The sequence below is a fragment of the Pelodiscus sinensis genome, chromosome 2 (assembly GCF_049634645.1).
Source record: "Pelodiscus sinensis isolate JC-2024 chromosome 2, ASM4963464v1, whole genome shotgun sequence".
Classification (NCBI taxonomy): Eukaryota; Metazoa; Chordata; order Testudines; family Trionychidae; genus Pelodiscus; species Pelodiscus sinensis.
Genome location: NC_134712.1, coordinates 201,600,471 through 202,753,903, shown reverse-complemented (window position 1 = coordinate 202,753,903; position 1,153,433 = coordinate 201,600,471). Strand labels below are relative to the sequence as shown.

General features: G+C 41.9%; 4 protein-coding genes and 2 long non-coding RNA genes across 26 annotated transcripts; 3 read left to right on the top strand and 3 right to left on the bottom strand.

Moving 5' to 3' along the window:
- Positions 1–69,490: 69,490 nt before the first annotated feature.
- SNX13 (sorting nexin 13) lies at positions 69,491–197,171 on the bottom strand. Of its 12 annotated transcripts, none has more exons than XM_075922258.1 (27): positions 196,718–196,942; positions 170,551–170,663; positions 159,813–159,915; positions 155,978–156,067; positions 149,362–149,483; positions 143,188–143,309; positions 142,919–143,014; positions 139,487–139,575; positions 138,697–138,780; positions 133,631–133,769; positions 132,308–132,396; positions 126,998–127,097; positions 126,234–126,427; positions 123,926–124,030; positions 120,567–120,699; positions 112,443–112,480; positions 107,696–107,765; positions 104,148–104,287; positions 97,598–97,705; positions 95,366–95,476; positions 93,434–93,595; positions 85,533–85,604; positions 82,371–82,516; positions 76,615–76,683; positions 74,247–74,359; positions 73,068–73,311; positions 69,491–71,266 (listed from the first exon to the last, which is right to left on the bottom strand). In XM_075922258.1, the coding sequence occupies exons 1-27, from the start codon at positions 196,727–196,729 to the stop codon at positions 71,152–71,154; spliced, it is 2,979 nt and encodes a 992-aa protein (XP_075778373.1). In that variant the 5' UTR covers positions 196,730–196,942; the 3' UTR covers positions 69,491–71,151. The 12 variants fall into 12 exon arrangements, 10 of the variants coding, with proteins under 10 accessions (XP_075778373.1, XP_075778370.1, XP_025034867.1 ...); XM_075922255.1 differs by lacking the exon at positions 69,491–71,266 and adding an exon at positions 189,689–189,837 and having other exon boundaries at positions 71,304–73,311; positions 196,718–196,941; XM_025179082.2 differs by lacking the exons at positions 69,491–71,266; positions 196,718–196,942 and adding an exon at positions 197,031–197,171 and having other exon boundaries at positions 71,304–73,311.
- LOC142827327 (uncharacterized) lies at positions 76,097–100,540 on the top strand. Its single transcript, XR_012902012.1, has 3 exons — positions 76,097–76,126; positions 87,496–87,692; positions 100,425–100,540. It is a non-coding gene; the product is annotated as an uncharacterized LOC142827327 (long non-coding RNA).
- A 6,773-nt stretch (positions 197,172–203,944) lies between the features above and the next one.
- Positions 203,945–232,810, top strand: LOC142826833 (uncharacterized). Its single transcript, XR_012901094.1, has 3 exons — positions 203,945–204,251; positions 224,076–224,108; positions 232,364–232,810. It is a non-coding gene; the product is annotated as an uncharacterized LOC142826833 (long non-coding RNA).
- A 56,542-nt stretch (positions 232,811–289,352) lies between these two features.
- HDAC9 (histone deacetylase 9) lies at positions 289,353–994,430 on the top strand. 10 transcript variants are annotated; one of them, XM_075922246.1, is made up of 29 exons: positions 289,353–289,661; positions 355,324–355,448; positions 423,502–423,609; positions 603,880–603,942; positions 669,492–669,733; positions 670,742–670,892; positions 672,751–672,877; positions 674,953–675,074; positions 698,196–698,324; positions 705,440–705,568; positions 705,772–705,887; positions 718,679–718,798; positions 721,925–722,135; positions 722,788–723,005; positions 735,530–735,799; positions 783,818–783,995; positions 790,981–791,114; positions 802,265–802,385; positions 809,370–809,419; positions 828,636–828,743; positions 846,575–846,630; positions 846,873–846,960; positions 850,860–850,979; positions 851,295–851,392; positions 915,259–915,377; positions 959,802–959,935; positions 973,025–973,109; positions 977,600–977,753; positions 994,147–994,430. In XM_075922246.1, exons 2-29 carry the CDS (start codon positions 355,427–355,429, stop codon positions 994,184–994,186), a joined length of 3,513 nt encoding a protein of 1,170 aa, XP_075778361.1. In that variant the 5' UTR covers positions 289,353–289,661; positions 355,324–355,426; the 3' UTR covers positions 994,187–994,430. The 10 variants fall into 10 exon arrangements, with proteins under 10 accessions (XP_075778361.1, XP_075778365.1, XP_075778362.1 ...); XM_075922250.1 differs by lacking the exon at positions 423,502–423,609; XM_075922247.1 differs by lacking the exon at positions 603,880–603,942.
- Positions 994,431–1,050,405: 55,975 nt separating this feature from the next.
- LOC102447152 (twist-related protein 2) lies at positions 1,050,406–1,052,717 on the bottom strand. The gene is made up of 2 exons (XM_075922243.1): positions 1,051,790–1,052,717; positions 1,050,406–1,051,076 (listed from the first exon to the last, which is right to left on the bottom strand). Exon 1 carries the CDS (start codon positions 1,052,385–1,052,387, stop codon positions 1,051,833–1,051,835), a length of 555 nt encoding a protein of 184 aa, XP_075778358.1. The 5' UTR covers positions 1,052,388–1,052,717; the 3' UTR covers positions 1,050,406–1,051,076; positions 1,051,790–1,051,832.
- A 30,737-nt stretch (positions 1,052,718–1,083,454) lies between these two features.
- Positions 1,083,455–1,084,700, bottom strand: FERD3L (Fer3 like bHLH transcription factor). The gene has a single exon (XM_075919813.1). It carries the CDS (start codon positions 1,084,259–1,084,261, stop codon positions 1,083,788–1,083,790), a length of 474 nt encoding a protein of 157 aa, XP_075775928.1. The 5' UTR covers positions 1,084,262–1,084,700; the 3' UTR covers positions 1,083,455–1,083,787.
- Between the last annotated feature and the right edge of the window lie 68,733 nt (positions 1,084,701–1,153,433).

Sequence of the window (1,153,433 nt, the reverse complement as noted above, 5' to 3'; positions counted from 1 at the left end):
AGATCCTGGAGGTTTGTCCCCTCTCCCCAGACCTCAGTGAGGTCCAGGATCTCCGCACCAGACCAGGAAGGTGCACACCTCTTCCATCCCTAGGAGCAGAGGAGGGCTCAGTGGGAGCAACAGGATCACTCATAGCATCCGAACACACTGGTATGGCATCTGCTGGGTGGCTTGGGGCTGTCAGGGTCTGCCGTGAACCACGAGCCCTTTCCCCTGTGGCTGCAGCTTTAAGGGCTACAGGGGAAGGGGGACTACAGAGTTTTGAGGAGTGTGGACAGAGACGCCAGCAGGGCACTGTGGGAAGGCCTGGAGTCCTCTTATTTTGAAATAACTCGATCTGCCCAGTCTACACACACCCTATTCTTTGGAATAGGCATTTTCCCTCATACAATTAGGGTTACAGAATCCGGAATAAGACACCCATTATTTCAAAATTATTTTTTAATTCAGGCTTGCTGTATAGAAGCTCTCAAACTTATTTTGGAATAACATCCGTTATTCTGGAACAATGCTGCTGTGTAGACATGCCCTATGGTATTAGGCTTGCTATTTGCTTCCTACTCGGCTATTCACTGCCTCAGTAGGGTATTAACCAGTAGCAGTAGCCAAATACACCAACATTTTACGCTTGGTCCTTTGGCTAGCACATTCAATCTGTGTCCTTTCTGCTTGTTTTTGGTGACTTTCAAGTTAAAGATTCCATGGTAATTTCCAGAGAGATCTACAAATCTTGATTATCCTGATCAATATTAATTCAAGAAAATATACCCCAAAGTCTATGTGAGAAGAGGGAATAACATCTGTTTCCTGATATAATCACAGGATTATCAGTATCCATTGTAATGAGATTTAAACCCTTGAATATGAAATGTACTTCAAATAAAATGTATTGTAAATACAAATTTTATCCTGTTCTCTAAATGTCCCTCAGTGTTCCAGTGAGAGTAGAAGGCCTTATGCAAAGTCTCTCAGAAATCAATAGGAATGGAATCAACAGCATTCAACAGAAAATTATTGAAGTTTTAATTTTATGCTTAATAGAAGAGGACAGTCTTATTCCTTCACCATCATTTCCTATTAAATCTTCTATAATAGTCCAAAAACAACGAACGGTTCAGTATTTTCTATTAAATTCTATTCGTAAGGGAGAGAGATACAGCAGGGAAAAATAGTTTTCCATTCATTTAGAAAAATGTTAAGATACCACTGTGCATTTCATCTGTTCCAATAAGGTAGCAGAATGAATTAACTGTCAACCATGCACAAAAATAGATGTGGAATCCCCAGCACAGTGGGGATTGCTTCAGCATATGGATGATTAACAATGGGAGGAAATAATGGAAACCCACACCAAGATTTCCTTTGACAATTCACTTATTCCTTCTCCCATAAAATCCTTAGATTCATCTTGTAAAATACTGTGGGCATCAATGGCAGCAGGACAGAATGCAAGCACAATTTTATCAGCGCATAGGTGAGGCAGCTGATTGCTGTGTTGTCACAAAGGAAAAGAATTTGTGGCCTTTGTTCCCAGTGTCAGTAAGAAGCTGACCAAGGAGAGAAATCACTGTGGCCACATAGATGGGAAGAAGTCAGGCTTTGGAGGAAAGATTTGGGATTAGAAAATAGATACTACTTAAAGTTTACATTTACCCATAAAGATCTGAGTAGAGCATATGCTGAGAAATCAGGACACAGAGGCAGTTTTTCCTCATCATTCTGCTGCTCTTCAGATAGTTCACATGCCCTGGGTCAACAAATTGAAAACCAGCATGAAGTCTCCAACTCAGACATTAGTACCACTATACAAGCAGGGCACAGAATATCTACATCTCTTCATATGTTTAAGCCTAACTAAATTCAACTTTTATATGGGCGACGTAGTGCTGGGACCTCCTCTGACTGAGTAAGATTATATGTACTGGCCAGTGTGTACATCTTACGTCTCCCCTCTGCTACTGCTAGAATGAATCAAAACAGCTTAGCTGGGTGTCATAACTCATCATTCTAGGACAGGTAATAGAGACTATCATTCTGCTGGTCCTTGAACCTCTGCTTTCGGAAAGAGAGGATCTGAATTCAATTCCCCACTGTCACCATGAAATCCTGAGTGGTGCTAGCCTGGCGTGGAGTGACACGTCTTGGGTAACTATGGTTCTGCTCAATTATTGCCATGAAATCACCCTGACAAAGTTTGAATTCCATTGGCGGGTCAGGAGCTTCTTTCTTGCATCTGTTCTGCAGCTACTTTTCAAAGCTGAGCTTCTCAGACATCTTCAGATAATCTGCAGTGTGCTGTGTGAGACCATTGCTTCTTCAGCTGTGTGTGGCTCTGATCTTAATGGAAAAACATTAGCTCTCACTCTTACGTGAAATGTCAAGTTAAGAATTCGAGAACATTAATGCCCATTTTCCTTTCTGGTTTATTGTTCAGTGTTTATAATGCAGCAAGATAGTACCAGCACATTACATGGAAAACACAGATATTTCCAACTCCACACCAGTTGGCTGTGCAACATGATTCAAGGTATACTGTAGCAGCTGTTGGTTGGCTGGCTGACTTCAAGTTAGCAATGAGCTCCAAAGAAAACATGTCTAAGAGAGCAGAGTGCTCTGAGGGAAAAGAGCAATCTTCATCTCACAATGTTCTGTACCTGCTGCCAACTGGTAATGGAATCCAAACACAAGGAACTTTCATCTGTTTCTTTGTAAGATGATGGGGATAGGTGTGATTCCTGGAGGAATATCGGGAAAATGCAACTTGGCCAAAATTGTGCTATGCATAACCTGTTGACACATGTAATACAAGAAATAAAATGGAAGAGTGGCATGTCTTGTCTTTTTAAGTCCAGACCTTTCTATGCTTGGCAATATACAGTACAATTCATAGTTGCAATGTCAAAAATGTTACAAAATAAGGTTACAATTTTGGCTTGTATGTTCAAAGGCAAAGGAAATTTAGAATTAGAGCTAAAATTCCATCCTCAGGCAACCCTTTATGTCTAAGGGACTGATTTTAACCACCTGGAACTGTCACTATCATCTGAAATGTATGGGCATGATTATGAAGTCAGCCTGACATTTGAATTTCCCACCTTTTATGGCAATCCCCTAAAATTATTTTAGTTTTTGTATATGACCTACTTTCATGGAGAAAACTTGTAAACTGATTTGTCATTATTAGTTTTGCCCCAAGTGGTTTGCTAGTGGTATTGATTTTTAAAAATTAATTTTTGTGCTTATATACTTATATAGAATAGCCATTTTACGGAAATAGTTACATGGGTGTTACAAATAAAATTGAAGAAGTTAGCTGAAAGCTGGGCCATGTAGGATTAACTGTCCTTTTCCAGAATAACAATAAGCAAGCTGATAGTACATAGAAAACGTAGGTAGGCTCTAAAAGGAGTTTCAAAGGGCTTGTTTCTGCTCTCAGTTACACTGTAGTAAATGAGTAGTATCAATGTTCAAGTCAGTGGTGTAAAATCAAGGTAAGTAAAATCAAAATCAGATCCTAAGAGTTCTGGCTTTATTCTTATACTATTCATGTCGCCTCTCCACACCAGATCCAGTTTAAAAATTACTTGCACTTTCCCTAGGTGTATAATAGTCACTGTCCCAGCTAATTAATATCACAGAAGAATTTGCATGCTCCCTAGGCTTAATATAGGAAAGACTAAGGTCTAATTATGTGCAAGGAGAAAAAGTCAACATTTAGTGTCAAACACTAAACTGGTGTACTTGGTGTACTTATTTGCATCTCAATAGCAACAGAACAGTTTTCTAGCTTACACCTCTTTCATAACGGTATTGGACTTAAGTAACAAAGCATTGTTATTTTTGTTGAAGTACACTATAATGATTTTTTAAAATAGCTCCTACAAGTCCCAATTATCATTGGGAACTCACTGGCTAGGTACTATTAATACACATAGCTAGACACCATCCCTGCCCTAAAGACTTCCCAAGCTAAACAGACAAGACAGGTAAAAGGTGGAAGAAGAAATAGGAAAGAGAAATGATAAAGGACTTATCTTCACAGGATATTCTGTTATATCAGACTATTTATTCCTGATTAACTCTCTGGAATCGATCCCCCAGTGGATTAAACCAACTCAGTATAAAGCACTCTTATTCTGGAAAAAATCATGTACACATGGAGTTATTCAGGAATAGCCGTTCCTCTTTAAATTTGTACCCTACCTTGTAATCCAAGTTTTTTTCCCTGTGGAAACAAGCCTTTACCAAGACAATATGATAGGGGAGAAATCATGGCCCCATTGATTTCCAGAACGACATGATTTTTTTCAGCGGAATCAGGATTTCACCATAGGCCACCAGCTAGGAGCTAGAAGTAGAATCCAGGTCTCTGACTGCCAGTGCAGGGCTCCATCTACTAGCCCATGATGCTTTAATGTTTCAACATAGGTAGCAATCTATGTCCTGTCTGTTGCTGTTGGGAGTTTTAGTACAGAGACAGTAAAACCTCAGAGTTATGAACACCTGGTGAATGGAGGTTTTTCATAACTCTGAAATGTTCATAACTCAGAACAAAATGTTATGGTTGGACTTTCAAAAGTTTACAACAGAACACTGACTTACTCACAACTTTAAAACTTTACTATGCAGAAGAAAAAGGCTGCTTTTAACCATCTTAATATAAATGAAACAAGCACAGAAAGCATTTCCTTACCTTCTCAAATCTTTTTTTATAATTTTCCCTTTATTTTTTCAGTAGTTTACATTTATAATTGGCTTTTTTTTAAATTGCTGTCTATCGCTGCCTGATTGGTTACTTCTGGTTCCAAATGACGTGTGTGGTTGAGGTCAGTTCATAATTCTAGTGTTTGTAGCTCAAACATAAGAACAGCCATACTGGGTCAGACCAAAGGTCCATCTAGCCCAATATCCTGTCTGCCGACAGTGGCCAGCTCCAGGTGCCCCAGAGAGGGTGGACCGAAGACCATGATCAAGCGATTTGTCTCCTGCCATCCCTCTTCAGCCTCTGACAAACAGAGGCCAAGGACACCATTTTATCCCCTGGCTAATAGCCTTTTATGGACCTAACCTCCATGAAATTATCCAGCTTCTCTTTAAACTCTATTATAGTTCTAGCCTTTACAGCCTCCTCTGGCAAGAAGTTCCACAGGTTGACTACAATCTGTATGAAGAAAAAGTTTCTTTTATTAGTTTTAAACCTGCTACCCATTGATTTCATTTGGTGTCCTCTAGTTCTTCTATTATGGGAAGTAATAAATAATTTTCGTTATCCACCCTCTTCACACCACTCATGATTTTATAGACCTCTATCATATCCCCCCTCAGTCTCCTCTTTTCTAAACTGAAAAATCCCAGTCGCTTTAACCTCTCTTCATATGGGACCCATTCCAAACCCCTAATCATTTTAGTTGCCCTTTTCTGAACCCTTTCCAAGGCCAAACTATCTTTTTTGAGGTGAGGAGACCACATCTGTACACAGTATTCAAGATGTGGGCGTACCATAGTTTTATACAGGGGCAGTAAGATATTCTGGGTCTTATTTTCTATCCCTTTCTTAATAATTCCTAGCATCCTATTTGCCTTTTTGACTGCTGCTGCACACTGTGTGGAAGTTTTCAGAGAACTATGATAACTCCAAGATCTCTTTCCTGATTCGTCATAGCCAAATTAGCCCCCATCATACTGTACGTAGAGTTGGGGTTATTTTTCCCAATGTGCATTACTTTACACTTATCCACATTAAATTTCATTTGCCATTTTGTTGCCCAATCACTCAGTTTGGTGAGATCTTTTTGGAGTCCCTCACAGTCTGCTTCTGTCTTGACTATCCTAAACAGTTTGATATCATCCGCAAACTTTACCACCTCACTGCTTACCCCTTTCTCCAGATCATTTATGAATAAGTTGAAAAGGATTGGTCCCAGGACTGACCCTTGGGAGACACCACTAATTACCCCTCTCCATTCTAAAAAATTACCATTTATTCCTACCCTTTGTTTCCTGTCTTTTAACCAGTTCGCAATCCAAGAAAGGACCTTCCCTCTTATCCCATGGCCATGTAATCTACACAAGAGCCTTTGGTGAGGGACCTTGTCAAAAGCTTTCTGAAAATCTAAGTATACTATATCTACTGGATCCCTCTTGTCTGCATGTTTGTTAACACCTTCAAAGAACTCTAATAGATTAGTAAGACAGGATTTCCCTTTACAGAAACCATGTTGACTTTTGTCTAACAAATTATGTTCTTCTACATGCCTCACAATTTTATTCTTTACTATTGTTTCAACTAATTTGTCCGGTACTGAAGTTAGACTTACCGGTCTGTAATTGCCAAGATCGCCTCTAGAGCACTTTTTAAATATTGGTGTCACATTGGCTACCTTCCAGTCCTTAGGTATGGTAGCCAATTTAAAGGATAGGTTAAAAACCATAGATAATAGTTCAACAATTTCCCGTTTGAGCTCTTTTAGAACCCTTGGATGAATGCCATCCGGTCCCAGAGATTTGTTAACATTAAGTTTTTCTATTTGTTCCAAAGCCTACACTAATGACACTTCAATCCAGGACAGTTCCTCAGATTCATCACCCACAAAGGACAGTGCAGAATTGGGAATCTCCCTAACGTCCTCAGCCGTGAAGACTGAAGCAAATAAATCATTTAGTTTATCCGCAATGGCTTTATCATCCTTGATTGCTCCTTTTATATCTCGATCATCTAGGGGACCAACAGGTTTTTTAGCAGGCTTCCTGCTTCTAATGTACTTAAAAATATTTTGTTATTTCTTTGAGAGTTTTGCTAACTGTTCCTCAAAATCTTTTTTTGATTTTCTTATTACACTTGATTTGACAGTGTTTATGTTCCTTTCTATTTCTCTCACTAGGATTGGACTTCCACATCTTAAAAGATGCCATTTTGTCCCTCACTGCTTCTTTTACATGGTGGTGAAGCCACAGTGACTCTTTTTTAGGTCTCTTGCTATGTTTTTTAATTTGGGGTATACATTTAAGTTGGGCCTCTATTATGGTGTCTTTAAAAAGTTTCCATGCAGCTTGCAGGGATTTGATTCTAGTCATTGTGCCTTTTATTTTCTGTTTAACTAACCTCCTCATTTTTGTGTAATTCCCCTTTTTGAAATTAAATGCCAGAGTGCTGGACTGCTAAGGTGTTCTTCCCACCACAGGAATGTTAAATGTTATTATATTATGGTCGCTATTCCCAAGCGGTCCTGTAACAGTTATCTCCTGGACCCGATCCTGCGCTCCACTCAGGACTAAATCGAGAATTGCCTCTCCCGTTGTGGGTTCATGTACCAGCTGCTCCAAGAAGCAGTCATTTAAGCCACTGAGAAATTTTATCTCTGCTTCTCTTCCTGAGGTGACATGTATCCAGTCATTATGGGGATAATTAAAATCCCCAATTATTACAGAGTTCTTTATTTTGGTAGCCTCTCTAATCTCCCTCAGCATTTCAATGTCAGTATTGCTGTCCTGGTCAGGTGGTTGGTAATATATCCCTACTGCTAATTTCTTATTATTGGAACATGGAATTACTATCCATAGCGATTCTATTGAACATGTTGATTCATTTAATATTTTATTTCATTTGATTCTACATTATCTTTCACATCCAGTGCCACTCCGCCACCCACCCGGCCTGCTCTATCCTTTCGATATATTTTATATCCCGGTATGATTGTGTCCCACAGATTTTCCTCATTCCACCAGGTTTCAGTGATGCCTATTATGTCAATCTCCTCCTTTAATATGAGGTACTCTAGTTCACCCATCTTATTAGTCAGATTCCTAGCATTTGTGTAGAAGCACTTTAAAAATTTGCCACTGCTTATTTGTCTGCCCTTCCCTGATGCATTGGATTCCTTTGAATGCGGTTGTTTGTCTGCTCTGGCCCATGGTTTGTCCTCTCCCCTCCTCTCTTTCTAACTACAGCTTAGAGAGTCTCTATCAATGGATTCTCCTCTAAGAGAAGACTCCATCCAATTTACGTGCATTTCCACACCCATCGGCTTTCCCCCATCTCTTAGTTTAAAAACTGCTCTACGGCCTTTTTAATACAACTCTATTGTATTTTAAATAGGAATTTAACACACACAAAAATTTAATTATCAAAAATTAAAAAGATTGTAGTATTTTTCAATGTCTATTGAATGAGGTCCTGACCTACTGTCACCTCAAACCACATTATTAAGAGAATCCTTACAGAATGAGGTATTGCTTCATCTTAAAGGCATAATCTCAATTTCTTTGTTTCCCCACAGTTATATATGCTTATAATTTACAGGAATGGTTGACATTTTATTACCATCATATTTCTTTGATAGTGATAGACTTACTAAAATCTTCCAAAACTGAAATATTTAATTGTCCCTAATACAGATTTATGCATTAACTCACCATTTCTATGGTTCTGAGGCCTTCATATCTGCCAAAGACAATTTCCTTAGCATTATTACTTTGAATTCTTTTTCTAAACTACACTAAACTGGGATTGAAAAAAACCAACAACATAGGGAATTAGAACTATCACCCCCCAGCATTTGTGTGCGCGCATACACATACATACCCTCTTTTTTATTGCCAGGTCAGTCTCTAAATCTGATAACTAAAAGCCTTTTTCTTCCATCAGTGATCAAAGCTTTCATCAAAACTTCCTGAGGTGACAAATGGCTTATGTCAAATCGGATGAAATGTCAATCCAAGGCCATAAGGTAAATAAACTTCAGAAACCAAGTGCACACACCGGTAGCAAAATTTGCTAGTTGACTGAACTCATACAAGTCTAATGTATATATTGAGCCTGACATCACTGTACTACAACTGTAAACTTGTGAATGGAACAACTAGCTCAGGTCACGTGGGCCCAACTCTCCTCTCACACTTATGCAAATCAAATGCAACTCTGCCAAGTTCTCTGCTTTCTCATTCCATCAGTCTGACACTGGTGTAACTCCAACGGTGAGTAAATATGTCAGTCAATTGCTCAAGTCAATCCAACTTGAACTTGATATAAGAAAAGCAATGCAGCCTCTTCTCTACGGTAATATCTCTGTTTAAACTATACACCCTTGGATCAAATAGTTTTCCTGGATGATTCCCCTTTAGACATTGGAAAACCTCTTCAGCAAATTTAATAAAAGTATTTAAAGATTTCTGGCACCTAACTTCCATACCGGATAAATTAGTTGATGATCTTAACCATATTTGGGATTGACATAACGTATAATGGTGTGCACATGGTCATTTTTTTGAAGCCTTATGTTAGAATCATTTACTGGAATTGCAGAATAAGAGGAACTGTATTGAATAGTGATTCTATTGGCAACAGTATCTGAAACAGAGAGGGGACTTTCTTTGCCAACATAATCACAGATTTCTTTTTTCACTAAGAAAGCCATAGCTAAAGCATCCAGTACATCAGCTTTTATATCAGAACAGAGATGCTGTCTTATGTATGCTGTTTTGCTCTTTAGGAAACATGACTGATCTGGGTCAACTAAGCATGGAAAACAGGTTTCCAGTGTGTCTTCTTAGGAACCTGATACAGAATCCATTAAAGTCAATGGAAAGTTTTCTTTGACTTCAAGGGCAGTGTATCAGGCCTCTAGTAAACAACCTGTAGTCTTAGGTGATGAGAGTGTTGGGTCAATATCCATAGCAATGGTTGAGATTTTTCTCAACGAACCCCCGCTTCCCCCCAAATCCTATAGTTAACAAAGGAGAAAAATATAAAATGTTTATTATGTACATCAGCAACTTGCCACTAAGTAAACAAGTCGCATTTGTCCCCTTCTGGGCTACATACATAAGTGTCATGGCATTTAAGGATCACTGATTCCTTCATGTGTGGGATCACACAATGTCCCATGGCAGAAATAGACCTAAAGTTAGAATTTAGATATATAGAAAGTTTTATCAGAACAAGGGAGTTGCTCAGGCTGGGTCTGGACCGCAAGTGCTACAGTGATGCTGTAGCTATGTTGCCTTTGAGTTGTAACACAGGAACTTACTGCAGCAGTGGAAGGAGTTTTTGCATTGCTGTAATAAATCTACCTCCCAGAGAACCTGTAGCGAGGTTGAGAGAAGAATTCTTCTGTAGATCTACCAGTGCCTACAGTGTAGGCAAGACTGACCTAACCACACTGCACAGCTAAATGACATTTTTCACAGCCATGAGCACTGTGACCAGTCCCACGTAAGTTTTAGGTGTAGACAAGGCCTCACTGGAAAGAGGATTGGATACAGAATCTTTCACCTCTATGTCACCAATCCAAATCAGGCTTGCCCTGGTAAAGTCTGAAATTCAAGTGAAATGAGTTGATCACTTAACAGTTCAGCTCCTGCTCAAGAAGTTGCATCACAAAAGTTGCCATTACAGTCAGATGAGTTTTCTGAAGTCTAGTATGATTAAAAGAATGTTAAAGTATTTTTTTTTCTTCATGTAAACACTTTTGAAAAGAATTTAAAACGCTTCCCTGCAGCATTGGGCACCCAAACAAAACTGGCCTGCTTCTCTATTACTCTAAGGCCCCCTTTATACCTCCATCGCAGTGTACAAGAGGCATTCATGCAAATGAGAATTTCAGGCCCAACTTCATTGTACTAATACATGAGAACAAGAAATCAAAAGTAACTTGCAAAGTGAAAGTGAAATTAAGGCCTGGCCTGCTCCTACAGAAGCCAAAAGCAAAACCACTGGGGAGTGTTGTGGTGACAACTGGGCTTACAGATTGACCCGAATTATGAATTCAACCATAAAAAGTATGTCAACGTTTTTGAAATGCGACAGCATCTTAGAACAACGAATGTTGACGAGAAAAGTGCAAAAGGGAAGGCAGAATAAGAGAATTAATCTAAACAAAAAGGCTAACAATATATATTTTTAAAACTGCTGAAATTGTGCTTTTTTAAACAAGACATGGAAAGCTGGACTTTAATAAGCCAAAACTGGCATGTTAGTTATTCAGCCCAATTAGTAGACAAAATGGCTGCAATTCCCACCATCTCCTAGGAGTTAGACCTTCATCAAGCAGATCCTGAGAGGTGTCCTGACCAGAAAGAGACAGAGAAGGACACAGATAACACTGCCACTCCTACTAGGTCCTGCTGAGTCACAAGCCCCACCTGGAATCACAGTTACTACCACCAACAGGCAAGAGCACTTTTCTAACACTAGACTGTAATAGCAGCAGTGGTAACATCTCCAGGCCAACCACTTATTTCAAAAAGGACATTTATTACCACCTTTAATAACATCTAAAAGACTGTCAAATAAGGGAGATTTCCTTCTAATATTTTCCATGCTGCTCAAAGAGAATAAAAAAATGTGGTTGGAATAAAAGCTTTATTTATATATTTTAATTGTTTTCTTTAGTAAATATTGTTTCTTTAGTAAACATTTAAAAGATTTTTTAATAATATGGTTGACATGGTTCTAAGCAGGCTGAAGTCTCACCATATCAAGCCCAAGGTGTTGTTTAACATTGTTAATGTTCGCCAGCAACTAAGTTATTGGAACAACTTTAGCCCATTGAAATTAATGCAACAATGCAGCAGGACAGGATTAAACCCTCAGTCAGATTATTTAAGAGCATATGTAGTGAAAACAATTTAAAAAGCCTAATCAGCATAAATGATGAAACAAAAATATTTTAAGAATTAATTATCTAATGCATTATTAGCAACTAAGGGAAGGATATATTTTCTTTAGTAATTTATTTTCTTCAGAGTGTTCCTTTACATGCAGCATAAATACATATGCATTTGTATGAAACTCTGCCATTTGTGCCTATTCTTAGATGTGAATGATCAGGAAACAGAAAGTGTTCTGTTTTCCAAGTTTCTTTCTGCCTCCAACTATAACAAAGCCAGATTTTATCAGGAGCACTTGTTTAATTTTTTTAAGTTGCAGCATTTAAATCCCAGATGATTGCTATAAAGATTGTATAAGGAACAGAAAGCGTAACCATATGTGCCATTTTTGCAGGGATGGGTAAAATTAGTGTAAAACACTCCATATGCTCTGAGATCTGTTACATGGGCAGCAGTGTTGTCAGTCCCCAATAGAAACTTTCCCATACCTTGTGAGTTTCCTGAATTTTGCTTCCATTGATTCATGGATTACATGACCAGAAGGAACCACTGTAAACATCATCTAGTCTGGCCTCCTGTCTGATACAGGCCAGAGACCTTCCCCACAATAATTTCTGTTAAAACTATGAGCAGGTCTTTTAGAGAAACATCCAATCTTGATTTAAACATTTCCAGAGATGGAAAATCCACCACAACTCTTGGTAAATTATGACAACAATTAATTACCTTCAGTATTAAAAATGTGTGTCTGAATTTATCTAGCTTCGGCTTTCACCCATTGGCTCTTGTTAAAGCTTTGTCTGCTAGACCAAAGAGCCTTGTTATCAAATTTCTGTTCCCTATGTAGGTACTTAGAAAATACAATCAAGTAAAACCTTAACCTTTTTCGGGATACTATGTGCCATACTGATTTTTGTACCATTCTAGCTTGCTTAATCAAAATGTTTTGCAGCACCAAGCCTAGTGCACGGTAGAAGTTTACATACATTGCACTAACATTATCATCTTTGTGAACCAAACTTTTCATCACCCCTCCTCCCCAAAATCTGTTTTCTATGAATTCATGCTCTTTGACCCTCTCTTTGTAGCCTTAGATAATAACATGCAACATGGGCAGCAGTGTTCTAAGACCCTGATAGATATTTTTCCCAAATCTTGTGCGTTTTCTGATTTTTACTTCCATAGATTCATACATTGCATGACCATTATGAACATCTAGTCTTTATTCAGGCAGCTACATAAGAAAAATGTACAGACTTCAGATTGGGGAAATACATACATGGATTTAATGATGTTTTATGTAGCACGGACAAATATAATTGAAATGATAGAATAATATAAGAATGCAAGGTAAATTTAAATATAAGCAGCAAAATGACCTGTATCATGCATATTTACAGCCCTGGGCTGGCATGTGATAAAGCAATCTCCCAAGGTTGACATTCTTACAAACAAATGCATAGTTACAAATTTACGGAAAAGATAGATGAAAAAGAAAGCTGAGCGTATCACAAAAGGGCTCACTCATACTCAGGTTCCCAGTATTTTTCATCCCTGACATCCCAACCAGGGATGTGTTTTACCACTTTGCACATATCTTTTTTTCTCCCATTCCACTCATAGGCATTTGGAACCATACTTGATCAAGTCTCAGTCCCCTATTCATATTTGATATTTCAGGAGACTAATTTTAGTGTTTCAAGTTGTCCATATATTTTATTCCAGTTTTCTAGAACTACATTTCTGATTGTTATTCTAGTCATTTATGTCAGTCCTTTCCTAATAGTTTGGTACATCAATTAACTCTTATTGCAAAAAAATCCTAAAATGCTATCATCTGTCGATTTGTGATTCACCTCATTTATGGCAATACATATTGCTAACTCCTGTGTCTCAATCTAAACTCTTATGCTTAAGGCCTATAGCCAAGCCTATTTTTATACATACATTTTGGTTCTTCTACTTGTTGTTACAGGTTCACAAATTTCCATTATTATTTTACCCAAACCTATAGACTCTTTGAGGGCAATCCCTAGGGTCAATAATTTTTTAAACCTTTGGAGTCATCACCACCAACTGATTTAAGAATGTCTAGCTTCAGCAGCTGCTGTTTAACATTTCCGCGAGTTAACATCAGACTGAAACATATCATTATCGTCATACAATATAGTCGTATAATCTGACATTTTCCCCAAATACAGAAATACTTATTGAACATGCCTATCTCTTTTGCATTATTATTGACATTTAATTATTTGCATCTAGTAATGGAACAATATAATTGTTAGGATTCCTTTCTTCTTAACAAACATACTAGTTCTCATTGTCCTTTGCTCTGCTTGCCATGGATTTCTTCTTTTATGCTTTTGCTTTCCTTATCAATTTTCTACAATTACTAGCTTCTGATTTATATTCATTACTATCAATTTCTCCTTCCTTCTACTCATTCTATAGTCTTACATACTCTGCTTTAACTTCCCCTCTATGCTACTTAACCAGTGAGGCATTCTTCCTCAGTTGTGTTTTCCCCTCTTGGGGGAAAGGAAGAGGACTAGTAAAATAGTCTTTAAAAGTTCCAAATTATGATTTACATTACAACGGATTTGGATCAAACATTTTCAGCTTTGTGAAACTGGTCCTTTTAAAACACGTACGTGTGTGTGTTTTATTGACTTAGACTTGGCATTTGTTATGTGAAAACAGAATAATCAAGTCAATCACTTGGGCTCAAGCTACCATTAATTTTTAGTTTTGTGACCAACTCCTTTTTATTTTTCAAGATGTCTATTATAGGTCTTCCTCTTGTTGGATGGAACCCTTTTTGAGTTAGGAAATAGTCATCTGTAATAATTGGACATTCGGAGAATGTTTTAATATCAGCAGTCCTCTATCTCTAGCATATGGTGTTTGGGTTAAGGAATCCACCTCATGATAAGGTAGCTCTTCCCCTCCTCCGCCCCCATCCCTCCGCCATGAATTATAGATGAGTGCTTGTGGATATGGTCATCCTGTTGCATAGTATAATTTAGTCATCTGTGGCAGACAACAAGTAGTACCACATCCTGTGCTTTATGTGTTAGATCCTAAGCATTCAAAATCACTGGCTTATGAGTTGTCAGTGAATCAGAAAGAGATGCCTTTTCAACATAGAGAACGTTCCTGACTTGTTTTGCTTCCTAAATAGGTTACAGCTGTTAATTTTAACATTCCACTCTTCCAACCAGGTTTCACTAACACCATTCAGGTCAACTTTGTGCTTATAAATGACCGATTCCAGTTTGTCTTGTTTATTAACCATGTTCCCAGCACTGATATATAGGCAATTTTTGAGGCATTACAAAAATGATTGGAAGAGTCACAGATCAGCTTCTTCTAGGGACAGTTGTTTGCACAATTTGAGGAAACTGCAATTAAGACACCAGATCTCTGTATTTTTATCCACTTGAAGGAGCAAATTAAAGCAATTAGTTAAGATGTCAAAACTGTAAAGTAAGAGACAAAGCTTCTTGTGGGAATCTAAATATGATTTTCTATACCATTAAAGTGAAAATGCCATGATGATCCCCTGCATACAGTGCTTAGCACAGTAGGCCCCACTCACAGAAAGGGCTCTAGGTGCTATTATAATACATGTAAGCAGGGCTTGACAAACAGCGGTGAAATCTACTCTCCAGCCCCACACTGCGCATGTGGGGTGACCAGCTGAAATCTACTCGCCATGAGCGAGTAGAAACAGCGATTTATTGAGCCCTGCATGTAAGCACTAGTTTATACAATACCCAACCCTAGTCAGGGTAAAAAATACTTACTACCTTATCTAACCTATCAGTAAAATGAACACCACCAACAGACAGTTTGGGATGTGAGTATTTGGATGTTGAACAACCCAAGAAGAGTTAACCTAGCTCCTAAATGAATTCCCAGTGGCCATCTCAGGGTATGTCTACACAGAAAGTTATTTTGGAATAATGACTGCTATTCTGAAATAACTTTGTGAGCTATTGTCTACACAGCCAAACCGCTATTTCGAAATAATTTCAAAATATCAGACAGCTTATTTCGAGTTCTGTAAACCTCATTCTATGAGGAATAGCACCTATTCCAAAATAGCTATTGTGTAGACAGGGAATAGGGACCATTTCAAAATAGGGGGCCTCCAGCCCTTCCCAGCGTGCCCTGGCAGCTGCTCTGGCCAAAACCAGGAAAACTCTATTCCCCCCTCCCCCTTGGAGCTCTTAAAGCTACAGCCTCTGCAGGCAGGATTTGTGACTCACAGCAGGCCTGACAGCCCTGAGCCATCCTGCAGCTACACCTGACTCCAAGGTCTCCACCCCCACTTTCTTCCACCCTCCTTCCTCCCCTCTCCCAGGTTCTTTCCCCTCTCTCTACCCAGTTGCATTGACCCCTCAGTTCTGTAAAATAAAGAAACATAGTTTGTTTTTTCTTGGCCAAACTTGTGTTTATTTGTTCATCAGGAATGGGGGGGAAACGAGGGGTAAGTGGAGGGACAGCTGTGAGGAGTGAGGCAGAAGCCCCCACTGGGGCAGACCAGGGAACAGTGTCACTGCTTCCCTGGGGAGAAGCTCTCCCTCAGGGCCTCTCAGATGCGCACAGCCCCCAGCCGGGCCTGCCGGATGGCTGCCGTGCACAGCTGCTCATACACTCTGCCTAAGCGGTCCACCTCTGCCCCCCATCCTGGCAGGAAGGCCTCCCCCTTCCTCTCGCACACATTGTGCAGGACACTGCACACAGCCACCACATGCAGAATGTTGTAGGCCCCAAAGCCCAGGTAGGTGAGGAGGCATCTAAAACGCTCCTTCAGGTGGCCAAAGGCATCCTCAACTACCATGCAGGCCCTGCTCAACCTGGCATTAAATGCCTGTTGTGAAGGGCTGAGGTGGCCGGCATAGGGCTTTGTGACCCATGGCTGCAGGGGATAGGCCGCATCCGCCACCAGGCATATGGGCATGTCCACATCCCCAACCCTGATGTGGCAGTCAGGGAAGAAAGCTCTGGCTTGCAGCTCCTGGCAGACACTAGAGTTCCTGATTACACCTGCGTCGTGTGCTTTCCCCAACCACCCAATGTCTGTAAACTGGCCTGAGAAATGGCCAACCACAAAGTAACTACTGACTTGATGTCCTGCCTGAAGTGGTTCTTGGCGGCCTTACATGCAATTCAGCATCCAATCAGTGTGGACATGCTATTTCGAAATAGCTAAGCGCTATTTCAAAATGCATTTAGTGTGTAAGCGTGCTATTTCGAAATAAAATATTCCAGATGATCTCTTCTGGAATAGCTTATTCCAAAATAACACTGCCGTATAAACATAGCCTCAGAGAGCTAAAATCCAGCACAATTTTTATACTCTTCTTCCCCCTCTGCTGAAGAGACAGTAATGGATGTCCTCTCCCACCCAAATCATGCTGTGGTTATTGCTCCGTATGGGTAGAATTAAATCCAGCAAGACCAACAGCCCAATTCAAACACTCGTCCATTTAAATGAAGTATTTATTAGCCCAGGGTCCCTCTGTTCTTACACCACCTCAAAGTTCTTGTTCACGTCACAGAGAAAAACAAAAGGCAGGATTCTGGCAGTCAGCTGGGGAATTCAACTACCAAGCTCTCTAATGAGGCAAACAGACATAAAGTGACTCTTTCAAGCCAGATGTTCATATAAAGCTGCAAAAGAGAGTTAAGGGCCAGCTGAATTACATAGGAAGGAAGGCAGGAGACAGTCATTGTCTGTGATTAAACTAGTGTAAGTTTTTGAATCTATATTATGGACTCTATTACAAAACACACAACTGATTTAAAATTAATAGTCTTAAGGTTTACTACTCTATTATTTATGATAAAATGATAAAGCACTTTACTAGGATCTCTCATAGTAACTACATGGATTCCATTAGTACTGCCCTGTTAAAGACTAAAATTAGAGAGAAAATGAAATGCTTTTTTTAATGGCAATGAATTTGCATTAAAAAGCTTTTAGCAGCTGAAATTTAGAAAATATAAAGACCATGGGAGGCTTTTTCATTTGTTCAGTAGTATAGCAGGGGGCAGGGAAATGACTTACTTCCAAATGCCAGCATGTAAAGTGCCTGCCCACATGTCTGGGACATGCCTGTGTGCTCAGAACAAGGTACAAATTCAATTTGGAGTGGATTTGTCAACACATTAATTAAATCTGATTCAGTCTTTGACTGCTAAGAATGCAAAGCCTAAAAGGACTCTGTGCCCTCCATACTTACCCCACCCACATCCTTCCTTCCCTCCATCCAGCTGTGTGCCAAGTCCAACTCCCTGCTTGTTCCCGTCAGCCGTTTCCTCCTTTCGCCCCATTCCTAGAGCCTTTCTTCTTCCCACTTGGTCTAGATCCCACCTTCCAGCCAACACAGTGTCCCTGCCTTTTGCCAACTTCTGTGGATCCAGGCAGAGGTCTTAATTCACCCCAGAAAACTGACAGTTTTATATCACTCTCAAATGCAAAAAACCCACCCCCACCACCATTTTAGCTGTTTTTACTGACATTGTGTATGTTTTGTACTCAAATTGCAAGGTAACACTTCCCGCATGCAATGCCATTTGACTAGTAATAAAGCAGCAATTTCTCAAAGCACACCTATGCTCTTCCAGACATGATGAACTCAGAATAACCATTGATAAGAGTACGAATTATACCCATGCATTCAGAAGAAAACTGGCTTCAAATGCAATTGAAAAGCAGGTTTTGTGTTAGTCTTATTCTTATCTTCCTAGTTGTTCCACCTATTCATTTTTGAACCAGCATCCTTAATCTTCCTTGCACTCATGAAGACTCCAGCCTCCACTTACAATATTCTAGAGTTTTTCTGTGTTCTCTATGGCTCTGTCTATACTAAGGGACAAGGTTGAATTAAAATACACAACTTCAGCTATGTTAATTGCATAGCTGAAGTCGAAGTAGCATAACTCAAGTTTTGGCACTGTCCACACTGCAAGAAGTCAAAGGGAGAACACTCTTCCTTCAATTTCCCTTACTGCTCATGGAAGCAGGGCTACCGGCATTGACCTGAGTGCCCCTCTCAGTTCATATTAGCGTGTCTTCACTAGACCCACTAATGCAAATCCTGGAAGATCAACAGTGGCAGGTTGGATCTTCTCTGTAGTACAGACATTATCAAGCATTTACATATGGCAAATTCAATTAATTAAAACATTAGGAAATAAAGGACAAGTAATGCTTCCTGTCAAGTGTCATTTTAACTGTCTACAGGCATACTTTGTTGACATCAAGGACATAAGCCTACAAAGAGATCAAATTGCACTGTTTTTTTTTTCCTTTTACCCTACTTCACAGGTGTAAAAAAACCAATTGACTCTTCCAGTTTGTAGAATTTGGCTCTCAATTTGCACATGTGTTTTACTGCGTACATTTGCTTGCAAAACACTCCATTATTTTGGTGATTTTACATTCTCACACCCATTAAAATGGAAAACAAGAAAATGGATTCTCATGGAATCTGAGTAGCCTGCAAATTCAAGTTATTAGAAAACTGATGTTCCCGTTTATGTTTCCCTTCCAAAGTTTTTAGTTTATTTTAAAGTATTTATAATATTGATGTTGATTTATTTAGAGTTTGCTTATCACCGATGCAGAAAAAATGTACTCGAGATCCATTTTTCGCTCTTATTTTTAATGTACTGAAGTCTCCCTCAAAGATTTTCTGAGAGAGATAGCCATGTTAGTCTAATTTTAAAAACAATGAGTAGTCTGTGGCACTTTAGAGACTAACAAATAAACATGTAGTATCACAAGTTTTCATGGGTAAAACTCACTTCATCGGATCATGAGCTCATCATCTGATGAAGCGGGTTTTACCCATGAAAGCTCGTGATATTATATGTCTTTTTGTTAGTCTCTAAGGGTACATCTACACTGAAGCATTATTTCGGAATAAGAGACGTTATTTTGAAATAAAGAGCGCGTCTACACAAAATTATTTTGAAATAATTTTGAGAAGAGGACTTCTTACTTTGACTCCTGTAATCCTCATTTCACAAGGAGTAAAGGAAATCAAAGGAAGAGTGTTTTTCCTTCAGCTTCCTGCTGTACAGACAGTACCAATAGTCGAATTAAGCTATTTGGATTTCAGCTATGCAATTGACGGAGCTGAAGTTGCATATCTTAATTCAACTTTTGCCCTGTAGGATAGACCTGCCCTAAAGTGCCACAAAGACTACATTGTTTTTAAAGACTTTCTGAACTCCACTGGCTTACAGTGACACCTGCTGGGAGACGCTGGGAATGGAAAAACTGCGAAGTCCACTCAAAATAGAAACAGAAAATCAATAAAATCAGTGTGCGCCTTTATGCTGATTAAAGTGCTTGTTTCTAACAGGAAGTTCTGTGTATTAAAATGGCTGTGCAGTTTATTGCTACTCCTGTAATGTGTATTGAACTATCATCTTTGAAAAAAAATCTCCCTGTACGTTCGGCCCAGCCATACTCACTTTTTACAAATAGAGAATGCTCTGTTGTGATACCCTTGACTCACACTAACAGGATTGCTCTGTCCTAGAATGCAGGGCCAGATGCTCAGCTGGTGTAAGTCAGTGCAGCTGTGTGGATTTTTACAGGCTGAGTTAGCCCTAAAATAACTCATAAGATTTTAAAAATATATTTGCCACTGGAGTTTGAACTTTTGGGTTAACATCTTCAAGCTGTTCTCTGCAGCCATGAGGGCTGGGAACTTACTTTTTGTCAACTGGAAGCTGAAGTTCTTATGGAATCAGTTGATTGTAGGAGATGGGGCTTTGAGAAAAAACACCCAGCATCACAAGATGCATGATAAAGTTGGAAAAACAGTTCGATGGGAGCAGAAGATCTGTTATTATTCCAGAGACTCTGCCTACTTGCCCTAACCCATTATTGAGGAGACTGTGAGGTTGTGTAACAATCCATGGATATATAAGGGAGGATGATGTACTGCAGGAAGGGAAAGGGATAGGACAAGAAAAGGCAGCAAGGGGGGATAGAGAGGAGAGGAGAGAGGGAGGATAAGAAAGAAGTGGAAAGAACAAAATGCAGAGGTGGAAGCAAAAAGCCAATCAGCAGAAAGGAAAACACCTCAAGAAAAATCAAAACATATTCGCTTTTTTTAATCCGATGTTCAAATGAGACAAACTTAAACAAACTTTTGTTTGTAAAGTTTAGTTTATCATTCCATGAAATAAATGAGATTTTGCTGAACATTAAAGGAACAGTTATTCCAAGTGCCATGCGGGATTTTAACCCTGTGATTTCCATTGACCAAAAGAGAAATTGTGGAGTTAAACGAGTAGCTGTTGATTTCAAACTAGATTTAATCTGTTGTTCTCTTAAAACATGAAATTAAAAAGGGAGGGAGGAAGTGAAAGATGATGTGTGTATATGTTTAAGTACACATGCTAGTGCTGTCCTGCACTGACTGGAAAGGGACAAAGATCCTTCTGTATTGTATAGTAACTATAAATTCTCTCTCTTTTAAACTAGTTTCCTTTGATTTCCAAAGTAGCTATCAAAAAGCTTTCTTTTGCTGTGACACTGAAGCCAGATTCATTTACTACAACAGAAGTCAATTTCCCAGTTGGTGTTTTGTTTTTACTATAAAGCTTGAAATGGAAACTGGCCTTGATGAAAACAGTAAAATTCCTGTAAATGAAATTAGTCACCCTTTTGTGTGCCCCAGAATTGGATATCAAACAGCGAGCAATGCTTCCCTGAGCTAACAAGTGGATGCAAACATTCCTAGGAAAAAAATAAAAAAGCCACAAAGAGGATGAGTAACATTTGACATTTTAATGTCTGGAATTTCAGTAAATGTCTCTCTCCCAGAGGAGAAATATCTTCCAAAATATTTGGTTCATTGTGGTATCGCTCTTTGATACAGGAACCAGAAAGTCCAGAAGAGGAATACACTTAATGAAACCATCTTTGTATTTAACTCTTTGTAGCCTGGGAACTTTTAAGGCATTTTAAATCAAGACCGGGATACCAGATGGTATTTTAAATCATAGACAGGAAATGGGAATGGATTTCATTCTAATAGATTCCTGATGGGCTTGGATCTCTTCACTACACACTCTCCCTGTCTATGAGTCTCATGAGGCTTTTTTATTTTGTTCCCATGAGAGTAGTTTCATTACTACTAAGATCCTCATTTTCATGTGAAAAATTCCTCTCACTCTTTTGATAATTATGGCTTATGCAATCCTTATTCTTTCAAAAGTATTAATATCCCACCATTAATGCTGAAGATCATGTTTAGTTTGGAATGAATGATATTTCCCTTGGATTAACTTGTATTACATTTATGTTCTTTGAAGTCTGGGTCATATATTGGGCCAAATCCTGTGTTGATCAACAGCCCGTGCAATCCTAGACATAGTAATGGAATTGTCCAAGTTGTACATCAAGGGTATGCCTACACTACGCCCTTATTATTTCAAAATAATAACTCTTGAAATAACTATTTCAAAATAGAGCATCCACACTACAAATCCCCATCGCAATAGCACATCCACACTGACTGGAGTCTGAATCACATTTAAAGCCCCTTAGAAGTACTCCCAGCAGCACATCAGGACAGCAGTTACTTCCTGTAGCTGCTGCCTGAGGCTAGCTGAGGCTCATGCTTCAAGGGACCCCTCCTGTACAGCCACGTCTCAGGCTCTTCCCCTTTGCCTACCTTCTCAAGGGAGAGCAAACTCATCTCATTGCCTTCTCTGGTTGCCCTTGTGGACACCACAGCATTTCAGCCATGGAGCCAGACCTGCTGCAAAGCACTCACCAGCTCTTAGAACTCATGCTGCACCTCCTGGTGCAGTTAATGCAGGCTGCCCACATGCACTACAGAACTAGGACCTGCAGCTCACTCTGAAGCATCTCCGCTTCCCACTCCATATGCTTCTCATGTAACATGACCCCTCCCACCTTCCCTGCACACCATGCACCGCCACTTCTGGCACCGGGACTCCAGTTCCGACTGGTGGGACCGCAGAGTCATGGAGCAGTGGGATGACCAGCAGTGACTCCAGAACTTCCACATGCAGAAGGACACCTTCCTGGAGCTGTGCAAGTGGCTCCTCCCCCCCCCCCCCGCCCTCATTCAATGGGACACCACATGAGATCCACCATCCCCCTCCAGAAGCGAGTCGCCATCGTCATCTGGAAGCTCACTACACCAGACGGCTACTGCTCCATCGGGAACCAGACCGGCGTGGGAAGATCAACCGTTGGGGCCGTGCTTATGCAGGTTTGGCTCTCATGCTATTGTCCCAGGAGGGTGGTCAAGCAATGGGGTACCCTAAGGAAGAAGAGGTAGAATTTCTCTTCCTGGAGGTTTTTCAGTCCCACCTTCACAAAGCCCTGCTGAGGATGGGATAGTTGGGGTTGGTCCTGGTGTGGGAAGAGGTTAGGGCTCAGGGACCTCCCAAGGGCTCTGGCAACCCTGTGATTCTCTGTTTGTTTCCTCTCTCAGGTGGCGAGGCCATCAACCTCATCCTGCTGCACAGGGTCATCATCCTGGGTGACGTGGATCCCATCCTCACCAGCTTTGCCGCCATAGGCTTCCCCAACTGAGTGTGGGCTCATTGACAGCATCCACCTCCGTATCCAGGACCCCAATCACCAGGACACCAATTATATCAATGGGAAGGGGTACTTTTCCATGGTGCTGCAGGCCCTCATGGACCACTGAGGCTGCTTCACTGACAAACATTGGGTGATCAGGGAAGGCGCGTGATGCCTGCATATTCTGCAAATCCAGCCTCTTCCAGAGGATGCACTCTGGTACATTTCCCCCACAACTGCACCATCAGTGTCCAGTCCATGGACATGCCCATGTGCATCATAGGTGATGCTGCCTACCCTTTGCTTCCCTGGTTAATAAAGTCCTACATGGGACACCTGGACCCTACCAAGAACCGGTTCAACGCCAGGCTCAGCAGGTGCTGCATTGTGGTGGAGGGCACCTTTGGCCATTTGAAAGGGAGATTCCGGTGTCTACTCACCCACTTGGACCTCGGCGAACGGAACATCCCCCAGGTGGTCGCAGCCTTCTATGTCCTGCACAACCTGTGCGAGAACAAGGGAAAGCCTCTACTGCTCTAGGGAGCAAAGGCTCTAGGGAGCAAAGGCTGAGCGATCTTTGAGCAGCCACACACCACTGCCATCCAGCAGGCCCATCAGGGGGCTGTGCACATCCAGGAAGTCCTAAGATAAAGTTTCAGACAAGACCGGCTGTGACACTCTCCCCTGACCTCCCCACAGGGGGCTCTGCATTACCCCTCTGTGCCTTTCCTTCCCCTGCCCTCCCTTCCCACTTTCCTTCCTCTCCCCTCCTCTGCAGATAAAATAAACCATCTGTCATTTTTATTTGGAGTAAATATAATTGGGGAGGGACTGGGGAAAGAACCTGGTAGTGGGGAGGAGGAAGGTAGAAGGGATCAGGGAAGGGGTTGGGCCTGGCGCCTGCTTTGAGTGGTCCCACCACCTCACATATGGCACAGTCAGCAGCCATGGGGGAGGGGGATTAGGAGGAGAAGTTAGAGGGGAAGGGGCAGGAAAAGGTGCTAGGGGGACTTGCGAAGAAGCAGGTGCGGGGGGGAGGAGGGTGTGGCTGCTGGACCAGTCAATGACAGCAACCAAGTGGTCAACAGCAGCAGTGTATGCCATGCACATGCTCTGGTTCTGCAGAGGATGGCTCCTGTCAGATGGGGCAGTGCAGCTCCCAATCATCATGGCACTCCTTCAAGTCCATACCCACCTCTGCTCCTACCGCTCGAGACACCACTGCAGGGCACACAGGCAAGCAATGTGTTCCCACTCCAGGAAGTTGTCTGTGGCTCTCGTTGGTTGCGGAGGATGGTGTAGGAGGTGGTGAATGTACCATGCTCACAGCTGGTCCATCTGTGAAGGAGAGAGAGAAGGGCAGTCATCCTAAGAGAGATGGTGTATGAAGCCTAGCCCTCATCTCTGAGCTGACACGAAAAATTCTCTGTTCAGATGATGGTGATGTGCTTTGAGCAAGGTTATCTTTGGCCTAGACAATGGGCACTGTCCTGCAAGGGCCCGGGTGTCCCAAAGGAGTCTTGCTACCCCCACACCCTAGGTACAAGCAGGCATGGGAAGGTGACAGGGCAGCTTGCCTTCCCTTCGTGTTGTGCACATGCCATGTCCGGCACTGGTGGCATCCCATAGGGAGAGGATTTCTATCCCTGCCCACTGGAGGAAGGGGGAAGAGTTTTGGGGGAGGTGTATCAGTGTGACAGACACCACTTGTCAGGGAGGGTGCTACTGAGGTCCCCTCCTCTTCTTTCCCCTCCCAGCAGGTTCTCCCATACAAGGGCTCATTGTCCTCCACCTCACCGCACTTGACTGAGGGCAAATGCTGCCCCAAGAGTGCAGGCTTGACTGTGTGCAGCACTTCTGTGTGTGTCCATGACCCCAGCCTCCTTAATAGTGGCTTGTGGTTGGAAGGTTTCCCACCATGGACTCAGGAGTAAGGCCAGACTCTCCAGAAACCCTGTGAGCAGAAGCAACTAGATCCTGTATGGTAGCCTCATGTGCCTATCTGCTCTGGACCAGTGCTCCATGTGTAACCCACACACCTAGTGTGGTTACTGAATACTGCAAGTGGCACCTAGACCACTGCAACAGTTAAGATCAAGAGACCTCTACAGCATGGGCTGAAAGCCCCCACTTGTAACCACCACCAAGGCAGATTTGAACCTGTTGCAGTGGTCTAGGTGCCACTTGCAGTACTCAGAAACATACTAGGTGTGGGTTACACACATATACACATGTGCACCTACGTACACAGGCTGCTGTGTGATCCCCAGACCAAGAAGGCTGAGCAAGGTGCAGGCAGCTTCCCTCCACGTACCACCTCTCCCTATGAGTGTCTAGGGAAAGTATTGGAACTCACCTGATAGGCCTTCCCCAGCCTTGTCCAAACTCTGGGAGGTCATCCTGGGAAGGGAGAGATGATGACCTCCTGGCTGGTCGTCATCTTGTCCTAGCTGGCCTCTTTTTCCTCCTCCACCTCCTCCTTGTCCACAGCCCTGCCCTCATGGAGGCTGATGACTGGCATCTCCAGACTGGAGTCAACCACAAGTGGGGGGAAAGGACAGACCCCCCCCCCCCACCAGCATGTGGTGTATCTGCTTGAAGTGAACTCCTTTCCCTGGCCTTTGTGTAGCCCTGCCTATGTTCTTTCATTTTCATGTGTACCTACTCCCAGGTGCTCATGTGGCCCTTCTGGCCCAGGCTGGTGGCCATCCAGCGGTAGACTTTGGCATTCCCATGCCTGGTATGGAGATCCTGGAGATTAGCTTCCTCTCCCCAGACCTGAATGAGATCCAGGATCTGCCTCTCCTTTCGCCCCTGGTTGGGAGCTGGCTCGCTAGCAGCCCAGGGGGGCTTAGTGGAAGCACAGGGGTCTGCCATTGCTGCACACAAGGGTGGTGCTGTGTGGCACTGTGCGAGCAGGGCCTGTGTTGTGCCATAAGCAGTTTCCCATGCGGTTGCTGCTTTAAAGCCTGCAGGGAAGGGAAACTAGAGTTTTGAGGGGTGTGGATAGAGTGACAATTAGGGCATTTGTAAGAAGCCCTTGGAGGCCAATTATTTTGAAATAAGCAGAGCTGTCCCATCTACACTCACCCTATTTTGAAATAGCAATTTCCAAATAGGCACTATTCCTGGTGAAATGAGGGTTTATTTCTTCAAAATAAGAAGCCCGTTATTTCAAAATAATTTTGAAAAAATGCACGTGGTGCTGTGTGGACGCTCGCCTTATTATGTTGAAATAACTCTGTAGTGTAAACATGCCCTAAAATGCCAATTCAAAAGTCTATTCTTATTGAGCAAAGCACTTAAGCACATGCCTAACTTCAGGAATATGCAAAGTCCTGTCAAAGGCAATGGGACTTGAACACATGCTGAACTGTCAGTATGTGCTTAAACAATTTGCTGAATGGATGTGGACTTACGCGCACACTTCAAAGCTTTGCTGAAATAGGAGCTAAGGTTTCGGTAGGTTTAGACCAATAACATTGTATCAGATGTTTAATGCTAATTTCACAACTCGTTTAAAGACACAGCTTAATTATAGAGGACCCAAATTCTTATGAATAGTCAAGTCTCACAACTATCCTACTATGCCCATTAGATGCTATGGATTACAGAACATATTTTTAGGTGATGCCTTATTAGCCTCAGTTAGATTATCTCAGTGACAGGTTTGGAAGAGTCACTCTATTGGAAATACTAGATGCAGAGCCTTTACTGTTCAAGAAGTGCTTTTTTAAGAAGCTTTGTGAAATGAGTTGGTGATTTCAGACATATTCTACTCAACAGGAGTCCACAGCACAAAATCCAGCAATTGATACCCTTGTTGGGAGTCTCAGTGGAGAGGCCAGTAAGTAAAGGCACAGAAGAGCCTTTGACAGATGACTGATGGATGTTGACAGTGCTGATTCCTTCTCAGGAAATGGTCGGTACTCTGCAGAAGGCAAAGGAAATGGATTCACGCCTGCAGATTTAATTAATGTATAGGGAAAGGAGGTAAGCTTCCACAACAAAGGTCTGAACTGTTCCTATTATGCAAAGGGAAAGGGGGTGTGAGGGAAGATGGAGAAAAAGCATTTCTGTTCCCCAGTCTTGTTTATCTGACACTTTTCATCAACCTTTTAACAAAAATTATTTCATAAATAGCACAGGTTGAAACTCTCTTACCCAGGACTCTCTGGTCCAGCAACATCTTTGGTCCAGCAGCACCATGGATGTTCCAGGACCAGAGTGGAGAGCAAGTGCCTGGGAGCCCAGCAGAGTGGCAGGGCAGCAGGAGCCTGAAACATGGCAGTGGAGCTTCCCAGCAGGGCAGTGGGAGCCCCACGTGTGGTAGTAGGACAGCAGGAGTGCCCCGTGCAGCAGCAGGAATAGGGGCAGGGATGCAGGATGCTGCAGCTGGAGCCTGGTGCACATGGAGGCAGTGGGGCTGCCCATAGGGCAGCACTGCCTGACAGGGAAACGGGGACCAATGAGAGGGGGGATCCAGCTGGGAGGCCAGCAGTGGGGTTGGAGCTGGTGGCAGGGGTCCAGAAATGACCTCCCCTGGTCCAGCAAAATCTCTCATGCAGGACCGGCTAGGGCCCCAGGGTGCTGGACCAGGGAGATCCAACCTGTAGTCCCAGAAGCGAGACTATTGGAAGCTAAACTACCCTGACACAAGTTACAACTTGATAATGTCTTAGTAGAACTGTAGTTCTATTAACTCAGCATCAAAGCATCAGCATTTCAGCCACATATCCATGAATACTTCCTGCTACACTCTTCTCTCTAGCTTTTTTAAGTAGAGCGTATGCCTGATTACTGCAGCCTGACTGTGGAATAGTAGGAATTTCGCACTGCTGCATTTGAAGGGCTGGGCTTAGGAACACAATTTCAGTAGGTCTTATGTCCGCTCATTAACACCTTTTTGTCTTATACTAATGCTCCCAAACATAGCTGTTGTAATATTTACTGCTAAATGGCGTTTGTTGGCATGCTGCCAGAAAGACTTTGCTATGAGGTATCTGGGAGGAAAATATCTACTCTAAAACAAAATGTTAAGTACTGAAAGGAATTTAAAGTTAAAGCTGCCATTTTATTGCTACCTCCACTGTACCTAGATAGTCCCAGTATTCAGAGTCTTAGGCCTTGTCTACAGTAAGACACTTGTTGATCTACCTGTGCAACTTCAGCTACACAAATAATGTAGCTGAAATCAACATACTTACATCAGTGTCTTCTATGTGGTAAGATCAGCAGGGGTTGCTCTCCCATCGACTCCAGCTACTCTCATCCTGGTGGAGTACCAAGTCAATGGAAGAGTGCTCGGGGATTGATTTATTGAGTCTAAGAAGATTCAATAAATCAACTGCAGGTAAATCCATCCACCATGTAGTGAAAACTGATGAGGTTCAACAAGGACAAGTGTAGAGTCCTGCACTTGGGACGGAAGAATCCCAAGCATAGTTACAAGCTGGGGACCAACCGGTTAAGTAGTAGTTCTGCAGAAAAGGACCTGGGGGTTACAGTGGATGAGAAGCTGGATATGAGTCAACAGTGTACCCTTGTAGCCAAGAAGGCTAATGGCATATTAGGTTGCATTAAGAGGAGCATTGCCAGCAGATCCAGAGATGTCATCATTCCCCTTTATTCGGCTTTGGTGAGGCCGCATCTGGAGTATTGTGTCCAGTTCTGGGCCCCCCACTACAAAAAGGATGTGGACGCACTGGAGAGGGTCCAGCGGAGGGCAACCAAAATGATTAGAGGGCTGGAGCATATGACTTATGAGGAGAGGCTGAGTGACTTGGGTCTGTTTAGTCTGCAGAAGCGAAGAGTGAGGGGGGATTTGATAGCAGCCTTCAACTTCCTGAAGGGAGGTTCCAAAGAAGATGGAGAGAGGCTGTTCTCAGTAGTGACAGATGGCAGAACAAGGAGTAATGGTCTCAAGTTGTGGTGGGAGAGGTCCAGGTTGGATATTAGGAAAAACTATTTCACTAGGAGGGTGGTGAAGCACTGGAATGGGTTACCTAGGGAAGTAGTGGAGTCTCCATCTCTAGAGGTGTTTAAGTCTCGGCTTGACAAAGCCCTGGCCGGGTTGATTTAGTTGGAATTAGTCCTGCCTAGAGCAAGGGGCTGGACTTGATGACCTTCTGAGGTCTCTTCCAGTTCTATGATTCTATGATTCTATGAAAACAAGCCTTTAGAGAGCTCTGTTAAAGAAGTAAATGGCTCTACTGGGGCAAAGAATTGGGCCCATTATGTACCCTGTGTTCTTCCAAACAGCTGCCTCAGTAGAAACTTTACCATGTTCACATATAAAAGGAAAGATGTTGCTATTCTTGTTCTTATTTTGATTTATTATTTGTAAATGCCTATGAGTCCTGGGAATGGGTAGACCCTGTACAAACATGGAACCAACAAAATAAAACAAAACAAAACATTTCCCCTGTCCCAAAGAGCTGACAATGTAAAACTCCTGATATAGTGACAGAAGGAAAGTTTTTCATCTCTAGCCATATCCTAGCTTGAAATGGCTAATTTCAACCTCTCCAAGTCACCTAGTCTATATTTGGTGTAGCTGTTCTGGGCACAATCTCCATTTTCTAGACCATTGGGCTGAATTCCTAGTGCAGTCAAGGCCTACAATTTAACAGAGAGATCATCCCATTGACCATTCCCAATCACGAGGAACACTTTCCCATCTGTTCATGCCCACACAGTCCTTTATCACAGTGACAGCTCTGCTCACAGGGAACATAAGGAAGGCATTTCATTTAAATATTTTTGGCATGAGGTGTGGAGAGCCACCAGGCCCTGCACCCCAATCTGCAGCCAGTCGTGACTCTCAGTCAGCAGGTAGAACAGAAGGTTTATTGATTCACAGGGACACAGGGTAGCACAGATTTGTTGTTATAGGAACCAGGAGCATTCCGTACCCTCCATCTTGGGGAGAAGAGGCCCTGGGCCGTGTTCCCCCTCCTTCTCCAAGCCCCCTTCTTGCATCCTAGACTCAATGAGAGAGTCATGTGCCCAGCAATCAGTCCCTACTACGTCACGATTGTACCTTGACTTTTAATGTTATTTCATAGTTGGATGCATGGAGGGGAGCCAGTTCAGAACGTAACCACCCAGCCCTCTGTAGGCCATCAGCAACTGTATTGAGAACTACAGACAACAGGGGGAGAAGCACAGTGCTACAGCATTTCTTTGTTCAGACCATAAAAATCTGTATCATGCATTTGATCTCTGCAGTAAGTGTCTGAAAAGGAACAGCAAGCCAGGTGCAAGAAAATTAAGGTATCCTTCCGGGTACATCTACGCTGCAGAGTTTTTCCAAGTACACTTACATCCACACTGCAATTGCGTTCTTTCAACAAAAAGTTGAAAGAACGCAGGGGTTTTCCCGACAGCAATTGTGACAGGCCGGGTGAGGCCTGGGCACCACTGAGGGCATTTGCTCAGGGCGAATTGCTCAAAACCAGGGCTGCTTACAGCCCTAGACTGGAGACCTTTCCCAAAACAGGTCGCAAACCAGTCACACAGAGTGCTTCAGCTGCCAATCAGCCAGCAGGAAGCCTCACAAGCAAAACCCCCTCAGACACCCCAGCTCGCCCTGTGCTACAATCAGCCCCGGGCCTACACACAGGTAAAAGGTTATAGAACCCAATCTCACCTACCCTGAATGGGTTCTCCTGGTCCCAAAGAACCAGCCACAGATCCCCAGTCAGTTTACACTTTGGATCTTACCCACAAGAGCACACTGGGCCAATCCTTTAGAATCTAAAATCTAAAGGTTTATTACAAAAGGAAGAAAAGGTTGAGAGTAAGGTTATGAAGGAGAATACATTACATACACCAAACACCAAGTTCTTGATGTAGGCTCTTAGCAGAGATGTTACAAACTACTAGCTTAGCAGTCTCTGGAGTACATCCTGTGTCAGGATGGGTCAGCAATCCTTCCCGGCTCTCTGTCCTTCACAAAACTGCATCTAGGATCAGCAGCAGAATTAAAGACAAGATGAAGTCTGCCTCATGGTACTTTTATAACCATTCCTGGTGTCTCCCAAGGTGGAGAGGGTCACATGGGCAAGTGACCTGTCTGTGTTTCACATACTGGCAGCATGCCCTGATTGGTTGCAGGTTTCCAGACGCATTCCTCATATGTGTATGGGCCACCTTGAGAGCCATTGTCCTTGGGACCATGTTAATTAGCATAGTCATTCATTGGACATTCCTTCTTTACAACAGGCAGTCCAGGCCCATCGCTCTGTCTCTGGCAAAGAACATTCACAGTACCAGCACAGAGTCCATATTCATAACTCTACATACAGACATCATACAAGTACATGAGTAGCATATATAGAATCAGTAGAAGAAACTTTCATTTGACAGCCCCCTTTGTATAGACCTCAGGGCAAACATCTCCCCATGGGCGCAGCAGTGATCTGGCTGCTCCCCTTAAAATCCAATAACGTGACAGCAGTAAACCTCTTTCTACAAGGAAGAAGCCTTTTTTCCGAAAGAGCTCTTTCAGAAAAAGGTACGTGTGGACAGAGGAGTATTTTTCAAAAGAAGAAGCCTCCAGGAAAAAGCACAGGTGCCCTGGTGGCCACTCCATCCATAGTAATCACAGCTTAAATGTGAGATAGCGTCCATTCAGCGTGGACGTTATCTTTTAAAAAAAAAAACAGATCGTTGTGCGGACGATCTCTTTCAAAAGAAGTTTTTCTGCAAGATCTCTTCTGGAAATTCGTAGGCATCCTTCGATCCCAAAGAATCCTGGGTTTGCGCCCCTGTTGGACTGATTCAAGCAGCGTCTTCTGTGGCTGAGCAATCCAATCCGGGAATGGCAGTCCTTTCCACACTGTGAGCAGCAGTAGGCAGATGTCACTCTGGTATCACGGGCACGGATCTTCCTGAGGGCTCTCTTGTCTTCCGCTTCCTTCACCAAGGTAGTTTCATACATAGCAAGAGCTTCCTTCACTCCCTGTTTCCAGGCATTCTTGTCTAAGGCAAGCGAATGCCAGGTGTTCGCACTGATAGAGAAAGCGCTGAGGTCACACTTGCATGTGTCCTTATACGCAATTTAGGTCGCCCTTTCGGCCTCTTTCCAGACGCCAGTTAGCAAAAGAGAAGGTCCTTTGGTATTCGGCCATCCAACATGCGTGAGACATGGCCAAGCCAGTGCATATGCCTCTGCTTGAGAAGGGTGAACATGGAGACGGTGCCTGCCCTGTCAAGCACTGCGCTATTGGGGATCTTGTCCTGCCATGAGATACCGAGTATATGCCTAAGGCAGTGCATATGGAATGTGTTGAGCCGCTGCTCTTGTTTTGAGCACAGAGTCCATGTTTCACTGGCGTACAACAGTGTGCTCAAAACACAGGCTGTGTAGACCTGCACCTTGGTGAGCTTATCATTGGCCCATACTCTCTTCATCAGCCTGGAGAATGTTGTGGCGGCTTTTCCAATGCACTTGTTAATCTCATTATCAAATGACAAGTTGTCCGAGATCGTAGAGCCTAGGTACACGAACTCATGGATGACTTCCAGTTCATAATATAACACACTGATAAATGGCTCGTTACCCACGCTTTGGCCCATCACCTGGGTCTTCTTTAAGCTGATTGTGAGGCCGAATTCCAAACATGCGTCCGCAAAGCGAGTTATGAGTGACTGCAGTTCCTGCTGAGTGTGAGCAGCAATAGCTGCATCGTCTTCTGGAAAAGCTTCTTCCAAAAGAAGCCCAAAGTCTAGACATAGCCTCATTCTGTTCATTCAGTTACTTCTGTAGATATTTACTTATGGATGAAAAGTCCCTCCTGAGTTGTTGCCAGCATTAGTTCATCTGGCTTAGCTCACGAGAGCTTTTACAGTAAAAGTATGAAAGTAAACATGAAAAAGGTGTGTCCCCAGAACTGACAGGAATTGCTGTGTGAGGGGGAGAGAGCATACGTGTGCCATAAAAGGTCAGCAGCCCTGAATAGGGCAGGAGTCCAGAAATGATGCCACAAAACCTCATATACCATCACAACCCGTCGAGTTCACCTCTCAAGCTATGGCTGGCTGCCAGTGCAGCTTAACAGCTACATGCAGCAGAATGGGAGTAAGGGAAACTTTACCTATTTCCCATCTAGCAATTGAGAACTGCACTGCAAATCATTTGAGAGAGCTCAAAGGAAGGAAGGAACTACACTAATGCACCTTTCAACTTGGGGTTGTTTTTGTGGGGGACGGGAGGAGGGAGGATTTCCTGAGAAAGATAATGAAGAGTTGGCACAAATGACACAGGCATTTCTAAACATGATCCATCTGCATCAAATAAAAATGCCCCGCAGTAACAGCCCAGCACAGCTTAGCTGTTTGACAGATTAAATAAGAGTTCAGAGTTTAAATACCTTGGAAATATCCAAAGGGAACTTTTCTCTGACTCTCCTCTCCTGCTTTTTTTGTAAATAAAATAAAGACATAAGAGCAGGGGATTCCTATTATGAATAAGTGCTGGCAGCAATAGAGCTGTAGTCATTCTTAGTGCTTATGTCAATATCAGCTAAGGGTGTAAAATCCCATTTAAAATGTCAACCAATTAAACTACATGTTTAACTGGATAACTGGTCAGGGGCTGCACCAGTGGGTTGGGCAGGGCCCACTGCACTATGCCGCGGGCTGCTCTGGCTGGATTGGAGCACCCTCCCCTGCCACGCGGTGGACCCAGCTGGACTGGAGCAGCCTCCCACCGGCTGGGCTGGGTGCTGGTTAACCCAATAAGCATACCAATAAGGCAATGCTTTCTGAGTAACCAGTTAACCGGTTACTCCTTTATATCCCTCACATCAGCCACCCAAGGGAAGATTTATCATCTACCTACGGTGTGGCTACACTTCAATCCAAAGTACAACTGCAGCTCAGATACATCAGAACATACTGGGTCAGATAAATCATCCATCTAGCCCAGGTTCCTGTCTTCCAACAGCAGCCAGTGCCAGATGCTTCAAAGGCAAAGAACAGAATGAGTCTGTTATCAGCTGATCCATCCCTCCATCACCAGTCCCAGCATCTGGTATTCAGTGCTAGGGATATTCAGAAGACTGAGGGTGCATGTACACTGCACCATTTCCCTAGAATAACGGCTGTTATTCCAGAAAAACAATACCAGCGTCCACAAAGTCAAAATAACAGATGGCTTTTTCCAGCAGCAGTAAACCTCATTCCATAAGGAATAAGCCCTTTTCCAAAAAAGCATTTTCGGGAAAGGCTGTGTGTGGATGTGGAATAGGGAGCTTTGTCGAAAAAAGAGAGGCCTCCAGGAAATCTCACAGGTGCCCTGCTGGCCACTCCGCCCACACTCAACGGAACACTGTAGTTCCTGTTCCCCGGTAGCTCTTAAAGCTGCAGACACAGGGGACAGGGTTTGAGGCAGGCCTTCAGAGCTTCCAGCCTCAGCGCGGCTGCCAGTGCCTGATGTCTGGGTACCATGTTGCATCCAGAAGTCCCCCAAGAGCCCCCTGCCTGTCCCAGGGAGCACACAAAGGGCTCCCAGGAGCCTGCAGGAGCTGTAAAAGGTGTGCACTGTGCTGGTCTGGGGCGAAGATCCTGGCCCTCCTCGATGCGTGGGACAATGAGGAGAACCTCCAGGATCTCTGCTCCAGACACAAGAATGCAGATATATACAGCCGGATGGCCGAGAGCCTGGCCACAAAGGGCCACGCCAGGACTCTGGAGCAAGTCTGGAGGAAGGTGAAAGAGCTCCAGCAGGTCTACACCAAGGCAAGGGAGCACAGCTCATGCTCCAGGGCAGAACCCCACTCCTGCCCCTATTCTGATGACCTGCGCTGCATCCTGGGGGGGGGAGGGGATCAGCCCCTTCCTCACCCTGGTGGTGGAGTTGAGGCTGGAGATGCCCAACGTCGCCCACCCCCTGGTCCCAGCCCAGGAGGAAGAGGAGGAGGAGGATACGGCCAGGACCGTGACCACTATCATGCTGGTATCCCACAGCCTGGATGTGTCCCAGGCATCCTCCAAGGATGGGAGGGATCATCAGGCGAGTGCTCTGTGTGTGCAAAACTCACAGGGCAGGCGCTGAGGAGCTGTGGTGCAATTGTCGCTCAGCCTTCTTAGCCTGGTCTGTGAATGTGCTGTCTGTGAATGTGGTTTCACGGGCAGCATCAGTCTGTGCCACACAGCCCCAGGAGGCAGCACCAGAGCACCCCTGGGCTCCTGCTCACAGGCTCTGGGGAGACCGCCCACACTTCTGACCCCCAGGAGGGGAATGTCCTCCCAGACGCCCTCCCACCATGAGCCACTGCTGGAAGGAAGCTGGGGACAAGGGCACACGCACGCACACAGACTGGAGTGTCACACATGGCACACGGGCATGCCTGCACACTCGAGGCAGCACCCGCTCCCAGGGACAATGCTGCCAGGTGCAGGTGTGTGTGCAGCCCCAATGGAAGCTCAGGCAGTTTGAGGCCTCTTTCCTGGCCATTGAATCCCAGTATGGCTGGCCATTTCCCTTGCCTGTTTGTCCGTGGGACATGGGGTGGGGAGCATGGGCCAAGCCAAACATGGCCTTTCCCCCGAGACATCACCATCCTCTGAGCTGAGAGCTGTTACTCTCAGCTCACTGATGAGGACAAGGCCTCAGGGGCAGCGTCTCCAGAAATGACTGACCACCTCTCTTTACTCTCCCCAGCCAGACCAGACGTGACTGTGGGCCAATCGACACCACCCGAGCCAGGCGCCCGACTCTGGGGGAGCCGCAGGTGTCAGAGGCTCCAGGAGGACCGAATGAAAGAGCATGTCTTCATTCTCCGGGATGATGCAGCAGATGCTGTCCCAGAAGGTCTGGGATGATGCACAGTGGCCAGCCCAGATGTGGACTGAGCTGCTGCAGCAGGGCTACAACATGTGTGGGACCATCCGGAAGCTCCTGATCGAGCCAGCATGAGTCCCGGTCCATGCTCCCCTTCCATGCCTGACCCCACTCCATGCTCCCCCCTCCTGCCTATCCCCCTAGCCTTCCAGGACCCCCACCCCACCCCTGAGGTCACTGAGGTCCCTGCACACGAGGTGGAAGAAGCACCTGAGCCACGCGCCAGTCTCAGCCCTGAGTCTCTCCTCCCTTCTCCAAGGTTCTCAGCCCCTCCCCCCAGTTACTTCTATCCCAAATAAATAAGCAAAAAATATTTTTTTCAAAAACAAACAGTTTTTATTGTGTCTCCAGGAAACAGGGGTAGAGGGGGGAAGGGAGGGGTTGCTGGAGGAAAGGCAGACAGGGCAAGGAACAGGCTCCTAGTGAGGAGAGCCTGGGGAGAGTTACTGGGGTCCTTGAGAGAAACTCTCTCTCTTAGGTCTCCTGGATGTGCTCCCTCACCTGATGGATGGCAACTCTGTGCATCTGCTCAAAGGCCCATCCCCCCAACCAGCCTTCTGCCCCTACCCCAGAAGGAAGGCCTCCCCCTTCCTCTCCACGATGTTGTGGAACACACAACATGCGGCTATCACCTGGGGGATGTTGTGCTCCCCCCATATCCAGGCAGGTCATGAGGTGCATTTGGCCTGCATGTGATCCCTGGAGAGGCAGCCATTGAACAGGTCCTTGCTTGGGTCCAGGCGTCCAGCATATGGCGTCGTTAGCCACAGCATGAGGGGGTAGAAGACGTCCCCCACATTGCACAGTGGCATTTCAATGTCCACAATCCTGATGTTGTACTCGGGGAAGAAAGTGTCACCCTTCAGTTTCTGGTAGAGGCTGGAGTTGCGGAAGACGTGGTCATCGTACACCTTCCCCAGCCAGCCTACGAAGACGTCTGTAAACTGGCCGCAGTGGTCGACCAGGGCCTGCAGGACTATAGAAAAGTATCCCTTTGTGTTTATATACTGCATTGCATGGTGGTAAGGGGCTTGGATGTGCCCTCATTCAGAAGTTTTGGAGCCCTGCTGGTCATCCCACTTCTCCATCACCAGCTGGTCCCACCAGTCGGAACTGGTGTCCAGCCACCAGAAGCATCGCTCCACAGTGGGGTGTGGTTGTAAGGGCATCACTTCCGCACACTGGCAGAGGCTCTCAAAGATGAGCTCAGGGTTGAACTCATGAAGGACCATGAAGGCAGCCTACAGAAACTGCTGCAGAAACTTCAGCCCAGAAGTGTGAAGCCATCGCATGCACAGAGGCAGCTCCAGTTCCATGGCAAGGGAGTGCTGTGGTGTCCTGAAGCAGGGCAATCAGAGCGCGCATTGGTAGAGTTGGCAAGCAAGCAGAAGAATCTGAGAAACAGCTGTCCACAGGGGTCTCTTTAAGCTTATGTCTCAGATAGACTTAGGCAGCAGCTCCCGGAAGCAACTGCTGACCTAATGCACTGCCTGAACTTGTTCCGAGTAGTCTTAAATGTGAGATAGTGTCCAATCAGTGTGGACACTATCTTTTGAAATAGCAAATCACTATTTCGTTTTGCTTTTTGTGTGTAGACGCTCTATTTCAAAACAAATTTTTCCAGAAGATCTCTTCCAGAATAGCTGAAAGAAGCTTGGACTGTAGACGTACTCTGAGTCGAATTCCTGACCATCTTGACTAATAGCTATTGTTGGACCTGTCCTCCAGGTTCTTCTCTAATTCTTTGTTGAACCCTATTATAGTTTTGGCTTCCACAGCAACCCCTGACAGGAGTTTCACAGGGTGACTGAGTTGTGTGAGCACTTCCTTTTGTTTATTTTAAACCCACTGCTTATTAATTTTATTGGATGGCCTCTGGATTTTATTGGATGTCACGTGAAGGTGTAGCGAATGCTTCCTTAGTCACTGTTTCCACACTGGTCATGGCTTTATCCTCCTTTATCATATTCCCTGCCCCTCCACACATGGAGGTCAGGGAAGGAGGTTGGGTGCAGAGGGGAGTTCGGGGTAGGGGATTGGGGTGCAGGGTCTGAGAGGGAGTTTGAGTGAAGGAGGAGGTTGTGAGCTGGAGAAGGAGGTGCTGTGGTGCAGTTTCCAGGAGGAGGTATGGATGCAGGAGAGAATTCTGCCCTGAAGGATGGGTATAGGAGGGGGTGCAGGGTCTGGGGGGGGGGGGATGCCAGAGGCAGGCTTTGGCTGGGAGGTGCTTACCTAAGCAGCTCCCAGCCAGCAGCACTCTCAAGCAGGCTTCACTGCCTCTCAGCAGCCCCAGCTGGCTGTTCTATATGACTCTCTGAGCTGAACTAGACATTTGTATGGTCCCTGAATTTGTTCATCCTGGGCAGCGCTGAAGAGCTTCACTCTCTGTGCACCAAACCTGAGAGAATTACTGAGGCTTTATCATGAAAAACTGACTGAAAATCAACACCTCTCACAGCTTCATCAGGTCAGGGAGGTCACACACTTCTGTAAAAGGGCAGGACAGAATTTCACCCTGGCAGAGAGACCCACACCATTTTTATAAACACCAAAGGGACATGACATTCCCCATTTCCCTTTGGGGATGTTATGAAGCATACACAAAAACCCAAGTTTAATTATTTTTTTTCTTCATTTTTTCTAAATTAAAATTCACTAATTGAACCATTTCACCATCGGACAAATGTGAAAAACATCTAATCTTTCTCTTCCTCCAGCCTAGCTACCTACACACATAATGAAGGGGGAAGGAACAATACACAGCTCTTGCTTACAAAATGAAGAAGTAAGTCACATTACTCACTGTTCTATAATCTCATTATGAAAGACCAGGATTTCATAATAGCTGCACCACATGCACAAAGGGTAGTGGTAATGTCACCACATTAACTCTGAACCAGAGTTTAACAACTGAAATTTGACCTTGCAGCACCACAAGTTAGAGCATTAAACAGAATATTTTCATGAACAGGGTACCCAACAGATCCTCCATTTTTGTTTTGTATATAATCATGTATGTGTATACACACACCACATTTATGTTATGTATTCTCTCTAGTCATAATGTGTCCATGGTATGTATGTACACACACTAAACAGAGGTAAAATATAAGCACCCATTTGAATGACTCATTTTTTATTTGCAAAAAAAGTTGTTGGTTAGTTATCAGGGCTATTATAAACTGTAAAGCTAGGGCTTTGTTGCAGCTGGAAAGAATCACTCACCCAGGTAGGGAAAAGGATGTTATTTAAAGAGTTCCATTAGTCACCAAAGTATATTGCTCTACATTGTGCAATTCGGTGACCTCAGAGATCAGTGACAAGAGTAGGCTTCTGTTGTGAGCTGGTTCTTCTAGGGCTTCATATCTAAATGCTCAGGATGATAGTTCCTACACTGCATTTCCTTTTACAACAGTTTGCCATGCCCTCATTCAGAAGAGATTAAAAACTGGTTTGTACGTGCTTTTAAGTGCCTTTCAAGGGCGTTCAGGGAGTGTGGTGGTACTTCTCTAGTACTCCTAGCTGAACCAGACATGCCAAACATAGTGATCCCAATTTGTCAACGGTCAATAGAACCAGATGGCGAGAGGGCTGGAGGGAGGTTCTTCCTGACATGGAAAAAAAGAGGTTTGAATAATAGGCCATCAAATCACAGCAGTTTCAGAATATGGCCCAGACAAAATATATTATGCAAGGAGGAAGCTTCTCTTTCCACTGTCTGTACTACCTACAAAGGCCAGTGATTATTTGTAGGGTAAAGAAGAGGCTAGGTATAACCGTCTGTGTTTGCTTTTTCCCTACCCTACCCTACCCTTTTCTTTTTCTGGTGTTCAGCCAACAGCCTTAGTGCTGTAATTACAGCAGGTGCATCTACTTGCTCTGAGTAAATACGGAAACATTCCCAGACAAAATGGCAGTATAAAGGCTTGAATGACTGCAAACAAACAGTTGCCATTGCAACATACTAGGGAGAGTCCAGAAAGCTCCTCCTGATCATGCTCAGAGGCTGTTTTGAAAGCAGTCTGGAAGTTTTCATTAAGGGCAGAGGTTCCGGGACACACATTACAGCCTTGGTTAGAAGCTAGAAGTTCCTGACCAATCAGTGGTGAGTTCTATCAGAAATGCAAGACTGATGGTCCTCGTGAGCCCCAGTCAGATCCAACCTCGCCCCACGTGGAGAAGATAGCGTGTCCATGCTGAATCTCTGCATACTGTTCTCCATCTCAGTCAGTGCTGTTTTCAGTAATTTTACAGAAATCAGTGGGGCTAAGATGGGAAGCCACCATGAAGAAGAAATCATAGACCAGAGGCTGAATGACTTTGTGAGTGGTGTCCCATTATTGAACCAAAGAAATTGCATAAGCCTAACTGTTCCAGCAATTGTCAGGGTTTTATCATTTGAAGTTGTGAGTGCACTTGTCATTATAGATGAGGAAACAAATGGTTCTATGAGACAACTGCATGGTTTATCTAGTTTCCAGTTTAATACCCAGGGTGAGTCTATGTGAAAACAAAAACCCTTCAGTTGTCAAAAGTCCAAATCTTGGTATTTATTTTGTGGGGTTTACACACACACACACACACACACACACACACTTAGGGTCTATGTTATACTTTTCCTTTTGAAGGAAAACAAAATCTCTAGCTAGACATGCTATTTTAGCTAAGGTGCATTGTGATTGACTTACTGTAATGATTTATCTTTTGAAGTGTTACTCGGTAAATAACACGTGGAAAACCTAATGCATGCATGTGTAACTTATGATAAAGACTGGTACAGGATCCCTAATCATGGTGGAAGGGGGAAGAGAATCCTATTTTCATTTCTATCTTTTAGCATTTAGAGGGTGCTTATAGAAAATGCAGCATGCCTTGCAAGGAAATGCATTCATGGTCTATGCCAATACCTTAAGTCAGAATTCTGTCACACAGATCTGGCAAGCAAATTGCAGTCAATATAATCTGAAATTTACTTTTCCTCTATGAGGGTTACACAGAGAAGAAATCAGGTGGGGGAAAAAAAAGAAGGGGGAAGTCAAGATGGTGGAAAATAAGCATTGCTATCAACAACAATCATCAGAAAGAAAAATAAATTACTTCTCACGCTGTCAAGTGAACAAAGTTGTAGAGTATTTACTTGCTCCCTGGGGCATCCATTTTGGATCAAAAGACAAATATGTCTGAGAAGGGAGCCAGTTACACAACAGATCAAGTTTCTAATGGCAAGTTTCTGTTTTCAATAACTTTTTTAACATTACATAGACGACTTCCTGTTTCAGATGGGTCACGTCATTTATTAAAGCAGACCAACTGTGAATAAATACATATTTAAAGAGATACACAGTGATGTGACTCCTTTATTCTCTCCAACTTCATCTTACTCAGTTAAGAGACCAAATCCTTTTGTCTCCAGAGTCCCTAGGCAGTTCATTGGCGCAGGTATTCTAAATCAACCCATCGCCAAAGAGCTATTTTCTTTGACTGTCCAGTGAATCAGAGGCTGTTACTGAAAGGTAGTGGGAAAGATTAAGCATCCTGTGCTTGTCCTCTGGCAGTGATCAATACCTGCTGCTTCAGAATATAAAACATCCACTGGGCAATGGGAGATTATAAATGGGAGATTGTAAGTACCTTTGTAACCTGCATGGATGAACATCTCATAATTATCCATGATAAACCTTAAGATACCAGATACCAGCCAATCAGGTGCTTTTGGAAGAATTCCTGGTTCTGATCTTTAGATTAGCTCAGGGGTGGGATAGCTCAGTAGTTTGAGCATTGGCCTGTTAAACCCAGGGTTGTGAGTTCAATTCTTGAGGGGGCCAATATGTCAGGGATAGTAGTTGGTCCTACTGTGAGGGCAGGGGATGGGATTCAATGACCTTTCAAGGTCCCTTCTAGCTCTATAAGATGGTATATCTCCATTTATATTACTATTAATGTCATTTTGGAAATGAGTGGTCAGGGAGAGGTCATAAATACAATGTAATTCAGGAGTGAATAAAAATATTAGGCACATAACAGGAAAAATCTTACAAAATAATTACTTTGACAAATGCCTATATCAGACAGAGAGAGCTGTTATTTTTTAAGTACACCTGTCCCTTGACTTGATACTGAAGAGAGTGTTCTTGAAGAACATATGCCAAACAGTAGAAGAAAACAGATTTCATAAACAGGGTAATTTTCCAGAGGATGTAATTCCCGTTGACTTCACTGACAGTGTTCTGATAGGGTACATCTACACAGCTGGGCTAACCTTGAAATAAGCTATGCAACTTGAGCTACACTAATTGCGTAGCTTAAGTTGAAATAGCTTATTTCAAATTTGGGCATGTCTACACAACACTCTTCCTCCGACTTCCCTTACTCCTTGTACAATGCATGTTACAGGAGTCAGAGTAAGAAGTCTTCCAGTTTGACATTATTTCAACATTATGTTGAAATAACTGCTTGTGTGTAGACGCGGACTATGGTATTTTGAAATAACAACTGTTATTCCAAGATAACACTGCTGTGTACATGTATCCATATTCATCATCATGTTGTTATAACTTTTGTCTCTAGAGTCCCTAGGCATCATCATGTTGTAGGGCTTGGGGAGAGGTACCTTCCCCTCCGAGTCAGTTGGCAGCCACTCCGACCCACTACACCCTGTTTAGCCTGTTTGAGGAACTAGCGGGGGATCTGGTTCAGAGCCTGGGCCCTTGCTCAGGGCAGGCATTCAGAGGCCCAAGCCCTTGCTTCAGGGTGGGGTGGCAAAGTAATACAGGAAGAGCCCGGCCTCACTTCAGAGCAGGGCGGCACAGTAAACAATCAAAGCCCCAGCCTTAGTTCAGGGTGGGGCAATGAACAGTCAAAGCCTGGCCTTGATTCATTTAAAAAGTGCCAGATGGGTCTCCTTGCTCAGGCGGGGGTCCAGCGGATGTCAGTTGCAATTTGGGTATAGCCGGAGGGAGACTATATCCAGGAGTGGGGTGGCAGGGGGGATACAGGCCCACCCCTCCACTGTATCCCAGCCCAGAACCATGGTAGCAGCAGAGCAGTCTGCTGCTGGGTCAGCGGGGATCTGCTCTGCAATTTGCTGAACTAGCACTGGCTCAGCCAACAGGCAGTTAGATTTCCCTGGGTTCCTTCCAGACTCCCCCTCGTGCTGTACCTTGGTCCAGGGCCAATCCTCGGTTACCGGTTGCTCCGGAAACTCTGGCGCAGTAAGCAGTCCCTCCAGGTTGCCATCCAGTAGGGGCCCCAGTGGCCCAAGCCAGTTCTCCGCCTCTTATGGGTCCAGCTCTGCCCCTGGGTGCGCAGGGGAGGCTTCTGCCTCCTTCCGGCATTGGCCTCCCTAGCAGGACTTTTGTAGCTCTAGCCCTGCCTCCTGACTTCTTGTCAGGTGGGTCATCAGGGTCAAGTGTTGCCCACCAAGGCTTGGAGAGGGGTGCCTCTCCCTTGGGGTCAGTGGGCGGCCACTCAGACCCACTACAGTTGTACATATCCAAATAGCCAAACAAGAACCCTTTTGTAGTAGTATTGTATACCAAGTCCTGAGTCAGTCATTAAAACTGTTTTAGTTTACTGCCCAGGAAAAAGCAGCTTTTGAAAAGATCACAGCAATGTGATATGGAATTATAAGGGGGAAGAAATTATCCTAATACATTTCAGTTTAAAACAAATGTGGTATTTCATCTTAGCTCTCACTAGGTGGCAGTATTACACTATAAATCCCTGTCTAGCGCTTGTTAAACACACCATTTTTAAAAAGTTTGTATTGCTACATTGCTGTGACTGAGATGTGAGGTGACATTTTATCCACTGCATTTTAATTCTCTCAATATTTTGTAATTTCTTCTCCTTTTATTAATGAAAAACTACACTTGAGGTTCTGACAAACAACTGCCTGCCAAGCCGACCAAAGCCTTCAAACAAAGAGTAGCATTTCAAAAAGACCACATAAGTTCAAACAACAAATGTCACAATCATCAAGCAGGATATAAACCACTGGAATTTATAAAAAACAAAGGTTGGTGACAATTCACACATGTCATAAGGCAACATAGTCTTATGGGGAAGAGGCCTGAAAAAGAGTATATTTGAACCTTGGCCTTAAGCAGCTCACTCAATTCATTTGAATGTTATTAAAACAATCCTAAAAAAATTGATATATATATATAAAATGGCTGCATAACTCATAGACTCATAGACTTTAAGGTCAGAAGGGACCATTATGATCATCTAGTCTGACCCCCTGCACAGTGCAGGCCACAGAATCTCGCCCACCCCTCTTAGAATAATCCTCTCACCTATGTCTCAGATATTGAAGCCTTCAAATACTTTGAAGGCCCCAACATGCAGAGAGTCCTTCAGCTGTGATCTGTGCCCAATGCTACAGAGGAAGGCGAAAAACCTCCAGGGCCTCTGCCAATCTACCCTGGAGGAAAATTCCTTCTTGACCCCAAATATGGCGATCAGCTAAACCCTGAGTATGTGGGTAAGACTCACCAGCCAGACACCCAGAAAGTTCCCTATAATGAATGGTCAATTAGTTACCAAGATCATGTTATTTCATCCAACCATCCCCTTATCATAGAATCATAGAACTGGAAGAGACCTCAGAAGGTCGTCAAGTCCAGCCCTCGCTCTAGGCAGGACCAATCCCATCTAAATCAACCCGGCCAGGGCTTTGTCAAGCCGAGACTTAAACACCTCTAGGGATGGAGACTCCACTACTTCCCTAGGTAACCCATTCCAATGCTTCACTACCCTCCTAGTAAAATAGTTTTTCCTAATATCCAATCTGGACCTCTCCCACCAACTGTATAACACATCAAATGACCCTCTTATCTTTCTCTTATGTACTTTCTTATGGAATTCTACATGGTCCCAAACAGATTCTTGTTGCCAGATTTCCATAAGGGGTTAGCACATTGGCAGCTGAACACTTCTGAAATTCTGGTTGTTATTTAGGTGATTACATGGGCCGGAGGTTGAGTAAATCTGGTTCTGAGCTCTTTTTAAAATCTGATCCCCTGCTAAGAAAGTGTCAGAATCTTAGAGTATTAGAGATGGAATATCCTCAATAAGTCATCCAGTTATTCACCCTGGAAATGAAGACTCCATTCTATGGTATATTTCCTAGAGTTTTCCCTGTTAGTGATTTTTTTAACAAATTAATATTTCCAGGAACAGGTGCCTTTAAGCACTTCCTAAGTCCTTTTAAAATAGTTATTGCAATGTGCTTTTTCCAGTTCATTCCTTGTTTAGTAAAAGACACTGAATACTATGGCATTTAGAACTGTTTCAATATTCTCAGTGGAGTTGTAACTCAGCAGGAATGCTAAGCTGCTTGCCCTGTGTTAATTAGCTGGCAGCTTTCTCTGAAGTTTCTAAATCCAAAAAAGCAGTAATATTGAGTGGGTTTGCATGTTACAGAAGTTCATGCTTTAGTCTAACTGAACAAATCCTGGAAAAGGAGAAAAGATCTAATTTAATAGGCATTATTTCACTAATGTAAAAGCTCTCCAAGGACAAAGAAGGAAAATTTACCTTTTTGTGATGTGTTTGAGACAGTTACAAGATGCCAGTAATGAAACTAGCAATGTTGCTTGGTTGGACTCAATCCAGTTCCCAGTAGAAAAGCGTTCTTTGTCTGTGTATATTCTTGCCGTAGTACTTTTCCTATGTGTTGCTACCCTTTGATCCTTATCTGCTTCTTTTTAACTATCCAATCTTCAGGTGCTTAAAGATTGCCAGTTCTGCCTACTTGATTTTCCCTTTGGTATTTTCATATCCTCGGCTCCTTATTTCCCACCCCCTCCTTTTTTTTCCTCCTCCCCCCCCCCCCTCCCTTCTCCCCTACTTATTTTGGGTCTGCACATCCTAAACTCAAAAGTCCGGTCATCTGAAGAAGTGGGCTGTGCCCACGGAAGCTCATGATTCCATCTACATGTTTTGTTAGTCTATAAAGTGCTACCAGGCCATTTGTTGTTTTTAAGTTTATCACATACTCATTGTTAGTGCCTGTAGTGAGGCCAAGGATTCAATAGATATGGAAAGTGAACTACTTTTCCTGCCCCTATGAGTGCTTTGCAATTGACCCAGGCACTGTTCACAGTCAGTTTAGTTTGTGTCTTTTATGCAGGGGAGTCGACAGCTTCTGTGGGTCCTTGGGCAAGGTGTGGGGGTCAGCTCTATGTTCCCAGAAGGGGAGTGGCCTCAAGTGGCAAGGCTGGGGGCAACGAAGGACACATTACATTAGTATTTACCCTGGCTAGCCCAGACCTCTGTGAAAGCTTGACCAACACCTATTAGGAAGGATTGAAGACAAGTTTTCTTGGCCTTACATCAAAACAGGAGGCTGGACTTTATGCTCTCTCAAAGTCCTTATGAAAACTTGTCTCACCATCAGGAGTTGGTTCAATAAAAGATAATACCTCTCCTACCTTATGTCTCATATCTTGGGATGGCTACATCAGTGCATTTTCCTGAAGATGGCACTCTTGCGTCACATTTAAGTGCATTCATAATCAAGGTATGTCATCACTTACTGTATTAGATAAAGACTTGGCTTGGTGTACAGCTCGCAACTGTAGCATAGTAAACCACTCAGTGGAAGAGCACAGATGATAACCTATCTTCCACTTGGGGACACGAGAGGGCGGAGTACACATTAGTGCTTGTTCTCTAATGGCCAAATTGCAACCTGCTAATTGCCCTGGTGAATTTGCACCTTCAGGGTAACATTCTCATTGAAGTTATACCACAGGCTTTTCTGATAAAAGGACCTCAGGACTGGACCCCAAAAGAACTGGAACAAAATAGGCAGAGATCACTCATCTATGACAGAACTAAATACTCTAATCAGGTGCAAGAACTGCTCTTTTCCACAATTGAATATACAATTTTAGAATTGTTTCATAAGTGTGTAGAGCCATGTGAATGGAGCACTCAATCAGCCAGAAACATCATTATCAAACTGCCTCTGCTGAGAGTATAATAGAAAAAAAAAGTCATTGAGTGACACGTACATCATTAGAACAGTTACATTGGTCAGAAGTGAATATTCCCTAGGAATAACTCACCAATTTACTCCATGTTTTTTTGCCTATTTGCTGCTCTGAATACAAATTAGCTACGAACCATAAGCCTCTGTATGAAAAAAAATCCTATTTGAATTCAATAGAAGTTTTGTATAGCAATCATTTGGCAAAGACCCCATATAAATCTGAGCAGAACTGCCTTAAATTGCAGGAGATTCAAATAGGACATGAAAGTTCTTGGGGAAACTATTCTGCCTTTTCCCCTATATAAGGTATTTTGCGCCTTTCTAATCCTCTTGAGCAATGAACAAGCATTGATTGCATTGGCAGCAATCGAAGATTTTCCCTGAATATTCATGTGTGTGTGGTTACGACATGGAATTCTAAGTGTACGGACTGGCAAGATTTCTGTATGCTAAAGCATGTATCCATCTGTAGTGGTGACAGCTGAAATAGGCTGTTTTCCTCTAGACCCTCAGCTGCAGCATCCCAGCAGACTACTCTGTTGTAGTGCAAATAGCCCCACTTTTCCACAAATCCCTAGGAGATGCTTTTTAACAAAAATAAAATTATACAAAAGGAGAATAAGAATCTTGGTCATTCCTGACCAAGGGACTCCACATTAGGCATCACACGTCTATGCCAAGAACAACAGGGCAAAGTAGCAAAGTTCTTCTCACTTGCCCCGTAAATATATCAGAACTGAGAGTGGGTGCTGTTTTCCACATCAGTACAAGGCAGTCAAATACATGGGGCTGAGTTGAGAATGTTGATAAATCACACATTCCAGAGCAACAAATAAAGCATATTGCACAGACCCATTTGCTGCTAGTTTAATGAATTGGATTTGAAGGGGTGTAAATATTCACCATCTGCCTCAGATGTCTATTAGTGACAACTTTTAATCAGCACAATGAAAGGCCAACGTAAATCACCGAGATAAAGGGAGATTTTTCTCCTGAAGGCTGAAAAGCACTGGGACATCTGGACTGGAAAAAGATGCAGTTGGCTGTGTATATTGGACTCTGCCTTGGAAAATATGTGCAAGAGAAGTGAATGTCTTGTCTTTTAAGCAATAATCATTGAGGCACAGGGCACTTCTTGGGGATTAACAACTAACTGGGAGAGTAAATGACCCAAGGCAAAGCTGAGGGTCATTAAATCAGGCAGTCATCAGTTCATCAGGAAATGCCCCTTGCTTGAGATTGTTATGATTGCTTTTTATGATTCCTCCCTCTTTATAAACTCAGATAACAATGAACTGATGTTTCTTTCTGCCTACCCAGTAGCTTTGACACGGCAAGAGACATTTTAGGGGTACTTCCAGGGTGCCAGGCATTTCAAAGATGCTTGTCACAGCAGCCAGGAAAACACATTTCTTTAAATTGCATGTTTTATCTGGGTTATGACAACAACCCACTTGCCTCAGAATCACAATCTGACATCTCATTGGTGCTGATGATGTCTGCCACAAGCAGATTTTACCAGCATTAAGTTCAGCATATTAAAAATATTGGCAGAAGAAATCATATCATCCCTGGCTATTTATGAAATCTATTTAAAAAAAAAAAAGCATTTGGGAAGAAAAAGAGCACCTCCGTCCCAGGCACAGCTTTGTCTATACCTTAAAATAATTAACAGACTGAGACACTCAGTTTTTGGCTAATTTTAATATCTTATTGCTATCCATTTTAATATTTATAACAAATCCTCAGCATTGTGTCTCGCTTGCAGAGCAGAATGGACTATAAACACCACAGAACTTAATTTAAAAAGAGATTCCCTCCATACTTACCAGGTGCTGCCAACTGTAAGGTGCAGTTGGTTTCTGGAATGCACATATGTAGCTGTTCTTGCCATTACTTTATGCATTGGATGATCAAAGGGAAGCCTGTGAATTCCAGGTCCCTTCAATCCGTTCTGTCTCACACTAGGATTATGACACTCCCATGGAATGGAGACCTGAATAACTGAAGAGGCCCAAAGCTCACGTGTGACAGAATTGACAAAGAGCTGACTGTGATGCGGATTGCAACAGATCTAACCCTAATTTGATCTCATAAAGAACATCAGGCAGGATAACAACAGAGCAGCCTAATGCAATGATTCTCAACCTTTCTAGACAACTGTATCGCTTTCTGGAGTCTGATTGGTCTTGTGTACCCCCAAGTGTCTGCCCACTTAGAAACTATTTGCTTACAAAATCAGATAAAAATACTGAAACATTAATGACTTTTGCATTTTTACCAAACCATTATGAAATAGATCAGTTGAAATATTAACATTGTACTTTCATTTCACTAGTATAGTAGTGCAGCATAAACAAGCCATTGTCTTTAGTCTGTACTCACTTTGCTAGTGCTTTTTATGTAGCATGTTGCAAAACTAGGCAAATATCTTGATGAGTTGATGTACCCCATGGAAGATCTGGGTGTACCCAAATGGTCTGCATGCCCCTGGTTGAGAACCAATGTCCTAGCACATATGTGGCACTTTATATTTTTCCAAGGTGCTGGACAAACATCACTTCATCTTAAACACCCTGTTAGTATACAGTGATTACTCATTTAACACGTGCCCGCTTAACACATTTTCACAATAGCACGATTTTTTTTAGGGACCATTTTTCAAATAACACGACTGTCCCCAAAATAACACAAAAATAATCAAGTGGCAGACTACTTCACGCGGCGGTATAAGTTGGTGAAAACAGTGGTAATACGCATGAGTGGATGAATACACGTGGTTACAGTGCTGCTCTGCTCACTCATGTGTTTATCTTTGTGTTTTAACAAACCACGGTGACTTGTGTTGCTAGATATCTAATGTTGACATTGATGACCCAGCACCAACAAAAAATTGACTTTGTCAGCACCACCTGAAATGCAACCCTCACCTTTACCATTATTTTTAAATGGGAAAATTGACGCTGCATAGCACGTTTTCGCTTAGCATGAACATTTTCAGAAACCCATCTATAGTGTTAAATGAGGAATTACTGTATTTGCATTGTTAGCCACATTTCAGAGGTGGAGAAAGCAAGACAATGAGATTAACTGCCTGATTTTCAGAAGTGAGCATCCCAATAAATTCAGAGACATACATTGAGCTATGCAAACAAGTCTTTTTTGCAATGGGGGCCCTTCATCTTTCTTTCCTTCAGTTTCCTCGTCTGTAAGATAGGCTTAATATTTACTCAGCTTACCAGAGTGTCTGTCATGACATTGCAGAGCACTTTGAGTTACTCAAAGGGGAGGGCACACTGAGGTACAAAACAGTGCTACCCCATAATCGTCATTTATTGATTGAAACCCTAGCGGGCTGATGGGATTCTGCCCTGAAAGTCTCTGTAATCCTCTTGGTCAGAAGCAGTGTCGTACATTGTATTTTCCTGTTTCCCTGTTATTCCTTTTCAGATGTTTCTTTTATAACTTTATTTTTAGTTTTCATGTAAACACTATTGTAAACTACAACAAAAAATCCCTTGTTGCTGGGTAACTAGTGACCGTTGCCCTGAAATATATTTGTGTGCAATGCTACATTCAAGGGGTACATTTAAAGTGAACAACTCATTTACATCTGGAAAATGGCGTATCTGTTATAGTTAAAAGTAACATCAGATGACTTTATGTGTAGTCAATTTTCACTATTTAGAGCTGGGGTGGGAAACTTAAGGCCTAGGGACCAGATGTAGCCCCTGAGGCTCAGGGCTCCGCACAGCATTGGGGAGCCCACCCACCCACCATGGGACTGGAGCACACAAAATCCACTAACCTGGGCCCCGTAAATCTGGTGTGTGAGGGAAATGTGGGGAGTGTCCTTCTTCTCAGTCAGGGCCACCTCAATGTGGGTTTGTTTTTTGTTTCTCACTTGTGTGTGGCCCCTGACTGATTTTTCTGTGAGTAATTGGCAACATACCCCCCAAAAAAGTTCCTCACTCCTGATTTAGAGGGATCAGAAAATCCCTTTAAAAAAAAGAATTGCTATTAAAACTACAAATCAGGACCTACTCTGGAAAAGGTGATCTGTCAGAAACTAGATTTTCCTTTAAAATGAGTCAGATTTTAAAGAATTCAGGTTGACAGTGAATTTTTTCAGTGAATGTAGGAGTGTATGAGTGTAGCTTGCTCTGAGCAGCCAAGCACGAGTACAATGTGTAAAGCCAGGGCTACATTACCAAGTTTTGCTGACAGTCATCTTGGCCAGGGATATGAAAAAAGCATACCCCCTAACTGACAACTGTGCCAACCAAACTCCCTGTGCAAACACAGTTGACTGTTCTGCCAGTCTAGCTGATGTTAGAGAGGGAGAGAAGGAGGTTAATTATCTTGGCAAAAGAACTTTTGGCACTATATGCTGTCTCTCTACTGGGTCCCTTGGCCAATGTAACTATATTGGAAAAGCCTTTGTAGTATATGCTAGTCCTAGGACTTTGTTGGCCAAGGCCCAACCAGTAAAGGAAATGTGACACTCTTTACTTTTCTTACAAATAGGGGTGATATTAAAAAAATAGCATCACATTTTCAGTGCGTTTTGAAGAAGCCAACAGGCAACAGCAGATACAAACTCCAACAATAAGCTACAGCTGCCAGCAGGCCTCAAGTAATTAACTATTTAGGTTTCAGTCCTAAATCACAGTTTAGGGAACTCCAAGTGGTTAGAGGAGTAGATTAAGGCAATTGGGTGCCCTAGACACATCATAACGCACATTTCCCTTCACTCCACTCATTTTTCCTGCACTGTGGCCAGGGCTGATTTGCATTACAGGTGGTAAAGAGCCTCCATGTCTCTTTAGCAGACAGGAGCAGCAGCATAAGGGTCTCCTTTCCTCCTCAGAAGCAGCCACTGAGGGAACCACCGTATCTGTCCCAGCAGCTAAGGTGAATCAGTCCCATTGCTTAGCTACAATGGCCAGTGTCCCCCAAAGCTATGGGGCTTAGTGTTAATGACTCATTGAGACATATAGACAGTTTCCATCTGTTGAGTAGAATTCAATGCATTGGTTATGCTCGTGTCACATTCTCATACTTTCCTTTACACCCAGGAGAATTTTTAAGTGAAAACCGATTCTGATGTAATCATATGGTTGCAGGAGCTGGAGTCCTGGGCAAGGGCCTATCCCGGGGTATGTACCAGCAAAGCCACATTGACTTCAGCATGGATGTAGGGGGCTGCCCATAAAAACTCTTTGTAGCTTCTGGACCTTGGCCTCAAATAAGAACCAACATTTGTGAACATGAAACAGAATTCCATGCTACCACTACCTGAACAATCAGCTGACCAATATGACCGTTCTATGACACACTGGAAGCAGGTCACTAACTCAAAGATCTCAGCAAACCTGTTGGGGGCCTACTTATGAAGCACCTACAACTCCCATTGAAGATTAGGAGACACGGGATACATGGCATCTCTCAGGATGAGACTAATAGTTTGTTCCAGGCTAATAACCTATGGCAGTTGATTGGGAAGACAAAACGTCAATGACCTGCAAAAATGTGCAACAAATTGCAAAGACAAGGTAAGAGTGTGAGACAGTTAAAAAAAAAGGGGGGGGGGGGAAATCTCTGTTCAGCCCATAAAGGTAGTGCTCCTTAATGACTGCTGCACACACAAATGTTGGCCAACATATGGGCGCAGTCTAAAGCACCCAAATCCCTCGCCAACCAGACTGTTTAAAAGCAAGCGATGGGAAATATGAAGGGGGCGGAGGGAAGTCGCAAGTATCCAAAAGTCAAAACATGCTCTTTGTGCCCAAGAACAATGAAAGGAAGGTTTGTTTAGCTTTTCAGATGTTGTCCTTTTTCTCCCTCCCACACATGCACAGAAACACAAACCTTATTTTTCCTGCCTCTATCAAAACAGTTTTGAAAGACTGATTTTTGTTTTTAAAGAACACGAGAAAGCCTGAGTCACCACTCAAAATACCTTTCAACTGGCTAGACATTGGCCTAGTCTGAGTGGGCTCTATCTTTACAATGTCTTGAAAAATAGTTACATGGGACCAATTTTTAAAGATGATCCACAACAGACTTTAAAAAAAATGGTACATGTCCATTTTTGATTCTTTATCAAATATAAAACAGGCTCAAGGCTTATTTATTTTTATAAGGTTTTGTATTCCTGCCCATATCCTATATAGCCTAAAAATATCAGGATTGTCATTTCTGGTCTTCCCCAGACCTGTAATAAAGAAATTCAAGGGGTCTTCAGAAGCATGGGCTGCAAACTCTCATCTGAAAGAAGTAAGACTGCTGAATTTCTATCATAGACATCATCTCTAAAGCATTCCTTAAGTGTTAAGAGTATAAAGAAAATAATTTTAAATTAAAATTGAGTGACAGAGAGGAAGAGATTGTTAGTCTCTTCGGGTGCTGGAATTTCACTAGTTTTCCAATTGCCTTCCAGGTATCTAAAAACTGAATTTTTAAAATTTCTAAATGTAAAAAGCTAGCCAATTCTCCCTTATTCCTTCTCCCTCACACCCACCTTTACATGCATTTGAAAGGCCTTAACCATGTTTCTCTTTTGCAATTCATCCTTAATGTCTCAGTAAGAAAATGATCAAACAAATCTCGATTAAGAGTCTTTCTATATGGATGGATCCCTTCACAGGACTGGATTTTAAAACTAAATTGTGGGCCACAAAGTAGGTACAATGGGAGGCCATAAAGTTTTCATTAACACTTTCTTGGGATGACCCACTTAAATGTAAGGATTGGTCATTCATGAGTAACTTCAGACACTCATGGCAAGAAAACCTGACTCTCTCCTGACCTATTTGCTATCATATGGGTGGGACTTTAGACAAGATGAATATTCTGGAAAAAAATGCATTTTGAACAAAAATGTAAATAATTGCTTCTGAAATATTTTAGGACAAAACCAAAATTATTTATCTGACAGACAGAAGGAAATTTACATGCACTCTGCGGGGCCAACCACATATGAAGAAAGAATTATACGTTCTATAGTTAAGAAACAATTCCATTTATCAAGGCCTCTTGTTTTATTTGCTTAGCAATTGAATGGTTTGACCCAGAGCTACCTGAATTATTAACACCTGGGATGGATGCGCATTTTGTCCCCTGCATAACCTTGCTGTACCTTCAGGTACTGAAACATCTCCTGTTTACTAAACTTGTGAACGTTTCCTCTCCCACATTGAAAGGTACCGCAGTGCTTGTGCCAGATTCTGCTTTGACAGTCACAGCAGCACTTGGAATCATGACCCTTCTGGAACGAGCATGTTCAAGTGAGCTCAAAGAGATAGCAACTGTTTCTCAAAAAAGTCTTGTAATGTCTGATAGTCCCAGTTCTGAGCCAGATTTGAAAGCTTACTCCTTAATCATATGGCTCTATTACAGCCATTGGCAGTTTAAAGAAATAATAAATTCCCAAGAGCTAGTGACCTGTGACACCAGAGCTCTTGTGTGTACTAACTAAACAAACACATTTTCCCAATGCTTTCCTTCCTCCAAGCCCCACTGCTACGGGCTCTCATCTTTTGTCTTGCTGTGACACACTCTTAATCAGAAGCTTCTCCTCCAAAGAGAAAAACGAAGGAACAATTCAGCTGCTTTCATAGATTAAGCACCATATGCACTGGAGTTTTCCCAGACATGTCTGTCATCAGCAGTTGACTACCACAGTATGAAAAATATATAATTAGACCAGCTCACGTGTCTTCTTTTTTGAAGGGATCAGATCACTGAAGGGATTCAAATAAACAGTATGGTTTTGGGGGAAGGGCGGGACATGACTCCCTCCCCCGCAAAAAAAAAAATGTTTCAGCACCCAATGCAAATTTTTTGGCTGTAGGAATCTGACTGAAAATCTGTCAAAATATGCGGTCTCATGAGAATCCTGGCTCATGATGGCTGCAGTCAAGTTCTTGTGCTATTTTGATACTTTTGTTTCTAGCCAAATCAGAAACCATAGGTACAGTATATGGGATGGGAGGGGAGGGGGGTGAGCCAAACTGTTTCAAATACCACCATGCCCATTAGCTCTATCTTGTAAATCGTCCCTGAAATGGGGGGGGACGGGGGTTCCTAGCCATTTAAAATTCCGCCGCTAATTTTGATTTTTCACTTGTAGCACACAAGCTAACAACTGGGGTCTAATGCAAGACAGGAGGCAGCAGAACAGTGAGCAGGCAATGAGCATGATGATTTGTCACTCCCCAAATGGATCTTAGATGCCTTCCCCGCAGTGGAGAAGGAACATAGACTAGATGTGAATGCACCTTTGGCCTCTATTAATTACACAGGGCTGGACACCCACTCTTTGGATATTTATTTATATTCAGTGATTACTGGAATCTCTACTTTTGGACTTGTTTCGATAAATGTCATAAAATATACTGAATTTATGCTCATTCAATGAAAAGAAAACGTACCTGGAAATTCTGTTATCTGAAAAATTCAGTTACGAGGGTGAGCTTTGGGGTTTTTGAGGCCGCATACGCCAATGTCATGGAAACTCAGACACTGAAGATCTACTCATGGGCTATCTCTGCAACCCTACTTTCTCCCTCTAAGGCTTCACTTTGTGGGATGACAAAACAAAAATGACTTTCCAAAATACAAAAATGGGACTTTTTCCTAGCGTATATTTCTGCATTGAGAAAGTCTCCTCCATTCATCATTTGGAAAGACAAGCTGAGGCTCACACTCCCTTTCTCATTTGAAAGAGGCCACTGAAAGGTTCTTGGTGCCTATCAATACGATGTCTAATAAACTCTAGCAGAACAGTGGCTACTTCCCAACACTACCCCCTTATGTTGGCAGAGGGAAGCTTCGTGGGAAAGTAGAATCATATCTGAACACTTGTGAACTGAAGTGGAGAGAGAAGGGTTTGAAATCCTACATTGTATTTAAGTTTCACATTTAGTTCCATCCTCCAATATAAATAGCATCCTTGTTTTTTAGGGAGGACAAGTTGTTCAGCATTAAAGCTTCCCCACATTATGTGTTTCATGACCTGTAGCTCAAGGTGTCATGGCTATTCAGTCTGTGGCTTCTTTTCTCAAAGAGTTAGAGGGGATGGGGTCTGCCTTATAGAAAACATCACCTCTCATTCTGTAAGGCTATGTCTACTACTCTGCAGAGCTTTTCCGGGATACCAGAGGTATCCCAGAAAAACTATGCTGCGTCCAAGGAATGCGTCCACTTTTTCAGAATAGTTTCCAAAAAAACAGATGTGTTCTTTCAGCATCCCTGTATTCCTCATTGTATGATGAAAAAGGGATGTGCCAAAAGAGGAGGTTTTTCCGCAATTTGGCCTTGTGTAGACAGGCCAAGTTTCAAAAAAATGGAAAAAGATAGGTTGCGTCTAGACTGCAAAGAAAGTCAGAAAAAGATACGCAAGTTGCACACCGCAATGTGCGTAGCTTTTTCCGACTTTTCTTTGCAGTCTAGACATAGCCAAATGGATTGAACGGAGCTGCTGCCAAACCAAATGCACCTCAGAGTTTCCCCATGAAACTCTCGTAGCTCTTTACATCTCTTGCCCCAGTTCATCAGTCAGAACCCCAATTTACAAAAACATGTGCTGTGTGGAACATAAGCGCCAAGTATATATTTTACAAAGTAAAAAAAAAATAGTTTTATTGCTCAGGGGTAATAAATGGAGAGAGAAAGAGAAAATGCATACATGCATACATGAAGGTGAAATCATGTAAAACACAATGCAGGGGGCTCTCATACTAATTTCTATAACAGAAGTCTCATAAGTCCCATCCCACTATAAAAGTGACAGCAACAGAATGTTGTTTTACAGATCCATCACAATGAAAATATCATGAGCAAGTTATTTGGCTGCTGAGACAGAATATCTGTTTTTTGAAACAGAATACTACTCTTTGTAATGCAGACAAATTAGCAACCTATGTAATGAATCACTGCTGCTTATAAACTTCATAATCTCTGCAAAGTCACAGGACTCAGAGCACATTAGAAATGTTGGCTCAGGAAAAGAACAGACTCAGGTTAGTTTGTCCATTATTGACCCGGAATGCTCTGAACCTCCATAGATAAAATTTAGGGGATATTGTTTGCTATTATAACAGGCAAATTCATGATCTTGCAATCTTTCAGTCTCTTAGCTTCTCCAGACAGCCACACATCTTACTTCAGAAGATAGTTGTGGTAGTGAGGAGGGATTAAGTTATCACAGCCTAAGGCCCAAGAAATTAAATTTGTTACTACTCTGTATCTCACTTTGGGACTGCCTTAACCTTTCCTGAGGAACTAGAGTGGAATGTTCCATTTCTTCAGACCTGCAGCTTTTTTGTTTTGTTTTAATGAGTCCAATGTAACTCTTACACGCCACACATTTCAACAGCACTCCTGCAAAATGGCCTGTTCTTCAGATGAACTGTTCTGCAAATACCATTAGGAACCCTTACGTTTTAAAAACAAACTTAAATCAGCATTAGCTTTGTAATTATTGCAAAGCCACTGAATGGACCATTTTGTTACCTAAAGTCTTTTTAAATCCCAAAACAACATAGTTAGGATGGGAAAGACTTGCTGGAGGTATTTGAAATATGCTTCCTCCATTTCAGATCCTGAGACTCAGGTTACCAGCATGTTGTGAGATAAGGCAGTGACTGCCTGGGACCCTATGCAACTTTGGTAATTTGCTTGGCTCAGTACATGGGCCACTTAAGCCCCCCTCCCCCGATAACACCAGCTGGAATGTGTGCACTATAGCTTAGGACAGCTGGGAGGAGAAAAGGCTAGTCACAAATTAAATTAAGAGGTGTAAAATGCAGTGAGAAGAAAAACAAATTGAGACGGTGAAAACAGGTGCCAACTGACATTTACTCAATACTCAGTCACACTTTCCTTTCTCTCTATGTAATTAGCAACTAAGCTGAATCAGGGCAGATTTCATGCTTCTGTGACCTCCAGGAGCCCCTCAACAGAAAAAGGGAAAACACCTGCAGCTAGGAGATTTTTCATAGGAGTAAAATGAGAAAAATCTCAACATCAGAGGAGCTAACTTGGAAACAATGATACACTGACCATGTTCTTTGCAAAAGGATAAAAATGGTTTTATCTGAGGAATTGCTGGTGAGGTCAAATCATTATGTTCCTTTTTACATTTACCAAAACATAGTGATGTAGTGGTGTGTCTTATGAAGGGAAAAGGAAAAATACTAAAAATGAAAAAATAATTAGGGAGAGGGGTAAACCCTCAGTTACAATCTAATGCGCAAGAGTACTGTGAGATAGGGACTCTCCACTATCTTGTTCATGTTTTTGGCCTTGAAGAAGCCACTGACTTTGGGGAGCTTTGGATCAGGCCCATTAGCCCTCTACTTCCTGGAAAAGGAGGATAACACTCAAACTATTTGAAGCTGCAAAGCACTGTGTAGTTCTAAATACTTTTGGGCTACGTCTACATTGGCAAGATTTTGCACAAATACTTTTAATGCAAGACTGTCTAGACTGGCCAGTTTTTCTGGAAAATCAGCCGCTTTTCCGGAAAAACTTGCCAACTGACTACACTGGCCGCTTGAATTTCCACAAAAGCACTGACTTCCTACTGTAAGAAATCTGTGCTTTTTGCAGAAATACTATGCTGCTCCCGTTTGGGCAAAAGTCCAGTATAGACAGCTGAGATTTGTTTTGCACAAAAAAGCCCCAATTCCGAAAATGGCGATCGGGGCTTTTTTGCAGAAAAGCGCGTCTAGATTGGCCACGGCCGCTTTTCCGCAAAAAGTGCTTTTGAGGAAAAGGGTCCGGGCCAATCTAGACGCTTTTCCGAAAACGCTTTTAACGGAAAACTTTTCCGTTAAAAGAATTTCCGGGAAACTCATGCCCAAGAGTTTTTGCGTTAAAGTATTTGCACAAGAGAACATCTACACTGGCATGTGCTTTTGCGCAAGAGATGTGCTTTTGTGCAAAAGCATCCGTGCCAGTGTAGACGCTCTCTTGCGCAAGAAGGCTCCAATGGCCATTTTAGCCATCGGGCTTTCTTGCGCAAGAAATTCATGTTGCCTGTCTACACTGGCCTCTTGTGCAAGAACACTTGAGCAAGAGGGCTTATTCCTGTACGGGAATGTCACAGTTCTTGCACAAGAAGCACTGATTTCTTACATTGGAACGTCAGTGTTCTTATGCAAGAACTCGCGGCCAGTGTAGACAGGCAACAAGCTTTTGTGCAAAAGCAACTGCTTTTGCGCAAAATCTTGCCAATGTAGACACAGCCTCTGTGTTTTAAAGTACTATTGGACTTGATGTGACAGACACCTTCCACTCGGAAGCCAGCCTAAAGTTGGGGAATAAAAATAAAGAATGACTGCTCAGAATAAGCATTATGTTAAGTGACAATACCAGTTTAAAATCCATGGGTCCAATCCTATAGTTCTTGCTCATTTGAGCAAACTAATTGAAGTCAGTAGGCCCAATCATTCCCATAGACAGACAGTTACCCATTGCTGTGTGGAAGTGGGGCTCTGCAGTTGGAACCCTGTCTTCTTCCGGATCCCATTGTTAGACTAGGGGTCTGGATGAAAGGAAGCAGAAAGAATAGGTTTGGAGGAGGCATGGGCATAGTTGTGGGTGGAACAGAGGAGGCAGTGGCCCACCCACCTCCCCAACAGCAAGCCTTGGGCAGGTGTGATATTTCCCTGCACATTCATGGCCCCATTGGTCTGACTGGAGCTGCCCTAACCCCCCATATAGAAGTTCAAATTACACCTATTGGGCAGGGGAGAACAAACATTCACTCAGTGGTCTAGCAGAGGTATAGGTTTTAATACAACACAACCTAGGGCCATATATAACTTTTCTTCTCCTTGGGAACCCTCCTTTAAGCTGAGATCTGGAGGCAGCTCTGCTACAGGCAACATGGAGGTGAATGCTAAAGAACAGGGCCAGAGCTGTTGCAGACACGCAGACACCTGCAAAGGCAAACCTGGTTTTGCCCTGGATAAGTAGTCCTTATGAGAGCCAGAAACAAAATTGAAAGATCAGGAGCAGTAGGAATGGTATGTATGTGAAGGCTGTAGGACAGGGTCCCATACACATACAGTAATTAATATCACTCTGTAAACAAATAATACGTGGATTATGAAAATAAATGCTACAATTCTACTCCACTTCATACCATTCCATTTGTTACTTCCAAGCGTTACACGCAGTTAGATAAAGGAAATAGAGTAATAAATCACTTCGACCCACTGGTTTTCTGTTATCTACACAACGCTGCAGTGCATGGGTCACAAATATTGCAAGAGAATGTTTAAACTCTTCAATGTCATTTCAGGGGTTTGAATTTTATTTGATCTTATCCAAAAGCCCAAGTTTGGTATTTTAACTGCCTATTCAAGGAAGCCTTTTTTCCCCTCCTAGGCAGGTTGATGTTGCCTGTCTTTTTAAACATTTCTCTTCTTTGGGCCATCTCCTCATCTGAACAGATGATGGCAAGCATGTACCACAAAACCATGCAAGAGAAATGCAGCAGTCCTCAAAAATAGTTCATACCCTCTGGTCTTCAATTTCATGATCATTAACATGGCAGAAGAATGTGTGTTTTTATTTACATTATTTCTTGTATGCATAAATATTGTTTTTCTTCTCAGTACTACATAATTATTTAAGTGCAGACCTGTAAATAGTCTATTAAGTATTTATTTACACTCTATACTGTGTATCATTGACCAATAACATTAATATGCTTTGCAGTTAGTGATAGGTTGAAAAAGCAGAACTCTGGTTCAGGGAAGGTTGAGTTTAGATTCAATAAGCATAAAGTCTTGGAAGCTGGTCTCATGAGATTTTGAATCAAAATGTCAGAAACTTCACAAAATTTTCAGGAGGTTGGGCTGAAAACTCACAGCGCTGATGGCTCTGGTGGGATGTCAATAGTAATCCATCCAGAACTATAGAACAGGTTTGTAATGATTTTGGATCTGATCAGGGACACAGTCTTTAAGGGTGAGTGAGCTTTGATCCTGGGATTCAAAATCTAGCCACTGTCTATGCCTTGTAATTCAGAGTTTTATATGAAAGTTCTAGTTTTGATCAGTTTGTTTTGCTTATAATATTCACATTTTAGCACCTACAAATTTCCAAAATGATTTTCCTTCATAAATACTCTCAATATGTTTTGTCATTTAGAGTATAGTGTATAATGTAAGAGCACATTTCTAAAGACCTGCAAGAACAGTGCATCCTCTCACACACACCAGCCAAACACAAGTGTGTAATATGGATGTAAATGCCCTCACAATATACTCGCTTTTTGAAATGTAGTACATTGGTCACCATTTTAAAATATTTATCACCACGATAAATGAATCTAAATTATGAGTTTTAAACATGTTTACTGAAACAAATGTTAACATATTGCCTTAGGTATACCTTAGAATTAAAGTGAAAATGTTGGGACATTTACTTAGGTTAACAAAAATGTTTATTACCTACTGCAATATTGATTACAGAACAATTTATCACCCCACATCAATCCAGATTATGCAAACTCAAAATAAATATTCAAAGCATTTTCTCATGTCTTGCACTGGGCTGCTATTGATGGGAAATGTGTTTGCAGGTAATTTCAGTGAGAAAATGGTTAATTCACAGAACTTAGTGATGGTAGAAACCAAGTGGTTATTTACACTACTCCACTGTAGGGCTGATCTCTCCAATACAGTCTTAAACTGTTCATTCCTATTTTAGTTGACAGGTCTCCCCCCTAAAAAAAATGTTTAGGAGTAGAAGGGATCAGAAAACTAGCATAAGTGAGCTAAGAGCATAGATTTATATATGAAAAACCTGCAGTGTTTTCAAAAAAGTCAGGTGTAAGTCAGGCAACTAGTTCCGGAGTGGAAGAATGAAGCTGATAATGGTTTTGTAATAAGGAGGAATGGAGAAAAGGGTTAAAATATTAGGAAAAATGCAGGAATACTCTCCTCCCTCCTCTCCTCTTTCAGTTCATACTGGGACATCACACAGGCTACTACAAAACTTTATTAGCATGGTGATGCTGGTTGGAAGGAAAGAGATGTACCCCGATCAAGAGAGTTATGTTGGTAAAAGCCCTAGTGTACATGTGGTTATATCAGCAAATAGACTTTTTCCAACACAAGAACTGTCAGTATAAGTCATGTTTCAATCAGGGGTGTTGCCAGTCTAGGCTGGTGTAACTCTACTAGTAAAGCAATTCAAGTGTAGACCAAGGCACAGAGGCCTGCCTTTGTTGGCTTGCTTTTAACAGAATACAAAATAGCAATAGAGTTAGGTCTCTTTAGCATGAAGAGCTGGACATGACAAGACATACTAAGCCAGCACAGATCTTGGGTAAGGAGTCCTCTTCAGTGCTTCACTACTTATACTACTCTCAGCCAATCAAAATGGTCTGAAACAAGTGGTAGACTATCATTGCCAGTGATGGGATTTACTTTCTATATTTGGAATCATAAAAAAGTACCTACCTGTGCTGCTGCAAACACTTAAATATATCCTAATCCTCTCAAAATCTATTTTTATAAAGCACCCAAGAAGTCAAACATCTAAATCAAAGAAGACACTTTTTTCTGAATTGATTAAAGATAAATGCATTTCAATGGCCTGCTGGAATCTATAGACTTCCTTGACTCATCAATTTGTGCTAACATTCATATCTGTTTTTAAGATACGGAGTGAAATCATGGATTTCTTAAGTCAACAGTTTTACCATTGGGTCAGGATTTCACTCTGTACTTACCACCATCATCATACCGAAATGATACCCTTACATTCTGCTAATATGCTGGACTTCTTACTTCCTTTCTTCCCACCACTTATATTGGGACAGCCTATCACTTTTCAGTGCTTAAAACATCTGACATACCAACCAGACCCAATTCTTTTATAAAGCTTTCCCACATCCTAATCATGAAAATGTCTGTTGCCCAGGCTTCAAGAGTGAGTTCTGCAGGCAAGAAGTTTCAAAAAATCACAAGAAAGGTCTTTGTGAAAGTATTCCAGAAAAAATGTCATTTTGCATCATTCCTGATCACTATCACTGTGTGTGTGAGTGTGAGTGTGAGTGTGAGAGAGTGAGAGAGAGAGAGAGAGAATTTCAAGTATGTTTAAACATGATACCTCCAAAAAAGTTTGTGGGTTGGGGTTTTTTTTGGTCGGGAGGGGAGGAGGGAAAAGTGAGGAAATCAATCAAGAAATACTTTCTCATTTTTAGTATTTTTCTGATGTAGAATGTGCTTTTACACAGAAACACAACAAAATTGCTGGGGAAAAAACACTAAGAACTCTATTGACTTAAAATTTCTGTCTCAGCAGGTGCTAGCACCAAACTCTCAAAAACTTAGTGCCTGCAGAGCATAATCCTGTTTCATATTAGTGATGGGCAAACTTCAAAAGATTTAGAAGTTAAGAATCCAGAAGTTCAGTTATTTGTCTGATCCATTTCATATTACCTGGAGCCTGTGAATTTAGGCTCAAATTCTGTCTCCTACAGGTTTTTCTGCATTACTTTAGTATTTCTTTCAGCTCTCTTTCAATATTTCATTCATTATAGGACAGTGCATGGCCAGTTATTAATGAGGTAGACAGCCATTTGAAACTAGAAATTGATTCAAAATTAAAACAATGTCAGTACTTGGTCAGACCAATGGTCCATCTAGCCCAGTATCCTGCCTTCCAACAGTGGCCAATGCCAAGTGCTTCAGAAGGAGTGAACAGAAAAGGGCAATTATCGAGTGAGGGAATCAACCCCATTATCCAGGCCCAGTGTCTGGCAGTCAGAGGCTTGGTTAAATAGCCAGTTTATGGTATTTCTTAAATTAGTCCTTGCACTAAACCCATTATGTTTTACATTTTCTTCAACTATCAGCATTATTTACATACATGCTTAGTGTATCTTTCATAGTAAGCAACTGTAAGCAGGGTCAGGGTAAACTCTATCCTGACATCTAGTGGCGAACTGTGGCAAGTGGTGCACAGAGACTTCAGGGGCTGAGCCCAATTTGCATAGACACACCCACCCTGTCTAGTATGTGCCACAGCAGCCCAAATCGTCACTTTGGCCACTGTGGGAGCCCCAGTCTCTCTGTTATTGAGGCAGAGGGGATAAAAGTGTTGTTACCCTGATTATGCGAATCAAGGACAATGGAATGGTGGAACTGTTTATGACAGAGGGATTCGCCATAAACTAAGTAGCACTCGCTAGACAAGGGGCATGGGTTCCAAACCCAGTCAAATTGAGGGAGGTTGGGGACAGGTCTTGGTACCTGGTGGTGGGGCCCTGTCTGAGGGCCTAAACAACACTGATTGCACTCCCTCCTCTCTCCACTGTGGAATATCAGAGTTAATTTAGATTCCATTAAGAGTCTAGTTGTGAGCTGTGGAGCTATCTTTGCTGTGGGCCAGCGCTACGAGAGCTGAAATCACTGTTGCTGAGGGGAGCCTGGCGCTGTGCTGTGGACAAGAGCTGAAATCACTGTTGCTGAGCTGTGGACAAGAGCTGAAATCACTGTTGCTGAGGGGAGCCTGGTGCTGTGCTGCTAGCAGAGCAGTTTGCAAGGGGCAACCAGCAAGCGCAGGCGGACAGTAGATGCAGCTGGCGGGGCAGCTGACGGCGGCCTGCGACTGGTAAGAGCGGCAGCTGGCGGAGCAACCAGCTGGCAGTCCGGAGCGTGGACCGAGACGGTTGGCGGATTTGCGGAGCCGGACAGTGGAGGCGGCTCACCTGACGACAAGTGGAGTGTGGCGGAGTGACTCGTGTTGACGGCGGCGGCACGGAGAGGCGGAGCCACCGCCGGGCCACATAAGGTGCATCGATCCCCCACCCCTCCAGGTTGGGATGGTGGAACCCTGCCGGGTGGACTTTTGAACCCTGGGACGGCACTGACCCAGGGCTGAGACTCTTGGGGTGTTGGACTTTTGGGACGTTGGGGAGATTTGTGGCTGAGGGGAGGGCCTTTGCTCATTGTTTGGTTGGTAAATCCGAGTTGTGGTGTTTCCCCAATTCAATGCAGATGTCGGTTACCTCATGTTATTAAAGGTTTGCTACTACACTGAGGCTCTGTGCTTGCAAGAGGGGAAGAATTGCCTCTTTTGAGGCACCCAGAGGTGTATGTAAGATTTCCCAGGTCACTGGGTGGGGGCTCGAGCCGGTGTTGTATTACCTCGTTGGGAGGAGACCCCTAGATACTGAACCCGGCCCTTGCTGCTGCTATTTACTTGGCCTGGCAGAAGGGTTACACAACCTATGGAACAACAGAAAGATCATGCCCTCAGGGAGAAGTTCAACCCAAAGAAGAGTGCCACAGATGTGCAGAGTACTACTAGAAGCAGGTTATCATAGTCACTTCAGCCAAGAAAGCTTACACATCTTCAGCTTCTGGTTTTATTTTGCTTCCCAACTCAGATTTTATTCCGGAACAATGTCCTGTGATTCTCTAATGAGAATCAAAAAAGTCAATTGAGTAGACACATGGCTGAATCAGCTGGCTGGACTCTTAGTTCTTCAAGCACTTAACTTTAAAATACCTTGCTTGCCTCTCACTCTAAGGAGTTGGGGACGTTGTCACTTAACTTCTCCCTCTGACCTTTTTGCAGTCTCCCCCAGGGTAAAAAACTGCTGCCTTTAATTTATCCCCAAACTGTAACATCTCTCACTAGTTTAACTGCTTAGGTGCTATTGGTAGTTCTCCATAATAAAACAGACTCATCTCACATATTTTGTTTTTGGACATTCACTAAGGACTCATTAACTTTTCCTGGACAGTCGGCGACTGCTGTTCCCATTCTCCAAATTCTTTTTTGCTGGTTGCATTTGCTATGTTAGTATAACGTTTGGAACATAATATCTACTAGATCCTCAGCAGGACTGGATAAGTGATCTTAAGCATTCCATTTTAACAGATACTGCAAGATAGCTTTTTTTAAGCTCGGGTATGTAGTGTGTGTATGTAGAATCCAATTCTCTGTTGCCCTGCACTCTGTATAGGGGAACAAAATGTGTGTAAAACACCAAGTCAGAATGGTAGTATCTTACTCCCGCTCTGCTATAGGTTTGTAAATGATTACACAAAGTGGAGGGCAATACAGAACAAAGCACCTAATTTTTTCCACATTAGAAATCTAAGGCTTTTTTAACATTGCAGGACAATAGGAATGTGTCTACAGCAAAGTTATTTCGGAATAACGGCTGTTATTCCAGAATAACTATGGAATTGTCTACACAGATGTTCCATTATCTCAAAATAATTTTGAAATAACGGACAGCTTATTTTGAGTTCTGTAAACCTAATTTTATGAAAAACAACACCTATTCTGAAATAGCTATTTCGAAATAAGGCGTGTGTAGATGCTCCACTTCTGCTATTTCAAAATAGCCTCTCACCAGGCCAGTCTAAGTTATTCCTCCTGGGGTTTTAAATTGAGATAGCACGTCTACATTAGAAAAGCCTGCCTCGGACTGATTTTGAGGCTTCCCTGAAGTGTAGATGTCTATTTCAAAATAAGCTATTTCGGAATAACTATTCCGGAATAGTTTATTCCAAAATACCTCTGTAGCATAGACGTAGCCTAGTAGATTACAGTACAAGACCTGACATCTGAGCAAGGGAAAGGAGAAAGCGGATATTTAGACAAACTGTATTGATATTTAGGTTTAGGAGAATATTCTCTTTCATAAGATTCTAAACACCTCCACCTGAGACTCAGAAAACTTCCATTCCAGTTCACCATTCCTCTAAGGAGTCCTCAAGCAAGAAGGCTTTCCGTAAGTTTGTGTTCTTATGTTTGCATTCTTTGGGCTTACATCAGTGAAGTGTGCCAAACCCCTGGCTCCCCTCCCCAAGAAGTTATTTTCTCCTGTGCTCTGTCCATTTGATGCAACAAAACAAGATGCCATTCACAAGTCAGGGCACATGTGAGATCAAACCTTTAATGAATATTAACAGCATTGCTAACTCACAAAATTATGAATCTCATGACACATAGGTTTTGTCTTGTAGCCCTGGTAATTTCATGAGAAACTTTGTTTTCCTTCAAGCATAGTAAATTTCTAACCCTCCTGATTGCCATGAAAAGCCTAAAATTATTTCACGGCACCCTGAAGGCTCAAAAGTCAGAAGGCCACTATCTCATTCTGTCACCACATACACACAAAACAAAATTATATTTTTATAGCCAGTTTCATTATTTATTTTGGGCCAGACTCATGTTTTTTTTCAGTGCCTTGAACTGACAATTCTGAATCTAATTGTATAATTATAACTATCCTTTGGAATTAAATTGTTCTCTACAATTATGTTAAATGAAATCTCCAGCTAGCTCTTCCTGAAGTACGATATCAAAATGTTTAACAAAAATTAAGTCTATGAGACTGTCTTGTGGGAGCAATCTCTAACCATAGTAATTTTTAAAAAAGCTTTGCATGATCGTTAGAGATACTTACATACTAAAATATTAAAGTACAGAGAATTGGGAAGGAAAAACTAAAATAGCACAGATGGAGTATTTCATGGAATTAAACCTTAAATCTTGAAATAGTTAGTAAAAGTAGATTTACATTGTTTTCTTATCCTAACTTAAATAAGTTAGTTTTCTTTTCTCTGAGGGATAGAGCAAGAAGTCTGAAGTTAGACAGATCCAGACAAGTGATGCTGAGTGCATAATATAAACCCCAGCTACTCTCCCCCTTTGCCAGAGATCAAAGAGCATAAAAATTAGATGTAACATAGTATCTTAGTGGGTAAAAACTGCATAAGAATATCTCCTTTGTGCAGCAATTAGCAGATGCATAATTTTGTAGATTCAATCGAAGGAATAGCAGTTTAAAGAAAACAATTCTTGGGCTTTTTTAAAAACTCATTTTGAGTGATCTAAAATGTTTGAAATTCTTGCTGTGAAGTCAGTTTTAGAATCAGTAGCTGTTGCTGAAATAAACATGAATATAAATTAGCTGAAAATAATCGCAGTAAATAGTTTACCACAGAGTTAAATAAATGATACCTTTGGGCTCTGAGATCTCACGACATCTTTATGATGAATGTAGAACAGCTGGAATATCTATCTATGTATCTAAGAAATGTGTATCTGTCTGTGAATCTGTTTGTTCAGGAACTCCTTTTAAACAGTAATAGAGATGTAGCTGTGTTAGTCTAGTCTAGCTGAAACAAAACAAACAGGACTATGTAGCACTTTAAAGACTAACAAGATGGTTTATTAGTGATGAGCTTTGGTGGGCCAGACCCACTTCCTCATCTGAGGAAGTGGGTCTGGCCCACCAAAGCTCATCACCTAATAAACCATCTTGTTAGTCTTTAAAGTGCTACATAGTCCTGTTTTTTGTTCCTTCTAAACCGTAAGAGCTAGAACCATCAAATTTGATATGCAGCTTCCTCTTATCCTAACTTCAAAGAAAACAGGAAGTGCTGTGAATGGGACTGGTTTCCTGAAGATGGAAAGGGAGGGGGCAGAGAGGAGGAACACAAAAGGGAAGGGCACAGAATAGCAACTGGAGGTAGGGAGCGCAGGGAACAGCTATATGCAGAGTGGCCACTGGGGGGAACTGCCAAGGACTGGCCAGCAGGGATGGGGCTCTGCCATCTTGCCTGATCCCAGACTGGGTAATTAATCTCCCTGCCCCAAGCCCTTCCCCTGCCCAGCCCTTGGCCACAGCACCAGAGGGAGACAGAAGGCCCCTGGCGCTGGAGGGGACTGGGGGGAGAAAAGGTCCCACCAGCTCCGGCAGGGGGAGAGAGAAAGGGGAGGGGCGGGTACGGGGGAGAAAAGGCTCCATCAATTGGGACCCACTGCCCTGAGCTCCTCCTCACCCCCAACCATCACTCTTGCACCCTCCCCCCCACACTCCTAGCTTGCTGCCCTGCCTCCCACAACCCCAAGGCCCTGCAGTGCCCTCCAGTGCCAGCCTCCTGCCCTGAAAGACATGGGCAATGCCAGGCAGAGGTGTGTGTGTGTGTGTGTCTCTCTCTCTCTCTCTCTCATATATGTATCAAAGATAACAGTTGTGCTTCAAGGCAGACCCAAAGAGAAAAGCATGGATCCAAACATGTACAACAGTTTGAGGAAGGACTGCAGTTAATTGTATTTGATATGGCTTTATTGCTCTTTATTGCGCCAATCTCTTTAGAATTCAGATATGAAAAGGAAAGTGAGATCATGAATTTTTTAATAAGTGAATCTGTACCCAATATTTACCAATGAAAATGACTTTGCAGATTTCTTCAGCACTAGATTTGGCAATTGTAGCAAGAGTATTTCTCTGGCAGACAGATATTTACAAATTATTCCAGCGCCAATTGCTACTAGGTAAAGTAGTGATTAATGAGTTTTCAGACCTGACATGAGATATGCTGTTCATCTACTGATGGGAAACGTATTTTGAAACAAACCAACCACAGACTCTGCAAAAAACATTGTTAATACTTTATTAGTGTAATATTTTTTCAGCTTTTCTATTGGACAGAGCATAATGCAAACTCCAAATAAAAAATTAGAGTCCTTTGCCATTCAGTAAAAATGACTGACATTCTGATTCATGTTTGTTCTTTGTTAGACAAAAAGGGGAGAGGATAAGATAATTAGAACAATTAGGCACACAGCTGACACTTACTGTACAATGATATGCACAAGTCATGTATAACAGCTATAGTTATAAGATGTGCTCTTTAGATTTTCCCTTGTACTATACGAGCCATGCTCAGTTGAGCAAAGATCACCAATAACAAGAGAGATAAGGAGTGTCAAACAAGACTTTTAAAACAAGTCCTTAAATAAACTGATGCAAAAACAACAGAACGTAAGTTGCTGGGTTAAGAAGACAACTTAACCTAGATCTCAAAACATTAAAAATGCATTTATATTACAATTATTCAAATACACATGCGTTAAATGAAAATATTGCACAAAATTAAAATTTAGACCGTGGAATTTATTTTTTACTTCTTAAAAAATTTGGTACACATTCTGGTAGCATTAAAGTTAACTGTTTTAGCAAACACCAGCAACACAAGCTTAGGACGAGTCAAGTGAAATGGTCAACTGTTCATTTTCTCTTAAAATGAATTAAGGCTAAAATAAGTGCATTTGTTGGACAATGGCACAATTATTTTCAGCGGCTAGTAGCAGCACCCAAATGCTTGGAGACAGACCTAGCCTATTAAGTGCTGTAATTTAACATTCAATTTTGGGGCATTTACAGGGTAATATATCACACATATTGGCAGGGTTGATTTTAAATGGTCAACACATAAACCATTTAAACAACACAAACATTGATAAAATTATTTATCTTTGATGGTTCCTGCCTACAATATAAAAATAACAACCCTCATTCGGAAATAAAATAGTAGAACAAAGCCTTTTATATGTATATGCAGTAACTGCACTAAGTATAATGACCTTTTTAAACCTGGTACGTAATTTACAAATCATGTCCCAGAAGATTTTTTTTAATATATGTACCAAGTAACTGCAAAATCATCTGCCATATGAGTATGACCATTGTTCTTCCAGAAGTTTAGCACAGGTGCCAATAGAAAAGAGGCACCACAGGTTTTTCAGAAACTACTATATTATTTTTGTGATTTCAAAGCACTGTATGTAATTAAGTGATTTACAAATTTAACTAAAAAATAGAGTTGGGTATAATTTTTACGCCTCTTTTCTATATACTGTTTATTATGTACATCACGTTCCAGCAGCTGATGTATTGTGTGGCCCATCAAACACAAATTTTGCATGATATTTTTCGTTTTAGATGTCAACTATGCTGAGGCATATTGACAGGGCTCAACAAATCCGTGTATCTACTCGTCTGTGGCGAGTAGATTTCAGCCGATCGCCCCGTTCAGCGGCGGCATGCACATGTGCAGTGCGGATCTGGCACATGCACGGTGCGGGGCTGGCAAGTGGATTTCGCTGCAGTTTGTCGAGCCCTGAATATTGACATAGGGATAAGATTTAGACCGGCATGCACGCAACAGGAATTTCAATCATGGAAATATCAATTACCTTATTCAAGAAGGTAAGGAAAAATGGCTAATTCCAATAGCTCTTAATTTTTTTGTGTCTTTAAAACTTAGTGAAATATACATAGATGGGACAGTGAGTAGGGAACCTTCTACATACACTATCTTTGCCTTCCTGGAAATTATAAAAGAAGGGACTTAATTTACAGTAAGTAGATCTGTAAAGAAGAAAAAGTAAACTCAAGCACATGTATACCATATATCAATGTCAGTCATCCTCAATACAATAGAAATATGATGAAAAAATGATCTGAATGAAATCTAAGAGAAAAAAAGAACATCAATATGAAATTTTATCTGTTTTGATTGCAGACCCGATTTTTGAGGGCATTTTTGATTCCTACCCTCAAGATGATATCATAAAAGTCCTCTTCCCCATCCCTCAAGCAAAGGAGCCATCTTTTGTTCCCATCTAGGCTTGAATTACTATCTGAGGATCTTGGTTCAGTGATAAGTTATATACCCTATTTAAATTATTAGAATTTAGATTTTTTTTTACATCTAATGTAAAAAAAAAATTTTTACATTAAAAAATGGAAAAAAGACAATGGAGTGTGCATGGTTCAAATCCTTTGCCATAGATGTTAAAGTTCAAGACAGAAGGGAACGTCTAAAAAATGGAAGTTGCAAACTTTGTGATCTATTAAGACCAAACAAGTGTAATTAATATTTATTTTTGACCAGACATTAATTTTTATGGAAGTAAATGGATAGACTTGGGGCTTTTGTGCAGAATAGGTTTATTTATTAAAATTTTACATTACGCAAAAAATAAAAAAAAATATTTAAAAATATTGTAGTTGTGTTTCCTTTTTTATTTTCATATATACATTACGACACATTCAGGAATTTCCAAATGTTTGCACATGACTTTTTAATAAAGTCTAGAAGATTCTTGTATAAGTGAGGCACCAAGAAATTCTAGCAACTTTTCATAATCATTCTGGGGCTATTCTGAAGCACGTACAATACAGTGGGCTATTAAAAATACTTTGTTTTACTGCAAAAAAAAGTCACGAGTAACTTGCTTTTTATGGCAAATTTTTACTCTTAATATAGTGTCTATCCTGTTTGGAGAATGGATCCCCATCCTTCTGTCACTGCTCACTGATTGGAGACATGCTTTTAAAAAGATACCAACTGCACTATTTCAATAAAAACTATATGCCCCATTTCTAATTAAATTGCATGCAAGCTGTATGTCATGTGTCATAAGAACAGAAGTAGGCCCTTAAAGCTACAAATTCATCAGAAGAAAGGGTCTATTTTCTACCACACCTCTTCCTTACACTGGTGAATAACAAAACCAACAAAGATATAATATTAGTTTATTTTTTCAAAATAAATGGAGGTGAAGTTAATTGATGTGTAAAAGCCAAGTTCTCAGCCTCTACTCAGTGAATGTACTTTTAATTTACTCTCCCCCCCAGAACCAGCTATTCCAAAGGCTTCTATTACTGTTAGTGCAGCCTTCAAACAAACGTCGATCAAGACTCACAATGCCTCCAATAATCAAAATGCAAAACAAACCCCCACCTGATTCTCACACACATTGCACGATCTCCCAGTGCTAAACTAGCCAAATCCCTCATTGGCACTGTAGTTGTGCTTTGCTTACCCCTCAGCAAATACAGTCTGGCACTTTTCACTGCTGGCAATCACTGATTCAGTCAGGAATGGAAGAAACCGACACTTCTTACATAACTGGCCAATATTCTTCTCAATGTTGCATGAAGATGCACCAAATCACTTGAGACACACAAATCCCCTTGTAATAGTGGTTGCAATATTAGTGAGGATGAGAAGATCCACAGGTCTTATGGATGTATTAATAGTCTAATATGTGAGACTAAAAGACTGGTGCAGAAACAAGAGCATGTGAGTTTTAAGCCCCAGAGAATATGCCCATGCCACTAATCCTGGACAAACAAACATCAGCTTAAAAGTTTGGAGTGTCACCTTTTCTGTAATGAAGGTGCTTGAGTAGGTTGTAGTCTCTGTTTGTATCTCTGCATCTGCTCTGACCGTGAATGCAGTTTGCTGAAGAGCTCAAGGAATTTATACTGTGGAAATAAGGTTTCCAGAAAGCCCTCCAAAAAGACATATACCATTCTCTTATTTAGTTGAGTGTGCTGAAACATTTCAAAGACTCGAAGAATGCCTTTCCGTGTTGTCTCAGCACCTATGATGTGCCTCAGTTCATCTACACAAATGACAAGAGTTATAAAGTAGTTTAATACACATTTTAAATATATTTAGGTTAACTAATAAGGTAGAACTCCTTGTAAATCAACTACTTCAATATTCAGTCTCTTAGGCTACGTCTACACTGAAGCTCTTTTCCAGGATACTGGAAAAGCTATGCCATGTCCAAGGAACATGTCCACTTTTCTGAAAAATATTTCAGAAAAGCAGACATGTTCTTTTGCCATCCCTATAAACCTCATTGTACTAGGAAGAAGGGATGTGCCGAAAGAGGAGTTTTTCCGAAATTTGGCCATGTAGACAATTTGCATATCTTTTTCCGACTTTTCTTTGTAGCGTAGACACGGCCTTATAGAAGGATTTCTTGCAGCATGGAGGCAAGAAATAATAGCATTAGAAAAACAGCACCATAAAGAAAAAGGTTTCATTCTAGTAGTAGATGTCTGAAAATGATATGCTATTGTATTTACTGGTCATACATATGCAAAAATAATGTCGTTATACATTTTGCTGTCTTTTGGTATCTAGATGCAGTATGCATAAATAAGACTGAAGCCCATGGCTGGAGGTCAGGAGCGCAGCCCCATCGGACAACGCAGCCATCCTGCCTTTTCCTCCAAGCATCCCCCCAGTCCCACTCCTCCCCCAAGCTTGAGCACCATAAACTAACTATTTGTGACACTGCAGAAACTCTGGGATGATTTGCCTTCTCCCCCCCACCATGAGTGTTCCAGCCAAGAGCATTCACAGGGTTGCTGGAACAACAGATGTTGCTGGACAATGGAAGTCCGGACTGAAGAGGTTCAACCGGTATTTTATCTCCTTTCACTTTTAAATAAATATTGCGCTCCCCCACTTCAACTTCAGTAACCACACACAATCGAAAAATGTACAATACTAGTAAGAACATTAAAATATTCAAAGCTCACTCACCTGGCATTATCTCTAGTAGTTTAGTCTTCCCTGCCACTCTTGTTCGCATTCTAATAGCTTTGTCTCTGCGTGGAACAGTTTCTGCTAAAATGCCATTGGGCCAAAAGGCATCTCTGTAGCAAATATAAAAACAAGTTCTTTATTTAAAAAAAAAAAATCAAAATTTTAAACCCTCAGAAATACCTCAGCATAATGTGAACAAAATGAAAGCTCTGAGAGACTATGCTGATGTATGAAAAGTTTTTTACAGGTTGAACCTCTCTAATCTGGAATCCTCGGGACCTGATCGGTGCTGAACCAGAGAATTTGCCACGCCATGAGAGGTCAATATTTTCTAGCAGCATTACCAACATTTCCACTGTTTACGGGATTCTTCGAAGACATTCAGGGGAAAATCAGAGTTAAACAACAGCACTGGACACAGAGCCAGGACTGGTGGCTGTGAACAAACTTTACGGAACTGCAGGAAACTTATCCACTTGCCATGGGAGTGGCCATCTGGCTAATCATACTGGATATCATGCTGTACCATGGATGTTGCCGAATCAGAGAGTGCCAGATTAGAGAGGTTCAACCTGTACTTAAATGCTTTTGTTAATTATTTGAGATATTTAAGAACTGGCAGAATAATAAATGTTTCTTGCTTGTTAATTTCTTTGAAAGTAACACTGCCAAACTATGTTCTAACAGTTGTATGTCACTCTCTAGGAACTCCAGTATGGGAATCTGTTGCTTGAGCTTTATGGGAAAATTTACACACTCATTTCCAACTCTTCCTTGTCAAAAACACCCAAATACTACTGAATTTATTAGGTATATGTAACTTGTGTACTAATCACTGAATATCAATAAGTCCCTCTTTTAATAAGAACTTAGGCTCAAATGTGTTGGTAGTAAGACACAAGATGATGTCTTGCTTTGGAATGTTTGCTCTGTATGACATCAGTGCCTCTTTCATTTTTTACTTTTAGAAAGGGTACTGCTGTTGAAGTACCCTCTGTCCGTTGCCAGCACCGGCATCACCTTGGACAGAGGGTGCTTTGCTGCAGCAGCCCCTGTCTGCAGGTAGTCCCAGATCCTTGTGGACAGGGGCAGCTGCTGGAGCAGTTTATGTCCGCAGTCAGCACAGGCACCCTGTATCAGAAGCAGCAGTGCAAAGCAGCAGGTCCACAAGGGGAGCTGTTTTTTAAACTGGCTCCCCTCACAGACCAGCTCCCGCCTGGCACCCTGCACTGCTGCCTCTGATACAAACGCAGAAGCGTGGGATGGAAGGGGACTCCCCAGGAGTGGGGCCAGAGAGCACTGGCTGCTGCCCCCGCCCCGAGGGCTATCGAATAGTCAATTGCTAAGAATTCATGCAGTTAGTCAATTATTCAATTAAGTGATAGCTAACATCCCTAGTATATAACACTACTCTTGCATATAAAACATGGATCATAGTCTGGGGATCTATTCTACCTTTGTAGAAACCATGAAATTCACTCAGTAATTCCAAAGAGAGATGAAACCTCTGCAACATCTTCACATATAATCTCCTCAATAAGGATATTTCTATACAGACTGGAAGAGTGTCCAGAAAACTAATGTCAGAGACCCTTTGTTATAGGCTCTGTTAGTACGATCCTTTGCATCTTCTCTCTTGAAATGAAAATACCTGTCACATATCCATCTTCCTTGCTAAAGAGGCCACCTTTATGAACCACCTTCCTGAAAAACTCCTTCTACATAAATTACAACTAGTTTAGCTTATTCTTGAGGCTTTTACAAGTACAGAATTCTCAAAGTGATGTCATAAATAGAGATTTCTTTTAACTCATATATTCTTTTAAAAACTGATGATTACCCGAGAGGCTAAAAGCTACAAAAGAAAGCTCAATTATGTATGTATGTGTAGATAAATATTAGTAATAATCTGTGTCAAGGTTTAACTACAATAGTTGTTGCTGCTCCCTCTCGAACATATTTATTATATACTGTCATGAACACAAATAAGCCACTGCATCCTAGTTACGTTTTGCTCTGTTTAAAAGTACACAATAATTATGTAACAGTTTAGAACAGGTAGTGAAGGTAGTGTCCCTTTCCAAAAAGGAAAATTTTATAAGGGAGAGACTAGCCACAGAACATTCTCTGTTCAAGTAATGGATAATTTACATATTTTAAAATCTTTACAGATCAGGTAGTAATTTGTATCTAGTACCGAGGCAGAATTTATGGTTTGATATGGAACAGGGAGTATTTACTGTCTCTGACAGCTTAAACTGATTTCATCGCTGAGATAAGAGGACAAATGTTAGATACCAGTAGGCCTATATGGGAATATGTGCACTACACTGTCTAGCGGTTTTATTAAACTTATAAAACATACCTAAACCGCTTCACTGCATCTGCTACTTGCTCAGGAGATGTCATCCAGTCAACATGATCAACTATTTTTCTAAAATCAAAGACACAAATCAGTGATCTCTCTCATCTTACTTTTTCAGTGGACATCAAGAAACAGATGGCTTTAAGTAAAGAGTGCTTTAAAGTAACTAAAACGCCAAATAATGTTCAAGAATTAAAAACAAAGTAGTACATCATTTCTCCTTTTCCCCATTCCATGCATAAATTACATCGTGTTACCACACCAGAAAGCCTAATGTTAATTCTTGGTCTCGTTTAAGATTTAAATTCAGCCATTTTCCTGCCCCATTTTGAGGACTTATGAAGTTCAACATATTCACCCAACAGAAGTAGGAAAGAAGGGTAGAGAACAGAAGAAGCCTGCAAACCATATTGTCATTAGTAATTTACATTTTCCCTATCCTACAAACAGAACTTTATAACATCACATCACATAGATTCAGGAAGGAAAGCAATTAAAGAATTTTCAATTTTCAGCCACTGGATATTATATCTTTGTTTAACAGACAGAAGTGACCATTATCAAATTTCTGTTTTCCCATGTAGGCATGTACAGACTGCAATCGAGTCATCTCTTAGCTTTCTCCTTTACAAGATAGATTGAGCTTCTTTTGTCCATATTAAGGCATGTTTTCTAATCCTTTAATAATTCTACTAGCTTTTCTCTGAACTCTCTCTCACATCACAATTCTTCTAGAATTATGGACATATAATGCAACACTCTATTCTAGCACAGACAAATACAAAAGGTAAAATTTCTCACCCTACTTCAATTCATCTGTTTATATATCCAAGGAAAACATTTGGCCACAGAATCATACTGGGAGCTCATGTTGAACTAATTATTCATCATAGCACCAAAATGTTTGAAGTGGCCCCAGGCCAGCCCAGAAGGGGCGGGGCCAGAATGCTTCTGGGCTTTCCCATAATTGGTCTGGGAGTGGGGAGAGCCCCTTTGCCCACCATTCCCATTAGGCACCCATGCCCCTGGCAGGGTGACAAGAGGCTTCACACACTCCCCAGCTCCCAGGCCCTGATTGGCCTGGGGGTGGGGGAAGCGCAGGAAGTCTCCACCCACCCTTCAAGCAGCACATGGCACTTTGAAGTGCCGTGCACTCCTCGCAGGGCCAAGACAGGGCCAAGGAAGCTTCACGCAGCTCCCCTGCCCCCAAGCCTTAACTGGCCTGGGGGTGGAGGGAGTGCACGAAGCCTCCTTCCACCCTACCCTCGCTCTGCAAGGAGCATGTGGTTTTTCAAAGTGCCATACACTGCTCGCAAGGCGGGAGGAGACATCAAGTGCTCCGCCGCCTCCAAATCCTGATTAGCCTAGGGGCGGAGGAGCTGTACAAAGATTCCCTCGTCCTGCTCCCACTCTGTGCCAGTGTACAGTACTTTTAAGTGCGTGTGCTCCTTGCAGGGTGAGAGGAGGGCTTGGGGGAGAGGGAGCATGTGACGTCTCCTCCCACTCTGCGAGCAGCAGATGGTGCTTCAAAGTGCTTTGTGCTGGTCAAAGAGCAGGAGGAAGCTTTGTACGCTCCCCTGTCCCCAGGCCTGGGGGCAGGGAAGCGGCAGGGCCTCTGGGGGCTGAATCAACCTGCTTTGAGGGCTGGATCCAGCCCGCAGAGGTCCTTTTGCCCATCCCTGACCAAAATCATCATCTTCAGAGTCATGTTTCCCAACAGAGAGTCCCCATTATGCAAGCATGGCCTACATTCTTTGTTCCTAGACCAGTGGTTGGCAAACTGCTGCCTGCGAGCCACGAGTGATCGGTGGCCACCTTCCAGGTGGTCTGCCACTTGAGCTCAGCACCCCTCCTTAACCCTTCCTCCCTCCCTCCCTCCATCTCCCCAGCACTGGCTTGCCTCGGGTGTAGGGTAGGGTTGCCAGATGTTTGAAACAAAAATACCAAATCCCCTTGAAAAAAAACACGGGGAAAAAAATTCTGTTGAAGGAAAAAAAGGGGGGGGGGGGGAGAAGACCAAAGTTGTGAGGGAAGGGAAAAAAAAAAGAACTCCAAGACTTATTAAACAAAAACAAACAAAAAAAAATAAAATAAAAATAGCATTAACACAGCAAGTCCCCTTTAAGAGTGAGTGCAGGGGTAGGAACAGGGGAGTAGTTGAGCACTAAGCCCCAGGGGAAGCATTGCTTCCCCTTGGTTGGCAGCCATTTTGTGCCGGCAGTTTTGCAAAACCAGGTAAGCATGGGGTCTGGGGCCAGGGGGTGTAAGGAGCCGGGGGAGCTCTGGGTGGGGGAGGAGGGAAGGCCGGGCGCTGAGTGTTTGCAGGGTTTCCAGGTGTCCGGCATTTTCGCCTCCTGGCTGGGGGGGGGGAGGGGGAGAGAGGGAGGGAGGGGAAATCAGAAAATACTGGACATTTTGGAGGCAAAAATACCAGACTGTCCGAGCAAATACTGGACACCTGGCAACCCTACTGGAGGGAGGGGCGAACCTCCCTACCAGATCTTCCTTGCAGCGAAGAAGCATGCTGCTGGCTCTGCTCCCCTGCCCATCCCCCAGCTGGGGAAATAGGAGTGTACAGATGCGTTGCCTAGAGGCTTTCCCCACTGTTCCCATTGGCTGGAGTTCTGGCCAATGAAAGGAGCAGGCGGCCATGCCTGGGACACAGTGCTAGGGAGTGTGGAGTGCAGAACTAAGTAAGTGCCACCTATCCTCCCACGCCCAGACCCTGCCCCATAAGCCCACTTCTGCACCCTCCCCCAGGCAAGACACCCTATCCCCACTCTGCTCCTGTAACCTCTCTTGCTCCTGCAACCTTCCCCCAGGTCAGACACCCTTCCCCCAATCCACTCCTACACACTTCCTCCTGACTAGATACCCTACCCCCACCCTGCTCCTGAACCCTCCCTTGCTGCTGCACCCTCTCTCCTGGCTACACAATGCACCTTTCCTTCCCTTGCTCTTGCCCCTTTCCCTCTGGCCAGACACCCTCCTCCCAGCCTGCTCCTGCCACCCTACCACTCACCCAAACCTCGCACCCTTATCCCCTCTTGCACCCCACCTTCTGCCCAAATCCTGCACCCCCATCCCTATCCCACTCACTGGCAGCCCTGTCCTACACACTGAACCTCTCATTTTTTCCCCACCCCGGAGCCTGTGGGGGTTCTACAAAATCAAATAATCCCAGAACCTCAGAAGAGTAAATCCATCTGATGGGAAACCCTGAACCTCAGTCCTCTCTATCCCTCCACCGTCCCTCATGAGGCTAGAGCAACCAAGGCAGGCAATGGGAGGGGGGGGTAGGGAAACCTGGGCCCTCCCTCTCCATCAGGTCCCAGCCCAGGGCCCTGTCAGTGGTGGGCATGTTCCACCATTGGTTTAGTGAGGAATCTGCCCAAAACATGTTGAGCTCATGGGGTGCTCCAGCTCCTCATCCTGGGCTACTTCCTACCCAATTACTGACATCTTCCCCACCTGCGTCCTCCGGGCTGGTCAATTCCCCAGATAGTCCCTGCTGTCTGCTCTCTGCTCCCCTGTCCATCTGCTGATCCTCCACCTCCTGAGCTCTGGCAGGAGCTCCTTCCCCTATGGTGGTCAGCCCTGACTGAGCTGCTTCACTGGCCTTTATACTGGTCCTCCTGTTGGAGAATGCTCAGTAGGGCTGTGGGAGAGGGGCTCTTTTAGCCAGGTAGGCCTGCTTAATCCCTGCAGAGCTAATGTGGGGTTGGTACACCCCATCACAAGTCTATCCAATTGTACAACAATATCTATTGCGTTGGCTGTGGGAATGCAGCACATCATCCTATTGTCCACCTCTACCTTGCAGAATGTGCTTCCAAATATTCTAAACAAGGATAATCATTTTTTCTTTACATGTTTGGAGAGCTCTGTGGGCAAGATGATTTTCTTACAGATTTTCATCCACACATTCCATCTCTCTCTCTCTCTCCATTTCCTTGAATTATCTGGATTTTGGAATAGTTTCTACAATGACCTGGCCACTATGGAACTGGAGAGGAGAAATCAGAGAGGAAGTCTAGCAGTTCATAACTACCAGAGACAAAGAGGTCAAGGTGGCATGCTACACAGCTGGGAACAGATGAGGATGGCAGGCTGTGGCTACCAGAGAAAAGAGTGTCAGGAAGAATTCTGAAGCAAAATGCAGGACAATGTAGTACTTTAAAGACTAACAGGAAGAATTCTGTACAGCTAAAAGGTTGCAATTGATTCTTGCTGTGTGAAGTTCCTCCTGATCCTCTTCTCTCTTGTGGCCACTGCCTGCCACACTCCCTTTTCTGCAGCTTTTATGCCACACTGACCCTTGCTTTTGGTGGTTATGAAATGCCAGACTTCCTCTCTGATTTCCCCTCTCTCCAATTCCATAGTGGCCAGCTCAATGTAGAATCTGTCTGAGTTGCTTATGCAGGGGCCCATGGCCCAGCGACATAACCCATATGCAGAGAAACCATCACTCGCCAAGTCCTGCTACCTTCAAACACACAAAAAATGTCTAGAGATTGCTATAGTTTCCTTGCTTCTAGGCTGATGAGGATAACTTAAGTTATTTCTAATACAGGATACATAATTTGCTTTGTCTGCTGCTTCCTGGTGGATGAACCCATGGAATTATGTAATAGTGTCCTGAGTGGCTTGGGGAAATAGAGGATTAGAACAGTGCTATTCCCGCCCCCCGCCCTCCCCACTCTGAAATTATTCGTGTGGTAGAACATGGATTAAACAGTACTGCATTTGTTTTAAAAACCACAGTCACTTTAGAAAGATCTATAACAGTTTGAGTATGCTTTAACATAATTATAAAACAAAAGTCTTGATGGTCTTGAAAATGCTGAAATACGAAAACCAACACAGTAAATTCCTGTATCATTATTGATTAGCTCTCACAGAGAAACAGTTTTGCCATCACACAAAAATTAGACATATCAAAACATTTCTCTCTCTCAAGTCAGATTAAGTCAAAATCTCCTACTCTCGTGAATGGAAAATCAAAAATATTTTCAGTTTAGTCAAAATATTTTGTTTCTATAATTTCTAATCTTTTATGACATCAACCATTTAATTATTAAATGAACAGCCGTTTCAAGCGAGAAAACTTTCAAATGAAAAATTCTAGTATCAAAATGAAATAGGCAGTTATTTATTTTTCCACATTGTGTGTCAAGTTTTATCAAAATCACCTCTTTCCCATGAAAAGTGTGATCTTTGACAAGTTGGCATTTTCCAACTGAAAAGGGTCTTGCTGAAATCAGTTCTGATGCACAAAGAATAACTATAATCCAGTCTGGTAGGTTGTAGGGCTTCAATTGTATGCCCTGCTGATTAACTCATTTGTTTAATAGTGCAAATAGTAATAAATCATGTGAACAGTCACTGTATAAAATAAAGTTTATACAATGTCAACACTGGTTGATATTTATAGAAGTATGTCTTCAATATCTTAACATATGCAAAAGCTTACTATTTTCTTGTAAATTAACCTTCTCTAAAAAGTGTAAATAGGACTCATTCCATGTCTTAACAGACATTAAAATGATCTTTTAAAAAATAAGTTTCCATCTCATTCCATCTTTAACAGTCTTTTTATAATCTCAGAGGGAAAAAAAATGCAGTCAAGCAGCAGTGAGCTTGCATTTGCAGATGTACAATCATTAGAACACTGCAATTAAATTACAAACGGTATTTTTCTAGAATGATTCACAAACACTCCTACAGCTCTTGAGCATGAATAAAAAAGTTGGTACCTATTGATTGTGTCTCCATATGTTGCTCTAATAAGCTGTTGCAGTAGATTTTTTATATTTCTTCTTAACCACTGATTTCGCTCTTTTAAATCAAAGATTTCATCCATAAGGAGCAGCATTATTCTAAGAGGAATATTGTCATCCACCTAGATACATGGATTAAAAGCCAAGTATAAACAGAAAACCTGTATTTCAACTCACGTAATTAAGACATCATCTACTACAATTGTCAAAAGTTAAGCATCTTACTGCTCCGGCTACTGCATCACATTGTCTTTCTGAAAGAAATCAATGGTTAAAAGACTTTGCTGTTGTCTGAAATCTCTCTTCAGGATGGAATCATTCATGATTTTTATTTTGAAATTAAACTAGTTTTAAGTATTTTTTAAATAAGTCCTAAAATGGAATCTGCTGCATTATTGAGGCCAGGATTGTAGAGTTCAGAACCAGATACAGAAGTTATCAGCACTATTACTTACAGGGGTTTATTTTTCTTTTCTTCTTCAGATAGCAACAGTGCTTTCAAGAATAGAGCTGATGGCAAACTCAAGGCATAGCTCTCTTCTGGACACCCTATCTTTTGAATGCCCAGTAGCAACAGTGGTTCTGAAAGGAAGGTGCCCAACTGCAGACCACTCTTCCATTGCTATAGAACCCAAACTTTTATTCTTTGAGTTCCAACTGAGCCAGATGCAGAAATAAGCTGTGTCAGAGAATTCCATAGAACCAGCATTTTTAAACATAGCAGTGGTAGGGAGATAGAAAGTTCTGTTTTCAAATGCTTCACTGTGATTCCGTAGTAAAAACTTGCTTTTGATTTTTAAAAGTAACATAGGCTGATATACGTGAACCTATATTTTCAGAGATATTGCAAAAAAATTGATAGCTCCAAATAGATAATTAACGTAAACTCTTGTGCAAATGCAATAACTGTCAATATTTATATTGATTTTTAAAACACATTATGCTTTCAATTTTTATCTTCACATTTTACATAACTATGCTATCGGACCATGTCAAAATCTGAAAAGTCTTAGATGTCTCTTTATAGGTGAACAGTTGGGTCTATTATTTATACATTGTATGTTTCATGTTTCAAAATACAAATTTACAGATTAACTGACATTGTTAGGCAAATAACCTCATTTTTATCATATACATTTAGATGCAAGATAGTAACTTATCTAGAGTAGCCACTTCAACATATCAAGTCAACATATACTAGACTATGAATCAGAGAATATTAAAAATAATAACTGAATAAACTATTAAATGAGTTTCTTGGTATTAAAAATATTTTAATAAACCTGTACTCTCATGGGACATAAGAAACCTCACTGAGCCCTCTGTAAATCTCAGTTGTAAAGAGCAAATTCACTTTGCTTCAGGCAAAAAAATATCTAACAGTATGGCATTCCTCTGAAAAGTGACTACAATGGCATCTGTTCTCTTAACTGTTATCCTAACATTACTATAGTTTAATAATGTAAAAGTCAGCTGTAGAGACAATAGAAAGTTATGAACTAACTGCAAAGACAAACTGTTTTCTTAGGTACACCAGTGTAACTCCATTATATTCCATAGGATAGTAAAGATGTTTCGGAATGCAGAATTTGCCAACAATGGAGTTGCACAACTACAGTTGAGAGCAGAATTCCCATATGCAATTGGAAATAAACCGAAATTTGAAAGATTGTTTCCTATACTTGGATGGAGCTCAAAGGATTTGCTGCCCAATTCCCATGGAAAGTCAATGGGATTTGAGCACCTAACTCCATAAGGATTCCTTGAAAATCCCAGCCTAAATCTAAATCCTATATACTTAAGTACATAGCTAGTTTTTCAAAGGTGCTCAAGGTTCAGCACAAATTATTAAAGCTATGTGCTCTTAATCTGGCCACATATTTGGTATCTTAAATATAGATTTTGAAGCGTACATTTTAAGGATCTCTTTTTGAAAATCTTGGCCTTAGTTCACAATTCTGTTAGTGAGATACAGGCCAACTAAATCCTCCTTATACTACTGATTCTACACAATGCTAAAAGAGAAATGTAGTAAAACTGTATTATCTAAAGGTTTAATTATTAACTTCCTGGCATTTTGTGAGGGTCAGGAAAAGTGCTAAATGTAATATATTCTGAAATATGGTGCAAAAGTCAAACGTCCAAACACTACTTTCAAAATGAACTTTTAAGACTAAGTAGATACAATTTTTTTTTCCTGAAAAGTTGAACTGTAAAATAGGGAAGTACTTTAGTTCAAACTCTTGTACCATTTAGTGTACTTTCTATATTTATTTGTTTTGGAAGAGGACAATGTCTTAGAATAAACATTTCAAAATTAAACAATCTACTGATAAACAATTACATTAGATGAAATCACAGCAAAACAAAAGAATTGAAGCCTATGTTACTTGAGCAAAAAGGCATTTACCAGATCCCTGGTAGCATTTATGAACAGGAAGATAAACTGGAATGCTTTGATGTGACAAATAAATACGTGAAGTGTGGAACAGGTGCAGATTTATGACCATGACAAATCAGCATATAATCACTAGTAATCTTATGGGCCTTCAGTCCTAGTTACAGATAGAATATTTTTTTCAACTGTGTTTCACACATATGACCAGTGTATCAATCAGAACACTGGGAAAATACCATAGCTTATGAGACCATCAAGAGCTTAACATTTTAAACTTCACTATCACATTTCTAATATTTCTTCCTTTATGTACTTCATGGTCCACATATGGCATAGGAATTTTTTTTTAATTCTTCCAAACAATTCTCTGATCACCAATATTGGTGATGACTGCTAGTTTTCAAGATCTCAGAAGCAGATCTAGCTGTGTACTATTAACTTTGCAACCCTATTCTATATTTGAGGATAGTCACAGAAGTATTAGTAGGTGGATAACATTTACTACACTACCATGCAAGCCATTTAGTATTAAAACAGCTTCAAAAAGTTTTAGAATGAAATTTTTATTTCAGAATTTTTTTACTTTAAGGTACTATTTCCAATTTTCCCCTTTGGTTTAATTTCTGATGCCAATATATAGTATAGCATAAAGTAAGCAAATAATACAAATATGAAACAAAACTCACATTGGTACTTAATTTAAAGCAGCTAAACCAATCTGAACTAAAAGTCAGACTTACATTGTCATCAAGCTGTGCTGCAACACGGCAGTGTTCAGGATCTGAATCAGTTTTCTGCACTAAAGGAGGCACCTATACTAAAAAAAAAAAGACATGACTATGGGGGGAAAGTTATAGGTCTCAAGGAAAACATCAAAGAGAACCTCTAATTATAGCAGAACCAATTTCAAAATTTTCCAATACAGTCCTCATAACTAGTTATAGGCATTCTGATTCCAAGTTAGTGACATACCAAAATTACTGAAATATCTTCCAGTATTGCTTGAAATGTGTTTCCCAATACAGCTATCAAAACTGTATGAATAGTCTCAAGAAAAAACCCCCAAACATTTATATTAAAAATAATTATAGGAACTATCAAATTAGAAGAAATTAGTAGTAGGTCTAGCTCTATATCCTCTCTCTGATAATGGCTAATACTTCAGAGAAAGGTGTAAACCCCATCAATCCATATTGGAGAACCAACAAAGTACTCTTCTTCCTGATCTCAGGACTGAAGCATAAGGTTCCATAATCCTAGTTCTCTATGGCTGTGTCTACACTAGCATGAATTTCCGGAACTGCTTAAAACGGAACACTATTCCGTTTTCAGTTTTTCTGGAAAAGGAGCGTCTACATTGGCAGGCTGCTTTTCCGGAAAAGCCCTTTTTCTGGAAAAGCGTCTTTGGCCAATGTAGACGCACTTTTCCGGAAAAGAGCCCCGATCACCATTTTCGCGATCGGGGCTTTTTTTCGGAAAAGACTACTGGGCTGTCTACACTGGCCCTTTTCCGGAACAGTGTTCCGGAATAAGGACTTATGCCCGAGTGGGAGCAGAATAGTTTTTCCGGAATAGCAGCTGATTTTGTACAGTAGAGCGTCGTTGCTTTTCCGGAAATTCAAGGGCCAGTGTAGACAGCTCGCAGCTTATTCTGGAAAAGCGGCTGATTTTCCGGAATAAGGGGCCCAGTGTAGACACAGCCTGTGAGTATAACTGTGTTATCCTTATTGATGTACTTGGGAAATGTTCCAAAAAGGGAGGCTTAATGTGAGTCAAGGCCCAATTTTGTTTGTACACAAATTATTAGTTTTATATTTCATGACATCAGATTTCCTCTTCTCTTTCTTGTTTTGAAGAAGAGCCCTGACACTCGGGGTATGTCTACACTTGCTCCCTAGTTCTAGTGATGCAAATGTAGGTGAACGAAATTCCCAATGAAGTGGGGATTTAAATATCCCGCGCTTCATTGGCATGATCTCGCCAGTGTGTTACTCCACTCAACAGCTGATTCAAACCAGGAAATGCGCGCTGGGACGCATTAGTTCGAACCAAACCCCTTAGTTTGAACTAATGTTACTCCTCATTTTTTTGAGGAGTAATGTTAGTTCGAACCAAGGGGTTGGTTTGAACCAACACGTCCCAGCGCACACTTCCTGGTTCGAATCAGCTGATGAGCGGAGTAATGCGCCAGTGAGATCATGCTAATGAAGTGTGGGATATTTAAATCCCCGCTTCATTAGCAATTTCAGTCACCTACATTTGCATCCCTAGCTTGAACTAGGGAGCAAGTGTAGACGTACCCTCAGTGATTTGAAAGTTGATTTGATGAGAGATACACTGGACAGTGCCTCTGGTAGCTCACAAATAATTCATCCAATCATCGCAAAGGCAGCTATTACTGCCATACATTTTGTAATAACCTGGGAAGCTGTCTATAGGTCAAAGGGTAATATTGTAAATGGGTAAGGAGATTAATTGATCAAGAATCTGAGATACTTTCTGTGACCTTGATAAATAACCACATGGAAATTGGTAGGCTGCCTTTGACTTAAAGGACTCCTGTCTCCAGGATGAGATTAATGGGAACCAGCATAACTTTATAAAATGTTTATCTATTTTAGATATCTGTTTGCTTTGACATGGGAAGGAAGAAGTTTGACAGAGAGCCCTAATGGGTTCTAAAATCGCTTCATTTATTTGCAGTGCCACCCGAAACGATGCAGCAGAGACCAGAATATCAGTAAGGCTGTGAGAAGATTTCCTAACCTCTTTCACCTGAATGTCCAAGGCTGATGCCTCCCTTTTTAAGAGCTCTTGGTGATCATCAGAGGGGGTGTAGATAACTTCAAATAAACTGTTTCATCTGGTCCAAGAGAAGGATGAAGCTAGCACAGGTTGAGGTACTTGAAAGTCTTGCTAGTTATCCCTACAAATGCTCCTGAACATCATCTTATGGCTCAGTACTAGCCTTGGGATCAAAGGTGTTCAACCAGCTGACTCCCCTCTTTTAGCCTAGGGAAATTGAATGCTAATGAAACAATGAAGCTCTGGAAACTGGAAAACCTTCACAGATTGCAGAAGGCCCACTGAAAAGATGTTGGAACCCAACGTCTTGCAGCACACATGTACAGGCCAGTACTAGACACAGGGTGTGACAATTATCTGAAGGGATAAGGTCTAGGGCGGGAATGGCAAGATGCACTCTGCAGCTGAGAAACATAGGAGCCAACCTCAAGTCAGTAGCAGAAATGCCTCATCCTGACTATGGAGGAACCAGTCCAGTCAGTGCCAGGGACTAGTGTTGAGATCCTAGGAAGAGCAAAAAAACCCTTTACTGCTGGCTTCTCTCTCAGCACTATTAGAACCTTCAGGACTCTAGAGACTGAGTCAGTATTAGGTCTTGCACTGGTGCTGACTGGTTTACCAGTCCTGAAGGAATGATCACCTGCACTGCAGGGGACATTGGCATTAATAAGCTGAGCAAAACCCTTTCAATTTGAAATGTCTCTGGAAAGGACAGTACCAGGAGTGTGTCTGACTAGTGTGAAGCAAAATGCAGGACAATGTAGCACTTTAAAGACTAACAAGATGGTTTATTAGATGATGAGCTTTCATGGGCCAGACCCACTTCCTCAGATCAAATAGTGGAAGAAAGTAGTCACAACCATATATACCAAAGGATACAATTAAAAAAAATGAACAAATATGAAAAGGACAAATCACATTGCAGAACAGGAGGGGGATGCGGGGGGGGGGGGGGAAGGAAGGAAGGTAAGTGTCTGTGAATTGATTATATTAGAGGTAGGGAGAGTGGGATGTTAGTGAGTTAATGGTATTAGACTAGTGTGTTAGAGATTTAGATGGTGCCACAACCACGAAAGCACCACTTTGCGCCTCAGGCTTGACAGTGTCTGCCTTAGTGCAAGAATCAATTACTTTACTTAGCCAATGAATATGTGAAGGATTGCTTGGATTCTGACTGTATTCTAAATTGTTCCCTTTCCCAGCAGACTTTGGGGCTAAAGAGCACTTCTTCCAGCAGTGTCCTTGAAAGACTTGAACAAAATATAGAACTATGTAGCACTTTGAAGACTAACAAGATGGTTTATTAGATGATGAGCTTTCCTGGGCCAGACCCACTTCCTCAGATCAAATAGTGGAAGAAAATACAGGCAGTCCCCGGGTTACGTACAAGATAGGGACTGTAGGTTTGTTCTTAAGTTGAATCTGTATGTAAGTCGGAACTGGCGTCAGCCGCTGCTGACACTGATCAGTTACATACAGATTCAACTTAAGAAACCCAGGCGTCCCCAAGTCAGCTGCTGCTGAAACTGATCAGTGGCTGATTCCAGGAAGCCTGGGGCAGAGCAACTCTGCCTCGGGCTTCCTGTAGTCAGCCGCTGGTCAGCTTCAGCAGGGGCTGACTTGGGGACGCCTGGGGCAGAGCAGCTGGGGTGGTGCTGGGTTGCTCCAGTAGCGCGGCTCCTCGGCTCTACTGGAGCAACCCAGCAGCACCCCAGCTGCTCTGCCCCAGGCGTCCTGATTCAGCCGCTGCTGAAACTGACCAGCAGCAGCTGAATCAGGATGCCTGGGGCAGAGCAGCTGGGGTGCTGCCAGGTTGGTCCGGAACGGCGCTGAGGGACCAACCCGGCAGCCTCCAGCTGCTCTACCCCATGGGTAGGCAAGAAAAGCCTGGTCTGCTGGGGGGAGGAGGGGCACTAGCTGCACCCCCCCCCCCCCCAGCAGACCAGGGAGACGGGGGTGGTGGGACAGCCCAAGTCCTCCACGGCTTTGCTCCGTCTCCCTGGTCTGCTGACCTGGGAGACGCGGAGCAAAGCCGCAGAGCATGCGGGCAGCGGGACAGTCCAGGCGCGCCGCGGCTGTCCCACTGCGGGCGTGCTCCGAGGCTTTGCTCCCCATCTCCCTGGTCTGCTGGTCGGGAGACGGGGAGCAAAGCTGTGGAGCACGCCCGCAGGAGGACAGCTCAAGCGCGCCCGGGCTGTCCCGCTGCGGGCGTGCTCCGAGGCTTTGCTCCCCGTCTCCCTGCAGACCAGGGAGACGGGAAGCAGCTTTTCTCGCCCCAGAGGACGGGGGCGGCGGACCGTGGCGCATCTGGGCGTCCCGTCGCTCCCGTCCTCCGGGGCGAGAAAAGCCCCGTTCGTAACTGCGGATCCGACATAAGTCGGATCCGTGTAACTCGGGGACTGCCTGTAGTCACAACCATATATACCAAAGGATACAATTAAAAAAAATGAACACATGAAAAGGACAAATCACATTTCAGAACAGAAGGTTAGGTGGTTGTCTATAGGAGACTATGGGTCTGTCTCCCAGAGCTTCTTGGAGTTTAGTGTCCAAACCTCAACTACCCACCCGGAGAAATAGAAAAGCAAATTGAAAGAGCCAAACGAATACCTAGAAACCATCTACTACAAGACAGACCCAAGAAAACCAACAGTAGAACACCACTTGTCATCACCTACAGCTCCCAACTTAAACCTGTCCAACACATTATCAATAAATTACAGCCTATACAGGACACTAAACTCCAAGAAGCTCTGGGAGACAGACCCATAGTCTGCTATAGACAACCACCTAACCTCAAGATGATTCTTACCAACAACCACAGGACATACCACACTAATACCAACTCTGGTACTTTCCCTTGCAACAAACCTCGTTGCCAGCTTTGTCCACATATTCACTCTGCTGACACCATTATTGGGCCTAACCAAGTGAGTTATAAGATCAAGAACACATATTCCTGTGCCTCCAGAAATATAATCTATGCTATCATGTGCCGAAAGTGTCCGTCTGCTATGTACATTGGACAAACGTCTCAGACACTTCGCCAAAGTATCAATGTCCACAAAACAGACATTAGACAGGATCACAAAGAAAAAACAGTTTCTTGCCATTTCAACCAGAAAGGACACTGTCTTAATGACCTAATCACATGCATCCTACTTCAGAAGACTTTCAAATCTGCACTTGAAAGGGAATCCTCTGAACTGGCATTCATGCTAAAATTCGACACTCTCCGCAGGGGGCTGAACAAAGACCCCAACTATCTTACCCATTACAAAGATAGCTTCCCCAATTATCACCTCTAATACCATTAACTCACAGACATCTACCCTTCCCCACCTCTAATATCATTAACTCAGAGGCATTCCCCTTCCTTCCCCCCCCCCCCCCCGCATCCCCCTTCTGTTCTGAAATGTGATTTGTCCTTTTCATATGTGTTCATTTTTTTTAATTGTATCATTTGGTATATATGGTTGTGACTATTTTCTTCCACTATTTGATCTGAGGAAGTGGGTCTGGCCCACGAAAGCTCATCATCTAATAAACCATCTTGTTAGTCTTTAAAGTGCTACATAGTCCTGTATTTTGTTTCAGCTACACCAGACTAACACGGCTACATTTCTGTCACTTGAAAGACTTCTGTTTCTTAGTGGGCACAGCAATTTAGTATGCATCAGAGGCACACTTCTCTCAGCTGCTGATGTACTTGATATCCCCTCTGACCACAAATGTTCTGAAGGTGGTTTCAGGACAACTTCCATCAAAAGAAATGTCAGCCTGGATTTTCAATCTCTCTTGGTCTAAAGCTTGAAGTCACTTCAAATTCAGCAACAATCCCTGATAAAAAGACTCATCCAAGCATTTCAAGTAACTTGGGGATGGGTCTCTCTCAGGCACAGACTTCAAGCATGTCAGGCAACATATTTCCAAAGGCATTATTTGATACTGATAATGGAATGTCAACCATAAGGAAAAACTAAGACATTAAAATTAAATCCAACATTAACCAACCCTAATAACCATACAAATGTGTATGCACTACATGAAAAAAATGTATGGAGAGCACTTACTAAAGCAAAACCAACAAATTCAAACATTAGTCACAGATAGTAAGACTGAAAGAATAGGCAAGTGATCTGTGCCCTCTATACCTACACACAGAAGTAATCTGCCACAGAAAGAGCTGAAGCTGCACTGACATGTACCAGGGAGAAAAAGGTCTTCCAACAACTGTGGTTCAGGATCCACACGTGGCAAGAGTAGAATGCACATGTGTAGTGCAATCACTTGAAGGAGGAAGTGGAGCTCCCACTTTCTCCTTACAACTTTAGATATGTGGTATAGTAGGTGGGGATAAAATTGGGAAAGTTCAAATTAGCCAAAGATATAAGCTAGCCAAGGAAAAGAAAGAATCCTGATAAGCAAACAGACAATTAAATCACAGTTGAGTTTTCCCACTTCCAGTGCAGGGTCAGACAAACAGAATACTTTCCTGTATTCTCACCTTTATTTTCAGTTGTCAGGGCAGCTACTCTGAGGGAGAAAAATAAGTTACCTGCCTAATGGGAGACTGATAAGAGTGGATGGTGTACAGAAGAACAACATAGCTTCGTCTCCCCTCCCTCCTAGCAAAAATAACCCAAACAAAAAAAATCTTGGTAGAGAAAAGAGAAGAGCCAACAGCTTAAGGGAACTGGCAGGGAGTAGAAATGTAAAAATCACATTTAATCAATTAACCAGTTAAATGTTATGTTTAACTGGTTAACCTCTTAAAAGATGGGGTATGCAGGGGGCTGCTCCAGCCCAGCCAGGCTGCCAGTTAACCATAAACCAGTAAGCATCACCCATTAATGGTGACAACCATTCACACCCATAGTAAGGAGCTATCATAAAGCCCGGCAGCAGAAGCAGGAACGCCAATACCAGACTTAGCTCCTTATCAATGCTCCCTTGTCTTCTTTCAATATCTGTGAAGCCTAGGGTTTCTTCACCTCTTGTTTGATCCTCAGTTGCTAGATGTAGGTGAGAAAAAGGCACTGGTTTGCCCTCATTGCCCTGTACATTTACTGTTTGAAACCATAGCTCCTTCCTGCCCCCTCTCTTAAATCAGCAAGTGCTACTTCCTTACTGAGGGTTTTCATTAGTGATTTCAGCAGGGAGAGGAAAGGGGAGGAGGTTCTTAGAAATAGGAAGCAAAAGAAGAGAATCAGAGTAATCTAAACATTAATTTAATTGATTTGGGTCTTTAAAAGCACTTTTATTTACCTTAACCCTCATTTTGAAGAGTGTCAGTAACAAATAGTTGTGTCTACTCCTTCAGATTTTGCTGTGTTTTTGGCTTAAATCATGGGGCAACAGGTGGTTGAATCTCTATCCTTTTTAAGGCCAACCTTGAGAAAGCCCTGGCTGGAATGGCTTAGATAGGATTACTCCTGCTTTAAGCAGGAGTTTGGACTAGATGACCTCCTAAGACCTCTTCCAGTCCTAATCTTCTATGATTCCATGTAATCTTTTGAACCGTATTTCCATCAATTTGAAATGTTTTGCCTTTTAATTTTGCTTAGTGCCCTCTTTCTTGTATTTTAAAAATAACCAGGTGTCTGTGTGATCTTCTTTATATCATTACCACGTACATTGCTTTCTTTTGCAACTTCCATTACTCTTCAACTTTCCAAAGTAAATAAAACCCGTAAAGAATAATTGTTTCCCTATCCTTAGCATTTTCTATTCAATAGGGTGTTTACCATTTGTTTTTAGATAAAGGGACCCAAACCTGAAAATCATCATCTCCTGTTAGAATCTATTATATATTGCCTCACCAATACATTCTTACCTTGAAAAATGATTGCTTTATGTCTTGTCCCAATCTTTCTGACATTTTGCCCATGTTGTCTGACATTTTAGTCATCCCCTCTGCCAGGCTGTCAGGGAGGGACTTGACTGCATTTGAAACATTTCTCATAGAGTTACGCAGTGGATTTACAAATGTGTCCATCTGAAGGGGAAAACATTTACCACGATTGCATAACCTATGGAGGACACTAGTACAATCATCCAGTACAAAAAAGTCGCACTTTTCTAGAGAATACACTAATTTGTAGTACAACTCCTACTGCGAATATAAAAATCCCATTCATGCAAGCACAAGATTAAGTATTTTTACTTAATTTTGAAAATTTTACACAGAGAATAGGAATTTCACCAGCTGAAATCAGATATCAGGCATGCTTACTTGAACGGTCTTCAAGGCTCTGCCTCAAGCCTTGTGAGTTAAAATGAATTCTGCATTTATTTTTTATGATCATGTACATTTTGAAACATTGCGGACATCTATGCACAGTTGTCTGATTTATTTGCATCAGATTATCTTACTATATAAAAAAGTTTCCCTGAGTGCATATCTAAACTATACTTTATGCCAACACAAACATTGCTTAAAGTGCTGAAGTTTGTTTTCCACTGAGTTCAGAGAAACATTTTGGCTTCATTCTCATCTACATTATAATTTCCATTTCCTCACAGTCCCACTCTGTCTGTATCTATATAATCCTCATTTTCTGCTCCCTCAATCTCATCTTCTTGCCTTTATTCAGATGTTCCCTTATGCTTGGGTCTTCCATTTTTTGCCCACTAATTGTCCTCTCAGTCTCTCTCTCTCTCTCCCCTCTGAACTCACTTCTTCCATAAGTGCAGGCGCCTCATTCTCATTTCATCTCCTACCTGAATCACTGTTCCATATCTTGTCTAAAAAGCTTCATGATGATATGTTAAGTCTAACATGTTCAGCATTAAACATATACGTTTTAATTATTTTTTAGTATAATATTTCATGAAGACTAGTTATAAATATTCTGGGTTTTTTGAGTGCACACTAAGTACAATGCAAGTAACAAAAGCATATAATCAAGTGTAAAGTCTACAAAAGGAAAACACGGCTATGAAAGATACCATATATTTGGAAAGCAAAACACTAAATATTCTTTTCCGGATATTACAAAGCTGGATAAATTCAGAATGTTTTGCAGTCAAGTCTCCAGTCATACATTTTTAAAGAACAATTTAAAAGTAACTCTGCAAACAATTTAAGATGTTGGGCATGCATGTCACTAAAAATTTGGGAATGAACATGAAGATCTAATTTGCAAAAGCTGCCCATGCAAAATGGCCAATTGTAAACACAAGTATCTATTTATGGAGACATCCATATCACAAACTAAACTGAGTTATGTGCAGCGTTATCCGTGGACACACAACTTCCATGCTAATTCTGTGTAGGTCCTGCTGGCTGAATGTGTGAAAGCACTAATAGCAGCCTTGGAACGTACATACATTACATACTTTGGACTAGAGAATGAAAGCGATAATAGCAGCAGTATATGCTGAGTTGAAGGCGGGTAGCAGATTCGGAAAGGAAAGTGAGAACAGGAAACTTCTGTGGGAAGTTAACTTGTCAACAATAGAATTAAAAAGTCTTTTATAGCACATTTAACAGCCACTGACTTCTTGGAAATTTGGTGTCTGACTTACAAATGAAGACATTTAAAAAATGGCTAAATTCTTAATTCTCCATTTGCCTATGTCAAGATATATTTGCCTCTGACAACATACATTCCTAATGCAGTGCAAATTAAAAATGTTTGTACATGAAATAAAACACTGGTTTATAACTATCTTCAGTCAATGAATTGATCATGATCAGTAACTAACTAAGTTAGGACACCAAATGCATCACTAAAATCTGCTATATACTAAATGCCATTCTTACCTTCCGAGCAAAATCACCTTTTCCTTTGCTGTACGCTTTATTCTCCAGGAAGTCATACACACAATGGGCTAAAGCTGGGGAGGCTTTCATCATTTCAGGATTTAACAACAACTAAAAGATTAATTGTAAACTTTCAGCTAATTCCAAAACATAGCACATATTTAGAAAAAAGTCATTACATTTTCTTTTGTATGATAGTCTTTTAATACTGTACACAGCGATTAAATGTGCATTTTTTAAATTTTCTATCTCTAAACATTACTTCAAGATTAGCATTGTACCTGACAGGTAAATAAGTACTTCATAATTAACTTCAAACATTTTTAAGAAGGATCCATCAGTCCCACACTGAATGTAAAAGGCACCTTTTTCAGCTAAGTGTCCAAAACCAATAGTAACGCTACAGGTTGGACTTCCCTAGTCCGGAACCTTCGGGAACTGACTGGTCCCAGATGAGGAATTTTGCTGGAGCAGAGGATGTCATTTCTGGCCTCCTGCTACCGTCTCCCCCAGCTTTAGCCCGACCTTTGGCCTCGGCTCTCAGCTCCCCCAGGCAGCCTCATGCCAGGACTCTTGTGCTCTCCCCTCCCCACACAGCCCTGTGCCAGGGAACACCGGGCCCCACTGAGCCACTGCTGGCCATCGCCACCATTGCTGCAGCTCACAGCCCCGCCAGGCAGACAGACAGACACTGGATCTCCCAGCCCCGCTGGGCACTCCTGCTGCCAAGCACTGGTCAGCCTGCCGGCAATTTGCTGCAGGCAGTCTGCTGCCCTGCCAGCCCAACAGGGCTCCCCTACTGCTGGCCCCTTATCAGGACCCTCTGGTCCTGCCGTGCCAGACCACAGATGTTGCCAGATCAGTCCCAGTTTAGGGAGATTCAACCTGTATAATCCACACTTAAGAAAAATAAAATACCATACATATTACAAATGCAGGCTGTTAGACAATCTAAACAGATGTTACATTTCATAGTATCCTGTTTGCTTTTACTCCCTTGTAGAATTTTACCATGGTCTACATTAATCCTGTAAGTTTATCTAAGAATTATTTAGTTTAGTTGTGTAACTAATGTAATTTAAGTCAATATATCTTAGATGAACTTAACATCAGTGACCACGCTACCCTGTGTTGATGAGAGACACTTTCCCAATGACACAGCTTCTGCATCTTGTTCAGGTGGAATACAGATATAGATGGGAGAGAGCTCTCCCATTAACATAATGCATCTTCACCAGACTCTCTAAATTGACTCTTCTGCTTTGATTTAGAGCAGTAGCAAAGATATACCCGAGGGGGACGATGATGACTTCTTAGATAACTGTTCCCTGTTGAGTTGAAAAGTTTAGAGACCAGTCTTACCAATGAGTCACTTAGAAATTAGATAACTGAATTTCGCCTCAGAATAATGGAAGAGAGTGATTAAACTAACACTTTTTTTAAAAAATGACTAAAAAAAGACAGGAATGTTGTTTCAATCAAGCTAAGCACAATTATCAGGACTACGTATTTGTTGTATCTAGAGGTGTGATTTGCTACCTGTGTATACATACCCATGCTATATTAAAGCTAGCTAGTTCACTAAAAATAGCAGCAAGGACCGGGTAGCATGGACTTCAGTTCAGGCAGCACAAATAAGCATACACGCAGGGGACTCAGGCAGGCTTGTGCAGATTGCATTATGTACTCATTGCTATTTTTAGCACAAAAGCTAAAATAAAAGAGGCAAGAATATATCTATGCAAGCTACAAATCACACACCCAACTACATTGCAGATACAGACCAATTCTGAAAGTTGTGCTGAGCGTGGGGAAATCAAAGAAGTATGCCAAACTAACAAATAGTATAAAATTTTACTGTTCTATTTATGGTACAATGGGAAAGACATACTTCCTTAAGCAGTGAACCCTTTTCAGAAATTAGAATAAACTAGTTCAGCTTCTTTGTTAATCCAACTGGAAACTAGATTAACACCTTATAAAACAGCATCTGCATCCTTCACTTACACTTGAATTATTATGTTCTGTTCACTGAAATACAGATGATCGCAGTTAAATCTGGCATTTACCTTTAGCTGTAACATTTCTTGTGTTCCAAATCAGTGTATTTCATTAAGACAATCTAATTGTGACTGAATTAATATTTATTTGCATTTACTGAATATCTATCCGTTCAAACAGAAAACCGTAAACACAAAAGAAAATTTGAAACTGGACTAGTCAAGATGTTACCTGCAAATATGCATTTAAATCTTTTTTCCTCTTCTCTAAAAATTCTCTGTCCATGTTGTTAAATGTCTTCTTGCCAGGAAGCTTCAATATACTTGCTAGGTTTTCAAACTAGAGAAAAAAAATGCTGTGTTATTTTTAATTGTGATTTTTTTTCATAGATTCACAGATTGGATTCCACAAGTACTCATTATGATATCTATTCTGAAGTCCTGCAAAACATATCAACTTGAATTACCCACTTATTTTTAAGTTAGAAATGTACAAAATATTCATATAGAATAGATCATCAAACCTGCTCAAACTCAGCTTGCATTTAAGATTCATTATTTTATTAATTGAGCAGGAAGAGCTAAAAGATTGTTTGCACAATGGGAGCGTCCTCAAATCTCTTCCAAATGTTATCCTGCCTCCTTTCAGGTCTGCCAGCTTGCTCTCATCTTCCACAAGTTCTTAGAGGCCTTCCTTACCACTGTTGTCTTCTGAGGGAAGTGGCCTTCTTCTTACTACTGCTGATTCCATTCTGTAACTGCTTAGGCTTATGCCAAGATCTTTTAGGATGTCACATAGCTGACTTCATATATGGGAGAGCAACACAAGTTCAAGAAGTGAAACACCCCCAGATGTGAAAGTGACCATAATACACAGCCTCTTCCAAGGAATCCAGAGTTTCTGTAGCATTCACATACTAAGCAATTAAAACTCAATTCTTAGCTGGTTTCAGGAGCAGGAGACTTTTGAACTCCCTCTTCATGTCTTACACAGCCACCCACTAAAAATCCTCTGCCCTTTCTTTCTAAGGGTATGTCTAGACTACATCCCTCTGGCGACAGAGGGATGTAAATTAGACAGACCAACATTGCAAATGAAGTGGGAATTTAAATCTCTCACGCTTCATTTGAATAAAAATGGCTGCCGTGTTTTGCCAAGTCAGCAGTTTGTCAGCAAAAAGTGGCTGTGAAGACGGGGATCGGGCGACAAAGAAAGCCCTTGTCGGCTGATCCCTATGCCTCGTTAAACGAGATTTACAGGATCGGCTGACAAAGGCTTTCTTTGTTGCCCAATCCCTGTCTTGACAGCCACTTTTTGCCGACAAACTGCTGACTCGGCGAAACGCGGCGGCAATTTTTAATAAAATGAAGTGAGGGAGATTTAAATCCCCGCTTCATTTGCAATGTCGGTATATCTAATTTACGTCCCTCTGGCGACAGAGGGATGTACTCTAGACATACTCTAGGGGTGGGAGTAGATCAATCTGAAACCAATGCCACAAGTCAGCTTTGTGAAATTTGAAAATGAGTTATCAAACATCATAGCTCTCATTTACAAAGGCACAAATATTTATGACCCAAGATTTCAGTGCTCTTATTTATAATAAAATGCTTGGCCTAAATCAAAGCCATCACAAAGAGTGTAGAATGCCCCTCACTGAATGAGCTAAGATCATTCTCAACAGAAAATTCATTGTTTCAGGATAATTAAAACTCTACTTCTTCCTTACTATTCACTCCCAGCTTTAGATATTATTTGATTTCTATAGTCTCTATTAATAATGTGATAGCTCTTTCTGCTAGTAAAAAATTAAATAAAAAGGCAAAAAAGTCACAGGACTAGGCTTTCCATGTATCCAAATTGTGCTTCTGAATCAGGGTGCAGGAAAGCTTCAAGCCACTGACTATGGTTCCCTGATGTAGCACTGGCAAGCCCCTGCACAAGTGAGAACACGTGAGGAGTTGGTTTAACTTATGCCACTGCTGCAAAGTCCTTTAGAAACCTTACACTAGTTTCAGAGGATAGATAATAGAACTCTTGTTGCAACACCAAAGTAACATATTCCCATATTGAAGAGGCCAGACAATACATCGACATCATTGGTACTAACAAGCTACTTACCACATAACAGCACCAAAGATCTTTAATTTTTCCTCAGTGGCTAGAACAGGAAATCTCGCTACGTGGTAACACATATTACTATGTAAGTATGTGGATTCACGAGTTTAAATATTGCAAACATCAATCAACAGGTTATACATAATTAATAAGATTGAAAAGTTGATTAAAAAGAAATGCCACAATATGCACATATTTATAGTACTGGAAGAGAAGCAGGGTAATGGAATATTTTGTGAAAGAGCGAGATTTGTTAACTAACAAAAAACAATAGCTTTGAGCATTGGTTTACAGAATTTTCTATACACAGTTCAATAATTATATTTTATGGGTATTATCTGTCACTTCCAGAAACTCAATTGAAAAAAAGACGACTTTATGATAAGTATAGATATTGTTGCTTTAACGTGTAGTCCAAACTATAGTGATCTAGAGTCTAATGCAAAACCCACTGAAATGAATGGAAAGGCTCCCACTGACTTAACAGGGCTTTTAATCTGTGTATCTATATGAACAAACTATACTTTATTAGCATGGGCTACACCTCTTTACATGCTGCCATCAGAGACCTACACAGCTCTTCCAGTTTCATGGTTTCAAGGATGTGGTATGTCTTTTTCAAAAATAGATATGAAGAACTAATCCTGCAGAGGAATGGGTGCAAAACTGATATACTGAAATATATTTTCTATATCCCCTGCTAGTCAGGAACTGTCCAATACTGATAATTTTTATAACCTTAAAAATACTTAATCTATGTGCATATATTATTAAATATAAATGGTATGTGTACACTTGTACATTAGGGATGTAAAAATTTGTTTAAAAATGTAACCGTATAATTGCTAAAAATCATAGTGGTTACATCCACAGCGGGCTCTGCAGTATAAGGATCTATACTGCAGCACCCACAGCGAAGTCTCCTCCTCCTTCACTTCAGGCTCTGAAGATGACCCCCCTGGAAGCCAGCATGTAACCTGGAGGTGGGGAGCAGGGGGAGACAGGCCTGGCCCACCCCCAAACAGAGGCTGCTCCAGCTAGATCTGTGGTGGTAGGTGAGGCTTAATGGTTAACTGGTTAGCCATGTGTTTACTCTTCAAGAAATCAGCCATTTCCATATTAAAATGTTATTTAGACTGTATAAGGCTGATCTGGCTAAAGAGAACTCTCATTAGAGTATTCAAACCTATTTATACTTCTGTTACCGAAAAAATAGTGTAAATGTATGCTACAGACCAACAGTTGTAAATAGTTAAAAGGCTTATACAGGCAGTCCCCCGGATCCGCAGTTACGAATGGGGCTTTTCTCGCCCCGGGGGACAGGAGCGGCGGGACGCCCAGATGCGCCACGGTCCCGCCTCCCGCATCCTCTGGGGCAAGAAAAGCTGCTCCGCATTTCCCTGGTCTGCTGGGGGGGTAACCCCCACCAGCAGACCAGGGAGACGCAGAGCAAAGCCGCTGAGGACGCCGGCAGCGGGACAGCCGTGGCGTGTCTGGGCTGTCCCGCTGCCCGCGTGCTCCGCAGCTTTGCTCCGCGTCTCCCTGGTCTGCTGGGGGGGACTCCCACCAGCAGACCAGGGAGACGGGGAGCAAAGCCGTGGACGACCCGGGCGGCAGGACCGCGGTGCGTCTCGGTCCCGCTGCCCTTGGTCCCGCTGCCCGTGTCTCCCTGGTCTGCTGGCGGGGGGGGGGGGAGGTGCAGCCTGTAGTAGAGCAGCTGGGGCGCTGCCGGTTCGTCCCGCAGCGTCGCTCTGGGTGCTACGGGCCCAACCCGGCAGCACCCCAGCTGCTCTGCCCCAGGCGTCCCCAAGTCAGTTGCTGCTGAAACTGACCAGCGGCTGACTACAGGAAGCCCGAGGCAGAGTTGCTCTGCCCCGGGCTTCCTGGAATCAGCCGCTGATCAGTTTCAGCAGCAGCTGACTTGGGGACGCCTGGGGTTCTTAAGTTGAATCTGTATGTAAGTTGGAACTGGCGTCCAGATTCAGCCTGTTGAAACTGATCAGCGGCTGATTCCAGGAAGCCCGGGACAGAGCAACTCTGCCTTGGGCTTCCTGTAGTCAGCCGCTGGTCAGTTTCAGCAGCGGCTGAATCTGGACGCCAGTTCCGACTTACATACAGATTCATCTTAAGAACAAACCTACAGTCCCTATCTTGTACGTAACCTGGGGACTGCCTGTATAGTCAATCTCAACTAAGACATGGTTCAAAAGCTCCTTTAAAAGTATTATGTTGTTAACACTTATTCATGTCAGCAGGTTCTACTTTGTACCAGCTGGAGAATTACAAATCTGTGCATTTTTCTCTTTTATTTTATGGGGATTAAGAGTATGAGAATACAGGCAAAGCAATAAAAGGCAGATTGTTTAATTGTACACAGAACTGCCAACAGCTGTCCCCTTCCTAGACCTCACAGATCTTCAGCATTTCACTTAAAAACCTAAATGGTCTATTTCCCAAGCTCAGTTTTTATTTCTTAAGCTCCATGACAAATACAACAAATGAACTAAATAACTGTTTCACACTGACTACACTTCCACTGTGAACATTACTTAACTTTCTAAGGAAAGATGACAAACATGTAACCAAATAATTCTGAAGATAATACATTTTTTATTATTCTTTTGGTAGTTAATTCTAAAGTCACCTATAAAAAGCATCTCTTCATTTGACAAAATATAAATAAAAGCGTCACTCACTCATATATAAAATAATTTTATTTTAAAAATATGCAAATCTTTCTTAACACTAATTGTGAAAAAATGCAGTTATATATTACACAAGAACACGAATGTAAGTACAGTAACTAGAATTACTTATCTAATACAATTTTCATCAGATTATGGAAAAAAATTTGTAACATGTCACTAAAATAAAAACTGACCCATGCTCTGAGTCTGTGTCACACACCCTGTAGATACACAGGGAAGCTAATTATCCAATCAGAGGACCAAATTTCATGATGAATCCTGGCCATGTGTCACCTGAGGCATATTGCTCGTACGTTTAAAAGAGGAAACAACGTATATTTAGGACTGACCAATTGCTTTCTATGTTCTCTGAAAGCAGGATAAGTAGTAATAGGCTTAATCTGCAGCAAAACAGATTTTGATTAGCTATTAGGAATTCTTTTCTAAATATCAGGGTAGTTAAAATCTAGAATAGGCTTCCAAGGGAGGTTGTGGAATACCCATTACTGAAAATTTTTAAACCACGTTAGGCAGACAACTAGATTATTTGGTTCTATTTTAGCATAGGGGGTTGGACCTGGAGGACTCCTCAGGGTCTCTACCAGCCCTAAACACTTCTATAATTTTATGATATGGTAAGAGCAAGGTTGAAAGCAAACTGTGCTTTGCAAAAATAAAATCCCTTATTTGTGTTCTTTGTTTATACAGCATCTAGCACAATGGGGTCCTGGCCTATGACTAGGGCTCCCAGGTCCTACAGTAATCCAAATAATAATCGTAAACTGATCTAACCATGTAAGTCCTGTACACAGCATATAACTTCACCAAAAACAAAGGAGACATCTCTGCCTATGCGAGACTGATTTTACTCACGCACCCCAGATATGAAAAATATTTCTTAGACAATTCATGGTGATGCACTTGATGTTGCTTATTTTGGCTATCTTTAAGTACGATCTTGACAGACATAAAAGAATGAATTTTTCAAATGTATCAGCTCAGTGGGGTAAATGTAATATTATTGAAGAGTTTCATTAAGATATAGGCTGTCTATGTTTTAGCTTAGGGGCAGACTGAGAGGTATAATAAAGGCTGTTTGCTTTAGCTGTCATTTCCACAACTTAGCATGAATGAATCTCTTAAATGAATCTTTAATTTTGAATCTCCTAGGTTTGTAACACTTACATTTCAGTTATTTGCAGCATTCCTGTAATTTTGTGTGTGTGTTTAAGACACTAATACTCTTAACTTTAACTCAATTTTAACAATTTTTGGCTTGAAACTTCCTTTCTAAAAATTATAATTTTCATATATTAAACGAAGAAACAGAGTGCAACTCATTAATATTTTTAACGATCTGAATAAAAGTACTAAATTATTTTTCTTTCTATTTTAACTTAAGGACAAATTGCTCTCTTCTGGTGCACAAACTACTGTACCAAAGTGTTCTGGTGAATCTTGCCCTTAAGGTGCAACTAACTGGTTTATAGAGCTGTTAGCGAAACTGTCGTTGTTTGAAAGAATGTCTGGGGGAACCTGATAGTTAAATAATACCAGTTATGCACCTTTCCGGATTCACCCCATGTTCTTGCCTGAATTCCCCCAAAGTAATGCCCCTATACACAGTAAAACTGAGGCAGCAGTACCATGAGAAGCGTGTCTAGGCAGGTAGCCACAGAAAAGTTAAAAAGCAGTTCCACTTGGGCCAACTAATATATCAACAAGAACTCAGCATATGGCCAGTCTTCATCATAACAAATGACTCACTCACTACATACAAACAAACTGAAGAGGAAAAATGGTGATAGGTACCTATGTCACAATAGGTATGTAGTTATGTGTTAACTTAAGCCTGTTTGCAGTTATCATCATCACAGCAATTAACTGTTGAGAATTAATCTTAATTACAATTTAAATTCTTAAAATACAGTCTAGATAAACTCATTAGATTAAACTGTCTATATAGGACCAGTTACCTGTTCAGTTATCCTCATGTGGAAGTCATGGAAGTCACTGTAGCGACGATATGTTTTCCATATCTCTTCACTAGTTGGATTGCGTCGATGTACAGTGATCGCATACAGTGCATATGTCTTGCCATGGTCATTGCATACTCCTGCCACAGCATATGGGTCATAGTCAGCATAGACTAGTTATTTAAAACGAAAATGAAGAGGGAAGAGAAACACAAACAAGAGGAAGACGAAAGGACACAAGAGACATGAAATGGAAACATCTGAAATGACAAGACTTGGAGACAAGAACTGATGGAAGCAGAAGAATAAACCCTCCTGTAACAGAAGTTGTCTATAGATGGCATCATCCAGAGACTCCCACATTCTATAAACATGAAACTTTATCTTAGAATAAAGTTACATCAGCGAAACTTGTGTATGAAATAAAAAACTACACATGCAAATATAAGGTGGTCAGATTATTAAAAACTGAATACCTTTTTAATTGAAAAAATCATTTTAGCCTAGCAGATGCTAGGCAATGGGTGTAGGACCCTACTGTAAATCTAGAAAGAGTACTAGTCAGAATTCACACTCAGGTAGTTTCTTCTCTCTAACCATACCTCTGAAGATATCGTTCTTTCCAGGGCACGCAGAGTTAAAATGTTACCAAGCAAAACATTTTATGATATTTAATACCAACTTGCAATTAGTTATAAAGTGAAAATAAAAACACAACTAGTAGTTTAGGATCCAGAAAATAAGTGCCTTCAATTAACAACTTGAGATTCTACTAAGCATAAGACCTGCACTTATTTAGGAAATCAATTTAAGAAATGTTTGCACACCCATGTGAGCAGATGAAACTTCCTGACTTTTCTTTAAATATCAATCAGTAATGAGTCTGGGTGGCAACCTCTCTTTTATTCTTCTTTTATTACAGATTATTATAATTGTTTATACAGAGAATACAGTTACCAATATATTTTTTTGAAACTTAAGTTCTGTCAAAGACTAGAAGTTTGGCAAACTGGTAATAACTCAAAAAATCTATTCTGTGCCTCCCCCCTCCCCAGTTTCCTTTCTAGCAAAAGATTTGGAGAGTCTAACAGGCTAGAAATATTAGCGCATGTAGTGTGACCTCCTCTATATCATATGTTATTAAATTTCACCAAGTTACTCCTGTATCGAATCCAATAACTTATAAGCCCACTAAAAGAGCCAATAAAGCTAGAGATAGCTATAGAATTCCCAAGTAAAAGCGCTAACGTGGATTTAAGAGTAAAGATCTATCAAGCAGTGGTAAAATCTTACAATAGTAAGAAAAACTAGGAATAAATGATGGCAAGTTTATACTTAAACATGAACGTAATGGAAAGAATGTCATTAGGAAGCCAAAAGAACTTTGGGTTGGCCAATCTATTGTCACCCTGGAGAACCCCAAAAACCTTTCAGGTGGCACTCATCCTCCAAAACTCTCAGCTTCATTTAATCAATGACTCAGAACATTGAGACATCTTATCAGACAACTTTACTTAGTTGTGCAGTCAAAAATATCTGTCATAACCAAATGGTATGTCTTTACATCATACCAGACCTGATTTTATACAGCCCACAGGGGTAAAAACGTGTTAAGTTTTTAGTTAAAGAGACTTTGTTGGGGATAATTGTACAGGAAACATTAAAGCATTCATTTTCTATAGATAATAAGGTTGTGACCCCATTTCCCATTTGGAAATAAATAGATAATTTTTACAAAAAAGTCAACAAATTTGGGCTTTCTACACTGGAAGGGGAGGGAGTGAATATGTTAAAAAAGAAAGCTCCTGATTCAAAGATCTTTAACTGAGAACATCCTTCCACCATGTCTTAGAATAACTAGGAACTATGATAAACTTAAAAAACAACAAAAGGTCTGGTAGCACTTTGTAGACTAATGAAATATGTAGATGGTATCATGAGCTTTCGCGGTCATAACCCACTTCTTCAGATGACCGGAGTTTTGAGTTTAGGATGTGCAGACCCAAAATAAATAGGGAAAAAGGAGGAGGGCGGGAAACAAGGAGCAAAGGGTATGGAAATATCAAGGGGAAAAACAGGAAGGCAGAACTGGGAATCAGCAAGCACCTGAAGATTGGGTAGTTAAAATGAATCAAGTAAGAATCAAAGGCAATAACAGGAATCTACACAAAAGCTGTTTACACTGCTATGTATATTGGACAAACTGGACAGTCCCTGCTGGAAAGAATCAATGGACACAAATCAGATATATGAAAAGGGAACATACAGAAACCTGTTGGGGAACACTTTAATCTACCTAATCATTGTTTAAAAGATCTTCAAGTGGCTATCTTGTCATAAACCAATTCTACTAGCCAAATACACAGAGGCGCATTAGAATTACAATTCATTCGCAAGTTCAATTCTCATGCCAATTGCCTCAATCGTTATGAGGAATGGTTGGGGCACTATCAACCTAACATACAATGAAGGGGATCAGTCAGAGCTATTTGCACCATTTCCCTATGAGGCAAACAAAATTTCAAAGCAATCTGAGTAACTGTGGGGATTTTACAATTCTTAGAGAAGTAAAGATGTAAATAGAAAAAGATGAAAACTTTTCTAACTAGAAGGGAGCTGGTGTTCCAGTATAAAAAAAGGGGAGTATCACTAAAATATACATAGGTACATAGAAAAACCTCCCAACCCAATAACCGCATCTAAAAATGCATACAAAGAAAACACACACACACACATATATATATATATATATATCTTTGGTTTTGATATCACATTGCCAAAGTTTTAGTATCCATACAGTGAAAGTTTAAAATGTACTGAGGGAACTGTTGTCTGCTATAACGGCTAAAAAGAATAAAATATTAATTGTTCTTAATAGCACCTTGATATCAGGCCAAAAATCAAATATTACTGTTATAAAATCAAATGAAGAAACAATGACAATCTGTAGCATAACACAAACAGAAGATAGGATACATTTGATACGACTAAAAAGCAATCCTACACCTAAGTTTTATAATAACAATTAAAGTTTTATTAATTTTTGAAGAGCTGACATAAGAACCATTCTTAACTTTCACTGCAGCTAAGATTTAACTCCTTCTATAGCTATGGAACTTAATCCTTACGGTAAGATTGCCAAAGAGGTTATAGTACAGCAGAGAATACTTGAGAACAGAGTTTGCTTGATAGAGACAGAGCTGCTAGAAAGGATAAAGTAATTTTTAAAATAAATTCACCTTGAGATAGTAAGGTATTGCACAATTAAGGGAGAGTTTTCTAATTAGTAGTAGAAAAGCTGAAACATCTCTCGTGCTGCACAACTCCATCTCCCATTTTAGTGCATTAGGTACATAGTTAATTACCAACATGGAAACAAATATTTAAGACATAGAAAGGAAAGAATAAGGATTAGGATTTAAGAGGGAACTATTAGTTCACTAATGTTAGAATACTAGTATTAAAATAAAAAAAATGTATAATAAATGGTAGAAAATCAAAAACGGTAAGGAAAGAAGAGAAGCCATCACTACAATAAAATCACTTACCAGTATCTGAAATGCATGCATGTAGTTGCGCTGAATCCTGAGAAGAGACGTTCGAAAGGTCATCTAAAGACTGAAGGGGAGAAAAAGGGTCATAATAGAAAAGAGATTTTTCTTTATTCACCCACTCATTTAATTTTCAAAGTCTTAATTCACAGTTTTGAATGAAAGACAAATACAGTAATACTATTACAATTACAAATATTTCCAGTATCTGATAACTAAAATTTATATTTTCACATTGTGTCCCTATTTTAAAGTTTCACTGTTCCTAATTTCTGTCAGATCTTTGCTATTTATTTTTAAACAATTGGATTACAACCACCACGTTTGTCAGACCTTCTGCTTAAAAAAAAAAACCAACCGCACAGATTTAGGTTTCCATTTTTTAAAAACAAAGATATTGGTATCAAGAATTAATAAACGTTATATACTACTGCTTAACATGATTGCACTCCCTTCTCTTCTATCAAAATAAGTAAAAAATATTACACAAAGTTGAAGAACTGGATGAAAGAACTACATCATTTTTATTAAACTAAGAGCAGATAGTTTCAAAAAATGTCCTCAGCAAAAGATTTTTGCCCTTATATGATATGTAGGAGTACACGGTCAGCAGGGTTGATGACATGATTACCAGCCCACAATGTGTACCTCCCAAAAGTGCCCATATCATGCACCCCACACTGGCCCAAGCAAGACCTGGGTGGGGCCAGATAGGTCCAAGCTATTAATTAAGGTACAAGCCAGGGAGATAATTGAGTAGGAATAGGCAGGACCAGTAGAAAGCCAGGAAGCTAGCAAAAGGGTCCGGTGCTGGCCCGGACAGTCCGGTGCTGGCGGCTTCTGTCCAGTAAAAAACCCTGAAAATACCGAACATGTAAAATGTTCAGTATTTTCTGTTTTTATCGGATGGAACGCCGCTTGGGACATTCTACTGCTGTCTCTGGTACGCCATGTCTGGTGAGAGCGGAAGGAGAGTGAGGATTTAAAGGCGCAGGGACTTTTTTTTGTGCAACCAAATTTTTCTCCTGCCATGTTTGGTATTTTGGTGAAACTATCTGGCAACCCTAAAAAGGGTAGAGTGGCAGCTAGGGAAGGGCAGTTACTCTCTGGAAAAACGGTATGAGTCTGCTCTAAGGCAGGCTACACAGACTCCAAGGGGTGGGAATAGAGAAACCAGCAAACCCAGAGAAGGGGAGAACCAGTTAGCTAGGGAAAAGAAGAGGGAAACAGCAGCAAGGTCCAAGACAGTACAGACTTAGGATGTATGTTATTGAGTCCCTGGGCTGGAACCCAAAGTAGAAGGTGAGTGTGCATTCCCTTCTCAGCTACTGGGTAGTGGCTCAGGAGACTAGAAACACCAGATAGACAGCTGGTCTAGAAAAACTGTGATTTTGCTACTGGGGAGGGAAATATTGAAAGAGTCCCACGTGGGAACAAAATACGTATCCCCATCCATATGTGCAAAAAATGAGCCACAGATATCCGCAACTTTATCTGCATATCAGTGGATATCCATGGATATAAAGCTGATATCTGCAAATTTTCAGGGTTCTAAATACAAAATGCTTTATATCGAAGGTTCATTTTTGCAGAGGGTATAGTTACAAAACGTATTTAGAACCCTGCAAATTTGTATCCATACCCTCGGCAAAAATGAACCATGGATATAAAGCAGATATGAACAGATTTGCAGGGCTCTAACTATTGACATGTCCAGCCACTGAATGGAAGTAGCAGCACTAAGCATGAGAGAGAGGATGGTGAGTGAAGAGACTACTGAGGAGGTACAGCACAAGATGGATCTAGCTGTCAGAGAAATCAGCAGGAAACACCATGAGCAGAGGAGGAAGCCCATCACACCACATTTTCAGGATTTTTTAAGAACACATTTTTCAGCTATCTGCTATTAACAATTAAACAGTTAACATGTATGTGCCTGTATAGGATTCCAATTAACTAATATTTGGGGATGCAATTATCTGCAAGTGCAAAAAGTATGGGTACAATTGTGTTTATAAGAAAGGAGAATGGAAATCTAAAAAGTTTGTTTTAATGTTGCTATATTTTTAAATAATACGGAAAAAACCTCAATAAATTGAAGATATTTACATGTATTGGTATCCTTGCCTCCATTGGTCAGTGTGTCCAGATTTTGCAGATTTGGAAAATCACTAACAAATGTTCACATTAGATTTACATGTGTAAGTGCATACTATTCATTTATAGAAACCAGTCACCAGTTAACTATCCAAAGCCCAATATTTGGTGGTGATGGGGGACTTCAACTATCTAGACATATGTTGGGAAACTAACACAGCGGGGCACAGCCTATCCAATAAGTTTCTGCATTGGAGACAACTTTCTGTTTCAGAAGGTTGAAAAAGCTACCAGAGGAGAAGCTGTTCTGGATTTGGTTTTAACAAATAGGGAGGAACTAGTTGAGAACTTGAAAGTGGAAGACAGTATAGGGGACAGTGATCATGAAATAATAGAGTTCATGATCTTAAGGAAAGGTAGAAGGGAGACCAGCACAATTGAGGTAATGGATTTCAGGAAGGCAGATTTTGATAAGCTCAGAGAACTTGTAGGTAAGGTCCCATGGGAAGCAAGACTGAAGGGAAAAACAACTGAGGAGAGTTGGAAGTATTTCAAAGGGACGTTGTTAAGGGCCCAAAAGCAAACAATTCCGCTGTGTAGGAAAGATAGAAAATATGGCAAAAGACCAGCTTGGCTTAACAAGGAGATCTTGCATGATTCTCAAAATAAAAAAGGAGTCATATAAAAAAATGGAAACTAGGACAAATAACAAAGGATGAATATAGGCAAGCAACACGGGAATGCAGGGGCAAGATTAGAAAGGCAAAGGCACAAAATGAGATCAAACTAGCTACAGGCATAAAGGGAAACAAGAAGACCTTTTATAAATACATTAAAAGCAAGAGGAAGACCAAGGACAGGGTAGGCCCACTGCTTAGTGAGGAGGGAGAAGCAGTAAGAGGAGATGCTCAATGACTTCTTTGTTTCGGTCTTCACCGAGAAGTCTGGAGGTGTGCCTAACGTAGTGAATACAAGCAGAGAGAGGGTAAGTTTAGAAGATAGGATACACAAAGAACAAGTTAAAAATCACTTAGGAAAGTTAGATGTCAGCAAGTCACTAGGTCCTGATGCAATGCATCCCAGGATACTCAAAGAGCTGATAGAGGAGGTATCTGAGCCTTTAGCTATGATCTTGAAAAATCATGGCAGACAGGGGAGATTCCAGAAGACTGGAAAAGGGCAAATATTGTGCCCATCTATAAAAAGGGGAATAAGAACAACCCAGGAAACTACAGACCGGTCACTTTAACGTCTGTCCCAGGGAAGATAATGGAGCAGGTAATTAAGGAAATCATATGCAAACACTTGGAAGGTAATAAAGTGATAGGGAATAGCCAGCATGGGTTTGTGAAGAACAAGTCATGCCAAACTAATCTGATAGCTTTCTTTGATAGGATAACGAGCCTTGTGGATAAGGGAGAAACGGTGGATGTCATATATCTAGACTTTAGTAAGGCATTTGATACGGTCTCGCATGATATTCTTATTGATAAACTAGGCAAATATAACTTAGATAGGGCCACGATAAGGTGGGTGCATAATTGGCTGGATAACCGTAGTCAGAGAGTTGATGTTAACGGTGCTAAAGCCTGATGGAAAGGGATAACAAGTGGAGTTCCTCAAGGGTCTGTTTTGGGACCCGTACTGTTCAATATCTTCATCAATGATGTAGATATTGGGATAGAGAGTACGCTTATTAAGTTTGCAGATGATACCAAACTGGTTGGGGTTGCAACTTCTTTGGAGGAGGGACATAATTCAAAATGACCTTAGCAAGTTAGAGAAATGGTCAGAGGTAAACAGGATGAGGTTTAATAAAAAGAAATGCAAAGTGCTCCACTTAGGAAGGAACAATCAGTTCCATACATACAAGATGGGAAGCGACTGTCTAGGAAGGAGCATGGCGGAAAGGGATCTAGGGGTCATAGTGGACCACAAGTTGAATATGAGTCAACAGTGTGATGCTGTTGCAAAAAAAGCAAATATGATTCTAGGTTGTATCAACAGGTGTGTTGTAAGCAAAACTCGTGAAGTCATTCTGCCACTCTACTCTGCACAGCGGCTGAATCTGGACGCCAGTTCTGACTTACATACAGATTCAACTTAAGAACAAACCTACAGTCCCTATCTTGTACGTAACCCAGGGACTGCCTGTAGAAATAATGATTTTGATTTTACTGCAGTTACTTTTGTGAAAACATAAGCTTACTTTCCTGTTGAACTAATTAAGCAAACTTAAAACTGTTCATTCACCTATGAAATTATAAGATTACTAGAGGATTATTAACCTTCAACATATGGCTTGAACAAATTTAGAAGATTCTAGATTCTGATTTACAACTAATTCTTCAAATATATGAATATCTATCATATCCCTGCAGACCAGGGAGACGGGGAGCAAAGCAGAGGAAAGCTGCGGAGCACGCGGGCAGCGGACAGCCCAGACACGTCTGGGCTGTCCGCTGCCCGCGTGCTCCGCTGCTTTGCTTCCTCTCCCTGGTCTGCTGGAGACCAGGGAGACGGGCCCCCTTCGTAACTGCGGATCCGACTTAAGTCGGATCCGCATAACTCGGGGACTGCCTGTATATACTTCAAACTATTTTATAAAACTTCTATAATGTTAAAAAAAAACCCAGAGGGTACTTACCAAATTGATGCTGCTTGTAGGGGACCCATTAAAAGATTCTGGAGGAAAAAATTCATTTTAGAATTCAGAAACTGCTTTCTAAACTTTTACTGTATCTCTAAAAGTCATAATAAAAATATAATCCGGTCAGCTGAAGCACAACAAACGATTAATGAAAAATAGACAGCTTGTGGCACACATCCCATTCTAAGTTTCTAAGCACCTTTAGCGTCCAACTACAACATCTAAATGAAAATGTGTGTACACTTGCAGCTATGGGGGAAAAAGGGAGTATTCTTACATTACAGAACAATTAATTTGTGATTTTAAGTTTGGGGTGTCACTGTAATTATGGAGTTGTCTAATAGATGTTCAAGAGCTGATGTGCAAATATGAAAGTAACCTTACGTTTTATCAAAATCCCTATATAATATAGGCTGACTACTAATTTTGCTTGGAAAAAAAGAGCTGCTTTTCTTAGGTTAGATGTTTACTACTTTGCATAAAAAAGTTTTTTGATTATGGACAATTGACAAATGAGTCATTAGAATCTTCATGTAACCCCAGAAAGAATCATTCCCAGAAAGATATAACCAATATGATTTCAAGGAAAAAGCCAATATTCTGGTGGCCAATCCCAGGTGTGCTCCATAGAGATGCTGAGGAGTATGAGATATGGAAAGATTTTGATGGATGTATTAGGGGGACAGAAACAATGCTCATTGCTGTTGCCTTTGCACTAGACAGCAGAAACATGAGTACCACTTGTAAGAAAGAAAATTTGGTGCAGAGGGAAATAAACAGATGGAACTATTTCTCTAGTGCTTCTATCTAGCTTTTCACTTGTTACTATAAAACTAACAAGGTGCTTTACTGTTAATGCACATTCTTCTCACAGCAGCATAGTGAGAGAGGAAGGTATTCCTCTCATTTTGACATGGGAAACAGAGAATTAGGGTAATACAGGGTGACTAATACGAAAGGCTTGTCTCTATAGTTGTTAGATAACTTTCATGGAAAACTACCTTGCGCTAGCATGCTGCATACTAACTGCCCATGTGTAGAGCCCTGTGCAAACACAAAATTTGTGTCCACATCCACATCTGTATCCACAAAAATGAGCCATGCATGTGGATACCATTGGATATAAAGCAAATATCCACAGATTTACAGGGTTCTATCCAGGGCCGTCCTTAGGCATACGCGGAGTACGCAGTTGCGTAGGGCACCACGCTTTCTGCGGCACCACTCTGCAGGCCTGGGACGTAGGGGAGGGGAAGCATATGAGTGTGCTCTGCACCAGAGTCAGTAGGGGAGCTGCCAGCACTGGCAGCCCCACCAGAAGACCCCATCGGGCCGAGGGACTCCAGCGAGGAGGCTGGCAAGCTGACCCTGGCTGGGGAACAGGCATTGTCATCCTGGGCGGCAGCATTGGGAGGAGCCGGGGCTGCGCTGGGGGCAGGGTCACGCGCGGCTTAGCATTGCCGCGCCGTTTTTAAAAACGGCCAAGCTGCGCCTCAGCAGGAGACGCACCGAGCGGGGGGAGCACAGCCTCGCTAGGGCGGGACCAGCCGTGTTGTGATGGGCCGGGGGCTGCGAGTGCTGAGCGGCCCGGCTCCGGCACGTGGTCTGGAGCCCGGGCTGCGGGGACTTCTGGGGCCCGATCACAGCAGACTCCAGCCCTGAAAACAGGAAGGCAGAAGGGAGGCGAGGTGAGGCGAGGGAAGGGGGCAGGTCAGGAGAAGAAAGGGAAAGGCACCAAGGGACAGAGGTGCAGGAGAGACTAATGCGGGAGGGGGGGTTAGTGGAGTCAATGAGGAAAAGGGCAGGAGGGGAGATGTCAATGGGAGGAGGGACAGGATGATGCTGGCAGAGAGGAGAGGAGAGGGGAAGGGCATTGGGAGATGAAAGGGGAGGTGCTGGGAGAAGGCTTGAAAGAAGGGGTGGGCATGAGAAAGGTGGGCATGTGTGAGGGCACAGAGGGGCAGGAGGGTAATGGGGGAGAGGGTGGTGAGGAGGTGGGCATCAGGGAAAAAGAGGATAAAGGAGGAAAGGGCAGTAAGGGAAGGGGGAGGCACCAGGGCGGTGCAGGGCTAAGGGAAGGTGCAGATGCCAGGGGATTCTGAGAGTAAAGCAGAAGGGCAGACACCTGCAGGGGAGAGGCCAGCACAGAGGAGAGAGGCAGGACAAGTGTGCAGAGGGAGGTGTTAGGAGAGGGGATGAGGAGGGGTAGCTCACATGATCAGAGTCGGGCTACTGGAGAAGTGGGCACGGGGGAGAGAAGGGCTGGTGGAGGGGGGCAGGTCTCAGGAAGGCTGAGGGCAGTGAGAAGGGAAGGAGTCAGGACAGCAGAGGAGGGTGGAGAGTTGGGGCAGCAGGCACCAGGGGAGCTGATGGAGCAAGGGGAGGAGACATGGCAGCAGAGGGGAAAGGTAGAGATTTATAAGATATTTATTAATAACTTGGGTGCCACAGTGGCACATCCAAACAAGCCACATGAACTCAGTACTGATGCACAACACAAAATTCATTTTGCTCATGGGAGGAAACTCTTAGGCTACATCTACACTGGTATGATTTTGCGCAAGAACTCTTTTGTGGAAGAGTTATTGTGCAAAAACTCTTCCAGAAGAGAGCATCTACACTGGCATGTGCCTTTGCGCAAGAGATGTGCTTTTGTGCGAGGGCATCTATGCCAGTGTAGACGCTCTCTTGTGCAAGAAAGCTCTGATAGCCATTTTAACCATAGGGCTTTCTTGCGCAAGAAATTCATGTTGCCTATCTACACTGGCTTCTTGTGCAAGAACAGTTAGTTGCACAAGAGGGCTTATTCCTGAGTGAGAGCATCAGAGTTCTTGCGCAAGAAGCACTGATTTCATACATTAGAACATAAGTGTACTTGCGCAAAAACTCACGGCCAGTGTAGACAGGAAGCAAGTTTTGGTGCAAAAGTGGCCGCTTTTGTGCAAGATTGCACCAATGTAGAGACAGCCTGAGATGGAACACTTCCCCCAGCCTCCCTGCCCCCCAAATTAATGTTACACACATTGGGTTAATGCAAATGCAGGATAGTGGCATGAGGGGGGTTTGGTGGGGGCCAAACTAGTCCCTATTGGTAGGAGGATGGTGGGAAAAGTCCTGGGGGAGGGGGGGGGTCACATGACACCTTTTACTTTTGGTCATGTGTCCATCTTGCCCCGAGACTGTTGCCTCCAGAGGCATGGCTAATGGGGGTCAGGGATGTGGCTAATGGGGGGGTGTCAAAGAGTACATTTAAAAAAATTCTTTGGGTGCACACCCTAATGAAATGTGCTGCGCATGCCTATGACGGGATGCAGTGCAGCATGTAACAGCAGGGCTGGGTCCTAGAGAGTTGAATGCACTACCTGCAGCACAGTCTGAGGGAAGGGATTGGCTTCTGGGGAGGGGAGGCAGTAGGGGTGGAAGAGCAAGTCAGTCATAGGAGCACCAGTTTAATAATCTCGTATAAATCCTAAGGATGGCCCTGGTTCTATCCATGTGGACTCTGCTACAACATACTAAAAAAGTTATCTTTTGAAAGGGAAGCAAATCCAACAACAGCAGGACATGGTAGATTCACCCCGCTTGTCTCACACGAACTGTTTTTGTACTCAAGCCCTCCGTGACTTTCCCAAGATCTCACAAAGAAGTCTGTGGTTGAACCAGCAAACAAGTCTTGGTCTCTCATATTCCAGTCCTCTATGCTTTAGGCCATCATTTCTTTAAGGACAGCACAGGGCAAGGAAACATGGCTGGGGGGGGGGGGGCTTTCAAGTAACAGTGGCTCAGTGCTACATTTTAAATCTCCAATTTTCCTGACCCATTCCTCCCAATTGATATACTACAAACCCATGTCAGCTTCCAAGGTACATTATGCATCAGAACTGGCAGGATTGGAGAGGGAAACTGGAGTTTACAGAGAGTGAAGCAGGACTTGAAGCAGGGATATGAGATGGAGCTGCAGAGAGAAACTAGGTTCAGATATCGCATAGTTCCTCAGGAAAGATCTACACCTATTGCTGTAGTGCTTCAGTGAAGATGCTACTGTGACAGGACAGCTTTTCCCACTGTTGTAGTAAATTATTCCACCTCCGCGAGAGGCAGAGTTATGTCGATGGAAGCCTCTCCTATTAATATAGCTAGGGTTAGGTCGGCATAATTGCATCACTTGTAGATGTGGATTTTTCACACTCCTGAGCAATACAGTTATACCAATAAAAGTTTGTAGTGTAGACCAAGTCTCAGAATGCAATTCTTCTTCTCCCTTTCATCCTTTACCAGTCAACCAACATGAAGTTCCATTTGCCCCAGTGGATACATAAAGCCCAAATTCTCCCATTCCTCACTTACCACTTACCCCCTGACCAAATGAGCCATCACACCCTTTCCAGAGCCAGCATTTGGCAAGCACATTTGTAGTTGTCTATGTGTTAGAAGTGCAAGCAATTTTATCATGAATGTGAATACCCAAATGTATGTAGACACGTGATGTTTTGTTATGGTAAACACTTGAAAGTTGCATTAACCTGCTATTTACTTATAAAAGTGTTTTCTTCAAGTTCCTCAGTACACATCCCCTCCAACAAAGGTTTATTCAGGGCTAACATACACAAGAAGTCCCACACTGATATCTACAAGGAAATGGTGGCTCTTCTTTACATTGTTATTCTTGCCTCATCATTTTAGTGCAAAAAAGCCATCTTATTTGTACCATAATAAAGCCAGGAATTAGCTTTCACTATGAAATATCTGAACAGTCCACTAGCAGCAAAAACCATACATGCAATGTGACTCAATGAAGGTCAAAACAATATCAGAACATCAGTTAAAGGAAATGTCTGTAACCTAGTCAGTATTATAAAGCTTACAAATCAACTTGCAGCCTTCAACTTCCTGAAGGGAGGTTCCAAAGAGGATGGAGAGAGGCTGTTCTCAGTAGTGACAGATGGCAGAACAAGGAGCAATGGTCTCAAGTTGTGGTGGGAGAGGTCCAGGTTGGATATTAGGAAAAACTATTTCACTAGGAGGGTGGTGAAGCACTGGAATGGGTTACTTAGGGAAGTTGTGGAGTCTCCATCGCTAGAGGTGTTTAAGTCTCGGCTTGTCAAAGCCCTGGCCAGGTTGATTTAGTTGGAATTGGTCCTGCCTAGAGCAGGGGGCTGGACTTGATGACCTTCTGAGGTCTCTTCCAGTTCTATGGTTCTATGACTCTAACAAATATTTTAAAATAAAAAAACCACAGAAAAAATATAAACATAGTACGGTCTAATTTCTCCCAGGAATGGAACTAAGGTATGGTAATCAATTTTTATCACTGATTTCATTAATACCAAATAATGAAAAATAACTAAATAGAATAAAATGCTAGCTAAATTGCATTCAGAGATAACATAGTTCCTTGTCTTATCAGTGTCATATGAACAACATCTAGAATACTACATTCATTCATGGAGCACTTTAATAAAATAGATATGTCCACAAACGGAAGGTCACTGAGGAAACAAAATTATTGAATGGAACAGAGTCACTAATATAAATTATAAGAACTAGATTGCACAAGTGGGTCAAATAACTAAAAAGGATATAAATAAACATTCAAACTCCAGATCACAAGAGGCTATATTAAATAATTTGGGGAGGAAGAAAAAAGTTGATTGAATATCCCTGGGGTTGAGTTTGACTGACACACTCTTCTCAAAGACTGTAGGAAAGCCCTATCAACTGTGCTATTTGAAACTGGATAAATATTGGACAATGCATTGTTGTGAAAAAACTATTTTGTCCCCAGTAGAGATAATGATATCAAACAGGTCTCCAATGTATTCTTCTACAGACATTACTATAAAACACCACTAGAGGGCAGAAAAGTATACCACAATTACATCTTTCATTTTCAGCTATTTCACTGTGTATACAAATTTTAGCATCTAGTGGGTTGTTTTTTTTCTACTATAGTAACAGCCTCCGCTGTATTGCTGGGGATAAAATGTGATGCTGTAACTTAGTTATCCCAAAATCCTGTGTCACTTTTTAGGGATGTGAAAGATTAACTAGTAAGCATCATGCTAAAAGGGTAATGATTACTGGTTACGGTTAACCAATAAAAGGGCAAGTTCCCTATTAGCTCCAGGAAGCTGCTCCAGCACCACAGGGAGCCCACCATGGACAGGGGCTGCTCTCATCTTGAGCAGCCCTTATCCGTGGGGAGCCCAGGCCCTCTGCAGTGAAGGACTGCTTCACAAGGGGCCGGGAGCCAAGGGCAAGCCCCAGCTCCAGCACAAAGATGGAGACAGGAGTCCGGCTGGGCTGGGAGCTAATCCAACTGGGTGGAACAGTCCCCTGCTAGGGTAGATCTAATATTTAATCGGTTAATTGATTAACCAGGATTCTACAACTCTACTTTGCATACATCAGAACAGAAACACATGGTTCAATTTCTATAATGTAGAAAAAGACAACTCAGAACACAGCATCATAGTTTGAGAAAAAATATAAAATGAAAATTAGAGCTTGTGACGGGGAGCGTCCACCCTGCACTGAGAGCTGCCCCGAACCCCAAGCCGGAGAGCCCCGAGGGGGGCTGGGCGGGGATAGAGACCCGCTGGAAAGCCCCAGCTAGTGAATGGCCTAGGGGAGAACAGGCGGCAAAGTGCAGCTCATCCTCCGCCACAGGCACCTGTGGATGATGTTGCCCGTGACGTCACACGGAGTGGCGGGAGGGTGGGGGCAAGGACATCAGGGGAGGGCCGTCCCCGGATGCCATGGTGAGGAATTTAAAAGGGCATGGAGAAGTCGGGGAGAGGAGGAAGGAAGGCAAAGAGGGTTAGAGGGAGCAACGGCGCAGAGACCAGCGCACAGAGCGCTTTGCAAAAGGACACAGGACGGGGGACGGCAGTGGTGAGTCCTAACCCCAACCCAGCGGGCCAGAATTAAGTATGGAGCCAGGGAAGAAGTGGCCCAGGGCAGGACCATGAACCCCGTGAGTAGAGGAGTTTAGGGGCTACCGCCTCCTCCACCGAGCAGGGACCGAGGTCCCCGCCTTAGGGCCCTGGGCTGGGCCTCGGAGAGAGGGGAGGGCCCAAGCTCTCTTCCCCGATGCTAGGGGCGTAGTCCCCAGGCAGTGCGACCGGCCAGCCATAGCGACAGGGATAGAGAATCAGTAAAATTCGAGCTGCAATTGGCAGTGCAGAGAAACAGTTATGACTTTGGAGAGTGGGGAGACTTGAACACCCCGGGGGAAACTTATAACAGAGCTATTCCCAGTCTGTATGATACAGAGATGAGGAACAATGGCCTGCAGCTATGAAAACAAAGTTTTAACCTAGTTATTGAATTAAATATTTTATTCCTCAAAGGAAGCTAGCATTTTCTGTTTAGAAATGGCTATAGCAGTGATAATTTTTAAATTAAGAGTCTTCAGAACACTCCACATCACATAAAATGTGTCATGAAAATTTACACACACAAATGATACAACACGTTGTGTGTGCACTCACACACATAATGTACAAACTTTCTTAAAATGCCAGGACACAATGGCATCACAGTAGAGGCTGATTAAATCTGAAAAGTGGGTTAGCAGACTTCCTCTCTCCCCTTGATGCTAGATTTTTGTTTTATCCAGTGTGTCTAATGGGTAAGCTTTCACCCAGCTTTAGATAAAACCAGTTACATCAGCAATCTAAATGTAGCAATCTCAAACTTCAGTTTATCACAAGGCTCAGCAATAAGAATTGTTATACCAATGACCGGATTACCATCTATCTATAAATTGTCATGTGTGAGGTAGTAAATGTGTTTAATAAAATTAATCTAAATACTTTTCAACATCAGCTAAAGTTAAATAAAATGTATAACACTTTTAGAATTCAACATACAGCAGGAATGCCTGCTTTCCTCTTCCATTCTATGAATGAAAACTAGGTACAAGAGGTTGAACTACTTCTAAAATCTTGAAGTATATGGTTGACCCTTTCAAACCCAGTAGGATGGAATTTGGGAAGGCAATACAGCAAATCAATATCCATTTATAAGTAGTCAGGCTGAAAATTCTGGTTGCCTGACTGCTTAATATTTAACTGGAAATTTAAAGCTAGAAGGAAACGTAATAGTTCATAAACTCACCTCCTTCACCATCATCTGATCCTCTGAAACTAGGATCCTTTAGCATATCTAGCTCAGCTAACATGCGCACATACAGTGCGTTCTGTTTGAATGAAGGATAAAATCTTTCATTCCGCAGCATCAATTCATACACCTTTAGAAATAAAATACCAAGATTACCATAGTTAATAGTTAACATGGGTTACTATATACACAAAATTTGTATTAAAATCTACATTACAGACACATCATCTGTCTCACAAACATTCTCGGTTGCGGGAGAATCTTTTAAATCTTGTTGCTGTATTATATAAATGCTTTGGTTTGCATGAAGCACAACTAATACACTTTAGGAAAAAAAAGGTTTGATATTACTAGTTCTAGTGAAATTTCCCTTTGAAAGTATAGAGAATATCTGCTCAAACAGACACCATGTTTGCCAATAAAAAGGTTAAAAGGTCACCCATTGTTGTATATATATTTTCCCTTGTTTACTGCAATGTAGTTAACCTTTTTACCTCTAATAGTGCCATAATATTTAACAGTATTTCTGTTTATTGCAATAGCAACAAGTGTAGATTTAAGACATCCTTACCAAAAAAAAAAAAATGCATAAAAAGTCCTAGCTCAGGCATAAAAATTTACTTACAAAAATGTATCCTTATCTTGATAGTATTAAAAATAATTGGACTTAAACACATGTTTACATGTTGCCCTCAAAACAGATGCTTTCCTAAACTGGAACTTTAAAACAGATATCAATATCACCCTAATTATAACCATGTCAAAAATTACTGTAATATGTACATCTTCACCCCTCGCCACTTGCTTTTAAAACAAGTTATGAAGGTTAGGCTATGCACTGGAACTGTAAAACAGCATAGGATGATTAATTTGAATCTCAGATACATTGGAGTGACTAATTTCTTAATGAAAACAAGAAAAGTATGGTTGTTGACAATAAATCCTGTAGAATGGGAACAGGAAAGGATACATTCAATGTTTTTTCATTTAAATTAAATGCAAATTTAAAGTTGGTATAAATGTAAGCCTTAATATAGGCTAACATATTACAATTTACATTAATTACAATAATTTAATAATTTAAACACAAAAATGTTAAGCATTACGTTGCTGCTCAGTTGTAAAGAAAGCCAAACTCCTGAACAGGTGGAAGCCACTAGCTGAGCATCTGAAATCAGTCTTTAATGAAGAACTAAACAAGCTTTTGATAGAAATGTAGCCGTGTTAGTCTGGTGTAGCTGAAACAAAATACAGGACTATGTAGCACTTTAAAGACTAACAAGATGGTTTATTAGATGATGAGCTTTCATGGGCCAGACCCACTTCCACTTCCTCAGATTTTGATCTGAGGAAGTGGGTCTGGCCCATGAAAGCTCATCATCTAATAAACCATCTTGTTAGTCTTTAAAGTGCTACATAGTCCTGTATTTTGTTTAAACAAGCTTTTGACAGCAGTAGCTTCTTTTGCAGAGGTAGAAAGAATATTTTCTTCGTGTCTTTTTATTCAACTACTTCAGTTCAATCCAAGAAACCAACTAGGATTTGAAAAAGCAGGAATGTTTGCTTTCTTCTTTATTTTATTAATAGAAAACTAGATCCAAAAGGATTAAATCTAACTAGTTTTAAAATCTTGAAGGACATGGAGATCAGAAAAAAAAGGTTATCTAACTATTAAATCCGTTCTTCTTTGAGATGTGTTCCTCATGTCCATACCATTCTAGGTGTGCATGAACCTATGTGCACACACTTAAGAGATTTTGCCTCAGTGTTACCCATAGGACCAGCTGTGAGACTCCCTTCAGCACTGTGTTCATGCATCCGTATAGGAGGCAACACTGATCATATGCTCTCTCTATTACTTTTTGCCAACAACTCTGACAGATTAAGTAGGAGGGCAGTAAAAAAAATGGACATGAGCAAGCACTTGAAGCAGAAAAAGTTACCTATCTTTCATAGCTGCTGTTCGAGATGTGTTGCTCTGCACATCTCAAAGAGCAGCTATGAAAGGTAGGTAACTGGTTTTCTGCTCCAAGTGCTTGCTTATGACGATTCCATTGTAGGTGACTCAAGCAGTATCCTCAGAAGTGGGCTCAGAATTCACTGTTTAATGGCTTGCACTATTACCCTACCAAAGCCAGCATCATCTCAGGCCTACTGGATAAGTGCATAGTGGGACATCAATGTGTGGACAAAAGTTACAGGAAAATTCCAGCCAGGATTCTTACCTAAAAATGTAACCTAAAAACCCTAAAAAGTAACCAAATACTTAACGGCTATCTTTCGTAGCTGTTGTTCGAGATGTGTTTCTCTGCACATCTTAATGGCTAACTAATACCTACAGCTGAGCAAGAGTTAGACAATGGAGAAGAGAGGAACAGAAAGGGAGATAGGGGCAGGAATAAGAAAGAACTGAGAGGGTGTAGAGTAAATATCACTTTATATACCAACACATGAGTGTGGCTCTCAAGAGGGTGTGCAGCTAACGATGTGGTACGTAAGGCAAAACCTGGGACAACTGTGCGCACACTGAAATAGAATCACATAAGCAAGCACTCTCAGAACAATCAGTTCAATTCAGCAACTACAGATAATACTTCCTTTAATGCATCCATTTTTGATAAGCTTTTCATGTATCCTGCATATTTTAAGGTAGGTTTATTAAACTCAACAAATTAAAATACTGCTTCGAAGAAAATCATTCACCATTTTTAACCAAAGAATAAAATAAAAATTAAGAATTTGAAAAAATGTAAGTCAACCAAAACAGTTTCTTAAAAAAGTATAGTTATAGTGTACCTTCCTGGTAAGTAACAAATAACACCAAATTTAGTGTAAAGTAGGTCTGGCAATTAACATGCATTAACGCCTGTGATTAAAGGAGTCCAGGATTAATGCATTAATTGCAGGCATTAATGCTGTGCTGCCCCTTTGAAGGGCCGCTGTGGCGCTTCAAAGGGGCAGCACTGCACGGAGCCCGGGGTTAGCTGGGGACTTTACCTGATCCCAGGTTGCATGCAGCACTGCCCCAATGAAACGCCGCTGTGGCATTTCAAAGGGGAAGCGCATACGATTAATCACGCAATTAATTGAGATTCAATTTTTTAATTGCTTGACAGCCCTGGTGTAAAGGCAGTATTCAGTTGCAAGCCCATTTTTAATAACAACCACCAATAAGAATCAAGATGTTTTTGTCTTAGTTAATAATGTTTTGAATTTGTATTTTTTAGTTATCTAAATTGAGGATTTTAAATAGTGATTTAAAGTCAGCAATTTAATTCACTTTGATTTAAATCAATACACCTTTCTGTAATAAATCTCAACAATTCCTATTAAGTAAGGAGTAAATATATTCATACTTTTCTCTGAATGTCATCAAAAATTTCAGGTGTTGGGTCCTCGTTGTTCAGTGTTTCTGCCAGTTTTGCTACCAAGGTGTCATCAATGTTAACTCTTGGAGATGCCTGTCACAGAGATCTAAATCAATATATGTAGTGTTTATCTTAAAAATAAAAAACAGTACATTTGGAAAAAAAACTTCCATCATTAATACAAAATAGGGATATAAATAAGAAATACAAAGTAATGACTGGAACTGTTACTGAAATAAAACTTCAAAATGCCCTGATATTTTACTCCATGAGCATGCTTACAGTTGTCATTCAAAGTTAATGAGAGGACAGTTTAAATTCCTCACAGAATTTTCATTTGAGTATCTTGAAATTTACTGAATATTGTGCAGTATTAGATGTGGCGAATCATCTCAAGAATACATGTGAATACTTTTAAACTATTTTTGTGAAAATTAAAGTAATATCTAGGACATTTTTTAAAGTTTAAAGCAAATCTATATTTGTTTTCATGTTTTAGAAGTTAATTTGCTGTTTGTGAAATATCCAATGTATTTGATACAAGAAATAGAAGTCTTCTTGATAATTACTGTACAACTTGGTCAACAAGAATATTTATATATTCCACAGGGAAAATGTGCCTAATCTCTGAAGGGACACAGGCGAAAAACTAACAGTCTCCAAGTCAATTCAATAATTGATTTCCACATAGACAGGTTATAATTATGTCGGAGGTATTTTTTGGGTGTATCCAATCTAGACAACAATTCATATCTGCACACTACTCAGCTTTAAAAGGCAACCATTTCCAGTCATTCACCACCAATGTGGCATGTATTTAAAATAAGTAACTTAAGTGAAAGACTCATTATGTAACTGAAGGAAAATAGGTTCATAAATATTACACAAAAGATTCTGATGGTAATTTGTTCAAAATAAAGTAGTAACTTTTTCAAATGAAGTAACTGGTTCTTCAGCATGTATCCCCCCCATTGCCTCAATGGGTGCTCCACTTTAGGTGTCCAAGTGCTCCTCAAGCCCTTGGTTGGATATTTTGTTAGCAATGTCCATTCATCCCATACATGCACCCTATACAACCTTGTCCGCATTCTGAGGGTATACAGGGCTACATGGGTGAACCACCCTCAGCTCCTTCTCTACCTGAATATCCAACAAGAGTAGTCCAAAGCACAAGGGATGGAGGGTGGGTAGTGGAGCACCCACAGTCGTCTTGAAGAACCAGAGTGTTACTTGAACACTTTCTTATTCAAGTAGCATGCCTATGAGTGCTCCACTTTAACTGACTACCAAGTTGTATCCTCGCATGGAAGAGAGAGGGAAGTTCAGAATCAAGTCCAAGATTAAAGTCAGTGCAACAGAACCAAGTGCTGTATTATATCTGATGGCCTGGATCACAAGAGAGTGTTTAGAAAAAGTATGCAATGAAGCCCAAGTAATAGGTCTGCATTCCACGAGGTGTAACAGTTAACTCAAACTAAGGGCTTAGTTCGAGTTAACGTTTGACTGCAGCATGTAGCCCCGGGCAGTTAGTTCGGACTAGTGGGATTTAAAAATGGCACCCGGATGGGAAGATGCAAATAAAGCCTGGGATATTTAAATCCTGGGCTTTGTTTGCAACTTCGAATGCCTACATTAGCCTCCCTAGTTCGAACTAAGGGGCTAATGTAAACATACCCCCGGTGATTTTTTGGTTGTATCCTGATAAAAGGCCAATCCCCAGTCTACATCTAATGTATGATGGGAAGTCTCCTGCTGAGATTTATGAGGTTTAGGAAAAAAATATTGGTAACCAAATACTCTTGTTAAGACATCAAATTCACTTCACTGGCAAACTAGGTCACTTTTAAATCCAGATTAGAACAGATCGAAAGTTTTATGCCTTATATGACCCCTTTATGGTCCATGGAAAGAGACTTCCACTTCCTTAGGTTTTCAATTTATTTTGCTTCATCTGAGTCAACCAGCTTTTGAGTAACTTATATGTATTGCATTTTATGGGACAGAATGATGAGCTAATGTCAGCATTCCTGTGCAGACCAGCTAGTAGGAATTATTCACCCTAACCTTGATTCAAATTACTTGATCATTCAAGTATCAAGTGCAAAACTTCTGGGTTTTTTTGTAACAAATCTAGATTTTAATCACATCTATTTCATAGGAAATTAGCTTGTGATTGTTCTAAATTCAAAATTCAATTAAGAGTTCTAAAACTGCAATGTATGTTTACTTTAAAACATTCCACAAACACTTACCAATTCAAAAATAAGCAAATTATTTTTAAAAATATTATTCCTACCTTCTCTGATAAGTACTGCTCGTAAATTCCAACTGCAGCTGCTCTTAATAGGCCTTTGGTTTGATTAGTCTGATGCTTTCCATCTCTCTGTCGGCTTAATAACACCTCTAGCTGCTGCTGTGCTGTAACCCTGTACCCTTCCACTGTCATCCAGAAGAAGAGATGTGCTTGGCCTCCAGTCTGCTGCATGTAATCTACAAAAATCAATCATTATTGTATTTATACCTGTTAGAGTAAAAACATCTTAAAAACTCACATCCTGATGTGAAACACAATTAAGTCAGAAACATTAACAAAATTAGGAATAAGCTTCTGGATTTGATTATGGTTTGGACAATACTATAATATTGACACTCACAGAGTCACTGTCATGAATGACCTCTTCAAACCTCTATTCCTAAAAGAGAATATTCCTAAGATTTCATCAAAAAGCAAAGTCAAGTGGAAAGTCTAGAACTAGGGCTGTGTTTTACATTAAAGAATGAACAAGATGCATCTCAACTGCAACCACAACTATATGAGATACAATAGAACTATGTGCCGCATGGTAGGAGCCAAGAGGAAACGAGTCTGAGGTAAAATCGTACGTCTTCACTGAAGTCTAAATGTTAACTTTTATTCAATCCTTCCAAAGACAGGGCACAAACAAACAAACTGACACTATGTGAAATAGTCACTATCAATTTTACTACAAAATCCAACCATCTATAAACAGACATTTTTATTCTTGCATATGATTACAGTTTAAGTTCCCGTTTGCTTACCCATAAAAAATTGTAGTGCAACATTGTCTACTAGAATATTGTCCAGAGGGACTGTGCAAAGTTTTCCAAAGTTTGCTGCCAGTTTCACAGTATCTATTTCCTATGAAATATAGGATACAACATTAACTTTACATATTGTTTTTATTAACTTTTTATATTTTTAAAAAATTACTACCAACAAGTGTTTACATTTATACTGTAAACAGATTTAACTACAGCAATCTTGTTTGGTGTTTGATTTGGTTTTTAAAATAGTAGTTTACAGGATTACTGCTACACAAACAAAAAATCATGGGGAAAAACTGCTCATAATAGTATTTGCAGCACAAATTATTCATGCCCACGAGGGAATTGGATTTCATCCCTGCTCCTGTAGCAGAATTCTTATGGACTAGTACTTAGCTAAACATTCACAAGTGTTCTCTATGTGTGTTGATAAGAAAATGTTCATCACAATCTTCTCAAATATTTTCTAAAGAAATTAGTACATAAGAATGGCTATACTACATCAGAACAAAGGTCCATCCAATATTTTTGAATATCTGAAAAAAATCTGAAATATACAATCCTTATACTAAGCATAACATCACTAAACATTTTCTTACAGAAGCTCTGGTAAGTGATTTCCCATATACAACTGAAGGTGCAAGTTTGTATATTATCCAGTATACAGTTCAATATGTATACTAAACAGTATAAACACAAAGCCATGTTTTTCCCTTAATCAACTAGAGATACTGTAACAATCTAGCAACAATCTGGCTGTCTGAAGTGTGTGTTTCTGTGTGGGGGAGATATTTGCTGTGTACTGAGCTTGTGATTATCTGTTTGGTGGTTTGATTGTTTGTTTGAAGGAGCTTCTAAAAGGTTTGAAACCTAGAAGCCTCTGTTAATTGGCTGAGCCTCAGTCAGGGGGAGGGGCTACCAGAGCTATATAAGCAGGTGACACAGCGACCAGGGAGCTTGCGAACAGGAACAGCTAACAGGAGAGTTTGGAGAGGGAGGTTAGAGGGCACTAGTGAATTTGGGCCTTCTTTAAAACATAACTCTTAGAATAATCTATATTCCAAAGGTTTAAAAAGAATCCCATTTACGCCTAAACTTATTCCTTAGAAAAATGCAGACAGAACCCCAGCAGCAGAGTGGGGGCTATCCTGTTTATTGCGTCGAGTGTAACATGTATGATTACCTGCCCTGTGGGCGGGTGGCGTATGTGTGCGCACTCATTGCAAGGAGCTCCTGACCCTCAGAGACCGAGTTCGGGCTTTGGAGTTCAGGGTGGCTGAACTGGAGGAGCTAAGGGAGGTAGAGAGCTATGTTGATGAGTCTTTCCGGGACAATGTAGTACTGTCCCACCTCCAGTCTGAGAGTCCCAGTGCTCTTAAGGAGGATGAAAGCCTCAAGGGAACAGGGCATTCAATGGGAGCAGAGGGAAACCATCCCGTAGTTGGGACCCTCCTCCCAGAGGATGTTGCGGTATCCTTTCACACTGAGGATACCTCTGAGGGGGGAGGGAATGCCAGTTAGGAAGAGGCAGGTGTTGGTAGTGGATGATTCGATTGTTAGAAACATAGATAGTTGGGTTTGTGATGACTGGGAGAACCGTATGGTCACCTGCTTGCCTGGTGCGAAGGTTGCAGATCTCTCGAGGCATCTAGATAGACTTATGTGTAGTGCTGGGGAGGAGCCGGTGGTCGTGGTACATGTCAGTACCAATGACATAGGGAAGGGTAGGAGAGATGTCCTGGAGGCCAAATTTAGGCTGCTAGGAAAGAGACTGAAATCCAGGACCTTTATGGTGGCATTCTCGGAAATGCTTCCAGTTCCACACGCAGGGCCAGGTAGGCAGGCAGAGCTTCAGAGTCTCAATGCATGGATGAGACAATGGTGTAGGGAAGAGGGGATTAGATTTATTAGGAACTGGGGACACTTTGGGGAGAGAGGGAGCCTATATAGGAAGGATGGGCTCCACCTAAACCAGGGTGGAACCAGACTGCTGGCATTAAACATTAAAAGACCGTTGATCAGTTTTTAAACTAAGAGATGGGGGAAAGCAGATTGGTGCAGAGATGCATGTAAATCAGAGGGAGACTTCTCTTAGAGGAGAATCCATTGATAGAGACTCTCTAAGCTGTAGTCAGAAAGAGAGGAGGGAGAGGACAAACCATGGGCCAGAGCAGACAAACAACCACATTCAAAGGAATCCAATGCATCAGGGAAGGGCAGACAAATAAGCACTGGAAAATTTTTAAAGTGCTTGTACACAAATGCTAGGAGTCTGACTAATAAGATGGGTGAACTGGCGTGCCTCATATTAAATGAGGAGATTGACATAATAGGCATCACTGAAACCTGGTGGAATGAGGAAAATCTGCGGGACACAATCATACCAGGATATAAAATATATCGAAAGGATAGAGCAGGCCGGGTGGGTGGCGGAGTGGCACTGTATGTGAAAGATAATGTAGAATCAAATGAAATAAAAATATTAAATGAATCAACATGTTCCATAGAATCGCTATGGATAGAAATTCCATGCTCTAATAATAAGAAATTAGCAGTAGGGATATATTATCGACCACCTGACCAGGACAGCGATACTGACATTGAAATGCTGAGGGAGATTAGAAAGGCTACCAAAATAGAGAACTCTATAATAATGGGGGATTTTAATTACCCCCATATTGACTGGATACATGTCACCTCAGGAAGAGAAGCAGAGATAAAATTTCTCAATGGCTTAAATGACTGCTTCTTGGAGCAGCTGGTGCAGGAACCCACAAGGGGAGAGGCAATTATCGATTTAGTCCTGAGTGGAGGGCAGGATCAGGTCCAGGAGATAACCGTTACAGGACCGCTTGGGAATAGTGACCATAATATGACAACATTCAACATTCCTGTGGTGGGAAGAACACCTCAGCAGTCCAGCACCCTGGCATTTAATTTCAAAAAGAGGAATTACACAAAAATGAGGAGGTTAGTTAAACAGAAATTAAAAGGCACAGTGACTAGAGCCAAATCCCTGAAAGCTGCATGGAAACTTTTTAAAGACACCATAATAGAGGCCCAACTTAAATGTATACCCCAAATTAAAAAACATAGCAAGAGACCTAAAACAGTGTCACCGTGGCTTAACCACCATGTAAAAGAAGCAGTGAGGGACAAAAAGGTATCTTTTAAGAAGTGGAGGTCCAATCCTAGTGAGATAAATAGAAAGGAGCATAAACACTGTCAAATCAAGTGTAAAAATGTAAAAAGAAAAGCAAAAAAAGATTTTGAGGAACAGCTAGCCAAAAACTGAAAAAGAAATAACAAAATGTTTTTTAAGTACATTAGAAGCAGGAAGCCTGCTAAAAAACCTGTGGGTCCCCTAGATGATCAAGCTATAAAAGGAGCAATCAAGGATGATAAAGCCATTGCGGAGAAACTAAATGATTTCTTTGCTTCAGTCTTCACGGCTGAGGACGTTGGGGAGATTCCCTAATCTGCACCGTCCTTTGTGGGTGGTGAATCTGAGGAAATGTCCCGGATTGAAGTGTCATTAGAGGAAGTTTTGGAACAAATAGAAAAACTTAATGTTAACAAATCTCTGGGACCGGATGGCATTCATCCAAGGGTTCTACAAGAACTCAAATGGGAAATTGCTGAGCTATTATCTGTAGTTTGTAACCTATCCTTTAAATCGGCTTCCGTACCTAATGACTGGAAGGTAGCCAACGTGACACCAATATTTAAAAAGAGCTCTAGAGGCGATCCTAGTAATTACAGACCGGTAAGTCTAACTTCAGTACCGGGCAAATTAGTCGAAACAATAGTAAAGAATAAAATTGTGAAGCATGTAGAAGAACATAATTTGTTGGACAAAAGTCAACATGGTTTCTGTAAAGGGAAATCATGTCTTACTAATCTATTAGAGTTCTTTGAAGGGGTTAACAAGCATGCGGATAAGGGGGATCCAGTAGATATAGTATACTTGGATTTTCAGAATGCTTTTGACAAGGTCCCTCACCAAAGGCTCTTGTGTACATTACATGGCCATGGGATAAGAGGAAAGGTCCTTTCTTAGATTGAGAACTGGTTAAAAGACAGGAAACAAAGGGTAGGAATAAATGGTAAATTTTCAGATTGGAGAGGGGTAAGTAGTGGTGTCCCCCAAGGGTCAGTCCTGGGACCAATCCTTTTCAACTTATTCATAAATGATCTGGAGAAAGGGGTAAGTAAAGTTTGCAGATGATACAAAACTGTTTAGGATAGTCAAGACAGAAGCAGACTGTGAGGGACTCCAAGAAGATCTCACCAAACTCAGTGATTGGGCAGCAAAATGGCAAATGAAATTTAATGTGGATAACTGTAAAGTAATGCACATTGGGAAAAATAACCCCAACTATACGTACAGTGTGATGGGAGCTAATTTGGCTACGACAAATCAGGAAAGGGATCTTGGGAGTTATCGTGGACAGTTCTCTGAAAACTTCCACGCAGTATGTAGCGGCGGTCAAAAAGGCAAATAGGATGCTAGGAATTATTAGGAAAGGGATAGAAAATAAGACCCAGAATATCTTACTGCCCCTGTATAAAACTATGGTACGCCCGCATCTTGAATACTCTTTACAGATGGGGTCTCCTCACCTCAAAAAAGATATTTTGGCCTTGGAAAGGGTTCAGAAAAGGGCAACTAAAATGATTAGGGGTTTGGAATGGGTCCCATATGAGGAGAGGTTAAAGCGACTGGGACTTTTCAGTTTAGAAAAAAGGAGACTGAGGGGGGATATGATAGAGGTCTATAAAATCATGAGTGGTGTGGAGAGGGCCGATAAAGAAAAGTTATTTATTAGTTCCCTAAATAAAAGAACTAGAGGTCACCAAATGAAATTAATGGGTAGCAGGTTTAAAACGAATAAAAGAAAGTTCTTCTTCACACAGCATGTAGTCAACCTGTGGAACTCCTTGCCAGAGGAGGCTGTGAAGGCTAGGACTGTAATAGAGTTTAAAGAGAAGCTAGATAATATCATGGAGGTTAGGTCCATAAAAGGCTATTAGCCAGGGGATAAAATGGTGTCCTTGGCCTCTGTTTGTCAGAGGCTGGAGAGGGATGGCAGGAGACAAATCGCTTGATCATTGTCTTCGGTCCACCCTCTCTGGGGCACCTGGTGCTGGCCGCTGTCGGTAGACAGGATACTGGGCTAGAAGGACCTTTGGTCTGACCCACTATGGCCGTTCTTATGTTCAAGTCTGATTATCTCTGACAATCTCACATCATTTACAATTAAAACAAATGTCAGAAAGAGTATTAAGAAAAATAGTACTTACTTTTCCTGACTGCAACCTCTGTATTCTTGAATCACATACTTTAATAACATATAATAAGCTGTTTATTTGATTTTTTATAGTATTAATATCTGAAAACAAAACATCACAAAAACTAAGAGTAAAGAAGCGTGAAGTAGAAACAAACTAGTGATTGAACAACTGACTTTATATTATCAATTTTAGCACAAAGATCACTTTGTTTTTTCCTGTTCTTTCTCTAAGGATACCTACCAAAATGCATATCACTGTCAATATCTACAGAGAAGCTGATGGTGTTCCTCCCCTCCCCCCAAGTTAAACTACAACAGGGGTCAAAAACTCCCAGCCTGCATGCCAATCCCAGCCAGAGCGACTGCACAATCTGGCCCAAGCAGTCCATTACTAGCCCCCATGCCCAGCCCCTTCTGGTCATTTCTGCTCCTACCCTGTAGCACCTTGTCCCCTAAGCATGCAGCTTTTGGGGAACACCATCAGGACCTAGCACCACATGGCAGCAGCAGTTATGTCTCCTGCACTTCCCCACGAAGGGGAAGCAGAGCACAGTGGAGCGAGACCAGCTGTCCAATGTGATTCGCTTTACGCATAGCTCCTGCCGCTGCAGGGAGTGCACAGAGATGCAACCACTGCTGCTGAATGGTGCCAGGACCTCCAGTATTCCTAAAGCGGTATGCTCAGGGGACAAAGTGTCATTGGGGAAGAGGGTGAGACAATGGTGGGAAGAGGCTGGGCTTGGGGTCCAGTAATGGACAGGATGCGCCCACCCATGGAGTGCACAGATTGATTTTTTTAATACTAATATCTGAAAATAAAACATCACAAGACCTAAGAGTAAAGAATACTGAAGACACACCCAGGAGATTGAGACCTCATGAACTAGAAGAACTAAATTGCAGATAAGTCTCTTTCTTCCCTCATCATTATAAGTTTCAATTAGTATTTAAAACGTTGAGAATAATCCATCATAAATAGATGAAGTACTACGGAAAAATCAGAACCAGTCAGACAGGTCTCAACCAAGACACATGATTTTTATTAAAAGATTAATTTTATTAGAACAAAGCCTACCAAGACACAAATACTATTAGAATACATGATAATGGCCACCACAGAAAGGATGATAAAGTAAATTAGTCTTTAATACTGGACATCAGAAAAAAAAAAAACCTCGGGTTTAAATCACATAACCTTTATAACTGCACTAGTAACAACACTATTTTGTAAGGTCAGACTTCACATTCTTACAATCTTCTTGTAATTAAAATAAACATTTTTTGCTGTTAACTTTTGCTTATTTTATTTCTTAATAAAAATAAAAATACTAACCATCTCCTGCTGTATCTAAGGATCGAAGATATTGAAGTTCTTCTCCAGCTTTATCTCTTACCGCTTCCAGCTCCCCTGCATTGTCACTTAATTTAAGAACATTCATGAAGGCCTCATAGTTACAATTGGAATCACGAATCTGAAAGTCAGAAAGTGTACAACCCAAATTATGCAGAAGAGAAAAATCTATGGCTGCTTCATGGTAAACCGGAATCAAACAATTAAAGGAAATTTTTAATTTTAGCATATACTGTATAATGCCATCACTTTAAAAGCATCACAGTTTATAGCACCCATAAAATTCAAACTGCTTTCTTGGGACTGTACCGTCTATGGATAAATAAATCCTTGAGTCAGTTTAAACTTTTAAACTTAGTTTTCAATTAGGAAATTCTATTTGAACCTGAACATTTTTGTAATTAAAAGCTAATATTTAAAGAAACTGTAGGAAGTCTTTATTCATAAAAAACAAAGACCAGATTGTGGGGGCCCACAATAACTGCATGTCTGCCATATTTAAAGCATTAAATTTTGCTTACATTTTGCTGTCACATACAGATCCATGCTTATGTGTTTGGAATTGTAGTTCCTGGCATCAAGAATGATATAAAGACCCCGTAGCATTCAATGAAAAAAGTTCAGAACTGTAACAGAGTGTGGATGTGTACAACTGCTTATTAAGACAGGAATGGTCTCAGATATCCAAGACATATTTAACCGCAGAAGACACGAATTCTGAAAGTTTAAGAGTATAAGTTTATAATCCTCTTCTTGGATATTAAGGAGAGATACTTGAGATCTTGCAGTTCAGGGAGAGAGTAAGCTACCACATTTAAAAAATCTGGTAGCCTTTTCTCTGAAAGTCTCTTGAGCCCCCTCAATTTGCTTTGGAACAGGGACTTCCACTGTGTCAGGAACGTGCCTTTGATAGCATCTGTGAAAATCTGCCTAAATTTAACCAAGTAATAAGTCTTGAAAAATGGAAGTTTAAGCACAATCACTGGAGACAACTTGGATTTCAGCAACTAAATTTCCCAAAGGTTCTATCTACTCTGAATATTCTGTAGATGGAAGCAAAATAGGGCTTTCCCGGAAACTGCAGCTCTAAGTTACAGTGCCAGGTCCAGGCATTTGAACTGAGTCTAGGAGTCATCTTCTCTCCTGTGCTATCAATGATCCCTCCCCGCTGGTTACATAATTAGAAAGTGGAGGGATCAAGAGCCAGACCAGCAGGACAATGTGGAGAATGGACTGAGACAAGGAGACAGAGGTGGAAAGGCAGAAATGGGAAGGGGAGTTCCGAGGGATATTACAGAGGTGAGATGCCTGAGGAGTGGCTAACCCTGAGATCTGGCCCATAGGCTATTTATTGCTACCTCTGGGTTGGGGAGAGCAAAAGAAGTTGAGCTTGGAGGGAATAGGCAGAAGAGCCCACATATTTCCCACCTAAGTCTAGAATGGAATCCAAGACTGTAGTTGGGGCTAAAGCTGAAAAAGTCATGGAGGTCATTAAACTCACCAAATCTAGTATCTCCATGATTAAATCATATGCTTACCTATGATATTACACAAAATACAATATTAAAAGATTAAGTTGCAAAACCAAACACTGATAAGTTAGAATAGTGTTTCCCAAATGGATTTCCATGGAACCCCGGGGTTCCGCAAAGTAAAAATAAGGGTTCCGCAAGAAAATTCCATTACGACATTTTATGATTTAAAAAGTAATTAACATTATGTGATTTCTGTTTTTAAATATGTGCAATTAAACTAAATGTTGATCTCATGACCTTGTTTAGCATTTGTTAATTATTATCCTTACTTATTTGTGGTCTATTTTTTCAGCTCCGCATACTAGACTGTTATTAGGGGTTCCGCAAAATACTTTCGAGTTTAAAAGGGTTCTGTGGCCAAATAAAATTGGGAAACATTGAGTCAGAAGATGCTAGAATCAGAAGGGTAGCCGTGTTAATCTGAATCTGCAGAAGTGATGAGGAGTCCTGTGGCACCTTATAGACTAACAGATTGATTGGAGCATAAGCTTTCGTGGTCAAAGACTCACTTTATGCATCTGACGAAGTGGGTCTTTGCCCATGAAAGCTTATGCTCCAATCAATCTGTTGGTCTATAAAGTGCCACAGGACTCCTCATCTCTTCTGAAGATGCAAGAAGGTTCACTATGCAACATTAATTTGGCCATCTTGCGTGTGTGCACATTATTAGTCTTCACTTGCATGACATTGTTTTTTTACAGTTCCTTTACATCATTCAGTGGCCAGAACAGAGCTTCTCTGGGAATGAATCATGAGTTCAAAGTGAAATCTGTTGGACCACTGACATAATTATTGCACAGGCTGGAAGGTATGCACTAACAGTGGATAGACCCCACCCAGAACTAAACACCTATCCATTTAATCAAGGTGTCAGGGCAGGACATAAGGGCAAGGAATTAGATGGAATGAAGCATGAGTGCATCTGCATGTTTTCTAAGTGCAATTCAGACAGACAGACCAGCTGGATGGCCTTCAGACTGCTCAGCTTGTATACGGGATAGGGGGGAACAAACAGCTCCAGTGGACCACAGGTGAGAGGGTAATGCCTTTCCACAGGAATTGCTCAAGAAAAGCAAGAGAAGAAGTGGAAAAGACTGCTTTCACATCTGAGCACAGAACAGGAAACATGAAGTGTAGTCAACCCTAGGCCCCGGTGAGTGCCATGGAACATATATAGTGGATGAAGCAGTGGTGCCCAGCCTCATTTCACAGGAGGACCATATAAGTCTACGAACCACCTTAGCAAACCTAAGTAAAACTATGTGGGTAAACAGATGCTATGTATTTTAGTAAATGTAAAGTCACTGGTAATTGATTTATATTTTAAGTTTAGCTTGTTTCATATATAGATTATTGTACACAAACTATTTACACACTTGTGTAAACTAGAATGATGTAAACATTGACAAAAACTAATGAACTGGTCATTCACAGGCTGCGTTGAAGCAAGCTGTGAGCCTTATGAAACACTCTGGTGGATCACAAACAGTCTGCACATCATAGGCTGAGCAACCTTAAAATAAGGATGAAAGCAGAAAATGGGCAGTCCAGTGCTTATGGAAGTTGAATGCTGAATCCTTTGAGGAAAGGATTTTATCTCTGCCTCTGCCACAGAGTTCCTACGTGATACTGGTCAAATCACTTAAGCCAAACTTTTCGCAGTTTACATAAATATGCTGAACAACACTGATCTTAGTATAGATCCTTGGAGAATCATGCTATTTACCTCTTTCCAATGTGAAAACCAATCATTTACTCCTATCTTTTAGTTTCTATCTTTTAACCAGCTACAGACCCAGAAGATGATCTTCCCTCTTATTCCAAGATTTCTTAACTTGCTTAAGTATGAAGTGGTATAGCCATATTTATCTCAGAGTATTAGAGACACGAGGTAGATGAGATATATCTTTTATCAATTTTTAATAAATTTTCTTAAGAGACTTTCATAAGAGACTTTGTTAAAGGCTTTATGAAAGTCAAGTATACTGTATCAACTAGACCACACTTGTCCACATTTGTTGATACACTAATGAGTTCTTTTACACTGGTGAGGCATGATTTCACTTTAAAAAGGAGCAATACCTTTCTTGACTCTTCCCCAACATGTTGTTTTCATCTGTGTGTCTGATAATTCTGTTTTTTACTGTAGTTTCAACCAATTTCCTAGTATTTAAGTTAGATTTACCAGACTATAATTGCATAAATCATCTCACTGGTACTTTAAAATCATTACATTAGCTATCTTCCAGTCAACTGGTATAGAGGCTGACTGAAACAAATTCAATACCATAATTAGTAGTTTGGCAATTTCATATTTGAGTAACTTCTAGTCCTGGTGACTTATTTCTGCTTATCAATTTGTAATGAAACTACCTTGAATGATAAATCAATCAGGAACAGTATCTCAGATATGTCACCAAAAAGAATGACTCATATGTGGAAATCTCCATCACATCCTTTGCAGTGAAGACTGATAGAAAGAATTATTAATTTAGCTGCTCTTCAATGACCTTGTCTTCCTTGAATGCTCCTTCAGCATCTCAATCATCCAGCGGCCCTACTGATGGTTTGGTAGACTTCCTGCTTTTAACATACTTAAACTGCTGTAAGTTTTTGTTTCATCTATCATTTGTAAAGCCCTTACTTTACTTCATTTGGACACATGCTATAAAAATCACTAATACTGTTGAATTCATCATTAGCATATTGTACTGTCTGTCTTCTATGTAAGGCTAAAACAATTCCCAAAATTCTTACAGATAGTTTGTTGTCAACTAAAATCTGTCACTCCATTAAAAATACATTGAGAACATTACAGCTGAAGTTAAACAAAAATCAGAAAACAAAAAGTATAAGGTTGCATATGCATTTTACCTCTGCACTTTTTTTGCACAGTTTAAGTGACATCTCTACTGTATGCTTTACGAACTGTGCAGCTTAAAACTTACAGTAGGATGCATATGTTCAAGTGCATGCTTCCTTAGCTGTGCATCATCATTAGGAAGGTGCAGGCGCAAAATATCATTTCAGAAATGTTATGTCTATTCCAACCTAAAACTACATTTTTGATGCAAGTCTCACAAGCTTTTTTCAATGAAGGCTGTTTCCATAAGAAATACTGACTACCTGTAGAACTAGACATCTAAAAGCACTTCAAGAATTTACTTTTAATTATTTTATAGTGAAGGCATTATACACAGACTTTCACTCAAACTTTTTTAAGAAGCTCACCTGCAGGTAGAAAGTAAGCTTAGAAACTATCATAAAAAAAGAACAAAGTTTGAAAAGGTTACAAAGCCACCAAAGGAGTGATTTAAATTGGCAATTCTTAATGCAACATTAATGACACCATAACTAACACTTCTACTCTAATGATGTACTATTACAAACTGTATTTCCTATCAACCAGTTATGCTTAGAGAGCATAGGAAAAAAGAATAGGAATTTGCTTACAGATTATTTTGGAAATACTATCGAAACACACACAAAAAATTAAAAAAAAATAAATCTTACCATCCATATGACATACTGATTAATATAATCAGGATCACTGAGTTGGTTTATTAATGGAAGAAGAATTCCTCGAGCGAGGATTTCCTGAAAAATAAAATGTAACAATTGAAATATATTCTCTATATCTAATAAGTGAAAAAATGGCTTAACTCAAAAACTCGAATTTTACTATGAATTCATCCTAAAACTAATATTTGAGTAACAGACTTCAAGCAATCAACAAAAACAAATTCTGAAACAAAATATGAAAGATTAGATTTCTCAGAGTTCACTAACACACTAAAAGGTAAATTCTTAGGATACATACAAAATGTTAGCTCCCACAGCCTGCTGTGCGCCCAGTACTCAAACTAGGCATCTGACCTGAAGAAAGACAGCCTAGGTAACACAGTAATAGAAAACTCTGAGAAATACTCATCAACATAAGATTTTAAGAATGTTTTTATTAGTTCAATTTTTCTATGGTCACCACTGTATTGTCGATTTGTAGTCTGTTTCCCATTGCTTAGTCCTGGCTCATACCGCCCCTGGAAGCTAGCCCCACTGCAGCTCTGAAGTTTAAATGCAGTAGCAGTCTTAAACTACAGAGCTGCAGTAGGGGTAGCGAGTGCCCCATGTCTTATCGACTAATCAAGTAATCAGTGGAAATTCCATTGACTACTCAATTAGCTAATTAATCGCAATTTACCATCCCTATCATGTACATAAAATAAGTGACCTAAATCTAGATTTCTTTTATAATATATATATGACGTGAAATTGTAGGATGAAATATAAATTCTAAACTTACCCTGACAAAGTATCGCATGATCTTGTTCTGGAAGTCTCCAGGAGGTAGCAATAAATACAGTAACACCTCACACAGATCCCTTAGGAATCCTAGGGAAAAACAACAACAAAATATCAATCTAATATAGCGTAGTGACAACACTACATGTTCCTTCCTGTTATTCTCAGGTAACAAAAAAGCTTCCGTTTATGGACTGAATTTGAAATCAAATATACTTTTCAATGATGATCATATTTTGTAAGTTTTATTTTTCTACTTTATATAAACATATGTAACTGTCTTTAAACCTTACAGTGCAGTAATTCCAAACTGATCTAACCTACACAATAAATTACATCACTGACATTCTATATGTTGACTAGAATGGGTGAATGTGTTGTCTTAACTCTTGTAAAAACAATTGACCTCTAATGCATTTTTTCATATTTATGCAGAAAGCGCTTCAGGGACTTTTTCAAAACAGTTTTTGGTTATAAAAGGCAAGCTAGTTGGAAACTGCAACTTTTTAACGGAAACTGATTCATTCATATGCTGGACCTGAGAAACTTTCTAATAAAAGTTTAGGAGAGAAAGACCCATCCCAAAACAGCTAATCATCTAGTGGTCAGGGCACTCATGTGGGATACCCCGATTTGAATCCCTGCTCTGCATCAAAACAAATATATGAATCTGGAAGTGAATTCCTGGCTGCAAAGATGGTGACACCAAAAGACTTCCTTGACCACAGGATGCATCCTGAGAAGGACTGCTAAGCAGAGATGGGATCCACCTATCAAGGAAGGGGAAGAACATATTTGGATATAGACTAGGTGACTTGGTGAGGTGGGTTTTAAACTAGGTTTGATGGGGACAGGTGACAAAAGCCCACAGGTAAGGGTTAAATCTGTATGAGGACTACTTATTTTTACTCATCATACCTAGATCAGAGGACTCCAAAGTGTGAGGTATGCCCTCAAGGGGGCCATGGAGGAAAGTCTAGGGGAGTGCAGCAGGGGGAAGGAAGGGAGCACCATCCAGCACTTCTCCAGCTCTGCTCTGATCTTCTGTGGTCCTAATCCTAACTGCTTTCCCAGCTCACAGCCCTGTGCCTGACCCCATCCAAAGCCTCAGCACAGTTCTGCTCCTGGCCCAGTGCCAGCACCCAGCCTCAGCCATCGGACACACTTCTATTACAAACTCAGGCTGAGGCTGGGGGTCAAGCCAGGCACAGAGCCATGCAAGACCATGGACCTGGCTGCCAGCTCCCACCTCAGGCCATGCCCATAGCTTTGGCCCTGCTCCCAGCACCAAACCCACCCCCAGTTGTGGTCCCTAACCCACCTCATAGATGTAGCTCCCTTGCTATCTCTCACACACACACACACACACACACACACACACACACACACACACACACACAGTTCTGACTTAGAAAGAACTTCTATAAGGTGGGTGAATAACGTGTTGGAAAACTATTCTCAAAGAGTAGTTATCACTGGTTCACAGCCAAACTGGAAGGATATATCAAGCTGGGTCTGGCAAGGATCAGTTCTGTTCAACAACTTCATCAGTGATTTATATAATGTCATAAAGAGTACAAAGTTTGTGGAAGATATGAAGTTGCTTTGGAGGGCAGGATTAAAATTCAAAGTTATCTGAAGAAACTGGAGAAATGGTCTGACGTAAAGAGGATGAAATTAAGTAAGGACAAATGCAAAGTACTCCAGTTCAGGAGCAAACAATGGCACACATACAAAATAGGAAATGAGTGCCTAGTAAGAGTAAAGGGGTTTATAGTGGATTATATATTAAATAGAAATTAGTATAATACTGTTGCAAAATAAGAAAACATTCTAGGAAGTATTAGCAGGAATGTTGTAAGCAAGACACAAAAAATAATTATTCTACTCTATTCCATGCTGATTAGGCCTCAGATGGAGTATCATGTCCAGTTCCAGGTGCCACATTTCAAGAAATATGTGGAGAAACTGAAGAAAGACCAGAGAAGAGCAACAAAAATGATTAAAGGTCTCAAAAAATACAACCTGAAGGAAGATTGAAAAAACTGGGCTTATTCAGCCTGGAGAAAACTGAGGGGAAAACAGTTTTCAAGTACCTAAAAGAATGTTACAAGGAGCAGAGAGAATATTATTTTCCTTAATCTTTGATGATAGGACAAGAAGCAATGAGCTTAAACTGCAGCAAGGGCAGTTTAGGAAAAGTTTCTCAATTGTCAGAGTAGGTAAGCATTGGAATACATTGTCTGTGGAGGTTGTGGGATCTCCATTATTGTCTAACCTGTTCTTAAAACTTTCCAGACACCTATCATGGATGGCCTAGATCACTGGTGGTCAATCTGGAGCCCGAGAGCCACATGCAGCCCATCGGACTCCAGTGTGTGGCCCATAAGACATTTTGTTTGCTGTTGCCCATATGATATGGGCAACAGCAAACAAAATCTGGGTTGCCAGATTACTCTGTTTTCCTTCCATGTAGTTTTTTCCTACCAGTATTACTAATGTAACACACATTTAAAGCAAGGGCACAGGAAGTGCAGTGCATGCTGACAGCACACAAAATTTAATGAGAGAGCCATGCATTTCCTGTACATCCCAAGTGCTACTATGGTTCAGTTGGCACATCCCACAGATTCTAGATAGGAAAGCGCAGTTAATAAATCTACGCTATCCCTCACAAACCTACATTCATGTAGCTACATTCATGTAGCTCCCTCACAAACCTAGACTATACCTCACTAGTCTAAATAACACTTAGTCCTGCCATGAGTACAGGGCACTGGACTAGATGATCACTTCAAAGTCCCTTCCTCTACTATGATTCTAGGATTCCTAGAACCGAAAAGTGCCCTAATCAATAGGCTACACAATTAGTCCCTCTTTCATTCTAACCCAATGAATAATTTATTCAGAAGATGGTTCCAACCAGAAAAAGCCTCACCCCACTCTCCAGAAAAAGCAAAAAGCATGGCATTTAGGGTATTCACGTGGGAGACCCAGATTCAGCTCCCTAATGTGAATCAGGCAGTAACTAATATTAATGGGATACATTTTCTTTTAACTATTATTGATTTTTATTTTTTTAAACAAAACAGATCCTTCTTTCTTCATCCAGATGGTCTGATGTTAGATGTAAAATTAACTAGTTTCTCCATCCTCATACCACCTATAAAGGGATACCATGAATTTGAAAAAAAAGTCACATTTCCACCCAAAGTTCTTTTAGTGCTCATCGCATATTGTCATTGCCCCTAAAAATATAATACTGATATTTACTGATCAAGACATATATGAAATACTATGTCATAACTTGTTGCAATAAAATTATTGGTTTGGCTCTGAATTTCTTCCATGTTATTGACTGATGCTGTAATTAACATTTCTAGTGTAACTTAAGGCAGCAACACAACTCTTAGAAAATAAAGATTAGAAAAACCTTCTTCATCTTTGGGAGAAGTGCAGACTAGATCACGACAGACCTCCTTCTCCATTTCAACTTCAACCTCAAAGAATGTATCTACAAGGTCTTCTGCTGTACCAACACAAAAGACATTATAAGATATTTGTGTATATGAAAGACTCTTTTGTATGTCACTAGTAAATTGAATACAAATAAAAAATTGTTTTGATTAAATGAAGAATAGAGAAATTTGCTATACAAGGTCAACCACAAAAAGTTAAATGTATTTTAAATTATAGTAGTACCTGTCATTTGATCATCTTTTTCGGTTATCCTTTGTTGAGCTTTTCTGAATACTCGAAGATGAGTGGCAAAATCATCAACAAGCCGAGTGGTGAAATAAGGCTGCCAGTCTATTTCTTTCGACCTTATAGAAAACAGATTGTACTTCAACAAAAATGTAAACAGTAGTTATCTAGTATCAGAGGGGTAGCCGTGTTAGTCTGAATCTGCAAAAGCGGCGAGGAGTCCTGTGGCACCTTATAGACTAACTGAAGTGTAGGAGCATAAGCTTTCGTGGGCAAAGACCCACTTCGTCAGATGCATCTGACGAACTGGGTCTTTGCCCACGAAAGCGCATCTGACGAAGTGGGTCTTTGCCCACGAAAGCTTATGCTCCTACACTTCAGTTAGTCTATAAGGTACCACAGGACTCCTCACCAGTAGTTATCTAAGGACTCAAAAATTATAATTTAGTTATCATATTTCCAAAAGCCTGTACAGCTTCTGTATGAATCAGCAACAATATGGTCCTTCTGTAGCTTATGATCTTTGGGGTGTCAACAGAAGGCTAGACAAAAAAAAGAGCTTTTGACAGACAAACACATTTCCATGTTTAGATTGATTGTTTCTACAGCACTAGAAACCTTGACACCAACAAAAACTACACACAAGGAGGACAAGGAAAAGTATAAATGATGCATCATTTCTTATATACTATACGTGAATTTACATAGCAATATACTGTTGTATATTTACAACAGTACTTTCAACATTTGCCTGAAAGCATTAAAACGAGCCTATTTGCGTTTTTCATGAATTGTACTAAGCATAAAAAAACCCAAAGGTCTAATATTTGGACTGACCCAATATAATACCAAGAGACCTCTCAGATAGATTTGACATTACTTGTGGGAAAATATGTAGCCAAATTATTTTATTCACACATCTTTCAGTATGTAATCATATTAGAAAAAAATCACATTAGCTATAAGCAAGTGCAATATTATACACAAGAAATCGTTTAAAAAAATGACATGAACTGAAAGGGAGTCAGTTATATTGATGACATTATACATTTGGTAAAATAGCAGCCACCATTTTGTGATATTTATGCATCAGCATTTCATTAGTGCTCTTTGGGAAAGAACATGTTCTAAATGCGTAAACTGGTGGGTGTTCTTCATTTTTTATTTTAGTAAAACAGAAGGCAGGTAATCACAGCTCCTTTCCCCTTGCTGCATATTCCATGTTTAGGTTCTTAACTGGAAGAACAGGAGTAAACTCTGATATCTATTCTGCCCAAAATGGTCCCACTACAATATGCTTAAGTAAAACCACCTTGATTTCTGAACAGCTTTCCTTCCAAAATAGGCTTTAGAAAAGGATGTGCCTACAGCAAAGTGTAGTCTAGAAGTATGATCGGGGAGGAGGGAGATAAACATAAAATATTACACCTTGAAGAGTAACAAAAAAAAAACCTATGATCTGGTAGCCTAGTGGTCACCAACCCTTCAATCACAATCAACTGGTAGATCCTGGAGCCTCTGCCAGCCAAATACGATTCTCAGGTAAGTTGTTTCTTCCTGGCCTCACGCTGCTCCTGGAAGCAGACAGCTGGCTGAGTGCAGACATTGAGTGCAGGCTTGTCCCTGCAGTCCTTAGGAAGGGCAATGAGGCTGCTCTGTGCTGTCCCCACCCCCAGTGCGGTCCAAGCAGCTCCCATTTGCAGGGAACCGACCAAAGGGTGTTGCACTTGCGGGAGAAGACTGTGGTGCAGCACATGGAGACTCTTACCCCATCCTACTCCTCCCACAACAGAAGTGAACACAGAGGGTGCCTGCACTCAGACAGACAGCGTTTCCAGGAGCAGTGAGGAGCCAGGCAGAAGCAGCTTCCTTGAGCCACACTTCACTGCCAATGAAGACCCATCAGTGGTAAGCGGCCCCAGCTGCAGCTTGTATCTTAACCCTTTGTGCCAACCCTGAGCTTACACCCAAACTCCCTCCCAGAAGCCATGTTCCTCACACTGGCCTGCACCCAACACTCTGATCCAGCCTGGAGCCCCATTCTGCACCCAAACTCACTTACAGAGTCCACATCCCTCACCACCTCCTGCACTCCACGCTTCCCCAGACTAGAGCCCCTTCCTGCTCTCCTGACAACAGGAAGCTTGGTCCTTCCATGGACAGGGGTTACTGCTGCAGAACAGCCTCTGTCCGTGGCGAGCCCAGGCTTGCAAAAGCCTCCTCTGTACCCCGCAACCCCCACTGCTGCCTCAGAGAGACAGCAGTGGGGAAGAGGAGAGGAGACAGGTTTTTAAGCTGGTTCTCCCCAGCACCGGCTCCTGCCTAACTCCATCCTGCTGCCTCTGTAGCAGACAGTCCACAGAGCAGGCACACACAGGGAGCCTTGCTTGAAAACAGGTTCCCGTGCATACTGGCTTCCGCCTGTAGTGATTTACACTATCCCAGAGCCTGTACTCCTCACTCTCTACTGTGCCTCAGCCTGGCACCTGTACCTTTTGTCCCTTTATACACCTCAAGCTCTGCCCCAGCCAGATGAAACTGAGTTGATGGTAGGGAAGAAAGGGGGGGGGGAGCTGGAGTGAGCATGGCTTTGAGAAACAGGCAAGGTAGATCCTGGAATGCCCTTAAATTCAAAATGTGATCTAAGCCGTATAAAGGTTGAAGACCACTGTGGTAGCCAAATTGTTCACTTGTAGCAAGAACATTAAAATCACACAGAAGAACACAAGTTGTCAGCCTCATAATTCCTCTGACAAGCATCTCCCAAGAAGAAAACTTAATTTTGCTATACATAAATATGATCATTTTAATGAATCTATGTGACTCTTAACTTTTAGGTAGGAAAAAATACAACCCACCTAACTATGACATCTGTATATCCGGTTCTAACCACTGCAACAAACTTGAGCAGCATTCACTTTATAGTTACAGCTTTATTAATGGCTTTGCACCAATTCTATGAAACAAGGTTCTTAAAAATAAGATGTTTATAAATGTAATCTTCTCAGTCTTAACAAGGACAGCAAGTTCTACTTTAATGTCAAACTAGGTCAATCTGGTTATAACTAATTAGCACTACCATAAGTTGTTAATCTTTTTCCTATAGCCAAATAGTACACAAAAAGCTGTGAATTTCTTCTATGTAAAAATAAACCAATGACGTAATTGCACACAATCACAGCTCCTAAAAAATGGAAGCAGATAGCAGTCCATCTCCTGCAAAGGATCATTTCCTACAATATGCTGTCTCTAGTTTGGTTTAGTTTTAAATGTCCCAAATAGCAGCATTTGCAAAAGTTTCCACTGTCCTATAGCCTACCAGGTATCTATTTCACCCATTCTTCTCGTTACATCCCACTTGTTAATCATCCCATATTATTTTTTGCCTACACTAGCTACTCCTGGAAGAATATTGTGCCAAAAAAATATCATGCCACTTTTGGTAATTTATTTCAAAATACCTGTCAGCAAGTATGTCAGTAACAATACAAACACACAAAAATTCCCCCAAGAGTAGAGTTTAATAAACCCCCAAAGCAATCCTATCCTGTTTCTGTGCCATCTCCCCAGAAGGGCCAGACACCCACAATCCCTCTTCCACCAGCTGTTGGTGGTGCCCCATTAAAATACTCCCTCACCAAAGCCAACTATTCCAGATTCATCCCATTTAAAAAGGGCCCACTATCCTTTCCTAACAAGATGCCTAAAACTGAATAGGGCATATCCTGAGAACAAGAGTGCAAACCTCTAACATAATCCCACTGCACCAGTACACAGAGTGTCATGTAAAAGTGTAAGAAATTGAGTGCTAGCCAGTTGTAATCCTAGTGCACTGCATCCACACTAGGGGTGTGTCTAGACTACAGAGTTTTGTCGACAAAAGTGGACTTTTGTCGACAAAACTATACCTGCGTCTACACTACCGCTGAGTTCTGTCGACATAACGTCGACAGAACTCAGCAGTTTTGTCGACGCTGGTAAACCTCATTTTACGAGGCATAACGCCTTCTGTTGACAGAGTTTGTCGACAGAAGGTGTTATTGCATGTAAAACGTCCTTTGCATCTACACTACCATGTCGACAAAGCAGCTTGCTTTGTCGACAGAACTGAATGTAGTGTAGACGCTCTTTGTCGACAGAAGTTTTGTCGACAGTATCTGTCGACAAAAGCCCTAGGGGTTTCTATTGTTCAATCTCACAGCTATACCAGAGCAAAACGATATACAATTAACTTAGACAAAACCTTAAATACCATTGGATTTTTTGGAACTTACTTTTGTCACAGGTAACATCTCCTTTTTCATTTTTTCATGTTGTGCATTCAAGATTACTTAAGTTAGTTTCCCACTTTTGTCTGTATAATATGTCCCTGCCTATGATGGGCGTCTCACAGCATTTGCAGAAAATTTAAAAATAAACTAGCAGAGACTTTGTAGCAGTATCAGTATCTAGAAGTGCATTTCTATTAGCTTGATTTAAAGTTAACAGTGTTTCTTTAAGAAGCAAGAGGTGTAGAGAAACCATATTATGTTCAAAAGGAATTTAAGCAAAAGCTTCACAAGGACATTTCTATTTTCACTAGAAAGTGACTGTCTACTCAGCAACCCACAGCAGACTTGCCTAGAGAGCTCACAAAAGATACATACTACTTACAAGTAACTGGCAGAAGAGCTGTTAACAGAATATGCTTTTCATCATACTTGAGCTACAGCAAGGGTGGACAACAGGCAGCTAGAGGGCTGGATCCGGCCCACCAAGATGCCGGATCTAATTTGAGGCCATCTCGCCAACCCCTTACTACAAAGCAGCTATGCAGTCTGGGCAGGGAGGAGAAAGCTTCACATGCTGTCCCCACCTCCCAGCAAAATCCCTCAGCTCCCAATGGCCAGTTTCGGGCTACCGGGAATGGAAAAATTTTGCTGAAGGCAGAGGCCTCCGTCCCAGCTCCCATGCTGGAGCAGAGGCATGTGGAGAAGCCCACACACAGGCATGGACTCTGTCTCAGGTTCTTGAAGAGCTGCTGGCTGGTAGCCACCTAGGTAAGCACCTCCCATCCACAGCCCGCCCCTGGCACCCCACTCCCTCTTTCCCCCAAACTACCTGTCCCAGGTCACCACCCAAATGCTCTGTATCCCCTCTCCCCACCTCCTCCAGGTCAAAACTCCCTCCCAGACCTTGAACCCCTCTTATACGCCTCCACCAGGCCAAAATCCTTTCTTGCACATATATCACTCCCTGACCCTGCACCCCATTCCCCTGCCTCACATCACCCAAACCCTCTGCACCCCTCTTTCCCCCTTCTCCCAGTCTCTCAAACCTCCCCCCTCCCCACCCTTCCCCCAGGCCAGAATCCTCTCCTGCACCTATAACCCCACTTGGACTCTGCACCCCAATCTCCTGCCCCAGATCATAACCCCCTCCTTCACCCAAACTCCCTATAAGACCCCACACACCCTGCTGCACCCCAGTCCTCTATCCCAAGCTCTCTTCTACACCCCATCCACCACCCCATACTCTGTGCCTCCTCTACAGAAGTATGGCCCTTGACCACTTGCCAAATTCTTGGAGGACCCCCCTCATTAACATTTATTGCCCACCCCTGAGCTAAGGGAATCACAACTCTTCCCCTGCATCAAGTTGCAGACAGGCACCCTAATGGTAATAGGCAGTGTATCTAAGAATTCATATACATAAAGATAATCATTCAGAACAAAGTTAATGAAACACTACCAAAATATGATGCTGTACAATTACTTGGGCTGAAATAGGCCGGGGGAGATCAGGGGAGGGGCAGCCAGCGGGAAGCAGAGCTGGTCGGGGGGGGCGGGGAGAGGAAGTGGGCAGCAGGGCTGGCTGGGGGACATCGGGGGAGGGGTGGCTGGCGGGAAGCAGAGGGGTGGCTGGCGGGCGGGTTGGGGGCAGCGGGGCTGGCCAGGGGAGGGGCTGCCAGCGGGAAGCAGAGCTGGTCATGGGGGGAGTGGAAGGGGGTAGCGGGGCTGGCCGGGGTAGATTGGGAGGAGGAGAACCGGCCAGCAGGAAGCAGGGCTGGTGGGGGTTTGGGGGGAAGCGAATCAGCCAGCGGGAAACAGGACCTAGCAACGTTGGGTAACTCCAGCTAGTATTTTATACTTGCTTAAACTCACGTTTCTAAAAAAAAACAGACAGACTTACCTAGTAGAAAATTGAATGAGTGCATTTTGAAGAGCCTGCCTGATTTCAAGAAGAAAGGATTCATCATCACTTAGTGTATAATACCAGTACTGGACATAGTCCCTCAGTGAAAACTGGATTACCTAGCATTTAGAGAGAAAAAAATACATCAAATAGCTTTTAGTGTTTGAAGATGCAACAGCTGAAGGTCACATGATAAAATGATGCTTTCATATCTTTAACATCACAGTGACTGAGTAACTGCTATACAGAACTAAAACTTCAACATTACCTATATTTAACTCACACAAAAAATCATAGAATGCTAGAACTGGAAAGGACCTTAAGAGATCATCAAGTCCAGTCTTCTAACCTCATGGCAGGACCAAGCATTGTCTAGATTATTCTTGATAGATGTCTATCCAAACTCCATTGATGGAGATTCTACAACCTTCCTATGCAATTTATTCCAGTATTTAACCACTCTGATAGTTAGGAAGCTTTTCCTAATGTCCAACCTAAACCTCTTTTGCTGCAATTTAAACCCATTGCTTCTTGTCCTATCGTCAGAGGCCAAGGAGAACAATTTTTCCTCCCTCCTCCTTGTAACATAACTGTAAACTGCCATCCTGTCCCCTCTCAGCTTCTCTTTTCTAAACTAAACAAGCCCAATTCTTTCAGTCTTCCCACAAAGGTCATGTTTTCTAGACCTTTAATCATTTGTGCTGCTCTTCTCTGGGTCTTCTCCAAATCTTTCTTGAAATGTAATGCCCAGAACTGGACACAATATGCCAACTGAGGCCTAATCAGTATAGAGTAGAAAGCAGAAGAATGACTTTTCGTGTCTTACACACAACACTCCTGTTAATGCAACCCAGACATGTTTGGTTGTTTTGCCACAGTGTCTCACTGTTGACTCATTTAGTTTGTGGTCCACTATGACCCCTAGATATCTTTTTGCAGTACTCCTTCCTAGACAGTCGCTTCCCATTCTGTATGTGTGAAATTGATTGTCCCTTCCTAAGTGGAGTACTTTGCATTTGTCCTTATTAAGCTTCATTCTATTCATCTTAGCCCATTTCTCTAGTTTGTCCAGATCATTTTGAATTATGACCCTACCCTCCAAAGCATATGCAACCCCTCCCAGCTTGGTATCATCTGCAAACTTAATAAGCATATTTTCTATACTATAATCTAAATTGTTGAAGATATTGAACAGAATTGATTCCAAAACAGACCTCCTGTGGAACTCCACTTATGCCCTTCCAGCATGATTGTGAACCATTAATAATTTCTATCTGAGAAGGGTGCATAACTGGCTGGAAAACCAACTTTACTGTAGCCCCATCTAGGTTGCATTTCCCTAGTTTACTGATAAGGAGGTCATGGGAGACCGTGTCAAATGCTTTACTAAAGTCTAGGTATACCACATCCACCACTTCTCCCTCATCCACAAGACTTGTTATCCTATCAGATTGGTTTGACATGATTTGTTCTTTACAAATCCATGCTGGCTGTTCCTATCACCTTATTATCTTCCAGATGTTTGCAGATGGATTCCTTAATTACATGATCCATTATTTTTCCTGGCATGGAAGTTAAATTGACTGGTCCGTAGTTTCCTGGGTTGTTCTTATTTCCCTTTTAATAGATGGGCACTATATTTGCCCCTTTTGCAGTCTTCTGGTATCTCTCCCAACTTCATGATCCGCAAGATGCTGCGGAGTTCTCCCAGGGTACTAGCGAGCACTGGGTGTTAAATGGGCTGGTGTGTGCTTTAATGGTTTAGTTTCCTCACTCCCCGGCATTTACTGCACCACAATAGCCCCTTTTAAGGTCTGGCTACACTTTGTGCATTAGTTCTATGTGCCATACATCTATGTCAAAGCACTGCCCTCTGGCTTATCCACCCCCAGCTCCAGGATGCTCCTGTAGCCCTTACATCACTCCACCGGGGAGGCATCTTAGGATCCCACCCCCAGTTCCTGCCCTCTGGCACTGGTCAGCTTCTGCACTGACCAGCTTCTTTCCCTGCAGCCTGCAAACTCTCTTTGGGACATGCTACTATCGCCACCAGCCAGCTCAAATCCAGAACGCACACACTTGTCTTTTATGCTGACTGGCCTCTTCCCCCACAGCCTGCAGACCTTCCTCATACCACGCTACTATCCCTGCCTCCCACCCCCTAGCCAAGACCCTCCACTTGCCACTCACACCTCTACCAGCTGCAGCCCCTTCTCATCCCCATTCCCCCCATCTCTCAATCATTCCAATAGCCCAAGGTCCTCCGCATGCATTGCTGCTGGAAGCCTTTCCTGCTGACCAGCCTGCTCCCTACCAGCTGCAGCCCCTCCGCATCCCGCCCCCCCAACAACTGCCCCCAGCCCAAGCCTCTCTGTGCACCACATCTGCATTGCTGCCGCACACCACACTTGCATCAGCTTTTCCAGCTGATCAGCCTCTTGCCCCAGCCCCTATCAGCTGCAGTCCCATCACACCCTCCTCCACCAAGAGCCCCCTTATGCTCACACATTCACCCTTCCCAAGAACCCTCTCACACAATACAGATCTGTCACCTTGTTCCAATAAAAACTGTTTCCAAACACCATTTTATGTGTTTCATGCTGCCCAGCCAACTCAGTCTGAGGAGGAGTATCCAGAGCTGCTGGGCTGCTCTGGATAAGCTACTGCTGGGCTTGTGGGGGAAAGATGGGGATAGGTAGCAGTGAGGCCAGTGGGGAGGGACGTCAGGACTAGAGTAGACCCTGGACCCTTGAGTCGCTGCACAGCAGCTGGCTGAAGCTCCAGCAGCTGCCATGCAGCATGCAGTTACCAGTGCTTTATAAACAGCTGTTCACTGCGCCAGGACCCACACAGTGGGGAATGGGGAGGGAGAGACAGTACTGTGCTGGCAGAGGGGGGAGGGACCCTGGATGGCACTGTTACAACCTGGCCCTCCCCAGTGGCTGGGAGAGAGCCAGGGTTGCCCACCCCTGCGACAGGGAGATTGGGAAGCGCAGAGACCATAGCCCCCTAGTTTATTTTAACTTCTAAACCTACCCCATTTCCACTAGCATTCACTATGTTAGACATCCCATCACCATCAAACTTCTTGGTGAAAACTGAAACAAAGAAGTCATTAAGCAGTCTCTACAGTTAACTAACGTTCACCCTTCTCTATTGTTAGAGTGGAGAAAACTCCCATACATTTGAAAACATTCAGGGAAAAAGCTGAGAATCAAATCAATCCTGAAATTGTTGTTTTTACCAATATATATTTTATTCTTACACAGACATGAAACGTACCTTAGACTATGCAAATTTACTCACTACTACATGAAATTCTCAGACTTCTTGCAGTTGTGGAAGGCCCCCCAATACAGAGAAACACCTATTGTACTCTGGCACTGGTCAGCTTCCTCTGCAGCTTTGCTCGCAGCGGGGCAGCATGAAACACATAAAATGGTGTTTGGACCCCCCCAGCAGACCAGGGACACCCGGAGCAGCTTTTCTTGCCCCGGAGGACACGGTGGCGGTACCATTGCGCGTCTGGGTGGTCCCGCCGCCCACGAGTTCCGGGGCGAGAAAAGCCCCATTCATAAGTGCGGATCTGACGTAAGTCGGATCCGCGTAACTCGGGGACTGCCTGTAATGCTTAGTTTGAGTACTTGGCAAGTGCACAAGACTTAATATGTACTAAAGAGTACAATTTTGCCTGCATCATTGTAGCAAAAATTGTGACAATGGAAATAATATCAATTTCAATTAAATTTAAAGAATGAAATAACTGGCAAATTTCCTCTTTTCACACTGTTAGCAAATAATGGATTTTGCATGAAAAAACTTAGTAACAAAGCTGGAAATTCACTGTGTTTCTTTCAATGCTCATACTATTTTTACTTATGCTAAGAAGCTTCAAACATTCTTTTTGAAGATATATTTCTATACTGCAGTTTATTGACTCTTTGCAATTTGACTTCTGGCCACTTATCTTATTTGTGAAACTGCATCAGGGATGAATCCATACATTATAAATATAAATATTATGGCATATACATGTAGGATTAAAAATACATGATCTTCAAGAACTATATTCATAAAATCAACTATCACACGGACACAACTCTTTTGCATACATAAAAATAGAGCAAGTTGGTAATAAATAGAGTTTCAAAATGAGTATTCCAGTCCCAATTAATCTTGTAAAACCTTTTATTTTCCTCTCACACACTTCTAGCAGGGTTTAATAGAGATATAAAAACATCTCAAAAAAACAATGGAAAGGGGAAGTGAAGACAGTCTTGAGCCTGGGCTCAACATTTGAGAACTGTTAGGTATATAAAAGGGAAAATTACCTCCCTTACAAACAGTTTTCTGAATTACTGAACTGTGCTTCAGCCGCAGTTTGATTTCAATTTTGCAAGATGATCAGAGTGAGGAGGCAGAAGGATATACAATTTATCTGTCCCACACAATCCTTGCAGTATATGCATAGTTAAGCATTGGGAACAGAATTCTGAGTGTACACAGTGATTTGGCATACAAAGAATCCAAGTTGTGGTTTTTTCTTGACTGTGCTTTGTTCTAAGGGAACTTCGCCACAGTCAATCAACAGTTGAGAAAGATAGGGATTAAATTTCATTTATCAAATATAGGGGGAATAAAGGTGAAGTAAAATTACACAGAACTTAAGCTTTTTTTTAAAAAATGAAAAAGGTTTATAAGTCTACATAGTTATAAATACAAATGGAATGTAAAAACAACTCTAGTAAAACAACTCTTGTGCCTGATCTGCTGTTCAAAGACTTCCCAAGCATTAAAACAGAAACAATAATAAAATGAAGATTCTGAGCAGGAGTGAAATACACAACCATACCAAATTCATTCTGTCTGAGATGACTAAGCAGAAGTAGCAGTAGGCACTGAAAATATTCACAGATAAGGGACATACAAAAAACATATTTGGGAAAGAATACAGCACCATAAGTTATCCTTCCAGAATCAAATGCACTCTGAAGGCAAAGATTCATAGGGAAAGGAGTTTGAGAAAACATTACATATATCCTGGCTAGAAGCCAGATAGAAAGAAATCATGGAATTTAAGAACTTCAAATTATTCCAAAGTTACCTCACACTCTCAATTTTCTGCAAAAAAGGCAAAATTAGAGACATGCTCATAACTGGCAGAGCTGATATGGCAGAGATCAGTATTACAATTTTAACAGCGTCCTGTAAAATACTAGTTTGGTACTACACGTAATACGTAATCTGTACTCATTTAGTCAGAGTGGTGAGCTATACAGTACTATTAAAAGATGATGTGGAGGAAAGGATATAAATAACAAGTATTCTCTGATAATTATTTGCTGTACAGAGCTTGAGAGCTAATACTAGGGTTTGAAAACCAGTTATATCTTTTAGAATAAAAACTAAACTATTTAACAGGCACCTTTTTGTTTGTGTGTGTTGATATTAAGCACAGAATCCACAACTTTTGAAGAACTTTATGTTATATGTAGGCTATGTCAGCTATCATTACACTCACTTTGGGAAAAGCAATGAGGAGTCCTGTGGCACCTTACAGACTAACAGATTTATTGAAGCATAAGCTTTCGTGGACAAAGACCCACTTTGTCAGATGCATGCGAAGTGAGTCTTTGCCCATGAAAGCTTATGCGTCAATAAATCTGTTAGTCTATAAGGTGCCACAGGACTCCTCGTCGCTTTTGCGGATTCAGACTAACATGGCTACCCCTCTGATACTTGTCACTTCGGGAAAAAATTTTTTTTAAATAAAGTCACTCTTGAAAAAACTCTCTTGAAAATCAGACTGTTAATAGTGCTTCTCAGATTTATTACAGGATTATTTTCAACATTCTTTGGGGGCAGAAAATATTGCTTCATTTCAGCTCTAAAAAGTGAAGTTTACATAATTATGTTACATTTTATAAATAGATCACCATCATAAGCTACATTTAAACTTATAATTAAACATCTTCACTTTCTTCAGAAACAGACCAAAATTAAAATTAGTGATTGAATTCATTCTTTTCAACCTTCCCCTTACAGTAAAAGCATATTTGCAAGGCACTATAGTGAAATTTACAACAACACTGCCCATGTCATATTTGCTCTATAAGTAAACAGAAAATGACAAAGGAGGCTCAAAACATTTTTAGACCTGTTTCTTGTTAAATATCGTGAATAATGCTCAATTCACAGGACATTACTGTGTTGACTGTAACCACTATTCAAAAGAATTAAATAACTGAAATTGCTGCATTTGTCCACATTCCTCATTTTGAATAAAATCTGCCAAACACAGTTACAAGTAAAATTAAGGATTTAACAGAAATTCTGCCACTATGTAAACAAGTTAAATTTTGTCTTCCACAAAAAAATGTGATTTTAAAAGTGAACTTTCCAACCTGTAAATGAGGCAGGAACTGTTAGAATTATTTACAATAGTCTTTAAATGGGTTTAGGACTGTGCTATTTATATTACAGCAATAATTAATTATTGCAATTAATATACAGTTAACTATTTTGTGGATCATGCAAACTTTTTAATCATGAAGACCACAAAAATACCACATCCAATACATAAAACATTCAAATACCTGATATTAAAACTCACTTGTTGCAAAGGTTCATCAATTATATTGGCACCTGTCAATCTTCTGTCAATCTTAATAGGCCTGGCTTCACATTTCATTTCTTCTGTACACTTAAAAAGAGATTAAACAATTTTACTAATAAGATCTTCACTATGAATAAAACCTACTTGCATTACTGTTTATGGTAGATTCATATTTTATTGAATAATCCTATAATACAGTATTTCCCTTATAATAATGAGTTATATAGTACATAAAATTATTTGAATACACACACATCTTCCCACCCCTTGTTCCACATAATAAATCAAGCTGAAAACACTGGAAAAACTCTGCCCATATGGTAAAAAAGTTGATTCCTCTGTAATGCCACAGAAAGTATGTGGTTGAGACAGGACTGAAAGTTAGAGCCCTGGGTCTTATACCTGATACTAGAAACTGTAACCTTGAGCAAATCAGTTCATCCTCTGTGTTGCATTAAGCACACAAAAATAAACAAGTAATTTTCCTAAAAGAACACTGAACTATTATTAACAAGCTCTGGAAAGCCTGTTAAATAGGGTACTACAAAAATGCATACACACTCTGTACAACAAAATTTCAGTACACATATGAGTTAACAGAAGAAAAGAGGACAAATATGCTCAAACAATGGTAGTAAAATAGTAAAAGCTTCAGGGAAGATTGTGAGAACTGACCAAACTTCTGACAGAGAAACGTCATTTATAGGTTAGTCTACACAGACAATGAACAAAATAGCAATTTTACTACAAAAATTGAGGATATTAAGAGAAGGGAAGGATTTCTCAAATATCTGCTCACAGTGCAAGATTAAGAGAAGCAGAAGTATTTCTTACACAAGATTATACTGTGTGTGCACTAAAGAATAGACAGCAACTCTGCAACTCTCTAACTATTTGAACTTCCCTTTTTCACGCTATGGTAAAATAAATATGAAATTTCTATTGACTACAATGTTTGTGTATTGGTCCAATAAAATATTTACCTTGCCCATCTTGTCTCTCTAAACAGACTGAGACAGAACTTAGATTGAGACAGAACTACACAGGCTGACATCTAAACATCTCTGCATCATTGGAGCAGGAGATACAATTCCTCTTGACTTAGATAAAATATATTTAGAAACAAACATCGGAACTAGGCACAGACCAACTTATCTTAGTGAAATACTTTGTTAGGAAGCTGAGAAGACTGAATCACTAACATGCTGATTTGTCCTTCCGCAACAATTAAAAAATACCTTATGGTTTAACATTCTTATGGAAACAAAACAGCTAAGAAAAGAGACACATAGAGCTCTGATCACTAGGCTCCAACTTTTACAGTTTTGTAGACCGACACACAAACATCTATTAAATGACTACATATGGAACTATAAAAGTTAGAGGAAAAACTACAGATTGCACACAGGAACAAACTACTTCATATATGTGTCTTTCAGCTTCTCTTGCTGTAGTCAGAAAAAAAAAATCAAAATATAATCATTTAATAGCACACACTTTTTGTGTTTTTGAAAGGCCAATGCAGGATTTGCTTATTTATTATACTTTGTTGCAGAAGAAGAAAACCTGACTCGAACTTTAAGTACAGAATTGCTCACTTTGGGAAACAGACACTTTAACTGATACATTTCAATTTATTTTTTGATAGTACAGCATATTAAGAAAGTCATATAAGAAAGTCTGAAGTTCATGAATTCTGATCTTGAAACTATAAAGCAGTGGTTTCCAACCTTTTTATACCCAAGATCACTTTTTAAATATGAGGGCCAGCTAAGATCTACCCCACCCCAATCCCAAGGCCCCATCCCTTCCTTGAAGCCCTGTCCTCTCTGTTCCCTTCCTCTCCATCACTTGCTGTCCCCAGCCCTTACTCACTCTCACTGGGTTAAGGCAGGAGGTGCAGGCTCTGGGGTGGGAATGAGTGATCTGGGGGAGGGAAGGGGTGAGAGGTGCAAGCTCAGGTGGGAATCTGGGTACAGGAGAATGTGGAGAAGGGGATGCTGGATTACAGTGGGGGCTCCAGGCTGGAGAGTGTTGGGGTCAGGTGGAGAATTTGGGTGCTGAGCAAGGTGCAGGCTTGTGGTTGTGAGGGTGCAGGAGTTCAGGTTGGGGTGTGTGAGGCACTCAGAGCAAGGGGGTTGGGAGTATGATGGGCTCAGGACACAAATTTGCAGTGTGGATGATATAGGAATGTTGTGGCAGAAGACTTGGGGATATAGGGGAGCTAAAGATAGGAGGTTCAGGTGTATGATGGGCTCAGGATTAGGGTCTGTGGGGGGGTGCAAGAGTGTTATGATGCTGCAGCCAGATGGGAGCTAGGCCCCAATTGGGGGCTAGTTGGCCAGGCTTCATTTTTAAATAAAATATTATGTCCCACACAAACATTTCAGAATTGTCTTTATTTATGGGAGGGGTGGAGAACCTGTTTTGGGTCAGAAGTCATTGACCCACAGAAAAAAAAATCAGTTGAGACCACACAAGTAAGATGCAAAAAAACAACCCCCAAGCCTCACTGATGTGACCCCAACTGAGACAGCTCCCTCTCCTGGCACTCCAGACTCATGCGGGGAGAGGATAGGTAGGACTGAGGTTCAAGGGCTCAGGCCAGATTAACTCTTCTGGGGTTCCAGGGTTACTGGAATTTGTGGGCCCCTCTACACTCTGAGGTGGGACCAAAAATGAGGGATCCAGTGTGCGGGACAGGGCTGCCAGTGAGTGGCATAGAAATGGGGGGGGGGAGGAGGAAGAGGAGAGAATCTGGTGGAAAATAGGTTACAGGAGCAAGCTGGGGGTAGGTGTCTGGCCAGGAGGGAGGGGGCAGGAGCAGGGTGTGTGGGTGTCTGGCCAGGGGGTAGAGGCTGGAGGATGGTGGGTGTCTGGCTAGGGGGCATCTGGCCAGGAGGCAGGGGCTGGGTGCTCAATGGGGGGGGGGGGGTCTGGCCAGGAGGCAGGGATTGGGGGGTGGATGGAGTTCTGGCCAAGGGGTAGGGTGCTGGTGGGGGCCGGGGCAGGGGAAGGGGTGATAGTGGGGGTTGGGGCAGGTGGGAGTCTGGCCAGGGGGCAAGGTACTCGTGGAAGTCTGAGCAAAGGAGGGGGCAGGGTGGGGGGGGGGGGGAGATTCTGGCCAGGGGGCAGGGACAGGAACAGCTCAGCCGGTACCAGGGGAATCCTGTGGCGTGCACTGCTGCTCCTCCCCTACCCCAAACAGTTGGCATGCTTCCTGAAAAGCAGCGTCTGGTGCGCAGACAGGGACTTCCTTCCCCCTACTGCCTTCTTGCAGCGGCGGGGGGGCGGAGGGTGTTACCGGGTTGTGTGCCAGAGTCAGCATCTCAGGAGGCACACAGGCTGCTCCTCCCTTCCCCCAAACAACCATCATGCTTCCTGAGAAGTTATATTTGGCGCACAGCTAAGGACTTCCTTCCCTATGCTGCCTGCCTTCCTCTGTGTGGGGGCGGGCGGTTCCGTAACCCAGGGCTTCCCCCCCCGCCGCCGGTACAGGAAGGCAGGCAGCAGGGGGAAGGAAGTCCCCAGCTGCACACCAGACCCTGTTTTTCAGGAAGCACGCTGGCTATTTGGGAGAAGGGAGGAGCAGCTCAGTTGATTCCTGAGATGCTGGGTCGGGCTTCTCTCCCCACATTGCAGAAAGCTGGTGCTACCTCCATTTTCACAGGAGGTAATTCCAGCACAGGCTACTTTTTGAGGGTCGGGGAGAATGCCGGGGGGGGGGGATGCCGGGGGGGGGGGGGGGAGAGGAGGTGCCTGAAATGCCTCCTGATAGACTGGTCGGTGACCAAGGCTATAAAGCATCATAAATTGTCCTTATACTGCTTACCTTAAAAATCCCAACAGAAGTAGGAGGAAGAAATGAGTGTTCACACTGTTCAAGGTACTTTTCTGAATTTGTTTTTCCAAATAAGAGAGTAACCACAAAACACCTAAAAAAAAAAATAGTAATAATGAGTTTCCTGTTCTAAATATTCATCCCAAATTTAAAACTTCAAAGACACTTGGTAAGCAATATTTCCTAGTAAAATTTTACACACATTATGTAATACTTGTCAAGCATGACTATTGTTCACTATATACAAAACTGGGTCTTTATATTCATCAAGAAATATTTTAAAAGAACCACGAATACATACTTCTGTATAACATGCCATTTAATGTCACTGGTGAAATCTTTAGCCGCTCTATCTAGCTCTGGACTCAGCATGGACTCCTTCCATATGTGGATTCTCAACAGGGCAAGCAAGTGTCTATGCTAGGGATTTTAGCGAGCAGTCGACTACCCAATAAGCATAAGTTTATCAGATAGTTGACTGGAGTATCAACTACTCGCTCCCCCCACATTTTGCTGCCTCTGTTCACAGTGGAAAGGGCTGGGCCAGCCCTGACATCCACAATCAGAGGCTGCTCCGGCAGCAGACAGAGCTGACCACCATGAACAGGGGCTGCTGGACTCAGCACAAGCCGGGACTGAGCAGTCCCAGCTCGCACTGGTCCAGGGATCTGTGCCTCTGTATTTTAAATGTAGTAAGAACCCAGCGGCTCTTTCTACATTTTACACGTAAAGCCACAGTGCGGGAGGATCCTGGAGCTGGCAGGAGCCAGGACTGCTTAGTCCTGGCTCATGCCGGCTCCTGGAGCTACCCCTGCTGTGGCTTTGTAGAGCAACCCTCATCAACTAATCATGCATTCAATACAAATTGTATCAACTACACGATTATCCAGATAACCACAATTTAACATACTTAGTCTATGCTAGTGGATCCTGATGCAGGATCAGAACTAAAGATGACAAACTTACACGTAATATTTATGTCCACAGATTTAAGAAAATGAAGTAAGTTTAGAGGCAATCAAACGATTTAGAAATACATACATCAGTGGTCACCAACCAGTAGATTGGGATCTACTGGTAGATCATGGAGCCTCTGACAGGTGATCCTGACTGGTTTGGCCAAGAGGCTATCAAGTGCTAGCCCTTCAGCTGCCCTTTCCCCCACTGCTGTGCACCTTCTGCCCTTTGCCTTGGAACTGCCCTGCCTCATGAGCCTCCTGCTTTCTGTGCAGGGCAGGGAAAGGAGAGGAGGGAGTGCTAATGCCCCATTCCACCCTATATTCTATCTCCACAATATGGATTGGTGAGACACAGGGCTTGGGATGGAGAGAGTTCGCTGGCTGCTTTTGAGAAAGGTGCAGGGCCAGGCCAGGGGTGAGCCTGCTTAGCCTCACTGCACCACAACCCAGGAACCACCTGAGGTAAGTAGTGTCCAGCTTGAGAGCCAGTATCCCAAACCCCTGCACTAGTCATGAAGCCCCTCCTGCACCCTAACTCCCTGCCCCAGGGTCAGCTCAGAGCTCCTCACACTCCAAATCTCTTAGCCCAAGACTAGAGCCTGTGCCCCAACCCTCTGCCACTACCTAGTGAAAGGGAGGAAGAATGGGGAGGCAGGGAAGATGGAGCATCCAGGGGCAGGGCCTCAGAGAAGTGGCATGAAGGGAGGAAAGCATATTTGGGTCTGAGGTAGAATCTGGACTGCTATTACATTCAAAAAGTGATCTCGTGCTTAAAAAGGTTGGAGATCACTGACATACATTATGTATATATTTTCTTTAAACTCCACTAAACTCTTTAGAAATTGACTAAAACTGCAACATGAAACATAAGACAGACACAAACATTTAATGTATGAAAATAACTCTTTTTATAACAACTTTTACAAAGACGAAACTATACTATGCTATAGTAACACTAACTGATTAAATTGGCATATTGACAGCTGAATCAATCATGAAGGAGCATTTAGAAAGATACAATGTCAAACAAGTAAACTTATCAGGTAGCATGAATACGAACAGAAAATTAAGTTAAAAGCCCGAGGTAATATAGAAGAAATTTAAAAATCTTTTTATTGAATTATATAATATAATCAATTAAAGGAACATTAATTAATTAGTGGGGTTGGCATAAAAGGAGGCTTTATTATCTTCTTGATTTTAGAATCATAGAATACTAGGACTGGAAGGGACCTCGAAAGATCAAGTCCAGTCCCCTGTCCTCATGGCAGGACCAAATACTGTCTAGACCATCCCTGATAGACATTTATCTAACCTACTCTTAAATATCTCCACAGATGGAGATTCCCCAACCTCCCTGGGCAATTTATTCCAGTGTTTGACTACCTTGACAGTTGGGAACTTTTTCCTAATGTCCAACCTCAACCTCCCTTGCTGCAGTTTAAGCCCATTGCTTCTTGTTCTATCTCCAGAGGCCAAGATGAACAAGTTTTCTTCATCCTCCTTATGACACCCTTTTAAGATATCTGAAAACTGCTATCATGTCCCCCCTCAATCTTCTCTTTTCTAAACTAAACAAACCCAATTCCTTCAGTCTTCCCTCATAGATCATGTTCTCTAGAGCTTTAATCATTCTCGTTGCTCTTCTCTGGACCCTCTCCAATTTCTCCACATCTTTCTTGAAATGCGGTACCCAGAACTGAACACAATACTCCAATTGAGGCCTAACTAGCGCAGAGTAGAGCGGAAGTTTTATTATCTTCTTGATTTTCTATAATAAGATGAATAGGAATGCAACTAACTTCATTACTGCACCATTTTCATCCTAGTAAAAATGAAGGTAGCAAGAAAAAAAATGGTTTCAGTTGTGATTGTGACAAATTTGGTTTTTTATGGCAAATCACCTATTTAAATCTGGTGGATGACAGCAGAAAGACACACTGCCTCTTACTAGGAAATGGATCAAACCCAAAAATCTGTATTTTATGTCCTCTTTCAGCTTCTGTAGTGAAATAAAAAACAGATAGCTGGAGGAGAATGAGAAGGTGAAAGTTATTTTCGCTCATGTTAGTCATACACGTGGAGTTTGAAAGGTAAATTGCAAATTTCAGATATTTTGAGGCCTTTAACCATTATAGACAACCTGAAGTGCTGCCCTACACTGAAATGCAACTATTAGACCTGGCACAGCAAATCCCCAACTTCCAAATGGGTTGTGTTCCAAAAGTTCCTTTGTAAGTTGGTTGTTTGGAACTCAGAATGCATTTTCCCACAGAAACAATATAATAAATGACAGTTAAGTTCTCAGGCTAGCTCCAAAAAGCCTATTTAACCCATAATGTAGCTGGAAATTATTATATTTGTAATGAAAAATAGTAGAAATAAGTTTTTTATTTAACCTTGAATGTTGGTACTTGAGGAAAGGCAGGTTTAATTAAAGGAGGATGAAGTGGTAGGTGGAGATTCTGAATGGGATTTATAAGCATCTCGTTTGCCTCATCTTCCCTGCAAATTCTGTGCTGGTTCCTGTAGCCAGCCCAATCCCATGGCTGCCATCCTCACAGGCTGCACTCAGCTCCTACTCAGCAGGAGGCAATGAACAGTACAACCATATGCCGGAAGACTCTTGAGGAGCAGAGGATGGCCATGCAGTCAGCAGCTGGACAGAAGTGGCAGTTTCCCCTTCAAAGCACTGCTTCTCTCCAGCTGTAGACTGGATGACTATCCCCTGCTCCTTTGGAGTCCTCCAGCCATCAGTTGTGCTGCTCACCATCACCTTGTGCCTTGCCTGCTCCTCTGAAGCCACGGCCATCCTTACCCATATGGACAATTAGCAGTGAAGGGGCACCACAGGGGCTTAATATCCACATCTCTTCCTATCCCTGCCCTGTGGCTCTGCTTTCTCCCAAGAGGATCTTGTTAACTTAAAATTTGCATATATGAAATGGCTGCCATATGAGAAGAGCCTGATAAAACTGGCATTGGCCACTGCTGGAAACAGGATACTGAACTAGATGGGTATTTGGTCTGACCCAGTATGACCAAACACATATCCTTAAAGGTGAAAAATTCTACCAGACTTCTTAGCAGAACATTGAATCTGTGAAAGAGCCATTCAAGTGGCAATAAAGTCATTTAAAAAGCATCTGCCAACCTCAGGTATATACTGTCAGTTTCTGCATTTACGGTGTTAGTCTACAGGAGCTTAGTTCAAAATCCCCTTGAAAAATATTTCATTAATGTGTGGCTAAAGATTGTTTAAAAAAAAAATCATCACAGGAACCAGTTTAACATTATCACATAGGACCTAAGGATATCCCTGTTTGAGGCAACAGGTGAGCTTTTGTTTGTATGTGCAGATGTTCATAACTCAGGGAGTGCCTGTATACACTAATTGAGCAGATCTGCTCTCTTCAGTCACACATGGTACTCTTACTTTTATGAATAAAATGGACTGATTTGTGCAAAGAGATTTGTCTGAGCACAAGGGTGTACTCATGTAGATCTATTTACAGGTTAAAATCCAAATTTTTTTTACAACTATGAGCTAGGGACGTTAAATGGAATTTTATCAGTTAACTGATTTAACATTATGTTTAACCAGTTAACCGCTTAAAGAGGGGTGGGCAGGCAAGCTGGACTGGAGCGCCACACACGGCCTGCTGTGGGTGGACGCTGCTCAGGCCAGACTAGAGCACCCCAAGCCTGCGGCCCCACAGAGCTATAGCAGCCTACTGTCCATGGTGGGCAGCAGGCTGCTTCAGCCCCCCTACAGTTATCCTTAACCAGTGAGCATCACTTGGAGTGATCCTTACTGGTTAATCATTCACATTCCCACTATGAGCACTCCAGAAACAATATAAGAAGCAAGGAGACTGAGACTGTCCCTTTTTGCAGATCATCAATATGATGATTTACTAAGCTCCAATCAGTTACACACGTGAAAAGCCATGGAGGACAACACACTGATACTGCATAACTAGATATTTGGCAATGAAGAATCTTTATTACTGCAAACAATGTAAGGTTTGCAGTCAGAACATAGCTTGATTTATAGATCCCAGGTGGAGTTTGCAACATGGGCAAATAAAGTGCATCTTTTCTCCCCAAATAAGTATATTTGATAAGGAAATAATTAAGGCCCGATAAACACCTGAGCTCTACAGTGTCTTGTTCCCTGTATGCTGACCTAGCTTCAGAGAATTGCACTTTGACTGTGGCTTTAATGTCAATTAGCATAATTAACACTTGAAATATTTTATCACTTTTCTAAACTTGTTAGACTATTTAAGAACAATTTTCCCAAAATAAGTTTCACAGCATAACTGAATGGTAACTATATAAATAGGCTTTTGCCAATCATGATTAATCATCAGTTACTCATCATCAATCCTCTGTCCAAAAGGCAAATTTGCAGATATGAGGTTTAAAGCAATACTAGGGGCTGTGACCTCTGCTCACTACACTTGCCAACACCGCTCTCAGCTGAGGAGGACCCAGAGCCAAGGCCAACCAGTCACCACAGCGGCTTGGAGCCAGGTGAGAAGTGCCTGCCCATGGACACTGGCTGGGGGACAGGCAGACAAACACAGAAACAGACAAACTCTCTGAAATATATAGTAGATAACTGTCCTTTTCTCCGCCACTGTCCCCTCCTGGTCCAATGAGGTTATAGCTGTCCAAGTCTCCATTTCTAGCCCTTTGTTGCCCCCGTGTGGTCACTCTGCAGTATAACTATCCCTCTTGCCAGACCTCTCCCTTTCCATTTTATGAGAAAATCGAATTCCAGGCACGTCCTACTGTCCTAGCACAACCAAATCCTTACCTTGCTTTAAGTCGGGGGTTTTCAAAGGTGAGTTGTGGGTCCACCGTTGTAAACCGCTAGCAGGCTGCGAGCTGCTTTGTTTATCTAAGCGTCCATAGGTATGGAACCTTGCAGCTCCCCTTGGCTGTGCTTCACCGTTTCCAAGCAAGGGGAGCTCTGGGAAGTAGCGTGGTCCAGGCCACCACTTATCAGGACTTCTCTTGGCTGGAACCAGCCAAGGGCAGCTGTGAGGCTCCATGCCTATGGACATTTAGTTAAACATAGCATCTCAGCCTGCCAAGCAGCTTAGCCATGAAGGCCCATGATCCAACTTTGAAAATCCTTGCTTTAAGATATGGAAAGAGGAAACTGCATACTAAATTTCTCTCTTACCATTTAGGAGGAGCTCTTGAACAAGAGGACTCTTAGAAATGTGTGTCTATATTTCTCTAATACATACAAGTTGAGCCTCTCTAGTCTGGCACAATTGGTACCTGACCAATGCTGATGAAGAGATTTGCTGAACCACAGGTCAACATTGTTTAGCAGCATTACCAACACTTCCACAGTTTCTTAGGCTCTTAGAAGACATTTAGGGGAGTATATTACAGTTGAACAAGCACACTTAACACTCAGAGCCAGGACTGATGCCTGTAAGCAAACTTTATGGAACGGCAGGAAACTTGGCCACAACCATTATAAATGAACATCCAGCTAACTGAAATCTGATGTAAGCATGAAGTGGACAGTCAGTACAGGTATGTCATAGGAAAGGAATACAATTAGCAGATGCCTTGGTAAATGATTAAAAAGGAGGTGTTACATCAAAGAAACATAGGGGTATATGTTCAGGGCACCTATGAATGGTACAGCAGAAAGCCACGTCCCCTCTTTCTTATAGCTTACCTTCTCTCTCAAATGTGGGAGGGGGTCGAGGATCAAGTCTTGGCAGCAGGTTGGCAGGGCACTAGGATGGAAGGGGGAGCAGCAGAAGACCCTCAGGCAGCTATTGAATTAACATGTGGATTACCTGAACTATACAGGCAGTCCCCGACTAACGCGGATCCGACTTATGTTGGATCCGCACTTACGAACGGGGCTTTTCACTTACAAACGGGACCCGCCTAGCAGACCAGGGACACCCGAGCAAAGCCACCGCCTGGGCAGCTTTGCTCGAGTGTCCCTGGTCTGCTGGGAGGGTCCAGCGGCTTTGCTGGACCCCCCCAGCAGACCAGGGGGACAGGAGCAAAGCTGCCCAGGCGGCAGGGGTCCCGCTGCCTGGGCGGCTTTGCTTCCGGGCAAACGAGCAAAGCCGCCCAAGAGGCGGCTTTGCTCGGGTGTCCCTGGTCTGCTGGGGGGGGTCCAGCGGCTTTTCTGGACCCCCTCCCGGAAGACCAGGGAGACAGGAGCAAAGCCACACGGGCGGCGGGGTCCCTCCGCATGTGTGGCTTTGCTCAGGTCTCCCTGGTCTGCTGGGGGGGACTCCCCCCAGCACCCCAGGGAGACAGGAGCAAAGCCGCACGGGCAGCGGGGTCCCTCCGCCTGTGCGGCTTTGCTCAGGTCTCCCTGGTCTGCTGGGGGGGAGGGGCGCAGCTAGTGCACCCCCCCACCCCCTCCAAGCAGACCAGGCTTTTGTTGCGGGACACCTCGGGTAGAGCAGCTGGGGTGCTGCCGGGTTGGTCCTGTGGGAACCTACCGGGCAGCGCCCCAGCTGTTCTGTCCCAGGCTCCAGATTCAGCAGCTGTTGAAACTGATCAGGCTGATTCCAGGAAGCTGGGGGCAGAGCAACTCTGCCTCCGGCTTCCTGTAGTCAGCCCCTGGTCAGTTTCAGTGGCAGCAGCTGAATCTGGAACCAGTTCCGACTTACATACAAATTCAACTTAAGAACAAACCTATAGTCCCTATCTTGTACGTAACCCAGGGACTGCCTGTACATTGTTATCTGCCAATCTGTCCCAGACAGAGGCCTCATTGTAACTATGGATGTTAACAAGGGGAGAGGAGTCCCAGTGGGAGGCGCGTGCTGGGCTTCCCTCCTTTGGGGTGGGGGGAGAGGAGTTATGAGTCCCCAAAGGAGGCACACGCCAGAGCTTCCCTCCTCTGCGGAGGAGGAGTCCCAGTGGGACGTGCGCACTGGGACTTCTCTCCACTGCAGGGGATGGGGGAGGAGTGGCGGGGGAGAGAAACATGCAGTAGGGCTTACTTCCTCCACGGGAGGGGGGAGGTGTATGACGGGGCTTCCTTCCTCCACGACGGGGGAGGGGGAGATCGGACCCAAGGGGGCATGTGCACAGGCTTCCCTGCTCCACAGGAGGGGGCAGTTGGGCCCAGAGGAGGCGTGCAACAGGGCTTCCCTCATTGGGGTGGGGGGAGGAATCCTGGGAGGAGGCTGGTGCAGGGGGCGGTCTGCCCCCACTGGCCCCCAGCCACAGAACCCTGTCCCCTGCCCTCCCGGCATCCTGTTCTCTCTCCCCTGCCCCCAGCCACAGAACCCTGCCCCCACTGGCACCCTGTCCCCCGCCCTCCTGGCACCCTGTTCTCTCTCGCCTGCCCCCACTGGCACCCTGTCCCCTGCCCCAGCACCCACTAGCACCCTTCCACAGTACCATGTCCCTTGCTCCGACCAGCACAGTTGGGGCCACATTAGTGAGGCTTGGGGGGGGGGGGGGAGTGGGGGTTGGAGGAGGTTTCTTTTTTTGCATCTCACTCGTATGGCCCCAACCGACTTTTCTGCGGGTCAGTGACTCCTGACTCAAAACAGGTTCCCTGACCTTCTCAGAAACAAAGACAATACAGAAACTTTGTGTGTTTGACATAGTATTTTTTTTAAAATGAAGCCTGGCCAACAAACCCCCAATTGGGGCCAAGCCCCCATCTGGCCACAGCATCAGAACACTCCTGCACTCCCCTAGACCCTAGATCTGAGCCTATCATACACTAGTACCCCCTGCCCTGAGCCCCTCACATATCCCAACCCAAATTCCTGAACCCTCACATCCATAAGCCCGTGGCTTGCTTAGTACCTCAATCCTACATCTGACCCCAACACTGCCCGGCCTGGAGCTCCCTCCCTGAGCCAGCGTCCCCTTATCCACCTCTTCCTGCATCCAGATTTCTTCCCAGAGCTTGCACCTCTCACCCCTTCCCTCACCCAAATCCCTCATTCCCACCCCAGAGCCTACACATCCTGTCTCAACCCAGCAAGGGTATGGCTAGACTGCATGAGTTTTTCAGGATTCCGGAGATATCCCAAAAAAAACTCTTCTGCATCCAGGGATGTGTTTGTTCTTCCGCTTTTTTTACTAGAAGAGCAAACATGCTCTTTCGGTAACCCCTGTATTCCTCTTTCGACGAGGAATAAGAGGGCTTCCAAAAGAAGGGGTTTTTCTGATATTTGGTCCAGTCTAAACAGGCCAAATGTTGGAAAAACCTCTTTCTACAGAAAAATCGGAAGAAAAAAAAAAAAGCAGCAGTATAAGGGTTGTGGATAGCAAGTGATGCAGAGGAGGAGAATAGAGAGGGTGGGGCTTCAAGGAAGGGGCAGGGCTTCAAGGAAGGGGTAGAGCGGTAGACCTTGGCTTGTTCTGTCATTTAAAAAGTGATCTTGGGTGTAAAAAAGGTTGGAGACCACTGATTTCTGTGGTTACATTTTCACATCCCTAATTATAACCGTATCAAACGTCTCCTGTCATTCTTTTGGTATAGCCAAAGAACTTTTTAGATCTTACATACTGTGAAGTTAATCCATATCAAAACAAAAACATTAGCTTGTTTACATCAGTGTTTAACTGGAAGTACTACCAATAAAAAACATGTCTAAAAGCCCACTCCTTCTAGGGAAGTGTTTGCTCAGAATAATTCAGTTTTAAGCAGGTTGACCTACTCCATAAGACTGGCCCTTGAAGAGTTTACACTCCAAAATATTTATGAGAAATACTGTATGCTACTTTTAACTATACTTGCTACTTAGCATCCTCTTGGAATTACTATATCTGTCAGTATAATCTACTGGCATAACATCCTGCAGAAAGATTACTACATTTGATTAAGTGCTCAGACAAAAATTCAGTATGTATTGAAATATAAAAATAGACAGTACTAATGCAATATAAGAAAATGGTAAAGGAAGGTGCCACAGGACTATATGTCTTAAAATTTGTAAAAACAACTGATAAGGTTACTCTCACTACACATATTATGTTATTTGGGATATACATTAAGCAATGCAATTTTATTTTATATACAGGTATGGAAATAAAAAACATGCAACCTTAATTATATCACATACTGCAGTGCCCACGATAATACTGGATCTAAACACAACTAATCCATCACCTGCTCACAACTTAGACAAAATTACATCCTCATGCCATCTCTTTGGATATTCACTTCAAAGTGTGGTTGCCAAAGAAGGTGGGCATTCAAATAGGAGTTACTCAGTTGCCTGGCAAAAAATGCTTATTTTCTGTTTATTGCTACAACATAAGAAATCAATAAGACAAGTATTTAAACAAGAAAAAAAATGATTACTGCTCAAATTTGGGAGAAAATATTGTAATAAGTACCATTCAGTGGAAAATAAAGTTCTGTTTATTTTATTTCCAGTTTTCATTTTTATTTCATAATAGTTGATATAAACATTTAAGGGAAATAATTATCTTAAGAAAAAAGTTATCAGATACATAAAATACCGTAATAAAGTAAATCATGCACAGATCATTTTATTTCTTCACATTATACAAGAAGTAGGATATTTTTTCCCCATTAACCAAAGAAAAAATGCAAGATGAAAGAAATCTACTCTGCAGTGAACACATGAAGCATATCCTACATTTTCTTAGATGCCTCATGTATGGACAGCTTCCTATTGGTATATTTCTACCCTTTTTCTTAAATTTCATGTGTTTTCTTACATTTTAAATTAAACATACAACACACACTATAATCCATAATAAAATATACTTACCCACCCACAAAGCAGAGGATATAAAATGCAAAGTAAAATATAGCAAAGGGTCCAAAAGTTACTAGAAAGAGCACAACAACAAGGCTTCCCCATCCCCATATGGAAAGACTGGTCTGAAATAAAAAACAAAACAGGAATAATTAATGTAGTATTTGTACATTTTCGAGATTGTTCAGAAGATTAGATTTAACATATCTGCAATATCTTAAAAGATTTCAAAATGGACTTCCTATTTCCTTTTCAGAGTTTTAGTTTTGTTTGGTGTAAAGAGAAGAGGTTTCAAGGTATCAGAAAAAAATATCATTGAATATTTTGAACTAACAATCCAACCACCAGACTGCATGATTCTTTCAGCTACTAACTCCCCCTTCATGCAAAAATTAAATATTGCACATCCTTCCCTTCTTTACACACAGTGTCACCCCTATTCTGATTATGCATCTATGCGCTTCTCTTCATTGGGTCCTCTATTTCCATGCAAGTTGCTACTGTCTTCTCTGCTACAGTCTTTATACCTCTTTTGATATGTTCCTGCTTCCCTTTGAAGCGTTCTTCTGTGATTGCCGGTCTAACAGTAGCTACATATAAATCCCCGATCATCTGCCCCAAAAGTAGTGTACACCAGTTTACTAGGTTTCCCTTAACTCACTGCTTCTGTATTTAAAAAAAAAAAAAACACACCACACACTGCACTTCTGAGCACTTAAAATAAAAATAGGTTTATTTAAGAAAGAATGGCAAGTTAGTCGGTCACTAGTGTGTATAGTGGAAACAAATGGTCATAATACAAAACCAAATCATAAAATGCAAAACTGGATCTACATCATTAATATTTAATTTTTCATCTAATAAAAGTCAAGGTTCTGATGCTTCTGCAGTACACGCAAGAACCAAAAGGATGTGTGTGTGCGCATGTGTGTGTTAGAGCTGCAGCTGCTGCAGAGGAGTGTCCAAGACCCCTCAAGGGAAGGTGGTGCTACACTCAATGGCCCAGGATATAGTTTCCCTGTGCAACGAGGAAACGAATTAATACAGACAAAAATGTAAAGGCCTTTCAAGAGTTCTGCTACACCAACAGGTTCTCAATCTTATTCTCGATGTGAATTATATCTAAGAGTGTACAATTTATCACTTCTTCTATAAGTAAATATATTACATCCCCATATGAATTCCAGCAATTGCTTTTGTAGAAGAAATTAATTTACTTTTTTAATGTAGTATGACAGTTGTAAAACAAAAGGAGACCCAGCAATAAGTTGTCAGCCAGCTCTCCTCAGAGAGGATGACAAGTTTACTTTTAATTCTTATTCTCTGAAAAAAAGTAATTAGAATATTCAGATTTTACACTCGGTGGCTTCCCCTTTCTGCATGAAATTAAATAGCTCACTTTCCTAACAGATCTAAATAACTTTTCTAGAGAATCAAAATCCATATGACCCAAAGGAACAGATATAATGAGGTGGCTTATGTGCCTTTCAGGGAGGAAAAACATAGGTAATATGTTTCCACTTCTCAGAATATATTCTTGGGTGAGAACCTATGTCTGTCAATCGATCATAACAAATCATATGTGATTTTGGAACTACTGGAATGTTAGAGTGAAGTTTGCTTTCCCATTGGTTAAAATTACACATTTCTTTCCAAGAGAAAAACTAGTCTCCTAAATAAGTGTCTCACTATCCATGGCAAGATGAAAGCATTTAGGGATGAGTGATCAAAAGTTGGAAGACGTTTTTCCTTCTAAAATCAGAGGTTTTCATAAATATTTAAAATATTAATACAAATCAAAATTTAGTACCTAAAAATTGAAATCTCTACAGATTTATTTTGCTATTAATGGTTTTGACCTTAGATGGAGTTTTCCTTGCCACAAAAAATGACAAGCTATTTTTTTCCTTCTTTCACTCTCCAACTGACTCTTCAGACAAAGGATGTTAGCGTGTAACTGTACAGTTGTGTAACCAAATCAAATTTTAGTGGTTATACAACTATTCGATAGTCCCCAGGAGCGGAGCCAGGAGCCAGAGCGCTCCTGCTGCACTCCTGGGGAATCCCCTGCCACCTGGTGTTGCTGCCTCTCTATCAGGGGCAGCAGCACGGGGTGGCAAGCAGGAGCGGATCCGCGAGGGGAGCCCAGTTTAAAGAACAGCTTGGGGTGGCAACAGTCCCAGACTGAAGCTATGACTCAGAGAAATGTTACCCCTGTGTCTGCACAAAACACTAAGGATTAGCAGCAAAGTGAGAAGTAAAATTCTTAATGAAACCTTTCTTCATGTTCTTTATTACACATTATGAGAAAACAAGCTTCCTCCAATTCTAGGTACTTCCCAAGTTTTTAAAAAACAAATTTTATTTACTGTGCCCTCAAGACAGTACTGGGTGCCCTAATTAGAAAACAGCCATAGTCCCCAGTCCAAACTGTTTAAGCAACAAGAAAAGAAAGCAAGGGAAGACAAGACAGATGGAAATTAGAGAATAGGAGGACCACAATTTATAAACACACAAACACAATTATGCTAACTGGCACTGTGCACATCTAGATTTTCTCTATAATCTTTGAAATCATACAGAATACTTATACTGTACTGAGGATTTATTAAATGTTGACAGCAAGATCTAATGCTAAGAATTCTGGAGGGAAACTTCACATTCAGAAGATAAGAGACTTGGTGTAAAGAATATATCTCCCTCAAAACTTTCTGGATAGCCAAAACAGTGAACTTCTCTACACTACACCATTTTGTGTAAGTTAGCATACAGCTGCAAAGAGAATCACATCTCATTAGGCATTTTAATAGGATTTCTTAAGACTAAAATTTAACTAACCTAATTGCATAGCTCTCTCGTTACTTGGTACCACTGTATTATTTTAAGATGAGATATTAACCCAATTATTTCTATAGTTTATGAAATGGTACATAATCGTATAGTTTTCTTTTAAAAAACAGTATTTAGAAAGATAATATTTGAGCTTTTTTGATAATGGAATTCCCAAGAACACTTTCAGACAAAGTTTGCGGCATTATGGTTCACAGCTACATTTGTTTCTTTACATTACACACATCAGCTATTAAAGTGATAAGAGTTAAATAATTCCACTGGGTTCAGCTGGGCTGCAAGGTGGAGGGTGCCAGAAGCCGGCGCACAGCTCAACCAGGTTGGGAAGGAGCCAGGAGCTGGTGTGCAGCTCAGCTGAACTGTAGAGGAACCAGCCAAGTCCTGAGGGTGCTGGACCAAGGAAATCCAACCTGTACCAGCTTAGTAGAAAATGCTACAGAACTATTTACTGTACCGTAGGCAACTAATACTCAAATGCCAATATTTTCCAACCACCACTCAAATGCTGAAGATGGATATAACTGCTAATGTTGCTGTAAATAATCATTGTAATTTACAATTCTGAGGATATTTCTATTTCTACTTGATTTAGTTTTCTAGAGAAAATTATTTGTTCTAGAGGGACCTGTGAGCTGATTCCCTAAGGAAAGGATTGTACACTTTGTTTGGGTGGAGGCATTCCTCTAGGAGTCTTAAGAGTATGCATACACCTACAAAACACCCTGTAGCAGAAAGACTCAGAGCCCAGGTAAACTTGGGCTCACAATACAAAGCTAAAAACTGCACCATAAACATTCCAATACAGGCTGGAACCGACACTTGTCTTCTCACCAGATCTCAAAGCCTGGACAGCAGCCCAAATGGAACATCGACATTGCTACTATTCGCTCCATAGCATGAGCCCAACTCATTAGACCCAAGTTCTCTGAGACGTGCTACTACAGAGTTTTGTTTGTTGTTTTGTCTATTTTGCAATATAGACATACCCTCAATCTCAATGCCAGAATTTTACTGTACCTTTCTGGTAGGCATGTAACTCCGAATAAAAGCTATTTAGATTCCAGTATATAATTTAGGCCCCAATCTTGCAAAGACTTAAACTTCACTTTAAGCAGAAGAACAGCCCTATATAGTTCAGTGGGATTAGTCACGGTCTTAAAATTAAGCATACAAGTGAGGTTGTGTGTTAAATTATTAAAATCACACCTAGGCTACAGAAAAGAGGGTTCCATAAACATCATTCTACTACACAGTTCAAAATTACACATAATTCTGTATTGTTCTATAGTTAGTTCTTTTTCTGGGTCCCAATTTAAGAACATAACATAGAATCATACAACACTAGAACTGGAAGAGATCTCGAGAGGTCATCAAGTCCCGTCCCCTGCCCTCATGGTAAGACCCAGTACTATCTAGATCATCCCTGATAGATGTCTATCTAACCTGCTCTTAAATATCTCCAGAGATGGAGATTCCAAAACCTCCCTAGGCAACTTAGTCCAGTGTTTCACCACCCTGACAGTTAGGAAGTATTTCCTAATGTCCAACCTAAACCTCCCTTGCTGCAGTTTAAGCCCATTGCTTCTTGTCCTATTGTCAGAGGATAAGGAGAAGAATTTTTCTCCCTCCTCCTTGTGACACCGTTTTAAATACCTGAAAACCGCTATCATGTTCCCCCTCAGTCTTCTCCTCTCCAAACTAAACAAGCCCAATTCTTTCAGTCTTCTTTCATAGATCATGTTCTCTAGACCTTTAATCATTCTTGTTGCTCTTCTCTGGACCTTCTCCAATTTCTCCACATCTTTCTTGAAATATGGTGCCCAGAACTGGACAATACTCCAACTGAGGCCTAATCAGCTCAGAGTAGAGCAGAAGAATGACTTCTCGTGTCTTGCTCACAACAAACCTGTTAATGCATCTCAGAATGTTTGGTTTTTTTGTAACAGCGTCACACTGTTGACTCATATTTAGCTTGTGGTTCACTATGACCCCCTAGATCCCTTTCTGCAGTACTCCTACCATGATTCAGCTCTCCAGGGAAGGAAGATGTGTTAGTGTGCAATGAAAGATAAGTAACTCTTTTCTAAAAGTACAGAAGACATACACATCCTACTCCTGGCTCCATCAGCAATTTGTAAGGGGGAAGGGAGGGGAGGGAGAAATTATGATTCCCCCCCTACTTTCCCCATTTCCACATAGTGGATAGACTAAATAAGGGCAAAGTTGCTATAACTACAAGAAGGGAAGCGCCAGGTTAATGGATGGCATGGTCAAAGTCAATAGGATATGCCTGTTTAAATGCACTCCTTTATAGTTCAACTATCTCCTGGTCTCATTACTCCATGTTTCTTTTGCAAGGGCAAGATTATTTAAAATGGTGACTCGTACTACCTTTCTCTTAGTATGAAACTAAGGTCCTCACTGAGAGTTTGGGGGGAGGGGGGAAGGGACAGTTGAACTTTTTTAACCAGTTTGGAAGAAGGAAAACAGGTAATACACAAGTGCAAGTATAATGAAACTGATTAAGTTGGTGTTGTGCCTACTTCCCTTTTTGATAATAGAAGAGTTTGTGTATGGTTCCCCTTTGACCATGAAAGGCTTGTATGGTTTGAGTCCTGGCTGGTGTGCCATTTAGGAAGAAAAGAGATTCCAATTTCTGATTAGGAGGCTGCGGTCTCCTCTCTTGCTGCCATGATTCATTCCTATGTCACCATCAAACTGGACTGCCATAATGTACTCTATGGTAGATACTACTTAAATTCATTTGGAAATTGAGCTAAGAAGAAAACTAGAAGACGATAACAAAGGTAACCTGAAACTAGAAACATATGGTTACAGGGTTCATTTGATGCAGCTCTTAGCTAAAGGGTTAAGTATAACTCCAGGAATAAAGGGAAAATGTTGAAATTGAAGACTTTAACAACCACCTTGCTTCAGTTTCACTGAAGAGAGGAGGAGGAAATTCTCCAATGACAGTATTAAGAGGTTGAATATTTTGAGCTTTTTATGTCAGAATAGATCTATTCTGATGACAATTTGTGAAAAAATTGTGACAAAAATAGATGAAACTATCAAAGCTGAAATAGTCAACATTGGATAAAGAAAAATGTAGATGATATGAGAACATGCAAAAATCTTATTTCCATAGACTTGGACAAAGTGCAGAAAGGTTGCTGCTGTGCTGCTGATTAGAACTTTCAGAGACATTCAAAGGAATACCCAGCAACCAAGTGGGCAAAGAAGCAAACAGATCAAGCACTGTACTGAATCTTACTTTCATGCATTATATTCTCAACCCAAAGTATTAGGGTAAATGCTCAACTGCTGAACATGCTGCTGTTGCACATGAACATCTAATAATCAATCTTTAAACATACTTACTATAATAAATGTCAAGGCTGAAAATGAACCATTCAAGTAGTACATGTCTGCTGATGTTTTAAAATAAAGTCATAACACCTAACAGATGGCAGTCACCAGCTAAGCACCTGGAATCAGAGCTTGTTGAAGTGCTAAACCATCTTTTGACAGCCATAATCTTTTCTGCAGACAGAATTTTTTTATTCATTTAGACCAATTCATTCAACACTGACAAATCAACTAGAAGTTAAAAAAGCAGGAATCTTGTCTCTCCCTTCCAGTCTACGAATAAAAATGTGGAAGGATGAATTCTAGTAGTTTTCCAAGACTCAAAGGCAGCCTTCAGAGGCAGCAGTGAAGAGGGTGAGGGGGGCAGGCAAGAACCGGTACACGTGGGGAGCCGACTTTCAAGCCACCCCTGCTGAGTTGCCTGCACCACTTGTACCCCACACCGCTGCATCCCACAAAGGCAGCAGCAAGGGGGAGAGAGCCAGTGCTTGGGGGGTGCCAGCTTGAAAGCCGGCACCCCACAAGCACCAGCTTTCCAGAGTCGCCTCCCACCTTGTTCACCCCCGGGTTGCTGCCTCTATCTCAGAAGCAGCAGCGCAGGGTGGCAGGGGATCCCCAAGAGTGGGGGTGGGAGCACACTGGCTGCCAGCCCCAGCCACAGAGATAATTGAATAATCATGTAACCACTAAGATTTGGTGCAGTTACACGATGATTAAGCAAAAGGATATCTAACATCCCTAATGTGTTGTGTATTAATTCAATTCCAGTTGTCATCCTAATGCAGCTTGACACAAATTATGAGTAAATTATTTAATAAGCAATACTGTATCAGTCACTATTTTCTAATATACTAAAACATACCATTAATGGAAGTCTGAAAAGATTAAACTATATATTGCTTAAATAAATTCTATATAGTTATAGTATACCCTTGCAGGGAACAAAAAAAATATAACATACAGCAAAAAAGGTTTCTAGTTTTCAACTTCTCAGCCATTGAGAAGGCACTTCTCTAACTGAAGTACAAATGGAAAAGTTGATAATTTAAATCAAAACTTTCCACTTGGTGATTTAAATCAGAAAGATGAAAATAGGCAGGAATTTACAAAAACCAAAAGGAGGTGTAAGTCAAATGAAGTATTATGAATCACATTAGCATGGGAAAAGTTTGCCCTCCCACTCAGGGTGGGAAAAGAAAGTAATCCTTCTACCTCAGGTCAATTGGATAAACTTGTACTATACCTGAACTATCCTATTTGGCCTTTGGATAAACAGATTACAACTATTTCAGGTTCCACACTGAAATAGAATTCTCAAAACATCTCTAAGTAAATATAATAGTCTGTCTATATTCTACACTTCCTACAACACACACAAAAAAGCCACATTTATTAACCTTAAGTTTCATTCTCCTTAAAAAGAATTGTAGGTTTGAAACGCTTTACTATTTTCATGTTTCAATAATACTGCAATTCTGTGTTAATTAGTTAATAGTTTATTTCACCTATATTTTCTTAGTCCTGACTATTTGGGATTATCAGCCACTTAAAACTTCCTCCAGCTTCCAATCCATTCAGCATCAATTCCTTAGGTCAGCCTTTATTTACAAGCATAATTTCAAGTACACTCTTTATTTATATTCTACCAAGTTTAAAACTTGAGTGCTAAGCTCAGTCAGACCTAAAGCAGTAACAGCAGTCAAACAACATCATTTACAACTGTAAAACTGTTGTTTATAATTTAGTTGCTGTACTACTTGAAGATGAAAAGTGGTTTTGTAAAACAAATGTAGGTTATATTTGTATTAATTTGACCTAAGAATAGAATGCCCACAGCAAAAGCTCATTCCCCTACAACACATCTACACTGCTTAATTCCTACTTGTCTAAATTTCTTGAAAATGAAATCACCACGTAAATTACCTAGATTGTCCTTCCATCTTTGAAAACTAGTAAAACAGACACCTCATCAAAAGAACATAAGATCGGCCGTACTGGGTCAGACCAAAGGTCCATCTAGCCCAGTAGCCTGTCTGCCGACAGGTGCCCCAGAGAGGGTGGACCGAAGACAATGATCAAGCGATTTGTCTCCTGCCATCCCTCTCCAGCCTCTGACAAACAGAGACCAGGGACACCATTTCTATCCCCTGGCTAATAGCCTTGTATTGACCTAACCTCCATGAAATTATCTAGCTTCTCTTTAAACTCTATTATAGTCCTAGCCATCACAGCTTCCTCTGGCAAGGAGTTCCAAAGGTTGACTACTGCTGTGTGAAGAAGAACTTTCTTTTATTAGTTTTAAACCTGATACCCACTAACTTCATTTGGTGTCCTCTAGTTCTTCTATTATGGGAACTAATAAGTAACATTTCTTTATCCGCCCTCTCCACACCACTCATGATTTTATAGACCTCTATCATATCCCCCCTCAGTCTCCTCTTTTCTAAACTGAAAAGTCCCAGTTGCTTTAACCTCTCCTCATATGGGATCCATTCCAAACCCCTAATCATTTTAGTTGCCCTTTTCTGAACCCTTTCCAAGGCCAAAATATCTTTTTTGAGGTGAGGAGACCCCATCTGTAAAGAGTATTCAAGATGCGGGTATACCATAGTTTTATACTAGGGCAGTAAGATATTCTGGGTCTTATTTTCTATCCCTTTCTTAATAATTCCTAGCATCCTATTTGCCTTTTTGACTGCCGCTGCACACTGTGTGGAAGTTTTCAGAGAACTATCCACGATAACTCCAAGATCTCTTTCCTGAGAGATTTGTCATAGCCAAATTAGCCCCCATCATATTGTATGTATAGTTGAGGTTATTTTTCCCCAATGTGCATTACTTTACAGTTATCCACATTAAATTTCATTTGCCATTTTGTTGCCCAATCATTCAGTTTGGTGAAATCTTTTTGGAGTCCCTCACAGGCTGCTTCTGTCTTGACTATCCTAAACAGTTTGGTATCATCCGCAAACTGTACCACCTCACTGCTTGCCCCTTTCTCCAGATCATTTATGAATAAGTTGAACAGGATTGGTCCCAGGACTGACCCTTGAGGGACACCACTAGTTACCTCTCTTCATTCTGTAAATTTACCATTTATTCCTACCCTTTGTTTCCTGTCTTTTAACCAGTTCTCAATCCATGAAAGGCCCTTCCCTCTTATCCCATGGCAATGTAATTTACACAAGAGCCTTTGGTGAGGGACCTTGTCAAAGGCTCTCTGAAAATCTAAGTATACTATATCTACTGGATCCCCCTTGTCTGCATGTTTGTAAACCCCTTCAAAGAACTCTAATAGATTAGTAAGACATGATTTCCCTTTACAGAAACCATGTTGACTTTTGTCCAACAAATTATGTTGTTCTACGGTGCCTCACAATTTTATTCTTTACTGTTGTTTCGACTAATTTGCCCGGTACTGATATCATTTCTCTCATCTTATTTATCCTTCTTCTTAATAGCAGTAACAACATGCTCCCTGAACCCATTTCTACAGCATACTGCCCTGTCAGTCTGCACTCTTCCAGACAAGTTATTAGATATATGGCTACCAGTTGGTACAGCATATGGCTAACTGCTGAGGGAAAGACTGCTGGTTGGCAGGTTTCCTTAAATTTTAATTTGTCTAAGATGGCACACTACCTCTCCTTAGGAAGAAAATCCTCCAATGCCATAAGAATATGAAGGGAAATCATTCTTATGTTGGCACAGCACGTAAGCTGCCTGACTTCAATACAACAACCTTGACAGTTTGCTTTCTCCCAATATGAACTGGGTTTAATCAGTTTTCAGCAGCTCTATCGAAATGGTGATAAAGAAGCATTTGACCATGGAGAAGGAGACTTGACAATTGCTATTCAAATAGTCCAATCCATGTGATTCAGTAAGAGTTCACAGGTTGCACTTCGAAAGTGGAAATCTTGTCTTTCTAGTGATATTAAAACGCTGTTTACCAAATCAACAATGATGTACTTATTTTGTCTAAAATATCTGGTACTATTATACAATGTCACAATTATATGATGATTTATAAGTTACCTCAACAGCTTACACTACAGTACTTGCTAGTAACAGTATAGCTAGTGCTAATGACTCCTAATGGTTTTAAGAAGGTAAATAGCTTTAGCTACTAAAAGCAAGTTGTTACATAAATTCCCAGCTATGAATTTTATCTTATTTCTACGTAATGGTAGGCACAGTCAATACTTTAATCTATGTCAACAATATACAATTTTCATGCCTCCAAGGACATGCGATAAATGCATTGAGAACTGTATTGTCCCAAGTATAAGCGCTATTTCCAATGCATAAACATAATTATTTTGCTACAGTTTTCTTCACTTTGGATCATAAAGTAGCAATCACTCCTTAAACTTAAAAAAAAAAAAAACACCTCCTCAAATAGTGCTTAACAATCCCCATTCACTGACAAGCGTAAAGCCTAAACCACCTGTTTCTGCAGAATTTTAAATACCATTTAAAATAAAATTAGATTTCTACCCAATATAGTTGCAAATTTAGAATTTTAGCCCAATATAATCCAGCTTTTTTACCCAAGTCTGTACATAAATCAGTTCTTTGCAATCAGCCATAGTTCTGTTATTTAGAATATCAGGTACTCATTTCCTCCAACAACCTCCTACATACACACCTAATCATCTCTTGTACATGATGCTAAAGCAGTTTGGTTTTGTAACTGTCTCTGTGAAACACCTCAATCCATGCTATGGATACATCCCTCACAACCATCTGTACTTTATACCAGTCAAGTAAATTAGGAAGAATAGTACTTAATCTTAAACCTTTAATACTTCCCATTTCTTAAAATAGTTAACCATTACACTGACATAACATTTCCTTTAGAAAATTTCAAAAATCTTAGAGAATGACAGTCCCACAAAGTCAGACAAAAAAAGGGGGGGGGGGACAAATTAGCTGAGTTTAAACAAAGAAAGAAGGAAGTCAATGATAGGGACACCGAAAAAGTATAAATCTTCTAATCTTAGTACAATTATGGAAAATTGAAAATTGCACACAGCACAAGTTTAGTGATTTTTTTTTATCATTCATCAACACGCAGTGCTCCAGGATACCTGTCATGTTTAACTCAGTGATTATTCAAATAAATTTTATATAAAATTTGAAAACATTAAAACACATTAAATTTAAGACATTTCATCCTCTATCAATTTGTTGACTTGTGAGTAATGATGTTAAGAGGCAGGTATTTGACTAACCATGTAGTTGATACAAATAGTATCAAATAGTTGATACAAATAGTATCAACTACCTGATTAGTTGATGAGAAGGGAAGTAGGAATATATTATCAACCACCTGACCAGGATAGTGACAGTAACTATGAAATGCTAAGGGAGATTAGAGAGGCTATCAAAACTAAAACCTCAATAATAGTGGGGAAATTCAACTATCCCCATATTGACTGGGTACATGTCACCTCAGGACAGGATACGGAGAAAAAATTTCTTGATACCTTAAATAACTACTTCTTGGAGCAGCTGGTTCTGAAACCCACAAGGGGAGAGGCTATTCTTGATTTAGCCCTGTGGAGTACAGGATCTGGTTCAAGAAGTAAATATGATTGGACTGCTTGGAAATAGTGATCATAATGTAATAACATTTAACATCCCTGTGGTGGGAAAAACACGTCAGCAGACCAACATTGTAGCATTTAATTTCAGAGAGGGGAACTACACAAAAATGAGGAGGATAGTTAAACAGAAATTAAAAGGTACAGTGACAACAGTAAAATCTCTGCAAGCTGAATGGAAACTTCAAAGGCACATAAGAAGCCCAACTTAAATGTTTACCCAAATTAAAAAACATAGTAAGAGAACCAAAAAAGTGCTACCGTGACTTAACCACCAAGTAAAAGAATCAGTGACAGATCAAAAGGTATTTTAAAATGTGGAACTCAAATCCTAGCAAGGAAAATAGAAAGGAGCATAAACTTTGTCAAATTAAGTGTAAAAATATAAAAAGAAAAGCCAAAAAGGAGTTTGAAGAAGAGCTAACCAAAAACTCAAAAAGCAATAGCAAAATGTTTTTATATACATCAGAAGCAGGAAGCCTGCTAAACAACCAGAATGGCCCTTGGATGACCAAGATGCTTAAGGAGCACTCAAAGATGATAAAGTCATCGCAGAGAAGCTAAATGAATTCTTTGCTTCAGTCTTCACAGTTGAGGATATTGGGGAGACTGCCATTCTTTTTAGGTGACAAATCTGAGGAATTGTCCCAAACTGAGATGTCATTAGAGGAGGTTTTGGAACAAACCGATAAACTGAACAGTAACAAGTCACCGGGACTGGATGGCATTCACCCAAGAGTTCTGAAAGAACTCAAATGGGAAAATGCAGAACTATTAACTGTTGTTTGTAACCTATCATTTAAGTCAGCTTCCATAACTAATGAATGGAAGATAGCTAACATAATGCCAATATTTAAAAGGGTCAGTAGAGGTGATCCTGGCAATTACAGACCGGTAAGTCTAATATCAGTATTGGGAAAATTAGATGAAACTATAGTAAAGAATAAAATTGTCAGACACACAGATGAACATAATTTGTTGGGGGAAAGTCAACATGATTTCTTTAAAGGGAAATCACACTTTACTAATCTGCTAGAAAGCTTCAGAGCGGTAGCCAAGTTAGTCTTCACAGGATAAACAACAACAAATAGTATGGTAGCACTTTAAAGACTAACAAAACATGTAGAGGGTACCATGAGCTTTCATGGGCACATCCCACTTCCTCAATCTTCTTGAGCAATATCCTCCAGCTTCCCTTCTCTCCTTCTGCTAGAGTTCTATGAGGGGATGAACAAATATGTGGACAAGGGGGATCCAGTGGATATAGTATACTTAGATTTCCAGAAAGCCTTTGACAAGGTCCCTCACCAAAGGCTCTTTAGTAAAGTAAGTTATCATGGGATAAGAGGGAAGGTTCTTCCATGGATTAATAACTGGCTAAATGACTGGAAACAAAGGGTAGGAATAAATTGTAAGTATTCCGTGTGAAGAGAGGTAACTAGCCAAGGGTCTGCCTGGGACCAATCCTATTAAACTTATTTATAAATGATCCAGAAAAAGGGGTAAATAATAAGGTGGCAAAATTTGCAGATGATACCAACATGCTCAAGAAAGTTAAGACTGAAGCAGACTGCGAAGAGCTTCAAAAAGATCTCACCAAACTAAGTGACTAGGCAACAAAATGGCAAATGAAATTCAATGTTGATCAATGTAAAGTAACTCGCATTGGAAAAAAAAAATCCCAACTATACATACAATATGATGGGGACTAATTTAGCTGCAACTACTCAAGAGAGATCTTGGAATCATTGCAGATAGTTCTCTGAAAACACCCACTCAGTGTGCAACGGCAGTCAAAAAAGCAAATAGGAAGTTAGAAATCATTAAAAAAGGGATAGAGAATGAGACAGAAAATATCTTATTGCCGCTACATAAAACCATGGTTTGCCCACATCTTGAATACTGCATACAAATGTGGTTACCTCATCTCAAAAAAGATATATTGACTTTGCAAAAAGGCTCAGAAAAGGGCAACAAAAATGATTAGGGGTCTGGAACAGGTCCCATATGAATAGAAACTAAAAAGACTTGGATTTTTCTGCTTGGAAAAGGGTAGACTAAGAGTGGATAAGATAGAGGTCTATAAAATCATTACTGGTGTGGAAAAAGTGAATAAGGAAAAGTTATTTACTTACTTCCACAATATGAGAACTAGGGGTCACTAAATAAAATTAATAAGCAGCAGGTTTAAAACAAACAAAAGGAAGTTTTCCTTCACTCAGCACACAGTCAATCTCTGGAAATCCAGAGGATATGGTGAAGGCTAGAACTTTAATAGGATTTTAAAAAAAAGAGCTAGATAGATTCATGGAGGGTAAGTCCATCAATGTCTATTAGCCAGGATGGGTAGGAATGGTGACCCTAGCCTCTGTTTCTCTGGAGATGGGTGATGGGGGAGGAGGGTAGGGGAAGAAATCACAGGAGGATTACCTGCTTCCAGCGGCTCCATTTGGCTGCAAACGGCAAACCAGAGCCAATGGGAGCCGCAAGGCTCTGTGGCTGTGGAGCCGGTAAGTAAACAAACTGGAGTGGCCTGTTAGCAGCTCTCTCAGAGTGGGTCCGCGAAACACTTTGAGAAACACTGACTTAGAGGAATGGGGGCAGGGCACCAGTAGAGAGGAATAGAGTATGGTGGATTGCCATATATTTTTCTCCTCACAGAAGTAGCTCAGGGGAGCTCTGATAACACGTATACAGGTGGCCCCCGATTTGTGACATGATTGATTCCTGGGAGAGAGGGGGTCTTAACTTGAACCGTCATTTATGATAGGTGCCATGCACCATCATAAATGCAGGCCAAGAACATAAGTCGGGGTTTTTTGGCCCCTTCTGCACTTATAAAAATGGTTGTAAGTGTAGGGGGTCAAAACTTGGGCAGTCACATGTCAGGGGTTTCCTGTACTTATACTATGACTGATTGTCACCTTCTACTTCCTCTCAAAAACACCAAAAATTGATATTAAGAATCCTACATTTCCCTCGTGGATCATAAAGAAAGACCACCCCCCCTCCACCCTCCAATGTTGACCTACCTTTAAGAACAATGAGTAGTCCTGTGGCACCTTTGAGACTAACAAAAATATATAGTATCATGAGTTTTGTGGGTAAAACCTACTTCACCAAATGAGCTAGAGAGGTAATAACAAAAAAGTAAGTTATATATAACAGGAACAGAAAAAAAAAGTACCTGCCAATTGTAAGACTGGTGCTAATGAGGCTAATTAAGTGGGCTGGAAGTGTCCCATTCTCAGCTTTTGATGTAAAAATGTGGTTGTTAAAAGGCAGGGAAGACTGGCTTTATAATGCAACATCCAGTGAATGTCTTTGTTCAAGCCCAGGATAACAGTAAAAAATTTGTAGATGAATACCAATTCTGCACTCTGTAATTGGCAGGTGAAATTCCTTCATAGAATGGCTACTTTTAATTTCATTCTATTTTTAAAAGTAGCCATTCTTCTAAAGGTACTTCTTGTGCTATTACACAGATCTTGATTTCTGGTATTTCCACTTCAGCTCATGAGCTGAAGTGGGTTTTACCTATGAAAGCCCACGATACAATATAAATTTTTGTTAGTCTCGAAGGCAGCATAGGACTACTCCTTGTTTTTTTAAGTAACACGGCTACCCCCTTCTACCTTTAACAGTGTATCTGATTCCTAGCAGTCATCAGCTTTGCTACTTAAACAATGAGGTGGAAATTCATGTTCCACTTATGTACATCGCAGTCCCTAAACACATGAAGCATCAATGGAGCACATTCATTTAATAGTGAAACAAGAGATGTTACTTCTTCCGGTGCTTCAAGCAAAAATTCTTCCATGAAGGGGGGGGAAAAAAAAAAAGAGCAAATAGTAAAAAATTTTACACTGGGCATATTGTTAAAGGAGGACAACAAAGTCACATTTGTGATTAGAACTAATCATTGCTCCTAGACTGCCAGGCACCAATATTATCTAACAAACAGAAATCCTGCCTCCCCTCTTCTTTATGACTGGACTAGACGAATGGCAAAAAGCTGAAACCATTCTTATGAGTAACATTACAAAGGTGAGCAGTCCCAGGTACCTCAATGTTTAAGTGTTCACCTTTAGCTCTCCCTAGGATTTAGATTCAACCAAAGATCCAGAATACTGCATTTTCCCATACAGCCTGTGGTCAAACATTATTCCCATAATACTACTTTTTTTAGGGACACAAACTGAGATTTTCAAAGCTATCTAAAATACATGAGCATTCAGCTGTCCTTAAAATTGAGGGCGATGTGTGTGAACCGCTGGTTCCCAAACTAACACTGCAAATATCAACCAGAGCTCTTGCCCAGCAATGTTGCTGTTTAGGCTGTATCTACACTAGAGATGTTAAAAGTTGTTTAAATAGGTAACCGTGTAACTGCGGAAAATCTCAGCAGTGACATGCTGCAGGCTCTACAGTATAAAGCTTATTTATGCTTAATAAAGGGCTAGATTTAAGTATTTCCAGCAAGACAATGCTTACCAGATAACCAGTTAACTGCTACATTCTGTCTAGGACATGTTCTTGCACAGGTGTGCAGTAGGGATGTTACATTTCAGTTAATCAACTAATTGAGTATGGAAATTCCATTGACTACTCGATTAGTCGATGTGGGGTGGAGAACTCGCTGTCCCCACTGCGCCTTTGACTTTTAAATATAGTAAGAGCCATAGAATCAGACTAATAGAGCTGGAAGAGACCTCAGAAGGTCATCAAATCCAGCCCCCTGCCCAAGGCAGGACCAATCCAAACTAAATTAACCCAGCCAGGGCTTTGTCAAGCCGAGACTTAAACACCTCTAGGGATGGAGATTCCACCACCTCCCTCGTTAACCCATTCCACTGCTTCACCACCCTCCTAGTGAAATAGTTTTTCCTAATATCCAACCTAGACCTCCCCCACTATTACTTGAGACCATTGCTCTTTGTTCTGCCATCCGTCTCTACAGTGAACAGCCTCTCTCCAGCCTCTTTGGAACTTCCCTTTAGGAAATTGAAAGTTGCTATCGAATCCCCCCTCACTCTTCTCTTCTGCAGATTAAACAAACCCAAAACCTTCAGTCTCTCCTCATATGTCATGTGTTCCAGCCCCCTAATTATTTTGGTCGCCCTCCGCTGGACCCTCTCCAATGCATCCACATCCTTTCTATAGTGGGGGGCCCAGAACTGGACAATACTCCAGATGTGGCCTCACCAGAGCCGAATAAAGGGGAATAATCACATCTCTGGATATGCTGGCAGTGCTCCTCCTAATGCAACCTAATATGCTATTAGCCTTCTTGGCTACAAGGGCACACTGTTGACTCTCATCCAGCTTCTCATCCACTGTAATCCCCAGGTCCCTTTCTGCTGAACTTCTACTTAGCCATTCGGTCCCCAGCCTGTAACAATGTTTGGGATTCTTCGGTCCCAAGTGCAGGACTCTACACCTGTCCTTGTTGAACCTCATCAGATTTCTTTTGGCCCAATCCTCTAATCGGTCCAGGTCACTCTGGACCCTATCACTGCCCTCCACCGTATCTACCTCTCCTTCTAGCTTAGTGTCATCTGCAAACTTGCTGAGGGTGCAATCCATACCCTCAGCCAGGTCATTAATAAAGATGTTGAACAAAACTGGTCCAAGAACTGATCCTTGGGGTACTCCACAAGAAACCGACTGCCAGCCTGACATCGAGCCATTGATCACTACCTGTTGGGCCTGACAGTCTAGCCAGATTTCTATCCATCTTACAGTCCATTTATCCAATCCATATTCCTTTAACTTGCTGGCAAGAATATTGTGGGAGGCTATATCAAAAGCTTTTCTAAAGTCAAGGTATATCACATCCACTGACTTTCCCATATCCACAGAGCCAGTTACCTCATCATAGAAGCTAATCAGATTGGTCAGGCACGACTTGCCCTTTGTGAATCCATGTTGACTATTCCTGATCACTTTCCCCTCTTCCAAGTGCATCAAAATGGATTCCTTGAGGATCCCCTCCATGATTTTTCCAGGCACTGAGGTAAGACTGACTGCTCTGTAGTTCCCTGGATTGTCCTCCTTCTCTTTTTTAATGATGGGCACTGCATTTGCCTTTTTCCAATCATCTGGGATCTTTCCTGATCTCCACGAGTTTTCAAAGATAATGGCCAAAGGGTCCGAAATGACATTTGCCAACTCTGTCAGTACCCTCTGATGCATTAAATCAGGGCCCATGGATTTGTGCATGTTTAGCTTTTCTAAATAGTTCCTAACTTATTCTTTCCCCACCAAGGGCTGTCCACCTCCTTCCCATACTGCACTGCCTAGTGCATTTGTCTGGAAGCTGACCTTGTCCGTGAAGACAGAGGCAAAGAAAGCATTGACTACTTCAGCTTTTCCCACATCATCTGTCACTAGGTTACCTCCCACATCCACGAAGGGCCCCACACCTTCTCTGATCACCCTCTTATTGCTAACATGCCTGTAGAAATGTCTCGTTATCCTTCACATCCCTTGCTAGCTGCAATTTCAATTGCGCTTTTGCCTTCCTGATAACTCCCCTGCATTCTTGAACAATATATTTATACTCCTTCCTAGTCATCAGTCCAATTTTCCACTTCTTCCTTTTTGTGTTTAAGCTCACCATAGTAAGCCAATGTCCCCGGTAAGCCAATCTGGTCGCCTACCATATTTGCTTTTCTTGCTGCATATCTGGATGGTTTCGTCCTGGGCCTTTAATAAGGCTTCTTTAAAGCTCGTGGCTCTTACCACATTTAAAAGGCAACAGAACAGTGGGGCCCAGTGGACAAGAGCTGCTTGCAGCAACTTTCCCTATTCCCCTCGCTGCCTCTGATACAGGCAGCAGGGGGAGGGGTGCGGGAGGAGGGGACAGGGCAGCGCCACGGAGATAGTGCTGGGGAGAACCAGCTTTTAAGCTGGCTCCCCCCCCAGCACCTGCCCCTGTTCCCACACCTTGCTGCTTCTCATAGAAGTAGCAAAGGGGGGAAAGTAAGTAGTTGATACTTCAGTCGACTACCCGATTAGCATAGGCTTATCAGGTAGTCGACTACTCACTAACATCTCTATGCAGAAGGAGGCGGTCCAGCAGCATGGCCAGGATCCCTGAAGAGGAAGATTTGGCCAGAGCCAGCACCACAACTGACTAGAGACAGGGAGGCCAGCCAGGAAGCAGTGCTGGTGGTGGACTGATGGGCTGATGGCGGGGACCTCCTCTGCTCTGGCAAATTCCCTGATCCTGGACCAGTCTGGTTACGAGGGTGCCAAGCCAGGGAGATCCAACCTGTAGTAACAAATTCAACCCAGAAGTCTATGTCACTATAACCTACCCAGTGTGTCATCTGTAGCAAGTCTGAGAATGAACTTCTGAGCACTTTTTGCAGTCAACGCATAGCCTTCAGAGTTAACAGGAAGTGTGGAAATGCAGAATATCCTACAGGATGTGTAGCAACTTCAACCTTGCTGCTGAAGCTCATTCCTTTAAAGCAAAAAACAATGGGCCTTACTAACCTAGAATGGCCTTAAGGTACCAGGAAAAAATCTTTAGTACAGCTCATACTTCAAAACTAGAGGGATTTATGCCTGAAATTCTATTCATAAGGAGGGAACTACAGCAGGGAAAAACAGACATTTTTCTAAACAAATGGAAAACGTGACTAACATACCATTGTGCATTTCATTTACTAGATAACTGGCATTATTGTAACCACAAACCTACTAGGAATGTTAGATTTTGGGTAACTGAATAATAGTGTAACTGCATGAAATCTTTGCCATTACACGACTATTCAATAGTCCCCGGGAGCGGGGCCGGCAGCCAGGGTGCTCCTGGTCCCATTCCCAGTGAGCATCCTGCTACTCCATGCTGCTGACTCTGAGGGTAAGCCAGTTCGCGAGTGGAGCAGGATGCAGAGCATCTTCTGTCAGCAGGGAGCTGAGATGGCCCCCCAATCAGAGAATGCTTCATGACAGCGTTCCCTGCCCCCTCACCCACTGCTGCCTCTGATTAAGCCGGCTCTCCCTCAGCACTAGCTCCTGTACCCCCTGCTTGCTGCCTCTGATACAGAGTAGGGATGTCAATCATATAGTCTACTACAGGTTAACTGACAAGCCTAGGCTTATCACTTCATCTTCACAACTACAGCCATTCCCTCATCACTTGCTGCTGCCTCTCTACCTTGAAAGCTGGTTCCCCCAGCATCGGTTCTGGTGTGCCACCTTCCCCCCGCTGCCTCTATCAGAGGCAGCAGAGTGGGAAGCTGCTGCAAAGCATCTGTCCGCAACAGATCTGTCCGGCTGAGCGCCCCGTGGACAAAGCCTGCTCCACATCCTGCCTTATCCAGGCCGCATCAAACCTGGGCTCACCGCAGGCAGAGGCTGCTCTGAAGGCTCTGTCTGTGGGGCACTTATAAACCATTCTTACGGGATGGGGGGAAATCTGTCACAAGATGCATTTGTGACAGATTGACATTTTCTGCAATATTTTTAATAAACTTGAGAATAAAATAGGCTTTCACTGGAAGTGCTATGTGGGTCAAAAAGTTGACCATAGTGACTACAATTTCTAACCATCTTTGAAGTGAAGGCAAGCAGGCATCCCTGGGCAACTTGTCCGTGCTGGGAAATGTGGTAAAGGCAGGCAGTTGGGGAGCCTAGAAATATAAGGGAGAGGGTTATGCGTAACCACTTGAACGGCAACAGCTAAGGAGCTGGAAGCCTAGAGCAGGTGCACTGGCTAGACCACTGAAGGGAAATACATGTCCAGTTGCTCTCAACTGTGCCAGGAGTGATTTGGAAAATATATCTGTAAATCATAGGGATGTTAAAATACATTGAATTATGTAACATTTAATTATGTAATATGTAACCAATGAAATTTTCAATGGTTAAATATGGGGTGCACATGTGCCCCACGCTGCTGCCTCCTTATCAGAAGGAGAAGTGAGGGGTGGGGGTAGGGGGAACAGGGCATGAGAGGAGCTGGTTTTTAAGAGGCAGTGGGGGACAGGAAGCTCCATGGGAGCTGGTATGTGCGAGGAGCCAGCTTAAAAGCCAGCTCCGTGTGCGCAGTGGCTTCTGCCCCCCCACTCCCTTCATGCTCCTGCATCTGATACATAGTCAGCAGTGTGGAGAAGGGGGGGTTGGTGGCTATGTGTAACCATGCACGTTAAAAGATGACCCCAGGCTCATTCCTTAAATGTGTACACAATTAGTTTCACACCCCTAGTGTCATGGTGGATAGTCAGTTGAATTTGAGCTCCCGTGTGATACTGTGGCCAAAAGGGCTAGTGTAGTTTTGACGCATAAATAAGGGAATATTGACTAGAAGCAGAGAGCTTATATTTGCTATTGATTCAATTGCTGTTGCAATACAGTGACCACTTCTGGTGTCCACAGTTCAAGAAGGATATTGATAAACTGGAAAGTGTTCAGAGAAGAGCCAAGTGAACAACTGATGGATTAGAAAACATGCCTCATAGTAAGAGAGTCACAGACCTCAGTCTAATTATCTTATTAAAGAGAAAGTAGAGGGGTGACTGATTTACACCTATTGTACAGTAAAACTCCACTGGTCCGGTGTCCAATGCTTCGGCACTCCTGATGGTCCAACACCATCAGGAACCCAGAAGTGCTCCGGCTGCCAGACAATTGGAGCTGCTCTGCACCAGGCTTCCCCAATTCAGCTGTTGCTGAAACTGACCAGCAGCTGAATCAGAGAATCCAGGGGCAGAGTAGCTGGGGTGCTGCCAGGTTGGTCCCATAGCACTGCCCTTCGGGGCTGCAGGACCAACCCGGCAGCACCCCAGCCGCTCTTGGGGACACCTGGGGCAGAGCAACTGGGGTGCTGCCTGGTTGGTCCTGTAGTGCCATCGCAGGACCAACCCAGCAGCACCCCAGCTTCTCTGTCCCAGGCGTCCCCAAGAGCAGCTGGGGTGCTGCCGGGTTGGTCTCCCAGCACGCCGAGGGACGGCACTACCGGACCAACCCAGCAGCACCTCAGCTGCTCTGCCCCAGGCATCCCCGATTCAGCCGCTGCTGAAACTGACCAGCAGCAGCTGAATGGGGGACGCCTGGGGCAGAGCCGGACTATCGGAAAGGGGGGCTATGAGGGGTCTGGGGTGGCATCCCCCCCCCACGCTACGCCAGATTCCCTGATAGCCCCCCCTTCCAATAGTCTGGCATATTTGATAATCCGGCACCCCCAGGGTCCTATAGGTGCCATATTATCGGAAGTTTACTGTACTGTGTTATATCTTTCTCTGCTAGATTGAAGAACCAATTATTAAATATTTGTCCCCCATGTAGGTGTAAGTATTTCATAATTGGCTCTTCAATCTAGCAGAGAAAGATATAAAAATACAATAGGTGCAAATCAAAGTGAGACAAGTTCAGACTGGAAATGAGGCATACATTTTTAACCGTGAGAGTAATTAATCACTGCAATAACTTACCATGGATTGCGGTACAATCATCACCACCAGCAATTTTTATATCAAGACTAGATGTTTTTCTAAAAAGAATGCTGTAGAATTATTTTGGAGAGTATCTATGGCCTGTATCACACAGGAGGTTAGATAAGACTGTCACAATGATCCTTTCTAGCCTTAGAATCTTGAAATTAGAGATGTGAATGGTTAGCTGGTAAGCATTACCCTTACCAGGTGATACTTACTGGTTATGGTTAACTGGTAGCCCAGCAGGACTCACTACAGATGGGGATCAATCCAGGCTCTCTTCCCCTCTCCGCCCCCTCTTTTAAGCAGATAACTGGTTAAATATCGTGTTTATCCGATTAACTGATTAAACAGGATTTTAAATCTCTACTTGAAATCTAAATAATGTACACTTAACTGTTGCAGAGCATTTTTTCTATTAAATCTGTGCTGCAGATATTTTAAAATGTATTTAATGTTTGCAAAGCACTATATAATTTATAAGTGCTGTGTTCCGTAGGGATATTAAATATCGGGTAATTGAATAGTCGTGTAACCACATGAAATCTCTGCGGTTACATGACTATTCGATAGTCCCCAGGGGTGGGACTGGCAGCCAGTGCATTCCCAGCTCCACTCCTGGGGAGCCCCTTGCCATCCCGTACTGCTGCTTCTGATACTGAGGCAGCAGCACAGGGTACTGGGAGAGCCGGTACATGGGGGGAGCCATTTTAAAAACCAGCTGCCCAGACTGGCTGCCTTCTGCCTTGCACTGCTGCCTCTTTTAGAGGCAGCAGCACAGGGTGGCAGCAGCCCCTTTCGGTGGGGCGTTCAAGCTCCCCACAGACCGGGGCTGCACCACATCCCACAGAGTATCCTCTGTACGCAGGGAGCTCGGATCCCCTACGGACAGGGGCTGCTGTCGCAAAGCAGGCTCACCGTGGACAGAGGCTGTTTCATGGCAGCCTCCACTGCTCCCACCCTCACCACTGCAGCAGTGTGGGGTGGGGCAGGTTGCACCGCAGAGCTCCCCACCCTTGCTGCCTCTGATACCGAGGCAGCCGGGGGGGAGAGAGGGGACACAAATGCATAAAGATAAGTCGAGAAGATTGACCAATAAGCTTAGGCTTATTGGTTAATCACATAATCAATTACACTTAGACATCCCTAGTACATGACTATCTAAATTGTATCCACATATAATTCATTTTATAAAGCAGAATCTAGTATCTGCTTAAGGAGAGAGAGATACTATACCAGGATCACCTATAGAATTATATTTTTAGAACAGCATCTATAAAAAGCATCATGAATGCTGGCAATGTTAAAGAAATGAAGGAGCAACACTAACAATAAAACGTGGGTCTGTTCTGGCAAAGCAGAGGGAGAAGAGGGTGCTCACTGACAGTATGATAATGATATTATCATAATTAATAGAAAACTGTTTAAGAACATGAATGCCAATTATGCCCTAGAAGTGTTTTTATTCCTTTGATTAAATGTAAATAACTATGGATAACTGAAGGAACAATGATGCTTCTTAAAAAAAAATAATCAAGATGAATCATCTACATAGCACTTACAAACATCTCCTTCAGACTCCATCACCATATTATGCTTGGTTCTAAAGTTATGTTTTGTTTTCTTAGCAAAATAATTTATAGTTTTAAATTTCCCATCCTAAATTTATTTAAGATAAGCTACTATTAAAGTTCCCCATTTTTAAAACAGCCTGAAAATTTTAGGGGATTTCTTATTGCAAATAAAGATACAAAATATTTCTGACACTTACAGCTTTTCTCTCCAGTTAGAAGTCTTTGGCAATGGCTTCTCTATGAAATGGATTATGAGCAGTATGAAGTGATCAGTGAGAAAACCTGGAGCTATATTAATTTTAGTATTCATTTTAGTAACTGTACATAGTATTTGTAGATAACTCTGCTTTGTTGATAAGATTTTAATCAGTAAATCAAATTGAAACCCAAAGCGCAAAAAAACCTGGTAATCTTCATTGGGGTAGCATTCTTCACTTTACAACTCAAATTGGAAAATATTATAACTATTAACATGAATTCTGATGATGTACCTTGAAATATCACCAAGAGATATAATAAAAATCAATAGAATAAGCTTCAACCTCAAAGCGATTCAGTGTTACTATAGGGCCTCCTTAGTAAATACTTTTAAACATAAAACCCCTTGGATATAAAAGCATGCTAAAAAATGAACTTGTTACTAGTCATTAATCCAAGATTTATATTAGCGTAGATTTTAACAAATACATGCAATCTGAAGTGATATTGTTTTACCGCTGAAATACTGCACATAAATCATTACATATGTTATATATACACATTACTCACTTACTCAAAGCAGTCCATTTGCTTCACAAAAAGTATCACAGTTCTCAAACTGAGTTTGTTTGTTTGTTTTTAATTTTACACTTATTATTTAGTCTTCAAGTTCTTGTCTTGTTATATTAACAGGAACCCTTCCCATAAACACTGCACTGCACCTTCTCTACAAAGGAACTTACATGTCAATGAGATAAAAGGATAAGTAGATCAGAAGCTTAAAAATGCCAGTTTGCCTTCATGACCAATACAAATCAAATGCTCCAGGTGTCAAAAGGAACTGTCACTTGCCTCCCCCACCACACACATAACATGTGGCAAAATTTAACTATATATATTTTTAGAAGAATTAGGTTTCCATCCCTTCCCTGAAGGAAGGGGGACTTAAATGACAGACCAGAATATGAACAGGAACTATGGAGGGGACTCATGCCTTACAAATGTTTGTATACCAAGCACATTGCTGGCATTCAGATAATCAATAATCCTTTAAAAAGGAAACTTTTTACAAATATATTAAACCCCTTTCACTTAAAGGCACAACACTGCACGCCCAGACTCTTTGTGCAGCAAACATACCTTCTCTCTATTTTATACAGCACCAAGAACACTAATGACATACAGGGCTTGCTTGCACTTTAAACTCTACAGCTGCACAGCTTCACTATAGACTTCAGCATAAACACTACCTACACGTCAACATAAGTAACCCAGCCCAGGTGATGGAAGAATTCTTCTGTGACTGTCTACATGGAGATTTCGAGTTGTTTAACTATACTACTCAGAGATATGGATTTCCACACTCCTGAATGACATACTTACGCTAACCTAATTTTCTAGTGTAGACTAGGCATCTGATACTTTGCATTTACATCATACTTTACGCGCTATAAAAATCCCTTAAACTGCACAACACACTTGTAAGGAAAGCAAGACTCCCCAAATTATCAGGGCGAAACTGAGGCTGACAAATTACAGGAAAGGTCTACAGCCCAACACCAAAGCAGCAAGACTAGAATCTAATCTCATGCTTCTCAGCCCTTGAACCCCAATCAGCCTCCCTGTCCAATTAACATATTGCAGGAGTAAATAAGGCAAAGCCTCTACTAAGCCAGTGCACCAGGGATCCAACCCCACGACGCTTGAAAGAGACGGGGTCTGAGTGGAGCCGAAGCACAATCATGATGGGCTGGGGGAGGGGGCACTGTGATCTGTGGGCAGGTTAGACTGAGGGACCCGAGCCAGGGAGGAACCGCGGCCTCTTGAATGACTAAATCCCAACGCGGGGGCGATGGCACTTCGTAACTACAACAATGCAACACCCCAGCCCGGAGCAAGGCCGGCCAGCGGCTCCTCCAAGAATCCCCCCGCCCCCAGCTGGCAGCGACTACTCGCCGTTACCGGTTACCGAGGGGATTAACGATGGCGACGGGACGAGAGGGCCCCGCCTCCGCGTCGGGAGCCGCTGGCTGCTGCCTGGGCTGGCAGCCGGGGGAGGCTCGGCCCCGGGGAGACCCGCACAGCAGGGGATGGGAGGGGGCTGCTCCTCCCGGCTCCGGGGGGCTCTTACCTCTGCTAACATTATTGCCCCGCTGCGGACTCCCCCGGCGCTAGCCCCGCTGCATGGTGCCGCAGCAGCCCGGAAAGACCCCGCTGCGCGGCGGGCGCTGCCGGCTCCCTGCCGCCCGCCTCAGCGGCTGCTTGTTGCCCTCAACCCCGCCGCCGCCGCCGCCGCAGCAGCAGCTCGCTCCGAGGCGGCCATCTTGGGCGGGCTACGTGAGCCGCCGGCGCCAGCGCGCCCGCCCATTGGGGCCGTAGGATACGAGGAGCCGCGCCCCCACCTGGCCTGTCTCCCGGGCTCTGCGCTTCGCCGCGCTCCCTACCTGAGGCCTGGGCGCCAGGTGCCTAGAGCCGTCACCAGAGGGTCGCTCCAGTCCGGGGGGTGGGGCAGGGCAACGGTGAGTGACTGGGGCAAGGGCAGGAGGACCCAGTTTGCAGACAAGGCCTGCGCTGGCAAATGCACCTCACTGAGCAGCGCCGTGGGAGCCCCAGCCAGGCCACCAGGGGTTGGCTACAAACAGCTCCGTGGATGATGATGGCGTGCGCGGGGCTAGCAATGTCACCCGTGTCCGGGGCTGAGTTAGCAGGGGCTGGCTGTCGCTACAGAAAGCTGGTCTTTGTTTTACTAGCTGGCTCCCCTGGGGTTTTGTGTTTGTTCCTGTTCCTGCTGAATTTCGCTTGCTGGCTTCGCCCACTGCTGCCTGCAGGTGCAGCTGAAGCTGAGAAACGCCTCAGATCTTCTCCCATGGGGTTAGCTGCTCTCTATCATCAGTTTTTAGGGCAGTCAGTCTTTTCAGATAATCAGCGTACTTGGGGCAGAGGGGAAGAAAACTGTAAAACTCCCACAGACTTTCCTGCACTATTAAGAGAACAAAAATATCAATGTATAAAAAATCCCAATCTTGCAAAAACAGGCACATGCTTAACTTGGTCCATGTTAATAGTCCCAGGGAAGTATATAGGAAGGATCCCAAGTTAAATTCATCAGTCTTTGCAGGTTCATAACTTTAAATTGCAAAGAAGTTAACATTTCCCTGCTTACAGGAAAATCTGTCTAGAGTGTTCAGTATGCATCTAGTTTTATATGTACAAAAAATTAAATTATTAAAGCATTCAGTTTGTACTGAAAACACAACTCCACGATCCCTGGTAGGTCATTAGGCCTTTGAAATTAGACCAGAATAAATAAAGTGTACGAGATCTGGATAAAGTCGTATTACATCAAAGGTCTTATATGATCTGCATGAAGGGAGAAGTAGTAGTAGAAGTTAGTTGTACTGTATAAGGTAAATCCTGGAACCAGAAATGAAAGAGCTCAGGGGGACTTCATTTTTGGTCTAGTATGGACATGGAAAAAGAAGGAAACTAGTTTATTATAGTGGAGGGATAAGTGGAAATGGATTACTTGCTCCCTCACATGGTAATAGAGAGCTTCTCCAAGATTCCATAGTATTAGAAGTTTGTTAACCTGTCTGCTGCTTACATTAATGTTTACTAATACCTGTAGAGTGTAGCCAACTCCTGCAAGTTTTATCATGAATCTTGTGTTGATTATTTTTAGCCTAAAGCCCCACCTTCAGGAGTCACGTGAATTTCAGGGGGGTTTTTTTTAAAGAAATTGTCTAGTTTTCACAGCTGCAGAGAAACATTTGGAAAGGTGAACCTTAAAAATTAAAAACCTGAATACCAATTAAAAGAACCCAAAAATGCTTTGCTGTTATCGTTATTTAAGCTAAATCATGATTTTTGTATGCTTGTACTTAGCAAATGCTGGTAATACTTTCTCTGAGTGGATACCTCGAGGGGGGGGGGAAAGAACATTAGGAAACAGAACCATGCTTTTAACAAGATGGTTATAAACAGTAACATACAATGTAACCCTCAACTTTATGGTTTTTAAAGCAAACTGGTAAAGTAATTGTTTAAAAAAAATTCTGTCAACTAACTAACTACCTGTAAACTAACTAGATATTTCATTGCATCAGGCATTTGAATTTTATTTCCATGTTATAAAAAGGACAAAACTATAGAATTACCCTGGCTTAATTTTCTTTCACACAAAGGACATTTGTTTGGCAGAATTAAAAACAATTATGCATTGCAAAAAGTTTTCATTCTCAACATTCAAGTCTTCATCACATATCTAATTGCACTCAGCCATTAGAGACAACTCTGAAGGGAACAATAATATACCAGCACACTTGGTAAACCATCGGTTGTGTAATTATGCAAGAGCAGTGCGTGATCAGATAGTATAAAAATAGCTATGAGACCAGTTGTACTCAAACTATATAACATCCAGAGGCTGCCATTAATGCACTCTTTATGAATGAGATATACAGGCAGTCCCCGGGTTACGTACAAGATAGGGACTGTAGGTTTGTTCTTAAGTTGAATTTGTATGTAAGTCGGAACTGGTACATATTGTAGGGGAAACTTTAGCCAAACATTTCTCCAGAGCTCAGTTTTATTCTCCCACACTTCACTTCCCTCAGTCCTTTATTCTCAAGCTGAGGTGTCTGCTGAGAAAAGCCACTCCGCGTCTCCCTGGTCTGCTGGGGGGGCGCTAGCTAGGCGTCTCCCTGGTTTGCTGGGGGGAAGCAGCTAGTGCAGGGTTGCCTCACCCCGTTTGTAAGTAGGGATCCAATGTAAGTCGGATCCATGTAACCCGGGGACTGCCTGTAGTACCATCCAAATGATAAGATAAATTAATATGTTTATAAAATTTAATGAGAAATCCTGAGCAAAACAGGAAGTGCAACTGTAAGGATTAAGTGAATATATATAGAGAAAAGGTCATTATATTTTCATGTAATTGAACTATAGATGGTGTCTAGTAAATGGATACTTCGTGATAGATATAAATGTCTCCTTTTTCTATATGTTGAATACTGTAAGAGCATAAAGTAGGATTTTCAAAAACTGCTAAATAAATTAGGAGGGTAAATCCCTTTAAAAAAAAACACTTGAGAATCACACCCTAATTTCTTAAGTGTGCCAGGTAATGGAGAGCTTAGGTGTAGAAAGAAAAGACACTTGGTGCTTAGGTGTAGAAAGAAAAGACACTTGGTGCTTTTCTTATAACAAAAGCCAACAGGACTTGTGTTTCTCATTTAAACACTTTTGAAAATTCTAACTAGCAATGATAGTTAAAGTATTAGACAGTAGCATGTACCAATATCCAACATTCTTGAACAGAGTCCTTAGCCTCAAACTTTTTTTGTTTTGTTTTTTAGAAAGACAGCTAAGATCTTTTTTTTTCTCCCCTCTTCAGTGTGTAGATTTTATTATATGTTAAACACACACAGGAAAATGTACTTCAGAGAATGTCAGTGTCACAAAGATAGAACCTGCGTAATCCAGACTTCCCTAATCCAGCATCATCGATGACTCTGTGGATGCTCCAGGGCTGGAGCACTCACAAGGAAAGACTGGCAAGTTGGGACCAAGAGCATTGTTGGACCAGGACTGAGAACTGAGCCCCAGCAATCCAAACAGGGGAGCTCTAAGGGCCAGGCCTCAGAGCTGGGGAGCTCATGGCACTCTGCTGGTCAGAGGCGAGGAGCTGGGAGCAGAATCAGGCTGACCACTGGGAGCAGAGAGGACAGCACTGACCTCCACTGGTCTGACAAATTCCTTGGCTGGGACCTGTCAGGTCCCAAGGGTGCCAACCAAGGAGTTTCAATCTGTAATTATCTTGGTTTAGTTGAACAAACAAACTCAATCTTTCCCTACTCTTCTTTCATAGAACAAGTGTCACTTTCTGACTGAGCTCAGTGCAGTTGGAAAGTCTGAATTAGCCTCAATGCCGCATGTATCATTTTCACATTATTGAGTCAGAGTTCAAGTTCTACAAATATATATATTTGTAATTGAAAACAAATCCTGATAAATATTTAACACTTAACTTCTTCAAACTTATCCTTACTCCTGCCTAACAACTGGCAATGCCAGATCATATGTCGTGCAGGGAACCACCTTGCATTCCAGTAGTGGTGCAATGAAGTTATTGAATAGTGTATTTCCTTCTGTTCTTTATCCCCATATCTCCAAAGGATCTCTTGGATGTGAAACATCAATATTGATGCAAACATGTTTAGCCATGTAAGTTATAATACAGTATTCTTCGCTTCTGAAGTCAAAGACTTCAGACTAAAGTTAAAATTATGTGGCTGCAAAAGCAGGAAGCAGGGTGCAAGGGAGGGCAGGACCACAAAAGCATTTGCACAGTGGAACAGGAGACAGCAGAGGAGTTATTAATATGGCACAGCATTGAGAGGAAATGGTATGGAAGAGGTGAGGGAGGAGAGTAGAAATTGAGAAATTAGTAGAGGAAGACCTCCTGAGATTAGAAGTGATAATCAGTGCAGCAGGAAGGAAGAGAACTGCATTTGTGGGGGTCATTGATGAATTATGAGGAGGTGTGCAGTGAGGTTCTCCTGGAATACAGAAATTTACATTTGCACATCTTATGCATATTTTTCAGGCTTTTTGATCTGCCAGTGTAAGCTGATCTGGAAACATGGCCATTCACATAGTTAGATAAAAGGATGACCATATGGATATTCCCTTCAACAAAACCACCAAAGATAGGATCACGCATCAAAGACCAAACATTTATTTGCTCTTCACAGAAACCAACATTAAGGGACAATCCTGATATTAGGCTTCAGGAATTATTCACAAAAGTGCCAAGATCACCTTTGTACCTGTCATGTGGACAGCTACATAGTGGCTTTGGTATGGAGTATGATGCATACTATTCCTGCTTAGTGTGCATGTAAAGCCATTAGAGCAGAGTGCATACACGAGGATATTATGGGATGCTGTACCATCAGTATACTTGTGGGACTGAGCTCTACTGCTTCTTATTGAATAGAGATACCTCCATCTCCTTGGATTCCTATTGTTTAGCTGAGGAAAGGTATAAGAGGAAAACTGTCTGGTTAAATACAAGAGGTCATGACACAAAAGATCAATCCAAACAAAGTGCAGTTGATGCTGGCAAAGGAAAGGATCTTTAGGAAATGACAGGTGTTATTGCTTCTTACACTGCGAGGGGGATGTGATGTCCACACTTCCTGTCAATATTTTAGCAGGTTTCTTGAAACTGTCATTGTTCCTCGTTGTCTGGAGTGTCTTTTTCATCATCTTTGGCCTTTCCTCCCTAATACAGAGCTCACTATGGGTATACATATGTTTATTACCTCTATTATGCTCCACTGGACTACTCCAATGATCTCAAGGGTTCTAGGTTTTGTTTACTGTTTTTATTGATTTGAAGCATACAGGAGCTAGTTTGTACTTTTGCATTTAGAAAAATGGATTTATTTTTAGGAAGACAGCATAATTTTGAAAATGAATCGTTTCATTAGTCTATAATGACAGTGACTAAGATTATTTCAGAATAATGACGCAAGCATCAGTTACTCGGCTTCTAGCCATTCATTATCTGAACAGCATGCAAATAGAATGCTTCCTGCGCCATTTACCATACTGTTGCTGCTATGGGCAACAAGGAAATGAAAGAGATTAGACAGCATATTTGGGAGAATAAAGGTTTTGACTGGCCTATTTTTATCAGTATTTCTTTCTTTACATGGAATTCAAAAGATCATTTTATTATTCCATGCTTTCATTTTAAAGTGAATCCTTGAAGGCCACTAAGACACTTCAGTTAGTGTGGACACATGTCACAGAAATGGGTCAGGAGATATTGAAATGCAAATCCTCCCTGTCCCCATCAGGGTATTGAGTACTATCTATACTGATCTAAATGAACTTTGACCTGCTGTCAGACTGATGTCTTTCCTATGCCCTCTTGTAAAATGTTTGAATGCTCTTATACCTTGTCCAGAGACCTAAGGTCTGAACTCCTGCCAGTGGCTGATGGGTTATTGTGGGCGAAGGGTCCCCAGCTCTGAAATGTGCTTCCAAAGGGGCCCCATTTGAGAATGATCATTTTTAGGATATACTGCAACCTATATTTACCAAGGCTATTTCTTTTGTTAGTGATCAGAGGGGCTAAAGACAGGGATCGACTTTATTTGTTCCACTGGTTAGCAAGCACGATGTATTTGAATATTTGCAATACCCCCCCTCTCCTTGTGAAGGTATGCACAATACCATTTATTAAAGTTTAGGGCCAGAGTAATCATATCACAAACTAAGCCTGCAATTGGTGGTGGGTTATCTATGGAAGAAGTATCTAGTGATCCGCTATATAACATAGAGAGCACAGGTGACAGGCTTCACACAAAGATGTTATACTGTGCTTTGTAATTACCCAGGATTTCTAAAGGAAGTAGGAAATTCTTAGGGGGAATGAAAGATTGCATAAGTGCCACGAATTTGACAAAAAAGGAGGACAGAATCATATTAATGGCTGAATGACCCAAGGATAGGGAGAACCAAAAGAAAAGATGTCTTAGGATACGCCTACACTAGAGATCCACTAGAGATTCTATAGCTACACAGCTGTACTGAAGCAGCTTCACTGCTATAAGTTTTCTAGTGTAGCTGTTCTATGCCAACAGGAGAGAGCTCTCGTGTGGAAATAATTAAACCACCCGAAGAAGCAGCAGTAGCTATGTTATCAGGAGGGCTTCTCCTACCGACATAGCGTCGTACACACTATCATTTATGTCACTCAGGGGGGCTCACACCTCTGTGCGATATAAATTCTGCTGTCATAAATAAGGGTACATCTACACTGCACACTTATTTAAAAATAATAGAATAGTTATTCCGAAATAGCTTATTTTGAAATACATTGCAGGGAAGCCTCAAAATTAGTCCGAGGCAGGATTCCCTAATGTAGATGTGCTATCTCGATTTAGAGCCCCAGGGGGCACTTGGGGAGGAATAACTTAGAATGGCCTTGGTGAGGGGCTAGTTCAGAATAGCAGCAGTGGAGTGTTTACACACACCTTATTTCAAAATAGCTATTTCGAAATCTGTTATTTCTCTCAGAGTGAGGTTTACAGATTTCAGAATAAGCTGTCCATTATGTCAAAATTATTTGAAAATAACAGCGTGGCTTTAGAGACGCTCGTATTCTTATAGTGAAATAATGCTGGTTATCTCAAAATAATGGTGCAGTGTAGGCGCACCCTAATAGTGTAGATATGGCCTCACTCTGAGAGATAAATCAGTAAAATAAATTGGATAAACATGTAAGGGGGGGAGGGAGAGGGGAGCCCCACCCCACCCCGCCCCGCACTCAAGCCCAGGAAAACCACCTGGTGCCGGGGGGCAGCGAGGGCCCCACCCACACAGCCCTACTGGGCATGTTCCCATAGGTATAAGAGGCTGCTGGCCTGCTCAGAAGGGGCAGACTGCGGCCAGAGGAGGAGGGAGCACCCAACTGCTGAGGAGGGAGTTGACGGGATGGGTGAATGTGCCGCTGCCAGGCCCAAGCCGGGCCCGACCCCAACGAAGGAGCTGCTGGCCGACACCACGGGACCCAGGCACCGAGCCGGACGCTGCCAACCCCGATGCTGACTGGGGAAACGCCACTACAGCCACCCGACCAACGCCGACAGGTGGGACTGCGACGGGCTGCGGGCCGGGGGCAGGGGGTAGGAAGCGACCCAGGGCAGGGAGCTGGAAAAGCCCCTGAGGGCGCGTTGCAGGGAGAACCCCCCGCTGAGCCAGTGGTGGGCGCCACCCGCCGCTGATAGGGCCCTGGGTCGGGGCCCGGTGGGGAGGGAGGGCCCGGGCCCCCCTACTCCTCCTGCCCAGAACCCCGGCAAGTGGGGAGCTCGGCTAGAGGACTAGGCTGCAGAGCCGCATCTGGAGGACTAGGTCAGGAGGCCGTATTTCCCCTAAGAGAGGGGCATTGTACTTTGGGGGCTAGGCCCAGGTGGGCCGAACTATGCCCTGGATGGGGGTGGCAACCCCAAACCAGGGGGGAGCCCCTCGACACACCCAAATATGCTATTTTACCATTTTCAAAGGAAGACACTTGATTCTTAGTACAGGTTGGACCTCCCTGGTCCGGCACCCTCAGCACCTAACCCATTCCAAAAGAGGGAATTTGCCAGATCATGGGAGGTCCACTGCCACTGGCCCAGCTGTAAACACTACCCTAAAAGTTGTTAGAACCATAAGGAAAAATTAATCTCAGAGATTTGACACTTCATCAGAGAACATGTTCTTAATTAGGAAACATGTTAAAAATATGCATTGAAGCAAGAGAGGCTGAGTATAGGATTAGCCTCTGTGGATATAAATTCATCATCTTGGAAAAGAAAAATATCAAGCCATACCAGCAACTCTCACTATTACCAGGACACTCCCCATCCCTGCGGCTGGCCCCACCACCACTAGGCTTCAGCCCTGCTACTACAGGACTTGGACTCTGACCTACTGCCTCCAGTTGGCTGGGGCTTCCTGGGGACAGAGTTCCCAGGCACCATGGCCCCGCTTCTCCCTCACCCCCCAGCCAGGGCTCTCCAGGGATGGAGCTCGCAGGCTACCCTGCTTCTGCCTCCCCCTGCTGGGAACCCCAAAGATGTGACTTTCCAGCTGTGCCCTGCTTTCCCGAGCACTAGGGACGGGGTTCACTGGCTGCCCCACTTATGCTCCACCCTGCCAGGGCTCCCCGGGGTTGGGGCTTGCCAGCTGCCCAGCTTTTGCCGCACGCTGAGGTCAGGGCTCACCGTCCCACTTCTGCCTCACCTAGCCAGGGCTCCCTCAGAACAGGGTTTGCCAGTCCTGCTGCTACTCTGCCCTGCTCAGGCTCCCCAAGGACAGTGCTCCCAGCCAGTTGACTCTCCTAGGTGCCAGGGTTCTCTGATCCAGCAACATCCATGGTCCTACTCGAGTAGAGTCCTGAATTAGGAGGGTCAACCTGTAGAAAGGGAAAGGAGGCAAGCCCAAGAAAAGAGGAACTTGCTTTATTCTGGAGGCAGCATAAATAATAAGCTTTATTGCTAAGTTTTGTGGATGATTCAAAATCCAAATCAGGCTATCTGTATACTTATGCCAAACTATTATTAAAATTGAAATATTGCTTAGGAACAGCTGTAGAAAAATACCACCACTAGCAACTAAAAATTTAATAATGGGAAACCAGTAAAAACAAAACAAGGAGAGCCAAGTCATTCAGTGTGCATTAAGAGAAGAAAATAAAAAAATGGACAGCATGATTCATCCTTGTAGCCCTGACTGTGCTGGAAATGGACAAGGTCCTTGTTATGCAAGATCAGCTGTAAACACTACCCTAAAAGTTGTTAGAACCATAAGGAAAAATTAATCTCAGAGATTTGACACTTCATCAGAGAACATGTTCTTAATTAGGAAACGTTAAAAATATGCATTGAAGCAAGAGAGGCTGAGTATAGGATTAGCCTCTGTGGATATAAATTCATCTTGGAAAAGAAAAATCAATCCATACCAACAACTCTCACTATTTCTTGTAGTTTGGGTCCCCTCTGGTAATAATCTCCTAATCTAGAATCCACAGCATTCCTGTGGCAACTAGCCTGTTTCCTGTGTACAAGAAAATGTAGTATTAGGGCAATACTAAGTAAGTAGGCAAAACGACAAAACTTTCTAACTAGCATTAACAAACCCAAGCATTCACAAATATTAGGTCATAACACTTAACATTTTCTAATCTCATTTTAAACTTCTTTTTAGTTGCCTTCTAAGTCCCTCACTCTCCACAACCATGAGAGCTAGAAACTTACTTTTTCCTTTAAATGAAAGTCAAGACTATCTCCTAGAAATGCTCTAGAAACATGACTCTAGAAACTGGCGTTTTAAGGAAATACACCAAATACTGTGAAAGTTGCAATAAATTTAGGACAACTGGCAATACTAATTATGATGACTGTAACTGCTTGCCTGTTTTTCCGTTAAAAGTATTTGCACAAGAAAGCGTCTATACTGGCATGTACCTTTGCGCAAAATTCAAAAAGTTAACCTTATAACTGTTGAAACACAAATTGTCAAATTCACATATCAAAATATATGAAGTAAATATCCTTGTCAAATTCTTAAGTTCTCAAAAATGTTTTACTTAGTTATCTGTAAATGTAATTACATATGGAACTATTTTTGTCACTTCATGTGTATGGTGAAATCAATTTTTATTGATATTTACTGATAAAAATTTCATCCTTCCAAGCTTATGGATTGTCCACTTCTCTAGTGGAGAATTTTCTCTATATTCCCAGAAGGACAGACAGATTCTCACACAATTCATTGGTGAAAAATCATAAAGAATCATGGACTATGTACCGGGGTAGCAATTCACACAGAGGAACACAGCACTACTGAGGACAGTAGCCAGGGATGTGAATGGATAACCTGTACCAGGGAGTAGCTCCCCAACCACATTGCTGAGGAGGGAGGGCATTGGGAGCTAGCCCTTCCGCACAGGGGTGCCAGGAGCAGAAGCTGGCCAACCCCAGCCCCAAGCATGGGTGAAGTGGGATTCCACTTAACTGGTTAACTAGTTAACTGATTAACTGGGATTTTACATCTCTAACAGTAACTCAGTTAGGGTATGTCTACACTACCACCCTAGTTCAAACTAGGGTGGTTAATGTAGGCAACCGGAGTTGCAAATGAAGCCCAGGATTTGAATTTCCCGGGCTTCATTTGCATCTCGCCAGGTGCCGCCATTTTTAAATGTTCGCTAGTGCGGACTCCGTGCTGCTTGTAGCCGCGAGGAGTAATGGTAGTTCGGAATAGGAAGCCTAGTCCGAACTACCTAGTCCTTGCCGCATGTAGCCGTGTGGCACGGAGTCCGCACTAGCGGACATTTAAAAATGGCGGCGCCTGGCGAGATGCAAATGAAGCCCGGGAAATTCAAATCCCGGGCTTCATTTGCAACTCCGGTTGCCTACATTAACCACCCTAGTTCGAACTAGGGTGGTAGTGTAGACATGCCCTTAGGGCTTTGAAAGGTGCCTGTTCACACCTAGCAGTGAAGACATACCCTAAGATAGCATTATCCGATTCACTGTTAGGATATGTCCACACTTTCATTGCTCTTTCAAGAGAGGAATGCAAATGCAGATGAACAAAATTGCCAATGAAGCGTGGATTTGAATTTCTCACGTTTCATTTGCATAATCACATCCGGGTGCTATTTTGAAATACCCTATTTTGAAAAAAGAAACGCTGTCTAGCCGCGGTTATTTCTAAAGAAAGCCCCTCTTTCAAAATTACTCTTACTCCTTATAAAATTAGGTTTAAGGGTAATTTCGAAAGAAGGGTTTTCTTTCAAAATAACCACGCCTAGACAGCGTTTCTTTTTTTGAAATAGGGTATTTTGAAATAGCGCCCGGATGCAATTATGCAAATGAAGTGCAGGAAATTCAAATCCATGTTTCATTTGCAATTTCGTTCGTCCACATTTGCACTCCTCTCTCGAAAGAGGAATGCAATGTAGATATACCCTTAGTGTCCTATATAAAATATAGTTATTTTAATAACAAACTGAGGTTCTTTTATAACCACCAACCCAACAAACTCACTCTGGGATTTTTACTTCTCACACATTATTACAAGAAATAGAGATGCTGTCAAATGATATCCTTACACCTTTGCAATCACACTGCTGACATCACTTGGCTACAATGGAATTACCGAGGGGTAAGCAATGATACCATTCATCCTATAGTAGAATTCTCCTGGATTCTGAACGCTCAACATGAGTTTGCAAAGATGCAAACTAAAGTTTCTTCTGATGTCACCTGGGTACAATAAATACAGGACTCTGTGATGCAATTTTTAGAGTAGAACTGCTCTTCCAGACCTGTTTAGCCAGCATAGTGAAGGTGTTAGGATTTTCCCAGAGCTTGAGAGATTAACAACTTGAATTTAAAAAAATCCCTTTTCATACACTACATGGTCTCCCCCATCCCACACACATCAGAGGTTAAGTATGTGTCACTCAGCATGCACATATCCCTTCCCCACAGGGGCCTTTTCCTTTCCTATGCTAGGAGCTCTCTTCATCTATCTCCTGCCCTCTCGGCCACTTTCATGGCAGGGACTGCATTCTCCATCCATTTTACATTCTGCTCCTGTTCTGGTGCCTTTCCTCCCTCATTTTTTTGCATGTTTCTGTTCCATCATAATCCCCCACATCAGGGCAAGCTATCCCCTTTTCCCCTCCCAGAAGCACCTCTCTTTTTTTCAGTAAGGCACAGGCTCAGGGAGAGGGGGAGACATGCTGTCATAAAGTCTCTGTTGCCTTCTTCCCCTGCTGGCTGAGGAGAGATCTCTTTTCCAAGGATAAGGGAGTGCTGAGAGCTGCTTTTACCCTTGTTAGAAGCCCTTTCCCCTCTGACATCTTTTCCATTCCCTTCTAATTCAAGGGGAAGTACTATTGTCTCTCTCAGCCCAAACCAAAACTAAGAGAGGAAATGCCCTCTCTATTCCTGCCAAAACTGTGGTTATGCCAGCCTTGCCAACTCATAGCAAGTCTTGTGATATTTTTTCTTAAAGCTCTAGCTCACTATGTCATGTGATTATATGAGAGGCTCAGCCTTAAATTGTTTAAACAAATAAGTAGTTATCCCTCATAGCTGTAGAAAAGAGCTTAAAAATGAGAGTCCTAAAGGCTTAAAATACAGAAGGCAAATAAAAGGATCTAAAACTTATTTTTGAATAATGTGATTTTTAAAGCAGTCTCCTGTTTTTAAGGCTGATTCATGATTTCTAAACACCAAAGCTATATCTACACTCGCGGCTTCTTGTGCGAGTAATATACAAATAAGGCTAAGCGTGGAATATTGCTGAGCCTCATTTGCATACCTAATGAGCCACCATTTTTTTTTCAGAAGAGGCTCTTGCGCAAGAAGGAGCGTCTACACTGCCCCTTGTTGCACAAGGAAACCCCTCTTACGCAATGACATTACACCTATTAGTTTTCAGGAAGAAAGGCATTGCGCAAGAGGGTTTTCCTTGCACAACAAGGGGCAGTGTAGACACTCCTTCTTCTTGTGCAAGAGCCTCTTCTGAAAAAAATGGTGGCTCATTAGGTATGCAAATGAGGCTCGGCAATATTCCACGCTTAGCCTCATTTGTATATTACTCGCACAAGAAGCCGCAAGTGTAGACATAGCTCAAGAGTTCCCTTATGTACTGACTTGATCAGGATCAGAAAGATCCCCTGAATTCAACAGCTACGTATCTCTGTTTGTCCCTAGTGTCCAGATCCTGAAGACACAAGAATGCTTAATTTTACTGCTACTGTGGGATTACTCACAATAGTAAAATTAAGCACATATATAAATGTTTGTAGCATTAGGACCTATGAAGTTTTATGTATGTGTCTAGAAACAACTCTGTACTGATTAGGGATGGATTGGTATGTCTTGGGTATTTCTGAAATGCTAATTTCCGTGTAAAGGGCTTTCCAGAATGCACAGAAATCATTTGTTAATCATTTTTATATGTACTCCAAATAGAGAAAAAGGCAAAATGACTTATAGTGCAACACACATACATTCCTTCAAATAGAGAGTCACACATTGTGAAGGTGTTGGTAAAGGACCTTCACTGAATCTCCACTGTTTGGAATTCATGGGCAGAAGTTATAAGCAAGGTGAAAGGCAGTGCAGAATTAGGCAAAAAAACAAAACCAGAGCAAAGTTTCTCCAATGAGATTTAATGCTATACTTTTCTTCCTACATTTACTCTTTTTTTTTTTTTAACCATGATTTTTCTCATATGCAGCTGCTTAGTAAAATTAAGGACTTAGCCTTGCAAAATTATCTGCATTGACTGTATAAATCATCTTGCAAGATCAGGGCCTTAGTCTGTAATACAATTGCTAGCAAACAACTACCGTAGTAATTTAATATTTAGACTATATAAAGAAAAGTAATCTCTTACCTGAGGTAGGTAAAAATGTAGTGAGTGAAATCCTGGTTTTATATTGTTCACTTTTTATCTACATATACGCTAGCTGTCGTTATCTTTGTAAAAGCATTCAGAATCTTTACTGTCATGTCCTGACAGAGTCCTGATGTTATAAATACTTATGCCTGTGAGTAGCCTGCATATATTGTGTTGTCTCAATGCTGTAAACAATGAAGAGTGTATGTAAATTCTGGTATTATCATAAAATATTTTCTGTGTTTTGTTGTCAACAATCTTATCACATTGAGTTCAGTTGTTGATTGAAAGATTCTCAGTCTCAGTGGTATGATCAGCACACTGGATGAAAGTCCCAACGGATCTCTGTGATTGAACCTGTCACAATTACATTTTCATTTTTACTTTCTTCATTCTAGACAATGAGGTAAAATGTGGGTTTTGCCTTGCTATTGATTTCTGCATGCTTTAGATTAGGCCCAAAAGTAAAATGAAGATCTAGAAAAAAATAACTGTACTTTGTCTCCAAAAGATCACTTTCAAGATACTTAGGTATAAATATTGACTTGACATTTTTACCATACTGTTAATCTTACTTTAGAATTATAAAAGTATATTTTTATTGTAATTGTCTCACCTGACATCTAGTGAGGAGCTGTGCAAGAAGACTTCAGGAGTTGATCTCATTTTCATGAGCACTCCCATCCTGGCTAGGTGCTCAATAGGATGGGATTGCTTGCCCAAATGATCACTTTTGGCTGGTGTTGGAGCTCCTGTTTCCTTGTTAGTACAGGAGTAATAAATGGTTGTTATTCTAGCTGTGTGAATTGAGGGCAGCAGAACTGTAGTTTGCATATCCCAATGGAGGGACTCACCTTCAACTAAATGCCACTCATTAGGCAGGGAACATGAATTCCCAAGCCCAGTGAATTGAGAGGGGGTTTGGACAGATACTTGTAATTGATGATGTATAGCCTACTTAAGGATGTTAGACACCATTTGATGTTGGTCCTCTCTCCACTGTATGCTAAAAGACCTAATTTAGACTCAGTTGAGAGTCTTAGGTTGTACTAGTCTCTAATAAGAGACTGCCTACTGTGCATCAGCAGTGAGGCTCCTCTGCTGAGAGCTGAAATCACTGAGAGTTATGTTCAATGCTGGAACCTGAAAACATGTTGGCGATCAACCAACAGCCGCTGGAGAGGAGATGTGGTAATAGGCTGGCAGGGTGGCTGGCAGAGGACCAGAGCAAAGTCCTGCAGAGAGGCACAGTGATCAGCCAGTAGGAAGAGAGGGTTGGAGCAGAGCTTGACAGAAAGGCGTAGTTAGTGGCCAGTAAGGTGGCTGGTAGAGAGGCAAACAGCAGAACCTGGAAGATAGGCATGGTGATTGGCAGGGTGGCTGGTAGAGAGGTGCGACAAGAGTCCCTGGGACACTAAAGTGAGTGAGGTGCCTTCTTACTCCCCACCCCTGAACCCAGCGGGGGAAGTATACTCTGGAGATGCACATCTGAACTCTGGGTCATTACTGACAAAGGACACCAACTGTGAATATGGTCCAGAGAAGGGATGGATATAGCAAAAGGATTTTTGGTTGCTGGACTTAAGAACCTGAGGGAGACCTCTGCCCAACTTACTTGGGGATGGGTCTTTTGCTCGTGGCTTATGTTTATGAACCTTATTTGTGATGTTCTCAAATGAATGCTGAGTTACTTTCCTCCTTTTGTTAAAAGTTTTGTCTATACTCAGTAGTTCTGTCATGTACACAGTAATCTCACACACAATAGATTCTGTAGACTGTGTCACCTTGAGATTATTTCTGCAGAACTCCTAAACTGTACGGTTTTGCACTTCCAATGAGTCTTTCAACTTGAAGCAACTACTGGACTTAAATGAATGGAATTACACTGCTGTAAAAAGGGGGGTAATGCAGGGCTACTCAACCTTCGAAACCCCCGGAGGCCACAATGATACTCACAGCACATGCCGAGGGCTACAACTTAAGTGTGGTTGCATATACATGCAAATATATATGCAGATATATGCAAATTGCTTATTTCACGCTGCTGGGCATGAATATAGAGATTAAGGCAAGACTACACAACATGCAGGCCCCATTTTAGTCAGATCTGTGATATTAATAAAATTCAATATTTACCCGATTTCCACCCATATGACAGCACTTTTAAGGAGCAATGACAGTCCAGGAATTTAACTATTAAAACACATATCAACAGAAGACCATTATATTGACTTGCCATTGTGGAGCATGTTCCCAGTGGAGGCCATGTTCAAAGGATCCCACCTGCGGGCCACATGTTGAGCCCTGCGTAAACCAAACTGCACCGAGGGTTGCAAACGAACAAGCCCCAGGCCGCCTGTTGAGTAGCCCTGGGGTAATGCAATGGTGAATCCATCTCCAGTCTTTATATCTAATCACACAGTTGTGCCCATGGGGAAACTTGCAGTTTGCACATGATAGTATTTGCTTTGCATTTACCATTTATGTGACTGGATGCCAAAACCAAGTAAGTGTTGTGACAAATATATGGACCATTCTTAATAGCGTGTTCTCGGTGTCACAGACCAAACAAGGATCCATATAACCATGGAATTAATAACATTTTAAAAATGCAACACTCTAAATACAACTAATCCCAATCACTTTTCAAAGATCATGATATCGAATCCATTTTGCATTACTATCTAATTTAGAAGCTTCAGAGGGGTAGCTGAGTTAGACTGTAAGGGTACGTCTAAACTACATGGCTCCGTCGACAGAGCCATGTAGATTTGTTTGTTTGGCAAAGGGAAATGAAGCCGCGATTTAAATAATCGCAGCTTCATTTAAATTTAAATGGCTGCCGCACTGAGCCGACAAACAGCTGATCAGCTGTTTGTCGGCTCAGTACGCTAGACTGGACGCTCCCCTGCCGATAAGAAAGCCCTTTATTGACCTCCCCGGTAACCCTCATCCTCCGAGGCATAATGGGGAGGTCGATAAAGGGCTTTCAGGTCGGCGCGGGAGCGTCCAGACTAGCGCGCTGAGCTGACAAACAGCTGATTAGCTGTTTGTCGGCTCATTGCGGCAGCCATTTAAATTTAAATGAAGCTGCGATTATTTAAATCGCGGCTTCATTTCCCTTTGCCAAACAAACAAATCTACATGGCTCTGTCGACGGAGCCATGTAGTTTAGACGTACCCTAACAGGCAAAACTTAAACAACAAATATTCTTGTAGCACTTTGCTAACAACATGTGGATGGTATCATGAGCTTTCGTGGGCACAACTCACTTCTTAAGATGACAGGAGTGTTTGAAGTCCAGATTGAAGAATAAATAAGGAAAGGAGGGATCGGGGGAGGTTGGGGGGGTGGGGGAAGAAAAAAAATGTAGGGGAGGAAGGAAAAAAAGAAACAGTGAATAGATAAGCTCAGGAGGGATAGACAAGTTAGTCTGTAACAGGAAAAACTTAAACAACAAATAGTCTAGTAGCACCTTAAAGATTAAATAGTTACAAGAGGCTGATAAGAACCATTAGTTTGCACTTGGAAAGATGACCAACACCAGATTGTACACAGATAATGTGCGAGCCATCCGGTATCTCAATTCATATCATTTGCATAATAATTAAACTTGTAAATGAAGTTAAGTTCCAAAACTTTTTTTCTAATTTAGGCACTTAGACTATGTCCTGCATTTAGGACAGAAGAATCTCATTCACTGCTACAAGCTAGGGACTAGCTAAATGGCAGTTCTGCAGAAGAGGACCTGAGGCTTACAGTGCGTGAAAAGCTGAATATGAGTCAAGTGTGCCCTCGTTGCAAAGAAAGTTAATGGCATACTGGGCTACATTATTAGGAGCACTGCAGATTGAGGGAAATAACCCTGCTGTTTGGCACTGGTGAGGCCACATCTGGAGTATTAAATCCAGTTTTGAGCCCTCCACTACTGACAAGTTATGGACAAATTGGAGACGAGGGCAGAAATCCACAATGGCAAGTCCAGAAGAGGGCAACACAAATGATAGGGTGCTGAGACGCATGATTTATGAGGGGAGGCTGAGGGAACTGGACTTATTTAGTCTGTATAAGAGAAGAGTCAGGGGGAATTTGATAGCACCCTTCAACTACTTGAAGGGGGATTCCAAAGAGGATGGAACAAGGTTGTTCTCAGTGGTGGCAGATGACAGAACAAGAGGCAATGTTCTCAAGTTTCAGTGGGGCAGGTCTAGGTTGGGTATTAGACAAAAAGTATTTCACTAGAAGGGTGGTGAAGTAATGGAATGGGTTACCTAGGGAGATGATGGAATCTCTGTTTTTAGATGTTTTTAAGGTTGGGCTTGACAAAGCCCTGGCTGGGATGATTTAGTTGGGGTTGGTCCTGCTTGAAGCAGGCAGTGGAACTAGATGACCTCCTGAGGTCTCATCCAAACCTAATCTTCTATGATTTTATCACTGCATTACTTATTTGGTGTTTAAGTGATCAGAGTGCTGGCTCAGCTGTTACTGAGCTTCCCAGCTCTGCGACACAAATCCACAAAAAGTTATACAGACCCTTTCAGGATAAAACTCTGAGCAAACATTTGTAATACAATGCACAACTTGCTGAAATACTCAATATTTATCCACATAGGCAGCCCTTAGTGTGTGGATCTTCTCCCTGTGTAAAGTATTAGATCAAGCCATATCCATAGCACAGCTGTCTTGTGAACAGGAAGGACTGGAACATGGAATGATATATGCATTGCAATGATGTATCTTATCCAATTTTGTCAATTGAATTAAAATGACTTTTATGCTTGAAAACCTGTATTTGTTTTTGCTACTTTCCCATGGTATCTCAGGCTTCTTTATTTTGCCAAGTTGTACAATACTCTATTCCTTTATTAGTCACATTTATCCTTTTTTCCCCTTTCCCATCTAAGCCTTAGGGAGCTAATTTGGGGGTATTAAATCTTACATAATTATGATTTAATTCACTGCTTAGTTTATTAAATGACTAAAAATTACAAAAAAATCTACACCGTCAAACAAAGCTAGTAATAGGTACATGAATCTGTAAAAATTATTTAAAAGCAATAAAGTCTATCCTTAATAGAGTTAACATTTCTTGAATAGGCAACAGTGACTAATACAGTTACTATACATTTTCTGGTTGAATTTGTTTAATAATTATTCTCTGTTATGCATTTCTAGAATTATTTGGCACAAGTAGGGCTTTGGGTTTCACCAGCATCTTCAGAAGGACAAAATCCACAGCCTACCCTAAAATGTAAAGAGCAGCTAATATCTGAGATGAAAAATTCTTTCTTCGTGCTCATTGTCCCAGGTTGCCCTGGTAATGGTTTCAAATGTTTCCAAGTTATCTTTTTAGGAAATTGTCAAGAGGCAATGTGGCTCTTTAATTGTAACAACTGAGGCTTTTATAGTGATATTCCTGAGCTTTGTTCCATCTGTCTCTCTACATTCCCACTGGTCTGGGGACGGTGCTGGATAAGAATAGGGGGCTCATGGCTCAGCCTCTGGAACATCTTTAAATTTTCTTTTAAAACTTCTTTTGGGTGGTCAGAGTGGAGATTATCACTCTTCTGATGTTGGGGAGATGGCAGGTCTCCATCCTGAATTGCCTTTGTGTATGCATGTGGGTGGAAGAAAGGAGTCTTTTCTGGTATGTTTTTTTTTATCATTTTATTTTGGAAAAGTAAAGGAATGTCCTTGGCTACAGAGCCTCTTCTCTAGGAAGGAACGGTCAGGCGGGAGATCCCAGTGAATTTGGTTTGTGACTCCTTTATACATCTTTCCTGGCTAAGTGATAGTCATAGTAGAGCTCATTTTTTGGGATGTTAGATAACCGATCATAATTCTTAAGAGTTTGATTACTCTCTCTCTCTCTCTCTCTCTCTCTCTCTCTCTCTCTATCTATCTATCTATATATATATATATATATATATATATATATGACTGTCATGCCCCCCATGCTTTATGAAAATTGGCTTATGAACATGCATAACATGAAGATGCTTTACGCCAAATGCTTCATATAATGTCTGTTTTTAAAGTTAAGATCTGTTGAATATCGTCTATTTTTGTGCATGTATCATCCTCGTATGTGAAGAACTATGAAGTGTGGATCTATTCTAAATGTGCTAATGTGGGACATTACTGATATTCGGGAAACTTAATGGCTCAGTACTCAAGGTAATATGTACAAGGTTTTGTTTTTCCTGCAAGTCTCAGCTATGGTTAGTCTGAGAAGGACATGTAACCATGCCACTTGGTTCAGGAATCCATCTTGAATCTGATATTTTTCAATGGGGATAAAGAAGCTAAACAAAGGTTTCCCACCCTGGAAGAAAGTCTGTTTAAGGAATGCAAAGCAATCAGGCTTTTGTCTTCAGTTGGCTTTTGAAATTACCTCCCCACTTTAAGAGGATACACATGAAGAAAACTGATGACAAAGAACTCTAAAGAACTCTAAAAAGCTGTAGACCAAGGCCAGAGACAAAGAACAATTCTGTCTGGAAAGAGTTTACCTGAACCAAGGACAAGGGATGAGGAGCATACCTTGAAACCATTTTAGTGTATTAGGTTTAATTGGCATATTTTGTTTGTTTTGGCTTAGTAACTTATGTTAATCTGTTTTCGCTTGCAATCACTTAAACCCTACTTAATAAAAACACCCATTATAAATAATTGTTACCTACGAGACGCTGCCACTGTGCATATCTCTTTCATTGATAAAGAGGGCAAACAAACTTTTTCTGTGTAAAATCTTTTTATACTGAATAAAACGGAATTATTTAGGATTTTGGTCCTCTTTGGAGGCTATGTTCCTAGGTGCTGTCAATGGCCTTATAGCTGAGCTCTCCCAAAGCTGAGCTGGTTCAGCATCTATGTTGTTCTCCTCCAGCCAAGGCACAGAGTTATCCCAACTCTGTGCCTTGGCTGGAGGAGATCAAGCTTCTGCCCAGCTACAAGGGGACACTTGTGATGCAAACCATCACATTGACCAAGCTGGGTAATGTCTCTTCCAAGTAATGGGGGATAGCATGCTCAGTAGTACCATTATTATGCCAGAAGCCACAAAGGCTCAGCTTGATTGATCAGTCACTTGAAGTCCCTTGCTGCTAATCAGATCTCAAAGTGACCTTGCCTCTATCTTATCTTAAATGAAAATCTTGTACTATTGACTTCAGTGGAAGCAGTTAGGCTGATGTTGAGTGCTTTTGAAAAACCCACACTGCATCTTTCACTGTCCTAAAGTACACATCCCTATACAGATAAAAGACATGATTTCTGTCCCTAGAAGCTTGCAAACTAAAGGCAGGTCTACATACAAATTTACATCAGCACAGCTGCACTGCTGTGGCACATCTGTGCTGCCGTAGCGCATGTAGTGAAGATACTTTAAGTAGATGGGAAAGTGCTCTTGCGCAGCTTACCTCCATCTCCATGACAGGTGATAGCTATTATGTATGTCAGAAGCTTTCCTGGCAATAAAACACAGGAGATTAAGTTCAATATAACTGCACCTCTCAAAAGCACGGATTTTTCACTTAAGTTATTCTGAAGTAACAAAGAGCGTGTCTACACAGCAAGCCATTATTTCAAAATAATGGTGAGCTGGAGGACTTTTTACTCCGACTCCTGTAACCCTCGTTTTACAAGGAGTAAGGGAAGTCGAAAGAAGAATGTTCTTCCTTCGACTTCCTGCTGTGTAGGCCGCACCAAAAGCTGAATTAAGCTATTTTCAATGTAAGCTTCGCCCTTGACGTAGCTGAAGTTGCGTAGCTTAATATGACTTTTGCCCGGCTGTGTAGATATTCTCTAAGATGGGGGGAGGAGGAAGGACAGAGGTATTACTAAGGCTATGTCTACACTGCAGGGGTTTTCTGGGATACCAGATACCTCTGGTATCCCAGAAAAACCCTGCCGCATCCAGGAAATGCGTTTGTTCTTCTGCGAAAAAGCAGAAGAGCAAATGTGCTTTCAGAGAGCCCTGTATTTCTCGTTTCACATCTAGATGGGCCCAAATGGTGGAAAAACCTCTTCCGGAAAAACAATCGGAAAAAGCTACACAAATTGCGGAGTGTAATTTGCATGTTTTTTTTTCCCGATAGTGGTTGATTATAGAATGACTATGAGCCGCCATTGTGACATGGCTGTGAAAGGCTAATACAATCTTGGGATGTATTAGGCGAGGTATTTCCAGTAGGGATAAGGAGGTGTTAGTGCCATTATACAAGGCATTGGTGAGACCCCATTTGGAATACTGTGTGCAGTGCTGGTCTCCAATGTTTAAGAAGGATGAATTCAAACTGGAACAGGTACAAAGAAGGGCCACTAGGATGATCCGAGGAATGGAAAACCTGTCTTATGAAAGGAGACTCAAGGAGCTTGGCTTGTTTACTTTAACCAAAAGAAGGCTGAGGGGGGACATGATTTCACTTTTTAAATATATTAGAGGGATAAATACCAGGGAGGGAGAGGAATTATTTAAGTTTAATACCAATGTGGACACAAGAACAAATGGATATAAGCTTGCTAGTAGGAAGTTTAGACTTGAGATTAGACAAAGGTTTCTAACCATTAGAGGAGTGAGGTTCTGGAACAGCCTTCCAAGGGAAGTAGTGGGGGCAAAAGATCTATCTGTTTTCAAGATTAAACTAGATGGGTTTATGAAGGGGATGGTTTGATGAGATAACATGATCTTGGTAACTAATTGACCATTCATTATCAGTGGGAATAGGTCAATGGAGGGAAGATAGGAGTTACTATAGAGAACTTTCTGGGTGTCTGGTTGATGAGTCTTGCCCACATGCTCAGGGTTTAGCTGATCGCCATATTTGGGGTCGAGAAGGAATTTTCCTCCAGGGTAGATTGGCAGAGGCCCTTGAGGTTTTTCGCCTTCCTCTGTAGCATGGGGTACAGATCACAGCTAGAGGATTCTCTGCATCTTGGGGTCTTCAAAGTATTTGAAGGCTTCAATATCTGAGAGGTGAGACGATTATTCTAGGAGGGGTGGGTGAGATTTTGTGGCCTGCACTGTGCAGGGGGTCAGACTAGATGATCATAATGGTCCCTTCTGACCTTAAAGTCTATGAGTCTGAGATAGACCCAGCCTAATAAAATAACAGTGATTCAGTGAAGAGCTCTGAGCAGAGTGCAGAGCAAAGTGAATCAAAGGTGTTATGTACATTTTTGTTTTTAACAGTGTCTTAGATTTTCCAGAAGTTGACCTTAATAGGGGCTATGAATTATAATGACATCTGATCTATTTACTATGCACAGTTCAGCAAAAAGTATCCAATTTAATGAGGTACTGAAGAAACATAGATCCTCGGTGTATAATATTCCAGAATGGAATGTGCCAAAACATACGACTTGTCTTCCTCCTTTAATACAACAATACAGATAATTAAATCTAATTACACATTTTTCAGACTAGTTTCCCCTGCCTCCCGCAGAAGTGCCAGATAAATTGTGGGCTAGCAAAATTAATGTTATCACAGAATTGTTTTATAAGATGTAATATACAAGTTAACCATCTATCTCCATTGTTTCCAAATTTGACTAATTAACACAAATATGTTCCTGCATTCTAAAGATTTCTCCCTTTATGACATTTTGGAATAAGTCACTTATCTTAATCTCTCCACTTTGGGGCTAAATCCTGCCCTACTCAGCATTGGTGCAAAAGCGAGCACAACGTAGGCCATTTTTCACCACTTTGCTCCTCATTCACCCATCCACAAACAGTGAGTCAGAATGATGTGGAAGTCACAGTTAACTAATATCCCATATCCCTAGGTTAACTAATATACCTGGGCCACCCCAGAAGGAGCAGGGCATCTGGCGGAAGGGGTGGGGCCAGGACACTTCTGTGCTCCCCCTCCCCCCTGCCTAGAGAGAACAGCCATCTGTTCTGAAGAGCTGGAAGTTCCTCTGGGCACCCGTCCCCTTGCATGGCAGGAGGAGACTTTGCAAGTTCTTCCCACCCCCAGGCCAATTAGGGTCTGGGGGCAGGACGCATGTGCAAAGTCTCTTGCTCCCTGTCCCCACCCTGCAAGGGGTGCGCAACAGAATGAAAGCACTGCCTGCCCCTTGCAGGGTGGGAGGAGACCTCATGTGCTCCCTGCCCCCAGCCTGTAAGGAGTGCACGGCGCTCTCACGCTAAGTGCCGCACACCGCTTGCAGCGCAGGAGGAGACTTTGCGCGCTCTCCTGCCCCCAGGCCAATCAGGGCCTGGGGAGGGGAAGGGCTCATGAAGTCTCTCACGCCCTGTCCCCGCCCTGCAAGGGGCACATGGCGCTTTCAGGGCTGGGACAGGGAGCAAAATATTTTGTTCACTCCTTCCACCCCCAGACATTGATTGGCCTGGGAGTGGGGAAGTGGCAAGGTATTCACAGGCCAAATCCACGCTGTCCACCCGAGTTAGACACACACATTTTTTCTTAGCCCCTTAAGAATGGGCTTACTTACTCAAATTAATTGTACTTTTTCAGTGTTCTAAAAAGACTTTTGAAATTCTAAAGCAAACATATGCATTGATACATTAGATATCCTGTTTTTCACAATAAGTCTGAGATCAGTTACATTAATTTACTCAAACTATATAACTTTACACAAAGAACAAGAGCCTGCTGAGGGCTTCAGCCTGCAACTTATCTGTTATGCTAAGTAATAACAATCTAGAGCAGGGGTGAGGAACTTTTTTCAATCAGGGGCCACAGACCTACTGAAAAATCAGTTGGGGGCCACAAACAAATGGGAAACAATGAAAAAACCTCCCTTACCTAGCCCTCTAGTGAAGAGGGGGGAAAAAAACCTCTCAGGGTATGTCTACACAGCAAAGTTACTTCGAAATAACAGCCGTTATTTTGAAATAACTTTACCAGCATCTACACAGCCAAACCGCTATTTTGAAATTAAATCGAAATAGCGGAGGGCTTATTTCAAAATTGGTAAACCTTGAGGAATAGCACCAATTTCGAAACTGCTATTTCAAAAGTGTTGTGTAGATGCTTATTTTGAAAAAGGGGGCCTCCAGCCCTTCCCAGGGTGCCCTGGTGGCCACTCTGGGCACAACCAAGAAAACTCCTCTCCCTCCCCAGCTCCCCAGAGCCCTTAAAGGGGTAGACTCTGACCACAGTGCCTGTGCCAGCTCCAAGCCTGCCAGCCCAGAGCCAGCAGTCACTGCACCTAACCCAGTGGCCCCAGCATGAGCCAGGCAGCCAGTGCCAGCCTGCCCTCCACAACTCCCCAGGACCAGTCTGCCAGCTTCCAGGAGCCTGCCTGGTCCAGTGCAGAGATCAGGGACCTAAATCAGGTTTGGGGGGGATGCCTCTAACATACATGATCTCCGCACCAAATGGAGGAATGCAACTGTCTACAGGTGGATGGCTGCCAGCCTGGCAACCAAAGGCCACATGCGAACCTAGGAGCAGGTTTGCATGAAAATAAAAGATCTGCGGCAGGTGTATGCCAGGGCTACAGGGGGCAGCTCCAGACCCCTACCCCTATTTTGATGCCCTGGACTGCATCCTGGAGGGCAGGATGGTCTGTGCCCCCCAGGTGGTCATCGACCCTGTGGCAGAGCTTGCTGCCTCCTGCTGCTGCTTTAGCCCCTGCTGCCACCCCAGCTACTGCGCCTCCTTCCACTTCTTCTCCCCCTCCTACTTCTTCCTCCCCAAACCTCCAGCAATGCCAAGGCCCCTGAACCCATGCTTCTGGGAGACAGTTGGGCCGGCGAGACCCCCAACCCTGAGCTTGTCCTCCCCCTGCCAGCTCCCTCCTCTCAGGTTTCCCCCTCCCCTCTCCCATCCTCCCTCCCCCACCTTCCTTCCCCAGTCTCACCTCAGTTTCATTCCCCCCCACACACCAGTTTTGTTCAGTAAAGAGGCTTTGTTGTAATGAACATGTGTCTTTTATTGTACAGCAGGAAGGGGGGGTTAGGGAGGGGTAAGTGGAAGGACGTGAAGGAAGAATGAGACACAAGTGCACAGTGGAGCACACTAGGGACACTGTTAGTGCCTGTAGAGCGTGCTGTCAGGCTTGCAGGAGAAGCACCAGAGTGCCCAGGGGCAGCTCTGGCTCCATGCTGTAGAGTTCTGTGGTGTCCTGAGTGAGGGCAACCAGAGCACATAGAGAAAAAAATGCTTTGTTGTCCCTCAGCGAGGTAGACAAGCAAGCAGGGAAACCTTAGAACAGGCTGTCCGGGGTGGGGTTCCCTTTAAGCACAGGTCTCAATAGCCTCAGGCAGCAGCCACACAAGGTAACTCCTGACCTAATGCCTTGCCAGAACTGAGAAACAGAGAAAAGAAGGGAGACACTCACACAGGGCACCAGGGTTCTCCTCACACTCCAGCCCCTTGGCAGGTGCAAAGGCTCGTGGCTTCACCACAGAACCAGATTAACTCCTCTCAGAGCCCAAAGTTAGTAGTATTTTGTGGGGCTCCTCTAGGATCTGAGGTTGGGCCAAAAATGAGGGGGCCAGTGTGCAGGAGAGGGCTGCCAGGGATTTGGGAAGGGGTACAGGGTCTCAGTGAGAGGTGGGGTGCAGAAGCAGACTGAAGGTGCAGTGTCTGGGTGGGTAGAATATGTGAGGAAAAGAGAGTGCAGGTGGGGCAGGGTATTGTGGCACTTACCTGGCACAGTTCTTGTGGGGCACAGGTGAGCCACCCTGCGCTTGCAGGCACCACCCACAACTACTCCTATTGGCCAAAATTCCCAGATAACGGGAATGACAGGGGTATAGCCAGCCAGCAAGTGCTTCTCTGTGCTGCCATTCCCCCAGTTGTGGGGAAAGGGGGAATGGCAGTGCATAGAGCCACTTCCTCACACACACCCACACCATGCCAGGCAGAGCAGTCCATGCAGGGGCTTTAGCACCAGCTTCCTGCTGTTTTCCCCTGCACCATGGAGCCAGCACTTGAACTTTAGCCATGCAGGGAGGTGGGCACTGAGTCTTGCAGGTTGGATCAAGGCAAGCCAGGGACCAGACCCAGCCACACGGGGTAGGGAGACACCAAAGCTCAGAGATTCATCTTGCCCAGCTATAGTGGAGGAGAGAGCCCTGAGTCTCGTGGGTCAGATCAAGGCAAGCCTGGGTCTGTATCCGGCCCATGGGACATAATGTTTCCCATCTCTAGTCTAGAGTCCTAAATTCCACTATGGAGAGTCATCTATTGACTTTTGCAGCCGCACCTTGTATCCATACTATATAATAACATCTGCTCCATATAAGGCTATCCCTGAAGTCACAGCATTGCTTTTTGGGAGATAAATGATAAAGTTGCCCCACTATGTGAAGTTTAGTAACACAATCATCATTTAGGGTACTTGACATACAACTAGGGGGTTTTATTTATTAATTGATAAGCTGATCAGGAAAAAATGTTCTTGTCTGTGATAAAAATTTTCTTTATAATGTTTCCCTTTCATTTGTTGAACTTTGCAGTAAATATTCAGGGACATAAATTGACTTTTATGACTTAATTGCACATTCATGTTTGTTTTTCTCCAGGTTCCTGCTTGCAAAAGAAAAGTTCATAGACCAGTGAGCATCAGCAGATAAAAGGAAACACTTTCAGTAATTATGGTGTGAGAGTCCATAAGGACTTCATATCTTCAACAGAGTTGCACTAAACTTACACCAGTAAAACTACTAGAGCTGTACAAAATTCGGAAGTTTCATCCCACAGGACATTCTGAAATTTCAGCATTTGTCTTCCTTCCAAAATGGAACAAAAAGTTGAAATGTCAAAATTCTGCAGAACAGAAATTGAAATAATTTCTGTAGAGAAATGCTGAACTGTTTGTTTTGAGATTTTTCAAACAAAATGAATTTTTAGATCTCTAAAACTTTGTTTCAGTTTGCTAAAGTGATCCAAAAACTTGTTTAGATTCACATCAACATTACAGACTTTATTTTTTTGTGATGGTGCATTGCTTTATCAGAACTGTAGACTGGGACCTTCATGCCCCTATTTAACCTTATGACTCCATTTCGGTAGTATGATTGCATCTCCCATAATGCATCAAGAGTCATGTGATTCCAATTGCATACCACACAACTTGGTCAGAATGAAATCAGTGCACTGTCTTATGGGAGATGTAGTCCTCTAGGACTGAGTCCATTGCAGATAATAGGGGGTCAGAACTACAACCAAAAGGTAATGTATCCTAGCTTCAGGGGGTAGCCAAGTTAGTCTGTACAGGATAAACTTAAAAAACAACAAATGGTCTGGTAGCACTTTATAAACTAAAAAAAAAATCTAGATCAGTGTTTCCCAATTGGTGCTCCACGGAACGCTGGGGTTCCGTGGAGCACAACGAGGGGTTCTGCGAGGAGCCAGCGCTCCCCCACCCTTTCTGAAAAAGAGAGGGAGAGAGAGAGCCCATCCCTGCCATGCGCGACCTTCCTTGAGCTGCCCCTGGCTGGCTGCTGCTGCCCTGCGTAACGCGCTCAAACCAGCAGGTGGAGAGACGCCCGGACGTGATATAACGTCACAGCCCGGGATTTTAAACGTGCTGGGTGCTGTGATGAGCGCATGGCTGAGTTGCAGGTTCTGAGTCCGGGGACAGAGCACAGACTCCAGCCCCACAAAGTGGAAGGCAGAAGGTACGGGAGAGGAAAAGGGAGGGGGAGGGAAGGGAAGGGGCTTGTGCAGAGGGGAAGGCACCCCAGGAGCGCCGCAGATTGGCCGCCCGCGCTCTGGGCGCGCGGCGCTTGGGGGGGGGGCGCCGGGCGTGTGGCGATGGGGGGGGGCCTGGCCCCGGGTGCGCAAGTGTCCCCGCCCTCTGGTGCCTGGCGGGCGAAAGGGACAGGGGTGGAGGAGAAACAAATGGCAGGGGGCCAAGCACAGACAATGAGGAAAAGGGCAGGAGGAGAGGTATTAGTGGGAGGGGGACAGGGTGATGCTGGGAGGGGAGAGGGTAAGGGCATTGGGGGCTAGAGGGGTGAGGGGAGGTGCTGGGAGAAGGCTTGAAAGAAGGGGTGGGCATGAGGAAGGCTGGGATGGAGCAAGTAATGTGTGAGGGCACAGGGGCATGAGGGGAATGGGGGCAGAGGTTGGTGAGGGGTGGGCGTCAGGGAGCAAAGGGGGCAGGGGAAGTGAGAGAAGGGGGAGGCACCAGGAGGGTGCAGGGGTAAGAGAAGTGCAGGTGCCAGGGGATTCTGGAGGGACCACCATCAGAGGAGAGACGCAGGGAAGGTTCGTACAGGGAGGTGTTAGAAGAGGGGATGAGGAGGGGTAGCTCACATGATCAGAGTGGGGCTACTGGAGAAGTGGGCACAGGGAGGAGAGAATGGCTGGTGGAGGGGGGCAGGTTGCAGGAGGGCTGAGGACAGTGAGAAGAGCAGGAGTCAGGACAGCAGAGGAGGGTGAGGAGTCGGGGGGCAGCAGGCACCAGGGGAGCTGACATGGCAGCAGAGGGAAAAGGTAGAGGTTTAAAAATATTTATTAATAACTTGGGTGGCACATCCAAACAAGCCACATGAACTCAGTACTGGTGCACAACACAAAATTCATTTTGCTCATGGGAGGAAACTCTTAGGCTACATCTACACTGGTTGTTTCTTGTGCAAGAACACATCCACTCTTCCATGTGCGAACTGTGCTTTTGCACAAGAGCATCTATGGCAGTGTGGACACTCTCTTGTCCAAGAAAGTGCCGACGGCCATTTTAGCCATAGGGCTTTCTTGCTCAAGAAATTCATGTTGCCTATCTACACTGGCCTCTTCCGTAAGAATAGTTGCTCAAAAGGGCTTATTCCTGAGTGGGAGCATCGTAGTTCTTGTGGAAGAAGCCCTGATTTCATACATGAGAACGTTAGTGTACTTGCGCAAGAACACACGGCCAGTGTAGACAGGCAGCAAATTTTTGCGCAAGAGCAGCCGCTTTGGCGAAAGATTGTGCCAGTGTAGACACAGCCAAGGGGAGGGAGGAAGGCAGGGGCAGGGAATCAGCACTGGCTCAGCATGTCTACATGGTTTGGGGGAAGGTGCAGGGAAATTGAGCTCAGCTGGGTTGCAGAGTGAGGAGGTCTGGGGAGCTGGGCTGTGGGGTGGTGTGTGTGTGGGGGGAGGGGGGGAGCTCAGAGCTCAGTTTGACTGCAGGAGGAGGGAGGTGCTGGGAACTGGGGCTAGACTCAAGGGGAGGAAGGGACAGGGAATTGGCTCTTGGCTCAGCAATTTTGTGGGGCTTGGAGGAGGTGCAGGGAAATGGGGATCAGCTGTGCTGTGGGGGAGGCATGCAGGGAACCAGTGCAGGGCTCAGCTGGGCTGAGGTGGATGGGAGAGGGCATACAGAACAGACGGGCAGCTCAGCTGGGCTGTGAGGGGCTGAGGAACCTGTTTTGCGTCAAAGGTCACTGACCCCTCTCACATATAAAGAGGATGCTAAAACCTTTTGAGTTTGACATAATATTGTATTTAAAAATGAAGCCTGGCCAACATGCCCCCAATTGGGACCAAACCCCCATTTCACTGCAACATCATAACACTCCTGCACCACCTGACCCCAAATCTGAGCCTATCATACACTGGAACCCCTGTCCTGAGCCTCTTACATCCCCAAATTCTGCATCCCCACATCCTCAGTCTTCTGCCACAACATTCCTCCACCATCCACACATCACAAATCTGTGTCCTGAGCCCATCATACTCACAAACTTCTTGCCCTGAGTCCCTCACATATCCAGCCCAAACTCCTGCACCCTCACATCCACAATCCTGGCTTGCTCAGCACCCCAACCTTCCACCTGAACCCAACACTCCCCAGCCTAGAGCCCCCTCCCTGAGTCAACAGCCCTTTCTCCTGCATCCAAATTCCCTCCCAGAGCTTGTACTTCTCACCTCTTCCCACACCCAAATCCCTCATTCCCACCCCACACCTCACTCTCACTAGGTTGAGACTAGTATAAGGGCTGGGGATAGCAAGTGATGGAGAGGAGGGTAACAGAGTGGATGAGGCCTCACAGAAAGGAGATGGGTGAGGTGTCTTGGGGAAGGAATGTGAATTTCATGAATTGGTGGGTCCCTCCCCCGCCCCCCCACCCCTCCCCTTTTTTTTTTTTTTGCTTGACAAACCTAGGGGTTCCTTGAAATTTTGAAAAGCTGAAAAGGGTTCCTCAGTCAAATAAAATTGGGAAACACTGATCTAGATGGTACCATGAGCTTTTGTGGGCACAGCCCACTTCTTCAGGTGCCAAGAATGCCCCACACTGGGAAAAATCCCAGACCAAGCTACGGAGAATAAGCAGTGTGGCTGGAGAGCACCAGTGGAGCAGCAAAGCTGCCAACTTGGGGCCGCCCGGTGGGGAGAGCAACGGCGGCACGCAGGACACAGGAGATGAGGGGCCGGAGGCACAAGGTGATGATGTCACCGGCCACATCTTGGCGGTGACACCAAAAGGAGCGCCCGGGGACGTCCCAGGCAGGGAGTTTAAAAGAGGGTATAGGGGCAGGCGGGGGGGGGGGGAGGGAGTCGAGAGTGGTGAGAGGGACGTGGCATAGGAGGCAGCCGGGACCCCAAGGGGAACTTTTTCCACCATGTACACAATGTGGGCACCATCCCAGGCCCCGCAGCAGGGGTCGACTACTGGGGCAGATTTAGTAGAAATTGACGGTGAATTTGTTTTGAGGGAACGGAATGGAGATCAATGAGGTCTTAGAGTGGCTAATGGACAGTCAAAAACAACACCACCACCAGCAGACGCAGGTGCTAAAACAGCTAATGACAGTGTCAGGAACAGCGGCGTCAGTTGATTCAAGAACTCTGAGAGACAGCACCAGCGTATTGAGTGGAGCGGCTAGCAGCCACTTGACGGGGGAGGAAGCCTGGGCACCCAACTCCCCATATACCTGGCCAAGTTGGGACCTCAAGACGACCCCGAAGCGTTCCTGGTCACATTTGAGCGGGTGGCCACGGCGACTAAATGGCCAAAGGAACATTGGGCCACGCTCTTGGCATCATACCTGTCTGGCTCAGCCCAGCTGGCCTACTGAGGAATGTCGGCAAAAGACGCCTTATGTTTTTATAAAGTTAAAGAGGAAATTCTGGATCAGCTAGGCATTATGCCTGAAACGTTTAGAAGGAGATGCAGGGAGGCCAGCTACGATCCAAAAGAACGTCCCCGAGCCGTGGCGCAGCGGATAAAAGAGGCAGGCATGAGATGGCTAGAACCTGAAAGCAAGTCGGGGTTGCAGGTAGCGGAGTCGGTCATTTTGGAACAATATGTGAAGATTCTACCCCTGGAAAGCCAGATGTGGGTGCGCCAACATTTACCAGACTCGTTGGAAGAAGCCATCGTGTTAATGGAGCACTTCATGGCGGCCAAAGGGATGGAAGGGAGGGGGTCCATTCCAAAGGGATGGAAGGGGATCTCCTGGCTGGGGGATGGGTGCCACCGCCCTCCCGGGGTACAACCGAAGGCACCCGCTAGGACCCATGCTGGAGAGGAAGTTGGCTCCAAGATGGAGTCGGCCGGAGGTTGGGGGTCGACCCATGGGGATCCGGGGAGAAAGACAGGAGCCTAGCCCGAAGAGGGATACCACCCCAAGAGGAGCCTGCTACCAGTGCAGCCAAGAGGGACATTTCAAGAAGGACTGCCTCCTTATGGATTGCATCTTCAGGCAAAGACAGAGGGAAGGAGCATCCGGGGGAGAGCATAGTTGAGCACAGGTAATGTGGAATGTCCGGATCAATGGGAAGCTGGTGGAGGAAGCCATCATGTTAATGGAGCACTTCATGGCGGCCGAAGGGATGGAAGGGAGGGGACCAACCCTTGGCCCAAGTGCCCCCCAAAAAGGAGGATCTCCTGGCTGGGGGATGGGTGCTGCCGTCTTCCCGGGGTAAAACCAAAGGCCCCTGCTAGGACCCATGCTGGAGAGGAAGTTGACTCAGAGTGTAGGCAAGCGATAGTGCAGGCTGATGTTATCCGACTCACCGTGCCCTGGGGCCCCCGAGTATGGATGTACTGCCTGCCCGGGATGTACACTCGTACCCCACATCCCTGGTACGCATCAATGATGGGTGGGATGAGGGGGCCTGCAAATGGTGGTAACCCCCAAACTCGCATACCCCACCCTGCTACGGAGAAATTGGCCAGGGCTCGCACGCCTGTTGAGACAGTGGGGTGAAACAGTGGAGCTTCGGGGCATAGGCATACAGGGAGACCCAACCCTCGTGGCTCAGGGGGAAGAGGTACCCAAGCCAGCATCCAGGGAGGGATGAGGGCGGGATGAACCCCCGGGCATTGACCCACCTAGAGCTAGATGATGGAGACTTCCTCACCCATCAGTGGGAAGATCTGACCTTACAACAAGCATGGCAGCAGGTACAAGAAGGGATACAGGAGCCAGAGGGCAACGTGCAAACTCGACTCCAAGGCCCACATTTCGAGGTACGAGGGGATCGCCTGTATAGGATAATGACAGGAGAAACAGAACAAGAGGGAAGATCCCAACTGTTGGTTCCCCTCCAGTACCAATGGAAGGTCCTGGAATTGGTCCATGACCACACCTGGGTGGGGCACCTGGGGGCCAACAAAACACAGCAGAGAGTCCTGCAACACTTTTACTGGCTGGGGGTGTACCAGGAGATTAAGGACTTCTGCGCCTCATGTCCCCAGTGTCAGAAGATGGCAGCGACAAAAGTGCCCCCGTCTCCTTTGGTTCCACTCCCGATAGTGAGGATTCCATTCGAGTGGATTGTTCTGGACCTCGTTGGATCCCTCAAGAAGTCAGGGAGGGGCCACCTATATATATTGGTCATTGTGGATTACGTGACTTGGTACCCTGAGGCCATCCCCTTCGGTGATAGCCGAAGAATTGATAAAACTGTTTTCTTGGGTGGGGTTACCCAAGGAATTACTAACCGATCAGGGGCCGAATCTGACCTCCAGAGTGATAAAGGAGCTGTGTAAAATGCTCCGCATCCGAAAGATTTGGACCTCCGTGTACAGACTGCCTCGTCGAGAGGTTCAACCAGACTTTGAAAGATATGTTGCGCAAATTTGTTCAGGAAGACCCCTGGGACTGGGATAAGTTGTTACCCGCCCTGATGTTTGCAATCCGGGAAGTACCCCAAGCTTTGGTGGGATACTCCCCCTTTGAGCTACTGTATGGGTGACGGCCCAGAGGGATCTTAGATCTGGTCAGGAAAGGGTGGGAGGAGCAGGTATCACCAGCACTGGGATCCGCGCAGCATGTAGCCAAGTTACGGAAGAACCTCCCGGAGTGGGCCCAAGAGAACTCGCGGAGGGCTCAGGAGCAACAGAGAACCCAGTATAATCAGAGAGTAAGGTGCAGGAGTTCTCACCGGGGGATCAAGTCCTCCTGCTACTACCAACAGGTGACTCAAAATTGCTAGCCCAGTGGCAAGGACCCTTCCGGGTCATAAGGAAAGTTGGGGGAAGTAGATTATGAGATTCGACTAAGCGGGAGCTGAAGAGGGACACAAATATATCATGTGAATTTACTGAAAAGGTGGAACCCCCATGAAGCCCTCCTGATTGAACCTCGTCCGGAGAACATGGAATTTGGGCCATAGGGCAACCCAAGGTAAAGGCGGGGAGACCCAACTGCGGGAGGAGCTTACCGACTCTCAACAGGGAGAACTTCGCAGGATCCTGGAGTACTGACAGGTTCCAACAAGTACTGACTAGTCGACCCAGGCGGACCAACCACATCTGTCATGCCATTCTGACCGAACCAGGAAAAAAGGTAAGGGACAACATCCGCCCTCTACCCCGCAAGTTATGGGATACAGTACGGGAAGAGTTATGGTCCTTGTTAGAATAGGGGGTAATAGAAGAATCTGACTGTGAATGGAGGAGTTCAATTGTACTAGTGCCAAAACCCGATGGGCCGATGCAGTTTTGCATAGACTTTCGTAAGGTTAACGCTGTTTCTCAGTTTGATGCCTACCCCATGCCTTGTATCGACGAGCTGCTAAGCCGCCTTGGCCGGGCACAATATCTGTCAACAATCGACCTCATGAAGGAATATTGGCAGATTCCGTTATCCCCCGAATCCCAGGAAAAGACGGCCTTCACCACACCCTTCGGGCTCTATCAATTTATTCATATGCCATTCAGCTTACATGGCGTGGCTGCCACCTTCCAGTGACTCATGAACCGAATCCTGAGGGATCACGAGAACTATACAGCTGCCTATATGGACGACATCATAATCTTCAGCGAGTCCTGGGAGCAACATCTTGAACACATTACGGCAGTGTTGAAAACTTTACAACAAGCAGGATTAACAGCCAACCCCAAAAAATGCCACTTTGGGAAAACAGAGGTGTCCTGTTTGGGGTACACGGTAGGACAGGGATGAATCAAACTGCTAATAGATAAAGTGCAAGCTGTATGGGATTACTCCACCCCCACCCCGACCACCAAAAGGCAGGTAAGACAATTCTTGAGCCTGGACGGGTATTATAGACTATTTGTAGTGGATTTTGCTTCTTTAGCAGCTCCCCTTACTGATCTTATGTGTAAGGGGCAGCCACAAAAAGTGAGATGGACGGAACAATGTGCTTGCACATTTAGGAGTCTGAAGGAAGGCCTAATACGGGCACTGATGCTGAGCCAGCCAGACTTCAATAAGCCCTTCATAGTGCAGACTGACGCCTCTGAGGTGGGGTTGGGGCGGTGTTGGCACAAGAGGGAGAGGGGGTTTGAGCACCCGATACTGTATTTAAGCCGCAAACTCTTTCCCTGTGAAAAAGGCTATGCTACTATCAAAAAAGAGGCTTTAGCAATAAAATGGGCAATAAACTTGTTACGTTATTTCCTTCTAGGAGACAACTTTACATTGGTAACAGACCATGCCCCCCTGTAATGGATCCATAATATGAAAGACATGAACCCGAGAATCCTCCAATGGTACCTGAGTCTGCAGCTGTACCGATTCACAGTGATACACTGCCCAGGTGCGGCTCATTTGAATGCGGATTGTCTCTCATGAATCCCCGAACTCCAAATAGGGGAAACGGCGAGTATAAGGGAGAACTTGAGGAGGAAAGTGTGTGACTGGGCGAGAACGCCCCGCACTGGGGAAAATCCTGGACCAAACTGCGGAGAACAAGCGGCGTGGCCAGAGAGCGCTAGCAAAGTGGCAAAGCCAGCCAACTTGGGGCCGCCTGGGGGGTAGAGCAATGGTGACGCAAGGTAATGACATCACCGGCCGTGTCTCGGTGATGATGCCAAAAGGACTGCCCGGGGACGCACAAGCGGGAGACGTCCCAGGCGGGGAGTTTCAAACAGGGTATGGGGACAGGCGGGAGGTGGGGGAGGGGGAGTCAAGAGTGGTGAGAGGGACATGGCGTAGGAGGCGGCTGGGACCCCATGGGGAACTTTGTACATACCCTGATAGAGAAATGCAGTTTAATATTTTATCGAGCTAATTTGAAATTAAGCACGATGATTAAAAAACCTAAATATTCTAGTTCAGGTTAAACTGACTCAAAATGAAATGCTTTGTTTGATTTAATTTTTTCAGCAGAATTAAACTTTGTACACAAGTTTGATTTTTGTGGCAACTTCATTTCCCACTGGAAACAAAAATCACTCCCCTGGAAAATTCCTGACCAGCTCCAAGCATAATTGATTACAAAATTTAACCTTGTGTGTTTATAAATTCCCTATCTTTCTGTACATTTTCAATTTTTTTGAGAGTTCACAAATTTTTCCTTCCATTGGCACTACTGTAGCTCCTTTAAAGTAAGTAGTGTTGCTGGAGTATGACTGGGACAGTGGCCATATATATGATTAGGTCATTTAAATCTGTTTACCCTTAGAACGCTTATTTACTTGCTTCTTTTCCTTTTTTAAAATGCACATCCATATTTATGCACACCCAGCAATTTCTCAGGATTCATATGGGACCCCCACCATCTGGATGATCAGTAGAGGCTAAACCCAGACTGTATATAGCTAAAAATAATTGAATCAGTTACATTCTGATGTAGGGCCAGATTTTTTAAAGTGTTCAGATGCCTAAATATGCAAATAGGCACGTAGTAGAATCTTCAAAACTGCCTAGGCATATAATGACAATGAAGATCCAGCTAGAACCCTATCTGCATTTTTAGGTGCCTAAATATCTTTAAAGATCTGGCCCTAATCCTTCAGCAGGAAGCCAAAGCAAAACTTAAAATTTTATGTAGACCAGTTCCTAGAGGATGACAAAAATCCATGCTTTCCTTGGGTAGTCTATATTTCCCTAGTATTGGAGGTCTTCCAGACTTCAGACCCCAGACTGAGCATGACTTTTATAACTGTGGGCTATGTCTGTTAGCAGGAAACACAGTACGCGGATCTAGGGTTGCTAGATAGTTTAACCAAAAATACCGAACACCACCCACCCCTCAAAAAAAAAAAAAAAAAAAAACCACACACACACACACACACGGAAACATTCTGTTCAGGGGGAGACTAAAGTTGTTGAGGAAAAAAAAAGACCTTGAGAGTTAAGCAAATAAATGAAAAAAATAAAACAGCATTAAAAAAAACAGCTTTAAGTGTGTGCAGAGTCAGAATAGGGATAAGCAAGAATATAGAAGTTGAGCACTAAGACCCAGGAAAGGCATTACTTCCCCTTGATTCAGTTCTTTAAGCTTTTTGCTGGAGGCCATTTTGTTTTCTTGATGGAGCCAGAATGCAGCTTCCCTGTGGAACCAGGAAAGCAGTGGGGAGGGGGGAGGCTGGGCCCAGTTGCCAAGTGTGTTGTAGGGTTGCCAGGTGTCTGCCTCCTGGCTGGGAAAACACACATTTTGGGTGTCCGGTATTTTCTGAATTTTTTTACTGGACAGGAGGCAAAAATACCGGACTGTCTGGGTCAATACCGGACACCTGACAACTCTATGTGGATCAGATACTAGAAGGGCACAAAGACCCACATGCTCCTAGTCCGGTTTAAAGGTACATTATTCTTGAAAGGAGAATACCATATAGAATACCTTTATAAAATTTAAGTTATGCTAACTTTCAAGGTGCACAGGTACAATGAATGGGCAGAATAGAGCCTTAAACTAATTATTAAAAAGACAAAAGAAACATTCCCTTATAATACTTCTTGTACTTTTTAAAAAATACACACCATTGATAAGCAATGAAACATGACAAACATTTCCAAATTTATGGAATGTTACCTGCCAACGGCCTTTCAGATCTTTTTTTGATATCACCAGATAATATAAAATTAAGGGGAGTGCAAGAATATGTATTGTCTGTGTGCACTAGAGAGAGAAGAAACACAGACTGAAAAGTATAGTAGAGGAGTGCAGTTCAATGGAAGGAAGCCATCATTTGTCATTGTTATCTATAGCTATCACATGCAAAATAATTATATTTGATGTAAAGTGAACTGAAATGTGTCTTCCAACACTGTGAGCTGTCAATACTTTCCTTTCAAAAAGAGCTACAACTCACTGAGGTGATTAGTTCTATCCAAAAAGCAATTTACCGCTTGGATGAGCATGACATCATAAGCCTACACAAACCATGATCACTGATCTATAGCAACATCCTGTCTTCCTCTACCATTTTTTTTAAATATAGTAACTTATAGAATGCTTCAAAATGGCTCTATTTGTTCTAACTAAAAATGTTTTAGAGTCAAGTAGATAGTGAGGTTATAAAATGTTAATTACAGGCTAAGCCAGCTAAAAGACTTTGTTAAAAGACTTGGAACTTCTTACCTGTAGATTACTGCATGACAGATGTGTATTACTTCTAAAATACCATAAATGAGACATTTGTTTGAAAAGGACTTTCAAACTTTGTGAGCCGAGCCCCCACTGTAAGTTACAATTTTTGGTTGTGCCCTCCCCAAATACCTGACCCTCCCCATCAAATTTTGGGTGTGTGCAGTGGTCTCTAGTGGCAGAACATGCACTGGGTGCAGAGGCTGTCAGGAGCAGAAATCGGCACAGCCGTGGAAGATTTTGACAGTGATCCATGGGCTGGGTGAATCACTGAGATGAGTCAGAGATGGAGGTGGCACTCCCTCAAGAAGTGCTGGCCCAAGCCTCCAGGCATTACCTTTACCCCTCCTCCCATGTTCCTCCACGCCCTCCTAGGGGGACCCACCCCATACTTTGCAAACCTCTGTGATTGAATAATTCTGACCCCAGGTAATTCTTTTGCTTTACACAAATACAAACCAGTAGAATTTACAAACACTCCAGATTTACACCCATGTAACAAACCCCACTGCAGGGATCACTATAAGTGGTATGGCGCACTAGTCCCCTACATGTTTGGTAGCCTGTGTCAGCTGGTATAACACAAGCACAGAGGCAAGAGCTGGAGATACTCCAGGCACATCATTTCATAGGCTGTAATTCCTACAGTGGGACCCCAAAAACATTCCTAGAGTGTGATGAGACAAAGAATTCCTCTGCTAGGGCAGTCAGAAATAGGAGGTGCACATACCTAGGCACAATTGTTTCAAGAATAACAAGATAAACTGATAGTTTCTAACCTAGGCCTTGAGCACAGCCCAATAAAAAGATGTGAAGGTAACAGTGTTGTTACAACCTCTTCATTTGATCCTTCAGTCATCAGGGCATAGCCTTATGTCTTCTGCTGTGTCTAGTGTTGGTCTCTTGCCCTCACCCTCCCTCCAACACCCAATCCAGCCTGCCTAGGGCTTTGATCTGGCCTGTGAGGCAGTTCCAGGCCCCGTCCTCTAGCACATTGCCTCAGAGCAGGAGAGGGGCGCAAAGCCCTTCTAACTGCTTCTATTTAAAGGGCTTGTGTCTTCCCTGTGTCTGGCCTAGTAACCATGAGGAAGGCACAAGCCCTTTAAATAGAAACAGTTGAAAGGGCTCATGTCTCTGGCTACCTGGCAACACACTAGAGGTGCTGGGAGCTGCAAGCCCTTTAAAGTGCTTCTGTTGGAAGGGCTGGTGCCTTCCCTGTGCCTGTCAGGCAATAGGTTGCCTAACAGCAGGGAGAACATGAGAGCCCTGCAAATAAAAACAGCTGAAAAGGCTCACAGCCCCCTGCACCTCAAGCGCGTTGCCAGAGATGCGTAACCCCTAGCAACTCTTTCTACTTGAAGGGCTCTTGTGTTCGCTCCAGCTGCTAGGCAATGCTGCCTGACAGGTTCAGGGGAGGCACAAGCCCTTTGAATAGAAGCACTTAAAAGGTCTCATGTCTTTTTCTCCCTGGCAACATGCTAGAGGTACAGGGAGCTGCAAGCCCTTTTAAGTGCTTCTATGTAAAGGGCTCATGCCTTCCCTGTACCCCAGGCAGCATCGCTTAGCAGCCACGGGGAACAAGAGAACACTTTAAGCTGAAAGGAATCGTGCGTCTCCAGCAATGCATGTTGCTAGGGAGCCAGAGTCAAGCCCTTTCAATGGTTTCTTATTTAAAAGGCTCACCTGCTGGGTGACTGCACTGTCTGGCAGCCACCTGGCAGGTGCAAGCCCTTTAAACAGAAGCAATTGAAAAGAGCTCATAGCTCTGCCACACTGAGCTGCCAAGAGGCACGAGCCCTTTCAACTGCTTCTGTTCAAAAGGCTTGTGCCTGCCGGGTGGCTGCCAGACAACAAATTAGCAGTGGGGACCAGAAGCTGCGAGCCCTGTGATATGAAATCTAAGCCTCCACAGACAACTCTGGGAGGAGGCTAGCCCCTAGCACAGCTCTCATCTGCTCCAGGTCCCTTCTATTGGCTAGAAGTCAGAGGGAAGAGGAACCCCAAGCCAAGCAAAGCTCTTGGTAGGGTAGGTTCTCAACCCTGACCCTTCCGTCCCAGACCATGCCCCTTCCAGGCCACTTCCAAAATTTAAGTAGTCCCCCTTCAAAAATTATTGCCCACCCCTGGGATAGAGGCAGAATAGTTGATTGGATGCTGTGGACCAGAATTAATTACTAGAGGAGGAGGACACAGAATTAATGAATTAAAATGTTAAGGGTTGGGGAGAAGCTGGCAGCCAGTGAAAAGCCAAACTCACCTTACTCAACACAATTAGGAGTGCTCATACACACACACTCGAGGACCAGGAGGAGTTCATAAATCAAAGGGCAACCAAAGACACATTATGATCTTTTTAAAACAAGCACTTATTGCGACAATCATGATTTTTTTGGTGGTCTGACCCATGGGTTTGAACTGTGGGGGTTGATCAGTCCTGTTACAATGACAATATTGCTACTCAATGCTTGCAACCAGAAATGCAAAGTAAATGAACCTTTTGTTACTTTTAATTGTAAGTGGTACTGTATAGTATGTATGTTGGGTGCTAATTGGATACTTTATTCTTTACACAAACCTCTGGATGTGCTTTAATGCTTGCAGTTATCTAGCAACTTTTCAAAAGCACCTAAATACTTAGGAATACAAGTTCTATTGAAAAGCAGTCAAACTGGCACTAGATTTTGGTGGAGAGTAGCTGCCATTGTTACATCAGGATGTGTGGGATGACTACAGAGACCAAAGCTCAATCTATCTCATGGAAGGTGTGAACTCACGGGGGCAGGACCCAACAGGGTTGTGGATTCACTTCAAGACAGAGTCAGTTAGGGATAGTTGCTGTTATTAATCTCACTACATCACTACTATTACAGGCTTAATACTGCCAGATGGTTACACAGCTACTGCAAAGTAATATGCCAATGAGCATAGGCAGAGCAATGCATAAAAGAGTAACAGGCACTTGGAAATGCGTACACCCCTTCAGTCTACGTTCTGGTCACCTTGCACCAGGCCGCAGTGGACGTGGCTCCAGCTGGGGGAATCTAGGGCACCCTTCGAGGTCTAGATCCCTGGTGAAACTAAATGGACACAGGACTCCCTACACTAGTTATAGTACAGTTGTTTACCGCGTGTGCACATATGTGGCTCAACGCCATTCTTATCACTCTTATGAGCTCAGACCGAGGTCAAACTTGTTTACCACTTAGTTTCCCAGCTCAAGGCCTGGGTTAAGCTGATATAGCCAAGCTGCTGTTTGGCTTTGCAGGATCCCAGGTTGTGTTAAGCTGAGTACAGCAGGGATGGAAACTTCCATCCCAGGCCTGCTGTGCTTCAGGACCCACATATGACTTTTATGTGACAGAAGGCAGAAAGCTGTAAGGTGCAGTCAACACAAGCTATAGTATTAGCATTCTGCAATGTATAAATAAAAATATTCTAGTGTTAAATACAAAATCTCCCTATGAAACACTCCTCCCCCCCCCCCCCCCCGTCTCCTGGTGAGTTGTCGGCAGTGGGGAGTGAACCTGAGACCTTTGGCTCAAAAAGCATGAGGATCTATATGCCTGACCTAAAAGACCCAACTTTATTAGTCAAGACTGTGGGAGGCCCATCAACCCCTTTAGATGCCCCATCCAACACTATTGTGCTACACTGCATGGTTGTAGGTTACAACCTTAGCAAAGTTCTGAGTTTCAGAGGTCCATCTGGCTCAATTCCCTGTACAGGCCAAGAATATTACAAGTGCCTCCTTTGACTTTAGGTAGAAAGATTATAAAACCCTTCAGACAGGACCATGTCATCCTGTGTGTGTGTGCAACAACTAGCACAATGGGACAACCATTTGGATGGGTGCTACTACAATAAAAATGTTAAAGGATACATAATAATGGGTCCTAAAGAGAGAGGCATTCAAAATATGCAGAATTTGTCAATGTCACTACATTTAATAACATTCTGGATCGGTGGTTTTCAACCGGTGGGGTCTGCAGAGTGCCTAAAGGTTTTTGAAAGGGGTCCATGAAAGGTTTTTGTTACCACAGAAAAGTTGTTTTCAATCTGCTTTGTCCAATTGGTTTCTAGGGAGTTTGAAGAACAGGCAGTGCACCGAAGTACCCCTTTCCCTCCTCAGGCTCACAGCTGTTCAAGAAGCACATGGGCCCACTGATGCAAAGGCATGGAACTCAAGGAGCTTGCCTGAGAAACCTGTTGGGCTGCTGAGTAGGAATCACCCAGGTAATTTCCTGGCCCGAACCTGCCTCTAGAATCCCAGCCCCTCCCTTTGGCCTCCTACCCCCCATAACCCAAACCCCTGCAAAACTTCTGCACCCTAGTCCCTGGCCCCAGTCACAGCCCCCTCCTTCACCCAAACTCCCTCCCAGATCCCACACCCCATCCTGAACCCAATCCCTTCTGCACCCAACCTCCATCTCTGATCACGCAGCTCCTCCAATAATATTGTGGAAGAGTATGGCCTTTCACCACTTACCAAATTCTTGGAATGGCCCCCACCATCAAAAATTTTTGCCCACCCCTGGTTAAAATGATACAGAGATGTACACAAAAATTTAAATATTGATCCTCACAAGACAGTCATTGACAATACCTGAAAGAGTAAGAATACTAATTTGGAAGAAAGAGAATAATTCCATAAACAGCTTACTATACAGTGCCTGAATCCAGCATGGATCTGATAGTGTAGTGTTTACACTGATGACAGTTAATCGGACCTTTAAGTTAAAATGTCAGGATCAGGCTCTAGACTTGTGTTAATTGATTATTGTAAGTACACTCAAGACTAAAGTTAAATAAGAGGCATTACAGTTGATCATAATATTAGTATACAGGGATATTAACAGGGTTGATAATCTGATTGATGCCCATACTTTTGTAAACTCATTTGGTATAGTTTTACTTTCTAATTTAGTTCTTTAACTAAAAAGTGCCACGACAACAATTTTCTGTACACATGTAAGCAAAGCACATTGCATACTTTTTCTGGGAAAGAATACTTGATTCAGAATATCCCTTTTTACCCATGCACAAGTAATCACTCTTCAAACTCACAGGCCAAAGTCTAAAGGCATACCCCTTTCTATTCATCTTAATTAACTGTCAGAGGGGACTCAGAGCAGCAGTATAATCTTTGGTATCTTCCTTGGCATTTGATTACAAGCCTCAATGAGGACCGCATATTTTCTTTTTTTCCAGTAATTAGTGCTGTGTTTGGTGCAAATGTCCCCACTTAATTTCCTTGCTAGAATGACTTCAGATATTTTTCACTACATTCCACACACTTGGTTATAATCGTATACCATGCTCTCTAACCTCTGATTTGTATGTACTCTTGATAGAACAATACTACATTAGGCTGTTTTGAATATTTTAATTGGTAAGTTGTACCAATATATATGGTGTTATAATAAGGTCAGCACCCACCTCTCATGAGTGTCCCCCTCTTCTTGGGCATGTCTATGGTCTTTAGTTCTGGTGACCCCTTTTGGGATGCTCAGGCAGGTTTTTTTCAGAGACATAGTGCTCCAGCCAAGTGATACCTGCATGTTAACTGAAACAGGCCCCTTCTGAAAAAGGCCCCGGTGGGCTTTCTATCTCAGTACCACTCCGATAGTGTCTCTTGCTAGCCCTCGCTGGGCTTTGGTCAAAGTAGTCCAGCCCTGGTACAGGGCTGTATCCCCTTGACTTCCTTGCTAAAGACACTATCTTCCTAAGCCGTCCCTGATGCTCAGTCCCTGCTAAATCCTAGCAGCCTAGCATCTCACTTCCCTGATCCCTGCCCACACTAAGCTTTCCATGGCTCTAGTGCTCTTCCAGACAGCGAGACCTACAGTCCTTTCTTGTCCAGCTCTGAGCAGCAACTAACTACTTCTTACTCTTCAACTTCTTATATGGCCCTCGTGGGCCTTGATTATCTGCTTCACCTGCAGCCACTCTAGCCTGCTTGGAGGACATTGCTCCATTGCTCTTTTTCTGGGATGACAGAACCCTGAAGCCTTGAGCGGTGGGTTTTTGGACCTATTCTAGCCCATCACAGATGCCCATAATAAACGTATTGTATCAGGCAGAAAAGGTAGCTTGGTCTGCATTAAAGGGGGATTTAGGAAACTTGAAGTGTTTCCCACTCTGACACAGATTGCTGCATGACCTTGTGCATGTCTCTTAAGCACTAGGGCTGTGTCCAGACTCAGGGGTTTTTTCGAAAAAAGTAGCCTTTTTTCGAAAAAACTTCCCCTGCGTCCAGACTCAAGCCGCGTTCTTTCGAAATTAATTCGAAAGAACGCGGCTTTTCTTTCGATGGCGGTAAACCTCATTTCATGAGGAAGAACGCCTTCTTTCGAAAGTTCCTCTTTCGAAAGAAGGCGTTCTTCAATGTAAATAGGGCTTCTTCAAAAGAGAGCATCCAGACTCACTGGATGCTTTCTTTTGAAAAAGCAAGCCGCTTTTTCGAAATTTCTCCGTGCAGTCTAGACGCTCTCTTTCGAAAGAGGCTCTTTCGAAAGCATCTTTCGAAAGAGCCTCTTTCGAAAGAAGCCTGCAGTCTAGACATAGCCTAGGGGTCTCACTTTTCCCAAAGGGAGATAATACATACCCATCTTTGTACAGGATTGCCAGGTTTCTGGGTGTTTTTACTGGAACATCCAACTGAAAAGGGATCTTGGGGACTCTACTCAGCACCACCGATCAGACCACTAAAAGTATGGCTGGCAAGGCTGGAAGACTCCCTACCTGGCTCCATGCAGCTCCTGGAAGTGGTGACATGTCCCTGCAGCTCCAAGGCACAGGGGCAACCAGGGGTGCTCTGCACACTGCTCCTGCTCCATGGCCCAGCTCTGTAACTCCAATTGGCCAGGAACTGCAGCCAATAGGCGTAAGTGGTGTCTGTGCACAGAGGAGGCACACACTGTTCAGAGCCACCTGGCCATGCCTACACCTACGAGACAAGGGACACATCGCTGCTTCCAGGGAGCTCCCCAGCATAAGCACTGTTTGCAGCCTGTAACCCCGCATCCTTCCCAAACCTGGAGCCCTCTCCCTTCCTCAAAATCCCTCACGGAGAATGCATCCCACATCATCTCCTGCACCTGTGCCCCAGCCCTGAGTCCCCCCCTTACACTCAAACTCCCTCCCAGAGCTGCACCCCACACCTCCTCTTGCACACTGACCCTCTCATTTCTAGCTGCACCCACAGCCGAGAGTCCATACCTGCTTCCACACACCAACCCCCTCCCTCAGCCTCTGCTCCATCCACCAGACCAGAGCTCCATCCTGTACTCCAAAGCCCACACCTTCAGCCAGAGCCTCATCCCCTCTTGGGCACCCAGCCCCTGCCACAGGTGAGTGCCCTCTCCTGCATCCTGAACCCCTCATTTCTAGCCCTAGCTCAAATCCCCCTGCTGGACCTCTCAGCCCTTCCTGTACCTCAACCCCCTGCTCCAGCTCAGTTAAAAGGATCGAGTGAGTGTGGGTGGGACGGGGGTCTCAAAGAAGGGGCAGGGGTGTTTGTTTTTGTGCGATTGGCAAGTTGGCAACTCTCTTTGTTTAAAATGGGCAAAGTACCTTGTGCATATACATTCGACAACATTTTAAAGAAATGTATCAATTTATTATCCATTTTTGCTACCGTAAAAGAAAGGTAGCTATGATTTATTCACACTTAGGCATGATCCAGATCAAGGAAAGATCCCACCTGCCCTCTCCCAGGAATTCTAGCATGACACCCTAAAAAGGAAGCACATGTAGTACCAGCAGATCCAGGATGGTCAGGGGCCAGGATTAAACATGGGTCCTTTGGAGTTGAATGCACAAGTTTCTCCTAGATGAGCTAGAAGCCGTTTGTGTGTTAGCTAAGACCATTGCTGACTCAGTCTTGTACCTGAGTTAAGTGTCACTAGAGGGGGCCAGAGCAACACACCAAGCAGCCATGAATTACAGGAGCAGCCCAGCTAAACATCAAAACTTTATTAAATTTGCAAGTGATAATTATCGGGGGGGGGGGGGGGGGAGGAGGGGAAGGGAAGCGGTAGCCTACTCCTCCAGTTATTTGTAGGTTGTATGTGTATTCTGTGGCTTTCAAGATTTATACAGCCATTTCCAATTGCAATCAATTGTCATAACTCTGTGGACTGCAGGGAACTTTTATTAATCCTATGCTTTAGCGTCACAATTAATAAATGTCTCATATATGAATGTGTATATATATAATGCGTATATATTCACATTTCTTATTTTCTAGCTTTGGAAGAAAATTGCCACTAAAACTCTGTTTCAAAATTCCTGTATGAAAAAAAAAGAAACAGCTGATGAAAGCGTCAGGCCTTGTATTTAAAATATGGGTTAATTTTGCTGATCAGCTGTTATTATGGAATCCAGATTGTCTGAGAAAGAAAGACTCTAAAAAGACAATTCCCAGTGCTGTAGTGCTTTTGAAACTAATTGTCAAACTCACATTTATGTGGGTTCAGTACCAAATTTCTAATCCTTTCCCACTATTCAAAGCCTAGTGCTGACTAATTGCACAGAGCTCCAGAAATATCCTAATTCTGGAGTTGTCATAACACAATACTAGTAGCATCCCTAGGCCTCAACTCTAGGTGGCAGCTTATTCCACTGCTTTTGTGAAACAAACATTGGCTGCAGAATATTGACTCAGAAGTTTTTGCATTACATTGATTTGGTCTCTTTTTAAACATTTACAATGTAAGATTCTGCTTATCTTCATTTTGTAGATGAATGGCTAGCTTCATCTCTGCTGTAATGTTTTTGAAGCAGATAGGAATGGACTGAGCTTAGATAAATGTGATTTTATTTAAGAATATTTTCTATAAGCTTCCTCCTTCCTACATTTCATTCACTGACTCCCAATCAAATAGATCCCATAAAGTGAGAAGTACTTGAAACTCTATTCCTTTTAGAAACTTGTCTTCTGATCCCTATGGGAGCATTTACACAGCAGGGCTTAATTCGAAATAAGCTATGCAAACTGAGCTACATCAATTGCATATCTTATTTCAAAATAGCTTATTTTGAAATTGGGAGCATCTACACAGCACTTATTTTGAAATAGAGCACTCTTCCTCTGACTCCCCTTAGTTCTCTTATAATGAGGGTTACAGGAGTCAGAGAAAGAAGTCCTCCAGCTTGACAGTATTTGATACTATTTCAAAATAACTGCCTGCTGTGTACACTAAGGATGTTAAGGATTAGTAGACTAGTTGATTCTTCCCCTGCTTCCCGACTGCCTCTATCAGATGGAGGCAGCAAAGGGCGGGGAAGAATGGGTTCTTCAAAGCAGCAGCGCTACACAGCTGAGCTGGGGATTAGCTGTACAGTGCTGCCCTCTTTGAAATGCTGAGTCCCCTGCTGATCCTTTAAATCCCCACACTCCCCCCGCCCCCACCAGACGCAGCAGGGGAACAGTGTCCCAAGTGGCCTTCTATCCGATAAAAACAGAAAATACTGGACATTTTAGATGTCCGGTATTTTCTGGGTTTTTTTTTTTACTGGATAGAAGCCACAAATACCGGACTGTCCGGGCCAATACCGGACACCTGGCAACCCTAGTGGCTTTAGGGTGAGGGGAAGAAGGTGGGGAGCTGCTCCGGTGGCAGCTTCTCCCAGGGGGCCATGGCAATGTTCCCCAGCCAACGGCTCCTCCCAAAGGGCCGGGACTGTGCTTCCCGGAGGGCAGCTCCTCCCGGGATGGGGGGATCCGGGTATGCTGGCTTGTCAGGTAGGGTTTGGGGTTTTGCGAGTTAGCCCTGGCCTCCAGCTGCCCCTCCCTGCCTCCAGCCTGTTTTTACACTAAAACACTAGTGCATTTACACTAAAGATGTTAAGTAGTGGTTAATTGACTAGTTGAGTACTTGATGGAATTTTGACTAGTCGATAGGTACTTCTGCATTCCTCCTTTGAAATGTACAAGAGCCCCGGCGGAACTCTTGTACATTTCAAAGGAGGAATGCGGAACTCCACATGCAGCCAGGGACTAGTGGGAAGTCCCGATGACTCCAGGCTGCAGGAGAGTGTGCCAGCTTTGAAATGTACAAGAGTCCTCAGTGGGGGCTCTTGTGCATTTCAAAGCAGCTATATTATTTTTATATTATATATTGCAATTCTCCACCAAAAATGTTACGCTTGTAAGAAGCACACAGGATTTTTAATGGGAAAAGGCAAAATGACACATTTAATAAGAATTCCATTGTAAAGCAGCTAGACACAAACACTGTTTCACCTGGGTCCATATTGCTCTGGTGACCAGCCAGATTGATTATGGGTTGGGAGAAGTGGGGCTTTATTGGTTATGACACAATGCTTCAGGGTAAGCTTTGGCAGGATGGAACCCCAAATTATCCCCTTTTTAGAGCAGTTTTTTACATTGGATTAGTAATTTTTTCACCATTATGCTGTAATTTATTGCCATTAGATGAGTGCTTGTTTTTTTAAGTTGCTTTTTTATAGTACTGTACAGCTATTTTGTTTTAATTGGTAGGTGTGTGCCTTATTTTTTAGAGTTTTAATTTACTCTTAATAGGGTATACAACAATTTTTTTGGTGCCTTTACATTTGTTTTATGCTTTTTTAAGAATATTTGGTTTAATAATGGCTTTTACACTTATTTTTAAACACACATTTTTTATGTTTTATTTACATAAATAAAAATTATATATGAAATTTGTTTTTACAAAAGCAACTACAAAAACATTTTTACACTTTTAAATTAAAGAAGAAAACAATGTTAATAGTAAAAGGGTGACAATAGTGATAAATAGACCCTTTGGCTGTGTCTACATTGGCAAGATTTTGCGCAAAAGCATTTGCTTTAGCACAAAATCTTGCCGCCTGTCTATGCTGGCCGCGAATATTTGCGCAAAAACACTGACTTTGTAATGTACAAAATCAGTGTTTTTTGCGCAAATACTCTGATGCTCCAGCTCAGGGATAAGCTCTCTTGTGCAAGTATTCTTGCGCAAGAGGGCCAGTGTAGACAGCAACATTAATTTCTTGCGCAAGAAAGTCCGATGGCTAAAATGGCAATTGGAGCTTTCTTGTGCAAGAGAGCGTTTACACTGGCATGGATGCTTTTGCACAAAAGCAAATCTTTTGCACAAAGGCACATGCCAGTGTAGACGCTCTCTTGCGCAAATACTTTTAATGGAAAAATTTTTCCGTTAAAAGTATTTGCGCAAAATCATGCAGGTGTAGATGCAGTTTTTGGGTTTATTCTGGCTTTAACATTAATAGCAAACAGAAACAGCCTGCTTAATGCATCTTAGCCAACAGTGCTGGTATGTTCCTTTCAGGCGGCTGAATCAGGATGCCTGGGGCAGAGTAGCTTGGGTGCTACTGGGGTGGTCCAGTAGCGCCGAGGAGCGGCGGCGCTACTGGACCAACCCAGCAGCACCTCAGCTGCTCTGCCCCAGGCGTCCCCAAGTCAGCTGCTGCTGAAACTGACCAGTGGCTGACTACAGGAAGCCCCTGCCCCGGGCTTCCTGGAATCAGCTGCTGATCAGTTTCAGCAGCAGCTGACTTGGGGATGCCTGGGGTTCTTAAGTTGACTCTGTATGTAAGTCAGAACTGGCGTCCAGATTCAGCTGCTGTTGAAACTGATCAGTCCCTATCTTGTACGTAACCCGGGGACTGCCTGTACTCAACTTTGAGCAGCAGGCAGAAAGCAAATGTACAATATGACACTCTTAGGGTATGTCTACACTACAGCGCTAGTTCGAACTAACTTAGTTCGAATTAGTTAATTCGAACTAAGCTAATTCGAACTAACGCGTCTAGAACTAAAAACTAGTTCAAATTAGCGTTTTGCTAATTCGAACTAGCAAGTCCACATTGAGTGGACCCTGAACAGGGCTTAAGGATGGCTGGAAGCAGTGCCGGCAGGGCATAAGAGGAGGACTTAGAGCGTGGAGATGCTGTCTCAGGCTAGCCGAGGGCTGCGTTTAAAGGGTCCCGACCCCCACCCCGGACACACAGTTCTAAGGGGTGCCCCGCTTGCAAAGAAGTTCTGGCTTGGAGTGCCCGGAGTACCCACACTGGGCACATCACACCACTCGGCCATCAGCCCGGCTGCACTTGCCGCAGGCTGCCATCTGGGGAGAGGGGGTAATTGGGGGGCTGCAGGAGAGCTTCCACCCCCAGAAGCCCGCAGAGCCAGCCCAGTCCTCCCCATCGGGGGCTCGTACCCCATTCCTCCCTCACCTCCTTCCACTTACCCTTCCCTAGCCCCCCTTCTTATTGATGTACAAAATAAAGATAATGTTTCTTCCAACATTGACTCTGTCTTTATTGAACAAAACTGGGGGAGACTGGGAAAAGGAGGTGGGAGAGGGGAAGAGAAAGGCTGGGAGAGGGGAGGGCAACTAACATGATCAGGGGTTGGGAACAGGTCCCAGACGAAGAAAGGCTACAGAGACTGGGACTGTTCAGCTTAGAAAAGAGGAGACGAAGGGGGGACAGGATAGAGGTCTCTAAAAGCAGGGGTTGGGTGGAGAGGGTGCATTCAGAAAAGTTCTTCCTGAGCTCCCATAAAGAAGGACTAGAGGACACCAAAGGAAAGGAATGGGTAGCAGGCTTCAAACTAGTAAGAGAAAGTTGTTGTTCTTCAGAAAGCAAATAGTTAACCTGCGGAACTCCTTGCTGCAGGAGGCTGTGAAGGCTGGAACTGGAACAGAGTTGAAAGGGACGTGAGATCAAGTCATGGAGGTTGGGTCCATGGAGTGGTCTTAGCCAGGGGGTAGGAGTGGTGTCCCTGCCCAAAGTTTGTGGAAGGCTGGAGAGGGATGGCACGAGACAAATGGCTTGGTCACTGTCTTCGGTCCATCCCCTCCAAGGTCCCTAGGGTTGGCCGCTGTCGGCAGACAGGCTACTGGGCTAGATGGACCTTTGGTCTGACCCAGGACGGCCATTGTAAGCTCAGGGCTCAGGGTCGGGGGTCTCAGTGGACCCCCTTGATTTTCATGCACACCTGCTCCTGGGTGGCCAGGCTGGCAGCTCTCCTGCCCTAGCCGGCCACTTTCCTGTGCCTAGTGCGGAGATCGTGGACAAGGTCCACGATGTCCGCACTAGCCCAGGAAGGTGCCCACCTCTTGTGGTCCAGGGCAAGCTCCCGGGAGCCGCCAGCCTGGTCCCGGGAAGAGGGGGTGGGCTGGGGGACATTGGGTGGGTGGCTCTCTGCCGTGCCAGGTGCAGGGTCTGCTGGCTGGGTGCTGGCAGGCTTGCACCTGGCACGGGCACCGTAGCCAGCCCGTGCCCCTTTAAGGGGTCCGGGGCCGGGAGGGGGGCATAGAGTTTTCCTGGTGTTGGCCAGAGTGGCCACCAGGGAAACCTGGGGAGGGCTAGCTTCCCACTAGTTCGAATTAAGGGGCTACACACCCCTTAATTTGAACTAGCTAGTTCGAACTAGGCTTAATCCTCGTAAAATGAGGTTTTCCTAGTTCGAACTAAGCTCTCCGCTAGTTTGAATTAAATTCGAACTAGCGGAGCCCTAGTGTAGCGCCTATGAAAGTTAGTTCGAACTAACGTCCGTTAGTTCGAACTAACTTTGTAATGTAGACATACCCTTACATACTTACACATTGTTAGAACTAGGGGTGTTAAAATGCGTTTGGTTTGTTGGTTTGTTTGTTTAGTAAACATGTAACTGCTGAAAGGTTACAAATTTACATGGGGAAGGGGAGGCAGCTCTGGTGGAGCCACCTGGCTCTTCTCTTGCCCCCCACACTGCTGTCTCGGATACACAGGCAAAAGCAAAATGGGGGAGGAGTTGCATGTAACTGTGAAGGTTAAATGAAACTCAGGTTCATCACTTAATTGTTTGATAATGTACACTATCACATCCGTATTAAGAACTGAGGTTGGTCACCTTGGACAGCTCTTCTTGGGTATTGCCTGCTGTACATCTATAGATATGGTTGCTGACTATGTCTAATTGGATTTTCAGTACAACTCAGACATACTGATCCAGATCCTAAGCCTAAGATTCACCTTAAATGGCTGGAAAAATATGAAATTAATAGTTGGAAGAGTAGTTTGGGATTCATAGAATTATAGAACTGGAAGGGACCTCGACAACTCATCGAGTCCAGTCCCCTGCCCTCACGGCAGGACCAAGCACTGTCTAGACCATCCCTGATAGATGTTCATCCAACCTGCTCTTAAATATCTTCAGTTATGAAGATTCCACAACCTTCCTAAGCAATTTATTCCAGTGTTTAGCCACCCTGACAGTTAGGAAGTTCTTCCTAATGTCCAACCTAAACCTCCTTTGCTGCAATTTAAGCCCTTTGCTTCTTGTCCTATTGTCAGAGGCCAAGGAGAACAATTTTTTTCCCTCCTCTTTGTAACACCCTTTTAGATACCTGAAAACTGCTATCATGTCCCCTCTCAGTCTTCTCTTTTCCAAACTAAACAAGCCCAATTCTTTCAGTGTTCCCTCATAGGTCATGTTCTGTAGACCTTTAATCATTCTTGTTGCTCTTCTCTGGACCTTCTCCAATTTCTCCACATCTTTCTTGAAATATGGTACCCAGAACTGGACACAATATTCCAACTGGGGCCTAATCAGAACAGAGTAGAGCGGAAGAATGACTTCTCGTGTCTTGCTCACAACACACCTGTTAATGCATCCCAGAATCATGTTCGCTTTTTTGAACAGTGTCACACTATGGACTCATGTTTAACTTGTGGTCCACTATGACCCCTAAATCCCTTTCAGCAGTACTCCGTCATAGACAGTCACTTCCTATTCTGTATGTGTGAAACGGATTGTTCCTTCCTAAGTGGAGCACTTTGCATTTGTCCTTATTAATCTTCATAAACTTAGTAAACTTTTGTTTACTTCAGACCATTTTTCTAGTTTGTCCAGTTCATCAACCTAAATAGTAGGTTGATGGAAAGAGGCGGTCAGAAATGTGGGAGGGAGTAACATTATCTGAGTGCCAGGAGAGAGAGGCTTTTAGCAGCAGGATTCTGTGTAGTCAGTTAAAAGCAAACCAAGCTAGACAAGTTATTAAATAGGCCAGTCTTGCTCCAAAGCAGCGGCAAAACCTACAACTGACTTCATTAAAAGCAGGATCAGGACTAAAAAAAACTATCGGATGGAAATGTGTGCTTCAGCTAATCCATTTGCAGGCTGTACTCTATGCTAATTTCTTGTTTTAGAGTTGATTAGACTGAATCTGCACCATAGATTTAAGGATTATTTTCTTGCTTACTGTTTTTGAATAATAGTCTCCTCTCCATAAGCTTGTGTTTTTATCCTTTGTGCTAAAACAGGAAATCTGAATCAATAGTTCATGCAACCCCAATCAGTCATTTTTGGGTAATGTGTTTTTGCACTGGCTTACCTATGAGTATTTTTGGTACCAGTGCTGTTTTCCTGAAGATAAGGCACTGCTCTGTTCCGTAGCTAGCAAAATATCCATATCTAACTGACAGGTAGGCTAATAAATGCAGTTTTTGCTCTTTCGGTATCTAATAAAAAGTGTTCACAAAAGGTGAGAAAGCAATGTCAAAAATGTTCATAAACAAAAGCTTAGTTTGACATCATGGCACATAACTATAAAGCTCAAAAGAAAGTTAGTCAGATGCTAGGTGTGTATTATTTTGTTGCAATGTCTGGAACATTCCTTGTATAACGGAACAGAAGAATTTATCCTGGGACAATAATGCAGAGATAATGTATTGTCAGTGGCCTGTAATTCTTGAGTTTGTTCATCTTTGCAGGGAAGATTCTAGAATTCATAATTTGTTATTACCTGTGAACATTCTGTTATGACAGCTTTTACTATAAGAGTAATTTACTTTTTGCAGCTGTCATGGCTAGAGCTCCAAAAATGCAAAGTTGTTTCTTTATTCATAAAGATCTAACCCACTACGCTTATCAAATTGAAATTAAGAAATAAAGTAGATATAAGGCCAGATTGAGGAATGCAGGTTATCAGTCTGTACTATTTACATGTCTATCTTTCATTATACTATGGAAGGATTAGATGTCTCTCGGGGTGAATTTTTCCACTCTCTTGAGTGGCACAGCTAGGTTGACTTAAGTTTTAGATGTCAACCATGCCTTATTCCCTGTGATGCTTAAGAAAAAGTAGTTTTTAAAAAAAGATGCTGATGTCTTTTGGAAACCTTTGAAAAAATGCTTTTCCCCCTCTTTTACTCTGTTGATAAGATCATTCTCCTTTCGTGCAAATATGGTCCTATAGTTTATTCTATACATGGAAGTCATTAATCTCCCCTGCCCCTAAAAATCAAGCCATTTCCACTGCAACTAATTAGAATGTTAGAAGCAGAGGACCACACAGGCCCGTCATCAGAGAAGAGGGAAGGAAGGGGACAAAGGAGGCTGAAAGCCCTGGGGTCTGACAATTCAAAGGAGCTCAAGGGTCCTGGCTGCCACTGCTGCTACTGCTGAAACAGCTGGAGTCCGGGGTCCTTTAAATCACTGCCAGAGCCCTACAGGGTGTCCTGCAGAGCTCCGGGCAGTGCCACTCTGGATGGTACGTGAGTGGGGGGAAGGTGTGTTCCAGGCAGCATTGAGGTCCACCTGCCTTGACCCCACCACTTCCACCCAAGGCCCTGTCCCTTCTTGGAGAATGGAGCTGCCCCCACCTCCCACCTTCTCCAGGAGCCCAGTGAGTCTGTTGGCTTACTTGTGACCAATTATGGAAAGCCTGAGTGCTTAATTTGTAATAAAAGAAGTGCCAAACTCAAGGAAAAACCATTTATTTTTACATTCAAAACCAATGCAGCAAGTGGCAAAGGTGCCAGGGCTATGAACTGCCAAACTTAGAGGTGCCAGAACTCAGCCTTGGCAAAATTATACTCTGAAGGCCTGTCCTGCTCCCATTGACACTAATGATATGGTAGTGAGACCCTATCAACATTTTCCTAAAGAGTTCAGGATACATTCCCGCAGTCCAAGGAGAAAGAGCGTGTGTCTGCTCTGCACCATAACTCAAAATAAGATACGCAGTTTGAGCTATGCAAATTGCATATCTTATTTCGATGCTATTTCAAAATAGCTTATTTTGTCATTTGGTGATGTCTATACAGCACTAAATTTCGAAATAAAGCACTATTCCAAAATGTCCCTTCCTCCTCGTAGAATGAGGTTCACAGGGACGTTGGAATAGTGAGCCCAAAATAACGGGCTTGCTATGAAGACGCAGGATAGCTATTTCAGGATACTCCGGTATCCCGAAATAGCATTGCAGTGTAGAAGTACTCAGAGTGCAACACAAAAGCACCAAATGAGGATAGAAGCGCAAAAGGTTGCTGGGACATGTAGTGGTGCACCGTAGGACATTGGGACAGCACACAAGCCTTCCCCCATCTTCCCACAAGCCTGAGCAGCAGAAGAGGAAGAGTGTTTTGTGAGAGAGCTGTCCAGACTGCACCACTCCAAATGCTGCTGCAGGTGTTGTTACACTACTGCACTAGCATCTGGCAGTGTAGACACACATGGGCTGTTTCACTGTTGCCCTCTGTGAGAAGTGCTGTAACTGACAGTGCTTTACATCTGCCAGTGTAGACTGCTTAACAATCTCTGAAAATCTGTCCCTACAATAGGTTTCAGAAGTTGAGTGCTCAAAAATAGAGGACCTAGAGTTCATGGATACTTGCATCTGAATATTCAGACCTTAATTTTATGATCCATTTCTCCCATCTGTCATAGGAACATAATATTTTTACACCACTGTAAAGAACTTAGATCAACAAATAAAAATGGTTATAGTATTAATATTAATTGCTAAGATACCTTAATTTCAGTGCCACAATAGGTGCCGTTGCTTGAAGCAATTGAAGCTATTTACTCTGCTTTTGAAAGCATCTTGCAAAATCAAAACCACACATTGAAAAGACAGCAAATTTTAAAATGAGGAAATGGTCAACCAAGGTTCAGATCACCATAGAAAAGCTAATATTTTAAAATAACTGCCCTCTATATTTAAAATACCTTGTGTCTAAGTTTCTATTTTGTTTTTTTCTGTCATGTCTCATTATGTTCCCTATGCCTTAACTATAGTATTTGAGCACCAGCTGACTATATTAAGGAGTGTTTCAGAATTAATTTCTTTATAGAAGCATCCCGGCAAATAAAATATTTACTCCAAACTTCACAATACCTTTTTCCATGGTGCAAAATCTCTCAGAAGGTGCAGATCCCCAAATTTATATCCCATTCTTCTAATAGCCTCGTAGTCCATAGTTTCAAAGGAAGTTTCAACAAAATAGATTTGATTATAAGAGAACAACGAAGTTCATATCCTGGAGGACTCTTTGCTTACACTTCAGTACAGAAACACTAGACCAAGAAACAATTATCTTCTACCTAGATCAGTATTCTTAGTCTGAGGCTATTCATTGCAGTTCTGTTATGGAAACTATACTATTTAGCAGACTTAATCAGTTCATTGGATGAAAATGTTCTATATCTGAAATGATTGATTTTCATCTTTTTGCTGGTTAATTCCTTGTGTTTTTTAAGTAGAAATATGACATTACTAACAGATTTACCTACTGTTGCTCGGGTCCTTAACTCAGTTTTTGTTATTTGGAAAATAAAATGAAAATGTACGTTTCATTTAAATCATTGCTCTGGGGTGGGCTGATGGGTTCAGTATCCAGACTAGCCTGGCGAGGGAGGACTCCCAAAGTCCTCTCTGGCCACAGCAGCTTGGGGCTAGGTGAGAAGTGCCTTTCCATGGCTGCTGTAGCAGGCACAGCCAAGGGAAGGGTACATGTCCCCTGGCTGGGTAGAAACAGGTTAATGTGCCCCCTGTATTCCTTAGCCAGAGTGAGGAATGCAACAAACTGCACTTTCCTCTCCCTGATGAAGGGGAACAGCCAACAATGTCCCCATAGGAGGCTGCATCTAGACTGCAGGCTTCTTTCAGAAGAGAGTGTCCCCACAGCAAAAGCGCATCAAAAAATCGATGTTCTTTTTCAAAAGATATGCAACATTGATTGGATGCTATCTCACATTTAAGCTGTGATTACTATGGACGGAGTGGCCACCAGGGCACCTGTGCTTTTTCCTGAAGCCCTCTTCTTTTGAAAAAACTCTTCCCCGTCCACACATACCTTTTTCTGAAAGAGCTCTTTTGGAAAAAGGCTTCTTCCTTGTAGAAAGAGGTTTACCGCTGTCAGAAAAACCCCTGAGTTCTTTCAACTTTCTGTCAATAGAATGCAATTTCAGTGTGGATGTAAGTTTAGTTTTTTCGGGAAAATGGGAAAAACTCTACAGTGTAGACATACCCTGAATTAGGGGGTGGGAGAACTTCAGCTCCCCTTACCTTCCGTAAAGGGTGCCTATGGGACAGAAGGTTCTGAACTGGGGCAGTTCCAGATGGTGGAGGGGGCGCCTACAGCCAGCCCCTTTCAGCTCCCTGGTGATTCTGTTTCTTTTCTGTATGGTTTTATGAGAAGCAATCCCATTTCAGGCACATCCAATTTTTCCTGGCACAAACAAGCCCTTACCTTGCTTTAAGTTACAATAAGAGAGAGCTATTTACCAAATTTAGTGGTCCTAGCTCTTTCCATTTAGGAGGAGTTCTTCAACAGACAGACACAAATTCTCTCAAATATATAGTAGATTTGCACGTCCTTTAAGTTCTATTCAACTGCAATGTGTTATAGGACCTGATCTTGAATTATTTATAACCCCATATCTCCCAATGGTTTTAATAGGGGCGCTTAATGTGCAAAAACCTAAGATGCATGAAATTATTAGTTATCGAGACTGATTCGAAGAAGTCCTCAAGAAAGAAACTACAGCTAAACAGCAGAAGAGAGATACATATGACTTTTCACCAGGGGCCTGATCCAAAGTCCATTAATTTAAAAGATAGTTTTTCCATTAACTTAAGTAGGTTTTGGATCAGGCTTCAGAAAGGTATTACAAGTGATGGCTACTAACAAAAGCTATCTGAACAACTAAGAATATAGAGTGATTAAAAAACCCCACAAAACCATTTTTGTTCACCTAACAGTAAGTTTGCTTCACTCCGGTGAGCAATTTCTGTACAGGCTCACTCTAAAGCAATGAATACACATTGACAGTTGCAACAAGAGGATGCTGTTATGCTTTATGTTATATCCCCCAAAAGATTCACTGAGAGCATCCAGCTCATTTCAGTTTTTACTTTAAAAGCCCAGGCTACAAAAGCTGAAATGTTAGTTCACGTCTCACTGTGCCTATTCAACATTTAGGTGTGTGAAATACAATCCTTAGATCCAATGGCTTATGGAAAGTTAGTCCTGAATTACTTGGCAATATTACTAGACTAGTGTTGTGTTAATTCCAGAACATGTTTATTAGAGTAAGCTTGCATATCCTCAATGATTCTTTAGTTCATGGAGCTGAACATCTATAGAAAAAAAAAATCTTTCAAGAACCACCATTTAGGTAAATGGCTAATTTTATCTGTGTTTTGTCAAGTCACATTTCATTGTCCTCCTTGATGGTGCAAAACTAATTGACTCTTATCACAGTTACATTACCGGTAAAGGCAGAGAAAATTAATGCAAAGTAATGATCACCGTGATCAGAAACTATCTGGTTAAAAGGGAAATAGGCTCACATAACATAGCTGCAGAAACCCCACAGCAGACTCTTGCAGAATAATCAATCAGGAAGTTCTCCAGGTTATCCTGTTGTGCTCTAGTTCATTATTTTGTATCATTTGTTTTAACCTTGGGTTGTCCCTAATACATCTGCTTTGCAGTGATTAATATTGCTGATAGAAATAAATTGAAGGGTAGTGCTGTAGTGCATGACTAATTAGTCTATCAAGTTGATTTCACATTTTTTTTTAAATTGTATCTATTCATATAAATACATCAAAGCTTGCTAACCCCCTACCCTATGTGTGGAGTGCTATCACACCTGCTGATATGACCTTTCCAAGGTGGTCCTTCACCTTCAGAAAGTCTATTTAGAATGGAGTCATTTTCCCACTTCAATTTGCCCTCATTCAGTCCTGTGTTTGCCATCTCTCCAGGCGTCTACCCTTTAGAGTCTGAGGCTATGTCTACACTGCAGGCTTCTTGTGCAAGAAGCTTTTTGCAGAAGAGATCTTCTGCAAAAACTTCTTGTGCAAGAGCACATCCACACTGCAGAAGTGCATTGAAAAAGCGATGCACTTTTGTGCAAGAAAGTGTCCAGATTGCATGGACGCTCTCTTGACAGGAAACTGATTGCTATTTACAGAATGGCCACCAGGGCACCTGTGCTTTTCTTGATTGCCTCTTTGTGCCAAAAAAACCCTTCTCCCCATCCACACACACCTTTTTGCGCAAGAGCTGTTGAGCAAAAAAGGAGTTATTCCTCGTGGAAGGAGGAATACCTACACTGGAAAAACCCCTCTTCTTTCATTTTACTTGCACAAAAATGTGCTTGAGGTGTGGATGCTCTATGAGTTTTTGCACAAAAATGGCCATTTTTGCACAAAAACTGTAGTGAAGACCTAGCCTGAGCGTGCCATTATTTCCTTGCTTGGAGGTTCTCACAGTTGAGCAAACCTAGGTAGTAAATTCCTTTCAGAATATCCCTCCTGTCCTAGAGAATAAAATCAGGATTGAGTCTGAATGAAGTACACAGCATTATCACCAGATAGTCAGGATGGCCACTAATTGTGGAGTTTAGACAAGAAAATACCAGTGTTTTTTATTTATTCTCAAATGGGGTGTTCTAAAATTTTTGTACTATTGACTGCATGCTTAATGCTTACCCTCCTGTTTGGAGACTGATCTACAAGTCAATTGTGCAGGCAACCTGCTTTCCCACTTGCAGCAAACTCTTTGGCAACTACAACTACTGCTGACTGGGAAAAGTAACATTAGGAAAGCAGCTAGTGGACCTGTTTCTTTTAATGCAAATTATCAGCTCCTGTCTTCAGGTTTTCCAACAGCTCCTCTCCCTCTTAATGACATTTCCCATTATCCTCTTTCAGACACATCCCATCTTGACAGCACTCTATCTTCCCCCATCACTGATTTAAGCCAAACTTTCTCATTCTTTCACCTGACCAGAATTGTGCATTCTCTGCCCCACCTCAGGGATGCCATTTAGGGAGGTGGGGAAGGTTTCACACCAGAGGTCTGTTCATGATGCATACTCCAGGCCTTACCTGCAGCATCATGCATCCAGGTCCCCTCCTCCAGGAGCTGTAGTGCTACAGTTATGGCTCCCATGGTTAGTTTCCTTCACTATACTAGCTCACTCCTCCCTTCCCCCCCATCAGCAACTGAGAGGATACAGAATGACATCTATCCTGAGGCCAAGAGAAAAGGGTCAGCCCCTAGGAGGGGCAGTGAGCAGGGTGTCTGGGGCTGGGTATAACTGTCACAGTGGTTAACTTCTGGAATAAATTTCCTAGGGAGATTGTGGAATCTCCATCATTGGAGATTTAAGAGTAAGTTAGACAAACACCTGTCAGGGATAGTTTAGACGATGCTGAGTGTTGGGAACTGGACTTGATGACCTCTCAAGGTCCTTCCATGATTGTAAGACATGTTCCAAAGTCTTGAATGCAGTCACAAACTCAGTTCACCAGAGACAAAAGGCTAATCAATTTCTTAGCCAGGTGTCAATAAAATCAAATGCACCATCATCTAGTTAAGTGGCCATTCTTTGGCAGAAAAGAGGATGTAAGTGAAACATCTACATCTTGACAAAAAACTGCTTGGCATTCCCACCCGCACAGACTGTCTCTTGAACTTCAACTGGAGACGATTCTGAAAGAAAGCTATGGGAAGAATGAGAAGATGCCCCAAATTATGTTTCCCTTTCTTTCTACCCACAACATCCATAATGCCTGAAGAACAAACACAATGGCTTTGGTCTGCTGGAGGGATCCAGATGGAAGGACATGCAGCCAATGAGACTGCTGATACATTTGGCGAGCGACCTTTGCTTTCAGTTTACTTAGATTTTTAAGTTAGTTGTGTTTTACTTTTTTATTTTTTGTAACTAATTCTGATTTTTATGCTTTATAATAATAATAGTCACTCAATCTTTTTGTAATTAAAAAAGTTTTTACTGATTTTTCAAAACCAATATGTTTGGATTGAAAAGTTTGGGAAACTCCATTTGGGATAACAGGAATTTTGCAAATCATTTTCTATTACTATAATAGAGATACATCTCTGGGGAATGTCTGGGGCTGGGAATTTGCTGGTGTTGTTCTGCAATGTAATTCAGCAGCGGCTGGCAGTAGCACTCATACTATAACTGGGAATAACTTACATTCTGGAAGTTGTGTGTGAGGATGCAAGGAGTAGTTGCTCTCACAGCAAAGCAGTGCAAAAAGCATCCCAGGTTTGAGAGCTGAAGGGTACAACTGTTTATTGGTTCAGGATATACCCTAGGTAATGTCACAGTGGGGTAAGCAAGGAATGGGTCAGGGTGGGAGGGAGAGCACAAAAGTCCTTCATGGTGGTGGGTAGGAGAAGGGGAACATAGGAGCCCCAGTGCTGGGAGAAAAATGAAGGTCCCCAGTGGTGGTGGGAATAGAGAGATCACAGGGCTCCGCATAGTGGCAGTGGGGAAAAGGGGGAGCACAGGGCACACGGTGGCAGGGGGAGCTATTGGAGTCTGGGGGGGGGGGGGAAGTGGGTTGAGGGAAAGGAGAAGAGAGAGGTGAGGGCATACGGCTGTGCTCTGAGGGAGCGGCAGTGAAGTGGGTGAAGCACCTGAAGGAGAACAGTGCCTAGGGCAAGGATCCCAAGGGTTCAGGAACCAAAGAAGAGTGGGAGCTAGAAGCAGCTAAGAGGGGCTGACGTGCATATCTAGCCTGCGCTGCAAATTCTGCCAGAAGGCGCTGAGCTTGCAGGGATGAGGGCTGTGCTGCCGGTCAACACAGATCTCTGCTCCACCAGCATCCCACCCACCAGGTAAGTCCTTCTAACTACCAGCAGGCATCTCCATAGCTCACTAAGATTACAGCAGTGCCCAAAGACCTTAATCAGTAGCAGTCCCACATTGTGCTAAGCATCATGGAAACCATCCCAATGACCATCCTGTCTAGAACAATGTCAGCACCTGCCTCACCTGTCACCTCTTCTCTGGGTGGCACATGCCTGCAATCACTCAGTTTTGAATGAGGCAGCACCCACTGTTTGCAGGCAACCCCTTTCATGGGAGGAGTGTGAGCCTGTTTCTTTCAGTTCTTACAATGTACTGGCACCCACCGGTCATAAGTGTCTTTCCCCCAGCTATTGGTTCTTTTGGCAGGTCTTCAGTGATTCAGCCCTCTAGTCGAGTCTCACCCTCTGTCTCCCCTTCCCCTTTTGCAGGATATTTAACCTCTAGTTCTTGCTCACAGTCCTGGGGCTATAGCTCCAAGGCTTCCTTTCCAGAGGCACTGCCTTCTTTAATCACCCCATAGGAGCCTATTTGGGACCTTCAGTTGAAGTCCTTTTAGCAGCCCTCACTTGGGCTTAGTCTTCAACTAGATCAGCAGGGCACATCGTAGTACCCTTGCCCAGTCTGGCTATGTCAGGGGTGGGCAAAAGGGCCTCCACAGGCCTGATCCAGCCTGCCAAGTGGGTTGATCCAGCCCATGGATAGCCTGCTGCCCCCAAGCTAATCATGACCTGGGGACAGGAGAGCACACAAAGTCTCCTCCACCATCAGGGGCATGTGGCACATAGGCTATGTCTAGACTGCAAGCCTCTTTCGAAAAAGCGCATCTAGACTACAATACGCGGATCGGAAAATCGATCCGCTTTTTCGAAAAAGAGCGTCCTGATGCTGGACGCTCTTTCGAAATTAAAAGCCACCCGGAACCGCTTCTGCCAGGGCATGGGGGCAGCATTTCCTTCCGGGTGCTGCTGCCTGCCCTTTGCAGAGACGCGTGGTTAAAGGGACACCACTGAACACCTGTTGCTCTGCTTCTGCAGCTGCCTTTGCTGTCCCTCTAGGAGGTAAGCAAGGCATTGCAGTGCTGGTTTGGAGTGCTCAGCTTCCTGGGACACCCCAGCAGGTTTTTTGTTTGGAGGTTTTTCTGTTTTAGACCTGTTTTTTCGGCATGGAGCCAGAGCTGCCCCTGGGCAGGCGATGGCCCCACGCCATCATACTGCAAGTGTTGCTGCATCTGCATGACACAGTCATGAGGCTACTTCCACATCTGGACCCAGACCAGAGGTACGAGGGGATCATCCGTCATGTAGCCCCACTGCCCTTGCCTCCAAACTTCTTTGTGTACAGGCGTGTTTGGAGGCTTGACACCAGTTCTGACTGGGACAGGACCAGGCACAGGAGCAGGCAAGCCGCAGACCTCCCTGAGAGTGGCACTCAGGGACGTGCGCTGCTGGACCAGCTCCTCCATCAGTCGGTCATGCCACCGATCCTCTGCCTCCGCCCTCTCTCGCAGGATGGTGTTGAGCTCCTGCACGGCCTCCACATGCTGCCTCAGGATGTCCGCATACACACGCCTGTGTCTGCGGCTCCCATGTCCCCGAGATGGAGGTGGGGCTGGGGTGCTGCGGCCCTCTTGCACGGCTGGTCCGGCTGTGGAGGAAGAGAGGAAGACACAACCAGTCCTAAAAAACTGGACTATGTAGCACTTAAAATACTAACAGGATGGTTTATTAGGGGATGAGCTTTCGTGGGCCAGACCCACTTCCTCAGATCAGAGTAACACGGCTACATTTCCATCACAATCAGTCATGTGTGCAACAGCTGTCCAAAAGGGCATGCCCTCTCCTTGAGACAGGGGAATCAGACATTCTGAAGGTAACACCGTGTGTGACCTGGGCATCAGCCTGAGCATTACAGGTTTCCTTTGTGCATCACCCACTGTGCACCCACCTACCCCCTTCCTCCCCCGGGTGTTACACAACCTCACTGCACTCACTTGCTGCTTCATCTCCAGCGTCAGATGACACCTGGGAGGCCTCTGGGGTCTGTGTGACTGGCTCCAGGGTGAGGGTCGCCGTCTCCTCACAGTCCTCCTCTGGCACCATGTCCCCATCTCCAGACTGCTCTGGGTCCTGCTCTGGCGTGTCCACCACAGGGTCCGCCAAGCCTGACTGCATGAGAAGCCGTGGTGTGCATGCTTCACCACCACCCAGGATCTGGTCCAGCTCAGTATAATAGGGGCAGGAGTGTGGTGCTGCCCCAGAACGGGAGCTATCCTCCCTGGCCTTCACATACCCTTGCCGCAGCTCCTTAACTTTGGAGCGCACCTGGTCCTGGGTGCGGGGGTAGTGTCCTTTCTGGGCCAGGGCCTCTGCCATGCGGCCATAAATGTCCGCATTTCACCGCCTGCTTTTTAGGGCTTGTAAGGCCTCCTCCTCTCCCCAGAGCTCGAGAAGGGTCTCGAGCTCTGGCGCAGACCATGACGGTGCCCGCGTTTGGAGCCCCTGGTTGGGTCCCCAGAAGGCTCTCTAGAAGGGCCAGGAGGGTCTTGGGGCTGGGACATGCTGCATTTCACCAGCCGTGTGCTCTGGCTGCTTTGCTGCCACAAGTGGCTGTGAGGGTGCCTGTCCCTTTAAGAAATGGCTGCAGACAGGAACCAGAGACATGCAAGGCATGCCCCAGATTGTCCACCAGGGCTTCTTCCTGGAGGCCATTATTTTCAAAAAAATGGCCTCCCCGCGTCCACACTCACTTATTTTCGACGGATCTCCGTCAAAAAAGGCGTTCTTCCTCGTGCAATGAGGTTTACCGCCGTCGAAAGAAAAGCCGCGTTCTTTCGATTTACTTCCGAAAGAACGCGGCTGCAGTCTAGATGCAGGTGAAGTTTTTTCGAAAAAAGGCTACTTTTTTCGAAAAAACCCCTGAGTCTGGACACAGCCCCGAGACAAAGCACTGCAAACCTCTTGAAGGGTAGGGGCAGAGAGCAAGAGACTTTGTGCACTCTCCCAGCCCCCCTGGACACTCAGAGCCTGCATGGGGCACACAAAATTTAGAGTCAACCACCAGCGGCTACTCAGGTGGTGGGACGGGCAGGGAGCAAGACACTTCCCATGCTCCCTTCTCCCCAGGCCCTGATTGACCTGGAGGCGGGAGAAGGGGAGAACGTGAAGTTTCTTCCCGCCACCAGGGGCTTGGGCACCTAGAGGGAATAGCCAGCTGTTCAGAACAGCTAGCAGTTCTCTCTGGGGGCGGGGCAAGGGCAAAGACTTCACAGGATACCCCTCCCACTCGCAGGCAATCAGGGTCTGTGGGTGGGGGAAGCACAGAAGTGTCCAGGCCCTGCCCCTTCTGTCTGAGGCCCCGCCCCTTCCAGGGCAGCCCCAGAGCCACTTCAAAAATTTCTGAAGTGGTCCTCCGTCTAACATTATTGCCCACCCCTGGGCTAGGTCCTAGACGCAGTCCACCTGCACTGACCTGTCCATGGTCCTGCAACTCTTCCAGATATCCTAGGCACAGTCCTGCGGCTCTTCCAGCCAATCAAATACTTGATCCTCCCTATTCAAGTTTCAGGTGGTAACTGATTGTTCTGCCTCTGTTGCTCCTTTTTAAAGGGTCCTTTGAACATCTGATTGGCTGTTTCAGCAGTCAATTGGCTGCTCCCTTGCAACCACTTTAGACTGCCTGGAGGACTTATCCCCTGCTCTTTTCTTGGGCAGGATGAGGCAGGGCTAGAGGGCATCCGTATCTAGTCCACCCTGTCATACTGCCCTACAGATCACAAACGAATCCTTATAATTCCAAAAGACAGGCAAGTAGTATTATTGACATTTTACAGCAATAAGAACTGAAACAGTATCCAAACACAGAGTGATACTTTAACAAATTATGTATTCAAACCCAAAATAATAATTTTTTTCCTCAATTTTTTTCAGAAGTATGGAATTGTTTTGATGTTTGATTTTAAATATTCTGCTGTGTGAACTGCAAATCACTAAGTGTGATATTCTGTTTTAAGAACCTTCTCCAAAGTAACTAACCTTTAAACAGAAGTGAAAGTGACTTGAAAGTGTCAGTTTTACTCCTGTTTAAAGTCAGTTTCTAGTCTATTATTATTTGCAGTGAGGTAACACTCCTAAAGCCTGAGGCAGGTGCAGTATAAACTCATGGGGCCTTGCCCTAATAAATGTTTCTAAAAGTTAAATGATCTATTCAAGCTTGGTGAACTGCAAAAAGTAAGCAGCCTAAATGATGAAAAGTCATCTAGCCTTTTTTTCTGCAATTGTTTCAATTGTTGTAGTCAAGAGTTAATAACAAAGTGAGAATATGCATTAAAATGTTAAGCCTAATCCATGTTGCATAAGTGACTTGCCACAAGGTGTTAGAACATGTTAATATTAAAGCTAGAACTGTATCTTAGCCCTGATCCCTATTCTGTTACTTTACCCTTCCCTGGTTAATGTGTCAGCAGTAGATACCAGCATCATGAACTGTCCAAGACACAGCAAGAGCTAGGCCAGAAGGTACTGGAGCTAGATAGGTTATGTGAAAGTTACTAGTCATGCTGGTATGACTTCCTCTGAAAACTGCAGGCAAGATATGGAACTGCAGTGAAAACACTGGACGCTATTACAGTTCAGAGAGCTGATGGTCCACTAGCTAGTACTGCAAAGAGCTTGAGGGCAAGATTAAAGAGCTATTCCTTTCCATTGGGGCTTCTGGTTTTGGCAAGAATGTTCAAGGTTTTGAATAGTGTTTCAGAAGAACAGCAAAATGAAAACCTGAATTTATCAAGGGCCATGGAAATAGTAGCAAATAATGTTATTGCTCTTAAAAATCAAGAACATCAGTAAGCAAATGGAAGGAGCTATGTGATGAAGCTGAAATAATTGCTAAAGAGCTTGAAATTACTATACCTAGTCAGGCAGACAAACTGCTGATCACAGCAATAAAACCTAATAAAATATCCTGCAAGTGGTCTTGTGTTTTGTTTCTATTACACTGGGTCAGTCATCTACACAGGATGCTCTCAAGAAAACTCAATTTTAGAAAATCTGGTGTTTACTATCCTATTCTAGACAACGTTCTTGCTGAGCTTGGTAGACTATTCACCTCCAACTCCAGATTGTTTTCTGTAGTAACTGCTTGTGGGCCAAAGAGTGAACATTTTCTTGATTGTGAAACTGAAAATAATTGCAAATCACTATGGATTAGCAGACACCAGTTTTGGCCATCTGGGTTCAGAAGTCAAAATTGGCAAGAAGCACACTGCATAAAAATACTTCAATTTCTGAATACTTCAATTTCTGAACCAATGTTCTTAATGAGTTACCACTGGGTTACCAGTCTTTGCTGTCCATTGTAGCTATTGTGTTGAGCTTCCTTGTTTCTTCAGCGTACAATGAGAGGCACTTCTCTGTCCTCAAGACAGCAAAGGACTATAGAAGGTCCATAATGGGAGATGAGCACTTGAGTGGCTTGTAATTTTTAGCTTGTGAACATGAAACTTCAAAAACCTTGATATCAACAAAGCCATGGACAGTTTTGCCAAGGTGAGACTGTGGCTTGATCCATTGCTTAGCTCATATCTGGAGTGATTTTATTTGGATAATATTTAAAGGTAAATAAATTATTGAAACCTCATCACAATTTGTAACATAAAACATGGTAAAAAACAACAGTTTCATAGGTAAGCACATTTTATTTGTCTCTACTAAGCACAGAGTACAAAGCATCAAACTTGAGTTTCTGATATTTGTGTCAAAGGTCCAAAACTGATATGTAAAAGTTTGGTTTGGAAATATCTTGCTGTGTTATCTTCTGGTTGTCCTAAACTTATATATACACACTTAAAATGTGGCTTTAATTAGTGTTTGTAAATTTGTTCTTTCTACATATAGCAATTAGAGACAGTGCTTCTATCCGCTAATTTCTAAATTATCATGTGCAAAAAAAGCTAGAGTTTTCAGGTGCCTAAATAGCCCCTGGAATCATGGTTAAAGTTGCTCTCCACCTAACTCTAAAATGGAGCCTCTGCCCTGCCTCAAATATTCCCCATTAATGAGACCCTAGTCTAATTCTGCTCCTGTTCACACACCTGTAAGATACACTCCAGATGACATCTTCTTCACCCTTGAGATCCACTTAGATTCCATTTTCACCTCCTGTGAGGGGGTCACTCACCACCGTAGCAGGGGTCCGTCATCTGTCCCCCGGAATCAGTCCATTCCGCCCGCACCGGCCTCCGCTTACGTGGCGTTTCCCCTCTGGAATCTTCCGGTCGCGTTGCTCTCTTCGCCACACTGCCCTCCAGCAGTGTGCAAGTCACTCGCTCTGAGCCCCCCTTCCGGGGGTTTGGTGTCTCTCCAGCAGGCCTGTCCGCAGGCCTAGCAGGCTCGCCCGTTGGCTGTCTGAGCGCCCTGGCCCAGCCTAACTCTCTAGCCCTGCCCTAGCTCCAGAGAGCGTCCTGCTCCCTCGGCAGCCAGGCTCACAGCCTCGCCGCAGGCCTAGCAGGCTGGCCGGTTGGCTGTCCAAGCACCCTGGCCCAGCCTGACTCTCTAGCCCTGCCCTAGCTCCAGAGAGCATCCTGCTCCCTTGGCAGCCAGGCTCACACTGCCTTGGCTGAACCAGCCCTTCCCTTTTATAGCCCCCAGCTGGGCCTTAATTGGCCAACGCCGCCCAGCTGGGCTGAACTCCCCGGGCCTGCTCCAGGCTGGGGTTTGGCTCTTAAGGGGCCAGTACAGGGCAGCTGCCCTGTTACACCTCCCTTGAATCTTTTCACACCCATGAAGGCCCATCAGATCCCATCTCCCCTCATTTTATAAGCTTCTTTTCAATAAACCTCAATGGACTCTCTCTCATCCATCTCCAGATCAGCATTTGCAGCCTCCTTGCCTAAATACAGCCCATGTCCCCTTCTTCCCTCCTCTATGAAACCACTATATCCTAGCCTCCCATCTCTCAAAAACTTTCCTACCAGATTCCCTCATCTCTTGGAAGGGGGAGGAAAGACAGAAATGATCCCAATTCAACTAATAGCTGACCGGAACCCTGATGACATGTAGCATCAGAACAGTAGAGGTGCTGAATGTTATCAAGTGGGGCCATTGCAAAGGCCAACCAACCCGCGCCCTCCAAAAAAATGCTTATGTGCAAATAAGAAAAGCATTTAAGCTGTTATGAAAAGAATCAGTGTTGTAGTTCATCAAGCTGTTTGTCTTTTTCAAAAGTCTATTTTTCCCCTCATGGTTTTATGACCTAGCTGTTATTTGAAGCTAGGATCACCTTCTGTTCAGCCATTTCAGTTCAGAGAATGCAGCTGAGGTTGCTTATTCTTCTTAAATATAGAGGCTGGGGTTTTGTGGCTATAAAAAGACGATTTTATAAAATGTTGGCACAATATTTGTTTTGAACTTCACCTCTGCAGTTGGTATATGGAAAGTGAAACATTGTATTTCATTGAAAAATAGCCTCATGGATAAGTACAGTTCCTATTTAACACAAGGTTCCATTTTAAACCTGACAAACGGATCCATTTCTCTCCCTTTTTCTCCACAAGAATATTTGGTATTGCTGCACATAACCTTGCTTTTAATGGCTTTGAGCTACATTGTACCTTCCAATGGAGAGAGGCAGGGCCCCTCAGATCCCAGCACTCACCTGGGAGAGCTGAGAGAGGGGCTCAGACCCTACAGAGGATCACCCCCAAACCTGGCTCTCACAGGCTATGTCTACACTGTGGTTTTTTTTTGAGGAAGATGATATGCAAATGGTGTGCTCATTTGCATATCTTCTTCTGATTCTTTTTGCAGAAAAGGTTTTGCCACTAAAAAACCCCTTGTAGAAGGGGCCATTTGTTGGGGGAAAAAACCCCTTTTTCGCAAGATCTTGCAAACCTCGATTTTTGAGGAATAAGGGATTTTGTGAAAAAGGGTGTTTTTTTCCCCCAACAAAAGGCCCTGTCTACACAGGGCTTTTTAGTGGCAAAACCTCTTTCACAAAAAGAAGCGAAAGATATGCAAACGAGCATAGCCCCAGAAGGCAGAATGGGGCTCAGGCCTCAACAACAAGCAGGGCCCTCTCAGATCCCCGTACTTACACAAGAGGAGAGATTGTGAGGCTCATAGCTCCTAGACCCTACTTCCCCTACCATGCACCCTCATATACCTTTCCTGTGTCCCTTTTACTCCCCAAATCCTCATCCCCTCCCCCTGAGCTCCACCAGCTGCGCTCTCTGCCCTACCTTCGTCCCCTATTATTCAACTTACCACAGCTCCAAATCTCTCTCCCCCAGCTTCTGCCTCTCCTTGGCCTCCAAATCTCCCCTCCCTGAATTGTCCCACTTCCTACACACAGAGCACTTGTCTCTCACACTCATCTCCTGTTCATTGCTCTAAAAATGTTCTGAGCACCTCAGAGGACAGTATGTCAGGAACCCCTTGATCAGAAACCTATTCAATCCTTTTGCTCAGGAAACATGATTACATTAGCCTGTCTTTCATCTGTCCTATAGATAATTAATGTTAGCTCCAGGCAGAAAGGTATCAACATGCCCAGCATCATTCTCATATATCTGCCCAGAGTATGTGTAATTTATTATCTTTCAGAAGAGAGAGCTCTCTTAATTTGTTGTATAAATTATCAAGACACATTTTTAAAAAAACCCAAACAAACAAAACCGAAGAACATAACAAATGCAGACAGTGGCAACATGCCTATGGATTTCTACTGAGAGTAAGGATCCGCTTTACCAGACATGGATGTAGCTCAGGTTCAATGATAATATGCACAATTGAGCCAGCCAATTGTTATGTTGATGGGCTGCTTAAAAGCTTTTTTACCTACTCTTGCTACACATGTACATTTCAGTCTCTTTGGTGCATGAGTGTTTGGCACATTACATTTTTGAGAGTCACACTCTTCCTTTAATGACACTTTCAAAATTGCTTCCCCAAAGGCACTGTGTGTGCCACACACTATGGCTACATCTACACTGGCCCCTTTTTCGAAAGGGGCATGCTAATTTTAAACTTCAGAATAGGGCAATCGCGGGGGATTTAAATATCCCCCGCGGGATTTAAATAAAGATGTCCGCCGCTTTTTTCCGGCTTGGGAAAAAGCCGGAAAAAAGCGTCTAGACTGGCCCGATCCTCCGGAATAAAGCCCTATTCCGGAGGATCGGGCCAGTCTAGACGCTTTTTTCCGGCTTTTCCCCAAGCCGGAAAAAAGCGGCGGACATCTTTATTTAAATCCCGCGGGGGATATTTAAATCCCCCGTGGATTGCCCTATTCCGAAGTTTAAAATTAGCATGCCCCTTTCGAAAAAGGGGCCAGTGTAGACGTAGCCTTCATGAGATAAAGGTCAACTGATGGAGGTCAGTAGGGAGAACAATCAAAGCTAGAGTTTGATAAAAGAAATTAAGGACTCGCAGATTTTGTAAAATGATGGGGGGGTTTTGTAGGGCAATATTTCAAGAACCAGTTGTTCAAATGACCCCATATTTGGGCTTCTAACATTAATGAGCCATATCAGATGTCAGACCAATCCAAGTAAGCATGCATATTTAAAGCACTTAGCAGAATTGTTTTTTAAACAGTCTTAATTTTACCAATAGCAGAGCTAGTGCTCTGCTACAATATTTTGGAGACAATGAACATTTATTAGCTTTAATAGAAGTTTTATCTATGCAGAAAATTATTGCATAAGAGACACAACAGAGTTCCTTTAGCAAGAACATCTTATCTCCTCATGTAATGACAACTCTCAGCCCTGTAGAATGAATGTACATGTGGAATAATTCTACGTACTTGAGCAGAACTTATACAACAGTATTATAATATAGAGGTGAATGAGGAAAACAAAAAACCACCTCTCAAGCCCTATAGGTTTGCTACATAACTGCCATTCAAGTCTACCACAATGGAAAATACTGAGACATTATTTCCCCATTCTCACTCTTGCTCCTGTGATATGCAGCGTAGTATCTTCCTGAATCAGCTCCTCAGGTCAAAAGACACCAATTAACTGTCAGAAGTACCAGTATCTTTGTATCAGTACCTCTTAAACTGATATTGGTTTCTGCTCATTTTGGATTACTCTTTTAAAAGTTTCAACTTCCTTCACTGGAAAAGTTCTGCAAAGGGGAGAAAACCTGACTTGCAACCACTAATGAGAAGAGAAAAAAATGTCGTCTTCCAGGAAGGAAAAAAAAATTGTGTGTGTCTGTTTAAGTGAAATAAATGCTTTCCCTAACCACGATCACAGTTGACAAAATGCTGGATGTTTAGGTGGCAATTATAGCTCCTTCAGAATCTGTCAAATCTTGTCACAACACATATTGTAAACAAGGACAGATTTAGACATCCTTTATGACAGTTATGTGTAGGATGTGAATGGTTGGCAGTTAAATTTCATATTCAGGGAAATGTTCCTTACAATGGAGCTTTACTTGTTTATTAAGAGGGAGTTACTTTGCACATTGAATCTTGCATCCCTCATGTGCAGCTCCTGATACTTACAGCATTTGATGCTTCACTGTAATGTTCTTCATGACAGCCATCTGAGCATAGTCTGAACTAAAAGTAACCTAGTGATCTGGAGATATATGAAAGTTTTAAAGCTCTGAATGTTTTCATACTGAGATTAGTTGAAAATGTGTCATGTTATGCATGGACGGATAGACAGCAAGAAAGCAAATAATAGTGAGTGAAACAGCAAAAAAGAGAAGGCGGAAGCTTCGTGATGTACATAGATTCTGGAATAATATAGTAGGCCCATATATCATATGAGATCCGTTAACTATACATAATAATAATAATAATTAATTAATAATAACCATGTACATCATATATCGTTTTTCATCTGACAAAATCAAACTGTCTGAGAAGATTACAGACCTGATGATGTATCTGAAGCCATTGTCTATTAGAAAAAGTCAATGGGTGGCAGGGAGAAGGTTGTGAAGAAAAGTGTGGAGCATGTGTAAGATATCTATGGGTGCTGTTTATGAGTATGGTACATTCTGACCTGTTTGTTATTATCCTGAGTGGCTACTGAGAGTAAAATCCAGGGAGGCAGTGGGGGGCTGTTGAGGAAGGCACGGGAACAAACAGGAAAATAAACAAAGACATGGGGAAGACTCCCTATTGGAAAAATGAGGAGGGAACAATTTGGAGAATACTCCTATTCTCTCCAACTTGGCTGGGAGGGTTTACTGTTTAGGCATGTTAAACTCCTAGAGATTTTTACCCTTTGCTCTGCTTGGTATGTACCTTTGGGTGAATAAACAATGCTGTGCTTTGAAGTTGGTTTTGAGTCACTTTAATCAGCTGCTGTGACATGCTCCTGAAGGAAAAGGACTTATAGTTACCAAACATATTTGGGTCTGTCAGGTTAACAAGATTGGCAAACAAGGGTCTATATACAGTATAAGAGTGGTAGGACCAGTATAAGAGTGATAGGACCAGGTGGTTCAACCCTGCAAATAGCAAAATAGAACTCCAAAGCAGTGCACTCGAGAAGGACTTGAATGGGGTCTGAAGTGCACATCTCCCTGTAACTGTGACAAGGGGGTCACGTTGTTATGGAGCCCGCAGAAGGAATTCTGGCTAAGTCAGCTAGAAAAGTCATTGGGAAGCAGATACTGGAGCAACATCATTTTTCCAGTATAATGAGTATAGCACACACCTTCCTACCTGCACCACTCCAGTTCTTTTACCCAGTTCTGGAAAAGTGGGTAGAGCCCTGCAAACACCTCACCTCCTTTTTGTAAAGCTAGAGTCACCACTACTTAGAAAAAATAATAACAATGCTCTAACACCTGAATTATTCCTAGACAGATCCCTGAACAGTCATGAATAGGGGGAAGGATTCTTCCACATTTTTCCCAATCCTTGAAGGATAGGCTACAGGCTAGTACTAAAGACCCGCATCACCCCAGTAAAATAGAAAAAGGTAGAATCATAGGACACTAGAACTGGAAGGGATCTCGAGAGGTCATAGAGTCCAGTCCCCTGCCCTTGTGGCAGTACCCAGTACCATCTGACCATCCCTGATAGATGTCTATCTAACCTGCTCTTAAATATCTCCAGAGATGGAGATTCCACAACCTCCCTAGGCAATTTATTCTAGTTTTTAACCAGCCTGACAGGAAGTTTTTCCTAAACCTCCCTTGCCGCACTTTAAGCCCATTGCTTTTTGTCCTATCCTCAGAGGCTGAGGGGTACAAATTTTCTCCCTCCTCCTTGTAACACCCTTTTAGATAACTGAAAAGTGCTAGCATGTCCCCTCTCTGTCTTCTCTTTTCCAAACTAAACAAGCCCAATTTTTTCAGTCTTCCTTCATAAGTCATGTTCTCTAGTCCTTTAATCATTCTTGTTGCTCTTCTCTGCACCTTCTCCAATTTCTTCACATCTCTCTTGAAATGTGGTGCCCAGAACTGGACACAATACTCCAAATGAGGCCTAATCAGTGCAGAGTAGAGTGGAAGAATGACTTCTCGTGTCTTGCTCACAACACTCCAGTTAATGCATCCTAGAATCATGTTTGCTTTTTTTGCAACAGCATCACGCTATCGATTCATATTTAGCTTGTGGTCCACTATGACCCATAGATCTTTCTGCAGTACTCCTTCCTAGATAGTCGCTTCCCATTCTGTATGTGTGAGATTGATTGTTCCTTCCTAAGTGCATTTGTCCTTATTAAACTTCATCCTATTTACCTCAACCATTTCTCCAGTTTGTCCAGATCATTTTGAACTTTGACCCTATCCTCCAAAGCAGTTGCAACCTCTCCCAGCTTCATATCATCTGCAAACTTAATAAGTATACTCTCTATGCCAATATCTAAATCATTGATAAAGATATTGAACAGAATTGGTCCCAAAACAGACCGTGCAGAACCCCTCGTTATGCCCTTCCAGCAGAATTGTGAACCATTAATAATTACTCTCTGAGAATGGTTATCCAGCCAGTTATGCATCCACCTTATAGTAGCCCCATCTAAGTTGTATTTGCCTAGTTTATTGGTAAGAATATCACGCAAGACTATCAAATCCCTTACTAAAGTCTACGTATACCACATCCACAGCTTCTCCCTTATCCACAAGACTAATTATCTTATCAAAGAAAGCTATTAGAGTGGTTTTACACGATTTGTTCTTTTCAAATCCATGGTGGCTGTTACCTATCACCTTAAGGAATTCATCTGCAAACACTTGGAAGATAATAATTATTTGCTCCATTATCTTTCCTGGAACAGAAGTTAAAATGACTAGTCTGTAGTTTCCTGGGTTGTTCTTATTTCCCTTTTTACAGATGGGCACTATATTTATCCTTTTCCAGTCTGTCAGTCCCCGTAATACACGAGGTTCGAAGGGATGCCGGAAAGGATGAGACCACAACTGGGGGTTTTAAAAAGCACAAACTGATTTTATTTTGATGACGCCAGACAATCATCAGAACAAAAATTAAACAGATTTCCAGACAACACAAAACAATTCCCTGAGGCTTTTCTAAATCACAATAATTCCCAATAACTACCCAGGAGTTAGGAACAGTTGAATTAACACTGGTATTGTCCATAGGGCTGATTATTTACACAACTTTATACAAGGAAACAGTAAAAAACCTAAACCACAACTATTTATAAACTAACTTAGTAACTTTTTAACCACTGTTACTTGACAAGCAATAAGGACAACTAAAAAATCAATTAGGATAGGGATGATGGTGGTGGTGGTGGTGGGGGGGGGGTTATACCAGTTCTGGAGACAGCAGGAACACAAGTACCGGTCACATGCTCATAAACTGTCTCCACTTCAGTCGACCAACTCAGAGTACACTCAGTAAGACTTGAGAGCGGGGGGTGCAAGGCGTCTGGGTGATCAGGCCAGGTGTTCACTCGATGCAAATCCCCAGTGAGAGAGGGGCTGCCTGCCTGTTTTATTGCCTGTGAACTTATCACCCCATAGGTTGGTTTTTGCTGCAGTGGGTGGAGTAGCAGGCCTGAGCACAAGTCAGCCCATTGGCTGATCTTTCACTGCAATGGGTGGAGCGAGCAGGGGAAGATTATTAATTTACATGCCCTTATATGGAAAACACTCCACCTCACAGACAGAGCCCCCTATAGCCTTAGAGGTATTACAGGCTATGGCTCCCTGCAACGGGCAGCCATTGTTGTAGTTCTGACTCGGACACAGTCTTCTGGAATTTCTCCTGTCTTCCATGATTTTTCAAAGATGATAGCTCAAGGCTCAGATACTTCCTCTATCAGCTCCTTTAGAATTCTAGGATGCATATCATCAGGCCCTGGTGACTTGAAGACAACTGACTTCTTAAAGTGATTTTTAACTTGTTCTTTTTTTATTTTATCTTCTAACCCTACCCCCTTCCCACTAGCATTCATTGCATTAGGCATTCCTTCAGCATCAGACTTCTTGCTGAAGACTGAAACAAAGAAGTCATTAAGCACCTCTGCCATTTCCAAGTTTCCTGTTACTGTTTCTCCCTCCTCACTGAGCAATGGGCCTACCCTGTCCTTGGTCTTCCTCTTACTTCAAATATATTTATAGAATGTCTTCTCATTTCCCATTATGTTTATAGCTAGTTTAAGATCCTTTTGTGCCCTTCTAATCTTGCCCCTGCATATCTGTACTGTTTGCTTATATTCATCATTTGTAATTTGTCCTAGTTTCTACTTTTTATGTGACTCCTTTTTTATTTTTAGATCATGGTTAAGCCAAGGTGGTTTTTTGTCATACTTTCTATCTTTCCTACACAGCGGAATAGCTTGCTTTTGAGCCCTTAATAATGTCCCTTTGAAAACTGTCAACTCTCTTCAGTTGTTTTTCCCCTTAGTCTTGCTTCATATGACCTTACCTACCAGCTCTCTGAGCTTATCAAAATCTGCCTTTCTGAAATCCATTGTCTCTATTTTGCTGTTCTCCCTTCTACCATTCCTTAGAATAATGAACTCTATGATTTCAAGATCACTTTCACCCAAGCTGCCTTCCACTTTCAAATTCTGAAATAAAAAGTTGTCTTCAGTGCAGTCCAAGAACTTATTGGATAGTCTGTTCGTCACTGTGTTCGTTTCCCAACATATGTCTGTATAGTTGAAGTCCCCCGTGACTAACAAATCCTACGCTTTGGATGATTTTGTTAGTTGTTTGCCTGTAGTAGACCCATAGCATGACATCACCCTTGTTTTTTACCCCTTTTAACCTAACCCAGAGAGTCTCAACAAATCTGTCTCCTATGTCCATCTCCACCTCAGTCCAAGTGTTATACATTTTTAATATATAAGGCAATACCTCCTGCCTTTTTCCCCCGCCTATCCTTCCTGAGTAAGCTGTACCCTTCTTTACCAATATTACAATTGTGTGCATTATCCCACCAAGTCTCCGTGATACCAACAATGTCATAGTTGTGTTTATTAGCATTTCCAGTTCTTCCTGATTATTACCCATACTTCTTGCATTTGTATATAGACATCTAATATACTGATTTGATTTGATCTTGCCTCCCAGTTCTGCCTTGTCCCTCTTTTTTCTCTGCTATTACAGCCCACACTTCCTCCCATTTCTGACCCATCTCCCAGGTCTCCATGCTCTTCAGTTACCTATGGGCTTTGGTCATCTGCCTCTGTCAAACCTAGTTTAAAGCACTCCTCACTAGGTTAGCTAGTCTGCCTCCAAATATGGTCTTCCCCTTTCTTGAATGGTGAACCCCATCCCTGCTTAGCAGTCCTTCTTGGAATAGCATCCCATGGTCGAGGAAGCCAAAGCCCTCCTAGTGACACCATCTTCGCAGCCAGGCATTCACCTCCAGGATGCACCTACCTCTGCCTGGGCTCCTACCTTTGACGGGAAGAACTAAAGAGAATACCAGCTGTGCTCCAAACTCCTTCACCTGTACTTCTAGAGCCCTGTAGTCACTCTTGATTTGCTCAGTGTTGCACCTTGCAGTATCACTAGTGCCCACATGGATGAGTAGCATGGGGTAGTAGTCGAGAGGGCCAGATAATCCTCGACAATGCCTCAGTAACGTCTTGGATATGGGCCCCCAGCAGGCAGCATATCTCCAGAGATGACATGTCTGGGTAACAGATGGGTGACGCCGTCTCCTCAGAAGAGAGTCTCCGACCACCACTACCCTATGTTTCCCCACCACTACCCTATGTTTCCTCCTCGCATTGGTGGCAGCAGACCTCTGAGCCTTTGGGTACGAGGATTCTCCACCTCAGCTGTAGGGGGTGGTTCCTTAACTCCTGTATCAAGAAGAACATAAAAGTTTCCCAGGACCATGGTGGAAGGGTCAGGAGCAGGGGTGGAACACTGCCTGCTGCCAGAAGTTACCAGCTGTCAGTGTCCCCCCTGAGCCATCTCCTCCTTCACCAGCGATGTGTCAGCAGTCTTTTGTAATGGGACAGCTTCCTCACCTGTCTCCACATGATTACTGTTCAGGAATGGCTCCTGGATTCAGATGCTTCTCAGCCTAACCAACTCCTCCTGTAGCTCTCCCACCTGCTTCCTGAGAGATTCCACCAGCAGGCACCTTTCACATTGGATGGTTCTCACAACCTGGATTTCAGTAAGCGGGAATTGCAAGCCACAGTTCCTGCAAAACCACACTAGGATCTAGGTAGAGGCATCCATGGCCAGGTGGTCTGCCTGGCTACAGGTGAAGGCAGAGGAGACAGAAGCAGTGCTGGCACTGGTGTTGTGGTTCTTCCTGACCATAATATGCCTCCCTCTTTCAAACTCCCTCTTAAACTCCCCTGTCTGCTTTGCTCCCCTGATCGCTCTGCCTCTGGCTTTTAAAGCCTGCTTACCTAGGTCAGGCCTACCCCCTCATTAGTCACACAGAGGAAGGCTGATCCTGAGGCTGATGAAAGGCAATCAAGGTAACAAAGGATCAAACGCTCCCAGACACACAATCCCAACTGCCACAGTCACTGAAACGGAAATCTCCTGAAATCAGAATCAAAATTCAAACAGTCGAGCAAACTCACTCATACTGAAAGCTAGTATACTCACCTGGTAGCCTGTTCAGCAGTAGGATCTTTTCCTCTCGCTCTTAAACTTCCCTGTCTGCAGCCCCCTGTCCGCTTTGGTTAATTCAACCATTTAACACAGATAAAAATAGAGAGGTCATTAATTATATATAGCACCATGCATCTGACGAAGTGGGTCTTTCTCCACGAAAGCTTATGCTCCAATAAATCTGTTAATCTATAAGGTGTCACTGGACTTCTCATTATTTATATGGTCTTACACTCTAGTCCTATTGTTTAGCTGACATACATCAGACATTTTAAATAGCTAAGATGGCTACCACTTGAAGAGAAGGACAATGATTTGAGGGCCAGGTTGCACTGAAGTCAATGGGGATACTTATCCACTTAAATATAAGCAGGTACTTAAGTCCTTTGCTGCACTAGGGCTAAGGTATTCTGTGCATTGTAGAATTGAACCTGAAAACTGGAACACTGTGGACAGCTATGCTATGCTTTTTATAGCATTGAAAACTTTGTACTTTTTACCCTCACAGAATTCATAGTGTTATATAACTAGCAAAGGGATGCACTCATGCTCATTCCTAAAGATCATAAAGCATTCAGAAATATTTATGAAGTTCTAACTTGGCTCAGGCAACTCAAACCCTTGCATTTTGAAGGGAGCATTTTTTTCCATTTTGTTTTGGTTACAGACCATTCACTTAGCCCTATTTACATGCATGCAGCTAAAAGTTTACCACTTCACAAATGTGAAAACAAATGTACTGTTTCTATTTTTCTCAAGACATCAGCATTAATTGCCTCATTGGGAAAACAACAGACTTAGTTCATTTATACTCTATTCAAATACTGTTTCAAAACAGGGACTGACATTTTACATCTTGTAATTTCTTTACAAAGGCTGAAAGTGGGGTTATATGCCCTCTGTCGTTCTTCTTTTAATCAATTCACTTGTACAAAGGAATATTTAAGAGGAAGAAGATCACTGACTCCCTGAGAAATAAATATACAGATCAACTTATTTACAATCTGTTAAAATGTACCACATGTTAATTTCATATAAAAAATGGAAACTAGGACAAATAACAAAGCATGAATATAGGCAAGCAACACGGGAATGCAGGGGCAAGATTAGAAAGGCAAAGGCACAAAATGAGATCAAACTAGCTACAGGCATAAAGGGAAACAAGAAGACCTTTTATAAATACATTAAAAGCAAGAGGAAGACCAAGGACAGGGTAGGCCCACTGCTCAGTGAGGAGGGAGAAGCAGTAACAGGAAACTTGGAAATGGCGGAGATGCTCAATGACTTCTTTGTTTCGCTCTTCACCGAGAAGTCTGGAGGTGTGCCTAACGTAGTGAATACAAACAGAGAGAGGGTAAGTTTAGAAGATAGGATACACAAAGAACAAGTTAAAAATCACTTAGGAAAGTTAGATGTCAGCAAGTCACCATGTCCTGATGAAATGCATCCCAGGATACTCAAGTAGCTGATAGAGGAGGTATCTGAGCCTTTAGCTATGATCTTTGAAAAATCATGGAAGACAGGGGAGATTCCAGAAGACTGGAAAAGGGCAAATATTGTGCCCATCTATAAAAAGGGGAATAAGAACAACCTAGGAAACTACAGACCGGTCAGTTTAACCTCTGTCCCAGGGAAGATAATAGAGCAGGTAATTAAGGAAATCATATGCAAACACTTGGAAGGTAATAAAGTGATAGGGAATAGCCAGCATGGGTTTGTGAAGAACAAGTCATGCCAAACTAATCTGATAGCTTTCTTTGATAGGATAACGAGCCTTGTGGATAAGGGAGAAGCGGTGGATGTCATATACCTAGACTTTAGTAAGGCATTTGATACGGTCTCGCATGATATTCTTATTAATAAACTAGGCAAATATAACTTAGATAGGGCCACGATAAGGTGGGTGCATAATTGGTTGGATAACTGTAGTCAGAGAGTTGTTGTTAACGGTGCTAAATCTTGCTGGAAAGGGATAACAAGTGGAGTTCCGCAAGGGGCTGTTTTGGGACCTGTACTGTTCAATATCTTCATCAATGATGTAGATATTGGGATAGAGAATACGCTTATTAAGTTTGCAGATGATACCAAACTGGGTGGGGTTGCAACTTCTTTGGAGGATAGGGACATAATTCAAAATGACCTTAGCAAGTTAGAGAAATGGTCAGAGGTAAACAGGATGAAGTTTAATAAAGAGAAATGCAAAGTGCTCCACTTAGGAAGGAACAATCAGTTCCATACATGCAAGATGGGAAGCGACTGTCTAGGAAGGAGCATGGCGGAAAGGGATCTAGGGGTCATAGTGGACCACAAGTTGAATATGAGTCAACAGTGTGATGCTGTTGCAAAAAAAGCAAATATGATTCTAGGTTGTATCAACAGGTGTGTTGTAAGCAAAACTCGTGAAGTCATTCTGCCTCTCTACTCTGCACTAGTTAGGCCTCAGCTGGAGTACTGTGTCTAGTTCTGGGTGCCACATTTCAAGAAAGATGTGGAGAAATTGGAAAGGGGACAGAGAAGAGCGACAAGAATGATTAAAGGTCTAGATAACATGACCTATGAAGCCAGGCTTCATGAACTGGGCTTGTTTAGTTTGGAAAAAAGAAGATTAAGGGGGGACATGATAGCGGTTTTCAAATATCTAAAAGGGTGTCACAAGGAGGAAGGAGAAAATTTGTTCCTCTTGGTTTCTGAGGACAGGACAAGGAGTAATGGGCTTAAAGTGCAGCAAGGGAGGTTTAGATTGGACATTAGGAAAAAATTCCTAACTGTCAGGGTGGTCAAATATTGGAATAAATTGCCAAGGGAGGTGGTGGAATCTCCCTCTCTGGAGATATTTAAGAACAGGTTAGATAGACATCTGTCAGGGATGGTGTAGACGGAGCTTGGTCCTGCCTTGAGGGCGGAGGGCTGGACTCGATGACCTCTCGAAGTCCCTTCCAGTCCTATGATTCTATGATTCTTCTAAGTTCCCCAACTGATTTATAGAATTTCCCCTCTGTCTGTTATTGACTTCAGACATTTATTTAATGTTTAACCACCTTGTGTATAAATAAATTCTGCTTGATATTCTGTTTCCTTTTTAACCATTCAGTCTGAGTTCTTGTTATAAATAATTTATTACAAAATGTTTGCTCTCTTGATAAACCACCTCTGTGTGTTTAACAAACAAAAAAGATTAATTACTTCAGAAGTGGTTATAGAACTCATGGATTTGGAACTGGCATATTTAGTGGCAGTGTTCCCTCTAACATTTTTTATCCTGGGGCAGGTTGAATTTTCTTATGTGCAGCAACAATAATGAGGTAGTGTGTGGATGTGCACCAAAACTACAAAAAAACCTAGATATAAATATATATTTTAAATAGTCCATAAGTGTGGAAGAAAATATATTAAAATAAGGGATAATTAACAAGGAACAATGTTTACAATGTTTATTTAATATAAAATCAAATAAAAAGAAAATTAACATGACCCTTAGAGTACAGGTATTATCATCCTTTCTAACAACTCAAGCTAGTAAATACACCAAAATGCATATTACCCACACATAGCTCAGATTTAAAATGCTAAGCAAATCTTTGTGTCAACTAGAAATAGTCATGCTCTCCTTGCAAATATTAATACAATATTTACTGACACTGGAAAGGAGAGCAAAGGCTTATATAGTTTATCTGGGGAGTGTTTAGGATCCATGCAAATACAAATACAAAGTGAAACAGAGACCTGTAAAAAGAGATAAAAGTTCTCCTGGTTCAAAACTTTCATCTTATGTGTGTCACCAACTCAAAGAGTAGAAGCCCCAGAGCAAATTAACACATAGCGTATGGGTTTGTAGACAGATCCATGTTTCAAAGAGCTTGCAAATAAGTTTTCATCCTATAAAACAACTAGCATCACAACTAGTTCTTGCTACTTCTGACTCATGAGAGCCAGAACTGTACCAGATACCTAAGATCTGTCCTTAATGCAATAAAATTTACCATGTCTTAATTAATAACACAGCATTGTAAAAAATCATTAAGATCAGAGTTTTATATATTTACAACACTCTTTTTACAACAAGAAAAAAGGTAATTTTTTCTTTCTTACCTTAAGCCATTAACTCCTATGTAAATTTTGTTTGAGATGTAATCATGCAAATGTTCTGGCACATCTCCCCCCATGCAACCTGCTTCCCCCCTCCAGCCCAGACAGACAGAGAGGATCTCACTCTCTCAACTTGACTGCATCAAGAGAGTCAGGACACCCCAAACAAACTCCTCCCCCCACTTCCACCTCACTGCACAGATCCCAGCACCGACCCACACCCCTATTCTCCCACCTACCTCTGTGCAATCTGCTTCACCCAAGCCAGCCAGGGGCTGGGATAAAATCCTACTTCTCAGACTTGCAGGCACCAGCAGCCTAGCTAGGAGTCAGGACAGGACACAGCACGAACAAACTCATCCCAGTGCCAACACACAACTATCCCCTCTTTCTCCCATCTATCTCTTGCGGTCTGCTTCCCCCCACCCTCCTTACTAGCCCAGGAGGCTTGAGGAGGGTTCTGGGATTCCACCTCTACCTCCGCCTCTCTCTCTTCTCCTTTCCAGGATGCCCAGCCAGAATATAGAGCTCCCCAAACTCCCTTCCTCTTGGACTCCCCCTCACCACTTACTCCCTCCCTCCTCCTCATCTCCCCAAAATCCCCTACCCTACAACTTCCCCCACCAGCTACTTGCTCCCTCCTCCTTATGTCCCATCCCTACCTGCTCTCTGAGCTCCTCCTTTTGTAGCAGACAACAGCAGCTGCTGCTGTTCTGCAAGAGAACTTCTCCCCCAACCCATCAGCTGATCTCCCTGTGCGGGATCAACAGGGAACCTTGTTTATCGCCTAATTCTATAGTCTCAACCACAATGTTCAATAATGTGATTGTGATATAGACTGTGAGGCAAGAAGAAATCTCATTACTGGTTCAGCCCCACTTATTGGTAGATTCACAAGAGGGCTCAGGCGAGGTCTACACTGCAAACTTACATGGGTATCACTAAATTGGTTAGGGGTATGAAAAATCCCTGCCCCTGAGTGATGTAGTTATACTGATCTAATCCCACCCCCAGCTGGAAGGTGCCTTCTCTCCTATCCCCATCCAGCAGGGGTCTTTTCTCTCTCCACAGCTGCCCATCCAGTGGGGGCCTTTTCTCTCTCCCTATTTTTTTGACTGGTAGGGCTTTCTTCCTCCCCATTTCCAGCTCTGCGGCTAGAGGTGTGGAAAGGGTTTGGGGCTGGGTGCTACTTATCCAGTCTGGTGGCAGGCAAGATGGCAAACCCCACCCCCAGCTCACCACTCTCTTGGTGGTACAGCTGCCCACAGTGGTTACTCTGTACTATAGCTCTCCCCTGTGATCATTGCCCCCAGTGGTCACATTGCAGTATTGCATCTCCCTGAACAGCAGCCTCATGATGTTCTGGGTAATAGTTCCACTTCTGGCACTTCTCATTTTCCTGACACAACCAAACCCTGACCTTGCTTTAAGCTATGATAAGAGGAAGCTGCACACCAAATTTGGTGGCCCTAGCTCTTACCGTTAGGAAGAGCTCTTTAACAAACAGACTCACAGACAGACAGACAGACACTCTAAAATCTATCTAGATATAGATATGTAGCTATATATAGAGATACAGATATGGCTAGAGAATATTTGTATGTCAGAATGAGATAATTACACAACCTAAACATGTGTTTATTTGTATATATATTTGTATATTTTTGTATATACATTTTTTACTTGTTATGGAAACTCAAAGCATAGATTTTTATAAATGTAAGTAAAATGAAACATTAAAATCAATAAACATATATTTTTTCTAAAAGCTCACCATTGAATCCATCTGAATTTTATTTGAAATCAGCTTTTGGGTTTTTAATCTTTGTTTGTATTTTTTATGAATAGAGTAATATATACTTGTATCAGATGTACAGGGAAAATATTAGCTTAATAACCCAATTACTTATTTACTGGTATTTATTTATCCTTAATACCTTATGTTTGTACTCAGGCAGAATTATTTCCTTAATAAAGAACATCAACATTAAGCACATAGTTCTGCTACCTGACCAAAAAACAAAACAAAACAAAACAAAAAGACAGGGATTACAGAAAATGGATTCTCTATTTTTCTCATATTCTCCTATAATTCTAGTATTCAATGGAAATAGTTTAAAAATGTCTTAGATTTCTGATGTTACAAGGTGAATTTCTATTTAACCTCAAACTCCTTTTAGAAGTGTTAATAATTGTAGAGGAAAAATCTCTCAGGCATGCACACAGAAAGCAGTTATTAGTTGCACACAGTATAGGTGTATGAAAAATATTATAACATTTTATTTTATAACCTTAAAAGCATAATACAATGTTACTCAAGGATTAGCATGAACAAAGACATAATTCTGAATCTGCATCTCTTTCACATACACATCCGATATTTTACTCCAGCTGAATAAGTGGTATTCAAGGGGCATATATATTTTAATCTTCAGACATAATACATTTCGTGAAATTTTTCAGAAACTGGGCACTCATGCAGCGACAATGAGAAAGTGTGACCTATAATCCATTATTCAGCATAGTGTAGAAGATATTGTATACAGAAGGCTGATAAAAACTGAATCAGAGGTTCTTGTCCAAGAATAGTCTCTGAATTGAAAACTGAACTCTTAGGGCAGATAGTAATTGTGACAAAAAGCCAAAAATTACACAATGAACTACATTCATTATGCAATATTTAAATAGTTCAAATATCAATGGGATTTCTATAAAAGTAAAAGATATCCTTTGTTAATTTTGATATTGATGTTTCTTTGAAAATCTTTTGATTTTTGGCCTCCTCTCAGCTGTTAATCTCGCATTTGTCAGACATTTCCAACATTTGTGTGTGTGTGCTGGGTTTCTTAGAATTGTCTGCAGCTTGCTTTTTATTGTAGCTTTGAGTTTGTGATGCATTGCATGTTAAACTACTAGTGCTATTAAGCACAGTACACCTATTTGATGGCAACATAATGTGTACGTTTTAGCATTTACTGGTACTAGCTTTTGGAACTCAGGAACTATTTAAGGATAGGCCTGATTCCAGTAGAGACTAAAAGTGTGATTTTGTTTTTGTTGTCTGAAGAATTTCCGTTTTAAAACTTAATGTAATTAGAATATATCTGGCAGCAGACACCTTGTGGCCACTGTATGAACAATCTGAAAGTGGCATTTTGTAGCTTCATTAAAATGGTGGCAGAACATAACATAAAAAAGAACTATTTTTCAGCAGACATATGAAAACTGAGTTTGATGATGCAAGGTGCTGTGGTCCATAACTCCAGTTGGACTCAATGAAAGCTGAGGGTGTTTAGTATCTCCTGTGATTATGTGTTTAATATTTTGCCTAGTCCTGCATGTACTGAGTGCTTCCTGTGAGTTGCTCAGCATCCTCAAATCTTACCGAAGTCATTGAATTGGGCCCTTAGCGAGCTTGTGTAACTATGAAGATTGAGCTGCACTATTTATGCTCTAACAACATATGCATACTGTACTATTAGTACTAATATTTTGTAAGAATATTTTTGAAAAGTACAAAGTGATAAGATTTGTGGGCAGTAATCACAAAAACAGAAATGACAGCTTCCTTCTCTTACTGACAGTCACACAAACATTTTGCTTTGCAAGATAAAATGTAAATGAAACTCATCATTTTCAGTAAATCATGTTGGTGGTGGTAGGTAAGTTCCAAAAGGGAACCGAAAATCCTTATTTTTCAAATAGAACCTGATCACATGAAACTATTTTATTCCAGTTACCTCATTTTCATTATCCATATCAACTTATAATAATAAATATGAATTTGTAAAATACTGGCATTCATACCAAATTGCCATACAAACTGGAGCCACAGCTCAGAATTCTAATGCTACTTAGTAGGGCTGACTGGAAAACAAGAGTTTCACAAGGCTGGGGTTTTTTGGGGGGGGAGGGGCGGCAGGGGGTGGGTTTCAGAGTGTGTGGTTCTACATCAGAATGAAAACAAGGCCTTTTGAAAATGAAGGCAAGATAGACCCAGGAATATCCAATAGGTCAGTGGGTAGGGAATTCCCCTGGGTTGTAGGAGACCCGGATTCAAGGCAGCAACTTGAACCTAGGTCTCCCATTAGTCATCCAAGGGCCCCATCCACTAGCCCATAGAGCCACTCTCTCATGCTAGAGCTGTTCCACTTGAATAAGTAATTACATATGCAGTGGGCTACAAAAACACTGACTCTATATAGACCAGAGGTCGGGTCACTCAGCTGACATGAAAGAGACCCAGGTAATAGCTGCTATACCTAATTAGGCAGGGACTTGATCATGTGTCTCCATCCATAAGGCTAGATCTAAAATCTTCTCATGAATGGTTTGTCAAAAAACATATTTTTCTCTGACAAGTTTTTTTTACAAATCATAGTGCTGTCTGAAAATTTCCAACCAGCTCTACTACTGAGAAGCATCCGGCAGTCCTTACTCAGGCACCACGACCAAGTCAATGGAAGTTGTGCCAGAGCCAGGAAGAGCAACTACAAACAGCTGTAGCAGTTAACAGCTCCAACGTGGCAGGGAGAGCCAAGACCACACAGGGGATACACCTCCCTCCAAGACACTGATTTATACAGGGGAGAGTCCCCCTAAAGGGACGTCATGCTCCATATAGACCTACTGCTCCCCCCTGCCTTGTGATCTCAGCAAAAAAATTTGGAAGAGACCTTCTTGAAAATGACCCAGTAGAAGCAGAGGGAAGGAGTCACAGCACGGATATGTAGACACTGATTATATGAGCAGTGCCTGACTGCTACTTACAAGTGTTACTCTGGCCATTTCTCCAGCTGCTAATTAGCTGTTGCTTCCAACTCCCTCTTCTCCCTTCCTGCATAGTCTTTTTAGCATCACTCCAGATATCTCCATGCTCATTTCTGTCATTCTTTTATTTCCCTCATCTTCCTTTTTCCTACTTCTTTGGTTCTCTGTTTAGCTAATACCACTCCCAATCAATCAATCAATCAATACAGAGAGAGAGAGAGAGAGAGAGAGAGAGAAACAAAGTAAACACAGGAACACTGAAAGAAAGCAACAACAGACATTGTGGAACCTTCTACTGGTACCATTTAATGCAGTTCAACCCACTATGGATCAGGTGTTCAGCATCTAACCTGTGAATCCCCCTACCAGATACCCATTGGAATGAAAAACAATATCCACAAAAAAGTTACTTCATCTGGTGCCTCCTTACTACAGGTAGTTCTTGGCTGAACAAAGGCTAGAGGAGAAAATCCTGAATCAGATCCATTGCAGAGAAAATGTCAGTTGTTTGGCACTGCAGTTCAGCTCTGTTCCCCAGCTCAGCTCTGTTCTCCAGCATCTCCATGCTGAATTCCAAATGTGTTGGTCTCCAAACTTTTGTGCTCAGTTAGTACCATAAAATGGAGGACTTTGATCCTAAGGCAAGGATCTGGATCCTTATTTTTTGTGCCTGGGCACATACACCAAAAGTTTGTGTAAGTTGGTCTTTCTCTGCAAAATTGCTTCTTGGAATGTGAAAACAATATGCACCGGTATGTCAAATTATCTAAAAGAAATCAATGAGTCTAGAAAGTCTGTCAGCACTGAGAGACAGTTGGAGAAGTTAGACATTTGTGTAGCTGCTCTCTCTGAAACCAGAATAGCTGACATGGGCTCTATACACAAGATTCATTGCACTTTTTTTCTGGCATGGAGATAGCAAACAAGACTGTTGTGAGCCAAGAGATGTACTACATTCAAAACTCTCATGTTCTAATGTCCTGTTGCAACATCAGAACATATCACATCATTAAAATATTAACTACAGATGGCTTTGTCAATATCATCAGTACATATGTCCTACCACTTCCCTTCATCTCTGAAGATATGGGCTTGTTCTATCAGCAATTCAGCAGCATTATCAAGCTACCATTGAGTTGTATCTACTGGGACCTTTCAGTGCTAGAGTTGGCTTAGACCATGAGATATGGTCACTATGCATTGGCCATCACGGAGCTGGAAAAATGAACAACAGTGGGCAAAGACCACTGGAATGCTCTACTCCACACAGACTGTGCGTTACCAATATTTACTTCCAAGGCTGCCACTGCTAGAAGGTCTTACTGAAACACCACAGATCTAGACATTGGCATCAACTGGGATTAATTGTCAGACACAGAAAACACAGGAAGTTCTGCATACTCTCAGTTTTCATAGTGCAGACTGACAAGGACTGGTATGATGAAAACTAAAGCTTTCACTACAGAAATTCCATAATGTCAAACAAAACTGTTGCCCACACATTAAATCAATAATACAAAACATGAAGGAGCATGTCTCCATTTCACTATAAATCTCAAGAAAACTGTCATCAACTATGCTTTCCCTTGAATTTTGATGCTGAATGGAATGCACTCAGATTGAACATCCATATAGCAGCAACCTTAGCTTTTGGTAAAAAGACTGTACAAGATAAAGACTGATTTGCAACATACTCTGAATACGTTTCCAGTTGCTGATACAAGATGCATAGTGTATCCCTGCCACAACAAGAACCCCACTCTTGAGAAATTTGCTATCCTCACTGTGACCTAGAGCACATTGCAATGAAAAAAATCTATGTGAGAAGATACAAACATTCTTGGAGTCTGGAGATCCAAAGGGTATGTAAGATGAAATCAAAAAAGCAACAGGTCCTTCCTTCATGGAGACTTCTCCTCTCGGTTCTCTTAATGGAGACATCATAACCAACAGAAGCAAACAGATGCAGTGCTGGCTGGAACACTATCACAAACTTTATTAATGTGAAACCACTGTAGAATTTTGAATAAAAGACTCGGTTGCCCCAGATGAGGTTGAACTCCCTGAAGCAACTTGAGTTGAAGGCCAAGTTGCGTGCACAGAGCAAGTGGGCTGAGCAGCATGTGGGAAAGCTGAGGCAGAGTTGTGTATTGCCATGGCCCTTTGTAAAGGGGTGTCACTGGGATGACACTCTCTTACAAGCCAGCTCTTGACTTAGGGCCAGGGCAGTTGAACTAGTGCTAAATTTGTGCCTGAGCTTGCCAAGACTGAACTCAAGCACCCCGAGGCTTGGCAGTTCATAGCTCTAGGACCTATGGACTTACTGTGTCAGTTATAGATGTCAAAAATATTGCTTGAGCCTCAGCACCTGTTTGTTTTAGCCCAGCACCTCTTTCATCCTGCCTATGGGGCTCTCAACTCTCAGAAGAGGATGCTTGAAGAGCATCTGTACCCTGAGAATCTGTCTAAAGAGCCAGAATGGGAGAAAGTGCCCAGCTTTTGCTCAGGAAGTTAAGAGCATATAGAACCCACTTAAGGTGGGTCCCAACCTGCTGTGTGACCAGTCAAGGGAGGTCTACTAGAGGGTTGTGTGTATGTGATGGATGTTCATGCCAAAAAGATCCAATTCCTCTTCTCTACAGCCAGGGATTATCTCTTAGTCTGAACCAATTCTCAGACAGAGTCAGAGACTAAAACAAGGTTAAGGTACAGCAAGAATTTTTAAACATTTTTGTCACATAAAGAAAAAAAATCTGAAAATAAGCTACAGTAAGAATAAATATAAATGTTTTAATCAAATAGAAAAAAAGCAAAATAGATTAAACTTCTCTTCTAATCAACATAAATACATAGATAATATGTGTTTCCCAAAACCTAGAGATTTCCACAGTGAAATAAACCAAACAAATATAAATCCAAATTAAAATTCCAAAGCTTGTCTCCAGGAGACATCTATTGCAGCTAGTGAAAAATCTGATGAGCTTTTGGATTGTTCAACAATTTCTGAGCATAAAAATGCTTTGCAGCTATCATTTTCCTTCAAAGGACAAAATAAAAAATAGAAGCTTGCCTTTTTCTAGGCAAAAGAGAGGCTGAGATTTAAACATAAGTAAAACATATTCCCCTGAAAGAGCTCATAGTGCATATAAAACAATACTTAGGACAATATTTTAGGAGAGGGAGGCTGTAGGGATTGTTAATTATTAGAGAAAGAGAGCTATAAGAAAGGGTTTGGAGGAAGAGAGGCATCTTGTGGATGAAGATAGTAAGACTGTTCCAAACATAGCAATTTGGCAGAAACAATAAAGTTGAGGCTGAAAAAAGGAGTAAAAGTTGTAGGTGAAAAGGTCTGCAGAGACCCAAGGGAATGAAGTTATTTATTCTGCAAAGTAGCTCATTAAAATTGATGCTTCTTCCATTACTTGAAAGTTAGAGATGGACAGAACCAGTGGAAGATGCCACCCCGGAGGTGACTTCATTTTGGAGATCGGTGTATTTATTACACTGTACTGCTAAAACTTGTTACTGTCCCAGGTCCCCCAGTTGCAGCACTAGTGAAAGTGCTAATGTGGGCCAGCTGAAAGCATTGCAAATCATGCCATGTTCTCCTGCAAGGTGCAGGTCTGCATAGGGCAGGAGGTGAACAGCAGGGTGGCTGCTGGTGCCTTGTCTACATTAGACCTCTTGCTGTAGGTGCAAGCACGAAGACATACAAGAAGAGAAAGAGCAGCAAACACAAAGCCTAAGAGTAACGAAGTGTCAGACTTCACCAAAGAGAGGTCAGATTAAAAAGAAGAAGGATAAAGTAAATGAGGTGCCCAGGGGTGGTAAAGGAGAACTCGGGGGCACTTTGGCCAGCAGCACCTCACTTTGCTTTACACAGGGCGTAGTGAGAAGATGAGATGATAGCCCAAAGCAGGGGCTGCATTCCCAGGGCACCTGTCCTCAGCCCAGACCTTTCTTCGGGCTGCCCCAGGGTACTGCAAGCAGGGACAAGGGGACAGACAGGGCACTGTATTTAGGGCGCAGCGAGCTCCACTGGGCTCTGCCTCTAGCAAAGGACCCCGTAGAACAAGTCTCCCCTCTGGCCTGGGCTTTAGCCTGAGCTGCCTGCCCGGGGGACCTAGCTCTCCTGACTTGAAAGCCAGGCACCGGGAAGCCGCCTGCTCTGCACAGCCCGGCCCCTAGGGCGCCAGTCCCCCCCTTGTAACGCCCCCCCCCCCCCTCGACTCCTCCCTCCCCCCTCCCGTCCGTGCGCTCGCCCCCCCAGCGGCGGGGCGGGTTGGCTCAGCCCGCCGGCCTCTCCTCCTCCCGCGAGCGAGGGGCTATTTTTAGCAAATCCTCCCCGTGTCGCCACGGGCTGCGCTCACATCGCTCAGCCCCTCGCTGCTGGCAGCCGCGGCTGCCTCCCTCGCTCCCGCCCCTCAGCCCCCCGCCCAGAGCCAGCCCCGGCTGCCGCCCGGGCCATGGCCAGCTAAGCTCTAGCAGCCGGAGCGGCGGCCGCGGCAACTTTCCCTTCCCGCGCCCTTGGAAGATGGCAGTTTGGGGAAGGGCTGGAAGTTGCAGCCCGGGAGCGGAGCGGTGAGAGGCGGCGGCGGGGAAGGTGAGTGGCATCCATGCCAGGGAGCCGCGGGGGGCTCTGTGCTGGGGGGCTCCTCCGAGCCAGGTTGCAAAAGCCTCGGATGCATCCGTCTTGAGAGCCAGGGGCTGGCTCTTCCCTGGTGCCTCCTCTCCGCCTGTGCCCTGCCCGGACTCGCGAGGCGGGCAGAACTTCAGCCCTTGGCCGGGGGGTGGCTGGCATGGCCCTTTCGCGCCAGGGTGTGTGTGTGTGTGTGTGTGTGTGTGTGTATGTGATGGGGGGGGGGGTGAGAAGGGGATGAGGAACTAGTCCTGGGGACAATTATTCTCCACCAAAGTTTACATTTCTTTGGCGCACCCAAGGAGGGGTTTATTTTTGTTGTCAACATGATACACTTTGTAGTGGAAGGGAAATCTTCCTGCCGCTCCCCACCCAGCAGCGCCTGTCACTGAGCTGTGCACTGCCACAGCCAGCCACGGTGTCCATAAAAACCGCCCGGTTCTCGTGAAAGTTCAACAGCTGACAGGAATAATTTCTAGGCCGGTGGAAGGTGAACAGTAAATTATACGCTCGTTAAGGTTAACTGGGTAATTAAAACCTACACTGGGGTGTCACAGTGGGAGATGTGCAGTGGGAAGCAAAACAGGTGGAAGAGCTCCGGGCTGTAGGCACAGTATTAAGTGGTTTATACAGTCGTTGCAACCTGTAGGGATTTGTTTTCAGGTGTGCTTTCTTGGTGTAATGGGACATTTGGTTAAACAATAGGAAGGGGCCGGATGTAGCTATTTTAGAAGGATTTGGATGATGCAGTGATAGGGAGATTGGAGGTGACTTTCCTGATGCTAATTTGAATGTTCATATGATACTCTTATATTCTTAATTTCAGGAAGATGTGAGTTTTTTTTATTTTCTGTGACCAAGCAGCTAAGTGACTTCACCTATTCCTTTTGGCAGGCCCACATTTGCTTCATATCCAAAACTCCTATTTAGTTCAGAATCATGCTCTAACATAGTACCAGAATATTATTGGAAGGCAATGCCCTGCCCTCACACAGAAAAGCTGTATCGTTTTACAGCTATACATATATAGTTAGTAAAGTCATATAGATCTCTGTCAACACATTTATAAAATTAACGTTTCAACAGCACACAAATTTTAATACTTCCATTTGATTATGTCAGTCAGCAGACCTGTTCCAGCCTATAGAAAAACATGCCTTTATCCCAGGGGGAAGGTACAGGGTTCTGGGCCATATAGTACTACCTTTGGTACTAGCCCTCTCATATGCACACTGAAATATCTTTGCTCCAGCATTTTTACTGCACCCTTCTTTCAGGAGTGGGTAGTGTACTTACATTATATGCATACTAGGTAGCCCATGTAATAGTATAGTTGGTGAGGTGCAGCTTAGCTGAATAAAAATATGCCTGAAGAGTGTAGGTCTGTACTCAAGAATACACCCTACATGCTTCTATTCTTGCTCAATCTGTCCCTCCATGTCTACTCTGCTCTTTTTAGCAGTTAAGTGTTCCACTGTTTCTCTACTATTGGAGTCTTTCCTTACCACTGGAAAAGGATCCTGGCAGTGGGTAAAATTTCTGGCAGTGAGGAAGCTACTGGGAAAATCTCTGGTAGCTCCCTGGTGCTAGGTCCCTTCCAGTACTCCCGCAATAGGGAAAGGCGCTGTCAACTGAGCTCTCTATTGCTGGAACCTTTCCCTGAAATAGGGAAAGGCTCTGGCAAGGGGAAGGCATTGGTCCCGCTGCCTCCTGCCTGCCAGAGCCTTTCCTCTCTACAGTGAAAGGCTCTAGTAGCAGGGAAAAGCACTCCATTCTATCTCTTCTGCTGTTGAGGGACTCTCATTTAGCACTAAAGGCAGCGTAGCCTTACTCAAAACACTTCTTCATTCTTATATTTGAAAATGCACACAGAGATGCAAGTTTTCATCAAGACTAAAATACCAACTGTGAAAACAAAGACTCCTGGCTTCCCATTCACGTTCTGTAAATTAGCACTTATCCATAAATGAGTAGCAGGCTTTAGTGAAAATTTCACTAGCAAAGAGGAACAGTAATTCCGCTTTTAATTTATTATCACCACCACCTTCCTTCATCTGCCAGGAAGGCTCTAAAACAAAAGTGAACTTGTGATTTAACTTTAGATATTTGCTACAAATGTTTATTTTAGAGCTGTAAAGGAAAAATAATTAAATAATGAAAAAACTTAAGGTCAAATATCTATCGCATATCAGTTTTTCAAAGGGAATAATATAAAAACGGTCACTTTCAAAGAAAATATCTAAAAATTAGGACATCAGAAACTTTCAGATAATGGGAAATATCAGTTGTTTATCACAACACCTTAATCTTACTATGTATTTTAGAAATGTCTGCCACCTCTGTCAGTCCATTTGTTCAAGAACTCCTCCTAAACGGTAAAAGCTAGGACCACCAAAGCTTCCTCAAATCATAACTCGAAGCAAGGTAATGGTTTGGTTGTGCCAAGACAATGGAATGTGCCTGGAATTGGATTGTTTCTCATAAAATGGAAAGGGAGCGGTGTGCTAGGAGGGACAGTTATACTATAGAATGGCCACAGGGGCAGCAGCAAGGGGCCAGAAATGGAGACTGGGACTATAACCCCATTGAGCCAGCATGGGACAGAGATCTACTATATATTTGAGAGTTTCTGTGTCCATCTGTCTGTTTATGTCTGTCTGTCTGTCCTCCAGCCAACGAACATGCACACCTCCCCTGCCTGTGCGCCAAGCTGCTGTGGTAGGAGATGGCTGGTTTTGCCCTCGCTTCCCAGATCAGCCAGTGTACTGAATCCCTCATCCCTAGCCCCACTCCAGAGCACTTATTTATATAAAGGAAAAACATATTTGAGCTAAGGACCCAAGCTACATTGGATAAATCCTCTCGTTAATTCAAATAGAAGGTTTTATGTATTGTTCAAGGATATAATTTATATGCCGAGAACCATGATCAAATTCAAACACTTGTAGTAGTGTGAATGGTTCATGGTAATTTATAATACAAGCGTGACTATAAAAGTGAATACAAATGTCTTTTAAAAGGAGAATTTTAATTTGAAAATTAATTGAGCCAACACAGAGGTTATACTTACTGAAGTGATTAAAATGTAAAAACCTAGAAAGTTAGACTATAGCCCAGTGATATCCAAAGATAGAAAATGAAAGAACAAGGTAGTTGCTCCTTGAACTGCTGCATTATCTCATAGGGGTTGCTTACCAACATCGCTCAGAGAGCCAGATCTTTGGTTAGTGTAAATTGTCCTAAAAGCCCCTGAAGTCGATTTAGGTATGATAGTATATATTGAGCTGAAGATCCAACTCCACTTATTTTAAGCCTGAGGCAGTACTCATAGAAATATTGGAAAGCCAGCTATTAATTTCAGTGGGTTTTGGATCAGGCCCTTTTAAAATAAGATAATGGCAATAATGAAATCTAAGAAATCAAGGAGAAAAGGCTTCTAGAAATATGGTGACATGTCACAAGTTTGCTGAAAAACTGCACACCTTCACAGGGCTAAAGGCCAAATCCTACCAACTTCTGCTTGTCATTTTACTGAGGTAAAGTTTTATATCTATTGCTTTCAGGTAAGGAATGGCAACTGTTTTTCATATTGAATGTTAGTTAGATTGACAACTGTGTTCTAAAACAAAAAGGTTTGTTGATCATGATATTTAGGGAGTGAATACAACAAGGTTTAATAAAACCTTAAGTGCATAAAGAAAAGTAACATACAATCAAATTGACTGAATTTATTACATTAAAAATATGACATTCTAAAACGCCAATCTTAGAACTACAGTTTTTTTTACATATTGGCTTACTTAGTGATTGGTTATTTCTGCATCCCACTGTGAGGAGAAACATATCCAGTCAATAGCGGGTGAGTTGAATTTTCCCGTTATTTTTGCACTAGAAGGTTTACCCAGCATTTCTTGGGTCTCAACTCAAATAAGTTTTGTTTTTCTTCATTTAAATCATTGCTCTGCAGTGGGGCTGAGGATGAGGGGTTCTGTATGCAGGCTGCCAATCCAGCCCTCTCTCTCACTGCAGCAGTTTGGGACCAGGAAAGAAGTGCATGTCCATGCCCGTTGCGTGTCCCCCAGCTGGGAGAGACAGTCAGACAGACACAAACAGACAAACTCAAACTGTCCATTTCTTCACCTTTGCCCCCTGCTGGCCCAATGGGATTATAGCTTTCCCTGTCCCCATCTCTGGCCCCTGTGGTAATTCTACAGTATGACTGTTTCTCATAACATGGAAAAGGACAGGGCTGGGAGGAGAGACAATCGAATTCTAAGCACATCCCATTGTCCTGGCACAACCAAACCCTTACCCAGACTCAAGTTATTATAAGAGGAACCTGCATACCAAATCAGATGGTCCTAACTCTTACCATTTAAGAGTTCTTAAACAAAGAGACCCACAGATGGATGAAAAGACAGAACACATTTCTAAAATATATAGTAAGCCCTATATAGTAACACTTCTGCACACCTTTGTCACTCTTTCGGTGGTAAAATACCATTGATATAAATCTTCCACTTTCCATGTGGCCAGGAAAAGGCCTTGAACGCAGTCTGTGCATGAGGTTAAGGAACACCACTTAGAGGACTAGAGTGCCAAGTTGTGCTCCTCCATGCTACCATGTGCAAGGGCATTTCAGAGAACAGCACCAACTGCTGGACAATAGGAGGGCTAGGGGGTCATAGAATCATAGAACACTAGGACTAGAAGGGACCTCGAGAGGTCATAGAGTCCAGTCCCCTTCCCTTATGGCAGGGCCAAATAGGTCTAGATCATCCATGACTCTACAGATTCAACTGCTTCTACTCTAGTTTCTTCAGCTTTGAGGCCAGAGAGCTGCTTTCTACTAGCCAGAGAGCAACTGATCTATTACTCTCTTGCCTTTGATAGGAGGATTCTGTTCATCTCTAACAGAGTATCCAGGAACCCAATCACAGCGTGACCTGATTACCCTGGCTGGGCAGCAGCAAGAGGATTTGATCCTAAAGGTTTGAGAGAATGCTCATTACCCAGGCAAAATTCCCATTTAAGTCAATGGATGCATTCAGAGGGCATCATAGAGTATTTTGCAGAAAGAAGCAAACTCATCCTCTTGTTTGCTTATACACTGTGTGAAAGGGTGACTGGCCCTTTTAAGTGGAAACAAATTCAACCTGTGTCTAGATCAGTGATGGCTACCCAGACTACTGAGTTTGTATTGTTTGTACCTCACAGAAGGCACACTTGTGCTATGTCTACACTTGGAAATTATTTTGAAAAAAGCTATTTTGAAATAATAACTCCCACAAAACATTTATTTCAAAATGGTTAATTCCTCATCAAAAGCAGGGGTTATTTCAAAATAACAAGCCTGTTATTTCAAAAATAATTCTTAAATAACAGGCTTGCTGTGTGGACTTTCGCCTTGTTATTTTGAAATAAGAGGAGTTATTTTGAAATAACTCCCCAGTGTAGACATGCCCTAGATGATTCACCAAACAAATAAACATAGTCACTGACTTGAAGGTCTTACAAGAAATAGAAGGATAAGGGAAAGGAATACTTTGTACAGGTTGAACCTCTTTAGTCTGGAACCTTTGGGACCTGACTGTTTCTGAATGAGAGAATTTTCCATACCACGGGAGGTCAATATTGTCTAGCAGCTTTACCAACACTTCCACTGCTTACTGGGCTCTTACAGGATATCAGGGGTAAATTAGAGCTAAATTACAGCACAGAACACTGAGTGCTAGGACTGGTGGCTATAAAACTTTATAGGATTGTGGGAAACGTGCCCACACCCAGGAAAATGAACGTCTGGCTAAATAAAATCATTCTGGGTGACGGATGTTTCTGGAACAGAGAGTTCTGGACTAGAGAGATTCAACTTGTATAAGCAAAATGATGGGGATAATCACTGGCAGATGTTTCGGTAATTCCGTTTTTAAAATGTATTATTACAAAGTTACCATTTCTAGTCTACTAGGTTATTGTTAGCTCATTTTTTTTAAAATATAAACTATACCTAGTTGACCTTGCTACCAGGGTAACCAGGACTTGTCAATTCCTTACTGGTAATATAGGTGACTTGTGGTAGCACTTGGGAGCAGTGTTCCCCTTAAACTGCAGGGCAGCACAGCTTCACAGGTGATTAATCATCCCCACCCAGTCAGTTAGCTCTGTGCATGGAGCTCTGAGCCTCCACGCAGCTTAGAGGGAACACTGCTTAGGAGTTGCACCACTCCCCTGAGCCCTGCCAAACTTTTAATTGATAAGTGGGGCGCCCTCTCATACCCTCTCCCTATTCTTCTGCGTGGACTTCTCTGCACTCGCTTCCCTCTCTGTAAGCTCCAGTCACCTGGTAGAGGTGCCCTCTTATATCATCTCTTGTCTTCCTGCCTTCTCACACCCACAGTTACCTCACACCTTACCTGGAGCAAGGAAAAAGAGACAAACAAAAGAAATACTTTGTGAAGGAATGTACGATGCTTTTAAGGAATAGGCTGGCTTCATGGCTTGAACAGCTTGTGATATAATCAGGTAGGCTGTGCCCTGCCCTAGAGCTAGTCTATTTAAACAGGAACAGGGCTTGGTATGTGTAAGGACCTAGGACGTGTTAGCTAGCTGGAAGGCAGTAAACAAGTGATATTAACAAACATACAAATATCATTTTTCACAACAGACTTACTCAGCTCTGGCAAGTCAGGGGACAATTTAAGGACGGGGAGGTGGATAGGAGGCAGCTAGAGCCAGGGACAAAGAAGTGGATAGGTGCAGGGTGAGTGGTGACAGTAGGGTCCATGGACAATAAGGAGTGAGTATGAAGTCCAGAGGCCAGAGCATAGAGCCTGCTGCTGCACAGGTAAAACCTAAAGCCCTATGGTTAGAGTTTGTGGCTGGAATCTGCTGCTGTGCAACCAGAGCCTGCTGCCCACTACTACTGAATCCAGAGTCTGAGCCCCACAGTCTTTGAGAAGGTGGGGAACTCACCCTGCCCATCTGTTCCTTCAGGTTTTTTGGCTCCCAGGGTGAGGGGGTGGCCCAACCCAACCCAACCCTTCCCTGCTGCCCCAGGAGAAGGGCTACTGCTTTGTCCTTTACTCAGTCACCACCTAGGAGGCAGTGGCTGCAAGAAAAGCCCCAGGTGGTTGCAAGTGACTGTGGTGGCCACATTTGAAAAACACTGAAAAGAATCCAGGTTTGTAGAACCTAGAGCTGTTGATTCTCCCCCCGTGTTGCCAGAAGGCCAAACAGGAAGCTAAGCAAGTGAGTGAGGAATAGAAGCCATGTAAGGTGCAGTGTGTAGTGATTTCTCTCTCAGCCTTCAGGAGATTTGCCTAATCAGATTCAGGGACTTTGTTTTGTGGCTTTTAAATTTGGGATCTCTCCATCAGGCTATGTCTACACTGCAGGCTTCTGGCACAAGAATCTTTTTGCAGAAGAAATCTTCTGCAAAAACTTCTTGTGCAAGAGCGCATCCACACTGCAAAAGCCCATTGGAAAAGCGATGTGCTTTTGTGCAAGAGAGTGTCCACACTGCATGGATGCTCTCGTGCAAAAAAGCGCTGGTTGCCATTAACAGAATGGCCACCAGGGCACCTGTGCTTCTTTCGATAGGCTGTTTTTGTGCAAAAAACCCGTTTCCGGTCCCCACACACCTTTTTGTTCAAGAGCTCTTGCGCAAAAAGGAGTTATCCCTCATCGAAAGAGGAATACCTACACCACAAAAACCCCTCTGTTCTGTTGATTCACTGTAAAGTTTCTTGCACAAAAACTCACTTGAGGTGTGGAAGCTCCGTGTGCTTTTGCACAAAAATGGCCATTTTTGTGCAAAAACTCTGCAGTGTAGATATAGCCTCAGGGTCCTAAGGTGTGTCATTGTCTCTCTCTCCTAAAATGATTTGCCCAGTGGTACCCTGTTGCTCAGTGGTAGAACTATGAACAGAATTCTGGTTGCCTGCATCTAGTCCAGTGCTGTATCCACTAGGATATACTGCCTGATGAAAGAAAGATAAGCACTTATTTAATGTAACTGGTGATTAAAAAAACCAAACAGATTCAGCTATAGCAGTGTAGATGCTTATTTCAATTTAAACGTTGGCTCATCATAAACTGATTAAGAGAGTTGCTTTAAGTTAAATCAAAAGAAACCATTCTTGGGAATAAGGGCGCCACATAAGGGATTTTATGAGTTTCACTAAAATTGTTTTAAATAATGATTTTAGGACTAGTCAGAGATGCAGTTCCCTCCCATTACCTGACATTGCTGTGCTGGCAAAAGCCCAGTCTTGATGTAGTTATATTGGCAACAAACAAAAATTCCTTTGTGTTGTATAACTCCGTGTAATAACAAGCATTCTGGGTGGGAAGGTACAGCCCATAGTGAAACCTCAACAGCATGTACTTCGGTGCTATCATACCAGGGTTATCTACTTTAGAGCTAGCTGAGGTGCAATTACACATCCTGTGATTGCAGAGTAGGCATTCTCTGTGTTGTTTAAATGTCTTTTTTGCAGTATGGCCATTCTCTTTTTAGCTAGGTTAACTTGAGAGGAGTTACTTCTGCAGTGAGGGCATAGCCTAAATGTCCTAACTACACATCCTTGGGATTAATCTGCAAGCATACATATAAAAACTGTTAATTTTTTTAGGCATTTTCTCCAATTAATATTTTAATTTTAATTTGTTTAGGAAGTAGGCATTGGAAATGTAGCACTAGGGGACTGATATAAGACCAATGGAGACAATTAAAAGATTTCCATTTGCTACAGTGGACTTTGGGTCAGGTCTTAGGAGAAGACAAGTCTCTTCGGTCATTCCAAACTGAAAGTCTAATTTTCCTGATTTATGCTTTCCTTCTGTCTAGAGTTGAGTGACTAATGTATTTTCAGTTTTGGGACCAACCCCCAAAAATCTAGTTTGATTCAAGTAAAACTTTCTATTTTAATTGCAAAAAAAATACTTTCAGATCAACTGAAAGGTTTTGCATTGATTTTTAAACACATCTTCTCCCTCCCCTAGTTTTTTGATTCACTGTGAGTCGAATAAAATGTTTAAGTGATTTTTGACTGGTTTTCAGGTGTTTTTCACCTGGCGTGTGTGTGTGTGTGTGTGTGTGTGTGTGTGTGTTCGTGTTTTACATGGCTACACTTGAATTTCAAATGCTATTTTGAAAGGGAAAAAGTGAAAATGAAACAGTTGTTGAAATGAAACGTTTTGACTTTCAGGTGCTTTTTTTTTTTTTTTTTGGCTGGAACCATTTGTCAAATTTGACCTGAATTTTTGAATGATTTGCTGAAAAATGTTTATCACAAATTGCTTTACTCTATTTCTGTTGCCTTTCAGAACTCTATACATTTAAAATAAAAAACCCTCTACATATTCCATACACCGTGGCAAAGCACTTCACATTAATATATATATTAGAGCATGTCCATCTGTCTGTGTATCTGAGAGTCCATTTGCTCAAGAACACCTCCTAAACTTTAAGAACTAGGATCCCCAAATTTGGTATGCAGCTTTCTCATACCCTAACTTAAACCAAGCTCAGGGGAATTCTTTGAAGTAAGAATAAGAGCCTCCGGAAAAGGGCACTTTTTCCGGAGGATCGGGGCCAGTCTAGACGCTCTTTTCCGGCTTTTTTAAAAGCCGGAAAAAAGCGGCGGACATTTTTATTTAAATGCCGCGGGGGATATTTAAATCCCCCGCGGATTTCCCTACGACGACTCGTGAAATTTACATGCCCCTTCCGGAAAAGGGGCCAGTGTAGACGTAGCCCTTATGTATAGAAGATTTGAACTCTTTCATTCCTCTTTAGACCTGTATCCATCTATTATTTAGTTAACTTCACTACATCACTCAGGGCTGTGAAAAATGTTATACCCTCTGCCATGTAGTTGAATTTACTTAACCCCCACTATAGATGCAACTGGGTTAGTGAAATAATTCTTCTGTTGACCTAGCTACCGCCTCTGAGAGGTGGATTACCTACATTGACAGAAAACTCCCCTTCATTGATGTAGGGAGTATCTATGCTTCAGTGGCACAGCTGCAGTGCTATAATTGTCCTGCTGCAGTGTAGACATTCCCTTAATAACATTTGCTCTGTTTAATCATGTTTTCTACACAGGCTCTATAGTTATTCTGATTTAAAAGAAACATCTAATGATTCAAAAGTACTTTGTACCCTGACAGAATGCTGTAGATATAATTATTACTTTAAAGTTACAGCTACCTCTATTCTATAGATCATATAACCCCCATGCACTAACAAGTCTGATTATACATTTCTTAAAGTGGCAGCTAGATATTTTACACTGAAACTGAAATCACCAGGTTATTTTTGTATTTTCAGTAGACACATTAAATAAAAATGCAAAAGATAGTATGAAAGGAACAGTGAATCTGCATGGAAATAATATTCTGTAGTTCACTGGTGAGTACAGTATTTAAGATTTCCATTTGTTTAATGATTAGCTTTTATTTAAGATAATGTTCTAGAACTTGCACAAAACAAAGGCCCCGTGAGAAGATAGGTATAAGAGAAAAACCTGCAAACCGTCTACTTACGTACTTTCCAATATCCTGAAACATGGAAACCGTGTCCAGTCTACATCAGAGTATAGAGTCATAAAATAGCTGATGGGAGTATGTAATCTTTGGAGGAAAACTGAACAATTATTCTGTATCACTTAAAAGAGGTTTGTAGAGTGGAATACAAAGAGTCTTACTTGTCATAATACAGCTAGGGTAATCCTCCCTTCCTACTCATTCCCAAAATATTTATTTTTCAACACAATAAGGCTACGTCTACATTGACATGATCTTGCACAAATGCTCTTTAACGCAAGAGTTCTTGCATTAAGTATTTGTGCAAGAGAGCGTATACACTGGCATGTGCCTTTGTGCAAGAAATGTGCTTTTGTGCAAGAGCATCCATGCCAGTGTAGACGCTCTCTTGTGCAAGAAAGCTCCGATGGACATTTTAGCTATCGGGCTTTCTTGCGCAAGAAATTCATGTTGCCTGTCTACACTGGCCTCTTGTGCAAGAACAGTTGCGCAAGAGGGCTTATTCCTGAGTGGGAGCATCATAGTTCTTGTGCAAGAAGCACTAATTTCACGCATTAGAACGTCAGTGTTCTTGCGCAAGAACTCGCGGGCAATGTAGACAGGCAGCATGTTTTTGCGCAAAGGCGGCCGCTTTGGCACAAGATCGCGCCAATGTAGACACAGCCTTAATGTTTCTAGATTGCATACTACATTAGTGCAAACAGCAAGGAAATAAGTATATAAGTCATTCAGCACCCTGTCTTTCATAACTATAAAAGCGGCGAGGAGTCCTGTGGCACCTTATAGACTAACTGAAGTGTAGGAGCATAAGCTTTCTTGGGCAAAGACCCACTTCATCAGATGCATGTCCTACACTTCAGTTAGTCTATAAGGTGCCACAGGACTCCTCACCGCTTTTGAAGATTCAGACTAACACGGCTACCCCTCTGATACTTTCATAACTATGTGGCCCTTACCATAGTATCTGAGTGCCTCACAGTTCCCCTTTGAGATAGGGAAGTACTACTATATGCATTTCATAGGTTTAGAAACTGAGATTTAGAGAGTCTAAGGGTATGTCTACACTACCTTCCTAGTTCGAACTAGGAGGGTAATATAGGCATACCGCACTTGCAAATGAAGCTCGGGATTTGAATTTCCCGGGCTTCATTTGCATAAGCGGGGAGCCGCCATTTTTAAAACCCCACTGGTTCGAACCCCGTGCAGCGCGGCTACACGGGGCTCGAACTAGGTAGTTCGGACTAGGCTTCCTATTCCGAACTACCGGTACACCTCGTTCCACTAGTTCGAACTAGTGGGGTAGTGTAGACATACCCTCAATGACTAACCCAATGTCACCTAGGAAGCCTGTGGTGGAGCAGGAAATTGGACCTGTATCACCACGTCCTAAGCTGATGCACCTGACCAGTGGGAAATCTTCCTTGTTCTATCTGAACATAGTTGGCTAAAACAAATGCTAGAAATAAATGTCAAAAACATTTCGGTGCCTCATTGTTAGACAATTTAATAAAACATTGCTCAGTCTGCATTGATAATTAAAAACCAAAGAAAACATTCAGATATGTTCAAATTAAAGATAAGAATGGGAAATAATATAGATGATATGAATAGCATATCCTCAACTGGAATTTATGTTCAGTCCTAGTGTGTGTGTCTGTCTTCTCGGGACAGATTTGGAGTGTTTAGTTAGTGACAAGACAAGGAAAATGTAACCTTTATCCTTTCTCATAATATAATAATGGTAGGACATAAGAAGGATATAAATCGGTAGATACTGAAATATAAGTCAACTACAATTGAAGCAGGTTAGGAATAAATATTCCTATGGCACAGGTACCCAGGTTTTTGCAGGCACAACCCCGGCCAAACTTGTATTTTTTTGTTGTCAAAACAAACCAGAAGCCATAAACATTTTTTTTAAAGTTTTAAAATTTCCATTTTTGAAAATGAATGTAGGCAAAAATGAACATGTTTCTCTGTTTCAAAAATCAAATTGTTCTCAATTTTCTCTGAAAAACCTAAATATCTTTATAGGAAATCTATTTCCCCCTTTGTTTCAACATACAAATCGTGTGTTTCAGACTCCTGGCCCACAAGCCATCCCTGGCTGAAACGACTGTGCTATCCAGCCTGAGAGTTCCAGCGGGCCATAGGGGCGAGCTGTGTATTACTATTTCTCAAGCCCCACCTCTTCCCACCATTGCCCTGCCCTCTTCCCCCCATGGCATCCCAACCCCTGAGGATGTGGCTTTGGGGACAGCCTCATCAGAGGAGCCTGGTGTGAGATGTCACCAGTGGTCACATCCCCAGGGCAGTAGGCATTCCAGGAAGTGGAGCACATTTGATGGGTTCACTTCCTCTGCTGCACTCCACAGCCCTGTGGGTCCTTCTGCCGTGGGGAGTGTGGGGCCCACAAACACTGCTGCTGGTGCTCTGAACCAGGCCTCCCTGGTGATCCCTGAAGCTCTGGGGAACAGTAACAGACAGCTCCCCTCCTGCCTGCTGGGACTCCTGGGCTGGATTGAGCAACTGCTCCAGCTAGGGGTGACCTGGGGCACGGAAGCTTGAGACCCTTAGTGTAAATGAAGTCAAGCTGACATTTAAATTAGCCTCTCCCCTCCCACAATTCAGCAAAGCGGAGAGAAGCTGCTGTTTTGGGGCCTCCTAATTAGGAAAAGAGCTCCTAGTGTTGCCATGTGTTTGTCCTTCACCACAAGCACAGCTCAGATGTGCTACGTGAATAATTCAGAGAATGTAGGCCAAGCTGGCTGAATTTGAAACCAGTGGGCTGTGCCCACAAAAGCTCATCATACCTTCTACATGTTCGTTAGTCTATAAAGTGCTACCAGACCTTTTTTTTTTCTGTAACAGACTAACTCGGCTACCCCCGGAAGCACCTCAGATTCAGACTACTATCTCCCTTCTGTGGGATGATTTTCCCTTTTGTATGCCAACAGAAACTCCCCTTAAAGGTGACTGTTTCCGGGTGAGCTGAGGTGACTCCAGGCTTCCTTAAATGAGTGTGTTGCCTCCTCACTTAGCCCTATCTAACAGCTGTGTGGATCTTCTTTTCTCTGAGATGCTCTTTATCTTATTCTGCTAAGTCCCATAGAGCTGTATACTCTTCTTGGTTCAAATGTGGATCTCTGGGAATTTCCAAGAAAAAAAATCAAGGGGTAAAGAATGTGCTTGTCCTCTGACTTCATTGTCAGTTCTGTCCAATACCACAATAATTCTGTCTTGACGATGCCATTTTATAAAACACAAGTTCAATTGTAGTTTGGCTAAAATATTGCAATAGGCCTAGTCAACTTAAGCTATGTGTTATTACTATTTATTATTTTTATTACAATATTGCACAGAGCCCCCAGTTAGGAACAGGGCTCTTGGACTAAAGACTTCACAGACAGATGTTGCATTTTGTCTCTAAGAACTATCACTAAGTGTATGTGTGACAGATGAAAGGAGAAAACAGGGAAGACAAGGAGGACAACTAAGTTTACATGGTTACAAAATTAGCTATAGGCACAGCTATTAGGGGCTTGATGGCTTCAAGTGAGCATGTTTGTCATCTTAAATTATTCCCCAGATGAAGTGCAACCAACCCATTATTGGTAATGTGTCACTGCAGAAGGGGGGTTTGAGGAATTATTTGAAGGAAGAGAGGGTAGAAAGTTTATGCTTTAATTCTTGGAGGATGGTCCATTCATAAGAGGCAGTGTGCAAGAAGGAATGGAGATGAATGTGGAAGAAGAGCCAAGCAGTGTTCCCTCTAAGCAGCACAGCTTCAGAGGTGATTAATCAGCCCCACCTAGTCAGTCAGCTCTGTGCACAGAGCCCTGAGCCTCTAACTGGGGGAGTCAGGGCTGATTAATTACCTGTGAAACTGTGCTGGGGGGAACACGGGAGCCAAGGTAGTATTTGACTAAACTACAGCTAATCACTGTTTACATTTAGAATTGACCTGATATTTATTGATATCCAAGAGATTGTCCATGTAAATAAGTGCCATTTAACAACAAACACCAAAAAACATAGACAGCCAGGAGTCAGAAAGTCCGTCCTTAAGGTAGCAGTACTAATCCTATGAAGTTTGGTGATCAAGTCAACCCAAAGTCCAAATTTCTGAAAGCTATCATTACCTTTTTTACTTACTGCTGTCCTTCGGGCAAATCATCTAAGGTGCGTCTACACTGCACCTGGAGCTCGAAATAAGCTACACAATTTGAGCTACACAAATTGTATAGCTTATTTCAAGTTAATTTCAAAATAAAGCGCTAGTCCAAAACATCCCTTGTTCCATGAGGAGTAAGGTTTACATGGATATTGGAATAGTGATCTCATTACGTTTTGTAATAACGAGCTTGCTCAAAAGAAGCAGAATAGCTATTTCAGGATACTTCTGGTATTCCGAAATAGCTCCGCAGTGTAGATGTAGCCCTAATGTTAGGGTGACCATATTTCCCTTTTCTGAATATAGGACATCTGGTACTCATGTTCAGGCAAATTCAGTGGCAATCAAAGAGAACTATGTAGTGCAAATGTTCAAATTAACATCAAGCTGGCTGAACCATTAAAAACAAATGCTGCATAGCTGGAGTCTTTTTATTTATTTTCTTATCTTTAAGGTTTGCACAGGGAGAGGTCACACAGACACACTCTTCTCACAAGGGAATAAAGATGACTGACCAATCTGATCCAACCCTCCCTGCCTGTTGCTCTCCACCCTCCATGACTGTCTGGGCCCACCGGACAAACCTGTTTGTCCTGGCACCTAGTGCTGCATCTTCTCAAGGCAATATATGGGGGCATGCAGGGTCACAGTCCCCCTCTCCATATTTCTTTCACACCAGAACGTGGCTAGCAGGAGCCTTTTGGTACTGTGCAGGAGGGAAAATATAGGAGCTGCTTCCTGCTGCAGGGAAGTGATGCCCATGTCTTTGCAGAGATTCACTTTCCCCTTTTGCCCCACTCCCCTGTGCCTAGAAGAAGCTTGTCCCTTCCTGCCCACACAGAATTGAAAGGTAGCTAACCTCTTCCAAGCTGCTGCTGGCCACTGACATAAGCCAGCAGGCAGAAAGGGGTTAAGCCTTAAGGATGCCTTGTGCACCAGGGCCCAGAGAACCCCAGGGGAAGGGCTTCAGTGAACCAGGCCAAAGAGGTGACTCAGCAGGTAAGAATGCCTAGGAGACAGAACAATCTAGGGTGGGGGCTGTGTGTAAAGAGGGTGCTAGGCAAAGCACACCTATCTCAGGTGTTGCTGTAGAAAGAGCCTACAGGGTCAGGGCACAAACAGTCTGGAAATTGCTACCCTCCCCCACCAAACCAGTGAAGAGGCAGAGAAGCTCCTCTGTGCCAGTGATTGTGTGGGACTTTGACACATGCAGGGTTTGGCTCCTCCTGGCCAGCACCCCAGGCCAGAGGGCAGTGGGGGACGGAAGGAGCCTGTTAGCCAGGCTGTTGGTGATCTAAATGATCTAACCAGGAACTCGCTCCCTGCACAGTGCCAGGAGCAGGTCACGCCCTGTGGGAGTATATAGAGGAACAATGGGGCTGAAGGGTGAAAGGGCAAAGCAGCAAAAGGGCAGTGAGAGGAGGAGTTTATAAAGGGCCACTGGATGGAGAGCAGAGTTGACAAGCCACCACGTGCATGTACTCACCAGCCACTGCAGCAAGCAGCCAGTGCTGGTTGGAAGCAGGATGGGGTAGGGAGCTGTTGGCCAGAAGCCAACACGCAGCAGGGACTAAGAATGGCAGGTGGAACAGCTAGTCCTGAGTACTGCAGCTTTTCCAACCACCAGTTCAGGTCACACCCTAAAATGGCCACACCCTAAAATGGCCATCAGAGCTTTCTTGCGCAAGAGAGCGTCTACACTGGCACGGATGCTCTTGCACAAAAGCACTTCTCTTGCGCAACGGCACATGCCAGTGTAGACGCTCTCTTGTGCAACTACTTTAATTCAAGAACTCTTGCGTTAAAGAGTATTTGCGCAAGATCATGCCAATGTAGACATAGCCTTTGTGTGTTGTGTGGGCCACATCCACACTTTATATAAAATACACTACTCTATGGCCCTGAGGATGTTACATGTGCTGCAGCTGTGTGCTGACTGGAATGCTAGCAGTCTGTGATCTGTAGATTGAGAACCACTTCCCCAGAGCCACACATTTGCTATGAGTGAAGCTGGCCTTCACCCCTCTTTGGCTCTTTCTCTGCACATGCTCACTGTAATCAAATGGCTTTCAACCTGTGGTCTGCAGACCTTTGTGGGATAGCAGACTATGCCAATGTTTTCCATGGGGGTCTACACCTCCACTCAAATTTTAGGGCATGTGAAAAAGAGAGACTGAAAACCACTGATCCATTTAGCATCATGAGCCTTAGGCACAAGACTAACTGAAGAAGTGAACTATTTTGCTAATAAAATGACAGTGGGTGCCATGCTCTTTCTGAGTGCAAACCTCAAGTGAGTAAGATCCTTGTACTATGGTCAAAACCATGGTTTGATCCCCAGGCCTGAGCAAAAATATATTGGTAGACTGTCAGCTTTAAGAAAACTTTTATTTTTTCCCCCCAGGGGCTGTATCTAGGGGACCCTTTAGTTAAATTTGGAATACTAACCATGTTTGTCCCCAGCCCTGACTCCTGCACTTCCCACACCACCCCAGCCTCCTGCCCTGAGCTCCCCACCCCCTGCTCTAAGCCTCCTACATTCCCAGCCCCCTTCCCTAAGCCTCCTCACATCTGCACACACTCCAATGGGAATGAAACTGCATGAATAACAGGAAATCTGAGTTATTGCTTTAATTACATATATTTTACAATCACAATATTTAACATTACAAATCCTCTTCAGGTTTCACTTTTTGTCAGGTGGAATACATTCACTTTTGCTCCAATGCGGTATAACCATATTGTCTGGGCCTCATTCAGACAGACAGTAAAAGCAGATCTCCTTGCCTAAGAAAGCAGTTTTATATTCAGTATATAAACAAAGATTGGGACATTCTCCTCCTTATTAGATTGGTCTGTTATGTTAGATGCACAATTTACAGTTGAAAGTGGAAAAAATACCTCCTAAGAATATATACACCCCTTCACTCACAAGGGTTTGAGTTGTGATAGGAAGACGTGAAATACATTCAAGTTACTTTCACTCCTGAATGTAATACAAAAAAAGGAGAATAGTTTTTAGGCATGTTAATTCCAGCTACTGAAAACAAGTTAGCCACATGTTTCTCATGTTAGCAAGAGTTTTAAATCTGGGGAGAGGGAACAACTATTTTCTTTAAGACCAGATAATATGTAAGTTGTAGGAATGGAGGAAAACAGAATTTCTGCTCTTGGACTTTACTTAATCATTCCTTCATCACAAATGTACTCCCCCTCATCTGAAAGAAGAGAAGGGTCATGTGATACTAATCTATCACTACAATTCAGTATGCTTCAGTCATAACTGAACCATATGCTTCAAACAATCTTAAGTTAGGAAGGAAAGTTAGCAGTGGTACTTGGACCAGTAGGCTTTCATCAGGGGCTGTTGGTAGGGAAAGAGTGGTGGGGTTGGTCTGATTCATCACTTCATTACTGTAGCTTTATACTCTTGTAACTCTATGGATTTCAGTGGAATTGCATTGAGATAAAACTGGAGCACTACCAATGTGATATGATTTGTTCCACTAACTCATCAGATAACTGATATATCTTCCTCTCTTTTTCTCTGTATGATGTTGCTACAAGTTTTACAGATAGGTTAAATGAGCTACAGAGGAAGGTGATAAGGTGAGAAATCTGTATGTGAGTTAATGTGAGCAGTTTATGTTCTATAAAATGCTCAGACAGATTACAGTGTATAATGACTTGCTTCTCAGTACATTGTTTTAAACAGAATAATGTTAAGACTGTGTCTTGAATGGAACCTGGATTTCATCCAATAGAGATTCTAGCATTGACTTAAAGAAGGTCAAATTAAACAACAACAACAAATGGTTCGGTAGCACTTTATAGACTAACAAAACATATAGATGGTATCATGAGCTTCCGTGAGCATAGCCCACTTCTTCAGCTGACTGGAGTTTTGAGTTTAGTATGTGCAGACCCAAAATAAATAGGGGAGATGGGGGAAGGAGGGAAAAAAAGAGAGTGTGTGTGTGTGTGTGTGTGTGTGGTGTGGGGGGGGGTGGCGAAAAAAGGAGCAGAGGGTATGAAAATATCAAAGGGAAAAACAAGTAGGCAGAACTTGCGATCTATAAACACCTGAAGATTGGACAGCTTAAAAAGAAGTGGATAAAGATCAATGGATAGCAATAGCGAGACTACACAGACAAAGAGCTGTTTTCACCTTCATTGAATGTTAGGTTGATAATGACCCAGCCATCCCTCATCTCGATTGAGGCCATTAGCATGAGAATTGAACTTGTGGATAAATGGTAATTCCAACATGTCTCTGTATATTTGACTTGTAGAATTGGTTTGTGTTAAGATAGCTACCTGGAGATCTTTTAAAGAGTGATTGGGTAGACTGAAGTGCTCTCCAGCAGGTTTCTGCACGTTTCCTTTATGTATATCTGATTTGTGTCCATTGATTCTTTCCTGTAGGGACTGTCCAGTTTGTCCAATATATATAGCAGTGGGGCATTGCTGGCATTTGATGGCATAGATCAAAGTGCTGGATGTGCAGTTGAATGATCCTCTGATTTGGCAGCTTATAGAATCATAGAATCATAGAATGATAGGACTGGAAGGGACCTCGAGAGGTCATCGAGTCCAGCCCCCCGCCCTCAAGGCAGGATCAAGCTCCGTCTACACCATCCCTGACAGATGTCTATCTAACCTGTTCTTAAATATCTCCAGAGAGGGAGATTCCACCACCTCCCTTGGCAATTTATTCCAATATTTGACCACCCTGACAGTTAGGAATTTTTTCCTAATGTCCAATCTAAACCTCCCCTGCTGCACCTTAAGCCCATTACTCCTTGTCCTGTCCTCAGTAACCAAGAGGAACAAATTTTCTCCTTCCTCCTTGTGACACCCTTTTAGATATTTGAAAACCGCTATCATGTCCCCCCTTAATCTTCTTTTTTCCAAACTAAACAAGCCCAGTTCATGAAGCCTGGCTTCATAGGTCATGTTATCTAGACCTTTAATCATTCTTGTCGCTCTTCTCTGTACCCTTTCCAATTTCTCCACATCTTTCTTGAAATGTGGCGCCCAGAACTGGACACAGTACTCCAGCTGAGGCCTAACTAGTGCAGAGTAGAGCGGCAGAATGACTTCACGAGTTTTGCTTACAACACACCTGTTGATACAACCTAGAATCATATTTGCTTTTTTTGCAACAGCATCACACTGTTGACTCATATTCAACTTGTGGTCCACTATGACCCCTAGATCCCTTTCCGCCATGCTCCTTCCTAGACAGTCGCTTCCCATCTTGTATGTATGGAACTGATTGTTCCTTCCTAAGTGGAGCACTTTGCATTTCTCTTTATTAAACCTCATCCTGTTTACCTCTGACCATTTCTCTAACTTGCTAAGGTCATTTTGAATTATGTCCCTATCCTCCAAAGAAGTTGCAACCCCACCCAGTTTGGTATCATCTGCAAACTTAATAAGCGTACTCTCTATCCCAATATCTACATCATTGATGAAGATATTGAACAGTACGGGTCCCAAAACAGACCCTTGCGGAACTCCACTTGTTATCCCTTTCCAGCAGGATTTAGCACCGTTAACAACAACTCTCTGACTATGGTTATCCAGCCAATTATGCACCCACCTTATCGTGGCCCTATCTAAGTTATATTTGCCTAGTTTATCAATAAGAATATCATGCGAGACCGCATGATTATGATGTTGGCTCCAGTGATGAATTTGCTTGTATAGATATGTGGGCAGAACTGGCACCATGGCTGATTGCAGGGCTGGGTTCCTGGATGTTTATGATGTTGTTGTGTGGCTTGGTTACTGGAAATAATTCGTTTCAGGTTGGGGGCTTACCGGTAAGTGAGAATGGGCTTTTCCCCAAAGGCCTCTGAGAGGGAGGATCATTTTCCAAGATGGGTTGCAGATTGTGTATAATGCGTTGAAGGGGTCTGAGTTGTAGCCTGTAGGGCTGTGTCCAGACTCAGGGGTTTTTTCGAAAAAAGTAGCCTTTTTTCGAAAAAAACTTCACCTGCATCTAGACTGCAGCCGCGTTCTTTCGAAATTAAATCGAAAGAACGCGGCTTTTCTTTCGACGGCGGTAAACCTCATTGCACGAGGAAGAACGCCTTTTTCGACAGAGATCCGTCGAAAATAAGTGAGTGTGGACGCGGGGAGGCCATTTTTTCGAAAATAATGGCCTCCAGGAAGAAGCCCTGGTGGACAATCTGGGGCATGCCTTGCATGTCTCTGGTTCCTGTCTGCAGCCATTTCTTAAAGGGACAGGCACCCTCACAGCCACTTGTGGCAGCAAAGCAGCCAGAGCACACGGCTGGTGAAATGCAGCATGTCCCAGCCCCAAGACCCTCCTGGCCCTTCTAGAGAGCCTTCTGGGGACCCAACCAGGGGCTCCAAACGCGGGCACCGTCATGGTCTGCGCCAGAGCTCAAGACCCTTCTCGAGCTCTGGGGAGAGGAGGAGGCCTTACAAGTCCTAAAAAGCCGGCGGTGAAATGCAGACATTTATGGCCGCATGGCAGAGTCTCTGGCCCAGAAAGGACACTACCCCCGCACCCAGGACCAGGTGCGCTCCAAAGTTAAGGAGCTGCGCCAAGGGTATGTGAAGGCCAGGGAGGATAGCTCCCGTTCTGGGGCAACCCTCCACTCCTGCCCTTACTATACTGAGCTGGACCAGAGCCTGGGTGGTGGTGAAGCACACACACCACGGCGTCTCGTGCAGTCAGGCTTGGCGGACCCTGTGGTGGACGCACCAGAGCAGGACCCAGAGCAGTCAGGAGATGGGGACATGGTGCCATAGGAGGACAGTGAGGAGACAGCGACCCTCACCCTGGAGCCAGTCACACAGACCCCAGAGGCCTCCCAGGTGTCATCTGACGCTGGAGATGAAGCAGCAGGTGAGTGCAGTGAGTTTGTGTAACACCCGGGGGAGGGGGAGGTAGGTGGGTGCACAGTGGGTGATGCACAAGGGAAACCTGTAATGCTCAGGCTGATGCCCAGGTCACACACGGTGTTACCTTCAGAATGTCTGATTCCCCTGTCTCAAGGAGAGGGCATGCCCTTTTGGACAGCTGTTGCACACATGACTGATTGTGATAGAAATGTAGCCGTGTTACTCTGATCTGAGGAAGTGGGTCTGGCCCACGAAAGCTCATCCCCTAATAAACCATCCTGTTAGTATTTTAAGTGCTACATAGTCCAGTTTTTTAGGACTGGTTGTGTCTTCCTCTTTTCCTCCACAGCCGGACCAGCCGTGCAAGAGGGCCGCAGCACCCCAGCCCCACCTCCATCTCGGGGACATGGGAGCCGCAGACACAGGCGTGTGTATGCGGACATCCTGAGGCAGCATGTGGAGGCCGTGCAGGAGCTCAACACCATCCTGCGAGAGAGGGCGGAGGCAGAGGATCGGTGGCATGACGGAGGAGCTGGTCCAGCAGCGCACGTCCCTGAGTGCCACTCTCAGGGAGGTCTGCGGCTTGCCTGCTCCTGTGCCTAGTCCTGCTCCTCCAGCACCCCATGACCCAGCCCCACCAAACCCCCCTTCCACAGCAACATCCCTTTCCCCCCTTGGACCTCCCTCTCCCCCAGCCCCCCCAGTTCTCCAGCCCTTTTCTCCCCCTGGCCCTCCTCTCCCCCAGGCCTCCCAGTCCCATGCCGAAAAAAATGGGTCTAAAACAGAAAAACCTCCAAACAAAAAACCTGCTGGGGTGTCCCAGGAAGCTGAGCACTCCAAACCAGCACTGCAATGCCTTGCTTACCTCCTAGAGGGACAGCAAAGGCAGCTGCAGAAGCAGAGCAACAGGTGTTCAGGGGCGTCCCTTTAACCACGCGTCTCTGCAAAGGGCAGGCAGCAGTACCCGGAAGGAAATGCTGCCCCCATGCCCTGGCAGAAGCGGTTCTGGGTGGCTTTTAATTTCGAAAGAGCGTCAGCAGTCAGGACGCTCTTTTTCGAAAAAGCGATTTTTCTGATCCGCGTATTGTAGTCTAGACGCGCTTTTTCGAAAGAGGCTTGCAGTCTAGACATAGCCTAGGTGATAACAAGTGGAATTCTGTTGTTCTCCCTTTTGGGTCTGTCTTGAAGTAGTTCATGTCTGGGTACTTTTTTTGGCTCTGTCAATCTGTTTTTTCACTTTTCCAGGTGGGTATTTTAGTTTTAGGAATGCTCTATTAAGATCCTGTAGGTGTTTGTTTCTGTCTGTGGGATCGGAGCAAATCCCGTTGTATCTTAGGGCTTGGCTGTATACAATAGACTGAGAAATGTGTCTGGGATGGAAGCTGGAGGCATGAAGGTAAATGTGCGGTTGGTGGGTTTCTGGTATGGAGTGGGGGTGGGGGTGGGGAATTAGTCCATTATTTAATTGTACTGTAGTGTCCAGGAAGTAGATTTCGCATGTGGACTGGTCCAGGCTGAGTTTGATGGTGGGGTAGAAGTTGTTGAAATCCTTGCAAAATTCTTCAAGAGTCTCTTTTCCATGGGTTCATATAATGAAGGAGGTCAGTATATCATACTTTATGGGTAGGATCCTCATTGTCTTGTGGCTCCTCTATATCCGCAAAAAGAGATTGGAGTGGTGAAATTTGGACCATAGTTTAGGTTTTTAAAACAGAAATGACAGGTTAGACAACAGAAATATTTCCATAAATTAAAAACAAATATCTGTATCCCCTGCAGTGTTTGCAATCCAAATATTGCAGCTTTGAGAATGTAAAAATCTATTTTCGCATGGCAGAGACTGTCAGAAATATAAATGGCAAACAAGTGAAAAGTAAATTAGATTTTTAAAAACACTTTAGGGACAAATCTTCCTCGCTTATTCTGGTGAAAGCCCATTTTCTTGCATGAAATTGTTTAGCTTTAAGATAAAGCAAAAAATATTTATTCAAGTATCAGATGAGTCTATCTTTCAGATTTTTTTTTAGAGTGCCTATCCCAGTGTTTCTATAGTATAGCTGCATAATAATGCATTTTGAGAGAGAATTGGAGCTCTATACACGTGTCTAAGAACAGAATTGAGTTTTAAACTGTTTATCTTAATGTTCATATTTGATTTCACAAGGAGTTGTTCATGTCAAAGAGCAGAAGAATGAAGTAAAATACACAACTCCCCCACCCATCATGGGTGCATAATCTTTTGATCCTTAAAACACTTATGCACATGAGTAATTTTACTGCGTGGGACCTATACTCATGTATCCGTTCCCCACTGCCTTTGGCTTACATTGCTGGTATTCTTATCATCCCCTTGTGATTCTCTAGTGATACCAATGTATTTACAACTCTTGTGGACTCCATCAATGGTCATTAGTTGTACAATGAATTCATTAAAAAGAATCAGGGGATACACCTTATGAGACAGCAAGACATGGAGGCACATGCCTATTGACAAAACTCAAAGGCTTTTCTATGCTATGTACTGTGAAACTTGTGTTTGGGACACAGAAAGTACGAGTCTCATGGCAAAAGAAATATAAAGGTCAGTTGCATCAACTCCATTTTGTTTTCATTCCTGCTTATATTCCATTCTCTTATATCCAAGCTGTAAAATATTTGATTATAGGTTATATTTAGCTCATCAAAAAAATAAGATGAAATTTTCAAAGTTGCCTATGGAAATTCAGCATACAAATGTCTTTACTTTTTAATGGTGAATGATTTTCTAAATCCTGTAGGCAGTATTTGAAAATCACAGCTTTGTAATGTCGAGGGAGTCTTGGCTATCACACAGGATTATGGTGTGTTCTCCTTTCCTGCAAATTTCAGGTACAGAAAATAATTCAGAATTCAGGCGGTTCTCTCCCTCTCTGTTAGTGGTTGCTTGTTTGGGCCAAAGCTTAAAATAGTGAACGTATGCAAAAATAATTGAAGACAGCCTGAATCAGTACTTGTAACCACTTGTATTTCACTTAGGGTGCATCTACATGGCACTGTTATTTCGAGATAACTAGTGTTATTTCAAAATAACAGTACGAGCGTCTACAAAGCCATTCTGTTATTTCTAAGTAATTTCTAAATAACTGATGGCTTGTCCTGAAATCTGTAAACCTCATTCTTCGAGGAACAACGCCGATTCCAAAATAACCATTTCAAAATATGGAATATATAGACGCTCTACTGCTGCTATTTCAAAATAGCCCCTCACCATAGCTATTCTAAGTTATTCCACCCCAGTGCCTCCTGGGGCTCTAAATTGAGATAGCACATCTACATTAGGGAAGCCTGCCTAGGACTAATTTTGAGGTGTCCCTGCAGTGTAGACATGTTATTTTGAAATAAGCTATTTTGGAATAACTGTTCCGGAATAACTTATTTCGAAATAAGCGTGCAGATGTACCCTAAGTTTTCGTCTTGGAAAAATGTTTTTTTGTTTAATACAGAGAAATTGATGCCAATGAAAACAGAGAGACGTATGACAGGAGAACAGGAACTATCTTTTACAATTGGAATAGGCTTGGAAGCACTTAGGTCCTCAAACTGAATGTTTGTATGGCACCTACTATAATGGGATCTTATTTCCTAATAATACCTTTAGAAGCCATAATGCTGATGTTTCAAAGTAAATTAATTGATTTTCTTTTACAACATACTAGGGATATTAACAAAGATCTATTCATGTTTTCTTGCAGTATTATAGCATAAGAGGAAAAAATGTGACTTTTGTTCAAAGAACTGTTTGCAGAATAATAAAAACTGCAAAACAAATCATTACAAGAACAAAAAGAAAACTAAATGTCACAAAAGGGGGTGTGGAAAGCAAAAAATAGAGGCTATGCATTTGATCACTATCATCTGAAGCCTGTGGTCAGTGCAGTCTGGGTAATTGTGTTGGAGATGGCTGGGGAATCCATAGTTATTCTGAATTAAAACCACATTAGTTTTTGCTTTTACTGCACTCCAAGAAATAATAGTTTGTGGTTTTGTGTAGTCTCATCCACCTATCTCCACCCTGCTTCCAAATCCATTTTGATAGTATTTAAAAAACCACTACAGACCTGTTCTCTAGCATAAAAGGAAATGGCTCTGCTCATAGTGTTTCCAAATCTTACCACTCTCCTTTGGGTAATTCCATGTTGCGGAAGGGAAGAATAACTTTCTGTTGTTCTATCACACATCAGTGAGATTCTCAGCCAATTAATGATGAATATGCTGGCAAAAAGCCATAGTGTGCGAGAAAGCTGGTGGCATTCTCATCTTACTGTCAATAGAGAATAGAAGTTGTATGAAGTCTTTAACCTTTTCCTAGTGTGGGAATTCCATAATAGTCCCTCTCTTGGACCAGACCCTGGACTGCTGTATCTTGTGTATCAACCCAGCAGATCTGACTGAGTTCTGGCACTTTTTCCCTTCGTGAATCTGTGACCAATGATATACAGACACTTTGGTTTGAGAAGACTGTCATTTGTTTTAACAATAGGAAACAAGGCATTGAATGAAAAGGATTTTGAAACCGACTTACACACCTTTGTTTTAGATTACCAACTGTGTAATGGCACAAAAGCAAACACCTTTGTCCTGCCCAACTCTGCTGGTGCGGGGTAGGTTTGAGAGGGCAACTGCCCTGGGGCCCAGCAATTATAAAGGGCCTGGGACTCCCAGTTGCCACTGCTGCAGAGTCCCGGGCCATTTAAATCGCCACTGGAGCACTGCATGATGTGCTCCAGGCAGCGCTGAGGGCTGGCTGCCCTGCCACTTCCTTCCAAGGACCCACCCCTTCCAGGAGTGCACAGCTGCCCTCCTCCACACCTTGCCCAGACCCTGGTTGTTGGCCTGCCCCCCGCCCCAATCCTACCCTGAGCCCCATCCCCCTCACTTTCTTTCTGACTGGAGCCACCAGGATACCTCTTTGAACAGGTGTTCTGGTTGAAAATTGGATGCCTGACCCTCCCCCAATCTAAAGGTTTAACATCCTCTGAACCCCAGTTGGCCTAACTTCTTCAGACTCCTCAGTGGATCCCTGTGTTCGATCCTGATTCTTGAGAGAGATTTCCTTTTAAACCCAGCCTGTTCTTTGTTTTTTTTCTCTGTTCTCTTGATCCTTCTGGACAGAACCAATCCTGAACAATCGGGGTGTTCAGGCAGAAGCCTCAGAGCCAATGGTTATGCTACTGGCCCATAACAACCCTCACGTGTTTACCGAGGTGTAGCTTGGTATGAGCTGTTCTTTCCCTTCCTGCTTGCTTTTTCAACAGTCCCCAGTTAAACTAAAATAATATATTTGTACAGTAAACAATCCAATAATCAAGTCAATATACAGTATTCATGAATTAACAGTGCAGCGCCAAATGCATTAATTTCATCACAATATCTTATTTCTAACATATAATGTGCCATGAAGCTGCAAGATATTATTTCTAAAAATCAATAATGGCAGGGCAACGTCTCTCAGGAAGTCTGAAAATATACCATGATACCAGCAGAAGAAATTGCTTCTGTATCTGTAGATTACAATATGGATATGATTACCATGGTTTCTGAAATTTGTGCTCGGTTTCCATTTTTGATTCGTTTCCCTTCCCGCAGAGTTTACTTGATATTTAAAAACTTTTATCTTCACTTTGTAGATGTAGGGTACATTTTTAAAAAGTGCCTAAATTACATTTTCAAAGTTGTCATACATGCTTTCGTTTCCAACCCATGTTGTCTTTCACTTCTTAAAATTGTGCTGAGGTTCTTTTGAAAATGTATGCATGGCACTTGGTGATGTGATTTTTGCACAGTTTCAGTAGAGATGAATTAGCCTCATTGTGAGAGAGAGAGAGAGAGAGAGAGAGAGAGAGAGACACACACACACACACACACACACACACACACACACACACACACACACACACACACACACTCTTGATCTTTGAATTTTCTGAGATGGATTTCACTGATTTCTGAGATGGATTCCCACTGTAGATGGGATACATAATTATTCTCGGGTTGTTAGAATGTACCCGTTTACATGATTAACTGGTAAGCCAGGGCTCATCAGTTAATCCTAACAAATACATGCAATTCTCCCTTGCTGGTTCTGTATCAAAGGCAGCAAGGTTGGGGAGGTGGGAGCCGGCCTTTAAGCCAGCTCTTTGTGCATGCCAGCTCCCATGGAGCCACTGCCCCAGCCATCCACAGAGCATTGTGGGGGGAGCGAAGGGGGGAAGGCAGGCAGAAGCTGGTACATATGGGGGGGGGGGAGAATTGGTTTTTAAGCTGGCCTTTTAGGCAGAGCAGCCTGCGTCCTCCCACCCCTGCTAACTCCCACAGATGCAGCAGCAGAGTGGGGGCAGGCAGGAGCCAGTGCTTCTGGGGAGCCATCTTAAAAGCCAACTCCCCCAGAGCAGCAGCTCCTGCACAGCTGCCTGCCCTCCCCAGGCACTGCTGCTTCTGATAGAGAGGCAGTAGTGCTGGGGGGAGAGGAGCAGGTGGGAACCAGTACATGCGGGAATCCAGCTTTCAAGCTGGCTCTCTGTGTGTACTGGCTCCTGCAGAGAGGTCTGCCCCCCCGTGCTGATACCTCTGTATTGGAGGCAGCAGGCAGGAGCTGGTACTTGCAGGGAGCTGACTTAAAAGATGGATGTTTATTAATATCCCTAAGTTATTCCATTTCTAAGCTGCTGTAGTGAGTTCAGTTGGTACCATTTGACAGCTTCTTCAAGGGGTACTATATAATGTTTATAGCAATGGAACTCAAGTTTAGTAGTAAATACACAGGTGATCTGGGTTTTATTTCCACACAAACTTGCAGTGTGATCTTGGTTAAAACATTTAACCATTCCCTGCTAAACTGTAAAATTGAGATAATTGGTCTTCACCAGGGTGAAGTTGGAGGGGCTATAGAAAAGCAAAGTACTGTTGTATAGTTTGGACCTCCCTTGAGATCTGACTGGAATTAGAAGAGGGATTTTCCCAGACCAGGGGCGGTCGTTCCTGGCCCACCTGCCGCCAGCCCTTCTGGCCCCACTGGGCAGCCCCACTGCCACATGCTGGACGCCTGGCACTACTGGGTTGCCATGTGCCGGGCTTCCAGCCCCACTGGGCAGCCCCCTTGCCGTGTGCTGGGCTTCCAGTTACAGTTGGCAGATTGCTGCTGATATCCTGTTACCTTTCAGGCTCATAGGACTCCCAGCCACCAGTCCTCCAGCAGAACTCGCTGGTCATGGAACATCTGTGGTTCTGCCAGACTAGAGTCCCAGGTTAGAGAGGTTCCATCTGTAGTATATGCCTTTTTAATTGTTTTTACTAATAAACTGATCTTTGTCCTGTTCTGATCAGCTAATGTTCCACATCACAAAGCCAACCTATTATCAACACCGCTTGGCACTTACAACTTGGATGCCCAAGTCTGGATCACCATGGAGACTAAACTAGCTTCTTACCACTTAGAGACAGTCCCCTCAGGTTAGATTTGAAGCACGTTGTTAGGGCAGTGCAGAGATGCTCACACTGATATTGTCCCTGCTGTGTAAAAATAAGCAGTTTCTCAAGGTTGTCAGTGCAGTAATCTGTAATAAACAGGAAAACTACTTTAAAATAAGCAGGGGGGCTGTCAAGGGATCTTTTAAATGAAAACCCCACTTACAGCAGTGTATAGTGCATTTTAGCATTTAGCATAATTCAGGTCCCACTGAAGCAGCAGTTAGGCCTGGCCTTGAGTGCTAATGAAAATCATACTCTGTGGATCATTTACATTCTCAAGGATGGATTACAACAACAAGTAAATTGGCTAAAGCAAGAGTAAGAGGCTCATGTAATTTTCTAGCGCATTCTTCTGGAAGAAGTCCATGAGTAGAAGATTTTAACACACACACAGGTTTGGGATGTTGGAAAAATATCCAAAAGATTGGGGACTACTAAGTGGGGGGTGGGCGGGGCAGAACCATAAGGTTGGAAAACCAGCGAATATGCTGACTACTTCAATGTGGCTTGGAAGAAAGACTATACCACTGAAGGAAAATTATTTAATAAAGGTACCTTAACAGTGGAGGACAAGATCTGGCTATCACTCACTTCTTATAGCAAGCTTATTTTTAGGCACTGAAAAAAAATATCTTTCCAATAACTAATACAATAATTTAAAAATGTAATGGGAGGCCCCTTAATTGCCTCCTTCAGCTATATGAGTACAAGCGCTTAGCCCAGGCATAAGGTGTAATTGAGAATGCAAATCAACATTTGTGTTTTCAGGTATGTATTCTGTACCTACCAATAAGAATGATGCATACTTGGAATGGCTGTATTTGCATAATTTGCAGGTTCAGAGTTCTTTAAGTGCCAGGCCCTCTGGGCATACACTGTGGGAGTGCACTTGTGTTCTGGGTGCCCAGTACTGGAAATTTTTCAGTGTTTGTGTTTGCTGGCCTGCATGCTGTGCCACCTTGTGCTGCAAGCAAACAGCATAGTAGGCAGTGCAGATGGCCCACCTCTTTTCTGTTGCTCTTTTACCTCTTGCAGACTGGGATGGAATCCTCCTGTGCCTGTACTCTCTAGCTTGTTCAAAACTCTACTCAGATAAATATTATAAATTATTTAATTAGTATTTGTATCATCTAATTACTTAGTAATCGTAGGCTACGTCTAGACTGCCATGATTTTCCGGAAATGCTTTTAATGGAAAAGTTTTCCATTGAAAGCATTTTCGGAAAAGAGCGTCTAGATTGGCATGGACGCTTTTCCGCAAAAGCAATTTTTGCAGAAAACAAATCTCAGCTGTCTACACTGACTTTTGCCCGAATGGGAGCAGCATAGTATTTCCGCAAAAAGCACTGATTTCTTACAGTAGGAAGTCAGTGCTTTTGCGGAAATTCAAGCGGACAGTGTAGACAGCTGGCAAGTTTTTCCAGAAAAGCGGCTGATTTTCCGGAAAAACTGGCCAGTCTAGACACAGCCCTAGTGTATTCAATGCAGTATGGAGGGTTCTTCCATTGTTCTCCGAATGCCAGGCACTTATGCCATAGGTCTGAGGCTTCAGGCCTTGTCTTGTCTGCTCCTGGGTCTCCCCAGTAAGCAGTCTGAACAAAAATTTCTTCCACAACTGCAGGGAATCATACCTCCATTGAACTGCCTCTGCTGCTCTTTCCCCTTTTGCATTAAGCAGTCTCAGGAGTGCAGACTCTGCTGGAACCTAATGGAACTCAGTATGAGTTTTTTGTTCAGCCTGAGACCTGCCTCATCAGCTGGATCTGCTGAATAGTACCCCCACTGAATCTCTCTGGCAGATCCAAAGACTCTATGCAATGGAAGCATGATGTGGGTAAGGAAAGGCACCCTCATAAGAGGCCAGACAAATCCTCTCAAAGATAAATGGTTTCTCCTTTTCCCTCAGCTCTGAGCAGGACCCCACGCTCTGCAGAGGGTGTGCCCAGAGCTCATACGGTATGTGGGCAGGCACCAACAATATTGGGAGCTTCCAATGTTCCAAAACTGCTGACCAGAGCATGCAAGGACATTAAAGACTGCTTAGCCTCTGCATTACCAACTGTCAGCCGACGGTCAGGGCAGTGTGTGTGTGTGTGTGTTTCTGAGAAAAGGTTTAACGTCTGTGTCTTTACTGCTAGGACTGGGGTCCCGTCGCAGAGGGTAGCCAGCAGGCCAACAGACGCCCCTTTATAGGAAGAGCTTATTACATCTCAGATTTTAGCTGCTAGAATGCAAGATTCCTTCGCAGCGGGCAGCCTTAGGGAAAGACTGAAAGGTGCCCCAATGGACCTGTCACCTGGGAGTGACACAAATCCAAATGCCCAAGCTCTTCCTATACCTGTCCTTTATGACCGGCTGAAGTTCTTTTAAATTGTGCTTGGTACTGTTACAGCAACTGAAGGAGTCAGTTTAAAAACTTAAACAGTTACAGGTTTATTAAAAAAAAACTTATAAAAGCATATGGTTACAATGGCTATTGCTCTCTTTCTTTACTGTTAGCAAATACAGATTTTAAAAATAGTTACAAAGAAAATAAAGATAGAAAATAGAAATAATGGTACCAAGTGACAGCTTAATCTTTAAAGAGCTCTAAGTCTACGTGTACACTAAGATAAAGGACCACATCCAGGTACAATTTTTATCCCTTTCTGTGCCTCTCGACTCCAGCGTGTCAGGCCAGGGCCGGTCTCTCAATTCCTAGGAAAGACAATACGAGGTGGGCGTCCCCTCTGGAACCTCGGGAGATCAAACACCTAACCCGACCAGCAGATAGATGGTAGAATGACGCTCAGAGTAAATGTGCTGCTGGACCCATCTTTATACCCCTGGGGGCCCGTATCCTCTTTCTTATCTAAGAGGCTAAATTGTACTGGTCCATTTTGTGGCACCAGTTCTTACAAGCAAGTTTCAAATTAATTTACACTTGCAAGAGAGAACTAAATTGTGAGTACTAGACATTTTTTTTACTGGGGGAGAGATTCCTCCCCCCGCGGACGGCTGTGTGTTCGTATCAATATGGGTTAAGTCAAGGGCACTCCTTGGCAGCCTCTTGGTCAGCAATGGGCGTATCTCTGTTTACAGCCATTCACAGTCACACAGCCTGGGCCTTCTGCTCTGTGTGCCCTGTATGCTCCAGGCAAGCAAAAATGGATGTTACAAGGGGGTTCCTGTCTGGCTGCACCAACATACCACGCTGTGCTCCCAAGCACTACACCAAAGAGTCCCAGATCTCAAGTCTCTGTCAGTTCAACAGGTAAACCTTGGCATGCCCTGCTCATGGACTTGGCAATCTACATAGATCTGGAGTCTCCAACCCTGACAGACCTGGTGTTGGTGAGGGACATCACTAAATGGTCCATGTGCCACTCACTAGTACTGAGCTCTAGCAGAGCTCTGAATACTCTGACGCTTTCTGTGCAATCTTAACATAGCTAGCGACCATGGCTGCACCTTTTGAGTCAGATGATTCTGAGTAAGAGGAAAGATAAGAGACTGTACCACTGATTCTGCTAAGTTTGGTCACAAGTGGCTACCCTGAATAGAGCATCTGGAAACCCTCTGAATCCTGGAATCCATATCTGACAACCTGGTAGCAATGCTATCAACAAGGGACCTACTCCATCTTTATGATTCCACACACTGGCCATAAAGGGCACATTCTTTGTATCTGTCTTCACAGCTAAGGATGTAAAAGTTCCCAAATGTGAGTCATTCTTTTTAGGTGACAAATCTAAAGAACTAGCCCAGATTGAAGTGTCATTAGAGCAGGGGTTCTTGCCACAAATATTTTGGTAGCCACGGTGACATTTTTCATGAAATACATAATTATTTTTAGGAAAAACAGATATGCGTATATAGCATAGTAATTTATTTGTGGGATTTTTTTGATGACTTAGTAATAAAATTTAATTTGCAGTGTATCTATTCTTTACTGCATCTAAAAAGATTAGAAACACAAATAAGATGCTTTGCATATTCTTGTCTTTTTCCTTCATTTTTCCTTTTGCTTTTTTGGTTGCTTTGAAAAAAACACTTGCTGTGAAAAGTGATATTAACACACCGACAAATATCACTTTTTACAACAGACTTACTCAACTGCAGCAAGTTTGGGGACAAATTAAGTCATGAATGGGAAGGAGGGTACAGAGGCAGGAGTGATGGAGGGCAGAGCTCAGATCCAGAGTGTGTCACCATGCAGGGGCAGATGAACATTTTGCGGGGCCCAGGGCAGCACAATTTCGTGGGGGCCCCCCTTTGCCACAGCGCATGTGCGGGGGCTTCTTGAAGCGCGGGGTCCGGGGCAGCTGCCCAGCTCGCCCTGCCCTATATCTGCCCCGTCACCATGTGGCTGGGGAATGGAGTTCAAAGCCCGTGGCCGGAGCCTGCTATCCCCACCCCAGTGCTGAAACCCTCCCCCACCACTATCCTGAGAAGGTGGGGAACTCATACCTGCTCTTCCATTTTTTTTTTGTCTCCAGAAGGAGGCAGGGCCCAACTACTGCTTGTGGCCCTGCTGGAAGGTAGGGATGTCACTATCTAGTCAACGATATGATTAACTGATAAGGCTAGGTTTATCAGTTAATCTTGTTGACTACATGCATTTCCATTCCCCCTTGTTGCCTTTGTATCAGAGGCAGCAAGGTGTGTGGGAGGAGGGTGAGGCAGAAGCTGGTGCTTGGGAGAGCCAGCTTAAAAGCTAGTTTCCCCCAGTACTGACTCTGTGGTGCTGTCTGCCACCCCTCATCCCAGGCTGCAGCCTCTGTCCATGGTGGGCCTGAGCTTCCTGCAGACAGAGGCTGCTTGGACCCCCACAGACAGGGGCTGCTATCACCCCATTCATCTGCCTCTGTATCAGAGGCATCAGTACAGGGTGGCAGGGGGTTCCCTGGGAGTGGGGCTGGAGCTCATTGGCTGCTAGCCCAACCCCTGGAGACTATCGAATAGTCCTGTAACCGATACGAATCCATGCGTTTACTTGACTAATCAATTACTCAACATCTAACATCCCTATTGGAGGGGCCACTGCTTTGTTCCTCCCCTCCAGTATGTGGCTGTATGTGAGGAACACTGAATTAAAGGAGGTTTTGGAACAAATCAATTAAACAGTAATAAGTTACCAAGGCCAAATGGCACTCAGCCAAGAGTTCTGAAGGAACTTTTTGTGACATTGCAAAACTACTGACTGTGGTATGTAGCTTATCATTTAAATCTGCTGCGGCACTGGATGGCTGGAGGAGAGCTAATGTGACGCTCATGCTTCAGAGGTGATCCTGGCAATTGCAAGCTGGGAAAGCTAACATCAGTACCAGGCAAATTGGTTAAAACTATAGTAAAGAATGGAATTATCAGACACCTAGATTAACATGATTTGTTAGGGAAGAATTAATATGGTTTTTATAAAGGGAAATCATGCCTCACCAATTTAGTAGAATTCTTTGAGGTGCTCAACAACCACATGGAGAAGAAGGATCTAGTGGATATAATGTACTTAATTTTTAAGAGAGCCTTTCACAAGGCTCTTCAAAAAGGCTCTGTAACAAAGTAAGCCCTCATCGGATAAGAAGGAAGATCCTTTCTTAGATCAGTAATTGGTTAAAAGATAGGAAACAAAGGGTAGAACTAAACAGTCAACTTTAAGAATGGAGAAAAGTAATTAGTGGTATTCCCCTGGGGTTGATACTTGGACCAGTCTTAGTCAACATATTCATAAATGATATGGGAAAAAAGGTAAAAATTGAGGTAGCAAAATTTGCAGATGATATAATACTACTTAGAATAGTTAAATCCAAAGCAGACTGCAAAGAGTTAGTTACAGAGGGATCTCACAAAAATGCGTGACTGGTGAAATGAGAGAGAAATGAAATTACAGATAAAATGCAGTGTTGATAAATGCAAAGTAATCACATTGGAAAACATAATCCCAACTATACATATACAATGTCAGGGTATTATTTAGCTGTTAGCACTCAAGAAAGAGAATTTGGAGTAATTGTGGATAGTTTTCTGGCAACATCCATTCTATATGCAGTGGCAGAACAGAATGTTCTGAATCATTAGAAAAAGGATAGATAATAGGACAGAAAATATCATGTTGCCGCTATATAAATCCATGATATGTCTACATCTTGAATACTATGTGCAGATGTGGTTGCCTCATCTAAAAAATTATATACTTCTATTGGAAAAAGATACAGTGGAAAGCCAACAAAAATTATTAGGTGTAAGGACTAGTTTCTGTTTGTGGACAAGTAAATAAAATTGGGACTCTTCATCTTGGAAAAGAGACAACTAAGGGGGGGATATGATAGAGGTCTATAAAATCATGACTGTTACAGAAAGAGTAAAGAGGTGTGGCTTACTCCTTCTTAAAACACAAGAACTAGGGGTTACCAAATGAAATTAATAGTCAGCAGGTTTAAAACAAAAGGAAGTATTTCTTCCACACAATGCACAACCATCTTGTGGAACTCTGTGTCAGAGGATCTTGTGAAGGCTAAGACAAGAATAAGGTTCAAAAAAGAATTAGGTAAGTTCATGGGGGATAGGCCTATCACTCACTATTAGCTAGGATGGGCACGGATACCTCTGTTTGCCAGGAACCAGGAATAGGTGGAGCACTTAATGGTTGCCAGTTCTGTTCATTCCCTCTGGTACTGGCCACTGTGGGATGACAGGATACTGGGCTAGATGGATCTTTGATGTAACCCAGTATGGCTGTTCTTATGGTCACATGGGATGCCTAGCAACAAACACCAGAGTTTGAACTCCTGGGGCACTGACCTCATCCCAGATGTAGCAGCTGGTGATGCCAGATTTGCTGACAGCTTCTTCATTTTCAGAGTAAGCGATGGTGCCAATCTCCTCGTTCTTCCTCTTTCCTATTACCAGACTGCTGGTAATGCCAGAAACTACTGAGGAGCATTGTTGAAACTCTAGATCCTGCTGGAGGAAGTTCAGGTCTGACAGTTAGTGTCTTGTGTATTCATCAGTGATTCCCTCTCAGTGTGGCACTTCCTATAAATGAGGCCCTTTTTAAAATTGATCTAGAACATTTGGCAGACTTCAGCCACTTCTTGTCCTGTCCCAAAGAGGAAAACTGTTTTGTGAGGGAGCAGAATATTTATTTTTCTGTGCAAACTTGAACTCTTTGGTAGTCCAAACGGTCATGGAATGAAACAGGCTTTACCAGACAAAGGTCACTTCTGTGGATAAGGATGCCAAGAGGTGAGACCTCTTTCCAGAAAGAACTTCTCTTTGGCATGCCACTTCCTTTGGATTGTGAGCTTCGAGGCATGTATTTCAAAATATAACTTCATGAATTATATAACAAGATTTTGGAATTTACTCATAAAGTACTTCTGGAATGTAAGAGTCAATTCCAGATCATTCTGCATAAAGGGAAGCTTGTGACCAGATAATTACTTTAAGTATCACTAGCTGCAATGGATATGGCCTCTTGTGCTATGACAGCCTTCGTGGTTGTGAGACTGAGGTCCTAACTGTAATCCTTAGGGTTTCCCAGGGAAATCCAGATGACAGTGGAGGACCTCTCTTGAGTGTAACAATTTCTTCAGTAAGAAGACAAAACAATCATTCCACTCACAATCGCTCTCTTCTGCATCACTTGGGAATATACACCCCAGCACTGTGCAGGAAGCATTCCAGACAACCACATGATAGGTTCCAAGCAGCCCCACTTTTGTTCTACTACCAGATGTCCTACAAACCACTGAGAAAGTGCCAGAGGTTTCAGAGCAGCAGAGACATTGTCCCATTACCATCTCCTTCCCAGACCTGACTTGTGTCCCAAGGTGTCTTGATAGGACATTCGAGAGGAGTTGATTAGTCACCATATCACCAGTCTCACTCCCTTTCAGTGGCCACTTGGCCTGTTTCCTTCCAAGTTGGCAGTCCTTAACTTCAGACAAGTTCCTGTCTGTTGTGTGGAGTGTTATGTTCCTGTCTACATTTCCTCCAAAACCCTTCTCATTAGAAGATCTTCAGGTAAGAAGGGAGCTCACTAATCCAACTAGACGCCATATAGCCCATACCTCATCTACACAAGGGAAAGGGCTTTTGCTCCCAATACTTGATTATTCCCATCACTCACCTCATGTTGTGAGCAATACACAGAGTAGGTCAATAATTCCTGCTTTTACTTGACTTAGAGATGAGTGGATGGGATAAGACAATAAGACCTTCTGGGAACTCCCAACCCACTATGGTCACCTTGCTTCAGTGACTCACTGCCAGTCTTCATCTAGTCCCTTACTTGAGGGGCAAACTGCAGTTTGAAACAGCCACTCATCATTGGCAAGGGGGTATGGACCTGCTGCTATCCTGGCTGTGTCCCTTAGTATCCTCAGGCCTTACTTCAGGCCCTGGGAGCTTGCCTGGCCAGAGTTTCCCCAGCCCTGCTATAAGTCAGGAAGCCTCTAGCTTCCCTGGCAGCCAGGCCCCTCCTGCTCCTAGCAAGAGTGAGTCTGTCTCTATCCTTCCAGAGGCTTTATTTATAGTGCCTTCAGCTGGGCCCTAATTGGCTAATTCCTGCCACAGCTTCTGACCCCACAGCTTCACCACTCCAGCCCTCTCTAAGAGCTGGGTTTTAACCCTTAAAGGGCAGATGTCCCATCACAGAGTCCCATCTTGGGACCTCTTTGCCACTCAGGCACATGAAAAGTGCCAACTTTACTGCTTTCAGAACACATCAGATGCAGCTGCAGAGGGTATGTATTCCTAATGCAATGATCAGATGCTATGATGTTTGCCTTCCCTCCAATTCCCCCTACCCCATCTCACGCCCTTAAGAAAATCATGATGGGTAAGGTGACCATCTTCGTAATAATTTCTCTGGTTCATGATGGCTCTCAGATGACTTCTTTTCAAACTGAGTGTCGCAGAACCTATTACCTCAAACTGGCATTGATCCATCTGACAGCCTGGCTTTTGGATAGTCAACACACTTGGAAAGAGTGAGCTTGAAGGAGGTCCAAGCCATCTTCCTCAATAGCAGGATGTCTTCCACAAGGAAGTTTTATACAGCCAAATGAAAGTTCTTTTCCATATGGTGGTATAAGCATATAGTGTTCTGGGGCAACTGGATGGAATTGATTTTGGACTAGTCACCTCTCCCTAAAATCTTTGGACCTCTCACTCTGTTCACTGTAAATATATTTAGTAGCCATTAATACCTTCCATCCCCCAATGGAACACTTGTTCAATTTTTACTCACCCAACAACAATAAGGCACTGTGAGACTGGTCCCACCAGTATAAAAGCTAGTACTGACTTTGGATCTGAATCCAGTACTCTCTTACCTTGATGAACTCACCATTTTGAACCTCTGGCCTCCTGCTGCCTACCACAATTGTCAACTTGGGGTTCCTAATGGTGGCTCCTCATTTATATATTCGGTCATAGAAACTAGGTATCCCTGAGATTGCATCCCAAATTCATTCCCAAGATTTCCTATGATTTTTATTTAAATCAGACACATTGTCATTTAGGCCCAGCCTCACAGCTTCTATTGGCAAACCAGAGCCATTTGTAGCCAAGAGGAGCCGTGGGAAGTAATTGCCCTGCCCACACCAATTCCCGTGGCTCCCCATGGCTGCAAATGGTGAACCAGAGCCAATGGGAGCCGGGAGGCTCTGTGTTCATGGCAGTGATAAATAAATACACCAGCATGGCCAGTTAGCAGCTTTCTCACAGTGGTTTCATGGGCCACTGAGAAACACTGCCCTGAAATAAGCCTTAATGGACACTGGTCCCTCCAGTCCAGTATCCTGTCTTGTCAGGGGAAGAACAGAACAGATCAGTCATTGAGTGATCTATCCCCTGTCATTTAGGCCCAGCCTCTGTCAGCTAAAGACTTAGGGACACCCAGAGCACAAGGTTGCATCCCCAACCATGTTGGCTAATAGCCATTGATGGCCCTAACTAATATTCTTTTTTGAATCCAGTTACACTTCTGGCCTTTACAACATCCCCTGGCAATGAACTCTACAGGTTGATGGTACATTGTGTAAGAAATACTTAACACTGCTGCCTATTAATTTCCTCAAATGACCACTACTTCTTGTTATGTGAAGGAATAAATGACACTTCCTTATTCACTTCTTCCACGCCATTTGTGATTTTGTACACTGCTGTCATATCCCACTTTAATAATCTCTTGCCCAAGCTGAACAATCCCAGTCTTTTTAAAATCTCTGCTTATGTGGAAGATGTTCAATGCCCTTAATCATTTTTGGTGCCCATTTTTGCTTACAGTATTCAAGTATTTGCTAGTCCTTTTTGCATTAGCAATATGCTAAGTGATGAAGCATACAACAAAAAGCATTATGTAAAATCGGTTAGCAAAGATGTTACATGAGCTTGTCTTTGATAATGACATGTAATGGAACAATTGCCCTAATAGCCAGAGATAGAACCGGAAACAGCAAACGTTGGATTGAAAATAAAATTCAGAGAAAAATGAGTTAAAGGTAGGAAACTGGACAACAGATGAAAAGAATGAAAAAAAGATCAAAGAGATAGAGAGATGTTATGTTGGGAGTTGGAAGGTGGCTATGATGGAGATATGCATACAAGTGTGAGAAAAGCAAATACCACTTTTGGAAATATCTACCCCAAGCTAAAGGTCAGATAATGACATGCAGTTGAAAGGAAGGAGAGGTTCTAGGAGCCAGGGTAAGAGGACCTCAGAGGTGAAACCTGAATGACCAAGACTTCGGATAACAGCTGAGAAAGTGCTAAGAGTTGGACAAAGCTAATGCTTAATGAGACAAAATCATTGGCCAGTTGGTCCGGATAGAACAGGAATTGGCCTGGGTACAGGTGGAAGCTGAGGAACAAAAACGAAAACAACCCTCTCCCGCCCCCAATGCCTAGCTTCATAGAGGGAACTGGCCCAGGATCAGTGGGAGAAAACTCAGGGGGCTACAGCAGAGACCCAGACAGATATCAAAGTTCAGCAGGGTACTGTAGGGACCAAGCTAAAATACCCATTATGCTAACTAGCACGGAGGTCCAGACTGAATTACCCAGCGGGGAGAGATGAAAGAGATGGGCTGGGGTAGAGAACAGAACCCTAGGACAGGGAATAATGCAGGGAAGCTGCATGAGCTCCCTCCTAAGGGTGATGACCTGACAATGACTTGAGGCAGCAGAGAGGTAACTGGGGGATCTCAAGCGTCAGAAGGAGCTTCTGGCCAAAGGTTTCCATTTCATGGAGGACAAAAAACAGTGCCTGATCTAAGCTGTATACCAGGGGTGGGCAATAATTTTTGCCCGGGGGCCACCCGAGAAGTGGGAGGGGCCTAAACAGGAAGAGCAGGGCTACCCCACCCCCAGACCATGATTGGTCTGGGGATAGGGGGAGCCCCTTTGCCCCCCCCCTCCCACTAGGCACCTGGAAGGGGCTTGGCATGCTCCCCTACCGCCAGGACAATCAGGGCCGGGATGCGGGGGAGCGCGGGAAGCTTCCCCCCTGCCCTGCGAGCAGTGCATGGCGCTTTGAAGTGCTGTGGGCTCCTTGCAGGGCCGGGGCAGGGCGAAGGAAGCTTCACGCAGCTCCCCAGGCCCTGATTGGCCTGGGGGCAGGGGCGTGCACGGAGCCTCCTCCACTCTCCCCCCGCCCTGCGAGCAGTGTGCGGCGCTTCAAAGCTCCACATGCTCCTGGCAGGGCAGGATGAGGCTTCAGGCACTTCCCCGCCCTCAGGCCCTAATTGGCCTAGGGGCAGGAGAGCAGCAGGGCCTTCACAGGCTGGATCCATCCGCTTGGCCAGCCGGATCTGGCTCGTGGAGGCCTTTTTGCCCACCCTTCCTGTGTACGATTACGAGACACAGAAAAAAGCTCAGGGTCGATACATCCCGAAATCCAGGAGAAGAAAGTGAGTCAAAGGACTGTGAACATGCTCTCTAGGTAAGATAGACTTGGGAGAATAGACCCTGAGAGACTAGGGCAAAGACTACTCTAGGAACAGGAGTACTGATTAAAAAGGGGACAAGGACTAAGATGAACTCTCAAGGTGGCGAGTCCTAAGATTAAAAGGGACCCTTTTAGAATAGGGCATAGATCCTATTAATAGCTCTGCAGATAGAGAGAAGGAGGGAAAGACCATGCCAGAGTGGGGCAAAAGGACCAGGATATTACGGCAGCAGGACCACCACCTCAGAACTGTCTGAGGAGATAAGTGTGTGAAAGGGTCCTGAAGGTCTCAAGGTCCTATTACACCCCATCCCAGAAAGGAGCCCTGGACCTAAATCCTCTAAGATGCCTAGAAAGGTTGCAGGGGAGGAAGCCAATCAGAGAGAAGCTGCAGGGAACAGCTAATCAGAGCCCAGGAGGCCCATGTAAAAGGAGCTGCAGAGCTTCAGTATAGTTCCTTGCTGTGGTCAGTAGTGTGCAGATGGTGCTCCTGGCTGATCTAAAGAAGTTACAAGACCGTGGATAGTGCAGCATTGGCAGACACTGAGGGTGTGTTTACACAGCACCCAAAACTCGAAATAGCTTATTTCATCATTTGGCATTGTCTACACAGTGCCGAATTTCAAAATACAGCACTATTTCAAGTCATCCCTTACTCCTCGTACAATGAGGTTTACAGGGATGGCGAAATAGCACGTCCACTATATTTCGAAATAGCGGACGTGTTCAAAAGATGTGGGGTAGCTATTTCGGGATAACTCTGGTATCCCAAAATAACTTTGCTGTGTAGATAAAGGGATCAAGAAGGAGCGCTTTGCTGGCTGCTGGGACTATCGATAGAAGAGCCATATGGTAAAGACAGAGCAGCAGTGAATGATGGGGCTGTGGGAAAGTGGCCCAGAGAAACATAGCAACATCATGAGTAGTCAAACAGATTCAGTGGTCAGCTACTATTATAGGGTCCCTAGGCTGGACCCAGATTAGTGAGTGGGCCTGGGTACTCTCCTCTCCCCCATTAACCACTGGAAAAGTGGTTTGAATATTGGACTTTGATACCACCTAAGAAGGGGACCTGACCTTGCCCTACTGGGGGCCAGAAGGACCCAGAGAGGGCAAAACTGTTACCTCCTAGAAGGAAGCCCTGGAGTCATGATCCCATATGAGAGTTGACACTGTATATAGCCGGAGAGGCCTTGGGATAGGCCCAGTAAACTGTTTACCCCATAAGGGGTCTATTTTTTTGTTTCACACAGATTGTGTGACTTGGCTGGAGGGCTGAGTTTCTTAAATCGTGAGAAATCACAAACAAGTGTCACCACAGAGGCACAGAGATGCAGACACATGCCTGGCCAGAAGGCATTTGCAAGAGTGCCACCCTGTTGCACAGTGGCTAACAAAGAGATCAGAGGCCACTTCTCACAGATGGCTGAAGAAGATACTACTCATGTCATGGAAAGACAGAATAATAAATGTGAGAATGGGGCTTCTGACAGAGCAGAACATGTTAAAAATAAAGAAGGCACAAGTATTTTGGGAGATGTACATTTTGTGGAAGGTAGGAGACAACTGAGCAAGTGTTGAATTGGACACTTGGAGAAGGAAAGAAAAAATAAGAAAGCCTAAGGAAGAACTGGCAAAAGACCGCGACAGAAGTTAACGAATATTCTGTTTTCACCTGGGGGAAAAAAGGGACCAGATCTAGAGAGTGATTGTAATCCATAGAGGAACTCAGCTACTTAACATGTCAGTGGCACAGGAGGTACTAAGATCTAAGATGAGGATGTTTGATCAAACCCATAATCTAGTTACCTTATTTACAGTTGGTGGTAATCTGCTTCAACTGGTGTTTTATGTGTGTCTGTTTCATAGCTAAATCAGGAATTGTACCATGGTATCTGACTTTTAGGAACCGAATAGATTCCATTACAGATTACTTGTGTGTTTTTAGGTAAGTCACTTTGTCTGTCTGCAACAGTTCCTTCTTTGTAAAATAGGCGTTTCTTTTCTTCCATAAGGTGTTGTGAGAATAAATAGAAATTGTGAGGCATTCAGAAACTACAGAGATGTACCTATTATAGACAGGTTTCCAGTTTCTCTGCCTCACTGTCTCCCCTCTCAGAAATGACCAAATTCTCTTATTTCACATGAATGTTGAACAAAGCTAATGTTAAATATTTTAAGATCCTCTAATGAAATATTATAAAATATCAAAATGTTACTTATTTCATACTCTGCTAATTAGTATTCAAAGCACCAGTGAAGAATTTTCTAAAAGTAGGTGTTAAAATAAGCTCTGGAGTCTATAGTTTAATTATTATAAGAGAGTAGCTTAGTTGATTTCATTTTCAGAAAACAGAGTTGTAGTTTTGCCTCCTTATCTGAACCCAGGTTTAGCTTCGGCAGGGAAACAGTGATAGAACATGTTTTTCATCAAAGCAGCTGCTATAGTTTCATGCATTTTTTTTTCTGGCAGACACTTCTATTTAATTGTGACTTCCATTGCTAAATATAAGTCACTAAATTTTCTCCATCATGTGAGAAAGGTGTCTTGCTCATTGGCAGAGATTTAACAAGCTATTTCTGAGTTACAAAAGACATACTATATTATTTTTTCTTTTGAACCCTTAATTGAGTTTGTTCCATGTAGTTTTCCCGTGTGCATCTGGAAAAGTTATTTTAAATACAATAAGTTCTCAACATCTATTTTATTTATGTATCTTTTTGCTGGCACATTCCTAATTGTTTGTTATTCACTGCCAGAAACAAATAAACAAAGAACATGAAAGAGTATTCTCTCTCTCTCTTTAGGTCATGGCTTGTTAGCTTTTTCAGTTGTAAATACCACTCCATAAAGATTTATTTTACTAATGGTGGGGCAAAGAGGTGGTGAGAGTCAGAGGAGGACACCAGGAAGAAAACAACAAAGGGAACAAAAACTCTCTTCCTTTCTCTTTATTCATAGTGGGGGTAATCCTTTCTTGTAGTATCCCATGATTAATGAGACAGCTAAAGAAAAAACAGTACTCATTCCTTATTGTACATAATTTGTATGCCAATTAGTATGTGGTACCATTTGTGTGGTTTCATTTGCAAGGTCAGAGCCTTCTACAACAATATTTTTCAGTTTTTCCTTTTGTTGAAAAAGCAAGAAAATGTCTGTTTTCAACATTGCCCTAGGGGTGCACAACTTGTAACAAAAGCTCTTAAAGACTACATATGCCATCAAATGGAGATCTGAAACTGATTTTTAGTGTAAGTGATTTTAATAATCCATTAATTTAAAAAATCAGTTTTAAACATTCTTTTGCTGGTGGTATTTGCAACTGGCAAGCTTCAGCTTTGTAGGAGATACTGAAAGTAAAATTACCTCATCTCCTCATTGTTCAAGGTGGGAGAAATGAGCAGCATTTTTTTTTAAAAAGAGTAAATGATGCTTTGATATTTCCTGGTTCTAGTCTAAAATATTTGAACACAGAATTAACATGTATTTTCTCATTTTTATGTGTTTCATTGTATGTTGAAACATTAAACACTATGGACTGTAAAATTTTCCTTTACATTGTTTCAAGTTTACTTCAGAGAAGCCACTGATTTATACTTTATTATATTTTGCTCTCCAATCCCTTACCTTTTAGCTATTCTTTCGCTATTAGTTCCATGAATGCAGTTTCTGGTGTTTGGACCCGTGATGGGGAAGCAGAAGACTGTCATCCCCTGGGATTGTAACTGGCTCAGCTTCCCATCTTCTAAACTCTCTGTAGACTGTGAGGTCCAAATTGCTCTTGAGAAATGAGAGTACTGGTAACTGGTGTTAGTGCTGGAAGCTCTGATCTGCACCATTGTTGTTATAGAAGCTTTGTCATTGGTTTCAAAGGGCACAGAATGAATCTTTAATACATGAACAGAAGATTATTGACCTGTTCCAGTTCTACTTTCCCCCAAAACACCTTTCTTTCCAATCTTCTCTTCAGTGAACACTGAGTCAATGGCCATATTGTTCCATTTAGCATAACAAGATACAGGACAACATACATGTTTTGGTTCCCTTACTGTACAATTTTGCCACAAAGCCTTTTCACTAATTTCTTCCTCTGATGCATCTGGGAATATCCTGTAATCTGTGAATTAAAATTCCACTTTTTGAACACCTTTAAAGTCTTACTCCCTGCTTCTGTGCCTTGTCCTCTTATATTATTACGTGTTATTGACTGTCTCGGTTGAAGGCCTTTCTCCGTACAGTTGGGAATTGTCCTGTTTGTTTTTTAAATCTCACCATGGACTCAATCTACTGAGTTTTTTGACCCTATATCCACCTACTTTCCTGTCCTCTTGCTCTGTTTCTGCAGCTATAAGTTCTTCTTTTCCCTTCACTGTCTACAACTGGATCTTTTTCCTTGTCTCTCTAAAGGTGCATCTTCGCTGCATCAAAGGTCGAAATAAAATACACAATTTCAGCTACACAAATTGTATAGCTTATTTCGAGTCAATTTTGAAATAGCTTATTTCACCACATTTCAAAATAACCTGCTATTCCAAAATGTTCCTTACTCCTCATGGAATGAATTTTACAGGAACGTTGGAATAGTGAGTCTGTTGTATTTCGAAATAACGGGCTTGCTGTGAAGATAACTATTTCGGGATAACTATAACACAGGATAACTATTTCAGGATATTCTGGCATGCCAAAATAGCATTTCAGTGTAAGTGTAACCTAAAAAAATTGGGTCATTTACTGTTTAAAAAAAATCTTATTTTTCTCTTTACAGATGGTTCTCACCTAACTCTTGTGGTGCTATGTAGTTTGCATCCGTGTATGTGAACCTTGGAAGGCTTTTTTGTTCCTTTGATATAGATTTGTTCTGTTTTCTGCATTGCTTGGAATGTCTAGGGTGGTGTATACCACAGTCCAGTTTATTATTATTGGTTAGTTCAATAATAGTGTTGAAGTAGCATCAGGAAGGCCCAGTTGGGGATCAAAATATCATGCTAGTTACTGTGGCCCTGATCCTGCACCATTAAATCATTGACTTCAATAAGCATAGGATCAAGCCATTTATGTACTAAATCTTATATGGGGGGGTTAGATATATGTGATTTTTAGGATATTTAAGAGTCGCCAAGCTTCTATCTGAAATTCATAAACATAGTTTATTAAGTCACTGCTAAATTAGAACTGAAGAGTTTCCTTAAAAAAAAAAAAATCAGTTATCATCAGGCCTGGTCACTGCTCCTTCCAGGGACTTCATCCTAACCTAGAAGAGAGAGTGCCACAAATTAGAGTTTCGTGGCACTTAATTTTGAGTATGATTTTCATTGAGATTAACTCGAGTGGGTTTCTTAAATAGATTGAGATCCCCAGAAGTGAAATGAGGTCAACAAACTTATTTCATGCAGGACCTTGAGGCATACCTAGTGGTTAGGAATCAGGTTATTCAAGAATCGTGCACTCTTTCAAAGTGTGGCTCTGCTTAACTGCTTATTTTGCCATTCACCTTTTTATTTTTTTGTGTGCACAAAGCTTTAGTTCTGTTTCCCTAATAAACAAGTAGGGTTTAAAGTAAGGTCAATAGAGGATTTTAGTTCTCCTAATCTTTGCTTTGTTTCATTACATGATGGCACCTTGCAATTAATGTTTGTGTCTATTTCATATCAATGAATTTTTTGTTCATTGTGACTTAAGCCATTTCTTGTGTTCTAACAGAAAATTATAATATACATTTGTGCTGTTTTTATTAGATATATTTTAAATTGACTTGAATTATGGTAATCTGAACATGAAGCTTTTTGTCACCCTCAGGTAAAGGAGGGATTTTATTATCCCATTACAATAGCCTATATTAGGATGGAACAAAGCCAGGAACATTAGCAAATGCACAGGTGTGATGTGTACCAGCTGTGTGTGTGCCATTTGATTCTGAGTTTGCAAGGGCAACATGATGATGAAGCTTCCATTTGTGAATCCTACTAGAAACAAGCAGTAATTCCATAATGTGCTGGGTACTGTACAGACACAAGATGGCTTGGCCTCTGTCCCAAAGTGCTTATGTTAAACCTTTGATGGGTATAATAGTCCCCCTACTGTGGTAAACAAATAGTAGTGTTGGTAGGATCACCAGCAGTGTGTGTGTAGACTTTGAAACAGACTGTAAGAGCTCAATAGTAAAATAGTGTGGAATCTGTTCCTATTTGTGCAACTGGAATCTACTTTCCACAAGCCTTGACAGTAGGCTCTGAAAATCTAAATGCAGTAGTATTAGTAATTGTTGGATTTTTCTTACGTTTCTGGACTGTGGAAGAACTGGGATATTTTTCATTACTCACTTTTGCTATTCTGTTAGATTTTTGAAAAATGGCCTCCATTGGTGAATGCATATTTGGGGACTTTGCATCAAGAGGGTACTAAAGAAATTCAGATGTACATATTGTAACTTCTGTGTGAACTTAATGATAGAGAACAAATAAATGCATATACAAGTAACGTTGTTTGTGTAAAGTTGCAGTCCCACAAATTTAAGGCTGGGTTATGGCCCCTTTAAAAACTTCACCCTATATATCTTCACTTTCTTTAATGAAACCTTGCAAAAAAAAAAAAATGGCCTTCCTGGAAAGGTAGGCTGCAGCTGCTGTAATGTAGTTACAGTGTGCTAATTACATTTAATATTTACATTTAGACATATGAAATGCCACTTGTTGAAATACTTGATCAGCTATTGCTTACTGGAATCAGCATTGTCCAAGAATAGAGCCTGTGATTGAGTCAGAAGACTAGGTTTATTCCCAGATGTACCAATTTAGGGTTGCCAGGTGTCCAGTTTTGAACCGGATACAGGCAGTCCCCGAGTTACACGGATCCAACTTAAGTCAGATCCGCAGTTACGAACGGGGCCCTCCCTCTCCCTGGTCTCCAGCAGACCAGGGAGAGGAAGCAAAGCGGCCGAACACGCGGGCAGTGGACAGCCCAGACGCGTCTGGGCTGTCTGCTGCCCGTGTGCTCCGCAGCTTTGCTCCCCGTCCCTCTGGTCTGCAGACCAGAGGGACGGGGAGCAAAGCAGAGCAAAGCCGCGGACCCTGGGGTTCTTAAGTTGAATCTGTATGTAAGTCAGAACTGGCGTCCAGATTCAGCCGCTGTTGAAACTGATCAGTTTCAGCAGCGGCTGAATCTGGACGCCAGTTCTGACTTACATAGAGATTCAACTTAAGAACAAACCTACAGTCCCTATCTTGTACGTAACCCGGGGACTGCCTGTAGTCTGGTATTTGAGCTTTCTGTTCAGGAAACAAATTGAGAAAATACCAGACATATAAATGGCTGGTATTTTTGAATTAGGTTTGTATTATTATCATGAGTATCAGTACATAGTTGTGTACTGCCTGGCTGGTAGACACGCTCATACTGTGTGAGAGTATCTTCCAGCCAGGCAGTATGCAACTACGCAGTAGAGAGGAACAGGGCGGGGCCAGATGGAATCCCTGAGGCTAGATTCGCTCATGTGCCCCGCCGGGGCCATACGTGGGATGGGCAGCACCCCGGGATCTGCATGTGCCCGAGCCAGCCCTGCTCCCTGCTGACTGGTTTCCCCCTCTCCCCACTTCCACTCCCCCTCTCCCTCCCCTCCCCTCCCCTCCCCGGCCAGCCCTGCTCTCTCCCCCCCCCCCCCCCAACCTCCTCCTGGCCAGCTCCACTCCCCTCCCGGACGATCCCCTTACCAGACACACTTGATCTCAGAATGGGGGGTATTTTTTTAAACCATCTGGTAACCCTATGTACCATAGGTCTTCTGAGCGACTATAAGCAAGTCACTTGACCCTCCTGTGCCTCTGCCTAGTCATTGGGGACCATATTTCCCTATGCTGAACATAAGACACCTAATAAAATTACTTCATATCCAAGTGAGTTCAATGGCAGTTAGTCATACAAACGTTCAAATTAACATCACATTGACTGTGCCACTGTTTAAAAGAACTACTCTGTAGTTAGATTTTTTTTAAAAATTTACCTTGTCTTTAAGGCTTTAGGGTTTATATAGGGATGGCTCGGGCTCTCTTTCCCTCTCCCTCTCTGCACTAGGGATGTAAAAAGTAATGTAACCATGTAACCTCTAAAAATCCTAGTGGTTACATGCTTACACACGCCACGGGCTCTGTACTATAATGCTTTGATTACTGTGCAGGCAGGAAAGGACAAGCTGCTTCCAGCCACACAGTAGTAGTGGCAGGCGATAGGGCGGAAGAGATGAGCTCTGCAACATCCTTCTTTCTCTCCCTCCTCCCCCGCCATCCTTTCCTTCCCCACAGTGCTGAAAGCTTCTGTGGGCCCCACTCCTCGGGAGCCTTTGCTGCTGGCTCCTGTGGCCCTACTCCCAGGAAGTCTGCATGCAGTCTACGGCAGGTGGGGGCAAAGACTGGGCCTGCCATGGACAAGGGCTGCTTTGGTGTCCCCACCTGCAGTGGGCCCTGTAGTGGGCAGAGAACTGCTCCAGCCCCTATCAGTTAATCATTTACATCCCTACCATATGCCTCACTCACATGGGGGGAGCTCATGTTCCATTTCTTGTTCACTAGGACCCCTACATACTTTGAGTTTCTCTGTTCCATGATCTAGATGCCAATTCTGTAGGCGTGGTGGGTCTGCATCCTCAGGTTCACAGATACTTAAAAAAAGGCATTTTGAGTGGATCCTGGTTTCCAAGTGTTCAAAGACTGTTCTAGCCTCAGTTATTTACCATTCTGCCAATCTGTGTCATCCACATATATATAGATCAGCATTGATTTTGTCATTGCTTCCAGATAATTCAATAGTGTCAAGCACCCATTAGAGCACAGCAGGTTCACGTAAACAGAGCTACAGGGCCTGAGCAGATCTGTTCCTTAGTACCAGCAGAAGAAGGAAAGGTACTTCTTGCTGGTGGCTATAACTCAAGGGAGAACCAGAAGGTGGGTTCTGGGGACACTCATATTCCCTGAGGAAGGAACTACATGGGAAATGGCTCAGGGAATAGTTGTAGCAGCAGAAGCTATTACATGAAGCAGCATGTAGCTGCTAATTGTATGGTTCCTGGGTTGGGACCTGGAGTAAGAAGTGAGCCTGGTCCCCTCCATTAGACAATAGGGAGGTGGCCCAAGCCCTGAGCAGGATATAAGTCTTGTTTAAAAAGCCCAAATGAAGGAACTCAAAAGGACACATGGTCTACATCTAGACTGGCATGATTTTCCGCAAATGCTTTTAACGGAAAAGTTTTTCAGTTAAAAGCATTTGCGGAAAAGAGCGTCTAGATTGGCACGGATGCTTTTCTGCAAAAGCACTTTTTGCGGAAAAGCGTCCGTGCCAATCTAGACGCGGTTTTGCGCAAGAAAGCCCCGATTGCCATTTTCGCCATCGGGGCTTTTTTGCGCAAAACCATACCACGTTGTCTACACTGGCCCTCTTGAGCAAAAGCATTTGCGCAAGAGAACTTTTGCCCGAATGGGAGCAGCATAGTATTTCCGCAAGAACACTGACAATATTACATGAGATCGTCAGTGTTCTTGCAGAAATTCAAGCTGCCAGTGTAGATAGCTGGCAAGATTTTCCGCAAAAGCAGGTGCTTTTGCAGAAAAACTTGCCAGTCTAGAAGCAGCCATGGAGTCTTCAGAGAGAAAGCCCTGGGGAAAATACATTGTATCAGGATGAGCATAGATGTAAAGCTGAGGACTGAGCTCACAGACCAGGCTAAAGATGGTAACAAGGGCACAGGACAGAACCTGTTGGACCTTTTACCCCAGAAGTGGTTCTTTCATATATTGAGACTGTGTGACTTTGTTAGAGGACTGAGTTATTAACCCACCCAACAAGGGCAACAGCCAATAGGCCACTGTGAGCAAGGAGCTCAGGTTTGCACCCACCTATATTGGGAAGTGCTCATGAGAGGTGACTGCACACTGTCTCACAAGCAAAATTGTAACCTTGTAGAAAAAGAAATCAGATTTGGAATCTGCCATAAAACACGTTGACTGACATTAATTATATTCCTGCCCTTTAATTTTTGTATCCACTGAATCCAATATGTGGTTTTGCCCCACTCTGGTAGTGCTGCCAAAGCACCCTTTGCACTTGTGGCAGACGCACACTGTTTTCCTTTTAAGTTCTGTTCAGTTGTTAGATCCAGCACTCATTGAAATCAATAGAAGTCTTTTGATTAGGCCTGATACTGCAACCACTGAAGTCAGTTACTCCTGAATGAAGTTACCTTATCTGCAGTATTCCAGAAATAACTTATAAATTATGAGAAGAAATTGAAATCCCAGATAATGTTGTTAATATGCACATTGGTGAATTCACAGAAATTTCCTTCTGTATTGAAAGCATTAGTCCAGATCCCTCAGAGAAATCAGTTTAACTACCCGATGCTGGAAATTAAATTTTCTTTGCTTACGTTCTGTGTCTGGCATGCTAAAGCATTAATTCAATTTTCCTGTGTTACTTAATGCCTGCCAAAGTACCCATTACCATACAGTAAGTTATATTAGAGTAACATTACTGTTCGGACTCAAGCCAACCACTGCAAAGAAATCCACAAGTGAAGGGGTATTGCCAATTTATATTTACTCCATAATTTAAATTGTGAAAACAAGGTTTGTTTTAATTTGAATAAAAATTTAAAAATCGAATGCAAATAGTTGTTTATACCATGACTATTTATATGTTTAAACTTTTTTTTATGGTGTTTGAAACCTAAATATTGCAGCATTGAGAATCTGAAAGTGAAAATGACTATAAATAGAAGCCGACAAAGTTTTCGTCCTCCAAGTTCAGAGAAATTAATGAATTAAAATGAGGAGCATTTAAAATTACAAGTGGGTGAGAATTTTAAAAATTTAAGTGGTTAATCACTTTGATTTACCTTACTCTATGTGGTCATTCGGCCCTCATGTAGATTGCGCCAATCAGAACACTTCTTTCGTTCTTCTCATATCCTGGCCCTCCTTCTCAATGTGTGGCCATGTCTTTTCATGATAAAATATTTCCATGCCTTTGGAGGTTTGCCAAATGATCTTTTCAGTTCCCCAGGGTAACTCAGCAGCAGCTGCAGTTTGACTGTCAGTGTCTCATGCCTGGCCCATTGCATTTTACTATACCTGCTTTCAAAAAATCATCATCATCATCATCCTGCACTCCACTCTGTCTAATCACTTCATTAGGACTTGATTGCAAATTGAAATTCCCTGGATTCTTCTTTCCATCACCCTCTTTGTGAGGGTCAGTTGCTTTTTCCCTGAGATTCTGATAGTCTCTCAGGCTGTGTCCAGACTCCATGCCTCCGTCGACGGAGGCATGTAGATTAGCCAGATCGGAAGAGGGAAATGAAGCCGCGATTAAAATAATCGCGGCTTCATTTAAATTTAAATGGCTGCCCCGATCTGCCGATCAGCTGTTTGTCGGCAGATCGGGAGAGTCTGGACGCGATGCCCCGACAAAGAAGCCTTTCTTCATCGACACAGGGAAGCCTCGTGAAACCAGGCTTCCCTGTGTCGATGAAGAAAGGCTTCTTTGTCGGGGCATCGCGTCCAGACTCTCCCGATCTGCCGACAAACAGCTGATCGGCAGATCGGGGCAGCCATTTAAATTTAAATGAAGCCGCGATTATTTTAATCGCGGCTTCATTTCCCTCTTCCGATCTGGCTAATCTACATGCCTCCGTCGACGGAGGCATGGAGTCTGGACACAGCCTCACTGATTGAACTCCCTACTGTCATAGAATGGATTGAGGAGTTGGGATCCATTTATTCATATTTTAGCCATTTCTTCATCCACCTGCTGGCTATGCTGTGAATGGCACATTTACCTCCTCAATTTAGGTAGCACACAGTCTCAGGAAAGAGGACAGCTTTCCTGTTCCTGGGATGGAAGTCTGACATTAAAATCTTCGTTGATCCTACTGAAGAATGCACTCAGCTTTCCTTGCTGTCAGACAAACCAGGGTCTTTGTTAAGCCACTTTGCGGCACTGAAGTAGGATTTTGCACTCTAAGGCAGATGTGCCTTGGCCTTCTCTAAACTTCTACTTTTTGTCATATTCAGGAACTAAAACCACAGAGTGTTGGACAAAAACCGTAAAAAACACAAAATTGGGATGTTCTGAGTTTTCAGGATTTATTTTTTATCATCTTTTTGCTTTCTTCAAAAAAAGGGGGAAAAAGACACTTCCTTGTGAAAATTGTCATTTAATCAAAAACCCAATTTTCCATCAATAGCAAACATTTTGACTAGTAGCTATTAATGACTGTTTATAGCATATGAAATAACATCCCTCTAAGATTGGCAAAATTTCACATATTGGTAACCTGTACATAACCCATACAAAAGTCAATGAGACTTGTAGGTGCTGCTTGTTGGGGGTGGAATTTAACTCATTTTGTCTCATCTTTTCTCCCTCTGTACATCTTCTGCTTTTGACTTTTCTTCATTGGTCCTGTTAACCCATCCCATACTTTCCTCTGCATATTTTTTAAAAGCCCACATTACAAATAAAACAAAGTCAATATTTTGAAAGAAAGTGCATTTAAAATGACATTTGATAGCCATCCTTGTGACCTGGTTTTTTTTAATCCCTTTTTCACATCCTTTGTCTATCCAGTCTATTTAAGATGAAAGCTCTTTTGGGTAGGGGCTGTCTTGCCTATGTGTTTGTACAACACCTGATACAGTGGGGGCCCTGGTAAAAGTTGAGACCTCTAGTTACTCCTATAATCTCTCTATATAGAGAAGTTCTTTCTGCTGGATGACAGAATCTGCCTGTCAGGCAACAGAATGACATCATCACCCTGCTCTCACACTCAGCTGCAATGAAAGCCCCACCTCATATGCTAGGGGTAGGCAACCTATGGCTCCAGAACCAAATATGGCCGTTCTCACCTCCAGCTCAGCCCCACCCTCGTCTCCCTCCACAGCAGGGAGCCTGCACTGGCAATCCAGCCTCGCCCCACCCCACCTCATGAGGTTGAAGTGCCAGCACTGGCTCATTGCTGGGGGTGGGGGAGAGAAACCCCAAGGCTCCCCGCTGGATCAGGGAAGAAGCAGCTGCACATGCAGCCACTTCCCTTCCCTCTCCCCCAGTTGGGGAAACAGCAGTGCAGGGACATGCTTCCTGGAGGCTTTTCCTGCAGTTCTACAGGGGGGCTGGAGGGGGTCTAAGCTTGATGGGAAGCAGGAGCAGATGACCGTTTTGCAGGGCCCCGGGCAGCATAATTCTGCAGGGCCCCCCCTTTGCCACAGCGCATGAACGGTGACGCCATGCGCATGCGCGGTGGCGCCACGGCGCATGCGCGGGGCTTTTTGAAGTGCGGGGCCCGGGGCGGCTGCCCCGTTCACCCTGCCCTATATCCGCCCCTGGTGGGAAGGCTTCTAGTGCAGCCTCAGCCTCTTCACTCACTGCCCTGCCAAGACCCCTAACCTCCAGCCTGCTCACTCACCCCCTCTGCCGAGACCCTGCAGCCCCAGCCCCCTCACTTACTCCTTTCACTGAGACCCTGCAGCCCCAGGAGGAGACCTCCTGTCCCCTCTTCCCTGGCCAGACACCTATCTCCAGAAAAGGGGGGGGGGGGCTGGTGAGTGTAGCTCTCACACTCTTGCCATGAAAGCCTCCGAGGGGATGGGGGGGTAGCGAGCATAGCTAGCAGGGGGCACAGCCCCCTAGTATGAATATAAAAATAATTGACCATTAATTCCTTGATCAACATCTTGTAGACATGACCACTTGTATCAGACTGTTCTTTCTTGGTTCACACTGTATTTACTTGTGCAAGCAGTTTCTGTCCTGTAGTCATGTCAGCTTTTTAAAATGCCATAAATTTGAGAGTCCCACAAGACAAGTCCTTAGCTTTCTTTTATATCAAACTATTTTCCTGAATGTTTCTAATATGATTTTAATCATCTTAGAGAATTCGTGCATTATCAGTATAAAAATGACATAATCCAGTGAATCATAAATCCAAATATTCACTTTTCAGTTTGGATTTTATGGCATATCAATATTAAAACATTCGATATGTTCTGCTTTCTTTGAAACAGAAGCAGTCATATCCAGCTGAAATAAGTGTGCCTCTATCTTCCCACAAGCAATTAGAAACACTATCCCAGAGGACACTACTGCCAACCTGATAGCAGACCTATGTAACTTTGTTCTCACCCACAATTATTTCCGGTTTGAGAACAACTTATACCTCCAGATCAGCGGCACAGCCATGGGTACACACATGGCCCCACAGTATGCTAACATCTTTATGGCTGACCTAGAACAACGTTTCCTCAACTCCCGTCCCCTTTCACCCCTCCTCTACCTACGGTACATCGATGACATCTTTATGATCTGGACACATGGCCAAGAAACACTGGAGATATTCCACAGAGATTTCAACAGCCTACACCCCACCATCAACCTCAGCCTGGACCATTCTACACGAGAGATCCACTTCCTGGACACCACCGTACAAATCAACAATGGAAAATTAGACACCACTCTCTACAGAAAACCCACTGACTCATACAGTTACCTACATGCATCCAGCTCCCATCCAGAACACACCACACGATCCATCGTCTATAGCCAAGCCCTTCGATACAACCGCATCTGCTCTAACCCCACTGACAGAGACCAGAAGCTTCAGGATCTCTACCAAGCATTTATAAATCTCAACTACCCACCCAGAGAAACAAAAAAGCAAATTGAAAGAGCCAGACGAATACCTAGAAACCATCTACTTCAAGACAGACCCAAGAAAACCAACAATAGAACACCACTTGTCATCACCTACAACCCCCAACTAAAACCTGTCCAACACATTATCAATAAACTACAGCCAATATTGGAACAGGATACCATACTCAAAGAGGCTCTGGGAGACAGACCCATAGTCTCCTATAGACAACCACCTAACCTCAAGATGATTCTTAGCAACCACCACAGGACATACCACACTAATACCAACCCTGGTACCTTCCCTTGCAACAAACCCCGTTGCCAGCTTTGTCCACATATTCATTCTGCTGATACCATTATTGGACCTAACCAAGTAAGTTATAAGATCAAGAACACATATTCCTGCGCATCCAGAAATATAATCTACGCTATCATGTGCCGAAAGTGTCCGTCTGCTATGTACATTGGACAAACATCTCAGACACTTCGCCAAAGGATTAATGCCCACAAAACAGATATCAGACAAGATCACAAAGAGAAAACAGTTTCTTGCCACTTTAACCAGAAAGGACACTCTCTAAATGACTTAGCCACCTGCATTCTGCTACAAAGACCTTTTACATCTGCACTTGAAAGGGAATCCTCTGAACTGTCATTCATGTTAAAATTCGACACTTACCACCAGGGACTTAACAAGACTTTGAACTTTCTCACCCATTACCAAGACAGTTTCCCCAATTATCACCTGTAATACCATTAACTCACATACATCCCACTCTCCCTACCTTTAATATCAGCAATTCACAGACACTTACCTTCCTTCCTCCCCCTTCCCACCCCCCCGGATCCCCCTTCTGTTCTGCAATGTGATTTGTCCTTTTCATATTTGTTCATTTTTTTTAATTGTATCCTTTGGTATATATGGTTGTGACTATTTTCTTCCACTATTTGATCTGAGGAAGTGGGTCTGGCCCACGAAAGCTCATCATCTAATAAACCATCTTGTTAGTCTTTAAAGTGCTACATTGTCCTGCATTTTGCTTCTATCTTCCCAGAAGCCAGAAAGAAACACAATCATTCCAGATTTCTTAAACTTCAAACTAAATCAGATTAAATTTGAGAAATGTTGTTCTATACTGTGCAAGGGATTCTACATATAGCACAGGGAACTGACCCTTTAATTGGGAGGCAGGTAGTTTGAAACTTTTGCTAAGGGCGAATCTCTCAATTAACTTTGCCTTTTCGCTTCTGAAGCCATTCTTCACTTCTCAGAAAGCAACCCCGAACACCATCTCGTGCATGATCCTGCATTATAAAATGAAACTGCCTCTTCCTTTTCATGATGTTTCATATTGGATATAGAGAGAGAAGGGTTAGCCTTGTGATTAACACTGGAACGTAGGAGATCATAATTCATAGACACTCCATCATAAAGGACAGTATTATGAACTCAGGAAGATGGCGATTAAAATGGAGGAGGAAGCTGGGAATACTGCATGGTTCTGAGAAAACACTTCAACAAAGATCTCTCTAGTTTTTTTTTTTATTTAAAGGTGTATTCTTTTATCACCACTTGTTTGTTATTTAATGAGCCCCAGAATTGTTACAGTTAATCACATTAAAATTGGAGAAATATTTTATTTTTATGCTTTTAGCATGGATTTTTTTCAGAAGTCCTCAGCTATGGCCTAACTCCGCTCCTGTTGGAAGACTTTGGTAAAACTTCTCTTGACTTCATGAGGAGCAGTTAGGCCAAATCTGAGTACTGCTGAAAATCAGTGTAAATGGAAGCACTGTAAACTCTGCATTAAGTTTGAAAGAACACAGGAGGGAACAGTGATTATGTGGTTAAAAAAACATTCTTGATAGCAATGAAGTCTAAAGCAAGAAAACACTAGAGGATTACATATGAGGAAGAACTACTAAGACAAAAACCAATAATTGCAACCATTATTGACTGTCATAAAGATGATAATTGTGTTGTTCATAGTCCCCTTGCTGAAATGCTCAGGCACAGTACAGTCAAATAACACACATGATTACAAATATTTCACTTCTGAAAGAGGAGAAGCCAGGAAGATGTATTTGGGAATTTCTTCCTGTAGGGGTGTCACACTCACCCCTTTACCAGGGGCAGTGGCCGTGTCCCTGGGGCTTCTTGGGATCGCATCCAGCCCTGCGTATCCTGCCATGCAACTGTGGTTATACACCTGCGCCCTCTGACTAGGGCAACGTGGCCTAGCAGACGGAGTCAGTAATAAGTAGATGTTGGCCCCCCGGCTTGGGGATTGAGGAGGTGATAGGGAGATCCAGGCCCTCTCCACTCTACCAGGTCCCAGCCCAGGGCCCTTTTAGCAGTGGTGTGGTCCACTGCTCTCTCAGGTTAGGTCTAGACTATGGAGTTTTTCCAGGATACCAAAGCTGTCCCGTAAAAACTCTGCTGTGTCCATGGAACACATCTGCTCTTCCGACATTTTTTGCAGAAGAGAAGAAACGCTCTTTTGGAAGCCTTGTATTCCCCATTTTATGAGGAATAAGGTCTCTTCCAAAATAGGAGGTTTTTTCAAAATTTGGCCCAGTGTAGATAGGCCAAATTTTGGAAAAGCCTCTTCCAAAAAAACCATTGGAAAAAGGTATGTAAATTGCATTCCGCAATTTGCATACCTTTTGCCAGAAAAAAAGGTGGCAATCTAGACATAGCCCCAGCGGGGAATCCCACCACAACATGCGGAGAGCCACAGGTTACAATATCCCACCCAGGGCTACTTCCTACCAGTGTCCGCTGGCTTCCTTCCAGGGTTCTTTCTCCATATCCCCTGCTGTGGCATTGATGTCTTGCTGGCTGGTTTCTAGGGCTGGTCCTGGTGGGTCACCTGCAAGAGCTCAGGCAATACCTTCTTCCTCCTCAGCAGCCAGTCCAGATTGAGCTTCTTTCCAGGCTTTTATACCTGGGCTGCAGTCTGAGCATGCCTGGCAGGGCTGTGGGGGCAGGGCTGCTTCAGCCAGATGAGCCTGGTTAAGCTCAGTTTTCCCAGTGCAAGGCTGGTACACACAGTCACAGGGAGAGTCAGCATGAATGTAAGCAGATGAGCTCTGTTGGGATGTGCTCCTTGGACTCTAGTCCAGACTTCATGTAATTTTCTTACTTTGTCTGATTTCTGGAAAATCTATGTGGGGAAAGAAAGATATTTCAAAACAGTCAGTAATAAAATACTGAGTGCAGTAGCCAACTCTGCCATACTACTTCTTATTGTGAAACTCTGGGGAAGTAGCTACATCAGAAAACATCTTTCCCAGAGTTCAACTTGCATAAGTTTCTTCCTGTGTCCAGAGTTATGGGAGGGAAGGGAAGGGGAAACAGGACACCAGTTGGGAACATGCTATAAGGACTGCCCACAAATCTTGTGGGTTCTTCTGAATGTTTTGTGTCTGTCCTGTCCTCCCCCCATTTTCTGCTGGCACCCTCCCCATTGACTGGTGCTAATACACAAGCATAAATTAAGCATATGAGTAGTTCCATTGGCTTTAATGGGACTACACCTGTGCTTAAATTTTAAACATGTGAATCAGTACTGGGGATAAGTCCTCTTACCTCAGGAGCAAAAATGCTCATTCAACCATCATGCACTTTGCATTTTAGGATGAGAGGGTGAAATATTGTTGTCAGACAGTGACAGATCCTTATATATATTAGAAGCTAAAAGCCAAGCAGAGGAGATAGAAATCAAACACTTTGCCCACTTATGATTGGGCGAATGAGTTGTTCAAGTGGTAAAAAGTTCATTCCTTTCTCTTTATCTTGCATATAAATTGCAGAAAGTACAATAACATATGTAATATGGAGACAGAGAGAGATCTACATTTCTTGACTCCCTAGTTAAAGGAATGTTCCTACTTCTAGTCATACTTAATGCATATTTAGTAACTTCTGATTATTTCATAGAGGGTGAGTTTTTTTTTTTTTTTGCACAGACTTGGTGGGATGATGTTTTTTCTTTACCAGTATCTTATCCCAGTCTTGGCCCCTGTCTTACAGTGACCAAGGTGCAGATGCAAGAGTCTGATGTCCAGAGGTAATGGCAGAATTTGGGCCATAGTTTCTGGGGTTTTTTTGTGCTAGAAATAAATGCATATTGCATTGTATGAACAGGTCCCATGCCTAATGGCTTAACACATACTTCATTCTTGTCTTACTATATTAACATTGTTTACATGTAAAATATAGTAAAACCAAAATAAACACAGGTATTTTTAAAAACCAGTGTGCTTCAGTTTCACATATAAATTTCTTTCAACTCCAGATCACCACCCTAGAATTGCTTGTCTCTATGGCCCTTTACCATCTTATTTCCTAGTTCAGTTTTGATGGTTTATGCGGACTTGAATGGTGTAGCTTTGAAGTTCTGTGCTGCACAGGGGCCAATTTACTGCTGTTTAAGTATTGAAGTTTGCTGTAACCTGAATTGCTATACAATATATCCGTTAGTTTGATTCTGCTTAAACTTCAATGGATTTTCAGTTTCAGAGCATTTTATGAGCAGGTTCTATATATATGATATTGGTCCCTCTTTGTAATTATAGTATACATTTCCATAATTTGGATTAAGTTACTTTCTATTTTGAAGGGGCCTGTTCTGGAGGAACAGTAGTTTTTGAAGGTGGTAAGGGTTTGTTTTGTTTTTCAAGTCCTAGGATTTTTTCAATACTGTATTTCCAACTGTGACACACTGCAAAACCCGTATTATCGGACAACAACACTAACAAAGGATTTGGGTTTAAAAAATTCATATAGAACAGTTTTAGGAGGAAGTGTATTTTCTGTGTTACTTAAGCCCAAGGGACCAGAGCATTTTAGGTCAAAATAAAAGAACTTTTGCAGCAAATAATAAGCAGAAGCTACACTTGTAAAACAAAATAGCTGGGAGAGGGCTTCTGATAATGTATTATTAAGGGTGCCAACCTGTATATAATTTCAGGGAGTATAGAATGCCGTATTTTATTTATAAAACCTATGCAATAATGATTTCCCCATACACTTTTCAAAGGAAGGTATTTTAGAGACAGGTGTAAATCCTTCTGGAAGGGGATCTGGAGGTTTCCTTCTTAAAAAAATATTTCAAAAACACATGCCATTGGGTGCGCTTTGAAATAGGGATGTAATGGTGTAGTTAATTAACCGGTCAGCAAAAGCTTATCCCCTTTCCCACTCCCCCAGTAGTTTTCTTTTAGCAGGCTGGCCAGCAGCCTGGCTCAGTTTTGGTTCATGCGGGGTCTGGGAACTCAGACTCCCTCTCCAAACAGGGGCTGCTGCCACCCCACGCTGCTGTGTCTTTATCAGAGGCAGCAGCACAGGGCAACAGGCAGCCAGTCCGTGCCGGGAGCTGTTTTTTAAACTGGCTCCCCTCACAGACAAGCTCCTGCCTTGCACCCCCAGGCAGAGGCAGCCATGTAGAGTGGCAGATTGCTCCTCAGGAGTGAGGCTGGAGCACACTGGCTGCCGGCCCCACCCCTGAGGACTATAGAATAGTTGATAAGTGATGAGGTTACTCAACAGTTCAATTAACTGATATTTAACATCCCTGTTTTGAAATTGAGCATATACAAGTCGATCTGCTTAGGATGGGAAGAACAGAAATAGAGGGATCTATTTTTTTTCTAACATGTTAATTTCTAGTCAGTGCACCCTATTTTAGAAACTCTTCTCAGAAGTTTTATAACATAGGCACAGCATAAAGAACGGGAATGGCTGAATGGTCTGGGGAATTGGGGCAAAAGAAGATGACAGTGTTTAAAGGAATGTTAACTTGAAATTCACATTTCTGTCTAAAAATGTACCTAGTTATAGTCCCAAGAAGCACCTAAGCTTTGATGACAACAGGGAAAGGAAATTGATCACCTCTGAGGCTGGTCAGGGCTGCATTAACCCTTGCAGGGATGGATTCACACCTTCACCACTCCCTCCCTTTCTGTGAAGAGAATGCCATTGCACCTGCACTGCCCTACCCTTCACCATCCCCCATCATCTGTACAGGACTGTAGAATTCTGCATTTTTCCTTGTGCATTGGTACCCTGATGGTTCTGCTATGGTCAAAGCTTTTGCACCTCTATTTGGGGATGCACTGCAAGAGAGCTGAAAAGATGGAATTACCCTTAAAGGAGAATTGGAGTGCCCCACCTAACATTTTGACCTAATGTCAGCACTTGCCAATTCTTCCATTCAAAAACTAAAATGCATCTGGTTCTGCATTTTATACTGTAGCTCCCAATATGACGTTCGTTCTACTTTTCAAAGCATGACTTAAAATCCTTCCTTGAAAAGACTACAAAACATTGTTTCAGCCACCATATCTAGGGAGCCTTTGATGATGCCCACAGAAAATGAGTCATTAACATTTATTATTTTATACCATTATGGTCATTCATCCAGAAAGAAACTTTATCTAAACTGTTAAGATATGCATGCACTAAAAATGAATCATTATGTAACCATAATTAAGGCTATGAATCTGTCATAATTAAGGTCATGATTCATATGACATTTGGGGACCTCCTTGGCTACTTCTGGGACAGGGATGGCAGCTTCTCCTGCTCTGGGGCTGCTGGAACAGTGGCTGGATCATCCCCCTGCCACAGAGCAGCAGTGGGGCTGGAACAGCTGCATATCCTGGCAGCATGCTCTTTGCTATCTCCCCTCACTGCCCAAGTATATTTACTAAAAATTAGGGACAGATTGTGGGTGTTTATCACCTGCAACCTGCCTTTGATTTTTACTAGAAATATCTATTACAGACACATAATTGCTGTAAACCTCATTCATTCTTGCACTAGCTCCTTCTTGTTTGTCTGAAATGTGTGACTTCGTGGTTAAAACATTTAGCATGTGGGCTGTGCCCACAAAAGCTCAGGACACCATCTACATGTTTTGTTAGTCTTTAAAGTGCTACCAGACTATTTTGTTACTTTTTAAGTTTTTCCTGTTACAGACTAACTCAGCTACCCCACTGAAACATTTGTTCATGTTACTTCGGCTATCTAAACAGTTGGGCTGCGTCTAGACTGGCATGATTTTGTGCAAATACTTTTAACGGAAAAACTTTTCCGTTAAAAGTATTTGCACAAGAGAGCGTCTATACTGTCATGTGCATTTGCGCAAAAGATTTGCTTTTGTGCAAAAGCATCCATGCCAGTGGAGACGCTCTCTTGTGCAAGAAAGCTCCAATGGCCATTTTAGCCATCGCACTTTCTTGCTCAAGAAATTAACATTGCTGTCTACACTGGTCCTCTTGCGCAAGAATACTTGCGCAAGAGGGCTTATCCCTGAGCGGGAGCGTCTGAGTATTTGCACAAGAACCACTGATTTTGTACATTACAAAGTCAGTGTTCTTGCGCAAATACTCGTGGCCAGTGTAGTGGCCAGTGTAGACAGGCGGCAAGATTTTGCGCAGCCTTGTAGTCAAGCCAATAGGAGTATTTGTTGTATTAGTTCCTATTTGAGTGTTTGAAGGATTTGGTAGATAAATTGTTAGTTTTCTGAGAGAGAAATTGTATTTTTTTTTGTTTGCTGTGGAGCCACAAGCACATTTCTGAACTCTATGAACTGAATAATAATTGTTCTAATCCAAGACAAGACCTAACATAAGAATGGTCATACTGGGTAAGACCAAAGGTCCACCTAGCCCAGTATTCTGTCTGCCAACAGTAACCAATACCAGTTGCCCCAGAGGGAGGGAACACGTCAGGTAATCATTACATGATCCCTCTCCTGTCATCCATTTCAAGAGAACAAGACAATTTACTCGACTTAAGAGTCTTTGGTGAGGAACCTTGTCAAAGGCTTCTGGAAATCTAATTATACTATATCCACTGGATCCCCCTTGTTTGTTGACCCCACATGTTCTTTGTTGATCAAAGAACTCTACTGAGGCATGATTTCCCTTTCCAGAAACCAACTTTCTCTCAGCAAATTATGTTAATCTATGTGTCTGACAATTTTATTCTTTATTAAAGTTTCAACTAATTTGCCCGGTACTGATGTTAGACTTACCCATCTGTAATAGCCATGGTACTATTACTTTAAAAGATGTGTTTTTGTCTATCTTTTTATCTTGTTCTGTGTGAAACCTTCAGTCTTGAATAGTGCTCCCCCATAGAAGCATTTACTCTAGCCTTGTAAATGGAGAAAAAAATGTATAAACTCAGACTAATCTTGGGACCGATTTGAGGTCCATTGAGTTGAGGACACTTGACTCTTGATGTGAACCACAATAAATATGTTGATTCAATTATAATTTTGTAAATGTTTATCTTTTCATAACATTCTCCTATTGGTTCTGAATGTGTGGTCCATGACCATCTTGCAGGTGGGCCATAGGCTCGGGGCTTGCACTCCCCTGCAGCGGAGAGTCTGTGCTGCTGGTGCCCCATCCTGACCCTTCCTCTGTGAGGATGGAACACCAGTGCCGGCTTCCTGTTGCAGGGGGCTGAGACTCACAGGTTGAATCCAGCTTGTGGGGGAAAGCATCACAGGAAACCACTTGCCTGGAAGCTCTCCCCACTGCTTCCATTGACTGGAATCATGGGCAATGGGGGCAGCGGGATACAGTGCCTGCCTCATGCCAAGACCCCACACTCCTATCATCCTAACACCAGTGCCTGCCTCATGCCAAGACCCCACACTCCTATCATCCTCATGCACCACTCCTCCCTACCAGCCACAACACTTAGTCTGCTCCTGCACCCTCCCTCACTCCCAGACTCCTCCACCTTTGGCCTGCTCCTGCACTTTCCCTCCCACCAAGACTCCACCCACACACATCCTGCCCTTGCCTGCTGGCTAGACCCCTTCTCCCTGCATCCATTTTGTCATCATGGTTGTTTTACTGATGGTGTGTGGAAAAGTCTATGTTGAGCAGAATGGGCCATGGGCCAAAAATTTTAAGAACCACTGATCCAAATAAATGACTCTTTCCCTCCCCATTAACTAATGTTGATAATCCAGAATTACCACATTTTTGTCATTCTGATATATTAGCTGAAATTCATCTGAACTTGGTATGTAAAACATTTTGACAAAAACTGCAAAAAGGTACAGCATGAAAATTATCTTCAAACAGCTAGACACATCTAGAGCACTGATTGAATAAGGCAGTCACAGTTACAAAGCTGGAGATAGAAGATTGTATATTACGCTGCTTGTATTGTGCTTGCATGAAAATATACCTCTGAAAATGTAACATATGCAGCTTTCAGTTCTGAGCAGGTAAATTGTTATAGAATCATTGCTGCTTTTTGCTTTTGCTCTGCCGTTAATATTTTGAAGGACATGAAAGAATTACATCTAATAGCAGAACTTTCTTGACCTGTTCTCAAACTAGCCCAAACTACTAGCAACTGTCAGTGGCAGGGATATTATTAGTTACTGGGAAGCCCATTCAGCATTAATGCAAATTTGAATAATTTGTCTAGCTCTGAACTGTGTAATTGTTAGAAATTAAGACAGTACATTTTCTAGAAAGAGTTCCCAATTTGAAACTGTTTCAGCAACCAAAAGTCTGAAATTAGGAAACAGATTGTGAATTAGCCATTGTTTAACTGAAAGATAGTAATCCACCTACCTTGTCATCAGGCAATTCAGTTTTCACAGTTAATCCTCTAACCTTGTGGTTAGAGGAATCATCTCTTTTATTTTCTTCAAGCTATTTTTGAAACTTGAGATGGGCCTCAGCTGCAAATTTAGAACTGTATTTGAACTTTTCTAAAGTTTGAGGCTGTTTAGATCTAAGGTTTTGGATATTGGAGCCATAGCTACATCAGAGCATGATGACAGAAGAAATATTACTTCTAAGAATGAGTTAACTAATATGCATGTATAATATATTGTTAATGCACAGATCTATGTTTCATCTTTAGATTGCAGCTTCAGATTCACCTCATCTTGGCCAGAACATTCTAATTGGACCTCCTGCTGCTGAGATCCAGTCTCAACCTTTTAGCAATTTTCTCATCTACAACAATGAGCTCCACAACCCAGCCAGGTCAGTTTTTTTTTTATGTCACAGAAAAGTAACATAATATAATTTTGCAGAATTCTTCATTGTGTCTCTGTTCAAAGCTGAAATAGAAGTGATAAGTCACTCAAATGCCAGTTTCATCTAATAAGATTTGACTGTCATATAAATGAAATACAGAATTATGCATGAAAAAATTGTACCGTCTGGACCTATTAGCTCAGATTAAAATGGAATGATTCTGTAATTCTTGTGTAATTGTTTCCATCTGACTTGTTTTGTTTAGGAGCCAAATAATAATAATTAAATACAAATAGCCATATTTACCATGTTTTTATTCTTTCTTAATATTTGTATAACCTAATGCATTACATTATTCTGCACCTTTATGTTGTGGTTGAATTTGAACAATCTGAGTGTGAGCTGCATTCTGTCCCTTCTTTCTTAATCCCTTTTAATGGAAGAATAATTGCTAATGTAATCACCCTCAGTTACCTTTTTCTCTTTGTAGATACATGTTTGTTTAAAATAACTCTAAGCACCTGCTTTATATGATGTCAGTAGAATTAGCTAGTTCTGGTTCAGCTGGCAGGAGATGAACTATGAGCAGTATAGCCAATATCCCTAGTTCCAGAGAAAGAAAAGTTGCATATGGAACACTCCTACTCTCCACTGCTTTGAGTGAAAATTCCTAAGTGAGATCTGCACAACGTTCCATATGGCCCACATTCCAGTTTACTCCCATTTTAAATATCTTACATATTGTCCTTTTAGTGACATTATCCTGTACAGGTAATTTATTTCTGTCTGCTTTGGCTTGGAAAATTAGCATAAAACATCCAGAAGGAAATTGTAGTATTTAGCCAGGCTCTTAGTTTTCTTGTGGGCTATCTTGCAGCGCAATTTGTGAATGTTTTTCAGTTACAGTTTTTTGAAAGACACGTCAGATATATTGTGTTAGAAAAGAGACATGACAGCATTCATCTTAGTGCAGTAAAAAGTGGCCTGGATTTCAAACTTGACTTCCATTTTTGGAAATACAATTTTGTATCTGCTGTGAATTGTCAGGAAAAAGCTTGCATGTCCTGCGATCAAAACCGGTGGATGTAATTTCTTGTATATACAAAATATACCCCGATAATGGAGGCCTGATTTAAAAATCAAGCCCATGTTGTTCTGGGTCAGAGGCGAACAAATTTTGTAGAAGATGACTGGACGATCTAAACATTAGGGCTGTTGTTTACTTCCCCGTCTATGTTCTTGAAGGAGTTGTGCTGTGCTATTGGTTCTGTAGTTTCTTGGTTTTGTATGTGTCCCCTTGGCAACAAATATGAAATAATGTATTGCTGTGGTGTTCTAATGAACTGTACATATGGCAGCCCTCTACTTTGCATTGTGCTTTTCTAATATACTTTACTGATCTTGAGTTGAATTCATTGCTGGTGTAACTCACCTGCATTTGGAGATGATTTGGCTCTTAATTCAAGGTGTCTAATTGACACTTGTTACCAGGAGAGAAGATTATGGATACCCATTCACATTTCTGATGTCATTCCAAATGCCATAAAGGAGAACTATTCAATGTGATGTGCAGGGTGGTAGTGATATGAGTTCATATAAAAGGGAATACAGGATTATGCATGAAGAAATATATCATGCACAGCACTCTCAATTCCCAGTAGGTCTTTAATTGACTTCTGTTAATGGTAAGAGTTGTGTGTTTATGACTGTGCCTCATGCTGAGTATTTATCCCTAATCGACTATAACTGAAACTCTGATTTATTAAAATAAATGGTTGGGTGAGGGGATGTATGTCAGTGCTCACCCTGAAAAAAAAATTCCATTCTGTGTAAAGGTTCTGTGTCCATTTTTTTTTCTGTGAAGTCCCACCATGGTATTCTAGGCTGTCTAACCATTTTGTAATTAGTATGTGAAGGTCATACAGTAAAATTGTTTTGTGGCAAAAATGGCTATCTGTAAAATGGAATCCCTGTTAAATTTAAAACAGCACTAATCTTACTATAGTACACCTGGTCTATAATGAACCTGTTGGGATCCAAGCCTTTGGTCTGCTATAGCAAAAGGAAAATAAAAAATGAAAGGGCAGTGGTGTGGGGTTTGGAGCTTCAAGCTGTCTTCCCTGGTTGTCTGTACCTGGGGCTTTGGCTTCAGCCTGGGAGTTGCAGAGGAGGGGAAATGTTGAGGGCCACTCTTTAATTTCTGTCTTTGATCCCAGCATATGAGGCTAGATAAAAATGGTGCATGTGTGTGCAACATCTCCCCCCCCCCCTTGTTTTGTAGTAGGGATCCAGGAACTGGGTTCATTATAGCCGAAGGCTCATAATAATGAAGGGTGTAATAGTGAGGGTATACAGTACTGTGCAATCACTGTACAGCACCAAAAGGTTTGTGTGGATGATTTATTGAAACTACCAGTTATGCTTCATTGCTGATAATTAAGGCATTCCACTGGAAAGTGGATTAAAAAAATGGAGAAGTTACGTAACTAACAATGGTTATAACCCCAAGTTGGGTAGCTTCCTAACTTCTCCTGATTTGCTACACAATAAAAAGATGAGGAAAAAATCAAAACTCCCCAGAATCTTGGGAGTAACATACTAGATTGTATCTGTTTTGAATGAACAATAAGTGCATGTCTCAGTTGACGTCTTCAAAAAATACGGTATTAACCACTTAGTGCACTTGATCTGTGTATAAATGACTTAACTTTTTGGTGGTTTCCATTCTTATTCCATATAGATGTTAGAAAATGGTTAATTCTTTCTTACATTCATCTATATAATATGGAGCCTTTGTAAATTGCAATCTTCACGTTTTTACATTATAAATCTTCAAGGTATGACATTACATTGTTTTTAGCTTATGTGCAGTATCAGAATTTTCATGGAGGCAAGATTTGATCTATTGTATTTCTAAGGTAGCTGCACCTTAATGTATCAGTGCCTCATCCAAAGGAAAGTTCTTGTGCTTTAATTAAGATTATATTGGAGATTACATTGGTTCAAATCCTGGCTCTCACTGGCTTCAATGAAGTTAGGATTTCACTGAGTATATTTTTAATGCCATGGGGTTGTACATCGAAGAAGGAGAAAATAAAATATTGACTAGCTGCTTAATAAGTGACCACCGTGAAGTCTATACACTGAATGAGACAGGGATCTTATGGAAAAATTGTATGTGATCATCTAATTAAAGACACCTTTATATACATCAGGGGTCTGAATTAAGGTAAACTAGGCAACCTTAATTGTGCCAAATAGTCACTCTTTGAATGATTGATTTTACATACCTAATGCTCATTTAACATAGGGGTTTTGAGTGTAACTTCCTAGGTTTAAAAGAAAAAACAAACTGGATCCCCCCTTCCAATTCCATCATGACATACTGTAGTGACACCCACATGGGTTATCAGCAGGGTTGGAACCTTTAGATTCACCAACTGGACTTCTGCCTCTTGACAGGCATGACAAGGCTTAGGCTTTCTGGTCTGGGTCCCAGTGAGTCTAACAGTGGTCCTGCTTCGTGGTCCCCCTGAAAACTGCTTGCAGCCTCCAGAGATGCCAGCCCCCTGGTTGAGAAGCACTAGTATAGAGGACTTTGTGTTGCTCCTTTGCCTACCCATAGGGTACATCTAAACTACATCCCTTTTTTGATAAAGGGATGTAAATTAGATGTATCGAAATTGTAAATGAAGCCGGGATTTGAATGTCCCGTGCTTCATTACATAATGGCGGCCATAGCTTTTTTTTCAAAAAGCCACTTTTCGGAAAAAAAACAAGATGGGGATCGTTCTACAGAAATGCCCCGTTTTGAAAGATCCTGTAAACCTCATGGAGAGTTACAGGATCTTTCTAAATGGGGCATATCTGTTGAACGATCTCCATCTTGACCATGGTTTCTGTTTTTTTGAAAAGAGGTTTTTCGGAAAAAAGCCATGGCCGCCATTATGTAAATGAAGCACAGAAAATTCAAATCCCGGCTTCATTTATGTACTGTATTTCGATACGTCTAATTTACATCTCTTTATTGAAAAAAGGGATGTAGTTTAGATGTACCCAGAGTACGAGTGGCAGAACTGGTGAATTTGTATAGTGTATTCACTTAGTACTAACAAGCAGAATTCTATGTTGATAATGAAATACTGAGGAAGTATTATCGCCAACCCTTGCACATTTTGGTAAATTTTCATAAAATCTTGGCTCTTGAACTCATGAATATAAAAGAATCGCAGCTTTCATTAAAAAATAAGTTTTATGGTTGTGGAGCAAAGCTTGAAAACACCAACCGTAGAGGCCACAAGATCACAAGACAAATAAGATTAAGTCAATTTCACAACAGGGGAGGAGGGGGAATTGGTTTGTGATTTTCTTGAGTGGTTCATGGTTGGGAATATTTGGTATTATAAGTGGAAGGGGCATATTTCTTTTTGTTACAGTCTGTATTGCTTACATAAACTGCACCCATTCCACCAGTGGGAGCAATTTTACTGCAGAGGAATCCATCCCTAAGGAGGGCCAGCATTGGTACCACTGGCTCCTTCTCTTGTCAGTTGCACCAGAGGAAGTAGCAAGTTCTGTCGGGCTCCAGAGCTGCCCCACTGGCAGAGGCTCACAGGAAGTGCGTTGAAGCAGACTGTGGTAGGCTAGCACAGAGCTTGTGGGTATCTGGCTCCATTGCACTACCATTCTTGGTGGATTTTAATGCTTCCAGGGGCCCTATGTGCAAATAGAGCCAGAAGTTGGGAGGATTTTAAATCTCTTTGCAGTAGGAAATGATGGTTGGACTTAATCTGTCATGTTTACAGTGTTAACAATATTGTTATATTTCCCTTGTTGAGAAATGGAATGTTCCTTTATTTGAAAACAAACCCACCATACCCTACAGACATGGTTAAAAATAACTGCAGGAATGCTATTGGAATAGGTAGCGTTTTGGGTCACTGCAGTTGACTCAGAGAAAAGAGGATCAGCTTTGTGAGTTTACATTTTATCTTGGAGACAACCGGTTCATTTATTTATATAAAAATAACAACACAGATGCTGTCACCTTCTGTGTAAATCACAATAATAAGTGAAATAGCAGGTTTTCCCCCCTGTAGTGTCATAAATTTAAGTGGTTACTGGTATGTAAGTGAATGTTTCATGCTGATCCATTTTGTAGGTGGGATACTCATTATTTATTAATCCTCTTCTTACATCACTTTAGATATTATTAAAGTGTAAAATGTTTTGCTAAACTCATTTATCACTTCAGAACATGAGCTGTGGAAGTGTTTTGGGCGTGGGTATTGCTAGAAACTTTGACAGTTGGAGTAGTAAGCAGAGGTCTTTCTTTAGAAGAGTTGTATTTTAACAGGCTTCCTTTTATATTGAGTTTGTAAACTCATCCAAAAAACCCATTGAAAGAACAGATGTGGACCAAGCAAGAGTTGTACATGTTTTAACCAAGTGATATCCAAGGAACTTCTTTGGGTAGTTTTATTTCCAGCACCAATTCACATAATAAATATTTCCTTATACCGCATGATGCAATAAATAGGTCTCCTGTGTAGCAACATCTACTTACAACAACACCGTAACCCAGTAGGTTGAACGCAGTTCTGGGAACCTTTAGGGACCAGGCCCTGACTAAATGAGTGGCTAATTCATGTAGCTATAAAGTAAATGCTGAATCCCAATAGGGGGTAAAATGCCTGTGTTTGATTGTTTGCTTTGCTTGTTATAAACTGTAAGATCATTAAGGAAGTGTTTACATCCTGTTGCTATTACATGTTCTTAACCAAGCCATGTACATAAAAGTGAACCAGAAAAAAAGAAAAGAAAATATTTGCTCTTAAAGGGGATGGTTAACCTATTATTGTTTGTGGAAAAGTTTTTTTCCATTGTTTGCCTGCTAATAGTGATTAAATAAGCAAAAGCCCAGTGGTGGATTAATATATATACATGGATTTTTTTTTCATAGTAAGAGATGCTTAGAGGTGTTTGTGTTTACTTCATAATACATAGTCATTATCTGACTCTTTTTTTGTAATAATCCATGGTTGAGGCGCTGGGGCTTGGTTATATCAGATGAATACCAGTCCAGTTTTTGATGTTTCTGTCTCTTGCCAATATGCTGCTTTTCTAAGTCTTGGAAGAGCATTTTAATAAAATTGGGTGACTATGAAAAAATTAGTTATTTAATGTTAAATGCAGTTGTCCATATTTTCAAGGGAAAGTAAAATGTGCACATCTGAAAAAAATTATATACTTTTAATATGCCTGCAAAAAGGAGGTTTATGTAAAAACATGGCATTCCTCCCCCCAATAGGTGTTATTATTGTCCCCCATTTATTAACCAGCATGCCACTCTAAAAGTACCTACATGAACATAATGTATTATTTGGAAGCTTTATGGTATTAGAAATATTGGCTTCAAGTTCTATATGACATTTTTATTCTAAAAAAGGGGAAGTGAAGAAAACATCAGTTTTTATGAGGAAACTTAAAAAAAAAGTTATGCAGCTGTCCAAAAGTCATGAGAAGAAGGGGATAAGATGGAGTCACTTGTTGGATAGAAGGGTGTGATTACTGTCTTTGTCTAATGACAAGGAAATGGACAGTCCTGAACTGTCAAGGACTTTGATCTTCTAATATCGTCTGCTCCCTTTACAAAAGCCTGTGGACACATGCTGAAAAGTAGGTCTGAAAAGAAGATATAGATATAAAACAGAAGAATTTTGAAAAGGGGCTTGAATACCAAGCTGCTGTGTAGCATGCTGCCTCCTTCATCTTTGTGCTGTATGTCCTGTATGTGATCTATCCAATGTTGCCCAAAAGGTTGTCATTGCCAGCATGTGGGATTGATAGGTAATACCCCTGTTATATTTCAAATCTGCTTTTTTTTTTTCATGGGGTGTGGAGGAAATTTTGAAATATGGGAAGAGAAGCCTCTTGAACAACTTAGATGACTTCCTTTTACGGGAAGCAATTCCATTTTTATGTCTGTTCAAAATCATTAAAATTGTCTCTGGCAGTGTGGAGGCTTGCTTCTCTTCCAGTATAAACCCACCAAGTAGTGGCTTTATACTGAAATGTCCTGAGACACCTTGCCCAGTCCCAGTCTCTATTCTATGCTTTTATTACAAGTAGACCATCACCTTAAATGCTGCCTTGTCTGCATCCTTTTCAGTTTACCAGTCTGGAATTGGTGATTGTTGTCCATTTTAGGCAAGGGTCTATCAGAGAGGGCAAAAGTCTGCTTAATCTGTGTAGTTTTGAGCTTGTTTTCTCCATCTCTTTGCCTCGCTAAAAGACAGTGGCCTTAATGATAGAAATGTAGCCGTGTTAGTCTGGTGTAACTGAGGCAAAATACAGCATTATGTAGCACTTTAAAGACTAACAAAATGGTTTATTAGATAAACCATCTTGTTAGTCTTTAAAGTGCTACATAGTCCTGTATTTTGCCTCAGTGGCCTAAATGACACTTTTATGTGTTGTTTTTGTGTTCTCCATTTTGTTTTTTCAAAGTTAAAGCAAAACTAGTCTATATCCCATTTAGTTAGTTTCTTTTTTGACTATGGAAGCCACATAATACAGTCCAGTGGCACAAAGAGTCCGGGTTCTATAGCAATGACTATCAGTTTAGCTGCAGAGTACAGTACAATGATGTTTTTTCTCAGCAAGTCTAGGAACTAGCAATTGTTATTCTCACTCAAGACATACTTACTGATCACTCTACCCATTGGCTGTGGGGCCTGCTTCTAGTAGGCCAATTTAGAGTATATTTAATTCAATAGGTTTTTTTTTTTCCTTTCAGGTAATGCTTCCATATCATCTTATTTACATGATCTTCTTGTAAATGTTTTTTACATTTATCCCACCTACATAGTTGACCTTTCCAGTTCCTGATTCCTGGCTTCATTCTTTGTGACTGTTCTTTTTCTCTCTCTCCTCTTCCTATTTCCTTTCACTTTCTCTAACTTCATGAGATCTCAGTAGCTATTTAAACATCTAAATTCTCCATCAACAAAAATTCTCCATGATTTGAACTACAAGCTGTTGAATCACATGGTTTCTCATTGACCAAATTCCCCCCGTGTTTTTGTGATTGTGTTTTATTCCAGATGTGGTACGGAGGGACTTATGACAAAGATGAAGTAACAGTGACACCCCTCAGAGAAGCAACATAGAGAACAGCACGTAGAAGTTCCTGTTGGCCAGTTAGGACTTCTTGTCTTTCCTCCTCTTTAGTGTTTTTGTCCACACTTCCTTCCTGTTTTCCAGTAACAGTGTTAACCTTTCAAAGACTTTTATACATTGCAAGAAGTTTATCAGAATGAGTTAATCAGAATCAGACTTTCTTGATGGAATATGAAAAAAGATTGAAAGCCTCTGTGGAATTCTTCCTCTCCCACTTCTGGATCTCCCCTGTGTTACCTTGCTCTTTTGCTTTGGTACCAGTCTTGATTCTTCTTAATGTTCCCCTGCTGTAGAATAGCTTGCCTTTATCTTCTCCCCTAGTGCCCACTCCCACATCTCTGTTACTGACTTTTCTTGTCCTAGGCTGCTTTCTTATTCTGGTTTGCTTTTTATTTTAAAAATCTTTTTGTCTTGGTCCTTAAATTTATAGAAAATTTACCTTATCCCGACATTTTCCTTCCTCTACTGATAATTATTAACATCCCAGCACTGGGTGAGTAACCCCAGACTCCTGATACCATCAACCCAGCAACTGATACCATGGACAAATGAAGCTGGGGAAATTTGAGGAAGTACTGTATATGGCCACTTTTTAATATATAATTATCCCAGGTAATCCTCGTGAGTCACTGTGAAAAATATTTCGGAGGATTATTGTTCACAGAAGGTGCTTGATGGGTAGACCTGGAGAATGACGTCTTCTGTTTAAACACAGAACAGATACAACATAACTGCATGTGTGCTGTAAGTTCCATTGCAGTCAGTAGAACTGAAGCATGTGTTTGAATACTTTCCTGAATTGGGGCCTAACTACACATTGAGGGAATCAAATGTGTTTCTCGTTTGCCATAAGTGGAATACAAAAGCATCTTTGGATTTAACCTGAGCCAAATTTAGTCCTAGTATAAGACCATTAGAGATTCAGTAGCCTTGCAGTGATTTACACCATGGTTGAATTTGGCACACTAATTATCAGAATTAATAGACCCTTATTATGGCTTAACAGAATTTATGTCTGGCTTGCTATTGCATCTGCACTGTGTATTAAAGTAAATTCTGTAAGCTCCTGCAGATTGAAACAGGTTAAAGGAAGATTCATTTTTTAAACTTTTAAATGCAAAGCACAGCTCAAGTGTTTTGACCTTTTCAAATCTCCTTGCAGACATCCAAAATAGCCTTAGTTTGACTGTACAATCTGACTTGTCCCTTGGTGAGGTTTGAAAGAAATTGCTGTTTCTAGAACATATCTTTCTTTTTCTTATCATGGGTTGAATCCTGAAGTCCTTACTCCAACATTGTGGGAGTTCTCCCGAATAACAACTGAGTGTGAATTAAAGATTTGTTTCAAGATGTTGCATTTTTTATGTCTGTTCAGCTACTTTTCCCCTTCCACTCCCTTAGAAGTATTTTAGAAGATTTCAAACAGATGACTAGAAGCCTGCTTGACTCCTACATAAGCACACGCATATTATTAATAGTTATATGATCAATAGTAAATTAATTTTTCCTTTCCATATTGAAAAATTCACACACTTTTCCTCAGAAAACAAATAATCAAATGCAAGATTCTCCTACTCCTTGCCCTTATTTTGTAGTTATTTTTGTGCATGCCTATAGATTCCTTTCTATTGATTTCCATGCTCACTTTTCAGTTTTTAAATGAATGCTTAATGCATGACAGATTCTTGTAGGCTAAATTGCTGTGAGATAGGGAATGAAACAGTTCAAAGTCAGTGTCATTCACAGAGCAGCTGGAGATAGTGGAGCACTGGTTCTCAGCCCAAAAAAGAAACAATGAGCAGTGGCTGCAGAACTTTTGGATGTGCAAGACAACTTTTCTTGATCTGTGCACTAAATTCTCTCCAGCCCTCCAGAGAAGAGACACCAAAATGAAAGGAGTGCTGAAAGTTGGGAAGCAAGTGGCAATTACACTGTGAAAACCTGTAACGCCATTAGTCAGTTGGGATTCATTTTGGAGTTTGGAAATCTACTGCAGTGGCCGGCATCATGCAAGTGTGCAGAGCCATTAATCACCTTCCGCTATGTAGGGCTGTGACTCCTGGCAATGTGCAGGATGTAGTTGAGCATTTTTTCAGCAATGGGGTTCCCAAACTGCAGTAGTGCAATAGATGGCGCACATATCCTTATTTTAGCAACCGACCACCTTTCCAAGGAGTATTTCAGCAGAAAAGGGTACTTTTCTATGATTATGCAAATACAGGTGGATCACCAGGTATGATTCATCAGTATGAGCTGATCTGTGAATGTGCATGACACATGCACAGGGCTGCTGACAGATTTCACCAGGCCCTGTGCAATATTGGGGGAGGAAAGGGGGAAGGGAGGCTCAGCTCTAAGCCTGGGAAAGGGCAGGGCCTTGAGCAGAAGGGGGAGGGCTAGGGATATCCACCTCATAGTGTTGTTCGGACCATGTTGCACCTCCCACAGCCAGCCTTCAGCACCACCCACTTATGACAAATTTTCACCCAGCTCATCACAATATATTATTGGTCTGGATTTGTGTTCCCTCTAAGCTGGGCAGCAGCTCAGCTTCACAAATGATTAATTAGCCCCACCCAGTCAGATAAGCAAAAGCTTATCAGGTAGTGAACTAGTTCCTCGACTAGTCACTTCCCCCACCCCTTTGCTGCCTCTATCAGAGGTGGGGAGCAGGGGCCAGTCCCCTGCAGCATTGTCTCCACGGGAGAGCAGGGGAGGCAGGGGGGTAGCAGGGATCTGGCTCACACCCAGTCCCAGATGCTGCAGTTCTGCTTTTTAAATGTATTAAGAGCCGGCAGATTCTTAATACATTTAAAAGGCAAAGCTGCAGCGGGGTTAGCTCCCGGAGCCAGGAGCTAATCCCACTGCAGCTCTCCCACTAATCGACTAATCAATGGAAAATCCATTGATTACTCAGTTGATTAAACTAAATTTAACATCTCTAGAATGTACATTATATATCTGATCAAGTCATGATTGCTTAAATCTCAGGTATCACTTTTTAGTTCACATTGAAGTCCACAGGAGCACAGAGCTTTTCTGTTGTGGGTAATAAGTTGGGACTGGCCATCCTGTTCCCTGGTAAGGCTACGTGTACACTCGTGCCTTCTTGCGCAAGTATGGCTGTTCTTGAGCAAGAATCCGCAGAGCGTCCATACTGCCCGCTCTTGCACAAGGAAATTTACAGTACCGTGTGGTAAAAGAGGGCTTCTTGCACAAGAGCTACACTCTTTTATAACTGGTATAAGCCCTCTTCACAGGAGCTCTTGTGCAAGAGGGCAGTGTGGACGCTCAGCAGGGATTTCTTTTGCAAGAAAGCCGTATGGCTAAAATGGCCATCAGAGCTTTCTTGTGCAAGAGAGCATCCACACTGCCATGAGCGCTCTTGCGCAAAAGCACAGCGCGCACATGGCAGTGTGGACGTTTTCTTGCGCAAGACTTCTTGCACAATAACTCTTGCGTGAGATGTTCTTGTGCAAGAAGCTGTCAGTGTAGACATAGCCCAAAGGTCCATCTAGCCCAGTATCCTGTCTTCCGATAGTGGCCAATGCCAGATTCCTCAGGGGGAATGAACAGGACAGGTAATGAGCAAGTGACTGTCATCCACTCCCAGCTTCAGGCAAACAGAGGCTATGGACACCATTCCTACCTATCCCAGATAATAGCCATTGAGGAACCTATCCTCAATGAATTTGTCCAGTTATTTTTTGAACCCTGTTTAAGTCCTGGTCTTCACAATGTTTTCTGAGAAGGAGTTCCACAGGTTGACTGTGTGTTGTATGAAGAGGTACTTCATTTTCTTTCTTTTAAACCCGCTACCTATTAATTTCATTTGGTGACCTCTAGTTCTTGTGTTATAGGAACAAGTAAACAACTTTATTTACTTTCTACCCACCAGTCATGATTTTATAGACTTCTATCATATTCCCCCTAGTCTTGGTATAATTTAGTAATTTGTAACAATACAACCAATACCCCATCTTGTGGGAGGCGGCAGAGGAGTAATTCGCAGAATCCAAGTACTTTCCCCTCATTTCCTTATTGTAAGGGGAATGGGAAGAGAAACAAGCTGGTTCCTGATATGCACTGCTGCTGCCCTCCCTGCTCTCCCTTGAAGAGCTCTCCTCAACTCCACCAGTCTATGCCAGCAACTGCTATCTTCCTGCAGCTCCCTAAGAACACCATCCTTTCTCCCTGCGCTCCCTGCATCAACTGACTCTACTTTGCCTTTACATGAGCCTTCTAGGCACTGACTGGTTGCTCCATGCAGCCTTTTTCCACTTGGCTGCCTGTGGAGTGTTCATAGGCTGCTTTTAATGGGGGTAGAAGGGGAGATAATTAACCATTGTAACAACTTCAGCAATTGGAGAAGAACAGAGCCTGGGATCAAAGTTGTCACATAAGATTATCCAGGTACTAATCTCCAATCCAAAAGTCCTCCTAGATGCTTTCAGGCTCACTATATAGTCCATTGCTGAATGCTGCAAGCAAAAGCTTAAGGGTTTATGAGGTAACAGGCTCATATAGGCCCTACCACAAGAATGCAACATATACCAAACTTTCTACATACAGGCAGTCCCTGGGTTACGTACAAGATAGGGACTGTAGGTTTGTTCTTAAGTTGAATCTGTATGTAAGTCGGAACTGGCGTCCAGATTCAGCCGCTGCTGAATCTGGACGCCAGTTCTGACTTACATACAGATTCAACTTAAGAACCCCAAGCGTCCCCAAGTCAGCTGCTGCTGAAACTGATCAGCGGCTGATTCCAGGAAGCCTGGGGCAGAGCAACTCTGCCTCGGGCTTCCTGTAGTCAGCGCTGGTCATTTTCAGCAGCGGCTGACTTGGGGACGCCTGGGGCAGAGCAGCTGGGGTGCTGCTGGGTTGCTCCAGTAGCACCGCTCCTCGCTCCTCGGCGCTACTGGACCAACCCAGCAGCACCCCAGCTGCTCTGCCCCAGGCGTCCTGATTCAGCCACTGCTGAAACTGACCAGCAGCGGCTGAATCAGGACCTGGGGCAGAGCAGCTGGGGTGCTGCCGGGTTGGTCCAGTAGTGCCCAGAGCGGCACTGCAGGACCAATTGGCAGCGCCCCAGCTGCTCTGCCCCAGGGTCCACAACAAAAGCCTGGTCTGCTGGGGGGGGGGGGCACACTAGCTGCGCCCCCCCCCCCCCAGCAGACCAGGGCCACAGGGAGCAGAGCCGCAGCGGCAGCGGGGTGCCGCGCCTCTGAGGCTTTGCTCTGGAGACGGTCCCCAGCAGACCAGGGGCACCGGGACTGAAGCCTCAGAAGCGCGGGAACCCGCCGCTGCTGCGGCTTCAGTCCCGGTGCCCCTGGTCTGCTGGAGACGGTCTCCAGCAGACCACAGGCACCGGGAGCAGCTTACGAACGGGGCTTTCTCGCCCCGGAGCTCGCAGGTAGCAATCCGCCACCTCGACCTCCGGGGCGAGAAAGCCCCGTTCGTAAGTGCGGATCCGACGTAAGTCAGGGACTGCCTGTACTTGGATAAGAGAAAATTAGGGAGCTGGTCATGCAGGTATGAAAGGAAATATCATTAAAGCATACGAGTACAGTGGATGGTGATGATTCATATTTACAATTGTTTGTTTATGGAATTTTAAAAAACATCAGCCAGCCAATTTATGCAGTGTTTATTTTTTTTCTCTTTCTCTCTCTTTTTTTAACGGCTAAATATTACTTCTGATTCTACTTCTGATTCTGACTTTTATACGCATGGGTGCACATGTACTGCAAATTGATAGAAATTTGTTAAGCAGAAACATTTTTGCTTTGTTGAAACAATCATATCTCCTTAATCTTATTAACAGAATGTTAATTACCCTTACCATTTCCCTTTGGTATTGTAGGTACCTGTAACTAAACAAACAAACACATCCTTACATTTGTCCTTTAAAAATGTCAGTTGAATTTTTTTTTTTGAGACCTATAACATTTCTTTTCATAAATGGTTCCTTTTTTTTTTTAAAACTGCGTGCTCATCCAGTATGTCTTGGGTCTAATACTGCCCCTATGATATTTGGTCCCTGACACAGACCTTATGTCCTCTGTATTCTGTCTCTTTACCTCCTCCCCCCATACCTCAAAGCTTTTGCTGACTTGTGGCTCCTGCTCTTTGTGTCTGCTGATGGTTTCACATCCTCTGGGCTAGTTTTAGCATTTGCTTTGGATCTTGGCACAATGGTTTTGCAAACCATAATGGAGCCAATTAGAGTGTTTGGTATTGAAACTCTCCTGGAGTAACAACACCTCTGTCTGGAGGTTCTTGGCTACTCTGGGAGGTTTGGTAGCTCTAGCTCCACTATTGCTTTGGTCGTAGCATCCCTGTCTGTCCAGTTCTGTCTGTGCCCCTTAGCAATATTTTTCAGTTTTCTCTACAGTTGGTATGTGCCATAACAGGCTCTCCTAGAGCCCTTTTATTTTTTAACCTTAATGGACAGTTTCTGTGAAAGTCTCTAAGCTACAGTTCAGTTTTCCTAAGCAATTTCTTTTTCAATGTTTAACTTGGTAGCTCAGCTGTGCATCTATTCTCTGTACCTATTGATCCTGACTGCTCCACCTGGAGGAGCTGCTTTTGCAGTGCCCAGCTTCCAAGGACTCTTCCAAGTCAGAGTTGATCCTATTTTCTGTCTTATTGGGAGGATTTTGTGTCAGTGAGCAGAGTCAAGTCTAGTGACCACCACCTGGCAATGATGGTTGGATATTGCTAACTTTCTCTGTGAGGTTTCTTACAGTGAGGAAAGAGGAAAACTAGGAATTGCCCAGTGTTATAAAGCTCCTGTTCCTGTCCCATATAGGAATGAATGCTACCAGGAATGAACCCTCGTAGGGTTATAGAGGAAGGCAGAAGTTTCTTTGCCAGGTTATTTAAAAGAAAAAACAGGATCCAGTTGCTTGATATTTTACTCAGAGTTTGGCATGGTACTAGTAATCCTGGTTGGCAAAGATGCACCTGAAGAGTTTTATATCTTTTATGTGCTTCTTAAGCCAATCACACCCTTTTAATCAACTACAAAGTCTTTTAATGAATGAGACTGACAGCAAGAAAACACAGTAACAATGAAAAATAGTCATATGGCCCAGTAAGTGGGTCTTTATTTACAAACTACATCATTCATTCTTGGGTTCACTCTCCAACTGTTACAGTGGCTACCAAATAACAAATCCTTTGAACTCTTCAGCATAGCTGCACACAAATTTAGCTGGGGTCATAAAGCTCCACCAACCACAAAACAGCTGAAAGTATATGCAGGATGTATTTTTTTTAATCACAGGGTCTTGCAGTTCACATGGATGTCAAATACATGGGCAGTGTACAGATACATGGATAATTCCAGAATTCAGAAGTTTTATACACAAACTTTCAAAAACACCCCAAATAAAATACAAAATAGGGAGTGTTCTAGCATCTCAAACTTTTTCTCTAGTTTCTGAATTCATTAGATTATGTTAAAACCTCAAAGAAAGTATGCTTGACAACTTTTAATTTTTTTCCATCCACACACCACTTACAATTCTCTCTGACAGCCCAGATATATTTGCAGAATAACTGATTCTGTACTAATAATGAGAATACTTATAGCAGGTAATTTGCAGATTAACTCTCACAAAGGCTATTTTGTAGCACCTTGATGTGGACACTGGTGCAATTTTGAAGTCGTACAGCATATAAAATGACACAGTGTATTGAGCATCAAATGTAATATTGTTGCAAAAAAGTGTATTAAGCATCTCACCGTAATGTTGCAAAAACCGTGAACACCTTTCTGGGACGTATTAGCAAGTGTCATAAGCAAGACACAAGAATTCTTCCACTATACTTTGCATTGATTAGGCCTCAGCTGGAGTATCGTGCCCAGTTCTGCATGCCACCTTTCAGGAAAGATGTGGACAAATTGGAGAAGGTCCAGAGAAGAACAACAAAAATGAATAAAGGTCTGGAAAAGGACTCATGAGGGAAGATTAAGGAACTGGGGTTGTTTAGTCTGGGAGAAAAAAGAGACCGAGAGGGGACATAACTAATTTTAAGTATATAAAAGGTTGTCACAAGGAGGAGGGAGAAAAATTGTTTTTCTCTGAGGCCAGGACAAGAAACAATGGGCTTAAATTGCAGCAGGAGAGGTTTTAGGTTGGATTTAAAAGAACTTTTTCATTAGAGTGGTTAGCCACTGGAATAAACTGCTTAGGGAGATTGTGGAATCTTCATCATTGGAGATTTTTCAGAGCAGGTTAGACAAACACCTGTTCGGGGTTGTCTAGTTAAAAATGAGTGGGACTGGACTAGATGAACTCTCGAGTCCCTTCCAGTCCTATGATACGATGATTCTATAGCTCTAAAATGTGACTAGAATGCTGGCTTATAATTAATTTTAAGCATGCTACCTCTGAACTGTTACTCATAACTATTTTTAGACACAGATTTTATCTTTGCTCAAATCACCTCATGCCATAAATGATGAAGCATTAAATTTGTTAGAGAAGGTTCTTTATGGGAAAAGCATATTAAGGAAATGATTTCAACTTCTTGTAAGACCGTTGCATTAATATATCTTTCAAAAGCCACATTTTGGTGTTTTGCCTTTGTGGAATTTTGTGTGTTGTGTAGGGAGCTATCAATGAGAAAATTATCATATACACATCCATCATCTATTTAGCCGTTAATACTAATTTTTTTTACTGGGTTTTTTACTGGGCCAATTGTCCAGATTGCTTGACCTTGGGACTTTAACTGTTATAATTTATTGTGGAAAGGCACTAGTTGAAGTAGAATTTCATTTTGCAGAAAGTATAAATTCACAGAAGTAAAGCTACAGAGAAAGTTATTCATTAATATTGTGCCAGCTTAATAACTCTAGACTTGCAAGCATGAGTGTAAGATTTATGAATGACTAATGCTGGGAAAAGTGGTGTGGCAAGGACATGCTTCATTTTCTGTAGGTGCACAGACCTGTTACTCATCCTGCTGGCTCTGTATTCTGTGAATCAGTCATTGCTAAACAAAAAAGAAATATTAACTATTACAGGAAACAACAAGCTCACTAACTTCTGGTACTACATTAGAAGTCCTTTTCCTCCTGAGACTGGTGGGCAAGTCCTGTGGATTTTTGCTCAGTTACATCCTGCAGGGATCACAGTGAGACTTGTGCATGAATAAAAGACTACAGGGCTTTTGTTTACTGGAGACAGCTATGGCTACACTGTAGCCTTCCAGCAGAAAAGCTTATGCAAATGAAGTGCAGCATGGAGTATCACCATGCTTCATTTGCATAATTAATTAGCAGCCACTTTTGCTCAAGAGGCTTTTGCACTAGAAGCAGCTGTTTAGACCACTCTTTTTTGCGCAAAAACCCCCTCTTGTGCAAAAGCCATTCTTCCTCATTTTTTCAGGAAGAACGGCTCTTGTGCAAGAGGGAGATTTTGCACAATGTGACATAATCACATCACCCTGTCCCCTCCCCCAGCCTTCACAGAGTCAAAAGCAGCAGCAATGTCTTAGGGTTCCCCCTGGCCCTTCCTTGGGAGGTGCTCTGGGCTCTCTGCTAGCCCTGGCTTCCCTGCAGGAGAGCCAGGGGACAGCGGTGGTGGTGGCTGCCTCTGGCCTTGCTTCTACTTCTGTGTCTGGGGCCCTGATGCTTCATGATCCAGCAGGTAACCACCATGTGCCTTGGGCCACTGCCTGTCTGGTGCTTCAGCCTTGTGCTCTCTTCCCTTCCACAAGATTACAGCACCAGCTTCCTACCCACAGCAGCACGCATGCTTCCCTACAAGCCAGATCTGGCATGGAGCCTTGGGGCTTTCTCCTTTTCCCTCTCTCTGCGGGAAGCTGGCGCTATAATATTGTGAAGGGGGGAGCCATGAGGTTGAAGCACCAGGCAGGTGCCTGCCTAAAGAAGGTGGTGGTTCCCTGCTGGGTTGTGGAGAATCAGAGCCCCAGACCTGGAAGTAGAAGTGGGGCCAGAGTTGACTTCCCCATCAGAGCATCAGGGAAAGCCTCCAGTGCTTGGGAATGGTGCACAGCATGAAAAAAAGTAAGTGCCCCCGAGCCTCTCATGCCCAGACCCTGCACCCCCAGAACCTTACACACCACAAGCCTACTCCTGTCCCCTCCCCTGACCAGACACCCTGTTCCCTGCCTGCTCCTGTCCCCTACCCCCTTGCCAGACACCCTGCCCAATCGGGGCCCAGCCCTCATCTGGCACAGCGTTCTGTCCCCAGCCCTGATCCTGGGGCAGGCCCTGCAGTCCAGCCCCCATCTGGCCACTGGAAGCCCCCTTCTGCTGTGGAATGGGTAGGAGGAGAGACCACCATCTGGCTGTGGTGGAGAGATGGGGGGTGGAGAGCATAGTAAGCGGGGGGACAGCCCCTTTATCATGTTAAAAAAGATGTTATGGGGAAATGCTTGCAGGTCCCTTAGATATTAATGTCATCAATATCAATTGTTGTCCATCTCCAATTCTGCAATATCTTTTTTTGAGGTGGAGTAGGTGATCAATACAGCACAGTGTATTTTGGAGGATGATGCATCATTGATTTATACAATCAAATTGTAATAATGCAGATCATAGAGTAGATGGGAGGGATATATTTGGGAAAGCACTTACCAGGAGAGTGAGTGACAATACATGAAAGTTAAAGTGAGGTGCATCTTACAGTAATAAACCACTTGCTTGATTTGATTGTTACATAGTGAAAAAGCAGAAATGTGAACATAACATTTCACTTTTTCCTGATTTGAATGCTACAATAAACTCCATCAAAGGGGCAGATTTAAAACAATATTTTTTCTAAAACAAACTGATTAAGATTGAGGATTTCTGGAGGCACTTTCTCAAGTTGAACTTCAGAATTTGTGTTTGCTGTGGTAGGGACTTGTCACTCCAGCTCTTGTTGTATGGGACTGTTTATCACTTCCATTGGATGTGCACCTGTTACTTTTTTTAAAAGGAATTTGAAATAGTTACACCACATTTTCTAGTTATCAGGAAATTTGCAGATGTAACATAGTAGTTGAGTATTTACATCATTCTAGTAATTTTTTCTTAAATAAGTCTAGTATGTCATTCCAAATTACTGCTACTAGGCGGGGGGAGGAGGGTAGCTGTGTGCTCCCAGAAGAGGCAGGGCCTGAGGCAGAAGAGGCAGGGCTGGGGGCTAGCCTCCTTCACCTAGCCATTCAATGCTGCTTGAGGCGCTGGCAGTGATGTAAAGGGACCAGAGCACCAACAGTTGCCATGGCCACTGTAGCAGTGGCAGCCAGGAGCCCTGGGCCCTTTTAAATCACTAAGCCCCAGGACAGTTGTCCCCTTTCCTCTCCTCTCCCTCACTTTCCCCATCATTGGGCCTGCTATTAATAAAAGTCTATTATTAGTGTTCTACAATTTTCCATGTCTTTTCTGTAAATTAGCCACAATTATTTGAAGATTATATGATGATTCAGGTATGGTCTTCATCATGATTACTTATTTCTGTTTGTTTTGTTTACTCTTCCATCATGCACTGTATATGCTAGTGCCTCAGACCAATTTCTTTCTTTGAATAAGTCTGCTCTTAAGGAAACAAATATTGCATGTGCAGAATTGCTAACTTACTTTAGTTCTAGCTGCCTTTGATTTCATTATAGCTGTGCATCTCATTTGTTGTTTGAATATATAATGATGTATTATCAGTAATAAATACAAAATTCAACATCCTGGCTTGAATGTTAGTCTTCTGCATGCATTTGGTATGCATGAAAATTAAGGTCTGACAGTACTGGAAAATCTAATATTTAACAGGTCCCTTTATATTTGCCTTCTAATACTCCTCAGTCTTTTCTCATAACTCTCTTGGGGTTTGTCTTGAACAGGGACTGCCAATCATTCTGAACTGTATATTAGTTTTCTGTTTGGTACTAATGTCCTAAAGAAACATGAATACCAACTAAACCCATGTTCACTACCTAGGTAAACCATATGAATGAAGATTTTCATGCAGAGGGAAAAGCGTTTAATACAATGTTATCTAACTCAGTTTTTATCCCGGATGTTTTTCTTCCATCAGTGTCCAAATTTCCAAACAACCCTTGCAATTCTGTAAAGAGCCAGGAAACAGATAGGTCTTTTAATAGGGACACAAGCTATTTTATTCATCCTTCTATCCATCTTGAACAGTGACTGTGCCACAAGAATTGCACAAACCTTTTCTTAACTGTAGGCGGTTGTTCATTTATTAATGTAAACACCATGTGCCTTGGATGTGTGAGCCCTAAAAATAAACTTACAGAGATAAAAATAGATCTCTGGGAGTTTTGAGATGCTGCTTAATCAGAACCAGCTGCAAGCTGTCTAGAAAATGTAAGTTATATGAGCCAGATGGCTTTTGCCCTTTTTGCTTTAGACAGCATGTAATTTGGGTAACTGCAGCTACAGTAATATATTTTGCCCATCAAACTGTTTGATAAACACATTTGTTTGGAACAGCCACTACCAATTAGAGAGAGAGAGTAAAAATGTTAATTTATTTTAGTATTTCAACACATGGATAAGTCGAAAGATAGCTTCATAATTATAAATTCATAGAAACATACTATATGGCTGCTACACTGGCATGAATTTCCGGAAATGCTTAAAACGGAATACTATTCCGTTTTCAGTTTTTCCGGAAAAGGAGCGTCTACATTGGCAGGCTGCTTTTCCGGAAAAGCCCTTTTTCCGGAAAAGGGTCTGTGGCCAATGTAGACGCGCTTTTCCGGAAAAGACTACTGGGCTGTCTACACTGGCTCTTCTGTGGAACAATGTTCCGGAATAAGGACTTATGCCCGAGTGGGAGCAGAATATTTTTTCTGGAATAGCGGCTGATTTTGTACAGTAGAGCATCGTTACTTTTCCAGAAATTCAAGGGCCAGTGTAGACAGCTCGCAGCTTATTCCAGAAAAGCAGCTGATTTTCCGGAATAAGTGGCCCAGTGTAGACACAGCCCCTATGTTCACAAGAAAAGCCCTATTTGCAATGGGCCAAAATTTGACACACTTAAAGTAATACTATCAGCATGAATAGGGGTATCAGGATCTCGCCTAAGATAGTTACAGGTTGAAACTCTCTTAACTGGGATTCTCTCATCCGGCAACATCCATGGTCCAGCACAGATGTTGCAGGACCAGAGAGTCCTGATGGAAGGCCAGAAGCAAGGACCCCGGGGGGGCCGTCAGGGCAGTGGGCTGCCCAGAATGAGCTGATGGTGGGGCTGTTCAGCAGCGTTGGAAGACCTGGCAGCCTGTTGGGTCTGGGAGCCATGGTAGCTGTGGCTTGGCAGGGCTTGGAGCCACAGTACGCAGCTACCTGGCAGGTCCAAGAGCCATGGTGCGCGGCTTCCCAGTAGGGCCGGGAGCCACGGCAGTGATGGCTGCCCAGTGGGGCTGGCAGGGCAGTGTGGACAACAGGAGGTGGGAGCTGGCTGAGAGGCCGGCGGGCTGGGCCAGTGGCAGAGATCTAGAAATGACCTCCACTGGTCTGGCAAAATCCCACATCCGGACTGGTCAGGGTGCCAAACAGGGAGGTCCAACCTGTACTAATATTTATATTAATGTTTTCAACATATCCAAAAACCCTTAGCAAAATCAGGCCTTCATTGTAATAGATATAGTTGACACATTTTTGCTAAAATAAAAGACTTAGCAATTTCCACACAACTTTTATTGGAAAGGTTTCTGGGTCCAGGTCCCCAGAAGGAGAACGTGTGAGATACTCTCTAGTTGGGTTGGTAGGTACTGGTCTACGATGTGTGATATTAAGGTTGCAGTCATTGATTTGGAGTGACCTGGGGAAGTACTCTCATGAATCTGGCAAAGCATGGACTTCAACCTGGGTCTTCCACCTCGCTGGTTGGTATCCAAACCAACCACCTGTAGTCACTGTCTTCCATTCTATACCCATACCCAAACACTTTCCCAGTAAAAATATTGTGGAAAGCCCAGCCCAACACTTGAAAACCACCCAGCTATAGCATCTTTTTCCCTCCCTCCCTTCCTCTCTCCTTTTGTCTCATATTTACAGTTTCACAGATGTGGAATAAAAGCAGATTACAAAAGTTGCTGTGAAATAGAATTGTCATCTGGTGATGAACTCAAATAATAGGTGCCATGCACTTGCAAGTCCTCTGTCCCAAAGGACTTTAAAATGTTACAATATTTCTCGGTGACTAATCTTTATTCTTTATTTTTTCAAATGTTTCTCTGTGTAGAATCTGAGTATCTCATTGTAATTGTACTTGCATGTACAGATTTGAATATTCTTTAGCTTTAGAACACTTAGAACTAAGTACCAAAAGAACTCTGTGTAATATACATCATAAGAATTATGTAAAGTACATTAAAATAAAAGCCAAATCAAACTCTAATAAGAATAATGAAATCACATAGGCCTTGGTATGGGAAAAGAAAAAGTGAAATACTATAGAGCCAAGAATAGTCAAAATAAAAATAATATCTATAATAAATAGGTTTTAATGTTTTTTTTCTAAAGCAAGAGAAACCAAATAGGAAAAACTCCGGGGAGAAGCAAGTGGCTTATTGTAGTGCCATTGTGGCAACATCCAAACTGTGCCTGTTCTTGAAACATGGTGGTAAACATTGATAATGTTTGAACAGATCCTCTTTATGGCCAAGGTTCAAAGAGAGGGAACTTAAGTCAAATGAAGTATTACAGGCTTTGATTAGCAATACTGACTAGCCCTTCTGCTATTTTATTGACAGCTGAGGTAAATTATGCAGAGGAGGCATACTGTCATATTTTCATGTGTATGAAAACAATGGTTATTGATATTAAATGTTTTCCCTACCGTTGTCCCATCACTTTTTTCATTTTCTGTTAGTTTGTTTTGTTGTTATACTAAAGAACTTTTGCTATTTGCTTTAATTAATTTTAGCTGTTGCCTTTTATTTCAAGAAGAAAACTTATATACACCTTTTTTTTCCTTCAAAATTGTTCAGCCACCAGCATCTTCACTCCTTCCTCCCACTCTACCAGACAACTGAATGGAAACCAGAGGCGATATTGGAGGGGCAGGGGTGAAAGGCATGTGGGGTCACATTGCTGTGGCTTATACTAAGCATGCTCATGTGGACTGAGCATGCTCAGTAATATCTGCTGAAGCTGCTGTCTTCACTCATTCTCCCCATCCTCCCCCCACCTCCCACTATTAGCAATTATAAGTAATCTGTGATGCACATACTTGTATTTGTAAGCGTAGGTAAGCACACATTACTACCAACTTGTCTCCAATGGCAGCTTCAGAGGCTCAGAAAAATTGCACTAGGATAAAAAGTGACACCATAGTTTAATTCATTAACCTTTTCAAAAGACTTGTGTTCAGATATAGTCACACTACGATACTATCACTCTTTATGGTAAAACCCCTGGCATGATCTCCTTGATAAGTAATTGTTTTGCACCCATCAAGAATGATGAGTTTTTTTGTGCTAACTGATAAGAAGTTTTTGGAAGCATTTCAGTATGAATGCATGAAAACAACTTTTGAAAGTGACTTGGAAGTGAATGACTTTGTCTGTGAGTGTATGTGTGTTTTTTTTAAGAATTATATTAGTTTTTGGGGTTTTTTTTTAATCAAGTGGTTGAAACAAGTGATTTAAGAACTTACAAATCTGACTTCTCCTGCATATGATTACATGTACCATTTACAAGTGAATCTTAAAATAGTACCACTTGTAGTCAGGTTCTAAGATGTCTGAGGGGAAAATCAAACTCTGAGTATTTATTAGTTTTTGACAGGAGCAACGATAAAGCTACGCAGATGGAATTTTTAAAGTAGATGTATACATAACTGCATGACATCGGGTCTTAAAACAGATGAGTTTCCGGATTTAGATCACCCCAGCTGTAAGAGCAGTTCTGTGATTAGTTTGATTGCTCCAATTTTTTTAGTTAAATACTTAGCCAGCCATATATAAATGGTTTCCAGTTCCTTTACTAAGGATGATTGTGGTCACATCTCTAAACCAGGGGTGGGGAACTACAGACAGGGGGCCAGATCCAGCCCCTGGCTACCCTGATCTAGCCCACAAGGCTCAGAACCCCACCCCAGAGCCTGGGGGGGCCCACAAAATCTACTAGTCCGCGTTCCCCTAGGCTCTGGTGTGCAAGAGGAATATGGGGAGGCCTCTGTCTGACTTTTCTGTGGTTCAGCGGCCTCGAACTCAGAAAAGGTTCCCTGCCCCTGCTCTAAACAGACATACAAGTTTAGAATCATGGCCCCTGCTTATACTTGAATGACAGAGCATTTGCTTTATTCTGGGGTTGGAGTAGGCTATATTCAGTAATTGCAGCCTACTTTACACCCTCTCCACCCAGGAGAAGAGGCATTAATACAGAATGTTGTAGATAATAATTTCCTGCTCAGTGGTATATGCAACATAGGGGAATTCAATGTTAGACCTCATCTTGGCAGATAAAAAGGAGCCACGCACAGAACAAAAAAAATAATGATAGCTTAGGTACAAGTGATCATGATTGGATTACATCTGTAACATGCAAATATCATAAAGTACAAAGTTATATATATATATATATATATATATATATATATATATATATATATATTTGGTGGTTTAAAAGGTCCACTTTCACAAAACACTTATGAGCTGAATCTGCTTGGAAGAAGAATTTAATCAGAAAAATGTGAGTGATAAATGGGAATTATAGAAGAACAATTTATTAAATGCTCCAAAAACCACAATTCCATAATTGAGTAAGAACTGACAGGTTTAGCGTTAAGGGCAGTAAATTATCAAAGATATTAAGAAAAAAATCCTAAAAATAGAAATGGTAGAATTCTCAATAATAATGCAGAAAAGACAGATAAACATTTCTGTTCTATATTTGGGGAAAAGATGATAATCATATTTTGTGATAAGTCTTTCTGTTTCACTAGCATCTCAGAAGGCTGTGAAAGAGTAGCTACTTAGATTAGACATATTTGAATCAGCAAGTTTGAAAAACATACATGAAAGTTTTAAAAAAAGATGGCTAAGGAGGTTGCTATATCATTAACATTGATTCTTAATAAGTTTTGGAACATCAGGAAGTTGCAGAAAACAGGAAGAAAACTAATGATCTGCCAGTACAGGTTGAATCTCTCTGGTCCAGCAACATCTGTGGTTCAGCATGATGCTAGTTAACTGGATATCCACTTTTCATGGGTGTTGTCAAGTTTCCCATGGCCCCATAGTTTGTTTACAGTCACCAGTCCTAGCTCTTAGGGTTCTGTGCTGTTATTTAGCTCTAATTTACTCCCAAAATGTCTTCTAATAGCCTAGTTAGCAGTGGAAGTGTTGGTAATGCTGCTAGACAATATTAAACTCCCATGGTTTGGCAAATTCTTTGGTTCAGCACTGGTCAGGTCACCAGGATGCAGGACTATAGAGGTTCAACTTGTATTTAAAAAAAAATAAATGTGATGACTTGGCTAATTTATATGCCCGTCATTCTGATGTTGATGATGGACAAGATAATGTAGAAGCTTATATGGGTCTCAATTAATAAATTATTAAAGGAGGCTAATATGCAAATCAGCACAGGCTTATGGAAAATTAAGCTTGCCAAACTAACTTGATATCTTTTTTTTTAATGAGATACCTTGATCAACCAAACTTGTTAAGTATTAATAGAATGCAATTAAACTTCTGTAAGGCATTTGACTTGGTAATATACAACATTACCAAGATGTAAAATGAATATGCCTCTTATTAATCATGAACTAAAATGTAATTGTCTTTGTCTTTGAGGAATCATCATTGTATATCTCTTTATGGTGAGGTCTGGCTGGAATTGGTTCTTGCCCCTGTGCTATTAAACATTGTTTATCAGTGACCTGGAAGTAAACAAAACAATCTCTGATAAAGTTTGTAAATGACACAATGTGGGGTGTGGGAAATAAGTAATGAAGAATACAGGTGACAAAGTACAGAGCAATCTGAATTGCTTGGAAACTTGGCACAAGCAAATACAGGAAACCCCCAACATGGGACCGACCGTGTTCCAACAGCCCCCCGTCACTTACAACCATTTTTGAAAGTGCAGGAGGGGCAGAAAACCTCCGACTTATGTCCTTGGCCTGCATTTATGATGGTGCCTATTGTAAATGAGGGTTCGAGTTACAATGACCCTGACTTGCGACGCTTCCCCAGGAGCCAATAGCGTTGCAAGTTGGGGTCCACCTACACTATGTGTTTTAATATGGCTAAATGTAAATCTATACAGATAGGAATAAAAAATGTTGCCCATGCTTAGAGAGTGGGGGACTCTACCTGGGAAGAAATGACGTTAAAAAAATTGGCAGTTGTGGTGGATAATCAGCAGTACAGGAGCTCCGATGTGACGTTGTCAATAAAAGGGCTAATCCTTGGATACACAAGCAGGGGAATTTCAAGTTGGAGTAGAAGCTATTCTACCTTTTGTATTTGGCACTGGTGTGACTGCTGCTGGACTACTGGTGTCCACAATTCGGGAGGATGTTGATAAATTAAGAGAAAGTTCAGAGAAGCCATGAGAATGATTGAAAGACTGGAAAGCATGGTGTATTGTGATTCAGCTCTCTGAGTGTCTATTTAGCTTAACAGCAAGAAGGTTAAGGGGTGACTTGATTACAGACTATAAGTACCTATATATGAGACAAATAATTGATAATAGGATCTTCAATATAGCAGTGATAGATATAACTTCACCCAGTGGCTTGAAGTTGCAGTTAGACAACTTCTGACTGGAAATAAGATATCAATTTTTAAGAGTGACAGCAATTAATTGATGCAACAATATACCAAAAGTTATGATGGAGTTTCCATAACTGGCTTTTTTTTAAGGTGCTGTGGGAATTATTTTGGTGAAGTCCTGTAGCCTGTGTTATACGGGTTGTTAGACCAGATGATCACAATGGTCCCTTCTGCCCTTGGAATCTGTGAACAGGGAAGGACTCATGAATCTGACCTCCTTATTAAACAGCAGCATGCCAAGTCACAGTAAGTCAGGTTTACTCTGATGTAAGAGCGTCCACACACAAATGTAGCCATACTTAGAGAGTGGGGGACTCTACCTGGGAAGAAATGACGTTTCTTCACACACAAAGTTGCATCTGTTTAACTAAATCAGTGTAAAATCAAGCTTTAAGACACATGGGCTTGATGGCACTGGAATTGAGGGCATCCAGCACCTTGCAGGCATGCTTGGAATTGAGCACTACCCCTCAACTCAGACTCCCTCTCAGTCCCCAGGGCATGTCTGACTTATCAATGACAGTTTCTTTGCTATGCAGAGTCTTAGGAACTATATGGACAATACCTTCTGGAGGTTCCTACAGCTAGTAGATCAACTTAGAGTATTTTACAGCTTGCCCAAGTTTCTGTGTTGTACATGTCTAAAGCTAGTTTCCTTATCTGGATAAGGAAAGAAGTTAAACGCTGTGGAAGTTCCAAGATGACCACAGATTTCTCACTTGCACTACCTCTTTTTTCTATAGCTAAATTTAGAGTTTTCAACAGAAACACAGATTCCTCTATTTCCCACATAAAAATAAGTGTCCAGGCACATCTGCATATTGCATATTTTATCTGATTTTAGACTGAGCAGGAAATCCTCCTTCTGGTGAGGGAAAAAAATATGAAACTTGTAGCATGAAATTACTTTTATTATACCAGAAGTGTACCTTTGTCTCCCTTTTAGTACAGACTCTGCTCTCTTTAATTAAAACTCATATTTTCAGATTATGTCCCACTTCTAAAGATATCAAGTTTTGCAGTAATTTGGGAGAAATTCTGAAGACTCTAAACATGACAGCAGAGATACTTAATATTTATGCTCCTAAAACCACCCAGGATTTTCTCTTATCACATTTCTCAGAATCATGTGTCATGTATCAGTCAAAATTACTAAAAATACTATAATACATAATATGCCAGATATTTTAAGATCATTGATCCTTTTAGGGCTTGAGTAAATATAGGCATGCCGAGAACCAAATTCAGTATTTATCTACAGATCTTGAAATCCAGAGAAACCCCATTGCAACCTATCTGGGGTTAGTCTGAATTTGCAACACTGTAACTGTGTGCAGAACTGGCTGCCTGCGTTTAATGTTGCTATCTTATTTAAAACATACACGGGGAAAGAGTATGAATTATGGGATCAGATTATGAACACACAGAAAGGGACTCCTGAATCTTTACTATTCCTTCTCTTGCCCCAGATTTAACTCAATAGGAGGCAGAGAGGAAGTGAGATCGTGGTCCCATGTTCTCTCCACGTTGGCCTACAGGGTAAGGTAAGCATGCCAGGAGGAGCAGCCTTGGGAGTAACTGCGCCTGTGGCACAGTCCCTGTTCATGCTCACTGAACTGTGGTGCACCTACTTGCCACAAGCCACAAAGAAGGCTTTGTCCAAATGGCCCAGTCTCGTCTTATGAATTTTTGTTGAAAAGGTTTTGCACGTTTCCTAATTTGGTGCAGCCAATGATCTCAATTTGTTTTATCTTTCAAACCAGGAGGGGTAAGATAGGAACTTACCCTATTACAAATTGTGTCATGTCAGAAAACACCCAGAAAACAGTTTCATAACATATCTTAGAGTGGTAGTTCCAAGTCTGAAAACTGCTGCACTCTCTTTTTTCCGCACTTGGCTCCTCCTAAACATCAACTGCACTCACACATTTCACAGTTATTTAGATACCTCTTCTTGCAGATTTACTAGGTGTCATTAGCAATATTTTTCACAAAGGTTTGCTTTCAGCCCTTAAATTTAGATAAGGATAGTGACTGAGCAAATGGAATAGTGTGATATACATTTATAACCTTCTATATTTTCACTGTAATCTGGCACGTTTATGGCTTTCAATGGTCCATTTTCATGTAAAACTCAATATTGTATTTCTTATTAAACAACACTAGGCATTAAAGACCCTTTCAGATTTAGGAGATTCATAACGCTGGAATGTGGGGGGTATTTTGGCTTCTAGTTTTCTGCTTTGAACTGGGCCATTGTTGGTAGAGGTACTGTGTCATTGTCATCTGCTGCCTTTTGGTGGGCTATATGAAATAAAATGATGGTCTCAGTCACTTTTCTAGTGAACAGTTGACATGTTAGGTCATTTATAATGAGATATACATAGAGTTACCTTGTATTTAACATGTCTAGTAGGATTTTTTTTCCTGGGCCTTTGTGAGGCCTTTAATAAAGTGACTGCTAGTATTATAATGTGACTTTTCATAATTTTTGTTTTTAACTCTTGATGTTAAAAGTGATGTTGATCTTATGGCAAAGTTGAGACTACAGTTTCCCTGCTCCATTGAATTTGGCATATGGAATTAGGCAGAAGCTCATATTAAAGTTTAATAAACAAAGCTGTTTTTGTATAAATTAAATCAGCAAATTGATAGTAATAAGTATCCTGAATACCTAATATTGAATTATGTGGGCAAATTTCTATCTGAGTAATTTGAGTCAAAGTCTGAGTTAATAGTAAGGTGTGGAATTCCTATGACAGAGTTATGGTTATGTTTTAATAAATAACAAAATGTCATCTTGATGGGAAATAATCGTTGTTATTTCTGGATCTATTTTTTATAATGACGAAGATTATTGTTCTGGTAGATGTAGAAGAGGAAAGGGTCACCTTTTTCTGCCTCTTCCTTGACATATGATGTGTTTAAATCTCTTGTAGGCATTTTTTAGTTGCTGTCAGAAAAACAGACTTTGACTCCCTTAGGGAACTGATAGGCAGGATCCCCTGGGAGGCTAATATGACCGGGAAAGGAGTCCAAAGAGCTGACTAAATTTTAAAGAAGCCTTATTGAGGGTACAGGAACATAACATCCTGATGCGCAGAAAGATTAGCAAATATGGTAAGTGACTAGCTTGGCTTAACAGAGATCTTGTGTATACTACCGTGGGTCATCAACCTAAGTTATAGAACGTCAACGACGTGACACATTTGAAATTGACGTACTTAGGTCTGCTTATTGTGTTATCTTTACCGTGGTAAGTCAACAATAGATGCTCTTCCATCGACTCCCCTTTGGTACTCCACCAAAACGAGAAGACTAAGTCGATGGGAGAATGTTTAGAGGTCAGTTTACCATGTCTATAAGGGTATGTCTACACTTGCACCCTAGTTTGAATTAGGGATGCAAATGTAGGCATTCGAAATAGTCAATGAAGCGGGAATTTAAATATCCCGTGCTTCATTAGTATGATCTCGCCAGCGCATTACTCCGATCAACAGCTTTCAAAAGTGAAAGTGCACGCTGGGACGCGTTAGTTCAAACCAAACTGCTTGGTTCAAACTAACATTACTCCTCATTTTTTGAGGAGTAACGTTGGTTTGAACTAATGCGTCCTGGTGCACACTTTCACTTTCAAAAGCTGTTGATTGGAGTAATGCGCCGGCGAAATCATGCTAATGAAGCACAGGATATTGACTATTTCGAATGCCTACATTTTCATCCCTAATTCAAACTAGGGTGCAAGTGTAGACATACCCTAATAGACACAATATATTGATCTCTGCCTGTCAATCGAGCCCATAGTGAAGACATGCCCAGAGAAATCTTCAGTGAGCTTCAACATAAGAAGGAAGATTATAGGAAGTAGGAATGTGGAATGATGACTAGGGAGGAGTATAAAAATTGTGCTTGCGTCTGAAGGGGTGTAATCAGGAAGGCCAAAGCACAATTGGAGTTGTAGCTAGAAAGGAATGTGAAAGGTTGATAGCAAAAAGGCATGATAGCAAAAAGAAGGTGGTCAGAGAAAGTATAGAACCTTTTGTGAATGGGGGAGGCACGTCAATGACAGATGATATGGAAAAGTGCTCAATGGCTTTTTTTGGTCTTGATCTTTACAGACAAGGTCAGTTCTCAGACTGCTGCATTGGGCAGCACAGTATGGAAGGGAGGTGAGAAGCCCTTAGTTGTGAAAGAACAGGTTAACGTCTGTTTAGAAAAGCTGGACATTTACATGTCTGTGGGGCCTGATCTAAGGCATCCAAGGCTGCTGAGGGAGTCGGTTGATGTGATTGCAGAGCCACATTGGCCATTATTTTAGAAAATGGGAGTGGTTCTGTACGACTGGAAAAAGGCAAATGCAGTGCCCATCTTTTTTAAAAAAAGGGAAGAAGGCATATCCAGGGAACTGCAGATGGGTCAACCTTGCCTGAATCCCCAGAAAAATCATGGAGCTGGACCTAATAAATCCATTTGGAAGCACTTGGAGGAGAAGAAGGTGACCAGGGACAGTCAACATGGATTCACCTGACGAATCTGATTGCCTTCTATGATAAAGTAACTGGCCCTGTAGATATGGTGAAAGCGGTGGATGTGATGATACCTTGATTTTAGCTAAGCTTTTAATATGGTTTCCTTCAGTATGCTTGGCAGCAAGTTAAAGAGCTATGGCTTGGCAAGTTAAAGAGCTATGGACTATAAGCTGTTTTAGATCACCACTACTAAATGGGTAGTGATCAATGGCTTGATTTCTAGCTGGTATCTGGTATCAAGCAGAGTGCCCCAGGGGTTGGTCCTGTTCAACTTCTTCCCTGACCTCACTCCTTCCACTTGAGGCTCTGCCTTTCTGGGGACACACAGACAGGCTCCCCCAAACCTTGCTTGGGGGCCCCCTGGAAGCTGTTGGCTCCCTGCCTAGAGATTACAATAAACAAGAAGCTGGATGGGAGTCTACAGTGTGCCCATATTGTCAAAAAGGCTAATGGTATATTGGGCTACATTAGGAAGAGCATTGCCAGCAGATCTAGATAAGTGATTATTCCCCTTTATTCACACTGGTGAGGCCACATCTGGAGTTTTGTGTCCAATTCTGCACCCTCCCACCCATTACAGAAAGGATGTGGATGCATTGGAGACAGTCCAGCAGAGGGCAATGAAAATGATTAGGGGGCTGGAGCACATGACTTATGAGGAGAGCCTCAGGGATTTGGGCTTGTTTAGTCTGCAGAAGAGAAGAGTGAGGCGTGAGGGGAGATTTGATAGCAGCCTTTAACTACCTAAAGGGAGGTTTCAAAGAGTATGGAAGAGGCTGTTCTCAGTAGTGACGGATGGCAGAATGAGGAGCAATGGACTCAAGTTGCAGTGGGGGAGGTCTAGATTGTCTATTAGGAAAAACTATTTCACTAGGAGGGTGGTGAAGCACTGGAATGGGTTACCTAGGGAGATGGTAGAATCTTCATCCTTTAAGGCTTTTCAGATCAGGCTTCACAAAGCCCTGGCTAGAACGATTTAGTTGGGGTTGGTCCTGCTTTGCGGGGGGAGGGGGTGAAGTTGGACTAGATGACCTCCTGAGTTTTCTTTCATCTCTAATCTTCTATGACTCTAAGATTATCACAGTTCCTTTCAGGCATAAGTAACATGGTCTAATTCATCTGATAAAACTGTGCCCTGAATTTACATGAGAAAAGTGCATTGAAAAAAAAGAGAGAAGATAAGCTTGTCCAATCCATCCCCAAAGCTGCTCAGCATCAAGTAACAATAAGACATACTGCCTACCATCACCTTGACTCCATTAAAAATATTATGACATTGTTTTTTTTACTCTCCTACATTTTTGCCTGTCAAGCTTCTGTGCTAAAGGGTTCTATTGTTTCCCTAGGATTTCTGGTAGTAGTTTGAAAACTACTGCTGATTTAGTGACAATGTGACCTATGTCAGTGCTTATCTGATGAACTCATGCTTTGAATGTTTCTTTTCTAAGCTGCCATGCTAATACTTTTCTCAATTTTCTACTCTAATGTCAGAATAATTATATTTAAGTCTCAGGGCAATCTTCTGTGCTCAGTATGTGTTGAAAAGATTTATTTGCATTTCTATCCTGAATAAATTAAAATGATTTTGTTGGAAATAGCTTCATAGGAATTGAGTGTTTATATCTTTCAATTCCCGCTCAGATTTTCTAATCTGGTGGAAATGTTAACAGTTTAGAGGAAAGGGAAATGCAAATGTCTCATATGCATGCATTGATCAAGTCCCTGGGGGTTCTTGGAGAGATAAGATTACTTATTAATTTCTGAGAAATTACTAATATTGCTAATCCCAGTTTCAAATACTGTACTGGATTCTGTATCACTATTTTATTTCATCTTCATTGATAAGAAATGGGTATTTTTTTAAATCCTAGATTGTAGTAACACCATTAAGAATATTGATCAAATACTTATAAGAATAATCTTAAAATAGTGTAGCTTTCCAGAAATTAGACAAGCAATTCTAGTACGTGACATGGAAATACACTAATACAATTTGAACCCCTCTACTCCGGAACCCTTGGGATGTGATAAGTTTTAAATGAGAGAATTTTCTGCATTACTGACACTTCCACTGCTTACTGAGCTGTTTAGAGGACATTTAGGGGTAAATTAGAGCTAAATAACAGCATTGAACACTGAAAGCCAGGACTGGTGGCTATAACCAAACTTTATGGAACTACAGGAAACTTGGCCATGCTTATGAAAAGTAGACATCCAGTTAACTAAGATCTTTCTGGATGAGGAATGTTTCTGGATGACAGAGTTCTGGATTAGAGAGCTTCAACCTTAAAATTAAAAGGCTTACCTTTCTGCATATAAATTTCAAATATTGTACTATACTGAATATCTTGCAAGTTTATTACATACAACTACTACGGCGTGAACCTCTCTAGTCTGGCACTCTCTGGAAACATCCATTGTCTGGCATGATTTTAGTTAGCCTGATGTCCACTTGTCATGGGCATGTCCAAGCTTCCCACGGTCTCAAAGTTTTTTTGTATAGCTACCAATCCTAGCTCTACAGTGTTCTGTGTAGTTATTTAGCTTTAATTTACCTCTAGATGTCTTCTAAGAGCCCAGTAAACAGTGGAAGTGGGGGTAATGCTTCTAGACAATATTGACCTTCCGTGGTCCAGAAAATTGTCTGATTCAGCACTGATCAGGTCCTGAGGGTGTAAGACCTGAAAGGAAGAAAGGTTTAACCTGCAGTGAGATTTTTCATCTCCTCTGGACTTTTCCATAAAATGGTATGACTGGACCTTAAATATCAATCTTTTCCATTAGTATTTAAATATTTACAAGTACTATACAGTTATTTGCTATTCAAACTAGATAACTTCCCAATTTTCTAGAATAGTCAATATTGATGATATTATAAATAGTAAATACTTCCTCGTTGACTAATCTGTGGGTTGCCTATTAGTTTAAAAAAACATAATGTTTTCAATATGAGTAAGATTTTAGGATTGCAACAGTTTTCTCTCTTCAGAATAATTTGCTATGCTGTACAGTATATAGTATTGTGCCCTCCTTCCTAATTCTCTTTTCTATCCTACTTTACACTGAAATAGCACAGCACACTCACCTCATTTTTTTAAAAGTTGTAGTGCTGGTGCAAACTGGGTATAATGTTGGTTGAAATTGTATGTTAAAACTTAAAAAACAATGAATAAATGGTTGCTCATTATTATCCTGTTATGCTTAAATGTACAAGGAATTCAACAGTATCCTTAAATTAATATACTGAAGTATGACCCAGTTTATTAAATTAAATGCTCATACATAATATGCCATTATATACAGATTTGTAGTCAGAAGCCTCTAGAAATATTTACCATTGTATGATTCGATCATTTAAACTTGCAGTGTCACACTACAAATGCAAAATCATTTAGGAAGGTATTTTTAATGGGGGGGAGGCATCCTTATTTTCTTAAATAGTGTTTGATAATTTATATGTGAAAAAGTACTTGACGGTGCCACTGCAGTGACGGCTGTTCCTAGGGTTGCCAGATGTCTGGTATTGACCTGGACAGTCCGGTATTTTCGCCTCCTGTCTGGTTAAAAAATTCAGAAAATACTGGACACCTGAAATGTCTGATATTTCTGATTTTTTTTCCTAGCCAGGAGGCGAAAATACTGGACACCTGGCAACCCTACAACACATTTGGCAATTGGACCCAGCACCCGGCCCTCCATCCCAGGACCCCCTGCTTACCTGATTCCGCAGGGAAGCTGCGTTCTGGCTCCATCAAGAAAACAAAATGGCTGCTGGCAAAAAGCCTAAAGAACTGAAGCAAGGGGAAGCAAGGGCTCAACCACTCCACTCTTGCTATTCCTATTCTGACTCTGCATGCACTTAAAGCTGTTTTAATGTTGTTTTATTTTTTTTTGCTCAACAACTTTGGTCTTCCCTCTTTTTTCCCCCCCTCAACAGAATTTTTTCCCCGATGTTGTTTTTTTGGGTGTGTGTATGGGGGGGGGGGGGTGTTTGGTATTTTTCGTTAAACCATCTGGCAACCCTACCTGCTCCACTCACAGAGGAGGCTCGCGAGCTGACAAACTTGTCCCCACACACGCCAAATTCGGGGCTCTGGCCTCCGCCTTGCTGCTTTCCCGTTGCACTGCCCCAAGAAGCGTGGCAACACAAGCTCCAGCGTGCCGCCAACTAGCTGGCAGCCTGGGATGCTGTGGGGCCAGGAGGAGAGAGTGGGGCCAAGGAGGCTGCTGGCTGGGGCTCGTCCTGGGGAATGAAGTTAAAGGCACTAAGGGAAGAAGTGGCTTGGCTAGAAAAGGAACCCAGGAATCCTGCTTCCCAGAATCTCTTCCTTTCTCCTGCCTGCCCCACCAAGCACCAGCTGCCACAGTCCTCTCAGAGCTGAGACTGGAACCCCCAAATCTAACCAACAAACCCACTGCCCACCTACAGGAAAGGAACCAGAAGTTCTAATGCCCAGTTCCTTACTTTAAACTAGTGCCCCTGTCCTCCTCCAGAACCAGCCACCCCCAGCCCTCCTGCTCTAACCAAATGTACCCACCCCTCCCCTAGAGCCTGACACCCCACTCCCCTGCCCTTCCCCTCCTGCAGCACCGGGACATAAGCTAGTGGGGTGGAGGGAAATGCAGTGACTCCGTGGGAGGAGCCAACCCCCCTGCACACACACATTGGACCTGCCCTGTGTCTCACTGGAGCTGCTGCCACTTCAGGCACACGCTTTTCTTTCCAGGTGCTGGGGCGTGTGTGCAGAGCAGCTGTTAATATTGGGGCATGTGGATCTGAATGCTCAATTTGAGTGACAGGCATTTGCCCTGTCCTCTCCCCAATCCTCTCTACAGGGCAAAATCCTGGACATTTATAGCCATTTAACAAAGCTGGCCAGCTGGAGATTTAATAAGTGAAAAGGTGGACATGTCCAGGAAAAAATGGACGTATAGTATTTCTATGCTCTTACCCAATGCTCTTCCCCTCCTGCAAAGCCAGGGACATAACCTAGCGTGGTGGAGGGTAATGCGGTGACTCGATGGAAGGAGCCAACTGCCCCTCCCCCCCCCCCCACATACACATCAGATCTGTCCTGGGTCTTACCGGAGCTGCCACCATTTCAGTCCTGCGCTTTTCTCTCCAGGTGCTGGGGCACGTGCACAGAGCAGCTGTTAACGTCCGAGTGCGCGGCTATGAATGTTCAATTTGAGTGACAGCCACATGCCCTGCCTCCTCCCCAATCTCCTTTGCAGGGCAAAATCCCAGAAATTTTTAGCCATTTAAATAAGCCATCCAGATGGAGATTTAATAAGTGACAAGGAGGATATGTCCAGGAAAACCCTTTTTTAGGGTAACCCTAAAAATCAAAGGCGCTTCAGGGAAAACGATGGACAGCAAGTTCTGCCGGGATAAGGCACATGGTAAACAGGGGAATTTGGACATACATCTTTCTCACTTGGAAAAATTATTAAAATATCAACATATTCATATTCCTCTGCTTCTGAGAATTTCGAAGCAGGATTGGCTAGCTTTCAGGATCTCCTCCAGTAAAGCTTTACCAAATTAATATCACAGAAGACAGAGTCAGATTATTAGCTGGTATGGATCAGCAAGCAACATTGTCTTCTACTGACATATGATGATTTTCAACAACTGAGAACCTGGATCTAAGGGTACGTCTAGACTACCGCGTTTTGTCGACGGAAGTTGTATCGACAGATACTGTCGACAAAACTTCCGTCGACAATTTGCATCCAGACACATGGAGTTCTGTCGACAAAGCAAGCCGCTTTGTCGACAGAACTCCGTAGTCTGGATGCAGTGTTACAGGCAATAACACCTTCTGTCGACAGAGTTCTGTCGACAGAAAGTGTTATGCCTCGTAAAATGAGGTATACCAGCGTTGACAAAACCGCGGAGTTCTGTCGACGTTATGTCGACAGAACTCCGCGGTAGTGTAGATGCTGGTATTGTTTTGTCGACAAAAGTCCACTTTTGTCGACAAAACTAGGTAGTCTAGACACACCCTAAGAATTGTAATTTGTAGATAACCCAGGATTTTTCAGGGAACTATAGAGCTGTTTGCATATGCCCATTTAAGAGGGGCAAACTCATTCTGATATGCTTCTTTGAAGGTAAAGGAAAAACAATACCTTGAACTTTATAAATGGCTATTCTTCTGAGTTAACAATCTTCTAGAATTTTAAGAGAGAAGTAGAAGAACTGCTTCAATTGTTCTCAGTTACTGTTTGAGTGTGTAGAGATTTGATCATTCCTCTCTGCAGCAGAATGTACAATTTTAGGAGTAGGTATGGAGTTTTCTGTGGCATGGGCTCAAGATCAACATCAACTGGAATTCCCAAGCTATGGCTATCTTGAACCTTGACTTGGTTCTCAGATGCCTGCAATTTTAATTAGCAGATAGTTATTTTTAATAAATCTGAGAAGTTTGTTTTTTTAAGATGAGATTCCATGTGGCTTATTCTTTGCTAATTTCTAGAAACTCTTGAATAGAAAAGGCTGTCCGCATCCCAAAACTTGACCCCATTTTCTCCTCTCCTAAAGAGTTTTAGCATCAATATGCAGAACTAAAATAACTTCTTTAAAAGAACTTTCAGAGACCCTTTTTCTTCAGCCAGTTTTTCAAACTGGGAAGATACTGTAGGTGGACTTCAATGCTGTCTAATTTTTCTGTTGGTTTCAGTGTACTCTGGGTCATAGAATCAATCGAACTCCAGAATAGAATTTGACTGATTAGAAATAGGCTATGATCTAGCTAATTAACTAACAACCAGCAATAGGAAACCTAGAGAGATTCAGATGAGCAAGTTGATAAAACTGCACCTCTTGCTCAGTAGCTTTGCTCTTGCACTGAATTGTATTTGCAGTGTTAACATCTGTGAACAGTAGGGTGTAAATCTAATTGTTAATTGTTTGCACCCTCCAAAACTAATTGGGCGATGTGGGACAGACTCCTAAGGCAGATTACTGGCTCCTGGGTAGGTCACGTACATCACAGTGTTAACTCAGTCTTGCAGATGTGAATAAATTACAGATCCCTTTATTTTTCTCTTAGCTGGGATCACAGGTATATAGGGCAATGTAAAAAGAAGAGCTCTAAGAGAGAATCACAATAAAATATAAAAAATACTGTAAGAAAACCTACTTAGTTGTAAAAACTTGGTAGGATATGAGTAATAAAAACTATTTGGTATTGAAAAAGTAGAATTTCATAGTCAGTGGTTAAAGAAATATCTTGTACCTTAAATTTTAAATGGTTCCGTATCACTAATAAGATTTTTTTGCACAGGGGGTGGCTGTGTTAGTCTGTAACTAAAAAAATCTTAAAAAATAACAATGGTCCTGTAGCGCCTTAGGGTATGTCTAGACTACATGGCCGACAAAGCCGTGTAAACTAGTTTACCCGGCATAGGCAAAGAAGCAGGGATTTAAATAATCCCCGCTTCATTAAAATAAACATGGCCGCCGTGCTCTACCGACAATCAGCTGATCCGGCACAGCGTGGTAGTCTAGAGATGGATCGGTCGGCTGTGGAAGCCTTTGCCAACCTATCCCTTATGCCGTGTGAAACGAGGCTTACAGGATCTGTCGGCAAAGGTTTCCCAAGCTGACCGATCTGCATCTAGACTACCGAGCTGTGCCGGATCAGCTGATTGTCGCACAGCACGGTGGCCATGTTTATTTTAATGAAGCGGGGATTATTTAAATCCCTGCTTCTTTGCCTATGCCGGGTAAACTAGTTTACACGGCTTTGTCGACAGAGCCATGTAGTCTAGACATACCCTTAGAGCCTTACAAAAATATATAAATAATATATAAATAATTTGTGGGCACAACCTACTTCTTCAGATGACAAATATGGAGCCCAGAGTTTGAAATATAAAGCAGAGAAAGAGGAAGGGGGGGGGGGGAGAGAGAGAGAGACAGAGAGAGAGAGAGAGAACCCTGTTAATTAAAGTGTCTATGCTAAATGAAGCTAATAGTGTAGGCTGTAAGTGCCTGATACTTAGATTTTGATGTCATTTCAGTGTTGAATATAATGGCCCATCCAGTTCATGTCGTTGTTCATTTGTATTTGTATATTGGCCAGGCTGTATATTACCTAAATTGGACAGTCTCTACGACAAAGGATTAATGGACATAAATCAGATATTTGAAATGGTAACACACAGAATCCTGTCAGGGAACATTTTAACTTGCCCAGGCACTAACTAATGGATTTAAAAGTGGCCATTCTCTTGCAGAATAATTTCAGGAACCAACTAGAGAGAGAAACTGGCCTTCATATGCAAATTTGACACATTTATCCAGGGACTGAACAAAGATATTTATGGGACAGGCTGTTATAGTCAACACCCTAATGACATCAAAAGCTAAGTATCAGACACTTACAGCCCTCTCTATTAGCCTCATTTAGCATGGACATTTTATTGATAGGTCTCCCCCCCCCCCTTTTTTTTTCCCTTTCTTTCTCCTCCCCCATTCTCCTTTTTCTGCTTTATATTTCAAACTCTGTGATTTTGCTACATATTTGTATCTGAAGAAGTGGGTTGTGCCCACAAAAACTCATGATGCAATTTGTATATTTGTATATTTTTGTTAGTCTCTAAGGGTGTGTCTAGACTACATGCCTCCTTCGACGGAGGCATGTAGATTAGCCAGATCGGAAGAGGGAAATGAAGCCGCGATTAAAATAATCGCGGCTTCATTTAAATTTAAATGGCTGCCCCGATCTGCCGATCAGCTGTTTGTCGGCAGATCGGGGCAGTCTGGACGCGACGTGCCGACAAAGAAGCCTTTCTTCATCGGCACAGGTAAGCCTCGTGAAACCAGGCTTACCTGTGCCGATGAAGAAAGGCTTCTTTGTCGGCGCGTCGCGTCCAGACTGCCCCGATCTGCCGACAAACAGCTGATCGGCAGATCGGGGCAGCCATTTAAATTTAAATGAAGCCGCGATTATTTTAATCGCGGCTTCATTTCCCTCTTCCGATCTGGCTAATCTACATGCCTCCGTCGAAGGAGGCATGTAGTCTAGACACACCCTAAGGTGCTACAGGACCATTGTTGTTTTTTAAGATTTTTGTGTGTGTGAGTATGAATTATTCTGTGTAAGGATTGCACGCTATGCCCAAGGTAATTATATAAACAAAAGTGTATAATTGGTAAGAAATGTGTGTATATGCCTGCATTTACTATTTAGAATATTTTGAAAGAGAAAATAAAATTAGTGTACAGTAATGTACTTGTAGATAATCTATACTTCTGTGCATTTCTTTACCAATGCATATTTAAATCCGTCATGATAGTTGTAAGTGGCAATATATAGAGTATGTCTGTCAGCCTGTGTTCACAACTCTTATTTATTTTAATGAGATTTTTCACATACAGGTCATTTTTATCAAAATACACTCCTCCTAACTACATGATTGGAAGACAAGTTAATGACTCCTGTAAAGAATAATGGAACGATATAGCTACTACTGCTTCTCTAAGATGGATAAGACATTTTTAAGTAAAAAAAATTAGCATCCCAAAAGTAAAAGCACTGTAGGGCTGAAAATATTTATTTTGTGAAATTTGGGGAGCTCAAAACATGTCTTGGATTTCTTTTTGGTATTGCCATGATATTTGTGAATGAGTAAATAAAATGTTTCACTGACAATGAGGGTTACTGTTTAGAATTTCCATGGATGCTGAACCTGCAAGAGAATGCATGTTTGTAAAAGTAGCACTGGCTGACTTTTTGGTGTTCAAATGCTATATGGTCATTGAATTCAGTTTGAAGAATTTTTAATTTATTCCAGTTGTGCCAGGTAAATACATGCCCCTGCCCCCCCAAAAAATCAACCAATTTAGAAGTAAAGGTTTCTCAGAATTTTAAACTATCAGAATTTTAAACTAATAATTTTGTTAGGAGGCTGAACTCTTTCTTAGAACTCTTTAAAATCACTTCTTAGGGCAGGATAATATTGATATTTGGAACACTACTATCTTATTTCCAGAAACAGTCTGCATTGCAGCAAAAGGAAGCCAGATGAGTAGTTTTGACTTTGGACTTGTTTCCATTAGGAGGAAAATGCACATAAAACTCACATTTTTCATAAGATTTTTTGAAGATGGACAAAGAAATCAGTTCTTGATTCTTTTTTAGTTTTGAGTAATGGTGGAGGGTGTACCAGAAACAAACCTCCTTAAATTAACATTCTTGTAAGTAAAGTTGGTGTAAAGTAATATGGAAACTAGCCAAAAACACTATAAGTTTATCTGAAGTAACACTTGCAGCTTTGTGGAAGTATGTGGCTGAGTGACGATATAAAAATAGCAAGTTATTTTGAGGAAGAACTTATGTTCTGTAATAATGAGAAACTGGTATAAAGATAAAATAAGTTGCTTATCTAAATATAAATTTTGGATAAGAAAGATCAGTGGCTTAGTGCTCCAAGTTCTGTATTACAAGCAGTCCTTAAGTGTTGTCTCAGCTTAAAAGAGTGGGGGCATTTAAATATACACTATCACGGTAAGCTATTACATTGCTTTAAGAGACATAGTGTGCCATTGCTTTAAAATGAATGGACCTTTCCTTAGATTTGGCAATATAATGGAAATTACATACCTTTCATCTACTGAACTGTACAGAAGTTGCTTTGTGGAACTATTTGCCTCCTGTTCAAATCTTGTCATCAAAAGCAACCGTACATCTTATGTCCAAGTTCAAGCAAACACGTTAGCATGTGCTTAAAATGTTTTCCTGAACAGGGTTAGTTTGGAGTATGTGTTTTAAATCCCATTCAAGTGGAGGGGATTTAAGAATAGCATAAGTGGATAGCATAAGGATATGGATGCTTTTCTGAAATGACACAGAAATGTGTTTGCCATAATATAGTACATTCTCATATGGAATGAAATACTTCTTACTAAATGTCATAATGGATCATTTAACAATTTAGCTGGGAATCAAGCGAGGAAAAAATGAAGGTGGTCTGAGTAGAACCTGTTTCTAGGTATTTAATGATTATAAAATGACATAGTCGAAGTGTGTGTGTGTGTGTGTGTGTGTGTGTGTGTGTGTGTGTGTGTGTGTGTGTGTGTGTGTGTGCGTGCGTGCGTGGTGGAGGGTGGGGGGTTATTAATTAGGGATTTGGCTGTAATTTATTAGCCAGTAATGCAGGTCACTATGTACAAATGAGAGGTCAATCATAGGAGAGCTTGGACAGGATGGGGAAGGTTTAAAAGAAATATTTATCATGGAGACTTGAGTGATTTAAAGCAATAGTTCTCTATCTTTTTGAGCTTAGGATCCATTTGTAAAAGTTTATGGCCTGTCAAGAACCAATAAATAGTTATGGGCACAGGTCCCAGGATAGATTTGGTTGGGACCTACCCAGTACTCGCCTCATAATGATGGCTCCTGCCGTTCCAGTGCTGTGGGGCTACCTGGACTTGGCTGTAGTCCAGTGATGGGCAGCCTGCAGCCCATTAGTGTAATCTGATAATAGGCTGCAAGACATTTTGCTGACATTGATCGTCCACAGGCGCCACCCCACCACAGCTCCCATTGGCCGCAGTTCTCTCTTCCTGGCCAATGGGAGTTGTGGGAAAAAGAAACTTGCAGGTGGAGGAGGATCAGGGATGAACTGGCCGCCACTTCCCACACCTCCTGTTGGCCGGAAACAGAGAGCCATGGTCATTGGGAGCTGTGGCAGGCAGTACTTGTGGATGGTCAACATCAATAAAATGTCTTGTGGCCCACTCACATTATCCTGATGGACTGCATGTGGCCCACGAGACACAGGTTGCCTACCACTGCTCTAGTTGGTTATGGGCATTGCAACCTTCAGGGTTTCAGTGATGATTAGGTTTGTCTCCACCCTCTGACTAGATCAAACATATGTGACTGTAGCTGTGACCAGGCTCTTGGGGGTGCCACTCACTCAAATTTGGCCTACTCAGATCCTGAGGTCTGAGCCAAGCTTGAGTGGCACTGGGACCCTAGAAATTGCAGAGTGTGGAGCTGAAAAGCAAGCCCAGCCAGCCCTGTGAGACAGGAAACGCAGGACTTGCCATGTGACTCTTTGAAACATTCTGGTGACCCAATTGGGGGTCCAAACCTAGGGGCTGAGAAACCCTGCTTTAGAAGTTACAACACTCCTATCCCTGTCGCAATCACTTGTGAGAGCCAGCTCAATGGGAGTGTACAATTCAGGGGACAAGAGAGCATAGAATGGTCAAGTTGTGGTAAAATGAGGGTTAAAATACCCTGGGGATTAAAACGCTTCTTTCCATAGAGTGCTATAGAAAGTACTCTATTTTATGGCTGGTTTCAACAAAATATTCCTTTGCACAGTATACTTCTGGGATTCTCTTGCCACGAGAGTAAATAAGGGACCAATAGCCACCAATCTCTTTATCCATTTAGCCATCATTAATTGAGCACACTACTCCAAAAATCCTTGTCTTTAACTGATCACTGATCCTTTTAAGCCTCTTACAGAGCATAATAGTTAAAGAACTGGTTTATATGTCTTATTCCAGAGCAGTAAAAGCACCGAAGATATCAAACTGCAATCAGAATTGTTATAACTAGAGTTGCTTAAAATCTAAAACCCCTATTAATGAGATTCAGCAAAAGACTGCTCTGCATTTTAAGGCCTGATCATTCTGTTTGATGGTCTTCAAGTTTTAATAACAGTAGAAGTCATATAATATAGGTAGGCACTGACTGCCATCTTTACATTGTGCTTTTTAGAGGATTTTGGTGCCAGGTTGAAAAATCTGAATATTTTTGTGGGACAGTTTTTTGTCAAAAGCAAAAAGCAGTTTTAATTTAGATTTGGGAAGAGGGGAATTTCTCTGTTTCCTTGGACCCTATGCATCCCCAAAACTGAAATTCCACTTGCTCTGCCATTTGTTCTTAATCTGTATGACATAGATGATTATGCAGGAATCATGCAGTGTAACCGGAGAGATGTAAGCAAGCGTCTCTGAAGATCTGGGGAGAGAAAATTCAGTTGACAAGTGGCATGGAATCCCCACTCTGCCTTTTCTCTCTTTATTTTTCTTAAAATCCCCAAGGAAAAAAATATCCACAAAAGAATGTTTGAGACGTTAGAAAAGAATGGGGAGAGAGGGGAATATACCTACCAGGAAATCCCCACCAAAAATTTTCTCTGTGAAGGGTAAAGACTAGGAGACAAGATAAGTGTAGTAACAATGGCAGCTCCTTCATTTATCGTTTCCTGAGAAAGGAAGGTCTGGTTCCCTTATAGTAAGTGCTGCCTAAAAAGAACATACGGGAGATAATGGGGGTGTGTGTGCGTGTGCGTGTGCGCGCGCACGGGGATGGGGAAATATCCATATTCCCCCCCACACATCTCATATTAAACAACAGATCCAATCTGAATTAAAACTCCCACCCACACTCTTATTCCCAAATATACTGGAGCAAAATTTTCAAAAGTCACTAGTGATTTTCAGTGCCTTGAATTTTGGGTGCTCAACTTGAGGCACTTGAAAAGGTTTGAGCTCAGGCCCTTTGAACATTAGACCCCCTAAAGCATTTCAGATGGGGTACCGCACATTACTAGTCACTTTTGAAAATACTGGGCACTAATTCTTTGGACAGCAAATCTAAAACATGGTACTATGCCACTTGAATCCTTCATCTCAAATTCAATTTACTAGCTAAAAGCTAAAGGAAAGTTAAAAGGACCTTTGGCAACCTATCTAAGTCTGCTGTTTGGCCTACTTTAATGTTCTTGCCCTTTGGTAGGAAATACTCTCCAGATCTGACTTACAAATAGAGCTATTTTGATTTTGGCCCATTTCCACTGTTGGATCAAGGTGGACGAGGGCCAGAGTTCATCCTCAAGGTTCTAGTAATTTATAAACTTTTACACCAGGTGGCCTCCAACAGAGTCATTTTGAGTAATGGGATTATATACAGTTTTTAGTGTTCGACCGGTCTTCTTCCATACCTAAAGTATTGAAAATAGAGTAAAAGTAGTATAGAAGGTTAGTGCATAAGAACGAGATGCTGCAAAAGATCTTATCATTTCACACTTAGATGCTTGTGGAAAACTGTGAAGCTGAAGCTTTTCGTTATATGAACGTTCCTGTAAATGAGATACCACTGCACAGCAGATAGGAAAACCATTAAACTTTAACCATCCATGGGCTGGCTTTGCACATTAGATGCTGATCTCAGTGGGTTTTGACAGGTCTGCACTCAGAATGTTAATTTATAGAAAAAGTGTGCTAGCATCTCCCTAGTAGTACATAGCAGTTGGAGAGTTTTACTCAGATCTGCAACCTTTCATAACAGTTTGACATTTAGTGTTCCACTCATCTCCTGTTTCTAAATCCAGCTGTGGAGTTTGGACCAGATCACACAGGGAGAAACAGAGATGTTAGATAATGAGAAAAGACATTTTCTGAGAAAATTAAGGTGTCTGAAAGTCTGCAAAAGATGTGAGAACCTCATTGCCTTTTCCAACACATTCAGTGCACATTATTGGAATGTAGAACTGGGAAATATGATCTCTGCTCAGTCCATAGGGATAGAAACAACAGCATAATGTGATTCACTGGGGGGAAATGGCGAACATGCAGTGTTGAACACTCATGGAGAGACTGCACCCAGGATCAGTTTGAGGACTGGATGTTTTATTTTTGATCCTTTGGAACTTTTATTTTCTTTAAAACTTCCCTAAAATTTGAACATGCTAGAAAAATAAACTGAAAGAACAAAAAGAGGGAGTGCTGATCGTCTTCTACAGCAGTGGCCATTAACACCACAGCTCCTACTCTGTATAAGTTAAACAATTGGAGTGGCATCAAGAGTTTTCAAAAAACCCATGTTTGGCTGAGTAGGGGTCTCTTGGGGAGAGCTGTAAGGCTGCTCTCACAAACCTATGCATGCTAGGCACAGGGCTGCCGAGACTCAAGGCAATGGCTGGGGAATCTCCTTGTAATATAAATAGGAAACCTAGAAACCTCTCTAGACCCCAGAACAGCCCAGGATCAGTGGAGTTCAAAGATGACTCAAAACCTCCCCTCATAATGTTGCCAGATGCTTTTAACAAAAATACCGGACACACTTGACATTACAGGCAGTCCCCGACTTACGCGGATCCGACTTTCTGTTGCTCCGGGCGAGAAAAGCTGCTCCGCATCTCCCTGGTCTGCAGACCAGGAAGACGCGGAGCAAAGCCGCTGCCTGAGCCCCCCCCCCCCCCCCCCCCCGCGGCTTTGCAAAGCCTCGGGGAAGCCGGCAGCGGACCAGCCCAGGCGCGCCTGGGCTGCCTTGCTGCCCGAGCCCCCCTGCGGCTTTGCAAAGCTGTGGGGGGGTTCGGGCAGCGAGGCAACCCAGGTGCGCCTGGGCTGCTCCGCTGCCGGCTTCCCCGAGGCTTTGCAAAGCCGCGGAGGGGCTCGGGCAGCGAGGCAGCCCAGGCCGCCTGGGTTGCTCCGCTGCCGGCTTCCCCGAGGCTTTGCAAAGCCGCGGGGAAAGCCGGCAGCGGGACAGCCCAGACGCCCCGCGGCTGTCCCGCTGCCGGCGTCCTCAGAGGCTTTGCTCCCCGTCTCCCTGGTCTGCTGGTCTCCAGCAGACCAGGGAGACTGGGAGCAAAGCGGTGGAGGACCCAGGCGGCGGGACCGCGGTGCGTCTCGGTCCGCCGCCCGCGTCTTCCTGGTCTGCTGAGGTGTGGGGGGGCGCAGCTAGTACGCCCCCCCCCCCCCAGCAGATTAGGCTTTTCTCCGGACGCCTGTGGCAGAGCAGCTGGGGCGCTGCCGGTTGGTCCTGCAGCGCCGCTCTGGGCGCAACTGGACCAACCCAGCAGCACCCCAGCTGCTCTGGTCCTGATTCAGCCGCTGCTGGTCAGTTTCAGCAGCGGCTGAATCAGGACGCCTGGGGCAGAGCAGATGCGGTGCTGCTGGGTTGGTCCAGTAGCGCCGAGAAGCGGCGCTACTGGAGCAACCCAGCAGCACCCCAGCTGCTCTGCCCCAGGCGTCCTGATTCAGCCGCTGCTGAAACTGACCAGCGCTGACTACAGGAAGCCCAAGGCAGAGTTGCTCTGCCCCAGGCTTCCTGGAATCAGCTGCTGATCAGTTTCAGCAGCAGCTGACTTGGGGACGCTTGGAGTTCTTAAGTTGATTCTGTATGTAAGTCAGAACTGGCGGTCAGTTTCAGCAGCCGCTGAATCTGGACGCCAGTTCCGACTTACATACAGATTCAACTTAAGAACAAACCTACAGTCCCTATCTTGTACGTAACCCGGGGACTGCCTGTACATCACAATCTACATTTACATCTTATTTAGAAAATACCAGACATTTTTCTCATTTACATTTTCTCAATTTGTTGCCCGAACAGAAAGCTCAAACACTGGACTGTCTGGTTCAAAACCGGACACCTGGCAACCCTATCCCCCACAAGCTGTCCCACAGACGGTAGAGCTTCCTGGAATCTCTCAGCACTGTATTTCTGGTTCTGCCCAGACTAGAGCAGAGGTTCTCAAAATTCATTGCATCGTGACCCCCTTCGCACAGCAAAAATTAGTATATGGCCCTGGGGATTGGAGCTCAGCAAGGGAGCAAATAACTATAACCGGCCCTGGGAAAAGTGTGGGGGAAACTGTCTCTGTGCTCTTGGAAGGGGCAAGGCCTCAGGTGGAAAGGGTATGGCCAAAGGCAGCCGTCCCTCAGCATCACCTCCCCTCCCCTCCCCCCCAGTGTTGCCTGGAGCACATTGTGTAGCACCCCCACCTCCCAAGCAGCTCTAAGATCAAATTGTGGTGCTCTGGCAGCAGTTTAAAGGCCTCAGGATCAGTTGGAATCCCGGACCCCTGTGAATCACAGTGCCCCTGGGCAGTTGCCTTCTTTGCACCTCTTATCCTCCACCATTGGTGGGCCTGGAGCTCGTGATTTATCCTCGGGTTCAGCAAATCTAAACCAGCCTGGTGATCCCATTAAAATAGGGTCATAACCCATTTTGGGGTCCCAACTCACAGTATGAGAATGACTGCTTTAGAGGCACAGCACAGAATCTTACCACTTGGGCCCTTTCGCATTGCCAGAGTGAAGGGGCTTTACTATAAATAAGAATCAGGCTCAAAAATATTATTTTCTACAAAATACAATGAAAACAATTAAAGTTGTCACGCTGGTACAACTGTGCAAAGAGGATGTTCACATTTAATAGGGGTCTTGCAAAAACTGCCTCTGACTTTGTAATAGAGGCAAGTGCAAAATACAGCTAGAACTTTTATAGTAGTTTTTAGCCCTCTCAGCTGTAAGTTGATAGGTGACGGGCAAATGGAAGTTCTGCCTGCTTATTGGATCAGGCCCATTAATATGAATAATAATTGTATATAGATTTGGCGAAGTTGATTTTTAATTTTTATAATTTCCATAGATAATATCAATTTTAATTTTTAAGCATTGTTGCCCCATACATGGAACAGATTGTAAAATAATTAATTTGCTCATAAAATCATGGAACCTTATCCCTGTTTGTTAGAAAGCAAGACCGTAAAATAGGATGATGCTTATCTCTTTCTCCATGATTGTTTTATAGTAATTTGATTTACTAATAATATTTACTAGTAATATTTAATGGTCAGTTTTAAGAACACAGTTTATGTTCTGTCAACACGGACGTTAGTTTCTCAAAAAAAAATTTTTTTTTAGGCAAAGATATTAAAAAGAGACAGCATGGGGAAATGAAACAAGCTGTCCAGCTTCTGAAAGTTGCACTTCCTCAAGGAATTTCAGCAATACATAACAACTGGTCTAAAAGGGGATTGGAGCAGTTGAGATATTTTTTTTTTGTTTTTAAATATTTTAAATAGGAAGAAATATATAAAGAAATAGGGTTATATGTTACTTATTTCAGCACAGCAAATAATTATCTATTACAAATTAAACAGCTTAAAATAGCTAACTTATATTTGGAATTTTTTTCTATTGCATTGTTAACTAAACAGAAACAGATGAATAAATACAGTTGTGTGTAGATATAACGAATAGTATAGATAAGGGATGCCAATACATTTCATGAAACTAATGTAAACATAAATTTTCTGGTGGATGTTGAGCTATTGATTCTAAATTGTTTATTGCAGCTGAAGAAATGATACTCATTATGCTACCCTAGTACTCCCAAAATGAGTGGAACCTATTATATGAACTTTGTTTCAAAGTGGCTGCAGATAGATATATTGTATCCTTACATTTTCCTGAATACTGGGATTTCAGCTGATGTTATGGACTTTTTGTTATCTCCTGTTAAGAAGCAGGTAAGCAGCCAGTTTGTGGATGTGGGCCTGGAACATTATTAACTGTGTTTTAGTTGCCTTCAAATTGGATTGTTTTCATGATCTGGACCTTGCTTTTCTCTTTGGTTCGAAAGAGCCTAGATTTGGCAATGTTGAGGATGCTCTGAAAGAGTCTGTTTTTTCATGGTGAAAGGATTTGATAGGGTTTATTTTGTTGTGGATGCTGAAGAGAAATTTGTGGCTGGGAAGCTGACCTGAAGGTATTTATATTCTATGGGGAATAGCTATGGTTAATGAATTGATGAGTCTCTTTCATTTTATATTTAGAGACTATTTTGAGAGAACCTTTTATGTATCCTTTTGAAACATTTAACATGTATTAGCCTTGCAGTGGTGTTTGTGTTGGCAATATGGAAACAGCAGTGGATATGCTGGTAGATAGTTCTGTTGAAGGACAGGTGGGGAGTAACGATGTAGTATTAGACTGTGCAAATTAACGTTCTGACTTCTCCCAGAAGAGCAGTAATTTTTATAGTGAATATTGGTTAATGCACTGTTCAGTCTTAACCTCTGTAACATGTCCCTGTGAAATACTGGGATTGATTTTGTGCAAATTTGATTTCTGTTGAAATTATGCAGACTTACATCAGCTGAGGAGCTGGTCCATAGAGTTTAATTGACTTTGGGCTATTTTGTGAAATACAACATCTAAAATCCTGGTAGATTTGCTAAATATGGGGAGAAACCCAAATAAGCCTGGATGATTTCTTGACTTATACAACTCCTGATATGATTAACTCCGTGTTCATATATAATTCATATACTTATAGAAGGCTTGCACTAGATTTACTACATTGAAGAGAAAAGCAGGTACAGGATCATTCTGCTCATACTATACATCTTAACAGTCAACTATATTAACTTTTGTTGAATTGTATTCTAAATGCCTTCTTGTGTAACCATCACTTTGTGCAATACCAGTGGCTGCGTCTAGATTGGGATGATTTTCCGGAAAGGCTTTTAACGGAAAAGTTTTCCGTTAAAGCATTTTCAGAACAGAGCGTCTAGATTGGCACGGAAGCTTTTCCACAAAAGCACTTTTTGCGGAAAAGCGTCCGTGCCAATCTAGACGCGCTTTTCCGCAAAAAAGCTCCAATCGCCATTTTCACGATCGGGGCTTTTTTGCAGAAAACAAATCTGAGCTGTCAATACTGGCCCTTTTGTGCAAAAGTTTTGCACAAAAGAGACTTTTGCCTGAACGGGAGCAGCATAGTATTTCCTCAAGAAGCACTGATTTCTTACAGTAGGAAGTCAGTGCTTTTGCAGAAATTCAAGCGGCCAGTGTAGACAGCTGGCAAGTTTTTCCGGAAAAGCGGCTGATTTTCCGGAAAAACTGGCCAGTTTAGAGACAGCCAGTATTTTTAGCCTTATAAGCATAGCTCAAACACTGTATTTAATTCAGGATGTCCTGAATTAGTCACTATTACTACTTTTTCCCTAGGTATAACTGTTGGGGTGCGTACTCACCACCATGCCTCAGTGACCCACTGACTGTCTTCATCTAGACCACCTCAGGGCAGCTGCAGTCTGTACGGGCCACTCATCACCAGCACAGGGTGTATATCTACTGCCCTCGCTTCCCTGGGCTGCGTTACTTCCACCCTCCAAGCCCTGGGCCTTGCCCCCAGACCCTACAGCCAAGGAGCACCTTGGCCGGCCCTCCCCTAGCCCTGCCTGGATACCCCAACACTGCTCCCACTCCTGGGAGCTTCCTGCTTCTTTGCTGCTAGCTCTTCACTGCTCTCTCCCTGCCTTAGCAAACTGTCCTTCTTTTTATAGCCCCCAGCTGGGCTCTCATTAGCCCTAACAGCCTCAGCTGCTGGGTCTTGCTTTCAGCCCCTGCTCCAGGCCTGAGTTTTGCCCTTAAAGGGCCAGTGCAGGGCAGGCACCCTGTCACACACCCTCCCTCTGGGACTGGGCTTCACTGCCCTGGCCGGTCTGTGTTCTGGGCCTCTAGTATACTTTTCCTCTGGACCTGGTTTCCCCCCCTGGGTCCTAGCTATTCTCGGGTTCGCTCTAGCTGCCTTTGAGCATGCGCAGCAGAGTTGGCGTGATGGCCAGCGGGCTCCCCAGAGAGTCACTGCGCCGCTGTCAGTGTGGGGTGACGTGCCCCGTCACAATAACATATATAATGTGCCTTATCTTGGAAATTTTATTTGTGCTGGCACAGGTAATTAAAAATCAAATTAAATTCTAAATACTTCTGCCAGATTTTAATGGTCCAGCAGTTATACGGATTCAGTCAACATAAGAACCTGAATATATTTTGTGAAAAGTCATATGACGGAAAATATAAAAAGAGAGAGAAAAAAATCCAAGAGAGCTGGTTTCTGCTCTCCAATATGCATGCAAAAAATCTGATTCACCACCTGCATCTGAAAGCATAAAGGAATGTAGGATTTTCTTGCATGATGGTTGTTTCATGAACTGCATATGTGGCACCGACATATAACAGCAATGACACTTTATAAATTGGCTGGGGCTCCCAGGGTGCACTGCAATAATTTGTTTAGAAATGAACAGACTTTCTTGGGGCCTGTGTCCTGATGACAGGCTATCTTATCCTCTCTCAATTTTGTTGCAGAAGCAATTAAAGTAATGGAAGATCCTCTAAAACAACCCCAATGCTATCAGGCTTAGCTCCATCCCTTCAAACTGCCATCTTTTCATGTCTCTCCTACTGTGTAGAAGTCCATGCTCACAGATTCCACATGGTAAAAGCTCTGTGAGTTCAGTGGGCGTCACAGCTGGGCAGGGAAAGGGCATGGGTGAGGGAAAATTGCACTATATGATGATATCCTATGGGTAAATACTCTAGGAATTAATGTGATAAAATGATCTAATGAAATGCTGCATATTAATCGTTAAGGTACATTTACTAAGCTACAGTAGCTGAAGCCAAGAAACACACAGTGCAGCTCAGGAAAGGTGTGTGCATAGATGGCTTTCAGAAACCTTTTGAAAAATGTCCTGTTCAGCAGTGATTTTGCTTATGCATCTTCAAACCCATCTATCCCCTGCTTTGCTCTTTCTATCCTCATTTATATCTCTGCCAACATGGGTGTAAAATACATTTTGCACTCACTTTGCACACATGTAAATGATTGCATTAAGTGCAAAGCAATGGAGAGTCGCACCTTCTATTTTGAGCTAGAAAACTTCTGCTTCTTAGAAATCAAACAGCTCATGCTTTTTATTTTTAGCCTTTGCTTCAACTAATAATTCTCTTTGCCATTTTGATTTCATAATAATATTGTCAGCAACTGATTGTGAGATTGCAAAGGATTATGATTTTGCATGAGAAGAATTCATGAGATTCTGCAGGAAATGATGGAAAATGTGCTTTACAATACATTATTTCCTGCTAAAAATGTTCTCCACCTTCTTATAGCTCTCAGCAGAAATCACACGTCTCGGTATTTCCCATGGTAATGTGAGCCTGCAGCTGGACAGAGAGTTATGTTCTTGTTTTAAAATGCTGACTTGAGTGTGTAAAAGGAAGAGATTTACATAAGTGATTCTGATCTTTGGGGGTCAGTTTTGTCCTCTGAGGTATGCAAGAGCAACACCGGATTTTTTTCCATACTACAGCGCACACTGTTGTGTGATGGGGTCATTAATTTGCTTTGTTTGAATTCCTGCTTGTTGGAGGATCTTTAAAAGTTTGTATTGACTGACTCCAAAGTATGAACAGTAAAAAGTACTGTAATACACAATAGCACATTCTTCCATTCCCAGAGTGGTACAAATATTATTGGTATAAATTCTAAAAAGCAAAGAGGCTGTGTATTATTTGGACAGTCTGTATGTAGCTTCTGCTGTATTTTGGCCATAATCATGTAACAGCTGCATTGCTGACTGAATATAACCCCCTGAAAACTAGTTACATTTTAAAAACAATCGAAAGGAGGAACTGAGGAAAGTTGAATGATGTGTCTACAGCATCAGGTAATGTTACAGTAGGAGGGAGTAGTAATAAAACCAGCAAGCTGACTAACCACTTCCCTTCATTGTTACTTTTAACTTTTTATATCACATATAATATTAGCAGAGCCCTGCTAGTTTTCAAAACCACCGTGAGCTATATAAATGAGACAAATGTACACTCAGACCGGTAAGTTGCTTTTATTTAAGATCTACATTGAAGGATAAAATGGAAATTAAGTGGAGTGTTTTAAAGCTAAACATTATTTATGTTTTACAAGTTGCAGCCTTTGGATAATCATTTTAAATACAACGTTAGAGATTTTATAATGCAGAAGAATGGACACTTGCTAAAATAAAAAAGGAGGCCATACTGTCCACGTGGGTCCCCTTTCCCATGATGAGGGAAAGTGTATTTAACTACTGATTCTTCTTAATGCTGTTTATTCTACAAAGTATTACAAGCAAAAAAGGGAAAAAAAAGAGGAACAATCCTGAGTTGGGGGAGAGTAGATGACAGAGATCAAATGATTAGTTGATCTTTTTGCAGTGAGTTGAAAAGGTAAATCATATAAACATTATATATTAGTACTTTATGATATGCAGCGCTTTGCCTCCCTGTCACTTGATTCAATGCAGCCTCATTTTCTCCTACAATTAATTGGTGGCTTGATGACATGTCTAATTTGGTGGTCTCCATCCAGTTCATAGTAAATAAGCGCTCATGTAGCGGGGAATTTCCACATTGTTGGTGCTACAATAGAACTTCAGAGCTATGACCACCTTAGGAAAGGAGGTTATTCGTAACTCTCTGAAATGTTTGTAATTCAGAACAAAAGGTTATGGTTGTTCTTTCGAAAGTTTACAACTGAATATTAACTTAATACAGCTTTGAATCTTTACTCAGAAGAAAAATGCTGCATTTAATCATCTTAATTTCAGTGAAACACCACAGACACAGGTAACTTACTTTGTTAGACCTCTTTTGCACTTAAAAAAAAAATCTCTGCTCCTGCTCAGTTGCATACTTCTGGTTCCAGCCAATTCATAACTCTGGTATTTTCAACTGTGAGGTTCAATTGTAATTTGAAAATGTGTAGCTTGTCTAAGCAGTGGCCAAGGAATGTATGTTGAAATATCCTCTTACCCCATCCATTGTGGAGATATAACACACTAGTACTCTTTCTACCTAGTGTGTACCTTGTTGACAAACATGCTTCTCAGCATAGGTAGATAGACATGCAGTAAAAAATATCAGTGTCACAAGTGGTAGCATGGGTAACAGCTCTGGCTAATTGCCTGAGTGCACCCACCTGGGTTCCTGGGATACATATTAGCTAACCTAAGCTGCCACCCATAATACCCCAGCAACAGTGCTGTTTCTAGAATGCTAATAAGAGCAGAGCTAGTGTATATGTCTGTCTGGCTTTTTAGGAGTTATCATCCGTGGTAATGCCTACCTGGAGTCATTATACTGTAGTTGCTATGTGGGCACAGATGTTAAACTCTCTAGTTAGGTGGTTACTTCATCACTGTTTCAGATTCCTACATTTATTTTTAAGTAAATATATATATATATTTTCAAGTGGCTATTCTTTTTGCCACTAATCACTTTTTTAAAAATTCAAAATAATAATTGGCTATTTTATATTTGGCTTTTTTTGTTTTAAATTCCACTAAATGACAATAAAAAGAGGTATTACAGGAAGGGAAACCACTGCATCTGAAACCGCTGAACATGTTTTCTTTGCTTGATGTTCTTTCACTGAAAAATTGTAAAATTAATTTAAATAGAGGTTAGTATAAGACAAAATATGGACACTTGTACGTTGAGTTTCTGCCAAGGGCAAATGTTTATATGCCAGCTGTAGAATAGTGGGGTCCTATTTTCTAATTAAACTATTTTATCATAAAATACTTGTTTATAATAAAGTATTTTTAACATTAACGGCACTAGAGGGCACTACCATAATGAAGCAAATTTTAAATCCAGTAGATAAGGGAACAAACTGGAGTGATCACAATCCTTGTAGTAAACAAGTTATGCAATAGTAGTGGCTGTAGAATGCACTGCTTTTTAAGGTGATTGGTCTCAGTCATCTGAGTTAAGTGAAGAGACATACAGTGTTGTCATAAAATAATTTAACACAAATCAGAATTAGCTATCTCATCTGGCCTGTTTTTAGGGGAGATTGGTGCATTCAACGTGCATTAGCTTGTGCTTGTCTACATTGAATTTTTTTATTATTCCTTTTCCCAGTTATTTCATTCCATTAGTTCTTTCTAAAATTCTTCATGGTTCCCTGTAATCCCCCAAAATATTGCACATTGCACGTGTCATAACTAGATTTTGACTCTTGATTCTTCACTCTGTTGCCTCTACTAAAATGTGTGGGGTCAGATCCTCATCTGGTGTAAATTGTATAGCTTCATTAACTTCAATTGAGTTATGATGATTTATCCCAGTTCAGGATCCGGTGGTTGGTGTTTTGTTTCCTAGTCCTCCTGGAATAACTTAAATTATTCCAAAATAACATTGTGCACAACTACACTACAAGCCTTTATTTCAAAATAATGTTGAGCTGGAGGACTTCTTACTCTGACTCATGGTAACCCTCATTTCATGAGGAGTAAGGGAAGTTGAAGAAAGAGTGTTCTTCCTTCGACTTCCTGCTGCGTACACAGTGCCAAAAGGCGAATTAAGCTATTTCAATTTAAGAATATACAATTGACATAGCTGAAGTTGCCTAGCTTAATTCGACTTTAACCCTGCTGTGTAGATGTACCCTAATAGTTAAGTGTTGGATTAATCCCTGAAGCATGAAAGTCAATATCCTTTTAGCAATTTTTAGTAATTATAACTCTGGATATTCATGTATCAGAGGGGTAGCCGTGTTAGTCTGAATCTGCAAAAGCGACGAGGAGTCCTGTGGCACCTTATAGACTAACTGAAGTGTAGGAGCATAAGCTTTCGTGGGCAAAGACCCACTTCGTCAGATGCATGTAGTGGAAATTTCCAGAGGCAGGTATAAATATGCAGGCCAGGATCAGGCTGGAGATGACAAGGTGGATCCAATCAAGGAGGATGAGGCCCACTTCTAGCAGCTGATCTGGAGGTGTGAATTCCAAGAGAGCAGAAGCTGCTTTTGTAGTTAGCAAGCCATTCACAGTCTTTGTTTAATCCAGAGTTGATTGTGTCAAACTTAAAGATGAACTGTAGGGGTATGTCTACGCTACCCTCCTAGTTCGAACTAGGAGGGTAATGTAGGTATACCGCACTTGCAAATGAAGCCCGGGATTTGAATTTCCTGGGCTTCATTTGCATAAGTGGGGAGCCGCCATTTTAAAATCCCCGCTGGTTCGAACCCCGTGCAGCACAGCTACACGGGGCTCGAACTAGGTAGTTCGGACTAGGTTCCTATTCTGAACTACCGGTACACCTCGTCGGAACCTAGTCCGAACTATCTAGTTCGAGCCCCGTGTAGCCGCGCTGCACGGGGTTCGAACCAGCGGGGATTTTAAAATGGCGGCTCCCCGCTTATGCAAATGAAGCCCGGGAAATTCAAATCCCGGGCTTCATTTTCAAGTGCGGTATGCCTACATTACCCTGCTAGTTCGAACTAGTGGGGTAGTGTAGACATACCCTAGCTTAGCAGTTTCTCTTTGAAGTCTGGTCCTGAAGTTTTTTTGCTGCAGGATGGCTACTTTTAGATCTGCAATTGTGTGTCCGGGAAGATTGAAGTGTTCCCCTACAGGTTTTTGTATGTTGCCATTCCTAATATCAGATTTGTGTCTGTTGATTCTTTTACGTAGGGACTGTCCAGTTTGGCCGATGTATATAGCAGTGGGGCATTGTTGGCACATGATGGCATATATTACGTTGGTAGATGTGCAGCTGAATGTACCAGTGACAGTATGGCTGATCTGGTTAGGTCCTGTGATGGTTTGCTGGTGTATATATGTGGGCAGAGTTGGCACCGAGGTTTGTTGCAAGGATTGGTTCCTGAGTTCGAGTTATTATGGTGTGGTGTGTAGTTGCTGGTGAGAATATGCTTCAGGTTGGCGGGCTGTCTGTGGGCAAGGACCGGCCTACCTCCCAAGGCCTGTGAAAGCGAGGGATCATTGTCCAGGATGGGTTGTAGATCACTAATGATGCGTTGGAGAGGTTTTAGCTGGGGACTATAGGTGATGGCCAGTGGTGTTCTGTTGGTTTCTTTCTTTGGCTTGTCCCGTAGCAGGAGGCTTCTGGGTAGACGTCTGGCTCTGTCGATCTGTCTCCTCACTTCCTCGTGTGGGTATCGCAGTTTACAGAATGCTTGTTGAAGATCTTGTAGGTGTATATCTCTGTCTGAGGGGTTGGAGCATATGCGGTTGTACCTCAGTGCTTGGCTGTAAACAATGGATCGTGTGGTGTGTCCGGGATGGAAACTGGAGGCATGCAGGTAAGTATAGCGGTTGGTAGGTTTTCAGTATAGGGTGGTATTGATATGACCGTCACTTATTTGTATCGTGGTGTCCAGGAAATGGACCTCCCGTGTAGATTGGTCCATGCTGAGGTTGATGGTGGGGTCGAAGCTGTTGAAATCATGGTGAAATTCTTCCAGAGTCTCCTTCCCATGGATCCAGATGATGAAGATGTCATCGATATAGCGTAGGTAGAGAAGGGGTGTAAGTGGACGAGAGCTGAGGAAGCGTTGTAGAAAGCCTCTACATCCATGGTGGCTAGCTCTCTACACAAACATCCCACATGCAGATGGAGTATAAGCTGTCAGGAACAGTATTCCTGATGATGCCACAGCACAGCTGGTGGCTGAACTCTGTGAATTTATCCTCACACGCAATTATTTCAGATTTGGTGACAACATATAGCTCCAGACCAGTGGCACTGCTATGGGCACCCGCATGGCCCCACAATACGCCAACATTTTTATGGCTGACCTGAAACAACGCTTCCTCAGGGTAAATCTAGACTACGTTGCTATGTTGGGATGCCAGAAGTATTCTGAAATAGCAACGCCGCACGTTTAAAAGTGCCTGCTATTTCCCGAAATAGTGAGCGTACTATTCTGGTGTCCCTGTAACCCTTGTTCCCTGAGGGTAAGAGATTTGTCAGAAATGTGCCTCATTTTGAAATTTGGCGCTGTGTAAACAGCACAAAATTTCAATATAAGCTCTTTTGACTTAGATTCAGAATAAGCTACGCAATTTGCATAACACAAATTGCATAGCTTATTCAGACAGAAGGTAGCTGTCTAGATGCACCCTAATTGTGAGTGTATGGCTGCATGCAAGTGTAACATACACAGATTATGTGCCTCTCAGAGTAAACATAATTTTTTTGAGATCAAGAACTGCCTGAGCTCTACTTTCTAGCGTCATTTCCCTAAATGTTTTATAGTATCTACAGTGTCAGCCTAGAAACAATTTTTTGCATATTGTTGTTTTTCTGAAAATTTCTACAGCTGCAAACATGGCTCCTACAGTATCAAGGTGATTTCAACAGAGTAATCTGGCAATATAAATGTAAAGCACCAGTAGAGAGAGTTAAACATACAGGTGATTAACTAGCATGATTAGCCAAAGATATTTCTGTTGTGGGTCACTTTCTAAATCCAGTTACAGGGAAATGGAAGGTGTGCTATACAATAAACTAATCCTGAGGTGTGTGAATCACATGAGTTTGTCTGGATGTTTTAAAATACCTACTTGAGAATGCTCTAGAGTGGAGGCTGCAGTGTTTTTATCTTATTATTAGACTTCCTCTCCTTTTCTTTTTCTGGTGCAGGTATGTCTCGTGAAACCAGGTTTACCCGTACCAGTCGACAAAGGCTTCCTTGTCGACCGAGGCGCATCCAGACTGCCCCGATCTGCTGACAAACAGCTGATCATCAGCTGGTCGGCAGAGTGCGGCAGCCATTTAAATTTAAATGAATCCGCGATTATTTAAATCACGGCTTCATTTCCCTCTGCCGATCAGCCTAATTTACATGGCTCCGTCGATGGAGCCATGTTGTTTAGACACACCCCAAGTGATTATTATTACTATTGTTATAGGAGACTACTAAGTTGACAAAGGGCAACTACTTTGTTTCACACCACATCAGTATGAAAATTCTATGCAATACTTTACAAACAGAGAGATAAGAAACAAATAGATATATGAAACAAATGCTTCAGGGCTCAATAGAGTTGTCTAATAATTTTAAAAATTCATCAAAATAATTTGAAGAAAAACAGCAACATTTGCTGAATAATGTTTATAAAACAGGATTCAAACATTTCTGTGCTTGCTGCCAAGATTTGTATATGTGAAATGCTTATCTAAAGTTTCAGAGATGCCCTTGGCTGGAGATGAAACACTGGATGCAATTGGCCAGTGCTCTAAGGTTGCACCGAATGTGCTGCCTCTCAGGTGCTTAGCTGGCTGGTTCTTGCTTACATGCTCAGGGTCAAATTGCTTGCCATATGTAGGGTCTGGAAGGAATTTTCCTTGAGGTCAGATTAGCAGTGACCTTGGAGTTTCCCCCCTTCCTCTGGTGTGTGTGTGTGTGGGGGGGGGTGTCACTTTTTAGGATTATCTGGGTGTATCTCACTTAATCATTTTCCTACCATTGCAGGCCTTGGACATTGGTCCTGAATGAGGGAATTTGCCAGCCCAGGGAAGGTCCCCATCTACCAGTCACCCAACCCACTACCCCTCCCTGCTGTCTGCTCCAGCCACCTTCCTCCCCTCCCTTCCCCGCCATGCTGCCATGCTACTTCAGCCCGGGCAGCCCAGGATGCCATGGCAGCTGCATCCCCTGCCCTGGCCCTGCTACAGGGACTGCCATGACAGCCGTGTTCCCAGCCTTGCTATCAGGGCTGCTGCCACGGCCCCGGCTCCCGCCCCACTACCCGGGCTGCCGCGACTCTGGGTGTACTACTGGGACTGCCACAGCTGCCCCGGCTCCGCTACCTGGGCTGCTGTGGCCCTGGGTGCACTACCGGGGCTCTGGCCCTGTCTCAGTCTCAGCCCTGCTGGGCTCTCCCCCTCCAGCCTCCTTGCTACTGGGGCTCCCAGGTAGAATTTCCTGGTCCAGGAACATCTGTGGTCCTGTTGGTCCATGGATGTTTCCAGATGAGGGAGTTTCGGTTTTGGGACATCCAAACTGTATTGGTAGAATTGACTCTTTAGTCTAGTCTCTTGATGGCTGCAATGCTTTAATCTAATTTTGGTTGTTGAGTTTAGTGTGTGGTGTTGAGTGGTATTGGTGGTCTGTGATGAATGGGAGAATAGACTACATCACCTAATGGTCCCTTCTGGATTTAAACTGTATGACTCTATGACAGTGCAGGGTTGGGGATGTTTTCCCTGGATTCCCTGAAACCAATGGTAGTTTTGTCACTGACTCATTTTAGTTGTTAGCAATGGATACATTTCCTGGTGTTGTTGACCAGGCACTGGAGTTGGCAGAGCACTTGCACAAAGAGATTTTCATGTTTTTGGATTTCTGCAAGTGCTGTCTGAATGAAACCTGAATCTGGAGCTGTGTTTTCTGGAGCTCTGGCAGTGGTGCTACTTCTGTTTCATTTTAGTTGATAGTTTTACTGTTTTGTCCAATTCTGCTTAACAGGAGCAATATGCAAACTATAAATAAAAGTAGGCAAAGCAGCAATATCTTAAACACAAGGAACACTAATTTCTTTTTCACCAAAGAACTAAACCATTCCCAGTATCCCAAAACTTTTGTGAAAAGGGGGCAATTTCATGACAGAAAGCGTGGATGTCAGACAACAAGTCAATCTTTTGTGAAGTTCCAGATATATTAATGAAAACAGCAATTGAGTTAATTAAAATTCAGTTAGTTATTAAACACTAAATTAAAATGACAGTGAAAGAACAGCCTTAGGTGTGTGACTGTGCATTTTAAAGTGCTACATTTAATGTTTATGCAAAAGTAAGTCTTTTTATATCTTAAAAAGTGATTAGCACCCTAGCAGTACAACTCTCAGGATTTTTTTTTTTTTTTTTTTTTTTGGTAACACTGAATAAGATTTTAAGGTTTTGTTTTAAAATTTGACCTACTTAAAGTTCTGATTAACACCAGCATGATATATTCCTCTGTTTTGCAAGTACTTTTGTATTGCAAGTACAAATGTATGGTAGAAAAAAAGTAATCTCATCTAGGAGCGTAAATGAACCTTATCACATTTAAAGATATAGTTTATTCACTCCATCTGCCTAATTTAGCCTTCAAATATAGACCTATGTTTAATGATACTACAGTCTATTTACTGGGGTGCCTTACCAGCAAACTGTGTCCAGTGATACAAAAAGGCCTTCTCTTGAAGTCAGCTGGCATGACTTAGTAAGGCTTAATCAGCCGCTTTTTGTTACAAAAATAACTTTTCACTTTTTTGTAGGTGGTCATAACACACTCGAGTTGGCTGAGTATAAATGAGTAGGGTTCCAGAACACCTAAAGTGCAAACTTTGCCTCTGTGTGTGTTATTTTAGCCATTGGCAAAGTCTGCCTGCCACAGAAGGTAAAATCAACACCACACAGCTTCATGTCAGTGGGCTGCAAAGGTGTTTGGGGGAAAAGATCTAAGTGAGCCCCATTGGTCATAAAAAAATCTTTTTTTTTAATTTGAATTTCTACTTTTATATTTATGTTTTATTGAAATAAAATATGGATTTAAAAAAATCCATTTGAAATAAGTTTTGAGATTATAATAAAGCTATGCCATAAATGGGTTGTCAATCTCATAAATAATTTAAATTATGTACAAAAATAATATTAAGCAGTACATATTTTATGCCAAGTTTTAAAGAACACAGACTACTGAACTAGTTGAAGCCACTGACTAACATCCAAACCAGTTTTTGACAGCAATATTTTGTTCCATTCAAATAGAGCTTCACAAAATCACAAGAAAAATAATCTATTAATAAGAAATACATCTTTCATCATTTTCTCATATAATAAAAATGTAAAAATTAAGAATTAATGTAAATCAAACTGTATAATTGCTTTAATTAATTTGTATAGCTGTAGCATCCTTATGGTTAACAGAGCAGTACCAAATTTATTGTGAAAGTGCTATGTAATTGCCAGTGAACATATTTTAATGGTAATTAACCAATGAGAATCAACCTTTCTTTAGGAAAATGACTAAGTACAAATGCAAAATCCAATTAAAATCAGTGACTTAAATCAAGGTTTCCTGCTTGCTGAATTAAAACATGGTTAAAGTTGGTGATTTAAACTGCTTTGGTTTAAATCAGTCCATATCTCATGTGTGTGGTTCACAAGTCCCGTTCTTCTCCTTCCTTTGGCTGGAATGGAACCACACAGTACTAAAGCAGTGGGAAGACCAAATATCTACCTTCACCTGGAAAAAGAGACCTGAAATATTTCCCTTTTCAGTGGTCAACAGCTGCTGCCTAAGTACAGGAAAAGAACATAGGTGTGGGCTACCTCCAGGCCCTTGGGCGCTCTACCACACCCCCCTCCACTCTGCCCCAGCTCTGACCCCCAGCCACTCCCATCCCAGAACACCCACCCCATTTCTTCCCACCCTCACTGTGCCCCTTCTCCCAAGGAACTCAGCCCTAGCCTTACTCCACTCTGCCATCTCCCAGCCAGGCCATGTCACCTCACTGTGCTTGCTTCGGGGAACATAACAGGCAGGGGCCAGCATGCTCTACTTCCCATCGCTGCAGTGAAGCAGAGCGACCAGGCTGGGAAGTGGTGGAAAAGAGCAGGCAGTTGGATCACTCCACTTCCCGTAGCTCTTGCAGCCCCTGGTGAGTGTGTGGGTGGGCCCAACCTGTGCTGCCCACCACAAGCCCCCCAGATAGTCCCTCAGGCCACACTGGTCCCGTGGGGCTCCCCCGAAGTGTGGGGCTCAAGGTGGCCACCCCGAGCCATCCTGTGCTGACACTGACAGTTCAGTTGGTGCAAAGCGCTCCTGGTGACGATAGGCATCGTTGACGCATGCACTCCCTCCTGCATCCACAGCCACCTGCCCCAGCCCTGAGCCCCCTCCTGCAACCTAACTCCCTCCCAGAGTCTGCACCCCACAGCTGCACCCCAGCCTCCTACTACAAGTCAGAACCCCCTCTCACACCTCAGCATCCACCCATACAGTTCACTCTTACCATCTCCTGGCCTGAGCCCCCTCCCACACTCAAACTGCCTCCGAAACCCTTCACTCTGACTCCTACCCCAGTTCTGAGCCTGCTCTCACACACCAAATCCCTTGGGGTATGTCTACACTACCCTCCTATTTCGAAGTAGGAGGGTAATGTAGGCATACCGCACTTGCAAATGAAGCCCGGGATTTGAATTTCCCGGGCTTCATTTGCATAAGCCGGGCGCCGCCATTTTTAAATCCCGGCTGGTTCGAACCCCGTGCCGCGCGGCTACACGCGGCACGAACTAGGTAGTTCGAACTAGGCTTCCTAATTCGAACTACCGTTACTCCTCATTCCACGAGGAGTAACGGTAGTTCGAACTAGGAAGCCTAGTTCGAACTACCTAGTTCGTGCCGCGTGTAGCCGCGCGGCACGGGGTTCGAACCAGCCGGGATTTAAAAATGGCGGCGCCCGGCTTATGCAAATGAAGCCCGGGAAATTCAAATCCCGGGCTTCATTTGCAAGTGCGGTATGCCTACATTACCCTCCTACTTCGAAATAGGAGGGTAGTGTAAACATACCCTTGGCCTCCACCCAGAGCCCCCTCATGCCCAGCCCCATGTCAGAACTTTTGAGTACCTGCTTACCTGCTGCAGGTGAAGCCCTGAGCTTCAGTGACCTTTCCTCCCCTATGGTGCTGTGTGTGGCCTGCGATTAATTTTGGCTGTGGGGTAATGGTCTGTGATAGATAAATGATTCTCTATCCCTGCCCTATGACAACCCAATTCCTGTTTCCCTGATACACTTTTGTTGGATGCCTCAATCTGGGTGTGTCACGTGCCTGCAGGCCACCTGTAGACTGAAGCATTTTCACAACCTGTCCCAGGAGACCCGTCAACCCAGGGGGACATATCCAAACACATCCCCGAAACCCCATTCTTTCCCACCACCGCCCTACCCCTAACCTATGGCACCTCGCTCCCCAAGGGAACTGGCCTTTGGGATTATTATGGGGGCAGGGGAAAGGGAGCCTGCAGCAGTCAGGCCCTCCTGTCATGCCATGGAAAGTGGAGGGAGTGCACTCACCGTGTGTGCTCCGTTTCCCTGTGGCTCCTGCCACTGCAGAGATTAGAGTGGGGACCAACTTCTGCTGACACCGTGAGCCAGGCCCCCTTAGTAATTCCTGAGATCGGGTCCCTCAGGGGATAGGGTGCCATAGAAGGAGAGGGCATGGCAGTGGCAGGAAGGGGCGTGGCTTAGGGGGACCGGTTCAGGCACATCCCCGGACCAGATTGAAAATATACTCCAGCTTATAAATGGCCATGGGTAGGGTTGCCAGATACTTTCACAAAAAATAGTGGACATGGGGAAAAAAAGTGGGGGGGAAAGGGGGACCAAAGTTGTTGAGAGGGGAAAAAAAGCACCGCGTGCAAAAAAAAAAAAAAAAAAAAAAAAGTGCCTGCGCCTTTAAATCTCTACACTCCCTACTCCCCTCAGCCCCACCAGATGCGAAATGTTCCAAATGGCCTTCCATCTGAGAAAAACAGAAAATACCAGACATTTTACATGTCCGGTATTTTCTGTATTTTTTACTGGACAGAGGTTGCAAATACTGGACTGTCCAGGCCAGTACCAGACACCTGGGAACCCTACCCAGGGGCTGGAAGTTTGAGACCCCTATTTTAAATAAATCTCTGTCCCTCTGGTATCAGCACCTCCTACTGTCCAGAGCCCTGCACTCAACCCAGACATCTGCACCTCCAACCCCACCCCTTACCAGAGCCTAGCCATAGGTTACACCCACATCTCATACACCTGCACCTTTTCCTCTCCCTCAGAGTCCAGCTACAGGGCATCCCTTAGAGTAGACTGACACTCACTTTCCTTACCCCTCAGAGCACAGGGAGTCAGGGAGAAAAATAGCCTGATCTTGGGTCCTAGGCTTGTATAACACTTCCTGTACTCAGCCTCCTTCCTTCAGGATGTGCCAGGAACTGCAGCTTCTAGGAACCCTCCAGCTCCTTCTCTGTCTTTCTCTGACAGTGTCCTGTCTTAGGAGATGGAAAGACAGACTCTGCTGGGTCCAGCGGCCCCTAGTGGTGACCAGCACCTGTGCACCACTAATTCTGTCCAGAAAAATGAAATTCTGCACAGGACATTAATTCTGCACATTTTCTGCATTCACAGTGGCATGAAATCCCCAAAGGAGCATGAAATATAGACACAAACAAGCAGTGTAATTACAAGCAGTGTAATATGCTGCTGTTGACTTAATTTTGTAGTGTAGATATGTCCTGAATATGTTTTCCAGATCTGTTGAAAAGCTCTGTGTAAGTGTGAAAGCTTGTCTTTCTCACCAGCAGTAGTTGGTCTGAGAAAAGATATCACCCATAACCTCACCCATCTTGTCTCTCTAATTCTGTTTCCAAACTGTGAAGAGCCTGAGGACCTTTTAAAATTTCTTCCAGAGCAAATCAGCCAAAAAAAATTGTATTGTTTGTTACATTGTGGTAGACCTATTAACCACTAGTATAATTTAAATAGATCTGTATTATCTTAGGCAGATTGTAGGCTATAGTCTATACTTAAAATGCTGTCTGTGGCACAGTTGCAGCTGTGTTGAGGTAGCATCATAAGTGCAGACACTTACTACAGTGACAGGTGGGATTCTCCTGTTGCTTTATGTAATTCACCAAGAGGTGTTAGGTAGATCAAAGGAAGGATTATTCCATCAAAACTACATCTGTCAACATTATGAGTTCTGTTAGTTTAACTACCTCTGTCAGGGGTGTGGAAATTTCTCCTGGATTGGAATTTTTTAAGAAGGCACTTGTTCTTGCTTTACATATTTGCTGCCAGGAGAGAGAACCCTTGGAAGCATAAAATGCTTATGAAGCTGCAAAAGGCAAAATGTAATTTCCATTAAAAGACACATAAACCTTATAGCTTAGTTTAGCTTTCTTGACTGTATGAATAAAACCAGTCATGTTTATTGTGGCAACATTGTTAATAGTGAAAGTTATGATTCCTAACATCAGATCTAAAGTTTAATGTCTGCTTTAATAAAAGAAGGCAAAAGTAATGAAGGAAAGACCAACACTGCCGTCTTACTAATTAGATGCAATTAAAAAAATTTGTCTGTTTTCAGTGTCAGTTTCATTATTGGTGTTTTCTTGCTACAGTTATAGAAGACACAAAGCAATTGTCTACAGCTTATGTCAGCATAACTTGCATTACTCAGGGATCCACCCCAGTGACGTAAGTTTATACTGCGATAAGCACCAGTGTGGACAGTGCTATGTTGGCAGGAGAGCTTCTTCTAACGCCTCTTGTAGAGAGGATTTCATTGTGTCAACAGGAGAGCCCTCATCTCCATCAGATGTGGTACAGTAGCACCAGTGTAATGCAGTGTGTGTGTAGATGTTCACATAGAGGTTTTCTGAAATAATTTTTATGACAAGAAATACTGTTTGGATGAGGGTATAGCTTCTAATTTGTAGTAATTAATTCAGATGAATACTAGAGGATATTAAAATGCATTTATTATGTTAAACATGTAACCATGGAAAAATTTCAGTGGTCACACATTATTTACACGTGGGGGGACTCCCCGAGAGCCAGTGCTTGCAGGAAGCCAGCTTTTAAGCCATCTCCCTGTGAGCACTGGCTCCTGTCTGGCCTCCTGCTCCTCTCATTTCCCCCCTCCCTCGCACAGCTGTCTCTGATACAGAGACAGCAGTAGAGAGGGTCGGGGGGCTGAGGAGCTGCATGTAATCCTGAAGGTTAACCGATGAATCCAGGTTAATCCTCCTCGGTTAATCATTTACATGTTTACACTTTCACATCCCTAAAAAATACTAAAAACAATCTCTTCAAAATGTTATTTTACAGTGTGGTATATGGTCAAAATGGTATTTTCTCTCTTGAGGTATAAGTCAAAAGACTGACTTTTGCATTTTTACTTTGTAAAGCCATTGTTAGTATATCCTGTATTTTATATAACTATCGTTTGTAATGTGGTATGTGAGAAGTTGCTACATATAAAATAGAAGTTGCTTTCGGAGGAACATAATATGAACTGTTCATTCAGGTAGAGAAAGTTGACTGTAATCAAAATTGTTTCATTTTCCTGTACTAAGTGTTTTTCTTACTTTGCACTAAAATGAACTTAGAATGAAAATGTTTGGGATGCATTACAGAAGCCTCTTTTGAGAAGCATCTTAACTACCCAGAACCATTTGGATGCCTTCAGAGGGGCCTTTCTACAGTGTTTCCCACCATGTATTGGAATAGACTGTGGGGCTATGGTAAGTAATGCAAATACTTGCTTACAACTATCCGTACATTTTAAGCCAGAGTACAAGTGTTTGACAAATATATTTGTCCTCATTACATTGGATTTTCTCCTCTGATACCAAGATATGGTATTCCAAGATCATTCATCCATGCTACAAAGCAGTTTTATGCTTGGTAATGAGAATGAATGAAGCAAGTTTAAAAAATTAATCCAGTGTTGATGGTTTTCAATTTCCTATTGCTTGTTTTTACTCTATTTTAAAATAGTAATATTGCTGTCACTACTGTCACTTATTTTAACAAACTAATTGCTTAGATTGAGACAGGGATATTATAAAACATTGTATTTTGCTTACAAATAGCACAGAAATTAAGAAAAGTCCTTCTAGATTGGGCAGAAATTAATGTGCAGATGTGAGTGAGCTTTCCAAATGTGATCAGCTATTTTTAGATATGTAGGAAAATACACTTTTTCTGGATAACAGATTTGTTGTGTTTCACTAGAAGAAATAAGTTGTCATTATGTAAGCATACAGAAGGTATATCAGAATTGATATCTGTCTACACAATTCTCAGGGCAAGTAACAACTGCAAAGTGAGAGATTGCTGTTCTAGAGTGTATCTGCAGTGTTATCAAATTAAACCTCAATTCTTGCCAAGACAAACTTTTACAAAATGCAGTAGTTCAGGGGAAATACTTGACACATTATTAAATACTTGGATTTATTTTTGATAGATGTTTCCCATCCTTATTGTGGGAAATTATTCAGGAGTGTAACTGAAAATGAGGTTTTTATTTTGGCTGACCAGTTACACAGACCAGTCATATTAGGACTCCATCCTGCAAGGTGCTAAGTACTGTTATTTGTCATTCTATTTAGTGGGAGTTTTGGCAAAACCAGGAATGTAGAATCTGGCCTATGATGGATATGTATGAGAATTTTTTTATTTACATAGCATATTTTCATATTTATTTGGGCTGCAGGATAACACATCAAATATTAGACTGTCTGAGAACAGTAGATACCAGTAAAGTTTTTGTATGATTGTGCATGCAAGAGGGGGTTTTGGAACACTTTGATAAACTAAATAGTAATAAGTCACCAGGACCAAGTGGGTTTTACCTAGGAGTTCTGAAGGAACTCAAATGTGACATTACAGAACTACTAACTGGTTTGGAATATATTAGCGTCCGTACCAATGACAGGATAGCTATTATGACACCAGTCCTTTAAAAGGGCTCTAGAGTTTCAGTTACAGTTCAGTAAGTCTGACTTCAGTATTGGGCAAACTAGTTGAAATTATAGCAAACAACAAAATTATCAGACACATAGGAAAGAGTCAGCATGGTTCTGGGAAAAGGAAATCCTGCATCCCCAATCTACTAGAATTCTTTGGGGAGGGGGAGTCATTAAGCATGAGGACAAGGGGGATCCACTGGATGTAGTGTCTAGAAAGCCTTTGACAAAGTCCCTCACAAAAGGTTCTTAAGCAAAGTCAGCTGTGATGGGGATAAGACATGGATTGGTAATTCATTCTGTGTTATAATAAAGTTTTATTTTTGATAAACTTATCTCTTTTTCTTATGTGTTTTTGTGATTTTTTTTATTTTGTGATTGACTTTTGAACTTTTAACAAACGTATTGTATTATACATTACCTTTGAATTCATAGACAGTATTTTCTCTCCATTAACAAGCAAATATATTGCTCAGTAACTTGATTTGTGGAAATCGAGAAAGAATTACTGCTTGGAGTGCACCTCAATGATTCCTATTTTCTTACAGATAAAATTCACTTATGCTCTTAAATAGCTGGAAACCCCAAGGGCCACCCATTTATAGAATTTTTCATTTAGCAATGCAGTTGTTTTTATGTTGTTAAGTATCATCTCTTGAAAATGTTTGTGTATAATTGTTGTTGGTATAAAATTATCCATGTTGTGCATATCTTTTTTTGGTCAACGTGGTCCACAGTGTGAATAATAACTTGCAACACATCCGTGTTTCTCCCCAGTTTGCTAATGACTCAACAAATAAACAGTCCTGAGAAGGGTGGGGAGTGACCCCATGAGTGTTTCCTCCTTTAGATCTTAGGGTTCTCCTGTCACCCCTGCTAGGCCACTCTGGTAGTACTGCTTCTCTGCTTCTCTTCCCACAGGACTCTAGAGCCCTGCTCTCCAGGTGTCCCTATTCATAAGGAGCAGGAAGCATTGAGTGCCACGTAACTACTCTGTCTGCCCCTTTTCTGACCAGCTGTAAGCCTGACTCACCCAAGCTCCCCCTCTCAGGGTCTTTCTCACTTGGTCTCCCTCTAAGTTCAGGTACACTCTTTTAACATTCAGCTGGGGTCAGCTGACCAGTCATAGGTAAACTCACCCTACTCCCTCTTAAAGGACCAGTGTCAGCCTTTGACAATACTACAAACCAGGGGGCTTTTAGAGGTGTAAGGAAACAAAACAAATATGCCATATCTACTATATATTTTGGAGAATTTGTGTGTCATTTCTTTATTCAGTCATGTCCCTGTGTCCATCCATCTGCGGGTCCACCTGTTCAAGAGCTCATCCTAAACAGGAAAAACTTAAAAAACAATAAATAGTCTAGCCGTGCCTTAAAGACTAACAAAACATGTAGATGGTATCCTGACCTTTTGAGGGTACAACCATGAGCCCACGAAAGCCCAGGATACCATCTACATGTTTTGTTAGTCTTTAAGGCGCTGCTAGACTATTTGTTGTTTTTTAAGTTTTTCCTGTTAACATACTAACTTGGCTACCCCGCTGAAGCTTTCCTCCTAAACAGTAAGAGCTAGGTCCACCAAATTTGGTGTACAGATTCCTCTTAGCATAGCATAATGCAAGGTAAGGGTTTGTTTGTGCCAGGACAATGGCATGTACCTGGAATTCAATTGTTTCCTCATAAAATGGAAAGAGAGGGGCCTAATAGGAGGGACAATTATACTGTGAAATGACTACGGGGGGGGGGGGGGGCGGAGGGGGCAGCAAGAGGCCAGAGATGGGGCTATAACCCCATTGTGCCAGAAGAGTACTGGGGTGAAGATAGGAACCGCTATCTACTATATATTTCAGAGAGTTTGTCTGTTTGTTTGTGTGTTGTTTGTCTGTGTGTCTGTCTGTCCCCTAGCCAGGGGACATGTACCCCTCCCCTGGCTATGCCCACTGCAACAGCCATGGACAGGTGCTTCTCACTTGGCCCAAGCTGCTGTGGTTGAGAGAGGGCTGTGGTAGTCCTCTCTCTCTAGGGCAGCCTGCATACTGAACCCTCATCCCTAGCCCCACCCCGGAGCAATGATTTAAATGAAGTAAAACAAAATGTATTTGAGTTAAGGACCTGAGCAATGCAGGGCAAATCTTCTATTTGATAAATAAAGACGTTGCATATCTAATTTCTATGTAGAATTGTCTACACAAAATAGGCACCATATTCATCTGCTAGCCTTCACAATTGTTTATTTTTTTTATTCAGTCATGTTAACTGCACATGGAAAGTGTAGTCCAGATCTTGCAACAGATAGCAGCACACAAATGGACTTCAGTGGGAACTCAGTAGATTCAATTGTTTGTCTGTGCACTATCAATTGAAAGATTGGATCTTAAGTGAGGCAAATGAGCAAGTTTTCTATGACCAACTGCCTACTTAGTTACTTAGATGCATATTAAATTACTCGAGGTAAATGTACAATGGATTTTTTTTCAGATAGCATGGAGATCTGAGTGTGGAATAGACAGGGATATGATTCTGGAGGCAGAAGTTGAATTGATTAACTTGTTTGCAGAAATTCTGTTTTTCAATCCAGAACATTATGAAAACATATACAAATTTGGCTATCTGAAAATAGCTTCTCTGTGTGAGAGAGAGAATGAGTGAGTGAGAGAGAGAGAGAGATGTCTAGGAGAAAAACAGCATTTGTCTCACTTAATATACCCAAGCAAAGAAGCAATAAAAATTCAGCTTAATTCAGAAGGTCATGCAAAAGGTAGTTATTGTTGTAGACCAATGATATTTTATTTGTACTGAAAATCCCACCTTGTAGAAGCTGTCTATTAAAATGATACATGTCAATAGTATTAGCTAAAATGTAGCTTCCATGGATTATGGACCTAATTCTGTTAATGAAATCTGGCAAATCCTCACTTACGATGCCCCATACATATTACAGATTTTTTCTTGGTGCACATTTGATCACTATGTTTATGTCTACACAGCAGTATTATTTTGGAATAACTGTCATTATTCTGAAATAACATAGTCTGCATCTACACAGCGAGCAGTTATTTCGACATAATGTCAAAATAATATTGAGATGGAGGACTTTTTACTCTAACTTCTATAGCCCTCATTTTACAAGGAGCAAGGGAAGTTGTAGGAAGAGTGCTCTGACTCAGACTTCCTGCTGTGTAGGCAGCACCAAAAGCTGAAATAAGCTATTTTGACTTAAGTTACGCAGTTTACGTAGATCAAGTTGCATAGCTTATTTCGGCTTTAGCCCGGCTGTGTGGATGTACCCTATAATACCTCTGTGCACTTCCATACTGCTTTCTCTCCAATGATCTCAAAGCACTTTATCAACATGAACGAGTTAAGCCTTCAACACCCTTGTTAAACAGTTGAGTAGTTGAGTATGTGAGGAACAAAGAGGTTAAGGAGTAGAAAGTACCTTTAGGTGCTGTCCTGAAAAAGGGATAATGTATAAGCTCCAAGAGTAGCACTGGCAGACACTGGACCTCAGAAATGTAACTGAATCACATTTGCTCCCAGAGGATATTAATTTTCAGCTGATCTGTACCAGTAATTAATGATCATCCTCCTTGTGCTGACTCAGCTGCAGTGGCCAGCAAATTAGAAACATTAAACAAGACTGTATTTCAGCTGCCCCCAATCCTTATCTTTCCCTAACCACTTTCTAATCTAGGAAAGGAATAAGCGGACAGAGAATTCCATCTGTGCACCTGGACCTAATGAGCAGAGCCCTGCACTGGGCATGAGCAAGACCCGCATTGCGCATGTGCGTGCCACTGGTGAATGGGGCAACCGGCTGAAATCTACTCGCCTGTGGCGAGTAGGTTCAGTGTTTTGTCGAGCCCTACTAATGAGGCTATCCTCTCTCCTTTCCTTGCCTATAAAAGGACCTAAAAAGCACTGGGTCCAATGTGGGGAGGAGTCCTGTGGTGCGCACACTGCAGTAGGGAGCCATAAGTCTGCCTTCCGAGGACTCTTTTGGAAGTTCTAGTTAGAGGCTGTTCCAGGAGTGGGGTTGGGTAATAGGCCATGTGTTGGAGCTGTGCTGCTGATGACCTATGTGGATGTCAAAATGATGCCACATGATAAACAAATTGGACAAATAATTCTGTTTTTTTTTAACCCTAGGTAATTGCACATTAAAAAAAATAAAGTTAAACTACTATTAAGGTTACAGAACTGAGAATTCAAAAGTTCAAAAATGCTGGAATTGTTTGACTGTGCAATCTTAATTCTGCGTATACATTACATATACATTACATTATCATGGATGGTGCTCAGAAAATGACTGATAGCTGTTCAGATCAATGTTGTCTATAGGACCCTTCACTCATTTGTTGAAGAAGCTCATTTGTTCAGTGAATGGAGCAGGGGCTTGTAAGAAGAGGCAGAATGTTCTGTTGGCTAAGGCAGCTGAATGCTGACTTGGAGAACTAGGTTATATCCCTTTCTCTGACACAGTGCTGGGCAAAGTCACTTAAGACAAACTTTTCAGAGATGTTCACTAATTGTGTGTTCATAATTTCCTGAATTGGTACCCCCTGGCATGTATTGAAGATCACATGTGTGACTGAAGTCAATGGGAGCTGTTCTTGGAACATCCAAACTGTTACAGAATATTAAATACTGTGAAAAATCAAGCCCTAGGTATGCCAAATTAATAGAAACTTTTTTCCTTACTCTCTCTGCACCTCAGCTTTTTTATAGTGGGGATAATCCCTTACTCCAGAGGTGGGAAACCTATGGCCTGAGGGATGGATCCAGCCTTCTGCTTAGTTTGATCCATGGCAAATCTCTGGAAGCCCCAGGCCTAAGCCTTCCCCCACATTGGGGCTGGAGTGCAAATGTTGGCTTGTCCTGCTCCAGGCGGAAGCCATGAGCCTCATTACCAGAGCAAAGCTCTGACACCCCAAGTTGAGTGAGGTGAGGACTGTGTCTGCCCCTGACTGGGTCAATAACTCCTGACCCCCACCCTGCCTTACTCCTTAACCTCATGGGACTTCTGGAGATATTTGTTTGCAAAGCACAGTCATACTATATTGACAAGTAGTCCAGAAAAGCCCATGAGGAAATTAATAATTTTGTTTTCAAAGCAGAGTTTGAATAGTGTATAATAAATAAGATATGGGGCCATGCATTGAAAAATGAGGAGGAAATAAAATATTGCATAACTGAGCACTGACCATCCTGTGCTTTGAATGAGGCAGTGGAACTAGTGAAAATATTTGATCATGTAATTAAAGATTACATCATAATGCATACATAAAAGGGGGAAATTAAGGTTGTCCAGGCAACCTTAATTATTATATTTTCTTAACTATATTAAGTGCTTGACTCTTAACACAGCTTTTGTGTAAAAATCCATATAAAATCAGTAGGTTGAAAATAGAGCCATAAAAAGTGCATTTCTGATGTTTTTGCTTCATATTATTTTTGGTGGGTATTTTTGAAAATCTTCATGGAAGAAGAGGATTTTTGTTTTAAATGAGGGATTTGAAAGCAGAAAGGGAGATCATCATGTACATTCCCCGAAGCATTTCTGTAGTAAGGTACATTATTTAATGTATATGTAGTAATCTAGTGCCTGGAACCTTGAAGCAGAAAATGAAGCACACCATTCACTCTCTATACATTTTACTATTCATACCAGTCTTCTAGTCAGTTTAAATAACCTCATTACGTATGCAGCAAAATACTGCAAACTTTTCTAAAAATGCTTTGTTTCTTTGACAGTTTATTCATTTTAAATATATCAAAGAGCTTCTTGCTTAATTTTAGATACTATCTGCAATTAAATATTTTGACAGATTACCACCAGTTTTATTCTACTTTAAATATTTTGGCAGTGGGAAAATGTTTCAATCTCAGTTCACAATTATTTTGAGGTAGAAAAAATTTGGAAAGAGGTAGATTTAGTCTTATCTTTGAAAATACCACATTCAGATGTGTCTCTAATTCTGTGAAATGCTTGGGTTTTAATGCTTGTTTTAATCATTGCTGTGTATCTTTTATATTCCCATATTTTGACAAGAAAAGGAGATTTTTGTGGGAGATTTATTTATATGCAAAGGACGTACAGAACCATAAGCAAGAAATATTATCCTTTTTATTATTTTAAAAATCCTTTTGATTTTGTTACTTGTAATTCAAGCCTAATAGTTGTTGTGTTTTTCTGCAATTCAGTAAGCACTGCAAGGCCAGATTCTGGTCAAGTCTATTGACTGCTGCATGGGTATTGATTTAAGACAAGGTAGAATTTGTCCCAATGAGTGGAGTTGGTTGGGAATTTTTCAATTAAGCATTTTTCATCAGAAAGTCTGATTTATCGAGTTGGTTTATCAGGCCCAGAATTGAGTTTCTGGTCTAAAAGAGATACACAGAGCCCCTAGATTAGCCACTATCCCAAGAGCTAGAGTACTCAGCCATCCTCATGAAGAATATGGGAACCACAAGTTTAAGTTTGCATTCCACGTGAGTGCCCTAATTTAGGGCCTCTAACCACTGGGCTATCAAGTCGTTATCTTGTTGGCCAAATGAATATTTAATTATTTATGCAAAATAGAACAGCTCCTGAGAGACTGTTCAAAATAGAACAGCTATTGAGAGACTGATCCTTAGGCCAGTGGTTTGGATGTTTGCCTATCAGGCAAATGTGTGTGTGCAGGTGGGGAGATGGGTGTTTTGGCCAAAATTTTCAAAAAAGGCTTGTATTTGTTCTAGTGCTGAGCTGAAACATATTTTAAAACTTCAAATTGAAAGAGCATTCTTGTGTTCTAGTCACAAAAATTTTTAGCCCACGTGTTCGGTATCTTTTGGGAGAGCATCTGGCAACCTTATTCAAAAGACTGGGCCAAATTCTGCCTATTCATGTAACCTTATTGGCATTTGTGACGTTGCATGGGGAACAATGAATAAGCCAATGTTGAATGCTTTTTAATAAATGTAATTTTTTTGTAGCTACAACTGACTGAGTACTTTGTGATTAACATGTGACTGGTAGTCAAGAGTCTGTTCCTAGCTCTGCCACAAGCACAAGTTGTTTAAACCCATTTTCCCAATTGGTATATAGAGATTAATTATACCCATCTTGCACTGTATGTATCATAGATGTGATGATCAGTTTGTTAATATTTGGTCTGTGCTCACGTACTACAGTATAGTGATACATTGGAAAACAGAAATTTTTGATCTCATATTTAGTAAGGATTAAGGACTTAATACAGCAGAATACCTTGAAGTCAGCGGGTGTCTTTCTGTTGATTTCAATGGGCTTTGAAGCAGACCCTGAATGGAAAAGAAGGCAGAATTCAAGGTGAAAGTATAGTACTGTTTCTTCCCCTCCCTCCCCCATGAAAGAAGGGAACAGGATGCAAATCTGTAGATACTGTGCACATATTCCCTCTGCCGCACACACACATAGTAAAAGCTGAAAGTAAAATTGAGAGATTGACTCTATGTTGGATTGCCAGGGTTGATGTGCTAACACAAATAGCCACGCACTGCAAGTCACTGCCATGGAAGCACTCTGTCATTACCGGGACAATGCACATGACAGTTGACAATATTCTCATGATGTCAACTGTCTGGTATGTACGCCTCATCTGTGCATCTTTCTAATGCACCCCAATCTTGAGCCTAGATGAACTAATAATATCAAATGCTTAGGAATTCTTTAAAAGATTCTGTTTCATCTTACCATGGACCTTTTATTTTAGACATTTGGATGTATCTTTTCTGTGGCGCTTTTATAGACTTTGAAATAGTTTCAGGGAATAATCTGAATAAATAAGAATAAGAAGTGCATGATAATTTTTCATTCCTGTCGTATGTGTATCCGCTTTTATGTACACAAAACAGTTATTCCACCATTGAGTAATGGATTGAACTCTTAAAAATAAAATGGTCTAAATGAGTTTGATCTGCTGAAAAGTCAGGGTCAAATGTACCCTAGCACGACTCCATTATCTCAGTTGGAATTACATTGGAAATTAATTTGGCCCATAATATTCAGTGTTTGTTACTGAACTATGCAATCAAGTTAATAGTTTTTAATAACCAATCTTTTTTTTACTGAGAGGATTTTCCAGTTTGAAAAAGTATAATTTACTTAATCAGCTGTATTTCAGAGTTCAAAAACTGCTTTATATTAGATAGACCTCATCACTTAGGAGCTTTTATAGAAATCAGCTTTGTAAAAATCCTGTTGCTTCAATTAATCTTTAACAGAATTTCCATTTTTCTCCATTACTCTTTTGCAGTTCTTTTTCCCAAACATTAAGCTTGGAGTTAGTTAGAATATTACAAGGCAGTGAAGCATCTGATGCTGTCATTTGAAGTTTGATTGCATGCATAGACTTTTAGTAGACATTTCTAGTGTTCTTAACAGAATGGATAAAATGGCTGACAAAGATTGTGTTAAATAAAAACTACTTGAACTACTGACAGAATACTTCATATACAATGCATGCCTTTCAAATAAACATTGATTATGGGAACAAGATCCTTTAAGATGAATTTACATCTCAAAATGTAGAAATGTGAATTAAACTTTATTGCTTTTATTGTCCATGTAATTATCTATTTTCATCCTTCAATGGGTAGTTATTTATGCTAAGTACCCTGTATATGCAAAGTGAAGCATGCATGCTCCTGTAAAACCTTCCTTTAGCTTTTCACATCAGAGTCATAATTTGTCACTTGAGCTTTCTCTATGTGGAATAGAAAGTAGGGAGACAAAGTAAAGCATAAGGTCTTTCTGCATCCAAATAATCTTAAAAAAAAAAAGTATATCAGTTCTGAACAGAAAACAGCAATAAACTTTTTAAAATGAAGATGATTTAAATGTGCATGGTATATTTTTATTCATTTATTTTTGGTAAATTGGAAAGTCTACTTTCATGAGAAAATTATACTTTGGCCTCTGATGTCACATGTTAAGGCCTTTGAATTTTCCAGCTCTTGTTAATGTGAACACTGTATTCAGTGCATTTCTCTAACAGATTATTGATAATGATAAAAGTCAGCATCCTGTAATTATAGCAGGGACACACAATGGAGGCTGTCTGTTGTCAGTCTTCTGAGATCATAGCCCTTTTTTTCTTTGCATGGTAACACTAGATAAAAACTAGTATAGAAAAATGGACATAATGATGTGTTTTCATATTAAAAGGGGTGCTTTCTATGGTCAAAATTTGCAGGCTTCTGATAGTACAGCATTTTTATTAGCTGTTTTATTGTATTATTTCCTGGGGGAGAGAGTTACTGTGTTTTAAAATGCCAAATACTTAATCTATAGTCCAGCCATTAAAACTAGTTTTCATTAGCTGGTGATGTTGAGCTTGACAATTTTTACTGTGATTCCACTGTGAGTTATATATTTGAAAACCAACTGTACTGGGATCTGAGATGTCAGCTCTGGCAAAAATTGCTGTTGTCCACCATTCAGTGCATTTTCAGGACATCCCGCTAGTATGGTTGGAGGCATTATTAAAGTTAAAAAGAGACAGTGTTCAGTGTGGAGAAGTATCACTAGGAGATTAGTCTTGTCTAGATTTTTTAGAAATATAATATTTACATAACCAATTCATGTAATTATTTATAAGGCACTAGCAATGGGTTAGGTACTTGTACAGTCAGTTATGAATATATTTGGTCAGGTTGACAAAGGTGTTAACTGAGATCAGTGGACACTCATTTACACCTGTTCAAAATGTGCCCAAATTCTTCTCCTCAAATAGCTCACCATCTAAACAATCTTTGTAGAAATTAAAAAATGCTGAAAAGCGGTGGGGTTCAGTTGTGGTGATTTTCTTTCTATCTAAGAAATTCCTATCCTTACAGAATAGCAGTAGGGATATAATACCGACTACCTGACCAGAATAGTGATAGTGACTATGAAATGCTAACAGAGATTAGAGAGGCTATCAAAATTAAAAACTCAGTAATAGTGGGAGATTCAACTGGGAGATTCAACTATCTCCATATTGACTGGGTACATCTCACCTCAGGATGGGGTGCAGAGATAAAATTTCTTGAGACCTTAAACGACTGCTTCTTGGAGCAGCTGATTCTGGAACCCGAAAGAGGAGAGGCAATTCTTGATTTAGTCCTAAGTGGAGTGCAGGATCTGATTGAAGGGGTAAATATAACGGCACTGCCTGGAATTAGTGACCATAAGGTAATAAAATTCAATATCCTTGTGGTGGGAAAAACACCTCAGGAGTCCAACATTATGCCATTTAATTTCAGAAGGGGAATTACACATAAATGAGGAGGTTAGTTAAACAGAAATTAAAAGGTGCAATGACAAAAGTAAAATCCCTGCAAGCTGCATAGAAACTTTTCAATTACACCATAATAGAGGTCTAACTTAAATGTATACCCCAAATAAAAAAACAAAACAAAATAAGAAAACCAAAAAAGTGCCACTGTGGCCTAACAACCGAGTAAAAGAAACAGTAAAAAGGCATTGCTTAAAAAGTGGAATTTAATCTTAGTGAGGAAAATAGAAAAGACCATAAACTCTGTCAAATTAAGTGTAAAAATATAATAAGAAAGGAAAAAAGGAGTTTGAAGATCAGCTAGCCAAAAAACTCAAAAAGTGATAACAAAATGTTTTTAAGTACATCAGAAGCAGGAAGCCTGTTAAACAACCAGTGGGGCCTCTGGATGATCAAGATGCCAAAGGAGCACTTAAAGGCGATAAGGTAATAGCGGAGAAACTAAATGAATTATTTGCTTTGGTCTTCATGGCTGAGGATGTTAGAGAGATTTCCAAATCTGAGCCACTCTTTTTAGGTGACAGATCTGAGGAATTGTCTCAGATTGAGGTGTCATTAAAGGAAGTTTTGGAACAAATTGATAAACTTAACAGTAACAAGTCACTGGGATCAGATGGCATTCACCCAAGAGTTCTGAAAGAACTCAAATGTGAAATTGCAGTACTACTAACTATCACTTGTAACCTATCCTTTAAATCAGCTTCTGTACCTAATGACTGAAAGATATCTAATGTGATGCCAATATTTAAAAGGGGCTCTAGAGGTGAGCCTGGCAACATCAGACTGGTAAATCTAACGTCAGTACCAGGCAAATTAGTTGAAACTATAGTAAAGAATAAAATTGTTCTGACAAATAGATTAACATAATGTATTGGTGAAAAGTCAGCATGGTAAAAGAAATCATGCCTCACTAATCTACTAGAGTTCTTTGAGGGGAGTCAGTAAATATGTGGAGAAGGGGATCCAGTGGATATAAGCCTTTGACAAGGTCCCTCACTAAAGGCTTTTAAGTAAAGTATGTTGCCATGGGATAAGCGGGAAGATCCTCTCATGGATTGATAACTGGTTAAAAGACAGGAGACAAACAGTAGGCATAAATGGTAAATTTTTGGAATGGAGGGAGGTAACTAGTGATGTCCCCCAAGGGTCTGTAGTAGAATCAATCCTATTCAGTCTATTTGTAAATGCTCTGGAGAAAAGGGTAAACAGGTGGCAAAATTTGCAGATCATACTAAACTGCTCAAGATAGTTAAGACTAAAGCAGACTGTGAAGAGCTTCAAAATGATCTCACAAAATGACTAATGAAATTTAACGTTGATAAATATAAAGTAATGCATATTGGGAAAAAATAATCCCAACTATACATAAAATATGATGGGGACTAATTTAGCTATAACTACTCGAGAGAGATCTTGGAGTCATTGTGGATAGTTCTCTGAAAACATCCACTCAATGTTCAGCGGCAGTTAAAACAGCAAACAGAATGTTAGGAATCATTTTAAAAAAAAGGGTCATAGAATAAGACAGAGAATATCGATATAAAACCATGGTATGCCCCCATCTTGAATACTGAGTACAGATGTGGTCGCCTCATCTCAAAAAAGATATATTGGCTTTGGAAAAAGTTCAGAAAAGGGCAACAGAAATGATTAGGGGTTTGGAACGGGTCCCATATGAAGAGATTAAAGAAATTGGGACTTCTCAGGTTACAAAAGAGGAGACTAAGGGGGGATATGATAGAAGTCTATAAAAAAGTGAATAAGGAAAAGTTATTTACTTGTTCCCATAACATAAGAACTAGGGGTCACTAAATGAAATTAACAGGTAGTAAGTTTAAAACAAACAAAAGGAAGTTTTTCTTCACACAGCACAGAGTCAGTCTGTGGAACTCCTTGCCAGAGGAAGTTGTGAAGACCAGGACTTTAACAGGGTTCAGGAAAGAACTAGATATTCATGGAGGTTAGCTCCATCAATGGCTATTAGCCAGGCTGGGTAGGAATGGTGTTCCTGGCCTCTGTCAGAGGCTGGGAATGGGTGACAGGAGAGGGATTACTCAATGATTTCCTGTTCTGTTTACTCCCTTTGGGGCATTTGGCATTGGCCATGGTCAGCAGACAGGATGCTGGGATAGATGGACCTTTGATCTGACCCAGTATGGCTGTTCTTATGTTAATTCTGTTGAATAGGCATTAGCATTTGCACACTTATTGGCAGAAATGTTTTTTCAGAAAGGGCTTGAAGTAGGCTAAAGCATGGTGAATCAAAACAGGAGGAGGGTTCCAGACACTTGGGCTGTGTCTACATTGGCACCCCTTTCCGGAAAAGGGATGCTAATGAGACACTTCGGAATTGCAAATGCCGCGGGGGATTTAAATATCCCCCGTGGCATTTGCATGAACATGGCTGCCGCTTTTTTCTGGCTCGGGGTTTTGCCGGAGAAAAGCACCAGTCTAGACGGGATCTTGAGGAAAATATACCCTTTTCCGGAAGATCCCTCATTCCTACTTTCAAGTAGGACTTTAACAGGGTTCAGGAACGTAGGAATAAGGGAGCTTCCTGAAAAGGGTTTATTTTCCGCAAGAGCCCGTCTAGACTGGCATTTTTCTCCGGCAAAACCCCGAGCCGGAAAAAAGCGCCAGCCATGTTCATGCAAATGCCGCGGGGGATATTTAAATCCCCCGCGGCATTTGCAATTCCGAAGTGTCTCATTAGCATCCCTTTTCCGGAAAAGGGTGCCAATGTAGACACAGCCTGGGAGAGTGAATAAGTCCTGTGAAAAAGACAAAGAAGGGGATTTACAGTGCGGGAAGTAAGTTTCTAAGTTTTCTTTAAATGCCATTGTTTCAGCTTAGTTATGTTTCAGTGTTAGGACTTTTAACATCTATAGGGACATTCCAAGAGTTGCATTAGACTGCATTTTTATCCACTGGAAAAAAAATGAATAAATTGGTGTTGTGTAAATCTTGAAATTGTATAGCCATTAAAACCAGTGGTCTTATTAGGAATATTTTTTCTGTCAAGTTATGTGAAGTGTTCCATGGCTTTGTATAGCTGCTCTATGAAACTGAAGGAAGTCCTCCATCATAGGTTTTGAAGTGGACTCTTTCTACTTGTGGATAAATAATTTGAAAGCATTATGAAAAAATTTATCTGACAGATAATATAAACAAGGAAAAGAGAAGCCTTGCTCTTGGTTTTCCTTCACTTGTTTTTCATCTATCATGGCACTTGACGGCTGTGAATGTTAGTCATCTTATTTGTTTTGCATGTAAACCCAAGTTATTCAAACAGGCTTGAAAACTAAACTCTGCACATCATAGTAGATCTGATTAGAGCAGACAGATACCTGAAGATTTATTTGTACAAATAAGAGATTATCTATTCAGCTGAAGCTTTATAGTGCTATACTTTCCTGTTTATGATTATCTTGTACAGTAAATCGCAGGGCAAACAAATGTTTAACCTACTAGAAACACAGCTTGCCAACTGTTAAAGTAGCAACAAAACCAAATAGGGAAATTTATCTTGCAACTCACTGTTTATATTTGTTACTGTTTATATTTATATAGTGCCAGTGTCTGTGAGATGCTTAACAGACATTTCTTTGTGAGTGGTTGTGGAGAAAAGACAAAGGGGAAGCACCATTATTCTCATCCTGGAAACAGTGTGTCACAGAGAAAGAGACATGGAGGAGGAGGTGACTGTGTATGGGGGTGGAACCAGGAGAAACTTGTGAGCATAGGACCTGACCCTGCATGGAATAGGAGAGAGTGAGAGGAGGACCTGAAGGGTGCGGATTTGTGTGACTTGGATAGAATAGAGCCGTGAAATGGGAGGCAGAGCACAGTAATCTGGATTCACCTCTCACATCCAGTTTATTCCAAGAGAATTAATCTAGATAGACGGTAGATGGTGTTGCTGCCATCTGCCCTTCTTCTGGGGCTCCACCATGGAGAGTAGCTTTAAGTTGCTGCCAGATTCCACAGGAGCCTAAGTGGAGGCTTCTGAAGAGGACATGTTGACTCTGTTCTTCAGTTACTCAGTCCTTTTCCAATAGTGGAGCTGCCAGCTTTTGGGGTCAAGCTTGCTCTCTTGATGGAAGGGAAATTTCAGCTGTTTTCTGCTGCCACAATCTGTCCAAGCAGATTCTCCACCTTGGGAACCTGCTCATGGGGATAGCTATAGAAAAATGTGACATAATCTTGGCATGAGTCTAGGACTATGATGTTGCAAGACAGCACCTTACTAAAAATAGATACAATTAGTCAAATTTCCATATTTCAGTTGAACTCTGAGGGCTAAATCAGAATTGAGACACAGTGATAGCATGTCCTCTCCTGACACAGAAAGGGGCTACATCCCCTTAAACTGCTTAGAGTAAGAAATAACATAAAATCATTTAGCCTGTGTGAACCAAGAAATATACCTGGAAATTAATTTGCCTTCATTATTGAAAGCTTAGACTTTGGAGATGAAAAGGCTGGGTGCTGTCAAACTTCTTGCATGGGTATGTAGCACAATGGAAATTGTTCATCAAAGAAGTGAGGCATTTCACTTATATGTGACAGGCATGCCTGAGAGTTGATAGATTTGTCTCCTGTTTTTTGGTTGTGTATTGATGATGACTATTAGCTCTCCGAAACCATGAGGCATTGTACAACCATTGTAGCATGCCACAAATGTTAAAGTAGGTACTTAATATGCTCTTCACTTACGCACGCACACCACAGATATTCATTACCAATAGCAATGAATTATGCAAATTCTGACTTCTTCATTTACAGTAAGCATGAACTACATAAGTGTTAGATGATAGTTGACCTGTTTATTGTAAGACATTTCCTCTTGGAAATGTTTTTCATATATTTATCTTTGGGATCCTGGTCTCTCAGCACAGTTGTACATATTACACAAGGAAAATGGCTAGAATGTTTTTTGATTGAGATAAGGACTGAAAGTCAGAATCGAATGTATAAATGAATGTATAAAAACTCTAAACAAACACTAAATACATTTTAAGTTCCCTGTTATCAGCTGGATTAAACCTCATTTTGGGTTGGCTAAAACAGTGTGAACGCATGAGACAGAGAAAAAGAGGCAAAAAAACCAAACCAAACCAAAACACAGGCTCCTGCTTAAGGACTGTGGAAGCACAATGTGACTCTGGGACAAAAACAGAGAGAAAACCTTTTGAGTCTGCTGTTTACTAATTGGGTTTGGGATGGGATGGGGGACTGGCTTGGTAAGCTAAGAAACTGCTTCTTTTTGCTTGAGGTTCCTTCTGTGTACAGAGACATAGAACTTTGTACGTTTTTTTAAAATAAACAAGACCGCATCCAAGAAATTCCTGGTTACCCCCAATTTGTACTTTCAAGGGAAGCACCCACAGAGCCCTGAACTTTGACTAGCCAATTGGGTCATCATTGTTGTCAGGAAAGGGATCAAGTTTCCAAGGAGAGAGTCTGTGAGTTAATATTCCTCGCAAACCAAGATGGAACACATAATGGAATTGGTTGTAGAAATAAAAAATATCCAGTGGGAAATAAAATGGGAGCTGGAGACTTAACAAAAGGAATTAAGAGCTAAAATGAGGCTCAGATATAATTTGCAGGCTGAGATGGGATCTCTATTGGAGCAGCAAAATACAGAGTTGCTGGAGAGATTGGGAAACCTAACTGTAATGTTAGAATGGGTAGATGATGTTCCCAGCAATCTGATTGCAAAGAGCAAAGGTTTTCCATGAAATAGCAAAGACCAAGCAAGCTTTATTCAATTTGGATTTTGCCAATTAGGATGATCTGCATCAAGTATTTATGGAGTGAAAAATTATCTACTGAAGGAATTGAAAGGATCACTGCCCACAGTGGAAGACAGCCACCTGAATGAGGAATTGAGCCAGCAGGTGAACTTACAGCAGTTTCCTATCCTATTTGGAATGCACAAAGGCCCACAGGTGCCACATCAGGCTCTCTGAGCTCAAATAATGCAGAAAACCACTATTCTTCAGGGAAAAACGCCCTGGGAGGCTTATTTGGCTCAGTTCAACATTATACCTCAAATGAATGGCAGGGAGGAGTGACAGAAAAGGGGATTACTAGCACTTAACTTGGGTGGCCCATTAGCTCTGCTCTGATGGTACAGCAGAATTTAACTCCAGAAAGGAGATGGGATTCTCCAGAAGCCTTGACATATGGTATCGAGCTAGCCATCACTTTGAGCTGGCCTGGGGACAGCTAAGACCTAGAGGGAGAGGGAAAGATGAAACCTTATCTGAATTGGCAGAGGACCTGTTGAGACACATGTTCCTGGGATATCCAGGTACCACTGAGGCCCTCCAGGATAGACTGAAAATGGAACAGTTTATGCATGCTCAGTTGGACTTGTAGCTCAAGATCAGTGAAAGGCGGCCAAAGACACTCTGTGAGGCTGGGGAAATTGTCCCTGAACTTGTATCCTATCTTGCAGCAGTTCACCAAAAGAAACAGCAGCTGCTAGTGAGGAAGATGGATGCTGATAACCATAAGCCATGTAAATACAGCGCTGCATACAACATGCATGATGAACGAGGAGATTCAAATTTGGTTCATAATTATATGGAGTGAGTGGAACAAATGAAAAATGTAGTGAGTAAACCAAAGGAAATCAACAATAATACGGAAATTAAAGTAACCAACTCAGTTAAACTGACCCATTCAGCAGACACCTCTGCAGTTGCCAGTAATTAAAAGGGAAGAAGTACTAAGGCCTTTGAGGAAATGTCACAAAGGCATTACAGAGCCTTCAACTAGCCCCTGCATCTTACTAATAGCTCGGGTTAAGAAAAAAGATAGCAGACCCAGATTTTGTGTGGACTATAGAAATTTAAAGAAAGTCTCTCTAAAGCAATATTTCGCAAAGTGGGCTGCGGGCCCATGTTGAGAGAGTTGCTAACAGTGTTTACTGCCTCCTAGTGCCTATTGGCTGCAATTCACTGTTTGCTAGATTTCACCATGGCTGATGCCTGAATCTCAGAATGTAAAAGCTGCAACCATAATGAATCCTCCATTTGAACATAATGGGCAGGTCTGCCTCAGCTAGCAAATTGCACAGAAACAATAGGCATTCCTCAGGGGATAGCTCAAAGAAAGCATGGACGGCATGTGAACTCCTGGCTGGCGGAGGCTGCCCCTACCCTCTCCCCCCCCCCATCTATTCAGAGCCCCACCCTTTCCACTCCCTTCCAGAGTCCACAGCCCTCCCTTCTGAGCATGGCCACCAGCCCTCAGCCCCAGTCCAGACTAGCCTCCACAGCTCCCGAGGAGTGTGGGGAGAGTGAGTGGCATGAGGCTACAGCCTCCCCAATGCCCAGGGAGCACGAAGAATGTGGATAGCATATAGCCCTAGCCCTCCCTAGCCCTGAAGTTGGGTAGTGCAGTGCTGCAGCTTCCCCAGCTCCAGCTCTAGCAGGGTGTGGTAGGCATGCCACCCAGACTGTCTAGCGCCGCATGGAGCACAAGGACACTGGAGAGAATGGCAGGACTTAGCTTGGTGGATTGTGGGTGGGATCACACCTTGCTGTTTGGGGAAGCTCATCCTGCCCCAGTCTTTGTAACCCGCCACCCAGGGTTTAAATGAAATCCAGGCAGAGCTCCAGAGAGGTTTGGATGGGAATAGATCGGTGATGTGAAAACATTTTGACAGAAAGCCCCTATCCGTGTGTAAATAGTTGAGCTGGTATAACTTATCATTTGTTAAACAATTTTGTTCTGTTTGAGATGGCTGTTGGTTGTTACCACTTTTAGGCCTCATTATGATGAGTGAAGCTGAGGTGGATGGTAATGTTATGTGCTGGGTGAAACCTCGTTAGAGATAGGCTTAAAAACCCATCCAGGTCTGAACTCATCCTTCAGTTAACATAACTGTAAACATAAGCCTTGCATAAGACAAAAGGAGTGTGTGAACTGCCCCAGAAGCTTTTGGGTGAGTCTTGATTTTGCAGATGAGTGTGAAAGTGTGAGAAAATGCACACCTACTGTTGTCAGAAGTCACAGACAAGAACAGTAAATAGCAATAAAAAGCTGAGCAGGAACACGTAAGCACAATGTGACGGGGGGAAGGGGAGGGGAAAGGGGAGAGAACTTGAGAGACCTTCTGGGTCTAGTGTTGGCTAAAGAGAGTTGGGCACCAGTAAGCTAAGAAATAGCTCTTTTTTTGTTCTTGGTTCCTTTTACGTTTAGAGACCCAGTACTTCAAACAATTCCTTATAAATAAACAAGATTGCATCAAAGAAAAAAATACTTGTCTATCACCAATTTCCATTCCCTACTGAATGACACACATATTCAAACTCTGAGAAGCTGCTCAGGTCAACAAACACCGGTGCTCTCAAAATTAAGTCTGTCTGTCACTTGATTTGGGACTAGCTACTAGCACCTACCATGTCAGAAATAGATCCCTCCAACAGTTACATTTATATGCTGTATTTGCTGCAAAAGTTGCTAAACATAAAATATTTGGTTGTGCTTGGGAGTTAGTGGGGAGGGACTGCAATTCCAGAGAGCTCCGATCTTTTATTTGTTTGTTTGCCCTTTGACTATTCACAGCCTTCTGTCATAAAATACATAAATACATAAAAAAATAGGAAGGAGAGAGCTGTTTTATAATCTGACTTCACTGGAATCTCCTAACCTTCTAATGAGGGTTTTAGAATGGCAGTATGGTAACTAAAGTAGGAACTGCCAATTTGCTACTGTTGCTTCCCTGATTATATAAAGAGATCTGCCAAAAATTTGGAGTTATGTGTGAGACTCTCCCAGATGGTACTCTTCTCTTTTAGACACTTATTCGATTCAAACAAACAAACAAATCATAATAGAAGGCACAATTAATAATGAAACCAGTATTTTCCATGTTATGGAAGATTGTAGAATGAAAAATGAATGAATGATAGGTAACAGCAAATACAATGTGCACAGGAGTCTCACTCCATTGGCCCTCTTTCATGTCATTTTGGTTTGTGTTGGTAGAGCTGGACTCATCTAAAGCCAACCTGTATTTTTCTCTCTGTTTTAGTGAACAGAGGATGGAATTTTAAAGCATGTCTTTGCTATCCTAGCTCTGCTTTACAAGGAAGCGTGTAAAGCAGTGGTACCCAAACAGTGAGGTGTATCCCCTTATAGATGTAGGGAGGACTATTAGGGGGGCGGGATCTGGAGGAATCAGGACCAACCCACATGGGGAGCAGGGAGGGAGTATCACCCTGCTTTGCGCCACCCTCAGCACTGCCCTGAGCTCCAGCCCCATCCACAGCTCCAGCCACAGTTCTGACCCTGGACTTGGTGCCCAGCCCTGGCCAAGGACCACTGCTTCTGTCCCTGGTCTAGCCACGGTCCCAGCCCCAGCACTGGCCTCAGACCCTGGCTCCTGATTGTAGCCTTAACTCCTAGCTGGTGTATTTGGCTTCTCTGCCTTCCTTTCTGCAGTCTCTAGTGGAGAGGGCGCATTGAGACAGACCAGTGTTCCTGTGTGGAGGCAGAACTGCAGAAATTGATGTACTCCAGCTATCCCTCACTGTTAGATGATCCCTTAGAAAAAAAAGTTGTGTTGATTAACTTGAGATAAGAGCCTAATGAAGACAAGACCATTTTCAGTTGCCACTGCAAGTTAGAAGGTGGAATGAAAGATCTGCTAACTGGTGTGAAAACTGCAAATGGCCTTATCTCTGCTGGGACTTACCTGGAGTTAGCTAAGTGCAGTTAAAATCACAAATCTTTCTCATGTGAGGACAAGGCTTTAGGGGCTGTTGCCAAAAGACACATGTTAGAGCAGTTCCTAATAGTGGGGATAGGGCTAGGCAGAGAATCAGGTAGCTGTAGTAGCTTTCCAGCTCTGTGTGAAAAGAACCGTAATTTAGGTTTTGATAGGTTTGATAAACTGGAGCTGAAGAAAAATCAAGCAAAAATGGAGTGCTGTTTCGGGGGCGATGTAGGACCATCTATCACTGGCAGACTTGGAAAAACTAGTAAAATACTTGGTAACTGAGTTGTTTGCTTAACTTTACATTCAGCAAGACACTCACAGGTATTCTGTTAGTTAAGTACCAGATCTGTTTTCTCAGAAAACCACTGTATTCAAACTAAAAACACTGCGAGACCTGTCCACAGCTGGCCACTCCTTTGGTAGTGTGGCTGCCCTGAGTGGTCACTGCAGGATAGCTCTCCCCTGCACTCACTCCTCCCAGTGGTGACTGTGGGTATCACGTCCAAGCACATGTCATTTTCTTGGCACAACCAAACCCTGACCTTTCTCTAAGGGTACGTCTAGACTACCGGGTTTTGTCGACAGAAGTTTTGTCGACTGTATCTGTCGACAAAACTTCTGTCGACAAAGAGCGTCCAGACAGATTGAGTTCTGTCGACAAAGCAAGCTGCTTTGTCGACAGAACCCTGTAGTCTAGATGCAACCCTACAGGCAATAACACCTTCTGTCGACAGAACTCTGTCAACAGAAGGTGTTATGCCTCATAAAATGAGGTTTACCAGCGTCGACAAAACTGCTGAGTTCTGTCGACGTTATGTCGACAGAACTCAGCGGTAGTGTAGACGCTGGTATAGTTTTGTCGACAAAACTCCACTTTTGTTGACAAAACTCAGTAGTCTAGACACACCCTAAGTTAGGAGAAGAGGAAGCTGCATACCAACTTTGGTCGTCCTAGCTCTTACCATTTAGGAGAAGTTCTTGAAGAAGCAGACTCACAGGCAAACACACAGACAGATGGGCTCACAGACAAACAGATGTACAAATCTCTCAAATTATATATAGAGAGAGATTTCCCAGCCATTGCTTCACAGTTTTCTTTGCCACAGGCAAACAGCAGACTTTAAAACATTCAGTTCTGCCCAGGAGTTCGTTTGGGACGAACTAAAATACTCAATGTTGTTAGTTTATTTCATAAACTTAGATTAAAGATAATACTTTTTATTTCTTTTAATAAGGAAATAGCTGTTTTTCTAGCCTGCATTCATTGAAATTCAGGAGTCAATAGGGTCTTTCCATTGACTTTAATGAGCTTTGGTCCCTTAAAACTACAGTAAGATAAACAGGCCAGCTACCATCCGAAATACATTTTCATATATGTTTGGACTCATGCCTTTCATAATCGACTCAATGTGCTGAGAAGTTTGGGTATGTCTAGACTGTGAGGATCTATCGGAAAAAGATACGCAAAATGCATTCCACATTTTGTATATCTATTCCTGATACTTTTGTCGGAAGAGCCTTTTCCGAAATTTGGCCCGTCTAGACTGGGCCGAATTTTGAAAAAAAAAAAAACCTCTTTCAAAAGGTTTGCTCTTCCGCAAAAAAAGTGGAAGAGCAAATGCATTCCCTGGACTCGGCAGAGTTTTTTCGGGATACCGCTGGTATCCCTCCTCCCTCTTCCTTCCTCTCTGTTCCCCCGCAATCTAGCCATACCCTTAGATTTTTAGATCAGTTCAATAAGAATGTTGAGTGGTCTAGGTTTCATAATCTCATACTCTCTCATGATCCTGCTTGAAGACCCATATTTGTCTTTTGTGATCTATTTCTGCTGGCTTTTGTTGCAACTCTTTGCATTCCAGGTCATATAAAAATGAACCAAGTAAAGTGCTTCAAAGCAACAACGTTAGCTGGGCTGACTGCCAATATTTTTCATTGCAATCTGATTTCAGGGCATTCCCCCTTATAAAAAAATACATATTAAGGTAGAGAGTGACCTGAATGGTTATTTCAACTCTCTTGGTAATTTCCTTTTCTTTGTAAGGGTGTTGATTTTTGTGTGATCTGTAGTTAGCATGCTACATCTGTCTCTTCTCTTGTACTAAAGGTCATCAGCATTCAGCACATCACCTGCCTTTTTAAAAGATTTCCTTTTGCTTTGATCTCTTTGATTCTGAGTGTTGTGGCCTAAGACAGAATGAAATATTTATTGCTCTTGCTTTGTATGGCAGATGAGCCCCATCCTAAACTTTCTGAGACTTTGTGTAGAAAATGGACCCTGAAACTGAACCTGCCAGCAAATTCTAGCTCATAATTCTGTTATCCAGAAGCCTCTCTTTATAATAAATATTTTGCTCTAACATTATCATGCACACTTCAAAGAGATGAGAATTGGCAGAACTTCTGCAGTAGGATCAATGTAAGGTGAACTGATGTGATGCAGCGTGTTTGTATCCAATGTAGATTTTTTTGATTGACCCATCATTGTAATGGCCAAGTTCTGTCTTGCTTCTGGAATGATGTCTGTTGGTAGGGAATTATTGGGCAGAAACTAGTTTACACAGTCCATGATGTCATTTCAGTATAATTCATCAATACCAGCAATTAACATTGAATTACATTGACCTTCATTGGAATGGCTTGCTGTCTGGTGGACTTAGAGGCTCCATTGTTGCTCCTTGATTAACCCGTAGAGTAGCAGTACCTGCAACTAAAATTGGTCAACCAGCAGGGGATAAAAGGGAGCAACTGCCCCAGGATTGGCGATTCAAAGAGGCACCAGGGCTCCCGGCTGCCACTCCTGTTACTGTGGCAGTAGCAGTGTCCATAGCCCTGAGCCCTTTAAATTGCTGCTGGAGACCCATGTGGCACTCTGCAAACCTCTGGGTGACCCACTCCGGAATGCACTGAAGACCGGCTGTCTCAGGCCCCTCTCCTTCTGGAAGTTCAGAGGCGACCTCCCATCCCACCTTGCCCAAAGCCTGTCAAGTCACCTGGGTACTGACTAAGGACCGACTGAGAGCAAGGTCCCATTGTGTAAAAACAGAGTAGCACACAGAAAATTCTGAATCGATGGCACCTGTGTTCAAATCTCTGCTTTGGCTTCTTTTCCATATCTGCTGGTGATGATTTTCAAAGCCCTGAATGGCCCCGCAATCTTGTTAACTGACAGATTTGCTTCTCATCCCATACCCCATCACAACACTGAAAATTAAGTAGTTGCTATCGGTGAGTTTGAAAAGAATGCCTTCCGGTGTCGCCTTATAGATTCGTTCTCCTGGCAATAGTTTTTGCTTCCCTGTGCAGTTCATTAAAGCTGTAACCTAGCTATGCCCTGGGTATGATGCAAAGCATTTTGTTTAGCATTTGGTTAATTGTCTCTCTCTTGTTCTATCAGATGCTACAGAAATTAGTAAAATTACATGAGTAGGTTTAAATTCCATGTAATACGCTGAAGCTGTGCTTTTCAAATTCAATGGTACCCTTAAAGCACTTTTCTCATGCTTCCTATTATCGAGTACCAAATATAAATATAGAAACATGCAACATTAATGGCTCCAAGACTTGGTGTAATCTTGAAACTGTCACACTCAGATAATATTAACAGTCTTAGGTTGAAGAGAGAAATAAACCAAGAATACACTCCAGCCAAGTAGAAATATGTACATATGCATTGATTGCTTTTCCTGTTAGCTGCAGGTACTGTTTAAAACAAAGAAAGTACATAACTTATTCTAGTTTGCCTTCTTGACTGGTCAGGATGAAATGAGCAAAGGTGGTGGCTTGTTTTTGTTTTCCATTGAGCCAAGTTCTGATAACCACGTTGGAGCTGAACAGCACCTTACTCCAAAAGCTGTTCCTTTGTTGTCAGTGGAAGGATTCATGCAGTAAGCTGTTCTTCCACATGAATAAGGGATCAGACTCTGGTCCTGTGCAACTAAAACCTATTGTATTTAATCTGGCAGTAATTGTTCTCTGTTGGCACTTTTTGAACTGTGTGTTGTGCAGCCTTGACAGCCTGCTCTGCTAAGGAGAAGGGGTCTTTACTAGGGATGTTAAAGTATGTGTAATTAAGTAACCATGTAACCACTGAACATTTCAGCAGTTACACGTAGGATGGCAGTCAGCTCCCCAGGAGCCAGTGCATGCGGGGAGGCCAGTAGCCTGCATGTAACTGGGAACGTTAACCAATGGGTCCAGGCTCATCAGTTAACTGTGTACACAATTACACTTTCACATCCCTGGTCTTTACCCAAATTTTGTTCACTGTAACAATAGCGTAAGTGGATGTCAGTGAAGTTATTGATTTACCCCAGTGTAAGTGAAGTAAAATCTGCACCTTACTACTCAAAATGATTTCATATTCAGTTGCTCGGGGGAAGAGTTGCCACTGCTATCAAAAGCATAATCTATGCATTAAATAATTTGCCTGCATGTAGAACAAAGTAATGATCAAGCAAGATATTTTTCTGAAGCTGTTTTTCCTAATATTTCTTATTAAGATATTAAAAACTGTCACTTATCTCTCTCTCTCAAAATTCCTGAGGAACAGCAGAGTGATGTCATCACATCATCTGCATCCTCATGCCGCTGCTGCCCGCCTCTGTCCTCAGCCACTTGCTGTGGCCAGCCTTGGTCCCTCCCCTCCAGACATGGGTTGCTCCAGCTCGGGCTCCCACGTCACGCGCTGGAGGGCTGTGCCACCAGGAAGGAGCAGCTGCTGCTGCTGCTGGGGCCCCTCTGCCATCTGAGCCTGACCTCTGGTTGCCCAGCGTCCCATGTGGGAGCTGCTGTCACAGCTGTGCACAGGCAAGATCAGCATAGAGGTGTTCTGGGGAGGTGGGAGCTGCGTGGCCTCCGTCCTTCCCCCTCCCAGTTGCTCCGGGGACCGGGGAGGCAGAAGCCATGTGGCCTCCTCCCGCCCCCTCCCAAGTGCGCCCCACCTCTCATCTCTGCGAGTGGGGGTGCAGGATATGGGAAGGAGGTGTGGTGCAGGAGGGAGTTAGGGTGCAGACTCTGGCCAGAAGAGAGGGTGCAGGAGCAGGCTGGGGGTAGAGCGTGGGGCCAAGGAGGAGGGTGTGGGAGCAGGCTGGTGGTGGGGCACCTTGGCCTGGGTGGGGGTTGACAAGCATACCAATCAAAATGGGGGGTTGGCAAGCATAATAGGCAGAAGGGGGGTTGGCATGCATAGTGGCCAGGGGGTGTTAGTGGACGTAGTGAGCAGGGGGCGCAGTTCCCTAGTATCAGATTTAGCAATACATTTGATCACTTTTTGTAGGGTGTTGTTTTGTTTTTGTTTGTGTTTTTTGTTGTGATATTATATAGTGAATGTTGGATTTGTGAGTGATTCAAAAATACATATTTGATTGAGTTGAGTTCCCTCATGACTCATTTCCTTCTACTCAAGCTGGCCTTTGCTTTCCACAAGATATCTGAATTTGGCCGCCACCTAATTAATAGTTAATTCCCATGTTTATGGGTTCTGAGGTCACAGATGTTGTTTTCTGTTTTCAGTGCAGGAGTAGACTGAAGGTAAGGCAGTGTTGGAGGGAGAGCACCAGTACTTGAAATACTGAAAAACTAAATTTTAAAAAAAGTTAGCTGCTTTTTGTTTCCATATTTCCATTCCTTTCTCTGCACTCCAAAATTCACTCTGCTGTGGATGTAGTTCCATAAAGTATGTCTACCAGTGTTGTTGATTGCCTTCTGCATTCAGTGTATGCATATCTGATTGGAGCCACTATATCTCCCTTTACCTACCATGTGGAGCTAACGTTATTTCAGAAAGTGTAGGCCTAACAATGGTGGGAGAGGGTGTTCTCTAGCACAGCAATTCCTAACTGCTGGGCTGCGGCCAGGCTGTGGACCTCTGGCTACTGATCCTCGACGGCTCTGGGGGCCAGGGCTGGGGTACATGGCTCTTGCCCTGGCTGTTAGGAGAGGCATGTCCTGCCCCGCCTCTCAGCCAACCAGTGCTGGACAAGGGAAAGGTCTCCTTCCAGCTGCAGAAGAGCGCTTCCCCACGCAGTTAACCACACTTTTGCTTCTGGGAGGAGACTGGGACTCCTCCCTTTGTCTGGTGCTGATTGGCTGGGAGACGGGGCAGGACATGCCTCTCCCAACAGCCGTGGAAGGAAGGGAAGTGCTGGGCGGTGTATCCCAGCCTTAGGCCCCAGAGCCACTGCTATGCGGGCAGTAGTGCAGGGCTAAGTGAGAGTGGTGGGGCAGGCACTGGAGGCTTCAGGCGTGGGGCTAGTGCTGGGGACCCTGGAGGCTGAGTTAGTAGTGGGGGGGGTTATGGGCGCAAGGTTGGCACTGGGAGGCTCGGGGGGCAGGGCTAATATTGGGGGCTGGCTCTGGTGGGATTGGTTGCAGTGGTGTTTTGGAAACAGGAGACTGGTACTGTGGGGTTTGGTGGTGGGGGTCTCTAAGGGGTGGGGGGCTGGCACTGAGGCATTTAGGATGGGGGCTGGCACTGGGAGGATTGGGTGCAGGGGACTCTGGGGTCAGCGGCTGGCAGTGGGGGTTCTGGTGGGCCAGTAAAATTTTACTTGCATATTTGCATATTCACTAATTGCATAATGAATATGCAAATAAAATGTTACCAGTCTGCCAAAAGGTTGCGAATGGGTTTGTCAGTCCCTGGTATCAAAAAGGTTGGGAACCACTGCTGTAGCAGAGGTACCAGGAGTTGAGTAATGATTGTACCAGTTAGCGTCTGTAGCATGTGAACTTCTTTAGTAGGTGCAGACCATAATCCTGGCTTGCGTATGGTAGCAGAACCCCTAGAGCTGATCCAGACAGGGTCTAATACAATATTGTGACAGTAGGTGAGTGAGATAGATGTACTGAATGAGGGATGAAGGATTCAGGAGCACTACAGTTTTATAGATGCTAGGCATGTACATTCCAAATGTTGGATACATGATTCTGAATTAAACCAGTGTCTATACTCTTGAACAAGCAAATGCAGGAAAAGAGTTTTGCCTGCAGAAAACCTCATGACCTAAGATTTTAATACAAGCCCCTTATTTTCTTAATTGGAAGTTTGTTGGTGTAAAGGTCTAGGCAAAGCATGTTTTTGCAGTTTTGAATCTCTTATTTGGTATTCATTCCAAAAGTAGGGCACAATTTAAATGCCTCTGCTTGCAATGGTTAGCTTAGTTCTTAGAGGGGTTTAACATTTCCAGCTGGTAAGGTGATATTTTTGTCCTTTTCAGTGACTACTACCTTTTTAAGTTCCTAGTTGAAAACAGTATTTTATTACCTTGCTGTGAATCAAAGAATCATGAAGCACCCACATGGATTTCATCACTGAAATGATTAACATTAATTAAAACAAGATATGTTTTCTAGGTAGCAATAAGATTAAAACAAACTAAACATCTTCAAAAGCCAGCACAGCAATAGCACTTGAGAAACTTTTCTGCACTGATCTGACTTAATATAATGAACAGAGGTTCAGGGTGTAGTAGTTGGTATTATTCAGGGGTGAAAGTTACTTCAATTTCTTATAGGTACTGTCCTATTGCAACCTGACCATTATTAGGAGGTATTTTTTCACTTACTTTCACATAAATTGTGCATCTGACATGACAGACTAATTTAATAAGGGTGGGGGAGATTGTCCCAATGTCTGTTTATATATTGAATATAAAATGGCTTTACTCCAGCAAAGGGATCCACTTTTGCTATCTATTTGAGTGGGGCCCAGACATCACATCAGACCAGAAGTAAAAACTGAAACGTGAAGAGGATTTGTAATGTAAAATATTGTGAATACAAAATATATGTAATTAAAGCAATATCTCTGTGAGACAGACCACTCCATGCTGTATGAAGTTGTCTTATTATACAAATCAACATAACTTGAAGATGCTTTGGACAAAATACTTCATGTAACCTATCAATTTTAATGTCCTAATCAGCTGGATCTGAATATCTTATTTTGTTGTATATATCATTTTTGTATACAAAGTTAGAAATATGGGGATGGAAGGTTTTATGGTTTTAAATGTGCAAATGAAAGCCATCCAGAGTGTTTTTAATGCTCGAGCACCTCAACGCTGGATGACTGACTTAATGTCTTGAGAACAGCCTTCTTTGTCCTTTAAGTCTAAACAGTGGTTGGTTCTAGAAAGACACATGACAACCCCAACTGGCAGACTAAGACCATTGGGCCGTAATACCATGATTAGAGGGGCTTCTGTATGGACTAAGGCTGCTGAGCCATAATACCCTGAACAGAGAGACTTGCCAATTGACTGAGGCCGTTGCGCCATTCTGTAAATACATTGGGGGGTGCTAGGTCACTCAATTTAAGAGAATACAGGAAACCCCCGACTTCCAATTGCTATTTTTGTAAGTGCAGAAGGGACCGAAAACCCCCGACTTACGTCCTTGGCTCGCATTTATGATGGCACATGGCACCTATCATAAATGAGGGTTTGAGTTACAACGCCCCCAAATTGCGACGTTTCCCCGGGAACCAATCGCGTTGCAAGTCGGGGGCCACCTGTAAGTCCGAAAGGTCTCCAAGAACCGGTTGTCCCTCAACAGTCCTGCAAAGATTCATTCCTGTGAGTAACATTATGCCCATGAGCATCCCAGTTATTTCAGTGGAACTAATCAGGAATGTTAGTGTTTTCAGCATCAGATCTTAGAGATTAGAGATTAGTGTTTTGGGGCAAAGATGTTTCAGTAATGTCCATACTAAAATTTTGAGTACTGAAATAATTTATAAGATTTCTGTCCCCCTTGAAAATGATGTTTTCAGTTGAACAAGAAGAAAATCAGTGTTGAAAGAAATCTGTCTTCAAATTATTTTAAGGCTCTTACTAATAAGGAGCATAGGGGAAAAAAGTGAAACTTTACAAAAATGTTATTTGTCCCTTTAACTACTCCGATGAAAATATAGTGTGATAGTGGTTGTAGTTGTAATTTAACATTAAAATCTAATTAAATCCAATAAAAGTTTGGAATTAAAAAGTAAAAATATACCGTATGTCGTCCAGAAGTAGGATATACTGAATGTAATGCTTGGATATTGTGCCTCAATGTAAGAGAATATTTTCATTTCAACCTTGACTTTTGACTCTTTCTGCAATTTTTTTTTTGCGTTTCACTTGGATCTTACTTTTAACCTAATTTAGTTTTTATATACAAGCAAATGCTGAAAAGTCAAAATTAGATTATTTTTGTCATTCTCTCTGATAGGTGACGATGATTTATGAAGTAGAGTGAACGCAGCTGTGTTTTGTTCAGCTATGTTAAACCTGGGTTGCTGAGAATAGCAAAAACATCATTCAGTAGATAAAATGGACAAACATTGTAGAGATAACCAGAGTGGAAGTGGATGTGTTCAAGGTTACATTTTTTTAATTATAATTATGCCCAGGTGCATTTTTATACTGAGGGTTCTGTGAATTGTTTGGATTATAATCTTTATTTTTAAATGGTTTACAATTCAGTGGTTGTAACTTTCACTGAGCTGACACTAGCAGTTCAGTTTATATGCCTACTGCCTAAATGTTGTTATATTTCATGTTTCAACTAATATTTCATTCTTTTTGCTTACTTTAATTAAATTAGCACCATATGTGTTGCATAGGCAGTCATAGCAATTGTGTGTAAAAATACAGGTTTTGCACCTATTTGTGCACAGACCAGATATCTCCATTTTTAAAAGACTCAAAGAAACTGTAAGACTCTTATCCTACAGTGAACTCATCCCAGGCAGATCCTCTGGTTGGTGCATTGAAGCTTCCACACAACCACAGGAACCTGCCTGCATTCAGCTCACTGCAGGTTCAAGGCCTAAATTCTATATGAATGAAGATGCTACTTCATCTTCAGCTCTCTTTGTTGTTCCAGTTATTATCGCACTTGCAATATCATCATCCATTGCTCTGGGATCCAGTGACTGCTTACTCACACTGGCTACGTCTACACTGGCACCCTTTTCCGGAAATGCTTAAAACGGAACAGTTTTCCGTTATAAGTATTTCCAGAAAAAGCGCGTCTACATTGGCAGGATGCTTTTCCGGAAAAGCACTTTTCCACAAAAAAGCCCCGATTGTCATTTTTGCGATTGGGGCTTTTTTGCGGAAAACACTACTGTACTGTCTACACTGGCCCTTTTCTGGAACAATTGTCCGGAAAAAGACTTTTGCCCGAACGGGAGCAGCATAGTTTTTCCGGAAAAGCACTGATGATTTTACATTAGATCATCAGCGCTTTTCCGGAAATTCAAGGGGCCAGTGTAGACAGCTAGCAAGTTATTCCGGAAAAGCGGCTGATTTTCCAGAATAAGTGGTCAGTGTAGACACAGCCACTGTGTTAATTTAAGGATGGAATGGGGCTAGATGCATTTTTTTAAAACTTTCTTTTTACTGTTAGCCTGCAAGGATTGTTCCTTTAGAATTTCTTATCTATTTCCATTCAGTGACCTTGTCAAATGGTATTCAGTTTTTCCAACCATTTGATCCTGCACCACCCTTGAAGCACATCAGCATCACCACCCTTGAAAGCACATCAGTAGTTGGGAGTGAGCCATCCAATCTGGATAGATAGACTTGTGTTAGCAGGGCATGTGTGATGGTTTGAGATATCCACCTGTGCTTGGACCCAGGGGTAGGGTTGCCAGATAGTTGAACCAAAAATACCGAACCTCCCTCCACTCCCCCCACCCCCCCAAAAAAAAAACCGCGAAAAAATGTTGTTGAGGGGGGAAAAAAAAAGGAGGGGGAGACCAAAGTTGTTGAGCGCAAAAAAAAAAAGGACCCCAAGACTATAAAACAGCATGTCCCCTTTAAGAGTGAGTGCAGGGATAGGAACAGGCAGAGGTTGAGCACTAAGATCCAGGGAAGGTATTGCTTCCCCTTGGTCTTTTTGCCGGCAGCCATTTTGTGCCACCAGCCTTGCAGAACCAGGTAAACGTGGGGGCTGGGGTGGGGTGGGGGGGGAGGCGGGCTGGGCGCTGAGTGTTTGTAGGGTTGCCAGGTGCTGGCATTTTCACCTCCTGGCCAGGGAAAAAATCAGAAAATACCGGACATTTCAGGTGTCTGGTATTTTCTGATATTTTTACTGGACAGGAGGCAAAAATACCGGACTGTCCAGGTGAATACTGGACACCTGGGAACCCTACCCAGGGGGTAAGAAAACCTTGAGCTCAGGTGGTTATATCAAGCCAACACAGGTGCCACAATGTCCTGCTGGTGCAAGTCCTGCTGTTGTACCTGCCTGGGCTGGAAGGTTTGTTCCCAGGTGCAGTGCAGCTTACTGTAGGAGCTTTACCAATGACTGCACTTTTTGCCTGGTTTCTACTTGTTGCATTTCACATGTTGGAAAACAAGCTGAAGATGTTTTAACTAGCAGTATGTTAAGTGTGATTTTTACCCTTCCAGTTAACCATGACAGGCTAACATGTTTTTAAACATTACTGGTTTTGTCCGCACAAAGGGCAGGAAAATGTGTTTAGCGTTCTGTTAATTGAAGCATGTTACCATGCGGCAATGTTTAAATATAAACACGGGCTTTGAGTGATACAAGTATGGTGTCTACAATGTACCTCATGTTGCAGCCTTCCTTAGATTTTTGTATATTTTGGAGAAGGTTAGAAGTCAGTTTTTACCTTGAAATTTAACTGTGAAATATTCCTAAAACTTAAATGGATCATCTAGTACCTTTTTCTAAAATGTTCATTGATTAAATCTAATGATAAATCATATGCCTATGAGAAAGCAGTATTACAGGATTCATTGTAACTGACATTGATTATCTAGGTCAGGTGTGGCCAACCTGAGCCTGAGAAAAAGCCACCGTTTACCAATGTACATTGCCAAAGAGCTACAGTAATTTGTGAGCAGTCCCCATCAGGTGCCTCCTCTCCCATCTCCAGTATCTTTTGCCCACCAGCAGCCCCAGTGATCAGTGCCTCCTCTTCCTTCCCCATGCCTACTGGCCAATGCAATCAGCTGTATTATGGCACTCAAGAGTCTCTGAGGGGGAGAGAAGGAGCGGGGGCGAAATACACTTGGAGGAGGAGGTGGAGCCAGGAGTTGAGCATTGGAAAGTTGGCACCTGTAGCTGCAGCCCCAGAGTCTGTGCCTGAGCAAGGAGCCACATATTAACTTCAGAAGACCCACAGGTTGGCCACCCCTGATCTAGGTGATCGTTGTAAAATCAGTTTGGTTAAGTGATGGTACATTTGGTTATTTTTGTATGAAGTAAGTAACTGTAAGTGGACTAAAATAGAGCAATTTTTGTTAATCAGTAGCTGCAAAGATATGTTTGTCTTGATTCAGGCATATATTGTATAACATTGGAAACAACTACAAAAAATGTAAAGCAAACAAAGCTTACTTTTCTGATATGGTATATCAAAACTCTTTGTGAACAAAATAAACTGTTGACTTCCTGCCCTCAAATAGTAGAGTCTCTAACAAGAAGGAAGTCTCACCAAAGAGCTCATTTATGGTACAAAGTAAAGGAAGAACGTATTCTTACTGAGGAAAAACCTGCCAATAAAACCTAACAACACCAAAGCTTAGAAACAAACAATACAAAAGTATGTGTACACAAGGGAAGAAAGTGACACACACACATGAACTTAAATTAAAATAGTATTTAAGGATCTGGCTTAAAATGAGAGAAGCCAGAAAATACTAAAACCGTTTTCCTTAATGCGTCATCGCTGCCAATGTATATAAAAGTACCCACTCCTCAGAGGACCATATAAGCTTCATTAACTGGCCACAACAGAGTGGGATGACAAGAATGTCAATGTTAACTGCAGTTCCTGTCTTATATTTATTAAAACCAAACCTTATAGTTTCTTTTACCTATTTTTACTACATTTTTCTTGTAATGTTAATTTAAACAATGCAATAAAATATTTGCTTATAGATTGCTGATATCCTTCCAAAAATGGTCTCAACAATGTAAAAGTCATATTTTAAAACAGATTATTAAAACTGAAAGAACTGTAAAAATCTCATTTACTTTTTTCCCCTTTTGCTTTTTTGTTTGCTCTTCACAATTCCCGCAATTTGGAGAGGGAAACAAGCCTATTCTGTTCAAGAATATTTACTTAGTTTTGCTTCAGTTTCACTTCCCAATTTTCATGCATTAATGCAGAGCTGCTGAGTTTATATTCCTAATTGAAGAGGAATGATTAACTGTTTTTTACATTTGATATTTTCCAAAAGTTCTGAAAATATGTCTATGTATACTAGGCTTTGTACAGCCTTCCTTTAGATAATAAAACTCCCCAAAAGAAAAGAAACTAGTATCTCTGTTTCAATTGAACTATTTATTTCCTGAGATTTCAAAGTGGGGTGATTTGAAAATTGGCATGGTTATTTTAAGGGTTTACTCTGTCATTTATTCTTTGGGGATTAGGATTATTGATTTATGGGCTGGGTTTTTGCTGTTATTACATTTTGATTGTGTGGGTGATAAGGGGGTTATCCTAATCAATTTTCAGAGATACTGAGACCCTCACAAGTCCTGTGTGTGGTCTGTGTACTTGTCCTGCTCTTTCACAGGAAACAAAACAGAACACATGCACTCTTTCTCTTCCTCTTCCCCTTCCCCCATGCCCCTTCAGTTTGGCTTTCATACAAGGTAACTCAAAAATAAAACAAGCCCAACCAAGCTTCTTCCCCAGACCTTAGCTCCTTTTCCCAGAGGGCCACTTCCAACTTCCCTTATATCCATGGTAGCATTAATGAGTCACACCTACCCAGTAAGTCAGGAAGAATCAACAGAGAGAGGAAGGATGATCCTTCTACAGAGAGAGGAAGGATGATCTAGTTAGTAGTGGTTAGAAAACAAACCTGGAACATGGAAGTCATGAATTCCAGTTCCCTGCTCCACCATAGGCTGCTTGACTTTGGGCAAAGCTAATTAGTCTCTCCGTACCTCACTGGGTGCTTAATGAATACTCTAAAAGTTGTGAGACACTCAGCTCATACAGTAATGGTGGCCATGTAAGTACCTAAGATAGAGTCTGCAGCCCTTTTCAGGATTAAAAATGAGTGGGACAGCCACTCTACTGACAGTGGTCCTGCCATCGTTTTAGCGCCTCACTGATCTTAATAGGAATTGGAAGTGCCGGCACTCATGAAAATAGCAAGTGATTCAGATGGGCAGAGACCTGAAATAATTTATTAAATTAGGTGTAGAATATAAAAAGTATAGAGCTTCTATTCGAATTAGGCCACAAATAGTAATGGTTTCTTCCATATGTTTGAATGACGTGCTGTCATACACATATGTGATAACTACTTTTTCTAAATGTAACAGCTCATTCATTATTCATTTGCTCTTGAATGTCCCAGAACCAAAAGATATAAATCCACAGAAGCACACAAATGCAAGCCTAACTAAAATCCAGATTCATGAGTTATATGAAATGTTCTAGAAACCAATAACTTCTATTTAATAAGAAATTTAAATGGCATGTATGGTAAAAAGAGAACAAAACATTGCATTTATTTTTGCTTTGTTTTTATTCTTTCATTTGTTATTTCTCATCAGTCATATTCAGATTAGTTGCCTAATTTTATTCAGGCAACTAAGTGTGTAATAAATGCATGAATTCCATCTGGTTTAAATATTCCTGTTTAATTATTTTGTGCTTTTATTATTAATCTCAACTGTTACCAGCATAATGGCAAGAAGAGTTTTTAGTAATTAAATAGTTAGTAGAATTATTGTAAAGGACTTTGCACCAAACACACTTAATTATAAGTAATAATAATTCCTAATGGCTCTTGGTAGGGGTGGGACTGAGTATAAAGAGAAGAGTAGCCTAATCATGCATTTCCTGTCCTGGGGGTACAGTTGGAAATATCTTATTTATGACTTCAGAATTGTTTGCCCTTTTTTAGCAGGGTGTTTAGCTTTTCTTCTTCTTAATTTCATCAGCTTCACATAGCTGTTGAAGAATAACATAGCACTGCTGGAAATCAAAACCCTATAAAACTGAAGATATTCTTGTTTGCTCTTGGGAATCACAGCTACAGCATTCACAGTGAATACAGATCACGTGATGGTTTGTCTCAGGGGAGAAGAGTTCTGTATTAGAGAGTTATTTCAAAATAATTCCCCTTACTTTGAAATAACAAATGGAGTATCCAAACTACCAAGCCTGTTATTTCAAAATAAAGGGCTGGTTATTTTAAAATAATAACTCCCGCTTTCCGTGAGGAATATGCTTATTTCAAAATAGTTATTTTGGGAGTTAGTTATTTCAAAATAATTTCCTCGTGTAGACAAGCCCAGAGAGAGCAGAGGCAAGAGATTACCCAAAGATTCATGGTTTCTGAGGCCCGAAAGGCCCATTTTTATCAATGATCATCTAGGGTGTGTCTACACAGCAAGGCTTAACTCGAAATAAGCTACGCAAATTGAGCTATGTCAGTTGCATAGCTTATTTCAAAATTGGGAATGTTTACACAGCACTTATTTAAAAATAGAGCATTCTTCCTCTGACTTCTCTTACTCCTTCTACAATGAAGATTACAGGAGTCGGAGTAAGAAGTCCTCCAGCTTGATAGTATTTTGACGTTATTTCGAAATAACTGCTTGCTGTGTAGACGCAGACTAAGTTATTTTGAAATAACACTAGTTATTTCAAAATAACGTTGCTGTGTAGATGTACCCGTAGTCTGACATCCTGTATAACAGAGGCCAACTTCTCCAAAATAAAATCTCGATAAATATTGCCAGTGGTGAAGAGTCCACCATGCTTCTTGGTCAATTGCTCCAGTGGTTAATGTATGCCTGATTTCCAAACTGAATGTGCTCATCTTGATCTTCCAGCCACTAGATCTTGCTATGCTCTTCTGAGCTAGAATGAAGAGCCCATTGCATGTATGTACTTACAGTGTGCAATCAAGTCACCCCTTAACTTTCTCTTTGTTAAACTAAATTTATCGAACTCCTTGATTCTTTCATTGTATGACAGGTTTTCTAATTATTCTGGTGGCTCTTCTCTGAACTCTCTCTATTTTATCAACATCATTCTTGAATTGTGGACACCAGACCTAAACACATTATTTCAGCAGTGGCCTTATGGCACTGCATCTCACTAGGAGCTTATGCGGACTCCCTGCTATCATCTCCAAATCTTTTTCAGTCACTGCTCCTTAGGATAAAAATTCCCTGTACTGTAAGTACGGACTACCTTCTTTGTTCCTAGATGTGTACATTTACGTTAGCTATTTGCTTGCCTCCATTTTATGAATCAATCCAGATCTTTCTGTACCAGTGACCCGTCCTTCTCATTTTTTACCACTCTCCATATTTCTGGGTCATCTGCAAACTTTATCTGTGATGACTTTGTTTTCTTTCCGGTCATGATAAACATTTTAAATAGTGTGGAACCAAGAAGTGATCCCTGCAGGACCCCACTAGAAACTCATTTGATTGATGATAAAGACAGGAGCAGGCATGGGAAACATATAAGTAAGGCTTGTGCAGTTTCTGTGAATGAGATTTGTGGAATTAGACCCAAATATAAGATATTGTGTTCCACTTCTCCAGCAGCAAAAAAGGATAGTAGCTAGCCAAAGATAATTTTCTGTATTAAAAATAAGTGAGTGGGCATCTTAAAGGAAATAGATGTGCTAAAGAGCTCTCTCTAGCTTTTCTGTAAGTGTATGTCTACGCAGCAAAGTTATTTCAAAATAACAGCCCTTATTTCGAAATAACTTTCCTAGCGTCTACACAACCAACTTCTATTCCAAAATAAGTTCGAAATAGTGGAGCACTTATTTTGAAATTGGTAAACCTCATTCTACGAAGAATAACACCAAATTCGAAATAGCTGTTACGAAATAAGTGCTATATAGACACTTATTTCGAAATAGCCTTCCCAGGGTGCTGTGGTAGCCACTCCAGCCTCAACCAAGAACACTGCTCTCCCTCCCCCATTCCCCGGAGCCCTTAAAGGGGTAGACTCTGGCCAGAGTGCCTGTGCCAGCTCCAAGCCCGCCAACCCAGAGCCAGCAGTCACTGCCCCTGACCCAGTGGCCCCAAAACATAAGCTAGCAAGCCACTGGCAGCCAGCCCTCCACTGCTCCCCAGGAGTAGTCTGCCAGCTCCCAGGAGCCTGCCAGGGCCTGGAGAAGGCAGGCACCTTCCTGGTCCAGGGTGGATATCATGGACCTTATTCAGGTTTGGGGGGGATGCCCCCAATGTCCATGATCTCCGCACTAGATGGAGGAACGCAGCTGTCTATGGCAGGATAGCTGCCAGCCTGGCCACCAAAGGCCACATGAGAACCCAGGAGCAGGTTTGCATGAAAATCAAGTTGGTCCGGTGAGACCCCCAACCCTGAGCTTCTCCTCTCCCTTCTTTCCCTTGCTTCCCCCTTCCAGCTTCCTTCTTCCAGGTTTCCCCCTCCCCTCTCCCACCTCCTCTCCTCCCTTCTCCCCCCTCCTTTCCCAGTCTCACCAGAGTTTCATTCCCTCCTGTCCCAGTTTTGTTAAATAAAGAGAGTTTGTGTTCATGAAAATACGTGTATTTTATTTGACATCAGGAAGGGGGATTAGGGAGGGGTTAGTGGAAGGACGTGAGGGAGGAATGAGGCACAAGCCCCCAGTGGGGTAGACCCAGGGAGGCTCTTAGTGCTCAGGGTGGAAGCTCTCCCGCAGGGCCTCCTGGATCCTGACAGCCCCCCCGATGGACCTCCCAGATGGCAGTCTGCAGAAAGTGCAGCCAGGCTAACAGCAACGCGTCCAAGAGAAGCACCAGAGTGCCCAGGGGCAGCTCTGGCTCCATGTTGCAGAGTGCTGTAGTGTCCCGAGTGAGGGCAACCAGAGCATGCAGACACAAAATGCTTTGCTGTCCCTCATCGAGGTAGGCAAGCAAGCAGGGAAACCTGAGAACTGGCTGTCCAGGGGGAGGTCCCTTTGAGCACAGACCTCAGGTAGCCTCAGGCAGCAGTCCTACACAATAATTCCTGACCTGGAGCCCTGCTAGAACTGGTTCTGGCCAGCCTTAAATGTGATTTAGAGTCAACTCAGTGTGGATATGCTATTTCGAAATTTTAAAATGCAATAGCTATTTCGAAATGCATTTTGTGTGTAGACGCGTTATTTCAAAATAACTTTTTCAAAATAAGATATTTCGAAATAACACTGTAGTGTAGACATACCCTATATTTTAAGGGTAGAATTAGGATAATTCAGAGAAGTGGTTCTATTACTTTTGTGAAACTGTGTTCCCTATGAGAGGAGTTAACTGAAATCCCACTCCAGTTCTGGCTTATATCCAAAGGGAGAAATAATAGTAATGATAAACAGATATGGACATTCTCAGATCCAGCATCAAAATAAATATTGCATATATAAAAGTTTTGAAGTAGCTAGTAAAAAGTGGGGGTAGGAAGAGAAGTATACAGATATTTTTAAAGTTTAAAATGGAAAAAAAATCTAAGCACTAATTTGTAAGTGAATAGTGGGTATTTAAGCATACTTTTTAAAATACAAAAGCTTCAGGGGGTAGCCGAGTTAGTAAGTACAGGATAAACTTAAAAAGCAACAAATAGTCTGGTAGCACTTTAAAGGCTAACAAAACATGTAGATGGTATCATGAGCTTTCGTGGGCATATCCCACTTCTTCAGAGAGGTCATGATACCATCCCACGAAAGCTCATGATACCATCTACATGTTTTGTTAGTCTTTAAAGTGATACCAGACTTTTTGTTGGGTTTTTTAAGTTTATTTTAAAATACAGTGTGCCTTTGAAACTGTCTTCAGTATTTTGAACTTAAATAGCTTTTGAACACAAAGTTCATTAGAGTTCTTTCCCCTGTATTATTAGAGTTTTAGAATTTTGTATTTGTTAATTTTTCATTGATATGTTAATGAAATTCACGAATCTTGCAGAAATTACTTTCCATGCCTGTATGAGTAAATATTCAAATGGTGTAGGATCATTCAGGTCATTGACCTTTGAAATCTAATGAAACAATTACTCGTCTAAATTGCACAACCTGAATTGTTTGAGTTTTTAAAAAATCTTTGAGTTTTAAAGGTTTGGTTCCCAATATTCTTTATGATTTCTTTCCTAACAATGACTATTTCCTGTGGAGTATTGATTAATTACACTTGGCTTCACACAAACTTAAGAAATAAATGATAGAATCATTGTTGTTGAATCATGCATTGTCACTTTCCAAAAAAAAAAAAAAAAAGTAGGGCAATATTTTGAAAATTTGACACCTAAGGGGTGCCTGTAAAATGTGTGTGTGTGCTCTTTGAATGTGGAAACTAGGCATTTTTATGCAACTGTCATTTGTACCTACAACTAGGTCAAGGGGTGGGCTGAATCTGGCCACCAAGTCACTGGATACAGCCTTAGGGCTGCCTGATTCAGCCCATGGGCTGCCCTGTTGGGACTCTCAGGCACTGACCAGCCAGCTGCTTTAGAGCAGCCCCACACTGCTTTAAGTGGTTAGTTGGTCCCTGTGGCTCTTTGCTCCAGAAGCCAGGGGGTGGGGGATCCAGTTGGAGCTGAGAGACTTTGCTGAGGGTGGGGGCAGCAGGTTAAGCCTCCCCCTGGCATCCAGAGCAGAGAGCCATAGGGAGCAGATAACCATTTTGAACAGCCTGTGGCTGCAGCAGGTAGGGAGCCTGCCTCAAAGTCCTACAGGGCTCCTGGCCAGGAACCACCTAGTTAAGAGCTTACTGGCTGCAGCTTGACTCTGGCACCCCAATCCCTTCCTCCTCCTAACTCCCTGCCCCAGGTCATCATCCAAACCCTCTGTACCTCCTCTCCCCTCCTCCACCAAGTCACAGCTCCCTCCCATACCCTGTACCCCCCACACCCCGGCCAAAATTCTCTCCTGAACCCATACCCCCTCGCAGATCTTGCACCCGAAACCCCTGCCCCAGATCATAACCCTCTACTTCTCTCAAACTCCGTCTCAGACACCACACCCTCTCTTGCATCACAGTGCACTAACCTGAGTTCCCTTCTGCATCCTGCCTCCATCTCAGATCCTTGACCACTTACCAAAATCTTGGAGTGGCTCTTCATCAAAAATTATTGCTCACCCCTAACCTAGATTATTATGTTAATTATTATCCATATATTTTCATGCACAAACAGGATTTGCATGTACAATATAATTGTAGAAAAACTGTCACTTAGGTTCAGTCTGGCATAAATCAGGAAACATTTCAGAAATGACAAAACAAATGAAAAATGCAAGCTAAAGGCCAAGACTACTTTAGAAATATTTGCCAGTAATAATGTTGGTTTGAGACCTGATGTTTTTATTTTTTATATTTGTAAACCTGAAAATGCCCTAGTGTACATACTGTTATACCAACCAAAAATACTTCTGTCAATATATTTCATTCTGGGAGCTGGTATAACCTGTTCTTGCACACTTTTGCTTGTTGAAGATGTGCCTACAATAAGAGGATTTCCCAGTAAAGCTATTTTAGTAAAGCTAGGCTATTAGACTCTAAAGCAAGTGTGGGCAAAAGCCTCTCAACAGGCCAGATGCGGCCCACCTAGGGCTTTGATCCAGCCCATGAGGCAGTTCCAGGCCCTGCCCCCTAGCGCATTGCCTGGGAGCCAGAGATGCGTGAAACTTTTTAAACTGCTTCTATTTAATGGGCTTTCATCTTCCGCTTGCCTTGCCTAGCACCCCAGGAAAGACCAAGCCCTTTTAATAGAAGCAGTTGAAAGGGCTCACATGTCTCTGGCTCCCTAGCAATGCGCTAGCAGCACCAAAGCTACGAGCCCTTTTAACTGCTTGGCTACGTCTACACTGGCATGAATTTCTGAAAATGCTTTTAACGGAAAAGCATGTCTAGATTGGCAGGGGAAAAAAAGCACCTTTTGCGGAAAAGCGTCCGTGTCCAATCTAGACGCAGTTTTCCGCAAAAAAGCCCCGATCGCCTTTTTCACGATCGGGGCTTTTTTGCGGAAAACAGTACTATGCTGTCTACACTGGCCCTTTTGTGCAAAAGTCTTTCGGAAAAAGACTTTTGCCCAAACGGGAGCAGCATAGTTTTTTCCGGAAAAGTACTGATGATTTTACATGAGATCGTCAGTGCTTTTCCGGAAATTCAAGCGGCCAGTGTAGACAGCTGGCAAGTTTTTCTGGAAAAGCAGATGATTTTTGGGAAAAACTTGCCGGTCTAGACACAGCCCTTCTGTTTAAAGGGCTTGTGCCTTCCCTGTGCCTGTCAGCCACAGGGAACATGAGAGCCCTTTAAATAGAAACAGTTTAAAGGGCCCACAGCTCCCAGCACCTTTAGCGCGTTGCTAGGGAGCTGGAGATGCACGAGCCCTTTCAACTATTTCTATTTAACGGGCTCGTACTTGCTGGGTGGCTGCATTGCCTGACAGCCACCCAGCAGGCATAAGGCCTTTAAACAGAAGCAACTGAAAGGGCTGGCAGCTCTCGGTTCCACTGGCCCATTGCCTGTGAGCTGCCTGGCTGGTGCGAGCCCTTTCACCTGCTTCTGTTCAAAGGCCTTGTGTTTGCTGTGCGGCCGCCAGGCTACAGGTTAGCAGTGGGGGCCAGGAGCTGCCAGCCGCGTTATGTGAATTCTAAACCTCCATCCCAGACAACTCTGGGAGGAGGCTAGCTCCCAGCACCCTCTCATGTGCTCCAGGTCTCTTCCATTGGCCAGAAGTCCGGGGAAGGGACTCCAGGCCAAGCAAAGCTCCCAGTAGAGTAGCTCTCAACTCTGTCCCTTCCACCTGAGGCTCCGCCCCTTCCAGGTTGGCCCACGGCCACTTCTGAAATATGTGAAGTGCCCCCCCCCCTTCAAAAATTATTGCCCACCCCTGCCCTAAGGTCTGGTTTTCATGCTGAGAGTACATGACTAGCCAGCATGTGAATCTGCAGCACACTAGCTTGTCATGTATCCATTGGCCATTTGGGTCTTTTACCTCCCACTAAATATGCCATAGTCCACTTTGACACACTGTTGTTTCAAATGGATGCACATCAAAAGGCAGAGAACTTTTGTGTGAGACAGCAGTTAGTGTGCTGTAGATTCACACCCTGGTTTGTCTCACATTAACTTTCTGTGTGGGCAAGCTCTTCATTTCAAGGAAGAATACTAAATATTTCTTTCAATGAATGTTGACAGAGGAATCATCTGAGGTTCAGTGGATTGTAAACACAACTTGGGAGCCAGGAGACCAGGGACTTACTGCTCACTGCCTCTGATGTGCTCTATGACCACAGTCAAGTCACTTACCTCTTCTTGACTCAGTTACCTCTAAAATGTGGGCGAAAATGCTTTCTTTCACTTGTAAAGCATTTTAAGATCTAGTCAAGAAAAGCACAATGCTAAGTGTTAAATATTTGATTATGGCCAAACTAATAATCAGAATGGCTATTAAATTACTCATGGAATTACCATGTTTTTAAAATTCCTTTACTCTGATTCTCTTGTATTTTCAAGGTGAGTAGTATTAACATTAACATAGTGTTCAGACAGCAAGCCAAAGCAATGTGATAAAAAGACTAGCTGTTGCATTAGCATTAAAAGGATTATATTAGATTTTTTTTCTACATTGCATTTTGTGGATTTTTAAGGAGGAACTGAAAATGCAGCCAACTTTTCAAATATCCCTTTTCCATACTTCTGCAATTTATTTATAACAAAATGTGACCTTTTTTCACTTGTTTTCTTGCTCTGAAGAGGGAGTTCCACTGAAATTGGCTTAAAGTACCTTTGAGCTATTTTCTAATATGTTCTAATTGCTCTGGCCTCAGTCTTTAGAGGACAGAGTTGGTTATTTTTCTAGTGTAAATTGATTGCTTAGTTCTGGGACACATGAATACTTATTTCTATAAAAAGAACATTGTGTACTGTAGCGGATGCCATTTGATGCAGTGTTTAAAATCAATTGTAAAGCTATGGCTGCTCTATCTTAGTTTTACGTATGAGCCCATGGGAATTAAGTTCTATCCGGTGTATGTGTTGGATAGGTGTTTATATTTCAGTTATTTTGGGGAGGAGGGGTTAATTATTTGGAATGACATTTATTTTTCTCTTCTCTAGGCCAGCTCTGCCTCCTTCAGCTACCTTCCCCTGTACCATCTTTCATTTCTGTCTTCTCTTCCCAGCCTCCTAAAGAATATTCCAAACTCTCACAGACCTGTGCGAGGGATCAAGGGAGCCCTTAGTTTTACCTACTTTTAGTACTGCAGAGTGTAAGTGCAATCATTTCAAGCTTGATACACTAGTTCAGTATTAGTGAATTCCACCAGTCCCGGCATATCTGATAAGGAAATTAATGTCTATTCAACCTTTAGCAATAAATCACAAGCTATACAGATAAATCCACTGCTGTCATTTTAAACTAACAGTTCATTGGTAGAAGACTCAGGCACGGAGGTTTCCCCCCGCCCAAATCCATTTCTGTCACATAACATGCAGCCTTTAGTCAATCACAAGAAGAGACTGTCTTTTTTCTTCACAACAATATCTATATTGATACTCCAAAGGTGTATTCTGAAGGATTTTGGTAATAAATCCTCTGAGCAGTTTGAGTTGGTTTCAAATGTTTAAATAAAATTTTCCAATAGAGTACTTAACATATGCATTTAAAATGTGTGCATTTTGTTAGTTATTGCAAAAATCTACATAAAAACATTTTAATGATAGTATTTCTTAAGCCTCTTAAAAATGAGCTTGATGGCATTTACTAGCTAGGATCTCTCCTGCTTAGCTTTAAGTCAAGGGTGCGGAGGAATCAAAGATCTAAATTCTTTGATATGGTAAACTAAACGGTTCTTATTTTTTCCTCTCCTCAATCATTTTTCTCTTCTAAAGTAGCATTTAATATCCTATTCAAATTTTGATTCCATTCAAAATGAGATAAACACTTCCTATATCTCACATGGCTTTGTTTAAAAGAGCTTAATGGGTGAAAAAGAAAAGAAGCGGGAAGGACTTTTCTTGAAGTCTCTTTCCAGTCGTTTAAATCCCCCTGCAAAATAAAGACATGCTATGATAGCAATAAGATAAAGAAATGCCTGTCCTTTGTGGCATTGTATCTATTACAGCATATTTATATTTGAAAATGTTTACTGCATTAATGTTCTGTTGGAAGGAAAATTAGCTCCCCAGCTTCTCCTAGATGGAGCTATTGAAACCTACTACTGCTAATATCAGTTTCGGATTTGTTTTTTTTAAATCTGTTTCAGCTCTTTTTGGCTTGTTCCTTTTTAACTGTTATGATCTGTAGTTATCACACAACTAATCATGTTGCAGAAACAAGTGCTTTCTTTGTGTGAGACTTGGGTTTGGAAGTAAATTTAGTAATCAAGCCTCCCGGCCAATGGGGGAAAAAAATCATATGTTGCAGAAGTAATACACTCAGTCTTAAAGCAGAGAAGGAGAAAAGACAAGGGGAGGGATGATATTTGATGCCTTGGAGATGAGGAACTTTGGAAAATACATTTTCTTGGGAAGAAATTGATAGACCTCATTGTGACGGACCAGGACATGTCTGGGCACAGCTGAGGGCATCCTCTCAGGGCGAATTGCTCAAATTCGGGACTCCTTACAGCCCCCAGACTGGTGATCTTTCCAAACAGGCCACAAACCAGTCCCACAGAGCGCTTCAGCTGCCTGCCTGAAGCCTCACGAGCAAAACCCCTCTGACACCCCAGCAATATCCGTGCCCCAGATGGTCCCAGGCCTCATACACAGGGGTCTTAGAACCCAATCTCACCCACCCTGAACAAGTTCTGTCCGGTTCCAAGAAACCAGCCACAGATCCCTGGTCAATTTACCCTCGGGACCTTACCCACAAATCATGCTGAGCCAATCCTTTAGCATCTAACATCTAAAGGTTTATTGCTACAAGAAAGAAAAGCATGAGAGCAAGGTTGCTAAAGTATCATACATTACATGCATCGAATCTCCCAGTTCTCGATGCAAGCTCTAGCAGAGATGCTATAGCTGCTAGCTTAAAAGTCCTTGTTGCACATCTTAGGTCGGGATGGGTCCACAGTTCTTTCCAGCTCTACAATCCCTGCACTGCTGCCTCTGGGATGAAGTGCTGAGCTGAGTACCAAGATGGAGTCCGCCACATGGCCTCTTTATACATCCTTTCTGGTCTCTTCTTGGCTGTAGCAGGTTACCTGGCCAGCGGCCTATCCCTGTGTTCCTTGCTGGCAGCCCTTAGGTGTCAGCCCTCATTCTTTAGCTGTGTCCTTGGCCCATTGAGTGCCATTGTCCCACAGGGCCTCGCTAATTAGCATGTCTATAGGCCGGGCTCTGCCCAATGATCAAACACATGCAGAGAAATATTCAGTATCCACACAGATTACAGATTCCTAACTACACACACAGACATTATACAATTACATGACTAGTGTACATAGGATTAGCAGACAGTAAGCTTCTATTCAACACCCCACATGGCCCCCTTTTATACCATTTTTGGGGCCAACACTCCCATCGATGGGTGCAGCAGTGATCTGGCTGCTTCCCTCAAATTCAGTAACGTGACACTCACTAACTATAGTGTCATCTGTAACTCCTATATAGTGGTCTTTACCCATGATCTTTCTAACTTCTTCAAGAAAAGACTGACAAAATCAAACATGTCCTTTGTCCAAGCCCCATCCTTGTCTGCCATCTTTTCTTACTTCCTCATGTAACCCTTCTGCTGGGTAGGCCTGGCAGTAACCAGGGCTGGGTTCAATATCTTGGGGTCCATCTCACACAGAACCGGCTCAAGTCCCCACCCAGTCATCTGGGAAATTCACACACCCCTGGGAGGCAATGCTTCCCCGCTCGCAAGCACTGAGTCTGAGTGTAGGAAAGAAACATTTAATGAAACAGAGAGAGAAGTCATACGGCATTAACTTGGGGGAAACACCACAAACAGAGTTCATAACCCAAACATGAGCTAAGCCCCACCCCCCAGCCAAGAATCACCTGAAGTCCAAAGAGTCCGACACCCCAAAAGTCTCTGTCCCTGGTTCGTGCCATCCAGAGTCCCAGAGTTCACCCGCAGGGTTTCACCTCCCAACCTGGGTAGAAATGGGGGTGGCGAGATAGATAGGGGGCACCTTATGACACTCCGCCACACTCCACCAGCTGTCTCGTCCCACGCCACCGGACACTCCGCTGGTCGCCTGCCACCACTCCTTGCCTGCTGCTGCCACTCCTCTCCTGGCTGAATGGGATTTACATAGCCACACCTCGTATTCTCTCCTGAGCTGTATTTACATATCAACAGTTAACAGTTAATTACCTTGCAAAGCTAAACAATTGTAGCGGGCACACCCATCCCTCCTTTTAGCTGGCTGATAGCAAGCAGCAGTTCAGCCCCTGCTTACACTCATTTATATATTACTTCCTCCTTTGTCAGTCACTTTGAGATATATTTCCTGTTCTCACCATCAATCCTCCACCTGTGTCCTGAATTACATTGGCCTAGGCAGTGTTGGAGGGTGGGTGGGAGGAGCCAGGGACTCAGCTCTGGGGTCCCCAAAAGGGGTGGGGCCTCAGGCAGAAGGGGTGGAGCTAAGGGAAGTCAGTCCTCAGTGCTGCCCGGATCGTGCTGAGGGGGGCTCTGGCATTGATTTAAAGGGTTCAGGGCTCCGGCCACAACTGCTGCTACGATAGTGGCAGCTGCAACCTGGAGTTCTGGACCCTTTTAAATTGCCAGGCCCTGAGGATATTGCTCTCTTTCCTCCTTCCTCCCCTCCCCTCGCATCTACAGTTCTGCCTGAATCCCATCTCCTCGTGGTTACTGTCTTCTCTGTACACTACACTCATCCCAACCATTTTGTTTTCCTTTCATCTTATCTTCAAGTGCTTTTCCATCTGTGTATAAGCATGATCTAGTGTCTCCATACTAAAATCAAGACACAATGAATCCCCTTCTGCAAAAAAATCTTGAACCCACTTGTCACTCCAGCTGCTATCCCATTTCCCTTCTCCCCTTGCCTCAAGTCCAGCACTCTCTGGTCCAGCAACATCCATGGCCCAGCATGATTTTAGTTAGCTTATGTCCACTTATCATAGGTGTGGACAGTTTTGTTTACAGCTACCAGTGCTGGCTCTGTGTCCTGTGCTGTTGCTTTGCTCTAATTTATCCCTAAATGTCTTCTAAAAGCCCAGTAAGCAGTGGAAGTGTTGGTAATGCTCCTAGACAAGATTGACCTCCTGTAGTCTGGCAAATTCTCTGGTTCAGCACCAGTCAGGACCTGAGGGTGTCCGACTAGAGAGGTTCAACGTGTGTGTGTGTGTGTGTGTGTGTGTGTGTGTGTGTGTGTGTATTGCAATATAGACCCAGACCCAGAGTCAAACTGAGGATCAAGCCTAACTCTTCTTTCACCTACACACACTTTTTACTAACCCACGACTTGGACCCAGGACCCAACAGAGTAGAGGGTCTGAGCTTAAGTCAAACTGGGATGCAGGATTCAACCCTATTGTTTTGCAGTGTAGGCTAAGTTCCATGGAACTCGTTCTCTGGGAGTCTGTCAGAAGTATCCCACAGTCTTACAGGCTGAATTTCTTTATTATTTGGGTAGTCAAATTTGGTGGACAGTTGTGTTTTCCCATATGACAGCTGGAAAAAAAGGACTAGAGTGGACACATTTAGGGAGGGCACAAGGAAGTCTGGGATATGGGCCACAGGCAAATCCCTAGATGTGGCCACTCTAGTCCTATTTTCATCTAATCTGTCTTCCATTTTCTCCACACTACAGTCTCCAAGAAGTCGTTTCTATCCAAGACTCCTTGACCTCCTTCACACTGTCAGATCACTTTCCTTAGTGCTACCTATCTAGAAAACTGTTCTAGTAAAGGGAGAACAGGATCCAGTTCCTCTGAGCTTTTGTTATAGTGGTTGGATCTCCCAAAACCAGGACTTTCTGGTCCAGCTACATCCGTGGTCTGACAAGACAGCGGATGTTCTTGGACCAGGGAGTACTGGCTGGAAGCCCCAGTAGCAAGAGGGCTGGTGGCTGGGAGCCTGGTGGGGCTGGGACTAGGGCCAGAGCCCCAATAGCACAGCTGAGGTTATTGTAGCACCAGTAGTAAGGCTGGGGCCACGGCAGCCCAGGCTACGGAAGTCCAGCAACTCGGCAGGGGGGCTGGGACTGGCAGTGGGGAGTGGTGGTGGGCTGGGGAGCTGGTAGCAGGGGATCTCCCCAGGTTGAGGAAATCCCCTTGTTTGAGACCCATCAGATCCTGAGGGTGCTGGACCAGATTGCTCCAACCTGCATAATTGAGCCTTTATTTTGGATAATGCTGGGGCCTTTAGGGAGCTTGTTCATATCCTGTTTCAATATTATTCTTTCATAGTTCTTTTAAAACTTCTTATTTTTATTCCCATGTGTTGATATGATTTAGATCACCATGATTAGCATTGCCATGGGGATCATCCCTTGCCACAAGACTGGTGCCTCCTCCTGCTCATACTGGAGATTAGCTTAAGGCCAGCCCCTATGTCCATGGTGTGTACAGTAGCACTTTCTCTGCTCATTCCGATGGCTCCTTTCTCAGCTCCCAGAACCTCAGCATCCTCTTTGCAGCTCAACCCTCTCACTAAGTGGTTGTCTGCGTTTTCCCCTTCTGGGAGAGAGGGCATTTCTGTCCAGCCACTTCTCCAGTGGAAAGTCAAAGGGCAGGAGTTAGGCCTATCCATTACTCCAGGGCCCAGCCCAGGGACCCTGTAAATAGCAACCTCCTGCTTCTCCTCTGAAACATATGTCAATGTTGCTACATTTCCCTTAGCCACTTCTTATGGTCCCAGCACTTTCTTCATTCTTATATCTGGGCCCTCAGATGCTCAGTCCCCGAAGCCAGCCAGGAGCTCCCTCTCACTGCCCCTATCCCTGACACCTGCTGTTCTGTCCAAGTGATTCGTTCTCTCAGCCCTCCAGGTTGGCCATCCTTATTCTCTATGCTCCCAGATGCACTCTGTTCTTCTTCAGCTCCTTTTTATCTAAGCCTCCTGGGTCCTGATTGGTTGCTCTTTGCAACTCCTGTCTGACTGGCTGTACCTCATGCAGTATCTCTGGTCCTTGAAGGACTCACCTCTTTCCAGATCAGGGCATGATTAACCACTTCTATACTCCATCATCACAGCCAACTCTGTCCTTTTACAGAGACTGTTCACCACAGCCAACCTTGGCCTTTTACAGAGAGTCCGCCAAGATTAAAAGTGCAAGATGTAGCCAGAGGCCTTTGGAATCACAGGCATGATATTGAGGGTAAGTGCTTCAGCTGTTGGAATTCATGTAAGGGAGTGAACGTTGAAGGGGATAACTGTCTCCTTCCACTGTGACAGCTGTGGAGCACTGAGTATGCGTCGTTGTAGTGTCTATGTCCATTGTGATCCCTTCGTAAGTACATACATACGTAGGACTTTTACAAAACTTTTAGCCAGTAGGTCTTGATTTTGGAGCAGCAATACCCGTTCTGTGCCTGTGCTCCGTTCTTACCCTCTTGCTGCACAAAGTATGACAATACAGAACACAAATGGGGACAGGGTTCAGCTTAACCTTGCTCAGTTACCTAACTGTATAAACTGTTGAGAACATATTAAGACATTTCTGTGGAGTCTCCACTAGCACTGCAGGGTGTTGACTATGAGTTACCAGTTCCTAGTTGGCTTGGGTCTTGAACAAATTCTTGCCCTATGTGGCAGCCGAGTTCAATCAGTGTATTTCATCCAAGAGTCCTGAGATTTGCATGCTGTAACTTTGGAGATGGAGCATCTTCAATGGGTGGCCCTCATCTCTGTAAATTACTCAGTAATGCCAACCCCAGACACTCAAATTTGGACCCCAGAATGGTGAGATTAATTTACAAACAATGAGATTTTTTAAATTGTTTTTATTTGCCTCTTTAAACCATTAAGAGCCATATTTTTTTCAAGCATTTCTCCAGGAGGGCTTACTTTTTAAAAGATGAAATCTGACATACTTACAACACACCTCCAGATCTTTGAGACTGTTAAAAAACAGATCCAATATCCTGAAACTCGTTATTAATATTGCAGGAGCTGGCAACAGTGTTCACTCTTCTTGTAAGCTCTGATACTTTGGCTGAGGTCTTTGCTTAGGAACGGTGATTGTGGGTGTGTGATTGTGATATTTTCATATGTTCATGCCAGCTGATACATGGTTTTGGTATTTAAATTGACTTTATACATGCATCTGGAGGCATGAGATGGGCACAGTTTATAAATGGTAATAGAATTAAATAAAAAAAATCAAAGGCATACCTATAACAGCATATGTGAACAGCATGTGTGAACAGAAAAGGTCTGAGTAATTGCTTCGGTGGGAACCATAAGTCTGAATGCCATGACTTTTCTGCATTTTAATTCTTAGCCATAATATTTAATTAACATTTTTCACACAAAGTAAATAACTCCAAATGACAGACCTACAATATGATTGGAAATACTAGAAGTCTGTCACATTTCACCTAATCACATATATTTTCTTGATGCTGTACACTACCACTCTGACAAGTCAAGCATACAAGGATCTATTCAAAATAAATATATCCAAAACACTGTACTGTAGTTGAAAATACAGCAATGTTTCTTTAAGAGGATGTTCAGTTTCTAAAACAGTGTGGTATGTTATGTATCATTTGTTTGTATGTTTACTGCTGCCCTCTTCTGGCTAGAACTAGAACACCCTAGTAGGTGGGCCACTGTGCCCACTGGTGTGTGGCATGGAAAAGCAATGTGTAGAGAGTCTCGGGTGATAGACTCATGTTTCAGGAACCAAAGGCTGTATTATATTTCCATACTGTTGCTATTTGTTTTCATTGATAATCTTCTTCTATCTAATATATAAAGGAGAATGTTTGTAAGTTTGTGCGCTAATAACTGGGACACTATAAGAGCTACCGCAACCAAACTTTGCATGGGATCACTTTCCTCCAGGAGAAGGTTTTAAGGTATTGTGGGAGGGAAGAGATGAAAGACCGATGCCTCTCCCTTGGGCTACACGGAGCTTGGCAGTGTGGGGAGAAGCGGCTTCCTGGAGGAAGCGGCGGGGACAGTCACTCTCTAAGGCCGGCGGAGGAACAAGGAAGTGGAGGGCGGGCTCAGGCACCAGTTGCAGGCACATGGCCTCCTTCCCCCTCCCTCCCCTCAGGCTCCTCACCTCAGTTATATCAACTTTACCGTGCAACGACAGGTAACTCCAGCTAGTCTAATATATAAAGGAGAATGTTTGTAAGTTTGTGCGCTAACAACTTGGACACTATAAGATCTACTGAAACCAAACTTTGCATGGAATAACCTTTTATCCAGGAAAAGGTTTTGAGGTACTTTGGACCCAGTCGGGCCTGAGCTCAAGCTGTAAAAATCAAAAAGTAACCCGCCACGTTGCACTGCAGAGGCTGCCCCGCCCACTCTAGGTTTTGTGCCCATCGCTTGCAGGCCCCAGCACCATCCGGGACTCGGCCCCTCCCGCCCAGAAGGTTACATAAGCGACCCTTCCCCCCTGCCCCGCCTCGCCCCACCCCGCCGGCACGCAGTGCCCTGACCCCCACGTGCACAACTGCTCGGGCACCTGCCCTGCCCCCCGTGGCACCTGCAGGTGTGAGCTGGGGCGCCCCTCCTGCATGTAACCTCCGCTCCACCCAGGGTCATACACACACCCCTCTCCCCCCCGGGGATGACGCGGACCTATATTTTAATCCCTATAGAAATCAATGCAACATTTCTACCATTCAAAAAAAGATAATGAACTACTGTTTTTCTACATTTTGTTCCTCCAGTTTCCCAAGCAACTCCAGCTAGTCATGGTGTAAGTGTCTATATTTAGCCACAGATAGTTATGCCATGTTACCATACATTAAGGGAGGCAGAACACCATAGTTCATTGAATATTGGAATAAAAGTGAAGTCAGAGTGTTACAATTTGTTTACATTATTGACTAGAGATACAGAAATGTCTGTCCATTTAGGCTCAGATCTAGTAAAATACTCTCTCTTCCCCTACCTTCACAAAAAATGCCAGTTAAATCTCAAGAGAAGATAATTTTTCCTGCATGGACACCTGCAATATATAAATATATACTATTTGGAATGTTATGGCTTTTATACAGATTATTTCTTAACAAAAGCCTACTACGGTCTAGTAAATTATCTTTTATGTCATATCTTGTCTCAGATGTATGAGAGTCAGATTCTTAGCTGGTATAAACTGTCAGAACTCAATAGATCTGATCCATGGTACTTAACTGATTGGGGGTATCACTAGAAGAACTGTTGTGAGGGTCTACATCTTGTAAACATTGTATCCTTTAGGCCACTGTTGCGGTGCAAGGCAGCCAAGTAGACTGCATGTGTAGCCAATATTAAAACATTTCCAAACCTATGCAGGAAAAAAAATATGCTGAGACTAAGTTTTTTTTCTCTATTATAAAATGTCTGCCCATTATGCAGATAGGAAGAAGGAAAGAGAAGTCAAATAATAAGGAGCTGTTAGCACTCTTTGGCTACACCACACAGGTTGCAATACTGAGCTAGCTATCCTGGGTACTGAAACAGGGAAGCCACGGCAGCACAGCCTTCCGTGCAAGCTGTACAAGACCACTTGAAGCCCTGCATAATTACTGAGGCCACGGGTGGGCAATAATTTTAAAAAGGGGGCCACTTCAGAAATTTCTGAAGTGGCCCCGGGCAGCCCCAGAAGGGGCAGGGCCTCAGGCGGAAGGGGCAGAGCCAGGATCCTTCTTTTGCTTCTCTGGGGTAGGGAAGCGCGAGAAGTTGTCCCTCTTCCGTCCCCGCCCTGCCCCCTACGGAGAAACACCAGCTGTTTTTAAATCATTGGCATTCCCTCCAGGTGCCTAGTGGGAGGAGACCTCCTGTGCTCTCCATGTCCCCAAGCCAATCAGGGAATGGAGGTGGGGTAGAATGAAAATACTGTGCAGTGGCTAGAGACCAGTGGCTCCCTGACCGCCAAAAGCATGAGGCATGCTCATGCGGGGGTGAGGAGACCTGATTGGCCTGGGTGTGGGGGATGACATGATGACCGGGGGCCAAATCCACTGTCATGGTGCGCCGGATCCAACCCATGGAGGTCCCTTTGCCCACTCCTGACCTAGGCTATGTCTATACTATGTCTATAATGCAAAAGTTGCCAAAAGTGAAAAACAATCAAACCATTTTTTCTGCCTCCCATTGTTGACATTTCATGCCTACAGTGCTAGCACCCTGTTGACATATAGTGCAAAGCAACATGGGTAAGCATCCCACAGTGCAGCGTTGTGAGAAAGTAAAGCTGATCCCTGCACGTCTTAGGATTCCCTCCGAGTTCTCCTGCAGCATTCTCAGCTGCTGGGAGTAGCATCAGCATCATGAGTAGCTCTGTGAGCTCTCTGTACTGAGTAATGTCATAGCAGCACTGCAGAGTTTAGAAGAACCTTGGCCTTCAAACTGAATAGAACTGATTAGTTTAGGAGATCACCTAGACTGTTTGTTTCTTTCACAGATAGGTCTCAGGGGGCTCCTGTCTCTCTTCAGACTTTCAAAATGGATGTTGGATTTTTATCTCTATTATGAGTCTGCATGTGCTTAGCTTCTCTAGTGTTGAAAACACATTCAGAGGATTAAGGGATCTTTCGGAAAAGGCTTTATTTTCCGAAAGATCCGCGTCTAGACTGGCGCTTTTTTCTGGCAAAGTTCCGAGCCGGAAAAAAGCAACAGCCATTTTTATGCAAATGAAGCGGGGGGGATTTAAATCCCCACTTCATTTGCAATTGCGATGTGTCTAATTTGCATCCCTTTTACGGAAAAGGGATGCAGTCTAGACACAGCCCCAGATTATAAGCAGTATCTACTGCATTTCTGAAGAATGTTTCACTATCTGATATATAGCCGGTCCCCGAATTGTGAACGGTTGACTTACGACTGTTCGCAGTTACGACCGAAGGTGTCGTAAATGGCGGATCCCCAGTTATGAATGCGATCCACGCTTACGAACAGCACGGTCGCATGTAACTCTAAGGGGTCCGACTTACGATCAAACCGAGTTATGACCAATTGCTTGGTCTGTAACCGGTTCGTAAGTCGGAGACAGGCTGTATAGTATATATAGAGAGCCACTACTTGAACTTCAATCTATATGTTTTCAAAGCATTTTGCTGGGTCCGAACCATCAGATCCAATGCAGCAGTTGCCTCGACAGTACCATCTTCAGTTCTGCATTCTGTTCCGAAGCTCCCTCCTCTTTCTGAAGGTATGGCTTGGAAGTCACCTGAGATGGAGCACATATAGGGGCAAGAAGGAAGGATAACTCACCCTGTGCAATAACTGTAGCTCTTTGAGGTGTGTCCCCCTATGGGTACTCCACTACCCATTCCTCTTCCCCTCTAATTTGACTGTTCCTTAGAGGATGCCTGGATAGTAAAGGAACTGAGGGTTTGTTTCTCTTGCATACTCCTATATAGCCTCAATGTCTGCCACAAAGAGTCTTAGGGTGTGTGCACAGGCCAAAAAGACACTGCTACCTATAAATCTCTAATCAAGAGCTCAAGAGGTGCATGCATACCTTAACTGGAGCACTAAGAGGGAGAAACATCTCAAACTATAGTTATTGTACACCTTCCTTTTCTTTTACTGGTAGTCTTATTATAAACTTAATATATTGCTCTCATTCAAGAGCACCAGTTGTGGATTCATTTTTTTTCTATTGTTTTATTGCCGTATCCTTCTATTAATTACTTTTTTCCACTGTTTTGGTTCAAGGACACTGCATAATAAAATGTAATGTATAGAAGGAGAATTTTTGTCACTTTTGGGTACTGCATGTGATACCGCTGAGCCCCCGCATTGCTCTAGATTTGTGAATATCTGTGAAATACCAAGTAGAGACTGCATGCATTAGACACATTATTTAGTTAACTACTCTGAAAATTAAGATATTTTATTTTAGTGATGAATTGGTTCTCATAATTTTCTATTTAGTGTAATGAAATAAAGCAGCATTTCCCAAACTATGGGCTGCGGCCCGGTACCAGTCCACGGGAAAAAAATACTGGGCCTCAGCATGGCTGCCGGGGTGTTCCGGGCTCCCGGAGTGCCCGTGAGGCGCGAGGTCTTCCAAGCCCTGGGCTGGGCTGGGCTGAGCTGAGGATGCAGCTGGATGTTCCAGGCTCCCAGCAGGCATGTAGCAAGGGGGAGAGCAGGAGGGGCAGTAGCCCCTGGGCGCCATGTTAGGGGGGCGCCAGGCTGGGCTGGGGGGGGGCAGGCATGGGACGCTGGGCTCACCTGAGCTGCAGGAGCAGGGAGGTGCCAGGAACCCAGCGCTGGACTCAAGGGGAGGGAGGAAGGGGCAGGGAATCAGTATTGGGCTCTGCATGTCTGCGCGGTTTGGGGGGAGGTGCAGGGAAACAACTCAGCTGGGCTGTGGGAGTGAGGAGGTGCAGGGGGCAGGGCTGGGCTGGGCTGCGGAGGCGGGGGGGCGGAGGTGCAGAGCTCAGAGCTCAGTTTGGCTGTAGGAGGAGGGGGGCACTGGGAACCTGGGGCTAGACTCAAGGGGAGGGAGGGAGGGAGGGTCAGGAAATCAGAACTGGGCTCAGCAGTTCTGAGGTTGGGGGGAGGTGCAGGGAAACGGCTCAGCTATGCTGTGGGGGAGACATGCAGGGAACCACTGCGGGGCTCAACTGGGCTAAGGTGGATGAGGGAAGGCATAGGGAACAGAAGGGCAGCAGCTCAGCTGGGCTGTGAGGGGCTGCAGGGAACTGGTGCTGCACTCCCTTGGATTGTGGGAGATGGTTTTGAAGGAGGCGCAAAGAACCAGCGGGGATGGGCAGCTCAGTTGGGTTGCAGGGGATGGAGGTACAAAGAAGCCTAGTGGGGAGGAGGGGAACCAGAAGCCCTGAAATGATCTCCCTTGGTCCAAAAAATCCCTCATCTAGGACCAGTCAGGTCCAGAGGGTGCCAGACCAGAGAGGTCCAATTCCTACCCAAGTCTCCTCTTTGCATCCTCCCTCCTAGCCAGATACCCTACCCCATCTGCTCCTGATCCTGCCTCCCGGAGTGCCCGTGCGGCGCCGGTTCCCCCAAGCCCTGGCCCGGGCTGGGCGGATGATGCAGCTGGGTGAAACAGTGAAAATTTATTCATTTTTCATTATTTTTTTATATGTGTTTATATTCCTGGGCTGCAAAAAACAGTACTGAAAAAAAAAACCCGGGTTTCAACTAAAGTAAAAAGTTTGGGAAACCCTGGTGTAGCCAGCTTTCTATCCATCTTACAGTCCATTTATCCAATCCATATTCTCTTAACTTGCTGGCAAGAATATTGTGGGTGACCATATCAAAAACTTTGCTAAAGCTGGCACTGGGGGCTTTGGGAAGACCAGAAACAACTCATTTGCATATTCATCATTTGCGTAATGAATATGCAAATATGCAAATGAAAGTTACCAGCCCTCCAAAAGCTCATGAATGGATTTACTGGTCCCTGTGTCAAAAAGTTTCGGAACCCTTGAAATAGAGGAAGGCCATGTTTCCAACGGGTCTGTGAAATTGCTGGAATCATCAAATAAATTATTCTTTCAACTGTGGATGTTGTTGATCCCAATTATTAGTCTGTTAGTGTTGCAAATTAAATAGGGAAATCATGCAGTAATGCAGCACAACGGCTTAGTTAGAATGGTGCAAATTAAAAAGTGGTGCAATAATTATACAGAGTGCTCTGCCCAAAGTGTGTCGCAATAAGATAATCAGAAATAAAAAATACTGGCTATATAACCCTGGATTACCCTCCTGATTATAATGAATGAATTAATCATTCACACAAGATTAAATATAACATGAAATATTGTCAGAAAGGTCTCTCCTGTACTCACTAAGAACTTTTGCAGATTTGGTATGATATATGGTGGCTTGGCTGGATGGGTTTGGGAGTTTTGTTTATCATGTTCTCTTTTTCTTTGCTTTCCAGCATCACCAAAAGCCACAAGTAAGTTTTATGGGGAGAATCCTGCAGTTGTGAGTTTGACATTAGTCCAGCCCCAGCCCCAGCCCCAGCCCTACACTGGAAGTGGGGTTGAGAGATGCTGTTACTCTATCCGACAGTGTAAATGCTGTGTTGCAACTCTTAAGCTAGTTTAGCCTTCTAAGTGAACTTTTGCCTGTCAGCTGCTATGAGGCAGGGAAGAGCTCTCTGGGCTCTTAAAATAATATGCAAGTCCTCACCCCCTAAAGAGCTTGAGAGGAGGAATGGGATGTGGAATGTGAACTGAAGCAGGAGGGGAGGATTGTAAGATACTGAAGAACCTCTCTGGAAGAGTTCGTTTTGGCATATTTGTATTCTGGGATATTGGAATGGGTTGTTGCAGAGTGTAATAACTGGCCTTGGATGCCTGAACATTACCCAAATGAATCCAAATGTTATTTGAATATTATCCTGTTCACTTATTCTGCATCTGGACTAGTTATTTTTGCATTGTAGCTCCCCCTGCTGATCATATTATTGAACTTTTTCCAAATAATAATTTGCTTGAGCGTATCTTCAGAGCAGCCTCCTTCCTGAATAGTATCTTTTATGCTACAGATATAATGAGAATAAACACTAAAGTTTAATATTATAATGGATAACATACTAACATATTCACAATATGTCACTGCTTATGATACTGCTAGAAAATCTTTGATAATATAGGAGGTTAAAACAGATCAAACTGTTCTAATAAGTGCTGGAAGTGGCGGGTTTTATTTAAAAAAACCCACTAAAACTTTATTTAAAAACTTTTCTGTGCTGAGCTAAGAAGGAGATATCTTTTCTTAACATGGTGTAATTTGTTCTCCATCATTTAGTAAAAAAATGTTTTTTAGAAAAGCACAAAAGCTCAGTGAAGTCTTCAAAATTGTTTTTAAAAGCGTGTGTGTACATGAATATCTATATTGCTATGCATGCCTATATGTATAGCTGTACATACACAGCCCAGAAAAATATAATCTATTTCCATTAACACTATAATTGAAGGCACTGAGAATTCTACTTTCAAGCTTTACTCCCCTTTCCATCCTTTTCCTAGCTTCTTTTATACCGATAGTTTTTAATGAGATTACATTTCATTTAAAGATTAAATGTTTCTTCATTTTCTGCTTCGAGGCCCATATTCCTTCTTACATGGTAAACAAAACAAAACAAAAACAAGTCCTGTGATGCTATAATCTCCGCAAGCAACAACTAATGGAGCTACATGTACATTGGTTCACCAGCAGCGGGATAGTCTCCTCCCTTTCTGTAGCTGCACAGACAGAAGGCAGTATTCAGTATTCAAAATCCACCAATTTTTCTGGACATAGTCTAAAAAGGGTCTGAGGTTTTAGAACCTAAATTCCATTATAATATTAGTTTAATATTTAGCTTTGCTTACTGAAGATCATGTCAAATATGTGTTTAATTTCAGTAGTCTATCTATGGGGCTTAATCAACAAAGCAGGGTAAAACTAGAAGCTCTTTCAATAACGTGTGTTAACAGTGATCTAATGTGACTTCAACTTTGCATCAGGTTTAACTTAGTGATTCACATATTGTGAAAACCCAAGTTCTAGTGAACTCAAGTTCTGAAAAACTAAAGAAGCACAGAAATCAGAGATAGAAAAGACTATTATACAGTATCATCTAATTAATTTCTCAGGAATGCTGGATTACTGTGCTCTCTGTAGCATATGTTGTTTTACATTGTAGATTGGTAAGGGGTCTTGTATAGAAATCCCCAATTCCCAGCACTAAGAGGTTAACATGGGAAAGACTGAAACACACTATGTATTTTTTCAAATTGGTGGATGAGGTACTGTAAGTTGAAAGCATTAATGCCAGCTTGTTTTGTAGCACACAACCTAGTCTTTTGGACACAATGGGGCCTTAGCTTTTGTGGAAGGGTTTAATGTTGTCATCCTCCTGCTCTCAAATCAAACAACTCTAATACAACTGCTCCTCTTCATTTTTATTAATAAAACTACTGCAGGCATAAATCACTACAGTGGCAGGGCTCCCAATAACATTTGTTTCTGTCTGAGAATGGATTGAAATTTTGAAGGGTGTCATATATGGTTTTCACAGAAGACCTGTATTAAACTAGCTCTAAAGCAAGACATCTATTTGTTTATTTTCAGAGAAATTTTTGAAGGGGAAGCAAAGCCCGTGACCCATTTAAGCTTCTGCTTGATTAAAAAGGGGTTTTAGTGCTTTTTGTAGGATCCTCTTTTGAGTTTCAGTTCACTGAAGATTTCCTGCTTGATTCCAGGTAGTATCTTGTTATACTTCCTATCTTTCCTACATAATGGGATATTTTTCTCTTGTCCTTAATAATATCTTCTGGAAAAATTGCCAACTCTCTTGTACTGGTTTTTGCCTTAGATGTGCTTCCCATTAGATCTTACTACCAGCTACCTAAATTTGCTCAAGTCTGCCCCTTTGAAATCCATTATTTTTACTGTAATGTTTTCCCATTTACCATTTCTTAAACTGTTGTTAAACTCTACAATTTCATGATCACTTTCACTCAACTTTCTGAAATAATAAAATTCTGCAATACATTAAAAATTTATTGGATAATCTATGTTATGCTGTATTATTTTCTTAACAGATGTCTGGGTAGTTGAAGTCCTCAATCACCACCAAGTCTTGTGCTTTGGATGTTATTGTACGTTGTTTAAAAAAGCCGGATCTACCTCTTCTTCTGAGTTAGTTGCTCTGTAGTAAACCTCTACCATGTCATCGCCCTTATTTTTTACCTCTTTTATCCTTACCAAGAGACTTTCAAAAGGTGTGTCTCCTATTTCCATCTCAGCCTCAGTCTGTGTGTATATATCTTTGATATATAAGACAATACCTCCTCCCATTTTTCCTTTCCTGCCTTTTGTGAGCAAGTTGTCATCTATGTTATCCCATCAAGTTTCTGCAATGCAAACTATGTCATAACTTTGTTTATTAATGAGCATTTCTGATTCTTTCTCCTTATTTCCCATATTTACTTCTTGCATTAGTTTACAGACATCTAAGATACTGGTTTGATTTCCTTTCTGTTTTCCAAATGGCTGCCATTAAAGGGGCACGCAACTTTTTTTTTTAAAGCTCAATAACTTCTCCCTGACGTTTTTTTTCCTTAACAAAAAATCCTTGGTGTTCCACATAAAAAACAATATTGTTTAGTGTTCCTCGGTCTTAAAAAGTTTAAGAAACACTTATTCCATACTCCTCTCAAATTCTCACCCTTCTCCTAGGCCTCCATGTTTTACCTGTCTTCTGCCCCCATCAATCATAGTTTAAAGCCCTCCTTATTAGTTAGCAGGTCTGTATCCAAAGATGATCTTCTTCCTTTGTAGCCAGATCCGTTTCTGCTCAGGCGTCCTTCTTCATATTTTTATTACCCAGTATTGATTTACACCATAAACTAGAAGTAAGAGAAATAGTCTAGTGGTTAAGACATTGGACTGGGATTCAGGAATCTGTCTGATACTCCCAAATCTGCCACAAGGTTTCAGTATGACCAAAGGCCATTCTCTGGACTTATGTGGCTCAATTTCCAATAGTTTGTATATTTTCCCCTTGATATCACCCTTTGACTGATTTGTCTATTTGGAATAAAAACCCAAAGCAGGGGATGATTTTTACTGTGTGTTTTGTATAGGGTGTTGCATGATGGGCCCTGGTGTTGGCTTGGAGCTAGGTGCCTCTGCAATACACATAGAAAATAATAAATTAGAATTATAGAGATACATTTTATTAATTATTAATTGAGTACCCATACAATTACTCTCTATTCGCTGTTGTTTTGGGAGGCAGAATATTTCATATCTGAGGGTCCTACCATGATCAGCTTTAACTCTAATTTATCTTGAAATTCCGTGGCATTTCCCATTCATAGAACAGAAAATATTTTTGTTTATATTTCGTAGTCACTGATTTAGATTAACTTGCACATTTTATATGCTGTTTGTCCATTTATCTGAGTATTTCTGTTCTTTGATATAAAAATGAAAGTAGATTTCTGACCAATTTGCATTCTTATAAACTTGCCTAGTGAAAAGGTAAAAAATGCAAATATTATTCCCAATACATGGTTATGATCCAGTTATGCAGTTATTCTGTGCACAGAACTGCTGTGATGTAAGTGAGCATTTCTGTATGTGGTGCAGCTATAAGATTAGGTTCATACCAAAACACACATTTCCCTCATAGTCTCAGAGAATTTGGGAGATCAGTCATCTTGTTACATGAGAAAAAGAAGGCAATGAGGCTCTGTCAGTATCAAGGAATGCAAGTGAAACTGATACCAGACTAGGGACTTGCAGTATTGAATTCTGGAGCAGTGCCAAAAAAATTCTCTTTATGCTAATGGACAAGTGATATTTTGCAGTAGTATTGTAAGAAGTGATTCTTCTGCTGTGCTCCACACTGATTAGGACTGAAGTGGAGTTTTGTGTTCAATTCTGGATGCCACATTTCAGGAAAGATGTGGACAAACTGGATGAAGTCCAGAGAAGAGCAACAAAAATGATTAAAGGTTTAGAAAACATGGCCTACAAGGGAAGATTGAAACACCTGGTTTTGTTTAGTTTGGAAAAGAGAAGACTGAGAGGGGACTTTACTGATCACTTTACTTTTGTTTTCAAGTACCTAAAAGGAGGAGGGAGCAAAATTATTCTCCTCAACCTGATATGACATGACAAGAAACAATGGGCTTAAATTGAAGCAAGGGAGACTGAGGTCGGACATTAGAAAATACTTTCTATCTGTCAGAGTGGTTAAGCAGTGGAATAAATTGCCCAGACAGGGAGATTTTAAGAGCAGTTTAGACAAACACTTGTCAGGGATGGTCTAGATCAGGGGTGGATAATAATTTTAGCTGGGGGGACCACTTCAGAAATTTTTGAAGTAGTCCTGGATCACCCCGGAAGGGGCGGGGCCTTGGGCAAAAGGAGCAGGGTAAGGACGCATGATTGACTTGGGGTGAGGAAAGTGCGTGAAGTCTTTGCTTCCGACTCCTCCCCCAGAGAGAACCGCCAGCTGTTCTGAATAGCTGGTGGGCCCCTCAAGGCACCAATGCCCCGGTGGTAAGAGGAGACTTCGTACGCTCCCCCCACCCCCAGGTTAGTCAGGTCTGGGGGCAGAAGGAGTGCGCAAAGTCTCTTGCTCCCTGCCCCCACCTTTCAAGGGGCATGTTGTGCTTAGTCAACCGTGGGTCACCAGTCCCTGATAAACTGCTTGAGCAGCTGGCGGTTGACTCTAAGTGCCAAGTGTCACTGGCGGGGGAAGAGACTTCACTCGCTTCCCTGTCCCCAGGCCCTGATTGGCTGGGGGCCAGGGGAGCAGCAGGGTGTCCGTGGGCTAGATAAACCCACTTAGCAAAATCTGGTTTGTGGAGGCCCTTTTGCCCACCCCTGGTCTATATGGTGCTTAGTCTTGCCATGAGTGCAGGGGACTGGACTTGATGACCTCTCGAGGTTTCTTCCAGTCCTATGAGTCTATTATTATTATTTTGGTTTATTGTACAGTGTATCATTATTTGACATACCAAGGTATTCAAATCGTTTAAACCGATGGACAGCTCAGTGTTCTCCTTATTTCTGAATATAAGTACTCACATAATGAGCCATATATTCTTTTTGAATTTTCTGATTTCATGCTATTAGATTCTCCCCCTCCAAACTGAAAACAAAACCAAACCTTTTATGAATGACAGGATCTTTGAATTTCAGATTTGCTTATTAGGGTTGTGAACAGGTTAACTGGTAAGCATCACCCTTACCAGATGATACTTACCGGTTACAGGGGGCTTCTCCAGCCCTGTGGGGGCACTCCAGCCTTGGTGGAGCGGACCCTGCCCACTCCAGCAGGGGAGGGAGGGAAGGAATGCTCCAGCCCAACTGGGCTAGAACACTCCACCCTTCTCCTTTTAATTGGTTAACTAATTACATGGGATTTTACATCCCTACTACTTATGTAATCACGAGAAGCCCTGCCACAAGGGGTTGGGGTGGCACAGCCTAGGAATCCAGGTTTAGTTGGGCACAACTATTTAGACTTTGCTTTTAAAATAGAAGGAATATGATTTATGCAGGATACTAACTCATAACAATAGGAAGCTTTGCAAGTGCAGCCATGGAATCCTGATGCACCACTAATCTCCATAAATACAGTGACCATGCGTGCAATGGCTTGTTGTTGTCTTGTTTCGTCTTGACCCACTTTTAAGCTTTGAGCTACAGTGGTTTGATATTGGAGTCCTCTGGACTTGACTGTCTACCAAGCTTTATCATTGTAGAGATATCTGATTAAATTTAATAAGACCATGTACATTTGCCAGTAAAACGTGTTATTCGAATAATGAGAACCAGTGTTTTTAATCATGCTGGAAACACTTGCTGACTGTCTTTTCTTGGCAGACGCAGGGGGCCCTGAGTGATTTTATTGTACAGTGAGGCAAGAGCTAGAAGATGGACACAAATGGTCCATACTCTGTGCAGCAAGGCCCACAATGCAGAAAACATGTAGGGATAGGGACCAAGCTAGTGGATATGTAGTGGATATCCTGTTAATAATAATGGAGATTGCCTATCTCCTAGAACTGGAAGGGATCTTGAAAGGTCATCGAGTCCAGTCCCCTGCCTTCACAGCAGGACCAAATACCATCCCTGATGAATTTTTGCCCCAAATCCCTAAATGGCCTCCGCAAGGATTGAACTCACAACCCTGGGTTTAGCAGGCTATCCCTCCCCCCGTTGACTTCAGAGGCCTTTGAATCAGACCATTTTCATTCGTTTTTAGTGAGGTGGCAATTATTTTTGCTAGCACAAACATTATTTTGACTGTACCTCTCTCCTTATATTTTTCTAACAGTCTCATGTCACTTAAAAACACAAAATCAATAAGCATTGACAGCTAGTGTATTGAATATGAATTTCTTCTCTCTTACTTCTCTCATCAACATAAACGGAAAAAAAGCCAGCTATCAGCTATTAGCCGCTAGAGGGAGCTAAAGTCTTATTATTACTTTTTTATAACTATTTTTAATGTTTTGAGACACTTTTACAAAGAATTGAAACTAGTTTCTGGTATATGTTAGTGTGTATTCCTCCAGCATACTGTTTTTTCTAATGTTATTTTCGAATTATAAACATACTGTATTTAAATACATTTTTCAATCATAGCAACAAATTGCGGACTGATGCATGCATTGCTGATCACAATCATGTTTTAACTCAGGGGTCAGCAACCTTTCAGAAGTGGCATGGCAGATTTAACTTATTCACTTCTATTTATGGATCTGCATGTCCCCCAACTGAGTCCCCATGAGTGCAAAGCCCCAAAGGGTCCCAATCCCCTACCTGCATCCTCTGTGTGCAGGGTCCTCAGCCCCAGTGCCACCTCTTCCCTCGGCTGCTGGGTGTGGCGCAGCCTAATCTGCTGCCAGAAAAGGCAGGAGGGTGCCGGCCGCTCATGCACCATGAAAACCCGTCCTACCTGACCAAGCCCCATGCAGCCCAGTCTGAAGCCTGCCCTGTGGGAGAAACCAAGGCAGAAGCCCAGCGGTGGGCAGGACTTTTCCATGGAGTGGGGTGGGGCGGGGCTGTTCTCCTCCATGTGTAGCTCTGCGGCCTGTACAGGGGGGTGATTTTCCTTTCCTCACCTCCCACCTACCCCCAGAGCTGGTGCTGCAGCCTTGCGGCTGTGCCCTGGCCGTAAGGCTCCAATACCTATGCGAGGTCCCCACGTGCCACTCAAAATCATCTTGTGTGCCACTTATGGCACATGTGCCGTACGTTGCCGACCGCTCTTTTAACTCTTTGAAATGTAATGATGGTTAACATCCCTCACGCCTTTACATTTTCTAAAAGTTCATGCAAATTTTAAAAGTGTAAATATAACAATGCAAAAAATATCTCTCAGGGTGACCAGCAAAGGAAAACACAATTTTTTCCAGTTTCTGCAAATAGACAGATATGTGAAATCAGAGATCAAAAGCAGCTGTTTTTCCTTTCCTTTCCTTTCCTTTCCTTTCCTTTCCTTTCCTTTCCTTTCCTTTCCTTTCCTTTCCTTTCCTTTTTCTTCCAGCAGCTCCTGTGACTTCACATCCATTTGTTCTGCCAATATACCCTTGGCTCCCCGAAAGTGCAAACTTTCATCTCATAAGCAAATTTGTTGACAGCTTCACTATATTCTGTGTGCCTTTTCAATGAAGGTCAGGCTCCACAGTCAGCAAAATGTCTACCAATACCTTAGCGAATCAGCAAAATATTTTAAGAAATGCTGTATTTCTCTGAACCAAATACCCTGATGGTTATTGGATTTGTCACAGTATATAAGGTTTCTCCTGTACCCATACTGACCTTCATGTGCTATTGTGTTACAAAAGTAGCTCTATATGTAATCAAATCAGGAGAAGAATGCTTAATTAGAAATAAAATGACCCCATATTCCAAAACAAGTAATACAACACATAATTTTATACAGCAACATTCAATACACTCTTACAAACTCTGATACTTAGGTGTTTTAGCCCAGAGACTTAGAAATCTTGCAGCCCATACAACTATTTTTTTTAAATAGGAAGGCTATCTGATAGCTTTCAGCAGGACACCACATTTATGAGTGGACTTAGATCTCATAACTCTAATGTGCCACAGAAATGAGCAGGTTATGAAAGGTTTTTCTCGTGAGCAAAATAAATGTGCTATTCAACCATAAATCATGACATATTCTTGTTATACCTCAAAGAATTAAAGAATGCCAAGTAAATGACTTTTTCCCCCTTCCCCTGTGCTTCTGAGCCTCGTTATAAATGCTGGATTCTGTTGTCAAGTGATCCAAAAGCTACTGTCGCAACCTTTTATTCCCTGGGAGTAAATTAATCCTTTGTAAGGAAATTGATGACATTATTTGCTATATCTTGGGTATCAACAAGCATGAAAGTGAAAATGGTGCATAAAAGAGTCAACTTTCAAAACCACTTTTGCTTGTAGGCTCATGTTAGCAGAAATTTGAACAAATACTTTACATGCGCGGCAGCAGTATATTTCTAAATATTGTTGTATGTTTTCTTCTGTTCAGTGTATGAGCAGATATATTGCAATGAGAAGCTTGTCCTAGCCATTGGCTGGCATATAGAATTAATCATTTAGAAATGATGGAGAAAAATAAAAAGTGCATAAAATGTTATGTACCTGGTTTGAAACATAACACCAATAGCTTTTTTCTATATAGACGAACTTGTTTGGAATACCTGTCTCAACAGTATTTTGTCTTCATAAGGACATTCAATGATTAGACGTGGCCCCTGTGAATAAATGCTTCCATGTTTGACTGGTCAGTTGAATTCTGCCCTTCTACAACCATAAACACAGAAGGCTTAAAGTGGAGATTTTAAGGAATGTGACATATAGAAATAATATGTTTATCTTGTGTTTTAGATATACAGGATTGCACATATAATAGTAAATACATGTGTACATTTTACTTGAAAGTACCGTATAACTGTACATCCTGTAAGAAAACTTGATACAAATTCAAAAATAATCATTGTATTTTCTCAAATGTATTCTTTCTAGCTACATTCCTTCCCGTTACATGTGCTAACCACTTCTTCTTGACCTTGAATTGACCTTGAAGTTTATGGGCTAAAGGTAACAATTATGCAACAGTTGAAAAATGCAGACAGGGTTTTACCGCCTAGAAAGAACTGCTGTCTTGTATTTTGTTTGAATTAACACACTTCACTGTTTATGAAACTTCACTTCACACTATTAGAAAGTGGGAGGAAAAGACTGACAGTAGCTAATATGCAGACGTGAATTCTAAAGGCAGATGCAGGAGCTAGTGCAGAAGGATGCCAGATGCATCGTGGTGGATGAATATCTGTGGAACAGTTGATGGTGCTCTGTTGGTTTTGGTTGGGGAGGGTGCTGCTTGATGATGCATCAATCCACATATTTAATGTTGAAAAAGGTTCGTCACAGTATAAATACATGGTGAAAATGAAAGGAAACTTTGTCTTCTAAAAAATCCTGACTCAAAATAAAGTGGCTAATAAGCTAAACCTTTGTTTAGCTTATTGGATTGATTTCATTATTCATTATAGTGCTCAAGTTGCCAAGTAGCTTTATACCTTTCATACATAATTACATGATACCATAATGCAGCCATGTTACAATTGCTCCACATTTTACTTCATTATGAGGAGAGATTGAATTTGAGTGTGATATATGGAATATGTGACAGGTGACCATAGTGGTGTTCATGAATCTCCTTCAGAATTTAAATTGCATTTTGTTACCAGTTCATAAAGAAAAGTGATTATCTATAGTAAAATACCTTTTGAGTTCTCCTCTATCCCATGAAACTTTGTAATGGCTAATAAATCCCAGTGCCCGATGACTATTTGAACATTCAGCTATCTAGACATGCTGGTATAGAATAAAACAGAAGTAGGCTTGGTAGAGGATCTTTTTTATGTCAAGATACTTCCAGGCACTGGATGCAATTACTTACCTACTTACAGTGCAGGGATTCTGTAGGCAAATGAGTGCCTATATTCTGGGCTCTAGAGCCTATTTATCTGTGAGGGTTAGCTAAGAAACAAAAAGTGCTGTAAGACCTGTAGTTTTCACCTTGACCAGCTCCATTTCTGTGATCTTGAGAAAGTCACAAACTCTGCCTCCTAGGGCCTTGGCTACGCCCAAAGGAAGATCACTGCTGCTGCGATCAATCTTCTGGAGTTTGATTTAGTGAGTCTAGTTAATACTTGCTAAATTGAGCTCAGAGGGCACCCCGCCTGTGTCCAGTACTCCTCCTTTTGCAAGGAGTAAGGGAAGCCAATGGAAGTATTTGCTCCCATCGGCCTCCTGCTGTGGGGACGTTGCCAAGCTCGGCTTAAGGTATTCTACGTAGCTGTAGTTGCTTGCCATATGCCGAACTGATGGGTCTCCTGTAGACCTAACCTAGGTGTAAAATGGGGTTAATATTGATTTACTTCACATAGCTGTTATGAGAAGTAACTATTTAATGTTAGTAAAGTGTTTTGAAAATGGAGAGTGGTGCAGCCTTAAGGACTATTGTTCTAGCCCAGAGGCAAATGTGTCCCTGATTGAGCCCTACTAACTTTGGAATGAGAAAAACTAAGAGATTCTAACTAATGAGACTTTAGGGAATTACACTGGACCACAGGTATAATAACTGTGCCTTTTCTGAATGGCTGTCTTCACTGCCACAACTGGAAATGGAGCAAACTTCCTGATCCAAGCACATGCTCCCCAACGTAGGTGAAATTCAAATCCAATTATCGTGGCTTGGATCTGGATTACTTGTATCTGCAATGCCACTGTGCTTAAAAAAATCCATTAACAACAAAATGTCCTTAAAATGCTTTTTTTTTTTTCAAAACATAGAGCATGGTAATAATGAATATTAATTTCAGATGAAAATGAAATACTGGATGGAACATATTTCGCTTGAAGATTACCTGTTATATATGTGTTGTGAGCTCCATTGATCATGTAATTTCAGCTTTAAATAAATTAAAATATAAACAAATTCCAGGGAAAATTTTAGACCATGTCATTCAGTTTAAGTTCAAAGACAATTTTGTGTTGTTTTTCTATTGCTATTACTTCTGCTTAAATTAGGAGGTGTAAAGTCCTATACAGGGAGTTGAAAAACATCAGTGATTCATCAATCTGATACTCAAAGCCTTAAGGGTCAATGTGTTTGTATTTATTTATTTTGATGAATTCCAATAGATTGAGTCCTTTTGCTAGGGTACCTCTAGAGCAGGGATTCTCAAACATCATTGCACCATGACTACCTTCTGACAACAAGTGTCACTACATGACCCAAGGAGGGGGACCAGATCTCAACCAGGCTCCACTGACACAGATGGGGTGGGAGGCAGAGCTGAAGTCCAAAGGCTTCAGCACTAGGCCTGGCGCTTATAACCTGAGCCCCACTGTCCATCCCAGTCAGTGGGACTTGGGCTTCGTGTTTGTCCTCAAACTCCAGCCTGTTTAAAGAGGCTCTGCTGACCCCATTAAAATGGGGCCATGACCCACTTTGGGTTTCTGACCCACAATTTGAGAACCTCTGCTCTAGAGGGAAATGAAGTGTTTTTATTAGGAGACATAATAGGGATCACCAAATTCACAATGTGAAATAAGCTAGCTATAAGGTCAGATATTAATATTAAAGAAGAATTAAATTCTTCTGTTAAAGCCCTCAATGCCTTTTAAAGAAAAACATACACCTCAAATGCGACTGCTTTTCACAATTAGTTTAAAACTGTTCATGGCTACAAAAATTTAACTTATTGTAAAAATGTATAGTTGATAGCTCAGTAAAACTAGTGCTAAGTGAGCATTTCAACACATTTGCATAAGTCCCTTGTAAATTAAATTTGCTTTAGCACCCAGAAGTTGAGGTGCTTTTTACCCAGATGTTGTGGAGACTCCTTGCTTAGCTATGTGACCCTAAATCCACTCCCTGTGGAGATCTGTTGAGGTGGTACTTGTGTATTTGAATTCACTACCTGGGGGTTATTGGCCTCGGGTAGTGAAGAATAACCCAACATAATTGGCTTTCTGATTAAGGAATGCCTTTTAAAATTAGATAAGCAATTGGCTAATGAGTTAAAGCAACACATCTTGAATTAAATAGAGGAAAGAATAGTTTATACTTAACTATACATACTCCTCAAAAGGAAGTTTAATGTATAATTAGGCCAATTCTCCATTTACCTGCAGTCATTTACACCAGAGTTAAGTGGGTGTAAATACTACTAAATCAGAATGGCTGTCTTCTACATGCACTTTGCACTGGTGTCAAGGTCTACATCTGAGGCAGACTAATGGGGAATTAGTTCCATTGTCTTTCAGTTTGCTGAGTGCTTATAAAAGTGGAGCAGGGTAGGTAGGGGGCCCACTATAATAAAAGGCAAATAACTACACATCAGACTAAATTAATGGCATCACTTACAGTACCTATGTGATTTGGAGAGTAGATTATTCCTAACCTAATGGAAAGTTTAACAAGCCAACTGGCTCTTCAGTCCATTGGAGAGAAAGGCTGGAAGCAGACAAGCTGTCATGGTAGGACCTGGCACTACTGAGCTTGGATCACTAGTGAACGTTTAGCCAGAAGCACTGAGCATTGAGTTTATGCCTGTCAGCTATTTTCCCATTTTTAAAAAAATAACAGCTGCAGATTTAAACTGCATCTTTAAATCAAATTCAAGCATAAGAATCTTTCTGTTATCCCTCTTGCAAACTCTTCACTCAAATTCCTCTGAACTGGGGGAAGGAAATCACATGTTGTTTCTGGCCTAGCCTACCTGGCAGCGTTCAAAAGGAGGTACATGAAGTCAGGATCCATATAACTGTATAGATTTGAGCGGCTTAGAGACCCGAGTCTGTTAACAGAGCAGAAGAGGTAAGTTCAAGCCATTGAAGAAACAGTGCCTTCAAGATTATTTTTAAATCTATATTTTGCAAAATGATTAATGTGGCATTGTCTTTTCTATTTCACACATAGGTGTGGGGTTTGTTTTGTTTTTTGCCAATCCTTTACTGACAGAAGCAAAAAACTTGCAGTCTTTTTTTTTTCTTATAAGAGAGATTCTCTCCCTTTCTTTGCTATTTTGGTCCAAATGCTCATTTGGCATTGGCTAGCTCTTCAGTTAACGGGAGTTTTTACAGGAGTTAGTATCCATAGATAGACCAAATGGCACTCCAAGCAAAGTCCCAAAGGACCTGTTCTTCCCATTTGATGCTCTTTGGTTGCAAGAAAATAGTCTGTTTTTTTTTAATCGCCATACATTCTAAACCTTTAGTTTGGAATACTTGGCCCCTCGGTGTTTGTCGTGCACCAGAGCAGTATATCTACTTCTTGTGACTCTAGGCCACAAAATGAATGAATGATCTTGTTAGTCATAGAAAGATAGGGTTTAAGGTCAGAAAGGACTTGCAGATCAACTAGTCTGGCCTCCTTATATCACAGGTGTAGTGGGGCTGACAGAGTGCCAGGCCTCTGGGCAACAGGGGTGGGGCAGGGACCGCTCTATGTAGCCTTCCCAGGCAGCTCTCAGTGCCACCCAGAGCACATGTGGCATCCTCCAGGCAGCCTTAAGTGGTACTCCAGAAATGATTTAAAGCACCCAGGTCTCTGTCTGTTGCTTTAGTAGCAGCAGCAGAGGACGTGAGTCCTGGGCCCTTTTGAATCGCTAGGCCCCAGGGCAGTTACCCTCTTTGCCTCCTTGCCTCCCATTGTCAGGCCTGCACAGGTAACCAACACCACCCAGAACCTGCACTCTAAATCCCAACCCAAAATTATATCAAAATATCACAGCCCCCAGGAGACTAGAGTATTGTGTGCCACAGGCAGAGAATAGGAGGGACTGAGATGCCCCAGTGTGTGAGGCCCATACAATGGTAGAGAAATGATTAAGTGAGAAATAAACAGATACAGGCAGTCCCCGACTTACGCGGATCCGACTTATGTCGGATCCGCACTTACAAACGGGGCTTTTCTCGCCCCGGAGCTCACGGGCGGCGGATCGCCACACGTGTCCTCCGGGGCGAGAAAAGCTTCTCCCGGTCTCCCTGGTCTTCTGGGGGGGTCCAGCAAAGCCGCTGGACCCCCCCAGCAGACCAGGGACACCCGAGCAAAGCTGCCCAGGCGGCGGGAGTCCCGCTGCCTGGGCAGCTTTGCTCGTTTGCCCCGGAGCAAAGCCGCCCAGGCAGCGGGACTCCCCCCGCCTGGGCGGCTTTGCTCCTAGTCTATTGGGGGGGGGTCCAGCAAAGCCGCTGGACCCCCCCAGCAGACCAGGGACACCTGAGCAAAGCCGCCGCCTGGGCGGCTTTGCTCCTGGGCAAACGAGCAAAGCCGCCCAGGTGGCGGCTTTGCTCTGGTGTCCCTGGTCTGCTGGGGGGGTCCAGCGGCTTTGCTGGACCCCCCCCCCCCAGCAGACCAGGGGGACAGGAGCAAAGCCTTGGAGCACGCCCACAGCGGGACAGCCCGGGCGCACTTGGGCTGTCCCGCTGCGGGCGTGCTCCGCGGCTTTGCTCCTGTCCCCCTGGTCTGCTGGGGGGGAGGGGGTGCAGCTAGTGCCCCCCCCAGCAGACCAGGCTTTTCTTGCCTACCCCTGGGGTAGAGCAGCTGGGGGCTGCCGGGTTGGACCCGCAGCGCCGCTCCGGACCAACCCGGCAGCACCCCAGCTGCTCTGCTCCAGGCGTCCTGATTCAGCCGCTGCTGGTCAGTTTCAGCAGCAGCTGAATCAGGACGCCTGGGGCAGAGCAGCTGGGGTGCTGCTGGGTTGCTCCAGTAGAGCCGAGGAGCCGCGCTACTGGAGCAACCCAGCAGTACCCCAGCTGCTCTGCCCCAGGCGTCCCCAAGTCAGCCGCTGCTGAAACTGACCAGCGCTGACTACAGGAAGCCCCAGGCAGAGTTGCTCTGCCCCAGGCTTCCTGGAATCAGCCATTGATCAGTTTCAGCAGCAGCTGACTTGGGGACGCCTGGGTTTCTTAAGTTGAATCTGTATGTAAGTCAGAACTGGCGTCCAGATTCAGCCGCGGTTGAAACTGGTCAGTTTCAGCAGCGGCTGACGCCAGTTCCGACTTACATACAGATTCAACTTAAGAACAAACCTACAGTCCCTATCTTGTACGTAACCCGGGGACTGCCTGTAATCCTAACAAATGACCTACACCACCACCCTGCAGATGAAAGTGAAAACTCTTTTAGATCACGGCCAGCTTCACCTGGGAGAAAATTTCTTCCTGATCTCACATATGGTAATCAGTTTGATCAGAGGGTGGGGAACCTTTATGGGGCTGGGGGCCACTGACCCACAGAAAAATCATTCGGGGGCCACACACAAATGAGAAGCAAAAATAAACAAACCAAGCCCTCACTGATGTGGCCCCTGACTGAGAAGGAGAAAGACACTCCCCATGTTCCCTTTGCACACCAGAGCCTAGGGGTCCCAGGCTAGAAGATTTTGCATGCTCCATCTTCGCGAGGGGATGGTGTAGGGGCTGGAGTGCCAGCATAGGCTTCCCAATGCTGGGGAGGACCCTGGACCTCAGGGGCTGGGTCCAGGCAAGCTGGGGGCCACATTCGGCCCTCAAGCCTTAAGTTCCCCATCCCTGAGTTAGATGCTGAACACATGAGCAAGAACCAGCCAGCTAAGCACCTGAGAGGGAATATGCTCCAGGCCACCTCACAGCACTGACCCTCCCTGTCCAATGTCCTATCTCCAACTGTGGCCATTCTTGGTGCATCAGAGAAAGGAAATTAAAACAAACTCAGAATACTCTGGAGGTGACCCACTGAAGCTCTGGACCATGAGGTTTTAGGAAAACAAGATATGAACCAGAAATGAGCTCTTGCCCGTTACCATCATATGCAACCCCTAATACAGTTGGACTAATACATTTGTCCAGCTGTCTCTCAAACTAATTAAGTCGTTTGATACCACAACTCCTATTGGGAAGCTACTCCCAAACCTCACCTCTCTAATGGATATAAATTTCCAGTCTGAATTTGTTTGCGCCAATAATGTCCTTTTGCTATAAATATCTCTTCCGTCTCCATGCTGTATACCCAGTGAATGCATATTCCCTCTCACCTTGCTTTTTGCTACACTAAACAAGGCTACTGTCATCCTAAATCTAAATTATCCTCCTGGCTCTTCTTTGCACCAGTTCCAGTTTAAATTCATCTTCCTTGATGTATTTACTGCACATAGTATGCCAAATAAGGTATTACCTGTGACTTGTACAATGGTATTCATGCTTCTCAATCACTATTGGAAATGCCTTGCTTAATGCAGTCTGGCATTTTCCACAAACTGTTACATTGATGGTTCATCGATATCCCGTTTACACCCCTATACCCTTGTCTCTCTTTTCCTATGATACTTCCAACTGACAATCTCACAGTTTGTAGCAGACGTTCTTTTTGTTAAACCCTAACACTTTCCTCTTTGTACTATTGAATTTCATCCTATTTCTGACACACCAATCTTCAAGGTCATCCAGATCTTATTATGTAATATTCCATAAAACCATGGTACTCGTACATCTTGACTACTGCGTGCAGATGTGGTTGCCTCATCTCAGAAAGATATATTGGCATTGGAAAAGGTTCAGAGAAGGGCAACAAAAATTATTCGGGGTTTGGAATGGGTCCCAGATGAAAAGAAATTAAAAAGACTTGGTCTTTTCAGTTTAGAAAAGGGGAGACTAAGGGGGGATTTGATAGAGGTTTATAAAATCATGACTGGTGTGGAAAAAGTGAATAAGGAATAATTATTTACTTGTTCCCATAACGTAAGAACTAGGGATCACCAAATGAAATTAAAAGGCAGCAGGTTTGAAACAAACATCTGGCATTGGCCACTACTGTTGGCAGACAGGATACTGGGCTAGATTGACCTTTGGTCTAACCCAGTATGGCCGTTCTTATGAATTCCATCCTTATCTGTATTGATGATGGCTCCCAATTTTGTATCATCAGCAAATTTCATTAACATTCTTCTACTTTTTGTACCAAAGCCATTAATAAAAAAAACACTGATTTGTCCCAAGATTGATGCTTTAGGAGCTCTGCTAGTAACCTCTCTCATTCTGATAATTCACCTTCTGGCACATCCTGTTGTCCTCTCCCTTTAGCCTTTTCTTTATCAACCATGCAATGAAATGTTCTCCATCGTCCCTAATTTAACTAATAATTTCCCATTTAGTACTGCTTCAATCAAGTGCTTTATTTAGTCCAGATTTCCATGAATTTAATTATTCGTTCCTTCACAATTTGTTTTAAACTCTTACATGCCACTGATGTCTATTTAACAGGTCTTGCTTAATCCCCCCTCCCCTTTTCTAAGTATAGATATGATATAAACAGAAGCAATCTGTTACTTGTGTGTACAAAGGTAGGTTTATATCAATATCACTTCATTAAGTATCTCTTCATGGGCAGTGATGGATTTTTTACAATTCATAATAGTGGAGAACCTTTATCATTTTCAAAGCAGGCACACTAATCATTGTAAATTAGGTAATCTTAAATTAGGGATACAGGCAGTCCCCGGGTTACGTACAAGATAGGGACTGTAGGTTTGTTCTTAAGTTGAATCTGTATGTAAGTCGGAACTGGCGTCAGCCGCTGCTGAAACTGACCAGTTTCAACCGCGGCTGAATCTGGACGCCAGTTCTGACTTACATACAGATTCAACTTAAGAAACCCGGGCGTCCCCAAGTCAGCTGCTGCTGAAACTGATCAGCTGCTGATTCCAGGAAGCCTGGGGCAGAGCAACTCTGCCTGGGGCTTCCTGTAATCAGCCGCTGGTCAGTTTCAGCAGCGGCTGACTTGGGGACGCCTGGGGCAGAGCAGCTGGGGTGCTGCTGGGTTGCTCCAGTAGCGCGGCTCCTCGGCGCTACTGGAGAAACTCAGCAGCACCCCAGCTGCTCTGCCCCAGGCGTCCTGATTCAGCCGCTGCTGAAACTGACCAGCAGCGGCTGAATCAGGACGCCTGGAGCAGAGCAGCTGGGGTGCTGCCGGGTTGGTCCAGAGCGGCGCTGCGGGACCAACCCGGCAGCTAGGGGTAGGCAAGAAAAGCCTGGTCTGCTGGGGGGGGGCACTGGCTGCCCCCCCCCCCAGCAGACCAGGAAGATGGGGGTGGCGGACCGCCCAAGTCCTCCACGGCTTTGCTCCGTCTCCCTGGTCTGCTGACCTGGGAGACACGGAGTAAAGCCGCAGAGCACACGGGCAGCGGGACAGTCCAGGCGCGCCGCGGCTGTCCCACTGCTGGCGTGCTCCGAGGCTTTGCTCCCCGTCTCCCTGCAGACCAGGGAAATGGGGAGCAAAGCCGCGGAGCACGCCCGCAGGGGGACAGCCCAAGCGCGCCTGGGCTGTCCCGCTGCGGGCGTGCTCCAAGGCTTTGCTCCCCGTCTCCCTGCAGACCAGGGAGACGGGGAGCAGCTTTTCTCGCCCCGGAGGATGGGGGCGGCGGACCGCGGCGCATCTGGGCGTCCTGCCGCTCCCGTCCTCCGGGGCGAGAAAAGCCCTGTTCGTAACTGCGGATCCAACATAAGTCGGATCCGCGTTACTTGGGGACTGCCTGTATATGGCATTGTTCAGTCATAGAATTCCCAGATAAACTTTGCTTTGATGAATTAGCTACTTATGAGCGAATTTGTCCTAAAAATGGAAAAAGTAGAATAAATACCAGGACATGCTATATAAAAGTAATCAGATGGACCAACATTTTACTTTAGAAAATTTAAATCCTGTGCATGTGTAATGCCGACAGGCACAACCCAATTCGGGACCTTTGGAGCTTAGGCCATGGGTCTCAGCTAAGATTAAAGACCACACTCGTTATTTCTCTCTGTAAGTGGTCTAAATGCCACTACATGGGACAGTGAATCACACCCAGTCGGTGTGAGGTGCATTACACATGCAGTTTGATTTGAAGAATGATCCTGAATTGCAAGGACTTTATGTAATGATGAATTGATTCCTGTTTGTCCTGTACAAACAGTACAAAACATCTCTCATACTGCCAAATTACATATTATGGTTATCAGTATCTCTCTGTGTCCTTTCTAGATTGTACACCAACAGAAAGTTTCACTTACCAGACTATTAAAATAATATATAATCAAAAGATATTTCAGGCAAGTTAAATGTATATTATGTGTTATACAAAAATATTAAAACATGTTATTTTTTGTATGCCTCTAGCCAGTCATGCATACTATAACATATGAATTGCAGAGAGGTGAAAAAACCCATAATGGACCTAGCCAGTTATAAACTGGGCAAGAAATTCCTGCCTAACTCAGATGGCAATCAATTTATGTCCTGAAGCACGAGGACAGATATTGCTTATGCTTTAATGTAGCCAGAACTTCACTTGTACTTCAGTGCTGTTCCATATTCATATACATATCTAATCATTTTCTCCAATTAAATAACTAGCATCAATACTGTTCTGTGGCAGTGCATTCTACCAGCTGATTATATGACAATGCATAAAAAAAAGTATGTTAAGTTCTCAACATTAGTAGTGCAGCCAGCATCTCTCATACTAGTAACAGAATGATGACTTAATGTCACATTAAGTATTAAATGGTATTTGCATCCCTTCTTTCTTTGTTTTCAAACCCTGACAATATGGTTTCTCCAGGACAAAAATCGTAATATTGATGCAAATAATTTTACAGTGCATAGTATCTTTTATCCTGAACCTGCCCACAGTGCTTTACAGATGCAGGGCAATTCTTAGTTGCAACATTTATGCTTGACATAATTTGTGGGGAGGCATATGTGGCTCTAAGCTGATTTACAGCCTTCCCAAATAACCTAAGATTTGCTCTAAGTTATGCTATTGTATAATGGTGCCATTATACCAGTGAGACTTGCTGGAGCAAGAGACTATGAGTACAGTTGACAACATATATAATATTAAAAGATATGTATGTAAGCAGCGCAGGGTCTTGAAGGAGAGTGTGCTTTTGATCAGATTTCCTGCCATGGCTGAGGAGCAGTCAGAGCAGCTAGGAGGGATGTATGCACAGGTGCCTGGGGCTGCTCCTCAGCTTGCTAAGGGAGCCTGGAAAATCCTGGCAATTACCTCTTCGCCCTGCTATATTTTCTGCTCTGGCATTCTCTATACAGGGGCCAGATCCACCAAGCCAAGGGCAGTCCTGAGGAAATGAAGCAGCTGAAAGTTGCCCCATGATCAAACCCAAAACTGGAAATGCATTATACGGTCACTTCAGTTTAACACTCATGTTCAGAACTAGTATTTCACCATTTTTGCTTGAATTATCTTCCTGTATAGATTTATAGAGTTTAAGGCCAGAAGGGATTATTAGATCATCTAGTCTGACCTCCTGTTTAGCATACTCCAGTAAGTTTCACCCACTCTACCCCTATATTGAGCCCTATAATTTGTGTTTGACTAAAGCGTAACTTAAGTTTGGTTTAAGTATATCTGACAGAAAGGCACGCAGTCTTGATTTGGGGACAGAGCTGAAAAGTCTGCCACTTCTCTTGGTAGTGTGTTCCAGTGGTTAATCACCCTCACTGTTTAAAATGTGTGCCTGATTTCTGTTTTGAATTTGTCTGGGTTCAGCTTCCAGGCATTAATTTGTGTTATGCCTTTCTTTGCTAGATTAAAGAATACTACCAGTATTTTCTCCCCATGAAAGTTCTTTTATGTTCTATAATAAAGTGGCTGCTCAGTCCCCCTTTTGAAAAGATAAATAGATGGAGGTCTTTAAGTCTCTCATTGTAAGGCACTTTCTCCAGTCCTCCAATCATATTTGTGGCATTTTTTTCCCTCTCCATTTTTCATCATCCTTTTGAATATGGACACCAGAGCTGTATTCAGTGTTCAAATATACTCACCAATATTCCTATTCACTGCTGCCCTGTTTATACAGCAAAGGATCACATCAACCCTATCTGCCATAGTATTGGTCTGGAAGCTTACATTCAGCTGCTTGTACATTATGACCCATAAATCCTGCTAATGTGGTATAATGCTTCCCTTTGTATTGCTGTGACTGATACCCACAGTGACAAAACAGCAGTACAAATTAGAAATGAGATATGCCTATGAGGACATCCAGTGCAGCAATTCCCACATGGTCCAAACATTTAGACTACAATGTAAACTGGGGTCTGAGGAGATCTCGCTGGCATTACAGGGTTGGCTACATGGTAATGATTATCCTCCTCCTTTCCAGCTGTTAAATGGCATTTAAACAATCTAAAAATACATTATTATTCATATGTTACCTGACTGTGAGTGAAAAGGAAGGTGGTCCCTCTCTTTGCAACAGCCAACAATCTCCCTGTTGTTACACTGTCTGCCTTATGGGGGGAAATCTGGGGAACCACTCAGCTGCCATTGCAGAGTTGCTCCCTATCACTTACACTTTCTCATTTTTAGGGGAGGGACTTTTAACTTTAGAAGAGCCCTGTTGCTTTTTTGAGAAATGTGAAGCTGAGTTCCTAGCATGAAAAGAAATGTGCAACTGTTTGATAGCGAGCAATGGAAGACACCTGTGAACAAGTTCAAGAAACCCTAGCTCTCTCCCACCATTTCTGTATTCCAGCACTGTAGGTTTTGCCAACTATGTGGATAGCTTTCTTCCTGCAATCACCAGTAAATCAGTGACTGTGGTTGCACTTAGAATCTCATAAATCACCCTTTTAATTAAGTACATATCCTTTCAAACTGCCACTGAAAGAGAAATCTTGGCCTTGTTTTTGATGTCATGGCATGCTCTAAAATCAGTATTATGGTCTACAACATTGCTGAAAACATTGATTTAGATAGTGAGCTGGACACATTGAGCCTCAGCAAACAAAACAAACCGTTGCTACATTTCTTCTTCACATCATAAAGAAAGCTTCAGAGGTGAATGCAACACTCCCAATCTCATTCTTTGTCTATGGGCTATGCCTTGTAAAATACCTTTTGTTTAGCAAGCAAAACATTAGGCCTTGCAGGTTTTCAGTAAATCATGAACATGGGCCAAATAGGCTAAACAGAGCACACTCTATTATAGCTAATTTATCCTGTTTGACTTTTATACAGACCATTTGGCAATACACTTCAGTGTTGTTTGTACTGTTGTGCTGAAAGGTTGTATTTGGAACAGTGTTTTGAGTACATTGGAGTACATTTTCAATTTGTTCCATCAGTTTTTCCAATGAACTGTTGTACTCTCTTAGATAATATTTAACTGATTAAAACCTGTAATGAAGTGAATTGCATTGATTGGCATTGATGGACAGGTTGCTGAAATACTGCAGAAGCTCTCTTACAGGGCTACTACTGTAAATTTTTTGTTTAGAGCTTCATATCCTCTAAGGACACAAACTGTAATTACATAAACAGAGCCACTTCAACCAGCCCAATGTGTCATCATGAATTTTCCAGCTAATCTATCCATTCATCTTAACAGTCCAGAACTTGTGCTTTATGTCACCCTCTGCCTTTGTTCCCCTCTTTGATCTCTTGAAATGTCTGTCATGAAGAAAGTGTTTATCTTGAATTATGTGTCGAAGAAGGTTAGGGTGCACACTTCTGAAGCTTGGGCATGAAATTTCTTAAGCAAACCTTGCCAGTTCCTTCACAAACATAACTGAAGTATGGATTTCAGTTTAACATCATGTATTAATATTTTTGGAAGCCCCTTAAAATAATAGTCCTTTAATGACTACTGAGCAAAAGAATCCCATTGAAGCATGCGTGGCATTTTCATTATTAACAAATGAATTTATCTGCCCTAAATAAAATTGCTACAATAAACATAATGAATAATGGTTACGTTATTATTGTAAAGATTTTTCTTTTTGAAACATTTAATTTTTTGCATTTCAGTTTAATACAAGGAAATTTCCACAAATACTTTTCTTCCTGAATGTTTTATTCATTGGGCTGGTATCATAGGGTATGTCTACACTACCACCCTAGTTCAAACTAGGGTGGTTAATGTAGGCAACCGAAGTTGCAAATGAAGCCCGGGATTTAAATATCCCGGGCTTCATTTGCATCTTGCCGGGCACCGCCATTTTTAAATCCCCGGTAGTTTGGACTCCGTGCCTGCAGCTACACGCAGCACGGAGTAGGTAGTTCGAATTAGGCTTTCTAATTCGAACTACCGGTACTCCTCGTTCCTAATTCGAACTACCTACTCCATGCCACGTGTAGCCGCGGGCACGGAGTCCGAACTACCGGGGATTTAAAAATGGCGGCGCCCGGCAAGATGCAAATGAAGCCCGGGATATTTAAATCCCAGGCTTCATTTGCAACTTCGGTTGCCTACATTAACCACCCTAGTTCGAACTAGGGTAGTAGTGTAGACATACCCATATTGCTGAACAAAACCCATGTACAAAATAGGTGTATAAGAATGGGTAAAAGGATATGTTAAGGATAAAGGACCCATAAGAGGATGAGGTCCAAAAAGAAACTGATTAGGACCTATAGAAAGAGGCTGGCTAGCATGGATTGCAGGGCTCCAGAACTGGACAATTTGTAATTTTAACTGCAGACTTTAACTTCAGCCATACTCCCTGCTCCTCTTTCCAGAGGATACTTGTAATTTAAGTCAGGACCTGCTCTTCATTCCACAGTAAGAGAAGAATTCTATCTGAGTATATCTTACTTCTTAGTATTTGCATGTCCTGGAATACATTTGGGCAATTTGTCCAATCTGTGCTAAACACTGTTTGTAGATATTCTTTGTCAAGGTGCCTGGAGGTTTGGTATGAGGAATTAAAAATAATCAGATGTTCTAGTAAGAGTAAAAATATGCTCTATATTTAAAAAAAAGCCTAAGACAAATATTCACTGCACAGGGATGAGTAAATAAACTAGAACAGATGCATCCCAAATGATCATAAAGCTTACAGAGTGAGGCACCTGTATGATCTGACTCCCTTGCTTCTATAAAAGTGTTGGTGTCTCTTGTGCATTTTCATCCAAATACATATTTAGACCCACATTTAGTAATTTACATAGGCATGTCAAACTTTAAGCTTTAGAGTAGTCCTCTACAAGTCAATGGGACTACTCTCTCATTAGGTATGTGCTTATTTATTTGTTTAACCAGAGCCTAAAATAGAATACATCTCCCCCACCCCCAAACATTTTGTGTAGCCATTCTAAAACTGATTGTGTAAACAAGTTGTCTGTTTTTACTGAATATTGAGCTGATAAGCAAGGGCACAATATCGGTGCCAACTGGAGTGAGTTCCTAATGGTGGCACCCATTCCCTGCTGGAGGGGCAGCCTGGTCAAATTTGCATGGCACTGTGACTCTTGGGTTTGCTTCAACCTTCTCCCCTCATACTTTTATAGTCCTTCCAGCACCCATGGGCACTGGACCTCCACCAAGCACTTCTGGAGTGCTACAAACAGCTGATTTGCAGGTTCAGGCTCCAGAAATGAGGAAAAGGAACAGGGATGGGTCATGCTTGGGGGAGGAGGTGGGGCAGAGACGAAGCATAGGCAGGAAGAGGTAGGGCAGAGATGGTCATGCCTCCCCCCAGGAAAATGAGAAGTTGGTCCCTATGTCTGGCATCTATCTTCAGAAGACTCTTCTTTCGTAAGCATGTGAGCACTCTGTTTCGGGAGCCCTTTTTATTTCCTTTTCTGGATTACTTCTGTCTGTCCTTCCTTAAACAGGAGTTCTTAGCTCTTCTCTTGATATCAGTTAGTTAGTATCAGTTAGGCTATGTCTAGACTGCATGCTTCTTTTGGAAGAAGCTTTTCTAGAAGAGATCTTCTGAAAAAACTTCTTCTGAAAGAGCACATCCACACTTCTAAAGCACATCAAAAAAGCGATCTGCTTTTTCAAAAGATAGCATCCAGACTGAATGGACGTTATCTCACATTTGAACTGTGATTACTATGGACAGAGTGGCCACCAGGGTACCTGTGCTTTTTTCTCTTTCCTCTTCTTCCCAAAGAACACCCTCTTCCCCATCCACATGTGCCTTTTTCCAAAAGAGCTCTTTTGGAAAAAGGCTTCTTCCTCATAGAAAGAGGATTACTAATGCTAGAAAACCCCTTGTGTTCTTTCAATTTTCTTTTGAAATAACAGGATTGCAGTATGGATGTAATTGAAGTTTTTTTGGAAAAATGGTCATTTTTACGAAACAACTCTGTAGTGTAGACATACCCTGGTCCTATACTTTTTCCCCATCCTTGATATGTTGAGGAAGGATCAGATCCGTTGTTTTGAAATGTTAGCTAATGGAGCAACTAACAGCAGGCTGTCAATATTTAGATGTAGTTAAGAAAGGAATTTTAACTTTCTATCTGTGTAGCTGCAGACATACTGATGTGTTTGTGTAAGACTGGGAGTCTCAGACTTACACAGATTTTTACAGATCTTGTTAATTTACTTTATGAATGATACAAGGGTGGAAACAGATACTTCTTTCCTACTCAAGCCCCAGAACTGTTGTCAGTAAACTTTAAAACCATTAAGATTGGCACCAAAATTCTAAGAGTTTATCTGCTGTCTTTCATTTGGCTACAGGCTCTTGATTTTGAGTTCCTTTTCCAGAAAAAGCAGTGTCTTTTGTAGTTTTGTGGCAAAAGAATTCAATCTTGTGTTATTGAAATGTCAATTTGCAATACCAATCCTTTCAAAATTAAAGTGTAAATAAGTGAAATAAAATATCAGCAAGGGGCATATATGTAATACCATTCTCCAACTTCGAACCAGTGAGGTAAATCATCTTTACTGATCATTACCATTCCGCAGCTGTTCCTTGAAATTTTAGTTGTCTGTGGATGAGGTTTGGTGGTAAACATATTCTTTGCTTGAAGATCATGACATTTCTTGTAAGCAACTTAACTTTTTTCAAACAAATGTATAGCCTTGGTATTTTTGTATTCTGCCACAACCTATTGAGCTGTGCTTTCTGGTGCAACATGTTCTTTTATTTAAAAAATATGTATGAAAACTGGAACACTGGAAATGAAGAGATTTAACTCATTGGTCCTTTTCTCATTTGGTTCAATATAAAAACTATGCTAAAAATCTTCAAGGGTGTGACTTAAAATTAGCCATAAAATCGAAGACATCCAGAAATAAAGATTATATCTTATATCTTTTATTGAGTCTCATAATTACTTCCATCTTAGATTACCCAGTTATGACATTGTAGTGCAGCTCTGGTGTGAAAACCCGTCTTGCCTCTGCAGTTGGCTATTGAATTTGAGCTATAGTGTGACAATTGATCAGTGTTATTAATTACGAGGCTTGATTGTCCACTCTGTTGCATTGATTTTATACCTACATAACAATCTCAGACTTCAAAACTAGTGTAGAGGAATGGAGTATTAGCCCTGCTACTTTAATCTAGAAAACAAATAGGTAATTAGGCATACAGGGTGAAATTCTGCATCCTTTAAAGTCAATGGGATTTCCCTATTGTCTTCAATGGAGGCTTTAAATGGTCAGGATTTCACCCACAGTGATTTATTATATAGTAAACTCTGTTGTTGTTTGTTTATAATTTATTCAGTATTAATTCTAAATGTATTAAAATGGATCGAGGATTAAGTAAGTCATTTGAAATTAAGACAGAGGTAAGGCAAGGATGCATCTTGTCTCCATTCTTTTTTTTTCTCATAATTGATTATGGCCTCAAGTGATTTAAGAATAATCAATATGGGTTAATGTGGGATCATTCAAGATTATTCAATCAAGATTTTGCTGATGACATTGCTGAAGGATTTCAAGTGTGCACATATGAAGTTAAAGAAATGATAGAGAAGATGTAACTGGGATTCAGTGTAAAGAAATGTAAAACCATGGTAATTGGAGACATGTATTTCATCATCAAAATTGATGATGAACAGCTAGAGTGGGTTGATGGATTCAAACATCTTGGAAGCACAATAAGACAAGATGGTACATACTCTGAGGAAATAAGAATAAGGGTCAGCAAAGAGAATGCAACCTTCGGTACACTTTGGGATATTTGGAAACTTAATACAGTAGCCTTACATACAAAACTAAGGGTGCGAGTACACAGCACCCTTACCCTGAAATAAGCTATGCAATTTGCGCTACATAAATTGCGTAGCTTATTTCAAGGTTATTTCAAAATAGCTTATTGCATCAAATCCCTTAACCCTTGTGAAACGAGGGTTAAAGGGATGCTGGAATAGCGCACCCATTATTTTGAAATGTATTTCAAAATAACAGGCGTGTTTAAAGATGCAGAATAGCTATTTTGGGATACCAGACGTATCCCGAAATAGCTCAACTGTGTAGACATAGCCTAAGTGTCTACTCAGCAGTTGTAGCTGTAGCAACTTATGGCAATGAAAACTGGTATCTTAAGAAAACAGATGCTCAGAAGTTAGATGAATTTCATCATGAGAGCTTGCAGAGAATATTCGGAGTAAGCTATGAGGAAAGAAAAATAAACAAGGTCAGAAAAATGGTTAAAGTGAGGTCTCTATCGCAAATAATTTGTAAGAGACAACATCAATGGCTAGGGCAAATGTTATGAATGATCATAATTGACTGCCGATTATGGCTCTCAACTGGAAGCCAGAAAATCCAACAAGAAAGAGGGGTAGACCTAGGATGATTTGGAAGTGTATGATTATCAATGACATAGGAAAAATTAATTTGATATGGGAGGACTTAGGTCACATGGCAGCTGATAAGCAAGCATGGAGAATGTAGGTAGTTCAATGTGCTGAAAAGCATGGGATGGATTAAGGCAGTGGTCACCAACCAGTACAGTAGATCGGAATCTACTAGTAGATCTTGGAGCCTGTGACCGATGATCCTGACTACTTTGGCTTGGAGCTAGAGCACTTCAGCTGCTCTTTCCTCCATTTCTGTGCTGCTCCTTGGAACTGCTTCCTCCCCCCACACACATACAGCCCTTCCTCCGCCCTGCCCCCCGTGGTCTTCTGTTTGCTGTTCAAGGTGGGGGAGGCAGAAGAGTGGGGCCACTGATGTCAGGGTGTTCTCTTCCCCCCACCTCTGTACCCCATCTCCACAGAATGAGCAGGGTGGGGCTTTGGAGAAGGGGTGTGGTGGGGCAGGGCCTTGAAGAAAAGGTAGGGAAGGAGGTAGGACAAGGATATTTGGGTTTAAAGTAGATCCTGGATTGACTTAAATTGGAAAAGTGATCTTGCACTTAAAAAGGCTGGAAACCACTGATTAAGATCTAAGGCAGAGGTGGGGAACCTAAGGCCTGGGGGTGTGTGGGGGGGTGGATTCAGCCCCCAGCTTGCCTGAATCTGGTTCCCGAGGCTAAGGGCTCTGCCCCCCACATTGGGGAGCCCATGCTGGTGGTTTAGCCTCCACACCCTCCCCTTGTGGGGCTGTAGCACAGAAAATCTACTAGGCTGGGCCCCGTAAGCTATGGTGAGCAAGAGGAATGTGGGGAGTGTCTCCTTCTCCTTCTCAGTTTGGTTTTATTTGGTTGGTATTTTTTGGCTCCTCACTTGCGTGCAGCCCCTGACTGATTTTTCTGTGGGTTAGCGGCCCCTTACCCTAAAAAAGTTTCCCCACCCTTGGTCTAAGGGTAAGTAGATATGACTGGAGCTGTATAGGTAGATAAATGTCAGTTATTTAGCACTGGGGAGCAGTACAGTAAAAGTGCTTGATCATGTGCCCCTGACTTGTAAAATTAGGCCTGACATTGCAAATGGTAACGTGTAAGTATGCTGTTGTACACATGCAGAACCCAAGCGACTATAGTGGGACTCGATGGTGCAGTGGAATATCTCCAGATGTGGGGCTTGTAATTGAATTACATTGAATATGTTCATCTTTGAGGATCTGAAAATTCTGTACACCTGATACTCATATTATCGTTACTTGAATGTAAATGACAGCATGTTGGTAAATATTCCATGATGGAATAAACACACATGCCCAGCATTTACTGCAGCTGTGAAATAATGTGATATCATGCCACAGAATTGTGTATTCTTACAAAATTTCATAAAATAGAATTTTGGCACCAAAATATGCAAACATTCAATTTTGGGCACATATATTTGAAAAGAGGATGGATCATCTTCTGAAGTGAATTAAATGATAATGAGGTTTTTGCTTTAAAATTAGGCCTCTTTTGAGGAATGTGATTACATTTGTATTAATGTTATCCTAGTCTTCATTTAAAACTTTTTTTTTTATTAAATTGGACCATTTCTAGGGAAAACCTCAAATTTTGGCTTTCATTTATTTCTTAGAGAATATTTTACACTAAACTATCAATCATTGTCATTAGAAACATATGCGTAACTCTATGAACATACTACTGCAAAGGTATTCTGAAGGCTTTAAGATCTAAAACAGTTAATAACAATATGTTCTTTTTTTACACCTGCCAAGATCTGCATTTTGAGAAGTCTAAAGCATCTTACTTCCGAGTTGTGTAATTCAGTTTTAAAGACGACAGTATGCTACTCTGGCATAGCTTTATCCTGTTGCTTTTGTTGGTAAGAGATGAAGAGTTATCCGCAGACAGGCTAAAGGAAATGGTTCATTTTTCACACCTCTTGAAAAATATTTAACCTCTCATTCCAGGAAACCTAAAGGAGATCTCAGATTCCTTGGTAGTTTAGAACGGAAACTCCTAAAGCACAAAGACTTAATAATAGATAGGAGTTTAAATGATCAATCAGCAAAAATGAAACAACTATCATGTAAGCATTAGAGACAATAAAGGCCAAAGCTAAGTGTTTGGAATAGCTGATGTTTGTAGGGTTTTGATTATTTATTCTATGACTGGTTCATATTTATTGACTGGAAGCTAGGGAATTGAAAATGAGACTGTATAGTTAAAGATAGTTTATTTTTGATATGGTTAATATGTTAAAGTAACTTGCAGGTGACTAAAAGAATTTTGGTGTGTCCCTTGAGTCCGGTTTATGAATTATTATGAAAGCAAACATAGATTTCCTCTTTGCCAGTAGACTGATGCTTAAAGGATTGTGTACAGCATTCCTGAGATGACTAAATAAGCATGAAGATTCTCTATATAAATAGGAGTGAACATATAGTAATATATGTATATTTAGTATTTTTTTTCTCTCTTTAATTCCTTCATGGATTAAATGAAAGATTCTTACATAATTCAAATGTCAGATTCATACCTTTGAATTTAGGTTAAAGGATAAACTAAAAGGGATTAGCTTAAAGAGGTGTCTACAGCTGGGTGAATTTTAATAACCTTTTTTCTGCAGAAATTTGCAAAAGATAAAGTAAATTGCATATATCACTTATGCAATCAACAACTAATGAATTAATAAAAACAAAGATCCCAGAATGGTCTATTATAAATAATTTGAAACTTTTTTTAAAGTACTCAAGCAATATATATATATATATATATAAGAAATTTTGTCCAGTATTTATTGTGTCTGAAAGAGCTGAATATAGATGTCTATTCGTGGTTCATTTCCATTTGTTTACCAGCCACTGAGATTTTCAAAGCAGTGCATGGGATTTAGCCACACATCTTCTATAAAAGTGTTGGATGAATTGACTTGAAAACATGAGTAGTTATAATTTCAGTAGATATAATCTGAAAAATTTCTGGCATAAAAATTCATTCCATTAGTATTTTTCACAATTAAATAATAAGATCCAGTCATCTATACTTGATGAGATGGCACATTATAAATGTGTGTATGATAGTGTATATAAATAGTGTGTATGATATAGAACACATATTATGTATATTGTAGAAGAGAATGGGGAGACGAAAAGAGGCTTATATAAGCATGTGTTTTTGGAAGAGAGTTTTTATCTGGATGGACAGGGCTTGGCCACATTATTCATAAGTTGAAAAGCAACAAATGATTAACACAAAAGGAGAACTAATAAAGCCTTTATAGCACTCCAGTCTACTATATATTCTGCATGTGCTACACACATAATAGAAAACTCTATTTTGTAGTTTTTCGGCTGTACTTTGAATTATTAGAACTATTTTTCTACTTATTTTAAAACCAGTTGCTTGAGCTAACATGTACTGGGATTCCATTACAGACTTTCTCTGCTCAGCTTACCCAGAACACCTTGTCTAGTTTTGGGAGAACACTTCATCCCGTTTTCTGGAATCTAACAATCTTGGTTTGACTCCACATTTAGTCACTCATGTTTCTGTCTTTGGCATGCAACAAAGCTATGCTGTGTTGATCAGACTGAAGTGCAAGGCTATATATCGGGCATGCCACACATCCAAAGTTATACAGAAACCCTCTCAGTTCATATACAGTCACATAACTTATTGCATTTACCATACAGTACATCATACATTTTTGGATTGGATTCATCATTTTGCAGTAACCAATCTCTGTACAGTATGTTTTGTTCATGTGTCATCCATGCTTGCCTTCCTCTTTACGTTCCTAATTTATTTTGTCCATTGTTAATAACTGGGGCCCTGGATGTTCTCCCTTCTGTCTTAGCTGGCTCAGACGGTCTGGGCTGGCATGCACAGCAACTTAAAACCTGTGGGGCTTGGACTACAGGGATGTTTCATTGCTACATAGACTTTTGGGCTCCGGCTGGATATCTGGAACCTTCACACCATGCAGGGGCCCAGACATAGTCTGAGTCCTGAATGCTACAAAACAATGAAACAGCCTCAAAGCCCAAGCCCAGCAAGCTGGAGTTGGCTGGCATAGGCCAGGCATGGGTTTTTATTTGCTATGTAGATATACTCTGTCTTTTTAGCTTGCTGGCCTATTTACTTCAGTCTAATGATCTGTTCACCTCCTATTTCTGTCTTCCAATCAATGGGGCCTCCCTCCTTGTATTAATTAGTCAGATCAGGCCTGAGCTACAGCATGAGTCTAAATGTAGGATTAAGTCAGGATCATAACAACAGTGAACTAAAATAGTGGTTTTTTTCAATAAATATATTGGAGTATTCTAAGATTAACATAATCTTCCAGAATTAGAAGCATGGATTGCATGTCTCATTGGGAAGCTGGGACTCTCCCATTTTTCAGTGCTGCGAAGCTGCATTTTAGATCCATAGATATTGTACCGTGCATCTGTTATAAGGTGAGGGTTGAATATTTCCTATCCTGAGTCATGCGGAGGTTTAAATAAATGTGCCTAGTGGGAGGGTGGCAAAATTTCTACAGCTGTATGGATGGCAATAAGGAACAATTTTAATGGATGGTTGAGTTTAAAAAGAAAAAGAATGACTATTTGAAATTGTTTCACATTTCAGAATGTTCAACGTAGTCCTGGTACAGATAAATGGGTGGCCAGAGGGCTGGTCAAGTGGTCAAAGATAAATGGATCTATCCTATGGATATAATCTCTAGCTATGTGTGCCTTACACATGTGTATGTGTGTATAATATGTATACACTTGGTGATAATCTCCATGTGATAAATTGCAGAGCCATAGGATAGATAAATTTGGTTGTGTTTTTACACTTGCATACCATGCCTGTTCATGTGTGTTTGAACAGGCATGGTATGCACATGTAATATATTATAAGACCTAATTCCAATGCACCCATGGTTTATTGTTCTCGAAAGCTTTTCACAATGCTGTGAATAAAAAAAGAACAACAACAATCCTTTGGATCAAATTCAGCTCTCAGACGTGTTCATTGAGTTCCCTTTGAAGTTAATGGTGGCCTTGTACATGCATCCAAGGAAGAATTTTCCTTTCATTTTATTGAACAAAATGTGAAAAATGTATAATGTGTGTTAAAAATAATTTTAAGGTGAGTAGAAGGTTTTAAATAGTAGCTTTGGAGCATATGCACCAGCATCCTTGCTGTCCACTGATCAACTATATTCTGAGGTACTCTGTCATGGTCATCATCTTTAGAGGCTGTTGCCAGTTTTGAATAGAAGTTCTTGCACATCTGTAGAAATGTTGCTGCTGTGGTGAATTTTTTTTTTTTTTTTTTTTTTTTTTTGGCACCTGGTGCTTTTCTGTTAAAAAAAACCAATTCACTTTCTGCCATTTCACATTTTTGAACTTTTTTTGACTTTGCTGGTAGAGAGAGCTGTAGGTTGGAGTTGTGCCCATCTGGTTAAACAATTTCTCCATAAACACAGACCTTTCATTATTCAGTTGATGGGACTGCATGTATAAATGGTTGCAGAGCTCCAGAGGAAAGACCAGTTTACCCAATCACTGCATTCAGAAAATTCTCTTTTGGGTACAGAAAGAGAGAAATCTGGAAATGTGAAGAAAAATTTATTATGTTCAGCCCTATATTGTGTCAACAATCCACTGGGAAAACTGTTTTAAAAAGTGTGTGTTTATGTAAGATTGTAATGGCTCTTTCATAAATGGTACATGTCCTTGAAAGGATACCTGCATGATACTCATGGTACAGCTCATAAAATCAGCAGGGTTGCATATTCAGCATTAGGTTACTTTTGTTTGAGAGACTTGTGCACTGTTCTGATCTCCAGAGGGTATTTGATTTGGCTGAATATTCCCATAATATTCCATCTCACTCCCATTGTGATCCATTTCTTGCTTTTTCTCCTTTCCATTTCCCTACTAAAAGGGGCAAGAGAAACTGTCTTTCGCATTCCTGACTGATCTAAGGGAGGGAATGACAGAAATATTTCCTCCTGTGGGGATGGCAGAAACAGCAGCCAGATGTCTATCAAAGAGAATTTAAGGGATGCTCCTTAGAATATTGGTTCCCAAATAGTCCATGGACCACTGCAGCTATGTAGAGGCTGGCTCATCAAGTTATGATATCTCCTCTTCCTCATTTTCAACTCCTTCTTTGGGTATCCAGGCTCCTAATTGCAAAGAAGAGACTGGAGATCTGTAAAAATAGCTAGAAACAAGGAGGAGATCACTCTTCAGAATTTTTAAAAATACACATAATATACAAACTCTTCTTCAGAACTGGTAATATGAAACTCTCTTTCATTCAGATTTTGTAGGCATTGAAAGCTAGGTCAGCTTGTGGACAACTGTTCATTAGGAACAATACTGAGGCCAATAACTAAGCTGACCATCAACAGTCCTTGAAGTCACAACCAGTCTATGCTGCATTCACACCAGTGATCTAGGACCTAGAGAACAAAGACTCTACAATGTGACTCTTTCCCACAAAGATCGAATTTACAAATAAAATGAGACCTTGTAAATCCATTTTTGTTGGGTTGTGACCAGTTATCCCTACCATTCATTGTGACGAAGATGTCTCTTCTGCACTGTCTCCTTCCTATCTCATGTTGTAAAGGTAACAGCAGAGAGACATTTATTGAAGGATCTGGGAGAAAGGAGGTACAGTAAGTGTATATACTTCTATTCCCCTGGCTGTAGGTGAGAGAGGTGGACTGAGAGCCACAGAGGTAATCAGGATAAATTAGATAAAAATTTCTTTGCAATTAAAGAAATTTAAGATGACAAGGGAAACTAGTTAGGAAGTTGGAAGGGAAGAAATAGGGAAGGTGTGAAAAGATTGGCCAAGCATTTTGATTTTTTGGTTAAAAAGACTCATCTATCTCCGGAAGAGTTTAAACATCAATTTTACTGCAGAGGTAATAGCCAGAAATCACCCTCTTCATTTATCTGTAGACAAGAGAAGAGAACCCAGTTTTTACTGGTGTCCTAGCTAGGCAGAGAATGATCTGAAAAAGGGGTGGTTAGCCTTAATTTTATTTTTTTCTAACACATGATTACACATTAACTCCTTTAGAGGGAGCTATAGTAGAAGATTTCCCTTTATCTCTGGTGTTTTATCTTCAGCTATTGAAAAGATTTGGGCTGGGTATATCTATGCCTTTTCTATTTCTATTTGCTGAGTTTGGAACGTTGACTCTTTGCTTGTAGATAATCTTTTGATCCTTCTTTGTCTGGCCCACAAACTTGTAAATCATGTCATTCATGTCCTCATGGTTGCCAACTATATTAATATTTAAAAATAAAGAAAACCAGTATATTTTCTTATGGCAGACAGCCTGGAGCCCTCTGTTTTGGATGTTATTGGCATCATACTACATAAGGGCCAACATGAAAAATTCCTGAGAATAAAGTGATGGAAACAAATTTATATAAAAGACCTTTTAAAAAAATAAAGGTTTTGTAAATTAAAAAATATTTTGGGACAGCAGATTTTCAAATAAATGGCTGAGATTCAAGCAAAACTGCATTGACTCATAATCATATCAGTCTAACGTTTCTCTTTCCCACTAGGCTATTTTGGCTTTTCCAGCTCACTAATAACAGTATATGACAATCCTTTTTTATTTCTGATATACAAGGAAAAGTATTTATGAATTTCTAGAAAAATTTTAAAATACAGCTTTGGTATTATCATGGAACTCATGGGATTTAGGTCCCCTCAGCTAAGCACTTTATTATTTTTTAACTTATACAAACAAAATTGAAAATTATCTAAATGACTTTAGGTGGTTTAAATGAGTGAAAGAGTCACATACAGAATCACTAGAGAAAATTCTGGATTTAAGATCGTAGTTCACTAGTCGTTTGTTGATGAGACTGTTTCTTCTGAAGATACCATCAGATACCAAACATTCAAACTCACCATGAGTATGTGTTTTTAGTTGTAGGAATACATGCATAGCATGCATATACATAATTGTAGAGTGAGCTGGTAGAAAATCCCTATAGTTAAGTTTCCTAATACTTTCCATTATAAAAGATTCTTGCAACCTTCTTTTGAGACGGTCTTGTGTGCAGTAGGCCTTTGAAATTGAGTGGGGACAAAGTCCTGGGGCTAGAGATGTGCTTTTTAGTTTGCCCCATGAATTTCTGGGCAGGCTTATTTCAAATATAAATAGTTAAAAATTACCATTTTCTTCTTGTTGCATGTGTCAAACAAAAACTTTCTAAAATGCTGACATCTGTGCTGCCCAAGCAGCAGCAGCAATAGACTGGTGGGAAATCTTGGGAGCTGCCACAGAAGCTGAAGGAGTGGTGGGGTTGAGAGGCAGGCAGGCAGGACTCCCTCTCTGATGAACCTCTAAACCCAGCATATGGCTGTAGTGATCAAGGGACATATGAGTCAGGAGCTACCCAATTCCTCAGGCAGTGGCAATCAAGAGGCAGAACACAGGTCAAATCTAGACCACTAGACACTTTTGTATTGACCACAAAATCTTTTATTTGCTTCTTATCATTATTGTTTTTTTCCTCTTAAGTCTGGACTTTGGCTATTCCTTGACCAAGAAATTTGGACCTTGACAATAAATTCTGTGCAGATTGGACCTCCCTGGTCTGGCATCCTTGGGACCTGAGTGGTCCTGAACCAGGGAGTCTTCTGGACCAGGGACAGTAAAGGCTCCCCTCCTGGTCTTCAGCCTTGCTCCTGGGCACCAGCCCTAGACACTGGGCTCTGCTCCAGGCTCCAGATGGGACTGCTCTCCCAGTCACCAGATTGGGCTGTGTTCCCCACTGCTGGTCCCACGGCCACCAGCCCCAGTTGGGGCTGCGCTCCTGGCTTCTGGCCTGGGCTGCGCTCCTTGCCACCAGCTCTTCTGCCGTCAGCTACAGCTGGGGTGTGCTCTCCGCTGCCATCCTGGGCTGTATTCCTAGCCACTGCTGCTGGCCAGGGCTCCTGACCCTGACCATCCCCACTCCCAGCCAGGCTCCCTGGTTCAGCAAGATGTTGCCGGACCAGAGAGTACTGGATTTTAGAGTTTCAACCTGTACTGCCCTGTTCTGGGGTAGTGAGGCTCCCTCTGACCTTTCCTGCAGCCTCAGCACATGACATCAGTGACCCATCTTCCCACCACATGGGGCAACTGCCCTCTGCTCTTCCCAGATAATGTTGTTAGTCCTGTAGTGGTAGAAATTTGGGTTGTAGTGCTGAAGTCACTAGGTTCAAATGCAGATTCATGACGTGAGGATTGTTATAGTTGTACAGAACAGTTGGTTGATTTTTTTTTAACCTTAAAAAAATCAATGCTCCCCCACCCCATTGCACACCCAAATCTCTAGGAAATTATATATAAAACATGACACAAAAGGAATATGATTCAGATTGAAGTTAAGAAATATCAGATTCCAGTTGCCCACCAGTCCTTAATTCTGTCTCCTTGTGCATATAAATTACTAAAAGATTTATCCAGTGTTGCTCAAGTCCTTAACTCAATTCATTTTTGTTTTTTGGAAAATAAAATGAAAAATGTACATGCTCCATTTGAATCATTGCTCTGAGGTGGGGTTGGGGAGTTCCGTGTGCAGGCTGCCCTAGAGAAAGAGGGCAACCCCAGCCCTTTATCTCAACAGCAGCTTGTGACTAGGTGAGAAGCATTTCTCCATGGCTGCTGCAGCTCCAGCAGGCATAGCCAGTGGAGGGTAAATGTCCCCTCGCTGGGGCAAGTCCAGGTTTGTCAGTCCCCTGCACTCCACAGCCAGAGTGAGGAATGCAGAAGACTGTGCACTTTCCCCTCGCTTCCTGACAAAGGGAAACAGCCAGCAATGTTCCTGTACAGATTGGGGCGGGGAGGGTGACTGGGAGGCTGAAGTCCTCCCCTTCCCAAAGTGGCACCTGGGGAGTTGGGAGGCTTGGGGCTGGGGCAGTGCTGGACATGGGGAGTGTGCCTCCAGCCATCTCCTTTCACCTGCCTGATGATTCTGTCTTTTTTCTGTATGGTTTTATAAAAAGCAATTCCATTCCAGGCACATCCCATTTTCCTGGCACACCCAAACCCATATCTTGCTTTAATATATGTTAAGAGGAAGCTGCATACAAAATTGGGTCGTCCTATCTCTTACCACGTAGGAGGAATTCTTGAACAAACAGACACACCGAGAGATGCGCAAAGTTGCTCAAATATATTTATAAAGTCTTTAATTACATGAACATATATACTAAGTTTTCCACAGGTGTTTTGCTTCATTTGGAACACAGACTGGTGCTTGAAGAAAACCTAAATAAGTCTTTTAATTAGGGATGTGAACAACTAGTCGACTATCGGATAATCAAAACCCCGAGTCGGAAAAAAGCGGCAGCCATGTTCATGCAAATGCCACGGGGGACATTTAAATCCCCCGCAGCATTTGCAATTCCGAAGTGTCTCATTAGCATCCCTTTTACGGAAAAGGGTGCCAATGTAGACACAGCCATGGTGTTTTGGTTCCCTCTGTGTATAAAAGGAATAATACCACACTCTTGTTTTCCTCATTTACTTAGCTTGAAAGGTCTTCAGGGCACTATTCTCATACTGTGTGTTTGAATGGTGCCCAACACAATGCAGGCCTGTTGTCAGATGGGCCCTTTGGGCACTGCCATACGCAGTCAGCGCATGTACAACAACAATAATATATAATAATTTAAAACCATAGTCCCATATACAATATAAGGGCCTCTAGAAATATAGGCACATCCTACAGTAAAGAAGAAGATCCTGTCTCTGATCATTCAATTGACTTATAAAAGTTTAATAGGAATTTACAGAAATAACCAAAGCCCCATATACTCTGTCAGATTAATCAGTATTTTAGGAAATTCTGTAAATACTCTAGTGGATTACAATTCTTTAAAAATCAGCATTTCAAATTGTATATGAAAATGTGATAAACTGATCAATGCATTACATTCCGTTTTAGTTTGCCATTGTCTCTGTCATGTCAGTGTTCAGTGTGGCATTGTTTTTGCATTGACAAAACATAACCAAGTCATAAGAGTTGTCATCAGCAAGCTGAAGATTTTGGTTGCTGTGAAAAGGACATTTGGGGGGGTTTGGCACCAAGTATGGTTGGGATCACAGGAGCATATTCCCTAGCAAGATGTTTGTAAGGAAAATGACCAGCAAAGAAAAGATTAACAGTGTACATGAATGTGGTAATCATTAGGTTCCAGAGCCATCACCTTTAAAATGAGTGTAACAGCTCATATCTCTCATCTCTTTTGTTGCTGGCTGTCTGCAGACTCAAAAACAAAGCACTGCTTCATTTAACTTGGAAAATATAAGCTCATTGTTTTCTTTGCAACCATCAAGGCTAGAAACATTTTTAAATAACAGCTTGGATCTGCAGAACGTTCTGTGGCACAGTGTGAATTCTGCAGCATTTCCAGCACTATTATACAATAACTATCCATAACTTAATTTAAATGTCTGATGTGTGCGTATAGTTATATATTTTAGTTGACTCTGGGTGGACTGGTCTAACAAGTAAGGAACGCTACCCATAATTAATGCTCTACCTAAAAGAATAAAAACTAATGGGCCTGATCACCTCTTTCTGCAATAAAAGTTTTGAAGGGGCTAAAGGGCAGGAAATCTGATGTTTGTCTCTGATCGTTGCAATGGAGGTGAGGAGAGTATGCTGCTTCTGCCTCCCCCAAGCAACAGACTGTGACCCACGAAATGCACGGATCACTAGTGATCAGCAGGAGGCTGGGGGCATTTGTGCTGAGACCATGTTCCCTGGACAGATACTGTGTTCCCTTCTGTTGCAGTTCAAATAGAGCCAGGCTTCCATGGCTTTTGCAGCTGTTGTGGAGGACCACCCCTTCCCCCAAATCCATCATCAGACTGATTTATTTTTCCCCTTAATGTGGAATCCCCAAAGCCTGGGGCTGTATGTTCTTTCCTCTGTAATTTCTGTGGAACCCTTTGGCCTGCCAGCAGTGCCCTCCCTCCTTTGTGAGAGTCCCTCCCAGCTCCTCCCTTCCACAGACCCTGTAAAGAACTCTCTGCACAGTGGAAAAACTGTTCCTGAAGTGATAGTGTCCCTGTTCCACTCAAGAAAACTGAAATCTGCACACACAAGATCAGGAAGGAGGGACTCATGGAGAAAATGGCATTTACATTTCTCACCTAAAATATGAGCATGGTACCTAACATAAATGTCTCATGCCCAACTAAGATTACATTAGTAGAGCTCACCTTGTGAGCAGAGATGGCTTGTGCAAAGAGTGCAGGATTGTGCCCATATAGCTCAAGGTATGTCTACACTGCACACTCCTTGTAGTGTTCATGCACTATAAGCCTTGCAGATGGGGTAAATATAGAAGGGTGGTTGGTGAGGCTCTAACAGGCCTGAACCATCTGGGGTGTATTCTGCAGGATACATCCCACTCAAGTGCCTTCCCCACCCAAGTGCCACCTCTGTTTACACTACTGGTTTTAGCTTCAGGGAAAAGCTCTAGCCATAGAGAGAGACTGCGGCAGCCGCCTGCAGCTGGAGCCTTTCACTGCTGCAGGGAATTACCTGAAACTTTCACCACCATATGGAACTAGGGAAGCCTTTACCCTGGGTAGGCCTTATGAGTGGACCTTTACCCTGGGCAGGTCATCATGGTCAGGGAGGCATTGTGGTTGAAGTAAGGAATGGGGTGGACCTGGAGTATGAATTCAGGGAAGGGCATTTGGATCAATGTGGGGGAGGAAATGGATGTGTGGGGAGCCCAGAGAGTCAGTGGAGCCCAGGGGGATGGGGAGATAAGTTGGAAGGTAATGAAGGATGGGCAGACAGCCCTGGGAGGCACTGGTTGCTAGGGTGTTATAATGCAAGTTCTCATGAGGTACCATTTTCCCTAAGACTAGCCCTGTTTCCTCCCTCTGCCGCCCCCCCCCCCCCCCCCCCCCCCGCCGTAGCGAAAGACTGGCAGGAGAGAAACAGTAAGGAAAGATTACAGCAGCTGTCCACTGTCAAACTTTTCTGTACTGCCTCCCCCTGCCAAAACTTTCCACTCACACTACATCTACTGCAACCCGGTCGCAGCCTGCTTTTTACTGTGGTGTGCAGCTACACACAGTGAACAAGCAAGCAAGAGGTATGCATCATAGAAGTAGCCTAGGACAGATACCTATGCAGACTTGTGTGTTAAGTGTATGTTGCCTTCTGTCAGATTAACATTGTGTGCCACGGACATCTCCTCCAGTGGAGAAGCAGATGTACACTCTGCAGGCTTCCCCAATTATAATCCCAAATTTAAGGAATGTAAATGTAAAGTTAGACACATAAGATAGAGCAACTTCCAGATGAGTCTCAATTTCACAGTTCCTGGCTTAGCCAAGGGAGGCTTCACTTTGGCTCTCTCAGTAGAAATGCTGCCTGTGTTCTGGTAAGGACATCTCATTAGAAGTAATGATAATCCATCCACAGAATGGTTTTGGTGACTCTGTTAATTAGCCAGTTCAGTTCTGTTTTCTGATACAAGCTTGCACAGGCTACAGCATTCCCTTCCAGCCTGTGCTAGACAACTAAGAGTGATGTTTCTTGGCAGATTTTTTAGTGTCATAAATGTGTGTGTGTGCGCGCGCATGCACACACTTTTTCTTTTATTTTTAATGGATAATTGCAGATCATCTTCTCATTCTGTAACTCAGAGAGCAGTATTCATGTTGTGCAGAGTTTAAATTCTCTCAGATGATTTCCATGGGGTGGTGAGTGGTGTTCAGGCCTCTGGTCCGCAGCTGTGGAAGGGGGAGGCTTGTGGGTGTGTCAGCATCAGGGCTTCAGCTCCACAGGGGTGGGGATGGTGATGCCAGGGCTTGGTGCCTTATCCTGTCAGGTAGAGGGGGAACTACTGGGGCTTCTGCCCCAAAGAGTGCTGCAGGGCTCTTGCGGGTTTGTAAATATTTACCAGAGCTCCGTTCCAGACACCACTGGATGAATTTAAGCTCTGATTTTGGGTCTACTTCTGATCTCATTTATGCTAGTGTAAATCAAGTGTAACTTCAGTGAAGTAATGGGTTAAAAAAGCCCTGTGTGAGATCAGAATCAGGCCATTAATTAGTATATGACAGTATATAACTAGGACAGTGAATAACTTACAACCAAAGATAGCTACAAAAATAATTCATTTTAACTAGAAAATGCTACAAAACAACAGCCTCAGTTATTAAAGTGAAAGTATTTGGTAAATCTAATTTATTGCTGTTTTTGCCTTTTGTGTTTTTCTTAGCTTGAACAACAGGAACCATCTGGTGCAGTAATACTTAGCATTTACCTAAGCTATACATACTCAACCGTCGTACAGACAGTAGCTAATTTAAACCTCCCATGCTGCTGTGAATTAAGTGTTTCAAGACACAGCAGTAAAGTGAGTCAGTGGCAGAGCCGTAATTAGAATTTGGCTCTTTTCGACTTCCAGCCCCATGTCCATTGCCCTTGGCCAGGCAGAATGCTCAGCATTTCTGTTGCTGTGACTTAAAACTTGGAGAAGGCCACTAGGGAAGGGAGGCCTCAGCAGTGATGCAGACTTCTGTACAGGAAGCTCTTTCCTGTGTACACCGCATTACAAACCATCAGAGCCACTACTAGCAATGGTTAGAGTTGGCTAGTATGCAAATTAAGCCTTCAAATAGAACTTCTGTAGTATACTTTTTAAAGTTTTCACCAATGCAATTGTCTTTGTATTCAAGCAGAAACTACTTATCCTATGACAAGTTTACACTAGTTACTTCTGCAGCTTGCTGTAAATTGCCATCACTTGTGTCCCAAACCCAGCATTGCTATCACACTGGGCCCCAAATCTGAGCAAAGTTGTAAGTTCTGTCTACCACCCAGAAATAGTTTCACAAAAAATACCGAACATGGCGGGGAAAAAATTGGTTAAGCACAAAAAAAAAAAAAAAAAAAAAGGCCCCCAGGAAGTTGTTGAGCAAAAAAAAAACAAAAGTCACTGCACCTTTAAATCCCCCCCGCCCAGATGTGGCAGGGGAAGAGTGTCCCAGGCGGCCTTCCAGGAAAAACAGAAAATTCAGACACCTGGCAACCCTACCCAGAAACTGCAAAATTCCCCACATCTGTGATCTGCAAGGCACAGGACAAGTCAGCTTGCTCTTGCTGGGTAGGGCATGGGAAACAAAAGACCAGAGCTTCTTTTGACCCTTTGATTTTAGCTAATTTTTAATACTGTTTTAATCAACATGCTGTGTGAGTGCCATCTGAGGCAATGTGCACCTCTGGGTCCCAAGGAGAGCTCAATCTTGTACTTCCTTGAGCACACTGTTTTAAGCTCCTGTGTAGGATGTGAAAGGGGCAGAGAAGCCTTCATGTGCACTTGAGCAAGAGCCAGGACCAGTGGGGTTCTAATAAAGGCAAAAGTTTTAATTGTGGTAATATACAAGACAGTGCGACTTTCTGAGGAAAGGAAGGGTATCATTTCTGTATGTTGGAATTTTAGGCCTGATCTTGCAATCTTACTGAGGTGAGTATCTCCACTGACTTGGCATACTCTTGGAAACCTCTCTAGACCACACTGGCTTATTGAATGGGGATACTCACATAAGTAAGGCTTGTCTGCATGAGTAAGTGTTAAAGAAAGGTTAGAAAACCACAAACAGCAAATGTTGTTTATCTGTGTAATCAGCTGTTTTCCAAGCGGTGTGTATAATGTTTGGAGGAATAAGAAAGGGGCCTCAAAGCAAGACAAAAAAGGGGGGGGGGGGAGAATGCCTAAACGGAGACACTAGGGAATTAGAAGGGATGTAAGATAGTTTAAAGAGCTGGAACAACAAAGCATTTCCCTTGAACAAGTGGAGTGACCTCTGACCCTTCACTTAAAAGTGGAGGCGAACAGGAAGTTGAGCTTGTTTTATATACACAAATGGTTTTAAAATTTATAACTACACTTTCCTACAAGGTAACACAAATGTATCAGCAGTACATCGAAATCCTAGTGTTTTAGTTTCAAGGTGAACAAAAAGTGGTTTTTAAGTTCAATACATTTTCCTGTTAGCCAGGGCTAACTTCAGGAGAGCCAGGGCTTCTTCCAAGTCCACATTTTCTATGCACATGCATATCTCAAAAAACCCTGAACAAAAAATTATCAATCATCCTTTTGCATAGGATCTGTTCACCAAACTAATAAATTAATGGTTTCCCCCAGAATGTTGAACTGAAGCAGAATAATAATAAATAACAATTATGGAGCACTTTGTCTCAAAAAGTGCTGAGCAGACATTAACCAGAGATGAGTAGTTCAGATCTGGATCTTAGCTTTGTGGTTTGGGCCCATTTATCTTAATAGATTAAAGGAATAGTGGAACAAACCCTATGACTGGTTGTATCACAGAAAACATTCATACTAATTATGAATCAGTAGATTCTTTATATCCATGTTTCCTGACTGGCCCTCATTTTAGTGGCTTTGTACTTAAAATCACTTTATTGTGTTTAGTGCCAACTCACTATGTTACTAAGTATTTGAGACTTACAAACCTAGGGGTTCTATTTAAAGGGGGAGAATTTAAGCTATTTATTTGGTATAATTTTTCCTGTACCTTTAGAGGAGAAACACTACAGCCTGGTTAAAAACCTGGATTGTCTTCAGGTGCATGAGAAGCTACAACAGACAGCAGTGCATGAATGTCCTCTCTGATGCCAATCCTCCAAGAATGAGTCCAAATGATGGCATATCTCCTGCCCATTGTAGTTTTGCAAGTACAGTAGACTTCCGATAATCCAGAACCTATGGGACCTAGGTGGTGCCGGACTATCAAATATGCCGGACTATCAGGAGGTACTATAAAATGGTTATATATATACTTTATACATTATATACTGTATATAAAGGATTCTTAACCCTTTTATTGTACATACTGTATACAGTATACTGTAATGTTTTAGTTTTTTAAAGCCTTTTTTACCCTTTTTGCTCAGTTCAGCTGCTGCCACTGTTACCTTGTGACTCATTTTTTTGCTGAAGCTCACTCACTAGGCTCTTGCCATTTTGATGCCGGACTATCAGGAGTACCGGACTATTGGATGCCGGACTATTGGAGTTTTACTGTATTGCTAAAATCATTGTCCCAAAATCCATGTGTCAGCCTAGCCTTAATTCCCAGCTCTGCCCCCACAGTGATTGATGTAACTTCTTCCTAACCCTCATAACCAAGGACCATGTTTTGAAAGTCTTATTCTTGTTGAACAGCAGCTTTTGCTTCAGGTAGCTGGATTGAATTCAATGGGACTCCCCATGTGTAATAAGATAACATACAACATGAGTAATGGTGGCAGAAACTCAGTGAAAGAATTTCAAGTATTTTTATTGTAGAAAGTTTTATTTTAAAAAAATTATTTTGTTTGTGAAAAACAAGGATTTTATAGAAAATGTATTTTGTTGAGAGTGGATTTTTTTTTTCCCGGCACAAGTAAGTACTGGTCAAGGTCAGTTTCTTGCAGATGGAAATCAGACCTTTTCCATATTGGACACACACTATAAAAACCATCATTTTTTCTTACAATAATATTTCTACTTCTTTGCTTAGCATTGATATATTCCTGATGGAAATATCTTGTTCCTATCAGTTCGACCATACCGCTCTGATTTCTTTACGGCATTATTAATAAGCTGAACAATGGAAAAAGATTTGATAACTGATTTTAGACAGCAATAATTTGTAATAAGAATCATTCTTGTTTTATGTTGTTTGATATCTTATAAAAATCAATTGACTGTATCAATTTCCAATGTAAAATTAACTAGAAAACAAAACTACAGATAACTGGACTGATACAAAGCAGCATGAATTTTGATGAAGTGCCGGTCTGTTATTTTTACTTCATAGACGTGTGTTACTCAAGCTCAAATTATCCCTTGACCAGTAGAAGACAATCTGTTAATCACGACCTACATTTTTCTTTTCTTTCTTAAAGCTTAATTTAGACTAGATTTCAAAAAGTAAATAAACAGCAGTCTGCTTGTCCACTAAAAATGAGTGTGTCAGGTTTCTGTGTATTTAAGTCTTTAAATAATCTCCATTTAGCTTCTCACAAGAGGCCTTAAAATCTTTAGGAAGAGGATACCTGAAATCACATTTTGACTCCAAATGGGGGAGGGGGAGCATTAAGGGAGTAGGAATACAACACAAAGTTTTTTCAGTGGTTTGTGTAGTCTTCCTTTGCTCTCTGTGACCCTCTGTTGGCCCCAGATAGCATGGATAAGGAAGCTATTTTATTCAATTGCAGAAGGGAGGAGAGACAGACGCGTTACTTGGACTCCTTTGGAGGGATGTTAAAGACTAGTCAATTCCCCTAGTCTTGCTGCCTCTATCAGGTAGAGCAGCGTTTCTTAAAGTGTGTTCCACGGCAGTTGGAGGTGTACCGCAGAGAGCAGAGTTCAAAATGGCTTCCCTTAAAAGGCCAATGCCTGCTCTCCTGATAAAAGGGCAAACTGTTTCGGGTTTTTTGCTTAACAATTTCTTTTCCCTTTTCCCCGTCCTTTTTGTTTGTTTGTTTGTTTTGCTCAACAACCTTTCCCTGGTTTTTTTTATTTATTTATTTTTTTGGTCAACAACTTTTCCCTTGGGAATGGCCTCCCTTAAAGGTGCAAGACTCCTTTTTTTTTTCCTCAACAAAAAAAATCCTTGGTGTTCTCCATAAAAAAAAGTATTGTTTGCTGTTCCTCGGGCTTAAGTTTAAGAAACACTGAGCTAGAGGCAGCAAAGGGGTGGGAGAAGAGGAGGATACTTGAAAGCAGCAGCACAGCACCGCTGCCTAGGCGTTTCAAAGCGGAAGCGCTGCACAGCTGAGGCCAAGCTTAACTGTGCGGGAGCTGCATGTGTGGAGCCCGGGATCAGCTGGGGAGTCCCCAGCTGACCCCGGCTCTGTGTGGCATTTCAAAGTGGCAGCACAGCATGGAGCCCGGGCTCAGCTCTGAGTCCCCCACTGAGCCCGGGCTCCATGCTGTGCTGCAGCTTCAAAATGCACAAGAGCTCCTACTGGGGAGCTCCTTGCAGCCCCAAGTCATCAGGACATCCCGCTGGCCCTGGGCTGTACACAGAGTCCCGCATTCCTCCTTCCATCCTGCTGGCCCTGGGCTGTACACAGAGTTCCTCTGTATGCAGAGTTCCGCATTCCTCCTTTGAAATGTTCAAGAGTCCCCATTGGGGTGTTGTGAAAATTAAGTAATGTTTTGTGATGCACTCAGATATTATAGCAATGAGTGTCCTAGAAAAGCCCATGAGAAAATTAATAATTCTGTCTTCAGAGCAAAGTTTGAGTAATGTGCAGTAATTAAGGCATGGGGTACACATTGAACAATGAGGAAAAAACAAATGACGAGTAGCTATTCAAATGAATATAGTTCATTCTTTGTACGAAATGAGACGGGCTCCTATGGGAAAAATAGTATATGTTCTTGTAACTAAAGACTGTATCATAAAGTATGTGAACAAGAAGGCCAAATTAAAGTTTCACAGGCAACTTTAATTCTCACATTTCTAACTTTTGAATGCTTAATCTTGCAGACTCAGTAATGTTCTACTAACACAATGGGGGGTTGTGTCTAATCATATGTAGATTATGTATTCAAGAAACTACAATGGCTCCGAATCATTTGTGCTTAATGTGCTAAAAATAAGATATTTTGAGCTGAAATTTCTCTAGTTATAAAATACATAAGATTATGTATTTTATAACTAGAGAAATTTCAGCTCAAAATATTCTTTCCAGAAGTGTATATCAGATGAAAATTATGGGATTATAATGCAATTGGTCTTCAGTTTAGAACTTCAACAGCAGTGCAACTCTGAACTCCCAAGGCTCAAACGTATAATAAAATATCTCTCTAGAGTGGACATTTAATTTTTTCCATAGGATTGAAACGGATAAAATCATATTTTGGGTTAATTGCCTATTTGAAGTTGTGTTTGTATGATACAAATGCAAAATATAAAAGATATTGGAAAGAGGGGATTATTTTCTTTGTTGACTATCTGCCACTGTGCAACTCATGATGACCCCTTTACTAACTTATGGGCTTGATTCTGCACCACTGAAGTCAAAGGCATTGACTTCATTGGGTATAGGCTCAAGCAGTAGAAAGTCTGAGCAGAATTACTACAGATTGAATCTTCTAAAACTGGGACTCTCTGGTCAGGCAACATCCGTGGTCCAGCAAGATCCAGCATCCAGTAGAGTGAGCCGGTCAGCAGTCCAGCAGCTGGGAACTCCTCCATTGAGACACTGGACAGCCCCATCCTAGGGAGCCCTAGCTGGGTGCAGCACAGAAGGGCAGCCATGGAGCCCCAAGTTGGCATGGCAACAGTGGGGCAGATGTGGCGTCCCATTGCCAAGAATCCCCAGCCAGGCGCAGCAGCAGCGGGGCAGCCGCGGTGCCCAGTTCTCAGGAAGCCCTGGCTGTGCAGGACAGAAGTGGGGCCATGGCAGCTGGGAAGCTCAGTCCCTGGAGAGTCCCAGCTGGATGACAGCAGTGGGCCGGAGCCAAGCTGAAGCCCTGTAGCAGCAGGGCTGGAGTGGAGCCAGCTAGAGGCTGGGCCAGTATCCGGGGAGGGCCAGTGTCAGGGGATCTGGTAAATTCTATCATTCAGCACGGGTCAGATCCCGAGGGTGCTGGACCAGGGAGGTCCAACCTGTAGCATATTTAGTGGAGTAGTTTGCTTGGAGTAGCATCAGGTAGATAAATCCCATCCTCAGAGCTGTCAGCTTCTGTCGTCATTGAAAGCTTGGTACCATACTTTGGATCCCAATTCAGATCATTGCTTGTATGGAATTGTTGATTTTTGTCTAATTTAAGGGTTTTTTTCCTTACTTTTTTTTTTTAAGTTCAGTGCCAAAAAACAGAGAGGGAAAGAAAAATAAAATAAAATAAAATGCTGTTGAGCTATCCTTACATACCACATTTCAGCCCCAAGCTGATTTTTATGGCTGAGTAATAAACCTCTGGAAATAAGCATTTATAATGGAAAATGCAAGTTAACCTTAACTAGAGCAGCACCTTACAATAACACATTTGGAACCTACAAAATCCTTTTGCTCCCATGGGTGGTGTCATAGCGAGGAAGGACTGTAATAACAGTTTAATTTACCATAAATACATAACATATTTTATGATGAATTGATTGTGTTGAAAAATTTCACCTTATAGATTTTAATAAAGCAACCTACTGGTAAACTTATTGCAGTTGGATTTCTTTTCCTGTGACCAGTGGTCTCCATGGAGTGAAGCATACAGCTTTTATATATGGCTTTAGTTTGAGAAATTGGGCTAATAAAATAGATTTCCTTTCCTTTTGACTTGTTTATGAAGCTGAAAAATGACAGGGAGGTCACTGGTGTGTGACAAAGCTAATTTCTATACACTGAGTAAAACAATATGGTGACTGAATGATCCATTTTCCTCAGCGAACATGAAATTAAAAAGGACATTGTCAGGTGTAAGTATGACAAACAGGAAAATCTCCCATGATTCTCATAATTAAAAAGCCGGATAAATCAATTGCAGAATCAAAAACTGCCTTGTGTGGACGACTTCAGCTGTTCATAGAATTTGAATATCAGTATGAAACAAAATGTCACAACACTATGAAAAGGACCTATTATATGATGGTGTTATTTTGATGCCTAATTTGCCTTGTGTAAGTGATGGGATTATTATAACTACAAGGGAACTATCTCTGATCTAAATTTCCTTCCAGACTGGGCTCTGGAGCTACTGGAACTGCTACCATGTGTCCCTTGCCAATGTCCGTGTATTGCCAAAATTGTCCACCCTAAGATGAGACTTATTTCAGGGGTGGTGTCAAAAGGACAGATCCTCAGCTGGTGTAAATTGCTATAATTTCAATCAGTGGACTTCAATGGAGGAATGCCAGAGATGCTCTATGTTTGTTTGGTCCTGCTTCAGCACAATGGGCTGGACTAGATGCCTTTTCAAGGTCCCTTCAAGTCCTGTATTTCTATGACTCTATAGTTTGAACATACTAAATATCAGATATATGTTTAGTGCAAAAAATATTGTAGGCCCTTTATGAAACTCTTGAGCAGTGTTAACACTATTTAATAAGCAAGAGGGCTGTATGTATTATAATTTGTGCTTTGCTTTTGTTGATTGATTTCATCAAGTAGCTCCATTAATTTCAATGGAGTTATGCCATTTTCCGTCAGCTGAGAGTAAAGACCAAGTCGAGCAAGATACGTCTTGCGGGAAAAATCTGGCTGCCAACCCACTGGATCTGGCCAGAAACAACCAGCCAATAGGAGCTGAGAGATTGGCTTGGGAAATGGGGGGCAGCGCAAGCCTCTCCCACCTCCCAGAGCTAAGAGCCACATGAAGGGAACAACCTGCAGTTTTAAGTAATCTGTGGTTGCAGCCTGCCTTGGAGATGCTGCTGGCTGGGAGAGGCTTAGGTAAGCTCCTCCCAGCCAGAGTCTGCCTCTGGTACTCCTGCCTGTCCCGTGCCCCAACTCCCTCCCCCAGGTCACCATCCAAACCTTCTGCACTCCCCTGCTCCAGGTCACAACTCCCTTCCAGACCCTGTACTCTCCCTCCCCCTTCCTCCCCCAGGCCAGAATCTTCTCCTGCACCCACACTCCCTCTCTGACCCTACATCCCAATCCCCTGACCCAGGTCACAACACCCTCCTTCACCCAAACTCCCTCTCAGACCTCACACTGTCTCCCGCACCCCAGTCCGTTATCCTGTGCACCTTTCTGCACCCCACCTTCATTCTAGACCTCACACCTCCTCCACAGAAAAGTGCAGCCCTTGATCACTTTCCAAAATCTTGGAGTGGCCCCCCACCAAAAATTATTGCCCGCCTCAGCGTAGACTCTGCTATGCAGTGGTTACAGTTTCTTCTCTGAGTATGTGAAGTCTTAAAGGGTATGTCTGCACTACAAAGTTAATTCGAACTAACATCCGTTAGTTCGAATTAACTTTGATAGGCGCTACACTAGTGCTCCGCTAGTTTGAACTTAATTCGAACTAGCGGAGCGCTTAGTTCGAACTAGATAAACCTCATTATACAAGGACTAAGCCTAGTTCGAACTTACTAGTTCGAATTAAGGGGTGTGTAGCCCCTTAATTCGAACTAGTGGGAGGCTAGCCCTCCCCAGCTTTCCCTGGTGGCCACTCTGTCCAACACCAGGAAAACTCTATTGTCCCCCTCCCGGCCCCGGATCCCTTAAAGGGGCACGGGCTGGCTACGATGCCTGTACCAGGTGCAAGCCTGCCAGCACCCAGCTAGCAGACCCTGCACCTAGCACGGCTCGAGCCAGCCACCCGATGCCCCCCAGCCCTCCCCCTCTTCCCGGGACCAGGCTGGCGGCTTCCGGGAGCTTGCCCGGGACCGCAAGAGGCGGGCACCCGCCTGGTCTAGTGTGGACATCGTGGACCTTGTCCACGACCTCCACACTAGGCACAGGAAAGTGGCCATCTAGGGCAGGAGAGCTGCCAGCCTGGCCACCCAGGAGCAGGTGTGCATGAAAATCAAGGTGGTCCACTGAGACCCCCGACCCTGAGCCCTGAGCTTACAATGGCCGTACTGGGTCAGACCAAAGATCCATCCAGACCAGTAGCCTGTCTGCCGACAGCGGCCAACCCTAGGGACCCTGGAGGGGATGGACCGAAGACAGTGACCAAGCCATTTGTCTCGTGCCATCCCTCTCCAGCCTTCCACAAACTTTGGGCAGGGACACCACTCCTACCCTCTGGCTAATACCACTCCATGGACCCAACCTCCATGAGTTTATCTCACTTCTCTTTAAACTCTGTTCTAGTTCTAGCCTTCACAGCCTCCTGCAGCAAGGAGTTCCACAGGTTGACTCTTAGCTTTGTGAAGAAGAACTTTCTGTTATTAGTTTGAAGCCTGCTACCCATTCCTTTCCTTTGGTGTCCTCTAGTCCTTCTATTATGGGAACTAATGACGAACTTCTCTGTATGCACCCTCTCCACCCCACTCATGCTTTTATAGACCTCTATCCTATCCCCCCTCCGTCTCCTCTTTTCTAAGCTGAAAAGTCCCAGTCTCTTTAGCCTCTCTTCATATGGGACCTGTTCCCAACCCCTGATCATTGTAGTTGCCCTCCCCTCTCCCACCCTCTCTCTTCCCTTCTCCCACCTCCTTTTCCCAGTCTCCCCGAGTTTTGTTCAATAAAGAGAGATTCTATTTTTGAACACAATTGTCCTTTATTTTGTACATCAGGAAGGGGGATTAGGGAGGGGTAAGTGGAAGGAGGTGAGGAAGGAATGGGGTACGAACTCCTGATGGGGAGGACTGGGCTGGCTCTGCGGGCTTCTGGCGGTGGAACCTCTCCTGCAGCCCCCCAATTGCCCCCTCTCCCCAGATGGCAGCCTGCGGCAAGTGCAGCCGGTCTGATGGCCGAGTCCTGTGATGTGCCCAGTGTTGGTACTCCGGGCACTCCAAGCCAGGACTGCTTTGCAAGCGGGGCACCCCTGAGAACTGTCTGTCTGGGATGAGGGTCGGGTCCCTTTAAGCACAGCCCTCGGCTAGCCTGAGACAGCAGCTCCACGCTCTAAGTCCTCATCTGATGCCCTGCCGGCACTGCTTCCGGCCATCCTTAAGCCCGGTTCAGGGTCCACTTAATGTGGACATGCTAGTTCGAATTAGCAAAACGCTAATTCGAACTAGTTTTTTAGTCTGGATCCGTTAGTTCAAATTAGCTTAGCTCCAAATAGAGTATGGAGTAGACTACATTTAACCAGTTAACCAGTTAAGTGGGATTTTACATCCCTAATTCTGATATAGTGGAATGACTCCAAAACTGAGGCTATCAGAAAATAACCAACCCTTTCAAGATTTGTGATAAAGTTAAGAGTTATTAGAACTGAAATTTACTGCAGTTTTCTTAATTCTTTCATCAGTAACAATAGTATGAAAGAAAACCTCTCCGGTGGGGTGAAATTTGTCTTTTCTCTGCAAAGCCTAAATGGGGTGAGAAGCTTGGAATACACCCCAGCCTGTATGCAGTATGTAGGACATTTCCATAGCTATTAAACCAGCTTGTGGTAACTTGCATGCTGCTCCTTATATTGGAGTTTTTGACTTCTAAGTCCAAGTAACTATTGATCCAAGGCAAGGCAGAACTGCAACTGTGTTCATTGTGCCTAGGGTATGTGGTTAATATTTATCATTGCACTGCTATCTTATACTTTTGCAGGCTGCTGTAGGAAGGTAAGAGATTGGACCATACGTTTTTTACCTTTTCGGTACCCCTAAGACAAGGTCTCATTGTGTTAGGTATTGTTTAAAGACACAGCAAGAAACACTCTTTGCTCTGAAGGTTTTACAGTCTATACCAGGTATGGGCAACCCATAGCGGTCCATTAGGATTCTCTGTGTGGCCAGCAAGACATTTTGTTTACTGTTGCCTACGTGCAGGGTTGCCAGAGTACTCTGCTTTCCATCCACATAGTTCTTTTCCTGCTGGTGCAACTAAAATGATGCACAAATAAAAAAAAGGGCATGTGAAGGGAGGTGCATGCTGATTGCACACAACGCTGACTGTGAGAACTGCGCACTCCCTCTGCATCTAATCAAGGTGCTGTTATGGTTCAATTGGCACACCCCACACAAATTCTAGGTACACAAGTGAAGATAACAATACTACCCTATCCTGGCAGACTGTCTTGGTTACGACAATCTTGTGGCCCATTTAGATGTAGGAGGATCACTCACGCAGCTCACTCACTAGCCTGTGTTGCCATCACTGTTCTAAACAAATAAAAAGGAAAACATGGGCATAAAAAAGAGAAGTTAGATGCCCATGGACACACTGCTGGTTACTGACAGAGCCAGGATTAGAATTGAATCAGGAATCCTGATTTCTCCATCCTGAGCTCTATTGTCTAGACTACACTTAATGGTATGTCACTGAAAACAGTTTGAGATCTATACTTTCTTATCGAACTTAAAAAAAAACACATGAAACTGACTCATCCTCATTCTAGTGTCCTTACTATACTGTCTATTTATAACAATATCATTTTATAGTACTTCACATCTTCATTAACAAAGCTTGGTAACATCTGAACACTCTCCATTCTTTGTGTATCCCACTTACAGGAAATATTGGAATGAATGTTTCTGCTGCATAAAAGAGACAATTTTCTATCTACTGTTGGGTTTGCTGCTTCTGTGATCCATTGCCCTATATAAACAGTGACTGTTCTTTTAGGGTTTTTTCTTTTTTTCCTGTTTGAACTAGATCAGATCAAAACTTGGCTGATGGCTTGAAGGGAATCTTTGCTATATGTTGTGAACAGCTCTAGGAATCAGTCAAAATGTTGTACAAGGCTGGAACATTACCTAGTTGTTAATTGGCAGGTTAAACTTTTATGAGTTTCTGGTACCCTGGTGATACATGACTATTAAAAATTGCAGGTGGTTCAGGGGGAGGGGAAGGTGAGTTCCCATGTTAGTAATATATCATAAAACTGTATATTTCATGTGCCTGTTGTGAAAATGGAGACTCTAATACTCTTTCATAATATAAGCTGATTAAGAAATCTTTATGGATCTCATTAACTAAGGGTTTTCTTTGGGAACATTGAAAAGTATAATGCTTATGGACAGAAACACAGAAAAATATTAGCCTCAGTGGTACCCATTTTGGCATAACAAAAGTAGTGGGGTGTCTAACTGCACCCATCAGTTCTGAGCTTAAATGTGTGTTATGCACAAAATGTTGTCCATAATTTGGAAGGCTCTCCTCACTTTCTGCTGGCAGAGGCAGGAGAAAGGAAGTGGAAATTTGGGGCTGGAATGGAGCTATCACATACTTCCCCACGCCCACAGAAACCCAAGTACAGAATTCTGCAGTACATCTCCTCCACAACATGGATTACCAAGACACATCAGCCCTGTCTTCTGTCCTACACTTGCTTCCCATAAAATATCAGATCAAGATTAAAGTCTTGAGCCTTATCTTCCAAGTTTTAAATAGCCTGGGCCCAGGATTTGTTAAAGATCATCTACAGCCCTGTAATGAGGACTGTTGTCAACAACTCTGCTCGTCAAGCACAATGGAATGTCTTACCATAAGGGTAAGATGTATGAATCTGTATAGGAGACAGATCTATCTTGTGAGCCAATTCAGGACTATGGAACAGACTCCTCACAGGAAATAACGCTCAGGAAATGCCTTCTGTTCCAAATGCAAGCCTTCTTTAACATTAACATACAATAGTGTGTACAGTTAAAAAACCCCAACAAATGAATCAACCAACCTCAAAACCAAAACGCTCAAATACTAAACAGAATACTGCACTGCAAGCATAATACTCCCTCTGCTCAAACACAGTTCTGGTTAGATGTTAGCCACTAAGGATAGAAGGGTTAACTGGTTTCCTGGTAAACTTGGTCCCGTGGCATGGTGCAGTGGGCTCAGCCCAGATTGACCAGTGGGACCCCTGCCCGTAGTGCAGTGTTGCAGCCTTGGTCCTGTCTGGCTGGTACAGCCTGTGGCTCAGCAGACCTGCCAGAGCTGGAGTGCCCCCCTGCCACAGGATCATGGTTAACTAGTTAAATATTGTTTAACTAGTTAACTTTTTAACTGGTATTTTATATCCCAATTAGTCACATGACTTGCCACATTAATGTTTGCTGTTTTGTTGCAGCTGTTTTACTCCCAAGATATTAGAGAGTTAAGGTAGACGAGGTAACATCTTTTATTGGACCAACTTCTTTTGGTGAAAGAGACAAATGAAGAAGTGCTATGTGTTGATCAAAACTTTCTCTTTCACTAGTAGAAGTTGGCCTAATAAAGATACTGCCTCAACCAATGTGTCTCTTTAATCCATTAATGGAAGGTACTCAGATACTAGGGTGATGAGGGTAATATAACAACTTAAAGAAAATATAATTAAAGCCCTGTCCAGCACTTTGTTCAATTAAGTATGTTCAGGTTGGTTGCTTCGGGATCCCTGGGTACTACAGTTCGGTTTCCTCATAGAATTTTTGAAGGGAGTTTTTTGAGGCTCTTCCTGCAGAGGCTGTGGAATACTTTTTGTCTCTGGTAGATTTTTCTACAGGACAAGATAATTGAGCAGTATGTTCTGAATTTGAAGATGTGCCCTATTCATGTATATTCTTGAAACGTTAGTAATTATTGTTAGAGGGAAATGGATGAGTTCAGTTCACTAAATGTGTATTTATTTTGATCAGTCATGCCAACTTTAAATTGGTATAGTGATATGTCTGTCTGTTATGTTTTTCCCTAGGAGTAGTTATAGTTATCTGATCACATATGCTACAGGGAAGGAGATATTGGAAGGGGGAACATCATCCATAGTTGAATCCTAAATCTGTGTTCTGAATGAGATGATAAAGATATAGTTTGAATTTGTCTAATACACTGATATTTTAATCATCATTTTTATCCAAAATGACATTTTTCATACAGAAAGCAGAGCTATCTAGAGTCACTGACTTAAAATGTTGTCTTAAACTACTTCTTTGGGTAGACATACTGCATTCCAAATATTTTATTGATTTTGTTGATTCTTGCTAAAATTCTCTCTCTGGCTTCTGAACTCAGATTCCATTCATGGCTATTTGCACTTTTTTTTTTTCATTTCATAATGTAAACAGCCCTTTGTATCTTTACATTTTATAAAATCCAGTTTTCTTCCCTGCACTAAAACCAACAACTGAAATCTTGCAAAGCTTTTCTTAAAAATGTTATCAAGCAGTTTTTGTCAAGCTTTTCTTTTTGTATGGAATTAAAACCATTTTTAAAAATGTCTTTCCCCAGTACCAACTCTTGTAGTTACATTTTTACATATTTCCTGGGAAGTGTCTAACTCAGATTAACTAGTTTGTTTCTAGCGTGATCTTAGTGAGAGGTAATGATTCTTGGCATTTGTTTTCTCTCCAGTCATAGCACTACATTCAGTGGAAATTAACAGAGTAGCAAGTATCAGACAGATAATAATGACGTAGGCCCATATTTTCCCCTTTTGGGAAAGGCTTTGGCAAATGCCGCTTTAGCTATGGCAGAGAAAGAGTGCTTCCTCCTTAATATTGTCAATATATCCTTAGTAGCTCTTGGAAGTCCCATAGGGAGACATTTTGTGGAGTCAAGCTACAGAGCCCTAGAGATCATGGCAGGGAAGGGTTGCACCTGTCACGTCATTCTCAAGGGTGACATTTCGGGAGTATATTTGGGGGCAGCAGCCATGCACTCTGGAACGTGACTTGTTTTTCATTCCCATCCCTGGACACTAAGGGAGTGAGGGGAAAGTACTTGCATTTCGTGTATGCCTCTCACACCTGGCTGGTGAGCTCTCTTCGTCAGCCAGGTGTGAGAGGCATTCACGGAATGCAAGTACTTTCTCCTCACTCTAGTCCAGGTGAAATGGGGTGAAATGCAAGCCGCATCCCAGACCACATGGCTGCTGCCCCCTACCTACTCTCTCAAAATTCCACCCTTGGTCATTCTCCCCATTTGACCTATGGATACATCATCGGGCATTAACGCTGACTCAGGCAGCATTGCTTCCTGTGAAGTCCCCTGTGCTGCAGCTCTGAAAATCATCAAATGGCAATGTGTGTTCTGCTGGAATTGTGCAACCTAGAGGATGGAGTTATAGTATGGAGAAGTGACCCCTCTTCATCACAAATGCAAGAAGTAGGGGGAATAAGCAGGAACAACTTGAAGTGCTAGTAAATAAACACAACTATGACACAGAGACTTGGTGGGATAATACACATGACTGGATTATTGGTAAAGAAGGGTACAGCATGCTCAGAAAGGATAGGCAAGGAAAAAAGGGAGGAGATGTTGCCTTATATATTAAAAATGAATATACAGTAAAACTCCAATAGTCTGGCATCCAATAGTCCGGCACTCCTGATAGTCTGGCATCAAAATGTCAAGAGCCTAGTGAGTGAGCTTCAGTAAAAAATGAGTCACAAGGTAACAGCAGCAGCAGCTGAACTGAGCAAAAAGGGTAAAAAAGGCTTAAAAATACTAAAACATTACAGTATACTGTATACAGTATGTACAATAAAAAGGGTTAAGAACACTTTATATACAGTATATAATGTATATAGTATATATATAACCTGCTTATAGTACCTCCTGATAGTCCGGCATATTTGATAATCCGGCACCACCTAAATCCCATAGGTTCCGGATTATCGGAAGTCTACTGTACTTGGACTGAGTTGGAGACGGACATAGAAGACAGACTTGTTGTGAGTCTCTGGGTTAGGTTAAAAGGGATAGAAAATAAGGGTGATGTCCTGCTAGGCGTCGACTATAGACCACCTACTCAGGCAGAAGAGATAGATGAGGCTTTTTTTAAACAACTAACAAAATCATCCAAAGCGCAGGATTAGATGGTGATGGGGGGGCTTCAACTATCCAGACATATGTTGGGAAACTAGCACAGTAGGACACAGATTCTCCAACAGATTCTTGGACTACATTGGAGACATTTTTTTATTTCAGAAGGTTGAGAAAGCTACTAGTGGGGAAGCTATTCTTGATTTGATTTTAACAAATAGGGAGGAACTGTTTGAAAATTTGAAAATGGAAGGCAGCTTGGGAGAAAGTGACAATGAAATCATAGAGTTCGTGATTCTAAGGAATGGTAGAAGAGAGAAAAGCAAAATAGAGACAATGGATTTCAGGAAGGCAGATTTTAGTAAACGCAGTGAGCTGGTAGGTAACCAAGACTAGGAGGAAAAACAACTGAAGAGAGTTCCTTTTGCTGCAGAGGAGAATGTGGCAAGACTCTTAAGTTTTCCAGTATGTTATAACACTATAAAAAACATGGCTTATTGCATCCATAATGTGCATATTTCAGAGTCATGACAAACTTAAATTACTCGAGAAAAAACTAACATGACCAAGAACCTTCCTCCATTTCTTTTTTCTTGAAGTTCCTCTGTAGCTAAGCTGTCATTTTGTTTTGGGGCTGATGAAGGGGCCGTTTGCAGAAAATGAGTGTCACTTCACTGATAATAGTACCAGCAAACACATGCAAAACATGTCTTAAACTGCTGAAGCAAAAGCTAAATAGGTCATTTCTTTTGTTTAAACCATATCTAAAATAAGATGCCTGAATATGAATCTTAAAAGGGCCTCGTCACAGAAAAAAACAATACTATATAATGTTTGGTCCCTACACCACAAAGTGTTTTTTCAGGAGCATAGAAAACATGATTACTTGGGGCCAGTATAATTTTTTTGTGCAGGAGATAACATCTACAAATAGTTATTGCTCTTAATACTCATTGTTTTCAATACCATATAGCTTGTGACACAAATAAGTCATTTCTAGCTGTGGTTTTGCTTCAGAGCAAAGGACAGAACACACTTTTGTTTTTACTTGTGAAATATCTCCTTGATGCATTTATCTGATCTAAATCTTACTAAGTTGTACAAATAATATGTATGTGTGTAAATCCCCCAGGGTATGTCTACACTACCCCGCTAGTTCGAACTAGCGGGGTAATGTATGCATACCGAACTTGCTAATGAAGCCCGGGATTTGAATTTCCCGGGCTTCATTAGCAGAAAGCCGGCGCCGCCATTTTTAAAAGCCGGCTAGTGCGAACCCCGTGCCGCGCGGCTACACGCGGCACGGGCTAGATAGTTCGAACTACGTAGCCATTCCGAACTATCTGTACTCCTCGTTCCGTACAGATAGTTCGGACTGGCTACGTAGTTCGAACTATCTAGCCCGTGCCGCGTGTAGCCGCGCGGCACGGGGTTCTCACTAGCCGGCTTTTAAAAATGGCGGCGCCGGCTTTCTGCTAATGAAGCCCGGGAAATTCAAATCCCGGGCTTCATTAGCAAGTTCGGTATGCATACATTACCCCGCTAGTTCGAACTAGCGGGGTAGTGTAGACATACCCCCAAAGAGTTAACCAGACAGGATAGTGAGCCTGAAAAGGGGAATGTCCATCCATCCAAGAGAATATCTGTGATCTATTGCTGTCTCTTAAGAATCATGGAATTATAGAATCATAGAATACTAGTACTGGAAGGGACCTCGAGAGATCATCAAGTCCAGTCCCCTGCCCTCATGACTGATTCAAGCACCTAGATCATTCCTGACAGATGTTTATCTAACTTGCTTTTAAATATCTCTAATGATGGAGATTCCACAACCTCCCTAGGCAATTTATTCCATTGCTTAACCACCTTGACAGTTAGGAAGTTTTTCCTAATGACCAACCTAAACCTTTCTTGCTGCAATTTGAGTCCATTGCATCTTGTCCTATCATCAGAGGCCAAGGAGAGCAAGTTTTCTCCCTCCTCCTTGTGACATCCTCTTAGACACTTGAAAACGGTCATCATGTTCCCTCTCAGTCTTCTCTTTTCTAAACTAAATAAGTCTAATTCTTTCAGTCTTCCCTCATCGGTCGTGTTTTCTAGATCTTTAATCATTTTTGTTGGTCTTCTCTGGACCTTCTCCAATTTCTCCACATCTTTCTTGAAATGTGGTACCCAGTATTAGACACACTACTTCATGGCTATGTCTACATTGGTGTGATCTTGTGCAAAAGCAGCTGCTTTTGCGCCAAAACTTGCTGCCTGTCTACACTGGCGGGGAGTTCTTGCGCAAGAACACTGACGTTCTAATGTATGAAATCAGTGCTTCTTGCGCAAGAACTATGATGCTCCCGCTCAGGAATAAGTCCTCTTGCACAACTGTTCTTGCGCAAGAGGCCAGTGTAGACAGGCAACATGAATTTCTTGTGCAAGAAAGCCCTATGGTTAAAATGGCCAAAGAGCTTTCTTGCGCAAGAGAGCATCTACACTGGCAAGGATGCTCTTGTGCAAAAGCACATCTCTTGCGCAAAAGCACATGCCAGTGTAGACGCTCTCTTTTGGAAGAGTTGTTGCACAAGAACTCTTCCGCAAAAGAGTTCTTGCACAAAATCATGCCAGTGTAGACATAGCCCTATTGAGGCCTATTCAGCACAGAGTGGAGTGGAAGAATGACTTCTCGTGTCTTGCTTACAACACTCTTGTGAGGCAGTGTTTTCTAAAAAGTAAAATCATTAAAATAAAAATAGTAAATGAAACAAAGGTCTTAATCTAAGGAAGAATGGTTCAAGTTCTGAATATCCTTCTAGTAGAAAAGTGACCCTGAATGAGGGGACAGTTAAACATAGTTTACTTGTTCATGAAAAGCATCCATTTTCCTTATTTATTTTCTTTATGTTAAACTGTTTTTCATTAGTGAGACAACCAATTGATATTTGGGCCTTATTACACTCTCTTCTTTGTATGCTCATGTAACTATCAGGTTTGCAGGTGATCTCTCTTAAAATGTTGGAGAAAGTCCAGAGAAGAGTAACAAAAATGATTAAAGTCTAGAAAATATGACCTATAGGGGAAGACCAAAATAATTGGGCTTGTTTAGTTTGGAAAAGAGAATACTGAATGGAGGGCATAACAGCTTTCAAGTTCCTAAAAGGGTGTAAAAAGGAGAAAGGGAGAACAATTATTCTCCTTAACTTCTGATGATAGGACAAGAAGCAAAGTACTTAAATTGTAGCAAGGGAGGTTTAAGTTGGACACTGGGATCAACTTCCTAACAGTCAATGTGGTTAAGCAATGGAATAAATTGCCTAGGGAGGTTGTGGAATCTCCAGCGTTAGAGATATTTAAGAGAAAGTTAGATAAATGTCTGTCAGCAATGATCTAGATCAGTGTTCCCCAAATAGTACTCCGTGAAACTGCGGGGTTCCTCAAAGTAAAAGAAAGGGTTCCGCGAGAACCCGATCACTCCTCCCCACAGAGTTGGTGTTAGGAGCGGGCAAGCTGGGCGATCACCTGTGGCCACCATTTTCAAGGTGCTGCTGGTGTTAGAGTTGGCCTGGCGTTTTTTTTTCTTTTTGCTTGACAGTCTCCCTCCCCCCCTTTCTTTTTGGTTGACCAGTTTTCCCTAGCAGTTTTTTTTCAAATTTTCTTTTTGCTAGACACTTCTCCCCTTCCCCCCGCATTTTTTTTGGTTCACCAGTTTTCCCCGGCGTTTTTTTTTAAACGGTTCCATGGCCAAATAAAATTGGGAAACACTGGTCTAGATGGTGCTTCATCCTATCTTGAGTCAAGGGACTGGACTTGATGACCTCTGAGGTCCCTTCCAGTTCTAGTATTCTATGATTCAATGTTGGAGCAAGCATAGTAAAGCAATATACATCCAAGTCTATGATGTCTTCAGTGAGTGCAGGGTCAAATCTGAGGCTAGGGCAAAGATTTAGGATTCTTTGGACATAAATTCTTGTGGTGATCTTACAATAAGTAGTCTTTGGTTTCTGGATTGCTATTGGATACTAATGTCTAACAATTGGGTTATGCTATCTATCTTTGCAGCATGATAATTTATCAAAAACAGTTTCCAAGGTAGCAGGCATTTCCCCTCTTTCAAAATAATAAATAAAAATAAAACCAGTAATTTTCCAACATTTTAATCTTCATGTGACATCAAGAATACTTGCATTCAGAATTATGGCGTTATTTTCCATATTATCTATAGTCTATTCAGCGAAAACAGTTATATCTGTGAGACCAAAGAGGTGTTTTTAATCTTCCATGCCTTGGTTGCTAGTGTTTGGCACAATAGCTACAACTCTTTTGTAAAACAAATATACTCAGACAGACTATCCTTTTATGCTCCCTGATGCTAAAAATTCCATGCTCAGTTTTCCATGAGAGTTTCTTTGAGCTTCTGAGCATAATTCAACTCACAACGGAAAGAGGCTTGGAGGCACGTTCGAAGGTTTAGAACATCTTCGCTAAAATTAGATTTGTTTGGCTAATGTTGGCTAGGCCTCTTCAGAGCAAGTACACTTGAGATGTTTCTTCCAAGGAAATATCACTCCATGCAGTTAAACAAAAACCCTGGAGTTTCAAACAAGACTGCTTTGTTTTGGTTGCTGGCACTCCCTTCTGTGTATCTCCTACACATCCACTGTATGCACATTCTTTGCCTTTACAGAATTTTTACTGGTCATGCTTGTCAGAGCACCTTTTATACATATCAAATGACTACATAACATGGTAATATCTGGTGAGCCTTATCCAGATATATAGTACATAAAAATGTATTGTGCTCAGACCTGCAGAAGAACAGATTTAGTTTTTTTCTTAAAATATCAGAAGCCTCTTGAGTGTATCTCTCTCTTTCTGAATAATACAAATATGATTCCCTGCATTCAGTTTTTTCGCTATTTTAATAGTATCTTTCAGTGGGTCTCTTCATTAATATGTAATCACTGTTTAGTATAAGAATGAGCCATTTTATTGGCGGTGGGGAGGGGGAACCATATGTACTCTAGGAAACTATTTTGAAATCACTAAATTCGACTTAAGAACTCCTGATTTAACAAATTAAAACTAGCGTGTCCTCACTACAGAGAAGCACTGAAATTAGTTTGAGGAAGACTCCGTTATTGTGGATGCACAACCTTGGATTTAGTGATAGAAATGTAGCCGTGTTAGTCTGGTGTAGCTGAAACAAAATACAGGACTATGTAGCACTTTAAAGACTAACAAGGTGGCAGGGAGCCTATAGAAGACTTGTTGGAGCCTATAGTAGAGCCTCTCCACCTGGGGCTGAAGTCCTTGGGTTTTGGGTGCTTCCGCTCCCACTCCCCGAACACTGAAGTCATGTAGTAATATTTGTTATCAGAAGAGGTTTGCAGTGCAGTGAAGTTTGAGAACTCTGGAATAAAGGGGGCCACTGACCCACAGAAAAATCAGTCAGGGGCTGCACACAAGTGAGAAGGAAAAAAAATCAGAATCAAACCCTCACCGGCGTAACCCCTAACTGAGAGAAAGACACTCCCCCACATTCTCTGCACACACCAGAGCCTATGGGGGCCAAGAACCTACCCACATTCTCTGCAGACACCAGAGCCTAGGGGGCCCAGGCTAGTAGATTTTGTAGCTTCATCCCTATGGGAGGATGGTGGGGAAGTGTATATGTGAAATATGCCTTGGGGGCTGCCTCCAGGCAAGCCAAGGGCCACATCCGGCCCATGGACCTTAAGTTCCCCACCCTTGTTTTAAGACCACATATTGCCCTTAATTCACAGGAGATCTGGAGGTGAATGTGGGAGGCTTGTATAAAGACTGAAGGATTGTCTCCAACCCTTCTGCAGTAGCTATGGGTTGATTCTGTTTTCTTTTGGAATAAGGTATTATTCAGCATGAGTAAGTGTCCTAAATTAGCATTGGCCTCTAAATGTAATAAAACTGTCATTCCAGCCGGCTTCACTCAGTTGGGGAAAATCTGATGCAGAACATTTTTAAGATTCCTGTATTTTGTTTGACCACTTGCTCTTCCAATGGGGACAATACATGGACAGCTTAAGCATATGATTGAATACTAAGGTCATTTGAAAATATGACTTTTCAATATTCTTCTTAAGCATCTCAATTAGCACTCCAGTAAGATTAACTAGTGGTAGTTCACGCATATCTTAGAACTATTTTTCAGGTTGCTACAATAGTATTGCATCACTTCATATTTAGAAAGTTATAATCATAAGGAATATATCATAGTCATTAGGAATATTTTATATTTATAACATTTTTAATGCCTGTGAAAACAAATAAATATGCAGTTACATAATCGTATATATTTTATTAGTCTCTAAGGTGCCACAGGACTACTTATTGTTTTTCATATTTATTTGGTATATTTTGACATGTGCTCAAGATTTTAACCTCACTCTGCAAAATAATTTAGTAAGAAATTCTCATATACCCTATCTTTTGTATATTTAGAAAATGAAAAAAATGGAAATAGATAAAAGCTTTAACTTTAAAAACCTATTGTGGAACAATCCTCTATAAAAGTTATGAAACATTATTTAGATTTCATGTTAAAGGATGGCAATTGTATAAGTGATATTTTAAAATTATTTTAGACTTGGGTTACCGGAAAGTTTTCACTTTTCCCTTCCTAAAATATTTTATTTATAATTACAAATATGGCAATGGGTTGTTTCCAATCAGAGATCTGAAGATAGATGACTAACTAATGAGTAGACTAATTTATGCTTATTGCAACTGACAGTTAAATAAATTCACTTATGTTATATCACTTTTTGATTTAAAGGATGCAAAATTGAAACCATAAAATTTCATAACAGAACTGGCAGCTCCTGTAACCTTGAAAGATTGGAAGAATTTTTGTGAATTAACAGTTTTTTAATAAAAAAAATTGTAACCTCTTCATGATCTTTGCAACACTCCAAAAAAGATAAGACATATCTGTTAAATAAACTCTTGAGATTTAATACCGAAAACACTAAATTAGATTAGTACATAATACACTGTGAAATTGCATAAAACAGAAGAAAACCCAGCAGATAATGAATGACCTGTTGAATCAAAAAGAAAATTATCCATTTGATACAAAGACAGCCCAAAAGATGATTGTTTGTTTCCCACAAAAAGATATTTTCTCTATGCAATTTTATGGATTACATGGCAATAGAAATTAGAAATGCTCCCAGTATTATATGTAGGGATTCCAGAAGTTTCAAAATGTGTCACCAACAAAGTACTAACTTGTAGAGTGAGAAATAATAACAAGACTGTTAACAAATTTGCACACATTCCTTGACTAGATGTAATGGTACAAAATAGACTATTCTTTTTAATTGTATTCCGTATAGTCTCATTCACTTAGAATACCTCTAGACAGCGGGGCTTTTTAAGGATATATTTCGAAATAACGGGTGTGCTATTCTGGCATCCCTGTAACGATCATTCCATGAGGCTTAAGGGACTTGTTGGAATAGTGCTTTATTTCAAACTTACCTAAAATAAGCTATGCAGTTTGCAAATTGCATAGTGCAAATTGCATAGGTTATTTCGAGGTAAGGATGCCATGTAGACGCACTCATAGACACTTGAGTAGAGCTCAAAGCCATAGAGCTATTTGTGAATAAAAGTGTTTGCAAGGAGAGTGCATTTGGCCATGTCTGTAACTACAAAAGTTTTACTGGTTTAATGAAATCAATTTCGAATCACACCACTTAAGCCTATATAGATGCACTTAAACCAATTTAAGCCTTATTTCATTGGTTTAGCTTAATTCAATAATTTATTGATACAAGCTAAATCATTATAAACAAGGATTAAATCAGTAAAGGTGCATCTACATTAGATACTTGCATGGGCTTAACTAAATGGATTTTGAAAGTTTTTTATATAATCAAGGAATTCATAAAACTTGCTGCTAGATGATGCAATTATGTCTGATACCCCTTGTATTCTCATTTCAGTGAAGAAATGAGCAAAACAAAAACCTTGCCCTTTCCAGATGCCACTTGTTGAAAAGGAGGGTTAAATCACATTATCAGGATCCCCCTTCCTAAACACTTTCATTTTGAATAGTAAAATCGGTCATTTGGTCTCTGTTTGAATTATGCTTCCTGAGTAGAGGCCCAAATAAATTCCTGCTTCCTCCTTTCAGCTAGAACTTTTCATCTTGTTGTACATCCAGTTCCCTTTAGCATCCGCATTATGTTTTTATGGTACATAAAAACAGTGCTGCACTAGTAAAGGACAATGATCTATCTGTGTTAATGCAAAGTAAATTCATTATCAGTAGTGAGCCCTAAATACACTTGTAATAAAAGAACAATGAATGTCCTACCTCTCATCTATTGATCCTGGCTTGCTGCCCTCATTGTTTTGATGTTTAAATTTACTTTACCTTTTTTTTTTTTTTTTTTTTTTTTTTTTTTAAAGGTACTGATAACTCTCACGGTGATTTAGTGCCAATTAACTGGGCTAACTGAAGTAGTGTCTTGGGGAAACACCTCCCCACAGTCAGGTTCAGAACCCAAAAGTTCCTTTTCTTCTATCCTTCCTGCACTGACCAGTTCCCATCAAGCCCTTGCAGAGTCTCTGCATGGATGAAAAATATTATGTAAGAATTAATTACAATAGACTTTTGATAATCTGGAACCTATGGGACCTAGGTGGTGCCGGATTATCAAATATACCGGACTATCAGGAGGTACTATAAGATGGTTATATATATATACTGTATACATTATATACAGTATATAAAGTGTACCTAGCCCCTTTTATTGTACATACTGTATACAGTATACTGTAATGTTTTAGTTTTTTTAAGGCTTTTTTACCCATTTTGCTCAGTTCAGCTGCTGCTGCTGTTACCTTGTGACTCATTTTTTGCCAAAGCTCACTCACTAGGCTCTTGCCATTTTGATGTCGGACTACCAGGAGTGCCGGACTATTGGATGCCAGACTATTGGAGTTTTACTGTAATATTGTTATCCTCCTAGGGTTGTTCTCACATATTTTAAAGAAACTGATCTTCTTTAAAAAAAAAAATCTAATTTGACACTACTTCTAATTCCAAACAGGCTTTGCGTGTCACTTCATTCTTCCTCCAGTGTAAGGCAACTGAAGATTATTTATTTATATTGTGCCCTTAGAAACATATCTGTGCATTTCAAAGAACATAAAGAATAATAATAATAAACAGAAACTGAGCCTAATGGCCCAGAAAGAAATAGCCACTCTGTCAAATAAGGAGGGAGATACTAAACAACCAAGAAAAGGCAAACTAATTGTTAAGACTGGTTTTGCAAATGATTATGCAATACTTCATCCATAGTCCCATTAGGCTTCATCAGTGGGAAATCTCAATAATTTATGGGGGTATATAACCCAGTGATAGATTTATGGAGATAATCATTGTTATGAAATAATTATGAGATTTCCCCAAATTGTGCTCTTGCTTCTCATGGATGTTGTATAGTTTTCAGTACCCTGTGGTTTGCACCTCCTTTTGTTCCATTGTCCATGAACAAACATTTATTGAAGCTAGTCCAAAGAAAACCAAATTAAAAAAAAAAACCTTAAATTTCCTCTGTGATCTTCATATAGTATCCCAAAAAAACCAGGGTCCTGTTTCATGCTTATGACATTTTCATTCTGTAGTAATACATTTCCTCTGCTGGTCACTGGCTGTTATAATCTTACATTCAATAGTGTGTCCAACAAGTTTTTTTTTCAAAATAGGGAGGGAGTTGTCATCTATTGAAGTGTAGGGAGGAAGGACAAAAGGTCTCTCCTGTTATTTTTCAAATAGTGCTTTTCACCATTCCTCTTCAGGTTTGTGGCACTGAGAATCCTCCAAGAAGAAGGATTCTCTTCAGGGACATTGCAACTTCCACAGCTATTCGGATCACTCAGTGCTGAGATTTCACAACTGGCAGGATTCTTCCTGTGAACTCACTGCTGGCATTCTTTTTTTATTATTATTTGAAAGGCTACCACTTCTATTTTGGCACTCCTGAACAGTTATGCCTTTGGCTTGTTGACAATCAGGGAAAAGGCAAGTTCTCAGATAAATGAATACCTATATTCAATTAAGAAAAAAATTGTTTGGCTAGGGTTCCCTCCCCCTATTTTATTGTCATGAATTAACTCACCCATCTTTAACTAATATTAGTAATTCCAGCATGTCTCTGCAGGACTATTTGTAGGATCAAAAAGAATTTCAGCATTATGGTGCATGTTAGAAGGAAGTCAAATAAATGGACTATAATGGAGATTGCAGTCACAAATACATCAGTATTAGGGCCAAAGTAACTTTATAGCACGGCATTAGTGGGTGGGTGTACTGTATTTTATTAAATTACAATAGGCTTAAACGGATGGAACATTTTTATTAATACTCATATTTGTTTTTACAATCCAATTACCTCAGAACACAGCAGTTTATTCAAAACAGGTATCTTGGATTTCTTTAAAAAAATATGTTGACATGTTTTATGAACTTTTAAAACCAAAAAGCTCTCTGTGTTAAAAACAATACATAGACATTTTAGGACATTCTGAGTTATTGTCACACATTTAGATTGTGCTTATTGTTCCAGATCCCAAAATGAAGCAGTTCTGGCTAAAAAAGAAAAGACTTATTTCAGACTTTTGTTAACTTATTCCACATCAGTGGTGCATGGTCTTTGCAGCACCAATGACAATGTAGACAACTTACCAGGGCCTCAAGCATTGCTTCTAATTTGCATAAAATATACATATATTTCTATAAGTCTATACAGCTGAAGGCAAAGTAAAATGAAATGTTAAAAACAAAATAAAGAACCAAACAGTATCAGCCAGAGTCCCTTGGGCTGTAATCTTTTTTGATATCATTATCCTACGCAAGCTTGGGCCATGCTTGTCCAGTGACCCAGATGCTGGAAGAATTATTATTGGCTATCCAGTAGATAACTCTTTCCCTTCGAGTCAGCATTTAACCAATGCCCAACAACAATATTATGCCTCACAATCTTGTGCTGGAGAATTCTTCAGATGTAAAACCAAGGTCCTGACTACATGGAATCATTAAATGAGTTCATGGGTGAAATCCTGACTGCTGAAATCAATAGCAAAACTCCCAATGACTTCAATGGGGTCAGGTTTTCACTCATCCATGGTACTTTTCTGAAGAGTAGTGGTATTTAACCATGCTTCTTTTATAGCTTCTTTTGGAAAGGAAGGTATGCTGCATTTCCTGTTATTAACACTTTTCTAGAATTTTTCATGCACTGTTCATGGCTTTGAACATCTTTCGAGTGAGTGCCAAGATTGTGTTTTCAAGTATGGGTGAAATGGTCTCAGTATGTGTTGTCATCAGCTTGTTGAGTGCTTTGGGATTTTTAGATGAAATGTCTCAAACATGTCAGGGGTTTTCTTTGTTCATTATTTTATATTTTTATCAGTCTGGAATTGCTATGAAGTATGTGCTTGTATATGTATGTGGAGAGTCTGAACTTATATGGGCCTCTTTGTTAAATGAATTTTAATAATGTTGTTCTTATCAAAACCAAATATTCACAAGGACAATTTTAAAAAGTTTGTCACCTAATCTCAACTCTGGAAACTCATTTACTGTCTAAAGAAGCTTTATGATGCTGGACATCTTTGTTACAAAAAATCAAAACAAACAATAATCCAACCTTTGCTTTTTTATTTGCCACCCTTGACTGTATTTCAAGTGTAGTTGTGCACTTTATGAATCCACAAATTATTGCCTTTATTGAAAGGTTTGTGTGTTATTCAAGATGACTTGTAAACTTTACTCAATCTTCCCTAGCAAGGGAAACAGGAAATACCAGAGAACACTAGACTCAGTAAACCTATAAAATTTGAGAATGCAGCCCATTATTTCTAGCCACTTTTCACATAACACTTTGGGAAGCAATGACTAATTAGTTTTTGGCTTTAACAATAACAGTTTCAGGGGCTTTTTTTGTTTTGTTTTGTTTTTATAGCTTTCATATTAGGTAGAGGAGGGAAGGTGGCTCTGAATGATGAAATATTGGCAGTATATACACTTGCTTCTCAGTAGGAGCTCAACTCTTTGATCCCCAGTACAATGATATTCATTGCCTATGCTTTATTGCCATTCTGGAAAGCTAGCAAGCAGCCGCTACAGCTACTATAGTATCCTAATAGACTTTTGTTTAGTAGGTAATTGAATATTTATAATTAATGTCTGAAATTCCATGGATTTTTGGCAACAATTGAAAGTTTACATCTTGTTGATTTCTTTACACAAATATGATGCATCAATTGAGATATTCTTTGAATCATACAGTACATCATTACACTCACTATAGTTAGAGCAAAATGCTACCTTTTTCATTCTTTCTTATCTGAATACAGTAAACTGCACATTTATATAATGGATTCATAAAAGGATACGATTGTTAATGGGTAGAAGGATTTAAGCTGTTTCCACATCTCTTGATAAGTTTGTGAAACAATTTTCAGTTTTACTGCATATGACACTTTCTACCTTCAACCTTGGGAGGCAGTGTAGTCAAGACACTGGATTGGGACTCAGAGGGCTGGGACGCTATTCCCAGCTTTGCCATCAATTTTTTTAGTGACCTTGGACAAGTCATCTTACTTCTCTGGGCCTCATTTTCCTTTCTTCTCTTTGTCTGTCTTATCTGTTTAGATTGTTAGCTCTTTGGTGGAGAATTTCTTTCTTGGCTCTATGTATGTACAGCCTAGTGCTATTCAGTCCTGATCACATTTGGGACCTTTAGGCATTACCATAGTTCTGCTAATAAAATCAGTTTACAAGCATCTATGGAAATATAACTGCTCATCCAAGTATGTATTAAAACAGTTGTATGTATTTTAATTTACTTAGTCATTTAATTGTATAGCACAAAATATTGGTTGTGAGTGACACCATCAACAAACACTGATGAAGAATACATGACAAGGTCAACATATGCCCAGATGAACCTTTTGAATTCTATGTTATTAGGTGGAGGAATTTGGATCAGTGGCTATACATTGAACTTCTGGCATTGTGCAGCTCTAGAAAGGAATGGGAAATTTGAAAACAAAATCTGAAATGAATGCAAACAAAAATATTTGTTTCATCTGAAGAAGTGGGCTGTGCCCACGAAAGTTCATGATACCATCTACATGTTTTGTTAGTCTTTAAAGTGCTACCAGACTATTTGTTGTTTTTTAAGTTTAAAAATATATTTAATAGTAGTAAATTACTAATTTAGTCTTCTGCTCATGTTCAGAAGTTCATAGAGACACTACCTTCCCCTTCCTGAGAAGATCTTCATGTTCAGAAGTATCAGGCTTGCTAGCAAGCCTTGTTTCTGCCCCATCCCTATATTGTTATAGGACATTTCAGAAAGCAATAAAATCTCCTTTTCCAGGTGTATACTGTGTTTCCCAAACAAACTGTCCCTCTCAAGAAATACAGGCTCTGTCTAGATTACATACATCCTTCTTTCTACAGAGGGATGTAAATTAGACACTTCAAAATTGCACATGATGCCGGGATTTGAATTTCCCACACTTCATTTGCATATTCACGTCATGGCGCTCTTTAAACAAGGTTTAAAGGAGCTTTCTAAAAAGGCTTCTATTTTCGAAAGAACTGCATCTAGACCACCATTTTACTTTCGAAATAGCGCTTTTTCGAAAGAGCGCCATGACACGAATATGCAAATGAAGTGTGGGAAATTCAAATCTCGGCTTCATATGCAATTTTGAAGTGTCTAATTTACATCCCTCTGTCAAAAGAGGGATGTAATCTAGATGTACCCAGAGAGAAATTGGCTGATGATAACAAAGATATTATGGAATACATTAGGATGATTTGTAAGAAAGGATTTCATAGAGTCTGTGTTGGTGTAACTTCCATGAGAAGGGGCCACAAGATCTGCATGTAGCAGCAATTGAGATATTTTAGTCCCCCCTCATGCTTCAAATTTAACTTATATCTTCCCATCACTTCTAACCCTTGGTAGATAAGACTAGTTAACACTGTGTTCCTTATAAGTCTAGTCAATGCAGTATTCCTTATTGATGTGTAACTTACATCACTCTACCCAGCTCCGTATTTAGCCCAATATCTGATGAACATTTCTGAAATTGACTGTATTTGCAAAAGTAATTACATCCTATCAGTCTGAATAGTAGGTTAATTCTTCAGAGAGAACACAAGACTATGGCATGACATTCAGCACTAACAAGAACACAAACGCTGTTTTATATTAGATACTCTTTTTATCTCAAAAAATCCCCAAACTTTTTATAAACTATACCCATGTACAACCACTGACCTGTAGATAACTTTGGCTTTGAGCCAGGCAAGTAGCCAATACAGGGAGGAGGCATTTTGACCAAGAATCTCTACTCATATGAAAAGTGCCATGGCATCTTTAAGTTGCAGAGCAAAGCAAGGCTATAGCTACACTACAACGAAAAGTCGCAAATCTCTACTCATATGAAAAGTGCCATGGCATCTTTAAGTTGCAGAGCAAAGCAAGGCTATAGCTACACTACAACGAAAAGTCGGAAAAAGATACGCAAATTGCGGTTTGCAATTTGCATATCTTTTTCCGCTTTTCTTCCGAAAGAAGCTTTTCTGACATTTGGCCCACATACACATGGCCAAATGTCGGGAAAAAAACCTTTTTTGGAACATCCCTTCTTCCTTGTAAAATGACGTTTACAGGGATGCCAAAAACTGTGTCTGCTTTTCTGAGGGTTTTTTTTTCCCCCAGAAAAGCAGAAGCGTTCCTTGGATGCAGCAGAGCTTTTCCGGGATATCTCTGGTATCCCGCAGCAGCTCTGTAGCCTAGAGGTACCCCTAGAAACAACAGTTAAGGTCAAGTTTTTCATACTTTGTAGTCTGATGATAGACAGATAATAGATAATTGAATCAATACTTAACTAATGATACATAATTGAATTGATACTAAGATAATTGAATTGATACTAAGAGTGGCTTTCATTGTAGAGGTGCTCTGCAGTAGAGCTGTGCACAGTTTTTTGGCTAAAAATGCAGAATGAGGTTGTCCAAAACATTTTGGCTGTGTCTAGACTGCATCCCTTTTTCGTAAAAGGGATGCAAATTAGACATATTGCAATTGCAAATGAAGCGGCGATTTAAATCTCCCCCACTTCATTAGCATAAAAATGGCTGCCGCTTTTTTCCGGCTCGGAGCTTTGCCGGAAAAAACGCCAGTCTAGATGCGGATCTTTCGGAAAATAAAGCCTTTTCCGAAAGATCCCTTATTCCTTAAAATGTATAGGTAAAGTGAGTTCAATTACTTTTGGGGTATTTAGTGCATCATTGACTGACCACATCAGAATTACCATGTTCAGGGTACATAATTAACATCTAATTTCTATTCATTGCATTTTGTGATCCCTTCCCCACCCCGTTTTTTCAGAATTCAGTTTAGTTGAAAAGCAAATGCAGCAGGTGCAACAAAAGTAAGATTCTTCTTACTCGAGTGTTGAACTTGAGTGTGGATGTTCTGGAGTTCAAAATGGCTTTGTAATGTCTTGAAAATTCAAATTAGGACTTGTCATTCTGGAAAATACAGATCAAATATGTTTGGTAATAGATATATTCTGACCAAAAATACTTCATTCTGTCAATGAGAAGTTCTGTTCATAAAAAGGCTATGTGCTCCCTGCTAAATATTTTGGGTCAAAAATGAGCCAGGAGAATAATTTTAAAATAGTTTTTGTACATTTGTTGTGATAAAGAGCTGTAGCTTTATATTTATCTGATGGAATTTTAGCCACAAGAGAAAAGAGTATGCTGATTTTTAAAAGTAAACTTTTTCTTGGACTTCTTTAAATTTGAAAGGGTAAAATATCCCATGTCCTGACAGTAAGTCTCTCTTGTAAATCAGAATACCAATGGATTATTTGGGCCTTATATGCCTTCTAAAAGAAACTTTGTATTTGTTATATAAACCTTTGCTGAAATGCAATCTTTTATTATGAAACCTGTTGTATATCTAAAGTAGTTAACTAAGGAAACTACCAGGAGTGGCTTGTGGTATTTATTTTTCTGGAAGGGTGAGAGGTAAAGCTGATGCGATGGAAATGACTGACTCCCCAGTCTTGAAACTCTAGACCAGTTAGAGCTAATTCACTGATGTATGTGCCTAAACACATTAATAAGGCTAAAATAGACAGAGGCATCTAATGACGCATGCTGGGCTGGGGATAATGGAATAGCAAAGGGGTTTAGGGAGGATCTGTTCCACTGGAAACAGAGACTTTATATCCTAATTAAAGCCCTGTAAACCTCCATTTAGCACTGGAAATCCAGTATCAGGTTTACTGAGCTGATTTTAATTAAAGCTGATGTTAGCCCCAATTTCATTTGGATTTCTGACTAAAATAATCTTTGGTAAGTAGTCTGCATGTGTGTGTACATACACACTTGTGATTAAGTCTTTTATAATTAAAATAGATTACCTTTGAGTTTAGCAAAGGTAATTTTCTTTGTGGGAAATAATTACATTATTTTTCTTCTATGTTATCTGTCATTTTAAATCTGAAATCAGGTAAGGACTCTAAGACCTTCATGCCAAAAAAACCTTGTGCTTCCCCGTCTATAAATAGGGCTAACCTTCTGTGCCTAACTGGTTTGGAATGAGATGTAATGACGCAACTCTATGCATAAATAGAACTTTAATATCCCAACCTAGGAAATTGGGATTTTTGCTTTTGTTTGTTTTAGAAACATGGTACAAATACCATAAACAAGCTTAAGAGCATAAATATACACTCTGAAGGAAGATAGTCCCTTTCCATGTTCTAATCGGGTAGAAATAAAGAAAATATATTAAATATATATTCACATATGACTTTGAAGAAAATATATTAAATATATATTCATATATGAATGTATGACTTTGTACATACATAACACGAAACAAAAATTTAGAACATTAAAATTGCTATATGATCTAACTCTCCCCTTTTGAGCATGTGTATTATGTGGCAGTCAATTACATGATTCCATACTTTTTTTTCCCCCACAGGATCTAATTCAGTGCACAGGATGGACAGTGTTTGCTGAATAGGTTGCTATTCGATATTACTTTTTACTCTACTCATTCAGTGTCTGGCCCCAGGCTGCCTTATTGCATACCATCCAAACCTTGTATTGAACACAGAATTATTAATTTCCTCATGGCATTTATATGGTGCTCATGACCATGATATCTAAATGCTTCCAAAAGATTACGTAATTTATTTTGATAACACCCTTGAAAGGTGGGACAGTATCCCTGTTATTTATAAAAGGGGAATCGAGACTCACAGATGAAGGACAAAATTGACCATGAATTTGGGGTGAGCAACACTAAAAGGCTATAGTCTTATACTGCAGAGTACTTAATTCTTGTTATGTTCATATTACCCTCCATTCAATTTCAGTTGCAATTCTGAGAGTTGGGAAATTCTGCAAATCCGAACCAAAGTATCTCAAGTCATTCACTCAGAAAAAGAGGAATACCCTATGGCCACTTGTTAACATTTTGGTTTTAATGACCAACATAGAGGAACTCTGTGGCAAAGACAGGCTTAGAATATAGTTTTCCAGTCCAGCATTCCATTGCCTTAGCCAGGAGGCCATTTTTTCTCTTCCTGCATACCTTTTCTCATTCACTATGCACCTTCCAACTTCTTCTGCAATAAATAAGGTGGAGGTTCTACAGCAACATTCACTTCATTGCTGTGTTTCAATTCCTGAGCACCATCCTTCCTATGCACTGAATGAGGCAGAAATCGTGGAAAAAATAGTATGTGATCTTGTAAATTAAAAGATTGTATCATCATCATGCATACCTACAAGAGGACCAACTGAAGGTTACACGGGCAACCTTAATTCTAGCATTTCCTACTGTTTCAGTGCATGAGCCTGCACACTTAATATTCTTTTCACATTTTTTTGGCTATAATTTCCTAAAAATTTTAAACACAAACTGGAAAAAAAATCTATCACAAGAATTGGTATCACCCTTCCACATAGAGAGTACAGGAGAGACTGTCTTTTAATTCACAGGTCTATTGCCACAGAAAATCCTTGAAGCCCAAAGGTGCAATTGCAAGAAAAGTCTCTCTCAGCCCTGGCCTGTAGTACACATGTTCAGTGTGCTCTCTGAGGTGGAACATGAGCAATAGAGGCAAAATGCTTAGGAAATTTTACTGCCAGCTTCTGCTAACTGACTGCCCTCCATGCAGTATGTCCAGATAGTGATTTTTGAAATCTTAGATGAGTGTGAATATTCATGGGGAAATGGCAAAATTTCTTTTTCTGAACACAGGGTAACTCCCCTGCCAAATTTTCAGCTTTTCTTCCAAAGCATGGAGGTTTTAAAGCTTTTCAGTGAAACCACAATAAGAATTTTGTAACATAGAGACAAATACGTTGTTTTTCCCAACTTCCTTCTGAGGAAGAACTGAACTGTTTTATCTGCATTTTTTTTCCAAATATTCAGCCTGAGACAGAGGGTATGTCTACACTACCCCGCTAGTTCGAACTAGCGGGGTAATGTAGACATACCGCACTTGCAAATGAAGCCCAGGATTTGAATTTCCCGGGCTTCATTTGCATAAGCGGGGAGCCGCCATTTTTAAAACCCCGCTGGTTCGAACCCCGTGCAGCGCGGCTACATGGGGCACGAACTAGGTAGTTCGAACTAGGCTTCCTAGTTCGAACTACCGTTACTCCTCGTGAATCTGGCCTGCCATTAGGACTGACACATTGGCACATTTGTCAAAAGGGAAAAGTTTCTATGGTACGCCCACCTCTGGAATACTGCGTACAGATGTGGTCTCCTTATCTCAAAAAAGATATACTGGCATTAGAAAAGTTTCAGAGAAGGGCAACTAAAATGATTAGGGGTTTGGAACAGGTCCCGTGTGAGGAGAGATTAAGGAGACTGGGACTTTTCAGCTTGGAAAAGAGGAGACTAAGGGGGGGGGGGGATATGATAGAGGTATATAAAATTGCGAGTGGTGTGGAGAAACTGAATAAGGAAACATTATTTACTTGTTCCCATAATAGAAGAAATAGGGGCCACCACATGAAACTAATGGGTAGCAGGTTTAAAACAAATAAAAGGAAGTTCTTCTTCACACAACGCATAGTCAATCTGTGGAACTCCTTGCCCGAGGAGGTTGTGAAGGCTAGGATTATAACAGGATTTAAAAGAGAACTAGATAAATTCATGGAGGTTAGGTCCATAAATGGCTATTAGCCAGTATAGGTAAGGAATGCTGTCCCTAGCCTCTGTTTGTCAGAGGGTGGAGATGGATGGCAGGAAAGAGATAGCTTGATCATTACCTGTTTGATTCACTCCCTCTGGGACACCTGGTATTGGCCACTGTCGGCAATGGATGAACCTTTGGTCTGACCCAGTATGGCCATTCTTATGTTCTTTTGATTTACAGTGAGATATGGCATGTCTGAAAATACTGTTCCTAAATGTATCTCTTAAAAAGTGTGTGCATACGTCTAATATGCACAGACTCATTTTACAGGTTCCTACAAGGCACATGGGTAATACATGACTCTCATGCTCTAAATGTTTTACCACTCAGACCTTTTTTAAAAATATACAGAAAAATAATGTGACAAAGTCTGGAGTCATTTGCAATGGGATAAATCCAGAGTAAATCAGCTGACAACAAGGGAGTTCCTCTGGAGGTATCCTGTTGTACTTGTGACTGTAATTTGGCCCTGTAGCTTTTAATGTAACATTTAGTATACCATTTGAGGCACATATTTATTTTCATGTTTTTGAATGTTGTCCTAAACTTTGCATCAGGAAAAATTGTGTGGTCACTATACTAGGTCATCCAAATGAATGACAATAGTTTACACCATTCTTCACCCATTTCTGATGTACATTTACTTTTACTAATAATAGTAAGGTTGTGATTTATTTTGGAAATTGAGGCAGATTTGCCAGAATTAATTTGTAAGGCTCCAGCAATGGGAGATGAGAGAGGCTTGTGAACAGGAGACGTTTTCAGGTGCTTGCTCAAGTTAGCAAAGGAAAATGAATTGTTTGGATTTCAGGAAACTGGTCAGTTTTACTTCAGCCATTTTTATTGAATTGAGACCAGCACGTGCAGGCTGTAGGAGTTCTCAACATATAGTTTTTGGAATGTTGTGTTTACCAAAAATGCTGCTTGAAACGTGAAAGAATTTTGATGGAACTCGCCATTTGGTCTGTAGACCACAGACCAATATACAGTGCCCCATGGAAGAAAACCAGTATAATAGCCCTGCACTCTGAAGTTATAATACATAGTAAAGGGACACAAACAAAAGGGGGTCTGATTATTCAGACCTAGAGAGCCTGAGCTCAATCCTCAATTATACCACTATAAATCTGAAGTAATATGATTGAAGTACTCCAGTCATACTGGTTTGATTGAAATACTCTATTTACATTCAGTTTGAGCCAGGAGCTTTAGCCCTCTGTAATCCTACTGTATATTCAGTAAACCAGATGCAGAAAATTCCAGATAAGAACAAAACTCTACATAAAAAATAACTACACTGCACTGAATAAACCATAAAAAGCAGGCATATTGGGCCAGATGTCCTTTCCCTGTTCTTGAAATGTCTTACTGTATGCTCCTATGTACACACAAATAGGCTGTGTCTACACTGGCATGAATTTCCGGAACTGCTTAAAACGGAATACTGTTCCGTTTTCAGTTTTTCCGGAAAAGGAGCATCTACATTGGCAGGCTGCCTTTCCAGAAAAGCCCTTTTTCCGGAAAAGCGCCTGTGGCCAATGTAGGCGTGCTTTTCCGGAAAAGAGCCCCAATCGCCATTTTCGCGATCGGGGCTTTTTTCCGGAAAAGACTACTGGGCTGTCTACACTGGCCCTTTTCCGGAACAGTGTTCCGAAATAAGGACTTATGCCCGAGCGGGAGCAGAATAGTTTTTCCAGAATAGCGGCTGATTATGTACAGTAGAGCATCGTTGCTTTTCCGGAAATTCAAGGGCCAGTGTAGACAGCTCGCAGCTTATTCCGGAAAAGCGGCTGATTTTCTGGAATAAGTGACCCAGTGTAGACACAGCCATAGAGATGACTAACTCTTAACAGAGTGTGTGCACGCATACATGGACACACACACACAAAGCATGAGCATTTAGAATATGAACTGAAGATCAAGAGTCACTAAAACCTGGAGGGAGGGAACACTGCATTGCCACGTTCTAATAGATGTATATGTGTCATAAATGGAGCAAAACAGCATGGCCAGATTCAGATCTCTTTACTCAAGTTGAGTCAATGGGACCTTTTATGGCATATGGTATTATTAAGATACTATTTAGAATCTGGTCTTATTTCTTTGTCAATCCCACCTAAATGCTCCAATCTGCCTTTTATATTGTCACTTCCATGACTTTTGTCCATATAGCTAGGGCTGTGAGTGGAACTAGATAGAGGATTGCTCATGCAAGGGTCTAAATGAAAAGGGATATGTGGATGGATAATCTCAATATCATTTTATTCACTGGACCCTTTTGAAACCACAGAATCTGTCAGCTGAAAGATAAGAGTTTTATAACTTTTATCTATTTCTTGTGTTTGGATAAAGTTAGTTACTGGAAACTGCAGACACCTGCATTTTCTGAATTGCTTATATCTTAGGATCAGGCCCATAAAGAATAATACCAATATTTTTTTAAAATCTGTGATCAACCATGAGTTTCTCCAATTGTGGTAGAGTTTAAATGATCACCTTATAACCCAAAAGGTCTCCCATAATTGTGAATAGGTTACAAATTATTATTGTTTGCAGTGTGATTTGCATTTCTATTAAGAGATATTTGAAGTGGCAGAAAAATGAATAATGCAGTTTTTAAGACAATAACCATGTCACAGCCAATAGATTATGTACTTAATCAAGTGCAATCAGCTTGCACTGATCATGGAAGGTACAATTAGTTATTAGTGTCAAGTCAAAACTTTCTTTAAGTAGTAGCTTAAATCTAATTAGAGTATGTTACTTTAATTTTGCCACTTAATACCTCATTGTTGTCCACCGAATGTTTTGCTGAACCAGAAGCTGTTTCTAAACAAGCTAATGTTATTTTGTTCTTCAATAGCAGTTTTTCAGTTTGTGTAATTGGGTTGAATTGACATTTGTTGCTAAAAGATCCATGTTTCTCGCACGAGGATAGCGTGCTTGTTTGATTAATTTCAAGCCAGATCCTTTGCTCATGTAAACTGGCATAGTTCCATGAAGTTCAGGACCTCACTATAAATTTATTTGTATTTAGACCCAGGTTAGAAAAAAAATAATTTGTTTTCTAAAGTCCTTTTTAAAAATAATGAAATTTTAAATCAGTTTTAAGTTAATTAGTACTAGAAGTTTTCAAAAACATTCGGGGAGCGTCTATACTGTGATTCTAGCACGAAATAAGCTGCGCAATTTGAGCTACACAAATGCGTACCTTATTTCAAACTTATTTGGAGACAGCACCAATTTCAAAATAGAGCGCTATTTCAACAAGTCCCTTAATCCTCATGGAATGAGGTTTACCGGGACATCAGAATAACATGCCTGTTATTTTGATTACATTTTGAAATAATGGGTGCAATGTCAAGATGCAGAAAATGCTATTTTGGGATACTGGAAGTATCCCAAAATAGCACTGCAGTGTAGATGTACCCTAGGGATGCCATTTTCAAAAATGTTGTGGCCTAAATTGTGCTCCCATTGAATTAGATTTGGTTTCAGAGGGAGCAGAATTTCAAACACTTTCAAAATTTCCATCCAAAAAACCTGTAAGCCACAGTGTGTCCTCTTTTGCTATGTGAAACCCTAGTGAAAACATATGGGGTCACAAAGCTGTTGTAGAATGCGTAGTTTGTCTCTGTGTATTCAAAAATGTTCAGTCCTATGGCTGTTTTCATCCGTCAACCAAGGATAAATGGTTTGTACTAGAAATGGTAGTAAATATTTGATAAAAATAATAAATATTTTCCACACAAAGTTTAGAAAGAAACAAATGTGTTTTGTTTTACTTAAAAAAAAATCTATAGATACAAGTATATCATGGTCAAACCTGTCAACTTTTTGTCAAATAAAGTAAAGTTCAAAAAGAAAGTTTCCCCAAGATCTTTCAGTTTGGAAAAAAAGGTCATTTAGCATGAAAAGAATTTCTCACGTGAACACTTTTGATCAGCTAAAACCTATATTTTATAAGAGCTGAAAACCAGAGGTAAGACTGCAAATATGTCACAGAGGTCATAGATTCCGTGACTTTCTGGAACTCAAGCAGCTGCCAGCTACTCGGGCAGTCTTGGCCACTGTGCCCCACTTACTCGAGTAGCAATGGAGCTCCCAGGCTGTGTGCTGCCGCCAGACTCCTCTCCCTCAGCAGTCGGGGGCTTCTGGGATATGTGCTGCCTCCATTCCTCCTCCTACAGTAGCAACCACCAGGACCTCAGGCTGTGCACTGCCACCCAACCCCACGCTCACAGTGTAACAGGAGGGGTTCTGGACTATGTGCCTGCTGCCAGCCCCTCTCCCCAGCACCCACACACCTGGGCTGCCCCCTGCCCTAGAGCACACCAGATTTAATTTGAGGTATATAGTACAAGTTGTGGACAGATCACAGGCTGTGAATTTTTGTTTACTGCCCATGACCCTTCATTGACTTTACTAAAAAACCTGTGACTGAAATGAAGCTTTATCCATACGTGTGCATTTTTCTTCCAGATGAGGATTAATAGCAGGAAAACTATTTTCTTAGTTTATTCACTATTTAGTGAGGGGTTTTGTATGAGTCCACTTACACTGTGCCTAACTAGGAGGAGTGCGTAGTAGTAGCAGTGCCTCGCTGTTCTAGCACCCCCTATCAATAGTCACTCCAGTGCTGTGATAGTTTCTCTGGGTGACTTTATCCAGGCTACAACAGCTGGAGTTTTAAACATCTTTGTTTGTTCACATGCAGCCTCTAGTGTGCAAAAACTACGGCAAGCTGAATTATGAGTGCCTGTCACTCCTGAATTGTCTTGCAGAGAGAGTTCGGCCAATTTTCAGTGCCAGACTTCTCACCAGAAATATGCATCTTGCACTGTTCTGCACCTTCCTGGAAAAACAAGCTCATAGAAATATTAATAGAAAATGATGTGCCCCAAAGCCTATCATTCTCAAGTGGAGGTTTCCAAACACTTCAGTCCAAACACACTGGCTTAGATAATACACTTAAAAAAGTTTATAAACTACAGAAAGAAAGATTTTAAGTGAGGCACTGTCAAGGGACTACCTACCCGTAGAGGCTCCTCGAGCCTAATCTACTATGATTGGTGACTTGCCCATTGCCGCGTCAATTTACAGGATGACTCAACGGCCTCAGTTTGTACCCCTCGATCCTCAGTTCAGGGAATTTTGGCCCTGTGGCATGAGTCCATATGCTAGTCCTTGCTACTCAGGGTAATACGGACCAAGTCCATATGTAAATCCCTGTTGACCTGGGTGTTGGGTATGTAAGGCCGGGGAAGGCTCTGATGGGGGGCCTCCCTCCAGTGTCCCATTGCTCCCCTGAGCCATCAGCCCTACCTTCTAGGGTGGGCTGTAAAGTCTTCTGGCTCTTGCTGACTCCTGTCCCTGACTATTCGTCAGAATCCCCATGAAACCTAGCCCTGAATCACTAGGTAGGCCAGTTGGGGAGCCAGCCCAATGTGACCAGATATGATTGCACATTCCCATGTCTGCACTGCATTAGGATGGGTGCTCCAGCAGGCTGAGGGAACTCCACCAGGTCAGCCTGCACCAATGTCTGGCTGCACCGAGTCAACTAGGGCAGTTACAGGGGTCCCCTCTACCCTCAGGCTCACTAACAACTTAGCAGGGCCTCTCTCCCTGGCCCTGTGGCCTGCCATCAGCACCTGTCTATAACTATAATCCACAGAGGGGCATTCTTGCTGAAAGTGTCCCACTTGTCCACATGTATAACATTTGCCCTGATTGGCTCCTTCCGGCTTTCCTGGCTTCTCTTCCTCTGCCTCATTTGGGTAAGTGTTCTTACACCCGGTCCAGGGGAAGTCTTGCTGGTTGCCTCCTTGCCAGCCCCACACCAGGCCACTTTATCCAGGAATAGTACCTGGAACTTTCGTCCGCTCCCCAGTCCCTCATATCTGGGTCCTCTGCTGCTAAATAGTCTTCCATCAGCAAGACAGCCCCATTAAAGGAGTTCGGGAGGTGCCACCTCACCCATCTCTGCCCCTAGTGGAAAGGATTTGTGAAAATTGCTTCAAGACCATTGCCTCGGCAACCTGTATCCCCCTCCATCTCTTGGGTTCAATCCATTGCTATCAATTATCTCAGAGTTTTTGTGCCACAGCCCATCGTCTGGCTCCCAGGGGTATCATTCTTGGTAGAATCACTGCCGCTAAGTTTCTGGGCTAATGCCCGTCTGGTCTAAAATTGACCCCTTAACCTTGTAATAGTCCAAGGTATCTCAGGGGTCTAAATTATGGTATGTCATCTGAGCAGGCCCTGTCACATATGGAGCTAATATAGTAGCCCAATGTTCCTCTGGCCATCTGGCCGCCCATTATTGTGTCCCTCTGAAAGGTCACCAGGAAGGCCTCAGCATCATCACTGGGTCCCATCTTGCTGAGGCAGATGGACAGCCTTTGCACATCGCCCATGACCCCATCTCCTGCTAGGCTAGTAACCGATGCTGATGCTGACCTCCACAGCATTGCTAATTGCTGAAGCCATTGATCTTGGTGGGTCCACTGCTGAGTTCTTGTGGCAGCTCAACATACTTAGTTTGTACCCCCGACCCTCAAATTAGGATATTTCAGCAGCTTCTTCCCCTTCAGCAATCAGCCCTCACTGAGCTGCTCCAGAGGCTTTTATAGTCTGTCTCCTGTTGGAGCATGCCCAGCAGGACTGTGGGGGTGGGGCCCTCTTAGCCAGCTGGGCCGAGAAAACTCCATTAGCTTCAGTGCCAGGTTGATACACCTGGTCACAGGCATAAAAGTCAGAACTGATTACAAAGAAATAAAAGGTAAAACACTAACAAAAAGCAAAAAGGTTTTTCAAGCTGTGTGCTTACAGCAGTCTGGCTGGATTCCTTGGCCAGGACCCCTCACCCAGCTCAATGATACTTTCTCTGTCATTCAAACATTGTTGATGCTGTGGGTAGAGATGAGGGGAGAGAGATGATTTGAGGACTCTTGTTCCACATTTTCTCATCTTTTCCTTTTCTTTGATAATCACCTCCAGCTGGAGTTCAGGTGACGTCTGTTTCCATGGGAACCTCCAGCTGTTCAGTTGCCAATATCTAGATTTCTCACTCACTCTCTTCCTGTCCAAGAATGGCTGCTTAACTGGATGACAGTCCATTTTATTTTGTTGACACTGAGCTGAGGCATTAGTTTGCTTCTTATCTCTGAGGAACTGACTTATACCTACTCTTCTGAATTTGGAGCACGTTTCAGTAAAATCATACAGTAGAATCTTATATCTATATACACAATGTTGTCACACACATTTTACCAGGACAGTAGTGACCAGCAAATTATGAGTTTTCAGATGATACTTCACAAGATACACTTTATACAAAATTTATCATAGTCTTGTGAACAGAAGGCTATGAACTGTAACACTCTGAGTCAGGAAACTCAATCCCCCCAGGCGGTTTTTAATCCACCCCATTTGGAGACCCAGTTAGAATCATAGAGATGGAAGAGACCTCAGGTGGTCATCAAGTCCAGCCCCCTTCCCATGGCAGGACCAATCCCAACTAAATCTACCCGCCAGGGCTTTGTCAAGCTGACAAATCTAAGGATGGAGATTCCACCATCTCCTTAGGTAACCCATTCCAGTACTTCACCAACCTCCTAGTGAAATATTTTTTCCTAATATCCAACCTAGACCTTTCCCACTGTAACTTGAGACCATTGCTCCTTGTTCTGCTATCCATCACTACTGTGAACAGCTTTCTCCGTCCTCTTTGGAACCTCCCTTCAGGAAGTTGAAGGCTGCTATCATATCCCCCCTCACTCTTCTCTTCTGCAGACTAAACAAACACAAATCCCTCAGTCTCTCCTCATAGGTCATGCGCTCCAGCTCCCTAATCAATCCCTGACTCAGTCCCTCTTTGGAGGGAGTCCCCGACCACCACCACCCATCTTCTTCATCTCTAGGAGTACGCATCCCATGCCTTCCGGTAGATGGTATTCCCTTCTGATTTCTTCTTTGAGAGGTTCCTGCCAAAGCATTCTCCACTGCATTGCCTGTGGAGAGAGCCTGAAAGTGGTTACTTACCTCTACATGAATGGGGGATACCTGAGTTGGCCTTCTTCTTCTTTTACATGCTGCTAGTTTTCTTCCTTGTCCTGTACTGCCCTGACTGGCTCTTCAGCCTGCTGTGCCTGCAGGATTAAATGTTGCCTTCTATTGAGGAAATCTTCATCCTCTCTGATGGAACGTAGGGTCAATACTCAAGTCCTCTAATTTTTTCTTCCAAAATGATGACCAGTTTGCACTTAGTACAGCTGAAATCCCTTCTTTCTTCCGGGAGGAAGACAAACATGGCACGTGCTGTGCAGATAACAACAGCAGACCTATCATCATCTATATCTGCCTTGCTTCTGAGAGATTCCTCAGATGTTATTAAATGCCTTCTTGAAGGGGAGGAGTGTAGTGAAACGATTTTAAAGAATGATGAGTGTATCTTACCCCCTTCCCACTCCCTCTCCAAACTCCCTGTTAACAGCCCCTGTTCGCAAACTCCCTGGTCATTGACTCACTCCTTTATAAAGCCCTGGACTGCCTAATAGCCCCTCCTTCTGATTAAGGCTCAATCAGTTGTCCAAAGTGAAGTTCAAAACTGTCTTTAATAGAAACAAAAAGCTTCCAGTTTCTCAGTCGTTTACTTTTGCTAGGTCATGTTCAGTGTGCATTCCCCTTGTTGGGCTCAATTAATCTTTGGGGTCAGTAGGGAAATGCCATACGTCTCTCGACTCTAGGTTTCAGCTTAGGTCAGTGTACTGCACAGCTACCCATATCCGTACCCATATTACAGTTTTCCCTGGAGCCACCTGGCCTCCTGGATCTCTCAGGTCTCCTGATGACTCAGTATTTCTACTCTGCACTAAAACATCCATGACGGGCCCGTGACAAATGAGGTGAGCTCATGGGGCTCATGCTGAAGGCTGTAAAATTGCTGGGTAGGCATTTGGCCTCTGAGTGAAGCCTGGACTATGGGACCTTCCTCTCTCCTAGTGTTCCAGACCCTGATCATCTACACTACTCTGTTATAGTAGAGTCAGGTGGCACAGACCAGCCTCAGGTATTTTTTTGCAATGTTGACATGCCCATTGGAGCATTCAGGTACCTCCTTGCTCCCACAGTCTTTTCTATCTAGCTTTTCCTCACTTTGGCCCTCTCCGTGCTTATACCTGGCTCCTTTGATACAAGAAATACCTGATTTTTTTCAGGTGGAGTCCAGACCATAAATAGGGCTGGCTGAGCTCCAGGCTCTCCAACCCATTGAGCAAGCCAGCCTGTGACAGTTTTTTTACTCTTTTTCAGAACTCGTGATTTTGAATAGTTTAGACAAAATAGCAAGCCCTCTATTGATGACTCAAAATAGGCCAGGTCTTCAGCGGGTTAAATGAGCTTAGCGCCACAGAAATCCATGCTTGTCCACACAAAAAAATAGCACTGATTCAATTTACAACATGAATTTAAACCAATTTAGTTCAAGTGAGTCCAATCCCTGCATGAACATTCACTTTAAATTAGTCTTATTTTGGTTTAGCGTAAGTCTGTGGGGACCAATTTAAACTAGGCCGAAATAAGCCAGTCTTAAATAGAATTAAATTAAGGGTGGTCACAGGTTGCTCCAGGTTAATGAAATCAGTTTAAAAAATACCCATTTAAATAAAATCATTGTAATACATGCAGACAAGGGTATGATCCAGTACCATGGTGTGTGCAGATAGACTTTCACACATGTGGACTTCCATGTAAGTCACTGGGTCTTCTCATGGGAGCAGGTATCCAACCATGCACACTGCATGCAGGATTCAAGCTTTGTGTGTTCTGACTTCTGGGGGAGAGCTCTGGGCACTAAGAATCCCTTACTCTTAGCTTTCTTTTTTCAACTGTTGTAAATGATTGTACCATATAACCACTTATTTAACAGGGCACAAATTTAGGGTGATTTCTGTTCATATTTATGATATTTTTAAAGGAGCAATAGCTTTTAGCAGTTTATTTTTATATGGTGTTGTCTACATTTTGCAGAAACATTTCCTAAAGTCATTGCCAAAAATCTGGTTTACGATATTAACCTCAATTTTGTTGCTACTGCACTCTACGTGCTGTCTATGTTCATTCTCACTGCAGCTCATTTGCCTGCCTTGCAGAAGTGGTAAAAGTACTGATAATCCCTATCATTTTAGACACATTGCAGTGAATTTCCTGAACTGCATTTCTGTGTTGCGAAATGTATTCCTGCCCAGTATTTGCTCTCTATGTTAACATGTGGCACAACTTTAAAAAAAAAATTCTAAGCATAAAAAATTCAGTATGACAAAAGCCCTCATGGTTTCAATAAGCAAACAGAAAAATACCAAAAGAAGGAACAAATGCAAAATAATTATATAAAATTATACACACTTCCCCAGCTCTCACACACACGTGCACACACATGGTTGAAATTCTTTGCAATGGTTACTAGTAATCATGATGATAATCTGCATGAAAAGTATTGTGATTTTTCTTGGGGAGAATTTTGCGTCTGCAACAGAGGCATAGAAGAAAGTGCAGAGGTGCTGGAAGAGAAGTGGACAGAAGCTGATGGTTTGATAAACTAGTTGTTCTGCTAATTAGGATAGTGCTAAATGGTGAAAGCAGACAAGGTGCTTGTGTTTGATGTGATGAATGATGGGGAACCAGTGGAGGAATAAAAAGAAAGAGGTGATAAGGTCAGAATAATAAACCTGGAAGATGATCTTAGCAGCAGAATTTACTCAAGGAGGAAAAAATATGGCTGACATCAAGGCCAGAGAGGAAGGGTTTACAGTAGCTGTCATTGTATGTAATGAAAATGAGAAAGGAGAAACTATGTGTCCTGCTAGTAGAGTTGAAATACAAAGACATCTATGAGGAATTAAAGGAGATTTAGAAAACAAAAGGTGTATTGATTAAACTAAATTACACCTTGGCTCTAGCATAACTAAAAATGATCTTTAACTTGCTGCTGATTTTCTTCTGAGGTAAAGAGGAGAGAAACAAGGAGGTAGTAGAAACTCTGTTACAATCTTGGGGGAATGATATACAATAAGATAGGCTGGAGTGGAGGCATATGTAAATAAAGGGGAAGATAAAGGCAGATCAGTGTGCAGTTACCAGCACAAAACTATTTTCCAGAGTTGATTGAAATTCTAGTCGTAAGTTGCTTGAAAATTTCAGGGAAGAAACAAAATTGCACATATCGGAACTGATCCTGCCCCACTGCAGTCAATGGGAGTTTTTCCATTCACTTCAATGGGAGTTGTATCAGAACACAAAGAATAAGCATTATTCCCAATTGCACTAATCATTTCAACTCACATTAGAAAATAATTCTGTTCCTTGTACGTACCATTTTGAACCTGCAATGAGGTTTAATAGGTATTTCAAAATAGGGCTTTATTTCGAATGCCCATTTCACTGTTGTGTGTAGATGCGGGCAGTTATTCCGGGCTTGTCAATTTAAAAAAAAAATGGCGCCCAGCCGGGAAGATGCAAATCAAATGCGGGATATTTAAATCCTGGGCTTGATTTGCAATTTCGAATGCCTACATTTGCAGCCCTATTTCAAATTAGACTGCAAATGTAGATATTCCCTAAGATAGTTTGGTAGAGATGTTTCCTTCACAGTGAAACTATCCAGTTTATTTACTACAGGTAAAAACTATTGCTAAACCTCAGATGTTATGGCTTGTGATTCAGAATTGTGCTTAAAATGTGTATGTTTTGTTTAGCAGTCATTTCCTAAGGAGAAAATCCTGTGGTCAAGAATGGTCCTTTTTTTTCACATGCTGTATAATTGAGTCAGTGGCGTGGGAGTTCTGAACTCTGTTTAGTGGCTGGGAGAAGCTGCTCGTTACCAACCACTGATAATAAACACGGACAAACATATGTTTGAGGGACACCCCACTTTTCCCCAAATATTTGTTAAATGCATAATGTTATTTTGGAAACCAAAGGGAAGATTTTGTTTTGGCTGACCCTATAGTGTTGTTGACCACACTTACGCTCCTGTTCGGGAGAAGTGGCCAGATCTGTCCCTCTTGTTTCTGGGAGGAGGTACATTTGGATGACTCATGTCATTCACTATGACTTTGTTGTTCAGTTCAGACATAATATTAATGGGCTATGATACCATATTACCAACCTCAACATTTCACAAATGCTTCTGACTGGCTTAAAATTGAGAGTTGAAAACTCATTTGAACTAGTATTTCTTTTTTAAAATTCATTTTTGTTTTTTATTCTGTCTTTAGGATACACTTAATTCACGTTTTAAAGCTTTTCTTTGTGACCTTGAGACTAGAAACTTTTTTAAATAAAAGCAGAGATTGCATCTAATCTCATGCTTCCAAGAGGCACAGCTTGATGGAAAAAAATTGAATATCACCAGACCCATGATAAATTGTGAAAGTTGGCAAGCTGTGTGAAGGGAGCCACATCTAGTCATTCTTAGATCAAAAGAGATAGTTAAAATGTGGTTTTGTTTACCTGGGGGTTACCTTTGAGGAAAATACCCATGGGGATTATCTTTGTATTCATTGCATATTCAGTGGTACAGTTAGTCGACATCAGTGCTTAACAACAATTAAGTACAATTTTCTGGACTATGTTCTTTTCCCCTGAGAATTAGCTTTACTTGCATGGAATTTGATTACACTTGATTATTTGCAGGCATATACTACCATTACAAACTCACTTGTACAACATTAAAGTAAAACATAAACTAAACTACAAAGATCTTTTTTCACTCTCATTTTCTGATTCTTCTTAATACCAAAATGCCAAAAACATGGTGGCATACGTGCAAAAATTTAAAAACAATTCACAGGGTATCCACAAATTATGTAAATATGAATTTAAATGAAAATGATTCAGGAGAAGTATGTACTTTTCTCCTTCAGTGGTTGGAGTCCAAAGTTCCCTGCAGAAATCCTGAATGTCCATGAATTTAGTGTAAAAAGATGATAAAGCTTTTAGTGTTATGTTTTTAGTCAGTCTTTCCTGGCATTCTGAGATTGTTTTATAATGGGTGTGAACATCTTTGGTACCAGGCAACCATTTCCCTGGTTAAAACTATACAATTCATTGACCCGGGCGGGGGGGGGGGGTATGGGGATTTGGTAACTGTAGGGTTTTCATGGTATCAGAGTTTGTTAGTATAATATTATAGAGACAGTTTCTCTTTAACTTATTGGCGATGATAGAAAATAAATGGGGGATAGTTTGTGCTGCGGTGTTTGACTCCCAGCCATAAGTTTATTGTATCTCAGATTGTCTGTAAGACAGGATGGTAGGTACTTGATTGAGATCTTCTCAGTGGCTTCATCTTAGTCTTGAGTTATTGTTTTAACCAAAATACTCAGTGTGCACATTTCTGTAACCATACTAAATACACTTTTTCATGGTTTATAAAATATGGCATGATTCCATCCCTGGTTTTCCATTACTGTCCTTCTATGTGTAGTGACATCACACAATAAGATCATTTTTACTGTGCTATACCCTATCCATCATCCATGAGTCTTTTTCAGTTTTTCCTCTGTCTTTATCTGGTTTTTTATCTCTGTCTAATGTCTTTATCACAGACATTGGACTTTGTTACTGAATCTGTTTCATTCCAGGCCTGTTACCTGCACTGTCTTACCTAGGTTTCCTGTGTAGCTTGCATCTCATTGTCACTTTGACAGACATTCCCATCAATCAGAAACATCCCTTATACAATATACTGTTTATGAATGTAAGTTTTGCACAAGGGAAATCTTATGAACCCCATCTTACGGTTTTACCACTCCTTTGGTAAACTGATAGGGTTGATATTGGGTTTGCTCTATGAAATATTACAGATTGTTGAAACAGGAACTACAACTCTCAATACCTTTTGAATTTAAGGTGATCCAGATTTGTAGCTTTGGATTCCAGGTGAAATCCAAAAGAAAAAAAAGGTTTTTCTCAGTGTTGGTTCTGTAGTTCACACTTGATCAGCCTAAGTATGCAAAATTATATAAGCTTAGGTTCAAAGCACATTGAGTCCTGTGAGCCTTTGACTTCACTGGTGTTTAAATCAGGGAGTGTGTTGCTTATTCATCTGGTAGCTAGCATCAGACTTGTGCACAAACATTAACAAGATACATTATAAAATGCCAAATCTAAATAACAGGAACCTTCAAAAATAGTGCATTTGGAAATGTTCTAATAAAGTATTGCATGTGAACTTCTTCATAAACCATAGTAATTTATAGATCTTCTTAGTGGCCTGTTCCTGCATCAGTTGTGCTAATTCTTTAACTTAAATACAATGTTTTATTTAAAAGAAATCAGCATTGTTGCTTTTGGCAGCATTTTCACCAAATTTCAATTCCTGTCTGAAGTTACATGTAATTTTGTAGAGTTACAACACATCGGAGCTCATGCTGTGTTTGCAAAAGCCACATCTTTTTATGGTTAGTAGTTTATAATATCTTTACATTGTGCACTTCTACAAGGGATTTTCCTACAGTGAAAATGTTCATATGCATAAGATCCAATAGGACATTTTATGGAGGATCAACCCTTATGTGAATCCTGTGGAAGATTAATTTATATTAACTGTCAAAATGGTCCAATGCTAACCCCTTGTTAGCATTTCCAATTACACTGCTTGCTATGCCAGACTGAGAAAATAAACACTAGTTACAAAAATGCTAGAATAGAATATTAGATTAGTAGTGTCATTAGGGTGGTAGAAAAAGTACAGCAAAAATTAGATTACTGCTAGTAAAAACATTGTTGCTTCTACTCAGTGAACAATGGTTTTTTTTTTCCTAAGAGGAAAACACATTTTCTAGAAATAATAGAAATATACTCATCAGGGTGATTTGAGATTACGTTACTAATGAATTACAACAGGTATGAAGGTCAAGAGTGTAAATTTGGGACTAATTCCTTGGCATGCAGCTAACATTTTTCAATACACATTGACATTGCTGTTTCGGTATGACTTGGAATAAAAGTGTTGAAAATTGTCATCTGCCTCTTAAGAAAATAAAATATATTTGTGAAAAAACTTGTTTCACCCTTGAACAGAGTAGTACTTTTTGCATATGTAAATATTTTCTAGTAATAAGAAAAGGATTTGACCTGACATAAATAGTTGTTTCTGCCTAAATACATGCTTTCTGCATAGATTCATTTGTGGGGTTTTAATATTACACATGTATGTTATAAATCAAGCTTGTTCATGTTTCTCTGTTAGTTGTGATAATAAGTTATGTAGCCACTGAATTCTTGCATTGTTTTTATTACAACAGACTTGGCCTTTAGTGGCTTTATAAGTCTTTAAAACAGTAATAGGCAATGCACCTGTTTTTTATAACAGGCCTATTTATATTGACAGATTCTGGATGAAGCACTAATTTTGTTAACAATTGCATTGTCAGCTCCTATCTCCAGGTGGGCAAACAAAATATTTGGATTGGACATAGATGTTGTTGCTTTATGGTCTGGGGATTTTTTATTCATAACCTTCCAAAGGAAATACAGTTTTTCTTTTCCTATTTTTTCAGCCAATCCAGTCCACCCTGTGGGATTAGTTTCACTCTATTTTTGGAGCTTATCAGTTGGAGGCAACTGTAAGCAATTTCCTGTGAGTTACCTAGAGACCACATAAAGTCTTATAGTACATCAAATTATGGTGGGGGCGGAGGAAAGAACCTTTATGTGAAGAATTTACCTTTTCATCTTTGGCAAGTTATAGTACTCTTAGCTTGAGCCTGTGTAGTTCCATTACATTGACTTTTGCCTATGCTACTTCTACCATCTTTCCCAGAAAGGAAGAAAATTGAACAGAGAATATCACTGTGAATATCCAAGCAGCCCTGCAGTCTAACATAAAAGCCACCAAATTGACAGAGACCTGTCAATTTCAGTCTGGTGTGTTTTGGGACCAATGATGCAACACCAGCAGTTGAGAATGCTTTTCCCCCCACCCCTATTGGCTCAGGAAGACAGCTTTATAGCAATTCACTTTTATAAGCGTATATTTCTATCATAAGAGCTAGAAGTGTCATTATTTTTAATGAGTACTCAAACTCTACAGAAATTATAGCCCCACTCTCCAGTGACTATTGCTTGCAGCTGGTAAGTATGCCAGTAGAATTTTCATGTCCCTCTATAAATAAAAATGCAATAAATCAGAATTTCTATATATCTTTTTACAGCACTTTGTGCTCTTAGATAAGTGTGTTTCACATAGCCATAGATTCTACTTAGGGTAGGGTCCCTTCTGAAGTCACTGGCAAACTCCCATTGATTTCAATGAAGCAGGATTTCACCCCAGATACATGTTATAGCATTTCACAGTTCTTCCTTAGGCTATGTCTAGACTGCAAGCCTCTTTCGAAAGAGGCTCTTTCGAAAGATACTTTCGAAAGAGCCTCTTTCGAAAGAGAACGTCTAGATTGCACGTTGAACTTTCGAAACAGCGGCTTGCTTTTTCGAAAGAAAGCATCCAGTGAGTCTGGATGCTCTCTTTCGAAGAAGCCCTATTTACATTGAAGAACGCCTTCTTTCGAAAGAGGAACTTTCGAAAGAAGGCGTTCTTCCTCGTGAAATGAGGTTTACCGCCATCGAAAGAAAAGCCGCGTTCTTTCGATTTAATTTCGAAAGAACGCGGCTTGAGTCTGGACGCAGGGGAAGTTTTTTCGGAAAAAGGCTACTTTTCCCGAAAAAACCCCTGAGTCTGGACACAGCCTTAGATTCAGATGTTTTGAGTAGTAGCAATCTAGAGTTCAGTATCTTTTTTCAGCATTAATTATTTTTAAACAAAGCAACTATTGAAACAATCAAGGTCTGAAAGTTGATCAGGCAGCTACTTTGCATTGCTAGAACACTCCCTCAAGTCTAGGGTGCCCCCTCAGGCCTGTACAGTGCAGTACCATGCCCGCATCCTACTAGAGGCTAGGGGTATGATTCTCCTTACTCTCAAAACAGAAGTGGAGAGGAAAAGGATGCAAAGTGGAATGGACTAAAAAGCAAGGTGACTGTGTGGTGAGGTTTTACAAATGTCTTGTTTGCTCCACACATTTTGCTTAGAAGATTTTTTCCCTCTTTATTTTCTAGCATTGTGGTCACATTTTGCATCTTAGAATAGTTTAGGAAAAGGTATTGATCTCACATACCATACAAGGTGAAATATTGGAGAATAATGGGATGTTTAAAGCTCAGCCTTAATATACAATGTCATTGTTTTTGCTCTGGGTCAAGAGAAAGCACTATAATTAAGGTCAGGATTACATTAGCAACCATCTCTGAGAACTTGTTGCCTAAGCAAGTTGCCTTGAATAAAATGCACTCCCAGGAGCTACATGTCCACAGATAGCAATTATAGTGCAAGCCTCTGTAATGCTCTTTGGCAATAGGGCATTCTAATTCCCCTTTCATTCTGCTGGGTCTCTCATTTTTGCTATTGTTTTTAAATCAACCATTCAGCCAAATCCTGCAATGTGCAGAGCAATATTTCCTCTAATCTTTACCATCCATGTGTGGATTTTTTCCCATCCATATGCAGAATAATTTTTATGTGCACCAAGGCATGTGCAAGTAGAAACAAAAAGTCTAGCTGTGGGCATTTCACTAGTCAAGTGGGTGGCATTTGAATCTCTCTTGAGTGGCTGCAAAAGTGCAAAGCTTACAAGGGAGCCAGGGATGTTAAATATCAGCTAATTGAATAGTCAAATTAACCTCATGAATTCTTATCGATTAGTTGACTATTCTGTAGCCCCAGGGGTGAGCCCAACAGCCAGTGCGTTCTGGTTCCACTTGCAGGGAGCCCCCTGCCACTCTGCGCTGCTCCCTCTGTATCAGAGGTAGCAGCGTGAGCTGGCAAGCCGGAACTGGTCCTTGAAGGGAGCCAGTTTAAAAACCAGCTCTCCGCACAGACTGGCTGTTACAGAGGCAGCAGCATAGGGTGGCAGCAGCCCCTGTGCAGGAGGGTGGAGGGGGGGGGGAGCTGAGCTCCCAGATCCCGGGCAACCCGGAACTGAGCCAAGCTACCTGCCTTCCTGGCTCCTCATACACTTTAAATGTAGAGTCATAGCGGGGGTAGGTCCCGGACCCATTGCAAGCTGGAACTGAACCAGGCTTTTGCCCAGCCTGCTAAAAAATTTACTGGCGGGGCGGGGGAGAAATGTGTGTAGTCTATAGCATTAACCAATAAGCTGCTTGTTGGTTAATTGGTTAATCAGTTACACTATTACATCCCTACCGGGAACACTGCTGAGCACCTCAGATTCCATCTTTTTGCATTGCTGTTGAAGATGATGTGATATGAGTGTATCTGAACTCCCTTCTAAAGGTGCTCTACACTTCTCAAAGTTGGGCTCGGTGGAAACACCAGAGCTTTGATGTGTTTCTAAGTTTACATATGCCACTTCATCCTTTGTGAATGTCTACACCGTGTGCAGAGAGAGGGAGAGGGCTAATTGTAATATATCTTTAACCAGGTATTTACTATAAGGACAAGAAAGGTGACTTATACCTTGGGGAGGTGAAGTCTGCTGCATTAACTGAGTTCCATTCCCACATGGCCAAACCAAAGAATTCAGTCCATTGCTTATATAAGCTGCCTTAACCTCAGCATCAGAATTTGCTACAAATCAAAAAAAGGTGGAAGAAATTGTAGTAGTGTTTATCACATATGGAAAGCAATGGCCTATGAGAAATTCATGACTTGATGGTATTGCTGACTCTCTTCTTTAAGTCTTTGCCAGCATGTTTGTAGAGCACAGCAAAGAAGTTGCCAGAGATGAAAGCCAAAATATATTGTAAGGGAGACTTAACCAAGTGCTTTGCGTAAGTTCATGATACCTCTTTTAAATTTGTTTTTAATATAAGCTTGTAATTTCTTTGCTATTTTTCCTAACTGGCAGAAGTTACTTGTAAACACTAGTGTTACAGATCTTAGTACAATGATAGAACTCACACATATTTGTTATTGGTACATCTATAAAAGTTTTGCTTATCATTAACACAGACTGAGCCACTGCAACAAGTGCTGATTTTATCTGTTTTTACTTTTTAATTTCTGAGTTATTGCTTCTATTTCCTTCATACTTTCTGACATAATGGTAAATGGCAGTAGCATCATTTGATTAATAAGAAACAGGCTTACTGGTCTCATGCTGCAAACACATATTTGTGAGGTCAGCTTTATGCACTTAACAGTTCCATTAATTTCTGTGTATGTGAAGTCTTAACTGTTTGCAGGATCAGGTCCACTGTTATTTGTATTTTCTATTTCTCTTGTCTGGTCATTGGAATTACACTGATTTGGGAAATACAATAATTCACTAGGGAGAACTTGTCTTTGTTTTTCGAGTAGATAGCAAATGGGATCTCTCAGCCCTCTCATGTTGCTGATGAAGAACCAGGTTTTGTCAGAGAAGAATGAGACACAATTGAAGCTTCTACAAAATCAAAACTGAAATTAGCTGAATCTATAACACACGTCCCAATGCCCTCCCGCAATGCCACATTCTGGCATGCAATCCAGACCAGTGAGGAGTTGTGTTCACTGCCTGCCTTGGGTACCTCACAATGCTTTGCTGCTGCAGATCCCAACCTGGGCTACTCAGCATCAGCCTGCCAGCATGGAGCTCCCACCCTGAGGCCATATCTACACTACATGGAAGATTGATGCTGCCATGATCAGAGGGCATCCCTGTTGGTGCCTGTTCTTCCACTCATCACGTGGAGTAAAGGAAGCTGACGGGAGTGTTTTCTCCCATTGGCTTCCTGCCGTGTGGATGGTGCAGAAACTCAATTTAAGATACGTCAACTCCAGCAGTGTAATTAACATAGCTGGAATTGTGTATTTAATTTGAACTTCTCCTGTAGTGCAGACCAAGCTTGAGAGTCTGCATGTTGGACAGTCCTGAGTCAGCAGCTCTGACCTAAGTAACCTGTCTGCAGCCCCAGAGCTCCTATTCTAGCTTCCTCCAGACTTGGGCTTGTTTGGTCCTTTAAGGAGACAATACACCTGTTTCCCACATTTACTGGAGCTGACATTCATTTTATTATAAGTTAGAATTGGTTACAAGCAAATACAAATGACAAGAAAACATGCATCTAAAAAATTAAAACTTAATTTAGTACGTTTTGATTTAAGGATTTTATCTGAATTGCCTTTCTCACTTAAAGTCTTCTAGCAAGAAGGGGACTAACCCTTTCCTCTGACATGATCATTTCCAGACACCCAGTGGTGCCTCTGTCTTGTTAGATGAAAGAGAGAACTTGGGGTTTTCTGTTCCATTCTTTTATAGTCCAGTGAACCTTTGAAATAGATTCTTCTGGAGGCCACTTCTTCAAGTAATGTCTGTTCAAGTAGGGAGGAAGGAGACATGGAGTCATAGTGATCTCCATGTTCTTCTTCTCCCTCTCCTCCTGCCCCCCCCCCACTGTATTTGTCAAAATGCAAATTGTTTTGTTATCTTGCTATCTTGATGACCCTGTTTATATTTAAAAACATTTGGATAGGCAGGGCTGTCTGGTTTTGGGCTTACAGCAGGAATTAATAACTTTACAGATAATGTTGCTAAATACATTTCACCATTATATTTCACATTTCACCTGTGAGTTATTTTTTCCAATAGTATTTCACAAGTATATTTTGTACAGAGATTATTACAGTACTGAATAGGGCGTGAATCCAGGGGTGCTTTGGCTCATACACCCTTCACAAAAGAGAAAGTAGGGGATAAGAAGTGTTTTTGACTGTGATTGAAGTTTTCTTTTGGCTGGGGAGCTCAAAGGAGGAGTATCAGTAGGCGGAAAAGTCACTGACTCACTGAAAAGTATGCATACAGTATAATGAAAGATTAAAGTGTGTGAATACAATATGGAAATAAGTGAGTGAGGGAAGTGTTTTTGAATAGCACAAGACGAAAAATTATTCAGGCTTGTATACAAGAGGAACAAAGGGACCCGGAGGTATGATGTGAATTAATGGATCAAAGAGAAAAAAATTCTTTTCCGAAATAGATGATAATTTTAGTCGGCTAAGAAGATTAGAATGGATAAGCGTTCATCATAGCTTCTGGGAGGAGGGATCATGAAGAACTTTATGTAAGAGAAAGAAAACATGAAGGAGAAAAGAACTTTGAAAAGTGACAGGGAAATCTGTGGGAAAGATGTTTGTTTATCGAGGGAATAAAAGGATCATGGGAGTCTCAACTATGTGAAACAGAGAGCAATAGGTACAAGGTGCTTCGTAAACCAGGATTCGTCCAAATGAACATTTTTACAAAAGAATGCTGTTGTTGATATTCTTGGGAGCACATGAGAAATTCTAGAGTTACGATTAAAGTTACTGTCATCAGAATGAAGTTATGATTAAGACCATAGAGCCATAATCCCTACATTCATGTTTGTTACGGGGGCATTTTATGTTGGTAATCGTAATAAAAATATTATTTTCCACCCACTTATACCTTGCACAAATATATTCTAATCGGCGTAAGAATTTTCGCCTACTGTGTACCACAACCTCTTATTAAAAACAGTTAAACTAATTAAATAGCTAACTAACAACTAAACCTGGATTCATCTCTGAGTAGAAGAATGAAAACTGATTCCAAAGCAGGTTTTTATACCCTCCTGGTTTCCAACCCATAATAAAAGTAAGAACCTTTTTTTGTTACTCTGTGCAAGAGGTTGATTTTTCAGAGGTTTGTTAATCTTTGTTTTGAGACGATATGTGATTCCGTGATGGAATCCTGTGAGGAACCCTGTTGTGTGAGTCACAGATAATAGAGCAAGGTAGAAAAACACAGGTTTAATTTTTCTTTAAGAATGGGCTGTGTTATTTGTTTGATGGGAATAATAACCCATTGGTTCAATCTGTACATAGACAACAGTCTCTTTATAATGACTATCTGTATCAAAGCAGGGAGTCTCCATGCTCCATAGTGCCACTGCTCCTCTAGTTGGGTTTGACCGTTTAAGAAGCAGGTAATAGAAACTGGTATCATGGGCTGATTGGTGGCAGGAATCAAAATTTTGATACTGAATGAGAGATGATAAGTAAGATAGGGATAGACTGTGAAAGGCCTTGACAGTGAAGACAAGGGTTTTTTTTTAATGTGATAGAGAAAGGGGAGCCAGAGAAGCAATGTGAAGAGAGGCAAGAGATGATCAAAGTGATGGGCTAGGAAAATGACCTTTGGAGTTGCATCTGAATGGATATTAGCAGAACAAGAGTATACTTGCCAAAGCGGAGGAAAGGATGTTGAAGTAATTGACACATTGGATGATGAGGGCTTGGATGAGAGTTTTAGCAGTGTGGATGGATAGGAAAAGCCATGTCTTAGAGACTTTATGCAAAAAAGAATCTGCAAGATGTAGATATAACCTTGATGTGAGGACCTAAAGAGAGAGAGAGGTCTGAGTCAGAGATGATAGGCCTGAGGTCATGTTTGAGAAAAGAGGTAATGGGGGGAATTAAGAGCTTTGATTTGTCCATGTTGAGCTTGATCTGATGACCTGGGCATCCATGAGGAGATGTCAGAGAGACAGACTGCGATTTTAATTTGTACTGAAAGAGACAGATGTGGAGGAGGGAAGTGGACCAGTGATTTTCAGAATAGAGATGGCACTTAAATTTGGGTTAGTGGCTGAAGTTAAGAACATAAGAACGATCATACTAAGTCAGACCAATGGTTCTATCTAAGCCAATATCCTGTCTTCTGACAGTGGCCAGTATATCTGCTGCTGGTGGATTTTTCTTTTGAAATAGAACAGGGCAATTTGGAGAGATCTGTCCTTTGATGTCCAATACCAGCTTCTGGCAGTTGGAGATTTAAGGACAGCTGGAGTCTCCAAACCTGCAAAACTACCTTCCTCAGACAACTGAAAAATTCTGTGGAAATAAGTAATAGTTTGGAAGGATAGGCGGTATAGGATAGTGGACAGAACAGGTGCATATGACTACAAAGAAAACTACAGCTGAATGGAATAAGAGTGATTCCTCCATTCAGTCTCAACAAACCATTATCTATGCATATTTAAAGAACAAGATATGTATCCCCATGTTGAAAAATAATGTGTTATTCCCCCCTAAGATACAAAAGGGAATTTGGTTTTTCTTTTGTTTGTGGCTATTAGGCATTTAATATACACATTTAGCTGCATTCATTACCTGTAGCTGCTAAGAGTTTTTATTGAAGGCATTGTCTGAGTCATGTTGTTCCCCTTTATGAATGAGTGCTGGCTTGGGACAAGAGCCCATTGAGCTGGGTCTATATCAAAACAAAAATCCACCAGCAGAGCCAACAACTTAGCTACATGTTTAGGGAGAAATTCATAGAGTTTACCTTTCTATCAGATGTTATATCATCTCGAGTGGCCTTCTAGATCAGTGGTTTTCCACATGGGATGCTTGAGAACTTTAGCACCCTGCATTCACCTTGCAATACAATCTGGTGTCCTGAAAGTAGCTTTCAGAAGTGATGGTAAACCAGAGAATCCCCTTTCCCTCTATCCTAGTCCATCATCCTAATATTATGCCTGGAGACTTCAACAAAATTCTAGACCCATACCTCAGTAAATCTTTTCTGTCTCCAATAAAAACACTAATATTTGTCAGATACTTCACACATATATGGCAGATTTGGTTCTTAGTTTCACAAGACTTGAACAATTTTGTGTCTGATTGTGGCATTGGTACTGTTATTATAATTGACCATCTTTCTATACACATCTCTTTTAGTCCACCAGGGTATGAATTAGGGATGTAAGTGACTAGATGACTATCTGATAAGCCTAGGCCTATCAGGTAGTCGAGTCACTTCTCAACTAGTCTCTTCCCCCACCTTGCTGCCACCCACAGAGGCAGCAAAGGCGGGGGGAGCAGGAGCTGGTGTTGTGGGGAGCTGGTTTAAAAGCTGGTTCCTCCCAGCACCATCTCCGGGGAGGGGGTATGGGAGGCAGAGGTGCAGGGGGGGAAACTGAAGCAGTCCCCACTCATGCCAGGTCCCAACTGCTGTGCCTCTGCCTTTTAAATGTAGAACCTACCCTGTGGCTCTTACTACACTTAAAAGGTGCAGCAGTCAGAATCCAGCATGAGTAAGGACTGCTTAAGTCCCCGCTCCTGGGGTCCCTGCTGCACCTCTGGCTTTTAAATGCAAAAGCCAGAGGTGCAGTGGGAATAGTGAGCCCCCACCCCTTATCAAATCATTGAGTAAGCAATGGAAATTTCATCAACTACTCAATTAGCTGATTACTCAAACTTTTATCATCCTTAGTGTGAATCCCTAACCAAAATATGGAGATGGAATACCTCTGCTGTTTGACACAGCATTTTTATTCCTACTCAGTAGGAGTTAGAATTTGTTTTTAAAACAAATTCTCTCACTGCTCCATCAACAGTCATACTTCCAGAAATGTATAAATCCTTCATCATCTGCCGTATCATTTCTTACATCACATTTACAAAGAAATGCAGAGCAAGAAATGGTCTTGGATGCAGACTATGCTTCTGCCTCCCATCCTCATCAATCTAAGATATGAACTCAACAAAATTCTGTCCCAAAGGATTGAATTTGCTTTATTCTGTTTGAAGCAAAACTACTGGGAATCTGTTGAGAATGCTGGAAGTGGTTTGCAGAGAGTCTTAAGCAAATATAATTCACAGTAGCAGCAATAAATTATATGCAGTATAGTTAGATATTAATAAACAATTTCAACAGTTTTATTGAAATATTAAATCAATATTTAGCTGAAGAGGGAATCAGGAAAGATGCCCTAGATAACTTTCTTAGTGGTTTCTCTCTGTCACAGATCTCTGACTCTCAGAAGGAGCTTTTAGATGTCTCTCTCAAAATCTCAGAACTGACTTAGACTAAAAAAGAAATGAAGGTTGGAAAGACTGCTGGTTCCGATCGGTTCCCTACTAATGTTCCCTTTAATATTTTCCATCCATGTACAGAATAAATTTTTGCATGAACCGAGGCATATGCAAATGTGCACCACTAGTAGAAATACAAATCCTAGCTGTGGGCACTCAGCTGATGAGCTGGGTGACATGTGACTCTCTTCTGAGTGGTCACAAGAACACACAGCTTATAGGGAACACTGTTTCCAACTGAATTTTACAAAAAAATCTCTAACTTTCTCACCTAGATTATTGAATATGTTCAGTGAAGCCAATAATGAGCAAACTGTCCTGCCTTTTTGAAGAGAAACTGTAATTTCAGTTATTCGTAAACCTGGGAAAGACCTTGGACTATGTAGTAATTACAGGCCAGTTTTATCCTAACAATTTAGCTAAAGCTCTTACTGTGTGATTGGACAAAGCTCTCTTGCGTGTTAAACACACATACACATCAGGTAGGCCTCCTTTATAATAGACATGGCTTGGTTTTTTTTGAGTCAGCTGCTATTATTGCCACTTTGAGAGATTATAAAGGACTCATAGACGTCATTTCTTTAGATGGCCAAAAAGCCTTTGACTACATAGTTTTTTTCAATATTACAAAATTTGGATTTGGTTTAAGATTTTATATTGTAACCTGAATTCCAGGATAGCTACCAATGGCGTTATTTCCATCCAATTTCCATTACAGAGACCTAAAAGGGGAGGCTGCCTCCTTTTTCCTTTTCTGTTTGGTTTAGCTCAAGAATCCTTAGCCATTGCCCTTTGATTCATGTTAGGGTGCATCAAACAGCATGCAATTATACTCTATTCCAGGGGTGGGCAATAATTTTTGATGGGAGGGGACATTCCAAGTTTTGGTAGGTGATCAAACGCTGTATTTTTCTATAGAGGGAGTATGGGGTCTGGAACAGAAGTTGGGTGTATAAAGGAGCTTGGGATAAGGGATTGGGGTGTAGGAGGGGATGTGGGGTTGGAAGGTGGTGTGACCTGGGGAAGGCAAATGGGATGCAGGAGGGGATTCAGGGCCTGGGAGGGGGCTTGGGTCAGAAGTGGATTCTGTCCTTGTGGAGTGGTGCAGAAGGGGGTTTAGAGGGTTTGGGTTGCAACCTGGGGCAAGGCGTAGGGGTTCAGGATGGGGATGAAATGCCAGATGCAGGCTCTGGCTGGGAGGTCCTTACCACCATGGTTCCCAGCCAGCAGCCTACCAGGAACCCTGGGACAAGCTCCTTGCCTGCTGCACTCCAGTCAATGGGCTGCTGGGACAATGTGCACCTCTGCATGGCACTCCATGGATGGGAGCTCCGCAAGCTGCTCGTGCCTGCAAGCACTGCCCAGGAAACTCCTATTGCCAGTTTCCAGTGAATGGGAGCTGTGCCATGCAGAGGATGCACAAATTGGCCCCAGCAGCTGGCCTGCTTAGAGTGGTGTAAGGGACACAGCAGATAGGTAGCCAGCCCCAGGATCCTGCTGGACCATGGGGCACTGACGGCACAGAGATCATGGTGAGCAAGACAGGCTGAATCTTGAGCTAAACCATATTTTGCCTGCTCCTGCTCTATGCAGATGATGCTCCTGTATTTTCATCTTAGTCCTAGGTTATCATTCCTTACCTTCCAATCGCTGTCAGTAAGTTTGGATTCTTCTAAGAATATAAAATTAATTAGGATGAATCAGAAAACATTAAGCATTGTCAGATATGTCCATTGAGTCCTTTTATTAAATTGGGACTTTCAAAGGCAGTCCTTTTATGTGATACTTTTAAGACTACTGATTCCCCAAAATTTTCAGGACATCACTAAGACAAATATAGAACCAATTTTTGCTCATGTAGGTAAGAAATTGGGGAGATGAAGTCATTAACCCTCACCTTGAGAAGTAAATGCAAATGAATGTGTTTCTCAACATTTTGTGTATCCAAAAGAGTATCTCTGCTTCTATTTTTTAAATTTATTTTTAAAAAATTCTGAATTTTACATTGGGACACAGGTAAGAAACCTAAAAGGCTCTGAACAAATTACAGTCCCCTCTATCTTTCCCTAACTTGGAAAAATATATCTCCTACTTGTTAAGCCAGGCATCTTTGTGGCTATTAGATAAGACCACACAGAACCATGCTTTGGGAAGAGCTGAATGAGAATTTGTATGCCATTTCTTCCTTCTGGGCAGTGTGGGATCAAATCTGATAGTTACAGAGCTGGCAGTGAAGCAGATTTGGTCAAACATGGCTAAATAGTTCTGTTTCTATCCATTTTTCCCTATGGAGGTAGTTGTATGGAGCAATCCAATTATTAAAATCAGTACTAAAACCTTGATGTGGAAGGAATTATAACTCTGTTACAGCTAATCTGATACTGATAAATTTAACCTTTATAACTTGTATTATTTTGGAGAGAATTTGAACCTCAAGAACTTTTATTAGTTTGGAGGGAATAGCCAAGATTTTCTCAGACAGTGATTTATGATGTTCTGACCTGAAATAAGTGTGATCAAAGTTGATAAATTGCAATTTGCTTAGAATAGAGATTTGGATACAGAAATATTTCTGACCCAGGGAAATTGTATCTAATTTTAAAAACAACACCACAGGACTTCACATTTTCCAAATAATTTTTAAATTATTATTTAAAAAACCCAGAAGTCCACAAACTTAAAAATAGCCAATAATTTACTAAGGGAAATTTGCTTTTCAATATATGAACAGAACTTAAGGTTCCCTTCTGTCACATCCACAGTGAAATTGCTGCAGGCCTCACTGGCTGACACAGTACAGTGTGTCATTGCTTCAGGTGAAGTAACTAATGTTATCTTGTCCCCAGCTTGCAGAATAGAGCATTGGCTCAGGGTAATAGTGGGAGAATGAGTCACATTCAGGCTGGTAGATGTAGCTTGCAAAAACAAGTAACAGTGATATCTTTGAAAAGATGTCATGGAGACAGGTCAATCTCTTTCACATCAGACTGAATGCTGCCATATCTGTATCCAAAAATAAAATTTTAAAATTCTAAACTCCTTCACTAATCTGAAGATTGGCAACACTGGTTCATTTCACATTTATGTGTAGGGCAGTGTGACTTATGGTAGAACTTCTTGTTTACCCACTTTTTCCTGCCGTGCTACTAAAAGGAAAAAAAAATCAATATAAAGCTTAGCAAACAAAGCGACCAAATTGTATGGATTGTTTATCAGCCTTTCCAATGACGTCAGCGCAATCCGAAATGTCACTCTGTCCTCTCACTGCAGAAATGGTACGCTCCCATTGTTCTCTCTTGTAGGACATAGGATAGGAAAATTACAGGTTGCAGAGAAGCATGTGTATATGCACGAGTGCACAGCAAGAATGGGAAGAAGAGAGGTATCAGAGAGCGGGGAAAATCAGCTCAGTTTGAAATTATAGAAAGGAAAGGATGAAGTTAATAAAAATCCAGTTGAAATGCTTTCCCCCTCATTCCAGATAATGTGCAGAATTGTGATCTTATGTAAGAAATGTTTAATAAACTGAAGAGCAAACAAATAATTGGTCCATGGGTACACATAATTATAATTCAATTTAGACCAGTTCTATCAAAACTGACCATGATTATAATTTTGGGGGATTAATAGAGGCTTTAGTTTTCAACTGCCTTGTAATCTGCTTCCTAAATATATCTAATAACTTTTAAAATAAAGACTGATATTTGCCTTGTGTACACCAAGAGTTATAAACTTTAAGGGATGTTAGACAGTCATGGGACTCTCAAGACATATAGATTGTCTAGGAGGAGCCTCTTAGAACCTCCTAAAAATAACTTCAATGGAACAGAATAATATAATGATATGAAAGATAACAAGAACTTCTGTCACTGTAATTCTAATGCTAATAAATAGAACAATGATGCGACTCTAATGCAGTAGTTATATGTTTGAACCTTGAGACCAAAGGGAATGCTGTTGAAAGTCCTGCAGAAAGAAGCAATGTCACACATAACAGAAAGGACAGTCCCAAATTGCAGTCACTAGATACGGCAAAGAATTTGGAGTTTCCACAAACCATGTTTATATAATAGTACGTATCCTGGGTAAATGAGACCAGGGAGGGCTAGAACCATAGTTGCCTTCTGATTCAGGAGTCATCGACACAATTTATGTCATGCTCTTCCTAGAAACACCACATTCCAAAATGACATTTAGGTGGATAACTCCATAGGATTTTGGATCTCCACTCAAAAATTTTGATTGATATTTCTGTTGAAAGCAGTTTCAAGAATATTGCTAGCCTCTGGGGTCTACAGGTAGCTAATTTATTTTGGAGGCTTTTTTGGAGACTACATAGTTGATATTTGCCAGCTATTTCATTTCTAGATCAGGCATGCAACAGCAAAATGTCCTGCTGATCGGCAGGCCACTGCTGTATTTAGAAGTGTACACAAATCTGTGAAAAAAGAGTCCCTGTGAATTCTTTAATAAAAGTTAATGTAATGTTTTAGGACCCAGTTCAGCAAAGTATTTAAGCTCTTACATGCTTGAAGTTGAACATGTGGTGAAGTACAGGCAGTCCCCAGGTTACATGGATCCGACTTACATCGGATCCCTACTTACAAACGGAGTGAGGCAACCCCGCACTAGCTGCTTCCCCCCAGCAGAGCAGGGAGACGCGAAGCTAGCGCCCCCCTCCCCCCCAGCAGACTAGGGAGACACGGAGCAGCTTTTCTCAGCAGACACCTCAGCTTGAGAATAAAGGACTGAGGGAAGTGAGTTGTGGGAGAATAAAACTGAGCTCTGGAGAAATGTTTGGCTAGAGTTTCTCCTACAATATGTACCAGTTCCAACTTACATACAAATTCAACTTAAGAACAAACCTACAGTCCCTATCTTGTACGTAACCCGGTGACTGCCTGTATTGTGCTAAATCTAGGCCTTCATACCCTATTATTTCATGTAGCTCTGTAGGAACTTCAGGGTCTTGGGAGGCCAGTGGCTAAAATGCATGGTTTGCATAGTGTATGTATATGAACATGTACTGTGCAATGTGGGGGAGAATTAGATTTTTATCCTTGATGTGTGGATACATACTCCTATAAAGACTGAGACAGTATTCAAAGGTTTAAATACAGCATTTTATTTACATTTGATAGGTCGGCAACTCTCCAGGAATTAAAGATTAATCTTTAATTAGAGTTTGTCATGTGAAATGTGTCCAACGAATATTGGATAACTTAATTTGACCAAATAAATCTGGCCCTCTGATCATATTGCTGATAATAGCTGTGAAATATAAAAGCAGTCTTTTTTTATGTATACAACTTGAAAGTAGAGAAAGAAATGGACCATGGATGGTAGGCAAATGAATTGTAAAGTATAACGATGCTATTTTTAGAAGAAGCCCTACTATCTATGCTGTGACAGACAACATTTGCAGATCTGTGCCAATTTCATCGCACTTGGTTTTTTGCTTCAGTGGTCTTCAGCCATGTTGCCAGTATGTACATATTTATTTTTAGTCAGGGTTGTACCCAATTTTGCTACCCAAATGAGTCTAAACAAAGATAGAACAATGGGCATCTTTTGGGCATGTTCACACATCCCCCAAGACAGAGAAGACTCCCTCACTGATTCCAAACAAAGATTTTTCAAGGCACATTTTCTTAATGATACAATATTTGTTTCTTGACTTACTGTGACAGTAGTGCCCACCATGAATCCTGGCACCAACAGGGGCAATAGTAAGGAGGACTCAAGAAATGCACGAGCACACACTAAGGCCATGTCTACCCTAGTAAACAGGTGTGTTTTTATACGTGACAACCAACACATTGTACAGTCCTCAGGGATTTACTTCGACCAGCAACATTAAGATAAAACAGCAATTCCCCTGTCTGTGGTAGGACATTATAACCTCATAGCTTGTGCGTCTAAGTTATCTCATTGCAAAAACATATCTATTTTTTCCTAGAAACCTAGTAGTCCTGTGGCTCCTTAGACTTTGAGTGGAGAAAAAAGGGGGGGGGGGGCTCAAAATAAGAAGGTAGAGGGAGAAAAAAAATATTTGTCAGTTGTAGTCTTGGTGGTAATTAGGCTAATTGAGTAGATTGGAAGTGTCCTATACTTAGCTTTTAATGTCTATAGAGTGTTGAATGTAAGGAAAGCTGGTATTATAATATGTTAACTAGTTCAAGTCTTTGTTCACGGCAAGGGAGATGATGTCAAATTTGCATATGAAGGTCAATACTACAGAGAGAGTGTGCAGAATTGACGTTCATATACAAATTTGTCACCATCTCCCAGAAGGTAGGAAGGCAGGCTCCTGTGGCTTCATCAGTACGTGGAGGGGGCAACTCTTAAGGCATTTCTGTTATCCAGCCAGTAACACTAACCTTATCTATTCAAGATAGAAAAGAGCCAATTATCAGGGATGAATGTCAGGCTCCTGTGTCCATTTCAATGTTCACTGGCTTTGGTGACATAAGGATTACCCGGCTATGTCTAACCTAAAGAAGAAGCTGCTGGCAGAGTTGCCAGCTAGACATATGTCATATGAAGTCACCTGCATAGTTATTGATGATTGGGTAATATACTAGAGTATGTCTACACTACAAAGTTAATTCGAACTAACGCATGTTAGTTCGAGTTAACTTTGATAGGCGCTACACTAGCGCTCCGCTAGTTCGAACTTAATTCGAACTAGCGGAGCGCTTAGTTCGAACTAGGTAAACCTCATTGTACGAGGACTAAGCCTAGTTCGAACTTACTAGTTCGAATTAAGGGGTGTGTAGCCCCTTAATTCGAACTAGTGGGAGGCTAGCCCTCCCCAGGTTTCCCTGGTGGCCACTCTGGCCAACACCAGGAAAGCTCGTCTGCCCCCCTCCTGGTCCCGGACCCCTTAAAGGGCCACGGGCTGGCTATGGTGCCCGTGCCAGGTGCAAGCCTGCCAGCACCCAGCCAGCAGACCCTGCACCTGGCACGGCACAGAGCCACCCACCCGATGTCCTCCAGCCCACCCCCTCTTCCCGGGACCAGGCTGGCGGCTCCCGGGAGCTTGCCCTGGACCGCAAGAGGCGGGCAGCTTCCTGGGCTAGTGCGGACATCGTGGACCTCGTCCACGATCTCCGCACTAGGCACAGGAAAGTGGCCATCTAGGGCAGGAGAGCTGCCAGCCTGGCCACCCAGGAGCAGGTGTGCATGAAAATCAAGGTGGTCCACTGAGACCCCTGACCCTGAGCCCTGAGCTTACAATGGCCGTCCTGGGTCAGACCAAAGGTCCATCTAGCCCAGTAGCATGTCTGCCGACAGCGGCCAAACCTAGGGAGCCTGGAGGGGATGGACCGAAGACAGTGACCAAGCCATTTGTCTCGTGCCATCCCTCTCCAGCCTTCCACAAACTTTGGGCAGGGACACCACTCCTACCCCCTGGCTAATACCACTCCATGGACCCAACCTCCATGACTTTATCTCACTTCTCTTTAAACTCTGTTCTAGTTGTAGCCTTGACAGCCTCCTGCAGCAAGGAGTTCCACAGGTTGACTCTTAGCTTTGTGAAGAACAACTTTCTGTTACTAGTTTGAAGCCTGCTACCCATTCCTTTTCTTTGGTGTCCTCTAGTCCTTCTTTATGGGAACTAATGAAGAACTTTTCTGTATGCACCCTCTCCACCCCACTCATGCTTTTATAGACCTCTATCCTATCCCCCCTCAGTCTCCTCTTTTCTAACCTGAAAAGTCCCAGTCTCTTTAGCCTCTCTTCATATGGGACCTGTTCCAAACCTCTTATCATTTTAGTTGCCCTCCCCTATCCCACTCTCTCTCTTCCCCTCTCCCACCTCCTTTTCCCAGTCTCCCCGAGTTTTGTTCAATAAAGAGGGATTCTATTTTTGACCACACGTTTTCTTTATTTTGTACATCAGGAAGGGGGGCTAGGGAAGGGTAAGTGGAAGGAGGTGAGGGAGGAATGGGATATGAGCCCCCGATGGGGAGGACTCTGTGGGCTTCTGGGGGTGGAAGCTCTCCTGCAGCCCCCCAATTGCCCCCTCTCCCCAGATGGCAGCCTGCAGCAAGTGCAGCCGGTCTGATGGCCGAGTGCTGTGATGTGCCCAATGTGGGCACTCCGGGCACTCCAAGCCAGGACTGCTTTGCAAGCGGGGCACCCCTGAGAACTATCTGTCTGGGGTGGGGGTCGGGTCCCTTTAAGCACAGCCCTCGGCTAGCCTGAGGCAGCAGCTCCACGCTCTAAGTCCTCATCTGATGCCCTGCCGGCACTGCTTCCAGCCATCCTTAACCCCGGTTCAGGGTCCACTTAATGTGGACATGCTAGTTCGAATTAGCAAAACGCTAATTCGAACTAGTTTTTTAGTCTGGATCCGTTAGTTCGAATTAGCTTAGTTTGAATTAATTAATTCGAACTAAGTTAGTTTGAATTAGCGCTGTAGTGTAGACATACCCCTAGATAGCAGGTAGTGTAATCAAGAACTTATGACCAGTTTCAGAGTTTACGTTGAACACAAGCCAACAGGTAGGTGAAGTGTAAGTGGTCTTTGACAGGTACAAAGACTTCAGCAAAAGGTTTAGGAGAATTACAGAAGCAAGAAGAGTGCACTAGTTGAGTACAATTACACAGTTTCCTCCACCAAAAGTTTTTCTTAGTAACTGAAAATAAGATACAGTTGATTGGAATCATTCATACATAACTCATTCAAGACAAGAAATGTCACCATTGTATTGTGCAGTAAAGTTGTGCAGTGTTGTGCAATGTAGTGGGGCGCAGTGGCTGCCCACTGACCCAGAGGCAGAGGAACCCCTCTGGGAGCCTTTTTGGGCCAAGCCTAACCCTGCCCAGTCCTCTGACAGGAAGCCAGGAGGTGGGGCCAAAGCTATAAAAGCCCAGCCTGAGTACTCAGTCTGTCCCCAGCCTCCGGAAGGACCAGAGGTCTGCCCTGCGCTCCCTGCCTGGGAGGCGGAGGTTTGACCAAGACCTACAGCATTGCCTGATCCCGAGAACCGGCCTGACTGCCTGCACCGGGGGACCAGCTAGGACTGCTGGACCTGCAAGCAGTCGAGGACTGGCCTGGACCCCCTGCATCCTAGCTGGACCTAACAATCCTGAAATCAAGAGACTGGCCTGACACCCAGGGACACGCTGAAGGGGAGAAGGGAAGCAGCCCAGGGAATAGTGAGGACTGTTATATGCCTCAGGTCAGCGTGTTTCAGGCTGAAGCCCCCGGTGACCCAGCAGCAGACCGCGCTGCTACTATTAGGAGCCCGGGCTGGGATGCAGTGGAGTAGGCAGGCCTGCATCCCCCCCCCCGACCACCCACCTACTGGGTGGAAGTTTCCCCCTCTCTGCCTGAACTCCTCCTGACGTAGGAGACAACCCACCTGCTAACCAATGGCTAAACTGTTGTACCTATGTTAGTTGCTGCCCCGCCCTAATCTAGCATCAGGCATCTTACTGTGTGTTTGCTGCCCCTGCCTGAAACAAAGCCTGGATGCCTGAACTTATAGACTGAGGGTACGTCTACACTACAACGTTAATTCAAACTAACTTAGTTCGAATTAGTTAATTCGAACTAAGCTAATTCGAACTAACGCATCTAGAACTAAAAACTAGTTTGAATTAGCGTTTTGCTAATTCGAACTAGCAAGTCCACATTGAGTGGACCGTGAACAGGGCTTAAGGATGGCCGGAAGCAGTGCCGGCAGGGCATCAGAGGAGGACTTAGAGCGTGGAGCTGCTGTCTCAGGCTAGCCGAGGGCTGCGCTTAAAGGGACCCGACCCCCACCCCGGACAGACAGTTCTAAGGGGTGCCCCGCTTTCAAAGCAGTCCTGGCTTGGATTGCCCGGAGTACCCACACTGGGCACATCACAGCACTCGGCCATCAGCCCGGCTGCACTTGCCGCAGGCTGCCATCTGGGGAGAGGGGGCAATCGGGGGGCTGCAGGAGAGCTTCCACCCCCAGAAGCCCTCAGAGCCAGCCCAGTCCTCCCCATCGGGGGCTCGTACCCCATTCCTCCCTCACCTCCTTCCACTTACCCTTCCCTAGCCCCTCTTCTTATTGATGTATAAAATAAAGATAACGTTTCTTCCAACATTGACTCTGTCTTTATTGAACAAAACTGGGGGAGACTGGGAAAAGGAGGTGGGAGAGGGGAAGAGAAAGGCTGGGAGAGGGGAGGGCAACTAACATGATCAGGGGTTGGGAACAGGTCCCAGATGAAGAGAGGCTACAGAGACTGGGACTGTTGAGCTTAGAAAAGAGGAGATGGAGCGGGGACAGGATAGAGGTCTCTAAAAGCAGGGGTTGGGTGGAGAGGGTGCATTCAGAAAAGTTCTTCCTGAGTTCCCATAAAGAAGGACTAGAGGACAGCAAAGGAAAGGAATGGGTAGCAGGCTTCAAACTAGTAAGAGACAGTTGTTCTTGACAAAGCAAATAGTTAACCTGTGGAACTCCTTGCTGCAGGAGGCTGTCAAGGCTACAACTAGAACAGAGTTTAAAGGGAAGTGAGATCAAGTCATGGAGGTTGGGTCCATAGAGTAGTCTTACCCAGGGGGTAGGAGTGGTGTCCCTGCCCAAAGTTTGTGGAAGGCTGGAGAGGGATGGCATGAGACAAATGGCTTGGTCACTGTCTTCGGTCCATCCCCTCCAGGCTCCCTAGGCTTGGCCGCTGTCGGCAGACAGGCTACTGGGCTAGATGGACCTTTGGTCTGACCCAGGACGGCCATTGTAAGCTCAGGGTCGGGGGTCTCACTGGACCCCCTTGATTTTCATGCACACCTGCTCCTGTGGCCACTTTCCTGTGCCTAGTGCGGAGATCGTGGACGAGGTCCACGATGTCTGCACTAGCCCAGGAAGGTGCCCGCCTCTTGCGGTCCAGGGCAAGCTCCCGGGAGCCGCCAGCCTGGTCCCGGGAAGAGGGGGTGGGCTGGGGGACATCGGGTGGGTGGCTCTGTGCCGTGCCAGGTTCAGGGTCTGCTGGCTGGGTGCTGGCAGGCTTGCACCTGGCACAGGCACCATAGCAGCCCGTGGCCCTTTAAGGGGTCCGGGACCAGGAGGGGGGCAGACGAGTTTCCCTGGTGTTGGCCAGAGTGGCCACCAGGGAAACCTGGGGAGGGCTAGCCTCCCACTAGTTCGAATTAAGGGGCTACACACCCCTTAATTCGAACTAGTAAGTTCGAACTAGGCTTAATCCTCATAAAATGAGGTTTTCCTAGTTCGAACTAAGCGCTCCGCTAGTTCGATTCAAATTCGAACTAGCGGAGTGCTAGTGTAGCGGCTATGAATGTTAGTTCGAACTAACGTCCGTTAGTTCGAACTAACATTGTAGTGTAGACATACCCTGACTGTGTTGCTGGCTGCCCTACCTGAACCAAGGCCAGGGCTTCTAAACTACTAAACTGTATTGTTTGTTTGCTGGCTCACTCTGAACCAGGGCCAAGGTATGCTGAATTGTGATAACTGTTATTTGCAGCCCCGCCCTGACCTAGGGCTTGCCCCCTTACTGTTTGTTTGCTGCCCTGCCTGAAACAAGGCTTGGGCTCATGAACTACTGTTTATAGCTGTGTATTGTTTGCTGCCCTGCTCTGAAGCAGGGCCTGGAGCCTGAACTGTGTTTGCTGGCTGCCCCGCCCCGCACCAGGGCTGGGGATCCTGAGCTAACTGTAGCATTTGTTGGCCTGCCCTGACCTAGGGCCAGGGCTTCCCAACTGACTGTATTGCTTAGTGCCTGTCCCAAGCCCCGGCCGGGGATTCTGGACTATCAGTGGTAGTTTGCCTATTGCCTGCCCTGAAGCAAGGCCAGGCTCTGATCTGTTTGCCTCTTGCCCACCCGGAGCTCAGGCCGGGGTACTGGACTACTGACTGGCCTTTCTTTGTTGTTGCTCACCTGAGATCCGGGCTTGGACTGCTGACTTGGGGATTTGTCTAGTCCCCGCTGTAGTGGGACAGAGTGGCTGCCCACTGACCCCGAGGTGGAGGAACACCTACGGGAGGCCTAACTGGCTACATGCAGTGAAGCACAAACTAGGCAGCAATAACACCCCAGCTGAAATAAACCAGAGATATATTGTGATCAATAAAAATGACATGGCTACCTCTCATGAGGAAGCAAAGAACATCCTTGCACAACAGTGATGATTGCAAAACATAATCTCTTAGAAATAATCTTTATTGTCAGATGACACTATTTGTCTTGATCTTGATGACACTATTTGTCTTGACACTATTTGCACCGTTATCTTGAACAGAGTCTATCATCTTAAGTGATTTTGGAACCCCAACTACTAAAGCAGGGGTAGGCAATGACACAGTGGCAGTTCACCAAGGATAGCCCTTGGCTGGCCACTACTGCTATATTTATCTTCATGGTCACAGGTACCAGCAATCACAGCTCCCAGGCCAATGGGAGCAGTGGGAAGTGGTGTGGACTGGAACACCACTTCTCGCAGCTTCCATTGGCCAGCAATGGTGCTCCATGGCCAATAGGGCTGTGATCACCCGTACCTGCAGGTGTGCACGTAAATATAGCTGTGCGGACCTGCCAGGAGCTAATCCTGGTGAAACGGATCTGGTCCGCAGATGGTATTTGCCCACCCCTGTAGTAAAGAAAACTGTAATAGATATCCATGCTCCTTTAAAGCAACATGAAAATATTGTACAATGACTGTTCACTGCCCATGCATTCTCAGGTGATACTGTCATTTCCTATTTTGACCTTGGCAAATGTTCCCTCCCTCTGCTGGATTTTCCCTCCGTCTGCAGTGCAGCAGTGCCTGATATCATTGAAATTCATGGCTGCGTGCTATGAACAATCAAATTGTGCCACCAGATCAGAAGCATGGCAGAAATTATGGGAAGCGAAAAATGGCAAATACCAACATCAAATCTCAGTTCGCTAAGAGCTGAAGCATTGCAAGTAAAATGTAAAACGAGCACATCTTCAAGCGTGTGTGTAGAAATGTGTTTTAGATCCAGAGGCAATAGTGATTGCACCAGTGGAGAACTGATGGATGTACAGTGACAGTTTCAAGTCGCCGTTTGCAAATACTGTGAGAGTGATGAGCCCTGTATGTCTACGAGATGTGGATGGAACAGTGTCAACCATATCGAATGCAGCCAAGGAGGTGTGGAGCATTGCAATGATCTGAAAAAATCAGTGTTAGTATTTGCAGATGAAAATAGCGACGACAAGTAGTACGCATATTTAAACGCTCAACTGTAATTTAAATGAGAGAGAACACAAGTAAACATTTATGATTCCATAATGAAGTATTTCGTTACAGTTATTCTTTTGTTGACAGATTTAGACATATTTGTGTTGAATCATTTTTACATTAAAAATGAGAGTCACTGTATAAAATTATAATTGAGGTCCAGGCTATTCTCCGATTCCCATTCTCATGTACTCTATTATTTAAATATTATTATTCTTGATTTATATTGTAAATGTTAAATACATGTTTTTCACTTAATTAGAATTACTCTGCCTGGATTTTGTATGCCCCAAATCATGCAAACTCTTAATGATTATGGGGGTACCAGGGTGGAATGAAAAATCAGTATTTCAGTATGGTTGATGGTGATCCTCAGGCAGATTCTTATAATATATATTCTTGTGATATAGAATCCACAATAAAACCTAGTGTAGACCCTACAGCAAGTTTGACCAGAGTGGTAGCTAGACTTTGGATGCAGCATGCAGACGTTCCAGTAGGTCTCCTACTGCTGACCCTCAGTGCACCTTGGCCTACATAAATCTCCCAGAATCCACTTCTGGGAGCTCTGCGGGGAACTACATGATGGTTCCCATAGGGCACTGCAATTTAAATATGTAGAACAATGCTAGTGTAAATACTTGGTTACAACTATAATGGTCCTTAGACAGAATCAACATGACAAATGCGGATACATAGAATTGTCTGTTCTGAAAGAAACTAGGTCTATCCTGTCAGTTCAGTAAGAAACAATTCAGATCTCTACACTTGGCTGAAGAGCAGAAGTGAATCCATACTTCAGCTTAGTAAGTTTATACCTCCAGTAGAGTAGCCGTGTTACTTTGTATTTACACAAAAAACGAGGAGTCCTGTGTCACCTCTCTTGTTGTGGACTCTGGGCTGGAGATGCCCATCATCAGCCTCCTGGAGGGTGTGGCTTTGGACAAAGAGGAAGATAAGGTGCAAGAGCAGGAGGAGGTGGCCAGCACCAACACAAGGCCCACCAACCAGAAGTTCATTCTGTTCCTGGAACCATCTCCCACTCCTAGGGGTTGGATTAAACCGGGGAACGCCCATCAGGTGAGCTCCATTATTGTCCCTAGACACATACGGGGGGAGGCAGCAGGTGGCGAGGGGCTGCATGCTTCTCACGTGGCCTTCTCGGCCTGGGATCACACAGCAGTCTGTGCACGTGGCGTTTCAGTCCAGAGCATACAGCCACAATGCTACACTAGAAACTTGCGCTTCTGCTCACAGGATTCCTGCACAGTCTTGCCTTACTCCCAACCCCACAATGGGACACCTTTCCACCACAAGCCACCACTAAGGAGGCTCGGATCATGAACTCACTCACACACACTGCTGTGCCGCACGTTGTGTAGAGTCCCGCCTGCACTCTCACAGTAGCATCCACTCCCGGGCAAGCGTGGCGAGGTGGAGGATACTGAACCCCTGTCAGGAGAGCCTGCTGGGAGGGGCAGGAAGTGGAGGGGACCTTAGTAGCACCCTTCCTGGCAAGCGGCGTTTGCCACTCACACATACCTCCCCCAACACCCTTCCCCCCTCTCCTCCAGAGGGCAGGGATACAAGTCCTTTCCCTGTGGGACACCATCACTGCTGGACCCGGCTTGTGCACAGTCAAAAGATAAGCAAAGCCACCCTGTTGCCACCCTCTCACCCACGGGCTCCTGGCTTGTTATGCACCTTCCCATGCCTGCTGGTCCGTGGAGCATGGGGGTAGCAAGGTTCCCCCCTGGGATGTCTGTGTCCATGAAGGAAAGTGCCCACTGTCCAGGCCTCAGATGGCTTTGCTCCAAAGCACATCACCTTTGTCAGACCCAAGACCTTTTGGTGTTGGCTCAGAGATGAGGTGTAGGCTTCATGCAGTGTCTCCTGGGATGATTGACCTTTTCTTTGTTTTTCACAGCTAGACCCAAACCCTGTGAGATCCGCAGGCACCGCCAACCACGCAAGGACCTCATGCAGGAACACATAGCCTGCCTCCGTCCCCAACAGCAGTCTCTGGAGCAGCAGGACCAAAGGTTGGATGCAGATCCGGAGAAGCACCATGCTGACCTGCAGCTGCGCTGTACCACCTGACAGGAGCTATCCCCACGGAACACGAGTGTGTGCAGCATACAGTGCTGCTGCCAACTACCTAGATGCCGCGACTGAGTGGTACAGCAGCCTCCACTCCACACCCGCTACTTCCCAAGTCCCCCCACACCTGCTCCTGTCCCTGCTCCTGCCCCCACCCTTCTGGCTTCTTCCCTTATCCTCCCACGGATACCACCCAAGGCAAGCACCACTCCCAGCCCCATCCCTGAGTCTCTCCTCACCCTTGCAGATCCCTCCTCCCTCTTCCAGGTTCTTTCCACAGTCCCTCCGCAGTTATATTTACCCCAATTAAAAATTACAGCGTTTATTGTTCCAAAACAAAAAAGTCTTGTTTATTTTATTGGGAGGAGAGGGGGAGAGAAAGCACACTGGGCCACTGCAGAGGACCCTCATGGAGAGGCCTGGGAGAGAGGCCTGGGGGAGAGTCTCACGGGCATCCTTGCCTGAAACTCTCCTTTAGGGCCTCTCAGATGAGCACAGTCTCCTGATCGGCTTGCCAGATGATAGCAGTGCGAGGCTGCTCAAAGCCCCTGGCAAACTGCTTGGCCTCTGGCCTCCACCCTGGCAGAAACGTCTCCCCTTATTTTCACAAGTACTGTGGAGGACACAGCATGCCGCCATCACTTGGGGGACGTTCTGCTCTCCAAGGTCCAGCCAGGTGAGCAGACAGCAGAACCTCCCTTTGAGATGGCTGAAGGCGCCCTCCACAACAGCGCGGGCCCTGCTGAGCCTGCTGTTGAAACGCTATTTGTTTTGGTCAAGGTGTCCAGTGTAGGGCTTCATAAGCCAAGGGAGCAGAGGGTAGGCTATGTCCCCCATGATGCACATGGGTATGTCCATGACCCCAACCCTGATGATGCCGTCGGGGAAAAACGGTGCCAGTGTGCATCTTCTGGTAGATGCTGGAGCTGTGGAAGATGTGGGCATCATGTGCCTTCCCTAAGCCAGCGACAATGGGGTCAACTTTGCCCAGGATGATGACCCTGCACAGCAGCATGGTGTTGATGGCCCTCACCACCCATAGAAGGAGACAAACAGAGAAATACAGGGCTGCCAGAGGCCTCAGAAATGCCCTGAGCCCAACCCCTCCTTCCCGCATACCAGGACCAAACCCAAATTATGCCATCCTTGGCAGGGCTTTGTGAATGCGGGACTGACAAACCTTCCAGGGAGAGAGCTTCCTAGGGAACCCCATTCCATCAGTTCACCACTCTCCTGGGGCAGTAGCCCGAGAGCGCCATGCCTTCATGAGCAGGGCCCCAACAGTCCATCTGTGAAGACTTCCAAAGGGTGATGGTGACCTGCTTCTGGAAGGGGATGGGAGGTTGCATGTGGGTGTCCCATCGCCGGAGGGCAAGGGGGAGCCACTCATACAGCTCCAGGAAGATGTCCTTCAACATGTGGGAATTCTGGAGCCATTGCTGGTCATCCCACCACATTGTGCCAGTCGGAACTTGTGTCTTGTTGCCAGAAGCAGCAGTGCACGGTGTGTAGTGGAGGGCAGCAGGAGCTGTGCCGTATGAGCAGCACATGGAGAGAGGTGAAGAGATGCCCCTCAAGGAGCGGCAGATCCTGTTCCTGCAGAGCCATGTGAGCAGCCTGCAGTAACTGCACCAGGAGGTGTGGCAGCAGGTCTAAGGGCTGGCGACTGCTTTTCAGCAAGTCCGGCTTCATGGCTGGGAGTGCTGTGGTGTCTGCAGGGAGCAACCAGAACAGACAGTGAGAAAAGTTTTGCTGTCTCTCAAGGAAGTAGGCAAAGGTGAAGTGCTTGAGACACGGCTGTATATGCGGGTCCCTTTAAGCAGGAGCCTCAGCCTCAGGCAGCAGCTATAGGAAATGACTGCTATCCTGATGCCCTGCCTGAAGTGCTTTCAGGGGCCTTAAAGGTGATTCAGGCTCCAATCTATTTCAAAATAGCTCTGTGCTATTTCGATGGCGTTTGCAGTGTAGATGCGCTATTTCAAAATAAGTTCTTTTGGAGTTTTTGTTCCAAAATAGCTTTAAAAAAATAAGCATGTAGTGCAGATATACTCTAAAAGAGAAAAAAGATATGGTTGAAATGTTTTAGAGATTAATTTAGTCTCATAAGGACAATTGAACATGTGCATGTGCTGCTTTATTTGACTTTCTAGGGTAATTACTAACCTACTGTGGTTGCGTTCCCCTTCTCAGAACTGGAATTCTCTAATACACTTATATCTTTGAGAGGTTTGTGCTTAGTTTATACTGTTCATATGGTGATTGAAAGCTGACATGGTCTGGTTATTTGCTCTAGTTGCATACATAGCAAACTCTATATAGCAATACAGAACCAACAGAAAAAAAAAGTGCAGCATCCGTAACATTGATTTATGTATCAATTTCTGTGTGTACAAATATAATGACTTTTGTACTTAATTGGCAAATGCAATCTGCAGATATACCTGCTATTTGAAATACACATAAACAGTTCTTGGGAGTATGGGGAGAAAAGAGCTGGCAAGAGCTAGATTTGGGATTGCGTCACTCGGCAGCTTTCAAGACACACATAGTTTTAGCATTGCTATGAAAGTCTGAAAGCTGCTATTTTGAGTCCATGTTGCCTTTTAAACTCCGTGAACTACAGTAAAATTGTCTAGTGCTGAAGCTGTGAGAGAGGCAGGCTAATTCAGGGCTTGCCCAAATTCTAATAAACCAATAGAACAGTGCATCTCTAATATGCAGTGCTGCAGTTGAAAAGTGACATTAGTACTATATGAATCATCTTAAAATTAACACATTGCTTATAATGTCAGTGGAAAAATGGATCCCTCATTAATATGCCCCCCCTCAGTCTGGTTGGTTTCAGAAGCCACTACTTTTTGAGCCTACTGTATGTCCTGAAACTAAAAGACAGCAGCAAGATTCTACAGCCAACTGCAGCGTAGCCAGAGAAACAGGCAACAAAAATAGAATGCCAGGATTGCTGTGCGTGGGTGAGGCAGAAACCACATTATGAGCAAAAGCTTCCAGTATTATTTTAGAACCAATGGAGAGCCTTTCTCATTTTGTTCTCTTTTCACAAAATACCCATGGGGAGGATAGGAGGAGAAAGAAAGAAGTCAAATATAAATCTAGAATTTTAATTTATATCCGTCTTTGTATTTCTTTGCTTGAAAAGCTGCTCACAGACCTAATTTGTGCACAAATAGGTTTGAGAGTGGGAAAGGGTTAATTACTTTTCAGGATTGGCAAGAGAATTGCAGTTTGAAAGACAGAGGACTGGACAGCTGTGTTTGCTGTGGTATTTTTAAGTGCATTAATGCAGGCTCCAATCACTCGGCCATGCTTGACCTATTTTTGGCTCAGGCTAGCCATTGTTCTATTTCTGATGCCTATGGGCCACACTGTTGTTGATTCATATGCAAATGAATTATCAGTCGCTTCAGCCAACTTTGCACAGAGAGAGACAGAGCGAGGGAGATAGAGAGCAGCGAGAGAAAGGAGGGCACAGGGACAGAAACACTTGTCAAGGCTGAGGGTAATTGAAACTAAGCCTTAGGGGCTGAAGTCCCTGGAAACGGTGCTTATTTGGATTTATATTTTTTTAAGTGGCTTTATTTTCCCCTCCCCCCATCGCCCCACAAGAAAGCCTGAACCACAAATACATTTCTTCATCCACCTGCTCTTGGCTTCCAGAACACCACTGTTCCAACTCAGAGGTGCATAGTCCACTGAGTCCTTCCTATTTTTTGCAGCAGCCTGGGGCAGAGTAAAAATGGATTGTCATTTTGTTTTGTTTTTAAAATAAATATTTATTCAGGTGCTTAAATGTTGTTAATTACCAAAGTTCATTATTTCTGCCACCCTCTGTGAAAGAGGTAGGAGTAGAGAGGGTCGTTCCTGCTGCCCTGTATGGCACAGTGATGAATCTTTCGTGTAGCTGAAGTACAGACTGATTGGAATATGCTGCAGACAATTTACGAGAGCGAATCGTGTTTTTCCTCAGATGGAGTTTCTGGACGGGAACAGCTCTTTGCTCAGCAAAGAATGCACAGTATGATCAGCTCAGGTAAGAGGCAGTTCAGTAACTAGGATTTCTCTGTCTGGAGGGTGTTTTTCTCAGATAATACAAACTGTCACAGTAAAGCACTTGTGCTTTAAAAAATTGGTTCTATTTCAAGTTATTTTATTCAGCTTCTTGTTAAATTATTATATCTACTACAACATTTTTATTTGGACATTTGCTGCTGCTGTGGTTTTCTTTTAAGCTTGTTGCTTCCAAGCAGTAAGAAAACTAGCAAGTAAAATGCAGTGTGGTTTTTTTCCCCTCTCGTTCTGTGATGGCAAAATGGGGGCTTGTGATTATCGCAGGCTCAGTCAGAATGAGAGTCCATCAAACAAGACTTTAACAGCAGGCTGCAAATCATACAACCAATTTAGTCATTTCTTTCATGTATAATTTTGTAAGCAGGAATAGGTCTATTCATAAGTTTCTTTTTCTCAAGTTTACAGACAAAGAAGTTTCTGTAGAAGTCTTTTTTTGTTTTCGGAGTATTTTCATTTTTGAATAGTCTGAAGTAAATCTGTGTCTTTTTTTACATAGAGCTCATGTTACTTTAAATATATTACTTTACTTTAAACCTGTTTGTACCTTTAAATGTATTTGGGGACCTTGGCTCTGCCAGACAGATGTGATGACTCACTGAAAATGTAAGTTGGATGTGTTTTTAAAGCAGGTGTTTTAAAGCACCAATTACAGAATAATAGAAATTATCTCCCAATTTTGAAGACCTACTATTTTCTAGTTTCTATGATATCTGTGTTTTAGACTTCACAATTGATGCACTAAATTAAGTAGCAGGAGTTTAACCAGATGACTTAGTAAAAGAACCCAGAGCACAAGTCAAAGTTGGCCTCTCTCTAGTTAACACTGTGAGGTTTGACTTTAGTTTTACATTACTTCACTTCATTATGTTTTGGGACACAATGTTATCTGCGCTTGTTTCTGGTTCTTCTTTATTAGTTTGTAAAGTTGGCTTTGCATCAGGCCTGCCTGTGAAATATGCTGTGAATTGCTCACATCGACTTCAGTCTAACCCCTGAAATGGTCACAGAACTTGGCAGTGCTTCCCACTTTCCGAAGTATGAGTATGTCTGAAAGAACCCTTTTGCTAGTTCACAACATGCCTGTTCTAATGGTCATACCCTTGGTCCACCTGTTGAACCGTCTATGATTAGAATATATATTTGATATCTGCTCCCTTTCCTGTTCTGTGGCTAGCGATAAGCTTAGAGTTGTATTTGTTTCATACTGGGGTGGAACTGAAGAGTAGAATAATGATTTCAGATATTAAAATAAATGGCTGCATTGTGAGAGTTTGTCAACTGGGAATGCCTGCCTTTTCAGACAAAGCTTACACATGTCCTGTCTGAACAGTACAGCAGAAAACTCAGGCAACCTAGAAATAATTATAGATTTAGGGATGTGATGAACAAGGGCAGCATTTCGGGAGGGTAAGGGGGGTAGTAGCTGAGCACTCTGGGACGCGGCTTGCTTTTCATCCTGTTACTTGAATGCTAAGGGAGTGAGTGGAAAGTTCTTGCATTCTGTGTATGCCTCTCACACCTGGCCGGTGAGCTCCCTTCACCAGGCAGGTGTGAGAGGCATGCACAGAATGCAAGAACTTTCCCCTCACTCCCTGATAGTCCAGGGGATGAAAAGCCAGCCACACCCCAGAGCGCACAGCTGCTGCCCACCTACCCTCCCAAAATGGCGCCCTTGGTGATAAAAGACTGAAAAATTGTTTAAATGCAATCTCAGGCCATGATAATGTACTGGAAGAGAGAACTTTAGACTGGTACTACTCTGTTATGAAACTTTTCTTCTCCTTCTGTGATTCAGTTTTTGGTCTCTTTTTCAAGAATTCATAAGGCTGTATCATTATATTTTGGGAATAGGTTTTATACCACTGGTGCCAGATTTCTTGTTTAAAAAAAATCTGGGGGTAAATTTGTTTGCAAGTGTAAAAGGCTGAACATTGGCTTAGAGCTTGGCTAGACACTGAAGATTCTGTCAAGCTTTTTCACAGCTCTGTCAAGCCACCTAAGCATAGACCGATCGTTATAGTCACTGGCTTACTGTTTGTGGATTAATAGTTGACTGGTGGTTTTGTAATAGACACCAACATGACCCTGAGATCAGATTAGGGACTCACTCTTTTCTTTTTAATTTGAAAAAAAAAAATCCAAATTTGAACCCAGTCTTATTGAGGTGAAAAGTGAGTGCATAATCCATCATGCTGCCTTGAATTACTCATCAGTACAACAGCAGCAGTTATCTGATTGGGAACCCCCCAAAAAGCTTGCACTTGTCTTGGAGATTACAGCTCTTTTCCTTTCTTGGAGTAAAAAATGTCAGGTAACATTTTATTTTTATCTGGTATTGTTAGATCCATATAACATGTAAAACATCTGAAGCAATAGATACAATAATAACTTTCTTTATTCCTTGAGAGACAAAAGACTATTTCCCAGGTGAAGAAAAAATATTCTTCAATATTTATACTGACCTTTAAAATACACAAATAAAATACAACTAGTTGATATTTTATGTAGTCTAGAGTTTAATCCACTTCATATGAGATTAAGGGCCCCAGTGTTGCAGTTATGTGACCTCCACTTCTTTGACTTCAGGAATTTGCAGGATCAGCCCTAAAATTTGGAACATGGCACTTTCCATAAATTGGTGGATTTGTTACTGAATTATAGAAAATGTCACAACAATAGATACAATCTAATAAAAGACAATGAATATTTTTGAACTGGAAAAGAACCAGTGAAACACAATGGTGTCAGCAGAACTTCCACAACTGCTTATAGGGAAGAGTAGTTGCCTCTCAGGCGACGAGGGTGCTATATGACTGTGTTAGTGTGGCTAAATGGTTTTTGTATGTTCATTAATAGCCTCGTGGTCTGTTTTCTCATTTAGACGTATGTAACTTCCATTCCTGTTAATGCGCTATATATATTTATCATAAGAGAATAGACCTCTAAATATTTACACTGTGCATCCTTAATCCTTCAGAAATCTAGGAATTAACACAAATGTAGCACTCACTTAATGGATTTTTAGACTTACAGATCTCCAAATTTACTCTGCACACATTCCTTAGCTCTAATTTTAAGATAGATGGAGTCAACCCCAAAGCAGACAGTTCCCAATGGGCATCTGATATGTATTTGCTAACCAAACTGTCTGAGGAATTTCTAAGAATATCAGGCATATGAAATACTCCTGTCATGTGAAACAGCACTTCTGGTATTCCCTTAATTACTGCTTTGCTTGCCTGCCTTCATCTCAGTTTGCAAATCATATTATGAATGGGATGATCTGGATAGGTACCAATCAAAAGTCTAATCATGAATGGGACAATCCAGATATGCATCAAGTCGAGAAGCTATGTAATTACAGACACCTACACCCTATGTTAGAAAATAAGAATGTCCGCAATCTTGAAAAAGACTGTACTGTTTTATGTTAATGCATGGTTTTTTTCTTTCTTTCTTTCTTTCTTTCTTTCTTTCTTTCTTTCTTTCTTTCTTTCTTTCTTTCTTTCTTTCTTTCTTTCTTTCTTTCTTTCTTTCTTTCTTTCTTTCTTTCTTTCTCTCTCTCTCTCTTTCTCTTTCTCTTTCTCTTTCTCTTTCTCTTTCTCTCTCTCTCTCTCTCTCTCTCTCTCTCTCTTTTCAGTTTTCCCGACAAAAGTGCAAGGGAAATTTTGTGGCCAGAACAATAATAATTGATGTGAAAAACTAATAAGCTTTTTTAGAGCAAGGCAAATAATTTCCACTGAACAATAATAATTGGATTAAATTGAGTTTAACCAGTGATGAACTTGGCTTTTGTGTACAGAAAAGATGTAGGTTTACCATGCTGTGGGGACTGACAATACGTGGCTTTCAGAAGTAAGCTCAAGGTCATGAATCCTTTTGGTCATTAAATATTTTTTACCATTTTTTAAAGAAGGGAAGGAGGTTCGTTCTGCTTTCCTGGCCATATTCCAACATGGATTCCTGCATTCAGCCTCCATACATTCTACCTGCATTTTTATTTGAATAAAGAATTATTCTCTTCCCAGCCTCTACTGTTGTGTTGTGCTTATGTAACCCACACACCTACTGGGTGTGGTTCACTGTCCTATTTAGTGGCACTTATAACCACTTCCAGAGCAAAAGAATGAGTGTTCTTCAGCCTGAGCTGAGAGCCAGTTGGCTGTTCGCTTAAGCTGTAGAGCCATGGTGGGCAATAATTTCTAATGGGAGCACCACTCCAAAATGTTGGTAAGTGGTCAAGGGATGCACTTTTCTGTGGAAGGAGAGTGGGGTCTGTGACAGAGGACGGGTGCAGAAGGGAGCTTGGGGTAGGGGATTGGGATGCTGGAGAAAGTGTGGGGGTCTGAAAGGGAGTTTGGGTGAAGGAGAGGGTTCACAGTGCATGAAGTTTCCCCCTGATCCTCTGGTGCAAAGAGGCATATGGAACAGCCAGCCACTTTGAGGGCTGCTCCCTGCCTTGGGTCCAGTGGGGTGGGCTGTGGGCTGAATTGAAAGGCTTGGCAAGCTGGATCTAGCCTCCTGGCTGTATCTTATGTGCTCCAGCGTAGAGGCTCATGCACTAAGCTCCAGAGATTCGAGGTTCAGTTCCACTTGTCGGCATTACAAATGAAGGCTCATCCAAGGTTTCAACTGTGTTTCGGACACTCCAGACACGTTTCGTCATCTAGAATATAATCCACACACCTACTGGGTGTGGCTCCCTGTCCAGTGTAGTGGCAGTTAGACTACTGAGAGCCAGGTTTGATAAAGAATCAAGTTGAGTTGCATAGATGTGAATGGTAGAGAAAATCAGATTTGTTGTTTCTGTCCTGTGGTTGAATAAGCATGTGAATTTCAATGGTCAACTGCAAATACTACCAGGTATGACTTTGAAATCCACCTCTCTCGCTATAAAACTTGGTTGCTTCAAATGTACTTGCAAAGCAACTGCAAAACAATCATAAAGATGGCTGAATCCAATTCTTTTGAAGATTTACTCTAATATTCATGGAAAACGTGATTTGCCCATTTCAATTAGATACTACATAGGATTTTTCATTGGTAAGGGGCTGTTGGGATCTTGTTATCTTGAGGCAATGGCATTGTGGCTATTAAAACATTGTTGTGAGAGATTTGACATTGGATGTTTCCCTGAACTTGTATTTTTTGGCTTCCCTTAGAGCTCTCGGAAGAGCTGAGCACTAAGCACGTTCCAAGAAAGAGAAAATATTTTGCTGCTGTACATATGAAACCCAGAAACTCTTTAAACCCTGCAGAATGTGAGCATGTTGCTACTTAAGGGAATCCATTTCTCTCTCACAGATTCAAAGGTAGAAAATAGGTTCTGTTCAGGGTCACAGCTATTGAAATTCTGAGGCCTGCCATCACCATTAGTGGAATAAGAAGAGTCAAAATACTGTACTATGGGTTCTCTTGCTCTCATTGACTTCAGTGGAAGTTCTGCTTGCTGTAGAGTTGCAGGGTTGGACATAGATACTACAGTGAGCTGAGTGAACAGCCATGGGGACCAAAGAGCACCTGCGCTATTGGCCCCATTCTGAGTGACACTGTTTTAACATTCCTAAAAGAGGGCATGGAATTGGCCAGTTCTCATTCCATCATCTGTCTAGTGATATTTGGTGTTTTTCTTAAACTTTAGCTCATTGATTTCTAAGATTACATGAGAAGCTCAGCTTTTACTGAAGTTCTAGTTCTCCCCATTTATGGAGAAATGTGTGAAGATACGAACTCTTAAAGGCACAAAAATAGATATCAGATAAAAACAATCCAATATGCAATGTTTTTTTAAAAAAAACTTTAAAGCTAGTCTCCTGATATCCGAATGCTTGGCATAGAAACTACTACAGCTGCTACTTGGCTGAATTGCAGGTACATGCTGATACCAACAACAACTTTCTGTTGTGCATAGTGCATGATAATTTTAAATTATTTTTTGCCTTATATTATTTGAGCCCCATATATTCAAATCTTCAGCTCTGCTTCATTGATTGGTATGTATTGCAATAAAATGCAGATGGTATAAACCAGATTCTGTCCTAATTTATATCTATGTATCAGGGGTCTCAAACCCCGGGCCCACAGGCCACCCCCAGCTAGAGCAATTGTTCAGTTCAGCCCAGGAGTACTGGTGGGGTGTATGGGGGGGGGCAAACATTGCTACCATGTGGCACCAGGCCCTCCTGGTGATTCCTTAGGCTGCATCCCTCAGTGGTCAGGGTGCCATGAGGGAGAGAGGGTGGGGCGGAGTTGTGGCGGGGGAGCAATGCATGTGGAATGGTTCCAACACACACATGGCCCACTGGTACTACTAGGCTGGATTGTGCAATCACTCCTACTGCAGGTGATTTATGGGCGAAGCATTTGAGACCCCTACCATGTATGAATCCATTGATTTCATGCAGCGAGTGTGAGGAGAGTATTTGTTCCATTCAGTATGCAATTTGCATGGTCATAGCTTTAATCAGACTTCCATTTCCTCGCTAACTATTTTCTCCCTTTCTCTTATGCAGTGTTTGCAAACAAAGTAAAAACTGTGAGAAGGCAGAATGACTATGTTGTATGCAACCCCTATGAGTATGTGTGTATTTTCCATGTGAAATTTCAAATGGCATTACATTGTAACTCAATATAAACTAGTATGGTTTCTGTAGTTTAAAAACCCAGAACAACTCAAATGCATTCTGGGATAAGAAGATGACAGCTTATAGTTAAATAGATGAAAATCTAACATGTCCTATATTGTGGATCTCTTTAGCAGGCTGGCTCCAATGGGTCAGTTATTCTTAGCCTAGTTATTTTCATCTTATGGCATTACAGGTCTAAGTTTAGCCTGTTAGGCGTTATCATGCCATCTGAGTTACCTCCTAATATAACTCTACACCGGAATGATTATTTATAGACAGAGCATTCTGTCATTTTTGGGTTATTTCTAGTAGTTTAAATAAAGAAGAGCAACATTCAAGAAAAACCACAGATTCCTTCCTGCTGCCAAAACAACATGATAACAGCCTGCTAAGGGGTGATGATATCGTTTAAAATGTGTGCTTGTAACAGATGCAACATCCTTTTTATCTGTACCACTTCAACCAAAAAGAGATGCCTTAGGGTAGTGCTCTCTTCTGCTCAGGCAGAGAAAGGGGTCCAAATTAACACATCATGTCACAGGGAACACAAGATTTCGGTTGACAATGACAACAAGGGACATCCAGGTTCTATTTTTAGGGGCAGGCACTATCGAGCTCTGTGTTCAGCATGAACATATCTCACATACATAGCTCCTCCAGTATTGACCCTTCTAGTGAAAACTCATTAACCACAATAGAAACATCTCCTATTCAGTTACTTGCCACTGTGTGTTGTAATTCTCTGTGCAAAGACACAATTGGAAGCTTTAGTTTTTTAACATACTCTCAGTAAACCCCTAAAACATGCATGCTAAATTCTCCCCTTACACCTAGTGAGCCCCCTTGAAGCTAGTATGTTGCACAGATGTAACAAAGGGCAGTATTAGGCTCAGTGTAGCTTTTGAAGGCAATATAAGAAAGAAGAATGAGGATAATGTACCTGTAGATCTGTCACATGTTGACTATAGGTCGTTGCTCTGGGAGACAGTGAAATTTACTGCAAAAATATCCATCATCTTTTCCCAAATTAAAAAGCTTGTTGTGAACCCAGTGGTTGTGTACATTATTGATTAAACAAAATGTCCCTGATTATATCCGCTTTGGAATGCATGTGTTTAAAAACACCTGAAAAAATGGCAGCATCCTTGATATGGTGTGGCAGTAGAGGCATTAATGCTTAATTCATATATAGCATATGATAAGCAATACTTTTGTTTTTGTCAGCAATGCAGTATTGTACATTACTTTAAGGCTACTTTGGCATTATCATCTGAACATAGCTGATGCATCTGCAGTAACTTGTTTTGTGTCTCCTGATTATAAAGCACTTAACTGCTTCCGGAAGTGTACAAACATGACAAGAGCTTCAAGAATTCAGGCCCTTTGTTGATGAGGATGTTTGAAATGCAGGATGGTTCATTCTCATGATAGCACATTCCTTCTGGTATTGAGACTGTGTATTATCAAAATGAGACAAGACCAAGTACAAAATGAATTCTTTCAAAATGCCAATTTTCTAAATTATGTTTTTACAATCAAAGGTTATTGTTCTCTCCCATGAGGCATGCATCTGGAGGCATGCATACCCCTGGGAGGAATGATAGCTATTCAATTTATGTGCTCCCTGGAATAGAATAATGAGAAAGCTTAATGTTAATTTAATAATTTCCCTCATTTGTTCTGTTCTTAATCCAAGTTTCCTTTTTCCTTCTTTGTGCCCAAGGCCAGCACCCTATTGGTGTTGCGTGGTAATAATACTGCAGGGACAAGGGAATATGGCCTCTAAATGCCAAAGGTTATACAGTAACTATGTTTAGTTTGTGCTTGTTGTTCATGAAACCAGTATAAATGTTAGCAATTGACTATATTACTTAGCCCTTCATAACTCCACTCTCCACTCCTCTTAATTTACCTGAGTGATCCCTAGTTCACCTGCCATTTTGAAAGGCATGGCTTTTTTCCTTGAACTGGATCAATATTATATTTTCATGGGTCTAAAAGAATCTAAACAACCAACCTCTGTCGTTTAGCCTGTTGTTCATGATAATTGAATCTGTTAGAAATAACCTTGAAATTGTTTAAAATGCATGTGGAAAATGTATGAATTTCAACAACAAATATGAAATACATTTAAACAGAGGCTTTTGGGGAGTTTATTCTGAGATAAATTTAACGTCAGAGAGATTTAATATCTTGAAGTACACAAAAAGATGCATGAGGTAGAAAGAAAAGATTGCCAGTATATCTCTTTGTTAACATCAATAGCAGGACAGGTGTATCGTATATTTTCCTTAAGGGTTTATGCTATTATGTGTAGTCATTATTTTTAAGACATTTTCTGTGCAATTTTTTTTTCAGAGAAAGGACAACAAAATACATTTTAAAGACAGAATAGTTTCTACTGAAATCCTTTCAGCCTCAGCAACAGTATTTAGCTCTTATCTATAGTAGTATGATAGGTTAAGACTCTAGTTATAAAATGGTTGGAAAAGAATGTAAGAGGTTCGGAAACAGAGTATTTGGAGCACAAAGGGTAACATTATAAGTACACCTCCAGAAAATATTAAGCGTTGTTGCCAGGATGGTCGATGAAAGAACAGAAAATGAAAGGGAATTGCACAAGTGGAAAGAGGGGAGATTGAAATACACATTAGCCATCCAGGAAGGTGAACCTAAAATAAGGAAGGGGAAAACTATTGTGAAATAACCACATTTACCTGAAAGAGCAGGAGATCTGTACAAAAAATGTAGATATAAAAAATAAAGGGGAAATAGGAGCGTAAACAAAAGTTGTAAGAGCCAAATTCAGATGCATATTTTTTTCTCCCAAACAGATGTATAGTAAGGCTTCAAAAGCAATTAGTTCTGAGCCAAAATTCAGGCATCCTTCCCCTCGACACACACATAGTGTTTTAGCAGGGAAACATCAGGTTGTCTAGATGAACAGTTAGTGTTCATCAAGCTGGGATGTAAATCTGTAAATCACACAATATGTTGGCACTAACTGTCCATGCGGTCCGTACTGCCGTGCAATAAAAGTTCTGTAATATGGTTTGATCTCATCTGTTTTGAAAGCTCAGTAGGGAACTTCTAGTGTATGACCACATGGACAGCTAAAGTGTGGCAGGCTAGTGTAAAACAGCTTATACCCCAGCTTACCATGCCCTATTCATTCATCTAGACAAGTTCTAAGTTACCTGTCTAGTATGGGGCTCCTAGGACACAGTACATGTATCACAGTGTGTGGGACCGATTCCTTCATCGCTGGGCTCTTCTTAGAATGCACCTTGGCATTCATAGAGCACTTACAGAGCAGATTCTTCACAGGTTTGTGGGGATAAAGAATTAGACCAGAACACTTACGCTCATTTCTCCTCCACTTCATCTTTTTTGGCCAGTTAGAATTTCACACCCATGTGTTATTTTTGTGCTGATTTACTTCTTAAGAATACCGAGGCATTCGGAAAACTTTATGCAGGAAGCACAGAAATTGCAAGTGACAACAGTTGAGAAGCTGCAAGCAAAGAGGAAACAGAGAGATAAGGCTACTGTAACTAAGATTAATAGAAGTGATGCTGCAGATGAATAAATGGCAGTGATACTGACCTGGCCATTTCATTCTCATACCAGTGTCTGGAAAAGTGATCCTTTAGGTTGACATTTTTCAAACTTCAGTTGGGTGTACACACATGCTTGCACCAAATCTTTAAAATACCACATGGGCTCACTGGTGACTAACAGACACACAGTCATTCATGGAAATGCAAGAGACTCTGGATGGTACATTTACACCACCGAAGCCAGGGGTGTGATTTGCACTTTGTATTGATGTACCTATGCTCACTTTCATCTAGTTAGCTCGCTTAATGCAGAAGTGAGAACATAGCAGCATGGATTTCATTGTGGGCTGCACCACCGATTAGGTACCCAGGAGTGTGGTGCAGGGTGGTCAGGCAGGCTTGTGCAGACTATGCTGCCACATCCTCACTGCTCTTTTTATTGAGCCAACCAGATTAAAGCTACTATGGGTATATCTACATGAGCTGCAAATCAGATCCTCAGCATCAACTGTAGATGTAGCCTAAGGCTCAAGGATTAGGTGAGCCCAAACACACTTGTTAAAGCTTCCGAGTGGGACCAATCATTCTCCTAAGGTTATTTGGTAGTTCTCTCATTTTGTAGGTTTCAGTAGGTCCACAGGAAGGTGTGAAGTGCTATAAACCTACTGTTTTTTCCAGTCACCCTCCACTTACAGATATTTTTAGGTCTGCAGCAGTGGTGGATTTTCCATTCCTGGCAATGTTTAAATCATCATTTGATGTCTCTCTAAAAAGATATTAAGAAACTCCCTTGTATTTAACTAGGACTTTACAGTTTATCTTCTCTTTAAGGGTCCATTTGGAAGATCTCTTTGAATCACTTGAATACTGCTGCTCTTGACTGAGGTTGTCCTTGACTGAGGCCTAATCTACATTAGAAAATTAAGTTGGTTTAACTGTCACTCAGAGGTGTGAAAAATCATCACCCTGGAGTGACATAGTTAAATTGACCTAACTCCCACTGTAGAGGGAAGAATTTCTTTATCAACCTAATTACTGCCTCTCAGATAGATGGCTTATGGAATTAGTGTCTACACGAAATGCTACAGCAGTAGCATTGGTAATTTATAATTAGTAATTTGTGTACGAAAAGACCTCATTAAGACCTTATTAAACACCATTTAGTTACAGGGCACTTCCTGTATGGGGAATATATGCTAATATTGTCCTGATTAAAGAGGTACCATTACTGTTCATTAGCCACAGACCAAATTTCAGGATGTCTCAGTAAGAAGAAAAGACTATAATAGTACTTTACTTTTATATAACACACTTGACCCCAAAGTGATGGTTACATGAGCTTCACTGAACTGTGGCAATCTCAGGTACAGTGTAGGTAGCAAAAAACTAGAGCACAAAACCCTGCACAGCACACACAAAGCTTCCATGCTTTCTTTGTGTATTTTCTTCCTCATTTTCTTTTTGTGTATTCTTCTTTCTGCAGAGAAAAAGATTTTGCCAGGCATTTTTTCCAATTCAGTCCACCAATTTACTGGGCAGCAGGTTTAAAACAAATAAAAGGAAGTTCTTCTTCACACAGCGCATAGTCAACCTGTGGAACTCCTTGCCTGAGGAGGTTGTGAAGGCTAGGACTATAACAGGGTTTAAAAGAGAACTAGATAAAATCATGGAGGTTAAGTCCATTAATGGCTATTAGCCAGTATGGGTAAGGAATGGTGTCCCCCAGCCTCTGTTTGTCAGAGGGTGGAAATGGACGGCAGGAGAGAGATCACTTGATCAGTACCTGTTCAGTTACTCCCTCTGGGGCACCTGCCATTCGCCACTGCCGGCAGACAAGATACTGGGCTGGATGGACTTTTGGCCTGACCCTGTATGGCCATTCTTATGTTCACCTGTGCCTTCTCAGCTACTCTAACCTGAAAATTCTTCTCCAACATCTGTCACCAACTTTCTAGACAATCTGAAAAGTAATAGCACTAAACTGCAGGAAGGGACATTCTGCCCCATATATTCTGTAGCCAGAGCAATATTGAATAACAAATACATGTCTAAACTGCAGCATATAGCAGCCCATAGGCCAGAAAACACAGGTCAAGAAGGGCATATTACTGCAGTTCACCAATTTCTGGAGCTCAGTATTGCATCCAGTTTAATGTCTAAATCTTGATTTTTTTCCAAGGCTGCAAGTGAATTGTGCTTATACTAGTTGTTCTACTTCCTTAGCCAGGACCTCCCAAGACAGCTATATTTGTCCCATGAAACTCTCTGCACAATGTGTTAAACTTGTGAGAGTTGGAGATAAAGCATTTTCAGTGGCTTGTCCTTTCCACACAAGCTTAGTATGACCACAGACCTAGCCAGTCAGTGCAAAATGCAAGATTGACTTCTTTGTGTTAGCTTTCCCAGAGTTCGAATGGGATATGTAGGCATGTAAAAATGACAACAGTAACCATTTTGGGTGAGAAAATGGTCAAACACAAACCTAATGATATGGATATGGTCAAACATTCATTCTGCTGTAAGAAAGAGCAGAGTGTCCTCTTTAGTCCCACTCTTTCTTAAAGTGTGGTACCCAAAACCAGACACAGTACATGCTGTACCTCCCAAAACCTGTGCATGTTGGTGTTAGCCCAGCAGTGGTGTTGATGTCGCGGCAGCCTGATCAAGGCTGTATGCTAATTCAGCAGTGGGGGCAGAGTTCATTTGCAGCAGACCCAGGGCTGCAGCAACCCAGCTGGAGCCAGGGCAGGCCAGCAGCCTGATTGGGGCTGCATGCCAGCTGGCAGCAGAGGCTGGTGCTCTGCAGCAATCTGGCAGGGACCAGGGCAGCTCAGTCAGGGGCATGTGTTGCCCAGCAATGAGATTGGTGCTGCAGCAGCTGGGCTGGGATTGCATGCTGCTGTGCCGGCAGTCGGGTTGGGGCAGCAGTTCCCACAGTGGGGCTAGGGAAGCCATGTCACCCAGCTGGCAGCAGGGCAGAAGGAGCAGGCAGCTGGGTGGGCCACTGGTAGGGGAGCTTTCCTGGTCTGGCAAATTCCCTCATCCAGGACCACTCAGGTCCCAAAGGTGCCAGACTAGGAAGGAGCCTTACCAGTGCCGATGTAACCCACACACCTAGGCTATGTCTACACTGGCAGCTTCTTGCGCAAGAACATCTTGCGCAAGGGTTCTTGTGCAAGAAGTCTTGAGCAAGAAAATGTCCACACTGCCATGTACGAGCTGTGCTTTTGCACAAGAGCGTCCATGGCAGTGTGGACGCTCTCTTGCACAAGAAAGCTCCGACAGCCATTTTAGCCATAGGGCTTTCTTGCGCAAGAAATCCCTGCCGAGCGTCCACACTGCCCTCTTGCACAAGAGTTCCTGCGCAAGAGGGCTTACACCTGTTAAAAAAGAGCATAGCTCTTGCGCTCTCTTGCATAGCTCTCTTACCACACCGTACTGTAACTCTTCTTGCGCAAGAGCAGGCGAGCAGTGTGGACGTTCTGCGGATTCTTGCACAAGAATGGCCATACTTGCACAAGAAGCCACAAGTGTAGATATAGCCCTACTGTGGTTACTGAACAATTTAAGTGCTACCTAGACCACAGCAACAGTTAAGACCAAGAGACCTCTACAGCATGGCCTGGGAGCCAGGTGGCTTTTAGCCTATACTCTACTCCAGAGGTTCCAGGTTCAAATCTGCATGGTAGTGGTTACATTGAGTATAGAGGGATAATTACCTCCCTCATTTACATTTGATACTCCAATTAATACAGCCTAGAATAGCCTTTTTTGTAACCACAGCATGGTGTTGGCTAATATCCAATGTGTGATCCACTATAACCCCCAGACCCTTTTTTACATTACTACTGCCTAACCAATCATTCTCCATTTAGATTTGTGCATTTGATTTTTCTTTCCTAACTATAATGTTTTGCACTTGTTTTTACTGAATTTGTCATTTTACTTGTTGATTTCAGACTAATTCTAATTCATTAAGGTCATTTTGAATTCCAAAGTTCTTGCAACCCTTCCCAGCTTAGTGTCATCTGCAAATTGTATAAACATGCTCCACTCCATTTCCCAAGTCATGAATGAATAAATTGAATAGTGCTGGAACCAGGGCATGCCCTTTCAGGACCCCACTAGATATATCTTCCTACTTTGACAGCAAATTATTAATAACTCCTCTTTGAGTATGGTTTTTCAAGTAGTTGTGCACCCACTTTATAATAATTTAATCTATACCACATTTCTCTAGTATGCTTATGAGACTGTCATCTGGGACGGTGTCTAAAGGTTAACTAAAATCAAGATCTGTTACATCTACAACTTCACCCGTATGCACTAAGCCATTAGTCCTGTCAAAAAGGGGAAATTTAGTTGGTTTTTGCATGATTTATCCTTGACAAATCCATGTCACTCTTTTATTTTCTAGGTTCTTACAAATTGATTATTTAATAATTTGTCCCAGTGTTTTTCTGGGTATCAAAATCAGGCATCTGGTGTGTAATTCACTGGGTCCTCTTTGTTTCTCTTTTTAAGAATGGTTACTATGTTTGCCCTGTTGCAGTCCTCTGGGACTTCATCCATCCTCTCAGAGTTCTTGAAGATATTCACTGATGATTCCAAGATTGCTTCAGATAGTTCCTGGAGTATGCTAGAGTAAATTCTGTCAGACCTTGCTTCAATACATGTAACTTATCTAAGTACTTTTTAACTGCTTCTTTCCATAATCTGTCTTGTGCTCTTTCCCCCTTGTTGTTAATATTATGTTAAACATCTGGTCAACAATTATTGTTTTTAGAGAACAACTCAGCAAAACAGCATTAAACTCCCCAAGCCTTCTTGCTGTTATCTGTAATTAGCTTGTATTCCCTGTAAGTAGTGGACCTACACTTCCTTTGTCTTTCTTTTGCTCCTAGCTACGTCTACACGGGCAGCTTCTTGTGCAAAAGAGCAAATAGAATGTTAGGAATTATTAAAAAAGAGAATAAGACAGAAAATATCTTATTGTCTCTATATAAAACCATGGTATGCCCACATCTTGAATACTACATACGGATGTGGGCGCCTCATTTCAAAAAAGATATATTGGCATCGGAAAAAGTTTAGAAAAGAGCAACAAAAATTATTAGGGGTTTGGAACAGGTCCCATATGAAGAGAGATTAAAAAGACTGGGACTTTTCAGCTTAGAAAAGAGGAGACTAAGGGGGATATGATAGAGGGCTATAAAATCATGACCGATGTGGAAAAAGTGAATAAAGAAAAGTTGTTTACTTATTCCCACAATTATAAGAACTATGGGGCACCAAATGAAATTAATAGACCACAGGTTTAAAACAAACAAAAGGAAGTTTTTCTTCACTCAGCACACAGTCAACCTCTGCAACTCCTTGCCAGAGGATGTGGTGAAGGCTAGGACTTTAACAGGGTTCAAAAAAGAGCTAGACAGATTCATGGAGGTTAGGTCCATCAATAGCTATTAGTCAGGATGGGTAGGAATGGTGTCCCTAGCCTCTGTTTGTCGGGATATGGGTGACAGGAGAGGGATAACGTGAGGATTACCTGTTGTGTTCCCTCCCTCTGGGGCATCTGGTATTGGCTACTGTTGGCAGACAGGATACTGGGCTAGACGGACCTTTGGTCTGACCCTGTATGTCCATTCTTATGTTATTGCATTTTATATCACTTGTTTGGTGTAACTCATCTGTGCCTTACTCCTTTGGGTTTTGTCCCTAGAAGCCTGGTCTATCCTTTGTTTTCATTATTAGCAATTTGTCCTTTTCCCACTTTTTGTAAGATTCCTCATTGATTCCAAGGTCATTAAAGATCCCCGATGCAGTTGTATTGGCCTCTTACTGTTCGTATGGTTATTCCCTCTATAGTCCAACAGCAGCAAAAGCTGTAAATGAGAAGCAGATTTATAATTTTGTTACTCTTTCTTCATCTGGAAGTCTTCCCATGTCTCTCATAATTCTCATCCAATTTGTACCTTAAAAAAAAAACTTTTGCTATGTCTTTTTGGAGGTGGGATGAACAGAACTGAACACAGTATTCCTAGCAAACATGTTCCACTGATATATATGCTCCGCAGCCCTGTTCTTAGCATGTTCTATACCATTCTTTATATTTCCCCAATATTTATTTTTTTAATTCTGGCTGTTGCATATTGATCAGATGTTTTAATTGAGTTGTCCACAGTGTCACCCAGGCCTCGTTTAAATTTAATTAAGAGCCCAATATGGTGTAGTTGTGTAGTTCAGATTTATGCTTTTGTTGTGAGTTCAGTTGTGCACCCTCTCTTGGTCATTTGTTAGACTGCTATGAGGGAGGCCCAGATGCTGGCTCCCTAGATGTTTTAATTCTCAAGGGTCTGAATGGAGCGCAGGCATTGGCCCCATTTTAGAGTCTGTGGGCTCACTCTTGAGTCAGAGACCTTCTGTTTATCAGAGGATTCTGAGAATAGGAATCTGTTGTCCAGCTGATAAGCCTCTGGACTCAATACTGATCCCTCAGACATCATGTAATTTAAGTATATCCTGTCCCAGAACTCCACTTAAAAGTGTGAACTTGCTGATCACCTAGCCAAGAGCACGTGGTAGGTGTAAACACTTAACACAGAGCGAGAGAAACACTTCTCATAGAATTCTAGCACCATTGCTCTTCCATCACACAGAGAGCACAGATCATGTCGAACATAGCGCACATCCTAAATGCAATGCCTGTCACTACTTCACCCTTCCTTAGGAGATTGCCTATGTTCAGAAAGGTGGGCAGAGCCCCCTGATTCATCTGGATCCTATACACTGTTTCTTTGCCCTCATCTTCATCAGGAGAAAAATGGTCCTGAAGACGACCAGTTTGTTTCTGCCCTGTTATAGCTTTTAGACTGTCAGAGGATGTCCGGATCTACCTTCTCAGGTACTGGCATCCATAGTCAGGTGATTTCATGAAATTTCCCCTGAAAAACCAGTTTTGTTGGTTGGGAGCTTCTCTGTTGTTTAGAGCTATTCCATTTCAAAGGAGAGCTGACAGAGCAGAGTAGGCTGCTGTGTCACTCTGCTTCCTGCAGCTCCCACCACCACAGTGACTGTGGGAGGGCAGGGGCAACTCCTGCTATAGCCCCAGAGCCGTAGGTAATCCCCACAGGCTATCCTGGGCCCCATGAGTCCCATCCATAGGACAGTTAAGGCAGCCATCGCAGGACCCCCCCAAAGCATGGAGCCTTGAGTGGCTGCACCAAACCAACCTATAGATGGGATGGTTCTGTGGACAGCTCCCATTGGCCATGATTCTCAGCCAATCAGATCTGCAGAGGTGGGGGAAGTGCCTGGATGTATCTTCCTGGTGCTTGCAGCTGCAGTCACTGCTTTCCCACCCACCTAGTCAGGCAGGGCTAGAACTCAGGCATTTCAAGGCCCTAGACTAAAGAGACTCTGCAAAAAGATCTGCACTTTTGGACACCCAAAGATCTTTTTACCCAGGCCCTTGTACTGCTACCCCTAAAGCCCTTTTCTTAACCTGGCCCTGTGCTCTCTCTTTAAATGTGCACACATGCAGAATTAAGAAATGGCTGAATGTGTTTCCTGAACCTTTACAAGATTAATCTCTGGATTGAGACAAAACATGAAAAATTTTAGCCTCAAAGCAATTTGTTTTAGAACGAGCAACTGAAGAAGGAAAAGTAGTTAGGACAGAAGCTGCAACCTTAATTGTAGTTGTCAAAACTACAGTGCTACAGTTTTTATAAATAGTGATGTAATTATGTCACCACATAAATGCACAGTTCTTGTCTCAATGGTATAAAAGCTAGGCAAATATAAAGGGAAATAACAAAACTGATGCAAAGTTGAGAGGATAAAACATATGAAGAGGGATTACGATAGCGATATTTATAGTCTATAAAGGAGAAAACTCAGGAGGCCATGGGCACAAGATATAAATAACTTCAAGGTAACAAATGAAAGAAGGGAATTGTTTGTACTCAGATGATGGTGAAACAAGTATAGGAAATGGGGAATTTTAGACTAAAATTTAAGAACTTTTTCCTTAAAGTAAGAACAATTGCGAGCAGTGACATAGATAATCAGGCAAGGGAGGAGGCTGAAAAACCATCACTGTGTGTATTCACCAACAGGTCAGGCTTAAGGGGAGCAACACAGGGAGAAGTGTTGAGGAATAGAGGATGGTTAAACTGGGTAACATGAACATATTTTTCAGGCTTTATCTATGATTTTTATATTGAGTGGATTAGAGCATATGTAGCATTAAAATGAATTTTATTTTGCACATTACCCAGGAAAGTAAGCTGAATGATGGCAATTATTTCTTCCACAAGTTGCTGCTTTTTCCACAAAAATTGCATGTAACTTACTACAACAGTGATGGTGAGAAAACATGGGACTAGCATTGGGGGCCTATCATTTCTCCCTGAAAGGAAGGCTAAAAGGACACCACACCTCCTAGAGCAATTTTCCTCACTTCTCTTTCCTACATTTATATACTAAAAGATTTACCTGGCATTGCTTGGCTCCTTAACACAATGTTTGTTTTTTGAAAAAGGAAATGAAAATGTACAAGCTTTGTTTAAATCATTGCTCTGGGATGGAGCTGGGGATGAGGGTTCAGTAAACAGGGTGCCCTGGGGAGAGAGGACTACCCCATCCCTCTTTCACCTTGGGCCCAGGTGGGACACACCTCTCCATGGTTTAGGGAAGGTCCAGGTTCATCTGTGTCCTGTGCTCCCCAGCAAGAGTGAGGAATGCAGCAAACTGCATGTTTCCCTTGTCCCTGCCAAAGGGGAACAGCCAGCAATGTCCCCTTATGAACCTGGGGGGAGAGGAGAAAGGGGGAGCTTTTCTGTTTGGTTTGAAGAGAAGCAATCCCATTCCAGGCACATCCCATTTCCCTGGCACAATCAAAACCTTGCATTGCTTTAAGATATGATGAGGGGAAGCTGCATACCAAATTTGGTGGTCCTAGCTCTTACTGTTTAGGAGGCATTCTTGAACATACAGACAGACAAACTCTCAAATATATAGTAGCTATTGAATCTCAGAGCAAGGTGCTCCAGTAAATAATGCTGTGTGTTGGTAGTTCACTAGAGGTAGTACTGTTCCCTTCTAGTTACAGTGCATAAGTGCCCAGTTACCAGTATGATGATAGAGAAAACTGCTGAGGAGGGTGATGACCGTCAGATGAGATCATAAGTGCCTACAGGTGACCTTAAGAAAGCAGACATCTAGTTAGCATAAAATGGACTTTTAAATACCTGCAGCTTTTAGAAAAACTCAGTTTTCCTTAGTTTATATTCCTTCACAGGACTCAATACACATCTGTTTGTCCCCTTTGATGTCTTTGGTCCCCAGGCTCCCCCTCTCTTCCTCGAAGGTGGGGAAGGGGTGTCTCTGATGTACTATGAAGGCCTTCACACACTGCTTCTTTTTTGGAATATCAGTCAGGTATTCGCCTCTTCTGGCTTCCCTGAGCCACCCTACTGCTAGGAGAATTCTAGCCCCACAGGGATCCCACTTACTTTGTATAATTCAGGAAAATAAGCTACATTGGGATCCTTAGGCTTGAATGGTGCTAAATAAATGTCTGATATAAATGTTATGACTGACTGTTGTTGCCCCTATGCATTAAAAATAATAAAATATAAAGTTGATAGCCCTTACTTATGTTTTTTTTCCTTGATACTAACAAGAGTTGGCCACTAAATCAAATTAATATCAAAATGATTAATTTCCCAGTCATCATAAGAGGGCCTTGTCACCATTGTGATATTTCGTTTTTGGATCAAAGGGATGTGTTACATCCCAAAAGGTTTCAAATAAGTGAAAATGGCATAGATATGAAAAATCTAGTTTTCTGGCACCTCGCATGGCATATTTCAACATTTAATGTTTATTAAATTTTGAATGAGCTGTCTATAAATGTTTTCGTATATTTTCTCTGCCAAGAGGCAGCTGTCTTATACTGTAAAAATCTTTATCATTTTGTTTATTCATTTCATGTTCTTGATTGACAGTCTCCTTGTTTCATATAGACCTTTTCCAAAGTTATAGAAGTGACTCTCAACTTTTTCATCATTATTTCTCCTTTACAGTTTCCACATTTTTAATTTTCAGCTCAACCAGAGCTAGGGATATCATTACATTTTTAGAATGCTTGAATTCTGCATTGTTGCATGTTATGAAATCTGACCAGGGTCGGAAGAGAGGGAGGGGGAAACTAAACATGCTGTTTTTAAATAATTTAAAACTTGAAAAATATGAGTCATGACTTGTTTGCATTTTATCTACATATGCAGTTTTCAGAATCAGCTCAAATTGCACAGATCACCTTTCAGATTTCTACCAGACTTCACAAGGACATGTTTAGTTGCTTGAAAAATGTAAATAAGCTGTCTCCCTCTGTTTATTGGACCCTATTTCCAATCCATTGTATTGGTTGTTATTGTTGCAATGTTTTTCTTCAGTAGCACCCTGAATTCTTATGTAAAAATGGACATTAAGGGCACCTCTACACAGCAGCATTATTTTGAAATAACAAAGTGAGCATCTACACAGCAAGACCGTTATTTCAAAATAATGGGCTTATTCCAAAATCCACAAACCTCATTTTACAAGGAATAACGCCTATTCTGAAATAGTTATTTAGAAATAGGACATATGTAGGCAGCGCAGTTGTGGTTATTTTGAAATAAGTGGCCTCCAAGCTTTCCCACAGGTATCCTGCTGGCGCTCTATATCCAAACTTGTCAGGATTCTATAATTCCCCTTCCCCTTCAGGCTTTAAAGGTGCAGCCTCAGGGAAAACAGTGTGTGACACCCTGCAGGCCCAGCTCGTACCATGCCACGCAGCAGTGCCCAGATCTGCCTACACTGCTGCCATGGCAGACCACAGCACTGCACCTGAGCACCCCACAACTGTCAGCACAGCTGCAGGCAGCTCCCAAACCCCTGCCTGGGGGCTGAAGAGGCGGGCCTCATCCTGGACTGGTGTGGAGATCCTGGATCTCATTAAGATCTGGGGAGAGGAGGTGAACCTCCAGGATTTCCACACCAGATTGAAGAATGTTGATATCTATGGCTGGATGGCCAACAGCCTGGAGCAGAGGGGACACATCTGCACCCAGGAGCAAGTGCGGATGAAGGTGAAAGAGATCTGGAAGGCCTATACTAGGGTCAGGGAGTGCAGCTCCTGCTCAGGGGCACCATCCCAGAGCTGCCAGTGTTACGACCAGCTCCACTGCATTCTGGAAGAGGGGTCAGTCTCTTCCTCCCCCCAGTTGTGGACTTTGGTCGGGAGACGCCCATTATCACCCTCCCGAAAGGCATGCCGGCAGCTGTGGAGGAGCAGGAGGAGGAGCCAGACCATGGAGTCCACGATGCCCACCACCCAGGCTCTTACCCTGTCCTTGGAGCCATTTCCACCCTCTCAGGAAGTCGCCCAGGGATCAGAGGAAGCAGGGGAAGGCCCATCAGGTGAGTTCCATGACTGTCCCTAGACACACCTGGGGGGAGGTGGTGGCAAGTGATGGGCTGAACGCTCCTTGCTTTGTCATCTTGGCCTGGGCATTGCGCAGTAGCCTGTGTATTTGGGTGCATGTGGAGCATTGGTCTGGAGCACTCAGTCCTAGGAGGCTGCCATAGACGACTCTTGTGCTCCTGCTCACACTGTTCCTGCACAGGCCTGCCTTAGACCTGACCACATGGTGGGACACCCTTCCACCACAAGCCACCTCTGAGGAGGCTGGGGTCCTGGAAACACGCAGCAGTGCTGCACAGGCACAGGGTCAGACCTGCACTCTTGGGGCAGCATCCGCTCCCGGGCAAGTGTAGTGAAGTGGAGGACACTGAGCCCCTGCCAGGAGAGCCTGCTGGGAGGGGAAGGAAGTGGAGGGGACCTCAGTAGCACCTGCCCTGGCAAGCGGTGTCTGCTGCTCACACACACCTCCCTCCAACACCCTCTGGTCCCCCTTCTCCAACGGGGAGGGATACAATTCCCTTGCGGGATGCCGCCACTGCCAGTCCAGGTGTGTGTATGGCACAAAGGGAAGCCCAGCTGCCCCCCTCCCTCCTGAAGGCTCTTAGTCTGGCCTGCACCTTTCCATACCTGCTTGTATGCCTAATCCAAACTAGCTAGTCCGTGCCGCGTGTAGCCGCGCGGCACAGGGTTCGAACTAGCCGGCATTTAAAAATGGCGCCGGCCGGCTTCATGCAAATGAAGCCCGGGAAATTCAAATACCGGGCTTCATTTGCAAATGCGGATGACTACATTACCCGCGCTAGTTCGAACTAGCGGGGTAGTGTAGACATACCTGCAGTGATGCTCATCTGCCTCTGTTACAGTTGACTTTCGTGGTAACAGAGAATATTCAGCAATGTACAGGTCTGGGCCTTTAATGAACTTGGGACTTCAAAAATGCATAATGTATAGCTATCCATTTCCTAGAATTACATGATTCATTGTCAAGGGAGAGTGTAATTTAGGATGCCTCTGAAATAAAGGTGGAAAGATTATCAAGTCCAGTTGCTGGCATCTATTTGCCCCAGTGCAGGTTGAACCTCTCTAGTCCACCGTTTTCTAGTACAACAACATTCATGGTCTGGTATGATTTTAGTTAGTTGGATGTCCTCTTATCAAGGGTATGGTCAAGTTTCCTGTGGTCCCACAGAGTTTTTTTTACAGCTACCAGTCCTGGCTCTTAGTGTTCTGTGTTATTTAACTCTACTTTACCCCTAAATGTCTTCTAAGAGCCCAGTAAGCAGTGGAAGTGTTGGTAATGCTGCTAGACAATATTGACCTCCCGTGGTTTGGCAAATTCTCTGGTTCATCACTGGTCAGGTCCCTTGGGTGTCAGACTAGAGATGTTCAGCCAGTATTGACATTTCATTCATCTGCTGTGGCTATTTCATTCCTTCAGTGCAGAGTATTTGCTTGTTGTCTGTTGCCCTTGGATTAAAGCCATACCTTTCATATGAGATCTGAGGTAACCACATAACTGTGGTTCAACACATTCCAGTTTGCTGGTGCACAGCACAGTATGGGAGACCCCATTCATCAAGAGAGCTTGTGGTTGCAGAAGGAAGGGGGACTGGATAACACATATTATTTAAAGAGAAATACTGTCTCATGACCCATTAGGCAATATCACTTGTTAAATAAATGTATATTAAATATATTTTTTGGAAAGGTTTATACTTTTTTCCTGAAAATTATACTGAGTATATGGTTAGTGTAAAATAGCACAATGAACAGTGTATAAACAAGAAGCATGGGTGCAAACTAGGCATGTAAAAGTGTAACGTGTACATGGTTAAACTAGGGATATGAACGTGTACCTGAGTTAACCCTCTCGCTTACAAGCAGCTACCCCCCCCCCAACGCTGCTGCCTCTGTATTGGGGTGGGGAGGGAGGCAGGAGCTGATGTGCACGGGAAGCCGATTTTTAAGCCAACTCCCATGGAGCCACCTGCCCCCCTGCACTGCTGGGGAGCCAAAATGATGGGTGGATCTTGGGAGTCATAAACATCCCTCCAGCATATCACTGGTTTGAATCTTGTTATGGTGTTTTTAGAAATAAATTCACAAAAGACAAGAGACAGAGAGAGAAGAAAAGAGAAACTGAATGCAGAAGAGAACATTGTCTGGGGACTTATGTCAGTACTTGTTGAACTATTAGCATTTGCATTTGTTTCTGGTATCACTTCTGCAAAGTGGAAGAGAATATTAGTTTCCTGACCTGCTGCTCTGATCTAAAAAAATAATAATAATAAAAAAATAAAACCTCCTGCAAACAAAACACATTGTTTTTTTCTCTGCCAGTGGGTTTGGTGTTGTTTTATGGAATCTTCTGCCTTACTACTCAGTTGTTTACTCATATATTTAACTATTAAATCCAGTGTTAGCCAGCAGCACTATTACCTACACAAAAACTACATTAAATGAACATGAGATTGCTAAGTCAAGCGCTCAACAGTGAGGAAATGCCGAACTAAGGTTGCTTGTGCAGCAATTCATAGATATCCTAGTCTCAATGTCTAGAGATTATGCACTAGGAAGGAAAACCCTCTAATTGCTAAGATGCAATTGTTGGAGAATCTCCAAGCATTCTTTAGTTACTAAGCTAGACCATAAAAGGCACTTAATGCCAATGAGCTCACTTCAGAACTGCTACTACAAGAGAGATGGCAAGGGAGTCCTCCCTCTCTTGGAGTGGTCGGAATTCTTTTTCGTCTCCATGACAGACATCTGAAATTACAGAATAGCAGCCCTGCCTGCTTACCTCTGAAGACAGAGTGGGACAAAAGGTAGCACGCTAGAAGTCCAATGTAAGGTGTGCCTGGTTGAGCCCTAAATCTACTGAGGATGAATAATAGTAGGTAGGGTAATTCCAACAGCTGATCAATGTTGAGTTGAGGAGGAGGAAAGGTTGCAATCATCTGTAGAAGTCAAAGTCCACAGCCTTGAATCTCCAGCTGAACATGGAAGGGATTGGTTTACTGATACAAACCCAATGGCAGAATACTGCAGCCTGCAAACCCAATGGCAGAATACAGCAGATAAACCTTACTGTGTTCCAAACCTTCCAGGTTTCTTCTTGTTCTTAATCAGGAATGCTGATGTGTTAGTGGTTCTTTAAGAGTACTCAGTCCATGTTGAACTCTCTGTTCCAGCACCCTCTGGTCTGGAAACATCCAGGGTCCATCATAATGTTAATTAGCTCATTAACATATCATGAGTAGCCAAGTTTCCCATAATCCCACGAAATTTGTGTCCTGGCTCTCAGTTCGGTGCTGTTTTTTAGTTTTAATTCACCCCAGTTGTCTTCTAAATGCTCAGTAAGCAGTGGAATTGTTGAGAATGCTACTAGACAATATTGACCTCCAATGATATGGCAAATTCTCTGGACAAACTAGAGAGGTTCAACCCCTGTATTGACAGGTACAGTAGTTTTTGATGTTATGAAGTAAATTGTCTAATACGCAACTTGCTTTATTACAAAGGAGAAACATAAATGTTATTTCTGCACCCACATTGAACCTTCAGATACCTGAACCTCCTCTAGAGCTTGCTACCATATTGTACAGTAATTTTACAGTTTTAATTTTGAATATGAGAAAGCTGGAGAGATTTAGAATGTTTCAGCATTCTTTAAGAATCTTCATGGTTAGCCACAGAGCTCCTTGTGACTCTGTGGCAGGTTTCGGCTGTCATGTAGACAAACTAAGTTATACATTAAAGGCTACGTCTACATTGGCCCCTTCTCCAGAAGAGGCATGTTAATTTCCAACATCAGAATAGGGAAATCCGCAGGGGATTTAAATATCCCCCGCGGGATTTAAATAAACATGGCCGCCGCTTTTTTTCCGGCTTGGGGAAAAGCCGGAAAAAAGCGTCTAGACTGGCGCGATCCTCCGGAATAAAGCCCTTTTCCGGAGGATCTCTTATTCCTACTTCAAAGAGTTAATCAAACTCAGCAAGAAATATCTGATTTAACCAAATGTGTCATGCAGTGATGTCTCTGAGCAAGTATTTGCAGTGGCCTCTTCTTGTGCCCTGATCTTCCTGAAAACATTTAAACCAATGGATAAGTATCTCTATTATGAAGGTGACATATAAAATAAGTAGCTATTCCAGGTAATCAAGGCCTCAATTCAACAAGGTACATAAGCACATACCACACTGTAAACATGTGAGTATTGCCACTGAAGCCTATGTACATATATTTTGTTGAATTGGGATCAAATAGATTGGCCTAGGAAGGATTCCTTTTAGGACTGGAGTGTTTCCTTCATGATGTGAAATACTGTACTTAACATTAACATTTGTTGACTTTTACACAGATTTAGAAAGACCTGTGTAAGAGGATTAGAATCAGACATGTCTTTCGTAGAATCTTGTACTAGCATTTCTTGCATGAAAAGAAATTGTGAGTTTAATATTTTAATTTAAAAAAAAATTAAACTTTACAGTGATGAAGAAAACCTTCCAGATGTGAATAATTGCAATTCCAAATTTTAACTGCACAAGGGTGGTGAGGTTGTTGTAGAAGGAGAGAACTTCATTCTGCTATTCTCTGTCTCTCATGCACTCATGTAAATTGCAGCTATAGTCTGGCCCTTCCTCTGTAAAGTGTTATACAATGCCTGTGAATTACAGAAGTTGTCTAAATGGAGAATATTGTTATTCAGAATAAGCCAGACAAACCATGAAGAATTGGCCAGCCTAAAGTATTTGATAAATTGGGGGGGGGGGGGATATGTAGTTTGAAAAGAAAAAAATACAATCTCTTTCCTGGGGAACCTAAAGGCTAAATAGAAAGATAGGCAAGAACATCCTAGAAGATGTAGTTTGAAGGATTTGCTTTAGAATAACATTTCTACTGGTGGGCAGGCAGAAGATCACTCCTGGTACTTTTGTTTATGTGGATTAGTGTTTGTGTACTTCCCAGTCAATTCTGCGGAGAGATTTAAATAAAAAAAAGAGAGAACTCAGTGCACAGTAGCAGGAAGGAGACTAAAAGAAAAGAAGAAAAGAAAGTGGTGTGGTGAGATGCATTAATGGAGTGAAATGAGAAAGGTGCAGAAATGGGAGGAAAGGAGTGCAGTGAAGTAGATAATGTAATGTAAATGTAGACAATGGGGTAATCCCAGAGGCACTGGTCAAAAGTTCTTTTTTTTATTTGCAATAGTACCTGCATATCTCTCTCTCTCTCTTTCTCTCTCTCTGTGCGTGTGCGTGTGTGTGTGTGTGTGTGTGTGTGTGTGTGTGTGTGTGTGTGTGTGTGTGTAAAAGAAAGAAAAGGAAAACAGGTTGAGCAAAGGAAACAGGTTGAGCAAATGCATGGGTTACTTCTGCTATAAAAAGTAAAATAATGAAAAGTAAGAGTTAATTAAATTATATCCTAGCAGCAGAAAATCAGATGCAAAATGACATTTTTGCTGCAAGGCCTTCTTTGGGCTCTTGAAAAATAGTGTAGTACTAACCATATACTATTTTTTCCACAGCCTCAAGAAGATCTCATAGCTGCAGTGTTGCAGATAATTTGCTTTTACAATTCATTGCACTTTGATTTGATTTGATTTTCTTTTTTTACCAGCTCATTGTATTTCTTTTTAGCCTTGTGGTTAGGTGTACTTGCTTACTGAAAGTAAATGGAAATTAAGGTTGATTATACTTGTTATGAATGTAGGTATGTTAAAATGGTTAACCAGTTCAATGATACTGTTTAACCAATTGATTGTTTTATCCTAAGACCTGCTGTCCACCAAGCAGCCTGGCCCTGCCATGGCTATGAGGTCTCGCTAGTCCGGGCTGCTCTAACCTTGTGTGAATGGTCTCCAGCAGAATTAACTAGCAAGGACCAGTTAATCTGTTAACCAGTAAGGCATACCAGTAAGCCTCATGCTTGCCAGTTAACCATTTAATATACCTATTGTGAAGTGATGCTACACACTATTAATATAACCTTTTACAGCATGATTAGTGTGTTAGCATGAACAGGATGCCTTATTAGGATAATTTCCATAATTTATTAGAATATTGCTGAAATAAATACCAGTAACAATATGGGAGAACTAAGTGGAATTGAAGTTTGAGTTACTATTCCATGGCTTCGGGGTACAGTTCTGTTACCATGGTTCTTTGAAATTCCTTCTGTACAGGATTGTGTTTTAAAAAATAAATAGAAAAGGGAGAACGGCCGTGGCCATATTGGGCCTTTTCACTTCTACAGTAGTGACTTGTAAACAGAATGTACTACCCTTAGTGTCTTGCTCCATGAATAGAAGGCTATCTGATACTAGGTAGCATGGGGCATCTTTTGGGGTACTAGTCTAATACCAATGTTAGGCTTTATGTAAGAAGATAGCCTATAAAACTGGAGCCCTGCTTGGCTGCGTCGATGTGTCTGGAGTGCACAATAAAATTGAGTTTCCTGCTTTAGCCATAGCTGTGTCTTAAAATAACCTGAAGAAATTATAGTTCTGATTACATAGAAAGTGGAGGACTCAGAACATTCTCCTAATAAAGCCATGGGATGACACAAGGCTTAGTCATCTGCAGTCTTTCTTTAACAGGCATTTTCAGAGAGGAAAATAGAGCTTTGAAATTGGATAATTTGATTTGCAATCAGGCCTAATTATTTTAAGAACACAGCAAACCTTTCTTTTTGGCAAAAATAATGACATGGAATCCAATTAGGAGAGAAAAAGCCGTTTGAACAATAATGGATACCATGCAGTTATAGGAAAACTGATGTCTTACGGGGAAAAAGCAATGTTTAGAATTGTGTTGTCGTCTCTAATTTTCCTAATTGGGAGGCAATCCATTTCTTTCTGAAATAATTTGTTTCCTTAGAGTCTATCACTAGTGATGAGGACTGAAATGTTTTTGATGAAAAATGTGCATAAAGCCAACGTCTGATGGATGCAAGCAATTTTGAAATCCTGACACAGTTCCTTCCATACTTCACATAGTATTATGTAATTTTGCAAGGGGAAGGGAATGTTTTGAGAAAGTAGTAAGGAACTAACAAAGGAAAAAAACCACTGGCCTGCCTAATCAAAACATAATTTTAAGAGCACTGCTAATAAAATAAAAGAGCTTGCATAATAGTTCCATTGTACTGCATGAATTAAAATATTATCCAAAGCTCCTTTAGTTCCTCTCATCACCTCTTCTGACACTTTTACCAATTGTCCTTTCTATTAATTTAGGGTCTTTATGGATCTTTAAGGGTGTATGTAGACGAGGTTAAAACACATTTGTATTTTAGCACATATTGGCTTATTGAGTTGAAGCCTAGAGGGAAACCTCTATAAATCTTATGGGGAAACTGACCAATACATGGGTTTAGTCTGATACAATTATTAAGTCCCATTTTTTCCACCGATTAAGGCCCCAATCCTGCACAAGGATCCAAACATGTGTAAGAGTCAATGGACTCACTGTAAGACGAAGGGTCCACCACCTGGATTCCTTTGCAGGGTTAGGGCCTAGGGCACATCATGTTATTTGCACAGTAAAAAATGATTAGCTCATTTGCCTTACTTCTTGAAGATTGTAAAAATATATCTGCCTATTCAGGTTTTTCTATATAAATGCAAAAATACCTTACAAATACCTAGCTAACATATCTATAATATGACTCTAGTTGTGCTAACTTTTCTATTGACTAATTGCCTTTAAGTACAGTAACTACATCATTTGTGTTACATAATGTTAGCTCACTGAAAATGGCCATAAACTAAATAGCACAGCTGTGGCTTATAATCATCCCTTAATTCACACTGTTGTGAAAAATAAAAGACCTACTAAATGAAAAAGCTCAAGTGGTAGACTTGACTATCATTGTCTTGAACCTGTTTTGTTGTTGTTGTTGTTTTCGTTTTAGCATTATGTAAACAAGTAATGATTCTTATCTTGCTTACACGAGGGCCAACTGGGAGCAGCTCACTGGCAGACAGTGAATTATGCTTGTGTGGATTATGCTTGTGTGGACACAGCCATGAGGCTCATCATGCTTCGCATTTACTTTCATTCTTTTAAATATTTTCCTGCTTTTAGATGTATGTAAACTGAATAATATTTATTCACATAAATACCTGATGTGCTTTTATTATAAGGCTTTCCTATAGTACTCAGTGTAAGTGTCTGGGATGTCCAAGTGTGGTCGACTATAGTTCCCATCACCTTCCTATACCCATAGTTAACTCTATGCCTTGTACCTACTGCAGAAGAGCAATAATGTCTCCAAAAGTTTGTGTCCAAGAAGTTATGGTTGGCTTAAGTTCAGGGGAGGAGGAAAAGAAAACTCATATAAAAATATCCCTAACTGGATGCACTTAGGCACTTCACTCACCTCTCTGTTAGATCAGCCCGCTCCCCAACACTCACCCCCACAAATCCCCTGCTAGTGCAGTACAGTCCCTAAGAGATTTTATAATCTTAGGCCTGGAATTATACCTTTATGTAGTGCCAAGAAAGAGAAAAGCATGAGCTCCAGTGCATACCAGGGAGATGAGGAGAGACCTCAGCTCTTCCTCATTTGTCTTCTGTGGTGGTGGGTCCTTTTCCTCTTTGTCTCTTGGAAACTTTTAAGAACCGTAGCTACAGAGGCATATTTGGGTTAGTTAAGTCCCATTATTACTTAGTGTACAACCTTACTGGGAGCTGTTTCAATAAACTGACTTGGCTTCATCAGCCTTGCTCAGTCTTCCTGATACAGATTTAATATTGTTCTGTAATCCGTAGAATATTGTTGTGGGAAGCAATCAATGCTTACACATAGAAAAGCTTATTTCTAAATCAAATAACTTAGTCATTTATAATTTGTGCTTTCTTTTCTCCCCTTTAATTACTGAAAGGCACCGCTGCTCTTAATGGTTTAATGGTTTGGAAAAAATATTTCCAGAGACAAAGCCATTATTGAACTGTAGGAGCAGGAGAATGTATTTTTAAAATTATAAAACAGCAATGTATTTACATTTCTAAGTTTAAAAAAAACCAGCCACTACTTTCTTTCCTTCTTCAAATTTGATAAAAAAAATATGTTGAATTTAAGGCTGAGACCTCTACATTAAATTCTACTTGGGGTAAAATGGTACAATAACAGAAGTTGTGAAACTCTGAAAATGGATGGGTTTGGAATGAGTCTAAATTACAACAATGGAATGCCAAAGAAAAAGAAAAAGAGCACAGTGCAAAGGATAAGAACAGAACTGGGAGTCAGAAGATCCTGGTTTTGTTCCTAGTCCTGTCACTCAACCTCTTCGTGTCTTTTTTTTCTCATCCAGTGGGAATATCCTATTTCAAATAAACCTAACTCCTATTGGAGTGCTTGAAAATCTCACTAAGCATCTATCTGCACATTTAGGCAGATAAATATCTTCTGATCTAGAGTGGTTATATCTCTTTTTTTGTGTTACTCTGACTACTGAGGTGGAAATCGCATTTTGGAGAATCAAAATGGCTCTATCAGTATGCATATGTATAGTAGTTATAGCTGTAGCCAGTGAAGTGGTACATGCTAACAGCCAGTGCTTTTTTTGTGACAGTACTGCTCAGTACGCAGTACCTGCACCTCCAGACGCAGTACCGGCACCTCTAGTCAGAGCTCAACAACTTTTCCGTCGGAGTACCAGCACCTTTTTTTTTTTTTAAACAAAAAAAGCACTGCTAACAGCTGAAATGCACTAATGTTCCAGGTGGATAAGGCCACTGTTAGCTATTGCATCACAAAACTTCTATAAACAATTATTGTCCATAATGGGGTCAGAGGAAATTGAAGTCGCCTTTGGCTCTTCTAGGAACTCTTCCCTGAAGTTTCAAACTGCCGGAGTAACAGGCTAAATTCAGCAGCAGGGAAGCCTTCAATTAACTGAATCAGTTCTATTTGTAGTACAAAGCGTATGAATGGCCTACATAGCTGAAAAGAAAGGAGGCTAACTGGAACTTAAAGAGGTATGCTACATATAGAACCCTCAAAGGAAAGCAATGGGATCACAGTCAGCACTTTGGGACAGTAACTAATTCAAAGGCAAGATCTGGATTGAATTTAGGTGTAGTGGCTAGTCGATCAGACATGCAAGCAGAATATCTTTAGAAGAGGTTGAGGGACACAAAACAGAAGAGATGATATCTTTTACAGGACCAATTTCTGTTGGTGGAAGACACAAGTTTTGAACTACACAACACTTCTTTAGGTCTAGGAAGAGAAATCAGAGTGCCTAAGCCACATACAAGTTTGGACAGATTGTTAAACAGAAGAGGTAATTTGTGTTGGAGGCATCACTTGAAATGAAGTGTGCAGTTGGGGGTTAGATTGTTATCCATAAAGGGTTTGAAGTGCACTATTAAAAGTAGCAGGCTATGTGATGTATTACAAATTGTTGTAAGGAGCCATAAAACCAATATTCCTGTTAAATCCATAGTGTTTGGTGTCTAGCAGAGTTCTAAACTGAAGTTCCCAATTTAACCTTTTGAAGGTGTTTGCACAGTTTTCCTTTGAAAGATCAGATATGAAGTGATCATTGTGTTAAAAGTGTTTGCCCAGAGGTGTTTTTGTCTTTTATCATTTTTCTGTGTGAGTTCACTTAAGAGCATAATGATTGTCTGTTTTCATCCACAGAGTTGTTATTGGTGCAGTTGATGTACTGGATGATACCACATGTTGTGATAGGCACGTATAGGGCTCCTGGATCTTGAAAGCTATATTGTGTGGAGGGATTGATCATTGTAGTGGTGGAAACATGTCTGCAAGTTTTCCATCTGTTGTTCTGTCAGGGTCTGGTGCCATTTTGAGTTGGTGTATGCCAGTCTGTGGGGAGTTTGGTTCCAATGATGAGGTTGGGAAAGAGATTTGAAGCCCAGAAGAGAGAGTTTGGGAAAAGATATTTTTCAGGATGTTGTCCCCATTGTGTATTGGTTATAACTGTTTGATGTTTCCCCTGAGTTCCAGTGTGGAGTAGCGGGTGACAACTAGGGCTGAGTGATCAGTGGGTTTTTTTTTCTGTATTGAAGTAGGTTCTCCCAGGGTATTAAGGTGGCCCATTCCATGATGTGATCTACTTCTCTGGTGGAGGGCCCTTATTTCTCTTGGAGCAAGTTTTGTGGTATCTTAGTGCTTGGCTGTATATAACATTTTTTTAGTGGTTACTGAACCTGCGGAGGTAAGTGTGCTCCAGGCAGATTATGGTGTACAGGAAATGGGAGCTGGTATGGGCATGGTCTAGACCAGTGTTCCTCAATCAGTGGTACCCTTAGGATTACTCCAGAGACGTCTGGGGGTATGTCAAAACAACTGAAATTTGGAGCAAAATGAATTTGTTTCAAGTTTTACAGCACTTTATTATTTTTGTACTTTTTACACCCAAAAATGTCATTGCCCGCCTCGCTATGGTAGAACATTTTTGTGTGTGTCTGAAAACTGTAGGTAACGGGGTACTTATATTTTTTTTAAAAAAAAGTGGGTACTTTATAAAAAAGAAGCTGAGAAACACTGTTCTAGACCAGAGAGAGTTGGTGGTGGTTGAAGCCATGGTGGAAATCTGAGGGAGTTTAAATTGTCCAGAAGATTAATATGTCATCAATATATCCCAGGTATATCTTTCGTTTTTCCAGAAATTCTTCCTCAAGGTGGCCCATGAAAAGTTTGGCATATTGAGGATCCATCCTAGTACCCGTGTTTTTTTTTGTTTTGTTTTGTTTTTTTGTTTTTTTATAAGACGCTGGCTATGTAGAGCACACTGCGGAAATCCTCACTAGGAGCAAGCCATTCAAATGGGGAAATATGCCCTGCAACTGCTTCTCCTACCCTCTGTTGATAGACAGAGAACTTCAGGCTCCAGGACTGACAACCAGGGAAAATAAAAAATTGAGTGCATATTAAAAGAAATGGAAGAAACAGAAGGTACAGCCAGTAGATGTTGGCATAACTGGAATATCTAGTTACAAGGAAACCTGAAGCCTTCCATGAGCATTGTTCATCGAATTAAAGCTAAGCATCCAGAGATGCTTACCTTTACAGGATCAAGTTCTGGAACCAGGATGGGTAGGATGTGCAGTGGGGAACTCTGCAGAATTGGAGTGAAAGAATCCTTCTCCTGCATGGAACACAACCTCCACTAAAGCCTCAGGAGACAGAGGAGAATACCTCTCCCATGAGCAGGCAATGCCCACACTCTAATGTCCTGTGAAATAAAGCAAAAGCGAGTGTCTGTAGCCTGATCTACAGATTATGTATTTATTATATTGATTGCCTAAGGATTCTCATTTATCACTTTGAGGATTGGTAGATGCTTATCCTAGATCAGGACCAGTATTATTAAAATTACTATTTAGTTAGGAACCCTGATGTGCACAATTGCAATATAGATTGTACCTCCCTTAACCGGGACTCTGGTCCGGCAACATCCGAATGGATGTTCCTGGACCACAGAGTCCAGGTATAAGGAGGTAAGACCGCAGGACAGGAGCAGGTGGCGGGGGAGGACGCGACTCAGCCAGGAGCCCCATGTTGAGAGAGGGGGGCATACGGGGAGATCTGGCCCTTGCTGCCGGGTGGTAGCAGGGGGCTGGCAGCAGCCGCAGAGTCCCAGCAACCACGGAGCCCTGGCAGTTCCAGAAACTAAATGTCAGTGGTCACATGGTTATCTGTGGGGAGGCAAGTGGGAGACAGTGCCACTCCCGCCTGCCCCCGCACGCTGCTGCCTCTAATACAGAGGCAGCAACGCTGGTGGCCTTCTGATACAGACGCATCAGCCAAGGGGGGCTGCACATAACCATGCATGTTAAATTATGAGCTCACCAGTTAGCTGTCTACACCGGGGTGGGAACCTTTTTTTGGATCGGGGGTCACTGACCCACAGAAAAATCAGTTGAGGACCCCCCCCCCACACACACACACAACAAATATTGCAATATATAGTTTGTTTAATAAATCTCCTTCCTTGAAATTGGCCCTGCATTTGACATTTGTCCCAGCATCATTGATGTTAATGAAACTTTTGAACTTTTGCCATTGATTTAAATAAGAGAAAGAGCAGACCTGGATGATGAATGCTCTTTGGAAGACCTGTGAGCCTTATTTTTCAAAACAACGTTCTCTGGAAATGAAATTTGGCTGTATTGAAGTCAGTGGGAGTTGTGCCATTGATTTCAGTGGGGCCAGGGTTTCATGTGAGGTATATAGGTGGGGCTGGTAAGAGAGTCTGTGATTTAGGTTGCCTGACATTTCCCATTATAAGACCCTGTTTTCAGTTGCTGATAGCTTTGCCAAACTTGATCCATTTTGGGCTGAAATTTTACATGGGAGATGACCCATTCCTGTTGATGGGAGGGGCACAATCTGGAATAGCTCAAATCATGTCCCCCTCCTGGAAAGCAGCAGTCCCTCCCTGTAGCTCCCAGCTGTTCCTCCTGCCTCTCCCAGCAAAATTAAAGCAGTGGCCCAGCCCTGCAGTTCCCAGCTGTTCTTCCTTCTTTTGCCCAGCTCTCCTGTTCAGCTGCCCTGCAGGGATCGGGCTTGACTTCACCATGTGACTGAGCAATCTGGAGGGCGTGCACCTTTCCTCCATTTGTTGCCTCATTGTTTTTTTGGTGTGGTGTGTGTGTGTGTGTGTGTGTGTGTGTGTGTGTGTGTTTTACATTTTAGCCAACATAGTTCAGCTGCTTCTGATAGCACGGCTAGGGAAATACATTGTTTTGCAATGTTAAATTCTGACAACTTTTTCTATAAGAAGATATAGTCCCTCCTCGCTCCATGCTTTAGAGTAGGGACTTGAAATTTGGCTGGGGTGGCCTTTGTGTCAGCCGTTTGCTGTTTCCCATGAAAATCTACCCAAATTTGGCTTTTTAAAAAAATCACCCCTGCTCAGGACTGACGTGCTAGAACTGTGTAATTTAGTTCCCTGGAGATTCCAATTGCAGTGGGAGTATTCAGGCCAAGGTTACGCAGATCTTTCCCTGCCACTGAAGTTCCTGGATAGCCTGGGCTGTGCTGAGTTTGAACAATGGAACTGCGAGCAGGCAGCCAGTGGCAGATTTAGAATTAGTGAGGCCCTGTGCTCAGCTGCATTGTTGCCACACATATCCTGTATGCTTTATTTAAAAAAAAAAAAAAACACCCAAAACAAAAACTTGACTTTTCCTTGGTCCACCTGGATGGAGATCTCAGACTACCCTTTGAGTATTTCTGGTATAGATAAAAGCTTGTATTTGTATTATTCTAACATGGAAAATGTGTAAAAATGAAAAGTATAGATGATGTGCATCAGTTGTTTTATTATTTTCCTCCGCATGACATCAGACAGGGCAATGAAAATCAGCCTGGCAGAACAACATGCATGAAAACTATCTTTGGACAGATAAGCAATTGTCAAAGTCACAAGCTCTGATCTCTTGTTAGAGTCCTATCTGTTTTCCCATGAAATCAAAAGAAGTTTTCCTATTGAGTTTCTGGGAGCTTTTGGGCGTGCATCTGTATATGAAATGATTCCCCATAATTTGATAGTACGAAATTTTGTTATTCATTGTCTGCAGTCCAGTTGGCTTCTCAGAATTCTCATGACTTCTTAAGGGTTATAGAATCAGATGGTTTGAAATACTTTTAGACATCTAAGAAACATGATTTTATGGAAAATGGCTTAGAAAGTGTAGCAGGTGCTGCTGGTTTGATTTAGAAATTTCTTTTTCATGAAGTAAATTGACTGTGAAATGATTTCCATTGGCATCTGGCCACTTGTTAATGTGTTCAGACATGTGCCTTCCACTGTGTGCCAGGAGAGGACGGCCTTGGCAGTGTGGCATGCTGGCCAAGGTCCTCAAACAATAGAAGAACCCCCTCGGTTCTTAAAGTAATTCTTTATGCAGTCAAGTCTTCATCATTCTCTCCACATATGTTTGTGTGCGCGCGTTATGTGTTTGTATATATAGCTAAAAGCCTTCCACCAGATTTATTTTTGTATTAATTAAGCAAATATTCTTTGGCTATAAATAACAGTTTATAGTTTTTAGTGAGAATGTATTTGAATAGCATTGGGGCAAACTATATGAATCATTGAGGCTCTGTACATTTGTTATCATTTTCTTATTAGAAAGCAGAGAGGGGAATTGAATCTCACTCTTTTGAGGGTAGTCTCAGAGCCTGAAAACTATCCTTCCTTTCTAGAAGGAAGAAGACTAGAAGACTGTCCTTCCTTTCTCCTTTTCTAATGAGGGAAAACACTCTTATGAATGTTCTTGGGGGACAAATAGAAAGGATGTCAAATTCCATTCAAGCTAGCTGTTGCTTTCTCCCCCAAATTACCATTCACAGTTACGTGTTACAGAATGTGACAATCTCAGAGGGACTTGTACTGCAGTGTGTCAAGAGCCAATTAAGCCACCTGGAGTTGATCATACTCAGCACCTTGTACAATTGGATCCAAAAATGACCAGAGAAATATCAGGCTAAGAAATGACAAGAGAACATCAGAATAAAAAAGTATCTACAATCAAACGGCCTCCATTGATTTAGCTCCAGAATCTAGTCTCTTGCTTCAGCGTCTGACTGACACGTTTCTTTCTTAATGTGCCTGTCATTCAGAGGGTTTCTACACTCTCTTGTTCTCACAGAGTTCCCTCCCCTGGCAGCTTCTTACCCATCTCTTTGGTCTCCTTTCCCACATGAAAATCTCTTGTTGGCCTTCAATCATGCATGCTGAAGCATTCAAGTTGGGTAGAGGGCTGCCTTGCACTCAGGGGAAGCACCCTACAACTTCTTTGTTGCTTTTCTTATGTCTGTTGCTCCTTTGTAGGTCAGAAATGGGGAGTGGACGCAATGAGGAATCAGCTTCTTACTGTGAACAGAAGCAGGGGTAACAGGAACCCAAGTGGTTAGTTTGTAGGAACAAGTTTTTAATACACAATTTTCTATTATAAAATTCTCAGGTAGGAAAAATGGGAGGAATCATCCCGGTGGTAACATTTTCAAAAGTAGCTCCAGCTTGCTCCCTGCTGCACATCTCTGCTGGCCCATGTTAGCTGTAATGTCTTCTGTCTGCCCCCATGAACTGTGGCAAGACAAGAGTGATGAGTATGGGGTCGTTTTCATATTGGTTCATTTTAGACCAGGCCATCCTTTCTCATGCTTACTGCAAAGAAATGAGTGAGTGACACAAGACAAAGTGCTGTGCCCCATGTGTCAGTTTTGAATGTGGCATGGGGCAGAAAGCAAAGTGCATGTGGTGTTCATATCTCAAGTGCATATTGGGAAAGAGATTGTCACTGTCTGCAAAAAGGTGTGGTTATGGCTGTATACTCCTCTTCAGAAATGGTGTAAATAAGTGAGGAAATTGTGTGAATTGCAAGTACTCAGAAGCAGACACAATTCTCCTCTTCACCTCACACATGAGAGTGTAGCCATAAGCAGTGCTGCTATGGAGTTACTGCTCTTTTGGGGGACAGAGTACTTCCATATACTGTTCAGTGTTTGGTTTGCATTTAGTAAGTGTTGAGCCATTGAGACTGATTCTCCTAGTAATGGGAAATCTATTTCTTCTGCGTTATTGTCACGGGCGCAACCCCTGTCATGGGGTGCGACACCTCCGCGATACCAACCTCACATTCTGGTGCCCCTTACTCAGAGGCAATACAGCCCTACAAGCCTAGTCCAAATGTTCAGAGCCCCTGCTACAGGGAAATACGGCCCACAGGTCTAGTCCAAGAGTTCAAAGTCCCTTACTCAGGGTGAATATGGACCACAGCTCTAACCCACAAGTTCAGTCCTCCTGCTTCTGGGGAAATACGGCCCACAGGCCTAGTCCAGAAGTTCAGTGGCTTAGAGGCCTGAGTAGCCGGTGTGCTCTCCCTGGCTGCTGGAGAGTCAACCATCAGTTGGTGTGAGTGTAGGGGACCAGGGCCCTCCTACTCCACTGGGTCCTGACCCAGGGCCCTTTTGGCAGGTAACTGCACTGCCAGCTCAGCGGGAAGTCCACCCAAAACACGCAGAACTCCTAGAGGGTATTCCTCCGCCCTGGGCCACTTCCTACTGTCTCAGGGAGGGGGGTCAGCCCGCCGATTGCGGCAAGAAGTACCTGGCCTTGCGGCTGCCCCCCAGGCATGGGGTAGTCTATGGGATCGTGGCGGTGGCACCTGCGATAGGATCTGCGGCTCCAGAGAGGGCTGTGGCTAGGAAGGCTGCTCGGTTCCTCTGGCGGCGGCTGGGTCTGCTGCTGGGGTTGCTGCTTGGGGGACGACTGCGCCAACCATGCTGGCTCTGGAGCTCCAGCCTGAACCTCCCTGCCTGCAGCTTCCCATGAATGAGCTGGCCTCAGGCCTTTTATACAGTCCCCACACCGGAAGCATGCCCAGTCCGCTGAAAGGGGTGAGGCTTTCCCCGCCTATAAGCCTTTCACCCCCCTCTCTCTAGTGTGGTGTATATTCACCCAATCACAGTTATTTATGTGTGTATTCCTTAACTGTTACCTGTGATGATCAGCAGTAACCAGTCTTAGCTGGTTGTAGGCACACATCACAAATCTCTTTCACATTCCGCATTAAAAATATTCATATTTCCTAACTCTTCCCTCCCTCGAGATATGGTTGCATGAGACAACAAAGCAACATCAAGGATTTGTGTTGTGATCTGAAGTGACATGAATTCACTAAATAGTGATGACAGCTGATTTATATTGCTAGAGACTTTCTACATGTCAAATATGGACACAACCTGCATTTGTGCCAGAGATCTGAGTTTCCCACTTGCATTATGCTGCTTGTTCCCATGTAAACGGTTTTAAAAATCTTTCAAAACAACAAATAGTCTTGCAGCACCTAAAAGACTAACAAAACATGTAGACAGTATCATCACTTTCGTGGACACCAACTCGGCTACCCCTCTGAAGCTTTTAAAAATCTTTGTCTTTATTGTTTTTCACATGCAATCTGTATAAGAAAACAAATACAAGGTTCACCAATAAATAGTAAAGGATAATTCTTTGAATAACATTTTAAAATCTTTCCATTTTATAATGCCTTGTAAAGAATACTAAAGATATTTATTCATATATGCTTGGAAAGGGAATGTATATTTTGTGCTTGAACTACATGAACCCTAATGTGAGCAAATACTGTCTGCTACCGTTTACTATTTCTATATGTTCATGGTAGACCTGATCACAGTGTTACCTGTGATCTGTCTTCCTAACTGCTAGCTCAAATGTGATGGACAAATTTGGTAATGTTATCAGATAAAAGTGTTTATAAATAAATACCACATGAAATTAGACTTTCAGATTTCAGCTGTGTTTTTAGTTTTTAAAAGATCTGTAATAAATAAGTTACATATAAATTGTGCTGAAGTTACCATGACCGTGCTGTTTGCTAGCATAACAAAGAGTGAATGAACAAATTGAATCCAGTGAAACATTACTTAGTATAATCGTACTACCAAATCATATGACAGTCTTTATAAGGGAGATATCATTATATGATATCAGTCTTGCATGAAAAATACTATTGCATTGTAGCTATTGGAACTTCAGAATAATACAGTCACATAAGAACCGTCAAAGTAACAGTAATAGATGGCTTGGGTTGCTTAAAGATGCAGTGCAAAATCAAGAGATACATTTTAAAGAAAGTGTGCTGTCCATAAACGTCAGTTTATTATACACTTAACAAGCATTAAGTTATCAGCAATGGTGAAATTGTCAAGGGTTTAACCAGATTTAGGTTTGTGTGTGTGCAAAGTTTGTGTCCCTATGTTTTCAACTCCAGGTGCACAGGTGAGAGATTCCCAAACCTGGACATGTATTTGATGCCTGGTGAAAGCAAAAAGGAGGTTCAGGGATAGACAGAAAGGTACTAGTCACATGGCTTCAGCTGGAGCCCTGGTGCGAAGAGCAAGGGAAGACGGGAAGTTTGGGGAGTAGCAAGGTCTAAAATTACTTTCAAATGTCAAAACCCTGCATGAATATGTGAGAATCATGGGATTTTCTTGCAGATCTTGACACATAAGTTGAGTTGTGGGCCCAGCTCTGTACTCACTTGAAAAGCATAAACTCATGACTATTTTTTGACATGTTTATCTTCCTTGTGGGATTTTCTGTGAGAGGATCTAGCCTAGAAAAAGTTCACTTTTTCAAGCACCGTTCCTGGATGTGTGGTGATAAGTCATAAAGCAAAACAGTGTGCAAGGGCTATAGCACTGATGAGAAAAGTCAGTTTGACTGGACAAAATACTCTCACATAGGTTAACAGGTGTTGTAAGCAAGCCAGGGATTGGGAACTTTAAACCTCACTAATCACAAGAGAAGACTAGTGTGGATGAATTTAGTTAGAATCTTTTTATACACTGAGGCTACGTCTACATTGTGCGTTCCTGAAAATATGCAGCAGAACGGCTCTGGTGCAAGTGGGTGTTTTTGTGCAAGTGGGTGTTTTTGCGCAAGAAGGAGCCGTGCAGACTGCTCTTTCTTGCACAAAAGCCCCTTGCACAAAATGGCAGCTCATTAGGTATGCAAATATTCATCGCTGTGCCTCATTTGCATATCTTCTTGCGCAAGAATGCGCAATGTAGATGTAGCCTTATGGGCTAGGGAGAGATTTAAAGAGCATAGTCCTACTCAGATCTCTCCCTGTCATGTCATTAGGATTGTGTATGGTTTTGCTTCTCCTCCTTTGTTTGCTATGGTCTCATGTACAATGAAGCAAGGGAAGCTGCTCCTTGAAGCAGCAACAGCATAATGTTTTGTTCTCTCTTTTAGGCAGCTTCAATTGCCCTCACCTCCTGCCCCCCCATGGAGAAACAGCCCTTGCTACATTATATGTAGCTTCTCCACATATCAGACTTACACGCATGCCCGTGTGGGTGTATATAGGCCCAATATCTGCCCTGGTGGAGATCACATGCTGAAGACTTGAGCATCAATCACAAGCCACTTCTCTGAGATCTTCCAGTATTCTGATGCCTCCTCCACTATTCTGCCAGTCTGCAGGTCCAGCCACCTCTTTTTAGCACTTTGCAGCCTTCTATTACCTCTCTGCATTCCCAGCTATTCCTCTTGCCTTATCTCCTCCCTTCTGCTCTGTTCCTTCCTTCTGCTGTGCACTGCCACCAACTGTCTCCTATGCCTGAAGATCCTGGGAGAATGAGAAGTTTTAAGTACTCCCTCTTTCCAGGGTTCCTGCCGCATTCACACATTCTTGGAGTGTATTGGGGGCACAGGAGTAGTTACTGAGCGCTGTTTAGGTCTGCCCTGGCTACCCTCCAGTCTGTTCCTGGCCAGATTTAGCTGTTTCCTGCTTTGTAGGCATATCCAGCAGGGAGTGGAAGAAGAGAGGGGATTGTAGCATCTCAACAGGGAAACAGGCTTGTCTGGTGGTGAGGGAAAGAAACTGACATCTGATATCTGTATGGACCCCATTGGCAGTCTAACCCAATAAAGCAATTTAACGACCCTGCTCACTGATGACTGAGAATTCTCTCTATGTCGGTAGCCCTTCTAACTGAGGATCCTTGCCTCCTTTGTATTGTGAAACCTCCTCACACTGGGTGGCCCCATCTTCCAGTATGCACAATGATGGTCTCTGAAGTGGCTGGGGGTGTCATTCAGTGTTCCCTCTAAGATTTTTGGAGTGAGTTTTGGCTTGTGCATCAATATTGAGGTCATGTGCGCTGGTTTGGATGTGTGCCACCATGGCACCCAATTTATTAACACGCACATGTTCCCAGCTGGCGGAGCAGACACCCCTCTTGCCATCCAGCAGGTCCCATTCCCAGCCACTGGAGCAGACCTCACTCTCCTCCCCCTGGCCATGTGGCATGTCCCGCTCCCCGTAACGTGGCCATGGCAGGTCCTGGTCCCCTACGCCAGTGGCTCCCTTACCATGCCGTATCAGCTGGCCCCACCTGCTACAGCAGCCATCTGCCATGCAAGTGTGACTGCACGGCTCTCTGGAGGAGGTGGGTGGGGGAAGAATTTTTTGTGCACAGCCGCACAGCCTCACACCTTAGTGGGAACATTGGTGTCATTGTGTAGCAGTCATCAGCCTTTACGATGTCCCACCCTCATTACTGTGCTGTGTCAATGCTCTGTCAATTGTACATACGCAAGAGCTCCCCTGGCACTAGGCCAGCACACTTCTTAGGCTTTAAAATAGCACCAATATGGTGTTAAGTAGCTGGTGCTAAATACAGAACTACAGTAGATAGTTGATGATGTATGTATGGCCAAGAAAAGCATACAATGGTTAAAATTCATGCCTGAGGACAGTCTAATCCCTCTATGTATTGAGTGCACCCAACTCAATACATTTACTTCAAAGTATTAGGGCCTAACTTTCTGAAGGGGATGCATAGGACAGTTCACCTCTCTAATAGGTGTTACTTCAGGCTCCCTTTAGATGCTGGCAGATCCTACTGCCTTGTTTATACTTAGGTCACATTTTTTATTTTCTACAACCTGAGGCTTACAAAAGAAAGAGGAAAAAAAAAGCAATTTAAGATTCTTGTGTGATCCACATAACTCTCAGAACTGCAGCTCTGGGCCTGGGACCTCTAGTCCCTATGCCTTAATCGATCTCTGTTTCAAATCTGTTTAACTCCACAGAGTTCAGTGGGACCACTCACATGTATAATATTGTGAACATGAGTAAGGGTTTGCAGTATTGGAATCATAGGGTATGTCTACACTACAGCGCTAATTCGAACTAACTTAGTTCAAATTAGTTAATTCGAACTAAGCTAATTCGAACTAACTCATCTAGAACTAAAAACTAGTTTGAATTAGCGTTTTGCTAATTTGAACTAGCACGTCCACACTGATTGGACGCAGGGGCGCATTTAAGGGCAGCTGAAACTAGTTCCGGCAGGGCATCAGGTCAGTAGTTGCGTTGTGTGGCTGCTGTCTGAGGCTATCTGAGGCTTGTGCTTAAAGGGACCCCCCCGGACAGCCGGTTCTCAGCTTTTCCTGCTTGCTTGCCAACCTCGCCGAGGGACAGCAAAGCGTTGGTCTCTGTGCCCGTGTGTGTCGGTGCTTCCCTTCGGGGGGGGCCACCGCAGGTGGCAACATGGAGCCAGAGCTCGCCCTGCACCTTCTGGTGCACTTTCTTGACTTGCTGCTGCAAGCCTGCCAGCAATGGCTTGAGGCTGCCTGGCACCTCCTGGTCCACGTCAGCCCCCTGCCTCTCCATCTGCCCACCCTGGGGGCCGTGGAGGAGCCACGGCGGCGCCCCGGCACCGGCGTGCCCCGCTGCATCTGGCGTCTGGACACCAGCAGCGTCTGGACAGCAGCAGCGACTGGTGGGACCGCATCGTCCTGGAGCGCTGGGAAGACCGACAGTGGACCCAGAACTTCAGGATGAGGAGGGACACCTTCCTGGAGCTCTGCGAGTGGCTCGCCCCTGCTCTGCGCAGAAGGGACACTCGCATGAGGCCCGCCATCCCCCTCCAGAAGCGGGTGGCCATCGCCCTCTGGAAGCTCTCCACGCCGGACAGCTACCGATCCGTTGGGAACCAGTTCGGTGTGGAGAGATCCACCGTCGGAGCGGTGCTCATGGAGGTATGGCACTCGTTGGCCACTGCGCCGGCAGGAAAGGGGGGCTGCAAAGAGGGGACGGGCCGCCCCAGGGACAAAGGGGGGGCGGGAGGAGGTGAAAGCGCCCCGCACCGGAGGGGTCGGTCTGTCCCGGCCGTACTACACGCCGCCAGGGGGGTTGCTTCCGGGAGTGCGGTGCGGGGCACTGCCAGGGCACGAATGCTCCCAGCCACCCGGGCGCCCCACTGATTGGCGCTTTGCTGTGTCTCTCCGCAGGTGGTCAAGGCCATCAACCGGGTGCTGCTCCACAGGGTGGTCCACCTCACCGACCCGGACGCCGTCATCCGGGGATTTGGCGCCCTCGGCTTCCCCAACTGCGGGGGGGCCATCGACGGGACGCACATCCCCATCCATGCCCCGGAACACCAGGCGTCCCGTTACGTGAACCGCAAGGGGTTCTTCTCCATCCTCCTGCAGGCCGTGTGTGACCACCGGGGACAGTACACGGACATTAATGTGGGCTGGTCCGGCAAGGCACACGACGCCAGGGTGTACCGCAACTCCTCCATGTGCCAGCGGCTGCAGGACGGGACCTTCTTCCCCGACCGCCACATCAGGGTCGGGGACGTGGACATGCCCGTGTGCCTGGTGGGGGATGCCGCCTACCCACTGCAGCCGTGGCTGATGAAGCCCTACACGGGGCACCTAAATCCCTCCCGCCAGGCCTTCAATGCCAGGCTTACCAGGGCCCGCATCGTGGTGGAAGGGGCCTTCGGGCGACTGAAAGCCCGCTTTCGATGCCTCCTCACCCGTCTGGATCTGGCCGAGCACAACATCCCTCCCGTGGTGGCAGCATGTTGTGTGTGCCACAATTTATGTGAGAGAAAGGGGGAGGCTTTCCTGCCAGCCTGGATGGCTGAGGCTGACCGCATGGCTGGCCACTATGGTCAGCCCCGCACCGCCGCCGTCCGGGAAGCCCAGCGGGGGGCCGTCCGGATCCGGAAAGCCCTGCGGGAGAGCTTCCATGTGGAGGAGGAGGACTGACCTCTCCCTTGCATGCCCCACTGGGGCCTTCTTCCACCCTACCCCCTTCCCCTTTCCCCTCCCTACCTACTGTCAAATAATGACACCTGTTTTTCAAACAAAAACGTCTTTTTATTTAACATAACTGGGGTGGGGGGAGGGAGGAATGAGGGTGGGAGAGGGGAGGGGAAAACCTGGGACGAGGGAGCTGGAAGGAGAGGGAAGGGAGGAAGGGAAAGGAAAGCTCAGGGGTGGGGGTCCGGCTGCCTCTCCCGTCTCGCAACACTGCGGGTCCGGGGGCGTCGGTGGGGAATGGTTGTGGAGGGTGGGGCAGGAGGGACGGGGGGTGTGGAGGAAGCAGGAGCAAGAGCAGGAAGAGCAGGAGCGGGAGCAGGAGGAGCAGGAGCAGGAGCCGGAGCAGGAGGAATTGGGAAGCAGTCGAGCAGGCTCTGGAGGTGGCCTCGCAGGGCACGGCCCTGCTCCTCCAGGGCCTCCAAGCTCCTCCGGCGCAGCCTCAGGTCCTCCTGGACCCAGTGGTCCTGGATGCGGAGCTGGTGCTCCAGGAACTGGAGGTGCCGCCGCTGGTACTCCTCCTGGTTCCTGGCTCTCCTGCTGGCCCGGGCGCGGGCGGCTGCTGCAGGCGGGGTGGTGCGCCCTGCAGTCCTAGGTGCTGCAGCTGTGGTGAAACAAGAACAGCGGTCAGTTACCCCAGGGGCCCAGGTGTGTGAAACCCAGCCCCCCTCTGCAAGGCCAGGGCCCCTGCAGGATCCCCAGCTGCTGCTCTGTGGTGGGCAAGGCCCAGGCGCACGGTCCCTGGGCTCCCTCTTGCCCCAGCCCCCCGTACACATAAGGGGAGCATGATGGTACTCACATGTGGACGTCTCCCCGGCCTCGGACGACACAGGCGAGCGGCTCTGTGGGGTGCCTCGGGGGTCCTGGGTCCTGGGCAGGCTGCCGGCAGGCTCCTGGCTGTCAGAGCTCTCCTCCTCCTCCTCGGTGTCTGGGAGTGGTCCCTCTGCACCTGGGGGCAGGGACAGCATGAGCCCCCAGGATGCGGTCCAGAGCCTGGAAGTGGGGGCACACCTCGGAATCGGCCCCTGGCAGGCAGGCCCGGGAGTAGGACTGCCGCAAGTCCTCAATTTTACAGCGCACCTGCTCCTGGCTGCGCTGGTAGCCCCTGGCGGACAGGCTGGCAGCCATGCAGCCGTACACTGCTGTGTTCCTGTGGCTAGTGCGGAGATCGTGAACATTGGAGGCTTCCCCCAAAACCTGGGTGAGGTCCACGATCTCCGCACTAGACCACGCGGGCGCCCGCCTCTTGTGGCCCCGGGCAGGGTCCTGGGAGCCGCCAGGTTGGTCCCGGGAAGAGGGGGAGGGGTGGGAAGCATTGGGTGGCTGGCACATGGGGTGTCAGCTGCTGGGTGTGCTGGCACGGGTGCTGGCAGCCTTGCAACTGGCACAAACCCCGTAGCCAGCCCGTGCCCCTTTAAGGGCTCCGGGGCCGGGAGGGGGGCAGTAGAGTTTCCCTGGTGTTGGCCAGAGTGGCCACCAGGGAAAGCTGGGGAGGGCTAGCCTCCCACTAGTTCGAATTAAGGGGCTACACACCCCTTAATTTGAACTAGTAAATTCGAACTAGGCTTAATCCTCGTGAAATGAGGTTTATCTAGTTCGAACTAAGCGCTCCGCTAGTTCGATTTAAATTCGAACTAACGGAGCGCTAGTGTAGCGCCTATGAAAGTTAGTTCAAACTAACATCCGTTAGTTGGAACTAACTTTGTAGTGTAGACATACCCATAGAGAATTTTTAGTAACCTAAGGGTAGTTGAGCTGAGGCAGCTTTTCTCTTCAGCATCTCTCGTTCCAACCTGAATGTTTTATGGTGGCACTGAAACTCAATGCTTCTGCAGATTTAGCTCAGAATTGTGTTTATTTGCTTGTGGCAGGTTTTACTGCAAAATAAAAATTTCAAGAATCCTGCTTTCAGGGAGCTTTTTCTTTCCCCCAAAGAAGATTATAGTCACTCTAAAGAGTAAATGACCGAGTTTTAATGGCATGTAAGATCCAGTGCAATATAAATCATGGCAATTGTGTATTTCAAAAGAAATCTTAAGTGGGCTTAGGGATTTTTTTTATAGCAATCCACGCTACAGATTCCAAAATGCCTAGTAAAACCATTAGGAACATACTGTGCTAGAAAATACAGGTATTTGGACACATAAATCATTTTACTCAGCAACTGTAGAAGTGTTTTAATACTACTTTACTGCACAGACTGTGGTTCAGTCCTTGGTGCCCATAGTTGAGAACCACAATAATGTAGCAGGAAGTTTATACTGGTCTCGAATGTACCTTGGAATATTGTGTAGCCAATTGTGGAAATGGAAACCATAGAAAGGAGGAGTTAACACATTCCTGCACTTCTTCTGAGGCCAATAAGCACCATCAGATCAATGGTTATTTTCAATAAGGTTCCACAGTGAGATGCCAACAAAAATTTCAGTCAGATTAGTAGCTGGAGATGTTGCTAACATGCCATTCTGATCCCAAAGATTTAGCAAGCATGTGAGATAGGAGGAAACTTTTATAACAGGTTTTTTTAATTATCCATTAAATTTTAGTTTAATTTGATGTCCATGTAAGTCCTTGTTCATTGCCACTCCTTTGACACTGTCTGTGTTGTGATCCTTTGTGTTTTGTCAGTCACATTGTTTATACATTGCTGTGCCAAATATTGCAGTATGAGATAGGAAATATGTTATTTGCATAGAAATTAGTATTCAGCCATACTAAGACAAGAGTAATAGCAGTTTGCTGAGTGGACTTATTGGTAGTATGCATCCAGAACTATCTGTAATTACTGCAAAATATACTAGTGGGTGATTTGTAACCCAGTGTGTCATTGATGCATGAAACAAAGGTCCAGTAATCTGTCAGGCCAGGTCTACACTAGAAAATTATTTCAAATTTACTATATTTGACTTATGGAGTACAGAGTTTGAATTCTGTGATCCCTTATTTTAGAGTAACAGGCTTGGTAGTGTGGACACACTGCTTACAAATGCAAACTTGGGGGAGGGGTTATTTCAGACTGAGGTCCTAGTATAGACCAGGCCTCAGAGAATAAAGAGCAGCAAATATGCTTTCTGGGAAAAGGTAAAACAGGCAGAGTTTGGGTAGGAAATGACTTATACAGTAATGCACACAATTATTGATACTATTTCACTGGATCTTGAATACCCATTTTATTTTTATCTGTGATTTTGGCAATCTCACAGCATGTTCAGTATCCTTTGTTAAGTTAAATGCATTGCTGTCTATTCCCTAGAGTTTTTCAACAGAACCAACACTGTGTATATAAATAAATGAAACAGTTTCAGAAATGCAGTACATTGTATTACATTGTGCCCATCTATTTAGTGTCAATGTTATTCTTGTGTAGAAACTAGAGTTGTGACATGAGCTGGGGAATAAATAGATATCTTTAAAAAAACCATTGTCTTGAAATACCAGAGGGAATCATGCAAGTTCTTAGAATTGGGCAAGATTAACCATGTTAAAGTGTATTTTATTTCTTGGGTAAATTGACATTTTCTTCAGAATGAATAATGGTTATTTGTTTTTTTGTTCTTATAATGATAATGGGGAATTTGTGAGGTGAAAATGTTTCAAACAAAATGCACTAGGAAGTTGTGGAAGGCAATTTGAAAGACCATTTTAGCTTATTAAGACTTTTAATGTTAAAACTGGAAAAGCCAGCAGAGCTTCCAGATTGGTGTATCAGGAGCTGAGGCTAGTAACATGTGAAACTGACAGTCATTGTCAATATATATGATGTCTTTGTTGTGAGACTAGTTAGCACCTTCAAATCCTTGGGACTTGACACACAAAGAAGAGAGGAAATATAAATTGGATTATTTTCAGTAGAAGATTCTGTTTATTAGACTGGAAGACTGTGTGAGTAACTCTGTGTTCAATAAATGACCATGAGTGCAGTAATATAGGCGTGGTATTGCCATCAGATTTTACTATAAAGGAGAAAACTGATGCACAGGTTTAAGTAACACTAACTAAAATGAGTAATAATTTATTATCTCAGCCTAAGACTGATTATACCTAAAATTTTATATAATTAACTTGATTGTTAAAATTCCTTCTTAGTCTAAATATCTATTTTTTTAAAAGTATGAATATAAGATTAACAATATATAATTTAAAAATAATCCTATAAAGTATAGCCATTGTTACTGTGAATTCCACTTTTAATTATTTCAATATCTTTAATATGATTCAATTTTAATATGACTTTGGAATTATTCCAATAAATATAAGCTTCTGAAAAGCACTTTGAAAAGTATATTTTTTTTAAGCAGCAATGCACAAAATCAAGTTGATTAATATAATTGGGAAAATGTTTAAAAGTTGGTTGAGATAGATGTACGTAGGTTAACCAAATACTCTAGTAAGTGTGAAAAATTAGGACACTTTTTTCAGGAGAAGGGTGGGTATAGCTGTGTATATAAGACGAAGCCCTTAACATTGGTCTTAATAATTTTAGGCTGTCTGGTCACCCTAAGTGTGTGGCATGCAGTTTGTCTGTCCATCAGTGGCAAGGAAGCGCCAAACCTCCGCCGCATGACTCTTGTTGTTTACTCAAACAGTTTCTTGCTTAGTGTGTTTATTTATCAAGCTGCTTGATGATGGAATTTATACAGAAAAATATGTCTGAGGGAAAACTAGCTCCTCTTAAGTAACAGAAGTTCCACTTTAGGCTATGTTGTAAAAAGAATCTGTGTGATCAGTGGGCAATGTCTCTTTGGCTGGAAAACTAAGTTTAGTTTTCAGACGTTATCAGACGCGATTGCTTGTTGAAATGGGATCAAGATCGAAGGGTTAGAGGCTTCTAGGTTTTTGACTGTTCACCCAAAATTCAAAATATATTTTGCTAAATATTCCAAAATGGACAATGAAGATTTTAAATTCTGATCTAATGTCTTTTGGATGTGGCATGTTGATTTAACATGACCTAGCTAAGGAAAGCACCTTTCTGAAAAGTACCATGAGCGTAACTGCAAATAATCTGCCGTCAAATGCTGAGACTGGGGAACTTGGCTTGTAAATGAGCATTCCAGACATATCATCCCCCAAGAGTTGCTCAAAATCACCCACCTTGTCTCTCTAATATCCCATCATCTAATGTCCTGGGACCAATATAGCTACAACAGTGCTCAGGATTTCACGTTCTCAGTGTATTCTCCATGCAGTCCAGTTTTATCATATATCTATTGAATAAAGGCCCAGTTATTATCTCATGGAAATCAATGGAAGTTTGAGCAAGATCAGGACTCAGATAATCTAGAAGTTCTTTGATAGAATTGAATTTGGTTTCTCTAAAGAATTTTCAATGGTGTCTGCAATTTCCTTTTGCAAATTCTAAACCCAGGTTTTACATATTCTACAGCAGGGCTACTCAACTTGCAGCCTGTGGGCTGCATGGCCTGTTTGTTTGTGGCCCATGGTGTGGTTTGGGTTTATGTGGGGCTCAATATGCGGCCTGCCAGTGGAACCAGAACAAAAAAGTAGTCAATATAGTGGTCTTCTGCTGATATGCATTTTAGTCGTTAAATTCCTGAACTGTCATTGCTCATTAAAAGTGCTGTCATAAGGGTTGAAATCGAGTAAATATTGTATTTTATTAATGTCAGCAGAACTGACTTAAATGGGGCCTGTGTGTTGTATAGTCTTGCCTTAATTTTTGTATTTATGCCCATCAGTTTGAAGGAAGCTATTTGCATGTATATGCAACCACACTTAAGCTGCGGTCCTCAAGATGTGCTGTAAGTATTATTATGGCCCCTTGGGCTTCCAAAGTTGAGTAGCCCTGATTTACAGTCTTGCACTAATGAATCTAAGGATTCTGGAGATGTAAAGGAGTGACTGAAAGATTAAGGTTTAACTATGCTTTTTTAATTTATGGTATATTTCAGGTCAATTTATATGGTGATGAGTAAACCCTTAAAAAGGATAGAGATTTAATTATATACACATGTGAAGTGTATCTATCCTATAGTTTTATATAGCCACCCATCAGTGCAATGCTTAAACCTGACTTTCCTGGAGCTCTGTACCCTCTTCTCAATCCTTTGATTCTGTAATCAAGCCCCACAACTACACTCCCACTGCTACCACTCTCCCATTGCACCTATCGTCTCACCTATCGTTTCAATCCTAACTCACAGCCCCTAACTTCTGCTCTTGTTCTCATTTGAATTCCTCTGAAAACAACCCAAGGGCTTCCTCTACTACATATTTATCCTTTCCTCCTTTCTTCCTCACAAGCCGCGTGCATTTCTCCTTTCCAGAACAATTGCCTTTACAGGCTATTTGCCATCTTTGATTCCCTCCTCAAAACTTCTGGAGTCATGGCATGAGCCTCTTGACAGCCCATATGGCTTCTAAAATATCTTGTCTTCTGCTCCCCAGATACCTTCTGGAAGCACTATCAGCTACAGTTCGATAATCAAGGTTTAATGTGATCTTTTGGGGGTATCTGCTGACTGATGGGATTTCATGAATAAACATCATTTTAGAGCTATTACCTCATCCACAGTTTTAGAGCTTAGCCCTCTAGTTTAAATACCAAATCACCATCAACCAACCCATCTCAAAGTGGTCCTATTAATGTAGTGGCTGGGTTTCTCTGAGATTCTGATATGGTCCTCATTATTGTAGTATCAGAGCTCATGAACATCTTTCATGTACTTATACTTACCACATACCTGTAGATAGGGAAGCATTATCCTCATTCTACACATTGAGAACAGAGACTAAGCAACGTTCTCCAGGTCACACAGGAAGTTTGTGAGAGACTAGGCAATATAAGCCAAGTTTTAAGTCCTAAATTACCACCCTAACCACTGACCCATACTTCCTCTTGCTTAATTGAAGCCCAGCCATTAATTGTGACTCCATGTAACCTCATCTTTTTAAAAAAGGCCTTCATGTCTCGCAGCACAGGCTTTAGATGACTGGTGTTTAGAGCAGTTACTTCCATTTAGTTCCTCACCTAAATCTTGGTGTACCGTATTGGCTATAATAACTCTGTTAGGGATTGTGAGGCAGGTCCCATCAATTGTTGAGGCTGTCCTGAGAGTGAGGAAATAGCAATTCTTATCTATTTGTGGCCTTTGTATATTATAATATGACCTGTTGAGTTAGGTTACAATTTCCATTAACATTATTTCCTTTTACAATGAGCTATATTAAGATGGGCCCATCTAACTATTAGTTCAGACCAGAAACAACCTAGAAATATTAGTTAGAAATTTTATGTGGTATATAGCTTTTTCAATGTATGGTGGATTAGGCTGGGATCCATGCATTTTAATTGTAGGTGTCTAATCCACTAAAACTCATTTGAAAATCCCAACCTGAGTATTCATAGTGGGTCTGATCTAAAGCCTACTAAAATCAATGGAAGCCCCTTATGATCAGTCCTTCTGCAGTGTTACAGTAATGGATAATCCTGCTGTGGAAAAGAATCTCTAGTGACAGTCTGAGGAAAAGCTACCCCAAATCCTCTTACTGAAGTGACTCGGTGCCTGTCAGGTAAGAGGAAAAAAGAAGGAAATTGATATTGCCAATTAATGAGTAATAATTTCTTTTTATCAATTTATCTTAATCGGATGTGATGCTTTATTTATTATTTCCTAATAGAATTGTACAATATTGTTCTGTAGAGTTATTTCATTTAATGTAACTGCTTCTCTATATAGTTAGAAGTGATTAATTTGTCTGGTCAATTAGGTTATAGAGTATTATAGAACATACAAACATTTTGCTTTTCATTACTTGTGATTGTTCAGAATTAGAGTCATTTCCCTATCTAATTCAGCAGTACCTAGAAAGCTGCCATCACGAAAGAAATCTTACGTTTGGTGATTAAAAATTACTAAGTCAAATGTTTTGTCAAAATTGAAGCAAAATTTTCATTTCTTTCTAACCCAGCATCTTAAAACCAAAACTGGGTTTGCTCACAAGACAACTGAATCAGAAGTAAATTGGAGACAACCTGCCATGTTTACAATTGTTAGATGAGCGAGAGTACATCTAAAACAGCTGAACTGAGACTCATGGAAGTGATTTGAAGCCAAGTTATGGGAAAAAAAACCACTAATTTAAATGGAAATCTGGGGCAGTGTCTTGACATCGGGAATATTAGAATATCATTCTAGACTAACCTAGTCACTTTACAGACACACATGAACAATTGTATTTAAAGAAATTCTATTCATGGGAAACATTTCTCATACAAATTCAGTATTATTCTTCATTTTTGATAAAGACTTCCAATTTTTATTAAATTTTCCATATTTATCTTGATAAAAACTAGGGAGGTTGTCTGCATTCCTCTGTGTTTTCTTGTCTTAATTCTAAATACGTATTTTATTAACTTAAAATGGACTCCCTCTAGTGGCTAAAATAATAGCTTTACATTCCAGTGGATATTATCCATAGATTTATTTGGGCTAGGACAGGGGTGGGCAATAATTTTTGATGGGGATGGGCTTGAACATTTTGGAAGTTGGTCAGGGGCCACACTCTTCCATGATATTAATGGAGGAGGTGCAGGATCTGGGATGGAGGTTGGGTGCAGAAGGGAGCTTGGAGGTAAGGGACTAGGGTACAGAAGGGTCTGGGAGGGAGTTAGGGTGAAAGAGGTGGTTGTGACCTAGGGCACTGGACTGGGGTGCATGGGTTTGAGTTATCTGGGGTGCAGGGGTTTTGGGAGGTGGCATGGGTACAGGAGAGGGACAGAGGGTTTGAGTTATATGGAATCGGGGAAGCAGGAGTGCGGGGCAGAGGGTTGGGGGAGCTAGGGGCTAAAGTGCCAGAGGCAGGCTTTGCCAGGAGACTTACCTGGGTGACTCCTGGTCAGCAGCCCAGCATGTTTTTGAGGCAGCCTCTCTGCTTACCCCACTGCTGCACAAGCTGCAGCGGCCATGTGAGTGTATGAATAACTACAAGCTGGAGGGGAGGGGCGTGTGGTTCTTTGTGTGCTGCCTGTTTCCAAACTGGCCAATGGGATTGTGCTGGGGGCGGGGGCAGCTCATGAAACCTGCACACCCTCTCGCCTCCCCCCCCCCCCCCCCCCCGTCCTCCCTGCTCCGGGCTCATGGTTGTGAATGAGAAACGGCCCAGCAGCTGCTTTTCTGAGAGGCATGCAGGTGGGGCAAGGCAATCAGGGAGCCTCCCTGGAGCTCCTTGCTGCATCCACAGGCCGGATCCAGTGGCTTGGTAGGCTGGATTTGGCCTGCAGGCTGGATTTTGCCCAGCCCTGGTTTAGGGACTCTTGAGCATGGCTAATAATATACAGTAATTTTGGGTTATGTTATTAAAAAGATTTTAATATTTATTTTCCCTCTGAGTGACAAATGGATCACTATATTTTTAGAGCTCAATATTGTCTATCGTCAGAATAGTCTGAATTAAAAAAGAACAGTTAAACAGCTTGGTGTTAAATAAGCAAAATGGATCTTTTGCAAAATAAATAAATATATGAGCAAAGAGAACTCTAAATCATTTCATGTGTTCAGAGAAGTCAAATTAGAAAAAGAATTCTGATACACAGTATAATAGATTGGAGAAACTAGATAAGTCACATAATTGTGTGAACTATTTATTAGATCTCTCACCAGCTTCATATTTTTTTCCACTCAAGAAAGTAATTTGATATTTGAAGAAAACCCACAAAGTATGACTTTGCCAAGTAGACCTCACTCTTTGCAGTGGAAAGAGTCCTGTAAAATGTTGATTGAGTAGTGTGAATATATGTTGTTTCTCTTTTTCTCTACCTTAAGCAATCCACGTAGGGGAGGGGTGGAAGACTTTTTGGGGATTATTTTTTGTAAATTGCTGTGGTTTAAAATTGGAGGCTGTAAAACCAAAATATCTTCATGTTTAGGAGGCAGTTGCATGCATTAAGTGTTCATGGTGATTGATGGGCACTTCCTTAATTTTGCTTCTTTTTTTTTTAAACTCTCTATTTTGTGTCATTTCATGTTATCCCTCACAATGAAGCTCCTCTCTTAAAAATCAGCACCAGCAGTGGAAAAGATCAGTTGATTTATATATGGTCCATCCCAAAGCCAATATCTGATTGTTTTCCGTAGTATCTGATAGCTGCTGTAGAGGGTGCAGTGGGCAAGCCAGGGCCTTCCATTCTTCTGTAATCCTCTGACCCAGACCTAGAGGGATCCTCCCAGAGAGCAGGACCCTGTAGCTTCCCCATCCCTCTTAAGGGGAAACTGGAGCAGTAGCTGCCTTCTCACATCAAAATCATCCTCGCTCTGCACCTTGAGCTCTGTATATTTTTTCCACTGCTTGCCATTGCCATTGGTTGTTTGTCTCCTTCATCCCACTCCACTCCACTCCTAAAACTGCGGCTCTTCATCCTATCACTCTTCATTCTGCCTGCTACTTAAGCTTCTCCCCTTTTGCTGAGCCACTATACTCAACTGATCCTCAGCCTGAGCTCAGCTGCAGTGATAGAGGCAGCAAAGGGGGGGAAGTAACTAGTCGACAAACATTTGCTTCCTGGAGCCACATGGAGCCAGAGCAAGTATGGAGCCTGCCTTAGCCCCACTGCACCATTGACTGGATACCAGGATTCCTTTTCGAGTGTTCTGGTGGAAATCTGGATGCCTGGCAGCCAGTGTTCCCTGTAAGTTGTGTGCTTGTGCAATCATTTAGAAGAATGACCATCATTCAGATGGTGCCTATATGATTAGCAGAGCATCCACAGCTAGGTCTTGTGTTTTTATTGGTGGTGCACATTCCCACATGCCTCAGTGCACATAAAATTATTCTGCACATGGATGGAAGAGATTAGAGGAAACATTCCTGGCAACCCTATCTGCAGGTATGCCTGATTAGTCCTGCCTGAGTGCAAGAAGCCTTTCCATCTGTGGGATGGGGTGTATCCTGTTACTCTCCCTCTCCCCAGTATTTCCCCCTTCAGGCTACCCGTAAATTTTCCCATCCTTTTATCTAATCCCCTCTCTTGCTTCAGCAATACATTTACCTTCCCAATGTCAACTCCACCACTCAACACACATAAAAATATAGAACTGACACGGCATATGTCTGCCATCATCCTGATCTTGTTGCATTTATATTGTATACCTTTGTATAGAGAAGAGGAAGAGAGAAAATATACAATGAAATTTATATATTTTACTAATAAATATAAACAGTAATTAACCTACAAGTGCTTTACTCTTCGGGTAGCAGTGCAGGTTTCAATAAGTATCTCATTACCAGTCTATCCAGTCTTCCATTGCAAAAGACCTTTAAAAGGGTATGATTATCTTCCTGTTGGGATTTTTTTTCTCTTCTGTGGGACGCTTCATTTCAATTCCTTCCCCTTTCTGTGTCTGTGATTAGAAACGATGTTTAGTCCCCTGCTTGTCAGAGATCAGGGTGTTCCAAAAACATTGATTAAAGGCATTGAAATAATCAAGTGTCCTTTTTAATTTCCTGGGCATAATGAATTCTCAAGAGTTGTGAGCTCAGTGAGTTGTGGCACATTAAGTTACACTGTGCAATGGGCAATAACCTGGAAATTCTGATCTCAAGGACATACAACTGCTGAGGTTTGCTAAATATGCTTTTTAGGAAAGTGTATGTAGGGCCTTTTTCTATTTTTTTTCTAAATTACTATATTACCTGCAGCTCTCTGACAGATTTGCACTGAGTTTGCTGCCTGATGTGACTCTCACTCATATTTGCTGGCAACAAAGTGTAGCCCATGTTTGCACATCACATTTATTTGTGCACAGTTTTGTCACAGATGTCCGCTGACTGTATGAGCAGCATTTGACAACACATGGTAATAGGGGACACAGCTACCAGTTCACTCCAATAATACTTCCTTTGAGATCTCAGCTCTAGAAGATTCTTGGCCCTTCTTTATTTTTGTGCTTTGATGGAAACTAGTTTTATCCCCACTGCTTGAGAGTGCTCAGCCAAAAGTCACTGGGAGAGTTTTGTGGTTGTTGTTGTCTTTGATTACATGCAGTAGTTTGGGATGGGAACCATGGAACTGCTGAAATAACAGCCTTTTATAGTTTGAAAGAAAGGGGGATGGGAAAAGCCTGTGGCCAGTATGTCACTTTACTTTTTTCAAAAAAGAATTTGTTTGGATCAAGGTTTATTGGTGCATATATAAACATAGACACACCACTAGGTGATATACTCTTGTCTAATTCATGCTTTAGAACTCTGTCGCATCTGTCACATGGATTGAAAACTGGGTATATGACTTCACATTAGGTATTGATAAACTATCTTGAGTTGGGGATGTGTGTCTGTTTTAGTGCTGCAGACAATGATGTCACATTAGATCCAGTCTTCTGTATTTATCAGGAAAAGATAGGAAAGTAGCGCTACAGTTTTATCTGGTCATTGCATGGGGTAGGTACTTAAAAGTTGAGGAATGCTAGAGAAAAGAAAACAATGAGGATCTGATAACAGGCTTCAAATATTTTAAGAATAGTTATAAAGAGGACTGCAATCAGTTGTTCCCCAGGTTCACAGAAGATACAACAAGAAGTAATGGGCTTTAGTTGTAGCAAGGAAGATTTAAATTACGTATTAGGAAAAAAGCAATATAAGGATGCTTTTTTATAAAAAAAAAATGGGTGGCACTTAAATGGGCTTCCAGGGAATCTGCCATTGGGCATTTTTAAGAACATATTGGACAAAAGCCTGTCACGGATGGTCTAGATTTTCTTGATCCCGACTCATGCACCGGCTGGGTTTAATTAATTTTCGATGCCTCTTCCAGACCTACATTTCTAAGATTCTGTAATTCCATTTGCATTTCTCCCTGTCCTTTCTTGCATACACATGCAGGGGGTAGACACGATCTGGTCAAGTAGATACAGATATGATGTGTCTACATGTAGCATTTATACTGTGTACCTTATATTATCATTAATAAGCTGTCACAATGGAGAAGCATGGACATTGGAACTATGAAGGAAGTTCAAAGATTGGGAGAGAGTTTCTATATATTTGAATATATCCAGATTTATCTTTGGCATATTGTTATCTTGCCTGCAGGAAAAATATCTAGAATTAAGACTACTGTATTCAGATTCCTTGTAAGAAAAGGGCAGTTCCTGAAAAATGAACAGTCCTATCTGTCAGCAGGTGTAGAGAATCTGTGGGTAAGAACAGTACTGGCTGAAACATAACTAGAGCAACATGAAATCCAAATATAGACCAGGTCTGACTTTGATAACATATCATCATGGTTTTGGTTTGAACAGATTTTGAATTTGTTTTGTATTTTAATGGACCATCTTGTGTGCATTTGCCCTTAATCCTCTGACCCCTGCTAGTTAACAGCAAGATGTTGGCTTGATGTTTGCAGGAGAACTGGCAAGTTGATAAATGGTGCTTTTTGCTGAGTACTCACTAGTGAAGTAATAGCAAACAATAAAACAACTTCTTGGGTATTGCAAATTATGTGACATTCATGTTTGTGTTATGGTTTGTTATGGCTGTTTAGCTCAAAAATATATTCACAAAGAAAGAGACTGAATTTAGAAAATCAATATAATATAGTCTTTGATTTGTAAAACAGCCAGACAGCTATCTTTTACTTCAGTGTTGGCATTTCAAGGCCTCTCACTGATATTTTAGAAGTTTGTGGTTATCTGAGCTTCCTTTTCAGGCCCTTGGGAAATAAGAGAATGGTAAATCAAAGCCTGAAACGCTCTTTGCATTTATTTTACTTCTCATTTATAACATGTATGCAAATTCTTAAAAGAAAGAGAGGAAAGGTATAATCATGGTAAGATACCTTATGAAGAGCAAAGAGAGTTATACATTTCTATTCCAGTCTATTACTCTGCTCCTTGATACTGTAACATCAAAAGAGTGTCTCATCAGGTTTGGTAATTCATTTACATTTCAGACTTCACAATGGACCTTCAAGGATGATATAAGCATAAATGTATGTTTTGGAAGAAAATAGCTGCTGTTTAATTTCTTGTGCTTTCCCTTCCCAGGCCAAAACTCCTAAGCCCCATTGAAAGTCATTGTGCCATTTGTGCTTTGAAAATCTCCCTGTGTGAAAACTGTAGGTTTTTTTCTGTTTCCATTTTTTAATTGATGTCCAAAGGCTAGACTATGGTAGAGGAAATGTCATTCATGAAAATTCCTTATGGAAAATATTACAGTGAAACCTGGTAAGTGTCTTTTTCATGGTCTACAGCACGAGTGCCTTCACTTACCAGTTGTCATGGTAGGGAATCAAACATTTTGTAAAACCCTTGTATTACAAACCCTAAACATTAGCCCTAAATGAAGATACTAGTGTCACTTGAAGGCTAACTAAAATGAGATTCTCTCCAGGCTGCCTTTGATCATGACATTTCAGTTCTAGTGACTAAGGTCTTGGGTCAGATTCTCATCTGGGGTGTAAATCAACTTTGCTCCATTGCAGCTGAGAATCTGGTCCTGGACATCCCTTTAAATTGTGACATATCTCATTGCCCACGGATTGCCTGGCTTGATGTATTCAGTACTTTTAAAAATTAAAACGTCCATCCCTCTTCTGCAAGGTAGGAGGTCTATTCCTGAGAGGCACTGAGCACTTATAGCTCCTTCTGAAGCGACTGAGTGTTGTGAGCACTCTGCTTCTCTCAGGAACAGGTCCAAAATGAGGAATTATTGTGTAACTATTTCACATTGGATCATTGCAATAGTTTTCTTGCCAGACTCCATGTTTCCTCTATCTCCGGCTGTGCAAAACCATGTTGCTCACTTAATTTTCCAGTATCCTCACTGCTGACCCATCACTCCATTATTTACATTGGCTGAATGGCCCTTTATCAGCATGCCAGAACTGCTTTTAGTTTACAGGGTGTGCAATGTTCCTGTAATTCTGTTGCCCAAGGGAGAGAAATTTCTTCCTCAACTGGCTCTGAGCTCCTGACTCCCTCTCCTTGGACTCCATCTCTGGATGATTACAAAGGTCTCCCTTCTTGGCCAGCTCTTATTTAGCCTGCATTATTTTCAGCCTGCATCCTCTCCCAATGACCTTACCTCAGCCTACTTCTCTTGTTTCATCCCCACAAGCCTCTCCTCTATCTTTCCACAGTTCTGCCATCTCCCACTTGTGGCCTGCTACTTCTATACCTCCTCACATTGCCCTCCCATTTCTGCAACCTCTGTCCGCATTCCATTTTTCCTACGTTCTCCATACACTGCTTCTGGACATCACAACACTATGACTCTTGGTGGAATTCTGCACCAAAATAATTAAATATTCTGTACACAATATTTTAAAATTCTGTATATTTTATTTGGAAAAATAAAACAATATAATCACACCAGTTTCAAAATGTATTTTAAAATACAGGTCAGCAAGTATGTCTGTGAACAATACAGATAAGAAACAAGATTCCCCCACAAGTCAATACTACCAACCTGTAATGTTTCCTGTCAATACTTTTTATGAAAATACTCACTTTTAGGAAAATACTCACTTTTTTACAATGATTAATTGATTAATGATTGATTTACAGAGTACCTATTTCTGAATACCCCGCTCATTGATTTTGTCCCCACTAGTGAGTGCGATTAAATTGAACATGCTGAAATGGAGCTACCAAGTGTGCAGTTAATATTAAAGTTATGTGAATTCCTTGCAGCAAAATCATGAATCCCCTCAAACTGACTGTGGGTTTCAGGTTTGCTACTTTTTGCCAATAAAGAGGAGGACATTTCCACTGTTAGAAAATCTATTCCCTTTCTCCCCCTAACCAGATAGGGGTTTCCTGGGGATAGAGAGGTGGGGTGCTCCTGGGAGGTAGGAGTTATAATCGGATTTCAATCACAAGGCAAACATGAAGGGGTTGGTTTGTAGCCAGTGCCTGCAAGCCAAACTGCAGGGTTCAGTTTGCAAACACTATTGCAAACTGAACCCCGCAGGGTTTCCACAGCTCTACTTACTATTATTGCTCCTGGTGAGGCTTATTATCCTGTCACAGAAGATGTAAGAAAATCCATCTCTCCACTTTAAACATCATAAGCCTTTGTCACCTACAACACAATTAATGTTAAAAATAGAACAGTGCCTATGATAAGATTGTAGCTTGCAGGCGACAAGGCATTGTCCAAGTAACAGGGACTTATCTGGAGGGCCAGTCAACCTACACAGAACTGTCAGTTTGCTGATTGCCATTTCTTTCTGAGTTTGATGAAATATTCATGTCTCTGCTCTGATCTCTGGAAGCACTATTGATTTCTTGTATAAACGCTGCTATATTTAGTCTAGACAAATGGAATGTGGATTGCTGCTGAATAATTTGGATGAAAGGCTGGGTTCTTGACTGCTGCTTTCTCTTGGTCTAAGGCAATTATTTATAATCAAGAGTAGTTTTTGTAACTTAAGGGTGATTTTTTACAATTTAGTGATTAGTCTCAGAACAAAAGCAAGCGGTTAGGCATAATCAATCTGTTGGGATAGCAGGTTAAGAAGTCAAATTATACTTTGAGGTTTACAATCACTGTTCAAGGAATAAAACAAAATGTTTGATGTTACCAGTTTACTGACAGAAACAGAATAGAATGAAAGGGAGAGATTTGGGGTTTCATGTCTTCCTATTATGAAAAAAATATTTAGCATGTGTGAGATGCTGAAGTATTCTCAGCAGATTTTAGCATATGCTCAGAATTCTGCTGAATATGTTGGCTGTGAGTTTTAGCTTTCACAGCCAGCATAGTACTACTGTTTGCTGGAATGTTTCTATGGTATTCTCTCCCTCTCTTCTTTGTTTTGAACTAAGGGAACAATAAAACTTGAGAGAAAATATGTATAAAAGTATGTGCAGCTCATCATTTTGCAACATATTTATATTCGCTCAATTTTTTTCTGTGAAAATAGTTGTAGTGAACTAATTAGTGTGTTTTTATATAATTCCCCTTTAGTGGATAGAAACAGAAATGCTCAGCCACTATGCTGTTAGTTACTAATGGAGATTCTCTTTTAGCACAAGTGGTAGGTTCTTCTGTCTTTTTGAAGCAGATAATTCTACCCTCACAGGTGGTATGAAAACCCAAATGATCCTGCAGCATAGCATAGTGAAAATCATTAAGATTGTACATATCCTTGGATTTAATTCTGGGAAAGATCAAGGGGTACTTCATTTTTTTTGCAAGATCTTTTCAGATCTTTTCATTCCATAATCAGTAATGCATAGTACAGGCAGTCCCTGGGTTACAGGGATCCGACTTACATCAGATCCCTACTTACAAACGGAGTGAGGCAACCCCGCACAAGCTGCTTCCCCCCAGCAGACCAGGGAGACGCGAAGCTAGCGCCCCCCACAGCAGACCAGGGAGACGCGGAGCGGTTTTTCTCAGCAGACACCTCAGCTTGAGAATAAAGGACTGAGGGAAGTGAGGTGTGGGAGAATAAAACTGAGCTCTGGAGAAATGTTTGGCTAGAGTTTCCCCTACAATATGTACCAGTTCCGACTTACATACAATTTAACTTAAGAACAAACCTACAGTCCCTATCTTGTACGTAACCCGGGGACTGCCTGTATGTGCCAGATTCTATTTACTGTAAGCATGTGTTCACTATTTAAAAAATGACCACAAAACTTTAAATATGTATTTTTCCCATTCTTGTCCCATATAATCAAGTATGGCTTCTTCTGTACTTCCTACATTTATGACTCTCGTTGCATACTATATAATATATTATTATTATATATTATGTTATAATATTTGTATACAGGTTGTACCTCTCTTAACCGGGACTTTCTGGTCCAGCAACATCCGTAGTCTGGCAAAACCACATATGTTCCTTGAACACAGAGTCCAGGTGTAAGGAGGTCAGGTTGCAGGGCAGAAGTGGAGGGAGCTCAGCCAGGAGCCCTGTGTTGACGGAGGGGGCCCAGTGAAGAGATGGCTGCAGAGTCTTAGCAGCCAGGGCAGGTACGGAGCCCCAGAAGCTGCGGAGCCCTGGCAGCCATGGAGCTCCAGCCTGGGGAGCCAGAGCCGGGCAAGCAGTAGTGGGGCTCAGCTGGAGCCCTAACCAGGGGCAGCATGAGCCATAATAGGAGAACCTCCCCTTGTTCAGGACAAGTGAGACAAGGGAGGTACAACCTGTAAGTGTAAAATCATAGTCAGTCTGTTTGAATGTAAGCTTTCTCTTTTGAGAATAAGTGTCTCAAGTATACTAAGGCTATGTCTAGACTGGTGCGTTCTCATGCAAAAACTCTTGCGGAAGAGAGCGTCTACACTGGCATGTGCTTTTGCGCAAGAGTATCCATGCCAGTGTAGATGCTCTCTTGTGCAAGAAAGCTCTGATGGCCATTTTAACCATAGGGCTTTCTTGTGCAAGAAATTCATGTTGCCTGTCTACACTGGCCTCTTCTGAAAGAGCTCTTTCACAAGAGGGCTTATTCCTGAGCGGGAGCATCAGAGTTCTTGCGCAAGAAGCCCTGATTTTATACATTAGAACGTCAGTTTACTTGGGCAAGAACACACGGCCAGTGTAGACAGGCAGCAAGTTTTTGTGCAAGAGCGGCTGCTTTTGCGCGAGATTGTGCCAGTTTAGACACAGCCTAAATGTGTGACTAGGGATGTAAGTAAGGGAGGAGTCAGTGCTGGGAGGAGCTGGCTGAAAAGTGGTGCACACAGGAGGGGAGGCAAGGGTGTCAGGGACGCAGCGGTCCCGGAGCTGGTGCAAGCTGGGACTGCTCAGTCCTGGCTCACGCCAGCTTTGGAACTGCTGCAGCTCTGCATTTTAAATGTAGTAAGAGCTGCTGGACTCTTACTACATTCAAATTGCAGCGCTACAGCCGTCCTGGAGCCAGCACAAGCCAGAACTGCACAGTCCCGGCTTGTGCCAGGTCCAGGAGCTACCCCCACTATGGCTCTTCAGAGCCTCCCCTTATTGACTAATCATGTAGTTGATACAAATTGTATACCCAGTAATGTCACACCAATTAAACTAAGGCTATATCTACACTGGGAAGGTTTGGTGATAAAAGTGCTGTTGACATGCAAAAGTCAGCAAAGGTGAAAACTGGACAAACCAGTTTTTCTGCCTCCCATTGTGAACATTTCATGGCCACATTGCAAGAACTCTGTGGACAGATAGAGCAAAGGAATGTGGGTAAGCATTCCACATGCAGTGTTGTGGGAAGACAGAGATGATCCCTGTGCTTCTTGGGATTCCCTTGTAGCTCTGGGAGCTCTCCGTGCTAAGGAATGTCAATGCAGTACTGTAGTCTCTCCAGCCCTCCCCCTACAGCAGCAGTCTGTCTGCTGCTGTGTTTCTAGTTCAGGGAAGAACAGAAGCAATCCAGTGATTTGTGTTTTGTTCACCAAACTGAGCAGCTCACTCAGCTGTCAGGTATTTGCCAGAGCTTAGAAATAGGAAGGGCACATGTCTGTAGGGCAGCAGAGATCACAAAACACTGAGCAGAGACAGCAGAGCAGGCATTGTGGGATACTGGCAGAAGCTAATTCTCTTCACAAAACAAACAACAAAGTCCACATTGGCTGTTCATTGACAATAAAGGGGGTGGGAAAGGCAGAAGTAACCTGCAGGGGTGAAAGTTTTTTGTGTGTTTTTCCTGACTAAAGTTACACTGTAGTGTAAAAGCTCTCACTGTTTTGTTGCATAGGGTTGCCAGATGGTTTCAACAAAAATACCGGACACACTTGACATTACATCACCATCTACATTACATCTTAGTTAAAAAATACCAGACATTCATACTTTCTCATTTATATTTTCTCAATTTGTTTCCCTGACAGAAAGCTCAAATACCGGACTGTCTGGTTCAAAACCGGACACCTGGCAACCCTAGCCACTAAAAGGCAGTTTTTGGCAACAACATGTGCCAGCATAGACAAGGCCTATATAATGCTGAGTTGGTAAATTGGGCAAGTTCTGACAGGTTGCACAATGTTTTGTAGGAGGTGGGGTTCTCATTCTTCCTCAGGGTGACATTTCTTTTAAAATGGGAGGAAAGTAATAGGATGGCGTGTGGATGTGTTAGATGGCTGGTGGGAACCACAAGATTTTGCATATGGCTTACTATGGCAAGTATTTCACTAACTCTATAAATTGGAGGGATTGGTGGTGGGGGGGGGGAGAGAGTAAGGTAAATAAGTTATTTTCCTCCCAATTGGGAGAATCAATTCATTTTTATCTCCATTCATTTATGTATTTTTCTTTTGTTGTTCTTTTATAGTGGATGTAAAGTCAGAGGTTCCTGTGGGGTTGGAGCCCATCACACCACTGGACTTGCGAACAGATCTCAGGATGATGGTTCCCATGGTGGATCCAATTATGCGTGAAAAGCAGCTCCAGCAGGAGCTACTCCTGATCCAGCAGCAACAGCAAATTCAGAAACAACTTCTGATTGCAGAGTTTCAGAAACAGCATGAAAACTTGACTCGACAGCACCAGGCCCAGCTGCAGGAGCACATAAAGGTGGCAAAATCTTCCATTTCTCCTGAGACTCCTCCACCGTCAGCTGAATATTCTCAGCTGACTACTAGAAAGGGTGTGCTTCTGGACATTTCGTTGTGATTTAGAGAGGGAGTGTGAATGGTTATTGTTGCCCATGTGCGTGGTATAGAGAAGTGATGGAAACCATGTTGGGCTAGATGGTGATAACATTTAGCTATTAAAAGAAGATTTTCAAGCATAATTGGTGGAGGCTATTGCAGTGTTGTACTATGCAGGCGGCAAACCAAGGCTCTTTGAATTAGCATATTCTGTCTCATTCGGATATTTCCTCAAAGTCCCCATTTTTCACTTAATTTTCAGTTAGGCCTCTTTATGGCTGCCTTTTTTTGTAGATGACATTTTGATTTGCCAACTAATTATGACTGCTTTGTTTGCAGCTGCTTGAGTTTGTGCCCTCAAATCAGATAGACAGCCAACCTGCGACTGATGTTTGCAAAAATGGGGACAGGTGCTGCAAATTTAGCACTTTGCCCTTCTTCAGGCTGCCTCACAGAATATGAAAGAAATTGATTGATGGGATTAAACCTGTCACAGAAGAAACATGGAAGTAGAGATTTTGACTGAGAGTTTATAGTCTTGGTGTTTTTTTTTCCTTTCTGAAATATCTCAGACTTCCCCTCTGCTAATGTGGTGAGCCTGTCTATGGTGTGATTAACTGACAAATCCAGTTGAGAATAGCAAGTAAAGTTTGATGCTGCATTGGCAGAGAGTGAGAATAATGTGCAGGTTATACCCACATCTGGCAAAAGAGAACGAAGCAAAACCAATGCCTTCAGCTACTTTGTGATATTAAAGCTGTTTTAATGGCAGATGATAAAATATTCCACTTGAAAGAATAGAAAAGTGGGTTATGGAATAATATGATCACAGATGAAAGCTCTTATACAAGCTTGAACTGAGCTTTTTGGCCAACAGTGACCTGGACAGCACTGCAGACTGCATTTGCTCATGTCTTTTGTTCTTTGCAAGTTACAACAGGAACTCCTCGCCATCAAACAACAGCAAGAACTCCTTGAAAAGGAGCAGAAACTGGAGCAGCAGAGGCAGGAGCAAGAACTAGAGAGACATCGCAGGGAACAGCAACTTCCTCCTCTCAGAGGCAAAGAAAGAGGCCGAGAAAGTAAGAGTCACTGTACCAGGACTCAGGATAAAAAGATGATATATCCTTCCCCGTCCTCTACAATGGGTAATAGCCAGGATCAAGGCTAATAAGTGTGGCCCTATTCAACACTAAAATAATCAGACACAAGAGTAAGAGGTGTGCCTGCAAAAAAGCAGATTACACCCACTCGCCCACACTGCTAGTTTGTACCAAAGTGTGGGGTTGCCCCATGGCTGTGTGTGTGTGTTCCTCTCAGATAGCTACTTTGCCTGTGCAAAAATAAAATACTCTAGTTTGAAAGCATAAAACTTCATTTGAGGTGTCCTCTCTCAGAGAATTTTCATTATTACCTAATACAGACTGCACTATCTGACAGCAGGATGCTGGCTGGCAAAGAAATTCATTTGAACATTGTTTCAAGACAAAAAGGTTAATATATAGCATTTAAGAGTCTCTCAAGTGAGCATATCTGCTTTAGTTACATCACTCTTTCTTTTCAGACAGGCATGTCAGTGTTGCTGAGGCAGCTTCCTGTCCAAGAGTTCCATTTCCAGCTCCAGTATGGCTTCAAGGCAAATTAAAGATAGAAAGGACGTTGCTGGAATGTGATGCTCACTAGAGGGAGACAGATACAAATAATTCCCCTCAGTATGGTCAGTTTAAAACCAGGTTGTTTCAGGGTATCAAAAATGTGAAGTGATTCAAAGTGTAATAATTGCCACAGGGAAGCATTAGTACTTGTGCAGCTGAAGGAGCACAAAGTATTAGTTAATAAAGAGCAAACCAAAAGAGATCAGTATATCATGCCCACGTGATTCACATTCCTCAGCCTTTTTATTTATAAGGAAAATAGTACCACTTGAGCAGTGGTACATTTTAGGTTTTAAAAACTAAAGACTCAGTGGAACTCCCATCATGTTAATGGGAACTGCACACAAGTGTTTGAAGGTAAATTTAACTCTGAAATTGTGTTTTCAAAACTCCTGTTTCTCTGTTCTGTTCTAGTTCTTATTTTGCACCCATCACGGTGATTTCCGAGTGGCTTCCAGTACTGAATTGAGCAATGGATAATTCTTTCCTTTTTCTCACCCCATGGGAAACTTTGCATGGGGATTTTTTTAATAACTATATGACATATTATGTTTATATTAGTAAAGACAAGGTTGAAAAAAGTGTGCTTTGCATTTGAAATGGAAGGTGGGTGTGAGCTTTAAAGGAGTTAACATATATCCTGTGGCAGTTTGTTCTGCTCTCCCAGCTGACCTCCAAGAAAACTCTGTCTCCTGCACAAGTGAGTTTCTCTCTTGCTGTGGAATGTTCCATTATGTCAGGAGCAAAGTTGTTAACCACAGTCCTTATCTGGGAGCTTAGGCAATCTTTTGGGATCACAGACCCAGATGAGTAAAGTCCCTTGAAAATAAAGACTTAGGTAGGGAGTTTCGAGTCAGTGTAGAAGTCAGAGGACAGGTTTGAGGTGCTATTAGCATTGCTTTAGGTCAGTAAAGACATTATTTGTCTCAGAGACCCCCAGTAATACTTTATTTCTGTCAGCATTTCTTTTTCATAATAATTTGGGGATACTTAAGAGTTGGTTCTGCACCTGGAAAGTATTCACAAGAGAAAGGGCCTGATTCAGAGCCTATTACAATCAACTTAAATGCTCCCATTAACGTTAGTGGGCCTTTGGATTAGGCCCAGAAATAAATGTTTCCTTCAAAGTGAACACTTATTTAGGCTCTTTTTCATTTTGACAATGATTTCAACCAAGGCTCTTTCTATTTTTCATTATTTTTCACAGCAAACAGTTGGATCTTTTTTGTTTTTCCCTCCAATGCTGTAGAGAGTAGGAAGAGCTCTCAATCTTTTTGTGTTTTAGGGGCAGTAGCAAGCACAGAAGTGAAGCAGAAACTTCAAGAGTTCCTGTTGAGTAAATCTGCAACAAAAGACTCTCCAACTAATGGGAAGAATCATTCCACAAGCCGTCACCCCAAGCTCTGGTACACGTATGTTCCCTATTAAGCTGTTTTCATGCTTTATTAATATACTTGCTAAGGGTGGACACCAATGTTCCCTTTAATCTTTTCCATCCATGTGCAGAATAAATTTTATGTGCAGCAAGGCCTGTGCAAATGTGCACCATCAGTAGAAACAAAAATACTATCTCTAGGAGCTCTGCTAATTTGCTGAGCAGCATTTGACTCTCTCCTGAGCAGCTGCACAAGCGCCCAGTTTACAGGGAACACTGGTTGGCATCAGGAGAATATTGAGAGCCTGTCTCCAGGCCAAGGTAAAAATTCACCCAAGATCATTAATAAACAAAATAAAAGCACTTCTTCCCAAATGGAGTTGTATTGAGAGCCTCTGTTCAAAGTGATGTAACTCAGAGCTTTTCAAAACAAAGTGATATCAGTCCATAAGAGTTTCTATTTTTTTTCCTTATGTCATGTCCCATATATCTCACTTTTGAGTTTCACATCCCCTATCAAACTCAAAGCAGAGCTCAGCCAAAACCATCACATTTGGAGACAGAATATGTGAATGCATCTGTTTTTCACCCACACCTATAATTTTCCCAGGTTCACTCAAAAGCTGACTCAGGCTGGCTAAAAAGCTTATGAACTTGGGCCAAGTTTAGTATTTATAATGGTGCAAGCCAATTTTTGCCTGGCTTTAGACCTGTTATGAAAGTTTGCTGTGGCCTTGTGGTTCACCTGCTCATAGAGAACATGCATAACAGATTGATAGACTCAGCGTGAGCCATCCCATTTCTAGAAAGGGCGGGGTGGAGATTTCTTTTCAACTTCTCTGAAGTTTTAGTTTCCTATAACCTCTGCTGCTGTATCATTTATATAAAATCTCAACAGATCTTGCAAATGTGATCTGTTTTTCCATTGGGAGTGACTTTATGCTTGATTCACTCAGATTAAGACTGAAACAGCTTTCTTTTAGCCTCCAGTTGTAATGCAAAACCATCATATTGTAGGTGAAGTTAAAGGATACTGTGGAATGCTGCTCTCCAGTCCAATGTGTTTTGTGGAATTTTAGAAATATTTTTCTAGTATATTGAGAAGTGGTAAAAGATCTCCTAGATTTTTTCAGTGTTCTTTTTTTAGGTTGTTGACCCTAGGTATCCAAAAATGCACTTTTTGACTACATCAGTCCAGTCATTTCTGCTGTCCTTATCAAAGCAGCTGCATCAGTATAAAACAATCTGAAAACAGGATAGGTGACTTGTTTCCAAGAGACTTTAACATAATTCCCGAGTCTGCTTGGATAGAGAAATATATGCAGCAGCCTACTCCCATCTCCTTTCCAAGAGAAGCAGACCCCTAGGAGGGGGTGTGAGTAGAGCTGGGGCTAGACAGCCCTCAGCCTCACCCAGACAATATTGTGCTCCCCCAGGCAGTCCTCAGTGCTGCCTGGAGCATGCCACATGGTACACAGCAGCATTTAAAAGGGTCTCTGCCCACAGTTTTTCTTATATTGCCCTGGTGTCAGAAAGAGCTCTCCAATGTGGAACTTCACTGCTGACATTAACTTTATATGCTGCAGAGTACTGAAGTTTCACTTGCTGCCCAAACTAAAGACAAGGTTTTGATGTCTCCTTCACAACTGCTGGTGAATTCATCAATATTTTCCCAGAGGAGTAATGCCTCCTCTTCAAAATATTGGGTAATTGCCCTACAAAAAGTGACAACTGCAAGTAAAGGTCATTTTTAATTTATATTTGTATTTAATAGAAAGGAATCAAATAGCTTTGTTTCAGCTGGTACATCTTTTAAAAAAAAACCTAAAATGTTCTGTTTCCCAATCTTGTGGAGATCCTGTCTTTGGGCCAGCATGACTCTTATCCTTTGTGACTTTTATGATAAGTGCAAAAAAGGCATTCTTAGAAATCCTGAGCAGTTCCATAACTTACTGTAAAAGTGAAATTGGTTACATGAGCCTGTGGTTTGTGCACACTTGGAGGAGTAAGAACATAAACACAGCTGAGACATGTGGACAACATGTGTAGAGTGTTACTGCTGCTCACCTCACTTGTTACTGCTAATTCATGACCTCTCTGTGTCTGCTGCAGGGCTGCCCACCATACCTCACTGGATCAAAGCTCTCCACCCCTGAGTGGGGCCTCTCCATCATACAAATACACTTTACCAGGAGCACAAGATGCCAAGGATGATTTTCCACTTCGAAAAACTGGTGAGTTAAAGAAGTTTATTCTAATCCCCTGCCCCACAATTCTGCCTCACTTGGGGTTTTTAATCAGGCTGTCTCTTAGCAAGGTATATATCATAACCTGCAAAGCCTATTCAGCATGATTCATTGGAAAAGTTCAAAGGTGCTAACTGTATAATATTCCAATTTAGATTGACCCTGTGGTGTCAAGAACCATTATTTCCCAATGCTAGCAGCTAGTACAGACTCCAGTTCTGATACATGTAGTTGGTAATATTTCCCGATATCTGGGGAACTTGTTCAGTATTATTAATAAATCTAATACTAATTCTGGTTTCAACTTGACACTTATAGCTCTCTCTCTCCCTCTCTCTCTCTCTCTCTCTCTCTATCACAGATGGTATATACTGATTATACATTAAGGTCTTCTGAGGTCTTTTTCTTTTGGGGGCAGGTAGATGATTATTGTGTCAGACTATTTTCTTTGGCTGGTTGCCAAGGTTAAATATATCTGCATGAAAATCCTTCAAATAGAAATGTGAAATGTTTTAGAAGAAAGTGTTCACAGAGAAGACAAGCTTTAGTGACAGAACTGCTTTTCCTGACAATAGGTGAACTATTGGATTTTTCCTTTGTCCACACCAAGGAGTGCTTTAAGGGCTTTGGGGGAGGGGGCGGATGAAGAACTGGGTGCCTCTTACCTCTGGTTGTTGGTGTGGTGACTGGCATCCAAAAGTGCAGGGAGACACTAAGGGCATGAACGAGAAGAGAAAAGAAAACATTAGATCCCTTACTGCATGGGTCTGCTGTTGAGTGATATAGTTACACTCTGAGGAAAGTCTGCCCCCCTGCTGTGCTAACTGCCTTTGAATACCTTGCTTCAGTCACTGAGAGATTGAAAACTAACTGCAGAACTGTTACTGACATAGAAGAGAAGCAGCATTTGAAACTTAAGCATCCAGTAAGAAAATCCAATCTACATGTACTTCTTCAGAACAGACACTTAGAGCTCATGTTATATCCCCTAATGTTTTCACAAGAACAATTTAATGCTTTTTTTTTTTTTGTAAAAATGAAAAACAAACTGTTAATTTATTCTGGCTGAATAATTTAGTCTGCTTTTGGTGGTAATATAACATTCCTATAAAAGAAGCTTACTCAGGCTGTTCCATCAAAATAAACCCTTATGCAACTCTTTGCTTAACAGCACTGTACAAGATATATTATCTGTGCCAACCTGCTATCTACTTACATTTGTTTGGAAAACGAAAGAATACAGTCTGCACCTTTGAAAAGGCTGTGAATTTTTCAAAATGCAGGTTTTAATATTTCTCCCATTTCTATACATTTTAATGGAATGATTGATATTTATGATGTGTCAGACTGTTGATCTGTAAAACAAAACATTTTCAAACACGGTTACAGTAAAGTTCTTGTGCAGCTGTTAATACTTTTATATCTCTGTGGGGGTTTCAAAATATTCCTTAATTCAATTCCCATTGTCTGTATAAGAGGACTATAATATAATTAAATCCAGATGTTTTCCATACATTATTCCAAATATTTGGGCATGCAATGCATCAGTTACAAATAAAATTCATAACCGTATGACTCTTTAAAAAATACATATAATAAATAGACAAATAATTATATATATTCATTAGTGTAGCAGTCTTTTCGTCACTTCAGTGTTGTATGATACTTTTACTTAAACATTCTACTTTGTAAACAGAGATGATATGTTCAGTATGCCATTTCTTAGCAAAGAACTGTAGTTGATTGCTCAAAATATCGGCTAATATAGCAACTCTTATCAGTATCTTGTTTACTTATTAAATCACCTCCATTAGCAGGAGAGTCTTAATTTAAATCTTCAGCAAGGGCTCCACAGAGGTGCTGATGATTGTTCCCCAGGTTCAGAGTAAAATCAACAGGAACTGGAACAAGTCAAATGACCCCAAACTGATCTGGGTGGCTCTAGGGCTATCCCTTAGGCAGAGGGGACATTGTGGAGCCTGTGTCATCCTCATGGGACTATATCGGACAAAGATGTCCCATGAACATTCATATATATAGACAGGCTCTCTGCCTGCAGAAATCTGACCTTTGCCACAAGGGTGAACCTTTTTTCCCCCTTTTCCTGTGGCTATGAATGCTTGTTGCCACTGGCTTTTAGTATAATTCTGAGATTCTGAACCTGCATGCAGTCAGCAATTACTATGAAAATGAGCCTTTACATTTTGTTGACCCTTAAGAACAGGATACCTAAAACCCAAATTTAGGGTTAGTTTTTAATAATAGTTCTGATTTGTTTCCCAAGTTATGAAGGCAAGAGGTATCTTTCTCTTCTCTACATTTATATGGTGGCCTCAAAGAATGTTTTGATTATATTGGTTAGTTTGGATTCAGTGAATAGGAATTAGAATTGTTCAGTTTTGCTTCTATCTCAACAGTTAAATGGTGAATAAGAAACACAGTGTTCAGAAAGAAACCTAACATAAGGCATTAAGTTTTCCTTCTTTTTATTTCAGCAGAATATTTTCCCAACCTTTCTTTCTCCATCCTGCCATTGTCATCATGGGGAAATGGCATCTTGCTATTAAATCTGGTCAAGTGTATTCAAAGGTCCGACTGTAAAGGGAAGGTACTCTACTCAGATTCTGCCTACAAGCCCCTCAAAAACAGAAGAACTGGATATTATAGTTAATTAGGTAGCAGGTCTTGATATTTACATACTTTTCATGAGATTCCAAAGTAATCACACCACTGCAGGGACTGTGAGCCCATGTATTATTTCCTTCTAAGAGGGTGCAGAGAGACCTGTATATAAGTTGACTTGGTGCAATTCTAGTGCACAGGGGTTTTATACTAGTTTTGGGGCTTTAGGCCAAGGATTGCAGCTCCTTACATGTTGGCTTTCACCGGCTTTTTGTTGTTTGCCATGGTGTAGCTGTGTTGCAAGGTGGGTGAGATTCATGGAGATTAGGTCTATCAGTGGCTATTAGCAAGGATGGATAGGAATGGTGTCCCTAGCCTCTGTTTGTCTAGAAATGGATGACAAGAGAGGGATCACGTGAGGATTACCTGTTGTGTTCCCTCCCTCTGGGGCATCTGGGCTTGGCCACTGTCAGCAGACAGGATACTGGGCTAGATAGACCATTGATCTGACCCAGTATGGCCGTTCTTATGCCTTTTATTGGACTAAACTTCTGTTGATGGAAAGGATAAGATTTCGAGCTTTATTGGGCTCTTCCTCAGGTCAAATCAGAGTTCAAATCCAAATACAACATGGGACAGATTCTTAAACATCATGGCTGTGTCTACATTGGTAAGATTGCCACCTGTCTACATTAGCCATGAATACTTGTGCAAGAACACTGTCGTTCTAATGTATAAAATCAGTGCTTCTTGCGCAAATACTCTGATGCTCCCACTCAGGGATAAGCCCTCTTGCGCAACTGTTCTTGCACAAGAGGCCAGTGTAGACAGGCAATGTTAATTTCTTGCACAAGAAAGTCCGATGGCTAAAATGGCCACCAGAGCTCTCTTGCGCAAATACTTGAACACAAAAACTCTTGCATTAAAAGTATTTCGCAAAATCTTGCCAATGTAGACGTAGCCAAGAGGTTCATATATGTTATAGACGAGAACTTGAAATGAAGTGACAAATTTCAGCAAAAACAAGGAGTCCTGTGGCACCTTGAAGACTGACAAATTTATTTGACCGTAAGTTTTCATGGGCAAACATGACGTTATCAGTCTAAGTCTGAATAGAGAGTGAAAGCATCTAGCTCTCTACAAAAGTAATTTTTTGCCCTTTTTTGGCATTCAGACCTTTTCAACAGCTGTTGGGAATTGGCCATTAGCACTGGTCCTCCGCATATTAATGTAACACACCCATTTTTGAATGTGTATATATACCTGCCAAACTGAAGTTTCCACTTCATGTATCTGATGAAGTAGTTTCCAGCCCATAAAAGCTTATGCCCAAGTAAATTTGTTAGTCTTCAAGGTGCCACAGGACTCCTTACTGTTTTTTTTTAAATGAAGTGGGCAATTAACACTAAGGCAGAGATCGGACAAAGGAGGATAGAAAGCAGCAGGGTGTGTTTTAAGTTGTTGTAATGAGGCATGAAACCAGCGCTTCTGTTAAGTCTATGGCTTTTAGTATTAAGGATGTGAATGACTAGTCCACAATCCGATGATAGTCGACAGGCTAGGTGACTAATCACTCCCTGCCCCTTGCTGCCTCTATCAGAAAGAGGCAGCAAGGGGGGAAGAGAAGAAGGGGTACTTCAAAGCGGCAGTGCTTTATGGAGCCTGGGCCCAGACCCTTGGCTCCATGCGGCACTGCCACTTTGAAACGCTGCAGGCAGTCCAGGGCCAGTTGGAGTTCCACAGGCTCCCTGCGGCATTTCAAAGTGGCAGTTGACCCCAGGCTCCACATGATGCTTTCACCTTTGAAGTGTACAACAGCAGTAGGGCTGTTGCTACACTTCAAAGGTGGAGGTGCCCTATCGACTAATCGAATAGTTGATGCAAAATGCATCAACTATTCAATTAGTCAATTACTCAAAATTTAACATCCCTATTTGGTATCCAGACTTATGAATTTAAATTGCCAGGCTCTTCTTTTGAAGGTCTTGTGCAAGTTTCCTCTGAGAACGAGGACTGAGAGGTCAGATATGAAGTGATCACTTTGTAAAAAGTCTTTGTGTCCAGGTGATAGGCTTTTGGTTGACAGGCTCAAGAAGGAGCTGAGCAGGAGGAAGAATGGGGACACCATTGCTTTGCTAGAAACACGGATGTAGATTTAACATATAAAGGAGCTACACCTGCATTACCGAGAGCAGAATTTGGGTCAAATTTTAAAAGTGTTCAGAGACCAACAGTTCCCATTATAGTTAGTGTGGGGATTCTCAAAAGCACCTACCTGATTTAGCAGCACAAGTCCCATTGATTTTTAGTGGGACTTACGCTCCTAAATCACTTGGATGCTTTTGAAAATTCCACTCATTGGAAGCTGTTCAGTACGGAACACTTTTGGAAGTCAGGTGAATGTTAGGTGTCCTAAAGAGAGCTGATTTATTTTGAAAATCTGTCTATGTGTTAAGGTGTCTATATCAGAGCTATTTGGTGTTGGACTCCATAACTCTGTAGTTCTAACAGGGAGCCATGTTATCTTTAGACTAGGCTCCCTTAAAGGAATCAGAGTAAAAATGTAACAAACCAGATGGGTTTCATGTGAGAGGAGCTGTTCTCTAACAAAACTTACTTTTCACCTTGTTGAAACAATACAAAAATGTCCTGGCACAAAGCCAGAACATTTTGCATTTTCTTGGAACTGTAACGTTTCACTTTCTATGCTCTAGTATTGATGCAAACCAGCAAAAGCCAGTAAATTCCAAATGAAGATTAGCCCTCTGTTTTAACTAAAGCCATGTGCCTTTTTAAACATTGCTCGTAGATGGAACCTCTGCCTTCATTTTGCATCATTTCTTGGCATTCGTTGGAAGAAATTCCAAAGGACAATGCCATGGGTTGGAGTCCTAATCTGGCAATCAAAAGACTAGACTTTTGAATACCTTTTATATTGCAACATTGTACTAGAAGCTTCTCACCTGTTACTTTCATATTTAAATTATGCATTGCTCCTATAACCTGTTAATTATAGCGCTATCCTTGAAATTATTACTGAAGGTAATGTTTGCAGTTCGCTAGAGTGATAAACAATCTGGGTTTCTCCTGAATCCCAGCCAGTGTTGAAGACTAATGTTTTGGAGGTTATTTTGCTCATACTGTGCATAAATTGAAAGTTAATAGCTCTACAGTAGTGGTTTTCAATCTGTGGTCCACGTACCTCTGGGGGTCCGCAAACTATGTCTAAGGGGTACATGAAAGGTTGTTATTACCACAGAACACTGTTTTTCAGTCTGTGGTTTCAGAGCTTGGGGGTGCACAAACTATGTCTAAGATTTCCAAAGGGGTTTGCACCTCCATTCAAAATGTTTCAGAGGTCCACCAGTGAAAAAAGGTTGAAAACTACTGCACACATGCCTGAAGCATACACTGAAATCCAGCACTACTGACCAAGACGCGCATTTCTAGATTCTGGGTACTTAGTGCAGAGGTGGGCAATAAGTGGCCCATGGGCCAGATGCGGCTCTCCAGGGTTAGGCTCTAGTGAGCTGCCAGATGTTTTGTTTATCTGTGAGTCCCATTGTCAATGGTTTGCCATTCCCGGCTGTGGGAAGTGGCACAGGCTGGGCCGCTGCTTCTGGAAGCTCCCTTTAGGTGGGAACAACAACCCGTGGCCAACAGGAAATGAAGGTAAATAAAACATCTGGCAGCCTGCCAGGAGCTAACTCTGTGCAATACTGGGGTTCTGGAGGACACTGCTGAGAGTATCAATTGCTTCAGGACACGGCTACTTATAGCCCAAGACTAGGATCCTCCACTATAAGGCACCAAACCAGTCACAAAGAGAACTCCTGTTCACCTCACTGGCTAGCAAGAAACCATACAAGCATTCCCTAAGATTCTCTGTTTTCCTGTTCCACCAGCAGTCCCACGCCTTATACAGATGAGAGGTTATAGAATCATAGAACACTAGAACTGGAAGGGACCTCGAGAGGCCATCAAGTAAAATCCCCTGCCCTCCCGGCAGGACCAAGCACTGTCTGAGAGGTGTCTGTCTAACCTGTTCTTAAATATCTGCAGTGAGGGAGATTCCACAAACCCCCCTAGGTAATTTATTCCAGTGTTTAACCACCATCAGAGGCAGGATGTTTTTCCTGATGTCCAACCTAAATCTCCCTTGCTGCAATTTAAGGCAATTCCTTCTTGTCCTATCCTCAGAGGCCAAGGAGAACTATTTTTCTCCCTCCTCCTTATAACACTCTTTTAGATACTTGAAAACTGCTATTATGTCCCTTCTCAGTCATCTCTTTTCTAAACTAAACAATCCCAGTTCTTTTAGTCTTCCCTCATAGGTCGTGTTTTCTAGACCTTTAATCATTTTTGTTGCTCTTCTCCAGAGCTATTTTTGTGTTTAAAAAAAAAAGTGTCAGTACTCATTTCTTGAGTCAAATTTTAAAAAATGAATCTCCCACCCTTCTTTGTATATCATGTCAATTTTTCATCTTGCTGTTTCCGCAGAAGGAGTTAGTCAGGCTGGGGGCTGTGCTGGGGGAAAGTGGTGCAGCGCGAGTGCTCCCAAGGCCGGCAGGGGGCTGTGCAGGGGGAAAGCAGCATGGCGCGAGTGCTCCCATAAAAAGGTGCCAGTATGCCGTTCCGGTGCGTACTGTCACAAAAAAAGCACTGCTCTTCTCTGGACCTTCTCCAGTTTCTCCAATCTTTCTTGAAATGTGGTGCTCAGAACTGGACACAATTTCCAGTTGAGGCCAAATCAGTGCAGAGTAGTTTGGAAGAATGATTTCTCGTGTCTTGTTCACAACACTCTTGTTAATGCATCCCAGAATCATGTTTGCTTGTTTTGCAACAGTATCACACTGTTGACTCATGTTTAACTTGTGGTCCACTATGACCCCTAAATCCCTTTTTGCAGTACGCCTTCCTAGACAATCACTTCCCATTCTATGTTTGAGATGGATTGTTCCTTCCTAAGTGGAATACTTTGCATTTGTCCTTATTAAACTTCTTCCTGGTTTTCCTCAGACCATTTCTCTAAAGCATTTGCAACCCCGCCAAGCTTGGTATCATCTACAAACTTAATAAGCATACTCTCTATGCAATCATCTAAATCATTGATGAAGATATTGAACAGAACCAGCCCCAAAACAGACCCCTGCGGAACCCCACTTAGGTCCTTCCAGCCTGATTGTGAACAGTTAATAACTACTCTCTGAGAACAGTTATCCAGCCAGTTATGTACTCACCCTACAGTAGCCCCATATATGTTGTATTTCCCTAGTTTATTGATAAGGAGGTCATGCTAGACCGTGTCAAATGCCTTACTAAAGTCTAAGTATACCACATCCACCGCTTCTTCCTTATCCACAAAACTTTTTATCCTATTCAAGAAAACTATCAGATTGGTTTGACAGGATTTGTTCTTTACAAATCCATGCTGACTGTTGCCTATCACCTTATTCTAGATGTGTGCAGATGAATTCCTTATTACTTGCTCCATTATCTTCCTTGGCACAGAAGTTAAACTAACTGCTCTGTAGTTTCCTGAGTTGTTCTTATTTCCCTTTTTATAGATGGGCACTATATTTGCCCTTTTCCAGTCTTCTGGAATCTCTCCCCACTTCCATGATTTTTCAAAGATGATAGCTAAAGGTCCAGATACCTCCTCTATGAGCTCCTTGAGTATTTTAGGATGCATTTCATCAGGCCCTGGAAACTTGCAGACATCTAACTTTTCTAAGTAATTTTTAACTTGTTCTTTTATTTTATCTTCTAAACCTACCCCATTTGCACTAGCATTCTCTGTGTTAGGCATCCCATCATCATTCATCTTCTTGATGAAAACCGAAACAAAGAAGTCATTAACCACCTCTGCCATTTCCAAGTTTCCTGTTATGAAAACCAATCTCACCAAATGAAAAGATTCTTCTGATCCCAAATGATTTCACATTCCAAGGTGAATATATACCTCAGATCTTATCCAAAAAGCAAACTGATGGTAAAATCTAAATGTTTATTTATAAAAAGAAAGAAAGAGAGGACGAGTGGTCCTTTCAAAATACTCTGGCCAACCTCCTCTTGATCTCTACCAGAATCAAACATCTGAAATACTAGTATATAGCTAATATTCATAATTTCAATATAAATACAATACATGCATACAAATAGCATAAACAGAACCAGCAAATCGTAAGCTTTTCATAGACACCTCATTTGGTCCACTTTGTACAAGATTTGTTGCAAACCTATAACAGTGATTGCAACAATGATTTGAATTGTCATAGTTTAATTTGATAACGTCACACCCTGAAGAACAACATCCTACCCACAGGCCGCTTATTGCCCATCCCTGCTTCACTTTGTTAGTGGACTTAACTGCAAACCTTCATCTGTGGTTTAGTACCATCTAAGAACATGTTTCTAGTTCATAGGCCAAATATTTGAAGTGTGCATAGACAAAACTCACAGTTTATTTAGTTAATAATAGTACAAGGTGCTGTTTTGGTATTGGCTTCTATTATTTCACACTGGAAAATAAAAACATAGTATAAAGCAAAGAGTTCATGTGTGGTAAATGAGAGGAGAGGTGTGCTATGTACAGTGAAGCTCCAAATAAAAAACAATGGGACCACATTAGATCAGCTTGATTAGTATGGGGGACCTGGCTTTATTGTGACCTGGTAGAAGATTTCTATATCAGAACTCAATACATGTATTTTTTAAGAAAGTAATTAAACTTGGTTCTTACTATGATTTCTTCAGTGCTTATGGATTCACTAATCTTCAGGAGTGACTGCAGCAGGGAAGAAAAGTATTTCATGTAAGAGGCTTTCTCTTCCTCTCCTCCCTGGCTCATTCTGCTTCTGTCTACATTTTTTAGGAAGAGACCCCCTCCCTGAAGTAAAAGTATTCCAAAACACTATAAGTTTCTTGTGGGTTTCCTAGCTGCAAACCTTCCATTAAAAAACGCCTACAAAGGGCCCACATCTTCAGTTATCAGAATTCTAGGAGGGAGGACAGTGTAGGTATTCTTAAATGGCAAGGTCATATGGGTTGTTAAACAATGAAAATAAAGCAAAGGTAGCATACTTCTTATTTGTGATTTGACTTATTTGTGACCAGAGATTCTGACAATCCAGAGCTCCCCAAAACTGGCTGCCAAATTTAGCAGACACTCTTGAGAATTTTGCCCTAACTGATTTGCCCAAGACAACACAGGAAGTTTTTGGCAGAGCTGGGAATAAAAGTCAAGTCTCCTGATTCTCAGGCCATTTGCTTCTAGACTCTTCTCCTGTAACAACTAATTACTAAGTGGATTTTTTTTCACCTTCTTAAAGTCTCTATTGATAAGTTTGGAGGCATAATTAGTAATAATAGGTTAGAGAAACAGAGGAGACTTTCACTTTTAATTAAAGAATGAATCTGAAGCAAACTCATGTTAACAGCTTCTTCCTGATTTATTTAATGAACAGTCAAGAGGAAAATTGCAATCAATTTGTACCAGAGCTCAATAGCTCTGAAGAAAACTAATACTGGTACTATTGGTATTCTGTAGCTCCCCGAGTTAGAGTTGTAAATGTTGTGCTCCTGCAGTTTAGTCCGAGTAAAAAGTAAAGCACTGCAACATAATCTAACACAAAATAGCAATAAGAGATAAAATAAACCTAAAGAGAGCTTGACAGAAAGGACTTGCTCTATTAAGATTTGATCTATACTTAAAGTCCAGCAAGATCAAACCATAGTTCACCATTAGTTCATCCCTGTCTGTGAAAGATTATCTTAAACATTTTGTGTGGACATGGACTAAGTTATTTCAGAATAACGTTAGTTATTCCAAAGTAACACTGCTGTATAGACGTACCCTTACATTCTTCTTCATGCTCCCTTTGCTTCCTTCATTTTCTGTCTTGTGAATACTGTGAATTTTGTGGTGTTTGAATGGTAAGTCCTGTGAAAGGAGGGTGGCTTCGATATAGGCATGTGAGGGCTTAATCAAGACACAGGTGCAGCCCCGGTCTGCCGCTGGGGTGGAAGGAGAGGGCACTGGCAGGAGCTGCTCAGAACAGGTTGGAGTGGCCCTCCCGCTCCCCTCTCTTTAATATGGTAAGCCAATTAAATATGATTTTACATCCCTGCTTCAATATGACTCAGGTGATTTTCAGTGATTGAGTCAATAGGAAATACACATGAGAAACTTGAATTATCAGTTAACAATGTATTTTGAGTGATTATCTAATTTAAACTCCAATGCATGATCAGCACTTATGCATGTGGTTACCCTTATTCACATAATCACTGATGTCAGTTAGACGTCTCATGAATAGAATTAGCACGTCGATAAGCATCAGCAAGATCAGGTCCTTAAATTGTAAGTTGCTCAGCAAAGGAAATGGCGTTACCATGTTTCTAATGACCTATATGAAAAAAATGGCAATATATTCACAATAATTTTTTTTTAAATCAGTCCTCCCTGACCTGTAAGCTTTTTATTAACTCTTCTCTGAGCTTGCACTAGTTAGTTTACAAAGCAGAAAAAAAGTCAAAACTGCACTCTATGTATTTTACATTTGTGAATTGTTTCATAGATACATGCAGATTTTGTTGCACAGAAAACTTTCCAAAAAGGCTTCCACATATGAAAATGTTCCATCATCTTATTAAAAAGTGAGTGGTAGACATTGGATCCCTTTCTCTGTTCGTTTGACTTAGGTAAAGATCCCTTTAAAGCCAAGGCGAAGCTTGCTTGCATAAGGAGTGTAGAATAGATTGAATAATACATACATGTAGTTTATGATTTTCCAAAGTGCCTTAGGAATTTAGGAGCACAAATGCTATGGAAAATGAGTGAAACATAAGCTTCTAAAGCTTTCTTTGGCTTTTAAAAAATTATTTCCTACAAATATGAGAGTTCCCAGAAAGTAAAAATATGAGGGGCTGAAATACTGACCACATAAAATTTGGTGGCAAAAATCTCTTTTTTCAGTAGAGCCAGGATTTCATCACTACTGTACTAGTGGCAGAGAGAGGTTGAAAACTAGGGGAAACAAATTAAAACATGGAAAGTAGACAAGGGGGAGAGAGCTGAATACTGGAAGTCACATAATAATCAGATCCTCCAAAATGGGACATGTTAGTAAAGATTTTACTTCTCCAAGCTCCTACAAAACATAGTTTCAATGAAAATCTGTTCAAACCCACAATTCTAATTAAAGGTTTTAGCTGCCCAATAATATGTTCTGGCTAATGCCACGTAAGCATTAGAGAGTTGCTCATGAATAACGGGCACCAGCTTTATACTTTGCTATTGATTTTCTCATGGGAAAGTAATATAAATGAGAGTGATACCTCCCTCTTGGCTGTAACTGTTAGAAATGCAAAGCATGCTGAAATTGTACATAATTCTCTTCCAAAGGAAAGGAAATAGCATTTCAGTGCTTTTCCTCAGTGTCTTGTTGAGTTATGGTGGTGTACAATTATTCCAGTTAAATTACTATACCAGATGGAAGGTTACATTGTATATTTAGCTAATTAAGTTTTAGGAGACTGAAATTATATCCCAGAATGTAAAGAGCATATCTGAAAGTAAACTTGTTTTAATTAAGTTCATTGTGGATGTGCTATATCTATGCCTAATTAAGAGTTTAAACAGGTGGGGGGTTTTCTCTTTCCTTTTGATTAGTATGAGAGTTCCCTTTACAAAATCAGCCTTTATATCTATGGAATCATAGGGGTTACATATGTTTAACAAATATTTAGGGCCAAATTCAGACTCCATTGATTTCAATCGAATTGTATGTTCTTAAACCAGAGCTGAATTTGGCCCAGAATTATCCCTGGTGAAATCAAGACACACTGGTTTTTTTGTGTTTAGTTTTCTTGGCATCATGCATGTGCTGTTACAGCGAAGTCCTTACATACTAACATTCTGCCTTACCTTTGCACAGTTCTAAGCAGTGTGCCTAGATAGTGAAGGCCTCCCGAGCTTTCATCTAGTGAAATCTAATTTAAATTTCATCAAATTTAAAATTTGGGGAGAAGGTGGCAATGTTTAATCCTGGGTTTCTGCAGCCTGGCGAAACACTGTGTTGTAGTTTTTTTTCCCTGGCATTCTATGAGTTATCACTGTTGGATTTTTTCCTAAATTAAAATCCCTCAGATTTTAGCTATGTGTAGATTCCCAGCTAGCACTGTTGGGGATATTGGGACAGAATTTGGGATGATGCTAATCCAATCCAGAGGTATTTCCACTAAAACAAGAAACACTGCCAGCTATTAGCCTGATCCAGCCTCCAACTAATCAAATGAGGGCTGTACCTTACACAGGTATACTGAAATGTAAGTAACTTGTTCAGCTTTTATCCTCCCATAAAGTTTGTAATTAAAGTGGATCAGAATTTCTAAATGTGTGAATTAAAGGTAAGTTCACACTTAAGTTTTCATATTCTCCCCCCAATGCCAACCCTTTATTTACCTATTATTTCTCTGTTTTTATAACAAAAAGGATCTTCTTATAAAATAAACCTGCTTTCCATATGATGCCATGGGAAAATTTAGAACAAGCCACTAAGTCTTGAATCATACCATAACTTAACTTTGCGGTAGGCTAACACCAAAATAATGGACCTGATCAGGGCACTGCTTCTGTAACCACCATCAGACAGATTTGAACTTGGGACCTCTGGAGCTTTGTATAGGAGCTAAAAGCCCTTATAAAACCCCTTTGAGCTAAAAGCCAGCTACCTCTCTGCCCATTCTATAGAGGGCACAGTCTTATCTGTTGCTGTGGTCTAGGTGCCACTGCATGGGACAGTGAACCACACTAGCGCTACGTCTACACTGCCTCTTTTTTGTGGAAGAAGCAGTGCAAACGAAGCACTCATTAGCAACTTCTCATGCTTCATTTGCATATTCTCTTCCGATGCTTTTTTGCGGAAGAAGTTTTTGCACCAAAAAAAGCAGTGTAGACGGGTCCGTTTTGCGCAAAAAAAACCCTTTTGCGCAAGAACCCTTATTCTTCAAAAAATGAGGTTTACAGGTTCTTGCGCAAAAGGGTTTTTTTTGCGCAAAATGGACCTGTCTATACTGCTTTTTTTCTGTGCAAAAACCTCTTCGCAAAAAACATCGGAAGAAAATATACAAATGAAGCACGAGAAGTTGCTAATGAGCGCTTCATTTGCATCGCCTCTTCCGCCAAAATGAGACAGTGTAGACGTAGCACAGGTGTGTGGGTTACACTTTATCTACACAGTTCTCATTGAAACCGACTCTTATTGGAGACCTGTACATGAAGTGCTTACATACAAACTTATGTGAAAGTAATTTTAACAAATAGTTCTGTTGCATAAATTACATATTTATCTTGTCCCATTAATGTATATAAGCCATGAACTGAAATATATCCCAATTATGAGTAGTATGGAGGGGGGAAAAAAGACACCTCTGCTTTGGCAAGGGCAGTTAATAACCTGGTGCTAGGTATGCACATCCCTAGACTTCAGCAAATCCAAAACATAATGTGGTGTGTGCATCCTATGTAATATTTATTAAATCTCTATGGGTAAAATTCAGGGTTTACTGAAGTCAGTAGGAGTTTTGCCATTGCAGATGCAGGGCCTAAATCTGGCATATACACACAAACAGAGAGTGCCTTATAGTCAGGGAATTTTCTTATATGGTGCCTTTTCTTCCCAAGTTACAAGCAGAGACCAAATGTCAATAGAGAATCCAACTCAGTGTTCAACATTTTCTCTGCATCCCTAGATTTAAAAGGCATCCAATTGTCTGCATGAGGATATGGTATAATATAAAAATATATATACGTAAATCAGCAAAAGCTTCATCGGGCAAGCTTTATGCTTCCATAGGTGGTCAATGAAACAGATTTACATTAACAGGCAGACTACAAAGAAAAACAGGGACAGAGATTCTAAAATACATGGCAGACCTTTACAAAAGGGCTTGAGGGGATATTTCAGTTCTGAACCTTCTTTAGGCTATAGATGAAAAACAACTAACCTTGTTAAACCTGCTTCCATAGCCTGCAGAAAGCAAAAGGGCTAAAATATCCCCTCTAATCTAATTAGCTTTTTTTAACATGTGTTTCACTAACTCTTTTTTTTTTTTTTTTTTTTTTTTATTTAGGGGCTGCATATTTACCTTAGGCTGAGTAAATAAAGCATTTTACCTTTTACAAAACTAAAATAAAGCAAAGGGCTAAAAGGTTTTGCATGTGATCAACGTTCCCTTTAAACCAAGCGGCTGGTGAGGAAACAGTTTCTTTGTATGCTGAAAACATAGTAGGTGATGCAAACCAGAAAAATAAAGCATCTTCATCCTTCACCACAGCATGTGACGCTCTAGCCTTGTTAGGACCACCCAACATTCAGGCCCATCTGAAGGGATGTTTCATGTAGTTCTTGAAAAAACTATAGAGGGAATAGTGCAGATAGCTTTCTCATAAATCTAATTTTGAACTGAAATGGCACTTAAAAGTGCCAGAATTAAAGAGTCAGTGAACTTTTAATATAGTGTGCTGAAATTTTCTATGCGCCAGCCATGAAAGATGCCCATAGCATCCAAAAAGTTAACTCCCCATTACTGGATCTTGTTGGAAAGTGCGGGTTCTAAGCACAGGGGTCACTTCAGTGAATCAAAGGGTCAGGAGAACTAAATGGCCCATCTTGGTAATTAACAAATACAGAGTCTGAAGTGGCTGACGTGACAAGGCTGGGGATGCTCCATACAGCAGCAGCCAAAAACGACCAGGAAGAGAAGTGAGTGTTTATGCCTCTCCCAGAATGTGGTGCACCCTCGGATGAAGTTGTGGGGCCCTCACTCACCTCCAAGAAAGTCAGACCTACTGGCAGGCAGCTGTCATTGAGGGACAGGGAACTCAAGCCTGGCAACTCTACTTTTTGAACCCCCCTTTCCTCAATTTTCTGTCATTTTTGGAAGGGTCCTGGGCTTCCCAGAATCTTTGGGAGTGAGCCCACAGCAGCATCAATTACCCAGTTCCACTATCCTTCTTGGTAATGTTGGCGTGGTAATCTTGTGCCCTCTATGTTGTCTAGATTATTGGGAAGGACTTGGGAGCTTCTAATCCCTTCTCACTTGAGAAAGGTGTGTGTGTGTGTGTGTTTGTTTCTTCTGAGCCTTCATTCCACCCCTTCCTGCCTCGACTCTTGGGGAGCAACAATGCTTCTTTTTTCAGCCATCTTCACTGGAATGGCATGCTCATGAGGTGAGATGAGTCACTTGCCTTCACCTCAGAGTCTTGCTGTGGCACAGGTACTCCCCCTCACCTGCCTTTCTTGGAGAAGTGGGTATGTGTGTTCTTCCCAGCCTTCCTCCAGTCCCTTGGGGACAGAAAGGGACAAAGATGTAGTTTTCAGATTGCTGGTGTTTAGCACCTGGGTTTCCTGAAGTATTACTGTGTGTGCTTCACCCGAATTGATGTGCAAACATACCTAAACCAGGATGTAGGCTCAAACTTTTGTCTGTAGAAACTAAGAAAGAGGAGAGGAATTGGGACCCCTCTGTATCCAAAATGATACCTGTTTTAAAATACTGTCAATTTATCCTTCATGACCATCACTTTTATAGAATGTACCTGAGTTACATGTTATCCTCCTTTTATTTGTATATTTTAAACCTTAAACCTTAGGGATGAGAGTACATTACAACCAGTCTTGTGTTAAGGTTTCTTTTTTTATTTCACTAATGACTAGCAAATTGCTTCTCTAAAGCATCATCCTGCTTATTGAAAATCAGCCCTTGAAAATGTTATTGCCTTTACTAATACATCTATGATCTAACAATAGAAATTTAAAAACAATTTAAATTGTTAGTAATACAACTATGAGTTCTGTTAGCAGTTTTATGCTTCAAAATAAAATGGCCATCTTTAACCAAAAATTTACAAAACCATATCAACCAGCAATTAAAATTACTATGTACTGTATTAATGCTTTGTTGTGATTCTCTTAATGGGCTTAAACACATATCCAACAGTCATAATTATTATTACCATAAATAAACCCAGGAATAGCAATAGCACAGGCTATAGGAAACCATTTTAGTAGGACGCAACACATCTTGGAAACATACAGAATTTCCTTTATGTTCAATTTTTTTAAAATCAAAGTTACCATTGCCAAATTTAGTGTCACTACCTTTGCTTCCCTACAATTTTCTACAACTGGCCTGAGCTAATAAAAGGAAATGCTTTCACCATAGACTCATCCTAAGCCTTGACAAAAGCTCATTTTCTGCTCCTCAGGTTTCCTATATATGTTCTTAGCCTCAAGATGAGGACCCACTCACTATACCCCATCCCATCCCCCATTTCCTGCCTGGGTTAATTAAATGTTGATTTGAAATTGGCACATACTTTTCTGATACAAAAGTACTACTGTTTTCCAAGCACTGTCGGAAAGCAGCATACTTATCTGTTAAATATCCTTCATTTATAAGGCTTTTCCCCCTTTAATGTTATGATTTTATTCCTCCAACAGGCTTCTTAAATAGCTCTGTGTTTTTAATTAAATAAGTAGCCAAGGTAATCCTAGCCTTAATTGTTTGCTCAGGAGTGATCAGGTCCTTGGACTGCATTTTTAATGCCAGTATCTGCAAACTGCAAGTGATTAAGAATACTGGACTATGTGACATGATTTCAGTGTGTTACTTTTCTGTCTCCCATACTTGTGTTACATCATCACACTAGTCATGAGACTGGAGCTACTTGGAATGTCATACATTTGAATATCGGGGTGATCTCAGTGAAATTATGTGTACTTATGTACAGGGTCATATATTTTCTTTTTAACATCAACTATATAGGATTTTTTCTCTTTCCTGCTGTACTGTCTATCTAGTGGTCATTGGCTACTTCAGTGTGAACTATTATATGTAAGGGGCATGAATGATTAACCAGTGGTACTTACTAGTTATGGTTAATTTCAAGTCTCGGCTAAGAAAGAGCAGCCTGCTGCACCACAAAACTAGAGTAAAGCACCCAAGAAAGGAATCCATAGAAGCCAGGAAGCTGGGCAGGAAGCCCCCTAAATCAGGCAAGGTTGGAATTTAGACCTAGGTCTCCCACAGCCCAAGGATATGCTTTAACCACTAGGCATTAGGTATAATGGGATATATAGGTTGAACCTCTCTAGTCTGGCACCCTCGGGACCTGACCAGTGCCAAACCATAGAATTTGTTGGACCATGGGATGTCCATACTGTCTAGCAGCATAACCAACACTTCCATTGCTTACTAGGCTCTTAGAAGTCATTTACGGGTAAATTAGAGCTAAATAACAGCATAGAACACTGAAAGCCAGGACTGGTGGCTGTAAATAAACTTTATGGGACTGCAGGAAACTTGGCCACGCCCATGATAAGTAGACATCTGGCTGATTAAAAGCATGCCAGATCATGGATGGTGCCAGATTAGAGAGGTTCAGGCTTTACACCCCCCAAAGACTCAGACTCAGCTGTCTTGTGTGAGGATTAAGTCATACTCAGATCATTCAAAACAGACTATGCCCTGCATGTGAGTATCCTGCCATATGTTAGGAATGAGCTAGGCACCGAATTACTCAATGGTGTCTGGATTTAGGCAGTTTGCACATACCCACTGGTAAGAACTTAGGCATTTAAGGGACTTGACTGGCAGAAAGTTAGGCAGCAAGAAAGCAAAGGTTTTGTGAATACTAGTGGCACCTAAGTGTTGGTGATAGAAGCCTAAAATGGCATTTAAGTTCCTTTTGTGGATCTAGCTCAAAGTACTGTACAGATAGTCACTGCAAAAACTTGATGGAGCTGAGAGCCAGATGCAAATTATTTTAAAAGTTATGAGTTAGATTAATCTTTGGTTTATGCTGGGTAGGTCCTGCCAGAAACTTAAGTTGTCCTATCCTTTTGTAGCCTTCTCAGTGAAGGGCAATGGTGCAAACACCTGCCCGGATTGTGGGATGCATCCTTCTTCATTTGTAAGGGATTGCTGGTTCAGGGAGGTAGAATTTGTGCCATCCTGTACAGACAGGCTGAATTTAACAGTAGTAGATTCTTGACTTAATGGAACGATTCACAATCTTAAAAGTTAGGCACATGCTTAAGTACTTCACTGAATCAGGGTCTTAATGCATTGATGAGCTACCATATGGAGTATGACTGAAAATGGAGCATAACAAAGATTACTTCTAAGAATCAGTAGTTAAACCATCATACCAAATAATCATTTAAAACTTACTAGTGGATAATTGTAATACTTCATTAGCATCTTTATTCAAGGATCTCCGAGTACTTCATAAATATTAATTCAATAAAGGGACAACGAAATGTTAAAAATTATATAGTATATTTTTGAAAAATGCTTTAATTACTAATGAAAATGCTTAAATATCAGAAGTGAAATAATGTAAACATATAATTTACTTTTCCCTAGTTTTGCTTTTACTTGTTAGCATTTCACTCAGTTTAAACAATGAAGTTTTTAATTCTATAAATCATTTATATCAATATTGAATGAACTATGAGATATCTTTTTGAAGAACAATATCTATATTCAGAGTCTAAACTATCTGACAATATCACTTACAAAACAGTTGATTATTGTTACAATCTTTTAATATCAGAATAAACTGAGGTCTGTAGAGATTGTGGTGAAATCCTGACCTGTTGAGTTTGATGTGCATTTTGCCATTAGGATCTTATCCTGTGGACTTCACCAAGATAAAAAGACCAAGTTGTCTCAGCCAGGATTAGAACTAGGGATTTAATAGTGTAGTCAATTAACCAATTATTCAATAAGCAAATGCTTATAGGTTAATGCTATAGTCTACACAGATTTCCCTTCTCCCATTTCCCCCGACATGAGCTGCTTCCGCCCTGTGCTGCTGCCACTGTATCAGAGGCAGCAACATAGGGCGACAGGCATCCGGTCTGCGAGGGGAGCTTATTTTTAAACTGGCTGTCCTTACAGGCCAGCTCCCACCTGGAAATCCACGCAGAGTGGCAGGGGGCTCCTCAGGAGTGGGGCTGGAGTCCTTGGCTGCCAGCCCCACCCCTGGGGACAATAGAATAGTCGACTAACTGATAAGAATTCATGAGGTTACTCGACTATTAATTAACCGATATTTAACATCCCTAATTAGAACCAAAGACTGTATCTTCAACCCTGTTCTCTAATCATCAGCCCTAGCACCCTCTTCTTGCTGTATGAAAATGTAAGCTTTCACCTCTCACCTTAAAGAATCCTCACTGGCATTGTGCTCTCAGTTTGCTGCATTTCAGAAGAGATATTCAAGAAAGACTGTTTCTGAACCTTATATTTTTCAAAGCTCTATTTTTATCTTTTATTTGGAATATTTAAAACTGGGTTGTTCTCTTCCTTTTCATTTGAAAATGTATTATTGTAATTTAAATATGCAAAGGTTCTCGTCTCGGCTGGTGTATAAACTCAGATATCCACATAAAAGGCTGCCTTCTCTGTTTATGTGATTGATTGAAATGCAGAGTGTGATGGCAATATGGATAAAAATAGAAAGGCAATCAGTGCGACTGGGCATGAAATATATTCATATACAAGTGGAATTCTCTCCAGTGAATGCTGAAGAGCTCTTTCTCTGGACTAGGAGGGTTTATATCATATTAGTTAGCCACTGGTATGGAAATCTTCTCCTGCAGCTTGGGAGTTTGGAGAATTATAAATAGAATGAATCCAAACCACAAACTGAGTCAGCAGAATATATGAGTTACTTTACTTCCAAATAACTAAATGAGATGCATAGTCTGAGCCTACACAGATAGGTTTTTAGGACACCAGTGTAATCTTATCATACATTTATTTGTAAGCTGCCAGTTCTGTATCAATCCCGTATCTCTCTAAAGAAATGGATCAGATCAGCTTTCCTCTCAATGACTCATAGTAACTGATGAAGTGTGAAATCTGAAATTAAATTTAAAGTTTTTCTTAAATATTTCTAGCTTTGTACCAGGGTGCTGTATGGTTCCTTTGAACACATAACAAACTGTACAACCCCGCAGGACGCAGTGTTCCCTCGGGAGCTATTTAGCATAATGAGAACAGGCATGGCAAAGGTTGGTTAGAGGTACTGCAGATCCAACCAGTCCTGCAATTTTGGCCACTCTGTGAGTATAAGAAGTTCTTGGCACCCCATTTGATCTATCTCAGGCATTTCTAATGTGCTCATCACTGCACAAGCTAATGGAAAAACAGGAAACAAATGTGTTCCTAGTGCATGTGAGAGGATAACTAGAATTAGAACTCCAGGCCTCACTAAAGTCAATGGAGAAAAACTCTACTGACTTCAATGTAGCCAGGATTTCATTCCTTCTTTCTTCTTCCACTTCTAACTCTTGTTTTCAGGTGCCTGCGTGCACCTATGCACACACTCATAGGAGAGAGTATGTGAGTGATAGTGTAAGTGTGAGAGAGAGAGCTAACCCTAATTTCCAACTTTCTACATGTGTACTAATGAGTAAACATGCATGGCCAGACACTGGAACATAAACAAATTATACTGTAAATTTACCTGACAGGTGGCTGGCACTAATCCTGGCTTACTTAGAAAAGCAGATAAGGTACATGAATGTTTTCTTTCCATATTAGAGTTGACACAAATTAATAAATGCCACAAAACGTGGTCTCTAATGTTCATTTCAAAGACTGTGCCCATTAGTAAAGGAAAAAGGTGAAAGAACTTGCCCAAAATACACTAAATATAATCCTAAAATTCCTGGCATTTTATGTTACTTCTTCCTTGTCAGACTGAGTTTATATTTTCATGTGTATATATTCTCAGAGTATGGCAATAAATGAATTGCTTTCGTTTTCAGTTATTCAGAAAACAATAAAGGTTTCAGGCTCAGAACTGCTTAACTAAGAATCAATTAACTTTGATATAAATTGTAAGTCTGTAAGAAATCAAAAGGCCATAGCACGGGCTTATATCTGTTTCTACCATCAGACTAAAAGTCTAAATCCAAAAAGGGCTTCCCTAAGGCCCTATTACCAATTTTCACCTACAGTAGGAATGTAGTAGAATAGAGCTTTCATAGGCCACTGGGTAATTTTAATGATAAAACTGTACATTCATAACCCACATTTCTGCTGTTTGTTAACTGCTATAGAAAACATTGCCTATCCTCATGTTGTGATACCTTTCTCTGTATCACAGCTGGGATGAGAGAAATAAAAGGGATTTCTCTAAGGACTGGAAACAAAAATAAACTCAGTGACTGACTAGTGAAATTTCTTTTTCTTCTTTAACATAACCACTGAAATGTCACTCTTATAAATAGCATTGACAGTGCAGAAGGTCTGTACTCCATTGAATTAGAGGGAAAAGTTTATGGGGAATCATATCTCTTTAGAGGCACTTTTGAAATAATTTAAGGGGTTTAGAAGTACAGGTCTCACTGTCCTTTAAAGGGCTTTCTGCTGCTAAATCTCTCAAGCACTTTTGAACATAAGGTACATATATACCATTCAAGCAGACTAATAACCACAGAAAGGTAAAAGACACAGAGATTCAGGGATTTTGCTTAGAAGAAAAAAAGTAAATAAAAATAAAGTGTTCCCTCTTCTGTCCTGTCTCCTACTGTTGGCTCAGGACTAGGGTAGTGGATGGCTAGGGGGACTTTCTAGAGTGGCACCATTTCTGGAAAGACCATATTTTAACACAGTGGGTTTCAAACTATGGGTTGCGACCCAGTACTGGGTCATGGAGTGTCAGGCACTGGGTCTCATTGCTGCAGGGGTATCGGGTAACCTGTGGGGGTGATAAGGCAGGTTACCTGTCTGTCCTGGCACCATAGATTGCACAGCAGGCTCGGCTCTTAGGTGTGTGTGTTTGTATGTGGAGGAGAGTACACAGGGCTCTGCACTGCCCCTACCTTGAGCACTAGTTCCACACTCCCATTGGCTGGGAACCTGCTGCTGGCTGCTTTTTGGGTGTAGCATAGTCTGCGGTGCCAGGAGAGGCAGGAAGTCTGCCTTAGCATCCCTGCTGCACCACTGGCTCGGAGCTGAGAAAGGTAAGCCTCTCCTGCCTCAGCCTGGACCACCCCACCCCCTAAGGCCAGAGTCCCCTCCTATCTCCCAAATCTCTCATCCTTAGCCCCACTCTGGAGCCCACACTCTAGTCAAATTATGTTGGATCATGGGCATCAACAATTTTCTTCAACTGGGTCATAAGAAATAAAATTTGAAAACCAGTGTTTTAACATCCTCCTTCCTCCTCTGGTCTACTCCGAGTTAGGGTCTGATGTGATAACAGTACTGGGAGCAGCAGCTTTTTAATTGCCTCACTCCTCTCATCCACCATCTTAGGGTTGGAGCAATATGAGGGTGCTGAAGAGCTGTTCTTAAATTGCTCTCTCTTTTCTAGGGCCTGAGGGAGGGTATTCAAAGGAGTGGAAACACGGCTTGGTGAAGCAACTTTTTAATTTTCTATTTTCTTCTTGTAATTCCCAGCCTCAGAGCCCAACTTGAAGGTGCGTTCCAGGTTAAAACAGAAGGTGACAGAAAGGAGAAGCAGTCCCTTACTCAGGCGGAAGGATGGAAACATCAGTTCATTCAAGAAGAGACTGTTTGAGGTGACAGGTAATTAAGGACTGGGGAGAGTCTGCCAAAACTATTACTGTTAGTAGACTGCTTAAAAGACCTGAAAAATAGTTTACTGGAGATGTAATTGTGTATTGAACATAGGTGTGAAGAGAGATTTCTGTCAGAAAAGCAATCATACTTAAGGTACAATTGCATACAATAATTTACTTTAGTCACCTATGAGAAGGGCTTTGTCAACTTAAAAATCACACTTCCATCAGAATACATTTCTTGCATATAATAAGTTCATTAACCCCTGGCATTGTTGGAATAAAAAGAGATTAGAAGGAAAAATAGTTTCTATCTTTCCTGTTTGTTTCTTGTGTACATTGGCCACACTTTGTGTATAGTCAAGTTCAGTGGTTCACTGTTGGTCTCTTGAATCACTCTCCTGTCCTGTCCTGTCCTGTCCTGTCCTGTGGAAAGAGGGTTCGGTAGCAGCAGCAGTTCAGCTGAAATGCAAAGCGAAGAGGAAGGAGGGATGCAAGAGCAGTCCAAGTCCCTCCCAAAAGACAGCAAGAGAACACAAGAGCCCATATAATGTTTCAAAGGAATAAAAACCCCTATTTAAATACTAATATATGTTATAAGAAGGTTGCACTGTCAGAAAAATAGTTCTAAATATTTAATTTAGACAAAATTCCTGCTCCTTTAATTTGAACATGAAATGAATTAATAGCTTGCATCATATTCCCAGTGAAAATACTTAATCCCAAACAGAACTCTTCAGGAAAAGCAGACCTACAGAATGAACAATACACAGATTTTGACAAATCAAAGCAGTAGTTTAGTATGATTGCAGACAGCTCCAAAGCCAATGCAATTGAAGGTCCTGATTCAGGAAAGTACTTAAGCACATGCTTAAATCCTATTAACTTCAATGGGATTCTGGCATATACCTAAATACTGTCCTGAATAAGTATGTTCTCTCACTATATGTGTGCATTTGCTTGTGTCTGGGCTCCTCTAGTCAAGAGGAGTGGAGCAGGATAACAGTGCTATAATTAATGCCTGGGTAATACACACAGATTTAACTTACTCTGTAGTTGCTCGACTAAAGACTATGCAAAGCATACTCAAGTCATGAGTACACATGGCCAATCATCCATTAAGTCAAGAAAAGTGCTAGTCCCCTGTTGCAACCTCAAGTAACCAGCTGCACCTCTACCCATTGCAAATGCCACCTGCACGCACTCAGCTAAAATAATGGAGAAACACCTGGCAGCTGAAAGTGCTGGAGAAAATGCTCTAAAGAGCTTTTGGCTCTCAGCAGTAGCCCCTAGTGGAAGGAAGCAGGTAGTACAGTGGCAGTTATTGAAGGAACTCTGAGCTCAGATGCTGCTTCTGGAGACTGAAAGGCCTTGATGGGATCTCTAAAGCGTAGGGACCCACAAACCACATGAAGATTTCTGAAGAGGAATGCATGTGTCTATGTACAACTCCCCTGAAGTTACTGAAATTCCACCTGCTTTTGGCTTTGTGTGTTTTCCCAGGGAACCGAGATATGCTGTGTGAGAAGGCTTGTATTCTTTTTTACTAAAGGAAATATTTTATAATTTTCAATAGCCCAGAGTGGCAATCTAACCTATGTGTCAGCTTAATTACTGATGGGATAATCTGACAATTTAGTTTCTTTTGGAGTGAGCAATGTACGTTTTGGGGACATCTTTCTCTGAAGCGAGAGATCTCCAAGAATTTTAAAAAATGTCTGAATGTTTTGAACGCAATGCAAAAAATGAGAACTATTATCTTGTTGATTTTTTTCAAATATGGTAGAGGACACCCATTTCCTTAGAAGTATTACTTGGATTAACAATTTTGATGAGTGAGGTCTGATATTTTCAAAAGGAAGATTTTGAAGTGAGGGTGACTCTTCACAATCTTTTTAAAATCATGTTTCACCACTTCTCCTGGTTCCGGTTGTTTGAAAATATCAGCCTTAATTATTTTTTATTTTAAGAACTCATAAGACCCATACTGGGTCAAACCAAAGGTCCATCTAGCCCAGGATCCTGTATTCTGACAGTGGCCAATTCCTGGCGCCGCAGGGGGAAATGAACAGAACAGGTAATCACCAAAGATATGTCTACATGACGGAGAAGACCGAAGCTGCTACTGTCAATCTTTCAGGGTTTGATTTACCAGGTCTAGTGAAGACATGCTAATTCAAACTGAGAGGGGCACTCCGGTCGATGCTGGTAGTCTTGCTTCCAGGAGGAGTAAGGGCAGTGTGCTCTTTTCCACTTTCTGCAGTGTGGATAGCGCCAGAAGTTGAGTTAAGGTGCTTCCACTTCAGCTATGCAATTAACATAGCTGAAGTTGCATGTCTTAATTCTACATTATCCCATAGTGTAGACATACCCCAAGTGATCCATCCCCTAATGCCCATTCTCAACTTCTTACAGAGGTTAGGACACCATTCCTACCCATTCTGGCTAATAGCCATAGGTAGACCTATCCTCCATGAATTTATCTAGTTCTTTTTTGAAACCTCACCGAAGTATTTTGTGACTTGATATATTTACAGAGTAGTGTAATATTCATTGGTGCATTTTTTCAGTCATTAGTGCTGCTAATAATTAAAAGGAATTTTAGGATGTTATAAAGGAAAAGTTTTGAACCTTGAGAAAAGTTATATAGAGAGAAAATCTCCAAAATGAAAGATTTTAGGTTAATTAAAATTAGCTGTGAGCTCTTTTCCACACATTTGAACTAAGTAAATGAAGAGACCAATGATATTTTAATAACGTAGTATACTTTTGCATACTTTGTATAGTCACAAAGTTATTTGTATGTTTATCATTAGTGTGCCATTATTTTGCTTTGAATTATCCCCTGTGCAAACACCTTGAAATCCAGACTCCCAAACATGGGGTATGTCTACACTACAACGTTAATTCGAACTAACTTAGTTCAAATTAGTTAATTCGAACTAAGCTAATTCGAACTAACGGATCCAGACTAAAAAACTAGTTCGAATTAGCGTTTTGCTAATTCGAACTAGCATGTCCACATCAGGTGGACCCTGAACCGGGCTTAAGGATGGCCGGAAGCAGTGCCGGCAGGGCATCAGAGGAGGACTTAGAGCGTGGAGATGCTGTCTCAGGCTAGCCGAGGGCTGTGCTTAAAGGGTCCCGACCCCCACCCCGGACAGACAGTTCTCAGGGGTGCCCCGCTTGCAAAGCAGTCCTGGCTTGGAGTGCCCGGAGTACCCACACTGGGCACATCACAGCACTCGGCCATCAGACCGGCTGCACTTGCCGCAGGCTGCCATCTGGGGAAAGGGGGCAATTGGAGGGCTGCAGGAGAGCTTCCACCCCCAGAAGCCCGCAGAGCCATCCCAGTCCTCCCCATCGGGGGCTCATGCCCCATTCCTCCCTCACCTCCTTCCATTTACCCTTCCCTAGCCCCTCTTCTTGATGTACAAAATAAAGATAACGTGTCTTCCAAAATGGAATCTGTCTTTATTGAACAAAACTGGGGGAGACTGGGAAAAGGAGGTGGGAGAGGGGAAGAGAGAGGCTGGGAGAGGGGAGGGCAACTAAAGTGATTAGGGATTTGGAACAGATCCCATATGAAGAGAGGCTAAAGAGACTGGGACTTTTCAGCTTAGAAAAGAGGAGACGGAGGGGGGACAGGATAGAGGTCTCTAAAAGCATGAGTGGGGTGGAGAGAGTGCATACAGAAAAGTTCTTCATTAGTTCCCATAATAGAAGGACTAGGGGACACCAAAGGAAAGGAATGGGTAGCAGGCTTCAAACTAGTAACAGAAAGTTCTTCTTCACAAAGCAAAGAGTCAACCTGTGGAACTCCTTGCTGCAGGAGGCTGTCAAGGCTACAACTAGAACAGAGTTTAAAGAGAAGTGAGATAAAGTGATGGAGGCTGGGTCCATGGAGTGGTATTAGCCAGGGGGTAGGAGTGGTGTCCCTGCCCAAAGTTTGTGGAAGGCTGGAGAGTGATGGCCTGAGACAAATGGCTTGGTCACTGTCTTCGGTCCATCCCCTCCAGGGTCCCTAGGGTTAGCCGCTGTCGGCAGACAGGCTACTGGGCTAGATGGACCTTTGGTCTGACCCAGGACGGCCATTGTAAGCTCAGGGCTCAGGGTCGGGGGTCTCACTGGACCCCCTTGATTCTCTTGCACACCTGCTCCTGGGTGGCCAGGCTGGCAGCTATCCTGCCCTAGATGGCCACTTTCCTGTGCCTAGTGCGGAGATCGTGGACAAGGTCCACGATGTCTGCACTAGCCCAGGCGGGTGCCCGCCTCTTGCGGTGGTCCCAGGCAAGCTCCCGGGAGCCACCAGCCTGGTCCCGGGAAGAGGGAGAGGGCTGGGGGGCATCGGGTGGCTGGCTTGAGCCGTGCCAGGTGTAGGGTCTGCTAGCTGGGTGCTGGCAGGCTTGCACCTGGCACGGGCACCGTAGCCAGCCCGTGCCCCGTTAAGGGGTCCGGGGCCGGGAGGGGGGAGGAAGAGTTTCCCTGGTGTTGGCCAGAGTGGCCACTAGGGAAAGCTGGGGAGGGCTAGCCTCCCACTAGTTCGAATTAAGGGGCTACACACCCCTTAATTCGAACTAGCTAGTTCGAACTAGGCTTAATCCTCGTAAAATGAGGTTTTCCTAGTTCGAACTAAGCGCTCCGTTAGTTCGAATTAAATTCGAACTAACGGAGCGCTAGTGTAGTGCCTATGAAAGTTAGTTCGAACTAACGTCTGTTAGTTCGAACTAACTTTGTAGTGTAGACATACCCATGCAGACATAGAATGCTTTCAGGGCTTGGCCCATTAATTTGGATAAAATAGGAGAATCCACAATGTCTAGTCCTGATTTTGATGACACTCGCTTATATAATCTGGCTAATTCTGTATCGATGCAATTTGTCAACTACATGATTAGTCAATAAGGGGTCGCCCTGCAGAGCCGCAGCGGGGGTAGCTCCTGGAGCCGGCTGGGCTCTTACTAAATTTAAAATGCAGAGGCACAGTGTCCTGGACCATGCCGAGTCCAGCAGCCCTTTTCACGGCAGCCAGGGCTAGCTGCAGCCAGGGGCTACTGACAGAGGCTGTGAACAGGGGCTGCTTTGGAAGAAGCAGCTCCTGTCCTTGGGGGACCCAGTTCCCTCCCCTATCTCACCCCTACCCTGCTGCCTCTGAGAGAGTCAGCGGAGGGGGAAGGCGGCATTGCGGAGACGGTGCTGGGGGAAGCCGACTTTTAAGACAGCTTCTCCCCAGCACGGGCTTACCCCCCACCCCCACACTTGCTGCCTCTCAAAGGATATGTCTACACTTCCCCCCTAGTTTGAACTAGGGAGCAAATGAAGCATACCGAAGTTGCTCATGAAGTGTGGGATTTAAATATCCCATGCTTGATTAGCATATTCACGGTCGGTCGCCATTTTAAAATGCCGGTAGCCCTATTAACTTGCCGTGTGTAGACGCGGTAGTCCGACCCAAAACCCTTCCCTTGAATTAACTGTTACTCCTCGTGATATATATATATATATATATATATATATATATATATATATATATATATAAAGGTTTAATTAAGTCAAATTAAATTCCCTGTGAAATAAGTACATTTTCAGGATATCTTTTCATAGTGTTTATTGCTGACTATGTGGGATTGTGACATGAGTGCAAATGTAAAAGAAAACACTCAAATGTTCTTAATCACCAGGGAACAGCTGACTATAAAGCTGTCCATAACATTGCTGTCTGATCAAGCAATGTTGGTCAGATAGCAATGGTGTTAAGTATAATTGCTGAATTTGTTGGGGATCTGAAGGTTGGTATGTTATTGCCTATTCTCTCTTTACTGACACATTTCTAGAGAGCCCCATTCCTTTGTGACACACATTTTCAAGTGATGTTTAAAGGAAAACATTAATTATTTTAGTAAAAGTGCCGTAGCCATAGTTAAAGTACATGATTGTGTGTTGGGACTTTTCTGTTCTAATCCTGAGTCTGTCACTGACTTATTACCAATGATTATTTATATACTTGAAAATATATTCCCAGGACTCACTTTTTCCACAGATTGCTATAGACTTGTGATTGAGATTTTTGCCTCTATCACACTTTGTATATAGCCCCTCATCAGCTAAAGGTACAGATGATCAAACATTTTCTTTCTTTTTTTTTTTTAAAAAAAAAAGAAAGAAAATGTCTTTTTCACTAAAGTAAAATGAATGCAAAAATTCCCAATTATCATAAAATTACCTTTTCAAAATCTGAAAAGTGAGAATTATTGGTCTGGGGTTTCATTTAAAAAATTAAAATCAGATTTTTTTTTGTAAAAATGTTTCCTGACACAGCCCTATATTATTAGTTTTTTGATGGACTGTGAATTGCAAAAACGTACTTTAGTTGGGAGTAGGAATAAATCCTTAAAGTCACCAGCAAAACTCCCATTTTCTTCAGTGAGAAGAGGAGACCTAACAAAGCTACCCAAAACAGAGAGAGCAAAGAATTCGTAATAGCCATAAATTGACAGCTGAATAATTAAAGACAGTCTCTAAATTTTTGACATAGTTTGCATAAACAATGTTCTATCAAATATTATTAACTCTGTTAAGGCTGTGCAATTCTCATTTTAGTTATTTACATTTTTTCCTCTGTACAAAAACTCCCATTGTCATAAATATAGGATTTGTAACAGATTTGATGATGATCCACTAGATCATCAAATCTATTTCTTTGCAAGTACAGAATAACTTCCCATGATATAAATCACCAATAGCAGATGTATCATTTCCTGAAATGATACTACCTTTTGTCTTAACCAAAACTCCTTGGAATCTTTGAACCAAGACTAGGTAAATTATAGACCTCAAAATGCTATTTTAAGATTTTGTATGCTGCAAACAGTCCCTCATGCCTTTCTGACAGAGATGTATTGCAAATGGTGTATTGTTTTTTATTGGTTACTCATATAGAGGTTAGTTCACAACTGAATACTCTAGAGCCCTTCCCAAACAGAAAGGGAATGACAGTAGGCCTCATGAATTGATGACATGTTATCATGACCTTTGCAAGTCTACTGTTTTTGTCATTTTGATCTCTCACAGAGGCAGAAGAGTATGCAATAAAAACTACTTCCTTTCCTTTTTCCTCATTAGGAGTTCTGTTTGTACATCTCTGCCTGCCACCGAGTAACTTGCCATCTTTGCAGGAAACTCAAGTAATAAATTCCCCCTTTGTGCAGAAGGGATCAAGAGGGGAAACGAATGAAATTATCTCTTTTCAAGGTTAGAAACAAATTGGGACTAAGAGAAAATACAAGGCGACGATCTAGAGGGGGGCTATATGTTATAGGAAAAAGTCCATTCATACAGGAAAATGATTCTTCAACAAAAGAAAAACTATGCTATAAGAAATATATTGTTCATCTTAATCACAGCTGGATTTTTGGATTGCTAATAAATTCATATGTGCTTAATCTGTTTTTCAGAGTCATCAGTTAGTAGCAGTTCCCCAGGAACAGGGCCCAGCTCACCAAGCAATGGCCCTACTGGAAACGTGACAGAAAATGAAACCTCACTTTTGCCATCTAACTCTCAAGCTGAGGTAAGAATAATACACTCAGGTCCCTTTATGGACCAGGTAATTGTTTAGCCTTTTAGAGCAGGAAAGGTTCTAAACCCTCGCTGCTCTCTGATTTCCCTCCTTTACCTGGAAGTCACAGTTGTAGTGCATAAAAGAGAAACATTTCAGATGGGAGTGGAAACTGGTCTAATGGCAAAGATACAGTAGTGTGGGGATATATTGTGGAATGACTGTTTCTATATTCAATATTGGCATCTTAAAAATAATGAAATTCCATTAAATAACACTAGCATCTGTAAATATTAACATTAACAACTGACCCAGGATACTGGAAAGTACCTGGTTTGTGGATTTTATTTGGAGCAAATGATACTCCAGCAAAATGCTTCATGCACATGTAAATGTAGGGCTAGATTTTAAACACTGGAATAAATTGCTTAGGGAGGGTGTGGAATCTCTGTCATTAGAAAATTATAAGAGCAGATTAGACAAACACCTGTCAGAGATTATCTAGATGGTGCTTGGCCCTGCCATGAGGGCGGGGGACTGGACTTGATGACCTTTTGAGGTCCCTTCAAGTTCTATGATTTTATCTACATATGGAGTTATATTTTATTGATCAAACTCTCTATGTAAACAATCCAGAATAATTCCATATGTAGACATGTTGATTAAAACCTTATTCCATACACAGTCTTTTACCATTTATGGTGACTCAGGTTCAGCCCATTCCTATTCTGAGGTCCAGCCTGGAACACAAGAATTCTGGGACTTGTAGTTTCCTGAGGGACAGAAGAACTAACTGAAAGCTGCCAGGAAAGGAGCCAGAGATATACAGTAGACTTCCGATAATCTGGCACCTTTGGGACCCAGGGGGTGCCGGATTATCAGATATGCCAGAGTATCAGGAGGTACTCCGGCAGGGGGGCTGTGAGGGGCCTGGGGGAGGGGCTCGGGCAGGGAACAGCATGGCGTTGGGCGAACCAGGTGCTGGTGAGGGGCAGTGCTGCGGGACCAACCCGGCAGCACTTCAGCTGCTCTGCCCCATGGCTTCCCCAAGTCCACTGCTGGTCAGTCTCAACAGCGGCAGACTTGTGCAAGCCGTGGGGCAGAGCAGCTGGGGTGCTGCCGGGTTGGTCCCGCAGTGCTGCCCCTCACCTGAGCAGTGCTGAAACTGACCAGCGGGATGACTTGAGGAAGCCCTGTGGCAGAACAGCTGGAGTGCTGCTGGGTTGGTCCCGCAGCACTGCTCAGGTGAGGGGCGGAAGTGCGGGACCAACCGGGCAGCACCCCAGCTGCTCTGCCTGCCCTTCCCCAAGTCCGCCGCTGGTCAGTTTCAGCAGCGGCGGACTTGGGGAAGCCATGGGGCAGAGCAGCTGGGGTGCTGCCGGGCACCGAACAGGGGTGTGTGGCGCAGCTCGGCAGGACCAACCCGGCAGCACCCCAGCTGCTGTGCTCCGCACCACTTCCCCAGGTCCGCAGCTGGTCAGTTTCAGCAGCGGACTTGAGGAAGCGGCGCGGAGCAGCTCCAATTGTCCGGCTGGCTGGAGCACTTCTGGGTTCCAGTTGGTGCCGGACTATCGGGAGTGCCAGACCACTGGATGCCAGACAATTGGAGTTTTACTGTAATAAGATCTCCTTTGACCTTGTTGTGCATGGTAGCAGCTAGCTGGGGAGGTTTTTCAGTGAGCAGGTTTTGAAGAACAGTGGAGGTACACCCAGAAGAGAAGGAGTGAGGGAAGGAGCCCAGGGGGAGCTGTACTGTAGAATATAGTGAAAGGGATTGTAGGGTAAGACAAATATAGGAAGAGGCTTTGAGGGAAAAGTGAAACAGTAGTCATTGAATTTGGAATGAGCAGTCACCTTCTCTCTGGGCTTCTAGGGTCAAAGCAGGAGCTCTCCTGTGGCACTGAGGTGCCAGCTAGAGAGGCATGGTTATACTCCTCAAAGAGCAAGGATTACACAGACCCCAACAAGAGGATTATAGCCCAGAATCACAGACTTGTATTGTGGACATCTCGTTTTTCTTATATAGTAGATAGGATCATTTTGGTTTAGCCAAAAGACTAAGCCTATTGAACAGTGGAGGGAGGCTCTGAGGAAACTGAATGGCAGCAGTACCTGTGTTGGAGAGGCGAGACACTGTTACATAGACCCATTGATGTCAGTGGGAATGCTCATGCAATAATACTCAATAGCAGTAAAATGGCACAGTGAAGTTAGGATGGTTTCTAATGTAAACATAAACCACAAGAGTGACACATAGCTCACCAGAAATATGACTGTATAGTGTGTGCACCTCAGGTGTACTGCATCTTGTTTAATGTGGCTAAACCAACACAAAGCACAGATATGTAATATAAACTCCCCAATTAATGTACAGTAATTGACATCATTTACTGTTTTTCTATGTGTTTGTTCTCCTACACATTTCAGTGAAGTAATAAAATAATAAATCTTGTGTTTTGTGCAATGTGCAGCTGAGAAATAGTTTTATAACTGGCAGGCCGGGTGAGTTTTGCTCTGTAAATTAAATTGAGAGATACACTCAAATACATGTTGTTGCAGTATGTTTAGAAATTCCTTTCACAAGATAACATATGCTACAACACATCCAATATGACAAGGTTGGTTGTGGGATAGTAGCATCCCTCCGCTGCTGACAAATGTATTAGCAATCAAAGAGCAAGTCATATGAGTTAGACACAAGGGCTAATATGTTTATTAATGGAGATACAGTTCCCAAGGATTCCATACAATATATTAAACCTTTTCTATTTCTTTCACTCATAAGGCATCACATGAACTGTAACCTCCTCCCTGTTGCCCTTTATCATGTCCCAGTCTCTATTACAAACAAAGACCAAGGAGAGGAGAAGACTTGAAGCTTCAAATCCCACAGGAATGGAGCTGGTGGGGGAGGGGAATTTCTTCCTTATTATGTGCTTCCTGTGGATCTGCAGGATGGAACCTCCATAGAGTGGACCTAAGTAGATCTGTCATATTTCCAATGCAAAAGGTTAACACACCTCCATTAAGACACTACAGGGGGGGGGGGGAACTAACTGTGATCTTTGGAAACAAAATTCCCTCTGAAATAGAAAGATTTAAATTTTGTGTCTATCTCAATGTAACCTTAATTATGGTGTCACTACTGACACCTTCAGAATGTGGTACTGACAACCATGGGACAAATTGTATTTATTATCACTGTTTGCCTCACTTACGCTCTGCCCATTAGGACTGCTTGCAGCATTCAAAAACTCTCAGGAATTTCAAGCAGCTGGCATTATTTTAAAAGTAAACTTTCTAAGGAAGTGGTTCCCTTTCCCTCAAAATGCAAAAATTCTCTTTCCTCCCACCCCCAATTATATCGGCCTAACACCCAAATGGACAAGAATCATTCTCTCATAGGATTAGAATAAAAAAATCTTGTTACCTGTCAGAACAAAAAACAGAATCTCAGTGCTGCAGGGTAGTGAAATGTCCTACTTTCACCAGAGCCCAACCAGCCTATACTTATAGCTCTAGAATGTCTGGAAAGATTGCATAGAAATGTCCTCCCATTTTTATTTTATTATTTGAATTATTTTAAATTTCAGTAATTTTTCTCTCTGAGTGTTGTGCAGTTAGGCAGAGGGTATTGACAGTCCTTTCTCAGCAAAGTACTGATGTCCAGGTTAACCTTAAGCATGTGAATAGTCTAAGTGGTCCCTCATTGATTCACGTGCTTAAAATTAAGCATGTGCTAAAGTAATCTGCTGAATTAGAGTCGTAATTAACTGGCTTTAAAGGGATAAAAATAATTGCTCCCAGCATGCTCTATGACTATGTTTACACTGCAGGCTATTGTTGGCAGAGAGTATGCTAATGAAGCGCTCATTAGCATTTGTCATGCTGTCATTTGCATATTCTCTGCCGATGCTTTTTGTGCAAAAACAAGCCGTGTAGATGGGTCTGTTTTGCGCAAAAAAAACCCTTTTGCGCAAGATCCTTATGCCTCCTTTTTTGAGGCATAAGGATCTTGCACAAAAGGTTTTTTTTGCACAAAACGGACCCATCTACACGGCTTGTTTTTGCACAAAAAGCATCGGCAGAGAATATGCAAATGACAGCATGACAAATGCTAATGAGCGCTTCATTAGCATACTCTGCCAAAAAAAGCCTGCAATATAGACATAGCCTATATGTGTGCATATACACTACACTTTTGGAAAACCTAATTTGTGGTAAGCAAAGTCCTGACTTACTGAATAAGCTAATAGTTACCAGTGATTATTAAATGAAAGTTGGTCTTGTGGCTAAAGCATAGGCGTGGTTGTCAGGAGTCCTATCCTCAGGCATTGTGTGTGACATTGAGAAAGCCACTCAGTCTTTCTGTGCCTCAGTATCCCTGTATGTATAATAATTCCCTAACATTACAAAGGTTTGAGGATATTTCCTTATTTCTTTTGTAAAGCTGAAGTTTTTAGATGGAAGGTGTTGTAGTGGTAATAATTATTTATTATTTTCCTCCCTCGTAGAGTATTAGTAATTCATATGCCAAGGGCAGTTTTTCCCTATTAATGGCAACGTGTAAAAGGACTTCTTATTCAATACGAAGATTTGTATTCCACCCTGTCTTATGCAGCTGATGCCCATACCATAGTCATAACTGCAGTGTCTTTGATGGGCTAGTGTGCTGTTTATTATTTTATATTATCTACTGATTAAACAAAAGAGCATGAGGAAACGCGATTTATCAGAGTTTGGGCTAATGGAGCTATTCTCCAGGTCAGTGGCAGCACATTCACCTCAAAAAAACTGAAATGGCCAGTTCAACCTCCAGCAGGGACTTTTCCCCATAATGAATTAATTGTGTGTGTGAACTATGATCCAGAGGGCAGGTGGGTGACCTCTGTGCACTGATTAGTAGCCTCTCTATGGCACAGCGAAAATAAAAAGGTTACATTGATGGCTAACATGTGGTTTTGCCTCAGAGCCTCCTGTATGGGATTCATATTATGTATTGCAGGATACAAAAAAGTTCAGTTCACACCACAGACTAGTCAGTACAGTGGGGTTCAAATAGTATATTTTCATGTTAGGAAGCACAGCTTCAAACAGAGGTATAACCTTATAACATATGGATGTTAATACAGCATTAGATGGAAACTCATATGGAAATGAAAACTGCAGCTACTTGAATACTTCACCATTAATGCTATCACAGATTACATAAGGGAATGACAATGATCATTTGGGCTTTACAGAGTTTTGGTACTGGGACTATTCAAGCTCCTAGTGGGGACGTCTACACTGCAAACTTATTTTAGGAAATGCTATTCTGTAAGATATCTTCTGGAATAGCTTATTTCGAACTAGAGTGTCCATAGTACAGGGAAGCCTCCAAATTAGTCCGAGGCAGGCTCCCTTAATGTGGACGTGCTACCTCGACTTAGAGCCCCAGGAGGCACTGGGGAGAAATAACTTTAAAATGGCCCCGGTGAGGAGGTATTTTGACATAGCAGCAGTGGAGCGTCCACACCTCCCCTCTTCCGAGAGAGCTTTTTCAGAAGTGGCATTATTCCTTGTGGAATAAGGTTTACCAACATCGGGAAAAGGCCTCTGTTATTTCAATTTCCATGCAAAATAACACAATTGCTCTGTGGATGCTAGTATTGTTTTTCCAGAATAATGGTGCAGTGTAAATGCTCCCTTATTCACATCATTAATCCACCAGAGAAACAGATTACACTCTTGTAGGTTCTTTAGCAAATGCAGAACTTGCAAAGATAATTTGCAGCAGCCTCATCACTGAAGAGCAGAGCCCTCTCACCATAATCAAATATGGTCTCTGTGGTATGACTGGCAGTCTCTATTCAGAACAGGTTTGGGAAGACTACAGCTCTAGTACCATTAGGACTATATTCTGAGGATTTCATACTAACAATGTGAGCATCTACACAGCCATTTCATTATTTCAAAATAACGGATGGCTTATTCTGAAGTCTGTAATCCTCATTCTATAAGGAATAACGCCTCTTCCGAAATAGCTATTTTGAAAAAAAGGCAAATATAGACGCTCCACTGCTGATATTTCAAAATAGCCCCTCACCAGGGCCATTCTAAGTTATTTCTCCTCAGTGCCTCCTGGGGCTCTAAATTGAGATAGCATATCTACATTAGGACTATTTTTGAGGCCTTGGACTAATTTTGAGGCTTCCCTTGCAGTGTAGCCGTGCTATTTTGAAATAAGTTATTCTGGAATAGTAATTACGGAATAGCTTATTACAAAATAGCTGTGCAGCATAGATGTACCCTAGGTTGCAAAATCATCTTCCCTTGCTAGGTCAGGCAATGATGATCCTATCTTGATCACTGAAATGCAAGTAAAAAGCTATTTTAAAATCTAAGTACAGTAAAACCTGTGTTATCTGGCATACCCGGGGATTAGGTCATGCTGGTTTTCTAAAAATTCTGGGTATCTGAGGGGAGGGGAGGAGCCATGCAGGGCCTACAAGGAGGAGGGAAAGTGGGAGCGGTGTGGGGGCCGGGATGTGGCCTGCTGGGGGGGGGGCATGAACCATGGAGGGAGCAGGATGTATCCTGGTGAGAGGGGAGTGTGGATGGTGGGGGCGGTCTGCTGGGGGGGGGGAGCTGTGAGGGGACTGACCTGTAAAGGGGGGGGACGCAGGCTGCCAGGGCGGCCACAAGCTGCAGGGGTACCGGGCTGCTGAGAGCTGCGGAGGACTGACCTGCCGGGGAGGGGCCACAAGCCGTGGGGGTGCTGCGTCTGAGAGTGGACCAGCTTAAAGCACCAGTTTCCTCCTCCTCCCCCCGCTTTTAACAAGTTCTTTTCCCGGCTTAGAAATTTCCCAGTTTCTAAAGTTTTCCGGCTAGTTAAGTGCTAGATAGCACAGGTTTTACTGTTCTATGTATTTGAGCCACTCACTCAGCTCATTGGCAAAACACATGGAAGGTGAAACCACTAGCTTCAATTTCTGGCACCACTCAGAGATTTCTTTACCTTACTGGTTATTTGATTGTTAATATTGTGGTACTTTAGATGAAAACATTTTTCCATAGATCTCAATATTAGTACATTTTGTTTTTATTAGGATTTTTTATTAAATAGTTTAATAGTAACCAAACAGCTGTATATTTCTTCTGTAGTTGAACATTAGCTGCTAGTTCTCAAATTATATTTATATTTATCTAATCATTTTTTCTTAGATCCACAAAGTAAAGAAGTTTCTAATAATAGGTTGTGTTCTAAAATCATGCAAAATGTTACTTGTTTTGCCGTAACTCTGGATGACTCATTCTGCTGTTGTTTCCTAATAGTTATTGTGACATTTGCAGTAAGTGTTGTATTGACGTCTGAGTGGGTGTATGGCCACGGTTTTCATGGCAGCAAATGAACACTTTGTGCTGGGGAAAACAGATTTCTATGACAGAAGAATCATTTGCCAGTAAAAATCTGAGTCAATACTGTAAACAATCAAACTTCATTGACTAGAGCAATATCAGTAATAACATTTTGATTCTTTAAAAACATTTTTGCCTGAATCATTTAAATAGCAGTCCCTTAACTGTCTTAATCAGCAATGGACAGTGTGATTAACCATTTATTAATGTTTTCTGAAAGTACAGAGGAACACTGTGAGTAAGAAAACTTGCAATCTATTTCTCTAATAGTGATTTCAGCATCTGTCATTATATGAGACTATAAAAAAAGCTGTTCTTTATAAGGCAGAACTACAAGTTCAACTTTTATTAAACCCAGTTTTTGCTTTTGATAGTATCAGTGTTCACTGTGGTAGTAATGTGTTTGTTGCTGCAAACCATATACTTTCAAATAACATACTAAATCCTGCCTGCCTTTCTCATGAAAGGATTTCCTATAACTTCATTTGGAGAGACTGTCTCTGTAAGGGTATGTCTACACGCTACAGCATTATTTCGAAATAACGTGTCTACACACAAAATGCATTTCAAAATAGCGTTTTTCTATTTTGAAATAGCGCATCCACACTGAGTGGATGCTGAATCGCGTTTAAGGCCGGCTGGAACCAGGTCCGGCAGGGCACCAGGTCAGGATATACTGTGTGGGGCTGCTGCCTAAGGCTATCTGAGGCTTGTGCTTAAAGGGACCCTCCCTGGACAGTCAGTTCTCAGGATTCCCCGCTTGCTTGCATACCTCAATGTGGGACAGAAAAGCATTTTTGTTTTTGCACGCTCTGGTTGTCCTCACGCGGGACACCACAGCACTCTGAAATATGGAGCCAGAGCTGCCCCTGAGCACTCTGGTGCTTCTCGTGGACACGTTGCTGTGAGCCTGGCTGCACTTTCTGCAGGCTGCCATCCAGGAGGTCCATCGGGGGGCTGTCAGTATCCAGGAGGCCCTGCAGGAGACCTTCTACCCTGAGGAGCACTAAGAGCCTCCCTGGTCTGCCCCACTGGGGGCTTGTGCCTCATTCCTCCCTTATGTCCCTCCACTTACCCCCACCAGTCCCCCTTCCTGATGTCAAATAAAATACACGTTTTTTCATAAACGCAAACGGTCTTTATTTAACAAAAAGGGGGGAGATGAAACTCTGGGGAAAGAGGGTGGGAGAGGGGAGAAGAGAGAATGGAAGAGGGGAGGGGGAAACCTGGAAGGAGGGAGCTGGAAGGGGGAAGCAAGGGGAACAAGGGGGAGGGAAAGCTCAGGGTTGGGGGGTCTCGCCGGACCAACTTGATTTTCATGTGAACCTGCTTCTGGGTTCACAAGTGGCCTTTGGTGGCCAGGCTGGCAGCTATCCTGTCATAGACGGCCATGTTCCTCCCTCTAGTGTGGAGATCATGGACGTTGGGGACATCCCCCCAAACTTGAATAAGTTCCATGATCTCCACACTGGACCAGGAAGGTGACTGCCTTCTCCGGGCCCTGGCAGGCTCCTGGGAGCTGGCAGACTGCTCCTGGGGAGCGGTGGAGGGCTGGCTGTCAGTCGCTTGCTGGCTCATGTTTTGGGGCCACTGAGTCAGGGGCAGTGACTGCTGGTTCTGGGGTGGCAGGCTTGGAGATGGCACAGGCACTGTGGCCAGAGTCTACCCCTTTAAGGGCTCCAGGGATGGGGAGAGGGAGTGGAGTGTTCCTGTCTGAGGCTGGAGTGGCCACCAGGGCTATACATCAGTTATTTCGAAATAGCTATTTTGAATTTGGCCGTTATTCCTCATAGAATGAGGTTTACCAAATTCGAAATAAGTGCTCTGCTATTTCAAATTTATTTCGAAATAGCAGTTTGGCTGTGTAGACGCTAGGAAAGTTATTTCGAAATAAGGGCTGTTATTTCGAAATAACTTTGCTGTGTAGACATACCCAAAGGCATGTTTCAAATTTGTTGGATAACTCTTAAGCACAGAGAGGGCCTGATCCAAAACCCAATGAAGTCAATGAAAATAAATCCCATTAATCTCAATGGGCTTCCATTCAGGCCTACACAAAATCCATTTATGTTTAGTGCATTGAACTTTTGGATAAGAGTATACTGAAGATATTAGTAGAAACTGAACTGTGTGATTATCATGCACATGCTCTCTTCTTGTATAATATTAGTTTATGAAACCCTTCTTGTATAATATTAGTTTATGAACCCCATCCTCAACTATGAGGAACACACTTCGTAGGGGTTCATTGGTAACACTTTTAAGTCTCTAGTCAGCATAATGAAACTGAATTTCACTCCAGACATGAAAAAGGATCTACTTAATTTTTAAAACTTAACTAAAAGAATAGAAGTAGTTCTTGCTTCTGAGAGCCACTTATTCTGATTACTCAAAGCAATGGTAACTTTAGACACTATAGCTATGACTTGGAAGGTTTAAAGCCAAAAGAAATTATTCCCCTTTCCTCCACGTGTGTGTGTGTGTGTGTGTGTGTGTGTGTGTGTGTGTGTGTGTGTGTGTGTGTGTGTAAGTGAGAGAGTGAGAGAAGTTGAAATTAGACAGTAAAGCAACACGCTGCCACACTTGATTACTGTACTTTCATTTTTAGAATTAAGTGAACTTGATTGTTTGGATTGTTTCTTTTAAAACACTAGCAAGCTGAGAATTCTGCTTCATCAAATGGATTCTGTGGTAGACAGGACTATGCCCCCATTAAATTAGTAACACTTTAAGCTGCCTACATATATAGGTCCTGATTCCACAGTAAATTCCATGCAAATGGCTCCCTGAGTCAATATAAAGCTCATTTCAGGATGGGGATCATAATATGGGCTTAATCTGAGGGTTATTGTAAAACAAATACCACTTGATTATTAAAAAAATGACTATGTTGTAGAGGAATATTCACACTGTTAAATTTCAATGTTATTAATAATGAATTGTTTTTATTAACACAACTGTCTTATTACATATGCCTAATGGAACTGATTAGGGGAGATTCAGTTTTAATTAATTTTTAATTGCTTGACTTATTCCTTTAACTCTGTCATTTCACTCTTGTTCACAATATGGAATTTAACAGTGCCATATCATAAAACCCAAAAGTAAACATGTAGGCTGCATCTAGATTGGCATGAATTTCCGGAAATGCTTTTAACGGAAAAGTTTTCCGTTAAAAGCATTTTCGGAACAGAGCGTCTAGATTGGCATGGACGCTTTTCCGCAAAAGCACTTTTTGCAGAAAAGCGTCCATGACAATCTAGACATACTTTTCTGCAAAAAAGCCCTGATTGAGAAAATGGCGACCGGGGCTTTTTTGCGGAAAACAAATCTGAGCTGTCTACACTGGCCCTTTTGCGCAAAAGCATTGCGCAAAAGGGACTTTTGCCTGAACATGAGCAGAATAGTATTTCTGCAAGAAGCACTGATTTCTTACAGTAGGAAGTCAGTGCTTTTGCGGAAATTCAAGCGGCCAGTATAGACAGCTGGCAAGTTTTTCCGGAAAAGCGGCTGATTTTCTGGAAAAACTGGCCAGTCTAGACACAGCCGTATATTTTTAAATGCAGCACCATATAAATGCTGCAAACATTTTTTGATGACCTAAAAAGAGAATTACATGTTTACAGCATCTCTTTTGGGAAAACTCTTATAGATTTCACACTAGTTTTTTGTATTTTGGACATACTTCATTTTAATAATGTACATATTTGGATGTTATCTGGCAAGTGCTGTTTTAATGGGGAAATAATGTAATATTCAAATAACAGATTTTCTTCACACTTGCATTCCATATTGTCCATATCATCTCTTTCTTTCATATACTATCTTCTAGCATTTCCAAGATACCAGGAGAAAATTACACATAGAGACTTTCACTGTTATTGTCTTAGTGATAGGTCTTCTTTTCAAACAAACTATATGAGGAAGGTTATGTTTTGGAATAACATCCTGTGTTTTTGTGGAGCACCAGTTTTCAGTGACAGTCTGAAGTTGCATTGTATTAGCAGAAGGTATTTTCCAAAGTTAATTGATATCCCAGGTTTGTCCAGAGGAAAATCTACCGCTCCCCACAACATGCTTGACAAGTTATTATATTTACTTTAGTCAAAGCCCAAGTGTGCAGTATCCCTCTTGGAGGTGGTCTATTATTGGAGCCCCATATGCTTTTTGTTTGGGAAGAAAGCAGTCACTGTGTCATACTGTTACACAGGGTATTCTTTTTCAGGGATGTTGTTCCCTTGGGGACCATATCATGCCAGAGTTCCTAAGCCTAATAAGACCTTTGTAGCTCTTATTGTGTAAAAGTTCTGGGAGGGAAGCAAGAGTTAAACAGAAAATGTAATTCAAGCAACTATACTAGACCACATGTTGAAAAACATGACTGTTAAAGCAGAATGGCAGAGGCTTCAAAAAGATTCCTTGTGCAGTAAGCATGTGATAATGTAACCTTTTTATGCTTCTTCCCACTGAATCTAAAATGGGTGCTTAGGGCGGACTCTTTTAAAAATACCTGCAGCTCTGTGCAGGGTGATGTAAAAAAATAATCTGAGAAATTATATGCCTTCTTCCTAAATGGTTATATCATATGGGTTCAAAAAAAGTGTGGGGATGCCAACAAAGTGTTGAAATTGGAAGGAGTTAAGGAGGCTAAGCACATCACAGAGCAGCTCAGCACCCAACAGGAATGGGGGCCACATTTTTAAAATGGTATTTGCTTCTTAAATCACTTTTTACTCACTTTCTCCATTCATATTAAACACTGTCACCTAAAGCACCCATGGTAATTTAGTGGCCAGGGGATAACATATATAGAATGAATAGTGTTAAATTACATTAGGTGAAGTTTTGTTTGCAGCAGTGCGTAAGTATTATACTCTTCTAGAACTTCTTCAGTTTTAATGAACATCTCATACAGGTGAGCTGCTGTAGTTCCAGGAAGGAGGCTGTCCCTCAGCATATCCAAATGATATCCTTACATACCTTAAAAGATTAAAAGAATCACCACTCTTCAGTAAGACAAATCCTGCAATCCTTCCTGAATATTGATTCAGGCAAAACTCCCATTGATCCTATAACAATGATTGTATGATTAGTGGAAGAAGAAATAATGGAGCAGGGAATCCCTGGCATTTTGGTTTTACATAGGATCTTAACGAATTAATTAAGGTCACATGGTAGGCAGGTATTTGTCATTTCAGGAAATGAAAGTCAGAGCTATACAGGGAAATATCAGTAGGCTCCATAATTCAGGATACTCAGTATATCAGGAAATGGAAGTACTTCCCCATAGCCAATGTTTGGCACAGTAGGCAGACTAACAAAGATAAAGTACTAACTGGACTGGTTGCTGATGGGTAATAAACATGGGTGCTACAGATCTGGATTTTTTTTTCTTGTTCCAGCACTTGGTTTCACAACATATTCTGATTAATGAAGAATCGATGAACCTGTTGAGTCTGTATACTTCTCCTTCTTTGCCCAACATTACCTTGGGACTTCCAGCAGTACAATCTCAGCTCAGTGTAAGTGATCACTTCAATGGGGTGTCGTTATATCCGGGATTTTTCTTTGAGACCAACCTCCCTTATCCCTGTTTTCACCACAGCCTCCTCTGTCACTCTTCTATGTACTTTCTCTCACAATATGGTCATACTCTGGTATTCTTTCCCCTCCTCAAAAAGCCATCTCAATCTTTGAGTCTATTTGTCAGGTAAGCAATTCAGGACAAAAGCCATGACTTCATTTGTGTTATACAGGACCTGTTATACTGGAAACAATAAATAATCACACCAAATAATAATGAATAAACAAATATGAGCATAAAGCTCATATCATGATATACCAAACACAGTTTTTCAATGATGACTGAAGACACAGAAGTGTTGGTGGATGTACAGATGGGCCATAAAATTTGATCATTCAAACAACTTTTGTAATGGTGACTAGTATCTTGAATAAAATTTCTTCTAGGAATTCCCTACCTAAACCAAGAGTTTTTAGTGCGATATTCTAGTACAGTAAACTTCCGATAATCTGGCACCTTTAGGACCCAGGGGGTGCCGGATTATCAGATATGCCAGACTATTGGAAGGGGGGGCTATAAGGTGTCTGGGGTGGGGTGGATGCCACCCCACACCTCTCATAGCCCCCCCTTCCGATAGTCCAGCTCTGCCCCAGGCGTCCCTGATTCAGCCGCTGCTGGTCAGTTTCAGCAGCGGCTGAATTGGGGACGCCTGCAGCAGAGCAGCTGGAGTGCTGCCGGGTTGGTCCGGTAGCGCCGACCCTTGGCACAATGGTGTGATATATTAATTTGATAGAATTTGTATACATTCTGGTTGTGAAAATGAGTATGTATAACTTTACAATTATTTAAGTTTCATTTTAAATATGCACTTTATTATGGTTTTCAGTAAGGTAGTACTTAATTTCAATGATAAATCTAGTTGAAGTTTTACGTTGTACAGGCAGTCCCCAAGTTACGCGGATCCGACTTATGTCGGATCCGCAGTTACGAATGGGGATTTCTCGCCCCGGAGAACTAGAGCAGCGGGACGCCTGGTCCCGCCGCCCGCCTTCTCCGGGGCGAGAAAAGCTGCTCCCCGTCTCCCTGGTCTGCTGGCGGAGCCAGCAGACCAGGGAGACGGGAGCAAAGCGGCGGAGCACCGGGGGCCGGACCCGCGGCCGCTTCCAGATCAGCTGGAAGCGGCGCAGGTCCTGCCGGGTGCTCCGCCGCTCTGTTCAGCATCTCCCTGGTCTGCAGACCAGGGAGACGCTGAGCAAAGCCGCGGAGGACCCGGGCCGGACCGCAGCGCTGATCTGGAAGCGCCACGGTTCGGCCCGGGTCCTCCGCAGCTTTGCTCCACATCTCCCTGGTCTGCTGCGGGGGTGGGGGACGCAGCTAGTGCCCCCCCAGCAGACCAGGGAGACGTGGAGCAAAGCCGGGGGCCTGTGGTAGAGCAGGAGGGGCACTGCCGGTTGGTCCCGCAGCACCGCTCCTTGGCGCTACTGGACCAACCCGGCAGCACCCCAGCTGCTCTGCCCCAGGCGTCCCAAAGTCAGCCGCTGCTGAAACTGACCAGCGGCTGACTACAGGAAGCCCGAGGCAGAGTTGCTCTGCCCTGGGCTTCCTGGAATCAGCTGCTGATCAGTTTCAGCAGCAGCTGACCTGGGGGGACGCCTGGTGTTCTTACCTTGAATCTGTATGTAAGTGGAACTGGTGTCCAGATTCAGCGGCTGTTGAAACTGATCAGTTTCAGCAGCGGCTGATGCCAGTTCCGACTTACATACAGATTCAACTTAAGAACAAACCTACAGTCCCTATCTTGTACGTAACCCGGGGACTGCCTGTATATGTTTTTTTTTCAATACAATGTAATGTCCTTATTTCTGATATATGGTTGTTACCTCGTTAATTTCTGTAGGGAAATATGATGCTATTTTCTAACAACAGACACCTGAAGTTTGCAAAAGGAAATTTTGTACCTCTAAATAAATTCTCTAGGAATCTTGCATCAGACACTAGTAAATAAATCATTCTAGTTAAGATGCTGATCATAAATAACAGTGAGCAACATTCCAAAATACACTATTTATAAATATTTGTTTCCTTTCTGCAAAAATATCTAACTGAGAACAAGCAGTAAGTAATGTCAAAGTAATTTATTACATGAAATTAAAAGCTGTTTTCTTGAAAAAACACACATATCATAGAAACTTATATTGAGGTAAGTTAATACTAAATGCTGCTTTTGAAAATTGAACGTGTATTTGATCTGTGCATGTGATGTTTATGCAATTCCTAGAATAAATAAGTGTAATTTGAAGACTTAAGTCTCAATTAGATATATATTCCTGCTATTCATTACTTTTTATCAACCCTTTTTAAAAATCTAGTTTATATTTTCAATGAAAATGTGGGCATCCATTAGCTTAAACACAGATATCTGAAATAGATTTGCAATACTTAAGGAGTCAAGATTTTAAAAAATGAATGCCTATATTTAGGTCCCATAAACTGTATTTAGGCAATTAAATCAGAGGATTTAGAAGTGCTAAATGCCCATTAGCTTCCATTGACTCCTATGGACCAGATTGTTACTTTAGAGTCCACCCTGAAAAAAGAGGCATAATAGTGCTGCCCCAGGAGAAGAGAAGAAATTGTTTCAGAGGAAAGTAACATTCACCAGCTCTATACCAGCTGTAGTTAGCGTCCGATCTCACTTTGGCTACGTATTGCTGATTGAGCTATACGAAGCCAGTGTGGAAAGCCAAAGCTCACCTCCTTCTCACTGAATTCAAGACACCCATTCTTCTCCCTGTTCCTCTCCTTCCTGCTGTACAGAAAGGGTTGATTTGAGTGACCTATGCAGGGGACTAGGGAGGGCTACACTTTCCTACACATGATTGTAAGGAAAGGTCACAATCTTATTCTCTGAGAGTAACCTCTTAATTGCAGGTTCCCTGTGTACTGATGCTGCTATATTACCATAACAGGCATGTTCTCCATTTTCAGTCCATAGCCACAGGCTAAGGATGGGAATTTTCTTTTTCTTTTAAATAAGGGTATGATAAGTCCAGCTAATAATGTGGGGATTTAATGGACCAATTCTTTGAAAAGCGGCTAACATCTATGTTGTTTCTTGATGCAGGTTTCATCTTCACTCAGAGACAAGCAGAAGTGTGAGACCCAGACATTGAGGCAGGGAGTGGCTCTTTCTGGACAGTATGGGGGAAGCATGCCTCCCTCTTCTGCACACCCTCATATTGCTCTAGAGGGAAAACCTAACAGTAGCCATCAGGCTCTCCTGCAGCATTTGTTACTGAAGGAGCAAATGAGACAGCAAAAGCTTCTTGTGACTGGTAATTATCAAAGGCTTCACTGGAGTGTCCCTTAGCACTTTTCTTAACATGGTGCTTTACAAGTGAACAAATTCATTTATAAATTAAATGCAATACATAAATTCTACAGTTCTCAGTCATTGGGGGAAGAGGAGGAAAAAGCAATGTCTGCTCCAACCTCTCGCTCTTGCTTCTAAGGCCAGGTCTACACTAGGGGGCAAAGTTGAACTAAAGTACACAACTGCAACTATGTGACTTGTGTAGCTGGAGTTGACATACTTAGTTTGACTTACTGTGGTATCCCCACTGCAGGAGGGCAATGGGAGAAACTCTCACGTCAACTCCTCTTCCTCCTTGCGACCTGGTAGAGTACTGAAACCAATGGGAGCACATCAGCAGATGATTTAGCGGGTCTTTACTAGACCCGCTAATTTGATTTCTCAGTAAGTGTAGACAAGGTCTAACAGTAAAATGACTGCAGAAAACATGTTTTTCTTGGGGCTGTCAAGCTCGCTGTTGTTGCAGGAAGTAACAAGTGCTAGGAGTATCATTTTATTGATATTATTGTAAATTTCTTCAGTATGCCAGATGCACTGAAGTTGTCCCTGACTTGTATGTTTTCTTAATGCTACCGGATCTTATATTTGATGAGTGATATTTCATTGCTTTGCAGGGGGGGTTCCTCTCCATCCACAGTCTCCATTAGCAACAAAGGAAAGAGTCTCACCGGGCATCAGAGTTGCCCACAAGTTGCCTCGTCATAGGCCACTGAATCGAACCCAATCAGCTCCACTGCCTCAAAGCACGTTGGCCCAGCTGGTCATTCAGCAGCAGCACCAGCAGTTCCTCGAAAAGCAGAAACAGTACCAGCAACAGATCCACATGAACAAAGTGAGCTCCCAAACTAAAGCCTTTCCAATACACACAGAGAATGAAAAACTAACAAGATAGGGTGGATATCTGATACAATGCTGTACTTAAGCAGCATGCAAGTCCGTGCTACATGTTCACATTTTCTTTTCGTAGGCATGTAAGGTGTGGGTGTGAGTGTTATGTGAATGTTAGACTAGACATCCACTTTCTGTCATTCCAAACGATTGTCCAAAGTTGGTTCTCTAGACATTGGCATCATGAAGAATATAATTAAATGAAACAGCAAACAGATTCTCTTGAAGTTTTAAACTACTATTTAGAGAATCCTGTTGTATTGATAAATGATTCCTCAAAAGGTTATTAGATTTATTTCTGACTTATTTCACTTCATTGTTGGGAGGCAATTCTGTGTTGCTACCTGTGATTCATATTTAAGTTTAATTAATTAATGGTGAACAATATATTGGAGGTTCTTTAAAATCATCCTCGTGGTTGAATTAACTTTTTACATCTAGAGGCTTTACTAATCAGCTAAAACAACTTTTTATAATCTCCTATCAAGACTCTGCTTTACATATAAAATTGACAAGTAAAAAAATTTCCATCGTCTGCCTGCCTGCCTGTCAGGATAAAAATTAACTCTGAAAGATGTGTCAGAGGAGAACCAACTATTGCTGCTAATAAATTTGGGTCCAATTCTACTACTGTTTTTTATGTAAAATAATATTCTGTAAGAAATCAATAGGACTACGTGGAGACAAATTAATAGTGGATTGTAGAATCTAGCTATATTCATAGCAGAGGGAATATAGTGGATTGTAGAATCTAGCTATATTCATAGCAGAGGGAGTATAGTTTTATGAAAGAGATAGCCACAGCTTCATCAAAAAATACATTTTTACTATGAACACTGCCAAAATCCAAAACTGAGGTATATGAGGAGTTAAATGGTCTAATTTCAGGAAAACCTTCTTAGTGCACATTCTTCCATCCCACTGATTGCACTGTACTCATTTTCAAGCTGAAGTTAAATACAGGTTTGCCAGGCTGCTTTGAATAATTTTGACAAAAATGAATCAATGCACCTTCCCTTTTTCTAGTCATATATGACAGGTAAATATGAAAGCCAGTCACAAGGTAGAAAATAAGATGAAAGCAGGCATGTTGCCATTGTACATCAGAGAAAGGACCAGCCCATCTCACTGGTGAACTTCTCTCATGGGGTGCTGATTTCTTGGAATCTGTTAGGAATTCCCAACAAAATTAGAAACAAACTTAGAGTTTAAGTACATCGTTTGTACAGTGGTTTGGTTATTAAACCTTGTCTTAATTAGGAAAAATGAAGACCAGAAAACTTCAAAGTTCATAGCTGATCCTTGCATGTTAACCCCTCTCAGCTAGGGTGTTTTGATTACTCAACTAGGACTCCAGTTGGCTTTTCTTCAAGTATGTGTTCCATATGTTTAATCAAGATGGCATATGTACATCTTGTAGCCTCCAGTTTTTAAAAAAATATTTCACCTGCCCTCAATGGTCCTGAGAAAAGAGAACTTTTTATTACCAGGTATAGGACTGTGCCTTTGCATTGTCTCAGGGTATCCACGCCAAACAACAATCGTGGGGTTTTTTCCCCACAAAATGAAGAATAAAATCTGTATTTGTATGAAAGATAAACATGGTTCAATTGTTAGACAATCTATACCATTTTAGGGATAAATAATACGGGTGTCAGGTGCTTCTGCTCTAAATATACCCTTGTTAAGCTTGAGTCCAATAACATCAGAATAAAACGATAGTGAAGCAATAGTTACTAGTCTTAACTTTACTGAGACACAAATTTCACCCCACAGGCACTGGACTGTAAAGTACTGTTAAAGGCTCCATTTAGCCCAGCTCCAATGTGAAATTGTTTTTTATGATTAAAAAGCAATTTTAAGAAAAGAAACAAAATTTGGGGGACACATATACTTAGTTAATTACTCATTTGCATTGGAGAAGAAATGTTTCTGAGTATTTACTGTAGGTAAAGCTTTGGGCTTAACTGTGTCAAGTTCAGCCTGTTCAATTAGTCAGCACCATCTAACCACTGATTTCCATATATGTTGAAATTTGCAAGGAATATAGTGTTCAGTGGCCCACTATCACTGTGAAGTTCTGTCAGACTTGTTTTTATTGACTCAGAAGATAGTAACAGAATATGTTAGAGAGATTACTGAAAAATTCTGTTATTTTAGTTATATAGTTGCCCTCTGCAAACCTACACACAGCAAGGGGTGATCGTCACATATCTAAAGGGAAAACCTGTACTAATAAATGAAATATAAGGGCAGCCACCCTGAGACTACAGAAGAGAGTGACAGCTGAATAACTCAGAAAGAGGGTGATCACCACAAATACTGTGGTGACTTAAAATATGATATGAATGAGAGAGAAACATACACTTTTGTTATTTAATTATTCCTGGAGATTGAACAGCCTTTCACTTACATTAAGCTTTTGGTGTTTACCTGAACTATGATATAATTCACCACCAAGTGTACTGTGTCCATGCTTACAATTTTGCTAAAAAGAAATAATTCAGAACTGTCTTTTCATCTCCAGGTGGTTGGCTTGTTTTAGATTAAAACATTTGTAAAGACTTTAATCAAATTTATAGGATAGGGTTAATAAACTAAACGTTTGTTCTACTTGAAGATATAGTTATCTGTTCATGATATTCTACTAATGTTTGTGGGGTTATTTCAAGCAAAATAAAAAATGGCTGCAAAGCTGAATTATTTGTTCTTAATACAGTGCAGCTTTTTCTGTGTCCCAAGCATATATCCGCATCTAAAGTTTTTCCACTGGTCCTATTACCCATTGCATTTCTGTACAGTAAGTGTAATATGCAAAAAATCTGTTACTTTCTTTACTAAGTTTTGTTTATGAAAAGGTGCTCGGTTTAATAAATCAAATACTCTGAAGCATTTTTGTAGCAGTTTTAACTGAGAAAGCCAGGAAAGCTATTTTTAAGATGTCAAGACTCAAACTAAAATAGCACTCAATTGTAATGAGCTCACGACAAGATACTGTCCCTTTTCTCTGTGCTGTGTTACTCTGCCCTTCAGGAAATCGCTGGAATTTCATAACATTTATTTTTAGAACTTTCAATCATCATTTTTAATCATACACATTGAAATGCAATATTTGTCATTTTAGCTTGGATTAAGTTTTTATGGCATATTATAAACTCCTGAAAATCATGGAAAATCTTTTTATGGCAATTGGAAAAAATCAAGCTGTAGCAATGAGGAGGCAAAAACAGTGGCTATACAGATGAACTTGTGAATTGTAAAACATTATAGCATGCAAAATTACAGACATAAAATATAGTTCCTTTTCTTTGTAAGGGAAATATACTTCCAGCCACAACCAAGTCTGTGATTAGAGTGATAAAAAGCCAAACGTAACACAGGCCAGGGGTAAGGTTTTCCCTGGAACATTTCTACCCTATAAAGAAAGAAATCATTTTGCCAAGAGGTGTGCCTCTATTCTTAGTAACAAAGAGAAGATTCCCCTATGGATTATTTCTGGTCAATTGTCAGATGGCAGCTTTTTGATGTGAGAAATAGTATACCTCTTAGCTGGAGTCTGACATTTATACCTTTGGGATCTAGTACACTGACCTCCTCAAAACATTCTTGCTGAAATGCAAATTTTGACATCCCATCCAGAAGTAGGTGGAAAGCCTTGCCCTTGCTTTTTAAAAATCAAATGTGTGGAAACCTAAACTGGGCTTTTTTTTTGGAAGATAGGCTTTGCTGTTGTCAGATTTAATACACTTCTGTCCAAATGACAGCTTGTTTCCTTGTGGAGTTCTTTGATCACCATTTTAGAACTTTGTGTTATCCAATAAAGGGAATAGCATGTCTCAGAACCCAGTTAAACTTATTGTAGCAGGTACCAGACAACTGACACTGCAACAAAAATCTTTCTGTTTGGCTTCTTATGTTATTTGGGTAGCTAAATACCTTGACTTTACTACTTAAAAGGTGTTATTTCTACATAATTAATATAAACACGAGGCCATCTTCAGATTTCTAAATTTAGGAAAACCTCAGAAATTAAAACAGTGAGAGGATTAAGTGAAGGTGTCCTTTTCCTTTAGAAGCAGTTTACATCAGAGCAGACAGTGCATGACATCCTGGCCCCAGTGACGTTGATCCCATAGATACTGATGAGACTAGGACTTTATCCCATTAATAAAGGAGCACTTCTGCATATTGCTGTCATTTAACACTTATATTGTACTAAGAGTTCAATATTACTTTGTCATGATAAAACTTTCAGAGGGGTAGCCATGTTAGTTTGTATCAGCAAAAACAACGAGGAGTCCTGGGGCACCTTAGAGACTGAGGGTATGTCTACACTCTGGAGCTATTTTGGGATACCGAAGAATCCCAAAATAGCTATTCTGCGTCTACTGAAGCAGCCCATTATTTTGAAATAGATTTCGAAATAATGGGCAGATTATTCTGACATCCTGGTAACCCTTGTTCCACCGGGGTTTAGAGGAATTTTGGAATAGTCAGTTGTTTCGAAATTTGGCACTGTGTAGACGCCACCAAATTACAAAATAAGATATTTTGAAATAACGCTGAAATAAGTGAAGGTTACTGTGTAGATGCATCCTAACAGATTTATAAGGCTATCTTCCCATCAAATGCTGTGAATGAGCCACATTCACTCTGATTTGATTACCCTCATTAACACTGATCCTACACTTGATAAGTAACTTCTTTTGTTCATATATTTTGTGTGTGTGTGTGTGTGTGTGTGTGTGTGTGTGTGTGTGTTGTGGCAGAGCTCTGGCTGTGCCCGTGGGTCCTACATTTCTGGCGGACGGGATTCAGCCTCAGAGGCTTGCTGTATCCCACCACACGGCCTCTTTCTTTACTAGATGCAGGGTTCACAGCCTCCTGAGCCATACTCATCACAGCCTAGTCCATAATATGTGGGTGAAACCCCTCTATAGTCCTGGTCTCCCTGTCCAGGTATAGACACTGTAGTGGTGTGGGGAGGGTTGGGAGGAACCTTGGCCCACCCACTACTCTGGGTTCTGGTCCAGGCACCCTAAGGCAGTGGCAACAGATGGGGTTTGTTCTACTCGCCATCGGGCAACTACTTCCCCAGGCCACTGCCCCCAAATAATTCCTCACAGTACCTTTCCTTTGGTATCTGAGCAGCTTATCCTGCTCCTCCACCGCACTCTGCCTGACTTGCAGGTGCCAGGTATCACCCAGACTCCTCTCACTCTTAGCACTTAGGCTCCTTCCTTCCTCCTTGTATGCCTCCTAACTAACAGAAGAATAACCCTTTTAAACGAGCCTCAACTGGTTCTCGATTGGCCCCAGGTGGTCTGATTAACCTAAGTCCCTTGGCTCAGGAAGGCTCCTAATTGGCTACAGGTAGTCTAACTGGACCGATTGTCCAGATTGCTTCTGGAAAGTTCCTGCTTACCCAGGGAACTGAGACCTACTTAATTTAGGGATAACATATTTTCCTTCAAGCACTCATTTGTATCCCTCTGACTTGACCCTGTCATATACGTAAAATGAATAACATATATATCATACCTCTGCCTCTGTAATTTCCACTCCAATTAATCTGATGAAGTGGACTTTGCCCATGTAAGCTTATGCCCTAATATAACTGTTAGACTCTAAGGGCATGTCTACACTAGAATATTATTTCAAAATAACTTCTTTCAAAATAATAATTCCCAAAATAACTATTTTGAAATAACGTGTCCACACTAAAGAGAAGTCTCAAAATTAGACTGATGCAGGTTTCCTTAATGTGGACACACTGCCTTGACTTAGAACTTGAGGAAGCACTGGTGAGTAATTACTTTGAATGACAATGTGGAATAGTTATTTCGAAATAGCAGCTATTTGGAAATAATTATTTCAAAATAAGCAATATTCCTCATGGAAAGCAGAATTTATTATTTCAAAATAACCAGCCCATTATTTTGAAATAACAGGTTTGGTAGTGTGGATGCTCTGCTTATAAATTCAACCTAAGGGGTATTATTTAGAAATAATACCCTAGTGTAAACTGGGGTAAAGTGCCAGAGGACTCCTCATTGTTTTTGCATGGTGAAACTTTGTATAGATGAAGGAAATTAAATAGTCAAGTAATGGGACAGTTTGCAATGTACATCATTCCCAATACTGCTTTCATAATTTAAAGGTAAAAGGAGGAAGATTTGACCTAGGAGTTTTCACTCCAGACGGTTAATCTGTTCATAGCGTCTTTCAACTGAATGAGAAAACAATGGTGAGACATGACTGTAAGATGAGAAAAAGAGAGAGAAAAATATGTGGGAAAATGAAATGCAAGGATTTTAGATGATGAAATAACTGAGACAAAGCATAGAAAGAGAAGGAAAATAATGTGGAAGTTTCTAGTTCTTGACATGAATTGGTTGATAGAAGAAACTGAGTTTTTAATAGGACATCTCATTCTCAGCAACTAAAATTAATAGCTGTTTAGCAAGATGCTAGAACTGTGTCTGAGTCAGATCTTGTGCTGGTATCTCCATGAAACTCACTCCAGGTCAGGATCTGGTTCTCTTTATGTGTGATCAGCCCCATGTCTACTCAATTTGAATAATTCTAAAATGCAGACATGTTGTTTTGGAGGAAGCTAATGTGCACAATTCTAATTTTGAACATTAATTGAAACATGACTTTATCAGTATTTTAAAGTATAATCTCATTAGCACTCAAATCAAGGTCTCCTCTTTCCAAAACTATTACTAAGTATCCATGCTAGCAAATGTCATATTCATTCTCAGTATCAAAATCTATGTAAGTTAACTATAGATTCAGAAACAAAATGATCAGTCAGACTGAAGGAGTAATACCAGGAAAGTGGAAACAGATGTTTCTAACATATGTGACTAGAAGAACCTTTTGGTACTAGGTATGTCTGTCACTTTAATATGATTGTGCTAAGCTATCTTTTTTAACCTCATTAACAAAGAGAGAAAGGAGAAATAATTGTAGGCTAGCAGATTGAACATGGCTGAGACTCAAGGAAAATCAAGTTTCCATCTTCTACTCTGCCATATGGTCGTGGAAAAGTATTGCTTTATTTTTATTTATCCCAAAATAAAAACAATATATAGCCACTTAGTAAAGCACTTTGAAATCTATGAAACAAGGTGCAAATGTATTATTTACAAAGTATTTGATCTTAGTGAAGTCTTTAGCAAATATCCAATTGACTTCAGTAACGCATCATGCCCTAACAGAGTAATATTTTAGATTTAAATGCATGCCACCACTAAATGCAGTCTAAGAATAAAATACCCCACATAATAGATTCTTGTATCACTCTAATCATTAGGTCATCCAAAAATGCATTGGAGCATGTGTCATGCTTTGGTGAATTTCCCCAAATGACACAATGGGGTTGCATGAGTAGCCCCATCAGTTTTCAGGAACAGTGCCATACAGTAGCACAAAGGAGAACAAACCTACATAAAATGAGAAAGCACAGGAGAAGGGCGAGCAATAAGGAAATGAAATATGCTCCCTAACTATGCTGTGGACTAGCTCTCAGTCTCTCTTGAATTCTCCTTCAGAGTATCCCACCTGATGTCAAATAACTGGTGTATGGAATGTTTTACAGATGGATCAGTGTCAGTGACTCATGCTGGCTGTATATGATTATCTGTCACACAGATGTTTCAGCTTGTGTTTGCTTGCTAGCCAGCCAGCAGCCAGACTCTTATTTTTTTTTTGCAGGATCACCAACAGATGTTTAACAAAAAGACAGAGAATAGTCTACCAGTCTGAATACATGTAGTTTGCTTCACTGCTCCTGTGGGCAGCATCACCCCCCCCGAGAAAAAATGTACTGGTATGATCTGAGAAATTTTCCAGATTCTTCTTTATAAAGAGTCAGATGGTGTTAGTTGCACCAGCAGGGATTCGTCTGCTTTTATGCCACCTGCAGCACTGAAGATGCTTTTGAAGTGATGGATGAATACTAGAACATTACAGAGCATTTTAAGGGGGCTGCTGTTGCCCTCAGTACCAGTATCCAAAAGAGATCTTCCTTATGCCTGAAGGCTTTCATCGTGGACATATTATTCATTAATAAATGTACTAATAGACATAAGCACTGTTCCTGCAAATGCAGCTGCGTAAGTTCAACTTCCATTGCCTGGATCATCTTATCCTTTTATGGGGGGGAGGAGGGGAGAGAATGAACAGAACCCAAGTTATCCATATAACACCCACAACTTGTTCATGATCAACAACAGTGCTGTTCCTTTTTGGGCTTTTTTGGCTGCTGCTGGCCCTCATTAGTGTTAATGATTAAAGCCTAGGAAGTTTCAGTTGCATCTCTTTGGTGCTTCCTGATGTTTAGGGGAATCAATCTGACTGATGTATTATAGATGATCTGCACATGGGATCTAAGAATAGGATAGAAGATTATTTTTTGATCCATGTTTCTGGAGGTGAAAGACTGCCTAAAAGGGAGGATTTAAAGCATTTATAAAAATCACTAATCCCAAATTTTAGGCACCTGAAAATTATTTAATCATTTTTAAACTATATACTAAATTGCTATTGAATAAATACCTCTACCATAAATCTCCTCTTCCCAATCCACTCATGCCCCATTACGCATTCCCTAGCCTCCCTCCTCCCCCCAAAAAAACCATTGGCAAATGAGTATCATTTCTGGGATCCACTGCACCAAAAGGAAAAATTCCAGAGTAGAGTAACTTTCGCTGACAATTTTATAGCAATCTCTATTAAAGTTCTGTCTGATTTGCAAGTGCTAGGATATCACACAAGGAAAGAGGTATTCTCTAGAATAGCTAAGCTCTCAACTATCTAGGAATTTTTAGTTCAAAATCAGAAGCTTCTCATTTGGAAGCCAGTGAAGATCTGAAAAGTAGTCTACATTTGTCCCCAAAGACATGATTCTGCTACCACAGAAGTTTTCTCTATTCATTAGTCTTGGGTTAGATCCTGTAAACTGTTACTCACTTCACATCAATATACTTGCATGAATGATGACTATTCCCGTGATTAGGCATTTACAGGGTTTAGGCCCTGATGCATATTTTCCAGCAAGTTAGTGCAAAACACACGTTCGTGCATCAGTAAGTCCTTCTACACTGCAGCAGATAAATGGCAGTGTTCTCACTGATACCTGTGCTCTATGGTTGCTGCTGAGAAGATTTGCTATAAGTTCAACAAGAAGTTCAGTGTGAGCTGCACAGAGGGGAAGGCCCAGATCCACAGACAGACTTGGGTATTGTGATGGTGAGTGTTGCAAGGGTAATTTTCTGGAACCTAGAAAATTGCAGGAACAACAAAGTAATCCGCAATCTTGAGTTAAGTGCTTGGGGTTCCTTTACAATGAATGAGGAGAGATAGGTACCTAAGAATGCTCTCAACAAAAGCCAGCATCTTAGGCACATAGCCATCTAGCCTAGCCAAGGAGAGATAGAAACCCTGACTCTCTCATGGAGATAGGCACCTTTGTCTGAGCCGCTGAGGGGCATTAATTTCTGCTCCAATTACTCTTTATTTATACAAAGTGGAACAGCTTCAACAGGAGAGACTTAGGGAGTCCTCCCACCTCCCCCATCACAATATCCCATAGCTTAGTGGTTGGGGTATTCAGCTAAGAGGCAGGAGATCCCTATTCAAATTCTTTTTCCCCAGCATGCAGAGGAAGGAACTTAACCTGGGTCTCCCATATCCCAGGTGACCACTCTAACTACTGGATTAAAAGTTATTAGATAGGCACCTGCTCACTGCCCATCCACCAGGTTTGAATGGGGTCTAGTCCAGTAGGCAGTCTCTGGGAATGCCTACTGGATTGGGCCCATTAGGGGCCAGAGCACCTGTCTTTTTGTACTTCATGGATTCCACCAAAGCTTTGGCAGAAGATAGGAATATGCCCAGAGTGGGGTAGCAGCGTGCATACTCAGAGCAGAAACAGACACTAAGGGTGCATCTACACAGCAGGGCTTACCTCGAAATAAGCTATGCAATTTGAGCTATGTCAGTTGTGTAGCTTATTCTGAATAGCTTATTTCAACATTGGGAGCATCTACACAGCACTTATTTTGAAATAGAGCACTCTTTCTCCAACTTCCCTTACTCCTTATACAAGGAGGGTTACAGGAGTCGGAGTAAGAAGTCCTCAGCTGTGTCTAGACTGGCAAGTTTTTCCGCAAAATCAGATGATTTTGCGGAAAAACTTGCCAGCTGTCTACACTGGCCGTTTGAATTTCCGCAAGAACACTGACAATCTCATGTAAGATCATCAGTGTTCTTGCGGAAATATTGTGCTGCTCCTGTTCGGGCAAAAGCCCTCTTGCGCAAATCATTTGTGCAAGAGGGCCAGTGTAAACAGCACAGTAATGTTTTCTGCAAAAAAGCCCCGATCGCGAAAATGGCGATCGGGGCTTTTTTGCGGAAAACCGCGTCTAGATTGGCCACGGACGCTTTTCCGCAAAAAGCGCTTTTGCGGAAAAGCATCTTGCCAATCTAGACGTGCTTTTCCAAAAATGCTTTTAACTGAAAACTTTTCCGTTAAAAGCATTTTCGGAAAATCATGCCAGTGTAGACGTAGCCGAGCTCCAGTTTGACAGTATTTCTACATTATTTCAAAATAACTGTCTGCTGTGTAGACGCGGACTATGTTATTTCAAAAGCTTATTTTCAAGGCTTCTTCCTTGCAGAATAAGAATTACCAATGTCAAAAAAGCCCCTCTGTTCTTTCGATTTTCTTTTGGAAGAATGCAATTGCAGTGTGGACGTAATTGAAGTTTTTTCAGAAAAACAGCCATTTTTCCAAAAATACTGTAGTATAGACATACCCACAGTGACCCATGAAGGTTAGGCAGCCTTTTGTGGAACACAAGGGTGCCTAAAACTAGTATTTGGGCACCTAAGTCTGGGATTTGGGTGCCTAACTGCCTTTGTGGATCTGGGTCAAAGTAGATATCTCAGCCAGTGCTATTCACATTCTGGACTTCATTGATTCTCTATGGATTTGTCTAGACTACAGGGTTTTGTTGACAAAAGTGGACTTTTGTCAACAAAACTATACCTGCATCTACTCTACCACCGAGTTCTGTCGACATAACGTCAACAGAACTCGGCAGTTTTGTCGACGGCAGTAAACCTCATTCTATGAGGAATAAACCTTTTGTCGACAGAGTTCTGTCGACAGAAGGCATTATTGCATCTACACTGTCCTTTGCAACTACACTTACATGTTGACAAAGCGGCTTGCTTTGTTGACAGAACTGGATGTAGTCTAGACGCTCTTTGTCAACAGAAGCTTTGTAGTCTCTGATGACAAAAGCCTGTAGTCTAGACATACCCACAGTGTTGGTAGACACCTTCTTGGACTACCTCCTCTTCCCGTTTAATAGGCACTTTTCTGTAGAGATTTGCACCAGGTTCACCCAAGATTTGGCCTGTATTAGATTTTGTAAAATTGCAAATTACTTTTTGACCTGAATAAAATGCCCTTTTTATCAATTAGGCAGCTTCAATGTGGATACTTATGAGTTAAAGCAAATCATGATCTTTTCTTTCTATTATCCAGAAAGGTATTTTAATACTAATAGCTTTTAGCAGATCTTTTTTGTTAAAATATTAACTGCCACTTAAAATAAGTACACTAGAGCCTTCCCTCATGAAAACTGGCATACCTCTATCAGTCAAGAAAGAGGGAAACCCAGCAAAGCACAGAATCTAACAAAAGCAGAAGTTTCTATGCTATCTTCTGAAGATAAATGGGGAAATGTTTACCACAAAATTTAGTTGCACAGGTGCAGACTAAATTAGTTAGATAGAAAAAATATATTAACCTTTCAGCTGCTGAAATTTTGAATATCACAGAAACTCTGTTTTCAGCCTTCCATTATTTACAAGCTGTCCATGCAAAATGAGCGGGGAGATTTGGAAAAATGCTTTTAATTACCTAATTCTTCCCTTTTTATACTTTTGTCTATTCGTAATTATGTTAAGCTGGTTAGAAATTCAATGCACACTGTGTTTTGTAAAATACTCTGCCCTTTAAGTAATATATTTGACTATAAATACATTTATGCTTGATTGCTAAAATATTTTAAGGAGAATCTCTTATTTTTAATCATATAAATATGTAAGTATTTATAGACATGCCTATTAAATGTGTTGCTATATTGGTATGAATTTAAATGTAATATTACTATAAAATGCTATATTTGTACATACCATCTAAACAGACTGAGGACAGAGTCCTGTTTCTGAGGAACTTACATTATTCATTCTGATAAACTTCTGTTACAAAACTGCAGCATTAAGTAATTTGACCAGGAAAGTTTTGACTCAGTTGTTAGTGCAAAATATAGTATTCTTTAGTATGTGGCATCTGTGGAAAAATATTGGCAGGAAATTTCATCTCTCTCTCTCTCTCTCTCTCTCTCTCTCTCTCTATCTCTGTCTCTCCCTCTCCCTCTCTCTCAGATGCTCTCTAAATCCATTGAACAGCTAAAGCAGCCTGGCAATCATCTAGAAGAAGCTGAAGAAGAGCTTCAGGGAGATCATGCTATGCAGGAAGAAAGAGCTCCCTCTAGTGGTAACAGCACTAGGGATGACAGCTGCAGCGTTTGTGTGGATGACAGATTAGGACAGCATGCGGGGACTGTGAAAGTGAAAGAGGAGCCACTGGACACTGATGAGGATAATCAAACCCAGCAAATGGAATCTGGGGAGCAGGCTGCTTTTATGCAACAGGTAATAGGCAAAGATTTAGCTCCAGGATTTGTAATTAAAGTTATTATTTGAACATCAAATGCATTTTTAGGGGTTGATTATTCAAGTTTGACTGTCTTTTGATTCATGGATCTAGCTAATTTCATGCAGGGTTCAGAGAATCTAGCAAAGGTGGGTGCATTTGTGTGCACTCTTAAAACATAGTAATGCTCATTTTAAAGGCCACTTACCGGGAAAATACCTGCTGCAGTCAATTATTCTATATAAGTCAGTGCATAATGCTTGGTTTACCTCTGGAGTCTGTTACATCAGCTAGCTCTAGGGAAATAAAACTCACTGTTGTTAAACTAATTTGTTGAGATCAGTAGTTGCTGGAGTCAGTTTCCAGAACTGATCAATGAAACATTTTTTTCCTGTTTTTGAATTCTTCTGATGTCTTGACTTTTCCTTTTACTACCTATATGTATATAATGTATCATACTGTAGTCTTGAACACTGTTGAGAGTATGTTTAATTTCCTCATTAGGCAGATACTGGTTGCAATGCCAGGGTCCTAGGTTTGTATATAGGGTATGATTATGGAAATATTGGGAATTCAAGGTGGATGCAACCATACACAGCAAGGCCCTATTCAAAGAGTTTTTTTTTCTTTTGTACCTTGCATATTTTTCATTCTTCCCTAAGGGTGCGTCTACACAGCACCCTAAACTCGAAATAAGATATGCAATTTGCACTATGCAAATTGTGTATCTTATTTCGATTCTATTTTGAAATACCTTATTTTGAAATTTGGCATATTTACACTGCACCAAATTTCAAAACAACACACTATTTTGAGATAGCCCTTAACCCTCGTGGAACAAGGGCTACAGGGATGCCAAAATATCACATTTGTTATTTTGAAAAATATTTCAAAATAACAAGTGGCTTGTTAAGACACAGGGTAGCTATTTTGGGATACCTCCGGTATCCCGAAATAGCCACGCAGTGTGGACGTACCCTAATTGATTATTTTGTCTTCAAAGCCATTCTCAAATAAACAGATTCAGATATTGGCAAGGAAGGATATGCAACATTATGTTCCAGTCAGATACTAGGATATATCTATAATTGTGAAAACAGAACTATCATCTGAGAGTCAATATTTTTAAGAAAGTCTATCATAAAAATTGTATAATATTTATCACTAGGTTTTCAGTGAAATGCTAAATTAAGGACATAGTATGTAAGACACCAATGTGGCAAAATATTATTTAAATTGATAAAGAGTATGTTAATAATTGCTAAATGATAAATGCACATATGCAGACTGAAATATCAGAATGCTGGTGTCTCTTTTAGCTGTAAAATCTGAACTACTCTGACTGCAGTAGAAGACCCTGTTTATTTAAATCAGTCCTTTGTCAGGTCCCTGCTGTTCTCCTGCAGAAAAGTGATTCTGCGGGGGTGAACAGGAAATGCCTTATGGAAACAGGAAGTCCAAGTGATTCATGTACGGAGGAATGTAAGGGGCTAGGGGAAAGGATTGAGGGGATGGATAGTGTTTTACTTTGTTTTTAAAGGGCACTCTATGAATTGATTTATTGTCAAAGAAAATAAGAAAGCGAGTAGGGAAATTGTTAAGGAAGCTTTCCAGTGAAACATTTCCTTCATATTCCCTTTTGATATGTTTACCTTGTTTTATAGGTTGACTTTTGTTAAGCTAGTTAAAGATTCATTTTATTAAGATCTCTTTAATATGGATAATCCAAAACTGACCTGGAGTCTCTGTCAGGTTTTTTTCTATTAAAATATTTATATTTCTACAGCTAAGGTATTTTAAGGTGCAGTATAATGTTTCAAAAGAGATAGCTGTTTTGCCAAATGTAGAAGTTGTTTTAATATATGTTTTAGTATGTGGTGTTTATATTTTGCTCTAATATTATAAGAGTCTCTTACAAAATGTTGCAGCTTATAAAGATACATTATCCTTTTCCTTAAAAAGTCTCCAAACAAATTACATGACTTAAATAGTTCCTGTAAAGAAAGGCCTCCTGAAACATTAACATCAGCTTTTATAGGAAAGATTTGTTAATTGACAGTATATGCTTTTGCTTAAATATATTCTACCTGCCCCACAAATACAAAGAGGGGAAATAATATGTACATTCAACAATATGATGCATATGAAGGTGAAACTATGTATTTTCTCATATTGTATATATTTCATTTCCTACAAAGCTTAATATCAGCCTCCAGAGAGGGATAGTGAATCTTCAAAAACACATTTTATTTATGAAGGAAAATGCAAATATGCAGACTTTTATACAATATCATTTCAAAGATGTATGACAAACAACAAAAGATATTTTTATAGTGTCCTTCAGGAGAGTTACCCTAATAAAGCCAGTGGACTTTAAATTCTGTTCAAATTTGATAGCCTCTGAAAAGAATCAAGAAACTACCTGGAACCAGTGAAAAGGAAAACTAGGTTAAATAACCATATTTCTAATTGATAAATGTCTCTTACATTTTAAATTTACTGTATTTATTATAATCTACCCCCCTTGAGATGATCTCTTGTTTTGTGTTGTAAATATATTCTGTTTGTATGTTCCCTTTCTTGCCTTCTGATACAAGTCTATTCCTCTCTCAAATAAAGTTTTTTTAAAAAAGAGCCCCTTTCATATATCTGGCTTTGTGTAAAGTTGATAATTTTAGTTGGTGCTCTCTTTTTTGTATAACCAAATATGCTGGCTACACATTGTTGAAAAAATCCATTAAAGCTTTTAGGAGCAAGATTTTTTATTACACTATTTTTACAATGATTACACAAAGTCTATTTTGGTCTGTTATTTGATCCTACATCAGCCATTGTAAACTGTAAAACAAATGGAAATAATATCTATGCATGCTCATTTTCCCATTGTGGCATTTGTCTTGGACATGTGATCATCAGTGGTACAATACTGAACAATAAAATACAGAAAAGCCCCAATGTTCTCATCCCTGATTAGCCAATGTATGAGTTACTTGAAAATCATTTCCCTTCCTAGTTTCAAAATTCATATATAACCTACAATGTGTTAATCTGAAACTAATGAAAGTTTTAGATCTCTCTTACAACCTTGGTTAAAATATTTAACTATAAATACAAATCTAGGGAAAGAGCTTCAGACTACAAGGTGGCTTTCAACAGTTAATCAGAAAGGCATTTTAAGCACATGCTTGGAGGTTAAGCATATGCTTAAATGCCTTGCTGAATGGTGATGCTTTCCTCTACTGAAGCTTAACTCTGCTTTAACTTTTACAAATATAAATATTATTCCAATATACATAACTACTTTCATTGTTAGTAGTCTATAAATTTTTGCTACCAAATAAATAAATAAATAAAGGTTTGAAGGGCAATAAAGCATCGAAAATCAGATACTGATAAAGTAGCCTGGCAGAATTATTATCCGTTTTTTCTACCTGCACTGGTTATGTTCTTAACTCTTGCACTTCCAGAGGTTCTTGTACTAAGATAAATGTGTTAGCATAAAAAAATAGATATGAATAAACATGTTTACATAAATACATTTTATTTCATTATATTTAATTGTGTAAGCATTACTTTTTCCTGATATGGGTGATACACTTAAAATTATTTTACTGGCTAAAAAGAATAATGATAAAAAGTTTAAATTGCAAAAGTTAAACAGGTTAATTAGTGTTAATACTGCTATAATAATTTGCCATATCAGTCACCTATTTATAAATTGAAGTCTTTAGTAGTTAATACTGTTGACAATATTCAAAAAAAAATAAGAGTCTAGTTGTTTTAATAAATATGTCACAATAGTGGTTTAAAACATTTTCCATCTTTAACCCAAGGGCTTATTTTACAGCATTCACTTTCTGAGGGTGTAGCTTTATTTGCTATATATTCAATACATTGCAATTAAGCAAAGTTCATAATCGAATAAATACCACGTAATTTTTTTGCAAGGTAAGGTGACTCTCCTTTGGAACAATAGATACCTGTGCTGTCCTCTCATAAAAAATAAAGTTATATATGTAGCAGTTTTGTAGTGCCTTCAAAATTTAAGAGATTTATTTGGATATAAGCTTTCATGGGCAAAAACCCACTTCGTCAGATGTATCTGAAATCTTGCATCTGATAAAATGGGTTTTTGCTCATGAAAGCTTATACCAGATATATCTATTGGTCTTTAAGTTACCACAGGACTCCTCCTTGTTTTTGTGGATAGAGACTAACACAGCTTACCCTCTGATACTATGTAGCAATTGGTAACCAAACATTCTAAATTAGTAAAACTGCTTCATGTAACTTGAATACTCAGAGGAAGCATACTCTATTAAATAGACACATATTGTTAGGGTACGTCTATACAGCAGCAGCATTTCAGAATAATGCCCATTCTACACAGCTAGCCTATTACTTTGAAATAATTTAAAAACAATGGGCGGCTTATTTTGGTGTTTGTAACCTAATTCCACAAGGAATAACTTCTCTTCCGAAACAGCTATTTTGGAATAGCAGTCGTGTGGACATTCCACTGCTGCTATTTCGAAATAACTCCTCCCCAAGCCATTCAAAGTAATTACTCTCCAGTGCTTGCTGCGGTTCTAAATTGAGGTAGTGCATCCACCTTAGGGGAGCCTGCCTCAGATTAAGTTACAGGCTTCCCTGTAGTGTAGATGTGCTATTTCAAAATAAACTATTTTGGAGTATTTCATCCGGAATAGCTTATTCTGAAATAATCATGCAGTGTAGATGTAGCCTTATTGTCCTTTTAGTCTCCATTCCTTATTTGGTATTAACAAAATAGTATTAAAATTTGACTCTCTGAGCAGAGCAGAAGTAATCTGGGTAGTGCTGACGTGTATCTCTACCATTCAGAAATTCATTCATGCACCTTCATCATTACCATCATCATCTTCTGGATTGCTAAGATTTACTCTGTGTATCCATCCTAAGCAATCCAGCTGAGACCTGTTTTTATTTCACTGGCATTCTGAGGTAAAATTTTATGAACATTACTCCCAAACACCAGGCTATGAACTCTCCACAATATGCAATGAGAATTAGTTAAGAAATTAACTTTGCCTTATTCTGTTCTGTCCCAGAAGCAGTTTGTCCTCCTTATCCATTTAAAAGTTGTTTGTTTACTTTTCATTTATTTGTTTAGTTTCTGATTTCCCATCATCTGGGTGGCAGAGCTTTTTCAGTACCTCATTTGGTTGGAGGACCATCATAGTTTTGAGCATGATATTATACAGTGACATTCATCCAGAGTAAAATTATCTTCTCGTTTACTCTGGTACAATCTCACTGACTGTAACAGGCTTGTATCAGAGTATTTGATTAAATGTGTCCCTTGTGCCTTACATCTTCAGTATAATTCAACCCAACTTGATTTCAATTTTGCTTTTTACTCAAATTCTGTCAGAGGTAAATGCATAGACAAGGTAGAGTTTACCAATTTGCATTTTTTCCAGTAGCTCTGTCCGTATGCTGCTCTATCTTTTATGCCATATGTTTATAGGGCATATATTTATTTTTAGCCCTGTTTTCTGGTGTTTGGGGTCTACTTCAATTCTTAAACCATGCCTCTGTTTTCTATACTATATCACAAAATTGAACGGCTCTTCTATTTTAAAAAAACACAGTACTCCCAAAGATTATTCTCCATGACATAGTAGTATCTACAGGCCATAAATCAGAGAAAGCGTTGTACTTGTCACAATGATGTGTGCAGACATGGATAACAATGCTAAGATTTAAAAGTGTTGTTATTGGGTTTTTAATGACATCCAAAGGAGGGCAGTCCATAATTCCTAAGACTGAATGTTCATCTACCTCATATGAAGTGTGAATAAAGAGCTATTCACAAAGTCTCTATGAAGGGCTAGGGAAATCATCTTCCACAGCTAAGTGGCTGGCTTGGAGCATAGCAGTTCTTCACAGGCTCCCAGCCCTATTGTTTTAATCACAATGCCCTGAGAGAAAAGTCCCACCTCCACAATCTCCACTTGTACGGTTTAACCTTACTGTGGGGTTGGGTCCATTTACAGCCTTCTATGTCCTTTGCGAGGGACAACATTTTGGCCTTAGAGACCTGACCCTGCTGTTGATGTTCCAAATGATACTATCACAACAAGAAGAGATGGAGGCTTAATTCTGTTTCTAAATACAATTAAAAATCTAGAGAAAATTTGTCACCAGAAGAATGTAGGTACAAAATTTCAGCACATATCATCATGTCCACTCAATGTCTTTAGCAATGATGAGATTACTCTTTTATCCAGGCCAGCTCCTCAAGTCTGCATCCCACAGGATCCAGGGACTGGAGAGCCGGTTATTACCCTTCAATTCTCAGGTGCTACTTAACAGCAACTTAAAGCTTCTCTGAATAATGTAAAGTGGCAATGGTCCTCTAGGGCCCATTCTGCATCCAGGGATTGGAAGGATGTAGGGACATTCAACAATGTCTTCAGAACTCCCTGCACTATGGGGGTGAGCTAGAGCACAGCTGTTTTGGTTACACAACTGACAGCACAGTTGGGCCACTGTCAGTCTCCTGAAGTGACACAACTTGTGTGCTGCAGTGACTCCCAGCACTTGTTCTTTAATTCATATTGTTACCATTTAAAATGTGTGGTTTCAGGATGAGATTGTCAGATTCTGGGCAAAGCTGAAAGGGTGAGCTTCCTCACACTGTTCTGTGATAAACCTTGGACCTGACTAGGAGGGACCTGTTCTAGGGCCTCTTCAGTCTTAAGCCCTTCCGCTGCTGAGAATGCCAGTAAGGTTGACAGTTACCATTAATTATGTTGCTGAGTTCTTTATTTATCTTCCAACCATCTCTAAAGCAGCCAGGCTGATTCTGCCAACTTGCTTCCCAGATGCCACCAAACAGCAGCCAGCAGGACTATCTTTTGGATACTATCAGGCTTGATCCATGGTTGCAGCAGTGATTGAGACATGAAATACTCCCATGTCCATCAGCAATTCCTCTAAACCTCTTCCTTACTTTTGCTCTTCTAGTTCTACTCTCTTTTCTAGATAATTTCCTTTAATCTCATAAAATGGAAAAATGCTCAAGTTTTATCACCTGTGGAATGTTTGTTGGATTATCCTATGGATATTTTTAAATATGCTGAATTCCTAACCAGATGCTTAGATGGACAATATAATTTTTGGTAGTAGAAGAAAGTAACACTAAATATGATCTCTCTTCATGGACAACTTGCTCATTTCATGTACATTTCACTTCATCAGGTAGTTCAATTCTGGTCATTTAAAGGGAAGAATATGCACTGTATGTCCTTAAGGCAAACAATTTGAACTATAATAACTTGAACATATCCTTTGCTAACAAAAATGCTGTGTGGGCCCCATGAAGGACTCACAGTTTTCATTATCATCTTTTTTAATATCATACTAGCAATTTTTTTCTGCACAGAGAATATTGAAAAGCAATGCAGACTGAGCATTAGGATTGGAAGGGAGAGCAGAGAGGCCATTTCTACAGCAGGAGGCAGGAGATGGTGGATTTTGCTTACCACTACACTCTTTATGTAAAAGAAACTTGTTAAATTTGAGAGAAATCCCACAGAATCAACCCTTGGGTATGTGATGAAGTTGGACTCATCAGTTACATTTGGATTTAAGGGCAGGAAAATAGTGTTTTGCATCCTGACCAAAATGACTTTGCATCTTATAACTTTCTTATAACTGGGGCCAAGCAGTTGCTACTCATGTTTGCTTTAGTGATGTGCTCCTATTGCATACTTTAAAATGATCATGTCTCTTTTATTCCAACCTTTAGAAGACATAACTGTCTTAGTTTAGTTATTTCAACTAAGGAAGAGATGAGAGGATGAACACCATTTGAACAAAAGAATGAACACCATTTGGTGAGAGAGGTGAGTCAAAGAAATGAGTTTTGTATCTTGGTCTCAACACACTGAGGCCAGTGTTCAGTCTCATCTCCTCTGGCAGTGAATTGGAGTGTTGAAGATGCTGTTCTGGTGAAAGTTCTGTTTCCTACACACTCACACTTTCCACTGAAACAGTGAAACTGCCAGTCAGCAGGTCACTGCATTGGGGAAGGCCCAGTTGCTCAAGTCGCTAGGTCCAGTTCACAAAGGACTTTCAGTACCAGAACAAAGAACTTGAACTGGACTTTTTTCTATGGGATGCCAGACCAGTGAGGTGATACATTCATACATCCTGTGTTGCTATGCACACAGGCTGCTGATTTTGTTCATGCATGGATTTCAGTCCTAGATTTGAATTGTGGTACTTGTAATCAGTTCCAGAAGTGAATGGATGGATTGCTGTACTAAGAACCGACTCTGATAGGATGAAGTGAAATCTTCTGCCCAATCACAGATGGAAATAGGTGTTTGATTCTTTTTTCTCACTTCCTTCACTATACAGGTGTCCCGTGTCACTGGAGAAGAGTGTGCACCAAATTAGTAGGACAGGTGGCATCAATTGAGGGAATATTACTGAGGAGGCAAGCTCTTTGAAGCCCTTCTGTCTTCCTGGCCAAAGCCCTTCAACTTGTACTGGGTTTAGCTATAGCCAGCTGCCCTTAATCCATGTACTGATTTCATCTAGGGATTGAAAAATCAAGCATCTGTGCTCTTAACATCTGATATATCTGTAGAGCTAGTTGATATCCATGCACTGTTGCTACATCAACCCATGTTGTCTCTCTCACAGCAGCAGTATTTTGGTATTGATATTGAATGATATGGATGAAAGACTGAACCAGGCAAGGGCTCTGGATTCAGTCTGAGAGGAAGGACACAACCCATTTTGGGCTGATTCTATTCAATCTGCAGGAGGAATCGGTGTTTTGTCAATCTGCAGGAGGAATAGGAGTTTTGTTGATCAACAGTAGCAGATGCTTCAGAGGGGTCAAGAAGGATGAGTATAGCGGTATTTCATATGTCTATGCAAGGAAAAGGCATTCCCCCAGAATAAGTGTTAAAGTTTGACACCTATCTGAGAGGGGTTTGAGACATTTGACAGATTTGCCGGAGATTTTTTTTTGAAATTTCATCAGCCAGCAGCCAGCCACCACATCCACCATCGGAGAAGACCCACTCCTCATCTGACCATGCACATCACAGTCAGAGGCCATAATACAGCTGATTTTCCATTGCAAAGAGAAGCCATAAGACAACCACCTACCACCACTGCTGCTGCGAGGAACAGCCTGTCAGGTAGGGGAGTCTTCTGGAGGAGCTTCTGGAGGAAATGTTGTGGGTCAAGAAATGTTTGACTAGGGCAATAGGGATGTAGGATTTGGATTTGGAATGGGAAGAGTATACTCAGGCCAAAAGACTGATATGACTGAGAGGGAAAACCATAGAGAATATCATGAATCACAGACCAAGGGAGAAAAGTTTTGAGGGAAATTCTTTTCCACGTTTTGGCAGCAGTACTAAATTACACTCTACTGTACAGTTACCTACAGGCGGAAGATAATACAGCAAAGAAATGCCACAAAATGTTCTTTCAGCTGTCCCTTTGGACAACTGTGGGTGTTCACTGTGGAACTGTTTAGTATTCCTCAGAGAAAACAGCATGAGTTCCTCAGTGTTATGGTGAAAAAGAACACAATAAACATAGGAAAATTGGCTAACTGTGAACTTTACCAGAATAAATAGAACAATATTATCCCAGAAGCTATTCTGTTTTCTCTTCTGCTTCACCGAAAGTTACATAGAAAGTTACATAGAAAGTTTCTGCATAGAAAGTTACCCACCTCTTCTTGACATGCAGCTGTGCTTTTAGTGGAACAGTTTATATCGCCTCACAAGTCCCCAGTTGTATCAGACCTACCACAGAATCCCTTGGGCCTTCTGACTACTGGCTGCATGGTCACTGGGAGGCATGTGTTTTTTCACAGAGGAAACTTTCTCTTTAAGTGTTGCAAGTTTAGAAGTCTTGTTATTGCTGCTCTATGCAGCAGCACCAATTTAGGTACCAGGTACCTGAGGATAATCGTGAGTTCTGTGGGAAAGTAAACTAAGAATAACAGCACCTGCTGCCATCTCCAAACCCACTCTTAAGTTCTTCAGGAAAAATCACATGTTGCCGTGACTTAAGAAATACCGTGTGAAGAAAGGGATTGAAAAGAGGAAGATGCTTCAGCAGCAGCACCGAACCCCTTCTAGCCAGATTGGCATCCCCCTTATCCAAGTGCATGGCAGATTTTGTCCCTTTCTACATACTGAACTGTAGCATAGCTATCTCTTCCTCATGACCTCACTGCTTTAATGGGAAGTTCTGAAAGAGATAAAGATTAAGGATCCTGGGGTTTACCTACTACATACATATAGTAGTTTAGAGAACTGTATATCACAGCTGTTTTTTTAAAATACTGTTTTGTGAAAAAAAAATTATTTTATACCATTTTCCCAAAATTCTAATAATTTGGATGAGCTCTATAGCTGATTGAAAAAATAAAACACAGATTCTCACTGATTTTTTTTTTCAGGGAGTCAGTTTATGGAACTCAAGAAATTTTCTTTAGAAATATAAATTCAATTTTTCCTACCAACTATGATATTTATAGCTACCTAGGATTACAGCCAAATTGTTTATTGCATTTCTATTCTTTGTGAGTCCCTTAATAATGATAAATGTATTGTTAAACAAGAATTTTCCTGGTCTAGTAACTGAGATTATAATAGTAAGCAAAGGATTAAATGAGCAGAAAAAACCCTTAGTCTCTGTTCTAGTCTTCATATTTGTTATAGCTAAATCTTATTTTAATAATTTGAGAGCATATTATAATAACCAGAGGCAGAGCCAAGAGTATCAACCTCCTGTCATCTCTGTTATGCCATTTATGAAACACAAATTTACACTTTTATTTTTCCAGCTGGAAGACTGTACCCTGATTTCATTATATCATTATCAATTATTAAGTCTAACGCTTTAATTTACTGCCCATCCTGAAATATAAACCTCATCAAATATCTGCTGTGGCTATGAGCAACTGTTACAGAAACACATTTGGGTTGAAAATATTAGCAAAAATACACAATATTTAACCGTAAGGATACTGGGCATCTTTTCCCTTCTTGTTTCATTAAAACTATTTTAAAAGACAGATCTTGATGTGTCAAGTAAGATGTTGCCACAGTTGTAATTCTCTTTATGTTAAAAATCACTTCATATACATTGAACCTCTCTTATCCAGCACTCTTGGGACCTGACTGGTGCCGAACCAGAGAATTTACCAGACTATGGGAAATCAATATTGTCTAGCAACATTACCAACACTTCCATGGCTTGTTGAGCTCTTAGAAGACATTTGGGGAAATTAGAGCTAAATGATAGCAAGGAACACTGAGAGCCAGGATTGGTGGCTGTAAACAAACTTTATGGGACCGTGGGAAACTTGGCCACACCCATGATAAGTGGACATCCGGCAAATTAAATCTTGCCAGACCATGGATGTTACCAGACCAGAGAGTGCCGGGCTAGAAAAGTTCAACCTGTAGTTTGGAATTTATCATATATATGGAATAGTTTACCTGCCATTAGTCATCTCCTAGAAATCTCAGTGACTGGACACTAAATCACCGTAGCAATCCATTCTTCAATAGTGCCTTCCATACTCATTTTCAATCCTGTGGAACAAAAAACTGTAACAGAGATCTAATCCAGCATCCTCATCTTTTTAAGCCTAGTCTAAGATACAAGTTCCAAACTAGCATTGTAGATGGTGCTAATAAATATGCCAACCAAAACCAAGACTGACAAATTCCACTGAAGGGCAATTCATCTGGATGTTTAAAGATGTCGATAAACCTGCTGTATCCTTCAAATAAGTTGTCACAAAATATGAAATTTAAGGTCAAATCATTACTAAAAGTATCAAACGGAATTTTTCTTTTAGTTATGAAGTATTTGCTGAGTTCTGGATTAGGATAAAGTGCTGTCAGAAATGTGTTAGATTTAGAACCTTGATTTCAGGCGCTACCTGAAATTTCCCTGGATGTCAGTGTGGATTTCTTTTTTCTTTAACCTGCTTATCTACACTGTTTTCAGCTTAAGTCTTAATAAACATTCCCGAGTTTTCACACACTCATAGAAGGTTGAGCTGCACCTTTAAAAATAAATAACTGACTTAACATTTGAGGTGCTGACCGAAGACAGGGAGCTTGCAAAACATGCTGCTATTCTCACTTTAACATTAATTTTTGTGGGCACCGTGTACTTCTAAAATGCTTACACTTTTCCCCCAACCAATGCAATATAAAAGATTTACTGTTACAGTTTGTGTGTGGCCAGGCAATGGCATATGGAAAACATGTTTCCTGCTATTTAATTTAATTACTCCAATCACGTGCCAGCCTCGGGCATGTCATTCTGGACCTCTGAGGCTCTTTGTCTGTCAAAGAGATGGACAATATCTTGGCTTTGTTTAGCTGCTCTGGAGGCGGCAGATAAAACTACTAAAATCCTGACTGTTTGTTTAACCAAAACTTTGCATTTTTACCATTTGGCTTTGATTTTTTGTTTTACAAAAAAGATGACATTTTGGCCTTGGTGAACTGAAAAGGAAATAGTAAAGACATAAAGAAGAACTGTCATTTTTGGAGGTTTAATATACAAAAAAAGAATACACTAGCTTTCTGGTCAGAAATAAGCTTTGTTAGCAGAAACTTAAGACATATATCATTGTGTTATTTCAGACTTGGCTGTTAGTGTGGGGCAGCTGGAAAAGTCCTATGTATAACTGTTCCATCATAATGCATTTTTTAGTTCTTGCCTGACATGTTTTGGTGGAAGGGTTCCGTTTTTTTCTTTTTAAAAGATGAAATTATAAAAAACAAAACTAAATGTGACTGCATTGCAAGTCATCACACAAGAAGCCTGGTAAGGGCTAACTTTATAAAATCCTTTTAGTAATTTAGAAATTATATAAAAAAAAGTAACATAAATTTAACAGAAATTTGTGTGGTAAATCGTAGAACTTGATAAAGTGACATTTACAGTGCTGAATATTATAAGCCCCAATTCAGGAAAACAGTTATGAATGTGTAACTTTAAGTATGTGCTTAAGTTCCCTTGGCTTCAGTGGGATTTAAGCACATGCTCAAGCTATCTTGAATATGTGCTTTCCTGAATTAAGGCCACAGATGGCAAATGCTATTAAGTAATATTTAAGACCAGAAAACCATTTGTAATACACATGTGAACCTTTGGGGGCTATATCTTTCATGACAGAGAATAAAGAAAGCAAACTTGCACAATGTCAGTTCTAGGAAGTGTCTTTAATCAAGATTAATTCCTTGATTTAGAAAAAAACCTATATGTGGAAAGCCTTTTATATTTTACATTTTTTCAGAGCTGAATGAGGTAAGTGTGATTGAGAACTACAGTTAGTACCTTTGTAGTCAGTTTAAGTTACAGACTTCACTTTCATGTATAATCAGGTAGGGTACTGCACATTATGTCCTAGCATATTCAGGTGGAATTTGATTGCAAATGAAATCAAACTGTTTTGTGCAAAGTCTCAAAGTAAAGTAAATCCCAGAGTAATGTGTCAGTTATGCCCTCTGAATAAAAGAGCTCAGGATCTATTTGGTTCTCAGGTCTTCGAACTACCAGTGACATCATTTCCCACATATTAACAGGTGTTTCTCTTTGTTTTCCATTTGCTTAGTGTCACTGAGATGTGGGGGAGTCAATGGATGCTGAATCCCCATTTGCAGTCAGCTGTGACTCTCAGCTAGCAGGTCGAACACAAGGTTTATTAGTCGACAGAGACAGACTTGTCAGCACAATAACCAGAAGCAGTCAGTACAATCCATCTTGGAACGGAGAGAGAGGGGTCCAGAGGGTTCCAGAGCCAGGGCCCTGGCCTTTGCCCCTGCCTTCCAAGCCAGCCAAGACTAACTCACTCCTAGCTCCTGGTCCCAGCTCCTGCTTCCTCTCAGCCAGGTTCTTCTAGCCTCTATCCTGGTTCCTAGGCAAAAGGTGTAATTTGGTTATACTCCCACCTGGGCTCAGGTTATAAAGGGTATGAGCCATTGTGCATGTGTAGGAAGCTATCACATGGAAATTCTCATCATTATCTAGGCATTAGTACAGTGCCCAGGGAAACTTAGGCACACACAGAGTTACTATAGGATAGTAGGACTCATGTGCAACATAACAAAGCAAATAAAATTCCCATTTTGTCACACCTAGCCCTGGTCTACACTAGGGAATTATTTTAAATGGCAACTCCTACTTTCCATGTGGAATAACGCTTATTTCAAAATAGTAATTTCAAAATAGGGTAAACGTGGACGCTCCATTGCTGCTATTTTGAAATAACTTCTCCGCAGATTCATTCAAAGTAGAACTCCCCAGTGCTTCCTGAAGCTCTAAGTGAGGGTGTCGCATCCACATTAAGGGAGCCTTCCTCCAACTAATTTCTAGTCTTCCATGTAGTGTGGGCACACTGTTTCAAAATAGTTATTTTGGGAGTTATTATTTTGAAATAAGTTATTTTGAAATAATTTCCTAGTGTAGACATGTCCCTAAAATACACACATGGATAGGTAGTGAAACCAGGTCACTGCAAATAAAACATTGTAAAGGCACTGGGTTGACCACTGTACCTAGGTATATGCATATACATAAGCATTGATCCGGCGATTGCTTGTGTGCGAGAGTGCACTAACAGACAGGTATCCTGTATAAAACAATATGTGTTTGTAATGTGCATTACTTCTGTTGTGGTGTAATGATGTGTAGCCTGAGCTTGATTCAGTAAAATGAAACCAGTAAAGTGATTCAAGGAGACATGATGCAACTAGAGCATTGGGAGGGAGATAGCAGCATCACATTGGAAAGATTAGACGGGGGGAAAGAAGAGAAGCAGAGAGGCTAGGCAGAAAAGGCACAAGTGCTATAGTTGCATATGCAAGTCACACACTTGTGTTGTGGTTTGCCTATGCAACTGTGATAACTGTATAAATAGGTCTGGATTTTTGCAAACATTGTTGCATGTGCAGACATTTTTGACTGGCTTTTTTTAAAATCTGGCCATTATGTGTTATACAGTTCTCACATTCAGTATTTACCTTCGTTAGACATTACAATATATATTTTTACTTCTATTTAATGGTCTGTGTGATATGCCTGTATTTAAAAATGTATCTCTAATCTATTTACTAGCTAGTCTGATTTTTCATAATAAAAGCAAGTTAAACAATTCTCTTTTGGCTTAGTAATCAGAACTAGATGCATTTCATGTTACATTACAGATTTTTAGCAGTCACGCTGATCAAGTCCTGGAAGTCCTGGCCTTCCGTTATGTGGTAATTCAGGTTATGTAAAATCACTATTGTCGCTCAAACCAGTGTCCCACCAACCAATTTACTCTGAGCATCATGGCTTGCTGAAGAAGAGGATTTGCACAGAAGCAGCCCTTCACTTAAATTGTCTCGCTGCTTATTCTAGTCAAACCTACTATTTTAGACTTGCTTGTTCCCTTCTAATGACTGGGCAATAGAAGGTAAGACAATGCTACCTCTGCAAGCCAAGAGAAACACTGCCATACCTTAGGTGGCAGATGGTCTAGTGTTCATCCTTCCACCTTGGAAAACCTATGCAGGGGACTTCTTAGATTAAGTTGCAGAAAATACTGTAGACCTAAAAATATAAAAATAAATGGCAGCATTTGTGTGGGACAAGAGGAGGTCTTTCTCCCTCTTTCTGCTTGTTTGCCACAGGCCAATTATCTCCTCACCTTTCCTGACTAACTTCTCTAAATCAAAAGGTCTGAGACTCCACAGTGGGGTTTTTAGGGATTGGAAGTACCTTGTAAGTTGTTGGAAATCTGCCTTCCTCATCGCTCTTTAGAGGCACTAGGCATGTTCAGCACTTTCCTAGCGGCCCCTAGTACCTGTGGGGAGGAGCCATAGGCTCCACCTCTAGCAAGGAGAAGTTGGTTGGCTGCATGAATGCTATGAATTCACCTACAGATGTACTTCATAGCTGCAGAGGGAATCTCACAAATTTAGCCAATCCTATCCCATCGTGCCACTACCAGTGCTACATGACACAAAAGCAGTGAACACCACATTCATGTTATTGTCAGACAGATATGCCTAAAGAGGCACTTGCTAACGCCCTTAACAACTTGCTGGACAACTTTGTCACCATCGTTCATTAATTGCAACAATTCTGCTCCATTAATTCTATCAGTTGTTGATGTCATATATTTACTCTAATTCTGATGAAGAATTAGGAATACTTATTCATAGGCGGAATTCATTCCACACAAGGTTTAATTCTGTAATACCAATGTAAGTCCACAGTTGTTACCCTTGCACACCAGTTTAATAACAGGATATGACCCATATAGGATAAGCTTCAAATGTCTGTTAACTTAAGTTCTTATTTAAGTAGTCTTGGATGGAGGGTGAGATGATTTTTCATGAGTTTGGGCTTTTTAGTTATAAAAAACAGTGTTGGTGAACACTGTCCAGATTTTGTGGGGGCGTTTTCTTCTGTTTGTGAAAATTCACACAAATGGCTGTTATTTTTCAAAACACCAGTATGTCATGGAATGGCTGTATGAAGGCCCATTTTTGTATATGAACAATAGCCCATTTTTGGGCTGTATGAACAATAGCAACCTACGCATATAAGTGTGAAGGCCCATTTTTGAATATGAACAATAGTGTCCTACGCATATAAGTATATTCATTTTTTACTCTTATTCTATTTCAAAAGTTCCAACTATCTGAGCAGGGACAGAACCAATATTAGGTGATTTATGTGGATGATTATATAGCAAAGAACAAAAAATGAGTCGTTAGTTCTGAAATGTTATTACAGTTCTGTCTCCTATTTAGTCTAAACAAATGTAATTTGTTTTCAGAGTTTAGTTTCTTCTTTAAATTAATGTGTGTGTTTTGCTTTAAGCAGAATGGCTGAGAGGGTTGCTTTTCTTTCTTTGAGTTCCTACAATTTTTATTTTTTAATGCAATATGATTGAACCTCCCTTTGAAGATTGTTTATGGAGGGGAAACAGATCTCCACCCTGTTTGTGGCTCACCACAACCTCGAAGAAGGTTAGTTGGCGAACACTAAAATAAAATGGTCATGGGAAGCCGCAAATCTTCAGACTTGGAATCTGTTGGTATGTATTTCTGTGAAAAATGTCCTCTGAGTGCATTTGTACATGGAGTATATATAATAGGGACAAAATCCATGCTCATTAATACTGAGTCTACACACAGGGTGAGGTTATATGCAGTACCTGATAGACCTAGCATAAGGGGAAGGAGGCTAAGGTAGCTTGAAGCTACCTTTGTAGCCTCTTAATTCATCACTGCTGTGGGGGCCAAACAGCTCATGATGTAATCTATGTTATGTAGTTCAAACCAAACTGTCTCTAGGGAAAGTATTATGTATGATCACTGTAGTGAAGTCTTTTACAAGCCTGATTCCTCCCACTTCTGGTCCATCCCCTGTAGTCAGTGGCACCATCTCTTTTACTGTTTTCCTTGTGCTGAAGGAGTTCACTTCTGGCAGAATCTGGGATCATGGTGGGAGGGAGAATTCTTCCCAGAATAACTCATTACATTCAATGGAGTTACTCCAATTTTTCCCCACTATACTGGACATGAAAGCAGAACTTAAATTACTCATTATAGTAGCTGACTTCGAAGAAGACTCAAGGTGAAAAATAAATACATTCAGCTTTTTACCACACTGAAGATGAAAACAAAGCATGTGTAACCATAAACATATTAGAAGATTAAGAAAACGTTCCACATTTACAGTCTTTAACATTAACAAGTTGGCTTTTTCTAAGAATTATGAAGTACAAGAGACAACTGTGCCAATCGTCAGTACATTTTTTTCCCTGTAGGTATGGACTTTCACATGTGTTCCATTCATGATTTTCACCTTCTTTTATTTCTAACCACTCTGTTGTAAAGCAGCAGCATATTACATTTACAACTTTCTGCTATCCTCAGTGGGATACATGAAGTCAGTGAGCCTTGGCTCAGGCCCTGAATGAGCAAATAATTTTCTCCAAAATTATCACCAATCTTAGCCATTGAGAATAACTAGTGAAGAGTTTCCTACCATAAGCACTGTATCTTAACCAGTGTTAGTATTTTGAATGTCTGCCACTGGTACTTGGATGATGATGATCATTATGATAGGCTCTTCACACTGCAGCCTCTGTGACCCAAGCCCAAGTCAGACCTATCTGCTGTGCTCCAGGATTTTGCACACCCAAAGTTCTGATACAGGCTGTAGCATGCATAGGTGAATGGGAGAGAGGTGGTGATGGTACACTGAGTTTTCAGTACTGACTGTGGACCCTAAGTTTATCAATGAAGTAGGAAAGAAAGGTGTTTGCTGTCCAGTGATAAAGATGCCAAGGAACTTTCTGAGTAGTACAGCTTAACTCCCTAGATTTCCAAGGAATTATACCTGAGGTGTCCTTCTGAGGAGATCTTCTCTTTCCTGCCATTTCTTTCCTTTTATTGTCATAAAGAATTCAATTTACCCCCAACTGGGGGAACTGATTCTGGGCCAAATTCAACTTTGGCATGAATTAATGCATTTAGTGGAAGTCAGCTATGACCTGAATTTGGTTCAGAATGTAGAAATCTGTATCTCGCCTATGGCAGCGACAGTGGTGTTCTTCCCTGAAGCAGATACTTTTACTGTGATTGCTGGTAGCATATGAATGATAAACTATGTCACTCAGTTCAACAATAATTGCAACAGAGGATGTGAGAGGTCACAGAGGAAAAAAAGGAGGCTGTCTAAAGAAACGGGCATGAAGAGAAAGCATAAGCTATTTAATAAAGAAAAGAATGTAGCAGTAGACCTACAAAGTGTGAATTTTCTGGAGAACATCATTCTAAGCATTTTGGAGAAGAGAGAAAAAAAGCTATACGAGGCAAACCTTGTGAAATGTTACACCTTCAGTACAATCCATTTTTAGCAACTGATCATTTTACTAAAATCACTATAATAGCTCGTTTTACACAGTTGAGGTGGCAAGTTGAAAGATTTATAGTTTGTACTGGTATGAGAGGAACTGGTTGCCAAAAGGGGCTGAGTGTTGCTTGGGGTGTTTGTTCTATGGCTGAGATTCACGAAAAGGCATCTTTTGATGTGATAGCCAATGATAACTATTTGGGGAGAGGAAGAAATCTTCCACATTTTACAGAGAGAACAGAATGTAATACTTGGGTCTGTAGAAAAAAATAGGGCAACAGATTCCATGGTGGTGTAAAGGCGATCAGTTCATAAGGCACTTATGCACTTTATCACCTTAAAGATTTAGTGACACCAAATCATGGCAGTTTAAAGAACTAACTGGGCCTGTTTTTGAAGACAAGGCTGCTTGAGAAGAAAGGACAATAAGTTTGGAACAAAGTCCTGATCTTTAGAAACTACACTACTGGTTTGGCTTAGTTACCAATATTGTTGCCTACTTTCAAATCTGTTTAGTAGGACTTCACTTCATTCTGATGATCAGTGAGAATTCCTGTAGAATAGATTCATCCAGAATTTCTCCAACTGCCTAATTTGGTTTCAAGGTGAATTTTTAGCATTAGAACATGAACAGAAGCAAAACATTTAATAAAATCCTGGATGCAGAACATAATTCCACTTATTATATCTTTAAAAGTACCTTGAACTCTACAGCATAGCTGAAATAAGACTTACAGTTCTTCGAAAGACCTGACATTTCTGCTCTGACCTAGATCTGTATCTTTGAACTTTGACTGTGACTCTTGTCTTGCCTGTGAGAATGGTGTTATCCATGTAACATCTTATCCTGTAAATCATTTGCTTAATGGACTCCTCCATTTGGGGATTTTTTTATTGCTGGTGGTGAGTCTTCAAAAAGAATGCGTCTGTATTCCCTCTCTCTCGCTTAGCATTCTCTCTAGTTTTTTGATGCTCCTGAAATTGAGAAACACCTTTGTTCTTCATAGCTAGCTTGAATTCTTGCAAAGCATAGACTATGGAAAGACTGGTTGAAAGCCTAGTGATCAATTTGCATGTCTTATTTCTATTTCTTACATCAATTCTGTAGTTCTTTATTTTCCTTTGATTACAGAAACAAAAGATAAAGTGCCTGCTCTGATTCAAATATTTAAAAGAAAACAAGAAATATGTTTTTGTAAATGTTTCATACAATAAATGAAGTTTAATCTACATAATCTGCACTAAGATATATGGCAACAGGACAATTCCAGCTATATTAGTACTAAATGATCTGCTCCTGGGAGCAAAAAAGTAAAAGCTCTTCTGAAAAATCTGAGAACACTAATGGTAATAAGGAAGGTGGTTAAGTTAGGTATATTTTATGGCAGGGTGGTGGTTTAAACAAATTTACTTTGCTAGCCATTTTCACATGTTCAAACCTCTGTACGGTCATTTTAAGGTTAAGGTAAAACCACTAATGTGTTTTAGGCACCTATTAGAGATATGCCTACACCCTTGTATGTTTGTGGGTCACTTCTTAGAGGGCCCAGAATTCAATGAAAAGGTTTGGCATCCAATGAAAACACATGTGTATTTACTTAATACTTGTGTATCAGCTCTGTTTTATGAGTGAATAAAGCTCAGATAATTAATGATGTAGGCAGAGAGAGAGGGATGGCACATATCCCTTTGGAGGTATGGGACAGGGCAGAAATTTAGAATTACTTTGTCTTTATATTGAAAGATATTTGTCTTAATATTGAAAGATAAAGTGGGAAGTGGGATTAAAATCAGAAAACTCCATGGCCCTCTGTAATCCGAGGGATTAAGTAAAGGTGCTTTAAATATTACACAAGAAAGTCCTTAAAGTATTTGAAATATATTAAAAAATAAAGTGTGCATAGATGTGTATGTCACTTTGTTGCTCTTTCAAGTATTACAGTTATTCCAGAACTAAAAAATACAGAGACTCTAGTAAGTAGCGTAATATAAAATTATATGTTGATTTTTCCATGGGCTATTAATATCTTCTTACTGTGAGACTGTGCTGGTTGGTGGTTTCTGGCTTCGTGATACTTGGCTTGTAGGTAAAGGGGAAAAAAAGAACTAGACCACCTCCAACATGCATACTGAACTCCAACTGCTATTTAACATAAATTATTTTTGGTTATTTCCAAATTTATCTTTCAATAGAAGATGAAGATGTTATGTCTTCTCAGTCTTACTCAGTAAGTTTATATGCCCTGAAATACTTTAATCATGCTTTCCAATATAATGATCAAGTCAGTGTTAACCTTTGGATGCTGGATACAATTCATTCACTCCCATTACTTGTGGCATTGAAAGTTCTAAATCTTCTACTATAATAAGGAAGACAGAAGCACACTTGCCAATGGCCGGTCACATGAGATAATGGGAATAGCAGCACAAGACTGATGCACTATGTGTTCCACTAGCATAGTACCTTTTATGCTTAGACATTTCTAAGTACATTTTATCCTAATCTAGCCCTTGCCTTTCTTCTGTTCTTCTTCTATTCTTCTCTTCTTCTTCCCCCGTTTAAAGAAGGAACATTGGTATTATTAAACGTCAATGAGGTTCCATTGTTTGGAATAGAAGTTCCATCCAAGTTTTAGAGTCTAGTGCGAGATTGAATTTCACTTTCCTTTTGAACTTATGAGGTATCAGAACCATTGAAAACATTGCTATGTAGCCTGTGAATGTTAATGGTATTTAGTTATTGAAATAAAAACTATATGAGGGACTGCATGTCTGAGGGGGTTTATAATTGCATACAGACTTTTTGCCTTTGCCTGACTGGTTCAAATCTCTCTCTTGTGGATCGTGATCATGATCTGCTATAACCCGACTGTTCAGGGGCCTATATAAAATGAATGCATTGAAATTATCCCCCCGCAGATTGTTATCTGTGGTATGTTTTCCAGTTACTAGTTTGTCCAGTCCACATTAAAAATGACTACAGCTGGTACTAAACTGGCATCTAAGAAACAGTGCCACAGACCTTTTGTACTGCATCATTCAAATGAGTGCTCTAGGAAGAATTCTGCAAACAGTAGAAACAGCCCCGCTGTTACAACACTGCAGGGGTGGGAGTATTGAGAGTTATGACACACTCCCTTCACAGCTAGCCTCAGTGTCTTCCTACTCCTTATCAGGTGTCTTGTAGCCCAAAGGGTTCACAGACAGAATAATTAATAGCTATGAAGACTTAATATTTCCACCCTAAAAGTCTCAAAAATATTGTCTCCTTAATGAAACACCTGTGAGAAAATTGCAGGCCAGCATTATGACATTTGGGGGACGTTCAGATCTGGGGGTTTGGCTTCTATCATTATAGATAGAAGGGCCAGATAATGACTGGATTCAAATTCTCCCAAAGTTTGGAGTAGGTCCATGTAGAGGGGCTTAGTTCTAAAATGTAAACATTTCATTCAATGACAGATTTCCCATTGACTTGGATGAGAGCAGATCAAACCTTGTTATCCTTTATAATGGTCATTTGTAAGTAATTAATTGTATTGTATAGTGCCCTATACTAAGCATGGGGAATAGCATACAGACACACAAACATGCAGGCTAAGGTAATACTGAAGGTAGCTTTGTCAGGAACTTAATGGCAGCCACTGGCTGTTGTTACATAATATTGGGAGAGGGAGTGTTCCACAGATTAAGGAACAATGACAGCCGCCAGTTTCAGAAGTAATGCAAAAGACGGTATAAAATTAGACCAGTTTTCCCTTTGTGATCAGGAGTTGAAATGGATATAAGGAGGGGAATACTTTAACTCACATTTTGGGTTCTCTGGCCTGTAAATGACACCATTTAGATTATCTCAGACTACTTTGGGCAGAAGGGAATTTGAGTATGAGGAGGAATTATGCATGATTTCTGAATCTGGATCAATGTCCTGCCCCACAGATTTTAATGTTTCCATCTAATGTTTTCTGTTAAAGACATTGGAAGTGCATATCTGTCATGACTTTGAAGTGTTTTTAGATATTGAAAACTAAATACTCCCTTGCTCTTTCAGTTTCACATAAACTTCCACTAAGAGCTTCTTCTGAAACTAGTCCCAGGACACCACCATGTAGTGTCCAGCAGGTGTTGCTGTGAAAGCAGCATGGCCTGCACTCTTTTTTGAGAGAATCAAATACAATCGCTGAGATTCCCAAGTACGCTGTAAAATGCAGGTCTCTCTATTGGCAGTGCAATTGACTACTGTTGTGTTACTGACACAGACCCACTTCTGATATTCACTGAGCTAAAAACTTTAGTAGATGAGAAATGAAACCCACCACAGGGAAGATCCTTCAGATTTTAGAGTCATCAAAAGCCTAGTAGCTTTTTAAGAAACAATGCAACTAATCAAACAATACAAAAATTGCAATATATTAGCAAAGGGAACCCACTAGTAATTTTTTCCAAACAAAATCAATGTGTTAAGTTGTTTTTAAATGCAGATTGAGAGAATGAAATCGAGGGCACTCAGCAAGTAGCCAAAAATAGCAAGAGAGGCTGGAATGTTGGTTACCAATTGCAAGCACAGACTCCAAGCAAAACATCTTGAATTGCAAGTACCATAATAAATTATAGTTTTCACTTTTGTATTTTGTAAGTGAAAACAGCACTAAGTCAAGCTTGAGAATCACAGAATAAATGATGACCTTCATTCACCTGCACCCATTACGAGTCTGAAGAACTACACAGTGGAGCAATAAATGAAGTAACTGAAGCAGAGTTAAAAACAAACAAAACAATAGAGTCATTAAGGGACAAATCCATCTCTAACGGAGGAGGGTTTCTGTGCAGCTGAAGAGTTAATTGTCAGGTAGCAATAGATGAAAGCCAAACAGTCTGTAGGATGGTCTGCTACAGTGGCTGTTATCTCATTTTCTTCCATGGATTAATTTTCCCTCTTTAACTTTAATGAGATAAAAGTCTAAGGGTAGGAGGTGGCCCTGAAGTGTTCAAAGGGCAAGAAGTGGTCAAGAGCTGGTTTATCTCAAACTTTGATTAGTCTATTTGATAAGTGATATTAAGCACCCCAATGGGTTTAATGAATGAGGGGGTCCCCCATGGTGACTGATTGGGAAATGTGGCCTCCCCCAGCAGGAGAGTGAACACATAAACCTCTCTCCTTTAGTTAGTATCTACCATGGGTAGAGGCAAGAGTGATTTATGTCCTGGCCAGGTCCTGGAATGTATCTACTTTGATTGACTCCCTTGATCTTGACATCAGTCATTTGGCTTTCAGAGAGAGGGAAACACAGAAGATAATGAAAGCTACATTAGAGAGGGCCTTACAGTTTTTGCAACTGGTATTTTATCTTCAAAGGCAAGTATCTTTCAACAGTAAAGGAGAATTTATTTCCTATTTATAGAATGTTAACAAGGAATACATTACTATTTTTTTTCTTTGCATTTACAACTTTGGTTCAGATTTTTCCTTCACTTTAACTGTAGTAAGTCTTCTTTAACAGGGGGAAAAGGGCACGAAGTAACCATCAAATCCTGAATTAGAGATTCTATGGGACCTTCCATAGAGGTACCCACAGGCAGCAGCCTGACACAGAAGCTACTAGCTTAACTTCTCCCAGATTTTGTAGCCGTGGCTATGTCTACAGTAGAAATGAAAGAAAAACAGGTGAGTGTAAAGGACCTAGGAAAATAAGAGCAGAGATGAAGACAACATTTGCAGATCTCACACATTATTGATCCTTAGTGTATAGCTTTCATACAAAAATTCATGGCAGTAAAACCTTGAACGTTTAAATAAAACTAAAATATACCCCAGTTTTGGGGACTGGCAAAGATGGCCAGCACAGTGAAGCTCCTCAGGATGGCTCTCTGAAACCGATTCTTGACCTCCAGAGAAAGGGAATAGATGCATGCTGCTATTCTCAGCAGGACAGCCCACAGAGTGTGACTGTAGCCACAGTGTAAGTTAAAGCAGCCCAATGAGCATATGGGGAGCAAGACAGGAGACTCATAAAATGGAGAATTGGAAATGTATTATCGTCTCCAGATTACTACAAAATGCAAATCCCCACAAAAACCAAAATGCATTTTAATGTTATCAATTTTAACAGAATAGAACTTCACTTTAATATGTCCTGTCAACTTCTTGGAAAATCCTTTAACTGTAATCCAAAATTAGCTAGCTCCAGAGTGAAGCACTTTCCTTCTTTCTCTTTGTTAAGGACCCACCTGCTGATCTTCCTAGCCCACAACAAAAACAAACAAACAAAACAGCCTGTCACTGATCTCTCTCTTCCCAGAGAAATAATTTCAAATATACCTCCACTGAGTCAAAAAACCCACTGGTTACACTTTCTGAAATTAATGCACTTAACCTCTGTAGTAAACTAAAGTGTCCAATACTTTTCTCAATTCCTTTTTTACTAGGGATGTTAAAAAAGGTAATTGTGTAACCGTTTAACCGCCGAAAATCTCAGTAGATTCATGCACCTGCAGCAGGGTTACAGCTGGCTACCTGGTATCCGGCGCACACTAGTTGCCACCCTACTCTGCTGCCTCTATATCAGAGGCAGCAGAGCAGTAAAGTAGCTGGCTCGCCAGGAACCTGTACATTCCAGGATCTGGCTTTTAAACCAGCTCCCAGTGTGCAATGCTACCACTTGGTGTTCCTGTTCCCAGAGAGCTGTCTGCTACCCTGTGAAGATGCCTCTGATATACATATAGGGGGAGCAGCCAGCTCCTCAGAAACTGGTGCAAGCCAGGAGCCGGCTTTTAAAAGCTGGCTCACAGCATGCACCGGCTCCTGCCAGGTGCCTTACTCTCGGGATGCAGGCTGCCATGAGCAGCCCAGCTCCTGGGGAGCTGGATGCTGCTCCTGACTGCTGGCTTTGATACAGAGCCAGCAGTGTGGGGTGTCGGCTGGCTCCCCAGGAGCAGGGCGGGGAGCCTGCGTATAACCATGAATGGTAACCAATAAGCCCAGGCTTATCAGTTACCCATTTAAATGGTTATACTTTTACATTCTTATTTTGTACTGATGATTGAATACAGTACGATATATTAGAAAAGTAAAGGACTGACTATCAAAATGATCATACTAGAAGACTTACTTGAGGTTGCCTGGGTCCTTTAGGGCAGGGGTCTGGTTGTGTGGGGCCTCTGTGGGGTAAGGGAGGAGTGGCTTTCTCCTTCCCTCCTGGGCCTCTTCTGGGGTGGGGAGGCTGATGGCTCTCCCCTCCCGCCCCCCAAACTCCCAGCCTGCCCCAAGGCAGTGGAGGGGCAATTTTCTCCCTTCCTAGCTAGAGACATAATGAGTAACAAGAAGATGTTCTACAAGTATATTAGAAGCAAGAGGAAGACCAAGGACAGGGTAGGCCCTTTGCTCAGTGAAGAGGGAGAAACAATAACAAGAAACTTGGAAATGGGAGAGGCGCTTAACAACGTCTTCGTTTTGGTTTTCACCAAGAAGATTGATGGTGACAGGATGCCTAACATAGTGAATGCGGGAAATGGGGTAGATTAAGAAGTTAAAATAAAAAAGGACAAATTAAAAATTACTTAGAAAAAGTCAGATGTCTTCAAGTCACCAGGACCTGATGAAATGCATCCTAGAATACTCAAGAAGCTGATAGGGAAAGTATCTGAGCCTTTAGCTATCATCTTTGAAAAGTCATGGAAGTCGAGAGAGATTCCAGAAGATTGGAAAGGGCAAATATAGTGCTCATCTATAAAAAGGGAAATAAGAACAACCCAGGAAACTACAGACTAGTCAGTTGAAATTCTGTTCCAGGAAAAATAATGGAACAAGTAATTAAGGAATTCATCTGCAAACATCTGGAAGATAAAGTGATAGGTAACAGCCAGAATGGATTTGTAAAGAACAAATTATGTCAAACCAATCTGATAGCTTTCTTTGATAGGATATCAAACTTTGTGAATAAGGGAGAAGCGGTGGATGTGGTATACCTAGACCTTAGTAAAGCATTTGACACAGTTTCCCATGACCTTTTTGTCAATAACTTAGAGAAATACAACCTAGTTGGGGCTACTGTAAGATGGGTGCATAACTGGCTGGATAACTGTTCTCAGAGAGTAGTTATAGCAAGTGGGGTTCTGTGGTTGGGACCGGTTCTGTTCAATATCTTCATCAATGATTTAGATGATTACATAGAGAGTACAATTGTTAAGTCTGCAAATGCTTTGGAGGATAGGGTCAAAATTCAAAATGATTTGGACAAACTAGAGAAATGGTCTGAGATAAACAGGGTGAAGTTTAATAAGGACAAATGCAAAGTACTCCACTTAGGAAGGAACAATCAATTTCACACATGCAGAAGTGATTGTCTAGGAAAGAGTATTGCTGAAAGAGATTTAGCAGTCATACTGGACTACAAGCTAAATATGAGTCAACAGTTGACACTGTGGCAAAAAAAGCAAACATGATTCTGGGATGCATTAACGGGAGTGTTGTGAGCAAGACACGAGAAATCATTCTTTCGCTCTACTCTGAGCTGATTAGGCTTCAGCTGGGGTACTGTGTCCAGTTCTGGACACCACATTTCAAGAAAGATGTGGAGAAACTGGAGAGGGTCCAGAGAAGAGCGACAAAAATTATTAAAGGTCTAGAAAACATGACCTTATGAGGGAAGACTGGAAAAACTGGGCTTGTTTAGTTTAGAAAAGAGAAGACTGAGAGGGGACATGATAGCAGTTTTCAAGTATTTAAAAGGGTGTTACAAGGAGGAGGGAGAAAAATTGTTCTCCATGGCCTCTGAAGATAAGACAAGATAATTTCTTGATAGGACTTGATAACCTCTTGAGGTCCTTATCAGTTCTAGTATTGTATGATTCTTCCCCTGGCCTCTCCTGGGGAAGAGGGCAGCTTTCTCCCTCCTCCCTGGGGAATTGGTAGGGACTGTCTCCTGGGCAGGAGGGTCCCATTTACCTGTTCTGGTAGCAGGCAGGACTGCAAGCCCCAGTCCTGCTGACCATTCCTTTGGTGGTATGGCTGCCTGCAGTGATCACTCTGCAGTGCTCTCCCCTGCGCTTGCTGTCCCAGGGGTGACTGTGGGTATCGTGTCCCTCCTTTCTCTGCCCCCTCCCTTTCCATGTTCTGGAAAACAGTCCCAGTACTTCTCATTTCCCTGACAAAACCAAACCCCAAGCTTGTTTTAAGTTAGGAGAAGAGGAAGCTGCATATCAAATTTGGTGGTTCTAGCTCTTACTGTCTGGCGTTCTTGAAAAGAAGACAGGCAAATGCACATTTCTAAAATAGACAGATAGAGAGATAGCTTATACAATAGAATACCAGAGTTACAAACTGGCCAATCAACCATGAACCTCATTTGGTACCAGAAGTAAGCAATCAGGCAGTAGCCGAGACAAAACAACACATAAAATCAAATACAATGCAGCATTGTCTTAAATATAAACTATTTTAAAAGTTTATAAAAAGATTTGAGAAGGCAAAGAATCTGTTTTTGTGCTTGTTTCATTTATACTGAGATGCTTAAAAGCAGCATTTTTTTCTTCTTCTAGTAGAGGTTAAAAAAGTTTAAAAGCTGCATTAATTCAAGGATTACCGTGATAAGCATGGGGAGGGCATGTAAATTCACAGATATGTTGAGAAGGGAGGCATCCATGAGCTGGCAGTAACTGGGGATGAACACAAAGCTAGCAAAACTCTTACACGAAAGCGAGCTGGACCAGCTACTTCCCCGTCCTTTAACTTGTGGCACTAACAATTCTACAGCCAGCAAGGAAAGCTTTGTCAACACTGCAAGGTCTATCTTTACATGAAAATAAACTATTCTTGAACAGTGTCTCTGATGTATTAGAGAGAGACTATTCTTTGCCATAAGGTATGTATGGCTTTGGGGGTTTCAGTTTTTCCTTCCTTGGGTATACAGTTGTTGTGGTCAATCCAAGGAAAATCTGACCTCACTGATGTCTGTGGTTCTCTTATATCTCTCCTTGCTATCCTAGAGATACTGATTCAATAGATAATCCATATATAGCATTTTCTCTTTAAAATAAACCAACTCCAGTGCAGTATAGGAGCTAGTAATCTAACCCCCTTTGCTGATACTTCAATCTTTTGGCGATAGCTGTTAATCTCAATTTCATGACCAACAATCCAGAATTTTAATACCACCAGCTAAGGATTTGCAATGGCACCAAAATCAGAAAACACAATAGAAGCAAGAATGGCACAGCTGGCAGTATCAGCATGAAGCAGTCAGGAGGGAGACAGAACCCATATATTTTGTGCAGAATGCAACCAGATTTTGTGCACAACATTGTAAGGAACTACTTCTTATTCTCTAACGGTATGTCTACACTAGCCTCCTAGTTCGAACTAGGGAGGCTAATGTAGGCCTTCAAAATTGCAAATGAATCCCGAGATTTAAATATCCCGGGCCTTATTTGCATGTTCCCGTCCAGTTGCCATTTTGAAATTCCACTAATCCGAAGTAACTGCCCGCGGCTACACGTGGCAGTGAAACGGTAATTCAAACTCAGTCCTTTGTTCGAATTAACTGTTACACCTCATTTGCAATTTCGAATGCCTACATTAGCCTACATTAGCCTCCCTAGTTCGAACTAGGGGGCTAGTGTAGACATACCCAAAGGGTATGTCTGCACAGCAAAGTTATTTCGAAATAACAGCCGTTATTTCAAAATAACTTTACTAGCGTCTACACAGCCAAACCGCTATTTCAAAATTAATTAATTCAACTCCAGCCCCTCTTCTGATGGACTACAGGCTCTCTCAGAGTCCATCAGCAAAGGCAAACCCTACTGGGCTCCCCATCTGGGTCTGCTGCTGGCTGGTTTGGCTCCCCTCCTGACCTGGGGCTTCCAGGACTCCCTTACCCCGGGACAGCTAGGACTCAGTAGCTCCAGGGTCACCTGTGCTCAGCAGCTACCTGGGAGGGCCACCTACGGCTCTGCTGTCCCAGGCCTGCTGGACCACGAATGTTGCCAGACCAGAGACTTTGGAGCACAGAGGTTCAACCTGTACCATGCCCAGTGTTCAGTCAGGCTACGCCTACACTGGCATGATTTTGCGCAAATACTTTTAACGCAAGAGTTTTTGCATTAAAGTATTTGCGCAAGAGAGCGTCTACACTGGCATGTGCCTTTGCGCAAGAGATGTGCTTTTGCGCAAAAGCATCTGTGCCAGTGTAGATGCTCTCTTGCGCAAGAAAGCTCTGATGGCCATTTTAGCCATCGGACTTTCTTGCGCAAGAAATTAACATTGCTTGTCTACACTGGCCTCTTGTGCAAGAACAGTTGTGCAAAAGGGCTTATCCCTGAGTGGGAGCGTGAGAGTATTTGCGCAAGAACCATTGATTTCCTACATTAGAACGTCAGTGTTCTTGAACAAGTACTCGCGGCCAGTGGAGACAGGTGGCAAGATTTTGCGCAAAAGCACTCGCTTTGCGCAAAATCTTGCCAATGTAGACACAGCCTCAGTGTTTGCCAGCACAATCCAAAAGAATCTCCTTCCTCATTCACATGCAAGTACCGTTTCACCAAAACGGTGTACGTTTCACCAAACTACAATCCCATTTTACATGTCCTTTTTACTTGCTATAAATCCCCGTCAGCGGAGGTGCAGAAAGTAGACAAATTAAAAAAACATACAAGTGTATGCAAGTTATATAAGTTAGAAGAGAGTCACAATTGTGCATAAAATCCTTGACAAAAGGGGACTTTTGCATACAGAAAATGCATTAATGTATTGGCGGGTTCTAGGGCATGTTTGATAATACATAACTTGATTTCTCTCTACTCTCTTCCCCTATCCAGCAAAATTACTAGCTTTCCCTCATCCTTCCAATCTTTAAAAATAGTTAAAAGAGCTTTTAAAAATTCCTCATTCTTAAAGCTCTAAAATGCATGTGTTCATAAAATTAAATTACAATATTTTTATCTGTTTGGGATCAGTACTGTTTCCTCCTTTGCCTTGTGTTTACTTTCCTGCAGTAGCTGACATCAAAATGTTTTCTGGAATGCCGGGACTAAATAAGTTATGCTTAACTCAATATCTAATACAAATAGCCCTGGGGAAGCTTCAGCAACACAATCATAAAAGCTACAGTTCCTTTTAATAGCTTGCCACACTTTGCTGATATAGTATTTCTCTAATCACCAATCTTTACGTGCCTTCCTGACCTTGGATCTCTCTGCCCAAATGACTTTGTGGTATCAAAGGACTATGTCATTGGAAGAGTGAATGGCTTTCATTTTTCCTCCTGAAACTTCCGGTTCCTGGCATCTGCAAAGAATTACTCCAAGTAGTGTTTTGCTGCCTTGAGGCCAGTGCCCTGTAGTGGCCTGACTGATGGAAGTGACTTTTCCCAAAAAGGTTACTGTGGTCAGCAATTGGTGGGAGCTGCAGTAAGCATGGAATCAGCCCTGCTTTCTCAGCTGATTCTGTTTGACTATTAATTGTCACAGTGTCATTATGTTTGTGGTAGTTTAATTACCATCTCTTTTGAGCAGACTTCAAATAAACTGGGTCTTTACTATGTCATAGGCATGCTGTATCAGAACAGGGGCTTTGAAAAAACTAGCCTCAGATTCAGAAAGCATCATGTTGCAATGAACAAGGCTCTTCCACATCTGTCTGAAGATTTTTGTAGCACAGTTTGATTTGAGGCTGAGGGGCACTTCTTATAGCACATGGAGGCCAAAAATAGCTGCATGGGTCTGCAGTGACATTTATTTAAAACGAGCACTGACTTTTCAGGTAGATGGTTACAGAAGGGACGAGTCAGATTTAAAAAAAGAAAAGCCCTTGAATGATGTCTGTATTCAGGAAACCAAATGTTTCACACAAATAGTTGCAAACCAAACAATAAATAAATCTGTTTCAGGGAGCCGGGCACATCAACCTTGGGTTAAAGAATGATTTCTAAGCCACATGGAACAGACAGTGGTTGGATGCAGATTCTCAGCAATGGGATTTACGTTATTTATGAATGTTTGCTTACGATGGGTAGGACTGTAACAATCTGACTTCTCTTCCACCACTGCCCTGGCTTCTCAGTTCCCTCTCTTTGGGTTTTTTTTAACTCTTTCAAGACATAGAACAATAACCCTAGCTAATTCTTATGAAAGGTCCAAGATTTGTGTTGGAAAAAAATTGTGATAAATGTACAATAAAAAAATTCATTATTTTATTATTTGTATTACAGTAACATATAAAGACCTCAAGTAAGGTCAGGAGCCCTGTTATATGCTGAATAATTGCACAGTAAAATACACTGCTTATTTTAAATTTACAAGCTAAATTGACAGCATAGATGAAGTGGAAACAAAGGCAAAGAGAAGTTAAGTGACACGATCAGGGTCAAACAGCTGCTAACAGCTGCAAACAGAACCCAGGTCTTAGGAGTACCCAGTGAGTTTCTGTTCACTGGGCTGCCTCAGCCAATAGATATTTTAAATATCTATTTAATTCTCAGCAGACTCACTCTAAACACAAAATAAACAAAACTGGACTCAGAGCTGAATCCTTCTCTGCACTACAAAGAAGCCCCAGGGCTTTTAACCATTCACATGATACCATATCACTCTACCACATTTCTTTTCAGCACGTCAACTCCTTTTATTAAGAACAAGATCCACCTGCTTCTCTCCTTATCTGCATCCTGGCACCCACTGGTTCCTTATTCCTTTCCATAATGAGAGGGAAGGAGGCCTCAACTGTGCCCAGTTATCTCCTACAGCCTGGTTTTGGTCCCAGAGGCCTCCTTGTCTACTCCTATAGCTTCCCAGTGGGCCGTGTACTATCTACACACACAACCATCTGACAGGTGATAACTTTCTAAGGGCCATTATCCCAATGACATTGGCATTAGCTTCCCAAGACTACAGAAAACAGATAAGGCAAAACAAAAAATGAAGAGCCAGCTACCATGGTATGTGATCTTAGGATTGGCGTCCTCATGACCTTCAGACAGTGCAGAGATGCATGGTCAGTTGCAGAATGTTTGAATTCCCCAGCAAACAATATGTTGCAGTGAATGCGCACTATCTTGGATTCCAAACCTGTACAGATAGGGTATGTCTACACATCAAAAGTTATTTCAAAATAACAGCTGTTATTTCAAAATAACTTTCCTAGCGTCTACACAGCCAAACCGCTATTTCAAAATTAAATTGAAATAGCCGAGCGCTTATTTCGAAATTGGTAAACCTCATTCCATGAGGAATAACGCCAATTTCAAAATTGTAGACACAAAATTGTAGCACTGTGTAGACACTTATTTCGAAATAGGAGGCCTCCAGCCCTTCCCAGGGTGCCCTGTTGGCTACTCTGGCCACAACCAAGAGCACTCCTCTATCTTCCCCTCCCACCACCTGGAGCTCTTAAAGGGGCAGTCTTTCCTACCCCTGACCCAGTAGCCCCAAAACATGAGCCAGCAAGCCACTGGCAGCCAGCCCTCCACCACTCCCCAGGAGCAATCCCCCAGCTCCCAGGAGCCTGCCAGGGGCTGCAAAAGGCAGGCGCCTGCGTGGTCTAGTGCGGAGATCATGGACCACATTGAGGTTTGGGGGGAATCCTCCAATGTCCATGATCTCTGCACTAGATGGAGGAACGCAGCAGTTTGCACCCAGGAGTAGGTGCGGATTAAAATCAAGGAGCTGCGGCAGGCATATGCCAGGGCTGTGGCGGGGGGGTGGGGGGGACAACTCCCAACCAGGGGCTGACCCAGACACCTGCCCCTATTTTGATGCCCTGGACTGCATCCTGAGAGGCGGTACGAGCCATGCCCCCCAGGTGATCGTCAACCCTGCAGCAGAGGGCCCTGACCAGGGCATTGAGGAGGAGGAGGAGAGCCAGGAGCTGCAGCAGACCAGATGGAGGGTGCTGAGTAGCCAGGTCTCCCAAGCCACCACAGCGGGCCTGTCACCAGTGTCATCCAATGCCAGAGACGCAACAACAGGTGAGTGCTATCAGTGTCCCCTTATGTGGGGAGGCGAGGGGGGGAGACAGAAACCAGGGACTGCATATGTGGGCCTTGCTGTCCACGGATCACGCAGCAACCTGTGCATGTGCGATCATGTGCCAGGCAACCCGTGGGCATGTGGCCCCAGCTGGCTGCCACACAGGGACCTTACCCTGTTAGACACACGCATGCGTGAATAGACATGACATTCTCCTAACTCCGAGGTGGGACACAGCTGGATGCCCTCCCTCCACAAGGCCACTCTACACAGAGGCAAGGGACATCTCCCCCTCCCCTCCCACACACTCCCAGGAATAGCAGGACATTCTGAACATGGCCTCTGTGCAAGCACATTGGCTCTGACGGTGCAGGGCACGGTCATCCTTGCCTTGCAGAGGGGGGCTGGGCTTCACCCACTGTGTCCCCAGGGAGAACTGACCACTTCTCTTGTTTCTCCACAGCTGCACCAGCTGCGTGTGCAGGGCACACCACGATGCCTGGGACATGCTCCCGCACCCAAAGGCTCCGCAGGACCACCCGTGCAGTGGAGGGGTACCAGCAGTAGCACTTGGGGGCACTGCAAACCCTGCACCGCACCCTCCAGCACTGGATGCAAGAAGACCTGCAGCTCCGGTAGGAGATGCTTGCCCAGGGCTGTGTCATCTGCCAGCACCTGCAGACCCTGGTGCAGAGCATGCTGCCTCCTGCTGCTCCAGTGCCAGCTGCCTCCCCAGCTACTGCTCTTCCTACCACTCCTTCTCCCCCTCTCGCTTGTCCCTCCACTTCCTCTCCATCCTCCATCCCCTCCCTATTCCATCGGGGATGCCGAGGCCCCCACACTCACAGTGCTGGGAGACAGTTGGCCCGGTAAGACCCCCAACACTGAGCTTCCCCTCCCCCTTCTTCCCCTTCCAGCTCCCTCCTTCCAGGTTTCCCCCTCCCCTCTCCCACCCTCTCTCTCCCTTCTCCCGCCTCCTTTCCCCAGTGTCACCAGAGTTTCATTCCCCCTCCCCACCACGTTTTGTTAAATAAAGAGAGTTTGTATTCATGAAAATATGTGTATTTAATTTTACACCAGCAAGGGGATTAGGAAGGGGTAAGTGGAAGGACGTGAGGGAGGAATGAGGCACAAGCCCCCAGTGGGGCAGACCAGGGAGACTGTTAGTGCTTCTCAGGGTAGAAGCTCTCTTGCAGGGCCTCCTGGATACTGACAGCCCCCCGATGGACCTCCCGGATGGCAGCCTGCAAAAAGTGCAACCAGGCTCCCAGCAACACGTCCAAGAGAAGCACCAGCGTGTCCAGGGGCAGCTCTGGCTCTATGTTGCAAAGTGCTGTGGTGTCCCGAGTGAGGGCAACCAGAGCACACCAAGACAAATATGCTTTGCTGTTTCTCATTGAGGTAGGCAAGCAAACAGGGAAACCTGAGAACTGGCTGTCCTGAGGACGAGGGGTCCTTCAAGCACAGACCTCAGTTAGCCTCAGGCAGCAGCCCCACACAGTAAGTCCTGACCTGGTGCCTTGCCGGAACTGGTTCCGGCCAGCCTTAAATGCGATTCAGAGTCCACTCAGTGTGGATGTGCTATTTCGAAACAGCAAAATGCTATTTCAAAATGCATTTTATGTGTAGATGCGTTATTTTGAAATAAGCTATTTCAAAATAAAGCTGTAGTGTAGACATACACAGAGATCATGCATTTCTGAATAATCACATTCTAACTTGAGGCAGAATCGATTCAATCTGTATGTGCCTGTCAGTCATTGGTAACAAGTGTGCTGTGACAATCAGGTGGATCCTTTTATGTTCTCTGAATTTTTGTAAGCAAGTGCCCAGTGACTGCAATCACAGGTAAAAGTCTGGTTTTGGAATCCGAAACACCATTAGTCCTTGTCCTATTGATTCCTGGTATGAGTTCCCTGATCCCATTACACTAGCCACAGTGATTCTTCAGCCTTCCTGGTTATCTGCCACACCACTGAAGACTTTAGATATGGATATGGTGGCTTCTCAAGACACTCAGCAATAGGTAGTTTTCAGATCACTGTGAAACATTAGCCAGTGGGGTCTGCTTATACCAATAAAACCAGCTCTAGGCAAAACATCAGAGTGCAACACAAATACCATAAAATACAATAATGCCCTGTACAGCCATCGCTGCTTAAATCCATGGTTTCAGCCAATGGACTGCAGCATGCAACAGTTAAACAGGTACACTTTTATTACGAAACATAGTCCAGATGAAACCCTTGAACAGCTAAATGCTAAAGACAAAACAAAAAATTCAAAATGGAGTAAAGCAATGTAATGGAACAATGGTAAACATTTTGTGGCAAGAATAAGCAACCACAACAATGTTTTACAGCATCTCAGGATTTACTGTTTTATGATTTTTTTAAAAAATGTCTGCATAGATTTAGTTTGTCACTGGTCCCAAATTAAGAACATTTGGGGACAACTGTAAAATTATCCTGAGTGAACACAGGGCCAACATAATTAGGAATAAAGATGTGAGATGCAAGGGGAAATAGTCTGTATAACTTCACTTGGTAAATACCCCCATGGAAGGTGGCAGGTAGGAAATCTGCATAGTAACAAGCCTGTCACAAATCAAGGACAACTAAATAGAACAATTAGAATTAACATTTTGCTTTCACTGGTTTTTAAAGCTCTTTTCACTTTTTCTATATTCAGTTAAAATTGTGGTTTTTGAATCATGGCAAAGTTTTCCGTCACATTTTCCTCTAACTTTGGGCTTTAGAAATACAGTACTTTTTTTCTTTTGTGGGATTTTTTTTGAAGAGTAGTTGGTAAAGGCCAAATTCTGCACTTCCTCATCTCGATGTAAATCCAGAGTAACTCTAGTTTAAAAAGAGTTAATCTATATTTCTAGCTTCAACAAAGTTAATCTAGATTTACACCAGCATATATAATACAGGTTAGCCCCTAGAGTTAGGGGGCTTTCTTCACTGAGCAGCATTGCCTTCTCTAAGGTAACAAAAGCACCTTAGTTTCATGCAATATGAAGTCCTATGTTTTCAGAAGTAACCAGTGATTTGAAAAAAAATCAGTCCCTTTTAAAAGACACATTTAAAAATGTAGGTCAGAATACCTGGAGAATACCATTTTCCCCCTTTGCTGAAAGCAGTGTAATTGGGATGAAAATGCCATGCAAGCTTTAAAAATCTTCTCTAACTTTGGGTTTCTGAATCTAGTTCAAATCCATACATCTCTTTTTCTGTAATTTAAATCTATATTTTGGGGAGTAATTATATTGAAAAAATACTGGATATTCAGTGGTAAAATATTCCTTATCCCCCCCCCCCGCCTCAAAACACAGCTAATTTGATGTGCTCACATGTTTAAAAAAATACTCTGTTCCTTTTTCTCTAGTTTGTTCATTTTCAATTTCTCTCATGGTTACCAATTCTTGTGATTTTATTCAAAGTCTTGTGAGGATTTACTAACATCCCACCTTTTTTAGATGTATGATTATGTGAGAAATTCAGCTTTCATTTACATAAAAAGTAAGTTTCTTGTCCCGTGGTGATGGAGAAAAGTCTGAAAATGTGACCCAAAGGCACCCTACAGGTTTAAAAAACAGAAGGTGAATGAAAAGAATCTCAAATATATTAAATTCAAAACATCTTTTTGGTTTTTAAGCTAATCTCATTATTTGGGGGCTTGTTTTAACGTTTGCAGTGGTTAGAAGAAGAAGCAGGGCCTTGGGTGGAAGAGGAGCAGGGTCTAGTCTTCCCTAGCCAGCCCTTCAGTGCCGCCAAGGCGTACACGACTGAGGGCTCCAGTGGCAATTTAAAGGGCCCGGGGTCCAGTTGCTGCCAAGGTAACAGCAGCAGCAGCCCATGCCCCAGGTTCTTTTAAATCATTGGGCCCTGGTGCAGTTGTCCCTTTTTCTCCCTCTCTCCTTTTGGTGGCCCTATCTCTACTATGCATCTACTAATATTTAATAGAGTCCAACATTTTGTTTGAGTGAGTTCAAAGTTCACACAAGTTCACCTGTTATTACCATGCAGCATAATAACTAACGTGTTCATGTCTGAAATGTACTCCGCCTGCTTTGGTCCCAGATCAGTTGGAGAGTCAAGAAATTAAAGACTAAACTTTCTTTCATAGTCTGTCATTTAGTATATGCTAACACAGTACTAATTCTATTTTCCAATTTTTTTATCCTTTAGTTCTTCATAGATCAGCAAGTATAAATTCATGCTCCCTAGATCAATTAACCCCGTTTGGGAGTGCTTTATTTTCTCTTATCAAATATAGTGAAGCCTGAAGACTCCATGTGTAACAGACAATCCTTGTCTGTAGCAATCATCTTGGGGAGACTAAAGTTTCCAGTACAATTTTTTTCTAACTTCAGTTAAACATCCACACCACTCATCAGCTGATATTTGCAAGGGAGAAAAATTGGGGTGGGGGCTTTTGTTCTTTCTTGATTCATAATGTGTAGAGAAGGCATGGAAAACTTTTAGTTTTATTTTCTTAAGGGTCTTCCACCCATATGTTTTTTATTTATATTAGGAAAAAATTAGGGCTTTTGTCCTAGAAAACTTTTAAATAGCCTGTTTAAAATTCTCCCTTAAGGAGTGTGGGGGGAGGGAAGGAAGAGAGCGAGAGAGTGTGTGTGTGTTTTAACACCTGTTAAACTCCATGACTGATATTTGAGAGAAAGGAAGACTGTCAAAGATACAAATCCTACTATAAGTAGGATATGAGAATTAATAATATGCATCTCTGAAACGCACAAAAAGTCCTCCAGCAAAAAAAAGGTAAGACCAGAATTGACATCTCTGATATTTCTAAGGTTAAAATACCATGTTTTTTTTTTTTTTAAAGGAAAGGACAGGTCTTTATTGTTTGCAGGCTGTCTGAGTTTCTGCTCCTGCTTCAGTGGCCTATATGGCCCATTGCAGGGGCACAGGATAGTTGAGCTGTAAAAATATGTTGACCACACTTTTCAGATCTCTCCAGAATGCACTCTGAACTGAGGGCTCCTACAGAGGATGTGCAGTTCTGGCACAGCAGCCTTGTGCACAGGACAGAGAAGAATCTTTGCTAGGGGGCCGTAAGGCAGCTATGTGTGTTCATATGGATGTTGGTATGCTGAACAACAAAGAATTCCCAGTATTTCCTTAATTCATGAGGCTTGAGACTTCTCCCGTTTATACCACAGGAAATCTTTCAAGCAATTTATCTGAGTACATTGCCTATTGCTGAATTTAGTACATACACTATCCTTCCTGCACAGAATGAAGGCCAATATTTAATATGAAAATAAATTGTGACAATTACTAAAACATATTAACTGAGCAGAAACAAAAATGAAAAGATTTTATGCTTAAGATCAGGTATGAGTGATTCAGATAAAATACCCCACTATACTGGTATGACAGGGTTTTTGGAGAGTGTTGAGATTAAACTTCCTATAACTACAATATATGGGGCAGGGGAGAGGCTTTTGTAGATGGCTAGCTGGCCAAATTCTTATCTGAATTTTTCAATGATGCTGGAGTTATGTGTTAGTGAATGTACAGCCTTGTGTATTTTCTTCTAATTCTTCTAATTCACATTGAATATATAATATTGGGATATACTATTTTCTAATATTGTTCACTTTTGTGCATCTCTGCATGTCTTGTTTGTGATATGGAAAACATCAAAATACTGTGCTATATAGTCTGAGAAGGCACATAATCTTTTAAAAAATTAATTCCTGACATTTCCATCCTGGTAGTTTTTTTTGTTTTACCTCCAGAACATCAAAATAGTTATGAGAAAGTTCAGTTGGGAATTCAACCTTAGATGAAGTACCATATTTATCAGAACGCATGGGGTGTTATGTTTCTGTAAAGCTGGTACAGACAGTCCCCGACGTACGCGGATCCGACTTATGTCGGATCCGCAGTTACAAACGTGGCTCCCCCGGAGGACATGGACTGCGGGACCTCGCGGTCCTGCCGCCCGTGTACTCCGGGGCTGCAGACCAGGAAGACGCGGAGCAAAGCTGCGGAGGGGCTCGGGCAGCGAGGCAGCCCAGGCGCGCCTGGGCTGCTCCGCTGCCGGCTTCCCCGAGGCTTTGCAAAGCCGCGGGGGGGCTCGGGCAGTGAGGCAGCCCAGGCGCGTCTGGGCTGCTCCGCTGCCGGCTTCCCCGAGGCTTTGCAAAGCCGCGGGGGGGCTCGGGCAAAGCCTCGCTGCCCGAGCCCCCCCGCGGCTTTGCAAAGCCTCGGGGAAACCGGCAGCGGAGCAGCCCAGGCGCGCCTGGGCAGCCTCGCTGCCCGAGCCCCCCCGCAGCTTTGCAAAGCCTCGGGGAAGCTGGCAGCGGGACAGCCCAGACACCCCGCGGCTGTCCCGCTGCTGGCGTCCTCAGAGACTTTGCTCCCCGTCTCCCTGGCAGACCAGGGAGACTGGGAGCAAAGCAGCGGAGGACCCAGGTGGTGGGACCGCGGTGCGTCTCGGTCCGCCGCCCGCGTCTTCCTGGTCTGCTGGGGTGGGGTGGGGGGGGGGCGCAGCTAGTACGCCCCCCCCCAGCAGACTAGGCTTTTCTCCAGATGCCTGTGGCAGAGCAGCTGGGGCGCTGCCGGTTGGTCCCGCAGCGCCGCTCTGGGTGCTACTGGACCAACCCGGCAGCACCCCAACTGCTCTGCCACAGGTGTCCTGATTCAGCCGCTGCTGGTCAGTTTCAGCAGCGGCTGAATCAGGACGCCTGGGGCAGAGCAGATGGGGTGCTGCTGGGTTGGTCCAGTAGCGCCGGGGAGCAGCGCTACTGGAGCAACCCAGCAGCACCCCAGCTGCTCTGCCCCAGGCGTCCCCAAGTCAGCTTCTGCTGAAACTGACCAGCGCTGACTACAGGAAGCCCGAGGCAGAGTTGCTCTGCCCCGGGCTTCCTGGAATCAGCTGCTGATCAGTTTCAGCAGCAGCTGACTAGGGGATGCCTGGGGTTCTTAAGTTGATTCTGTATGTAAGTAAGAACTGGCGGTCAGTTTCAGCAGCGGCTGAATCTGGACGCCAGTTTCGACTTACATACAGATTCAACTTAAGAACAAATCTATAGTCCCTATCTTGTACGTAACCCGGGGACTGCCTGTATTCTGGTAAAGATGACAGAAGTCAAATATTTGCCGCTAGACCTGTGTAAAAGTCAGGTCTTACACAGAGCAAGAAGCACAAACAGGACCCATATGGCTTTGGAGCCTCCTTACTACTGTATCTGTTTGTCATGCCTACACACTAGTTCCCACTGTGGTTTTTCTCTACATTCCTGCCTGCCTTCATTATAGTGTCTGTCTTAGCCCCACTCCTTCCTGCTGCCTCCTTTTTCCACCCAGTTAGGGTCACACTCCTGTTCCCTGCGTTTCCACCAGGAGTTGCTTAGCTGTGGGTTATGGTATCAGCAAGTCCCGTTCTTCATTCCTCCCACACACTGTAGTCCTATTTCTTCACATTCTCTAAAGTGCTGCAAGACTATTTGTTGTTTTTTCAGTTTTTTCAGTTACAGACTAACTCGGCTCCCTCTCTGAAGCTTTTCTTCACATTTGTCAGGTTAGGACCCCAATTCTATTCTCTCCTTTTTATGTATGTGTTACTTATTTTAAAATGATGCTTGGGTTACTATATTTATTTTAAATGATTATTTTCTGAGGTTTTCTTTAAAATGGTGGAAATTTGCAGTTTTGTACTTGGTTTTGTTTACAATAGCATTGCTAGGATTTTGCAGTTTTACATGATTTTTCAAATGATAGGACAGCTTAAAAAGGTCTACATTATTATAGACTCTTGACAGGTTTCCACTGGTGAATATGTAGTTTTGCATTGACAAGTCAGTTGTGTGTAGAACATTGTTCACTCTTACTTATGGAAATATGTGCTTATTTATGTGCACAAACCTGATTTTTGCAAAGTTTCTTAAGAGCAAATAGGGTTTTTTTTATAAATAAACATTCTTATTCCGGAATGTCTGCATCTAGAATTTCAGCTGTGAAGTCTGAATCCAAATCCAGGGTTGGAACTTGATTCCAAACTTCTGATATTTGTTCAACGTTTCGGAAGGTCCATAATGCCTCCACAAAGAGGACTATATAAGAGAAAGTAATATTTCCTGTCTCTTGCATAGTGCTTTTCATCAAATAAATCTGAAAATCAGTTTGCAAAGTCTCATTCTCACCATTGTATGGGTAGGGAAACCAAGTCACAGGGCAGTGAAGCCATGGCAGTCTCACGGCAAGTCTTGCATAACTGAGAATGTCTTCTGAGTCCCAGACTAGTGCTCTATACAGCAAGCAACACTGCCTCCCGGCCTCAACAACTCCTGCTTAAATCAGCTGAGAAATCTGCATTTGTTCCATTACTACTTCCAGGAAACGCGTTAGGCAAGAACAAAATCTCACGGAGGCGATGGAGAGGACAAGGTTCCTGCTCTCCTCACTCTGAGTCTGAATCAAGGGCAGGAAAAAAAAGTGGCAAAACAGATTCATCTAGTCACCCATCACGGCCTGGGAAACTTGGGCCCTGGATTTCTTGTGTTCAGCGAACCTGGAGAGGAAAGGTCTCTTGTCCTTACTAAGCACACGTGCACCCCTCTCCGCCTAGAGCTGGCGGGGCTACCTACTAGACAGGCTGGCTGGAGAGCGCCCATCCGGGCAGCAGGGATCGGCCCGGCTCCCCAGGGCGTACCCCTTGCTCCGGCCTCTCCCGCCACGCACTGGTCAGACACGGCTTGGCTCCCCGGGCTGGCCCCACGCTGCGCGCGGGAACCCAGCCCGCTCACTCGCTGGCTGCGTGGACACCGCCGCGCCGCCTCCGAAGTCACGCGAGCGCCACGGTCCCGGCGGAACGCGGTGAGCTGAGTCTCCGGGCGCTGCAGCCCCGCCTTCTGCCGCTAGATGCTGCCCTTGGCAGCGTACCGTGGTGGGCGGCAGAGGCCGGGGCTTCACGCGCTGTCTGTGCAAAGCCTGGGCACGGCCTGAGGGGTGTCTCCTAGCAGGGCCGGACCCCGGGGAGGCAGCTAGAAGCGGGGCGGAGAGGGCGCTGCGCAGAGATCAGGAATAGCCTGCAGGAGGTAGGGGCAGGTAGGATCAGCAGCCCTCAGAAGCCACAGGGGGGGCGGATCCAACCTCGGCTCGGGCACGTGTATTTACTTCTGTGAAGGTCCAGGTGGTTTCTGGGACTGCACCGGCCCAAGGAGGGGGCAGTGCTCGTTGAGTTAAAAAAGAGCAGCTAGAAATCCCGCCCTACCTGCCCCTCAGTGTCTTTAAACCTAACCAAAGATTATGACGTTCTTATCCGTTTGAACTTGCCGGATTGGCAGCACAGGTGCCCTCACCTTGTATAAAGGGTTAAGGTATTAATGAGCATTTACGCAGGTGACAGCTGTGAGGCCTATGGGTTAGAGCCGTGGTTTGCAGCGTTTGTTCCGGGGGGCTGCAGACTGTAAGATTTCCAAAGGAGGCCTTGCCTCCATTTGAAAATGTTTAGGGGGTCTGCAAATGATAAAAAGGTTGAAAACCAATGTGTTAGAAGCAAATCAGTAGACGGTGCTGTACATAGTTATGAAGATGGGCATAAATCAGCAACCTGTTTTTTTGCCTGCATGGCAATTTATGAACACTGGTTTCAGTCCTAGGGAATGCAAATATTGAACATTTCATAGGGACAGAAATAAAAAAGGTTTCCCTAAAAATCAATACCAATGAAGAGATAATACTGAGCAAAACCTGAAAAGCAGTTTTCATAGTAAAATAATTACTAATTTATACAAAAATGGAAAAAATGTGAGCGTGTTGTCCTATTTCTAATCATAGCGGGCATATTCAAATCTCTAGAAAGGATGGTGTTAAACTGAACAGATAAAACAGTATAGAAACTGCATAACTAGGAAAAGGGCAAGCAGGTTGGTAGGGTTCTAGATAAGGAAACAACAATCTTCCAGAAGAGAAATGCACTTTTTTTCAACTATGCACAACAAAATTATCAACAGAGCAGAAATTACTGCAGGTAGTTCTAAATCTTGTAGCAGCTTTGCAGTGAAAAGAAGGAACCTCTGATCTCATCTTGAAAATTATAACTGCTGAACAATTAAATTTACTAATCTTGCTGAACATCAGGTAGCAGTTCTCAGACACATTGGAAACAAAGAAAATATGTCTCAGATTTCATAGCCTACACCAAAGTATTAGGTTGATGGATATGAATATAATTTCCATATAACCTTCCTAAGAAAAAAATACATAAACCTCTATAGTAAGCACTCACATAAAATGGAAACAGATTAATTTTCTACAAGCAAGAATTACTGAGAACAACAATAATTTAACTTACATACCTCCAAAAGACCCATCTCCCTTTTAGCTACTGATTTGAAAATCTTCATCAGAATAATTACTAAGGGCCAGATACAATGTCAAGAGAAGTTAATTGATATTGTTTCACCACCTTGGATAGTTGTTGGATCAGGTCTAATTGCCTAACTCCTGTAATGAATTAATCTCATGCACCTGGAACAAACAAACTTCATGCAGGGAGAACAAGACTCAGATAACCTAAGAAATGTCCCAGATATTCACACAAATCACTAACATCAGATGTGCATGCAGCACTCTTGTCCTATTGCAGGACGTATGTGTTTGCAGTGCTACAGCACAGGGAATCCAAGGATGAATTCATAGTATTGAGTTAAGCCTTGTCCTTCCACATCTAGGTGCACTTAGTGGGAAACCAGATAAGGGTGTTAATTAACCCCCTAACTAGTGTGATACAGCATTACTCACAGACACAGGTCCTAAATATATAGGGTGGGGGGAATTTTCTGAAAGCACTGCAATAGCTGTGGTCTTTAATCTAATTCTAGAATTCAGTCTAAATCTCTGTCTCAAAACTAGTCTAACCTAAAACAGAAGCAACACAAGGACAACCAGATGGTATCTAAAATCTTGATTCCTAAAATAAAAGGGGCTTTGTGATATCGTGAAAGAATAATCCACTCCAAAATGAATCCTCATTATTACAAATTACTAGAAGTTATTTTAACAAATGTTGGAAGATAGGCACATTTTGTTCAAATATTAACTCAGCAGTAGATCAGTGGCTATTAAAGGAATATCCTACCATGTTTCCGCTTCCTTTTCTGAACTGATTATGCTACATAGGCTTGCAATTTCTAGATAGATATAGGTTTATGTGGTGACAGACTTTTAATAGGGTAAGAAACCCAGGAATTAGTTCCTCTTTCAGTCTTCAGCAAATTTTACCAGTAACCCTTACTAAAATACCTCATAGACAGTTTCTTAGATATAGTACATTCAGCTTAAGGCACATAGAAAAATCAGTCCCCCAGGCTATAACTAAAGACAGTGCTTTTTATATATACCATGTAGATCAAAACACAACTACAGCAGACTTCCGATAATCCGGCACTTTGGGACCCAGGGGGTGCCAGATTATCGGATATGCCGGAGTATCAGGAGGTACTCTGGCAGGGGGGCTGTGACGGGTCTGGGGGAGGGGGGAACGGTGCAGCGTGGGGCCAACCCGGCAGCACCCCAACCCGGTAGCCGTGGGGCCAACCTGAGTTGCGCTGAGGGACCAACCCGGCAGCACTCCAGCTACTCTGCCCCACGGCTTCCCCAAGTCTGCTGCTCGTCAGTTTCAGCAGCGGCAGACTTGGGGAAGCAGTGCGGAGCAGAGCAGCTGGGGTGCTGCCGGGCGCCAAGCAAGGGAGTGACGGGCGGCGCTGTGGGACCAACCCAGCAGCACCCCAGCTGCTCTGCTCCGCGCCGCTTCCCCAAGTCTGCGGCTGGTGAGTTTCAGCAGCGGCAGCAGCGGACTTGGGGAAGCGGCATGGAGCAGCTCCAATTGTCTGGCTGGCCGGAGCACTTCCGGGTTCCAGTTGGTGCCGGACTATCGGGAGTGCCGGACCACTGGATGCCGGACAATTGGAGTTTTACTGTATAGAGTGCAATGAGGTCAAAAGCACTGTAATGATTTAAAAGCACATAAAATAAATTGGATGCGCAATGTCCCTGTCACATAATCGGTATTTCAGATTTTGCTCCTGCTTTTTCCCAGGAAACCATAGCTATATGGGAGCATGATAAACTCACTTAGATCATCTCTTTCAGATTTCAGACCTGAACAATTAATCTGACAATACAGGCTCCAAATATTAGATTTCTATAACTCTGTCTCATGAAAAGACTGGGCACACATATGGCAAACCATCTTCACATCAGAAGACAACTTGCAAAAACAGATGGAAGGATCTAAAGACCAGCTCTGGAGAGAATGTGGAGATAGAAGTGTGCAAATGTCTGTCCTGAGCCCACTGTCATGGAGCAGTTCTATCTGTTTCCATTCTCTACAAGCAGAATGTTTCCTCTTTACACTGCTAGTGAACAACTCTTCCTTCCCTTCAATGACATTTCACACAGCTATAGCTACAAAAGACACATTCAAGCTGGAGAACAACACATATCTTCACTAACATTCTGCAACTTCAGCAGGTGTGCTAAAACAACATAAAAAGTTTGGATAGGGCAATTCCTGTGATATGTTCATAAAGGAATTGGGTACAGTGATTTCTTGAGATATTGCCAAATAATTCCGTGAATTTATAACATAGGAAGGAAGGAAATAATTTATTACCTAAAACCAAATAACTTTCTGTAATAGCTATTTTTATTTATTTTCATTTTCTTTCTGTATCGAGTCTTTTTCTGGCCTACAACTAGGTAGATTATCTTCTCTATACCCAACATCATTTAGCTGAAGTACAGACTCTGGGTATTAATGTGGGTGAAGGAGCTTTCATGTCTTTTAACTGTAATCTCCCATGTAATCTCTTGTTGTATACTCCTCTTTGAGCGTCTGTCCTTTGGAAAAACTTTAATTGCCTCTCCCACAGGGCTACTACTTACATTTCATAATAATCTTAGATTCATTCTGTAGCCAGCTAGGGAAAATAGTGCACTCCTGCCTGCTTTTGTGGACAAACTGAACTCGGCTTCCCCTCTTTGTGCACTGAAAAATACCTTCTATGGAAGTCTATGCCTTTGGCAAACTGAACTTTCTATTGCACTCGGGTCTACATCAGCACTAAATGAGCCAGTGCATTGATTGTATCTTGCTTAGTTCTAAAGAAAACCAGTAAACGTAAGTGCCTGGTAAAGAAACATGCAGCTTAAATCCCAAAAATGGAGATCTATATTCCAGTGATGTATGTGGTTGAATATTTTTGTAAAGATCTCAGTTTTGTACCAGCAATCAGTTGTGGGCCTAAAACTGTGCATACAAATTTCAGACTAGGGATGAAATTCTGCCTGTACGGAAGTCAATGACAAAACTCACATTGACCTCTGTAAGGCTACAATTTCACCCAAGAATACATTGATAAATTTTGAGTTTCCACATTTTTTGAAAAACAAAAAGGGGATAATAAATCTACCTTCCCACAACTGCCTATTCTGTGATACTTGCACTTTCCTCTGATGTCTCGTACTGTGAGCAACAGATTCCTGAACTGGATAGACTTTATGTCTGATCCAATAACTCAATTCCTATATTTGTAAATTTTTCACATTTTTTTTGTTAAAATGTTTCTCATTTTCTGACCAGCTTGATGAAAATTAGATTAAGGCCTTTGTAAAATTTGGCCTGCTGGATTCACAAATTAAGTGTAAGTGCTCAAGACGTTCTCTTCGGATGAGGTGGTGTAGGAAGATTTTCTTCTCCTTCGCATAGACTTATAATAGTACAGATCCTGCTTAATATTATGTTATCAACTTATTAGAAAAGACTTCAGTCAAATTTACCTTGTGTGGGTAGTACTGTGTTTCTTCCCATCAGTGAGTACTGAAAGGTTGTCTGCCATCACATAGCATTCAGCAGTGTGGCAGCCCCTCCGTGTCAGTGTGAAAACATCTGTTGAATGGATTTATTGACTAGGTCTTAGGTGGGGTTTTTTTTCACACTGTTTATTACAGCCCTGACCTAATGAACTTAATTTGTTGACATGTTTCTCTCAGTGTCTTACTTGATCCCTTCTCACATTTCTTTCTACTGTGCTGTTTTCTTGGCAACAGCAGATCCTGGAACATCAACGTATCCAGCAGTTGCAAACGTACCAGGCTCAGATGGCTACAGTTGGCATGGTAGGATTAGATAAACACCGGCCTGTTTCCAGGACCCAGTCTTCCCCTGCTGCTTCCACATTACCTCATCCAGCAATGGACCAGCCTATCCAGCCTGTCTACATGACTGGTAGGACTCCCTAAGGACCTCTTTTAATATCCAGAGTAAATACGCTGTTCATGTGAGCTCAACTGATTTAAATGCCTTGAATAGCTCCTGTAGCAATGCCTTCATTTTTAACCTCATTGTTACTGGGTTTTATGTTGCTTTATTGGCATTAAGTCAACCAATGCAGCTGATAAATCACAGGGTTAATATTCACACAGCCATAAATTATTATCGCTCACTGGCTCTGGCAATGTAGAAACAGGTGCATTTTTGGTGTCTTTATGTCATTTACATTTTTTTAAAATGTTCCCATCCTCTGCCTCTCTTCTCCATGTTGTTTTTGCAAAGAGACCACCAAAGCATTGAAAAGAGACCACCAATAAGTGGCAAGGCTGGGATATGATTCTCAACATCTTCATTTGATGCCAGTGGGAATGTTACTCAGTCCTGCAGGGGTGCTGTTCTTCACTATGAAAAACAAAGTTCTGGCAGTATAAATGAGGTGATCAGTCATGAGACAGTGATGTCAGCCACAGGCTTGAAGTCTTTTAATGATTTTCTGTGAAAGCTAAAGATGGAGAGGTTTTCCTGGGTTGACACCATCTATTCCAGAAATTCAATAAGTAGCTCATATGCATATTTATGGTGCATAGAAAGATTGAGGGTCAGGAAAGTCTCCTATGATAAAAAGAAAATGCCTTAAACAGAAAGACACGTTCCTCATTTGCAACTAGTCAGAAGAAAGAGAATCTAACCTATGGGAGTGTATCGCAGTAAGTTGAATAACATAGCTGGAATCAACGTACACTGGGACACGTTACTGCAGAGTCAACACCATGTGGGGTCAATTGGAGACATTCGCCCATCGACTTACCTTACTCTTTCATCAGGGATAGAGTAGAGGGGTTGACTAAAGAGCGATCTATGGTCGATTTGGCAGGCCTTCTTCAGACTTGCTAAATCGATTGCCGGTGCATCAATCTCCACTCCGTAGATCCTGGTGGTAGTGTAGATGTAGCCTAAGTCTTGGACTAAAATTTCAGTGTGTGCCTATAGGCGGGAGATAAATCATGCCTTGCTTTTTCTAGTAGGAAGAAAGAGAGAATGACTTGTAATTTTGCTTCTCTTAAAATATTATTTCTTAAGTTCTTCTCTTAGGTCTTAGCTTCTTAACATGAGACTGGCAGAGCTCCTCTAGCTCCTAAAGTTTATAATTCTTGAGGGCATCCTGCTGAGGATATTTGTTGCCCTTCTAATATTTCAGTTACTTGACTATGAAGGAAATAAAGTTTGCAGAGAGAAATGACAATTGGGAGTGGTTAGCATGAGATTAAAAAAAATGTGCGTCTGAGAAAAAATGAAAAACAAGTTGCAAAAGAAAAACACTTGAAAAGGGTAACCTGTAAACACTAAGGGGAAGTGGGTGAATAACTTAATTGCTGCAAGATGACATCTTCAGAGAAACAAGATAAGAAATTAAGCATTTTTTTCCTTCTCAGACTACGTCTAAACTACACTCCTTTGTCAGCAGAGGGATGTAAATTAGACGTATCGAAAGGGCAAATGAAGTGGGGATTTAAATATCCCGCACTTCATTTGCATAATGTCGGCTGCTGCTTTTCTTTGAAACAGGGCTTTTTTCGGGGGGCGGGGGAACCCCGGCAATTTAGACAGGGCATTTTCGAAAAAAACTCAGCAGTTTAGATGGGGCATTTTTGACAGAAATGCCCTGTCTAAACTGCTGGTTTTTTTCGAAAAGCCCTGTTTTGAATAAAAGCGGTGGCTGTCATTATGCAAATGAAGCATGGGATATTTAAATTCCCGCTTCATTTGCACTTTCGATACATCTAATTTACATCCCTCTGCCGACAGAGGAGTGTAGTATAGACACGGTCTTGGTGTAGGAGTCTCACAGGAGTTGGAAAGACATATTTGAGAAGAAATGTGTATAAATCTGCAATGAGTTGCAGCAATAAAGCAAATGCCAATAGTGTGAAGTGGGCTTTGTAATTATAAGTAGTGGTGGTAGTGGTAGATAAGTGTTAAAGGTGATGCCACTAGGGATGTAGTCTGGGATAATACATACTTGAAAAAGAGCCTAGGCTTGCAGAGTCAACCTTAATTTTGGCATTTCTTAACCTTTGAATGATTGACATAAAACTGCCATTGTTCTGTGAGCTGTGGGAGAGAACACTGAGCAAAATCCTGGGATTCAGAGTATTGTCACGCAAGCCCTGGAGTATTTAGGCACAAAACTGTGAGCTAAAGTTAATTGGGGAGGAGAAGTGAGGGGAACAGACCTTAAGTCCGATGCATATTTATTTGGCCATTTTATATCAGACTTCTGGAATTTTTTATTTTAGATTGTTATGTTGTTTAATTTATTAAAATCCCTTCCTTTGGGTTTTGATATTGGTATTATTGTTCTCAATACTATTTTATCAATGCTTCTTCATAGAAAACATTGCCATTAAGTTATTTGTTAGCCACGGTGTTAGGTTTCCCCCTATTGCCCCAAACAGTATTAACAAAGTTGATCTGGATATGGAATTTTGGAATAGAATGAGATTTATACAATCCAGACTAGGAATAACTCAGATTTTCTGACTCAAATGAAAGATAGATTTCTTTGGTCCCTTATCTGTCATTGCGTGGTTGAGTGAGGTCACCATTCCATTCCATCACCAAGGGCCAGATTCTGACTTTAGTTATGTTGGTGTAAATCCTAAATAATGCTACTGGCCTCAGTGCGTTAACACAAAGGCACATGAGATCAAAATCTGGGATGAGGCATTTTTTTCAAGAAAGACAGAGTAACTGTCTTTTAGTAATATTCCACAGCAGCCTGCAATTGAAAACAGTTGTCTCTTCTTTGGAGGTGGGCAGATTGTTGGCTGAATCCTGTTGGGGAAATCCTACAGGCTATTTTTAGAAGTGAGCTGTGCTGCTGCATTGTGGTATTGTACCAAACACATGTGTTGTGTGACCAGCAGCCACACATCTGAATTATTTGCACATCCTAAATCAATGTAGATGCTTTCAGTAAATGAAAATATGTATTTCAGTCTCTTTTTTAACCAAATAATCCTGTTTATAAGTAAAGTATGTACTTGATGGTATGAATATATTAACTGTTTAAAATTTTGGGGTGGATGTTTCCATTATGAAATTGTAGTAGTGACCCATTGACCTCATCTAAGCTCAACTGTAATTTTGATCTGGGGAAAATAACTCAAATACCCTAGAAAACACATTTTTGTTTTGAAGTTTCAGAGGGGTAACCCTGTTAGTCTGAACTTTAAAAACAACGAGTAATTCCGTGACACTTAGGGTATGTTTACACAGCACCTGAAACTCGAAATAAGATACGTAATTTGCACTACACAAATTGTGTAGCTTATTTCAAGTCTATTTCAAAGTAGCTTATTTCGTCATTTGGTGACGTTTGCACAGCATCAAATTTTGAAATACTGTGCTATTTCAAGCTATCCCTTACTCTTTGTACAATGAGGTTTACAGGGATGGTGAAATAGCGCATCAGCTATATTTTGAAATAGCAGACGTGTTCAAAAGACTTGGGGTAGCTATTTTGTGATACCTCTGGTATCCTGAAATAACTTTGCAGTGTAGACATACCCTTAGAGACTAACAAATATATATATATATTGTATCATGAGCTTTCGTGGGCAAAACCCACTTTTGTAGATGACCTGGAGTGGAGACTTTTGCTCACAAAAACTCATGATTTTACATATATATATATACTCTGCTTGTTATTTCAAAATAAGGAAAGTTATTTTGAAATAACTCCCTAGTATGAATTAGGGCTTAGAGACTAACATATATATATATAACATATATATATATATAACATATATATGTTAGTCTCTAAGCCCTAATTCATACTAGGGAGTTATTTCAAAATAACTTTCCTTATTTTGAAATAACAAGCAGAGTATCCACACTACCAAGCCCATTATTTTGAAATAAGGGTCTGGATATTTCAAAATAATAATTCCAGTTTTCCATAAGTAATAACACTTGTTTCTCAATAGTTATTTCGAAATAGCAGTAGTGTGGGAGCTCCACTGCTGCTATTTCGCAATAACTACTCCCCAGGGTCATTCAAAGTAATTACTCCTCAAAGTAATTTCTTCCTGGGGCTCTAAGTTGAGATAGGGCCTTCACATTAAGGAAGCCTGCCTTGGACGAATTTTGAGGCTTCCCTCTAGTGTGGACGTGCTATTTCAAAATAGTTATTTCAGGAGTTATTATTTCAAAATAAGTTATTTTGAAATTATTTTTTAGTGTAGTCATGCCTTAAAGTGCCACAGGACACCTCTAAAATGTAATGTTTGCACGTTTATCTACATTGCTAGGTAGGCATCATCAAGAAATATGCTCAAAATTGTCAGTCACGTACGCCTATATAATTTCCCCCCAAAAGTAACTATTACACAGCACCTTTTAATTGCTAGCTCATTAAAAGTGAGTGATTTTATTTTTGTTGGTTAGAATTGGGTTTACTCTTGGAGATCCTCTTGGGGTCCTGATTAGCATAATCAGGACAAATCCCAGGTGGAAGGAGGAATAAGTTTTATATTCTTCAGAGACTTTGCAGATATCAACTTTAGGCACTGTGAGCGAAACCACTGAAATCAGTGGGACTTAGGCACCTAACTTGAATTTTTTGAAAATCTCACTAGGTGTCAACTTGCATCTTTAGGTGTCTAAACTTACTACACATATGCTTTTAGATAGTTTAAAAAATGTGCTTTATTTAATCAATTAATGGCCATTCTAAAGCTGTATACTGAGCATAAAAGATAACGCTATATAGGCACAGAAGAGAGATGCATAGCACGTGATTATGCACCTACAACATGAGTGTTCATTGGTTAGTTCTGAGAATTTATAAACCCTGACAATGAAGCGGGAAAACTTATAAACTGTGCAATGCAAATAATGTAGAGAAAGGAAATTCTAAACTGTACTGGCAATGCCAGTAGAGCTTTTAAGCCATATTAGATGATTACCTCCAGATTTTCTCTTTTCTTTTTTCCTTTAAAAGAAAACTAACTAGGAAAGCCAATGCAGAAAAATTAGCATTAATTCATTTTTAAGTTTGTAAGATCTAGGATGTTCAAACAACATAAACGTCACTATGTTGCATAGCGGTTATTTTTCTTGCTAATGTTATATGTAAACTTTACTAGCATATTGCCATTTTGTAGTCTGATCCCACACTTGTAGCCTTTGAAGTGAATAGCAGATCTCCTAGTACCAGGAGCAGGCTTAAAGTGCACAGGTTAGGTAATGTAGAAGCATTTATATATCAGAAACACCATAATTTGGAATGCTCCACCTTTTAAATACAACCTTAACTTTGATTTAAATGTAAACAGGCCCCGATTCAGAAAAATAAGCGCGTGATTGTGATTAACTTGTGCATGTGCTTAATGATATGTTTAAGTGTTTTGCTGAATCTGAACTTTAATTTTATATTTTTTTCACTGGCTGACTGTTCAGAAGTAGTAGACAAATACAATGTGTTGGCATAATCAGTGATGTTAGTACAAAAGAGGGATGTTTTAACTGCTGAATTGTGTAATAATTTACAGAAGTTGTTAATTTCAGTCTTATCCAAATGCATGCGGAAAAATATCCAAAGTTTTTCCAAAAGAAAAAGATCCAAAGTGGTTATGAAAATATTTTTATTTCAGTAATTTCTGAGGGAAATGAAAACACCAGAGTTAAAATAAATAAATAAAAATGACTTGTCAGTGTCTTAGACTTGGATTTAAGTCGTGTGTTGAAATGAAAGGTTTTCATTGAGCCCAAAGACAAAAATACCCTAAAAGCATCTAAAATTGACATGACACAGAGAGTTGCTTGGTACTAAATTGTTCTGTCCTTGGATATATGAGTAAATCAAATTCAAAGGGAGCCTTGCATTTGGATCTGACAGCAAAATTTGGTTGTAAATTCATGCAGGGTATAACTCTCTTCTTTGATGAAAGAACGGTTTTGGCTTTAGCTGCTGTATTTGTACCAGTCACTTAAACTGTATATGCAGCATGTTTAAAATCTACATTTTATTCCCTATTATTTTCAAACAATAAAAATAAGGACTTATTTTGTCCCAGTTTTTAGGGACTTTTTGTAGTACGTTGAACCAAACTTTCAGGTATCATGTGAATGACTTCCCCATACTCTGAAATGAATATATGCCTTTCCCATGCCATAAACTATATCAATTGACTAAACTGAACTAAATGATTCAGTAATTCAATTGAATTATACTACCTATTAAAAACTGTCCATAAGGTACTTTTCAATGTAATTCTTCGAAGATTATGTGGTCTGGTAGTATTATTTCTCAGTGATTCTACTTTTATCTTCTATCCCGCGACAAGATTTTCTGCATATGTACAGCACCCAGCATGGGGTGGACAATAAATGGGAAGTAGTCCATGTTCACCAGGCTTAGCTTCTGATGGGTTGCCACTGCTTTGTTTTCCTGCCCCTTCACAGTACAGCTGCTTGAAGCTCCCATTGGCTGCGGATTGCTCCCATTGGCTGCGGAGCTGTGTGAAGCGGCGTCCCGGATTGCACTCCTTCCAATTACTCCCATTGACTAGAATCATGATCCTTGGCCAATAGGAGTGGCAATCACAGGTAATGGCAATGGCAGTTGTGGCCCTCCAGGGGGTAATACTGGTGAACTGCCTCTAGCCCATGGGCCAGTTATTGATCTTTGCTGGTATAGCACAATGGGGTCCTGGTCTATTACTGGGGACCTTCGGTACTATCATATTAATTAATATACACGTATGGGATATATATTTTGATACACCCAAAGTTAAGGGGTGTTAAAGTTCAGGAGTTTGGTTTTGGTAAATTTGGGTATTAAATAAAATATATTCATGATGTAAGCACTATGTGTAGGACATTGTAACCTGTATTTCAGTTTTGCTCATATTTTCTTGTTGTCTTTGTGCTGAAGGTGTTGTCTATGACAGTTTAATGCTGAAGCACCAGTGCATGTGTGGTAACTATGCCAACCATCCTGAGCATGCTGGAAGAATACAAAGCATCTGGTCAAGGCTGCAGGAAACTGGGTTGCTAAACAAGTGTGAGGTAATAACAAATAAAGACCAGGTAGTTGCACATTGCAAATTAATAAATCATTAGGTTGTGTCACTTCTGTAAAAATAGAACACATTGTCTCTAGAATAATTTGTTGACATTACTAAAATATTGCACATTCTGTTGCCTCCTTTCCACTGATAAAATGGGGTCGACACGCTGACATGATTTTATCCATGTGTAGTTGTGTAAATTTCTTCCACTTTTAGAATCATAATATCAAACCCAGTAGTTAGTTAGTGAATGATCAAAATGGAGTTGCAATCTTTACAATAGTATCATAGTTTTCTTCTTCAGGCAGCAAACAATTTTGCTTTTGTAACAGCATGAAAGCACCCCCATTGCCATGTTTCAGCATATAAAACTTGTTTTCATAAGCTTTTTTCCTTGTCCCAGTAGTAAGATGGACATTAGGTCAGAAAATCAAGACACGCAAACCTCAATTCTCTAGACAATATCAGGGCATGTTTGGCATTTAATATATTTATATTTTAATTTCCTTTACATTTACAACATTGTTCAATATAAGGGAAGTTAAGCTCTGTAATAGATTGTGGAACTCTTATCAATGGAGGTTTTTAAGAGTAGGTTGAATAAACATTTGTCAGGGGTGATCTAGTTTTATTTGGTTCTGTTTCCACACAGGGTATTGGACTAGATGACATTCTGTGACTGTGTATTAGAGCATAATAAGTTAGTTAAACATGGACTGAAAATAGCCTCCATTCATCATTTTGCAAACCTTGGAAACATGCACAAAGGAGTCGGCTATACAATATATTTAATGCCTCATGAGAGGTCCTGAACATACTTGCATCCTCCTCAATTTCCTGGGAGTTGAGGATACTGCTTCATAGGAGCAAATCCTGGAAGAGATCAGTGACCACTACTCCCATTAGTAAAGTTAGTGGGTGCTTAATGTTTTGCAGGATCAAGTTATTTCCTCTGCTCTCATATTCTGGTTTTCACATGACATTGTGTTGTTTACTAATACTTTTGCAAGTCTACATGAACTAGCACTTTTGGTTACTTCAGAAATTTTCTGCTCTGTAGGGTTCTTAATACATAGAACTATAATGTAACAAGCATTGTAAATGGATTTGTACACACAATACCCTAACAGGCAATGCTCTAATAGGCTTTTTTCATTTGCTTTTTTTTTTATTACTGTTTTAGTAGGCTGTGACTCAACAAGGTGCTTAAGCAAACGTGTGACTTCTAGCACGAGTTATTCCATTGATTGTAATGGGTCATGAACACATGCTTAAGGAATAAGTTAACGTTAAGTGCTTTGGTAATTTTGGAGCCCAGTTACTTTGCTGACTCAAGATCATAATAAACAAAAAAGAACATGAGTAAGATGCATTATGTATTTTAGTTACATATTCTCTGCAGTAAAAAAGTTGGCATTACAGTAATGCTGGCATTATAGAAAAAAGCTGGCATAATCAGAAAATTGTGTCAAATCATTGAAAGGCAGCACCTATAATATGGTGCAGATTGATTCTTAGGTACATATTTCATATGCTTATGATACATTATAATTCACAAGTCTAGTAGTTTTCTGGAACCCATGAAGTTCCAACAGCATATCTCATTACAAAAGCATATCTTAGAGTTTGCTTTTACTCTTCATTTTACCTAAACTGACACCCTGAATCCATATACTCCTACTCTTTGGGAAAATTTGGGTTTGGAAAGAAACTTTATAAGGGTCCCTATCCATATATGTGATAAGCCAATCCAAACCATAGATGTGAAAACCTCCAAAACATTGGGAAATTTGGGAAAATGTACAGAAACCACCACTGGCATGTTAACAGGTTACATGAAACAGAAACAAATAGTGTGTAAAAAAAGATCAGAATAAAGCCTTATTGTTTATATACATTATCAGAGCAGTGGCCATAATAGTTGCCTGGTCATAGGTGGTCTGCATGGTCTCCTTTTGTCTGAATACACTCTTATGTAAATCATTAAGGACCAGATTCAGATCCTGTTAGTCTGATCTTGTAGCACTTTACTTCCCAAGTCACCCCAATAACTAACAGAGTAAACAAGAATGATATATTTGGAACTCCAAATATTTTATAGGTCTGAATATAATTAAAGGTGAATATTATGTTTTACTATGTGTAATATTAGGCCAAAATGACCTTTTCTATATTAAATATTGAAGATTTACCCCTACAATTAACTTATTTTACAAATGAAAATGTAGCCTTTTAGATCTTGCAGGATTCTGTAAGTTTGCAGGAATATTGAGGAAAAAGCACTTTAACTCTAGCCACTAATTTGGTCCTCCTATGTGTTTGAAAGAAAGCCTTTTATGAAGTTTACTAATGTTTCACAAGTGGCATTTCATAGCTTGTCATATATGTGTGTTTAATTATTTGAAAGAAAATGGCTTCTTTGTTGAAATTATTCAGAAATTGCTGTTTTAATGGTTCTAGGGTAAAAATAGTCTTTTTATCCAATAAAGTGAAATCTGACGGGGTTCAAATTTGAGATGCTTTGATAGGGAGATATAAGGAAGTGCACTTAGCAAGTGTTTGTCTTAACTTTTTCTCTGGCTAACAAGAGGAGTTCATATGACAGTCCAGTATGTCTTTTACCCTTCATGAACTCTAATGCCCAGTTGCAGCAGAGCATCTTAATCACATACTTAACATTAAGCATATGCTTAAGTCTAGCCTTATTTAACAAAGCATTTGCAGCAGTAGACAGGCTAGCCTGAGATATTTTAGCTGACCATTCTTTTTATTTAATGAACCAGATTTTTTTTCACTCATTCCACTTTGCTTTTACTCCAAAATGGCTGGATCATTTTCCCATAAACTTAAAGAAAAGTAATAATTCTCATTCACCCCATGACCAACCTATGAACATTTTAGTTTGAATGGTCTGCTTTAGAAAGTTATTAATGACTGAAAATGAGGGTAAAGTGGGATAATTTATATAGCATTTACTATCTTGGGGACTTTGATTTGTGTGTAAAACATTAACATAATATTTTCATTTAAGTCGAGCTGTTAGCATGTGCATTTATTGATGTACCTACCTAGCATCTGACAAAAGTCTATGAGCATAGATAACCAATTAAGTACCATATGATGAAACAGAACAGAGCATCTGAAAGGTGGAGAGTATCACCTAGCTGCTAGATTCAACTTTGTAATGTATCCTGAGGAAGGGGAGTTTTGATAAGTGGCCCTACAGATCTTACTCTACAGCTGTGAGTGAAAGTTTCCTATCAACATCCAATAATTGTTGATAGTAAAAGATGCCAATGGGAGACCAACTGAATTCATCTTTCTCCCTTTGGGGATCTTAAAAGAGAAGACTTCGGGAGGTGGAATGAAGAGGAAGAAGTTGTCTGCCAGCAACCACCATCTCTTGGAACACTGAGATCTTCCAACACCATTGGGTCTCTGTCATTCTGATCATAAAAGATATCCTGATCAGTCCAGGGTCCAGGCCAGAGAGAGGGACTCAGATGACATCACTACCTCCACTGGCTTTGGTTTAATCCCTGAACCACCTCTGGGATGTGAAACTTTGTCATCATCCCATTTATTATGTCTTTTTTCTTCCCCAATGAGAACCTAGGCACCCGTATATTCACACACTACATACTACTATAAGGGTATTCGTGCAGAATATGCTCCGTGAGGCATCATTTGAAAACTAACACCACACTGGACAGTAATATCATTGTAAAATTAATATTACCACATCATATGTAAAGTTATGAATTGTCTCTGGGTGATGTTACTAGAACATGTTTAAAACCAGATGGGCTGGCCTAGATAAAAGTAATGAACAGGTTTGTCATAAACAAAGTAATGTGAATTCATCTCAGTCATATATTAGTATTAAACAATGCAATCAATCTAAATGAACAGGAGTTATCCTGAGACTGAACTCATGAGATAGAGAATGAACAAGGCTTCTGCAACCTAATCAGACATGGGAGATTGACTCACTAGAAGGCTTTCTTGACTTTTATGACAAAGTCAATTCCTTTTGAATGTTAGGGTGAAAGAGACTTCATCTTTATCTGACACTTGAGGAGACAAAGAAACTTTGCACTTTATGCTCGCTGTGCTGGGTTCTGACCAGAGGGTCTGGTCAGCCATGTTAAGTTCATTTGTTAACCCATTCTAGCATCAACCCTTCTATTTAGTATCACTTAATTAATGTCTTTTTGTTAATAAACTTGTTTTATTTTTACTATAATCCAGTTCAGTGCCGTGTTTGAACTGAAGGGATTGTTCACTCCAGTTACAGTGATAAACTGTTGTCTCTTTAAAAGGACCAATGAACCTTGTTACTTCCGTGAGTGTTCCAGGAGAGGGTTGAAGACTTTCAGGCAGACATTTCTGGAGTGTATTAGTATCATCCTACAAGTAATCACCTAAGATGCTAGAGACCAGGGTGGAGCTATTGTATTATAGGCCTGTTAACCAATTAAAAGAGATTTTTACATACCTATAGGGTAGGCAGTGACACAACCTCTCACTGAGTTGCACCTCTAAACTCCAACTTCTCTTCTCTTCTCTTCTCTTCTCTTCTCTTCTCTTCTCTTCTCTTCTCTTCTCTTCTCTTCTCTTCTCTTCTCTTCTCTTCTCTTCTCTTCTCTTCTCTTCTCTTCTCTTCTCTTCTCTCTTTAATAAGAGTCTGAGTCAGTTGGCCAAGACTATATATTGAAAGCCTGCAATCAAAGAGGCAATTAAAATCATCATTCTCTAAGCAGCTTGATGTCGATACAAATTTGGTAGTTGTCAGAGTGGCTAATACAATTGTTCGCTGTGCATGTGTTTATTCCAGCAGTGAGATTGCAAGGGAAAGTCAACACGGGAGACAGAAGCTGCATTTAAACACAGGAGACAGAAGCTTTCCCCTTTTATGTGTATTTGTCCTGTTTTGTCTTCTAGGAAATAGGATTTGATTTTAATAACTCCAGCCCATCTCAACTAACGTTTCCTTTTTTTCCCTCAAAGGACAATGACTACCATCTAAGACCTTGGCTGTCTGACTAGGATTCTTTTCCTTCATTCTACAGCTAAAGGGAACAAGGGATGTTAAAATGAAAGCCTTACTTAATATTCCATAATTTTAAATGCTTTACCTGGTTTTCCTTCATTTTAGTATTTTTAATAAAAAGTTTAAAAGGTTTTTAATAGTATTTTTACCAAGGTGCTAAGCAGGATACCAACTTTTCATGCCAAACTCCAAGCCTTGTTTAAAACTGTTTAATGTTGGGCAGTGACGGGGTCATGTTAGCATCTTTAACATTTTGTCCCCATATATTCCATTAAAAGTCATATCATCAGGGCAGTGCATAATTCTGCTGTCTCAGAATTGAGATTCAGCAAATATCAGTTTGGTTCCTGCTTCCCACTTGTTCCAAGGTGGGGAATAAGTTGTTCCAACTCTTTTGCTGGTAGAGAAGAGTACAGGCAGTCCCCGGGTTATGTACAAGATAGGGACTATAGGTTTGTTCTTAAGTTGAATTTGTATGTAAGTCGGAACTGGCTCTAGATTCAGCCGCTGCTGAAACTGATCAGCGGCTGACTACAGGAAGCCCTAGGCAGAGTTGCTGTGCCCCCGGCTTCCTGGAATCAGCCGCTGATCAGTTTCAACAGCGGCTGAATCTGGACTCCTGGGACAGAACAGCTGGGGCACTGCCGGGTAGGTCCCTGCAGGACTAACCCGGCAGTACCCCAGCTGCTCTACCCCAGGCGTCCCGCAACAAAAGCCTGGTCTGCTGGGGGGGGGCGCACTAGCTGCGCCCTCTCCCCCCCCAGCAGACCAGGGAGACCAGAGCAAAGCCGCGGAGCACATCAGGGAGACAGGAGCAAAGCCGTAGAGGCGGGGGACCCCGCCGCCTGTGTGGCTTTGCTCCGGGGCAAAGGAGCAAAGCCGCACGGGCAGCGGGGTCCCGCTGCCTGTGCGGCTTTGCTCGGGTCTCCCTGCTGTGCTAGGGAGTCCCCCCCAGCACACCAGGGAGACCTGGAGCAGCTTTTCTCGCCCCGGAGGATGCGGTGGCGGGACAGCTGCGCTCTGGGCGGTCCTGCCGCCCGCGAGCTCTGGGGCGAGAAAAGCCCCGTTCGTAAGTGTGGATCCGACATAAGTTGGATCCGCGTAAGTCGGGGACTGCCTGTATATTCCCAATTGCATGGGCTTAGCTGCACTGCCTGGAGCATGCTGAGTGGGGGTGGGGAAGAGGGTAGAGACAAGGCTCAGGCTATTTTCCCGCTTGCATGAGATGGGGAGTAGTGACTCAGAAATAAGCGGTGCATACCTCTTGTGTTTGGAGAGGCTTGGCATGAGTCTTGAATCATCCCTAGAAGTGGGGTGGAGGTGGCTACTGGTCCGGACCATTGCTGTGCTCTCCACTCTGGCTTTAGGTCCTGCCCTCACTCTGCCTTGATGACCCACTCCCACTCTTCCCCTTCCTATAAGTCTGCTCACCCATTCTTCTTCTCCACTGATGCACCCTAGACACTCCTCTCAGCCCCTTCCTTTGAAGTCCCCCACCTGATGCTTGCTCATTTCTGCCCCCGGCTCTGCTGCCTTAAGGGTGAAGGGGGAGAGGTGTAAGCAGCAGGGAGGAGAGTCTAAAAGGAAGAGGCAGAGCATGGGGCAAGAAGAGGCATAGCAAGGGCAGAGCCTTGGGGGAAAGAGGCACACCATGGGTGGGGTCATGGGGGAAGAAACCAAGTAGGATCAGGGCCTTCGGGCAGAGCTATGGTCTGGGTGCTGATACTTCCCTCACTTCTTGGGAGACTCCAGCAGCAGTGTTTCAAAACTGTCAGGACTTGATATCTCCAAAGGAAGGTTTGTCACAACCAGTATTTCTTGTCCTATTTTGGGAGGCTTAGCCTCCTGACACCTCTTATATCCTGCTGCCACCGACCTGGTACTAGCTGCTCTCTCAGTTCACAGTGCGATCTGCCATGGTCTCACAGAGCAGATAACATTGTGAACTTTTATGCCTTCTACTGCTGCCTTATTATATGGGTGTGTTGGCCAGTTCAGGAGATTTAACTTTCCATTGAGAAGAAAGAGTTTAGTTAAAGGAGCTAGATTCTTTTTATTGAACTTTGAAAAAAAAAGATTCCTTCTTCTTAGAAGATTTTAACTCTAAAGAAAACACAAAACCCAGGAAAACTATGGCATGTAGACGGCAGCAAGAATATGCCTTTGTGTGCCTGTGTTTTAAAGAGAAAGATACACATATGAGAGAGACCTGATGTACTAAATGGGTAACAGGTCCCTTTTGTGTATTAAGTTATTGGGAGAACTTAACCACTCTTAGGGTATGTCTAAACTACATGCCTCCGTCGACGGAGCCATCGGTAAAGGGAAATGAAACCGCAATTTAAATAATCGTGGCTTCATTTAAATTTAAATGGCTGCCGCGCTGAGCCGACAAACAGCTAATCAGCTGTTTGTCGGCTCAGCGCGCTAGTCTGGACGCTCCCCTGCCGACATGAAAGCCCTTTATCAACCTCCCCGGTAAACCTCATCCTATGAGGCATAACGGGGAGGCCGATAAAGGGCTTTCAGGTCGGCGCGGGAGCGTTCAGACTAGTGCACTGAGCCGGCAAACAGCTGATCAGCTGTTTGTCGGCTCAGCACGGCAGCCATTTAAATTTAAATGAAGCCGCGATTATTTAAATCACGGCTTCATTTCCCTTTGCTGATCAGCCTAATCTACATGGCTCCATGGAGCCATGTAGTATAGACACACCCTTAGAGATCTCAGGAAAATGGAAAATAACTAGGAAGACCTTTTGTTTGCAAATTAGAGAGACTAATGGATTTTAGCTGTAATAATTAAAAAGCTTATATTGAGAGACTTCAATGATACATATTGTTTAATCCCTGTTATCAGTTATATTTAGTTTAATACAGTGGAGACAATGAAGGCCTCTCCAGCCAATTACATTTCCCATTACCCAGTTTCAATATTTTACTCTTCTGACGTATGAATGCCTCCAAGCTGATGTCATTGAGAGAACCACCCATGGTAGTGAAGCAGAATACTGTGTTCAGAGAGGAGAAGTTTGCCCTTAAAGTAGATCTATGAGGCCTTTCAGTTCTCCATAATACCAAACCAATGTAATCCATTGGTTTTACTACATTACATTTCTAATTCCTTAACAAAAGGTTATCATGATTTTGTGCCTTTTATTGTAGTTTACCAAAGGCTTAGATAACTCAGAACTAATCAGGACATTGGCCATTTTTCAGACCTTGAACATATTCAGACTTCTCCATTTATGCCCCCCAACAAATAAATATGTATTGTGTATACCTAAAAATACAGGAAAGTCTATATTATGTGAGCTGATGTCTTGTGGCTCATGAGGGCTGAAAACAGGAACTTTGCACCACTGGAAAAACTGAAACTCCAAATTTTACAATGGGGTTACAGTATTTACTTATATTATCCTAGTAGATCTTGGTGTACTAGATCTGAAAATTCTGACATGTTCTGAACGGAGTCCTGAGTAGCTGTAGTTTTCGTACTACAGAAATTGGCTTTACAGGCAAAAGGTTATGACAATTAAAAGCAATTAAAAAATCTTAACCCACTGAAATATTTCTGAAATGTTTTTTGTATAAACTGTGGGCTTGTTTACATGAATATTAAGTTAGCAACAACTTGGGGCATAAATCTACCTTGCACTAACCTTGTGTACACTAACTATGTGTAATTGCTGATGCTCACTCATAGTTCTTCAGTTTGCTATGGTCTAGTCCCATTCCAAAGTGGAGTAGATCAAAGTGCACTAAGGAACTGTTAGTGTGTGATAGCAGTACTCAGATGAGCACTTCTTGCAGGCAGATTGATGTGGATGGCTTTCTACCTGCACTTACTCTGCAAACCAAATGTTCATGCAGACAAGCCCTTCATGGCCTGGTCTACACTAGACCAGGAAGATCAGCTTAAGGTATGCAACTCCAGCTAGGAAAAATGCATAGCTGGAGTCAGATGACCTTAAGCCAAGCCTTTGCAGTGTCCACACTGCGGGATGCCAATGGAAACAAATGCTCCCATCAGTTTCTCTTACTCCTCACAAAAGGTGGAATACCAGATGCCGGCGAGAGCTGCCCTCAGTGTTCAGTTTAGAGGGTTTATACTATACTAGACCCGCTAAATCGAATGCCAGGACATCGACCTCTGGAGCGTTGATCTTCTAGTAAGTATAGTTGTGCCCTCTGTGATCAAAGTGTATGAACAAGTAGTGTAAAGGGTATACGGGCACTTATTTGAGATGGCCTGCATATTGAACTTGGGCCTTTGCCACTTGTAGCTAATGCAGCCGTTCCAAACTCATTTGACACTACATCTGTTTATTTATCTGATTAGAAAAATATTTCAGCTGACCTAAGAACTATCCCTCCCTCCCTATCTCTGTAGAGAATTGTGTACATATGTTGTGAAGCAATTAATAGAAATATATAATTTTTTTTAGAGAGACTGGATGAATGAACAAATGTTACCAGTCACCTCACTTTTGAATAAAAATATTTTTATCTTGATGCCATTAAGAAACATAATGTGCTGAGTTTGACTGTGGAACTGTCAAAAGGATGTGAATGTGCTGCTACAAAGTCTCATGAGAGACTGGGAGAGGCCTGGAGAACTTGGAGATAAAAAAGAACTTAAGTCATTTGGTCCATGGATTGGTCCCTAAAAATTATTTTCCATTGCTGTGTCCAATCTAGTTCTAAATTAGGCACCATTTCCCTTGGGAGACTATTCCCCAGGATCTAATTGTTAAGGAATTTTTTTTCTAATTATTCAGAAAAAATTGCCTCTACTGAATTTAGTATAAATTATGCCCAATCTGGTTGGACCATCCTAGACAACTGTTTTTCTTGAAACACGCACTCGTCACATGTATATAATTATTGCATTTGTGCTCCTTATGTGTGTTTTATAGACTATTGAATGTTAGAAAGATGGAATTTATCCAAAAGAAGCTACCCAAAACTCGGAAGTGCTGGTTTATATTTTGGAAAATTGAAATAGCATGTGGGTTACACGTGTGTTGTCCCTCAGTAAATTTTATATTTCTTTCCTTATATACAGACCATATTTGATGGGTGTAGATCCCTGGCCTGAGGTATGACCGTTTGCAGCAGCTGAGGGTTTGACCCATGCTGTTTCTAATTGTCAACACTGCAAATAAAACCTAGGAAGTATTCTTTCTGTTTCTACAGTAATACAGATATTGTTCTGCTGATTATGCATGAACCCAAATAAAATCCATTTCACTCTGCTGTAGCTGTATGGTCTGTGTGCAATACTGACAGGAGTAGAAAGTAGTAAATGCTTGTTTATGTCACTGTAGTAAGCAAATGTGATTAAATACACAGAGGGAGCACATCTGTTGAGTAAGCACGTGTTATTTTTACAGTTTTTTTAACTGACTGAACTTTAATGGAGCCAGAAGAATAGTCCTTGAAGTTTAACAATGCTGTATGGGAAGGGTAAAGGCTGGGGGAGTATTTAAAGGGCCAAAGCCAGTTATAATAGGCCAGGAAGCAATAAAAAAATAAAAAAAGAGACAGCAAATGAATACAAGTCTGGCAGAATGAAACTATGGAACAACCCTAAATAAAAAAAAAAGTACTTTTAGCTTACTTAAAATGTATTACTTTTATTTTTTCTTTCCTGGAAGAATAAATTGATACAGTGGTAAGTAATAGTGGCACTCGTAAAACACACTGATTTTTATTTTAAAAACTCATCAGTGACTTACTGGTGCGAATAAACTTTTCTTTAATACAGAGGTATTCAAAATGGATTGGTTACTATAGAAAACACATCTATGTTTGTTTTCTAACTCTTACTGGCTTACAAGAAAGTGAGAGAGAGACTTCTTTTTTTTCTGTTATGTGAAATATTGTATCTTGCTAACTTAACCCATAGCATTTGTGATAAACCACATGCATTTGTTTTTCATCTAGTATACGTTAATAAACAAATCACTGTCACATTCCTGCATGATGCAATTTCAGTCCATTATTAATCATACTAAATGTTATTTTGGCCCTTTACTTTTTACCCCCTAAATATTGTCAGTGGAATATTGTAGGCCTCTGCTGTTTTCTTTCAGCGAATTCGAGGTCGAAAAGCCAGTCTGGAGGAAATACAGCTGGTTCACTCTGAACATCATTCACTGCTGTATGGCACCAGCCCCCTGAACAGACAGAAGCTGGACCCCAGGAAACTCCTAGGTCTGTACAGGCCCCTATTCTACTGAGAACAGCACATTCCAGCACTATCATTAGTCATAGCTGGTGTCAGTTTAAAATACTTGGCAAGCAGTGTGACAAAAATTCACTTTTTCCAAATGCATTGCTAAGTGAAACGAGAATGCTACAATAGAAGCCAATATAGATTAGTAAAATATACTGGTTGGAAAACAGCAATAGAAGTTTCCCCACATTTGCTTTTAAATCATTTTAATGTTAACCCTTTATGTAATTTCCAGCAGTAGTCAGTAACTATGGAAATTTGGAATGTAATAGATCTATTTCTTTATGTCATTGATCTAAAAATAAGAGTTAAAAATACACTTGCTTGTCAAAATTGTTCTTCCGCTGTTCTCATTCATTTTATTTATTTTAATCTCTATTTCAGCCATGTTGACTATAGATACCATTCATAAGTTTTTGCTGATAACTGAACTTTGTGTTATTTTGCATTATACAGAGTATATAGTATCTTTGTAATAAAATATCATCATATTTAAAATATTAAATGGTTTAATCGATATGCAAAATAAAAGCAAGCCATCAGCACTGTTGTGTCTCAAGAATCCTTAAGATCAATAGTCAGTACTAATTATATACTTTAATATGAGCATCAGTAGGGTTAGGGCCTAATCTCAGATAAATAGTGGAAAAGGCAAAGTATCTTGACAAGCCTTCAACAGTGAATGTTGCCCTATACACATTAGAGTTCTTAGATACTTTTATTTCACCCAGCATAAGACATGAAGCTTTGTATTTATAACATGCCCCTTCCTCCAGAAGCCTTTTTTTTTCTTCAGAGATTCATTAGTAATTATTTCCACAACTGAACCAAAATAGAACAGTTATTTTGCTATGGAAACTGTGGATGCTATTAATTTCTTCAGGAATATTGAAGAAGCGCTAGAATAGAAAAACACGATCATAGTTCTTTATATGAGCATTTCTATTTTTATTAGGCAAGGTCAATGGGATGTCGAAAATCAAAAGCTCTGATAATATGATAGAGCTGGTCAGACACTGGAATTTGTGACACAGAAAATTATGAGATTTGGGGAGAAATGGGCCCAAATTGGAATGAAATCCAAAGTTTTGAAATTTCTCACAAAACAAAAATTCAAAAAAACCTAAGTTTTAAGGCATGGCAGATTTAAAATACACTTGGACCTCTGTAATCCAGCAACCTTGGGAAATAAGATGTGGATTATGGAATTTTCCAGATCATGGGGTGTTCATGTATACTTTTTGGTTTGAAGATGAAAATAAAAACATTTTGTAAAGTACAGAATTTTTATTTCACATGTGACAGTAATACATACTGGGTCTGTGAAGGAAGGTAGAGTACTGAGCAAGGTAGGAGAGAAGGGTCTTGGAGGGATAAAGAGAGGATGCAGGAGCATGCTGAGATGTGGCAAGCTGGGAGGGAGAATACGTGAGGTGGATGAGGGTGGGGTGCTTACTCCTAGGGGCACATGTGGCTCCATCTCCCCTACCACTCCCAGACACCACTTCACCGCTATGGGATCAGCAGGGAAAAAGCTGCTAGAGAAACATTTCGCTGCACTGCCATTCCCCCAGGTGCGGGGGGAAGGGAAAGCAGCAGTGGGCATAGTTGCTTCCTCCTCCTTCGACCAGGGTATAAATCACGGGTGATCCCAGATTAGGAACACCCAGATTACAGAGGTTCAAGTGTATTTCATTTAGACTTTATCATGTTGATTAATTTTGATTTGACTTTTATATTGTACTAACTATAATATGTTATAGTCACACAATATTAAAAAAATATAAATAGGCTTTGCAGAATTTGATTTTTATTTTTTATAATTTTGATGACTAATATCAGTGTTTATTCTAAGCTTCTTTATTTTTATTGACTTATGTTTTCACCGTTTTGGGAAATTTTGGTGAGAGTCACACAAGGGGGGCAGACAATAATTATTTAATCACGGTACATATTCAGAATAAAATAACTATAGCTTTATCACCAGTAAAACACAAATCATCAACATCACGTCAAAATATACAAAGTAAATATCCTTAATTCAACTATAATAAGTTCTCAAGCATTTTTTTGTTTTTTTACCTAGCTGTAAATATTATTGATAAAAACATTTTTTCATCAGTTTGTGGGCATACAGTTAAATCATAATTAACATTCACTGCTAAAAATGTAATCCTTCCAAAACTTAATATATTGTAATATAGTTAATATATAAAAGTCAAAACAAAATAAATTGAGATTATAAAATCTAAGTGAGGTATTTCCCATTGAAAATTTCATTGCGGTTGATATATTCCTGCAAAGCATTTCAGTCAACAAAGCTGCATTTTTTGACAGAAAACTCTTCTGTCGATATTTTTTGGTCAGTTCTACAATCTTGCTTCATATGTTCATTCAAAGGAAAAGTAAAGGTTGACAAAATCAAACACTCTTTTGTTCCCCACACAACATGCACGCAGATATGCATAACATTGTAGACATTTTTCAGGGGAACACTGCTGATAGTAGGCCTGGTAGATTTATATTGCACAAAACTGTTTTATATGCAGAAATATTCAAACTTTTCTTTGTAGATTAAAAAGAAAAAATAAACCTTTTAGGGCACTAGTGTTAAAAGTGACTTACAGGAAATGGGGTAAATGTAGCACAGGCAATTTAGTACTTTCTAATTAAGTGCATATTTTAAAATTACATATTAACGTCCATATTTGGGAAAGCATATTTCAAAAAGGTATATAGTTATGTCCTATTACATCAATTGGATTTAAGCAAGTGGTTATAATTAAGCAAGAATATGGTTGGATTTATACACAGAGTGCGTTTACACAGCAGCGTTATTTCGGAATAACGGCCGTTATTCTGAAATACCAGTGCGAACGTCTACACAGCCATTATGTTATTTCAAAATAATGCTTATTCCGACTTCTGTAAACCTCATTCCACAAGGAATAATGCCTATTCTAAAACAGCTATTTCGAAATAGCAGTAGTATGGATGCTCCACTGCTGCTATTTCGAAATAACTTCTCAGGGCCATTTAAAGTAATTACTCCCTACTGCTTCCCAGGTCTCTAAATCGAGGTAGTGCATCCACATAAAGCGATCCTGCCTCAGATTAATTTCGAAGCTTCCCTGTATTGTAGATGCACTATTTCGAAATAAGCTACAGGCAGTCCCCGGGTTACATGGATCCGACTTATATCGGATCCCTACTTACAAACGGAGTGAGGCAACCCCGCACTAGCTGCTTCCCCCCAGCAGACCAGGGAGATGCAGAGCGGCTTTTCTCAGCAGACACCTCAGCTTGAGAATAAAGGACTGAGGGAAGTGATGTGTGGGAGAATAAAACTGAGCTCTGGAGAAATGTTTGGCTAAAGTTTCCCCTACAATATGTACCAGTTCCGACTTACATACAAATTCAACTTAAGAACAAACCTACAGTCCCTATCTTGTACGTAACCCAGGGAACTGCCTGTATTTCAGAGTATTTCTTCCGGAATAGCTTATTCTGAAATAAGTGTGCAGTGTAGCCGTACCCATAGTTACATTTTTTTTTCTGAATCAGGACTTAGGAGTTCATTTAATATAAGTTACCATTTTACAAATTATGTAACTTTTTACACTTATATAAAAAGTTATGCTTTTGATTACCTGTATTTCACTGCAGTGTGTTAAACAACATGACATATTGCATTACATGTTGATGTGATGCAAATTAATACAGGAGATGGTGTGGCATATTACATTATGGTTTAATATGACAGTTTACACCATTTCAAACCTCTTTTAATGAGCACAAATGCAGAACAATCAGTCAGTTCCATTTAGATCCTACAAGTCCAGTGTGATTTTTTTCTCTCCCACCATCATTATGAAAATGTTTCAAAAAAGTAAGTTTCCAATTACCACAGATTTGTAAATGTGAAAAAATATTCTGTCAGATCATATGTTTCATTTAAAGTGGAACAAAAAGATACATTTAGACAGCACATGTAACTATGTTACAATTTTAATGCATTCCTATAAGATCACTTAGCAGTACCATCTTCAATCTTGGGGGTCAATTTTGGAAAACAGCTAAGGTCCCCAGATTTCCCTTGTGTTCTGCAAGCTTTCATACAGTATTACTGAATTGTCCATCTTTCTGCAAAGTAATATTTTGCTGTTGTATCTTCTTTTGCTCACCAAAGCCTGAATCCTGTATTTTGAATTACTCATACAGACTGCAGCACCTATGTGGACTGCTGTGTTGAATCACCCTCTTTTCCAGTGTCCTTTGAGTGAGAGTATACCAGAGAACCCTTTCCTTTGTGGTGTTCTGTATCAACAAAGGGAGTCTTAGTGATTCTCCTATTTTAATATTCCTTTAATTTGTGTGCTGTATTGTACCCGTGACTAATAGACCACAGCACTATAACACCCTATATCTCAGATCTTCTCCTGCTGGTCATTTTCTTCGAGTGTTTGACTCCCAGTCTTACAAGACCGCTCCTGATGCAAGGCTGAAGAATTTACTGTGACATTTTTACTTTCCTTCCACCTTATCTGACATATTCAAATCCTTTTTTATCTTTGATACATTTTGTAAAAAGTGAGGCACTAGGTATTTGCCAAGTACTTTTGAATCATTTCCAAATATCATTAGGACCTCTTGAATCATCAATGGGCAACCTAGGCTACTGAGTGGGCCACGTAAGTGGCCCTCTTTTATCTAAGAGGGCCGCAAGATTGTCACCACCAAGACAGCTTCCTGGGATAAGAGTAGTTTTGCTAACTTCCCTTGTATAGTTAGAATTTGCGTGTTGCACTGATTAACCGTAGCAGTGCTTTGATTAGATGCAGAGGGAGCACATAGCTCTCACTGTCATATTATATGCAATCAGCATGCACCCTCAGTTCACATGCCCTTACTTTACATGTATGTCACTTTAGTAAAACTGGTAGGAAAAAACCATGCAGATGGAAACCAGCAGAAACTTGCAACGCTGCAGGTGGGTAACTGTAAACAAAACATCTCATGGGCCATACATAGAATCCTAATGAGATGCATGCGGTCCCTTGGAAATAGCCATCTTGAATTATCTCATTTTGGTCATTGTTTACTGCAGGCTTTGGGATTTGATAGGTTTTTTGTTTTATTTTATTTTTTTGTCCAGAAAGCTGGAGGTTCTTTCATTGCTATGTGGATCATTAGGTGACCATCCTACTCCCTTTTAGCAAAATCTTCTCATAGTGTTCTTTCAAAGAGATCTTGATGTTTTTCCTGTTCTGTTATCACTTTGCTATCTGCTTCTCTGTTGATTGTGCAATAGGGAGTGTGTGTTTCTGGTAAATTTCTTGATGTGTTGAAAAGTCTTTGTACATATTTTCCCCTGTGTCGATACTTCAGTGTTGAACACTATCTGTTGATGGATTTATACATCTTGCTTCACCATCTGCTCTCTTTTTGTGACATTTCCGATATGCATCTAGCATTAAGATATCTGGGAATTCATCTTTTCTCTCTCATGTTCTATGTTAGCCACTAGATTTATTTTAAAAAATTCTAGTTCTACAGTGTTTTCAAAATGTCCTATTTTATCTCACACTAAACTTATTTTGTCACCCTGCTAATACTTTGAGAGCCCCTCAAATCTGTTATTTTTAATTTTGTACTTTTATTGCCCTTTCTCAGACTTTTCCATCATTTTCTCAGCAAAATGTGAAAAAGTGCCATCCCCATCAGCCATTGAATATGCATTGCAAATGACCTGGTGACCTCCTTTCATATCCTCTTTCTGGCATTCCCCAGAGCCTCTATTTACCCTGGTAATCATCCCTCTAGGGTACACTGTGAGAGAAGATTCTGTACAGCTACTACACATGCAGTCCCTTGCATAAACACATAGGAACTCTTAAATTGGCGCAGAGGGCTTTGTTCAGTCTCTCTGTACCTGTATGATATTCACCCTATGTTAATTGATCAATATGCTCTGTCTCTTATCAGACTAATACTCTTTCTTCCAACTGTCCAGTCTGGTCTCTCAGTGCTGAAAGACTATAGCTTGTAATCTTCATTACGCACTTCATTTATACTGGTTAAAATGAGTAACTCTAGTTTTTGCCTTTTCCTCAGCAATAAGTTGCTAGTTCCTAGGCAGTTTGAGTTGATCCACCATCTAGTATTTCCTGTGTTGAAGTTACAAAACTAGTTCAGTGGTACAGTGGGAGAAATCAGTGTTTTCTTCCACAGCTCTCCTGGAAAGATTTGCCTAAGTATCAACAATATAGTGAGTCATTATATCATGGTATAGTGTGTAAATTAAGGGAAGTAATAAATTAGACTGTAGTTTCTATGTTTGTTTCATTTTGTATAGTAATGCTATCAATTCATATAGTTTTGCTGAAATATACAGTTATCTGTGTTAATTATAAGCTATTAATAAACTTATATAATTATACTTTAAATGAGCTCATACTATAATTATTTGAAACATTAAGGGTACCAGCATTCCCATAGATTTTAGTGAGCTTTTGTGCCTAACTTCCATTCCTTTGGAAATCTCAACCTAAGAAGATTAACAGCTTTATTAGTGTTTCAAAATTTAACCCCAAAATCCAAAATCTGATTTTGTTATTTTCAGTACTAATCACAGAGCTATTTTAAACTTTTAATATGTTTGTTAACTTCAGTAAATAAAGTAGACAACTTTCAAACTCTGCAGATCTCTTCTGCAGGAAGAGCTGAAAAAGTGTTCAGAGAAACTAAAACGCTTATCACTTTCACGAGCAGAAGGTGGTTCAGTAAAAGATATTACCTCACCTACCTTCCCTCTCTAATAAATTGGGACCAACATGGCTTCAGGAACACTGCAAACAGTATTTTAGTTGACTTGTTATTGAGATTAATAGATTAGGATTGAATTCATGAAGATTATTTTTCCAGTTTTATGCTTATTGTTGTTTTTTCTCTTTAATATATAGGCAGCGTATCTCAAAAAATCTTTTCCTTGTTGCCTTGTGGGGGACTTGGGGTAAGTAGAGGCTGTTCCAGTGTAATCTGTACAGCATAAATAGATTTTTAAGTAGTTCATCACCTTCACACTCATGTTCAGCAGATCCTACACTTGAGGAACTAATATACAATGACAGAAAAGAAAATGAAGCTTTTGTCTTATTGCCATACTGAATTTTTCTAGATACAGTGCATTACAATATATTAATAATCTTAGAGTGCAGTGTTATGGGGCAATGTTTTTGTCCTGATAGGAGGTAAGTTACCTGTCTGTCCCTGTACATTTTTTCCCTTTGCACATTGGTTTTTGAGAAAATTAATGTGATAATTAGAGTGGCTGTAATGTAGAGAAATGTTCTTGGGAATAGTGAAAGCCTGATAAAGAATATTGAATAGTTAAAGCAGCATTGTGTTCCACAGAAAGGAAAAAAAAAGTACGCACAAATAGGCACTTTTCATAATGTGAATTGTTTTCCAGATGTCAAGGCATAATTTTTTTAATAAAATCATAAATTTAATGTATGACCAATCTTTTAAATATCAAATTACAGAAAGTATTTATTCTGCTATATTTTGAGCCAGTGAGTCCAGATTTCTCAAAGATGCTGTTGAAATATTAGAAAAGAATTCCATATTTTTTAGAAAAACATCCCCCACAGAAGAAAAGCTCTATCAACATTTGTTAATATTCTCCTGTTACTTATTTAGGTTGTAACAGAAATAATTTTCCATCTACAATTTTCTTCACTGGTGCTTTCTTTAGCTGCCTTATGTTCCGTGATCTAAATCAAATTGCAAACAATCATTGTCAGTAGAATCAAGGTCAATTCTTAGATTATTGGCCACTGATATGATGGCTGAGCATTGCACATTTGTTCTAGATCCCTTTCACTGTTTTTGTCTTCAAGAGTAAAATCAGCCTCTAGAGTGCAATTGGAGCTTGAGGCCAACTTTCATTGAAATCCTACAAATTTGCTTTTTTCTCTGCTGAAGCTCGCCAACACATTTTGTATGCTATTGTCCCCCACATAAGATGATTTCCACACCACTGAAATCTTTGCTATGGGGTTTTCGTAGGAGATAGAATCATGAAGCATGAATCTGACAAAAAGCATATCCAGGCTACAGGGCTTCAACAAAAAATCAGTTTATAATTGTTATTATTTCATAATTTTGTATTGATTTCACTAATGAGAATTAAGAGAGAGAGCCTCAGAAGATATAAATCACTGTGGCTATATTAGCTGAGGTTTGGATCCAATAGTTTAAGCCAAGCAACTAATGGCAATGGCATGCTATGTACATTTTAGGTTATACACACAGACATACACAGACACACATGAGTGTGCACGTGTGTGTATGTGTATAAACATAAAATACACATTTTTATATATTCTGTTTGAGAAAGGATTGAGATGTCTGTGTTTATAAATAAAAAATAATTACTGGAGAAGTACCTGGTACCCAGGATTGCTCAAGGGCAGGGAAGTAGCAATGGTTGCCTTGTGCTCACATTGTGTTAGAGGATAAAATTTTGGAAAATATTACTTCTGAGAAATAGGTTATCAAGATACTGAGCAGTGTGTACAATGAGAACAGTGAGTGAAGAGAGAGTATGAGAGGCTGTGCATCACTTCTAGAAATTAGAGGAGTGTGTGCTCTTGTGCACTAGGTTTACTGCTAACACAGGTCAGGAAATACTCAGCCAACCTTTGTTCTCTCAGACATTTAAAGGAACCTGCACTTTGTCAAACTTGTAGTATTAAACCCCCTGCTAGTTAGTTTGCCTCATTTTATTTTCATGCTCGCTTAGGGACTCTTCCTAGAGAAGGAGATGGGGGGAGGTTATGAACTTTCCCAAAGTAAATGGTCAGTTTAGGAGACCATCTTTTTTGCTGAATTTAGTTGACTCTTATTTAAAATGAGTTCTTTTTATCATAAGGATTGAAGTGGTCATTGTTAATTGATAGCTTTTGGGATAAGGGGATAGTATTGTCTAATGCAGAGCTACTCTGCTTTGGAAGTCCCGGGGGCCACAGTGATACAGCACATGCCAAGGGCCACAACTTAAGTATGGTTGCATATATATACAAATATATGTGCAAATAGCTTCTTTCACACTGATGGGCACGAATACAAAGTTTAAGGCAAGATTACACAACACACGGGCCCCATTTAAGTCAGTTCTGCTGATATTAATAAAATGCAATATTTACCCGATTTCCACCCATATGACAGCACTTTTAATGAGCAATGACAGTTCAGGAATTTAAATACTAAAATGCATATCAACAGAAAACCATTATATTGACTCCTTTTTTGTTTTGGCTCCCACTCGTGGGCTGTGTATTGAGCCCCACGTAAACCCAAAGCACACCGCGGGCCTCAAACCAACGGGATGTGGGACGCATGCGGCCATGTGTTGAATAGCTCTGGTCTAATGCAATAAACTCAGGATACTGCTTGTCTGAATGTTTTATGTGTTGGAATGGATGAGTTTGAACATGGCTTTCTCATTTGCTGGTCAACAGATCTTTGTTTACTTGTGTTTACTTGTGTGAAAATGAAATTTAAGTCTTAAGAAAGAATATATAAAAGACTCCCATTCTTTAAGAACATATTGTGTGTCTGTGTGGAGTTTTCTGTTCTGTGTTTGGAGAGTTGATAAATAATCAGAAATGGCCTGCAAATGGAAATATCTAGTGCCAGATTGTCAGCTGGTGTCAATTGGCATAGCTCCATTGAAATCCATTGACACCGCTGAAAATCTAGTTCCTAAACTCAGAGAAAGTTTGTTCTTTCAATGTATATTATAAACAGTGGTGTCATCTAAAGAAGTTATATTTTTTTCTTTCATTCTGTTGTTAATATTGGAATATGCACAGGGTGCTTAGCAGTTTTTATTTGATTTTTCTTTCTATGATAATACGGCTAACCTCTTTTTAAGTATAGTTCTTTGCATAAGGGAGAATGCACATTTTTTAAAAATCTCCCCTTGTAGTATTTATGGAATTTAAGCCTCAGACCTTCAAAGAATTGTGTACATGCTTAGAATCAAGCAGATGCATCATTTTTTTAGGATTGAGTCCTTAGGGCATGTCTACACCGCACACTTATTTTGGAATAAGCTATTTCGGAAAAAACCCTCTGAAATAGCTTATTTTGAAATAGAGCGTCTGCAGAGCAAATGCCTATTGAAATAGTGCTGAGCTATTTCAAAATAGAGCGACCACACTCATTGGACACTGAATTGCATTTAACACCTCTCTCCCCCGACCCCTGGAAGCACTTCAGGCAGGGCATCAGGACAACTCTCACTTCCCGTAGCTGTGGCTTGAGCGTAAAGGGGCCCCCCTGAACAGCCATATCTCAAGCTCTTCTCCTTTGCCTACCTCCTTGAGGGATAGCAAAGCCCTTTCTCTGCCTGCTGTGGTTGCCCTTGCAGTCACCACAGTACTCCTGCCATGGAGCTGGACCTGCCTCCAAGCAGTCAACGGTTCTTATATCAAATGCTGCACCTTGTGCTGCAGTTTCTGTGGGCTGCCCTCATGGCCCTGGATGAAGAGCCCTGCATGGTCCCCAGCTCATTGTGGGGCGCCTCCTCAATTCTCTCCAGGTGCTGCTCATGCAGCATTACCCCTCCCGCCCTTCCCTGCACGTCGTGCACTGATGCTTCTGGCGACTGGACACCAGTTCCAACCGTTGGTAACAGATCTTTGTGGAGTGGGATGACCAGCTCCAGAATTTCCGCATGTGGAAGGACACCTTCATGGAACTGTGTGAGTGGCTCACCCCTGCGCTCAGGTGACAGGACACCCACATGAGACCCATGGTCCCCCTCCAGAAGCATGTCACCATTGCTATGTGGAAGCTTGCCATGCCGGACTGCTGCCAATCCATCGGGAATCAGTGGGGAGATTGACCGTCGGAGCCATGGTCATGCAGGTATAGCACTCTCGTGCTGTTGTCCCAGCAGAAAGGTGAACTGCTGGAATGGGGTTCCCTAGGGAAGGCGGAGGGTGGTCATGGTGGTGGTGCAAGCCCCTGCCCCGGGAGGTTTTCAGTCCCACCTTCACAAAGCCCTGCTGGGCAAGTTGCGATTGCTCCTGGTTTGTGGAGTGCGGCGGGAGGTTGGGCTCGGGAACTCCCAAGGGCCCTGAAAACCCTGTGATTCTCTGTGTGTCTCCTTCTATAGGTGGTGAGGGTCAGCAACACCGTCCTGCTGCGCAGGATCATCAACCTGAGCAATGTGGACCTCATCGTCACCGGCTTTGCCAACATGGACTTCCCCAAATGCAGGGGGGCTATTGATGGCTTCTTTATCTCCTTCTGGGCCCCTGATCACCGAGCATTCAAATATATCAACCATAAAGGGTACTTTTCAATGGTTCTGCTGGCCCTCGTCGATGACCGCAGCCAGTTCATGGACATCTACGTCGGATGGTTGGGGAAGGTGCACAACGCCCGCTTCTTCCAAAACTTCAGCGTCTTCCAGTAGCTGCATGCTGGCACTTTTTTCCCCAACCGCACCATCAGGGTCAGGGACGTGGACATGGCGATGTGCATTGTAGGGGACGCAGCCTAACCTCTGCTCCCCTGGCTGATGAAGCCCTATACAGGACACCTTGACCTCACCAAGCAACTCTTCACTGCCAGGCTAAGCAGAGCCTGCATTGTGGTGGAGAGCATCTTTGGGTGTCTGAAAGGTAGGTTCTGAGGCCTCTTTACCTGGCTTGCCCTTGGCGAGCAGAACATCCCCTACGTGGTGGTTGTGTGCTGTGTCCTCCTCAACCTTTGTGAACATAAGAGGGAGACATTCCTGCCAGGGTAGGGGGGCAGAGGCTGAGCAGCTCAGTAGGGCTTAGGTGAGCCAAAGAGAATAAAATACCCTGCACACTGATTCTTCAGGCTCTTTACACACTGAAGCAGTGTCTTTTTTGTCTAGTTTTACCACTGTAGTGTCCCACTTCCTGCTGGCTGATGGAACCTTTCCCCACGACAGTGAAAGACTCTGGCAGAGGGAAAAGGTTGTAGCTGGGGCAGACTGCAGGGAAAACCTCCCCACTTCCAGAAATTTTCCCACTGCTTTCCCCCTGCCAGAACTTTACCCAGCTGCCTTCCCTGGCTAGAGAATTTCATTGTGGCATGTATACACACCACAGGGGCAAGTGTGGATGCAGCTTAACTTTCACTGTGGCATGTAGCTACACATGCAGTGCCTATGCTACATGCCGCCATAAATGTAGTAGGGATGTTAAATTTTGATTAATTATCTAATCGAATAGTTGATGGGATTTCCATTGACTGTTAGGTTAGTCGATAAGGACTAGCGTGCGTTCCACCTTTGAAATGTAAAAGAGTATCAGGGGCTCTTGTGCATTTCCAAGATTGAAACACTGTGTGGAGCCCAGGGCCAGCAGGGAGTTCCCCGCTGACCCCACTCCACACCATTGCTTCCATGCCCCCTCCCATGGAGCTGGGGGGAACTGGCCATCTTTGTGATAGAGGCAGCAAAGGGGGAAGCGACTAGTAGACTAGTGTGTTGACTAGTCACTTACATCCCTAAAATATAGACATAGCCTATACCAGACTCATCCAGGACATGCACTAGAGTGCTCCTACCACAGTGAGAAGTCCATGTGGAGATACTAAACAGTGTATAGTAAGAGTGGGAGTACATCAAGGCTCAGTACTAAGCCTCTTTTTGTTCACAATGAACTTACAGAAAACTGCATGTAAGTGGGAGTAAAATACTACCTTTTGTAAGCCTCTTATATTTATTTTGTCCTCACTTTCCCGCAGTGAAAGTATCATACAAAGTATAGGTCAATGGAGAACTGGACTTTGCATGTGGTAAATATTTTTGAGGAAAAATATTTTAAAGTTATTTGTAGAGTTTTATTAAAAACTGTATTAGAAATAAATCTACCCCTTTGCCTATAAAATCAGGCTGCCTTGTACTATGAGCTTAATTGCACAGGTCTCACAGGGAGAAAGAAATGATGACTAATTCTAACCTCTTAAAATTTGAAATAGGTTATTTCACAGTAGTGTTTAAATTTTTAAGCTTTTATATCTTGGGATCTTCCAGAACTAGCAGTTTGAAACTGTTGAAAGGCTGGGAATCTCCCCTTTCCAATGGTGCTCCTAATTTTCTCTCTTCAGAGATGCAAGTTATAAACTTAACACTGTTCCAAAGTGGAGTATTATCAATTCCATACCTCATGCTATTGTAATTTTTGGGAGAAATTCCATATGTTGGAGAAGGAAAGAGACTGTTTTAAGGCTAGTGGTTTTAATAATACATGATGACTCCTTGAAGTTGCTGAGAGGTTTCGAATGTTAGGCGTGTCCCAGGATAAAAAACTGCAGGTGAGATGGCCAAAAGAGGATACTAAATGCAAATTACCTTGTGGCTCTGAGGTTTATCAAGGGGTTCCACATTTTTCTGTTGGGAATATCTCCATCTGAGATGTGTCTGATCATTACATTGTGCCACCTGAGATGCGACTGATTTATTATAGCACCTCCCTAAGAATTGTTATGGAATTGATAATTACGGGATGCAGAAAAAAGATTTTAATATGGGAAAGTTTAATCTTTTTTTCTAGTATCTCACTAAAATATAGTGATTGTTTTCTTGCCCATCTGACTTGCTGCTGTGTGAAAAAATCTTGAAATCATTTCTCAGCCATATTTTTTGCACAGTTGATAGGCAAAAAAACCCACAAAAGTAAGGAAGAGCAGGCTTTTATGATAATGTCATCATCGGCTCCCAGCTTCAAAAGCTTCTGCGGCTTTTGAGTTGTCATTTATAACTTGGAACTGAATCGACCCATCATTCCCTTAATACATTTAGAGAAATTGATAACAGACCACTTCTTTTATGGCTTAGAGGAGGCAACTCCAATCACATCACCATTGGCAGTCAATATTATTTTCTGACATGGCTGTAAAAGTATAAAGGGCCTTATGGCATTTGTTTAGATGAGGAATGGGCTCTCAAGCTGTGCTAGGGTTTATGGGTCCAGATTAGTGAGTAGCAAAGGGAATATGATGTTTGCAAACAGGATATGATTTTATTTAAGTTTGGGTTTCATACTTTGATCCCTGGGGACTGCCCTGCAGACAGAAGAGAATTCCACTTTTATCATGAAATAGGGCAGTCATCCAATACCAGGATGGGGGGAAAAACCAACAACAATCACCCTGTGATATGGAAGAGGAGGAACTGTGGAAGAGTCAAAACAATATTCTGCATGAAATCAGCTTGCATAGCATCAGTGTTGAGAGGACTAACTGAACGGCAGTCCATGTACTAAATATTGAGTAGTTTGATCAACCGCCTCTGTAGCACAGAATGGGTTTGTGGATATTAGGGATGCTAGCATGTATCCATCTTAAGGCTGTTAAATTGCGGTTATCTGGCTAATCTTGTAGTTGATATAATTTGTATCAACTATTTGATTAGTCAGTGAGGATCCACTCTGCAGAGCCACAGTGGGGGCAGGGTCCAGGTTCGTGCCGGTTCCGGGAGCCACCTGCACTGTAGCCATGCATTTTAAACATAGTAAGATCTGCTGGGCTCTTATATTTAAAATGCAGAGGTACAGCATCCAGGACCAGCACAAGCTGGGACTGCTCGGTCCCAGCTCACACTGAGTCCAGCATCCTCTGTTTGTGGCAGACAGCCCTGTCCACTGTGGACAGCCCTGTCCACTGTGAACAGAGGCTGCTCCGGCACCAACCCCTGTTCGTGGCAGACAGGGCTGGCTGGGTCACCGTGAACAGGAGCTGCTTGTCCCAGGTCCCCTCTGGGATCCCTGCTGGGAAGGTCTACTTTGCAGAAGCCTCTGCTATCCCCTCACCCACTGTCTCTGATAGAGGCAGCAAGGGTGGGGGGCGCGAGTAGTTGATACTCCAGTTGACTGCCCAACAAGCTTATGCTTAAGCTTAATCTGGACTCATTGGTTAATACTATCAGTTACATGCATTCTCCTCTCCCTTGCTGCCTTTGTATCAGAAAGGAGAAGGTGGGAACCAGTGCATGTTTATTAACATCCCTAGAGGATATTCTCTATGGGTGTGTCTAAACTACATGGCTCCGTCGACGGAGGCATGTAGATTAGGCAGGATGGCAAAGGGAAATGAAGCGGCGATTTAAATAATTGCCGCTTCATTTAAATCAAAATGGCCACCGCGCTGTGCCGATCAGCTGATTGTCGGCACAGCGCGACGGTCTAGATGGGGATCTGCTGACCCCAGAACCCTTTGTTGGCAGATCCTTTATGCCTCGTGAAGCTGATTGGGATCAGCAGGCAGAGGCTCCAGGATTGATCAGTTGATCATAATCATTCAGTTGATGATATCCTGTCTTGATAATATTTAGTTCTGCCCATGAATGCTGGAGACTGATAAAATGGCAGAAAAATCTAGGTGACCTTTTGAGGTCCCTTCCAGTCCTGTATTTCTATGAAAACCTTGTCTCTTTCACAAACAGAGGTTAGCACAATAAAAGGTTTTACTTCGCCCACCTTGACTCTCAACCAACACACCTACAACAACACTACAAACATTTTCCAATATCTTCTTACAAATTGCTGTTTCTGTGACTATTGCAGCCAGTAAAATGATTTACTAGAATATTTTCCAGAAACAAACACAAATGGAGAGTGAACAAATTCAGGTGGTTGGTTTTTTTTAAATTAACTGAAAATATTTTGCGGTACTTAACCAGCTCATATCCTAAAGGTTGCATAATATTTATTATTCCCTTATAAATCACACTGGAAGTGCAAGTACATTCCTGAATAGCTGCTATTCTGAATACTCATTTATCAGGGAAACTAGTTAGTGAAGCAGTTATCAAAGCAAAATCTTGGTAAACTGCTGCAGTTTTGTAAGTAATGATAATATTATAAGAAGCTTAGTATACCAGTGTTGGAATATATTTCTTTCTAAAGTACCCTACTCACATTCTAAATGAAATTTATGAGGAAAACACCAGGCCAGGCACACATATTTTCTCTCCTTTGTTCACTATTGAGAGACATGGGTGACAGGCCATTTATTTGGGACCATTTCTAGGTTATGATGTGCACACCTTAGCTTCTTTAGTCATGGTGAGATGAAACAGAAGCAGAGCAGCAAGACAGAAGATCTTTTGATTCCTAGTGAAATCATGGATGTGATGAATGATCACTGTGACCAGTGATTCCATATGGATAGGAGATGTGAGTAGCTAACATGGCAGCTGGAGTATAGCATTGGGCATAGATATAAGCATGGTGTTGCAGGCTCATGCATTAACACTCTTTGGCACTAGCCCATTCCAGTGATGCCAGGCTTGTTGCTGGCTGTTACATCAAAGTAACACACACAAGTTTTAGAGGGTAATGCTTCAGGAACATATTCCGTTACTACTTACTTGCTAGTAACAAAAAACAGTGAAGGAAACATGTTTGTTCTGGCACAAGTGGTAGAATATAAGCCTGAAAACTTTTATACCTGCTAAGGCATGTACATTCATTAAGCTATATTCAAATTCCTGTGGATCAGACGACCACATGAGAAATCTGTGATTCTGAGTGTATTTCTCATAGTTTTGTGTTGGTCCATTCCATGAAGGCCAATAACGTAACTAATTAATATAACTCTGGTTTTCCATCTTTATTTTGAATGTGTCTGACCACACCATTCAAGCACTGCAGTGGGTTTTCCAAAGTTTATGTTCAGTTATGGATTTCCTCTGAAATGTTTTTTGGAACAATTTCCATCTAAGAATATTTTAGCGCGACTACTGGTTAAATGGATGAGAGAGAAATCCCTTTAAATTACTCCAAAGAGCTATTATTTTTGAATCGCAACTTTGCTTTTGTCCAAGATATTTTGCATTTAATATACAGAAAGGTCATCAATGAAAGGTTTTCATTTGCCATCAGCTCCATTTGCCTATGAGAATGATGGGCAACCATGAGTCGTGAGTGGTCTGCATGAGTGGCTCTCCTTCAGCTCAGTGGACCACTGTAGCCTATGACACACTGAATTTCCACCTGTGGCCCTGTGCCCCTCTTCCCCATGCACCTTTCATGCACTGGGTCACCAGAGCCTGCACTAGCCTGCACCTCCCCCGCCCTCCCAGCACTTTTGGAGTATGTTAGTCATCTGATTCGCACTCTGTCCCCACCCCTACTCCTCCCTTCTAGAGCTTGAACAGCCACAAACAGCTGATTCACAGCATTCCAGCTCTAGTCAGGAGCGGGAGGAGCAGGGACAGAGAGCAAATCAGGCAATTCATGGTACTCCAAAAGTGCTGGGAGAGATGGGGAGGAGCAAGGGAGTGGGGGGCTCCACTGTAGGAAAGGGATGTGGGGTAGGCGGGGCAGATGACCGTTTTGTGGGGCCCCGGGCAGCATAACTCCGCGGGGCCCCCCCCTTTGCCACGGCACATGCGCTGTGACGCCATGGCGCATGTGCGGGGCTTTTTTAAGTGCGGGGCCCGGGGCGGCCGCCCTGTTCACCCTGCCCTATATCCGCCCCTGGGGGTAGGCAGTTAGGGGGTCTGCAGGCCACAAGTGGAGCCCTACTGCGCCGCAGCTGCAGGTGGCCCACCACTGGCATATGAGATACCACATTTTCCACTATGTTTAGAATAGGAAATATATGCACATAATAATTGAGTATGTCTATACAGCAAAGTTATTTCAAAATAACAGCCCTTATTTTGAAATAACTTTCCTAGCATCTACACAGCCAAACCACTATTTCGAAATAAATTCGAAATAGCGGAGCGCTTATTTCAAATTTGGTAGACCTCATTCCACAAGGAATAATGACAAATTCGAAATAGCTATTTCGAAATAAGTGCTGTGTAGACACTTATTTCGAAATAGGGGGCCTGCAACCTTCCCAGGAGGCCCTGGTAGCCACTCCAGCCTCAACCAAGAACACTTCTCTCCCTCCTCCTCTCCGCAGAGCCCTTAAAGGGGTAGACTCTGGCCACAGTGCCTATGCCAACTCCAAGCCTGCCAGCCCAGAGCCAGCAGTCATTGCCCCTGACCCAGTGGCCCCAAAACATGAGCGAGTAAGCCACTGGCAGCCAGCCCTCCACTGTTCCCCAGGAGCAGTCTGCCAGCTCCGAGGAGCCTGCCTTCCTGGTCCAGTGTGGAGATCATGTCACCAGAATTTCATTCCCTCACCCGAATTTTGTTAAATACAGAGAGTTTGTGTTCATGAAAATACGTGTATTTTATTTGACATCAGGAAGGGGGGATAGGGAGGGGTAAGTGGAAGGATGTGAAGGAGGAATGAGGCACAGTTCCTCAGTGGGGCAGACCAGGGAGGCTCTTACTGCTCCTCAGGGTAGAAGCTCTCCCGCAGGGCCTCCTGGATACTGACAGCCCTTCGATGGACCTCCTGGATAGTAGCATGCAGAAAGTGCAGCCAGGCTCACAGCAACGTGTCCAAGAGAAACACCAGAGTGCCCAGGGGCAGCTCTGGCTCCATGTTGCAGAGTGCTGTGGTGTCCCGAGTGAGGGCAATTAGAGCATGCAGAGGCAAAAATGCTTTGCCGTCCCTCATCAAGGTAGACAAGCAAGCAGGAATACCTGAGAACTGGCTGTCTGGGGTGTGAGAGGGGGTCCCTTTAAGCACAGACCTCAGATAGCCTCAGGCAGCAGCCCCACACAGTAAGTCCTGACCTGGTGCCCTGCCGGAACTGGTTCTGGCCAGCCTTAAATGCGATTCAGAGTCCACTCAGTGTGGAAGTGCTATTTCGAAATAGCAAAATGCTATTTCAAAATGCATTTTGTGTGTAGACACGTTATTTTGAAATAAGCTATTTTGAAATAACTATTTCGAAATAAGATATTTTGAAATAACACTGTAGTGCAGGCATTCCCTCTGATAGTACTGTTTGGTGACACTTCGCAAATTTTGACTTTTGAATGGCAGCTATTGTACAGTGAATCACACATAGGATGAGATATTTAGTGTATCATTACTTCTACTAATATTTGGCAATTGGAAATCACAAGATCTTACTGTGGGAGTTGAATACATTTTAATTCAAAGTATGTGTGTTTGTAAGAGAGAGAGAGAGATGCATTAGGAGTCACAGGGCATGGGCAAATATTCTAGTTCTTTGCATTTGAAATCTAAAATTTGCCTTCATTGCAGTTTTAGCTCAAGGTGTAACTCAAGTGTTACCTCTTAACCCAACTCCTCTGCACACACAAATGGCTGGAATTGGTGGCACTTGAAACTCAAGCTAGGGACACAGCTGCTCTGAACTGCTTGAGTGTTGGTTTTGTAGTGTGACTGCTCTAGGCTAATTTAAAAGGGGTTAATTCAAGTGTAGATAATTCAAGCACTCTCATTTTTGAAGAATAATGTTCAGTTACAGTGGTGCCCCTCCAACTCAGACTAGTGAGAGGAATCAGAAGAACCTACAGATCTTGTAAGTATGAAAACTAAAGAATGACTCTGGTCATTGCTTTTCTCTTGTGTTATTTACCAGTTATTGCTACATGTGAATTTGAGATTGAGCTTTGTTTCACAGAACAAGATAAACTTTAGAACACCTGCCTCTCTCTGATAACTGGATGGAATACACTTGTATTGTTATATTATGTACAAAAAATCTGGATTCCAGATGCCCATAGAATAAAATTGATGCCAGGATGTTTAAAGGACCCTCTTAAGGAGGGAGAGAATTTGGAACAGAGTGAGTGGTGGGGGCTGGGGTACGTGATGGGGAGGAGAGAGAGATGATAGAAAAGTTGAAAGAAAAATGTTAACTGTTTTTAGATTTTTTCATCACTTTTCCCATCCCTCAGATAGGGTCCAGGCATCCAAATAGGAGTATATATTTACTATATTATGGCATATTGTATTTCAGTTTTTGTTATTTAAAAATCCATTAACTTAAAGAGTTTCTCCCTGTCTTTCTCAGATGTATCTTCCCTAACCTCTGTACCCTCCTTCCACACAGTGCATCTGGTAGTAATTTATAGTAGTAACAGCAATTTTCAGCAACTAACCAATCTAACCTAACACAGAATATCCCAGTCTTGCTGTTGTGATAAGCACCCTATAAACTGGACCATTGTGTTGCTGTGAGGTTTGTTTGATTGCTTGCTTTTGGGTTTTTGTTGTTAAGCCTCAAAGTTTCAGATATAAATTGATAATGATAAATACATGTTATCAAGTTCCCCTTTTCATTTAGATCATTCTTTCTTCCTTTTTTAATATTACTGCATCCACTTCAAAAATACTTTCTATCATTTTATCATTTACTTTCTATCATTTGCAGCTTTACAAAGTATTACTGTTGCTACACATGCCAATGGTTGATTGATGTGCTTTAAAGAGCCTGCAACATGTAGTGTACATTCAGAAAACTCTGAAGGAAGTAAATTCATATCGGTCTTAACAAATGTAATTGTTCAGATTGGGGTTGCGTTTTCTGGCTCATAGTGTTGTGTCAGATGATTTTATTCTTTGATAGGATGCATAAATGATAAGAACGTTGATGCCAGAACACTGACTATAGTTGTATTTTAACACTGAATTTTTAGAACTTCAAATCCTTTTAAAACCTCTTTTAGTTTTATGTATATTTTGTTCTGTCAAGATACTGAATGCTGTAGGCTAATTTTCAAAACATCCAACACAATTGTTCCTTACAGGAAAAAAAAACCACCACAATTTAATAGGTAGTAAAGTAAAAGGATCCTGTGCTAGAAACCAACTGAAGTTAGTCTAAAATGCTAAATTATACAAAGCTTTATTTAAATTATTCTGTAGGAATATCTAACAAGGATAACATTTTATATTAAATTATATAGCATGGTCCAAAAAACCTATGGAAAAGGCATCACTTTCTATTAAATTCTCTGGGACTTTTCCATAAAGCAGTGATTCAGAAACTATAACATCTTTAGCAAAAGTGTTATGCACTAAATATATAGCTAGTCCTTAATGTAGACCTGAGATAGATAGGAAATAATGATAGAATACACAAAGGGTCAAATATTGCTCCCTGTATTCATATAAGTTGTCCTATCGTATTCATCTTGTATAGGTAAGGCAAACAAAAATTGGTCTTGTATATCTGGCCGGACTTTAACATTGGTTGTCTTCTTGTTTTTAGAGAACATCCAGTACAATATTTAAACATCATTTGTGTAGTTTTAAATATTTCAGATGATTGTATTTGAGAATTTTCTTATGAGTAGTTTCCTAAATAATCATTTCTATGTGAAGACAAAATATTTGTAAATATTTTCCTTCACTTGAGTCAGAATTGGTTTTCCTCAAATACCTCTTTCAGATTATGAACTACATAATGGAACAGGAAAAATAAACAAGAAGTGCATAAAAGAAAAAGAAATTTCCCACTTTCTTACATTCTGGCTGCTTTTTCTACTACAACTTTCTCTTTTCTCTCCAATTTCTTACAGTAGCAACACACATAAATTTACATTCTGACACTGGGTTGTGCTGAGTCTTGCCCATTTATGACACATCTGAATTTGGCCCATGGTGAATAATCAAGAAGTTACCACCATCTGCTTTCTTTTACGTCCTAGTGTATTGCAGTTAAAAAGTGAAGTCTAGCCTATATCTATACTACTGCAGAAAGTTGACCTATAGTATGCAGTGTGAATAATATAGCTTGTGTGTGTGTGTGTGTGTGTGTGTATGTGAGAGAGAGAGAGAAACTCAAATACAATCAAGAAATTCTCCAGATGACTTATCTAACTTTTCTCATTGGGCGTAAAGTACAGGGGTCGACTACAGAGCAATCAGCAGTGGATTTGGCAGATCTTTATGAGTTGATCTGCCAGTTGATTGATCTCAGAGCCTTGATTCTCACTGTAGTATAGATATAGCCATTATAAGACTAACAGACATTACTTTAACATGTTTGCCTCTTTACAGGGGTCGACTACAGAGCAATCAGCAGTGGATTTGGCAGATCTTCATGAGACCCACTAAATCAACTGCCAGTGGATTGATCTCAGAGCCTTGACCCTCACTGTAGTATAGATATAGCCATTATAAGGCTAACAGACATTACTTTAACATGTTTGCCTCTTTACTTTGTAGTAGTTCAAAATCATACAGCTGAATAAACTATTGAGTAAACTGCATCTAAGAAAATGTCTCAAACCCAAGAAAATGAGTTATTTAAAACTATGTAAGACAATACACTAGTAAAAATACAGAAATAATTTTGCACTGGCTGAGGGATGAATTAGAGCCCTTCCCTAGATCCATTCCATTCCTTACATTAGGAGTTAAATTTTATGGGCCAAGATCTTCTTTAGTTATTTCTCAAGGAAGAGTTTGTCATGGGATGGGTAACCCATCCCCCCTGGGAGGCCAGGCGCCTTACCTCGGAATCTAATCTTGACTATTGCCTCTGTGGGCTGGGTGTTATGGCTCAGTGGCCTAGACTATCACACCCCAGTCTGCGGGGCAATAAAGCCCAGTAGCTAAGTCTATAGAGCCCCTGTCTGCAGGGCCCACTGGCTGAGTCTATCTCACCCCGATCGGTGGAGAAGTGAGGCCCAGTAGCCGAGTTTACACTGCGTTAGATTGACTCCCCCCTCTGGGGGTCAAGAGAGGTGGGAGATGGGGGGCTCGGGCCCTCCCTTTCCACTGGGCCCCAGCCCAGGGCCCTGTCAGTGGTTGGTGGTTCCCTCCACTAGCTCGGGGGAGAATCCACTCGAAACATGCTGAATCTGCTGGAAGGCCTCATGCTCCCCACCCTGTGCTGCTTCTTACCCCAGTCCACTGGCCGGGGTAGCTGATGCTGCTATGTCTGCGATGGTGTCTGCTGCTGATGCAGCGGTGGTGACTGTTACGGCGGCAGCTGTGACGGCAGCTGATGCGGTGGTGGCTGCTGTGGCTGGGCCAGAGTGTGCAGCTGCTCCTATGTTCTGGCAGGAGCTCCTTCCCCTCCTGTGGTCAACCCCAACTGAGCCACTTCTCTGGCCTTTATACTGCGTCTGCAGTTGGAGCATGCCCTGCAGTGCTGTGGGGGAGGGGCCTTCTCAGCCCAGCAAGCCTGGTTAACCCCTCTCAGGCCAGTGCTGGGTTGGTATAGCCCATCACAGAGTTCAGTAGAGATTTGCAGGAGTATGAACTCCAGAATTTAATTTTAAGGTGTAACATGTAATGCTTTTTTTCCCATGTTGATCATTCCTTTTACATGTATGAATTAGTTTTCTTGTACCCTTTTTGCAGCACGTACAGTTCTGTAGCTTGAAGTGTTCGCTTGCTGCTTTGGGAGATCAAAATTCATGATATTTGCCATCCCAAACTCACGTCTGAACGTGTTGAATTTTCCATATGCTCTCTGTTGGTCATATTTTTAAAAACCTTGAGACATGCTGTTTTGTTTTTTAATTGCCCACTGTTATCTCAAGTCCCTTTAAAATTAGGTTCAAATTGTTCAAGAACTCATAGGGAAACATCCAGTGATATATATTCAGCCCTTGTTGTTCCAATTCATTTTCCTCTCCCATGGTAGAACACAGAAAATAGTTAACACAATCAATAGTCTGGACAACAGGAACAGTGTTCTGCTGCTAGCCTAAACCCCTTCACATGTTCATTTTGAAGGGCGGATGCATTCACTAACTGTGGTTACAGTTTTTGACTCAACAAGCAACTCTGGAAATGAATCATAGCCCCTCCAAGGCGGCAGACTCCCTGATTGTTTGTACCTTGGCACATTGAACTGCAGCTGAATCATTTTCCTCAACCATTGCTTTGGGTTTTAGCCTTCATTTGCTAGCCATGCACATGGTGGGAAAGTGGTTCCTTTTAACCCTTCTATTAGTACAGTACTGTGTTTTTCATACTGTAATGCGTTTTGGTTAAAGTAGTTTAACAAATATCTTCTATTTTTTCCTTTTTTGATTTAAAATAAATTTGGATGGCAGCTGCTTCATGTGAACCATTAGCGTCAAAGGCCACAGGAGTATAGTCTAATGAATAAAGTGTTTGGGCTTTTAGTGTTTGTTGGCTTTATTCCATGAGTTACCCATTGACTTACTGTGTAGCCCTGGAAAAGCTACTTAATTCCTTAAAACTTAATTTTACCCATCTGTAAGAGAAGCATAATAAATCATTATTTGGGGTTTGTATACACTGCAGAGAAGATCAAACCTGGTGCAGCCAATCTTCTGTGATTGAAATGAGCAGGTATAGTGAAGACATGCTAGTTCAAATTGACAGAGCATTCCCATCGACACTGGTAGTCTTGCTCCTCATGAGAAATAAGGGAAGTCGATGGGAGCATGTACTCCCATTGATTTCTTGCTGTGTGGACAGCGCCAAAACACAATTTAAGATACTTTGCCTTAAACTATGTAATTAACGTAGCTGGAGTTGCGTATCTTAATTCAAACTTACCCCCAGTGAAGACCTAGCCTTACTTAATTCATGTTAAGACTTGATTCATGTTGCTACAGCTCTTTGACATACTTTGATGAAAATACAATATATCATTATTATTCTAAGCCTTATTAGGATATGCCAGTTTTTACTTTCAAAGGCTGTAATTTTCCTCACAGATTGATGAGACTGTGGACTAACCCAGTTGAAGTCAGTGTGTTCACCAATGTAAACTGGTGAAAGAGAAAGGGGGATCAGGCCCAATACACTGGAAAATTAGATAATTGTGATAGTTTGAAATTTAATTGTAATTTAACATCAGTGATGAAGACATTTGACAGGTGTATACAAGAACAAACTTCTTTCTATTTTCATTGACTAACCAGAGAATTCCTGAGGAATTCCAGAGTCAAGTAACAGTTGCATCTACTTTCAATTACCTGATTTGTCTTTTAGAAATTAAGAACAGAAGCTGCTCATTCAAATTAAAAGCATGTCTCAGTGCACTTGGAAATGATAAAAATAGAATCTGCCATCTAGAATCTGTATTTCTAAAGCTTTTTTTTCTTTTCATAATCGTCTTATGTGATATTTTTCCCATTTAAAGGTACTTTCTAAAGAAGGCTGCATATTTGCCAGATTCAAGTATTTTATAATTGTGTGCCTGGTTGGTATGAAATCCTACAATGTAAATCCAGCCCTTCAGCATTTTTGATGCATTAGTAGTGATTCTCCTTTACATTCATTACTTTTGCAAGTGCACTTAATAGATTATTGAAACAGAATATTTCATAAGTATAAATTTTAAAGCATATTTACTGAAGTTCTATGCTATCTCATCTCTGCTGTATTTCCTAGTTTTTTTAATACCTGTCAGGTTCCCATTTAATACTTATGGCAGAAAATGATTTGTAGAGTCAATAATCCTGTTTATCTTTAATTAAATGCTAGTAGCAAAAATAATACTGGAACAAATTCATCCCTGATGTAACTGCATCATATTCAGTGGAATTGCACCAGAGATTAATTTATCACATTGTATCTCTTCATTTTGCTCCTGTCTAAGGCATGAATCAAATAAGATATATAGTTTGCATTCAGAAATCTAGCAAACTATTTTATTATATTTCTATTTTCCACTAGTCAGATCCTACCAAAGTACCATATAGAAAATAGGATTGGGATTGTAAAACTGTGGAATTATCCTGAGGATTCTTCTCTTTATCTGATTTATTATTTTAGTTTTTCAAATTTTTAAATGGCTTCATTGAGTGTTCTCAGTAAATCTAAATTTTTCCTTCCATTTATTTAAGGAATATGAACTGTAGCTGTCATCTTGCATAGAATATGGGCTACTGATTTCTTAATAGCACAAGTTTTGCTTTCCTAATGCCACTAGTCACAAATTTATTTTAAATTCTTTGTCCCAACACTTCCAAAACTAATTTTCATGTATAAATAAGGGACCTCAACTTATACTGTATCTAATACTGGGGTCTGGGGTCTAACGGGCCTGTAACTAGGCCATATCCGGCCTATGTAATGCTGTTTGTAATGAGAAATCTAAACAGGGAATGGCAGTGAGGCATGACAGGAATGTGTTTCCATTGGAGAAGTCAGTGTAGAGAAAAAGTATAAGCAAAGCCATGTCCAGAAGGCCTTTTCAGCTGGCCAAGGCGGAAGACTAATGTTATTGTACATTGGCTGTCACCCTGCCAGCCCTCCCTCACTGATTTGTTTTCTCTTATACTCTCTCCGTCTCTCCCTCTCTCCCTTTCTCTCTCGCTTTCTCCCCCTCCCCCTTTCTCTGCTGACTGTTTGCTCAGGTGGACAGTGACACCATTTGGAATGAGCTGCATTCGTCCGGCGCTGCACGCATGGCTGTTGGCTGTGTCATCGAACTGGCTTCCAAAGTAGCCTCTGGAGAGCTGAAGGTGAGGTCTGGGTTGCATGGTGTGTGGGAAAATGAGGGAAGAAGCTGAAAGAGAGATGTTATTTTTCTGGAGTTGTGGTGAGGGTGGAAGAGGGGAGAGTGGGAAAGACGGTCACTAAGGTGTGGTAATCTAAATACTCTGCTAGGTAGTTGGCGGATTTTATTACTCAAAGCCTTCTGTCCACAAGGGAAAGCTTTGCTGTCAGTATACTGCAGTACTTCTTTTTTTTTTAAGAACACAGGCAATTAGAGAGCTACAGTCCAAGTTAAAATTACTCATAGTATGTGCATATCTGGCAAGTTGTGGAATTCCCCTTTGAAGTGATTTTTAATATGATTACTGAGTAGTATGTGTAACCTCAGAATACCACCCAGTGAGAGGAAAGGTAACTAGTGGATTTGCAAGTTATGGAGGAATAGGTAAATTGTTGATTAGGAAGGTAACGATCCAGAGTATGCCTTTCCATGAAACAACTTCAAACAGACTATGCTTCATTGTTCTTCTTCTCTCACCTTATTTTTCTCTTTTCTACATGATCTGAAAAGAATGATGTACAAACCCAAATTATCCCCAGTCTAAACAATTTATAAAAGCTCCAGACGTGACAGACTTTGACATTTTATTTGGTTTTTTAACACCTTTATTTAAGGTACACCATGTGTAGCTTGAATGCAAAATTACCCCAATAAACATTGCTGGAGCTAACATGGCTTCTTAATGCAACTGTGTGTACATTTTCTTGTCCAAATACTGGTGGGTTTAGTCTTGTAACCAAAGTCTAGGTAGGAGATAAATATTTCAGAACCAACAATATAAGTTGAAATTAAATTATGGTGAATTTCCTTTGTGTCTTTCATCTCAATGTTACTTCAGTTAGGATTACAGTTGTACCTTAAATAGCATAGTTCAGTTAAGTATAGTACTTTTTAGCTCAATTTCCCACCTGTACATTGCTGTTTAGATGCTTACATTTTTATTATTGTCTGATTGTTTCCTTGTACTCGCCTGTCAATCTGTCTGTACCCATCTGTTGTCTTTTATCTTCTACTTAGAGTGTAAATTCATTGGGGCAGCATATGATCTTTTGTTCTGTGGTTGTACAGTGCTTAGTTCCTGGCTCCTATGTGATCTGATTATATAAATACATAAATAAATAAATAAATAAACAAACAAGTATTAATGATTTGAAGCAACAAATGAAGAATCAGGGCATCTTAATATATGTCCATATTGTGAAGCCCTCTACTCAAGTTGAAGAGTAATTCTCCTGGCTAAATGTCAGGCCTTTATGCATAGAAGTTTGAAAACTGGGCCTGTTTAGTACTGTGTTTAGTATAGTTACAGTGTATTGTTCCTGGTCAGAGGGACCAATGAGGGACCTGTAGGGATTTTATCAAATTTTTATCTTTGTAAGTTGCTCTGCAGAATTTAACATAGTTTAAAAGGAGGACTAGATAAGAATAATCAGATATGTTTTATGTGCAGTCGACGTGACCAGGATCTGCTGCAAGACCTTTATTGCTTATCTCTATGGATTTATGGGGCCTTTCACACTGTGCGTGTCGTTGGTTGATCATCTCTATATAATGAATGGCTGATAATAATAAAGCATCAGCCACTGTAAGATCTCAGTTGCTACTGAAGTGGCAGCAGCCTACAAGTCAATATTTTAAGTCCAATGCTAGCCTGCTATTTACTTTTTCAGTAGAAGTTAAGGAGATCTTGAATTTGTCTAGAATTCAGGTACTCAAATTATTGTCATACATTTGATTGAGAGATGCAAAAGGCAGTTGTTAGGAGCTCTACTGATGAAGTCTGTATCTTAGATGTACTGAATTAACATATGCTCTTGTGGAATGAGGTGTAACAGTTAACTCGAACTAAGGATTTAGTTCGAGTTAACGTTTGACTGCCGCATGTAGCCACGGGCAATTAGTTCGGACTAAGGGGATTTAAAAATGATGCCCGGACGGGAAGATGCAAATAAAGCCCGGGATATTTAAATCCCGGGCTTCATTTGCGCCTTTGAATGCCTACATTAGCCTCCCTAGTTTGAACTAGGGGGCTAGTGTAGACATACCCCAGCTGACCCTGGCTCCGCGTGGCATTTCAAATTGGCAGTGCAGCATGGAGCCCAGGGTCAGCAGAGGACTCTGTGTCCTGCTCAGACCCCGGGCTCCATGCTGTGTTACTGCTTTGAAATGCGCGGGAGCCCATGCTGGAGACTTGTACATTTCAAAGCTGAAACGCCGAATTCACCCCAGAGTCAGCGAGACTTTCCGCTGGCCTGGGCTGCACACAGAGTTCTGCATTCCTCCTTCAGGGGCTCTTGTACATTTCAAAGGAGGAATGTGGAAATTCCATCGACTACTTGACTAGTAAATTAACTGTTACTTATCCTTAATTCTGGTACATACTCAGGCAGATAGCCCAGGCTACTGTCCATGCTGCCATTTGTTATAGGTTGGACCTCCCTTGTCTGGCACCCTTTGGAGCTGACCCGTCCCGAATGAGGGAATTTGCCGGATTTGCTGAGGTCCCCTGCCACTCACCTCCCAGTACACGCCCCCTCCCTGCAGTTGGCTCCACTCTGGCTCTACTGCCACTGGGCTCCAGCTTGCTGGAGCTCCCCTGGATGAAGCTTCCCAGCTGCCATGACTGCTTCTCCCCCACCCAACCAGGGATCCCCTCCTGGGATGGGAGTTCCTAGGGCTTGTTGGCTGTCCTGCTTTTGCCGCTCACCAATCCCGTTGCTGCTCCACGTGGCATGAACTCCCCAGCCTCCGCGGTCCTGTTTCTCCCCCTGGGGACAAGGGCTCACTGGTGCCACTACTGCCCTGCCTAGCCAGAGCTCCCTGGTGATGGAGCTCCCCAACCGCATGGCCCCACTTCTCCCCTGCCTGACCAGGGCTCCCAAGGATGGAGTTCACACTCCCCGGCACCGGTGCTCTCTGATCCAGCAACATCCATGGTCCTACTGGACCACGGATGTTGCCAGACCAAAGAATCCCGGATTTCTAAGGTTCAGCCTGTAGCTAGACCAAAGCTAGCTCAGGTATAGCTATATATGCTTCAATCAAAACTCTTGATGGCTGTGTAGAGATAGTCACTTCACCAGTACCTGGAGCAGCCCTGCTAAACCTGCTAGAGAAACAGCACAGAATCTCATCATTAGCTATAAATTGCTTTCTGTGGTAGAGTTTGTGTATTTGGTATTTGTTTAGCGATTACCAAATTATCATTACTAATAATGGTAACTTTTTAAAATAAAATTTTTTATCATGATGATTTATTGTCAGTGCTTATTCATTAGTAATGCTTTTCAGGCTATAAAATTAACTTACAGGTATAGATTAATAAGTAAATGAATACTATAATTGGTCATGTTTACACACTGCTCATAATTGTATTCTTGAAATATCTTTTTCATGCTGCAATATTAATTTTACTAGACATTGTCTTGAGAAAATGCAATCTCTTAGCCCTGGTCTACTCCAGGGCATTATTTCAAAATAACCCTCCTTAGGTCAAATTTATAAGCAGAGCGTCCACAGTATCAAGCCCATTATTTTGAAATAATGGGCCGCTTATTTCGAAATCGATACTCCTGCTTTCCTCAAGGAATAATGTTAATTTTGAAATAGTTATTTCAAAATAGCATTATTGTGGATGCTCCTGTGCCCCAATTTCGAAATAACTACTCCCCAGCGTAATTTGAACTAGTTATTTCCCAGTGCTTCCTGAGGCTCTAAGTTGAGGTAGCACATCCTGTCTCGGATTAATGTCGAGGCTTCTCCATAGTGGGGACACGCTATTTTGAAGTCAAATTTAGTTATTTTGAAATAACTTTCCAGCGCAGACATGCCCTCAGTGTCTTTCCCAGTTATGTAATGTGCCCTGGATTTCTTTGGCTACCTTCATACCTTTCCATTGACAAAAAATAATAGCTATGATAAAGTTAATTCTTGAGCTAAGGTAGCTGAAGAAAGGGGCTGTTTAATTTGGAACTAATTCTGCAGTAGGGGGCCTTTTGCAATAAGTACTACTCAGTGTCAGTAAGATTGGAAACTGGGCCTTTAGAATCTACAGGAGTATTTCTGATATTGTTTTCTGCAGTTTCCAATATCCCTATTAAGTATTGCTGTAAGACAGGATTAATTATTTTAAGCACAGTACTCAAAATAATGATTTATCTTCATTTTATTTTTCATAACAATTAAAAATGTCAACATTGGCTATGGCAGTTCTTTTTCTGTGTAAGAAACACATAAGCCCCATATATTTTTAATTTGAAAATATGAAACAGAGGAGACATCTGCAATAAACTGTGAAGAACAGGTGGATTTTGTCTGGTTAATCTCTATTGTTTTAAAAGTTTCCATAGGTTAAAAGGCAATTATGTGCAAGAACACTCAAGAAAAAGGCTAAATAAGTTAAAAGATGATAAGGTCTGATACTATCTTGAACATCCGGTTAAACTGAACCAAAGCCCTTTACTGTTTATTCAGAAGTGCGTGTATGCGTGTTTGTTATAGTGCTTGCCATATTGAGGGAATTAGCACCATAAAATCAATGATATTATGCAAGGCCATGTTGACACCAAGAAACTATTTCAAAATTAGTAAATTTGGCTTAATAACTCCCAGTTTAACAAATTCGAACTAGTGTGTCCACACTATGGGGAAGCCTCGAAATTTAGTCCAAGGCTGGCTTGTTAATATGGGCATGGTACCTCAGACTTAAAGCTCCAGAAATCACTGTGGAATAATTAGTTCAAATTACCCTGGGGAGTAATTATTTTAAAATAGCAACACCAGAGAATCCACACAATTGTTATTTTGAAATACCTATTTCAGAATTAGTGTTTCTCTTGATGAAAAAGCAGGGGTACAGATTTTGAGTTCTACGGCCCATTATTTCAAAATAAAAGGCTTGGTAGTGTGGATGCTCCAATTATAAATTCAACCTTGGGGGAAGATTGTTTTGAAATAAAGTCCTAGTGTAGACCAGGACCATGTGAATAGAGTAAACATAATTTATCCCAAAATATTCTCCTTTGTTACTCTTAAAAAGGAGATGCATATATTGTGCATTCCCCCCTTCAATAATGCACCACTCTAAAGACTTTAAAAAAAATTGCACAGGCTTTCAGTTCAGATGCATTGCCAAAATCCAATTTGGGTAATCATGAAAAATATTGGTTAAGATTTTGCCATGAGAGAAAACGTACTAAGATCTATACAAAACAGAAGACTGCATAGTTATTTACTAGTCAGAAGATGGTCTGGATCATGGATGGGAATATGGATCTGCATCTGCTGCAAAGAATCTTTATAAAAAAACTATGTGAAATCAGCAAAGACAAGATAAAGAGAAACAAAACAAGAGCTATACTGTTAATCTCTTAAAAACGGGAAACAAATCTTTAAAGAGCATACTACGAAGTTACAGAGAGACTGATTCAGACTTCGTTGGAGATGCCTGTTAAGTTAGTGGGCTTTGGATTAGACCCATGTATTTGAATATGGTATTTACAATATTCTCTGAACCACTGTCTCACCTCAGTCTACAAAGTAGACAGCCAGACAGGATTAAGTGCATGAGATGCAAAAAAATGTGCTAGTTTGTTAATTTTTTTTTTGGCAGTGCTGAACTTCGGTACCAGCTGATTTGCAGATAGAGTTGCATGTTGTAATGTCCATATTGTTTCAATCATCATGAAAGAGTTTAATTAGCTGAGTGTCACTCGAACGTGTGTTGATGTGTATAATAGATATTGGGGGGGAAATAGTTTATTTTTATCTTCCCATGTTTATAATATGTTATACTATTTGAGTACATAAAACTATAGTCTTTCTGCTTGTTGCCTGAGGTAAGTTAGTAACATAACAAATTAATTTAATCTGTACCAATTTTCCTAATCCATGCAGGTATAGAGTATGTTATATATTGATTATAGAAGGAACTGCTACATAATTTATGTTTTACTTTATCAGGTATTTGTATGATGCTCTGTTACTGATAAGCAGTTCTGTAAGTCTGCTTCCAATGTCATAGTAAAGGGGGGAAATGAACAAATCTCAAATGCATCCCTATTGAATTACACTGAAATCAAGTCTGTTGAAGTTGATGGAGCTATGCCCTTTTTACACTGGGTGCAGTAATGTCACACACTCTGGTGAAGTACAAGAAACATAAAGGTATAAAGCATGAAAGATTGTGAGCCAGATTCAGGAAGTGCAATTTTCACTTTCTCCTGGAGTAGCAGTACCACAGAGGCAGGATGGTAGGGATACCACTGTTATTCTCTCCAAGGAGTTCCACAGAGGAATGGCAGTTTTAAAATCCAGTCACAGATCCACAGTAACAAAAGGAAGAGGATTGATTTAATTAATTCCCCTGTAAACCTGGCTCTGCCTGCTCCTAATCCTCCCCTACCCAGGCCATGGTCCCTCCAAAGCTCTGCCCCGAGATCCCACCTTTGCTTTTGCTCTCCCTCTCTCCTGAGGCTGGCAGGGGTACAGCTCCAGCCAGTGGCTTGAAGCTTGGGGCTGGGACAGACGCCAAGGGCACCTCGGCCCTGTTCTAGAGCCTTGGGCTGGCCTGGTAGAGGTCGGGCTGATGTGGGGTTAGGCCAGCTGGAGCAGCTTGGGCCCACTGGTGTGGGCTGGCTGGAGATCTGAAAGAATGAATGAATGGATATGAATGAATGTCCATGGCAGGAGAGATTTTCAAAGGTATGAAGGGCAGTTTAGTGCCTAGTTCCCACTGACACTCAGTATTAAGTTCTTTGCTGTCATTTGTGCCTTTGAAAATCTCTCCCTGTGCCCATTTCAAGAGCATCCATGCTCACCAAGTTAAAAAAAAAAAAAGGCTGGCAAACACAAAGTAAATTGCTATCATCATAATTGCTTTGTTACTGTTGTATTGTTTGTTTTGTATTTTTTTAATAAAAGCTGGCAACTATAATTGCCTACTATGGCTTTCTATATAAACACTATTTACTAGACTTACTCTTCTTTTAGTCTTTTAAAAAATGCATTCAGAAACATCTCTTAGATGTTTTCTCCTGATAATTATGGCTATGTTCATAGTTAACTGATTGCTGTTATTTTATACAGCAATACAACTTCAATTATTCACTTGAAGAATCATAGCAGCTATCCTCCTCTTCCCATTGTTTGCCTGATTTTTAATTAAGATGGTTAATATACATGGCTAGACTGGGCAACATCGATATAGACATCTTAGACTACAAGTCCCAAGTTGCCAGTTTCCTCCAGTGCAGTCATCTGTACAGAATCTTCAGGAAAGTAGACAAATAGCTGTGAATTGCTCTTTGATTTCATTATACAGTTACGTGCTGAATGGTAATTTCTTGTGTTTCTGGCCTCTGTTGGCTTCTTCCTTGAGAAACAATGGCATTCCTGCATGTTCGTTATCATTTCCTTGGCAAATCTACATGCTGCTTGTACTACTCTGTTAATATCACAAGTGCTTGTACAGAACATCCTTAGACCCCAAAGGGCCAGATGTTAGCTCCTGCTTTGGCAAATAGTCTGTAAAACTACCCTAGACAGACCCCATCACTCTCGTTCCTTCCACTGTGGTGTATGGCATGCCTGGGGGTCATGACGAAGGGGGGTAATTGGATCCTCATCAGTGATAACAGAGGGACTGTTACAAGTTGGTGGGATTTCCAGCAGCCCTGTGACTACTCCCTGTTACACCAGGGAGCTGACAGTGTCAGAGACTGAGGAGCTTAAGATGACCTTTGCCAATGGAGCTCATGCACAGCTGCAGATTTGGCTACAAAATTATTTTTAAAATAATGTAGGCCTGCTATATTAAAAGTAAAGAAATAATACTCTAAAGGATGTTGTTTATGAAAGCATGGTGAACTTTGTCATACACCCAGCTAGTGTAGTCTAACCAGAGAAACGTACTGATGTCTTATGTCAATACTGAAGCCTTGTGCACCCAATTACTATGTAAAAGTCCCCAAAATTGATTAAAACAGAGCTAAAGCCCACCCATTAAAATCAAAAGAATGTTTGGATGACCAAGAATGGCATTTTGAGTACTGCAATTGTTAAGCATTATTTCCCAGCTTCGCGCTGTTTTACTATGTTTATTCAAAAGAAAAGACAATGAGGGCTAAGTTTTCAAAATCAGCCAGCTAACCTATATTGGCAAAAAAATAGGGCTTTCTTTTTTTTCACACAAGTTGTCTCATTGGGATGCTCTAGTAGTGACCTGCATGGAAAACTTTCCAGGGTGCATTTATTTGTCCTCTAGGATTAAATCATGTGAAACTGATTTGTAAAAATCCCAAAAGTACTTTGTCAATGTACAAGTGGGTTTAAAAATGTCATGCTGCACTGGTTTTGTATTGAACTTTTTTTTTCAAAGAAATCCCTGCTTCTTGACATCATAAAAATATTTTACAAATGCTGTACAGTTTTTGAACAAGATTTTCCAAATACCATTCATTTTAATACAATAATTATACTTAAAGGAGTCTCCTCACCGTTTGGAACTCAGCGAGTGCAACACCCCCTTCATGGTGTGGCCTGCTGTGGGCTCCACAACCTATGCAAAAGCAAGGGGGAGACTCTTCAGCCAGGGTGGTAGGCTGAAGCTGAACATCTGGCCAGGGAATTTGAGCAACCAGAGACCAGTACTATAGGGAGAGCACATGCAGGGGCAGTGCTCATCAGAGAGGCCTTGAAGGAGAGTTTAATGCAAGGCCAATTCTAAGATTCTCCTCCGTGTCTCTGTGTATGGGACTCCTGCATTTACTGTGTGGCTGTGTCTAGACTGGCCAGTTTTTCTGGAAAATCAGCCGCTTTTCCGGAAAAACTTGCCAGCTGTCTACACTGGCCGCTTGAATTTCCGCAAAAGCACTGACGCTCTCATGTAAGAAATCAGTGCTTTTTGCGGAAATACTATGCTGCTCCCATTCGGGCAAAAGTCCCTTTTGTGCAAAACTTTTGCGCAAAAGGGCCAGTGTAGACAGCCCAAATTTGTTTTCTGCAAAAAAGCCCCAATCGCGAAAATGGCATCTAGATTGGCACGGACGCTTTTCCGCAAAAGCGCATCGTTATAACGCGAACTCCGCGCCAATCTAGACGCTCTTTTCCGAAAATGCTTTTAACGGAAAACTTTTCCGTTAAAAGCATTTCCGGAAAATCATGCCAGTCTAGACGTAGCCTGAATGTCTTTCTTCCCCCACCCCATCCTTCCCCTGCCCTCCCTTCCCACCTTCCCCCGCCTCCCACAGAGCAAGCAAACACAAGATTCTACACAGACAAAAAGAATCATAGGCACCTTCATTGGTTGGTTGATAATGTCCCAGCCATCCAATATCGTGTTTTAAACCATTTGCATGAGAATTAAACTTGAGAATGAAGTGGAATTTCAAACCTTTTCTGTGTATTTGGCTTGTGGAATGGGTTTGTACCAAAACAGGAACTTGGAGATCCCTTAATGAGTGTCCAGGGAGGTTAAAGTGTTCACCAACAGGTTTCTGTACGTTTCCTTTTCGGATATCTGATTTGTGTTGATTAATTCTTTCCCATAGAGACTATCCAGTTTGGCCAATATACATTGCAGTGGAGCATTGCTGGCATTTGATGGCATAGACCACATTACGGGGTGTGCAGTTAAATGAGCCTCTGATTTGGTGGCTGATGTGGTTAGGTCCAGTGGTTCAACAGTGTTGTTGATTAATCTAGTGTTAATACTCTTCCTTTACATTGCAAACTGATGGTTCTTATCTGCTTCTTTTAACTCTCTAGTCTTTAGGTGCTAACAAACTATTCGTTGATTTTCAGTTTTTCTTGTTACATACTGGCTCAGCATTCCCTTTGAAATTTATCTACCCACTGCCTCTTTTTCTCCCCCAACCCCTCCAATTTTTTCCTTCTTCCCTCCCCCACTTCCCTTATTAATTTTTGGTTTTGGACATCCAACACTCCGGTCATCTGAAGAAGTGGGCTGTGCCCATGAAAACTCATTATACCATCTGTATGTTTTGTTAGTCTTTAAAGTGCTACCAGACCATTTGTTGTTTTCAAAGTTTTTTTTTATTTTGAAATTAGCATTATTCCTCAAGAAAAGCAGGAGTACAGATTTTGTACTAAGCAGATCGTTATTTTGAAATAACTGGCTTGGTAGTGTGCTCCACTTATAAATTCAATGTTAGGAGGGTTATTTCAAAATAAAGCTCTAGGGTAGATCAGGGCTGAGAGGGAGCCTTCATCTTAGGTGAGGAAGGGAATGAATTCCTCCTGTTTTTCTTTCCAGTGACAAGATCACATATCTCTAAAATGCATCTTCTCTGAATTGAAAATTTGACTATATGAGTCCTCTGTCATTCCCAGTTTGAGCATGTGTAGACTTTATGCCGGTGATTCTCAACCAGGGGTATGTGTACATCAATGTATCGAGATACCAGCCTCGTTTTACAATAGGCTACATAAAAGGCACTAGCAAAGTCAGTACAAATGAAAATTTCATGCAAAGACTTTTTAAACTGCTCTATATACTGTATAGTGAAATATAAGTACGATATTTATATTCAGATTTTTTAATTTTATAACTATATGGTAAAAATGAGAAAACAAGCAATTTTTCAGTATTAGTGTGCTGTAACATTAGTATTTTGTCTGATTTTGTAAGCAAATAGTTTTTTTTAAGTGAGGTGAAAGTTGGGGTATGTAAAACAAATCAGACTCCTGAAAGGGGTACAGTAGTCTGGAAAGGTTGAGCACTACTGCTTTATATCATCTTAGTGGCAGCTCTACTGCTTATCTTCAGGTTTAACCAGAGAACTAAGTATATAATGCCACAGACATGAATCTTTCCTTTATATGCATATATGTCAGTCAGTTCACATATAATAGTTTCTATATCCTGATATAAATAAGTGTATGTAAAAATGTTTTTAATTTATGTGTTCACTTAATTTTCAACATACTGTTCTTTGTTAGTCTATCTCTACAGTGTATTTTTTGCCTTTCTGTCTGTCACTCCAAACTGTTCAGAGCTCACAGTCTGATATTTAAATATCGCCTATATTAGTTGTGCTAATATAGGGCATGTTCATACAAAGCTTGAAGTTAAAGGAAGAGTGAAGTGTTCTATCAATTGTATGAATGTTGTTTTTTAATATAGTCTGTTAGCTGATAATCAGTGTTGTTCAATATGGATTAGATTAAACTACCTGGAGTTACTATGGGCGGGCGGTGGGGTCCTGCCAGGGGTGCCCCGTATGAGGGGTGGGAGGGAAAGAACACGGGATCTAGGGTTTGTGGGGCGGCCCAGCTCACGCCCAGGACTGCAGGTGCTGCAGTGGGCAACAACCCCACCGCCCACCCCAAAACTTTTGTCCCGCTATGTACCGCACCATGGGGCCACAGCGAGCAGGTGCCGGGCTCTCCGCCACGTGACCAGGAAGCTGCGCTGGACCCCGGGCTGCTCCCAGCACCACTGCCACCGCCACCCCTTTGGGTTCGCCCCGCTGCGCCCACAACCACCCCCTAGCAGCAGCCACGAGCTCCAGCCTGCCGCTCGGCCGAGGGGAGGGGCCCAGGCCTAGTGACATCACAGGCCAAAGGGAGGATGGGGCTCCCCCACCCCGGATGCACCTGCTCAGTGGAATGGCCTGGTAGAGGCCTGGTAGAGGCGAGTGGGGCAGCTGCCTCTTGTAGTGCCGCCCCTCCCCTCATGCCTCCACCGCCGGCCTTAGAGAGTGACTGTCCCTGCTGCTTCCCCCGGGAAGCTGCTCCTCCCCGCACTGCCAAAAGTACCTTAAAACCTTCTCCTGCAAAGTTTGGTTGCGGTAGTTCTTGTAGTGCCCAAGGGTATGTCTACACTACCCCGCTAGTTCGAACTAGCGGGGGTAATGTAGTCATCCGCAATTGCAAATGAAGCCCAGGATTTGAATTTCCCGGGCTTCATTTGCATAAAGCCGGCCGGCGCCATTTTTAAATGCCGGCTAGTTCGAACCCCGTGCCGCGCGGCTACACGCGGCACGGAGTAGCTAGTTCGGATTAGGCTTCCTAATCCGAACTAGCTGTACTCCTCATTCCACAAGGAGTACAGCTAGTTCAGATTAGAAGCCTAATCCGAACTAGCTACTCCGTGCCGCGTGTAGCCGCGCGGCACGGGGTTCAAACTAGCCGGCATTTAAAAATGGCGCCGGCCGGCTTTATGCAAATGAAGCCCGGGAAATTCAAATCCCGGGCTTCATTTGCAATTACGGATGACTACATTACCCCCCGCTAGTTCGAACTAGCGGGGTAGTGTAGACATACCCTAAGTTATTAGTGCACAAACATTCTCCTTTATATATTAGATTCACTGCTTGACCAGCAGCATAGGGTTTTTATTCTAAGAAAAATATAATGTATCTCGTGTATTTTGGATGCTCATAGGGGACTGACAGGGTTAACTACCCTAAGACATCTAAAATGAGCCTCTGGCCTCCAAACGGATCATTCTAACAATTCTCCTTGCCTTTATGGATTGCCACAGTAAAGAAACAGAAGAGAGGAGTGTACAGTGTATCTGTCATGCTGTCAAAAACAGGAAAGTATCTCATTTTCTCCCCTTTAGATACCCCCATGATGTATTCTGTGAGATAATCATCTTAATTATATTGATCTTTAGGGAATGCTGATAGGGTTAGATAATAATGAGTTGTGAACTGAGCAGGGGCAGTTATAATTCTTGCACTGATATTTCCAAATTCTTTTCCAAAGTTGAAAAAGCAAAACACACATGCCATATTATGGTGAATGATGCCTCCTTGACTGTGCGTTTTCTGGGTTCTCTACCTAGAAGTACTTGAATTTATATATACATTAGATTTTCATAAATGGTAGAGTGGAGAAATGCATCCCAGAATTTGTCTGAATGAGAACAAAATTTGTTACACTCATTTGTGAAACATATTTGGGGGGGGGGGGGGGGGAAACAGGCCACAAAAAGCCTGTGTGGGCAGAGTACTCAGATATTAGTTAAAAGTATAAAAAATGGTGGGACAGTGATAGGCTAAATGCAGCGATGAATTCCTAAAACGAGGCTTACACTCTCATTCTGATTCATTATACTTCAGCATTCAAATATCATGAGTGAGATCCCCCAAATCTATTACATTGGCTTTTAAATAATTAATTTTTTTCAATAATAAATTTGGGTTATTTATAATTTGTCACCTGATCTTTGAGCCTTCATGGTTCATATTTTCAAGTTTTTCTCAGCAACCATGAGGACTAGAAACTTTTGTTTTAAATCACTTGACTCCAAGATTTGAGGCTTTATGAAAAACACCAGAACTGGGTAGTTGATTATCCAATTAACTGAAAAGCAAAATCGTATAGGTTAATGCTATAGACTACACACATTTCCCCCCTTGCCAGTAAGCAGGCTGGCCAGCAGCCCAGCTCAGTCCCAGCTTGTGCTGGGTCTGGGACCTACCCCTGCTGTGGCTCTGAATTTAAAGTCTATTAGGAGCCAGGTGGGTAAGCAGCCTGGCTCAATTCTGACTCGTGCCAGGTCCAGGAGCTCAGACCCCTGCACTGGACAGGGGCTTCTGCCACCCCATGCTGCTGCCTTTGTATCAGAGACAGCAGTGTGGAGTGACAGGCAGCCGGTCTGCCAGAGGAGTTGGTTTTTAAACTGACTCCCCTTTCAGAGCAGCTCCCGCCTGGCACCCTGCGCTGCTGCCTCTGAGAAAAAGGAATGGCAGGGGGCTCCTCGGGAGTGGGGCCAGAGCTCAATGGCATCTGGCCTCACCCTGAGGACTATAGAATAGTCGAGTAACCGATAAGAATTCATGAGGTTAATCAACTATTCAATAAAGTTTTAAGCTAGCAATTTAGGAGAAACATTGGATGGCTGACAGCAACTAGCTTGAATCATACTTAGCCATCCAATCTTTCTCCTAAATTTCTAGCTTAAAAATTTATTTTTGACTTTTTGGTGCACTTTTTAATCATTTTTAGTCTTTTGGTATGTTTTTAGAAAGATTGTCTTTTTAAAAGGTTTTTTATTTTATTTTTGTCTTTTTGGTCTTAAATCTAATGTGTTACAACTAAAAAAAATGCCAAGGTTCGTTTTGATCGGCTTATGTATTTTGAGCTAGACTTTTTTACCAAATGTTTTAGGAAGGGCTTCTGGAAAGTTCGATGTGACTGGAATTTGTGTAAGAGTGTTCAAGGTGCTAGGTGTACAATTGAGAAAAAGGGTTGAAAGAGAAGGCAAGGAACACAAAGAGCTGTCACAGAACACCAACTGCCTACCTATGGGTGCTGTACACATTATAGTTGCAAGTAGGCTTTCGGGGGAGTTGAAGGAGCTATGGATGTTGGTGGGGAATTCATTTGATAGATAAGGGTAGTGGGGAGCGCTTTGTTGAAATATTGGAAATGGGTGATCTAAGCTGGCAGTAAGTCAGGGCAGACCTCTACAAAGTGGAGGTGAGGTGAAGAGCCTAGAAAATGAAATTGCTAATTCTTTGTAGCCTCTTTGTTGTTAGTTCTTCGGAACCTTAAAATAGTATTTTTAAATGTATTTGCAAATTTGGGGTGGGGAGCTAAGCGCGGGCTGTGCCCATGGAGGAGGCTTTTACAAATGGGAGGGCGGTCTGTGACCAGGGGTTTAAACATCAGTGGGGAGGGCGAGCAGGATTGGCAGGGGATTCTCAGGACAGACTGGGGAGAATTGCTGGCTGGGGGGGAGCACTGGGCTTGTGGGGCAGCCAGTGGCGGCCATGAAGGTCTCCCTCTGGGGGCGGCAGTATTATGGGCTGGGGCACACCTATGGCACGACTGAGGTCTGCTTGCAGCGCATTCATACCTGCAGTGCTACACAGTTAGCTCCCCTCCTCCATGAGCCCAGGCTGACCCACGACAGCTCCTGTGGTCAGGCCAGTGCGGGGAGGGCAGCAAGAGGCAGTGGCAGAGTATGCCTGCTGTGTTGGCCACAGTGGCAGTGCCTCCACACAAGGAGAGCCGCTCAGCACAGCACTGAGCCAGGTGGCAGAGCACACCTGCAAGCGCTGGTGGGGGTGGCCACATTGGTATGTGAGCAGGAGCGGCAAGTTGAAAATCCCATGACAGACAGCCACTTAATAGAAAGATTGTCTAATTAACTGATATTTAACGTCCCTTGGTGAGTATCAGCAATGGCTTTGTAATTGCCTTGGGTTTTGGTTTTCATTGTTGGTGATTCAGTCTACAGTAGTGTTCCGCAAAGTGGGCCGCAGGAAGTGGTGTGGCCCAGGAAACTGCTTCCCACAGACCCCCCCTTGGAATTGGCAAACTGGAGTGAATGGGAGCCACGAGGCTCCTTGATTATGGATTCTTTATGTAAACAAAGTGGTGTGGGCCTGCTAGCAGCTGTCCCAAAGTGGGCCCACATAACACTTTGAGAAACACTGATCTACAGATAATTTCTGTTCAATTGCTAAGGGGGATACAGCTAAGAATTGACACATATATTTGATGTGTAAAAAATTAGTGGTCCTGTAAAACAAAACACTCTTCTTCTTTTAAAGAAGTGCTTGTGCACACAAAATTTTGTTAAGTTATGGTCTAACACTGCAACCCCTTTGAGGTATTTGATGTGTGTCTTTTTCATAAACTCTGAACATTTATGTGGAAATTAGGGGTACATCAATGAAAGATACTGCCATGTGCCCTGAATTCTCTATGGGTACGTCTACACTAGTCCCCTAGTTCGAACTAAAGAGGCTATTGAGGGCGACCGAAATTGCTAATGAAGCGCAGGATTTAAATATCCTGTGCTTGATTAGCATAATCCCAGCTGGTCGCCCTTTTGGAAACTGACTAGCCCGAAGTAACTGCCTGTGTCTACATGCAGCAGAGAAGTGGGATTCCGAGATAAACCCCTTAGTTCGAATTAACTGTTACTCGTCATGGAATGAGGTTTAACAGTTAATTCGAACTAAGCGGTTTATCTAGGAATCCTGCGTCTCTGCCGCGTGTAGTTACTTCGGGCAGTTACTTCGGGCTAGTCAGTTTCCAAAATGGCGACCGGACGGGAATATGCTAATCAAGTGCAGGATATTTAAATCCCGCGCTTCATTAGCAATTTCGGTCACCCTCATTAGCCTCCCTAGTTCGAACTAGGGGGCTAGTGTAGACATACCCTAACTGAAGAGTAGTGAAATTGCTCACTACGTTGCAGGATTGCTCCCTGTGCAGCTGTCTTGAGCTCCCTGTAGTCTGATAACAATGTTGTAGACTCTACAAAATAGTGCATTTGGCATCTTGAACTGTTTAGCAGTAGGTTATATCAGATGCTATTGCAGGATAACTTGGTGCTAAATTAGCCTTCATAAGGCAACTGCTATTTATATGTTCAATAGCCCCTTTTTTTCTAAGAAAATGGATCTCACATACAGCAGTATAACTCCATTGATTTACTTGTAGTTACTCATTATTTACACCTATGAAAGTGAGAGAACAATCAAGCCTATCAATTGTGGTTGTTTTTCTAGATAAGGACTGCAGCACTGAAACTCAACCAGCCTCCTTACTTCTAATTAGAATAATTTATCAATAAAAGGCATATATATTCAACCCCCTTTGAACATAGCCTACAGTATATTCTTAAAATCCATTTCTGCATTTTGTCTGAGGCATTTGAAGCACTCCTTGTGGACCACTTAAAATATAGGTCTGGCTGCCAGAATTACACATTGATTAGAATATAATTTTTAATCTCCTTTGGCTATGGTTATAAAGCAGTAGTTAAACACACAGGAGTCCAACTTTCCTCCAAGTTGCATCTGTGTAAACCAAGAGTAAATCTGTTGAAATAATGGAGTCACTCCTAATTCACACTGGTGTAACAGGAAATAGAATTTGGCCTAGGTTTTGATTAACAGTTTTTTCCTTATGATAGCAAATTATTTTCATGACTATACAGCCTACATTTTTGAACAGCAGTTGTCTTGCAAGGATTTATTGATCTTTCCTTTGCTTCATGTGGGGGGTGGGGGGAGATACTTTTTTTTACATGATGCATTGCAGTGAATCTGTAGGTTAAAGAATCCCTTCATCATTACTACTTCTGATAGCTGCTGTGTATGAAAATGTTCTATAAAATTCCAGAATGTGTGTTAGAAACTGACTGGGGGAATTCAATAAAGTTGCAAGCTTTGGCAGACCTCCAAGATTAATTTATAGACTGGAGAAGAATGAGATTTTGATTGTCCTCCTTTTCTACTCTTAGGAATTGCCATTTTTGTGTGTGAGTGTAAATTTATCATTTAGTTTACACTGACAGTAGAGCCAACATTGCCAAACCATTGTATGTAAATACCAATGTCTCCCCCCATCCCCTCCCTGCCCTTTATACTGTTTTATAGTCTGTAATGGATCTACAGGGAGCAATGTAATTTGGATCAAATGTTCATCTGGGTGGATCAGTGATACTTTTTCTCTACCAACTATGAATTCTGGACCTAAATGAATAAATCAGTTCTGCTTGTGTCATACAGAACAATAGCTATTGTGTATATTTGCCAGCTAGATGCTATACAGCTCCAAAATATCTTATTCTAATTCTGGCTGTATTAGAGTCTGTCTCTTTGCTTCTCTTTAAGTTGTGATATATATGCAGCTGTGACCACATATATTGTTTCTGCTAATTCTATGAAAGGATAATGGGGGCTGCAAAACGTGCTCAAGAGCCTATAGCGGATTCCAATTCTGTTTGCCTGCTGTGCTGTGTTATACAGAGAAACCAGCTTTTTTAAAAAATCTGATAATTGAAAACCTATCTTGTTCTTACAGAATGGTTTTGCTGTTGTAAGGCCCCCAGGCCATCATGCTGAAGAATCAACAGCCATGTAAGTACCAGGGAATATTGCCCATCTTGGAGTGTTAAGGTTACTGGCAATCACCTGCACTGTGCATGTCTCTGAAGAACTCTAATTGTTAGCAGATGACTGAAAAGGCTTTCTAGGTACTCCCAGAAGCAGATTTATGGCTTCAGAGATCTTACAGAATTTTTTTAAATGCCCTGAACATTATTTATAACTGTTTTCCTGACTGATTTGCTTTCTTATTTCTGTTCTTCTCTATTCCACAGGGGGTTCTGCTTTTTTAATTCAGTTGCAATTACTGCCAAATACTTGAGAGACAAGCTAAATATAGGCAAGATATTGATTGTAGATCTGGTATGTATTCTTGGCAAGCATCACACTTTCAGTGCATCTAGATAAAAGATAATGAATTTATATTTATATGTCAGGCTTTCCTGCCTTATACTTACAAGAAATAAAGGTGTGCATTTCCTTTGAATCTAGGAACTCATTAATGCCAGGATGTCAATACTGAAACTACAAACATCTATGCTTCACTTTAACGGTGTTAACAGCAATTTGATGAGAAGAAGGCACGGAGCAAGGCAACATTTATGGTTCTTAAACAAATTGATATTTCCACTGTTAAAACAACCCACCAGAATCCCAAGTTTACTTTTCCCCACAGAATACAGACTTTAAATAGTCTGATATGCTTTAAAGAATGCTGTTGCTTTGGTAACCAAATTGGCCACTTCCCCCATCTGCTTGTTGAGTAACATTGATATTATTAAAACAAATCAACAAGTCATTCTCTCTGAAAAGTTTTCAAATCATATATGCCAGTTTTGGATGATTCCCTGCAGGAGAGCAAAATGATTAAAAGTTAGCCTCATTGGATTAGTGTTGTATTTTAATAGAATGAATTCTTACACAATAGAGTTATAATTTGTTTAACAGATGGTTTATTTAAATACAGATGACATTTGGCATGTTGTCTATATTATTTTCATGAATAATGAATTGGGGCTTTACTTCATACTTAACGGATCAGCCCAATACACATCCCAAAGAAAGCTGAATGTTGATTTATGAGCACCATTTTTGTTTTGCCTACAGTTCATGAGAAGGTGTAATAGGTTGTCTGACAAAGCATAGACAGGAAATGAACCCTGGCATCAAAACCTAACCTGTTACATCTGCACTTAATTAATTTTTGCAGGTGATAAAAGATTTAAAGACAAAATATGTTAAAGGTTTTTTGAAGTGCATAGCTTAATAGTCTAAATCTTGTTCATATCTGCACTCATAATTAAATCTTATTGTGAAGTCATGGCCTTACCATCTAGCGCTTTTGTTCAGTTAAGTGCATACTAATAATTAAGGAAAAAGTGAGGTGAGAGAGGGGAGACTGGGCGAGAGAAATAGCAAATGAAGAAATTTATGTTTAAAATAATTTAAAAAGTAATATTGATACTCTTGGAACAGTTTTCAAATATGTATCAGAAGTTAATGCTATGGTTTACGAATCCACCGATGGAGAGAAAAAATAGTGCAAATAGCGTTCTGCAGAAACTAATCAGGATTCGTGTACAAATTCATTGCCACAGTATTTTGAATCTATTTGTTCACTGAGGTTATTCAAGGGGTTGGGATTTAATAGGATGGAGCAAATTTTAAGTTTATAATTTCCTAACAAGCCTAGGCAAAGTTTAGAGTTTGTTGATTTTTGCAGTGGTTATTTGCTTATAAGTGTTACAGTTATCCAGTCAGGGAAAATAATTATAAACATGAAGCCTATATGATCAATCAGCACTAAGAAATCTAGCTTGAGCTTTGAATAGCAAATAATGCTCAGTTCCACTCAGACTCTGCTTCACAAAGACTTTGAGCTGAGCTAGTACAGGGAGCTGACACAGAAGACTTCATCTATGGAACAGTCTCAGTCGGGTCTTGGATTTCCCTGAAGGGTCAATGCAACTACATGTTTCCCCTTCTATGAATATAGAGGCAAAGCCACAATTCATATGCAACTTTAACGATGTGATTTTTGGCTCACCTGAAAGATAACATGGACTCATAATTATGAGGGGGTGGGAAAAATTGGCACCCTTGAGAAATATTACTCTGCTGACCTAATTCCCAGTATAGATAGTGCTACATCAATAGAAGATTTCTTCCATTGACTTAGCTACCACCATTTGGGGAAGTGAATTAACAACAGCAATCAGAGAACCTCTCCCATTGATTGTCTACACTTACCACAATACAGACGTACCCTGAGATTTCTAAGTGACCCTCAACACAACATGTTTATAATGGCTAACACAGTGGGCCATGTAGTTGCTACTGCAATACAAATGTTAAAAATAAAAATAATAATTAATATTCAGTCCATTCCTTAAAGCTCATAAATGTTTTATATATATAACTTCTATTTTTTCATTTTGAAACTTTCCTTCTCTTTTTACATCTAAACCACAGACAAAACACCTCCCTTTCTGCCTTCTTTTTTTTATTCCTTCCTGTGAATAAATATCAATTTTTGTGATAAGCTATAGTCTCTGAATAAATCATACATTTCATCAAAGGAGGATAGGCTCAGAACCCAGCCCATGCACAAAACATGTAACTGATTAAGTATAGAATACACTATCCTTACCATGCCAGTATCTGTCAACTTTGTGGCATTTTTGGACCATTTTGGTTGGCAAAATTTAAATTTACTATAGAAAACTATTTTTGCAGTATAGAAGGTTAAGAAGCATATAAAGAGCCCAAGTGTCTGTTTAATTCCTATAATTTAAATTGTCAGAGCAAGAACATTTTAAAAAATCCAAACCCACAACAGTAGAAGCCAACTTAAGATTGGAGAGCACAGGTCTTTATAGAATTTATTTTTATGTCCCTTTAAATGGTATCTGGTGCCTAGAAATCACAGCAAATAAGTGAATGATGAACAGATGGCAATTTTGTTGAGAGTTTGTGAATAAAATATCATCCAGACCCAAGGATGCTTGTTTATAGTGAAAATGCAGTCAAAGCATTAGGGTTGCTTTTCCAAATATTTTGTTTACTCTCATTGTGGAATACCTTCTTTTAAAAGTCTATATTTTTACAACTGATGGCATAAAGAAGCAGAATCAATATTTGATTAGTTTAGCTTCTTATAAGATCCAGTGTGGATGTTTAGGGGAAAAAAACTTTAGTTTCCCTCCACCACAGTGCACCTGGGTTTTCCCTTTGCCCTTTTAAAATCACAGATGTCTCTAACCATATACTGTACTGTGCAATGAGACAATTGTGAAGAAACAAAAAAAGACATTTGAAAGTTTAAACTGCCATAGATTGTCATATACCCATGCTCTAAATATTTTTTTTAATGTTTTATTTAAAAAAAGAGATTTCTTCTGCGCTGCTGGTCGGACTGTTATATAATGTTTGAAATATGCAAATTGACTATGGGCATTCCTGAGTTGTGAAAGGCATCAGACTGACTCTTCTCTGCCAGATGATTTAATAGCTAATGAAATCATACTGCTATGTCTTTGAGTGTTGCCACCATGATTTTGCAAAAATGAAGTATGAAGTCCTTTCTGCATCTGGCATCTTTTGATGTGGATCTAACTGCTGAGGGACTGCTAACTGAACTGAATGTTTCAAGAAAGCCAATTTACTCAGCTGGTCGCAAAGCCTTTGACCTCAGTAGTGGAACTTGGCAAATCAATGAACACACTTATGGTTAGTGTTCTGTCAAGAATTGCGAAAATGCTCTGTAAACCATAGATCCTTCTGCAAAATACTAGTTTGTAGTTTAAACATTAGTCTTTCTTCAGAGGCCAATGAGGCTAGTTAATTAAGCCTGAGGGGTTATGAACTGTTGGCAGTTAATAAGTCATAAAATTCCTCCATAAAACAGGATGCTAGATTCCATCACTGAGGCAAGGAGTACAAAGAGCCGGTGTATAAATATCTAATTGTACAAAAGGACTGGGATTTCTCAATGACTGCTCATCTGGAGTCTCCAGGGCATGCTCACTGTGGTTTCCTGATTTTTAGAAGCCAGTTTAAAAAATGAGTGCATTAAAGAGTAATTTGCCTGTAAGTTCAGGAAGTATAGGGGTGGAGGAGGGAGCAGAAAAGAGAATGAGGAAAATAAGAGGGAGGGGAAGAGAGACAGAGAGAGAGCGAGAAGAGGCAAAAGAAAGCAGCAGTTACCTCTACTTGCCGAGTTGGACACCTTTGCATCTATCATCTATTTTTTTCCCTTTTAGGATGTTCACCATGGCAATGGTACACAGCAGGCTTTTTATGCTGACCCCAGCATCCTGTATGTTTCCCTCCATCGCTATGATGAAGGCAACTTCTTCCCTGGCAGTGGAGCCCCAAATGAGGTTAGGTTTATTTCTTTAGAGACCCATTTTTATTTGCATCTTTTAGGTAATTGCATTTCATGATTACCCCTAATTTTCTCATCCTTTGCTGGTGCTTTAAATTACATCAGATTACCAAATTGTCCACTGGGACTGGGGGACCAGTGGAGAACAAGTGTATAACCCAGAACAGTCCTTGTCAAACAAGGCTGGGCTGATTTGACATTCTGTTTGATGTTTATTTCAAAAGCACACAATTGTATGTTTTCTTATTTTTTTTCATCTCCCTTTTGCCACCTTCCCTCCCCCCTTTGGAACTTTCCTCTGTCTTTTCAGGTTGGAAAAGGCCTTGGCAAAGGGTATAATGTAAATATTGCTTGGACAGGTGGCTTGGATCCCCCCATGGGAGATGTAGAGTACCTTACAGCATTCAGGTTAGTACTTTGTTTCCTTCTAAAAGTGCCAAAACTGGCAGTGGAATGAAAGTTCACACAAATAATAACTATAATAATCCCAAAAGACTTACAAATGGCCAATGGGAGAACTAGCTTAGAATAACTGCATAAGTAACATGCAACAAGAATATTAACTTGTATCTCTGACCTCTGTCAAGACTTGCCATTTGAAATGTTATATCAAGAATATACCACTTTATACCTGCACTGTATAGCAAATATGCTACAAAACATATAAAACCAGCTTTAAATAATTGTTTTGTTAAGCTTTTTATAAAAACCACAGTTCTTGGAAACTTTATAGGTTTTAATAAACACACAGTTTATTGTTCTGGCCAATCACTCAAAATATACAAGAAAAATATTTGATGATTTAATCCAGGGGTGGGCAAACTATTGACTGTGGGACTCATCCAGCCCATCAGCCATTTTAATCCAGCTCTTAAACTCCCATTGGGGAGTTGTGTGGGAGGCTTGCCCTGCTCAGTGCAGCACCCAGAAGCAGCAGCATGACATACTCCACTCCCCCGGCTCCTACGCATAGCAGCCAGATGGCTCTGTAGAGTGCTCCTGCCCAAGCACAAACCCCACAGTGCTTTTATTGTGTATATATAAGTGTAGAAAATACCAAGTAAAATATAATATGGGCAAAATCTACTCCGTGCTCAGGTAAAACTCCCATTGTAGTTCATATATTTGACCAAGAATGGTATCTTCTGTGCAATAAAATAAAGTGTTATTTGCTTTAAAATAACTAATTGTGAATCATGATTATATCAGAGAACTATCCCATTTTAAGTGATGGATCATTCATTCAGCTATGAAGAATTGGCTTTTGATCATCTGTTTTCATGGGCCAGAGGAGAAAGAACCTATTTCAAACATGCCCTACTGTGTTCACTTTCAGCAGCCTTACATTTCCTTTCATGATAAAGCAGAATGCATTTTGTCTTATTGCTATGGAAAAGGTTGGTGAACTAGTGCTGGGCAAACTGCAGGTGCTGGGAAATACCACTAATGAAGTGGGACTTTGCCCACGAAAGTTTATGCCCAAATAAATCTGTTAGTCTTTATGGAAGACTCTTCGATGTTTTAGGAGGCTTCAATTTATAATGGCTGCAGTTCAGAAATGGCAATGAGACCTCTAACTTGTACCTCCAACATTATCAAGACTTATAATTTGAAAGGGTATATCTAAGGTATATAACTCTAAACCTGTACTATAAAGCAAATATACCACAAGCATATAAAACTTTTTTTCAGTAACACTCTTGGGTGGTCCGTGAAGTGGTATGTACAGTATCCAACAAGGTTTTGTATTTAGACATCACACAACTGAATTCAAAGCCTAAACCCCAAACATAGAAATAACTTAGAAAATCACAATCTGTTACTGTTTTTGTGAAAAGGGTTTTACTTTATATTCACCATTTGCCTTGGTTAGACTTACAACAGTCTAACCAAGTATCCAGTTATTTCAGGAGACATTATCAAGGTGATAGGCCCCAAAATTTAGTTTCTTTAAAAATTTCATTTACTTTTTTGCCAAGATCAGTTGTTCTTTGTTTGAAGTTTTACAAGAGCATTGACTGTCTCAGAGGATTAGAACTGAGCTATGGTACTTCTTACCTTTAAGTACTTGATTTAACTCCAGCCCAGGTAGGTAGTAAGTGAAATTTTTTACCATATTATGGCTTACTTGAAATTAGCTGGTCATCTTAGCCCCTTTTAATGGGCAGAAGTCTATGTTACTGAGACCACCACCATGGGTATCACTGACAGCAAAGATAAGAAATTAATGATTCAAACTAAATCTGTTCTCAGAGGTCAAGTTTAAGGCACATTCATGAACACAGTGGAGATGCTTGTATTGCTCCTGACCATGCTGTAATTGTGTCATGACTACACAGTCTCCTGGCTAGCAAACCAACACCTTTCTGGAGCAGTACATACCCATTAATATGGTGGTAATGTATCTGCTCAGATCCTGTGGCAAACCCCATCTTCTCTGTCCCTCACTTTGAAAAGGGCAGAAAAGAAATAGTATATGATTATAATATCTATACTGTTACTACTTTCCAAAGTACTTTATTGTATCAGCAGCTAACAAAAGGGACGTGGCTAGTCAATCGCAGTCCCCAAATAAAAGTTAGGAAGAAACTTGATATATTTATTCAAATGGTGGTCTACAACTATGTATCAAAGAAGCAGCAAGGCTAAACGGAGATATGGCTACAATTTGTAGGATTCCTTGTCCAATTTTAAGGACTCCATTACCCAGGACATAAGGCAGGAATGATCAGCCCTCTTAGAAGAGAGAAAGAATGTTGTCAGGGCCTCTTTTTGGACAGCAAATGCGGCTGCCAGGACAATGGCCTCTGCTCTCACCATGAGATGATTCTTTTGGCTTTGGGACTCTCGCAGAAGGTCCAGCTGTCTATCCAGGACCTCCCTTTCGAAAGCTCATCACTATTTTCAGACCATATGAACATGAGAATACATGGCTTCAAAGACTCCAGGGCTATCCTCAGGTCCCTGGGCCTCTATGCTCCATTTGCTTCAAGGAAGCACTTCTGATCATAGCCATTGCCATATTTTTCAGCTTTGCCTCTGAGACAGGACCACTGCTTCCGTCCATTTCAGTCTCCCAGTCAGGATCACATAGGTACTCTGGTGGGCAAACCAGGGCTTTTTGAAGGTGTGCCTCAGGGCACCGTGCCAGTTCCTGCTTCAGATCCTGCCTCCCCTTTGTTTTTGGACTGATTCTCCCACTTCAGCCCAGCGTGGTCCTTGAGCCACTGGATGCTAAATATTGTGGTGATTGGTTATACCATGGAATTTTCATCCATTTCCCCCATCCCCATTGCTCTTCCAGGACCTTTGTCATGAGCAACTCCTTGCCCAAGAGGTGCAGACCTCTTATGGATAGGGGCCATGGAAGAGATATTTCAAAACTTGGGAGGGAAGAGGACCTACTCTCACTATTTCCTAATCCCAAAGCTAATGGCGGCCTTCATCCCATGCTGGACCTGCATTGCCTAAACAGATATCTCAGAGACTAAGGCCTCCGTTATTGCTTCCCTGGATCCACCCTTGACTTCAAGGATGCTCACTTTCACATTTCTGTTGTGGACACAGAAGATTTCTCAAGTTTATAGTAAACCATATTCATTTCCAATTCACAGCTCTTCCCATCAGACTATCCACAACCCTCCGGGTTTTCCTGACGATACTGTTGCTTAGAATAATGTCTGAAATATTGGAAAAGCTGCTAAAGGTGCTTGATGAGTACTGTGATCGATTCAGAATGAGAATGAAGAAAATATTTACTTTTTTCCTGAAACCAAGAAGGAAAAGGGATACATTTCTTATACTACAGAACTGAGAACTGTGGCATTCACATTGTGAATTCACATTTGTCACATTGTGACAAAACAAATTCACAGCTTACAGAAATGATTGTTGAGAGAAACAGAGAAATGTCTAGAGAATTACCTCCAAATAGCAAGGGGAGGGGGATAAGCTGTTCAGCGGAATGATCAAAATAATAACGACCGCTAGTGCGGAACAGGCAAACAGAAGCAGTTGAAGAGAATGCTAACTTAAGCAGTTAGTACAGTACAACAAAGCCCCTAAGGCTCTTACGCACTGCTGAGGTGGTCTGAGTCCAACTGTCATATCACCCAAAAGCAAAGGCAAAAGGCAACTGTTCAAGATACAGCGGGACAGGTGGTATGAAATAGCAATGGACTCAGGACATTCATAGAGACAAAACCAGAGAGTATTAGAGTAGCAGTAGTCAGTTGGCATGCCAGACACACAGGACCAAAGCCAGGACCAAGAGGATGTAGATTGGGAATAAAATGTTCACTGGTCTGATGTTGGCAAATGAAAAAAAAGAGGCATCTGAGAAACACAGAGGACCATCCTGGTGCCACCCAACAGAATGAAGGCAGTGAAAGGGTAGAAGCAAATCCTCTTCCAATAAGCAATAATACAAACAAGACGTTGCAGCCTTCAACGCTCTGGCTTCTTCCCAGAATGGCCTTAGGCACATTTTTTTAAATTTTGGCAACTGTGGCATAGGGTGTCCATTATTGCTTGATCAACCGCTAAATTTCACATCAGAGGCCTTTCTGCATAATACTAGCCAAAGAAATAAATACCGGCTTTTTTTATTCTAGTTGGATTTTTGTTTTTGGTCAGGTATTTGGCCTTCAGTGCTACTTTCAACACCATGAGTGTAATATTTATGTAGGTATCTGTTCTTAAGAGCTCACACACGCAGAAATGTATATCTCATCCTATATGCTGATCTGTCACCAGATGAATCCAGTTAATATGTCTTGTTTGTGCTGAACAAGAGTAAATCTCAATTTCTTTCCTCTAAAGCAACCCAAGAAAGCCCTATTAGTATTCACTGAAGAAATGAAAACAAACCACCTTCCATGTGTAAGAAACCATGAACCCAGTTGCAGATGAGTTAGAAGCCTAGTACAGAGCATGTACTTTAAAAGTGTGCTGGATGAGTGACTCCCAGGGGGGTGCTATGAGAGCTGTGGAAAAACCACCATGCTGGCTTGTGGCTGCCATGTTGGTTTCATGCTGCTTTATCACTTTTTTAAAACGGACAGATACTCATTTATGTGCAGAACAAAACAAAAACACATTTCAGCATGGAGTTGAGAACACAGATTTTTTTTCGATGCAAACAGAAGTTTTAAATGGATGCAGCCAGTTTGAAAATGTAACTGTCTGCTATGTAAAAGAAAAAGTTTTCCCTTTAGTTTTCTTTTGTGTTTCTGCTAAGACTGTTACTTGTATGGTTATTCATGTTAAATTTAACGCCCGATGAAGTGCTTTGTTTGTTGACCACAAAGAGATATGTGGAAAATTTAGCCTGATGCTAAAAGACTGAGGGGAAAAAAGCTTTCTATAACACAAGTAGGAAATTTGATGTTGAAAATAATTAAGTTTTCATTCTGTCAACCGGTTTTTATTTTATGCTTGCTAGCTTTGATTCCACTAAAACACACCCGTTAATAATATTTTGATACATGTGAGGCCTAAAATTCTTTATCATTTATTCAGTTCTATATGAAAATTGGGTAATTGTTTATTCAAATAGTACTTTGATGTCCATTCATATATGTAGTTTCTTACTTCATGTGTGCCTCATTTTTCCAATACTACCTAAAATTATGAGCCTCATGCATTAATTGATATAAAAAAAGGAGTTGTCTTCAGATTTCTCAGGATATTTCAACTATTGGGAAAGAAGATAATTTCATTCAGACAATACTTTCTAAAAATACAGGGTGAAGAATAGTGGCAGTGTAGTTCCCCCATGTTACCCTGCTAACCTGGAAGGATTGAAGTGATTGGTTTCATTTTCCTTTATGCGCATGAGATTCAACTTTTATGTTTGGGAAATGGTACTCTAATTTATTGGCCAGTATGAAGTGCATATCATATTTGTACTTTCACTACCTTTTTGCGATGTTTTGGTTGACAAGCAAATAGCTCAGTATTAGAGGGATGCCATTTGTGGCTTTAAGGTTGAGCTGAGTTGTGCACTTAAAGCAGGCATTCATCTCCTTTGTTAGATATGAGAAATGTAGTATTACTGCCTGAAAATACAGCATTTATTCTTTGAAAATAGACTGAATTTACAAGTAAATCCGTTAGTTGGTTTGAGACATGAATTTAATTAAATAATGGATCTTTCAAGAAATTTAACACTTGATTTCAGACTTTTTTAACCCTAATTATCTCCGTAATGGAATAATGGAGACTCTTCAAACTCTACCCATGTACAGTGAAACCCGTGTTATCCGGCATGCTTGGGGATTAGGGCGTTCCGGTTATCTACAAATTCTGGTTATCTGAGGGTTCCATCAACTTAGGAAAAAACAATGGACAATAATAGTAAAACTCCAGTTTTTAATATTGGTTGTTTTGTAGGGTATGTCTACACTTGCAGCCTAATTCGAACTAGGGCTGCAAATGTAGGCATTCAGAATTGCAAATCAAGCCCGGGATTTTAATATCCAGCGCTTGATGTGCATCTTCCCGGCCGGGCACCATTTTTGAAATTTACAAGCCCGGACTAACTGCCCGTGTTTACATGCGGCAGGGAAACGGGCGTTCGAAATAAAGCTCTATTTTGAACTACCTGTTATTCCTCCTGCAATGAGGTTTAACAGGTAGTTCAAAATAGGGCTTTATTTCGAACGCCCGTTTCCCTGCTGCGTGTAGACGCGGGCAGTTAGTCCGGGCTTGTAAATTTCAAAAATGGCACCCAGCCGGGCTTGATTTGCAATTCCGAATGCCTACATTTGCAGCCCTAGTTTGAATTAGGCTGCAAGTGTAGATATACCTATAGTGTGAGGCAGTTGGTCTCACATTTCTATTTTGAGTTAAAGATGACTAGTAGTACTTAAATAAAAAATTGTTTAGCTAGTCATGGTAAACCAAGCCAGGCCTGTGCACCTGAAGATGTGACAGTATTGTGGCTAGGGGCAATGCCCATTAACAAAGTTTTCTGGTTAACAGAGTACCAGATAACAAAAGTTTCACTGTAGTTAAAAATCTTTTAAATCTTGAAGTAACTAGGGTTTGGGAAGACTTTCCTCCCCCAGTAAGGTTTCCTTAAGGCTCTGGGGCCGATAGCCTTGCAGAAAGAGCAACCAGTTGGTGATGAGCTAGAAGAAGGGGACTAGTATAAGTGCTGCTCCTTCCCTCAAAGCAGGGAAAATTCCTGCAGAGACTGAAGGGAGCAAGAAAGCTCTGTCAGGGTCCTGAATTAACAGGGAACAGATACAAACAGGAGAAGTCTGCCAAACCCTCTGAATGGGAGGACTAAAAGGGGCCAGCTGAGGAGCATAAATCACAGCCCAGCATCAGGAGGACAGCTGATATAAGGAGAAGACACAGAGACTGAAAGGTAGTCCTAAGACAATATTGATTTCAATTACCCAGCTCCAAGAGAAAGTCTGCAACTACTGCCATAAGGAGAAAAGAAAGAGATCAAGAGAAAAATTGCAACCCAGATTCAAGAGGAGAGCTGTGGATTCCTGGTGAGGAGAGGGACAATAATTGCTTGAGCTGTCCAAGTTGCCTGAGGAGCTCTGATCTAAGGAGGGCTATAAAGACTGAGAAGATAACCCCAAGAAACGTAGGAACAGAGCTTAGAGGGCATGCTTCAGAGGAACCTGAAAGCCAGAAGCATCTTTTCTTTATTTTAGACTTTTTGTTAGGGCCCTTTTTGTATGAAGTTTTTAATAAACAAGCCCTAAAGTGGGTATTTATTGAGTCAAATGTCAAGAATGTCTAAACCTGAGTTATTGGCTTACTGAAGAAGGAAGGGTGGTGCAGGGAGCATGCGTAGCTAAGTAGGGGATGCTACAGGGCAAACACACTTTATAACCAGGCTACTTTTTTTAAGGACAAATGATTATTTGTTGCTATTATTCTTCATAACTGAAAGTTTCTCTTGCCATAGTCTAAGGAATGTTGTTTGCCTATGGAAAATTCCATACAACCGTCATCTCTCAAAATGCTGCTACCTTTCATTGTTCACAATGATACTGATGCCACAGATACCCTTCATGGCCATTCTAGGTGTGTCAAGACAGCATCCTAAACTCAAAATAAGATGTGTAATTTGAGCTACGCAAATTGTGTATATTATCTCAAATCTATTTTGAAATAGCTTATTTTGAAATATGGCGCATTTACACAATGCCTGATTTCTAAATAACGTGATATTTCAAGCCATCCCTTACCCCTCGTGCAACAAGGTTTACCTGTATGGCGAATTAGTGCACTTGTTATTTTGAAAAATATTTCGAAATAATGGCCAGCTTGTGTAGATGCAAGGGAGCTCTTTCGGGATACCTTTCCTATACTTGTAAGACAGTGTTCCACAGCAAGACAGGCTGCCACTGTTACAGCACAATGGTCCATGGATGTTGCTGGATGAGAGAGTCCTGGTTTAGGGAGGTGCAGACTGTATCTTAAATAGCTTTTTGTTGCTGTCCACACAGTGGGAGGTCGACAGGCACACACTCTCCCTTCAAAGTCCCTTAGGGTATGCCTACACTACAGCGCTAATTCAAACTAACTTAGTTCGGATTAGTTAATTCGAACTAAGCTAATTCGAACTAACGGATCCAGACTAAAAAAATTAGTTTGAATTAGCGTTTTGCTAATTCGAACTAGCATGTCCACATTAAGTGGACCCTGAACAGGGCTTAAGGATGGCCGGAAGCAGTGGCGGCAGGGCATCAGATGAGGACTGAGAGCGTGGAGCTGCTGCCTCAGGCTAGCTGAGGGCTGTGCTTAAAGGGACCCGACCCCCACCCCGGACAGACAGTTCTCAGGGGTGCCCCGCTTGCAAAGCAGTCCTGGCTTGGATTGCCCGGAGTGCCCACACTGGGCACATCACAGCACTCAGCCATCAGACCGGCTGCACTTGCCGCAAGCTGCCATCTGGGGAGAGGGGGCAATTGGGGGGCTGCAGGAGAGCTTCCACCCCCAGAAGCCCGCAGAGCCAGCCCAGTCCTCCCCATCGGGGGCTCGTACCCCATTCCACCCTCACCTCCTTCCACTTACCCTTCCCTAGCCCCCCTTCCTGATGTACAAAATAAAGAAAACGTGTGATCAAAAATAGAATCTCTCTTTATTGAACAAAACTCGGGGAGACTGGGAAAAGGAGGTGGGAGAGGGAAGAGAGAGGCTGGGAGAGGGGAGGGCAACTACAATGATCAGAGGTTTCGAAGAGGTCCCATATGAAGAGAGGCTAAAGAGACTGGGACTTTTCAGTTTAGAAAAGAGGAGACTGAGGGGGGATAGCATAGAGGTCTATAAAAGCATGAGTGGGGTGGAGAGGGTGCATCAAGAAAAGTTCTTCATTAGTTCCCATAATAGAAGGACTAGAGGACACCAAAGGAAAGGAATGGGTAGCAGGCTTCAAACTAGTAACAGAAAGTTGTTCTTCACAAAGCAAAGAGTCAACCTGTGGAACTCCTTGCTGCAGGAGGCTGTGAAGGCTAGAACTAGAACAGAGTTTAAAGAGAAGTGAGATAAAGTCATGGAGGTTGGGTCCATGGAGTGGTATTAGCCAGGGGGTAGGAGTAGTGTCCCTGCCCAAAGTTTGTGGAAGGCTGGAGAGGGATGGCACGAGACAAATGGCTTGGTCACTGTCTTCGGTCCATCCCCTCCAAGGTCCCTAGGGTTGGCCGCTGTCGGCAGACAGGCTACTGGTCTAGATGGACCTTTGGTCTGACCCAGTACGGCCATTGTAAGCTCAGGGCTCAAGGTTGGGGGTCTCAGTGGACCCCCTTGATTTTCATGCACACCTGCTCCTGGGTGGCCAGGCTGGCAGCTCTCCTGCCCTAGCCGGCCACTTTCCTGTGCCTAGTGCGGAGGTTGTGGACGAGGTCCACGATGTCCGCACTAGACCAGGGGGGTGCCCGCCTCTTGCGGTCCTGGGCAAGCTCCCGGGAGCCGCCAGCCTGGTCCCGGGAAGAGGGGGAGGGCTGGGGGGCATCACGTGGCTGGCTCGAGCCGTGCCAGGTGCAGAGTCTGCTAGCTGGGTGCTGGCAGGCTTGCACCTGGCACGGGCACCGTAGCCAGCCCATGCCCCTTTAAGCGGTCCGGGGCCGGGAGGGGGGCAATAGAGTTTCCCTGGTGTTGGCCAGAGTGGCCACCAGGGAAAGCTGGGGAGGGCTAGCCTCCCACTAGTTCGAACTAGGCTTAGTCCTCGTACAATGAGGTTTACCTAGTTCGAACTAAGCGCTCTGCTAGTTCGAATTAAGTTCAAACTAGTGGAGCGCTAGTTTAGTGCCTATCAAAGTTAATTCGAACTAATGTCCGTTAGTTCGAATTAACTTTGTAGTGTAGACATACCCTTAGGGTATGTCTACACTACAGCGCTAATTTGAACTAACTTAGTTTGAATTAGTTAATTCGAAATAAGCTAATTCGAACTAGCACATCCAGACTAAAAAACTGGTTCGAATTAGCGTTTTGCTAATTTGAACTAGCGCGTCCACACTGATTGGACGCAGGGGCGCATTTAAGGGCACCTGAAACCGGTTCTGGCAGGGCATCAGATCAGTAGTTGCTTTGTGTGGCTGCTGTCTGAGGCTATCTGAGGCTCGTGCTTAAAGGGACCCCCTCCGGACAGCCGGTTCTCAGCTTTTCCTGCTTGCTTGCCTACCTCGCCGAGGGACAGCAAAGCGTTTGTCTCTGTGCCCGTCTGTGTCGGTGCTTCCCTTCGGGGACGCCGCCGCAGGTGGCATCATGGAGCCAGAGCTCGCCCTGCACCTTCTGGTGCACTTTGTGGACTTGCTGCTGCAAGCCTGCCAGCAATGGCTGGAGGCTGCCTGGCACCACCTGGTGCACGTCAGCCCCCTGCCTCTCCGCCTGGCTGCCCTGGGGGCCATGGGGGAGCCGCGGCGGTGGGACCACGACTGGTGGGACTGCATCGTCCTGGAGCACTGGGAAGACCAACAGTGGACCCAGAATTTCAGGATGAAGAGGGACACCTTCCTGGAGCTCTGCGAGTGGCTCGCCTCTGCCCTGTGCAGAAGGGACACTCGCATGAGGCCCGCCATCCCCCTCCAGAAGCGTGTGGCCATCGCCCTCTGGAAGCTCTCCACGCCGGACAGCTACTGATCCGTCGGGAACCAGTTTGGCGTGGGGAGATCCACTGTCGGAGCGGTGCTCATGCAGGTACAGCACTCGTCGGCCACTGGACCGGGGGAAAGGGGGGGTGCAAGGAGGGGATGGGCCACCCCAGGGAAAACGGGGGGCGGGGAAGGAGGCGAAAGTGCCCCGCACCGTAGGGGCCGGTCTCTCCCGGCCATAGTATACACTGCCCAGGGGGGGTTCCTTCTGGGAGTGGGGCACGGAGCACTGCCAGGGCACGAACACTCCCAGCCACCCGGGCACCCCACTGATTCGTGCTTTGCTGTGTCTCTCCGCAGGTGGTCAAGGCCATCAACCGGGTGCTGCTCCGCAGGGTGGTCCGCCTCGCCGACCCGGATGCCGTCATCTGGGGCTTCGGCGCCCTGGGCTTCCCCAATGCACATCCCCATCCGTGCCCCGGAACACCAGGCCTCCCGGTACGTCAACCACAAGGGGTACTTCTCCGTGATCCTGCAGGCCGTGTGTGACTACCGGGGACAGTTCATGGACATTAATGTGGGCTGGTCCGGCAAGGCACACGACGCACGGGTGTACCGGAACTCCTCCGTGTGCCAGAGGCTGCAGGATGGGACCTTCTTCCCCGACCGCCACATCAGGGTCCGGGACGTGGACAAGCCCGTCTGCCTGGTGAGGGATGCGGCCTATCCCCTACAGACGTGGCTGATGAAGCCCTACACAGGGCACCTCAATCCGTCCCGCCAGGCCTTCAATGCCAGGCTGACCAGGACCCGCATCGTGGTAGAGGGGGCCTTCGGGTGACTGAAAGCCTGCTCCTGGCTCCTGGCTCTCGGCGTCCTCCTCCTCCTCCTCCGTGTCACTGAGTGGTCCCTCTGCCCCGAGGTCAATGACCACCCTGGGGGCAGGTACGGCGTGAGCCCCCAGGATGCGGTCCAGAGCCAGAAAGTGGGGTCGGCCCCTGGCAGGCAGGCCCAGGAGTAGGACTGCCGTAGGTCCTTTATTTTGCAGCGGACCTGCTCCCTGCTGCGGTGGTGGCCTCTGGCGGCCAGGCTGGCAGCCATGCGGCCGTAGACGGCCGCATTCCTGTGGCTAGTGCGGAGATCGTGGACATTGGAGGCTTCCCCCCAAACCTGGATGAGGTCCACGATCTCCGCACTAGACCACGTGGGCGCCCTCTTGCGGCCTCGGGCAGGCTCCTGGGAGCTGCCAGGCTGGTCCCAGGGAGAGGGGGAGGGCTGGGGGGCATTGGGTGGCTGGCTCATGGGGTGTCAGGTGCAGGGTCTGCTGGCACGGTGCTGGCAGGCTTGCAACTGGCACAAACACTGTAGCCAGCCCGTGCCCCTTTTAAGGGCTCCAGGGCCGGGAGGGGGGCAGTAGAGTTTTCCTGGTGTTGGCCAGAGTGGCCAGCAGGGCAAGCTGGGGAGGGCTAGCCTCCCACTAGTTCGAACGAAAGGGCTACTACACAGCCCTTAGTTCGAATTAGTAAGTTCGAACTAGGCATTAGTCCTCGTGAAATGAGGTTTACCTAGTTCGAACTATGCGCTCCGCTAGTTCGAATTAAGTTCGAACTAGCAGAGCACTAGAGTAGCACCTATGAAAGTTAATTCGAACTAACGTCTGTTAGTTCGAATTAACTTTGTAGTGTAGACATACCCTTACTCCTTATAGGAGCAGGACTATCAGTGCCAACAGGAGCACCCTCTCAGTTCGAATTAGCATGTCTTGACTAGACCTGCTAATTCAAACCCCAGATCAACTGTGGCAGCTTCGATCTTCTCGGTAGTGTAGTCAAGCCCTGATCGTGTACTAAAATTCATTAAATTGAAAGGAATTTAATAAGTCTTACCAAAACCTTGACGTTGTTTTACCATGGAATATATGCTGTTTAGGTTGCTGAAAATTATCTGTTGGATTATATTTGCATACCAGATCCCACCACCAATATGATTAGTAGTCTAAGTACTAGCTGCTTCAGAGGTAGGTGGGAAAAAATTCTGGAGTGTGTGTGTGTATGTGTGTGTGTGTGTGTAAGGGGGAGTTATAGAATAACTTGCCCTACAAAAAGTTTTTTCTTAATCCTCATTAGAGATTGGCTTGTGCTCTGAAGCATGGGGGTGTATGTACCTTTCAAAACAGTGTTTCTTAAACTTTTTAAGACCGAGGAACAACAAACAATAGTTTTTTTTAATGAGGAACACCAAGGATTTTTTGTTGAGCAAAAGAAAACAAAATGGGGGGTGGCGGGGAAAAGTTATTGAGCGAAAAACTTTAAAATGGCCTTTAAGGGTGGCCATTTTGAATTCTGTTGTTCTCTGTGGCACACCTCTGACTGCCTCGCGGCACACCGGTGTGCCGTGGAACACAGTTTAAGAAACACTGTTTCAAAGCAATCTTTTTCCAATCCTTACTATTATAACTGGATGTTTTCATTAGCCATATAATGTTCAATTCTTTGCATCCTGCTAAAAATTGCCTCTAGTTAAATCTTGTTTCAATGAGTTTCATGGCTTAATAGTGTATTATATGAAAAATAATTTTTTCTTTAAATGTATGACCTTTAATTTCATTAAATGCCCCCACTTTCTTATGTCATGAGAGGATGAATAAAACTAACCAGTCTTCCTTTTCTATATTATTTCTTGTTTTATTTCGATTGTCTTTATCATGTCCTGTCTTATCTCCTTTCTAAAGTAAGCAATCACAGTCTTTTCAGTTTCTTTTTATATCAAAATTGTTCCAATCTCTAATTATTTTTTTCACACATCTCTGAAGCCCTTCTCTTTCTACAATGTTATCGTTGAGATCAGAAGTGAATTATAACATGCCACATGATGGCATACTATTGATTTATATAATGGTTTTATAAAAATTTCAGTGTTATCATGGTACTATTTAATAAATAGTATGTCCATTCTACAATGCTGCATAACTCTGAGAATGTGTATTTTCTGATAAAATAAGACAATAAAAAATATGAGGAAACAGATTATGTTTTCCCTAGCTATATCTAGAAGCATAGTCATTAACTAGTAGGACATTAGTATGGTAAACTACATGTAATCAGTTCCACTATGGCTATCCCTCTGCTAGAGGAACATTTGTTTTCTGAAAATTATTACCAAATATCCTTTAATCAGGGTTGTTGTACGTACTTGCTCTCCTGCCTTGTGGCCTCAGCTGAGATCAGAGCCCCATTGAATCGTTTACAGTATAAAGAGATGAGAAGCAGATACTGTTTTTTGTATAAATTGCATGGTGTATCCCTACATTAGAAACACAATACAGAGGAGTCACAATACATGTGGTCTACCTACAGTCAGGCTAATCGCACCTCTGTTCAGGCTAAACATGCGTAATTACGTTTCTTTGCGGCTCATCATCCTACGGCATTGCAGGAATGAGTTTTTCAGATAAATTTGTCCACATTGAAAATAGCCATATAAGCAATGTGTGTTATTAGCTGCATTATTCTGGAAGTTCAGCTGTGATGCAGAAGCTAAAAGTGGCAACTAATTTTCCATTGCATCTTCAATTTTGTTGCCCTTCTCTTACAATCATCAAAATAAAATAATTTCAACTGAAATTTCTCATGTGTGTTCTTCTGCCAGAAAAAACGTTTTTGGGGAAATTTAAAAGTAATGGGACATAGCATCCATAAGAGAGAAAAATTTTAAAATACACAGGTGTTTTGCTATGTAAACATTTGTTTGGAATGATTTCTCTCAAAATAGCTTAATGTGTTGGCTTCTAATGGGATTTATTCAGTTGTCTTAAATGGTATTGATTTTTCTAGTCACTTTTTTGAAAGTGTGCTGTTTTCTTTGTTTTCTAACATTCCCTCTGGATCAGAGGAACTACAGGGTGACCAGGGCCATTTCACATTTAGAATTGCATTGGTGAGTAGAAAAAGAGGTTTTCCTCCTCTGGATGAGGAATGGAGAAGGGAGTTAAAGTAATTTGAAACAGTACAAAAAATGACCTGGCCTTTCATTATTATGCTGTACTTCAAAGTTTACCATAACACTAAAACTGGCAACACTTCTTTGTATATCTTGTGATCTGTTATTCTTCCCCTTAGTTCATTTTTATTTGGAAATCCCAACTTCTCCCTAAAACACTCTAAATCTTTTTCTCTCCTTACCTGTATTACCTTTGTAAAATTGAAGATGAAGCTCCTTTAATTGACTGTAATTACAGAAATGAAACCTTTCATTGCAGACATTAGTGTTTGCTTATTTTCCTGCAGATGTGTAGTTTTATTAACATGGCCAACTAGGAAGCTAGAAGAGAAGGGTTAATAAAATATGGCATGTGTCAAGTTTATGGGGTTAAGGTTAAAAACTATTTGACTAAAGTCCTGTGGCTTTCAAAGAACAGGAATGTAGCTAAGCTTTTTTAGCATTATTACTATTTTCCAATTTCTGTCAAACCAAAAAGATGAGAGAATAGGGATGTATGAAGAAAGAATTTGCCAACTTTTTGAATACTCTGGTGAAGAGATAAGAAATATCACCTGACATATCCTTGAAGAAATTAAATAGGAAAATGAGATTAGGGGATTTTCCTTGATAGTAAAAATATCTGTGGTATCTAGGATAGGCAAAACCTCAGGTCTGAATGCAAAGACCTTCACCAAGAGTGGTTTATTGTGCAGTTGTCTACCCCTAATTTAAAATCTTGTTTCTTTATAACTTCTGAGAACTATACCATAGCCTGTGTGTGTATATATATACACACACACAGGTATATCTCTGCATATTCTTCTCTGGAACAGCTCCAGACTATAACAGAACCACTAGATTGCGTCAGGTAGTTTATATATTGTTTAACTATTTTCCTTTGGTGGATAGCCCATTATCCAGAAATATAAAGGAGAATGTTTGTATGTTTGTGCTCTAATAACTTGGACACTATAAGTGTCTTACTATAAGTAAGACGTACCACAACCAAACTTTGCATGGGATAATCTTTCCTCCAGGAGAAGGTTTTAAGGTACTGTGGAAGGGAAGAGATGAGAAACCGATGCCTCTCCCCGGGGCTGCATGGAGCTTGGCAGTGCGGGGAAAAGCGGCTTCCCTGCCATTACTGGAAGCATATGGAGGCCCCTTTTCAATAGTGCAATTGGCTCAGTGCCCGGCGGCCCACCAGTGGACAGGTGGGTTGCTGCCGGGGCTCGCTCTAGGTGGAGGGGGTGGGGCTGCTGTTACCGCTCAGCTGCCACTTTGAAAAAATGTCCAGAAGGAGGCGCATCGGGGACCCAGAAGTGAGAGTGAGGGCAAGGGGGAGGAATGAATGGGGAGGCTGGTCCGGGGGGGCGGGAGACCATTGGGAGTGAGTGGGAGGAGGGGGGCTGGACCATTGGGGGCAAGTGGGGGAAGGGAAGGATTGTAGGGGGGGTAGGGCTGGACCATTGGAGGCGAGTGGGGGGAGGGCAGGATTGTAGAGGGATGAAGGAAGTGGTGCTGGACAATTCTGCAGGGAATGAGTGAGAAATGAAGCCCATGGCAGGGGGAAGTCTCCTTTGAGGGGCACTGGCCCAAGGGGCAGCACTGGATGGTGCTGGGTGAGTGAGAAAAATTAATCCAAGGTTGGGGGGGATCCCTAAAATCTGGGCACTGGTCCTGGGTTTGATACTGGATGATCCTGGGGGTGAGAGATGCAGTCCGTGGGAGGGGCAGCTGGTAAAGGGGGTGGTGCTGGAGGAGGGACTATAGAGGTGCCAGCAGGCTCAGGAAGTTGATTCATAGTTTCATCAAAAAAGATGGGAGAAGAGTTTGAGGTGTCACCTTGAAATCTCTCAGATTCAGTAGGTCCAGCCCCATTGATTGAGGCATCCCTATACTCAGCTCTTGGATGAGAATTTGCAGACCCAGCATGCCTATCCCCTACTTCCCTACCAAAAAACCATTAGCTTCTACAAGGATAATTAACCCAAAAATACCATCTGATAGGAAGCAAAACATTGCACTATTGAAGAGGGGCCTCCATATGCTTCCAGCAATGGTGGGGAAACAAGCCATGGTAATGTGAGGGCTCTCCCTTCCACTGTGCTTTTAATGGCTCCAAGACTCATGACATGGGAAGAAAACAGAGACATAGTTTCTATTGTTACTTTTGTATCTAAGTTTGCCAAGTCAAATAGCCCTGATTCTCAACATTGCAATGCCTCTTTTTTGAGTCAGAGATTTTGCTTTATGCAGCAGTAGAAAAGCAGGGGGGTCTGCCATAATGGCCAGATGTCAGGCACTGGCAGCTGCAGTGTGGCTGGAGGCTGTCAGGACCAGCTTCTGTTTTTCTAAATTTTGTTCCGCGGGTTTCCTGGGCAACGGCAGGTAATTCCAACTAGTCCAGAATAAGACAGAAGTGTCATTTCAAAAACATCAGCAACAGAGACATTTCAGTTATATTATTCTTTTTCATATTTGCTTTAATTAATTTAGCTAATGAGACCTCCACCGGTTTTAATACTTCAAGAAGAAAAAAGAAGACAAGTGTTGTGAGGTTGTGTATGCATGCAAGCACCTGTGTATGTTTGTACTTATTTGTGCACGTAGGTGTACTAATACTTGAGTGGCACAACATTCTTGGGTTGTATTTGGGAATTGAGTAATGTCATGTCACTGATTGTTCCTACCATAATTCCATCCTTTTTCATACAAAAGATATTCCACTCAGTATCTATACATGAAAAAAGGTGAGTGAGTGAGGTAATATCTTTTATTGCACCAACTGCAATCTTTAGAGCACCACAGAACTCTTCTTTGGGTGTAATGCCTGTATAGTAATTCCAAGGAACAAAAAAATCGCTAAAGGCCAAATTCTCACACACTGGCTTATGCTGAAAAACATGGTGTTTACAACTCTTGAGACGTTTATCCTGAATCCAATGATCTTTTCTGTTTTTATTAAAAACTCCTGGAATCCTGTGATTATGTGATAATTTTGGCTTTTATTTCTTTAACATAAATTCGTAGGCCACATGGTTGTGCAGAAAATCTTGAAAACACGCTATCTAAGGGCTCAAAAACAGAACACAAACATTGAGACCCCTATTTTGTTTCAAGTCTCATGTTATTTGGACACCAGGCTCATGATTTTTTAAATCGGCAATACTGCTTTAATAAGGCCCACTGATGAGAGGGGCGGGAAAGAGCAGATGCCCCAAGGCCCAGTGATTCAAAGCGGCCCAGAGCAGCTGGAACCCCAACCCAGAGTGCCACTCCGCATGGCTCTAAGAACTGGGGAGGGGCAGCATCATACTCTGGGTGTCACCGAGGACTTTAATAAAGAGAAATGCAAAGTGCTCCACTTACGAAGGAACAATCAGTTCCATACATACAAGATGGGAAGCGACTGTCTAGGAAGGAGCCTGGCGGAAAGGGATCTAGGGGTCATAGTGGACCACAAGTTGAATATGAGTCAACAGTGTGATGCTGTTGCAAAAAAAGCAAATATGATTCTAGGTTGTATCAACAGGTGTGTTGTAAGCAAAACTCGTGAAGTCATTCTGCCGCTCTACTCTGCACTAGTTAGGCCTCAGCTGGAGTACTGTGTCCAGTTTTGGGCACCACATTTCAAGAAAGATGTGGAGAAATTGGAAAGGGTACAGAGAAGAGCGACAAGAATGATTAAAGGTTTAGAGAACATGACCTATGAAGCCAGGCTTCATGAACTGGGCTTGTTTAGTTTGGAAAAAAGAAGATTAAGGGGGGACATGATAGCGGTTTTCAAATATCTAAAAGGGTGTCACAAGGAGGAAGGCGAAAATTTGTTCCTCTTGGTTTCTGAGGACAGGACAAGGAGTAATGGGCTTAAAGTGCAGCAGGGGAGGTTTAGATTGGACATTAGGAAAAAATTCCTAACTGTCAGGGTGGTCAAATATTGGAATAAATTGCCAAGGGAGGTGGTGGAATCTCCCTCTCTGGAGATATTTAAGAACAGGTTAGATAGACATCTGTCAGGGATGGTGTAGATGGAGCTTGATCCTGCCTTGAGGGCGGGGGGCTGGACTCGATGACCTCTCGAGGTCCCTTCCAGTCCTATTATTCTATGATTCTATGATTCTATGACTGGCTGCCCCCAGCCCTGCCCCTTCTGCCCTAAGCCCCACCCTCTCCTGTAATGTGGAGTTGCCCACCCACCTTGCCCAGGGGCCAGCAGAGGCTTTAATCCACAAACAGCCCCATTGACGTGAATAGAACTGCATGTACAGTAAGCTGCTTGTCAGTGTGAGGGAGCAGACTAGAATGAGGTCTTAAAGTTGAATTGTTTTTTAACATCTAATAATAAAAGAATGTGCAGATACCAAGCTACCATCTTCAATTTTTGATGATGGAAACTTGGGCCTCCTTTTTATCCATACCTGCAGAATTGTACCCATATGAGGATCATGGCATGCAACTGAATCAATCAGCTGTGTCATAAGAAGACATTGTTACTAGGTAAAATCTATACGCATATATTCTAAAGACTGAGTTCTGGATCTTTCACTCAAACTGAATAGCACCTTTAGAAGTAATTGCACCAATGCCACTGAAATCAGTAGAAGTACTTACACGGTGAAGGTGGTAGAATCTGGCTTTAAATTAGTTATTTTAGTGAAGTTTAAACAACTGTTCAAGTAACCAAAGTTAAAAAAAATATGGATAAGCATTCACCTGCATCAACAAATGCTGAAATAATTGGCTGTCCTTTAAGTTGTTTATTTAACTTATATGGTTTGCCTATCTTCAGTCTCTGTAGGCACATTAATAATACATTTAAAAATACAAACATAGTCAAAAAAGAATGACAGTAAAGAAAATGCATTAGACAGCAGTAGCACTGTAAATGCTACAAGGTTTGGCTGACTTCTCTATCCCATGCTGAGTGATCCTGAGTTACTGGGCTGATAAGGAACACTGTGGGTTTATTCACAAAAGCCCTGCAAGAGGTTTCTGGAATTGTGAACAATATGATAATCTGTTTCCCCTTCCACCACTTATATTCTCACAAGACAAAGTATCATGGTTCTCTAGGGCTTAGGAGCATCACCATCACCACCAGCCAACTCCCTGTGGTAGCTGATTCAGTTTTTTTTCAAATGATGATCACTATACATTTATCTGGCAATAGGGCTTTTTTCTTCAACAAGAAACAAAAAACTAACCAACCACCAATAATCCTGGGAATCAAACAGTTTAAACACTGATGCTCTATTTTTTCATATAGTCAAGGCTAACAAAAAATTAACATTGAAAAAATGGAGAATTTACAGCAGCTTGGATACTATCTGATGACAAACAGTATCTGACGAGGAAGGCAATTATTTTATTTCTACTTTGTACCATCATATGGGCCACAATTAGGAAGGATCAACAAAATGACAGCTGCTATTGAAGGAGACATCATTCAAAAAATGGAATTTTTTTAATCTGATTCTTTGTCATAGACACCATTCAGTTGGGTGTAATGTGTTACCAAAATAGAATGGTAGTAAGTTGTGCAGTTATTTACACCAATCCAGACCAAGTGTAAATGTTGACATGCAAGGGAGAATCATGCTTTCTGGTTTAGCATGTATTTTTTCAATATATATTGTTGACTGTTTAGCTATTTAACTGTATAAATGGCTGAGCAAGTCATTTGCATTTTCCTTTAAGCAATGGAATTATATTTGCTAAGACTCTTCTCCACCATTTTCCCTTTACATTTCTTTCTTTACTGAAACCACTTACTCAATTCCCTGAAATACTGTCCTCTTGCCTTCCTTCCCCCTTCAGCTCTCTCCACCTCTCTTGTTAAACACAGAAGTTTCTCATCTACTAGCCTCCTCTAATGTGTCCACTAGTTCCACTGACCCCCATCTGGTCTCCCTCATATCTACCCTCCTCTGCTCCTTTATTCTTCTTAACCTCTCATTCTCCTCTGGCTGTTTCTCCTCACAATATAAGTATACTTTAGTTTGTTTGAGGCTTGCGGACTGTCATTGCTCATTAAAAGTGCTGTCAGATGGGTGGAAATCGGGTGAATATTGAATTTTATTAATGTCAGCAGAACTGACTTAAATGGGGCCTGTGTCTTATGTAGTCTTGCCTTAATCTTTGTATTCATGCCTGTCAGTGTGAAAGAAGCTATTTGCATATATATTTGCATGTTCATGCAACCACACTTAAGTTGCTGTATCATTGTGCGCCGCCGGGGCTTCCAATATTGAGTAGCCCTGCGTTAGTGTCTCTCACCGTAAAGACCCCTACCTCGGACTCCACTTGCCTCTCTAACTATCACCCTTTCTCCCTTTCGTCTGTAAATTCATTGATGGTGCTGCATATAATTGCTATATGGAGTTCTTCTCTTCCAATTCCATTCTTGTCACACTGGTGAACAGAATCTGTCAGCTGCCCTTGAAACACTTCTTGAAATCTTGTCCTCCCTTTGCTTTCATTATTCTGTTCTTATCCTGCCTCTCAAATTGCTTTTAATCAAGTGTGTTCTTGGATTATTCTCCTCATCTCTCTTCCGTCTTCTACTGGGGGTTCCACCTGGCTTGATCCTGCACACTTCATCTCTGGGTAGTTGCATGTGCAAGCACCAATTCAGGCCACAAATACTTGTCCATGGTTAGGCTGCTGGTAAGCTGATGCCAGTGCCTAACATGCTGACTAATATTGTCTTTTTGTTTCCTTTTACTCCCCCATCTATCTGTATCCATCTGTTATCCCTTGTTGTATACTTAGGTTAGAAGCTCTTTTGGGAAAAGGCTGTCTTTTTATGTGTTTGTACATCACCTAGTACATTGGAGTCTTTGTTAGTGAGTAGGGCTTCTAGATGTTATGCTAATACAAATATTAATAATAATAATAATAATAATAAATAATGATAGATAAGGAATTCTCAGGCTAGCTTAGCATATTTTTATGTTTGAATATGCTACCTTGGGATACAATCGTTCCCAGACCAGGCTCTGAAACTATGACCCCACCCTTGAGTTGCAATTCTGAAGACCATATATGTATCTCAGTATCAACTGTAGGATATGCATGATCTCATTAAGCCCCAGAGCCTAGATATCATGTTGACATTTGAGGAAATATGAAGAGCATTGACAAAATGTAAGCCCTGTTATACACTATACCACTTCAAACAGAATAAGGTCATTAGGACTTAATTACATCAGAAACAGTATGCATAGTTTGCTCATTTATAAAATGTCACTTTCAGAAGTTGAGAGGTATAAAAGTTTCCTGAATTTGTATTATGGTCTGATTTCCAGAAGTATTCTCTGACAAACTAAATAAATTACTGCATATATTGGACCTCCGAGGCTTGGGGCAAAGAATGGAAAAATTATTTACAAAAGCTTGAAAATATTTAATCACTAGAGGCAGGGGGCAACAGTGTTTTAATTAGCAGTTCCTCAGGCCATTGGCTGGCTGAAGGCTTTCTCAAACAACCACACAAACGCACTGAATAGCTGTTTGCCAGCCTTAGGGTCAGGCCTGAGATGAAACAGATAAGATAATTGGCTCTAATGAAATCCAGAAGGGCCTTGGCTTTCTTGTTTGAGCTTGGATTTGAAAAGTGCGTGTGGAAGTGAGGCTTAATTCAAACCAGTCCTGAACTAGGTCCGTTTCTCTGTGACTTTGATATTGTTTGAAGTTCTAAAAGTGTTCGCCACACCACTAGCCTGCTGGGCTGGGCCTCCCCGGTCACCTTAATTACTAAGCTTTATTGCTGACTTTACTGCACAGGAAAGAAGCCATTATATGTTCCATCAACATCAGCTCTCTTCAGATTGGAGGAAAGGGCAGGGTGAAAGGCCACTGTAGGAAGGCAAAAACTTCACTTTGAGGTAGTCAGATCATTTACCAGTGTTAAATTTCACTCTATGTGTATACATTCCTAACAACACAGAAGCCCAATTTCCATTTTTTTTAACAAGTGATTACTTTTCAAAACATTTTGTTTGTGCCTGATTTGCAGAAGGTGACATTTATTTTTAGGACTGCAAAGATGGCAAATTATAACAAATGCCTAATTAATCATCACAGAGGAAAGAAATCTAGTTAAAATCTGTCATAAAATGAAATTATTTTTAATGCTTCTTTGAAGTGGATATAAGTGAGGAAACCCCTGTGGTGTGCTTGCAGACCTGACACCCTTGAGAACCAACTCTCTTATTTCTGGCCTGATATCATCAGGATAACTTGAGTCAATGCAAAGGTGTTCTGCAAAAGGGATCCTGTGAATACCCTGACAGGGAATGCAGAGCACATCTGTGCTTTTAAAAGGGAAATACCATGTCTCACAGAAATAATTGCAGCATTTCAGCACTGTTGGGTGTGAGTTACTCTTTCAAGGATGATTGTTTTTGGAGCATGGTACTAGCTCCTTAGCTGCTCCTGCTGCTGATGCAGCTGGATAAATTAGGATCTGTGCACATGCTAATCAATGAGTTTCCAGATCTTGGCAGACCAAAGCAGGGAGAGAGTGCTAAGGCCCAAACCCATTGAGGTCGATGGGAAGACAGCAGTTAGAAAGCCTGGAATGGACCCTGCAAACACTTAGGCAGTGTGTAGCTTATTTGTGCGAGTAGTCCTGTTGGAGTCAATAGGACTACTCACATCAGTAAAATTACACATCTGCATAAATGTCTGCAGGATGGGGTCTCTGAAGAACAAAAGTCTATATTGTCAGTAAATTTGAGCCAGATTTTATATTACCACCATTGGCATGTTATAAAAGCAATATTTATTGGAGGCGGAGTCCAAACTACAAAGCTCAGATCCAGATCCAAACTCCTCCCGTTAGTTCACAAAAATAAATAAATAAATAAATCCAACCACTTAGGCAGAAAAACAGAAATAAAAAGTCATAGAGGACCGATGATTCACTTTTAAGGGCATCTATTTTGTTTTTTCCAGTGGAGTTTAACAAAGACTCATCACCCATGTGACAACATAGTAATTGTTTTGCCTGTCCAGCTAAACAAGTTAGAAAAACTTTTTTGTTGGTGACTATAAATTTCATTGTAACACACTATCTTAAAATAACTGTCTTTCAATAACAGGAAAGGACAAAATTGGGAGTATAAACTAAATTGTGAATCCCAGAATATTAAGGTCCCCCTTTGTTATTCCTAAATTCTTGAATATTGTCAACATTTTAGATTGCATTGCGGGATTGCATTTAGATTGCATAATATTTTAATGTTCTAGTAATATATGTATGAGATGAGATTTATACACCACATAGATCCTCTGTTAATACAGCAATGTTATACACGTAAAGGCACCATTATTTAGAATTATGCCTTTCTTATATTCTGTATGCAGATATGCTAGTTGTAACTGAAAAATATTTTGCCACAAATGACCCATGCATAAGAAATCTGTTTTTTCTTTTCCCTTATCTGTTCTGTAATTCTAATGCATTTTACTCAGCTGAAATAATAATTCAGTTATATAATGTTTTAAAAATCATCAACATTGACTTATTCTAATCAATACCTTACAACAACTGTTCAGTATATAGATAGCATTATAGAAAGGGTTTTTTCATCTTGACAAATTTTATTATAATTAATAAACATCTTACATGTAAAACTCTATGCAGTGAGCTGACCAAATATCCTTCTGTATAGTTATAATACAATAAAATATCTGAACTATAATGATTTCCCTTCTAATACAATACATTAAAACAATAATAATATAATTGTTGAGAAAATATGCTGTACGTGCAATAGAGTAAATGGCTGTAAGTTTCAATAGATAACATTTCCAGATGGACAGATGTTCTGCTTTTTATTAAATAGCAGATTTTATTTGCTCTCATTTTTAATGGCTAAATAAAAAAATACAAGAGACTTCCTCTTTGATCCCATACTTAATATAAGAGATAGTTTGAGCTACCACGTTCGTAAACCAACATATATTGGACCTATGTTTGCCCAGGTAAGATGCAGTTTGAATTACTCAACAAAATCAGATGGAAGTCCTGATTATACACATCCTTTAATATACTACTGAAGCAGAAGAATACTTGTATTAATAGAATTGGAATGATCAATCTGTTTGCTGTAATTGTATGTATTTGTGAGGAGATTGTATGTTTTCAAATGTATGTAAACTTTGTGTGTCTCTACTTTTAACTATACTGACTATTTTGTAGCAACTAACATGTTAGGGAATGTATCTGTGTAGTATTTGTTAATGTTATTCTGTATTGGATAGTGATCCTTTAAATAGGAGATTTGATTTTATAATCCACTGGCAATTTAATTTGACCTCTCCATTTATTTTTGCAAATTTTATGGGGCAGAGATAAGGCTGAATGAATGATGTAAGTCAGATAGAGTGATAATGAAACATTCTATTGTTCGTTCTGTTCATTTTCTTGGCTTTACAACACTTTTTGTTTTTACATAAACAGAGTATTCATTATTATCTGGTGGATTTTCTGGTAACTTTCTCACTTCACTAAATCATGTTTTCAACAATAATTTTTTCTGTGGAAAAATCATTTTTGTTTAAGACTACAACTTGAAAAGCAAAGTACAATACAATATTAGTAAAGCAGTCTTTGTGTAACACTGAGTCTGTTTCAAGTACTGAACAGACCATACCAGTGAATCACTGGCAGAACCAAAATTAGAAGTATATCCAGCTCTGTGCTGATTCCTGCAGGCCACATAGTCTTCCTGACTACTTGTTACACTCAAAACATTTCTGTTGTCTTTTAGTCCTATTTTTCAGTGGTTTTAAAAATGATTATTAATAGAAATCCTTTTGTTCCATGTTCACTTTATATATTGGTGTAGCAACCACTTCCCCTTCCTAAGTTTTCTGAATTTAGGGTTTGCATCTCATCTTCCTTTAAGTCAGTTTAACTTCATTGACTTCAGTAAAATTATTCTTCACCTGTCATTCATTATTATTCACCTGCCAGTGGAATTACCTGCAATATGCTTAATTACTATTTTTGTATATTTTGTTATTTTTATATTATTTTGTAAATGTTATTATGTTTTATATTTACCTATAATTTTTATTTTAAAGTGCATTACCAACATTTAGTGTGACCTTACCAAATACACAACTGTCAAAGAGTATACTGTAGTAATTGAATTGAAAAACCTCTTAATATACACAGTGTGAGTCACCTCTTTATGTAAGTATGAAACATAATAAAATAGTCCATTTTTTTAGATAATTGGAGTCTGGCTTCTTCAGCAGTTGCTCTGATTCCAAATTACATGAAAACAACCATATATTTGTACTGCTAAGGGAGAATAAAAGAGTTACTCTAATGTAAGGAAATTACCTAGCTTTTGTATTGAAGGTGGCTTTTTTTGGCTGTGATATTTCATTACTGTACTCAGTAATAGTAGTGGGAGTAATTCACTACAGAAAATGTGTATAAAGGATAGTCTAGTTAGGTTGTACTTTGGACTCTGGAATTCCATTGGGACACATTTCTTTTACCATGACACATACAGTATTCTCATAGATTACTTTTGTGTGTGATGTTGAAGATCAAAGAACTGTATTTTTACTTTTTTGACTACAGTAAATGTGAAAAGAATTAAAAAAGGATAATGGGGAACATCACATAAAACAAATGGTAGCTAGTGTGGTTTAAAGAATAGCACACTTCTTTATTATTTTTAGTGGTGGTGTGAAGACTCACATCTGCTTGTTAACAAGGTCAAAATTGGGATTAAGAAAAAGCATGGGGGGCTTTTAGTTGCAGTGTTTTCTCCCAATGTACTGAGTTGCTTTAATTTAATTCATATGTTCAACTGCAGTGATTGATAGTACTATAATGAAACTCAAGAAAACATCTAGGAATACAAAGTTTCTTTAAGTAGCTAAAAATTGCTAGAGACTTCCTATTAGATTCCATTTATTGTTACACTTATACAATATTAGGAAATGGGAAATGTTTTTTTCTGTCTTTAACTTAGGACAATGATTTACATTTGTGAGGGATCCTCTCTTGAGCCTCAGGGAAAAAAAAGAGTACAGTAATTCAGATTACATTAGCAGTAAGTCCAGTTTTTAGCTAATAGCTGCTTCACTCATTGAGGCAAGACCCTATGTTCTATATAGGTCTTAAATTATGTGGCAGGGATCCTTAGCTTAAAAGACTCTCTTTCCAGTCCAGTGCTCTGGTGTCGATTATTTACATTACTATTAAATTCAGTTTCATTGCCCAGATTTACCAATGATTTTATAACTGAAATGCATAAATGTAGAAATTATTGGAAGAAAACGACACTTTAGGCAGCTGTGTAGATGACAGTTTGTGTTACTAGCATACAGGGAAGCTTGGGATGTGTGTGTGTTCTTTTTTGGCACCCAAAAACTAGTTGAATAATTTGGTCTGGGGGTTGGGATTTCCCTTTCACTTTTGGTCAAAGATTACTTTGTATTTGGAGAGAGGAATTGAATTCCTCATTTTTTATCCCAGGCAACTAAATGCCCCTTACTTTGAGGGTGGCTGGAATAACAAGTTTGCTTGTTGGTGTCTCGACTGGTTGGGTTGTTGGTGGATGCCTGTTTGGCTCTAACCATTGGACCCACTGATCAACCCTCTGGTTTGTAGTCTGAGTGGTTAATTTCTCCCTGGTTTGAGGGGTGGAGCTGAGTTGAGCTAAGCAGGGAGGCTCAGTATACAGAGTCACTTGTTAGGCAGAGTTGGGAGCTGCAAATAGAGGCACCTAAAAGGGTAGTTTTAGAGGATATAGCGCAGACTGAGTTCTTGGAGGTAGTAGGATTTGAGGAGTGATACATTTGGTCCATCTGCAGGAAGTTTGTTTCCTGTTTGCTAATTCTCAGAGTATGGCTATATGCTGGGATATGGGTTCCTTAGTATGTAGCAGAGACTGTTTGTTGTTGTCTTCATAAAGGCCATGTGGCTTTGACCTTTGGACCTTTGATCAGCTCTGTGATTGAAACACCATATTAGTTAATTACTCCATCTTAATGAGGGGCAGAGCAGAGCTGAAATAAGCAGGAAGATTGGGTATAAAGTCTCTTGCTAGGCAAACTCAAGAGCCATGAACAGAAACAGTTAACATGAAAGTTTTTGAAGGAGCTTGGAAGTATAGTATGAGAGACTTTTCCAGTTCCATCTCTATGTATGATTCCACAATGAGAAGCAATAAATCAGCAGTGGTGACCATCAACAGAATGTGCCATATTTTCTTTTTTCCCCAAAGCTAGAAGGCATGTCTTATGTTTCAAGTGCATGTTGGTTGCTGTTCTGGAAGAAAAGGTTCTTGGATTGGATGGGCAGATAGAGATGCTGCTGAGAATCAGAGAAGTTCCTCTGCAGTCAGGTTTGGGAAACATCACTATTCCAAGTACATGGAAGAAAGGAGCTGGCCTCCAAGGAGTCAAACAGAAAGGAAGGCAGAAAGGAGATTTGGCAGTTCATAACCTCCCAAGGCAAAGTGGCTTTCTACAAGCTGGAAATAGACAAGGATGGCAGGCTGTGCCCACCAGAGGAAAGAATTTACAGTCAATGCCACATCCTCAGCATGGAAGCTGTGGAAGTTGTCTCTCAAAATCCAGCTGGTCCAATGAAATGGACAGATGTATAGGACACCATAAATGCATTAACAGGAGTGTTGAGAGCAAGATACGAGAAGTCATTCTTCCACTCTACTCTGTATTGATTAGGCCTCAGTTGGAGTACTGTTTCCAGTTCTGGACACCACATTTCAAGAAAGATGTGGAGAAATTGGAGAATGTTGAGAGAAGAGCAACAAGAATGATTAAAGGTCTAGAGAATATGATCTATGAGGGAAGACTGAAAGAATTGGGCTTGTTTGGAAAGGAGAAGGCTGAGAGGGGACACGATAGTCGTTTTCAAGTATCTAAAAGGGCATCACAAGGAGAAGGGAGAAATGTTGTTCTCCTTGGCCTCTGACGATAGGACAAGAAGCAACGGGCTTAAACTGCAGCAAGGGAGATTTAGGTTGGACATTAGGGAAAACTTCCTAACTATCAGAGTAGTTAAACACTGGAATAAATTGCCTAGGGAGGTTGTCGATTCACCATCTTTGGAGATATTTAAGAGAAGGACCATCTATCGGGGATGGTTTGGACGATGCTTGGTCCTGCTGTGAGTGCAGGGGACTGGACTCGATGACCTTTCGAGGTCCCTTCCCGTTCTAGTATTCTGTGACACACCCACACATTTCTGATTTTCCTGATGTGGTGACTCATCTCTGAGTTACCACTGAACCTAAGCCTGTTTAAAACAGTTGAATCCTCTCTGAGCTAGAGAGTGATACGTCATTAGAGTCAGTTATTGGCAGGTTTTATAACAGGCCTCTTACAATTCAGCCAGGGTTTAGTCGATCCACAGTCAAGTCAAGGCAGATATATAGACTCCTAATGGAAGCCATCTATTCAGTCAACTCAACATTGCTGGCTAGATGGGAACACATCATTACCTATAGTTCTGACAGACTGCCATTGATCCTGATCCTGCTTTATCTGGCCTTTGCTTTGCTGCTGCTGTAGCTGGAGGCTTTTTCCAAATTAGCCAGTCTCTGTTCTAGCCTCCATCTATTTCTGCTTCGACTAGCTGCTTGGCAATTCTGTCATCCAACCTGAGAGAAAAGCAAGTTTTTCCATATAGCTCTCCAACCATTTAAGGAAGACAGATGAACTTTGATGTAGATTCTGTATAAAAGAAAAATTTTGAAAGGGATAGGCAAACAACAGAATGGTGTGCTGTCTTTCTGGATAAATAATTTCTTAATCCCAGGTCTTTAATTGCCTATATACCAGTTGTGGGAACCTGGTGGAAGCAAAGAAGAGAAAATGGAAGTTTTTGTTCTGTAATTCAGAAAGTGTTGCATACATCCCAGGAGGATTTTATATTAGATATTGTCTTGACAGATAAAGAGATGTTGATCATAGACTTAACATTAATGGCAGTTTAGGTACAAGTGATTATGATGTGATCACATTAGCAATGTATAAACTGAATAAATATGTGTACTTGATGTTTTATAAGGGCTAGTTTCAAATTGCTGAAAATAATTATCAGCCAAATCAGATGGGAGGAAAAATTTACTCAGGAAAAGGTGAATGATAATTGAGTTATTTAAGGACATTTTACTAAATGCCAAAAATCTACAATCAAGGATCTATTAATGGATATTCTTTATATCCTAATAAGGAGGAGCAGATGGAAGATGATAAAATATGGGTATGCACTGATGAGAAACAGTTAAATGAAGAGCCCCATTCAATTACATCATGAAATGACAGAGAGCTAAAAAGTGACAGGTTTAATTTAAAGTGTTCATATACAAATACTAGAAGTCTAAATAATAAGATGGGTGCACTAGAGTGTCTTGTATTGAATGAGGATATTGATATCGAGAAAGTTGGTGGAATGAATATGGGACATGGTAAAGCCAGGGTACAAAATGTATCAGAAGGATAGAACAGGTCATGCTGGTGGGGGAGTGACATTATATATAAAAGAAAGTGGTAAAAATCTTAAATGAACCAAACTGTACCATAGAATCTCTATGGATAGTAATCCCATGCTTTAATAATAAGAATTTAGCAGTAAGGATATATTACTGACCACCTGACAAGGACGGTGTTGGTGACTGAAATATTCATGGAGATTAGAGAGGTTATAAAAATAAAAAATAATAATAAAGGGGGATTTCAGCTATCCCCATGTAGACTACATGTTAACTCAGGATGAGGTGCAGGGATAATATTTATTGACATTTTAAATCACTGCTTCTTGGAGCAGCTGGTCTTGGAGTGCACAAGAAGAGAGGCAATTCTTGATTTAGTCCTAAGTGGAGCACAGGATCTGGTCCAAGAGGTGAATATAACTGGACCGCTTGGTAATAGTGATCATAATATAATTAAATTTAATATCCTGTGGCAGGAAGAAAACACAGCAACACACAATGTAGCATTTAATTCTGAAAGGGGGACTACACAATAATGAGTTTAGTTGAACAGAAATTAAAAGGTACAGTGCCAAAAGTGAAATCTCTGCAAGCTGCCTGGAAGCTTTTTAAAGACACCATAATAGAGTTTCAGAGAGGTAGCTGCATTAGTCTGTAACTTTAAAAACAATGAATAATCCTGTGGCACCTTAGAGACTAACAAAAATATATAGTATCATGAGCTTTCGTGGGTAAAACCCTCTTCATCAGATGGAAGACGATAAAATATGGGTAGGTCCTGATGAGAAATAGTCAAATGAAGAGTCCCATTCAATGACATCATATAATGGCAGAGAGCTAAAAAGTGACAAGTTTAAGGACTTCAGATGATGAAGTGGGTTTTATCTACGAAAGCTCGTGATACTATATATTTATGTTAGTCTCTGAGGCTGTGTCCAGACTCAGGGGTTTTTTCGAAAAAAGTAGCCTTTTTTCGAAAAAACTTCACCTGCGTCTAGATTGCAGCCGCGTTCTTTCGAAATTAAATCGAAAGAATGCGGCTTTTCTTTCGACGGTGGTAAACCTAATTCCACGAGGAAGAACGCCTTCTTTCGAAAGTGCTCTTTCGAAAGAAGGCGTTCTTGAAAGCAAACAGGCTTTTTAGAAAGAGAGCATCCAGACTCACTGGGTGCTTTCTTTCGAAAAAGCGGCTTGCTTTTTCGAAATTCCGCGTGCAGTCTAGACGCTCTCGTTCGAAAGAGGCTCTTTCAAAAGTATCTTTCGAAAGAGCCTCTTTCGAAAGAGGCTTGCAGTCTAGACATAGCCTGAGGTACCACAGGACTTACTTGTTGACCATAATAGAGGTTCAACTTAAATGTATCAGAGGGGTAGCCATGCATGACATGCATCTGACGAAGTGGGTCTTTTCCCATGAAAGCTTATGCCCCAACACTTCTGTTAATCTATAAGGTGCCACAGGACTCCTCACAACTTAAATGTATATCCCAAAAACATGAAAAGAAAACCAAAAAAGTGCCACTCTAGTTAAAAAACAAGGTAAAAGAAGCAGTGAGATGCAAGAAGGCATCATTTAGAAAGCGGATGTTAAATTCTAGTGAGGAAAATAGAAAGGAGCCATAAATCTGGGCCAAAAAGAATTTGAAGACCTACTAGCCAAAGACTCAAAAAGTAATAGCAATATTTTAAGTAGATCAGAATCAGCAACTGCTAAACAACCAGTGGGGTCTCTGGATGATCAAGATAATAAAGGAGTAGTCAAAGGCCATTATGTAGAAACTAAATGAATTCTTTGAATCAGTCTTCACAGCTGAGGATGTGAGGGAGATTCCCAAATCTGAGCCATTCTTCTAGATGACAAATCTGAGGAATTGTTCAGATTGAGGCCTACATGGCATTCACCCAAGATTTCTGAAGCAACTCAAATGTGACATTGCAGAACTACTAACCGTGGTCTGTAACCTGTCTTTTAAATGAGCTCCTGAATCATTTGATTGGAAGATAGTTAACATGACACCATTTTTTAAAAAGAAATCCAGAGATTATCCTGGCAATTACAGGCTGGTAAGCCTGACTTCAGTACAGGGTAAAATGGTTGAAACAATAGTGAAGAACAATATTGTCAGACACATAGATGAACATAATTTGTGGAAAGGAAAATGAACATGATTTTTGTAAAGGGAAATTAAGCATCACCAGTCTACTAGAATTCTTAGAGGGAGTCTACAAGCAAGTGGACAAGTGTGATCCAGTAGATAGAGTGTACTTAGATTTCAAGAAAACCTTTGACAAGGTGTCTCACCAAAGGCTCTTAAGTAAACTAAGTTGTCATGGGGTAAGAGGGAAGGTTTTCTCATGGATCAATAATTGGTTAAAAGATAGGAAACAAAGGCTAGGTATAAATGGTCAGTTTTCAGAATGGAGAGAGGTAAATAGCGATGTTCCCCCGGGAACTATTCTAAGGGTATAGCTACACTGCAGAGTTTTTTCAGAAAAATGGCCGTTTTTCTGGAAAAACTACACTCAGGTCTACACTGCAACTGCATTCTTTTGACAGAAAGTTGAAAGAATGCAGGGGGTTTCCAACAGCGGTAAATCTCTTTCTACGAGGAAGAAGCCTTTTTCCAAAAGAGCTCTTTCGGAAAAATACATGTGCGGATGGAGAAGAGGGTTGTTGTTTTTTAAAGAAGAGGCCTCCAGGAAAAGCACAGGTGCCCTGGTGGCCACTCCATCCATAAATGTGAGATAGCATCCAATCAATGTGGACGCTATCTTTCGAAAAAGCGGATCACTTTTTTGATGTGCTTTTGCTGTGTGGACGCTCTCTTTCAAAAGAAGTTTTTCCAGCGAAGCTTCTTCTGAAAGAAGCCTGCAATCTAGACATAGCCTGAGATATGTCCTTTTAAACATATTACTAAATTATGGGGTAAACAGTGAAGTGACAGAATTTGCAGATGATACAAACCTACTCAAGATAGTTACGTCCCGGGCAGACTGAAAAGCTACTAAAGGGTATCATAAAACTGGGTAACTCGGCAACAAAATGACAGATTAAATATAATGTTGATAAATGCAAAGCAATGCACATTGGAAACATAAAGTTTGATAAATGCAAGGAAATGCATATTGATAAACTATACATATGAATGATGAGGTCTAAATTAACAGTTACCACTCAAGAAAGAGATGTTGGAATCATTGTGGGTACCTCTCTGAAAACTTCCACTTTATGTGCAGTGGTGGTCAAAAAAGCAAACAGTGTTGGGAAACATTAAAAAAGGGATAGCTAATAAGACAGAAATCATCATATTGCTTGTATATAAATCCACGGTACACCCACATCATGAATACTTCACAACCCATCTTAAAAAAGATGTATTGGAATTGGAAAAGGTTCAGAAAAAGGCAAGAAAAATGATTAGGGGTATAAAATGGCTTCCTTATGAGGACAGATTAATAAGATTGGGAGTTTTTAGCCTGGAAAGAGATGACTAAGGGAAGATGTGATAGAGGTCTAAATAATCATGACTGGTATAAAGAAAGTTGATAAAGAAGTACTATTTACTCCTTATAATACAAGAACTAGGGATCACCACATGAAATTAATAAGCAGCAGGTTTAAAACAAATAAAAGGCAATATTTCTTCACACAATGCACAATCAACCTATGGAACTTTTTACCAGACAGTGTTGGGAGGGTATGGACTAAAACAGAATTGAAAAAAAAAAAAACAGATACATTTATGGAGGATAGTTCCATTGACAGCTATTGGCCAGGTTGGGCAGGGATGGTGTCCCTAGCCTCTGTTTTTCAGAGGCTGGAAATGGATATCTGGAGAGGGATCACTTGATGATTGTATGCTCTGTTCATTCCCCCTGTGGCACCTGGCACTGACCACTGTCAAAAGACAGGATACTAGAGTAGATGGACCTTTTCTCTGACCCAGTATGGCCACTTTTATGTACTAGGATGATCAAAGGAATGTAGAATCTACATCTGGATTTAAGGATCTTGGATTGTTTAGCCTAACAAAATAAAAGATATGAGGAGATATGATTGCTATCTATTGACAAAGAGGCATAAGCACCAGGAAAGGAGTAGAGTTATTTAAGCTTAGGGTAAATGTTGGCTCAGGAACAAATGGATATAAACCGAGTGTCAATAAGGTTAGGCTTGAAATCAGATGTATGTTCCTAGCCATTGCAGGAGTGAAATTTTGGAACATCCTTCAAAGGGGAGAAGAAGGGACAAAAACCCTAATGTGTGTCAAGACTGAGCTTGATAAGTTGATGGAAGTGATAGTATGATAAGATTGCCTATAATGGGATATGGCTCATCTATGTTTGTGATTAGCAAATATCTTCAAGGGCTGATATGAGACACTAGACAGGGAAGAACTCTGAGTTACTACAGAGAATTCTTTCCCAGGTATTTGAATGGTGTGTCAGATTGACAGAAACCTGGCTGGAGGAGGGATGGCAGTTTGCCATGGGGCATGGGTCACCTACTGGCTTCACTTGTGTATTCTCTGTAATTTGAAATCTTTAAAACAAGAGTTGAGGTCTTCAGTAATTCAGACAGAGGTTATGAGTCTATTACAGGAGTGACTGGTTGAGGTTCTGTGGCCAGCAATGTGCAGAAGGTCATAGTAGATCAGGGGTGAGCAATAATTTTTGGTGAGGGGACATTCCAAGATTTTGGAAAGTGGTCAAGGGCCGCACTTTTCTGTGGAGGACTTGCAGGGTCTAGGATGGAGGTTGGGTGCAGAAGGATGCACAGGGTAAGGGACTGGGCTTCAGGAGACAGTGTGAGGTCTGAGAGGGAGTTTGGGTGAAGGAGGGAGTTGTGACCTAGGTCAGGGATTTGGAGTGTAGGGTCAGGGAGAGAGTGGAGGTGCAGGAGAAGATTCTGGCCAGGGGAGCAGTGTTCAAGGGGGTACAAAGTGTTCAAGGGGGTACAAAGTGAAGGGAGTTGTGACCTGGGGCAGGTGTAGTGCAGAGAGTTTGGATGGTGACCTCGGGGAGGGATTTGGGGAGCAGGAGGGGCTGGGGTGCCAGACGCAGGCTTTGGCTGGGAGGCACTTACCTAAGCGTCTCCCTGCAGCACCCCCAAGGCAGCCTGGTCTCCCTGCCTGCTGCAGCCCCAGAGCATTGAAAATGCAGCCTGCTCCCTCCACGTGGTCTCTACTCCAGGACTGGGGAGAGTCTTGCACTGCCCCCGTCCCCAAGGCCAATCTCGCAGCTCCTATTGACTAGTTGTTTCTGGCCAATAGGAGCTAAGAGGTTGGCTGGAGTCAGTTCCTATTGGCCAGTTGTTACCAACCAATAGGAACTGAAGATTGGCTTCGGCGTGGGGAGATCACTCGAAGCCTTTCCCTCTCTCCGGAGTAGAGTCACACAGAGCAGCCCTGAGTTTAAAACAACTGCTGGTGCATGCCTGAGAGTCCCAGGAGGGGCATCCACGGGCCAGATCCAGTGGCGTGGTGGGCTGGATCTAGCCTGCAAGAGGTATCTTGCCCACCCCTGGATTTTGGTCTTAAAGCCTATGAATCTATGAAAAAAGATTTGGGTCTTTGGTGGATAATCAGTTGAACATGAGCCCCTTGGGCTATGCTCTGGCCAAAAAGGGAAATGTGATTCTGAGATGCATAAAGAGGGGAATTTCACGTAAAAATAGAAAAGTTATTTTACCTCTAAATTTGACTCTCTATATTTGACTGCTGCTGGAATACTATGCCCTGTTGTGGTGTCCACAGTTCAAGAAGAATGTTGATGTGCAAGAAGGGTCTGAAAATAATTAAAGGATTAGAAAACATTCCTTATAATGATAATCTCAAGGGACTGGATCTGTTTAGTTTAATAAAGTGAAGGGCAATGGGTGATTTGATCACCGTCCATAAGCACCTTGTAGTGGGGTAGCTGCCACATTCCAGCAAGGGAGAAGTTAAAGCAGGCTGCTGCGAGCCTATGCAAACCCCTTCCAATCAGGGTGAGGCTCATAGGGAGCTAATCAAAAGGTGATTTGGCTCAGGCAGCCCTGTTATAAGGAGCTCCTCAGAGAGGGCAGTTGGGTCCTGACCAGCAAAGGGGAAGGACTAGTTCTTGGGAGAAGCACCTTAAATGGAACAGTGCTGGGCAGGCTCAGGGGAGCTGGAGAGAAGCTCCTGCCTGCTACCTCCTGGGATGAGGGCCTTGATACAAGGACTGAGAAGGTGCTATGGCTGCAGGGAAGTGGTCCAGGGAACATTGAGGGCAGTTAAGGGGAATGAAAGAGGGCAGGACAAGGTTGCCACCAGAGGTCCCCAAGGTGGGACCCAGAATAGTGGGTAGACTTCGGTCCCCTCTTAGTCCAATTGCACCTCACCTAGCCACACAGAAGTGTGGCCTATACACACTTCATCTTGACCCTAGACCAGTGGTGGGCAACCTATTGCTGACAGACTGCATGCGGCCCACTGGGGCTCCATCTGCAGCATGTGCAACCCCCTTCTTTCCTCCTTCCCCACACGTCTCTTGCACACTGGGGCACACCTTTCCTGCCCCCCAGCACTTTCAGAATGTGCAAATCTGCTGATTCATGCTCCATCCCCACTCCTCCCCCTCTCTCTCAGAGCAGTAACACTGCGAACCAGCTATTCGTGGCTTCTCAAACTGTGCGAGGGAGTGGAGGACCAGGAATGGAGTGTGAATCAGTGGATTTGCATGCTCCGAAAGTGCTGGGAGGGAGGCGGAGGAGTAGGAAGTGCAGGGCCCAGAGTTCTAGTGCGCGAGAGGGTGTGGGGGAAGAGGGCAGACACAGGAGCCACAGGGCCACAGGTGGAACCCCAGTGGACCACATGCTGCTGCAGCCCACTGAGGTGAAAGAGAACAATGTGTGGCCCACTCCCCATTCTTAGTTGCCCATCGCTGGGCTAGACTTTGGAATTTCAGTTGGCCACTGTGGCAGGTGTAAGGACTGAGGACTGCTGATACCCCCAGAAGAGGGTGAGAACAAAGTGGTGGACCCTGCCAGAGGGCAGTGTCCTGAGGAGGACCCTGCAATTCAGGGAATAATGTGGGTCCTGAGCCAAAGGGTACAGGAAGCAGAGCGATGACAGGCGAGACACCAGCCAGAGGGTGGTGCACTCCAATAAACTGAGCTAATTCCCAGTGACCAGCAGGGGGTGCCATGTTGGTGAGTCAACGCCTCTACATACCTACATGGAGAACAAATATTTAATCGTGTTTTTCAGCATACAGACAAAAGCATAACATGAATCAATGGCTGGAAGTTGAAACTAGATACATTCAGTCTAGAAATAAGGTAATTTTTTAACAGCGAGGGTAATTAACCATTGGATTAATATACTACAGGTAGTAGTGGATTCTCAATTACAGCCAATTTAAAAAAAATTGGCTGTTTTTCTAAAAGTTCAAAAGGTATTATTTTTGGCAAGTTCAACTGCCTGCTCTTCAGGAGACCAGAATAAATGATCACAATGGTCTCTTTTGGCCTTGGACTCTATGAATAATAGTAAACAAATTAGCTTGGTGTTTCTGCTAAAATGTACAATTTGAAATAGCTAATATTTGTGACAGTTAATATGAGATTGTTAGGCTTCAGATTTAGCACTGTATTTAGGTCCAGACAGAGGGAAACATTTCAACACTTGCTGTAGCTCTTTTCCAATCAGGACAATGCTTAGGCATGTATTTAAGTTTAAGCTTGTGCTTAAGTCAAACATGGTGTCCTGAGGAGGGTGCTTCCTGAATTAAGGTCTAAGATAACGGGGGTAGTTTACACTTATCTCAGAGCTAATATTTCAGGCTGACCATTTGGGGGCTTGGGCAAATTTCACTCAGTTTATATTTGCTCCACAAATTGAAAGTTATCTTCACCGCTGAAATAGCTTCTTGAGCACAATTATGGGATGATTTATTCAAAGGAGGGCCATTATGCGGCCATTATACATAGAGCTCAATAGGAGAGGCTCAAGAGTGAGGAAGTGTCAAGGTAGGACTGTGGACAGAACCATTTTCCTTACCTAGATAGGATAACCAGGTTATTGATGACATAAGTAAATGTCAGGACAAGTACTTAGACTGTACATTCTTTGGGGGTAGGAACTTTCTTTTTGTTACATGTTTCCATGGTATCTAATACATTGGGACCCTTATCCATGATGGGAACCACTATGCACTACCTTAAAAGAAATAATTTTAAAAAAATAAAAAAATGGGGTGGGATTGCATTGTAGCCAGTCCCAAGCCATGCATTCACAAAGGGAGTGTACACAGCTGCTAATATGCATGTTAGTTTCAGAGCAGCTGAAATGGTGGATAAAGGTCTTTTAAAATTGTTAAACAGCAGCACATTCCCCAGAGAGATAGATGGGATCACTTTATACCTGGTTCAAATGAAGAGCTTGCTTTAGTTATACTTCATGTTACTGAATGAAAAAGTCTTGTGTGATCAGTGTAAAACCTCATGAGAAATCATGCGGGATCTTGTGATACATATGAAATAAGCTTGTGCTTAAAGATATTAAAGATAGAAATAGTCACATAAATGTGATGGGTTCTGTAATTGAGATTTTCTGAGATCATCTGCAGCTTGACAGAGAGTGGTTATTTTTTTTCCAATGTGATTTATTCTGTAATACAGTACACTCTGGTGGCTGCCTTCCAAACAGGCTGTCTTGAATAACTGTTTATAAATAGGGTTTTGCCAAATCACTCAACTTCATGAGCCCAACATTTCATTGCAAGATAAATGCTCTTTCTGCTGCACTATTTGTGGATGGGGCACAGATGACACCCACTTTCAGATAGTGTCTCTTTGAAAATGTAAGATGCTTGCAACTGATTTGATGGTGAATAGCTATGGCAGAGGTGGGCAATAATTTTTTGCCAGGGGCTACTTCAAAAATTGCTGAATTGGCCCTGGGCCGCACCAGAAGGGGTGGGCCCTCAAGCTGAAGGGGCAAGGCTGGGATACTTCCTGGTTCCCCACCCCTAGACCATGATTGATCTGGGAGTGGGGGAGCACCTTTGTTTCCCCCCCGTCCTCTTTGGTGCCCATACCCCTGGCTGGGAGGAGACTTCCCACGCTCCCCCACCCTTAGGCCAATCAGGGCCTGCGGGCAAGAGAGCATGCAAAGATTCCTCCGCTCTGTTCCTGCCCTGCACAGTACTTAAAAGCACCATGCACTCCTGGCAGGGCAGGAAGAGGCTTCGCGCACTCCCCCTCTCCCAGGGCAATCAGAGCTCCCACAGGGTGGGGCCAGGGCGGAAGAAATTTTGTGCGCTCCCCCTGCCCCCAGGTCCTGATTGGCCTGGGGGCGGGGCATGCATGAAGCCTCCTCCAGTCCTGTCAGGAGTGCCTGGTGCTTCCAAGCTCTGTGTACTCCTGGCAGGGTGGAGGAAACTTTGCATGTTCCTCCCATCCCCAGGCCTTAATTGGGCTGGGGGCGGGGGAGCTGTAGGGCCTCCGCGGGCTGCAACCATCTCCTTGATGGCCGATTCGGCCCTTTTGCCCACCCTTGAGTTATGCTTGCACTGGCAGTACTAGCATTCACTATAATATGACATGCCATTGAAGATGGAATGAAACAAGCTATCTTGCGTAGAATTGAGTCTGGTCGTATTCTCTGTCCATGGATGCCAGTGTAACCCTTCAAAATTCCACGGGAGCCGTTGTACATGGGACAACTTGGTCTGTGGGGTAAATCTTTGAAAGTTTTCATATATATGGAAATGCTGTAGCAATTCCAGGTTCAAGATTATAAAACAGTTTCCTTTCCACAGCCTCTTTGGAAACCCCTGGAAATTTTGGAAGCATCCAGTGACTGATAGAACCTCCATACCAGAGCAGTGGTCACTCTTTCCGCTTTCTAAGCTGCCTCCATTAGCTCAGGGGTGTCAGCAGACTGTGCTCATTGGCTCTTCGGACCTTGTAAATTTTGTGATCCATGGGCTAAGGTTCCAGAATCATACAGCCTGTTGGCACCAGAGCAAAGCTTGTAGGTCCCACAAAACAAAAATTATGATAAAATTGTAACAGTTGGACAAGGCAGGCAATCTCCTTTGGTGAAGTGAGAAACTCCACCACCTGCCACAGGGAGAGGCTGTAGGAAAGTGGACCATGTTTGACCCTAAGAGCAGAGACTGTCTTTTTGTTCTGTGTTTAGATAGCATAGGGGTGGCAGATTTTGCCTCTCAGCCCATCAGGACAATCTGCTAGTGGGTAGTGAGCCATTTTGCTGACTTTGACTATCCACAGGCCTGGTCACAACAGCTCCCACCGGTTGCAGTTCACTGCTCTTGGTCAATGGGAGCTGCAGGAAGTAATGGCCAGCACATCTCTGAAGCCCATGCAACTCCCATTGGTGGAAATGATGAACCATGACCCCTAGGATCTGTGGGCAGCCATGCCTGTGGATGGCCAATGTCAGCAAAATGTCTTGCAGCCTGCTAGTGCAGGGGTGGGGAACCTTTTTGGGCTGGGGGTTACTGACCCACAGAAAAATCAGTTGGGGGCCACAAAAACCCCCACCCTCACTGACGTGGCCCCTGACTAAGAAGGAGAGACACTGCTCACGTTTCCCTTGCACACCAGAGCCTGGGGGCTTAGCCTAGTAGATTTTGTGTGCTCAAGCCCCATAGTGGGGCAGTGGAAAGGCACCAGCGCAGGCTGCCTAATGCTGAGGGAAGCCCTGAGCCTCGAGGCCAGATCCAGGCAAGCTGGAGGCCACATCCAGACCCTATCCTGAGGTTCCCCACCCCTGTGCTAGTGGATTACTGTGATGGGCTGAGAGCCAATATTGGCTGAGCCTGGTATAGCACCTAGTATAGTCAGGGCCTTGTACATAACAAGGGGTCCTAGGCACTCTGGTAATACAACTAATTTTTAATAATAATATTGTTTGGCTCTTACTATGTTGGTGACAGCTTTGTTAGGTGCTCAATTAGAGTGATAATTAGTGAGATATATAAATGTGTAAGTAATGTTCTGGCAAATCTTTACTCCCAGAGGGCCCAATCCTGAGATGATGCACATCCCACCACATCCACGCCAATGGAGACTAGCCAATTATAGTTTCTCAGACAATATTTTCAGAGCATCATGAGTGAATGCAAAGTGTGGAGTACAAATAGCAAATGTTGTGAATGCCCCTAGAGTAGACAGAGATCATACTTTTTGCATCATAAAGTTCAGCATCCTACTTTTACCATTGAGAGTTATAGGATTTTGTTATGTTAGTTAGTAATTATTCTTGAGAGAGCAATTAAAAAAGTTATAGTGATTCCTAATTTAAATTTGAGTTTGAGTTCATATTAATTATTTGTATCACATTTACAGCAGGACAGATTGGCTATGTATACACTGGCATGATTTTGCGCAAATACTTTTAACGCAAGAGTTTTTGCGTTAAAAGTATTTGCACAAGAGAGCGTCTACACTGGCATGTGCTTTTGCACAAAAGCATCCGTGCCAGTGTAGACGCTCTCTTCCGCAAGAAAGCTCTGATGGCCATTTTAGCCATCGGGCTTTCTTACGCAATAAATTAACGTTGCCTGTCTACACTGATCTCTTGCGCAAGAATACTTGCGCAAGAGGGCTTATCCCTGAGCGTGAGCATCAGAGTATTTGCTCAAGAAGTACTGATTTTGTACATTAGAACGTCAGTGTTCTTGCGCAAATACTCGCGGCCAGCGTAGACAGGTGGCAAGATTTTGCGCAAAAGCAACTGCTTTTGCACAAAATCTTGCCAATGTAGACACAGCCATTCTGTCATGAAAATCACAACATACTTGATGCTGCTGCATAGGTGAAATATAAAGCAGAATTTGGCTTATTGTATTAGGCCACCACCAGTAATTTAATTATAAATAGTTATTTAGGCCCAGATCCAGAAGAAATTTAGGCACATGCTTCACTTTACATAGTATGATAACATCAGATGCTTTATTTATACTTCTTTCCTGAGCTTGGTTAATAGGTAAATTATATTTTAATTAAAATGAATAAATTCACAAGGTTCTGTAAACAAATACAACAACACATAACACACCAGGCTCCCCTTTAAACATTAGAGGATTATTATATTCTACTGACTTGTGTAAATCAAACATTGTGGGATTCTGTACTTTTATATGAATAGTGGAGATATCTCTGCAGAAATTCATATGCCTAGAAATAACATCCTAGTGCACACCAGACATTACCTACCACATGGATCACTTTCAGAGAAGTAACACAGCTAGGGAAATGGGTACATCCAAGACAGTCATTAAAAGAAGTTAATTGGTGTTGAAAGTGCTGAGCACCTTACAGGATTGAATCTTTCATCGTCATCCATACTTGGAAAAAAAGGGAAATGAGCAAGGAGTGGAGAAACAGTAATGACCAAAGAAATGAGAGAAAACAGAAGGAGAACATGTATGATACAGAGAAAAGTAGAGGAAAAGATGAGAGAAAACAGATGAGGGCAGAAAAAGCCAATAAAGTGAGAGAGACAAGAACACATTGATTTACACAAGGGATGGAACAACTAGTCTGGATAAAATAAAAACCAAAGCATATCTTCAATAAGACTTCAAAATGAACCAAATCTTTGACAAGATTTGAAAAAGTTTAGGAAACTTAAAACTATTGTTAACCTCTTCATCTTGAACTTGGAGGCAGAGATACTGTGAGAGAGGGGATACTTTACTTGTATTGGTGACCCCTCATAGAAGAACTTTGGATAAACATCAAAACATGTATATGTTTATTCACACCAAACCTATTGAGATCTGTCCTTTGCTAATTTACACTTCCTCTTAAAGTTAAACGAAACCTAAAATTGAATATATAAATAAAATACATAAACACACTTTTTTCAAGCAGCTTATCTACAACATCAAATCTCACAACAGTCCAGTGTCATCATTATATATTTTGAGCATAATTTCATGTGTCCTAAAAATACATCATAATTTATATTTGCATGGGGTCTTTTAGCCCAAAGAATCCCAAGGACTTTTGTAATCTGTCTTTAGAACAATCACTTCTTTCATCATTAAAATGCCAGCATTTCTGGAGTACAGTTCAGCAACTTTTAAAGAGCAAACAGCAGTACAGGTTGAACCTCCTAAATCTGGAACTCCCTGGTCTGGCAACATCTGTGGTCTGGCAGGATCACAGATGTTGCTGACCAGAGATCCCTGGCACTTGGGAGTGTGAGCCGATCGGGAGTCCAGCAGCAGGGAGCCTCACCATCAAGACTGGTAAGCCCCATCCCAGGGAGCCCCGACTTGGGTGCAGGGCAGCTGAGGAGTCCTGACCTGGCGTGGCCCAGTGAGGCAGCTGCAGGGTCCATGGGAAACCCTGACCTGGCACGGCAGCAGTGGGGCAGCTGCAGAGCCCTGACCTGGCATGGCAGCAGTGGGGCAACCGTGGAGCCCATCCCTGACAGAAGCTGGGCAGCAGTGGCTGAGGAACTCCATCCCGGAGAGCACTAGCCAGCTGGCAGAAATGGGCCAGAGCCAAGTCCAAGCCCTCTAGCAGCAGTGCTGGAGCAGAGCCATACAGACGGAGGGGCAGTGTCCTGGGAAGCCAGTTGCATGGGACCTCCAGTGATCTATTAAATTCCCTCATTTGGGATGGGTCAGGTCCCATGGATGCGGACCAGAGGGGTCCAACTGTTCTTCCTCCAGGAAAGGAAAGCCAGTAGTTTAAACCAGTTGCACCTAAAGAAGGGGACAAACTGGAAGATTCAGATAAATCCTAAGGTTGATGTAACAACACCATGTCAAATTCATTTGTCCTGTATGTCTTTTTACTTTAGTCATATTTCACTTTCTAAAACTATGGCATGGTCTCCTAATTTCTTCTAAACCATTCTTGATAAATGTTCACCAGTACTCAATAATACAGCTAAAACTGGTGCTGGTTAGATCACAGGGGAGAGGATGCTGGGGAAATAGTTGGTCTAGTCGCCAGACTTTTTTCTCCACAATTCATGCAGAGTACACCTTTAGAGTTTGTTATATTTAAAGAGAATGGAGAAGAGCCAGGGAGAGAATGTTAACACCAGTCTTTGCAAGACGGGATTTTATTATATTATTGTTTGCTTCTTGATACTCTTCATCACCATCTTTGCCTTTTTAACATAGCGGAGAAGGGAGATGATGGAGAAATTATGCTGATTTGTTCTGACTCATAACAAGCAAGGCTTTTCCAGTGTTAGGTTCTCCAATCAAGTCTCCTCAAAGATAGCTATTTCCTGCCTCACTGTGGGTCTCTAATTGGTTTGATAGGTTGCCATAATTTTGCAAATATCTTTGACTAATTGTCTTTGTACTGTGACCTTAAAGTTTAAGCTTTACTGTTTTACAGCTCCATTTTTTATTTGAACTCAAGGTACACAGTAATGTGAAGGAATAGTTAACTACTTAATAAGCATGTACATCTAATGCAAAAAATGTGCTACTGTGATGCGAAAGATACATAGTTAAAATTTAAAATTGGTCAATAAACATCAAAACTATTCAAAATAATTTAACTGAGGGTAGATAAATGTATCATATAAATCATTTGATAAATAAATATTTGGCCAGTTTATTATGCAGCTCATTGAATAATGTGGAAAACATTAAAATAAATGTTTAACAAGAAAATAAAATGTCCAATAATTTAAGAGGCAAAGTGCATCAAATAAATTCTAGATATTATTTGATCAGCTCGTTATCTGATCAGCTCAAATCACAGAAGTCAGAATATGCTAAAATGACTTCTTCCAAAAGCAATCTTAAGTTGGCCATGTTGCATATCCTGTTTGTTATGTTTAATCACCTAAGTTTTTGTGATTTTATCTTTTTACTGTTACCATTGTACTAACACGTAAGTCTATTTGGTTTTTTTTTTAAAGTACAGTTTCCAGGACTGTTCATAAATAAAAATGAAACAAAGAATAGTAAATTAAAAAACAAACTAAATCCATAGCTATTCATCTTGAAGGACTGACAAATCCTCAGGCTACAGGCTTCTTTAAGAAGAAGCTTTTTTTCGGAAGAGATCTTCTGAAAAAAACATCTTCCAAAAGAGAGTGTCCACACTGCAAAAGAGCCTCCAGCCTGAATGGATGCTCTCTCGCATGTAAACTGTGATTGCTATGGATGGAATGGCCACTAGGGCACCTGTGCTTTTTCCTCTTTCCTCTTCTGAAAAAACTCCCTCTTCTCCATCCACACACGTCTTTTGGCAAAAGAACTCTTTCACAAAAAGCCTTCTTCTTCGTGGAATGAGAATTACCAATGCCAGAAAACCCGTATGTTCTTTCAGTTTTCTTGTGGAAGAACGCAATAGCTGTATGGACGTTCCTCAAGTTTTGTTGGGAAAATGGCCGTTTTTCTGACAAAACTCTGTTGTGTAAACATACCCTTAGTCCTTTCCACTGTGTGGAGCATAACCTAGATTAGCTAGAGGATTATCTCCCCGTCTATTTGTGATCACCTAGAACACCTTCCCACTCATAAATATATAACTTCCTTGTGGCAACTATGATAAATTTCATTTGAAAAATCATTTTAGTGAAAAATATTTGGGTTAGAGCCTCAACTGGTATAAATTGGCAATGCTCCATTGACTTCAATTGAGGAAGTGGTCCAAGACAGAAGTTGAATTTGTACCTATCTTTAAATGCATTGTGGCAGGTGAAAATGAAGAACTCACTATTACAACAGCCAGATTTTACAGAACAATAGCAAATACTTTGGAGACTGCTAGTTCATGAACCACAGTTTGAAAACTACTGCTTTTAAGTACTGCTTACAAGCTTTACTGGCTATTTTATGGCAAAGGATTTAAAATGGCAAAACTGTCTCAATAAGCAAATTGTGTGTTTGCTTTAAGCACATTGAAGCCTATTAAATACAAATCCTCAGTCAGGAATAATAAATGTTTTTGAAAGAGCTTACGTAACTCACGGCTGTGTGTACACATACCCCCTCTCCCCCTCCCTATTTCATGAAAATCTCTGAGGACATCCAGTATATTTGGAAAATCAAAATAAAATAAACCAAATAAAACCAAATTTGCTTTTGATGAAAATTGCAGTTGTAAGACCAAATGTTTTGGATAACATGGGCTTCAGATACTCAAACTGGAAAATGAGGATTTAACAGGTATATAACAAATCTTGTGTAATTGGAATATACATCCTCCTTATAATGTGTTCTTGATAGATTACTGGAAGTCGTTCTACTCATGTATCTAATGTATGTTAATATGTTATTTTGGCTGTAACCGTGGAAGACAAGTGTGCAAAAATGTAGGTAAAAGTGGAAATCATGCTTATTTGAATGCACTGCCAATAGTTCCAACATTATAAATATAGCTGCACTTTGCATAGGGAAATATGTTTTTCAGTTCATTCGTAAATGTTCTTGAAATTAAGATCAATCTCAGTTCCCAAGGCAACTGACCACACAAAGATGGACCAGCCAATAATGGGAAACAGCTTTTAAGTGTTTTAACTATAACATATGGTGGAAAAAGTGTTTCTTGTTTCATGCAAGTTAAAAAAATGCTCATGAAGGGGGCTATCCAATATATCACTTCAAATGAAAACAAAAAAATGTATGAAAGAGGTGTGAGCAGCTTAGCTTCACAGGAAACATGCAGTGATCATGTGAGTGAATGAATGAAAGCCAAATTCAGCAAAGTCAGTTGAAAGTGACTTTGGATCCTAGTCTAAATCCTGCCATGCCCCTTTTGTCCGACTTGCCCTTAGTCTATATAGGAAAACATATGCCACCAAAGGAATCCTGTTGCACTGCTGTGAACCTCCCAGCCTCGGATGTACTGTCTTTCTGTCCAGAATCTGCTGGTGGTGCACCTCAAAGCTTCCTTCTCCTGGTACTTCTGGAAAGAGTTATGTCTGCTCTAGGCTTCCGCAGGTGTAATGCCACAGGGCCCCATGCATTAGCATCTTTTGCCTCTTTTTTTTGCAGAGCCTTAATAAAATCCATTTGGTGAAATACTGATCTCATTGAAGTCAATAAGTGTTTAATTAAATACTTATTTAATATCATTTTATTTCCACTTACCTCTGTATTTTCCCTTTTTGTTTCTTGGATTGAGCTCCCCTGTGTATATCTCTATTTCCCATTCTTTCCTGTTAAAAACTGAGAAATATTTATGTAGGAATTCTGGTATTCCTGATTCCTCTGTTATTGCTCTACATCCTCATTTTTCAGAAGTCTTATTTAAGTTTTGATCTTTCCTTTCTATTAGATACCATTGAGGAAAGTGTTTTGTTTCCATTCATTGCTTTAGTCAACTGGTTTTTATTAATTTTTTAATGACTCCTAATCTTCCACTTTTATACCTTGACCTCTACCTTGTTTTCTGCTTTAAGCAATTTTTAAGCAGATCATTTAATTGATATTGGGTTTTTATGAAACTTCATTTTGGTGGCAGTGTTTCTTTTCTATTCAGGCTTTCTTTCTCTATGAGATATTTTTTCTTTTAGATTTTAGTGATAAAGATTGATTTCTTGGTTTCATTGAAGTCAATGGCAAAATTTCCATTGACTTCAACTATACAAACACAGGCCTCCCACACTGCCAACATCTCCCATCTCTTTAGGTACTTTTCTAGGCCCCATCCTTTAAGATGATGAGCAAATGGTGTGAGATACATGAACCACCAACACCTTGTAGGATGGTGTACTTATATTTTAATATTCCTAACAATCTGATAGAACCCATTGTAATTAGCAGTCTCCTCTCTGAAGCATAGTGCCTTTGGGATCTGTTAGAATTTCTTTTCTTTTGCTGAGGAAAAGATAGAGAAAGGGAAAAAGAGAAAAGCAGGATGACAGTGTTATCTAGAGCTAAAATCAGGTCCGAACTTTTGCAGAATCCGTAGCCATTTCCAACACTATATTATAGTATCTAGAGTTTGTAGTATTACTATGAGTATTCCACCTTATTCCATCAACAAAGAAAAGGGATTTATATAGAGTTAACAAACAGACAAAAAATTATACTGATTACAGCACATCATCCTAAGGATCGGAGTTTGTCAATGTACTAAATCCCTAATTACGCAGAATTCTGTACAGCCGATGTGAACATTACTCCATTAATGTCTCTTCTAGCTATAGTGCTCTGGGTGTGAAGTCCTGCTGCTCTGTTTAAATGTAAGCTTGGAAAAGAATGTAGTAATGTCAAGTTTACACCCTGCTGAGCTAGCAAAGTGCCATCTCTCCTCATCTCTTGAAGGGGACCTGTTAGACACTGACATTGTCTGCAAACATCAACATCATCTTGCTGGAGAACAGAAGGACTTCCGCAGAGTGGATTTGGCCTGAGTGTAAGGAGATCTCCAGGTCAGTTTTATTAACTGTTTCAGCCCATTCTTGCCAGAGCGGTAGGGGACAGTTACAAGGGATACCACAGGATTAGGGCTGGGCCAAGTCCCAATGGCAGGTTTGGCTCATTTAGAGCAAGTTGTGGTGCACAGAACACAAGCATGAGGGAGAGGAATGGGGGTGATGCAATGGGCATGGATACCCACAGCAGTTTTTAAGGGTTCTCCTATGGGGTTACCCTAACAAAACAGATTTGCGGAAGAGGTTTACTCTGGTATTTCAGATAGGGCTGTCCCTAGCGGGGCCTAGGAGAACCCCCCACCATTGCCTTAGGTACAGGGCCCAGGACAACTCCCCTATTGCAGGCCCCACTCCTGCCCTGCCTTTGTTCCACCCTGCTCCACTCCACTCCTCCTCCAAGCCTCACCCCTCCTTCTCTTCCTTAACTCCTCTCCTGAGCAACATGAGCTGGGGGATTACAGGAGGCTGGCATGGGGTGACAGTAAGGCTTGCCCCCTTCACTTCAGTGGTGGGAACCAGAGTGGCCCATCAGCCTGCTCCACCTTCCCACCTTCTCCTGGTCTACTGTGCCCCACATCTCTGCAGTGGTGGGAAGTGGAGCAGCTAGGGGCCAGGGCACTCTGCTTCTTGCTGTTGTGGAGAAGTGAAGTGCAACCAGCCAGGAGAGGGCAGCTGGGCCACTCAGGCTTCCACCACCATGGTGAGTGTGGATGGATCATCCCTGTTGCCACCCTGTGCCAGGCCCCTGTAATCTCCCGGGTCCCTACCATCCATAGGATAGTTGAGGCGGCCAGCACAGGGCCCCCTAAAGCACAGCACCTGGGGCAGTCACCCTGAACCGTCCTATGGATGGGACAGCTCTGATTTCAGATCCCCTTTTTGGGAAATAGGACCTTTGTAATATCAAACACTTCAAAGTTAGTAATGGCACTGGGACATACTGTTAAAAAAGAGATTACATGGAAATTAAATAAGAGGAGGATGGCAGGGTCACTTAATAATTACATGTAGAGAACTTACAGGTTTTCCCCTTGGGTAGGTCTTCGAGAAGACCTCAGGGGAATACCGATTATTTAATCATCTTTCAATCCTGTGAGGTGGCTCAATTAGCAATGGAATAGATGCAATGATACATTCTCTGGACCAGAGCCGGCCCACAACATTTTGGCACCTGAGGCGGGGAGCTCAAATGATACCCCCATGCCACCTTTTCTCCTGCCTGCCTGTTATGCCTCTTGTGCCCTTCTTCCTCCAGCACAGCACTCCACCATCTGTGTGCATCTAGAGCAGAGAGAATATATACGCTCCAGCAGCAGACACAATTTTCTACACTCTGGGTCCTAGTGGCACCCTTCCCTCCCCCCCCCCCCACAGGCTACGTCTACACTGGCCCCTTCTTCGGAATAGGCATGCTAATTTCGAACTTTGGAATAGGGAAATGCGTGGGGGATTTAAATATCCCCCGCGGGATTTAAATAAACATGGCCGCCGCTTTTTTTCCGGCTTGGGGAAAAGCCGGAAAAGAGCGTCCAGACTGGCGCGATCCTCCAGAATAAAGCCCTATTCCGGAGGATCTCTTATTCCTACTTCAAGTTGTGGTTTCTTCAAGTAGGAATAAGAGATCATCCGGAATAGGGCTTTATTCCGGAGGATCGCGCCAGTCTGGACGCTCTTTTCCGGCTTTTCCCCAAGCCGGAAAAAAAGCGGCGGCCATGTTTATTTAAATCCCACGGGGGATATTTAAATCCCCCGCGCATTTCCCTATTCCAAAGTTTAAAATTAGCTTGCCTATTCCGAAGATGGTGCCAGTGTAGACGTAGCCACACAGTCTGGCACCTGAGGCGGCTGCCTCAGTTCACCTCATGGTAAGGCCAGCTGTGCTCTGGACTATTCCTCCTTTGAGGTAGCTGTTCATATGGTTAGATCTTGCGGCCTGAGTGCACTAATGATTAAAGTGTGATAACAATTCTACTTTTTGACTGCTACAAGTGCATCCATTTGACTTTGATCTTTGGGGTTTCTCTTTTTTTGAGTGACAATTTTATTTCAACAAGGCTGTGGCCCTATCATGAATGGTGTTGGCTGGGGAAAACTCTCTGCTCTGCCCTCAGCAGGAAGCTGCTGCTATAACTGAGGCTACATCTAAACTGCAGGCTTCTTTTGGAAGAAGTTTTTCTGGAAGAGATCTTTTCTGGAAGAGATCTTCCAGAAAAGCTTCTGTAAGAGAGCGTCCACACAGCAAAAGCGCATTGAAAGAGCGACCTGCTTTTTCACAAGATAGCATCCACATTGACCAGACACTCTCTCACGTTTAAGATGTGATTACTATGGACAGAGTGGCCACCAGGGCATCTGTGCTTTTTCCTGGAGGCCTCTTCTTTTGGAAAAAAACCCTTTCCCCATCCACACATGCTGGCTGTTTTTCTGGAAAAACTCTGTGGTGTAGACATACCCTGAGGGAGATGTGCCTTTTCCCCAGCCAGGCAGCTCCGTGCATGGAGCCCAAAGCCCCTTGCTAAGCAGCTGTGGGGCCGTATTGCTGCACAACTTAGAGAGAACTTTGGTGCTGGTTAAAGGACTGGAACAAGGTGAGGGCAGGTTTAGGGGTTTCTATGAATGGTATGGCTATTCTCCACTTTCTTATTGCCCACTTTAACTCTCCTGTCAGGGGGTGGGAGATTGTAAGGTCCAAGTCATGGGTTGGCTGTGGGACCTGGATGGAAAATGAAGGAGGGCTTATGGAAACCTTGGGTAGTTATATGAATGAATATGGAGTTGCCTGCACTATACACTTGACTTGTTGCTTTGCATAGTCTCTGCAAGAAACAAAGTGCCCTTTGGGTCAGAAGGCAGAATGTTTTGTACTTAGTTCTAAGCAGTATGTTTGTCCTCTTTCTCCCCACCTGCTTAATATTCTTCTGGCATGTAAGTTAACTGCTATATTATCCTTTCTGTTGAACCATTTTTAGATTGTTATGCCATTAAGGAATTCTTGATGTCAAATGCTTTCCTTAGAAATAAACAATTCCATAGACAAGATGTCAGGCTATCATTTGTTTTGTGAATTTCATAAACCACATTATATTTGCTTACTATAAAGGCTGACCTCTCCATTTGCTTATCTCTATCATTATAAATTTTCTTTTCAGGAGTAACCACTTTTAGTACATAATATTTAGGTGTACTGTGGGGATTTTAATGGTATTGTTGGCTTACTGTGGTAAAGATCTAGTTTGAATCCATTGATCTGTGTGATAAAATTCTGTTGAAATAAATGATTTAATGGAAAGACAAAACTGATAGCTATTTAAACCTAACAAAAATGAAATAGCGTGCTACACCCAGATTTTATAGAAGTTAAATATGAGTGATAAGCTCTTCATTGCACACTCTCCAAATTTTAAAATAGAAAACGCTTTTTAATCCCTATTATTACTTTTATGTTTTATGTCAGAAAACTGTCTAGGGATTATATATGTGTGTGTGTGTGTGTGTGTACGAAATAAAGTAATAACAGATGTGTAGTAAACTGAGTTTCCAAAAGGCACATGTTATACTATAAGGGCTCAATTCTGGCCTAAGGTATTCCTGCAAACTTTGTGGGGGAGGGGGTGTATGTGTATGTTGCATGTTAGTGTGGTTATAAAGTTCCATGCTTATCATCTTTCTACTTCTCCTTATTTATGGTGTTCAGGTAACACAATGAGTAATTTTTTAACCTCCAGCCTTGCAACTAGAATCTAGGAGATAAGCTGAATTTCTTCCTTCTTGTGCCACTTTACCAGTAATAATGATCTTCAAAGTCAAATTAATCCTACATCCACAGTTGTCAATACCATGGTCCCTGGCTGAAAGGAAATTAAATAATTTTGGCAAAGATGCACAAAATGGAATGCTATCCAACTTGATCACTTTGTAGTTGTGTTGGTTGTGCAGTGTAGAAGACAGAAAAAAGTATTTCTATCACTAAAGTCTGTAAAAACAGATGACGGTGAGTATATGCAAAAAGCAGGTTTGTTGAGTAAGCAAGTGCTATTTTTATATACTGACTTTTCAGAATAAAACTGCTCTTTAAGGAGGCATACTACTGTATGTGTTCTCTTGGCCTCTTTTCAAATATTATCCATTTATCACTTTGTATCTGTATGCAGAGGGCCACCTATGTTAATAGCAAACTGTACTTTCTGTACATGGATTTGAACTACAGCTACATATTTAAACACTGAAACCTGGTCATGGTTATAGATCTAAACTTCCCTAAGATTTGTCTCCATATTGAGCCAAACTTAAAGCCCTGTATCTAAACACTGCTAATCTGCGGATAAGCTGAAATCTGAATATAGTTAGTAATTTGCATTGTGGGTGTATGTATCTCTGTTTTTCCCTCATAGCTTGTAGAAGTTAGCTATTTTCCTGTGCCAGTACCATTAGTGCCTTTTAGATTGTTTCTGAAAACTTCAAAGTAATAATTTTCTAATCTTTCTTCTATTTGTTAATTTATTTTGCCTATATTTAATTATATTTGCACTAATTCAGTGGATCAGATTTAGGCATAAAATAGATCAAATGTTGAAGAGCTTTTGTAATTACAACAAAACCACCTTTGTAAACAATAATTTTAAAATGAAGGATAAGCACATATTGTAGTCAGTATTTCTTATATTTTGAGTTGCTGTTGCAATTCCAATTGTAACAGAACACAGGAAAATTTCAGACAGGATGCCTGAATCATTATTCATTTAAAAAAAACCCATGAATAATCATTTCAGGTTAAAAAATATGTGTTACAAAAGCCAATAAAATAAAATAAAAAACAATAAAAGATACAAAGCTGAGAATGCCTTTAAACTCCTTGATTCTATGGAAATTGGTGGGGATATTCAAAGTAATAGTTAAGGAAATTTTTGGTCTACTGGGGTCAAGGAAGGGAAGGTCCCTTAATTATGATAGAGATTAATTCCTGGTTTAAATCCCTATTTATTCTGATTTAGTGCTACATCCCATATTAGCTAGATTGATTGTGAGATATAACCATACTTAAATCAGAAAAAGTAACCTGTAATTTTTGGGGCGGGGGAAAATACCACATAGATTTCTTTTATGTGAGTAGATAACGTATATAATATTATATTACGTTAAAATGTACTTAAAAACGATGAATAAAAGTAAATGATACCACTGGCATTGTTCCCCACAAGTATTGCATATGCTTTGAAATGATTGGGATCAACTTCCTGGGCTTCATTGGTCTTTCATCTGCACCTGGGTTCAGCCACGTACTTGAACTTACGTAATGGCCAGTGCCATGGTGGCTTCTCAGATGTTCTTTCTTTGAGATAGTGTCTTAGTAAATAGCAGTACATTACTCCAAAGTAAAAAAGGGCCCTCTTGGATCAAAAAACAGATATATTAGAAATAAGGCTGTCAAGTAATTAATAAAAAAATTAATCGTGACTGTGTGATTTAAAAAATCACACTGTTAATAATAGAATACCATTTATTTAAATATTTTGGATGTTTTCTGTATTTTCAAATATATTGTATATTTCAGTTACAACATGCAATACAAAGTTTAGAATACGTACTATATAATTATTTTTATTAAAAATACTTGCACTGTAAAAATAAAAGAAATCATAATTTTCAGTACTTCCATTACAAGTATTGTAGTGCAATTTCTTTATCATGAAAGTTGAACTTACAAATGTAGAATTATGTATAAAAAATAACTACAGTTAAAAACAAACAATGTAAAACTTTAGAGCCTACAAGTCCACTCAGTCTTCTTGTTCAGCCAGTTGGTGAAACAAATAAGTTTGTTTACATTTGCAGGAGATGCTGCTGCCCTCTTCTTCTTTACTATGTTACCTGAACAGGCATTCACATGGCACTAATGTAGCCAGCACTGCAACATATTTATGTGCCTGATCTGCTAAAGATTCATATGCCTTGATGCTTCAACCACCATTCCAGAGAGCATGCTTCTGTGCTGATGATGGATTCTGCTTGATAATGGTCCATAGCAGTGTGGACCAACACCCGTTCATTTTCATCATCTGAGTCAGATGCCAGCAGAAGGTTGATTTTCTTTTCAGGTTTGGTACTTTCCACAGTGAGGTGTTGCTCTTTTAAGATTTCTGAAAGAATGCTCCACAGCTCCTCCCTCTGACATTTTGCAAGGCATGTCAGATTCTTAAAGCTTGGGTTGAATGCTGTAGCTATAGTTAGAAATCTCACATTGGTACCTTATTTGTGTTTTATCAAATCTTCAGTGAGAGTGTTCTTAAAATGAATATGTGCAGTGTCATAATCTAAGACTGCTATAACATGAAATATAAGGCAGAATGTGGGTAAAACAGAGCAGGAGACATACAATTATCTCCAAAGGAGTTTAGTGACAAATGTAATTCATGCATTTTTAATGAGTGTCATCAGCATGCGCGCATGTCCCCTGGAATGGTAGCTGAAGCATGAAAGGACATATAAATGTTTAGCATATATGGCATTTAAATACCTTGCTATGTTGACTACAAAAGTGCCATGCAAACATCTATTGTCACTGTTGGGTGACACTGTAAATAAGCCGGCAGCATTATCTCCCATAAATGTAAACAAATTCGTTTCTCTAAGTGATTGTCTGAACAAGGAGTACTTACTTGATAAAGAGATAACACTACAGCACTTGTATGAGGTGAATTGAAAAATACTATTTCATTTGTTTGGCATGTTTATAGTACAAATATTTGCAGTAAAAGTAATATGAAGTGAGCACTATATACTTTGTATTCCATGTTGTAATAGAAATCAATATATTTGAAAATGTAGAAAAATATTCAAAAATATTTAATAAATTTAAATGGATATTGTATTTTTAAATTGCAGTTATTAAAACTACAATTAATCATTCATGTTTAATCTCAAATAATTTTTGAGTTAGTTGCATGAGTTAACTACAATTAATCAACAACCCTAATTAGAACTAAAGGGTTGTATATATTCAGAAAAAGGTGGCAGTGGATAACTGAATAAATAATACTTAGTGCTTATATAATGTTTTTTAGTGACTAAAACAGTGGGCTTTGATTCTTTTTCTATTCATTGTCCAGATCTTTCCTTATAATCACTGCATTACTTTAAGCAAGTCAGGGTACGACTACACAGCAACATTATTTCAAAATAACTAGTGTTATTTCTAAATAACTTAGTCCATGTCTACACAGCAAGCAGTTATTTTGAAATAATGTAATAATACTGTCAAGCTGGAGGACTTCTTACTCCGACTCCCGGAGCCCTCATTGTACGAGGAGTAAGGGAAGTTGCAGGAAGAGTGCTCTATTTCTAAATAATTACTTTGTGGACGCTCCCAATTTTGAAATAAGCTATGCAATTAATATAGCTCAATTTGCATAGCTTATTTCAAGTTAAGCCCTGCTGTGTAGACCTTAGTTACCTGCTACGATACATGTGTGGAATGGGTATAATAATGTCTATGTTAAAGTGATGGTGGGCTGCATTCTAGCTATCCTTATTTCCATTAGCTGAGGTTGTGGACCATTTAATTTCTTGGTTAACATTTATTAAGAGCTTTGAATCTTATGGATAAAAACTGCTACTTTCTCATAGTCAATGTGAATAATTGATGTTTCTAAAGCACTCGGTTCAGAAAAAATGTGGATTTCCTTTTTCAGTTATACTAATTACCATCCTTAAATGTTTTCTGTAGGTTGTTGTCCTGGCTCAGTCTTAAATTATAAACTATGTTCAAGCAAAGTGGTCATTTATGTCAATTTAGCCCTTTCTCTGGAGATATTTGGCTTTGTTTGGTGGCGCATCCAGATGAATTTCTGGCTTGGGTACTTCTTTGCGTGTCTTCTGGGAGAACAAATATTTGGGAGCATGCTTCCCATGTGCTATAAAACCTCAAAAATAGAATAGAAGAATAAAAAGGAACAAGATCAAGTAAATGGTAAAATCTCTATAATAGCTAGCATCTGCATACTGTTGAGGAGGGGGAAGAACACATGCTTGATGTTTTCTCTAGGACTACATCCAACTGAAAGCCATCCCATGGCTTCTCTGCAGACAGCAACATACCCAAATTGAATGTATTAATCCTATAGGGAAATCTGTATTGTGGGACAATAATTAATCTCTTTAAATTTCCAGCCACATGCTCCACTGCTTGTGCCATCAAATGAAAGGAGGGGCTCCTTTGTCTCAGAGGAGGTGGTGCCACGATAGCTGTAAAGTGAAGTGAACTCCACAACCCTACTGCTCAACATTTACACCACAACTCTACATCATTACCCACCACGATACACGTGTGAAATGGGTATATTAATGTGATATACACCACAACCCTACTGCTCAAGATTTAAAAATTAGTGATACAGCAAAAGTAAAGCTAGAGCAGGGAATCCCTGGAATCGTTTCAGTGAATACTTTTATACCTAATAATTATGGCTCCATATGACACTAGATAACAGACAACAAGTCTCTTTCTGTATTTTTTTTCTTTAGAGAGGGAAGGGAGGGGTGGAGAAACATATGAGTAATAGTTATGATATAAAACTCAGATCTGTCCAGACAATAGCAATTCCATCTAAAGTCTAAGAAATATCTTAGTAATAGATTTTACTTTCTGTTACACCCATGCAGCCCAGCTGGCTTCAATAGGGTTGGACTACTGCATCTGACAGATAAATTTAGCCCCTAGTGCACTATTTACTGGATCCAATTTGTACTTCTTATTGCCCCTCCAGATAAGATAGTAATATCCTCAGTCTTAATCTTGGATCCAGTCTCTGTCTCCAGAGCCTTTTTGAATATTTTTGTTGGGACTGTAAGAAAGTGTTTTGACATTCATCATAACCAGAGCCTGTCAGATGTGATATATTATTGAGCATAGATATGACCTGAGGAATTAGGGATGGATAACAAGATGATTCTTTAGAATACACCCAAATGTAACTTTATGGAGGGGGAGTTTCTCTGTTATGTTCTGATCCATACATATTTTGGCTGAAGCTGGCCATAGAATTGCCATGGCATGGATGAATTCACTTTGGTGAAAACTCAGTGAGGTGGCTCATGGGCCACCTATGCTACCCCCACGCTGGTGTAATGAGTGTCTTTGAGGGAGGGTAGGTCTCTTTGTTATGCAGATCCTTCATTAGCACAAGATAACCAGGATGCTCTTGCTGATACTTGCCCAGGCCAGCACAGGATCAGGGAACTGTAACCTGCTCTCAGACTGTTCCCACATCACTTACCTAAACAAAACTTGGGACCAGAGAAAAATTGAGCTTTACATAAGGGCAGGGGAAAAGGAATGGATCTTCAAGGCTCCCCACCCTCTTGATGAAGTGGAGCCCAGTTGCTTGATCAGAGATCTGCATGGTGGTCAGCTTCTAAAAGGTTTTGCAAATGACAGTTGTCCAGTTGTCCAAACCAAGGAGATTGGGAGTTTACAAGGATCATAGCTACCACAAGGTTTGGTGTGCATTCAGAGAAAATGTATTATCTATGGATTTGAATCAAACACATTACTCATGACAACAACCCCATCGCTATCTTGGTTATATGGATGGAGTTATGTAGACAGGGGTGTTTTGTCACTTACCTAGGCCATAGAAGGAGTCACTGCCATAGCTGGACACAGAGAGGAGGAGTCACTTGCTTTCAGTTCCCCAAGTAGTCCATTAGACCAGGTGCATTATACCTTAATTTCTTGTTTATAAATATCATATTGGTTGTTCAGCAGAGGAACCAGCTTAGATTCATGTTAAAAGGTTTGAGAGAGAGTGACTGTAGTGCTTGTAGTAGCAGTTTATGGAGCACTGAAATCCATTTCCATGGGAGTTCCCCCCAAAATCAATGAACCTGCAGACATGGTTTTCTTGGAGGCCAAAGACAAGCCATGGGCTGCTTTACACATGGGGTGCATCTACACTGCACCATTATTTCAAGATAATTAGCGTTATTTTGAAATAACAGTGTGAGCGTCTACACAGCCATCCCATTATTTTGATATAATTTCAAAATAACAGATGACTTATTCTGAAATCTGTAAACCTCATTCTATGAGGAATAATGCCTATTCCAAATTAGCTATTTCAAAATAAGGCATGTGTAGATGCTCCACTGCTTCTAAGTTATTCCTCCCCAGTGCCTCCTGGGACTCTAAATCGAGATAGCGCATCTACATTAGGGAAGCCTGCCTCAGACTAATTTTGAGGTTTCCCTGCAGTGTAGACGTGCTATTTCAAAATAAGCTATTTCAGAATAACTATTCAAGAAGGGTATGTCTACACTACAGCATTATTTCAAAATACCTTATTTCAAAATAGTTATTTCAAAACTACACACAAAATGCATTTCGAAATAGCATTTTGCTATTTCGAAGTAGCACATCCATACTGATAGGACGCTGAATCGCATTTAAGGCCGGCTGGAACCAGTTCTGGCAGGGCATCAGGTCAGAAGATACCTTGTGTGGCTGTTGTCTGAGTAGCCTGTATGAGACCTGTGCTTAAAGGGACCCACCTGAACAGCCGGTTCTAAGGTTTCCCTGCTTGCTTGTCTACTTTGCTGAGGGACAGCAAAGCATTTTTTTCTCTGCATGCTCTGGTTGCCCTCACTCAGTATACCACAGCACTCTTCAGCATGGAGCCGGAGCCGCCCCTGGGCACTCTGTTGCTTCTCCTGGATGTGTTGCTGTAAGCCTGGCAGCACGTTCTGCAGGCAGTAACAGTGTCCCTGGTGTGCCCCACTGAGGGCTTGTGCCTCATTCCTCCCTCACGTCCTTCCACTTACCCCTCCCTAACTCCCCTTCCTGCTGTACAATAAAAGACACATGTTCATTACAACAAAGCCTTTTTATTGAACAAAACTGGGGTGGGGGAGGAATGAAACTGAGGTGAGACTGGGGAAAGAAGGTGGGAGATGGGAAGAGGGAGGTTGGGAGAGGGGAGGGGAAAGCCTGGGAGGAGGGAGCTGGCAGGGGGAGGCAAGTGAAGGAAGGGGGAGGAGAAACTCAGGGCTTAGGGTTGGGGGTCTCACCAGCCCAACTGTCTCCCAGCACCACTGGTGCGGGGGCCTCGGCATCCCTGGGGATTTGGGGAGGGTGGAGAGGAAAAGAGGGAGGGGGAGAAGGAGTGGGAGGAGGAGTGGTAGCTGGGGAGGCAGCGGGGGCTGGAGCAGCAGGAGGCAGCAAGCTCTGCCCCAGGGTTGATGACCACCTGGGGGGCACGGACCATCCTTCCCCCCAGGATGCAGTCCACGGCATCAAAATAGGGGCGGAAGTCTGGGTCTGCCCCTGGTTGGGACCTGCCCCCTGTGGCCCTGGCATACGCCTGCAGCAGCTCCTTTATTTTCATGCGAGCCTGCACCTGGGTTCGCATGTGGCCTTTGGTGGCCAGGCTGGCAGCCATCCACCTGTAGACGCTTGTGTTCCTCTGTTTAGTGCCGAGATCATGGACATTGGAGGCATCCCCCCAAACCTGAATTAGGTCCCTGATCTCCGCACTGGACCAGGCAGGTGCCCGCCTTTTCCGGCCCCTGACAGGCTCCTGGGAGCTGGCAGACTGGTCCTGGGGAGTGGTGGAGGGCAGGCTGGCACTGGCTGCCTGGCCCATGCTGGGGCCACTGGGTCAGGTGCAGCGACTGCTGGCTTTGGGCTGGCAGGCTTGGAGCTGGCACAGGCACTGTGGCCAGAGTCTACCCCTTTAAGGGCTTGGGGGGGGTGAGGGGGAGAAGTTTTCTTGGTTGTGCCCAGAGTGGCTACCAGGGCACCCTGGGAAGGGCTAGAGGCCCCCTATTTCGAAATAAGCATCTACACAGCGCTTATTTTGAAATTGAAATTGTGCTATTCCTCATGGAATGAGGCTTACCAATTTCGAAATAAACCCTCCACTATTTTGATTTAATTTTGAAATAGCAATTTGGCTGTTATTTTGAAATAACTTTGCTGTGTAGACATACCCAAATAGTTTATTTCAAAATCAGTGTGCAGTGTAGACGTACCCTTTAGTGAGAGTGATAAATAACTAGTGATTTTTTGAAAGAAAATAGGGACCAACTTTCTAGCCTAGCAATAAAATTATACTATTGTTTGTATTTTGCAAAGAAAAGGGCTAAGTGTTTTTTTATTAAAATGCAAAAGATAAATTAGATTGCTTGATATTCCAGTTAGTTATCCCCAAATTTGGAGGTATGAAAGGAAGAGGAAGTAGTGGTAGGCTTAGTGGCCTTCAAAGGCTAGTTCTATGTGCAATATGCTGAATCATACTAGCAAAAGTTTGCCACAGTTTGTAAAGTCACCTTATTGTTTTGTGGAGGGGGATGCGGTATTGGGTCTGGTGTGAAATACATTAATCCACGTTGATGCTTACCCTCTGCATTTTCAAAAGCAGGATATCTCATTATTTTTCCTTTTTGCTAAATTGTAGAAAAGCATTTTGAGATATTTACTCTAACTTATAATATCAGCTATCTCTGATGGAACAGTTCTGAATGCCACTGTCCCCCCCACCCTTTACAGTTAGTATCATTGTAATTCAGTATCTCTTTCTTTAGTCTGGAGGTTTCTGTGTATGCTCTTTGTTAAGAGGGTTTTATATATATATATATATATATATATATATATATATATATATATATATATATATATACACACACACTATCTTTTTAGCCAGTGCTAAATATTGATGCCATTAAGTATAGTTGCCCGACACATCCAATTGTAAGATGCTATTTTCAGTTGCTTATAACTTTCCCATACTTCAACCATTTGAACTGAAATTTTCCATGCTGCATTTCTGCTTTGGTTTGAATTTTGGGGGGAAGTTTGAGCAGAAATGATTTAACTATGTCTGAGAACATTGCTCAGATGTGACCTGTCTGCCTCTTCATCAGTGGGGCTGAGCCAAATGAGAGCAGCACTATGGTCCCATGTGCCAGGTTGCAACACCTGGAGCAGGGATCTGGACCCAGACCTGCAGGACTACAGCTGCAGGAGTTGCAGGGTGCATTTTTCATTTTACGCCATTTTCTGTGTTCTGTACTTTGTGTTATTTTGCTTTTGTGATTAACGTGTTGCTTTACTCATGCGCCTTCCTCACAGAGGCATGTTCAGTCCCAGGACTGAGCCTGAGCGGCACTTCCCCTTCCAGTTTTATTTGTTGTGCTCTCAAGGCTGCCCCTGTTGGCATCCTGTCAGCTTGGAGAAGGCATATGCAGCCTGACTGGAACACAGAGTGGTGAGAAACAGGGTGGCGATGGTAAGGTGGTAGGAAAGGTGTGGTGCTGTAGAGCAGAAGCTTGAGGGCATGGGAGTATAAGGGAGAAGGGAGTTAGAAGCAGGACCAGGGCTGGAGCTTCATGTCATCCCTACTTCATTCAGTGTGCAGGATGCACAATATTTGGGAAGTGAATCTGGGGCTGTGCAATAAAAGATGCTGATGTCTCTAAGTTCTCTGTTTCATTTGTTGCAGAAGTTGGAAGGTGTGTGGTGAATGAGACAGTGATCATGGACTTAAATTCTGTATCATAATAAATATGCACAAGGGGCTGGATTAAAATTGCACAAGCATTTCCTAACCTTTGGCTCCTTGACTTTGCACAGTTAATGTTCTTTCACAGAGGATATGTCTACATTGCACCGTAACTCAAAATAAGATACGCAATTTGAGCTACGCAAAATGCCTATCTTTTTTCTATGCTATTTCGAAATAGCTTATTTCGTCCTTTGGCACTATCTACACTGTGCCAGATTCTGAAATAAAGTGCTGTTCCAAAACATCCCTTACTCCTTGTAGAATGAGGTTCATAGGGACATCAGAATAGTGAGTCTAAAATAACAGGCTTGCTGTGAAGACATGGATAGCTATTTTGAGATACTCCGGTATCCCAAAATAGTGTTGCAGTGTAGATGTAGCTACGGCTTTTTGAAAGCGTAATTCTATATTTCTTGAGTTTTTGTGGAATTTTCTGTACACTTGGATTGTATTGCTTCGGTGCAATCTCAATAGAATAAGCATAGCAGGCCTGCGGTAAAGTTGAACTATCCTCTTTTCTAAAATGGTGGCAATGAAATTCTCTAGTTACCTGAGCCTATTACATTCGTTATTTGGATAAAACTCCCATTGCTCTCAACTCAAGTGGAGTTGTAGGAGAGTAAAGAGTGCAGGATACTGTCTCTTCTGGTAAAAGTAATGTTGAGGAATTTGGAACAAAACAAAGGAAATTGAAGGGCAGAAGCAATAATCACATAGAATGGAAGAGAACCTGTATTAGTTTAATTTATTTAACATAAAATCTAAATCCTTAACACGCTCTTTTTTTTCATATGTGCAGCATAAATACGGAAGAGCATATGTAATTTGAAATAAGGCAGGTATTACCATATATAGTGTATAAGGATAATCAGTTTTAAGAAAATTTAGATTCAATTCTTAATTAATATAATTGATTTTTAATATTATTGAAAGCCTTCCGAATTAAACACAATCAACAATCATAAAGTATGTGTTTGAACCTGTTATTTTTTTAAGCCTACTATGGGTATGAATCCTGAAAAAGTAAAGTCAATGAGAATATTTGTGAATCCAGTTTGACCTTTACCATTTATTTAATAAATTTGCTTTAAAGAAATCTTTAGATGCTGATAAAAGGTACACTAAATTCTAACAAAAATACATGATGGAAAGAGTTAAAAAACTAGAACATTTGGGAATGTGAAGCATTGAATTATCTGACTGAAACCAGCAGGGGTTGCTGTCACTATTTTGTGGTTGTCACATTCCTGCTATGCTTGACCCTGGAAAGGCTTGACAATGTAGCCTGGATCTGATTAAGGGAATTTCATGTTTTTCCTTTGCTAGAGTCACCCCCCACCTCGACAAACATTTTAAAATGTTAAGGAAAAAAATGTTTGGAAAGCAAACATTTTCCCAAAAGAAATTTATAGTTCAAATTTACACCAAGTTCACACTCACTGGAGCAGTCCAGGTTTCCACTGAGGCTTTGAATATTCTCTGTAAACCATTATTCACTCCCCTGGAACAGGCAGCTTTTTATAGGCAGTGGGATAAAATAGGTACAGATGTGTGGGTAATAGTAGAGGTTTTTGAATGTACCTGTACTTAAAAAAGAATAGAAAATTGGAAGAGAAAAGGAATAAATACAGAGATGGGTAAAATAGATTTTTTTCAACTAAATATAACGATGGTGAATTTAACTAAAGGAAAATATTAATATTTTTTGATGCACAGACTTTTGTTTTCATCTAGCAGATTTTGGGGATCACGCCAAGCAGTGTGCTTAATGAAAGTATGAGCTGTAGTTTGTAACTGGCTGTCTTTTTTATTCTGCAGGACTGTGATTATGCCAATTGCGAATGAGTTTGATCCAGACATTGTCCTAGTATCAGCTGGATTTGATGCTGTGGAAGGCCACGATGCTCCATTAGGCGGGTACAAAGTCACAGCTAAATGTATGTATAGTTGGAAAGTGGTTATTTTCTCTGGTCTGCTAATTTCTTCTGGAAGGGCCTTTATTTTAGGAACAAATTTTGCCCTCATTTATATGCATATAACTCTATCTAATTGTCCAGGTGCAACAGATAGAAGAATTTGGCCCTGAGTTAATATACATCTGGAGCCATACTGGAACCACTTGAATATAATATGAATACAATTGTTTCTTAGTTTTTCTAGCTCATTCCTTTCTGCAGAGCCTCTTGGCATGTTTTTGTCTAGGTTTGAAAGCTTTATTTTGCTGGCATTCAAATAACATTTTGGAGATTTCCCACTCTTTTTCAACTGGCCCAACTTCCAAATGCAGCAATAAATTAGTTATTTTTAAACTCTGTTGAATATGTTAAATTTAGAGGCTTTATTCTGATCTCCCAATGTTTTTATAGCACTATAAGCCACTGACTTCAAATGAATCACTCCTGATTTACACCGTTGTTCATGAAGGCCAAGATTTTTCTAAAGAAACCAGTGAATTTTGGTGCTTCAGTTTCTGTATACTCAACTTAAGCCCCCAAAGGAGCCTGATTTTTAGGTGGGTGCTTAGTTGTTTCCAAATATTAGGTTTCTTTGCCCCTGAGCCCTGAGCTTAGAATGGCCGTACTGGGTCAGACCAAAGGTCCATCTAGCCCAGTAGCCCGTCTGCCGACAGCGGCCAACACTAGGTACCCTGGAGGGGATGGACCGAAGACAATGATCAAGCCATTTGTCTCGTGCCATCCATCTCCAGCCTTCCACAAACAGAGGCCAGGGACACCATTCCTACCCCCTGGCTAATACCACTCCATGGACCCAACCTCCATGACTTTATCTCACTTCTCTTTAAACTCTGTTCTAGTTCTAGCCTTCACAGCCTCCTGCAGCAAGGAGTTCCACAGGTTGACTGTTTGCTTTGTGAAAAAGAACTTTCTGTTATTAGTTTGAAGCCTGCTACCCATTCATTTCATTTGGTGTCCTTTAGTCCTTCTATTATGGGAACTAATGAAGAACTTTTCTTTATGCACCCTCTCCACACCACTCATGCTTTTATAGACCTCTATCATATCCCCCCTCAGTCTCCTCTTTTCTAAGCTGAGAAGTCCCAGTCTCTTTAGCCTCTCTTCATATGGGACCTTTTCCAAACCCCTGATTATTTTAGTTGCCCTACCCTCTCCCACCCTTTCTCTTCCCCTCTCCCACCTTCTTTTCCCAGTCTCCCTGAGTTTTGTTCAATAAAGACAGTTTCTATTTTTGAACACACGTGTCCTTTATTTTGTACATCAGGAAGGGGGACTAGGGAGGGGTAAGTGGAAGGAGGTGAGGGAGGAATGGGGTATGAACCCCCAATGGGGAGGACTGGGGTGGCTCTGCGGGCTACCCGGGGTGGAAGCTCTCTTGCAGCCCCCCGATTCACACCCCCCCCCGGATGGCAGCCTGCGGCAAGTGCAGCCGGGCTGATGGCCGAGTGCTGTGATGTGCCCAGTGTGGGCACTCAGGGCACTCCAAGCCAGGACTGCTTTGCAAGCGGGGAACCCCTGAGAACTGTCTGTCTGGGGTGGGGATTGGGTCCCTTTAAGCACAGCCCTCGGCTAGCCTGAGGCAGCAGCTCCACACTCTAAGTCCTAATCTGATGCCCTGCCGGCACTGCTTCCGGCCATCCTTAACCTCAGTTCAGGGTTCACTCAATGTGGACATGCTAGTTCGAATTAGCAAAACGCTAATTCGAACTAGTTTTTAAGTCTAGATGCGCTAATTCGAATTAGCTTAGTTCGAATTAACTAATTCGAACTAAGTTAGTTCGAATTAGTGCTGTAGTGTAGACGACCCTCAGAGACTCTTTCTCCTGCAAGCACTGGTAGTCATATTTTACAATTCCTACATTTAGAATTATCATGGTTTGTGACCCCACAACAGCCAAATTAGTTACAATACACAAAATTCCATTCTAACAATTGACCATCCATCAGGCCTATAACACTGACTGAACTGGATTTACATAACCAAACCCAGGATTTCTTTCCCATTCCAGCATGAGCTGTATTTACATATCAACAGTTGAATACCTTGCAGGGCTGAAGAACTGAGTGAGCATAGCCACACTCAAGACTCCTTTCCCCTTTCAGCAATAAGACCCTGCTTACATCTAAAAGACTTGTAAAACATGTATAATATATCCAAGCACACAGAGAAATTTTAACATGTATTATATTTGAAGATTATTACCAGACCACCTCAAGACTAAAGATGCCCAGTGTTTTAACTTTTCCTCATAATTATTGCTCTCTTCTAAATACTTTTTCAATTTATCCACATCTTTCCTAAGGTGTGACACCCAGAAATGGACAGTGTACTCCTTCTGAGTACTCACCAGTGCTGAGTAGAGTAGGACAGTCACCGCCTATGTCTTACATGCGTCACTCCTGTTAACACAAACTAGAGTAGTGGTTCTCAACCTCTGGGCCTCATGCAGGATATGTGTGTGTGTTTCTGCTTTGGCTTTTACCCTAACTGAGAGGATGGACAGGAACATACCTTACACCTCCAATTCATTTGCCGTCACTCTCAAAGTCTTGTAGTCACTGCTGGTCTGCTCAGGGTCATATTGTTAGTGCCTGCATGAATGAGTGATAGTGAGCTTCAGCAGCCTTTCTTGTTGTATCAGATATGGGCTTCAGGCAGGCAGCACTCTTCCTGGGACATCATAACAGATGAGCATGATGGATGCTTCCACCTCCCTCAGAATGGAGTCCCCAGCCACAAGCACTCCTCCTGTTAGGCATTGTGTCCATGAGCCTCTCAAGTTTCATGGCAGATAGCCTGCATTCCAAACAACTCAAACCCAGAATCCTAGTAGATGCCTCTAAGGTCAGGATGCCTATTTGGCTAGATCTCCCACAGGTGCAGGAAAAGAAATAGCTAGCAGTGGTGTTGGCAAGACACCATTTTCTTCCCATAATGGGTTGTTCCTTGTGAAGCTACCTGAAGATTAAGGAAAGGAAAAACAAAACCAAAAAAGTAAAAAAAAAACCTTCTCTCCACTGGGGTAACTCAGCTGGCTAATTCCAGCTGCCTTCGTCTATCCAGCTATGTGTCCAATCAATGTGCTCTGTCACAGCTGTTTATTTTGGGAAGCATATTTAATGTAAAGCCTGTATTAATGCAATCACACATTTTTGCATGTTACTTTGTTTAAATTAAGTGTAGTCTGGGCCACTGCCTGATCTCAACTTCTGAAGGGTGAGTGAATACAGCAGAAGCAAATGACTACTACATACCCTTTCACTTGGCTCCCATTCAGTGCCAGACATGGCCTGTGAAGCAGAGTCTCTCCCTGATATTTAATCTATAGTGTAGCTGATGTCGAAATAGCTTAATTTGGTTTTAGGCACTGTCTACACAGGAAGAACACTCTTCCTTTGACTTCCCTTACACCTCGTAAAATGAGGGTTACAGGTGTCGGAGTAAGAAGTCTTCCTGCTTGCCATTATTTCAAAATAATGACGTGTTGAGTAGATGGGCTCTTTGTTACTTCAGAATAATGTCTGTTATTCCAAAATAATGCTGCTGTGTCGACATAGCCTGAATGGCCTTCTTTTGTCCCACTTTATTTTAGTCTCCTGCTCACAGAAATCCTGGTCATGCTCCATGACCACAATCCTGGAAAATACTGAAAACACATGCGTAAGTTTCATTGCACAAGTTTATGACTGGATTCCGTGGTCTGCTTAGTGCAAAGTGTGCTTGAAACAACAGGAGATAACCAATGGAGTATTTCTTCCTGGTCAGGGGAACTCTCTGCTGGCAGATAATTGTCTGTATCTTCTGCACCAGCTACACCACCACCAGTAGGAATGGAAAGAAGGTGGTTCCGATGGCATGACATAACAGAAAGGGGCATGGTGAAGGGGAAGCCATGATGCCAGATCCTCCACTCGCATAAGGCCTGTGATGGATTTTGTGTTGGTAGTAGAAATTAGAGTAGGCCATGTAGTCCTCTAGCTTCCACTGGGACCAGGCAGCTGAGGATCATGGACCCTCACCCAACTCCTTAAAGATGACACTCATTACTACTTCAAAGCTGCATTCATATGTAACAGAGAAGTGAAGCCTTAAGGGTAATACATATATATGTGCATAAGTGCTTTTCTGAATATGGATGGTCTTAAACACATGCATTAGTACCTTCCTGACCTGGGGTACATGTGAAAACTGAAGTTACTAAGAGCTGATCTGCACACAATTTTGTACCATTTTACTAAACTGATAACAAAATTAATTGGTTAAATTGGTGCAACCCTATAATGTGTGTCCATGCAGTTTTCAAAATACCTTTGAATCAGAATATCAACACTGGTGAGTTAAATCAGTTAGGGTATGTCTACACTACAGCGCTATTTCGTATTAATTTATTTCAAATTAGTTAATTCGAAATAAGCTAATTCAAATTAATGCATCTATACACAAGCCCAACTGAGGCCTAATCAGTACAGAGTAGAGCGGAAGAATTATTTCTCATGTCTTGCTCGCAACACTCCTATTAATGCATCCCAGAATCATATTTGCTTGTTTTGTCACAGTGTCACATTGTTGACTCATATTTAACTTGTAGTCCACTAAGACCCCTAGATCCCTTTCAGCAGTACTCCTTCCTAGACAGTCACTTCCTATTCTGTAAGTGTGAAACAGATTTTTCCTTCCTAAGTGGAACACTTTGCAATTGTCCTTTTTAAACTTCATCCTATTTACCTCAGACCATTTCTCAGGTTTGTCCAAATCATTTTAAATTTTGACCCTATCTTCCAAAGCACTTGCAACTCCTCCCAGCTTGGTATCATCTGCAAACTTAATAAGTGTACTTTCTATGCCATCTTCTAAATCATTGATAAAGATATTGAACAGAACCGGTCCCAAAACAGATTCTTGTGGAGCCCCACTTGTTATGCCCTTCCAGCATGACTGTGATCCATTAATCTACCCATTGTTGCATTTTCTGTAGCACTTTTCACCATACAATGTACTACAATAAGTATTCCATTGACTGTTTAATACAAGACCCAATAAAAGATTTACCAAAATTGGGACCATATACGGCATCCTTTGATCTTCAAGCAGAGCAACTGTTGATATTACTGGAAATGTTTGGGTGGATCATGTGCAGTATATGAACCTTAATTTTAATATAATCCAAAACATCTAACAGAAAAGTCCATACCAGTTACTGAATAATCTCAGTATTTCTCTTTTATGACTAAACTTTTATTAGCCTTTCAAATAATGTATCATAAAAATATCAGTATAGCATATACTACATTATATGTTATATACCTTTTTTGATATTGGAGTAATGAAAAAAATCTCAATTAAGGATGAAAGGAAAGAAGGAGAAATAATGTTGAGATGATGGTATTCTAAGATTCTGTTTTTTTCTGAGCTGTATCTGGAACACTGAGATGTAGCTGGTATAGCCTGTACGTTATTTTATACTTAATTTCTGAAGCCTGTGTTAGGTCTTACTATGATGCACACTAAGAAAGAACTGCCAGATCTAGTAATAAACTTGCAGTTTGTTGGATCTAGCAAAAGTAACGTTTTTAAATGTAGCTATCGTGAATAGAGAATTTCTCCCTGTAATATTCTACTTATGTAAATTACTTTCTCTTATAGTATAGTCTTTCGTATGAGGCTTGTAGTAAAGGCCTTTATATAAATTTACCACTGGAGTAAGTATTGTAGACAATTGGTAATTAAATGGTGATCATTCTGTAAAAAACCTGTAAATCGGGACTTAAGATGTCAGGCAAGACTTTAGATATTTTGGGGTCTGTTATTTTCCTTAAAAACTGCATTTCATTAAGATCTGTAATGATTTGCTGAAGTTTTCCTGTTGTTTTATTCTCTAATCCCAGGGAGACTATTTGACACCATGGTGCAAAATGAGAACAACAATTAGCAGTAGGAAAAGATGCCACTGCAGGCATTTAAAGAGTAAATCATTTAGTGTCAGGTTGAATACGTACTTACTGCTGTGTCAAATTAGTGATGCACGGTTCCTCAAGTATATGGAAAACCAGGGGTGTTAATTCAACTCACTCTACATTAAGGTGCTACGGGCTCATTATATTGCCCAGGTTGCATTGGTTTGCTCTCCTTGAACATTTTTCTTGAAGAAAGCCGAATTGACTTATTTGAGTTTGTTGAAATAAACATTGTATTATCAGGTACTCGTCCTACTTTTCACCGAATGGGGAATAGGATACCCTCCCATCATAGAATAGGGAACTACGCACCCTTTCATCACAGCACAAGGCCTGTCCCATTAATCATAGCACAGGGCTCTCTAACATTCTAATGTTTTTCCAAGAGACACATTGCCTTCTGTTGTAAAACTTAATGGGAAAATTAGGGTTGCTCTCCAGCTCCCACTTTTTGGATTAGTTGTGCTCACATCCTGCAGATCAAACCCTGAGCCGAGAAAGCAAAATGTCTGGGAAAGTCTCTCTTTTCTTATTGGGTTCTGGTTGCACTTCCCAGAACTCAGATGTAGAATGGGAAATTGGAACCTTGGTTTCTGCTCTTCAGATAGTTGATTGCATTGTACACGCTCTCCGTGGGAAAATATATCTGTGGATAGAGGGGTCTTTAATCTAAAATCCAGTGTTTGAAGTTGAAGCTAGACAAATTTAGACTAGAAATAAGACACATGTTTTGAAGCAACTTACCTAGTATTTTAGATCCTCCGTTACTTGAACCCTGTCAATCAAGACTATATGTCTTTTTAAAAGGTGTGCCTTAGCTGATTCCGTAGTTATAGACTTGCTGTAGGAATTACTTGGTGAAATTTTACCATCTGTGTATTATGCAGGAAGCCAAACTAGATCGTAATGATCCCCTCTGAGCTTATACTCTAAGAATCTGTAAAGTCTAGGAAGTAGTAAATAATATTATGTGTTTTTTGCTCTCTTCTTACATACTTATTACTATTACTGTCTGACATCAATACAAATGATTTGGTTCTTTCTCTGTGTTTCTTCAGTTATCTGTGGCCTCTGGAAGCTTTTTTCCAGGTTCAAAATGACTACTTATCTGCTGAAGTTCTCTTCAGTTTGTTTGTATCATTAGTTTTTTAGTATATGTAAAAGAGGTGGGTCTGAACTAAGGTACTTAATGTGAACAACACTGAACATTGGGAGAGGTTTGGTCTGGAGTTAAACTAAGGGTGTGTCTAGACTACATGCCTCCTTCGACGGAGGCATGTAGATTAGCCAGATCGGAAGAGGGAAATGAAGCCGCGATTAAAATAATCGCGGCTTCATTTAAATTTAAATGGCTGCCCCGATCTGCTGATCAGCTGTTTGTCGGCAGATCAGGGCAGTCTGGACGCAACGCGCCGACAAAGAAGCCTTTCTTCATCGGCACAGGTAAGCCTCGTGAAACCAGGTTTACCTGTGCCGATGAAGAAAGGCTTCTTTGTCGGCGCATCGCGTCCAGACTGCCCCGATCTGCCGACAAACAGCTGATCGGCAGATCGGGGCAGCCATTTAAATTTAAATGAAGCCGCGATTATTTTAATCGCGGCTTCATTTCCCTCTTCCGATCTGGCTAATCTACATGCCTCCGTCGAAGGAGGCATGTAGTCTAGACACACCCTTAGTGACTTAGCCTTGTCTCTTTACTACCTGTTTTCATTGCTCTCCATGACTCTCCATGACTACTTTGGCTATTCCAAGCATGGATTTTCTATGGATTTTTTTGGCATACTTTGCATTATCCGGAGGGCTCACAAGGGAATGTTGTAAACTCTGACACAGACTGATTTTAAGCTCTTTAGCTCAAGGGCCATGTATTCCCCTGTGTTTGTACAGCACCTACCACCACAGAGTTCTCATCCTGATTGGGTCTTCTGAGGGCTACTGTAATATACATATAACCTAGTATTATTATAAAGGAGACAGGCAAGGGAAGCCTATATAAATACATGATAAGTTACATAGAAGATGAATTTTAGTGTGGTATGTTTTTAAGTACAGCTCTAATTTACAAAACTGGCATTGTAGTGTTTAATTGTCATTGTGTCTCGTTGATGCCATATCAGATTTCCCCTCTCTACAAGAAAGCAACCAGCCCAACTGAGTATGAGCTTTGAGGGTATGTCTACTCAGCAGGGCTAAACTTGAAAGAAGCTACTCAACTTGAGCTATGCTAAATGTGTAGCTTATTTCGAAATAACTTAGTTCAAATTTGGGGACATCTACACAGCACTTATTTCAAAATAGAGCATCCTTCCTCCAACTTCCTTTACTACTCAGACAGTGAGGGTTACGGAAGTCAGGGTAAGCAATCCTCCAGCTCAATAATATTTCAACATTATGTCAAAATAACTGCTTGTGTATAGATGCAGCCTATGTTATTTCAGAATAAAGTCCATTATTCCAAAATAATGCTGCTGTGGAGATGTATCCTGAGAGTCCAGCATTACCTTATTTTTTTCTGCATTCTATTTCCTCTGTTTAAAGACAAGAGGAGGTTGTCTGCCAGAGTAATAAGTGCTGGATCCTTTACTCTACCCAGGCTGGCTCACGAGAGATCCAGAATAAAGGTAGCATTGGCGGGTGGCATTGCAGACTTCTCCATTCAGGCCTAGCATTAGAGCAAGGCGAGCAAGGCATTTGCCTTGGGCCCCGCGCCTTCAGGGCCCTTGGCTGCAATTGACGGCTGTTCAGTGTGCAGTGAGGCAGGTTGCTAATTCAGCCTCACAAAAAATGTCTCAGGCACCGAAATCGCCTGATTCCTAACAAGGGGTGCCCAACTATGAATTGGTAGCTGCAACACTTCGAATGGCCCCAACTGCTGTCACACTGTCTAATGGGGGCCCAGGCCCAAGGATAAAGCCCTGACAGAGCCCACTGTCCTGGCACTCCCTCCTGTCTGCTCCCACACGATGGGGTGCACTGTGCTCTGCCTGCTGCTCCTGGCCCTCGATGCTGGCTGCTACTTCTTGCTGCCCAGCCCAGGTGAGCAGAGCTGGACTGGGCTGGCTCCCATGGCTGGAGCGAAGCTCAGCCAGGGCTGAGGGCAGGTGGGTCTGGGAGGGGAGCTCCCTGGTCTGGTCCCTGTCGCTGGCTGGAGGGGTGGAGCTAGTTCCTTCCCCCACCCCACTCCTTGGGGCTCTGCCTCCACTGTGGCATCCACCGCCCAGACCCCACTGTCAGCATGCCCCTTGGGCCCCACAAACTCTTTGGCCAGGCCTGAATCCATTAGCTTGCTTAGGAAAGGGATGTTGAACAATAGAAGGAAAGTTTGTGAGATCTCTGGCAGTGATTTCTTTTGTAGTGGTTGAATTATTGCATGCTATAGAGTGAGTGGTAGATTCTCCCCATCAAAGCAGTTTTCAAGCTTGTTGGCAGCATTCCATCAGTCATCCATCTCTTCCATTTGTAAGGTCTGAATTTGCATCACTAAAATCAATTACAGCTTTGCCGTTGATTTTCAGTGTGTAGGATCAGACACATTATCTGCATTTCTAATGTCATACATTTGAAATATAGACAATTTCAAAGCTCCTTTTGTATCAGAACCGGGACATTTTGGAACTGATCTATGCAATAGCTATCTACTGTATGCTAGATCAGTGATTCACAAACATACTTGATTGGGTCCCTGGTTTTTGTGTCAGCGATGGTTTACATGCCTCCCTCTGCCAAGTATCTACACTGCCACCCAGACTTGAAGGCAGAGCGGAGAGCAATGGTGACTGGTTGGGCACCCTGCACCGGAGGCTGTGCCATGCCAGCAGCAACACAGAAGTCAGAGTGGCAAAGTGAAAAATAGGGAACATATTTGTTCCTAAAAGGGAACATACAGAAACCTGTTGGTGAACACTTTAACCTCCCTGGACACTCATTAAGAGATCTCCAAGTTGCTGTGTTGGTACAGACCAATTCCACAAGTCAAATACACAGAGAAGGTTTGGAACTCCACTTCATTCTCAAATTTAATTCTCATGCAAATGGTTTAAATCGCGATATTGGATGGCTGGGACATTATCAACCAACCGAACAATGAAGGTGCCTATGGTTCTTTATGTCTGTGTAGAATCTAGTGTTAATACTCTTCCTTTACATTACAAACTAATGGTTCTTATCTGCCTCTTTTAACTATCTAGTCTTTAGGTGCTAATAGACTATTTGTTGATTTTCAGTTTTTCCTGTTACATACTGCCTCGGCTTTCCCTTTGAAATGTATCTACCCACTGCCTGTTGCCTCCCCTCTGCCCCCCGAATTTTTTCCTTCTTCTTCTCCCTCCCCCCTTCCCTTATTTATTTTTGATTCTAGACATCCAACACTCTGGTTATCTGAAGAAGTGGGCTGTGCTCATGAAAGCTCATGATACCATTTACATGTTTTGTTAGACTATAAAGTGCTACCAGACCATTTGTTGTTTTGAAAAATAATATGAATCAATATCACTTCTTACAGAAGACTCTGTGCCCCATTGGCACCCTTGCTTCTGCGCTGCTGTTGCCACTCTGGGGCTGACAGCCAGAGCTCCATTATCTCCAGGTGAAGGTTCAGGGGCCAGGGTAGAGAGCCCAAAGCTAGGTGGCAGGGTCCATTTGTCCCTTTTATCCCTGCCTTGTGCAGAAAGGCTGGGAATCACAGCCTTTCTGCATACGCCCCAGCCACCAATCGCTGATTGTCAGAGCTCTTAAAAAAAACGAAAATCACAAAGCATGTGCCTCCCTTGACACATTCCTGTGCCTACCATAGAAAGAAGCTTTAAGGTGAAGATATTAAATGACCTACAGGGGATCTCTTATAAGTCTCATGCTAAGGCCCCATTTGTATGTAGACGAATACTAGAACAATTTCAAGATGTGTGACTAGTTTGTGTGTGCATACAGTCTTATTCTGCAAGTGCACAATCTGATTGGCGATAATGGTTTGCATTGCCCACAATAACCAGCTTCAAAGGAATCAGCATCAAGGGAAAATGTTTTTCAAACCTTTTCTGAACATTAATCTGCCAAGGCAAGAGAAATCCTCCAGTAAAGGAAGTGAATAATTGACTAAACTAACAGTTTAGAGCTAGAGCAGGGAGAACTTCATAATTTGGTGGTTTTACTACATGCCCCTAATTGGATGCTTATCCAAAGCATATTTGAACTATAAAGAAGTCTTCTTAGCACTGATTTGTTGTGTCCAACATTTTCAAAAATTCATCTGGATAACTATCCCACTGAGATTTTTTTGATCTGTAAATGTCACTTATACTTTCCAGGAAGAGGCTGCCTAAGAAGGAAGTGAAGACAACTAAATGTATTAATAGATAGACACAGAATGGGACCTATTTCTTCATTTACTCTTTCTTTTTGTGAATCATCTAAGAGAGATTTTAATTTCCACACACACAAAATAGAAGATGTGTCTTTTAGCTAGTTAACTAACAAACACAAGTGAAAAAACACCTGCATACTGTGTTCCAGATATACAGTGCTGACCCATCTGCAGAATACATCAAGTGCCAGTTATTTGATTTAAGCTAGTTTGCTGGTGACAGGGTGGAGGATAGATTGCAATGGAAAGAGAACCCACTGCACTATTAAGAAGCATTTTCCCCTCTTACTGCTCTTCCTTTATATCATCTCTTACTCATGTTATTTTTTCTTTTGTGCTATAATTGTGGCACTGAATGACGATGAGATAATAGCTGATGCAACCCAGTTCTTTATTTTGGTTGCGTATTTTGTACATTCTGAAACTTAAACTTAATCAATCCACACTTTTGCCTGATATCAAAAAGGTTAGGGTAATCCATTTTAAAGGCAGGGGGCACCCAGAAGGATTTTGTTCTGGTCAAGATAATTGTGAGAGAAAACAAATCAATAAAAATTACATTTTAAGGCCTGTTTGACACTAATGGGTATTGAAGGTGCTCAGCAACTTGCATGAATTTCCTGCCTTTTCACAGGATTGGGTTCTGAAAGGAAAATGTTGCGAGAAGTCTCCAAAATATGAATTTCTGCATAACAGAAAGGGTCTGATCTTTTACAGCATGGGGAATTCAGCTTCTTTTGGGGAATTTGTAAAGCCTTTATTAGAAAAGCATGACTTGTGTCTTAGAATTGAAGTATTCTTTGTAGTAAATAGAAATGTGCCACAAGTATTTACTTGGCTGTGTCATGGGAACATTTCTTAACATATTGTCCAATGCTTCCGAAAACGACAATGCAAGACATTGGATTTGGAGACAGAGCTATTAGCACATGAATCTTTTGTGATTTTTTTTACTATTCTATGTGATTAATATTAAAAAAAAAAATAGTGGCCAGAATGTTTCTCTCATTAAGCACAGAAGGGGAAAGCAGACAGAATTTTGATTATGATCTTGGATGGTTCATTTCTTCGGGCTTCATAACCCCACTCCTTTAGGCAGACTGTAACTTTAAGATGTTATCTCTTGGTTGCACAATAAACAGTCAGTTATGCTTTTTATAGTGGGTAGTTCTGAAACCAACAGGGGATTAGAAGATATTAGCCTGAGTTTGCGGTTCCCTGCTGGACTATGAAGGGTTCCATGGTCCTTGTCCTGAAAATTTCACAAAGCAAACACATCTTATCTGTTGTGATATTCTCACATTGGCCTCTTGGCCATGGACTTCAAAAGCTGATCACAGGGAGGGCTAGAGAGGCAATAACCCTTAATATAACAGAGCCTAACCTGATAGGGACAGACAGGGTAAAGGTAAAGACATCTCTGAAGTTTGCTGTTGTGTGTTTAGCCCCATGGGGTGATAAGGAGCCATCTGTTTTCTGGTCTGCAAACTCAACTCTTTCACACTGTCCCAGTATCAAGTACATTTCATGCTTGACTGGTGTCAGCACCAGGAATCCCTCTCTTGTCTAATGATATTTTCTACTCATTTATGTTTGCTCCAAAACAATTCTCCTGTTTTTTGTTATTTTTAAAACACTCAAAATCAAACAGATATATTTAAAACAAAAGTGAAGGAGGTTTTTGTATTAATTTAGAGATGAAATAGAAAAGACAAGCCTACGGATTCGTAATTGGAGTTGTTTTGGTTGAACATTCATTAATGGGGGCCCGATCCTGCAATCCTACCCTGAGCAGTATAATTGCAGAAATCTACCTTAAAAATAGTGTGCATTATGTTTGAATTTTAACCAATAACAGAAATGGAACATTATTATTAAAAATCTTGAGTCAAGACCCACAAAATCGTTTGTTACACTAAAAATAAGAAATTTGGCATCTTGTTTCTGAGCCCCTAACATATATGCTTGTTCCTCATTTTCAGTCTTTTCTCTGCAACGATGAGAACTAGAAACTTTTTTTAAAGGAAAGCTGAGATTCTCATGCAATCTCTTGCTTCCAGCAGATAGAGTTTAATACAAGTACCAAATCTGATGATATTTGCAACAAAATGTGAAAGTTGGCAACGACAGAACATGGGGAAATTATTACTTTTTCTGAACATTTATTTTTTTACTGAAGGAAATTGTTCATGTTTCTATCACCAAACCACTATAAACTACTGAAAGTGGTAGAATGTAGGGTCTGATTCCATAAATCCTTATTCACTTGAGTAGTCCAGCATGATTAAGATTCACTGAAACGTGTAATAATTTCAGGAATGGGTACCAGGTTTCTAAGTGCTAATATAATATATAAATATTCACTAAAGGATGGAAATGTCACATTCCTACTCTCATGAAAAATATTAAACTGATTTAATATTTCCCTCAGTTACATGGAAATAACATGGAGAAAACAGAAACAGTTTTCCTTATAAAAATCAGTATACTTCAAAAAGCATAATAAAGAAGCACACTTTTAAGATCAGCTTTTTCCCATTGGTTGAGATTCAGAGTGCACAAATTTGTCAAAAAGGCAGATTTCTGGGAGATTGTTTAGTAAAGTAAGAACGAGCCAAGCATAAGATACTGTACAAAAGCAACTAGCTATTGCCAATCCATCAAAGTTCTGTTCCATTCTGGTTGCTCATATTTACTAATAATTTATATGTATCTAGTTTTCCTATGTCTTTTGTCATGTAGCCTTCCCATCCTGATCCCCTCTACACACCCTAGAAGAATTGCTCTTTGGCTGCACTGTCAAAACACTACCCAGTGTAAATTTGGTGGTGATGCATGAGTTTGTAAACCGACCTCAGTTCTACTTTGTACTTGATTCACAGCCTTAATCCCCTCCCCCTCCAAAAAAAACAACTTTTACTGTTAAAAATTGAGTGAATGGAGAATCCTCAGAAATTGTAAGGGCTAATGTAAAGAGAACAGAAATCAGTTGTTCAGCATGTCCATTCAAGGTAGGATAAGGAGCCTTTGGCTTAATCTGCAGCAAGAGAGATTTAGGTGAGATATTAGGAAAAGCTTTTCATCTGTAAGGCTAGCTGAGTACTATAGTAAGTTTTCAAGGGAGGTTATGAATTCCTTATAATTGGAGGTTAAGAACAGGTTAGACAAAGACCTGTCAGGAATAGTCTAGGTTTACTTGGTACTGCCTCAGGCTTGGAAGGGCTGAACTATGTGATCTCTTAAGGTGCCTTCCAGCCCTACATATATATGATTTCCTTTTACATAAGGAGTCTGATTTTTTGAAATGGTTGGTGCCAAGTTGCATGCCTAATTTGTACTGTCATTACTGTGTTTGACTATCAGATAATCACTTTCACATATACTGTTACCAAATGTGTGCCTACATTAATGTGTATTACATGTGTGATTGCACAGGCACTGTGTTTGTTCAATTCTTCATCAACTTTTCTTTAAAAAAAATCAGGTTCTGTGATTCTTATGTTCTATGTCAAATGAGATTCAAAGTATGGGGAAAATCCTAACTTAAATCTTCAACATGAGATTATGATGCTGCCAGTAGAGCCACTTGAAATTTTTCATCTAAAATTTTTTTTCAATAAAAAATGTTGATGGAATTATAGCTCCTTTTAAATATTTTTATTTTTCAGTTAAAAAAATTACTTTTCTATCCAAAGAAATGGAAAAATTCCACACACACACAAAAAACTTTTGAAAAAAGAGCAATTTTGTTTCTTTCACGATTTTTCACAGAAAATATTTTTCAGCTTCTGCCAAGCTATGTTACTAATGTTAGCTTTCTTCTTTCTTTTAATAAGATAGCAGTTAACCATAGTCTCAGATATGAAACTTGAAATTAAATACTTTATTTTAAAATACTATTGATAATTTACTCCAAATGAGAAGAACCTTCAAATTTTCATACACTGGATAAATTGTTTAAGATCAGGTTATTCATTTGACTATAATTCCTGTAAACGCTAACAAGTTCAGTAAAATTTGCAAAAAGGAATATCTGTGGGCAGCTTTAAAATATATACACCTGCTTTCTCCAATATTTCAGAATGTTTAAGTATATAGTATTTAATCTTATATTTCGTCTATGCCATAACAATTAACACAAACAAGATATATTTTCATATTGAACTAAACATAAACAAATTTCTTAAAGATACACAGTCTTTATCAGGCTATAGGACAAGAGTGAAGAAAATCTGTATCAAGTGATAACATTGATTCAAATCTCATAATTTAATTTAACTAGTTCAAAGGAAGAGTGTATACAAATGGTGATGTTTATATTCCTTATAAAAAGAAAGTGATCTTATGTGAAAAACTTTATTTTTCTAGTTGTCTCAGCTACCACTAATTGTTGTTTAAAAGGAGAACTTTAGAAAACATGGTATGTATACTGACCCATACCATTTTTCTCCTGACTCTTCTTGGATATGTTTATTCCTACATACAAAACACATCTCTGGCAAATTTCCCAGCATGCTTACCTATATCTTGGCATAGAGGCATCAGGGTCACAAAATTTGAATGAAATACTGAGAGGTCTGTAGAAAATAATAATAGAATAGAAAGGGAAACATCCATCAAGAGTTTCTTTCCTTCCCTTCCACTGACGTTTACTGATTTTTAATCATATTGCAAATTTGAAAATTGTCTGGTCTGACATTGGATTTTATAATGATTAGTGTTATTGATGAGGAATAAAGAAGATTACCTTAAAAATACACTTAAGGAAGCCTGGGCAGTTTTAATAGCTTGAGTGAAACAAAACACCAAACAGGATGTCTTGGTCCCCTTTGAACTTGAGGCATCACAAGGACATGAAGCTACTGAATTCTCTGATTAGTTATGTGGTGCCAGACTCCCAGTGGCACTTAACGAAGATAAGTTTTTACCTAGTGCTTTTAAAGAGAACGGGAAATTAAATCTGCTTGACCACATTTAATGCTTTATAGCAGACATAGTAAAGTTTGTGGGGGAAATACAAACACACATACACATAGAAAATATACAGCAAGTTACCGATTTGGCTTCTAAACAATGTACCAAAGATCAAGTAGATTACCATAGCGTATTACATAGTCTCACTTTCATGATCAAAATAGAAATCAACAATAAATATTAATAAAAAATATTGATTAAGCTGCATCGTTTGTTCTGAAACTTTTTAACAGATCATTTATCTGGCTTCTTTTTGCATTAAAGTCAATGGGAGTTTTGCAACTGACTTAGATGAAAACAGGACTAGGCAAATCACATATTACACTGAGAGCATTTTGTTACTTTTGTAAAGAAATCTCATACATGGAGCTACATATCAGGCAATATGTATTTGCCACACTACACATTATTTGAAAGAGGGGAAGTGAAGTGTAATTTCTCCAATTTAAAATGGCATGAGTAGTTGTAGGTGGATAACACAGTACACTCATTTTAAGAAAAAATTGTGAAGAGGTATTTTCAGTGCTTTAATAGCCAGGGCTTTTGTTATATCTCATCCAGAATATAACAGCTCCTCCAGCTCACCTTTGGCAATAGGTCAATATTGATTCAGAGTGAGGAGTGCCACAGACTAACTCACTTACACAACTTCCTGAATAGTATATATTTTTCTTGGAAGTCTGTTTTTTCATCCTGTTGACCTGACTCAACTTTACCTAGTTTATGACAATGAATAACACTGTCAGTGTGTTATGGTTCCAGGTGTACTGTACCTTATCAAATCTAAAGTGAGAGGGCTATTCCATATGTGATTTGGTTGTTCTCAGGTTTTTGAATCACTCTTTAAAAAAAAATCATGCGTGTAAGACACTGCCTTGGAGAAGAACCATAAATAATCACAGAATCAAAGAAGTTAGAGATGGAAAAGATTTGTTCTGCTAGTGCAGGATTATTCCCTCTTCTATCTATCATATTACTGAATGTCTTTTCCATTCTAATTTAAATTATTTCACTAATGTTGTTTATACAACTTTCTTTGGGAGACTGGTCCACTTAAACTTAACTAATATTTATTCTTAATTTGCTCCTAATTGTATCTCCATAGATAGTCTTAAAAAATAATTCCTCTCCCGTCATGGAATTTTCACCCTTCAAAAAATACAGATTTATTAATTATTATTATTATGTTGATATGTTTTAGAGCCACCTAGATGGCATCATTAAGCCAGCATCAATCACACTGAGTAGCTGTAAATATCAGCTTTCATGCACAGCATCGGAAAGTGCCATTGCTAGGTAACTTGGCCAAGAAGACCAAGTACACTGTTATTTCATTTAAGTACCCTGTAAATTCAGGATATGGGACTGGGAGTACAACAAACACTGACACAAGAAGAGTTTGACATGTGCGGAGTCTGCAGATTTTTTGCTCCCTATTTGTCTGGAGAAACTACAATAAATTGTTTTCAGTGAATTAATATAAAAGCAGAAAAACGTATTCTGTGGGGATGAAAGAAAGGAAAAAAGAAGAGAACAGAGTTTAGAAATAAATTGATGTGGAAAGATACAGCAATGTTTCTTGTGAGAGATTACTGGGAATTAAAGTGTGGTCTTTATATTTTATTTGTTTGTTTACAAAATTTGTAAATCAGGAGCACAAAAGCCCAGTTTTTTAATCTGTGTTGTACTTTAATTCCTTATATAATTTTGCCATTGTTAAAAAAGCAGCCAAATGTTTAAAGGGAAAGTGGATGTGTTCTGAATCAGGCCTTCAGTGCTGAGGTATGACAAATGTGCCCTTTAAACTCCTGTATTGTCCCAAAATTATGAAAGAGAAGTTGCCAGGATATGAACACCTATATCTGGTTGTTTTGCAGTTTGGCAGGAACATAAGGAAGAAGATGAAACTTTTCAGTAGTGTGACTGTCTGTGAATATGAACTATGAAAAATCACAGTTTGCCAAGGTTTAGTTTGACAGCCATATTAAAGAATTTAAATGAAGAATGGAAGTGCAGCTATAAAGTTAAAAACAAGCTTCCTATTTTAAATATGTTTTCTAGGCTGGGGTATTGATAGCTTTAGATAAAAAATGGAGTATGTTTTTCACAAAAATGTTTTTGTGAAAATAACCTGGGGTTTGTATTAAAAAAACAGTCTTCAAATTTTGAAACATTTTTACCAGCTCTAGTTACAAATGCATTTTCTGTTACTCTCTTTTTGTAACCTATGCTGCAGTTGGTTGTACTCAAAGGGAATGACACATCTGCCTGTCTCCCCATTGAAGGGCTCCATGTGGGTGTACCAATCCACCTGCAGGTATCAAATCACAATGTTGGGGCCTTTGGTGTCCTTCATTTTACAGAGCTTCCTTATAGAATTATCATGTGTTGTTCTGATGCCAAGTCATCTTTCTTTTTATCAGCACACTCTTTATGTTTCCTCAGATAATGGATTCAAAAGGGGGCTAGTGGCATGGGTGAATCTTAAAGCTGGTTGAATGTGAGTGCTCTTTTTTTATTCAGATGTGTTTGAATTTCAGTCCTCTAGCCATTCCACCCTTCTTTCCCTTTTATTTCCTCTTGAAAAATATTTACAAGGACAAGCTTTTGTTCCTTTTAATGTGTGAGGAGCATCTGTTCCTTGTAAGAATACCTGGGTATGTGAGTGGACAGAAATATTTGTATTTATTACTCTGGTGTTTTTTTATTCACTGTTGTGCTGTATGTAAAGTTTCAGATACTCTACTCAGGGAGCAGAAATAATACCGTGTGAGTTTGGTGATCACTCGTATGCCAGGAGTAACTGTTGATGAATGGTCTCAGTGAATAGTTTCCGAACAATCTATTGCTTATCCAAAATATTTGACAAAAACTAATAGTTACATTCACAAGCAATTTATGAACATAAATCGGAGCTAAATTTGTTGGATAATGTATTTAGTAATGAACTATCCAATCAGCTGTAGTCATTTAAGACTTGATCCTGCTCTCATTGAGTCAGTGGGAAGAAACTTCCACTGACTTCCATGAGAGCAGGATTGGACAGCATTCAATTATATTTCACAAAAGCCTGTCATCCTGGAGACCATTTGTAGCATACTCTTAGGTGAACTGCAGACTTTGAGATATTTTAGAATGCGCTAGCTATTTTTTCCTCTCCTCTCCCCTGTACAAACCCTAGATAGTCCAAGATTCTTTTTGGCCCTGGACTTTAGAGATTTTTGGTAGGCACTATGGATCTAAAGGCTATATTTTAGTTCATGGTAAATTTTTAGTAAGAGTTTGAAGAGCCTCAGAGAAGTCTATTCTCTGAGATGCTATTCTATTACATGCTAGCAGTATAATGAAAGTGATGCTCATGCACTGAGGAAAGAAAATATTTTTAAAATTAATTGAAATACTGCTTTAAAGAGAATTAAAAAATGTGTTCTTTTATAAATACCATCATTGAGGAAGAGCTGTAGCAACCTCTTTATTTAGGGTGCCTAATATTTTCTCTATTAAAGGATTCCTCAGACCATTTCTTTGAGAAGCTCTCACACATCCATAATTTGCAGCGGACTTTTGATAATATGGCACCAAAAATACCCTCAGTTTACAGAAATGCTTTTTGTTTGTCCCACAAAATTCTATAGTTTTTGCTGAGATCTAGATGTGTGTCCATTAAAGCTAAGACAAATGTATATCAAATGAGGGTTTACCCTACCAACTGTTACAAATGGGCATTTCCCTTCTCCCATTTTCATTCCTCAGTAAAATGTGACAAGATGGGCAAAATAAACACATGAACATCCTAAAGCTAGACCCAAGCAGCAACTGCAGATACTGCACTGGGAGTTACCAGAGCACCTGGACTTGGTGGGAGAGATTGCTGGGCCCTGGTTTCTCTGGGGACACCACTGGGGGTTAGAGCTCCCTCAGTACCCAGTGGAGGGGTGAGAGAGAATGAGTGCTGGACTGGGTTCCCCCCCAGCCACTGCAGACCCATCATGGGCCCCAGCAGCCCTTCCCTGCTCTTGGGCCATGGGGCAGGAGTTCTTCCATCTCACAGGTGAGAGGAGAGAGAGAGAGATGGTTGGGTTCTTCCATAACCACTGCCAGGTCTAGGCATCAGTGAGCCTTTCCCTTAGGATAACAGTCTTCTCCCACTAGCAGCTATTGTAGTTAATACTGCCTTTGTGGGGATCACTGGGTTAGCTGTGTGCATAATTTGAATACAGTCTGATTGAACGCGTATCTGTGAGGTGATATTGTAAATGTGACAGTAGGGCTGCACAGGTGGCCTTGCCAATGGCACTTAAGTTTAAAAATCTTACATAATGTGCAAGGCTGAAAATAACTCCGTTCACTCTCCCAGAGCTTTGCTAGTCCTGCAGGGCAGACAATCATCATAAATCTAAGAATAAAATCCTATCTGGGCCTTATCCTGGTATAAAATAGGGCAAGGATGTGAGCAATGAGCTGATATTGACAGCAGTGCACATAAGAACCAAGAAGAAATTCAGTCCCCTCCTCTTCAAACACAGGGATTATTCTGTGGCAGCACAGGCCCATGGACTTCCCTGCTTGTTCTTGACCCTTCGGTTCTCCATCAGAAAGTGATTTACCGCGTGGTAATCTACACTGTCAAGATAGTGCTGCATTGGGCCAGCATTGTCCTGTTTTGTGATGCCCCATGGGCCTGTGAGGTCTACTGTAGCTTATGACTCCTTCCCTGGTACTACCACTATCTGCTCTAGTCCACCTCCTTCAAACACATATTGCTCAGTCCACATGAAGCACCTACAAGGAGCTACCAGAGCATATTCCCTTATTTATCCCTCAGAGAGATTCTCTGGATCTAGGGTCCCCTTTGTTTGTAGAAGTAGAAGGAAATCATTTCTCTCTAAGCCCTCTTTGTTCCCCCCTCCTTCCAAATCTCATGTTGAATGTACAGGAAAATACAGTTGTCATAGTTCTGGCTCCATACATGCATTCATTTCTGCTGTTGTTCACCCACGCGGGAACTCAGATATCTAGTATTCTCCCTTACATGCTTACACTCTCTTTGGCACAAACACACACACACTTATTCATTGTCATACTCATTCACTGACACATGGCACACACTTTACTCCTTTTCTGACACACCCACTTCCTCTCTTACACAGAGACACATTCTAGGGACAGAATCCAGCTGTGAAATTTGGATCTAAATAACAGGGTGGTGTTTAAATCTGGAATTTCGGTTCTTGCATATCTCTCCCATAAAAAGAAACTAAGTAGTTCTGCCAAAAATGGAAAGGGAAAAACAATTTCCCCACATGCAGTACAATGTCTGGGGAACATCTCCAGTGTTAGTATAATTCAGTTATCTTGTCTGTGTCTGTATGTATCTACTAAAAGAGTCAAAGACTTCTGGCTGTCAGGAATTTTTGAGTCGTTTTGTGAATAAGATTACTTAGCTTTGTATTGAGCTTTCAGCTTCTGTGGCTGCAGAGCTGTGTCTGAGGGGTGGACAAGTGCAATCTACTTTGCTGCAATTCAGTGTGTGCTGCCGATGAAGGTCCTGGAGATGTTAGAGACCTTCAGGATCTGAGAGGTCCCGTCTTGTTGGCAAAAGTCATTAGACATGTGGTGGCCTTTGCTGTAATTGATTGGCAGCAGCAAGATGCTTTCTTCCCATAAGGTACTTATTGTTGTGAAGAAATCATCTGTTAACACTGTAAACTCTCTGGTTCGTGTCCCATCTTGAATCTTTGACTTTTAAGAATAATTACTGAGAAAACTGTGGGGTTGTAGCTGCAGTAATATCTGGATTCCTCCAGTCACCTTGACACTAATCTGTGTGGGTAGAGAACAGAAACTGCATTGTTGATTGATCCTTCTGGTGATGAATGGAGATTAGGCATCGCTTCTGATTTTGTTTTAGGGTACGTCTAGACTACACGCCTCTGTCGCCAGAGGCATGTAGATTAGGCTACCAGACATAGGAAAATGAAGCGGCGATTTAAATAATCTCCGCTTCATTTAAATTTACATGGCTGCCGCGCTGAGCCGACAAACAGCTGACAGCGCGATAGTCTGGACGCGGGTGGCGACATCAAAGGTATTTGTCAACCACCCAGGTATACCTCATCCCAGGAGGCATACCTGGGTGGTCGACAAATACCTTTGATGTCGCCACCCGCGCGTCCAGACTATCGCACTGAGCCAACAAACAGCTGATCAGCTGTTTGTCGGCTCAGCGCGGCAGCCATGTAAATTTAAATGAAGCAGCGATTATTTAAATTGCTGCTTCATTTTCCTATGTCTGGTAGCCTAATCTACATGCCTCTGGCGACAGAGGCATGTAGTCTAGATGTACCGAGATTTGTCAGCTGCCTGTAATGATACTCCAATCCTATGGTGACAGGGGCTTACAGAGAGGCCATTAGCCTAACTGCAGACCCTAGTGAAGAAGATGCATCACGTCTTGAGTGGTGGTTCTCCTCTCTTCCTGAGAGATCTGGGGCATGTTTACACCAGGAAATTATTTCGAAATAACTTATTCTGAAATAATAACTCCCAAAATAACTATTTAAAAATACTGTATCCATACTACAGGGAAGTCCCGAAATTAGTCCGAGGCAGGTTCCCTTAATGTGGATGTGCTTCCTCGACTCAGAGCCCCAGGAAGCACTGGGGAGTAATTACTGTGAGAGTAGTTATTTCAAAATAGCAGCACTGAAGCATCCACACTATCACTGTTTTGAAATAACTATTCTGAAATAACGTTATTCCTCGTGGAAAGCAGGAATTATTATTTCGAAATAACCATCTCCTTACTTTGAATTATCAGGCTTGGTAGTGTGGACGCTCTGCTTGTTATTTCAAAATATAAGGAGTTATTTCGAAATAACTCCCTAGTGTAGACCAGGGTCCAGGGTATCAGATGATTGCTCATCTGCCTTGAGGCTTTCACTTGGGAGGTTCCAAGGGCATATGTAACTGGATACCAGCACTATTTCAGAATTTCCCTCTGGAACACCAGAAAACTAATGGATGAGGATTTCTAAACAAACCTCTAAATACTGAGACTAGCAGTCTTCAAACTGTGCTCCATGAAGCCACTTGTTTTCAGTATTGCACAGAATGAAACATTGGAGATCCATATATGGGGGTTGGGAGAGGGATGTTCTGTTGAAGGATTTTATTCTCATGTGCATGTCTGCAGAATGAAACAGCTGGAAAACCCTTGCTCTAGATTTTTAAAATCCAAAGCATCTGAGACGATGAGTCACGTGTTTCACTGCAAGTAGTGAGAAAGGTATATTTAGTAGAAAATGTTCTGACTGTGAATCAAAGTAAAGTGATGTAAATTCTGAAACTTGGTCCTAGGTCTTCAGTCCTGCTCTATGGGGCACCAGTCCTCCATTGGAGCCCAGATGGCTAAGTGCCACTTTTGTGTGTTCCCTGAGGCAACTAAGAACTGGTTTGGCCTCTAGCACAAGTTAGATCAGATTCATGGCTTTTCTAATCTCTACTGTCTATAACAGTATATCTAGTAAGACTCTGACATAATTCCTACATTATGGGAGTTGGGACATGGTGATATAGATCTAGTTGTGTCAATCATATGTCAGTCAAGGTTTTCCTCACACTGGAAGAATCCTTACCTGGCCTTTCAGAGCAGATTTACAGCCCCTTTGAATGATCAGAGGGTCACAAAAGGCAGTTATATGAGGCAAATTTACCTTTCATTCTCACACATCAGAAAGGGGTTCAGTGTATTTAATTCAGAAATTACAATTAAACAGACCCAAACACACTTTCATCTCAGTTTCCTCTCTTTTGCTGAATTTTACACGTTGTTTTTGCAATAAGAAATGACAGGCAGTGCATTTCTGGGTTATTATAACATGTGTCAGGTGGTGCTCAAAGGCATGGAGCCAGAGACAAAGTGACTAACTATCCAGTAATCCCTAAGAAATGCACTTCCTTAAATCCCTCTTGCTAGTAGGAAATCAAGTTTATTAAACATAAGGGACCTACTCATAGGAAATGCAAAGCACCCACAACTCACATGGACTTCACTGGTAGGGAGCATCCCAGTCCGAGCCAGGAAATTTAGCATTAACCCTGAAGCTACCTGCTTACTGAAAACCCATCCCTGTTCTACCCACTGTAGGTATTGCTATAGTCTCCACATGGTGGATGATTTTACATACGGGGGCGAAATCCTCAGCTGCTGTTCAGTATTTGCTGCCTCTCACAAGATGAGGATTTGTCCCTGAATTTACTGCAACATGTAGGTGTGACTGGATAAATATGGGACAAAATGAGAGCTTCAGTTCACAGAATGTAAACAGTGGAGAGGTCAGACCTCATGTTTCTAATCCATTTTGCCTTTTTGGCAGAATTCTGTAGACCTTTTCCAGTCAGTCCCACTCTTTTCTGGGCTTAGGTCAGAACCTTTGAAGAGCACCCACAGAAAAAAATTAGCGGGTGCTTACTACTCCATGGCAGCTAGCTCGCCTTCTGCCCCCACACTCCTGCCTGCCTTCAGCTCCCGCCAATCAATTCATCCTCCTCCCTCGCAGCGCCGCCTGCTTGTCCCCGAACAGCTGTGCAGCAACATACAGGAAGTGCTGGGAGGGAAGGGAAGGAGTGGGAATGGGATGCTGTCACAGGCTGGGAAGCCCGGCCCCTGGGTGGCAGGGAGAGGAGCCTCTTTAGGGCCCGTCTGGGTTGTTCTACCCTGTAATTGTTCCACCCATCTATGGCCACAGTCAGCAGGGCAGTAAGGCCCAGCAGCCTAGTCAGTAATGTAGTTGAGGCACCCCCACTTTTCAGGGTCAGTGGGATGGGGCAGGGAGACCTGGGCCCTCCCTCTTCACCGGGCCCCAGATCAGGGGGGAATCCACCCAAAACATGCTGAACTCACTGGGGGCCCTCCTGCTCCCCATGCTGGGCTACTTCCTATCCTGTCCAATGGCTGGTGTCTTCCGCACCTGTGTCTACCAGGCTAGTCACTCCCCCCAGTTGGTCCCTGCTGGCAGGTCTCCGCCATAGCGTCCGTCTGCTGCTGTACATGGTGCTGTGGCTGCGGCTGTTGTCGCTGATGCTGTTGTGGCTGTGTTGGCTGCTGCTGCTCCTGGACTCAGGCAGGAGTTCCTTCCCCTTCTGTAGACTGAGCTGCTCCCCTGGCTTTTATACTGGGTGGGCAAGAGGAGCATACCCAGCAGGGCTGTGGGGGAGAGGCCCTCTCAGCTAAGCAGACATAGTTAACCCCCCTGGGCCAGTGCAGGATGGATACCTCCTGTCACAAGTGCACTTGGAGGAGGGGTCAGGAAACGGTGGAGAGGGGAAGGGTGGGAAGGGGCAAAGGTGGGCCTTTGGGGAGGGGATGAAGCCCAATCCTGTTTCAGACTTGCTGTGTTGGCATAACAGGCTTATTTTATTTCCTAATATGTTAACTCCACAAGCCTTTTGGATTTGTTAAAATGTCTATGGAAACATTACATTTAAAATCACACTATGCTAAGCCTATTAAACCTAATTAGACCTTCTAGGCCAGATATTTGGCCACACTCTGATGGTGTAAAGTGGCCTTGATCCTGGCTTGCAGGACTATGGGAATATCTCCTCTTTGTAGGAGGGCACCTCCAGTGGTACAAGACCATCTTAGCAGCTCTGACACCAAGCCCGTTGGTGTATGGGAATGTGCAAGGGATACACTGGGTGCACTGGGATTTTCCTTATCTCCTGAGAATCTCAGCTTGACAGCCAGCAACAACTGATGCATACGGGAGCAATCTTTAAGCTGATCTGAGTTGCACCGGAGACCGATTCCAGACTACAGGGCTGTCAAATGGGCTTCAAGTCACCATTTGCCCTCCACTTCACCAGTCCTGCAACAAGCACTATTCAGCCTAACTAGTGGATCTGTCCCTCTGTATTTTACTGAATTTTTATACATAACAATGGCCATACTGTGGCAGACCAATGGTCCATCTAGACCAGTATTCTGTTCTCCCACAATGGTCAATGCCAGATGCCCCAGAGGGAGTGAATAGGACAGAGCAACCACCAAGTGATGCATCTCCTGATGTCCAGTCCCAGCTCCTGACAAAGAGAGGTAAGGACAATCAGCATAGGATTGCACCCCTAATCATCTTGCCCAATACCCATTGATGGACCTATGCCCTATGTACGTATCTAATTCTTTTAAAAAACCAAGTTATAATTTTGACCTTCACAAATCCACTGGCAAAGAGGTCCACAAGTTCACTGTGCATTGTAGGAGGAAGTGCTTCCCTTTGTTTCTTTTAAGCATGCTAACTATTCATTTCATTGAGTGACTCCCTAGTTCTTGTGTTTTGTGAAGGAGTGAATCACACTTATTCACTTTCTCTGCAACAGTCATGATTTTATAGACCTCAATCATATCCCCTCTTATTTGTTTCCTTTCCAAGCTGAAAAGTCCCAGTCTTTTTAACATCTCCTCTTTTGGAAAAACTGTTCCATCTCCTTCATCATTTTTGTTGCCCTTTTCTATACCAATTTCAGTCCATTTCTTCTGAGATATGATGATCAGATGTGTACTCGGTATTCAAAAGTGTGGGAATACCATGGATTTATATAGTGTGTTATTATATTTTCTGTCTTATTAGCTATCCCTTTACTAATGTTTACTGTCATTATTAGCATTTTTGACTGCTGCTGCACATTGAGCAGATATTTGCAGAAAAGAGTCCATAGTGACTCTGTAATCTCTTTCTTGACTGGTAATGTCTAATTTATCGCTATCATTTGGTATGCATAGCTGGTATTGTTTTCCGGTGTGCATTACTTTGCATTTATCAACATTGAATTGCATTTGCCATTTTGTTGTTCGGTCACCCAGTTTTGTGAGACTTTTTTGTAACTCTTCACAGACTGCTAGAGACTTAACTATCTTGAGTAGTTTTTTATCATCTGCAAATTTTGCCACCTCACGATTTACACCTTTCTCCAAATCATTTATGAATATTTTGAACAGCATGGGTCCCAGTATAGAATGCTATGGAACACTAATATTTACTTCTCTCCAGTGAAAGCTAACCATTTATTCCTACCCTTTGTTTTCTATCTTCTGTCCAGTTATTGATCCATTGAGGACTCTCTTGCTTATCTCATGACAGATTACTTTCCTTACAAGCCTTGGGTGAAGGACCTTCTCAAAGGCTTTCTGAAAATCCAAATACACTAGCCACTCAATCGCCCTTGTCAACATGCTTGTTGATTTCCTCAAAGACTTCTAGTTGATTGGTGATGCATAATTTCCCGTTACAAAAACTATGCTGACTTCTTCCCAACAAGTCATGTTCATATATGTGTCTTCTAATTTTGTTCTTTACTATAGTTTCAACCAGTTTGCCTGGTACTGAAGTCAGACTTACTGGCCTGTACTACCAGGATCATCTACAGAGCCTCTTTTAAAAATTGATGTCACATTAGCTATCATCCAGTCAACTAGCGCAGAAGCTGATTTAAATGAGGTTACATACCACAGTCAGTAGTTCTGCAATGTCACAGTAGAAATGCACTCTCAGGGACAGAGTTTCTGGTGTGGTATGGCTGTTTGTGCCACATGCCTAGCAGAATGTGACCCTCATCTGGTTCAACTGTGGAGGACCACTGACATGTAAAGGTGATTTGTGGTGTAAGGATCTTATCCTTGCCCTGGAATAGCAGGAAAAGAGAGGCACGGCCAAAGGAAAGGGTTTGGCCAGAATACCTTGTGTCATGCCAATCCTAGACTGTGGTTTCAATCCACTGGGGTTGGTTGTAGCTGACATAAATTAAAGTATCCCCCAAGATACTCTAATTTGATTTGGGTGCATTAGCCCTGCACAGAGATGACACTATGCAAGACCAGAGTTATGCATCTTTGCATGTGAAACCACCCCTCCCCCATGACTGGCACTCTATGGAAAACAGCTGTATGTCATGATCTCAATCTTTCAAAAAAAATTGTAACAGGAAAATCCCAATCATTAATTCGGAAACCACAGACTCCTCCAAAATGGATTTTAATCCAACATCTAAAATTTACATTTCATTTCTCATTTCTAGCTGTGTAAAATCTATATCCAGGTAAAATCAGGTCCATGAAATCAAATTCCCTTAAATTTATTCCTAAGATTTATGATGGCTGATTTAAATGGTAAGTTACATACCACAGCTACTAGTTCTGCAATTTAATATTTGAATTTGAACAGTTCCCAACCTGCTGCCCCCTGGGTAGCGACTTGTTTTTGATCCTGTTCCCTGGACGCTAAGGGAGCAAGAGGAAAGTGCTTGCCTCCCATGCATGCCTCTCATACATCAGCCAGGTGTGAAAGGCATGCATGGCATGCAAGCACTTTCCCCACACTTCCAAAGAACGGGATCAAAAGCAAGCCACATCCTGGCGCACGTGGCTGCTGCTTCTTCCCCCCCCCCCCCCCCATGCTTCCAAATTTCCACCTTTGCCCCCTACCTTCCTGATGTTCTGCCCTTGAGAAGTTGGCAGCTCCAGAGCTCCCTTTGGCCATGAGAGCTCCCTTGCTCCATGGATGGGTACAGGAGCTGAGGAAGCAGCACGGACAAACAGCAGCCAATAGAATCCGAGAAGCTCCGTGGCCTGCAGTCTGCATGTCCCTCAGCCCATGCTGAAGCTGACAAGCTGCAACTGTCCTCTGGAGTTGGCTTATCAATGGATCAGTCACTTTTTCTCTTTTTTGAACATGTCACCCCACTCTAACAATTCAAAAGCTATTAGAGTGGCAGGAAGGATTTAGCTGGGCTAGCAAAAATGGATCGTTAGATCAAGACAGGGATGCTAAAAAGAAAGGAACCAGGAGACAATTGTGGAACGTCAAGTTCCATTTCAAAACAAACACAAAGGAAAGGGAACATGTGAAAATATAGTGATGCATACTTGAAGTTAGGGTTTTCAAGGACTGATAATGAATCTGAACCACTTCCATTATTCTTACTCTGTAAGAAGATGCTATCAAATGAAGCTTAAAACCAGCTAATCTTTGACAATTTTTTGAGAACAAACTCTAAGAATTCAAGGAAAGTAAGAAATTAACTGAGCATATAGTCACAGGCAGTGACGATGCTAAGGCAGTGGCTCAACTCATAGCCAGGACAGAAAAGCCACACACCATTGGAGAAGAATTAATATTACCCACAGCAAAGGAGATGGTGAGTGCTATGCTCAGAGACAGAGCTGGCAATCAGAATGGTTTATTTTTCTCTCAAATAATACAGTTTGGCGCAGAATTGACGAAATGACTCAGAATGTTAAGGAACAACTGACTGAGAGGAGGCAGAAAAGCCACTTCTATTCTTTGCAAATTGATGAGTCAACAGAGATCGCAAACCATTCAAGCCTCCTGTCAATCGTTACATATGAATATAATGGAGAGGTCCAAGAGGACTTTCTCTTTTGCAAATTTTTGCCCACACGCACAACTGGCAAGGCTATTTTTGATGTGTTGAGCGATTACTGCTGATGATCGTGCAATGACTGACCAGTACGCTGGAGTAGTCACTCTAATTAAAGCAGTGGCACTGTTAGCTACATTCATTCACTGCAGCACTCACAGGGAAGCGCTACCTGTTAAAAAAAAATGCCTGATGACCTAAGGATGGTTTTGGACAAGTTGGTGAAGATCGTCAATTTCATCAGCGCCCGTCCATTGAATTCAGGACTGCTTTGTGTGATGAGATGGGCAGTGATCACAGCCAACTTCTTCATACAGAAGTTCGCCGGCTTTCGAAATGAAAGGTTCTCTTGCACCTGTTTGAATTGCGTGATGAAGTGAGGATTATTTTGCTGGACCATCATTTGGAGCTTTCTCATCACCTCATTGAGTTGCCTTGCCTAGCTGAATAGGTTTACATAGCCAATATCTTCAGCTTCCTAAATGGGCTTAATCTAAGTCTGCTGGGAAAAGCTGTGATCATCTTCCATGACAAAATTGATGCAGTGAACAAGAAATTGGGCCTGTGGACATCTCAATTTGATCAGTCCAACTATGATTCTTTCCCAAATCTGTCAGATTTTTTGGCCTGCTCAGAAATGCAACTCACAGATAATGTAAAATGTGAAATCAGAGAGCTCATACAAAACCAAGTACAGCTGCGTGAATACTTTCCTGTTACCAACACCATCAATGACTGGATCAGAAACCCATTTGTGGACTTTTATACTGACATAAACACAAGTTTGACATCCCAAGGATAAAAAAGTCTCGCTGAACTATCATGTGACAACTCGTTAAAGCTTGTCTCCAAACAAAAGCCCCTGACTGACTTTTGGCTGCAAGTTGTTACTGAGTATCCAGAACTTTCTTACAAGGCTGCAAAATACTTGATGCCTTTTCCAACAACTTATGTTTGAGAGACTGCATTTTCTGTGATGGTTGCATTAAAATCAAAGTACCGGAGCTGACTGAACTTGGAATCAGATATAAGGCTGAGACTGTCATCAATCCAATCAGACATCTGCACTCTCTCATCCGCTGTATAGCACCAATCATCTCTTTAAGTAAGTAAAGTATAAAGTGTCCACGCTAAAATGTAACAACTCTGAAGCATAATTTTTTTATGTATGAATGTAAGAATGTTGAAACTTGCACAGATATCACATCGTTCATCTAAGTTTCTTTCCTTATGTTCTGTGTTTCAGATTGACACCTGCGATGTTAGACAATGTATGGATGGAAATTAAGGACTGGTATGATATAGTCTGTGCTATGAATGGTGCACATGTCAAATGTACCCATATGCCAAATGTAACTTAAGCATATTACCTATGAGTTGTGTATATATTCTTCTGTTCACATTATTCAATACAGATATATGGTACTTCAAAGTTGTTATATTTCAATGTATTATCTCTCAATACTACTATATTTGTTTAGATAATTGAACTATTATACATTTCAAATGATTATCAAGTAATGGAATGTGCAGCTATATTGTTTGGGAGGGGTCCATGACATTTGAATACGTTCGAAAGGGGTCCGTCCATATGCTGAAAAAGGTTGGGAACCATTGATCTACAATCTAATTTAAATCAGTGGGTGTTGAGGTCCCCTGGCAAACCACAGAAGATGTGTAATTCAGTAATTTGGGTGAGCCATATCCTCTGCTAGTGTAAACTGATGCAGTTCCCCTGACATCACTCATGGTTCCCCATGAGTAGCAAGCAACTCACCTGAAAAGTGGCCGGGAGGAAGCCTACCTATCTTGGGAGGAGCAATCTGTGTGTCAGCCTAATGGCTTTACATTGTGTGCCTTTCTCTCATCTGGGCTGGTGTGGCTCTGAATTTTCCTCTACTCATAGTTATGGCATAAAATCCAAGATCTAGCTCTAAAATTATTGACCTCAGTGGCAAAGCCTAGTTTTCTGGTTTTTAGCCATCTCCCACTTATTCCTTCTGTTTTACTTCTCTGACTTCATAGACACTTACATAGTACTTCTCTGTCAGTTCCTCCAGTCCTGGCAACATTTTGCTCTCCTTGTGAATGTGAACCCTTGATCATTGTTTGGAGGGTCACTTCCTCGTGTTCTGGCTGATCCTTCTAGAACTCTTTCTTTTTTAGACATTGAGGCAATTGCTCTTTAAATACTTCCTTAAAACCTTCATTTTCTCTTTAACTTGTAAAGATCTCTGAGAAAGTTTTAGACATAGTGTGGATTTGTGATATTAAACAACAATAAAATGCATTGTATTATTCCACTGTTGTTACAAACTTAATGTTATAATAGCACAAAAAGTGCAACTATTCCCTAATGTATCTTCCCATAAATTTTATCTATATAGTATAGATGGACATTGCAAAAGACAGTTGAAGGAAGAGGAGGAGAGAACCTCTTGTTCCCTCATGCACTACCTTTGCCACTTCGAAAGAGGTTGGCTGCACTATCCAAAAGGGGCCACCTAATGGCTGAAATGCACAAGTTGCTTCTTACTGAAGGAATAGTAGCTAGACACTCAGGGGACATGGGCCATGCATTGAACTAACCAGAAAGACATGGGCATTGCAGCTCATGTGACATCAGAAGTCCAAGCCATTGTGCCCAAAGATGGCAAACTAGCTCTTGCACTCTCCGGTTGGCTAGTACCATTTTTCTCATTCCAGCATGTGTTTGGTAAGACAAGTCAATATGATTTGGCTTTCAATTAGGTGTTTTGTGTCTCCTGAAGTATGTACGTCATAAAGATTTGATAATGTACGCTCATGATTGCTGTTAAAAACAATTTAATTGTGAAAAACATATTACTGTAGGACTAACAACAGAAATTGGTGATCATCAAAAATTAGATTTCTGGGAATGCTTGTACTTATTTAATGAACAATTACTCTTTAATTTAATCTACATTTAATGCCTGCTTGAAAATGTATTTTAAAAGTGTTACTGAGCTTCTTTCTGTGGTATTAAAACCATGAAATCACCAGTTCTGCCTGGAGCTCAGATATTTATCTTTTAAATTCAGTATTTTAGTAGCAGCATTTGGAAATGGACTGCCATTTGGAAAATGTGTTTCATAAGAATGTATTTGGCATCAAATGGAGAATCCCTCTTACTCATTTACTCAAAGCCCAGATCCTCCTGATTCATGTAAAACCTCTGATTGACTTCCAAGGAAGTTTTACTTGAGTAAAAGTACAGGATCAACCTTAAGAGAATAACTTGTTCTTTGCAAAGTCCTTTAGCTGTTGCCCAGCAATGGAAGGGTCAACTATAATTTCACTCCTGTATGGACATATTTATTTAGGACACGTAGCCCGATGACTCAGGAAGTTATGTAAAAACTGACCCACTTAATTTTAGATGCTATTGTTGGAAGAATATCAATGAAAAATAATCAAATAGTCATGAAAGAACCGCAAGGACAGAGTGCAGAACACTGGTGGGTAGATTCTTGGCAGTTAACATCACAAAAGCTTTAATGAGAGGAAAACACATTCTCAAGTAAATTAGAGAGTAATGACATGATTAAATGGTAAATAATAGTTAAATGCATGCCTGTAGGTCCAGTACAGAGACTATGGACTTTTTGTGTTTTGGGATTATTTCTTTCTGTACTCTGCAGAATAGCCAGGGGAGATCACCAGCTTTCTGCTAGTAATTTTGGGCCAGATTGTAGCTTTCAAGGTATTGCCAATGAGGAGGGTGGGGATGGTGCACAAAGACCCTGAAGCAGTAGAGTTCTCAGAAGGGTTTCTGGGTAACTTAACATCTCGTCTTTCCACCAATCACCTCCTGGGGGAAAGAGGGTCAGAACCATGTCTCATCCCTCCTTTTTACTGAACTAGCAGGGAGCAATGCCTACAAGACAGGACTGCCTTCCATGTATGTATTTGGGTGCTAGCCTCCCAGATGCAAGCACAACTCCCATTCATTTTTTTTAAAGTATATTAGTATCAAAAAGAATCCTGAGAGTGGAACTGCTCCATTCCTAGATAGAAATAATAGAATTATCAATAATAATTCAGAAAAGGCAGAACTGTTCAATAGATATTTTCTGTTGTATATTAGGGGAAAACAGATAACATAGTGATATTATATAACTAATACTCTTCCATTCCACTAGAATCTCAAGAGGGCATTAAAGAGTAAATACTATAGTCAGACATTTTTAAATCAGCACGTCCATAAAATTTTTACCCAAAAGTTTTAAGAGTATGCTGAGGCAGTCACTGGACTGCTAATGTTGATTATCAATGAGTCTTGGAACAGCAGGAAAGTGCTAGAAGAACAGATGAAAGGTCATATTGTGCCAGTATCTTAAAAGGATAAACTAGAATATAAGTGGTTATAGTCATTGATTCTGGGAAAGATAATAAAGCAGTTGATGTGGAATTAGATTAACAAAAAATTAGAAGAGGGTAAAATAAGTGTGCCAATTAACACAGGTTTATGAAAAATTAGATCCTTTCAAACTAATCTGATTGATGTATATTACAAGTTTGGTTGATAAGGGAAATTGTGTTGATATAATATTTTTAGACTTCTGTAAAGCATTTGACTTGGTACTGCAAGACATTTATATTAAAAAATTAGAATTGTGCAAAATTAACATGCCACACTTTAAAAGGGTTAAAACTGACTACCTGATAGATGTCACAATCTAACTGTAAATGAGAAATCATTGAGCAAGTTTGTTTCTAATGAGGTCCTCTATCCTCGCAGGCAGTGACTGAAAAAGATTGGGGGACTGTAGTAAATAATCAACTGAACACAAGCTCAACGTGCAGTGCTGTGGCCAAAAGGACTAATCAATCTTTAGATGAGCAATAGAGGAACCTTGAGAAGGAATAAAGAGTTTAAGACACTTGTGTGACTGCTGATAGAATACCATGTCCAGTTCTAGTGTCCACATTCCAAAAAGGATGTTGATAAATTGGAGAATCATAGAATCATAGAATACTAGGACTGGAAGGGACCTCGAGAGGTCATCGAGTCCAGTCCCCTGCCCCCATGGCAGGACCAAATACCGTCTAGATCAGTGTTTCCCAATTTTATTTGGCCATGGAACTGCTAGAGTTGCCTTAAAAAAAAGGCCCCTGCCACATTTCATTGAGCAAACAAACAAACAAAAAAGCCCTCGCCATGGCTCTGTCTCTTTAACAGGGGGACGGGGGAGTGCCGGCTCTTCGCGGAACCCTTGCTATATGGGGAACAAATGTTTAATAATGGGTCCTTCCATCTAGCGGACAAAGGTATAACATGGTCCAATGGCTGGGAACTGAAGACAAATTCAGGTTGGAAATAAAGCGTAAATTCTTAACAGTCAGAGTGATTAACCATTGGAACAATTTACCAGGAGTCACAGTGGATTCACCATCATTGCCAATTGTGTATGTTGTTCTAAAAGACATGCTCTGGGAATTATTTTGGGGAAGTTCTATGGCCTGTGTTATACAGGAGGTAAAAGTAGATAATCACAGTAGTCCCTTCTGCCCTTGAGATTAATACGAGTTTTGCTCATGTGCTGACGAGAGAATAGAAACTATAGATATTACAGTTTATGGAAAACGTAAGTACCACAGAACTGTCCTGGGTGACTTGCCCATCTGCTTGGAGAGAGGTGCACTAGACACAGTGCATTAACATGTGTTCCTCAAGGTCTCTTCTATGGTTACAATTTGTGATACAACATATTCTTTAATCTTTCTTTCTCAGAGTGACTATACGGGAGACTTTATGAACATTTGTTACTTTTAAAACAGCTAAAAACACATCATCATAAAATGATGTGATTTATCCTATGGATGGGTGCACTAATTTGGTTAACATTAGGAAATATCTTTTTGCTTTCTCCTCTTTAGCTCGTTATATCAGAGTAATTTGAGGATGACCATCAGGTACCTTATTTGTGCATGTCTCTGCTTCAAGAGGTAACATTGCATACTCTGCTTTTGACCTTCATTAGGGAGCAGTATGGTAAGTTTTTCACCCAAGCTAGGATTGTATCCCGGCTGGGGTAGTAGAATCTAGTACCCATTAGCAGGGACCAATTTAAAATATAAAGCTTAGGAAAAGGGGGTAAATGATGTGTGATTTTGCTTTACTTGGAATTTTGTCAACATTCTAACCAACATTATAGTTAATCAGAAAATGGTGGCATGAGGAGGAAGAGTGAGAACAGGGGAGCAATATGGATATTTAGTTCAAGTCAATGGGGCTACTTGTAGTGTGTAAAGTTAAACATGTGCATAAAGTACTGCAGGCATAGGTGTTTAGTTAAGAACAACCATCAAGTGCATATCCTTGATTTATGTTGCTAGCCATGTGTTTGAGTGTCAGACTTACAATTTGCTGCTTACATCGTTAATGTTTAGTTCCACTACTCAACATCTTTATAATTTCTGCAGGTTTCAAAGAAAGAAACCCCTGCCACATATAAGGCCTGCTTTCCAACCTGTGCCTAGAGACTATACATTTTTTGTTGGCAAAATTTAAGACAGAAGGCAGGATTTAGCATAGTTCTGATTCTCGACCCACTTAAGTCAAAGGTTTTTTGCAAACCACACCCTGGATATCTAGGTACTGGATCTAAGAGGAAAACAGATACTTCAACATGTAACTTGCAAAAAGTGTGCCTGAAAATAACTGTTGGCCAAAAAAATCATGCTCATAGTAGTTTCCTGGCACAAAAAAAGGCAATTTTTAAAAAACTGGCTACAACTGTGTAAGTATTACGAAATGTACTGATGCAGCACATTCACAATAGCATTTGGGAAATACCAGCCTGGATTTAAGCTTTTCCTTATAATTTATGCACTTGAAACAATCCATTTTTCATATCCCTGGGACTGGATGTTTTAAAAATGACATCCTCTTTTTGCACCCTCGCTCATTGGTGCAAGTAATTGTGAGCATGCACCTAAATAATGGACTGCACCTACCAATTCACATACATAGATGTTTAAATAGCCTGAGTTCTCCCTACATTTATTTCTGTCTGCCAAATTGCAGTCTCAAAAAGGTTTCCCATTTAAGGCTAGACTTCAAATCAAGCTTAGGGTATGTCTACACTACAATGTTAGTTCGAACTAACGGACGTTAGTTCTAACTAACATTCATAGGCGCTACACTAGTGCTCCACTAGTTCGAATTTAAATCGAACTAGCAGAGCACTTAGTTCGAATTAGGAAAACCTCATTTTACGAGGATTAAGCCTAGTTCGAACTTACTAGTTCGAATTAAGGGGTGTGTAGCCCCTTAATTTGAACTAGTGGGAGGCTAGCCCTCCCCAGGTTTCCCTGGTGGCCACTCTGGCCAACACCAGGGAAACTCGTCTGCCCCCCTCCCGGCCCCGGCCCCTTTAAAGGGGCACGGGCTGGCTACGGTGCCCGTGCCAGGTGCAAGCCTGCCAGGACCCAGCCAGCAGACCCTGCACCTGGCATGGCACAGTGCCACCCACCTGATGTCCCCCAGCCCACCACCTCTTCCCGGGACCAGGCTGGCGGCTCCCGGGAGCTTGCCCGGGACCGCAAGAGGCGGGCACCTTCCTGGGCTAGTGCAGACATCATGGACCTCGTCCACGATCTCCGCACTAGGCACAGGAAAGTGGCCGTCTAGGGCAGGAGAGCTGCCAGCCTGGCCACCCAGGAGCAGGTGTGCATGAAAATCAAGGGGGTCCACTGAGACCCCCGACCCTGAGCCCTGAGCTTACAATGGCCGTCCTGGGTCAGACCAAAGGTCCATCTAGCCCAGTAGCCTGTCTGCTGACAGCGGCCAACCCTAGGGACCCTGGAGGGGATGGACCGAAGACAGTGACCAAGCCATTTGTCTCGTGCCATCCCTCTCCAGCCTTCCACAAACTTTGGGCAGGGACACCACTCCTACCCCCTGGCTAATACCACTCCATGGACCCAACCTCCATGACTTGATCTCACTTCCTTTTAAACTCTGTTCTAGTTGTAGCCTTCACAGCCCCCTGCAGCAAGGAGTTCCACAGGTTAACTATTTGCTTTGTGAAGAACAGCTTTCTCTTACTAGTTTGAAGCCTGCTACCCATTCCTTTCCTTTGGTGTCCTCTAGTCCTTCTTTATGGGAACTCAGGAAGAACTTTTCTGAATGCACCCTCTCCACCCAACCCTCTCTTTTAGAGACCTCTATCCTGTCCCCGCTCCGTCTCCTCTTTTCTAAGCTCAACAGTCCCAGTCTCTGTAGCCTCTCTTCATCTGGGACCTGTTCCCAACCCCTGATCATGTTAGTTGCCCTCCCCTCTCTCAGCCTTTCTCTTCCCCTCTCCCACCTCCTTTTCCCAGTCTCCCCCAGTTTTGTTCAATAAAGACAGAGTCAATGTTGGAAGAAACGTTATCTTTATTTTGTACATCAGGAAGGGGGGCTAGGGAAGGGTAAGTGGAAGGAGGTGAGGGAGGAATGGGGTACGAGCCCCCGATGGGGAGGACTGGGCTGGCTCTGCGGGCTTCTGGGGGTGGAACCTCTCCTGCAGCCCCCCAATTGCCTCCTCTCCCCAGATGGCAGCCTGCGGCAAGTGCAGCCGGGCTGATGGCCGAGTGCTGTGATGTGCCCAGTGTGGGCACTCCGGGCACTCCAAGGCAGGACTTGTTTTCAATCGGGGCACCCCTGAGAACTGTCTGTCCGGGGTGGGGGTCGGGTCCCTTTAAGCGCAGCCCTCGGCTAGCCTGAGACAGCATCTCCATGCTCTAAGTCCTCCTCTGATGCCCTGCCGGCACTGCTTCCGGCCATCCTTATGCCCTGTTTCAGGGTCCACTCAATGTGGACATGCTAGTTCGAATTAGCAAAACGCTAATTCGAACTAGTTTTTAGTTCTTGATGCGTTAGTTCGAATTAGCTTAGTTCGAATTAACTAATTCGAACTAAGTTAGTTCGAACTAACTCTGTAGTGTAGACATACCCTTAGGCTATGTCTAGACTGCAAGCCTCTTTCGAAAGAGGCTCTTTCGAAAGCATCTTTCGAAAGAGCCTCTTTCGAAAGAGAGCGTCTAGACTGCATGGAGAAATTTCGAAAAAGCAGCTTGCTTTTTCGAAAGAAAGCATCCAGTGAATCTCGATGCTCTCTTTCAAAGAAGCCCTATTTACATTGAAGAACGCCTTCTTTCGAAAGAGGAACTTTCGAAAGAAGGCGTTCTTCCTCGTAAATTGAGGTTTACCGCCATCGAAAGAAAAGCCGCGTTCTTTCGAATTCATTTCGAAAGAACGCAGCTTGAGTCTGGACGCAGCGGAAGTTTTTTCGAAAAAAGGCTACTTTTTTTGAAAAAAACCCTGAATCTGGACACAGCCTTAGTGTTTTTAATGTGACTTTCCATTTTAAGCCTCTGTCAGAACCTGTTCTGTTCACATAAAATGTTGCCATACTAGAAATCTTACACACTGCAGCAAAAGCAACCTCTTTTTCCAGTATAGCATGGCCAAACTAAAACTGCTTTTTGAAGCCACCATCATAACTGGCACCATTGTTAGCAATGTCAGCAGAAAGGCCAAGAATTGAATCCACTATTGGTTTTTGAGGATTTGGGTGAGTCTGAGGATTTAGGATTAAAAATGCTTGTCTGACCCCTTCCTGGCCCCTATCATTGCAGAGCTGGTCACATGGAAATTCAGATACATGTTCAGTCTCATTTTATCAGGAGAGATGACTGCTTCTTTTCACAGTGTTTGTCCATCTGTGCATCCCCTCTCCTCCCCCGCCTATTATTTGGCATGAACTACAGGCCGTCTTAAAAACATTTCTTGACTGGGATTTCTTATTTTCATTTTGTTACTTCTGTACTCCAGGGAATTTCCTTTAGGAAGCTAATATCTATCTAAGCTTGCTATAATGGCACATAATCCAACTTTCTTTGTTAAGAATTTCCATAACTCATTCAGTCATAAAAAGCATTGGTTCTGTTGGCTAAAGTCATTTCCTCTCCCTCTAGCAAGTCACCTTGACTTTCTTGGTAATTGCACTGAAGAAAAGCTTCCTCCATATTAGTTGCATTTGGCAACCCTTTATTGTGGAATTGTATTTGGGAGTGGTATATTTTGTATAGCTGATAATGTGAACATCTCTTAGTAAGTTAGAAGTGAACACTGCAACACTGATGATTTACTTGTAGTTTGAAGCAAGCAAGCTGATAATTAACCTGGTGATGATGTTTATCACTAGTACTACATACAGTTTTTGGAAAGAAAGAAAGAAAGAAAGAAAGAAAGAAAGAAAGAAAGAAAGAAAGAAAGAAAGAAAGAAAGAAAGAAAGAAAGAAAGAAAGAAAGAAAGAAAGAAAGAAAGAAAGAAAGAAAGAAAGAATCTCTTAGGAGAGACTCTGAATTTATTGCCAGAAAATTATGGTGTGGCCACAGTGACCCTTGTGGTCATATATCGTTTTCAAACTGTGCAGGGCATTGGATTCAGTAAAACTTTCCCTTCCTGACAGAAGCTATTAAAGTCCTGTTGCAGTTCTTAAAAAGCTGAAGGAAGAGTTATACAGCATGTGGATGTGCGGAGCCCATGAACTATTGATTCGTCTTCATTTCCTTTGAATGTGTTGTGTTCATCTCATGGTACTGCTGCTGGCAATGTCTTGATATGAGTCTGAAGATCACATGTGTAGTATGCAGACAGAAATAAATCCTCTAGGTAAAAGAAAGTGGAAACTGGATAATAATCAAAGGTTATCTTTATTCCATTCCTTCCTTCACTTTTATTAGCCTGCTAAATTTGGTCTTTTGCCTTTTATTTCCTCTCTGCGTGACGATTGAGCTGAAATGAGAGATTTAATTTTTTGTTTTTCGAAGTGTGTATAATTTGAACCACAGTGTAGTGGCTTCAGTAGAGTCAAAACTGCAGTTCTTTGAGAGCTACAGTAGGTTGTGAAATGGTTTAAAGAATTAACATTTCACTTCAAGAGTTCTGGGATCAGCCCAGGGATGAGAGGCAAGTAGAATTTTGTGAACATTTAGGCAAATGTGGAATCCTTAAGGACCCAATGCTGCACACAATTATAGCCCTGCTTAATGTCCTATTGATATATGGAGGAGGGGGGTTTACTCATGGGCTTACTTGTTAAGCATCTGTGTAAATGCTGGCAGGGTCAAGGTTTCATTCTTTGCACCAGACCATTTCTCCAGAATATTTTTTTCAGTTATTGAAATGTTAAATTTCTACATTCTCTTCTCACTTGAGCACACTAAAAATGTGTTTCTGGAACCCAAGACCTCCTGCTGTCTTGCCAGTCTGTGCATTAAAGCTAGGGAACATGCAGTACTCTGGACATAATAGAGGCCACTGTCAGACAAGCAACTAAAACAGAGTGGGTCTAAGTGTGAGACTCATGCTGCAAGTGTGTTCTGAATTTGACTTTAAAAAGTCTCAAGACTTTACCTGCCATTAACCATTGGGAAGGAGGTCAAGCCAAAGCAAAAACTGCCCTTGGAAATTACAGATTTTCAAAATGTTTCCTCCCAAAATTATCCATCTTTTTATTAAATTTGATGAAGTAAAAATGAAAGAATTTCAACTAACTTTAATCTGAGATGAAATTTAAGTGGGAGTGTCTCCTCGCTCAGTGATTCTCAAAGTGTGGTCTGTGGACCACTAGTGGAGTGTGACTGTCTTGTAGGTGGACCACGGGCTCAGGGGTTGCCTCCACCCTGCAGTGGGGAGCGTGCACTGGCACTCCAGCCCCCCGTCTCTTCCCCACAAGGTTGGATTCTTGCTGGAGGGGGGTGCCTCAAACCTCGCAGGCTGGTTCCAGTTCATGGCGGGAAGGAAGCAGATCTATACACTGTCAGCTGGGCAAATGGCAGTGCAGGAAACTGCTCAGGTGGAGGGTTTTCCCGCTGCTCCCATTGGCCAGAATCCCTCCCAGACTCCCACTCTAGGCCCAGTCCTGCACCCAAACTCCTGGCCAGGCCTCCACTCTCAGCCCACTCCTGCACCCATTTTGTCATAGAAATGTTTGCTTGAGCAGGATGGGCCGTGGGCCAAAAAGTTTGGGAACCACTGCCTTAGTTGACTACTACCCTGAGAAAGCTGGAGACAGTGGAGCCCATTGGCAGCCCCTGATTGTGATATAGGAATACCTGGAGTGTTGTGGATCATTGGTGAGGAACACTGGTGGAGCTGTCTGGTAAACCCTGAAAAGTTCCAGTCTGCACTAACCCTAACTCCAGAGATTGTTGTTAGTGCTTGGCTTTAGTAACACCAACATAGGATATTATTTATTTTTTAGACTCTGGTGGTACATTCAGATCAGGGCTCCATTTGTGCTGGTCTCTGTACAAAGTGAAAAAATGCATCAACAAGTCTAAAACTCAGTTTAGCAAGATACCATCTTTGTTCAAAATAGTTTCTCTTACCCACAGGCTCCTTTTTAGACTTTATTAGTTAGCCCGGGGAGGATCCATTATAGAACTTAAATTGCGGAGATTTTGTTTTTGCTTTGGTCTCCATAAAGGTGGGTTCTGTCTCTGTTCCTTAAGTCCCCAAATGGGATGTCTAAGTCTCAGAAGTCATGAAGGCCTGCTGGTGATTTAGTCTCCTGTGTTTCTCTGGAGCCACGTTAAATCTCTATCCCTTGAGTTTAGGATTAGGATAAATGCCACTGATTTAGCATGATGGTTTTGTTTACTGCTAGTATTTAAATCTGCAGTGCTTTTTCTAGGATAGACCTATTTATCACCTTTACCGAGGCTAAGCTGTCTGGTTGGAAACATGTTCTAACAACATCACACAGTGTGAATTCATAGCTTCCTATATAACTAAGGGCCTGTCTACACTGCAAAGTTAATTCGAAATAACAACCGTTATTTTGAATTAACTTTAATAACGTCTATACATGCAAACTGCTATTTCGAATTTAATTCGAAATAGCGGAGCCCTTAATTTGAATTTGGTAAACCTCATTCTACGAGGAGTAAAGCCAAATTCGAAATAGCTATTTCAAATTAAATGCTGTATAGACACTTAATTCAAAATAGGGGGCCTCCAGCCCTTACCAGGGAGCCCTGGTGGCCACTCTGGGCACAACCAGAAAAACTTACTCTCCTCTACCCCAGCCCCGGAGCCACTAAAGGAGTAGACCCTGGCCAAAGTGCTTGTGTCAGCTTCAAGCCTGCCAGCCCAGAGCCAGCAGTGGCCACTGGGGCCCCTGACCCAGGGGCCCCAAAACATGAGCCAGCAAGCCACTGACAGCCAGCCCTCCACTGCTCCCCAGGAGCAGTCTGCCAGCTCCCAGGAGCCTGACAGGGGCTGGAGAAGGTGGGCACCTTCCTGGTCCAGGGTGGAGATCATTGACCTTATTCAGGTTTGGAGGGGATGCCCCCAATGTCCATGATCTCCACACTAGACGGAGGAATGCGAACCAAAGGCCACATGCGAACCCAGGAGCTGGTTAGCGTGAATGTCAAGTTGGTCCGGCAAGACCCCCAACCCTTAGCCCTGAGGTTCCCCTGCCCCTTCTTCCCCTTGCTTCCTTCTTCCAGCTCCCTCCTCCCAGGTTTCCCCCTCCTCTCTCCCATCCTCTCTCTTCCCCTCTCCCACCTCCTTTTCCCAGTCTCCCCAGAGGTTCACCTCCCCCCAGTATTGTTCAATAAACCCAGTTTCTATTTTTGAATGTACATGTCTTTTATTTGACTTCAGGAAGGGGGGCTAGGGAGGGGTAATTGGAAGGATGTGAGGGAGGAATGGGGCACGAGTCCCGGGTGAGGAGGACCGGGGAGGCTCTGAGGGCTCCTCGGGGTGGACGCTCTCCTTCAGGGCCTCCTGGATCCTGACAGCCCCCCGATGGACCCCCCCCCCCCCCCCGTATGGCAGCCTGTAACAAGTGCAGCTGGGCTGATGGCAACAATCCCACAAGACGCACTGGTATGCCCAGGGGCAGCTCTGGCTCTATGTGGCCGAGTGCTGTTGTGTCCCGAGTTCGGGCACTCGGGGAACTACAAGACAGGACTGCTTTGCTGTCCCTCATCGAGGTAGACCAGCAAGCGGGGAACCCTGAGAACTGTCTGTCCGAGGTAGGGTAGGGTACCTTTAAGCACGGAGCTCAGTTAGCCTCAGGCAGCAGCCCCACACACTAAGTCCTAACCTGATGCCCTGCCGGCGCTGGTTCCGGCCAGCCTTAACTTCGGTTCAGCATCCACTCAGTGTGGACGTGCTATTTCAAAATAGCAAAACGCTATTTCAAAATAGGTTTTGTGTATAGATGCGTTATTTTGAATTAGTTTAATTCAAATTAACTATTTCGAATTAAGTTAATTCGAAATAGAGTATGTCTACATTACAGCACTAATACATGCATTCTACAGTGGCCTTAGTAACCAGTGTGTTAGCTTTTCATATGACACCTCACAAGTCATATTTTGTACAAATATCATTGCATCAGGGTGTGAATACAAAGGTGTTTAGGGTCACAGTTACACTTTCTTCTGTAGTATTTAATGTTCACCAGTGTTGGAGCCCAGTTACTGAAATTGATGTACCATGGTTCTGATCTTATATTTCTTCACAATAACCTCATGTTTCCTACTTTCTGATACAACAGATGTAAAATATGTCATAAATATCTGTTCTGCTTTAATAATTTGCACTGCTGTCTTTATATGTTAGGTTTTGGTCACCTAACAAAACAGTTGCTGAAGCTAGCGGCTGGTCGTGTGGTGCTGGCATTGGAGGGAGGACATGACCTTACTGCCATCTGTGATGCATCTGAAGCCTGTATAAATGCCCTTCTAGGAAATGAGGTAAAAGATACATCCAAGGATTTCAGAGGAAAATCCACATTTTTGAAAAGTTCTGTCTTTTTGTCTTCTTTTAATTTTTCCTATGTATGGAAATAAGTGCCTTTTGCATATGTCTTAGTAATAGCAAAATGCAGAAGAGTTGGAAGTTATTTTTGTTTTGATAAGCATCCCAACCTCTGATGTCTATATGAATCTCTATGATTCACAAAACTGTTCTTAATCCTGAGAAAGACTTAATACACTGTCCTCCCGCAGGGTGCATCTATATTGCACCCATAGGTCGAAATAAGATATACAATTTGAGCTACGCAAATTGCGTATCTTATTTCGATCTAATTTCAGAATAACTTATTTTGAAATGTCTCTTAACCCTCATGGAACAAGAGTTACAGGGACATCAGAATAGCAAGCCCATTATTTCAAACTCTATTTCAAAATAACAGGCTGGTTCAATAGACACAGAATAGCTATTTTGGGATACCCTCACTGAGTTTCAGAATGCTGAGAATGTACTTTGACATCAGGGAGTGTCAATGATGCTCATCACTGATGCTTATCACTGATTAAGTTCTTGAGTGAGCTGTCATGGATAAAACAGGCTCTTCTTTCAAGATCATTGGTAATTTCTTAGCATAAGCACATTGTCATGGAGGATTATGGTACTTCTCTTTCTACCATCACTGTCATGGCTCCTTCCCCACTCTGGCATGATAAATGCAGAAGTGGGGGCCAGCAAGTGTACCCCAAAGCCTTATCTACCAGGCTTTGGTATAAAACTTCCCCCAAGATCTTAAAAACCTAGATCTTGGGAATAAAACTTCCGCTGCCACCACCCAAATGTTGCTAAAGAAACCAGGGGAAAGATCATTTGGGAAATCTTCCCCCTAAAACAAAAATCAGGGCACACCATTAACCACTGCCAGGTTAATAAAAGAAAAGAAAGAACTTTTATTATTACAACAATATTCTGGTTGCAAGTATAATGACTAGAGAGGAAGGTAACAAAATATACTCATGGAGAAACTCCATGGGCCTAGAACTTAGTTACAAAGAAAAGCCAAAACATCTTTTAAGCAGTGCCAGATCTCAGATCCCATACCCAATCCATAACACAATAAAACCTAACGAAATTACATAAACTTTACCCTACTTACAGAAAATGAAGAATGATGTCTTGGAGAGAGAGAGAGACATGCTTGTCCCTCTCTGTAGCTGCAGAGAACTCTCTCGGAGAGACAAAAGGGAGAAAAGAAAAAAACCTAAATTCCTTTGTCCCAGTTTGAAAAATCCCACCTACATTCCTATTGGTCACTCCACCTGGCTAGGTGTAGTTAACCCCTTAATCCCCAGGCTGCTGGCTAGCCCTCATAATCATGACAATCACTCTATAGTAAAAACGATGTAGGATTAATCTGATGAAGACGCATACAAAAATCAAATACAGTAACACATCATACCTTAACCTTAAATGGTGAGCCTGTCACATGTTTTCATGCCATAGTCTGTAAAATTCGGTTGTGGGGAGCAGTATTGCAAATCATTGTTTTTACTGGAAACTGAGACAGCTACAGTAATCAGAATTCTTTAGCATACATCACTTACCAGTCTCCCAGTTTCTTTTCAGGGCAACATTTCAGACCTATTAAATTGGTGTGAAGTGCTATTTCTTATAGTGGAAATTGCTTATAATCTCTACGATCAACTATGAAAGACTTTTAAAAACCTTTATGTCCTTTTTTTTGGCTTTTATGATGCATAAAGAAAGCCTGAAAGGGTTTTTCTGCTTGGTTTTTAGTTTATGGATACCAAAAATGTCACATGAGACCTTCCCTCATTTTGCTGGAGAACCTATTGAGATTCTCAGAGATGTTTATTGGAAATTCACAAACCTGAATAAAAAGGGTAATAGTAATGAACCTTTAACAAAGGCATCTTTTCTCCCAAATGTTCTTAAGCACTGGAGTTAAATACATGTTTTATATATGTATCTAAAAATCCTTTCACCCTTTCAACTACTCAGTTTTCAGTCTATAAATTCTTAATTTCACCAATTCTCCAGAGTCCATAGAAACTTCCTAGGTAGACAAGATTTGAATTTGTAATGTTAAAAATAACCAGGAAACCCTCCTATCTTATGCCTTTTTCCTCAACTTTGAACTGAAACCTTTCAGGCTTTCTTTATGTATCACAAAGAAACAATAAAAGAGACAACCCCATTAGAACAAAACATAAGAACGGTCATACTGGGTCAGACCAAAGGTCCATCCAGCCCAGTAGCCTGTCTGCCGACATTGGCCAGCACCATTATTTTTTCCTTTGCAGGTTAAGGAAAATGTACTATATGCCAAGTCTTCAGCTTAGTTTACATGTCATCATAGGCACGGACACACTCCACAACAGGTTGCATTTGCTGGCTATGCACAATAGTGGTCTGTCTTGAGAACAAGTAGCCTGATGCGGAAGGTACAAGGCACCTCTTCCAGAAAAAAAATCTACAGAGCTTCTTAAGAACAGGAAATTAATGCAAAGAAGCTCCCCCAAGCAACCCCAAATGCTTCCTCAGCCTTCTCCCTTGCAGGCATCAGGGACAATGTAAGAATTAAATAAATTAAGGGAGCACTACAGTGGAGGTGTGAGCAAGGGAACATGATACCTTGTGTGAAGGAAGCTGGGGTTGCTGGAAAGGTCTCTCTTCTTCCCATCCCCTTGTGCATGCCACAGTAGAATATTCAGCCCTATTTGGGTTCCACACTGGGTGACTTATTCTACGTCCCATAAAAAAAGTTTTCAGAAGTGCTGTACATCCAGTGTCTCCTTTTGAGATGTATGGTCAACACTTTTGAATATCAGGCTTCTTATTTCAGTGCTGAATTTAGAAGCCCGACTTTAGGTGGTTCTGTTTAAAAATCTCAGTCGTAAGATTTGATTGCCCCTCCTGAACAGCCTGCCCATCTTCACCCAAATCAGCATTCATATTTATACACAGCAGTTTCCTGGGGTGGTGCTGACGGCTCACCTTCTGAATCCTGCCCTCCAAAATCAGCCAAAGCATCGATGTTCTCACATTGCAATCTTGCCTATCTTTAGACTGGAGATGAGTTCTGCTTGGCCCTGGTTAGCTTGGATATATGTAAGGTAACCCCACGGAGAGATGAATGATGCTAATGAAACTGTGCTCCCACCACTATTCCAGGGACTTCTCTCCACAGTCAAAGATGACCATTTGGTGATGTTTCTTTGTGAGAATGGCCTTGTTTTGTTTTAATGTTGAATCACTGCTGCTACTCCTTCTACAGCTGCCGACCCTCTGCATTCTCAGAACAGTACCTATGCTTGAAAACAGATATGAAATGTTTTTCCCTGTGAGTTAAGCGTGAGTATACTGAAATATTCACCTAACTCTATTGGCTGTTTAGGTAGACCAGTAATCTGAAGCCAGTAAAGTAGGCTGGTTAGTTCAATGTAATTATCTGTTTGCAAAAAATAGCATAGTAAATAGAAGGAAAGACTTTTAAGGAAGGAAGATCGAGACAAGTGAGAGTTCATGTTTTTTTCAAGCTCTCTCCAGAGGGAAGGTGAAAGAATTTGAGGATAACCCCATCGGAAGAAATTCCCAAATATATCTTCCTGACTTCTAAAAAGGGTGTTTTGTATTTCAGTGGTGGCAGCAATACCAATCCAAGGCCAGGGAATCTGTGACTTTGGGGAGTTTTTAAACAGAAGCCTTCAGTGGCAGAGTATTTTAAAGTGTCTTGAAGGCCCCCAACTTCTGCACTCGAGTGCCAGAGTAGGGAACAGCCTTGACACTGCTCCTGTTAATTTTGGAGATAGAAGATTCTGAAACAATGTCATCATTACAACCATAAGAAACTACTTTCTGCTTACAGGAAATCTATGACTAAAGATATTGCTGAAGAGAGTAATTGCTGATAAGTAATGGCACATAGACATAGATATAGGGCCAGATCCTCACCTGCTTTAAATTGGCACAAATCTATCAACTTCCATGGAGTTATGCTAATCAATACTACATGAGGATTTGGACCACGGCAAATCCAGTGTATGGTTTACACTGCCTCATTTCAACAGAATATTTGCAGATTTTCACAGACAACTACAAAATATCCTCTAGTCAAGGATAGAAAAATTAGTTCTTTTAAGTCACCAATTACTGTAATTTGAAAATGCATTCTTCCCTGAATGCAGTTTTTGCAGGTGATTAATAGGGTAATTATAACTTATTATCTGGCACTTCACTTTTACAAATAATGATACGTACTGCAACTGTAGTTTAAAAACATTGGCAAGACCAACTTTGGCTTCTAAACACTGCACATGCAATTGAACTCAAATTAGAAAGGTCAGGAAAGGCTTTTGTAAGGTACTCTGCAGTTTGTCAGTTATATTTATTCATGTGCTGAGGATTAGAATTCATAAACATTTTGCTGGGTTTTTTTGAATTCTTTTTTCTTTGCCTATGTTGTTCTTGGCCAGGACCTGTCAGTAGAGCAGTACACTGCTTTGTATGTCTTATTATCAGCAAGCAGAATAATATATAACAAAAAGAGTAACCATAAAACCAGCAGTAACTTCCAACTTTTGTAGGGAGCCAGTCTAACATGTAGATGAAACAACAGACTTACGAGCAAGCTTAAATGCTTACTTTAATTAATTTGTCTCTGAATCGCTACAAAAAAAACATGCTGACACCCAAAAAATACAGAAACATCTCCCCCAACCAAACCAAAACTTGCTTTGATTAGATGTGGCCTGCATGAAAATGATCTGTTTAGCAAGATAGCTTTTACTTTTCCCTTAATAAATATGCGTTAGGTCAATATGAAAAGAGTAGGCTATTGAATTAATCTTTGTTAAATCATTTGAGCATTCTAAAGAAAAGTTCTTCATGCAACTGTTGGCTTTGAAGACTAACCAAAAACTCCATTTCAGCATGTCTCTTTTTCTTGGAAGACCTCAGCATTTAAATGAGTTATCAGCCCAATCAATGTGTGAGGAATACTTTTGAACTTCTCCACAGAAGTGTTGTGAACATTACTTTTGGAAATTCCTCAGAAACATCAATAGAACTCTACAAAATAAAAGCCATTGCCATTTTTCATCAGAAACAGCGGAGCAGTTGTTTATTTATGAAAACAGCAAATTAAGCAAAAATTCAACAATACAGATGTAAACATAGATATAAATGCATCTAGATTTCAATTTTATCTTTCATACTTTGTGCTCAAAAAGAAAAACCTGAATTTCTTTTAAGAACAATTTACTAACCTATATGCAAAGCTAATTAGAAGCACCCTGGGTTGCCTCCTGGGAAAGAAATCTTCCTAAGAGGTGAGAAGTGATTAAGCAATTGGATTCCTCTGAAATCCAAAATCAAAACAGTTAAATCCTTCAGGCAGGTAACGAAAGAAGGATGAGGTAAGTTGCTGTAAAATGTCCTAGACATCTTCTGTTAGTGGTTTTAGAACACATCCATTATGTCGGCACCTGTCAAAACAAAGAAATGATGGTTTTAGCTAATTAGAAAAGAGCAATTGCTTTTAAACCAGGGAGCTGTTGAGCTGATGATGTAGCCTTGCAATGAAAATTCATCTCCCTTATTTTCTAAGAACAGTGCTTTTTTTCTGTTGGCTTCTGTGAGTAGCACAGTGGTGCCCAATCTTATTACACAAGAGGACCACATAAATTTAAGTTCAATCCTTGTGTGGGCCAAACACATTCTACACATATAAGATTTAAAGTCAACATGTATTTATTTATATTTTAACTCCATCTTCTTTCGTATACATTTAACTAGGTTGTTTCTAAGTTCAGTATTGTCTATATACACACTGGTGTAAATGAAAAATAAGGTAACCATGACAACAAAATGCTAATGAATGTAAGTATGTTGTATTGAAGCAGGCCACAAGCTTTGTGAAATGCTCTGTTGGGTCATGTATGAGCAGCAAACTGTACGTTATGCACCCCTGGATTACTTCATGTTTTTCCCTCACAGATTAATTTTATTACTTTACATGTATTTGGGCTGGGTGTTGGTGTTTTAGGGATCTCAGTGAGGATGGTATCTCAGACCTAAGCCAGGAAATAAAAGTGGTCCCACACCATGACTTCTACTCCAGTCATTAGGCTAGATTAGTCATTGTGGCCCACATGCCAGCATGCCATGGTGTGTGATGGCTAATATAACTGTGCAGTGACAGACCTGCGAAGCCTTTTCCCCCCAGATTGCTTTGGTTTGAAGTTATGGGCTTAATTCTCTCCACAACAACCTTCCCAACCCATTGTGAGCAGCCATGCAGGATCTCTCCATAGCACATAAAAGTTGAGCCAAACCAATATGAATCCTGTCCCACAAAAGAAATTGTCTGTGTGTGTTATCCATTAGCTCTATGGTCTGGAGCAAGTGCTGACTAGTACACTATGCACCTTGTCCCTATGGAGAAATGGTCTATGGCTTAGGGAGGTATCCAGTAGCCAGCCCCATATGCTGTAGCAAGTGTCTGTAGCAAATGCTAACTAGTAGCAGATGTCCTCCTGTTCAGGGGGAGCAGCAAAGTGTCGTCCACAGTGCATTCCGCCCAGCAGGATTCTTGTTACAGAGAACACACCAGGAAGTATGTCTGCTCTTTCTTACAGTGCTGGCCAGGGCTAGATTTGGCCCAAAGTAGGAAAACATTTTTAAATGGCTAAATTTAGCATCTTCTAGTAAACATTCTTCCTGCTTGAGTTACTGTTTTGAGGCATAATCAGACAAAACATTGTGACTGGCTACTAAGCGCATCTGAAGATCTGTGCTGGACGTTTGTTGTGAAGTGTAGAATATGTGCTATTTGCAATTAGTGGATCTTCGGTGTTGGTGCATATGGCATCTTAAATGGAAAATTAGTGCTCTGCAGTTTTCATTCGGATGATGAAAAGTTGGCATTTGTTCCTTTTTGTGAAATTTGGAGTGAATCTGGGAAAGCTTACCAGCTATCCAAAGAAGTCAACCAAGAATGTAGTAAAAAATAAAAGAGATAGAAGGTGAGTTACTAGAACAGGTAAGTGCTGCTCTCTCTAAAATGGGAACATTCCCCAAATAGCGCACACATACGTGAAAATTGCCTGAGATCTATAACTAGAGCCCTGCAAATCCGTAAATATCCACTTTATATCTGCGGATGTGGATGCAGATATTCATGGGATCTATGGACCCCATATGTATTACCATCACAATCTCCATCTCCAGAACCCTCGCTTTGAGCCTGAGGTTACCTTAAATATTCCTTGGTGTCATCGTCTCTCTAAAGAAACTCACTAACATCCAGGATGAAAGCTAGCTTCTGCCTCTTAAAACTTGGCAGGTATAAGGAGGCAATGTAATCAGGTGCCAAGTCTGGGCTCCTCATGCAGTACTGACTCCAGTTGTCTCAAATTTTGACAAATTGCTTACACCCGTACCATCACTTGTGCCACCTTCCACACATGTGAAAAGTTGATAGTGGATGTATTTGTATGACAGTTGCTGATAGGAGCACAATTCAGTTGTGACAAATTTTAACCAGTCAACGTATGTAGTGTATACTTGTTTTTTTCCTTTGTGCTTATTGGGCACAAATTCCATTAAATTCCCATGAGCACAAAAAAAGCCCAGTTTAGTGGTGCAAACCCTTTGAAAATTTTGTCTTCTGTAAATGATCCAAACTATCCTTTAAGTGGCTTTGTTGGTCCTGCACTGACCTGAGTCATTCATCTCTGAAATATTCTGTTCTGCAAATGTATTTCCAGTGCTCTTTACAACTTTTATTCTCTTCGGCTCCAGATCTAATAAACTGCATGATTTGAATGCCAAGAAGTGTAGGAGTGAAGGTGATGGTGCTATGAATGTCAGGTGCAGAGTGATTTCTTTTGTTCACTGTTGGGTCTGTGTCCTGATATTTTCCAGGGACACCCCTATGTCTATGTAGCTATATCCAAAAAGTGGATCACTGCCAACAGACATTATTCTCCCTGTTGCAAAAGGCCCTGTTCCAAAGGAGTATAGAAATAGCTGTAAGAATGAACTGGCTTTATTTTTACAGTGTTTTTGTAACAATAGTGCATCAGAGTTGAACAGGGTGTACAATATAATGAACTTATGTCTGGAGTCTGATGTGGTTTTATTGATATGGAATAGGATCCAGCATTCTGCCTGGCTACTGCAAAGAACATGGAGACAGAGAGCATTTCTGCAGTTGAAACTAAGTAGGAATAATTACAGGAACTTTTTTTTGGAGGGTGGAGGGAAGAGGGAGAAGTTTAGAAATAACAAACACTGAAAAATCCATGTCAGCTACAGGCCTGTTAATTGTTCATTTTAAATAACAATAATAATAATAATTAAAAACAATAAATTGATATTTTATTTTATTTTATTTTATTTTATTTTATTTTATTTAAAAATTTGGTCCTTTTTTCTATTTGTTGTTTATTCATGAGCCTAAGCTGATATCTCTGCATATATTTGATAGTCATAAATATTGATGGGACATTTAGGATGCAGTTGCCTATTAGTTATTTGGGAACTCTTTACTTTAAATGTTCATTGCTAGTTAAATAAGGTATGTGACTAGCCTCCTAAATAACGCAAGGACATATCATTGGGCCCAGTCAAATGCATTTATGAAAGATGTCTGACAAGATTCCCTTTGATTAGGAGAACCTCTGGTTGGCATAGAGCTACTATAACTGTGTCTACATCATCAACTCCTGGCCTCCTAGCCATTAGAAGGCATTTACAGGGGAACAGGGAGGATATGTTGAGGACGGAACAAGGCACCGCTGGAGCATCCTGCACTATGGCAATTCCCCAGCCTGTGCAATGGCTCCCAAGGGTGTACATATTAGAGTAGCCTTGAGTCTGTTCTTTCTTACTCCAGGGGCTAAATTGGGTTCCAGTAGCCATAAGGATTGAAAGAGTGTAAAAAATGTGGCTTTAAGTCACCTTTGTTCTTCTGCCTGTGAACCTGGGCATTCATCATCATCATCAACAACAACCATGGGCTCAATGCCCATTGGTGTCTGATGCCTCCCTCACTATTTCCTTCCATCTTTCCCTGACCAGTGCGGAATGGCTTAGTTTCTGTAGACTAGCTCCGCACCAATCTACTATATCATCTACACATTCTGTGTGGGGTCTGCCTCTCCTATTCGGCCCATCCATTATGCCGAATACCAGGGTATTAACTTTTCGCTCGTCGTTCATTCTGCAGATATGCCCGAATAGCTGTAACTTCCATTGTATAACTTTTTGCAATAGGTTCTCTTTTGGCTGTATCTTCCTATGTAACTCCTCGTTGTGACCTTCTGCATCCATCCTATTCTCAGGATCTTTCTATAAAAACTCCTCTTGAACTCCAATATCCTTCTCTTTGAATCTTTCATTATCACCCATGTCTCACATCTGTACACATGCTGCTGAATACACACGTTTTCAAGACGCTCAGCTTCATTCCTAACCTAATCACTTTACTTTTCCAGATCTTATCCATCTCCTTTAAATTCACTCTTGCTTTCGCTATTCTAGTCGCTATTTCCTTCTTACAGTCTAGCTCATATGTCATGTTGCACCCTAAATACATAAACTTCTCTGTTCTCTAATTTGATCCCATCTACACTGATCTTCCTTCCTATTTCCTTATTTCCAGATACCATTGGCTTCATTTTATCGATATTCATAATCAGTCCATACCGCTTCCCTTCCTCATTTAGCACCTGCGCCATTCTCTCTAGCTTCTCTTCATCTTCCTTGATGATAACTATATCATCCACAAACCTCAAGTTGTTAATTCTTATCCCATGCACCCATATTCCTTCTACCTCTTCCCTGATCTTGTCCATCGCTCTTTCTAGGTGCATGATGAAGATACTTGGCGATATTGGATCTCCTTGTCTCGTACCTCTACTCATTCTAAACCAACTTCCCAACTCTCCGCACGTTCTCACTGCTGCCTCTGCATTATCGATGATATTCTTAAACAACCGTATCAATCTACTATCCACTCTATATGACACCAACACCGCCCAAGTCACTTTCTGATCTATACTGTCAAATGCCTTCTGAAAATCGACAAAGCAATTGTAGATGTTCTTGTTCTTTCGCTGAGCTTTCTCCACTATCAATCATAGTGCCAATATCTGCTGCATGGTACTTCTATCTTTCCTGAATCCCGCTTGCTCATCCTCTAGATGTTCTTTTATGTGCAGTCTCAATCTCTCCATCAGTATCAGCATCAGCACCTTGCCTAGATGACTCGTTAAGGCAATCATTCTGTAGTTCTTGTACTCCAACGTGCTTCCTATCTTGTGTATTGTCACTAGCACAGATCTTGTCCATTCCTTAGATGCCTTCTCTTCTTTCCATGCTATATTATATAGTTGGTATATTTCCTGAATCATACTTTCTCTGCCATATTTGATCATCTCTCCCGTGATCTTACAATTTCCAGGGCTCTTATTGTTCTTTAGTCGTTTCATGGCTCTTTCTGTTTTCTCCTTCAAAATATCAGTCTCGCTCTCGATGCTTGGCAGTAATATCTCTTTCAATTCTTTGATTGGTCTCTCTGAGACACTCGTGTCTAAATGTGCTTTGTATAGATCGGTACAATATCTTGTCCATCACTGCACAACCTTCTCTTTCTTCATGAGCACCTTATCATTCTTGTCTTTGGTCACCATCTGCTTCGGCTGCCACTTCCTATTGGGCCAACAGTATTTTTTCTGCTTCCTGGTTGGATGCCTGAAACTTTTTACATTGAGAATAATGAATGACTTTTGGGATGAATTTTCAGATGAATAATCACTTTTGCTAAAATTTGTGAAATTAGTGATTTGTAAGCATTTTCACACTACTCAGCTATCATCCAGATGCTTGCAAATAATGAAATGCTATAATCTATTAAGACTCATGAAGCAAGATTGACTTGTTAATTGCAAATATAGCAGTTACTTTAATTTTTTTTATTATTCAACCAGCTCTAATCCTAAAGCTTGACTGGCATGTCTTGTCCATCATCTAAAATAGCAGCAATCCACCATTACAATCTGGCATCATCAGTAGTTTTATTGGTTTTGCACTGGCTGATATCCATACCTCCCTTTTTCTGGCAGTCCTGTAGAATTCTAAAGAATATAAACATTAATATAACTTTAATATCAATTATGTTGCTAATTCTTATAGCTTCAAAGACAATCTTCCAGGTAGGGATCCCAATATAGGACTATAGGCAGATAAAAGTAAGAAGTCTGAATAACGCCATTCATTTCACATGGAATGATCATTGGAATTTAATCAGCATTAAACTATTTCACTGCTCATCATTTTACCTGAATCCCAGCAATTCTGGACTTGGGGTGAATTTGCTTCATTTGCCACCTCTTTATAAATCCAAGCTAATCTCCTGGATGTAATGACTAGAGCTGATCTAATCACTGATAATTAATAAGTGAGCCAATTATGCGTCTTCTTCAGCCTACAAAATATCTGTGATAAGTTTGAAAGTCTCTCTGATGTATTCATTGTACAAATATATTAAACAAATGTATTTTTGAATTTGTTTACTTTGATTATAAATATTAAAAAAGAATAGTTTTTTAGTTGTGATTGGGCAAATGACTCACACGATGCTATTCCAGCTCTTTGAATGGATGAGTATGAAAATATCATAGAATCATAGAACACTAGAACTGAAAGGGACCTCAAGAGGTCATTGAGTCCAGTCCCCTGCCCTCATGGCAGGACCCAGTACCATCTAGACCATCCCTGATAGATGTCTATCTAACCTGCTCTTAATTGTTTAAGATTGGCATCAATATCTGTGTGTTCAAATTTCAAATGCTGTTTCCAGAGCACTCACACAGATGGCTTTGATATTCATTTGCTGTGAGCATTTGTGCCAGTAAATTGTGTAGAATGGAAGGCATAAAGAAAAGGGCATGAGCACAGCTGAATTAATTTCATAATTGAAATGAATGTAGGTGGAACATGACTTGCCTTTGTTACTTGGCTCTTATAATGGTATTTTATTGGTGAATCATGATACAATGTCATCATGTCAGTGCTCTGTATATGATATGTCAATATTTCACAGATACCCATGTTTAATTTAGGATCCATTCATGTCTGGTCTATTACATACTCTAAGGTACTTATCAGCCCTCCACTCCGAATTCTATATTATCTGAGCACCTCACAACATCAGTATGATATAGAGCGGTTCTATTACTCTTATTTTACAGATGCAGGACCAAGGTACCAAAAGGCTTGTTTAAGGTCATATAGGGCATCTGTGGCTTATGAGGGACATGAACCCAGGTCACTAAAAGCCTAGATGAATGCACTAGCTACCAGCCTAGCTCTCCTTTCAGAACAGTGCCATTGAAAATGGAATTGTAGAGAAAAAATATATAATTTGTTTCTTGCATGTAAACACTCAAACACTTAAGCAAACTAAAAGGCATTGAAAGTATATATAGCCATTTAAAAGTACATTGGAGCTCATATAAAATGTATACAGCGTTTACTGTTAATATGTTTAAGTATTTTGTCTACTACTTTACTTGAAATTAACACAAGGCTACTCAGAGCAGCAGCTGCGTTTTATAGTTTTCCATGGTAAAATGTTGAACTGTGTAAGATGGTGAGATGTAATAACAGTAGAGAAATAAAGATAATAGAGTGCAGTAAGATTTTGTTTGGAGTGCCCAGGTGCACATACAGATGCAATGGAATTTGGTTTGTGATGAACCTACAAAAATTACACAAATAACTAACATTTTTTTAAATGAATAATACACAGACATGCACCTGCTTCAGAGACTCCATAGATTAGTCTTGCAGCCAATAGAAAAGCCCCTTGGAATTCAATTACATGGCTGAAAAACAGAAAACAAATTTGTGGCTATATGTTAGAACTGATACCAGCACAACGTGAACTAGTTCTTAGGCTGATCTTCTCTTGAGGATTAAGCTGTTTCAGTTTGGCTGATTTTCATGTGTCTTATTGCAAATTAATAATATTCTGCTCATATTATTCTGTTCTATTCTTGCAGCTGGAGCCTCTCTCAGAAGATATGCAGCACCAAACCCCTAACATGAATGCAATGGCTTCTTTACAAAAGGCCACTGAAATTCAAAGTATGTCTCAGTATTTTTTCTCTTGTTATTAATTTGTATTGGAGACTACTGACTAAACTTTTGTTACAGAGTAGAGAATAAGCAAAAATATTATATCTGAGCGCATACATGATGCATGTTTATAAACATGTATGCCTGTGCTCTTGTTCCATTGGCACATATTTTGTTTCACTGGCAACTTAACTCTTAAAAAGCTGAGTATTCTCATTCCCACATAGTCCAAAATCATTTATTTGCACAAATGTCTTGTAATCCAGTGAGAGAATGTGTGTGCATGTAAATATACGGGGAGAGGTATATTAGTGGTATGACATAGTCTCTTTGGATTCAATTTGTAAACAAATATCCTTTCAAGGTACAGATTAGACTTCCCTTATCCAGCACCTCGGGACTTGACCCATCCCAAATGAGGGAATTTGTCGGATATGGGGAGATCCCTTGCTACTGGGCTTCAGCCTGCAGAGCTTGGACTTGGACTCCAGCCTGCTGTAGCTCCCCAAGACAGAGCTCCGCAGCCACCACGGCCCTGTTTCTCCCCCACCCAAGTAAGGATTCCCGCCTGGGATGGGGTTTGCCAACTGCCCCGCTTTTGCCACTCACCAGTCCCGCAACTGCTCTGCCCGGCCAGGGCTCCATGGGGACAGAGCTCCTTAGCCTCCATGATCCCACTTCTCCCCCACCTGACTGGGGCTCCCCAGGAATGGGGTTCTCACTCCAGGGTACTAGGGCTCTCTGATTGAGCAAATCCGTGGTCCTGTTGGACCACGGATGTTGCCGGACCAGAAAATCCCAGATTTCGGAGGTTCAACCTCTAATCAGGTTGAGATGGATGTGTGTTTAAAACTACATCTGAATACGGTAAAAGCTGTGTAATCTGGCACTTTACCACTTAAAAAACTCTATAAACTGGCATTTTGATCTTCAATAAGGTCTAGTTGGTGTGGAACTGGCAGGCACCCTGCCTGGCTTCATGTGTCTCCCTGGAAGCAGATACATGTTCCTGCTGCTCCTAGGGGGAGGAATGGTCATAGGGGCTCCATGTGCTGCCCTGAGCACTGTCTCCTCAGCTCCCATTGTCAGGGAACTACAGCCAATGGGAGCAGAAGGGGTGGTGCCTTTGGGTGGAGGCAGTGTGCAGAGCTGCCTGACCACGTCTCTGCTTAGTAGTAGTAGGCACATGTTGCTGCTTGTGGGGAGCTGGCCAGGGTGTGTGTTACCCATATCCAGCAGCCAGAAATCCCTCCCATGCTCCAAATCTCTGTCCTGAGGCCTCTCCTGCACCCAAATTCCATCCCAATGTTACATGGGGCAGTTAGTTCAGTGTGAACAACTGGATGAAATTAAAAGAAGAAGAATATAGGCTGAATATCAGGGACAACTTCTGGAGGTGAAATGTATTAAACTGTAGAGTAATACCCAAAGGAAGTTGTGGAAACCCATCATATATAATATTTAAAATTAGGGCAAAATACTTACAAATCCTGCTTTGGCATTTGCATTACTTACACTTACGTTTCTGTCTCTGATGTCAAGTATATAAATGTTATAATCTCTGAGCAGTGCTGTAGTCCAAGGTTTGCCTTTATACCAACTCTCTTTCAAAAACAGGCTGGAAAGTGCAGATTTTAGGTCAAAGAGAAAACCCAACTTGTTTCTAAGCAGAGTGGAATTTGTATAAATTTCTTTGTTCGGGACAATGGTTTAATGTGTTTATGGAAATACGATACAATTGGAAATAGTATTTCTCCCTACCATAAATAAGTTGTTCTCACTCACTTAGGCACCACCCCTGAGCCAAGCTTTTTGTACATGGAAAATGTCAGCCTATGCCACATACAACATGCCCTAGGAAGGGTATTTTCAAATGCCACAACAAAAAGACATGATATAAACATTCAGTTACTATTTCTTTCATGAATGGGAAATGTTCCCATTGCCCTATTGGAGTCTTAAACACTTTTTCATGCATACCGAGATTACTTATTTGGTTTCATAGTTTATTTTTGGACGTAATGAAAGGTGTGCATATATGGGACCAGCAAACCACTTCTTTCTACTTCATAAACTCCAAAATGTTCTTATCAGGAAGTATAGCAAGATTACTGGAATTCCACGTTCCTGCATTGGAAAGTGAAAATGACCGTTTTGTCAGTTGTGAGCTGTTTGTCCCAGTGCTTTTGTTTCAAACAGAGCTGAATTTTTAACACATAGAGTAGTTTGTGCTGCTAACTGGATGCTGTCCCTAATGGGGATGCCTTCAAAATTGCCACCAATTCCATCCCTCACATTGTGATATCTGTGTGCTATGCACACTACCTGAATGCTGCCACTGGCTTCCTGTCCCTGCTTTGCAATTTCCCTCCATCACTAAATCCCTCTCACAGTTTTAACTGAGTTTAGGGAAGGGGGTAATGAATGATCCAATGGGCAATCTGAGATCATGAGTTTCAGTGTTGGAAGAAAGTCAGGGGAAGGAGGCAGCTGCTTTGTGTGTATATGATGTAGCAGTCCTTTCTGATGATGTTTTATAGTTGCTGAAGGACAGCAGCACAGTAGTGGTTGGTTACTAATATTTTATTTTACGAATAGGAATTATTGAAAACTCCAGCAGCAAACTTGGGTACATTTTTATGGGCAAAACTATGTATTATTTTTATGCTAACAGATTTTATTTTCTTGAACATCTGTTTTTGCGACAAAAACCCCACCCACTTGTGAACATTTAGTCCATAAATTATGGGGTGCATATTGCACAGTCTGATTTTGCATGAAACTGCTGTGAGAACATTGTGGAAGGCCTAAATAACTTTTTTTTATTTTAATGACTAAAGAATGTGTTCTCTATAGAATATTTTTGTCTTGTTTTTATAGTATTTGCCAGGCCTCAACCATTTGATTTAGTGTTGTGCACACAGGTTTTTTTATCCATGACTTTCACATATCTGGAGGAAAATCCAGCTTGTATCACTTAATCTTAAATGTGTAGGATACTTAATACACTTTAAATTTTATTCCCCCTCCCAAAAAATACCTATTATATAAAGATCCTGCTAACTGTTTAAACATGCACAGTACTAGGGTTCAAAGGAATACCTATATGCTATGCTGCCTGTCAACCATGAAGATTGACTCAGGCTTTCATCTGTTGAGTATCCTTTAAATAAGGTTATTGCTATCTTTATTGACAGCTGCTGTATCATTTGACTACACACTCATCTTTTGAAAAGCCTGAAATGGTGTTATATGCCATTTTACCAAAAAGGGAATTTTTAAGATTTAGACATCCAGAATACACGGCAATACAATTGACCTTTCCTGCCAGCTGTTGAAACCTTCCAGCTATCCCATGGCTAAGCACCTTGACCCAACCTACCTCTCAGCTGCCCAAATCTTCCTCTGAGCCTTGGAAAAGTTCCCCTATGTGAGCCCCCCTGTCACAGCTGTTGAAACCCTTCCACTAATTCCCAGATAAGTGCTCTGACCCAGCCACTGGCCCTCCTGCTTGAATCCTCTTGCTAAGCACTGGATTAATGCTGGTCCCAAACTCCCTTCCAGCTCCCTTCTATCTCCTAGTTTCCAGGTGGCATCCACCTAGAATTTAGTAAGAATTCTATGGATTATTATACTATGAGGGATACATATGTAAGATTTAAATTGTTCACCTGGCTACCACTAATGGACCCCAGTTCTTGACTAACATGTTACTGAGTGCTTATTTTTCATTCCTACTCACCACCCATTATTTTTTTTTCTTTGCTTAGGAAGCTTTTCTAAGTCTTTTCTGTTGCAGGGAGAAGCCTGACAGCCCTTTCACACTTTTATTCTGCTGATGTCTTTTTACCCCTCCAAAAAAAAAACCCATAAAAAATGTCTGTCTTATAATACCTAGTACAATTCCAAGAAAAGCCAGTGCATATATGAACCTTTTAAATAAATTATTGTTCTAGTACACACCCTGAGGTTGGAGGAGAAAGAACATCCAGGACTAACAAACCTGATTGTTCTGGCAATATAACTGCAGGCCATGTTGGTATTTCTGACTCTTCCCCCAGCCCTCCCCCACCCCAGTAAGTCAGTGGTATGTGAGCACTTTGTACATTTACTTTCATTTTTCTATTCCCATTTGTCTCAAATGCACCTATTGCCTGGCAATATCAAGCCTATCTGCTCTGAATTTCCTTCTCATATCATAGATCTAGCCAGCAGTCTGACTGATAATATGAGTTCATTAGGTTGTGTGTTACTTCTTCAGTTTATTACCTTCTGGGGAAGGGTGTGACGCAGTCCTTGGAATGAGAGTGCTTTCCAACTTGGCATTCTTAGATCCAGAAACATACTTCATCGTGGCAGTTTGAAATCCCAACTACAACTGCTTACAGCACAGTGATTTTAAGTTAGAATCACTCTGTGTTGGACCTAAGTGATTACTGTGCTTATACCTCCATCTTAGCAAGAATTCCCATAAATTATTATGTGTGACTTTTTTTAAGGCAAGTACTGGAAGTCAGTGAAGCCGTATCCTGTGCCAGTGGGTTGTGCTCTGGCTGAGGCCCAAAAAGAAGAGAGAGAGGAGACGGAGACTGTCTCTGCTATGGCCTCACTATCTGTGGATGTGGAACAGTCTTTTGCTCAGAAAGACAGCAGGTAAGTGTACGTTGTTGGAAAGGCAGATGGAAAGATTTTGTACCCTTGTGGTGTAAGAACCAGAACCCAGATTTTGAAAAGTGTCTAATATTTTCAGATGCCTTGGGTTTTGACTCCCCTACCTAAGACCATTATGAAAGTAACTTGAATTGGCTATCCAAACACCAGTCACCCTATATTAGTGACCACTTTTGAAAAAGTGCATATAAATCTTTATTAAGATTTATTATTACTAAATGTACCCTTTTCCCCTCAAAATTACAAAGCAAAATATTGTGGAAAAAAATCCTGACTTGACAAAGCATAGTAGATCATGTTCTTCTTCTGAAAGGACCTTCAGGTCTATTTTAGATTTGATGTTATAAAAATCCATTTAGACTGCTTTCAGATCGACTTAGTGATGACAGACTAAAATTACCACCACGTACTCTGGTTTTATACTTTTGTCTGGAAATGGGTGACAGAAGAGGGATCATGAGGATTACCTGTTTGTTCCCTCCCTCTGGGGCACCTGGTACTGACCACTGTCGGCAGACAGATTACTGGGCTAGATGGACCTTTCGTCTGACGCACTATGTCCGCTCTTATGTTCCTTATGTTTGGGGATGTTAAATTTCATGTGATCAGCTAATCAAGTAGTTGATGAAACTTCCGTCGACTACTCGATTAGTTGATAAGGGGGGGAACTGCAGAGCTGCAGCAGGGTTAGCTCCCAGCCTTGGGAACTAACCCCACTGTGGCTCTGCCTTTTAAATGCCCCTAGGTGGCGCTTACTACATTTAGAAAGCAGAGGCACAGCATCTGGAACCAGGTGCAAGCTGGGAATCAGTTGATTCCCGGCTCGCGCCTGGGCCCCCACTGAGCTTCTGCCTCCTCTGCCTTCCTGCAGAGATTGTGCTGGGGGAAACTGGCTTTTAAGTTAGCTCCCCCCAGCACCGGCTCCTGCTCCTCCCCCTTGCTGCCCCTAACAAAGGCAGCAGGGGGGCGGGGGAGTGACTAGTCAAATAGTCACTCAGCTAGTCGCTTAAATCCCTATTTTATGCTAATGTAATTCCACTCATTTCAGTGTGTGACATTATTTAAAACAGGAGTAAGATGGTGGAGAATCTAATAAAGAGTGTGTTAGAGTTTCACACTGATCAAGTAAAACTGACTTGGACGTGAATTTAACAATTCTATAAAATGGAAGAGCAACTGCCAATGCACTTTGTCAATACTGCATTGCAAAATGAAGCACTGATACTTACTGAATAGTGCCATGTGCCATACAGTGTTTCTTTAAGGAATTGTTAGAGTGAAAAAAGTCTCTCTGTAAAAATTTCTTTATGGAGTTTCCTGTTTATTCTTCTTCAGCACCAAAATCTCCTGGCCTCACTATAGTGGAGAAAGAGCCAAAAATCAGTGGAACCTTATGATTCCACTGGACAAGAGAAAAAAAGGGCAAGAAATGGAGATACCTTATAAGGGGACTCCTCAGCTCCCTCCACATGAAGCTGCGCTCCATGACAGCTCCCTCCACAGAAGCATCGAGGGGAGGAGGGAGATGTGGGTGGGCCGACAGAGGAGTGGGAGTGTAGCCAAAGGATCCATGACTGATGTGAATATACTGGCAATTGCTGACTGTGGGCTGAGTGGTACAGTTCTAGTGCCTTCAAAGCCTGCACTGGTTGTTTTAATGTGAATACAGCTGACAATTTTACTGATGATGTACAAGGGGGATTACTTTAGAACCCAGTAGAATATTAAAGAATCTTCTATAGTATTATCAGCTCCTACAAGAGTAAAAACTTGGGTTTTTCAGTAAAGTAAGTGGCTGTGACTCAAAGACACAGCTCTAGTAAGTAGAGGATTCACTATAGCTGCACTTGAATAATAGATTATGATTATTGCTAGTAGTATTATTATTACAGATACATAAATGCTTGAGAAGAAACCATTTTTATCTCGTTTTCTCTCAGTCTCGGTCCATTGGTCCATAACAGTGATCTTATTTTTGATCCACAACATAGCCAATTAACCCTCAACAAAGAAATGAACCCACATGTTTATAATCTAAATGTGTGGTAATTAGTGCTTTTGTGTGTCAGCCAAGGATGTAAAAAGCTTTTCCACCTGTGAGTAAGGGGCTAATGTAAAGGAACAATAACGTAGGGTTTGGTAACTAATTAATATGATAAAATAAAGCCAAGCGTTAGGTTCTCTTAAATAAATTGTAATTAATTTTGCATACAGAATTACGTAGTTTAGACTAATCGGTAATTAAAAGTCTTGTTATACGCCCATACTAATCTAAAACTATAACCGGTACCCAATAATTGAGTCTGTAGTCACTTCAGCAAAGCAGCACTTCTGCTAACAGTGTATATTTCTAAAGCTATGTAAATATATCACCTAACTACTGATAACCTGTGGCAATTTCCACCCCTTCTTGACATGGAATTAATTTAGAGTGCAGCTGAAGGGAGTGGGAGAAAAACGGATGTACTGATAGGTATACAAATGGAATTTTATTTGGCCGCCAGTTTCACTACACTTCATCAGTTCTGGATGGTTACAGAAATGAATCTGTCATGAATTGTTCTGTGGAAAAATGGCTTCATTTGAAATATGGTTTGTGGCGTGGTAGAAGTTTTTCTGCAGCACAATAAAAACTTTGCATGTCTAGGTGCAGATTCTACTACTGCATTCATATCCTGGATGGCTGTCATCCAAATCCAGCCTTTTCATAAGTGAGAGGCAGGGGTAGGGTTGTCAACTTTCTAATCAAACAAAACAAAATGACCCTGTGCTGCTCTGCCCCTGCTCCAAGTCCCCATGCCCCACTCACTCCATCCCTCCTCCCTCCATCACTTGTGCTGTGGGGAGTGGCTCTGAGCAGGGGCATAGTATGAGAGGTTTGAACTGTGAGAGAGGGTTCTGGGCTGGGACAGGAAGTTGGAGTTTACGAGGGTATGAGTTATGGATTAGGGGTGTGGGCTCTAGGTGGGCCAAGCAATGAGGGGTTTAAGATGCAAGAGAAGGTTCCGGATTAGGACACAGGGTTTGGGGTGTGGGAGGATGAGGGCTCCGGGGATGGGGGTGGGGGTGGGGGAAACTCTGGAGTGGGACCGGGGCTGAGGGGTTTTGGGTTCAGAAGAGGGTTTTGGACTGGGGCTGAGGGTTTTAGAGTGGAGGGTGGGGTACAGGCTATGGTTGGGGGGTATGGGTTCTGGAATGAGACTGAGTATGAGAGATTTGGGATGCACAGCCTACAATTTCTGTGCTGTGTGTCTAAGGAGAGGCAGCCCACGCACTCAATCCTACTTCACTGAATCAAAGGTAAAGATGCTATTGAGTTTAGCTGTGAGGCCCCCAAATAAAGAGAGCAACAGCAAGAGATTCTCTTTGTAGGAAACTTTTGCCAGTTATGTTGGAGGATATATTGGTGTTTGGAGTGAGATGACTCATTTTAAACTCATATTTTGGGTAAAGCAGCTCTTTTTCTGGCCAACTCATATCTGACTCATTTACCACTGATGAATAAAGGATAAAATGCTCCTGGCTAAGAACCATTCTAAGTATCTTTTTTGTTGTTTTTTTTTCTTTCTTTCCTCCTTTTTTTCTCTTTTTGGTAAATGACAACACAAAGTAGACTGTTGTTTCAATTTGATTGGTCCTGACATGCTGAATGAAACAGACTTTTTAGAAAGCTGTTTTTGTTCTTGGTGTGTTTTTGTTAAAATACTCCATACATTTTAATATACTTTCAAACTTAATTGTAGAATTCAGAAGACACTAGAAAAGGGAGAAGTGATTAATGCACAGGAAAGAAGAGAAAATATAAATAATGCAAAAACAAATTTAAATACAGAGACGAATAAATAGGGTTCTCCTATAAACATATTTAGCCAGAACACATTGTGTGTGTTGATAATACTTGTTAGCTAAATGAGATGCACATTTAACTGATTAGAACTTTGTAGTGGCCAGCAGTTCTTTCAGAAATCTTTTGCTTTGAAAAAAATCAGTACACTGGTCTCCCTTTCTTTTTCTTTTTCTTTTTCTTTTTCTTTTTCTTTTTTGAAAAAAAGGAGCAGGGACTATCTGGTACGTAACTGTTTTATAATAAATCATAATAAATCTTAGGAATACCATTAAGAAAATTCATTTTCATGGCCCTGATTACCTGGCTATAACTTTTACCCAAGTAGAAAGGAGAAATGAAATGTAATGTTTAGATATGGGATTAAAATCCATTTTGGAAGATTCTGTGGCTCCTGAACTAATGATTGGGATTGTTATCATGTTATAATTTTTGTTGGAAATATTAAGGACCAGATCCTGAGATGCAGCTGTTTTCCAGAGAGCGCCAATCCTAGGGTAGGTGTATGTGCAAAGATGCATTATGCTGATCTTTGCACTCCTTTGACCCTAGTGGAGGACTAATCTGCTTGCATCGAATTAGAGCACCTTAATGGCTGATCTAATATATGTCAGCTGCAAACAGCTCCAGTGAACTAAAACCACAGTCTAGGATTGGCATGACACAAGGTATTCTGGCCAAACCCTTTCCTTTGGCCGTGCCTCTCTTTTCCTGCTATTCCAGGGCAAGGATAAGATCCTTACACCAAAAATCATCTTTACACAGTATTGCTCCTTCATAACTGAACAAGGTTAGGGTCACATTCAACGGCACAAGTGGCACAAAAACAGCCACCCTACACCAGAAACTCTGTCCCTGAGAGTGCATTCTACAGTGAAATCATAGAACTACTAACTGTGAAATAGAACCTATCATTTCAATAACTTCTCAGATGATAGGAGGATACCTATGTTGATGGCAATCTGTAAAAAAAAAAAAGGCTCCAGAGGTGATCCCAGCAATTATAGCCCTGTTAGTCTAACTTCAGTTCCAGGTAGATTCATTGAAATGATAGTTAAGAACAGAATTATCAGACACATAGATGAATACAATTTGTTGGGAAAGAATTAAGAAGGTTTTTGTAATGGGAAATCATGCCTCACTAGTCCACTAGAATTCTTTGAGAGGGGTCAACAAGCATGTGAACAAGAGTAATCCAGTGCATGTAATATACTTACATTTACAGAAAAAGTTTGACAAGGTCCCTCATAAAAGGTTTTTAAACAAAGGAAGCAGTCATGGGATAAGAAGGCAACAAAATGGAAGATGAAATTTGATGTTGAAACATGCAAAGCAATGCACATTGGAAAATATAATTCCTACTATTCCTATAAAATGATGGGGTCTAAATTAGCTGTTACCACACAAGAAGCAGATCTTGGAATCACTGTGTATCGTTCTCTGAAAATGTCCATTCGATGTGCATTGGCAGTCAAAAAAGCTAACAGAATGTTGGGACAGATAATAAAACAGAAAAAATCATATTGGATCTTTAATAATCCATTGCACAACCTCATCTTAAATACTATCTGCAGATCTTTGTCATCTAATAAAGTGGAAGGGGAAAGAATTAGAAACGGTACAGAGAAGGGCAACAAAAATGATTAGGGGTATGTAACAGCTTCCTTATGGGGAGATATTAATAAGCCTGGAACTTTTTTGGCTTGGAAAAGAGATGACTAAGGGAGATATAATAGAAGATCTATAAAATCATGACTGGTGTGGAGAACGTAAATACAGAAATGCTATTTACTCCTCATAACTCAAAAACTAGGGATCACCAAATGAAATTAATAGGCAGCAAGTTTAAAACAACAAAAGAAAGTATTTCTTCACACAATGCACAGTCAGCCTATGAAACTGCTTGCCAGAGGATGTTGTGAAGTCCATGACTATGATGATTAAAAAAACACTAGATAAGTTCATGGAATATAGGTCCACCAATGGCTATTAGTCAGGATGGGCAGGATGCAAAACCATGCTCTGAAGTATGCCTAGCCTCTGCTGAAAGCTGGGACTGAATGGTAGGGGATGGATCACTTGATGATTACATTGGCCACTATTGTAGGACAGGGTACTGGGGTGGACTCAATATTACCCAGTATGCCTGTTGTTATATTCTCGTGCTGTTTGAGTACTTCACAGTTCTCTCTTGATTGCAAATTTACCTTGGACTTTTAGTTTTTTTTAATCTCAGTGTGATGATGTTGTGCTGAGAAATCTGTGTAATTCCAATTTATAAACTGAAGAAAACACTTTTTTTGGTGAAATAAATTTTCTATTATATTCTTAACAGTGAATGAAAGAAATAGAGAAATAAACCATTTTGAATAGTATTCCAAATAAATGTTTCAATTCCAGATTGAGGATCAGAAGGAGATTTTTTTTTCAGCAGGCTGATTTTTGAATTTAGAAAACTTGAACTGAAGCTGCTCATGAGTTCATTAAAGACAAAATAACGAACTATTTTGAAGATGATAAGACGTTAGGGTCTAGCCAGCCTGAATTCTGCAAATGAAAATCATGTCTTACTAATCTCTTAGGGTATGTCTACACTACCACCCTAGTTCGAACTAGGGTGGTTAATGTAGGCAACCGAAGTTGCAAATGAAGCCCGGGATTTGAATTTCCCGGGCTTCATTTGCATCTTGCCAGGTGCCGCCATTTTTAAATGTCCGCTAGTTCGCGGATGGACTAGGTAGTTCGGATTAGGCTTCCTAATCTGGGGATCATTGTAGACAGCTCAGTACAGCTTTGCTCTATATACAGCTGTTGTAAAAAAGCAAACAAGAAGTTAGGAATATTAATAGTGAATAATTCAAAGAATATTATAATACTTTTATATAAATCCACTGTGCAGCCTTATCTGCAACACTGTGTGCTATCTTGATCACCTCATATTAAAAAAATATATTGCAGAACAATGATGAAAATGATCAAGGGCACAGAAAAATACTCATATGAAAAGAGATTGAAAAGATTTGGGACTTTTGAACGTAGAAGGAGACAAGTGGGAAGTAACATGATAAAGGGTATAAAACAATCATAGTATGGAGAAGTAGAGGCCTGCACAGATACAACATTTTTATACACATCTGCATCAGTAGCTGCAAAAATGAACCATGGATATTCGCATTGACATCTGCGGATGCACATATCTGTGGATATAAAAGGGGATATCTGCAAATTTGAAGGGTTCTAGAGAAAAAATGTGTATCCACATCCATATCTGCAAAAATGAACTGAGGATATCCATATCTGCGGATGCGGATACCCATGGATAGAAAACAGATATCTGCAGATTTGCCAGGCTGTATGGAGAAGATGGATTAGGATCTTTAGTTTTTGTCATAATTCAAGAAGAAAGACAAAAAGTTCAAAACTGAGAAAGGAAATATATTAAACTCTATAACACATTGCCACCAAGGTCACTGAGGCCAAACATTTAACAAGATTTAAAAACATATTGTCTATTTATAAAGATATCAAGAATATCCAACATTATTATTGTTAATAACAAAATTTGGAAAGGTTATTAAACTTCGTTCTTCATTCTACACCTAATGTGTGTATATGTTGTATATGTGTGCTGGGTGGTGGGGATGGGATGTGGGAGACAGATTATCTCACACCTTTCTAAACTTAAGTTTCTTCGCCTTTTTCTGGGGGATCTACTACCATTTACTGTCAGCAACAGGACACTGGACTAGTTGAGTTTCAAATCCAATACTGTTTGTCATTCCAATTGTGATGTGAAAATTAATCTAAAGGAAGATTGATTAGTGAGCAGAGAAACCAGAAATAAGTGATCAAAGTTACAAGATGATATATTTAAGAATCACAGGGTATGTCTACACTTGCCCCCTAGTTCAAACAAGGGAGACAAAAGAAGGTGATTAAAGTTGCTAATGAAGTGCGGGATTTAAATACCTTGCACTTGATTAGCATAGTCGCGACCAGTCACCATTTTGGAAATTGACTAGCTCGATTTAACTTGCCGCGTATAGACACGGTACTCCAAGAAAAAACCCTTAAGTCGAATTAACTGGTACTCCTCATCCCGCGCTTCATTAGAAACTTTGGTAGCCTTCATTTGCCTCACTAGTTCCGACTAGGGGGCAAGTGTAGACGTACCCACATAGATTTTCAGTTTGGCATGTGGATTTCACTCTTACATAGGTGAATGTGTGTGTGTGTGTGTGTGTGTGTGTACAGACACATTATATGTATGTAAAATATGGTCAGAGTCTACTTTTAACTTAACCCTTGCAATCCTATTGAAGTCAGTAGTTTGCCTGGATATAAATCAGTGATTTTCTAAGTGGGTCGCAGGGCACTCTGAGAAAGCTGCTAATGGGACACTCCAGATTGTTTACTTATTGGCTCTGCATCCACAGACCTGGGTCACATGATCCGGAACATGCCACTTCCACAGCTCGCTTAGCCACAAATGACGAACCACAGCCAATGGGAGCTGCGAGGCTGCATGGCTGCAGAGCCAGTAAGTAAACAAACTGGAGCAGCCCGTTAACAGCTTTCTCAAAATGGTCCAGAGCCCACTTCAAGAAAAACTGATATACATGGAAGAAGACAGACTAGTAAAATCAACACAATTTTAGAAACTAGTAAAAACTGTTCTCTAATAACTTTTCTGTATATAAAAATAGCATGACTTTATAGTCTGAAATTTGTGATTTTACAGAGCTCTAAGTGGACTGAGTGAAAATGAGAAGCCCCACTTTTCATTGGTTGGAAGCATTGAATGGGAGGAAGCTAATGGACCAGTAATCTGTCAAGGATACTGCCTATCCTTTGCTTTACGGACGGGGCTAAATTAGGGAGAATTCACATTAGGGAACAGCTGTTTGTGTTATCTGGCCTGTTGTCTATAACACAGAACTGCTCAGAAGTTTGAAATATTAGAAGCATCCTCTGGGGAGATGGATTAGCAGAATTCAAGCGAGACAGTCAAGAATAAGCCTTGTGGAGAGGTTATGCTAGTAGGCCCTCTCCTCACCTGCAGCAATAGTAGATAGGCAGAACCTAATAGCTTCTATTCTGGGATCCATTTCCATTGCACTGATATGAATTCTCAGGGGCAGACTCTAAGAAAGCTCTATGTCATTCAATACACACCTATTTTCTCACCTAAATCAACCATCCTAAGACAATTTGTCAATATGTATTTTGACTTTTGCACAATTTCTCTGTTAGCCTTAAAGCACATGTTGCATGCAAAGTGATGATTTATTTGTCAATGTTGTGATGAGTGAATATTTACCATAGAGTCAGTGGGGCTTTTATAAACACTCACTGGAATTCAGTGCACCGAACTGAGTAGAGGGCCATGTGTTAGTGGTCTCAAGAGAGGACTTCTTCATCAGGCCACAAAACATCTGCAGAGCTGTTCTGTGGCCTAGGGAGCTCATTGGAGGATTTAAAAAAACCACCAGTGAAAAACGACTCGTTCTCTAAAATGTCCATGAATATAAGGGATATGCTTATGCCCCCCATTCCACATGTGGCAATGGTCAGTCAGTTTGTCTGGAAATGGATACATCAGTCCTATCCAGCTCTGCTCAGGCCCCATTTCCAAACCTTCATACAGCCCTGGTCTTTCACTATTTTGAAATAACAAGGCGAGTGTCCACACAGCCAAGCCCGTTATTTCAAAATAACAGGCTAGCTATTTGAAATAACAACACCTGCTTGGGAAGAGGAAAAATGCTTATTTCAAAATAGCATTAGTGTGGACGCTCAGTTGCTGTTGTTTTGAAATAATTGGCCTCCAGAGGCCTCTCATAAGTGCCCTTCTAGCCACTCCTCTGACAACTCCACTGCTCCCATTCTCCTGCAGACTTTAAAGCTCAAGGCAGAAGGGAAAGGGCTTGTGACACCATACGAGGCCAGCCAGCCCCATGGTACACAGCACCCTTCAGTGTAGCCATTGTAAAACCCAACACCTCCCCTAAGCCATCCATGGATGCCAGCACATCTATAGACACCTCTGAAGCCCCTGGCCGGAGGCAAAAGGGCACCAGGCTGGACTGGTGCAGAGATCCTTTATCTCATCAAAGTTTGGGGGGAGGAGAATAACATCCAGGATCTCTGTACCAAGAGATATATGGCTAGATAGCTGCCAGCCTGACCCAGAAGGGGCACAGCCAGGACCAGGTCCGTATGAAAATTAAGGAGCTTCAGCAGGCCCACACAAAGGCCAGGGAGAAAAGTTCCTGCTCTGGGGCAACCCCACACATCTGCCACTACTGTGAGTAGCTGGATGGCATCCTGGGAGGGGGTCAGGTCACCTCCCTCCCCCCCCCCCATCATTGACTCTGGCTAGGATGTGTCCATTGTCAGCCTCCACAAGAGCAGGTTTGTGGAGAAGGAGGATGTCAAGAAGGAGGAGGCGCAGACTAGTCTGTACACTGTGGCCACCAGCCAGGAGGTTGTCATCAGCCTGGAGCTGGCACCCCTTCCCAGGTTGTCTCCCAGGGCTCGGATGAACTCAGTGAAGGCACTGCAGGTGAGTTCTATAACTTTCCGTATACACACCCATGGACTGGGGCTTAAACAAAAGCCTGTGCACAGGGAGCACCAGTCTGGAGCACTCAGCACCATGATACTCTCACACAGGAACCCCTTTCTCCTTCTCACATGATTCCTGCACAGGCCTGCCATACTAAGGACTCTGTGATGGGACACATTCCCACAACAAGCCACCATTAAGGAGGCTGGGGTTATGGAAACACACCGCAGTACTGCACACGGCACAGGCTCATGCCCACACTCGGGCAGCATCCGCTCCCAGGCAAGCACGGTGATGCAGAGAAGACTGATCCCCTGCATGGGAACCTGCTGGGGGAGGAACAGAAAGGGGCCCCAGTAGCACTCTCTCTGGCAAGCGGCCTCTGCTGCTCACACACATCCCCCAGCACCCTCCCTCTCTCCTCCATCGAGCAAGGATAGAAGTTCTCTCTCTGCAGGATGCTTCCAGTGCTGGACCCAGTATGTGTGGGACACGGTAGGAGGCTGAGCCACCCTCCCTCACCCCCTCCTGCCCGCAGGCTCATGACCTGGCTGGCACATTCCCATGCCTACTTGTCCCTGGAATGTGGGGGTAGAAAGGCTCCTCTGGGACGTCTGTGCCCCTGCAGAAAAGTGTCCTTTGTCTAGGCAACAGATGGCCTTGCTTGAAGCACATCACCATAGTCTGAATCAAGACCTCAGTGTTGGCTCAGCAAGTAGGGCTAGGATTCATGCACAGTGTCTTCTCGGATGACTCCCCTTGTCACTTTTCTTCACAGCTAGGCCAACTGTAAGCCTGGTGCATCCACCATCTCCTGAAGCTCCACTGAAAAGAACCCCTTTCTGTTGATGTATTCAGAGGCATGGTGGATGGGGCCAGGATGGGAATGTGGGTGCCATCTATGGCCTCCTCCTGCTGTTGGGGAAACCCATGGCAGCAAAGCCAGCGATGATGGGGTTGTTGTTGCCCAGGGTGATGAAGACCCTCCACAGCAGGATAGCATTGATGATCTTGATCACCTATAGAATCATAGAGTCACAGGGTTGGAAGAGCCCTTAGGAGGTCACTGAGTCCAACCCCCTACCCAAAGGAGGACCAGCCCCAACTAAATCATCCCAGCCAGAGCTTTGTGAAGCAGGGACTTAAAAACTTCTAAGGATAGAGATTCTACCACCTCCCTAGGGAATCCATTCCAGTGTTTCAGCTCTCCTCTCGTAAAATAGTTAAACCTACATGAGCATGGCCCCAACTGTGGTTCTCCCCATGCCAAACTGGTTCCCCACAGAGTGGTAGCTATGTGATGTGGCAAGTTTCCATAGACCAATGGCGACGCACTACTGCAGGAGGATAGCGGGTCATAAATGGGTGTCCTAAGGGCAGGGGCAAGCCAATCACAGAGCTCCAGGAAGGTGGCCTTGTGCATGCAGAAGTTCTGGAGCCACTGCTGGTCGTCCCACCACTGTAGGACAATGCGGTCCCACCAGTCATGACTGGTCTCCCTCTGCCAGAAGCAGAGGATGGTGGGGGATTTGATGCATCAGGAGCACCAGGGCTTGGGTGAAGGGGTCCCCCAGTCTGGGCTGGTTGTCATGGTCCTGAAGCACCACGTGGGTAATGTGGATGAAGTGCACCATGAGGCGCAGCAGGAGGCCCAAGAGCCTGGCCCTGCTAGCAGAAGCTCCAGCTCCAAGCTGGAAGTTCTGTGGTATCTGCAAGGGCAACCAGAGCATTCGGTGTGAGTTTGGTGTCCCTTGAGGAGATAGACAGTGGAGGAGAAGAGTGTGAGATGCGGCTGTAGAGAGGAACCCCTTTAAGCACAAGTCTCAGCTAGTCTTAGGAAGCAGCTGCAGGAAGTGGACGGCTCTCCTGATGACCTTCCAGGAGTGCTTCCAGGGGCTTTAAATGCGATTCAGGCTCCAATGAGTGTGGGCGCACTATTTCGATATAATTCTACACTATTTCGATGGTGGATGTGCTATTTCGAAATAGTTATTTCAGAAGGCAATGTCATGCTAGGAGTCTACTACAGGCCACCTACCCAGGTGGTAGAAGTGGATGAGGCTTTTTTTAAACAACTAACAAAATCATCCAAAGCCCAAGATTTGGTGGTGATGGGGGACTTCAACTATCCAGATATATATTAGGAAAATAACACACACACAGACTATCCAATAAGTTCTTGGGCTGCATTGGAGACAACTTTTTATTTCAGAAGGTTGAAAAAGCTACCAGGGGGCAAGCTGTTCTAGATTTGATCCTAACAAATAGGGAGGAACTGGTTGAGAATTTGAAAGTGGAAGGCAACTTGGGTGAAAGTGATCACGAAATCATAGAGTTCACAATTTTAAGGAAGGCTAGAAGGGAGAACAGCAAAATAGAGACAATGGATTTCAGGAAGGCAGACTTTGGTAAGCTCAGAGAGCTGATAGGTAAGGTCCCATGGGAATCAAGACTGAGGGGAAAAACAACTGAGGCGAGTTGGCAGTTTTTCAAAGGGACATTGTTAAGGGCCCAAAAGCAAGCTATTCCGATGTGTCGGAAAGATAGAAAATATGGCAAAAGACCACATTGGCTTAACCACGAGATCTTGCATGATCTAAAAATAAAAAAGGAGACATATAAAAAATGGAAAGTAGGACAAATTACACAGGATAAATATAGGCAAACAGCACAGGAATGCAGGGGCAAGATTAGAAAGGCAAAGGCACAGAATGAGCTCAAACTAGCTACGGGAATAAAGGGAAACAAGAAGACTTTTTATAAATACATTAGAAGCAAGAGGAAGACCAAGGAGAGGGTAGACCCACTGGTCAGTGAGGAGGGAGAAAGAGTAACAGGAAACTTGGAAATGGCAGAGATGCTCAACGACTTCTTTGTTTCGGTCTTCACCGAGAAGTCTGTAGGAATGCCTAGCATAGTGAATGCTAGTGGGAAGGGGGTAGTTTTAGAAGGTAAAATAAAAAAAGAACAAGTTAAAAATCACCTAGAAAAGTTAGATGCCTGCAAGTCACCAGGGCCTGATGAAATGCATCCTGGAATACTCAAGGAGCTGATAGAGGAGGTATCTGAGCCTCTAGTTATCATCTTTGGAAAATCATGGGAAACAGGAGAGATTCCAGAGGACTGGAAAAGGGCAAATATAGTGCCCATCTATAAAAAGGGAAATAAGAACAACCCAGGAAACTACAGACGAGTTAGTTTAACTTCTGTGCCAGAGAAGATAATGGAGCAAGTAATAAAGGAAATCATCTGTAAACATTTGGAAAGTGGCAAGGTGATAGGGAACAGCCAGCATGGATTTGTAAAGAACAAATCATGTCAAACCAATCTGATAGCTTTCTTTAATAGGATAACGAGTCTTGTGGATAAGGGAGAAGCGGTGGATATGGTATACTTAGACTTTAGTAAGGCATGATACGGTCTCACATGATATTCTTATCAATAAACTAGGTAAATACAACTTAGATGAGGCTACTATAAGATGGCTGCATTACTGGCTGGATAACAGTACTCAGAGAGTAGTTATTAATGGTTCACAATCCTGCTGGAAAGGCATAATAAGTGGGGTTCCACAGGGGTCTGTTTTGGGACCGGCTCTGTTCAATATCTTCATCAACGATTTAGATATTGGTATAGAAAGTACGCTTATTAAGTTTGCAGATGATACCAAGCTGGGAGGAGTTGCGACTAATCTGGAGGATAGGGTCATAATTCAAAATGACCTGGACAAATTGGAGAAATGGTCTGAGGTAAACCGGATGAATTTTAATAAAGACAAATGCAAAGTACTCCACTTAGGAAGGAACAATCAGTTTCATACATACAGAATGGGAAGCGACTCTCTGGGAAGGAGTACGGCAGAAAGAGATCTAGAGGTCATAGTGGACCACAAGCTGAATATGAGTCAGCAGTGTGATGCTGTTGCAAAGAAAGCAAACATGATTCTGGGATGCATTAACAGGTGTGTTGTGAGCAAGACACGAGAAGTCATTCTTCTGCTCTACTCTGCGCTGGTTAGGCCTCAATTGGAGTATTGTGTCCAGTTCTGGGCACCGCATTTCAAGAAAGATGTAGAGAAATTGGAGAGGGTCTAGAGAAGAGCAACGAGAATGATTAAAGGTCTAGAGAATATGGGGGAAAGCTGAAGGAATTGCGTTTGTTTAGTTTAGAAAAGAGAAGATTGAGGAGGGACATGATAGCAGTTTTCAGGTATCTAAAAGGGTGTCATAAGGAGGAGGGAGAAAACTTGTTAATCTTGGCCTCTGGAGATAGAACAAGAAGCAATGGGCTTAAACTGCAGCAAGGGAGGTTTAGGTTGGTAACTGTCAGGTTAGTCAAACACTGGAATAAATTGGCCAGGGAGGTTGTGGAATCTCCATCTGTGGGGATATTTAAGAGTAGGTTAGATAAATGTCTCCCAGGGATGGTCTAGACAGTATATGGTCCTGCCATGAGGGCAGGGGACTGGACTCAATGACCTCTCGAGGTCCCTTCCAGTCCTAGTTGTCTATGATTCTATGATTCTAAGTAATTATTTTGAAATAACTTATTTCGAAATAACTTCCCAGGGTAGACATGCCCACACAGAGCTGAATGAACGGGTGTACACTTACACAGCGCTTCCATAAATTCCATTCCCTTTCCACTCCCAGGAGCAGCAAAATGTGAGTGGTTATGTTGCATATGAGACCCTCCACAGTGTGGGCAAAAAGGGAGATTTGTGCTTTATGGATTTATACACACTGTAAAAATCTTTATGGAAAGTACAAGTTACAAGACATTTGCTTTTTCATATCTCATTTATTTTATTTTATTATTTTCAAAATACCAGAAGTGATTAGTGATTGGATTAATAACCTGTATAATTCCTTTAAAGAGACACTGCTGAATTTTCATTGGGAGAGCCTTAAATAAAGTCCAGATTCAGTTAAAGTTCTTTGGCTTTCTTGTTGCAGAAATCCATGTAAGGCTCTGCAAGCCTCAAATAATTAATTTTCTAGGTCTTGCAAGAGACCTTCCACTTCCTGGGGGAGGTTTTATTGATTCCAAACATTAAGTGAGATTTACTGGTGAATACCTCTTTTCTTATTTAGCCCTCCTCTCATTTAAAAAATGGCTTGAACTGCCTTTTTTTTTTCAGTTGAAGTTCCAAGCTTAGATATTGTTTGTCAAATTATTTGTTAGGGAAAAAGTGGCTGTGTCCAAATTCTTAAGCCCTTAAACAATGAGGTTTTTAATATAATCTCTGAAAATCCCTTATATAGTGGATGCTGATCCTGGGGCAGATCCTCTACTGGAATAATTTGTCATAGAGCTATGATAGTTTACACCAGCTGTGCATCTTTAACAGTCCATTTGGGTTTTTCCTGAGCGGAATGTCTCCCAGATGATTTCTAATAAAGGGTAGGTGTCTAATCTGATTATACATTATTAATAGATACCTGCTGTATGGCAGAGCTCTGCTAATCAAATTCAGAATGTGGTCTTAGAAATTTTAGGAAGGCAGGCAGCCAACCACAGTAGTTATGAAAGTGCAGAAGCAAAAATCAGAAAACTGGCATGTCAGCTAACTACATGGTTTTAATGGCATGGTCCCATTTGAAGATGAGTAATTTATTTTTAGTTGCAGATGCTTGAGAAATAAAAGCATCACATTTAATTTTTTCATTAGATTATTTGACTCAGCTGACACAAAGCATGTACAATTTTGAACTTAAAGTTATACAATATTCTGACATATTTTAATATAAACAGGAACATTTGCAGTGATTGCTTAGATCTAAAATGTTTTTCCACTTGACATTTGTTTATACTTCCTAAGAAAGAAACTCTATTTATGGATAACTGAATAACACAAATAAACATCAGAGAGAGCTGAAAAATCAGCTTTGATTATGCATGAAAATCTACAATGGCATTGTGTACTCTTGCGCTGTATTCTGATTGCCTGTTTATTTTTACAGAGCTGCTGGCGAGCCCATGGAAGAAGAGCCAACCTTGTGAAGTGCCAAGTCCTCTCTGATATTTCCTGTGTGTGACATCATTGTGTATCCCCCCAAAGCACCCTCAGACATGTCTTGTCTGCTGCTTGGGTGGCACAGATCAGATGGAACATAAACACTGGGCACAAAACTCTGAACAGCAGCTTCACTTGTTCTTTGGATGGACTTGAAAGGGCCCTAAAAGATTCCTTAAATGTAACTGCTACAATTCTAAAGTTACAATAAACCAGGCTTGGGAGAAAGAGCCTAGAGCATGCTTTCAATATGCTGTGTGACCAACTCGCTGACATAAAATGTGAACTAGAAATATTAAAATATTCTACATGATAGATTATTGATAGCTACAAGAATTGCAACATCCAGCAAAATTCTGGGGAAACTCCACGAATCTCTATTTCTGACATTCTGAAACACTTTTTACTGGATAATTCTTTTCACACTATTAATTTGTTAATAGACTTTATTTTCTGTGTTCAGTGTAATGAAATAATAGATAGCTCATAAACCATGTGTTTTTAAGACAATGTATTGAATTCTTGTTTGGATAAACTAAAGACATGTAAATTAAGATGAGGGAATTTTAGCTAAAAGGAAAGTATTGCATACTATACTTCCTCCCCCAAAAGTACTGTGCTTAGTGATGCTTTCTTTTCTTTTCTTTTCTTTTCTTTTCTTTCTAGAATTATATCCCATCTTTAATGTATAATTTATATCAATGACACCATAATCAATGTTCTCTAAATGAGCAATCTTCTGCACTCTTCATAGTTGACAGTTGCTCTCAGCATATGTGCTTTGGAGACTCAAATAGTCTCTGGAAAATGGATGATTTTTCAAAAGTTATTTTAGTTTATTTTGCACCCTGATTTTAAGAAGAGAAAACTTAAGTATCTCTGTGCAGCTCATTTGAAGCACAGGTGTTCCTGCAATGATTTGCTGAGTGGTTTTACACATCACCATCTGAATGCAAACAGATTTGCAGACCCACAGAAGTTAGTGTTGCTTAAAAAGTTTCAAAGGATTTAGTCTATATTGTAGATCCTTAAAAGTAGCAAAATGTGATGCCAACTCCTCAAATTAATATTTGAGAACATAACATAGAATTGTGCCTTTAGCTGATAATGAACACAAATTATTACCCATGTTGCCTTAACTGTCAGAGAAGGTAAAAGGGAACAGGGCATTTATGTAGAGTACTTTAAATGAACTAAATGAACACAAATTGTGATACAGCAAGTTTTGCTTTGTTTACAAATTCCCCCACCTAACGAACCCTGGGAGCTGTTTTTACTTACCTTGAAGAATTCTACTTGCCGTATTTGATGGCTGGCTTTGCTTTTGAAAGTAAGTGATGTTCATTTTTTATATATTTTCCAAACTCAAAGGATATATTAAAGCCATAAGTGAAGACTGTCATGCTTTTTATTCAGAAATCTGAAAGAAACCTTAATTAAAACAAGATTTTGGGGAATGCCATGATATGAAAGATATGGAACAATATGGTTTCAGTTATAGGGGACTCAAACCTGTAAATCAAAGATGAAAGATTTCACTCAAATAGAATTATATAATTCTCTTTTGTTATGCAGTCAGAATGTATTTTTCATGCTTTTGAGTTTGTTTACAATTAGCATTTTAATTTTAAAGACTTTTATTACTTACACAAAAGCTTTTTTGGAAATCTTGGAAAATTTGAGGCACCCTTTGAAATAGGAAATCTGAAAGGAATGTAATTTCCTACAACATGAAGTAAACTTCTGTTTTGCAAGAGTTATGTTATATATACCATTCATTAATGTAAAAAAACCTAAAATTCTGCCCGTACTTTTATGAGATAATTCCTGCTTATTTTACTAATGCAAATAGTCCCAACAGGCTAAATTCATTTTGGTGTACTTCTTTCCCCTGGAATTACACCAAAGCTGAATATAATTCATTGACTTGAATGGGACTGTTCGGATGAATAAAGCAATCAGGATTTGGGCCTGTATTAGCAAATCTCACTTGTCAGTTATTGCAGTTTTCTAGTAATCGTCAAAGAAACTGCTTCAACAAAGAACCGTAGCTGATGGATTGGGCATTTTAAAATGTTTGTCCTGATTTAAAACAATGTAGTGTAATATTTTAATTAGAAATGTAATTGGGAGGATTTTAAATTAACCTAAAATATATTTTTTATTTTCTAGAATATATGCAAATAAGAATTACCAGGGCTCGACGAACTGCGGCGAAAGCCATTCGCCAGCCCCACACTGCGCATGCGCAAGAGCCGCATTGCGCATGCGCGTGCCGCTGGTAAACGGGGCGCCGGGCTGAAATTTACTCGTCATGGGCAAGTAGATTCAATAGATTGTTGAGCCCTGAGAATTACTAATATATACTAATTTAGCTCTATACTTATATGCGGGGGGGAGGGGACATGTGCAAGCCTCAGCTAAGTCAGTCTTGGTAATTGGAATCATTTTACAAATTCCAAGACCATTTGGATTAAAAACACAGTGTTAAATAAATCACACATTCATGCTTTTCATATATACACACATTCATATATGAGACCGTACATTGTTGGTTCCAGTTAGTATCATTTAGATAACCAAATGTGCAGATAAACTACATGCAGGATTAATTACAAATGAACATGTGCCTGCTCTTGTTTCTACTGAAGTCAACAGCAAAACACTTGTTGATTTCAATGGAAGACAGATCAGGCCCTATATTTGCAAGTTCAGAGCACCATTGCTTTTTGATTATACCATTACAAGACATAGTATAGCCCTGTGGGACATGATTGAGGCTACGTCTAGACTGCAGGCTTCTTTCGGAAGAAGCTTTTCCAGAAGAGATCTTCCAGGAAAACTTATTTTGAAAGAGAGCATCTACACAGCAAAAGTGCATCGAAAAAGCGATCTGCTTTTTCAGAGGATAGCTTCCACACTGAATGGACACTATCTCTCATTTAAGATGTGATTACTGTGGACCGAGTGGCCACCAGCAGGGCCGGCCCGAGCCATTTTAGTGCCCTGAGACCCAGGCGCACGGCGCCGCCTCCAGGACACATGGCCCCGCCTCCGGGCGCATGACGCATGCACGGGCCCACCCCCGGGACACGCAGCCTCACCTCCTGGCACACGACGCATGCGCGGGCCCACCCCCGGGGTGCGTGGGTGGATGCACGCCGAATGCACTGCTCAGTTGGCCTAGCCACCGCCAATGGTGTGCAGCCCAGGTGGGCTGCGCCTGGCCATGCAGGGCCCTGTGGCCGCCAGGGGAACAGTGCTGCTGGCCAGTGCTGCGGGGGTTAACACTGCCCCCAACCCAGGCGGCCGCTGCAACCCGCCGGGAGCCGGGTGCCCCCCATACGTTGGTGCTCTGGGCAGATGCCCGGCTAGCCCACCCATTAGTCCGGCCCTGGCCACCAGGGCACCAGTGCTTTTTCCTCTTTCCTCTTCTTTCGAAAGAACTTTCTCTTCCCTGTCCACACACACCTTTTTCCGAAAAAGCTCTTTCAAAAAAAGGCTTCTTCTTCATAGAAAGAGGTTTACCAAAGTCGGAAAAATCTCTCTGTTCTTTCAATTTTTCCCCCCAAAAGAACGTGATTGCAGTGTGGACATAATTGAAATTTTTTCAGAAAATCTCTGCAGTGTAGTAGACATACCGTGAGGCTTACGGAGAATATCAACATTCTCTTCAAAACAGATCAGTGCTTTCTGAGAGGGCAGTTTCACGTGCTGTTGTTTTCTTCTCACATTGTTTTTTCTTTATGGCCAATGATAGCTCCCCATGGGATGCTGTTAGACTCTCCTGCATTTAGGCACAGATTTTAGCCATATCTCTTGGTCAATAATCCTACCCATCCACTTAAAAACACTTGCCTTTAATTGAAATCAAGCCCAAATTTTCAAAAGTGTTCACTAATTTTTGGTGTTTCCATTTTTCAGTCTCAAGTTTTGGCACCTCAGAACTGATTTACAGAGGAATGCCAGATTCTTGGTGCCAACTGATTTGAGCTTGTGTTAACTTCTGAAAATTATTCCCCTTGTATCTAAAGTTGGCCACCAAAAATGAGACTCCCAAAATTAAATTAATTCTGAAAATGTGGGCCAAAATAATCATACAATAAACACAAATGACCCTCCATTCCTATGGGAGCCATGATGCTATGGAGAAGGTGGAGTCAAAGGAATTATACAGATGCACATGGTTGTGGTTCTCTTACCCACTAGGGAAGTCAGAACCTCAGCAAATTTTAGGGACAATCACTACCCCATTTCCATAAGTGCAAATCTATGGTTCAGTTGGGAGACTTTTCGGGAAATTCAGAATGGAAACTCCGTGATTTCAAGTCCCTGTATCTGATAAACCAGATGGAGTTACCATGCAGTACAATATCAAGACGAACTTGTTTTTCTACACTGTAATACCTTTACTGGGCTGTAGTGAAAATAATGATGAATATTCAGCTGCTAATAACTCAATGTATCATATGATTCATTTTCAGACTTTTCTTGTTGGAATCGTACATATACTAATTTATTTTAGTACAAGTTGCAGCAGTTATGGGTCTACTTCTGTGGTCCTGGCTCAGCCATTATTCTCACATAAGTAATCCAAGTCCACAGAAATCTAGCCAATGTGAGGACTGTAGGACTGGTCCTCTGATTGCATACCTACTTAATTTTATTTGCCACGAAAGTAAGGAAACCAGTTTGAGGAAATCAGAACTGAAAAATCTACTACTCTTTCTTTTATAAAACTAATAAAATAAGTAGAGAATAAAAATAGCTCTTATATAAATGAAGATTACTTTGTCTTTATATTGAAAAAAATGAACAACAAAACATAGCTAGTTGGATAAGGCTGCAAAATTATTCTCTGTCTGGACTATCATGTTGTTTTTTCCTGCAGATATCTTGTCTGAGTACAGACTCCCTTAAAAGCTGGGAAGCATAAATGGAGATGAAATATTAGAAAAGTTGTGCTGCAGCCAACTGCAGAGGTACTGTGCAGACCAAGAATTGGAGACAGACTAGTTTGTGTAGACATACAGCTAAACACTTTCAGGGCAGTCTGTCTGGAAATAGGAACAAAGGGACGATTTCCAAAGGCACAAATGGCAATTAGGAACCTAATTCCCATTAACTTCTAATGCCAAGTGTCTAGCTGCCATCCACACCTCTGAAAATTCCTCTCTCCTTCAAAAAAAATGAATACCAACAATTAGGTGCACTCCCCTTAAAATGTGCTCCATGCAGTCATCCCTCGCACCCAAAATGTGCAAGCCACAAGGAGAGATGCCATCTAATGTAAGAGCTTGAGAGAACTTGAAAGTCCTGCTCCAGTTGTCCTTTCAAAGACAGAGATAACATTTTAAAAGGTCACCCAGAGGGCCTTGTGTAAAATGTGTGTGTGTGGAGGGGGGATTGTTTGTTTTTATGTTATTGTTTGTTTACAGACTCCATATGGAAGTAAAAGAGGATATGGAGATAGAGGAACTTGCTGGGAAAAAAATTCTCTTAACTCAGTCCTAGATTTGGAGAGGTTTGGGGGATTTCATTATTTCTTCAGCTTTTACTGTTTCATTTCACTTATTATGTTTTTCATTTTGCCTATTCTTTTATTTGCAGAGTACAAAAACCAAAATCTGTTAGTTCTGACAGAAGCCTCTGTGCTTGATGTGGGAATAAGAATAGCTTATCTCTGTCACTTCTCACAGAATAAACAGTCTTCTTTATTTGCAATTAAATGCTCAGTTTTGTAATAGATCCAAACTGGAGTCAGTATTTTATTAGTTCGATTTCACTGTCTGTCTGCTGATTGTTTAAAAAAAAGAACTTGTGACTTTGAAACCAACATTCCTCTTTAACCTCAAAAATGACCCATTTGGGGACTAGCAATGTAATATTTTCATTTGGCCCAAAAGGGATTTTTGTTCCAATGCATCTTGCTACCAGCTCAGCAGAAGGGAAATTTCAGGCACTAGTAACTAGCATACCACAAGAGAAAAGCTAAAAACAAAAAGAACTTTCCAGCTGTTACTGCAAATACTGCACATACTCTCCAGTCCCTCCTCATTGAGTTGGATTCTGCAGCTCAGCATTTTATTACCGTTTATAAAAGTATTCTGCATACGAGGCTGCTCAGATTTAATAACTGAATGTGAATGATCAAAATGTAACACTGTGGGTCAAGTCTTGTAGTACTTGGAGTGTGTGTAAGATATGAACCATAAACTGTCACTATAATATGTAAGAGCTCATTTTTCTTTGCCAAATCTCCAAATGCTTTTCCTTAATTTTAAGGTACTTTCCTTGGTATTTCTGGATATTCAATGCCTGTAGGCACATCTGCAATAGCAAAGTTGCATGGAGACAGATCTGATCTCCACAGAAGACAATGGAATGCCTCCCATTGACTTTGATGTGCTTTGGGTGAGATCCATTAAGCAGCGCTTAAGACCTAAACTGAAGACCTAAACTCTGGACCCAAACATGCCTGAACTTTGGAAAAGTTCAGAACCAGATTCAGAATTGAATTGAATAGGTTGAGCCCATTTCTAATATGAGATACCATTTCAACTTTAAGGAAAGGTTTGGCCCAAAACACATTGACACTGATGAGAAGTTTTCCATTGACTTCAGGGGGTTTTGAATCAGCCATATAACAAGTATGCTATTTTGACTGAAGAACCTCTCCATACCTCTCGCCTTGCTACTTTATCTACTGCCATGGTAAACTACCTGTTAAACCTCACATTTTAAAATAAGGACTCAGTGGAACAGCACAAAACAACACTTAGGACATCTGTTAAATCTTTCAGAACAAGTTTGTTGCTGTATATACCAACACTGCTGCTTTTTTCTCTGGTTTAAAGATGCACAGTTGAAATGTCAATTTTTTGTTGTTTGTTGATTGTTGTTTGCTATCTGTTTTTATAATAGAAGTAGTATGTTGGGCTCTCTGTGCACAAAAAGTTTCATCTGTCATTTGTTTTTTCAGCTCTGTTAAAGTAGGAGCCGCTGAGAAAAAAAAATGAGTTGCCAAACTTGTTTCGAAAGCAGTGGGACCATCCCAATTGTGCAGAACTCGTCTAGAATAAAAGGTTAATATTAATATTGTTGTACAGTTAAGGGGAACCAATGGATCGTTATTAGTTCTGATACATTTTTGTATCTGAAAGCTTTCATTGGGTGACTTTGAGTAGTATTGTGCTCCAAAAAATCATTGGTTGTAGATATAAATGCGTTGGACTGGTATAAGTAGTCTTTAATCAAGTTGTAAAAATTCCTTTTGTCTTGAGTTTTGTATAATTATTCAGCTATTAATCTTGTTCTAGTGTGAATAAAGGCTATTTGAAATAAGGTTGTTTGATATTCTGCTCTGGTTTGGGTTTTTTCCCTATTATTAAAAATCTGGATTAAATAGAGTGAACTTGCCACCCTGGTTGAATCAGAGGAATTTGACTAATAAAACATAAAGGGTTGAGTGTGATGAAGCTGGAGTGCATAAAAAACTGAACCGCAAGCGTTAATGTAAAAGTAATGTTTATGTCAAACTAAAACCCACATAAGGCAAAAGAGACTGAGTTAAAGCTGAAACGCCAAGCTCATATTCTGTACTTAATTTGCCTCATTGTTCGGTGGCGTTGCAGAACTTGCAGTGGGCCCAATCCTCTCATATTAAATATGTACTATCACACACACTGTTTTGAAAGCTCTTTAGCATGTACTTCTTTTGGGGAAGAAATATAGTACTAACATTGCAATATACTACCATGATATTACTATAGTTTGGGGGCTTACTGTTTGTTGTATGAAAGCATACTAGTTTTCATTAAGAGAGACAGAACTGAGTAGAATAAATAGAAAATCAAATTTTGCTTCAAATAAGTTTTCATCATATGCACATAATCCAAAGAGGCCTCTGAATTCGGGTCTATGGGTATGTCTACACAGCAGCATGATTTCAGAGTAACGGACATTATTCCTAAATAACAAAGAGCGTGTCCGCACTGCAAGCCATTATTTTGAAATAATGGCGAGCTGGAGGACTTCTTACTATGGCTTCTGTAAGGGTATGTCTATACTTGCAGCCTAATTCGAACTAGGGCTGCAAATGTAGGCATTCGGAATTACAAATCAAGCCCGGGATTTAAATATCCCGTGCTTAATTTGCATCTTTCCGGCTGGGCACCATTTTTGAAATTTACAAGCCCAAAGTAACTGCCTGCGTCTACACGCGGCAGTGAAATGGGCGTTCAATATAAAGCCCTAGTTTGAACTACCTGTTATTCCTCCTGCAATGAGGTTTAACAGGTTGTTCGAACTAGGGCTTTATTTCCAACGCCCATTTCACTGCTGTGTGTAGACGCTGGCAGTTACTTCGGGCTTGTAAATTTAAAAAATGGTGCCCAGCCGGAAAGATGCAAATCAAGCACGGGATATTTAAATCCCGGGCTTGATTTGCAATTCCGAATGCCTACATTTGCAGCCCTAGTTCGAATTAGGCTGCAAGTGTAGACATACGCTAACTCTCATTTCAGGAAGTATAAGAGAAGTCGAAGGAAGAGAGTTCTTCCTTTGACTTCCTGCTATCTAGACAGCTCCAAAAGCTGAATTAAGATATTTTGACTTCAGCTATGCAATTGACATTGCTCAAATTGTGTATCTTAATTTGACTTTTGCCCTTCTGTGTAAACGTGCCCTATGAATCCATTCCTGTGTGTGGCATTTTGTTTTTTGTTGTGTGTGGCATCCCTTGTTTGCTACACAAATGGACATTTTGCTTGCACCATTTCAGACACCATCTTTTTTAGAAAACTACCTTATTTCAGTTTAAAATAGTTCTCTAGAATTCAATGTCTTTTTACATCTTAATCATCCTAATAAGGGGGGAAAAAATCTGTCCTGTACAATATATTATGATTATATAACATTTATCTTTGTAGCCCTATAATTTACATGAAATATTAAAAAACATGTTCCATGCCTTCAAACAGCTTATCTGTCCTCTCTATGCTTCCCTGGTTGTCTGTAGTGAGTGATAGCCATACAAAAAATTGCAGAGCTATGTGATAAATTGCATTCATCACTCTCCTTCTGCGGTCTCACCTGAATGCTGTGCATTAGACCATCTCCCGGGGCAACATGTGACATTCCAAACTTTGGAGGAACTTCAGAGACCAATTCTGTTTTAAAACCAACCTCCCAGAGAAACACCCGTTGGTCTGAAAAAGAAGGTTCTCTGTTGAACTAGCAGAGACAAAGATACTCCGGAAATCCTCCTATCACTGGGAGTGAGTTCTTTCCTACCTCTGCTTCTCCTGGTTGGGGAGAGGATTTCTCCTCAGAAACGGCTGACCATTGGCTACTTTGCAAGGGGTGAAGGGAACTGTGTGGCTCCTTTCTCTGCCTAGCTGAGATAAATAGCCCTTCAAGGACTGGAGTGGATGTCCACACTGGGCATTCATGTATGATCCCTTGCATTTACCTGCCCCTCCTACCTGATTGAGGTGGTACCAAATTTCTGCGGTTGTCACTCATCTTGGTGGATGGTGGTGGTGGTGGTGGCAGGGGAAGGGGAGTAAGGAAGACTTGTTTCCCTCTCTAGACGCTGTGGGTTATTCGATCTTCCCCACAGGCCACCTGGATGTTTGAAGTGAGAAGTATGTAAGGTCCTTATGTGATTGTCTATGCTTACTGCACTTGGTCTGGAAACAATGTGGGGGCTGGCCAGAGTCTGAGTAAACCGAATTGCAAGGGTAGACTGAGATTTCTACTGTGGCAGAGCTGGCAGTAGGCACCAGTGTGTTGTGCAGCTATAACCCTATCTATCTGCCCTTAGACTGTAAGCTCTCTAAGGCAGGAATGCTCTCATATAACATGTGTGCAAATACCTGTCACATGAGAACTACCATAAGCAAATTAATAATTATTCACTATCAACAACTAACTACAACAACTGGTTTACTGTCCTCAAATATCAGACTTGTAATTCATGATATTTTTACTAACAGAAAACACTATTTTAGGAACATATATTTTAAGTTATGAGGCAGGTGTGACATCCCACGATGCATTACAGACTAGTAGGAGGGTGGCACCATGCCCTTCGTGCATCCTTGGATTCCTTATAGTAGCTGCCACCTCTTCCCCTCACAAACACCCTTCCAGAATGTCAGGCATACCCCCAGTGTCTGTGTCCAACTGCAACCTACCTGCCACACTTGGTTTAGACCAGGGCTTTTTCCAGCCTCAGTTATACTGCAGGGTGACCCCAACAAACTCAGTCCTAGCGTCTCCTCCCTCTCCTCCTTCCCCACCCCCCCAAAAAAATGTAGGTCCCAGCCCTTTCCTGGACAGTCCAAATATATTGTCTGTTATTCCTCTAAGAGTCTAAGACCTGGTCTGCACTAGGACCTTAGTCTGAAATAACTCCGTCCCCCCAAGTTCAAATTTGTATCTGGTGCATCCAGACTACTAAGCTTGTCATTCCAAAATAAGGGGCAGCAGAATTCGAACTCAAAGTGGACCCACACTAGATGTATGGATTACACCTGCAGCCCCAGATGGTTTTGCACAAGAGGGCCAGTGTAGACAGCTGAGAACCGTTTTGCACAAAAAAGCCCCGATGGCGAAAATGGTGATTGGGGCTTTCTTGCGCAAAACCGCGTCTAGATTGGCACAGACGCTTTTCCACAAAAACTGCTTTTGCACAAAAGCGTCTGTGCCAATCTAGACGCTCTTTTCCACAAATGCTTTTAACAGAAATACTTTTCCGTTAAAAGCATTTGCGGAAAATCATGCCAGTCTAGACGTAGCCAGTGAGTTAAGGGACTTATGCAAGTCAGTCTATGGCTGATCAAGGAAGCCTCTGAGTCCCAATCCTGAAACCTAAGTTAATGCCCAATTAAACCACTAGATCATCCTTCTGCCCAATATTCATATTGGCTTTAGATGTGTTTCTTTATCCACCGAATGTTCTCCTTCTCTAATTTTAGCTCCTCTGTCTGAGCTCTCTTGGTCTCTAGCATGGATTTAGCCAACCGTTAATTGGCACATTAAAAAAAGCTTTTGTTCTTGAATAAAGAAGAATATAAAATCATTTAGGAAAGATGTGTCCTTTTTATTAATCATATCCTGTAGTTTTCTTGTTTTTTCTAACCTTTTTGTAATGACCTCCAGGAAAACAAAAAGACCAATTTGGTCTATGTGTGAAATGCAGAAGCAACTGAATTTAATTAGATCATTTTTCCAGTTTATTACATAAACCAATTGAACCAGTTTGAATTTTGGTTATGAAGAACAAACACATATCCTTAAATTCTGCCTTTCTTTTTAATAATGGCAACCACATGACTTCAGGTCTCCTATGACACTACTGGCAGTGTGCATAGGGACTTGAAAGGAAATTGGATCAACACTATCCTTTCATGTGTAGGTATAATTACAGAACAGGGCCAGGTTGTCATTTACCTTACTCCCCTTCTGCTGCTTTCTCCTGGAAAGTCACAGCTTGGGGGATCAAAGCAGCTACTGTATGGCCTCTCTACTTGCATGTGCATGGGGCGGCAGGGAGAACCCTGAGCATTCAAAAGTGGCATAGGAATTTAAAAAACATTAAAAACTATGTATTTATTTAGCATCCTAGTTTTTGAACCTTTCAAAACCCTTTCACATCTTCAATCTTTTCTTTGCAGCCATTACAGCTAGCAGCTTCCCCCCCCCCCCCCCTTAAAAAGAAAGTTGAGATTCTGCCTTCATCAGATACAGGCTAGTACAGATTACTTCCCCTTTAGAGCCATACACTGGTCCCTCATCTTCCCCTCCCCACAGATTGCACAAAAATATTGTGTAAACTAAAAGCATGACTGTTCGGTTTTCTGAACACAAAGTGTAATTATAGCATTTCAGTAAGAAAAGATTCTTATTTTACACTGAGAGCAAGAAGACAGTCAGAAGGTAAGGGCTCCATAAGAGCGCACACAGTATAAGGCTCACTCTGTAAGGGCAGCCATCTTGATCTGTTTTATGGGGCCCCTACCTGGAGGTATGGTGGATCCTTTACTCTTAAAGGTGCAATACACAGACACAAGTCACAACAGATACAAATTCCATGCATCACCACAACACCGGAGAAGATAGTGCAAGGTTCTAGGGAAGAATGTTGACCCTGGAAATTAGATCAGGACCATAGAAGCTTTGGAAAACCATGTCTCTGTGTAAGAAGCTGAGGTTTCAGAATTCCCTCTGCACTCCTGTTTCAGATTGTTTTGCCTTCCTTTTACATTATGTATTCCTCAGGATGTCATTGGTTTAAGCCGCCCATATTATGTACAAGCTGGCTCCCCTGCCCAAACCTCTCCAAAGGGACTATCTTACTGTCTTGTGGTAAAACACTTGGGTTGGGAATCGGAGAGTCCAGGAAATTCTGCAAAGTTCATTTTGCAGTATTTTCTTGGAAGGATCCCCTGGTAGAAGAGGAGGGTGGGGGAATCTCTGGGAAAAGGAAGATGCTCTGCCAGGCACAACCAGGAATGAATCATTAACCCTGTGTGTGAATAACAGATCAGCATCCACGTGGTCCAGAGGGAAGGATGGATTGTTCTGCAAGGAGATGGTGCTTTCTGAACAGACTGGCATATGGGGTAACAGGGTTTCTGAAGACCCAGAGAAAAGGGGGAGCATAAACAAGTTATAGAAATAAAAAAACCCATAAGACTGCATACCATAAATATGTATATGTTTTTAGAAAAGGATATTATAGGACAGAATAATTAATAAAACAAAATAATTAATATCAGTGACAAGGTCAGTAATGCCAAAAGACTCGTTGACACCAGTTACTATATAGAACTCAGAGAAGACTCCTCCCCCAACCTCCCTACCACTTTCACTGCAGTTCACAGAGGAATTTAAATATACCATTAAATCCAATGCCATAAACAACTCTATTGCCTCATCCCATATGACTCCATCCCAGGTACTTTCTACATGTTTCCCAAGAAACACAAACAAGGGAACCCATCAGAGCTGGACCATGGGATGGTCAATGAGGGCATATCGAGATTTGTAGCAACCATCCCCAAATCCCTTGCCACACAAAGGGCAGCTTCCTGAAGAGACTTCTGATTTCCCCCAGAAACTCTGCGACTTCACCAACTCCCTTCCTTCCTCTCTGAACTTCATCCTGACCATGGCATCACTGTCTGCATCAAAGACCTACAAGAAAATGTACAGTGCTTGGAAATCCCCCTTAAAACACATTGCCAAACCATGTCAACCTCACTCACAACAATGTCTCATTTAAGAACTAACATTTTGTCCAAACCATGGGACCAGCCAAGTGTATTAGGTTGGTACCTTATAATATCAACCTCTTCATGGGCCACTTCAAGGAAGTATTTCTGGGGAACAATGCACAACAAAACCACCACTATGCCTGAGATACTATGTTCATTTTGTGGACAGAGGGCCTAAACCTTGTTATAGATGCCCACTACAGCCAACCACCCATCAAAGTCTCTCTAGCACACTCCCAAATCAGCATCAAATTCCTGGACACCAGGATCATCTTCAGCAATAAAACCATACAAATGACAATATACAAGAAACCCATAGATCCATGCACTTTACAGCTACAGCTCCATCAACCACCCCAGACATACCAAAAATCTTTTAGCTTCAGCCAGGCATACAATTATCCATCTGCTTCCCCGCACCAACACAGCTTTTTCAGTATCAGTCATATTTCAGTAAAATGAATGATGATCCCAAACACAAAGTTGCATGAGAGACAAACACGTGTGTGTCCTGAAAGGGCAAATATGTATAGAGAACTCTATGAAGTCAACTGATGGCATCATTTAACAAGCAGATGCCCTTGAACATTTAATTGAGGTTATGAATGAAAATAAAGGGTATGTTGACTGAAATTTGTCCTTTTCGTTGTAGCTTATTCCCATTTGATTTAGTTTATTTTTCCACCAAAACTTTTGGCTTGTTTGAGCTATTGTTTCCCACTATAAACTATATTAGCAGAATGGTAAAGATTTCCAAAATGGTTTTCCTCCCCCAACTTTGGGAAAGTTGTTATGTGTAAACTGCTGTCTGAATGCATGCAAAGTGTGTGCACTAAACCTGATATGTTTATTTTATCATTTGTAGCTCAAGAGATGTAATTATTTAAGTGGGTGTAATTTAATGTTATGGCAGCCCTCAAATTGCAGTACTAAAATGGCTTAAAGCTATGCTTTGGCTAGGGAAATGCATGAGAACTTTAAGAGCACACCAAAAAAACCCCCCCAAAAACAGGAGAAAGCTCTAGAGAAGTCCAAGTGACATCGTTTCAGGAAGTAGTTGTGTAAGTACTATTTACAAGGCTCACTTTTTCAAGTGCTTTAATGTCTATTTACCTTTTCAAGTAACTCTTTACCAGCTCATCATGCTAGGCTAATTTGCCAACAGGCTGAATATTTATAAAACACTAAATAGGAACTCTATGAAATGATATTAGACACTGTGGTTTCTATTGGCTGTGTAAAGTTTTGCATACTGCTGCCATTCAGCATCTCAGCACCATCATTTCAGTGAGAAAGCTACAGTGAAAAGTACAGTACTCTATGTGTTTGACCTGGTGTAGTCTTAATAAAACTTCCTTAACTAAATTTAGAAATACATAGATATACATTTTCTATCATTCTTTATGTATAGCAACATCTCAATAGCAACAGCAATAAAAATATGTTCAAATGATTCCCACAAGTCACTTTATTCAACCTCTCAAAATATTGTGCAGCTTTGCAACAGTAAAAACAACTCTCAAGACTGCTTTCTAGCAAGTAGTATTCACAGTAAAAATCATTCTGAGCTCCTAAAAGAGTAGCTTGTTAAGAATCTTTGGTTTATGAACTGGGTGTGGTATCCTGTTTTTTTCTAATGACTTAAGCACAATTTGAACTATGTAGACTGTGTCTAGTATTTTTGCTAGAATGGAAATATCAAAGTCAGCTCTTATTATTACGGGAATCTCTTCTATGGAGAGCCATCACAAACAGAAGGTTGTCATATCTAGTGCTAAAATAAATTTAGTTTCTTTATAACTATATAATGATGGTGGGCCAACCTTCTATTCCCATTGAAGCTAGTGGGAATTTGGCTGCATTTTGTCAAAGATAATTCTAAAATTGGGAAACTAGTTTTTGCCTCAACTTAGCACCAACTTAAAATGACTTCTCTTAATGTATCAAAGTATTAGATTTCACTTTCATTCTACCTCCTTCTGCCACACATGAAGAGTGGCACAGCGCCGGTTTTTATTTTTTATATGTATGATCAACTTTCTTCTCCCTTTGTGGATGACTTTATCAGCTGCTCCATCTCCTGATCTCTCAGGGGAAGAGTCACCCTTGAACCAGCTCTGAGGCCTTCCTGGGACTGAGGTAAAACTACAGAGTTTTTTTCGGAAAGACAGATGTTTTTCCGAAAAAACTTCACTTACATCCACACTGCAATCACGTTCTTTTGAAAAAAAATCAAAAGAACACAGGGGGCTCGTCTACATTGGCCCCTTTTCCGGAAGGGGCATGTTAATTTCAGAGGTCGTAATAGGGAAATCCGTGGGGGATTTAAATATCCCCCGCGGCATTTAAATAAAAATGTCCGCCGCTTTTTTCCAGCTTTTAGAAAAGCCGGAAAAGAGCGTCTACAATGGCCCCGATCCTCCGGAAAAAAAGCCCTTTTACAGAGGATCTTATTCCTACTTTGAAGAGTGGCGCTGGCCCCGGGCCCACGGCACAAGGTGCTTGGGCGGCCTCAGCCCCGGTCCTGGGGCATATGCCAGCGCTGGCACCGGGTACAAGGGCATCCCTGTCCCCTGGCGTGCCCCCGGACATGTGGCTCCGCCCCCGGGCGCCCGGCGCATGAGTGGCCCCACTCCCGGGCGCCCAGGAGCCTCTAAAGGTTGGGGACCACTGCTCTACAGGAATGGAGGATACCTGAGTTGGCCTTCTTCTCCTTCTAGAGGTTACATGCTGTCAGTTTTCTTCCTTATCCTGTACTGCCCTGACTGGCTCTTCAGCCTGCTGTGCCTGCAGGATTAAACGCTGCCTTTCATTGAGGAAGTCTTCATCCTCTCTGATAGACAATAGGGTCGATACTTGGTTCTCCAGTCCTCTAATTTTTTCCTCCAAAATGGTGACCAGCTTGCATTTAGTGCAGATGAAATCCCTTCTTTCTTCTGGGAGGAAGACAAACATGGCACATGCTGTGCAGGCAATAACAGCAGACCTATCATCATCCATACCTGCCTTGCTTCTGAGAGATTCCTCAGATGTTATTAAATGCCTCCTTGAAGGGAAGGAGTGTAGTGAAAAGATGTTAAGGAATGGTGACTGTATCTTACCCATTCTCACTTCCCTTCCTTACTCCCTCTCCAAACTCCCTGTTAACAGCCCCTGGTCACTAACTCACTCATTTATAAAGCCCTAGACTGCCTACTAAGCCAGGCTGACAGTTTCCTGAAGAGGCTGTAGCCCTTTATGCTTTGAACCTTAATCTCTTCAGGATCCCTTGGCAAGGGAACAGATCTAATGCAGCGGGAATGGGTTTAAAAAGCCAGCTCCTAGGCAAACAGAGCAGTTTTGCAAAGGTGCTGTCTGGGTGAAGGAGGAACCGTAGAGTATGCCTGTTGTCTGTTTGACTATTGGTTGGATCCTGCCTGACAGCTGCAGCAAACAAGGCAGTTTTGGAAGAGAGTTTAGAGAGGGAGGGTGAGAGTTAGCTACACCTAACCAATGTTCTCTAAACTTAGGCCAATAGCCCCTTCCCCCCAAAAGAATAAACAAAAAGAACCCTGCAAGAATCAAAATAATAAGGCAGAAGTCCAACAGCATAGTGGGAGCTATCCAGTTCATTGCACTGAAGGCAGCGTTTCTGATTACCTATCTTGTGTGTACTCTGTCTTGTGAGCAGGTGATATGTGTGTGCATTTGGTGGAAGCATCTCATGTCCCTCAGAGACTGAGGCTCTTGAGACTAGCGTGGCTGAACTGGTGGAGCTAAGGGAGCCAGTGCTACGTAGATGAGACTGTCCAGGACATAGCAGAGCGGTCCCATCCCATTCTGGCAGCCTTTGTGTTGTTGAAGAGGCTGAAAGTCTGGATGAAGAAGAAAATCAAGCTGAAGGAGAGAGAAACAATCCTATCGCTGGAGCCCTCATTCCAGATGACATCATGGTAGCCTCTAAGGAACTACCATTATTAGGAAATGATAGGCAATAATAATAGCATTAGTAATGGGGGATTATTAGGAATATAGAAAGCTGAGTTTGTGATAACTTAAAGAACTGTCCAGAAGCTTCAGGGGAGCTGAAAAACTTAAAAAACAACAAATGGTCTGGTAGCACTTTATAGACTGTAGATGGTATCATGAGCTTTTGTGGGCATCTGAAGAAGTGAGCTGTGCCTACAAAAGCTCATGATACCATCTACATGTTTTCTTAGTCTATAAAGTGCTACCGGACCATTTGTTGGTTTTTAAGTTTATTCTGAAAGAACTGTGTGAATTGTCTATTGGGTGTGTAGACTGTAGTCCTCTTGAGACAGCTAAAAGTATTCGAGAAGAACTGGTGCTGTGATACATGTAGGTACCAATAATATAGGGAAAAGGAGGAGAAAGGCCCTGAAAGCCAAAGTTTGACTACTAGATACAAAATTAAGGTCCAGGAGCTCCATGGTAGCATTCCCTGAAATGTTCCAGTTCTACATGCAGGGCAAATTAGACAGTCAAAGCTGAAGGGTCTCAATATATGGATGAGAAAATGATGTTTAGAGGAGGGCTTTAAATGTATTAGAAGCTGCGGAACCATTTAGGAAAAGTGGAGCAAATACAGGAAGATGGGTTCCACCTCAACCAAATCCGAACCAGGCTGCTGGCATGTAAAATTAAAAAGTTTGTTGCGAAGTTTTTTAATTAATGGCTGGGGAATTGCTGACAGCTGTAGAGGAGCACAGGGTTCAGACAGACCTCCCTACCCCTTAGGGAGGATTTATCAAAGCAGATTCTCAATATCCTAATAAAGAGGAGAGTGTAGAATATGAAAAATACAGGAAGGAGCAGAAGAGAAACTGTCAGAGGAAAAAGATTCCGATTCAATTACCCCACGTGAAGGCAGACAACTGAATATTGACAAATTGTATAGATGCTTGTATGCACTGCTAGAAATCTAAATAGTAAAAAAGGTGAGTGATCTTGAATGCCTGGTATTAAATGAGGAGATTGATATAAAAGGCATCACAGAATTGTGGTGAAAAGATGAAAATAAATGAGGCAGGGTACTACTAGGATACAAATATATAAGAATGACAAAGTAGCTCAAACTGATGGGCTATGTCTACACTGGCATGATTTTCCGGAAATGCTTTTAACGGAAAAGTTTTCCGTTAAAAGCATTTTCGGAAAAGCACGTCTAGATTGGCAGGACGCTTTTCTGCAAAAGCACTTTTTGCGGAAAAGAGTCTATGGCCAATCTAGACGCGCTTTTCCACAAAAAAGCCCCGGTCGCCATTTTCGCGATTGGGGCTTTTTTACGGAAAACAAATCTCTGCTGTCTACACTGGCCCTTTTGCGCCAAAGTTTTTCGGAAAAAGACTTTTGCCCTAATGGGAGCAGCATAGTATTTCTGCAAAAGCACTGACAATCTTACATGAGATCGTCAGTGCTTTTGCGGAAATTCAAGTGGCCAGTGTAGACAGCTGGCAAGTTTTTCCGCAAAAGCAGATGATTTTGCAGAAAAACTTGCCAGTCTAGACACAGCCATGGGGAATACTGTATATGAAAGAAAGCATAGAGTCAAATATAATAAAAAATCTTAATCCAACTGGTACCATAGAATCTATGGGTAAAAATTAATGAAGAATCAGAGCACAGCAATAGGAATATACTACCAACTACCTGACAGGATAGTTACAGTGCTTGTGAATTACTAAGGTACAGCTACAAAAACAGAAAATCCAATAATAATGGTGGATGTCAGCAACCCCCACATTGAACGGGTACCTGCCACCTCAGATCAAGCTTCAGAAAAAAAATTTCTAGACACCATTAACAACTGCTTCTTGGAGCAGCTAGTCCTGGAACTCACAAGGGGAGAGGCAATTCTTGATTCAGTCCTAAGTGAAGCACAAGATCTGCCCAAGAGATGAACATAGCTGAACCACTCAGTAATAATAACCATAATGTAATCAAATTTAACATCCTTGTAGGGGGAGCAATAGCAAAGAAACCCACCACAGTAGCATTTAACTTCCCAAAATGGGAACTACGCAAAAATAAGTAAATGGAAATTAAAAGGAACAGCCACAGAAGTTAAATCCCTTCAAGCTGCATGGAAACCATTTAAAAACACCATAACAAAAGCTTAAACTAATTATATATAAAAAAAACAATCAGAGGACCAAAAAAATGCCACTCTAGCTAAGCAACAGAATAAAAGATGAGGTTAGAGACACAAAGGCAGCCTTTAAAAACTGAAAGACAAATCCTAATGAGGAAAATAGAAAGGAGCATAAACTCTGGCAAATAAAGAACAAAAGTTTAAATAGTCAGGCCAAAAAAGAATTTGCAAGCAATCAGCAAAAGACACAGCTAGAAACAAAATATTTTGTAAGTATATCAGAAGCAGCATGCCTGCCAACCAAGCAGAACAATCAAGGTGCAAAGGAAGCACTGAAGAGAAACCAGGCCATTGGGAAGAAGCTAAATGTACTCTTTCACAGGGGGGACATTCCCACACCAGAGCCATTCCTTTTAGTGACAAATCTCAGGAACTGCCCCAGACTGAGGAATCAATTGAAGTGGTTTGAGGGGAAAAGTGATAAATTGAAAAGTAACAAGGCATCAGAACCAGATGGTATTTACCCACTAACTTGGTGGTGTAATCTTCAATCAGCCTCTGTATGTGACTGGAAGATAGCTAATGTAATGTCTATTGTTAACAAATACTCCACAGGCAATCCTGGCAAGTATATGCCCGCAAGCCCAACTTCAGTACCAGGCAAATTGGAAAATAGCTTTTTTAAATGGAAATCATACCTCACCAATCTATGAGAATTTTTGACTGGTTTCAGCAAATGTGTGGACAAGATAGATATAGCTAATATAGTGTATTTGGACTTTCAGAAAGCCTTTGACAAAGTTCCTCACCAATGGCTCTTAAAGAAAGGAACCAGTCATGGAATAAGAGGGAAAATATTTTAATGGATCATTATCTGGTTAACTGGTAGAAAACAAAAAGTAGGAATACATGGTCGGTTTTCACAGTTCATAAAGGTAAATAATGGATATTCTCCCAGGATCTATATTGAGACCAATACTATTCAACATATTCATGGATTATCAGGAAAAATGGGTAAACACTGAGGTGATAAAATTTTCAAACAATACAAAACTACTCAAGATAGTTAAGTCCACATCAGACTGTGAAGCATTACAAAGGGATCTCACAAAACTGGATGACTGGATAACAAAATGGCAGATCAACTTCAGTGTTGATAAATGCAAAATAATACACATTAAAAAACATAATCTCAATTATATGTACAAAAATTCTGGGGTATAAGTTAACTCTTACCCCTTGAGAAAGTGATCTTGGCATCATTGTGAATACAGGCAGTCCCCGGGTTATGTACAAGATAGGGACTGTAGGTTTGTTCTTAAGTTGAATCCGTATGTAAGTCGGAACTGGCGTCAGCCGCTGCTGAAACTCATCAGTTTCAACCGTGGCTGAAGCTGGACGCCAGTTATGACTTACATACAGATTCAACTTAAGAAACCCAGGCGTCCCCAAGTCAGCTGCTGCTGAAACTGATCAGTGGCTGATTCCAGGAAGCCTGGGGCAGAGCAACTCTGCCTCGGTCTTCCTGTAGTCAGCCTCTGGTCAGTTTCAGCAGTGGCTGACTTGGGGACGCCTGGGGCAGAGCAGCTGGGGTGCTGCTGGGTTGCTCCAGTAGCGGGGCTCCTCGGTGCTACTGGAGCAACCCAGCAGCACCCCAGCTGCTCTGCCCCAGGCGTCCTGATTCAGCCACTGCTGAAACTGACCAGCAGCGGCTGAATCAGGATGCCTGGGGCAGAGCAGCTCGGGTGCTGCCGGGTTGGTCCGGAGCGGCGCTGCGGGACCAACCCGGCAGCCCCCAGCTGCTCTACCCCAGGGGTAGGCAAGAAAAACCTGGTCTGCTGGGGGGGGGGCACTAGCTGCACCCCCCGCCCCCCAGCAGACCAGGGAGACGGGGGTGGCGGGACCGCCCAAGTCCTCCACGGCTTTGCTCCATCTCCCTGGTCTGCTGACTTGGGAGACGCGGAGCAAAGCCGCAGAGCACGCGGGCAGCGGGACAGTCCAGGCGCGCCACGGCTGTCCCACTGCTGGCGTGCTCCGAGGCTTTGCTCCCCATCTCCCTGGTCTGCTGGTCAGACCAGGGAGATGGGGAGCAAAGCCTTGGAGCACGCCCGCAGCGGGACAGCCCAAGCGCGCCTGGGCTGTCCCGCTGTGGGTGTGCTCCAAGGCTTTGCTCCCCGTCTCCCTGGTCTGCTGGTCGGGAGACGGGGAGCAAAGCCGCGGAGCACGCCCGCAGGGGGACAGCTCAAGCACGCCCGGGCTGTCCCACTGTGGGCGTGCTCCAAGGCTTTGCTCCCCATCTCCCTGCAGACCAGGGAGACGGGGAGCAGCTTTTCTCGCCCCGGAGGACGGGGGCGGCGGACCGCGGCGCATCTGGGCGTCCTGCCGCTCCCGTCCTCCGGGGCGAGAAAAGCCCCGTTTGTAACTGCGGATCCGACATAAGTCGGATCCACGTAACTCGGGGACTGCCTGTAATTCTCTGGCAACTTCATCTCAATGTCCAGTGGCAGCCTGAAAAGCTAACAACATGTTGGGAATCATTAGGAAAGGAATAGAAAATAAAACAGAAATATCATTACGCCACTATATAAACCCTTGGCATGCCCACATTTTGAATAGTGCTGGTCACCTCGTTTCAAAAAATGATACATTAGAATTCGAAAAAATGTGGAAAGGGCAACAAAAATGATAATGGGTATAGAACAACGACCATGTGAAGAGAGATTTGAAAGACTATGGCTATTTATCTTGAACAGAGACTGTTAAGGAGAGAATAGGACAGAAAGCTATAAAAAAATGAATGGTGTAGAGAAGATAAACAGGGAAGTGTAATATACCCCTTCCCATAACACAAGAACCAGGGGCCATCCAATGAACCTAATAGGTGGCAGGCTTAAAAGAATCATAGGACATACTTCTTCATATACCACACAGTCAAACTGTGGAGCCTGTTGCCAGAAGATGTTGTGGGGTCCACACGTATAGCCGTATCTAAAAAAAACCAAATCAGTTAAGCTCCGGAAGGATAGGTCCATCAATGGTCAGTGACACAACTCCATGCTCTGGGTATCTCTAAAGCTCCAGCTGCCAGAAACCTGACTGGATGGAAGGCTGAACTACTTGATACTGAGCTAGCTCGCCCATTGGTCTGACCCAGCATAGCCATTCTTAAGGTTTTACCTACGTTCCATTGATATTAATGGGAGTCAGGTATCTATATATCTTTGGGATCTGGGCTGTAGTGACACAATCTTCATACAACCCATAGTGGGCCCACTGATGGGGAGTAATGGGGGCAATTTTCCCGTGGCCCGGGGGACTTCTAGCCACTGCCACAACTGCTGCTACTATGGCATCAGTGGTTTCTGGAGCCCTGGGCCCTTTAAATCGCTGCCAGGGGGCTGGGGGGCAAGGAAGGCCCCAATGCTGTGGTCTGGGTGGTGCTGAGGGCAGCTGCTCCCAGCCCTGCCCCTTCTGCCTAAGGATCCGCCCTTTGTGAGGGCCTGGAGTCAGTCCTCCCACACCTTACCGGGCAGGGAGGGGCACGGAAGCTGTTGGCCCCCACGACCCATAGTAACTTACAGCTTGCTCTATATTTGAACAAGGAAATAGATCTTGGTCCTGAATGCCACCTGTTCACTTCACCGTTGGTGAATAAGCAAAGAAGCAAACACAGGTGGCTCCACAAATAATTTTCAAAACACTTGTCGCAGATACAAGGATCAGTTAAGTCAAAACAAGTAAGCACAGAAGAGAGGAAAAGGTGCTTACAAATATTGCTATTACCTGTAACACTAGCACATCTTTGCAACCAACATTGTTCTTTTGAATGCAGTCAGTGTGACTAACAGAAACTTCCTTGCTTATGCAAACAATCTCAGAAATTTCAACATGGCTACCTGGCAGAGAAAAAGCCATTACCATTAGAGAGAGAATACACAGTATTGTTCATGTTTATAATATGCCAAGGGCCTGATACAAAGCACACTGAAGTCAGCGGGAGTCTTATTCCAGTTATTTCAATAGGCTTTGGATCAGGCTCCAAATGACTGGAGGATTGCATCTCCAAATGCTGCAGTTATCTATGTTTTCCATGGTAGCTTGTTATTGAAAGACTTCACCCACTACTGAAGCAGCTGTCAATGAAATGTAATGTTATATATTTTCCTGATATGCAATATCCTAATATCTCAAGGTGCCTAATATGATGTTTATTTGTATCTAAAAGAGGCGTATTTTTATATATCTGAGGGGCGAAAGTGTTTTCTCTTGAATGTAAGTTTCTGTGGGGATGTAACAAATATGAACTGTGTGGTACTGTCCGTATTTCTTTTTCTATATATGGTTTTGTCCATTTCCCTGTTTCTCTCACTGTATCACTTACATTATATGCTCTGTCTCACCATCATCATCTTTGTCTCAGTTTGCTGTCTGCTTTCTTCATCATGTCTAATTAGAATGTGCCCTCTATAATATGATATTCCCAGATGTGCCAGCTTTGTGATTTTATTGTTTATATCTCCATGCATTATTTTGCCTCGAGATATACTGTGTTGGGATGCAGTAATGCAGTGCAGTAAATCTGAAGAGCAGACCTTTGACTCAGCCCATTTTCCATTTGTACAAATGTTGCTTCGCAAAGGAATTACCAAGAAATTGTTTTTAAACGTGTAAACTGAAGGTGAGGATGCTACATGTGTTATGAAGTGACTGGAGAGTGTGGGGATAATAGACTAGAAATCCACCTGGACGTTCTGTAGAAATTGTTGTATCTTGAAAAAACAGAGTTTTTAATCTTTTCTAGTTACTGGGCTAGCCTGACGTGTTCTAAAAGGAAATTGTGTTTGCTGAATTGATTTCAAAGTACTGTTCTATTCTGAAAAGTACATATTCCTATCAGCCCAGCAGAAGCAACACCTCTGTGAGAGAAAAAACTATGTTCATACTGCTTCAAGCATCATAGACAAAATTGTTGTCTTAAGGCCAGATTGTGAACTCTATGTTCCCAGTGGTCAGCAGCTCACAAGCAATCTTATTGAAGTTAATGGGACAATGGGAGTAACTGCTCACCAGTAGGAGTAAAGAGGTCAAAATTTGGTTCTGCATTTCTCTTGATGACTCTCTCTTATGACTACATATAATTCAGAGGTTTTTTAAGTTTCAGCTTGACAAAATCTTGGCTGGGTTGATTTAGTTGGGATTGGTCCTGCTTTGGGCAGGAGGCTGGACTTGAAGACCTCCTGAGGTCTCTTCCAGCCCTATGATTCTATGATTCATGTGAGAGAACTAGCAGCTTCACTTTCAAATTCAAAATTGACTTTGCAGGTCTGACAGTTAGAAAAATTGTCTTTTTTCTTGTAAATGAAGCAAATTAACCTAGGAATTATTAGATAAATGCCAGACACTCCTTCCCCCTATGAGCAAAAGTTAGCTATACACATTCATGCCAATGTATTTGTGACACAGAGTACTAAAATATTCCATATATGTCTATCTATTGCTAGCTGTACACACTACAACAATGAATGTGCTATCTGTACCATCACTGTAGCTAACAATAGGGGAAAGATACTCAGCTGGAGTAAATTGTCATAGCTCCATCAAAATCAAAGCCAGATGAGGATCTGACTTTATAGGGTAATCTTGGCCCTACTGCCATGAATGGGAATTTTGTCATTGTTTTATAATGGGATCAGGACTTCATCCCTGATCATTCCATTTTTGCATCTATTATAATTGTGGCTGCAAAACAGTTTACTGTACAAAGGGGAATATTCTAATATCACTGAGTATTCTGTTAAATTTATATTCTACAGAACTGTGCTGAGAAACTTCTCCAGGTTTTGTCTGTGTTTCCTACAAATTCCTGTTGGCCCACCACTTATCTTTACTTAGGATACAATTTTAAAAACCTGCAATTAACACCTCAAATCTTTGAAAACTTTCTGTCTTGTATTGATTTCCTGTATCAGTGAGATCAACAAGAATGAGAATTTAAAAGAATAAATAAAATTGCCCATGAAAATGTCAAAGCTTGAGGATAACTAAAAGAGAACTCTCTTACATCTGTGCCAAAATATCACTCACAGCATCTGACCAAATTCCCATAAGTGTCTGTTGTCTCTGGCAATGGGTGGTGGTTTTACGTGTTGCTAACTTTAATGAATATCCTATAAAGTAGCAATTTTAATTAAATAAATACAGTGGCTATGGTGTGAGGTGATTCTAAGTGTTGTGACCAAGCTTATTGTGTTACTTGAATTCAGCCAAGAAAAACTTTATCTGATGAAAACAATAGTTCCCAGAATGCCCTCCTTTTTAGTGCAAATTAATTCTTTTCAACTCTATTTTCCAAAATAAACAGAACAGGCTATTTTAAATTTACTTACACAAATTCATAAGGACAGGCTAGCAAAGCTATGGCCCAAATCAAGATAGCCCAAGATCATATGCTGCTGCTTAGCTCTGGAGCTGCGTAACAGTTCCTCACTAGTTCCACTTCTGCTTCAAATCCATCCATATGGATCTGGTGTGTAAATACAAAATGGTCTGGGATAGAGCTTTTATTAATATTTTTTTGGAAAATAGAGATGGAAAGAATGTTTTTTAAAAAATGGAGTAGCCTGCATGAGTGATGGTTTTCAGTTTGAGTTATGAATCCAAAAGGGATTCCTACCTCCCACTGAATAGCACCCAGAATTTATATACTTTCTTTGGCCAACGTCTGGATCTGCTTTTAAAGCCAGATATTAGAAACAAAGTGTGCTGGATAGTTTGCTTTCTTCTCTCTAGCTCTTACCCTATGCATATATTTTGGGAATGTTTTCAGAGGGGAAAATGCGTGCAATTTGTTCATGTTGACAACTCCCCCTCCCCTTTATATGTCATCGCTGACCTCTATTCACTATCCACACTCCCTTCATGTGACTTCCAAGCTTCTCGGAATGCATGCCACGTGGCAACAGGCAATAAGCCTGCATGTGATCTGAATAAGAGATCCAGGCAGGGTTGGGTTGGGTTTTTTTTTCTAATCACATGAAAATCTGAGAGACAAAAACACTCCCCCCGAAAAACTTAAAGCAAAAATCTTTTGTTATTGTAAGGTTAAAGTGGATATTTTAAACACACATGTCTCAGTCTTCTGGTTTGGCAGAGCTCTGTTTGGTGCAGGACACAAGGAGCTTTGGAGTAAAGGCTGCCGTTTGTGAGATTTGTTTACCTCCAAATTCTAGAACCAATTTGGCCCCCCAACATGAGTAAGAGCAACCTCAGAGACACTTTAGTTTAGTGTAATGCCACTTAGAATCTATTTCAGTGCCTGGAAATCACCAGTCTGTAGCCTCTTCTGAAATATCCTGTACATTGGAGGCCAGGAGAAGGTGGCCTTAAATCAGCTCATCTAGGGATTTCCCCTATGTTGAGGAACACTTGGGTTGCCAGCTAAGTCAAGCCCAAAGCAGTAGCAACAGAGGGCCAGGATCTGTCTCCAAAAGACCATGACATTTCCAGTGACAGCTCCAAAGCCAGCCTGAATTTGACCATGTAGCTTATATGCCTGCTAATTCTGCATTCCATCATCACATGCTTTAGTCCTCACCCTCCCTGCCAGCAAATAGAGGCGGGCGATCTGGTGTTACAGCTGCACTGCAGCCCATATCACATATCCACTTCTCCTGCACCACGTGTTCATTTCTCTTCTGCGGTCACACACCCAGTGGAGTAATCGCCAGCAGCCAGGAACTGCACCGCAGCAGCATGAGACAGTCTCAGCAACTTGTCAGGGACATGTGTGGCAGAGCCAGCTGGGGGTGGCAGTAATCTGTCCTTGAAAGGATGAACGCCTCACAAAACATTTCACATCTTTCCCGTTTAGACTGCGGCTCAAGCTGGCAATGTTTTGAGGGGGATAAAGCGATGGCTTGTTAACAGAAACAGCCAGATGCGCTCCAGGGGTTGCATGGCTCCACGCCAGAGGTAACCACGCTCTGGGCTCTCAGTGACAGAAAAGGCACCTGGAGCAGAAGCCCATTGGGACAAACTGCCCACAATACTAGCACTGCTAGAAGGTTTGCATAGCATGAAAATGGATTAGGGCTGGAAGAGGACTGGTGAAAACTAGGCGAGCTGGGAGATGCTCTCACTCCGTGCACTCCCTAGCAGCCTCCACGGGAAGGGCCCCTAAAGACTCCAAGCTAGAACTTACATCTCTCTTCCCCCATCAGAAGACCCAGGGAGAGAGCAGTAATAGCTCTATGATCGGCTCTCACCTGGAATGAATCTCTTCTCTACTGCACTGGCTCCATGGGTGCCTGAGGGGAAAGGGCAGGAGCAAAATTTGCAAGCCCTGTGTCTGGGAGGGTGAATCTGGCCTGTTAAGTGTAGCTCAAATGATAGCTTTAAATAGAGCGTAAGACTCACGGTTACTGTTGCTGAAGCTAAGATGACTCTACTATTATCAAACTGAGTCCTCTGAGACAAAGCATTCCTCAGCAAACATCTGGGTTGGGCCAAGAAAACTTCAGGCCTGCTAGAGTTCACTTGAATGAAAATCCTTTGCCATGCAAGCAATTGATCAAAAAAGTAACTGCTCTGCTGCAAAATATGCAGGGATGTAGCTCTCAAACGAGGCCGAGTGAAAAATAAAGCATTCTGACAAACTCTGGTACAGGGGCCACACTTTCAGCTGCTTTTGCCCAAAATTGAAAAGAAATGCTTTAAAAAGTTCTAAACACCCTTATATGCTAGCACTCACCCCCCCCCTCCCCCCACACACACCACCCCACATCCCCCTCCAAATATTCATATTGTATGCCAGTGGTCCTCAAAGTGTGGTCCATCTGCAAGTGTGCAGCAACCATCCTGGGGCTTGGGGTTTGCCTCCCACAGCAGAGAGGGGGCAGGCTGTGCTGGCACTTCAGTCCCACATCCCCTCCCCCATGAGGTTGGAGCACTAGCTTCCTGCTGTGGGGGGAGGAGGGTGGTGAGCTTCTTATGGGCTGGATCTGGCTTATGGGGGAAGGAGGCTGCTGCTCCTCCTCCCCCTGGCTGGGGGAATGACGGTGGAGGAAACCGCTTGCCTGGAGGCTTTTCCTGTTGCTACCATTAGCCAGAATCATGGGCAATGGGAGCAAGAGGGGAGAGTGCTTGGGAATGATGGGGGGCAGAGGGGTAATCATCCCTCCACACTTATGCCCAGATTCCACACCTCCACCCTGCTCCCGCACCTTCCTCCCAGACCCCCCAGCCTCAGCCTGCTCCTGCACCCTGCTTCCCAGCCAGACCCTGCACCCATTTTGTCGTCGTGGAGGGTTGGCTTGTGGTCCGCGGGAAGGTCTGTGTTGAGTGGGGTGCACCTCTGGTCAAAAAGTTTGAGAACCACTGTTGTATACAGTACTCTGGATTGTGCCACCTAGGCATTGTTCCATGCTGGTTAGAAGTATAACAAAGTTAGAGTGTGGCTGTCCTGCCCGCCGCCTTCATTGGGTACATCCCACTACAGCTGGCATATACAGATGGGTAGGGCCATGATCCTGCATCTTTCTCACCTCCTAAGTCAACTAGAGCCAGTAGCAGCACTACCTTTGTTCAGGGGAATCTCAGGACTGTGATTATACTCAGACCCAATGTAGGGGTACAAAGGAAGCCTGATTCTTGTGCATCCACACAATCTAGCATTGTATACTGTCCGGGCTGTTCCCCACTCTGAATGCAGAAAATGGAGGCCCACAAGAGACCTTAAATACTTTGCCTCTTTAGGCTCTGTTTACAAAAACTTCCCAGAGTCACAGATGCACAGGCTCTGAGAAAAACAAAAGCTGCCACCATCAAGTGATTTACCCTAAAAAAACCCAGGAAGGGACACTTGAATTCCTTCCCCAGGTGTATCCCAAACTCTTTTACCACAAAAGAGCTTGAAAAAAGAAAAGCAAAAACAACTACAGTCTCTGGTAGCTGACCTCTTAGACAGAGGAGTGCGCGCACGCGCACACGCACACACACACACACACACACAGAGACAAACCTCTTGTTTCTTTCCAGGACACAAGAATCAAATCATTTTGCCTTAAAAAAAGGTGAATTTATTAAGAAAACAAAAAAGATATACTTGATGAAACATACTAATTGCTAGGTATTACAGAGCAACTGAGTGAAACAAATTATAACACAGAGAACATCTCTGGGTATACTCTTAGATAATGAATGGGGGAGGGAAGGCATAAATTCACAAAGAGAAGTTTAACCAAACAACCAAAATAAAGACAAATACCCTGATCGCAACTGAATATACCTTTTCTCCCTAGTCATGATTTGTGCTGATCTGTACTTCAAGGCCCAGTTCATTCCCCTGTCCAATATTTCTATAGGCATGGTAATTCTGATTACTGCAGCTGCTCTCTACAGCTCTTAGCTTAGACGACACAGAGGAAGAGCAGACCAGGTATCTATATACAATTTAAATTTCAGCCCTGTATCCCATTGGTTCTTCTGGCCTCCTGCCAACACCTTTGCTAGCTACCTGAATGTAGCCCTTTAGTCACTGAGTGCTGGCCAGCACTCCTCCTATCCATACCATATATGCATACAGTGGTTAAATTAAGCTTGAAAGAGGAGGAGGCGCCATACCAATACCAACAAGAAAAAGGAGTTATGAAGGATCGCTTTTACTCAAGCAGGGGAGAAGAAAGGAAGGCTCACTCAAAGGATGTTAGCTAATGAGTCATTTACTAGTTGAGTAGTCGATGGAATTTCCATTGACTACTCAACTAGTCTCTAGGCATTTCTACATTCCTCCTTTGAAATGTACAAGAGCCTCCATGGGGGAAAGAAGGAATGTGGAGCTCTGCATGCAGCCTGGGGCCAGTGGGAAATCCCGCTGACTCCTGGCTCCACAAGGGCGCTAACCCTTAGAAATGCACAGGAGCCCCTGAGGAAAGCTGCTGTTGACTCAGCAGGAGGCTGGTCATGACTGAGGGACTTCCCACTGGCCCTGGGCTGCACGGGGTGTGCCATCATTGAAATGTACAATAGTCCCCAGCAGGGGCTCTTGTGCACTTCAAAGCAGAAGCACCCTCATGGAGCCCGGGGTCAGCAGGGGATTCAGAGTTCCCCACTGACCCCAGGCTCCATGAGGGTGCTTCCACTTTGAAATGCCACTCAGAGCCCGGGATCAGCTTTGTGGCGCTGTCCCTTTGAAACGCTGCAACGGCATTTCAAAGTGGCAGCGCTGCACAGATCCCAGGTACAGGCTGCATGCGGTGCTGCCGCTTTGAAGTACCCTCTCTTCCCCCGCCCCCTGCTGCCTCTATTTGATAGAGGCAGCAAGGAGACGGATCGACTAGTTGATTCGACTATCTGATAAGCATTTGCTTATCGGATAGTCGACTAGTTGACTGGTCCTTAACATCCTTAGCTCACTCCAGATGAGAGCAGTCATGGACCTATTATCATTCATCCCCTGAGCCTTCTGATGGCCTCCTTATAGTAGGGGATGGGAGCTGTGCTGCTCTAAAGCTCCTCTAAGTTTAACTGCTGTATATATGCTATCCACGAGCAAAAAGAGACACTTCTTCATTGCATGACTTGTTTGGCAGGGAAGTTTTAAGAGACAACAACATAACCAGCAATGAACACAACTCAGCAATTTAGAATCGTGTTCTTCCTTGTCTGGCTCCAACTTTCCCAGACAGGGTTACAGGGCTCCGAGTTGTCAAGTGAAATGATTCATCCTCCACACCTGTTTCACCCGAGAGATTCCTCCCCTTAAACTGAGTTTCCAGAAAGTTTCTAGCATCACTAACATCAAGGGTGAAAACAAATGATTGCCCTCCAAATTTAGCTGGATGCATGTTAGATGTAGATGTAGCAATCTCCAAAAAGCAGTTAGAGAAGGGCTTTTGATAACTGGCAGCAAGCTGGGGAAAGTGTAAATCTTAGTTTACTCTTTCCCTGCTGCATTTCCTTTTGGTTTGTTTATTGCATTCATGCAGCAAAGGCTTTGTCATCTGAGGTGGATTTATAAATAACTTCACAGTTGACCACCAGGGATATCCCAGATTCAGAAGCTAAAGTTGCAGGTGAATTCTTCAGCATGTGCTGCTTTTTTGTTTTCCAATATGTAAATCATTTTCCGGTAGGGATTTGTCATACAGGTTTGTCACTTGCTAGAAACAACGCTTCCCTTACAAACAAGTAGCCCGGTGTTTGGGGACATTTATATTGTCACCAGCAGAAGTTCTAAAACTTACACTAGAGATAGAGTTCCATACATGTGTAATAACTTAGTTCATAGTGATAAATCAACTGGATTAATGGTGGAGTAAGAAACAACCCAATGTGATCAAGCGTATCAGAATCTGAAGCTTAATATTAGCACATCTGACTGAAAAACCTGAGGGATGGTGGCCCAGCAAGGGAAGGTGTGTGTGCTCTCTCTGTCTCTCTGTGTCTCTCTAGCTGTCCAGTGTGTATTCTCCACCAGCCACCGCTTCGGAACTGGCAGGAAAGAGGTTGCCAGATCTATACAGGCTTTTATCCTTTTACATTCAGGATGTTTCCTTTGTTATCATTTGGTAAAGGACTAAATGTCAGAATGGAAACTTCCCCCTTTTTACAGATGAACCCTCCTCAGAAAAAACCCTAACAATGCTGCAGAAGCAACAGGCTAGGAAGTCTGAGACGATAGAGGCTCCAGTTCAGAGGAGCAGCACAAGTAACAGATATACATTTTTTAAAGGTACTGAGGTGGAGGATTGCCATGAGCTGCTCCAGAACTATCACTAGCATCTGCAGTTTCAGGGCTGTATTGCTGCTCTCATACTGTAACTAAAAACACTTTGTCCCATTGCTTTAGAACAGACACATTTACAGCATGGGTGCACATGCACACGGAGGCCTGGTCTGTACTAGACCAGGCAGGTTGGTTTAAAGTACGCAACTCCAGCAACGCATTTTGTGTAGCTGGAGATGGCTTACCTTAAGCCAAGCCATCGTGGTGTCCACACTGTGGGAGGCCAACAGGAACAAATGCTCTGGTCAGCTTCCCTTACTCCAGACGTCAGCAGGGGATGCCGTCAGTATTCGATTTACAGATCCAGTATAAAACCGTAAATCGAACACCAGGAGATCAACCTCTGGAGCATCAATCCGTGAGTAATTACAGACGTGTCCTGGCAGTTTTAACAGCTTCTCCCAGATAGCTCTAAGAAGCCTTCCAACTGGGGGACTTTAATAGAAGTCCTGGATCTGTGCACCCATTTCTGTAATCTGGGGATTGTAACTCACTCGTGCATGTTTTAATTCCCCCATCAGAAGTAAGGCATTGAACCCCTTTGAACATTCCTTTAAGCATGTTAGTAGTCTTAATCAATAGAATTGCTCACATGCTTGCAGTTTTGTGTTTTACTGGTGTGGGGTTCAACTTCATAATAGCAAAAAGTCTCAGGGGGGCAGCCATGTTATTCTGTATCTGCAAAAACAGAGAGGGGTCCTGAGGGCACCTTAGAGGGTACGTCTACACTAGCTTGTTAGTTCGAGTTAGGTAGGGTAATGAGGGCAAGCGGAGTTGCATATGAAGCCCGGGATTTAAATATCATTTGCATGTTCCTGGGCGCCGCCATTTTAAAATCTCCCTTAGTCCGAACTCTGTGCCTGCGGCTGCACGCAGCATGGAGTAGGTAGATTGAATTAAAGATCCTAATTAAAAATCCATGAGGAGTAACGGTAGTTCAAATTAGGATCTTTAATTCGAACTACCTACTCCGTACTGCGTGTAGCCGCGGGCACGGAGTTCGGACTAAGGGGAATTTAAAAATGGAGGTGCCCGGGAACATGCAAATGAAGCCTGGGATATTTAAATCCTGGGCTTCATTTGCAACTCCACTTGCCGTCATTACCCTACCTAGCTCGAACTAACAAGCTAGTGTAGATGTACCCCAACAGATTTATTTGGGCATAAGTTTTGGTGGGCAAAATCTAATGCATCTGATGAAGTGGGTTTTACCCATGAAAGCTTATGCCCTAATAAATCTGTTAGTCTGTAAAAGGTGCCACAGGACTCCTTGTTGGTTTTACATAAAGGCAGTTATTTTTAGTGTGTGAATAAAGTAAATATTGGAGCCTCAGCTAACAGCAGCCAGTTCTGGTACCCAGCACGTGAAGAATTTCTGCTTAGGCTCCATCACATCCCTTTCCACTCAAACACAATAATTTTTCTTGCTCTGCAGGCAGACTTGAGAAGGGGATGGAATGAACTATGCAAACCTGTGCCATATATAGGGTACTCACTGGTGCAGTAAACATACATACCTGTACACCAGCAGACGCGCACAAGTTGCCTTTTGCAAAGTTCAGTCCTGATTCTAAGAGGGAGGATGGCCTAGTGGTTTGAACACAAGACTGGCACTTAGACAAGCTGCGTTCAGCACTTTGTCTCAGGTGTCCCTTGTGTCTTCAGGTAAGCCACTTAGGGCCAGATTTGTATAAGTGTCTAAACATTCAGTTGTGCACCTAGTGGGAGTTTCAAAAACTCCTGAACAGATTAGACTCCTAACTTATTGTAGTGCTTTTAAAAATCCACTTAGGAACCTAGCTGCTTACTTAGGTGCCCAAATACCTTCAGAAATCCAGACCTATTGTGCCTCAGTTTCTTATTGTGAAAGGGGAATAATAGCACTTCACTAGCTCGTAGAGTTGTTTTCAAGATAAATGCATCTAAAGATTGTGAAGTGTTCATATAAGTACCAACTGCACGTAGAGCACGCAACTACAGCTCCAATGTGGGTGATAATCACTTCATCAGCTGTAGCAAGAAATGAAGACGCTTTCCCAGAACTATAGGGAGACAAGGGAATTGATCTGATTTGCTAAGAATGTTCCAGAAAAATGCAATAAAGATTACAATGAAAATGACCTCATTGTTGGAGACACGCAGCAAAATTATTACCTACAAAGCAGCAATCATACAATCTAACAAAAACTTCTCAGAAGGCTCAAGAAATAGTGGATAGTATTTCAAATATGAAATAACCTCTTTTAAGTCTAAGAACAAATGTAAATTGAACAATGTGGGCCTGCCAAATAGCCTTCAGCGACAGAGCCATTTAAATACATCTCTCTGAGGATAACAAAAAAAATCAAGCTGTTTTACTCCTTCCTCCCCACCAGTAAAAAGCACAATATTATTTAATTTAAACTATTTCTCCTTTGTCTTGACACTAATGGCAGGATATAGAGATGCTACAGCTCTGACGCTTAAATGTGCCTTTCCCGTAGAGGACAGGAATTTTTTGCCGATCATTCCTGAAACCAAACACAGATGGAGTCAAGGTAACATACATTTCCAAAAGACAATTTGCTTTCCACAGCACTGAAAATAGGGCTTCAAGATACACATGGGTCTGATGCTGTTCATACTGAAATCAATGGCAAAACTCCCATAAATGTCAATGGGACTGTGTCCCATAGTGGTGGTTACACTAGAATGGAGGTGGGCAATAAGATGGCAGTGGTTTATCAGGGTTAGCCCTTGGTGGGCTGCTGCCGCTCTATTTACCTGCCTCTTCACAGGTATGGGTGATCGCAGCTCCCATTGGCTGGGAACAGTGATCCATGGCCAACAGAAACTGCAGCCTCCTTACCCGTGGAGGTACAAGTAAATACGGTGGTGTGGGAGCCCTGCAAGGGCTAACCCTGGCAAACTGGCTCTGGCCCATGGCTGGTATTTGCCCATCCTTGTACTAGAAGATGGGAAATAAAGGTCATTTGAAAGAGAGGGCCTGTTTTCCGCTTTTGGAATTTTCTTAACAATCCCTCAAAACCCATCAAACACAGAAAAGCAAAGCAGAGAAGAACCCCACATGTGAACGATGCTTGAAAAATACCATATACCTGGAAAGTCTTTCCACCTCATGCTTTCTGTTTCTAAATATTTAAAGGCATATATAGCCACAATAAAAACCATGTATTGGTTCTGCAAAAAAGCAGAGCTACTTTCATTAGAGCTGATGACCCGCCGCTGGGAGGGAGACAAAGGAAGTCAATGGAGTTGCACTCATTCATGCAAGGGCTAAGTTTGGCCCATCTTTCTTTAGTGAAGGAAAACAAGAGCCAGACCTGGCTAGACAAAGAAAACCTTTTCTCCTCAATTTCTTTTTTTCAGCAGGAGAGAAGGAAGAGGCTGAATGAAATCTGCTTCACTGAATTGGCAACACGATCGGGCTTTGTGAAAAACACAACCTTTCTTGTCCTTATCTAGGTAGGAATGGCAGAATTTCCCCTCATTGCTTTTCTTAGATACCCCATGAATGACTTAGTCAGAAAAGCCAGCACTATCCAACAGTAAAATACTAATCAATATGGATAAGGGTGGTCAAATTGGGCCCATCATTATATTTCTTTATTTGTACTGTTGTGCCATCCCTGTGTGCCTGAGGCTGTCCAGACATAGAGTGAAACCCTAGTCCCTTTGAAGTCCAGGGGAGTTTTGCATCTTACCTCAATGGGACTTCAATACTGCTGAGTTGACCCATAGCCTGCCATGAAAAGCTTATGGCTTTAGAAGACAAGCAACATACAAAGAAAGGGATGGAGGTGATGAATAAAACATGAGGTCAAAAGTATCCATTTCAGACATTAAAGAAACTTCAACATTCTCCAAATGCCCCTCAACCCAGGCTAGCATTAGTTGACTAATTTCCTGTAGGCAGCCTGGTAGAAGTGGGCCTTGAAGAGAAGTAGGAGATCAATGCAGGGAGTGCACGCCATTCAGAAGGGGCAGCATGGAAGAACTGCACCAAGAAATGTATGCAAGACAGACAAATAGGGAAGGCCAGGCTGTTATCACTGGCAGAGCCTATCTCCATGTGAGCACATCAAGAATTTGTTCTCTAAATGGCACATCTTTGTCAAGCAGGCAATATTTCCAGACAGCATTAGTTCTCATGTTCTCACTGTCTTTCCCCCCCCCCTTATTTGTAATTTAAATGAGAGCAGAGATACCACTCTACCAATGCAGCACATTCCTTGAAAGATTCCACTCCACATCTGTTGCCTCTACTTAAATTCATCAGCTAAATTATTGGCCGGAGTTCAACAGCATCCATAAGTTTCCTCAATTAATCCATCAGTTAGCAATTCCCAACTGGTGACCCTAATGTGCCTTGCGGAGTAAAAGCCCCGAAGTCCCCCTTTTTTTTTTCAGTTGAGGCAGAACAAAAATCTATGTTAATAATCTTTCAGCGCTGAATGACCATACATTTGTAGTACAGCCCTGTGAATATGATCCCTTTGCAATTATGTAGTACTCTATGTGACTAGTTTTTCTGTGGGTGCAGATGTACTCTAATGCATTGGCCAATTAGTCATAATCCACAATTAATACTCTTTTTTCCCTATCACCTATTTAGCATCAAATGGGGCTGGTGTGTACTTGAATCCTCATGTGAGTCTTGATTGCATTGCAGAATATGATCAAAAGGCTCCAGTTGAATGTGCATGATTGTGTTGCTTGCTGCACTCAATGGCAATTTATTTAAACATGATACTCTGCAGGAGAACTCGGTCACAGTAAAGGCACAACAGGCAGTTTATCATTTCCATGCGAGGTATTTAGGATTATTGCCTCTCAAAAGCTTTAAAAAAGAAAAACCCACAGGAGGCTGCTTGCAGGAGGAGTTAAAATCCTGATATGTTCCTACGCCCAGTTATCTATGTTCAGCACAGGCTAGAGCCCACAGATTCAGCAGCTTGGAGGCCTCTGAGATCAGCTTTCCACACTGAGGAGGAGCAGGGGTAACATTATTAGTGGCCTAATGTACCTTAGAAGATGCAGCTAAGGGCAGAACATGCTGTGATTTAAAATATTCCCTATGGATTACATGCCTTATCAGCCCTCCTACTGCCCTCACTGAAGCAATGAAATATCCAGCACTCAGAGTGTAGCATTATAAAATTCCAGTGCCCTGGCCGAAGCCTGCTCCCACTGCAGGGTATTTTGCCATTCACCAGAAGCAACACTGGGGGCGTATAGGTGTGTTTGAGGTAATCCGGTTTGAGACAATGAAGCCAGTATAATGGACTGGGGGGGGGGGGTTCAATCTTTTTCAAAACCGAACCTCCTCAACCCATCTTTCCACCAATCCAGTCTCCCCAGCAAAATGGGAAAGGGGGGTTGGTTGCAATTTGTGAGCCCCCGTTCATGTCCCTCCTAGCTGAGAACCCGCACAAAGGCCACTCTGAATTGCACTCGGAAGGTTCAGGACTGCAGCTGGGATGTACACTGGGGCTGGTATGTACTTGAATCCTCGTGTGAGTCTTGTATCTGGACCAAGAGCTCAGAATGACAAGCTGGAGGGAAGGCTGCTTAATAAGAGCACCAGTCTATCTTTCCTTTCCAGTGCTTCCCCTTGGGCAGAGCAATTCCATGCCACTTCTTACCTGTGCTTTGCCACATGGCTCAGACTAGCACTGGCTCACAATTGCCATAAGAGACAAAATAATGATCAAGAGGACACCTGCCATTTGTTTCCATGCTGATGGGCTAATGAGGCAAGTTAGGGTGTAGGAAAGTCAGCTCTCTTTGAAAAGTAAAGCAGGGGAGACCAAACACAGTGGGATCAGTCCTTCTGTTTTAACAGTAACTGACCATCCTGCCAGTAAGATGGAGAAGTTTGGAAAGGGACTACCTGGCTGATAGCTCCAAAAGAGCTCAGCAAAGGGACAGGAGATAAGGACGAGTGCCATGAGGACACAATGATTTGTCCTTCAGAGCATTGGATTCCTTGCCATGCATTCCTCACCTGACCCCATACCACTCCAGAGGCTGCCCATGGATTTATGGCTGTTTTGTTTATAGTTTGGCCCTTATATCCCGCTGACTTTCCAGAAGAGTGAGGTGTGGTGCGTACACTCCCAGTAAACATCTTCCTTGGCTGTGCTAGCTCAGAGAATTCTAGATTATGTATACGCGGTGCTACCTTAGAGAATTCTCCCAGGCATGATAGAGCTGTAGAATATCCAAAAGGCAGTGAAAGCAGCACATGATAGAACAAGTTATGGGCAGACCATGTAGGAAGAGACTGACTCCCTGAGTGCAATGAAGCAAAACTCTCCAGGCATGAGCTTGCAAATCCCTGACCATCTCACAGAGGCAGGATTTGCAATGGAAACCTGTGTGTCTGCAAATGGGCAGATCTTCTGGCCAAACCCATGTCCCAGGCTAAGGATGCTACCACAGTTTGTAATGGAGTTAACAGTGGCTGCGAGGAATGTTTGCTTCAAAGTCTTGCTCCAGAATATATTTGGCTTGTTTTCTTTCACTTATTTTGTTACATTTAGGTGTTGCAGAAGATACCCAGTGTGCTACATGACAATAGTCACGCAGACCCGAGCCACCAGCTGTACCTAGGCAAGAGGAGGTAAATTAAGGCTGGACTATCTGAGCAGAGTTTCAGCTTTAACTCTCAATTTCCTGGCTTTCTGTGGGTTTTAGGCAGACCCTTAACGTTACTTTAATGTAGGGGTTTTTTTCCTGAGGTTTAATATTTCTAAGGGCAGTAAATTATTTCCAGCGTATGTAAAAAAGACAAATTTCTCCTGTGGTTAGTGACCACAAAGCAAAACAAGAAACAGAAAGACTCGAGAGTACGTTTCTCAAGAAAAGGTTATAGTGCTTCAAACCTTGACTTTGATGTTACACACAGAAAAGGAAAGTTCAGTGCAGAGCTGATGACTAATACCTTTATGAAGCATAGTAGCAAATAAACATTACCAAATATCATCTCTGCCTACCAGGACAAAAGCTTTGTGTCTCCCACTGCACATATATGCAAACAAAGGGAGACACAGCCCTCCTCCCGGCATACGCACCATAAAAATGAGCTGCTGAATAACAAATGTACCCTGACTAGTGAGGATAAGTCCTATTACAGTCAAGTGTTGAAGAAAAGACAGACCTGAGAAGGCTCCTGTTAAATTTTCATATTTTGTCAGCCTTATGGAAGGGAGACAGAAGAAGGTTGATTATTGCAATTGTAATAGTGTTTTCACTAGAGCCCAGAGAATGGAGTTTTCAAAGAGATGATTGATATTATCGTGTGACATCTACTCCACCTACAGAGAGCCTGCAAACTCAAACTCTATGTGAGTAAAGTCTGGGGAGGTGGAGTAGTGAAATCTGTCTACCAAACCAAGGACAGGTCTTCTGCAGCTGCTGTTGCAACCACTGGCCTAAAATAATGACCTCAGCCCCTGTACGCTAACTGCACTAGTTACTGAACCTGCATAAATGTGGATCAATAGCTCCTCTTCCCATCCGCCCCTCACTATTACTGGTCTGTCAGTCTATGCAGAACTATGCATTCTCTTTCCATGATGCATAGAAGGTGGACAGTTATCCCTGCTGCAGTCATTGTCAGCAGACCTTCCATATATGTTGAAAATAGGGTTTCAGTGGTGCAGTGAACCTTCCTCACCCTACGTGAATTTCACCTGTTGTGCTTAAAGCCCAATAAGTCACTTTGTTGGTGCTTGCAATATCTTGTATTTGCTTATTTACAGACCTCTGGTAGAATGAGTATGTATTCATAAGCAAAAACAGTGGGGAAAATGAGCACAACTAAATCTGCCTCAGGGTATACACCATTGGCTTGCTCTTGGCCATTTTGAAAAGCTCTTGTTGTTATTCACATCACAGATTTGGCTGAGCACTTACAATCACTGTCAATTTGTTACCAGAAAGAGAAGCTTCCTGTTTATAAAGCTTACATCATCCAATCATTGACCTCAAGAGGCTCCACCAGGCATCAGAGTCCTCTCACGATGACACAGAGGCAGGATCGGAGTTTAGTTTTTAATCCAAACTATGTCTAAGAAGCAGTTTGGGAAAACACAGACCAGTGGGTTGGCTAACCTGTCTGGTGGACTGGGTTCAAGAGTAATGTTCAGTTTCCTCACTTGATCCAGGAATGATGTCTTCAGCTACAGAGAAGAAACAGGAAGAGATGGGCATTAAGAAGAGGTCCATATTCATTGTTCTTTCGTATTTCCTTACAATGTAGTACTACAGGCAGTCCCCGGGTTACGTACAAGATAGGGACTGTAGGTTTGTTCTTAAGTTGAATCTGTATGTAAGTCGGAACTGGCGTCCAGATTCAGCCGCTGCTGAAACTGACCGCCAGTTCTGACTTACATACAGAATCAACTTAAGAACCCCAAGCGTCCCCAAGTCAGCTGCTGCTGAAACTGATCAGCAGCTGATTCCAGGAAGCCCGGGGCAGAGCAACTCTGCCTCGGGCTTCCTGTAGTCAGCGCTGGTCAGTTTCAGCAGCGGCTAAATCAGGACGCCTGGGGCAGAGCAGCTGGGGTGCTGCTGGGTTGCTCCAGTAGCGCCGCTCCTCGGCACTACTGGACCAACCCAGCAGCACCCCATCTGCTCTGCCCCAGGCGTCCTGATTCAGCTGCTGCTGAAACTGACCAGCAGCGGCTGAATCAGGACCAGAGCAGCTGGGGTGCTGCTGGGTTGGACCAGTAGCGCCCAGAGCGGCGCTGCGGGACCAACCGGCAGCACCCCAGCTGCTCTGCCACAGGCGTCCGGAGAAAAGCCTAGTCTGCTGGGGGGGAGGGCATACTAGCTGCGCCCCCCCCCACCCGAGCAGACCAGGAAGACACGGGTGGCGGACTGAGACGCACCGCGGTCCCGCCGCCTGGGTCCTCTGCGGCTTTGCTCCCCGTCTCCCTGGTCTGCTGGAGACCAGCAGACCAGGGAGACGGGGAGCAAAGCCTCTGAGGACGCCGGCAGCGGGACAGCCGCGGGGCGTCTGGGCTGTCCCGCTGCCGGCTTCCCCTGCGGCTTTGCAAAGCCTCGGGGAAGCCGGCAGTGGAGCAGTCCAGGCGCGCCTGGGCTGCCCCGCTGACCGAGCCCCTCCGCGGCTTTGCTCTGCATCTTCCTGGTCTGCAGACCAGGGAGATGCAGAGAAAGCCCCAGAGTACACGGGCGGCAGGACTGCGAGGTCCCGCAGTCCGTGTACTCTGGGGCAGCCCCGTTCGTAACTGCGGATCCGACATAAGTCGGATCCGCGTAAGTCGGGCACTGCCTGTACTGCATGTCAGAGGAGACTGACTATTGAGATTGTATGGTCTCAAGGCAAGAAGAGGGACTACATTTCTCTAAGATGCACAAAGTTGTTTGGTACCTGCATGCCTTTGAGGCTCAGGGCAATATGCACCTGAAATCTACATCTGCAAAGCTAAACTCACTTTAGTCCATGAGCCTACATGATGTCCAGTCTAAAAAGGGTTATGCAAACACCACTTCCTTGATTTAGCAAGGTTTTCCCTGGAGCAAAGAATAAGTTAATTAAAAATATTAACAGTTCATTTTGAAATAATGACATGGGAGCTCCTTCCAATATTCCTTTCTGAAGCTGAACTCCCATAATTATTCTTTTACTTCTGTTGGAAAGAATGTAAAAAAGGTCATCGTTCCCCCTGCCGCCCCTCTGTTCGCAAGAATTAGTCACTTTATGCTAAAAGATCATTACTGTGACTGGAAGACATGTTATTCCTGGCAAGGTGTTGTACAAAAATCACTCCACAAGTCACATTCTACTTTGCAAATCTATTTTTTCCCTCTTGCATTGGAAACCTACTCTGACTTGCCAACAGCCCTCAACAGAGGCAAGTTTCTGCCATTTTTTGCAGATCTTAATTCTTTTTTTTTAATAGAAGCAAGAAAAGCTAAGGGCCAGATTCCAAGACCTCTTCCCACACTGAATTCTTATTTGTTTATTTATTTGCATTACTGTAGCAAGTAGTAGTCTTAGTCATGGACCAGACCCCATCCCCCTATGTGCTGAGCAAATACAGAACAAAAAGACAGTCCTAATACCTGAGTCCATGAACAGCTCTATTGGCTTCAGTAGGCGTAATTATGGAATGAGGTGCTACTCACTGTGAATAAAAGTATCACTACTGGGTCCAGTAAATATAGCATGATGCATGACTGGCTACAATCAGAGAAACAACCCTCCCTACTCTCTTTTCATACCTGTTATATTTTGTTTTCAGCAAATAGAGATAAAGGTCACTTCAACAGAGGATATTTGGTTCATCTTGATGTAGATTTCATTTCAGCTTAGGAAAAGAGAACAAATGAAAAAACAGGAATTTAGGAAGAAAGTAAAAATATTTAATATGCCACAAAAGCATGGTATATAATATAGCGACAAGTAAAGAGAAATAATCAGAATGACATAGGGTTTTTTTTCTGTTGGGAATCTTCATAAAATCTGATGCTTCAAATTAGTGAAGTGTATACAAGTGGGTACATAGCCTATTGGTTATAAAGAGTTCCTTCTAAACTGCATGGCAGCACAGGTTCACAGGTGATTAATCAGCCCCGCCCAGTCAGTCAGCTCCATGCTGGGCGGAGCTGATTAATCACCTGTCAAACTGTGCTGCCCTGCAGTTTAGAGGACACACTGAGTTCCCAATGGTGTAGTATATATGGAGACAGAGACTAATAAAATAATCCCTGACACTAAGGGTACATCTACACAGAAGCGTTATTTCGGAATAAATTATTCCGAAATAACGTTTTATTTCGAAATAACGTTAGTTATTCCAAAATAACGCTTTGCGTGTCTACGCAGCTAGCCTGTTATTTTGAAATACATTTGAAATTCCAACTTCTGTAAACTTCATTGTATGAGGAGTAAGGGAAGCCAGAGGAAGAGTGCTCTGTTTCTAAATGAGTGCTATGTAGACATGCCCAAATTCAAAATAAGCTATTTCGACTTAAGCTACACAATTAGTGTCACTCAAGTTGTGTAGTTTATTTAGAGTTTAGCCCTGCTGTGTAGATTCACCTTTCCAGCTAAGGATCTTCCAGCAGAGGATCTCAAAGCACTTTTACAAATTTTAATGAATTAAGCCTTTGTGTTGTCCTTTGATATTAATCAGTACGATTGCCCCCAGTAGCTTCCTTGGAATATACAGGAAATCTAAGGCAGAACAAGGAGGGTGGGGGGAAGATCCCATGATTCCGAGCTCTTTCTTTCTTTTAAGTACCAGGTTATTCTTTCATTCTGTCTAGACAATACATGATGCCGTGGTACAATGTACAGTTTCTACTGGCATGAATTTGGGATAGCTGCGTTACTTTAGCATGGTGAATCTATGTGTGACTCATGCCGGACTTCACAATGGGCATCAATGAACCCTTTATATGGTACCCTGCCATCATGTATCCTTCATGCCACATGTTTGGAATAAAAACAATATTTTGAGTGTTTTAAATATTTGGGGGACTAATTTTGCATACTCCCGACAATTAAAGCAGCCTGTGGAGCTAGGCTGCCTTAATTCCTGATAATCCAACTGCATGTCTCCAAGGAAGAGACGGGTGATAATTAATACATGTTAGGAACCGCTACATCTTTGGTAAAATACCTTTTTTCATACCTGTCACCCTTTGTTCACTATTTCAGGATCTGCTAAGTTAGAAGCAAGTGCAGGAATCTATTGGAAAGTTGGAAAACTGTTTTTCAGTGATATCAGACTTTAACCATGCCTCTTCTCCAGGCCTTATTATTTCTTGAACTATATCTCACTTCACTGTTCTGTACTGATTTTGGATATCATATTTGTGGCCTACGGAGGGCACAGTGAGGGCAGAGGACACTCCTCATTTGTCTAGCGGTGTCTTGGTTTTCTTGTGTTTGTAATGATGCCTATTTGAAGCAGTTCAGATATCTGGAATGTTGAATGCAGCCCCGGAGGAGACAGAGTATTGGGCAGAGTACAGGTGAAATGATCAAAGAAGCATGATTAAAAACAATTTGTCACACAGCTTTGCAATAACACATGGATTCCTCTACCACATGATGAAAGGGGGAAAGGGTTGTGTTGGTGGGAGTTTATAAGTTGTAACAGCTGTGCTATTATTTCCCCCTTTACTTGCAGGCTATTAGAATACAGGAGTTAAAACAGTGACTGTACTCGTGTATATAGTGCTGTTCTTGCTAATTTGGACATGAACTGGAGTGGTTCTGAAGAACATGAGGAATTCACAGATGACAACATGGAGAAGGCCTTCTCAAAAATGTTTTTCTAAACTTCCTACATTAAGCCAGAATATTACCCATTTCTTTTCATTAGCCAACACCTTGTCATGGCTATGCTGTAGTCACTTGTGAGGGGCCTGATCCAACATCCAAAGAAGTCAGGGGATCTCCAACCCCCAACAAATCCAGCCCGTGGAAAACAATTCCCTGCTTGACAGTATGATTGAGAGATGGGTCTATTGAAACTATTTCTAACTTTAAAAATGTGGGCTTTCCTTTCTATTCCACTGTGAAATGATTGTCTCCAAGTTCCACTCTCCTCCTGGGCCCACATATGCAAAGGAGATAACTCATTGCAGACAGCAAGAATCTCACCCATGTAAATATTCTTTTCCTATTGACTATATTAATAAATGCTAAACACATGTTGTTCCCTGCACATAGATGTTCAGCATCAATCTATCATTCAGTTGCATGCAGGTAAACCCCATGGTCACTGATTTATCTTTAGTACTAGCTTTACAGGCCTTGTCAGAATTAATTACAATTTCAGTGGCTTGTGTTGCCTTTTCGGGGGACAAGGTCTTGACCAGCAAATATGAAAGTATATTGTTGAGTTTCCTCCCAGTATCAATACTTACTATCACGGGTTTGGTCTTGTAAGTGCTCCCATATGTTTCAGAAATAATTAAATTGTTATTGACATTTTGGCCTAGCTCCTAAAGATGAATATCCTTCAGCTGCTAAACATTTGATAGGTTTGAAGTTAAGAGAAGTTTCTTTTAATTTTCTTGAAAACATACATGCAGTGGGACAAAAGTGATCCCAACCATTTGATCTGGCTGGGAAACATTGATGTGTGTGTGTGTGTGTGTATGGAGAGAAGCAGCCTTTTTCTTTAAGGCCAGCCACCATTTTTAACTTCATTTACTTGGCTTTTATCCTATGGTTACAGATTTTACACTAAGGATCTGTTACCCACAAACCATTAAAAAACTGACTCAGTCCCACAACCATCCTCCAGGTTAAAAAAACAGCGTCATCTGTGCACAGAGAGAAAATTAAGTTTATTTAGCTCATTTGTTCCCCGCCTCCCACTAAGCTGTTCTCTACTGTTCACCCAGTAAAACTTTATCTGTGAATTTGCAGGATAACCTGGTGGCAGGTAAACTGACATGTGATGCATTATATAGGCTTCCAATATAGGTTTGGAACACTGTCATCAAATCTCTGTCTGGGTGGCTGGCCAGCTAACTTTTAGCGCACTAATCTTTATAATAATTGAATGATACCAGTACGGGTCTTCAGATCATCCGCTAACACTTTATTTAATCCCCTTAGCAAAATTTCTATTGTCTTCAGTGGGGGAAAGCTCTGGTCCCAGAACGTCCATTACAAATACTAACTGTAAGTGCCTGTGTATCGCTATCACTCTCCTGAGCTCTTCTCAACACCCAGAGCTCCTTGTTGTCTCTGATTGGTTCAGGGTTGGCAAGAGGCAGTTCAGTTCAGAGGGAAGAATGTCTTCCTCTTTGGGAGAACTCAAGGAATGAGTGTCAATTGCCTTCTCCCATCTTTTCACCACTGCAAGAAATCTAATGAGACTTCCTAATGTTGAGCAGACTCTGATGTCCTGTACTCGTAACAACTTTCTTTGCTACCATTGATATCAATGAGAATTTCGGTTGAACAAAGAACGCAGCTGCCGTTCATATCCTGTGTGAAATGCATTGCCGCTGTTGCAGTGGTTTACTGTGGATGTTCACCCAGAGATGCTCAACCATCCTTGAACCATGACCCCTTTTGACAACAATAATTACTACACAATTATTCCCGGGGTGGGGAAATGAAGCAAGGTTGCCATCTCAGGGGCCGGGCAGAGGGGAGGGGGTGGAGCAGCCATGTATACCATGACACTGCTTGCTTGTCTTTCCATTCCCCTGACTATCAGGAAGTGAGGGGAAAGTACATGGCGTTTGTGCCTTCTTCTCACTCTGAATCCTGGCTGGAAGGGAGGGAGCAGAGGAGTAATTCATGCAATCCAAGTACTTTCCCCTCGCTCCCTGACAGGGGAAGAAGAAAAGCAAGCCATGTCATGGTACACATGGCTACTGCCCACCCCCACTGTCCTGAAATGGTGCCCTTGCTAATAAAGACTGAGCCTGCCTGAACCCAGGCTGGGGAGCCAAAGCCTGAGCCCCACCACTCTGGAAAGGAGAGCCAGAGATGAAGCCCAATAGCATCAGCCCCAGGCAAGGGGCCTATAACCCTGAGCCCTGCCACCAAGGGCTTGGAGTGTGTGGGCTTTAGCCCTGAGCAATGGAGCAGTGAAGTTGAGGCTTCTGCTTTGGCCTCAGACCTCAACAAATCTACTGCCAGTCCTGGTGACCTCATTAAAATGGGATCGTTACCAGTGTTCCCTGTAAGTTATACACTTGGGTGGCTACCCAGGAGAGATTCAAATGTCACCCAGCTGATTAACAGACTGCCCACAGCCAGCAGCATGTGCTTCTACTGGTGGTGCACAGCTGTGCATGCCTCGGTGCATGTAACAAAATGCATTCATCACACAAAAGGAAAAATTAGAGGAACATTGAAATAACCTATTGACCCATCTTGGGACCCTGACCCACAGTTTGAGAACCACTGCTCTAACCCATTTCACTGCAACTGGACAAACCTGTTGAACTAGTGGGTCGTCAGTAACTCAGCCATAGTTGCTTTTTCCTGGGATTCCAATGGGGTACTAGTATTCCTACAGGCCTCATGCTTCCCATGCCTTCTGAGTGCCTGTGTGCCCCCTTCAGCTCCTCTGCCCAGGTTGACACAGTGTGATTCTCATGGGCATTGCTGTGGTAAACATGCCTGGCTCTGCCTGGCCTGGGCGCTCCTATGGTAGAAGGTTGGTAAGTTTCAAATATTTCCAGGGAGATAATCCATAAATCCAAGGAGGGCTGACCCACAACCAGGGCCCGGAGAGGGCTGTGACCCACCCAGTCTGACTTGTTAGGGAAAGAGTCACCGTGTGCACAAAGGGGCAGCCATTTTTCATGGCTCCACATGGGCGGGTTTAGTTCTGGGAGGTAAAAGGAACAGATACCAAGCCCTCCCATGGCTGGAAGACTCTGTTCGGACCACTCCTACCGATCTGTAGCAGAGCTGGTACCCCTCCTGGTAACCCAGCCCAGCTATTGAAATAACGGCCAGTACTCTGCCTTGGCTATTGGAAACAGGTTTTCAGCAGTCCCCCCCCCCCCCCCCCAAGGTAAGAGTTTTGGCATCTGGAGGTGTCAGGAAGGAGCCTTTGGCCATAAATCAGTCTGAGAAGCATTCACATCAGACAAGCGCCTAGAGACTCCTTATAGGCTCACCTCCAAATGCCAAGATCAAAGAGCATCCCCTGCAGCTATAAACACCTAGCATATGCACAGGGCGGCCTATGGAGAAGCCGCGTTGAGTAAAGATGGGGGGGGGAGGTTCACCCTACAGCCACAGATACCCACAGGTAGGAACGCTCAGATCAGACCTGGCAACGAACTCGTCTTCGCCTGGCAGGGACTCTGCACGGCAGAGCTATGCCCTCCACCCCCCATTAGCTGTGTGCTCAGATACAAGCCAGGCGGGGACACCCCAGTGCCGGTCAGATGAGCCACGTTTTAAAGCGGCCTTTTCGATTTCAACTCCTCCTCCAGCAAAGCGTATGGGGCAGGAGAAATGATCCTGTGTTCAATTGTGTGAATGGGGGGGGGGGGGGGGGATCAACAAAGCTGCCACAGCTGCTTCAACACAAGGGTTTACAGATGTTCAGTCTGACCCAAACACGTGGCACTGTTCGCCTGAGACAGAGTTCTCAGAGATTTTCAGGGCGCGCGTATTAATTCTAAGGCACCAGGAAATAGGGGTTCTGTGTATGTTCTTCCTTAACTATCCGTATTATGTCCTATCCTAAAGCAAATAGTTCCAGTTTTCTTTCTTTCTTTCTTTCTTTCTTTCTTTCTTTCTTTCTTTCTTTCAGTATAGCCAATATATTCTGGTTTCTCTTCTGATCGTACTAAAGATTTCCTTCCTTCCTTTCTTCCTTCCTTCCTTCCTTCCTTCCTTCCTCGCTCCTCGTATCTTATTATCACTCGTGATCAAGAACCTTTCCTATTCTTTCTCCTGCTTTCTTAACCAAACACAACAACGGCAAAGAAGCTGGCATAAATCCACTCTTGAAACGAGAAGCACTGAGGGCAGTGTAAATGAAAAGTATCCACGAGGTGGGAATCCGCAAGGCGCGGAGGAAATCCTGCTCCCGGGTCTTCACCACACAGACAAAATGCCTCTTTCCAATCCATTTCTTCGGGTGATTTATGAAGCCCTTTGATCAGAAAAGAGTTTTAATTGTCTTAACCGCAGGAGCAGACATATGCTTCATAAAAACCAAACCTAGCCTCTTTCCCACGTCCCCCTTTTATTCCCCTCCCATTGGAGCCTGTGATTAGATTTTATTAATGCCCCCATATTCTTACAATCTTGCAGAGTAACTCTAGACATTGATTACCAGGTTAAAAAATGCCCTCTCGGTCTAAAGTGCCCCTTTAAGCCACAGAGCTAACTCCCACACTGCGCCAAGATGAGCTCAAGGTGCAGCCCCTTGGAAATGAAAAATGAGTCTAGTAATGCAGAGGGAACCCGAGGCCTCAGATGAGGATTTGTGATGGAAACGAAATGAGGGAATGATCAGAGAAACGCACCGTTACACGCATTCCAGGGAGCGGGATATTTATAGAGAGGAAGAGGGCAAACCAAATACGTATTTTATCATAATTTGGGGGATGGGAAGAAAGTGGAGTCGCCGAAGCAGGCATTGTCAGGTATTAATAGGACTATTATTTTCATTAAAACCATATCCTTGAACAAAGGATTTTCTTTCATGTTTTCTCTTTATTACTCTGACAGGTCTCCTAAAACAGGGATTTTCGAAATCAAAGGCACAGAAGTTGTCTTATTTTTTGTGGCCCCCAATCCATCCCCACCCCGTTTTACTGTCATTATCCCCGGTACAGATTCCTGTTTAAATTCTTGGTTCAAGCCTGAGGACATTTAATAGCTGACTGGATTAAATATTGCAGACTCCAGCCTCGATTCTCTTTGAAAGTACAGGTCGAGCTCTGTGCCTAAATTTGTTGGATGAAAACTGATCTATGATATATGTTTTAAGTTTAGATCTGAAGGGGGGGGGGGAGTCTCTGTGCTGGATCTGGTTTATATTGGTGTAAAAAACTTAAAAGTTGAAAGGTGCGCCGGGATGCACAGAAAGAAAGAAAGAAAGAAAGAAAGAAAGAAAGAAAGAAAGAAAGAAAGAAAGAAAGAAAGAAAGAAAGAAAGAAAGAAAGAAAGAACTCACACAACCGCAAAATTAAATAATTAACGATGTAACTATCCACGTGGGGAAAGGACATATTTTCCATCTACAAGAATTAAATTTGAAGCACATCAACACATTTTGAGTGTGCTGAGGGTCCATGGAAGAATTAGCCGCCTGTTTGAAATTAACACTAATTTAGCCCCCTACATCAACAACTCCTTTATAGACAGCACATCACTCTGTCACTAAACATGTTTGATAGCTCCAGGGTCCTTATGAGAGAGAGAAAGGGGGAGAGAGAAGAAAGGCCTTAGTTCATTGTTAAATTCCAAGGCAAGGGGGGGGGGGAATTGCGCTCCCATATTTGTGTCAATTACAGATTTTTTCGTAAGGAAAACTCGCTTTCCCGGAAAGGAGCAGTGTCACTGCATAATTGAAGGGAATCGTTTATCTCATAAGTTGGACAACGGGGAAAGGCACCAAAGTTTAGCTTTTATTTTCAAAATCTTGAATGTGCGTTCGCTTAAAAACCTTTTACGAGATCAGGTGAGAGGGACAATAAATCTAGATTAAGAATCCCGAGGGATGTTCAGACTGATGTTAGAGCCTATAAGCGGTGAATAGCAATGCAGCCTGCTCATCTGGTCTCATACATACCTTAATGATCATCCCTACAGCTAATGGGATCGAATCTTTTTTTAACTGTTCAAAGGCAACAGTAAATCTGGGCGCCTTGGTGACTACCTTTGTAGATTCCCGAGGTCGAACTTCAACAAAAGGATCGTTGCTATTTCATTACAAAGCGTCTAGCCCCAAATGCATCAGAGAGACTCGCTCTGGATATGAATATATATGCTGAAATAAATAGAGTGTGTTGCTATTGTCTAAAACGAGCCAACAGGCTAAACCGAAGCTGTATGGCGCACGCACATTCATTAATCTGGAGAACGGTTCCTCTCCTGAACTAGGATTGCTATTGATCTATATTTTTAGGCTTTGCAGGTTGTTCGATTTGTAAAGCAACACCTGGAAAACTGCGTTGTCCCCCTCCCTCCCCGCCCCTCGGATGCATGTATAAGCCCCGTGAAACTCCCCGGGCAATGCCTCTTTCACAAAACTTTCTCCTTCACACTATCAGCCCTGGAATTTTGAAACTTAGAATTCTGCCTAGAACGCAGGATTTCGGTGTTTTCCCTTTCACTTCTTTCAAGGAGCAAAGCACCGAAGTGACAACCTCTGGGCATCTTGGGATTTCCTGCGCCGTCCTGGCGCTGCTTCTTATGCCCCAGCCTCTGCTCTCCCCTCACTCCAGATACTTCTCTGCTCTTGGCCAGCAGCTCGCACTGTCAGTGCCAGACAGGCTAAACGCGCGACGGGACGGGCAGCCTAGGAGGCGCATACCCGCGGGTCTTCCCTGCTTCCAGCCTTGAGTCTCCCCCTGGCTTGGGAGCTCTGTCCGGAGAGGCATTCCTCTGCTCTTCTTAGCAGCCGCTCCCCACCTTCAACAAAAATTGATTAGTCTCAGCTTTTTCCCAACCGAGATCCGATACTTTCTTCAGGATCAAACGCTCCTGAGAAGGGGGAGGGGGAATAGTCATCCCCTCCCCCCATACACACAATCAAATCCCAGGCCTCAGCAACAACATAGAGGGAAGTGGAATTAAAAAGACTTCTAAGCTGCAGACAGAGGGGGCATCGGGATCGCATTCCACAAACAAGCAAACAAACGAAAATGGATGTTTAAATAAAGCACATGAATGGGGGGGGGGAGACTGATTTATGCTCCATTTTCCTTCCGTGCAGTTCGAAGGCGTGGCTCCATTTGCGAGTTGTACATCTGTTCGCTCCACGTGACGTGGTCCTCAAAGCTCTAACATCTGGTCAAAATAAACCTCTTTCAGGTACCTGCTTAACTTTTCACATGTCAAAAGTCCTCCACCTCTGAAGCTCCCCTTTCCTCCCACGGCTGCTTTGTGGGCTGCTTCCCCGCGATGCTTTGTTTTTACACTCACACACACACACACAATCCCCAGCCTTGAAATATTAAAGCGCTAGCCCTCCCTCTCCCCGTTTTCACCCCCAACAATCTCCACGTCGGCTTGGATTGCGGGAGGTAACGTCCCGCACCCCAGTGCGATACTTGGGCGTTGCTCCGGAGCGAACAACAGAATTCGAATCAACAAACACACCCGCAACTCCTCGCGTGTGCGAGTATCTCCCGGGTGCCCGCGCCTAGGAACCGCTCCGCAGGTGTTGATAGCTTAATCGGGCTAAAGCCGAACGTGGACTCTGTTATTCATGATAATGTTTTCAACTTGCTCTGCCGCGGCATGTTTGGGGAATGAAACTCAACCCCGGACTCCCGTAGGTGTGCTCAAAGAGCGCCAGTTCAACTGCTCCGGTGCCGTTAAGTTTCAGATCACATTATAAAAGCCATTCCCGACGTGTTGGTTACTATATACGACAAAGCGATGTAAATAAAAACGGTCTAATCCTAGCGAGGAGGGCATTAGACACAGGCAGGGCAGGGTCTCCCTGCCGTTTTCCAGCTGGGCGGCTCCAAACCATTTTTCTCTTTCTTTTGGCTTTCTAAAACGCGGGTTACTATTTGTGGCTCCTTCTTATTCCTGCTTCGGGAAAGGGCTCCAAGCCTTCCAGAAGTCTCATCGCTTGGCCCTTTTCAATGTACGTTCGACTCTGCGAAAAGCAGGGGCAAGAGGAGCGTTGTGCGAGTGGTTTTAACCTGCTCCACCTTCAAGTGACCTGCCAAATGCTCTTTCGTATTTTATAGACATCTGGGAATTCCATACATGCCTTAAACTCCAATTACACACCTTCTTCAAAGGGCACGTGCTTTGATTTGCTAAGAACATTAAGCGGGCTGAAGGCTACAGAAACTGGGGCAGCCGTTAATGTAAAACGCATCCTGCGCAATGTTTACTGCGGGCAGATGATGTTGTTCAGCGAATAACAAAAAAAAAAGAAGCTCTGGGGAGATCTAAACGTGGGCGCCTTCTTTGCTCTCATAGCCACAAGCATCCTATGGCAGTTAATTCGGATTATTCAACCCCCTCCACCCGCGACTTCCAAAAGATGCTAATTTATGGCAAAGCCCGTTTTTTTCAGGATGGGTCTGTTTGCAGCTTGAGTGAATGCAGGTGAAGCGACTGCTCGTGTGAACAACAGAACCCTGGGGAACGCCTCAACAGTAGCGTCCACACTAGTTCTTAGTTCTCTTTCGACCCATGCTCAGAGTTACCATTCAGGGGCCCGATCCTGCTCCTAGTAGTCGCTCTTTGACTGCAAAAGGACCAGGATTTTCCCTCGCCTTTTACAATCCGTTATCCTCTGACTGCTGGTCTCTTTTTGGGGCCCCAGCTACAGCATCACCTCCTCGGCTGCTAACTGTAGTTCCCATGTGGCAGGGACCGCCCGGTCCCCCCTACTTACACGCAAGAGGCAGTGCTGTTTCCCCACACCGCAGGTGAACCCCCTTTTCTCCACTGAATTCTGTCTGGACTCCCATCACGTTTGTTTCCCGCACGTTTGTTTGTTTTCCTTAAAATTACAGAGGCAGGGAAAACCGCCTGACATCATGAGAGCGGGACAAACGCTCACTTTGAAGGATTCCTGGGCAGGACTTCAAGTGAAATCATACGCCGGGGAAGAATTTGATACCGGACTAGAGAAAATAACTAGTTCTGAGTTGGCCAAACCGAGGAATGTGCAAAATGCTCCGCTGTCTTGCACAAGGCCGAGGGGAGCGCCCTAAGGATCCCCGTGGACTAAACTGAACCTCAAAACTGCAACACCGTGAGCCTGGTACATTGGGCTACAAGCGGCCCACCTGGGGCCGGATCCTTGTACGTTTACTCGCTCTGGTAGCCTTGAGGCTGAGTAAAATTCCCAGGATCCGGGCCCTTGTTGCTTTACCTTTTAAAAGGCACTGGGTTTGTTAGCCTGCACAATGGCGATGGAGAGCCACCAGGACACGGTTAGTCTGTTCACAGCTATGGTAACCACACAGAGCAACATTCTGTAGGGAACCTCAACTATGCTGCATTTTGTTCTGGAAATCAATTGTTGTCTGGCCAAAAAAAAAAAAATCATAACTCTCAAAGAACAGGACCATTTTTTGCGGGAGCGCTTACCAGTCCCAGAAGCCAAATTAATATTTTTCTTCAATAAGCCTGAAACTGATTTAATAGGTCTTGGCTCAAGTGAATGGGGGCCAAAACAGTCACAGAGCACCAAACGGGAAACATCGCGTTTGCCGTTTTAAACCAGGATGATCTCCTGCTATGTTTTCTTTAAATAAAGATAACGATTGATACTAGATTCATAAAACAGACTCATGCTAAAGGCACAATACAAATAAGGGGTCTGTGGTACTTGTCGCCTTTTGATAGCGATCACTGCAAAATAACAGATTGCATTTCCTCCTAGAAAAAAATACAAGGCAAGTAAGAATAGTAGACGTAGTAAGTAAAAAGTTTGAAAGTGGCCTGGTTTCTTCCTCTCCCCCAACGTATTTTAAGTGGCTGGGAAGAGCTGATGTAGATGGGGCCGAATTCTGAAGTCGATGACGTGGGGTCAAACAGGACACACGACATCCGACTCAGCTGACTTACTTTGTAAAGCGATAGCAGAATTCGGCCCCTTCTTGTCTGTTTTTTTTTTAAACGTTTAGTAAATAATCTGTTCCATGAATTTCCCTTTCCTCCAAAATTACCCAGCAGTCGGTTACCTATTTCTCTGCTTTTGCAAATTTAGGCCATATTATTCTTGGTGATTCCTTTAGCATTTTCCATGCTACACTCACATTTTCTGGCGAGCTTTCCTCTCTCTAGGAGGAAAAAAGACCAAGGTCCAAGACACTCCTCTTTTCACCATCCCTTCACATAAGCAAAGGTAGCAGAGACAAGCATTACCTTCTCCTTGCTGGTGGGCTCTCATCAGTTCCGGAGATCTTCAAGAAATCTGAACTATCAAGCCATCAGATCTGGATGGAAGGAGCCAGAAGTCCACTTGGTCGGACCACCGAAGGTAGCGAATCCCTCTCTAGCACACACAAAGAATTCACCCTTCTTTCCGATACTTAGTGCCGGGACCACCACAACCCAAATCCAATTTTCAAAGTCCTCTCTAATCCTTTAATATAAACAAACTCTGCAGGCTTTCTACCGTCAACATTGCGCACTGGTTTAAAATATGCACGATATTAAATTCATCATACTGTTATGTCAGCAATATATGGGAATATGTGAACATGGAAACAAAAACAGTCAGGCAATAAAGTAAACGCAACCTGGGCTAAGCAAACATGTCTTGTTTTGAATCAACACACCCTCTTATTTACACTCGACATTGACTGAATCTGTTCAGCAAAAGGAACGAATAGTTTGCAACCCAAACGCCTTTTGTGAGTTATTACAATTTGGTCTAGAGTCTTATTTAGGAGCTAAACAGTGACCGCCCACTTTCCTGTTAGTATTAGCATATTGCTCACAACCTGTTATTTCTAAAATAAAATAAGCAAAGCATGGCTTGTCAGTGTCGTGGTTTGCTACCCAGAAATAACAGCTTTAGCTAACGAGATCTGAATCGGTGGAATACACTACACATACAATGAGACGGGTGGCTAGGCTAGAAAGAAAGTGGCTGTTTTCACAATTTTAAATAGCTGCTTTTTCCACCATTATTCTGATCGCTGAAGCCTGAAGATATACTTTCCTTTACAATTGTGGTTCTACCTTACATTAGATTTTAAACCATAAGAGCGGAGAAAAATAGAGACAAAATGCTTCATACATAGGGAAGCTCTCCTGTTTATAGAAGGAAAACGGCGTTAGTTTATTGTATCCCGCCCCATTGTACCAGCAAAAACAAAGCTTTTAAACCTTGCCATTAAAATATTAAAGAACCACCTTCTTCATACAAGCTAAATATTCTTATTCCAACCTTTCTTTGACTTGCCTCGTTTGTTTATGGGCCTCTTTAAAACGGATGCGCTCTCTGTCCTGGGCCCTTATTTATCTCAATCAATAAAAATTGCTGTGCACAGAGCGATGGTGAGGGAGATATACCATCTTTCTGGCTTACATTTCGGAGGCACATGATCTGGAAAAAGAATGCCATTACTTTAGATCGGTGGCTAAAACAATTCCATTCTTCATTTAATCGAATATTATTGGGAGTTCTGATTAAAATAGAGCATATCCGACCCCAAAGTCCAATGAGCACTAAAGCAGAATAATAAAGCTGTCTCTATAAATAACTCGCCTGTGTCCGTCAGTAGCTAGTTTATTTGCGTTTTTCGCCCCCGTTTGTTTATATTAGTGCTCCCTCTTGGGTGTCTTTACAGCTCAACAAACAGGTATTTATCTCCAGCTTAATCCCAGCGTTTTCATATAGACCAAACTTTAAGGTTCTTAAAATTTCAATCATATTTATTTATTGCAGAAAAATAATATACAATGATATTTACAAAACAACCATAAAAATATGAATGCATTTAGACACCGGATCTATTTGCATTTTAACATGGGTCATCAATAAATAAATAAAATGTTTATTTTTTTCTCAGAGGAAAAATAATAATAAAAAAGTAGGAACCGGGTAGGTTTGTGTATAACAGTTTGAGCCCAGTTTATTTTCCCCCTAAAAGTTTTCATCTCAAAAAAAAGTTTGTTTTGTTTTTCATTATGACCATTCAAGAACGGCGAAAAGTCCACAATAATGTATTTTCCTTTCATCAGTGGCTCATAGGCACGACCTCTTGGGAATGCATGCATGCAAAAAAAAATTAAATTCCAACATTCTTCGTCAAAATTTAAGAAAACCAAAACACTGTTCAGACTTCTATCAGAATGCAGAGATGTGTGGATTGTGCAGATGCCTATCTGGGTGGTCACTGTCCAAGCACCCTCGCCTCTTTCTTTCTTTAAGTGCTCCCCACGCCCTGCTTTGAATTTGGATATAGCTCTTCTAATTTCCAAGAAAATCCTTGGCATAGTTTTTTTTTTTAATTTAAAAAATGGTATCCAACTTCAGAGTCTCTAGACTGTCCATTTTCTCCTTCTTTGGGAACAATGTCATCTGCAAAAACCCAGAGAGGGAGAGGAAAGGTTTGTTACTGATCATTTTTTTAAAAAAATGTTATGCAGAAGGGAAAAGAGCGAGCGCCCTAGCAAGCTGTGCTGTTTTGCATGCGACACAACTGACTGCGATCCAACCCCCCACCACATTCAGGAGGAACGAAAGCCCCCGGCGGTGGGGGGAGAAGTGAGGGGACTGGTGGGGCAGGGGAAGGAATTGGGAAACCCACATTGGGAAGCGTAACGGAATCATCGACTCCCTTTCTAAACAGCGAATTCACTGCGAGGGTTTGGTGGAGGGATAACTTCTTTCCCTCCCCGCGGCCCCCTTACCCTCCAGCACAGCAAGGGCAGGAAACCACCCGAGCCCCCACCCCGCTGTGGCCAGAGCCATCGCCTTCTCCCTCGGACCCCGGCCGTCTGTGACCCTCGCCCACGCTCTGCAAAGGCAACAAGTGGTTGGCGGTGCCGGGCCTGAGCCGCCGCCTCTTAGGGGCGTTGGGGGCGCTTGGCTGGACCCTGCCTGCCCAGCAGGCCCCTCAGAGGCGGCTTCCGCGCCCAGAAAGCGGGGCCCTTCTCCAGCACTGGTCCCTCGGTGCAGGCCCAGGCGCGGATATTGACCAGCTCTGCCCCCCACCTCCACCCTCCCCTCCCCAACCACACGCGCGCAGGGAAGGGCTCGCAGCGCTGCCGCCCGGCCCAGGCCTCCCTTACCTAGGGCTCCTGCCCGGGGGGTGCGGGTGGGGCCCCGTCTCTGCTAGTGGGATGCGGACATGGACCAGGCGCCCTCCATCCTCCACACGGAGAAGGCGTAGCTGAGCCGCTCGTGGGCCACATAGCTGCAGCTGGCCATCTTGGAGTCCAGCTCGTCGCTCTGTAAGACCTGGTAGAGGAAGTCGATGTACCTGGCCGCCAGCTTGAGGGTCTGGATCTTGCTCAGCTTGTCCGAGGGCAGGGTGGGGATGATCTTCCGCAGGGCGGCGAAGGCTTCGTTCAGCGACTGGGTGCGCTGCCGCTCCCGCACGTTGGCCATGACTCGCTGGGTCTGCAGCTCCTCGTAGGACTGGGGGCTGCCCCCGCCGCTGCTGCTGCCCCCGCCGCCGCCCCCGCCGCTGGACTTCTTGCCCCGCTTGCCTTGGGCCGGGCTGCACGGCTCGTCCCCGGCCGCCCCGCCGCTCCGCCGGCTGGACCGCCGCTTGCGCCCCCCTCGCTTGCCGCTGGGCTGCTGCTGCCGGTCGGGCTCCTCTTCGCTGTTGCTCAGGCTGTCGTCGGCCGGGGAGACTGGAGAGCTCGACTCGTCCTGCTGCATCATCTCTGGGGGAGACGCGCGCTGCGGGCCGGGAGGGGGGCCGGGAGAAGAGGGGGGCACCTAACCCGCCAGCTCCCCCTGGATCGCGGCTTGCGGGCCTGCGAGGAGGAGGAGGAGAGGGAGGAGGACCTCAGTTCGGGGGGTGGGGGGATGGCATCAGGCTCCAGGAGAAAAAAAAAACACCCACCCCGGCACAACCCGCCCCTCCCGGGCCCTCCTCGGAGCCCCTTCGAGGTGCCTGGGATTGGGAGACCGTTGCAAACTTGGAGGCTCTTATAGCTCCTGCTGGCGGAAAGTTTGGGGCAGCGGCGGTGTCATCGGCCTGACGTGGAGAGGAGGGACTTTGCGGAGCTTTATAGGGACGTTTCCGCTCTCCCCCTCCCCCAATTGTGCTCCAAACCATTCACAAGCGATCTCCCCCCCCCCCGCCCGCCCCCAGTTCCCCCAGCGCGGGCTCTTCCAGTTCACACGAGTTCTTGGGGGGTGGGGGGCTGGCCACCGCGCTCCGAGCCCCGCGAATAACGGGGAGCGCCACCCTTATTGGCCGGGCAGCACAGGGCTGCTTGTCCAGGCAGCAGCAGCACCAGGAGCAGCTGGGACATTCTGCCCCTCTCCATGTGCCCCGTGCCAGGGCCACGGCTCGCAGGAGCAGGGAGAAGAAATTAACCAGACGCAGTGAGCGGTACTGGCGCGCACACCCTCGCTTCCAGCCCCTTTGGTGCCTGGGCTGCATTTCCGGGGGGAGCCAAGAGTTTCTTGGGCGGTCTGTCCTATCCGGATGATGTAATCTGCGAGGGGAAAACCTTCTCCAGTGCTATGTAAATATGGAGAAATACTGATACTCGCTCCTTTCACGCGTAGGCACCAACCCCAGAGTTCTGCCTTACAAATACACATCATTGACGCAGTCCTGGCAACCAAAATCTTAGCGTACAGAGGGAATAAGACTGTTCCTCTAATTCCTCATGGGAGATTAACTGTTGTCTAACTCCTCCTCATGAAATTTCAGTACTGCTGATTGGGCACTCAGTTTACCCTCACTCAAGGGTGTATTTTTTTGGCGGGGGGGGGGGATTTTTTTCTTAGGTTTGGGTCCTTTTCCTTCCAAAAAAGCACAGGTGCCGGATTTTTGTTTAACATCTCAGCTGCAAACTCTAGAAAACCTGCTTTCGAAAGCGATGAGTTTGCAAGGCGGACAGTCAATATATTTAGGGGGTAAAAACCAACAACGAAGGGTCCCGTGGCACCTGAAAGCCTAACCGATTTATTTTGGGGCATAAGCTATTGTGGGCGAAGACTCACTTCCTCAGATGCATATTTTAGATGACTGTATTAGGAGATCGCAATTCTTTCCTGAGGAGGTCCCAGGGCATTTTGTTAGATCATGGTTCTTAAGCCAACTCCCTGTCTGTCTGGGTACCTTGTAAACCAAAGCACAGGGCAGTACAATTAGAGTCCAGAATTTACACTGTTCTGTCCCCCGCACGTATTCGACAAGAAGAAGAAAAGAAAGATGAAACATCGAGATTGAAGGAATTGAGAATATTAATACCTAAGCGGAAAAGATGGATGGGGAAAATTCAAAGAAAGGGGGAATGCTCACGTTTTTTGAAGAGAACTGTGACTTGTTTATCAATTACTTAATGTAGTTTTATTTTCCCCAACCTCAGGCTGTTCACTGTGAAAAACACAGGGAGCCTCAGCCGGAGTGGTCTCAGATAGTAGAGGGCAGATCCCCAGAGAGAGTAAATCGTTTTAATTCCTTTGATTTCAGTAGAGCTGAGGCCATTTGCCCCAGCTGAGGATCTGCTCCTGGGTATGCTGAGGCCGTGTGCGATGGAAACTTTCATTGATAAAAATCTGAATCCAGTGCCCTGATTTCTTTGTGCGTGGCTCGAATCTTCGACGCTGACGTGCACAGCGGAGACTTTTCTCGTTGGAGTATAGAAATCACTGTGCAAACTGGCTACTTCGTTGTTGCTTTATTATTGTAGTTGCGAACAGTGAGGTTGGACTCGTAGTTGCATTTTCCCCTCTGGCTCAAACAAATTGAAAATTGCGCCATCCTTTATAAAGAGGGGTGTGAAATACAGATGGATTACTCGAAGGAAACACACCACACAGCTCCAAGCAGCTGCCCAGCACACACACAAGGTGCATGTGCAAAGCGCTGGGGTTGTCAGAGTTTCATTGACTTTGGGATTATGTCACTCTACAATGACCAATAGGCCTTTGCCATTTGACATTTCCTTCCTCCCTTGGAATGATGGTTTGCCGGGGGACGGGGCTATTTTAGCATTTGCTCCTAAAGTATAAGAGCTGGTTCCTAGATCATTGCCAATGTGCCCAGCGCTTTATGGCAACTGGATGTTTGTATTGCAGGAAAGAATGGAATATTGGGGGCATCGCTCCTTAGTGGTACCTCTTTAAAAGACTTGAAAAGCAAAGGATTTCCTATGTATTATCCCTGCTTGCTTCTCATTGCATTTGAGAAGATGATCTGCTCAACTCCCAGTAGTAGGCTAGTACTACTGCTGTGACAGTTGCTGACAATGCAAAAGTAACTGACAATGCAAAAGTAACTCTTCTTTCTTTCTTTCTTTCTTTCTTTCTTTCTTTCTTTCTTTCTTTCTTTCTTTCTTTCTTTCTTTCTTTCTTTCTTTCTTTCTTTCTTTCTTTCTTTCTTTCTTTCTTTCTTTCTTTCTTTCTTTCTTTCTTTCTTTCTTTCTTTCTTTCTCTCTCTCTCTCTCTCTCTCTCTCTGATACAGGCAGTAAAAATGTAGCTAGGCTATGTCTACACTGGCGGATTCTTGCGCAAGAACGGCTGTACTTGCGGAAGAAGCCGCCAGTATAGACATAATATCGAAGGGCAACCTAAACATTACCTAGCCAGGAAACAATATGGTAGGGGAAGGTGTGGGAAGAACGGCAGAGCATCCATGGGAAGCAAGTCGAGCGTAAAACACTTTAGCCTAAAAAGATGCAACCAGCCCTGTCTTCCCGGGAAATCATTGATCTCCGTGGCTTGGTTGTAAAACGAATGACACGATTGAACTTCGAGCGCGTTTAGTAGCGCATGGTGGTGGTGGACGGGTCAGGCGAGTCTAGTCTGCGTGTTATGCCTTAATCTAAAGTACAGGAAAATCCATGTGAAGAACCTAAACAAACATTTCCCCCGTTTCCCCACCTTAACGAATAGGGAATCAGTGTCTGGGGAGACAGTGATCTTCAGGGCACGCTTCTCTACCTAATGGAAAACTCAGGGCAAGCAAATGGCCATCGGCAGCCGAACAAATGTTAACAATAGCGAAGGAAAGAAAGAAATCTCCTAACTGCGGGGTTGCTGAATGTGCCAGCTCAGTTATTTTCATGCTGCAGCTCGTATGAAATGCCTGGTTTTCTTAGCTGCACGGGGGGGTTCAACGAATTGTTGCATGATCTGTTATTTATCCACCGCTAGAGCCTCCTGGCACCCTGCATCAGATGGGTTTTGAATACATCACAAATCAGCTGCTAGAAAGAGAGTTAGGCTGAGTCCCTTCAGGTACTGGCAACACAAGAACAAGTCCGGAGCCCGAACCGACACTTCTCACAGCCTACCGAGGGGTTCCAAGCGAGCCGCTAGGCAGCCTCTAGTTAACACTGAAAAGGACATTCCATCTAACCCCTTCTTCTCAGCTGGCCTCGGCCTTTTGAAGGCTGAGTTCTCTGGATTTCGTCCCACAGGTGAGAGCTTCCACTGTGTAAAGTTCAAAGACAATCAGTTCCGTATATTTGAATTATGCAACTTGCCAGGGAGGATGGGAGGAAAATGCAGGGGGAAAAAAAGATACCTTGACAACTTTGGGGGGCTCAGATAACATACAACTATCTTTATTGAAAATCTGCCACGTGGTACTCTGGGAGGTTTGCCTGAGCGAGGACTGCAGGAGCCAGTTCCTCGCATATTTGCAGCTTGAAATGAAGAATGCCACATGTATTGTATTTTTTAAACACACACTTGTTAGAAATAAGGATATAATGATGCTCGAAGTGCAGGCGGAGCTTTGTTTCCTCGCAGACAGCCAGCAGCCACGTTGTAGAGAAGTGATCATTGACCGAGCTGTAAGGAATTCCACTACATTTCATATTCAAAAGAGAGGCCTCTGATTATTCCAGACCATTCAGTAGGCCTTTTTGGACCAGAGTCTGGGGGAATTTATGGGGTTGGATCTTACAATGAGATGGAATGCAGCATACAACAGCAGAGACTTCTTAATTATTCTGTCAGCTGGCAGAATCCTAAAACTGTCACACTCACATCTGTATTACAGAAGCAAAAGTGCATTTTGAGATGAATAAATGATGAGGCTCCTAGGAAGGTGAAGTTGCAACAACTAGATGATTGAAAGATCAGGACTGTGCTGGTCAAGGTGACCTTGATCACATTTGGGTTTTAAAAAAGGTCATGGATGGTCCTGTACACTGTAGACACCATCCAAGATGGGACCACTTCAGAAGGAAAAAAGACAAAACCAAAATTGGATTGTCCTTTAGCTTAAGAGATAACACCACTTCTTTTAGGTGTAGTGGCTCAGTGTTCAGTTGTGTGTTATGGGACCATGAGAATTCTAGTTTACATTTTTTTAAATCAATGAAATTCAATGAGAAAAGTGTATGAATTGAAACACACCAGTGATGAATTAGAAAGGTAATGTTTCCACCAGTATTAACTCAGTTACACACACTCACACACATGAATGCTTAGATTTAACTGGATGTCCAGTAATGCAACATAAGCCACACAAAGGTGGTTGGCTGCACTAATGATGATGTGAAAAGCATTACCTTTAGAATTTCTTGATATATTGTACAGTCCGGGCCTGATGCAAAGCCCTTTGAAACAGGAGGAATCTTTCCACTGGTTTCTATGAACTGTGATCAGTCCCATACATTCTAATCCTAAAGACACTGAGTGAAATTACGTCCCTTTGAAGTCAATAGCTAAAATTCCATGACATTCAATAAGGCCTGGATTTTTCCCACATACTTTTGTATTTTATACTGTTTTCAAAGTGTATAGAGGGGAAATGTACATAACTTCTGTCATGCTACCATACAGAAAGGTACCAACGTTCACAAAAACAGAGGGACATGGTAAAGTGTAAGTGTGCAATACAGATCCTATTTTTCAATTTCTTTTTTCCTTCCTTCTTTTATCCTGTTTCACCTTTCAGTCTTTGCATTGTTATTGTTCATCACACACACACAAATACACACACACACACTTTAAAATTTAGGATGCTAGTGACTGTGCTAGGATTCTAGATCAATTTCTGTTCAGTTGGGACTCTGTCTCTACAGTGTGTGATTTTTTTATCCAGTTCTAAGTATACCTTACTTGCAAAGGTACTGTGCTGTAATGCTAATACCACAAGAGGGCACAATTTCCTACAGAACCCCGTTTTAAAGTAAGGTAGAGCTTAACTAGGACATCAGTGAAGGCAATGATAGTAATTTACTTCTGTTTCCTACTTAAAATGTAGATATAAAATACACAAAAATAGACTTTTTTGCTGTTGAGTAAATCCAGAACAACTCCACTCATTTCATTGTTGTTACACAGGATTTACACAGGTGTCTCTGAGAGCAGAGTTACATCCTGAATTTTTCCTTTCTATTAATATTGGGCTTGAAAAACATCACACTATCATGGGTACTGTAAGTCAGAGTGACTGCATTTTGATTCCCTACTACCATTTCTTCTTAGTGCCACAAATTCATGCCCATCCTCCTCAAGGCACATTTTCTTTCTCTTACACATACCACTGAGGCTATGTCTACACTACGGCTATGTCTACGCTTGCGGCTTCTTGCGCAAGTATGACCGTTCTTGTGCAAGAATCCGCAGAGTGTCTACACTGCCTGCCCGCTCTTGCGCAAGGAAATTTACAGTATGGCGTGGTAAGAGAGGGCTTCTTGCCCAAGAGCTATGCTCTTTTTTAACAGGTGTAAGCCCTCTTGTGCAGGAGCTCTTGCGCAAGAGGTCAGTGTGGACGCTCGGCAGGGATTTCTTGCGCAAGAAAGCCCTATGGCTGAAATGGCCGTCAGAGCTTTCTTGTGCAAGAGAGTGTCCACACTGCCATGGGAGCTCTTGTGCAAAAGCACAGCGCGCACATGGCAGTGAGGACGTTTTCTTGCGCAAGATGTTCTTGTGCAAGAAGCCACGAGTGTAGACATAGCCTACAAGTTTTGCTGCAAGAGCCTATGCAAATGAAGCACTGGTTAGCATTTTCTTGCCCTTCATTCGCATACTCTCTTCCGATCCATTTTTGTGCTAGGGGTTTTTGCACCAAAACAAGCAGTGTGACATTTCCTTTTTGTGCAAAAACCCCTTTTTGCGCAAGATCGTTATACCTCCTTTTTTGAGGCATAAGGAGCTTGCACAAAAAGGAAACATCCACACTGCTTGTTTTGGCACAAAAACCCTAGTGCAAAAATGGATTGGAAGAGAGTATGCAAATGAAGTGTGAGAAAATGCTAATCCGTGCTTCATTTGCATAGGCTCTTGCAGCAAAACTCATAGTGTAGATGTAGCCTCAGTGGATCCACTAGATAGGTTTGCTTATGAGGTATTACCAGGCGGTTCATCTATGTTCAGACACTTACACATTTAAATGAAACCGCTGACATTTCTAAATTTTTTTTAAACTGAAAGTCATTTTTAGCTGTTGGAAATTTGAAGGAAATCAAGGAAGAAACAAAACTGGAATTTTTTAAAAATGGAATTCTGCTATTTGCTTTTTGAGTCATTACAATTATGAGGATTGTGGATTCACAGCACAGAATAGAATGTTATTGCACTATTGAGCCTCCTTCTTTGAGCAGAAATCACTTCAGTTCTCCATGTGCTTTCTTTTGATTCTATTTCACTTTTGGGAGCATGAATGGTCCCTTCCATTTTGATCTCAACTTTTTCCAGGGACTTAAATTTTAAAAAAAGTCAATCACTGTATTTTCAGAACCAGATTTGTGCTGGGCTCTAGATTTCTCAATAAGTGAAGACACCCTGCTTTAAAACACCATCATAGTTTCTTTTAGCAAGACTCCCTCTTCCAAAATGTAAGTTTGTCATATTTCTCAGAGTATATCGTAATAGATTGCCTCAATTCTTATCTGCTTATATCAGGTAGCCAGAATAATAGGCTACTTGTTGACTATCAGTCCTGATTTATGTTCCACATAAAAGACAGAGCCATATCCAACAGAAGAGGGTGCAGCTCCTGCAGGCATCAGGGCTCCAGTAACCCTAGGGGAGCATACACTCACCCATGCGCTTTGCTGGCAGGAGAAGGCAGCTCTAGCATGTAACAACATTTGTGCCTGGCTCTGTGTATTCTCACCCTTACATTTTCTTGTTCTCCTCCCCCTTCCCCTTGCAAGCCCATGTAGGGCCAGACACAATTAAATCTGAATCTTACACTGGAGCAGGACTCCTAGGGTATGTCTAACAGACGTTAGTTCGAATTAACTTTGATAGGCGCTACACATGCAAACCGCTAGTTCGAACTTAATTCGAACTAGCGGTGCGCTTAATTTCAACTAGGTAAACCTAATTCCACGAGGACTAACGCCTAGTTCAAATTAACTAGTTTGAATTAAGGGCTGTGTAGCCACTTAATTCGAACTAGTGGGAGGCTAGCCCTCCCCAGCTTTCCCTTGTGGCCACTCTGGGCACCACCAGGGAAACTCGTCTGCCCCCCTCCCAGCCCCGGAGCCCTTAAAGGGGCATGGGCTGGCTACGATGCCCGTGCCAGGTGCATGGCTCGAGCCAGCCACCCACGGCCACCCAGCCCTCCGCCTCTTCCCGGGACCAGGCTGGCCGCTCCCGGGAGCCTGCACAGGTCCGCAAGACGCGGGTGTCCGCCTGGTCTAGTGCAGACATTGTGGACCTCATCCACGACCTCCGCACTAGGCACAGGAAAGTGGCCGTCTAGGGCAGGAGAGCTGCCAGCCTGGCCACCCAGGAGCAGGTTGGCATGAAAATCAAGGTGGTCCACTGAGACCCCCAACCCTGAGCCCTGAGCTTAGAATGGCCGTACTGGGTCAGACCAAAGGTCCATCTAGCCCAGTAGCCCGTCTGCCGACAGCGGCCAACACTAGGTACCCTGGAGGGGCTGGACCGAAGACAATGACCAAGCCATTTGTCTCGTGCCATCCATCTCCAGCCTTCCACAAACAGAGGCCAGGGACACCATTCCTACCCCCTGGCTAATACCACTCCATGGACCCAACCTCCATGACTTTATCTCACTTCTCTTTAAACTCTGTTCTAGTTGTAGCCTTCACAGCCTCCTGCAGCAAGGAGTTCCACAGGTTGACTATTTGCTTTGTGAAAAATAACTTTCTGTTATTAGTTTGAAGCCTGCTACCCATTCATTTCATTTGGTGTCCTTTAGTCCTTCTATTATGGGAACTAATGAAGAACTTTTCTTTATGCACCCTCTCCACACCACTCATGCTTTCATAGACCTCTATCATATCCCCCTTCAGTCTCCTCTTTTCTAAGCTGAGAAGTCCCAGTCTCTTTAGCCTCTCTTCATATGGGACCTGTTCCAAACCCCTGATCATTTTAGTTGCTCTCCCCTCTCCCACCCTCTCTTTTCCCCTTTCCCACCTCCTTTTCCCAGTCTCCCCAAGTTTTGTTCAATAAAGAGAGTTACTATTTTTGAACACGTGTCCTTTATTTTGTACAGTAGGAAGGGGGCCTAGGGAGGGGTAAGTGGAGGGGGGTGAGGGAGGAATGGGGTATGAACCCTCAATGGGGAGGACTGGGGTGGCTCTGCGGGCTCCTCGGGGTGGAATCTCTCCTGCAGCCCCCCGATTGTCCCCTCCCCCCGGATGGCAGCCTGCGGCAAGTGCAGCCGGGCTGATGGCCGAGTGCTGTGATGTGCCGAGTGTGGGCACTCAGGGCACTCCAAGCCAGGACTGCTTTGCAAGCGGGGAACCCCTGAGAACTGTCTGTCCGGGGTGGGAGTCGGGTCCGTTTAAGCACAGCCCTCGGCTAGCCTGAGCCAGCAGCTCCACGCTCTAAGTCCTACTCTGATGCCCTGCCGGCACTGCTTCCGGCCATCCTTAACCTCGGTTCAGGGTCCACTCTGTGTGGACATGCTAGTACGAATTAGCAAAATGCTAATTCGAACTAGTTTTTAAGTCTGGATGCGTTAATTTGAATTAGCTTAGTTCAAATTAGAGCTGTAGTGTAGACATACCCCTAGTTATAGTTGTGAACCTTACACATGTGGTCTTAGGTCTAATTTTTACTAGAGTATCAATGAAATGTAGGTTTAACTGCTGAGAATTTGTACGTTCCAGAGGGAAATAATTATTGATGTTAATAATGCATCTTATATGCTATTTTAATCTCGCTGGATTTTCCCTTTCCACCTCTGTTAAACCACACATTTCCTTTTCGGTATTCTCACTGTCCCTGTGTAGTACTCAGATCTACACACTCCATCCCTCAATGCCGTGGGCTCATGCAAACACTATGAGACTGCTGGTCTTTTCAGCCATTGAAGCTACTTCCTTGTCCAAAGAGGAAAATAGTCTTCTTTTTTCAGTCACAGAGGATGATGTGGCATCACACAAAGGTTTCCCTTTCAAGATGTGGATTCGGTGATTCCTCCCAGAGCTCATAGGAATCATGTTAGAATTATACAAAGTGGGAGGAGGAATCTCTTCTCTTTCTTACACAATGGGAGACACCTGGCTTGCTGCCCAAAGGGTCTCTCTGTCTGGCTAATAGCTGCACATAGGGAGATATGGAAGTGAAGAAATTGGCCATACAAGAAAGGAACATGACTGCAAAGACTCTACAGTAGTCCATCAGTCCGGGACGTCCCTGCCTCTGCTAAAGCAGACAGCAAAGGTGAACATGACTGCAATGGAATCCAATGTTGTCCCTCCATACATGTATGTTCTCCAAGTAAATAGCTGATTGGAAGGCTGGCTAACTGGAACCACAAACGGAGATTGCCCTAGCTCTGTGGCTGAGAGGAATTGTCTAGATCTAGGAGAAGACAAAGCTTTTATAAACAAACATACACTTCATACTTTCCACAGTTATCCTGGTTCTCAGGCAGTCTGATTCCTTTCTAGGGCTGGAATAGCTCTAGGGAAGGGGGTTTGTTTGCGTCTGTGTCGGGTTATCTTTTCTTTTAGATCTGCCTAAGAAAGCTGTGCCATGATCAACATGTTTCTGTAGATGAAAGACCATTTTGTGCTGCATAGGGCTTTCTGCTTCGACATTGTGAGGCTCTACAATGGAGCGTAATTTTTAAATTAGCAATGGGCACTCTGAGCTAGTGAGTGGGCCAAATGAGTGGCCTTCCTTCATCTCAGTGGGCCACAAGATCGTCGTAACCAAGATGGTTTCCCGGGAGAAGATAGTTTTGCTAAATGTGCTTGTGTACTTGGAATTTGTGAGGTGTGCCGACTGAACTGTAGCAGCACTTTGACTGGAATCAGAGGGCTTGCTCAGCTCTCAGGGGGCATGTCTATACTAGCCCCCTAGTTCGAACTAAGGTGGTTAATGTAGGCATTCGAACTTGCAAATGAAGCTCGAGATTTAAATATCCCGGGCTTCATTTGCATGTTCCCGGGCGGGCGCCATTTTTAAATCCCCTTAGTTCGAACTGACTGCCCGCGGCTACACGCGGCAGTCAGAAGTTAATCCGAACTAAGTCCTTAGTTCGGATTGTTACACCTCATTGCAGGAGGAATACCAGCTAATTCGAGTTAGGGCTTTATTTTGAAATCCAGTTTCACTGCCGCGTGTAGACGTGGGCAGTTATTTTGGGCTAGTCAATTTCTAAAATGGCGACCGGCCGGGAACATGCAAATCAAGCGCGGGATATTTAAATCTGCGCTTCATTTGCAATTTCAGTCGCCCTCCCTAGATCGATCTAGGGGGCTAGTGTAGATGTACCCTCACAGTCAATGTGGGCCTTGAGCTCATTTGCCAGCCTCTGGACAAAAGAACCGCCTGCTCTCCTGTGCAGCCCTGCCACACTGTTCAATGTGGCGGTGGACATGTTCAAATGGACGCCCAGGAGTTTCCTTATTGTTCAGCAGTGGGATGTGCAGCTATTCACTTCCTTTTGCTGTTGCCACCACTTTAGGGGCACACAGAAAGGAGATTCTTACAGTATTACTGCTGCTAATTCAGCATGTTGCTATTTTAATCAAGTGGTCATTCAAGAACGTTTTGAACCAGCATGGAGTATGTGGGACCCAATTACATCTCTTCCACCAAAGGGTGCTGTAGAATATAATCCATGGTAGTGAGTGAATACAGAAGTAATGTCCACAACTCTTGGACTGCTGACGGCCAGAGTGTAACAGCTGTAGTCCAGATGCTAACAAAATATAGCACTTGGCTTCAGAATAGAGCAGTAGTAATCAAATGTTCTCTGACTAAATGATTACCACCAATCAAGTATGAAATCTTATTTATTAATGTAAAATCTTAACGAAACGGGTGAGAGAGTGAGCAAGCTAACAATTGTCTTTGCTATGTAATGTTGCACCTTGAGTCCAAGGATCTATAAGTGCTTTACAAACAGTAATTAACTTTAATCTCCAGTGGGTTAATAATATTATCATCCCCATGTTACAGAGGGAGGCAGAGCGATTATCAATTTGCCGAAAGTTGCCCAAGAAGCCAAGTGTGGGTCAATAACAGAATCCGTGTTACCCAGGTCTCTACACATTGCCCTAGCAACAAGATTATCTTTTCAAAGGGTCCAATCCAGACAGTTGACAAGCAGCTATTGTGATGCGCTCAGTGCTCACAGATGCCACTGAAATCAATGGGAGTAGGCATATTCAGTCCCTGGCAGGACTGAGTCCTTCTCATTAGTTGAACACAGATTTTTGTTTTGTTTTTAGAAATGAAACCTTGATACATTAGGGCCCAATCCCACAGTCTCTTTACACACAAGGATGCTACTGATTCCAGGGGGAGCTCTGCACAAGAAATAGCTACAGCACTGTGGTATAGGATTGCAGACTTTCTTTCTGTAAGGGTGTGTCTACATAACAAAGTTATCTCAAAATAACGGCCGTTATTCCAAAATAACCATGCAAGTGTCTACACAGCAATTCCGTTATTTCAAAATAATTTCAAAATAATGGGCAGCTTATTCCGACTTCTGTAAACCTCACTCTATGAAGAATAACGCCTATTCTGAAATAGCTATTTCTAAATAGGCGTGTTCTGCTACTTTGAAATAGCCCCTCACCAGGGCTATTCTAAGTTATTCCTCCTGGGACTCTAAATCAAGATAGCACTTCTACATTAGGGAAGCCTGCCTCAGACTAATTTTGTGGTTTCTCTGCAGTGTAGATGTGCTGTTTCGAAATAAGCTATTTCAGAATAACTATTCTGGAATAACTTATTCCGAAATAACTGTGCGGTGTAGATATAGCCAAATAATCTAGGACCAATAGTGCAGAGTTCACTTCCACGAGCCAACACATGTTAAAATACAATGTGCCCATCTACACTAGGGTTTAAAAGTGTGGGCAAATGTGTTAGGTAATAGGTTGCTAACATACACCATTTATGCCAGGGTAGATGTATCCTTTGTGAAAAGGAGAAGTCACATAGATAGGAGAGTGCAATTCTGTCACTGTCCAAGACATCAAAGTATCTGTACTGCTACTCCTCAGTGAAACCTGGTTTTCTGATGGAATGGAAAGAGCAAGAAATCTGACGTAAATCACACTCTGGCCTCAAAATAATGGTTCATAGGCCTTGTGCTGGCCCTCTGCACAGTGGTGATTTTCACCCCAAGGCTACGTCTACACTGGCATGATTTTCCGGAAATGCTTTTAAGTGAAAAGTTTTCCATTAAAAGCATTTTCGGAAAAGCGCGTCTAGATTGGCAGGACGCTTTTCCGGAAAAGCACTTTTTGCGGAAAAGCATCCGTGGCCAATCTAGATGCACTTTTCCGCAAAAAAGCCCCGATAGCCATTTTCACGATCAGGGCTTTTTTGTGGAAAACACGACTGTGCTGTCTACACTGGCCCTTTTGCGCAAAAGTCTTTCGGAAAAAGACTTTTGCCTGAATGGGAGCAGCATAGTGTTTCCGGAAAATCACTGACGATCTTACATGAGATCGTCAGTGCTTTTCAGGAAATTCAAGCGGCCAGTGAAGACAGCTGGCAAGTTTTTCCAGAAAAGCGGCTGATTTTCCGGAAAAACTTGCCAGTCTAGACACAGCCCCAAGTGTTTATGATGATGTACATAACTAGGAGACAAGGGGTACGATTCTCCCCTTGCTCTGGCCCATTTACACTGTGTGAAAGCTGGAATGGCATTAAGAGGTCCTCAAAGTTTGGATCTCCCTGGAAGTGGCACTGCAGAAGACAGTCATAGGCTGTGTATTGAAGGCCCCACCCATGACACATGACTGCATAGGGGATGTGCTGGGGGGGTGAGAAAGGTGTGTCAGTAACTGGGCCACCGCATGCCACACTGTGGACATCCTGGGAAGTGCTGTGTCCATAGGACACCCAGGAAAGGCTGCTAGGCTATGTCTACATTACCAGGTTATTTCAAAATAATAACTCCCAAAATAACTATTTTGAAATAAGCTTATTCCTCTTCACAATCAGGAGTGTGGATGCTTGCCTTGTTATTTCAAAATAAGGGGCGAGGAGTCCTGTGGCACCTTATAGACTAACTGAAGTGTTGGAGCATAAGCTTTCGTGGGCAAAGACCCACTTCGTCAGATGCATGTCCCCAGTCTAGATATGCAAAACAGAAAGGCCCCAAAGACTTCCTAAAATGTCAGTCACCATGGCAGTTTAGGACTAAGGGCACATCTAGACTGAAAGCTTCTTTTGAAAGAAGCTTTTTCAGAAGAGATCTTCAGAAGAAACTTCTTTTGAAAGAGAGCGTCCACAATGATTGGACACGCTCTCTCATAAAATCCACCCAGAACCAATTCAGGAAGGGCGTTAGGTCAGCAGTTGCTTCTGGGTGCTGTTGTGTAAGGCTATCTGAGACGTGTGCTTAAAGGGAACCCCCTGGAGAGCCGTTTCTTAGGTTCTGTTGTGGGCTTGCCTACCTCTAAGAGGGACAGCAAAGCTTTAGCGGTGCGTGCTCTGCTTTCCCAGCTTTGTTGGATGACACAGCATATTATTTTTTGTTGCTATGCTGGGCATGCGATGGCCCCACACAGCCATGATGCAGGTTCTGCAGCCGTTTCAGCAGACTGACTTGATGATCCTGTCCCAGCTCGACTCAGAGCTCATCTATGAGTCCCTCTGCCTGGGTATGGGAGCAAAGCCCTTGCCCCCATGCCCCATAGTCGAGAGACAATTATGAAGGCTGGACATCAGTTCCTACTGGTGGGACTGCCTGCTGATAGAGAAGTGACATGACCAGCAGTGGCTCCACAACTTCTGCAGGCAGAAGGCCACCTTTTTGGATCTGTGTACCTGGCTCGCTCCTGCCCGCCGGAGATGCAACACCCACCTGCAGCCCGCCATCCCCCTGGAGAAGTGGGTTGCTATTGCTGTGTGGAAGCTTGCCACCCCCAACAGCCATTGGTCAGTGGGCCACCATTCGGCATGGGGAAATCCACTCTCGGGGTGCAGACCCTGAGGGGAGGAGGGTGAGTCCTGGAAAAGGGGGAACCTAGGGAAAGGGATGTGGGGGTGTGGGGCATGGAGTGGGGGTGGAAGGAGCCCTGTTCCCGGGGGCGAGTGTTGTGCTGTCCCACCCTCACACAGTCCTGCAGCTGCCCATAAATGTCCGTATTAGGCCTTTGGGAACGGAGATCCTGCATTGTTTCCTCCTCCCCCATACCTCGAGGAGGCACAGTATCTCTGCCCCAGACCAGGAGGGCATCTGGCATTTTGTGCCCCTGAATGGGTCCTCTGAGCCCTGTTGGTGCTCCCTGTGCAGGCCAGGGGAGCACTGGGGGGGGCTTGTGCTGTGCCATGGGTCAGCAGGCCTTTAGTATTCAGAGCCGCGCAGTCAGGGTGCTGCTGTAAGGCTGGCTTCCTGCCACAAGGCTACTCCAGGGTGCCTGCAGCTTTAAGAACTGGAAGGAGATAGAAACTGTAGCGCTGTGATTAGTTTGGACGGTATGTCCACCAGGGCACCTGTACTTTTCCTGGAAGCCTCTTCTTTCAAAAAATTTCCTTCTTCCGTGTCCACACACACCTTTTTCCAAAAGAGCTCTTTCGGAAAAGGCGTTCTTCCTCGTAAAATGAGGTTTACCAATGTCAGAAAAACCCCTGCGTTCTTTCGATTTTCAAAAGAACACAATAGCAGTGTGGCTGTAAGTGAAGTTTTTTTTGAAAAATGGCCATTTTTCTGAAAAAACCCTGCAGTCTAGATGCACCCTGAAGATACAAATATCAATTTTAAAAGACCCTTAGCTTCTGGCTCTGAGTTCTGTGCTGCACATCTTAGGGACACACACATTATTCCATGCTGAAAACCTACTTCCTTCCACAGGAGTATATCCTGGAAATATACTCTGTCAGGGTATGTCTACACTACCCTCCTAGTTCGAACTAGGAGGGTAATGTATGCATACCGCACTTGCTAATGAAGCCCGGGATTTGAATTTCCCGGGCTTCATTAGCATAAGCGGGGAGCCGCCATTTTTAAATCCCCGCTGCTTCGAACCCCGTGCAGCGCGGCTACACGGGGCTCGAACTAGGTAGTTCGGACTAGGGTGCCTATTCCGAACTACCGGTACACCTCGTTTCACGAGGAGTAACGGTAGTTCGGAATAGGCACCTAGTCCGAACTACCTAGTTCGAGCCCCGTGTAGCCGCGCTGCACGGGATTCGAAGCAGCGGGGATTTAAAAATGGCGGCTCCCCGCTTATGCTAATGAAGCCCGGGAAATTCAAATCCCGGGCTTCATTAGCAAGTGCGGTATGCATACATTACCCCGCTAGTTCGAACTAGCGGGGTAGTGTAGACATACCCTCAGGGATGCTTCTTTGTATATGGATCTCATCTGTGAATATGATTTAATTCTGGACATAAAAATATGTTATATTTATTTTATATCAGAGTTATAAATACACAATGATTTATTCTGAGATCTCCTCTTTCACTAATTCACAGTTCTACAGGAGTTAAGAGAAAATGTTTTCTAGACAGAGGCCACTAGCATATTAGCATTATATATGTGTGTGTGTGTGTGTGTGTGTGTGATGCTGGCAGACCAAGCATCTCTGGCCAAATATATTATTGTAAATCAGTCTAGCTCACCTATGTACTAGAATAGTTAGGACAGGGACTGGACTTAGAGTAATGTTGTTAATGTTTAGACCTTGTGAAATGCTTGAAATAGGCTTTAGTGGGACATCACAATGTAATGTAATCATAGAATCATAGGCTGGGAGGGACCTCAAGAGGCTAGCTAGTTCAGCGTCCTTCACTCATGGTAGGACCAAACCACTCCTGACAGGTGTTTGCTTAACCCACGCCTAAAAATTTCCAGTGATGGATATTCCCCAACTTCCCTCCCATCATACCCATGATGGCACAATCTACAAGAGAGCTTGTCTCATCAGCTTGAATTCTGAAAGAGAGAAATAAAGATAGTGGACATTAAAATATTTAATCTTTTAGGCCGTGTGAGGGCAACAATTTCTAAACACATGCAAGAAATCCCTATGCTGCTTGGCATGGACTAGCCCTAAAAGACATTTGGTGCTGACAGATTACTATAACTATGTCAGCTTTGGACCCCTAGACTAACTCATTTGGGTATATATATATATCGCCTGCTATAACCTGTAAATAAATCTCAAATTTCTTTTTCCTAATTAATAAAGCCTTAGTTAGGATTGGCTACAATCCTAGGATTGGCAGCAAGCATTGTCTTTGGTGTGAGACTTGGAGGTACAAATTGGCCCCGGAGAGTGACTGATCTTTTAGGAATATTTTATGTTCTTTGATGCAAGTGATCTTTCATTACTAAGTCAATTTTCTGGGGTGGCAAGGTAAACTGGAGAGCCCATGGTGACAGTCTGTGACTCCATGTGACTGTTATAATTCTTCAGGCATTCACATTTGTTATTGGATGATGAACGCTGGTAATTATAGAATATCCAACAAGTTTGGGATGTCTGCCCTGCTTTTTGGCAGTCTACTAGATAGTGTGTATATTAATGCAGATGCTGCCCTGAAATTTATTTACTGTACTGAACATACTTTCATAACTAAATATACTATCTGACCTTGCTGGACTAAAAAATGGTTACCATCGGGAACAGATAAATACTTGTTTCCTCTTTTAAGACGTTTATGGTCAGTGATCATAATGAGCATGACCCAAAGTTCACTGAAGTCAATGGAAGTGTTTCCATTGGCTTCAAAGAATTTAAATCTAACCTTAACATGGATAAATTAAAACAATGTGGTCAGGATCAGTCAGGGGAAACAGGGGCTTTCCTGGGGCTCACAGAGGGTGACTGGTGCTGATGAAAAAAAGGTTGGAGAGGTCCATTTTGGAGTACGGAGCCAAGACTCGTTCATCTAGTGCTCATTCACTATTCATTAAAGTAATTTTAATTTTAGTTAAAGTGAGTTGATAATTTTTTTTCCTCTGTAGAACATAAGGTTTCATTAGATCAGAATTGAAGTTCAATGGCATTTTTGAGAACATGCAAATTCTCTAGTGCTTTAAAACTTTGTTTTTAAATATGTTGAGAAAGTAAGCACAAAGGATATATTATTTTAATGATACGTGTATGGGTTGGGCCCTAACTTGTAAGATATGACCTAGATTCCCGGAGGTGGAGCAGGGACTTCGTTCCAAAATATGCTCATGCCACTGAAATATTTCCAAGTTTATGTCTGTGTTCATACTCAGACAAGTTATGAAGTTTTCTAATGTCTGAGCTAATGTTATTTTTTGTTGTTACACACTTCGCAAAAAGCCTGGTGACAGCAAATGTGGAAATTAATTAGAAGGTAAAGAATCTACAATGGAATGAACTAAGAGTTCCAGTGGAAAAAAGTTTATACCATCTCTTGGATCAATAATCCTTTCCCCCATAGAGGCACATAGTGGATAGCAATACACATCTTAAAAAGAAAGCCATTATAAATTCAACTTTCAACTTTCAAACACTGCAGGGAAACAGCCAGGATAGGAAAAGGCAGGAGGTCCACACCCCCTTGCCAAGGATGAGTGGCCATTTCAGACTGCACTTTGCCCCTGAGGTAAGGGGCTAGATGACTGGCTGTGGGTTACTGAGGCCAGGTGGGTATAGGGGGACTGGGGTTTCCTGGGAGGACAGGACTCTAGAGTGCAAGGTACTGACCTAGGATGATATGAGCAGGCAAGCCACCAGATGAAGAGGGATGCTTCAGGGCTAAAGAGCTAATACCCAAAACAACCAGCAGGAGGCACTGTGGGGGTGAGTGCTCGCCCAGTGACTGGAAAATATGCTTCTAAATTTTGCAGATGACATGAAGCTGGAAGGAGTCATAAACACTTTGGGGGGAAAGGATTAAAATTCAAAAGTATGTTGATAAATTGGAAAATTGGTCTGAAATCAACAAGATGAAATTCAGTGAAGACAAATGTAAGTACTACACCTAGGAAGGAAAAATCAAATACACAAATACAAAATGGGAATTAACTGGTAGTACTGCAAAAAAGAAAAAAACCCAAAATGGATCTTGGTGTTATAGGGGGATCATAAATTGAGTATGAGCCAAAAATGTGCTGCAGTTACAAAAAAGGCTAATATCACTCTTTAGTATATGAAAAAGAGAGTTATATGTATGACCTGGAAGGTAAGTGTTCTTTATTTGCATTGGTGAAGCCAAAGCTGCAGTTGTATGTCCAGTTTTGGCCACCACACTTTGGGTATGTCTACATTACAGAGGTTTTTTTTTTTGAAAAACAGCTGTTTTTCCCAAAAAACTTCAATTATGTCCATATAGCAATTGTGTTCTTTTGAAAGAAAAGAGGGGTTTTTCCGACATTGGTAAACCTCTTTCTACGAAGAAGAAGCCTTTTACTGAAAGAGCTCTTTCGGAAAAAGGCATGTGTGGATGGGGAAGAGGGTATTCTTTCAGGAGAAAAGGAAAGAGGAAAAAGCACAGGTGCCTTGGTGGCCACTCCATCCGAAGTAATGACAGTTAAATGTGAGATAGCATCCATTCAGTATAGAGGCTATCTTTAAAAAAAAAGCAGATTGCTTTTTCAATGTGCTTTGGCAGTGTGGACGCTTTCTTTTGGAAGAAGTTTTCGGAAGATCTTTTCCAGAAAAGCTTCTTCTGAAAGAAGCCTGCAGTCTAGACATAGCCTTTGAGAAATATATGGACAAATTGGAGGTAGTGCAGAGAAGAGAGCAAAATAATAAAAAGTTTAGAAAACCTCATCTATGAGGAAAATCTTTAAAAAACTGTATGTTTGGTATTGAGAAAAGAAGACTGAGGCGGGAGCTGTTAGCCATCCTTCCCTATATTAAGGACTGTTATAAAGAGGACAGTGATCAATTGTATTCACTGAAGATAGGACAAGTAGTAATTGATTTAATTTGCAACAAGAGAGATTTAAGTTCCTCATTAGGAACTATAAGGCCAGTTAAGCACTGGAATAGGCTACGAAGGGAGGTTGAAGAACCCTCTTCATGGATTATTAAGAAAAGGTTAGACAAGTACCTATCAGGGATGGTATGGGTACACCTGGTTCTGCCATACTGCAGGGGAATGACCTGCCCTTGAGGATGTCTCGTTTGAAATCTCCTCCTGCCCTACATTTCTGTGATGCTATGATAAATATTTATCTGTCTGATCAAATAGCATTCAGTGGCCTGCCTGCATACAAACTCATGCTGGGATCTTGACAGATCACAAAAGCTAATGAGAGTTGGGATTGATCTCCACTTAGATGAGTGACCTCTTGCAAAATTCCATGGGAATTGAGGAAGTGGCACAGATGACACTGTAGATACGACATTTTCTCTCTGAGTCAGTGCTGATCCAAGATCCTCAAGTGATATTAGAATATATGGGGCTGGAGACAATACCAATGATGATTATATATTAGTAGCATTATAGTAGAGCACACACCTACACCAGAGGAAGACCTTACAGTCTAAAAAGACAAGTAGCACATGAAAGGTGAGGGAGAAGGATGAAATATACAATCCCATTTAAAATATATTTCAACTATTACTTAATGCCCCTTAACCTAGCCATTACCTGCCAAGATCTTAAACTGATGAGGAGACTTCTTTTGGCAATTAAAAAATCACAAAGCAGACTTGAAAGAGTAAAGGTATTAACCCCAAGGTCTTGATTAAAATCTATTATGGATAATACAACTCTTATATGGAAATTTCACATCAATAGTTGCTTAGTTATGGTATGGGCCAATTGGCTTTCAGTTCAATAGCTATGGTAATGTTCTATACTTCCTTTCCTAAATGATTTTATAGTGTTGCTATGCCCAGTGAAATATCCCCTGTGCTTTCCTCTGGTGGGGTCTGCATTTTAGTGGACATTGAACTTAGCCTCCAATTTAAGGACAGAAGTTTTCAACCCTAAATAATTGTGCCCAAGGTTTTATTTTGCCTGCAATTAATCGCAGGAACAAATGACTCCATCTAGATGTCAGACTACTTGGTTTGTTGAGGCAGTCAGCTTATTAATTATCTAAATGTTTCCATTTGAACCCACAATCAATTGTGGGCAGAAACTTTCATTGGGGGGGGAGAGAAGGGAGAAGAGGATTTGAAAATCAGCGTCATTGTGTTTAGAAACGTATGGGTTAGATTAGTGGTTTTCAACCTTTTCTCATTTGCAGACCCCTCACAAATTTCAAATGGAAGTGTGGACCCCTTTAGAAATCTTAAGAGTCTGTGGACACCCAGGAGTCCCAGCTTAATTATGCAAGGGAGAGGAAAGGTCCTTCACGCTCACCTGAACATTGTGGGCATACACACACAGAACAATCCTAATGCAAGTTGCCTCCCAATGGGATGCAGATGGGTGGAAAGGAGGTAACCAGTTCAGCCAAGCAGCTCTGCAGCCCATACCCTTCATTCCAGATGTGTGAAGATGTCTGTCTGCATGGGCTCACTGTAAAGGGGAAGCAAGCTGAATCATTCTAAAGGATAGTGCAGTACACTCTCTATATGTAGTCCCCAGAGCTACAGGAGTATTGTATTTCTTCAGACTATGTCCCTCCCACAGCTTCCACTGGAGTGAAGAAGTTTGACATTGCCCCAACTCAGCTCTATAGCTAAATTACTATATAGGAACAAAGTTGAAATTTGCTTGTTTCAGGAGAACTTGTACACTGGTCTTCTGTAATACATGCATGACAAGACACTACCATAGTGCGGGTATGCTAGAAGGAGACAGAAGTCAAAGTAGCTCCTGTTCTTCCTCCACTGGTTAGAAAAACTTCGCAATACAAGCAGTGTGTTTGCCCTGGATGGATTGCATGCCTTGGAAATGCTAAACCTCTCGAAGCAGACCAACTTTTGTTCAAATACATGGAGAAAAACAGAGTGAGTAAAATTTAGTGTGCAAGACAGGAATATGGGCACACACCTTTCCACCCTCATGAATATAGAGGCCCAGGTCCTGGCAGAATACAGTGATTATGCTGCGTGTTTGGGTGGGTTATGGTGTGAGGGGTATCAGGAGCCCTTCCCTATTCAAATGCCTCTTGGAGGACAACTCTAATTATGTTCTCAAAGGGTGCATCTCAAAGGGTGCACCCATAGTTTGAAATAATCTACACAATTTGATCTACTCAAAGGCTACGTCTACACTGGCCCCTTTTCCGAAAGGGGCATGTTAATTTCACAGGTCGTAATAGGGAAATCCGCGGGGGAATAATAGGGAAATAGGTCGTAATAGGGAAATATCCCCCGCGGCATTTAAATAAAAATGTCCGACGCTTTTTTCCGGCTTTTAGAAAAGCCGGAAAAGAGCGTCTACACTGGCCCCGATCCTCCGGAAAAAAAGCCCTTTTCCAGAGGATCTTATTCCTACTTTGAAGTAGGAAACACTCAAAAAAATCTGTTAAAAGAATCCTTTTCCCCCCCCCGTAGCTTCAGCCATTAACACCTATGTAAACTTTATTTGAAATAATAGTGAATAGTCTAGTAGCACCTTAAAGACTGACAAAACATGTAGATGGTATCATGAACTTTTGTGGACAAAATCCACTTATTCAGATGGTATCATCTGGGAAAGGAGATGTCAGCCCAAGTGCCTAGGAGACTTGTATATAGATGACACTCAAATGTGTTTAGCTGTGTTTGAGATAAATATGCTAAACCACCACTATAGCTGTGGAGATACTTTCAAATCTGCAAGTATATTACCACTAACAGGGGCCAAAGTATGTCCTCCTGCAGAAAAATTCACAAAGGCAATAGACACTCAGAAATTTCATGCATTTAAATTGGTGCTGTTTCCAAGGTACCATGTGGTCAGGGTGTGGAGTTTGCCCACTTGTTGAGCTGGCAATAGCCCTGGCCTTCGTAAAGCCAGTTAGTTTTTATTGTATCAACTGTGGAACTGTGAGAATGGATCCACTGTTTGTGGAAGCATATACAGCTAGTACAGTAAAGTAATAGTTGGGGAAGTGGGAGAAACATCCTCAGATTTAATAGCTTGATATTGTTATATAATGTTAGAGGTTTGAACTATTTATTGGATCTATACCAAGGCTTGCTCTAGCAATATGAGGCATGAAAGGAATAATGTGAGACTGATGACAAAATGATTAAGAAGTATGGTTCTATGTATAGATGGCGTAGTACATTATGAGGAACTAAGATATCAACTTAATGATAATTTGGCAACAATGCAAGATATCTGAGAAGACTGGGAAATTAAAACCAAGCTCAATCAAAAGGATAACATTAATTCAGTGCTTCTCTCAATATCATAAGGGAAGACCTCTGAAAACCTTTTTTCATTGTCTCTCGATCAGTTTATTCTTTTTTTCCTTCTTTTCCCTGCCTGTGATTTACCCTCCTCCATCTTCTCTTGATGGTTCTCATTGTACGGTTGAAGGATACTGTGGAATCATAGAATCACTTCATTAATGCTACTCATATATATTCTATCACATATTTTTAAATGGGGATTTAAAGGTTTCTCAACATTTCTGTATATTCAGTGAATATCTGATTTGTTATTATGTCACTTTACTTTTTTATTTTGTATATAGAATTACAATACTCTTCTTAAGACCAGCAGTGTAAATGATTTATACATTTAAAGACACCCAAGTGATCCAGGGAATAATCCTGAGTCCTAGATCTCACATTAGGGTCTCTGTATGGGACATACAAGTATTTAGCAGTTCCATTAGCTACACAGATCAGTTATATACATTATTATAAAAGACATCACTTGTAACTTAGATGGCCAAGACTGTGTCAAAATGTGCCTCAAAAGGTAACTTAGGAAGATTCAGTATTTGGATAACTTTAGCATTTGAATTAATGCCAGCCAGCTAGGGCAAACACCCACTTTCCTTTAGAAATCCACTTCTCTGCATGGAAGCAGACAACAGATGGATCTTTGCATTTTGGAAGATGTCACATTTTTGGCAGATTGTCAGCTAAATGAAGGAGCTGATTTCAGATTGTCACTTGTTTGGCTAACTGGGGAGGAGGGGCGGGAACAGAGTTACATGGTGTGGGCTGAATGACAGAACGTGGTCACTCATGTGTTTGCATAGAAATCTGACACCCTGTTGCAACTTGAGATCACATGCATTGTTGTTGAATGTCAGAACTGGCGGTTCACTCTAAGCGCCCCGTGCCCCTTGCAAAGACTTCACATGCTCCTCCACCCTTAGGCTAATCAGGGTCTGTGGGTGGGGTGCATGGAAGTGTCCTGCCCCACCCCTTCTGCCTGAGGCCCTGCCTCTTTTGGGGCAGTCTGGGGCCACTTCAAAAATGTGTGAAGTGGTTCCCCTTCTAAAATGATTGCCCATCTCTGGCTAAGAGCCATGTGACCAATATTCTGCCTCATTTTACACATACTTCTATGCATTCTCCCTCCCTGTTTCCTGGAGGAGGGAAAAGTGTTAGTTAATGTAGCTCATTAGGGCAAGGTGAAATTCACACTAGCATTCCATCCACTCTGGACATGTCTGTTAATTGAACAGAAAATGTCTGGAACAGTGACAGGGAATGAAGAAGAAATGATAGCCTTTAACCCAGTGGAGCAAAACATTCCTTTGATGGCTCTTGCTGACCAAATTACATAGAGTCTTTGTTGTTCAAGGCAGATACCTTCTAGTGGGTATGCACATTTCTGCATTTGCCTGACTTACACATATGCCCTGGGCATTTCATACACACATACAGAAGTGTACGTGCATGGTTGCACACATTCATTTGGGCATGAGTGTAGAAGGATGTTCAATATTTGGAATAAAGGCCAACATTTTCTAAAGTGATTTGACCCCACTTTGGGACTGCTTAAGGGATCCTGAGTTTCAAGTGACACTGAGCACTCACGCTTTAAAAATTGGGACCTTTGTAAGGCATCTCAGGTCTCCCCAGATCATTGGTCATTTTTTAAAATTGTGGATTTTTTTTCTGTTAAATGAGAAAGAATCTTCTATAACATTAGGAATGAATCAGAATTGTTCAAGAAACTCTTGTGGGCCTTGGCTTCAAGAATCTGAGATTGTACATTTACATACAGTCATCATTAATAAGAGTCCTCCCCCTTTTCCTCTGACCTACGAAAGTCCACGTGTAAAAAGAAAAAAAAATACTTCAATAAAATGAAGGATGCTTCAGTAAGTAACATGTATTAGAAAAAATAAATATCCAAGTCTGGATCATCAGCTCCTGATCTGCGCATGGAAAAGTAACCTCTACACATAGATCTCCTTCTTGCCTGTAGAATTCAATGAATGGTCAGCTGCCTTCACAGAATCACTCTCTTCCTTTGGGGTCCTGGATCCAAGCAGGGTTTGGGAGAAGACAATAGGTGGGCTATAAAAGGGAGTAGGCACATACTGTGTCCCTCTAACCCCATGAGCTGAAGTGAGAAAGGTGATACAGCATGATACCCTTTTCTGTTTTCCATGGAGCTCTGGAAAGAGGGAGAATATGTAGGCAACAGAGCTAGTGGTGAGACAGGAATAGCCCTGGCTTCCCATGGGTTCCTGAAAACTATCCAACCTTGGACCATTCTGATTTCACATTAAACCTCTTAGTAGTGAGGCCCATGTTCCTGCAATGGGGAGGAATCCCATGAAGGGATCTTTGTAGAAATTTTCTTTTCCTAAGTGGTTTACCACAGAAGGAGACCCTCTAAATGCCATAGTTAAAGCACAAAACCCAATACAATTCTGTAAACAATGCTGTTAAGATAATAAACATAAAAATTCAAATACCGTTACAGTTCATATGCTCTCTTACAAGTATATATACACATGTGAAAATTAACATCATATATCCCTAGATTAAGGGTTATTATAGGATGATCTGGACTGGACTCTCTCTACTGTATTGTTAATACCAGTGGAGCAACAGTGGAAAATTTTAGAGGATAAAAGCCTTTTGTAGAACAGACCTGAGCGTCATCTCTGAAATTAGGGGAGAAAAAGGTGAGAAACAAGTTTCTGTAAAGCAGTTCAGACAAATTCTAAAATCATATGTTATTCAGCTGAATTGCATTCAAAGGTCATGTTAACATGAAGACAGGCCTGAGGAATTTTTATCAACCAGGTGTGTATTCCATTAAGGACTCCATCCTATAATTTTTAAACAAAATCTTGAAGGCAATTGCAATTGAATTCCTATTGAAGTCACTGGTAGTTTTTCCTAGACATACTGTTAGAGGTGGTGCAAATTGTAGAGGCTATTTGGTATTAGGACCAATGAATTCTTTTGTATCAAGGCCTAAATGAGAATGCTCTAGATTGAGCAGTTCTTTAAAAAGGTTTTAAAGGTCGAACTGGTATCAATGTTTTCAGTCTATCCAACAGCCTTTGCAACTGTTATAGTGCGTGTCGAGGTGGGGAAACTCTGACGCACCGACAGCATGTGGTTCATCAAGGTTAACCCTGGCAGGCTGCCAGATGCTTTTTTGTCCTAAGCGTCTGCAGGCATGGCTAATCACAGCTCCCATTCACTGCAGTTAGCTGTTCCCAGACAATGGGAGAGGTTGGAAGTGGTGTGGGCCTGGCCACCATTTCCTGCATCTCCCATTGACCCAGAAGAGCAAACTGCAGCCAACAGGAGCTGTGAGTAGCCATTCCTGCAAACGCTCAGGTAAACCAACCATCTGGTGGTCAACCAGTGGCTAACTTTGGTGAACCATGTCTGGCCCATGGGCCAGAGGTTTTCCATGCCTGGGATATGCAAAAGCATAGTTTGCTCTATTAGATCACAACACTCCTTCTCAAGAAATGATGGTATTAACACCAAAGAGTTACAATGTCCTGAGCTACATTATAGACTTAGTTTGGTATGACCATGTTGCTCAGGGGCATGAAAAATCCACTTTACTGAGTGACGTGGTTATAATGCTATACCCCCAGTGTAAGCAATGCTCTGTTGACGGGAGAGCTTCTCCTGACCACATAGCACCTGCTTCACTGCTGGTACAAGCTTTCCAGTCAGCATAGTAGCATCTTCACTAAAGCACTACAGTGGGGCAGCCACACCAGTACAGCTGTGCTGCTATAGTGTTGTTTGTGAAGACAAGCCATGTGTGTCATGTGTGTCATGCCAAAGTGTCACAAATGGCTACAAAGTCCAGTTCTTGAGAGACAGTCTTTCTCACCAATGGTGCAGGGCTAGAATGTGAAACTGGTGTATTATTGGCTCTTGAGGCCTGCTGCACTTTCATTATTATGGATCAATAATATCAGTGCACAGAAAAAAGCCTTCTGAATACTGGTCCTATATATGTGCTGCAGGGACATTTTAAGCCTCATTATCTCAACTATTTGCAATTTTTTAAAGAACCAGAAGGTTCAAGTTCATATGGAGCAAAATGGCTGTAGAAAAAAAATAATTTCTCTTAAGAAACACAGCTGATTTGAAGTTAAAGAAATATGCACCCCCAAAAGAGTCTAAGCCCACATCTTATCTATTCTGATTAGTACCCCTGTGTCTTTAAAGACTAATATATTAAAGTTTGAAAAAGGAAAAAAAGTTCTTGGGCTAAGTCTTCACTTATCAAGTTTCGTCCTGAAGGGAATTTTTATAGCTGAATTATAAACCCTCCACACTAGTGTGTTTATAATAGAAATGCTGACAAATGTGATAATAAACACCAATCATGGGGCCTTAGTAGCTAGTCAGAATGTGGATGCAGGAGTTTTCAATTCTATCATAATATTTTGTTCTGTTTCCAGCACTAATTTGCTTAAATCTGCTTTCAGGTTGGGCAGTTGTAAAACAAGATCAGCCTGACTATAGATTGTAAAGTCTTTTGATTATTTTTACTTCTCTTGGAAAGCTTGGTAATGTCTTTCAAATACGATTTCATTTAGACTTATTTTTTGGTTTACATGTCTGAATACTAAGAGTAACCTGATAGCTATGAGGGAACTCAGCTTTATACCAAAAGCCAGCCTTCAGTGAGCAAAGGGAATATAAACAAACTCGCCTCAGAGCAAGATCTAAAAATGGTATTTGTTCAAACAGCTCTAAGACTTTAAAAACCCCCTTATTATCTTTTCCCAGGAGTAATTGACACTGTCAGTTTTTCTTTTTAATGTGGTGATAATAGCATGGTCCTTTAGGAAGACCAATAGCTGTGATTAGCTTGTGCACTGGAGCACTGGTGGCTGCTGTATTTTGGAGACCTTTAAATATACTGGGTAAAATCCTATCCCCACTGAAGTCAATAGAAGTTTTGCCATTTACTTCAATAAGGCCAGGATTTCATTGCATCCTATTTTGATCCCAGATTCACATCACTCCGTTTACTTCACTGGTGTTTCCCTTGATTCAAACCGGGGTAGGTGAGATGAGAATCAGGCCCACTGTACTTTTGATTGCAACAAAAGAGGATTATACTGCAACTGGAAACTTGTCCAGTATGGTTCCAAAATGTGTTTACGTACCTGGTACACGAATGCTCCAGCATTATAGCTGGCTCCACAGAGACAGAGTGTTGGACCCATGTAGAATCCCATTGCCTTCAACAGAGTCCCACATGGAGAAGGGATCTGCCTGACAGATCTAGTTACAGTTGTTCAAGGGAGCCCATGAGAGCATTGTACTAAGAACACTTTTGTATCAGACCGTGTTCACTTTTATAAAGTCATCCAAGTCAGTGATAAATAAATTGAGACAAGCAAGCCAAACACTTGCACTTGATAGTTGATTTGTAGGAAGACGTTTACCAACTCTTTCCCTCATGTAAATCAACATAGAAATGGAGTAGTTCCTTTGAAGGCAATGGTGCAATAGCAGTTTGCACCAGTGGAGATCCTTGACATTTGCCCTGTGCTGCTTTTACATTTTCTCCTCTGGCATAAATTGCAATAGCATTGTTTTTTTTTCTCACAATCGATGACTCAAAGAGGAATTTCATGATAGCTCTGACTTAATACTTTAAAATTTCCAGTGAATTCTTTAATAATAATTAATTATATAGGATCAGGATTTTGGTTCGTACATAAATAATAAAACACAAACATTGCTTTCTGTCTTTTCCTAACTGTTAACACAAGTATGAAAACAATTTTGATCTTGAATATGTTCCAATGTTTAGTTATTAAGCCAAAAAAAGAAAACCAATAATTTTTTGAATTATCTCACACAGACATGTTTACATTTTGAAGCTCTTAAAATAAATTGGGTTATAGAAACCTAATTTCATCCAGTGACATAAAAATGAACACTTGTGATACAGTCTTTCTCCAGAAAGCACAGTTATATAAAGATTATAAAGTAGTTTTAAAAAGAAAAATCTAATTGCACACTCCATTGTCCTTAAAGAATCTGTCTTCATCTTGCTGTTTTATACAACAGTAACAACAATACACATCTGGACCATTTATTGATCGAGGGGTTTAATTTTAGCAGAAATTATGTTAATAGGGAATACCGCAGTTTTACAATGAGTATTGGGCTGCATTAGCCAGCCTGCTCTCTCTTAAAAAAGATATTTCAATAACCTAAAAAGGAGATATAATGCAAAACAACTGATATCTGAATCAGGAAGGTCAGCACAAATAGGTAATAAGCATCCAGCAATGCAAATGTTAATCGCAATATTAATAGGAAATAATAAACACAAAGAAATATAACTCTTTATGAGAGTTAACAAAATGGTGGTCTATAAATCAGAGACACTTGGCCCAGAGTCCGATCTCCGTTATGCTGGCACAAATCCAAAAATACTCTTTTGACTTCATTGGCACTGCTGCAAATTTATGCCACTTAATTCAAAGGGAGTTCTTTCTCTGACTTCAGTGAGGGCACATTCCACCCCTAAACTGTTTATTAAGATGCTTTTGATGTAAGGTGGGGGTAAATAAACCTGTGTTTTATTGATCTCACTGGAGATGAAGTGACAACACATCAGCTGAAGGAAAACCAGGAGAAAGGAAAGTGAGAGGGAGCAGGGACACTAGAATGCATGTAGAGATAGATACACAGATAAATATTTGTCTGCAACGTAGACATAGCTGCTCTAGTTTTAGATTACCTATGGTTGGAGTTTTTTTAATGGAAACATTTTGAAATTTAAAAAAGCGGGGAGGGGAAATGGAATGGAAAATGTCTGTGCTTTCTGTGCTCAAATCCCAAGTAGGGTTAGCTGAGGTTTTTGAATTTTCAAAATATCAAACATTTTTTAGACAGTTCAAATCTTCACTCCCCCCCCCCCATAATCCCTGGCCCCCAAACTACTGATTCCAAGGCCATGGGGGCTCTGGTGATCTTCTGCTTTGACCGTCTGTATGACCCAGGCCACAGACTTTCCCCTCAGTAATTCCTATGGCAGATCTTTTAGCAATACAGCCAAGCTGGATGCAGCAACAGCCGGGGTGACTCACCCGGCTCTGGGCCGGGCCCCACCGCTATCCCTGCCCCGGCTGCGAAGGCGGCAGGCGCAGGCCAGACCTGCGCTCCGAGGGCGCCCAGGAGCAGGTTGCGGGCCAAAGGCCAGAGCTGTCGCCGGGGGAAGCAGCCCCTAGCGGAGCGGAGGCAGCTGGGACTCAGAAGGGACTTTCCCCCTTCACTGCTCAGCTCCTCGTTCGCGGCTGGTTCTCGCCGCCAGCCCCGGGCCGGGTGACCTCGGCGGCACTCTCGATAATGCCAAAATAATTAAACCCGCCCCTCGCCGGGCCTGTGGGAAGCGTCCACCCGCCGGCAGCGAGACAGGCTGGCAAAGCCAATTAGCCCGTGCGGGCCGCGGGGACACACTAGAGGTGGCGCTGGGGTTTCTAGCGGCGCCAGCTGCGTGCCGGGGGCGGCGGGGAGCCCGGCGGACCCGCCGAGGCAGAGAGAGAGGGAGCAGCAGGCCTGGCCCGGGGGTAGCCGCTGGGCAGCCGGGGTCTGGCCCAGCAGGGGGGGTGTTCGCCACCGGGCGCTCCTTGCTGCCACGACACATTCAGCGTTTAACCCAATCACCCAGCAGAGACACGCGCTTCTGTGTCCCGCCCTGCAGCCAGCTGCTGTGTTCGCCGGCTCCCCGGAGCTCTGCTCTCAGGCCGCAAGTTCTTCCCTCCTCTCACCCAGGCTCATCATGGTCGCGGCCCCCTTTCTCTTGCATTTATTATGGGCCTTGCCAACATGATCGGGCGCCGCTGGACTCGCCCAGCCCCTGCCTTTCCCAGCCCTCCTGGGTGCCAACTCGCAGCTCCGCGCCCGGGGCACATTGTGCTGTTCCGCTGGCATGCGAGGCGTTCGGTTGACTTGCCAGGCTAGGGACAGACTAGGGACTTGGACGCCGGCCCCGCTAACGTTGCATCGGCGGCCTGTGGAAAGCACGTAGTCCTCATCTCTGAGAGGCACGGACGCCTTCAGGGAAACCCCCTTGAAAGCCACCAGGTCCCTTTCAGCGCGGGGAGGCTCAGACCTTTCCCACGGGCAGCAGGTTGCAGCGTTTGAAGCAAAAAGAGCCAAACAAAAAAAACCCATCGCGCGTTTCTTTTCCAAAGTCCCACTCGATAAATGGGCAGAGCGTGGTGCTCTCCTCCCTGCTCGCCCTCCCCGGGTGCCCCTTGGTTTGGTCTTATCCCATCATCCCGAGGATCCGCTGGGTGACCCAACACACTAACCAGCCAGCCAAGAGCAGTGCCTGTGATAAATTGCCACACCCCGTCCTTTCTCTTGCCTGCCTGGGCTATGGTGCTGTCCGCCTCCCTCCCTGGATGGAGAACCACTGCGTCCTCGGCTCCCTAGCTCGCCTCCTTCTTGTTGCAGCTGTCCAACAGCTCAGTCATGAAGGAGATGTAGACTATGGCCAGGCGTAAGGTCTCTATTCTGGAGAGGCGCTTCTCGTAGGCGAAGGTGGGCACCTTCTTCCTCAGTTGATCGAAGGCTTCGTTGAGGTTGAACATCCTCTTCCGCTCCCTGATGTTGGCCGCCTGGCGCTGGGCATAGGTGATGACTCGCTTTCTCTTGGGTCTGTCCAGCAGAGAGGTGCCCCCCATCCTCTCCTCCTCCTCCTCTTCCTCCTCTTCCTCGGGCTCGCCATCCTCAAGCGGGACCAGGGGCAGCCCCTGCCGGAGAGCCAGGGCTCGCTCCCCAAACGGAGGTCCGGAGGGGAAGCCGTACAGGTCCAGGCTGGGCACCCCTCGGGGGTGGCACTCCGCAGCCCCCAGGGAGAGATCGGCCACGAAGTCCAGCACCAGCCCGTCCTGATACGCCATTGACTGGGCTCGGCGGGGTCTTTCATCGGTGCTCCCGGGGCCGGTGGTTGATGTCTCACTTCCCCGAGGGCTTGTCTGGTCCCATCCCAGCCGCACGGCGCCGGGGCGTGAATATTTATAACCCTGGAGATCAGGGGATTAGCGGGCCCCCAAAGGAAGCCTCTGGCACGTCTCCCCTCGCGGCTGATGAGATGAGACAGGCAGCCCGCGGGGGACGCGTGGACATGCCAAAGCGAGCGGTCCCCGCGGCTGCCAGCCTGTCACCGCCATCAGGGACAGGTCCTGCTTGGCAGCCCTCCCTCGCGCTTACCTGCTGAGCGCTTTTGTCTCCTCTTTACGCGCCCGCCACCAAGCGCTCCCCAGCCGCTTTCAAGTCCGAGCGGCCAAGTCTGCTCGCCACGGGGCTCCTTTCCCGGCTAGCTGCAGCGAGCTCTCGCTCTGCACCTTGCGAGCCCCCGCGCCGGGCAATTGATGGCCGACAAGTGCACTGAGGCTTTTAATGAGCTTTTGGAGAGGGGACCTGCACGCAGAGGGTCACCGGGGAATGTTTACCCTGTATCCCGGTGCCAGGAGAGCTGAATGCCAGGACCTCCATTAGCCTAAGCAAGCATTGTAGGGGACCCCGGATTGCATTCCCAACAGTAACTGTTGGAATCGGCTCTCCCCCCCCCCCCCCCCCCCTTCAGCTAGAGCTCAAACGTCTACCCAGCGGGGCAGGAAAACACCGCCTTGGAAAGCCCGTTTTGTTCCAGCTGATCTCAAAGCACTGGGTGGAAAACTCTGTCTTCCGTAGGCGTTTAGCATCGTCCCATTCAAGGGATCCAGCTGAATGAGATAATAGGAGTTTATTGTAGCCGAGGCCTGCGGATTGCCTTTGCTTTTATCGAGTTAGAATTTTAGGCGGTTGTGGGGGTAGGAGGGTTGCATTTTCCAGTTCACACACACCTGCTATATGGAGATATGCACACTCCATTGGAATTACATTTCTTTATCTATGTCCTACTATATAGCTTTTGTATATGAGGAACCCTTTGGGCCTTAGCCGGCAATTATTTTGGAAAAGCATCTCCAAATGCTTATCAACAGCACACCACGGCCGCCTTTGGGCTACTTAGCCTTTAATGTATGGGGGAAACTCAAACCCCATCACTTCAAAAAATCCCCAGAAACTAACAAAAGAAAACCAGCCAACCAACCAAACGGGGACCATCCTTCCTGTTTGGCTACAGGACTGCAAACATTTCCGATCGATAACAAAGCTCTCCTCCCCTTGCCAACACACTGCACAGCTGTGGCAAACCAAGTATCTTTTTCGGCGAAGAATGAGTCCCCCCCCCCCCCCCCCCAATACACACACTCCTCCTTACGGGTTTTGTATGTGAAGCAAGCCCGGAATTTCAAAGCAAATCAGAAAAGCGCTAAGCCAGCACAGTTAGGTGTGAGCAGGAGAGAATAGAAGAGGCTGGTTCACCACCTGCTTTGGGACACCGTCTTGAAGGTATACCGACTAGAAACTCGGTACATTGGACAGCTCCCGGAACTCAGGAGCATTAGCGACGCAACAGGTAAGCGACATTCTGCAACTACTCACTGTCCGACAGCCCACCAGTATGCAATAAGAGGCGAAATATGGTGCTTTCAAATAAATGTGTGTCCTGGCTTTATCCTGCCCCTTTCCTCACAAATTAAAGCGAACCCTCTTCATCATCTTATTTTACTCGCATGGTTAGTTCTTCCAATGTTATGTCAAAGGTTTGGTGGCGTTTTGTGCCTTTACCTTACTGAGTTAAATATCTAATAATAAAGACACAGCAATAGCAGGGAGATTCAGGTCACTCTTGCTAGAGTGAAAAAAAGTAGAGAGTGTAGCCCAACGGTGTGGTGATTTATTGTGCATATGTTGAAGTAAACATTTGCTATAAAACAAGACCATCAGCGAGCACTATGGAAATTGACAAGTATGTAACACAAGAAGCTGAAGAGTTCAAATTCAGAACTGTCCAAACAGCAGAAGATGAATAATTAAAATCAATGGGTGATTTATCTGCAAAGGAACTAAACATACTCACTTTCATTTTGTACAGTTGAAGGTTTGTTTTGTTTAAAGATACAGAGGTAAAATTAGTTTAAGGTTGTTGATGGGGGAGGGGGGCAACAAATTGTTTCTATTGCAAAGAACCTTACCAGTAATATATTTACCTTAGAAAATGAAGCAACCTGAGTTGAGGACTGGAAATCTTCAGCTCTGTAAATCTCCCTCAACATTTCCACTGATGTATGAAGCTAAAATAGATGGAAGACATGTCAGTTAGTTAGCCTAGGCTCCTCAAACTCAGATTGATGTTCTTGGAGGTTTTTGTTTGTTTGGTGCAAATTTTAAATTAAAGATTTTAGGAGACAAAACACAAAGAGCCAAACAAGCAAGCAACTAATCCTTGATTGCATCACAATGAGTACAGAATACACTAACATATTAAGGAAAGATTATTACAGAGTCATCTATTAAGGTTTGAATGAAATATAATTGGACAAATGAGATGTTCTAATGGGAAAGGTACATGGTTATAATCTAAGGAGGCCATGCTAGTTCTGTTCAGCTGTAAAATTGTTTTTAGCTCTTTCCAAGGAATATAAGCTAAAATATTAATGTTCTTTTTATTTTAAAGCTGTATAAAGTAAATTCATTGATCTATTATTTCAGACATATTTTAGAAGGAGAAAGAAACTTCTTTGTAAGAAGTTGCTTTGCAACCTTTCCAGAAGAGCTCTGTGGTTGATTTAGATGATCATGCTCTGTGTTTGTGTTAACCAGACATAAAGTAATTGCACAGTGATCATTTGAATTATTATTCTTATCCTTAAATTTTGCCAGCGCTTCACATTAATTTTTGAACCTCAATTTGTGTGTCCAAGGTTTTTTTTCCCGTCACAGATTCTACATAGTTTAAAAACAACATCTAGCACTTGTATAGGGACTACATCTTCAAAGAGCCTAGTAAATATTTAGTTTTCACGTTTCTTTAAAAGCATTTACACCACAAGTCCAGGTGCTTGGATGAGTCATTGAAAATATACAGGATTAGGGTTTAAAACCCACAAACCAATGGCTTACTAGAGCAACCATCCCAAACTTATAAAAATACAGCTTCCCACAAAATACTAACAGCTCACTTGCTCAGACAGCAAATCTGGTGTCTCTTGGGCCCAAAATAAATGAGGTAGATGAGTTCTAGAGCTCAAAGCACTGGTATGAATATCAAATGGCAACAGTGCTCTTCGAGTCTGGGAGGGCTGATGTACTCTCTACTTGATATATTCCTGTAGCTTTCTACAAATTACCAATATTACCTCTGTCTTAGCTCTGGATGTTTATCATTGAAGTAATGCTCATGAACCCCTAATCCAGAAGTGAGGCCCCATTTTGTTGGGCAACATACCGATACACAAACCAGCCTCTATTCCAGTGGGTCTGCACTTCACAAGTCAGACACAATAGCTAAGCTGTTGGAGGGTGTAGGTTAGAGGTTACAATAAAATGATGACTAAAGTTAGCAGAGCTCTCAGCTCGTCACTTACCTTACAAAATGGCAGATGGGAGTGATTGTAGGGATCACCACAGAGCAGGCATTAAGCTACAAAGGATGACAGAAGGGGACTTTACAGTTTTTGACTTCCTAACTGTCAGGGTGGTCAAACATTGGAATAAATTGCCAAGGGAGGTGGTGGAATCTCCCTCTCTGGAGATATTTAAGAACAGGTTAGATAGACATCTGTCAGGGATGGTGTAGATGGAGCTTGGTCCTGCCTTGAGGGCGGGGGGCTGGACTCGATGACCTCTCGAGGTCCCTTCCAGTCCTATGATTCTATGATTCTAACTTTGCTTGTGCATAGAGGGAAACATAGAGAAAAGCAGATAAATGGAGCTGGCTGAAGTGAAGGAGAGGGCTGATGTCTTAATAAGTTAGTAGACCTGATAGCTAGGGAATAGCTAAATGGTGAAAGATCATAAAGGCAAAGACCAAGAGCTTGCATTTGATCCAGAGGTGAAGTGGAAGCTGAGTGACCCAAAGCTGCAGATGATGTGGGCAGAGCAATGAGTCAAAAAGTTTATACTAGTAGCAGTGTTTTGAATGGACTAGGAGACAATGTATCCGGCATAAAGACCAGAGAAGAGGAGATTGCAGAAGTCAAGATGCAAGATGATGAAAGCTCCTGACAATCTGGAGCGTCAGAAAAGGCCTTTGGAATATTACGGAGATAGAAGCGCCCAGGCTAGAAACAGACTAGAGATATGGATCTAGAGAGAGAGAGATGACTTGTCTGAGCAAGGCCTCAAGCAGCTAGCCCTCTGCAAGCTCCTGCCACACACCAAGTGTATTGCTTCACTATATCAGCTGAGGAAGACAAAATAGAGACAGGGAGCTGGGAGTTTGTATGTAAGCATTACAGCTTATTGAAAGAAATAAAAGCAACTATTCCAGAGTTTTTGTTGAAGTGGATTGATTGGAATTTAGAATCTAAGAGACCCCCTGAAATCCCAAGATTCAGATTAGCTTTCTGCAAAAGCATGACCTTAGCATGCAGTATAAATTCCTTGTGTTGATGACATATGTTTTCAGCACCATCTGTTTTCAGAGTTAGTGAACTATTGGAGTTACACCCAGGAGACAGATTCTGATCTCTGTCTAAATTCAGAATAACTTCATCGAAGTTAAAGGAATTAACGCCCCTACTGACATCAGAATCTGGTCCCTGAGACAATTTTAGGAACCGATCCGACAACCTGACTCTGTGGACGGTCCACTATATCCCGGTGTGACATCAGGAGGACTCTGAATTGGAATAGGCATCTGCCTGAACAGATCAGATTGCAGGATAGGGAGTTTTCTGAGAAATGTGACGTCCATTGCAGTGCAGTTCCTTGATGTAGGATACAAGGGAGAAAATGTGCATTTTGGGCAAAAGAAATTAAAGCTGGGAGCATTCTGCCAGTAATGTTCAATTCGATTACATAGCATTTGAAAGGTTTTAAGAAAATAATTGTGGGTATTTCCCCATAAGGGACTAAATGACCAAAAGTGAATGTCAAAAGTGAAGTTTTGGATAAATCATAGACAAATTAAATGTATAGCTGAAGTTGGGGTGTGATGTGATTCATCATGTTACACAGTTTTATGACCAGCACTTTATTCTTTAGTCAGTAACCTGGGATTGGGGGAAATGAGAATAGGGCACGTGTTATTGAATGTCCTGGATTTTTATCAGGTTGTGTGAAAACTATAATGTAATTTCAACATAACTTTATTGTTATTATTTATGGAACTGAAATATAATATAAACATATGTAATTACTTAGGAGAGTGGAATTTTTTCCCTCAAGTCATTATTATATGAATTAATTTATTATTATATAAATAGCTATTTCTTTATAGGGTTTTCTCTCCTCACCATTTAAAGAATGTGGGGGAAATGCCAGATTGAAATCTCTGGAGACTGAAGGCCTTTGTTTATCTACCAAAAGATAAACACTACAGCATTGTAGTGGGTGGCTGCCCCACTCTTACTGGAAGGGGGTAAAGCAGGCTAGTGGGAGCCTGTGCAAAGCCCTGGCCAATCAGAGAGGAGGTTAGAGGGAGCCAATGAAAGAGCAGTTTTTTGGGGCAGTCCTACTTATAAGGAGCTGCTCAGTAGAAGAGGAGGGCAGTTGGGTCCTATCAGGGAGGGTGCAGGACTGGTACCCAGAGGAGCACTTTGGAGAGAGAGCAGTGGTTGGTTGGCTCAGGGGAGAGGGAGAGAGACGCCATCTGGATTTCTGCCAGGCTGCAGGCATTGACACAAGGACCAAGTAGGTACTGATGTCACAGGGGAAGTGAACCGGGGATCAGGAGGCTGTAGACGGGAGTAAAGGAGGGCAGAATAAGGCTGCTGCCAGAGGGTCCCTGGGCTGGGACCCAGAGTAGTGGACGTGCCTGTGTCTCCCCCTTCCTATTGGCATATGGCTTGGACAGGCTATGGTTTGCTTCTGAGGTGAGGGGCCAGACTGAAGCTGCAGTTGGCCACAGTGGCTGGTGCAAGACTGAGGACTGCTGCTACCCTGAAAGGTGGATGAGAAACCAATGTGGCTATTGCCAGAGACAGTGTCCTGGAAGGAATGCTATGATCCTGGAAGTGACACAGGTCAAGAGCAGAGAGTGGAGAGAGCACAGAGCAATGATGGCAGAAAGGGGTGTCCTGCTGATGTTTAAGCTGATTCCCAGTGTGACCAGCAAGAGGTGCAAAGGCAGTGAGTTTCAACCCCATTACAAACATAAATACTGGCAGAGCACGAGTCACCACCCAGTTCTACCAAGGTACCTATTCAACCTTGCTCCAATAGGACCATCTCTGGGTTGCTTGGATAACTGTTTTCGTGCTTGCTTTGTTTCTGGTCATTCTGTAGAAACCCCTTGTATGTATGCCAATTACAATGTTATTGTTTTGGTGTGATATGGAGACTTGTCCATTGAGAACTGGAGGGAGGTAGACCACAAACTTCCACAAATTTGTTTCTTATAGTGAACAGATCATCCATCGCATGGCATTTACTTTTCGCTACTAGTAAAGGAGGCTGGATTTGAACTGATTTGACACAGAGTCTGTCTCCTTTGTGAAACTGATGACCCAGACAGTTGCCTCACGCACCGATTTTTCAGTAACAGCATCTTTTGAAACACATGCACCCATAATCTCCCATTCTCTCATCCCAAAATCTGTGCTAAAGGAATGCTATTAAAAATAAAAAGTCAAGCCATGGAATGCCAGAACTAAGGATGTGTGGTGCATATACCTTATGAGATGTAGTCTTTAATTACATGATCACATAATGTTTTTTTCACCAGACCATGACTCATTCCTTTCCAGTGCACAGAATGGATAGTGCTCACTTAGCCCTGGTCTACGCTAGAAAGCTATTTTGAAATAACTCCCCTTATTTCAAAATAAAAAGCAGAGCATCCACACTACCAAGTCCGTTATTTCAAAATAAGGGGCTGGTTATTTTGGAATATAACTCCTGCTTTCTACGAGGAATAGCACTTATTTTGAAAATAGTTATTTGGTAGTATGGCTGCTCCACTGCTGCTATTTTGAAATAACTACTCCCCAGAGTCATTCAGAGTAATTACTCCCCAGTACTTCCTGGGGCTCTATGTCCAGTTAGCATGTCCACATTAAGGGAGTCTGCCTCAGACTAATTTTGAGGCTTCTCTGTAGTGTGGGCATGCTATTTCGAAATAGTTATTTTGGGAGTTATTATTTCAAAATAATTTCCTAATATAGACATACCCTTAATGAGCAGCTGTTCCATAATTTGTTATATCCTCATTGTGTGGGCTCATTTATTGCACACTGCTCAAATACCTTTCTGAAAACTGAATTATTAATTATTAATTAATTATTTCAACAGAGTTTTTCTGTGGCACTTATTGCTATTGCTTCTGAGCACTTCACAAATGTTCATTTCTTAGCACAACATGCCTCTGAGATGGAGGGCTGTTATCCTCATTTTACAGATGGCAAGTTTAGGCATCAAGAGATTGGGCACCCAAAATTAGTGGATACTTCTGACAACCTGACACATCTAGGACTTGATTTTTCAGAGTACATAGAAGCATTTGATATGTTTAATTCACAGCTCACATTGATTGAAACTATAGCAGCACTTCCGGAAATTGAAGCCCAGTGCCTCAAGTCAGACACACAGAAAACAAGGAACACACCATTAGTGACCAACTCTCTGAAAACTGATATGCCCAGGGTCACATAAGAATGTTGTGGCAATGCCAGGGAAAGAATCTAATTATTCAGGATCTATTTAAATAACCTTAACCATGAGTAGGGCCCTACCAAATTCATGATCCATTTTGGTCAATTTCATGCTCATAGAATATTTTAAAAAATCATAGATTTCATGATTTCAGCTATTTAAATCTGAAATATGTAGTGTTTTAAAAAAAATTCTAATGATTTTTAAGGCAACTGCACAATTTTGTTTTGATGGGCCTGACTAATTCAAAATATTTGATTGGTTGGGGTTGGCAATACTGAAATCACCGTGGAATCATAGTCAATCTTTTATCTATGCAACCACATGCTTTTTGTAATAAATAAAAAGAATGTAATACATTCAGCTTGTACTCAGCATTTAAGACACATTTTTTTGTACTAGCTTTATATCTTATCAAATGATCATGAATGTTTGACCTTACAGTTTTCTAAATATCTGGCTGCTTCATTTATATCATCATTAATATCTACGGGCTTAATCCAAAACCTTGAGGAATCTTTTTCACTGACTTCAATGGACTTTTGGATTAGACTTTACATACTAATACATTGCGATTATACAAATATGTTTTCTGTAAGGTTAAATGGTTCTTATCAGGAGTTGAGTGTAACAGCTGGGGAGAGCATACACAACAGGATATAGGTATATGTCAAGATTTTACAATAAGTTTTTAAATAAAATGTGCTTAGTATATACGAATTATTCAAGAAAAGCCATTTTCTTGATAAAGGCTATGTCGAGACTGCAAGCTTCTTTCAGAAGAAGCTTTTCCAGAAGAGATCTTTCAGAAAAGCTTATTTGAAAGAGAGCATCCACACAGAAAAAGTGCAATGAAAAAGCGATGTGCTTTTTTGAAAGATAGCGTTCACATTGATTGGACGCTATCTCACATTTAAATTGTGATTAGTCTGGATGGAGTAGCCACTAGGGCACCTGTGTTATTTCCTGGAGTCCTCTTCTTTCAAAAGAACTCCCTCTTCTGAGTCCACACACGTCTTTTTCCAAAAAGGCTTTTTCTTCATAGAATGATGTTTACCGCCGTTGGAACCCCCCCCCCCCCTCCGTTCTTTTGACTTTCTGTCGAAAGAACTCAATGGCAGTGTGGATGCAAGTATTGTTTTTCTGGAAAAATTGATGTTTTTCCAGAAAAACACTGCAGTGTAGATACACCCAAAGAATATAAACTGAAATGTGGTCATCTGAAGTGGACCTGTTAATAAAAAAAGGAAGTATGGAATCCCAGCCACAGTAGAAGCATTGATTTTGGGTGCAAATTTAACATCGAGTTAATCTTTTCTGCAGCTTGATTAGAATTACCGAGTAGACAAGCAACAAGATGATCTGTTGAATGGTTTACAGAATAAGAAACAGATCCCAATGATAGTTAATTATGATATGTTTTGACACCTTTATGGTGTGACAGATCCTTCCATGAAAAAGAAATATTGGTGAATTTGATGCCAGTTGCAAAGACACATCTCGATTAGTTTGGTTTGTGTGTGAGCCAAAGAAGGAAAAGTTTACCTTAATAATTATGGATGCCATTTGGATCTCTGTTATTCTAGAAGAACAACAGGGGGAACAAGCCTCATGTACGGCTAAGATTGTGTCCTTCCTTGCTATGAGATGGCCTCATTAATATTTTAGATTTATCTGTCCTACTTGCTTGCACTATAGTTGGCAGAACTGTATGGATGCTGCAAATGTTCTATCTATACGGACTAAAGTACACAATGGATTAGTCTCCTGGGTCACCTTCACTTCTGGTGCTGGTTTTGAAGAATAAAAGAGGTGTTTGGTCAGACTCTTTCCTATGCCAGAGCTGTTCTCTGTGCAGAATAGGAAGGTTTAGGGATTGTCAGGGAGCTGGTTACCGAAGAGCAGAAGCAGCCTTGATACCACTGAGAGCTATTTGCTTGTGAAAACAGATTGCATTCTTCTCGTGAGAGTAGTTTTGACTTTCAAATGCAGGTGCAGAGGCTTGCCTGGTACTACTGCTCTGGGGCTGAACTCTGCACTATTGGGTAAGAGTCCCATTTCATAGCTTCACAAGTGACCCTTGTCATTGCCATTTGTCACACATTCCTTAGTGCAGTCTCAATCTCACTCCAGTCTCATCCCTTAGCCTCGATGTTATGCTACTCTCAGGAAAGCTACAGTCAGGTTCTAAGACCCGGTGTGAATCTCTTCATATTGAATAATGAAGACTAATAACACATGAAAAGCTTCAGTGTGCCCTGTCTGAGAGAGCATTATAAACCTTTCAGTGGATTCTACTTTATTTTCTGAGTCCAGCTGAGCTGCCTTTATTCCCCCTGAGGTACAGAATGAGATCAGGCAGATTTAGGTAAGATCATGGGTTTGTTTTTCACTTGAACCATTCAGTCCCTTCTAGCTAGATTGGGAAGTCCCATTTTGGTACATGGTTAATGGAGGGACCCTTCAGGGTCAAGGGAAACAAAAAAGAAAAGAGGAAAAAATAGAAATCTCATTTCGCTTAGTTCAGGTATATTTATAAGACCAGCCTTGTGAATTAAGCTACTGACATACAATAGTACATATTGTTCATTGATAGGGAATGTTCTAGAACATTAGAGATTGGCAAAGGTGATTATAGTTTTGTCGTTAGAGCCACAAGAGATTCTTCTCCCTCTGCTCTCCCCCCCCCCCCCCAGGATTTCATGACTCATTCCCTTAAGCCTGTGTTGAAAGGGAGTTTCTTAATCATGTATTCAGAAGCAGTCCATGTCAGTTATGAGGTGTTTTCCTCTTTTTAGTACTAGAAGAAACTTCTTCAGAGCATTTTAACTTTCATGAACATGTTTTTCATAATTACATCATGCACTTGATAAAAGTATTAATTTAATATGATTAGTAAACAGATTCTCTGTGACACATTTCTGCCAGTCAGTGGAATCAGGATATTCACATATTAGGACTTTTTGCAACTGAGATTATGTCTACAGTTAAACTGGTGCAGCTGCACTGCTATAGTGCATCAGTATAGATAGGTAATAACCTCACAAAAGGTGATAGCTAGCTTAACAGAAGAACGGTTCCATTGACCAATGTTGCCCATACTAGGATAGCTCCACCTCTTGGGAGAGTAGATTTTTCACTCCCTTGTAGCTATGACAATGTAAATTCTTATTGTAGACCAGCCCTGATCATTTATGTGCATGAAAATGCCTGCATTAAAACCACATCCTTCTATATTTTCCAAATCCATTAAAAGTTTTCAGGACAAAATATTCAAAGATGGGCAGCACCTACTTTTGAAATTTCTGGACTCAAAATATAGGGGAAAAGGAAGATCTAATTTAAACCAGCAGAAGCTTAGTGTTTACAGGTACAACAGAAACTCTCTCATTGGGCCCAAAGTTTTCCAACAGTGAAAGATGAAGGAAAGGAGAATGGTCCAATGGTTAGGGCACTAAGCGGGACTCAAGAGACATGAAATCAATTCCCTGCTTTGTCACAGATTTCCTGTGGAACCTCTGTCAGTTTCACTCTGGTATAAAATGGAAATAAGAATGCTTTCTTTACATACATACATGATAGATTACAAGGACAGCATGATAATGGGGTACCACTGTTAGAAAATGTAGCAGAGAGGAGCCTCTGGGTGGCTTTGTGAGGCTATGTCTAGACTATAGGCTTCTTTTGGAAGAATCTTTTCTGGAAGAGATCTTCTTCTGAAATAGAGCGTCCACACAGCAAAAGCACATTGAAAAAGCGATCTGCTTTTTTGAAAAATAGCGTCTACACTGAATGGATGCTATCTTGCATTTCAGCTGCAATTACTATGGATGGAGTGGCCAACAGGGCACCTGTGCTTTTTCCTCTTTCCTCTTCTTTCTAAAGAACTCCCTCTTCCCCGTCCACACATACCTTTTCCTGAAAGAGGTCTTTCAGAAAAAGGCTTCTTCCTTGTAGAATGAGGATTACCATGTTCTTTCGATTTTCTTTCGGAAGAACACAATAGCAGTGTGGACGTAATTGAAGTTTTTTTGGAAAAACAGCTGTTTTCCAACAAAACTCTGTAGTGTAGACATACCCAGAGAGGGGGCATCCTCCCATTCCCAAGCTGATGGATGCCCTTCCTCCACTTGAACTTTGCAGATCAGGAAGTAGCAGAGAGGGGAGGCAAGAGCAGCCATATTCCACTGCCTGGGCCCTCCTGACCGAAGCCTAACTGCTGACATTCCCTAGAGATTCCTGGGCTTCAAAGTTCTCAATCAAATATCTTCTGCCCAAGGAAGGTATTAAAAGGAAACTCCATGTGATGAACCTGGAAGCATTTGCCAGCCTTTTTGTCCCCCTCCCATGGGTTAGTCACTGGGTGGGGATGGTCTGTCTCTTTGTGCCTAGATATTGCTGGAAATTCTGAACTGTGAATGTATATACATAGATCTAGTATGGGGCAGCTGGAAGCCGAGAACTCCTGGGTTCTAATCTTTACTGGCTTTGACACTGATTAAAATTATGTGTCTGCTACTTTACTAGCACCAATTCAAAAACAGCAGTTTGGTCCCAATACAGCAAAACACTTACTCACATGCTTAACTATAGACAGATGAGTAATCCTATTAACTTCAAGTCCTGTAACACTTCACAGTTAAGAATGTACATAAGTGATTTGCCTTACTCCATCTTTAAATGTTTCTCTTTGGTGTGTTCTCTATGGGGTCTGAGGATGAATGTTCTCAAAATACTGACAGAGATGACTTGCTTGCCAATATTTCAGCCACCCAACACAGAATCTCTTCAGTGTCCAGACCATTACTTTAGGTTCCAGTATGGACACAGATTCTATAGTGAAATGGGGAGTATCTGAAATACATAATTAAATAACACATACACTCAGAGTATCTTTAATGTGTAGATGATCTATTACCTGCAAAACACACTGGAAACTCACTAATGTATGCCATGCTTCCTGCAGCAATTTCCACATCAGAATGGAACAATTCTTCAGATACAACTACAATTTTCTTTCCATATTTTGTAATGTGCAATCTTTTTAAAATTCTTTGCAAGATACTGCCCACTTACAGGCTGGATATTGCATTTGAACAAATAACACAATTAGAAAGTGCTTATATTGATAGTCAGTTTAAATCCATTTTGATTTGATGTGCAAATTACTGATTTTTCACCAGGTTTTCAGAAACCCTCCAATAGGGTTATCAAGCATAAAAATAATGTTAATGCTCCTTTATTTATTTCTGTGAGTCTTTGCTGTATGATGTCTTGTGATGGCAAAAGGGCAAAATACAAATACATTCTATTCCCTTCAGATATCTCTTAAGTGATTCTGTTCCAAATTCTTGATTTTTTTGTCATTTTGAAGTTCACTTTGGAAATAGGTGATAGATAGCTGAATGCATTTACACAGATAATAATTTGTCTCTTGAAAAATAAAGCAAAGATCCTGTTTTGAAAATTATTGCATTATTTCTTATCAACTGAATCATCCCCAAATTATGGAATTTTAAGAACGGAATTTATTGTTCGATCAGAATATAAAATATTTTGCTCACAGGAATCTCTTTTTCTTTTATATGTACAGACAACTGACAGAGGACTATTTCCTTTTACACTGTGTAGCAGATAAAAATGTAATTTACTTAACACAAACAAATGCCTATTCCCTTTTATATTGTGTGATATGTAGAAATGTAATTTACATTGCCTTTCAGACTACTTTAAGCTGTTGTAGCAGCTTAAAGTAGCCTTAGTTTAAATGAAAATTGGATCCATCAATGTGTATGTACATAAATAAATGTGTTTGCCATTTTATTTAATAGAGAAAACAGTTTGTTCCATAAATGAGACATTGTCCTAATGAATTACAATTATGTAATAATAATTCTATATCAGTGAATAAATACACATATATGCTTTATATCCATTTGAGCACTGTTGAATCTTTCTACCTTGTTACTATTCACAGTCTATCAATACAAGACAATATCTAGCCATCCATCCAGATGGTTGATGTTACATATGATTGTCTGAAAGCTCTGATATGAAATACCTATGGTTTACTGGATTACCCTCTACCCACATGTTTTAAATTAATGATAATAAAAACAAAAAGAGCCAGTGCAATCCTGCAACAAAAGAACAAGACTTTATTGTATAACAGGACTGCAGATGTGGAAAGGTGCTCATAATAAAGTTGGACTATTTTTGTTTCATTGTGCATCTGGAATGCCAAAGGATCACTAAGTCACCAGGAACTAATGGTAGACAGTCTTGGTTTTGTGATTAATATAATATTCAGAGAAATTATTCTTTTTTCAAACTCTCTGCCATTCATCATCATATTGCCATTCCTATAATCCCAAAATGATTTACAAAGTCGAGATTTTTTTCTAATTTCTGAAACAATTTTAAGACATCAAAGAGTTTCAGAAACCAACATCAAAGAGCAGCCCAAATCAGAGATTTCTGGCTAAGACAGTTTAGTTCATTTAATATCCTCTGGTTTTCTAAGGATTAAATTACAGCATATAAAATTCTTGGAATCTGGCTACAGAAGCAGCACTGTATATTTATTATTTATTACAGTATAGTTCTTCTGTGGGGCAAAGGACTTTGTGGTAAGAAGATGCCATCTTTTCAATTTATCAAACCAGCAGTGGATTCTTGTGAAATATTAGAGGTACAGTGATCTAATCCTAGTGGGAACTGGGATATGTGTTAACTGAGGAAATATTTGCACATGGGTTCAGGATGAAATTCAGTGAGAAGCACACGGTTCTTTCTTTGTAACCAACACATTACAGTGAGCTTCTTACATGAATCCAGCAAGAATACTGTAGGCAGAAGACAGAGAGGGCAGAAGAATGAACTGGCCTTTTCACAGAGACAGTACTTTCAGTTGCCATAGTTTCATATGGAATTAATGGGCCAGGATTTTGGTATCTGCTAGGATCTCAATGGAATTACTCCAGATTTACAGCAATGTAACACAGAAATTGGCTTAATGAATCACAGGTATTGCAAGCCACCCAGGCACAGTGTGTAAAACCATACAACACATCTTGATGACTGTTGAGAAGATGAATTACATAACTGAAGACAACACAATTACAAAGCACAAAGAGAGTATAAGGTCGATCTGTTAAAATAGAAGCTCTGTAAGATAAGTGCTTTTTCACTGTACACAAACCAAAACGTGAATAGATTCCAATTAATCTATTATTCCCTATTGAAGAGAAGGAAAAAAAGGAACTTTGCTGTAGACAACAAAGGATTAGGGTATTATGTGATTGGCTGACCCAGGGAGGAGGGAAGATCTTTTGGGACATGAAAGAAAGGTGTCTCCATATGGAATCTATTCCCACAGGTTAAGAATTTGAACTTCTGGATGCTTATCCCAGTCAAACTCATACACTTGACTGCTTGTTTGTGGCCAATCAATAGTTAAAAGAATTGACCTACTGAGATTAGGATCCCATGCAAAAATGCAACAGCTTTTGTCCTGAAGATTTCTGCTGTGAAGTTCACACAAACTGGGTTAGATCTAAGATTCTTTGTTTGTTTTTAAACTAACAGTTTCTAGGACAGAAACAAATATATAACATTTCTTGTATTTCCATATCTGAATCTCTGGGTCAAAGGTATAAAAAAAATTACATATAGAAAAGGTTCTCACTTCAGACCTTGAAGATGGTACTACTGTTTGAAATAAAGATGTATATGAAAAGTTTCTATGGCTGTTCACCAGGGAGGACTGAACAGTATATTTGACTTGAAGGCAAAATTCTAACCTTTCAGATTTTTCACTCAAAAATTTGTAGTTTTAATGGGTCATAGATCTGCTTGAAGGGCTGTGGTTGTTAAGGGTTTCTTTAATCAGGGGTTATAATTTAGTAAATCATTGTGGTGGACTGGAATTTGTAAATAGTAGCTTGACTGGATTTTGGTGCCTATCTTAACTTTTAAGAAATAACATTTTTGTTCAGATAACTATTCATTATTCGTGTTTTTCTTTGGAATATTATTCAACATGTAACAGCACTGAAAATTATAGATTTTACGCTGTTTGGGGCAGGGACTGTGTCCTTTGTGTTTGTACAGCACCTTAGATTTGGGGCCCAGATCTTCCCTTTGGGCACTATTGAGCTATATGTTACATAAAAACAATAACATCAGATTTGTTGCATCCTGAGGAAGGAAAGAAGCACTACTTGGGGACTAACAGTGATGTGTTTTCACCATTCAATAAGCTCACTAATATATTTCCATCACCCACTGTGTCTGAGTTCCTGAGTCAGTAACTGAGATTCATAATTTCAGTAGAAGCTTTTTCTCCCTTCCTGTTGGTGATGCAATAGATTAATTGCAGTGCAGTTTTGTAGCAAGGACTTTATAGGCTTGCAGGGGCCATGTGCAATTTCTAGAGGGTTTATTCTGGCATCTTCTTTATTTTGGATTGTAATTTACTTGCAAAAATAGCTGCAAAGATATTCCTTATCCACTTTGATCAGCAACACCTCTGGCAGCTGCTTTTTCATCCAAACATTTGGCATCAGAAACAACAAAGATGGATTAAAAGCATATAACCTGTGTAACCTTGCTTTGATGCCACTTGCCATCAAAGTGGTAAAAATAAAGTGGGTTCACTTTCAGATTATGTATGATTTTGTTGACAATATCAATGCTTAGGTACATGTCCAAAGCACTCATGAATGGTAACACAGAGGTCCTTAATTGACCTACACCTTTTCTTCTTAGTTGCTCAGTAGATGAAATCACAAAGTTTGTGATTGCAGTTGAGTAATAGAAATATGCAATTAATATTAACACTTGAATTTCACCTAAGAGTGTTACCCTAGTTTCCTTTTCTAATGTTTATACTACTGCCTCACTTATAGGTCTGGGGGCAGATGTGAGGGAGGAGTAGTGGTTAGCTGGAGTATGCTGAGTCAGCAAAAATAGCATTGGTTTCCTCTAGGGCTGTCAAGCGATTAAAAAAATTAATCATGATTAATCGAGTGCACTGCCCCTTTGAAACACTGCAGCGGTGTTTGAAAGGGGCAGTGCTGTGGAAACCCAGGATCAGCTGGAGTCCTCAGCTGACCCCAGGCTCAGTGCAGCTGCCCCTTTGAAATGCAGTTGTGGCTTTTCAAAGGGGCAGCATAGCAGGAGCCTGGGATCAGCTGGAGTTCCCAGTTGATCCAGGACTCGGCTAGCACTGCCCCTTGGAAATGCCACTGCCTGGGGCTGTGTTTTAGGTCTTTGTAAGTCTAGTCACTATTTCCCATGATGTAAAGTCTTGTCCCAGGTCAACCCAGGGTAGAGGATTAAGGCACCCTGGATGCAACATATTGTTCTAAGCTACATGGTCAAACACACCATTGAAGTATGAGCAGAGCCATCCGGTCCATACGATGGTTCAGAGCAGCCACCCCAAGCCCTGCACTTTTGGGGGCACTGCAGTGGCTGCCCCAACTATATTATGGATAGGAGGGACTTGGGGATTACAGGGGCCTGGCGTGGGGTGGCAGCAGAGGTTGCCTTCCTACCCTGCCCTGAACTCACAGAGGTCATGGGAGCTGGAGCAGGCAGCCTGCTGTGCCCCTCTCGCAGCCAGCTGTGATTGACTTCTCAGCAGTGGCAGGAAGCAGAGTGCCTCAGCCCTATGGTGTTCCAGTTCCCAGTGCTGTGGAGAAGCAAGACACAACGGGTCAGGAGGGTGGTGGGATGGGGGTAGAGGTGGAGTGGAGCAGGCTGCTGAGCTGCTGTCTCCTGTTGCCTGCATAGTGAGTGGAGGGGGGACCCCTGTTGCTGCCCCACACCAAGCCCCATAATCCCACGGGCCGTGTGGTGTGGGGAAGGGGTCACTATAGGGTTTGAGGCCTGTGGCATGGGGGTTTTCTGAGCCCCACACCAGAGGCACTAGCTGGGGGGTTGCCTCGGGCCCCTTGCCCCCTTCAGGACAGCCCTGAGTATGAGAATAGTTTCTCAGATGGGATTGCGCAGTAAGAGGGCCTGTTGAGGATCTCTCTCAGGGGCAGAAGCCAGGAGGGTTGCTGGAGCAGGGGCTTAGGTGGCACCACCCATTTCATGCCTTCATGCTTCTACTAAAAGGACTTGCATAGAGCAGAGGCTCACACTGCACAGGGGTGAGCACTGCTACTGCCAGCCCCCTCTCTATGCCCGGACACTGCCACAGATGGATAGAGCTCTTGGAAAGTCAAGTGTTCTCTGCTACGATCATTAAATAGGCTTTAAAAAACAAACTGCTTATGTGGCTGTTGCTGTTCATTCTGATACGGTCAAAGGACTGTGTCCTATGAAGTGCTGAGTGCCCTCACCTTCCCTTGACTTCAGCAGTAGGAGTTATGAGCAAGAAGCATTTTTCAGGAAATGCTTCACATCTCGTGGGCCCAAGCCCATATCTTCTCAAAATGCTGAGTCAGCTCCTCTGCTGGTATAAATTGGCATCTACTATTTTTCACCAGCTGAGGATTTGGCCCAATATATTGAGTTTTCATGGCTCAAAACCCCATGTAAGCTTGGAATCATAAAATCGGGTTTTAGAGGGGCACAAACAAACTCCACATGTTTTACTGAATTGGACACTTAATGCTTGAATTATGACTTAAAGGAGTTCATGTTCATGCTAGTTTGTCTCTGTCAGTATGTTCTCTTCAAGAGTCGGTTCTTTTGAAGATGGTTAGGCTACTATAGTACATGCCAGACGCTCACCACCACTCCTCCCTCTAATTGCTGTCATTTCAAATAGGTTAACAAACAAAAGTGATGGATATGCATGATGATAATGTTAAGTTTCACATTTCAGTAGTCAGGCTGTTCACTCTTCATGTCTTGAAAGTCCTGGGAATTTAAACCTGACCCCCAAGATGTATGCTCTTAACTTTAGGACTTTCTTTTAGATCATGTATCATGTAAGTACAAACTTCATTATATCACTGCTCGTAAAGTCTGTGCCAAATTGCAAAACTTTTAACTCACAGAAAGGATTTACCAATGCTTTCTGCTTCTATTATATTCTTGCTTCAATGACTCTGCAGGGATTGCTGTGGTTTCATTATTTGTGAGACATGATACAGTTTGGGACATGATAAAAAAAATGTAAGGAGCCCCTTGATAATTGTCCTAGGCAACACTATCTGCTTTTCAGACAGTTCATATGGTAACTGTGTTTATGTGAGCTCACTCTGGTACTATAAATCTCATGTCTTGTACAGTAGGGGGGCTTTAAGGTGTTTTAGGCTAGCTTTTTCTGCTGCTACAGTTTTGACATTATATTCAGATAAATAAAAATGGTTTATAATACACTGGCAAAAAAATGATGCCTGCAAATGAATGTAGAAAGACCACAACAAAGATGTAACATTCCAGTTGTAACATAAAATATGTCTGTTTATAATTCAATGCCAAATAAGTAATTTTAAATGGTGCACCACATAAAACAAATTTATAGCTTTGTCTGAGCAGTTTGGGGATTTCACAAGACAAGGATGATATTTCTTACCTAGTAGCATCTATGTTGTGCTTTGCTGAAACTGGTAAATATAAATATGGAAACAGAGATGCATGCTAATAAATAGCATTGCTGTAAGAGGCTATAAATTTCTCCTAATAAAAATATCTAGGGAAATTAGCATGTAACTTGAATAAAATATTATTTGGAAGCATAACTAGGTTTTGAAGGAGTACTTCCCTGATTTCTGTAAACAGTGGAAAAATATTTCTCAGCACAGCAACTGTACCCTAATTACAGCCTGAGATACTAAGAAATAAGATAATGATGAAGATTGTCATGCATAACACTTTCTGGTTAACCACGGCAGTAATTTTTTTTTTTGCAATGATATGGTTGACATCCTTCTTTTAACTCTCCTACCCCTTAACCTTTACATATGCTGGCAGGTCTGGCCCTGCAAGTATTTGAAGGGCCAACTTTTTAGTTGTAAATAGTTAGGATACAGTAAGACAAGGGAATTGTGCACTATAATTTCTATAACATTCTTTGAGGCTTTCTGTTGCACGAATAAACAGTGGAACTTTTAGGTCAGCAATTGGCATTTGATGAGGCCCTGCTTGGGATTTTAAGATGCCAGTATCTACCAACTGACAGCTCAAACCTTTAACAAGGTCATGTGATTTTGTTCTGAAAAGGTTTAAACACCATGGCTGCGTCTAGACTGGCAAGTTTTCCGCAAAAGCAGATGCTTTTGCAGAAAAGCTTGCCAGCTGTCTACACTGGCCGCTTGAATTTCCGCAAGAACACTGACAATCTCATGTAAGATTGTCAGTGTTCTTACGGAAATGCTATGCTGCTCCCGTTCGGGCAAAAGCCCTCTTGCACAAATGCTTTTGCGCAAGATGGCCAGTGTACACAACGCGGTATTGTTTTGGGCAAAAAAGCCCTGATCGCGAAAATGGCGATCGGGGCTTTCTTGCGCAAAACCGTGTCTAGATTGGCACGGATGCTTTTCCGCAAAAAGTGCTTTTGTGGAAAAGCGTCCGTGCCAATCTAGACGCTCTTTTCTGCCAATGCTTTTAACGGAAAAACTTTTCCGTTAAAAGCATTTGTGGAAAATCATGCCAGTCTAGATGTAGCCAAAGGTTTATGTTGTAGGACATTAATGTAACTAAGGGTATGTCTAGACTACATGCCTCTGCCAACAGAGGCATGTAAATTAGACATACCGACATAGTCAATGAAGCAGGGATTTAAATATATTCCTCATGAAACGAGGTTTACAGGATCGGTCAACAGCGGCTTTCCATGTTGACCGATCCGCGTCTTGACTGCTGCGGTGTGCCGACAATCAGCTGAGCTGGCACAAGGCAGTGGCCATTTTTATTTTAATGAAGCAGGGGATATTTAAAACCCTGCTTCATTGACTATGTCGGTATGTCTAATCTGTCGGCAAAGGCATGTAGTCTAGACATACCCGTAGGGTGCAACTCCATCAATATCAGTAGATGGTCCCCATTTACACCATTGATTAATTTGGCCCTGAATTTCCATTCTTGAAAGCAAGACCCTTTATAAGGTAAAAGTGTTTTCTGAGAAAAATGAAACCAGAGTTTCTGGACAATTTGAATATGATACGTGTCCCATGTAAAACCACTGGGATGGATCCAACCAGCAGGCTCTATGTTTGACATTTCCAATCTTGCCTTGGTATTGCTTCTGCTGTCTCACTGGGTAACTAACTGAAAGTTTGAAACAGGAGAGTGATGTGTATCTGGGGTTGGGGGAGTATGGGAGAGAAGAACAAATAACAATATGTATGGTAATCACTCATGCTGAAATTCTTGAAAGATCTGGGATTAATGAATGTTTTTACAAGTGATCAGTGGCTGTCTGACTATTTACAAATAATACCACCACATGGATCATAGTTAACCAAATTTGGTAAATTTAATCACAACAATAGTTGTAGATTTTTTTAAAACTATCCAACCAGCTTAAACCATTATTATCACTGGATTATTGTTCCTTGATGAAGTGAAATATAAAATTATTATTATGATTATTGTTCAGTTTGCATTTTGAACATTTTCTCCACAGCTTTTAGGGCTAGAGTCTTGCCTTTAGAAAAAATAGTTTAGGACATGTCTGCATGGCCTTGCAGCCCAGGTGACTGGGGCATGAACTTCAGTGCACACTAAAGTGCTGCGCTGACACTGCAAGTGTGAACCTAAAGGTTTCTAGTTCACATTAATGCAGCCTTCTTCAAACAGAACTATGTTAGTGCAAACTACTTTACATTTGCACCGACAGCATTCACACAGAGAAATGCAAAGTGCAGCATTTTGAGGAGCACTGCTATTCACATGCCCGTATTCAGATCTGTGAGGTAGGGCAGACAAACCTTAATATCCGAATCTGTCATGGGATCCAGATAAATACTGGAAGCAAGACACATGCAGCCCACAGCTTACTAGAATGCTCACCTGAATAGGCGCTGCTTAATGTGATAAAAAGTTATAAAAGGAAGTCCTTAAAACACAGGTGAAATGAAACTGAAATCTGTTTTCTCCCCATGTAAGTTATGGCTTATGGCCTGAAATCCTCAATGTTCTCACTCAGTTTTTTCTTCAATCCCCTCTTGACATAAGTGGAGAAGTGATTTTTGCACTTGTATAACAAAAACTGGCCTGGCAATAAGGACTCAATCTTACACAAAAAGATTATCCTAGAGAAACTTCACACTGTGCACACTGACTGGGTATGTTAGCAATGTATGTGATCCATTGTGATTAGCACTGAAGGGAACACAAAGTAAAATTAGGCCACCTCTTTATGGAAGATCACTTCTGCCATGATCAATCTTCCGGAGTTCGATTTAGCGAGTTTAATTAAGACTTGCTAAATTGAATTCAGAGGGGGCCCCCGCTGGCCTTTGCTCCCATCAGCCTCCCACTGTGGGGATGCTGCCAAACCCGTCTTAAGGTAAGCCAACAGCAGCTATGTAGTCTATGTATTCTACCTTAAGCTTAAGCTGGGTCTAGTGTAGACCTGGCATTTGTGTCCAAGCTTCTGACTTAACTACACTGCCTGGAGTGTAGTGGACATAGGCATGTACAGCACATTTCATTCGGGTGTGCACCCAGGGAATTTAATTTTTATTTTTTGTTAAAGGTGAACATTTATTGAATACTCAATCATAAAGGACATTATTTTTATCCATCAAACAAACTAAAGAAACTAAAACTCAACTAAACTTATTTTTTAAATTAACAACTAAACTTTACTTAAAATATACAAACTTCTGCTTCACCCCCAGAATCCCCTGGCACTTGCACCTTCCCTTACCCCTGCACCCTCCTGGTGCCTCCCCCTTCCCTCACTGCCCCTACCCCCTTTGCACTCTTTTTCCCTGATGCCCACCCCCTCACCGCCCTCTGGCCCTATCCCCCTCATGCCCCTGTGCCCTCACACATGCCTTGCTCCATCCCCACCTTCCTCATGCCCACCCCTTCTTTCAAACCTTCTCCCAGCACCTCCCCCCTCTAGCCCCCAATGCCCTTACCCTCTCATCTCCCAGCATCACCCTGTCCCCCCTCCCACTTACACCACTCCTCCTGCCCTTTTCCTCATTGTCTCCACTTGACCCCCTGCAATTTTTCTCTTTCCTCTGCCCTGTCCCTTGGTGCCTTCCCCTTTCTTCTCCTTAACTGGCCCCCTCCCCTCAGCATAAGCCCCTTTCTCTCCCACCCTTCCCCCTATTTTTCCTCTTTCCTCTCCCCTACCTTACCTTACCTTACCTTACATTCAGCTTCTGCCTTCCAGTTTGCAGGGCTGGAGTCTGTGGTCAGGCCCCAGAAGTCCCCTCAGCCCTGCCCCCAGCTGCTTCTGGGGCTCTAGACCACATGCCGGGACTGGAGCTGGGCCATGTGGTACAATGCTGGGCCGTACAGTTTTAAATTCCCAGGCCGTGACATCACGTCACGCCTGGACATCTCCCCTTTCACCTGTTGCGTGGCATTTGAGCATGCCACACATGTACTCCCTCGGCCCTACAGTGCCCTGTAGATGGCCAGCACGTGGCACCGGGGAATTTAAAGTGCAGGGCTGCGGCGCCCCGTCACAAATCTCCCTCCTCCTCCAGCAGCCACCAGCCGGCCCTTTGAGGCATTAGGGTGTGCCTGGGCACACCCGGCACACCCCGTGCGCATGCCTGTGATAATAGTTACAAATCTGATCCTCTGTGGGGCTGTGATGCAAACTGCTCTACATAAAGTAACATCTTTCTTCAGCATCACCATGACAGCTACAAGTTTTTAAACTGTTGCTCTTGTCTACAAGTTACCATGTACTTGCATTGTGGGCATGTAATGACCAGAATGTGTGTGATGCATATGTGACTATGTGAGATCATTAAACAGCTGGGTTTCCATTATTTCCACAACTGCATCAGTCTGCAAATTGCAGTAAAGTTGGAAATATCTATTTCAGGAATGGCTTGAACCTCAACCATATTAATTCAGCCAATTGTTCCCTCTACAGCATTGACCATATCAGCCTCTCACCCTCTGATATGTTCTTGTCTTTTTTGTTTATTAAATTCACCCTCTTTCTTCTCAATTTTAATGCTTTATATAGTTCCACCTCTGCCTTTCTCTCAGCCCTGATCTTTTCTTCCTGTCTCTCACATATCTGGCCCCATCTTTTTTCAGTCCTGTAGCTTTATTACTTCTGTTTTCTCCTTTTCCACTTTTCGACTAAGTTATCTGCTAGAATAATGTCACTGATTTCAATGGAGTTTCCCAGCAGATAATGTGACTTTTTGGTCTTTTCCTTGTGGTGCTCCCCATGCTTAGAACAGCTCTTGTTTTCTGTGTTATGCTAAACTGCATTCTGTATTATTCTGGCCTTTGTCCCTATAAGGGAATCTAAAGCAGGCCAAAATCCTTTGCTTTTAGGTCTTAAATGATAGAAAACTATGAGATCAGGGGTGGGGAACCTAAGACCCAGGGGCCGGATGAGGCCGTAGGCTTTCCTGGATCCAGCTCCCAAGGCTCGGGGATCCCTCCCAGCATTGGGGAGCCTGTGCTGACACTCCAGACCCCCCCATCATCCCACTGTGGGGCTGGAGCACAAAAAATCTACTAGCACCCCCTAGGCTCTGGTGTGCAAAGGAAATGTGGGGAGTGTCTTTCTCCTCAGTTGGGGGCCATGTCAGTGAGGGCTTTGTTTTCCAGAATAGAGAGCCCATTATATTTCGATATTGCTCTTAAGACACGGAATAGCTATTTTGTGATACCGGAAGTACCCTGAAATAGCGCCATTGTCTAGATTAACCCAAAAGTGTAAGCAAGCTGATATCTAGTTAAAAGTACATCCACAGAGTATGGGCCTGATCCTGCTTTCACTGAAATTAATGACAGTTTTTTCATTGAATTCAGTGGTAACAGCTTCATAGACTGCATGCTCCCCTGCACTAGCATCAACTTCCTGGACACCACCTTGAACCCTACAAACAACTATATACAAGAAACACACCATCACCACACCTATCTTCCCAGATCCAGTAACCACCACAAACACCTCAAGAAATCTGATATCTACAGCCACGCACTCAGATGCACAGAGTATACTCTGAGGAGGAAGTCTGGGATATACACCTTTAAACCACCTTCATCATACAAGGATATCACCAGAGAAGCAGATTGCAACAGGCCATTCAAGTACCACAAGAGAACCAGCTTCAATAGAGAACTCCCTCTCCCCGTAATCTAACTGCCTACCCCTAGTGTCACCTTCCCTCTTACTGGAAACTGTATGGGATATCATTAAGCAATTACAGTCCATACTTGGTGGTGACCACATTCTGAAAACAATATTTCCTGAACCCCATTTTCTGGCCTTCCAACAGACCCCCATCCACGTCAAGGTCATCATCAGAAATAAGCTCTCCCCATGCCAGGACTCACCAACTTATTATTTGCATCATAATAATAGATGCAAAACCTGCAGACATATTTCCACTGCTACAATGATCAATATTTCCCATAACACATCTTCCAAGATCCATGGGTCCTACACACAGGCTTTTCACAACATTCAGTGCACTAAATGACTCAACAACAACTATGTGAGTAAAACCAATCACTACACCCTTGAATGGACTCACCCAGAAAAATGAAAAGAAACAAAACATTGTGTCACCTGTGGATAAACACTTTTCACAAAACAATTACACCATAAGTGATTTCTCAGTCTTCATTCCTCAAAAGAAACCTGTACAAAACCTTCAAAAGACGAGCCTAGGAGTTTAAATTAATAAATTTTGCTAGCCATTAAAAATCACAGTCTTAATAAAGACACTGGATTTATGGCTTAACCAATTCCCCTTTTTTGTCCTATGACTGCAGGAGAGTTAATGGTCCACTTCACCATGAATGGTTCCTTTGAATATGTGCTAACTGCTCATGCTAACAATCTGCTCCACCTTGTATTTAGCTGTGACACTGCATACCTTTCCAGATCTGCAGAAATGCTCTGATTATGCAAAGACTTGGCACTTTCACCAACGGAAGTTGGGCTAATAAAAGATATTACCTCACCCACCTTGTCTCTATGAAAATAGAGAGACTTAGTATGATTTCCTCCCCCACCGTCTACACTTAGATCTTATCCATTACAAAACAAATTCTTAAAACATTCTTGGGAACCAAGTTAAAGAGTGATTAGAATCAATGTGTGCCTGGCAGTACTTTAGGCATCATAGGTAATTAAGTCCCATATGATATGTTTATTACAGAGTACAGAGTTATCTGATCCAGCTGACTTAGTGCTCAGTACTGTGGTTGGCTTCCCTCTTTCATTTCTTTGCTGGCATGGATATGTATATGCTTAACCACTTGAACTGTAGGGGAAAAGTACATTCTTTTCCATTTTGTTTATTTGCAATTGTTAATGGTTACGTGGTCCAGCAGTGACAAAACATATTAACTAATTAACAATGGCTCTCCAAGACTAGATTCTGATTTCATTTACACCAATATAAATGCAAACTAATTCCATTGAAGTTAATGGAGTAAATAGATCTGAAGTTAGCTGATCTGAGGTTACGTCTAGACTGCAGAGTTTTTGCACAAAAATGGCTGTTTCATCCACACCTCAAGCGCGTTTTTGCACAAGAGTTATTCCTCTTTCTATGAGGAATAACTCTTTTGTGCAAGAATTCTTGTGCAAAAAGGTGCATATGGACGGGGAATTGCCTCTTTTTGCACAAGAAAACCCTATCGAAAAAAGCACAGGTGCCCTGGTGGCCATTCTGTAAATAGCTATCAGCACTTTCTTTCAAGAGAGTGTCCATACAGTCTGGACTCTCTCTCGTGCAAAATGCATTGCTTTTTCAATGCACTTTTGCAGTGTGGACGTACTCTTGCGCAAGAAGATTTTGCTGAAGATCTCTTCTTGTGCAAGAAGCCTGTAGTGTAGACATAATCTTTTTGAATGAAGACATGATATGCCAAGTAATTTTAATACCTCCTTTCTATTCTCCCTGTCAGTAAAATGTAGGGGGTATAGTCAGCTGTCACTGACATTAAACATGATTGTAAATTATTTATTTTCATGTCATGATTATCAATTAAAAGATCTACAGTCTGCTCCTAATAAAGTTAATGGGAGGTGGGAGAAGTCTAATATATAATTTTGTTTCCATTATCAATGCTGTGGCTTTGAGAGAGTTGTAGGTGCTGTTTTTAAGCAATCCATAAAATATGTGCCCCACCCCAAACTTATATTATTATTAATTATTATCAATTAATATGTGTGCATTTATATTGTAACAGTGCCAAAGGATCTGGGCTGCACTGTGCTAGTAAAGGACATAGTAGAAGACAGTCTCTTCCCACAAAAATTTACAGTCTAAGAGTGACTTAACAATGTAGTGCCCTGCATATTCGATGGTCTTGATAACATTCTGTTTGATCCATATGGTAAAGCCAGTGTTGATATGACTAGAGATGGGCCTCAAACAAATCCTTGGAATCGAACAGCTCCATGTGACTTGTGGAGATACTCTAACCCTGTAAATGACCATTCCACCTTCCTGGATCCATATAATTCTTGAACTTTAAAGAAATTGCAAGTGCTGTGCCCAGCTTTGCAGCTCAGGCCCATCTCTACATATGGACAAGTATGCTACATGTAATGGTGTTTTCTTCACATTTCTTCAAAGCAAGTCAGGTTCATCAACTGGACCTGAGATTTTCAGATTTTTAACAGATGTCATTGCTGATTCTTAAAATTCCAAACCAGAGAAATAACCAATGTTTTGTGTTCCTATGAAGTTGGGATCCACTGTGCTACAATGTCAGCATTTACTGTGTCTGAGGCCTGGTTTCAAATTTGAGCCCATGACCTTCTCAGTCCAAAGAGCAGAGTGGTATTAGATGGGTCATGATAACAACAGACGTGATAACTTCTCTCAGTTTTCAACTGCAAAGTATGAACAATATCTCCTCTGTCCAGCTAATAGCAAATTTGACACCCTTTGACACTGACACTTTATGTAGCAAAGGCAACATAAATGAAGTAGCTAAGCACCACTGAAATCATCAATACATTATACTTACATATCTTTTTAGTCATATGGCATGACAACAACAAAATGTGATTGATCCTAAAGTACTACCCAAAGCTAAATCCTATCAGCTCGAGGCCTTCACATTTTTTCAACTCCTTCAACCTCACTTCTTGGCATGAGCCAAAAGATGATTATTGACTCAGCAGGGAAAAGCTTTATTCTTCTTGTGAGATGTTTCTATACTAAAAAAGACCAGGATCAAGATTTTCAAAGTGAACAGTAATTTTGGGTGCACCAATCTTTGAAGGCTAAACTCGATTGCTCACCCTCTGAAATGCAATTCCCTTTTAGGTTTTTGTTTTTTTCTTTTTTTTTAAACTGGACACCTAAAGATTGAGGAACCCAAAATAATTAGTACTTTTGAAAAGCCATACAAACACTATAAACTAATCTTGGTTGATGTTTACATGATTAACTTAGCTGAATTTTCTATTTTGAAGGTACTATCAGATATGCTATGTGTGGTAGCTGACTTACTGCCTGTTAGAATATCAAAGTACTCAAAACAAAAAACAAGACTACGTAGCACTTTAAAGACTAACAAGATGGTTTATTAGGTGATGAGCTTTCGTGGGCCAGACCCACTTCCTCAGATCAAATAGTGGAAGAAAATTGTCACAACCATCTATACCAAAGGATACAATTAAAAAAAATGAAACATATTAAAAGGACAAATCAGATTTCAGAACAGAAGTGGGATGGGGGGGGGAAGGTAAATGTCTGTGAGCTAATGATATTAGAGGTGATAATTGGGGAAGCTATCTTTGTAATGGGTAAGATAATTAATGTCTTTGTTTAAACTTAGGCGTAAAGTGTTGAATTTAAGTATGAATGACAGTTCAGAGGATTCTCTTTCAAGTGTGGTCTGAAAAGGTCTTTGAAGTAGAATGCAGGTAATCAAGTCATTGAGACAATGTCCTTTCTGGTTGAAATGGCAAGAAACTGTTTTTTCTTTGTGATCCTGTCTAATATCTGTTTTGTGGGCATCCCCCTCCTGTTCTGAAATTTGATTTGTCCTTTTCATATATGTTCATTTTTTTAAATTGTATCCTTTGGTATATATGGTTGTGACAATTTTCTTCCACTATTTGATCTGAGGAAGTGGGTCTGGCCCACGAAAGCTCATCACCTAATAAACCATCTTGTTAGTCTTTAAAGTGCTACATAGTCCTGTTTTTTGTTTCAGCTACACCAGACTAACACGGCTACATTTCTATCACTAAAGTACTCAAAAGTCATTCTTGTATTCCCACATAACCGTGCAACTTTAAATTATTAATAACAGTCATTTACAAAGGCATTTATCTGTCTCCTGGTGGTAGTTGCTACTTTAACTCCACTTATTTTCCTAACAGAAAAGCAAATACAATGCTTGCATTCCAAGTGTTGCTATAGTGATGGCAAGACACTGCAGCTGTAGACCTGAAGGAAAAGACTGAGGTAATTCCAGGTCCCGGAGACTTGGTAAATATTAACTGCAAGCAAAAATAAAGTAACCAAAAATATACTTCATTACAATGATGAATTAGTCGTGGGCCAAAAAAAGTTATCTTCAGATTAGATGTGACTGGTAAATAATTTTTATGAAATTACATGAATTTATATGATGATCATGATTTTCCCCTTCTCCACAAGTTTAAATACTTCATTTCAAATTCATATAGGCTAAATCCTGACCTCTAAATATTAAAGTTTCTGGTCAGCACCACAAAGTGAGGGATAGGTCAAGTAGTTAAAGGGTTAAACGACAACCCTGTATTGCAGTAGCGCAGAAGCATCCTAATCCAAGGGAAGTAGACTCTTTCCCAGAGTTCCCTGGGGTGCATAGGGAATGAGTAGAGTTCACTATGCTTTAGTATAGTGCTGCTTGTTCTATGGGCCAGTGCAAAGGAGTGGAGGTCATGTCCACATCTCCTCCCCAAGGCATTGGGGGAACTGTGGACTACTGGAAATGAAGTGGTTAAAGCAGTTCCTGCACTCCCCTGAGCACAGAGAACTTCAGCTGCAGCTGCTCCTCATCCACACTCCTTATGCCAGTCTCCCCACACAGCTGTGTAAGGGCCAGCTACCCTCTGCCCTCATCACCACAGTGTCTGAGCCCTCACAATCATCAGTAGATTTAACAAGTTCACTTCCTGACACTCCTGTGAGGATTTTTGTCCCAGCTAGAAGGAGAAGGAGCCTAGGCACAGAGTTTGTAAGTGACTTCCATTAGGTTACACAAGAAGTCAGTGGCTGAGTTGGTATCTGAACCCAGGTTTTCCCAAGCCTACTTCAGTGCTTTTTTCAAGTAGACTTTAGATTTTCTAAAAAATACATATATAATGAAAACACTGGGGCTAGCCAAAGCAAATCTTTGCACACACCCCCTAAGTTGGAAGAACTTTCAGAATCAGATCTAATGGTGCTTCATTAGTCCTTTGTACTTTTATCCTAGTCATACAGCCATATTCACCCAAAGTTAATAGAGTAAAGCATCAGCATTCTTACTAAAAGGACATTCAGGCTACATCTACACTACAGTGCTGTTTCAGGATACCGGAGTTATCCTGAAATAGCTATCCTGCGTCTTAACAGCAAGCTGTTTTTTTTAATATAATGGGCTCACTATTCTGACATCCTTGTAAATCTCATTCCACGAGGAGTAAGGGATGTTTTGGATAATGGTTTATTTTGAAATTTGGCGCTTTGTAGACAATGCCAAATTATGAAATAAGCTATTTCGAAATTGACTTGAAATAAGCTACGGCACCATTTGTGTAGTTCAAATTGCGTAGCTTATTTTGAGCTACGGGTACAGTGTAGATGCACCTTAAGAGGCCACCAGACCTCCACATCCAGATGACAAGTAAAGAGGTCTTGATATTGCAATAGAATTAAGCAAGTATGGAGGGTTTGACATGGCAACAGAAAGAGAGATTGCAGTGAAAAGAGAGGTACCTTGGATCTCTTAGGGAAGAAAGGAGGGAAAATCAACATCATGGTTCTTTCGGTCTTGTTCCTAAATGCTGCTAGTGGCCTGCATTATGAATTACACCAAGAACAACTATGTTAAAATAATATTAATGTAGAAAAATCAAGCACTCAAAAGCAGAGCTGGGCAGAGAGAGGTATTCTGTTTTGTGAAGTATTTTCAAAATATGGTTTTGTTCTGATTTGGAATTTCTTGTGAAAGGGGGTGATATCACATGTCTGGGGCTGCCCTGAAGCCATGGAGCCTGCACAAGGGTTCCCTGGCCTGAAGCAATCAGCCTGATAGATTATCCTGGACCTGCAGCTCCTTGATGCCCTTGGGTCTTTGATTCACAGGCAGTCCAGCTGGTGGGTTGATAAACTGTGGACCTGGATGCCCTGTGGCATCGGCTACTTCAAAATCTGATGTACCAATTGGCAAGAAACCAGGTATGATATTGTTGGTAAATTTAAGGACTAGGGTAGCAAAATAAGGCAAAATAATAATAATAATAATAATAATAATAATAATAATAATAATAGCCTGAATTTAGACAGACATGAGGATTATATGGAATAATATATTTAGGGAAGTCATAAAAGGATTAGCACTAGAGGAATCCAAAGGGAAAACCTTAACGATAGCACCTATGCTTTCTGAGGAACGAATGAACAATCATCATGTGTTCTGATATATTTTTAGATTTACTAAATTTTCCAATTCTGAAAAGTAATAAAACGAACAATGTTGATTAAATTTTAAAAAGTCACCTTCTTGTGTATGCCTTTAATAAACAGGCTTGTCTCAGAGTTTTAGGTGGCATATTTTCCCGAGCACTGTGGTATTCTTTTGGTAAAGGCAAACAGTAATAATTAGCTAAATCACGTGAAAGGCATATGTATTCTTTGTGCTCTCATCCTCCAAAAGGAGACTAAACATAGATGAAAAATTGGGTGGTTGTCATCACCAGAGGCAGCTCCCAGTAAAGTCAATGTCAAGACTCCTATTGACTACAGTGGGAGGAGCTGGAAGAGGTTCCAGTTATATGTGTGACAGTTTGAAGCAAGGAGTCTTGTAGCTAACTCTGAATCTCTCCTCAACTCCTCCACATTACAATCAGAATGAAAGCAAATTTTCTTTTAAAAATGAATTCTTAGTTGTCTTTTCTTGGCTCAACTGCTTATGTAGGGCTTTCATTTTTAGTTATCACGACATTTCTCTCCCCTTCATGCCACCGTGACCCAGAAGCAAAGTTGATAAACTGCCCAGGTCTCCCATTTCCTGATTCAGCCTTCAAAACGCTTTAAGGAAAGAATTAGTGAAAACTGTTTTTAAATTATTATTATCATCATTTAACCCTTTGAAACAATGAAAGCAATGTACGGGCAACAAAAATACAACAAAATAAAGCTACAAAGGTAGACACTTCAAAAAATCCACCTGGAAAAGAATGTGAACAAAATGTTTTGTGTTTAATAATTCGTGTGGCTGTTCTCAGAATTTCAAAATGGAAAATTAAACCCTAGCAATAAAACAAAAGAAACAAAACCGACTCTCCCCAATAATACCAACTCTCAAAAATCTTAAATTTGCACTCCATAGGAAAATAGGAAAGTCTCTTCCATCAACTATTTAAGGCAACATCTACACTGCAGTGTTATTTCAAAATAACAGAGTGAACGTCTACACTGCAAGCCCATTATTTAAAAATAATTTCAAAATAATGGGCTTCTTACTTCAACTTCTGTAACCCTCATTTCACGAGGAGTAAAGGAAGTCGAAGCAAGAGTGTTGTTCCTTTGACTTACTGCAGTGTGGACAGTGCTAAAAGTCGAGTTGAGGTACTTCAACTTCAGCTACGCAATTAATGTAGCAAAAGTTACGTATCTTAACTGGACTTTAGCCTGCAGTGTAGACGTATCCTAATTGCCCAGGCCAAATTACATACTAGTGAAAGTCCTGAAACAATAAAACACATAGGTGTAACTTTAGGAAAAATAGGTGATTTTGTGATTTGCTTCAGGGATTTTGTGAGGCTGGGATGTCAATGGAACAATTTGTGCAGTGGGGGAGCTGAGGGCCATTGAACCAAACTGTAAACCAGGGCTGGGCAAAGGGGCCTCCGTGGGCCAGATTTGGCCCCCCCAAGCCAGTGTATCTAGCCCATAGTTGCCCTGCTGCTCCCCCACCCCCAGGCCAATTGAGACCTGGGAACAGGGGAGTACATGAAGTCTCCTCCCCACCATCAAGGGTGTGGTGGCTAGCAGTGGCTAGAGAGAAACTCGAGCTGTTTTAAAACATCTGGCATCGCTCTCTAGCTGCTGCATGACCCTGGCAGGGTGGAGGGCAGGGGAGAAGAGACTTTGTGGGCTTCCCCTGCCCTCAGGCCCTGATTGGCCTGGGGGTAGGGAAAGTGTGTGAGGTTTTCCTCCTGCTGTGGCACCTAGAGGAAACCGCCAGCTGTTTAAAACAGCTGGTAATTCTCTCTAGGCACGGGATGGAGGGAGATCAGGCCAATCAGGGTCTGTGTGTGTGGGGGGAGCACAAGAAATGTCCTGGCCCTGCCCCTTTTGCTTAAGGCCCCACGTCTTCCAGGGTGGCCTGAGGTGACTTCAGAAATTTCTGCTGTAAACTCTATCTCTAATGGAAACCACTTCAAGCCAGGGAGTGCTGCAGCACCCCGTGCACTCCTAGTTTCCACACCTATCTTGCTAGATTTGGGTCATACAAGTAACTTTATTGATAAGTTGATGGACTAGATCACTTGGTGGGATGAAGTTTAGAGAAATATGTATCTAAGGTGCACATGCAAAAGATCCAACTTCACATATAGAATATTTACCTACTCAAGCTCCTCTTTTTATTATTAAATTTGTAACTGGCTTCACAGCTGTCTCATTTTGCACCCCAAATTACCTGTTTTGCATGGCCAAATTTGTCTCCTGTATTTGTACAGTTATCCCAGTAGCTAACACTTTTTTTTGAAAATTGCTCCAAAATGCATTTGCAAATATTTATACTTTTGTAGCCATGTTGTTTCCCAAAGAAATAATAATAACTCTGAGATTCATGTTGAGGTAACTTATTGACTATGCTTTTTCTTATGTCTCAGAATGTACCAATTTAATTTATAGCATTTTATGGTCTGAGAAGAGTTGGCTAGACTCATGATAGAGATCCTGAAAGGAGGATAATTTTCAAGGAGTAGATGCACAGCACTTTCTGAAAATTAGGTCCCTTTAAACTGACTCAAGTTGGGGACCTATAATTAGAGGCAACTAAGATCACTAATCAATGTGGAAAATGTTGGCCCCTTTTCTTAAGAGATTTCCACCTTAAGGAAAGGTTTTAACTAATTTCGGCTTATCTGGGATATGGAGACATAACATTTCTAGGAATACCTCTTTTCCTTGGGCCTGTCTCTCATAAATTGCCCATCAGTTTTCATAATCCCCATGAGCTGCTTCAGCTTTTTTGACAAAGGAACACTCTTCTTGAAGACACCCTGAAATAGAGAAAAAGGAAGAGGAGATGGCACCCTTATTACAAAAGAACTTCACAAATAACTACTCTTTTCATTTTGCTGAGGAGGGAAGGACATAAAGTTTAGTTGCCTTCTGGCCATCTTGATGGAGACTGAAAGGAGAGCCCTCAGGCTTGCACACACGGCTAGTCCAAAAACATAAGTCTCTTTATTGCTGTTAATTGAACTATTGTATTTTGTAATTACTTAAGTCCCCCACCCTCACCCAATTCCCTTCACCAAAAATAAAAGACCTTTATCCATTCTTCAGTAAGAAACCAACACAGAAACATATTCAGGATGAGACAGATTCACTACTATCAATGGAGCACTGCTGATAATGGCAAATGAAATATCTAACACTTTTGGGTATTTCTGCAGGGCTTTAACTAGTGATAGTCATGACAAGGCTTCCCCCTGAAACAAAGAGCCATCTCAAATCAATGGTAAATGTATGTGTACATAGGGAGAGTGGGTGACTGACCATGAAATACAATTCTAAGAAGCCTAATTTTTAAATGCAGACATTGACTTGTAAAAAATATATAAGTATAGAATAAAAGGCTTTTGCTGAAAAAAATGCTTTTTATAAATCTACTGACTGTATCGACTTTACAGAATTGCAGACATGAACTTAGAATCCACCTTCACCTATTGAAAAAAATATGCCAGATCAAAATTAACAAAGAAAGCTTGTCTAAACAATGGGACACAAACGTACTCAGCACACTCTTGGGATTGTATGTCACAATAAATCGACTACCATCTTCAGTCTCTAAAGATGCCTGAGGTTGAGAATATACGGAAGATTAACAGGATTCTTTGCCATCAATCCAGGTTAAGATTTTCAATGGTGATAAGTATTGTTAATTTGTTACATGAAAAATTAAGCTAATTAGTCAGCTATAAATTGAGTGCCTTATAATGTAATACAGTTTTCCACTGACTTCTGCTTTCTGGTATAACTTGGGGTATTCTCAGATTCCTATGTAATCCTTCCTCTTTTTGATTATATTGAATGCAATAAAATAGAGTGATTAATTAATTAGATAAATAATACAGCCATAAAATCAATTGGCTGATTAGGTCCAGAGACTCATTGGTGGAATGATGCAGTCTCTGTCTTCAGGAAAACTGACAGAGACTGTAAAAATTGGCAGCCAGGATTACTAGGGTTGACTTAGGGCCTTTAAAATCTGAAATGGGAAAGGTGTGGAGGAGACAGCTGGAAGAAACTATGTGATGATGGAACTTGCTTGGACTGTAGGTAAATTGGAGCCAATCCTGTCAATACTGAAAAATATTGAAATATAATGAATTAAAGGAGGGTAAGTGAGGTGGGTAAAGGAACTGTGTGCAAACAGGCTGTGCATGAAAAACTGATCCTTCCTGGGACTGAACCTGCCCTCACTGAAGTCAATGGGAATTTTTCTCCTAAACTGAGTGGCAGCAAGACTGAGCCTTTTGTCTTCTTGGTGATGTGTCCTATTTTATTATAGAACATACAGATCGTAATATGTATATTTTGTGATTTTGTGCTGTTGAACCATCTTTTTGGGAAACAACTGAAAAAAATAACATTGATTTTCTTACAAGTTTTCAAAAATAATTCTTCAGAATTGGAAGATAAACACCCCTCTCCAGATTTTGCAGGATATGACAAAATTTCCCATAGAATTTAAACAATCCTTACAAATATCCTTTTTAACCTGTATATTTACTGTCTATTAACCTATCTCTGTGTGTGCGTGTAAGCTCTCACACATGTACAGAGGCACACAAATGTCTACTCAAAGCATGTACATTAATATGCACATCTTAATTGTGTAATGTAAAAAGAACTTGAGTGTATACATAATATAGTTATATTAGCATTATCTGATAAACATAACATGATGCTGTGGCCATATTTGAAGTGTCCTGTTATGTTTTATTATCTAGGTACTTTATCAGACTATCTATCTCATAAAAACACTTGCAAAGACACTAGATTTTGCAAAGGAATATGCACAAAGTGAAAGCGGGTATCTTTCTAGTTGCTAGCCAAGAAAGCTCTTTGGAGGGAAGTGACAACAGTAGGCATTACCCTGAAATACCTCCCATCATTGCAAATGCTGATGCCACTCCATCAGTGTTTGCATGTTGGGACCCTTAGTGCAGGCAGAGCTCTCACAGCTGCCAGTGTTTTTAACACCCATGCATGGCTGTGTCTAGACTGGCATGATTTTGCGGAAATACTTTTAACAGAAAAGTTTTTCTGTTAAAAGTATTTCCGCCAAAGAGCGTCTAGATTGGCATGGATGCTTCTGAGCAAGAGCATCTGTGCCCAGTATAGACACGCTTTTGCGCAAGAAAGCTCTGATGGCCATTTTAGCCATCGGGCTTTCTTGTGCAAAAAATTAAGGTGCCTGTCTACACTGGCCCTCTTGTGCAAGTATTCTTGAGCAAGAGGGCTTATCCCTGAGTGGGAGTCAAAGTATTTGCGCAAGAAGGACTGATTTCTTACATTAGAACGTCAGTGCTCTTGTGCAAATTCAAGCGGCCAGTGTAGACAGCTGGTAAGTTTTTGCACAAAAGCGGCCACTTTTGCGCAAAATCTTGCCAGTCTAGATACACCCATGTTGTCTAAGACAGCTTAAAGAAGGCCTAATGAACATGGTGTTCCAAATAGTGGCATCCATGGGAGACTTGTCAATAGTGGCACTCCGGATGCTGTTAACATCAGCATATGTGGTGGAAGGAGACTCCTCAGAAAAAAGGCCTTGAAGTCTAAATGATTTGCTAGCACAGACCTTGGGCATTTAAATGCATGGTTTTCTTTTCTAATAAAGACGGCTTTGTGAGGTATCTTGCATTGCAAAAAAGCAGCTTGTTAACAAAAAAGGGCTTAAATTTGCTTTGGGAGAGGAGGTCAAAATGAGGGCTTGGCATAAGTCAACAGAACTACATCCCTTGTTGTAATCTGATCTAAAGTCAGTTGGAACTTTTCAGTTCCTTGGGGGAAAATGTGTCCACATTATGAAAAACACCCTTACAACTGGCACACTGCTGCTGCTGCACCTGTGCTGTGGCTGTATATAGGACTTTACATTCACATGTCATCTCCTTCAGTTTTCATGAATGCTAACTTCACCTTAAATAAATAATTTAAACATGATAAAATGGAAAAAAGTGCAGTGACCACAGAATTTTAGGAAATCATTTCAGAGTAAGGTGATGTGGTAAGAAAGTAGACTTACAGCTCAGGAGAAAGGATTGTAAATGGTAGCTGTGCCTGTCTTTGACTTTCTGAAGTTTCTTTTCACTGTCCTAGCTGCCACTTTTAGCTCTGTCACTGTGGCTTCTGGGTTTGAAAGTTGACTGTCTTACCACTGGATTCCACTGCTGGTTCATATTCAGTTTGTGATACACTAACAATCCCAGATATTTTTAACCAATATTACCGTTTATCCAATTATCCCCCAGTTTGTAGTTATGCATTTTATTTTCCCTTCTTAAGTAGAGTATTCTGTAGTTGACCTTACTGATTTTCAGCTTGTTGAGTTCAGACCAATTTCCTAATTTGTCAAGATCATTTTGAATGCTAATTTTGTCCTCCAAAGTGCTCCTAACCCCTCTCTGCTTGGTGTCATCTGCATTTTTTACAGGACTATTCTCCATTCCAGTGTCCAAGTCATTAATGAAATTGTTTTATAGTACCACACTTAGGACAGATCACTGCAGGACCCCACTACATACGTAAACACATATCACAATGAACCATTGATAACTAATAATTGAATATGTTCTCTCAGCCAGTTTTGCACTTGTAGCAATTTAATCTAGACTAAATTTCCCTTGTTTGCTTATGAAATGTCATATAAGGGTCTGTCAAAAGCTTTACTAATATCAATATTTATCACATCCATTGCTTCCCCCCATCCAGTAAGTATTTCTAGGGTCTAGGACTAAATCTTATATGATCTATCTCTACCCTGAGAGGACTTTTGAGTAACTCTGGAAGATTTTAGACGAGGATCGACTTGATGCATTGGACTCTTGCAGATTCTATTGTATTCTCAAAATGATGGATCTTTGAAATCCCTTCTTACCTATATTCCTTTTCTTCACTTCTACAAAAGCTAGTAGAACTGCTCTGATCCCCAAACTCAATTTCTGTTCAGTTTCTGGTAACCATGTGAAATGATATATATTCCCTTTTATTTTCAAAATAAAATATTAATTGAATATCATCAGTAAATGTGTCACTATGTATTTTTCAGGACATCCGAAGACACAAGATTCTGGAGCAGGTTGATCCTCACCAATACAAGCAGTGTTGTCAAAACAAGTTTGTAACCCATAATTACATGTTTGCTACATAATAAGGGACTGGCGATCTTGCAAAATGCCACTGCCAGTGGGAACATTATACAAATGGTCATCTTCTGGATTTAGTGTCAGATGAATGAAAGGCCTTTCATATTATTTAAGAGTATCAAAATGCATCGTATGATTCTCTGCTATAAACTTGCTACCACAAATGTTATATTTGTAAGATCTTTCACTGCCATGGAAATGGAGATTTACCTCTGAAGCACTATCCTTGCCAAAAGCATTCCACAAAACTTGCATTTCTGCATAAATAAGGATTCTGGAGTGCTTGTACTGGGTGCTAGCAGCCCTATTTTTGGCTCCAGCAAGCTCTAACATGTTACAAAAAATTAGTGATAGGAGCACAAAATATTGACCTATATATAACCAATTTTTGGCTAAACTTTTATTTTCTCTGGCTTCCAAAGAACTTTTGACTTTTAACTTTTCTTTTTCTTGTACAATTTTCTGCAGACACTCACTTGCCTTTTTTATTTTTGAAATGGGTGATCTCAGGCAGCACCTTCCCCGAGCCATCTTAGGGTACGTCTAGACTACAAGCTTTTGTCAACAGAAGTTTTGTCGACAGATACTGTCGACAAAGCTTCTGTCGACAAAGAGCGTCTAGACTACATTCAGTTAGGTCGACAAAGCAAGCTGCTTTGTCGACAAAACCCTGTAGTCTAGACACAACCCTAGATGCAATAACACCTTCTGTCGACAGAACTCTGTCGACAAAAGGCGTTATGCCTCGTAAAATGAGGTTTACGAGCGTCGACAAAACTGCTGAGTTCTGTCGACGTTATGGAACAAGGTGTACCGGTAGTTCGAATTAGAGAGCCTAATTCGAACTGCCTACTCTGTGCCGCGTGTAGCCGCTGGCACGGAGTCCGCACTAAGGGGGATTTAAAAATGGTGGCGCCTGGCAAGATGCAAATGAAGCCCGGGATATTTAAATCCTGAGCTTCATTTGCAATTTTGAATGCCTACATTAGCCACCCTAGTTCGAACTAGGGTAGCAGTGTAGACATACACTTTGTGATTGGTGTATGTAATGTAATTTCTTTAACAATTCTACTCTCAAGCTTTTATTTCTTTCTTAATAAATGTTTAGATTTTAGATTCTAAAGGAGTGCCACAATGTGATCTTTTGGGTAAGATCTAAGATATAAATTGACGTAGGAATGTGGCTGTTCCTTTGGGATTGGTAGAACATGTTCAGATTTGGTGCGATAGGTTTTCCGTAACCTCTCATCTGTGTAAGGAGTGGTGCTGGTTGTGGTACAAGTAAAGCTGGAGTGTCTGAGGGGATTGTTTGTGTGACTTTTTGCTGGCCAGAGTGGCAACTGAAGTGATCTTTGTGACTGGTTTGGTGCCTTGTAGAAGAGGAACCCCAGTCTTGGACTGCAAGTAGCCCTGGTTCTAAGTAATTTGCAACTTGACCCTCTCAACAGTGCCCTCGGACACTTTTTATATTACAATGTCTCATGACACCCCTTGTAACATTCCGTCCTGATTTCCTGGGAAGTGGTAGTGGCAGGATTTCAAGAATCAAGGTGGCACAAAAAACAATGAGTCCTTATCCAGCAACTAAAATGATTGTGCTGCAGGTCCCAGGAAAGTTTTGGGAGGAGGGAAAAGTTAATTAGCCAATACAGGCAGTCCCCGGGTTACGTACAAGATAGGGACTATAGGTTTGTTCTTAAGTTGAATTTGTATGTAAGTCGGAACTGGCTCCAGATTCAGCCGCTGCTGAAACTGATCAGCGGCTGACTACAGGAAGCCCTAGGCAGAGTTGCTCTGCCCCTGGCTTCCTGGAATCAGCCGCTGATCAGTTTAAACAGCGGCTGAATCTGGACTCCTGGGACAGAACAGCTGGGGCACTGCCGGGTAGGTCCCTGCAGGACTAACCCGGCAGTACCCCAGCTGCTCTACCCCAGGCGTCCCACAACAAAAGCCTGGTCTTCTGGGGGGGGTGCACTAGCTGCGCCCCCTCCCCCCCCCAGCAGACCAGGGAGACCTGAGCAAAGCCCCGGAGGCGCAGAGGTCCCACCGCCTCTGCGGCTTTGCTCCTGTCTCCCTGCTGTGCTGGGGGGAGTCCCCCCCAGCACAGCAGGGAGACCCGAGCAAAGCCGCACAGGTGGCGGGACCCCGCTGCCCATGCGGCTTTGCTCCTTTGCCCCGGAGCAAAGCCGCACAGGCAGCGGGGTCCCGCCGCCTGTGCGGCTTTGCTCGGGTCTCCCTGCTGTGCTGGGGAGTCCCCCCCAGCACACCAGGGAGACCCGGAGCAGCTTTTCTCGCCCCGGAGGATGCGGTGGCTGGACCGCTGCGCTCTAGGCGGTCCCGCCACCCGCAAGCTCCGGGGCGAGAAAAGCCCCGTTCATAGGTGCGGATCCGACATAAGTCAGATCCGCGTAAGTCGGGGACTGCCTGTAGTAGGATGGTAATCAAATGACAGTTTGAGAGACAGTTTGAGATGATTTATGGAGGTATCTATATATTCTGAGTAGGAAAGGAATTCTGATGCCCCAAAGCACGTGGCATCAGCTAAATCTCCTCTCACTGACTTCAGGGGGAGTAGAGTTGTTCAATCTTTAGTCCTTTGGAAATTCCCTCCTTAAGCTGATAGCCATGCAATGTTGTAGTGAAGTGGTTTATGTAAAGTTATCCTATTGTCTGATATCTAATCCCGTTAAGAGAAGCACCCTTATTTCTTGGGGGTTTTGTGCCAGCATGAACTATCCACCCCCCCCCAGTATGTCCCGACAAGATCCTGGACCCATAGCCAGCAGTTTCCCTTCTGTATACATAGCATATATTCTCATTTCAGCAGTTGGCTAAAATAGATTCTCAGTACTATGAGTGGTATGTGAATCATTCAAAAGATGCAAGATTTCTGCATCTTGTGTCTTGGTCTTACCTCTCTACTTTGTCAGTGACTCCTTTATTCTCTTTTCTCTTCATAAAAGTGTCAGCTGTCTCAAGCGCATTTCACTATTTATTTCAATGGCTTTACTTGCCAACATATTCCATACATTTACTATTCTTTGAGTGAAATATTTCTGACTATAATCCTGCTTTACTCTTAACTCTTACATCAAGCTCCTATCACTGGGGTTTAAACTGTTCTTTAATGATGATAGTGTATTATATTTCCCCATATCAACTGCAATCAGACTTCCTCATGGCATTTTGCATTCACCTCATCCACCCTAAAATATTTGTGCTTCTTCTCTTATCTTTATTAAAGCTTCAACTGTAATGGTTATGGACCAAATCCTGAGCTTCTTTCTTGCCTTTTATTGAATCCTTACAGGGCAAACTCCCACAGAACTCAAACTGAAAATCAAACTGAATCTTGCATCTTATCTTCTTTTACATCTATAGATCACCATACACAATTTATAAAGTGAAGCTTCCTGTACTTAACTGATGTGAAAAGTTGCTCGACATTGTTAAACAGCTGCTGCATTCTCCCCTCGTAATAGCTGCATTATAAAGGTACCTGAAATAATTCCTAGTTGGTAAAACACTGAGTTCTTGTGCATGTTTCTAGTGATAGTTCAAAGAAATGCATAATTTCTGGTGGGCATTTCCTTTCCCCTCTCCTCTAAATGTGAATGGCAAGAGTTCTCTTTATCAATCTATTTTCTTACAAAGCTCTTTAGGTAGCCATACTATAATTAAATATGGAAGAGGATTAGCAAACCAAAATTGGTAGGTTTTAGGGCAAACCATATTTTGAGACTTCAATTATCCAGACAGTTGGCATTTCTTTTTGCTTTATAAGGCTTTTTTTTTGTTTGTTTGTTTAATGATATTATTCACTTGAGTGCTGTATAGTCACATGGTGTGACAAAATGCTGGCTTATGTGATATCTGGCATTTTGGAGTGCATCACAAAAAGACTTTCAAGTTTGTTCTGTCAGTGGTTTTCTATAAACATCCTTTACTGGGAGTCACAGCTGGAAAACTGGAGCTAATTCAAGAGCCCACACTTTAAGTTAGTTCCATATACCTAAAATGAGCCTCAAAGCCAAACTACAGAAACTCTAGTCCTTGTGAATACTTGGTCTCCCATAACATTCAGCCATAAAATATTATTTCACAGCAAAACAAAGCACAACACTCCACAGTTTGGAACATTTTTGCCTTTTTATGAAACTGCAATAGGCTTATTTTCTTCTCATTTTATACAGAGTGTGGTTTTACTAATAACATATATTTTGCACCAACAGTTAAGCAAAAATCATTTAATGGCTTAGTGGGAATAAAATAGTAATAAAGGAGAAGAAAATGGAGAAGTTGCTTGCTGGTAAGCACCCCACTATTATTAATTGTGAACCATGTGATCTGGCAACCCTTTGATTTACCAGCGCAGTCCACTCCCTTGTAAATTCTAGTTGGCTTTCCCATACATTATTATGTGGATTCCTTGCAACCACTTCCCTTTCTGATTTTCCAGAGACAGAGTATAAAGTTTCCCCAAATGCCAATAAAATGTGAAATCCTATCCCACTCTTTAAGCTTGCTTTCTGCAGTCATCTTCTAAAATAAGAACCGGCAAAAAATCAAACATTGCTCTTTTCTATTTTTATGCTCATTCAATAGTTTCTATTCTTCATAAACATCATGTTTTTTTTAACATCTGTATTTCTGTTGTGATTGTTTTGTTTTGCCTTTTACTGTTGGCTCTAATATTGAGATAGTGTAAGTATTTCCTTGTGTCTCCTTTTAAAAAAAGTTTGGGCTCACTTAAAACGAATGAGTACGCTCCCTTTCTCATATTAGTTTGGCTTATAGTTATGTTACTCCATACAACAGATGACTATAGGTGAATGAAGTTTGAGTGAAACACATTAATTAACCACTGGTAGCATGTAATTTTATAGGTTAGAATAACCCTAAAGCAAAGCAATAATATTTGGTTTTGTACATCATTTGCTTTATACCTGAAGTATCATGCAATCTGCCTTTTAGATAGATATTGACAACTCAGACACTACTGTTGACTAGAGTGGTAAAAGCATCAGATTCTGCACATTTGTTAACAAGCTTTTGGGGAAGTAAATAGGGATGGTTAGCAGCAGCTTTCATCATCTATATTTTTTCTTTGCATGGGAAGCTTTTTTTTTTTTTTTCTTTTTTCCTTTCAGGACAGTGACCTGCAAAAGCCTGAACATACTTACACAGCATTATATCATTCCTGTGCAATTATTTAATATTCTTGAGAAGCTATTCACAGTGGCATTTGGACTCAGGGAGTTGGAAGAGTAAAAAGCAGCAGACAAATCTCTAGACGATCCAGGAGAAAAAAATAAAAATTAAAAAATTCATTCCTCTAAGAGACTAGAAGTGGCAGAAGGAAAATGGAGGGCTTGAAACAGGCATAAGCCAATTTTGAACTAATGGAAGGTTAGGAAGAAACTGGCTTGTGGGAAGGTTGTTCAGCGCCTGCCTATAGGTAAGCAATGGCCAGTGTTGGGGACTGGATACCGGAATAGACAGAACACTAATCTGATCCAGTATGGGAGTGCCTATACTCCTAGAAGTGAAGGAGCCTTCAGAAAAGAGATAAATAACAAGTTAGAGACAGATGCTCTAAAGAACAGTTTTAAACGTTAAAAGACATTTTAGGTGATCAAATTAATAATGCAGGAAGGCACAGCATATTTAAGAAGAGTGGCAGCTACATCCCAGGTATGTTGAAGATATGTTAAGCATGCATTAAGGAGCCTGGTGAGTCCCACAAAAATGCTTCTTGAGACTCTAAATAGCCTCCAGCAATTTCTCCTTTAACCCCATCCCCCACTGCAGCATTGCAAACTCCCATGTTGTCCCCTTCTCCACTTGTGCATCTCTGCGGGGCCTATCCACAATTTCTATTTCTTTCTATTTCTGCAGCCATACCTAGCTGGGAGCTTTTGACATGGAAGTTGCATCAGGGCAGGCTGATTGACTTGATTGTCTTCTTTTCCAGTCACACAGAGCTGGAGCTGCTGTGCTCTCTCTTCTTGCACCTGTCACTAGGTGGCAGACTTCTGTGGGGCAGAAAACGGTCCTAAAAGGAGCCAACACATACCATGTAAGGAAGCATCTCACGGCTTTGGAGTATGGCAATGATAAAATTGAGGATATTTTGTGAGATGGTCTTCTAAAGCCTGGGAGATCACAGCCAAAGTAAGGAGACTATGAAGGTTTGAAGCCAATTATCTGCCTTCATTACTTGAGAGAGATCAAAAACATGTATAGTCCAACCCTGATTGACCTATGGTATCCAGCAGCTCTAGAAAGTAGGGGTTCAGAAGGTCAGGGGAGGTACACTGCTGATTTCAGATGGTTCTGGTCAGCTCTAATGGAGTTGTATTCTATCTTGTACAGCCACTTTAAAGATGGTCAGTCTGTCTTCACTGCTTTCCAGATGGGAGAAACTGGGAACAGAAGCTTACTAAGTTTGTCTGAGCTCGGATCTTCACTAAGCTCTGGGCATGGGTAATCTGGAATGCAGACTTTCTTTGCTGGCTGGCTGGATTTCTAATTCTTCACTTTGCTCTGGGTTCGGAAAATGTAGAAGTCAGTGAAGAGTTCAATATGACCCTTGGGGGCATTAACAAAGCTTTGGTTAACTGAGAGTTCCACTTAACAAGTGTTCAGTAAATCATGGTTACATGGTATTAATGTACAACATGCTGCTCTTCTGGCTTAGTGTAAAGACTGCTGCATGGACCATTTTCACCTCTCGTGTTTATTTTGTCTTTTTCTTCATCTAGTTCCTGCTCTTTTCCACATTTGCATGCCTTGAGCTGAGATAAATCTGTCCCGGCAAAGATTTTATTTGGTTTCACACTCCTGAGTTTGAGGTTTGAACAATTTCAAAATCCCAATGCAAAACGTAGTCAAAACTGCTGAATTTCTATCAATAGCATGTTACCCAGCAGATTTTCCTTGACCTCAGTACAGAACCATACATTGACCCAGGTTTGCTCAGATTTGTAAACCTGGTTTAAATTTTGAGCAGTTGAGGTAATAAAATCAGAAAACAAGTAAGTTTCATAGGCTAATGGGTTTCACTGTGAGCATTTTAAACAGTGCAATTTTTAATGCATACCTGAAATGTCAGTTTTAATGTACACAGCTGATTACAAACATCATTATAGATACCATTCTTTACACATGTGAATCATAGAATCAAAGATGTGCTTTAAAAGTCTAATGGTTTTTACATTGGCTTAGGCATGGTTCAGAAGTTCTTTTTTATTACAACAGTTCTTTGGCTTGATATTACTATTCAAGCTTCTTAAATTTCCTAGTAAATTATTGTGCGACTATAGAGATGACACAATTTACTAAAAAACAAATGAATATCAGTAGCTCTGATAATACTTTTGGCATCAGTGGAAGTTTCTTATGTGGACACAGGATAGTATAAGACAGTTGGACATCATCAGAATGAATATTATCAAATCTCTAATAAAGAGCTTGCTATCTTTGGAAAATAAGCCCTTTCCATTTCCTCAGACACCCTTATAAATGTATTGCCAGTCCACTGAGGCTGTGTCCAGACTCAGGGTTTTTTTCGGGAAAAGTAGCCTTTTTCCGAAAAAACTTCCCCTGCGTCCAGACTCAAGCCGCGTTCTTTCGAAATTAAATCGAAAGAACGCGGCTTTTCTTTCGATGGCGGTAAACCTCATTTCACGAGGAAGAACACCTTCTTTCGAAAGTTCCTCTTTCGAAAGAAGGCGTTCTTCAATGTAAATAGGGCTTCTTCAAAAGAGAGCATCCAGACTCACTGGATGCTTTCTTTCGAAAAAGCGGCTTGCTCTTTCGAAAGTTCCACGTGCAGTCTAGATGCTCTCTTTTGAAAGAGGCTCTTTCGAAAGTATCTTTCGAAAGAGGCTTGCAGTCTAGACATAGCCCCACAGTGGGAAAGGGGGCAACTGCTCCAGGGAACAGCAATCCAAAGGATCCAGAGCTCCTGTCCACCACCTCTGCTACTGTGGAAGCAGCAGTGGTCGGAGCCCCAGGCCCATTAAAACACTTCCAGAGTGCTGCATAGCACACTCTGGGAAGCACTGAGGGCTGCCTAAAGAGGGCACGCTGCTCTCCAGATGGTGATGAGGACTGCCTAGCCCCAGCCCTGCCTTTTTGCCTGAGGCCCCACTCCTTCCGGGGGTGTGGAGCAGGGCCGCGTCCCCTGCCTTGTCTAGGGGCCTAGTGAGGCTTTAGGCTGCACTGTGTATTGCTATTCACTAGTTCAGGGCAACTCAACTTTGGAAGCCCTGGGGGCCATAATAATACTCACAGCATATGCTGAGGGCAGCAACTTAAGTGTGGTTGCATATACATGCAGATATATATGCAAATATATGTAAATAGCTTCTTTCACACTGATGGACATGAATACAAAGATTAAGGCAAGACTATACAATGCACAGGCCCCATTTAAGTCAGTCCTGATATTAATAAAACGCAACATTTACCCATTTTCCACCCATCTGACAGCACTTTTAATGAGCAATGACAGTCCAGGAATTTAACTACTAAAATGCATATCAACAGACAACCACTCTACTGACTACTTTTTTATTTTGGCTCCCACCTGCGGGCTGTGTGTTGAGCCCCATGTAAACCCAAGCTGCACCACAGGCCACAAACAAACGGGTGCAGCCCACGGGCCATGTGTTGAGTAGCCCTGCACTCGTTAGATGAAGAAATCTGCATGTGGCATACTGAAAGACTACATCATGCACGTTAGTGTGTGATGACGGCATGAAATGGAGGCTTCCAAAACAAGTTCCAATATACATTTTACACCAGAGCTCCCCATTACAGTTTGTTTAGTCAATATATCTGACTCCTTTTGCTAGGTTTTTGTAGGTTTAAAAATCTGTAAGCATTTTTTAAATTTAAAATACAAGAATTACTTTGGAAACCAGCGAGGAGTCCTGTGGCACCTTAAAGACTAGCAGATTTATTTGGGCACCTGCTTTCACGGGATCTGACAAAGTGATCTTGACCCATCAAAGCTTATGCTCAAATAAGTCTGTTAGTTTTTGAGGTGCCACAGGACTCCTTGTTGCTGTTGCTGTTGTTTTTTAAAACAAATATGGACTAATACGGATACCCCTCTGAGACTTTTGAAAAGCAGGACATCCTTGATGTAGGTGGAACTTAGTCACATCACAAGGGCAAAAGATGAGTGAGGAAATATCACACTAATAAATAGGTCATGTAGAATGCATATAAATGTAGTAGACAGAAGAACAGAAATTAGGCCGTGTCCAGACTCAGGGGTTCTTTCGAAAAAAGTAGCCTTTTTTCGAAAGAACTTCCCCTGCGTCCAGACTCAAGCCACGTTCTTTCGAAATTATTTCGAAAGAACGCGGCTTTTCTTTCGATGGCGGTAAACCTCAATTTACGAGGAAGAACGCCTTCTTTCGAAAGTCCCTCTTTCGAAAGAAGGCGTTCTTCAATGTAAAGAGGCCGTCTTCGAAAGAGAGCATCCAGACTCGCTGGGTGCTCTCTTTCGAAAAAGCGGATTTCTCTTTCGAAAGATCCGCCTGCAGTCTAGACATAGCCTTAGAGATTAGTTTCACCTATGAAAGATTATATCACCTGTTCCATGCTTAAGCTAATGAAGGATTATTCCATACATTATATTTAGTAGTCTTTTTTCCAATGTAGTTTTTTAAATGTCCCAATACATTGGGCTTTCACCATTTCCCTAGGGGCATTATTCTACAGTCTTATGACATCTCACTGTCACTCCTTAAGGGCAACGTCTACATTGCTCATTCTTGTGCAAGAAGAAATGCAAATGAGGCATGGCGATGAATATTGCCACACCTCATTTACCTACCTAATGAGCCACCATTTTTGTGCAAGGGACTTTTGCACAAGAAGGAGCAATTTACACTGAAAATAAGTGGCAGAATGGCTCTTCCGCAAGATGGGATTTTGCGCAAAAAGGAGCAGTGTAGACTGCTCCTTCTTGCACAAAAGCCCCTTGTGCAAAATGGGACCTCATTTGCATATCTTCTTGTGCAAGAATGCGCAATGTAGATGTAGCCGTCACATGTTTAACCTAAATTTGCCTTTTTTGTTCCATCCCATTAATCCTAGTCATACCCATCTGTTTCACAAAAACAAACAAAAAAACAAACATCTTCCCTTTTATATTTACAACTTGAAAATATCTGCAAGGTGCCCTAATCTGTAGATCTGCCAAGTCACACACATTTAATGCTTTTAATATTTCATCAAGTCCTCTGCCACTATTAGCTGATTTCCCTACAATTTGTTTATATCTTTCCAGTCACATAGAGCCCATAATTATATGGAATTTTATAGGTGTAGTCACATCAGAGCAGTCTGGAATATAAATTGGCTGTAAATCTTAATGATGGAGCCACTAAACAGAACTAAAATTAAAGTTTGTAGTAGAATATAATTGCCCCAACATGTGAGAGAGAGATAAATTTCCAGGCACAGGGAATTTTGCCTTTTTGTGCTTTGGAACACAGGTTCATGTAACTGTCTCAGCCAATGTCTCCACAGTAAATAGTTTTTGGCATTCGAATCTATTAATCGAGTGAGAACGATAATGTAAAGCTATTGTGTGTCACACCTTGCCTTAACTGCTTTTGCAATCCAATTGGCCAAAAAGCAATGTAAAGCTGCTTTTCACAATTCAGTTAACAAGTTTCAAATGTAAGAAATCTAATTACTGGCAATCATTAGCCACTGGCTCAAGAAACTGCTCGTATGTGAGGCATAAGCGAAACAAGCATAAAAGTTTGAAACCCTCCCCCCCGATCCTTTCTACTCCTTTTGGGGTTATCATCATTTTGGAAAGCACACTGCTCTCCCAAAGAAATGTATAATGCTGCTCTCTCTGCTGCTCTCCCAAAGAAATGTATAATGCATATTTTAGAAATTCTGAGTAACCAGACACACACACACACACACACAATAAATTACACATTAAAAGAGCTCATTTTTTTCTTAGACATTTCTGAATTGATTTAAATTAAGCTCTTCCCAGGCAACTCTTCTCAGGGGTTTCATTAGCACTGAATATGAGAGCAGTTAATGAAGGGTTTTGGGGGGGAAGAATCAGGGAAAGTTAAGTTCAGCTGAGTTATCTATTAACTTATCTAAATGTTAGTAAACTTCTATAAAGAACAAAGAAGCCTAAGAAACAAGCTTTAAATTAGGACCACACAGCTTTGTGTAGCAAGCTTACTGCTAATTGAAAATTAGGCAAAATTGTGCTTAGTTTAATGACAGGGCTGGAGAGTTCACATTGGGCTGATGGTAAAGTAACCCAAAGCAAAAACAGACAAGCTTTGCTTGATTATAGTGATTACATCATAGTCATTAGAATTTAAACTAACTAACCCAAACACAGACATCATATCTTCATTTGATAGCTGCAGTCTAGTAAATAGTGGGAAAGGATGTTACGTAGGGATTAGGGTTGTTGAAATGAAAACAGACGTTCTTTTTGAACCTGTCTGGCATTGAAAATGAAAACTTCACACTCAGGCAGTAAAGTGAACTTATAAAGCCAGAGGCCTTTGATTGTGAAGGATCTGCATAGTGTTTTTAGCCATTCTGTGTTTTACAGGAAAGCCACCTCAGCAGCTGGGTATGAGGCATCCTTTGCACAGTCTGTAGCTATGTAAGATGTTGACCCTTCACTTATGGGAACACATGAAGATTAGCAATGTTCTCCTGTCCGTTCTAGGATTAGAATTCTCTCCTACTTTCTGAGTTAGTCAGCTATTCACTAAATAGGTCCTTATTGGACTTCTGATACTCAGACAATGACCAAGTGAGGTGGTGGAACAAGTGATCAGTCCTTGCGTGTGCTGTATTTTATGCATATTAACCATTTGTGGTGCAGGTAGGCACTAAGTGTTACACTGAATCAACAGGGAATTAATTCATGGGAATACAAATTCAAAGCCCCAGCTTGCATTTCTGCTTAGTATTTGTAATGTTACCAACAGTACATACTAAATTGCAAAAGGCAGGACCATTCTCATAATTTTTGAAGATATTTTGGGTCAGGATATCCTCTGATGTATATCAGAACCACACTGATTTCCTTCACCATCAATAAGATTAGATAAGGGCTTACTTTCCTCTTACCTTCCCTCAGTGCTTTATGCAGCACCCACTCCCCACTTTGATAATACAGACATTTGCAACTGAAGGTAATAATAATACTGCTCTGTGTAATGAGATATGCACCCTCTTCTGATACCTCACAAGGCTCTGTCTCTAGATAGCAACTTTATTTATATTCCCAGCACTAATACCAATTCAGCCTCCTCCAGCAAAGTATTTACAGTGTTTCTGCCTATTAGCAGAACAAAGCCAGAGGTTTTCCTCACTTAACATCTGAGTGCTTATTGGGCTCAGCTAGCCAAGTGCTTCCCTTAGCACGTTTTCTTTTATACCACTCAGCTAATGGCTGATTGACTCATCAGCCCTCCCAGGCTAATCAGCTACTTAGCTGCATGGTCCCAATAAACCTCTTCCAGAGGAACTGACTGGTACCTAAATGATCAGAATGCTGGTTCACCTGTTGTTTTGCAGTACTCAGGCTGACTCTGAGGCTATGTTTAGACTGCCGCTTTTTCCGATTGTTTTTTCGGAAAAGGCTTTTTCGAAATTTGGCCGGTCAACACTGCATCCAATTTTGGAAAAACCTCCTCTCTCAGAAGAGCCCTTCTTCCTCGTGAAATGAGGAAGACAGGACTTCCGAAAGAGCGCATCTGCCCTTCTGCAAAAAATGTCTAAAGAGCAAATACGTTCCCTGAAAACGTATCCCAAAAAAACTCCTACTCTAGACATAGCCTGAGACACGAACACTTATAATAATGAATATGCAGGTTGTTAAAACATTAATGTAATAAAAAGCCATTATATGCTCAATGGACATACACTGAGTCAAACTCTGCTTTGCCATAGAGTGAGGGCATCTCTCTTTGCGTCCAAAGGAATGCATTCCACTAACCCCACCACTAATGCAATAATCACAATATAGATCAAGGTCCTTTTCTAAGTGCATCTGGGTCACAGCTCACTATGTCAGGCTGCTTTTTGGACCCTTAGCAGAGTTTTACTTTTCTGTTACAATCAGCAACTATGAAGAAAGTCAGGAGAAAAGGACAACAAAGGGGTTTATCATTACTTACTAGCTGGGAAGCAGCCCTTTGAAAACTGCCTGGGTCAGAGGGATTAGGGTTGCAGCTGGTTATCTGTCCCACATACTATGCTGGCAAGGTTTCTGTAAAAGAGAAAGCAAGACTCAGCATTCGGTCTTAGGAAACAAGACTCAAATACTATATAAGGATTGGGGCTTTAGACAGCCTGAATTATTCAGAATTAATAAAAAAAATACAAATATTTTTAAAAGACAATCTTTCTAAAAGTGCACCAAAAGACTGAAAATTAAGTTTTCAGGAGAAAGGTTGGATGGCTAACAGTTTGCAACTACCTTAAATCGTACTTAGCCATCCAATCTTTCTCCTAAATTGGTAGCTGAAAACTTTATTTTCAGTCTTTTGGTGTGCTTTTAGAAAGATTGTCTTTTAAAAATATTTTTAATTTTTTAAAAATTTTTGTCTTAGGTGCGGGTGGCCTGCCAGGGGAAGGGGGGCCATGAGCTGGAGATGGCAGGTGCGGTCTGCTGAGGGGGCCGGAAGCCGCATGGCATGGCACGGAGGCAGGCAAGCCGCCTGCAGAAGCTGGTGGGGGTATCCTGCCAGGGGGACCAGGAGCCTGCTGGGGAGGAGCGGGGGCTCCTAGAGCTGGAGCTGGTGGCATGAAGCCAAGTGGAGCTGGAGCTGGTGGGGGCAGCCACAGCAGGAGCCAGGCGGCAGAGCATGTGCAGAGCACTCCTGCAGGAGTTGGTGGGGGCAGCCATGTTGCTGCATGCGCAGGAAGGGCAAGTTGAAAATCCCGTGACAGACAGACAAGAACAGTGACATCTTAATAGAAAGATTGTCTAAAAAATAGGTACTGTATATTTCAGTTAAATTACATCTATGACACTATATTGATAAAATAAATATCCAGATAATTTTTGGACAGCCATTTCTTCTTTTGTTTCATCTCTACTACTACATCACCATAGAGATATGATACAGGGATAGTTTGTCTTCAGCAAATGCTAGCTATTAAAAGTCTCAAGATGAGTTGTTTGAACATAAGAACGGCCGTACTGGATCAGACCAAAGATCCATCTAGCCCAGTATCCTGTCTGCACACAGTGACCAATACCAGATGCCCCAGAGGGAGAGATCACAACAGGTAATTTTCACATGATCCCTTCCCTGTTACCCACCTCCAGAGAAACAGAGGCTAGGGATACCATTCCTACCCATCCTGGCTAATAGCCATTGATGGACCTAACCTCTATGAATCTATCTAGCTCTTTTTTGAACCCTGTTAAAGTTCTAGCTTTCACCACATCCTCTGGCAAGGAGTTCCACAGATTGACTGTGCACTGAGTGAAGAAAAACTTCCTTGTGTTTGTTTGGGTGCAGAGAAAAGCAGAATTTAGCATGCATTCTACAAAACCTGTTTTTTCGGATTAAGGAAGAACTATTCCATGCAGTCCTGGTAGCTACAGATGCTCAACATCTTTCAGGACTGACTCCTTTTACACACATTTGTGGATTACTTGTTATATTTCTGAAGAGCAAGAAACTGAATACATTAATCTTATATAGCCGTACATGACATCAGAATGGCATTTCCTTCTGCAGACTGCTTCATACAAGAAAGATACTTCTCATGACTCCATTTCTTTACCCATCCCAGCCAACCTCTCACTTCTCCTTCCCTAAGTATTTTATTGGGTAGATAATAGAAGGGGCTCCAGAGACCACTGGTGATGCACGTTTGTAGAACTAATGGCACACAGGACTATGGGTCTTGACTAAAGGAATACAATCTGGTTTTTATGTTGAGGAGGGAAACTTCTGGCTCTATGGGAAAGGTAAAAAAAGAAATGAGATGAACCTGTATTTTAAAAATGAAAACATTTGAACAAGGTAGAGTTCCCGGCATACACAGTAACAATTGTAACAATTTATGTAGGGCAGACTGGCAACTCTGTCCAAGTAAGAGACTGCATGTAGCTGTGCTCTGTCTGGAGCAGAACAGGAATAAAATTGCTTCCTTCTTGCTCACTGAGGGAAGTAAACTGCACCAGTGCTTTTCCCAGGGCAGCTTATTTCTTCTCTACACTGACTCAGCCATCCTCGCTGATGTTCTTAGAGGGCAAGTTAGGCCTCTCACGACTGAACCAGTAATATGACATCACAGTAATGTTTTTGTAATGGTTAATTCTACTCAGCTCACTTTAAGGGGGGAAATCCTAGCTGCACGGAAGACAATGGCAAAATTCCCATTTTTTTCAGTGGTGTCAGGATTTCATGCTAGGTCCATCTAAAACACTGGGCACCCCTTCATTGATGTGGTCAAAACTATGTGTGCAAAATGGAGACCTGGCTGATGCCTACTAAAATGTTATTTTTTACAGTTTGTTATTTTGTTCTCCAGGGGGCCACAGTAATATGAATCTGAATTAACCCAAAGCCCTGCTGCCTTCTGAAAGATTTATTATAAATAAATTACATACATTAAATAAAGCAAGGTTGTTGAATGGCTAGTGTATTACAATGTTTTAGGACTACCAAAAAGATGTCCTAAATCTGGCCATTCAGTGTATTTTCACTCACAGAGGTTGTGAAAATTTCACACATGGAAAATAGCATGTGCAGTGGCAAAGCCCAATAATGGAAGCAATTACATCCCATCCCACAAATGTTCCATCTCTACAGTCATAAACTTTTCTCCCCCGCCTCGCCCCTTGCCCCCCAATAAAATGTGCTACTCTGGCAAGATTGGTAAACCTCTTTTATCGCTGCAATATGTAGAAAACTCCATTTCTAATGCTTCCTTCTTTATCTTCTCTCCATTTCTTCCTTCCTTCTTAATTCACCCAATATCCCAAATGCAGCCACAGCTATGATGGAATACAACAGAGTAATGTTTGGCACATTGTCATTTAGGTATCTGCTGTACTCATGTGCATCTAGATAACACATAATTAAAAGAGAATGTATTACAATGGGGTATTTTTTGTTCTGTTCACATAATCTTGTTTTATGTACCGTGCTATACAAGTAAGATTAGCAGCATTCTATTTTTATGTGTTTATATTTTGACTGATAATATCACTATTTATTTTTAGTCTCATTTTACAATTTTTATCAATTTAAATTGTAACAGTTGTGGAAAATTATCTGTGGGGCAGTTAGATAATAGTTAATTAAGGAGAGTCGATGTTAACATTAAAAAAAATCAATGCTTTATATCTTAAAACACAAATTGTCAACATCACTTATCAAAATATCCAAAGCAAAACAGCCTGAAATCAATCCCTGATCAGTTCCTAAGCATCGTTTTTCTTAGTTTGCATATCTGTACTTTTTGATTGTTATCAATGGACTTTTTTCTTCTGTTTGTGTGTGGTGACATTGACGGTTATCAACATTTCTAGATAAAAAATCTAATGCATTCAAGCCTTTATATATGAAAGCCAATTTGGTGATGACTGTTGATGAGTTGACCTTCAATCCCTAAACTGATTGGATAATAATATTAGATTGATAATACAGGCAGTCCCCGGGTTACGTACAAGATAGGGACTGTAGGTTTGTTCTTAAGTTGAATTTGTATGTAAGTCGGAACTGGTACATATTGTAGGAGAAACTCCAGCCAAACATTTCTCCAGAGCTCAGTTTTACTCTCCCACACCTCACTTCCCTTCGTCCTTTATTCTCAAGCTGAGGTGTCTGCTGAGAAAAGCTGCTCCGTGTCTCCCTGGTCTGCTGGGGGGAGCACTAGCTTCGTGTCTCCCTAGTCTGCTGGGGGGAAGCAGCTAGTGCGGGGTTGCCTCACCCCGTTTGTAAGTAGGGATCCAATGTAAGTCGGATCCATGTAACCCGGGGACTGCCTGTACATCAAATGGATCTCTGAAATACTTGATAGCAGGAATTTCAGCTCCTACACTTTTAACATCAACAGATTAAAACTTGAAGTCCTGCAGCCTTGTAATAGCTTTGGAGCTTTACATTTTTTGTACTGGATAAGCAAGTTTGAGAACTAGGATTTTCCCTAGGGAATCCTCTCAAAAGTTTCTCAGAAGTGGGTATTTTAGAAAGTGCCTGAGAAGGCACATACCATTCTGCGATAATTCAAATAGTACAAACAGATACACATTTGCAGTCCATATTCTAATTCATTCACTCAAATTAGTGTTAGTAAATCTTTACATATAAAAAGAAAACAAAGCATTCATATAAAGCAATGAATAAAACAGGATTAAGCACATAACCACATAACATGCCTTAAGCACTTGACAGTAAAGGATTATGAGGTTTAATATATATAGTATTAATGCAACCGAGTGCACTAGTAGGCATTTGATGACTTTCCACTGAATCATGTTTACGTAGATACTCATTCACTAATGGGAAGGGCACTTGACAGGCCAGCACAGCTGCTGTGACTCTGGGAGCAGACACTGGAAGTCCTAGTGCTCTTCCTGTAACTTTCAGCTCACAGAGCAGTCTCCTCTGGTATTAGAGATTTGGGTATTTACAGTAAATGTAATTTATGGTTAAATGCTAAGCTATAGATTTATGTTAGAACTAGCTGGAGATGAATGCTGTTAGATCTTTTATCAGTGAGCATGACACTGTAGAGACTGATTTAGAACAAGGCAATGAATTATGAACTTGCGGTGGCAAATTATCAATGATAAAACATTTAAGAAGCCCCGTCCTACAGGTCATGTCTTCCTCATGTTTGTCAGTGTTCTAAGCTAACTACCTTGAGTACCAGTGCTAGAGTCCTGTAAAACCCAGCGTTTTGCATCACAAGGGATTCATTTGCACATTTTCTGTGGCTTTGCTCTTTGCAGGTTTTCACCTTCTTACCCTTCCCTCAAATTTCAGGCATGAGAGAATCCACACTTGCTAGTCATACTATGCGACTTGTCACGTTTCCTGCTCTCTGATTGGATTAATTGAATTGTTTTGTGGGAGACTAGAGAGGTCATCGTGAACACCATCACATTTCTTACACCTGTTCATGAAGCTTTTGGGATTCATCACTATTTTTATAGCCCATGCACCAGCAGGAATATGGATCTTTGGCTAAACCAAATAAGAACAACCCACAAATGATTTTGGATAAATTATTCATGACTATATTTGCAAATCTCTTTTTTAATTTTTGACTAGCTCTAGTAAACAAGAAATTCTTCATTTAAAAAAAGAAAACAAGTTGTATTCGCATAATCTATTCCCGAAACTCAGACAGCAGTGAAATGCCGTTTGGTCATTGGCCAAAGAGGCTTGCAATGTGTTGTAATTCTGCCCATCATCAAAGGTCTCACAGCTACATTGTTTTGCAACCCACAGACAGCTGATAACTTATGCATATGGGGACTGTTACTTCTTTAGGCATAAATGCTCTCCTTGGTGTACAGTTTTAATACAGAACCTGAGGGCTGAGATGGTTCATGGGAGCTGGTGTGATGGCAATTGGAGTTGATCCTGTCTCACAAGGAAGCTGAGTAGCTCCACAGCAGCTCCTATAGCCATAGGGTTGTAACACTCTTCTTACCCTTGCTAAAGGTGAATCTGTATAGTCTCACAACTACCCATCTAACTTCTTGGAAGCTTTCCCCTGTCTTTATGCACAAAGTCAGGAGATGCCTCTGAGAAGCACAGACTAGCCCTTCCATTGTAGATTATAAAGCTCCATGTAGTTCTGGTTCTGAGCCATCCACACCACTTGGGGAAGTCAGGACTTGCCCCTGAGTTTTGCAGAGAAACGATATCAGAGCAATTATCAGTAATTATGTCAATGCCAATATATTGAGGTCACCCAATATCATCGCATTGATCCAAATTCGGCATCTATACATCCTGAAAAATCTATAATGAAATCGGAACAATGTTTTAAATAAGGCTTTATATGCACACACCCTTCCTTGATCCCTAATATCTGAGGACCAGTAAAGAACATCATTGCCAAAGCTAGTGGTCTGGGGGAGCAGCCAGTTGTGATAGCCTTAGAATGGGGGATTGGAATGGGCATGTCTTAAAAATGATCCTCCATGTCTATATAACTTCACTTTGTTTGGTTGTTTTGGCAGAATTTCTTCTAATGTCTTGCCTTTTGTTCTTTACTTTTTTTGACTGGAGCAGGAAAGAAAGCCTTCAAATGCCTAAATATCTATATAAACAGTATGGAAAGGAGAATTAGAAGCTGATATTCTTCTCAAATCCAAACCACTCGATACTCAGAAAAAAAAGATCCCAGATTCTAATTTTAAGAGTAATATGATCCCTGGCATGGATAGCCCAGAATAAATGCCTTGAAACAATTTTGCCGGGAAGAAAAGGAAAATCAACTTGAAACCAAAACGATAACTTACTGTCAGCATACCTCAAAGGAGAAAGTTTGTGAATACTAACTTCTCTGAAAACCAGTTTGAGATTGGTAAGTTTAAAGTCTTTAATTTTTCTAGGGTTTAATTTACTTTTGAATATGGAAGTAGGATTTCTCATACAAGCAAAGAAAACAACCTAAGTAAGAAAAGTTGGGAGGAGGACTGTCAATACTGTTGACAAAAACCAAATAAATTAGAAGCAAATATCTTTATTTATATCTTTATTAGTAAATATAATACAAGTATATTATATGGTATTTTCTGAAATAATATTTTTCTGTAATCTGCATAGACCATAGCCTAGTTAAATTTTAACTATAGACCGCTAATTTGATACGCTAATACTCTCTTTCATTTTGTTTGGGAAGAACTGGACATTAAGATAAATAAAAAAGTAGCAGGCTTTTTTAAGGAGGACCTTTTCCACCTTTAAAAATACCTTGTAGCCATTCTGAGTAGTGCTGATCTGGAAAGAAAACAGATTACACTGTTTGATAATAGAGGAAGGAAATATTATTATCACAGCTTGAAATCTGTTAACAGGGCTTTCCAAATGGGGCAAACATTGAAGTCAAATACAAACTCAATTACAAGAAGATTTTCAACTTGTCAAAAATAATTGCATTAATGTCAACAATGCTGAAGGTCTAAAACAAGGAAACTATTGTACGATGTCTCCAGAAAGAAAGATGAAAGGAATGCATGGTGTAGTTGTAGTAAAGGGTCCAAAATGCTCACATTTATTTTGGTTTTAGTATGGAGGCCAATGACCACAATACTGTATAAAACTGAAACATGAATCTAACTTTCAGACAGATGTTACATCATATATTGACCATGAAATAGTAATTAAGATGAACCATTTAGTTATCTGGCTTGTCCAGAACCTAAAGTTGGATTAAACACAATGTGGGAGAGAAGGGCAGGCACTTTGGGAGATATAAGTTACCAGCTGCCTGAAAGCTGACTTTATTCCCATGGCATGATGTTCTACATTTTTTGGTAGGGCTTTAGCTAGGGAAAGTGTATTTAGGAAAATCTGGTGACTACTAGAGAAATTACATGTCATTATAGTCCCTTATTGATTTAAGTGGCAGATTTTATCAACATTCTACTTCTGTTTTAATCATGTTGAGAAGTAAATATAGAACATATGGTACCCAGGGGCCAAGTTCTACTCTTACTTAACCTGGAGTTATTCTCTTGACTTGAAGGAATTAATCTGGATTTAGTATAGTTGAAATAAGAGCAGGAGGTAGCCCTATATCTTGTCTTTATCTGCATAGCTATCTACATAGCTTCTGAGCAACGTAAGGGTATGTCTATGCTGCAAGCTTCTTCCTGAAAAGCTTATTTTGAAATAGAGCATCCACACTACACAGAAACCTCAAAATTAGCCTGAGGCAGGCTCCCCTAATGTGGATGCGCTAGCTTGACTTAGAGCCCCAGAAGGCAGTGGGGAGGAATATCTTTACAGTGACCCTGGTGAGGAGCTATTTCGATATAGCAGAAGTGGAGCATCTACACACACCCTCTTCCAAAAAAGCTTTTTCGGAAAAAGGTTTATTCCTCGAGGAATGAGATTTACCACCATTGGAAAAAGCCATCCATTATTTCGACTTTCTGTTGAAATAACGCAATTGCACTGTGGTATTGTTTTTCTGGAATAACGGACGTTATTTTAAAAAAAAGGTACAATGTAGATGTACCTTAAGACTGGTGGACTCGTCTCTTTTGGCTGAGAAAGCACAGAACTGTGGCTCGGCCAGGAATGATGGTTTGAGAGCAGATTTTCATGGTCATTAGGCATTAAGGCAGCATTAAAAATCACATTAGGCACCTATCTATCCCTGTAGGTGCCAAAAGCCTTTATAAGTCTGGCCCTTAGATCTGAAAATGTGGTACCCACATATTCCAACAAAGAAACAGGGGAACATCAGTGTTCTTTCATATCAGTAATGGCTGTTGTCATCTAGAGCTACTTTCTGCTCCCTGTTACACCAGTTAAAGCCTCCAGAGTAGCTCCATTAATATTTTGGGGCTGTACTGTGAAAAGACAATTTTCAAAAACACGGGGTCCAATTTTCATTTACACTAAAAAGTCTCTTTAGACTATTCTGGGACTACTTTAACACTCCTTTATGTTGCCACAGATATGTCAGTGAGTCTTAGGGTATGTTTACACAACAAAGTTATTTTGAAATAACAGCCGTTATTTTGAAATAACTTTACCAGCATCTACACAGCCAAACTGCTATTTCGAAATTAATTTGAAATAGCGGAGGGCTTATTTTGGAATTGGTAAACCTCATTCCATGAGGAATAGCACCAATTTTGAAATTGCTATTTCGAAATAAGCGCTGTGTAGATGCTTATTTTGAAATCGGGAGCCTCCAGCCCTTCCCAGGGTGCCCTGGCGGCCACTCTGGGCACAACCAAGAAAACTCCTCTCCCTCCCCCTTTCCCCGAAGCCCTTAAAGGGGTAGACTCTGGTCACAGTGCCTGTGCCAGCTCCAAGCCTGCCAGCCCAGAGCCAGCAGTTGCTGCACCTGATCCAGTGGCCACAGCATGAGCCAGGCAGCAAGTGCCAGTCAGCCATCCACTGTTCCCCAGGACCAGTCTGCCAACTCCCAGGACTGGAAAAGGCGGGCGCCTGCCTGGTCCAGTGTGGAGACCAAGGACATAATTCAGGTTTGGGGGGTTGCCTCCAACGTCCATGATCTCTGCACTAAATGGAGGAACACAACCTTCTACAGGTGGATGGCTGACAGCCTAGCCCCCAAAGGCCACATGTGAAGCCAGGAGCAGGTTCACATGAAAATAAAGGAGCTGTGGCAGGCGTATGCCAGGGCCACAGGGGGCAGCTCCCAACCAGGGGCAGACCCAGACCCCTGCCCCTATTATGATGCTGTGGACTGCATCTTGGGGGATATGACGATCTGTGCCCCCCAGGTGGTCATCGACCCTGGGGCAGAGCTAGCTGCCTCCTGCTGCTCCAGCCCCTGCTGCCTCCCCAGCTACCACTCCTCCCACTCCTTCTCCCCCTCTTGCTTCTTTCTCCCCACTCTCCCCACATCCCCAGGGACACCGAGGCCCCCGCACCTGCGGTGCAGGGAGACAGTTGGGCCGGCGAGACTCCCAACCCTGAGCTTCCCCTCCCCTTTCCTCCACTTGCCTCCTCCTGTCAGCTCCCTCCTCCCAGGTTTCCCCCTCCCCTCTTCTACCCTCCCTCCTCCTCTCTCCCACCTTCTTTCCCCAGTCTCACCTCAGTTTCATCCCACCCCACCCCAGTTTTGTTCAATAAAGAGGCTTTGTTGTAATGAACACTTGTCTTTTATAGAACAGCAGGAAGGGGGGTTAGGGAGGGGTAAGTGGAAGGACGTGAGGGAGGAATGAAACACAAGCTCCCAGTGGGGCAGACCAGGGAGACTGTTACTGCCTGCAGAACGTGCTGCCAGGCTCGCAGCAACACGTCCAGGAGAAGCACCAGAGTGCCCAGGGGCGGCTCCGGCTCCATGCTGCAAAGTGTTGTGGTGTCCTGAGTGAGGGCAACCAGAGCACACAGAGAAAAAAAATGCTTTGCTGTCCCTCAGCGAGGTAGGTAAGAAAGCAAGGAAACCTTAGAACCGGCTGTCCGGGGGGGGGGGGGGGAGGTCCCTTTAAGCACAGATCTCAGATAGTCTCAGACAGCAGCCACACAAGGTAACTCCTGACCTGATGCCCTGCCACCCACACAAGGTAACTCCTGCCAGTACCAGGGAAAAGATGGTATTAAGAATGAATATAATTTATTAAAATACTTTTGCTGTGCTATTGAGTATTGGGGAGTTCATTTGAATATGAACTAATGTTAATAGTTTCTCAAATCCTACCATCTTACTCCAGCTTCGCATATCATTTATCTTTGATAAAATGCTCACAGGCACTTAAGAGGGATGGATTTTTTTAAAAAGTGTTTAAGTCCTTAAAGATGCCAGTTAATATCTGGTGGGATTTTCAAAAGTGTTGAAGCAGGTTAGGTGCCTAACTCCCATTGGTTTCAAGTTGGACTTACATGCCAAGCTTTCTTAAGTATTTCTGAAAATTCTACTAGGGTTTATTTGTATATGTTGTCCCCCACAAACCTTTAAAAATCTGGCCTTAAGAACTCAAGTCACTTTTAAAACTGGAACAACAGCTCCTAAATCACTTAGGAGCTTTTGCAAATTTGACGCTAAGTCTGATAGTTTCTCCAGATAACTTTTATAGTCCTGGCAAATTTTTGTTTGTTTGTTTGTTTGATTGGCAAAAGCAGGAAATAAGTGATGTCAACAACAGCATGTGATTCAGTTTTGCTGGGAAGGAGACCCACTGGGGAGGTACAAATGTTAATTTTATTTTAAGCCTTGTGAACTATTGAAGTTGTACATAGTTAACATTCAATGACACATACAAATGTTTTAATAAATTACACGACTCCCACACTTTAAGATCCAGTATATACCTAACTGTCAGGGGCAGTGACACTTTGGCACGACCGTCCAAACATATTTTTCTTAGCCCATTTCATAGACTGATGATGACAGAGAAAAATGTTTAATTCCTGCCATTATTTATTTAAAAGTTCAGTGAAAAAAAGTGGACTCATTTTATATAGTCCTTTCACCCTGAAAATCTTCTCCTATTCCTTAGCACCAAATCTGCTTCCAAATACTTTCCATTATCAAAAACCTGTGATATTTTTGAAATTATACAATAAATATATATAATGCCAAATAATCCTTGGGTATATATTTGCTCTTTATTTTATAGTCGTTCCATACGGAAATTAGTAGATCAAATTTTCACTCAGCAGGAGAATATGTACGTGCATGTTAAAAGTAAGATTGAATGTCTGCTTGGTCTTGAGTAAGGGTGTGGTGCACAACTGCTCAAGAAATTATGATTTAGACAGCTCTTAAGAGTCACAATTCCTCTGGTTCTCTTGTTGTACAAACAGGGGAATATGCTGTGCAGATCCTATACCAGATGTTGCACATGAGCCCTTTAAGTCCCAGGAGCTCTGCTGGCTGGCACTTTAAGGAGAGAAGCAGGGATGGAGCCACTACCTATTTCCCACACCCTCACGAGGAGCATTTAGGGTACGTCTACACTATACGCTTATTTAAAAATAAGCTATTCCAGAAGAAATACTCAGAAATAGCTTATTTTGAAATAGCAAGTCTACACTAAAGGGAAGCCTCCAAATTAGTCTGAGACAGGCTTCCCTAATGTGGACATGCTACCTCGATTTAGAGCCCCAGGAGGCACTAGGGAGTAATTACTTTGAATGGCCCTGGGGAAGAGCTATTTCAAAATAGCAGCAGTGGAGCATCCATACTACTGCTCTTCTGAAATAGCTATTTTGGAATAGGTGTTATTCCTTGTGGAATGAGGTTTACAGAAGTCAGTATAAGCCGTCTGTTATTTCAAATTTATTTTGAAACAACGGAATTGCTGTGTAGATGCTTGCATTGTTATTTCAAAATAATGGCTGTTATTCCGAAATAACACTGTTGTGTAGATGCACCCTTAGGCACAGATTTTAAAAGATATTTAGACATTGCTGCTCTTAGAGTTGCATTACCAGAAATCTTATTTTCAAAAGAGATTTAAATCCCGACAAGCCAAAAATCCAAATGACAATCAATGGGATTTAGATTTCTAGATGACTAAATCACTTTAGAAAATGAGACTTAGGTATTGAAACACTGAACAGAACAACTCTGGTCATCTGAAGAAGTGGGCTGTGCCCACAAAAGCTCATGATACCATCTACATGTTTTATTAGTCTATAAAGTGCTACCAGACCATTTGTTGTTTTTTACCTTTGAAAATGTGGACCCTAACACCTTCTGCTACCAGACTGAAAAGCAGGGATGTCTATGGTGCAGAGGTTTTAGTCTAGTCTTATGGCATTTTCCTTTCACATAGAGTTTCATAGGGTTGCTTCATAATATAGGCCTAAATGAGCAAAATCCCACATTTGCCTGTGTAGCTTGAGTTTTGTGTGTGTAAATCAGGCAACAACATGTGCAAATGGCTATGTGAACATGCAGAATTTTGCCTACATGATGGGATCACATAAATCTTCAATGGTGCTTTGAAAAAGACCGCCCTGTCTGTGTCAGCTGGTAACACATTCATTCAATGAGCATCAAGCTCAGAGACATTGATGCTCAATAGATTGAGGGCTGGCCCTTTAATTTTTCATTTGTGCCATCAAAACTATCAGACTTCAGTGATGAGGACAAGAAAGTATGATTTTTCCCAGCTAAGAAGTTCTGGGTGAATTTAATACTCTATTTTTTTTTCAAAAAAGGCAATATCTGAAGGGAAGATTCAGGTCAATTTATCTGCTCTTTGAGTCTTGCCATGGCTAATTAGCTGTTCCATGCACTACAGCTCTGTATCCCCTGCCATCCATATCAGAAATAGACCATATGTAATTTAATCCCTTGATTGTATTGCTAATGTGTTGTGATAATGAAGTAACAATATTGAATGATACAGAGGTTGTACTGTTAAAATAGTTGCTACTGTCATAGTCTTCTGAGTAAATTGCACAGGAAACTGATTGGAAGACAGTCTTATATCTTCACTTAGTGTAAGAGAGAACTTCCAGTACATTTCCAAACTTCAATTTAGCAAAGGCTCTTTCAGAATTTTGATAATGGATTAAATGGTTTTGAGCACAAAAATATAAAGCATCTCCTCCTACAGACTACAATTTATAACTGTGGCTTACATAGTAGCTTAGTAGTTCACATATGGCTTATGTCAATGGCAGAAACCATGTTATTTTCTAAATCACATTGATTTGTTATGTGGTACTGAAAGATCTTAAACAGAATCATTGGCTATAAATTACAGCATCTAGTCTTCTATGTTCTTATCTGTGTTTCAGATCCATCAAAATGAGCCCAGGACTCAAGTCTTCTATGTACACAATGCTACTAGTCAAAGAATCAGAACTAAGACCATTCAATTTCCTCCTTTTTTGGAGTCAGGCCAGGCTGACATTTTCCTTTTTGTTAGTTTTGGCAAAGGGGAAAGAAGGGGAAACTTTACTGTTCTGCTATGGATGTTTTTTTTTTATTTTGTTTTTATTAAAAATGTTGAAACATGGGCCCTGTGTCAAAATTATTTTATTATTGAAGGCTGGGTGGGGTGAATGAATTGGCAACAGTTCAGAAAGCCATTAACAATGCTGATAACAGAGAATCCTATTCAGCCTTTACAGTGCAGCAATGTTTAATTGCAATAAATTTTACCACAATCTGGTGACTGATGTGCACAGTTAATGAATCGGTACCGATTCAAAGGTTAATCTGCTGGGAGGTAACAAGCTCTGCCCATCTGATACTATAACCAAAATATGATATTTGTTAGTTACATGATGATATTTTTTGGGCACGAAACAGAGAGAATGAGTTTTTGTTGGCTGCAGATTTGTTAGGTCTCCAAGACCAAAACATTGAAAAAAGCAGTAATCCTAATGGTGATTCTTGAACCAAGTACAAAACATAAGTATATTAGAGATGAAATATGATTCCCTGAATAAAATGGATTGTTCAACATCAAAGAACTTACATGAGAAACAGAGTGTTCCATGAATAAAGCTTGCACACGTGTCAAAAAGCCCTCACTCCCCAACCAGTCTCTCTTATTAGTCCCCTAGCTATTTATAAACAAGTAATGGGCAGAATTTTCTTTTAGGGACCACAGGGGCAAACTAGTTAACCTGAAAGTGTGAAACTATGAATGTGAAGACCTTTACTGATTAGCAGTATTATAACCCCTCCAAACCCAACATTTGAGAGCAATGGTGAAGGCAAGGAATGTGACTAAAAGGAGTAAGTTGTTATTCTCAGATGCTGGTGACCTGCAGTTAATTTCCTACTCTGCCACACACTTCTTGTGTGACCTTTGGCACATCTCTTAGCCTCTCTAGGGGTATGTCTACACTATAGCCTTATTTCGAAATAAGTTATTTCGAAATAGCTTTTTTCGAAATAATGCGTCTACACACAAAATGCATTTTGAAATAGCATTTTGCTATTTTGAAATAGCACGTCCACACTGAGTGGATGCTGAATCGCATTTAAGGCCAGCCGGACCCAAGTCTGGCGGAGTATCAGGTCAGGTGTGTCTTTGTGTGGCTGCTGCCTGAGGCGATCTGAAGCCTGTGCTTAAAGGGACCCCCCATGGACAGCAGGTTCTCAGGTTTCCCTGCTTGCTTGCCTACCTCGGTGAGGGACAGCAAAGCATTTTGTCTCGGCGTGCTCTGGATGCCCTCACTTGGGACACCACAGCACTTTGCAACATGGAGACTGAGCTGCTCCTGGGCACTCTGGTGCTTCTCTTGGATGCGTTGCTGCAAGCCTGGCTGCACTTGCTGCAGGCTGCCATCCAGGAGGTCCATCGGGGGGCTGTCATATCCAAGAGGCCCTGCGGGAGAGCTTCCACCCTGAGGAGCACTAACAGTCTCCCTGGTCTGCCCCATTGGGGGATTGTGCCTCATTCCTCCCTCACATCCTTCCACTTACCCCCCTTCCTGATGTAAAATAAAATACATGTTTTTTCATAAACACAAACTGTCCTTATTTAACAAAACGGGGGGGGGGGGCGAGAACGAAACTCTGGTGAGACTGGGGAAAGGAAGTGGGAGAGGAGAGGAGAGATGGTGGGAGAGGGGAGGAGGAAACCTGGGAGGAGGGAGTTGGAAGGGGGAAGCAAGGGGATTAAGGGGGAGGAGAAACACAGGGCTCAGGGTTGGGGGTCTCATCAGACCAACTTGATTTTCATGCAAACCTGCTCCTGGGTTCGCATGTGGTCTTTGGTGGCCAGGCTGGCAGCTATCCTCCCATAGACAGCTGCGTTCCTCCATCTAGTGAAGAGATCATGGACGTTGGGGGCACCCCCCCCAACCTGAATAAGGTCCATGATCTCCTCCCTGGACCAGGAAGGTGACTGCCTTCTCCGGGCCCTGGCAGACTCCTGGTAGCTGGCAGACTGCTCCTGGGGAGCGGTGGAGGGCTGGCTGCCAGTGGCTTGCTGGCTCATGTTTTGGGGTCACTGGGTCAGGGGCAGTGAGTGCTGGCACAGGCACTGTGGCCAGAGTCTACCCCTTTAAGGGCTCCGGGGGGAGTGGGAGGGAGAGAAGTGTTCTTGGTTGAGGCTGGAATGGCCACGAGGGCACCGTGGGAAGGCTGGAGGCCCCCTATTTTGAAATAAGTGTCTACACAGCACTTACTTCGAAATAGCTATTTCGAATTTGTCCATTATTCCTTGTAGAATGTGGTTTACCAAAGTCGAAATAAGCGCTCCGCTATTTCGAATTAATTTCGAAATAGCAGTTTGGCTGTGTAGATGCTAGTAAAGTTATTTCGAAATAAGGGCTGTTATCTTGAAATAACTTTGCTGTGTAGACAGACATTCTCTAAGGCTGTGTCTAGACTGGCATGATTTCGCAAAATACTTTTAATGGAAAAGTTTTTCCGTGAAAAGTATTTATGCAAGAGAGCGTCTATACTGGCATGTGCCTTTGCGCAAAAGATTTGCTTTTGCGCAAAAGCATCTGTGCCCAGTGTAGATGCTCTCTTGCGCAAGAAAGCTCCGATGGCCAGTTTAGCCATCTGGCTTTCTTGCGCAAGAAATGTACTTGTCTGTCTACACTGGCCCTTTTGTGCAAAATCTTGCCAGTCTAGATGCATTCCCAGTGCTTAGGTAGCTGATACCATTGGAAGCAAGGGATGAGTCATGAGAATACAGGATAAAAGCTAGTGGTGGTAGCACTGGCTAGTGGAATGAGCACTGGACCGTGAATCAGGCAGACCCAAGCTCTCAAGCCAGCTCTGCAACTGACTTGTAGGCTTTTGCAAATCATTTCTTAGCCCCTATTTGCCCAACTATCCTACAGGGAGGGTAATGTGTACTGGCCCACCATCCAGCAGTATTATGAAGATTCCCTTGCTAATAGCCATAGTACAATCTGACCAGTTGTTTGCGTGCAGGCCTTGCTGAGTAACCACACCATGACACTCTTGTTACCTTGTCTTTCCTGTCCCTTCCCCAACTGTATGGTTATAAGCCACTTGTGCATGTCAGGTTGAATTTAAACTGCACATTCTTCAGGGTGGGATGATGTTCTTATGTGCTGTGAGAAAGGCTTTCTAGGTACTCAAAAAGATGGCAAATAGTGTAATAATGTAATAAATAATAATTGTATATACAGATATTAGTATTGTAAACTTCCCACATCACAATCAAGACATAGTACTCTGATATTTAACTCTGAGGAGAGGTTAATAATTCGTACATAGAGTTTTGCATCTTCCACGTAGTTTTGCATCAGTCAAGCTCAAAATGCTTTACAAAAAGAGGTGTTGTCATCTCCATTTTACAGACAGGGAGTATAAGATATTAAATAACTTGTCCCAAATCACACAGGAGGTCAATAGTAGAGTGATGAATAGAACCCATATCTCTGGAGCTCTGGAGTCCCCCTTCTGTGTGTTATCTACTAAGCTCTACTACCTCTCCTTGAGATGTAAGTCTTCCTCTGTAGATGTGGAAATTGGGTGTAGAAAGAGAAAATTGGGTCATACTCATTCTGACTGAAAGAAGGAGTTGGAGCTTGCATCTTAGCATACCAGTGTGGACTGTTGCCTTTCAGGAACAAACATTGTCTACTTTCCCTCGCAGGTTATGTAAAAAAAAAAAAAAAAAACCCAACAACTTTAATTTATAAATTTAATTTATAAATTTAATTATAAATTTTTAATTTATAGAGCCTCATCAATGGGAGCTGTCAGAGAGATGCTCAGCATCAGCACCTTTCTGACCA

What these genes read in the sequence shown, in the direction of transcription:
- HDAC9 (XM_075922245.1), top strand. Translation starts at nt 409,349, where the DNA reads ATGAGACAAATGTACACTCAGACCG. An exon ending in GCAGTGGAGCCCCAAATGAG is followed by an intron (nt 850,980 to 851,294) that starts GTTAGGTTTATT and finishes CTGTCTTTTCAG; the next exon opens with GTTGGAAAAGGCCTTGGCAA. An exon ending in GTACAAAGTCACAGCTAAAT is followed by an intron (nt 915,378 to 959,801) that starts GTATGTATAGTT and finishes TTTATATGTTAG; the next exon opens with GTTTTGGTCACCTAACAAAA.
- SNX13 (XM_075922258.1), bottom strand. An exon ending in AGAGGTTGCAGTCAGGAAAA is followed by an intron (nt 127,098 to 132,307) that starts GTAAGTACTATT and finishes TATATTTCATAG; the next exon opens with GAAATAGATACTGTGAAACT. An exon ending in GCACCTTCATTACAGAAAAG is followed by an intron (nt 71,267 to 73,067) that starts GTGACACTCCAA and finishes TCTTCTTTACAG; the next exon opens with ATCTACTTACTGTAAATTAA.
- LOC102447152 (XM_075922243.1), bottom strand. Translation starts at nt 1,052,387, where the DNA reads ATGATGCAGCAGGACGAGTCGAGCTCTCCAGTCTCCCCGGCCGACGAC.
- FERD3L (XM_075919813.1), bottom strand. Translation starts at nt 1,084,261, where the DNA reads ATGGCGTATCAGGACGGGCTGGTGCTGGACTTCGTGGCCGATCTCTCC.